This window comes from Odocoileus virginianus, chromosome 3 (genome assembly GCF_023699985.2).
Source record: "Odocoileus virginianus isolate 20LAN1187 ecotype Illinois chromosome 3, Ovbor_1.2, whole genome shotgun sequence".
NCBI lineage: Eukaryota > Metazoa > Chordata > Mammalia > Artiodactyla > Cervidae > Odocoileus > Odocoileus virginianus.
In genome coordinates this window covers 49,993,827-51,147,259 of record NC_069676.1, presented here as the reverse complement: position 1 = coordinate 51,147,259, position 1,153,433 = coordinate 49,993,827, and the positions used below count along the sequence as shown (strand labels likewise).

General features: G+C 41.4%; 3 protein-coding genes, 6 long non-coding RNA genes, 2 other non-coding genes and 1 pseudogene across 41 annotated transcripts; 7 read left to right on the top strand and 5 right to left on the bottom strand.

Moving 5' to 3' along the window:
- Positions 1 to 145,893: 145,893 nt before the first annotated feature.
- Positions 145,894 to 188,320, bottom strand: LOC110149160 (uncharacterized). The gene is made up of 3 exons (XR_002317381.2): positions 187,721 to 188,320; positions 181,642 to 181,731; positions 145,894 to 146,641 (listed from the first exon to the last, which is right to left on the bottom strand). It is a non-coding gene; the product is annotated as an uncharacterized lncRNA (long non-coding RNA).
- A 487-nt stretch (positions 188,321 to 188,807) lies between these two features.
- Positions 188,808 to 309,652, top strand: NR3C1 (nuclear receptor subfamily 3 group C member 1). Of its 7 annotated transcripts, XM_020911516.2 has the most exons (10): positions 190,080 to 190,556; positions 192,942 to 194,153; positions 274,637 to 274,803; positions 284,623 to 284,739; positions 289,796 to 290,074; positions 290,557 to 290,701; positions 294,117 to 294,247; positions 304,778 to 304,935; positions 305,515 to 305,684; positions 307,358 to 309,652. In XM_020911516.2, the coding sequence occupies exons 2-9, from the start codon at positions 192,955 to 192,957 to the stop codon at positions 305,665 to 305,667; spliced, it is 2,349 nt and encodes a 782-aa protein (XP_020767175.1). In that variant the 5' UTR covers positions 190,080 to 190,556; positions 192,942 to 192,954; the 3' UTR covers positions 305,668 to 305,684; positions 307,358 to 309,652. The 7 variants fall into 7 exon arrangements, with proteins under 7 accessions (XP_070321673.1, XP_020767174.1, XP_020767172.1 ...); XM_070465572.1 differs by lacking the exon at positions 190,080 to 190,556 and adding an exon at positions 188,808 to 188,973 and having other exon boundaries at positions 305,515 to 309,652; XM_020911515.2 differs by lacking the exon at positions 190,080 to 190,556 and adding an exon at positions 189,291 to 189,388 and having other exon boundaries at positions 305,515 to 309,652.
- On the bottom strand, positions 284,591 to 340,305 carry LOC110149158 (uncharacterized). The gene is made up of 3 exons (XR_002317378.2): positions 340,153 to 340,305; positions 290,409 to 290,630; positions 284,591 to 284,732 (listed from the first exon to the last, which is right to left on the bottom strand). It is a non-coding gene; the product is annotated as an uncharacterized lncRNA (long non-coding RNA).
- A 107-nt stretch (positions 340,306 to 340,412) lies between these two features.
- Positions 340,413 to 349,768, top strand: LOC110149155 (uncharacterized). The gene is made up of 2 exons (XR_011484950.1): positions 340,413 to 340,642; positions 349,611 to 349,768. It is a non-coding gene; the product is annotated as an uncharacterized lncRNA (long non-coding RNA).
- A 16,373-nt stretch (positions 349,769 to 366,141) lies between these two features.
- On the bottom strand, positions 366,142 to 914,755 carry ARHGAP26 (Rho GTPase activating protein 26). Of its 14 annotated transcripts, none has more exons than XM_070465556.1 (26): positions 914,687 to 914,755; positions 896,451 to 896,509; positions 840,645 to 840,846; positions 745,909 to 745,972; positions 706,325 to 706,420; positions 704,644 to 704,705; positions 699,725 to 699,796; positions 692,768 to 692,869; positions 685,856 to 685,966; positions 678,514 to 678,618; positions 676,944 to 677,073; positions 674,871 to 674,971; positions 667,726 to 667,820; positions 650,209 to 650,287; positions 582,431 to 582,467; positions 556,726 to 556,791; positions 552,427 to 552,501; positions 538,806 to 538,893; positions 537,111 to 537,169; positions 535,235 to 535,340; positions 481,983 to 482,142; positions 465,855 to 465,993; positions 451,066 to 451,219; positions 386,778 to 387,053; positions 380,736 to 380,827; positions 372,177 to 372,365 (listed from the first exon to the last, which is right to left on the bottom strand). In XM_070465556.1, exons 4-26 carry the CDS (start codon positions 745,934 to 745,936, stop codon positions 372,277 to 372,279), a joined length of 2,322 nt encoding a protein of 773 aa, XP_070321657.1. In that variant the 5' UTR covers positions 745,937 to 745,972; positions 840,645 to 840,846; positions 896,451 to 896,509; positions 914,687 to 914,755; the 3' UTR covers positions 372,177 to 372,276. The 14 variants fall into 14 exon arrangements, 13 of the variants coding, with proteins under 13 accessions (XP_070321658.1, XP_070321657.1, XP_070321654.1 ...); XM_070465553.1 differs by having other exon boundaries at positions 914,624 to 914,746; XM_020911522.2 differs by lacking the exons at positions 896,451 to 896,509; positions 914,687 to 914,755 and adding exons at positions 844,244 to 844,477; positions 854,075 to 854,185.
- LOC139034413 (uncharacterized) lies at positions 377,098 to 380,875 on the top strand. Its single transcript, XR_011486889.1, has 2 exons — positions 377,098 to 377,601; positions 380,067 to 380,875. It is a non-coding gene; the product is annotated as an uncharacterized lncRNA (long non-coding RNA).
- On the top strand, positions 465,238 to 489,615 carry LOC139034412 (uncharacterized). Its single transcript, XR_011486888.1, has 4 exons — positions 465,238 to 465,788; positions 477,040 to 477,260; positions 487,037 to 487,101; positions 487,863 to 489,615. It is a non-coding gene; the product is annotated as an uncharacterized lncRNA (long non-coding RNA).
- Positions 734,163 to 734,509, bottom strand: LOC139032584 (pancreatic progenitor cell differentiation and proliferation factor pseudogene; annotated as a pseudogene).
- Positions 807,828 to 807,899, top strand: TRNAW-CCA (transfer RNA tryptophan (anticodon CCA)). The gene has a single exon. It is a non-coding gene; the product is annotated as a tRNA-Trp (tRNA).
- Positions 897,229 to 1,020,291, top strand: FGF1 (fibroblast growth factor 1). Of its 11 annotated transcripts, XM_070465563.1 has the most exons (6): positions 897,240 to 897,632; positions 907,394 to 907,637; positions 978,400 to 978,491; positions 981,967 to 982,169; positions 995,143 to 995,246; positions 1,002,641 to 1,005,923. In XM_070465563.1, the coding sequence occupies exons 4-6, from the start codon at positions 982,001 to 982,003 to the stop codon at positions 1,002,833 to 1,002,835; spliced, it is 468 nt and encodes a 155-aa protein (XP_070321664.1). In that variant the 5' UTR covers positions 897,240 to 897,632; positions 907,394 to 907,637; positions 978,400 to 978,491; positions 981,967 to 982,000; the 3' UTR covers positions 1,002,836 to 1,005,923. The 11 variants fall into 11 exon arrangements, with proteins under 11 accessions (XP_070321668.1, XP_070321670.1, XP_070321671.1 ...); XM_070465566.1 differs by lacking the exons at positions 978,400 to 978,491; positions 1,002,641 to 1,005,923 and adding an exon at positions 1,019,380 to 1,020,291 and having other exon boundaries at positions 897,236 to 897,632; XM_070465565.1 differs by lacking the exon at positions 978,400 to 978,491 and having other exon boundaries at positions 897,237 to 897,632; positions 1,002,644 to 1,005,923.
- Positions 917,148 to 926,878, bottom strand: LOC110143247 (uncharacterized). Of its 2 annotated transcripts, none has more exons than XR_002315546.2 (2): positions 926,780 to 926,878; positions 917,148 to 917,467 (listed from the first exon to the last, which is right to left on the bottom strand). It is a non-coding gene; the product is annotated as an uncharacterized lncRNA (long non-coding RNA). The 2 variants fall into 2 exon arrangements; XR_011486890.1 differs by lacking the exon at positions 926,780 to 926,878 and adding an exon at positions 920,873 to 921,162.
- Positions 963,992 to 964,114, top strand: LOC139034554 (small nucleolar RNA SNORA36 family). The gene has a single exon (XR_011487091.1). It is a non-coding gene; the product is annotated as a small nucleolar RNA SNORA36 family (small nucleolar RNA).
- Positions 1,020,292 to 1,153,433: the final 133,142 nt, after the last annotated feature.

Genomic DNA, 1,153,433 nt, shown 5'->3' with positions numbered 1-1,153,433 from the left:
ATGAAAATCAGAGCTAAGACAGCAATCTGTTGTCTCTACAAATTCCAGAATGAGTAGATCAAGCACTTTGCAATGGCATAGTGGTTAAGAGCATGGTCTCTGGAGTCAGACTCCTTGACTTCTTATCATGGAGCCAAGATTTGCTGGGCCTGTATTTTGTCATCTGTAATACTGCCTTACTATTTTAATCATTGCTGTTGTTGATGGTCCCGTAATAGTTGAACCAGTGGTATGGTGGACAGCATAATGGCTCCCCAGAGATGTCCACATTCTAACCCCCAAACCTGTGCATATGTTACTTTACACGGCAAAAAGGGGCTTGGCAGATGTAATTAAGGTTACAGACCTTGAAGTGGAAAAATTATCCTTGATTATCTGTGGGTCCAATGTAATCACATGGGCCATTAAAAGTAGAGGAGGGAGAGTCAGTAAGAAGAGGCAAGAGAGACACAAAGCATGAAAGCGACTCATCCCACTGTTGCTGGCTTTGAAAATGAAGGGGCAGTGAGCCGAGGAATGTGGGCAGCCTCTAGGAGCTGAGAACAACCCTGGCCAGAAAACTAGCAAGGAAACGGGACTTGGTCCTAGAACCATGTGGAGCTGAACCCTACCAGCTAAGCTCAGCCTGCATGAGCCTGGATATGCCTTCTCCCCTAGACCCCAGGAAGACAAACACCTTGATTCGGACCTCGTGTGACCCATGGCCAAGCCCATTGGACTTCTGACCTATAGAACTGTGAGATAGTAAATTGAAGTGCCAAATGACTAGGAACATAAAGGACAACCAAGTCACTATTTATTACTCAAATATCCCATATAATGCTGCAGAAAAGCTTTCAAATGAGATGGAAATTAACATGCTTGCCTTGTGTCACACACCATGCTAAGACCTTTATGTGTGTCATCTCATTTCAAACACAAAGACTGGGGCATATACATTGCAAGACTTCTACAATGAGGGTAGAAGGTCAAGTGTTGGATCATGAAAGGGAAAGAAATCCCTTTGTACTTTATGCCTTTCCTGTCTCTTCCAGAAATCATGGCTGGGGTTACTCAATTTCCTAATTGTAGTAGTTTTCAGTGAAGTATATTATTTTTGTTATAAAAAATTAGAACAGAGAATAATATGACAATTATCAATCGACCTGTCATCTGGATTTCACTAGTGTAAATGCTTTTGCCATATTTGACTCAAATCTATTCTCTTTATTATAAAAACAAAGATGTCCCAGGTTTGCTCTAGTCCTCCTGTGCCTGGCCAGCTCTCATCCCCTCTTGGGCCTAAGAGGTAACCACTTCTATTTAGGAACAGAAAGTAGAATGCACATCCTTTCTGTCCAGGTTTCTATACTGGTACTACGTATGCATCTACCCATGTGACATAGTGTATTGTATTGTATGTAATGTATTATTGTAACGTATTGTTAGTGTGTTAGCCTTATACAGATGGAAGTACACTGTACCTTTTATCCTGCAGTGTGCCTTTTCCATTCTATATTGTGCTTTCACTGTTTTATGTTGATATATATAGATCTAAGTTGTTTAACTGCTGAATAACATTCTAATGAAAGAAGCAACTAGTTTATTTACATATTGATAGACACTGAGTGAGTTTCCAAATTTTAGCTACTACAGAAACCGCTCTAATGAGCTCTCCTGTGCATTATTGTTGCATGCATGTGGAGACTTTGCATAATATGTAAGTAACTTACATCTAGGAGAGGACTTTGTGTAAGATGTAAATACCTTTTGTCGAGGAGAGGACTCACGACACGTAGGCGGTGCACATCCCTGCAGCTGCACCTTCTCTTGACATTGCCAAGGGGCTCACCTGACTTCTACGCCCACCAGCAGCACATCAGAATGTCCCCAACAATAATGATTGTCAAACTTTTAAAACATTTCCCTGTGTAATACATGTGAAACTGTCTTTTTTTCCCCCTAGGTTTTCTATTATTTCCACTTATTGTTGGAATCATTATGTCTTTTTTTTCCACTTAAAAAGTTTCTATTGGGGTACAGTTGATTTACAATGTAGTTTTAGTTCCAGGTGTATAGGAAAGTGAATCGGTTATGCATATACATACACCCACTTTTTAAAGATTCTTTTCCCATACAGACCACTACAGAATATTGAGTAGAGTTCCCTGTGCTATACAGTAGGTTCTTGTTAGTTATCTATTTTATATATAGTAGTGTGTATATGTCAATCCCAGTCTTCCAATTTACCCCTACCCTCCTTACCCACTAGTAAGCATTTGTTTTCTATATCCATGCCTCTAGTTCTGTTTTGTATATAAGGTCATTTGTACTCCCTTTTATTTTTTTAGATTCCACATATAAGTGATACCATATTTGTCTTTCTTTGTCTGACTTGTTTCACTCAATATGACAATCTTATGTTGCTACAGATAGCATCATTTCGTTCTTTTTATGGTTGAGTAGTATTCCATTGTGTATATGTACCACACCTTTTTTATCCATTCCTCTGTTGATGAACATTTAGATTGTTTTCATGTCCTGGCTATTGTAAATAGTGCTGCAATGAGCATTGGGGTGCATGTATCTTTTCAAACTATAGTTTTCTCTGGTATATGCCCAGGAGTGAGATTGCTGGCTCATATGGTAGTCCTATTTTTAAGTATCCTCCGTACTGTTCTCCATAGTGGCCTTTTAATTATAATGTCCTAATTAATTGTAAGGTTGATCATCTTCCCATAGCCAGTCAGTTTCTTTCTTCTAGAAATTACTTATTTATAACTTTGTCTGTTTTTTAAAATTGGTAGGTTCATCATCTTCTGGCTCATTCATAATTCATTATATAATCCAGAAACACATTTGCTTATTATAAGAATTGCAAATATCTTCTCCCTGTTGGTTGCTAGGTACTATAATTTTATTTGGGGCAGCTTTTCCAAAAAAATGCATAAACTCATTTAACACAGTCAAATGTATGGATTTTTTCTTTCATGTTGTGTACTTTCTGGATTGTGTTTGAGAAACCCTCTTTACCCTGAGAGGATACTTAGAGGATACTGAGAGGCCACCAAGGGGTGAGGGAGATGAGAAGGGGTCATATTTGTGGGCTTTTCTGTCTCTGCTCTCCTCATGATAGTACCTCATATGTCTATTTTATGTTTGGACTCCTACATAGCTTTGCATTGAAATAGTTGTCTTGCTATTTTAAAAAATATTTATTTTGAATATTATTATATTTGCTCTGAGATCCATGTCTATTGAGACAAAAAAAGATGAGTGACATTACTCAGAAGAGAAAATAAAGAATAAATATAATCTGTCAGTTTTTGTTTGCTAGGGAAAGGAGGACTACCAATTTGCCTGGAAAGGGAAACTCTTAGCACTGAGTCCTAGCTGTGATATATCACATGAACCCTCATGTCAAGGAAGGACCCAGTGAGCAATAGTATAAATAGTAGGTTCAGAATGTTCAGAAAGATTCTCATGTGGCCTTGCTTATAGAACTAGATGGAGACAAGAGATTCGTCTTGGAATACAGGGTACTTTCGGGACTCTATTGAAATGGGAAACTCTGTGTGTTCTGGCTGTCCCAAGTCACATATCAGCTTTGAGCTCCACCTAAGAGCTCTGATTGGTGCTGTAGTATCTGGTGAATCACAGGGTCTGGAGGAGGGAGCTATTCCCCCTCATCAGGTGTTCATTCTAGTTTTCAGCCTCTCCTCTTTGTCCTTGCTCTAGCAGGCATTAAAGGGTTTATTATTCAGTGAACTCGGATCCTTTCTGTTTTGAAGGCTCTTCATATTCAGCAGCCTGCAAAGGTGAAATAAACATGCACAGACTACTGCTAACTTCCAGTTTATAAAACCTTCTTACCCACAGCTCTGTATTTGTGAATTTAATGCTTTTCACCAGATGGGGAAATCTAACTCATTCTTTATTGCGGTGTTGGCTGGATAGCTCAGATTAGCTGGAATATCTTGTTTTGAATTGTGCGTGTTTTCAGAGATACTCCTATCTCTAGCAAAAGTACAAAGGCAAAAGAAAAGATCATTTTACTTTATTACTTTTTTCTTTTTTATTGAAATATAATTGCTTTACAATGTTATGATAGCTTTTGCGGTACAGCTATAGGTATACATATACCCCTTCCCTCTGGAGCCTCCCTCTGACTCCCTCCCCCAGCCCTCTAGGCCTCACAGAGCATGGAACTGAGGCCCCTGCGCTATACAGCACCTTCCCACTAGCTATCTGTTTTACTCATGTTGCTGTGTACATGTCAGTGTCACTCTCCCAACATGTCCCGCCTTCTCCTTCGACAGTGTCCACCTGTCTGTTCTCTACATCTGCATCTCTATTTACATGATTATTAACTTGAATTTTTAAATCTTTTACTCCTCCCCACAAATGTATTCCCCCCGCCTTTTTCCCTTTTTCTTATTTTAGTTTGTATTATAGTCTCATTTTAAATTCTGTCAGTTAGGGCTCCTTGGTTATGCTTCACTTTGTTTTTTTAAGTAATCTGCTTAAGTTTAAAACGATCTGTTTTCTTAAACAGGGTTAGCACACATGATAATATGTTTCCTGGCATTCTGCCACTGTCCTGTCACCCAGCTCTCTGGATTTATGCTTGTTTCTTCAGGAATGTGCAGAACTGTTCTGAATAAAGATAAAGAAAGGAATTCAAAACTCTTGTCCCAAGAAAGGCATGCAGAGTGATTTTTTTCATACTTATACAGTAAAGAGGATGACTGAAGCTTTTCCTTTGAATAGTAAGAATATAAAATTAATACTCAGCTGAATTTTTCTACCCCCACCCTGAAGTATGTATTAGTGGAACTTCCACAGTGTGCCAATCCATAGACATTTCTTCAAATAGTCTCCATTTCACAGGTCTGGGGGTTGAATCAAGTAAAAAGAATGCATGGATTGCTCCTCAGATTGTGAAAGATCTCTAGGTCCGGTTCTAAACCACTACATGGCCTACATACACACACACACACTGTCTCAAGTGTTTACTCAGAAAGCATCACGTATTTCGACCATGCCTTTCAAAGTACAAAGAACAAGATCCACTCATTGCTGTCAAAGTATTGGCAGACGGAATGCAGAATTCTACTCATAGGCTTTCATTGACAAGACTTTAATAAATGAATCACTTATAGGGTAAATGAAGCCAAAAAGGATGTTGAAAGTTCAGGGACCAGCAAGAGGAAGAAGGCATTTTCATCCCTGAAGCTTAAAAGAAAGGATGTCCTGGGACCCCAGTGGAGCTGGAGCTGGGGAGGGCTGCCTGGCAGTTGCTGGGGCCACAGAGGAGTGTGGTCAGAAGACAGTGAAGAGAAAATAAGGAGCAGGGACAAAATATGCCAGGTCTTCTTGCTTCCTGCCCTTCATCTCTGGCTTCCATGGACCAAACCCAACCAGCCAAGCCAGAAGGCAAGGGAGCCCTGATGGAGTGGTCCATGGGCTAGCCTCTTTAGGTACAAAGTAGGGAGGAGGAGCAGATGTCAGAGAAGAGATGGTTGCACAGGGGTTAACAGTGAGCAGGTTTGAAATTTGCTCAAGACTGTCTTCTTAAGGGTAATCTGATTCAGTTCATGAAACTTGGGTGGGAGGTGTGGTGATGTTGGTAAATGGCTTAATTTGTTATGAAGAAGAACTCTGGTCTTCTGGGTGACATGACTTTGCTAAAATATATGAGCTAAGAGCCATTGATTGGACTTTTTCTGACCTGATAGAGTGGTGAAATGTTTGACCTGGAGGGGTCTTTTAGAGAGTATCTAACCCAATCACTGCTCTTTGGAGACAGGAAAAATGAAGCTTCTAATGGTCCTTCCTTCCTTCATAGTAAGGCATAGAGTATACCTATTGTGTACATAGTCTTCAGCAGTGAACTAAACAAAATCCTATGCTCATGGGGCTTACATTCTACTAGGAAAGAGAAGCAATAAATAGCAACAACAGAGTATATGATAGGTCTGAAGGGGACATGTGCTATGAAGAAAAATAAGATAAGATAAATAGTGAGAGTAAAGAAGGACAAGGGATGTGGTTTCTCCTTTATGGGGTAGATGTGGAAGGCCTCTCTGATTAGCACCATTTGAGCAGGAAGCAGAAGAGGGTAAGGGATGAGCCTTATGGATATCTAGGGCAAGAGTATTCCAGGCAGGAAGAACAGGCAGTATGGAACCCTGAGTGGGAGCATGCTTCAAGTAGAGTTCATTGAGAAGCATTAGGGTGATGGGAGATGAAGCTGTGAGCAAGGGCCAAGGAACTTTGTGGGCTGCGTGGAACTTTGATTCATTCTCAGGGTAATGGGAAGCCATTAGGAAGTACTGAGCAGGGCAGTGACATGACCTGACTTAGGTTTTAATAATATCCCTTCAGTAGCTGTGTGAGAGTAGATTGCAGGAGGCCAAGGGCCAATGCAAGGAGAGCAGGGAGGACACTGTTACATTAACCAGGGGAGGTAGGATGATGGCTGGGACCAGAGTGGATGTGGTGGCAATGATGATGTACTCAGATTCTGGGTCTGAACATCAAGTCCATGGGATTTACTGACATAGGAGACAAGGGAGCCAGAGAAATCAAGGGTGACTCCCAGCTTTTTGGCTTGAGTATCAAGAAAGGTGGGGCTGATATTACTGAGCTGGGAGAGGTTTGGTGGAGTAGGGGTATAAACAAAAATTAGGTGAGGGACTTAGAGAGTATTAAAGGCCTATTAATGTCTATGAAATAAAAAATGTATATATATACACACATGTATACACATACATAAACACAGACATGTATACATATACACATATGCATTCACTGGTGTGTGTGTGGGATGAATATGAAGCTCAGGAGAGGGATGAAACCTGAGGTATAAATTTGGAGATAGCATTTAAAGTCAAGAGAGGATGAGGTCATCCTCAGAGTGAATGGAGCTATAGTGGTAGTGGTTTAGTTGCTAAGTCATGTCTGACTCTTTGTGACCCCATGGACTGTAGCCCACCAGGCTCCTGTCCGTGGGATTTCCCAGGCAAGTATACTAGAGTGGGTTGCCATTTTCTTCTCCAGGGAGTGGATCTGTAAAGGAGAACAAAACTTAGCACAGAGCCCTGGAACATACTAATGAGTATATTTACACATTTTAATTTTTATTATTCTTACTAAATCCTCCTTCAGCTCTAGCTGTATGCAAGGTACAATGTTAAGCATTTCACTTGCATTATCCTGTTTAATTCTCCTAACAACTCTGTGCGAAATTGACTAGTATCCTTCTTGTACAGAAAACAAGACGAAGGCTCAGAGGAATTACCAGCCTGCCAAAGTCACACAGCTAGTCTGCGGCAAAGCTGGGAATCAAGCCCAGACAGTCTGACTCCAGCTGAAGCAGCCAGTCCAAGCTGACATAGCGAGTTTGTGGCAGAAGATGTCTGATAAGCTGCTCTCTTGGCTATGCTGTATCTGCTGATTAAGTTTTTTCTTCCATGCAGCTCCTCAAAGTGCAAAATCAGACTTGCACAAAGAGCACCCTGATAAGGTGCATACTCCCAGGCCAGCCCCAGCTTACACATCCAACCTCATCTCTTCTCTCAACAGTGGCAAAGGTTCTGAATTCTGTATCTTCAGTGTCGTGTTCAGTGTAGGACCCGGGCCACAGATGCTGCCCTGCTGCTGTGGACCGATCAACTGCAAGTCCACTGTGGCCTCACTAGCTTATCTTGATGATGAGGCAGAGAGTGAGATGGGAGGTCACATGTTCATGGCAGAGTTTGTCAATTCAGGCTGACAAGAAACCCACCTTTTGGAGATCATGCAAGACAGAAGACTTCCTGTTAGATCTATGATACAGTGCCTTGTCCAGGGGACTGAATCACAATGGAGGACCTGAACTGGAAGGTGGTCAGCATCTATTCAAAAGGCTATGTTTGGTATTGACCTTCCCTGGAATGTGGTTATACTGCCCCGATAGGGGCTCCTCTCAAAGAATGGTGTTTTGCTGTGTGCTATACCTAGGCAGACACAGATAACATTGTGCTGGATCTCTGCCACCAGACTTCAGAGATGTGGCAGAACCGTAACTGGAACCTTTCAGAGAACTATTTGATAAACATACTGTCAGTCCTTGGTTTTGAATAAACTGCCATCAACCATCTGAAAAAGACAAAATGATAGCAACGTATTAATACCAAAATTCCAAGGGACACGCACCTCAGAACACTAAGATAGTCAACACCAAGCATGATCTGTAGCTTCCATCACTTCCATTTCCCAAATGGTTCAGGAGCCTGACATAAAAGACAGCTCAGGCTTAGGAGTCAGATGGGCCTGGGTCTGAATCTAGTCCAGAGGTTCTATAGTGGTAACCTTGAGCTAGGTGTTTAATGCCTTAGCACCCAGTCATCCTCATTCCCAAAATAGGAATAAGACAGTTCCTAGTTAGTAGGGTTGCTGTGAGGCTATAAACCCAATAGATGTGAAAAGTACCAATATTAGTATAGGAGCTGGGACATAATATATGTGGTGAGTAATAGCTCTAGAGATGATGGTGATAATGGTAGCAGTTGTGGTGGTGATGATAAAGATGACAGTTATGATGGTGGAGGTGATGATATTGTTCATGATAATAATAGTGATGATGACAGTGATGGCAATAGTTATGATGGTGGAAGTGATGATGTTGATAGTGATAATGGTGATGGTAATAAGTATCATCATCCTGCATTTGAGGACCTGGGCTAGGCCCATGACTCTGAAGGGTATACACTAGAAAATGAGAAAGAATTGATGCTTCAAAGAAGAATGTTTGGTAGATTAAATTAAAATGCTTGGAAAAACTTAACTACTCAAAAGCTTGTTAATAATTATTAATAGTGAGAATATTTAACATTTATTCAGTGTTCACTGACGTGTCAGGCATGGCACCAAGTGGTTTATATATTTCATTGAATCCTAATGATATCCCTTTGAAAAATAAAGTGTAATTGGCTCCATATCAGATTAGAAATCCAAGGCTCAGAAAGATTAAGTGTCTGATCTGCAGTCACACAGTAGGAAAGTGATAAAGTAGGAATTCAATCCCGGGGCTCCAGAGTTCAAGCTTATAACCCCTGCACCATAATGCCTCTGTGCCAGCTAGACATACAGTAGCTTTTCTAAGAGGGAAAAGGTCAGCATGCTCTGAAATAGTAGCAGGTTCATAGAGCTTATGCTGATGGTTCTTATGAGAAATTCACACAAATAAATAAAAGTGTGTTTGTGATACAGTTGAGACTCCAAACAAGCAAATCACGGATACATCTTCTTGGCCCCACACAATAATTCTAACTTAAAATCAGGAGATCTCAACTTGGAAATCCAGGTTTCTTGCCTTTTTTTTTTTTTTTAAAACAAGTTGGCTGGTTTAGAAAACTGGATCATATGCCAGAGTGGCTTCGCTTAACTGGAATGGCTGCTACTTTTAGCTCAGGTATTTGTTGCTGAGCTTGTCCAGTGCCCCAAACTCCCTATTTCTTTTGCTTGCAAACTTCCCTTGTTTGCACACCTGGCCTGGTCCTATTGATCTACAAAGAGGGCCCTGCTGTTGAGGCTCACATGCAGGACCAGGATACAGTTAAGGTCACATTTAGCTAAGCAGAGGTCCTTCCCCATTAAATGCCAAAGCCAAAGAGAGGAAGACCTGCCCTATGATGGACCAGCTATCTCCTCCCAGGGAGGATGGTCTGTTTTTGTAGCAACTGGAATTCACTCTGATCAGCTCCACCATCAACCGATGGCTCCTGATCACCCAGGGTAGGAAAGGAGGGTCTTTCCTACCCTCCTTGCTGGCTGCTGGTCATTAGTTCCTCTTTCTCCCTTTCACAACAATATTCTTACCTCTCTTGTGACCCATTATTTTTACTGTGGTCTTTCCCCGGAAAGGGTTTCAGAAGGTTATTTTTCTCTTGTTTTCATCTTTACATAAATAGTTCCCCAAGAGAACAGGAGCCTAGCAAGCTAACAATGTAAGACTTCCTTGTAAGTCTTAGTTGAAAAGAGGCACACATCTCATTTGTATTGCACACACATCTACTATCTTGTCTGATCTTCAAAGCAGCCCAGGCAGGTGGGCAGAGTCGGAGATACATGTTCACTTCTTGGAGACTACAGCTCAGAAGTGAAGTCATCTCAGAGGTTCAGTGATCAGTAGGACAGAGAATGTGGACTGGTGCCCAGGTCTGGCCTGGGGTGAGTCAGCACAGACATGGCTCAGCTCCTGCCTCACAGTTAGTGTACCATTATGGACCTTTGTTCTGGGAGAACTGAAACCAAAATGCTAAGGCCAAGAATCTGCGTGTTATAATGCCCTTCTTTCCATGAATGTGCCAGGCCCTGTGCTGATCCCAGGCCACACAGTAAAGTCCATGTGAATAACGGCAAAAGAGGAAGAGAGGATGGCTCAAATGCTACAAGAATACCACCTCGTACCTGTATGGCTTTTTATGATTTTTAAACGCTCTTTAAAAATTATTATTTTCTGTTTTTGGCTGCGCTGGTCTTTGTTGCTGCATGCGGGCTTCCTCTAGGTGCTGCAAGCAGGGGCTACTTTTCATTGCAGTGCATAGGCTTCTCATTGTGGTGGCTTCTCTTACTGCAGAGCAGAGACTCTCGGTGCACAGGCATCAGTGGTTGCAGTATGCAGGCTCATATGCTGAGGATATTCCCATTTTACAGATGAAATTGAGGCTATGAAAAGCTCAGTGACATAACAACTAGTAATCTGTAGAGCTGGGACGCAAACCCAGGTCTTAACACTTTGGGATCAATGTTCTTTTCACTACTGATACTTCTAGCACCTAACAGTATGTTAGCACATAGTAAGTGCTCAAGGAATGCTTATCCAACCTAAATTAACACCTTGAACCTAAATTAACCTAAATTAACCTCTTGAAATGACTCAAACTACCTAACATCAACATTTCTGTTTTATGGCCAAGAAAACAAGGCACCTCAGGAATCTTGCAAACCTATGGCTCACAGTCAATAGTGCCTGAAATTAATCACTATTATTTTCGCCTAAAGCGATATATGAAGCTAGAGAGATAAAAAAACAAAAAAAAAAAAAAAAAAAAAAAAAAACACCTCTTCAGAGGCAGATAACAGCAGATAAAGCTTTTTCTTAGGTTTTGCCCAAGGACAATCTGTTAAGAAGAAAATATTTTTCTTCAAACCACATTCCAGACTCAAAGTTCAATATTAAGTAGTAAGTAGAATTGCTTAATCTTCTCCTATTCTTCCCTGCCCCCAGGTGAGTTTCCAGGTCTTCCAGTGGGTAGGGAGAACCTCTTCCTTGGTTATTGTTCTTCTTTGCAATTCAATGGGAAACACACAGAGAGCAGTTTGATAGGAAAACTTTGGCTTAGTTTGGCTCATGCATCAGTACAGAAACAAGGGTGAGTGATTCAAGAGCCAGTTCTGTGGCTTGAGCCTCCTCTGTTGGAGGCCTGGCTGGTCCAGGAGGATCTGCTGCCTGATAGCATTATCTGACCTGATCCAGCCATCCTCGCAGAAGGCCACGCCCAAGTCACTTCTCCCTCTGGAAAGGGCAGCTTAGACCCTGGCAAATACTAGAGCTCCTGGTACTAACTCACGAAGTTCACAGCCTCCTCTGCTTTCTCTGCTAGTTGGCCCTCCCTCCTTGCCTCCTGTTCAGTCATCTCACCACCACTCTCAGAATTGATAGGCACATGAATGGGTGATAGAACTGAATAGAAAACAAGAGTGTAAAATCCAATAAAACAAAGGAGAGGGTATTGCAAAGGAATAAAACTTTTTATATTTAACTTTTATTTTATATTGGAATATAGCTGATTTTACAAGTTTCAGGTGAAGAGCAAAGTGATTCAGTTACACATATACATGTATCCACTTTTTCAGATTCTTTTCCCATATAGGTTATTACAGATTAGAGTTCCCTATGCTATATAGTAGGTCCTTGTTTATGATCTATTTTATATATGTGTACAAGTCAATTCATATATAATAGTGTGTAAATGTAATCCCAAACTCCGAATTTATCCTTCCCCCTTTCCCCTTTGGTAGCTACAAGTTTGTTTTTGAAGTGAGTCTGTTTTTGTTTTGTAAGTCAGTTCATTTGTATCATTTCTTTAGATTCCATATATAAGTGATATCATATAATATTTGCCTTTTCTCTATCTGACTTACTTCACTTAGTATGAATATCTCTAGGTCCATCTATGTTGCTGCAAATGGCATCGTTTCATTCTTTTTACAGGAGTAGGATTTTTGAGTAGGATTCCTTTGTACTATGTACCACATCTTCTTTATCCATTCCTCTGTGGATTACTTCCACGTCTCGGCTATTATAGACAGTGCTGCACTGAACATCGGAGCATAAATATCTTTTTGAATTACGCTTTTTTCTGCAGATATATGCCCAGGAGTAGGGTTGCTGGATCATACGGTAGTTCTAGTTTCAGTTTTTTAAGATACCTCTGTATTGTTCTCCATAAATGGTTGTTTCAGTTTACATTTTTTGATGAAGGCCATTCCAATTGGTCTGAGGTGATATACCTCATTGTAATTTTGATTTGATTTCTCTAATAATTAGCATTGTTGAGCATCTTTTCATGTGTTATGTCTTTTTTTTTTTTTTTTTTTGAGAAATGTCTGTTTAGAGCTTCTGCTTATTTTTTTATTGTGTGTGGGTTTTTTTTTTTGAGCTGCATGATGTGTTTGTATATTTTGGAGATTAACCTCTCGTCAGTTGCTTCCTTTGAAAATATTTTCTCTTAGTACTAGGTTATGTTTTTGTTGTGCTTATTGTTTCCTTTGCTGTGCAAAAAGCTTCTAAGTTTAATTAGGTCCCATTTATTTATTTTTGTTTTTATTTTCATTATTCTAAGAGGTGAATCCAAAAAAGATATTGCTATGATTTATGTCAAAGAGTGTTCTTCCTATGTTTTCCTCGAAGAATTATATAGCATCCAGTCTTAATTTTAGGTCTTTTGTCCATGTTGAGTTTATTTTTTTGTATGGTATTAGTGAATGTTCTAATTTCCTTCTTTTACATATAACTGTCCAATTTTCCCAGCACCACTTATTGAAGAGACTGTCTTTTCTCCATTGGATAGTCTTGCTTCCTTTGTTATAGATTAATTAACCATGGATATATGGATTATTTTGGGGTTTTCTATCCTGTCCCATTGACCAATATTTCTGTTTTTGTACTAGTACCATACTATTTTTTTAACTTTTTATTTGGTATTGGGGTATAGCTGATTAACAAACAATGTTGTGATGATTTCAGTTGAACTGAAGGGATTAGCAATTCTTCCCCAAACTTCCCTCCCTTCCAGGCTGCCATATAACACTCAGCAGAGTTCAACACACTATGTAGTCAGTCCTTGTTGGTTATCCATTTTAAATATAGCAGTGTGTACATGTCCATCCCAAACTCTCTAACTATTCCTTTCCCCAGCAACCATAAGTTAATTCTCTAAGTCTGTGAGTCTCTCTTTGTTTTGCAAGTAAGTTCATTTGTATCATTTTTTTAAGATGCCACCTATAAGGGATGTTGTATGATATTTCTTTTTCTCTTTCTGACTTACTTCACTCAGTATGAGACTCTCTAGGTCCATCCATGTTGCTGCAAATGACATTATTATTCCTTTTAATGGATGAGTAGTATTCCATTTTATATATATACTATGTCTTCTTTATCCATCCTCGGTAAATGGACATTTGGGTTGCTTCCATGTCTTGGCTATTGTAAACAATGCTGCAGTGAACATTGGGATGTATGTATCCTTTTGGATCATGTTTTTCTCCAGATATATACCCAGAAGTGGGATTGCAGGGTCATATGGTAGCTCTATTTGTAGTTTTTTAAGGAAGCTCCATGCTTTCTCCATAGTGGCTATACCAGTTTACCTTCCCACCAGCAGTGTGGGAGGGTTCCCTTCCCTCCACACCCTCTCCACCATTTATTGTTTGTGGATTTTTTGATGATAGTCATTCTGGTTGATGTGAAGTGATATCTCATTATAGTTTTGATTTGCATTTCTCTAATAGTTAGCGATGTTGAACATCTTTTCATGTGTCTCTTGGCCATCTGTATGTCTTCTTTGGAGAAATGTCTATTTAGGTCTTCTGCTCACTTTTTGATTGGGTTGTTTGTTTTGATGCTGTTAAGCATCATGAGCTGTTTCTAAATTTTGGAGACTAATCCCTTGTTGATCACCTCATTTGCAAATATTTTCTCCCAATCTGTGGGCTTTCTTTTCATTTCATTTATTGCTTCCTTTGCTGTGCCAAAGTGTTTGCATTTAAGTAGGTCCCATGTATTTATTTTTCATTTTATTTCCATTGTTCCGGGAGGCAGATCAAAAAAGATATCACTGCAATTTATGTCAGAATGTGTTCTACATATGTTTTCCTCTAGGAGTTTTATAGTGTCCAGTCTCACATTTAGGTCTTTAATCCATTTTGAATTTATTTTTGTGTATGGTGTTAAAGAATTACCTAATTTCATTTTTTAACATGTAGCTATCCAGTTTTCCCAACATCACTTATTGAAGAGACTGTCTTTTCTCCATTGTATAGCCTTGCCTCCTTTGTTGTAGATTAATTGACCACAGGTGCATGGGTTTATTTCTAGGTTTTCTATTCTGTTTCATTGACCTATATTTCTATTTTTATGCCAGTACTGTACTGTTCTGATGACTGTAACTTTGTAGTAAAGTCTGAAGTCAGGGAGCCTGATTCCTCCAGCTCTGTTTTTCTTTCTCAAGCTTGCTTTGGCTATTTGGGGTCTTTTATGTCTCCATACAAATGTTGAGATTTTTTTTTTTCTAGTTCTGTGAAAAATGCCACTAGTAATTTGATAGGGATTGTGGTGAACGTATAGATTGCCTTGGGTAGTATAGTCATTTTTGGCAGTATTGATTCTTCCAACCCACATTGTATATCTTTCCATCTGTTTATGTCTTCTTAGATTTCTTTCATCAGCGTCTATTAATTTTTCACAACAGGTCTTTTGTCTCCTTAGGTAAGTTTATTCCTTGATATTTTATTCTTTTTGATGTGATGAGTGCCATACTATTTTGATTACTATAACTTTTTAGTATAGTCTGAAGTCAGGAAGGCTGATTCCTCCATCTCTGTTTTTCTTTCTCAGTACTACTTTTGCTACTTGGGATCTTTTGTATTTCCATACACATTAAAAAAATTTTTTTCTAGTTCTGTGAAAAATGCCATTGATAATTTGATAGGGACTGTGTTGAATCTGTAGATTTGCTTGGGTAGTAATTAGTCCTCTGGTCCAGTGTCTTTCCCACTCTTGTTCCTTTCTCTCTCGTTTAAATCCGCCAGTTCTTATTAAAGTGTAATGACTGTACCAGCATTATCAGTACTACCTGTGAATTTGTCAGAAATGCAGATCCTCAGGTCCCACTCGAGACTCACTCTCTCTCTCTGGTAGGGCCCAGCAATGTATGGTTTAGCCAGACCTCCAGGTGAATCTGATGCACACTCAAATATGAGAACCACTAGTTTAAATAATTTCCTTCCTCCTACTGAGGATCATTCTCCTGAATCTGCTCACAGCTCTCTGTCTTCTAATCTTGATATACATGGAGAAGGATTTTGTGATCATGTTAACTGCCACAGAGCCAAACTATCATTTTTAAGATGAGGTCAGAAGAAATGTCAACCTCTAAAAAATCAGCTAAAATTAGTTGGGTGTGATGGAGAGAGCATGGATTCTCATACTAAATGGCTCCAGGTTCAAGTCCACCAAACATTCAAATCCACCACCTGTTAGCTGGTGGGGTCTCAGGCTAGTTATTTACATCTCTGTAGCACTGTCCATAAAATATGGGTAAAAGACCACAGTTACAAGGCCATTTTAAAGACTAACTGAGGTAGCATATGTGAAGTGATAATACACATCAATCATTCTGGAAACGTTTCCTTCTTCCTCTTCACCCATCTCCAGTAACATCACAGTCAAAATAGACATGTCTGCACCTGGGTGCTCCTCCTGACCTCTCCAAAGGCTTTACCACAGAAGTCAAGATATCTTCTTGGACTAATCAAAGTATCTCTCAGTCTGTCATCTAATCAAGATGCCCAGCTTCTATTCTCAGGGGTAGAATGTGCCCAATATAAAAGTTATGATGTAGTCCTTTTATTTGAGCTAGTTTTATAGTTACTGCCATCAGAAGAGGATAGAAGTAGGCAGGAAATCTAGAGAAGGAAGATTCAGTGTTTAAGAATTGTTAATATTCATATAGAACTATCCAACAAAGAGAAAGTGACAGATACTTCATCAGAGAAAGCAAATGATTTTGGAGAGGAAACAGTTCAAAGCTTTTCCATAGTCTGGGCAAAGCATCTCTTAAAAATGTTCTATTCCTTTTGTGCTGAGTCTGTACTAATAATTTATCATTTATTGACTTCTGCTATGTTCCTGATCCTCAACTATTAAATGATATATATGCATTGAATCCTCAGAAGTAATTGCTATTATCACCCTCACCTCTACCCTCAATATACAGATGAGACAACTGAGATTTAGAAGCTAAAGACAACTTGCCTGAGATCACCAAGACCTACATTCAAATGTAGAATTCCACTCCAGAGCCTTAGTCCTTAATCACTAACCCTCAAATTCCTAATTCAGTTTCCTAGGTAGCTCAATGTGAAGGAGTGAAACCTGTATTCTACCCATGGAAAAGTTTTATGTTTCTACTACCTATCACTCAGTTGCACACTGGTTTATAAATCTGTCTCTAGTTAAGTTTTCTTATGAGTCAGTGCCTGGGAACGATAAACCCAGGGACAGCTGATAGAATAAAGTATCTAAAACTACAAAGTTGAGGGTTAGGTCTTGTCCTGAGATTAAATTACCAAGAAATTTCCTACCTGAGCTGGCCTACTAGAGGTATCTAGCCAACCAGTCAGTTCCCTTCTTTTCAGTTCAGTCACTAAGTCATGTCCAACTCTTTGTAACCCCATGGACTGCAGCACACCAGGCTTCCCTGTCCATCACCAACTCCCAGAGCTTATTCAAACTCATGTCCATCAAATCGGTGATGCCATCCAACCATCTCATCCTCTGTCGTCCCCTTCTCCTCCCACCTTCAATCTTTCCCAGCATCAGGGTCTTTTCCAAGGAGTCAACCAACTCTTTGCATGAGGTGGCCAAAGTATTGGAGTTTCAGCTTCAGCATCAGTCCTTCCAATGAATATTCAGGATTGATTTCCCTTAGGATTGACTGGTTTGTTCTCAGGACTCTCAAGAGTCTTCTCCAACACCATAGTTCAAAAGCATCCATTCTTTGGCACTCAGCTTTATTTATAGTCTAAATCTCACATCCATACATGACTACTGGAAACACCATAGCTTTGACTAGACGGACCTTTGTTGGCAAAGTAATGTCTCTAATTGTTAATATGCTGTTTAGGTTGGTCATAGCTTTTCTTCCAAGGAGTAAGCGTCTTTTAATTTCATGGATGCAGTCACCATCTGCAGTGATTTTCGAGCCCCCCAAAATAAAGTCTCTCACTGTTTCCACTGGTTCCCCATCTATTTGCCATGAAGTGATGGGACCAGATGCCATGATCTTAGTTTTCTGAATGTTGAGTTTTAAGCCAGCATTTTCACTCTTCTCTTTTACTTTCATCAAGAGGTTCTTTAGTTCTTCTTCACTTTCTACCATAAGGGTGGTGTCATCTGCGTATCTGAGGTTATTGGTATTCCTCCCAGCAATCTTGATTCCAGCTTGTGCTTCATCCATCCTAGCATTTCACATGATGTATTCCGCATATAAGTTAAATAAGTAGGGTGGCAATATACAGCTTTGACGTACTCCTTTCCCTATTTGGAACCAGTCTGTTGTTCCATGTCCAGTTCTAACTGTTGCTTCTTGACCAGCATACAGATTTCTCAGGAGGCAGGTAATGTAGTCTGATATTCCCATCTCTCTAAGAATTTTCCACAGTTTATTGTGATCCACACAGTCAAAGGCTTTGGTGTAATCAATAAAGCAGAAGTAGATGTTTTTCTGGTATTCTCTTCCTTTTTAATGATCCAACAGATGTTGGCAATTTGATCTCTGGTTCCTCTGCCTTTTCAAAATCCAGCTTGAACATCTGGAAGTTCTTGGTTCATGTACTGTTGAAGCCTGGCTTGGAGAATTTTAAGCATTACTTTTCTAGCATGTGAGATGAGTGCAATTGTGCAGTAGTTTGAACATTCTTTGGCATTGCCTTTCTTTGGGATTGGAATAAAAACTGATCTTTTCCAGTCCTGTGGCCACTGCTGAGTTTTCCAAAATTTTTGCCTTCTTTTATGCCACCTTAAATGCAATACAATTCAATCACAGCTGAACTCAGAGAAAAATTTAGAATGATTATGTTGAAAAGAATAAGTTCCTAGGAGTTTTAAGGATTAATGAAGTTAAGGGCTATCAGAAATTCTTTGTTAAAGGTGGCAAATGGGTTTCATTTCAAGACTAAAACTGGACCACTTTCTTAAAATATATACAAAAACAAACTCAGTAGATTGGTGGTGGTGGTAGTTGAATCACTAAATCATGTCCTACTCTTTTGCAACCCCATGGACCGTAACCTGCCAAGCTTCTCTGTCCATGGGATTTCTCAGGCAGGAATACAAAAGTGGGTTGTCATTTCCTTCTCCAGGAGATCTTCCCAACCCAAGGATCAAGCCCGTGTCTCCTGCATTATAAGCGGATTCTTTACTGCTGAGCCACCAGGGAAGCCCCCAAAATGTATTAATAGCTTAAATATAAGTCCCCAAACCATCAAATTCCTAGAAGAAATCATAGGCTGTAAGTTCTTTGGCATTGGTCTTAACAATATCTTTCTGGATCTTTCTCCATAGGCAAGGATAATAAAAGCAAAAATAAACAAATGGAACTATATGAAACAAAAAACTTTTTCACAGTGAAGAAAATTATCAACAAAATAAGAAGGCAAAACTGCTGAATGAGAAAAGATATTTGTAAGTGTTATCTGATAGGGGGTTAAAATCCAAAATATATAAAGAACTCACATATCTCAATATTTTTAATAATCTGATTTTTAAATGGGCAGCAGACAAAAACAGACTTTCCCTAAGGAAGACACTCAGATATCCAACAGACAAATGGAAGATGCTCAACATAACTAATCATCAGGTAAATGCAAATCAAAATACAATGAAATAATACCTCACATTTGTCAGAATGGCTGTTATCAAAAACCTGACAACTAAGTGTTGGGGCAAGGATGTGGACAAAAGGAATTCTTGCATTATTATTGCAATGTATTATTATTATTGGGAGTATAAATTAGTATAGCCAATATGGAAGACGATATGGAGATTCCTGAAAAATTTGAAAAGACAACTGTTATGCAATCCAGAAATTCCAATTCTGGTATTTCTCTAAAGAAAGCAAAAATGAGTTAGAAAAGATATCTGCATCCCTATGTTCAGAGGCATTATTTTTTATAACCAAGATATGGAAATAACCTAAGTGTCCATTGATTAATGGATAAAGAAGATGTGGTACATATATATAAATGGAATACTACTCAGTTGCATTATTCATAATAGCAAAAGAAAAAACTGGAAATAGTACAAATATTCATCAACCATAAAATGGACAAATATTGTAGAATATTTATTCAGTGCAATACTATACAGCAATGAGAAGAAATGAATGTCTGCTCCATGCAAGAGCATGGATAAATCTCTCAAGTAAACATATGGTTGAGTAAAAGAAGCCAGACACCAAAGAGCACATACTGCACAATCTGTATAATTCTATTTATATAAATTCAGAAACATTTATTGTAATAGAAGTCAAAAGAGCAACTCTTTTTGAGTGGAATGGGGATCCATCTGGATGGCTGAAAATGTTCTATATTTTTATTTGCATGGTGATTAAGACAATGATTTCACTTTTAAAAAGTCAATCTATAGCAATAGAAGTCCAAATAGTAAAAATAATGAATTTGAAGTGTCCCAGGAAGCTTCTTGGAGCTGGCAATGTTACATATCCTGATCTAGATGGTGACTATATGGGGGCCATTCGCCTTTTAAACATTCATCATACTGCTCACTTAAGGTTTCTGGCCCTTTGAGTGTGGATTTTTTTACCTCAGTAAAACTTTACTCAAAAAAAAAAATTCTGTGTATGAGAAAGAGAAGGCAGTTAAATCCCTGAATAATATGATCTGACCATCTTCATTGGTGATAACAGTAAAAGAAAACATTTATAGTATGTGTAATATGTGACAGGCACTATGCCACATACTTTATATGGATGTTCTCATTTAATTCTCGCATGTTTTATGAGGATTGGTCCTATTATTAGCCCCAGTTTACAGATGCAGAAACTGAGGCTTGGCAAGACCAAGGGACTTGCCCAGAGCTCCCCATTAGAAATAGCAGACCTAGGCTGTCAGTCCTGGCAGACTGTCAGGAAAAATGGGATTCAAATAATGTTTCTTTAAAAAGAAGGAAAAAGACAGGAGTGTGTGTCCCCAATTACCTGGTCATCTATGCACTCTGAAAGCTGCTCACTGTCCACCTGCCCACCCAGCAGATTCACTCTCAGCCTCTCAGGCCCAACAGAAGGATACTGTGAATTGGCTTTTTCTCTGAACGTTGTCAGCCTCCAGGACTGAGGAGGAGTGGCTTGTTTGCCTTGGATCACAGGGAACTGCTGTGGCTGGCACTCACTGGATTTCCTGTAACTGGAAAAGAGTGATGTCATGGTGTTGGACCAGGGTGGAAAACAGGCCTCACTGTGAGAAATGTGTGAAACTTCCCCTCTATCCTGCCATTCCCAGACAGGCCCTCGTGGCTCCACCGTGAGTCTCAACCACACACACCTTGTCACACCCCCTCTCCAAGCCCCCCAAGACTGTGCCCTTCTGCAAGCCCCATGACTGAAAGGATGAAGGCTGGGGCCATTCTCAGGCAGAACTTCCCCCGAGAACTCAGAGCAGCTCCTCCACGGCAGTCCGCTTCCCTGGTCTGATTTGGAAGGACAGAGGGGGCGTTCTGCTTGAGGAGATTCTGCAGAGGTCTTCTGGAGGCCTCCTGGCGAGTGACTAGATGCATTACTTTAAATACACCCCAGGAGCATTCTGGCATTTGCTAGAATGTTCTAGCTTTTGCAGATCATGCTATCTGAGCATATGAAGAGGCAGGAGCCACACTCAGGAACAGAAACCTTCAGCTCCCCTCAGGAACATGGACATGACTTAAAAGCAGCAGGAGGAAACATGGTAACAAATGAGGAGACCCCTACCAGCCTTCAGTCAGGTATCTTCCTTTCACAGCTTTCCAGAGAGATTCTGTGCCATCCTGCTCTTCTCAAAAATGCCTCAAGTGCTTAATGTACATTTACTGATATTTTTAGAAAAATCACCAGCACACAAAAATTCCTTCAGCCAGTATTTTTCCTCTGGGTTCCCTGCATTTATACTCCATTGACTCATTCTTATGATTGATCCACTCATACATTTTATTAATCCATTCATTGGCTTACTGTCTCACTCACCATATAAATATACCTACTATGCACTCTGGGAACTCAGCTGTGAGAAAGAGACATTCTTCTCTTTCCTGAGACACAAAATTAAGTGTTCCCAACTCAGTTTTATATATCATCTTATACCTAGATAACATTTATTGAGTACCTACTGTATGCTAGGTACTATCCTAGTCATTTTACATATATTATCTAATTTATCCTTGCAATATTTCAGAAGAATTGCCATTTTGTAGATGAGGAAACTGAGACAGAAGAATGAAAAGCAATTCTTTAGGCCTTCTCCCTAATAAGTTATACAGCTGGGATCTAAGCCAAGAGGTCTTATTCTACCAACTTTCTCTTCCATTCAGTTCAGCTCAGTCATGTCTGACTCTCTGCGACCCCATGGACTGCAGCACACCAGGCTTCCCTGTCCTTCACTATCTCCGAAGTTTGCTCAAACTCATGTCCATTGAGTCTGATGCCATCCAACTATCTTGTCCTCTGTTGCCCTCTCTCCTGCCCTCGGTCTCTCCCAGCATCAGGGTCTTTTCCAGTGAGTCAGCTCTTCACATCAGGTGGCCAAAGTATTGAAACTTTAGCATCAGTCATTCCAGTGAACATTCAGGATTGATTTCCTTTTGGATTGACTGGTTTAATCTCCTTGCTGTCCAAGGGACTCTCAAGAGTCGTCACTACCACCATAATTTGAATGCATCAATTCTTTGGCACTCAGCTTTTTTTATGGTCCAGCTCTCACATCTGTGGGCTTCCCTTGTACCTCAGCTGATAAAGAATCTATCTGCAATGCAGGAGACCTGGATTCAATCCCTAGGTTAGGAAGATCCCCTGGAGAAGAGAAAGGCTACTCACTCCAGTACTCTGGCTTGGAGAATCCCATGGACTGTATAGTCCATGGGGTCGCAAAGAGTTGCACATGACTGAGTGACTTTCACTTTCACTTTCCTCACATCTGCACATGACTACTAGAAAACCCACAGCTTTGACTATATGGACCTTTGTCGGCAAAGTAATGTCTCTGCTTTTTAATACTCTGTCTAGGTTTGTCACAGCTTTTCTTCCAAGGAGCAGTGTCTTTTAATTTTGTGATACAGCCACAGTCTGTCGTGATTTTGGAGCCCAATAAAATTAAATCTATCTTTGTTGCCAAATTTTCTCCATCTATTTGCTATGAAGTGATGGATAACATGATCTTAGTTTTTTGACTGTTGAGGTTTTTTTTTTCCATTTATTCTTATTAGTTGGAGGCTAATTACTTTACAATATTGTAGTGGTTTGAGTTTTGAGGCAGTTTTCTCACTCTCCTCTTTCACCTTCATCAAGAGGCTCTTTAGTTCTTCACTTTCTGCCATTAGAATGGCATCATCTGCATATCTGAGTTTATTGGTATTTCTTCCGTCTTGATTCCAGTTTGTGTGTCATGCAGCCTGGCATTTTGCATGATGTACTCTACATATAAGTTAAATAAGCCGGGTGATTATATACAACCTTGTCATACTCCTTTCCCAATTTTGAACCAGTCTGTTGTTCCATGTCTGTTTCTAACTGTTGCTTCTTGACCTACATATAGGTTTCTCAGGAGACAAGTAAAGTGGTCTGGCATTCCCATCTCTTTAAGAATTTTCCGCACTTTGTTGTGATCCACACAATCAAAGACTTTAGCATAGTCAATGAAGCAGAAGTAGGTGTTTTTCTTGAATTCCTTTGCTTTCTCTGTGATCCAATGGATGTTGGCAATTCGACCTCTGGCTCCTCTGCCTTTTCTAAATCCAGCTTGAACACCTGGAAGTTCTTGGTTTATGTACTGTTGGAGCCTAGCTTGAAGGATTTTGAGCATTACCTTGCTAGCATGTGAGGTGAGTGCAATTGTGTGGTAGTTTGAACATTCTTTGGCATTGCCGTTCTTTGGAATTGGAATGAGAACTGACCTTTTCCAGTCCTGTGGCCACTGCTGAGTTTTCCAAATTTGCTGGCATAAAATGTTACAGAAAAACATCTTTCTGTAAGATGTTACAGAAAAAGCTGAATGAAAGTTTTGGCCAACCCAAGTGTAGATGACTAGAGAAAAATCTGAAAGTCTAACCAAATGTCAATCAAAGTTATATTGTTGTTTGGCAACCTAAATTTCCATCAGTAGATGAATGAATAAAGAAGGTGTAGTACATATAAACAATTGAGTACTACTCAGCCATAGAAAGAATGAAATAATGCTATTTGCAGCAACATGGGTGGACTGGAATTATCATACTAAGTGAAGTAAGTCAGACAGAGAAAGACAAATACCATATGATACCATTTCCATGTGGAATCTAAAATATGACACAAATGAACTTATCTATGAAACAGATACAGACTCACAAACCTAGAAAACAATCTTGTGGTTGTCAAGGGGGAAAGGGAGGAAAGAATTGGGAGCTTGGGATTAGCAGATGCAAGCCATCATATATAAGATGGATAAACAATAAGGTCTTACTGTGTAACACAGGGGACTATATTCAATATCCTGTGATAAACCATACTGGAAGAGAATGTGAAAAAGAATATATGGATAACTGAATCACTTTGCTATACAGTAGAAATTAACACAACATTGTAAATCAACTATACTTCAATGCAATAAATTTTTTAAGTTATATTGTTGTTTGGAAGTAGAGAGAAAGTAGAATGACTAGTGACCTGTATTTTATTCTTGCCATATATTTTATATTCTCATTCATTGTCTCTCTCTCCCACAACCCCCACCACTCCCTCCCTCTCCCCACCTATATGTCTAATTCTATCTTACTTGTATAATGAGAAAAAATTGATAAGGTTATAAATCACTGAAGGAATAGATTGAAGGAGTTAAGCAGTGGAGGTGGTGACTTGGTGGGGCAGGAGCTTGCATTTGTGTCAAGGTCTGACAGATGAAGACATCTTTCCCTCAGTACTACACAAGAGGTAGATTCATCTTGACTTTAGGATTCTTTCAGCTTCTCTGTCCAGCTGTAAACCTTTTTGGTGACACTGCCTGGTATTTGCAAATAGGAAGATTCTAAGTAGGTAGAATTTTTAGTGGCCATGCTAGCTGTGTGAGAACAGTATGTGCTCTGGGAACAAACATGTTGCATAATCACCAGCCCAGAGAAGGTTAACTGCACAAAAATACCTGCTTCGGAGTAAGGTTTGGTGTCAGCTCAGTCACTGGGACAGCTTACCAGTGGCCTGGGCTACAGATGCCTCCTTCCCCCGGCTTTCACCGTGTTGTGCAGTCAACAGTTACTAAACAGCTATTCAATTACGTCCTCTTATTCCAGTGTCAGTAAGCTTATTTACAACAGTAAAGGATGTGTGCTGTTTCATTTGCTCACAGGAAAGGATCCATAATTCAACATTCCTATTGTTGCAAGTATTTTGCTCTTTAGATCATTTAATTTTCAAAGCAACGCATAAAATAAAACATGACCATCCCATCTTACAGATGAAGAAACTGAACCTCAGAAAACTTCATAAATAACTCATTATATAGCAGTTTCCCAGGAGATGATCTGATAATAAAAAAAAAAAAAACCAACCTTTTAAAAAATAGATGAACTTAAGAAAAGTGTTGATACAAAATATTGTGGATATTGAAAATGAGGTGTGAGAAAGAACACCCTTCCTTTTTAGAATTCACTTTGTTTTCCTGAAGTAGACCTGAAACCCTATATGGTCCCCTAATGATATATTTAGACCAAAGTACTCTCTTCCATGGCTTTACACAGGTTATGTTGGGGTGTTTTATTCTAAGTACAACAAGAAGCCATTAAAGGTTTGGGGAGAGGTTTGGCCTGAGCTGGTTTGTGTTACAGCTCATTTTGTGTTGAGTGCTGAGTGCTGAGGGAATCATGGATTGAATATCTGTCTTCCCCACTGGATACTGGCACCATTGTTTTTTGCTGTTTATTCACTTATACCTGTCTATGCCCATCAAGTGTCAACTCCCTGGGAGGAAGGACCTTGTCTCTCTCTCTCTCTCTTTTTTTTAACCACACCACTTTGCTTGTGGGATCTTAGTTCCCGGATCAGGGATCAAACCCAGAACCACAGCAGAGAAAATGCTGAGTCTTAATCACTGGACCACCGGGGAATTCCCAAGACCTTAGTGAAACATGAAAAAATGGGTGAATGAATGAATGCAGGAACAAGTGAATGAGTGAAGTGTCACACAAATAAACAAAAAGGGCAGTGGGTGCTATGAAAGAAAAGCATGGAGGGCCATGAAAGCATTGAATAGAAAATGATTAAGGGTAGGGAGGATGATAATGGTTGTAGCTAGGAGGCAGAAGAAGTGGGTTCAAGGCATGCTGATGACATAAGATGAGTGGGACTTGCTGATGTACTTGATATGGAGGCTGGGAGAGGGCACAGATGGGAAGGTGAGCTTCATTTTCTCAGCCCTCCAAGCTAGACATCCTATTCAGTTCAGTTCAATTCAAGATGAGAGAGTGTTTTCCAAGATGTTTATTAGCTATTTGTGGGGAAACGCTGCAGAACAGCAAGCATGATATTCTAAATAGTTAGATTTCTCTCACTGACAATAGGGAGATAAGAGTGTTTATTTTTGTAATATCTACAGGAATAAATTGGTAGCAGTCTCTGTGATGCTTTTTTCAACACTCTCTCCCTTAATCTCCTGATATTTCTATAAGGTTTCCATGGCTAGGTTTCCATGACACCATAACAGTCTGTTTCATCCATTCTGTCAAAAGAAAAAAAAAAACCTTTCCTGTACCTGAATGAATGAGCCTACTCTCTATCTCTAAGAGACACACACAGTGGTGCTAGCAGAGAACTAGGTACACAGATATTTACAACAACTATCGATTGATTTGTTTAGTTGGGTTAAAATAGCTTTCATACCTTATGGACTTTTGTAGACCATCAGATTAATATTTATAATGAGCAATATCCAAGTTAAGTGTTCTTCCACTATGGACTCTGAAAGTGATTCTCTTAAGATTAGTTGCTGAAGGCAGACACTATTGTTTATAAATTACAAATAGAATTCCTCTCTTCTTACTGTCCTCCAAGACTTGCTGTTATTTTATTATTTTTATTTCAAAGCTAGTAGCAGAGGAGATGATTTTCATATATATGTATGAAGCATAGATTTTCTTCTTCCCCTAACTTCCTTGTTCAGAACTTGTTGACTAGACAGCCCTTCTGAGCTTGCCCAGTGATGGGTTTTAGTTGATATTTCTATTTCTTTGACATGAATGCTGTGGATGAGCTCACAGAAGGTTTATTCACAAGTTTCAGGAGATTTTCATTCTCCAGATTCAAGATGCATCCTTCTGTGACACAGGGGGCTGTCAGAGCACTGCCATGGTGACTGAGGGATGCATATCTCTGTCGATATTTCCAAGTCATAAAGGTAGGATGACTAAATAAACAGAATGTGGACTCCACCACCTCAGGCTTCCTCCTTTGACTGTAGCAATGACTTTTCTTGGGTGGGTGCACCTATAGATGGTGGGCAGTTCTTTGTTTTTCATTTTTTTAAAAACTTGTTTTAGTGGGCGATTCTTATGAAAGCAATTGAAAGACTGTGGTTATCTTCTCTGGAGAAATGCTTTGGCAAGGTGTCAGCCAATAAAACACATCTTAATCATCAATACTCTTTGGAAGCAAAATAACAGAATGAGCATACAGTGGGCTGTCTGACACCAAAGATATTGTTCTGGGGTTTCTTAATGCCCATACTCGTAGCTGTTGTCCTAACTCCATTTGTAGCACATCCAATTTCTATTGATTTTCCCATTTGTCTCCATGAAGGTGAGATTCTACCAGTTCTAAAAGCACAGCAAAAGCCCAAAGTAGGCATTTAACTAGCCTTATGGGTCCAGCTGGAAATTTTGTACCTTCTTGATGTCTACAGGGTGGTCATATATATTTATGTGTCTCAGTTTTATAAAGGAGCTCTGTGATGGACAGACCACAAAAATAAATGAAAGTTTCATTTATAAAAAATATTCCTTGGGACTTGTTCTGCTCTGGTTGTACACAGAACCCTGAATGAGAATATGAGCCAATTTTAATGGGCAGGTGTCTAAAATATAGCACAGTGCCCAGTGACTTTTGGATATAGATTTTCTGTTTATCTTATGTGTAATGTGTATTAGGAATGGGGGAAGAGAAGCGCTCTTTATTACCCTTAGACCTCTTAAGATTTTTCCTATTTCATCTGTTTCTTGCTACAATTTAAAATGCCATGCATGATCTCCCTGCTTTTTTCTCGTTTCATGCTCAGTCACCTGATCCAATTTCTTTGTAGTCCAGTCACCTGTCATTTTTTTCAATTCCTTGACACCATCATCTTCCCTCCTATCCCAGACCTTTGTACATATAGTTCCCAGTGCTGGGCAGCTCACACATATGCGTGTAGACACACACACTCACCAACCTCACACATTCATTAGTCACTAATCCTCTTCTCCCTAATTGACTGTCACCCTTCACACCAGTACCACTTCTGCAGGAAAGCCTACCGTGTTAGATTAGGTTCTTAAAACACTCTTACAAAACCTATTTTTTTCCTTCAAAGTGCTTGACTCAGTTGGCAATTATATAACAATTTGGGTAATTCTTTGTCATTGGCAGTCTCCACCCCAGTATTTGTAAGCCCTGTGGGAACAGAGACTGAATCTATTTTTGCTCAGCCTCGGGTCGTCAACCTTATACAGAGAGCCTGGTACATTCTTGGCTTGCAGTTAGTGCTGGATGGATAAATACATATGACTGTGTGTGAGTGTATGTGTGTGTGAGAAAGAGTGTGTGTGTGTGTGTGTGTGTGTGTGTGTGTGTGTGAGTAAATTGAAATATTGTTAATATAACTTGCTGAGTATATTTTTTTGGTTTTCTTTAAGCCTATTCTGATCAACGAAAAGTAGAAATGCTAGTATTCTTCATATGAATCAACTTCTTTGCTAATTCTACTTATGGAATCAGCATTCATTCAGCCACATAAACATCATGAATGATTCATGTGCCTCTAGTTAACATTCAAGGAAGAAAACTCTATTTATGCAATTCACAAATATCATGTAAATATCACATCTTCTTTTAACGATGTGTCTGTGTTCATTTCCACTTAATCATGGAAATAGCAATTGCTCCTCTCTAACACCATTAACAACCTTCTAACGCGCCACAGATAAATTACTCAATAAACAAACATTTAAATAGTAGTGTCCGATGGAGTGTTACATTGCACATCCAGCAGCAGTCACTTCTCTTCATTTCCCCTTTTCCTCTCCACCTCCCCACAGTGGAGCAGCCTGTGGAATTTGGGACAGCTCCAAGTAGATAGAATGAAGAGCCCAAATATGATGCTGAAGCTTAAAGAGAAATGATCTGGGAAAGCCCTGTCATTCTCTACTGACTGGTACAATACAGCTGGGAATGCATTTTTGATTGTGTACCAGATAACTCAAATAGATGTAGAATTGAGAAAGGTTGAGAAAAAGCATGTGGGGAACCAGAGAGCTTAAAATAGTCAAGACTGCATACCAAGGCCAGGTTTGTATTCTAGCTACTAATGGTTCATGCCCATTCAAAATCTGGCTTAGGGAGAAATCATCATAGTATTATAATTCTGCTGGCAAAATTACATTTAAATATAGAAACCAAGACATTTTAGAATTCCCTTATGCTTTGGCTTCCAAGTTTGTAAATAGTCATGCCTGAAGGGTCCAACATCCATGGAATCATGGTAAATGGGTTTTGTGTTTCATGAAATATGTCTTTTCCAGGACATATTCTATGAGGAATGTTGTGGTGAGTTCTGGGGCAAGAGGCATCAATCAAATGCCCATAATACAGTTCTTAATTGTAGCTTCCTTTTTTTTTTTTAATTTGACAAACTTAGAGTCACTGATTTTTTTAAAGCTTGATTTAATTTGCATGGATTTGCATCAGAGAAATTATTCTCCTAAATATATTATTTAGGGTGTTTTTTCAAACATCAAAGCAATATATGCTCATTGAAACATATATCTATATATAGATATATGGGCATCTATATAGATATATAATGCATCTACACTAAATAGTACATACATTTATCAATTAAAAACTGAAATTCATTTTCTCCTGCTGCTGCCGCCTATCATATCTCATACCCAGAGAGTGCTAACAATCCAGTGCTAACAATTTGATTTCTTTTTTTTTTTTTTACATAAATAGAATTCTACCATATATGCCATTCTTTAACCTGTTTTGTATTTAAAGCGTATTTAAATATACCATTAGGGGAAACTGGATGAAGGGTACATACGACTTATTGCACTATTTTTGACTTCTCTTGAGTCCATAAATATTTCAGAATAAGATGTTTTTTAAAAACCAGTAAACTTTTCACTTTTAAAAAATGTATCTATCCTAGCTAGAGTGTCACTTCAGTACATTACAACTACCTCATTCTGTTGAATGCTTTACTAGTATTTTGTTGTTAGAATATACAGTACTTGTTCTAATTGGTCTCCTATTGATAGACATTTAGGTTATTTTCCAGTTTTTCAGTATTACAATGATGCCATGGAAGGCCTTGTCCATTTACCTCTACCTGTGATTCAGTTGTTTTTCTATATGAGTCATATATTTAAACTTTACAATCACTGGTAACTATGTTCAGGAAAGTTTTTCTATTAGTAGATTTGCATTTTTGCTTCCCTCATAGCTCAGTTGGTAAAGAATCTGCCTGCAATGCAGGAGACCCAGGTTCAATTCCTGGATCAGAGAGATCCCCTGGAGAAGGAGATGGCAACCCACTCCAGTATTCTTGCCTGGAGAATCCCATGGACTCAGGAGCCTGGCAGGCTACAGTCCATGGCGTCACAGGAGTTGGACACGACTTAGTGACTAAACCACCAACCACCACAAGAAACGTATAGTCAGAGCAAACATAAGCAACTTACTGAAAGGTTTGCATCTCCTCCCCTGAAGCTGACTCTGCTTGTAAGCTGTGGTTTCTCCTGGAGGGAGCACATGCTTATCAGATCCTTCCCCTGTGTTGGGAGGAGAGTCTTAGGAGGGCTGCATGACTGAGCATCCTTCAGCTTTGATACAAACAAACTAAAGCATCTGAAAGTTCAACAGAGAGGGCACTGTGACACAGACATGGGAATACAAAGATAAATGATACTACTTGTTGTTGTCTTAATTGCTAAGTCATGTACGACTCTTTTGCAGCCTCATGGATGGTAGCCCTCCAGGCTCCTCTGTCCATGAGATTCCCCAGGCCAGAATACTGGGGTGGGTTGCCATTTCCTTCACCAAGGGATCTTCCCTACCCAGGGATCGAACCTATGTCTCCTGTATTGGCAGGCAGATTCTTTACCACTGAGCCACCATGGAAGCCGCCCTACCCCCTCCAAATGACTTGTCTAGATCAGCAGTTCTTAACCTCTTTTGCAGCCATGGACCCCTTTGAGAATCTGATGAAAACAGTTTTGTGTTTATTTCCATTTCTTGGGTGCCCATCAAGGTGCCTGGCATAGTGAGTACTCATTGTCTATTCAATGAAAAAAAGAGGAAATACATGTTTATGTTTGGCTGATTCACTTTGCTGCACAGCAGAAGCTAACACAACACTAAAACAATTATACTACAATAAAAATTAATTTTAAAAAGAAAGTTTATTGCAAAAGGGAGAGATCAAAGAGCTTCTCTTCTACCCAGTGTGTTCTTCAGTTCATATTCTGCCTTCAAAGATTATCTCTAAGGACATGGAAAGTAGCATCAGTTCTTTGATATAGTTCTCTTTGTTTCTCCTTCATTTTTTGTTTTCCCTCCTCTCCTCCCACCCTTCCTCCTTTTCGTAACTATCTGTGATATTGGATAAGTGGAACCAAGCTGGTATGAGTCTAGTTTAAACACTCAACCTAAGTGGTCTTTAACTTTATATAATCAAAGATTTTCCATGCTATATGCCAAAATAGAAAAAAACTTTAAGCAATAATTTAATTATTTAAATTAGTTGCAGGATTTGGATACTTTTTAGCTGAAAGCTTATGAAAAAAATATAAGGAAAATCCAAACTGTAACTTACCACCAACCCAAGCCAAATAACAACTTTGGAAGCAAAATGGTTGCTGTAACAATAAATCAGTGGTTCAGCCCCTCTTGAGTCTTGGAAACTTATACCTACCGTTGCCAAGGAGTGAAGGAGTAAGTCTATCAGTGAATTCCTTGAGGGCAGAATCTATTCCTGATCCATCTTTGTATCCTAGAAAATTGTCTTGCACACAGTGCATATTTACTGGACTAAATTGGATTCCTGCATAAACATATATGTATTTTAATATATGCTTATATACATGTACATATTATATAAATTTCCTATAAGGGTGGATATCCTAAAAGGACAGGCCATGCCCTGTATCTTCCCACATACAAACTATAAAAAGCCCATAGTACTCATTTGTGTGTGACCACAGCTAAAGTCAGTTGTGTAATAGAATTCCAGCTACGATATGCATTTTCTGGTTAAAGCCACTGTGTATAGTACCAATTCTTTGTAATCCCCTGGAAACTTTTCCCAAATGAAGAGGTAAAATGATCCATTACAGTGTATACTTAATGTACACTTTTAAACTCAAGTCAGAACTGGAGATAGTACTCCCCCACTTTAGCAGTTAAATTCCACTGCACCACACAGCCTACCCTCTCAGCCAAATGGAGCCCCACTGCACCATCTTGAGCTGAGTGTGGCCCGACAGGGTGGGTTGTTACCACACATGAATGGCCTCTTCCTGCAGTTCATTTAAGCCCTGGTAGACAGTTCTGACTCACAATGGCTCACAAAGGCTGGCAGATAATGGAGCTGGACTCACAGGAAAGAAATTAAGGAAGGTAGAACATGATGCTAAAATGCAAGTTTTATGAAGGCTCAATGTGTTTTTGAGGAAATGGTTGACAAAACAGAGGGCTACGTTCAAAAGGTAATTGGGGATTTATGGACGTTGTGCAACAATATCTAGAATATAGAAAATGTCACTGTCACCTGGGAGGATGACCTGCAGCTGGAAGCAACTGGAATCCACAGTAAGTCAGGACTTGGAGATTTTAAGGAACTAGGAAAACACATGTGAAAGCGCAGTCCCAGGACCATACTTTAACAGCTCCTTTTTGAGCAGAATCAGGTGTAATTCCCATTTTCAGGAATGTGTGGCAAGCTTATACCGTGAAGTTATTAAGTTTCCTACCACTTAGAAGCACCTAGTCATTCTAAGAACAGAAGGTGGCCCAGAAGAAGGTCCCAACCTACTTTCTTGTCTAAATAACTTTTGCAACAAGGAAAACTGAACTGGGGCAAAACACTTGGGGCTACTGTAATGCTCAGCCTACAATAATTGCATTCTCTAAAACCATCTCTCAGGATTCAGGGGCTTGAATCCTGAAGGCTCTGAGGAAGGGAGCCAGGCCAACTCCACAGCTCTCTTCCCTGTGTTCTCCAGGCCCACACTAGCTGGATTGAAATGTGATCACTCTCCAACATTACCTAATTTAGCACCCTGGCACTTAATAAATATTTAACCCTATCAAATTACTTGCAGGAAACCACTTGGAAATGAATTGCCTCATTTTTAAGCAGCTGCTTGGAAATGGTACATTTTGCAAGGACCAAATTGACCCATTAAAAAAATTATTCCATGTGTTACATGATAGTCTTTTAGTGTTAGTTTCTAAGCCACATGCCCCAGAATATAACTCCCTTCTAAAAGAAAATGACTCAATTTTTTATTAAAATGATAGTGATATTCATCTGTTGATTCAGCAAATATCTGAATACTTATTTGTGTTCAGGACTGTTCTAGGCATTGGGAAGGCAGTGGCAAACAACACAGACACACTTTCATAGTCATTACATTTGAGAAAGCAAATGCACAAATAAGTAGATATATAAGGCCATCTACTGTGAAGAAAAACAAAGTCGAGAAAGGGAATAAAGAAAGATGAGAGATGATAGAGGTACAAAAGTAGAAGGCATCTCAGAAAAGGTACAATTAGGTAAGAAACCAAAATGAAATGAGAGTACAAGGCATATGAATATCTAGAGAGAGTTCCAGGTGGATGGGAGAACAGGGGCAAAGGCCCTATGGCAGGAATATCCTTGGCCATACTCAAGGACCAGGAAGGAAGCCAGTATGCTTGCATGAATGTCAAGGAAGTGAGAGAAGATGAGGTTGGAGGAGCAGTAGGAAGTCGGATTTTGTCAGCTTTGCAGGCCACAGTGAGGACTTTGGATATTGTTCTAAGTATGACAGAAAGTCACTAGAGGCCTTTGAATAAGACATGATCAGGTGGAACTTTGGATTAAACACCCCCCTAAGTATTAAAAACCTTAATTTTTTCATTTTTAGAGTATATAGAATTATCTACATAGACTTCACAAAAACATTTACCAGCAAATTCTTGAAATTAATGAGAGAGTTTAGCAGTGTTACTGGATATAAGATCAGTATACCAAAGTCAATTGCAAATCCAATGACAAGCTATAAGCAGGTAGAAAATCTATGTTTTTAAAAAAGTCACCACTGTAATTACTTCTGAAATGTAAGGTATCAAAGAGCAAGTCCTACAATGGATATGTAAAGTTTTATGTAGAAAATTACACATATGCATATAATTGATTTACTTTACTGTACAGCAGAAGCTAATACAAGATTGTAAACCAACTACACTGCAATAAAAGTTAATTACAAATAAAAAAAGGAAAATGAGAAACATATTTAAGGATATTTTATTAAGTGCCTACAGTGTGCTAGGATGCTGCTGCATAGTAGAAATAAAAAAGCTAATAAGACGTGATGTTCCCAGTGTCCTCTGCCAACTGGCTGGTAGAAGAAACTAGTGCCCAAGTAAGTGGATGTGATACTACAGGAACATGAAAGTTGCTCAGTCATGTCCAACTCTTTGCGACCCCACGGACTATACAGTCTATGGAATTCTCCAGGCCAGAATACTGGAGTGCGTGGCCTTTCCCTTCTCCAGGGGATCTTCCCAACCCAGGAATCAAGCCCAGGTCTCCAGCATTGCAGGCATATTCTTTACCAGCTGAGCCACAAGGGAAGTCCAAGAATACTGAAGTATGTAGCCTATCCCTTCTCCAGCGAATCTTTCCAATCCAGGAATCGAACCAGAGTCTCTGGCATTGTAGGCACATTCTTTACCAGATGAACTATCAGGGAATCCCAATACTACAGAAGGTATTTTTAAATACAATGAGAGGGATGAGCAATGTTTGGGACGGTCAGAAAAGGGTCATTCAAAAATTGGAGATGCCCATGCTTGAGGATAAACAGGGATTTTCTAGGAGAGCAGGAGGAAGAAGGAAAAGAATGGGTATAGGACAAACTATGGGACATTTAGCAGACCACAGCTGTACCAGCTAGACAGGGATTTGCTGATAATACCTTCAAATACCCCATCTCTGACCTCTTAGGTGGTCATACAATCCCATCCTGCCTATTCACTCCATCTGTTCCTTTTAAACTATTTCCTAGACCTGAGAGTCCAACTCAGATTACTTTCCCTACTCTCCCACTTCCCCACATTGTGATCCATCTCTCTCCTCTGTTTTGTTAGCACCTGGTACCTCTAATTGTAATGGAATATACCGGCTGTATTCTTCTGCTTACCAAATAGCAATTGAAGTATTTCTGCTACCTTTGCAAAATACCACATTGATAATTGAGCAGGAACTCAACACGTGTGTCTTAAATGGACTGTTACTTCTCAGCATAAAGTCTTCTATAAAGCTGCCCTTTGCAGTAGATCTGAAGGAAACCTGTATTGTTGTTGGGTTTGTTTGGCATGACATCACAGTGAATGATCTTTGTCTAACCCACAAGGGAACCAAAAGACAAAAGCTGTAACACTTGGCCTCTCAGATAAACTCCACCCTGTGTGCTTCAAAACAATATAAAATTCCCACCATCTCTCATCTCACTCTCCAACCAAAATTCCCTGAGGGAATGCAGAAAAGTTATTAACTACTGGACTTCATTCTGCTGGTTAAAATGCTTGTTTGCACATCAGTTTGCTATACCTATGCACTACACAACAGGCTCATGTAAACAAGCACAGAAATCAGTTCTGATATTTCCTGCCACTGTACATCCTCTACATCATTTTTTTTTTTTTCTATCATGGGCATTATACCTCTAGGGTCTGCTTTTTTTTTTTTCCATTTATTTTTATTAGTTGGAGGCTAATTACTTTACAACATTGCAAGTTTGTACAATTCAGCATAAGTAATGCTGTTCCTTTCAGGCTCAGGGGAAGTATGCAAGTATTGGAGTAGTAAGAAGAACACTAGACTTGAAGTTCCTAGGAAGATACTGCTGTGAACTTGGGGACATCTCTTAAATCTTTGGAGCCTCAATTTCCTCATCTTCAAGAAGGTGATAATGTCACATCCTTGGCCTATTCTCATTTGGCTGTTGTGAGGATCAGATGGACAAGTGGCTATGCTAGTTTGAGAAGTGTAAAGATGTGTTTGAATGTAATAATGTGGTGTCATTATTACAAAGAATAACCAGCACAATCTATTAAAATACTTCTCTTCTCGTGAGCTTATATCCTTGAGAAGAATAAGCTCTTGTGAGCCATGCCCAGAAAATTCATTGAGGACATTATTGTTTTTAGACTGCTAAAATTAACCCACATGACTGAAATTTGTCATCTTCCTTCAGCATCTTTCAGCATCACCCAAGTCTTTTTTTTTTCAATTGACATGTAACTGACATAGAACAGTGTGTAAGTTTAAGGTATACAACATGTTGATTTGATTATTGTGTATTACAGTATGATCAGCATCATAGTGTTAAGTAACACCTCCATCTTGTCACATAATTATCATTTCTTTCTTGAGGTGAGAGCATCTTAGATCTAGTCTCATAGCAACTTTGAAATATGTAATAGAGTATTGTTATCAATAGCTGTAATCACAGTACAGCTTTGTACTGTTTATTCATCTTTGTACCATATGACCAACATCTTCCCAATTCCCTTACCCCAACCCCTGGTAACCACCATTCTGCTCTCTGTTTCTCCAAATCTGGCTTTTTCAGATTCCACATGTAAGTGATATCATACAGTATTTGTCTGTCTTTTGTCTGACTTCTCTCATTTAGCACAATACCCTCAAATTCCATCCAGGATGTCACAAATGACAGAATTTTCTTCTTTCTCGTGACTAAATAATATCCCATTGTTTGTGTGTATGCATTTATGCCTTCTTTATCCATTCATCCACTGATGGACACTCAGGTTGTTTCCATATCTTAACTACTGTGACAAATGCTGCAATAAACATGGAATGTAGATACCCTGTTTTCATTTCCTTTGCTTATATACACAGAAGTAGAAGCACTAGATCATATGGTACTTACTTGTATTTTTAATTTTTTGAGGAACCTCCATACTATTTTCCATAGTGACTGCACCAATTTATATACATTCCCACCTAGGGTTCCCTTTTCTCCACATCCTCACCAAACTTTGTATTTTGTCTTTTTTATAATAGCCATTCTAATAAGTGTAAGGTGATATCTCATTTGGTTTTTATTGCATTTCCCTAATGATTAGTAATATCAAGTACCTTTCCATGTATCTGTTGCCCATTTGTATGTCTCCTTTGGAAAAATGTCCACTCAGTTCCTCTGCTCGTTTTTTAACCTGTTTCTTTTTCTGTTAATGAGTTGTATGAATTTTTTCTGTGTTTTGGATGTTAATTCCTTTTCAGATATATGTCTTGCAGGTATTTTCTTCCCTTCTGTAGGTTGCCTCTTCATTTTGTTGATTGTTTTATTTGCTGTAGAGAAGGTTTTTAGTTTGATGTAGTCCCACTTGTTGACTCTGCTTTTGTTGTCTGAGCTGTTGGTGTCATATTCAAGAAATCATTGCCAGAATCAATATCAAGGAGCTTTTACTCCATGTTTTCTTCTAGGAGTTTTACGTCTTTCAGTTCAGTTCATTTCAGTCACTCAGTTGTGCCAAACTCTTTATGACCCCATGAACTGCAGCACACCAGGGTTCCCTGTCCTTCACCAGCTCCTGGAGCTTGCTCAAACTCATGTCCATCAAGTTGGTGATGCCATCAAACATCTTATCCTCTGTTGTCACCTTCTCCTCCTGCCTTCAATCTTTTCCAGCATCAGACTCTTTTCCAATGAGTCAGCTCTTCACACCAGGTGGTCAAAGTATTGGAGTTTCACCTTCAGCATCAGTCCTTCCAATGAATGTTCAGGACCGATTTCCTTTAGGAGTCACTGGTTTGATCTTGCTGTCCGAGGCACTCTCACGAGTCTTCTCCAATACCACAGTTCAAAAGCATCAATTTTTTGGCACTCAACTTTCTTTATGGTCCAACTCTCACATCTATACATGGCTACTGGAAAAACCATAGCTTTGACTAGACGGACCTTCCTTGGCAAAGTAATGGTAGAAGGGGTGAAATTGCAATTAGGATCAAACCCCATACCCGCCAGAGACACTCAGAAGGCTCAAACAAAACCTTGTGCACACCAGGAGACCCCACAGAGACTAAGCCAGACCTGTCTTGGTGTGTTTGAGTAGCTCCTTTGGAGATACAGGTCAGCAGTGGCCTGCCACAGGGGCAGGGGCTCTGAGTGCAGCAGGCCTGGGTGGCATAAGCCCTCTTGCAGGGCTGTAACACCACCTTAGAGGCACCAGAACTTACACAGGACTGGGGAAATAGACTCTTGGAGGGCGCAAACAAAGCCTTGTGTGCACCAGGATGCAGGAGAAAGGAGCAGTGACACCACAAGAGACTAATCCAGACTTGCCTGTGAGTGTCCAAGAGTCTCCATCAGAGTCATGGGCCAGCGGGGGCCGGCTGCAGGGTCAGGGGCACTGAGTGCAGCAGTGCATGCCGGGGACCTTTCAAAGGAGGTCACCATTTTCTTCATTACTTCTGCCATAGTTTGGGCTCAGGTCAAACAACAGGGAGGGAGCAAAGCCCTGCCCATCAACAGAAGATTGGATTAAAGATTTACTGAGCATAGCCCCACCCATCAGAATAAGACTCAGTTTCCCTCACAGTCAGTCTCTCCCAACAGGAAGCTTCCATAAGCTTCTTACGTCTTTAAGTCCTACATTTAAGTTTATAATCCATTTTCACTTAACTTTGGTAAGTGTGTAAAAAGGTGTTTAATTTGATTTTTCTGCATGGGGTTATCCAGTCTTCCCAACGTCATTTATTGAAGAGACTACCTTTTCCCACTGAGTATTCTTGGCTATCTAGTCAAATTGGTTATCCATATACAGGGAGGCATTATTCTATTCTATTCTATTTTACTTTTCTATACACCTAATTCTATGCCAGTACCATAGTGTTTTGATTTCTAAGGCTTTGTATTATAGTTTGAAATCTGAAAGTATGATGCCTCAAACTTTATTTTTCTCCACAAATTGGGTATAGAAAGTACATACCTCAGTATAATAAAGACCATGTATGAGAGATCCATAGCTAATATTAGACTCATTGGTGGAAGGTTGAAAGCTTTTTAAGATCAGGAACAGACAGATGTGCCCACTGTCACCATTTTTAATCAACATAGTACTGGAAGTCCTGTTAGAGCAGTCAAGAGAAAGAAAATATAAGGCATTCAAATTGGAAAGGAAGTAAAATTGTCTTCAGTTGCAGATGATGCAATCTTAAATACAGGAAATCCTAAAGACTCAACCAAAGAACCATCAAAACTCAGCAATGAATTTAGTAAAGTTTGGGATATAAAATCAACATACACTAATAAAGTTGCATTTTTACATAAAAATGCATTTTACATGCATTTTACAGTGAAATATAAAGTAAAGCAAATAAAATTACCCCATTCACAATAGCATCAAAATCAATAAAATACTTAGAAATAAATTTAACCAAAAAAGTGAAAAATCTGTACAGTGAAAACCATTAATACTAGACTTTGATGAAAGAAATTGAAGAAGATGCAAACAAATTAAAAGATATTCCAAAAGAACTGATATTGTTAAAATGTCCGTACTACTCAAAGCCATCTATAGATTCAATGCAATCTCTTTAAAATTTCTTAGATTACTAACGATTTGAGGTACATATATAGCAGTATTAAAATTAACTTTTCTGTAAATTGCCTTTTTGTATCCTTTGCCTACTTTTCTATTGGTGTTACTGCCTTTCTTTAGTTAATTTTCAGGAGTTACTTGTATTACTCATGTAGTAGGGTTTAGAAATTTTGAATATTCTCGTACTGTCTCTGTGTGATAAATGTGTCCATGATGGCTTTGAGGAGGAAACCTTTATGTAAATGGACTCAAGTCATCAGTACTTTGCCTTATGATTTGTGCTTTTGAAATTTTGTTTGAGAAGCTTTTCCTTGCCCTTAGATCACCAAGATATCATCTTACATTATGCTCCATTAACTTTATAGTTTTACCCTTTTCTCAGGTCTTGAATCCATGTAAAGTTTGTATGACATATGAGACAAAGATCCAATTTTATTTTGTCTTTACAGTGAACCAGTTTTCCCATTGTGAACTGCTAGGTACTAAATTATTATATTCTTTTCATCATATTTAGGTTTCCACATATACAGATCAGTATCTGAACTCTGTCATATTTTATAGGCCTACTTATCTGTTGTTGTTGTTTTACCAAGGCACCACTGTTTCTGTTATTATGGCTTTCTTTTGTGTTTCTTGGAGAAGGAGATGGCAACCCACTCCAGTATTCTTGCCTGGAGAATTCCATGGACAGAGGAGCCTGGTGGGCTACAGTCCATGGTGTCACAAAGCATCAAACATGACTGAGTGGCTAACACTTTGTGTTTCTACATCCAGTAGGGCAAGCTTCCTTTCTATTCATGTTTTTTTTAATTAGCCATTCATAAACTCTTATTCCTCCAAATAAATTTTAAAGTAAGTTGTTATCATGTTCCTCAAAAAAGTCGAAGTAGAATTTTTGTTGGAGTTGTATTAAATTTATCAATTAAATGGGAGAATTAATACCATTATAGTATAATATTATCTCATCCAAAAGCAAAGGATTCTTTTCATTTATTCAGATCATCTTTTATGTCCTTCATTAACATTTTAAAGTTTTCTGCTTTCTCTATATATACATTGTTCATTAATATAATTAAATCCTAGATGTTTAGCAGATTTCTTGATAGAGTATATTATTACTTGTTATATTTTCTGATGGCTGTTTCAAATGTTGAAAATGTTGATGTTGTAGTCAGTGATCTTACTTAGTTCTAGACTGGTTCTAGTAGTCTGTCTTTTGAATCTGTTTGTTTTTCTAGATAAATGATCATACCATATGCAAATGAAGATAATTTTATCCCTTACATTCTCTATTGGGGTTTCCCTGGTAGTTCAGTTGGTAAAGAAGCTGCCTGCAGTGCAGAAGACCCAGGTTCAATCCCTGGGTCAGGAAGATCCCCTGGAAAAGGAGATGGCAACCTACTCCAGTATTCTTGCCTGGAAAATCCTATGAACAGAGGGGCCTGGCGGGCTACAGTCCATGGTGTCACAAGAGTCGGACACAACTTAGCAACTAAACCTTGACCTTGATTCTCTATTAGTCAGCTCTCACTAAGTTATACTATGATAACAAATGTTCCCCAAATCCCAATGACTTATAACAGCAAAAATTTATTTCTCACTCATATGATGTGTTGAAATACATGTTGGCTGCAGCTCTGCCTAATCAGGAATATGCAGAGGAAATGCACAAGGCAGCCAGCTAATCCACACAATGGCTATTAAAGCTTCTGCACAGAGCTGGCACAGCATCAAGTCCATTCATATTCATTGGCAAAAGCAAATCTCATGGTCAAGGCTGATGACAACAGGGTTTAAAGTTTCCTCCACCCAGAGAAAGGCTCTACAAATTACATGACAGAGAAACGGATAGTAAATAATTGTGAACAAGACTATAATCTACCACCCTTTCTAACCTTCATTCTTATTATTTGTTTGTCTTTAGGTTTTTTTTTCTTTAGCCAAGACTTCTAATGATAGTAGTAAGCATCCTTGTCATACTTTTATCTTAAAGAGAATGAATCTTGAGCTTCTACAGGTAGTATAATGCTTACTATAGGTAAGTATAATACTTACTATATGTAAGCTATACTAATAGGTTCTTAGTATAAATAATCTTTATCAAGTTAAGGATATTCTCTGCTATTTCTCATGCTAAGAATTTGAGACATAAATTTGAATAGAATCTTTCCAAATGTATTTTTATCTTGATTGGTATCATAATACAATTTTTTCTTCATTAGTATGTTAATATAATAACATATATAAATACATTTTCTCTGTTGAACTATCCTATATGTCTGAGATAAACTCTACTTGATCTTAATGTTTTATTATTAAATTTACAGTTAGATTAGCTAATATTTTATTTAGGGTTTTTGAATCTATGTTAAAATAAGTAAAGTTGGCCTATTATTTTCTTTTATGTATTGTCCTTATCTAATTTTGGAATAAGACTATGCTAGCCTTGTAAGGTGATGTACATAGATATTTCCCTTTTTCTATTTTCTAAAGCTTTGTATGAGGTAGAAATTAATATTGCTTAAAAATTAGGTAGAACTTTCCATTCAAACTTTCCATCTGAGCCTAGAGTTTTTTGAGGAAGACAAGTCTTTGTTCATCATTTCAAATTATTCAGTACACACTGATGTATCAAATTCTATAGTTCTTCTCTATACTGATTCTGGCAGTTCACAGTTTATGTAGGAATTTATCCAGGACTTCATCCATTTAACTAGGTCATCAAAATTATTGGATTATAACTGATCATAAAACTTACTATGATGATAGATAGAAATATAGCAAAATGTTAGAAATGATCTCCAAGGGTAAAATTAAAGATAGTTTCTATGTTTTAATTTGTTCCATGTTCTTTTCATTATACTTTACATGCATAGGGTATTGGTTTTATATAATCAGAAACAACCTAGGCATTTTCATTTTTCATTGAAATTAATTCACAAAACTACCTAGTTTCGGAAGATATTTTCAAACACTCATGCCCCATTGGGAGGTGGATCTTGATGAAACCTCAGGCACTAAATTTATCTGTAAACAAATAGAACACCACCAAGGGGAGACTATAACCTCTACATGGCCCTTAATCTCCCAGCGCACTTCCAATGTTTTATAAATAATAATAATTAACAAGTGCTATTTGGCCTTCTTGAGTTTAAACCAGTTTACTTTATATAAAAAGACATATTAACATAGTTCAGTTCAGTTCAGTCGCTCAGTCGTGTCCGACTCTTTGCGACCCCATGAATCGCAGCACTCCAGGCCTCCCTGTCCATTACCAACTCCTGGAGTTTACTCAGACTCATGCCCATTGAGTTGGTGATGCCATCCAGCCATCTCATCCTCTGTTGTCCCCTTCTCCTCCTGCCCCCAATCCCTCCCAGCATCAGGGTCTTTTCCAGTGAGTCAACTCTTGGCATGAGGTGGCCAAAGTACTGGAGTTTCAGCTTCAGCATCAGTCCTTCCAATGAACACCCAGGACTGCTCTCCTTTAGGATGGACTGGTTGGATCTCCTTGCAGTCCAAGGGACTCTCAAGGGTCTTCTCCAACACCACAGTTCAAAAGCATCAATTTTTCGGCACTCAGCTTTCTTCACAGTCCAACTCTCACATCCATACATGACCACTGGGAAAACCATAGCCTTGACCAGACAGACCTTTGGGTAATTTTTTTTTTTTAATTTGCAGTTGAACTCTTGGAACAACAACTGTTGGTCCTGTTTGTCTTTTTACTGCCTTTAGTCTCTACACAGGGAGCTTCGCAGGTGGCTCAGTGGTAAAGAATATGCCTGCAATGCAGGAAATGCCAGAGACATGGGGTTCAGTCCCTTCATTGCGAAGATCCCTTGGAGAAGGAAATGGCACCTACCCCAGTATTCTTGCGTAGAGAATCCCATGGACAGAGGAGCCTGGCGGGCTACAGTCCATGAGTTCACAGTCAGATGTGACTGAGCATGCACGCATTTTCCACTCAAGTATGGGTTTTATTAAGCAGTATATATTTCATCTAAGGCCTCAAAAATTACTTTTTGAAGAAAAACCTTTGATGGCATTTTGGAGTGAATGGTACTTTACTCATACTTGGTTTTTCATGTGTGTTGTGTGTAGGTCCTGAGGAGTCAATGAGTCTACTTCTTTTGTTTTTTGGAAAAGCTGTTGGACAACACATCTTAAATCTAGACACAGACAAACAAATTCAGCTAGTTAACATACATTTTAAAACAAATGAGAGAGAGAGGTAGAGAGAGTATGTGTAAGGGGGGCATTTTTACCATCCTCCTTTTTCAAATAAATGTCTTTAGTTCTCTAGACATGCATATTATATATGTGTATGTGCATGTATATATAGGTATTATACATACCTATGTACATATGTAGTTACATATTTTACATATATATGTGTGTGTGTATACATATAGATACATATATTTGTGTGTATGAGAGATACCCTCTTTACCTGCATCTTTGTCTTTCAGTCATCCTGAAATAAGTCTAGGTGCTCCAGTACTTTTTCTTGACGATGACAAAGGAAGCCAAATGCTCCTTTGTGACTTAATTTGGATGGGTCTGAAAACCACACATTCACAGAACTCTCTGCCCTCATCTTCAAAAAGAGAACATGGTTTGGGAACGTGGCACATGACAGATGTGTCCAACTCACCATTAGATGGATATACAAAATGTTGAAGGAGGAAGAGTCTGAAGGCACAGGCTCAGTCAACTTTTAGTTCAGTGACCTTGAGCAAAATACTCAGTCTCTCTAGCTTAGGTCTTCTTATCTACAAAATGAGATAATAACAGCACCTAACTCATGTGGCTGTCATAGGGATTGACTGAGATAACCTGTTTTCTTAAATTTTTTTAATTGGAGGGTAATTGCTTTACAATGTCATGCTGGTTTCTACGATACAACAATGTGAATCAGTCATAACTATGTATGTATATGTGTATGTATATGTATACCCCCTCCCTCTGAGCCTCCCTTCTAGCTGTTTTACAGATGGTAATGTATATATGTTAATGCTACTTTCTCAACTAGTCCTACCCTCTCCTTCCCCTGCTATGTCCACAAGTCCTGTTCTCTATGTCTGCGTGCCCATTCCTTTCCTGCAAATAAGTCAGTCCCATTTTTCTAGATTCTACATAGATGTGTTAATATACAATATTTGTTTTTCTCTTTCTGACTTACTTCACTCTGTATAACAGACTCTAGGTTCATCCATTTCAATTCAGCTGATTCACATTTGTTCGTTTTTATGGCTGACTAGAGAAAACCTATTAAGGCACCACATTTTATATGGTTATAGTGCATAGTTATGTATATAACTTTCATTTGTTTCCCCCACTAAACTGAGCTTCATCAGGGCAAGGAACTTTGTTAGTTTTGTTTACTATTATATCATCAGTGACTGAAATAGTGCCAAGGATATAGTAGGCTTTCAACAAAAGTATCATGTGTTGAATGAATGCTGAATAAAAATAAAGAACATTTACTAACTGAAATGTACCTGGTAAGTACCTAATAAATAGTACAGGATGACAGTGATTACAGGCAGTAGAAATGGTGTTGATGTGTATGGTGGGGATGATGGTAGAAGGCTGATAGTGAAGTGCAGTGGTTCAAAGTAAAGGCTTTAGGAACCTGCTGCACGTGTTGACTCTTAAAGCACTAGCTCTGAACTCTAACCACTTTCCTCATTGTAAGATGGGTATAGTAATAGTATCTACTTTATATGGCTGTTGTGAAGATTAAATTAGTTAATATTTTAAACATACTTAGAATAATTCTAGCTGATATTGTCATTATTACTACCACATCTGTTACTTACAAAACTGATCAGTAAATACTATTATGGACTATAATTTTAAAGGAATGCATTCAAAGAAATTACCTTATCAGTATGGTTCTATGTGAAGGAAGGGCTGACCCAATAGAAAAATCAGTAAGAGAATGGAATATACAATTATAAATGGCCAGAAAATATATCAATTTGTCTACCTAAAACGTTATTAAAGAATGGTAGTTAAAATAATGAAAAAACCTATTTGGCCTTTTAGAATGCCAAAGATGCAAGCAGTGATAACACACAGTATTACCAAGGGGCTGGTGATCTGTTTCACCCTAGATAATATACATGTTTCAGTGCTTGGAGCAACAGGCACTTTTGTATTAGATTGGCCAAAAGTTCTTTCAGATTTTTCTATAACATTTTACCCAAACGAACTTTTGGCCAACTCAATATATACCTGGTAGGAGTCTATTTTAGGATGTTTCTGAAGGCCAATTTAGCAATATATATCAATATCCTTAAAAATCCCTTTGCCTGGAAATACCAGTTTTAATAATGTAGCCTAAAGAAATAATCAGGTTAATGTTTTGTAATACGTGTATATAAGTTATAATCATATGTTGTATATAAGTAGCGTTAGAATTTGCATAAGTATGGGAACTAGTTAAAATACCTTATCCATACATTGGAATAATTTTGTAATCATTAAATAAGTTTTTGTTGACATGGAAAGATACTTGTGTTGTTATACTAGAAGACAATTGATATCACATTTTTATTTTATAAGATAATGTGCACATTGATAAAAAAAAAAAAATAGCCCAGAAATCTGTATCTTAAATGTTGAGCTAATGTTAATGTGTTTACCTCTGGGTTATAAAACTACAGGTGACTTTCATGTTCTTTATTGTTACTTGTATTTTCTGAAATTTTAAAAATAAGCATCTATTATTTTCATAATAGAAGAGTCAAAAGATCATTTCTATTATTTTCATAATAGAAGAGTCAAAAGATCATTTCCAATTTGAGAAAGGGAGATTAATCAAGTGTCTGATCACTGAGGTCAACCAAATTAAAAAATTTGAACCTCAGAGTCAATTCTATGACCTGAAACAGCAGCAGCTAATAAGAAGTCACCATTTCTGTGACCATTAAACTGAAACTGTTAGTCACTCAGTTGTGTATCTTTGCGACCACATGGACTATAGCCTGCCAGGCTACACTGTCCATGGGAATTTCCAGGCAAGAATACCAGAGTGGGTAGCCATTTCCTTCTCCAGGGGATCTTCCCGACCCAGGGATCAAACACACGTCTCCTACGTTGCAGGCAGATTCTTGACCATCTCAGCCACCAGGGAAGCCCGTTAGTTAGTGACTACTAGTCTTGCTCTGCCCCAGATGAGGAGGATGTGGTAGAATCTTCCAATGCATTTTGTACTATGACTCATCTAAAATAATGGCAGAACTACATGAGAATATGCATGGCCAAAGGCTGGACTTGGCCAAAATGACTTGAGTACTTTCAGAGATGAGCAAAGAATGAAACACATTCTGCCAAGGGAAAAAGCTAACAAAGAGGTGCCCTCTGTCTTTTCTGTAAGTGCCACCTTTTATTAATACCTCTTCTCCCTTGGAATGGTATGTTGGTTCATTTGTTTGTTTAACCCAGTGATTTGCAAACTTCTGTACATCAGAATCATGTAGGAGACTTGTGAAACCACAGATTACTGGGCCCATCCCCTAAAGTTTCTGGTTGCTTAGGCCTGGAGAATTTTAGTTTCTCACAAGCTTCCAGTTGATGCTAATGCTGCTGGTCCAGAGACCATACTTTGAGAACAGAAATGAGCAGCTTGCATATCACAAATGTAACCATATGGATTGTTCCCTTTAAAAATTACTACATGGCCAAAACAAAACTAAAATAATCAGTTAAATCCAAAGTTGAAATTGCCATAGCCTAATTTCCTGTCAAATCCAAGTTTTCATTTATTTCCATTCCCTTCTGAACTTTCTCCTATGGACAGTAGGTTTTTTTTTTCTTCATATTTGCAGTAATCATAGATAACAGTAGGAAAAAATCATAAAGTTTTAGCATATTGTTGGAGAACACATTCTCCTTATCTCCTCCAGCTAACCACGGGTGGCCTGGTTTCTGATATAAATCCTTCTACAGCTTCCTCTGTGCACATACAAACATATGTGCGAAACAGTACAGGAAGAGGTCAAGAGCTCTGGCTGCCATCCAGATTCAAATTCTGGTTCATCTCTTAGCAACTCTGTGTCCATAGGCATCCCTAGGCCTTAGAATCTTTCTCCTGTTCGTATCAGAATAACAATAACACCTGCAGTCAGATGGCTGTGAGATTCAAATTAGTTAATACATGAGAAGTACTTTGCATGCTCCCTGGCATACAATAGATACTAAAGGTAAACCACTATTATTTGTGCACATATAGAGGTTATTCTTAAATGCATTTCTCTAAGCATTGTTTTCCTTGTAGCACTGACCTTCCTCTGGGTAGAAGGATAGAGCTGTCACTAACTCTGCGAACTGGGTAATATTCTCCAATAGCAGGGATGCATCCCTTCTTAGTGAGCCATTCCCAAGTTGATGAGCGTTCTGCTTGGGTCCAGATTTTTACCACCACAAATGCTTCAGCAGCATCCTTGTCCCCCTCAGCCCTTCAAGGCAGCCTGTTCTGCCCTTCCCCTTTTACATGTTAATTGCCCCTCGCCCCAGACCCCTCCTCAGTCAAGGGTTTCCTCCACAGGTCACCTCCACCTTGATGCCCGCTTCCTCAATCCCTCCCCTGTCAGACTGGCCAAACCAGAGCAATAGCCCTCTGAGTCCTGAGGAGAACCAGCTGGCCGCTGAGTTGCTGAGGGCAGAGCCCCTGAGACACCATCATCCTGAAGTTATGCTGCTGTTATGATGCCAGGGGTGGGAATAAAGGTGGAACCAGCAGAAATGTGCCAGGAAGGCATTTTGACTATGAGGAGGAAACAAAAAATACCCAGGCAATCAGTTTGTGGATGTAGCAATCAGTTTGTGGATGTAGCAATCAGTTTGTATATGTAGCCCAGATGTTTTAATCCATGACCTGGAGAACAATTCTGGCAGGGACCCCAGCCACAGATTCAACCTGTTTCAGAAATGAGCTGTTTCAGGAATAAGGATGCTTCTTATGGGCAGAGGACTCATGCATTGTCAGAAGAATATCTTGCTCTGTTGTGTCATTATGGGTATTTAGGCTGGGTTAAGGGACCCCCATGGCTTGGATCAACTGAACTGTGATTTAGCAGTGGTGTTAAGCTTTGCTGAAATACTAGATCCAGCCACCTGTGAGCCAGGTGTTCATGTTGTAAGGCAGTTCAAAATGCTCCCTTAAAACTCCCATGATCTCATCCAGGTCCCCCTGGAAATGGAAACTAAGAGTGATGGAACATGGGTGTGCTTGAATTTGCCATTCAAATGTTATCTGACACATAATTCTCCTTGAAGCCCAGAAACCATTATCCCCATTTTGCAGATAAGACCACTGAGGCTCAGGGCAGTGAAGCAAACTGCCCAGGGTCACTTACCTGCTCAGGAGTAGAGTTAGAATTCAGGCCCAAGTTCATGAGAATAAAAAACTGTGTCTTCCCCTCCATACACCCACCTAAACCACCAAACCATAACTTAAAAAAAAAAGAAAACCATTTCTGGAACATAATAAGGAAAAAGCCACTGTCCCATAGTTGACTAGGCTTAGATCAGTTTGGAACATCTATTCAACAGTTCTGTCAAACTAGTTTGTACTCCTATCCAGGTAGCTACTTGTGAATATGGTTACACGATGATAATGATGATGATGATGTTGGTGATGGCAGCAGTAACGACTCCTTTTTTTCCCTGTACCAGTCACTTGGATGAGCACTCACTCTGTACCAGTCACTTGGATGTTCACACTGACCCTTGTCATTCTTTCAACAAGCCATGGGTTTTGTGTTGTAAGGCAAACACACATAGACATGCAAATCCTGCCCAAGTATCCAAGCATGCACAGCCAGAACATGGCAGGCCTCAGGTCCTCAGGAGTGGCCTCAGGTCTCTGATTCCAGAGCCTGCTTAGAACCACATCTCTGCACATCATCTAACACAGAGTACTGGTAAAAGAAAACAGACATTGGAAATCTGCCACAAGCTCCCACTGCCCTGATGGCCATTCTGAGATTTACATATGGTATTCTGCAAGGTTCAGATGTATTTAGACACTTTGTGTTAATCACAACCTGTCACACTTTATCTGAGCTGTTCATTGTCAGCCAGCAGATGTAGACTTCAGGACCCAGGCATTCTCTGCTTTATATCATCGTTTTTTATTACACAACCGTCACAGTAATAGATGAGCTCTATAGCGAGCAAAGGGCCATTTTTATGGAACTGAAGATAATATAGGTGCTCAGGCTAAATTAAACGGGCATTTGCCTCAGTCTTTTTGGTTATCTGTCATCACGGGCTCCCGTACAGCTCAGTCGTCAGTCACGGCTAAAATGACAGTGTCCAACAGGAAATGAAGAAAGAGCAGAGCTGCATTCTGCTCACGGCCCACAGATTCTCAAACTCCCAAACCTGAGCTCTAGATCTGCCCATGACTTGCTTCCCTGAGTGGAACAGAGCTGCCCACTCGGCTACCCGATTCCTCACCTCATGCTCAGAGGCCAGGAGTACAGTTGATGAGTGCCCACCACGTGCCAACCATGTTGGCAGCAGCTGCGCATACCAAGAGCATTGTATTTCTGCTGTCCTTGACAGCAGGCTTTTAGACAAGAAGAATTGTAAGTTCTTACTAGCAAAGTTTCACACAGTCTCAACTCTTATCGCACTAGAATCGAAGTGGGAGCCAGTTACCAAGACCAGGAAATTTAACTTTTAGTTGGCATTTTGGGAACTTTACTTTCAGTGAGATGAGATCATCCTTCCTGATTCTGCCTTTTACCAACCTGTGTTCCAGAGGTGCTCTCTGCTATAGGATGAGGCAAGGAGCCAGGAGAGAAAAGGTCAAAAGCAGGTGGAAACTCACTGCACTTGCTCCTCCCCTCAGAGATTCTTGGTGGAAGCTGACATATCAAAACCTCTGAGGAGACCTGCAGTGTGGCCACCCAGTACATTTGTTTTCTCTGGTGTTGCCCAGCCTTATTTGGGTACCCAAATCTTTTGCAGAATGGAAGTTCATGTGGCTCTAAAGCCACATTCTCCCAAGTGTCCATGGCCCCTGCATTCTGGGATCATGAAAATGAAGAAGACAGCACTCAGACAGAGGCCAGCGGAATTGGGGAATTGCGAGGAATTCCATTGACTTCATGGCACCCCACCTCCTTCTTGAGAGTCCCGGAACATACTGACCCAGAACGGTTTTCACAGTGATCCAGAATAAAAACAAATGCCCACAGTCTCCTCTAGCAGTTAGTTCCAACCTGCTTCTAACTGACACTGTCATGATGACATGAAGTTGGGGAGGAGGAGGCAAAGCTTACCAAGAGAGACTGAATCCCTCTCCTGTTAGGTCTCATCTCTTCTTTTAATATTGCATGTAGGCCATGGCAAGGTTCCTCAGAACGTTTGCTAGATTTCAGAATACTGAGTTTATAGGTAGGTGGTGACATGCATTCTTTACCTTCCTCACCCATATTTACAGAGGCCTGAGTCCCAACCTCTAAAGAGGAGTTTGTTTAACAGAAATATTCTAAGGCAATTAAAAGAAAGAGAAGCTGCTGGACCCATCAGAATCATCCTGGCAGGGATTAAAGATGGGAGGAAAGTTTAAGAATTTTCTGCTTCCTCTGAGTTTACTGCTAATTCTATTTCAACTTCTGATTTCTACTGGATTAATAACATTGAATCTCAACAAATACCTGCTGACCCCTGACAGAGCACAAATGTTTCATAGAACCCAGTTTGGGGAATGTTATCTTACCTTATCCAGGACGTGTTTAAAGGTGGAATGTTAAGGATTCTTTAAATATTTGAAATTATTTTTATTCCCCAAGTAATACACAGGACTTAATTCTCCTTTTAAAAAGTGAAAGTGTTGCCAATAAAGCTAAGATCCCCTTTGGCCAGTCTCCTTTCTCCCAGTCCCATCTCCCTTGTCTCAGAGAAAACAAGAGTGTTTTGTCCCCTATTTGTACATATACAGCACACCTATACACTTGTATTCACACAGTTATTTATAATTTTTATAAAATATATAATATAGAGTTGGATTTTTTAATAGTAATGGTATCATATGTTTCCACCTTGGTTTTTTTTAGTGCAAAATGTGTTTGGGAGATCTATTATAATGATACATATCCAGTCATTCCTTTCAAGTGTTCTGTGGCATCTCCTTTTATGATTTCATCACACTTTATCTATTTCCATTCTGTTGGACCTAGAGGTTATTTCCACACTGGGACTGTTCTAGGATATTCAGTGCTGAGCATCCTTGTCTGTGGTCCCCTGGGCATAATCAAGGGCTCACTGGGGTAGATTCCTAGAGATGTTACTGCTGGGTCATGGGTCACATATTTATTTTTAAATGGTGTTACCAAGTTGTGAGCAAAGCATTCTTATTTGCAAGAGGGTCAAGGGAAGGGCTCTCCTCAGGGACTCAAGATAGTCAAAAAGGAGATGAAGGATGTGGATGTATTAGCTGATTTTGAAAATTCTCTGAGATTTTTTTTCATGCCAATAGCCCCCCAAACCAATTCACTGTCCAGATGAAAGCTATGGTGACTTTTTCTCAATCCAAAGGCTGCCTTCTGCCTTTCTGGGCTTTCCTCTTTCCTTCCAGGCTCTCCTTGGTATTCTTCTTAAGTTGGTATCTTGATCTAACCTGCTATAGACTAAGTGTGTGTACACACATGTGGGTGAGGAAGACAGACATGTATTATCATTGAATGTTTACTGTTAAATTAAAACATGACATTAAATTATGTTTGAGGGAAACTAAAGAATTCTTATTTAGTAAGAAAGAAGTGGATAAGTGACAGCCAATCCACATACTGTTAAATTGAGTAAAAAGAAAAAAATGAATATGTATGTCACAATGATGAATTTTCACAGAAGATAGGTTTGCACTGAAGAGCAGTAGGATGTTTACAAGGAAGAAATTAGTAACCTATTTGTAATCAATTAGGTTTTCTAAACTCAAGAACATTTAAACCTCAGACTTTAAATTTTTAAACCTAAATTAAGATTTTTAAATCTATAGATAATTGTAAGCCCACCACTCATGATATTTGTCTCTTGCAAAATGTAGGCACAGAGGTCTTATGATGATGTGTCATATTATGAAACTTTAAAAAATGGGTAAGCAAAAGATAGACATCCACAGGTGCTAAAGGTTCACGGAGACCAAGGACTAATGCCTCCTCTTTAATAATACAGTTCTTTCTGTCCACCCGCCTCCCATACCACCCCTTCCACTCCCAACTCCCCCCACAACTCTGATCCCAAACTAAAATGAAGGAGTAGAATTGTGACATAAGCGTGTATCACTGAAATTAGAGCAGGGGACTTTTTGCAATTATACCTTGGAGTATAATTTCCTAGAGGATGGAAACTTTTAAGATTTGGTAATAGAAGTCAAAGAGGTAGGAACAATGGTTTATGACTTTTTTACTTTCAGCTGAGAGTATTGTTTGTGGTCTACGCTTTGGCACACCCAGCCAGCAAGGATGGCAAATGGTATAATTTAAGGGGCACCAAAGGGCCTAAAGTATGACAGCATATCAGTGTCTGAAATTCCCGCCATTAACCTCACCACCTAAGGGCCTCGTAGAGACATGCTCATGTTGTTTTAGTATTAGTCTTTAATTTTTGATTAATACATACACAAGATTATAAAGAAAAATATTTAACCTTACAGAAGGTATATGACTAAAGCTAAAATTCTTTCTTCACTTCCTTCAGCCTGGAGTTCCATACTTTAAAAGCTACCACTGACCTTTCATAAACCATATATCCTTTCAGAAATCAGATAATGTATAAAGATAGATATATAGACAGACGTATAAATATTAGTGATAGCTTAAAATAGTGCATAAAAGCCCTTCAAGCAAATAATATCATCTTACCTATACTTTCTATACCTTACTTTTTCACTTAATACATTTTGGACATCTTTCTAAGTCAATACTTTTTTATCTCCCACATTCTTTTAAGCAGCTGCATGGTATGTCAGAGGTCCATAGACCGTAACTTAGAAATCTGGTCCCCTACTTAGAGGCATCAGAATACTTTTAATTACTTTGCTATTATTAATAATATGGAAATCAACATCCTCAAGTATATGTAATTGTATCTAGAGCTGAGTATGTTTATAAAATTATTCTCAAACAGTGGCATTCCTAGAGCAAAGAAAATATGCATTTTAAACTCATAAACATTACCAAGTTTTTTTAAACGTTTATACCAGTGGTGTTGGAGAAGACAATGGCACCCCACTCCAGTACTCTTGCCTGGAAAATCCCATGGATGGAGGAGCCTGGTAGGCTGCAGTCCATGGGGTTGCTAAGATTGGACACAACTGGGCAACTTCACTTTCACTTTTCACTTTCATGCACTAGAGAAGGAAATGGCAACCCACTCCAGTATTCTTGCCTGGAGAATCCCAGGGACGGGGGAGCCTGGTGGGCTGCCATCTATGGGGTTGCATAGGGTCAGAAACTACTGAAGCGACTTAGCAGCAGCAGCAGCATACCAATGGTGTACAAAAGTACCAATATACCCCTGCATCTTCGCTGATACTGAGTTTCATCAAGCATTGTATTTATTGTCAAGTTAGTAAAAATGATTTTGTTTGATACTTTTTTATCAATCTCGTGAGGTATGTTGCTTTGCTTTGTGTTTCATTATGATGAGGTTGAACATCTTTTCATGATTATTAGTTACTTTTTCCCATGAGCCTCTTGTTTGTAATTTTTGCTCATTTTGAAATTTTTCTGTTTTGTACAGTGTAAGCTATCTCTATACAAAGATAACCTTAGTCCTGTGTGCAGCAAATTTGTATTCCTAGTTTTTGTTTTTTTTTTTTTACTTTATGGTATTTTTATACTACAGAAGTATTTGATTTATGTGGTTTTCCTTTATAAATGCTGGGATATATTCATTTTAGTCAGATATTTGATGATATCTTCTTCTTGTGACTTCTGATACTGGAATCAGAATGTTGTGATTATTAAATCAGAATCAAGAATTCAGAGTTCTAAAATCATGTGATTCTTAGCCCAAATTTGATACTTCTACTGACTCATATTTTAGTTAACATCTATGTATGTGTGTCTGTGTGCATATTAATCTCTCCAACTATATGAAAAACAACTTGGATGGCTGAAGAAATGAATTGCTTTTTTACATTCCCCATTCCACAGTGTCCAGTATCTAGAATGGGAAAAAATTTAAACCTGGGGGAATTTCAAATGAGAATACTGCCAAGAAGAGTAGTACAGGAATCTAAAAAGTTATAGGTCCAAATTTACACACTGGCCCAAAGAAGTAAGATTTCCCCAAAGTAGGTAGGAATGATTCCAAGACAAACCCAGCCTTCCTTCCTCCTTCTGCCTAGAATAGAGGTCGTCTTAGTTTTTCAAGATCTTGCTCCACCTACCTTCCTGACTTCTCTTGTACTATTCTTTCCCTTATTCATTTTATCCTACTACTCTTGGCTTTTTAGCTGTGATTCAAATATTCACCTGTCACTTAGGGCCTTTGCCTGGCACGTTCTTCTCCTTGACTTTCATGTTCCTAACTCCTTCTTGTCATTCAGACCTGTGGCAGATTAGATTTTCCAAAGACAGCCACACCACTATATATCCTACAATGTATGGATGACGTGCCTCCTTCAAGAGATGGGGGTCTCTGTTGCTCCCTGTTGGTCTTTTTAGTCATCTAACCAATAGAGCACGGCAGAAGAGATTTCCAAAGCTGGGCCACGAGAAATGATAGTGCTCCCACCCGGCTTGCTCACTCACTGTCCTGGGACACTCACCCTTGGGATGCAGCCACCGTATTGTAAGGAGACCAGAACATGTAGAGAGACCCTGTGCAGGTGTGCTGGCCAGTAGACCCAGTTAAGCACTCAGCAACCACCAGATATGTGATTGAGCAAACCCTGAAGTGGTTCCAAACCCAGACTTTGGGTCCTCCAGCTTGGCCCCAGACATTATGAGGCAGAAACAAGCTGTCTCCACTGTGCCTTCTGAAAATCCCTGACCCAGAGAATCCATGTGTGCAATAAGCTGTTGTTTTAAAGCTACTGAGTTCATGGTACTTCAGTATGCAGCCACAGTAGCTGAAATAAGACCTCAGCTTAAATGACCTCAGAGCAGTATTCTCTGGCCACCCAGTCTAAAGCAGTAACCCAGTTATCTCATCACCTTCTTTAATAAAATTAAATGATGCATGGCACACTCTTATTTGGTTGGCTTGCTTGCTGTCTGTCTCCCTCAAAAAGTAAACCCCATGTGTACAAGGACCTTATCTTTCTCATCCACCTCAAAGTCCTCAACACCCTCAACAGTGTCTGGTTGTAGGTAGGTGATCAACAAATATTTGCCAAGTTAATAAATGAATGAATGAAACGTTCCTAGGTAAATAGATTCCTCCACTAGACCTTATTTTTCCTACTTGATATAACAAACTTTTACTGAGAACTTCCTCTGTTCTTAGGGGATATGTTATGATTTCCTATTCTGTGGCTTTAAGTGTGCTTCAAAGAGTGATTTAATGCTAATAGAAGTAAAAATAGTCATAAACATAGCAATTCACATAATTAAATTTTTTAAATTGGGTTTAGAAATGACAGAAGTAGGGAAGAATAAAATAAAGGGAAATAAGGCAAGATCTTTGAACATTAAGAAAGGAAAATAAACAGAGCTTGCCAAAGAAAGTGATAGTTTTCAGTCACTGCAAAACAGAACACTACCATTTTTATATGATTTGCAATTCCCTAAAAACAACTCAGTGCTTTTTTATTTATTCAAAGAACACAATCATGTTGGTCAGAGAATTCACTGGACAATATGGGGAAAGTAAACTCCTTGAAATCTGATTCTTTCTGGCCAGGTATGATGGTAACCAAAAGCTTCCTTTCTCTCTCACTTAACATTCTTTGCCCAAAAGAGGTTGGAACCAGTGACCAAACCAATAGAAGAGTGAGAAAATCTATAGTGTATGCATAGATCTCAGGCTTTTAAAAAAGTTTAACTCTAGAATGCTCTTAGAAATTGTTCATGAAGTAAGTCTGATTTAGCCAGATACTTGGAAGTTTCTTCCTAAGACAGTTTTCTTCCATTGGACAAGTATATTTACATTTTTTTTTCAAAATCAAAACCACCTTTGCTGTTTTATAAAATGTTGGAGCCAATTTAACAGTTCCATTGGCCTTAGAGAAAATATTAAAATATCATAAGGGAGCATAGAACAGAATATTATGAAGAGTTGCTAGGGTAAATATGTATTTTTTATGACATCCTTGGGAAAATGAACACCTAGCAGCCGTAAACCTGCAACTTGTTTCTATCTGTTACAACTTACAACTTATAGTGATGACTTCTTGTCACTAAAAATGTTGAAAGTTCCTTGGCTAGACAAAGTGTAGGAGATGAGGCATGGCCTGTTTGAAGTTAACTATCCTTCTAGAATAATCATATAGTGCATAACAGATAATACTTTCCAGAGGATTCTAGGGTTGAAATGTGAGATGCTATAATCCTCTTCATCCTTTACCATCCAACAATTAACTATTATTCCATGGCCTTTCATTATGTACTCACAGAAATACCCGTGTTGATATTACAGTTGACCTTTGAACAACACTGGGCTTAGGGGTTCTGATTCTCTTAACAGTAGAAAATCTGTTTATAGTTTATAGTAGGCCATCAGTATTCAAGGTCCCTCCATATCCTCAGGTCAGCATCCACAAATTCAGTCATCTGCAAATTTTTGGAGAAGACTCTTGAGAGTCCCTTGGACTGCAAGGAGATCAAACCAGTCAATCCTAAAGGTAATCAGTCTTGAATATTCATTGGAAGGACTGATGCTGAAGCTCCAATACTTTGGCCACCTGATGCTAAGAACTGACTCATTGGAAAAGACCCTGATGCTGGGAAAGATTGAAGGCAGAAGAAGGGAACGACAGAGGATGAGATGGTTGGATGGCATCACTGACTCGATGGACATGATTTTGAACAAGCTCCAGGAGTTGGTGATGGACAGGGAAGCCTGGTGTGCTGCAGTCGATGGGGTCGCAAAGAGTCAGACATGACTGAGCAACTGAACTGAACTGATAGTATTTACTGCTGAAAAATTCTGTGTGTAAGTGAACTCACAGTTTAAATCCATGTTGCTCAAGAGTCAGGTATACTTACAACCACCTATGCCTTTTCTTCTGATTTGGTACCTATTCTGTAACTTTTTTCATAAATTTCAATTTAGGTAAAATTCTTCATAACCCTCTTTTCAAATACCAGTTGAGAAAAGTGAATTCAAAGATTATAAAGTAAAATTGCTTACCCCTTCCTCCCTATCATCTTCTGTTAAGTCAGAAGGCAGCTGGGGCTCTGACCTGAAAACAAAGCTATAACCAATCTTTAGACCAAGTCTTAATGAGACTAAAACTGTGGATTCAGCTATGCACATGGGTTAATTGTACTTACTTTGCAAGATGCCAGAATTCCTCTAGTCTTTTTATATGTCCTTGAAAAAGCAATCAAATGAGGAGAATGTAAAAATTCATCAAAAAACAGCAAATGTCCTCTAAACAGGCTTTGGAAATTTGTGCTCCAACCTGAATTTACTGTCTTAGCTTAAGCCAGGTCCCTATTCCCTCTTATGAGTTGAATGTCAAACAGATGGCTGCTGCATAGAAGTAAACCCAGTTGCTGCCTTCCCAACCTTGGAGCTTACCTTCCAGCAAGGAGACTAACTGAAAGCTTGTAAGATACTTTTTACTCAGGAAGTCAACTCACAGACTAGATTTTCTGCCTTTAAACTTAATGTTCCTTATGTGAGCTATTGCTTTTAGCCCAACCATCCCTGACTGTTTCTTAATTTTCCCTTCCAGTTCTTATGCCTGTTCTATTTTTACAGCATAATTATTAGGAAAAACTTTTTCCAGGAACAATCAGAAAATAATCCAAATCCAATCAGTTGAATAACCACAATCATCATCATCATCATCATCCTTATAAGATGGTGGCAAAGGTCAACTTGGTTTTAATAAACAGATTCCAGCAATTCTTGAACCTTCTTTCTGAGTTAAATTCAAACTGAAAATTTTACATTCTTTTTATTCCTTTTACCAAACTCCATATCCTAACTGAATAAAATAAGCTTTCAGGAGTGATTTTTTTTAATGATTTAAATGGCAAGTTTAAAAATCAAATGGTTCTGATACAACACTTAACTGATGCATTAACTGTCAGTGAATATACCACATGGATGAAAATCTTCCTGAAATGCATGTGGGTGTGTCTGAGGGTAGAGCACTTGGGGCAAAAGACTTTCCAGGCTTTTCTAAAATCCATATATTTGCAAAACTCACTTGTTGCATTTTAAAAACTGATTCCAAATCTAGCCTATTTCAAGGTCAAAGAACTTCTGATCTTTTCTAGGCACCTTCCTTCTTTGTTTCTATACAAGTACTTTCTTTCTTTCTTTTTTTTTTTTTCTTCTTTTTCATGTTCCTCAGTGAGAGAAAATGTCCAGCTTCAGAAATAAGAAGCTTATCCATACTCTCAAATCTACAAGCAAAGCAGCAGGCTGAGGAAAAAAGAAATTGAAATTCATTTCCAGTGGAGTAGCTGATATTGGGCTACCCTGTTCAACTCTAGCAGCCCACCATTGCTCTGGAAATTTTTTGTAATCATCCTATCGATTCATATGGAGTTTAGGGTTGAGTCTTTTCTCCTGAACTGCTATCAAGCCAAATTTCCCCAATCCTACAGTGGAAACCATCACTGAATTTTGAATTTAAATACAGGTCTATATTGTTATCCTCATTAGCCTTCATCTTGTTGGTTTTGATTCATTGCTTTAGTGTATTAAGATTATTCTGAATCCTAACTTAGTCAGACATTAGGAGGAGATTACATTTTACAAGGAGATTTGAGTCTAATATCCATGCATTTAGTGTTTAGTCTGTTGTCAGTGATATTCTAGATAAGACTCAGAATCCTACTCAGTGTTCCAGTGCCTGCTACTAATCATTCTGAGTTGGCATTTGAGAGCATATCTATTCACTGTGCCTGATCTGGGTATTCATCTTTCTCTTCATTGGAATTATTCATAAATAGGCAGTCAAGATTACAGTCTTTAGTAACCTACGTCTCTTGATCTAGATCTCTTGGACTTTCTGCCATAACAAGCCTGCTTCAGGTCATTTGAAATCTATCTCCAAAACCTGGGACACACAGCTGAGTCCTTCGAATCACCTAGTTTTAACGGCAGGTTCACCTTCTCCCAGGTTCTCATCCTTTCAACATCACCAATCAGTGGTCATTTGCTCACTGGAAAAACAGTGGGAACTTCTTGTGGGGTTTTTCCCCATATTTTTTGACTGATAAAGCCCAAGCAAATCAAATACTTGTCAAGAAAAAATAAAAAGCAGTAGACATTCATTACCATTTCTATTGACAGAAGGCTAGGTGAAAAACATGAAAAATACTTTCCTACCCAGAGACTATATAGACCAAAGGCAAGAGAGGACTCTGTTTTCTATTCCATCCAAGAGTCTTATCCATTGCATTATCAACATCTGTGAGATAGCTCTTGCTTTCTTATGTTCCACTGTCAACTTGATCTTGTTCATCACCTCTAAGTATTTGTATATAGACGGTAAATTTAGTGAAGGTGGGAGTTTTGACTTAGCTCCACAATCCAAGACTGAGTGTGGTACCTAGTATATACTAGACTGCCAGTTGTGGTTTGAATGAATGAAGGAACATGAGCGTTACACAATTATTTATTTTTTTCTGAGTAGTATTAACTTTTTCCTATGTTACAGTTTTATATAAAAGCAATTTGAATAAAAATGAACAAGTTTCTATGTTTCAGTTCAGTTGCTCAGTTGTGTCTTACTCTTTGCGACCCAGTGGACTGTAGCACGCCAGGTTTCCTTGTCCATCAGCAACTCCCGGAGCTTGCTCACACTCATGGCCATTGAGTCGGTGATGCCATCCAACCATCTCATCCTCTGTCATCCCCTTCTCCTCCCACCTTCAATCTTTCCCAGCATCAGGGTCTTTTCCAATGAGTCAGTTCTTTGCATCAGGTGGCCAAAGTATTGGAGCTTCAGCATGAGTCCTTCCAATAAATAGTCAGGACTGATTTCCCTTAGGATTGACTGGTTTGATCTCCTTTTTGTCCAAGGGACTCTCAAGAGTCTTCCCCAAAACCACAGTTCAAAAGCATCAATTCTTCAGCGCTCAGCCTTCTTTATGGTCCAACTGTCACATCCACACATGATTACCGGAAAAACCATAGCTTTGACTAGAGGGACCTTTGTCGGCAAACTGCTGTCTCTGCTTTTTAATACACTGTTGCTTTGTCATAGCTTTTCTTCCAAGGAGCAAGCATCTTTTAATTTCATGGCTGCAGTCACCATCTGCAGTGATTTTTGGAGCCCAAGAGAATAAAGTTTGTCACTGTTTCCATTGTTTCCCCATCTATTTGCCATGAAGTGATGGGACTGGATGCCGTGATCTTGGTTTTCTGAATGTTGAGCTTTAAGCCAGCTTTTTCACTCTCCTCTTTCACTTTCATCAAGAGGCTCTTTAGTTCCTCTTCACTTTCTGCCATAATGGTGGTGTCATTTGCATATCTTAAGTTTTCATGTTTCTCCCGGCAATCCTGATTCCAGCTTGTGCTTCATCCAGCCCAGTATTTGGCATGATGTACTCTGCAAAGAAGTTAAATAAGCAGAGTGACAATATATAGCCTTGACGTACTCCTTTCCCAATTTGGAACCAGTCTGTTGTTACATGTCCAGTTCTAACTCTTGTCTCTTGACCTGTATACAGATGTCTCAGGAGGCAGGTAAGGTGGTTTACTGTTTATCAAATTTAATTTTCTGGATTTGCTGAATCAGAAAGATTTACTTTGAAATCAAAGATTGGAGTTACTTATTTTCAGTTTCTCTCATCTCCTTTCATCTCTCTTCACCTTGAAACACACACACATGCACACACACACACATACACACACACAAAATGGAAGCAGTTTAGTGAGTATGTCAGAGTACTTTGTTCAGTAACAGAAATGGAACTATCCAGACTGTCCCTTGGATCCCTCTCATGTACAAGAATATTTTTGGGCTAAATGGATGGTATGTGTTAGGCCAGAGCTCTGGATCAAAGAAGAGCAAAATGCTTCCCATAAAAATAAAATCATCAGATTAATCTTGCTTAGCCAGGTACCAGTCCAGCTAACCATCCATTGACAATCTTATAACTGTCTGCATTCATCCACAACAAAAGCAGTGCCTGATTCCAAAGGAAGACAAGGGGAAAATGAAGTATTTCTGTCTCATTTACTTTTCAAACAAAAGACAAAACGTAAGCTAAGATGCAATATGAAAAGCACAGGTTTAGTAAGATCACAGAAGCTAAGTCACTTTGGGTACAAAGTGTATATTTTTGAGTGTACCTGGTGCTTTCAAATCAGGACATTATAATAACTGAAAATTATAGGTCAGTGATGGAACCTCATGGTTAAGAGTACGGCCTTTGAGGTTTAGCAGAACTGAGTTTGAGTTCCTGTTTTGTCACTTTCTTTCTGTGTGCCTTGAACTAATTATTTAATTTCTCTGTGCCTCAATTTCCTCAGCTGTAAAGGGGACACTAGTAGTTTCTATAATATTTTAAAGGATGGGTATAAGAATTAAATGAGATAACCCAGATAGAGTCCTCCCAGACTGCCTGGCACAGAGAAACAATGAATGTTTGTTATTATAGCTATGTGTCTTACATTAATCCAAGAGGAATTAATTTGGTAGGAAGGTTGATAGATTGACTAGAAATAACACAGAAGTGTCTTATCACTGAGAACATAGCCTTTCTGAGAAATCAGCTGCCCAGCAAGGCCAGTAGCTTAATTACAATTCATTTTACATGAAAGGGAGACAAATACACCATTGTAAGGACTGGGATGGAGAATTGCTAATGAGGATTGAGACAGTGGTTTGAGGAAGAAAAAAAAGCCAGTCAATCTATTTGCTGTGGACAGAACCTCTGACCAGTGGCCCAGAACAAGAACATGTATCTGAAAATCTTCATGACCCCCTCTAAAAGCTGAATCGGAGTCCTTAGAAGCTAGGTCTTTGGCGCCAACCAGGGGCTCCCTGGGAACTGATGAACACCCCTTCTACAACATGCTGTGAGGGAGGGTCATGAGGCACATTGCACCAGGGGGTCTCTGGGGTGCCTGAGATAGGGGTCCAAAGTAGCAGTCTTGCTGGTGGAAGCTGACCCCACTTTCATGAATTCCTTTCATTTGAGATCCTCCAGAGACCTCCATCTGGCCTCATGGAGCTCACAGCTTAGTGAGAGGGTGGTTGGGTTAGAGCAACTGTACAGAGTGACGGGTACCCTGGCAGGGATACACGCGGGGTATTTGTGGAGCTCAGCAAGAACCATATAGCCAGTTTTCTTGGAGAAAATATCTCAGATGGGACATGAAGAATAAATACAGTTAGAAAGACAGTAGGGCTCACAGTTGGGGAAGAGGAGAGAGCCAGATGAGGAGCAAGAGTGTGGCATATTTGAAGGATTAAAAAATGGTCTGTGCAGCTGCAGCGGGGAGCACATTCATTTTGGTGATGGATATCCAACATTAATTTGCACTTACTCTGTGCCAGGCCCTGTGACAAGCAGACCCATTATGAGTATTGGCTCATTAAATCTGCACAGCAACCCTCTGAGCTAGAGACTGTGGTTCACCTCGTGTTACTGAAGGGGAAACTGAATCCGGAAGGTTAGGATTCATGATATTAAACCTGAACCAAAGATCCCACCTTTTGTAAGTAAGCTGAGATTTCTACCTAGGCTTTCTGGCATGCACACTCACACTCTTAGCCACTGTGCCTCCCTGAAGGCATGGGTTCCTGCCACCACAGGCTCCCCACCCCAAGGGTGTCCAGAAACAGAGGACTGGAGAGTGCTTTTGTGTAGAAGTTTATGCCTGTGACTGGCCTGAAGTTAAATTGAAATAGTCCACCCTCCCACCCCCAAATCTCTCCAAATATGTTTCTGAATGATAGAAAGTATGACCACAAGTTTTTAATTCTACACAAGTTTTACTTCTGCAGACTGGAGTTCCTGCAAAGTCTTGATTGAGACTATTTTTAAACGCTTTGGGTTAAAAAAAAAAATGCCTCATCTGAGAGGGTTATTCTATCTGGGACTCAGGCAGAGTTTCTGAGTGTGCCCAAGGCTGGAGTTCTATCCATATCCCAAAGGAAGGAGCTTCCAGGTAGCCCTGTGAGAAAGAAGAAAAGTCACTATTTAAATAAAGTCACTATTTAACTTTTCTACACTATACAGTAGCCAACTAGAATACTGGCCACTGTTGGAGTCCAACAGCACCTAGCACATACCTTACTATGCAGGAGATGACCAAAGAAATGTTGGGAATGAGTAGATAAGAACTTGAATAAATAAGTGAGAGAAGTTTTTGTTATTTGTTTCTCAGCTTTCTCCTTTCTGTTGATGTATAATAGTGTAAAGGAGAAACATCTCTGACTAAGGTCAGAAGTTATAAGAACAGATACAACTTCTTTGACCACAAAAGTAATACCATCGTGAAAAGATTTTGCACACCCATGTTCATAGCACAATTATTCACAATAGGCAAAAGTGGAAGAAGCAATCCAAGTGTCCATTCATGGATGAATGGATAAACAAAAATATACATATGCAATGGAATATTGTTTAGCCTTAAAAAAGAAGGAAATGCTGACATATTGCATATATACTGCAACAGGGCTGAACCCTGAGGACATCATGCTAAGTGAAATAAGGCAGTAACAAAAGATAAATACTGTATGATTCCACTTATTTGAAGTACCTAGAGTAGACAAATTCATAGAGACAGAAAGCATGGTGGTGATTGCCAGGTACGGTGAGGGTTGGGAATAATATGGATTTATTGTCTAACAGGTACAGAGTTTCAGTTCTGCGAGATGAAAAAAGTCCTGGAGTTGGATGGTGGTGAGGATTGAAGAGCATTGTAAATGTACTCAATACCACTGAACTGGACATTTAAAATGGTTAAGATGATAAATTTTATGTTATGTGTATTTTACCACAGTTGAGATTTTTTTGAATGAAGACAAGATATTTTCAGGCAAAATAATGCAAACTATTACAGTTAAATCTATGATACTATTATAACACACACTTTGTATAACATATGCATTAATTATCATCATAGCTAACATCTACTTCATACTCTATATTATAATGTAATGATAATCTAACAATAATAATAATTGCTATTATTCTGTTTGTTATGCAGTTGCTAAGTCATGTCTGACTTTCTTGTGACCCCTTGAACTGCAGCACTCCAGGCTTCCCTCTCCTTCACTATCTCCCATATTTGCTCAAACTCATGTCCATTGAGTTGGTGAGGCTATTCAACTATCGCAACATCTGTTGCTCCATTCTCCTCTTGCCCTCATTCTTTTCAAGAATCAGGGTCTTTTCTAATGAGTTGGCTCTTCGCTTCAGGTGACCAAAGTATTGGAGCTTCAGCTTCAGTCCTGCCAGTGAATATTCAGTGTTGATTTCCTTCAGGATTGCCTGGTTTGATCTCCTTGTTGTCCAAGGGACTCTTCAAGAGTCTCCTCCAGTACCAGAGTTTGAAAGCATCAGTTCTTCGATGCTCAGCCTTCTTTATAGTCCAACTGTCACATCCATACATGACTACTGGAAAAACCATAGCTTTGACTAGAGGGACCATTGTTGGCAAAGTGATGTCTCTGCTTTTTGATACGCTATCTAGGTTTGTCATAGCTTTTCTTCCAAGGAGCAAGCATCTTTTAATTTCATGGCTGTAGTCACCATCTGCAGTGATTTTGGAGCCCAAGAAAATAAAATCTGTCACTCTTTCTACTTTTTCCCCATCTATTTGCCATGAAGTGATGGGCCCAGATGCCATGATCTTCATTTTTTGAATGTTGAGTTTTAAGCCAGCTTTTTCACTCTTCTCTTCCACCTTCATCAAGAGGCACTTTAATTCCTCTTTGCTTTCTGCCATTAAACTGGCATATCAAAGGTAGTTGATATTTCTCTGGGAAATCTTGACTCCAGCTTGTAAGTCATCCATCATGGCATTTTGCCTGATGTACCCTGCATATAAGTTAAATAAGCAGGGTTACAATATACAGCCTTGACATACTCCTTTCTCACTTTTGAACCAGTCCATTGTTCCATGTCTGGTTCTAACTGTTGCTTCTTGTCCTGCATACAGGTTTCTCAGGAGGCAGGTAAGGTGGTCTAGTATTTCTATCTTTTTAAGAATTTTCCAGTTTGTTGTGATCCACACAGTCAAAGGCTTTAGCATAATCAGTGAAGCAGAAGTAGATGTGTTTTTTTGGAACTCCCTTCCTTTTTCTATAATCCAGCAGATGTTGGCAATTTGAAATCTGATTCTTCTGCCTTTTCTAAATCCAGCTTGTACATCTGGAAGTTCTCGGTTCATGTACTGATGAAGCCTAGCTTGAAGGATTTTGAGCATAATCTTGCTAGCATGTGAAATGAGTGTAATTGTACGGTAATTTGAACATTCTTCGGCATTGTGTTTCTTTGGGATTGAAATGAAAACTGACCTTTTCCAGTCCTGTGGCCACTGCTGAGTTTTCTAAACTTGCTGGCATATTGGTATTATAGGTAACATCTACTGAGCACTTCAGTTAAATCCAGTTCAGTTCAGATCAGTCGCTCAGTCGTGTCCGACTCTTTGCGACCCCATGAATCGCAGGACGTCAGGCCTCCCTGTCCATCACCAACTCCCAGAGTTTACTCAAACTCATGCCCATCGAGTCGGTGATGCCATCCAGCCATCTCATCCTCTGTCATCCCCTTCTCCTCCTGCCCCCAATCCCTCCCAGCATCAGGGTCTTTTCCAATGAATCAACTCTTCACATGAGGTGGCCAAAGTACTGGAGTTTCAACTTCAGCATCAGTCCTTCCAATGCACACCCAGGACTGATCTCCTTTAGGATGGACTGGTTGGATCTCCTTGCAGTCCAAGGGACTTTCAAGAGTCTTCTCCAACACCACAGTTCAAAAGCATCATTTTTCGGTGCTCAGCTTTCTTCCCAGTCCAACTCTCACATCCATACATGACCACTGGAAAAACCATAGCCTTGACCAGATGGACCTTTGTTGGCAAAGTAATGTCTCTGCTTTTTAATATGCTATCTAGGTTGGTCATAACTTTCCTTCCAAGGAGTAAGCGTCTTTTCATTTCACGGCTGCAATCACCATCTGCAGTGATTTTGGAGCCCCCAAAAATAAAGTCTGCACTGTTTCCACTGTCTCCCCATCTATTTCCCATGAGTGATGGGACCAGATGCCATGATCTTAGTTTTCTGAATGTTGAGCTTTAAGCCAACTTTTTCACTCTCCTCTTTCACTTTCATGAAGAGGCTTTTTAGTTCCTCTTCACTTTCTGCCATAAGGGTGGTGTCATCTGCATATCTGAGGTTATTGATATTTCTCCCAGGCAATCTTGATTCCAGCTTGTGCTTCTCCCAGCCCAGTGTTTCTCATGATGTACTCTGCATATAAGTTAAATAAGCAAGGTGACAGTATACAGCCTTGACGTACTCCTTTTCCTATTTGGAACCAGTCTGTTGTTTCATGTCCAGTTCTAACTGTTGCTTCCTGACCTGCATATAGGTTTCTCAAGAGGCAGGTCAGGTGGTCTGGTATTCCCATATCTTTCAGAATTTTCCACAGTTTGTTGTGATCCACACAGTCAAAGGCTTTGGCATAGTCAATAAAGCAGAAATAGATGTTTTTCTGGAACTCTCTTGCTTTTTCGATGATCCAGCGGATGTTGGCAATTTGATCTCTGGTTCCTCTGCCTTTTCTAAAACCAGCTTGAACATCTGGAAGTTCACGGTTCATGTGTTGCTGAAGCCTGGCTTGGAGAATTTTGAGCATTAATTTACTAGCGTGTGAGATGAGTGCAATTGTGCTGTAGTTTGAGCATTCTTTGGCATTGCCTTTCTTAGGGATTGGAATGAAAACGGACCTTTTCCATTCCTGTGGCCACTGCTGAGTTTTCCAAATTTGCTGGCACTTACCATGTGCCAAATTCTCTTCTAATTATTCTCTGCTTATATGCATATAATAATGCTGTGAGTCAGCTGCTATTATTTTTCCTATCTACAGATCAAGAAAGTGAGGTACACAGATGTTAAATAACTCTCAAAGGAGAACACATAATAAATACAACTGTGATTAATCTAAAGGAATAGCTGAAGGGTGGTAGCTGCGTTGACATCTTAAGACTAGGCAAGGATGTAGATCAGACAAGCCAGAGGTCCTAGTAGGTTACAACCTCACCCCAAATTTCTTCAACTACAGCTGATTAGTAATAATAATAACAGTAAAAGGGGCTCCTGGATCCCTGTTACCACAATAAGGAGTTTGGATGCATCATCTTATCTGATCTTCCCAACAACCATAGGAAGGAGCTGCCACTATTTTCCCCATTTTACAGATAAGGAAACGGTGGCATGGAGAGGTGAAGAAGCTTGCCCAAGGACACACAATTAATAAGTGGTGGAGTCAGGATGTAAATCCATGCGATCTGAAGCTGAACTTTGTGTGTTGACCACAATGCCATTTCTTAAATTGTGACTGAGCTTTAACTTCCTGGTACTTTTCATGACAGTGATAATAACAGTTGATATTAACTGAATACTCACCATATATGGGGCTAAATGCTTCCACTGTGTTACTTCCTGAGTGCCCCAAAAGGACCCTGTGAGAAAGTTGCTGTTACTGGCTCTACTTTATAGGAGAAGAGAACGTCCCAGGGCTTCCCCACTAGCAAGAGGTAGAAGCAGGATCCAAATCCAGGGGGTCTGACCCCGGTTTATAATCTGAAAGATGCCTCCCTACCTACTCAGAGTGGTGACCTTGCATCATTGCCAAGGAGAGTTGAAATGCATGCTCTTGGACCCTACTCCAGACTGAACCAATGAGAATCTGCCTTTTCATAAGCTGGCAGGTGATTTGTGTGCCGGTTGAAGTTTGGAAGATGCTGGATTGCATTTCACTCTTTTCCTGAAAGGCAGCCCACAAGAATATAGTAATATACAGCCTAGACAAAGTCCTGCCTTCCAATAGCCACCGCACTGGTTGAGGGAGGTGAAACAGACCACGGATAAGGAAAGGATTTCAAAAGTGGCAAACCTGGGTTGCTTCTCAAGGTGCAGTTTCTGGTCTTGCCCCAAGACTTACTGAGTGTGAGTCTTGTGGGTGGAACCTTGGGAATCTGCCTTTAACATGGTGATTCAGATGCTCTCTGAAGTTAGGGACCACTATTCCCCCTGGTAAAGTGCAGAGGAAGAATCAGGAGAACACCGGCATCTTTCCTACTTTTCTTATGGCCCCAGTCCTGAGGACCAGAAAGAAACATCTCCAATAGGCTAAACAACTGACAGTCAGACAACGAAGAATTGAATTTGGCCCCTCTCTGTGCATTAATTTAAAATATTGAACTTCAGAGATCCATTGATGCTGCTTAATATGGTGCACAAGGCTGCAGGCACTCACAATTGACCCTGGGTGGTATTGACCTGTTCCTATGGAAACAGGTCTTGGTTCTGAGGCTGCCTTTGCCTGTCTGCTGTATAGCCCCAGCACCCTTGGGACAGCTCGAACATGACAGTGGCAGCCAGGACCTAAGCAGACACTAACCATGCTGTGAGTATATCCAGCCAGGAACCAATTCTCATGTGAGATGCTGGCCCAATGCAAGGCTCCTAAGGTGTTCAGTTCAGTTCAGCCTTTCAGTCGTATGTGACTCTTTGCAACCCCATGGACTATAGCCCGCCAGGCTTCCCTGTCCATCACCAGCTCCCAGAGCTTGCTCAAACTCATGTCCATCAAGTTGGTGATGCCATCCAACCATCTCATCCTCTGTCTCCTAAGGTGTCTCATACAGAAATATTTTATTAGCAGCTCTGCTGCTCTCCTGTTACTGAGAGCCACTAGCAGGCCTCGATGGAAAGAACTAGGGAAAGAAATACAGGCAAATTGTTCCCAAGACTTGGAGTTTGAAAAGACAAAACAGAAGAACCAAGAGGAAAGGAATAATATAGGCAACCTGCTTTTTTTCAAACAGTGATAATCTTGACCAATATGTAGAAGGGCTTACTGTATGCTAGGCCCTGCACTGAGAACCAACATGCCTCATTTCATTCTCCCAATAATCCTGTGAAGTCATTATTATTTTAATTATCGCCATTTGACACAGAGATGCCAAGCTGTCACTTTGGAGGAAGAGAGAAAGAAGAAAAGAAAGGTAGGGGGGACAGAGGAAAAAAGGAAGGAGGAAGAAAGAAAAGAACAGAGGGAGGGGGAAGGAAAGGAGGGAGGAAAAGAGGGACAAAGCTCTCAGTTTTCTTCAAAGATAGAAGGAAAAATGACCATGGAAAACCTAAAGCAAAAGAAATTTCCCTGGAGATTAGGAATAATGTGAATGCAAACTGACTTTTTACCTTAATTTGGAACAATGGAAACACTTAAGCGATTGGCTTGTTTCATGTTCTATAAACTGAGACCAAAAAGTTGGCTGAATTTTAACCACCACCAAATAACACACACACACACACACACACACACACACACACACACAGTGTTTGTTTTCCTAATTATGACTTCTCGGGAATGAATGGAAAATTTGGCAATCCGATTAACTGCGGCTTACAATAAACTAGCACTAAATGGGTGTTTTATATGCCCTTTGTTTCCCATTCTCCTTGGAAGATTGTCAAGGGTTTAATGAAACTAATACTTGGGGATTTAAATCTCTCATAACAAGAAACCAGAGCCTGTCCAACACTAACAACTGGAAGGAGCTCAAGCTCTCTGAGCCTGTGGGATGTGGCAGGCACTGAGCTAAGTGCATTGTGTACTCTGTCGCACCAAACCTGCTCACCAAACTCACAATGAACATGATGCATAATTTTGTTTTACAGAGGTGGTAACTGAGGCTCAATAAGGCTGTGCAATTTGCCTAGATGTTGAGTCAAGGAGCTAGAAAGGGTACCTAGGCTTGGCTAATTGCTTTCAATGGCTTTACAGATAGTGCCTCAGAAAGTCATCATCCCCCACTTAACAGAGAGATTTGACCTACACCCAGGGTGCCGGGGGAATGCCTGTGATTCCAGAATGTTATTAAGGAGTCATTGAGCCACTCAGTCATTCAGCCTTCTCCGCCCAGCTGCCATGGGAAATGCACATTCCTACACAAGTCCACTGGGCATAGCAGGTGCCCCATAGGGCTGATGCATTCATTCATTCAGTAGATTTTAACCAACTAACTGCCATGTGCCAAGCACCAACCTGGGCATTTTACATGCTACTACTATTCTTTAATTCTCAAAAGAGCCCTAAGAAGCAAGTACCATTATTATCTCTATTTCATAGATGGAAAAAAAGAAAGTCAAAGCTGTTAACTGTAGCTGGAATTCTCACCAGGTCTGTCTGTTGATTCTGGAATTTTCTCTCCCAAGTGCTATGGAATAGTGTGCATGAAAAGACAGACACGATACCCACCCCATAGGATCTATCACAACAGCAGAAGAGATGTACAGTAAGCCACTGATTACCCAAATAATTATTTCCTACCATTATAGAGCATACTGGGGGCTTCCCTCATAGCTCAGTTGGTAAAGAATCTGCCTACAATGCAAGAGACCCAGGTTCAACCCCTGGGTCAGGAAGATCCCCTGGAAAAGGAAATGGCAACCAACTCAAGTCTTCTTGCCTGGAGAATCTCATGGACAGAGGAGCCTGAGAGGCTATAGTCCATGGGGTCGCAAAAGTCGGGCAGGATGTAGCAACTAAACCCCCATAGAGCGTACTACGCAGCTGAAGTAGAGGACCCCCATACACGTGTTGACAGGAGGAGTTGACCTGAGGGAATCAGGGTATTTTCCCTGACAAAGTGATGGTTCAGTTGAGAGCTAAAGTGAGAAGGAGTTATTAACCAGGAGAGGAGAAAGGGGAAAACTATTTCAGAAAAGGGGGAATAGCAATATATTTGAAGACCCCGACTTATTAAGAAATAGTAGTATATTGGAGGGGAAGAGAACAGAAGATTCAAGAATCTATTGAAACAAGCACATAATGTCCTCATCCCTTCTCCTTGTCTGGAGACCAAGAAAGGAACTAGCCTCAGGCTGAATCCACCCACTGTCACATTCTTCACTCTGTACCCACTGCTGCCTAATACACATTCAGCACATCGCTAATGAATGAAAAAAGTAGGCAAATGTGTGAAAACTGTTTGATCCAATGTCAAACAAATGTACTAGAGAGGGAAATAAAATCCATGAAATCAGTTTTTCATATCAATATTCAATCTGTGGTTGGTTGAATCTGCTGTGAAGTTTATAAGGATTTTCGACTGCACCCCTAGTCCCCACCCCCCCCCACCATTGTTCAAGGATCAACTGTATATGAACTAATGAGGAAAGAATTTTGTTTAGTTGCTAAGTCACATCCAACTCTTGCGACTTCATGGATTGTAGCCTGCAAGGCTCCTCTGTTCATGGGATTTCCTAGCCAAGAATACTGGAGTGGGTTTCCATTTCCTAGTCTTTTCAACAAATGATGATAGAAAAACTGGAGTGTTACATACAAAAGAATGAAGTCACACCTCTCCTTTACATTATACACAAAATTAATTCAAAATAGATCACAGACTTCAATGTAAGTGCTGAAACTATAAAACTCTCAGAAGAAAACATAAGTGCAAATCCTTGTGACATTAGAATAAGGAACAGTTTTTTACATATGGCATCTAGAGCACAAGCAATCATAAAAATAGAACTTTCTCAGAATCTAAAATGGTGATGCCTCAAAAGACCCTATTAAGAAACCATAAAACCAGCCCTCAGAATAGAAGAAATTATTTGCAAATCATATCCATCTAACAAGGAACTTGTATCCAGGTTATGAAGAACTGTTACAACTCAACGATTAAAAAACAAATAGCCCAGTTTTAAAGTGGATAAAAGTGGAAAATGTAGAAAGTGTAGAAAAGTGGAAAGTGTTAGTCACTCACTTGTGTCCAACTCTTTGTTACCACATGGACTATAGCCTGCCAGGCTCCTCTGTCCATGGGATTTTCCCGGCAAGAATACGAAAGTGGGTTGCCATTTCCTTCTCCAGGGAGTTTTCCAGATGCAGGGTTCAAATTCACATCTCCTGCATTAGCAGGCAGATTCTTTACCACTGAGGAACCAGGGAAGATCATGCAAGTGGACAAAGGATTTTAATAGATATTTCTCCAAAGAAGATATACAGATGGCCAAAAGCATGAAGTAATGCTTAACATCAATAGTCATTAGGAACTAGAAAATCAAAACCTCAATGAGATGCTACTTCATACTCATAAGGATGGCCATAAAAAAGTAAATAAATAAATAACATATGTTGGACAAAGATGTGGAGATTGAAATGTACATTGCGGGTGGGGATATAAAATGGTGAGCCACTTTGGAATACAGTTTGGCACTTCCTTAAATTGGTAAATGTGGAGCTATCATATGACTAATCAATTCAACTCTAATGGAGAGAAATGAAATTATATGTCACATAAAAACTTATGCACATGGACTTTCCCAGTCGCCCAGTGGTTAAGACTCTGCACATCCACTGCAGGAGTCATGAGTTTCATCCCTGGTCAGGGCATTAAGATCCCACATGCCATGTGGCATGGCCAAAAAAGTAAAATAAAATAAACCTTGTATACAGATGTTCATAGAAGCATTATTTTTAATCTAGTTTTAATTGGAGGATAACTGCTTTACAATATTGTGCTGGTTTCTGCCGTACCTCAGCATGAATCAGGCTTAGGTATCCATATCTGCCCTCCCTCTTGAACTTCCCTCCTAACCTGCCCCCCATCCCACACCTCTAAGTTGTCGCAGAGCACAGGGTTGAGCCGCTGTGTTACACAGCAACTTCCCACTGGCTATCTATTCTACATGTGGTAATGTATAAGTTTCCATGCTACTCTCTCTATTTGTCCCACCCTCTCCTTCCCCCACTGTGTCCGCAAGTCTGTTCCCTATGTCTGTGTCTCCACTGCTGCCCTGCACATAAGTTCATCAGTACCATCTTTCTAGATTCAATATATATGCATTAATATCTGATGTTTGTTTTCCTCCTTCTGACTTACATCACTCTGTATAATAGGCTCTAGGTTTATCTACCTCATTAGAACTGACTCAAACATGTTCCCTTTTAGGGCTGAGTAATATTCCATTGTATATATGTGCCATAACTTCTTTGTCCATTCTTCTTTCAGTGGACATCTAGGTTGCTTCCATGTCCTAGCTGTTGTAAATAGTGCTATAATGAACACTGGGATACATGTGTCTTTTTCAATTTTGGTTCCTTCAGGCTATATGCCCAGTAGTGAGTTTGTTGGATCATATGGTAGTTTGAATAAGAATAGGTAGTATTCCTAGTTTTTTAAGAAATATCCATACTGTTCTCCACAGTGGCTGTATCAATTTACATTCCCACCAACAATGCAAGAGGGTTCCCTTTTCTCCATACCCTTTGCAGCTTTTATTGTTTGTAGATTTTTTGATGATGGCCCTTCTGACCGGTAAGAGGTGGTATCATTGTAGTTTTGATTTGCATTGCTCTAATAATGAGTGATGTTGAACATCTTTTCAGGTGTTTATTAGCTTTGTGTATGTCTTCTTTGGAGAAATATCTGTTTAGGTCTGCCCACTTTTTGACTGGATTGTTTGTTTTTCTGGTATTGAGCTGCATGAGCTGCTTATATATTTTGTAATTCAATCCTTTGTCATTTGTTTCGTTTACTATTACTTTCTCCTATTCTGAGGGTTGTCTTTTCACTCTATTTATAGTTTCCTTTGCTGTACAAAAGCTTTTAAGTTTAATTAGGTCACATTTGTTTATTTTTGTCTTTTATTTCCATTACTCTAGGAGGTGGGCTATAGAGGATCTTGCTGTGGTTCATGTCAGGGATTGTTCTGCCTGTGTTTTCCTCTAAGAGCTTTACAATTTCTGGCCTTATACGTAAGTCTTTAAACCATTTTGAGTTTATTTTTGTGTTCGGTATAAGGATATGTTCTAGTTTCATTCTTCTACACATAGCTGCTCAGTTTTCTCAGCACCACTTATTGAAGAAGCTGTCTTTTCTCCACTGTATATTCTTGCCTCCTCTATCAAAGATAATATGCCCATAGATGTATGTGCTTATCTCTGAGCTTTCTATTTGTTTCATTGATCTATATTTCTGTTTTTGTGCCAGAATAATACTGTCTGGATGACTATAACTTTGTAGTATAGTCTGAAGTCAGGAACGTTGATTCCTTTAGCTCCATTTTTCTTTCTCAAGATGGCATAGAAACAGTATTCTTAACAGCCAAAGAGTGGAAATAATCTAAATGTTCATCAGCTGATAAATGGATAAATAAAATATATTCTATCCATGTATACTTGTCCCTCTGCATCCATGGGAGATTGGTTCCAAGAACCCCAGCAGATACCAAAATTCTGGGATGCACAACTCCCTTATATGAAATCATATAGTATTTTCATATAACCTACACACATTCTCCTGTATACTTTAAATCACCTGTAGATAACTTATAATACCTAATACAGTATATTGTTCAGTCACTAAGTCATGTCCAACTCTTTTGTGACCCCGTGTACAGTAGCCTGCCAGGCTTCTCTGTCCATGGGATTTCCCAGGCAAGAATACCACAGTAAGTTGCTATTTCCTTCTCCAGGGGATTTTCCCAACCCAGGGATCGAACCTACATCTCCTATATTGGGAGGTGGATTCTTTAGCACTGACTGAGCCACCAGGGAAGCCCAAAATATAGTATAAGTGCTATGTAAATAGTTGTGAATAAAATACACATGCTGTGTAAACAGTTGTGAATAAAACACACATGCTGTGTAAACAGTTGTGAATAAAACACACATGCTGTGTAAATAGTTGTGAATAAAGCATACATGCTGTGTAAATAGTTGTGAATAAAGCATACATGCTGTGTAAACAGTTGTGAATAAAACACACATGCTGTGTAAACAGTTGTGAATAAAACACACATGCTGTGTAAACAGTTGTGAATAAAACACACATACATGCTATGTAAATAGTTGCCAGCATGTCACAAACTCCAGTTTTGCTTTTTGGAAGTCTCTGAATTTTTTTTTTAAATATTTTGTATCTACAGTTGATTAAATCTGTGGATATAGAACCCAAAGATATGGAGGGCAGACTATAAAGTCATATCATACATCAGTTAAAAAAATGAAGTACTGACACATCCTATAACATCAGTGAAACTTGAAAACATTATGCTAAGTGAAAAAGGCAGATCACTGAAGACCACATGTTGTATGATTCTATTTGTGTGAACCCTCCAGAAAAGGCAAATACATGGACATAGAAAGTAGATTAGTGGTTCCCTGAGGTTGACACACGGATGGGGAGTGGCTGCTAATATTAATAGATTTCTTTCCAGAGTAATGGTTGCACAATTCTGTGAATATATTACAAATCACTAAGTTGTACATTTTAAATAGATGAGTTTCATAGTATGTAAATTATATTTCACTAAAGTTGTTTTTTAAAACTTAGAACTAGAACTACTGTCATAATCCTCAAATTTATAACTGCCTTTTTGAAGTATAATTGACTTACAATGTTGTGTTAATTTCTGCTGTAGAGTAAAGCGACTCCGTTTTTTACGTATATATATATGCTAATCACTTGGGTTGTGTCCAACTCTTTGCAATCCCATGGACCATAGCCTGCCAGGCTCCTCTGTCAATGGGATTCTTCAGGCAAGAAAACTAGGGTGGGTTTCCATTTCCTACTCCAATATATATTTTGTGTAGATACACACACACACACACACACACACATATATGTACACACACACACACATTGATGTATTCGTTTTCTATATTCTTTTCCATTATGGTTTATCACAAGATACTGAATATGGTTCTCTGTGCTATACAGTAGGACCTTGTCGTTATCCATTCCATATTTCGTACCTTATATCTGCTGACCCCAGCCTCCCGCTCCATCCCTTCCTCAACCCCCTCCACCTTGGCAACCACCAGTCTATTCTCTCTGTGAGCCTGTTTCTGTTTTGTAGATAGGTTCATTTGTGTCATATTTCAGATTACACATATAGGTGATATCATATGATAGTTGTATTTCTGACTGACTTTATTTAGTGTGATAATTTCTAGGTCCATCCATGTTGCTGCAAATGGCATTTCATTCTTTTTATGGCTGAGCAGGTACCACGTATTTTTTATACATTCATCTGCCAGTGCACATTTTGGTTGTTTCCATGTCTTGACTATTGTGAATAGTGCTACTATGACCAGTGAGGTGCATGTGTCTTTTTAAATTAGTTTTGTCTGGGTATATGCCCAGAAGTGAGATTGCTGGATCATATGGTAACTCTATTTTTAGTTTTCTGAGGATCCTCCATGCTGTTTTCCACAGTGACTATACCAATTTACATTCCCAACAACAGTGTAGGAGGATAGAATTGCTTTTTTTTTTTCCCACCCTGAGATAATAAGCAAAGACTGTGATATTGAATGTCTTTCTACCCCTCCATCTCCCATAAAAGCACTACTTCCAAGGCTGGAGGGGGCAGGTCTTCTAAACTTTCTACATTTCTGTCCTGCCCAGTCATAATCACCTTCCTCCTGATGAGCCCTGAGGCCCTGGAGAGTCCTGAATTATTCAAAGAGGATTAAAATTGTACAAAAGTACAGAAGATTCTCTCTACTATATCTCTAAGCCTTCCCCCTGACTCTCAAAAAGTCTGTGAACAGAAAGCTTGAAATAAATTTTCTTTTTAGTCCAAACTAAGCAGAGCAACTAAAACAACAATAAAACCAACCCATTCCCCAGGAATTCTAGCTATGTGGGTTTTCTCTATAGTTGCAGCAGCATCTTTTAGGCAGATGTTGGCTACAGGGTAAGGAGTTTAGGTTACACAAAAGTCATTTTCTTAGGAGTATTGCTGAACAATGGGTTATTGAACAAACATGTAAACTTTCCATCTATGGACATCTTACTTGTTTTTTAGTTTCTTTAAAGATTTTTATCTGTGAACTCCAAACTGCAGTAGGTTTAGCATTCCCATAAAGTAAGAAGGCAAACACAATTTCTTATAGTCCACCTCCATTTCTACTACCTAGATATTTAATGGTTTCTCTTCAACTCCATCAGGCCTTGCAGTCCCTTTTCTGTTTTACTGTTGTTCATTTTTAGCTTAATAGCCACCTTATTCTATGCATCATCTCTCTGAAAATTTCAGAGAATAGCCATGTTAGAGAATTGAGCTCTGAATTTAGAACAGTACATTATGTGCATACTTTCATATTACGTTCCATTTGTGCTACTCCAGTGGCATTGGCCAAGCTCAACGGCAAACTGAAATGACTATGATGTTTTCCATTTTGAAAGGATGGCTTATTTAGAAGATACATAATAACATTTATTTTCTTTACCATTAAACATAGTTTGGTGTCTGCCTCCTAAATCAGTTCTAGGCATCAGCCTCCCAAGTTTGAACTATTTGTCATGACTGAGAAGATTATAACCTCAATGTTTTTGTTTTACTTTAAGCCTCTTAACCCCAAAGACTGATAACCTATCAGAAAGTCTCTGTCTTTAAGATTCACAGAACTCCTATTTTTAATACCAATTACAGACCCTAGGTGAGAGTAATAATAATAGCTAATATTTATTGAACTCTTACAATGGCCTTGGAGAAGGAAATGGCAGCCAACTCCAGTATTGTTGCCTGGAGAATTCCATGGACAGAGGAGCCTGGTGGGCTCCAGTCCATGGCATTGCAAAGAGTCGGACACAACTGAGCAACTATCACTACAATGGCCTAGCCATGCTTAAAAGACATAAAGATAGAGAGATATCAATAATTAATTTACTTAACCCCAACAACTCTATGAGACAGGCACTATTATTATCCCTATTTTCCAGGTGAGGACATTGAGATACAGAGAGATTAGATAACTTGCCCAAGGTCACACAAGTTGTAGTGGCAGAACTGGGATTTAAACACAGGAGTCTAGCTCCCAAGCTACTCGGGTGTGTTGCCGGGTAGCGGGACCTTAATAAACTTCTTTGAGTAAACAAGAGTATGTAGTGCAACAAAGAAATCTATGACAGTAAAATTCCACCTGTTCATCTCTACCCATATTTTCCAGGCATATGCCCTCCAGGAATCCTCCCCATATTACTAGAACAGAAGGGACATTGTTCTGTTGTCCCTCTTCCTAGCTCTTTCACTTCCTTCCTAGTCATGGAGAGACCTTTATAGGAGATATGTTTATAGGAAAAAACGTGTACTTTGCAAAGCAAACTAATTCCCAGGAACCCAGTTATCAGTGTGCAAAAGCACAGAATAAATCTATTCTTTGACTCATTATCACTGTAAGATAAAACAGAATTCTAGTACAGGAGAATATGGAGAGCAAAAATTCTGTAGAAGCCTAGAGCTGTGACACTGTGTTTTAACCTTATCTATTTCCAGCATTTACATGAGACCAAGATGGCATGGCTGGAATTGGATTTTATTTGAAAACCTCTCTCTGATTTCTTGCTAATGAATCAGACAAATTAACCAGGCTGCTCTTTCTCAGTTTCCAAATCAGAAGTCAAGAGTTCAGGTCAGAAGCACTTGGAGCCTATAAAATTTTGTAGTGGTGGCAACACTCTTTCTGCACTGAACATGTCATAGCTGCCTCGGTTCAGAAGTGACAGTTAGACATATGATAGCTGAAGGTCCTGACAGAATGGCTAGACCAACACTTTTAAAAAAGTGAAGAGAAGGACTTCCCTGGCAGTCCAGTGGTTAAGACTCTGTGCTTCCACTTTAGAGGGCATGGGTTTGATCCCTGTGCAAGGGGCACAGGTTCCATTTCTGGTCAAGGAATTAAGACCCTATATACCATGCAGCATGGCCAAAAAATAAACAAATAAGCATAAAAAATAAGAGAGATGAGATCTCCCTCTCCAAACCTGGGGATTAGAGTGAGAAAGTATTCACGCACAAGCCAGGAAGAGGTCCCTCACCAGGAACCAACTCAGTCAGCATCTTGATCATGGACTTCCCAGCTTCCAGAACTGTGAGACATAAATTTGTAATGTAAATAAATAAAATTAAATTTAAAAGTGAAGAGGAGTTAAATTGAGACAACTGAGATCACAATTTAAGAACAAAAGCCCAACAACCTTGCCTCACCTGTTGGGAAATTTCAACTAAGGCTAATTTTCAGCCACATCCTGAAGGGGGTGCTGCTTTATATACATGAGCTCATTTAATCCTCACAACAGTTGTCCTACATGATTATCTTTTTACATTCAGTACAAAGAGGGAAGTAGAGGAAGATTTGAACCCATCTTTCAAGCTCTAGACCCCTTCCTATAACCATTTTAAGTTTCATAACTTAATATACATCTAAGCATGAAGACAGAACCTTTGGAATAAATTCCTTTGTTGTTCAGTCCCCAGGTCATGTCCAACTCTTTTGGACCCCATGGACTGTAGCCTGCCAGGCTTCCCTGTCCTTCACTATCTCCCAGAGTTTGCTCAAACTCATGTCCATCGAGTCAGTGATTTTGTCTAACCATCTCATCCTCTGCCACCCTCTTCTCCTTTTGCCTTCAGTCTTTCCCAGCATCAGGGTCTTTTCCAATGAGTTGGCTCTTTGCACCAGGTGGCCAGAGTATTGGAGCTTCAGCATCAGCATTAGTCCTTCCAATGAATATTCAGGGTTGATTTCCTTTAGGATTGACTGGTTTGATCTCCTTGTGGTCCAGGGGTTTCTCAAGAGTCTTCTCCAGCACACAGTTCAAAAGCATCAATTCTTTAGTGCTCAGCCTTCTTTATGGTCCAACTCTCACATCCATACATGACTACTGGAAAAACCATAGCTTTGAATACACATATCTTTGTCAGCAAAGTGCTATCTCTGCTTTTTCAATACACTGTCTAGGTTTGTCATAGACTTCCTTCCAAGAGCAAGCATCTTTTAATTTCATGGCCTCAGTCACCATCCACATTGATTTTGGAGCCCCAAAAGATAAAATCTGTCACTACTTCCAATTTTTGCCCATTTATTTCCCATGAAATGATGGGGTCAGATACCATGATCTTAGTTTTTTGAATGCTGAGTTTTAAGCCAGCTTTTTCACTCTCCTCTTTCATCTTCATCAAGAGGCTCTTTAGTTCCCCTTCACTTTCTGCCATAAGGGTGTTATCACCTGCATATCTGAAGTTATTGATATTTCTCCTAGGAATCTTGATTCCAGCTTGTGAGTCATTCAACCTGGCACTTAGCATATACTCTGCATATAAGTTAAATAAACAAGGTGACAATATACAGCCTTGTCATATTCCTTTTCCAGTTTTGAACCAGTCCATTGTTCCATGTCTGGCTCTAACTGTTGCTTCTTGACCTGCATACAGGTTTTTCATGAGGCAGGTAAGGTGGTCTGATATTCCCATCTTTTTAAGAACTTTCCACCATTTGTTGTGATCCACACAGTTAAAGGCTTTCAGATAGTCAGTGAAGCAGAAGTATGAATAAATTCATTACTGGAACCAATTTGACTCATTTCAATAATCTTCTTGGTAGGATTATATAGACAGTAGAAACCCATGGACCTAAACATATTTCTTTCAAGAGCAATATGGTTTTCTCTGTTCTGCCCTTTAGGAGTAAGGTATTATCTCTAAAATACCCCAATGAAATATGGATAGGAGATAATAAGATACAGGTGATGACAAATTTAAATATAGATGTTGGTAAATTATTTTATATTCTTGTGGTCTTGTTATTTTATGACAACTCTTCTGTGATATTACACTTGGGTAATAAAATTTGGTTGTTGGTGTTCTGATGGTGCATAATCCATCAGATTTCAAAATCTCTTCAGCAACATTATTTCATTTGATCATTTTAACACCCTTGTGAGGTAGGCAGCTGGGAGACCATTATTCCACTTTTACAGAAGGGAAACTGAGGCTTTGTATTTGGATGTGGCATAGTGGCTAAGCAGCTGAGTGGGTGCTGCAATCCACCGCATTCAACTCCCAAATCAGTGCTCTATCAGTCATCACTATTCCATACTGCTTCTCATAAAATCCACTGATACACGCTTTCACTCAAACATAAATTGGGTTGTTCAATTATCTGTCTCATATAGCTTTCCATGTCAGTTTTGACAGGTAAATACTGAAAGATTCAGTGTATTAAATACCACAGTGCTACCTTAAAGAAGTAATTACATTGCAAGTAAGGATATTCATGGCATTGTGGTATAGATAAAACTTAGAAAATAACCCACCAACAAGAAAGCCGATGAATATTGGGGTAGTCATACAATAGAATACTACACAGCAGTGGAATAAATAATCTCTAGCTAAATTCAACAGTGTGAATGAATCACAAGAACTTGAAAAATGCCAGTTGCAGAAGAATACATATAACACTTACGTAGACTACAAAAACACACAAAATAATATTATAGGTTTGCATATGTGTGTAATGAAAGTACTAAGAAATACATGGAAATAGCAACCAAATTCAGACTGCTAGTTGCCTTTGAAGAGCAGAATGTGATCAAGAGGTGATAAGCAGGGATTTAAACTTGCAGCTGTAGTGGATACCTGAGGGTGGTGATATTTTTCTTTACACATTTCTGTGTGTCTTAAATATTTTGTAATACCTTTTTCAAAAAGGAAAGTGAAGAAGGCAATTGTTCACTCTGCAAACACTGACTGAGGGCAATAACTATGTCAGGCATTGTGCTGGGTGTTGGAGTCCATGGTGACAAGGTAGATGCTGCACCTATTGTCACAGACCCTCTGATCTGGTAGAGAATGTAGAAGAAGCAGGTTTTGTATTAGGAAGCACAGGGAACTATGGAAGTCTGTGACATAGAGACCAAATGTAGTTTAGATGACCTAGGAAATCTTCCAAGAGAGAATGAAACTTAAGCTGAGACTAAAGAATGAAAAGATTCAGTTATTAAGAAAAGGAAGAACAGCCTAGATTCGTTGTATTCTAAATGTCCATGTCTAAAACTATACATTGGAGCAAGCATGGCAGAAAGAAGCATGAAATAAAGCTGGACAATTAGGAAGAAACCAGATCATGCAGGGCCTCATATTCATTCCTTATTGCCATTTCAACTTCTTTTCTTTGTCTTTTTCTATTGAAGTTGAGTTGATTTACAATGTTGTATTAGTTTCAAGTGTACAGCAAAGTGGTTCTCACACACACACACACATATTTCTTTCTCAGGTTCTTTTCTCTTATAGCTTATTTTAAGTTCCCTGTGCTATACAGTATATCCTTGATTATCTATTTTATATGTAGTAGTGTGTATATGTTAATCCCAAACACCTAATTTATCTCTACCCCCTCTTGTCCCTTTGGTAACCGTAAGTTTTTCTGTGTCTGTGAGTCTATTACTGTTGTATAAATAAGTTCATTTGTACTTTTTTAGATTCCACATAAGTGATAGAATATGATATTTGTTTAGTTCACTTAGCATAATCATCTCTAGGTCCATCCATTTGCCACAAATTGCATTATTTCATTCTTTTTCATGGCTGAGTAACATTCCATTGTGTATATATATCACGTCTTCTTTATCTACTCATCTGTCAATAGACAATCATGTTGCTTCCATGTCTTGGCTATTGTTAATAGTGCTGCAATGAACATTGCCATTCATATATTTTTTCTGAATTATGGTTTACTCTATAAATGCCCAGGAGTGGGACTGCAGGATCATATGGTAGTTCTATGTTTATTTTCTTAAGGGATCTCCATGGTGTTCTCCATAGTGCTGCCATTTCAGCTTGATGGAGCCTGGTATGGGGCTACATGCTAACAAGTATAGAGTGAGGGTGGGGAAGGGTGGGGAGGGAAGCAGAGAATCCTAAATGTTTCAGTGACTTCACTTCCTTGCTAGACCCAGAACAGTTCCCATATCCTCTGCTAATACAGAAGCAGTTTCAGCGGTTGTGGGCAGGGAGCAAAAGACAGGGAGATAGAAAGTATATGTGAGCTGGATAAGGCTTTCCCTCCCCTTCCTACGAAAGAAGGCTCTGGCAGATTTCCACATTTGTAGGTGTTTTACCATTTGTCATAGGCAAGTTACACAATTCAGTGATTAAATTATCAACAGAGCTGCTATTTGAGGAGGGAAGGTTCAGGGTTGTTTCTTGCTCCTGTGCTTTGGTTTAAAGGGAATTAAATTAACTCTTTTTTAATCCCCTTGGTTAGAAGGAACATAAAAAAATCATGTCTGGTCTCTAGTTGATGGTGTAAGAAGCAGCATTCAAGCTCATTCATCAGCTGCTAGGGTCCCTGTGTCTAACCTTGGTCCCATGTTTAGATTTATAAAGTGTGAGATCATTGTCAGTTTCATTTATCTCTGTTATTAAATTTACTGGGCCTTCTTCAAATGACATTATATCTTCTTATCTAATTCAAATAAATGTCTCACTCATAGCTAGAATGTAGATGGTGAAATCTCATGGTTAACTCAATAATTGAGATAATCTCATTGTTTTGTTTTCCTAGGAGAATCTTAAATGCATTGCTCATGTCTGGGACACCACACAGTTGTACAAAACTTTTCTTAAAACTGCTGCTCTTGTGCATTCTCTCTCTCAGAGTTTCTATACAAATGGAATGTCTTTGCCCTATTCTTTAACATTTCTCTTGGTCTGTTTATCTTATACAAAATAATCACTCAATTTGGCATCTGTGTTCATTTCCATGTATTGAAATAAAACATACTGATAGTATATTAGGTAAAGGTACAAGCTTTAGGATAAGTCCTACATGTGACCAGTTCTGTGACACCATGGTGACTTAACCTCAGTTTCCTCATCTGTAAAATGGGAATAAAAATAGCTACTTTATAAGAGTGTGGTAGAAATTAAGTAAGAGTATTTTCAGTGCATTGCCTGGGCTAAAACCATTCAGATTTTAGACAAATAGATTAAGATACTGTACTCTGTATTGACTAGAAATACAATTTGTTATTTAAAGATTTGAACCAGCCTTTTGAATTGTGACTTTTGAAAGGGAGTTTTCTCTTTGCTTTATGCCATCCTGTACTTAGGGCATTTGCATCTAAATCATTAGTGTTCCCTGGGTCATGTATGCAAACCAGCATCTAAGGCCATTTTGTTTGATTTGGTTTCATTTTCCTGGTGATTTTCCTAGCTGCCAAAGGCAGGCCTCTTGGTTTGAGGGCCGTAGTTGATGGTCCTTCAACACCTTCTTCAGGTGACTGTCCTAAAACAGCATTCCAAATTCCCAGTCGCATCCAGTGCTGCCTGGTTCCAAGGACAACAGCCTGCAGCCTGAAAATAATGTATTGGGATTACCACCCACAATCAGCCTGAAACAACTATGGCTGCCACCCTACACCCCATGCACTTTCGTCCATTTGGAGCTTTATACCTACTTTAATCTCTGCCCAGAACAACCTTTCCTACACTCCTCCTTTGTCAGATTAATTTCTATTTATTTATCAAGTCTCAACTTGTGTGTCACCTTCTCCAAGTAACCTTCTATGCCTCTACAAGTTTGGGATTTCTATTACGTACCCACCATGACATTCTCTAGTTACTCCTATTATATGTCCTCATTTTACATAGTTCAGGTGCACGAACTTCAGTACCATGATTTGGTTATATAACATCAGTCCTCCAACAATACAGTTGCCATGGTATATGAACTGTGAATAATTATGCACAGTATAAACTTTCCATCTGGGTTTTCAGTCCACAGATCACTTCATGAATAACAGAGTCACATCAGTAACAAATTGTGTTACTGTTATTATGATCAGTAACAAATTATGTCACTTCTTCAAGTGACATGGTGAGTGGTCACTGCACTTTTGTTGTTCAATTTACACACAAACAGCAAAAGCAGCACTTGTGTTGCCCCTTGTCTCCTGGTGATAAACCCATATGGCGTTTTATGAATATAGATAATTGAAAGAGGGAATTAGCCAGAAAAAAATAAACTGCAGCAAAGAAATGAAGAGTGATTATCTTGGAAGTCAAACTTAAATCAAATGTAAATATAGTTATAGAAGAAATAGCTGGCCGTGGACTGTATGACGTCTTTCCCATTGGACATGGTCTAGATTTGCAGCCAGAGGAACTTGGTGAAGGCAAATTTACTGACATAAATTAAAAAAGTGTTCATGACAGAAGGGAAGATGATGTCCCAGGAGAAGTGATTCTGCAAACCATTTCACGTGGAAGGAACTCTCAGAGATACTTCACAATGATATAAAGAGAGCAAAGGGTAAACTGTTAGAAGCTGGTCCAAATTTTAAAGGAAATATGATCATTTGCCAAGACATAGAAAGTATGTTTGTTCTGTGTTGTTATATGATGAAAAGAGAAGGCAAGCACTGTTCGAATGACTCTTGAGAAGTTTTTTTATACTAACTCTCAAAAAGTTTCTAATGTTTTAAATTAGAGTACTAATGAAATAATAGTCTTACGATATTTTTTTTCATTTCCTTGTACATTTATAACTAACAGTAAGAGAATTTTGAAGGTCATGGAACTTTCCTCACGGATTCCAATGGTCACTTTGCAGATTGCAGCTTACAGGGTAATTTTTATGGTCCTGCACTACTGCACAGAGTGAGCACTGCTATAGTATAGTTAGTTTCTATACACACGCTCACAGATATAATCTTGAATCTGGATGAGTGAGGGAATGAGTGAATTCTATATAAATACTAGAGATGAAAGAGAATATTCCCTTCCTCCCTTGCCAATTCCTCTCCATCTAGATGCATGGCCCATATTCCAAGGAGTAGGTCCACTCTTGTGCTCAAATTAATTCTGCAGGCCTAATCATGGCCCTGAAGCTAAGGGTCAACACTTCAACCAGCAGGACAGTGCAACCACATGTGAGGCTCCACCAGGCCCAGCCCCAGTCAATCACAGCCACAGCCACTGCTGGCTCATTCTGGAGCTGGGTTTATAATGCAATACTCCTAAATCTTAGAACATGGTCATGGAGCCTAGGAATATCCAAATAAATGAAACTTACTGCTCTAATATAAACTTCAGTCTGGCCAATAGCTTTTATACCCGTCTCCTCCCACGTCTTGACTAGAATTGTTAATAACTATCCAGATTTCATGTTCATTTTTTCACTCGGAAAAGTGGTAAAGTGGCCAAGATGACAGCATTGCCACGACGGCCCTTCAGATCCATTATTGTAATCCCAGGATAATGGAAAACCTAACTCTTCTGGTATTTCTAGAACTTGTATCATGATAAACGTGTTGGAAATAAGACTGAGAAGAGACAGACTCTGAAAGGGGCAGCATTCCCGTAGCTTTTGGATGCCAGCTAAGCGATCTCATGAAGACACTTTCAGGAAATACCACAAACCAACTTATGTGGCTTTTCCTCCTGGGACTCATCTCTGAGGATACCTTAAAAATTGAATTAAGCTCTTTATGAAGGCCCTTAATAATCCCTTACTCCGTGGCTGCACTGAAATTTTCTTCCAAATGTGTTGGGGGCAATTGGGAGCAATTTACTTGGCAAACATTTATTGAACACATACTCTGTCTCCAGCTTCGCACTCAGCACTGGAATCAACAGTGAGCAGTCAGACATGCCCTTCTGGGACTTACAGACTGCTGGCAGAAACAGACAATAAACAGACCAACAAAAAGATGTGGAGTTTGACTCACACCACGTGCCATGAAGGGAGCCCACAGTAAACGGAGGAGAGCAGGGAAGACCTTACAGGGAAGAGCTGTGAGGAGGGGAGACCTGGAATAGGAGGAGTTGCGGAAAGAAATTTCCTCTCAGAGGAGATGCAAGCCAATAGCCACTGAGACAGCAAGCGTATGATGCGCTCAAGGAAATGTAAGGGAGGAAAGTGAAAATCATGCGCAGAATTGTGCATAATGGGAAGCCATTTAAGGCCAGAGTAACTGTTGTGGCCCTCTGAGCTGAACTTTAGCCGTGGTGAGTCTGTCACCTCCGCTGCAGCCCTGTCCTCTTAGGGTGAAGGCAGCCCACCAAGATGACAGGGGGCCTGGGCTTCACCCCCATCTGTTTGTTATTTGCAGCAGGCCTGTCCTAATCGGAGTCTCTATCCAAGCTGGCTTCTCTGAAACTTGCTGACCTCAACTTAGGAATCACCATAAAGGTTCTTAGTTCCAGGCTAATCTTCTCCCAGTGCTTTTTCTTTTAACAACTTAAAGGGCGTTTGTTTTCTTCATCTTCCCTCACTGCCCACAAGCAGGAGGCTCAACAGTCCTGCCGGCACAAACACGAGGGTAGGGGGACTTATCGTAAAGGGGTCTTCCTGAGTTTGTGGGAGGGGAGAATGGCCCTGGGCCAGCTTCACACAGGAGGAAACCTTGCTGAGTTAGGGGCACAGAGACTCAACAAATACATTTCTCTGTCTTTTTTGCTTCGGGATTTCAAAAGAAGCATAGCATACATGGTTGAAGCTCATTATTGCACATAATTGAGAATGTCTGTGATTTGAACTAAGCCAGGAAACTATTTATATGTCATCATGTCATATAATAAAAACTATATGTAGAATAATTTTAAATAATCCATTATAGGACTCTTTGGGCTGTTTTGTTCCAGTTATAGGGACTTCAAAGTAGGTATATCTGTTATGATAAGGTTTGGGGGAAACAAGATAACAGAGAATGGGTATATCCAGCAAGTCACTTCTCTCAGAGCCCCTCAGCTTCTTTATTATTTAAGAAGGAAAAGCTATAACTCTTGCCTTTGCAGGACTTTTGGGAGGACTGAATAAACTGATGAGTATCAGGCACATGGCCCAGGCTGAGTCATAAACTCATAAACAGTGACTGTTATCATATCATGATGAAATACTATTTCTCTTTTTAAAAAAAAACTTCTGTAACTCACACTTTTTACCCCTAGAACAAATTCTTCCATCAGTAAGAGCCAAACAAAGGTTTATTCTATATGCTGGGTGATTATTTTTCAAATTTTCTTTAGGTTTCTCAGTTTTGTTATGAAATTAAAAATTGTAGTTGAATCCTTAGTCTGTGAGTGGCACAGTTGAGTCCCACAGAGGGCAAATTCTGAAACCACATGGAGTCTGGCAAGTTGCTGGTAAAAATAGTCAATCCATAACTGCCATCTTGGCATCATTAGAACTAGTGACATATGATCTATGCTGTATCTATTCTACTTCCTGAGCAAGAGACACTTCGATACTCATTACAATATAAAATAGTTACAGTCTATATATAAAGGGCCTAATCTTAATCACTGTGATTTTTGATACCAGTTTAAAAAAAAAAAGCGAAGAAAAAATCTGTATATTCTGGTTCCGAATGTATTTCTCAAGTGTACGAGTACCGTGTACCAGTACCAGCCACTAACCATGTGCCAGTCACTATGCTCAGTGTTCTATATGAATTCCCTTATCTATCACTCCACCTGTATGCTGGATACCAGATCTATGCCCATTTTATAGATGAGAACACAGAGGCTTGGAGCTGTGAGGTATGTTGCCCAAGGTTACCCACCTGGACAAACCCCCGTCTCTGTTGTCTTGACTGTGCTCTCCTTACGACAAACATGCACCTCTTCTTCAGGCTAACTGTGATCCATAAGAGCATAGACTCCAGGCTAAGTCACATCACCTCTTTGTGCTTCAATTTCTTCATTGATCAAACCAGGACAATAATACCATTTGCCTCAGTTAGCTGCTATGAGAATTAAATGAAATGATGCATGTAAAGCCCTTAACCTGGAGGAAGCAGCCTCACCCTTTAGGAACCCCGCCCACCCCTTCTGGAATATCACGCTTCACTTGATAGGAAAGAATTTCCCCAGATGGTCTGGCCCAACAGTTCATTGTTCCCAGCCAAGGTCATGTTCCATAACTAGTTCCACCCCCCAGTTTTGGTTTCCTCGGACAGCAGGTTAATTTTTTTACAGTCATTACAACCTCCTTAATCTTCCCAGTCTAAAAAATATGCATATTCCAATGATTCTGTTGCTTCCTGAACTAAAAGATTTAACAGATTTCTGGAGTAACATGCTTCTCCATTCCCAAGCTTCCTCTTCCTAGAAGTGAAATCTTAAGGAAATCCATGAAGTCAGCTCATCTATTTTTTCTTTTTTGAAGTGTAGGTGATTTCCAATATCTTGTTAGCTTCAGGTATATAGCACAGCAATTCATTTATATATATATATATATATATATATATATATATATATATAATTCTTCTTCAGATTCTTTTCCCTTATAGGTTATTATAATACATTGACTATGTTACCTGTGCTATGCAGTAGGTCTTTGTTGGCTATCTATTTTAAATATAGCAGTGTGTACACATCAATCCCAAACTCCTGATCTATTCCTTTTTCCCACCCGTCCCCCCAGTAACCATAAGTTTTTTCTCTAAGTATGTGAGCCTGTTTCTGTTTTGTAGATAAGTTAATTTGTCTTTATTTTTACATTCCACATATAAGCAATATCATATATTTGTCTTTGTCTGGCTTGTTTCACTTAGTATGATAATCTCTAGGTCCAATCCATGTTGCTGCAGATGGCATTATTTCATTCTTTTTATGGCTGAGTAATATTCCATTTTATATATGTACCACATTTTTATCCACTCATCTGTCAATGAACATTTGGGTTCCTTCCATGTCTTAGCTATTAAAACAGCCTGTAATAACTATTGGTTATTATTATTTTCAAACTATGGTTTTCTCTAAATATGTGCCCAAGAATGAGATTGCTGGATTGTATAATTCTATTTTTAGTTTTTTTTTCTATTTTTAGTTTTTAAGGAACTTCTGTACTTTTCTCTATAGCAGCTGTACCAATTTACATTCCCACCAACAGTGCAGAAGGGTTCCCTTTTCTCCACACCCTCTCTAGTATTTATTATTTGTAGACTTTTTGATTATGGCCATTCTGACTGGAGTGAGGTGATACCTCATTGTGCTTTTGATTTGCATTTCCCTAAATTAGCAATGTTGAGTACCTTTGCATGTACTTTTGGCCATCTGTGTGTCTTCTTTGGTGCTGGTGGTTTAGTCACTAAGTTGTGTCTGACTCTTGCAACCCCATGGACTGTATGTAGCCTGACAGGGTCCTCTATTCATTGGATTTTCCAGGCAAAAATACTGGAGTGGGTTGTCATTTCCTTCTCCAGGGAATCTTCCCAACCCAGGAATTGAACCCAGGTCTCCTGCATTGCAGGCAGGTTCTTTACCAACTGAGCTACAAGGAAAGCCCACATCTTCTTTGGAGAAATGTCTATTTAGATTTTCTTCCATTTTTTAATTGAGTTGTTTGTTTTATACTGCTGCTTATCCATTCTTTTTTTTTTTTTTTTTCATTTATTAGTTGGAGGCTAATTACTTTACAATCTTGTAGTGGTTTTTATCATACATTGACATGAATCAGCCATGGATTTACATGTATTCCCCATCCCGATCCCCCCTCCCACCTCCCTCTCCACCCGATTCCTCTGGGTCTTTCCAGTGCACAGGCCCGAGCACTTGTCTCATGCATCCAGCCTGGGCTGGTCATTTTTTTAAAAAACATTTATTTTTAATTGAAAGATACTTGTTTTACAATGTTGGTTTAATTTCTGCCATACATCAACATGAATTGCCCATAGGTATACATATGTCCCCTTCTTCTTGAACCTCCCTCCCACCCTGTAGATTGTTACAAGGGGAGCCCCAGCGTGAGTTGCCTGAATCCTACAGCAAATTTCCTTGGCTATCCATTTTACATATGGTAGACGGGAAGGAAGGAGAGGGTGAGATGAATGGAGAGAGTAGCTGACAGTCCATTCTTAAAGGATGTGCATTGCAGGAGGAAGGATTGGTGTCACATCTCTGCTCTAGCCAGTCCACATGAGTTCATTGAGGGCTGCACATCATGCTAAATCCATTCTCTCTCTCTCTCCCTGTCTCTCCATCTATTACCTACCCACCTTGTGTACGTAGGTGGGTACGTACGTACCCTACGTATTTTCCTACGTATTTTCCCATATTCTTCTCACTGTCAGTTCTCATTATCATATGCAAATCCCCTATAAGAAAGTATTTAAAAGACAGGCTCTGGAGCCAGACTTTCTGGTGATAAGCCTAGCCTCACTATTTACTAGCTGTATGACCTTGGACAAAGTGTGCAGCCTTTCTGTGCCTAGTTCCTCATCTGCAAAAGCAGATACTAATAGAATCTTCATCGTGAAGTTGTTTGAGAAGTAATGAGTGGAGCATTTAAAACAGTACCTGGCACATGACTCCCTCAATGTGTTATTATTGTTAGTTCACTTAATAGATGGTGAACCCTGGTTTTGAAAGGTTGAATAACTTACCTGAGGCCACACAGGCCATGAGTTGCAGAGCTGGCACTGGCTGGTCACAGAGCCGATGCTCCAACTGCATTGCTGTACTGCCTCTTGTTAAGCACAGGCCATGTGTCCATTACTCGGCAAGTGCTGCTGGGCATTGTGGAGTATTCACAAGACAGAAATGGACTTTGATCATCAGTTTCACTTCTAAGAATGGTACTGAATCTGGAACAAGTACATAAAGGCACAGGGATAATGCTCATTGCAACATTATTTGTGATGGCATCAGACCAGGATACATTTTCAGCAAAAAGACTGGAATATAAAAAGACTGTTAAAGAGACTGTTAAATTTAGGACAAACTAAATAAATAAGTGTTTCTCCCCATGTGATCTTTTAAGCACAAATTTTCTTAGAAAATTGACTCTTTAAATATTGTTGGGGAACAGGCTGTGGGAAATATTCAGAGACTTGAGGAGAGAGAATTGGGACTTATATGTATCTCTCCCTCTCATTCTCTTTCTCTCTCTTCTTTTTTTGTAATTTTTTTAAATTTTATTGAAATATAATTTCTTCATAGTGCCGTATTAGTTTCAGGTATACAGCACAGTGATTCAATTGTATGTGTGTGTATGAAAACATATATGTAATCTTTTTCAGGTTGCTTTTCCTTGAAAGTGAAAGAAACTGTTAGTCGCTCAGTCGTGTCCAACTCTGTGCCCTATGGGCTGTGGCCTACCAGGCTCTTCTGTCCATGGATCCTCTAGGCAAGAATACTGGAGTGGCTCCTCATTTCCCTTCTCCAGGGGAATCTTTCCAACCCAGAGACTGAACCTGGGTCTCCTTCATTGCAGGCAGATTCTTTACCGTCTGAGCTACCAGGGAAGCCCTGTTTTCCCTTATATATAGGTTATTACAAAATACTGAATAGCGTTCCCTGTGCTACACAGGGTACTTGTAGGATATCTGTCTCATATATAGTAGTGTCCATGTGCTAATTCCAGCCTCCTAATTTATCCTCCCCCCTTCCCTTTGGTATCTTCCTCTCACTTGATGGCTATCCAACTCTAAGTACCAAAGTGCCAATCATGTCAGGATACACCAGGTCTAAGAACTCAACTCTGTCTCCAAAAGGAAAGAGAGTTCCTCCCTCCTGGATCAGATTAAGAAGTACCAGGGTTCGTGTCTTGCCCACCTGGGCCAGGTAGGGTGAAATCTCTGCGGCTGGGTCCCATTCATATAACTGCAGAAGACACTGCTGCAAATCCAGACTCACCCTAGTGAGGATGGAAAATAAAGACCTGGATAGTCAGGCAAAGATTTAGGCTTTTTGTGTGTGTTTGATTTTTTTAAATTGTTGTGCTGTTAACACAGCGCACTATGCACTTCCCTTTGCATGTGTAGACACAACCCTTTTAAAATTTGTATTAAAAAATAGACTTGGCAGTGGCTTTTGCTCCCACTTGAGCTTGCCAAAAAGGTTGGAAGTGAGCATGCTTCTTCCTGCCTGTCTTGGCTGTGTTCCCTCTTAGAAGTTGGTGGAGACAGAAGTCTTCTCTTCCATAACTTTCCCTTAAGCATTAAGGGACTGGGGTGGGGTGGGGTCCAGGAGCAGGGCCCCCGCCTTTCATAATCAAGGAGGTGGTGATGTAGAAATATCAGGTGCTGGCAATGAAATTTTGGAAATTCTGATCAAGTTCCCATGCTGTTGTTTAATCCTTAATCATCCTTCCTGGCACACTTCCCACTGCTACTGCTTGTTTAAAATTGGAAGGGACTAATTGCCTCAATCTGTATTTTCTATATTTTCTATAAAGCTATGCTCAATGCAAAACCCACTGAGGCTCTCTGCATGATCATCTTGACCTAATAGGCTGTTTTATTTGCTTCCAATAAGTCTCTTCTGTCTTCTCCTTATAGTCTAAAATTTTCTTAGTCCCAAGTGACAGTGAGAAGTATGGGAGATATTTAAACATTTCCTGCAGAAAAACAAGATGTTAGCTGAATTCCATATTCATCTCTCTGAATGGGTCTAACTATCAGTGAGGTTTGCTGCCATGCACAGGGGTCTTTATGGAAATTGCTTTAACTATTTTGTTTTTCCTAAAGACTATTCCAGAGACAAAGAATAATCATTATTCTTCAAAGCTTCTATGCCAAAAAATGTCAGATTACTTCATCTAATTGAAATTTGAGGATTGTTGTGATCTAAAACATGCCATCCAAATGTAGGCTTTCTGAGGAGAAAAAGTTCATTGCACTCCTCAAGAATTAAAGTCCAAGATCCACCCAAGTTATTACATAAACTTTTGGCTTATACTCATGGCTAATCATATGCACACGCAGGGGAGGCCAACCCATAGGTGCTGTCCCTTTGTTGCCAGAGAGGCCCTAAAATCTACTTTCCTCTAATGCTTAAATTCTACCTTCTGTGAAAGCTGCCTTAAAATTCCTAATAACCACAGTAGGAAAAATATAATTAATCCCTAATTACTCACAATTTGTTTGTTAAATCTTTCCCTACATTGACATTAAGAGTGTTTTCTTCCCATTGCTTTCTTTTTGTAGATGTGACTATAGATAGATATATAGAGGCAAAATAAGTATACATTATTTAAGAAAAAATGTGAATTTCTTACTCCATGATAAAAGATGTGATAGCACACAGTTGCTTCAATAAAGGAAGAAAGAAAAATGTTAGGTTGGATGTGGAGAGGCAAATAAAGAGGAGATAGAAAGAGACATGGGGTACCTAAACCACAGTGATGTTGGGCAGGATGGACATGCTCACCAGGGCTGGGTCAGGTGAGATGTGAGGACAGAATAAGAGAGGCACACCGATTTCTTCAGAAGACATTTTTCATTTCCATCTCTGATTAACTGTGCATACCAGCTCTATAAGATTAACATGTCCTTAAAATAATATTTGGACTTGTGAGTCTCACTTCATATTCATTGCAGTGAATTCTAAAAAACCAAAGCCAGTTTTCAATCCTGAAGGCATTCTAAACAGATAATGTAAGTAGTCCAACTTCAGTCAGGTATCCATTCCTGAGCCAAATAACTAGGACCAAGGATGCAAGCATGGGTACCTGGAGCCCACCCAGGTGACTGAAAAGATACTCTCAGAGGAAAGAAGGGTTAAAGGAATTCTATCACTTGTGTGACCTCAGGGAAAGTAATTTCACCTCTGTGAGCCACGGCTTATCAGTGGACTAGATTGAACTTCCTGTTGTAAGGATCACTGCTCTGTAAACTTTAAATGACTAGTCAAGGATTTGGGGACCTAAGTTGACTATAAGTTTAAGATGAATCACGAGTCTTATGAGGCTGCCAAAAATAGCGAGCATCATCTTGGCTCATAATAAGTATATACACTAAAATGAGAGTAATGACAACCTTCTTCTATTGGATAAAAATCTGATTCCCCTGGAATAGAGTCTTCTGTTTGAGATACCTCACTAAAATAGATATTGGCAAATTGAAATAAGATATGCTTATTTCATAAGCATATGAAATATGGATTGGGGCTTTCTGGGTGGCTCAGTCGGGAAAGACTCCACCTGCAGTGCAAGAAATCCAGGTTCAATCCCCAGATCGGGAAGATCTATGGAGAAGAAAATGGCAACCCACTCCAGTATTCTTGCCTGGGAAATCACATAGACAGAGGAGCCTGGTGGGCTATAGTCCATGGGGTCACAGAAGTCAGACACAACTTAGCAAATAAACCGCCACCACCACCATGGTGAAATTTCATAATGCTACTTTACAGCATACCTTCATATGAATTAGAAAAGCTTTAAAAAAAAAAACCTCTAATCTACAGGGTCTTAAACAGTTAGAAATGTATTCATTTATTTAGTTTACATAGCAAAGAGTCTAAGAAGGTTGTTTCTGGCATTGGGTCATTGCTCCATTGATGTTAAGGCTGGCATCTCTGTGATTCAGCTAACCTTTCCTTTTGGTTGCAAAATGTCTATCAGCACTCCAGACATGTCATCATGTTCACAGCAGGAAAAAGTGGAGAAGGCAGACTATTGACTTGATCTGTTCACAATATCAGAAAAGCAAAAGCTTTCTCTGAGAAAATTCCAAGATGTTCTCTTATATCTCATTCATTAGAACTGTGTCTCATGGTCATCTTTAATGCAAGAAAAGCTGGGGATATGTTGGGTGGAAGGCAGCTAGGAAGAATGAGATCTATAAGAGCTGTATTTCAGCCAAACACTGTTATTTGTGACAATTGCCATTATTTCCTCTCCCTTTTTGGGGAAAAAAAAAAAGGAAAGAAATATTTCAAGTATACACAAAAGAATCATACTGGTCTAGCTTAGTCAAGTATCCTCCCTGATTCATCAGCTATGGCTAAGATACAGACACAACTGCAAGTTTGTTACTACAAACATGCTTGTTTGTCACCCAAACAAGCATACCCAGCTTAAAAAAAAAATGAAACATCACAAATCCAGTTGAAGCCTCCTGTATATTTCTCAGTTGCACTTCCTTACTCTGACCCCATAACCAACCACTATCCTGAATTTGAAATCTATTATTCCCACACATATTTTCAGTGTATATAGATACTCTCATAATCTTGCTTGGGCTGTTTTAAAATTTGTGCAAATACTGTAACTTAGCCTGCCCTCTTCAACTTCCTTTCTTAGCTAATTAGATTCATGTTTATACATATGATCTAGTTCATTCAGTTTCACAGCTGTATGATAAGTATTTGGTGAATATAGCACAATTTATTTATCCATTCCTTCGTTGATAGACATTTGAATTATTTATAATTCTTTGCTACTCTGAAAATGCTTCAGTGAATTTCTAGTACATGCCTCTTTCTGCATATATGAAATTATTTCTCTGAGGCATATACCCAGAGGTGGAATTGCTGGGTCAAAGGTTCTCTCAACTTTTAATTTTACAAAACAGTGCCAAATGGCTCTCCAAACTGGTCTCTCAGTTAGCCATCCAACACAGGGTGTTATTGTTCTAATTGCCTCACATTCTCATCAACTCTTGGCATTGTCAGACTTCTCAGATTATGCCAATCTCATGAGTGTGGGTGTACTATCTTTAATTTCCCTGATTGCTAGTGAGACTGAGCATTATGCCAGATGTTTATTGGCCATTTGGCTTTCCTCTTCCTTTAATTTCCTGTTGATGTCATTCGCTCATTTTCCTGTGAATGTGTTATCTTTTCCCTATCTTTCACATCTTCCTATATCTCACTGCCCCAACCAGACTAGTGAGCATCTCTAGTTGAGTCAGGGCTTCCACCATTCATTCAGTTAATATCCACTATGTATATACCAGACATGGTGGAAGCATTGGAGATTCAGATCCTTGCCCTGAAGTTATTATTATGTCTTTACGTTCTTCAGGTATGTCTGGCACATAAAGAGAGTTGTTGAATGAATAACCAATAAACACAATTCTAAGGAATCTGAGAGCTGTCTCTGTGGTCTTTGTGTGGACAGGTCCTCAAACTTACTCTGTATCAGTCTAAAGGGAAGAGTAATTTTAGATAGATAAAAGCTACATGGAAAGATATGGGCTCAAACTTAACAGAAACTTTCTCATAATAAGATATGTTCAAAGATAGAGTAGTGAATACCCCCACCACTGGGGTATTCAAGTACAGACTGATTAACTACTGAGCAAACCCATTGTATAAGGAATAGAATATCAGATAAGGAGTTGCACCGGGTAAGGTCTTTCTCTATTCCCTGAAATTTTATAAAATGCAGTGCATCATTTTAGTTAACTCAAGATTCCACTTTTTAAAACTATCCCTCATAATTAAATATAAAATTCATATCTGTCCGTCTGATAATTTTCATATTCAAATACCTGAAATTATTCACGAAATGCCATAAATCTGACCTTTTCTTATGCCTGTGTTAAGTTTCATAAATCGTTTTCTTTATAGCCTTTTCAAGTGACTTAACTCTTCACATTATAACAGAATGGACTCAACCTTTTATTTCATGCAGTTGACCTACTATGTTACACTGTAATGCTTAAGAAAAGGTGAAGAAAGACTGGCTTCCTACCCCAGCACTCCTTTATAAGGAACAAAATTACTGCTCTGAATCCAGACTTTCTATTACCATACATGCATCTGAAAACATAGAAGCATAAAGCTTGGAATTAGGCTCCCCATCGGTTTAAAAACACAGTTTCTCCTAGAATCACAGATTTTAAAGCAGGAAGAGACCATAAAATGCTTTATGTTTACTCGAGTCAGGCCTCTGGCTTGGGTGGCACTAAAGAATCAAAGAGCACTCCTCCTGTACCCTCTGAATATCTGCCTTGTCTGCACATCGTAGATTGCTCTATGGCCGCCTAAGTGATCAGTAAACACTTACTGGAGTGCCTGCTGGGAATTTGACAGTGTGCTGGAGTTAGGGCCTGGCAGGATCGTAAGAGAGTCGCTGCTCTCCAGGAACTTTCAATCTTAGTGGAGAGTGAGAGGACACATATATAGAAAACAAAGGCACTATCAAAGATATGAATGGAAGCCAGAGTCTGGTCCATAGTCAGCATCAGTAAGTGTATCTGTAACAAGAGAACCCAGAAAGGACTCCAGAGTTCTGGCTTCTGTGTCTGGATGGATGGTAAAGCCATTCACGGAGAGAAGGGACTCTGGCAAGGTCAGGATGGACAGCAGAGGCAGTGAGCAACGGAGGAACAACCCTAAACCTGTCTTGGCTGTACTGGGGGTAAGATATGATTGAGAGTCCGAGAGTTGGATATGAGTTTATTGCTTAGAGGGAATATCTGGGATAGGATACTAATTCGTGAGTTGTTTGTACATATGTGGCAAATGAGAAGAGAGAGCCTAGGGCTGTACTTGGGGAAAATGCTGGATAGAAAATGGTGTATCCACAGAGGAGGCAGAGGAGGATAGGTGGGTATCACTAAGAGGTGGGGGGATAGGAGAGGTCAGCAGAGTTGAATGCTGCCAAGATGCCAAGTAAATGAGGGTGTAGAAGAGGTTACTAGCTTTAGTTTGAGATGGTGAAGTCAAGGCTTTTGCTGATTCCGAAGTGCTGGGTGGGGATGGTACCCAGACATGGAAAGGAAGAGCACAGGCATTCTGGGAAGGGGAACAGCACCACCTAAAACCCAAACAGCAGAGTAGCCATTGGGGTTTGACATGTGTCACAGTGGAACTTTCCCATTTAGTCACCTTCCAGAAGGGGACACTGGAGAGGAAGCCTGGGCTAGGAGGGCCTTGGGTGTCTGGCAAGGAACTTGGATTTTCCTTTCTAACCAAAAAGACCCACCGTTGGTTTCTGAGCCTAGAAGTGACTCTGTAAAGCCATGACACACGCTTGGTAGTTATGGGAGATGCGGCGCTTCTCACAAACTGGGTGGAGGCACACTTCCGAAACACAACATCAAGCTAAGATTCAGTAACAAAGGACAAAAACACTCTTGAGTGGGCAGATTTGTTGTACCGTCCTATGAGCTCATGAATGGGAAACTCTCCACCCTCCGAGGGAGGCCCTATTTAGAGATGTTGTTATAGTAATAGCCACTGCCTCTCCCTCCAAGGGAAAGAGTAGAAAACCAGAGCTCCAGGCAGAAAGTAGGAAAACAGTAACGACTCTCCTCTTATAATCTCTGACTGAGTGAGTTACGTGAGGAGGGGCTCTACTGGGTCCACAGCAGGGCTTTCATCTCCTCTGCCTCCATGACCTTGGCTCATTTGACTACAGCGAGGCCTCTGCTTGCTCTGGTGCGCTCAAGGCCCTTAGGGCAATCGTGAGCAGGGATTCACATATGTGTGTTTGAGAAACAAAATACTGTGGTCCTGACCCCTCTGCCTCTTGCCTCCCATTTCTAGCAGGAAATAGAGGCAGAAAGCAAGATAAAGGAGTTTGGAGTCCTTTCTAGGGGATTGTGGGGCAGAGGAGCTGACCCAGCAGTCAAGAGAGGCAAGAAGAGAGGGACAGCCATGAGGCAGCGTTCTCTCTGTGCGCCACCTTCCTCTCCCAACATTCTTCCTTCCTTCATTGACTTTTGAGAACTTACTATGTGCTCAGCTCTGACCTGGGCACTAAAGATCACCCAGTGACTAGCTCAGATGGTCTCCCTACCCTCACAGGATTTGCAGTATAGAGGAAGAGACAGAGATTCAGGCAATTACATTGGCTGATGTGCATTTGCAAATATAATGAGTGCAGACTATTGCTAAGAGCGAGGAGGAAAGGCCAGACCACAGGGTCAGGCTGGGGAGGTCTTCAGGCCAAAGTACCCAGGGTGCCACCCCCCACCCCACAACTGATCAGGATACAGGTAGCTATCCTAAAAGCACTGAGCAGCCAAGGAGCATTTTAAGCAGGAGGTGGATTGCAAGGTCAGATTTATATTTGAATCCTCAACAATAACAATAATCATGTGAAGGTTACTGCAACTCGCATGTCATACATATTTGAGTTACCAGGATGCTTCCTCCTCTTCCTTTGCCTAGGTTTGTCCCTGACCCTGGTCTTGGCCCTGTACTTTTTCTGGGCTATGATAAAAAATCCACCTGCAATGCAGGAGACAGGGGTTCCATTCCAGTGGGAAAGATCCCCTGGAGAAAGAAATGGAAACCCACTCCAATATTCTATACTGGGAAATCCCGTTGACAGAGGAGCCTGATGGGCTACAGTCTATGGGGTTGCAAAAAAGTTGGACATGACTTGGCGACAACACCACCACCACCATGTGGATCACTTGGCTGCTGCAGAAGGAGAAAGAGGCAGCAGGCAGATGTTCCCCTGGAATGGTGGCCAAGAGAAACTGCTTTCAGGCAGCTGGCACACACTTAGAAACATGGGAGTCAGATAAGGGCATCTTGGAACTGTTTGGCGGTTAAATGAGCCCGCTTAAGAATGCCATGCATATGAGGGAAATGCCCAAGCTATACTGTGCAGTGGAAAAAGCCAGGGGCAAAGAAACAGAGGCCGCATCCAATGCCCTGGGTGTCTCTGTGTGCTCCAGTACTTAGAGGTATGCCTCAATATGTTTGCATAGAAAAGAAGCATAGAAGTCAATACACACAACTCTTAACAGTAGGTAGCTTTGCGTGGTGGGACTGTGGCAATACTTTTATTCTTCTTTATGCCTTACTGGGTTTCCCAGACTGCTCTGCTCCTTAGAATCTCAAACTGCACCTTAGAGGGACCAAGGAAAGAGATCAGTCAGTGATGCCTTCAATCCAGCAGTCATCACTGAGTGGCTCCCTCAGTGACAGGAGCTGTGACTCATGCCATGGAACTTGAACTCACCATGAGGGTCTGAAAGTTAGGGATGTAGAAAGTGTTCAGAAATGTTTCTTGATGTATTTGTTAGGAACCTTTGAATAGCTAATGAAGCTGAAGTCAACAAAGGGATTTGCATAACTAAACAGTCTTGAGTATCACTGAGTCTCTTTTGGTCTGGCCTAGTCACATGTCCATCACTGACCCAGTCACTTTTCTAAGAGGACAGAATATATTGAGTAGGTTGCTCTGGGTCAGGTACCAGTCTACAGAGCCTGGACCTCCCGTGGAACCTCAGATTGAGTTTGGGATGGAAATAGTTTCCCCAAAAGGAAATTGAAATACTGTTGCCATAAGAATAAAGGAATGGATGCCCATCAGGCAAAAATAACAGGTGCCCAGAAAACCAAGAGAATCACTTAAAGGCTTTCTGGAGATATCTGCTTCCAGCTGAGTCCTTGGAGGCGGCGTGGTGTAGTAGGGCTCAGAAGGAAGAGACCAGAGTTCTAGACTCACTAATCCTCCTGCCTCTTGTCTATCCCCAGATTCATTTCCATGGTGTTACCATAATGATCCAGCTAAAACACAAATCTAACCATGTCTCAGCTTGAAATTCTTCATTGCTGCCCACCCCACCCCTATCTCCCAACCCCAACCCCACGGCCTGCCAGATCAAGTACAAAGGCTCTCAATAGCATGCAAAACCCTCTACCTGCTTTTCAACATTACCTCCCTTGGCCTCAGACTGTCATCCCAGTACCCTGAGTTCCCTGTAGCACACATACACACACACACACACACACACACACACACACACACACACACATACACACACACACATACACAAATACACACATACACACATACACACACATACACACACACATACACACACACACACATACACACATACACACACATACACACACATACACACATACACACACATGCACACACACATACACATACACACATACACACACACATACACACATACACACACACATACACACACACACACACACACATACACACACACACACCAAGCTGAGTCTGTTCATGAATTAATCGTGCCTTTCCCTGTAGTACCCACCACCTGTCCTCACAGAACTTTTGCCTTACCCATTCCATCTCATCCTTGATAACTTGGCCTAGATATCATCTCCAAGAAGCCCTCCCCTCTGTCCTTCCATGAACACCATCTTACCCTAAACATACCTCTTTCTTTGCACTTATTCTAATTACCTTTTTGTGATTCTATTCCAACCAAAGAACTGTGGTATCCTGCCTTTCTTATATGGACCACCCAGGTGCTGGCATGCTCACTGGCCCCAAAGAGATGCTTATTAAATGTTTATTGAACTGAACATTTCAGGATTCCTTTCCCCCTTACCTAAAATGAGAACTTTGGACTGTGTGAGCCATGAGATTCCTTCTAGCTGTCAATGGTCACAGCTCAGTCTAGCTCTTGTCACTAGACAGAACGATCAGGAGAGGACGAGACACAGAGAAGGTAAGTTTTGATTTAGGAGCAGAGATTCAGAATAAGTAATCAAGAGACAATATCATGGCCCAAATTGGGCAGCACGTGAATTCTGTATACTTAAGAGAGAATAAGATTAGTGTGCATCCAAAACACAGTGATGAAAAATAAAGCTGTTTTATCTCTAGATGTAAGATCACCACATAGAGCGTGTGGCCACTAGAGACACAGCATCTAGTGTGCACTGGTCACAGAGTAAGCACTCAACAATTTTGCTGAATGGAATGCCAAAACCCACCTTTTTCTGCTTCTCCACCTGGAAAATGGATTGGCATTTGCCTGGTAAGGGGAGAGTCAAGGGAACATGTATTTGTGTCATACAAACAACCACAAATAATGCTGACAGATTCCCACCGGACCTATAGTTTAGCCTGTGAAAAAGTTTCTGCTAGCCAAAAGGGAAAGGCAAAAACTTAAAGAGTGAAAACTTAAGTCCCGCAAAATGCTGAAAGCTTAAGAGCAATAACGTAGTCCCACCAGACTGTAAACCACTTGAATATTTCCAAGGAAGTCTCATCTACTGTTATCACCCACTTCTTCAGATTTCTTTGCTGTTCTTTGGACATCTGATAGAGATCCAATGAGAGACAGATAGAATTTATGGTTAGTGGAAAACCTACTCTGAAAGAAGGACAAAAAGAGTCAGTATATCATCCTTGTTAGGCAGAATGACAGGCGGAAGAACTTCCCAATTTTTCAAAAACTGCATGTCAGTTTCTTGAGGAGGGGGGAGTATAAGTTAAAATTCTAAGATCACATATTCTAGGATTAAATGTAATCAAAGCATTAAGGATGCATTTGCATCAAAATAAAATTAATTCTATTTGATTGATCCATCACTGATTTTCTAACACTGAAGCGAGAGTTTATTTTCAGGAGCATTACCTCATCATCTGTGTTGCTGGTTTGTGTTTTTAATCCATGTTTGTGCCAGGAGATGTGTTTTGTCTTATGACCAAGAGTTTTGGTAGTATAAATGCACTCTGCTTTGTTTAATTTATTCATTTAATTTCTTCTTGGGTGATAGTTGTCTGTCTTTTCCCCCCTTCTAAATCAGACTTCCTGACAATTTTATGTAGAAAATTAAAGTCATATTCTTTCTGAACCTGAATTGATTTTGCCCAGGTCTTATTTCAGAAATAATAGCAAAGAGAAATAATAGACTCCAGGACCTTGAATTTCACAGATTCCTTCTTTGCAGTCTGGCTTGAAGCCATCATATGAAGTCAGAGCTTTTTTTTTTTTTTCCCTCTCTCTCTTTCTCCTCCTCATCGCCCACATTTAAAGAGTAATCACTTGATTTGTGTCACTGGGTGGTATGACTTTGTTGTTACTGCTGAAAATAAATCAGTTCAAGGACTGGTAATTAAATCATCTGCTTATATATTTTTTTCTCTTTAAAAATCACTCAGAAACCAGAACCTTTCCCTCCTAATTCTGGGAGGCAATGTCAAACAGATCTTAGACTCTTAGGCTCTTAATGTTGATGGGAACTCTCGAGGTTTTGAAGTCCAACAAAATGAGATGGGAAGGAGTGGCAGTCACCTGGCTTTTTGTATTAAAAAGTCACAATCTTTTTTAATACAATTTTTAAAGATTATGCTCCATTTACACTTACAAAATATTGGCCATATTCCCTGTGTTGAACAATACATCCTTTGAGTGTATCTTACATCCCTTAATTCGTGTCTCCACCTCCCCTATCCAAATATTGCCCCTCTTCCCATTGGTAACCATTAGCTTGTTCTCTGTATCCATGAGTCTACGCCTTTCTTTACTATATTCTCTAGTCTGTGGTATTTTTTATATTCCACATCTAAGTGATGTCATATGATGTCTGTCTTTCTCTGTCTGGCTTACTTGGTATGATAATCTTAAGTCCATCCATGTTGCTGCCAATGACATTTCATTCTTTCTGTTGCTGAGTAGCAGTCTGTTTGTGTGTGTATGTGTGTGTTTGTGTGCACACCACATCTTCTTTATCCATTCTTCTGTTGATGGACACTTAGATTGCTTCCATACCTTGGCAATTGTAAATAATTCTGCTATGAGCTGCATATTCCTCCAATAATGTTTCATTCCTAACATCAAGTGACCTCATGATACAGGGCCAACGTGCCTTTATTAAGGTAAGGATTTGAAGAAACTAAGTCTTACACCCAGCATTGTCTCTCCCCTGTTGTTGGCTAATAAAGCCTCTTAAATTCTGTGGCTCTCAGTATCCAAACATGTAAATTCGACCTCAAAGTTTCTTCCAGTTCTAACATTGTGGAGTCTTTGATCTCTTCTGAATATCTTCTCTAAACACCAGTATTCTGTTTGTAGTACTCTTACGATCTCCAACTTTAAATTATTCTTAAAAGAAGCAAAAGCTCCATGAAACATATGTTTTTCACTTTAATCACACCCTTTCCTATCATCCATAGAAAAATATGTGATTTTGATTGGCTCTGTCAATTGCCAGTTTAAAGACATTCCCCCTTTTTTTTTTTTTTTTTTGGAGAGGGCAGTTCCTGCTGCTCTAGGACATGCTCTGTAGGGGCTGGTGTGAAAGTGGGTTTTCTCTCGTCTCACCCCACTGGGACCCCTCCCCATCACAGAAAGGGCTCAGCCACCAAAGTAAGAAAAGTGTTTCCAAACCCATTCTCTCAGCTTCCCTGTTGTGACCTGAGGTCACATTGAGACCCGAGCTATCAAATAGATGTGCTACTATCCCCATGTGGCTCTTGAACACTTGAAATGTGTGAATTAAGATGTGTTACTAATATAAAAATGCACACTAGATTTTGAAAACTTAGTAGGAATATATGGGTATAAAATATCTCATGAATAGTTTTTCACATAGATTCTATCTTGAAATGGTAGTATTTTGGATACATCTGGTCAAATAAAATCTATGATTAAAATTAATTTCCCCTGCCTCGTTTTTAGGGATGTGTCCTAATGTAGATATTAGAAAAGTGTATTTTTATTTATGGCAATTTTGGGTCTTCGTTGCTGCACAGACTGTTTTCTCTAGTTGCAGTGAGCAGGGGCTACTCTCTAGCTGTGGTGTGCAGGCTTTTCATTGCAGGGGCTTCTCTTGTTGAAGAGCACAGTCTCTAGGTATACCAGCTTCAGTAGTTGCGGCTCCTGAGGGCTCTAGAGCACAGGCTCAGTAGTGGTGGCTCTCAGGCTTAGCTGCTCCACAGCACATGGTCTCTTCCAGGACCAGGGATTGAACTCTTGTCTTCTGCATGGGCAAGAAGATTCTTTACCACTGAGCCACCAGGAAAGCCCCAGAAAAGTTTATATAACTCACATTCAGACAAAAGAGGTGCATATCTGAGATCCATATCCATTGGGCATATCTGACTCACCAAGAAAGGGGCTTTGATCAATCAGAAAAATCTACCATGGTTGAAGGGCCAGGAGGAAGGCATAAGGCCCATTCTGGGAGCAACTCAGATGAGCACATTTCTTCACACCAGGCAAAGAGGAGAGGCCCAATACCCCCAAAAGGAGAAAACGGTTCTCAAAGTCAGCTTACATAATTTCTGATTTTTTAAATTTCTTTGTAAGAAATTTGACAAATTTACACTGATTTCAGCACCAGGAAACCTGCCAGTTTGGCAGTCCCATGATTAATTTTCTCTCTGATCTGAGGTACAAAGTTCCTGAACTGTGTGAGTTTCCCTTCCTGCTATAGTACTTCTGACCTGCTTGGAGAGGTTACAGTCAAAAACATAAAACTACAGCAATGAGACTGTGTTATGATGTAGGACAAAGTTTGTTCAAGTGGAAACAAAACAGAATTCAAACAGCCTGTGACACTAATTCAAAGAGGGAGGGAAAAAAGATCGACTTTTACAAACTTGGTTCTAAGAAGTTTTTAAAGAACTTGTAAAACTCTGCAATCAGATGTATGCTGTAGGCCCCACTTTACTTCCTACATCTTACATCTGATGGATTCCTCTCTGGTTGCCCTCCTTACTAGTCTCCCCTGACTCAATCTATGCTGAGCCTTGCTCCAAGTTGCTTGCAAAACTTGCTAAACTGCTTCTCACACTTTCCTCAATCCCCTTCCTCCACCTGGGAAAAAAATTTACTTATTTTTCAAAACTCAGTTACAGCTTGGTTTTCTTTCTGAGCCCTCCCTAAACATCAGACTAGGCCTCTATACAAGCTTCAAGTCCCACACATTTAACACGTGCATTGCCTGCTGTGTTTTCCTCCTCCAGTTTGCAAGGTGCTTTAAGCTACAAGCCAAATACTATTTGTGTTTCTTTCAGCAGTGCCTGCACAGTTTCTGGCCCATTATGTGCTGAGTTGCTCATTTGTCTTTGACTCTTTGGATGCAACCCCATGGAAGCCAGCCCTCCAGGCTCCTCTGTCCATGGGGATTCTCCAGGTAAGAATATTGGAGTGAGTTGCCATGACCTCATCCAGGGGATCTTAAAGCCAGGGGTCGAACCTCTGTCTCCCACGTTGCAGGTGGATTCTTCACTGACTGAGCCACCAGGGAAACCCTGGAAGCCCACACCCAACTGGAGTGCGTAGCCTATCCCTTCTCCAGGGGAGCTTACCAGCCCAGAAATCAAACCAGGGTCTCCTGCATTGCATTCTGGCCCATTACAGGCAGGTTAAAAAGTGCTTGTGGAAAGAATAAGTCAGTGAATGAAAGAACAAATGAATAGTGAGTTCTAATGTTTCAGTATAAAATATGGGAATTATTTTAATAACAAAATGGAAATGTTATGTTCTCTGGTGCTAAATATACTGTCTTCACTTTTGAACTTTGAAACCTCTGCATGAGACTTAAGTTTAACTCCAAGAGACATAGAGAGATGATCTATTTCTCCATTACTTAGTTTATGTTGAATTCTGTTTATTAGCAAGTGTTCAGGAGGCATGATGAAGAGGCAATCAGATGGCATTTGATGATAGATAAGCCATCTGGATGCATTATCAATCAGTCCATAGGAGGCACACTTTGATTTCTTGGTCTAGGAATCAGGATAAGGGCAGAGTCATCCATCTATGTTCTATTATTCAGGCCCTCTGTGATCAATAGAATGAATTTTGCAAAAGGTTTGCTAGGTGAGAGATTTATTTCTGTAACCACAGAAAAACTGACTGAAATCAGCTAGCCCAAACTGAAATGGAGGCCATTCCATCCTTACAAAGGTTCAAAGCAAAAATGTTTATTCATTCTCTTATTGATTTAGGGCAAAACATAGTATTTGTCAGTAAAGAAAATTGAAAAAAATATTCTTCTGTTTTTACACCTTCTGTGATATACTGTTATCTTCATGAAGGCAAGGATCTTGTCTGCTTTGTTCACTAAGCAGTGACAACTTCCACAGAAGTACTCCTTAAATATTGCTGACCAATTAGATAAAAGAAGGAACTTACATGCGAGGTAGAAAAAGGCATGCCACCAAATTGCTCTCATAACCACTTGGTGTTAAGAATGGCTTATTTTTGGTAAATACATTCTCTATTCTAAAAGCACTGTGATGTGGTGATTTTGTTAGACTGTAGCTTTCTCCCCACACCATTCTTGAATGTAAAATTAAGAGAAGCATATTTTAGGTTGAGAGGAAGCTAAATAAATGATGGAAACAATTTTTCATTCTAGAAACACCAATAACCAAACATTTCCAAACAGGAAAACATTTTTCTGCAAAGTTACCACATTGGCAGATTCTTCATTATATAGGAAAGAGGGTACTGGTACCATGAGGGAGATAGCAATCCATGGGGACTTAATACATGACTAATTCCATCTCTCTTCCCATTGTGTCAGCACAGGTTGGGAAAAAGTCGCACTAAGTTTCTGGGTTTCTGAGTGATTTGAACCTTTCAGAGAATGTTGAAAACAGAACTTGGGAAGAAAATGTTTCACAGGATGGAAAGTTACAGCCTTAAGGGGACTTGGTGCCAGAGTTATGACTGGTTAAAAATAATTGGTTTGCAAAGAGCAGTTGTTGTTCAGTCACAAAGTCGTATCCAACTCTTTGCAACCCCATGAATCGCAGCAGACCAGGCTTCTCTGTCCTTCGTGATCTCCTGGAGTTTGCTCCGACTCATGTCCATTGAGTCAGTGACGCCATCCAACCACCTCATCTTCTGTCACCCCCTTCTCCTCCTGCTCTCAATCCTTCCAAGCATCATGGTCTTCTCCAATGAGTCAGCTCTTTGCATCAGGTGGCCGAAGTATGGGAGCTTTAGCATCAATCCTTCCAATGAATATTCAGGACTGATTTCTTTTAGGATTGGCTGGTTTGATCTCCTTGCCGTCCAAGGGACTCTCAAGAGTCTTCTCCAGCACCACAGTTCAAAAGCATCAATTCTTCCGCACTCAGCCTTCTTTATAGTCCAACTCTCACATCCATACATGACTACTGGAAAAACCATAGCTTTGATTATAGACTTATGTCTGAAAAATAATGTCTCTGCTTTTTAATGTGCCGTCTAGGTTTGTCATAGCTTTTCTTCCAAGGAGCAAACATCTTTTAATTTCATGGCTGCAGTCACCATCTGCACTGATTTTGGAGCCCAAGAAAAATTTTTGTCAAGATTAACTACACCTTTACTGATATTACTCTAAAGGTAGCCTAGTATGGAAGGAAAATTACAGAAGAGACACATCTTACTCAAGTATGAGTCCCCAGACTAAAGTTTTGTCCAGTTCACTAAAGTAGCTTATTCTCCCCAGGATGCCTCCCAGACATGCTCAAGTTTGTGAGCCTTTTCCCAATACCACAGTGTTGAGCCTATTTTCTGGGTTTGCTTACGAGCCATCTGCAAAAGTTCACACTCACCCAGAGGTGGGCCAGCTATGCTTGCATAGGAGGCACCAGAGAATTGGGGGTGTCTGAGGGCCATTTGGAGACTCCTTGAGAAGGCTAGCCTCCTGATGGAGTCTGTAAAGCAGTTAATAGAATCCATAGCCCTCTGTTGATTTCTGAACCCTGGTTACTATGAATCCCTACTTCTCTTCTCCACTCCCAGTCTCTCCCAACCACTGAGCCATGCTAATCCTCTCAGTGTTTAGGGTGAAGGGAGAAAGAAGTGTACCTCTCGGGTTACAGTCCACTCAGCTGGGGGAGCTGGCCTCTACATCCCCTCTCACTCCTGTGGGGAAAAACTGGGGCTGAAGATGTCTTTCTTAGCATTAGACTAAGCCACCTTGGTGTGAGGAGGTGATGTTGTAAAGGGAAACTATTCTTATGCTCGTCAATGTGTGTATTCTTGGATTCCTTTTTTCCTCCAGTGTTGTGATGGAACTTCTCTGCTGTATTATCAGACTCACACAAAGGTACTCTCGACATGGAGGTTGTCAAAATTGATGTTTGGTCAGGGGGAGGGAGGGGTGTGAGGTGACAGCTGAAAATTCTGCTTCCACCATCTTGTTGATATCACTGTTCAATGAAAGTTTGAGAAAACTTTAAAAGTATTATATATAAATTATTTTCTGTCATCATTGTTGTTAACATTGCATCAACGTGTATAGCCCTAGCACCTAAAGAGTCGCTAGAGATGCTGTAGTCATTTGGAGATGTAACGGTCCAAAGTGGGGTCTATTGTACTACAGAGTCAAGCTAAGTCTTCCATTTATTAGCAGTTGGACTTTAGGTGGGTTATTTAACCTCTTTGAGAATGGGAGTAATATCTACCTACTTCACAGAGCTGATGTGAGGGTTGGATAAAATAATGCATGTAACATGACTGACACAAGGCAAACACTCAAAATTATTGACTTTTATTATTATCATCATAATCATTATCATCACAAAAATTAGTAAGTATGGTCATTTGGGGCCAAACTGAAATGTTTATCTTTTACAGACTATGAAAAATAATTATCCTATTAATAAAAATCATAAAATAAACAAGGCTGTAAAGGAGGCGTATACTTTTATAATAAAAACAATTTAAGACATTTGATTTTTATAAAACACAATTTACCAGAAATGGTGCATTCAAACTAATTATAAGTTTGCTCTTCTATAATGAAGTTTGCTTTTCTATACTTTGAAGAATCTCATTGTTTCAGCATCTCTGACAATATGTTTCCAGCTTTATTTGTGTCATTAAATATAGCTGAAAGCTGTAAATTATAATTCTTTTAAAAAATATTCTAAAATTCAGATTTTTATCTATTCTTTCAGTGTACAGAATTCGAACAGATGAGTTTTGTAAGTGTAGAAGGAGAGAAGGGAAAGGAGGAAAGAAAAGTCTTTAATAAATTTACTTGTAAAGAAGATGTTTGCTAGAAAACAGGTTTACTGTAAAACCACCTTTGCCTGTGGAAGATGAGCAAGGCCACATCCCTAAGTGACTTTGGACTTAGGGATAGCTCTAAGGACTGACAGATTATACCCTGTTACCTCAGTTCTTTGTTCCCAGCAGTGTATTTCTCAAAACCACAGCACGGGATGAGGGAGCTTCAAATAGATCATGACCATTGAGACTAGATGGACTGCACAGTTATCAGACTCTGAACTGTTGCTTTAAAATTTGGTTTGGCCCAATTTAACCTTGTAAAGAAAATGTAAAAGTTACAATACTGAAAAGTTCCCAGCAGGCTCCTCTGAGGCAGTTTGATCTCTCTTCACTTTCATTTATGTATTTTAGTTTGCCTATATGTGTACCATGGAAGGAGATACAGGTTCTGGCAGAATGTTTAACCATTCAAATATTACAGATTGACTAGAGATTCTGTATTTCATAGATGTTCCAAAATTATTAGATTGCAGACTGTCTGCTTTGGCTTTACTGGCTTACTTTCTTCAGGGAGAGGATATCAAATGTAAGATCTATGGTTCCCATTCCAGACATTCTGAAATCACATTTCTAGAGTGGAGGTTGGGGGAAGGACTCTATGTACTAACAGGTGACACTCGTGTGCATAGTGTTTAGGAATGGCTGCTGTAGAACTCAGACCCTGAAAACCTCCCCTGGATGACCTGCAAGGACCCTGCGGCCCTGTTTTCCCTGTATGATGCTGTAAATTGTAACCAAAAGAAAGAATTCTAAGTAGGAAGTGGGAAGGACAGAGGTCAGAGGACTTCACACGTCCTATAAGACATCCTCTTCATATCTCTGCCTATTCTTTATGTTCAGATATTATCTGTGTTTTTAAACAGAGTTCATTCTATGTTTATTGAGCACCTACTAGGTGTGCTTGATGAGCAACAACAGGGTAGCCGATCAAGCGAATGTTAACTGACTCCAACATATGCTGGTGCTATTAACTAGTGCCATGGGAGCGTGGAGGAAGAAACTAACTGATGAAGGAGAGGAGAGGACATTACAAAGGAGAAAACTCACAGGGTGCACCAGGAGCTACTTCACTGAACAGAAAAGTGGGGGAGAGGTGTTTAAAGCAGTGAGACTACAGGATGTTTCTGGTATTTTCAAAAAATGATGAAAGTCTCCTGAATCCTTACTGTTCTCCAACAGAACGTAGGAATAATAGCTACCTTAGCTGAGGGGGCCTAGGAGCAGTGACCTGCCAATGCCTAGATCTCAGTTTCTAATATCATCCTCCAGTAAAGGGAACCAGGGCTGCTTGGAGAAATGACTAGTCCCAGAACAAGAGCAGGAAATTTATGAGGCAAGCCAGTGGAAGGAGCAAAGGAGCCATTGAAAAACCTCCCAGTGACCCAGGTTGGAGCAGTTTGAGGGAGAAATAAAGTAGTATTTGAATTAGAACCCAGGGCATAAAATAAATACTTGTAAGTCCACACTGATATAAATGATGGACTGAATAAATAAATGGGGGCAAAGAATCAAATTTCCCATCCAAGTTCAGTTCAGTTCAGTCACTCAGTCATGTCCAACTCGGCAGCCCTGTGGACTCTAGCACGCCAGGTTTCCCTGTCCATCACCAACTCTCAGAGCTTGCTCAAACTCATGTCCATCAAGTCAGTGATGCCATCCAAGCATCTCATCCTCTGTCATCCCCTTCTCCTCCAGCCTTCAATCTTTCCCAGCATCAGTCTCCCATACAAAAGAATTCCAAATAACTTAAGTATATGTTTTCCAGAAGGAGGGCATCACTCCCTACTACTGGGTGTGCTATGCATAGTGACTTCCTTCCAAACAGTACAGTGTGAAAAAAGAGGGGAAAAAGCTCAATTTACTGGAGAGAAACCTGACAAACACTGTCTCAGCCAGGTGACCAAAATCGCATCAATAGTGATAAGCCATCTTTTTTTTTTTTTGAAGTATAGTTGATTTACAGTTGTGTGTTAATTTCGGGATAGGGGGTACAGCAAAGTAATTCAGTTTTATATTTTTTCTGATTATTTTCCATTATAGGTTATTACAAGATACTGAATATAGTTACCTGTGCTACACAGTAAATCCATGTTGCCTGTATATTTTATATATAGTAGTATGTGTCTGTTAAACCCATACTCTTTTTTTTTTCCATTTATTTTTATTAGTTGGAGGCTAATTACTTTACAACATTGCAGTGGTTTTTGTCATACATTGAAATGAATTAGCCATGGATTTACATGTATTCCCCATCCCAGCCCTAAACCCATACTCTTAATTTCTCCCTAATTCTTCTCTTTCCCCTTTGGGGAAACAAACCACGAGTTTGTGTTTTGTTTTGTTTTATGTCTGTGAGTCTGATTCTGCTTCACAAATAGATTCATCTGTATTACTTTTTTAGATTATATATATTCAGTGATACCATGTAGTATTTGTCTTTCTCTATCTGACTTACTTCACTTGGTATATTAATCTCTAGGTCCATCCATGTTGCTACAAATGGCAAAATTTTATTCCTTTTTAAATCTGAGCAATATTTCATTGTATATATGTTCCACACTTGATCCTGTGAACCCTTAGAATATTGAGATAAGAAAGGCACTTCTCTGGAATCTTCCTCCTAAAAATGCATCACCTCAGTATAATCAAGAGGGAAAAAAACTTAGAAAAATCCCAATTGAGGGCCTTTCTACAGAATACATGATTAGTACTCCTCAGAAGCTCTCAAACTTTAAAGGTCATAAAAAACAAGGAAAGTTGGAAAAATGGTCACAGCCAAGAGAAGCCTAAGAAGACATGAGAACTAAATAGTCTGTTATTTCCTTGATGAGATCCTAGAACAGAAGAAGGACAGTAGGGAAAAAGTAAGGAAATCTGGATGAAGTATGGACTTCAGCTAATACCAGTGGATCAATACTGGCTCACAAATGTGTCAAATGCACCATGTTAATGCAAAATATAATAGAAACTGAGTGCAGGATGTCAGGCTCTCTCTGCATTGTCTTTAAACATTTCCATAAATCTAAATCTATTATAAACTAAAAGCATATTTTAATAAACAGAGATGCTCATCAGCTTGCCTGCCCATATGGTTATTATGAATATCAAATGGCTTAATGTGAGTGTACTTGCTAAATTCTGATGTATACCATGAATGTAAAATGGATTTAAATGTGTTATTATTTCAATAAAATTATTATTTAAATTTTTAAATCATTATTTAAATTATTATTTTAAAATTATTTAATTGCTTTTATTTAAATTATTAAATTTATTTAAATTATTATTTTAAAATTATTTTAATTATTGAATTATTAAATTATTTATTAAATTTTATTTAAATTATTTAATTTATTATTTTTAAATATTTAAAATTATTCATAGTGTGAGGATGGATAGAATTGATTAGGCAGGCTGTGAGCACACTATGAAGAATCCCAGAAGATGTGTGAAGGAGTTTGAATTTGATTCTAAAGACAATGGATCATTAAGTTCAGTCACTCAGTCATGTCCAACTCTTTGCGACCCCATAGACTGCAGCTTGCCAGGCTTCCCTGTCCATCACCAATTCATCTCCATTGAGACAGTGATGCTACCCAACCATCTCATTCTCTGTTGTCCCCTTCTCCTCATGCCTTCAATCTTTCCCAGCATCATGGTCTTTTCCAGTGAGTCGGTTCTTCGCATTAGGTGGCCAAAGTTTTGGAGTTTCAGCATCAGTCCTTCCAATGAATATTCAGGACTGATTTCCTTTAGGGTGGACTGGTTGGATATCCTTGCTGTCCAAGGGACTCTCAAGAGTCTTCTCCAACAGCACAGTTCAAAAGCATCAATTCTTTGGCACTCAGCTTTCTTTATAGTCCAACTCTCACATCCATGCATGACTACTGGAAAAGTTATAGCTTTTAATAAATGGACTTTTGTCAACAAAGTAATGCCTCTGCTTTTTAATATGCTGTCTAGGTTTGTCATAGCTTTTCTTCCAAGGAGCAAGCATCTTTTAATTTCTTGGCTGCAGTCACCATCTGCAGTGATTTTGGAGCCCCAAAAATAAAGTCTCTCACTGTTTCCATTGTTTCCCCATCTATTTGCCATGAAGTGATGGGACTGGATGCAATGATCGTAGTTTTCTGAATGTTGAGTTTTAAGCCAACTTTTCCACTCTCCTCTTTCACTTTCATCAAGAGGTTCTTTGGTTCTTCTTTGTTTTCTGCCATAAGGGTGGTATCATCTGCATATCTGAGGTTATTGGTATTTCTCCTGGCAATCTTGATTCCAGCTTGTGCTTCGTCCAGTCCAGCGTTTCGCTTGATGTATTCTGCATATAAGTTAAATTAGCGGATGACAATATACAGCCTTGACGTACTCCTTTCCCTATTTGGAACCAGTCTGTTATTCCATGTCTGGTTCTAACTGTTGCTTCTTGACCTGCATACAGATTTCTCAGGAGGCAGGTAAGGTGGTCTGGTATTCCCATCTCTTTAAGAATTTTCCATAGTTTGTTGTGATCCACACAGTCAAAGGCTTTGGCCTAGTCGATAAAGCAGAAATAGATGTTTTTCTGGAACTCTCTTGTTTTTTTGATGATCCAGTAGATGTTGGCAGTTTGATCTCTGGTTCCTCTTCCTTTTCTAGATCCAACTTGAACATCTGGAAGTTCACAGTTCACGTACTGTTGAAGCCTGGCTTGGAGAATTTTGAGCATTACTTTGCCAACGTATGAGATGAGTGCAATTGTGTGGTAGTTTGAACATTCTTTGGCATTGCCTTTCTTTGCAATTGGAATGAAAACTGACCTTTTCCAGTCCTGTGGCCACTGCTGAGTTTTCCAAATTTGTTGGCATGTTGAGTGCAGCACTTTCACAGCATCATCTTTCAGGATTTGAAATAGCTCAACTGGAATTCCATCACCTCCACTAGCTTTGTTCGTAGTGATGCTTCCTAAGGCCCACTTGACTTCACACTCCAGGATGTCTGGCTCTGTGTGAGTGATCACACCATCGTGATTATCTGGGTCATGAAGATCTTTTTTGTACAGTTCTTCTGTGTATTCTTGCCACCTCTTTTTAATATCTTCTGCTTCTGTTAGGTCCATACCATTTCTGTCCTTTATTGAGCCCATCTTTGCATGAAATGTTCCCTTGGTATCTCTAGTTTTCTTGAAGAGATCTCTAGTCTTTCCCATTCTATTGTTTTCCTCTATTTCTTTGCATTGACTACTGAAGAAGACTTTCTTATCTCTCCTTGCTATTCTTTGGAACTCTTTCCTTTTCTTCTTTGGCTTTAGCTTCTCTTCTGTTCTTGGTTATTTGTAAGGCCTCCTCAAACAACCGTTTTGCCTTTTTTATTTCTTTTTCTTGGGGATGGTCTTGATCCCTGTCTCCTGTACAGTGTCACAAACCTCCATCCATAGTTTTTCATGCACTCTGTCAGATCTAATCCCTTGAAACTATTTGTTACTTCCACTGTATAATCATACAGGATTGGATTTAGGTCATACCTGGCTTTCTCTACTTCCTTCAATTTAAGTCTGAGTTTTGCAATAAGGAGTTCATGATCTGAGCCACAGTCAGCTTCTGGTCTTGTTTTTGCTGATTGTATAGAGCTTCTCCATCTTTGGCTGCAAAGAATATTATCAATCTGATTTTGGGATTGACCATCTGGTGATGTCCATGTGTAGTATCTTGTCTTCTCTTTAATGGATCATTTAAGTTTCTAAGCAGAAGAGTACGATTAGACCTGAATTTTAGCAGTGACAATGGAAGAAAACTGAAATACTGGAAACCACAGAAATCTGGGCACAGGTACTCAGAACAGGGCTGAGGTGGTACAGGGAGAAGTCAAGTGGCAGTGGCAGCCCTCAGATAGGCGTGACTTCCCTTCTGTACCCCACACCAGTCACCCCCCAGTTGAGACTTTCCAAAGACAGTTAATTTTATATCATTTTAATATTTTCAATAAAAATGATTCATTATTGAATAAGTATATGCCAATGTTTATACCTTGGTTATAACTCATAGATAGATACATAAATCATGGTCAATCACAATACCACATTCCTTGATGTACAGTGATAGGGTCAGAGAAGATTATGTGACTTAAGCAGAGCAAATCAAAATCTGTAACTCTGCCAAGCTGAAAAAATACAGCTCTGGGGATTCCAGAAATTATTTTTCTGCCAGATAGGGAGGGTCTACCTCCAGTTGACTGAGGGAAACCAACAGACAAAGAGAAACAGAGACAAACAGAGAGGAGAGAAAGACATAGGGAGGCTTAACAGCATTGTTTAAGCCTCCAGAGGCAGCATTCCTAAACTTTTCGTTCATGAAAACTGATATATACCTGTCCTTTCTCCTTTGTTTTTAGCTTGAGCAGTTTTACTTGGGTTTCTTTAACTTGCAAAAAAAGAGAGTCCTGACTCTGTTTCCTCTTTTTTCTGCTCTGTCAACACTGTACCCCTTGATACTCTGTAAGCAGTTACTTAAAAATTATGCTCTCAGTGAGGTCATAAGAATGTCATTTCATGTGTCTGATTGGAGTTTGAGAATATTTTACCCTTATTGTGGCAGCCTAGCACATGTTACTGGTTCATTCCTTTGCCTCTGCTTCCTTCTCTGTAGCATGGGCATCATAGGTTGTTATGAGGGATAAATAACCAATGTAAAAGCATGTGGCTCATTGCCTGGGATGTAGCAAGCCCATGGCAAATGGTAGCTATTATTAATGGTGGTAATAGAAGAAATAATAGGCCCTCTTTGACATTGTTCAGGAGAATGAATAAATATAGTGAAATAAATAAATTCCTGTTGCTACTCACCCTGAAGCCCTGTATGTATTTGCCCTAGTGAGAACACTTAGGACATTGCTAATAAGTGTCGACAGTTGGGAACATCCACTGTCAGTGACTTTCTTCTTGAGGTTCACATAAAACCATTGTTTCCATTCTTTATCCACTTCATCTTAACAGATTGTAAGCACTCAACAAACATTAGTTCTTCTCAGTAGCATTATTACTATCAATAGCACCATACTTCTTCCCGCCACAAACTTGTTCTATCCAGTTTCATGTGCCCTGGAGGGCAATTGCCCATCTATTTGAAATGTCCTCCTTGGCCTTCAAAGTTAATTTTTGTCTACTCCATAGAACCTATGTTTTATGTCAGACTATCCCACACATACCCCCGGATATCATAAAAGTCTATCCAACTGTTTCCTGGGATGTGATGACAGGCAGACTGACAGAAACTTAACTTTATGAGCATAAGTTGTGAAGGTTCTCTATGCCCTGCTATTATCTGCGGCTGAGCTTTCATCAGCAGCTTGAGGGCAAGGTCCTTTTCCACCCATCCACATAGAGTGCTTGGCCTCCCATGAGTCTTCACCAAAGCTGGTGACAGTCTCTTTTGGGGAAAACTTCCGGGAAGTACTGCCTCTCTTCCTAAAAGCCCCTGGCAGACAGGCAGGGCACCACCAAAGCAAACTTCCTGCCACACACAGTTTCACCTGGGGTTAATTCTCCTGTGAAACTCCTGTGAAACTCCAGTGCCTGAGCCACCTCCAGCAGGCCCATTTACTTTTAAAAGAAACAAGCCTATTTTCTTCTCTACTCTGCCATTCCAGGAATCTATCTGTGGATTATTTTTAAGGCAAGAACTATCTAATAATGAGTAATTTCATTGGTCTATATTTGGTGTCAAGGAAGATTTTTTTTTTTTTTTTTTAGGTCATTGAAGGGAATTTCTCAGAAACTTCAAGTTGGAAAAGAGCTAACAGAAGGTAGATGTCATAGATTTTTTTTTTCCGTCTAGAGCAGAGGAACTCACCGTCAGGAACTAGGCCTCAGAAAGTCGACAGTAGGAACTCAGTTTCCCCATCAACAAAATAGGTGGTATAGAACTTCCCCAATAGGGCTTTGGCGAGAGATAAAGAAGGAGCAAACAGAATACTTAACTCAGTTCTCAGACACTCTTGGGCCATCTCCATCTGTCAGCCATCTCCTCTGTTCCCTCCTCTTTGTTGGACACTCTCCCGGCTGTTTCCGTACTTTAGGCTCCTCTGTCTGTCCTCCCAGTTTTCCCTTGTCCTTCCTAAAGCCCAGCTCTGAGGCATCTCTCTCCACCTTGCGTTCATTGAAGACCTCCTTCGGCCTTGTGCTGGTATTCTCGGCCTCCATCACTACACGGTGTCCTGTAGCTCTAGACTTGCCTCCCACTACCAGCCTGCACAGTCATGCTGTGTACGGTCTAATAGATAACTAATATATTGATTAAATTAGATGACTTATGTAAAGTCATTACCTGAATGCCTGGAACACAGTCAATAATATTGTACTGATAGCTGTTGGCATTGTCATTTTGAAGTGTTTTGAGCATACAGAAAAACTGAGCATAGGAAGTAACAAATATTCATCCAGGCACTCAACTTTGTCAGATCATAATATTATGCCATATTTTTTCATATCTTTTTTTAAGAACTGAAACATTCCAGGTGTTACTAAGTTGAAGTCCTCTCTGTACTCCTCCCTCCTCCCATTCCCGTCCCTCCCGTCACAGCAGTAAATACAGTCCCAAATTTTTTATGAATCATACTTTTTTTTGTACTTTTATCTTATATTCTGGAAATTTTATTTAAGTCATATAGTACTGTCTATAGCCTTCTTCAAATTGCATTTTTGGTCAACATTATGTTTTTGAGATTTACCCATGTTAGAATATGTGATTTTAACTCATTCACTTTCACTGTCGTTTAGTTGCTAAGTCGTGTCTGACTCTTTGTGACCCCATGGATTATAATGGCCAGGCTCCTCTATCCTTGGGATTTCCCAGGCGAGAATACTGGAGTGGGTTGCCATTTCCTTCTCTAAGGGATCTTCCTGACCCAAGGATTGAACCTGTGTCTCTTGTGTCTCCAATATTGGCAGGTGGATTCTTTACCACTGAGCCACCAGGGAAGCTGTTTTCATTACTGTGTTGTATTTCATTATATGAGTGTTTTTTAAATTTATTCATTCCATTTCATAGACATTTACATTGCTTCCAAAGTAGAGATAGAATAAATCTCAAAGATCATTATATGAATGAGAAAAGGTAGCTAAGCAAAGGAAGTGATTTGGCTGAAGTCATAGAGAAACTAGTAGAGAAGGACTTTAAAAGATTATATTAATAGTACTCTGCTTCTCTGATGGCTCAGTGGTAAAGAATCTGCCTGCAATACAGGTGACACAGGAGACAAGGGTTCAATCCTTGGGTCAGATAGATCCCCTGTAGGAGGAAATGGCAACCTTTTACCAGCATTCTTGCCTGAATAAAACCCCAAGGACACAGTAGCCTGGTGAGCTATAGTCCAAAGGGTTTCAGAGAGTCAGTTGGACATGACTGTAAACTGAGCATAGCACAGCACACATAAAAGCCTTCAGTGGCCAGTTTTTGGGTTTTTTTTTTTTTTTTTTTTTTTTGCCCAACAGATGTTCCCATTTGCCTTCTTCAGATCCCTTAGAGGAACTCATCCCTCATTCCATGAGACCCTGTTGGGAATATCAGTTATTCCGTGACCAGTGAGCATGAGAGCCCATGACTCAGAGAAGTCAATCACAACACCACATTCCTTGGTGTACAGTGATGGGGTCACAGAAGATCATGTGACTTAAGTGGAGCCAGTCAGAATCTGTAACTGCCAAGCCGAAAAAATACAGCCCTGGGGATTCCAGAAAATATTTTTCTGCCAGGTAGAGAGGGTCTACCTCCAGCTGACTGAGTGATGCCAACGCACAAAGGGAAGCAGAGAGAAACAAGGGAGAGAGGAGAGAGAGAAAGACATAGAGAGGTTTAACAGCATTGTTTAAGCCTCCAGAGGCAGCATTCCTAAACGTTTTACTTATGAAAACTGATAAATACCTGTCCTTCTCCTTTGTTCTTAGCTTGACCGGTTTTACTTGGGTTTCTCTAACTTGCAAAAAGGAGCCCTGACTGTTTCCTCTTCTTTCAGCCCTGTCACCTCTGCACCCTCTGACGCTCAGTAAGCAGTTACTTGAAAATGATGTTCTCAGTGAAGTTGTCAGAATATCACTAACACTGGACTTAGCAAACACAGCAAGACTAACTGTGGTCAAAGTTATAATGAAACGTTCTCTTCTCTTAGATATTTTGCTCTGATATGCCATCCATTCATTCAGAACATATTCATCATGTTCCTACTGTGTGCCAGATGAAAGAAGCAAAACAGGAATAGCACAAAGAACATAGAGAAAATAAAATAATTTTCTAAGTATTTTGTAGGAAGTAGTACAATATTAAGTCTAAGTAGACTGCCGTTAGGAGATAATACCTATTTAAATCCCTAGAGAAAAAAAACTAAAATGCCAAGAAAGGAATTAAATGGAATATTTTAAAATGTCTGATTAGTCCAATAGGAAATAGGAAAGAACAAATAAAGGAACACAGAGGAATGGACAAATGAAAGACAAATAATTAGATAGTAATATTAAATCCAACCTTATCAATCAGTACATTAAAAATAAATAGCCTAAGCCTCCAATTAAGAGGAAGAGACTTTTAAACTGAAAACAAAAGACTTTTAAACTGAAAACAAAGGCAAACTATTTGTTGTCTATAAGAGACTTGTTTTAAATATCAAGTTATATTAAAAGCAAAAGGCTGGAAAAATTTTACCATGCAAACTGTAAGCACATAAAAGCCAACATGGCTATATAATATCAAAGATGACTTAATCAGGAGTAACACCAGAGATAAAGACAAACATTTCATAATGACAGAAGGGTCATTTCATCAGGAAGACATAGCAGTTACAAATGTGTATTAACCTAGAAATAGCAAAAGCTGATGGAACTAAAGAGGGAATTAATATAAAAATCACAATTATAGTTGGAGATCTTAACTTCCATCTTTCATTAATTAATAAAATAAGTAGACAAGTAGACAATAACTGTTAGAGCAAATGCTGTATATAGGGTATCCTAATTCTGTTCATCGTTTTGACCTAAATGATATTTATGGACTATATGAAATCGCTGCAGAACAGACATTACTTCCAGGTGCATGTGGAACATTCACCAGAATATACCATATCATCAAATATGAAATAAGTCTATATCAATAAGTCTTATGAAATAAGTCTCAATCTTAAAAGATTGAGATAAAACCATAGTCTCTGACCACAATGAAATTAAGTTAAACCTTAATACCAATACAATATCTTAAAACTCCCCAAATATTTTAGAACTATACAATGCATTTTTAAATGATACATGAACCAAAGAAGAATTAAGAAATATTTCAAAATGAATGCTAAAGACAATACAGCATATCAAGATGTGTGAGATGTTGGTAACTGCATTTAGAAGGAAAATTGTGAATGTAGATGCTTATATTAGAAAAGAAGTAAAAGGGCAAAGATCAGTGATCTATGTTTATACCTTAAGATACTAGAAAGAGAAGAACAAATCAATACCAAAGTAACAGAAATAATAATAAGAGCAAAATTCAATGAGATGAAATAAAAAGCAAACAATAGAAAAAATTTAACAAAACAAAAAGGCTATTCTTTGAAAATATTAATACAGTTGATAAACCCATAGCAAGCCTGATTAACAAAAAAAGAATGAGAACACAGATTACAAATAGAAGTAAAGGAAGGCATGTCATTACAGATCCTACAGACATTAAAGGGTAATGAGAAAATATTATGAACAGCTTCATACCAATAAAACTTGACAACTTAGATTAATTGGACAAATTCCTTGAAAGATATCCAAAGCAATTCCAGTAAACGTCAAATTGGCTTTTTGAGGAAAGTGATAAGATAATTATAAAATATATGTGGAAGTGCAAAGAACCTGAAACAGCCAAAACAGTTTTGATCTAGAAAAACAAATTTAGAGGACCTCACATTACATGATTTCAAGACTTTCTATGAAGCTATAGGAGTCATGACAGTGTGGCATTGGTATAAGTGTAAACAAATCAATTAATCTGAATACAGAGTCCAGAAAAAGCCTACACATATTTTTCAATTGATTTTCAACAAAGAATCTATGGCAATTTACTTGGGAAAATACTCTTTTGAGTGATTTGTCCTGGAAAAGCTGGATAAGTATATAGGAAAAACAGAAAGAAACAACTTTGAGACTTATCTCGTACCATATACAGAAATTATTTTTAAATGAATCCTAGAGCTGAACATAAAAGCTTGAACTTTAGACCTAAACATGAAAACTTCTAGGAAAAAAAGAAAAAACCTTAGAATACTATCTTCATGAGTTTGGGATAAATGAAGATTTCTTAGATGACACAAAAAACACTAATCATAAGTGATAAATTAAACTTCATGAAACTTCTGCTCATTGAAAGATAGGGATAAACTTTTTGTAATGTGTAGATCATATACAAAGAGTTTGTATCCAGAAATATAAAGAGCTATTGCAAATCAACAGCAGCCAAAAAACAGTAAAGATGAACAAAGAGACTTGGATATCTCACAAAGATGTGTGAGGGGCCAATAACACATAAAAGAGCTCAATACTTTTAATTAAAACCATGAAATACAATTTCATATTCACTAGAGCAGCTAAACTGATAAAGGCAATACCAAATTTTGGTAAGCATCGTAGAGCAATTGGCATTCTTATACGTTTTTGATGAGATTGCAAAATGGGATAGCCACTTTGTAAATCTGTTTGGCAATTCCTTATAAGTTTAAAGATACACTTATTCTATAACCCAGAAATTCTACTCCTAGGTATTTATCCAAGAGAAATAAAATCATACATAAGAATATTCATATTCTATAAGAGAATATTCATACCAGCTTTATTCTTAATAGCCAGAACCTGCCAACAAATGTCCATCAGCAGGAGAATGGATAAACAAATTGTGGTATGTTCATATAATGGAATACTATTCAGCAATAAAAATGAACACAGTACTGATATGTCCAACAATATAGACAAGCTAGGCTATTGTGATAGAAATCAGAGCAGTGGTTTTCTTCAGTGGATTGGGATTGTTTGGAAGGAGGCACAAGAGAGCTTTCTAAGGTAATGAACTAATAATGAAGTAATGAAAGCATTCTGTATCTTGATTAGAGTATTGGTTACAAAGTGTATACATTTCTCAAAGCTCACTAAATTGGACAGGTATTTAGGATCTCTCATATGTAAAATTTACCTCAGTGAAAACAATGATCTCTTTTCCATTAAAGGGGGAACAGGGTACTGCTGAAGGAAGATGTACCTATGAATCCTGGCTTTACCACTTACTAGCTAGCTGACCTTCAGCAAATTACTTACCCTTCCATAACTCACATTCCTCATCTAAAAATGGAAATGATGATAAATACCTGTCCTTCTCATTATGGTTGTTGAGAAGATTAAAGAATGTAGCCCCTGAAAAGGGTTTTGCACTGTGCGTGGTCTGATCTCCTGCCTTCCCAAATAGGCTCAGTCTTGAAGAACTAGTTCCTTGTTTCTTTTCTATTAATTCACCCTCTTGAACTCTAGTTTTCATCACTTTGTTCTTGATCCTTCTCTTGCTCAGCACTTTGTTTCTTCACCTCACATTTTGATAAAGTCATTATCTTTCTAGCACTTTCCTCTTTTTCCTTGTGTCTAAATGTGACCCCCACAGTAGACTTCAGGCTTCTTTTTTTTTTTTTTTTCATTTATTTTTATTAGTTGGAGGCTAATTACTTTACAATATTGTAGTGGTTTTTGCCATACATTGACATGAATCAGCCATGGATTTACATGTGTTCCCCATCCTGAACCCCCCTCCCACCTCCCTCCCCATCCCATCCCTCTCGGTCAGTGCACCAGCCCTGAGCACTTGTCTCATGCATCCAACCTGGACTGGCGATCTGTTTCACTTCAGGCTTCTTGAGACCAGAGCTCTCTCTGCCATATCCATGCCCTAGGAGAACAGGAGGTACCCAGGTGGTATTCCATATGTGGTTCTCCATGTTATTATTTACTTTGTGAATAGGTAAAACAAAATTTTATGAAGGAATTTCAGCAATGACTCTTATGTTATTCAAGAATTTAAAATAATAAAAATTATTCAATGAAGAATCTACTCCCAATCTCTTTGCATGACCCCAACACCACCAAAAAAGAAAAGAAGAAAAGGAAAAAACAACTATCATTCCATGTATTTCTTTATGAAATTATGATATATATCCTTATTTCTCCCTCTTTGTTATGTAAAAAGTAACTACCATCACTTGTGCATTTGTGGGGTTTTCTTTCCCAACTAACAATACATTTTAAACCTCTTTGCACATCACTACTTAGAGATCAATTATGAAATGTTCCATTGATTAATGTGCTATAGGTTATTTCCATTCTTTTTAAATAATAAAAAAATGAGTGATCAAACACTTGGGTTTCTGCCAAAATCATAAGTAGAAAATGGTGTCTCAATGTAGTTTCTCTTATAGGAAACTGAGACCCTTGTTATACATTTATATACCATTTGTTTTGCCTTCTTTGTGAATTGTCTGTACCTATCCCTTTTGCATGGTCACTGGTCATTTTTTTCTATTTTAGTTTCCAGTCATCACTTATATATCAGAAAGAAAAATACTTTGCAGTATGCATTGCAGTTTCTTGGTATGTCCTTTGAATTTTTTCTCTGCTCTTGTGATTTCTACCACACAAAGTGGTTTTAATTTTTACATACTTTATTAACTTTTTGTTTTATAGCTTCTACATTTTGATTCATAGTAAGACTTTTTTTTTTTGAATTGGTTGTTTCTTTGTTCAACAGCTCACATTCCAAAAAGACGGAAGATTTCAAGATAAAAATGGAAAATGTGGGAATATTAAAAGAAAAGACAGATGCTTCTTGAATTGAGTCCAATTTAACTGACACATTTTCCATGTTTGGGGACACACTTAACTCGACATTAGACCCAGAGAAAGAATTTTGCTAATCCTGCCTGAGGACATTATACTTTGATTGTCCTGTTGGCTAAAACATAACTTTAGCTCTTACTGGGAACTCCTGTTTCTCACTCTGGATGTGGTCCAGACACTTTTTCTAAGTTGCTGCTTTTGTTTCTTTAGTTGCATTGCTCTGTTTTCTCATGAATAGGAAAAACAAGCAAGTGTCAGCCACAGTTATTCAGAGATCCTTATCACTGCCTTTTCCTACCCATCACTGTGGTCCAAAATAAAAGAATTAAATCATTTACTCACTCAGTCATCCAACAAATGAATGTATTAAGCATCTATTAAAGGTAGGGCAGCATGCTCTGTTAAGCAAACATGATGAAAAACAGCCCGCAAAGTCACTACATGCCTGAAGTTTATATTCTAATATGAAAGGTTGATCTTAAAGATAACAGCTAAGTTATGTTAAAGATAACAGCTAAGTGCCAGGAAAAGTTATAAAGTGTCGTGAGAGTTTGTAACAGGAACCCCTGCCCTAGTCTGACAGATCAGGGATGAATTCCCTGAGGAAGTCTCTTTGGAACTGAATTCTGAGGGGGTAGGAACTAATCAGGCAAAAAGCAGACAGCGGGGAAAACCAAACAGCAATGGCTCCAAGGCCAGAAGGAGCGTGGTGCCATACAGAAAGTGAAGGAAGAGTGAGGTGACTGACTTGGAGGAGGAAATGGCATACACGTTATACACGGGCTATTGTCAGCTGGGTTCTCTGACTCTTGGGATCACTAATTAGGAGAAGAGGAGGGAGTCAGACGAAGTGGATGGAGAAGTGGAGCTGTGGTGCAATGACAGGAAGACCTCGGCCAGCCCTGCAGGGAGCTCTGAACTGAGACGGCCCTTCAGTGATGGGCCAAGGGGACAGCCGTCACGTCTCCATGTTGAACAGTCAGTAGACGTGGGCTGCTCTCTGCCAGCCGGTGCTGTTAGGTCAGGGCTGTCAGGTAGCAGCACTGCCAGCAGGTGTGAGGATCAGCTCCTCGTCCCGGAAGGGAACATGGGCGCAAAACCCAGTAGGAGTAAACCCCTCTGGGCCTGTTAGGTTATGGCAAAGAGTTTTGATTTTATTCCCAGTGCAGGAGGATGCCAAAGGAGAGTTTTAAGCAAGTCATAAATAATCTGACTGACCATCTTGAAGAGTGGTCTGGCTGCTTTGTCTGGGTTTTTTAAGTGTGGGAGAGTGTGGAGGAAGAGAAGACACTTAAGAGGCAATTGCCGGGGTGGCATGGACTTAAGTGGTCTCAGGGGAGACAAGTGGGAGGTGGAAAGGGTTTGGCCATAGTGACAATATGATTTACTGATGGAGTGAATGTGGGTTCAGTTCACTTCAGTCGCTCAGTCATGTCCAACTCTGCGACCCCATGGACTGCAGCATGCCAGGCCACACTGTCCATCACCAACTCCCGGAGTTTACTCAAACTCATGTCCATTGAGTCGGTCATGCCATCCAACCAACTCATCCTCTGTTGTCCCCTTCTCCTCCTGCCTTCCATGTCTCCCAGCCTCAGTGTCGTTTCCAAAGAGTCAATTCTTCACGTCAGGTGGCCAAAGTATTGGAGTTTCAGCTGCAGCATCAATCCTTCCAATGAATATTCAGGACTAATTTCCCTTAGGATGGACTGGTTGGATCTCCTTCAATACAAGGGACTCTCAAGAGTCTTCTCCAACACCACAGTTCAAAAGCATCAATTCTTCTGCCCTCAGCTTTCTTTATAGTCCAACTCTCACATCCGTATATGACTACTAGGAAAACCACAGCTTTTGCTAGACAGACCTTTGTTGGCAAAGTAATGTCTCTGCTTTTTAATATGCTGTCTAGGTTGGTTATAACTTTTCTTCCAAGGAGTAAACATCTTTTAATCTCATGGCTGCAGTCACCATCTGCAGTGATTTTGGAGCCCAAAAAATGAAGTCTATCACTGTTTGCATTGTTTCTCCATCTATTTGCCATGAAGTGATGGCACCAGATGCCATAATCTTAGTTTTCTGAATGTTGAGTTTCAAGCCAACTTTTCACTCTTGTCTTTCACTATCATCAAGAAGCTCTTTTTAAAAAATTAATTTATTTATTTTAATTGGAGGCTAATTACTTTACAATATTGTAGTGATTTTTGCCATACATTGAGATGAATCAGCCATGGGTGTACATGTGTTCCCCATCCTGAACCCCACTCCCACCTCCCTCCCCATCCCATCCCTCAGGGTTGTCCCAGTGCACAGGGCCCTGAGCACCTTGTCTCATGCATTGAACCTGGACTGGTGATCTGTTTCACATATGGTAATATACATGTTTCAGTGCTATTCTCTCAAATCATTCCACCCTCGCCTTCTCCCACAGAGTCCAGAAGTCTGTTCTTTACATCTATGTCTCTTTTGCTGTTTTGCATATAGGGCCATCATTACCATCTTTCTAAATTCCATATATGTGCATTAATATACTATGTTGCTGCTTTTCTTTCTTGACTCACTTCACTCTGTATAATAGGCTCCAGTTTAATCCACCTCATTAGAACTGATTCAAATGCACTCCTTTTAATAGCTGAGTAATATTCCATTGTATATATGTACCAAAACTTTCCTATCCATTCTTCTGCTGATGGATATCTAGGTGCTTCCATGTCCTAGCTATTGTAAACAGTGCTGCAGTCAACATTTGGGGTACACATGTCTCTTTCAATTCTGGTTTCCTCAGTGTGTATGCCCAGCAATGGGATTGCTGGTCATATGCCACTTCTATTTCCAGGTTTTTAAGGAATGTCCACACTGTTCTCCATGGTGGCTGTACTAGTTTGCATTCCCACCAACAGTGTAAGAGGGTTCCCTTTCCTCCACACTCTCTCCAGCATTTATTGTTTGTAGACTTTTTGATAGCAGCCATTCTGATTGGGGTGAGATGGTACTTCATTGTGGTTTTGATTTGCATTTCTCTGATAATGAGTGTTGAGCATTTTTTCACGTGTTAGTTAGCCACCTGTATGTCTTCTTTGGAGAAATGTCTGTTTAGTTCTTTGGCCCATTTTCTGATTGGGTCATTTATTTTTCTGGTATTGAGAAGCATGAGCTGCTTGTATATTTTTGAGATTAATTCTTTGTCAGCTGCTTTGCTTGCAAATATTTTATCCCATTCTGAAGGCTGTCTTTTCACCTTGCTTATAGTTTCTTTCGTGTGCAAAACTTTTTAAGTTTAATTAGGTCCCATTTATTTATTTTTTCTTTTATTTCCATTACTTTGGGAGGTGGGTCATAGAGGATCCTGCTGTGATTTATGTTAGAGAGTGTTTTGCCTATGTTTTCCTCTAGGAGTTTTATAGTTTCTGGTCTTACATTTAGATCTTCAACCCATTTTGAGTTTATTTTTGTGTATGATGTTAGAAAGTGTTCTAGTTTCATTGTTTTAAGTGGTTCACCAGTTTTCCCAGCAGCACTTGTTAAAGAGATTGTCTTTTCTCCATTGTATATCTTGCATCTTTTGTCAAAGATAAGGTGTCCATAGGTGCATTTATCTCTGGGCTCTCTATTCTGTTCCATTGATCTATATTTCTGTCTTTGTGCCAGTACTTTAATCAAGAGGCTCTTTAGTTCTTCTTCACTTTCCACCACAAGGGTGGTGTCATCTGCATATCTGAGGTAATTGATATTCCTCCCAGCAATCTTGATTCCAGCTTGTGCTTCATCCAGCCCAGTGTTTCTCATGATGTATTCTGCACAGAAGTTAAATAAGCAGGGTGACACTATACAGCCTTGACGTACTCCTTTCCCTATTTGGAACCAGTCTGTTGTTTCATGTACAGTTCTAACTGTTGCTTCCTGACCTGCACACGGATTTCTCAAGAAGCAGGTCAGGTGGTCTGGTATTCCCATCTCTTTAAGGATTTTCCGCAGTTTGTTGTGATCCACACAGTCAAAGGCTTTGGCATAGTAACAAAAGCAGAAATAGATGTTTTTCTGGAACTCTCTTGCTTTTTCGATGATCCAGTGGATGTTGGCAATTTGATCTCTGGTTCCTCTGCCTTTTCTGGATCCAACTTGAACATCTGGAAGTACACGGTTCATGTACTCTTGAAGCCTGGCTTGGAGAATTTTGAGCATTACTTTGCTAGCATGTGAGATGAGTGCAATTGTGTGGTAGTTTGAGCATTCTTTGGCACTGCCTTTCTTTGGGATTGTAATAAAAACTGACCTTTTCCAGTCTTGTGGCCACTATTGCAATTTCCAAGTTTGCTGGCATACTGAGTGCAGCACTCTCACAGCATCATCTTTTTAGGATTTGAAATAGCTCAGCTGGAATTCCATCACCTCCACTAGCTTTGTTCGTAGTGATGCTTCCTAAGGCCCACTTGACTTTGCATTCCAGGATGTCTGACTCTAGGTGAGTGATCACACCATCATGATTATCTGGGTCGTGAAGATCTTTTTTGTATAGTTCTTCAGTGTATTCTTGCCACCTCTTCTTAATATCTTCTGCTTCTGTTAGGTCCATACCATTTCTCTCCTTTATTGAACCCATCTTTGCATGGCTCTGCCCACCAGAACAAGACCCAGTTTTCCCCTCAGTCAGTCTCTCCCATCAGGAAGGTTCCATAAGCCTCTTATCCTTCTCCAACAGAAGGGCAGACAGACAGAAAACCACATTCATGGAAAACTAACCAATCAGATCACATGGACCACAGCCTTGTCTAACTCAATGAAACTCTGAGCCATGCTGTGTAGGGCCACCCAAGATGGATGGGTCATGGTGGAGAGTTCTGAGAAAATGTGGTTCACTGAAGAAGGGAATGGCAAACCAGTTCAGTATTCTTGCCTTGAGAACCCCATGAACAGTATGAAAAGGCAAAAAGATAGGACACTGAAAGATGAACTCTTCAGGTTGGTTGGTGCCCAATATGCTTCTGGAGATCAGTGGAGAAATGACTCCAGGAAGAATGAAAAGATGGAGCCAAAGCGAAAACAACACCCAGCTGTGAAATGTGACTGGTGATAGAAGCAAAGTCCGATGCTGTAAAGAGCAATATTGCATAGGAACCTGGAATGTTAGGTCCATGAATCAAGGCAAATTGGAAGTGGTCAAACAGGAGATGGCAAGGGTCAACGTCAACATTTTAGGCATCAGCGAACTAAAATGGACTTGAATGGATAAATTTAACTCATATGACCATTATATCTACTACTGTGGGCAAGAATCTCTTAGAGAAAATGGAGTAGCCATTATAGTCAACAAAAGAGTCCAAAATGCAGTATTTGGATACAATCTTAAAAACAACAGAATGATCTCTGTACATTTCCAAAGAAAACCATTCAATATCACAGTATTCCAAGCCTATGCTCCAACCAGTAATGCTGAAGAAGCTGAAGTTGAATGGTTCTATGACGACCTACAAGCCCTTCTATATCTAACACCCCAAAAAGATGTCCTTTTCATTATAGGGGACTGGAATGCAAAGTAGGAAGTCAAGAAACACGTGGAGTAACAGGCAAATTTGGCCTTGGAGTAAAGAATGAAGCAGGGCAAAGGCTAACAGAGTTTTGCCAAGAGAATGCACTGGTCATAACAAACACCCTCTTCCAACAAACCAAAAGAAGACTCTATACGTGGACATCACCAGATTGTTAATACCAAAATCAGACTGATTATTTTCTTTGCAGCCAAAAATGGACAAACTATACAGTCAGCAAAAACAAGACCGGGAGTTGACTGTGGCTCAGACCATGAACTCCTTATTGCCAAATTCAGACTTAAATTGAAGAAAGTAGGGAAAACCACTAGACTATTCAGGTATGACCTAAATCAAATCCCTTACAATTATACAGTGGATGTGACAAATAGATTCAGGGGGTTAGATCTGATAGACAGAGTGCCTGAAGAACTATGGACAGAGGTTCATGACATTGTAGAGGAGACAGTGATCAAGACCATCCCCAAGAAAAAGAAATGCAAAAAAGCAAAATGGCTGTCTGAGGAGGCCTTACAAATAGCTGTGAAAAGAAGAGAAGTGAAAAGCAAAGGAGAAAAGGAAAGATATACCCACTTGACTGCAGAGTTCCAAAGAATAGCAAGGAGAGATAAGAAAGCCTTTCTCAGTGATCAGTGCAAAGAAATAGAGGAAAACAACAGAATGGGAAAGATTAGAGACTCTTCAAGAAAATTAGAGATACCAAGGGAACATTTCATGCAAAGATGGGCTCAAAAAAGGACAGAAATGGTATGGACCTAACAGAAGCAGAAGATATTAAGAAGAGGTGGCAAGAATACACTGAAGAACTATACAAAAAAGATCTTCACGACCCAGATAATCATGATGGTGTGATCACTCACCTAGAGTCAGACATCCTGGAATGCAAAGTCAAGTGGGCCTTAGGAAGCATCACTACGAACAAAGCTAGTGGAGGTGATGGAATTCCAGCTGAGCTATTTCAAATCCTAAAAAGATGATGCTGTGAGAGTGCTGCACTCAGTATGCCAGCAAACTTGGAAATTGCAGCAGTGGCCACAAGACTGGAAAAGGTCAGTTTTTATTACAATCCCAAAGAGAGGCAGTGCCAAAGAATGCTCAAACTACCACACAATTGCACTCATCTCACATGCTAGCTAAAGTAATGCTCAAAATTCTCCAAGCCAGGCTTCAAGAGTACATGAACCGTGTATTTCCAGATGTTCAAGTTGGATCCAGAAAAGGCAGAGGAACCAGAGATCAAATTGCCAACATCCACTGGATCATCGAAAAAGCAAGAGAGTTCCAGAAAAACATCTATTTCTGCTTTTGTTACCATGCCAAAGCCTTTGACTGTGTGGATCACAACAAACTGCGGAAAATTCTTAAAGAGATGGGAATACCAGACCACCTGACCTGCTTCTTGAGAAATCCGTGTGCAGGTCAGGAAGCAACAGTTAGAACTGTACATGAAACAACAGACTGGTTCCAAATAGGGAAAGGAGTACGTCAAGGCTGTATATTGTCACCCTGCTTATTTAACTTCTGTGCAGAATACATCATGAGAAACGCTGGGCTGGATGAAGCACAAGCTGGAATCAAGATTGCTGGGAGGAATATCAATTACCTCAGATATGCAGATGACACCACCCTTGTGGTGGAAAGTGAAGAAGAACTAAAGAGCCTCTTGATGAAAGTGAAAGAGGAGAGTGAAAAAGTTGTCTCAAGCTCAACATTCAGAAAACTAAGATTATGGCATCTGGTTCCATCACTTCATGGCAAATAGTAGGGGGAACAGTGGAAACAGTGAGGAACTTTATTTTGGGGGGCTCCAAAATCACTGCAGATGGTGACTGCAGCTATGAGATTAAAAGATGCTTACTCCTTGGAGGAAAGATTATGACCAACCTAGACAGCATGTAAAAAAGCAGAGACATTACTTTGCCAACAAAGGGCCATCTAGTCAAAGCTATCATTTTTCTGGTAGTCATGTATGGATGTGAGAGTTGGACTGTAAAGAAAGCTGAGTGCGGAAGAATTGATGCTTTTGAACTGTGGTGTTGGAGAAGACTCTTGAGAGTCCCTTGTATTGAAGGAGATCCAATCAATCTATCCTAAGGGAAATCAGTCCTGAATAGTCATTGGAAGGACTGATGCTGCAGCTGAAACTCCAGTACTTTGGCCACCTGATACCAAGAACTGACTCATTTGAAAAGACCCTGATGCTAGGAAAGATTGAAGGCGGGAGGAGAAGTGGACAGCAGAGCATGAGTTGGTTGGATGGCATGACAGACTTAATGGACATGAGTTTGAGTAAACTCTGGGAGTTGGTGATGGACTGGTAGCCTGGCATGCTGGAGTCCGTGGCGTTGCAAAGATTCAACCAGGACTGAGAGACTGAACTGAACTGATGCTCAGTAAAACTTAATCCTATTTTCTGTTGATGGGTGGAGCTGTGTTCCCTCCCTGTTATTTACCTGGGGCCAAACTATAGTGGAGGTAATGAAGATAATGGCGACCTCCTTCAAAAGGTCCCATGCATGTACTGCTACACTCACTGCCCCCAGCCCTGCAGCAGGCTACCACCAACCCACGCCTCCACTGGAGACTCCTGGACACTCCTGGGCAAGTCTGGGTCAGTCTCTTGTGGGTTCAATGCGCCTTTCTCCTGGGTCCTGGTGCACACAAGTTTCTGTCTGTGCCCTCCAAGAGTCTATTTCTCAGTCCTGTGTAAGTTCTGGCAGCTCTATGGTGGGGTTAGTGGCCACCTCCTCCAAGAGGGCTTATACCTACCCAAGTCTGCTGCACCCAGAGCCCCTCCCCCTGCAGCCATCCACTGCTGACCCGTACCTCCACAGGAGATGCTAAAACACAGTTCTGTCTCAGTCTCTGTGGGGTCTCTGGGTCCTGGTGCGCACAGGTTTGTTTGAGCCCTCTGAGTGTCTCTGGCAGAAATGGGGTTGGATTCTAAATGTGAATTTGCCCCTCCTACCATCTTGCTGGGGCTTCTCCGACCTTGGATGTGGGGTATCTCCTCAAAGAATGTGGGTAGGTGGGAAAAAAATAGAGGAATCATAGACACTGGCTTTGGATTGATGTTTTGGATTAAGCGGTTCCTAGTTGGCTGTTGTTGTTCAGTCACTAAGTCATCTCCGACTCTTTGTGACCTCATGAACTGCAGCACACCAGGCTCCCCTGTCCTTCTCTATCTCCTAGAATTTGTTCAAATTCATGTCCATTGAGTCTGTGATGCTATCTAACCATCTCATCCTCTCTCGTCCCCTTCTCCTCTTGTCTTCAACCTTTCCCAGCATCAGGATCTTTTCCGACGAGTTGGCTCTTCACATCTAAAGTATTGGAACTTCAGAATCATTCCTTCCAATGAATGTTCAGGACTGATTTCCTTTAGGATTGGCTGATTTGATCTCCCTTCTGTTCAAGGGACTCTCAAGAGTCTTCTCCAGCACTACAGTTCTTTTATTATTATTATTATTATTATTATTATTTATTTATTTATTTATTTATTTATTTTACTTTATAACATTGTATTGGTTTTGCCAATACATTGACTTGAATCCACCATGGGTGTACATGTGTTCCCCATCCCGAACCCCCCTCCCACGTCCCTCCCGATCCCATCCCTCTGGGTAATCCCAGTGCACCAGTCCTGAGCACCCTGTATCATGCATTGAAACTGGACTGGCGATTCATTTCACATATGATAATTTACATGTTTCAATGCCATTCTCCCATATCATCCTGCCCTTGCCCTCTCCAACAGAGTCCAAAAGACTGTTCAATACATCTGTGTCTCTCTTGCTGTCTCTCATACAGGGTCGCACCACAGTACTAAAGCATCAGTTATTCAGTGCTCAGCCTTCTTTATGGTCTAACTCTCACATCCATACATGACTATTGGAAAAACCAGTAGCTTTGACTATACAGACCTAGGTCGGCAAAGTGATGTCTCTGCTCTTTAATACACTGTCTAAGTTTGTCATCATTTTCCTTCCAAGGAGCAAGCCTCTTTTAATTTCATGGCTACAGTCACTGTCCACAGTGATTTTGGAGCCCAAGAAAGTAAAATCTGTCACTGCTTCCACTTTTTCCCCATCTATTTGCCGTGAAGTGATGGCACTGGCTGCCATGATCTTAATTTTTTTAAGGTTTAGTTTTAAGCCAACTTTTCACTCTGCCTTTTCACCCTCATCAAGAGGCTCTTTTGTTCCTCTTCACTTTTTGCCATTAGGGTGGTATCATCTGCATATCTGAGGTTGTTGATTCCAGCTTGTGATTCATCCAGCCCAGCATTTTTCTTAATGTACTGTGCATATAAGTTAAATAAGCTTAGTGACAATATACAGCCTTGTCATAGTCCTGGATGCTGGTGTCATTTAATAAGATGAGGAAGACGAGAAAGAACAGTGTTGTAGGCCATTTCATCACATATTCCAGGAAGTCAACTTTATAATACAGTTGTCAGCTATTTTCTGATTTTGTGCTATTTCTAAACACACATGTGCGAACACTTTACCATCCTTTGGGCCATAGTTTTCTCTTGAAACACACATCAAAGACCTTCTCATCCTTCAATGTCCAGGTCCAGTGCTACTTCCTCTTTTAAACCTTGCTTCATCATAAAACTGTTGATATACATATAAATCCTGATATTTTATAACTGGGGAAACTAGAAATAAGGAAAATGAACTGATTTGCCCAAGACTGTACTGGATACCAACAGAACTGTGACTGGACATTAAGTCTCCTGATTCAGTGGCTGAAAACTGCATTAAATCAAGGGAGAATGGAAAGTCAAGACGGACGGGCAGAGTGAATGCCAGATCAGTTAGGAAATTATTATGGAAGTCCAGGCAAGAGGTGGTAGTAGCCAGCCTATGGTGAGAGTAGGGATAAGAAATGAACATATCTAAGAGGCTTCTAGGAAGTAGAATGGCCATGACTTGGTGTTGGTTTTGGACAGACAGAGTGAAGGAAAGGCAGATGTCAAGAGTAACTCCTTGGATAACCTGTCATTCCCCAAGCTTGGAAGCACTAGAAGATTCAGTATGGGGAGAAAGATCATAAGTTTGGTTTCATTTCCATTCAGACCTGAACTCATACTCTTGGGTTAGGGGCTTGGCACTAGGGCTTCTTGGTGGGATCACGAGATGGCTAGTACTTGGATCTCCAAAGGGACACTACAGGGTGGGTACTCAGAACTCTGACAAAAACTGCACACTGCCTCCTCTCCCTGCCTCCTGGCTAAAAATTTCCACCACTGCCTCTCACTGGCAGGACCTAACTTGGAAACTCAAGTGTCTGGGAAATGCAGTGTCACAGAGCAGATCATGGAGAAGTGGGCTTGGGGCTGAAAGCCATTATTAGATAATAACTGGTACAATGGGTTTATGAAATGAGCCCTGGCTTAGGAATCAAAACACTGGGTTTTGTTTCCAGCTCTGCCATCAGTCGGATGTGACCTTGGACATGTCACTTCCTATCTCTGATTCTCTTTTCACTTCCTTCAAATGTATAAACCTCTCTTTGATGTTGCACGTAGTTGGGTTTCTGTCCTTTAAGAAGCCTTCTCTGACACCCAACACTTAGGAGGATTTGGTGCCCCTCCTGTTGCTCATATAAACACCTCTTTTTTTTTATTGTCTTTTTAATTGAGAAATAACTAATATACAATTAAAAGCACAGATATAAAATATACAATTTGATGGGTTTTGACAATTGTATTCACCCATGTAATCACCACCTCAGTAAAATTTGCCATTTTAACCATCACTAAATGTACAATTTTGTGGCATTAATCACATTCACCATTACCACTACCTACCTCTTAGTATCACACTGCATTTTACTTGCCTATTGATAAGTCTGAGTACACTTTGTTATTGCTACTTAGTCGCTAAGTTGTATCTGACTCTGCAACCCATGGACTGCCGCACACCAGGCTTCTCCTGTCCTTCACTGTCTCTCAGAGTTTGCTCAAACTCATATCCATTGAGTTGGTGATGCCATCTAACCATCTCATCCTCTGCCTTCCCCTTCTCCTTTGCCTTCAACCTTTCCCAGCATCAGGGTCGTCCCTGGTGGCTCAGACAGTAAAGAATGTGCCTGCAATGCAGGAGACCCAGCTTTGATTCCTGGGTTGGGAAGATCCCCCAGAGAAGGAAATGGCTACCCACTGAAGTATTCTTGCCTGGAGAATTCCAAGAACAGAGAAGCCTGGCAGGCTACAGTCTGTGTGGTCACAAAGAGCCGGACATGACTGAATCCCCTAATATAGATTAAACCCTTATGGGCTAGAATCATGTCTTGTCCCAGTGATTGGCATTTAGTCAATACTGGTATTTGTTGGTTGATTGAACAAATGAATGAATGTCTAAAGTCTCACTGAATATGTCTTTTTATCTAGTTAATATAATAGTCATCTAAGTACTCCTTTATTTCTCTTCCCTTTCTCAAATGTTTATTGTATCAATAGGGTATCTGTGCTAAGCTCTAGAAATTAAAAGACAACCTGAACAAAACTCCTGCCTACAAGTCCACAGCCACGTTAGCAAGTCCAGAGAAGTAAATAACGTATAATTAAATAAGGAGTCTTTAGTAGAAAGATGAGCAGGGTGGGAGTTATGGTTGCAGAAATGAGATTATACCTTATACTGTCTTGAAGCATCAAGGACACTTCATAGACATTTTGAAAAACAGGCTTTAGTGGTTTTGAGTGACAGAGTTGGGGTGCAGAGAGTCTAGGGGAACCACAGGGAATTCTTTAGGGCTAGAGTCAGAGTCCTTTTACCTCCTGGAGTCCTACTTTCAGCCTCAATGTCTGAGACTATTTTTGGAAGAGAGGTAAGAGAGCTATACTAATTTTTTTAAGCATGATAGGTTTTGCTTACCCTCTTCCTGCCCCACTTCCTCTTCATTAAGGTTCTTCCTTATTTCTCAATGGCCTCCCTATTTCTCAATGTTTCCTTTGAGTTAGAGTCTCCTCTTTGTGCATGCTTTCTTTAAATGAGTGGCTTTTATTATTTGTGGCTTCTCATAAAAGGTCTTTGTTCAAGACCTTGGGGTTTTCCCAAGGAAAGCCATATAAATCTCCTAAATAGTTTCACATATTCATTGGTCTCATTCAAAAGTAGCTGATAAAGAAACCTGTACCTGCTTGCTACTAAGTATACTCATTTTCACACACACACACACACACACACACACACAGTTCTCTGATGTCCCCCACTCTACTGCACTCTCCCATTATATGTAGCTTAAGAATGTAAACCACTAGGAAGTAGTTGCCTGTGGTCAAAATGGTGCTACCAGACTTTAAATAGCTTCAGAACCAAGACATTCTTACTTAAAATGCTCAGTGTTTGGATGAAGGACAGACAGATGAATGAGCAAGACAACCAAGCTTCGGTACACATGTTAAGGTCACCCTTAATAACAACTCTTACTAGGCAACTCAGAGTGAGTTTTGGCAATGATGATGACGATTATAACAATATTGATGATGCTGTAATATAAACGCTACAATGGAAGAATGACAAAAAATAAATGTCCTGGGAAAGGATGTCTATGAAATCCCAAAGAGCTGGACAGGGCTAAGACTTCATGCTCTCCTGCTTCTGTTCATTGAACTGAATATTTACAGTGCAGTCTTCTCAGGCATCACCATTTGTTCAACCCCTACTGTGTGCATTGTCGTGAATACCAAAGAAGTATCAGATGGCATCCCTGCCTGTTTTAGCGTAATTCATGGCCTAACATAAGAGATCCCCTTCTTTTTGTCAACCCTAAATTAAGTAATTTGGTGAAAGGTTGTGAACTCTAAAGGGTTGGAGTCATCCAAAAGCATTTTCAATGACGTCATTTTATTTTCTACTCAAGATAATATTAAATAATAATATTATCTACACTGTTTCTCTGGTTCTAACTATAAGGCTTTTTACTTGAATTATTTGAGAAATCTGAACAAGATATACTCTGTTTTCAGCAGCACAGATAAAAAAGTGCATCTATAGCTGAGCTCAGTGGAGATGTAGAGCAAGGACATGCCTCTCTCTTTTGTGCCCAAAATGGTCAATTTAGAGAAAGACATAAAGATGGAGAAGAGTGTTTCATGCTTTCCTTTCCACCTCTCATTGTCACAAGGGAAATTACACATGATATTGGAATAGCCCAAGTGCTGCATTGCCATGCAGTCCCAAACTCCCTCTTTGCCCATGTGAAAGAGGGATCGTCATATGGCAAGGGCCAGGAAGATTTCCAGAGTACACAAAGTAAGTTTATATGAAGACCCTGGCTTCTGCCCACGAAGAAATCTGACTCTAGTTGCAGAAATAGGAATAACTTGAAAGTCCTACATGCGAAGGGAAAAGGTGAACTGACCTAGTCAGCTTCCCTTATGAAGTGAAGGCAGAACTATGCGACAGTAAGGCTATACTTGGAAGTATTAATAACAGGAGCCAAAAAGACATGAAGACCTGTATGCGAGGTAAATTTACATTTGAGCCAAAAGTATAAGCAAGTAGAAGCTGTGAGGTGGCTTGTGGTGCTTGGAACACATTTTCCCCAGACTTCTCATTAATCCTACAGATTTCAGTTTAAACATCACCTCCAAACAAACCTCCCTATCCTCGTTCCCTACTTCTAACCCCAGATATGGAGACTTGGTCAGGGTCCCCTGGTGTGTGCCTTCATCAAATCCTCTGGTATCTACCCCATCACACTTAGCACATTTGTAGTTAAAGGGTCATTTATGAGATTTTTCAGTTGCCTCTGTCTTTCCCTGGCTGGGCTGTAATCTCCATGTTGACAGGGGTCACATCAATCATTTTCTTATTGTACATACTCTCAGTGTTCACACAGTGTCTGGTTTGCATCAAAAAATGTTTCTTAAAGTATTTAATGAGAAGAAGTCTTTACTCTGCAGAGGTCACAGCCTTGAGAAGCCTAAAATGAGGAGGCTGGCTTCAGAAGACAGGTGGCTGTACCAATTTACATTCCCACTAACAATGTACCAGAGTTCCCTTTTCTGCATGCCCTACCCAACACTTGCTATTTGTGGCCTTTCTGATGATAGCCTTTCTGACAGGTGTGAGGTGATATTTGATTGTGGTTTTGATTTGCATTTCCCTGACAATTAGCCATGTTGACAAACTAGTGGTTACCAGTTGAGAGGGGGAGTGGGGAGGGTCAAGATAGGCAAATGGGATGAAAAGGATGCAAGTTACTATGTATAAAATAGATGAGCCACAAGAATATACTGTTAAGCACAGGGAAAGTAGCTACTATTTTGTAATAACTTTAAAGGGAGTATAGTCTATAAAAGTATTGAATCACTATGTTGTACATCTGAAGGTAATATAATAATGTAAATTAGCCATGCTTCAATTTTAAAAGAAGAAGAAAACAGGTTGCTATTGCTGTCCCTGGAGAGATCGCAGCCAGTCTCTGAGTTTCAAGCCTTCAGCCCAGTTACACTGAAGGCCCTGAGCAACTTCAGCTCTGGGGTCCCAGTTCCTATCACAGGATACTTAAAGGTGAATTCTTGGTAACCCACTTATATCCGCAAAACAAATAGCAGAGGGAAAAAAACAGACTGTGTGCCACGTAAGTGGAATTATTGCTAAATGGAATGCTTCTCAAAGTCCCAGAAAGCAGTCAGTGAATTAAAGGTTTATATTAACCTCATTTCACATTTCCCTTCATTTACAGGAAATTATTTTAATTTTCCATGACCATCTGTTTGATGTTTACTTCACTGACTGTATTAAAAAGTAGCTTCATCATTCTGTTTTGTTCTAGGTTATTTAGATAGAAACGGATCCCAATTAATATTTTATTAGCTGCTGTATAATAATTTGTTTTCAGAATACAGGAGTTTAAAAAAATTCAGGATACTATTACGTGTCTGTCATACTGGAGAGTGAGAGAAATATTTTTAAAGAACATCATGTTCAAAAATAAGTAAAACATCTGCCTTCTCTTTAGTGGGCCTCAGTCAGCTTCAGTTCAGTCACTCGGTCGTGTCTGACTATTTGCGACCCCACGGACTGCAGCACGCCAGGCTTCCCTGTCCATCACCAACTCCCGGAGTTTTCTCCAACTCATGTCCATCGAGTCAGTGATGCCATCCAACCATCTCATCCTCTGTCATCCCCTTCTCCTCCCACCTTCAATCTTTCCCAGCATCAGGGTCTTTTTCAATGAGTCAACCAACTCTTCGCATGAGGTGGCCAAAGTATTGGAGTTTCAGCTTCAGCATCAGTCCTTCCAATGAATATTCAGGACTGATATCCTTTAGGATGGACTGCTTAGATCTCCTTGCTGTCCAAGGGACTCTCAAGAGTCTTCTCCAACATCACAGTTCAAAAGCATCAATTCTTCAGTGTTAAGTTTTCTTTATAGTCCAACTCTCACATCCATACATGACTATTGGGAAAACCATAACTTTGATTATACGGACTTTTGTTGGCAAAGTGATGTCTCAGCTTTTTAATATGCTGTCTAGGTTGGTCATAGCTTTTCTTCCAAAGAGCAAGAGTCTTTTAATTTCATGGCTGCAGTCACCATTTGCAGTGATTCTGGAGCCCAAAAAAATAAAGTCTCTCATTGTTTCCACTGGTTCCCCATCTATTTGCCATGAAGTGATGAGACTGGATGCCATGATCCTAGTTTTTTGAAAGTTGAGTTTGAAGCCAACTTTTTCACTCTCCTCCTTCACTTTCATCAAGAGACTCTTTAGTGCTTATTTGCTTTCTGCCATAAGGGTGGTGTCATCTGCATATCTGAGGTTATTGATATTTCTCCCAGCAATCTTGATTCCATCTTGTGCTTCATCCAGCCCGGCATTTTGCATGATGTATTCTGCATATGATTAAATAAGCAGGGTGACAAAATACAGCCTTGACATACTCCTTTCCCTATTTGGAACCAGTCTGTTCCATATCCAGTTCTAACCATTGCTTCTTGACCTGCATACAGATTTCTCAGGAGGCAGGTAAGGTGGTCTGGGCCTACACGGCATATTTTATAGGATTAATTTAGATATCCTGGCTGTTAAACTGTGTGGATTTTCTGTGCATTGTAGGATGTTTAGCCTCTGCCCATGAAATTCCAGTGGCACACACAGGCTACAGTAACAACAATCAGAAATGTCCCGCCACATTGCCACATGTCCTAGGGGGCAAAATCATCACCATTGAGAACTGTTGGTTTAGAGGGCGGGAGAGGCTGGCAGGCAGACTGTTTCTACATCCATTAAGAAAGGCAGACCTAGATGAGACAAGACCATCTTTGGCCTTTTTGGTCATGTATTTTTCTTTTCTCTTTATTTTTGGCTGTGCTGTGTCTTCATTGCTGCCTGAGGACTTTGTGTAGTTGCAGTGAGCAGGGGCTACTCTTTGTCATGATGCTCTGGCTTCTCATTGCAGTAGCTTCTCTTATTACGAGGCACGGGCTCTTGGCACGTGGGCTTTAGTAGTCGCAGCATCCCAGCTCGGTCGTTATGGCCTGTGGGCTCTTGAGCTTGAGCTCAGTAGCTGTGGTTCATGGGCTTAGCTGTTTTCTGGCATGTGGGATCTTGACAGACCAAGGATTGAACCCATGTCCCCTGCACTTCCAGATGGATTCTTAACCACTGGATCATCAGAGAGGTCCAAAGACTTTTTGTCCTTCTAACTGGGGTATAGTTGTGTAACCAAGTTGGGGTAGTTTCTGCTGTACAGTGTCAAGTCAATCAGCTGTAAGTACACATATATTCCCCTCCCTCTTGGACCTCCCTTGCACCCCTCATCTCCATCCCACCAATCTATGTCACAACAGAGCAATGAGCTGAGCTCCCTGTGCTATACAGTAGGTGCTCATTAGTTATCTATTTTATATATAGGGGTGTATATACGTCAGTCCCAATCTCCCAGTTCATCCCACTCACCTCCACCTCTCCAGGTCCACACATCCATTCCCTACATCTACATCTCTATTCCTATCTTGCAAATGGATTCATCTGTACCTTTTTTCTAGATTCCACATAGACACATTAATATGCACTATTTGTTTTTCTCTTTCTGACTTCACTCTTTTTGATAGAGTCTAAGCATACACCCTAAGAAAACCGTAATTCAAAAAGACACATGCACTCCAGCATTCATTGCAGCACTATTTACAATAGCTAGGACATGGCAACCTAAAGTCTATCAACAGTTGAATAGATAAAGAAAATGTGGTAAAGAAAATAGATAAATAAAACATACGATGAAATATTACTCAACCATAAAAGGAAATGAAATCACACCATTTGTAGAGACGTGGATGGGCATATATTTTTCCAGTCACCAATTTGGTCTCCTTAAACTACTCTGGACCAGATGCAAAAATGCTCCATGGAGTCCCATCCCTGATGAAAACATGGAACAGAAAATCTCTTCCTAAAATGCCCAGAGGCTTCCCTCCTCATACAGTAGAAAGAATACTGTAAAGTGATCTAGTCAGACCCGCAGTCTGCTGCTTGTTCCCCGTGTGACCCTGGAGAGTCCCAGGTCCCCCACAAAGTACAGGTACAATACTTGGTCCCCATACAATAAATATTTAGAAGAATCAAATAAAAAAGTACCCAGTTTTGTTTTCCACAAGGGACAGAGTCATACCAAGTAATTCCTGTCAATGTATTTCCCTTTTTTGAAAATATTACTTTATTCTTAAGGAAGGAGTGGGAGGCAGAACAGAGCATGGTTACAGGTCTGGTCTTTGAAATCTGACCAGGCAGGGCTGAAAGCAACTGTCTCCACTTACCAGCTGTGTAGTTGGTATACTGACTGGGACACATAACCTCTCTTAGCCTGACTTTCCTTATCAATAAGATTATCATAACACCTACTGTTAACATATAGGGTGGATTGTGAGAATTATAGAATATATGCAAGGCACTTTGTACAAGTGTCAAGCACAGTGAAAGCATCCATAAGTTATGTTTGCCATGACTGAAATCATTTTGAGGGGGCTGTCTATTTTATAATTACATTTATTTACTTGGTTTTGGCTATGCTGGGTGTTCATGGCTGCACAAGCTTTTTTCTAGTTCTGTTGAGCAGGAGCTACTCTCTCATTGCAGTGTGTGGGCTTCTCATTGCGATGGCTTCTCTTGTGGAATATAGGGCACACGGGCTTCACTAGTTACAGTTCCCTGACTGTAGCTGCTGCTGCTGCTAAGTTGCTTCAGTCGTGTCCGACTCTGCGACCCCATAGACGGCAGCCCACCAGGCTCCGCCATCCCTGGGATTCTCCAGGCAAGAACACTGGAGTGGGTTGCCATTGCCTTCTCCAGTGCATGAAAGTGAAAAGTGAAAGTGAAGTCGCTCAGTCGTGTCCGACTCAGCGACCCCATGGACTGCAGCCTACCAGGCCCCTCCGTCCATGGGATTCTCCAGGCAAGAGCACTGGAGTGGGTTGCCAGTGCCTGCTCCGCCCTGACTGTAGAACATAGCCTTAATCATTGTGGCGCGCAGGCTCATTTGCTCTGCGTTATATGGGTTTTTCCTGGACCAGAGATTGAACCCATGTCTCCTGCACTGAGCTGCCAGGGAAGCCCTGTTTTTGTTTTTAACATTTATTCAGCTGTGCCAGGTCTTACATGTGGCATGTAGGATCTTTAGTTAAGGCATGTGAACTCTTAGGCATGCGGGATCTAGTTCCCTAACCAAGGATCAAACACAGGGCTCATGCTGGGAACTCGATGTCTTAGGCACTGGATCACCAGGGAAGTCCCTGTCATTATTGTTAATAAATGCAGAACATATCATGAGTTGCCTGGCTCATGGGAGAGACATTTGGGAGCACAATTTCCTTTAGAATCCCTAAACCAGAGGTTTAAAAGGAATTTCCACTTAAATTGTTTTGCTCAAGTGCTGAAAGACATGTTGGAAAGATTAGCCCTGTGTCAGGTTTTGATGGCAAGAACTGTGTCTTATACATATTTATATTCAAAGCACCTAGGACAGTGCACAGCCAGAGTAGATTCACTCAATCCTCTACTGGATAGGTTAAGTTCCTGAGCATCTACTGGATACCCAAATCAGTGCAAGGGTCTGAAAGAAGGAACAAAGATAAGCAAAAACAGGTGCAGTCATAGCCCTCATGGAGATGGTAGTCCCATTACAAGACTGCAAACCAAAAATTCCCAGGGAATAGGAAGATGTCAGAAAAGTCACATCATCTTTTTGGCCTCTTTAATTTTCCCACTTATGATAGACACGTAGTCATGGAGAAATCATTCTCAGTTTTAAGAAAACCAACATTATAAGACTTGCTAGTTAATGGAGTAAATGGCAGATGCTACAGTCTCAGTCTCGGAGAAGTGCCTGGTAAGAAGTGTGGCTCACTGCGGGGGAGAGTGTCCCTACTGAACAGTAAATGTGACACAATCTCCAAATAGATTTGAGATTTCTGGCTCAGATCAGTTCTGATTCCAACAGTGAGGTGCTTATAAAGGACAGCGAACGGCAGGCAGTTGTGAGGGCCGTGAGTAAGGGATATGATCCCCACAAGACTGGGTTGTAGGAGCCAGGTCCCCTAGTCTTTGAGCCCATTTGTCTCAGCCAGGTACCTGACAGTGTAGGTCATATTGCACAACTAGGAGGAAGGTAACAACTGGCCTACCCCTTTATAAACATCTCTTTTAATATTCACCCAAATTATAGAGATGGGAAAGAAGGAAAACACATTTCATTCATCTTGAGAAGACTGTCAGAAATTTCCTCTCCAGGTGATTTTAAGTACCTTGTTCCTGCAGGAAGAAGCCTATAATAGGATCAAACACTCCTCTGCTAGATTAAATCCTAATGCTTTTAAGAATGGTTAATATCAGAAGAACTTGTTGAATGCCTAGGGTTGGGCTTAGCCTCTTGAATGCCTATGATTAGAATCTTCATAGAGTCACATGGGATGCCTCAATCTTGAGATTAGGACCAGGCTACACTCAACTTCCCTCTTCTTTTTTTGTGATTTTGGTCTTTAAGCTGAAGCATCACAGAACTCTGGAAAAGGAACAGAATGAAGGTAGAATTATAAAGAGAGGCAAAAGGAACTAAAGGACATTGAGAGAGGAGATCTCAAAAAGAGTTTGAGGTCATCGTAGTTTTAAAATAGATGTGAAGAAAAATTCCAGACTGCATTATTTACTTCTAAACAGGACAATAGCTGGCTCATTTTTAATTAAAAGGTCCGCAACATTTTACATATAAGAAAATGTGCAGTTTTGTGGTCTGTATCATATAGGTTTCAGACTTGTCTGGTTTTCTCCTGGCACAGTTATAAAGGCAAGTATAAACTGAAAGCTATTTTAATAATCTTTATGGTGCAGTATATTAGATCCAATTCATTGTTTCTTACCCCATATTTATTTCCCACAGCATACCACTGCTTTTACATTAGGTATCTACCCTGTAGGGAGAAAAATGGGCCTAAAATATAAAGCTAGCCCTTTCTTTTTACAGACATCCTGTAATTAGCTTAAGTTTTCATCTCTTCACAGCAAGATCCTGCTGCACAAAAGTTCTGTTTTCTCAACATGTTTTTGCCAGATGTTTCCACACAAAAAGTGTAAAGGCAAAGTTTTTTGTGCATTAGTGCATATGACTTCATCTTTAATGACTGCCTCAAAATGCTCCCCCTCCTTAATTAAGAGAATTAGTTCCCCCTCCCCCCACCCCTCCCCACCCACCAGTTCCTGTGTCAAGAATATCTACTGTCTCTTGTCTTCACAACCTCTCAGCATTTCAGCCATGTGTGAGTGTCCTGTGTGTCCTCAGAGGGAATCAAACTTAGCTCCACTCATACTCATCCTGTATGTTTAAACTCCAAAATAAACACTTAAGCTCTTTGACTGACAAAAACTCATTCATGGCAAGTTAGCATATGAAATTGCTATTCTCTCTCCAGTTAACTGTACAGTTTTGTCTGATTAAGGGATGAGTCTACACTCTGTGTTGAAATACTGTGAGAAGTTTGCATCCATATTAGCAGTCAGGCTCTATTTTATTTCAGATAATAAGGTTTTCAGCTTTACTAGAGAATATTTCTGTGTATTCTAAAATATTTTCCATACTTATGATCTTACCTATCTCTGCCATCCATGCTGAATTTTGTAAGGTCAGTAGTGGAGATAACCTTAGGAAATCTGATTCAACCCTTTATTTGGTAGCTAGCAAAACAGAGGGAGTTGCCCCAATCATACACCTGATTAGTAAAGACATCTTGACGCTCATTCTCTATTCCACATCTGTTAATAACAGATGGCACTGAATTTTCATGTGGAAACCCAAAACTAAACAACAAAATTCCTTCATCTTTTATTAATATCAATGACAGAGGCACTGAAGATGATGCCTACATACGCTTCCAACCAGTGGCAAGTCAATGTTTTGCTCCAACTATCTCATGAGTTGGGCTGATGTAGCCACACTTTCATTTAATACACTTGGAATACAACACAACTGTAAGCTCCCAAGAGCAAGAGAAAAGTCTTTACAGTTAGATATGAGTCCAGATCGTGACTGTTACCCTTTATAGAAATGAACTTGGGCAAGTTATTCCATTTCTGAAAACCTCAGTTTTCTTATTTAAAAACCGAATTAGAAATGGGAACTTTTGCAGAGAGCTGTTGTGAGGAATGAATAGATGCGCTGATGAGCATAAGCCTAGATAGTGTAATACCTGACACAGCAAGCATCTGACATACAGCTTTTGCTATATTTGGTTAAAATCCCAAGGTTGGCAACTTCCTGAATTAAAGAGCGGAGGAGAGAAGTGGAGCAGCAGGCAGCGTCACATGTGAAACTGAGGTTTCAAGCCCAGGTTACTAGATATTTCTAGTCTTCACCAGTATCCACTTTACCTCTCCCTCCCAGATATGAGAGACACTGCATTTCCTAGCCTCCTATCTGTTAGGTGGGGCCACCACCCGGAAAAGGGTGAGACCAGTAAGTTTCCTAAGATGAAAAATATAAGGAGCTGCTGGCTTTCAGGGTCACACCAGTGCCAATCCTGTGCTTGCATGACCCAAAGAGCCTGTGCCTCCTTGGATGTCACACTAAGGGCTTCACTCCTCTCAGCCTCATCCTAACCCTGAGTAAGACCATGTGATGAGGGCTGGCCAGTAAGCTGCACGTGGAAGTGACCCTTAAGAGCCAACACCAGATGATCTCCATGCCCTTCTCCTCTGCTTCTGCAGCCGAGGAGGCCACTGGTTCCAGAAGGTGGAGCTTGGTGGCTCCGTGTTGTAGGGTCCTATGCTGGCCTACAGAGACATGGAGCATGATCGGGAAATGAACTTGTGCTCAGCCACTAAGGTTTGAGGCTTTTTTTTTTTTTTTATGTTGCTGCTGAAACAAACCTAGCCTATTTTTATCCTCATTATTACCACTAACCCAATCAAAATAAATCATTTTATTTTTGTCACTCTCCTCCTGAGAATTGAACCTAGGCAGAATGAAGTTGAAATGTTAGCCTTGGCTCTTTCTAATTGTATTTTCTCTGAACTTCAGTTTCCTTGGTCAATAAAATAGCACTAATAAGCCAAGGCTTGCAGGGGCTCTGGGTGGTGTCGGGGACAGGGGTTGGGGGTGTTGGTGCTTTTTAGTTGCCTGTAAATGGGAATGTCATTCTTAAGCTTCTCGTGAGCAGGGAATATCTCTGTATCCCTTGCACAGCGTCTTGGCATATTATGAATGTTTAACAGATGTTTATTGATGAAGTTTAAAAAAAGACTGATTTACTAGTTGTAGCAGTTTTCTACAGAGTAAAAGCTACGAGCCATCAGTCAACCAAGAAAATGGCCCAGATTTTCTCCTATGTCTCCCTGCAAATCTCTTATTCTTTCAGCCTGCATCTACTGGGTTGTCAAGATTACCTCTTTTCATCTTTGGGACATTATTAGATATTGACCCATATTGTGCCAAATTATACTTGGACCTGGATGTACATTTGCCTCCCTTACTGTTCTGACTACTGTCACTCTCCTTTCTCATCTGTTTCCCTCATTCTACTGTATTCAAAAATGGTGAAAGATTTTAAAGCTTGGCTCTTTACCAGAATGAGATATCATTCTGTACTATACTGACTCAGTGGGATTTCAGTGGGATTATATTCAAACCTTGAATAAATTGCAAAGCTCTTTTCTTAGCATTTAGGTGAAAGTTAATCTTTTCCTTCTAAATGAAGCAGATACAACGTGGAGTTTCTTGCATAGTTCTGATGAACTTTCTCACTTTAAGTTGTCGTCATCATCACCATCATTGTTCCAGCAACGTATTTATCTGGTCCTTTTACTGTGTCTGCTCTAAGTCTCCACACGCCTTGTGTCATTTATGCCCCACCACAACCTTGTGAAAGACACGCCTGTGTTAGTCCTGCTCTCCAGATGAGAAAATTGAGGCTCAGAGAGTAAGTAACTTGGACATAGAGTAACTAAATACCAGAGCTAAGTTTAAACTCAGGTTCAATTTGACTCCAGATCTTCTGATCTTACCTTGCCATTGTACTAAGCAAAAGAGAAACATGAAGGGATCTCAAAGGTAGCCCAGTTCCTTCCTGTTTCATGAAGTTTTAAAGCATATATTTGAAAAATGGCAGTGATATCTAATATTCTGAGAATTTCAATAAGGATGGGAAGTTAGGAAGAAAAATTGGTGACCCAGTCTGAAGAATTATACTTAAATAAAGCATTACTTGGAAAAATAACCCACATTTCTTTATAACCTACATTTTTAAGAGAACAGGAAGGGGAGGAGATTTGGTGAAATCATTTATTAAGAGAAAGTATTTTTTAAAAGCTATGTTTAAAGATGTACAAGAGCATTTTATATATTATGAAAATTAGATCTTTTGACTCATATTGTACTCTATTTCCCAAGTCTGTCATTTGTATTTTCTTTCTTTGTGGCATTTTCTGTATAAATTTATTTTTCATTTTTATGCTTAAAAAGGTAACTTTGGTGCTTCCTGTAACAGGGAAAGAATTTGGATGTTAAGCCTAGTTTCACAAGTCTATTTTGTGCCAATAAAGAAGGCAGGGAGCCACTGTGTAATTTGTGAGGCAATTTGCAGAAGGCTTCCTGTTAGTCTCCGGGCATCATTAAATAATAGCCATGTGCTGATCTGGCTACTTTCCATGCAAGGCCTGGAAGCCACACTATCAGCACTGACATCAGTTTGCAATGCCTGGTTGGTTAGAATAGGTGTTAACACCAGCCCATAAAACCACCGCTACTTTATGAATTTGTTGAAATGTTGAGTGATTTGCTGCTGAGAGAATTTAAGAAAGAGAAGCATGATGAAGGCTGAAAAGAGGGCAGAGGGAAAAATAAAGAAAAAAGAATAAAAGAAAAGAAATAGGAAAAAGATAAAGTTATTGAAATAAAATGGAAAAATAAAAAGGGGGAAGAAAGAATAAAAGGAAAAAAAGAAGGGAATCAAAATATAATGGATGGGTGGATAGATGGAGAGATGAGAGGAAAGAGAAGAACTAAGTGGGGAGAAATGATGGCGGGAGAGAGGGTGGAAGGAAAGAAATCAAAATATAAATCTTCAGACTAAATTTATTTCAACCACGCAAAGAGTCAGAAATCCTAGGGATGAAAGAGAATACAAAGTTCCTCTAAAGCTCTTCTTTTGCAGGAGTTAAACCTGAAGCCCAGAAATATTGAGCAAATTACCTCAAGCTCACACAGCATGTCCATAACAGAATGAGAATCAGGTTCCAGCCCAGTCTCCTGACTTCCAGTCTAATATACCTTCCTGCACACCTTTGCTTCACTGGAAACTTGCTATTGGTTTGAGTGACTTCAAACAACTTCCAACATAAATGATATTATAGCCAAAAGTGGGCCCTTTGATAGACCAGAAAATCCGACCTCATGTGATTTTTTTAGGTTGTAACATATTGTCATAACAGAATTTGACCTATGATGTATAAACATCAAAAGGCAAATGAGCTAACAGTTCCTCCCTACTTTAAAAAAATTAGAAGGGAAAGTTGTTTGCAAACTCTAATAGAAAAATGTATTTCAAAGAAAATGACTTAAGACAACTTAGGAAAAGGCCAGAGTCTTCAGTACTGTTTGGTAGAATTTTGATTTTGTGCCACAGATACTTGAGGAACATTGTGCTTTTTTCTATTGCTGTTTAGGGCCAGATAATCAAAGAGAAAGGGAAGCAGGAGGCGGATGTAATTGCAGTTGGCTTTTCATTTCAGTGAGCGTGATTTCAGTTCAAGATATGACTTTTCTAAGAAGGGGAGGGAATGGTGAGTGGTTGAACATCAAAAGGAAAAATTGTGAACAACGGGAAAACCAAAGTATTTCTCCAAATGCCCTTAAATACAGAAAAGATCCCCTTTCATGTGATGTAAATGTGCCCCTCATTCTTGCTGTCAGGAGCAGGACTGAATGAGAGATGCCTATGACTCTATGTGATCCTCTAACAGAAAAAAATAAAAGCCCCTTTGCCCTACTTAACTGGTTATTGCTTTAACTTTCTATTTTACTTTGACAGTGGGGAGCTTGCTCCATCCAATTAATTTATTTTGAATGGCACTCTGCTATATTATCTTAGCTGTTTAAGATTTGTGCCAACAAGGTCAGAGTGTTTCATTTCATCCATTCATTCAACAAATAGGTATTGAGCTAAGTGCCCACTGGGCACTGTTTTAGGTATTGAGCATACAGCACAAACACCAGATTAAAAACTTTGCCCTCACAGAGTTGGCACTCAAGTGGGTTGTTGGTAGGCAGAGATAAACCGTAAGTAAATTGGTATGAACACATAGGGTGCATTAGGAAGTAGTAAGGGCTGTAGTGCAAAATGAAACAAAGGGCTAGAGAGGGCAGGGTTAGTGGAGGAGCCTTAATTTTAGGTAGAATGAGAAAGGGTCAAGGCAGGTGGTCTCTCTGATGAGAAAAGGCTTGAGCAAAGGCCTGAAAGAGATAAGGAGACACGGGTATACAGCCCCTTGGTTCTAGTATCCATGGTGCACACCAAAATCCACAGATGCTCTAGTCCCTTATGTGAAATGATCGAATTGCAATCAGATATGGAATCCGCGGATGCTGAGGGCTGACTCTGAGGCATTGTTCAGGAGAAGGGAACGACCCTGAGGACAGGCATCCAGGTTGCGTGGCAGAAGCACTGTGAGTGAGTGAGCGGGGAAGCTCAGAGAGGTGGTACCCAGAGCTGGTAGGGCTGAGTAGCCTCTGGGAGGACTTCAGCTCTGTGAGTTAGATGAAAAGACAAGACACTGGGGATGCTTGAGCAGAGGGCATGATCCACATTTTCACACTGTCGCACTGGCTACTGGGAGGAGAAGAGCAAGAAAGGCAAGGGGGGCCACCAGAAGGGACCAAGCTAGACCAGGCAGGAGGTGGTGATTCGTGTCATGGCAGTACCGGAAGCCTGTGGCAGATCCTGACATACTGATACCAGAACTTATATAATCTGTTAACAACTTACATGTGAGGTGTGAAAGAGAGGGAGGAGTTGGGATGATTCCAAAATGGATCCGGCTGTCTTCATTCCATTACATGGTCACATAAATCTTCAATGTCCACCACAACCCTCTTCTTCTCTACCTCCACCCACCCCAGGCCCAGATGTTAGCACAAGTTGTCTGCCATTTGGGCTTATATAATCTATTCTGATTTTCCCTGAGTCCAAACTGAGTTTGAGACTGTAGTCATAACTAGATTTTTGTTGTATGTGTTTATTCTTCTTTTTCTATGGTTTCTGGAATTTTATTTATGTTTTCATGGCTTGATTGTATATGAGCTTTTGTTGTTATTTTTAAGCTAGGTTTTTTGTTGTTGTTTTCAGTGAATTTGCTCTGTAATTCAGTGTGCTTCAGTTTTGTCAGAAAATGTACATGTTGATCTCTTGGTAAAGTTTTTTTCTTGCTTACCCTGAAAAAAAAAAAAAAAGAAAAGAAAAGACCTGGGTTCAATCCCTGGGTTGGGAAGTTCCCCTGGAGAAGGGATAGGCTATCCACGCCAGTATTCTTGCCTGGAGAATGTCATGGACTGTATAGTCTATGGGGTCACAAAGAGTCAGACATGACTGAGCAACTTTCATGTTCACTTTAAACTAGAAAAGCATATGCAGGAGGAAGGAAGAGAAGGAAGGGAGGGAAGGAATGGATGGATGGATGGGGAAAGAGATAAAGGGATAGTACAGACACCATGGAGAACGATATGGAGGTTCAATTAAGAATCCACCTACAATGCAGGAGACCTGGGTTCAATCCCTTGGTTGGGAAGATCCCCTGAAGAGGGGAAAGGCTACCAACTCCAGTATTCTGGCCTGGAGAATTCCATGGAGTCCATGGGGTCGCAAAGAGTCAGACATGACTGAGCGACTTTCACTTTCACTAAAAAACTAAATATGAGGCTTCCCTGGTGGCTCAGTGATAAAGAATCCGTCTGCCAATATAGGAGACATGGGTTCAATCCCTGGTCCAGAAATATCCTACAAGCCGCAGGGCAATGAAGCCCGTGCTCTAGAGCCCGGAAGCTGCAACTACTGGAGCCCACATGCTCGAGAGTCCATGCTCCACAGTAGGAGAAGCCACTGCGCTGAGAAGTCCATCACCGCAACTGGAGAGCAGCCCCCACTTGCCGCAGCTGGAGAAGGTCCGTGCAGCAATGAAGACCTAGCACAGCCAAAAATAAGTTCAATAAATAAATAAAGGTATTTTTAAAAAACTAAGTATACAGTTACCATGCAACCCAGAAATCCCATTCCTGGGCATATATCCAGAGAAAACCATAATTCAAAGAGATATATGCACCCTGATATTCACTGAAGCACTGTTTACAATAACCAAGACATGGAAACGACCTTAATTTCCATCAGCAGACAAATGGATCAAGAAGGTGATGTGTGTGTATATATATATATATATATATATATATATATGTAGTGGAATATTAGTCAGCTGCAAAAACAAATTAAATAATGCCATTTACAACAGCATGGATGGACCTTAGAGATTATCATACTAAGTGAAGTAAGCCAGACAGAGAATGACAAATGTCATATGATATCACTTATATGTGAAATCTAAAAAATGATACAAATGAACTTATTTACAAAACAGAAATAGACCCACAGACACAGAAAACAAACTTATAGTTATAAAGGGGAAAGTGGGGGGAGACTAAGTTAGGAGGTTGGGATTAACATATGCACACTATTATGTATAAAATAGATACCCAACAAAGACTTACTGTATAGCACAGGGAACTACAGTCAGTACTTTGTAATAACCTATAAGGGAAAAGAATCTGAAAAAGAATATATTTATATATGGGTGTGTGTGTGTGTATTTGTGGTACACCTGAAACAAACACAACATTATAAATCAACTATACTTGGATTAAAAAAAATAATAAAGAGATAAAGGGAAAGAGCTGAAGTGGGTAGGAGAGAGAAAGAGAGGAAGAGAGAGAATATGAAATGGCCAAATAATAAATAGGTAATTTGAGTTGGAAAGCAAAGAAGTAAATGCAAGGAGACATCCATTGGGCAGACAGAGAAGAAGAATGTGATGGCTCAGGATAGATTCATCATTCCTCTTCGAGCTATCAAAAATATTAAGATACTCACTGCCAGTGCAGCAGTATTGTGTCCCTAAGTTGATGATTAATAGAACTTAAGGTGATGGTTCACATGAACATATCCTGAGGCAAAGCATAAAAAAAAGAAAGAACAAAATTTAAAAGACTAAGAGGAATACCTGAGGTTCAATATATGCTAATTCAGGAAAATGTTTTTACAATTTCAAGAAGGAGAACAGCAGTTTAAATGTTCTAAAAAGATAGCAAGATAGGATAAATAGTAGCACCAGGATGATGATTTTGGATGTCTTAAGTTTATCACATTGAGACCAGATTTACTAATATTTATATATTCATGCTCCATATCCTTGTATGATAGCTTTTAAGAATGTATATAGTAGAAAAGCAGAAAAGTAACAAGTGAAGGAATCACAGCAAAGAGAAAATATTGAGAAGAAAATAAAACCAAGGATAAAATTAATGAACAATCACTAATTTCCCTAACAAAAAGAAAAAAGAAATGCAAAGATGAAGTTCACAGAGTCATTAGAGATAATCAGTAGGTTTGATTTTGAGCTCCCTACCAACCAAAGAGGAAAATATGTATAAAAACCTACAGTTTCTATAATATTAAAACAAACCAGCACTACTGCAGAACCTAAGAGTAAAATCTGAAGAAACTATGTTCTGAGGAGCCACATAATATGGATCAAGACTTTGACAACATTCTTTCAACAAATACAATAACACGTTTTATAGAACCAGTTTCTTCTTAGACTCTTAATAAGTTGTTCATCTTTTCTACTTCTTAAGGAAAACATCTTAATTCTGATAACTTTCATTTCATATCAGTTTTTTTTAGAACAATTACAAATACACCATAAAATAATCCTTGACACTATGGTAACCATTGGAACTGGCTGTTTTGTATCCACCAGTTAATGGGATAAAAGGGCAACAGTTTCTGGGCATAATTTCTGCAGATATTTTATGTGAAACAACAATGTTTCTGCAACTTCTGCTATTTGACCTGTGTCAGGCAAGTTTGGAAACAAATCCATTTGACAGATCTGCTATGATTAGGACTGAATGAACACCTCCTGATTGGGACTAAAGCCAGGACTGTTGGTTCCACTGTGGGTGTTCTTGGGCTGGGACAGTTTTGGAGGTCACCCTCATTAGTATCAATATGGCCACCTAATTTGTCCCTCACTTATTCAACCGTTACAAATGTGCTTGAAACTGAGCTCATTTACAACCTAAATGCATGTGTGGGACAGCAGGCAGAGCACAGTGCTAATTTGGGTATTGTGTTTTAGGGGCAACAAATGGTATGTTAATATTTTATTCATCTTCAAATCAACTGTAAATTGTGCATCCTCGTATAGCTCCTCCTCAGGCAAATGAGGAAGTCTCAGTCGTTAAAATGAATGTACAAAAATCAAAATGACAATTATCTTCCTGCAAGATATCATCTCTTTCCACTGGATGGTCAGTATGGGGGGGGGGTGCTCGCAGCCCCTCCAAAAGTCGCCTGTCCTCTGCTCTTGCTCCCTCTCCCCCCTTTCTTGTGCCTGTGCAGACATCTGAGCTGCCCGAGAAAACACTTTCACTTCTGCTGGGGAAATTACAGCGTGCTTCTTTAGAGGGTAGAGAAAAAGGAGAAAACTTAGATCTTCTGACACCAAATCACTGGACATTGAAAAGTCAGTAATCTGTCAAGACCAACAAAACCATAAAATGCCCACGTATCTCAGAGAAGCACCGAGGCATAAATAGGGGAGGGATCAAAAGAGTTCCAGAAGGGGAAGAGAAGGAAAGACTAAGAGATGATGACAAGCCACTCTACTGGCTTGTCCTTGTTGAAGTCCTTGTTGAACATCAGGAAGTGCATGGCACCAGATTTCATATATATATTAGTTTCCACTAGGGCCTGACTCTGGGAATATCTGCTGAATCAGTAGCTCTGAACTGAACCAGAAAACTCACCCAAATTAAGAGAGTAATGGTATCAGTCAGGGTCACTCCAGAAACTTATAGCCGAGAAGAAGAATCCTCTGATGTGAATTTTTCTCGTCTTGTGAAATTCCCTGCTTCATGTTCAAAGCAAAGACCACGTGGACAGTCATGATTTGTCCATCAAGGGCTGTACAGTTGTCTTCCTCTAGAGAAAGAGTCTGCATCACCTCTAAACTAGACTTCATTCTTCTGCTGTTTCAGAGTGTTAGCCCAGAAAGGGGCCAGCTTCCATGAGCAGGGCTGCAGAAGAAGGTGTAATTGATGTCCCACAGATCCTAACTTGGATAAGCACTTAGTGAATGCCTACTTTGTGCAAGAATGGAGAGAAAGCACAGCCCCTACCCTCCTGGGACTTTCATTGCAGCTTCACGAGAATTTTCTCAGGGCTCCTTCTGTCTCAAAACAGAGAAGGCTTCTCAGAGCCTGCTCCAGTCAAGTGTCAGAGAAGGAAGGTAAGTAGTCTTTTCATTCCCATTCCACAGCTGGCTAAAGTGAGTTCTAACAAAGTCAGGTTACTTGCTAAGGGTCACCCAGAGGTCAGAGCTTCAGAAAAAAATTATCACAAGATTGATGTCATGTGCTGGGTAGTTTAAACTAAAAAGGAAGAAAACATTCGTATCTAAAAAAGAAATGGGTTGTTCTGAGTTTCTCAGTTTCATTTATTCAGCAAGTAGGTGCCAGGTGCTATTCTGGCAATGGGGGATATAGCAAAACTCACATGGTGCTAGATAAGAGAGCCAGACAAAGCATTTAAAAAATATTTAATGTGTCAGATGAAAAATACTATGAAGAAAGCAAAAACACTGGGGATAAAGCATGCTGGGAGGAGGCTGTGTATAGAGAGTAGGGGGTGGTGCTTCTCTGAGGAGGTGACATTTGAACAGAGATCTCAAGAAAGGGAAGGGGTTCATTATGTGGTATCTGGGGAACTCGGAGCAGGGGAAGAGCAAGTAGAAAGGAAGGTGTCTGTCAAGGTTGAGGAGCAGCATGGCAGGAGCTCAAAGGACTTGGGGCGGTGGGGAGAGGCAGCCAACGTGGCAGCCAGGGTCTGGCTTTGATGCTGAGTGAGATGGGGAGCCGTTGAGAGTAGTAAGCCAAGGAGGACTTGCCACAACCTGGGTTAGTTTAACAGGATCCCTCTGGTGTGTGCACAGATTGTAGTGAGGCAAGTGTGAAGCAGGGAGGTAGCCAGGAAGCCAATGCTGAAACTGATCCTGTAAATGAAAGATGGTGAAGCCCTGGGTGAGGGTGGAACAGAAGGGCTGGTGAAGGTGGTCATTTCACTGTGGATTCCCAACATGAAATCTGTAGAACTGGCTGGAGGGTGGAATATGGGGTGTGAGAGAAAAAGAGGCTTACAGATCAGAAAACTTAGATGAGCTGTTAATCCCTTACAGCTTCATATTCCATGATACCCATCAGGGCCAAGGAAAACACCCTTCTCTTGGATGCTGGTCCCTTTGGCCTAACAAGATGACTGTTTAGTCCTGGTTCCACCCATTACTAGGTGAGAGACCAGGGCACATGAAGGATACTCTCCGCTCCTCAGGATCTTGGCTGAGAATTAAGGATGGTCGTTTCTGCTCTCCCTACTTCAAAAGGAGTCATTGAACAAAACTAGAGTTTGGGCAACTCAGGTTTAGGGATTATTAGTTACATCATTAGCACCTTCAGAGTTAATTTTATGAGTCAGCTGAATTACCTTTGGGGTATCATTAATAGATCCCAGGAAGCTCCCCTGCCCAGAAGACTCCTTCTAACTGCCTCTCGGGATGAAAGAATTTCACAACTAGCCTGATTCTTCCCTGTTCAGGCATCATGGACCCCAGACATCCTCCTTTAAAACAGAAACTCTTGAGCTACCATCAGTCACTTGCCATTTTAGGTGAATTTACATCACGTCTCTGCCATGATAGCTGGCTTAAGTTTGAATGGGAGGAAGGAAAGAATAAATATGGGGCAGAAATGTGACAGTTGGGGGGTTGCTGAGTATACTGTGGGCAGATTGAGAAGATTCCTTGTGGGGAGAACCTCTGAAAATAAACTCTGTCAATGGTGAAATATAATCCAGACTTGCCTCACATCATAGTGTTTGTCTCATCTAATAAAAAATGAAGTCCTACAAGGGTACCATCTTGGAACAGTTATAACCAGTAGCCACACCAGCCAAATTGCTTTAGAAAAATGTTGAATTTGTGGAGAATAACATGCCATTTGTTAAAGAATATGCCTGCAATGCAGGAGACCCTGTTTTTATTCCTGGGTTGGGAAGATCCACTGGAAAAAGGATAGGCTACCCACTCCAGTACTCTTGGGCTCCCCTTGGGGCTCAGCTGGTCAAGAGTCTGCTTGCAATGCGGGAGACCTGGGTTTGATCCCTAGGTTGGGAAGATTCCCTGGAGAAGGGAAAGGCTACCCACTCCAGTATTCTGGCCAAGAGAATTCCATGGACTGTATAGTCCATGGGGTCGCAAAGTGTCAGACACGGACTGAGCCACTTTCCCCCTTTCACTTTCACTTTCAACATGCCTCAGTGGCCCCTTTGGCTTGCCTTGTTTAAATAAACTTGCCCCAAGCACCTCACACTTCTCTGATTATGAATGTCCCTGCTTTACCTCAGCCTTTTAAAGAGCCCTTCCCCTCTAAATATTTCTGGAATTGCCAAGGGTACTGAAATGTGACCAGAACTAATTTGGTTGAGTGTCCCCATCGTGGCGGGAACCCATAGATCCAGGCTTCAGTTCTTCCACACAGACTCCCCCTCAGGACTAGACATCTGTCCCCAGCCCCATGGCCGTCACAGAGGCCACCGCCTGCAATCCCGGTAAGTTTGAAATGCCTGCCAGTTCCCTAAACTGGAAGCGACTGTCACCTGCCCACTCAGCAAGGTGAGAGGAGGACACACGGGCGACATCCAGCTAGAAGTTCCACCGCAGATTTGCTGAGCTCAGCTGTCATAGTAGCCCAGGGCAGGGCTTCCCCACTGGAGGTGCGGAGAGCCACGCAGGGCACCTCTCAGCCCACACCCTGGCGGCTCTCCCTGGGCGCCGTGTCTCCAAGCTTGAAGCTCTGCTCTTGCCTTTGCGGCCACTGTCATCTCCTCAGGGAGAATCACCTCTGTGCCCAAGCCAAGATAAGTGAGACTCAAAGGCAGAGGACGTCATGCTGTAGTGCACTCATCCAGGGCCCCCCTGCAAAGTTGCTTGAGGGCCAACGTGTGCCTATCATTATAGGGTATCATTCCTCCAAATGATAGAGAAACACTATGGCATGAGACAAATCTGGATAATATTTTACCCACAGTCCCTTTCACCAAGGCTGCAGGTAGGCCCCGGCAGCCCAGGTCAGGACAAGTTCTGGGCTCAGTTGAGAGACTAACTGTAATCCCCGCTCTCCACACCTATCAACCTTTACTCCTGGAATTGCAGCGCCGGTTTCATTCTTCTCTGGAGGCACCTGTTCCTCCACATCTGTCCTCTACCAGGGAGCACCTCATTTTGCAGAAGTCAGTTTGCAATTGCATTGGTAGGCAGGATTCCAGTCTTTTCTCTGGACATTCCTAAGCCCTCCTGTTGAAAATCAGCAGAAACAGATGAAGGTGTTGGGGAAGAGAGTGGACTAACTCCCTCTGAGAAGCTCCAGGGCCACAGTTTATGTCTGGTCCTGGATTATTGTTGTTCAGTCGCTAAGTCATATCCAACTCTTTACAACCCCATGGATTGCAGCACACCAGGCTTCCCTTCCTTCACTATCTCCTGGAGTTTGCTCAAACTCGTATCCATTGAGTTGGTGATGCTATCTAACCATTTCATTCTCTGTCGCCCCCCTTCTCCTTTTGCCTTCAACCTTTCCCAGCATCAGGGTTTTTTCCAGTGAGTCAGCTCTTTGCATCAGATGGCCATGTCTGGTCTTGGATACTGTGGTCCTAAACTATGTCTGAATCTTTTCTCTCTTCTCCTCTGAAAAGACACCAAACATTACATCCCATGAAGACACAAAGACTAAAACCTCCTCTCTTTTCCCCACATCTCTGCTCAAGGAACATTGTACATGATTGAATTCAAGACACACTTAGCTGTTACTAATGAATGGTCAACTGGAAGTTCCTAACTGGAAGTCAGAATTATTCACAAGTTCAAAATGGGGATGTATTTTTAGTGGTTGCATGTAGATGTTCAACAGCGCTAAACAGGATGGGACCTGGTGGTCCAGTGGTTAAGACTGCACTCCCACTGCAGGAGGTGTGGGTTTGATAACTGGTCAGGGAACTAAGATCCTATGCACAGAACAGTCAAAAAAAAAAAAAAAGAATTTATAAAATAAAATATTTGTAGTAGAATAAAAATGAAAAGGTAATTTACCAGAATTTGTTGCATGCAGCTAAAGCTGCTCCATGCAACTGAGTAGAGTGTAGAAAAGAAGGCGAAGTCGCTCAGTTGTGTCTGAGTCTTTGCGACCCCACGGACTGTAGCCTACCAGGCCCCTCCATCCATTGGATTTTCCAGGCAAGAGTACTGGAGTGGGTTGCCATTTCGTTCTCCAGGGGACCTTCCTGACCCAGGGATCGAACCTGGGTCTCGCTCATTGTAGGCAGACGCTGTTACCATCGAGCCACCAGGGAAGTCCTAATAGAGTGTGGAGTCTTAAATAAGATATGAAAACAAATAATGGACACTAGCATAAGATTTTGTAAAATTTGAACAAAATCTGTACTTTAGTTAATAATACTGTATCACTTGTTAATTTCCTGTGTGTTTTTAACAATGTAGTGGTCATGATTTTTGATGGCATCATTCAATCTTATGGATGCAACATAATTTATTTAACCATTCTCCCATTGGTTGAGATTAGGGTGCTTTCTAGTTTTTACTAGCACACAATGCCCCTCTTATTCTTAGAGAGGTGGGATGTATTGTTAGGAATGGAACTTCCAAGGGTATATATTTGGCATTTGGGAGTATAATGCCGTGCAGACAGCTAGTTGTGATGTGGTACCAGGTTCTAGGTGGGTGACTAGCCTAGAGAATGAGCAGCTACACATGGTTCAGCTTCAGCTTTTGTTTCTAATGGGAGGAATCCATTATCCAGTTCTTAATGTTCTTCTACCTTAAGTCAGGTACATAACCTTGTCAAATCACAACTACCTGCCTTGGTTCCCTTTTTCAGAAAACAAGGTTAATCTCGTCAGTTTTGTAAACTATAAACTATTGCACAAGGATAAGGTATTAGTTTAATTATGTAAGGTGCTTATAGGGCTAAGGGAATTCATTAGTGCTCTGCATCAGATGGTTGGTTTTGACTTCTGGATCCATCATTCATTACTTATTATTATGTAACTTAGGAAAGTTACTTAACTTCTCTTTTCCTCCATTTCCTCATCGATCATATGAATGCAAAGCACCTCATAGGTGAGCATTAGATAAGATAATGCCCTTAAAGTATGTAGCAAGTTACTATTATCATTGTTGCTTATTATTAAGCAATGAATTTAGACTCAGTGTGTTTGAAGCTCTTTGGAAGTCCCTGGCTTTCTGTTGAATGTTCTTAAAGCACTGACGGTGTGAGTACATCCGTATCATGTAATTACAAACGTTATCAGAATACCAAGGTTACTTTATTCAAAAGGCCTAAGCAAATTAGTAAAACCAGTGTTTTTCAAAATGTGTGCCTGAAAGATATCAGTTCTGCAGGGACCTGACAGGAAACAGCGTAGTAATCAGAATGGACAGGGCAATTGGGAATTTCAAGATTGCCACCACCAACACCCACCCCCCCCTCCCACCCACCTCTAGCCAAGAACATAGCTTTGCTTTCATGGTGAAAAATTGTTTGCCATCATCAGTTAAAAAATTGTTAGCTGATGAGCAAAACCATTTCTCCACGGACCCAAAAGTGGACCTCATTCCCAGGTCCATGCAGTTAGGTGTTACCATGTGACCCTGTAGGCATTGTAGTCTCTGTCTCAAGCACCCACCTCTGCCCCTCCTGCATGAAAGCAGCCCTCAGCAGGATGCAAACAAATGTGTGTGCTTGTGTCCCCTACAGCCTTCCAAAAACAAATGTGTGTGTTTGTGTCCCCATACAACCTTCCAGAACCTCACTGTAGCTTGTCATCCCCTGGACTGGAGCACATCAAGCGAGGAAGAGTTGTACCACAGGGTGGGAAGGGCAGAAATTGCCAACAGGAAGGATCTTGTGTACCCTAGCATTAAGTTTGCTTTTTACCCAAAGAGTAGAAGGCAAGCCTTCATGGAGTTTTGGAAAGAATATGACCTGGTATATATAAGCCCTGCCCTCAGCTGACCAGTATTTCAGCTTTCAATCACCATGTGAATCACTGGTCCTACCTGGTTAGTTTCTCTGTAGAGTCTCCTATGGAAATTCACTCCTGATTGAGACGGTATCTTCAGGGTATGATCAGCAGCTAACCCCAAGGCACCTCATGAGGCAGCACTGATAACCTTGGTGAATTTGCTGTGGCTTTTAATGCTAATCCAAGCCAGGATCAGAACCTTGAATCTGTCAGCCCACATATCTTTCTCCCTGTCAAACTTACATTGAGTTCAAGTGATCAACATATGAAGTCAGAAGCTCATCATAGTAACTGTCAATGAAAAACATAATTGCCACATGTGAGCTGTCTCCACTGATATACTTACTTTGGAATAACATAACAATAATTATGATGGTTGTCATTTATTCACAATGTGCTGAGCATAGCGTGAAGCACTCAGCGTGATAACCTTGTTTAGTCCTCACCACAAGCCTGTCAGATCGGAACTGTGGTTAAGCCCCTTTTACAGAGAAAGTCAGAGGTTATGTAACTTATAATATGACAAATCTAGTAGGCAGTAGAGCCAGGAACTGAACCACGTGGTATAAACCAGAGTTGGGGCTCCTAACTGCTACACCATAATGTCCCATAGAAGGCATATATGCTCAGAAGGCTGCTAGTAGACAAATCCATAGAGAAAGGATAGCAGAAAATCCAGTTTTCAGGTGTATCCATTTCATAGAAGAGTGATATCACCAGCAGATCTTCAGCTCACAAAGTCCTTTGGTTACAACCCTCCATCCAACTCCACAGTGACTGTGGCCTTGCCACTCAAACGAGGATTCCCAAAACCTGTTACCCCCTAGATGGGGTCTGAGAAAGCACTACTGAGTTTTGTTTTACCAACACTTTTCCCTATGCATCTGGTCTTATCTGCCATTCTTTCCCATTAGATGACTGCATCTATTTCATGTAAATTTCATAGTCAAACTATGAGGGGTAATTCCTTCCACCCCACCCCAGCATCAGGGCAGTCCCCAAATATGATTAATCATCCCTATCTAGTAAGATGCAAAGTGTTTCAGAATCTCTATTTGTATCCTCACTTAAAAAAATTTTTTTTTAAGGAAAGAAAAGAAATAAGCCATATCTGGAGTAGAATGGCCAATAAGAACACAATTTGTCCCATTAAATAGTGAAAATCCTTAACTCAGTGTAGACTAGGGCTTTCCTCAAGGGTTAGGCATGTTCACTGGGGAGAGTGTCTCAACTTTTGAACTCCTTCAAAGAAAGCAGAAATGAAGGAATACACCTGCTTTGGTAAACAAGACTGGGTCCTTATGATTTATGAATTACATGCCCTAGAACAAGTCAGATCCTACATCCACTAACATACATGCTCCTCTATCCAAAGAGCAAGCAAGGTACTATTGGTGGAGTCTTCATGGTGAACCAAGCTGAGGGGAGGCAGTAATCACAGGAACCCCACAGGTTAGCCCCAGATACACAGCCATTCAGTACCCTCCAAGAGCTTGTACATCTCTAAGAATAACTCACTTGGCCCTTTAAGACAGTATTTGACCCACGAATTAGTGTACCATAAAGTTCTAATAAAATTTGTTTTTTCAAAGTGCTGTTTTAATGAACAGTTGAATTATCACATAGAAGTTTAAAAATTAGTCAGAAGAGTCTTACAATCAAGTCCTTTAAACTCTGCCCTCCCTTGCTCACTTGACTACTCTTGGTAACAATCTAAATGAACTTCTCACCTAGTATGGAACACATGTATTCTTACAAAACAAACATTAATGGGCTAACTCTTCTGCTTTATTATTTTAGCTCATTTGTATCAATGTATCAACATTCCAAAGAAAATAGAAAGCATATGTTGTTGGTTTCTAATAACTTTTTTCTTTTTCATTATTATTGTTGACATAATTCACATAATGTAAACTTCACCACTTTTTAAAGTACAAGTCAATGAGTTCCAGTATATTCATAGTTTTGTACAATCAGCCCCACTATCTATTACCAGAGCATTTCCATCAGCCCAACAATAAAACCTCTCCTTTTAACAGTAACTCACAATTCCCTTCTTCCTAATCCACCTGGCAACCACTAATCAACCTTCTTTCTCAATGGACCTGCCTATTCTGGACATTTAATATAAGTGGAATCATATAATATGTGGCCTTTTATGTCTGTCTTCTTTCAATTAACATAGGGTATTAAAGATTCATCCATCTTATAGTATTTATCAAGCAGTAGTATATTCTCTTTTATCACTGAATAAACTTCTGTTGAATGGATATACTACATTTTGTTTATCCATTCATTGGTTGATGGGCATTTGGGTTATTTCCACTTTTTGGCTATTATGAATAATTCTGTTCTGAACAGCCATGTGTAAGCTTTTGTGTGAACATATGTCTTTATTTCTACCAAGAAGTAGAATTGCTGGGTTATATGGCAGCTCTATGTTTAACCTTTTAAGGAACTTCCACGCTGGGTGAACCATTTTATAATCCCATCAACAAAGCTTGAGAATTCCAATTTCTCCACACCCTTACCAGCACTTATTATTTTCCTTTATTTCTTCTTAATTCTAGCTATCCTAGTGGGTTTGAAGTGATATGTCTTGTGTTTTTTATTTGCATTTACCTAGTGACTAACGATACTGAGCATTTTTATGTGTTTATTGACAGTTCATCTTTAGAGAACTGTCTATTTAATTCATTTGGCTATTTTTAACATAAAATTGTCTTTTTATTGTGCTATGCTGTGCTGCTGTGCTGTTGTGTCTGACTCTTTGTGACCCCATGGACTGTAGCCTGCCAGTCTCCTCTGTCCATGGAATTTTTCAGGCAAGAATACTGTAGTGGGTTGCCATTTCCTACTCCAGGAGATCTTCCCAACCCAAGGAGTAAGCCCGCATCTCCTGCATTGGCAGGAGGATTCTTTACCACTTTATCACCTTTACTACTGAATTGAAAACACATGATTTTCAAATATTTCTTCCATTTTTGTGAGTTGTCCTTTCATTTTCTTCATTATGTTCTTCAAAGCAGAAAAAAAATTTTTTTATTTTGATGGGGTCCATGTTATCAATTTTTTTCCCCATTTGTTTACGCTATTAGTGTCATATCAAGAAACTATTGCCTCATCCAAGGATATGGAGATTTACACTTGTGTTTTCTTCTAAGTGTTTTATAGTTTTAGCTCATATAGCTAATTTTTGTTCCATTTTGGGTTAATTTTTGTCTATGATATGAAGTAGTAGGGATCTAACTTTATTCTTCTATACTATATATGGCTATCCAGTTGTCCCAGCACCACTTGTTGAAAAGATTATTCTTTCTTTATTGAACAGTCTTGACATTCTTGGCAAAAATCAGTTGTTCACAGATATATAGCTTCCTGGATTCTCAGTTGATCCAACTATCTCTCCTTATGCCAGTCCACACTATCTTGATTACTGTGACCTCGTAGGAAGTTCTGAGTTCAGGAATCATGATTCCTCTAACTTCACTCTCCTTTTAAGAGTATTTTGCTACTCCTGGTTAATAACTTTTTAAAATATTAAAAATGAAGCTGCAACTCACTAAAGAAAGAAAATGTCAAGCAGGCACTGTGACCTGTGCTTGTTATGTACAACTTTCAGAAATGTTTATTCCACATGCTGGATTGATTTAATGTGAAAGTCACTTCTTCTTTGGAGCCTTTCCTCAAACTCTTTTTCTAAGAAAACCAGTAACTTCTTCATTCATACACTGTATATATATCTACCAGCATCTGGAACTGGAACACAATATTTGTTTCTATGTCTATTCCACGCACCCCCCATTAAACTATAGCCCCATGGAGGACTAAAACCACACTTGTCTAATTTGCCTCTGGATCCCCAAAGTCATGTCCTAAGTAGATGGCCAGTATGTATTTGTTGTAAAGAGAGAAGACAATAATGACAGAAGGGTGGATACTTAAGAAGGTTAAAGGGAAGCAAGAATGGATGAGAAAGAAAAAAGAAATAGGTGCTAAGTCGTTTCAGGCATGTCCAACTCTTTGTGACCCTTTCAACTGTAGCCTGCCACACTCCTCTGTCCATGGGGATTCTCAGGCAAGAATACTGGAGTGGGTTGCCATGCCCTCCTCCAGGGGGTCTTCCTGACCCAGGGATCGAACCCTCGTCTCCTGCAGCTCCTGCTGCTCCTGCCTTGCAGGCGAATTCTTTACCGCTGAGCTATCAGGAAAGCCCAAAGAAATAGGTAACACTTACAAAATGTTTATAATGTTCCAGGCATTGTTTTAAGAGGCATTATTTCATGTATTCATTCACACAGCAACCCTAGGAAATAAGTTGCTCTTATAATCCCCATTTCACAGATGAAAACATGAGTCACAGAGTTCAACAATTTGCCCAAAGTCACACAGCTATCAGGTAGCCTAGGGTAGTCTAGCTCCTTGGCCATGTTCTAAAATACTGTGCCAGGCTGCCTCTCAAATAAAGACTGATAAAACAGAGATCCTTGAACTCTGCTTTTAGATTTTGATTCAGTAGGTTTTTGGTGGTACCCAGATATCTGTACTTTTAAACAGATTCTCAAATAATTTGGTGGAAAGCTCAGTTGGAAACCAATGCATTAAGGAGTGGCCAAATCAAACACTGTGGAGGGTCAAAGCAAGGAGGATTCTGTTGAGATGTCACACTTGGGAGGAAACACTAGGAAAAGTAAGAGAAAACTGGGTATGAGTAAAGATGAGGGAGGAAGAAAATACAAGCTACTGGTAGTCTAACCAAGAAGTAGAACTAACCAAGCATCAGCCACCCCTCCCTTGGACCCCAGCTGGCCCTTGACTATGACTGTGTGGCATATCCTGCAATGACATGTACCTTCTACCAAGTCCTCATCATACCTAGAATCATAGGATTTCAGAGTGTCCTATGAGCAAATGAATAAACCATAAGGGCAAATAGGAACAAATAGTAAGAGAAAGAACTAACATTTATTTACTGCTTATTATGTGCCAGGCTGTGTTCCAGATGCTTTATATATAAGAGTTCAATTTGCATAACAATCCTAGGAGGCAGGTCCTATTGTCTTCCCTCATTTTACAGGTAAAGAACCTGAGTTACACACAGGTTAAGGAGCCTGTAAAAGTCACATGGTAAGAAATGGCAGAGCCAGATTCAAACCTAGGCAGTTTTGCACCAGAGCTCATACTCTTAGACTGCTTCTAGAAGGGAGAGGAAAAGAAGGAATGAAAGATGAAACCATTAATGGGATCAAATTTTCAGGAGAAATGTATACCAAGCCCTCTGAGGCCCACTGATGCTGGCCCCACCCTGGCAGGAATGTTCAAAAGACCGAGGGAGCCCAAAGGGCACTCAGCCCCCTCCCCTAAGAGACTATGGGAGCCACCACAGATGGCTGGTCATTTGGACCTCCACGGCAATGGAGACAAGCCAAGACTGTTCCAAGTTTCTAAAACTCCCAAATAAGGGCTAACTGAGTCTCTTTTTGGTAAATTTCATTAAAGAAACAGCTATCACAAAAAGGGGGTATTTGTCCTGAGTTATCTCAGTAAGGGAAAATGACTTTTTAAATTTACCATTACTTTTGTAGCGAGGAAAGTCTGAATGATGCTATCAGGGGCTCTGAAGGACTTTTATTTCTGCAGATGTTGAAACATGTATGATGTCTGGAGGATGAACTTTCACATCTGAAATTTGGGTCTTTAGAAACACTGCTTTGCTGTGTTTCCTGATGGTGACTGAGAGCCAGCTGCAAGTGGGTTACATCAAGGGCAGGGATTGTTGAGCTCTGCACTGTAGACATTTTAGGCTGGATAGTTCTTTGTTGTGGGGACTGTCTTGTGCACTGTGGGATGTTTGGCAGCATCCCTGGTATCTAGCCACCAGATACCAATGAGATTCCCCCTTCCAGCTATGATAACCAGTCATTGCCAACTGGGCAAAAGTTAGCCGCAAATGACAACTACTGATCTAGGAGAAACCATTATAATTAATGGCTCCTCCATGATCTCTTCAAGCTTTGCATGAAATGTTCACTTTTTAATCACAGTACTTCAAATACTTGGGTGTTATCCCTAAAACAAATTTATAAACAAAATATATTTAGTAGTGGGATATGAATATGTTTGTGTCCTTGGAAGAGCGAGAGGAGGCAATATGTTCTTGGTGATAGTAAATTGGTAGTACTATTACTATTATTATTATTAGCTATTACTAACTGTAATTAGTGTCAAGTACTGTGCTAAAATTAGCATAAGTAATCTCATTGAATCCTCACAACAGCCCTAAGAAGGAATCTAGTCATTATGCCTATTTAATAGACTGGGAAACTGGGTAACTGGGTCAAGATCACCCAGCTAGAAGCATCAGAGCCAGTGTTCTTTGTAGTTCTTCCCTAATCCAAGCCAGTTTCTTTCTCTTAGCATCATCTTTGTCATCTCACAGGAAGCTCAGACTATATCTATCTGCCCCACCTGACACCAACTCTTGCTTATCCTTTAAATCTCAACCTCCTTCCTCCAGGACCTTCCCTGTTCCCTGACTTCACCCTCTGACTTCCTATGCTCCTGTCATACCCTGTACACATCTTTACTATTGTATTTACTGCATTATGTCATCTCTTTGTGTTTCTGACCCCTCTTCACTGGGAGAGCTTTGAGGGTCAGAAGCTTCCCTTATTTATTTCTATCTCCAGTGATTTACATATAGTACAATAGGAGCCAAATGGCAGAAAGTGAAAAGGAAACTAAAGAGCCTGTTGATGAAGGTGAAAAGAGAGGGTGAAAAAACCGGCTTAAAACTCAACATTAAAGAAACTAAAATCATGGCATCTAGTTCCATCATTTTAATGGCAAATAAAAAAGGAAAAAGTGGAAGCAGTGACAGATTTTATTTTCTTGGGTTCCAAAATCACTGCAGGCTGACTGTAGCCCTGAAATTAAAAGACACTTACTCCTTGGAAGAAAAGCTATGACCAACCTAGATAGCATATTAAAAAGCAGAGACAGCACTTTATCAACAAAGGTCTGAATAGTCAAAGCCATGGTTTTTCCAGTAGTCATGTATGGATGTGAGAGTTGGACCATAAAGAAGGCTGAGCACTGAAGAACTGATTCTTTCAAATTGCTGAAGAAGACTCTTGAGAGTCCCCTGGACAGCAAGGAGATCAAACCAGTCCATCCTGAAGGAAATCAGTCCGGAATACTCATTAGAAGGACTGATGCCAAAGCTGAAGCTCCAATACTGTGCCCACCTGATTCGAAGAGCCAACTCATTGGCAAAGACCTTGAGGCTGGGAAAGATTGAAGGCAAAAGGAGCAGAGGGCAGCAGAGGGTGAGATGGTTAAATAGCATCACTGACTCAGTGAATGTGAGTTTGAGCAAACTCTGGGAAATAGTGAAGCACAGGGAAGGCTGGTGTTCTGCAGTCCACGGAGTTGCAAAGTGTCGGATATGACTTAGCGACTGAACAATAAAAGGAGCCAAATAAATATGGGCTGTCTAGTAAAAACTTCACAGTCGGAACAGGATTACTTCTGTTTGGGTTGAAAGACATAGGAAGTAAAAGTCCAGGGACCTAATCAAAGAAAGACAGTTGAAAAGATGAAAAGAAACCTACCCAAGATCATGTAGTTGGGGGTTGGGTGAGGCAAGAAGGGGTCCCCAAAACCAAAACCCAATCCCCTCCCCACCGCTCAGTGCCTTGTCCACTTGCTATACAAACACTGACGGTGAAGTGAAAGGAGTTTTCATGGCACTGATATAAGTAAATAAATGAATTTGTGGGTTGACACATGGCCAGCAATAAACTCATAAAAGGTAAATATTGACATATGAAGATTATATATCACTGTATTTACTTAGTAGAGAACTCAACCAGGAGTTAGGATAGCTTGTGTGTTCGTTTTGGTTCCTTGGCAAATTAGTGAGATTCCAGTCAAATTATTCCAGTTCTTTGTGCTTTTATTTCTTTTGGCTGTAGGATTTTGCTGATTAAAGAACATGAGATCCATTTCTATGCTTTTAAATGTCTTTCTCTATTTAAGCATGCTCAGCTGGAAGTAGAAATATGTGGGCTTCATGGGATAAAATCCCACCATGATCTGTAACTTGTGTGGTTTACAGAATTATTGAACCCCAAAACTTTGAGGAGCCTGATAAGTCATACAGTGAAAATTTCCAGCTAGTGGCTGAATTTCTTTTGCAGAATCCCCAGAAGGTGCTTAGTGAGTCTCACCTCACAATCTGTGATGTGAGGAGGAAAGTGATTTAGACTGAAGGACGCTGGGGTAGTGTGAGTGTATGTGTGTGTCTTTCTCATTGGTATATGCCTACATGTCCATCTCACTTTCTGCAGGGGTTATGATTTGTTGGTTTCTTTACATTACTAATCTTTAGCACAGGGCTTAGTAACAATAATCATCATGTAACATAACAAGCACTTATGTCAGAGACTGTGCTAAATGTTTGACATAGATTAGCTTATTTAATCTGTATAAGAACCTTATAAAACAAATACAATTATTACTTTTATTTTTCCAATAAGGAAATTAAGATTTAGAGAGGTTAACTAACTTGGCTAAAGACACATGTCTACTAAGAGCTAGAGTCTCAAGTTTATTTCCAACAAAGCTGGAGTTATTAGTAACTAAATAAATATTTACTGAGTCTAACTAATGAAATCCCCATCTACCACCATGCCTTATTTCCCTGCTCCAGATGAGAGAAGAGTACAAAGCTTACATACACCAAACAGTAGCAATATTTGTATAAATATTGTAGGTTTAATTCAGCTGGGGGATTGGTTTTTCATATTATTGGAGGTTTTCCTTTAGCTATCAAGTTTGAGTTTCAAAAACACAAGTTAGAAAGTATATAAAAATACTTATTTTTATATATATTTAAATATATAAAAATATATAAAAGATATAAAAATATATAAAATATTTTCATATATACTTCACTAGGCCATATTTACAAATACTGTATTTAAGTTAATATATTATCAAGTCTACTATAAACAAAGCAGTAGAATATAAGGCTGGATCAATAAAGAAAGCAGAGTAGTAACTTAGGCTTCCCTGAAGAGAAACTGGGGCATCCCTGGTGCCTCAGCAGTAAAGCATACAATGCAGGAGATGTGGGTTCAGTCCCTGGGTTGGGAAGATCCCCTGGAGAAGGAAATGACAACCCACTGTAGTATTCTTGCCTGCGAAATCTCATGGACCAAAGAGCCTGGTGGGCTACAGTCCATGAGGTCACAGAGAGTCAGACACGACTTAGTGAGTAAACAACAACAAAAGACAAACTAGATAAAACATTTCTTTGGGAATATTACCAGCCTTAATTTTTTCTGTTAAAACACAACCTAAAGTAGAGAAGTAATTTCTATATTAATTTTAAACAATGGAAATCTAAGGCAGATATAGCCAAAATAAGTAAATTAACTGAAGGTTGATGTTCTCATTTATGGATATACAAATAAAGAAGTTTGGCCATCTCACATAGTTAATTATTAGTGGGGAAATTCGAGCCAAACTCATGAAGCAGGTAAAGTTTATTTTTAGACATTCAGCTGGCTTCTCTCTCTGGCTTCTCTTTTGGGGTCACCCTAGATGCCTAGTAACCTTAACCTGCTTCTGTCTTCCAGAAGAAGCAGTGCCCTGTGTTTTAGACCTTTACTTCTTCTGTCAGGATCCTTTCAGATGCCAGTGTTACAGAGCTAACACCAACTGGCTGAAGAGAGGAAAAATAATTTATCAGAGTGTGTGATTGTCAAGTCTAGGGGTAGCCCTAGCCTGAGGACCTAGGTATTCGAATTACATAACTGAGAAGCTGTCTATCTCCAGATCCCTTTCCTTTTTCTTTCTTTCTTTTAACCTCTTTCTGATGGAGGTTCTAAGTGGTAGAATACAGCTGCTCCACATAGGCATCTTACCAGCTTAGCTACTTCTGTTAAAAAAGGGTGTTTCTGAATAGTCCCTGCAGGCCTCAACAGGCTCATTTGTGCCTGTCGCGTGCCCATCTCTGACCTAAGGCCAGGCCTGTCATCTCTATAGAGTTTGGGATGGAGTTAATCCCATCACAAACACATGGACTTAAGTTGGAAAGAGGATAGTCTTCCAAAGAAAAGTTGAGGTCCTAGTACCACATGTGGTGAATGAGTGTGTGGCAGTCACAAACAATATCTACACCTGTCTGGTTATCTTAGAGAACATAACAGGTACCCTCATAGGATGGAGACTGATCATCAAAAGCATTGTGGTATCCCTAAAGGACCACATGCAGGTGACTCCTCACAGTTCATATGTAAGCCAATCCTCTTGAATTTATAATATAGTTAACATAAGGATGAATACAGCAAAACTGGATCCATAGCAATACATAAGGAATCTTTAGGTAGTAACCCATTCTGCATAGCCACCCGTGACTCCTGCTCTAATTGAATCTTACTATAATATCTCAAGGAAGATGAAAGTAGAAAATGAGCTGGTAATGGACAAGCAGTTTTCCAATAAGCCCACTAGTGTGCCACACTTAGGTGCTTAATAATTGTTGTGAATCACATTTGTCTGAGTAATTGCAATTATATACTACAGAAATACTTTACCAATGGTGTATAAAGATATGCAAAGATATTCATATCAGCATAGCTGACAATTGTGAAAAACTGGGAATGACTTAAATATTTATCAATAAGGTAAAGGTTAAATAAATTATAGCCAAACAATAGAAAGCTCTGCTGGTGTTACCTGAAAATGTTGACATGGAGTGATGTCCCCAAATATCTTATTTGATGAATAAAGTTGAAAAAACTATATAGTAAAATCCTAGCTTTGTTTTCTTAAGAAACTATATGTGTGTGTATGCATAGACAAGAAGGGGGTCTGAAAGAATGTACACCAACTTGTTAAAACTGTTACCTCTGCAAAATGGGATCATATGGAAGAGAATTTTTACTTTTTCATTTATGCATTTCTCTCTTCTATATGTTTGAATTTTTAAAAACAAGTATGTGTTTTAGCATGTATATTTTAAAGTTTTTTAAAAGACAGAAGTAATATCTAAAATTGTGTCATTCTTCTAATGCCATGCACACAAAGACATTTGTTTTTCTTGAGAGCCCCCAATCTTCTCTCTGTAAAATCTTTCTCTAGTTGTCATTTTCATAACTCATACTGTCACTCTTCACTGCTCTCCATTTGGTCTATAGAGGGGTCCCCAACCTCTGGGATCTAATGCTTGAAGATCTGAGGTGGAGCTGATATAATAATAAGAATAGAAATAAAGTGCACAGTAAATGTAATGCACTTGAGTCATCCTGAAATCATTCCTAGTCCATGGAAAAAATGTCTTCCACGAAACCAGTCCATGATGCCAAAAAATGTTGGTGAGTTGGGGACTGCTGCTCTACTGAAAGATCCAGTCAGGACTTATAGGCTTATTAGGCATTATTTCTAATAAAAAAAAAAGATTGACTTGTAAGGTGTATGTGGAATGTACTAACAGAGTAGCCATTCGGTATCCTTTTCTTTCTTTCCACCCTCACAATGTATCCCCTCACTAATCCAAAGAACTTAAACTCTTTATAATAAAACTAATTTAGATAGTTGGATGGAGGGATGGATAGATGGATGGATACATAGATATTTCATATGTAGAATAAAATTGAGCAAGTTGAAACAGATCAACAAGGCTCTGTTGGTAAAATCACAGGGAGGTGAAATAGGGATTGAAAATCAGGACCAAGGAAAGAGGAATAAAAATATGCTGGACATCATTCAATAACTATTTGCTGATGGTAATTATAGGGATGGAAAACCCATCAGGCCTATGGAGCTAAAATTAATCAGCAAGTATTCACGGAGTGCCTCCTGCTTCTTTTACTGGTTCTGGCTTCCTGCCTGCCCAGCACCCAGGCTGGAGACAATTGCATGACAGTCAGCTTGTCAGGACAGAAGGAGCAAAATAAGCAGGCAGAGGCTCACAGCGGCCTTCTATAACCTGTCATGTTCACTGGAATCACAGGCAAACAAGATAAAGTCCTTCTGTGAAAGACTACAAACCTAGCCTACAAATTGTGAATATCACTGCATCAACTGAAAAGGGCCAATTAGTAGAGGTACTATTTCTGCAAAGTAATAGTTAATTCATTTGTGCACTATTTGAAATGTTTAAAACAAAAATCCTTATGCTTTTCCTATTAAAGTTGGGAAGGGGAATCAGTAGGATTTATAACAACTATACTTAATTTTCAGCGTTCATTGCTGGCAAAAATTTTAGGTCATGATTGCAAAAATTTTAGGTCGTGATTAATTCCCCTAAAATGTAAAATATGGTATTTGTGTCACTGTTAATATTTTGATAAATAGCTGTCGAAGTAGACATCTGTTGTTTTCTGCATGGTCTTTTCTCCTACTTTAAAAGCCTAATTATTGGAAAGAGCATCTCTCTTCTCTCTTTTTTTCCTTCTCTTTCTCTCTCATTTGTACCCCACTATGAAGTATCAATGGTGGGCATTTCACCTAGGCTTTGCCAGTCAGAGTATAATCCCAACTAGACCCAGCGAGATGCATGGAGCTACTCCTAGGGACATCCACTAAAATTTTTGGAAAAGAACTTTCTTTCCACTGAGGTTACTAAATCCAAGTGCTATGGGCTACCAGGTGGGGGTAACCTTCCCAGGAATAAAGCCAAAACAGAGGAAAGTAAAGCTAAGAGATAGGGGTCAAGTCCTTTTTTGAAATAAGTTTTAAAAATTTATTTATTTATGGTTTTGCTGGGTCTTCGTTGCTGCAAGTGGGCTTTCTCTAGTTGCAGTGAGCAGAGACTACTCTCTGTTGTGGTATGCGGGCTTTAGGTGTGTAGGCTTCAGTAATAGTGGTGCTTGGGGTAAGTTGCCCTGTGGCATGTGAGATCTTCCTAAACCAGGGATGGAACCCATGTCCCCTGCACTGGGAGGCAGATTCTTAATCACTGGGCCAACAGGGAAGTCCTCAAGTCATTTTGATATCATGTGAGCCCTTGAATCCAACCATGCCTAAAACTAAATTTCCTCTTGACTTTTAAGCAAATCAGTAAACTTTCTTTTTGCTTTAACAGTTGGGTTTCCTTTAAATCCATCAAAAAAAAAAGTCTTGATAAAATATTAATGGCAAGTTTTCTTTGTGTTGTTTCCATGAGAAATAACCTGGAGGAGAACTTTCATAATTTCAACAAGACCCGTTCACCTCCTGGAAATTCTCCCTGACCACCACCTCCAGACCCACAACGACCTCCCTGTCCTTAAACATCCAGGTGACTTGATGGGTATGTAGTGCTTCATGCAGCTGTCACCGCATTTCTACACATCTTCCTTGTTTGATGATGACTTGTTACTCTGTCTCCATTTCTTCCAGAGTCCAGGCTGTATCTTAATCATTTTTATGTCCTTGCAACCTTACACTGGGATCTAACATGTAATAGTTGCTATTTTGTTGAAGAAATTATATTTTCCTGAAGAAATGAATGAATGGGAGAGGAAAATAGTTGGGAAAAATCCCTTCTATTAATGAAGATTCTATGATTGAAATTGTCAATAAAATAACTAGTATCAGAAGCCCAGAGTAAACCAAATTAATATATCCAAACTGAATCCTCAAACTGTCAGTCACTGGGGGGTGTCTGGTTGAGAAATTCGGAGAAGGCGATGGCACCCCACTCCAGTACTCTTGCCTGGAAAACCCCATGGACTGAGGAGCCTGGTAGGCTGCAGTTCATGGGGTCGCTAAGAGTCAGACACGACTGAACGACTTCACTTTCACTTTTCACTTTCACTCATTGGAGAAGGAAATGGCAGCCCACTCCGGGTTTTGTTCTTGCCTGGAGAATCCCAGGGACGGGGGAGCCTGGTGGGCTGCCGTCTATGGGGTCGCACAGAGTCGGACACGACTGAAGCAACTTAGCAGCAGCAGCAGCAGTTGAGAAATTGTCCTTTCTTTGATCACTAGGATTCAGAAGCTAGGTGAATGTGGAGGAGATGGTCTTTTTTTTTTTTCTGCAAAACGTTGACAGTTTAAAATTCCATAAAATTTCATAACCTCTTGCAATATGTTTTAAAACTGAAATGTACAACCTGCAATGTGGAGTACAGGTTTTATGCTGTAAGGGAGGAAGCAGGGAGAGCAATGGTGACCAGAATCTTGCTGCTGACTAGTAGGCAATACAATAGGTGGCTTATGGTAGGGGTCTTCTGTGACAAAGCAAAGAATAATAAAGTCCTGAGGAGAATAAAAAGAGGCAGCACCATCTCTGTAGCACAAGGTGGTTGAGTGAGTTTTACAGTTAATATGGGCAAATGATGGGGGGAAAAATTCTACTGTATATTGGGATAGGATCAAGGCATTGGAGTAACAATCCCTTTATGTGGGCAAAATCTCTTTTTAATTAATTTTTACTGGAGTATAGTTGGTTTACAATGTTAGTTTCTGCTGTACAGCAAAGTGAAAAAATATACACATATCCTCTCTTTATTTTTTAATTAATTTATTTATTTATTTTACTTTACAACATTGTATTGGTTCTGCCATACATTGACTTGAATCAGACATGGGTGAACATGTGTTCCCCATCCTAAAGCCCCCTCCCACCTCCCTCCCCATCCCATCCCTCTGGGTCATCCCAGTGCACCAGCCCCAAGCATCCTGTGTCATGCATCAAACCTGGACTGGTGATCCGTTTCACATATGATAATATACATATTTCAATGCCATTCTCCCAAATCATCCCACCCTTGCCTTCTCCCACAGAGTCCAAAAGACTGTTCAATACATCTGTGTCTCTTTTTCTGTCTTGCATATAGGGTTATCATTACCATCTCTCTAATTCCATATATATGCGTTAGTATACTGTACTGGTGTTTTTCTTTCTGGCTTACTTCACTCTGTATAATAGGCTCCAGTTTCATCCACCTCATTAGAACTGATTCAAATGTATTCTTTTTAATAGCTGAGTAATATTCCATTGTGTATATATACCACAGCTTTCTTATCCATTCATCTGCTGATGGGCATCTAGGTTGCTTCCATGTCCTAGCTATTATAAACAGTGCTGCGATGAACATTGGGGTACACGTGTCTCTTTCAATTCTGGTTTCCTCAGGGTGTATGCCCAGCAGCGGGACTGCTGGGTCATGTGGCAGTACTATTTCCAGTTTTTTAAGGAATCTCCACACTGTTCTCCATAGTGGCTATACTAGTTTGCATTCCCACCAACAGTGTAAGAGGGTTCCCTTTTCTCCACACCCTCTCCAGCATTTATTGCTTGTAGACTTTTGGACAGCAGCCATCCTGACTGGCGTGTAATGGTACTTCATTGTGGTTTTGATTTGCATTTCTCTGATAATGCATGATGTTGAGCATCTTTTCATGTGTTAGTTAGCCATCTGTATGTCTTCTTTGGAGAACTGTCTGTTTAGTTCTTTGGCCCACTTTTTGATTGGGTCATGTATTTTTCTGGAATTGAGCTGCAGGAGTTGCTTGTATATTTTTGAGATTAATTCTTTGTCCGTTGCTTCATTTGCTATTATTTTCTCCCATTCTGAAGGCTGTCTTTTCACCTTGCTTATAGTTCCTTTGTGGTGCAGAAACTTTTAATTTTAATTAGATCCCATTTGTTTATTTTTGCTTTTATTTCCAATATTCTGGGAGGTGGATCATAGAGGATCCTGCTGTGGTTTATGTTGGAGAGTGTTTTGTCTATGTTTTCCTCTAGGAATTTTATAGTTTCTGGTCTTACATTTAGATCTTTAATCCATTTTGAGTTTATTTTTGTGTATAGTGTTAGAAAGTGTTCTAGTTTCATTCTTTTCCAAGTGGTTGACCAGTTTTTCCAGCACCACTTGTTAAAGAGATTGTCTTTTCTCCATTGTATATTCTTGTCTCCTTTGTCAAAGATAAGGTGTCCACAGGTTCATGGATTTATCTCTGGGTTTTCTACTTTGTTCCCACTCTTTCTTTAGATCCTATTTCCACATAGCTCATTGCAGAGTACTGAGTAGAGTTCCCTGTGATATACAGAAGGTCCTTGTTAGTTATCTATTTTATATACAATGATGTGTATCTATAAACCCCAATCTCCCAATATTCCTCCCCCACCCTTTCCCCCTTGGCAACCATAAGTTTGTTCTACATCTGTAACTCTATTTCTGTTTTGTAGATTAGTTCATTTGTAGCCCTTTTTTAGATTCCAACTATGAGTGATATCATATGATATTTGTCTGGCTTACATAGTATGATAATCTTTAGGTCCATCCATGTGGCTGCAAGTGACATTACTTCATTCTTTTTTATGGCTGAGTAATACTTCATTGTGGGCTTCCCTGGGTGGCTCAGTGGTAAAGAATCTGCCTGTCAATGCAGGAGATGAAAGTTAGATCCGTAGGTTAGGAAGATCCCCTGGAGAAGGAAATGGCAACCCACTCCAGTATTCCTGCCTGGAAAATCCCATGAACAGAGGAGTCTGGTGGGCTACAGACCATGGGGTCACAAAGAGTCAGACACTGCTTAGTGACTGAACACACACACAATATTCTTATGTATATACATACCACATTTTCTTATTCATTCTTAAATTAGCAGACTTCTAGATTGCTTCCATGTCTTGACCATTGTAAATAGTGCTGCAGTGAATAATGGGGTGCATGCCTATTTCCAATTAAGGTTTTCTCCAGATATATGGGCAAAAATCTTAATAAAATTACTAGATGAGTAAGAAACTTTCGAGTATTTGAGTTCTGGTTAGGACATGTTACTGGTATTTAGGGTTTTCCCTCCTTTCTCCCACTGCAAGGCAGTCAAGCCTAACTTTCTGCATGTGCTTCAAAGAAATGAATTTGAGCTGACAATTTACTTCTCTCCTTCCACATGCTGCTTCCTCCATGCTGCTGTCAGGGGCAACTCGTAGAAGCACTCACTTCCTCCAACCACTGAGCCTTCTCAGTCTTTGCCAGACAGTTTTCCTTTAGCATGGGTAGTTCTGCAAGTCTGTCTCTTCCATGGAGCTGCCAAATGACTGGTTTGCCATCCTTTGCCTCCAAAATGCTTCCCCTGTCCAGCCATAGCTTCCCACCTCCACTGGCATCACCCCAGGGCAAATCTGTATGTTTCCTTGAATCCTGTGTGCCCGCCTCCTCACTGTTCCCCCTGCTTCCTGCCTTAGCTCCTACAACCCAGGCTCCACATGACAGGTGGAATGAGCTTTCAAATAGTAAATTAGATTACACCCATAATCAGTGTGCTGATAAATGTCTGCTGGGAGGGAGTATCTTTGTATCTGTTATACAGTTTTACTGATACAAAGAATGCATAGCATACAGTTTATCAAAAAATAATAAAATACACTTTTTACAATAAATTCTATATAGCCCATTGATTTTCAAATTGGTTTCAATGGTTTTTGCCAAACTCTTGTACCCATAGTCAGCCTACAGCTGCAATTATGTTTGGCAAAAGCAGATCATATTTGGTTAATATTCAACTCAGCAAAGAAGTCACTCATGCCACTGAGTTCAAATGGAATGTTGATGATTTTTTTTTTTTACATTAATGAGCAAGATGAAAGTGAAACAACAAAGATGTATGTTTGGACTACACTTTGGCAATAATGTGAGTGCTTCTCTATTGATCAGATAGTAGTTTTCAAGTACTGGAAAAATATTTCATCAATTTTTTGTGTTATTCATGAATGAACACACATTGAAGTTCAATCTTTTTTGCTAAATTTTCTTCTATCACTTTCTTAAGTTTAGACAATCAACACAATAAATCAAGCTCTGGTTTGCAGTGTTTTCCAATTTCTATAGCGTACATACTCCATCACAATTGATTTCAAACTACTGAAATAACATTTCTGAATGTAAAGTTGGGAAGAGATGTTGTATCACACCATTATATGGGATATGCATTATAAAGAATGGACTGAAACAACTTTAAAGCATAGATAATGATAAAGCAATTAAGAAGTGAAGTTTTGAGCATTTATTACCTTGTTTTTTTAAGTATTTTGTTTAATTGTAAGTTTCTAAATGGTCTAGTTTTGAATCTTGGCCATGATGAACAACTGACTTACAGAATTCCTGAAAACTTAGCAATCAGCTCCCCAAGCAGGTGCACCTGGCTCCAGCACTCATGAGTTGCCACTCCTCTGAGATTGCACTATCTGGGAAAGGAGTGAAGAGAGGCAATGATGACAGTCAATAAAATTAATAATTACTTTTGTTGTGATGAACTAACAATGAAAAATTATACACACCCCTCCTTGTTTTCCCAAGCTTAATGTTTAAAAACTCCTTTTGTACACACCATCCTGTTTGACTTACAGACTCCTGTGAGGTAGGGGGTAGATATCACCCTTCTTTTATGAATAGAAAAACAAGGCTGAGAAGAAGTGAATGACTGGCTGCTGATGATTCAGTTAAGTAAAGGACAGAACCATATTTCAAAGTCAGGTCTCATATTGACAAACAAGAGGCTAGAGAAAATTAATTATATTGACATCAGATTTAAAAGTTGTAACAAATGTCCTTTTTAACACTTAAGAGTCTGTTATAAAGTACATTCATGTCTTGTTAAGGGACCCCTATACCAAAGATGTTTTGATCTTTTAACTCCACTATTTCTAACAAAGCCCCACGTGACCTAATAAATAAACAAGGTGTAAGCACCAAAATGGAAGTATAAGTTTTTGAAAATGAGCTGACAGGTCCCACCTAGAAATGGAACCGATTGAGACAATCTCTACTAAAGGCACGTGGAATAGAAAACGAGATTAAATCAGAAAGAGGAAGAAAGCTAATGACATAATGGCCAGCCACAAATGCCACAGATGAAAAACAAGGTACATAGTACTTGTTACAGGTATTCAGTGTGCTTGCTCTAATGTCTGCAAACACTAAAAACATTAGGCTCCTGCTCACTGCAACATTTATCTCATTTATCTGCTGATATTTACCTCCTCTTTGAATCAGGTATTGCTTAAACTAAGTTCTGCAGCATAAAGAATACAGACTTAATAGGACACCCATAAGCATATCATGCATATGAGTATAAATTGTGATATTTTAGGTAGCTTATGATGAAACCATTGAAAGCATCATGAGAATCAGCAAAACACCAGGGATGCCAGTAAGAAGTTAGCATTTCCCAGTTCATGTGGGAATGTTAATTCCAATTACAAAAAGAAATACCAAAATGGAATTCATTATGATTAAGAACTTGCTGTCCTAAATGTGCATTGTTTATAAAAAGCATGTCTGGTGTAAAATGCAAATATTGAAGCAAAGAAAGATGGGGCTTTTGGAACTCAGCTGGGTTCTGTTGAAATTCTGACCTTACAAAGTTAAACAAGAACAAAATTGTTTCCTAAAGACAGGATACTGTTTTAAAGAGGCATCTAATACCTATGGTAGCTGTAGAAGTAATCTTTTTAAATAAGTTCCAACAACCCATGAAATCTGCTTTTGCTGGCTTAATGTAAAATTAACATATTCAGTGAACTGCCATACTCCAAATTAATACATATGAAAATGATAAAAATTTATTGATTCTAATTTACATTTAATGTCATAGATTTAAAGTGAGGTGGGGGGATAAAAGGATAGAATAACCAGAAAGTACAGCCATGACAAGGAATCATGGGCTGTAGGAAAATAAGTTACAAAGAGGTCTCTTTATGTAAAAGGAAATACATGTGGTAAACAATGGTAAAGGTAGAAATGAATGTGGTATGTACATTGTGCTCTTTTTTCATCAGGCTCTCTCTTAACTAAAACTACTAAAGGCATTCATATCAACTAATCCAGGTTCTCCATTTTCCCTGGAAACATACTGATTAATGCAGGACAGGCTGAACACTGGGGCCATGGTTACTTCCTATGCTCCACATATTGCTGTTTCTACCAGTTATGCTCTCCAGCAGTTCCTGTCAGTTTTTCCCCCAAAATTATGTTTATTCCATTTGCATTGTTCTAGTAATTACTTGATTTAATTAAATTTTAAGTAAAATGATGAAACATAAGTAATGAAACTTTTTGGTTTATAAAATCTAAATGGAAAAACACCCTATAAATAATTGCTGTCAAACTGGGTGAATGTAAGACTGCTTTAAAAGACTGGGGTGACATCAGCAGACGAATGGATGAGGAAGCTGTGGTACATATACACCATGGAATATTACTCAGCCATTAAAAAGAATTCATTTGAATCAGTTCTAATGAGATGGATGAAACTGGAGCCCATTATACAGAGTGAAGTAAGCCAGAAAGATAAAGACCATTACAGTATACTAACACATATATATGGACTTTAGAAAGATGATAACGATAACCCTATATGCAAAACAGAAAAAGAGACTCAGATGTATAGAACAGACTTGTGGACTCTGGGAGAAGGCGAGGGTGGGATGTTTCAAAAGAACAGCATTGAAACATGTATATTATCTAGGGTGAAACAGATAACCAGCCCAGGTTGGGTACATGAGACAAGTGCTCGGGCCTGGTGCACTGGGAAGACCCAGAGGGATCGGGTGGAGAGGGAGGTGGGAGGGGGGACTGGGATGGGGAATACATGTAAATCCATGGCTAATTCATTTCAATGTATAACAAAAACTACTGTAATGATGTAAAGTAATTAGCCTCCAACTAATAAAAATAAAAATAAATAAAAATTAAAAAAAAAAAAAGATAAGGCAAAGTGGCAAAAAAAAAAGACTGGGGTGAGGACAGAGAGAATGACTCATAAAATTTAGAAATCTATACTCATATTATTTTTAAGTATTTTTAATTTCTTGCTCTACTTTAAAGAAAACTGGAAAAATAGTAATACCACATATTAATAATAACTGCTAATGATGACTGAACATTTAATATACCCCAAGAATTAGTCGAAGCACTTCAAATATATCACATTTGTTTAATCTTTATCATCATTTGAATTAGTACTATTATCATAATATCTTACGGAAAAACCCAAGTGAATTTTTTGGCCAACCCAATATCATCCCCATTTACAGATAATAGAAACTGAGGCACAGAGAGTTAGGTTGCCCAAGGTTACATTATCCATAGAGGTGGAGGCCAGCCAGCCAGTCTGGCTTTTAACAGCTATGCTGATGCAACGCAGGTGTAGTTTATACATGAATGAAAACACAAAATGCCAGTCACTGGACTCTCAAAAGCTTTAGACCCTCATCAAAGGATTAACAACTAAATATTGCCATAAATTCTAGGTTTTAAAGCTTCAAATTTACAACTATAATTTTTATTATTCCCTTGCTTTAACTGACTTTATTTTAATACGAGTGCGATCACATTGGTGACAGTTTTGCCTTCTACAAGGGTGAAAGTCATAGTCTTAAATACTAACCAGAATGAGAGTTGAGGTCTATATACACTGGAATAGGGATTTATTGTAGATACTTAAGCAGGAGTGTGACAGGATTTAATTGATGATTTGGAGGAGCAATCTGCCAGTGAGGCCTGGATTTTTTTCTTTTTTTTTTAATTGGTATATAATTGCTTTACAGTGTTAATTTCTGCTGTACAATGAAGTGAATAGGCTAAATGTGTACATATATCCCTCCCTCTTAGATCTCCTTCCCACCTCCATCCCCCATCCCACTGGGCATCCAGGTCATCACAGAGCACCAAGTTGAGCTTCCTATGCTTTATATACAGCAGGTTCCAATTAGCTATCTAAAATGATACAACAGATGAACAGAATTGAAGAATTCACTCTGATAATATATCAATTGCTGTATAAATGTAAAAAAGTGGTTTAGTTACTATTCAGGTTTAAGGTTTTATTGATCTTAGGATATAGTCTCAGACCCATTCCATTTCTTCCTTTCTTCCCTCATTTACTTATTTATTTAACAGACAGCCACTGGGTACCTACTATGTACTAGTGATACAGATGGAGAAGGCAATGGCACCCCACTCCAGTACTCTTGCCTGGAAAATCCCATGGATGGAGGAGCCTAGCAGGCTACAGTCCATGGGGTCACAAAGATTTGGATATGACTGAGCAACTTCGCTTTCACTTTTCCTTTTCATGCATTGGAGGAGGAAATAGCAACCTACTCCAGTATTCTTGCCTGGAGAACGCTAGGGACAGGGAAGCTTGGTGGACTGCCATCTATGGGGTTGCACAGAGTCGGACATGACTGAAGCGACTTAGCAGCAGCAGCAGCAGTGATACAGTGATAAAAAAGACAGACACAGGCTCTGCCATCACAGAGCTTTTTAAAAATTTTTTAATATTTATTTGGCTGTGCTGGATCTTAGTTGCAGCATGTGGGATCTGCTTTCTTGACCAGGGATTGAACCCAGGCCCCTTTGCACTGGGAGCCTAGAGTCCTAGCCACTGGACTACCAGGGAAGTCCCAGAGTGGTTTATATTCTAGAGGGGGAGACAGAAATTTAACAAATGAATCCAGAAGTAGCAAACTATCACTGTAATGTGCTACCAAGGTAAAGTACAGGACACTATAGGAACAAACAGTAATGGGTCTTTGTTGTTTTTTAAATTTTTTTAGGAAGGAGTACTCAGGTGTTTAAACATAAGTCAATTAAAATGAAGATCTTGAGTGATATTTGGACACATTTCATTAACTCATTTGGCCTCCACAACAATGTAGCAATGCAGTAAAACTGATATTATGTCTAGTTACCCAATGTTTGATTGTGACTATGTACTGGACTATATTCTAGGAGTGTAACATACAGCAATGAACAAGACAGAAAAGGTCCTTGCCTTGTTGCAGTTTGGATGTATCACCTCATTGCCACCTTTACTTCTGAGACAATCAAATATATTCCCCCTTAGATAGGGATTCATCCTATTTCTTCTTTTTTGGTAATTATAACTTCCCAGGGTTACAGATTAATAATTTTTTATCTACTAGTAATTTTTCATATTTAAAGATAAGATCATATATATATGAAACACTTTCAGTGGTGCCTGGTTAGATAGAAGTTCAGTAACTGTTAATTACTGTTTAGAATTGCTGTTATTATTACAATGCTTAATCTCATGTCCTTTCTGGTACACAGGATTTCATTTCTTGAATTAAATTCCATACACGTTTATTGTAGGCATATCACAGGATTTGCAAACTCTTTTGTGGAAATTACAAGATAAGTGAAGAAAAATCTCTTTAATATTGTCTATTTCTACCTTCCATGCTTAGCTATGTGATCTTGGATAAACCTCAAGCTCTGTAAGCCTTGGGTTCCTCATGTTAAATATATAGATAGATATATACCTATCTATTCAGCTGTTGTCAGCAGAAGTGGACAGCAGACTGTGTGTGTGTGTCGGGGGGGGGGGGGGTGTTGGGGGAATCAATAAATGTTAGCCACAAAGCATAACAATTCTAATACTCTAAAAAGCAGACACTGGGATAATCTAAAGTTTATGCATGCTTTCCGATAAACATGAAAGACTAAATAATGAGAGGTTTCCCATCAAATTAAAAAATTAACAGGCATAATTAGACCACTGAAAAGAAACAAATCAGGAAAATTTAACACTTTTGCTCCACTGAAAGTGTTTTCAATGGTGATTGTTAATTTGAAACAAGGAGTCCTCTCCCTCTTTAAAGTGATTCACTAGACCTGCAAGAAAAAAAAAAAAAAATGAGATGGGAGAGTTAATTGGGAACGCTTGTAAAAGCAGATGTTATACAAATGCAGGGTGCCAACCACCTGCAATATGAACAGGTAAGAGGGATGAGGTGTTTGTTTTTTAAGAGCAGAGGTTCAACTATGAAACAGGGTTATGGTATGGGAAAAGAAACTTGATTAGATAAGTTAGGGTCCCCTTACATATGTGTTTTGTTGTTTAGTTGCTAAGTCGTTTGGGATTCTTTTTGCAACCCCGGGACTGTAGCCCACTAGGCTCACCTGTCCATGGGGTTTCCAAGGCAAGAATACAGGGGTGGGTAGCCATTCCCTTCTCCTGGGTGTTTTCCCCACCCAGGAAGTGAACCTGCATCTCCCACATTGGTAGGCAGACTCTACCACTGAGCCACCAGTAAAGTCTGCCCCCCCCCCTATATATGTATATGCTTGAATACTTAAATAATTCCTAATATGACTTCTAAGCAGATGTACAAGGATATTCATTTCAGTGCAAGTTATTTAACTCACTTTTGAAACATAGTAAGGTAACACTGTAGGTTTGGGTCTTGACTTTCTTTCCATGAAGCTGTTGGTTGTTTAGGGACCCATTGGGTAAAGACATGTGATTCTAGTATTTGAACTTGGAAGGTAAGAAACCTGGGAAGTAGGCAAAGCAGCATTCTTGGAGTCAATTCTCACTTAGAGGCCACCGTGAGCACCCAAGACAAGGGCTTCCCTCCCGTTGACTACTGCCAAGGAAAAGAAAAGTCATTTCTTCTGGATCAGAAGAAATGTTGCTAACAGAAGGGGTTTTGTTAGCAACTGGCTTGCTCAGTGCCCTTCATAAAAATTCTCCTAGGTGAAGGTTCTACGCTGGCAAAGGTCTTGGTTCCCTTCTTTCCTCCGGCGGTGAGCGTCTTTTCCTTTGCCAAGATGGTGGCCCTGGCATCATCTGGAGGCGGCCAGTACAGATCGCCTCCGGACAGGTGGCTTGCTAATAGCCTAGTTCTCCCCTGTCATCCTCGGACAACACACGCGGCAGCGTCCACCACCTCAGAACCAAGGATGAGCGACTTGGGCTGCCGGGTAACGAGAACCTTGGCCAAGATGGTGGACGCGCAGCCAGGCGGCGTCAGCTGCCTTTACCAAGATGGCGGCGGGCGGCTTCCGGCACGCGCTTACCCAATCCTCTGCAAATGTCAGGGCAGAGGAGCCGCTGCCAGTCTGGGTGCAGCCGGGGGAAAAGTAGCTGCAGCCGAGCGCCCGGGCAGGGCTAGGTGGAGCTGCCGCAGCCTCCGCCCCCGGCAGCAGCAGGCAAGCGATGTCACCTGTAGGGGCGCAAAAGTTACCTCCCCAAACCCTAAAGCAACATAAACACAACCTTTCCCCGAGTCACACAAATGGTAGTATGTGCCGCCCAAGGTAGGAGGCTCGACCCAGGCGTCGCCGTAGCCATCCCTAAGCGGCGAGCTTGGGGAGGGGGCGGGGGCTGGGGCGTGGGCCTCCCGCGCCGACTCCCCTCGCCCCACGCCCCTCTCTTTGGGGACAAGCCACGTGTTTCCCTCGGATGGAGGGGGAGGTGCGTAACGGGAACAGCTGGAAGGAGTTTAACGCTGACATTTTAAAGCTGCGTGTGTTCAATTTTATTTGGAGGGATTGGGGTCCCATGAACACGAAATAGTGAGCAACGCACTGAGGCGAGTGCAGCAAATGTCAAGATTCCGGGGAAGGGCCTCCGCGGGAAACTTGGACGTGGGCCCCCGAGGCGGGTGGAAGGAGAGGTCAGGAGTTGGGGGTGGCGGGGGAGGAGGGCGTACTTTGCAAGCAACTTACTATTTCGCTTGCAACTTGCTTTTAGGCTTGCCACCTCCTGCTTTCCTTAAAAATAATAAAAAGTGCAAAGAAATCTAGTTCGCCGGAGGTTTTGCATTTGGCGTGCAACTTCCTTCAAGTGTGAGCGCGCTAGGACGGAGGGAGGGATGGGGGTTGAACTTGGCAGGCGGCGCCTCCTTCTGCCGCCGCCGCCGCCTCACAGACTCGGAGAAGAGGGTGGGGGACGGTCGCGGCGCGGGGGAGGGTGGGTTCTGCTTTGCAACTTCACTCTGGGTGCAAGCGTGCTCGGCGGGTGCAGACTGGGCCGCGCAGACGATGCGGGGGTGGGGGACCGGCCGGCACGCGACTCCCCGTGGGCCAAGAGTACGTATGAGCCGACCCCCTTCCCTGCCCGCCCCTCCCTGAAGCCTCCCCAGAGGGCGTGTCTGGCTGTCGGGTCCCGCGAGCGGCCGAGACGCTGCGGCACCGTTTCCGTGCAACCCCGTAGCCCCGTTCGAAGTGACACACTTCGCTCAACTCGACCCGGGGGCGGAGGCGCGGACCGGCCCCGCGGCTCTGCTGCGGCCGCGCCCCGGCTCCCCCAGCCAGCCCGCTGTCATCCGCAGGGGCGCTGACGGCGTTTACCGCCGGAGGACCGAGCGAGCTCCGGAGTGGATCCGGAGTCGCGGAGTTGGGCGGGGGCGGGAAGGAGCAGCAAGAAGAGAAACTAGAGAGAAAACTCGGCTTCCCTCCGAAGCCTGCCCCAGAAAGGCCAGGTCGGCCCCGCCGGCGCCTCCTCTCCTTTTGCCTGGAGGTTGGAGAGGTGGGGGGCGAGGAGGAGGCCTGGGCGGGAGCCGCGCCGGGGGGCCGCGGGCGGGCAGGCGCCGTCGCGGCCGGGGTGGCGGGGCCCGCGCGGAGGGCGTGGGGGCGGGGGCCGCGGCCGCTCCTGCAGTTGCCGAGCGTCGCCAACAGGTTGCACCGTTCCCCGCGCCACCGCGCGGCCCCTCAGGCGGGGAGCGGCCGGGGGTGGAGTGGGAGCGTGCGCGCGCGCGTGTGTGTGTGAGTGTATGTGTGCGCGCCGTGGCGCCGCCTCCGCCCGCCCCCCTCTCGGTCCCGTTCGTTCGCCGCGGCCGGGCGGCCCTTTCGCGTGTCCGCGCTGCCTCCCCTCCTCCTCCTCCTCCATTTTGCGAGCTCGAGTCTGTGACGGGAGCCCGAGTCACCGCCCGCCCGTCGGGGACGGATTCTAGTGGGTGGAAAGAGACGCCGCAGCCGGAGCGGCGGAGCGCCGGCCCGGAGGACGCGCGCCCGAGAGCCCCGGCCCGCGAAGACGTGCGCGGGGCGGGGGTCTGGCTTGTCAGCCGGGAAATGGGAGACTTTCTCAAATAGGGGCTCTCCCCTCCCCCTCATGGAGAAGGGGGCAGCTGTTTACTTCCTTTTTTTTAGAGAAAAAAATCTCTCCCTCCTGCTGCTCCTGCTTTCACACGCTAAGTTGTTTATCTCGGCTGCGGTGGGAGCCGCGGACGGTGGCGGGTGAGCGGCGCAGCCGGCAGAGGTAAGGGGAGGGCCGGGGGCCGGGGCCCGGGCGGGCGTTTGCTCCCCGAGGTGCGGGCCGGGGCCTGGAGGCTGGCTCGGGGGCGCCGCGGTAGCTCGCAAACTTTTATTAGCCTCGGGGAGTGGGGGTGGGGGCTGACGGGGGCCGGGTGGCGGTGACGAAAGGGCAGCGCGCGGGTGACAGCGCTGGCCTCTTCCTCTCGCTGGGCCGCCGTCCCTCGGACGGGCCGAGGGGGAGGAACCCGAGCTCTCTGCGAGTGGAGGCTCGTCGAGCCGCCCCAGGTTTCCAGGCTCTCGCTCTCGTCCCCTGCAAGGAATCCTGGTTGGGTTTTTTTTCCCCTCTTTCCTAGTCCCTTTTCTTTTCCCTCCCAGGGGGCCTCCATGACACTCATTTTTCTGGTGAACGTTGAGCGGCGTCTGAATTCTCGCCTGAATCTTTCCCCTCCACCCTGGTGCGCCCGAGCGCGAGCAGGGTTTGTGTCGGGGCTCCAGTGCGTCTCCTTTCTGGCGGGCGCGCAGTGTGTGTGTGTGTGTGCGCGCGCGCGCGCGTACACACGCAGGGGGCTGACAGTCTGCGACTTGGAGACTTCGGCCAGGGCTGGCGTTATCTGGTGGAAGTGGGCGTGTCGGAGAAAGAACTCAACAGGTCTGGACACATTTCTCTCTTAACCTCGCACTTTTTTCCCTCTCCCCTCCCTCGGCCCCGGGTTTGTTCTTTAGCGCTGGGCATCACTTCGCGCCTGAAGGTTTGAAGTAGCCCCTTTTAGAAAAAAGACCCTCGCTAACCATAATAGTTTTGAGGTGCAGTTTTTGACAAGCGCTAGTTTGACGTTTTGAGATTGCAGACTCGACAATTGCAGCCTTGTAATGCCGCTTAAGACCCCTTGGCATGGTTCGTTAAGGCCGATTACTGTGACGGGGTTATTCGCAACTTGAACGGGGGGATAAAGTCGTTTGAGGTATCTTTTCGTTTTATGAAGTTTTGTTTTGGTTTCGAGTTTGAAGGCAGCTGTCAAAGCGGCGTGGAAATTCATTAGGCTCCATTTGATACCTTGTGTTTAGAGATCGTTATCAGATAAATACAGCAGAGGGGCGGGGAGAAAAGCAGTTTACTCTTGAGATTTATAGAGGCGGGTATCCACCTCTGCCTGCCTTCATCACATTCCACTTTTAGAGAGGACCAGTGAAGTTTGAGCATCTTAAAGTCTCCGTACAGGAAAGTTTTCTTTCTTTGAACGGGATTTGACTATAATGTCGCAAATAATGCTTATGGAAGAATACCTCTTTTAATGCCTCTTAAAAGATCTGGATTGTCAATAACCTATCAACCTAACCCTCTTGAAAGAAGGCTCAGAATTAGGATAGGTTAAGCTTTAGAATGCGGAGCAAATTTTTTGAGCATTTTACTTGGATTTATATGAATGTGATTTTACAGGTCTGGGGTGGTTTTTGGTTTTGTTTGTTTTTTCTGTATTTAGATATTCAGAACAGAAAAAATTTAATTTAGAGATTATAGTAATATTTCATACTGAGGTCTTAAGCGGTTTAAAAACATGTAGTTTCAACAATAGATTCTATTGTGTTGTAAGGGTTTGAGAGAGCTATAGTTCTTGTACAGTATTTAAATAAGCTAAAATTGTAGTGTGAAGCTACTACACATTCTGCTTTTTTAAATCTAAATTTTGATTAGTCTGTGTACAGTGTCTGTCATTTCATATGTCCAAAATTTGAAGGCAGGCACTATTAGGCACATTCAGTAGGAAATATGGGTTAAAATAAGAGCCTTTTCCTACTCTATTGGAAGATGAGCAGACCATCATTGTTTATTTTTCAAATAAAATACATGGTTCACCAGTAGGTTGTACTAAAAGGTTTAGATGTGTGACCAGCTAGTAGGAGGGGAATTGAGGAGTAATTAGAAACAGAGAATTCTAGCATAGTGTTTATCAAATTGTACGTTTATTGGTTCTCAGAAAAGCTGATAACCTTGATTAGTTGAAAAGAAATGATGATACTTCCTTTTTTAAAATTAAATACTTTGACATCAGCTGGAACCTTTAGAATAATCAGATGTCATGAATTGTAATGTCTCTGATTAACACAGTTACCGATTTGTGAGTGGCAGGATGACTCGCCAGGCTTCGTTTGATACAATATTGTTCAGAGCTGGACAAATGCACCGCATTTGCATTGTACTTTTAAATGCGGTAGACTGAATGGGAGAGGAGCCTCTGCTTTTGTATTCTGGAAGCAGAACCTATCTACTATTTTGATAACAGGAATTAGATTGGGTGTTAACTAAAAGGTTCATTTAACAGGCTCTTACTAATCGGATCACAGAGACAATGTGATTTTGTAGCTTGTTATGTCCCCTTCTTTTTTGTAGCTGACACTCACTGATGGACCCCAAGGAGCCGTTAAGCGCCCCCAGTAGAGAAGAAATCCCCAGCAGTGCGCTTGGTCGAGAGAGGGGAAATGTGATGGACTTCTATAAAACCCTGAGGGGAGGAGCTCCTCTGAAGGTTTCTGCGTCTTCGCCCTCACTGGCTGCTGCTTCTCAGTCAGACTCCAAGCAGCAAAGGCTTCTGGTTGATTTTCCAAAAGGCTCAGGAAGCAATGCGCCGCAGCCCGATCTATCCAAGGCAGTTTCACTGTCAATGGGACTGTACATGGGAGAGACAGAGACAAAAGTGATGGGAAATGACCTGGGATTCCCACAACAGGGCCAAATCAGCCTTTCCTCTGGGGAAACAGACTTTCGGCTTCTGGAAGAAAGCATCGCAAACCTCAATAGGTCAACCAGTGTTCCAGAGAACCCCAAGAATTCGGCATCTGCTGCTGTCTCTGCTGCCCCCACAGAGAAGGAGTTTCCAAAAACTCACTCTGATGTGTCTTCAGAACAGCAGAATTTGAAAGGCCAGAAGGGCAGTAACGGGGGTAATATGAAGTTATATACCACAGACCAAAGCACCTTTGACATTTGGAGGAAAAAGCTCCAGGATTTGGAGTTTTCTTCTGGGTCCCCAAGTAAAGAGACAAGTGAAAGTCCTTGGAGCTCAGACCTCTTGATAGATGAAAACTGTTTGCTTTCTCCTTTGGCAGGAGAGGATGATCCATTCCTTCTGGAAGGAAGCTCGAATGAGGACTGTAAGCCTCTTGTTTTACCGGACACTAAGCCTAAAATTAAGGATAATGGAGATTTGATCTTACCAAGTCCTAGCAGTGTGCCACTGCCCCAAGTGAAAACAGAAAAAGAAGATTTTATCGAACTCTGCACCCCTGGGGTAATTAAGCAGGAGAAACTGGGCCCAGTTTATTGTCAGGCCAGCTTTTCTGGGGCCAATATAATTGGTAATAAAATGTCTGCCATTTCTGTTCATGGTGTGAGTACCTCTGGGGGACAGATGTACCACTACGACATGAATACAGCATCCCTTTCTCAACAACAGGATCAGAAACCTATTTTTAATGTCATTCCACCAATTCCTGTTGGTTCGGAAAATTGGAATAGATGCCAAGGGTCTGGAGATGATAACTTGACTTCCTTGGGGACTTTGAACTTCTCTGGTCGATCTGTTTTTTCTAACGGCTATTCAAGGTAAGATTAATACTTTCTATTTCTTGAAAATGGTAAGTTTAAGATCCATTGATAGATATAAATATTTATTTGAATGTATTCGACTGCAATTCAAGTGCTTTTTCATGTGAATAAGTTTAAGTGGTCTTTTGAAAGTAGGCTTGGTAGACAGACTACACGATTTATCCATATGGACAAAACCCTTTCAAGTTTTGTGTTTGTTTTTTCTGAAATAGTGGTATTTAGTATCCCATTGGACAGTGATTGAAAATTTTATGTAAAAATTTAAAATAATATTGCTCATTAGCAGCTAACTTTAGTAAAAGTGATGTAAATTCAGAGGGGGATAATGTGTGGAAACATATTTATTGTGCATATTTTTAAGTTGTCCTAAAATATGCTCTTCCGTAACAATGAAAAACACCTTTAATACTTACATAATCAAACCTTGTGCTATATTTGTACATCTGTGAAGTGTTAGCCTGGGGAAAATTAGAAGTACTAACAATAAACCCTTTTCTTCAAACTGTGAACCTTCCTGTTGAAGATGCTGAGTTCTGAGATTACTAAAGCAATGCAGTGAACAGTTTACCTGACCTGAGTATTAGATGTGGGACAAAGTTCCTGACCCAGGGTAGATAAGTTATGTCTGCTGATTGGTTTCTTTAAGAAAGAAATTGGTGCTGAGTTTACTTTCAAATGTTCCTACAAGTTCTCAGATATATTTAAGCTTCTGTCTCAGCTATGTTTAATTTGTTTCTGTCTTCTTTATTCTCCATCATTTATAAGTATACTGACATTTCTGTTTGACTCAAAAAGGTCTGTAAAAATGTAATTATCTTGGTAGGGGTTAAATGCTCTGTCCTGCACACCCATCGCCAATTCAGATAAATATGTATCACATTTTAGGTGTGAAGGAAAATATAAAAATTAATGGTAGAGATACAAGACTGATTAATCAGTGTGACTTCTTGAGTTGGGAGGAGGGCATAGTAGACACCATGATTTTTTTTGTATGTAAGTACTTCAAGTTCTAAGATGTTAATAATGGTAGTCACTTCACACTAACAAGTCGTTGAAAATTTTATTTACAATTTTAAAAAATACTTTATTAATGATATACCGGAATACTGAGGTGACTCTCTTCGTTCCTCTTTAATTAGGAAGCTTTGCTCATTGGGGAAAAATTTTAGACTTAGATTGAGGCCATGTTCTATTCCTTTTAAAAGGTTTAGATGTTTCTTATAAAAAAAAAAAAAATCCTTGGTTCTTGTGTGTTTTAATGTAAACTACCTACTAATCTGTTACTTAAATAATAATTATCTTTTACTTAGAACGTTTCAACTTTTTATTGCTGTCATTCTGAACTGAAGGTTTAAAATGTTTTCAGTAAGAAGATTTGAGATGTTACTACATTAGCTTGTTGTGCTTCAGTCTTAAAAGACATGCTGTGTTTTAAATTTTTCAATTCAGTTTTTGGTAGTGGAATTCATGATTGTGCTTATTTGTCTTAAAAGAATAAGTGCATTTGATTTGATTAAGGTATTTGTAGGAAACTGCTACATTGATTTATAAAACATTTAATTGTACAAAGAAAAATAATATATCTTAGGAAACACTTGGTGATTATTAATGCTTTTTGTTCTGATACTCAGCATGGTATTGTTTTCATTTTCCTTACTGTAAAAAAGGCGTGGAACAAGAACTTCTCATTTTCTAATCACTTAACTTTCATTAAGTGCTATAAAATCTAGGATCTGGAGAATAAGTCTTAAAGGAATATAGTTATTCTTAAATCATTAAAGATAGTTTTAATACTTTTTCAGGTCGTTGATAACATTTAAGGTATGTCAGCCTCAACAACCATATGATCGTAGGCAAAACGATCATGTGGCTCTTTCAAGATTCTTTAATATTTAGTGAAATGATTATTCTATGCTGATGTGTGGTTTGGAATTATAATCAGTAGTTTTTGTCCTAATGAAAAGATGTAATATCTTTACAGGATAGTTTGAGAAGGTTTGAAAATTTTGTACTTGGTGGCATTATGTTAACATTGGGAACTATGATTACCCTGAACAAAGCTTCTTCCAAGTAAATTGAAACAGTGTTTCTTTTTACCATCATTGAATTAGCCTATTGTTTCCAAACAATAACCCTGATATAACTAAAATTGGTTGCTTTCTCTTCTGTATATGTTACATGATTCTAGCCAAACTTTATGACTAGTGACCTTGAGTAATCGGCAGATAATCCAACATGATAAGACCACAACTATGTTAAATAATGACTTTCTGACTTTAGATACAGAAATATTAAATCCACTAATAACTTCACTTGCATTCTGTTTAAATTCTTTTAAAGCGTAAATTGTAATTTGACTTTTTAAGATGTCACCTAAAATTGCTTTTTCTTAAAATGCTTAAAAACAGTTTTCACTCTCGTTTATGAGGGAAGGCAATTCTTCTGATGTATCAGCATAGTACAACATCCAGTTATTACATGTTGTAAAATTATGAGTATCACAATGGGCCATAGTAGACTATTTGAAGATTTAAGTTAATTGATAGTAAAATGAGAGGAACCTTATTGATACTCAGATACATTCTTTAAGTAAAATGCAGTAGCCATTCTACCTTAATATACTTTTTAAATACTGAAATTCAAAAAATTTACCATAAACTTGTAACATTGATGAAGGCACATTTCTGCATAATTTATTTTCAACGCTGTTTCACTTGAGCATTAATGATGCAACTGCTGAAAGGAGGCATAGAAGTAAATGGTTTCCAGTGGAATTAAGAGGTTTTATTGGAACTGTTGAAAGTTTAGTATGAAAAAGTTGATCATTTTCTGAAGTGTATGGTTATTGGAGAGAAAGAATGATACAAGATGAATTTGTTAACTAAGTCATAGGTGGAGTTTAAGGCTCTGTTGATTGGCATTTAATGAAGCTATGAAAATTTATGTAGATTTTAACATCTCATCATTATTTGCATCTGTGCCTCACTTATTAATATAATGGGAATGAAGACCTGTACAAACACGGGATGAATGAAGCAAACTGTCCCCTTTACATTTTTCTCATTAACATTGTGTTGATTGTTTTCTCAGAGAGAGAGGAGGCGTGAGGAAGAGATTTTTACTGATTTCTCTCCTTTTTTAATGGATACTTTATTTGTACCTTTTTTCTCTCCTTCCAAAGGTTCTGGCAGTGAGTATTTCAATCAGTGTCTTTTTAAGCTTAATATTTCTGATACTCATAAAATGATTTCTGAATGTTAAAGGAGGCTAGCTTTTGACCCTTTGTCTTCATTTTTTAAAACTCTGTACTTCATTATGGCTTTATTATTAGTAAAAGAAAAAAAAGATAAACACAATGTGTATTCAGGTGTGTTAGTTTAGTTTGGAATCACTACAATACAGAGATGTGTGATTAGCGTGTGGTCTGATTTTATTGAAATTACTTCTTATGATGTTTCTTTGACTGTTCCATTATATTTTTATAGTTGATAAAAATAATTTGTATTACAATGATGTTTTGGCTTTATCGATGTTATAGATATTTTAGTTAATCTGGCCATTTTCACTATTATATAGACTGTTTATAAATTTTATGAACTATAAAAGACCTATTCTGAAACATACCTTGCATAAATATAGGTTAAATGCATGTTGTAACAGCAGTAAAATTCATATGTGTGTAGAGATCATATTAGTGGCTTTTTGAGATTTCAGCAAAGGAGAGATTGGATCAAAAGTGTTTAGTATGAGTGATTAATATAAAAGAATATCTGTATTAATTGGTTGGTTATATAAGTCTTAATCCACTCTGGGCTGCAGGTGATTTGAAATAGCCTAGTTGTTAGAAATTCTTAATTTACTTTGGGTTTAAAATTAGCCTGGGGCATATTTCTTAAAACATATTTTTTCTTACTTTTAACATCATACCTAATTGTAGTGAGCAAAAAGTTTTCATTATGTACCACTGTTTATGTGAGCAAATTAAATACACAAAATAGGTTTGTGCCTGATAGCATATCAGGACATCCTGATAATTGTGTAATGCAATATTTACAGGTGTTTGCCAAATTAATGGGCACTTGCTTCCAAATTTCCAAGTCATGAAAAATGTATATTGATAAATTGTGTTGCAAAAGAATATTCAAGAAATATTTTGTTAAATTTAGCTATAACTGAAAAAAATCAGTTACTTATTGACCTTTATAGAAGGGTTTAAAAGGCAATGTATTCCTTATTTCTGTAATTTCAGAGAGACTTCCATTTAGGAAAAAAAAACCAAAAGATCTGTTAAGTGTTCCTGTCTCTTTGAATTGTGCATGATCATTTTTATGCTAAACTGGGTTAGAGTGTGAGTTTTAACGGTAAATTTTTGTACTGATTTTTACCTACGAAGGTATATTTTAGAAAATATAGTAGTTCAAAATTAGTTGGAAAGAGTGGTTTCTACCCTCAAACACCAGATTTTGATAGATTGCCTTTTTATTCCTGACTACCACTGTCGCATATATACCTTGAATACAGGCTTCCAGTGGAGTTTGCGGATTAACAGGTGTTGGGGGAAGGGATGTGAGAGGGCGAAGCAGTAAAGATGTGGAAAGGTGGAAGATAAGTTTAGAAACATCAAGAACATTCCGAAAACCAACAGTTTGGATCAGCTATCGTGAATTCAGAGGACTGAAAAAAGAGAACTTTGGAGCTGTGTTTGCACATCAACTCTTTGCACATAAAGCAGTGCATTAACTAGGATTACAATTTAGTTTCTTTTATTTGACGTAAAAATCTAAAGCTAATTGTGGCAATACAGCTCTGATGTTTATAGGGATCCTTGTTGTCTTTTGCTATTCTTTATTACCAAAAAAAAAAAAAAAAAAGCATGGAATGGAAATTTTAGTTCCTTTTAGGTTATTTCAGCTAAAACCAAGTTTGTATTTTTCCCATTTTTATTTAGACTGCTATTTACTCAAAAAAGTCTAATTACTGGCATGTAGTTGAAACAGTGATGATATATGATGTGGATATAAGCCCTTTATATTTCTCAGTGCATTTTGACATACACTGTCATCTGACCATGTCATACACTTCAGGAGTAGAATCCTCTTCTTGAGTAGTAATGTATTTCCATGGGTTGTGTATTTTTCTACTGAAAAGTAAGGAAATGGATTCTTGTTTAATCTTACCAATTTATAATAAATTATGTGTGTGTGCATGCTCAGCCATGTCTGGCTCTTTGCAACCTTATGGACTGTATCCTGCCAGGCTACTCTGTTCATGGGATTCTTCGGGCAAAGTATATTGGAATTGGTTGCGCTATTTCCTTCTCCAGAGGATCTTCCCTACCCAGGGATTGAACCTGAGTCTCCTAAGTCTCCTGCATTGCAGGGATAGTTTTTACCGCTTGAACCATTGAGGAAGCCCATAATAAACTATGGAATTCTCCAGTTGCTAGATGGTCATTTAAGCTATTTATATTGCAATATATTCCTTAAAACCAATTATTTTGAATGGAAGTGTGTCATCACCTAATTTTATCTCTGGCCCAGCTTAAATATTAATGACTTATCTTAGTAGAGCCGCATGCTTAAATATACTTTTTCAGAGTAACATATTAACTTTGAGTGCTTTAAAATTTTTTTCTTTTGAGCAAGTTTCAACAAGATTAATAATGTCTCTACTACAACAAATTTAGTGAAAATGTCTCTTATTTTAGAATTTTTTTCATTTTGCACTGTAGAGCTCCAAATATATATATTTCAGGGGAGAAAAGTTATTAATAATATGATTAGCTATAAATATTTAGCACATTATCTTACATTGAATTTTTATTTTTTAAACTTCAACTTAAGTATGTAGTATTTAGGACATACAGTTTGTGGCAATAAATGTTAATTTTTCTTTCTATAATAAAATTAACCTTTATTCTGGTTGATTTCATAATTGTCCTTAATATTTAGCTGTGGCTATTATGAAAGTATATTTGATAGCCAATTTTTTAAAGCTGTTGTGAAATGACATCTAATTTAGTACATGATTTATTATTTCATGCTGGTTGGGGCAGTGTGTGACTTATGACCTTATGACTGTCACATGTTGAACATTAAAGCTGTACTGGTTTGCTGTGGACACTTTTTTACTTTGCTGTTGTTTTAATGTTTTGTGCTTTTGTCTTGTAATTATTGGGGATAAGGGTTTCCTTAATTTTAAGATGACATAAATGGCAAATTTGGTGGATTTAAAAAAAATAAAGTTTCAATCCCTTTCAAACAGTTTCGTTACTTAATAGTAGAAGTAGTAGAAAGAAATAGACTAAAAATTAGGAGACTTGAGTTCTAATGCTGAGCTGAACTGATCTGTGACCTTGAATAATCAGGTGTTTTAGAGTAAAAATATTTTCTTTACAATTATACATGAATTATTTTCAAAACGTGTGTGTACTTCTGTCTCTAAAAGCCTACAGTCCTCTTATTATTTTAGTGAATGAGGCACCTGGTGTAGGGATTGAAAAACTGAAATTGATTCTTTGTACACTGTCAAGTATAAGACAAGAATGAAACTAGGTTCAGTATTTTTACAAAATAGTAATTTAAAATAATGTAGTTGGTGGTACATAGAAAATAATATGTAAACACTGTTGTTGATGGGGCCTGAGAGTTGGGGCTCGAGTTCTCAAAGCTTGCTTTCCGTGTTAGGTACAGTGATTTTAGATTAGAAGTTAAAGGGACTTGAGAGCTCATTTACAGCCCACTTATTTTTTCAGAAGAGGAAATGAGACCTATAGAAGTGTTTAGAGAAACAGCACAGGATTAGTTAGTGGTATTATCAGAAACGATTCAGCGACTAAACAGCAGCAACAATTGTACTTAGAATAACTAATTCTCAGTAGTCTAAGCTCCCCAGCAGGCCTCTCTCAACATCTGGTCTCTAGAGATCTGAAACAAAATACAGATTAGTCAGGTATTTTGTAAAAGTTATGATGATGTTAACTACTTCAGATTTTTGAAGAATGTATATTATCCATATTCTTTCCTATATATTTTAAACTTTTTTTTTCCTAATAATTTTTTCTATAATTTTCTGTCACCAGTATGCTCAAGACTTTGTATGCATTCATCTCGTTTAAACCCCTAAACAACCCTATGAAGGCTTTTAATTCTGATTTCTGTGTTGTTACTGACTCTGTCAATAACTTTGTAGTATAAAAGACAGCTGTTATTTACCTTAATTTTACAGGTGGGGAAATTTGAGACATTTATAGAGAAAGAGAAAATAATAGGAATACTTAATTGTGATCTGAAGGGGAAATATTTAATATTGTCTTAGAAATCCCTCTTGAAGTGAGGTGAAAGTCTCTGTGTCATGTACAACTCTTTGCGACCCCATGGACTATACAGTCCATGGAATTCTCTGGGCCGGAATACTGGAGTGGGTAGCCTTTCCCTTCTCCAGGGGATCTTCCCAACCCAGGTACTGAACCCAGGTCTCCTGCATTGCAGTTGGATTCTTTACCAACTGATACTTTCTATTTATCGTAAGTGAATTTTTAAACAGTATATGAAGGAGAAATGGGATCAAGCCACTTGTCTCTCTTGTGTATATTTGTGTAGTCACTTTCTGCTCTCTGTCACAGTTTCAGCTTCTGTAAAATAGAACACCCAGCACTCTTGCTTGAGGGATTTGTGCATGGTTGTTTACTTTGAAAATTAAAAAGTACTATAAAAATTCAGCGTGGCATTCTTAAAGCTCTGCCAAGTCTCCTGAGCTCAAACCAACATGACCCTCACTGGCTTAAGTACATTGGGACATCTGTGCCTGTGTAGGTGTTTCCTATTTATGAAGCATTAAGACATTTTCAGTGCCATTATGTATAACCCCTGAAGGGTCATGGATCCAGGTTTTATAAGGACTAAGTATATTTAAAGCTTTCAAGGGCCAAATCAGTGTTTTATTGCATTTTTTTCTTTTCAGTTTGGGTTTTTTGTTAGCTTTTCAGTGTGATGTAAATTTAATAGCCATGTTAATAACTTCAACCACATTGTTATCCTTTTAAATAAATGCTAGAGTATCCCTCCTTCTGTTTTATTGTCTGGTATTCTTCTAAAATCAAGTATGCAAAGATTGTCATTAAGAAACTTTAATCTGGAAAGCTGTGTGTGAAAGAACTTCTGACTATAATGAATACCAAAATGTATCCTCAGGGCATAAATCTGGGAGAATTATGTAGTTCACTTAACTTTATTTACTGACATTTTTCTTTTTAATAAAGTGGTTGAAAAAATTTTCAGCAAAACAAATTTAGTGGATGAAACCAATCTCTTTGGATAACAAAGCGTCAAATTCAGAAACAAGTGACAGTTTAAATGGGTAAGCTGTTAAAATTGATAATATAAAAACTGATAATTTAAAATGGTAATATGCTAATTTAAATTGGTAATATAAAAGAATAACTCAGTTTGTAGGCAGCTTTCTTATAGGGAAACTAAAACTTTTAATTAGAACTAAATGTGAAATTTGTCATCTGGAATCCAGCTGAGTTTACTAAGGACAAAGTGTGACTATAAAATACCTAGATTGATTTTTTAAAAACAGGAAACACAAAATGAATGTTGTCTTTTTAAGCCTCTACCTTGGGAGGCTATGTATATTCCTCTTTTGAAATTGCCTTCAAAACCACCTTATAAGACTTATTACACTATAGTAGCACCTAAATGTTCTCGCTTAATCAGAAAATGTGTTTATTCCTGAGCTTGATCATTTACCTTACTTATGTGATTCCAGATGATATGAGTATTTCCAATAATGTAGAAATTTAATCCTCTCCCAAGTTATAACGTTTGTTTTCATTGAGATTATTTAAAAGAACTCATGTAGGTATTTCTGTAGAAGACTTAAATTTAAAAGTTTGTGGAAAACCCCTGCAATAAGTGCCTAGCCTCCCAAGATAGGGCTTCCCTGGTAGCTCAATGGTAGAGAATCCTCCTGCCAATGCAGGAGACAAAGGTTCGATCCCCAGGTCAGGAAGATCCCCTGGAGAAGGAAATGGCAATGCACTCTGGTATTCTTCCCTGGAGAATCCCATGGACTGAGGAGCCTGGTAGGCTACAGTCCATGGGATCACAAAAGAGTCTGACACCACTGAGCTCCTCCCAACCTTAACTAATTGGAAATGAATGTGGCTCGATTGCTAAATTCAGATTGTTTAAGCTATCAAGGAGCTTTATGCTAGCAATTTATATACTCCCTTTTCTTGACATAGTGTAGAAAAAAATAGATTTACTCACCTCTTAGCCTGATTTTTTTATAGATATTAATATATATTTTATGTTCAAGTAAAGTGGGCCTGTCTTTGCCTTGAACTTGAAGGGAATCTGATGTTAGCAGATGTACAGCAAATGTAAATTCCTACAGCAGTGCATTTCCTTTTCCAAAATCCAAGTCCAATCTCATTTCCCAATCCCAAAAAATTCACTTCCCATTCCAGTCAGTGTATCAGAGAATTAACCATTTGAGGGTAGTTATAGGAAGAACAGGGGCTTCCCAGGTGGTGCTAGTGGTAAAGAACCCTCCTGCCAATGCAGGAGACATGAGAGATGTGGGTTTGATCCCTGGGTAAGGAAGATCCCCTGGAGCCAGTCATGGGAACCCACTCTAGTATTCTTTCCTAGATAATCCCTGGCGGGCTACAGTCCACAGTCCGTGGGGTTGCAGAGTCAGACATGACTGAAACGACTTAGCATGTATGGGAAGATTAACCCAAGTACACTAAACTTATTTATATCCATAAAATAGTTTAACAGATAATTACAGTTACATGTGTTTTCTACTTTTATTCCTTATGACCTGAAAAGAAATGTTCTACTTCTACTGAAAGTACTTTTAAAAATTAAGTAAATTTTGGTTGTCACTACTCTTTTTTTAATTTAGCCATGTTTATTTTTCATAAAATGCTAGAATTGGAATGATCCCAGCCTTTGAAATCATAAAGATACATGCAGTGGCATTAAAAATACGATATACCTTTTGTAACCATTCTGTTAGTGCTGAAATTCTTTGTGAGAATTTCCTTTTTGAGATGATTCTACTTAATAAGTTTAGTACATTTCCCATGTCTGTATTGAAGACAACTTGTTTTCTCAAATAGTTATTCTTTCTCCCTCTCAAAATGATCTGTAAGTTCTTGATGGCTAAGGAAAGGAAATAAAGAGCCATTACAGTGTGGCCAATGTGCTCTTCTAATAAATTCACTTTTATGTCTTTACTCTTTTATTAGACTGGCATAGTCTAGCTTGTTCTTTTAGCTGGGAGCCTGAGTGATGTTTCTATTCAGTAGGAAATGCTTCTTATCACTAAACATATACAATGGGCTGGTGTAGGTGCAGTCTGTGGGCAGTAGGTTTTTAATATAAGAAATAATTTTAGAAGAAAGGTAAGAAAAATAGGTGAGATAATCTCTAACTCAGTATGTTAGGGATGAGCAACCCTTTAATTGAGAAGAATCGTTTAACAAGGCTGTACAGTACTCTGGGGGGTACCACAGACATATTTAAAAGAGAAAGTAAATAAGTGAAGCCCGAAGGAAAATTTAGAACAGAAACCAATGGAAGAAGAAAATGAAAATTCTAAATGCCAGTTCCAGGGTCTGGTTAAATCTGATTTTTCTATGCCTAAGTGTTTCTGTACAAACACCGGGAAATACATAAGCTTCCAGTTACATTGTGGTAATAGGTGGAGGAGCCACAAAGGCTTGTCTTAGGAAGGGAGTTCTTGAGACCGGTGGAGTGGGAGGTTAACTGCATCTCAGAGTGCCTTGCAGCAGCTCTGGCCACAGCACACCCTTAACGAGCGAGGCACTGGGCATCTGGAGGTGAAGATGAATATCTCCAACCACGAACCTCGCAGATCTCGAGACCTTCATGCCTCTCCCACTCTGCCTGACTCCAGCTTCCCCCATCACTTTCCACACCCAGTTTCCTTTTTGAAATGTCCACCTTCCCCAGAAGGTGTAACTGAAACTTCATGGAGTAGAGTGTGTGGATGAATGGGAAGTAGCAGTTGATTCAGCTATTTGAAATAAAAAGATGGCAACAAGGAGTCTGAGAGAGGCGGAAAGAATGAACTAGTCAGATGAGCAGTGAGTAGCTGGGAATGAACCAGCGGGAGACTTCAGTCATGAGCACAGTCGCTCAGTCATGTCCAACTCTTTGTGACCCCATGGGCTGCATCCCTTCAGGCGCTCTGTCCATGGGATTTCCCAGAGGAGACTACTAGAGCAGGTTGTCATTTCCTTCTGGGGATTTTCCTGACCCAGGAATCGAACCCATGTCTCCTGCATTGACATGTGGATTCTTTACCATGGAACCACCAGGGAAGCTCAATATATACAGTACTGTCACCCTGTACATTGTGTGATATAAGAAGGAGGAAACATGACTTGCACCCTTGATGTTAAAACTTTTTTCTTTTCTTCCAGTCCCTTGAGAATATCTCCTTACTCTACAAGAAGCATAGCCCTCTTTTTAGGTCCCCTGATGCATTTTATGCTTGGAAACATTCTCCTCGTGCCCCCCCACACACACACACACACATATCTATACGGCTCTGTCTCTCACTTTATTTAGGTCTCCACCTAAATGTCAACTCCTAAGAGAAAACTTCTCTGACTGCTTTATCTGAAACAGTAGCATCTCTTCTCAACATTATGTATCTAATTGTTTATGTCTTATCTGTTCATCTGCTGAAATCTAAGCTGCTTAAGGGCAGTGATGCTGTTGGCCTTGCTTATTCTTGTATCCTAGCAAGTCACAGAGTGTATAACACATAGTAAGACCTCAAAATGCACATTGAATATATGAATAAACAAACCTGACATGCAAACTTAGGATGTGTAGGGATGGACTGCACCTCTGTCTTTCCAGAGAAAAGAAATGTCAGCAGATAGTATCACTGAGAGGTGACGACCCAAGTTATGTTCTGCAGATAGGAAGTAGGTTTTAAGATGGATTAGTGCTTATGCAGACAATGTGTACATAAAGAAAATGTGTTTTTATTTGCTGTCAGCCTTTAAACTTGCCCTAAGACTTTGAAATGGATTGCTTTTTCACAGTGTCTTAGAACAGTGCTGGTACATTTGTTATTGTTGTTCACTCAGTCGTGTCTTGACTCTTTGTGACCCCGTGGACTGCAGCATACCAGGCTTCCCTGGCCTTCAGTATCTCCCAGAGTTTGTTCAAATTCATGTCCTTTGAGTCTGGTACATTTACCATTGGGCAAATTGAGGTAGCCAAAGCTTTGAAAATAAGAGTTTGGGATCTGGCTTTTTGAAATTTATCTTGCTTTAGATAGTACCTTTCATAGCTTTCATCTTATTTCTCACTTGTTTTAGAACTGAGATTGCACTTGCAGACATGTAATATACACATTTGTGTTGATTTATCTAGAACAAGTCAGGCAAGAAACCAATTTGCCCATTTTTCAGATAAGTATGTGTATAATGATTGAATACTCCCAAGAGAGAAGGTGTCTTATTTTTGTCTGAATTTCCAATTATCTTTCTTAAGCTTATTTAGAACTTAACTTGGGTTGCCATCTCTCAGTCATACTATCTGCTGACATTTCTTTTCTCTAGATTTGACTTAACTCTGTTTTTAGTTTTGACTTGCTCTATCTATAGTACATAGCAATTCAAAGCTAGTAAGATATCCCTTCTACCAAAAATGGTAATAGAGTTCAACTTAATATGGTGAAGGCAGTCATAGAAAAGAGAAAATGTAAGGTAAGTAGGCATAAACTAAAGCAGGAAAGTCAGATGAGGTCATTTAAGAACGAACTGCTTTAGCATTCAGGAAGAAAGAATGGAGGACCAAGGACAGGGCTCTGGAACTCATCCAGAGAAAGCAGCCACAAAAGATAATGAATAGCTGTAGAATTAGGAGACCAACAATTTTAAACTGGGGTGGGAGAGAGTAGCATATACTGTCAAGTCAACTAGGGAAAAAGAGAAAGAATAGATTATCATAAATATGAGAGACTGCTGTTGAAGCCAATCTGTAAAATATATAAACATTCTCAAAAAGTTAAAGCCAGAGAAATCAGTGAAATCCTAAGTGTAATAGCAATATAACTAGATTTAATTTGAGTATCCCTAAGTTTGAGAGCCTGATCAGTCTTTCAAGTTTAGGTGAAAATACTAAGGTAGATAATGATAGACACACTTGTGACACCACTGGGACCCTGGCAGTGAGTTAAGAATAAGAGACAAAAGGCTGGAAACCAGGAGGGAATTAGGCTTCTGTTTCCAGAGGAGCCAGCACAGCAGAAAGAAAAAAACAAAAACTGACCATGCCCCAGTGCAACACTGCTCTTAGTATTATTCCTCTAATCAAAACATGTCTCTGGTTCTGTTGCTCGTAGCACTGTGGTTTGCCATCCTCTTTCCACCACAGCCTGTATCCACACAGCAGCCATGTGGATGCTCCGGAACCCTTGGAGAATGTGGATTATGCACAGCTCATGCAACTCTGTTCTGATCTGTCATATGCACGAAAGCATATCTGAGTGTAGGGTGAGATGGTAGGGTAGTTTGTGAATTGACTTTTTTAAAATTGTTTTTTTATTGTTATTTTTGCTAAAGCCTTCTGAAAATTTACAAAAATAATGTGTTCATTCCCTTCAGCAAAATTATACCAAGAACATTTAATAAACTTCTTCCTCACTGCCTCTCATTTCCTCTTTCTTCCTTTCCTTTCCTGTCTCTCCCTATCTTCTACATTTCTGCATAATCATATAAACATACATACAATATAAGGCATCCTGGATTGTTTTAGATAAGAATAGGATCATCATATACCAGTTTCTCTGCAGCTTGCTTTTCTTTTTTTTTTTTTCCATTTATTTTTATTAGTTGGAGGCTAATTACTTTACATCATTGCAGTGGTTTTTGTCATACATTGAAATGAATTAGCCATGGATTTACATGTATTCCCCATCCCTATCCCCACTCCCACCTCCCTCTCCACCTGATCCCTCTGGGTCTTCCCAGTGCACCAGGCCCGAGCACTTGTCTCATGCACCCAACCTGGGCTGATGATCTGTTTCACCCTTGATAATATACATGTTTCGATGCTGTTCTCTTGAAACATCCCACCCTCACCTTCTCCCAGAGTCCACAAGTCTGTCCTATACATCTGAGTCTCTTTTTCTGTTTTGCATACAGGGTTATCGTTACCATCTTCCTAAATTCCATATATATGTGTTAGTATACTGTAATGGTCTTTATCTTTCTGGCTTACTTCGCTCTGTATAATGGGCTCCAGTTTCATCCATCTCATTAGAACTGATTCAAATGAATTCTTTTTAATGGCTGAGTAATATTCCATGGTGTATATGTACCACAGCTTCCTCATCCATTCATCTGCTGATGGGCATCTACGTTGCTTCCATGTCCTGGCTATTATAAACAGTGCTGCAGCTTGCTTTTCTAACAGTACACTCTGAACATCCTTCCAGATCAACAGGTGTAGATCCCATTTTTTTTTCCATTTATTTTTATTAGTTGGAGGCTAATAACTTTACAATATTGTAGTGGTTTTTGTCATACATTGACATGAATCAGCCATGTATTTACATATATTCCCCATCCCGATCCCCCCTCCCACCTCCCTCTCCACCTGATCACTCTGGGTCTTCCCAGTGCACCAGCCCCAAGCACTTGTCTCATGCATCCAGCCTGGGCTGGTGATCTGTTTCACCCTTGATAATATACATGTTTCGATGCCGTTCTCTTGAAACATCCCACCCTCGCCTTTTCCCACAGAGTCCAAAAGTCTGTTCTGTACATCTGTGTCTCTCTTTCTGTTTTGCATATAGGGTTATCGTTACCATCTTTCTAAATTCCATATATATGCGTTAGTATACTGTGTTGGTCTTTATCTTTCTGGCTTACTTCACTCTGTATAATGGGCTCCAGTTTCATCCATCTCATTAGAACTGATTCAAATGAATTCTTTTTCATGGCTGAGTAATATTCCATGGTGTATATGTACCACAGCTTCCTTATCCATTCGTCTGCTGATGGGCATCTAGGTTGCTTCCATGTCCTGGCTATGATAAACAGTGCTGCGATGAACATTGGGGTGCACGTGTCTTTTTCAGATCTGGTTTCCTCGGTGTGTATGCTCAGAAGTGGGATTGCTGGGTCAAATGGCAGTTCTATTTCCAGTTTTTTAAGGAATGTCCACACTGTTCTCCATAGTGGCTGTACTAGTTTGCATTCCCACCAACAATGTAAGAGAGTTCCCTTTTCTCCACACCCTCTCCAGCATTTATTGCTTGTAGACTTTTGGATAGCAGCCATCCTGACTGTCATGTAATGGTACCTCATTGTGGCTTTGATTTGCATTTCTCTGTTAATGAGTGACGTTGAGCATCTTTTCATGTGTTTGTTAGCCATCTGTATGTCTTCTTTGGAGAAATGTCTGTTTAGTTCTTTGGCCCATTTTTTGATTGGGTCATTTATTTTTCTGGAATTGAGCTGCAAGTGTTGCTTGTATATTTTTGAGATTAATTCTTTGTCCATTGCTTCATTTGCTATTATTTTCCCCCATTCTGAAGGCTGTCTTTTCACCTTGCTTATAGTTTCCTTTGTTGTGCAAAAGCTTTTATGTTTCATTAGGTCCCATTTGTTTATTTTTGCTTTTATTTCCAATATTCTGGGAGGTGGGTCATAGAGGATCCTGCTGTGATTTATGTCAGAGAGTGTTTTGCCTATGTTCTCCTCTAGGAGTTTTAGTTTCTGGTCTTACATTTAGATCTTTAATCCATTTTGAGTTTATTTTTGTGTATGGTGTTAGAAAGTGTTTTAGTTTCATTCTTTTACAGGTGGTTGACCAGTTTTTCCAGCACCACTTGTTAAAGAGATTGTCTTTTCTCCATTGTATATTCTTGTCTCCTTTGTCAAAGATAAGGTGTCCATAGGTTCATGGATTTATCTCTGGGCTTTCTATTCTGTTCCATTGATCTATATTTCTGTCTTTGTGCCAGTACCATACTGTCTTGATGACTGTGGCTTTGTAGTATAGTCTGAAGACAGGCAGGTTGATTCCTCCAGTTCCATTCTTCTTTCTCAAGATTACTTTGGCTATTCAAGGTTTTTTGTATTTCCATACAAATTGTGAATTATTTGTTCTAGTTCTGTGAAAAATACCGTTAGGAGCTTTATAGGGATTGCATTGAATCTATAGATTGCTTTGGGTAGTATAGCCATTTTGACAATATTGATTCTTCCAATCCATGAATACAGTATGTGTCTTCATCTGTTTGTGTCCTCTTTGATTTCTTTCATCAGTGTTTTATAGTTTTCTATGTATAGGTCTTTTATTTCTTTAGGTAGATATACTCCTAAGTATTTTATTCTTTTTGTTGCAATGGGGAATGGTATTATTTCCTTAATTTCTCTTTCTGTTTTCTCATTGTTAGTGTATAGGAATGCAAGGGATTTCTGTGTGTTAATTTTATATCCTGCACCTTTACTATATTCATTGATTAGCTCTAGTAATTTTCTGGTAGAGTATTTAGGGTTTTCTGTGTAGAGGATCATGTCATCTGCAAACAGTGAGAGTTTCATTTCTTCTTTCCCTATCTGGATTCCTTTTACTTCTTTCTCTGCTCTGATTGCTGTGGCCAAAACCTCCAAAACTATGTTGAATAGTAGTGGTGAAAGTGGGCACCCTTGTCTTGTTCCTGATTTTAGGGGAAATGCTTTCAATTTTTCACCATTGAGGGTAATGCTTGCTGTGGGTTGGTCATATATAGCTTTTATTATGTTGAGGTATGTTCCTTCTATTTCTGCTTTCTGGAGAGTTTTTATCATAAATGGATGTTGAATTTTGTCAAAGGCTTTTTCTGCATCTATTGAGATAATCATATGGTTTTTATCTTTCAGTTTGTTAATGTGGTGTATTACATTGATTGATTTGCGGATATTAAAGAATCCTTGCATTCCTGGGATAAAGCCCACTTGGTCATGATGTATGATCTTTTTAATATGTTGTTGGATTCTGTTTACTAGAATTTTGTTAAGGATTTTTGCATCTATGTTCATCAGTGATATTGCCTGTAGTTTTCTTTTTTTGTGGCATCTCTGTCTGGTTTTGGAATTAGGGTGATGGTGGCCTCATAGAATGAGTTTGGAAGTTTACCTTCTGTAATTTTCTGGAAGAGCTTGAGTAAGATAGGTGTTAGCTCTTCTCTAAATTTTTGGTAGAATTCAGCTGTGAAGCCATCTGGTCCTGGGCTTTTGTTTCCTGGAAGATTTCTGATTACAGTTTCAATTTCCTTGCTTGTGATGGGTCTGTTAAGATCTTCTATTTCTCTGGTTCAGTTTTGGAAAGTTATACTTTTCTAAGAATTTGTCCATTTCTTCCAAGTTGTCCATCTTATTGGCATAGAGCTGCTGGTAGTAGTCTCTTATGACCCTTTGTTTTTCAGTGTTTTAAAATCACTTGTACAGTATTTCATTAAGGTTGTTTCATGATTTTTACTACTACAAACAAGGCTCTAATAGACATCCTTTTTTGTGTATTCTTACACATAGCAACTTTGTTTCTAAACATAGATTCCTCCAAGTAGGGTATATACCCTGAGTCAAGGGTATATACATTTACATTTTTCAACAGGTATTTCCAGATTACTTTCCACAAGGATTATAGCAGGTCAGTATAACCTGGCAGTGTTTATACTTTATAATGAAAATACATAAATCATTATTAATCACAAATTCCTTGCCACAGATTCTATAATTGATCACAACATAGCAGTGTGCTGTATGATTTAATAAATGATTTAATAAACTTAAATTTTATTTAAGTTAAATAAAACTTAAAGTTTAAAATAAAATTAAGTTTAAAATAAAACTTAGTTTTAAAATAAAATAAATTAAAAAATTAACTTAATAATAAAATAAATAAACTTAATAAATGAATAATAAATAAATTTAATAAGATAAACTTAATAAAATAAACTAAATCAACTTAATAAGTAAATAAACAATAAATAAAATAAACAAAAGTTTAAAATAAAACTTAAAGTTTATTTAAGTAGCTGAGGATTACTGTTGTCTGGGATTCAGGCTCATCCTTTCTGCTTTTAGCACTGTGTCACCTACTAGGTCAGTTTGATGGCCACTCACTTTGTGTACTTCCCTTTATGAGCCCAGCCCATAGCAACCACGTTCCTCATCTGATGGTATGCAGTGGCAACTGCTAATCATACAGGTTTTTTATATGTAGCTCAGTAATAGAGGACATAGTAGATGCCCCATAAATATTTATTGGACTAATGCTGTTTTCTTTATATATTTCTTACCTCTTCAACTAGATCCATTCTTCTTGAACACAAGGAATGTTTTCACTATAGCACTTAGCACTTAAGATACTCAATTTAGGTTGACTATTTAAACAAGGAACCACAGAGAAAAAGAGCAAATGACATGACTCTACCTTTAATCATATATTTTACCCAGGGCAAATTGGAACTTTAAGACTCCAGTGCCAGCAGTAACAATAAGAACACTTGTGTTCAGCAGTTACAGTATGTGAGGCATAAGTCAGATTGCAAAGGATGCAGCAGTGAGCAAGGCTGATGTTGTTTCTGTCCTTTCGAAACTTATGGTCTTACAGAAATTATATTTAAAAGATTTATTGGAAACATTGAAACAGTGGTGTCTAGTTTCAGGCTCTTTCCAGCAGAGGCTGTGGAATATTTATTCATTCAACATTTACTTAGAGTCGGCTCTACCAGGTGGCTCTGTGGCAAAGAATAAACCTGCCAATACAGGAGACGTGGGTTCGATCCCTGGGCCGGGAAGATCCCCTGGAACAGGAAGTGGCCACCCACTCCAGTTTTCTTGCCTGAAAAATCCCACGGACAGAGGAGCCTGGAGGGTTACAGACCACAGGGTCGCAAAGAGATGGATGTGACTGAGCACACAGGCGCACAACTCTGCCAGGCACTGAAGAGAAAGCCCAGGGGCAGCCAGACCTTTGCTGGAAGGCAGCAAACCAGCCCGGGTGACTGGTGCTGGTGACAGACCTGTTCCCAAACTAGCTCTGCCGCTTCCACACCTGTGTATGAGGAGCAAAGGAGCAGACCAAGTAATGAATGTTGGTGTGTGCTCCAGGGCATTCCTTGTTCAGGAAAGGTGCCAGTCCCCGTCGCTAGTCAAAAGTACAGACCTTTAGGGGGTTGCTCCTGACATCACTCCAGTGGAAGCCAGTCTTGCTGTGCAGTCCTTGCTTTTCACGTGAGGAGACCAAGGCTGAGTGCAGTACTGTGCGTAAGAATTAGGACTCTGCAGTCAGAGTCTCTGGGTACGGATCTGTTGAAGAGCTGTGTGACCCTGAGCAAGTCTGTGACTCTACAGACTCACTTCCCTTGCCTTTAAAATGGGCACAGTGGGATGATGGGTGTAAACTTCTTAATACAGTGTCTGGCAGTTGTAAAGTATTCATGAACTGTGAGGTGTTGTTTTTAGTGATGTGGCTGAGATTAGTCAGCTCCTTAAATGCCAAAGGTTCCTGCTTGAGAACTGTGTCCGTTGTGCCATACCATGCTATTCATAAGCCGTTTTCAATTAAGATAATTCTTCAACTAGCTTCATTATGATCTTAACTTTCAAACGAAGTAATTATGGTTGCATAGTGGAGACTTTAACCCCTGGTACCGTTATCAGATTTTTTGCCTATAAGTTTGAAGAGGAACTGAAAAATGTATATACAATGGGTGTTGGGTTCAAATGAGTGCTGAGTGCTCCCTTTCAGGTGCTCTCTCCAATCTGTCCTCCCTCCCCCCACGCTTCCCTATTCTGAGTCACTCTTCTACTATTTGAACCTCTTAGGAACTCAGTTAAGCTAAATCAAGGTAACTGAGGAAGAGCAACCCTCTCATGTCTTGAAAAATTCTTGTGCTTTTATAAATAAGTTCATTGCTTCAGTGATCTGATCTCTATATATCTTTAGCTCCTTATTAAAGAGAATATTAACTCTCTAAAAATCATATTGCAAAAATAAATAAAATAAATAAAAATCATATTGCAATATATAAAGTTTCTATCTCTTCAAAGACAGATTTTAAGAAAATAGTTTTTTAATGATTCAAAGTGAATTGGCCATCACAATTAAAAGGATTTTATTTTCCAAATGTAGATTTTACCTAATTGTTTATTTTGATGTCTAAATTTATTATAGATCAACAACATTTTCCATGTTGGAACCATCTTTTGGAAGCAGGATCTTTTTTTGTTTCACTTCTGCTTGCTCAAAGTTAATTTGTTTGATAGTTGTATCAGGTAGTACTTGCTCTATAACAAACTGTCCCCAAATTCAGTACCTTTAAAATCATAACCATTTTTTTGTTTCTCCTGAGTCTTCAGGTCACCTGGACAGTTTTGCGGATCTGGCCAGGCTTAACTGATCTCAGCTGGGCTCACTCAGTGTGTCTGTGGCGGCCAGCTGGTTGACTGTGGCCTTGAAGACTGACAGTCGTGTCTCATCCAGCAGGCTCTTCAGAGCTTGTTGAGTGTACCAGCAGAAGCATGCAAAGCTTCTTAAGGCCTAGACTGACTTCTCCCTGTTGTCAAAGGTTCTGTTGATCAAAGCAAGTTAGAATGCCTGGCCAAGATGCAGGCAGGAGGTGGAGGAGCTGGGAAGTGATACTGCAGAGGGCATGACTATATTGGGTGCGGGAAGTGGGGGGGTTCTTTTACATTATATCCCAGTAGTTATGGGAAATGGGTGCATTTGAAATTGTGATCCTTCTGTTCGTGATATTCTAATTGCTTATGAAGCTTGCCCCTGGTGGAAAGGCAGAGTCACTGCAATCAAAAGGATGAAAGCCTGGAATTAGAGACCAACTGAGGTTCAAACTCCAGCTATCACTTATTTCTACAGTCCTGCACAATTACTTAACCTTCCTAATAGGCACTCTGTAATGGTTGATTCACTTGATTCTTTATGTGTAATTTATTATAAAGAAAGGGTTAGATTGGATATCTACTAAGTACTTAGATAATTGTTTTTATTCATGGAAGCTAAAATTGCCTTTACTCCGGGCGCCCGTAGTCCAATCAAGGTGCCAGATTCAGTTATTTCTTTGGAATAAAAGGGAAGGGAAAGTGTGTTAGGGAAGGAAAGAAGAATATGTGACTAGCTGTGACCTCAGAATGACTAACTGGGGGATTTCCCTATAAGAAAAGAATGTCTGAGACCCACAGTTAGGAGAGGAAAGTCTATAGGTCTCTTTGGGTAGAATTCACTGATCCATGGGGTGAGAGTTGTAACATTAGACACAGTCCAAATCTACATTTTTAGAAAGAATTTTGGCCTCTCTTAGGCACACTGGGTGCCTTAACATTAGATTTGGAAACTGTCATACCTGAATCAGGTATTACATGTGATATGAAAAGAATAGTACCATCCCACATTACCAGTTTTAAGTTGGCTGCTTTTAAAAAATTAAAGGTGCCACACAGAAATAAAACAACATGAATTTATTTTCCTTGTGCTGAAAACAGTTGTCAAATTAATTAACTAGACACAAATCTCTGTCCTACTAGTGGGAAATAGAAAAGGTCTGGCTCTCTCACACACGCACATATACATGCACCTACATACATATATGGTAAAAGTAAAATTAAATTAGCTCAGCTCAAACAAAGAGCGAGGTATTTCAGAATCCAAATAATCAGAAATGTTAACTTCTTCTAGAAAAAGGACCAGGTGCATGTCCTCAAAGATCTGAAAACTGAGGCTGAACCACCTCTAGTTTTAGCTGAGGGTGTGAACACAAGCAAGTCAGGTGATTTGTCTGTACCTTAGCCACCTTTCATGGAAGTCCCTGGTAGCTCAGCTGGTAAAGAATCTGCCTGCAAGGCAGGAGACCCCAGTTTGATTCCTGCATAGGGAAGATCCCCTGGAGAAGGGATAGGCTACCCACTCCAATATTCTGACCAGGAGAATTCCATGGACTGTATAGTCCATGGGATTGCAAAGAGTTGGACGCGACTGAGCAACATTCACTTTAGCTACATTTCGTGCTTAATAATTACACGTTATTCTAGGAAAAGAACCTTTGAGTATACAGTTGACCCTTTAAAAATACAGGTTTGAACATTGGGGGTCCACTTATGTTCTTGAAAAAAAATCTGAGTGTGTACTACCATATTACACAGTTCACCAAGTGCAGAACCAAGGGTACAGGGGGTATGCAGGGCCAACTGTAAAGTTATAGTCAGCTTTTCACTGCATGGGGGTTGGCACCCTGTTGTTCAAGGGTCAGCTCTACTCATTTGATTAACGATAATAAAATATTTTACCATGGACAGTGAAAGTGTTTAGAAGCCATTGTTTTTTAAGGCTAAGCTATTGGATTATGGATTTCAATCTTTGCTTTTCTTTTTTTTTTAAATTATTTCCCAATTTTATCCTTTACTGAGACCATTTTAAATCATAAACCAGGGGACACTAGCTTCCCCAAATATATTTAGGATCCAGGGATATTTTCCAAAACATTAATGATAATTTCATGTCAGTACATGTTTGCCAAACAAACAAAAATAGACTGTGCTAAGGAAAGAACCTTAGTTTGGAAGAACAGTGACTTGGAAAGAAGAAATTTTGTCAGGCAAGTAAAGTTCAGTGCTCAGAAGTGGATGGCCATAAAGAGACAGCAGCAGAAGAGTTTTTCCTCCCTCTGCTGCCTGCTGATCATGTGGGTCAATATATGTATTACTGAGGACCTTCCCACCTGTTCACTCTTTTTTTTTAATTTTTATTTTTTATTAGTTGGAGGCCAGTCACTCCACAATATTGCAGTGGTTCTCGTCATACATTGACATGAATCAGCCATGGATATACATGTATTCCCCATCCCGATCCCCCCTCCCACCTCCCTCTCCACCTGATCCCTCTGGGTCTTCCCAGTGCACCAGGCCCGAGCACTTGTCTCATGCATCCAGCCTGGGCTAGTGATCTGTTTCACCCTAGATAATATACATGTTTCGATGCTGTTCTCTTGAAACATCCCACCCTTGCCTTCTCCCACAGAGTCCAAAAGTCTGTTCTATACATCTGTGTCTCTTTTTCTGTTTTGCATATAGGGTTATCGTTACTATCTTTCTAAATTCCGTATATATGTGTTAGTATACTGTAATGGTCTTTATCTTTCTGGCTTACTTCACTCTGTATAATGGGCTCCAGTTTCATCCATCTCATTAGAACTGATTCAAATGAATTCTTTTTCATGGCTGAGTAATATTCCATGGTGTATATGTACCACAGCTTCCTTATCCATTCGTCTGCTGATGGGCATCTAGGTTGCTTCCATGTCCTGGCTATGATAAACAGTGCTGCGATGAACATTGGGGTGCACGTGTCTCTTTCAGATCTGGTTTCCTTGGTGTGTATGCCCAGAAGTGGGATTGCTGGGTCATATGGCAGTTCTAATTCCAGCTTTTTAAGAAATCTCCACACTGTTCTCCATAGTGGCTGTACTAGTTTGCATTCCCACCAACAGTGTAAGAGGGTTCCCTTTTCTCTACACCCTCTCCAGCATTTATTGCTTGTAGACTTTTCCACCTGTTCACTCTTGCACACTGTGCTCCAAAGAAGTGGTGAAATCATATTCTTGCTGATCTCAAAGGCGCCTCCATCTAGAGGGGGAGACGTGATGTATATCCATGAAATAATTAAGGAACAGTGAACTGTAACAGGTGCTGATGTGTGCTCCAGGGCCAGATGGGGAAGGTGCAATGGAACGAGTCCTGTAGAGAAGGCTCCCTCGTGTCTTAGGTCTGTAGGGCCTCCAAGTCCTTATCTGAGAACTTACCTAAGGTTCCTTCCCCTTCTCAGCAGTCAAATGGTTACTGCATTTGGGGGACCGAGAGAGACGGCTTTTTTAACCTGCTTACGTTTTTCAGTTTGTTTCTCTCACTGCTCTTGTGTGTGAAGTATGAGAACTTTTTCAGCTTCCTGTCATCATCTAAGTTTATTCTTCTTTCTGTACACCTTTCAGCTTTCTAATGGGTAACAATTTTTGCTATTTTGCCTTAGAAAAATTCTAAGTGGCACAGACCTAATTTCAGGAAGACTCACTTGAAAGCAAAATAAATAACATTGAGGGTTTCTGAAAGTGTAATAGAGCACTGTGTCTCCTTTAAAAGGGGAAAAACAGCGAAAAGTCGCAAGATACCAAACCCTGCCGCGTGTTTTGCATCTCTCAAATATTCATCAAGAGACTATTAAGAAATTAACATGACTTTTTTAGGATTTTTTTCTTAGCTTTTTAAAAAAGCACTTTACATTTTAACTCGTTTCTCTTTCATTAATCAATGGGGCAAATGATAAAAACTGAAACAGTCAGTTCTCAGAGAAGTAGATTGACAGAAATTGTTAAGTGACAGTGTGCTGTTATGTTAGACGCTGATCTTTTGATTACTTTTGGTATTTTTTGTGCTTTCCAGAAGTTGATGATTTACTTGTAAATAAAAGTACATGATCTTCAATTCTTTAAGATATTTTAAAATTTGAATAACATTCTAATTTATAAAATATGTGTGTGTATGTATATATAAATTGTCTCTTGAAAATGTATAACATCTTTGTCAAACAAATCTACTTTTTAAAAATTACTTTTGTTATAGTTGATTCACAATGTTAGTTTCAAGTCTACAGCAGAGTGAATCTGTTATGCATATATGTCTACTTACTCTTTCTTACAGTCTTTTCCCATATAGACTGCTACAGAGTATCGAGCAGAGTTTCCTGTGCCTTAGAGCAGGACCTTGTTTATCTGTTAATTATTTTGTGCATAGTAGTGTGTGTGTCAATCCCAGTTTTCCAGTTTATCTCCTGCTTACCCCTTGGTACCGTGTGTGTTTTCTACATCTGTGACCCTATTGCTATTTGGTAGGTAAGTTCATTTGTAGCCCCTTTTTTTAAATTTCACATATAAATAATACCACGTGATATCTGTCTGTCTCTGTCTGACTTCAGTCAGTATGATAATCTCTAGATCCATCCATGTTGCTGCAAATGGCATTACTTCATTTTTATGGCTGAGCAATATTCCACTTATATATGTACCACATCTTTATCCATTCCTGTTGATGAACATTTACGCTGCTCCCATGTCTTGGCTATTGTAAATAGTGCTGCAGTGAACACGGGTTCCTGTATGTTTCCAAATTATTATTTTCTCTGATATGTGCCCAGGAGTGAGATTGCTGGATCATATGGTAGGTCTGCTTTCTTTCTTTCTAACAGCTAAATGGATATACTGTACGTACTAGACCTCCATTGAAGAGAATTTATATTAACTTGTTGCTATTCCAGTGTTGCAATGTACATCTCTGTGTTTATGTGTATGTATGCATGCATTTTCACTCTCATTCTTTCAAGTGTTTCTGTAGGTTTGAGTCTTAACAAAGGAAAAGTTCTGAAACTGCCTTAAGTAACATCAGAAACATTAAATAGCTTCTTGTATTTTTCTTTCAAAATTGTATCCTCTATGTAATTAGTTTTCACTAATATGTTCTGCATGAAATTCCTGACATCTTCAGTTTAAGAGCAGGTGAGATGACTAGACTTTCTTAGCTCCAAGAGTAAGGGCCTGAGAAGGGTTTGGGAAAAGTTCAAATATAGGGGCTGACCTGATGTCAGCCTGGAGCCTGACAAGGTGCTTTGTTGAATCCAGCATCTGCGCGCATGCCAGCATCGCATTACTGAGATGTGTGGGTTTCATCACTCCAAGATAGCCATCACAAGTTAAAAGATGGGGCCTTTGAAAACAGGTAGGATGTAAAGGCCCAAGGAACTTGGAGAAAAGCAGCATAATCTAGCTACTAAGTAAGAACGTGACTTGAGAATTCAAGTCCCTCCTCTCTTTCTTTTTGATTCACTGTTTTAAGTTTTTAATCCTACTGCTCTGTAAAACATTCTCCAGGCAGGTATGAGGCCGAGGCAAGTTATTAATGATTTAGAATATGGGAAAGTTAAGCAATATAAATCTTGAATAGTGAACAAACGTCAGGAAAAGACAATAAAGGCAGTGGCATATTTTATATATTAATAGAGTGGCTTAAATAAAAAAGTTATAGAAGCTGAAAGACAGGAAAGAAAAAAAAATGAATTTATGTGATATCTCAAAAACATTTTTCTGTTTTACCATAGGTACCTTTTTAAGTGAATTATTTCATACATACTGGAAAAAATATATGTTATATGTATGATTTACAGAAAAATAAAGCAAGTACCTCTTTACACTCACTCCAGCATAAGAGAGTATTACTGTTCTCTCTCAAGCTCACTGCATGTCCCTTCCCAGTCATTTCACCCTCCTGCCCACCCTCTGGTAACTGTAATACTGAATTTTGTGTTTTTGCCTTCTTTTGCTTTGTTTTATGATTTTATTACCTAATTATATATCCCCAAATGATACATTATTTAGTTTTAGATATTTTTAACTTTATGTAATAGACTCATATTTAATGTAATCTTTACAACATTTTTTAAATTCAACATGGTAAAGATCATCCATGTAATCTGAACTATATTAATACAGATATATGTTACATGTTTGAATGAATATAGTACATTTATCTGTTCTACTGTTAACGGATATTTGGTTTTGTCTCCAGTTTTCTGCTTTTTGAACAATATTGCTGTGAAAATGTCTCTTGGTGTATATAGTGTAAGAGTGTTCTCCTAGGGAATTCTATCTAGAAGTAGAATAACTTGCTCAGAAGATATACACACTTACAACCTCTGGAGAATGCCAGATTATTTCTGAGCAGTGTTATAAGTGACCTTTTTGCCCCACATGCTCACCAACATGTGTTAGCGCTGGTCTTTTGTGCCAGTTTGGTGTATGCAAAGTATTTACATTTTAATTTTTCATTTTACCATGTAAGTAGTTTTTATTTTAAATACAAAGAAATCAAGGAAGGATTTTTGTTTGTTTTGTTTTCTTTTAATGCAGAAGTTGAGATTACAAAAAAGGAAATCTTTTTGGTATTCTGGAGCTCCTCTGCCTCACTGAATAAAACTGGTATGTTAAATTATGCATGTATGGTTTAAAAGTCAGAACAATAATTTTGCTTATTGAACAGAATGATAGTAAGCTCTTCTGGGTGACTGTACTAAGGTCTCTTGCTGTGGGTCTGTTTCGGCCTCCCCAACTTTTATTGGCTAAACGTTCCCACAAGCTCTAAAGACTTGTCTTAGATGAGAATGGTGGTGATCTGCTGTGTGAAAATACAGGAGACTACTTCAGGAAATTTTGAAATTTACTATAAAGTGTTAGATGAAGGCTGAGAAAGAGGTACGAAGAAGGTTGGAGAGGATCAGATAGGCAGTTGCGGGGTAGACAAAACAACTATTTGAGAAAGGAAAAAAAAGTGATTAGTATTTTACCCTAGCAATAGTGGCAGAGAAAATGGTGAGTGATAGTAACAAAGAACTCCTATAGTATATAGAACATTCCTGTTTTTATCTCATTTAGTGATAATGCTAGAAGAAAGTACCCTTTACCACTGTTTTACTGATAAAGAGACAAAAGGTCAGAGAGTTGAAAAAACTGACACCCATCTGTCAAGTGACAGAGATGTGGTGTCCTCAGGGCTCTTCTTCACAAGCTCACTCTTCTTTTGCTTCATCCTTTTGTGACACCTGAGCATCACAGCCGCAGCTTCTGAGCAAGCTCATGTCCTGCAAAGGACCAAAAAGAAAAAGCCAAATTCCTACTCAGGAACTTAGAATTGTGGAATGATGAAAAAGAGTGATATGAAACAAGAGATCAAAGTAGTATCTGATCAAGTGCTAGATTGTGGAGTAAAATTCTGCTTTAGTCATAAATCAAAATCAAGGGCACTTTCTAGAGTGGAATAAAAAAGTAAGAATTGAAAGTTAAAGTTATTTTCAAAATTCAAATTGACTTTTAAGAAAATACTTTTCATTGTTATTTAAGGTAATACTTATTTGTCTGGTAACTTCAGGTAGCCACCCAATGTAACAGGGGTGTACACATAATGAAAAAAAAATTTTTTTAAGACCACTACCCAAATCTAAAATAACAGTTTTCCCCTTTTCTGGCCTTTGTTCAGTTGACATATTTAGTTATGAATAAGACTCATAGAAAATATTTTCTTGTATTTCTATACTTTTGTTAATAGCCCTCCATACTTTGCATTTGACTTTTCATTTAGCTGTGGTCTAAAAATTCATGGACATTTAAAGAACAAATTTTAACAGGTTTTCTAAAGATGAATTGATACATCTTTAGTGTCAGACTTGGATTAATGATCTCAGATACTAAGCTTCCAACTAATTATAGTTGATACAACTATCAACTTATAGTTGATAATGTGCTTTTATATGTATACCTAATTTCATTTTTTTAAACTTGAGCTTTATTTTCTTCAATTGCTATTTTATGAAATTCTTGGAGTCAGTAAAAACTTCTCAGTGATAACTTTGGGGCTTCTGCACCTGTCAGGTTGCAGATAAAGCTGCTCGAGCAGGCAGGTTTTTGAGTAGGGGGTACAACCAGTAATAGTCTGAAGTCAGTATAAGCATTGCTAAAGCCTGGGAAGACCAGTGTGTTGTAATGTACAGATCTGTGGCCAGAGTCCTTAATGTACTGGCTTCATGTCTCAAGACTCCCTTTCATAAATATGCAACTTACTATCATTTTGCCCCAGAAGAATTTCAAAATTAACTTATTCCCTCATTTTAAGTCAAGTCAGCTAAATAATAAAGGTATATTGCGATTTTTTATAAGGATGACAGTAATGCATATTATACCTCAGAGTTACCATTTTGCAGGTCTTTTAAAAACAAAAAGTCAGTAGGTTTCCTCTGCCTGGAGACTGTGCAGGTGTACCATTTTGCCATTGGCTCCTGGCTGCCAGCCCAAGATGACATGAAGTCGGCTAAAGAGAGTGAACTTAATCAGTTGATAGCATCTGTAATGTGTTTTTGAGCTATTATTTTTGAGTAAATTTCAGCACCATCTTTTCTGAGAGTTGGGGGAAGAGGGTTTGGGGGAACTACTGTTACAAAGATCCCATTGAGCTGCTTTAGTATTGTAATAGTATCTTAAACCAAAGAGCCATATTCCATCTTAGTCTCTTTTTCCATAAATTTTTAACTTTGCTCATTTAAAAAAAAAAAAAACCTCTCCATTGAAATACATTCTCTATTAGGCAAGTGATTATAACACCTTTTACAAATTATATTATTGCTTGATCCTCATAATCTGATGAAGTACTTAGAGTAAATATAAAATTATCCCTATTTTTTGAACAAGAAAATAGGTTCAGAGAGATTGTGACTTGGATGTTAATTCAGCAGTGCCAGGATTTGAAACTGGGTCATTACTTCTGAATCTGTGCCTTTTCACACTATAGTTCAGTGCTTTCTGCTTCACAGAATTATAAGCATGATAATTTACTTCTCATATTTTTCATTCAGAAGTGCATTGATTTGGTAAACTGAGCTGTTTCTGCCCATGTTCCTGGTTTTCAGACACTCATCAATAAAGAGCTCCCTTTGAAAGTTTTCATGAACATCTTTTATCTCATCTTTCAAAGAAGGAAAACTGACTAGTGATTGGTCAGATTCCAAAGACACACGGGTATTAGTGTGCTCAGGCTTTCTCGCAGGTCACACATAATTGTGTAGCACCTCTACAGCAGTATGCACACCTGACCTGATCACCAAGCCACTTGTGACGTCCTGGATCCCAGCCTCAAAACCAATCATCTCTTCTTTAATGAGTGGAGGGTAAATGTCCAATAGGAAGATTTCTACAAATGAAACATCCTTAAAACAAGTTCTAAAAATACTGTGATGACTTTCAAATTTCCCAAAATTCTTATATACAATATGGTTGAACTCTTCTCAGAAAAAGAAATTTGAATTGCAAAATCTTAAAGATGTCTTAAAATAGGTGACCTTTAAGGTACACTCTAAACTTGAAACTGATACTTGAACACTCCTTCACCATCTAATTTGATATTGTCAAAATGAATGAGGAATTACAGCTCTAAGTTCAGACTTCAGTTCAGTCGCTCAGTCATATCCAACTCTTTGCGACCCCATGAATCGCAGCACGCCAGGCCTCCCTGTCCATCACCAACTCCCGGAGCTTCCTCAAACTCATGTCCATTGAGTCAGTGATGCCATCCAACCATCTCATCCTCTGTCATCCCCTTCTCCTCCTGCTTTCAATCTTTCCCAGCATCAGGGTCTTTTCCAATGAGTGAGTTTTTCGCATCAGGTAGCCAAAGTATTGGAGTTTCAGCTGCAGCATCAGTCCTTCCAATGAACACCCAGGAGTGATTTCCTTTAGGATTGACTGGTTGGATCTCGTTGCAGTTCAGGGGACTCTCAAGAGTCTCCTCCAACACCACAGTTCAAAAGCATCAGTTCTTTGGCGCTCAGCTTTCTTTATAATCCAACTTGCACATCCATACATGACTACTGGAAAAACTATAACCTTGACTAAATGGCCCTTTTTTGGCAAAGTAATGTCTCAGCTAGCTTTTTAATATGCTGTCTAGGTTGGTCATAACTTTTCTTCCAAGGAGCAAGCATCTTTTAATTTCATTGGAAATTATTTAATTAGAGAAGGGAATGGCAAACCACTTCAGTATTCTTGCCTTGAGAACCCCATGAACAGTATGAAAAGTTCAGAGTAGTTGTCTCAAATAGTATTTAATGTAATTTTACTTGGGGGCTTCCCTTCCCTTGTGGCTCAGCTGGTAAAGAATCCACCTGCAGTATGGGAGACCTGGGTTCAATACTGGGTTGGGAAGATCCCCTATAGAAAGGAAAGGCTACCCACTCCAGTATTCTAGCCTGGAGAATTCCATGGACTGTATAGTTAATGGGGTTGCAAAGAGTTAGACACGACTGAGCGACTTTCACTTTTCACTTTTCCCTGGTGGCTCAGTGGTAAAGAATCGCCTGCCAATGCAGGAGATGTGGGTTTGATTCCTGGGTTGGGAAGATCCATTGGAGAAGGAAATGGCAGCCCACTCTGATATTCTTGCCTGGGAAGTCCCAGGGACAGAGGGGTCTGGCGGACTCGTCCATAGGCCCACAAGTGTCCAACATGACTTAGTGACTAAACAACAACACAGTTTTACATGATTGATTATTTCTTCGTATTTAATAGATTAAGCTTCACCTTTAGAACAGAATTTTTCCACCTTAGCACTACTGACATTTGGACTGGGTAATTCTTTGTTGTTGAGGATGTCTGCTCATTGTAGGATATTTAATGTTAACCTTACTTTTTTTGTCTCTGTGGATTTACCTGTTTAGGAAATTTCATATAAATGATATGCAGTAAGTGGCCTTTTGTATCTGCCTTCTTGCAGTTAGAATGTTTTCAAGGTTCATTTGTGTTGTGTTCATTTAACAGTATTACATTCCTTTTTATGACTAAATAATATTCCATTATATAACACATTTTTATGGTTTTTATTTCTCTTTCATAGATACCTAGTGAGGGGTATTAATAGATACCCATGTTTAACCTTTTGAGGAACTGCCAAACTTTTCCACAGTGACTGTACCATTTTCCATTTCCACAAACAACATATAAGAATCCTGACCTCTCTGTGTCCTTGCCCATACTTGTTACTGTCTGTCTTTTTCATAGTGGCTGTCCGAGTGGGTGTGTCTAGCTCATTGTGGCTTTGATTTGCATTTCCCAAATGACTAATGAAGTTGAGCATTTTTTCAAGTGCTTCTTGGCCATTTGTATACCTTTTGAGAAATGTCTGTTCAAATCCTTTGCCTGCTTAATTGGGTTGTCTTTTTATTGTTGTTTGTGAGAGTTGTTTATATATTCTGAATACTAGACCTTTACCAGATACATGATATGCAGACATTTTCTCCTGTTCTGAGGGTTCTTTTCATTTTCCTCATAGTATTATTTGAATCACAGACATTTTTAATTTTAATGAAGTCCAATTTACCTTTTTTTTTTCTTAGCTTGTGTTTTTCACCTGTTTCCTTCTAGGAATTTTTATAGTTTCAGCTCTTAAATTTAACTCTTTGATCCATTTTAAGTTAATTTTTGTATGAGGCAGGGACCAGACTTTATTCTTTTACATGCTGGTACCCAGTTGTCCCACCACTATTTGTTAAAAAGACTAATTTATCCTCTGAATGATTTCAGTACCCTGTTTGAAATCAATTGATCATAAATGTATGGTTTTATTTCTGGACAATCAATTCCATTCCATCAGTCTGCATGCCTTATTATATGTCAGTACTACACTGCTTGATTGCTCTTTTTTCATACTAAGCTTTGAAATTGGGAAATATGAGCCCTCGAACTTTTTTTTTTTTTCAAAATTATTTGGCTACTCTGTGTTTCTTGCAAGTCTACATGAATTTTAGGATCAGCTTGTCCATTTCTGAAAAATGGAAGTTGGAATTTTGATAACAAAATTGCATTGAACTTGTAGATCACTTTGGGGTATGTCGCCGTCTTAACAACATTAAAGTCTTCCAGTTCGTGAACACAGGATGTCTTTTCCATTTCTGTAGATCTTTAATTTCTTTACAGTGTTTTGTAGGTTTCAGTATACAACTCTTTTTCCCTTCTTTGGTTAAATTTGTTCCTAAGTATTTTATACTTTTTGAAGCTATTGTAAATGTTTTCTTAGTTTCATTTTCAGATTATTCATAGCTGCAGTATAATAAAGCAACTGATATTTTGTGTTATTTTGTATCCTGCAACTGCTGAATTTATTGACTCTAGTTTTAAGATTTGCTATAAGTAAGATCCTGTCATTTGCAAGGAAAAATATTTTTCTTTCTTTCCAATCTGGATTATTTTTACCTCTGTTTCTGCCTCATTGCCCTAGCTAGAACCTCCAGTGTAATGCTAAGTAGCAGTGGTGAAAGTGGGCATGCTTATGTTGGTCCTGAATTCAGGGGGAAAACTTTTAGTTTTAAGTATGTTGTTAGTTGTGGGTTTTTCATAGATATACTATATCAGATTGAAAATATATTCCATCTTTTTCTAGTTTGTTAAATGTTTTTTTCACTATGAAAGGGTGTTGGATTTTGTCAAATGCTTTTTTTGCATCTATTGGGATGATTATGTGGTTTTTCTTTCAGTCTCTTATATAGTTTATTACACTAATTGATTTCCCACATTGAATCAACCTTGTGTTCTTGGGATTACTCTTAACTTGATTACGGTTTATAATAGTTTTTGTACGCATCTAGCTTCAGTTTACCAGTATGTTGCTGAGGATGTTGCACCTGTCTTTAAAAGGGATAGTGTTCTGTAGTCTCATTGTAATATATTTTTCTGGCTTTGATACCATGACACTGGCCTCAGACCAAGTTAGGAAGTGTTCCCTCCTCTCTTGTTTTTAATTCTTCTTTAAATATTTGATTAAATTCACCAGCTGAACCATCTGGGTTTTGTTGGAATTTTTTTGATTACTGAATTAATCTCTTTGTTATAGGTCTATTCACATTTTCTGTTACTTTTTGAGACAGTTTTGGTAGTTTGTTTCTAGAAATGTGTACATTTCATGTGGATTATCTAGTTGGTTGGTATACAGTTGTTCAGTTGTTCCTTTATAATCCTTTTATTTTCTCTAAGGTCAGCAGTAACTATTCACGCTTTAATTTCTGATTTTGGTCATTTAAGTCATCTCTCCCCTCCCCCCAACCCCCACGATCGGTCAGTGTAGCTAAAGTTTTTTTTTTTTTCCATTTATTTTTATTAGTTGGAGGCTAATTACTTTACATCATTACAGTAGTTTTTGTCATACATTGAAATGAATTAGCCATGGATTTACATGTATTCCCCCTCCCAGTCCCCCCTCCCACCTCCCTCTCCACCCGATCCCTCTGGGTCTTCCCAGTGCACCAGGCCCGAGCACTTGTCTCATGTACCCAACCTGGGCTGGTGATCTGTTTCACCCTAGATAATATACATGTTTCAATGCTGTTCTCTTGAAACATCCCACCCTCGCCTTCTCCCAGAGTCCACAAGTCTGTTCTATACATCTGAGTCTCTTTTTCTGTTTTGCATATAGGGTTATCGTTACCATCTTTCTAAAGTCCATATATATGTGTTAGTTAAAGTTTTTATTGATTTTTCATTGCAGCAACTTTGGGTTTTGTTGATCTTTTCTATTGTTTTTCTTTTCTCTATTTCCTTTTTTCCACTCTATATTATTCCTCTATGCTTTCTTCTTCTGGTTTCTTAATGTGAGAGATAAAGCTATTGATTTCAGTACTCTCTTCTTTATAAGATAAACACAGCTATAAATTTCCCTCTTAGCATTGCTTTTGCTGCATCCCCTGAAATTTATTTTTGTTTTCATTTATCTTAAGGTATTTTCTCATTTCCCATGTGATTTTTTTTACGTGACTTTTTTTCTTTCTTCCACTGATTATTTGAAATGTTTGTTTGATTTATATGTGTGTGTGTGTCTGTGTGTGTGAATTTTCCAAGCTTACTTCTGTTCATTTCTGACTTTATTCTCTTGTGATCAGAGAATGTAATTTGTATGATTTCGGCCTTCTAAGTTTTGTTTTATGGGCTAATGTATCATCTATCCTAGAGAATGTTCCATGTGTACTTGACAAGAATTAATATTCTTACTTTGTAATTTGGAGTGTTTGATAGTTGTCTTTTAGATTTAATTGTTATAGGATGGCATTCAAGTCTTCATTCCTTGCCAATTTTCTGTCTAGTTCTGTTACAGAATGTGAGAGTATTAAAATTTTCAACTACTTTTGCTTCATATGTTTTGGGACTCTGTTGTTAGGTGTGTATATATATTTGTTATTCACTTTTATCATTATACAGTCATCTTTGTCTCTGGGGACAATTTTTGTGTTGTCTTATTTTGTCTGATATGAGTTGCCGCTCTAGCTCTCTTGTATGGAATATCTTTTTTCATCCTTTTATTTTCAGTTTATCTGTGTGTTTAAGGTGAGTCTCTATAGACAGCATATAGTTGGATCATTTTTTAAAATCCCTTCTGCCAACCTCAGCCTTTTGAGGATTTAATCTATTGCTATTTAATGGAATTACTGATAAGGTGGACTCCTGTTCTTCAGTTCCTCATTATGACCACCTTTTGTATTAAAGTTTTCTGGTGTGATCATTCTACCTCCCTTGTCATTTCTCTTACTATGCTTTTGGGGTTATTTTCTGACTGGTTGCCCTGGAGATTACGTATTGTCTCTGTATATCTCTGTATCAGATTGTCTGTTATTGTTATAAATTTCCTCTTTATATATTGTGTGCCTGTCCACTTATAATTATTGTTGATGCTGTTGTCTTTTCAATAAGAAAGGGAAAAGGATTTACAAACAAAAGATATATTTACACTCTTCTGTGCATTTACGTGGCATTCCCTCCTAGCTCAGTTGGTAAAGAATCTGCAATGCAGGTGACCCAGGTTTGATTCCTGGGTTGGGAAGATCACCCCCTAGAGAAGGAAATGGCAGCCCACTCAAGTACTCTTGCCTGGGAAACCCTGTGGACAGAGGTTATGTAGTTACCTTTCCTGGTGTACTTTATTTCTTCATGTGTATTTGATTTACTGTCTACTGTTTTTTCAATTCAGCCTGAAGAACTCCCATTAGCAGTTGTCGGAGGGCAGGTTTGCTAATGATGAACCGCTTCAGTTTTTGTTACTTGAAAATGTAGTTTCTGCTTCATTTTTGAAGAACTGTGTTGCTAGATATAGAATTCTTGATTAACTCTGAATTCTTAGAGCACTTTGAATATGTCGTCCTACTGTTTTCTGGCCTGACCCTGCATAGTTTCTGTTGAGAAATCACTTTGGTAGTCTCATTAAGAATCACTTGAACATAATGAGTTGCTTCTCTCTTGCTGTTTTCTGTATTTAACTTTTGATAGTTTATGATGTGTCTGTGTGTGGATATTTTTAAGTCTATTCTTATGTAGTCTGTTGGGTTTCTTGGATATTTTTCTTTTTTTCCATTTCAAGTCTGATTCTTCTGCCTGCTCACATCTGCTATTGAGCCCCAATAATGAATTTTTCATTTCAGTTATTATACTTTTCTGTGCCCAAATTTTGATTCAGTTTTATAATATCTCTTTATTAATCTACTCAGTTTAATGACACGTTCTTGTTTTTACTTTCCTTTGGTTCTTAGACATAGTTTACCTTACGTCGTGGAACACAGTGAAAATGGCCTTCTCTCGAAAGATAAACATCTGGGCTTCCTCAGGCAGCTTCCTGTCCTGACTCTTTGAACTAATTCTGTAAAGGCTGCATTCTTTGTCCATTGTGGACCCTGAAGTCTCCGTTCCCTTAGCTTGGTGTCAGCTAATGGTTGAACAGTGATTTTATTAAATATCTGCAAACAAAACCATCGTCCAGTCTTTGCCCAGGACCTCAGTGTGTTTGTTAGGATGAGCCTTTTAACTCTCACTCCTAGAGCTTACAGCTCTGCCTTAGCCTTTATCTCCAGCTTCCATAGAGCTTCAAGGTCAATAAGAGGTGAAATTCTAAGGGCCTTCCTAAAGCCATGCTTGTGGTCTTCTAGATTTCCAGAATCATGTCAGACCTTTTCAGAGCTTTAGCTTTGAAGCTTCTAAGCTTTCTGGTTCGTTCTTTGTTTGCCCCCAGTTGTTATCCATCACCTCAAACAACAGCAGCCTAAGACATCAGCATGAACATTGCCAACAAATTATTTCCTTGCCCCCAACGCCTGGAGCATAGTAGGACTTTAGCACTAAGCTAGGTCCGAGTAAGGCAAAATAAAGACAATCTTTTTGAGTCAGTCTTCCAGGGAGCCACCAGAATGGTCAGAACAAATAATTAGAATTCTTTGCAAATGAAGTTTATTTTGCTATCGCTGGTGCTAGGAATGAGGCCTGTTATTTTCATGACTACTAGTAAACTGGAGAGTAGGGGGCGGGGCTGGGTAAGTTAAAAACCCTGCAAAGTTTGCTGTTCTTACCAAGAATCAGTGTGTGGGTGGGGGTGAGAGGGGGAAGGGTGTCGGAATAAGCATCATCTGGGTTGCTGCAAGCCTTTGAGGGTTCCAAAAAAAGTGGATTCTGACAGTTTATGCCTTCTTTCTTTGCTCTTATGTGGGGGTGGAATCTGCAGTTCCTTACTCCACCATTTTTCCAATTTCATTCTTTAAAAAAATTTTTTTTTATTGGAATATAGTTGATTTACAGTGTTGTTAGTCTGTGCTATGCAGCAAAGTGAATCAGTTGTACATGTTTCCACTCCTTTTTAGGTTCTTTTCCCATATAGGTAGTTACAGAGTACTAATTCCACTTTTATATTAAAAGCACTTTTTGTGAAACCCAAATGTTTGTTTGTTTTTCTGAAGTCTCTCCCAGTTCTGAATAATGGAAAATACTATTATGATTGGGAAAATGAATTCACATTCGCCAAAAGCCAGCATCAGAGCTCTTGCAAACTGTTTTACTGTTGGTCTTAACTTTACAGTCTATTGTCTTGGCTGTTACTGTATAAGTGGCCCTGAACCATCATAAGTTCAACTTTGGAACAAATGAGTTTTTGTAAAGAAGTTGCAGTTGTTTGAAAGGTACATATTTATGCCTTCTCCACCAAACTGTCGTATAGCAACTGACAGACATTTCTAGGCAGTCTGTGGTGGTACTTCCCGCCATCCAGCAGTTGGAGCAGCAGTGCCATCTCTGTGTGGTGGTATCTGAGAAGTTGACTGTTTTAGTAATATTTTCCAAACTACTGTGAAGAACTGTCAGGAACTATAGTGATAACTCCAGAAGCTGGGATTTAGCACAGAGAAACCTACCCAGCTTTTATTACATACTTCATTTTCAGTGACACTTTTCTTGAAGAAAGAATTCTAGGGTTTTAAATTTTATTTCAAATGCTATTTGGCATATTATGTTTTTATGTGAATTTAGTGAAGTTAACTGAAAATAGAAAAATTACAGTGCTGATATAAGGATAAAAATGTTGGGTTTCTATATTTAATAAAATCAGGACAGTTTTAGAAATTGTGAGTATGCACCAAATAGTCGATCCCTGGCTTCATCTGCTTGCTCCTTAATCAGATGTACATTTTGTTCAGTAATATAGGGAGAAAAATCAGAGAGCATATGTAAAGTATGGGAATATATCACTGAATACAGTATCTTTAGAATGAAATACAAATAAGAATTTTGTGTAGTATACTTTATTTAGCTTTCTTGCAACAGAACATTACCCACCTCATCCCCACAGTCCCTTGTAAAATATAAGTCTTTTCACTTGTCACAAACGCTTTTAAAAGGCATATGTACAGAAACAAGGAATGTTATCACTGAATCAAGACTCTCCATTGTGACCGATAGAAAACTTTTTGACAGCTAACTTACCTTTCATTTTCTTTTCTAATTCTTCTAAAATTTAGCATTTTGATTATTCCATAATCCAGATGAAGGTTTTAATTCAGTGACATCAGTTCCTGTATTGCTACCTATTTTTTCTGTCTTCAGCAGTGCTTTTCAGCAGTGCTGCCTGTTTATTTCAATGAAACTACCTTAATCTAACAATCAAAGAATAAAGCTATCAACTTAGTTTGGAAAAACAGCTCTAAACTGTTTTCACACTAAGTATTCAGGACCCTCCAGGTTCTGAAAGGAAAATGCTCCATCCAGAGTTGTCCTGCAGTGTGATTACTTTTCTTCATCCCGGCTTTTCCTTCTGTGGGAAGGTTACCTTATTTTAAAGTCTCATCAGAATATCATGATTTCAGTGTGCTTTGTTTTCATTTCTCACTGGAGAGACTCAAGACAGAACTTTTTAGGTCCTGTGCAGCAGTAGCCGTCAGTTGATAGTGGAGGCAGTTTACAGTATAGCTAGACTGTGTGCTTAGATGCATTTAACTTGGAAGCCACTCTGCTTGCCATTTAGCAGCTGCTTTTCCCTTAAGCAGATAACAGAAACCATAGAAACCTCAGTAGGTGGAACAATGTCATTAATGTTTCATTAAGTGTTACAGGTAAGACAAAACCTGGTACCAGTTTTGGCAATTATGTGACTGAATATATTTATTTATCCTTATATTGACATTGTTCATTTTATGTGGCAGTAGTACATTTTAGGTTAGTCTTAATCAGCAAAGAAAAAGTCTGAGAGTATCCTGAATATCTTGTTTCTAAATAATTTAAGTGATCTAGTAAGCTACTCCTGTAGAAATGTAATTGGTAAGTTTGAAAACTTCATCTTCTTTAAAATTACCACCTTGAATTTTACCTGTCTTTTAAAGCTGACTCAAGTCTGAAGCTGAAACAAGGCTGGCATCTTTTATCAATTTTTTTAAAAAGTAGCTTGATAGTACACAAAGATGTGGAGAAAAAACCTAAACATCTTTCAAAACTGAATCATATATAATCCACTAGAAGTAGTTTTACTAAGTTTGCAAATAGTAAACTCATGCATTTAGTATATTTAAAATTTTTGATCCAATATTGTGTTTTAAAAATACCTTGATAATTATTCTTTGATCATGTGTGTAAAAACAGTGACTTTTCCTTTGCAACCTAGTAGTTTTCCACAGTGTCACACTTTAAAAATTTTATTTAACTGAATAAGCTGAAACCACACATACCACTTAAACTATGAGTTCATGTATGCTTTTTCTATATATATAGGAATCAAGTCTTCAATTTTGAAATTCAGAAGGCGTTTTAATAGAAATAATAGTTTGATTCTTTAAAAATCCAAACTGAAGAAACAATTGTGTACTTGGTACATTTCTTGGTATGTTTCTCTATTAGTCTTGACTATATATCAGGTGGCCCATTAAATTAATAAAGGCAATCCAGAATTCATGAGTGGCAGAAATCACTGAGTACTTTGGGAAATAAGAGGAGAAAGCTTTTGTTGAGGATCGTTGAGGAAGATTCTAAGGCAAAAGGGGCAGAATACACGAAAATCTAGCTCATTGTAGGCACTCAGAACATTACATTAAGTAAATGAATGAAGCTGGTCTATTGAGGGGTGCTGAGAAAACATACTGACTGGAAGACAGTCCCTGCAAAAATTTGGTGAGAACACCAGTCAGAATGGCTATCAAAAAAGTCTGTAAACAATAAATGCTGGAGAGGGTGTGGAGAAAAGGGAATCCTCTTACACTGTTGGTGGGAATGAGAACTAGTACAGCTACTATGGAGAACAGTGTGGAGATTCCTTTAAAAAATGGAAATAGAACTGCCATGTGACCCAGCAATCCCACTGCTGAGCATACACAGTGAGGAAACCAGAATTGAAAGAGACACGTGTATCCCAGTGTTCATCACAGCACTGTTTACAATAGCTTGGACATGGAAGTGACCTAGATGCCCATCAGCAGATGAATGGATAAGAGAGCTGTGGTACATATACACCATGGAATAGTACTCAGCTATTCAAAAGAATGCATTTGAGTCAGTTCTAATGAGGTGGATGAAACTGGAGCCTATTATACAGAGTAAAGTAAGTCAGAAAAAAGCACCAATACAGTATGTTAACGCATATGTATGGAATTTAGAAAGATGGTAATGATGACCCTATATGTGAGACAGCGAAAGAGACAAAGAGATAAAGAACAGACTTTTGGATTCTGTGGGAGAAGGTGAGGGTGGGATGATTTGAGAGAATAGCATTGAAACATGTATATTACCATATGTGAACTAGATTGCCAGTCCAGGTTCGATGCAGGAGACAGGGTGCTCAGGACCGGTGCACTGGGATGACCTGAGGGATGGGATGGGGAGGGAGGTGGGAGGGAGGGTCAGGATGGGGGACATGTACACCTGTGGCTGATGCATGTCACTGTATGGCAAAAACCACCACAATATTGTAAAGTAAATAGCTCCAATTAAAATAGAAATAAAAGAAGTTGGTGAGAGTTGTTACAGTACAGATTTTGGTTGGCCTTGTTATTGCTGGGGCTTTATTTTTATAACAAAAAGGCAGTTTGATAGAGATATGGAAATGTGGCTTGGGGCTGATAATGGAAACAATGTGAGGTTTTAGGGCAGTGGTTTCCAAACTCTGTTTAAATACAAAGTTTGATGGTAAGCCTGGCATTCCAGTTTCAGTTTTACTGGTTTTAGCAAAACAGCTTCACTGATTCGACTGCTTCCTATATAGATTAATATTATGACTCCAAATGTATAAAATATGCTTTGTCAGCATAATATCACTTTTACCTGTTTTATGTATTGGGTGTTCTGCCGAAAGTTTAATTTTTTAAAACAGGATTTTGCTGCTAAGGGCTTGAAAATTCCTTTTTTAGGAAAATGAAGTAGATCAGGTTAAAACTACAAACAAAGAGAATAGTTTTGAGGCTCTTGTGTTCAGGTTTCTTTGGTAATATTACACAGTAGAATTCTTTTCATAAATATTTAATGATATCAGATATTAGATGGCTGTAATGACTGAAGTGTTCAAAGGATGCTACAATATTCATGACTCATGATTGAAATGACATTAAGGCTATCTCTCTTCAAAATTATACCATTTATTTGTTTGGAATACTTGTTGTTAATGCAGGTGTCCCAGAGTCTTTCTTCCTTTCTTGTCCTCTTGTGACCTGTCCACTGCAGGACTTCTGGTGGGGGTTCCCAATACACTGTGTGTGTGTTGCTCAGTCATGTCTGACTCTTCGCGACCCCATGGACTGTACCCCACCAGACTCCTTTGTCCATGGGATTGTCCAGGCAAGAATACTGGAGTGGGTAGCCATTCCCTTCTCCAGAGGATCTTCCCAATCCAGGGATCGAACCAGGGTCTCTGCATTGCAGGCAGATTCCTTTTCCATCTGAGCCATACTGAATGATACATAATAATGTCTTTTGGAAAATAGATGAATAAAGAAGTAAAAAGAACAAAACTTAACAATTCTATAAATGTTTTGTTTATTGGAGTGGGATGTGGGAAGAGTTGCTGGTAAAAGAGGATGTGAAGAGGAGAGATATTTGCATTCATTTCCTTGTAGCCCAACCCCATTCAGCCAGATCCTAACATACTTCACTGAAAACAAATTTCCTATTCACATAGTAACACATAATAACCTAAAGATCAAGGCATTGTAACTGGACTGTTTTTAGATGAAAGATCTGTTCGTTTGGCTTGAAAAAATACTTGTTCCAGAAAGTATCTGCTTAAGTTTTTTCTTATTTACCTCATGTTTTTGGTTAGCTATTAACCAAAATTTCAGAACTCATTTTAGTTCTTATGTCTAACCAATGTAAGGAAAAGTGAGGCTTGAGGGAAGATGAGAAGATACTTAGGAACAGATATACCACCTTAATACAAGACAATTAAACTACAATTATGAAGGTATGTGCTTTTCAGTGAGGATGACTAGTATAATATCACAGAATTTTCTTTCATAGTGTTAAAAATGCTAACTTAAAGGCACTAGTCTGAAAAACATATGTAAAAATAGTGGGGGAGGTGAAGAAAAGGAGGGAAAAAAGCCCATGGACCCTATTTGTAGTGCCCAAGTCACCCTTTCCCAGTTCAACTGTAAAGTGAAGATTACAGAATTCATTTAAAATGTTTTAATTGTGGAACTATTTTTCACTCTGTAGGTAAATTGTGCATCTTTTGATCTTCTTCAGTTTCAGCTTTCTCATGGCTTGATGCTCAGTTCTGTACAGAATAGAGTTGTTAACAAAAGAGTAATTTTAAAAAAGTTTTCCCCATTGGTTAAAATTGAAAGGGAAATTGAGGTTAGAAATTTATCTGAGAAATGAAATTATAGAAAACTTATATTTAATTATCAACCTATTAAATTTGAATTTTGTCAATACTATGCATATTCTTCTTTTCAAGATATTTATCATTGACAAACCAGCTTGCTGTCATATAGCAAATGTACCAGGAAATATAGTGCCCATATAAAATAAAACTTTCAACCTATTTAATGAATAGTTGATGATCATTAGTCCTTTGGGTTTAGAAGTAACTGAGGAAGTACCACTCTTGCCTCAGCATTATTTTGAAATCTTGTTTATAAACCATATAATTTCCAAGACCATGAGTCTGGCACCTTTCCAGGTATTAACTATTGTAACAAAGATAGAATTTGGTTTTATTTACCTACTGATTAAAGTCTAATTTAAACCTCACCCCCTAGTGAGATATTAGAAATAACATGTACTCTGAGCCATACCTAGTCCCAGTACTCTGTGTATATCCTTTCTTACGTGAGCTCCTAAATGAGAAGTTTAGCAACTATGATGGTCATTAGCACTCAGTGCCCCCTCAAAGTTTTTTTTAGAAAGTAGTACAGGATAATTTATTAAGTTATTTTACAGAATTTACACATGATTTTTTTTTTAAGAAATGAAAATTATGAGAAATACAAAAAAGTTAAAGACAGGGCAGAAGGATTATTACCATAGAACCAAAGGTTGCAGGAACTAACACTCCACGTTTGTTGGGCGTCATGGACTCAGAACAGGGAGAAACAAAAACAGCCCATTCTAGCTCCGAGGGCCTCGATAATCCTACATTTAATAAAATTATTCACGCTACCCTTTGGGCTTGGGAATTAGGTAAAATTACCAAGATAACTAGAAAATGGTTGTCATGAAATTATTTCCTTAGGGTACTCTGATAGTAAAAGATAGGCTTTTAGAACCGATGGAAAAGTTGGCCCAAGAAGCATATAAGGAAGAATCCAGAGAAGCAAACGCCTACAAAATTGTGCTGTCTATTTTATAGTAGCTAGCTTTGGATGTTTCTGAAGTCTTATCAGCTTACTTCTCCTTCCACAGAGGCTGTTGACAGTATCTGTCATTTCTGTGGTTGGTCATCTTTTTGCTCCAGATACATGATTTTAAAAGTACCTTTGGTTCCTAGGGTCCTTTGAGCTAGGGTTTATTCCAAATGCTTGGTGACTTGATTCTAGGATTATGTGATGAGACATTCCCTTTTTATGTCTTATTACTCATTTTAACATTCATTGAACACACTGAGTGGAAGACACGTTCTGAACTTTCAGTGGCCATTGATACCAGTGGTGGCAGATAACCTTGGGGAGACATTTAGACAAAATCGATAGTAGACAAGTTTGATCTAAAAGAAAAGGTTTATTACTTACTTACTGGTTTTCTCTAAACTAGCCAGTGTGGATGGGAGAGGCTCTCCAAGTGCCAGATAGCAAACATGATTCCTCAGGGCAGACCAGGAATCACTGTTGAAACCATTGTGTCATTCTAACCCACTTCTCACTTGATAATAAGAGTTCACTTTTTCTATTTTTTACTCCTCCTCTGGACATTCTGTTTCTCTTACGATTCTCGGTTTTCATGTTAAGCACTGCATATTTAAAGGTTTCAGTCTTGTTAAGTTCAAAGCCACTTTGTAAAAGTTATATTTAAAAGGTGGTTTAGTCACTAAATCGTGTCCGACTCTCGCGACCCCATGGACTGTAGCTAGCCAGGCTCCTCTGCCCATGGGTTTCTCCAGGCAAGCATACTGGAGTGGGTTGCCTTTTCCTCCTCCGATATTATAAAGGTACTTAAGCTGATTAGGTCTCCCCTAGTAAAGAGTCTGCCTGCAGTGCAGGAGACCCGGGTTCGATCCATCGGTCGGAAAGATCCCCTGGAGAAGGAAATGGCAACCCACTCCAGTATTCTTGCCTGGAAAATTCCATGGATGGAGGAGCCTGGCAGGCTATAGTCCAAGGGGTCGCCAAGAGTCGGACATGACTGAGCAACTTCACTCACTTCACCTAACTTATCAGAGGGCACCACTCATTCCACTGATGAACTGTTTAAGATTGTGTGTTTTTGTGTGTATATTAGTCACTCAGTTGTGTCCAACTCTTTTCGACCCCATGGACTGTAGTCCGCCAGGCTGCTCTGTCCATGGAATTCTCCAGGCAGCAATACTGGAGTGGGAAGCCATTCCCTTCTCCAGGGATCTTGCAGACCCAGGGATTGAACCCAGGTCTCCTGCATTGCAGGCAGACTCTTTGCCACCTGAGCCGCCGGGGAAGCCCAGAAGTGTTAGTTGCTCAGTCAATTACTTGACTTTAAAATGCTGAGGTTATGGAAACTGAATTGGAATATTTCAAGCAGTATTAAAAGTAATACCTCTAAGAATTTAATAAAGCTTATAAACCTCTCTTTCTCTGTTGCTCTGTCTGGAAAGGACAGTCTGACTCTGTCTGTAGGCATTCATTCTGTGTGATGTGATTGGTGGACAAGGAGTAAACAACTTACTGTAAACGGGCACCATGCCAGCTGGCTTCATGCAGCATCAAGCTTGTGATTTGCAGTCAGGGTTAGGAAAATGCCTTTTAAATTATTCATTTCCGCTTCTTTTAAACAGGGGAAAAAGGAACAACTGTACTGATTCATTAAGTACCTCATAAGATCTTTTAAGGCTTACAAGATCTTTTAGGAATTCCTCGGAAGTTATTAGTACTGTTTCACAGGATCTGAATATGTCCCACATAAATAACAATAATACATTTTAAAAGGCAGTTTTAATCATTAAAAGGAATTTTTCGAATTGGTTTGTCCTCACCTTGTGTATTTGGGATTATATTTGGGAATTTCTCTGACCTAGTTTGAAAAAATTCAATTTACTGGCCAACACTATTTTGGGAAAAAAGTATGATATAAAAAACTGAGTTTTTTTTTTTTTTCCATTTTATTTTACTTAGATAAGATAAACCCAAAGATACCTTTCCTCTAAAGGTGTATTATGCCCAAAGCAATTGTTTGGAGCTGGTGAATCATTCAGCCACATGAGCCAACTGAATGTCATCCCTGCGTGAAAAGTGGAGGCTCCTGAATTCTGTACAATTTTTTACTGATAAACTAGTCAAGGCCTAATGGTATTCTTGAATATTCTATTATATTGTATCCACAATGCAAAAGATGGTTGTGGTTAGTTTTTTGTTTTGTTTTGTTTTGTTTTTTTAATTAAGATTAGAGCTGTTTTGTGAAATCAAATTACTAATTTGGAGGTTTTTAACAGATTTTTGTTTACTTGTAAATTTGATGAAAGCAGTTTTGTCTAAATTGAAATTTATTTTAAAAATTAAAGCATTAAGATCTAAAAAAGTAATGTCTTGGACAATAAAAATTAACTGCATTATAAAAGTTTTCTTTGGGTGAAAAGACATTTATTGAGTTGGTGTATGTTTCCCTTTCTAAGAAATTTCATAGAAATACCTGTCTGTCCTTTCAGTGCCTTTAAAACTAACATAACTGCAAGCTGGAAACAGAAAGACATTTGATTTTCAATAGCCTGCCTTTCTTTCACTGTTAAAATAGGGGAAAAAAAAATTTTTTAGTGTACAGTGTACTTTAGTGAATGTTTCAGTTCTCCCTGAATTGGTATTTTTAAGTTTTATTGGGCCATAACCCCCTTTGAGAATCTAATGAAAGTAACCGACCTTCTCCCAAAGAAAAATGAAACACACATACATACAATATTTTATCATTTTATCAATGAGGAAATTCTTGGAACTAACTCAAACTCATTCATAAAACTCAAGTCAATAAGTAAGCCCTATGGGTCTGTCAGCATTGCAGACAGTACAATCTAGAAGGCTAGGTTTGAACACCTTTATTGTTAACAATGTTTAAAGAACTCAAATAATGTGAAACTTTTTTCCTCTTGAAAACTAAAAAAGCAAGTCAAAACTAGGATTGGCATTTGTCATTTCATTCAATAATGCTTTACTTATTTTGAACTTAAGCATTAGGCTAAAAATTAAGATAGTTGATGCTGTAAATAATACTAAGAAATTGACCATTAGCTCTAAAAGTATTCATGGCAGTTTACCAAAAAAATTAAGTCAAGACGTTTATCTTAATATGAGTTTGCTAAACAATTAGCAGTAACAGAGGCACCAAACAGATTGTGTGCCCCAAGTATGTAAAATATAAATTACATGTTCTGTCACCTCTAACTGGTGCAAAGACTGTGATGAGTAAAAAATAGCTAATCATCAAATTAGAATCCCCTGGGAAATTCTCAGGCTACATACCAGATTTAATAAATTAGAATTTGGGGGCTCCGGATTGGTTATTTATGTATTGCAAAAGCCCTCCAAAATGCTTCAGGTATTTCTTCTGAGAACTACTGGCAACATAATAGTGGTGGCCATTATAGGAGTATAATATCATCTTAGATATTATTAATAATAATATTTCCTGGCTGAAAGATAAAACTAGCATGTAAAAAAGACATGTTGTAGAATATGTTGAGATGTTCAGCAATATGAATGAAAATTTTTTTCTCTGATTCAGAACATGGAGAACATACTGCATGGCATACTTTATACTTCCTCTATAAAAAGAAGATGTGTCCAGGATGGTCAGTTCATGGCAATAAGTGAAATGTTAAGTTCACAATAATAAATTCTTACTGTACCAATCTCAGAAAAAAATTTTCATAAATATTATTTGGGAATATAAGATAAAGTACACATAATCTTCTGATTGATCTGAGGATCATTTCATTTGTATATCTTTATATATGTGTATATGTGAACATACACATGCATTTATATTTGTTTATCATTTATTTCATTAACCATGTAATCTAATACCAATGCAAGCAGCATAAATTATAAAAGGGCAGCACTTTGCTAAGCATTTTATCATCACTGCACTGCATTAAGTGTGTTTACCCATGTATGTGATTGTGCAGAATCTTAGAAAGCTACAAAGAAAAACAAAAGAGAATGGGAATGTTGTGGGGGATTCAGCTATGCCTGGAATTACATAACAAAACCCAGGAATTACATAACAAAACCCACTTGGTCTTTTAGGTCATCTTTAATATTTCCCTTGGATGTGTCACAGGCCTCGCTGATCTGTTTGGATTAAAATTGGATTAAAATTAAAATTTGACCCATATAATTAGTTCCTAATAAGCCTGTGGTATAACTGGAAAGTATGACACTTGCTGGTCTAGGGCAGTGTGTACAAACTACTATCTTCCAGTTAGAAACCACTGGACAGGTTCTCCAAGACTGGTGAGGGGAAAACTTTTGAAAAGAAAGCCATTATTTCTTTTTCTTGTCATTTTACTTAGCTGAGAAGGTAGTAGAATGAATGAGCTGATAATAGGGTGGAAATGTTTTCTAAAAAACAGAAAATGCATTATTAATTACTAGAACACCACCACTCCCCCTTCTTTAAGCTTTATGTTTCAAGCATAGCGCAGCAGGGGACATTTGAGTTAGAAGACTTTGATTGTTGTGTCAGGTACTGTTTGTTCACTGGGTGGGATAAACAGAGCCCTGGACCCATCTGCCCCCAATCCCTTTTTTTTTTTCCCCATAAAAGAAAAATTATTCTCACAACATGCTTATAGTTAAAAATGTGACTTTTTAAAGTGTTTTATAATTTTTAAGGTAATTTTTTAAGTCAGGTGTGTGGAGTGTAGGCAAAATGACTGGACACAGATTGGTACAAGATACTAGAAGTCTCTGAACATCATGCTGAGTAAGCACTTTGGATTTTATCCTGAAGGTAGTGGAGAATCATTGTGTTTTGACCCAGGATTGATTTGCTCTAAGCTGCACCTAAAAAAGAAATTACTCTAGCAGTTGTATGTAAGATAAATTATATATTGCTTTGTTCTGAGGAAGGGAGAGTTGTAAAGAGACTAAATAGAAACATGGTTACACAACCCATTGGTAACGATCAGGGAAGTGGTAGTAAAAGCAGGAACTGGAGTGGTGGCAGTGGAGAAGGAGACACGTGGACAGAAGTGAAAGTCACTTGGGCGTAGGACTGACCTTGGTTTCTGTCTACGCTACGGACATCTTTTCAGAGCAAAGAATGTTAAATCCAGGCGACACATTCCAGCAACCTACAGTGTACCAGCCCTATGCTAGATACCAGGGTCCCGCTTGTAAAGGAAGGCTTCTGTCCATGCGTTTTCATAACAATACTCTTTCTAGTTTTCGCTCCTTCTGCCTCTGGCCTCCTCTTTTCCAAGTTCCTCTTCCTTGTAGTTTCTCAGAGCCTCGTCCTAGGCCTTCTCACTTCCTCCTTCCCTCTCAGTAATCTTATCCTCTTCTGTTGCTTCAGCTACCACCTGTCCATATTCAGTGGACACCTGTATTTTCTGTATCTCCTGCTCAGACACGTTCTCTCAACCTCCTGACCCTTATTTCCAGCTACCTGCTGAGTATCTTTTCTTTGATGAGTTATAGTCCTCTCAGACTCAACATGTCCAAAATGACAAATCAACTTATTCCAGGCCACGCTTCCTTTTGCTTCCTTCTTTGATCCATACTGTATCCTGTGGCTGCAGTATTTATACATGCAGGTAATGATCAGATCATCCCCCTGTTTATAATTCCTTAGGGTCCCTGCTGCTTCAGGACAGTCTCACAGTTTACAATGGCTTCAGGAACTCTTATGATCTAGCAATAACCTTTTTATTGTGTAACTTTCCAAACTAATATCATTTCCCTCTTTCTTGCCTCTGGGCCTTTGCATTATGCTATTTCATATACTTCACTCCACCTCTAACCACATATCCTTTCCACCTGGCTAGTCACCTCTTTCTCCTCGGTTGCCAAACCTAGCTAATTCACATCCTCAAGCACACCAATTCCTGATCCCCTGCGATGAGTTAGATGTCCCTCTTCAGTACCAGGCATTTTCTCTATCCTAGTGTTTATCTCACTGTATTACAATTACCTGTTTACTTGTCTCTATCTGCCATTAGTCTAAAAGTTCTGTGAGAGGAAAGGACTATATCTATCTACTTCACTGTGATATACCTAGTGCATGGTACATGACGGGTGCTCAATAAATATTAATAAAATTAATATTAAATAAATATTAAAATATTTATGCAAAAAGTAAATACAAATAAATGAAAAATTGAGCAGTAAGAGAGGAAGTAAGAAGAAAACAAGTCTATGAAAGAAGTAGGAAAGGAGCAAGATAAGAGGTGGAAGAATAGTTGGATTTGTTTTAGGAAATACTGTTTAGACCACTACAAATGAAGCAGAAACTGAGGCCTGGGTGTGGGCTGAAACATCAAACAATGGATAGTAGTAGGTGACAGGATGGGGAGAAAGAGCCAAGCTCCCAAGTAGACCTTCAGTTTCAGTTCAGTCACTCAGTCGTGTTCAATTCTTTGTGACCCCGTGGACTATACAGCACACCAGGCCTCCCTGTCCGTTACCAACTCCCAGAGTTTATTCAAACTCATGTCCATTGAGTCGGTGACGCCATCCAACCATCTCATCCTCTGTCATCCCCTTCTCCTCCCCACCTTCAATCTTTGCCAGCATCAGGGTCTTTTCCTATGAGTCAGTTCTTCACATCAGGTGGCCAAAGTATTGGAGTTTCAGCTTCAGCATCAGTCTTTCCAATGAATATTCAGGACTGATCTCCTTGGGATGGACTGGTTGGATCTCCTTGCTGTCCAAGGGACTCTCAGGAGTCTTATCCAACACCACAGTTCAAAAGCATTCACTCTTCAGCACTTAACTTTCTTTATAGTCCAACTCTCGCATCCATATATGACTACTGGAAAAACGACAGCCTTGACTAGATGGCCCTTTGTTGGCAAAGTAATGTCTCTGCTTTTTAATATGCTGTCTAGGTTGGTCATAACTTTCTTTCCAAGGAGCAAGCATCTTTTAATTTCATGGCTGCAGTCACCATCTGCAGTGATTTTCGAGCCCCCAAAAATAAAGTGTCTCACTTGTTACCACTGTTTCCCCATCTATTTCCCATGAAGTGATGGGACCAGATGCCATGATCTTAGTTTCCTGAATGTTGAGTTTTAAGCCAACTTTTTCACTCTCCTTTTTGACCTTCATCAGGAAGCTTTTTAGTTCTTCTTTGCTTTCTGCCATAAGGGTGTCATCTGCATATCTGAGGTTATTGATATTTCTCCCTGCAATCTTGATTCCAACCTGTGCTTCATCCAGCCAGGCATTTCACATGATGTACTCAGCATATAAGTTAAATAAGCAAGGTGACAATATATAGCCTTGACATACTCCTTTGCCAATCTGGAGCCAGTCTGTTGGTCAATGTCCAGTTCTAACTATTGCTTCTTGACATGCATACCTCAGGAGGCAGGTCAAGTGGCCTGGTATTCCCATCTCTTTCAGAATTTTCCACAGTTTTGTGATCCACACAGTCAAAGGCTTTGGCATAGTCAATAAACAGAAGTAGATGTTTTTCTGGAACTCTCTTGCTTTGTTGATGATCCAACAGATATTGACCATTTGATCTTTGGTTCTTCTGCCTTTTCTAAATCCAGCTTGAGTATCGATAAGTTCATGGTTCACGTACTGTTGAAGCCTGGCTTGGAGAATTTTGAGGCTTACTTTGCTAGCGTGTGAGATGAGTGCAATTGTGCGGTAGTTTGAGCATTCTTTGGCATTGCCTTTCTTTGGGATTGGAATGAATGAAAGTATACCTAGAGAAGGAGTAAAATGATAAACCTACCAAGAAAAGGATTAGGGGAGGGAAAGATAAGCCTACTCCATGTGCATACAGATCTCACACATAAGGGCTGATTGAGTCATGGTAGTGAGTAATAGCAATGATGGAGTGAAAGAAGAGGTTTCTAACTCTTCATCTTGGCCTTTAATCTGAAGTGGAAACAGAGAAGTAGCAGCCATCGTCAGACAGTATTGTAAGGAAAATGGTGTTAATGGGAAAGCACGGGTTTTTGTAAAGCAATGTAGCTAAGAAGACTGTGTTACCGTTTTAACTACCACCTTTACGAAAAGACAATATGATCACCTTTGACTCTCTCCATTCTTTTTCAGAGACTTAGGAGGACTAAGAAGAGAAAAATCCTTTGGAGTCTAAAAGTCTTCTACCCACCCCCATCCCTTACTTCAGTTTTTACCATATATTACTCAGCAGTAATTAGGAATTTGTATAAAATTTCACTCAGATGGCATGCATGGAGAGAAAAATAATTATTTAAATGTTTTCCTCTGCCAATAATCCATTTCTGGAAAAATATTTACAAATATAGTAAACATACCAAAAACCATTCTCTGTTTATATTCATATAGAAACTTTCAATTGCGCCCTTAGATTATTTTTAAAAAGGAAAAGCAATTAGTATATTGAGAAAAGTATACTCATATAATAATCTGTTGAATGAAGGAGTCATCCAATGTATATAAATGGATAGATGGAGAGATATACATAATGGATGAATAGATGGATGTGGATACTACATCCAGATTACATAAGAGGTTGGCAAGCCTACAGCCCACAACCCAAATCTGGCCCTTCTAAAGCCATGAGCCAAGAATGGTTTTTACAGATTTGAAGGACTGTAAAAACAAACAAAAAGTGTATGTGACACATGGTCCACAGAGCCTAAAATATTTACTGTCTAGCCCTTTACAGAAACAAATAGCTGACCCCTCATCTGATCATCCTTTTCAGTGGGTGTGTAATACTCATCCTGTGGATATCTGTCCTCATTATTCCCTCTACTTGGGTTCCACAGTAGCATCAATGTGAATTAGCAAATATTGAGAGGCATTTGCTACTAGGAGAAATACAGGATTAGGTTTCTATGAGCTTTTATTCACAATATTGTAACCAACGTATCAGTGTATAACCCTGTTTCGTGTTTGTTACCTTGAACTCGGGGCCAGTAGCACTGTAAATCGGGCCTGATCAAAGCTTTCCTGATACACATCGTTCCTCCCTAGTGTACAACCACTTTATGCTTAGGAATACTAACCACTTCATTTTAAACAGCAAAGTCACCAACGAAAAGCACAAAAATGCAAAAACATGGCATTAAATATACCACAAAAAGGACACTTGTTTGCAGTATGAGAGCTGAAACAAAAAGAGTGTTTCATAGTGTCAGTTTGACATCAGCTGGGAACTTATTCATTAGGCAACTCAAAATTTTCACTATTCTCTGCTTATCCACAGAAGGCCAGGAAAGCACTGTGAGCATTGACTTTGGAGTTAAAAATAAATTTTAGCAAGTAGGTGAACTTGCAAATATGGAAACTGCAAATAATGAGAATCACCCCTACCAGTTTATTTGATAATTAAATTAGTTTTTTAAAGTAGTATTACAGTACCTTATAACTTGCCCTGGTTCTTAGTCACTTAATGTTGTAGTTAATAGTTTCAGTGGGCATTTTCAGTAGTTTTATCAGAAGTCCCATTTCAAATCTTACAATTGAAGTCCCAGAGTATGCTGTAAGAAAGGTGAGTTGATGATGTGAGACAAAAGCAACAGATAATCTCTCATCATAACTGTGGGCTGGAATAATTTTAAATCTGCATGGAGACTCTGAGATTTTAGATGAATACTGAAGAATTGTGTGCAGAGTAACTCTGTCAGACTACTTGTATTTTGAGGGTCTAGGCCTCAAACCAAAAAGACACTAGTGGACAGGAATTCAGATAACCTGGCTGGAGGCCAGCGTTTGGAAGCTCACGCTGGGCTGTGTACTTACAGGAGTAGGAGCTCAGCCTGGACAGGCAGACTGAGCACAGTCTGTGGAAAGCTGTATTTGCTAACTGAATAAATTTGGACTTTGTCTTCTACAAAACAAAGCTGTTGGTTTTTAAGGGGTTGCATAAAAGCTGCATTTTAGTAGCATATATTTGATAACAGCTTTTACCTGCCTGAAAGTATCAGTGTCATTTCACCAGATATTCCTCCATGTACAGTTTGGTTTAAATTTCTACAGTGGGAATGTGATCGCACATTCTTGCCTTGGGAGAGGAAGTGGCCTTTTTAGGCTGAAATCCTTGGGTACCAAAAGATCCTGCCTAATTAAGCTTTTGGCAGTCTCTACTTCTATGCATAGTAAAATAATTTTCCCAAAAAGTCTTTGTGTATACCCTCTGATGTCTATAACAGACAGAAATGTCATGTAATTTAAGTGGGACTTACAAGTGAAGAAGAAGACCTTTAATTCTTTAACAATTTGATAACCCTGTAAAAATAACTACCATAATAAGATTTGGGGCCTACAAGTAGTGACACTGGCTTAAGTAGTAAGGTTTCATGTGCAAGTTTTTTTTTTTTCTCTTTGTTTTTTAAGTAAATGCCAGTACTAGTTCCAGTTTCATTTTTTACAAATGGTTAATGACTGCAGTTTATAAAAATGTTCTCTTTTGTACCAGATGAGAGTATCTTGAATTTTAGTCTCTACTTTCTTAGCATTTTATAATAAAAGACAATTAGAATATATTGAAATTAAAGAGTTTGCAAGAGATTTTTATATTTATGGGTATGTGGATATTTGGTATTTTCTTTATCATGTATACATTTTATATACTGTTACATATAGGGATCAGGAAGAGAGTCCAGTGCGGGTAGGAGACTTCCCATTAAGAGCTCTGAAAAGGGATGTCCTTTATGCTGCTGCTTGCTGAATGAAGCCTGTCCTGTAAATCATGGAACACTGAGCACTTATAAGGTCACCCTCTTATTGCTGCTCCAGTAACCTTAGAAACCAGTTTTCAGTAACTCTTTAACATTTACTGTGTTTCTGCTTAAGCAGTCTTTAATTACAGAAGAATCTTATTTGATTTTCTGATTCAAATTTTTTCTCCCTAGATTTAAAAACTACTTGCTACACTTTTAATTCCAAAAAAGTATTATAAAGCTTCTCATCATTTCAGTTTTGCTGCTAGACTTTATTAATATCTTTTAAGAATGTTTCACTTTAACTGCTCCTGGGATCTGAAAATTATTTTGGTGGCAATCTTTATAATCTAGAGGGTATCCAAATTGAGGAAATTTTAATTTTCTAGATGTTTAATTTTATTATAAAAATACAAAAATCCAGTTTCCTATATATTGTTCAAGGCCGCAGGCCTTTTGTCAAATTATTTTAAGGTATTGATGACATAGTAGATAAGGAAATCAAACTGATGTTGACTTTTTAAGTAGTTGAATAGAGACCTATTTTCCTTGTCTCACCTTTTCTTTGAGAGACCCACTCTGTAAGGATTGAGGGTTTGAGGTCTCTAGGACCTCGCTCTTGTTATATCGCTAAGTTGTGTCTGAATCTTTGTGAGCCCACCAGGCTCCTCTGTCCATGGGATTTCCCAGGCAGGAATACCGGAGTGGGTTGCCATTTCCTTCTCCAGGGGATCTTCCTGACCCACAGATCAAACCTGCATCTCCTGCTGGCAGGCAGATTCTTTACCACCTGGGAGGCCCCTGTGGGACCTAGGTGGGAACAAATTAGGAGACTTCCATACTTCAAATGGCAAATGCCCTGGAAATCAGTTTGTTGTGCGGAAGGGGGAAGAAAGGAAAACAGTGGGATAGTGACCCTAACATAGCCCTCGGCTGACCACAGCTGCTGTTTCATTTAACCAAGTGGCTATCAGCTTAATCTTTTGTCAATTATCTCTAGCTTTCCAGTAGCTTACTTTGATAACCTAGATTTAGAATTCTGATACCATGCAATGTATGCTTCCTAAATACCAGCTGTTTATTAAAGGTATAATATTGTATCTGTATGTTTAGCATAGTGGTTAACAGCGGCATCTGGAGTGGTTACCTTATTTGGGATCCAGATACAACTATTTTCTGGTTTTATCTCTATCTCTGCAAAAATTACCTGACCTGAGTCAAATTTCTTCATCCATAAAATGGAGCTAATGATGATAATGTGTGAAATAAGGAATTTGGCTACACTAATTGCTGGTTACAATACCTTGAGCAGGTAGAGTTCTCTGAGTGCATTTTCCTTGCCTGCTTTGGGGTAATAATAATAATAATATCCACCTCATATGATTGTAGTGAGGACTGAATAAGGTCAGGGTTTTGTAAAGATTAGAAAGAGCTGATATTTATGAAATACTTAGACCAGTGTTTAGTACATAGTAATTACTCAGTGTTCACTGTTGTGCTATTATTTTGATGTGGTTCTATTTGGTTGACTTGTGTGCTAACAACATACACTGAAATAAAATTTAAGAACTGACTTCATGTTAGAGAAAAGTAGACTGTTGTACAATGATGATAAGTTATGGAAGACTGTAAAGAGTATGTTTTTCTCTTTCATGGCTAATTTATTTCAGTCCTTTTAAAGTCTGGATTCCCCAAACTAGACATAGTAATATATAATATTTAAATGCTAAGCACTGTATCACAGTAAAGTAACTTAAAGATTGCTCCATGTTATACCTTACAGGAACATAATTAATAGAAGTGTAATTCAGAAAAATAATGCTCACCTAAAATTACTGATTTATAAAAGTAAAATCTTTTTTATTAATCATCCTTTTATAAATTAATTAACCACAATTGAGAACATATGCAATTTATCTTTCTGTGATGTTGGCTTTTTAAATTTATATAATTTGCTGTATTTGAAAAAGCACAGAGATAGAGGTTATAAAACCTGAATTTTAGTCCTAGTGCCATCACTAAACCCCTCAGCATCTTGCAGAGCTTCAGTTACCTCATCTCTAAATAGGGATAATACTCTTTAGCATTGCTAGTGTGAATAGACTTCGCAAAGGTTAAGTGTAATCAGTGTACACAGAGTGACGGTAGTGAGCCTGCTGCTCTAGCGGTGCGTGAAGAGAGAGAGGCAGCACCCAGCACGTGCTGCTGGCTGAGGGCATGGCCTCTGTGGCCCGGGTGCCTGGAAGGGAGATCTGGCTCCACGAGTAGGTAGTTGTAGGATCTTGGACAGGTAACGTCTGAGTTTGCATTTTCCTTGTCTGTGTGGGGATAGTATAGTACCTACCTTAATAGTACCTACTTCATATGGTCTGATTTAAGGTAAGGAATACTGAGTTCACTCACACTGCTTGGTCCTTAACACACACCTACTATTACTGGTTGTCATTAAGATGGTGGTGGTGGTGTTCATCTCTGGTTGTCTGCCATTATGTGTCTTAGAGAATCATGGATGTTAGAACTGAAAGAATCCTGAAGAAAGTATCAGGTTCAGCTCCTGCCACCTGCAAGACAAGTGGCTTTATCTGTCACAGAAGAGAGAGCTTCAAATTCCAGGGAAGCTAAATAGCTTACTGGTGTCACCCAGTGAGTTGGTGACAGGACATCTGGAATCTCTCTGGTCACCCATTTCTGGGAGGGGGTCGGGGATCTGTTTTGCACTAACGTGCTGTGCCATCCTCAGCATGAAGATGCACTGCAACCACTGTGTACTAAAATTTCTGTCTTACCACCTTTCCCTAGATGCTGTGTAACACTCGCACTTTATGACTTCCAGATCTCTCTGGACCTTGGGTTGGACAGTGTTTTCCAATGCTCTGTAGTATTTTTCCTAGTCCTGTTCTGCTGTCTTTCCATTTCCCAAAAGAGCCATACTCATATCAAAAGACTTCTGCACATGCTATCTTTTCTCCCTCGATCCCCTTTCTCTCTCCTCCTTACCTTTCCAGCTCTTAGCATTGATGTCATCTCCTCCAGGAACACTTCCAGATACCTGTCTCTACCTAAAGGTCCTTCTGTATTCTCCCATGGCAGCATGACTTACAGAGTATTATAACTGCCCATCTCCTTGCATGTCTCCTATAATGGGCGTTCATGAAGCGTCATGAAAACAGAACTTGTGTCTAACTTTTCATTGTAATCCTGAGTACAAGAGCACATTTCCTAGCTCTGAGCTCCTGGATAAGAATTCAATCATCCTTCCTTCCCTTGCTGAAGACTTTGATTCCATCTCAAAACATATTGGGGTACCTCCTTTTCTTGGTTTTGGTAACATTTTTCTCTTACTGCCTTCTGATGACTTTTTCAACTTCTCCTAAAAATTGATTCTTCAGATGTGCAGTAAATATTACTGATACGTCATCAAAGTAGAGAGAAGCAACAGAACTCAATAAAGAGACTCCTCAGCCAGAGGTCTGAGAATCAGTTCTAGTTCTCAGAGAGCTACCACCTGGGTGATATGATCCTTGACAGTTGACCCTCTGGGCCTGTTTGCTTATTTTCAAAGTGAGGATATTAGTAGAACCCATTATGAAAGATGTCACCAAGATAAAAATAATCACAGTAATTCCTATACTGCATTTGGCACAATGTTTAACACATATTAAGTGAAAATTAAGAATTAATTGTAGATTAAAATTAGTAAATTAACAGATTAAGTGAGATAGTACCAAAAGGAAAGAAATTCTGTTAAAATGTGTTTCAGAGCTTTTCTGTGAAACACCTGCAAGGTACCTCTTTGTTATTCATACTGTTCTGACTGTGGCTGTCCTGGATTCCTGCTGAAGGTCTGAGAGACCAACTAGTCATTTTTGAACGTGGTGTCAGTAGCAGAGCTTATGATTCATCAATCGTGTCATCCCTGACAAGCATCAGATGGGTTTGGACCAGAGTTTGATGTGATGAAAGACATTCATTTCTCCTTTCTTCCTTCTCTGTGCTTTCTTTGCCACAAAACTCTAGTCATGTCAAGCCCAAATTTTCCATAGTAACAACAGTTCAGCTCAATTCTTCATAAAAATTGAGGGCATCTGTGTGTATTATCTGTTGTAAATTAAATAATTCTATATTCAGTCATAATTTTTTTCAAATAGATCTTTTCTTTCCCAAGGATTATGAAAGAATCCTCTTAAGAATATTTAAGGACAGGTTTATATTAAGTATTTAATGTCCTTTCACTTTGTTGTGAAACAAAATAACTATATTAATACTAAAGGATATGAAGCATGTTATGTTAAAAGAGTTGAGGCAGTCAGAAGACTTGTCTTCTGGTATTGGAAAGGCATGTTCCTGAGAGCAGCTGTGAACAGTGTATACAGATGTTCCTGAAAAGACCAATCGTGGATATAGTTCTTCGTCCTTCTGTGATTGTTGATTGGTAGTCTGGTTTTTGAGTGATTCACTTCTGTTTTTAACTATTGTGTTCAAACTCACTATTGTTCTAATGACTTTGCTTAAGTAGAGAACCTCCTTTTACTATAAGCCATCGGAGAACTTACCTTTAATTTTTTAAAGTACTCAATTAAATCATGTTCAACTCTTGCGACCCCATGGACTGTAACTTGCCAGGCTCCTCTGTCCGTGGGATTTCCCAGGGAAGAATACTGGAGTGGTTTGCCATTTCCTTCTCCAGGAGATCTTCCCAACCTAGGAATCGAACCCCAGTCTCCTGCACTGCATGCAGATTCTTTACCAACTGAGCTACAAGGGAAGCCCATGTACTCAAATGAGAACCTCATAAATTAAAGAACAATAATTCCAAGTTAACACATCCATCCAAGCTTTTGGCAAAAGGAACTTTTCTCTTAAGGAAAGTTGACTTGCCTTCCTTTAACATTCCTACTGTCATTTTTTTTGCTGATTTTTCTCCTTTGGAGCAGTGACTTAATGTATTTAAGGCTTTCAACTAAACCAAGTAATACAGGTTAATATTTTGAAACTACATAAGAGCATATAAAATATCTGAAAGAAAAGTTTTGTGTACATTCACACACTGAAAAATCATTTCACTAGAAAATCTGATAAATGAATATCACGATCTTTTTATTAGTAACCCTTTCTCAGAAGGCAGAACCAAGGTTTGAATCTTCTGAATTGCACATTTCCATATAAATTTGAGAATCAGCACACACACACAAAAAAACCCAGCAGAGATTATGACTGCATTCAATTTATAAATCAATATGGCAAAAACAGATGCAAATGACATTTTATATCCTTCCATCTAGTTATATCTTCTTTAATTTCCTTCAGCAATGTTTTCTAGCTTTCCCTTAAGAGTTCTTACCTTTTCTCCCACTTATTTTTGTTGTGTGTTTATATGTATTTGTTTTGCTCTAATTATAAGTGACGGGCCTTCCCAGGTAGCCCAGTAGTAAAGAATCCGCCTGCCAAGGCAAGAGACAAAGGAGGCGTGGGTTTGATCCCTGGGTCGGTAAGATTCCTTGGAGAAGGAAATGACAACCACAGTCTGCAGTCTATGGTGTTGCAAAGCGTCAGACACAACTGAGTGACTGAGTATGCATGCACACAATTATAAATGACATTAATTTTAAATTTCATTTAAATTTAAATGTTTTTGTTTTGAAAAATATATTTTATTTTTTATTATTTTTTATTTACTTTTTTTTCCATTGATTTTTATTAGTTGGAGGCTAATTACTTTACAGTATTGTAGTGGTTTTTGCCATACATTGACATGAATCAGCCATTGATTTACATATATTCCCCATCCCGATCCCCCCTCCCACCTCCCCCTCCACCCGATCCCTCTGGGTCTTCCCAGTGCACCAGCTCCGAGCACTTGTCTCATGCACCCAACCTGGGCTGGTGATCTGTTTCACCCTTGATAATATACATGTTTCAATGCTGTTCTCTCAAAACATCCCACCCTCGCCTTCTCCCACAGAGTCCAAAAGTCTGTTCTATACATCTGTGTCTCTTTTTCTGTTTTGCATATAGGGTTATAGTTACCATCTTTCTAAATTCCATATATGTTCGTTAGTATACTGTATTGGTCTTTATCTTTCTGGCTTGCTTCACTCTGTATAATGGGCTCCAGTTTCATCCATCTCATTAGAACTGATTCAAATGTATTCTTTCTAATGGCTGAGTAATATTCCATGGTGTATATGTACCACAGCTTCCTTATCCATTCGTCTGCTGATGGGCATCTGGGTTGCTTCCATGTCCTGGCTATTATAAACAGTGCTGCAATGAACACTGGGGTGCACGTGTCTATTTCAGATCTGGTTTCCTTGGTGTGTATGCCCAGAAGTGGGATTGCTGGGTCACATGGCAGTTCTATTTCCAGTTTTTTAAGGAATGTCCACACTGTTCTCCATAGTGGCTGTACTAGTTTGCATTCCCACCAACAGTGAAGGAGGGTTCCCTTTTCTCCACACCCTCTCCAGCATTTATTGCTTGTAGACTTTTGGATAGCAGCCATCCTGACTGGCGTGTAATGGTACCTCATTGTGGTTTTGATTTGCATTTCTCTGATAATGAGTGACACTGAGCATCTGTTCATGTGTTTGTTAGCCATCTGTATGTCTTCTTTGGAGAAATGTCTGTTTAGTTCTATGGCCCATTTTTTGATTGGGTCATTTATTTTTCTGGAATTGAGCTGGAGGAGTTGCTTGTATATTTTTGAGATTAATCCTTTGTCTGTTGCTTCGTTTGCTATTATTTTCTCCCAATCTGAGGGCTGTCTTTTCACAATTTGTATGGAAATACAAAAAACCTCGAATAGCCAAAGTAATCTTGAGAAAGAAGAACAGAACTGGAGGAATCAACCTGTCTGACTAAAAAGCCACAGTCATCAAGACAGTATGGTACTGGCACAAAGACAGAAATATAGATCAATGGAACAGAATAGAAAGACCAGAGATAAATCCACGAACCTATGGATACCTTATCTTCAACAAAGGAGGCAAGAATATACAATGGAAAAAAGACAACCTCTTTAACAAGTGGTGCTGGGAAAACTGGTCAACCACTTGGAAAAGAATGAAACTAGAACACTTTCTAACACCATACACAAAAATAAACTCAAAATGGATTAAAGATCTAAATGTAAGACCAGAAACTATAAAACTCCTAGAGGAGAACATAGGCAAAACACTCTTCTGACATAAATAACAGCAAGATCCTCTATGACCCACCTCCCAGAATATTGGAAATAAAAGCAAAAATAAACAAATGGGACCTAACTAAACTTAAAAGCTTTTGCACAATAAAGGAAACTATAAGCAAGGTAAATTTCATTTTTGAATTGTTTGTTGCTGTATATAAAACAAGGGTTGATGGTTAATCACCATACTAAATTTATTCCCATTTATTTTAGCCAGTTATTTCTTTGAATATCTGCTTCAGTCTCATTGTCTTCTCCTTCCAAGACTTCATTTACATGTATGTTAGGTCATGCGATATCATCTCTCAGGTCCCTTAAGTACTCTTAATTTTCATCAAGTCTTTTTCACATCTCTGTTCTTTAGAATATATGAAAGTTCCATGGATATTGGGTATGTAACAGCTCACTTAATCCTCCTGTTTTTTGTAAGGTACCTCTGCCCTCAGCTCTGTGTGCAGTCCTTCATTCCAGAGACCTTTTTATTTTGCTCTTAATAGCGAAAGGCCTTCTGTCTGGAAGGAGGGGATGGATAGAGTGAAAGAAAGGATGGTAACTTCTAGTTTCAAAAACAGAGATCAAAACATTGGAAAATCTACCTTGGAGGAAATAGAAAACATGTAGATAGAAGGAACTTAGCAAAAATCTATCATTTATATTCTCAGAGATAAGGAAAATACTGCATTTATCAAATAGGAGTAAGGGGTTTTTGAAAAACAGTTAGGGGGAGAAGAGTCAGAGAATAAAACCTAACTCTTGGAAATTAAAAAGGTGACAGCATAGATGCAAATCTCAGTAGAAGGGTTGGGAGATTAAGCCAGAAATGAGACAAACAGATGAAAAATAAATAAAATGCAAAGACCAAGGAGTTCCAGAAACAGAAAATGTAGACAATAAAAGAAAAGAAATTATCAATGATTGAAATAGGAGATGTAATATAGGAGTTAACTTGTGTATTTCCTTATTTGCTCATTTTATCTAGAATTTTTAAGAAAGTTGCTCCAAAGCAAAGTATACATAAGAATAAACAAAACATATATGAATGCAATTTAATGAATAATTATAAAACTAGCACTTGTATAAATGCCAGCCAGGGAAAGAAATAGAACACTGCCAACACCTTGGGAACCTGCAGCATAAATGACCTTCCAAGATTACAGTCCCATGTTGCTCCCTGCCCCCAGAGGTAACTACTGTCCAGACACTTAACGATAATTACATTCTTGCTTCCCTTACTCAGTTCAGTTCAGTCCCTCAGTTGTGTCTGACTCTTTGCGACCCCATGAACCACAGCACTCCAGGCCTCCCTGTCCATCACCAACTCCCGGAGTTTACTCAAACTCATGTCCATCGAGTTGGTGATGCCATCCAGCCATCTCATCCTCTGTCGTCCCTTCTCCTCCTGCCCCCAATCCCTCCCAGCATCAGGGTCTTTTCCAATGAGTCATCTCTTCTCATGAGGTGGCCAAAGTATTGGAGTTTCAGCTTCAGCATCAGTCCTTCCAATGAACACCCAGGACTGATCTCCTTTAGGATGGACTGGTTGGATCTCCTTGCAGTCCAAGGGACTCTCAAGAGTCTTCCCCAACACCACAGTTCAGAAGCATCAATTTTTCGGCACTCAGCTTTCTTCACAGTCCAACTCTCACATCCATACATGACCACTAGAAAAACCATAGCCTTGACCAGATGGGCCTTTGTTGGCAAAGTAATGTCTCTGCTTTTTAATATGCTGTCTAGGTTGGTCATAACTTTCTTTCCAGGGAGTAAGCATCTTTTAATTCCATGGCTGCAATCACCATCTGCAGTGGTTTTGGAACCCCCCAAAAAAAGTCTGACACTGTTTCCCCTTCTATTTCCCATGAAGTGATGGGACCAGATGCCATGATCTTAGTTTTCTGAATGTTGAGCTATAAGCCAACTTTTTCACTCTCCTCTTTCACTTTCATCAAGAGGCTTTTTAGTTCTTCACTTTCTGCCATAATAGTGGTGTCATCTGCACATCTGAAGTTATTGATATTTCTCCTGGCAATCGTGATTCCAGCCTGTGCTGCTTTCAGCCCAGCATTTCTCATGATGTACTCTGCATATAAGTTAAACAAGCAGGATGATAATATACAGCCTTGACGTACTGCTTTTCCTATTTGGAACCAGTCTGTTGTTCCATGTCCAGTTCTAACTGTTGCTTCCTGACCTGCATACAGGTTTCTCAAGAGGCAGGTCAGGTGGTCTGGTATTCCCATCTCTTTCAGAATTTTCCACAGTTTATTGTGATCCACACAGTCAAAGGCTTTGCTGTAGTCAATAAAGCAGAAATATATGTTTTTCTGGAACTCTCTTGCTTTTTCAATGATCCAATGGATGTTGGCAATTTGATGTCTGGTTCCTCTGCCTTTTCTAAAACCAGCTTGAACATCTGGAAGTTCACAGTTCACGTATTGCCGAAGCCTGGCTTGGAGAATTTTGAGCATTACTTTACTAGCGTGTGAGATGAGTGCAATTTGTATAAATTATGTGTGTGTGTGTGTGTTAGTTGCTTAGTCATGTCTGACTCTCTGCCATTCTATAGACCGCAGCCCACCAGGCCCCTCCGTCCATGGGATTCTCCAGGCAAGAACACTGGAGTGGGTTGCCATCTCCTTCTCCAAAAGTAACTATAGAAAGAAAGAAAGTGAAGTCGCTCAGTTGTGTCCGACTCTTTGCGACCCCATGGACTTTAGCCTACCAGCCTCCCCCACCCATGGAATTTTCCAGGCAAGAGTACTGGAGTGGGTTGCCATTTCCTTCATATATATATATATATATATATATATATATATATAAATTATATATATTATATAAAACATACATATGACACACACACTGTTAACAATATAACTTAGTCTGCATGTTTTTTAACATTAATGAATAGAATAACATGACATGTATTATTTTGTGTTGTTTCTTTCACTCTACATTGTATAATTCATCCATGTTGTTACATTTAGCTTGTAGTCCATTGGTGTTTAGAATTGTACCACTGTTAATACATCTCTTCCATTTTCTTATGAACATTTTAGTTTCTAGTCTTGCTTTACTACCAAAAAATGCTATTGTCAGCACTGTTATACATTTTACTGTATATACACAGTAATTTCTTGGCATATTGCAAGAAGTACAGTTGCTGGGTCTTAGGATATTCTTGTCTTCATCCTTACTGAGTAATGCCAAACCATCTTTAAAAGGGATATACCAGTTAAACACAGTTCCTTCTTCTCATTTAACATTTGCCAATCTGGTAGTTATGTAATGGTATTTCATAATGATTCTACTTTCCATCTCCCTGATTACTAACAATGGCTGATAAAACGTTGGAGTTCCTATTTTATAAAGTATCTGTACAAGTTTTCACCCATTTTTTTCTAGCGGGTTTTCTTTTATTTGAAACCCAAATTTGCCTAGATTTCTGTAAATTAATCTCAGAGTACAAGTGGATCTGGTGTTTTTCCTTAGATTTTAGCCTAAGTCCTGTATTATTTTGTCAGCTCACTCTTGCTGTTAAGATGATTTTTCAAAAATGTTTTTTATCCAGCAGTTTGTTTTTGTCAGGCAAGTTGGCCCCATAACCTGGCCTGCCATTTCTATAAAAAGAAACCTGCATGTGTTCTTCACCTGACTTTGCACCATCTCCTGATTTTGACCCTACCTTTATCCAGAGTTTCTGAGCCTTCTGGAATTGCTGTCGTATTAATGAGGTAGCTTCTTAGCTTTGCCCACTGGTGACTTAACAGACCCCAGACACCCAAATACAGTATAAAATGTTGCTGGTATTAGTGTTTCTGTGATAGTAGGTTATTATAGAAGTAATGGTGGTTTAGCATTGTTGAACTCTGCCAGTTGATGTTGGAATACATTCTTAAGTAAATGTGGTTATGTTATTTATACATTATTTTAATTCACATTTCTCACTTTATGTATTTTTGCTAATGACTTACTACTTGCTGTTTAGTTTATATTTTTTTTAGACTAGGGAAATGTTAGACAAAAAGCAAATTTGAGCAATTTTTTTATTCAAGTTCAAAATGTGCTGTAAAGCAGCAGACAACTTGCAACATCAGCAACGTATTTGGCCCAGGAACTGCTAACTAACATACAATGCATTTGGTGGTTCAAGCAGTTTTGCAAAGGAGACGAGAGCCTTGAAGATGAGCACAGTGGCCAGCCATCAGAAGTTGACACTGACTAATCGAGAAGAGCATCGAAGCTGATCCCCTTAACAACTATGCAAGAAGTTGCTGAAGAACTCAATGTCAACCATTCTATGGTCACTTGGCATTTGAAGCAAATTGGAAAGGTGAAAAAACTCAGTAAGCTGGTGTCTCATGAACTGATCGCAAATCAAAAAAACTTAATCGTTTTGAAGTGTCTTCTCATCCTATGCAACATCAACGAACCATTTATTGATCAGATTAGTGATGTGCAACGAAAAGTGGATTTTATACAACTGGTGATGACCACCTCAGTGGCTGCACCAAGAAAAAGCTCCAAAGCACTTATCACAACCAAAATTACACCAAAAATGGGTCATGGTCACTCACTGTTAGGTGGTCTGCTACCTATCTGATCCACTGCAGCTTTTTGAATCCCAGCGAAACCATTACATCTGAGAAGTATGCTCAGCAAATCGATAAGATACACTGAAAACTACAACGCCTGCAGGCGGCGTTGGTCAACAAAATGGGCTCATTTCTTTTTTCCACAGCAACACCCAACTACACATTGCACAACCAGCGCTTCAAAAACTGAATGAATTGGGCTATCGAAGTTTTGCCTCATGTGCCATTTTCCTGACCTCTTGCCAACCTCACTAGCACTTCTTCAAGCATCTCAACAACTCAACAGCCTTTTGCAGGGAGAACACTTCTACAACCAGCAGGAGGCAGAAAATGCTTTCCAAAGAGTTCGTTGAATCCTGAAGCATGGATTTTTATGCTACAGGAATAAAAAAAATTTATTTCTCTTAGGCAAAAATGTATTGATTGTAAATGGCTTCTGTGTTTGAATCTAGTTTTAATGATTTAAAATTCAGGGTCCAAAACTGCAATTGCTTTTTCACCAACCTAAATATAACAAAATATTATTTCTTTTGTCTTTATTCTTAGAGGTTTATGCCTTTTAAAAAAATGTCATTATTTTCATTTTACTGGGCTCCAGAGGGAGCTGAAATGAAAGCTTGTGTTAAAAATACTGTCTTTAAATCAGAACTGTATCTGGCTGATCATCTTATTTTCAAGCTCACAGACACTTTAAATAATGATATGGCTAAAAGAAGTATCAAGTGAGCAAGAGTATGGGATCTGATCATCATAGACTCTACTATCAGACTTGAACAATTTTAAAATTAGGGCTTTATAGATATATCCTCATTGGACTAAGTGTTAAATACTTAATGTCTGAAACACTTTTATAAATCAAGAGAAGACAAACACCCTAGTGGAGGAGTCGGCAGTGATGGTCACTTGACAGTGAACCAGATTTGTTTTCTATTAGGAGTGGATGTGGGGACATGCCTGTGCCTGCTTTCCTGGAACAAGGGAGAGTAGGCAGTTTAACACTTGTGAAAAGCCCTACAATTATCCATTGTCTTTGCTTGCCCTTTGAGGTATTTAAATTAAGTATATCATCAAAGATGTTTGCAAAGGTTTATGCAGTGGTGTTTATTGGTCATTCTTTCTTCACTATTACAGTGAGGGAATGGCTAAGTTAAACTTTGCAACTGTCAAAGAATCGTGTGATGAAATATGTCTATTGACATATAGGATGTTTCCTCAAAAATGTTAATTAGCAAACAATGAACCATGCCTCACATATTAAAAAGCTGAGCCATTTATAGTGTTATCCCCAAAATAAATAAGGATTTGTATGGAAGTGTTTGCTGGGTTTTCTCTAACAAAAATTAAGATGGCTTTTTTCTAATTTAAACTTTCTAGTGTTCTCCAAATTTGTTAACTGAATATCATTTTTAGAATTTTTAAAAGTATCTTCCAATTTAGCTTTATTTGGCAAGTTAATGTTTATTATACATTTCTAAATGAATGTAAAGCAATAACTTTGGGGTAGATTATAGATTGGATATAAAGAAAGGAACTAGGAAAAAACAGTTTGGGCTTTTTATGAATGGACACTGTAACAAGTTTTTCTGGTGTGGGATCATACTTACATTGAGTTTATTCAGTTTTCCTTTCCCACATGAATGAAAAACAGGGCAAGTCCACACCTAGAACTGCCTTAGCATGTAACACTCTACTGCACATGATGTTTATTTGTTGATGCTAGCAGGTGGAGAACCAATTTTTTTTTTTCCTATGCCAAATGAGAGCTTCGAGTCCACAAGTAGACTTGAAGTCAGCCAGTCACTTTAGCTACTCACTGCAGTGGCAACAAAGTGTGAGCCTTTCATGTTCTTTATCCTCTAACTATCGTTTTTTTCAGGCTTATACTACATTTCAGAAATAAAATTCTTTCCTTCATATTACTCTTTTTGGACACTGAGAAAAATTAAAATTTCAAACAAAGTTGTCAGATCTGCACTGGTATTCTGTTTCCTGCATACAGAACTAGCTGCTTACATAAGAACTCAATTTTAAAACACTCTCTGATGGCTGACTATTCATATTCTCTTAAGGAAGGGTTAGTTAAAAGAACAGTTTTTGTAATACTTCTGTGAAGATGAAAGTTTTGTTAAAATGTTTAAGATAATTCTGTGAGAATATAGTGTTGGTTTTGTTTTTAAATCTTCTGCAAATGATTTTACAAAAAGAATTAATTATTGAATCATAATTACATCTCAAATTCAGAGCTTGCAGACTGCAAGATTCCTACCACAGTAGCTACCATTTATTTTTTCTCAAAAAAGTGCTGCTCATGCCCTTGAAATTTTTATACTCCTAGCATTATCCCCAAAATGTAAGGCAAAAATCATGTCACCACTTGTTTTCAAATCCATTCCCATATGGCCTCTGAAATGTTAGCAGACACCATTTTAGAAGAAACAGAAGTTACTTTTATAATATTCTAAATTGAACTGCAATAATCTACAGAAAACAAATCAAAGCTTCCTTGTTCTTTATTGCTAAATTCAGCAAAGTGAAACTACATGATAGCTAATGTTGCTTATCACTGTTATTTATAAAATTCTACTGAGAAAATCTGTATATAGACAAACACTGAAGTCATAGTACATATGCATTATATACAGTGCCACAGTACATTATATTTTCAGTATGTTTTGATTATGTTTAATTTTATAATTTACCAAAGTGAAATGAAAGTGGAAGTCGCTCAGTAGTGCCCAACTCTGTGACTCCATGGCCTATACAGTCCATGGAATTCTCCAGGCCAGAATACTGGAGTGGGTAGCCTTTCCTTTCTGCAATAATTTACCAAAGGATCTTACTAAAGTTAAGGAAAGTACTGAATTTTAAAACAACTCACATATGTTTTCAAAATGTAGTCAGCCTTTTTTATCTATGTCTGGAGAATGCATGGCAAATAGATAATAAGTATGGGTGAAAATTAATAATTCTAGATTGATGGTAACTATTACTTTGGGCATCACTTGACCTTAGTTTCATAACATCCTATTATTACTATAATGTACTAATTTAATCTGCCATGTAGTTAGATAGCCAAGTTTATACTGTATGTGCTAAAAATTTAAAAAGCAGTAGACTTTTAAAATAAATTGAAAATACATTTAAACATTTTTTATATTAGAATTTAGATTCCAGTTTTTACTTAGCCTCTCAGAAATGATACTTTTTATTTTATATTGAAGTATAGTTGATTAACAACGTTGGGCTTCATGTGTACAGCAGAATGATTCAGTTATTCTGTATGTATCTAGTTCAAATTCTTTTCACATGAAGGTTATTATATAGTATTGAGCAGAGTTCCCCTGTGCTCTACAGTAGGCCCTTGTTGGTTATATATTTTAAATATAACAGTATGGACATGTCAATCCCAAACTCCCAATCTATCCCTTCTCCCCGCCCTTCCCCCCTCCACTCCTTGTAACCATAAGCTTCTTCTTTAAGTACATGAGTCTGTTGCTGTTTTGTAAATAAGCACATTTGTGTCTAAAAAAGATTCCAACTATAAGCAATACCATAGGCTGTTTGTCTTTCTGTATCTGACTTGACTTAGTATGATAATCTCTGGGTCTATCCAAGTTGCTGAACGTGACATTATTCATCCTTTTTAATGACTGAGTAGTATTCCATTTTATGTGTGTACCACATTGTCTTTATCCATTCATCTGTCAGTGGACATTTAGGTGGCTTTCATGCCTTAGCTATTGCAAGTAGCTCTGTAGTGAACATTAGGGTGCATGTATCCTTTTGAACCATTTTCTTCTCCAGATGTATACCTAGGAGTGGGATTGCTGCATCTTATGGTAGCTCTATTGTTAGTTTCCTAAAGAAATTCCACACTATTCTTCATAGTGGCTGTACCAATTTGCATTTCCACCAGCAGTGTGGGAGGGTTCCGTTTTCTCCATACCCTCTCCAGTGCTTACTGTTAGTAGACTTTTTGATGACCATTCTGACAGTGTGAAGTTTTGATTTGCATTTCCCATTCAGTAATGATGTTGAGTATCTTTTCATGTGCCTCTTAGCCATGTGTATGTCATCTTCTGGGAAATACCTATTTAGGTCTTCTACCCGTTTTTTTTTTTTTTTTTAAAGCCCCATGAGCTGTTAAATTTTGGAGATTAATCCCTTGTCAGTCACGAGCTGTTAAATTTTGGAGATTAATCCCTTGTCAGTCACACTGTTTGCAAATATTATCTTTCATTCTCTGGGTTGTCTTTTCATTTTGTTTATGGCTGTACAAAAGCTTTTCAGTTTAATTAGGTCTGATTTATTTTTGTTTTTATTTCCATTACTCTAGGAGATGGATCAAAAAAGATATTTCTGTGATTTATGTTGAAGACTGTTCTGCCTGTGTCTTCCCTTAAGAGTCTTTATAGTACCCAATCTTACATTTAGGTCTGTAACCCATTTTGAGTTTATTTTTCTGTATGTTGTTAAAGAATATTCTAGTTTCTTTTTTTTTTTTTTAATCTAGCTGTCCAGTTGCCCAAACACCACTTATTGAAGAGGCTGTCTTTTTTTTTTTTTCCATTTAATTTTATTAGTTGGAGGCTAATTACTTTACATCATTACAGTAGTTTTTGTCATACATTGAAATGAATTAGCCATGGATTTACATGTATTCCCCATCCCGGTCCCCCCTCCCACCTCCCTCTCCACCCGATCCCTCTGGGTCTTCCCAGTGCACCAGCTCCGAGCACTTGTCTCATGCACCCAACCTGGGCTGGTGATCTGTTTCACCCTAGATAATATACATGTTTCAATGCTGTTCTCTTGAAACATCCCACCCTTGCCTTCTCCCAGAGTCCACAAGTCTGTTCTATACATCTGAGTCTCTTTTTCTGTTTTGCATGAAAGAGACACGTGCACCCCAATATTCATCGCAGCACTGTTTATAATAGCCAGGACATGGAAGCAACCCAGGTGCCCATCAGCAGATGAATGGATGAGGAAGCTGTGGTACATATACACCATGGAATATTACTCAGCCATTAAAAAGAATTCATTTGAATCAGTTCTAATGAGATGGATGAAACTGGAGCCCATTATACAGAGTGAAGTAAGCCAGAAATATAAAGACCATTACAGTATACTAACACATATATATGGACTTTAGAAAGATGGTAATGAAGAGGCTGTCTTTCTTCATTGTATAGTCTTGCCTCTCTTGTCATAATAGATTAACTGACCACAGATGTGTGGGCTTTCTATCCTGTACCATGATCTGTATTTGTTTTTGTGCCAATACCGTACTGTTTTGGTGATTGTACCTTTGTATAATCTATTCCTCCAGCTCTGTTTTTCTTTCTCAAGATTGCTTTGGCTACTCAGGGTCTTTTGTGTCTCCATACAAATTTTAAGATTTTTTTGGTTCTAGTTCTATGAAAAATGCCACTGGTAATTTGATAATTGCCTTGGGTGGTACAGTTGTTTTGACAGTATTGAGTCTTCCAGTCTTAAGACCATGATATATCTTTCCATTTGTGTCATCTAATTCCCTTTATCAGCATCTTAGGATTTTCAGTGTATAGGTCTTTTGCTTCCTGAAGTCGTTTTATTCCTAGGAATTTTATTCTTTTTTTTTCTTTAATTTGTTGTTCTGATCTTTTATTGTTAGTGTATAGAAATGCAGATTCCTGTGTATTTTGTATAAAAGGGTCCTGTAGTTCTCTAACTAGCTCTGTTTCAGTTTCTGAGTTTTTAGCTTTCTGTTTCTACACAGTGGGATTGGTGACATCAACTTTCAGATATTGATAAGAATTATAGAGTATTTCAAGTGTGACATAATCCAGTTGAATATATAATTCTGCTACCTCAGCACTTTTAAAGTAAATAACTGCAGTTTTTTGGCTCTAACAGTTGACCTGTCTAGTCAACGGACATAAATCTTTGATCTGTAAAATTGTTAGTGTGACTGGACAGCTCCTTTCTAACTAAGGCTAAAGTGTTATGCATTTTTCAGAAGCATACAGAAATTAATCACATCACTATACAGTCCCAACTGAAAACTTTGGTGGAGCAGTATATTTTAGAAAAATTAAATGCATTTCAAAAAAATTCTACGGTCTAATATGGTAGTCGCATAATAACTACAAAGCTCCCCTAAGGGCAAAAATGATATTTTGAGTATACAAAATACTAATTTCTATTTTTGTATTTTTGATACAAGGTCTCCATGCTATTAATTCAGTATTTAATGGCTAGTGTGACACTGTCTTAATAGTATAGAAGTGAGTATGCTAATTTAAGATTTAAGTCAGTATAGTAAGGATCTAAAGGAAAAGTGGAAGTAACCAGAATAGTTTCATATCTTTTAATTGTAGATAATTTCTACTTCACTGTGATACCAAGCATAATCAGAAGAGGGAAAAACAAATTATATTTACCTTTATCAAGACTATGATATCTAATGACTCCCACACTTTTTTAAGAATTCTATCGAGCTAAACAAATGTTACCCTGCAGGTCCCTGCCAGATAAACAGCGATGAGGGTAAGGAGCATGGATTTTGGAATCAGACGGTGCTGAATTCAAATTCAATTCCAGATTGTGCTAATTTAACTTTGGGCAAGCACATGGCTTAATTCCTAATTCTGGTTTGTAAAATGGACTAGTAGTAAGGATTATTTGATATAATCCATTTTTTAAAGTACCTAGCCATCGATCTTGGCTTGTAGAACTAAGAAATCAGTGGCTGTCCCATTTTAATATGAAGGAAGTGTTTTGTTCCACCTATCAGAAAACCTTCCCAGTCTTAAATTTTTCATCTAACTGCATGCATTGCAAACATCCTTAGAAGAGAAAGGAAGAAAGAAGTAATTTTTACATCATTGCAGATGTAATATACTTTCTTGTCCCTAACAATTTAAAGGAATAATTAAAGTATGTAATATATGCTAAGAACATCAGTAAACTTGTCCCTAGAAGAGGAAGAAAGGGATGTTTAGCGATGTCCTTACCATATATTACATACTTTAATTATTCCTTTAAATTGTTTCAATGTGTATCTGAGAACTAGGGTGTGAAGTGAGGGCATCATTATCAAAACCTGAGGAAAATACATAGAAGTAAGGAAGTTCTCATACTAATTTAAGAATCTAACGATTGAAGAATCAAGTCTTGGCTTTTTGACTAAGGAAAGTGAAAGTCCCTCAGGCATGTCCAACTCTTTGCGACCCCATGGACTGAATTCTTCAGGCCAGAATACTGGAGTGGGTAGCCATTCCCACTCCAGGATACCTTCCCAACCCAGGGATGGAACCCAGGCCTCCTGCATTGCAGGTGGATTCTGTACCAGCTGAGCCACCAGGGGCTGAGGAAAGAGAGGGAGTATGTGGCTTTAGACCAAGTTGAGGTTGGTGTTGGAGAAGGCAATGGCACCCCACTCCAGTACTCTTGCCTGGGAAATCCCATGGACGGAGGAACCTGGTAGGCTGCAGTCCATCGGGTCGCAAAGAGTCGAACACGACTGAGACTTCACTTTCACTTTTCACTTTCATGCACTGGAGAAGGAAATGGCAACCCACTCCAGTGTTCTTCCCTGGAGAATCCCAGCGACAGAGGAGCCTGGTGGGCTGCCGTCTGTGGGGTCGCACAGAGTCGGACATGACTGAAGCGACTTAGCAGCAGCAGCAGCAGGTTGATGTTAAAGGTTTTTTCCCTTCCTTTATAGACACAGCTGTTCTGCCTTTTGTTTGCATTTACACATATCTTAGGAGTTACTGTGCTAAAACTGTGGAGTATGAGGTAAACATTAGTTTGATTAAATTTTCAAATGACCCATAGACTGTCACACAGTTCTAAGGCAGTGGTTTTACCTGTTGACCTGCTCTGGCAGGGCTTATTGCAGATCATGTGTGGAAGAAGGCACAGAACATTTGCTTCCTTTTGCTATACATCACTGAGACATCACACCTCAGCCCTTAAAAGCAGAAGGCAGTTTATTCCTCAATTTGAAAACCTAGCTCTACTTTTCAGATTCTCAGGTAGTCATGGTTAAGAACGCTGATTTTGGTATCAGAAAGATAGGCCTTTGAATCCTGTCTATGCTAGTTACTGTGTCACTATAGGCAAGTCAGTTTCTCTAAATCTGTTTCCTCATCTGTAAAACATGAAAACAGTACCCACTTTGTAGGTTTGTGGAGAAGATTAAAGGGGTTAAAGAAAGGGCTTGCACAGCAGCTCCTAGTAGTAGTGAGGTGATACCTGTACTCTGGGTGCAATCTCATAAACATGTAACATGTGAGTTGCCTCAATTTCTTCTGCAGAACATATAAAGATATAATATATAAGTAAGCTAAATACAATAACATATACTGGACTCAGTACAAGATGCTGGTGATATAAAAGACCTAGACATGGACCCTACCTAAAAGGAATTATTGATGTTAAAATATTAATACATTAGAATGTATCATGTGTAAAGTGCTACATGGCAGCATAGAGGAATGGGAAGACATATAATTGGGAAAGAAAGAGGAACCAGATTGAAGACCACGTTGGGCTTGTATGCTTACATGGAAGAGCCTCGGAGATGTAATCACGATGCGAAGAATGAGTTTTAGCATCATGGGAAAGAGGAAAGAAAAGCAGCCAGAGCCGGGAGGAACTACTTAGTGTAAATCATCGCAGTGGTTAAGGCATGGGGTGAGGGAAGACATGTATGAACATGGAGGCAGAGTGGATAGAAAGGGAAATGTACAAGGTACAGTGTAACAGAAAATAGACAGGATGCGTTAAAGGGACTGGAATTGGGAACAAAGTACTGTTACTAAGTATAGTGAGAGGAACACAACTCTGAGAAGGTAATAAGGTGTTTAGAAATATGTGGTGGTTGTAGTTGAGGTGGAAATGAACACGTTTTTGTCAAGTATTTCACAGCTTTATATTACAAATTTCAGTAAATAATCAAAATTTCAGAAACCAAAAATTAAATTACTTCAAACTAATGTAAAATGAAATAAAATACAGTCAATGCTATTCTAAATCAAAGTACAAACCTAAAACAGATCACAGTTGATGAAATCTACAAAGTAAACATAGATGACTAAAACCAAAGAGGACTCCCAAAGTCAAATAAGTGAAGGTACAAAATACAAGATGTAGGTACAAGCCCAAATTCAAGCTTCTAGTGGAATTACAAATAATTACAGTAACAACAGCATCCAGCAGTAAGACTTGACTCTAAAGTTAACCTGCTGAGTAGCACTGTAGGAAGATAAATAAAAAATAAAACCAAGTAAAACTATAAATATATTGGTTTATGAGGGAAAAAACAAGTCTTGAAAGGACATTTTTAAAAATTAATCAAAGATTCAAGCTCAGAAACACTCCACAGCCACTGGTTTCAACCCTAGATACATACACACACACACATATGAAGAAAGCAGTGGGTGTAATATTGCCTCAAACCTGTTACTGCCTTATTTGAAGATGTCACATTTATAATTCTGCATGTACCAAATCATAGTTATTATCCTTGTGTGCTCTTAGAAGCAAGAAAGCATCAAAACAAAATCAGGTCTTCATTCTAGAAATAACCATGTAATGAAGAAAGTTTCTCCTCGCTTAAGAAAGTTTTTCCTCGCAGTTCTTGCTACTTACTCTTGGTCTTAATGTTCTGTTACTAGAACACCATTACTCCTCTTTGGAACGCATGGCCCTCAGTGCAAGCCTAAGCAAACAGAACTGAAAACATGAAACAGTATTTCTTCTGTTAGGGACTAAGTTGTGCAGCACAATCACTCAACCACTGAATGATCCTCCTAAAGAAAAAGAAAAACACAAGAAAACATGTTATGAGTTTAAGAAAGAAGCATAGATAAGGTGACCATATTCTCTCTTCCTTTAAATAAATAAATGTACAGGTCCAAAGAAGCCTTTCACAGACCCAAGAGTATTCTTCCCTACTTCTTACCTCTACCTTGGGATTTATGGACAACTTCTTCGGAGTTTTTTTGATTCAGCACCTTCATTTTTACAGACAAGGAAACTGAGTGCAGAGATTGTAAATGACACGCCACTGGTGTCTCAGATCTGAAAAAAGACATCTCCTCCATCACACATCCTTTACTGAAAACGCTCCTGAACATTACAGTACAGGCTTACAGTACAGACTTTGTTCTCTAATCTCCTCCATAAGATGAGTAAGTATAAATGATGCAAAGTTGGAGGAAACTGTCTTAATATGCACCTGAAGTTAAAACCAATAGAAACTTCTGTCAGCAAGTGCAAAAGCAGATTAATCAGTCTTTCTTTGGTTTGCTAAATAAGATAAAATGCACTCTGCTAAAACCATTTAACAGAAATACTATAAAAGCCTTTCCCCAGAGTATTTTTCTATTTGATTTGAAAACTATCCCATGGCTTATTATCAAACAACGCAGTAATCCTTTAGCTAATGCAGGGATAAATGGGCAGTCAGAAAATATAATCACCTGGTGTGTGCAGCTGAGTATTTACATTTTACCTAATGAACAAAGATAAGAAAAGTGCAGGTGACATTAATGTGTAAAAACTACCTCTTAGGGCTAGAGCTAAAGGGAAAAATAAAATTACTCACTCTAGCTAATCACTAGACCTGTATAGTCCCCTGGCTTCAGGTCTGTTTTGAATCTCATTTTGGACTTGTCTTGAATCAAAGAATATTTGCAGCTGCCTCAGTTAGGGCAGTTGCTCTCCTTTAAAAGGTAGTTTAGAAGGTTTTACGGTAAATTTCTGGTCCTTGTTGAATTTTCTTTTTCTCCACTTTATGTTGCTTAAAGATTTATAGCAAAGATTTCTTAGTCCTCAGCACTACTAACATTGAAGCTGGATAATTATTTGTCGTGGAGACTGCTGTGCGGTGTTAGAGGTTTAGCAGCACCCTAGCCTCTTCTCGCAATGCCAGTAGCATGTCCCAAGTTACGACAACCAAAAATGTCCCCAGACTAACCAGTTGTCTCTTGGGGAGTAAAACTCCCAATTGAGAAGTTTCTGGAGGATTTAACCCTCCCCTGGCTCACAGGCAACATTCTTCAAAGCATTTCTCATTCTTTGAGATCCTCCAGAAGGGAAAGAGGAGTCAAGGGAAAAAAAGTTAATGCCTGAGTGTTAAGGAAAAATATACTGTTTGATTATCAAGTGTGTACCAGTACTTTATATAATTCAAATATATAATCTACCTAAAAAATCCTGAAAAGGTACCAATAAGGAAACAGAGTCAGGGGTTGGGTCAGCTAGCCACTGTCACAGTCATCACAGTGCTGTTTGTCTACATTCCCTAGCTCCATCTCTTGCAGAAGTACTACCTCGACACCAAAGCAGCCAAAAATAATTCTGTTCCTCCTACCTAGATCGAAGTTGCTAAGTCCATTATCATTTCAGTAACACATTTTCATGTATGAGACAACTTCCATACCATATATAAGACTTCTGTATCCTCACAGTGCCAGGAATTCCTCATCCAGATATCAGGAATCATCTGCTGAGTGAAAGGGTGTAATCTGCCTGCACATTTCAACTGTTCTTCAAGGTGTGTGAGGAACTTTCATAATCCACCCATGATTCTGCATCCATGGTCCTCCTTTCATTGGCTGCTTTTTTTCTCCAAGACAATTAAATAGAAAATCCTGCTTTATACTTCCTTTGTTTTCTCTCTCATATGTAAACTCGGTGACCTCAAGAACAGCAATGTCCAGTATACTTTCCATTCTGAATGGGAGACAGCATTCAAATATTCATCTGAAACAGCATGTTATGTTATTTTGGGTCCTCACTTAAAAGAAAGCACTCTGGATACAGTCAGTTCATAACAGAATCTCTTAGCATCTTCAGAATGTTTGACACAGCTGTAAACACATTAAGCAAGGACTAAGACATCTTGGCTTTCCTATTCAGAATGAGTGTGATATACACTCTTATTAAGTTGTGCTTTTTATTTCTTTCTGTCATGTATCCTTGTTAAAATATGGTGATTTCATATGTTTTCCTTTTGAGTTCTAACCATTTTCTTGAACCCTAGCCTTTTAAAGCAGTATCATAGGGTCATGTTTGCAATTGAAGACCACTTTGCGTTCATCCATTTCTCCCAGTGGTGTTCACTATAGGCCATCTTGGTGCTCCTATTTGTGTGACAAAAACTGGTTTTTCTCTAATGATGTTTGTGGTATGCTTGGTAGCTTTCCATGAACTCACTTCTTACCTGATGTAGCCTGAAGGGATGCCAAAAGCCTGACTAAAGTTCCAGATTCTTAGTTGCAGTTCGATCAATCCACTTGTCCATTTAGTTTTAACTTTCCTTTTTGTCATCTCTAGCTCACAGTTGACTGGCCTGAATGTATTTTGCATATGCTCTAATTATAACTGAGAATTTGGGAATACTGTCCTAGATTTTAGACTTAATACTACTTACATAATACTTATACCAGGCTTTCTCATAAAATCTCCAGTTTTCCTGAAAAAGAATGAACATTTATCGAGTGCCTGCTAGATGGAGGAATTATACACTAGACTTTGTGTTCTTATAACACACAGACACAGATAATATCCTTTCACTGTAGTCATGAGAAAACAGAGGCTCATGGTAGTAAATACCTATCCAAGGTCACACAAGCTATGAAATGGTAGAACTGAGACCTGAAACACATCAGTTTGACCACAAGCAGGCTCCCTCATCAACCTCTGACAGCTGAGTAACCTCATCTAGAGGTGATGACATCCTTTTCACAGGGTCGTTGAGAGGACGGATGAGACTGTATTCATGAAAGTGTTTCAAAACTATTAAATACTATACCTAAGTACTGTGAAAACATTTTTAGTATATACTAGTGTGTGCAAATATGTACATATATATATTTTATTATATATATAAAAAACTGGCTGAGGAAACAGTACAGAATTAATGTTTGAAATCATTGAATATTGCACTTATTTTCCAAAAATGAAATATACAAACAACTGGTTGGTCCCTAAAAATATATGTCAGATGACAGAGATTGGCTGAACCGGAGTAGAAGCATCTTCAGAACAAAAACAGACAAGTTTTTGCTTCCCTAGCACGTTGCTCTGCTCACTCACTCCAAGACCTTCCTGCTTCTCTGTAAAACTCCGGCCCATAGAAGCTCCGCTGCATTAGTCACAAGTTTCCATTAATTAGACATGACTTGTGCCAGACCTACAGCAGAGTCATTTCAGGTTATTCTCTTCCATTGCAGGCTTTCAATATGCACTCAGTCCATTCTCCCAGATCTAACTGGGATCAATACCTTGTGATACAGAAGCATGCAGAAGTTCTCCTTAACAATGTTGAGAGAAAAATATGAAACCCTGGGGCCTATTCCCAGAGCTGGGCTGGTAGGAATGCTGTCCTATTCACTAAGCCTCTAGATAAACATAGGTTTGGCTAAGTCCAGTATGCTTCATTTAAGGACAGAATTTAGGGGGAGCTTTGGAGTTTATCAGCTTAATTACTTAAAGTAACAAATTATTATTTTACGATTAACTTTTAAGTTTTATTCCTAAAACAGAACAAAAAGATGTTACTTAATACAATTTCTAACCATGTTGACAACTCAAATTCTTTAGTTTGTTCTGTGAATTAAGCATATTTATAATTAAGATTTAATCATATTATTAGTTGCATTAATAAAGACACACCTAACACCCAAAGTTTATTCCTAAATATTATCTCTTTTAGAGAATAGGCAGATTAAGAATATTGCAGAGAGAAATTTCTTACATAGGTGGCATCTTTGGGGGGAAGATGGATAATACTGTATCTCTTGATCATGGTGGTAATTACACAATTATTCCTTTAAAGATGATTGTAAACAGATGCCAAGCAACTAAAAATTGTATCTAAGCAAAGCACAATTTCACCATTCTTCTTAAAGATTTTTTGTGTGTTGGTTTTTTTTTTGCCATGCTGCGTGACTTGTGGGATTTCAGTTTCGACCAGGGATTGAACCTGGGACTGTGGAAATCAAAGTGCCAAATCCTAACCACTAGACCTCCAGGGAACTTCTAAGGGATACTTAAAAATAAATGACCTCACTCTTAATTTTGTATAGAAGAATAATAAAACATTTGACTACGTCTCGGTAGGATTTTTTTTTTCATTCTTGCCAGTATTTGAAATACACACGTTCAGTGTGAACATGTTTACTGTGGAGTGAAAGAGGTAAGAGAACTGTGTTTTGATACTTGTTTGACAGTCCTGACAGTTAGACCCTAACACTGCTTTCTTCCTTCCTAGCCCGGGAATGAGGCCGGATGTGAGCTCCCCCCCGTCCAGCTCCTCGGCGGCTGCGGGGCCGCCCCCCAAACTCTGCTTGGTGTGCTCAGATGAGGCTTCGGGGTGCCACTATGGGGTCCTGACTTGTGGAAGCTGTAAAGTATTCTTCAAGAGAGCAGTGGAAGGTAGTGTGTGTTTTGAAGAGTTTTATTTTTCCTCTATTTGGTTTCTGTTTCTCAGACTGGATTCTGTATGCAAAGCCCTTTAACACTGGAAGTCATTAAAATCAGGGATAGGAGGGTGGCTCCTAACTCTTCTAGTGGGGAAAAGATACTTTTAAAAGCAAACTAAGATAAAACAGACAAGTAAAAATTGAAGGGAGGGAGTATGGTCAGAGAACAGAAAATAACCGTAAGAAAGTGCTATGCATGTGAAATGATGGTTTTAGGTTTCGGCAGCAACTAGTGCTCATTGTATTAGTATTACCAACTTTAATTCCCATCAGTTGGCTAGTTTTAGAGCCACCCACTATTCTAGTCTGGCAAAAATGAGTGATAGTGAGGGGGAAACATGTTTTGTTTTCTAATAAGCCAGGGCTGTGCTATGTGATATAAATGTGATGTAAGGATCTCCCACTGTCCTCTGGGAGGTCACAGTCTACTTGGAAGTGAAAGATGAGTTCATTGTTACAAGGTACAGAGATTATAATACAGAGGAGCAAGTGATAAACTGCCTGGGGAGGTCAGGAAAGGTGTTTAAAAGAAAGTGATTTCACTTGACAAATATTATATTCACATAATGTTTACCCTTGTTACAGACTCAGTCTGCCCGTCACCTCCTTAAAGGTAAAATTCATTCCATAAGCAAATTACTGGAAGTCACACTAAAATTTTCTAATATTACCAGTGAATCCTCTTGGGAAAAACTGTTGTGTAATTTAGTTATTTGTAAAGCAGTTAGAAGGCAGTGTGGCCTGAACGGATACCTAAAGCTCTGATTAGATAATTATATTTTTTAAAACTTTTTATTCACAGCACATGAAGTATTATTATTTGGCTTCAGTTGTGTTTGCATATGCTTAAGGGTTAGATGAGTCATTTTCTTTTGTTTGGATTGCTTTTAATACATTAGCAAACTATAAAATTACTTAAGTTATTCCACAGAGAGCACAGGAATTGAGGCTTTAACCAGTTTGGTTATCACCCAATAACTGAGTAGAGTCATTAAGTAAAGCTCATCCCTAATTAATGCAATGCTGCTAACAAAGTAGATGTTATCTGCCCCAGATGGAAGCTGCTTCTTGTCCTCACTTTATTCAGCATTTTCTTCACTGATTAGTTCTGTCCATGGTGTAAATGTGTTAACAGTGTTACAGTATTCCTGTATATAATAAGTAATATTGACAGATTTAATTCTGAAAGTGAAATTCAGAATGAGACAATGGAGCCTTAAAAGAAATAGAGGAATTTAAAAAAAATTTTTTTTTTCCATTTCCCTCATTTTAACTAAAATTATTTCTTAAAATGGGGCTAAAAATTCCAGTTCCAGTGCCTACAGGTATTGAGTATGTGTCGTTCTGGCCAAATACAATACCGGATGAGTGAAGAAGGGCAGTCACTGATAGAGGGTGCAAGCATGCCTTACCTAAAAGCATCCAAATGCAATTTAAAAAGAAAAGAAAAGCTAAATATATTACAAATAAGACATCACTGCAGGCCATATGCCCCCTATGCTTTAGGATTAAATTCTCTGCTTTAGAATTAAATTCTTATGCATGTTTTTAGCTATGAATATGTGAATATTAGCTGTGCTCTTTCAAAATATATGTATGTATTTCAGTTAAATATGAGATAGCTAAGATTACATGATAAATAAGAAAAGGTTAAAATGTAAACTGTGTTGAGTAAATCCTTTACTTGGATTTAAATTTTCTCCATGGTCCCTTCCAGCTCTAAAATTCTGAAATCATTTGCTATCCTAACTTGAAGCAGATCTTCCCAATCCAGGGGTTGAGTGTGGGTCTCCTAAATTGCAGGTAGATTTTTTTTTCCCCCCATCGGAGTCACCAGGGAAGCCCTAAGTAAATCCTTTATTTGGATTTAAATTTTCTCCAGAGTCCCTTCCAGCTCTAAAATTCTGTAATCACTTGCTAACCTAACTCACAGCAGATCTACTTATCTCTTTCTAGACATGATGAGAATATGTTTTAAGCCCATATACAGATTTTAGAGCACTTTCTTGAACAGTTACAAAGATGAAGCTTGTGTGATTTTCATTACACTACATTCATTCCATTTTTAATACTTGCCAGAAATTATAGATTATCCACCAAACAGACATAGTATCATAAAGCCCCAAAAGCTAAATATTTTTAGGAAATTTGTACAAGTTTTTCTTGTCCATACAAGCCAGATCAAGGACTGAGCTTTTGAATTTTATTCATTATTCTGAGAGTTACTTTCTGTGTACAGAAAAGAATTTGGGTAGCTTCATTTCTTTAGATGTATACTAGTTCAGTGGTCTTTTTTTCACTGAGTCCCTTCTTCTTATGCTCCCTTTGCACAAACTGCATATATTCTTTGTTGGTGGGTCATATTGGAGACAAACACATGGCTACTTTTCTTAATAATTTACCAAGTACTATGTTTTATGTATGTCATACTACCCTGGGTCAGGAAGATCCCCTGGAGGAGGGAATGGCAACCCACTCAGTGTTCTTGTCTGGGAAATCCCATAGAGAGGAGCCTGGCGGGCAACAGTCCATGGGGTAGCTAAGAGACACAGCTGAGTGACTAGCACACCCAAGTACTACGTTTTATATGTGTCATGCTACTTACTTAGCAGCTCTATGAGCTCTTATTTGATACACTAGGGAACTGACGCTCAACAGCTTAAGCAGCAGACTTAGGATTCAAGCATAGCTGTCTGCAAACAGGCTCTTAACCTCAATGCTTCACTGACTTCTGAAAGGATAAAAATCTCATCTCCTGGCAGTTTATAATCTAGTTACATACTGAGATGAAAGCAATAACAAGGGAAATATTCATAGTGTTTATTGAGTGCCTACAATATGTTAGGCACTATTTTAAGAATGTTCTTCACAACTGCCTTTAACCCTTGCAGAAGCACAGCAAGGTAGATGCTAATTTTCCAGCTTTACAGATGGAGAAACTGGGAGCTCAGAAAAGTTAATAAACATTACTGAGATCACACAGCTAGGCAGCAGAGCTGCAATTCAGACCAAGGGCTTCCTAGCAACCTTGCCAAGTGCACTTTGCACTATACGACACTGGTTTTGACAGCAGTAAAGAAGCTGAAGCTTTCTTGAGTGTGAAGCTGTCGCACTTAAGCTCACAGTCACAGTTCACATTTGAAACTTGGGTACTTCCAGCAGAGTATGTACAAACTACAAAAAACCCTAGATGATGCAGTTTGCTGTGTGGCCTGTTTCCTGTACTATGTTAATTAATTAACTTGATCATGTCCATGCATCATTCTTCTGTTTACTACCTAGTATTTTTCTTGGATCACTATTTTTTATAACTTAAATTTATTTAAAACAACACTTTTACTATCCCTACTGTATTAGTTATCTGTTGATGTGTAACAAATTACCCCCCAAATTAGTGGCTAAAAACAACAGATGTCAATTATGTCACACAGTTTCTTAAGAGCCAAGAATTTGGGAACAGCTTATTAGCTGGATAGTGCTGGGTCTCTCATGAAGTTACATTCAGACTGTTGGTGGAAGCTGCAGACTCCACTTGCAGCTCATTAACACTGCTTTGGCAGGAAGCTTCGGTTCATCATCATGTAGGCCTCTTCTAACGCTGCTCTCAACATAGCAACTGGCATCCCCTAGAACAAACGATGAGAACGTATTTTCTTTATTACTCAATCTCAGATGTGACATAGTCGCTTTGGCCCTATTTTATTGGTCACATGCCAGTCCTGGTATATAGTGTGACTACCAGGAGACAGAGACCACTGGGGGTCAACTTGGAGACAGGCTACAACTCCTACCAGAAATAATCAGTTTTTGGCATTTGATCCTGGGTTTTTAAAAATTTATTTATTTCAGTTGGAGGCTAATTACAATATTGTGGTGGTTTTTGTCATACATTGACATGAATCAGCCACAGGTGTTCATGTGTCCCCATCACCCCCCCTCCTACCTCCCTCCCCATCCCATCCCTCTGGGTTGTCCCAGTGTACTGGCTTTGAGTGCCCTGTTTCATGCATCAAACTTGGACTGGTCATCTATTTCACATATGGTAATATACATGTTTCAATGATGTTCTCTCAAATCATCCCACCCTCACCTTCTCCCACAGAGTCCAAAAGTCTCTTTATATCTGTCTCTCTTTTGTTGTCTCATGTACAGGGTCATCATTACCATCTTTCTCAATTCCATATATATGCGTTAATATACTGTATTGGTGTTTTTCTTTCTTGACTTACTTCACTCTGTATAATAGGCTCCAGTTTCATCCACCTCATTAGAACAGATTCAAATGCATTCCTTTTAATAGCTGAGTAATATTCCATTTTGTATATGTATCAAAACTTTCCTATCCATTCGTCTGCTGATGGATATCTAGGTTGCTTCGGTGTCCTAGCTATTATAAACAGTGCTGCAATCAACACTGGGGTATACGTGTCTCTTTCAATTGTGGTTTCCTCGGTGTGTATGCCCAGCACTGGGATTGCTGGGTCGAATGCCAGTTCTATTTCGTTTTTTAAGGAATCTCCACACTGTTCTCCATAGTGGTTGTCACTAGTTTGCATTCCCACCAACAGTGTACAAGGGTTCCCTTTTCTCCAGACCCTCTCCAGCATTTGTTTGTAGACTTTTTGATAGCAGCCATTCTGACCAGCGTGAGATGGTACCTCATTGTGGTTTTGACTTGCATTTCTCTGATGATGAATGATGTTGAGCATCTTTTCATGTGTTTGTTAGCCATCTGTATGTCTTCTTTGGAGAACTGTCTCTTTAGTCCTTTGGCCCACTTTCTGATTGGGTCATTTATTTTTCTGGTACTGAGCTGCATGAGCTGCTTGTATATTTTTGAGATTAATTCTTTGTCAGTTGCTTCGTTATGCCATTTTTCTCCCATTCTGAAGGCTGTCTTTTCACCTTGCTTATAGCTTCCTTTGTTGTACAAAAGCTTTTAGTTTATTTTTGCTTTTATTTCCATTACTCTGGGAGGTGGGTCATAGAGGATCTTGCTGTGATTTATGTCAGAGTGTTTTGCCTATGTTTTCCTTTAGGAGTTTTTATAGTTCCTGGTCTTATATTTAAATCTTTAATCCATTTTGAGTTTTTTTGTGTATGGTGTTAGAAAGTGTTCTAGTTTCATTCTGCTAATGGTAGTTGACCAGCTTTCCCAGCACCAGTTGTTAAAGAGATTGTCTTTTCTCCATTGTATATTTTTGCCTCCTTTGTCAAAGCTAAGATGTCCATAGGTGCGTGGATTTATTTCTGGGCTTTCTATTTTGTTCCACTGATCTATATTTGTATCTTTGTGCCAGTGCCATACTGTCTTGATGACTGTGGCTTTGTAGTGTAGTCTGAAGTCAGACAGGTTGATTCCTCCAGTTCCATTCTTCTTTCTCAAGATTGCTTTGGCTATTCAAGTTTTCTTTCTATTTCTATACAAATTGTGAAATTATTTGTTCTAGTTCTGGGAAAAATACCATTGGTGGCTTGATAGGGATTGCATTGAATCTGTAGATTGCTTTGGGTAGTATATTCATTTTCACTATATTGATTCTTCTGATCCATGAACATGGTATATTTCTCCATCTATTTGTGTCATCTTTGATTTCTTTCATCAGCGTTTTATAGTTTTCTATATAGAGTATTTTAGTCTTGGTGAATGGGATTGTTTCCTTAATTTCACTTTCTGTTTTCTCATTGTTAGTGTATGGAATGCAAGGGATTTCTGTGTATTAATTTTATATCCTGCAACTTTATTCTTTGATTAGCTCTAATAATGTTCTGGTGGTGCCTTTAGGGTTTTCTATGTGCAGGATCATGTCATCTGCAGTGAGAGCTTTACTTCTTCTTTTCCAATATGATTCCTTTTATTTCTTTTTCTTCTCTGGTTGCTATGGCTAAAACTTCCAAAACTATGTTGAATAGTAGTGGTGAGAGTGGGCACCCTTGTCTTGTTCCTGACTTGAGGGGAAATTCTTTCAATTTTTCACCATTGAGGATAATGTTTGCTGTGGATTTATCATATATGGCTTTTATTATGTTGAAGTATGCTCCTTCTATGCCTGCTTTCTGGAGAGTTTTTATCATAAATGAGTGCAAAAACTGATTTTTATTGTAAAAATAAGGACAATACAAACAAAACGATATTGAGGAATCCCAGCTGGCCTGAAGGCTTTTCTCCTGACATCTGCCCTCTTTCTAGTAAGAAAACAAATTTACCAAGTGGTAGAAGACAGAAACTCCAAACTAAAATGTCTTATTCTCTTATCAAATATATTGACAGGGAGTACATGTCCATGCCTTGTAAACAGTGACCACTAGTTGAAACTCCTCTTTTTATAGATACGATACCCACATACTTATCCAACTTCATACTAATAACCAGATAGAGCATTTGAACTTATGAAGGTACAATGCCCCCTGATTCTGTAGCTCAGATTCTTAATTGTGCTGAAGATATACCTGGGATAAAGAAAACATTATTAGGGCTTCCTTGGTCGCTCAGTGGTAAAGAATCCATCTGTTAATGCAGGAGACACAGACCCAATCCCTGATCTGGAAAGATCCCATATGCTACAGAGCAACTTAGCCCGTGTACCACAACTGTTGAAGCCCAAGCACTACAACTAGAGAGTAGCCCCTGCTTGCCACAACTAGAGAAAAAGCCCATACAATAAGGAAGAACCAGCACAGCCAAAAATAAATATTAGCTTAACATGCACATTCTGAGCTTTTGGTTAGATATAAAGTATTGAAACTTTCTCTGTGTTTACTATAATTTTTTTTAATTGTCCTTCTAGGTAACTGAAGAACAATGATTCAGGGGTAGTCTTATGGGTTAAAACGTTTTCATTATTATAACTGCTTCAACTATGATATTATTTGTTGTTCCTTCTTTAATTCTGTATAACAGAATTATTGGGTTAGAGCTTCCATATCCTGTCCAAGAAAAGAAGCTAGGAAACTTACACAATACAGAAAGGAATAGGAACGACTGGTACAGACACTTGGCACTGGATAACAACTCTGGAACAAAGCTGAATTGAGACCAGTAGTCAAATTCTGTGGCCTTAAAGAACTGAAACTGATGTAGTTAACCATCTACCCCAAATTAATGCTTAACAAGCCCTGTGATTTAACATGTTAGGAAGAAGTGAATTTAGTTTGTTTTATCCAAATCAAGTAGATTATTCTATACATAAAGGATCTTTTCCTAGTAGCAGAACTAGGTATATTCAACCTAACGAATTGATGATTATTATTTTTTCTCTTTCCTTTGAATATGATTTATTTTTGAGAAGACAAATGTCCTGCAATCTTCTGAATACCACCCTCTCTAGTGTAAGGACGTGGAGTCTTAACTATCCAGTGTTCTGTTTAGATATGCTGGTCTTGTGTAGAAGGAGCCTTTCAGTTTTTGCCAGGCTAGCAAATCCTCAGATAGTTTTCTTCAACAAAGGAGGGTACACTGAGGGTAGAGGGAGGTTTTGACAGGTAAAAACTGCATTTCTGCCTCTAAACACATTTAATACTGGGTCCCAGAAGATTTTAGACAGTAACAATCATCAATATCTGGTGTCTAAAAACATGTGAAATAATGAATATATCTCCCTAAGTTACATATACAGTAGTTTAGTTTGCCAAGTCTGTGATTCACCTGACTAATTGCTGGTGACCTTAACATAATTAAGATTAAGCCTTTACCAATAACCATTTAAAATTTGGAAGGGAAGCATACTTTATTTGCATGTGGTGGTGCCATGCTGAATTAAAGTAACTTTCCCTTTGGTACTCTCACCATATTTTTAAACCAGTTTCCTCTTTCTTTAATCCTCCTAAGCATTAGATTCAGTAAAGTTCAGTTCAGTCGCTCAGTCATGTCCGACTCTTTGTGACCCCATGAATCACAGCACGCCAGGCCCCCCCGTCCATCACCAACTCCTGGAGTTTACTCAAACCCATGTCCATCGAGTCGGTGATGCCATCCAGCCATCTCATCCTCTGTCATCCCCTTCTCCTCCTGCTTCCAATCCCTCCCAGCATCAGGGTCTTTTCCAACGAGTCAACTTTTCACATGAGGTGGCCAAAGTATTGGAGTTTCAGCTTCAGCATCAGTCATTCCAATGAATACCCAGGACTGATCTCCTTTAGGATGGACTGGTTGGATCTCCTTGCAGTCCAAGGGACTCTCAAGAGGCTTCTCCAACACCATAGTTCAAAAGCATCGATTTTTCGGCACTCAGCTTTCTTTATAGTCCAACTCTCACATCCATACATGACCACTGGAAAAACCATAGCTTTGACCAGATGGGCCTTTGTTGGCAAAGTAATGTCTCTGCTTTTTAATATGCTGTCTAGGTTGGTCATAACTTTCTTTCCAGGGAGTAAGCATCTTTTAATTCCATGGCTGCAATCACCATCTGCAGTGGTTTTGGAGCCCCAAAAAATAAAGTCTGACATTGTTTCCACTGTCTCCCCATCTATTTCCCATGAGGTGATGGGACCAGATGCCATGATCTTAGTTTTCTGAATGTTGAGCTTTAAGCCAACTTTTTCACTTTCCTCTTTCGCTTTCTGCCATAAGGGTGGTGTCATCTGCATATCTGAGGTTATTGATATTTCTCCTGGCAATCTTGATTCCAGCTTGTGCTTCTTCCAGCCCAGTGTTTCTCATGATATACTCTGCATATAAGTTAAATAAGCAGGGTGACAATATACAGCCTTGACGTACCCCTTTTCCTATTTGGTAACAGTCTTTTGTTCCAGGTCCAGTTCTAGCTGTTGTTTCCTTACCTGCATACAGGTTTCTCAAGAGGCAGGTCAGGTGGTCTGGTATTCCCATCTCTTTTGGAATTTTCCACAGCTTATTGTGATCCACACAGTCGAAGGCTTTGGTGTAGTCAATAAAGCAGAAATAGATGTTTTTCTGGAACTCTCTTGCTTTTTCGATGATCCAGTGGATGTTGGCAATTTGATTTCTGGTTCCTCTGCCTTTTCTAAAACCAGCTTGAACATCTGGAAGTTCACGGTTCACGTATTGCTGAAGCCTGACTTGGAGAATTTTGAGCATTACTTTACTAGTGTGTGAGTTGAGTGCGATTGTGCAGTAGTTTGAGCATTTTTTTTTGACATTGCCTTTCTTTGGGATTGGAATGAAAACTGACCTTTTCCAGTCCTGTGGCCACTGTTGAGTTTTCCAAATTTGCTGACATGTTGAGTGCAGCACTTTCACAGCATCATCTTTCAGGATTTGAAATAGCTCAACTAGAATTCCATCACCTCCACTAGCTTTGTTCATAGTGATGCTTTCTAAGGCCCACTTGACTTCACATTCCAGGATGTCTGGCTCTAGGTGAGCGATCACACCATTGTGTGTGATCTGGGTTAGAAGTCATAATAAAATAGTAATTACAGAGGTCTTCTGTAATGGTTAAGAAACTGTTTAAAGCACAATTTAAAGAAAAGTTTATCAAGGAAGAGGCAGTGACTGGACAGGGGCAAAAAGAGAGTTTGAGGGGTACTTTCTGCTTCTTAATAAGTTTCAGTTTATTAGGTGACAAATTTATGACTTGTGTACTTTTCTGTATGTATAGTGCAGTAACTTTTTTTTTAATGAACAATACGAAAGACTTTTTAAGTTGACTGTATTGGATGTACATTATGCCTGCCTTAATCAGTGCCTTTGGTCCTTGGCTATGTTCCACCCAAAACAACAAAAAAGAGCCTCCCCATAAAAGTATCCTTTAAGGACTGAAAAATTTTAACAGTGCCTTTATTTTCCATACAGGACAGCACAATTATCTTTGTGCTGGAAGAAATGATTGTATCATTGATAAAATTCGAAGAAAAAACTGCCCAGCATGCCGCTATAGAAAATGTCTTCAAGCTGGAATGAACCTGGAAGGTAATGTAAATATTGAAAATGAATTGTCTTCGCATCATATAAAAATTTATCACTTTTTAAAAAAATACATAAGCAGATTTAATAATTAAAAGTAGGATTTTTAAAATGAGTATTTCATATTCTGCTTATTACATAGACTGACTTCATTATAGCCAAACTATAAACGAAGAAAGAAATCATGTAATAATGAAGCTTGTAAGACTTGACGAAACATTACTTTGGTCTTTATTTCTTTTTTCAAACTCAGTTGCTAGGGTTAGAAATGTAAATATATCTGTTATAGAAACATGTCAGAATTATTCTGTTATTTACCTTTTACTTTGCATATACATGTATATATCAATCTTTTATTTCAAATCTACAGTGGGGAAAAAGTGAAAAAAGCCTTTGATGGGTTTTTTTCAAGCAAACACAAAATCTGAAACTAGTTATGAATGAGTTTCATATTCCTGTTTATATAACAAGTATAATTAACATTGATCTCATTATTTGAAATCTTTTCTCTGGGGGAAAAAGTTTCAAATTTTGCTTTAGTTGAAGGTGGCAGTGGTGTACTTCAATTCATCAAGTTTTCACCAAAGCAGGCATTAGACATAAAATGAATAAAACAGTGTTTGTATTCAAAATCAGTAAAATAGTGCCTGTACTCAAGCACTTTTATTGTGTAGTTCGGTTGCAGAGTCAATCACAAAATCATACAACACACTATGAGACAAGTAGGAGCAAGAGGATGGTCACCTGATTATGTCCTAAAAGGCAAAAAAAAAAGCCAACACTGAGTTTTAAATCTAGAGAAGTTGAGTAGGAGTTAGATGGAAAATTGGGGCATAGACAGGATCAGACTTGAATTTTGCAAAGACTAATCTACGAACAAAGCTAGTGGAGGTGATGGAATTCCAGTTGAGCTATTTCAAATCCTAAAAGATGGTGCTGTGAAACTGCTGCACTCAATATGCCAGCAAATTTGGAAAACTCAGCAGTGGCCACAGGACTGGGAAAGGTCAGTTTTCATTCCAATCCCAAAGAAAAGGCAATGCCAAAGAAGGCTCAGACTACCACACAATGGCACTCAACTCACACACTAGCAAAGTAATGCTCAAAATTCTCCAAGCCAGGCTTCAACAGTACGTGAACTATGAACTTCCAGATGTTCAAGCTGGATTTAGAAAAGGCAGAGGAACCAGAAATCAAATTGCCAATATCCGCTGGATCATCAAAAAAGCAAGAGAGTTCCAGAAAAACATCGACTTCTGCTTTCCACAACAAACTGGAAAATTGTTCAAGAGATGGGAATACTAGACCACCTAACCTGCCTCCTGAGAAATCTGTATGCAGGTCAAGAAGCAACAGTTAGAGCCAGACATGGAACAACAGACTGGTCCCAAATTGGGAAAGGAGTACTTCAAGGCTGTATATTGTCAGCCTGCTTATTTAACTTATATGTAGAGTATATCATGGGAAATGCCGGGCTGGATGAAGCACAGGCTGGAATCAAGATTGCTGGGAGAAATATCAATAACCTCAGATGACACTACTCTCACAGCAGAAAGTGAAGAACTAAAGAATCTCTTGATGAAAGTGAAAGAGGATAGTGAAAAAGTTGGCTTAAAGGTCAATATTCTAAAAACTAAGATCATGGCATCCAGTCCCATCACTTCATGGCAAATACATGGGGAAACAATGGCAACAGTGAGAGACTTTATTTGGCTGGAGGGGGGGGCAAAATCACTGCAGATAGTGACTGCAGCCATGAAATTAAAAGACGCTTACTCCTTGGAAGGAAAGTTATGACCAACCTAGACAGCATATTAAAAAGCAGAGACATTACTTTGCCAACAAAGGTCCATCTAGTCAAAGGTATGTTTTTTCCAATAGACATATATGGATGTTGAGAGTTGGACCATAAAGCTGAGCACTGAAGAATGGATGCTTTTGAACTGTTGGAGAAGACTCTTGAGAGTCTCTTGGACTGCAAGGAGATCCAACCAGTCCATCCTAAAGGAGATCAGTCCTGAATATTCATTGGAAGGACTGATGCTGAAGCTCCAATACTTTGGCCACCTGATGCAAAGAACTGACTCATAGGAAAAGACCCTGATGCTGGGAAAGATTGAAGGCAGGAGGATGAGATGGTTGGGTGGCATCACCGACTTGATGGACATGAGTTTGAGCAAGTTCCAGGAGTTGGTGATGGACGGGGAACCCTGGTGTGCTGCAGTCCATGGGGTCGCAAAGAGTCAGACAAAACTGAGTGACTGAACTGAACTGAATCTTGTATATTGTGCTACTAGAGGAAGGATGAAATCCATGTGCTTCTTCTGACAGAAAAAGAAAAGACACTAACTGATGGTGCTGTCCAGTACACACTGTGTACATGTTTTAAAACATAAAGTAGATTTATGGGTGTAACTACAGTCTAATTCCCCAATCCACACTCACAAGAACATTCTCAGTTCTTCATTACTACTTTGATAGCAAAAAAGATGAGTCCTTTCTTCACCATATTTACAAACATTCATGACACATCAATCACTTAGCCCAGTTTTTTCCAAGTATGCCTACGTTCTTAAACTTGACTACAGAGTGCCAATGTGTTAAACATTGATTTAAAGAAAATGATAAATGCCCATTTTCTTGTAGTTGTTACAAAAGCTACAGAGACTGACTACAAATTCATGTAGATGTTCAGTGCCTGGATAATTTATTACCAAAACCAGATAGTTATTCCTCATTTTTCTTTACATCTCTGTGCATATTTTAGTTTCATTTTCCTTCTCTCTGACCATTTAAATAAAATGGGATTGGTTTATATATATTGTCCTCCAGCCCCAGCTTTACTGCTTTCCTTTAATTCCCCAAGTATTCATCTCAGATATTTTATATTAGAAATAAGTTCATTCAAAGAATAAACTCAACATTTGGTCCTATCACTAAAATACAGTGTGGCTAGTTACCAGTAACATTTTTAGATGCTCTCCCAAATACACACCAAGTTTAACTTTCATCTTTGGAGCTCTAAGCAGTGTTAATCATCTTTTCACATGCTTATTGGCCATCTGTATACTTCTTCGGAGAAACGTCTCTTTAGGTCTTCTGCCCTTTTTTGGGGGGTGGTTTGGGTTTTTTTTGGCAAGTTGTGTGAGCTGTTTCTATGTTTGAAAATTAAGCCCTTGTTGAATCATTTGCAAATATTTTCTTCCTATCTGTAGATTGTCTTTTTATTTCTATTGCCTTGTGAGACTGACCTAAGAAAACATGGGTATGATTGTCAGAAAATCTTTTGCCTGTGTTCTCTTATAGGAGTTTTATGATAAGGTGAGAAAGACTTTAAAATCCTCCAGTTTGTCATTATCCTTTCTTCTGCTCTATTGTAGAGTGTAAGAAAACATATTCTAGACAAATTTAAAGTTATGGAAAAATACATTTCATGATTTTGAGGTCTGGGTGTAAGATACGATACCTTTGGTTGTTTGAAGAGCTTCCTTAATGTATAGGAGCTCTTCCATTTTTGTCATTTCTGTATAGACTTGGACTATGTGAATTCAGAATATTTTCCTACTGTATTTTACTACCAGTTGAGACAGTGATCATTCTTACATAGCACTTAAGGTGTGCCAAGAACTGTTTCATGCATTTTATATATTCTAACTGATTTAATTATCAACAGACCCTATGAGGGTAGGTACTGACATTATCCTCATTTTATAGAAAAGGAAACAAAGGCCCAGGGAATACCTTGCACAGATACCCAGCTACTCAGTGGCAGAGCCAGGATTATATTCCAGCATGTTGGTTTCATATTTATGCTCTCTACTGCACCACACTGTGTCTTCAATAGAGCATGGTAAAATAAATTAGAACATGTCTGTCATGATCGTGTTTCTCCGTTTTGAAATGTTAACTAAAAATTCTTAAATGTTTGAGCACAGAGCACAATAAGAAATGGGACCATTCTACTCAACATAAACGACAGGGTTTGTTTTTTTTCCCCCCCCTTCTAACACTGCACATGGATATACATAGTTCTTGCCCCCACATCTGTCCTCTGCAAACTATGTACTTGGTCATTTTAGGGACAGAAGATAGAATAATTACTTTTCCCTAGCACAGTGGTCTACATACCTGATAACTGAGACAGGCACACTACTGCTTTCATACAACTTACATTCCTGTCCCTCCCTGGAGTTCTGAGTAATTTCTCTTTAAGAATACTGTAATTTGCTTGCTTTGGCCCCACATATAACCAGAAAAGAGTATTTCATTTGTCACTGGAACAAGTAAATTCAAGAATATGAATATGTCTGCTAAAAAAACCTACAGAATCCATCTTTTAATTCAATTATACTGTTCCAAACTAAGTAAAAAATAAAAGTTAAAATGGAAAATATATTTCAAAAATGAAAATAGATATTTTAGGTTTATAAAATCATCAGTTAAAATCTCTTATAAAAGAAATTATACCGAGTGGTAATTTATATAAAGAAATGGTTTTCTCTGAATGTCCACAAAGATTTTAAATCCCATATAGTATACATCATATTAAGGTGAAATGTGGACCTTTCTGCATGCATGATCTCTTGTGCAAGACGATAAACAGCATCACTCTCTTCATTATACCCATAATTTAGACTAACCCTAATATAGTTACTGGTATTACAAACTTAAATTCTTCCTTTCAGTCGATAGTAATTTGCCTTATAAAACTAATACAAGTTTTTACTTTGGAGTGAAATTGAGACAAATTACTTTAATGGAAGAATATGTAAGTGATATGTTTATATTGTTTTAACATAGTAAGATTTAATTTTAACTATAATGAAGTAACTGTCTTATTTGTAGAGGAAATTAAATGAATGGGTTCCCCTTGATTCTTTGCTTTCAGGGAAAAAAATGTGTTTTTCCCTTCTTTCATGTCACTTTATCATAACTGCTACATAAAAGATTTCTCCTCTTTCAAATTAGTTTCAGCAACTGAAATACCTCTTGAATAAACTATGCTGCCCAGACTTTCCCATTACAGCTGATTTCTGTGTATTTTTTTTTAATATACCCACAGCTCGAAAAACAAAGAAAAAGATAAAAGGAATTCAGCAGGCCACTACAGGAGTCTCGCAAGAAACTTCTGAAAATCCTGCTAACAAAACAATAGTTCCTGCAACATTACCACAACTCACGCCTACGTTGGTGTCATTGCTGGAAGTCATTGAACCTGAGGTGTTATATGCAGGATATGACAGCTCTATTCCAGATTCAACTTGGCGGATCATGACCGCACTCAACATGTTAGGTGGGCGGCAGGTGATTGCAGCAGTGAAATGGGCAAAGGCAATACCAGGTAAGATGCAAAAGATACCACCACTAAGGTGTAAACCTTAGAATGTTTTACATAAAACACTCTGGCTCTGTATCACCCTGGTCCCATGGCTTCCTGTCATCCCTACTTAATCTAGGGGTAAAGAGGTATAAATATCAGGAGTGGATTTTTTTAACTTAAATCCACTGAATGAGTAATGTCTGCCAGGACTCTTGGCTTTCTGTTTTGCTTTTTAATATAGCATTTTACTATTTAGTCATATTTACTCAAATAAGCAAAAGGTGACAAAAACTGGCTACTCTTTTTTCTAACATTGAATACTATTAAAAAAAATTACTCAGAGCTTTGGTCTTACCTGTCAAATGGCAAAGGAAAACTGTGTCCACTTAACACTTCATTTCTTCTATTAGTCTTCCAAAACTGTCTTTGGCAGTTCCCAGAGAGAGGATCTTCTCTTTGGCAACGAGAGTGTTTCCTCATACCTTTTATTCCTCTTAATTCAGGATTCAGGAACTTACATCTGGATGACCAAATGACCCTACTGCAATATTCATGGATGTTCCTCATGGCATTCGCCCTGGGGTGGAGATCATACAGACAATCAAGTGCAAATATGCTATGTTTTGCTCCTGATCTGATTATTAATGAGTAAGTCACTTGTGAGTCTTTTTCCCTGTATTCATATTCCTTCAGGACTGAATCAATCCTACCAGGTTATCTTGGAACTGGGCAACCTACCAAGCATCTTGAAGCAGAGTTTATCAATGCTTAAGGCAGGCCAGAATGTACTACAGAGCAAATTACATGTGGTGCTATTACGTACCAGGACATACTGAAGGATATTTTGTAAATAGCATCTCTTGGGGTCAGTAAAGTCTATAGCAAGGGAAAAGGAAACTTACTGTGGCATTGTTTTAATTATATGATCATATTTCAGAAAGGAAACAGCATAATACAATTCATGTTGATCTTACTTTCAGCAGGGACAATGAACAGATGAGGACAACTAGGATGAAGGGCTGACAGATATGGACCCAAAGACAAGAAGCATCTCTTTGCATGGCAAGGCTCACTCAATGTCTATGAGTTGTAAAGAAAATGGGAGAAAACCAACCACACTAAGATCTGATAAATGAGCTATCCTCTAGTTCTCTAGGTCTATGCTGTGAAATATTTCAAATACCTATTCGCCCTTACCCATTGCACTTGTTTCCTAACCAGCTTTCTGCTGCCCGTGTATCCTCCATCATGCTAAGTTTTTCTTCTTAACACACAGGTGTCTTCACTGAGCACTCAGTGCATACTCAGCATGGTTTCTGGCTTTCCAGAATCTGGCCTCACTTTATCTCTTGTTATTATCCTTCACATATTCTTTTTCCCCTCAGATGATCAGTTCTTCAAACATACCCCTAGCTCATGATGGTCATACCACCAGGTAAAAACCTCTCTGTTGTATATCCCTAGCCTTTATCACATTCTACCTTTTATTACTACTTTTGCACTCACAGCTTATCTCCTTTATTAGATAGCAAACAGGGAAGTCACACACACTCACATATGCATACCCACTGATCTGGGCAGAAGGAGATCTGTATTCATGTGAAAAAAAGATTTAATTGTGAGCTCTGGGTGCTGTCGACTATGGGGTCCAAAAAAAAAAAAATTAATGAAAATCTTCAACTATGTTACTGGAATAACAGTCTCACTATACTCAATGTGAGTTGATCCATCATTAGTAGTTCCTGTTCAGAACTGGATCCCATATTAAAAAAAACTATGTCCAGAGTGGCAATAAGTTTAGAAATTAACATCTATTGATGAACAGAGGATGTGTAAAGGAGAAAAGGAATGATGAGGACTGCCTAAAAAGATATCCTATGAAAATCAAGCAGACATATTGTTTTCACTGTTGGGTGTACCAGGCACAAAAATAATGTGTAGAAGTTATTAAAAAAAAAAAAGCATCTATTTGAGCTGAGTGTTAAACAGCAGGGCTTGCCTCATGACACAGTAAAGGTCAAATTTTATCTGTTTAGTAGAGTCTAGATGATACTAGCTCTAGATATTTTAAGAGGCTTAACTGCTGAGTTAAACTTGGCGGTGTATCTCTATTGGTGATACTTATTTTCCAGCACAGTATTCATTTAATCATATTTGAGTACTTAACAAGTGTCAGACACTGTTTTTAAGAGCTTGAGCTATACTACATAAGGCTCTGCTAACATACCAAATAAATGACCAAATTTATTTCAGAGAGCCATAACATAATAGTATGGGGTGCCATAGAAGACCTCTCTAAATATCTGAGAACTGAATAGTACAAAAGAACAAGCTTATAGGAAAGGTAGGGCATTTCAGGCAGAAGAGATGACTACAAAGGCTGAAAAACAACCTTGGCATATGTGAGGAACTGAGAGAAAGCCAATAAGGACTTTCTGTGAGTTTAGAGAAGTGGACAGGGACCAAGTCAAGCAGCATCTTGAAAGCCATGAGACAGAGTTTGTTTTAGGAGCATGAAGAAGCCAGCACTGGGAGGAGAGAGGGGCAGTTTCAAACAGGAAAACCGATTACAGGGGAACATCAAATACTTACCACACTCCTAGTATGTGCCTGCTACAGTATTAGCAGAGAACAAGACAAACAAGGTTCCCTGCCTTTATTGCTTACACTCTAGTTGCGGAGACACAGATAACCATCAAATAAAATAAAATTTGAGTTTTTACTAGACAGAGGTCATTTTCAGAGTAACTGAATGAGGCGTGAAGGAGAAAAGCCCAGGCTTCATGGGTAGAAGCAACATGACAAGAGGCCTGTGAAGGGTGTGCTTTAACCAAACTCTGCCTTCTATTAATTCTATCCTTTTTCGTTAGTAGGCACTGGCATGTGCTTAATCAGGCCAGATCTCCACACATACTTTCAAGTGTCTACTTCAAACACAAATGTCACCCTGACTGACTATTGCCAAAAAAGGACTGCTCAATCCACTGTGCTGTGGCTGAACAAGATTTAAGTTTTTTGATTAAATTTAACTAGTTAAAAATATGTAGCTTATATGTAAGCTTAAACACCTTTGAAATCTCTTAAGTACTTGCTGCTCATTTCAGAATCTGACCATGCTCACTTTAGAAGTTAAAAACATGTTGACAATGTCTATAGTCACTGTCTAAAAAGAAAGTTGAAGTCATTAATTGGGAATAAAAGTGTGGAGTTACGATATGAAACACCAACATATCTTTTATAAAATTAATCTGACTCAGAGTATTTATTTGGGAGGGTACTCAAATTTAGATTTAAACCATCATAGCATAACCTGACATATTTCTTAAAGTAGGAATTACAGAAATTTTTTCTCAGTGTTTGACTTTATTTGAGGATGGATGGCTTACAGAAACAATAGTTTTTAAGTGGGCATTCTATTTCCCATTCTTGTCTCCTTATTTTTTCCTTAAGTCCAAGGTCACTTTTTGTCAAAAAATTTTAAAACAGATCTTATTTTAAACCATGAAGAGACACAGTTTCAGGCTCTTTGTGTCATTTAAAAGGTTAAGAAACTTGAGAGATCTACTTGAAAATCATAGATGTGATCGTAACTGTTGAGAACCCTAACTGAGAATTCATTTTGTAGTCCTTTATTTGGAAGAATATTCAGTCACATAACATTGGTCAGAGGCAGATTTTGGGTATCAGAAAGCCTAGAGTCAAGTTTTATTTCTGACCCTCTCCATAACTATAAACATTATCACACACAGTTGTCTTTAGAATGCAGTGCTATGAAAAAAATAACTTGATTTTCAACTGGGTAAGATTTAAAACTGTGTTGTCTAACTGCTCATATTTAAATACTACAATAAAAGCTTGATTTAAATGAAAGACTGATAAAAGATTCTATAGGAATAAATTCTAAATACTTAAGGAAAGCTTTCCAAAATTCACATCAGAGGGAATTCACATTAATTGCAATAGTTAGATGAGTTAATAAACGTTTTGCAAAATAGAAAAGTACTTTTTGCGGAACAAGAATTACTTCTCTTTAATTCAAACACTTGATATTTGTCTTTCACAGGCAGAGAATGGCTTTACCCTGCATGTATGACCAATGTAAACATATGCTATATGTTTCCTCTGAGTTAAACAGGCTTCAGGTATCTTATGAAGAGTATCTCTGTATGAAAACCTTACTGCTCCTCTCTTCAGGTTGGTAGAACATCTATTCTCTTCTAAAATGAACTTCTAAAATATGTCAAAAACATAAAACGTAGAAGTCTAGAAATAAAGGTTTGTTTGTATACAAAGCACTAAATAATTGATACCAAGTCTACTATTTCCTGGTACTTTAGATTTTCATAAATGTAAAATTTTAGAAAGGCTAAGATTAATAAGATTAGATAGGTATCATGGAGAAATGGAGAGGTATACGAACCACATGGCATGGAGGAGGAAGTCACTGCTGATCTGGAATATCTATAGCCTTCTTCCTTCCTACAACTTTTTACACTTCCACTACAGAAGACAGGCCAACTTGAATGATTTTTCTCTACACTACTGTTCAGTTCACTCACTCAGTTGTGTCTGACTCTTTGTGACCCCATGGACTGCAGCACACCATGCTTCCCTGTCCATCACCAACTCCTGGAGCTTGCTCAAACTCAGTTACTTAGTCAAAAATTTTAGTTATACAATGACTAATAGTACATTAGTAATAGTAATACAATGACATATTTCATACTATATAGAAGAAATTATGGATGGGACCTTAATTTAAAAGCTTTTGCACAGCAAAGAAAACCATCAACAAAGCAAAAAAAAACAACCCATAGAATGAGAGAAAAAATTTGCAAACGAAGTGAACAAGGGATTAATCTCCAAAGTACACAAACAATTCATGCAGCTCAGTATCAAAAATGAAACTACTAAGTCAAAAAATAGGCAGCTCTAAACAGACATTTCTCCAAAGAAGACATACAATGGCTAAACAGCACATGAAAAGATGCTCAACATCACTGATTATTAAAGAAATGCAAATCAACAGTACAATGAGGTATCATATCAGTCAGAATGGCCATCAAAAAATTTAGAAATAATAAATGCTGGAGAGGGTGTGGAGAAAAGGAAACCCTTTTACACTGTTGGTAGAAGCATCAATTGGTACAACCATTATGGAGAACAGTATGTGTTGTGCCTGCTGAGTTGCTTCAGTCTTGTCCAACTCTGCAACCCTATAGACTGCAGCCCTCCAGACTCCTCTGTCCATGGGATTCTCCAGGTGAGAATACTGGATTAGGTTGCTATGCCTTCTTCCAAGGGATCTTCCCAAGGCAGGAACTGAACCTGCATCTCTTACATCTCCTGCATTGGCAGATGGGTTCTTTACCACTAGCGCCACCTGGGAAGCCTCATTATACAGGTTCTTTCAAAACTAAAAATAGAACTACCATATGATCTAGTAATTCCACTCCTGGGCATATAACTAAAGAAAATCATAATTCCAAATACATGCAGCACTCCAGTGTCCACTGCAGCACTATTTATAATAGCCAGCAACTTAAATGTCCATCCACAGAGAAACACATAAATAAGATGTGGTACATATATACAATGAAATATTACTACTCAGCCATAAAAAAGAACAAAATAATGAATATAAAATATTTTGTTCATATAATAATGAACAAAAGAATAAAATAATGCCATCTAGAGCAACATGGATGGACCTAGAGTCTGTCATACAGAGTAAGTCAGAGAAAAGATAACTATCACATGATATTGCTTATATCACTGTGGATGGTGACTGTAGCCATGAAATTATAAAACAACTGCTTCTTGGCAGGAAAGCTAGAAAAACCTAGACAGTGTGTTAAAAAGCAAAGACATCACTTTGCTAACAAAGGTCCGTATAGTCAAGGCTATGGTCTGTCCAGTAGTCATGGTACGACTGTAAGAGTTGGACCTTAAAGAAGGCAGAATGCCAAAGAATTGATACTTTAAAACTGTGGTGCTAAAGAACACTCTTGAGAGCCCCTTGGACAGCAAGGAGATCAAACCAATCAATCTTAAAGTAAGTCAACCCTAAATACTCACTGGAAGGACTGATGCTGAAACACCAATACTGTGGCCACCTGATGTGAAGAGCCAATTCACTGGAAAAGACCCGGATGGGAAAGACTGAAGGCAAAAGGAGAAGAGGGCAACAGAAGATGAGATGGCTGGATGGTACATTACATGTACCAATGTAATGTACATGAACTTGGGCAAACTCCAGGAGATGGTGAGGGACAGGAAGGCCTGGCGTGCTGCAATCCATGGTGTCAAAAAGAGTGAGAAATGATTGGGCAACTGAACAACAGTAACACTGCTTACATACAAATGAAGTTATTTACAAAACAGAAATAGTCATAGTTGTAGGGGGAAAAACTAAGGTTACCAAGGGGGAAGGGTGGGAGGGATAAATTGGGAAACTGGGACTGATATATATATATATATATATATATATACACACACACTACCATATATAAAATATAATAAGAACAGGGAACTCTACTCAATACTCTGTAATGACCTATATGGGAAGAGAATCTGAAAAAAGAGTGGCTGCCTGTATAACTGATTCACTGTGCTGTACAGCGGAACCTAAGAACATTGTGAGTCAACTATACTCCCAATGAAAACTACTTTAAAAGAAAGCAATTATGAAAGAAAAGGACGACCTAAAAAAAGTGAGCTTGAGTACTATTAAAGAATTAGTTAATGCAGCTTTGGAGCTGGACTGTTGGACAGAGGTATCTTATCCAGAAAGGAGCAATGCTATCTTGAAAGTTTACAAAAGTAAACTGGTAATATGAACTTCAGTGAGACTACTTTCAGCAAGCAAAGGCAAACTAGAAAACTTCTGAAAAATACAAAGTATCTTGTCTATATTAGTAAAAATGTAGCATTTTCAACAACTAACGATAGAAGGTCTGTGAACCAGTAGGCATTATAAGCTTTCTAAAATGCGGAGTTGATAGCTATGTACCTCTTCCACATAAGTAGCATTCCAATTTTTTAAAGCCTTCATTCCATTAGTAACTGTGGTTTCAAAGTGGCTAAAAAAATCTATGGATGGTGTACATGACTGTGCTTTATTGCTCAGTCGTGTCCAACTCTTTGCTTGGACCCCTTGGACTGTAGCCCACCAGGCTCCTCTGTCCATGGGGATTCTCCAGGCAAGAATACTGGAGTCAGTTGCCATGCCTTCCTCCAGAGGAATCTTCCCAAACCCAGGGATCAAACCCAGGTCTCCTGCATTGCAGGCAGATTCTTTGCTCTCTGAGCCACCAGGGAAGATCCTTACATGACTATATCTACTTCAGCTTTTCCAAAGCACACATCAACCTTAATGCTATTTTTGTCATTTAATGTCACAGGACTTAAGGAGTATTAGTAATACTCCAAAATAAGAAAATTTTCCACAACCCATTTTTGAAAAGTTCATTTTTTAAGGTTACCTGTAGCAGTACCCTTGTTAAAGCAGTGAGCTTGATACTGTTGAAGTAAACAGTTAAAGTTCTGATAATGAATTATTTGGGTTGATAATATCCAGGTACAAGTCAATGCCAAGATACTAACCTTTTGGTAAAAAAAAAAAAGGATGAAAATATGTATCTTAAGATATAATTAGAGTGCTACCCTGACAGAACACTAGAAGTGTCCTAACCTTCCATTAAGAAATGCTGGACTTAAAAAATTTAACACTACATGCAGGCAGGTACCTAAAGAGATGAGCTGCACTTGAAGCTAGCTTTCTCTTAGAGGGTAGTTGCCAGGACTGGTAAATTAGTATATTCAGTAAATTTAAAGACAAGTGTAATTGGGGAGAAAAAAAAAAAAAGATGGATCTAAAGGCAGATTAGACATATTTGTAGAGACATTTAAACTGAAATATACATCTAAAGAATTTAGCCAGAATCCATTTTTAATGTGCATTTGTGTATATGTAAATGAACAAAGATAAGAGGCATGATTGAGAGAGAAGGTCTACAACAGTACTTCACAACTCTTTTCACGTCATAACAACATTAAAAAAATAGCATTCATTCATAGCACAATGAGGCAAATGAATAAGCTTCCTGCAACCAGTGGTGACCAGCATAGCAGATCATTAACAACACATTAGTAACCCATTCATATGGTGGTCTTATAATCAGAGATCCAAAATGAAAGGTGAAAAGGTACTATACAAAGAGATAATGGCTGGAAACTTTCCAGAACAGCAGCAACTGAAGAAAGTGAAATAATTTTTTTCAAAAAGCTAAGGGGGGAAAATTAAACAACTAGGCAGTTATTACTCCCATCCTCACAAATAAGAAAAAGCCAGGCAAACAATAACTTTTTTAAAGATCCATCTGAGAAGTAAGGTCACAGGACAAACCACTAACATCAAAATCTGGAGAAAGAGGCAAATACAGAGGACCACAGCCAAGATCAGTTTCCTGGAAACAGAAGCTACTGGACCCAGTAACACAGAAACACTTATGGTATCTTTGATGAATTTCTGAAGACCAAGTAAGGAATAGCTGGAGTGTTAAGAACCCTGATATCAGGGATTCTCTGATAGTTCAGTTGGTAAAGAATCCACCTGCAATGCAGAAGACCCTGGTTCGATTCCTGGGTCAGGAAGATCTGCGAGAGAAGGGATAGGCTACCCACTCCAGTTTTCTTGGGTTCCCTTGTGGCTCAACTGGTAAAAGATCCACCCACAATGCAGGAGACCTGGATTCAGTCCCTGTGTTGGGAAGATCCCCTGGAAAAGGGAACAGCTACCCACTCCAGTATTCTGGCCTGGAGAATTCCATGGACTGTATAGTCCATGGGGTCACAAAGAGTCGGACATGACTGAGCAACTTTCACTTCACTATATAAGAACTCTGGAGACCCAGTCTTCAGGGGGAAACCCACAGTTCTCTGGGGTTTACCTTGAGAAACCCCACCAAATTCTAATGATGAAGATCAGAGAAGATCCCCTTTCTACCCTAGGGGAAAGGGAAAATAGATAATTCCAGTCCCCTTTCCTTCCTGTCTCACGTTGAGAGGGATAGTAAAAGGAAGAGAAGACATATCTGAAGCAATAAAGGCTGATAAATTTCCAAAATTAATGACAGACACCAAAATACATCCAGGAAGCTCAGAAAATATCCAGAAACACAGATAAATACCAAAAAAAGATGCACCTAGGCATATTGTACTCAAACTACGGAAAACTAAAGACAATAAGGAAATCTTGGAAAAGGCCAGAGAGGAAAACAGTTTACCTATTCCTTATAAAGGAAGGATATTCTCATTAGAAATCATGCAAGCAGGAAGGTAGTGAGCTATTTACCGTTAAAAGAAAAAGATCACCCATGTTAGATTCAACACCACTGATGATGTTTTAAGGTATCTACAGTACCTATAAAAATAGTACAATGTTATTTGAAAGAAGATGTAGATTAGTTGTAAATGTGTATTTCAAATTCTAGGGCAGCTACTAAAAACAACTTTTAAATGAAGTCATAAGTGATACACCAAGAAGAAACAGAATCACATGAATACCCAGTAAAGACTAGAAAAGGCAGAAAAAGGAAGTAAGAAAAATGAATAGATAAGTTACAAACATGGTAGAGGTTAATGTAGATATCTCAAACAATCACTTTAAATTTGAAAGGCCTAATATACAGTCTTTTTTTTTTTTTTAATGAAGGTCAAAAGAGAATTTGCCACCACAGATTCTCAGTAAAGTAATATAAAGAATATACTCAGGCTAAGGGAAAGCAGTATCTTGAAGATGGAAAACAGAATAAAGAAAGTGGTAAATATTTAGATACATTTAAACTAACTCTGTAAAATAACAGTAATAATGTCTTTGGGAAGTTATAAAATAGAACTAAAGTACACAATAATTACATATAAGCAAAGAAGAAAAAAGGAGCCTTTGAAAAGTTAAAGATGAGTGTTTAAATTTCTTAAAGAGTATACAAAGTACATTATCAAACCATGAGGGCTTTGGGGGAGAACATGGTAAGAAAAAACAATCCAGAAGAATAAAAGGAATGAGCGGAAGCTGAGGGCAGAGGGGAAGCATAAACAAAGGCATGACAGGAGGAAGTAACAAACACACTGATTGTACAAGTAAGTTCAAGTATATCAACAATTTCACTAAATGTAGATGGACTGAATGCTCCAAGATAAACTAGTCTTGCACTTTCTGTATATTTTTAAGAAAACAATCCAACTCTGCTATTTGTAAGATATATATCTAAATAAAGATGTTGAGCTGTAGCTGAAGTAAAAGGATATACTACACATAGTGTAGTATATGGCATCTACATGCCACATAGTATATGGCATTTGTGGCACACTTTCTGTAAAAGGCCAGATGGTAAATGATTTCAGTTTTGCATACACTCTCTGTCAGAGGTACTCAATTCTGCCCCTTGTGACATCAACATGGTCATTAACAATGCTTAAAGAGAACAGGCATAGCTGTGTTCCAATGATATTTTATTTACAAAAAGAGGCTACAGGTAGAAGGGGCCATTGCTGACCACTGTTTTACCCAAAAGCAATCTGAAGCAGCTATATTACTATAAAAGTAAACACTAGGGCCCCCCAAAACAGTTCTATATTTAAAGATATTCACTACATAAAGCATTCTATGCACCAGAAAAATAATTCTGAATATATGGCCCTAAACGACATAAAGCAAAAATCCCAAGGAATATTTGTGGTATTGGGATGGATGAAAGTCTTCTAAATATAAATACTGAGTAGGTTTCTCACGTAATTATTTTTACAATGAGGAAAACCAGCACGGGGAAAAAAGTTATAAATAAGAAATCATTATTTTAAAAATTAGCAATAACTAGATCACCTGTAATATAATCATGTGTAAAAATTAACCCACCACTCCTGATAAATGGCCTTCATTTGCACACTAATACTGGTATCCTAGAAGTGTCAAGTTTGCTTTATGGATTCAAAATATTTTGATATGTAGTTTTTTGTCTAATCCTAATCAAAATCCAATGAGAGTGATATACTACATTAACCAAATGAAGGATAAGAATCTTAAGTGCAGAAAAAGCATTTGACAAAATTCAGCATACATTTATGATAGAAAATATCAATAAACCAGGTATAGACAGGGTACCTGACCATAATAAAGGCCACATATGACAAGCCCACAGCTAACATCATTACTCAATGGTGAAAAGCTGAAAGCTATTCCTCTGAAATAAGGAATGAGGCAAAGATGCCCACTCAAGCCACTGTCAACCTAGTTCTGGAAATTCTAGCCAGACCAATTAAGTAAGAAAAAGAAAGAAAAGGCATCTAAATCATAAATGAAGAAGTAAAAATTTCAACTGGGATTGGCACATCCTGAGTGTTCTGATTATTACTGCCTGTTTAACTGGAAGTAAAACCATTAGGAAAAAAAATATTTTCAAGAAGTAAAACTCTATTTACAAATGATCTGATTTTATATAGAGAAACCCTAAAGATGACATCAAAAAATACTGTTCAAATTAGTAAATTCAATAAAGTTGCAGGATACAAATTCAGTTTACAAAAATCTGTTGTGTTTCAATACATTCATAACAAACTAGCAGTAAGGGAAATTAAGGAAACAATTGTTTACAACTGCATCAAAAAGAATAAAAAACCTAAAAATAAATTTAACCACAGAGGCAAAAGACTTGCACAATGAAAACTATAAGACATTGATGAACAAAACTGAAGAAAACAAAAAATAAACGGACCGCCCATGCTTATGGATTAGAAGAATTAATAGTGTCAAAATGTCCTTACTATTCAAAGTAATCAACAGATAAAATGCAATCTCTATAAAATTCCTATGGCATGTGTCACAGAAATAAATAATCCTAAAATTTGTATGGAAGCATAGGAAATCCAGAATAGCCAAGGCAAACTTGAGAAAGAACAAAGCTGAACTTACACCTTGGTTTCAAACTATATTACAAAGCTGTAGTCATCCAAACAGTATTGTACTGGCACAAGACCATTCACATAGATTAATGGAACATAACTGAGAGCCAAGAAGTAAACCCACAATATATGTATTGTCAATGAACTAATGACAAAGTAGCTAACAATATACAATGGGAAAAGGGCAGTCTTTTCAATAAAGATGTTGGGAAAACCAGATCCAAGAGAATGAAACTAGATTACCATCTCACACCATACACAAAAGTTAACTTAAAATGGATCATATGGACTTGAACATATGTTCTGAAATCATAAAAGTTCCAGAAGAAAATATAGGCAGTAAGCTCCTTGATGTCAGTCTTGAGGTGGATTTTCTGGCTCAGACATCAAAAGCAAAGGCAACAAAAGTAAACAAATGAGACTATATCAAACACAGCAAAGGGAGCCATCAACAAAATGAAGAGGTAGTCTGCCAAATGAGAGGAAGTATTTGCAAATCATGTATCTGATAAGGGGTTACTATCTACAAATAAAAGAATTCATACAACTCAACAGCAAAAGAACTAATATCCGGATTTTTTGAATGGGCTTAGACCCTGAACAGGTATCTCACAAAGACATACAAATAATCAATATGTATATAAGAAGGTGCTTTACATCATTAGTCATCTGGGAAATGCATGCAAATCAAAACTACAATGAAATACCACCTTAACATCAATCAGGATGACTATTATCAAAACATCCAAAGACAAAAAGTACTGGCAAAGGTGTGGAGAAAAAGGAGACCTTTGTGCACTCAGGAATTTAAACTGGTGCAGCCACTACAGAAAACAGTTTAGGGGTTCTTTAGCAAATTAAAAATAGAATTACTATATGACCCAGCAATTTCACTTCAGGGTATTTAACCGTAGAAAACAAAGAAATTAACTGGAAAAGATATGTGCACCCTCACGTTCACTGCAGAATAATTTATAATAGCCAAGATATGAAAACAACCTAAATGTCCACTGGTGAATGAGTCAATGAGATATTATTCAACCATAAGAAAAAACGAAACTTCACCATTTGCAACAACATGGATGGACCTTGAGGGCATTGTGCTAAGTGAAAAAAGTCAAAGAAGACAAATACCACATACATCTTACTTGTATGTGTAATCTAAAAACAAAAGCCCATGGATACAGAGTACAAATTAACAAATATCAGAGGTGTGTGTGTTTGGGGGTGGGGGGTGTTGGGGGATGAGAGAAATGAGTGAAGGGTTTAGAAAGTATAAACTTCAGTCATAGAGATGTAATGTATAGCATGGAGATGTAATGGTGTCTATAGTTAATATGATATTGTATATTTGAAAACTGCTAACAGTAAATTTGAAAATTTTCATCACAAAAAATTAAGTTTTGTAACAATTTATGGTGATGGATGTTACCTAGACTTGCTGTGGTGATCATTCTGCAGTATATACAAGTACTGAATCATCATGTTGTACACTTGAAACTAACAGAATGTTACATACTAATTATATCTAAATTTTAAAAAATAATTTTTTTTAATTCACTGAGAAATAAGTCCACCTGGCAAGTAAGAATTAAAAAGACTTATCCTAAACACACTGCTTTTCCTCTGTTCTAGCATTTTCTAAGATGGCAGTAGAAATGAAGTTTAAGTTTGGAAAAGGATTTGTTCCCCCTCCCTGGAGAGTGGGCTTCCCTGGTGGCTCAGACAGTAAAGAATCTGCCTGCCATGTGGGAGACCCAGGTTCAATCCCTGGGTGGGGAAGATCCCCTGAAGAAGGGAATGGCAACCCACTCCAGTACTCTTGCCTGGAGAATTCCATGGACAGAGGAACCCGACAGGCCCCAGTCCATGGGATCCCTGGAGAGTGCATAATTATAGCTCTAAGAAGTCCTGAAATCCAAAAATCTGCCTAACTTGGTATTGAAACATCTACTTTTACTAAATTCTGATCATCAAATCATTTTTCCCCTAATCATTATTAACACAGAACCAGAGTTCCTTGGAGCACACTTTAAGATATGTAGTATCCACAAGTTATAATCTCTGCAAGACCAAGTGAAACCATGATTAATCTTAATCCTCTGTTCACAGTCCTTCTTCCTAGTATTGTTTCCTGAGGAGTACTGTGAAAAATTGATTTTTTTTTTTACTAATTTTATGATCCATGAGGTATTTTCTGTATTTCTATACATAAGGAAAGGCAGATATTTGCTCCCCAGTAAAGCATACATATAAACCACATAAAAAAAATCAAGTTTGTTTTTAGATTGGAATCATATCAACTCAGTAGGTTAACACATTAATAAAATGTACTGCATGCTGATTTTAAGGTCCTAATTGGTTATATCACAGATATTCCAAGATGTCATTGGTGGAATAAACACTATTGTTGAAGTCATCTATGTCTGTACTAGAATTAAACTTAAGGGCAGAATGACAATCAGTGTATTATTTGTTTGGTCTTCAAATTAGCTTTGTGAACTAAGGAGGAAGGTGTTTACTAGATCCTTTCACAGATGAGAAACAACATGATAAACCCAAAGTTACATCCTCCAATTTTCTATTATCCCATATTCTCATGTGGCTATAGTTTCATAATCCTTCAAAATGCTTATATTTTAAGAATGCATTAAATACAGACAGTGTAAAACATGAAATGATCTATTACTGATAATGTCCTACTTGTATATAAGAAAAGTTATCACAAGAAAATTCTTTAATTGATTACAATTAACCTTTTAGTTCCTAAGGAAGGCTTGAAGAGTCAAGAACTATTTGATGAAATTAGAATGACCTACATCAAAGAGCTAGGAAAAGCCATTGTCAAGAGGGAAGGAAACTCCAGTCAGAACTGGCAGCGGTTTTATCAACTGACAAAACTCTTGGACTCCATGCATGATGTAAGTGTCAAACAAAAAATCCAAGTATCAAAAGAATTTCCTGAGACATGAAGTATGTCCTGATTAATGTATATAATTATATACCAATAGTTTTGGGGTCCCTCCCATTCGTCTATTTTGATGATGGTTTGATTTCAGGCTGTGAAGTTCAGTTTGGCACACAATTCTCCTAAGGTCAATTGTGAAATACCATTTCATCTAGTCATACGCATCTAACATCAAGATACTAATACAGAATGTAATGGTACTGTTTTTTAAAAGGTAGAATTCCCTCTTTCTGTATGAATTTATCCAGTAAGTTTGAATGTGTCCTTCATATACTACAGTACCACAATTCATCATGAAACACTTAATTCCATATAATTCTATATACTATTTAAGAAGTTCAAAATGTCTGTGGTAACTGAGTGCTCATTTTATTTAAGTAAACTTCTTTCTTACCCAGAGAATTCCAGCAGATTGGTATATTCCAAGTCAGAAATTTTAAAAAAAGGGGGGGGGGGGGAGGGCAAAAACAAGCATGAGATGTCTCTACTGCTAAGTTTTTAAGACTGATCATCACTGTATCTTCTCTTGCAGGTGGTTGAAAATCTTCTTAACTATTGCTTCCAAACATTTTTGGATAAGACTATGAGTATTGAATTCCCAGAGATGTTAGCTGAAATCATCACCAATCAGATACCAAAATATTCAAGTGGAAATATCAAAAAACTTCTGTTTCATCAAAAGTGACTGCCTTAATAAGAAAGGTTGCCTTAAAGAAAGTTGAATTTATAGCTTTTATTGTACAAACTATCAATCTGTCCTGTAGCAGTTTTTTTTTTGTTTGCTTTTGTCTGGATTTTGTTTTTGTTTTGAATACGCACTACATGTGGTTTAAAGAGGGCCAAGACTTGGCAACAGAAGCAGTTGAGCTATCACTTTTCAGTGATGGGAAAAGTAGAAAGTGAGAGTTGGTGGATCCCAGAAATTAGAGCCAATAATGTGGGTGTATAAGCTCCACTTTCAGAGAAGGATGGCACCTAAACCACCAGTGCCCGAAGTCTGTGTGATAAACTTTCTGCTCATACTTTTCACAGTTGGCTGGACAAAATTTTTTAGACTTTTTGTTGGTATATTTTCCCCTGTATAGTTAAGATAGCATTTTTTTGATTTATGCATGGAAACCTGAAACAAAGTTTACAAGTGTATATCAGAAAAGGGAAGTTGTGCCTTTTATAGCTATTACTGTCTGGTTTTAACAATTTCCTTTATATTCGGTGAACTACGCTTGCTCATTTTTTCTTACATAATTTTTGTATTCATGTTATTGTACAGCTGTTTAAGATGGGCAGCTAGTTCATAGCTTTCCTAATCGAACTCTAAACATTAATCTTCTGTGTGAAAATGGGTTGGTGCTTCTAACCTGATGGCAGTTAGCTATCAGAAGACCACAAAAATTGACTCAAATCTCCAGTTTTCTTGTCAAAAAAGCTCATATTTTGTATATATTTGCTTCAGTGGAGAATTATATAGATTGTGCAAATTAACCGTCCTAACTGGTGTAGAGCACCTAGTCCAGTGACCTGCTGGGTAAACTGTGGATTGCAAAAGACTAATTAAAAAAAAAAAAAAAAAACTACCAAGAGGCCCTGTTTGTACCTAATGCCCTACCTATCTCTGCAATGGTTAGATGGGAAGAAAGTCAGTAAACTGTCTTTCAGGACCTTTTGCTGTAGTTTATAAAACGTCCTAAAAGTTATAATGCCAGATAACCAGCTGAAACACAGTTGAGAGTTTTTAACCAGTCCAAGTAATTCCTCCCACTAAACTTTACCCCCTCCCAAAAATCTCTAATATGGCAAAAGTGGCTAGACACCCATTTTCACATTCCCACTTGTCACCAATTGGTCTTTCTTTCCTGGGGATACAGGAAAGCTCAGCTACTGATTTTTCCGATTTAGAACTGTATGTCAGACTTCCATGTTCATAAAACTATACACCCCTCACAGCCTTATGTGTGCCATAGAGTTTAATGAAAGTCATGTGAATTTCTCCTTCTCACTGTTGAGAATTATCATTTTAAACAAGATAGAAGCTGTAGTAGCCCTTTCTGTGTGCACCTTACCAACTTTCTGTAAACTCAAAACTTACATTTACTAAGCCACAAGAAATTTGATTTCTATTCAAGGTGGCCAAATTATTTGTGTAATAGAAAATGGAAAATCTAATATTAAAAATATGAAACTTCTAATATATTTTTATATTTAGTTATAGTTTCAGATATATATCATATTGGTATTCACTAATCTGGGAAGGGAAGGGCTACTGCAGCTTTACATGCAATTTATTAAAATGATTGTAAAATAGCTTGTATAGTGTAAAATAAGAATGATTTTTAGATGAGATTGTTTTATCATGACATGTTATATATTTTTTGTAGGGGTCAAAGAAATGTTGACGGATAACCTATAAGATTTATAATGTGTGCAAGCATTCATACAGGCAGCAATGGTCTCAGAAACCAAACGAGTCTGCTCTACAGGAAGAGGGAAATGAAAACTGGCCCTGTGCACCACGAAGGTTATTGAGGCTCTGTCCCGTTCAGATCAGAGAGGAAGCAATCCTCTGCCTCCCAGAATGACCACCCTTCTCATTCCAACAGTGCGTCTGTCTGCACAGGTTTAGTTTACTAAATCTCCCCTTGCGCTAAAGTGTGTTAACAGGACAGAAAGGTGGTGCTTACACATTTACAGGCACCATCACATACAGCCTCCCCAACAGTTTAACAGTTTGGCAATAATACGCATAGAGGTACCAGCAATATGTAAATAGTGCAGAATCTCATAGGCTGCCAATAATACACTAATTCCTTTCTATCCTATAAGAGTTCATTTCCTAATAAAATGAGGACATGTTTATGTTTTCTTTGAATGCTTTTTGAATGTTGTTATTTTTCAGTATTTTGGAGAAATTATTTAATAAAAATGTAATCATTTGCTTTTTGAATGCTGTCTAAAAAGGGAATACTCCTTTTGTAATTCTTTAAATTGATATCAAAGTATTTTTAAATGATTTGTAACCCAGCTGGATGTGAAATCTTTGGTGCCTAAGAAATATCACTTGAATATTATCAGTGATAGTGTTAAGTTTCAAAAAGAGCTTCTGAAAGATAAATTATTAATCATTTATAGAGTATTATCTGGTTAAAACCAGAAGGCGTACCACACATTAATTTTAGCCCCAACAACCTTGGCTCCCAAAAAATCGAGCTCAATGAATAAAGACAAGTGCACTTTGTTGTTAAACGGAAATGGACTGACATTCATGACACCATAGGAAGCTGTACATTAAATGGAAAAAGAAGCTGTGACCTTTTAGAAAATGTGGGAAAGAAGAAATTTACCTTAATTATGTGTGAGTATAATTATTAAGTGAAGAAAGCTATGGTGCTATCTGAAAGGAGCTTCATTTTCTATATATTTGGTATGTTGCCATCCCAAACTATTAAAGTGTGTAGTAATTTTAGTGACAGGTGACATGCGTAGATGAGTCACAACAAATCCTGAAAAGTATTTTTAATTACCAGTGGAAAAAGGGACACTCTGTGTTTTTAGGCCTTGCTATAGGATACAAGATAAGTGTTTTGTTTAGACACCCAATTGTCTAAAACTATGTTAGGGGAACCTAAAAGTGCACGTGCCTTTTCCTGGGGGAAAAAAAAAAACACAGCAAAAGGAAAACACATATGATTAGTGTCTATGAAGAAATCAGTATTTAGCATAGGATGAGCTGTGGATACACTTATAAAGGAAAGCCAGGCTCACTTCAGAATTGAGGAATGGAAGAATGAGCAACTCCAATTTTACATATCTACCAATAAAACCAATTATCATTAAGTCTTATCATTTTAGATCTCTGTTAAATATACTAAAACTACATCACCATGGAATGGACATTATTATTACACTTTGATCTGTCAAAAGTTAAGAACTGTGACAGCCCTCCATAAGATTTTGATCTTGGTAGATCACTGAAAGGACTGCAGCTGTATATGAATGTGTTTTTCTGTGCCTGGTTTGAGAATAAGAAGAGAAACTAAGAGCGTAAGGAGGCCATGTTAACCACTTGGAGTGGAAGTTTATAGTTTTCCAGACGATGGTCAGTCAGCCTGGTCCACCAAGGGTTAGTGACCAGGTTCTTGGGAAAGGATTAGCTTCTCTCTAGCAAATGCCTGAAAGAAGGATTTTATTTTCTGATGAAAGGCTGTATGAAAATACCCTCCTCAAATAACTTGCTTAACTACATATAGATTCAAGTGTGTCAATATTCTATTTTGTATATTAAACAAATGCTATATAATGGGGACAAATCTATATTATACTGTGTATGGCATTATTAAGAAGCTTTTTCATTATTTTTTATCACAGTAATTTTAAAATGTGTAAAAATTAAAACCAGTGACTCCTGTTTAAAAAATAAAAGTTGTAGTTTTTTATTCATGCTGAATAATAATCTGTAGTTTAAAAAAAAAGTGTCTTTTTACCTACGCAGTGAAATGTCAGACTGTAAAATCTTGTGTGGAAATGTTTAACTTTTATTTTTCATTTAAATTTGCTGTTCTGGTATTACCAAACCACACATTTGTACTGAATTGGCAGTAAATGTTAGTTAGCCATTTACAGCAATGCCAAATATGGAGAAACATCATAATAAAAAAAACAAATCTGCTTTTTCATTATATGACTCCAACATGCTTTTGTAGAACTCATGCAGTTTCCATTTTCCTGCTGCTTTTCTTCCCTCTTCTATTGAAGGTAGAGTTATCACTTCAGGGAGCTTAAGCTGCTAAAGAGGACATTTAAATGGCAATGTGGCAAGTTTACATGCTAATATGGCATAAATTCAAAATGAGCTTAACCCTGGCACCAAAGACTGTCCCATCTGTGCCTCAAATGGTCATGTGCCAACTACTGCAAAGGGTACCAAGGGAAGGAAGAACTCATTCAAGCCTTTTCTAAACCTAACAGTCTTTACCATGAAAAAGCTATTTTATGTAAACAAACTGATTAGCTCTTCAAGATTCTTACCTTACTTAAAGTCATCAATTCTTTCTCCAAAAAAGGACATAAACATTCAGTAAACACAGCAATATTGCATATTATAGACAATAAAGGCAAAAGGGATAAAATGGTAAACCAGTTATTCTATACAATTTACACAGTACTTCCAAAAGCATAATGTGTTCAATCATATCCATAAACTGGATGATCTAACAAACTTCCTGATAAATACTCTTCTCTCCACATGTGGCCTCCATCCCTAAGGAAAAGGCATTACGATTTTAAAACCAAGTCTATCTTACCTGTCATACGTGTACCAAGTAGTTGCTATGTACCCACTATATGATAAATATTGAAGTTCAAATATGAACAAGAAAATTACTATTGTTACCTTCGGTCATTTGCAAAAGTATACAAGAAGCCTCCCTTCCAAGTGTCTTACTAGTATGTATACATATTATTGCTTTACTATTCATTTCAAGTATTAGCCTTACATTTGTAGAACACTTTGACATATAGCAGTTAATCCTCACCTACCCAATAAACAAATGAAATAAAAACAAATGCTAAGGAACATAACTCCATTTCATAAAAAGGGAACAAGTTCAGAGTTTAAACACCTGATTCATAGCTGCTAACCCATTTTATTGAAATCTGAATGGAAAATCTTTGTAATGAGGCTGTTTACAATGTCAGAGAATATGGCTCTAGTCTACAAATTCCCAGGGAACTGGGGTTGCTTTTCTGTTTTTAAATTTGTGTTTTCCATTTACTGAGCACTTACTTCATGCCAGGCATCATGTTTCAACATATTATCTCATTTAAACTTAGAAACTCTATAAAGTGCTACTATAAACCTCATATAAGCTCACTGTATTTATATGAGACAACTGTGGCTTAAACAACTAACTTACCTAGGTTACAAAGCTTGGAAATGGTTAAGTAGGACTTCTTTGCTGTTTTTTGTTTGTTTTTAAATACTGGGTATCTGGTTCCAGAGTCCATGCTCTTGTTACTGAGAACTTATTAATACGAAGCTCCTAACTAGATTAAATGAGCCAATGTTGACCATTCTATGTCAAGCCTTTGACCTAATCTCATTTAACCTAATCGTTTTAAGTTAACCATATCAATTTTGACTTACACATTTAACAATGATAATTCCTTCTCTTAAAAAATGTGTTCTAGCATGTGTCCAATATCCTTTGTTTTGTCAAATATACTGTACAAGGAATCTGTCTCACTTAACATGCACAGGAAAATTAACACATTCCTTCAAGCTATATAGAGAATATAGGCTACACTCGAACAGAGGAAGAGAGTCATTTATAAATGAAAACTGATGTAAGTCAAAATTTGATTAGTTTGGCAAGTAAAATAAGAGCCTGAAATTTTGAGTGTATTTTTTCTTGGACCTTCAGCTAATTTCTATTAACTGGAAGTATATGGCTCTTAACAGTATTAGTACCTTTATAGCATTTGCTTTAGTGCAAAGAATCCAGTCTTCTTTTCTTATGTCAGGCTTCCATTGCCCAGTTAAAATGAAACCATACTTTGGTAGGGAAACATTTTTTACTTTATTTGGTCACAGACAGGCCAACATCAGAACAAAACAGTTCATACAAAACACATCAGACACCCAAAAAACTTTCCTCACTCTATCCAACCCACTTGAATAAAAGAAAGTTTATATTATTCATCTTTTATACCCTCTCCATAAATCAACAGAATAATATGTATACACAGTGTAAATAAGCCATAGCTTTTGTTACTATTAATGTGGCATTGTCTTAGAAAGTACTGTCTTTGAGTATACATGGAGTTATGCTGGAAATAAAAATCTAGATCATCCAAAACCATTAAGATTGTTTGCTAGCTTTGCAAAGAATAGAGATAAAAACAACTCTTTCCAAGTGGGTGTAACAGGAGATATAGTGTGCATAAAAACCAAACAAGGGTTCACAGAACATGAAATTATGTCATAAATACCTCTTGATCAGTTGCCTGACCCACTGTGTGGCAGGCGTGCTAGAGGAGCCAAAAAGACCAACCACTAAGCCAATACTAAAAACTTCAAGGTGATGTTCCTGCCTTCAAGGAATCAAAGATGAGAGACATGGTTCAACAATTCCACTGCTATGTATCTATTCAAAAGGAATAAAAACATGGGCATACAATGACTTGCATGCAGATACTCACAGCACCATTTTTCATAATAGACAAAAAGCAAAAAGAACTCAAATGTCCACCAACATAAATACATAACAAATAAAACACTAACAAATGAATCAACACATAAACAAAATGTGGCATAGCTATATTTCAGTTCTTATGTATAGCCATACAGTAGAAAAGAATAATTATAAGCAAAGCAGAGTAGAATACTACACAACAATAAAAGAGATAGTGGTGCATGCCATAATATGGATGAACCTCAAGCAAAAGAATTCAAAGAGACCACAAATTACTTGATTTCATGTATATGAGATGTCCAGAAAAGGCAAAGCTATAGCCAGAAGGCAGGTCAATGGTTTCCTATGACTGGGGGTGGCATCAGGGCTCAAGTGAAAATAGTATGAGGGAACTTTATGGGAAGATGGAAATGTTTTAAAATTGGATTATAATGATGGCCTCACAACTCAGCAATTTTAATAAAAATCATTAACATTTAAAGTGAGTAAGTTTTATGGTATGTCAGTTATATATATATATGTGTATATATGTATATGTATGTATGTATGTATATATATACATACATACACACACACACACACACACACACACACATTACATCTAAGTGGATGTAAGCAAATGTGTTAAGTGAACTTTCATTCACTGTATCAGCACCTGGTACAAAGTACTTTGAATACAAAAGGCAGGTGCAGCTGATTTTCAGGAAAGCCTATAAGAAGGTGTCTTCCTTGCATGATACTATACACAGACAACCCTAAAGATAACTATTAGAAAATTACTAGAGCTAATCAGTGAATTTAGCAAAGTCGCACAATACAAAATCAATACACAGAAATCATTTGTATTCCTATAAACTAACAATGAAAAATCAAAAGTTAAGGAATCAATCCCATTCACCATTGCAATAAAAAAGAATAAAATATCTATGAATAAATCTACCTAAGAAGACAAAAGAGCTATATACAGAAAACTGTAAGATACTGATGAAAGAATTCAAAGATGACAAACAGATGGAGAGATATTGCATGTTCCTGGGTTGGAAGAATCAATATTATGAAAATGACTATATGACCAAATGCAATCTACAGATTCAGTGTGATCCCTAGCAAATTACCAATAGCATTTTTCAACAAAACTAGAACAAAAAGTTTCATAACTCACATGGAGTAACGAAAGACCCTGAATACCCAAAGCAATCTTGAGAAAGAACGGAGCTGGAGGAATCAACTTTCCTGACGTGAGGCTATACTACAAAGCTACAGTCATCAAGACAGCATGGTACTAGCATAGCAACAGAAATACAGACCAGTGGAACCAGACAGAAAGCCCAGAGATAAATCCACATACCTATGGTAACTTATTTTTGACAAAGGAGACAAGAATACACATTGGGGCAAAGATAGCCTCTCCAATAAGTAGTGCTGGTAAAACTGGACAGTTACTTGTAAAAGAACGGAATTAGAACCTTTCCTAACACCAGACACAAAGATAAACTCAAAATGAATTAAAACCTAAATGTAAGACCAGAAGCTATAAAATTCTTAGATGAAAACATAAGCAGAACACACTCTGACATAAATAACAGCAAGATCCTCTATGACCCACTTCCTAGAGTAATGGAAGTAAAAACAAACAAATGGGACCTAATTAAATGTAAAAACTTCTGCACAGCAAAGGAAACTACAAACAAAGTGAAAAGACAATTCTCAGAACGGGAGAAAATTATAGCAAATGAAACAATGACAAAGGATTAATTTCCAAAATATTACCAGCAACTCATCCAAATCAATACCAGAAAAACAAGCCAATCAAAAAGTGAGAAAAAGACCTAAATGGACATTTTTCCAAAGACGACATACGGATGGCTGATAAACACATGAAAAGATGTTCAACATCACTCATATTAGAAAAATGCAAATCAAAACTATAAGATATCACCTCACACAGTTAGCCAGACTCCTCAAGAAAAAAAGAGAGACAACTCAAATCAATAAAATTAGAAGTGAAAATGCAGAAATTACAAAAGGCAACACAGAAATTCAAATGGGCATAAGAGACTACTATGAGCAACTATATGTCAATATAATGGAAAACCTGGAAGAAATGGACAAATTCTTAGAGAACTATAAGTTTTCAAAACTGAACCAAGAAGAAAGAGAAAATTTGAACAGGTCAATTGACAAGCATAGAAATCTAAGCTATAATCAAAAATCTTACAATAAACAAAAGCCCAGGATCAGATGACAAATTCTACCAAAATTTTAAAGAACAGCTAACACCTATCCTACTCAAACTCCTCCAGAAAATTTCAAAGGAACAAAAACTCCCAAACTCATTCTACAAAAGCCACTATCACCCAGATACCAAAACCAGACAAAGATTCCACAAAAAAAAGAAAATTACAGGCCAATATCACTGACCAACATAGATGCAAAAATCCTCAACAAAATTCAAGGAAACAGAATCCAACAATATATTAAAAATATCATACATCATGATCAAGTGGGCTATATTCCAGCAATGAAAGGATTCTTCAATATTCATAAATCAATGTGATACACCATATTAACAAAGTGAGAGATAAAAACCATATGATTATTTCAACAGATGCAGAGAAAGCCTTTAACAAAACTCAATACCCATTTATGATAAAAACTCTCCAGAAAGTAGGCACAGAAGGAACATACCTAAACATAATAAAAGTCATATACAACAAACCCTCATCAAACATTATTCTCAGTGGCAAAAAATTGAAAGCATTTCCCCTGAAATCAGGAATAAGATAAGGGTGCCCACCTTCACCACTACTACTCAGAAGTTTTGGAAGTCCTAGCCACAGCAATCAGAGAAGAAAAAGAAATAAAAGGAATACAGATTGGAAAAGAAGTAGCAAAACTCTGTCTGCAGATGACATGATCCTCTATATATACAGAAAACCCTAAAGATGCCACCAGAAAATTACTAGATCTAATCAATGAATATTGGAACTAATCAGTAAAGTCACAGGATATAAAATTAATGCACATATATACACTGCATGACTATACACTAACAATGAAAAATCAGAGAAATTAAGGAAACAATGCCATTCACCATTGCAACAAAAAGAATAAAGTTCTTAGGAATAAATTTACCTAAAGAAACAAAAGATCTGTATACAGAAAACTATAACACACTGATGAAAGAAATTAAAGGTGACACAAATAGATGGAGAAATATACCATGTTCTTGGATTGGAAGAATCAATAGAGTAAAAATGAGTATACTGCCCCAAAGCAATCTACAGATTCAATGTAATCCCTAGCTACCAAAGGTATTTTTCACAGACCTTGAACTCATAATTTCACAACTTGTATGGAAACACAAAAGACCCTGAAAAGCCAAAGAAATCCTGAGAAAGAAGAATGAAACTGGAAGAATAAGCCTTCTTGACTTCAGACTACACTACAAAGCCACAGTCATCAAGACAGTATGGTACTGGCACAAAGACAGAAATATAGATCAATGGAACGAAATAGAAAGTCCAGAGATAAATCCATGCACCTATGGACACTATGTTTGACAAAGAAGGCAAAAATATACAATGGAGAAAAGACAGTCTTTTCAATTAGTGGTGCTGGGAAAACTTGTAAACCAAGTGTAAAAGAATGAAAACTAGAACACTTTCTAACACCATAAACAAAAATAAACTCAAAGTAGATTAAAGACCTAAATGTGAGGTCAGAAGCTATAAAACTCTTAGAGGAAAACATAGGTAAAACACTCTGACATAAATCACAGCAAGATCCTTGATGACCCACCTCCCACAGTAAAGGAAATAAAAACAAAAATAAACAAATGGGACCTAATTAAACATAAAGGCTTTTGAGCAATGAAGGAAACTATAAACAAGGTGAAAAGACAGCCCTCAGAATGGGAGAAAATAGTAGCAAATCAAACAACTAACAAAGAATTAATCTCCAAAATATACAAGCAGTTCATGCACCAGAAAAACAAACCAAATCAAAAAATGGGAAAAAGATCTAAACAGACATTTCTCCAAAGACGACATACAGATGGCTAATAAACACCATAAAAAGATGCTCAATGTCACTCATTATTAGAGAAACGCAAATAAAGATCACAATGAGGTATCATTCCACACTGGTCAGAATGGCCATCATAAAAAAGTCTAGAAACAATAAATGCTGGAGAAGGTGTGCAGAAATAGAAATCCTTTTACACTGTTGGTGAAAATGCAAACTGGTACAGCTGCTATGGAGAACAGTGTGGAGAATCCTTAAAATATTGGGAATAGAACTACCATATGACCCAGCAATCTCACTGCTGGGTATATACCCCAAGGAAAACAGAACTGAAAGAGACACATGAACCACTATGTTCACTGCAGCACTATTTACAATAGCTAGGACATGGAAGCAACCTAGATGTCCATCAGCAGATGGACAGAAAAGCAAGGTGTGGTACATATACACAAGAGAATATTACTCAGCTATAAAAAGGAACACATCTGAGTCAGTTCAAATGAGGTAGATAAAACTGGAGCCTAACATACAGAGTGAAGTAAGTCAGAAAGAGAAAGACAAATGTTGTATATTAATGCATATATATGGAATTTATAAAGATGGTATTGATGATTCTAATGCAGGGCAGCAAAGGAGACACATATGTAAACAACAGACTTCTGAGCTCAGTGGGAGAAGGTGAGGGATTTGAGAGAACAGCACTGAAACATGTACATTACTGTATGTAAAAGAGATGATCAGTGTGAGCTTGAGGCATGAAGCAGGGCACCCAAAGGAAAACCTAGAGGGATAGAGTGGGTCAGGAGGTGGGAGGGGTTCAGGATGGCAGGGGACAGGGGTGCGGTGGGGAAACACATGTATACCTGTGGCCAACGAATGTTGATGTATGGCAAAACCATCACAATATTGTAAAGTAATTATCCTCCAAGTAAAACAAACTAATTTAAAAAACAAAACAAAGATAGCCAATAGGAATTTGCTATATGACTCAGGGAACCCAAACCAGGGCTCTGTAAAAACCTAGAGAGGTGGAATGGGAAGAGAGGTTCAAGAGGGAGGGGACATATGTACACCTATGGCTGATTCATGTTGATGTTTGGCAGAAACCAACACAATACTGTAAAGCAATTATCCTTCAATTAAAAAGAAATAATTTTTTTTCAAAAAGGAGTTTTGCCTTGTGTTGGGTGCTAAAGGAAGAGCTGAAGCGCAACACATAGGTTGACTCATTTAATATTAACAGATTTCTCCCCCAATATTTAATTAGTTCCATGTTGTACTCACCCTGAGGTAGCAACCATGCACAAACTGACTACCAAACTAACAGGTGGGGAAAAGGTGCTCATTTTAAATATATATATAAAAGAATGCATGGCACAAATATTGAAGTGTTCGTAAGTGTTGAGATCTTAGTAGTTACAACTTCATAATGAGGCAAATCTGGGTTTAAGTTTTACTTTTGTCCTTCACTAACTTTGTGAAGTCTTGGGAAAAGTTCTATAGCTACTTTAAACCTGTTTCTATATCTGAAAAATGGAAAGAACACCAGCATCTTAAGGGATTAAGAGAATTAAATGAAATACAACATATTTAAGCTGCTTTAGCTCAGTTCCGACCATACACCAAGTACTCAAGAAATGTTAGGTATCAAAGAAATCTAAGAGGAAAATCTGAGAAGTCTGAGGAAAATCTAAGAAAATCCAAGAGAAAAGGGGAATTTTACTTTTAATGCTATCCCCCAAAAACATACAGAAAAAAATCAAGGTGAATCAAATTAAGAGTGATGTGATGAACACAAGAACTGCATATAAATTTCCAACCTCACATATTCTAATTAATAAAAGTCAAGCTCTTCTATCACTGGCCTACATTTTCATTTTCCTATACATTCCCAACTATCAGACCCCAGCAAGGGTCACTCAGAGGCACTCAACATTCTTACAGAAAGAGCCTTCAATTTCCAATCAGTATCTCAAAGCATGAGAAGAACAGTGCCAAGGCAGTAAGATCAAAAGAGAAGTGGGAAGTTATAGGTCTTATCTAAGTTTACTGTGCAGACTTTTTTCCTGGTCAATAAGAAGTCTGACAAAGAGGACCAGCCTGTTTACCTCACCTGGACAATTTCTCAGGGCTAGCACTGTAATGATGAATATAAATATGAATTAAATTCATTAAATGTCATTAATGAGCAGGAGGACAATTTGAGCCAAAAATCAAAATTGTAAACTTTTATATAGTCAACAGAGATGAAAACAGGTCCACACAAAAACTTATACACAAATATTCAAAGGACTATTGTTTATAATGCCCCCCAAAGTGGAAACAATCTAAATGTCCATCAACTGATGAATGAATAAATAACATGCAATATATTTGTACAATGAAATATTATTTTTGCAATGAAAAGAAATGAAATACTGATACATATGTTTTTTGGATGAAGTTCACAAATACCATGCTACGTAAAAGAAGTTAGTCATAAAAGATCACATTTTATAAATTCACTTACATTAAATGTCCAGAATAAACAAATCTATAGAGATAAAAAGTAGATTTGAGATTTCCAGGGGCTGAGGGAGGAGGAGGGGATATTGAAAAGTGACTGCTTATTGGGTGCTGCATGTGTGATAAGTCACTTCAGTTGGATCTGACTGTTTACGACCCTATGGACTATAGCCCACCAGGCTCCTCTGGCCTTGGGATTCTCCACACAAGAATACTGGAGTGGGCTTCTGGGTCAAGATGGCAGAGTAAAGGACATGTGCACATCTCCTCGCAAGAGTACCAAAATCACAACTAGCTACTGAACAACCATCAACAGGAGGGTGCTGGAACCTACTAAAATAAGATACTCCACATTCAAAGTCAAAGAAGAAGCCTCAGCAAGACAACAGGAGGGGCACAATCATGATGAAATCAAATCCCATACCTTCCAGGTGAGTGATCCACAAACCAGAGAACAATAATACCAAAGAAGTTCTCCCACTGTTGTGAAGGTTATGAACCCCATGTCAGGCTTCCCAGCTTGGGGATATGACAAAGGGACTGGGAATCCCTGGGGAATCTGACCTTGAAGGCCAGTGGGATTTGATTACAAGACCTCCACAGGCCTGGGGGAAACAGACTCCAGTCTTGGAGGGCACAAACAAAACCTTGCACACACCAAGACTCAGAGGAAAGCAGAGAACCCACAGGAGACTGAACCAAATCTACCTGCTAGTGTTGGAAGGTCTCCTGTGGAGGCATGGGTTGGCAGGGGCTCACCACAGGGACAGAGGCACTGGTAGCAGCAGCCTGGGAAGGTCCCCCTTGCCATAAACCCTCTTGGAGGACTGCCTTGGGGCAAAACACTACCGAAGATGGAACGTGAAGAACTGAAGTGAAGTGAAAGTTGCTCAGTAATGTCCGACCCTTTGCGACCCCATGGACTATACAATCCATGGAATTCTCTAGGCTAGAATACTGAAGTGGGTAGCCTTTCTCTTCTCCAGGGGATCTTTCCAACCCAGGGATTGAATACAGGTCTCCCACACTGCAGGTGGATTCTTAACCAGCTGAACTACAAGAGAAGTCCAAAAATACTGGAGTGGGTAGCCTATCCCTTCTCCAGTGGATTTTCCCGACCCAGGAATTGAAACAGGATCTCCTGCATTGCAGGCAGATTCTTTACCAACTGAGCTATCAGGGAAGCCCATAATATATAAGGAGAGTGAAGCCCATCAGCAGAAAATTGGATTAAAGCTTTCCTGAGCAAGACCCTGCCCACCAGAGCAAGACCTAGTTTTTCCCACTACCAGTCTCTCCCATCAGGAAACTTACACAAGCCTTTTAGCCTCCTCCATCAGAAGGCAGACAGAAGAAGCAAGACGAACCACAGTCCCACAGCAACTAAAACAAAAACCGCATTACAGAAAGTTAACCAGCATGAAAAAGCACAAAGCTGTGCCCCAGATGAAGGGACAAGAAAAAAACCCAGAAAAACAACTAAATAAAGTGTAGATAGGCAGTCTTCCAGAAAAAGAATTCAGAATAATAATAATGAAGATGATTCAGGACCTGAAAAAATAATGGAGGCAAAGATTGAAAAGATGCAAGAAATGTTTGCCAAAGACCTAGAAGAACTAAAGAACAGAGAAAAATAATACACTAGAAGGAATCAATAGTGGAATAACTGAGGCAGAAGCATGGATAAATGACCTGGATGACAGAATGATGGAAATCACTGCTGCAGAACAGAATATAGAAAAAAGAATGAAAAGAAATGAAGACAGCCTAAGAGACCTCCTGGGACAACATTAAACACACCAGCATTCGCATTATAGGAGTCCCAGAAGAAGACAGAAAGGACCTGAGAAAATATTTGAAGACACAATAGCTATAACTTCCCTAACATAGGAAAGGAAATAGTCAACCACGTCCACGAAGCACAGAGTCTCAGGACAGACCCAAGGAGGAACACACCAAAACACATAGTCATCCAACTGACAAAAATTACATATAGAGATAAAATATTAAAAAAGAACAAGAGAAAAACAACAATAACATACAAGGGAACTCCCATCCGGCTATCAGCTGATTTCTCAACAGAAACTCTATAAGCCAGAAGGGAATGGCATGATATATTTAGAATGATGAAAAGGGAAAACCTACAACCAACAATACTCTACCAAGCCAGACTCTCTCCTTCAGATTTAATGGAGGAATCAAAAGCTTTCCAGACAAGCAAAAGTTAAGAGAATTCAGCACCACCAAACCAGCTTTACAACAAATGCTAAAGGAAATTCTCTAAGCAGGAAACAGAGAAGGAAAAGACCTACCTGCAGAAAATGAACCCTAAACAATTAAGAAAACAGTAATAGGATCATACATATCAATAATCACCTTAAATGCAACTGGATTAAATGCACCAACCAAAAGACATACACTACCTGAGCAGATGAAAACATGTGCATACACGCACTTCCACTTACCACATCACTCTGCTTGACCCCACAATTTGCATGTAATTATTCTATATTATGAGGTTCATCATGGTCCCATTACAGCTTGCAACTGTAATTATCTTTTATTTTTTATCTGGCTATTGATTGTGAAAACTGATAAACATCTTTCACTATTGTGATTATGTAACTAGTACTCACTTAATACCAGTACATCATGTTTGGTCAACAGAAAAATAACATAATTCTATTATCACCAAAACTACCATTTAATAGAAAAACTTGTAATCACTTTTTAAAATCCAGATACATATCAGACTTATCTTGTAATTTTTTGAAAACTACAAATGCCCATGTATTGCTTTTTCTCACCAGAGCTCCAGATATGTTTCTAATGAGTAGCCATGTTTAAAACCATGGTTCAGTTTAAAGCCAACTGAACTATATGAGGATCTTTCATATTTTTCTACTTTGTTTCACTTTTTCTGTTTCATATTCAGTGCTCCCATTTCATGTAGTTTATATTTTCCAATTTCTCCATCTCTTTTTTTTATGTTCTTTCTCAAGCCTTTATCCAACAGAATACAAAAGCTCTTGTATACTAATATAAATACTCTGTATAATATATTTTTATAAAACCTATGAATTTTTGCCTAAAAAATTTATGATATTTTGATTCCACTTATTTGACTTAGTATGAATAGAATGCTAGATTTCTAATCTAAAAAAACAGATATGAAACAAGCAACAAAGGTTTACTGTATAGCACAGGGAAATATAGTCAATACCTTGTAATAACATATAATGGAAAATAATTTCAAAAATAATATATGTGTACATGTATAACAGAATCAGGCTTCCCTGGTAGCTCAGCTGATAAAGAATCCATCTGCAATGCAGGAGACCATGATTCAATTCCTGGGCTGGGAAGATCTCCTGGAGAAGGGAAAGGCTACCTACTCAGTATTCTTGGGCTTCCCTGGTGGTGCAGACGATAAAAATCACACACAAAAAAAGAATTCTACTTTTTGAAATTTAGTAATGTTTATCTTATTTCCAGTTTTTCTAAATGTCATATGGACATCTAATAACAATGTGTGAGATACAAAATTTGAAATATATTTATGTAGAATATGAGATTAATATAAATATAAAATAGAAATCTACTATAGTTAATTTACCAACATCACTCAAGAAGCTCCTATTCTTATTTTTTCTGCATTTTATAAAATATTCTCAGAGAAATGTTAACATGCCTCACTATTATATATTTTTTTCTTTTCCCTTAGATTTCTTCTGCTTTTTGCTTCATATATCTTTGTTTCTTTGTTGTTAGAGGTGTCTAACCATTTATGATGTCTATCTTCTTTGTGAAGTATACCTTTTATCATTAAAAATATTCATCTTTGATTCATTTAAAAATAATAAGTAAAAAGAATACTGGAGTGGGTTGCCATTCCTTCTCCAGGGGATCATCCCAATCCAGAGATTGAACCCATATCTCTTATGTCTCCTGCACTGACACATGGGTTTCTTTACCACTAGCATCATCTTAGAAACCCTTAGTGGGTACCAAGATTCTTTTAAAGGTAACAAAAATGTTCTAAAATAAAACTGTCTTCATGATTGTACAACTGTGAGTATACAAAAGGTATCTGAGTTGTACATTTTAAATGGGTACATTTTTTGCTATCCAAATTACAGCTCAAAAAAGATGCTTTAAAAAACAGGAAAGAAACATAACCTTATTAGTCCTATCGTTGTTGTTGTTCAGTTGCTAAGTTGTGTTAAACTCTTTTGCAACTTCATGGACAGTAGTCCACCAGGCTCTTCTGTCCATGGGATTTCCAAGGCAAGAATACTGGAGTGTGTTGCCACTTCCTTCTCCAAGGGCTCATTCTGACCCAGAGATCAAACCCATGTCTCCTGCACTGCAGGTTGATTCTTACCACTGAGCCACATGGGAAGCCCCAAATTAGCCCTCTATCTATTAGTTAAGTTGAATTTGTAGTTAAAAACCTTTCCATAAAGAAAACTTCAGGCCCCAGATGGTTTCACTGGTGATTTCACCCAAACACTTCAGAGAGAAATAATACCAATTCTACAGAAACTCTTCCAAACAAAAAACTGCACAGGAGGGAATATTACTCAATCCATTCTAAGAGACCAGCATTATGCTGGTCTAGATATCAAAATTAGACAAAAACTACAAGAAAGGAAAACTACAGACTAATATCCCTAATGAACATAATGGGAAAACTCTACACATAACTTTGGCAAACAGTATTTAACAACTTATTACAAGGATGACACATCATGACCAAAGGGTTACCTCGAGAACAAGGGTTGGATCCACATTTCAAAATCAATCAATGCAATTCACAACAGTGAAAAAATGAAAACTCCATATGATTACCCAAACAGATACAAAGCATTTGACAAAACCCAACATACAATTCTAATTTAAAATAAACAACCTCTTAGCAAACTAGGAATAGAAGGGAATTTCCTCAGTTTTATAAAAGGTATTTACCAAACACCACCTCCTTCAAGCATCATACTTAAGGGGAAACTACTAAATACTTTCCTCCTAATTTCAGTAAGAAAACAACCAAACAGGAATGTACCCTCTTACCACTTCCATTAATACTATACTGCAGGCCCTAGCCAATGCAATCAGGCATGAAGGAAATAAAATGTAATTAGATTAGATGGAATGAGTAAAACTGTTTTAACACATAGACAACATCTATGCAGAAATTCTATGGAATCTATAGAAAACCTACTAGACTTCAAAAAGTTAAACACAGAATTACCACATGATCCTGCAATTCCACTTCTAAGCATATAACCAAAAGAACTGAAAAGGGGTACTCAAGTAAATACATTTACACATGTTCATAATAGCACAATCCACCACAGCCAAAAAAATGGAAATACTCCACCTGTTCATCAATGAGTGTGCAGATGAATCACTTGTAGTATATATAAACAACAAAATACTATTTGGCCATAAAAAGAAATGAAGTATGAATTCATGCTATAATGTGGATGAACCTCCAAAACATTATGCTAAGTGAAAAAAGCCAGGCACAAAATGTGGTATTTTACATAATTTCATTCACATGAAATATCTAGGACAGAAAAATCTACAGATACAGAAGGAAGATGGTTGGTTGAGAGGGTCTGGGGGAAGGGGAAAATGGGGAGAAATCATTAATGAGTAAGGGTTTTGCTGTGGTTTTACAGAAATATTTTTAAACTAGACCTGGATGGTGGTTCCACAACACTGAGAATATAATAAATGCCACTGAATTATTTAAGTGGTAAACTTTATGTTTTATTAATTTCATGTCAATGAATTACTATTTTGGAAAAATCTACTGGAAATAATACAGTTTAGGAATGTTGCAGGATACAACAGGGGTCAGCAAAATATGATTCATAGCCAAACTCAACCCATTTCCTATTTTTGCTAAAAAAAAAAAAAAGTTTCTGACACACAGACATGCATTTATGTGCTATCTATGCTGCTTTCATACTGTAAAGGCAGAGTTGAGTAGTTGTAAAAGAAATATATGGCCTACAATGTGTACAATATTGGCCCTTACAACATCCAGCCCTTAACAACAACAAAAAAACTTGCCGACACCCAGGATACCAGATCAATATTTAACAATTAACTGTATTTCTGTGCACCAGTAACAAACAATTAAAAGTTGATTTTTTTCACAGAACTAGAACAAATAATTTCACAATTTGTATGGAAATACAAAAAACCTCGAATAGCCAAAGTAATCTTGAGAAAGAAGAATGGAACTGGAGGAATCAACCTGCCTGTCTTCAGACTATACTACAAAGCCACAGTCATCAAGACAGTATGGTACTGGCACAAAAACAAAAATACAGATCAATGGAACAGAATAGAAAGAGCAGAGATAAATCCACGAACCTATGGTCACCTTATCTTCGACAAAGGAGGCAAGGACATACAATGGAAAAAAGACAACCTCTTTAACAAGTGGTGCTGGGAAAACTGGTCAACCACTTGGAAAAGAATGAAACTAGAACACTTTCTAACACCATACACAAAAATAAACTCAAAATGGATTAAAGATCTAAATGTAAGACCAGAAACTATAAAACTACTAGAGGAGAACATGGGCAAAACACTCTCCAACATGAATCACAGCAGGATCCTCTATGACTCCACCTCCCAGACTATTGGAAATAAAAGCAAAAATAAACAAATGGGACCTAATGAAACTTAAAAGCTTTTGCACAACAAAGGAAACTATAAGCAAGGTGAAAAGACAGTCCTCAGATTGGGAGAAAATAATAGCAAATGAAGCAACAGACAAAGGATTAATCTCAAAAATATACAAGTAGCTCCTGAAGCTCAATTTCAGAAAAATAAATGACCCAATCAAAAAATGGGCCAAAGAACTAGACATTTCTCCAAGGAAGACATACAGATGGCTGACAAACACATGAACAGATGCTCAACATCACTCATTATCAGAGAAATGCAAATCAAAACCACAATGAGGTACCATTACACGCCAGTCAGGATGGCTGCTATCCAAAAGTCTACAAGCAATAAATGCTGGAGAGATTGTGGAGAAAAGGGAACCCTCATACACTGTTGGTGGGAATGCAAACTAGTACAGCCACTATGGAGAACAGTGTGGAGATTTCTTAAAAAACTGGAAATAGAACTGCCATGTGACCCAGCAATACCACTTCTGGGCATACACACTGAGGAAACCAGATCTGAGACACGTGCACCCCAATGTTCATCGCAACACTGTTTATAATAGCCAGGACATGGAAGCAACCTAGATGCCCATCAGCAGATGAATGGATAAGGAAGCTGTGGTACATATACACCATGGAATATTACTCGGCCATTAAAAAGAATTCATTTGAATCAGTTCTAATGAGATGGATGAAACTGGAGCCCATTATACAGAGTGAAGTAAGCCAGAAAGATAAAGAACATTACAGCACACTAACACATATATATGGAATTTAGAAAGATGGTAATGATAACCCTATATGCAAAACAGAAAAAGAGACACAGATGTATAGAACAGACTTTTGGACTCTGTGGGAGAAGGCGAGGGTGGGATGTTTCGAGAGAACAGCATGAATATTATCTATAGTGAAACAGATCACCAGCCCAGGTGGGATGCATGAGACAAGTGCTCGGGCCTAGTGCACTGGGAAGACCCAGAGGAATCAGGTGGAGAAGGATGTGGGAGGGGGGATTGGGATGGGGAATACATGTAACTCCATGACTGATTCATGTCAATGTATGACAAAACCCACTGCAATGTTGTGAAGTAATTAGCCTCCAACTAATAAAAATAAATGGAAAAATAAAAAAATTTTTTAATTAAAAAAATAAAAAATAAAATAAAAATACCATTTGTAATTCCTTCAAACAATATGAAATAGAAATAATCCTGACAAAAATATGTGACAAACCTATAAACTGAAAGCTACAAAATGCAAGTTTGGCCTTGGAGTACAAAATGAAGCAGGGTAAAGGCTAACACAGTTTTGCCAAGAGAATGCACTGGCCATAGCAAACACCCTCTTTCAACAGCACAAAGGAAGACTATACACATGGACATCGCCAAATGGTTAATACCAAAATCAGATTGATTATATTCTTTGTAGACAAAGATGGAGAAGCTCTAAACAGTCAGCAAAAACAAGACTGGGAGCTGACTGTGGCTCAGATCATGAACTCATTATCGTCAAATTCAGACTTAAATTGAAGAAAGTTGGGAAAACCACTAGACCATTCAGGTATGACCTAAATCAAATCCCTTATGACTATACAGTGGAAGTGAGAAATAGATTTAAGGGACTAGATCTGATAGACAGAGTGCCTGATGAACTACAGACAGAGGTTCGTGACATTGTACAGGAAACAGGAATCGAGACCATCCCCAAGAAAAAGAAATGCAAAAAAGCAAAATGGCTGTCTGAGGAGGCCTTACAAATAACTGTGAAAAGAGAAGAGAAAAGCAAAGGAGAAAAGGAAAGATATACCCATTTGAATGCAGAGTTCCAAAGAATAGCAAGGAGAGATAAGAAAGCCTTCCTCAGTGATCAGTGCAAAGAAATAGAGGAAAACAAAAGAATGGGAAAGACTAGAGATCTCTTCAAGAAAATTAGAGATACCAAGGGAACATTTCATGCAAAGATGGGCTCAAAAAAGGACAGAAATGGTATGGAGTTAACAGAAGCAGAAGATATTAAGAGGTGGCAAGAATACACAGAACTGTACAAAAAAGATCTTCAGGACCCAGATAATCATGATGGTGTGATCACTCACACTTACCTAGAGCCAGACATCCTGGAATGTGAAGTCAAGTGGCCCTTAGGAAGCATCACTACGAACAAAGCTAGTGGATGTGATGGAATTCCAGTTGAGCTATTTCAAATCCTAAAAGATGATACTGTGAAAGTGCTGCACTCGATATGCCAGCAAACTTGGAAAACTCAGCAGTGACCACAGGACTGGAAAAGGTCAGTTTTCATTCCAATCCCAAAGAAGGGCAATGCCAAAAAATGCTCAAACTACTGCACAATTGCACTCAACTCACATGCTAGTAATGTTCAAAATTCTCCATGCCAGGCTTCAGCAATACGTGAACCATGAACTTCTAGATGTTCAAGCTGGTTTTAGAAAAGGCAGACGAACCAGAGAACAAATTGCCAACATCTGCTGGATCATCAAAAAAGCAAGAGACTTTCAGAAAAAATGTCTATTTCTGTTTTATTGACTATGCCAAAGCCTTTTACTGTGTGGATCACAATAAACTGTGGAAATTCTTCAGGAGATGGGAATACCAGACCACCTGACCTGCCTCTTGAGAAACCTGTAGGCAGGTCAGGAAGCAACAGTTAGAACTGGACATGGAACAGACTGGTTCCAAATAGGAAAAGGAGTATGTCAAGGCTGTATACTGTCACCCTGCTTATTTAATTTATATGCAGAGTACATTATGAGAAATGCTGGGCTGTAGGAAGCACAAGGTGGAATCAAGATTGCCAGGAGAAATATCAATAACCTCAGATATGCAGATGACACCACCCTTATAGCAGGAAGTGAAGAAGAACTAAAGAGCCTCCTGATGAAAATGAAAGAGGAGAGTGAAAAAGTTTGCTTAAAGCTCAACATTCAGAAAACTAAGATCATGGCATCTGGTCCCATCACTTTATGGCAAATAGATGGGGAAACAAGGGAAACAGTGAGAGACTTTCTTTTTCTGGGCTCCAAAATCATTGCAGATGGTGATTGCAGCCATGAAATTAAAAGACGCTTACTCCTTGGAAGGAAAGTTATGACCAACCTAGACAGCATATTAAAAAGCAGAGACATTACTTTGTCAACAAAGGCCCATCTGGTCAAGGCTATGGTTTTTCCAGTGGTCATGTATGGATGTGAGAGTTGGACTATAAAGAAAACTGAGCCGAAGGATTGATGCTTTTGAACTGTGATGTTGGAGAAGACTCTTGAGAGTCCCTTGGACTGCAAGGAGATCCAATCAGTCCATCCTAAAGGAGATCAGTCCTGGGTGTTCATTGGAAGGACTGATGTTGAAGTTGAAACTCCAATACTTTGGCCACCTGATGCAAAGAGCCAACTCATTGGAAAAGACCCTGATTTCCTGGAAAGATTGAGGGCAGGAGGAGAAGGGGACGACAGAGGATGAGATGGTTGGATGGCATCATCGACTCAATGGACATGGGTTTGGGTAGACACCGGCAGTTGGTGATGGATAGGGAGGCCTGGTGTGTTGCGATTCATTGGGTCGCAGAGTCGGACATGACTGAGTGACTGAACTGAACTAAAGGACATTCGAGCAATCTAAGAGTCATGGATAAAGAACATGGGGTATATTTATTTAACGGAACATTGATTAGTCAGAAAAAGGAACGAAATAGTGTCATTTTGATTCCTTTTATTTCTCTTTCTTCTCTGATTGCCTTGTCTAGGAGTTCCAAAACTATGTTGAATAATAGTGGCAAGAGTAGCTATCCTTGAGACCCATGCAGCTAAAGGAGGCTTTATCAGGAGTGACAGGTGGACCACTGGGACTCTTGGGGCTAGAAGAGGTGGCCTTGGTGGGGTGGGGCTCAGGTCCAGGATCTACACAGTCCTTGAAGGCTTTTTGTGGGAACAGGGCTCAGTCCTGGGACCTGTACAGCCAGAGGGGACTCTGGCAGGAGTGGGTCTCAAGCCCTGGGACCCCAACAGGCTTGCTAGGGCCTGAGCAGATGGGTGACCCTACCTGGAGGGGCATGTAAGCCTGTATAGGTGTGTGCCCCTACTGTTGCACAAGGAGGCCAGGGTGGCAGACAGGAAGGAGTGCCACAATGGTGGCCCCACGCTTTGTATACCACTGTACAATGGTGCCTCACCTCCGTGGTGTCCTGGAGCTCCTCCACCAACCTCCCTGGTGGAGAAGCCCATCCCCTACCACCACCATCAGTTGTCCTCTCTCTGGGTCCACTCCCCAAACCCCCCTTCTCCCCACAAGGAGATGCACAACTGAGGCTGAAGTGCCCAAGGCTGTGACATGTACTAATTATTAGAGAAATGCAAATCAAAACTACAATGAGTAGTTCACACCAGTCAGAATGGCAACCACCAAAGAAATCTACAATTAGGGCTTCCCTGGTGGTTCAGTGGTAAAGAATCTGCCTGCCAATGCAGGGGACATGGGTTCAATCCCTGGTCCAGGAAGATCCCACATGCCATGGAGCAACTAAGCCCTTGCACCACAACTACTGAGCCAATGCTCTAAAGTCCATGAGTCACAACTAAGCCTGCAATGCCGAGAGTCCATGTTCTGTAACAAGAGAAAACACTGCAACAAGTCCGCCTACCACAACCAGAGAGCAGCCTCAGCTCACCGCAACTGGAGAAAGATCACACACAGCAATGAAGACCCAGTATAGCCATAAATAAATAAATCTTTTAAAAAATATACAAACAAATGCCAGAGAGGGTATAGAGAAAAGAGAGCTCTCTTACAGTTGTTGGCAGGAATGTGGATTGGTGCAACCACCATGAACAGTGTGGAGGTTCCTTAAAAGACTAAAAATAGAGCTACCATGACCCAACAATCCCACTCCTGGGCATATGTGAAAAAACCTTAATTCCAAAAGATATATGCCCCTCCATGTTCATTGCATCATTATTTGTAATAGCCAGGACATGGAAGCAACCTGAATGTCCATCAACAGAGGAGTGTATAAAGAAGATGTGGCACATATATACAATGGAATATTACTCAGCCATAAAAAGGAACCAAAGTGTGCCATTTACAGAGATGTGGATGGACCTAGAGGCTATCATATAGAGTAAAGTCAGAAAAATAAATATCATATATTAACACATATCTGTGGAATCTTTAAAAATGTTACAGATGAATCTATTTGCAAAGCAGAAATAAGGATACAGGCAGAGACAACAAATGCATGGACACCAAGGGGGAAAAAAGGGGAAGTGGGATGAACTGGGAGATTGTGATTGACATATATACACTACTATGTATAAAATAGATAACTAATGAGAACCTACTGTATACACAGGGAACTCTACTTAATGCTCTATGGTGACCTAAATGGGAAGGAAGTCCAAAAAAGAGGGGATATTATGTATATGTATGGCTGATTCACTTTGCCACACATCAGGAAATAACACATTGTTTTTGCAACTATATCCAAAAAAAATTTTTTAAAAGAAAACGGAATATTCAAAACAAAAGAACTGTACAAACTGTAAAATTTAGGGGGAAAAAAGAAGAAAATCAGTCATAATCTCTTCATTAATTACCACTATTTACCACCACTGTGATATATTTTTAATGCATTTTTCCTGAGCATTTATATGTCTGTATATCTTTCAAATACATTTTACAATGAGAAGAGGAAGCTTAGGGGAATAAAAGCTGCAATATAAAAAAAAAAGGAAGGGCAAAATATCTGAATAGATGCTCCAAGGAATAAATACAGATGGAAAATAGATACATTTTTTTAAAATGACCATCATTAGTTATTAGGGAAATACGAAATAAAACCATAATAAGGTAACACTACAGATCTGTGAGTATGCTAAATAAAAACGAACAGATACAGGCATTAACATGGATGATTCTCAGAAGCACTGTGCTAAATGAAAGAAGACACACAAAAAGCTTCATTCTGTTCGGTTCTATTTACTGCATAGGGCATTTTGTAAACGCAAATCCATAGGAAAAGAAATGAGATCAGTGGTTGCCAGGGGCTGGGGATAAGAGAAGGTGTGGAGGGGTGCGTGTGTGTGTTATATGTGTGTTAGTAACTCAGTCATGTCCTACTCTTTGTGACCCCATGGACTATAATAGCCTAGCAGGTTCCTGTGTCCATGGAATTCTCCAGGCAAGAATTCTGGAGTGGGTTGCTATTTCCTTCTCCAGGAGATCTTCTCAACCCAGAGATCAAACCTGGCTATCTCACAATACAAGCAGATTCTTTACCATCTGAACTGGTAAAGAATCACAGGACTGGAAAAGGGCAGTTTTCATTCCAATCCCTAAGAAAGGCAATGCCAAAGAATGGTCAAACTACCACACAATGGCACTCATCTCACACGCTAGTAAAGTAATGCTCAAAATTCTCCAAGTGAGGCTTCAATACTACATGAACCGTGAACTTCCAGATGTTCAAGCTGGTTTTAGAAAAGGCAGAGGAACCAGAGATCAAATTGCCAACATCTGTTGTATCATCAAAAAAACAAGAGTTCCAGAAAAACATCTACTTCTGCTTTATTGACTATGCCAAAGACTGTGACTGTGTGGATCACAACAAACTGTGGAAAATTCTTAAGAGATGGAATACCAGAACACTTGACCTGCTTCCTGAGAAATCTGTATGCAGGTCAAGAAGCAACAGTTTGAACTGGACATGGAATAACAGACTGGTTCCAAATTGGAAAAGGAGTAGTCAAGACTGTATGTTGTCCCCTGCTTATTTAACTTATATGCAGAGTACATCATATGAAATGCTGGGCTGGATGAAGCACAAGCTGGAATCAAGATTGCTGGGAGAAATATCAATAACCTCAGATACGCAAATGATACTACACTTATAGCAGAAAGAGAAGAGGAACTGAAGAGCCTCTTGATGAATGTGAAGGAGGAGAGTGAAAAAGCTGGCTTAAAACTCAGTATCCAAAAAACTAAGATCATGGCATCTGGTCTCATCACTTCATGACAAATAAATGAGGAAACAATGACAGACTTTATTTTGGGGGGCTCCAAAATCACTTCAGATGGTGACTGCAGCCAAGAAATTAAAAGTCACTTGTTCCTTGAAAGAAAAGCTATGACCAATCTAGACAGCATATTAAAAAGCAGACATTACTTTGCCGACAAAGGCCTGTCCAGTCAAAGCTATAATTTTTCTAGTAGTCATGTATGGATGTGAGAGTTGGATTATAAAGAAAGCTGAGTGCCGATGAATGGATGCTTTTGAATTGTGGTATTGAAGACTCTTGTGAGTCCCTTGGACTGCAAGGAGATCAATCCGGTCCATCCTAAAGAAAATCAGTCTTGAATATTCACTGGAAGGACTAATGCTGAAGTTGAAGCTCCAATACTTTGGCCACCTGATGGGAAGAGTTGCATCATTGGAAAAGATCCTGATGTTGGGAAAGAAGGAAAGCAGGGAGGAGAAGGGGACGACAGAGGATGAGATGGTTGGATGGCATCACCGACTCAATGAACGTGAGTTTGAACAAGCTCTGGGAATTGGTGATGGACAGGGAAGTGTGGCATGCTGCAGTCCATGGGGTCGCAAAGCATCAGACACGACTGAGCAACTGAACTGAACCCTGAATGTGGTGATAGTCACATGTTTACATGACTGTGTATTAGTCTGTCAAATCTCTGAACTGCACACTTATTTTTACTGTAAGTATATTATACTTTAATAAACTTGAAGTTGAAAATAAAAAAACTTCAACTTACAGAAGCAAATATAATTGCTAGAAACAATAAGACAGAGACTTAATTGTCCTTATTTCTTTTTTTTTTCATTTATTTTTATTAGTTGGAGGCTAATTACTTTACAATATTGTAGTGGTTTTTGTCATACATTGACATGAATCAGCCATGGATTTACAAGTATTCCCCATCCCGATCCCCTCTCCCTCTCCACCCGATTCCTCTGGGTCTTCCCAGTGCACCAGGCCTGAGCACTTGTCTCACGCATCCAACCTGGCTGGTGATCTGTTTCACCCTAGATAATATACATGTTTCGAGGGTGGGATGTTTTGAGAGAACAGCATCGAGAAATGTCCTTATTTCTTAAAGAACATTAGGCACTTGAAAGAAGTTCAAATAAAGGCTCTCAGAAACTGTGACTATCACTAACATGAAAATTCAATTTTTCAACTAAAAAACCTGGTTTAAAGTCCTTTTTTAAAGTCCCACTGGCCCTGCTATGCAGGCCCTCACTATGGCCCACCTGAATTGCAGTAAAAATTTTCTAATTGATCTCCCTGAACACATCCTCCATACTGTTTTCCATACATTCTTTCTAAACCAAATCTGACCACACAGATCTCCCATTCAAAAGTCTCTGATGCTTTCCCGTACAATAAATTTTAAAAACCCAAAGGTCAGAAGACCCTTCCCAACCTAGTCTTAACGTAACCTCTTCAGGCTAACTTTCAGTTCTGCCCTCCTGAACACAAATTTTTAACTCAATATATCCAAGTACACATTAAGATCACATTACCTAGTCTACTTGAAGTTTCCACTTGATACCCCTCTGGGCCTCTGTACCATCTAGCTTATAGTATTCCCTCTACCTTAACTGCCCTTCTCTTCAGGTTCTCCTACACATATGTCATCTTGGAGGAGGCTTTTCGAGGTCTTCTCCCTCTCCTATGTTCCACAGTACACACTTTTATAGTGTTCAGCACACAGTTACAATATGTTTACTTGTTTGAACTCCCTAAAGTAAGATCTCCTCAAGGACAGGTATCATGTCTTAACTTAGCTCTGATTCTCCAGGGCCTAGCTATATTCTAACTGAATTAGTGCTTTGGTAGGCCAGACACTTGTAAAGGCAGTTGTTAATGAGTATTTCTTATTCAAGAAAAAGGATATATTTTTTCATATCACTAAAGCAGTGTGGAAAAAGCAACTGCTGAGAACCTACAAATACCATTTTCTAGTTGTTAAAACAGCATTCTAGGCTGATTTATGTTGAGGTTTGACAGAAAACAACAAAATTTTGTAAAGCAATTACCCTTCAATTAAAAAATAAATAATTTCTTAAAAACAGCATTCTATATTTAGATGAGAATGCTGTGAGAGGAAAAAAAAAAAAGTCAAGAAATGAAATCAGAAAGCTCACATGAGCTACTTACCAGCTGTGTGGTTTGGGGAAATTGTTAATCTTTCTGTATATACTTTCTTGATACATAAAATGTGAATATTAACAATGGGGTAATGTAAACCACCACAATGAAGTAACACACTGTGTAAGGGCTTTTGTGAATTTAGAACATAAACTGTAGCAATAATAAGGAAAAAAAAATATTATCTTCCAGAAGTCACCAAGATGGCAGAATAAAAAACCCTGTTCTCATCCCACAAACACACTAATTCAACAATTCACAAAATTGCTCATGAGAAATCTAGACACTAGCTTTTTTGAAAAGATAAACAAAATTGATAAACCTCTAGCTAGACTAAGAAAAAAGATAGAACACTCACAGTAAAATCAAAAATAAAAGAGGAGACATTACAGTTGATGCTACAGAAATTAAAAAGACCCTACTTATTAAAATTTTTATTTTTTTGGCCATGCTGCAAGACATGTGAGATCTCAGTTCCCTCACCAAGGATCAAACCCACATTTCCTGCACTGGAAGCACTTAACCACTGGAGTGCCAGGGAAGTCCCAAGACTCTATTTTTAATTTAATAAAAAAAATAATAGTCTACTATGAACAATCATACACCAACAAATTAGATAACTTAGGAGAAATGGATAAACTCCTAGAAATACACAGTCTACCAAAACCAAAGCATAGAGAAATCTACCTCAACATAATAAAGGCCATAAATGTGAAGGGCACAGCTAACATCATATTCAATGATGAAAAGCTGAAAGCTTTTCCTCTAAGATCAGAAACAAAGCAAGGCTGCTCATTCCAGCAACTTCTAGTCAACATGGTACAAGAAGTCCTAGCCAGAGTATTTAGGCAAGAAAAAGAAACAAAAGGCATCCAAATTAAAAAGGAAAAGTCTATTTGAAGATGACATGATCTTGTAGAAAACTCCACAAAAAAAAAAAAGTTAGGATAAACAATCTCATAAATTGCTGTACACAAAATCAACATGCAAAAATCAGTTCTATTTCTACACACTAACAACAAACTATCTGAAAACGAAATTAGGCTAACAATCCCATTTACAATAGTGGCAAAAAGAATAAAATATTTAGGAATAAACTTAACTAAGAAAATGAAAGAAAGAAAGGAAAAAAAGAAAATGAAAGATCTGCACACTGAAAAGTATAGCATATTGATGAAAAAATTTAAATACATAAACAAATGGAAAGACAGCCCCTGTCCATGGATCAGAAGACTCAATATTCTTTAAATGCCTATACTTAAATGCCTATAATTAACAGAGTGAGAAGGTAACCTAAAAAATGGGAGAAAATATTTGCAAACTATACACCCAATAAGAGGATAATTTCCATAATATATAAGTGGTTCCTACCGCTCAACAGCAAAAACACTAATAACCTGGACAAAAATGAGCTAAAGAGTTAAATAGGCACTTCTCCAAAGATACACAAATGGTTAACAAGAATATGAACAGATGGCTCAGCTTCAGTAAGTATCAGGGAAAGACAAATTAAAACCACAAACCTTGTACATGTTAGGATGGCTATTATCAAAAAGTCCAAAGACAACATGTTGGTGAGGATATGGGTAAACTGGAACTCTTGTATAATGTTCACAGGAATGCAAAATTGTACTGTTGCTACGGAAAACAGCATAGAGATTCCTCAAAAGATTAAAAATTGCAGTACCGTATGATCCAGCATCTCACTTCCGGGTGTATATCTGAAAGAATGGAAATCAGGATCTTGAAGAGGTATCTGTTATTATACCCCCAAGATCACAGCAGTCACTATTCACAGCAGCTACAATGTGAAAACAACCTAAAAGTCCACCAGGGGATGAGCAGATAAAGAAAATGAGGTATACATACACAATGAAATGTTATTTGGGCTTTAAAGAGAAGAAAATTCAGAAATATACAACAATATAAATGAACCTAGAATACATTATGCTGAGGGAATAAGCCAATCATAGAATGACAAATACTGCAAGATAGCACTTAAATGAGGTATCTAAAATAAGCAAACTTGTAGAATCACAGAAGTGAATGGTGGCTGCCAGGGGTTGGTGGGGAGGGGGTTAGGGATAAGAAGTTGCTAACCAATAGGCATAAAATTTCAGTTATGCAAGACTAATTAGACCTGACAATCTACTGAACACTGTGTATAGTTATACTTTATTATACACTTAAAATTTTGTTAAGAAGGTGGAAAAAAAATTACTTTTTATTTATTTTTTTTGGTTCACAGAACCCTCCTTTAAGATAAGAGGTTATAATGTTAATAAATAGTTTGGAAATACCTTCAAAGTCAAAACCAGGGTGACTGATAAAGCAAAGAAGTTTTGCCACTCGATGAATTTGTAGCACTGAAAACAGTCTGGGAGTGTTACAAAAAAAAAAGACTGGGGCATTAAAACAGACTAGGGCAGGGGAATGTACTCAAAAGACTAAAAATAATTTTTAGTTTTTATCTAAATTATGGATTTTTCAATTATAGCTAGAACTTTCAATAAAACCCAAATGAGAGCCAGGAAATCTCAAGCCATAATGAAGAATTTTCAAAGATTAACCTATACATGAGAGTAAATAACACAACAGTAGAATTATTTAAACTGAAGCATTCAGGAGGTCAAAAATAAAAGATTTAGATAAAAATTCTGATTTTGCAGTGAAAAGACCTCTAATCCTAAAAATGTGAAAATATACCTCCTACCATCAACAACAGTGTGTCAGCATTCTCTAGGATTGTTATAATTAAAAAGACAGACAATAAAGAGTGTTGGCAAGGATGTGGAGAAACTGGTACTCCTATACATTGCTTTGAGAATGTATTAATAAAATGGTGCACCCACTCTGTAAAACAATTATCATATGTCCCAGATATTCTACTCCTAGGCATATATTCAAGAGAACAGAAAAAACATTCTTACACAAAAACTTGTACAGGAATGCTCAGAGCAGCATTATTCACAATAACCAAAAGATGTAAAAAACCCAACCCAAACATCCATTAACTGATGAAAGATAAATAAAATGCTATATACATATACACATATGTATATATATACACACACATCTATACACACACAATGTAGTATCATTCAGCCACAAAAAGGAATGAAGTACTGTTACATACAACATGGATGAACCTTGAAAACATCTCAACTGAAAGAAACCAATTACGTGAGAACATATACTGTATGATTCCATTTATAAGAGATGTCCAGAGTAGGCAAATCCAGAGAAAGAAAGTAGATTAGTGGTTGTCAAGGGCAAAGGATGGAGGGAGAGAGGGAATAATTGCTAATGGGCAGAAAGTTTCTTTTTCAGTTGATGAAAATGTTCTGGAATTAAGACAGTCCTAATGATGCAAAACTTTATGAATATACTAAAAATCACTGAATTGTACACTTTGAAAGAGCGAATCTATCTCAGTTTTTAAAAATACAGTGCATCAGAATAGGGTGATCCATCTGATTAAACAAGGCATAAACTTTGTGACCTGGGGACCATGAACAGTTAGCTGTTTCCTACTTAGATATATCACAAATTACACACCTTCTTGTAGCCAAGATTCAAAAGACAGATGCGGTCAAATCACAAACAAGAATCAGAAAGCTGGTATGATACCACCTTTCATATACAAAGCAGCCAGCCAGTCAGCTGAAAGACTGATCTGCTGAAACTTCTTTTTTCATTGTTGTGCCCCCAAGAATTCATAAAAAAATACAGTTAAGTACAGAGCTGAAAAAATGTTTTTCCCAAGAGCTCCTTGCTCTAGCCACATCCATTTTTGGTCTTCAGTACCACAGGAAGAACATCTCAGCATTAATTTTACCTTGAATACGACTGTTTCCAGAATATACTAAATTACTGAGTAAAGTGTCTTGGAAGAAATGGTGTTCTCTGTGTCTATAACATGGGAATAAGGCACTGTAATAAACATCCTAAAAGGACTCACTTTCCCTACCAGTTATGGGAATATGGGAAGAAATTTGTCCCAAGCATAATAATTAGTATCACCAATGGTATTCAATAATCTAGAAAAGAGCTGTTGACTTCAGAGAGTCAACAAAGGGTCAATTAACCAGAATATTAAAATTCACTGACAAGAGCTTTTAGCACTCCATTTTTAAAGAAAAAGTATTATGCCTTTAGCATTCACACTCAAAATCCAAAATTGTAAGAAGTTAGCAGGGGCTCTTACAGTCAACACAGACACTCAAATCAAGCTTGTAGTACCGTATATTACATGTGCTTCAGAGCAGAGGCCTATGTTTGTGTTGATCACCTATCTCCAGGGCTTAGCACATGTGGCTGGGTCACTTCAGTAGTGTCAGGCTCCTCAGTTAAAGGGATTTTCCAGGCAGGAATACTGGAGTTGCTATGCCCTCCTCCAGGGGATCTTCCAGACTCAGGGATCAAACCTGCTTCTCTGGCACTGGAGGCAGATTCATTACTGCTGAGCCACTGGGGAAGCCCAGGCTTAGCACAGTGATTAGCATTTTATTAGCAATATTTCTTAAACTAATGTTTGATGAAATTCAATCTAAAATAATGACTTTAAGCCTCTGTAAATCAAGAATTTAAAAAATATTACCTGTCCACCTTATATATCTACTTACAAACACACGAGGAGAACTTCCAGAGTGGTTTTTCAAGCTCCCTTTTAAAGCATGACTACACTCACTCTTTCAAGAACAAATTAAGAAAGTACAAAGAAATAAAAAATAATTGACTATCATGTTTGCATCTGCAGCAAAGGATGGGCTGGGATAAATTAAACACTTTATTTGCCAGGCTACCCACTGGAAGAGACTGATTATTCTCCTCTGATCCCATAAGGTTAAGATGAAGTCATTTGTTCTCAGGTTCTACTGACAAGCTGGTCACAGGTGTTTACAATGAAACTCCCGTATAAACACCAAAAGGATAAATCCTAATTGTTTCATTAACAGATTACACCTGTGGTGAAAAGGGATTCCTCTGGCTTGGGGCCAAACACCCACTTTCCAATAATGAAGGCTCTATTATTAGTCAGCACTACAGTACCATGTTCTAACCGTGTAGCGTCAACAGGCAACGGTTACAAGTTGTGTAAAAACTCGTCTAGGCTTTGGGCTCTTAGGTAAAAGATGGAATCATCATTGCGGTTGGCTTCTGGGATGAGTGCAAGGACGAAATTAACTTACGTATATGTAAAACACCTGGCACAAGAAAGCAGCTACTCAAAAACGTAAATCGCCTCCCTGAAGTGGTCACTACTATCAGAGGCACACACACAGATACTCCATAAAGGTTTTCCACAAAAGGTTATCAGCACATGCATCCAGGATGCAAAAAAAAAAAAAAAAAAAAAAAAAAAGGTGTCCCAGTACTCAGGGAACCTACAGCCAAGATCAGGAGCTGGGCAGCCTGAGTGGCTGGACAGAGTTATAACTGGGCAGGCCCAGCCGCCAACTCCTGCCTCACCTGTGCCAGACAGACACCACACACACGGAGGCAAGTACTTTAAAAACTCGACTGCAAGCGCTAGAAACGCGACTCAAACCAGCTTAAGCAATACTAAAAAAAAACTGTACCTCACAGAGGAAGATGGTGAGGCTCGAAACCAGCTTCTTCCCTCACTCTCCTTTGCACACGCATGCCTTCCGCCAGGACGGGTTCTCCCTCGGGCTGCAACATGGCGCCTATCAGTTTGCCTGCTGTGGAGAGGTGGGGCTTCCTCCCGAAGACTTTACTTTAGTACAAAGACTGACGTTTGTACTCACTTATCATTGGCCCAAACTGGCTTGGGCCTGCCCACCCGTCAACCAATCAGTAACAAGAGAGCGCCAACTAATCATGATTGACTGAAAACCTACTCTATGAATGGAAGAGACGCTTGAGCGTCAATTCCAAGTGTCTATTACAAGCCACTCAGTAAATGACTATTTGGTGAAAAAATAAAGTAATGAATGGCTGAATCTACAAATACAATGGAATTTGTGCTCCTTTTGAAGGATTTCCGCCCCTCTGGGGAAGGATGTGAGAGTGCTGCTTTCAGTTTGAGTTCCACATAATTAGACTCATGTGAGTATACCCAGAATGATTTCCTTGGGAAGCTGTCAGCAATTAAGCATAGACCACTATTAATATTACTAAGCAAGTAATACAAGTCAGGCACTACATGGAGTGTAACTTGGGTTTGAGAGCATAGGATTGGAGTGAGACAGGCCTGGGTTCAAATCCTTTCTCTACCATTTATTAGGTATGTAATCTTGGACAACTTGCTTAACCACTGGACCTCTGTTTCCTCATATGCTGAATGGAGAAATCATATTTCCTACCTCACAATGTTTTTGTGAGAATTCAATAAAACATAGGTGAAATGGTCAGTATACTGAATGTTTAATAGATGCTAGCCATAATTACCATTCATAATAAATTCATCCCAAATCACCTTTAATTTCAATATAAACTACTCAGAACTAGGAGAGGAAAGGCACCTGTTCTCTGTCTCATAAAGCATTAAAATAGTCATTTTATTAACTGGAAGGACTCAGAGTAGGCAGGCTGTTCTCATGTAAGATATACCTGGTCCTATTCTGTGATAATGCCATTCTGGATGCCCTTCCCCGAAGATGGCATGTCACTACTACGTTTCTCTGTTTAAAATCTATATATTTACCCAAGAGAAATTAAAAATCTATGCCCTGGCACTTCCTTGGTGGTCCAGTGGTTAAGAATCTGCCTGCCAATGCAGGAGACATGGGTTTAATCCCTGGTCTGGGAAGATTCCATGTGCCATGGGGCAACTAAGCCCTTGGGCCACAACTACTGCATCCGCAGAACTCTAGAGCCAGCACGCCACAACTAGTGACCCTGGTGTGCTGAAACTACTGAAGCCCATATGCCTACAGCCCATGTTCCTCAACAAGACAAGCCACCACAATGAGAAGCCTGTACACCGAACAAAGAGTAGTCCCTGCTCGCCAAAAGCCCCTGTGCAGCAGCAAAGACCCAGCACACCCAAATATAAAGAAAAATTTGTTTAAAAAAGAAAGAATATATATGCCCTCACAAAGGCTTGTACATGAATGTTCATAGAAGTAAAAAAATTAAAACAAACAAAAAAAGTAAAGAACAAGTACTCATTAACAGTGAATGGATAAGCAAATTGTGGTATGTTATTAAAATGAAATGCTACAGGTAGTAAAAAGGAGTAAACACTGAAACATGCAACAACATGGATGAATCTCAAAACCATGTTGAGTGAAAGAAGCCAGACACAAAATAGCACTTACTGTATGATTTCATTTATGTAAAATTCTATAAAAGGCAAACTAATTTATACTAACAGAAAGCAGATCATTGGTTTCCTGGGGCCAGGTGTAAAGAACAGGTGGAGACTGAGATGAGGCAGAAGGGAATTTTGAGGGGGTTATGGAAATGGTCAGTATCTTGACTGTGGTGCTGGTGGTAGTTATAATAATGTATATATTTTTCAAACCTCAAACTGTTCACTTAAAATGGGTGCATTTTATCACATGTAAATCAGCTCTCAGCTGACCACATCACTGTTTGAATTCTCTGTAGACAAGGCACCTCTGTATTGCTGGCCCTAGTGCACACTGTCCCCTCCCACCCCATACCCCATTCCCCATCTCTATCTTGGTCTGATACAGTCAATGAAAAGGAAACATAGATTCTGAACTGCATATGACTGCAGAAAAACTAACAACAAAAAACTAAAATCATGGTATCCAGTTCCATCACTTCATGGCAAATAGATAGGGAAACAATAGAGACAGTGACCGGCTTTTTCTTGGGCTCCCAAATCACTGTAGATACTGACTGCAGCCATGAAATTAAAAGACGCTTACTCCTTGGAAGAAAAACAATGGCAAACCTAGACAGCATATTAGAAAGCAGAGACATTACTTTGTCAACAAAGGTCTGTCTTGTCAAAGCTACGGCTTTTCCAATAGTCATGTATGGACGTGAGAGTTGGACCATAATGAAGGCTGAACACTAAAGAATTGATGCTTTTGAACTGTGATGTTGGAGAAGACTCTTGAGAGTCCCTTGGACTGCAAGGAGATCAAAGCAGTCCATCCTAAAGGAAATCAGTTCTGAATATTCATTGGAAGGACGGATGCTGAAGCTGAAGCTCCAGTACTTTGGCCACCTGATGGGAAAAGCTGAATCATTGAAAAAGATCCTGATGCTGGGAAGAATGAAAGCAGGAAGGAGAAGGAGATGACAGAGGATGAGATGGCTGGATGGTATCACCAACTCAATGGACATGAGTTTGAGCAAGCTCCAGGAGATGGTGAAGGACAGAGAAGCCTGGTGTGTTATCTGCTGTAGGGGTTGCAAAGAGTCAGACATGACTGAGCAACTGAACAACAACGACTGCAGAGAGACTCTAATTCAATCATTCCATTTATCAGTGAGGAACTAAAACTTGGAGAGCAAATAAAGTTGGACAAGGTCTGACTTACATTGGTTCACAGAAACAATAAAAAGGAGCAGCAGAGAGCCTGAGTAACCCTTAAAAGATGACCTACAAAAAATAAAAATCCTTCATGGGCCTGGGGCATTTCTGAGCCAGTGTTCTCTGCTATCCACTGAGTGTGTGTATGGGTGGGGAGATTTTTCTAGCCCACTGCTTTCATGCTCAATGATTCAGCCACATCCATTGGCTCAAAGGACTAGTCTATTTTTATCCAGGCAGAGATACTGGCACTTGGACCAGGTTCTTGTTTCAAACACAGTTGAATAGCTGGGTTGGAGAAGCAGAGACCTCACTAAATGCCTTGTACCTGCTCACACTGGCTTATGTCGTCTTAAGATCAGGAGTTCTCAGAAGGGCTTCTGTGGTTGAAAAGCTAAGAAACTCCCTAAAATAGTTTACAGATAGCTCTGAATTACGGGTCCACCAGCAGTTTTAGTTTTGCATATGTTGATAAGGGACAAGATTTAGATGCTAGACCTGACCCTCCCTGATCAAAGTTAGATGACTGTTTTGGAGCAATAAATTCCCACTGCATTACCCATCCCTCTCCCCATCCCCTTAGTCACTCTTATCCTGGGTTAGTTACAAACAAACAGAAAAGCTGCTCTCTCCATTTCTGCACACACCCTTCATTTGGTCTTGCTGGGCAGTGAATTGCTGAAACAAGAACCTTGGATGAGAAGGAAGGGGTAGAGAAGGACAAAATTGCTGTGCTATTAGATTTACTTTCTGTTGGGGGGCATTTGTCCCTAGATGAGTGTTTATAAGTGAGATCTGGTGTCTGAAGGTGTCTGGGTTCGAAAGCCAGCTCCATCAGTTCCAGGCTTTGCGAGCTTGGACGAATCATTCTGTGCCTCAGTCTGGTCATCTGTAAAATGGAGCCCATCGTACCAGTTTCACAGGGTGCTAAAGTGAAAGGCAGACCAGTTCTCTCTTTAGTGTTTATGGAACGACAGTTATCAGATCACATTACTGCCTGCCAAGTTCCTTTCCCACATCTCCACACTCACACAACCCAGCAACACGGCTCAAGGGCACTCACTGGGTCACTGACTTGATCAGTGGTACCACTTGGGCTGAATTCCAGACATCCTGGGTCCCAGACCTGTACTAATGTCTTTAATGGCTCCGAGCTACACTCACATTTACCAGAAATACATAAATTAGATAATTATGGCTGGCACAAAACAGGGCCCGAGGAAGGTCAGGCTGAAGCACACAGAAAAACTCCTCTCCAGTGCTGCTCCCGCTCTGGCTGGGGCAGAGGCCAGCAGGCCCTCAGCAGCTGGGCGTTAAGCAGGGAGAAGCATAAAGCTAGGCCTTCGGAGTTAGCAGCTGTTCTGCCTGGCTGTGGCCCCCCAGCTTCACGCAAACTTAATTGCTTTCTTTTCTAACAATGAAGTAGAGGCCAGGTTTTCTAAGTCTTTTCCCAGCTGGAAGGGCTCCATCCTGCAGCAAACAGTCCTTCATTCATCCTGGAAGAATCTTCCAAACTCTTCCTGGGCCAGTAAATTGCCTATAGAAGGCTTCTGCAGCCAGAGCAGTCAACTGTCTTCCAAGGGAATTTTTCTCCTTTATGGCTGAAGTCTGGAGTGGCTGGGGAGGGAATGGTTTATATCCTACTTTGCTGATCCCAACAGGACGACCATGGGATGAGGCCCTTTCAGCCACCCTGTTCTTCACAGATGGAGCTTTCTTTGAGTCATAGCTTAAAAGGTGACTCCTCCTTAGAGCCCTCCCTGACCCCACACACCCTTCCGGCACCAAGAATGTCTTCTTCACAACTCTCACAGCTTTCATTTTTATTCATTTCTTTATTGGTGCACATTTGCCTAACGTAATTCATTTGTTCACAGCTGTCTTCTCTACGGGACTGTGAGGAGAGAAGAGGTCGGATCTGTCTTAATTACAACTGGAATTCCAGGATTTAGCATCATGCTAAATCAACACCTGTAGGTGGGTATTGAGTGAGTCTCACATACATCACTTCTTTGGGCTTCAGCAATTCTCTGGCAACAAAGGACAAGCTTCTGGCTTTCCTTACAATACTAAACCCTGTGAGCCTATGAGGAGAGGGCTACAAAGAGCCAGACAAGTTAACCTACATGAGTCAGGCTCCTACATATAAGCAAAAACTGAGGGAGGGCTTCCAAGTTTCCAGCTGGCAGTTATGTTCAAAGGCTGTGCCATGCTGTTGTCGGATGACTGACTGCAGATGCCCTCACACCCTCAGCAAGGTTAGAGCCCTCACAGGAATGGAAATTCCTGGCCAAAATGCAACTGGAGGTTTAGCATTCCACAGCAGTTGAACAGAAATGGTACCAGGGAGAAAGAACAATAGTGATTGGACACACTGAGCCCGCTCTTCAGCTGAAGCATCTTCTTCTGTGTTTGGGGCTCTACCTCTGCCCTCCAGTCCCCCAGGCCCCTTGCCCCTGCCCCCAGACCCTGGACTGAAAGCTCAGGCAGGCAGGAGTCCCTGGACCCAGCCCCAGTCTCTGGGCTCAGAAGGAGGAGATAGTCTTACTGCAGACTCAGAGAAGTGTCTGTTCATGGCACAGACTAAGGATGTCATTTCCAACCGGTGGTTCATAAGTGCCAATAGAAAGGTCCTCCTCCTTCCTGTGGGCTCTTTCTAGTCCTGTATTTTAACCCAAAAGAGATCCTCTGTGGGATTTAGCTAATCGAATAAACCCCTCTCTTCTGCCCTTTGTCGTGCAGTTCAAAGCAGTTTACACCCATACTGAAATCAAAATGCACTGACCCTTTGAATTGTGTAAGAATCCCTATTACAGCTACACTTGTGTTTAAAGTATGAAAGGACAACTTCAAGAACATTTAGTGAAAACTTGTAATAACAAAAGATTGAAAGGAGCTTAATGTCCATCACCAAGAGATGTTAAATAAGTAAATAACTACTTCCACATGTTGATGCAGCCCTATGTACCCGTTAAAAAGAAAGGTTTCTGGAGGAATCAACCATCCTGACTTCAGACTATACTACAAAGCTATAGTCATCAAAAGAGTATGATACTGGCACAAAAACAGAAATAAAGATCAATAAAACAAGATATAAAGTCTAACAAGCACCTATAGGTACCTTATTTTTGACAAAGGAGGCAAGAGTATACAATTGAGAAAAGACAGCCTCTTCAATAAGCAGTACAGGGGAAACTGGACAACTGCATGTGAAAGAATGAAATTAGAATACTCCCTAACACCATACACGAAAATAAACTCAAAATGGATTAAAGACCTAAATGTAAGGCCAGAAACCATATAACTCTTAGAGGAAAACATTGGCAAAACACTCTTGGACATAAATTGCACTTTGACCCACCACCCACCTCCCAGAATAATGGAAATAAAAACAAAAATAAATAGGACCTAAATAAGCTTAGAGGTTTTTGCACAGCAAAGTAAACTATGAACAAGATGAAAATACAACCCTCAGAATGGGAGAAAATAATTATAAATGAAGCAACTGACAAAGGATTAATCCCCCAAATACACAAGCAGCCCATGAAGCTCAGTATCAGAAAAACAATCAATCCAATCAAAAAATGGAGAAGACCTAAACAGATGTTTCTCCAAAGAAGACATACAGATGGCCAATAAACACATGAAAAGGTGTTCAACATCATTCATTATTAGAGAAATACAAATCATAACTACAATGAGGTATCACCACACGATGGTCAGAATGGCCATCATCAAAAAATCTACAAACAATAAATGTTAGAGAGGATGTGGACAAAAGGGAACCCTCTTGCACTGTTGGTGGAAATGCAAATTGATACAGCTGCTATGGAGAACAGTATGGAGATTCCTTTAAAAAAACTAGGAATAAAACTACCATATGACTCAGCAATCTCATGACTGGGCATATACCCTAAGAAAACCATAATTGAAAAAGATACATATACCTCAATGTTCACGGCAGCACTATTTACAACAGGCAGGACATGGAAGCAACCTAGATGTCCATCAACAGATGAATGGATAAAGAAGCTCTCGTACATATATACAATGGAATATCACCCAGCCATAAAAAGAGATGAGTGTGAGTCAGTTGAACTGAGGTGGATGAACCTAGAGCCTGTTATACAGTGAAGTGAGTCAGAAAGAGAAAAACAAATATACTAATACATATATGCAATCTAGAAAAATGATACTGATGAAACTTTGGGGCAGGAATACAGGAAATAGTTCAAGGGAGAGACAGATCATAAATCCTGAATGCCAGCATGTGACATGAAGAGGGAGAATCCAGTCAGGAACAAACACGCAGATGTAGAGAATGAACTTGTGGACACAGGAGGGAAGGAGAAGGTAGGATGAACTGAGAGAGCACTGAAACATACCCGTTACCATGGGTAAGACAGATAGCTGGTGGCAAGTTACTGTATAACGCAGGGAGCTCAGTCAGTGCTCTGTGATGAACTAGAGGGATAGAATGGAGGTTCAAGAGGAAGAGGATATATGTATACTTATGGCTGATTCATGTTATTGTATGGCAGAAATGAACAAAACATTGCAAAGCAATTATCCTCCAATTAAAAATAAATTTAAAAAACCCATCTTGGTTACTTCCAATTTAGCCAATTAAGGTTAAAGCTGCTATATACATTTAAAGAAAAACAAAGGTCACTGTATTGATATAGAAAAATTCCCAAGAATATTAAAGAAAGCAGGATACAAAAGAGTGTTTAGAGCAAGGTTCCCCAGTAGTTCAGTGGTAAAGAATCCACCTTCAGGAGATGTGGGTTCGATCCCTGGGTCAGGAAGACCCCTTGGAGGAGGAAATGGCAACCCACTCCAGTCTTCATGCCTGGAGAATCCCATGGACAGAGGAGCCTTGTGGGGTACAGTACATAGGGTTGCAAAGAGTCAGACACAACTTAGCAATTAAGCATGAGATCATTTACCTTAAAATTAAAATATGTTAAGTGCCTGCTACATGTGTTGAATTATATCATCCCCAAATTCTTACATTGAAGTCCTAACCCCCAGTACCTGTAAATGTGACCTTACTGAGAAGACAAGGTAATGAATTAAAATAAGATCATGAGGTTGGACCCTAATTAAATATGGCTGGTATCCCTATAAAAAGGGGAAATGTAGACACAGACACGCACAGAATAAGAACACCATGTAAACACAAAGGCAGAGATTGGGGTGTTACATCTATAAGCCAAGGAACGTCAAAGATTGCTAGCAAGACATCAGAAGTTAGGAACAAGGCATGGAACATACCCTCCCTCATAGCCTTCTGAAGCAATCTACCCTGCCGACACCTTGATTTCAGTCTTCTAACCTGCACCAGCCTTGGTAAACTTATACAGTCTGTGTGTGTGTGTGTGTGTGTGTGTGTGTGTGTGTGTGTGTGTGTGTGTGTGTACAAATATACACACAGAAAGTCCAATGATATGGGTTGCCTCTAGGGAGGGAAACAGGTGGAACAGAAAATTTTCACCTTCAAAGTTCCTCCAAACTCCCCCTGCCCACCAATAAGTCATTATACATACAAGCGAATAAAAGTAGCCTTCAGGAGACTACATTCATCACTGAGAAAATCACCAAGTCTTGCCAATCTAACCTTCAGGTATCAATATGCTTTAACCTCTGGTGCCAAGTCTGACCCCCATGAGGGGTCGTTTCTAGGAGTGCTGTCTTGACAATGATGTCCAGGCCCCCACTGGGCTCAGAGGATGGGGGTTTCACAGTATGTTAGCATTTCTGCCAGGTGCAGAGGGGATTGCCAGCCCCGACCTGTCCCATTATCGGTTCAGGCTGGAAATTTCAGCTGGTTTGGGAGTGTAGCATGTAAGTCATATTCATCTTCATGTAATGGGAAGCCTTATTATTTTGGAGATCTACTACAGTGTATGGGTCAGGACAGGTGGCTCTGGAACATGTGACAGGATGACTCAGCTCATGCCTGAATCTGGGCCAACTGTGTGTGAAGAAATCCTTCTTCCTTTTTGGAGTAAATGGGCAGATGGAGAGTCACTGTGTGAGTCACGAAGCCCGAGGCCCCGAATGGTTGTGCAGATGGAGAAAAATGAGATCCCATGCAGGAGGCGCCCACTTCCTCAGACGGTGGGGTCTGCCCCCTGCATGTACTGCATCTGCCAGAATGCACACCCTCCAAGAAGTAGACCAAGCCCTGGGAGCAGAGGGGCATAGAGACTTGGCATGACCATAGGCACTCCCTGGACCTTGGCCACCTCCCAAAGCAGAAATGCCCAGAGACTTGGAACAAAACTCAACGTGGAAGAAATTAGAACGAAGGCTGTTAAGTGAATGTCAGGGTCAGTTTAACCCTGCTCTAAATATCACAGGAAAACATAACTACGTGTCCAAGTTGACACCTCAGGTGTAAGCATTTTGTACCATTTACATATTATTCTGTCTCTGAGGGATAATAGCTAAAGCCTTTCTAACAAGTTCAGCTCTTTCTCTGATCCCATAGGAAGTAAATTTCCCCAGCCAGCAAATCCAGAATACATGTTTTTTCATTTTTGTTTTTCTTTTTAGGCCAGAGACATTCCTTTCAGAGATATGCTGAGAAGGAAGGAGATCAGGAAGACAGGTACAAGTTCACTTGAAAGAAAGTTGAGATCCTTGGACTGTACCTTTCATAGAACCAACATTCTAGCACGTAGGCAACAATATAAACTACATCAAAACGGTGACACAGTGGTGCTCTGACTATAGATATGTTATACACGTCCTTTCCCCAAGCCAGGCAAGTCCAGCTCTGAGAGTATGGAAGCCAACAATGCAGAACCCTTGATCATGAAGAGCGTGCAGTATAAATGCAGAAACAACCAACCGCAAGGCAGACTTGAGGGTTAGACTGACAAAGGCACAGAAAACTTGCTCTGGGAGCAGAGAAGAGGAAGAATTCCTTTCCAGAAAAGGTGACTTTTGGACTGAGTATGAAGAGTAAGTAAAGATTTTCGGGGTTAAAAAAGGAGGAGAAAGTAGAGTACAGACAGAAGGAAGACCTCATTCAAAGGTTCATTCACTAGTGAATAAGGAGCAGTCTGGGAACAAGTAACCAGTCTGGTGTGCCAGAGGGCGGACTTCAGGGCAAGAAGAAGCTGGCTAGATAGGCTGAGCTTTGCATGCCCACTCGGAGTCCACACTTCCTCCTTGAGTTGCTGGGGGAGCTAGCACAGGCTTCACCACTGTGGGAGTTATCACATTCCTGCTTTATAAGGTAACTTTGCCCTTAATGTGAAGACTGGATCACACTGGGGTGAGCTTATAGAAGGGAAACTAGGTAGGAGGCTACTGACATAGTCCAAAGGAGGGAAGGAGAAATCATAAAGGCTGAATGTCAACCTGTGATGTGAAGATGGAGAATCAGGTCTGGGCCATTTAGGATTTGGGATAGACCAGATAGCTCAGTTGGTAAAGAATCTGCCTGCAATGCAGGAGACCTGGGTTCAATTTCTGGGTCGGGAAGATCCCCTAAAGAAGGAAATGGCAATCCACTCCAGTATTCTTGCCTGGAAAAATCCCATGGACAGAGGAGCCTGGCGGGCTACAGTCCATGGAGTCGCAAGAGTTGGACATGACTTAGCAACTAAACCACCACCACCAGCCCTCCTAAAGGGAGAGTTCGGGGGAGGATGATTTTGAGATTTCTGACTTGTTTGTGACATCACCCAAAAGAGAGGGCATAGGAGGAAGTGGGGCGAGGTGTCACTTTGGATGTGCCACATCTGAGGTGCCTGTGGGTCATCTGGTGATGTCCAGCAAGCAGGCAGAAATATGGGTGTGGAGCTCTGGAGAGAGGACTCTTGTGGAATATCTTTCTTATGACACATTCCTATTAAGCTTCCATTCCTGGGGTTTAGCTAAGGCCACTGTGGACAGATTTGTAGGGGGAGTGCTGTTCTGCGATCCTGGGTGTAGGCTCCCAGCCCTAACAGTGACACAGCTTTCTTCCTCTACCTCTGTGTGGGGACCAAAATTTTCGTAGGATCATCGTGCACCTGGCAGAGAGTAGAAGTGAAAACATATTCCACCGTTCTGGGGGCCTAGCACTGAAGTTCCATCTTTGGTCACACGTTTTCTGGTTGACATTGTCATGCAGGATAAATTCCTGCAGAATCATAGAAGTCTCCAGAACCCCAGGGCTCAATGAGCAAATTGGAACTTTGAGATGGGAGAAGCAGAGGGAGGAGGCATGTCCCATCCCTGGGTGCCCAGTAAGCATCAGGAGAAAATCAACATGAAAAGCAGTTGGTGACTGGCATTATCAGAAGATGGGCTGGCCAGGGCAGGCAACAAAGAAGGAAAGAAGTCGCAGCATATTTTAATGGATTGGCTCTGATTCTAGATAATTTCAGGATAATATCATAATAACATTATTTTATACCTAAAGATGTGCTAGGATGTATGGGCATAAAAGCTCTGTCATTTGCATTATCTCACTTACTAAAACTATTCCTGTGAGTTGAGCTCTGTATTAAAGTTATTATCCCCATTTTGTGGATGAGGAAAATTGGGGGCATGGAGGTTTAATGACCTTCCCCAAATTGTCTGTCTGATAAGTGGTGTATCTGAGGTCTGGAAGCGGTCTGTCTGACTCCAGAGGCTGCCCTCTTAACCACAAAGCCACAGTCTCCCTAGTATGTGTGTGTGATTGATGTATTTTATGGCACTCTGTGCTGTTAAAAGCACTGCCACATATTTAAGCCTCCAAATTGACAGCAACAGGGCCAAGACTAAACCTTTAACCTGCAATGGCTTTCTACAGAGTTCTCTGGGGGATGGACGGTAGACCCAGCATCTGGTACACTGCTGTCCCTTCCATCCGAAAGAGCCTGAGTCACAGTATCCGTCAACCCTAGTGGCCTCTACCTTAGGCAGGAGGCACTTCATAGAACCTGCATCTTCTGTAAGACCATACAGGGACCCCAATCCTTCGACCAAGCTGCCAAGAGGAACTGGAACAACGGGAGTCACAGAAGGCAGGTGGGGAGTCACGTTTTGTACTGCCAATCCAAAAACTAACCTTCAGGAAATCCTCATGCTGGCTGGGTACTCATTTTCCTCCTGGCTTCTAAACTCTTTAGACCACACTGAGAGTTTCATTATTGTTGTTAATTGATTAACAAGACAAACAGCTGTCAGTTACTTCATATACACAGGATACTTAAAAAGAAAACCTGAAATTTCAGACTTACAAAATGTTGCTAAAATAGTGAAGAATTCCTGAACACCCTTTCCCTCACACCTCAGATGTTAGCATTTACTATATTTGCTTTATCTATCATTTTTTCTTTTATCATTTAAGATGCTATAGATCTGATGCCTTTTAACCCTTAAGACTTATTTCCTAAAAGTCTGCCTACAAATCCTGCCTCTCAAAACCACAATGCAATTATCTACATTATATCAACATTAATGCACTACATTAGTTACCTAATCAATAAATCTTACTCAGATTTCACCAAATGTCCCTGTGATGTTCTTTTTAGCCCAACTCACTGTTAGGCATTGCATTCGCTTGTCATGTGTCTTGATATCTGGAACAATTCCTGAGTCCTTCTATTTCATGACATTGACATTTTTGAAACTTTTGGTTTGTCTTTCTCATGATGAAACTCAGCTCATGCACTTATTTTTTTAGGAATTCCACAGAAGATATGAGTTCCTATCAGTGCCTCAGAGAAAAGACGTGTTATGAATTAGTCCCAGTAAAAGGCAGTGTCCACTGCCTTTACACTCATGTAAAGTCACTATTTTATCCTTTGTGATGAATGGGTCTGTTGTGAGGAGATACTTGAGATTATGCAAATATCCTATGATGAGACATACATAGGTGATTCTCAATTGACTCAAATATTATGGTTGCCAAATGGTGGCATTCTAAATCAATTCTCTCTTCCACCATTATAAGTTGGCTTTCAACAGTAAGCAGGAGTTTTTCTTACACGCCATATTTATTTCTAATGGATGGGTTCATGAATTCTTACTTATTCAGTTTGTTATAATCCTTTACTAACATCTTTTGACACTCAAACTGTCCCAGGTGTTTGTCAGGTACTTCATGTAAAATATTTCATATAGTTCTCAAAACAAATTTATGTGGTGCAGATTATGATTATCCTTATTTTGCAGACAAAACTGAAACTCAGAGATCAACTTTCATCACATTTAATTGGAGTTTCCAATCTTCTGATGCTAAATGCTTGATATAAATGTACATACATACACATGTATGTAAATTTCCCTCCCAATTCTCCCTATGTGTCTGCCATATAGGAATTATCCCCTCTCTCACTTTTTAAGATGGGAAAATAGGCTCAGAGAGGTTAAATGACCAGTCACAGAAGCTGTGATGAGAATTTGGAAGACTATTTGAAACCCCATGTTGTTCTTCAGCAGACCATGTTGCTCCTTTAAGCTGTTTCCCTTTTGTAGATGAGTTCCTTAAGCATCTAGTCTTATCTAATCCTATTCAGGACAGAGGCATTGAAACTGTGGGTATTCCCCCCCCCCCCCCAAATCGATAGCCTGTTTTTGTAACTGTTTTTGCTTTGGTTAAAAGCTACCCTGATCTTAATCAGCACCTAAGTCAGGGGAAGTTGTGGTGATTTAGATCTTGTCGTAATCCTTGGTGTTCTTGGAAGATCATGGCAATTCAGTTACTAAAATATTTAATCTCTCAAGATGAATGGGTTCATTCCAGTTTTTCAGGAAGACTGGTGAGGTCTTTCACCACATAGTCACCCTCGAATTTACTGTCTATGGATTTTTTCATTATTATGTTTGTGTTAATCACAGCACAGTGAAGAAGCTTCTCAATCATGAACCTGTGGGCCAACAAGAGTTGCTAATAGCTAAATAAAGAGAACCCAAACATTTCTGATATTTAATTGAAAAGGAAGTGTATGTATTAAAGCATCAGTTATGTCTAGCTTTGATCCCAGGTGACCTTAAAATGAAGTTTGAGGACCACCAGACTTACAGTCACCCCAGATGCCCATTACAAACACAGAGTCTGTTACTCTAGGAGGCGGACTGAAAAAGACATTACTGTGAGTTATGTCAAAGAGTGTTCTGACCATGTTCTCCTCTAAGAGTTTTGTAGTGGTCAGCCTTACATTTAGGTCTTTGATCCTTTTGAGTTTATTTCTGTGTATGGTATTAGACGATGCACTAATTCTTTTACACATAGCTGTCTAGTTTTCCCAGCACCACTTACTGAAGAGACTGTCTCTTCTTCACTGTATATTCTTGCCTTCTTTGTCACAGATTAATTGACCATAGTCATGTGGTTTTACTTCTCGGCATTCTATCCTGTTCCATTGGTCTGTATTTTTATTTTTGTGCTAGTACCATATTGTTTTGACTACTAGCTTTTTTGGTATAGTCTGAAATCAGGGAGCCTGATTCTTCCAGCTCCATTTGCAAATGGGACTTAAACTTAAAAGCTTTTACATTGCAAAAGAAACCATAAACAAAATGAAAAGACAACCTACAGAATGGGAGGAAGCATACACAAACAAAGCAACCAAAAGGGATTAATCTCCAAAATATATAAATAGCTCATGCAGCTCTATGTCAAAAAAACCAAAAAACCCAATTTAAAAAATGGACAGAAAATCTAAATAGACATTTCTCCAAAGAAGACATACAAATGGCCAAAAAGCACATTTAACAATGTTCAACAGCACTATCAGAGAAATGCAAATAAAAATTACACTGAAGTATCACCTCACACCAGACAGAATGGCCATCATCAAAAAGTCTATAAATAATAAATGCTAGAGAGGGTGTGGAGAAAAGGCAACCTTCATACACTATTAATGGGAATGTAAATTTGTACAATCACTATGGAGAACACTAACGGAAGTTCCTTAAAATACTAAAAATGGAACTACCATATGATCCAGCAATCTACTCCCAGGCATATATTTAGAGAAAACGATAATTTGAGAAGATACATGCATCCTAGCACTATTTACAACAGTCAAGACATGGAAGCAACCTCAATATCCATTGACAGAGGAATGGATAAAGAAGATGTAAATCCATGGCTGATTTATGTCAATGTATGGCAAAAACCACTACAATATTGTAAAGTAATTAGCCTCCAACTAATAAAAATAAATGAAAAATAAATAAATAAATAAAATAAGATGTGGTATCAATACAAATATACAATGGAATATTACTTGGCCACAATAAAGAATTTGATAATGCCATTTGCAGCAACATGGATAGACCTATAGATTATCATACAAGGTGAAGTAAGTCAGACAGAGAAAGACAAATATTGTATGATATTACTCATATGTAGTACAGGGAACTATACCCAATATTCTGTAGTAACCTATATGGAAAAAGAATCTGAAAAAGAATGAGTATATGTTCATGTATAACTGAATCATTTTGCATACACCTGGAACTAACACAACATTGTAAATCAACTGTATGCCAGGAAACTTATAAAAACAACAGCAACAAAAGAAACACAGAGTCTGGGGCTTTGTCCCGATCTACTGAATCAGAATTCTTCAATTTTAACAAACTTCCCAGAGCCCCCTCACTAAAGTGGAAATGGATGCTCGGACCTCTGACCCAGCACGATTCCTTTGGGCCCCCAGTGATGCTGGCTTTCTACCAGCAGAGTCAGCCTTCGCTCCTTGACCTCCTGCCTAGAGCAGCCGTCAAGGGGAAGGTAATTCATCAGTTTCACTGCCCTTGGGGAATGAGCCTAGGGTGGGTTCCCATCCCCTCCCTCCTGCAGGTAGTGGGCACCAGAAGGAATGCATCATCCTCCAAGTATTCTGATGTACAGAATCTGTACACTGTTCTTGGCAGCCCCAAGCAAAATTCTGAAAAGTATTTTTGAATGTGGTGAGGAGCCAAACACCTTTTCTAGGCTCTGGTTAAAACCAGTGCAAATAAATAAAAACCAGTTCTTGATCCACAAAGCAGAGTCCTGCCTGCACTTAGGAAAGGTTACTTTATCCCCAAACCAAAATCACTGGAAAGTAACTGACAACTCCAAGTAGGGTACTTGTAGCTTCTCTCAGCTCTACCTAACCCCACCCCTACACCCGTCCCCCTCTCTCAGGCTGAAACCAGTCCAGGCTGTAAATGGAGCCAAGTGCAGACGTCACCTGTCATGTCAAACACACAGTGGTGTGCTGGTCAAGGCTTAACAACCAGCTCTTTGTGGGAGGGGCTGGTTGGTAGCATTTGGTTACTTCATTGCTGTAAATACTCCCATCACAGCCAATTTTATGCTATCAGCAATTTAACAACCAGCTCACAAGATTTCTGTATATTTAACACTTGGCTCTTGTGAGCTGGATCCAGGACACGATAATCCTAAGACCAAGAGATTCATAGGCTTAAACTGGGGCTTGTGCAGGTAGGGGTGATGGAGCAGCACACTGTTCTCTGTAGTAAAGGGGATGAACTGGGCAGTGATGGTCAGCAGTGGTCGCAGAGGAGAGGAAATCCGTCTGCTCTCGAGATTTCTACCTTTCTTCCTAGCATCTGAGAGCAGCAATGTGGCCGAGGGCCTGGGATTTTTCACAGACTTCAGGGCACTCAGCTTTGCCTTTAATGGAAAACCAACCTGAGTTGTACCAATGGAAGGAGATAATACCAATACTTCTGCCTATCTCCAATGGGCAGAGGAAGTAGAAAGTAGCTGTTTCTGTTTGGATCTCCCTGCAACAATACTGCTGAGTGTGTATGTTTTAAGACCAATGCTTAAAGTTAACAGTAAAAAGAGATCAAGTGGAATGAATGAGCCCAACTCATGCCAGTTTCTAAACCCATCCTTCCTAACTGGCTGGAAAGGGATGTGGGTACAAGATGCACATACCACCCTCTCTCCTGTTATAAAGAAACCTCAGAATGAGTTCTCTAGTCCAAGAGTTCTAGACTGAGTAAAAAGCCCAGAGGCTGTTTACTCTGTATCTCTATATGACCTGGGGCCACTCTTTCAGCTGCCAGAACCTCTGGTTTCCCCATTGCCAGCTGGGACCCATCATGGTTTTAAGGAGGGCTCTTCTGGTTGCAAGGAACAGAAGCTACTCAAACTGGACCAAGTATAACAATGTGTTGTAAGAATGTAGGCTCATTTAGGATTCTAGAGCAAGGCATCAAGCACATGCAGGAGCTCAAGAAAAATACACTGCTGCCAGGATTGAGGCAGTTTTTTTCTTTATCTGCTTCCAAAGAGACTGCTCTTTGCTCCAGTCTCCTCCTCTGAAGACAGACTTCCTTGTGTCTTTAAACTTGTACCCAGCACAACATGGTCACCAGTCATAGCTCAACATCAGGAGTTCTCATCTCATGTTCTCAACTCTAAGGGCGACTTCCCTTGGAAATCAAATTTATAGGACTGAAAAACTAACTGACCTACATCATGTGTTTAAGCCAACGCATGTGTCACAGGACACTGCATTCTGACAATCTTTAGCTTTGGTGTCTGCCCAGGTATGTTCCTTTTGGGTATGACTAGAGAAGCAAGCGGGGAGAAACACATGATATGCAGGATTGTCCTTTACAGGGGCAATGGGCAGAGCCCTAGGGCCTCCCAAGACTGGTAGACTGGACACACTAATGAATATGAAACAATGTAACAGATACCTAGAAACTGCCAGCTTTTTGCAAGGTGTTGAAGAAATCCATAGTGTAATACTATATTGTTGATTTCTGAGGATGGCAAGTTTTATAAAGCACATGAATAAGTATCATGTAATTTCACTGAAACAGCATTAAAAGCATTCTTATATCCATCTTACAGAAGAAAACATGGATATGCAGAAAAAATAAGTAGTTACCTCAAGTTCCAGCTGTTAGGCAATGGCAGAACCAGACTTCGTGTCAGATGTTCTGACTACAAATCCTATGCTCTTTCCTCCTGGGAAAGGATCAGACAATAAAGCGGGGGTTGGGGGAGTGAGGAGAAACGACTGTACAGAAACACTACGGAAGTTTATCTAGAGCTCAGGACTTAAGTTGTAAGTGAAAGAATAAAAAAAAAACTGTTAGAAATAAAATGAGTTTATTGGCTTATGTAACAGATTTCAGGTGCATCTGGACTCATGACATGGACCACTAGTAATATTTTAAATTTTTATTCATTGAAGTAGAGTTGATTTACAATTTTTTGTGTTAATTTCTGCTATACAACAAGGTGATCCAGTTATACATATATACACACATTTTCTTTTTTTAATATTTACTCCCACTATGGTTTGTATTAATGGAACATAATGGAAAATAACAATACCACAGGATATTGAATATATTTCCCTGTGCCTTACGGTAGGGCCTTGTTGTTTGCCCATTCTGTACATAATAGCTTACATCTGCTAATCCCAAATGCCCAGTCCCTCCCCCCATCCTCATCCCCGTGGCAATCACAAGTCTGTTCTCTATGTTATGAGTCTGTTTCTGTTTCATTAGATAGGTTTGATTGGTCATATTTTAGATTCCACATGTAAGTGATACCATTCCTCCTTACTTAGTATGATAATCTCCAGTTGAATCCATATTGCTACAAATCACATCATTTCATTCCTTTTTATGGGTAAGCAGTATTCCATTTTATACATCTACCACATCTTTTTTATCTCTTCTTCTGTCTATGGATATTTAGGCTGTTTCCATTTCTTTTGACTATTGTGAACAGGGAACATTGGTATCATCTGTCTTGGTATCACTTCGAGGCTTCCCATTTCTTTGGCAAACTTCCTTGACAAAGAGACAAGAGGGCCACTAGCAGTCCTCATGGTTTCAAATCCAGAAAGAAAAAAATCTCTCATCACAACAGTCCAATACAGAAATTGATTCTCAGACTTCACAATATCCTGGATCATCAACCCATCACTTTGGCTTGGTAGCTTCGATGATCTCAGAGGTCTGTCTAGGTTCATCACTGGATGCAGGGTTGGTGTCTGTCTACCCCAAATCTTGGGACCTGAGATTAGGGGAGGGCTGGGTCTCTAGAGAAAAACTGGGGTGCTATTACCAGAATAAGGATAATGGCCGCCAAATAGCTATCTCCCCTGCGGTAGAAAAGACGAAGAGCATTTGAGCCTGAGTGAACCTCAGGGGCAGGGGGCACAAATGGGAGACAGCACCCCACACTTGAATGTGGACAGAGAAGGTGCCCAATAAATGCTGACAAAGAAATGAATGAATGTTGGTTCAGACTGTCATAGAATAATGAAGACTGGGACTCTCTGGAGCATAGGATACATAAAGGAATATCGAAGAAAAGATGCTAGACCCATACTGGGAAGTACCCTTTGAAGCACCATGCTGTTTTTTTTAGGCCATGAGAGTTTTTGAAGGTTTTTTGATCAGGGGTGTGCCATGACCAAAATTTGGAGGAAAAAAAAAGTGCTATACTAAGTGAGAGCATTAATTTTTTGTGGGCCAGGAGTGCTCTCCTTGCCTGTGAAGGTTTTTGCTTGATCTGAAAGTCCTTGAGAAAAGAAAACCATGCACATGTCACTCGTAAGAGTAGCAGCAGGCTATCCTATTGGAGCCTGATTAGATATACCCTCTCCCTTTCAGGGCCTCGAAGTATGTAGCCCCACCCATATGAAGGTGAAGGTCTGAACTCCAAGACACTGGAGTTTCTCAGACTCACATCTGTGGGATGGTTGAACAGGTCTGGGTGCGGCCCCTCGAGTGTGTGAACATCTTTCTTAACCAAGGAGCACTTGATGGCATGCAATTTTGTATCATGATTAGGCATGATTTATGGGCATTCTTTATTACATCTGACTGGGGGGTCCTCAATGAGAATTGCAGGGTGAAATGTCTCAACACTGATGCATCCCCAGGATGAGTCAAATCATCAACTGATGACTTGAATCAACTGGGGATGGAAGAGTATGGGCAGAGGGCTCTGAATGACACAATTTCATCCTATTCTTATGTGGAGCTGTGGCTTCTTCTGGTCCAAAATGGAGAACAAATGTCAGAATTGAAAAAAAAAGAAAAGATATACTTGCTGAGCTCAGGCATCAGGGTTTCTCTTTTGGTGAACTTATTCCAGGAGTGATCACAATAGAGTAGTCTTGTTCATTTTATATTGCTGTGAATATTTAAAATCTTCTGCTTGTCTTCTGAAGCAACTTTTCTAAGAGGTGCACTACTAAAATCTTTATAAATACTCAACAAAAGTATGAGGGCTTTCAAATAAAGAGAAGTGGCAGACAGAGCTCATGGAAGGAGTCGTTTGAGGATGGGGCAGGGGAGGGGACAACATCTACTGAGCTTCCCTGATACAATGACTTCCCCTGCTATGACCTGGAGGCCTTGTCCCAGGACAAAGTCCTGGGATTGTGGATCTCACTAGGTCCTGGACTTGTTCCTGAACCAACCAGTCACTTGACTGGGTGGATGTGATGATCTCACAGGCCCAACAAGGGCCACAGGTTCACCACTGGATCAAGGATGGATGCCAGCCCACCCAAACCCATGGAACCTGAGTGGGGGACTCCCCAAAGAAAAACTAAGCTGCTGTTAGCATTAGAAGGGGTACTGGCTGCCAAGGAGGCAAAAACAACAAGAAAGCCCTCAGGGTGAGAAGAACTTAAGTACATTTGAGGGCTGAAGCTCCTAAAACCTTCCCCAGAGTTGGGGTAGTATAGGTGTCTGCCTTTTGAGGTTGAAACTCTGTTCTGTTACTTATTAACTCAGTGACTTTGAACAGATTACCCAATCTAATATTTGGCTGCCTTTTCTGCAGGAGAGGGTACCAACAGTACCTATTTGATAGGATTGATTTGAGGATTAAATGAAATGATGCATGTACAACAATTAGTGTAATGGAAGTGCTCCCTAAATGAAACTGACTAGGTCACTGTCATCTTGACATGTAACAGGTCAGCCCCACTCCCTAGAGGAGACATGGGTGAGAGTCAATAAGCAGATCTTAGTGGAACTCAGATATTTTCTGTCTCCTAAAAGCACTCACCCATTGTCTGCTTTTAGTTCTCATGCTCTTTCCTCTCTCTGAATTTTTAAAATCTCATGAAGCTTAAGAGGGGGTGAAAATGCCCAAAACTCTCTATTTTGGTGCATTAATAGAGCAGGCTGGAAACACTGGTTCTCCCACAAGAAGACACATGCTCCTGGGATTTCCCTGGCAGTCTCAGAAGAGCCTGAAGGTCTGTCATCAGCAGCTGGATCAGGGTGGGAAAAGGGACTGTTTTCAAATTGTTAATTAAAAAAAAAATGTGCACATTAGTTATTCTTAGCCAGAAAAATATGGCTGAGCCCTCTAGCAGGGACTGCTTCCTTGCTGTGTCCTCAAGGATGCTGGAACTAGCCAAAGACTGCAGCTGGAGTCCCCGGGGCTGCCCAGAGAACTGGGGAGTGTCTGCACAGGGCTCCACAAGTCGAGAGGGGAGCAGTTCACCTAAGATGAGTGAGCAAAGGGCTCCTTGGAGGAAAGGTTTTAACACCAAAATATCCTGTTTTTACTCCAGCCACTGAAAAACCAACCTGTACTTTCTGAAGGGCTCACTATTGCAAAGGATGTAAAGAGGTGGTTGACATAGTTCTAAGGAGGGAGGGGGCTGATACAGAGAATTGAAGAACCAAGTCAAAAGTGGAAGGAAAATCTTCCACCCCTTTAAAAAAGTATATGTATTTATGTAAAATCACATGTATCTATAAATAAATTTAAAAAAAATTAAGAGCATATGGGCTCTAAAAGCAGACCCATGTTGGAATTTGTTTCACCACTTCCTAGCTTGTGTGATCTCCCTGATGCTCAAGTTTCCTCATCTATAAAATTACAGTATTTCAGTTCAGTGCAGTTCAGTCGCTCAGTCGTGTCTGACTCTTTGCGACCCTGTGGACTGCAGCACATCAGGCCTCCCTGTCCATCACCAATTCCCGGAGTCCACTCAAACTCATGTCCATTGAGTCGGTGACGCCATCCAACCATCTCATCCTCTGTCATCCCCTTCTCCCCCCACCTTCAATCTTTCCCAGCATCAGGGTCTTTTCCAGTGAGTCAGCTCTTCGCATCAGGTGGCCAAAGTGTTGGAGTTTCAGCTTCAACATCAGTCCTTCCAATGAATATTCAGGACTGATTTTCTTTAGGATGGACTGGTTGGATCTCCTTGCAGTCCAAGGGACTCTTAAGAGTCTTCTCCAACACAACAGTTCAAAAGCATCAATTCTTTGGCCCTCAGCTTTCTTTAGAGTCCAACTGTCACATCCATACATGACTACTGGAAAAACCATAGCCTTGAATAGGCGGACCTTTGTTGAAAAGGTAATGTCTCTGCTTTTTAATATGCTGTCTAGGTTGGTCATAACTTTTCTTCCAAGGAGTCTTTTAATTTCATGGCTGTAGTCACCATCTTCAGTGATTTTGGAGCTCCCCCAAAATAAAATCTCTCACTGTTTCCCCATCTATTTGCATGAAGTGATGGGACTAGATGCCATGATCTTAGTTTTCTGAATGTTGAGCTTGAAGCCAACTTTTCATTCTCCTCTTCCACTTTCATCAAGAGGCTTTTTAGTTCTTGCTTTAGTTCTTGCATAAGGGTGGTGCCATCCGCATATCTGAGGTTATTGATATTTCTCCCAGCAATCTTGATTCCAGCTTGTGCTTCTTCCAGCCCAGCGTTTCTCATGATGTACTCTGCATATAAGTTAAATAAGCAGGGTGACAATATACAGCCTTGACGTACTCCTAGTATGTATAGTATTTCATTCACATATTTTAAGGATTCAGTGAGTCACTACATGTAGTAGTAGTATCTGGTACCTGGTAAGACAGTGGTAAATATCAGCCGATATTGTCACTTATTGAGAGAAGACAGAAGCCTAAAGGTTAAATGAGTAGGAGTACAATTCTCAGAAAGCCCTTATCTCCTCATGTTACAATCATAGTGATCTCACCTCTCTGTTGCTTTGTCCTTCTCTCCCTCCCTTTCATGCCTTAGTCCTTACTGTCCTTGTGCTTGGGACACTTTTCCATTTGCCTAAGTAGCAAACCTCTCTCCATCTTTCAAGATCATCTCCAATGTCACTTGAAGATTTCTCTGGTACCTCTTTCTCAAAGAGAAAGAATCTATCTTCCGGGGCCCAAGTCTGCCTGCCACACACAGCAAGTGTAGCAACAGCACATGGCAAACTCTTGTTTCTTGTACACTAGTCATCAACAAGGCCAACTGTGAGTTCCCTGGGGGCAGAGATCATGACTTATACCTCCTGGTCTAAATAGCTACTGGCACGTAAGAGGTCATTGTCAAGTGTGTGTTGAATGGGAGCATGAAAATGGAGGGTGACTGCTCTAAAAAGATGATGGCCCCTCTCTAAGGAAATACAGAAAGGAAATGGACCAAAGCTGCATCCTGGGAAACTTCAGTTGGACACAGAATTCCCTTGGTGAGAGTGTTAGATACCAGGCCAAGTTCCCATGGGACTGTATGGAATTTCCTCTAAGGGTCTTGAAAAAGGAAGACTTCTTATTTTAGGGGTGATTCTGATGTGGGTTTGTTTGAAGACAGGTCTCCAGTCTGATCTGAAATTCATAAAACCACCCATAAGTAGTTCAGATGACCGAGAAGGGTCTTGGCTCTTGGTCAGCTGGTCATCCAGATGGTTTCCTGTGTTAAGCACTAGCAAGGAGGCTGGGAAAGAATGTGGCTGCATGTGTCTGAAAGGAGCCTGGGAAGTCTCTCTCACAAGCCTGAATGCTGGAACACAAATGAGTGGAGTTAGCCTGCCAAGGGCCACAACATTACCGTGTATTCAAGCACCCGTGTCTAATGATCCAACTTCTTTCTTTCAACCAGAAGTGCAGAGAAGACATGAAGGAGGGATCAGAGTCCACAGCAGTGCTCTCCTGCCTCCTGTTACTAGGTCAGCCCCAAGGGCCATCCAGCATCTGCCACGTGCCAGGTGCCAGGTCCTGTCCTCGTGGAGGTATTAACAGGGTGACATACAATGCCAAACATCTGATGACAAATAATGAGTTCACTTTAGGTTAAAAGTACTTTGAAAGGGCAGAATGGTGTGATTAGGAGAAACGGTAGAAAAGAAGGCTGGTTCCCCTTCACTGTCATCCCTTCATCTAACACTGGCAAGGTAGGCATTACTTACCCACATTTCTTAACAGATAAAGGTTCAGAAAACACAGAATAAAGCTAATAATAAAGTATTTTCAATAATCTACTCCCCCAAATGCGAAAGAACATACAGCTATAGTGTTTAAAAAAAAAAAAAAACAACTTTTAGTTTTAGGATGCATAGAAGAACAAGAGGTCATCAAATGTGATTTGGTGCTTAGAGAAAGGACCTATGAATTCAAGTCTTGACTGATTTGCTGGCTGGCCTCGGGAAGGCCTATTGGTTATCTGGGTTTTAGAGAACAGAGGCTGGGGCAGGCCTCCTGGAGTCAATGACACAAGACACTTTACAATACCCAGTGTGACAAGAGTTGCCAAGTGCTGTGGGATACATAAGTCGAGTTTGATCATTTCAACCAAAAACCATCCTGCTTTGGTCCCCACTGGCTGACAATGGCCAGGTAACACTGGGTGACTTTCTGAAAGATGCAGCCTGGCTGGACATGGCTGTGCACTCTCCCAGGCAATGAGCCTGACCCACCCTGAGCAGGAACTGTGTTGGTTAGAGGCTCCCTTGGCTGCTGTGCAGGCTGAACTCAGGCAATCCTGACTTGCCCGGCACAGTTAATGAATTGCAGCTTAGCATAGTGCTATTAAAAGCAGGGTGAGCCAAAGACACTGACACATTTGGGTAAGAGAGACACACGGTATGAGTGGAGGCTGAGACAGAATCGAGAAAAGAAGGAATGGAAACACCGATTTAACTCCCCAAAGTGCAAATGTGTTTGAGATCTAAGAAAATCTTTCATTTACATGTTTTCAAGTGTCAATCAAGTCCATGTCTAATCAAGGTGCTCTTAGGATTAATCATATGGCTGGAAATAATAAGCGAAAACACCAACCACAAGACATGACACAATTTGAGCTCTGTTCTGAGTGGGCAGTTAAAAGCAACAAGAAAATGAAAATCTTTCCCATTAAAGAGATGTGAAAGTGGAAGTGAAGAGAATCTGGTGGACAAACCAAGCACATAGATATAAGATACAAATCTGTACATTCATTTCATTCTCCACATGTTGGCAACAGTTGTCTACATGTTGCCACTCAGAAGGTCTCACCCAGGTACCCTGTGACCCCACCCATGTATGATACTTCAGATGCTGGGCCAGTTTTCCAGGGCAGGGTATGAGCTCAGTGAAGGAAGAAGGTGCGGTGAATCTGTGTTGTTCCTGTGGTAAACCAGCCCTTACTAAGTGGCAAACAAGGACAGGATAAACAGTTCACATGTGACTCACATATTCAAATAGGTATCCCTCAGAACCAGGCACCTACTCACTCACCTTCTGCTTGCCCAGGGCAAGCTTCTGGAATCAGAAGCCTTGCCCTCCATCCCCAAAGTCCTGGCTCCCTTGCCCTCTCCTTCTGGCTCCTCTGCTCTCATAGCAGAAGCTGGGAGCGCACTGCAAACCTGGCCCTCAGGCTGCAACTCAGGATGTACCTGGAGGGGATGTGATGAATGAAACAACTCAATAAAATGAGCTGGCCTGGGACAACAAGTCACAAGTAACTGATTTATTAATACAACCCTGGGAGACACACCCAGCTTTGTGACAGGACTGTCTATACTCTGGCTCTTTGCTTATTCCAGACTGTTAATGGAAGTTCCAGAAAGTGGTTGACTTGACAATCGAATTTAGGAAGAATAAAATATGTTTCCCAAGAGATAAATTCAGAAACAGTCATTGGAATGTGACTCTGCAGTTTAATTGTAGTTCACAAGCAGTGGACCTCTCCCTAAAGGAAACCAGAGCTACCCAGAGCACATCAGAAATCAGCACAGCGGTTGTCGCCAGGGACCACAGGAGACCACACTTGTAACTTCTGATCATGGTCTTTGCTTATTTGAAACATATTAAAATATGCATCATGTCAAAACAAAACTTTGTCAGAAATTCAAGAGACAAACATACCACCAAATGGAAAAGTCATTTAATGCAAAAATCATACTTCCACTCATTTCACAGAGATTGTCACATAAACCAACCAAATGTAAGAAAGCCAAGTTTCAGAGGTCACTCAACAGAAACTATATTTTCTTTATAGATATGCTTAGTGACACGAAAGCACAGTTTTTTTCTCGTTTGTTTGTTCTAAAGCCCGAACATGGCAAAATTGTTTTATGAATAACAGGGGAAAAGTTCTATTCTAGTCACAAGTTACTTTTTAATTAAGAAATAGGATTCTACACACCAGTCAATATTCAATACTGAATTGAAGTTTAAAACAGTGCATTTATGGTTTTTTAAAAAAAAACATTAAAGTGCCATTTTTAAGTAGTTTATTGATATTATATCACACAGCACTTTATAATATACTCAAAGGTAGCCTAAATTATGAACTAAACATGCAAATATTTTCTTCAAAGTAATGGACAAAATGTCTTTTAGAGTGCTTGTGAACACTAGTCTAGTATGAATGACTTACTGTTTATGAGTTTGATCTTTTTTTTCAACATGACTCTTAATAAGTTAATAAGGAATATAGCTGTAGATAGTAACCATCTGATAAATATGAACAAAATTTCAAAATGGCACTTAATTTACATCTTGGATCATTCTGATCGTCTATCAACAGCCTCTCTTGTTTCTGTAATTCTCAACCTTTAAATCTTAAAGGCTGTCAAGGCTCAGCAACTGCCAGCTTATGTGGGTTTCTAGAAGAGAGTCTGTGTCGTTATATATGTAAATGTGAGCTGTACATACACACACACACACACACAAACACATACTAATACAGATACACTTAAGAATCACCAGATGAACCTCTTCTCACAGGTACAAGGTTGACCCTGGCATCTGGATACCCAAAGAAGCTGCATGCAGGGTCTGTTTGGACAATTCTATAGAAATGGTTGATGTGGAAAGGTGCTGAATGTCTTGGCCCCTCCAGAACTGCCCAGGTAATTCTGACACTTTATCACTACTCTTGGTTCTAACTGACTACACTTTAGTAGAATTCTGATGTAATAGTAATTACTATACTTACATGGGTCCAGGACTGTGCTAAGGTCCTTAGCCTTGCTTGCTAAGGCATTCTGCCTTGAAAGATGTTTTCATCTTGTATTATCCTGTAAAACTTCTGTAAAATATTAGTTGTGACCTTTTCATGTGATAGATTTCCCCCCCTATTAAGAACTATATTTATCTTTCTTTTAAAAAAATCCACAGTTCTTCAGCATGGTTTATCCCTTTCTGCTACTAGCATTACTTTACACCCAATCTTTTTTCTTCTAAGAATACAAATCCTTCCATTAGGAGGCCACATTTTAGCCAGGGCTGGCTCTGGATGATGTGTGGATTCTCTACATGGCCTCTCCCTCTGCTCTCGGAAGTTCCTTAGTTAGATAGGTACTGTAGGCAGTAAAAGGAAAAAGCTAATTATGACTTGGTGGAGTCTGGTCTCAGGTATGCTCAGGTTTGTGCAAGGTCCATTATTCCATGGCTGTTGTCACTGGGAGGCTACACTTACAGAAAAGTGATTCTGCACCCAGCACACCAGCCTGATTGTCAAACACATTTGAAGCACAAGAAGATACATTTTTTAAATGCCGACACAGGGTGTGTGAGAGGACACACAGCTGACTTAAAAGAGTGGGGCAGGGTTGTCTAGGTAAATAATCACTGTCAAGTTTGCCAGATATGACAGATAACTCCCTAGAAGAACACCCAGGCCATTCCTTTCAAAGTCAGGTAGTCAAGAGGCTGCTGATTTTCCTCAACGCTGGCTACCTACTTGGGTAACATGATTGCTCATAAAACATTCAATGCTAGGGGGAACTGTGAGTGCCATGACAGCCACTGTTGTACCTAGGAGTTCTGTGTCTATAAAGCTGAGTGCTCCAGATTTTTCTTTTGGAAACAGGAGCCAGAAGATGAAATGTGCCAATAGACAGTCATGAGTAGTTGATCATGTTACTTCAGTAGATTATTTCGGTCTCACTACTCCTCAATCATGGATGTTTTTAGGATCTATACAGTCAAAATAGTTTTTGGTGTCACTGGGGTTGCTGCTTTCAAGAGATACAAGCTCTCATGGCAGAAGGACCTCCATCTGAGCTATAGGCATGGCATACATAACTGCAGAGTCTTGGCAAACCTGAAATGACACTGTCACTAGCATGACTTTGTGTTGCTAATACCAGTTGGCCAATACCTGATTGTTCCATTTTCTCTCTTTCTCTCTGCCTCTCTATCCAAAAAGGACTCAGCAAGAGGACATGAACTGGAATTATGCTGGGAAAAAAAACAAAACCCAGTTTGGTCTGACATAAAGAAATAGTTATTGTCTGTAGAAATACTAAAAAACCAAGCTAAAAACTGGCTTCAATCCTGGGACACCATGGCTGGCAGTGCTATACAGGATACACGCCTCTATGTTCAGATTTGAAAAGAGAAGAGAATATTATCAGTCTTGAGCAAGTCAGGACTTCACTTGCCTGGGGAGTTGGGGGAAGACTGTGAAACTAATTGTCTTCTCAAGACATGGTATTCTGTAGCTATGGAATTCTGGGAGTACCTGGAGGAGGAGTGAGAGACTGATCTTGATGCCCACAGAAGACTCAGGCTATGTCTGCCCACCTGATCCCAGGGCCTTCCAAAAGCAACATGAGACTCCTGGGAAAGCTTAGAGATTTTGGTCTACAGTATTCCACTCTGTTACCCAGTTCACTCCCCTAACCTGCCCTAACATCCCTTCTTACAAAAGACAAGAGTCAGAAGTGAGGAGCAAAGGTAGTGGAGGGCAAAACCCATTTTCAGTCTTTAAGTTCCTTCTTTTTAATTGGCTCATATTCTGAACAGTGTCTCCAGTTCTGTAGCTGATGGGGAGGAGGGGAGCCTGGCCAGGGAAAGGGAAGCAGAGCAGCCATCTGTCAGGGCCCAGCATTGCCCAGAGAAGCCAGGAAGGGCTCTACCTAAAATTCCCATTGGCGCCAGTCCAATTTCCCTCAGCTTCAAATCAGGGCTAACTGAGGAGGCAGGGACATGTTTCCAACGTGGTCAAGGTGGGGCCAAATGTCTACAGGTACGCTTCGGTAAGGAGCTCAGAAAGCCAGGGTCTGGACCTTCTGGCCACCACCACAGTAGCTCCAGTTAAGGTTCTGATGGGGCAGGTGTTCTAAAATGTCAAATGTATTAAAAGCATTATGTTGCACTCTAGTTAGAAAGCACAGTGGTACAGTGTGTGCTGGTCCCCAAGCTGTTCAAAGTCTGCAAGGAATACATGTATGCTGCCCCTATGTGCCTTTTCTTCTTGGGTTTTCAATAGTAGCAACTATTGAAAGCAACTAGCTTCCCTGAGTCCTCTCTCAGTCTTCTCCAATCTTAATTCTTATTCCCTCATCCACTGGTAGTGTCTCACTTGCTCTGAGTTGGGTAATAGCTGTGTCATCCCTGAGCTGATGGAATGAATCACAACAAACTCCTATTACCTTTAAAGTCATCTAGAAAGCTATAATAGCACAATCTTCATCCCTCTTTGGAGTTTTTTTCTTATTTTGGAGCCAGAGGAAATCTGAGATGAATAAACATGTTTAGGAAAAAAGGAAGAAGCAGCATATCAAGAACTAAATATCCTAAGCCAGTTTTTCTTAGAACCTAGACACACAACATTTGCAAATTTTAACTTGGACTTGGTTATAAAGCCTTATAAGATGTGCCAGAAGAATAAGATACAAGGAGCACACAATTATCCCATCTTCTGTCCTGGTACTTTGGGGTACCAAGAAATACACCTGAGAAGAAAAATGGAAAAAAAAAAAAAAAAAAAGATCTAACCCTTGGCCTCACCTGTTTAAATCCTGAGCTTCATCTTACTACTGGGTAGGAGTTCTTGGAAAAGCTAATTGCCTGAAGATGCTCTTTCCATCTCCAAAGCCAAAGCCCAAGAAATGCTTAAAAAACCACATCTAGATAAAGAAGACTGAACACCATTCAGGTGCCATGGCCACCACCAAGAACCAGCAAGAATATGTGGAAATATCTTCTTCCTCAAGGCAAGAGAGGGGCTGACCTTGGCTCTCTCTGACCATGTGTCCCCCTCTCTGCCTCATATACACACTTGTTCAGCAATCAAAGCTTAAATGTGTGAAGCAACTAGCTTAAAGAATATCAAATATAAAACTTTGCCATATAGTATTTCAAATCACTCTATTTACAAATTTATCTTTTCAAAAAAATGTAAAAGATACAGTAATTCAACACAATTCAAGTTTTTCTTTTCTTCTTTAAAGTTCCCTCAAGAGGAATTCCGGAAGCAGGACACACTCTGGAACATGGCTGCCATTCCTGTAGGGCTCCCAGGGAGCTTGACAGTCCCTCACTTTGGAGTTGGTCTGCCCAGAATCACTCTTGTAGGGACATTCAAGTGTGGAAATACTGGGACTCTCTTCTTTGGAAGCCAAGTGGAGTTGAAATGTCCAGGCCAAACTTCCCCATCCAAGGTGGTCTTCCACAAGACCCAGCCCCTTCTGGTCCAGGAAATCCTCTTTCTCAGAAGGTACCCATCCCACCTTCCATGCCCCAGCCTTGTGGCGTCCTCCTAAATCACAATGGCTTCTCATATTAGTCTCACACCCCAAAAGCCTGAGAAACAATTCCCTTTTTCTGAGTGGCAGTGAACATGTATGTCCTTTTAAACTGGAGGCCATGGGGTTATTAGCTCAGGAGTCATGCCTGAAAACCTCCAGGGGACCAGTGCTAAGCAACCCAGGGTATGGCCACGGGAGCTGGTCAGTGGTAGGCTAGAGGCAGGCAGGGGCAGGAGGAGGGACAGGTGAACAGGAGGGAATGAGAGAGACAGATAGATGGTGTCCCTCTTTAGGAGGCAGCATGTTGCCCTCTAGAAAACAGACATGAGTTGCATGTAAGAACAGAAATATTAAGCCTGTATGTAATTTAATCTCAAGAGGTTACTAGAGTTTGCTCCAAATATATACTGGTGCTGCTGAAATTCATCAGAAAGGGAACGGTTCTCAGCTGATATTCCATCTGCCCCCAAGTAGACCTGGTTAATTAAAAGTCACTCAGTTGTGTCTGACTCTTTGCAACCCCATGGACTATACAGTCCATGGAATTCTCCAGGCCAGAATACTGGAGTGGGTAGCCTTTCCCTTCTACAGGGGATCTTCTCAACCCAGGGATCAAACCCAGGTCTCCTGCATTGCAAGCGGATTCTTTACCAGCTGAGCCATCAGGGAAGTCCAGAACTTGACCAGGTTGTTGGAAAACCATTCAAAAAATGACTGAAAGGGCGAGGGGGCAAAAAAATATGTCATGCAAATATTTTGTGTTACTTTTTGGTTTGGTTTAGAGTAGGCTGGGTCGCCATGATTATAAGGTGATGGCAGCCCTCGGTGGCAGAGAAGTTCCCAGCTTGGGAGGGGGGCCCTGGAATGTGTGTGTTCTCTTGCATGAGAGGACTGGACAGAATTCTGCTGATGCTGGGCCAATGGCTGCTTGAGAGATGGTGAGATTGGATCTTGTGTAACCAGTGCCGTGACCCCTCTCCATCCTTCATGCAAACTAACAGACCCAGCAGCCTGGAGCACTGCGGGGCTCAAGTATTCAGAGGTGGGATAGAGTGAGTGTCTACTGTAAACAAAAGCAGTGGACCCAGCCTGGATCTCAGGCCACTGCCCAGCCCTGTCAGAGCTGGCTACAATGCATGCTCTTGGGGACTACTTGTATCTCACTTACTTCCTTTTTCAGAAGGTTGGGGTTTGGATGACTGTGAAAACAAAATGAGCACACCCCATGTAGGGTGCTAAATAAGAGACATGGCTCTGTAAGCCTTTCTCGTGGTGATCAAAATCAAATGGCCTCCTCTGCTGATTTCCTTCTCTTTCTTGCAGTATCACGCATGTCAGCTGAGATGATCACGGGGATGTGTGACACCAGAGTTTACGAAAACGTTCGTGCTGACAGGTAGCAGCAGAGTCAGTCACCCTGTATTTCTCAGCGGCAAAGAGCAATGGCCCACAACACTGGAATCAGCAGTTGTCGTGGATACCGTGGAAAGCTCAGCAGTTCTGCCAGGGCTCCCATTTACAGGAACTCCACGTAGTTCTCGGGTATGAGGCCTGTCTTTCCATTCAGAGTCCCCTCCAACCAGCCAGGCTCCTGGGACGGATGCACTGTACGGGAAGTAAGCAGAGAGAGAAGATGACGTTACATATAGGGCAAGGGGCGGGATACGGACTGCGCCGGTGTGGAGGAAGCGTACAGATCGAGTGCCGTTGCTCGTTAAGGAACATAATTCTTGAATTTGTTTAAACCAGAGGTTCTTCACCCATTGGGGGGACCTGGTGAAGGTCATTCTGAACTTTCTCCATAATTAAAAGGAGAAAAGACACAGACACTCAAATTCTACTCACAATTTTAGGAGTTTCATGGACTTTGTGAAGTTCCTGGTTTTAACTATAAAGTAACATTTCAGTTTTTTAGGCTAGAGGTCACAGTCATGATATTCCCTCTCTATATTTACCTAGGTATCCATCAATGCATGTACTCATCTACCCACCCAGTGCTGACTATGTACCAGACCAAGTACCCATGGAGGACTGATATCTAGCTCCTAATCATTTTACTTCCCTTCAAATCCTGATCCTCTGCTTCCAATTTTCTTGCAAATTCCCTCTGCATTTTTAAAAAGTATCTTATAGTCTTTGAATGGCCCTCTCTTGTTTCCAACCATACCCTTCCTTAGTTTTCTTTCCTGTTCTCTACAGTTTTCCTCTTTCCTATATACAAGTCTGAAAGCTGTCCTCTCCCTCTCTATTGCAGTTTAGAAAATTCCTACCCCTTTGATTTTTCCATATCCAAAGACTACATACCCAATGTTCTGTTATATGACAATCCATCTCCATGGAAACCACTGTGACATTGTAAAAATTACACACACAATCCAGCTGAGTCCGCAAAGCAGTCAACAGCAGGAAGGGAGAAAGAAGGGATCATGGACTTGGGAGAGGGGGCTGTTCATGTTTGTGAACTGGGAATATACAAATCACTCTTGGGTGAGGCAGGATATTTGCTCCTAACATTTTAGGAAAACACCAATTTTTCCAAGATTATTTGGAGAGAATGAATTCCCCCCATTCCCTTCCTAGGCTAATTAAATGACTTCCTGAGTTCATCTTAGAAAAGCATTTCCACCCCCAACACTATAATACAACTCTAGTTTCGGTCTGTAGGGAAAGAAGGAAGAACAGAGACCAAACAGACTAAATGTAGAAGCAGCAGAAGGATCACCACTGAGGCTTACAGAAGGTCAGTGTCAACCTTGGCTAGATTTTGAAGGCTTCTGTAGGTAAAGACAAGGTCAAACACCTATGAGCTGGCCTTCAACATGTTTGCATGCTTTTGTTTCTCTAGGAATAGATCCAAGTAGCAAGGGTACTTTGGATTCATGACACCACACAGGGAGGAGTCTGGGAGAGAAGTTCCATGGAAGAAAGAACACAACACAGCTTAAAAGCAATGCAGTGTCTCCAGTGACCAAGCTCTCTCAGCCCACCACTGAAATGCTAGCACCCAAACACCCCAGCCTCCTGCCCATCTATCCAGCTGATACTGTCAAGATTACTTCAGTTTCTTCAACCTATCAAGTGGTGATTAAAAAAAAAAAAACCACTCTCTTCCCCTCAGTGGACTCTTTTGGAGGTTCAGGAGCCAACACGGAGAAAGCACAGTAAATGCTCAGCATGGGTGAGTCAGTAGGGGAGCCTGCATCATTTGACCAGTAATTTGGACTGGTCAGCAGGACTTTTCTGGTCAAACTTGAGTCTCAACAACCTGGTTTCAACAACTACCTAAGCTGAGGGAAATCTCAAATGTTCAGAACCCAAACCAAACAAATCAAACTCACTCCCATAAACAAAAGACCTAGAAAGAATAAATCAACACACAAATTAAAAACCCAAAAAAGTCACTTCCTATTTAACAGCAAAGCTCCTCGCTGAGTTGCTGTTCTACTGGATGCACTGAGTCCATCTCTTTCAGACTCTCTCCGTTCCTGTGTTCAAACACAGTTCGGGTGCAGAGATGGTAATGTGTGCAAACATTAGAAATGGAATTTGCAGAATAAGGGAAGAATCAGAGGGGACAAAGGAGGCCCTCCAAACTAACGAACGAGAGAAATGCCATGGGGGGTGGCAGAGGATGATGTAGCCTTTGGGTCAGACTGCTGACTCAGTGCAGTCAGCAAGTTGGGCCTCACTAAGGCGTGGTACCAGACCAGGTGCAACAGAACCACCTGCACAGTTATTAAAACTGCAGATTCCTAGGCCTCATGGCTTATCGGTTACAGCAAAATCTCGAGGAGGCGGCCCAGGGATCTGCATTTTAACTCATTCAGAGAAAGTTATGGCTTCTCTGTGCCAAAATGCCCCTGCAATGAAGTGATAGTAAGCACTGACGAAGAAAAGAGGCCGCCCCACAACCCCCAGGTTTCTGTCATCTTTTGTTTCCCTTCCTCGCACTTCAAGGCTCAGTTGAAGCCCCACCTCGTCCATAAATATCATCATGGAATGCCATCTACCTGCTCCCTCCCTTCCCCAGGTTCCTGGAATGCTCATCATATATACCGCATATTATTCATAGGTCTTACTAATGCTGTTGAAATGTGTTAAGCTTGTTTTCCCTAACTAGTTTTTCAGTGCATTTTAGTTTGTATTCTATCATTCAACATACTTCACTGACTCTCTTCTGGTGAACTACAATGAAAGAAGCTAACACCTACAAATGGTGACTGGGAAACAGCCATGGTCTCAGAGACGGACTCATTTAATCTTAAGGATCCTACCTTGTACTACTATTATCGCTATTTTACAGCTGAGAAAAAATTAAGGCTCAGAGAGGTAAACTGATTCATGTAGGGGCACCACGTTAGAACCAGGATTTGAACCCAATTTGTTTGATCCCAGAAACCAAGCCCTCTTCCACTTTATCACACCCCTAACCAACCAGAGGAGGTGATCCTTGAGAATAAGAATGATGGTGCCCATGGAGACTAACTGGTGGGCCCTTTGCTAAGTGCTTCCCCTGCGGGACCTCTTCCCATCTTCACTATGTCTACAGAGTTGCTCCTGCTGTTATCCTCATGTTACTAATGAGAAACAAAGACTCAGAGAAGTTAAACTTCTAGTCCCAATTACAGAGCTGGCAGATGGTGGAGCTGGATCTGAACTCAGGACATCTGACCCCAGGCTCTGAGGCGTTAAGCACTACCACTTTGGCCTAGCCTAATGCTCCCAGGGCATTGAAGATGCTTGTAAGTACTTGTTGGGTTGAATCACATCAACATCCAACCTTCTGAATTGTACCAGTGTCCCCTATGCTATATAAACACACAAGGTGCTGCAGTGAGCTGCCTGGGCAGCTCTCCAGCCCAGCAGGCATTATAACAAATAAAAGCTGCTGCTGACATGGCTGTGCTTACTGCCAACTACTCTCTCTCTGCTCAGTCCATATTCACATCACACACCCCTGCTCGGGCAACTCACGCTCTCCCAGCTCCTTCACTCACGATGGACAAGGAGCAACTGTGAGCCCAAGATCCTGACAGCAGGCTGCCCCAAGGCAAAGCAGCACTAGCTGGAGGAGTGCAGACCCCTGTGTGGTTGAATGAGTGGACTCATTTAACAAATGTTACTTCAGCACCTGCTATGTGCCACATTCTGCAAGCAGTACAGAACAAGAAGAGACTCTGCTCTAGGGGAGAGGCCATCTATAGTAAGTAAGCACGTAATTTTAGGTAAACTGATGAGGAGAGAATGAGACTAAGATAGGGATATGGGTGGAGGGCCAAGAGTTTGAAGAGTTAAAACCTAAATAATCCAAAGTGGATGGCCATGCAGTGGGTGATGCAAGTGAGAGGCCCCAAGATGGGGAGAAGCTTGTTGTGATTTCAGAACAGTGCTGTGTAAGTTTTTCTTAAAAAGCCAGATCATCAGTGTGAAACTACTCAAATCTGTCAAATCTGTGCCACAGATAATATGTAAACACAAGGTGTGGGTGGCTGTGTCCCAGGGAAGACTTATTTACAAAAACAGTCAGTGGCAGGTCATAGTTTGCCGACCCTATTTAAGAACATAAAGAAGGACTCAGAGGCTGCTGTGTATCAAGGGAGGGGAAGAGGGGGCCAGAGGGCAGGGGCGGGACCTGGAGGACTTCGTCAATAATTCTAAGAACAACATGAGGCTACTGGAAGCGGGAGAACAACATGATGTGACTTCCATTTTTAAACGATCATCTGGCTGCTGTGTAGTGCCTGGGTAGCGGGCAGGGTAGATGCAGTAAGACCAGTTAGGCAGCTGGTAGAAACGCCTGGAGAGGCTGGGGAGGCTAAAAGACTCCACTGAGAAATTCTCTGGGAACCCCATTGCCTGAGATGTCCTTTATCAGCAGAGGAAATCTGGGGCGGCCCTGCCTGCACTCACCCCTGCACTCTGTACCCCAGGAGGGAAGGATCCGACCCATCTCACATCTGGATAAAAGCATCCCAAGAACCCAATTTTAGTGAATGCCATGTGAATTTCCAGGTATCACTAGTTGTACTGCTTCTAGATGACTAATGTCCCTGGGAACACCAGTTATTTCTCTTTCCAGTTACTGTCTGAGGTGCTCTTGGTGAAACGCAGTTTCCTAGTAGACTGGCAAGGGCTGCCACTGGAGTTACTTCCGAGTATTGCGCAGCCGTTACCCACTGCACAAAGTCCAAGAGCTGACTGGGCAGCCGCTCCAGATTCACAGGGGGCCCCTGGGATCCAGAGACCTGGAGATTAATCATTACGAACAACTGACTTTCCCCTCAAGGAGCCCCTCCCTCTTCATCCTCTTTTCTGCTTCTTGATCCTGAGAAAGACAAGACACACACACACAAACACACACACTCACTCATTTATTCTAATGCTGTCATTAGAAAACTTCCTTCTCATTGATCTGATGATTTAATCTGACAGCTACAGAGCATGCCACTCACATTGCTAAGGCCTTACCTAGGCTCTTCAGCAACAAATTGCTGAGTGAGAGAACAAGGAAAAAACCTCTCTGACATGTGAATAGTTCTTTTCTTTAATGTCCACTTTTTTTCCTAAAAAGGCAAAGGGATGGAGCAAGTAGGGTCTAAATAGCATTTTCTAAAAATTGGAAGTCATAAAACATTACCAACCAACTAGATTAAAAACTAGATCGATATTTTGTCAGATCCTTCTTTGACTGCAGCTCAGTGAACACTGAGAGGTGTTGTCTTCAGGGATTACTGTGGCCTTCTGCCTTTCAGGGAATTGGAAAGGTCACTGGCATTGCTGGTTAAAAATAAACTAGTGTCAGTAATGCTGTTGGGATCCCCGGAGACCACAGGAAGGCCAGGTAAGTACTCTGCCTCTCTCCTGCTATCATTGGCCCTTCTGGGGTGAAGAAAATTACTGAGTTGAGGGGCGGGAGCAGTCACAGAACCTGCTGGGAAGGGAAGGACTTGGCAGTTAAAAATCAAGTATCATTTCTTTTTTCAGTTGGCTAGTTAAACTACTTCAAAAAGGAGACTTAAAAACTAAAGAAGCGGGGAATGCCAAATGTATAACTCTGCTGGAGATCAGTTGGGCAGTTCCTTCAACAATTAAACATAGAGTTACCATGTGACCCAGCAGGCCCACGCTGTGGTATATCACCAAAGAGAGTGGAAAATCTATGTCCCCACAAAAGCTTGTGTGAAGATGTTTATAGCAGCATTACTAATAAAAAGAGCCAAAAAGTAGAAATAATAAAAATGTCAATCAACGGATAAATGGATAAACAAAATGTGGTATATCCATTAAAAGGAATGGAGTTCTGAAGCATACTACAACATGGATGATGTTGAAACTATAATGCAAAGTGAAAGAAGTCAGTTACAAAGACCCTGTATTGTGTAACTCCGTTTACATGAAACATCCAGAGCAGGCAAATTTATAGTGCCAAAAAGTAGATGAGCAGATATATAGGTGGGATGGAGCAGGCTTGGGATAAATGGGGAATGACTGCTAAAGGGAGCAGGGTTTCTTTGGGGGTGAAGATATTGTGGAATGAGATAATGGTGATGGTTGCACAGCTCTAAATATACTAAAACCCACTGAAATGTACATTTTTAAATGGGTAAATTACATGGTATATGGCTACCTCAATAAAGTTGTCTAAAAAAAAAAAGGGAAGAAGGCTGAACTCAGGAAGAGGACTCCCCAACAAGACACACATGCTTACACAGACCTTTTGTGAGCTTAAACCCACTCTGCCCTGGGATCAGGGGTCCTCTGTGTTGTCAGAATGAATAGCTGATAGGAAACACACCAGGCCCTTGTCCATCGGGGTAATGGAGTGAACTGTGGTTTAGAAGACAGACTTTTAAGCTCTGGATTTACCGCTAGATGTGGAGCTCTAAATTCTTGCTCATGTATGTACAGAAGCCCCTTCCCTGCTGACAGCACAGCACCAGAGCCCATGCATGCAGCCCACCGATTTGTCTGCCATGAAAACTGTGTCATGTTATGCCTGGGCTGTGACTCCCCCACACATGGGCCTATTCACAAGGGACACTCGCCGAGGACATGGCTTTAGACAACCTTCAGTGGACTCACTTCATCTACAGGTGTGCCAGAACCTAAAAGCTCCAGCTGCTGACAGGAGAGGTGGCTTGGCTTGCTGTCTGTACACCTTGATTTTTAAAGAACCCAAATGAAGGTTAATAGAGCAAAGGTTTAAGGCCAGTGCTCTGGGGACTTTGAGAACCATACATGAGGAGCTGTGGGCTCACTCCCAGCCCTGCCGGGTCAGACCAAGGGCCACCAAGTGTGACCTAGGAATTCCCCAGGTGCTCTCTGACTGTTTCCCATTTTATCTACTCAAGCCTGATTATTATCTCTGCCGTGCTGAAGGCAGGGGCTGGCCACACAGTGGGGAAGCCCCCTTGCATATGGATGCACTCAAGGCTGGTCCCCAGGAGCCCATCTCTGCTCCCGCTGGGACCTCAAGGCCCTTACAGAGAGCCAGGATCTGGGGTGTTGAGGTGCAATACCTACTGCCCAGCTGAGCAAGCCAGAGCTGGGTTGTATTAGCAGCTAAGAAGAAAAACCGCCACTGTGAATGGTAAGAGCATCAGGGCCTTTTTCTAAAACAGACCTAGTGAAATGATGATCATCATAACAAAAGCAAGACACTGAGGCTCACTGTGTGTTGAGTACTACCGTAAACATGTCATGCACACTATCTCAATCTTCTCTCGCATCCATCTGTTCTCTGTCTATGACAGAGAGGACTGAGGCACAGAGAGGTTAAATCACTGCTTGAGGCCACACAGAATCAAGTGGTCAAGCCAGGGATTGTGCTACAGTGGCCTGAATCTCAAGTTCAGGCTGTCCAGTGCTACACGGGAGCCCTGGCATTCCCACGTTTCCAGGTCTCAGGCAGGTGGTAGGAGGTGTGGTCCAGCTCTAGGCAGGACTGAGCGGCCAGGACAGGGAGGGAGCAGTGCGCAGTGTTAACTCACCCCTGCCGGGGAACTCTGCCCCTGCCCCACCTGAGGTCAAGGAGGGAGGCCCAGAGCATGTCCAGTTCCGGAAACCAGGCAGCTGGTTTTTGCTTCCTCCTTTGAGCAAAACAAACAGACCCTTTCATCCAGGCATCGAGAGGGATTAACCCCCAAGGAGAACTACATCTGGGGAAATCTCAGCCGCAACAGAAACTTGGGCCTTTCCCCAGAATCCTGATTTTCCTCTCAAGGCCAATAATAAGTTATGACACATTGGGACATCAACTCCACCAATTTTCATTTTTTAAAATATTCCCTTTTTTTTTTTTTTGAGGGAGGAATACAAACAAATGGAACAAGGAAATGTTACATCAAGCAAGCCCGAGGTCCTTGGGGCAGGTGCCCGAATCCATTTTCCTGCAGGAATGCCTGTGCAGGACAGCTGGCACTTGGCAGGGGTGGTTTGACTCTGGGGTCAACTTCCCACTCCGGGCAACGGGGGAAGGATGAGCAGGGATGCAGAACAGCTCATCTGCCCCAAGCTCACCCGACGCCCTGAGCTCACCGGACCATCTCAGAAACCGGCCTCACCTGCCATGGACAGTGAATCCCCTGGAACCCCAGAAGACAGGCATAGACTCTGCGGCCGCAGACCACACCCAAAGCTTCTGCCCACTTGCAGGGTTCCTGTTCTCCACTGCTTTGTCTCCCCGCTCTGTCCAGTCCCCCGATGCTCAAAGCCTGTGCATGGACCATTGCATTCAATGCTCATGACATCTCCATGACACTGTCCTGTCACAGTGAGGAGGTGACTCCATTCGTCCTCTCTTGACAGTGATTCCTTGAGTTCTGCCACTGCTTTCTCATTGTGGGAAAAGACCACTCCCGCGCCCACCCCCTCCGCACATATACACAGTCCTTTTCAGTCTTACCTGTTCTATGGAAATTTCCCTTAGGTGGAAAGCAACTCTCACAACTCCAGTTATGTATTTGAAAAACTCACCATTATCGAAGACCGTCCCTGCTGTGAATGAGAGCTCGGAGTCGTGTTCTGCTTTGCAGGCATACAAGGCTTTTGCCTTCCGGAATGGTGTGCTGGGGGAAAACAGTTTAATGAGCATTTTTAAAAAAGCTTCTGCAAGATATTTCATCTCTCGTCCTCTCCTTCCCTGCAAGCGGCCTAGCCCTCTCTTGTGGGAAGAGCCTGACAAGCCAGCCAGATGGCAAAACATGAGGTAGGAAAGTCACAAAGGTCACCAGAGTAAAAATGAAAAATAGGCAGAGAATAGCCATAAGCCCGGGAAAACCACTCTTCTTGTGGGGCTTGTTGTGCCAAGTCAAAACTTGACCTGGGAGTCATAAGAGCTGAACAGTTGCGGGGGGGGCGGGGGGGGGGGCAGGCTGGGTCCTGTATGGGGAGCAGGACTAGCTGGGGAGTAGGGAAGTGAAGGCAGGAAAGAACTTCCCAGTTGTTCTTGAGAACACTCCCAGCAGGCCATGCTAGAAGCCGGCAATGCTCAAGGAGTTGAAAGGGAGAAATTCAAGCAAAGATGGGTCTGGGCTCCAAGCCCAGAGCTGACGTTAGCTTTTGCAGATGTTATTTCTTTCTCATTGGGCTGGTGGAGCAGGATTCCAGAGTTGGAACTCCCGGACCCCCAGGGCAGGGCAGGGCAGGGCAGGGCGGGGAACAGTCAAGGTGTGGGCATGATCGTGTGTGTGTGTGTGTGTGTGTGTGTGTGTGTATGAGCATATGTGTGTACACGTGTGTGGGGATGAAGAAGGGAGAAGGGACACTGTGGCAGTTTTTTTGTGCCTTTCTCATTCAAGGAGTGCTGACACTCATTGTGAATCAGAATCACTTCAAAAAATGCAGATGTCTGGGTTCCACCCTGACTTGCAGACACCAGCATCAGAATTTTTATAAAGCTCGCCAAGTGACTCTCACGAGCAACGAGGGCTAAGAACCATTCTTCTAGAGTAGAGGTTGGCAAACTCCTTCTGTAAATGGCTAACAGTAACCATTTTAGGCTTCGTGGGCCATATGGTCTCTGCTGCTTTTACTCAACTCTGCATTGTAGCATGAAAACAGCCACAGACAAGAGGTACATGAAAGAGTGTGGCTATGTTCCAGCAAAACTTTATACTTATCAAACATAGGAGGCAGGCTGGATTTGACCCAGTGGCTACAGATTATGTTCTAAAGTACAAGTTGCAAGCACTGCTAAATCAATTTTTGTCTTGATATCCAACCAGTTCCAACTGCTAAATCAATTTTTGTCTCGATATCCAACCAGTTCCAACAGATCTATGACTTCTCAAAGGTTATAAGAAAATGGATGTTTAGCAGTCAAAGGCTGGCTCTTCATTTGCTGAAAGCAACCTCTCTCTTCTCCTAAGCTATCTGAGGAAGCATATTTAGGGGCTCCAGGGTAGAGTAGCTGAAGAGCAAGTAGTCCTCTGGGTTAGACAATTATTCAAGAGATACGTATTATTTGCTTTACCTTTATTTGGCTAATGGAGGGCCTCAAGGACCTAGGGAGGCTAAACCTCCATTTCAAGTGGCCGAGTGAGATTTAGTAGAGGAATGGTCTTAGGTAAATCCAGACATGATCAGAAGGATCAGGGTACTTTCGATCACTACAGAACTGTTACTCTTGGAGTCACCAAGTCCAGCTTCCCTCTGGGAAAGAGGTGTCATGGATGTTTGGAAACCTGTACCCTGGCCAGGCATTTAAAACTTTTAGTCTTGGTTCCATGAAAATTGAAGGAAAGGTGACGTAACAGGTCTGTTGTGCGGATAAACGGTTATCCAGAATTTGTTGCTGAGGTGCAGTTTACTGGTGTCTTCCCTGGTCTTCTAGTAACCAGGAGATAATAACTGGGTGGGAGAAAACTGGGCAAGTGGGAGAACACGAAGTGGGTTTGCTGGGAGTGAAAGGAGGAAGAGCCTTTAGAATGTATCAGCTCCAGCTGGAAACCAGCTCCTCCTACATAATTATCATTAGTATTAGGATTAAGTTCAGGACAAGGGGCGCAGTCTGTGATCTAACGAAACCAAGTCTATGTGTTGACCACCAAGGGCCAAACAGCCAATGTGACATTAAAGTTTTATTGTTTTATTTTGTTGTTTGTTTGTCTGCTTTTGACGGAATGGGGAGCAGAGAGCATCTGCTTGTGAAAAGTGTTAAAACAACCAAAATTCTCTATGGACAGGCAAGTGAAGCCCGCAATAACATGAACGTGGAAGGAGAATGCAGTGGCCAAGAGCCAGGGTCATTGTCCCTGGAGGACGGGGTAGAGTAGCTGCGGGGAGAGGACAGGGACCAGGGACAGGAGATAAAAAGTGAGGCAAAAATCACCTGAGGCAAGGGTTCTCTGGTTGGGTTTTAATAGAGGTTACTTATTAACCTCCTCAAATACAAGGAATGGGACAAAACAGGGACAAGCCAGGGAAATCAACTCGGTGTCTGGCAGGAAGGAAGCAGGGGGAATACCTCAGATGCCCAAGACTGTCTTTCAAGAGGAGTAAATTTTCCACTAGTATCTGGTTTAGGAGACTTAACAATGATAACATTCAATAAAGCAGCATATTAAATATAAGAACAAAGGTCAGGAGAGAATCTTGCTTTTGTTTCAAATTAAGAGGTGACTGACAGTCTATAAGAGGGCTTCCTCCTACCTCCATGGCACGTGAGCCAAGAATGGGAGAAATGATATAAGGGCTGCTTCTAAAAGGAACTACTCCTGCTCCCCAGGACAAGGGCTGGCAAATAAGACACAAGGCAGCTAGTAAAATCTGAAGCTCAGATCAACGAGGAATACTATTTTAGTGTATGTCAGAAATATTGCACAGGATATACTTAAACAAACATTTGTGGTTTACAATTCAAATATAACTGGATATTCTGAATCTTCATTTTATTTGCTACATCTGGCAGCCCTACCCAGGGGAAAGCTTTCTCTTTGTAAGAATTTGCTAGCCTGAGTCCCACCGAGTCCCACAGAGCCCCATGTCACTCTCTCCTTATCAAAAGCCCTGAGCGGTTTGCATTAGGTAGGGTTTCTACCAAAACAGATTCTGTTGGCACACAGGTTTTATTTGTAGGTTTTGGCTCTGATTAAAGAAACAAAAGATCTCCACTTTGGTTCTTCTGCTCCCTATTCTCCACAGAGCACCTCTACCCTGGACACAGAGAGCCTGGGGTGCCTGTGACTCTTCTGTGATGGTGCCCTTCAGACCTCAGTGGGGCTTTCAAGGGCACAAACAAGCTTGGAACCTTCTGCTGGTTCATTTTTAATTTCTGCCTCTGAGCATGGCATGGGGCCAGGAAAGCACTCAAGAGGAGTTTCCCTCAACTGCCCTTGCAAGCTCTGCAAAATGACAACCCACTGTCTGCAGTGTCCAGGGAGGTGGGCTCAGCTAGACTGGAGAGATGCAACAGTCTGATCATTTTGGCATAATTTCCAGTAGCCCTTGTGGGATTCCAAGTTAGGAATTTGGGGTAGGGTACCCCTTTTCTAGGGGTACAAGTGAAAGGAAAGGGAACACTCCTCCAGTCCCCTCTCTCTGCTGTGCTGTGAAAGGCACCTCCATTCCTGAGCTTGAACTAACAAGCAAAGCAATGCTTTGAAGAGGGGGGCTCAAACCTCTTCCAGAGAAGACGTTTATATAGAAGTTCATGGGCCCATTAATTATGTCTAATTAAGTTTTTATTTTTAAAAGCTCTGTCTAGGGAAGGAAATCTGAAACTTCATGTTCTGGAAGTGGATTTGGGGGAATGGTTCATTGGACCTGAATAATGGGTATATGCCCCCACCTCTTGGCTGCATATTGCAACAGCAATTATGGGATTTTTGCCTTTTGTTGGCTGGCTCCCCAGCTGTGTCCCCATCCATGCTCGCTTTGGCACACATGGTCAGCTCAGTGATAGCCAATTGTAAGTCCTACTCTGTCTTGCCTATTTCAAAATGGCAGCATCCTACAGGGTTGTGCAACAGCATCATCCAAATGGCGCCATTACAACGAGGGCCGGAGTGAATGGTCCTGAGTGATCATGAACCCAGACACGTGGGGTGTGCAGATTCTGCTGCTACTGTCCTCTGCAAATCTGGAAATACTTTGGAAAAGGAATAGCTAAAAGAGTTAAACCTGGAAATTTCTGGGTGACAGAAGTGGAGAGGTGGAGATACTGGACAGGCAATAGGGCCCCAAAGCTTAGAGATATAGAAAAATGAAAACCATCAAAGCAGAGCACATTTCAGTTTTGTTTAGCTGAATGATTCTACTGGCTTGAGTCCCCCAACCCATTCTATTCAAGGGCTAATGTTTTGAAGATTTTACTTTCTTTGGATCAAAATGAAGGAGCCATATTTTGGCTCTGGTTCAGGTCTTCATGGGGCAATCAATGATCTAACCAGAACAATTCAAGCCATATATCTGGTGTCCTTGAAAGTTAACATCTCCCAGAATGTACCTAAAATAATTAGGAGATAATCCGAGTGTCAAGAAAAGTATAATCTGTATTTTTACCTTATTCCCAGGGTGAGGATAAAAGGATATAGTGAAAAGCTCTCTCTTTCCCATTTTCAAGGAAAAAGCTAGACATAAAACCTAGAAAAGCAGGCCAGGCTATTGGGCTGGGAAGCATGAAAACTCAAATTTGGGGCTACCCATGTATTTGGCGGAAAGAGTGCTGGTTGAGGGCAAGAAGTCCTGAATTCTGGATTGGATCTTATGAGTCATGTGACTGTATACAAGTCACTTCTCTGTGCCTTAGTTTTCTTTCTCTGTAACAGGGTTCAGGCCATTTCTTCTCTCATTCTCACATGCAGATACAACAAAATAATAGATATGGAAGTGCCTGGAGGAGAATAAAGTAATCTGTGTGTGTGTGCACACGCGCTCAGTTGTGTCCAACTCTTTGTGACCCCATGGACTGTAAACTGCCAGGCTCCTCTGTCCATGGAATTTTCCAGGCAAGTATACTGGAGTGGGTTGCCATTTCCTACTGCAGGGGATCCTCCTGACCCAGGGATTGAACCCGCATCTCTCACACTGGCAGGCGGACTTTTACCATTGTGCCACCTGGGGAGCACCCATGTATGTATGTACATGTGTATAAATAGCATGGTGTTTCTTTTTTTTTAAAGTGAGACACAGCTTTATTGATTATTTAAGCCTCTCTGCTAGGGAGGCTTTCTCCCTTGGAGAAAACCAACTATGAGTACAAGATGGATGAGAAAACACTGCCATGGCCTGAAGTACTGATGAAGCTTATAACTAGGCTCCGTGTTTTGGCTGTCTGAAAGCAGAGACTATCAGTGCAAGACACACACATGCTGGGGACCTACACAGCAGAGGGACTCTGCAGCATCCTTATGAATTCTTTTGTAGGATTTAAACAGCTTCTTTTTTCCAAAGAACTCAAATGCAAAGAATTAAGTCTGTGTGCCATCAAAGCAGGGAAAAACTACAGCCTGGGCCTTGGATGGAAGAATTAGGTCAACCCTCAGAAAGAGGTGTCACCTGTTCCCATAAGAGCTAAGGGTTAATGACACCTGGAGACAGACTCAGGCTGGGAGCACAAGGGTTCCTGGGACTGCATGGAAGGTAAGGAACAATTTATTCTGTATTATATTTGTCTCTCTCCCAAATGGTCTGGGTCTCATCATCTAGGTGTCAATATTCATGGACAAAAACCCAACTCCACAAATAAATGTTGCCTGATGCTACCTGATAAAAATGAGGGGAGAAAAGGCCGGCACGTGTCTCAGCACTGTTCCCTTTGAAATTATCTTGTTCTAGAGTGCAGAGAGCTTCCTGATTCAGAGAGCAATCTAAACAGGAGCCCTTTCAAGAAGCACTCTCTCCCCAAACTCTAGGCACCACAGATAAATTCAGAAACTGGCGGAAGGGTTCAGAGGGGCATGAAAAATGCCATGCTGGTCCATGCAAATGGTCCCTCCCAGCTTTGGCCTCTGAGGCTGGAATCCCTGACCAGCTTTGGATAAGCAGGAACAGAGTGATCATCATCCATGATTTTACCTGGAGTCTTCGCGAACTGCTTCTTCTGGCCTGTCAAAAAGCAAGTGCAGGTTTGGATGGCAGGGAACAAAGTTGACGAGGAGGCTGAACACTGCATGAAGAGAGGACCAAGCCAATGAGAGAACAACGGCAGCAACAAAAAAGCAAACAAACCCTGCAACAGACCTGATGGGGGATGAGTCGCTGGACGTGGATGAAGTGGGCATAGGGCTGGATGGCGCCGAGAACATGGGCCAAGATGGCGAGAGGGGTGAAGTTGGGCTTGGATTCGGGGGGCTGCAAGACATAACCACCAAAAAACTCGTCAGCACACAGGGAAACCACAGCGGGAGCACAGGAGGTTCAGGCGAGGCTGAATGACAGGGAGCTGGAGAGACTGGAGGGGCACTGAACCCAGGCTGTGTCTTCAGTGCCAAGTCACACTTCTCCAGACCAAACCTCCGTGTCTTCCAAGTAATGCCTGTTCTGGAATTCCTTGGAGTAGTAACATGTCTCTTTGCCCCGCAGAGCAACTGCTTTCTAGGTGACAGGAGCTTGTGCAGTTGTCTGCTGTGCCTTTGGCCATCAGCGAAAAATGTCCTGAACCCACATCCATGGGTTCCCACACCCACACCCTATCACTGACCTCCATCTGGGTCAGGGCTAGCTTACAACCAGCCTCCAGCTTCCACCGCTATGTGTTTAGAAAGTTGTGTCTCAGCAAAAATGACCTTTTTTTTTTGGCGGGGGGTGGGGGGGAGGTGGTTGTCACACAGGCCAGTCCACCAGAAAACGATTTCCTGTTTACATTTTTAACTAAATGGACTGTGTGCCACTGGAGACCCAGAGAAGGACTACATTAGGAAAGTGATCGCAGGTGGAGGATGGGCCTGGACACACACCTCCCAGGAGAGGGCACACAACTGTGTGCAGCACCCAGTTGTCCCTCTGAGGTTTGCTTCCCAGGCTTATTCTTTCTCTTTTCAAGGATTTTGGGCATCTTGATACTCAAAGAAAAAGTCCAAGATGGAAGGCAATGAAAAAATGAACTTAAAGCTTAAATCTGTCAATTTGTTCTTTGATGGGTGGCTGATCAAAAAGCTGGACAGGAAAGGTTGAAATCACTCACTAAAACATACATGGTTGGTGGCGTTTAAGTAGTCATGCTAGCCCTTTGACTTATTTCACAAATTATACAAACAAACATCTTAGCAACTCTGTGAAATTGCATTAAGGCATAGATAGCGCAAACACCAAAACAATGCAGAAACCACCCAGCCACACCACCTGCAGCTCTGGACAGCGGCTGGCCTTTCTGACCCAAGCACTGTATGAATCCAATTCCAGGGAACACACTGTCTAAACATTCCAGGATTTAGCAAGAACACATAAATGTTCTACTTAATGATATATCTTCAACTCAGATGAGAGACTCAATAATGGCCTTAATTATCTACAGTTGTAATATAAATTCCTACAGAAATGTACAGTAAAATCCCATTGCGTGAGTTTGTCGAATATTCTCAGACTAACTGAATGAAACATTTAGTAAATGCCACTATGGTATTGTATTTCTAGAATATAAATTCTATGAGCAGGGATTTTTGTTTGTTTTGTTTACTGCTGTACCTCTAACTTCTAAAATAGTGCCTAAGAGGTTTTCAGGAAATAATTATTCACTAAATTAATGAATCTCATTTAACCCAAATATCTAACCAAGAGGTGTTATTATAATTACCATTTCATAGATATGGGAACTTGGGCCAATTTGAGGCTTACCTGAAGATACTCAGGCTCTAAGCATCAGGGCCAAGTTTTCGACCCCAATCTGCTGGCTCCAAGCACAGGGCTCTTGCTGCCATAGTGCATTGCCTCTGGGTAGCAGGACTTGCTTTGGTCCTCTAGGCTATGCCAAGTTTCTTTATAGATCCACTAGAAACCTTCTTAACCACTGATTTATGAGTTTCCTTCAGATGCCTACCACATTTGCAAGGGAAAATGGGAATGCAGCAACAGACAGACCCAAACAGACTCAACACATTGTAAATCCCAACAAAATACTCAATCCTGCCTCCAGTCTTCTGTCTGGTAGATTCATACAGCAGATGGAATTCATATAATAGAAGAGATTACATTTGAAGAGTATGGCTCTTCTCGTCTCAATTATTCCAGCAATGACTAACTTATTGGACACACAGTGTAATCAAGACAACAAATGAAATACAATTCAGCATTTACCAAGGGGTCTGACTTGCAGAGCATACAGTGTATTTCACGAGATGAGACAAACCAAAAAACAACTATAATATAAGACAGTAAGTAAGCTTCATTAGTTAAGGGATCAGTTACTCTATGATTAGTTTAATACCTGTTCCCACACTTGATTCTGTCTTGGGTCCTGGGAGGAAGTGCTACCTTATTTCCATTGGGTAGTCAGTCCTTAATTAATCCATAGAGCAGCTGGTAAGAAAGGCCTTGCTTTCCCTAGTCCTCCCACAAGGTAATGACCCAGTCAGTGAGCAAGGCCTGGCTATTCCAACTGCAGCCCAGCCTGGGAACTCAGGTTCCAATCAGGGACAGTCTGGAGGTTTATGAGAGCAACCCAGGCCCAGAGGCCTGAACTAATCTGTTCCTTCCAGCAGAGGATAATTAAAAAGTTCTTAAGACTTTTTTTTTTGAGTGGCTTCTATAAGTAGGAAGGGCTTCCCTGGTGGCTCCGTGGTAAAGAATCTGCCTGCCAATGCATGAAATGCAGGTTCAATCCCTGGATCAGAAAGATCCCCTGGAGAAGGAAACGACAACACACTCCTGTATGCTTGCCTGGGAAATCCCATGGATGAAGGAGCCTGGCAGGCTACACCCCATGGGGTTGCAAAGGAGTTGGATATGATTCAGTGACTAAACAACAATAAACAGGAAATCCCTCCAGTTTCCTACCTCAACTGTACCAAGAATCATGCCTTTGGCTAAAGGCATAGCTGGGAACATAGTCTAGTCTATGAACACAATGTGGGCTGTGAATGTTTTTTTACAACCCTGGATATCTAAGTGGCTCTTGGCAACCTAGTACATGGCTGGAATTATCTGGGGTTATGGTTGATCTTAAGGGAGATCAACTCTGAATAGTCACTGGAAGGACTGACACTGAAGCTCCAGTATTTTGGTCATCTGATGTGAAGAGATGACTCTCTGGAAAAGTCCCTGATACTGGGAAAGATTGAGGGCAGAAGGAGAAGAGGGCATCAGAGAATGAGATGGCTGGATGGCATCACTGATGCAATGAACATGAACTTGGGCAAACTATAGGACATGGTGATGGACAGGGAGGCTTGGAGTGCTGTAGCCCATGGGGTTGCAAAGAGTTGGACACGACTGGGTGACTGAACAATAACAATGGCTGCAACGCAGGACACTCGCAATGATCATAAGAAGTTACTCTTCCATCTCCATGTCTACGGCCATAGTATTATTAACTGTGCTTTTTAACAACTAACAGATTTTCATTTGTTGGCTTGCATTTTAGTTACAGGAATAACATTTATTTGCTATAAAATAACTCTAATTTAGAACTTATTACCACTACATTTTAGTGCAACAATGAAATGCACACTCCACAGTACTTCTATGATTTCTAAACTGATTGAAATTATACTTTGCTTGTGCTCCAGAGTCACATTAACAAAACTAAATGTCAGCAATACTACTGAACACTCTTATATACCACAATGATTGATGCTTGTAGCAAAAGAATGACGTAAACACATAAACGTTCCCCCAAGAAATATAGAGCACATTATATATCAGTTTTGATGCAACCCAGAGAACACACAGGTAGAAAATAAGATGCACAGGGATGACGATAATGGCTAAAGACTATTTATATAATCTTAACCTCTGACCACAGAAGTGTCTGGCTATAAGTTATTTAAAGTGACAACAGCAATGGTAAAAAATCCAAGATAAAACAAACTAAAAAAGGCCAGCTTTGGTATTACTGGCTCTGAAATCTCCGATATTGAATTCTCAAACTCTATTCCCATTAATGAGGCCAAAGATAACAAATAATTGATGTTAGGATAGAAGAAAATAATTTTATAACTACACTCTTAGCAGTTGACCCAGAAAGGCCTCTCCACAACCTCAGAGTCCAGCTGAATGCCCTAGCACATTTTTCACCCTAAATATTCCTGGGGTCCTGCCAGGCCCCCACATCAAGGCCCAAGTACAGCAACAACAGCTTAAACTTTAAGGAAAATTTGCTGGTCTGGTTTTGAGTCAACTGGGAGACTTGCATCAGCTTTAGTTTGCTGGTCCACGGTATCCTCAAAAGGAGTCACACAGCCCAACCAGTCCCTGTGACATTCACTGGACAGGAAAGAAATAATGGTTTAGGAAGATAAGGCTCAAAGGCCTGGCATCATGCTGGGATGTGGCTGAGAGTTCAAGTACAGCTGTGTGGCAATATCATCAGCTTGACACCCTTCTGTAGTGACTCACTTGACTGATGGGGCATCTGATGTACCAGCCAGGGCATGCCTACTGGGCTGTGGACAGGGCTGCCCCAGCAGGCTCCCAGTTTGATCACAGATGTGGCAGACCCTCTCATGGCTCCACAGCACAGGAGTGGGAAATCCTGAGCTGGTACAAGATAAGCAGCCAGCTGACCACTAATAAGAAAGCTGATCTTCTTTAATTCTGATATGCAAAATTATAGATGATGAAGAAATGAAAAAATATCAAAAGAAAAGCAGTAAAATCATACATAATTTATGCCACTGATAATCACTGATAATATCCTGACAAATTTCTTCACTTTTCTGGGGGGAGAGGAGGGTTGTGGATAATACTATATACATAGTAGCATGCTTTTTTCATGTAAGCATTTACTGATGTCATTAAGTAACCTTTGACATATTCCAAAAATCATAAAACTCTTTCCTCATTAATGAGGCTAAAACGCAACTGATGTTAGGATAGAAAAATAATTTTAAAAGCACAATCTTAGCAGATGACCCCCAGAAGGCCTTTCTACAACCCCCCAGAGTATTCTCAGACCTAAAGGGGAGTCTACTGTATGGTATAGCCTGATTTATGTAACTCTTTTCTTATTGTGTACATTCGAACTATTATCCCCCCTCAGCGTTAAGAAATAGTGCTGTAACTCACATTCTTGTAGCAGAGCACTGCTTGTCTCCAGTTGTTTCCTTAGTATAAATTCCTGGAAGTTAAATTAATGGGTCAAAGGCTAGGAGCCTTTCCTAAGGGTCCTGATACATCCTAGCAAACAGCTTTGCAGAAAGTTTAGACTAAATTGCATTCCCTGCAACAGCGAATGGGGGTTGCCCCTTCCCTCTCACCATGGCCCCACCAGCACTATCACCAATTTGAAAAATCAGATGGATTTCCCCACCACCCCTACCCAGTCCACAAAGTTACCTTGGACTCTTCTCTTTCCTAGCATTTCCAGAAAATTGAATATAATTCCTCTCCTGTGTTGTTTCTATCTGGAAGCAAAGTTTAATTTTCTAAAGGGCATTCTGCCAAGAAGGACAAGTGGGAAAGGAGACAGGCAGATGGATAGAGTCAGACTACTGCAGCCTGGGGGGTGCTGGACCCCTGGCTCACCCAAGAGAAACGGGGAGTGGTGTGTGGTTGGTTTAGTGTAGGATCCTCAAAGACAAGACTAACTTGCAGAGATGAGGTACACAGGGGAGCCAAAGAGTGTCTCGCTGGCAGCGTACTAGGGAGAGGTCACAAAACTGACATTGACATCTCTCTGCCAGGCAGTGGTCTGTGACCTATCGGCCAGGTTCTGGGTCATGGATCTCAGGCCTGGACTGACTGCTCCCTCAGTCCCCCTTCCCCATTAGGCTTGGAGCAGATGGTGCTATTAAACTCAAGGCAGGAGGCCTGAATTTCTTTCTCTTTCCCCCTATAAGAGACAAGAGAAAATCCCATGAAAACTTGTAAAGTCTGATCTAATCTAATCCCAAATTAGGGAATTTTTCTTCCTTAGAAAATACCTCTTTATGTCCTCAGTTAAAGTGCCATAAAAACAGAAGGAAAATCAAATTTCAGTTGGAAAACAGAGTCAAAAGGAATACCAGTAAACTGGATAGTAGTGAATCAAAGTAAATGATACAGAGTGCTCAGATGCTCAGTCGTGCCCGACTCTTTCTAACCCTATGGAGTGCAGACCACCAGGTTCCTGTGTCCATGGGATTCTCCAGGCAAGAATACTGGAGTGGGTTGCCATTTCCTCTTCCAGGGGGTCTTTCCAACTCAGACATCAAACCCATGTTTCCTGTGTCTCCTGCACGGCATCACCTCCTCTTGTAGGCAGATTCTCTACCACTGACCCACCACCTGGGAAGCCCCAGATGACACAAAAACCAATTTCTATTTGTTGGAAATTTGAACATATTCTTCACATGTATCTTATCTATGTCCTGAATGTCCAGTATGTGCTAAACGACTTTACAAGAGGAAAACCACAAGCCCCCAAGATGCATTGTTCTGTATTCTTTTCTGACTCTTACAAGTATGCACAGATTCTTTCCCTTCGTCTAATATAATTTTTTTTCATCTAATATAATTTAATACATATTTTTATTCAGACAATAACAGAGTCCTGATTCTTTTTTTAATGAGACTGGCTGGTGAAATCCCCTTAAGGCCTTAGCAATTATATACAATTGCTTTTAAAATGGTTTTTAAATAAGTTGCTTTTAAAATAGCTTGACTAGTCTACAGGGCCAACAGCGCTGTTTTCTAGCTTAAAATTTTTTTTTTCTGAAGTTCCAAACAAGTGTCAAATCCAGATGGAGTATTTTGGGAAAGACATATAATTCTGCGATTAAATAAAATCTAAAATCTTAGAATAGGGAATCTGTTATCCTTAAGGCTCTCTGAAGCCAATCATCTGAACCTTCTTCTCACATAGAATAATAAAGAAATACGAGGTAGAGGGCAAAACTCTGGATTGCAAGTTAAAATGTAAGTAAAAAGACAATGATCTCAGTTGAATTACTCCATGTAGGGGAAAACCCTTAAGAGAAAAAGGACCAGCAGGGGAAACAGAACAGTGTGCTCTACGCTGCACAGTACTTACCAAGAGGATTATTCTTTCCTGTTAAAGCCCCTCAATCTTTTTCAAAATCACATTTTAGCTACATCAGAACTGGTTCTTAAAATGTATTTACTTCCTTTCAACTAAATAACCTCACAATTTATGAAGCGATTTTTAAGGAAACTCAGAAACATTTTGGGAGCACTTCAAAGGATCTATAAGGTAACATTTGCTATTTCATAAGACTGAAGTGGCTGCAGAGTATCTCCTTACTATCTTAAACTGAGTGCAATACAACTGTCATTCTCTATATAATGAAGATATTGCAAAAACAAATGCATTCACTGTAACAAACAGAATGATAGTGACACTAGATTCAATCTTCTCCTGTCCTGAGGCATAACTTAAGTTTGCTTTAAAGTCACCATTCTAATGCTAGGGTTCTTTAAACTATTCTTAAAATCTACAGGCAAGAAACTGTAACTGCCTCAGGGGATTAAGAATGGGGACTGAGTCCACAGGCATGGACTGGACATTCACTTTTTAAAATTTTACATTTATTTATACTGTTTTGAGTTTTTAAATCATGAGCCCATATTATTTTATAATACTAATGGAAAGCACGCTTCCACTAGGCGCTAGGATAATCAAATATCTATACGGAAAAAATGACATGACCAATTCCACATATCATACCTAACAGATGGTTTCCGAGCAGATTATAGGTCTAAATGCCAAAGGCAAACAATAAAACAGGGAATAATTCCGGTAATTTTGGATTGAAACTTATCCAATAGGGCATAAAAGGCACTAACCATAAAGCAAAATATCGATATATGTGACTATATTAAAATAAGAACTTTTATGTATCAAAAGACAAAGTTAAAAGACAGCAAAAGATGGTCTACAACATATAAATACACTGAAAAAGAACACACACCAGACTATACAGAGAACTCCTACTGATCATGATCAGTAAGAAAAAGCAGACAACCAAGTCAAAAATGGGCAAGACATTTGGGCAGGGATTTCAGAAGAGAAACTGCAAAAGAAAGGTGCTCACACTTTCTGCAATGCAAGAAGCATATATTAAAACCACAGAGGGATGATCCTGCTCACCTACCAGAACAACTAAAATAGCTAACATCAAAATGCTGAAAATGCCAAGTGTTTACAAGAAGTGGAATAACTGAAATTCTTATATGTTGTTGGGGGATGGCTGTAAACTGCTCTACTCACTTTGGACAACAGGTTGGTATTACTTAGCAAAAATGAATAATTTATCATGCTCTGTGACTCAGCAGTTCATTTCCAGATGTGTACCCTAGAGCACAGTGTGTATGTGTACCAAAAGACATGTATGAGAATATGTTGAGCAGTTTATCTGTAAAAAACAAAACCTGGAAACAAGCTAGTGGGTGCATGCTCAGCTGCTTCAGTCGTGTGCAACTCTGTAACTCCATGGTCTGTGGTCCCTGCTCCCTACCCCACACCCCCGAGGCTCCTCTGTCCAAGAGATTTGCTCAGCAAGAATACTGGAGTGGGTTGCAAGAATACTGGAGTGGGTTGCCATCTCCTCCAGGGGATCTTTCCAACCCAGGAATCAAACTCACATCTCCAGCATTGCAGGCAGATTCTTTACTGCTGAGCCACTCACTGGGGAAGCCCCAAAACAAGCTAAAAGTTGAGCAAAAGTAGAATGCAGAAATAGTTTTAGTATATTAATACAATTGTTCATTCTACTATAATGAAAATAAATGAATAAACTACAGCTATTATACAGGAATGACTTTTAACACTATTGAGCAAAAGAAGCCAGACTCAAAATAATAAAACAAAATGTTGCATTTTAGGGATGCGGATGGATCTGTAGTTGTGAATTCGCCTATTTGCTAAAATTTATTTGTAAGTCCAGAATCAATACTCAAGGTGCTTTCAGAGTCATTTGTGGACACATATGGAGTGATGAAAAACTTGAGTCACCCGACATACACATTCCCAGCTGAGGCTGAATAAAGGGATGTTCTGCCTTCTGTTCCAGCTCTGCAGGGTCCCTATGTGCAAGAAGGCTGGGATATGCCTCACAAAGAAAACATATGCTTAATAAGCTTTACTCAGGCATAACTTATAGCCCTGCTGGTCCCGAGCTGAATGTTAATGAATCAACAGTAACATTAAACAAAGTGTCTTTAAATAGAAATCCACATAAAACAAGGTTATTGATTAATAAATTGACAAAAACATTGTAAACAGAGGCTGTAGGAACCTAATCCTGTATTTCCTGTAGGAGCAATAGTTAGATACTTGCTAATCCAGTGTTTGCAGTGACTTCATGGGACCTTACTATTGCAAATAACAATTGCCATTCCCTTCTCCAGGGACTCTTCCTGACTCAGGGATCAAACCTGGGTCTCCTGCATTATAAGTGGGTTCTTCACTGTCTGAGCCACCAGGGAAGCCCCCTAGAATTTGTATTGAAGAGCTAAAATATAAATAAAAACAAGGAATTGATTACTATAAACATCAGACTAGTAGTTACCCACAGAGACGGAAAGGATTGTTAGAGGGAAGGAGAAAACGAGAGCTGTGGGTTCTCCTGAGGTTCCAGCAACATTGTCCTTCTTACCTGGGGGGCTTAGTTTCATGCCGTGTGGGGCCACCCACACAGACAGGTCCTGGTGGAGAGGTCTGACAGAATGTGTGGTCCACTGGAGAAGGGAATGGCGAACCACTTCAGTATTCTTGCCTTGAGAACCCGATGAACAGTATGAGAAGGCAAAATGATAGGATACTGAAAGAGGAACTCCCCAGGTCGGTAGGTGCCCAATATGCTACTGGAGATCAATGGAGAAATAACTCCAGAAAGAATGAAGGGATGGAGCCAAAGCAAAAACAATACCTAGTTGTGGATGGGACTGGTGATAGAAGCAAGGTCCGATGCTGTAGCAATACTGCACAGGAACCTGGAATGTTAGGTTCCATGAATCAAGGCATAGTGGAAGTGGTCAAACAGCAGATGACAAGAGAGAATGTTGACATTCTAGGAATCAGCGAACTAAAATGGACTGGAATGGGTGAATTTAACTCAGATGACCATTATATCTGCTACTGTGGGCAGGAATCCCTTAGAAGAAATGGAGCAGCCATCATAGTCAACAAAAGAGTCCAAAATGCAGTACTTGGATGCAATCTCAAAAACGACAGAATGATCTCTGTTCATTTCCAAGGCAAACCATTCAATATCACGGTAATCCAAGCTATGCCCCAACCAGTAACGCTGAAGAAGCTGAAGTTGAATGGTTCTATGAAGACCTACAAAACCTTTTAGAACTAACACCCAAAAAAGATGTCCTTTTCATTACAGGGGACTGGAATGCAAAGTAGGAAGTCAACAAACACCTGGAGTAACAGGCAAATTTGGCCATGGACTAAGGAATGAAGCAGGGCAAAGGCTAACACAGTTTTGCCAAGAGAACGCACTGGTCATAGCAAATACCCTCTTCCAACAACACAAGAGAAGACTCTACATATGGACATCACCAGACGGTCAAAACCGAAATCAGACTGATTATATTCCTTGCAGCCAAAGATGGAGAAGCTCTATATAGCCAGCAAAAACAAGACCAGGAGCTAACTGTGGCTCAGATCATGAACTCCTTATTGCCAAATTCAGACTTAAACTGAGGAAAGTAGGGAAAACCACTAGACCATTCAGGTATGACCTAAATCAAATCCCTTATGACTATACAGTGGAAGTGAGAAATAGATTTAAGGGACTAGATCTGATAGACAGAGAGCCTGATGAACAATGGACGGAGGTTTGTGACATTGTACAGGAGACAGGGATCAAGACCATCCCCATGAAAAAGAAATGCAAAAGGGCAAAATGGTTGTCTGAGGAGGCCTTACAAATAGCTATGAAAAGAAGAGAAGTGAAAAGCAAAGAAGGAAAGGAAAGATATTCCCATTTGAATGCAGAGTTCCAAAGAATAGCCAGGAGAGATAAGAAAGCCCTCCTCAGCGATCAATGCAAAGAAATAGAGGAAAACAATAGAATAGGAAAGACTGGAGATTTCTTCAAGAAAATTAGAGATATCCAGGGAACATTTCACGCAAAGATGGGTTCGATAAAGGATAGAAATGGTCTGGACTTAACAGAAGCAGAAGATATTAAGAAGAGGTGGCAAGAATACACAGAAGAACTGTACAAAAAAGATCTTCATGACCCAGATAATCACAATGGTGTGATCACTCACCTAGAGCCAGACATCATGGAATGTGAAGTCAAGTGGGCCTTAGAAAGCATCACTATGAACAAAGCTAGTGGAGGTGATGGAATTCCAGTTGAGCTATTTCAAATCCTGAAAGATGATGCTGTGAAAGTGCTGCACTCAATATGTCAGCAAATTTGGAAAACTCAGCAGTGGCCACAGGACTGGAAAAGGTCCGTTTTCATTCCAATCCCTAAGAAAGGCAATCCCAAAGAATGCTCAAACTACCGCACAATTGCACTCATCTCACACGCTAGTAAAGTAATGCTCAAAATTCTCCAAGCCAGGCTTCAGCAATGTGTGAACCATGAACTTCCAGATGTTCAAGCTGGTTTTAGAAAAGGCAGAGGAACCAGAGATCAAATTGCCAACATCTGCCGGATCATTGAAAAAGCAATAGAGTTCCAGAAAAACATCTAATTCTGCTTTATTGACTATGCCAAAGCCTTTGACTGTGTGGATCACAATAAGCTGTGGAAAATTCTGAAAGAGATGGGAATACCAGACCACCTGACCTGCCTCTTGAGAAAACTATATGCAGGTCAGGAAGCAACAGTTAGAACTGGACATGGAACAACAGACTGGTTCCAAATAGGAAAAGGAGTACGTCAAGGCTGCATATTGTTACCCTGCTTATTTAACTTATGTGCAGAGTACATCATGAGTACATCCATGTACATCCCAGAGTACATCCACTGGGCTGGAAGAAGCACAAGCTGGAATCAAGACTGCAGGGAGAAATATCGATAACCTCAGATATGCAGATGACACCACCCTTATGGCAGAGAGTGAAGAGGAACTAAAAAGCCTCTTGATGAAAGTGAAAGAGGAGAGTGAAAAAGTTGGCTTAAAGCTTTACATTCAGAAAACTAAGATCATGGCATCTGGTCCCATCACCTCATGGGAAAGAGTGGGAAGACAGTGGAAACAGTGTCAGACTTTATTTTTTAGGGCTCCAAAATCACTGCAGATGGTGACTGCAGCCGTGAAATTAAAAGACACTTATTCCTTGGAAGGAAAGTGATAACCAACCTAGATAGCATATTAAAAAGCAGAGACATTACCTTGCCAATAAAGGTCTGTCTGGGTCAAGGATATGGTTTTTCCAGTGGTCATGTATGGATGAGAGTTGGACTGTGAAGAAAGCTGAGCACTGAAGAATTGATGCTTTTGAACTATGGTGTTGGAGAAGACCCTTGAGAGTCCCTTGGACTGCAAGGAGATCCAACCAGTCCATCCTAAAGGAGATCAGTCCTGGGTGTTCACTGGAAGGACTGATGATGAAGCTGAAACTCCAGTATTTTGGCCACCTCATGCGAACAGTTGACTCATTGGAAAAGACCCTGATGCTGGGAGGGATTGGGGGCAGGAGGAGAAGGGGACGACAGAGGATGAAATGGCTGGATGGCATCACTGACTCAACGGGCATGAGTTTGAGTAAACTCTGGGAGCTGGTGATGGACAGGGAGGCCTGGCATGCTGCGATTCATGGGGTCACAAAAAGTCAGACATGACTGAGCCACTGAACTGAACTGAACTGACCTGGGGGGCAGCTGCTGGAGATAAATTTGTGAAGTTGTATATTTCTCATGCACTCTTCTATATAATAAAAAAATATGTAGACATCTATCTTAAGACATACCTAAAGACAGTAAGCATATTAATAGTATTCTCTGGGTGATTTTTATTCTTTGTGCTTTTAAAATGTTTTCCATATTTTCTACAATTAATATGTTACATTTAAAACCAAAAAATTAAATCATGTTAATAGAAGAAATGCTCTCCCTAGTCATACAAATGGCTACTTTTATTCTCTAGAGGAGGGATGCTTAAAAGGGGTAAGATGACCATTTTGTCTCTGTTACACCAATCCGTGGTTTAGGTTGCATAATACAGTTGGCAGGTCCCCACTGTTTTTACTGTTTCTCTTCTTTTTCAGTCAAATACAAGCAACAAATATTTACTGAGTGCCCTTCCATAAGCAAGGACTAAATTTTCCATCCTCTGTCCTCACTGAGAAATTGTGTTGACTGCTCTAGAGACCTTTTTTTAAGGTAAAGTTATTACAGTAAATCAACAGTGTCTTCCTTCCCCCTAGGAGGGGGACATCTCCAGTGTCGCATTCTGAGTTGGCTGGACAACAAGTTAACAACACTGCCTCAAGTCATTGGCCATCTGGCATCTCTTTCTATACAGTCTGCTTTCAGGGAATATTTCCTGTTTGGACTAGGGAGAGGAAAAGGAGGTAAAAGGACTTAATAAGAATCTAAATGTCCACTGATGAAAACAAAGGAATATCTAAAATTAGCAGAGGTGGCCCAAGATACTTCAGCTTAACAGTAACCCTGGGGAAAGAGGATTCCTTGGAAAAGGAGCCTAAAATATTTTGCTATGTTCACAATTCTCAGCAATAGAAAAAGCACTTCTGCTGAAGATAATATCCAGGAGAATTAAATTAAACTACACAGTACAATGCTTGGTCCGGATACCATGAAAGGCACATGAAACAGAGAGATAAGGAGACATAGACTTTAATGTGAAGGCCACTGGCGGGGCCACTGCCCTACCCCCCAAAGCAAATAGCTGGCTTCCCTCAAATTCTAGTGTTTATTCTTTAGTCTAAACACGTGGCAAATTGCCTCTGATCTGATTTTAACCTCCCCAAATGTCTTCCTACTCCATTTATATTTTCCACCCCTGGCCTTGCTTCACAGATGTGAGCATGCACAAAACCCACTTTCTCCCTTCGACCATGCTCACTTCCCACAATGGCTGGTTCGGGCTGCAATGAAGAAATGCAATCTCACTGGGCTTCATGGTGATTTTCACCCCTTGTTCATTTGCTTCTGGGGAGCTTATTGACTTGACTGGAAAAAACTTTAAATGATTTTCCAGCAAGGTCACCCTTTCCAGTGGTGAAAAAGAGATTTAACATCTGTGAACAAAAACAAAGTGAAGGAAAATGATTTTTATATTCTCTAGTTCTTAGACTCCAAAACCAAACACCCACTGAGAAGTCAATGAAAACAGACACAGCAAAATACCATTAATTCTAATCTCACAAAATTGAAATTTCTATTTTTTCAGATCTGAGGTAGATCCAAATTTACCCTGAACAGTTTATGAGTGACTAAGCCAACTAACAATGTCAACAAGATTTTCAATATAGATGTTTAACCCAAAAGAACCATTTCTAGTGATCATTTCAAAATGCAAGTCTGATCATATGATTTCTTTACATAAAACACAGAATGATTCCCCACTGCTTCTAGGGTGAAGACCACAGCCTTCCCACCTTGACTGTTATAAAATCCCTAGCCTGGTTTCTTTATCTTTTACCATTTCAATCCACCCTATCTAATCTATCCTAACCACACAAACCTCCTAAACACATAGCTTAATAACAACTTGCTGAATGTTGTTCAATGAACACTGTTTCCCACTCATTAACTCCCCAATACCTACTGTATGTAGAATAAATTGCTTGCCCTACTAGAGTGGAACATGTAATTACAATTTACTTGTGTCCACCAGTTTTCCATCTCCTTTTCTTCTGGTTCATTTGGAGAAGTTCTTCTAGACCCCAAGCAACACAGGAAGGTCCAGTGTCCTACCGATGTTACTGCAGGGGCCGGCATGTGATCCAGGCTAGTCAATCAGAGGACCCCCTTCCTTCTGGCCACAGTGAGTGAAGAATGGGCAGGTAACTGATCACAGTTCATCCATGGGGTCTAATACATGAATGCTCTTCTTCATGGATGCAAAACCTAAATGTATTGGCTAAGGATGACCAGAGAGTGCTTTTTACTATTACATGGCAAACATCTTTCTGCAAATGAAGTTTTTTGTTTTGTTTTTTACAAGAGGAAAAAGGAGCCAACTAAAATAATAATTTGGGCTCCTGGATTCAATTGTGCTCAAAGTTAGATTCACTCTGAGATTTTCCAAAATTGTAAGCTTATGATTTCCACTTTTTCCCTAAGTTACTTGGGTTCCTGTCATTTGATTGTCTTTCACAAGACATCCTCAGTGCTCTTCTTTGGAGTCATTACTTGCTCCAAGTCAGCAAACTTTCTTAAGGGTCATATAGTAAATATTTTTTAGATTTTGTGGAACAAGAGGCAAAATTACGGGTATTACATAGTTACATAAACGTTCTAAATGTAGCAGTTTGACAATGTAAAAACCATTCTTACTTCATGAGCCATAAAGTAAAAATAAGAACAAACAAAGAAAAACAAGGTAACTGGTTGGACTTGGACCATGGGCCATCATTCTCCAACCCCTGTTCCAGTCAAACTGGTTTATTTGTGCCATGGGCATGCTGTAAGCTTTCTATTGCCATGTTCTTTCTTGCTGATGATGTTTTTCTCCCCTGGAAGGTCTCTCCTCTTGCCACTAACTACTGCCCAGAGAAGCCCATATAAATCTGAACTCCCACCTGAGGCTTCTCTGTTATCACAACAAAGGGAGGTCTTTCTCTTTTGAATCCTCAAGGACTATTTCTCTTTGGTCTTGACCCCATTTTGCACTGTAGTTTTGCTACTATTCTGGTAGCTCTTGTATACTGTGAGTGCTTAGTCAGTTTCTTTGGAATTGATGATATCTAAAGGCTGAAAGTTTGGAGAAGACTCTTGAGAGTCCCTTGGACTGCAAGGAGACCAAACCAGTCCATCCTAAAGGAGATCAGTCCTGGGTGTTCACTGGAAGGACTGATGCTGAAACTCCAATACTTTGGCCACCTCATGTGAAGAGTTGACTCATTGGAAAAGACCCTGATGCTGGGAGGGATTGGGGGCAGGAGGAGAAGGGGACGACAGAGGATGAGATGGCTGAATGGCATCACCAACTCGATGGGCATGAGTTTGAGTGGACTCCCGGAGTTGATGATGGACAAGGAGGCCTGGCGTGCTGCAGTTCATAGGGTCGCAAAGAGTCGGACACGACTGAGCGACTGAACTGAACTGAACTGAAAGGCTGAAAACAGCAACAAAAAACCCCCCAAAACCCCACAGGATCAAAGCAATTAGTAAAGGTTTGTGGATCCACCAGAGGTGCAGGGTAAGACTTCTGGTAGCCAAGGAAGCCAGACATCAGAATATCACCAAAAAAGAACAGCTCTCACTTCAGTGTTGTCATGACAGCTCTATGTACAGCTGCTTGTTTGCTTGTCTAGGGTGGTTATGCCCAACAAGTACCACATAAGGGGTATTTCGGACAGTTTGTTCCTGGAGGGGAGGGAGACAGGCATGTTGGTCTAGACTTGAAGGATTCCTGTGTCTCAGTCTGTAATTCTGGTTGCTCACTTGTGGTGTTTTTCCTTCTGACTACTGTGTAGTGCTGCCTAAACTCAGTCATCTGTGACCCAGCCTCCTATCTTTTCACCATAGTATATGTTTTAATATATAATGTAGCATATATAATATTATGTATTATATATGGGAAAGATTGAGAGCATGAGAAGGGGATGACAGAGGATGAGACGACTGGATGGCACTGTCGATTCAATGGACATGAGTTTGAGCAAACTCCAGGAGATAGTTTGCCAGGACACAGACTTCCCTGGCATGCTGCAGTCCATGGGGTTGCAAAGAGTCAGATACAACGGAGAGACTGAATAAAATATAATATAAATATAAAATATTTTAATATTTTTCTCTACATTGTTCTTTTTAATAAAACATGAACAACTGTGTTAATCCACTCTAAATAATAAAGCCTCATTATGGTTAAAATGAAGAAGAAGTTGTCCAGGCACTGTTTAAAACTTTCAAGCACCTCAGTGCAACAAGGCTCACATTTTGAACATTTCTGTTCTCAGTTACCAATCTTTTCATTTCCTTTTGCAGAAATACAGCATATATTTTCCCAAGACCTACTCAATTACCCCAAAGAGCAAAATCAGCTAATACAAAATGGGTACTTCCATTTCAGGCAAGGTGGTGATTGTCATTTAATATTTTTCCTCTCTTAATTTTGATTATCACTTGTCTATACTATCGTCATCATCAAGTCAACATTTACTTACTGTGCTTTGCATTCCTGGGAGAGCAGGATTTTTAAAGGTAGTTTTATTGAGGGATTATTCACATACTATGAAATTCGTCCATTGTAAATGTACAACACAGAGAGAGTTGTGCAATAATCACTCGTAATCCAGTTAATGTTTCTATCAGCGCCCAATGGTCCCTCCTGGCATTTGCAGCCAAGCCCTGCTTCTGTAACCAGCCACAGGCAACCTGATCTACTTTCGATCTCTAGACATTTGCCTTTTCCAACATTATATAAAAAACTGGGTCCCACAAGGTGTGATCTTCTATGTCTGGATTATTTCACCTACAGATGTTTATAGTGAGCCAAAAGGAAGGTGAAAAGAAGATGGTAACAAATACTAACTTTAATTGAATACTTAGTATATACCAGTAATTCTGCCAAGCTTTGGGAGGTGTGACCTTATTTAATTTTTCCAAACAACCACAAGGACAGGTACTATTATACTCATTTTTCAGATGACGAAACAAAAGTTCATAAAACTGAAGGATCTTTGCCTAAAGTCAATTAACTAATTACTGGATAAGCTGGGATTTGAAACTAGCCCTAAATCTTGGCCACTATGCCATCTGCCTGGTGTTTAAAAAAAAAAAAATCTTGAGATGAACCAACCGAGATTTTCCTTTAAAAAAAAAAAAAGATATTTCAACTCACAGGAGAAGGCAATAATACAGTTCATGGTACTAGAGGAAAAAAAAAAACAACCAAACATTTAAGGGTGCCTGGATGGGGAGGCTCACCACAGTGGGCACTCTGGCACCTTCTCAGCACAGTGAGCCTCCATGGGGCACAGAGTCCCTGTCGTGATCCCAGGCTCGCTGCTCCTGCCACTCGGGCAAACCAAAAGAGACCTGCTCCTCACAGCATCCTTCATAATATGTGCTCTTGTCCTCAATTTTCTGCAGCCTTTTCACTTTATTTAGAAAACATGTGTTGGAAAACATTAAAAGATATATATATATTTAAGGCTGTTTATGAGCAAGTTTCCTCAAAAAGACTCAAGCTGGTCCATTTGTGCCATCTGTTATAAGGGAAACTCAAAACCACCTGTCTGCCTGCCTGAGCTCTGCTCTTATCAAGGAAGCTGTAATTACCTCTTTGGTGAAGGATTTGAATCATTACAGTAAATCCCTTATTCAGCACATATTGTATCAGGAAGGCATTCTGACTCTAACACCCAGGGTTTTTACCACCTTGCCCTGCACAGATGCAGTAAAATCACAGCTATTCAAAGCCTGGCAGAGTAAATTGTGACTTAATCTTGTTTGTTATCCAATGATAAATATTTACTAAACAAATACTTTCTGCACACTTACTACATGGCAGGTGCTTTTGCAGGCACTGGGAACACAGCAGAAAACAGGAGAAAGGTTTCTGCTCTCAGGCACCTTATGTTCACTCACAGCGAAGGTCAAGGCAGGGTATGAGAGCACAGGCTGGGTGGAGGAAAATATCAAAATTTCCACTTGCATTCTTCATCTGATCCTTATGAGATTTTTATTTTATATATGCTTTCTGATGTGTGTAAAACAATTAGTAAGATAGGTAAATACTTTATACAAGCAACTCCTGCAGCTCAATTTCAGAAAAATAAATGACCCAATCAAAAAATGGGCCATAGAACTAAACAGACATTTCTCCAAAGAAGACATATAGATGGCTAACAAACACATGAAAAGATGCTCAACGTCACTCATTATCAGAGAAATGCAAATCAAAACCACAATGAGGTACCATTACACGCCAGTCAGAATGGCTGCTATCCAAAAGTCTACAAGCAATAAATGCTGGAGAGATTGTGGAGAAAAGGGAACCCTCTTACACTGTTGGTGGGAATGCAAACTAGTACAGCCACTATGGAGAACAGTGTGGAGATTTCTTAAAAAACTGGGACTAGAACTGCCATATGACCCAGCAATCCCACTTCTGGGCATACACACCGAGGAAACCAGATCTGAAAGAGACACGTGCACCCCAATGTTCATCACAGCACTGTTTATAATAGCCAGGACATGGAAGCAACCTAGATGCCCATCAGCAGACGAATGGATGAGGAAGCTGTGGTACATATACACCATGGAACATTACTCAGCCATTAAAAAGAATTCATTTGAATCAGTTCTAATGAGATGGATGAAACTAGAGCCCATTATACAGAGTGAAGTAAGCCAGAAAGATAAAGACCAATACAGTATACTAACACATATATATGGAATTTAGAAAGATGGTAATGATAACCCCATATGCAAAACGGAAAAAGAGACACAGATGCACAGAACAGACTTTTGGACTCTGTGGGAGAAGGCGAGGGTGGGATGTTTCTAGAGAACAGCATCGAAACATGTATATTATCTATGGTGAAACAGATCACCAGCCCAGGCTGGATGCATGAGACAAGTGCTTGGGGCTGGTGCACTGGGAAGACCCAGAGGGAGCGGGTAGAGAGGGATGTGAGAGGGGGGGATCGGGATGGGGAATACATGTAAATCCATGGCTGATTCATGTCAATGTATGACAAAAACCACTACAATATTGTAAAGTAATTAGCCTCCAACTAATAAAATATATATATATATATATATATATATATATATATATATATATATAAGTGAGTAAAAACAACAAATACATATTGGAGGTACTTACCCCAAATACTTTTTTTAATGACAATATTTTGATCACTTATGTGATTAAAATTATTTAGGAAACACTATCTCATGTGTGTGTTTTAACAAACAAGTAAACAGCACATACTTTCTTCAAGAGCTATGAAGAAAATAACAACCAGTGTGAAGACGGGTGCCAAGTGGGAAAGAGTGGGTGGGGTGATTCGGATTCCAAGGATGGGGCTGCTTCTTTCAGGAGTAACATCTCACCTGATTCGTTCACACAAGAGAATGTTCAGGGCTCCTTCTCTTAAAGATCAGGGCATCTTTTTCTTTTAACCATTTAGGATTAAAAAAACCCAAATTCCATTTCTTCCTAAGCACCCTCACAGTCTCTTTGCTTAATCAGAGAGCCTTTCCCGGAAACTCCGTGTGAACTTAATGGAAAAGGTCCCATTCTGAAGGGAAGAACTACTGAAAGAAGATTAGTAGTAAATCTAATGGCCTGGCTGTAGCAGCAATCCCAGTGAAAGTGAAAGTGTAAATCGCTCAGTCGTGTCCGACTCTCTGCAACTCCATGGGCTATACATACAGTCCATGGAATTCTCCAGGCCAGAATACTGGAGTGGGTAGCCTTTCCCTTCTCCAGGGGATCTTCCCAAACCAGGGATCAAACCCAGGTCCCCCGCATTGCAGGCGTATTCTTTACCAGCTGAGCCACAAGGGAAACCCAGTGGTGGCTAGTAACGGAATTCCCAGTAGTGTCCAGTAACAGCAAGACACAGTTTTTCTGCAAGAAATTGTTTCCTGGTAAAGCTAAAAAGTCATTCTGTTGGGGAAAATAAATGTGTGCCTTTTCAATGAAGTCTCTATGTACCCTAAAGAAAGTATGTTGCTTGTTCCTTTTCAGAAGACATAAATCCCAAACCAACCAACAGTCAGCCTGGAGATGTGTCTTCCCTGGTGGGAACTGCCATATCTCCCAGGCCTCCACAGGACCAAGTGCAAAGTTAGATACCTTAGTTATTATAGCTCATTTTCTGGATCTCTCTTCACTACCTGAGGTATAACACCTCTGAAGTTCTACTCACTTTTTGTCACTATATTCATGTTAATTCACCTGCAAAGGTATTCGTGGTGAGCTCTCTATAACATCATCCTCCGAGGCCCACACTATACCTCTGCCAGCTCTCCTCCTTATCGTCACTGAGGCTTATAGGGACAAAATGGTATTCTGCATAGACTTATCCTTTTTCACATCCTCCCAGGAATTATTTTGTTCCTATAAAATTTTCGATTTATTCTCATGGAATTTATTATTATTATTTTTGACATGGCAAATATGTCATGTAGTTATGTATAAACTTATTAAAGAGGGTATTAACAAAATTTCAGTGCTAATCTGTGATTTGGTCAAAAGAACTGAAAGGGTTCTGGAAAGAGAGGGATCAGTTTAAGCTGGACGAGTTTGGAAAAGTTTCCCTTGAGTTGGAGTGTTTCCATTTTTCATTTTGGGGTTTCAAATTAGGCAGGCTATGTGGTCAGCCTTGCAGCTAGAAAAGGAGAAATCAGTGTCAAGGGCAAAAAAAGCCCCTTTGTCACTCTCTGCTGAAACAAGACGCAGCAACAGCATACACAGCCTTGCTTTAAAAGTAACAACTCCCACTGGTGTAGACTGCTTACAACCCGCCAGACTCCAGGCTGAACACTTTTGGTCCCTGACTGTCCCAATAACCCAAGAGACTGGGTTGCTGCCCTGACTTTGCAGAGAGGTATGGGGAAGGTTGGAGAGGTTGAGTCATTTTCTAAGAGCCAGAGAATGGTGGTGCTGGGACTGAAGTGAGACAGCCCGGTTCTAGAACAGCCTCTTCTGAACACCTGTGCCTACTGCTCCCCCCGCTACTGCCCCCCTCCAACCTTCCCCAGCTCCTCACAGAGTCCCCAGCACACTTCCTACATGGGCCTAGTACACAGAAGGGCTGGGAGATGGCTGATGCAAACACAGCGAGCTGAATTACAGGGAATTTGCCTGGAGCGCCCTAGAACCTGTTGAAGCAGGTAAATCCCAGTTCTAAGATCTTACAAATAACATTACACAGATTATGAAAGAAAAATGGTTTGGAAGCTTCTCAATATTCCCATAGTTTATCCATTTGATAAATGGACTTCTAAATAAAAACACTATTCTTAAGAATGGTGAATTAACTATTAAGTGTAAGAGTCTGGAGTCAGAGCTCCAATACTGTTTGAATCCTGGTTCTGCCACTTAATTCACAGTGTGACCATGGGCAATTGAACCTCTGCGCTCCTCATTTTCCTCTCCTGTTTAAAATGTGGATAGTTAATAATAACTCTATCTGAGAGCATTGGTGAGAATTAAAGGGGATCATACATATAACACATTTAGCATACTGAAGCTTGGTACGCAGTAAACATACACTAAATTATAGCTATAGACCAAACCAGTCAATCCTAAAGGAAATCAACTCTGAATATTCATTGGAAGGACTGATGCTGAAGCTCCAATACTTTGGCCACCTGATGCGAAGAGCCAGCTCACTGGAAAAGACCCTGGTGCTGGGAAATACTGAGGACCAGAGAAGAAGGGGGTGACAGAGGATGAGATGGTTGGATAGCATCACTAACTCAATGGACATGAGTTTGAGTAAACTCCGGGAGATAGTGAAGTACAGGGAAGCCTTGTGGGTTACAGTTCATGGGGTTGCAAAGAGTCGGACATGACTTAGTGACTGAGCAACAACAAATACGATGATTAGGATATGCTTGACTTCTCCTGAAAAAGTGGTTCCTCTATTTCAAAGTGAAAAGTAGACTTAAGGACTCAGCACTTGTACCATTTACAAATGTGAAGGCATTGATTCAAACAGAAGGGAAAATGAAGATCAAATGGTACCAGTTCCTAACCAAAAGGAGAGAAGTAATCTGCCTTCAGTCCTCGGGCTTTCATCCCAGGATCACTTGTCCTCTTAGCACAGCCCTGTCACTTGTGTCTGCACAGCAAAGCCCCCAGTGGAAAACACACAGAGACAAGTTCACAGGCACTCGGGTCGTGTTACCAGGGACAGATCGGTCCACAGGGATCAAATAACCAACGCTTAAAGCCCAGAAGTGCATGTTCAAGAAGAGGTGTCAATGCCGAGCTCTGGCACATCCATGAACCTTAATTAAGCCCCAGACTCTTTTTTAGGGGAGGGCGGCAGGAGGTGTCTGTTTTTCCATTGATTCTCATAGAAGAGCTGGTAGTGCTGAGGAGAGTGGGCCTGGGGAAGAGAGGACAAGCACTGTCCACCTATCTACACTCATTCTCAGGGTGTCCAGGGAGAGAATCTGAATTCCTGGGTGCACTGCTGACAGTGTCCCGAGAAGCCCACACGGAGAGGGCAGGCAGAGGGGCAGAATTGTGGGCAGCACTTCTTTCCTGGGGTAGGCCTTCCCCCAAGGATGACTACAAGCTCTAAAGAGCAGCACCACGCAAAACTCCCGGAGATGGTGCTGCTCATTCTTATCATCTTTCTGCAAGCTGGGCAGCCAGGGTTGCCATCATTAAGTGGCCAAGGTAGGCTGAGCCAGACCCTTGGACGTGAGGACTCAATGAAAAGCTTAGTTTCTTGGGGGTGGCACGGGGGCCACTGCAGCAGCATTCTTTTCATCTTTTCCTTCTAAACCATGGGCTTCTCAACATCTAACTTCCCCTCTCCCTGTCCTCACCTCTGCCAACAGACTAAATGCTGGGTCTTTAAATAGGGACGGTCTTTTAAGAACGGTCTAGGAAAGAATCATTGAGAAACTTCCCACAGGAAATGCAAGGCTGAGAGGGAAGAGCAAGGGCTAATGCACATATATATGGAGTTTAGAAAGATGGTAACGATAACCCTATATGCAAGACAGAAAAAGGACACACAGAACAGAATTTTGGACTCTGTGGGAGAAGGTGAGGGTGGGATGTTTCGAGAGAACAGCACTGAAACATGTATATTATCTAGGGTGAAACAGATCACCAGTCCAGGTTGGATGCATGAGATAAGTGCTCGGGCCTGGTGCACTGGGAAGACCCAGAGGAATCGGGTGGAGAGGGAGGTGGGAGGGGGGATGGAGATGGGGAATACATGTAAATCCATGGCTGATTCATGTCAATGTATGACAAAAACCACTACAATATTGTAAAGTAATTAGCCTCCAACTAATAAAAATAAATGAAAAAAAAAAGAGTAAGGGGTGTGGGGGCAGCTGGTGTGAGGGTGGGAATCCCTACAACTCCACCTCACTCTCATTTGAAAATCATTCGAAAATCACTCTCATTTGAATATCAGACCCTTTTGTTATCCCAAAGGGTCTTGGTAAGGACCGTATTACTCTATGTCTATAAAGGGCCAGGCGCCATCTCTGGCACCTGGAAAGTGCCCTTGACACAACAGCAAGTATTAATACTTTCTGAGCTTGACAAAACAGCAGAATTAAGGAAAGGAGTAGATGACCTAAGGTTCTGGGCAGTTATATCTGCCTTTCCCAAACTAAAACTAACCAGGACCAGGAAGAAGGATACCAGGGCTTTGCTTAATTCAAATACCCAAAGCCAGCTCACTTTCTCTCCTTCTCCCCACCCCCTTGTTTTGGTTTAAAAAAAAGGGGAGGGGCATGTCCCCCAAATATGTATTTTTAACACATAAATATTTATTTTTTAAATACAAAAAGAAAATCATCATTTCTGTTTCTAGCAATTTGTACTCAATATAGAAATGAAAGAAAAAATAATAGGCAAAACTCCAAACTAAATAAACCCCCACCAAATTAAAAATAAAACTACCAAATGATCCAGGAATTCCACTTTGAAGAAAATGAAAACACTAACTTGAAAAGATAGCTGGACCCCTGTGTTTACTGCACCATTATTTGTAATAGCCAAGATACAGAAACAACTTAACTGTCCATCAACAAATGAACAAATAAAGAAGTTGTGGTACACAAACACACACACACACATTATTTGGCCACGAAAAAGAAAGAAATGGTGCCATTTGTGACAACATGGATGGATCTTGAGGACATCACGTTAAGTAAAATAAGTCAGAGAAAGACAAATACCATATAATCTCATTTATATGTAAGAATCTAAAATGAAAACAACAACAACAAAAAATTCACTGAGCTCACAGATACAGAGAACAGACTGGTGGTTGTCAGAGGCAAAGGGGTGAGGGAAATGGTCGTGAAAGCAGTCAAAACGTACAAATCTCTAGGTATAAAATAAATAAGTCATGGGATGTAATATACAGCATGGCAACTATACTTAATAATAATTTATTTTATATTTGAAAATCACTAAGAGAATAGAGCCTAAAAGTTCTCATCACAAGAAAAAAATTTGTAACTATATATGTTAACTAGACATTATGGTGGTCATTTTGCAATATATATTAATATAAAATCATTTTATTTTACACTTGAAATCAATACAATGTTACAAGTCAATTATACTACAAGAAAACAAAAAACTTGGCAAATGAAACAACTGACAAAGGATTAATTTCCAAAATATACAAGCAGTTCATACAAGTAAATACCAGACAAACAAACAACCCAATCAAAATGAGGGGAAAAACCGAAAAAGACATTTCTCCAAAGACATACAGATGACTCATAAACACAAGCAAGTATGCTCAACATTTTTTGTTCATTATTAGAGAAATGCAGATCAAAACTACAATGAGGTATCATCTCACATCAGTCAGAATGACCATCATCAAAAAGTCTATAAACAATAAATGTTGGAGAAGGTGTGCAGAAAAGGGAACCCTCTTGCACTGTTGATGGAAATGTAAATTGATACAGCCACTATGGAAGACAGTATGGAGATTCCTTTAAAAAATTAGGAATAAAACCACCATATGACCCAGGAATCCCACCCCTAGGCATATACCCTGAGGAAACCAAAATTGAAAAAGACACAGGTACCCCAATGTTCACTGCAGCACTATTTACAATAGCTAGGACATGGAAGCAACCTCGATGTCTATTCACAGATGAATGGATAAAGAAGTTGTGGTACATATATACAATAGAATACTACTCAGCCTAGAAAGGAAGACATCTGAGTCAGTTATAACGAGGTGGATGAACCCAGAGCCTATTATACAAAGTGAAGTAAGTCAGAAAGAGAAAAACAAATATTGCATAATAACGTACATATATGGAATCTAGAAAGATGAAATTATTTGTAGGACAGCAATTGAGACAGACATAGAGAACAGACTTATGGGCTGGGAGGGAGAGGAGAAAGGAGAGGGTGGGATGTATGGAGAGAGTAACATGGAAACTTACATTACCGTGTGTAGAATAGATAGCCAACAGGAATCTGCTGTATGGCTCAGGGAACTCAAACTGAGGCTCTGTAACAACCTAGGGGGGAGGGATGGGAGGGAGGTAGGAAGGAGGTTCAAGAGGGAGGGCACATATGTATATCTATGGCTGATTCATGTCGATGTTTGGCAGAAACCAACATAATACTCTAAGGCAATTATTCTTCAATGAAAAAACAACTAAAAAAATGAAACAAAACCAACCTGCCGAAAGGTGCCATGTATCATTGACTGGTTCAGAACCTTTGCAGGTACATAAACACATTCATATGTATTTGCTTTGCCCATTAAAATGGCACTATAACCTACATACTTTTTTATTCTGCTTTTTTTTTTAACAAAGTGGTTTATTATAAAAATATTCTCATGCCAATAAAGTTTATCAGCAGCAAGATTTTTAATAGCTACACTATAGGCCATGGCTGTGTGATAGTTACCAAATCATCACCACTGTTGGACATTTAAATTATTTTGTTATGATAAGTAATACTGCAATGAAAGTTCCTCCACCTTTGCAAATACCTGTGATTATTTCCTTATGATAAATACTAGGAGTGCAATGACTGAGTCAAAGGGCTAGTCCATCTGGAGACTTCTGACACCTATTTCCATACTATTCCCAGAAAAGGTCCTGCTGCTTCAGAATCCCACCCACAGAGGGCCATTCTGACCTCATACACAGAACTCCCCTTTTCATCTCTTGGGTATATGAATTTTGTTGCTTCTGTCAAACGAGCCCATCAAACCACTGAGACAAAAACAGGGCTGATCTCATCTAGGTTCAAATCATTATTCCAAAGTAAAGGAGAGCTCTAAGAGGAGACTGCCCTGAACCACTGCACTGTTTCAGAGTAAGGGGGTGGTGAGAGAAGGGAGGGGAGGTTTGTTCTGCCTTAGCCTCTTCTCCTGAATTGAGAATTACTGGCTTCCTCCAGTCCATCAATCAGCAAGCTGAGTCTGAACACTGAATTACAGCAAAGGAATGAATGAGCTTATACATAGTAGGGACACACATGCTGAGAGCAAACAAGCCCACAGTCACCCCCATCACACCTCAGCTGCAACTGACACAGGAGATACTTCGGCAGGTACGGTGTCCTTAAGAGGGAATGTTCCTCATGTCCTTTTTCAAAAGGGGAGATAAAAGGATATGTGATTAAAAAAAAATATTCTGGGTTGGAGGCTCAAATATTCATAATGAGTATTTCAGCTAGTGAAAAAGAAGCATTCTCCTACTCCCAACGGGCAAGAAGGGACAGCTGGCATTTTGGAGTTGGCAAATTGCTCTTGAAAGATCAATGTTGTCTCTGTATTTGATAGACTGATCTGGTCTAAAGTTTATTTGTTGAAATAGATAATGTAATATTCAGGCCATCAGTGTGTGCACACATATGCTGTTTTCCCTTAACCCCTTTCCCTCCGTGAAACTTTCAGAATCTGACTGCCTTACCCCTTTACCAGACCAGGGGCAAAGGTAACTTCAAATGACGTGGCTCCCTTGGGGAAAAGAGACAGAACAAACAGTCTTCAAGAACTACAAGTTATCCAAAATTCTACTGAAACTAAGAAAATGGAGTCCTTTCCCAATTGCCTTCTACCATCTCCCCAATCAGAATCTCTGCCTGCTTACAGGGACCACAAAGAAAGGCTTGTTTTGATGTCTGCGAGGGGCAGGGTTACCGCTGTGGAGCCTCAGGGCTGCCACTGGTATCTGGGTGCCTGTGCTGGACACCTGGGAGTGGGAGAGGGAAGCCATTCCCCTGGTGTGCTCTGCCCAGTACTAGAGGCAGTGAGTGCCCTGGGGGAATTTCCACTGGGGTACAGCTGTTGCTTTCTGGGTAAAATGTGGTACGTGTGGGCAGAGAAGAGCTCAAGAAATGAGTTGCCTAGAGCCAACTCATTCTGCAAGCTGCTCCTCAGAAGATGACAGACTGTCGGTGTGTTTTGCAATTGCTCAGGGTGGGGGGCAAACTCCTGGTGGTTTCACCCCAGAGCCTAGGGTCATATGTCCTTCCAGAATAGCAGCTGAGATGAGTGAAAAGTAATATTTACTTAGGGCTCATTACAAGGCAGGTCACAGAGAGCTCTGCACTCATTAGCTCAATTCCCCACCAGAAACCACTGGCAGATAAGGAGCACAGATACATGAATCTGGTGTTCTGGAAAATCAAAGAAAATCTTCCAGGACATTTCTCACTCTGGGCCTCCCCCAACTCACCTCCTGCCCTCATCTCCAGAAGTACAGGGCCAAGTGCTGCGTTTGAGAGGTTATGTTGCCACAAGGAATAGCCCAAATTCCCTGATAGGCCATATCCAGGAAAAGAAACAGGCTCATGCGCCACTTTTAAACTGCACAGGGCGTAAGGAGAATAACTCTATACTAGCCATCCTGTTGCCGATATGTTGTGTTCAGCCGGAGTCAAAACTAGAGGAACATGCTTTCAAGTGGTAGCATCAACTTTCCAAAGGACCTGTGTTCTAAAGGATCGGGTGCCCTATGATTAACTGAGGGCCATACCTTGCAAAAATAGTTTCTTTGACATGATTTATGGAAACAACTACTTACAAAGGATCTGAATTTGAGAATGGAGTGGCTAAAGATAGAGTGACTATTTACTTAAGAACTGCCACAGCAAGGCCACCATCCAGAGAGCAAAGAATTTGTCTCTATTTCTAGGAAACTTCAGGACATTCTGGCCTGATACAACCGGTGATGAGTCTACAAAAACTCAGTTGCTATGTGGATAATTCGGTCAAGTACTTCAGGCAGGTGAGAAATTACATTGTACATCTTCTGTGTTAATGACTACCTCTGGATAAAGGAATTCTTAACTCATGAACAAACATGAGTTTTTGCTTTTTTCCCCCCCAAAACTAAAACGGTTTCACTCAACAAATATTTATGAAGCATGTACTGTGAGCCAGGACTGCTGGGGATCCTATGTGATATATAATATAGCATGATGCTTACTCTCATGGGGTTTAGAGTGCCTTGAGGAGAGGTGGACAACAAGCGAGTCAGTTAGGAGGCAAGATGAGATTTCAGAGGAAAAGTGCTATAAAGAAAATAAAACAAGGAGACAGTGATGGTAGACAGTGATGGGTGGGGTTTGGAAGGGTCAGGGCAGGTCAGGGTGTGTGAGGATCAGGGAAGATTCTTCTAAGGCAGCAGGAACAGGTATTGCTAAGGTCCTGAGGCAAGAATGAAGTGTGTTTTGTATGAGGAACAGAGTAAGCACAGGAGAATGGCAAGCAAGGGAGACAGTCATATGAAGAGAGGCAGGAGAGGTCAGGCAAGGTAACTAGTCAGGCCAGGATGGACAGTTGAGATTTTATTCTATGTTCAACTAGAAGGCACTGGAGAGTTCTAAACAATTTTCTGAATCTGAAGCATTGCTAAACATTTGATGTGTTTATAGAATTAAAAAAAAAAAAACCCACTGAAAAATCTCAAAGATGAGTGCCATTTCCCAAGTAGGGGGAAGGGGGGGGGGTGGGGCACAAGTTCTGTTTTCTGCAAAACTGATTGTTCAGAAATCTTTTTCAATGTATTTTATGTGCTTACTCATTCCTATAAAAAGCAAACTTGTATTACTAAGTTCTAGGCACTGTGCTGAGGAAATATGATGGAGAAGACATCATTGGCCTGCAGAGTATGAGACAAATAACCAAGCAACGACAATGCACTGTGATTACCCCCTATGCGGGGTGGGTAAGTGCTTCCCTAATACGCAGGGATTCTCTACACAGTATAGGAGAGAGAATAGGGGCAAGCAGGGAGAATCATGGAAGGTTTTCTGAAGGAAGTGACCTCTGAAAGAGAATAACACAACATTCTCCAGAGGTAAAAAGGCACAGGGGAGGAAGTGAAACAAGTTCAGTTGGCCCAAGTGCAGGGTTTAAACAGGGTCAAGCAGGGGTGTATGACCCAGGGCCTCTCAGTTAACAAGGATTCTGGAGTTTGTGGTATCAACAGTGGGGGAGTGGTATTAAGACTGTAAAGAAGCAGGGGAGTTCAGGTCTGCACATTCCAATGGCTGCAGTATGCAGCATGAGCTGGAGGGACCAGTCAAGGGTAAAGAACACCAGAAGGTCTAGGGCTAGGGTGGAGGTGGGAGGGACAGAGACAAATGGGCTGGTAGGAGAGAGCCAGAAATGACAGGTCTAGATAACTGATGCCTCCCTGATGGCTCAGGTGGTAAAGAATCCTTTCCTGCAACGTGAGACCTGGGTTTGATCCCTGGGTTGGGAAGAACTCCTGGAGGAGGGCATGGCAGCCCACTCCAGTATTCTTGCCTAGAGCATCCCCATGGACAGAGGAGCCTGGTGGGCTACAAAGAGTCAGACACAACTGAGCGACTAAGCACAGCACAGATGATTGATGAGAAGTCAGTAAGAGAAGTAAAGGAAGCTGGCCAGGTTTCCAGGCACCCGATGGAGGGTGGTAAAATACATGGAAACAGGAAACGCAGGGTTATGAGAGGAAGCATTCGTGCATGAAGTCAGCTGGTGCTGGGGCCTGGCAGACAGTTGGACACATGGGTCTAAGGCAGACACATGGAAACAGGCAGAAGATCGGGATACAGAATCTTCAGCATGCTGCTGACAACTCGAACCACAGAAAATGATGTGATCCACTGAAAAGTTAAGAAGAAGAAAAAATAATTTTTAGGAGAAAAGGAACCCTCAGAAGAGACAGGCAGAGAGCGAGCAAGAAAATCAAGAGACTGTGGTGCCACCCAAGATAAGCCAAGAGAGGACTTTAAACAGAGGGGTCCGTTGACCATGTCCCACACTGCCAGCAATGAAGCAAGGTGGGGGCTGAGAAGGATCCTTGAGGTTTGACAGGGCAGACGTTGGTGACCTGGTGAGAAGCAGTGTCAGCAGGGTAGCTGGGGACAAAGCCCAGGCTGAGAGGGGGGGGGGGGGGGGGGAGGAAGTGGAAACAGGAGGGATACCTATGTTTAGTCTCAAGAATAGGGATGAAAAAAATTCAGCACAGAACTTTCCCCACATTAACAAATCAAATGTGAATTTTTCAAACACTGGAAGTAACTCCAGATTTTTAAAAATGGGAAATAAAGGGCTATTTGGGGGCAAACTGCCCAAGGCAAAAAAGCTGAAGAAACCTCAAGATGTCTCCCTCTGAATCCTTTTGGAGGGGCCACCTTACAGCCTGGAGGTAAGAACCCGGCCTCCCTCCCGTGAGTTTTGCCCCAGGAAGAGGGGAGGTGATGCCAGGAAACCTGACTCCAACCACGGCTCACTGTCTGTTCAGAGTCGCAAGGGCAGCATGCAGGGGAGGGAGCATTGCCAGAACATGCGAAAGCCACGGTCACGAAAAGCATCACATGTGGTCACGGTCTGGCCTGAGAAGCTGACACGACTGATGTTCACACTTGGGGTCACACAGTACTCTCCTTGCTGCCTCTCCTGCTTATCTACCCAACAATTATTTACTAAACTATTTACTTCCCCGTGATGCTGGGGAAGATTGGATGCTGAAAAGCAGTAAGGTCCAGCCCAGTGAGGAAACTAGTGAGTGGTATCTAAACAGAAGATTATTCTGAAGTTAGATAAGGGGGTGTGGTGGGCTCAGCAACCTGGAGTCATGGGATGCATTTCTTGGTCTGCCCTGTGTACACCGTGTGACCTAGTGCAGGGGAGACAATCTTTCTGAGCCTCAGTTCCCCCATATGAAAACTGAGGTCATAGCAGGCTGCCTCCTGGCTTGTTGCTGTTTAGTCATTGGGTCCAACTCTTTTGCAACCCCATGGACTGTAGCCTGCCAGGCTCCTCAGAGTCCATGGGACTTCCCAGGCAAGAATACTGGAGTGGGCTGCCATTTCCTTCACCAGGGGATCTTCACAACCCAGAGATCAAATCCATGTCTCCTGCACTGCAGGCAGATTCTCTACTGCTGAGCCACTAGGGACACACAGGGGGCTGACAGTGAGAAAATGTGAACACCTCACTCAGCTCACTGGCACCACGGGAGCCCTGGAAGGATGGTGGCAGCTGTACTTGTGTTAATGACAGAAACTGGCCCTGGCTACTTTGACAGCTTGGGAAATCTGTGTAGTCAAGGGCAAAGGGGTCAGGGAAGGCTCTCCAGGGAGCTCACAATGGATCCTGTGAGGGCCAGCAGATGTCAGCAAGTGCAGGTGCAGTGCACCAGGCAGGGGGAACTGCAATCTCCTGTCTTTCTACATTACTCACAAAGGTGTTAACCCCACACAATAAGCATGATGCTATTCCCACCCCCCACCCTGGTGCTGATTCCACAGGAAGGGCATAAAACTTGGAATCAGAAGGTCTAGGCTTGGAGGGTAGCCTTCCAGCTGAAGACCTATGTGAACAGGCCACCCAGCCCTCTCAGCTTCAGTTCCTCTCATTCACAAAATGCAGGCGCTAGCTGCCCTCATTCCTCAGCCAGTCAGTCCTTATTTATCAAATACCTAGTAACGGCACTGACAAGTGCTAGGGACACAACCACGAACCAGAAACGGGCATGGGTGTGAGGTATGGTACAGTTTAGTGCAGGAGTCAGAGGAGTAAATGGGCAACTAGAATATAGTGTGCAAAGTGCTGTGATTGGAGTTAATACAAACATCAAATGAAACAGGCTCTGAAAAGTGGGAAACCCTATCAGTGTATTTTGCAGTACTACTCTAATAGCGCCAGCCAGATTCTAAACCTCCCAGGAAGTTTTCTAAACTTGTAGTCTGCTGATGGCACCTTGTTTTCAAGCTATGGGTCCACGTGAACATAAAATACATGCATATGTCGACTCCCTACACGCTGCCACGGGCAGGCTCTCAGTCTCGTCATCAACTGTGACAGAGCATCTTGGCATTTGATAAGGCCTGCCCACACTGGGTAACATTATGGTTGGTGATTTCACATACATTTCATGGACCCAAATCCTACATGCTTGTGATGCCGTCTGATACGCCGATTCTTTCATTCAACACCCACTTCGTGGCAAAATGTCAGCCAAGCAGTGCTCTGATAGGCTGAAGGTACAAAGACAAGTTAAGAGGGTTTTGGTCCAAAGGCAATCAGTTTAGTGAGAAAGACACTGGGCGATAATGTGAAGAGGTGTTATGATTAATGCTATGCTGTATCCAACTAAAGTGATAGTATCATCTGTCACTTAAACCAGGACTGTGAAAGAGGGGTGAAACTACTAAATTTATACCTGGGCTATGAACATGAATTGAGCTATACGGTCCCTAGACAGAATACAGAGGTCCAATTTGTGCTCAAAGTAATGGCAGATAAATGTCAGAACCAAAGCAAGTTGATACTGTAGCCTGATTCAACATAACTAATATTTTTGCTCTCCAGGAAACTAGTTACCTCCTTTTCATGCTTCCTTGCAATATACTATATCTTCTGCATACTGGGCCCTAAAGGCGTTTGTGGATTTCACGATTATGGGCTGGAAATTGCACAAAGATGATAATCAAATACTTATGCCTTTTTTTTTTTAACAGCAGAAATCTACATTATGGCATTTTAAGTTTCCATGTTATTTCTATGCTTCTGCCTAATGGCCTGCCACTTAGGCTTATGTTAAATGCTCATCTAAAGGATTTCCCTCCTCAGGCTCCAAAATGAACAATCTTTCTAAGTGCTTTTTAATATTAGCATTTAAAATCATTCTCCAAGTTACCCTAGGGCTAATTCAACTCACTTTCTCGGTTTTAGACTCATTCTCTATATATCCAGCGGTCAAAGGGCTTCTACTTTAATATATGTGAGCACAGAGGGGACATTCCCAGAAAGATGAACTGGGGGAAGGACCAAACATAAGCTGGAGACGTCCATAGGCTACAGGGTTTGGAAGTCACTCTCCTGCCTAAAGAGCTCCCTTGCCAGCAGAAGTAATTTCCCAGGTGAAATTCACTTTAAAGGAAAAGTCCCATAGAATGAAAGCCTACCATTTAAGAAGCTTATGTTTATAAATACACAAGTAGACTTGACGGCCTGATATGTTGATAATCAGATTATCTGTAATTGACTAAGCAGCAGACATCTCACTACACAGATGACATGACTTTTCATCTTTCTTAAGGGACAAATGGAGAGCCAATCTTTGGCTTAGAGATGACACATATCTCATAAAGATGATTCTGTCTTCTTTTATAGTTCATATTTCAGATGAGAAACTTAAAAAGAGAGGGAAAAAAAGTCAAACTTGGTTAAAAAAAATTCCTTATGCCAGTTCTCTCCCAAACATAAGAATCAGAAAAAAACCTAAGCCTGTTTTGCAAAGAAAAAATGCTCACTCCTTCCTCCATCAAGTATACTAGAAAGTATATAGAATTTCAGGACCAGGTATGTACTAGGAATCCTCTACATTTTGGTATCCATAATCCTTCATAAGAGGAAGTGTATAATTTTTTCAGCCTCTTCTAATAAACACTAAAAAAATAGTAAAAGAAAAAAAAAAAAGCTGTTCTCCTAAAACAATTCTGAAAACACATATTTACAAAAGAAAACTATCATACAAAGCTGCAGTATGGCAGACATCCTTTCTTCATGACAAGATGACAGCAAACAGGTTTTTCCTTATTGTCACCAGAGCACCACAGTCCCTAAGCATTTTGCTTAATGTGTCCCATGGGTTGCCTCTCATGGTGTTTATCAATCCCTCCGTTTACAAATTCTGCCAGCTGTAAGCACGACCCTAGAGGCCTGAACTTTTTAAAATAATACAACCACTGAGGTCACTTGTGAAGCACTAGAAAGTAAGAGTTAGCTCTTATGTCACCTAAACAGCCATAAACAGGAGACAGACTCTGGGGCTCCTTTTACATAGAAAAGGAAAATCTTTTTAAAGAGTTGGAGCAACAGATGTATTCTGAGCACATGAGTTCTCTGGCATTCTTCCTGTAGCTCTGTATCAAATTTGAAATGTAGTTAAATCACAGGTTTACACTTAAGCTTGCTTATCTCTGATAATGGACTTGGACACATATCAAAGAACCTGCCCAGGGGTACTTATCAGTCCCTGACAGGTATGAGGCTTAAGAGTTCAATATAGTACTTCATTGCTCATTTGTGTAGAAACTCAGATGTAGTGTATCAGCCAGTATTTAGATAAGGGCTCCAATTACCTGTGATCCTAGGTAATCCTATATTGCTCCAAGGTTGCCTGGTTATAAACTACAGATTTAAAATACTCTCATGATGGATAATTCATAGCCATGGGCTAGAGGTCTATCTCTATATCTATAAATAAAACATGGATATCCTAAAACTTGTTTGGAGAATGGGGAGGTTTCTCCCTTTAATTTTTATATTAATTTATTGCTTTGAATGGATATTACCTCAGTTGATAAAATTTCTGAACATTATAAAAGGGTATCAATATTAAAACACAGATAGGGAATAGTAAGTCTGTCTTCCCACTGACCCCCTCTTCAGAAGTAACCATCATTATGAGTTTCTTGCATTTCCTTCGGAGATACGAACATGAACACACAAGCTTATGTGTGTGGATGTGCCCACCTGTGTGTGACTCCCTCTTCTTTTAAAAAACAAATAGTAGTAAGTTTTTACGTTATTCTGAATACTGCTTGTTTTCTTTAATATATCCTGCAGACTGCTAGCTCCAACAGTCCCTAAAGACTTGCCCCTTTCTTCTTTTTAGTGGCCCTATAATATTTCACAGACCTGCAGACGCAGGTCTTATCCAACTACACCTTTACCCCAGAACACACAGGTTGTTTCCTATCTTTTGCCTTCTAATGGGACAGCATCTCCAAGCTGTAATAGGACAGGAAAGGCACTGTTTAAATACTGATGCTTTGTCCTACTTACTGCCATTTTTTTCTTTTAAAACACAATGATGCCTAAACAACATGGAGAGAATGTTCAGAAGAAATGGATGACAGCCTCCCTGGTGCCACACACAGGAAGATGAGCCCTCTCCTCTCTTCTAGAGCTAACAGCTGGTTTCCAAAGCTGAGGAAGTTTTGGTGTTGCCCTGGAGCAAGAGCTGAATCCTGGGAGGAGGAAGTATTTAGCTCTGCCAGAACCCAATTCATCCTGTTGGACAGAACAGACTCGGCATACAAGCCGCCTCCACCAAACAAAAATTCTCTGTAAGGTAAAACTTCCTAGTTTAGGGAGCCTAGTGTAGAATCTAGGTCAACGTCCTCCCTCCCTTCTACACAGTGTCTTGCAGGAATCTCATTCTATGGGGGCTCTAATTTTGGATTTACACAAGCCTTGGACCAAAAAAAAAAAAAATCCCAAACTCCCAAACAAGAAGTTGGTGAGAAGTTTCTGGAGCTGAACTGCCTGGACTCTGGGCAAGTTATTTAACTTTTCCACAGCTCAGCTTTCTCTCTATAAAATGGGAAAACAATACCTACCTCAAAGGTTGATTGTGAGGATTAAGTAAAATAACACATAGGTAAATCGCTAAGCAAAGTACCTAAAGTTAATAAGAGATCAAGAAAATGGTAATTACTATTAGCAAAACAATCCAAAGCCACTTCCTTTTTTTTTGAGAAACATCTTGACCCCATCTTAAAAATACATCTGTTGTGAGTTTTGGCCCTGGGCTGATGCTCCAGTCTTCTGACTCCTCTTTCTCCCAGGCCCCATGTTTCTTGCACAAACTGCAGAATGGCTTGCCATCTCTTGAACATTCAGTATCTTTGCCTCCTTTTGTGTGTTTGAGCATTTTTGATGGCTTACAAGGTCTCCTGAATTCACATGGGTAACTTCACTTCCAAAGATGCAGACCACAGGAATCCAGGATTCCTCTGGATCCCATGGCGTCCTGAACCTCCCTCCCTCACAGCACTGCCAGGCCACCTGGAAGGGACATGGGAGCAGGTCTTCTTAGGAACGGAATCCTAAATTCCAGGCACCCAGCACAGTATGAGCACACCATAGCTACTTGGTAACTGCTTGGTGAATTCAGACAAACCCCATGGTGACAAGGATTTCTATCAGTCTGCTTCATTTCCTCAATAAAACATAATCTGTACCTCTGGTATGTTCCTTTAAAAAACACAGCTATCTGCACTACAGGTGTTTATAAAACTCTTAAAAACTTTAGAGTCACCTGTCAAAGCAGGGCTGAGGCGACACAGGACAGCCTTCTTCTAAGAGAGCTCCTGCCCTCCCATCATTTCTGCAACCAAAAAACCACATGCTTTGTCAAGGTTGCTCTCCACTTGATGCCAAAATACAAAGGACCTTTCAGTACTTCAGCTTAGCTTTTACTCTGCAGTCAGTCAGAACCAGTGAGAGAAACAGCTGCACGACTTATACATTGGATAAAACTGCTAGCGAAGATAACAGTGAATAACCCCCTTCTTCTCTCAGCCTTTGTTAAACCGCTGTTCTCCAGTCTAAGTTTACTCTATTGTGTACGTATTTTGAGGAGGAGTAATGAGCCTCATGTTTTGTTTATCACCAATGCTTGGAGGGTACGTGTCGCCAAATACCTGACACATGGAACACATTTGCCTGCACTGTCACCCAACTGTGCTCTGAATGCACAAATATCACACAGAACTTGTTGGCACACAAAGACCTGAAATAAAAAACAAATGCCTGCACTTAGTAAAGGCTTGTGCATCATGAAAAGCTGGTGTTAGCTGGCAACAGAAGCCAACTTATGTAACGGTTACTGCAAAGAGTTCTGAAATGGATATGATGCCCAAGTCATAAAGCCCTCCTTTGATAAGTGTACCGAAATCTCTCCATTCTTTAGGGGCATATTTATACCTTCCAAGCAAGAAATGGAAGGGAAGGGAAAAAACTGGAGAGGAAGTTCAATCCCTGAATCACAAACTTAAGAGCACACTGGAACTGCGATCAGTAGGTTCCGGGATGGTGTCGACACCAGAGATGGACTGAACTTGCAAACACCCTGCTGCCTCCTCTTCAATTGGAGTAAAGTGTAAGTGAAAACAGATGGTCAGCTTCTGAAGGAAAGCTTTTATTGTTGTCTTTAAAGGGGAGAAACGAGCAAATGTAAGGAAATCTCATGACTATGAAAAATCACTGCTCACCTGAGATTAGAGGTTTATGGAATGCTTAAGGAGAGACGAGCACTTCTGCCAGCATACTTGTGGTCTAAAGAGTTTGCCCTAGAAAGTTAGAAACTTTGGAAGAAAGGAGGAATGTTCTGAAACTGTATTCCCTTCCTCTCCCTTCCTTGCAAATGGGAGAAAACAGACAGTTCCTTCCAGCCAAGGATGGGCTGTATCAGTCTTATCTCCCAGTATCTGTCAGAGCTCCAGATCTGAAGTGGGGCTCACATCCAGGCTACAAACCACCGCCAGGAATGATTAGTCTCTCTCCTGTGCCCTTGACTGATCCCCAAGACGATGGAAGACCTGCTGGCCTGCGGCTCACACAGGCCTCTTTTTAACATCCTGGTTTTGCTTCCTGCCAGCTCTGTGACCTGTGGATGTCACTTCATCCACCTGAAACTCAGTTTCCCCATCTGTAAAAAGTGGTTGTTTACTTCGCTAGGTTGTAAGGAAGGTTAGATAATGTAAAATCTCAAGACTAGTGCCTGGCAGTAGCAGATGACCCCATTCTCCGAACTCTCTGGAATCCCCCATTTTCATCTTTTATATTCTCTGTCCTTTGTTACAGCTTATCCCATCTCCTTCCTGTTCTCCTCTCTCTCCCTCCTTCTCTTAAACTTTGGCCTGAGCTCTTTTTTCAGGCACTCATCCACTGCTACTTATTCTTCTACGTCCTTCTTAACTTCGCAAACTTGCCCAGCCCTTGAACTTCAGTCATACAGGGAACAGAGGTGAGAGAGGGAGAATGTGGTGAGGCTCTTTTGAGTGCCCAACCTTGGAAGCCTGTCCTCACCCAATCACCTCCGAAAGAGCATTTTAAGCATAGAAATTGAGGGTGGGGGATACTAGAATCTGACTGTCTGGGTTCAAATTCCACCTCTACCCTCAGGTAAGTTAGGCAATCTCTCTGTGCTCTTTCCTCACATGTAAAATTGGGGTGATAATCCCTCATGTATTAAAATGTTGTAATATAAGTAAATACATGTCAAGAGCCTGGTACAGCCATGTTTACTGAGTGTTAGCTAGCAACACCACCACCACCATCATCCTAAATTTTATGGAGACTTCACTTCCCATCATTATATTTTCAGTCTTTGAGAGCAAAATTTGTTCTCAGGAATATGAATCAGGCCCTGGACGATCAAACTAAGGTGGAATTTTCCAGCAGCTCAATATGATCCTGGCAGAAGATTCAGTTCTTATCCACACTCGTAGGCTTTGGACAACGTCACCACAAGTTGGAGACTGGTGCATAGCTCAGTGAGTTGGCTGATAGCTCCCCAGCCATTTCTGGCAGGCCACCAGAAGATGCCACCACCCAGGGGCCTGGCCTGAGGAGCTCCCAGAGCCGCTGAGCCAGAGGATACACTGTTCCCGTGTGTTCACGGCTCTCACAGAAGAGAAGAGGCCAGTGCTTTGAGGTACCTGTCACTCCAATTACTCACATACTCAGATGCACTCCTCCCAACACTGTTATCAAAACTAATGGATACTGGGCCCAGGCACACTGGTGTTTGCCGCGTGTCCTCTAATGATCTGTAATGGGCTCTGATAATGAAACCTTTTCCCAGAAATTTGTTTTTTAAGTGAATCAATTTTGTCCAGAGCTAAGTAAGAAGATGATATTTTCTTCATTTTTTAAAACTATAAACTATGTTCTTCTGGAAGGAGCCAGTCAGTTAACTAGGACTAAAATAAGACATTCTACAACAAGCATTTAGACTCAAAAAGTGACATTTTCAGAGGACATGTGAGGAACTATTGGGGACAACAACAAAAAGCAGTATAGATTTGCCTCCTGGCGTCTAAAGACACCAAATCCTTCACCAAATCCACGTCAGAAAGGCCTGCAGAGTAGACATTTGTGGTCTGGGTCACCTCTCCTCTGGGGACAGTACCCCACCCCACCCCCAATACTCACAGTCCTTGTGCTTGGAGTGTTGATCCTCCTCCTTCCAGCCAGGCAAGAAGGAGCAGGAGACACAGGCCCAGCCCAGCAGAGCATCCCACACTTCAGTCACAGGTACTGGACAAGGGACTGGACAGGTGATGCGGTGTGGACCAAGAGAAATCAGGCACCATTCAATGCCTGATTTAAATGCCTCATTCAAACTTTTAAGGAAGAGAGGTTCTCTCTTTTTTCCTGAAGTTGGGCTTTTAAGGAAGTCAGTCCAGCTGGTGGCAACCATCTTACAATCAAAAGGAAAGTGCTTATCTAAGAGAAGATCAACACAGAGGGAAATTGAGCTGAGAGATGGCAGGAGCTGAGTCCCAACAGCAACATCTGAGTACCTGGATCCACGCTTGTGTAAAGTAGAGGTTCCTTGCTTATCAACTATGTAGATGAACCAGTAAGTTCCATGTCAGCCTATGGGAGGTGGGCTGAGTTTTCTGTTACTTGTATCAAAAATCCTGATTGATGGATTTGCCTAAGTTGACAGATAGGGTCTTCAATATAATGAATGACTGCTCACTGAAAAGATGTCAAATTAGGGAAGTTTATCTTAGTGCTCAAGTACCAGAAACATGTGAGGACAGGAATGGTCACCTCTTACGAGAGCTCAGAAAGACCCTGGATTGATAGAAAAGCAAAGATTCCAAAAGCAAAGGCTGCACAGTAACTTCTACAGAGCATGGTGCCTTGTGACAATGTGTCAGCTAGAGGTGAACAGCTGGGATGCAGTTTCCATCATTCACTTACGATTTGAGAAAGAGAATGGATGTTACTGATCCGAATGAAAATAAATACCAGGCTTACTTTAGTGAGTTTAGCACAGTAACTGAAGGCTAAACATAGCATCTCTGTCTAAGGAGTAAAAATAAGCAGGAATTTTCTGTAAGGCTATGCGATCCCTATTTATACTCTCTCCTTATTAAGCCCACTAAGAGTTTAGCCTGTCCCGATTGTCTCCAGGCTGCTTTCCCCATTCTGAGCTCAGAACTTGTCTCTTTCAACTATAGCCTAACTCCAAGGTAAGCAGTCCAAAGCTAAAGGTGTCAGAATGTGTCTGATGTGTTTGGTGCTGGATTGTAGCACAGACAAGAAGAATATAACTTATTTTCAGACCGTTTTGCTTACTTTTTACAACAGAAAACTCAAAGCAAAGAAGGAGCAGCAGAACGTTGTAGGGCTTTATGTGACACTTAGAAATGAAAATAGGCCCTTTGTGAAAGAGAATTTGGCCTAAAAAAAAAAAAAAAAGAAGACTTCCAGATGGTGAGGTCTATTTGACTGTGAAGCAAAACTGTGATGAAAGTAGGGAATGTCTCAGGCAAGTCAATTACACAAGATAAATCGGTAGAAGATGTTCCACTGGGATCCAGCTAGCATAGAGTTCTGGAATGGGAAGACAACATTACTAGGCTTTCCCAGCTTTAGCACCTAAAGAAGTAAAAAATCATATTGACATAAGAAGCAAAACAACTATAATACTGTAGATGAAAAGCATATGTTCAGACAGAGTCAATTATGAGCTGCTCCCCACATGTGCCTGGCACATTTCTGCCTCTGAGCCTTCACCTACTGTCCCTCTTGCCCAGAACACCCCAGTCCTCTCTGCCCAAACCATCTCTCAAGACCCAGGTTCAAGTGTCAATTTGATCACAAACCCTTCCTTTATTATCCTGTTGGGGAATTCAGGAGCACTTCATCCTGTAGCATCCAGGCTTTTTGGTCTTGGTTTACAGTTACCACATATTTTATATATTAATAATATGTATGATTATATAGAAGGACTATATTTTCTTATTTTTTCTTTTAACTTTTTTGAAGTCACCATACTGTACTTTATATCCCTGGGACTTAATAAGTTTGTGCCGGTTGACCACCTTCACCCATTTTTAAACATGTATGTATATATATTTATGGGCTTCCCTGGTGGCTCAGAGGTTAAAGCACCTGCCTGCAATGCAGGAGACTGGGTTCGATCCCTGGGTCGGGGAGATCCCCTGGAGAAGGAAATGGCAACCCAATCCAGTATTCTTGCCTGGAGAATTCCATGGATGGAAGAGCCTGGTGGGCTACAGTCCACAGGGTCGCAAAGAGTCGGACATGACTGAGCGATTTCACTCATATATATTTATATATAGAGAGAGATTATATATTTATATATATTAATGTATTTTATATTTCTGCAGACTCTTGTTTTAAGGGCACTATCTCCAACTAACTCATCTTTAAGGTAATGTGCTTACATATTGAGGACATTCAGTAAACACCGCTGAATGACTAAAGAATATTTTGGCTGCAGAAGACTGAACACATTAAACTAGGGGAATGAAAAGGGTACAAGAAGCCACCTCCATGGTGCTGCTCCCACTATCTTCTGTTTCTCTCTGCACACTGGAATGACAGCAACTGGACTTTCTCCTTGTGCAGGAAACATGGCTGCTCACCATTCTGGGAGCGCAAATCAGACTCTAACTGAAAATTTTTTAAGTTTTAAGTGAAAATTAAAAAAAAAAAAAAGAAAATATTACAGTGGGTCTGGTTTGGTCATGTGTCAAGATTTCCCACCAAGTAACTCTATAAACCCTTATGGTAGAAAGTGAAGAGGAACTAACAAGCCTCTTGATAAAAGTGAAAGAGGAGAGTGAAAAAGTTGGCTTAAAGCTTAACATTCAGAAAACTAAGATCATGGCATCTGGTCCCATCACCTCATGGGAAATAGATGGGGAGACAGTGGAAACAGAGTCAGACTTTATTTTGGGGGACTACAAAATCACTGCAGATGGTGACTGCAGCCACGAAATTAAAAGACGCTTACTCCTTGGAAGGAAAGTGATGACCAACCGAGATAGCGTATTAAAAACCAGAGACATTACTTTGCCAACAAAGGTCCATCTGGTCAAGGCTATGGTTTTTCCAGTGGTCATGTGTGGATGTGAGAGTTGGGAATGTGAAGAAAGCTGAGTGCTTAAAAATTGATGCTTTTGAACTATGGTGTTGGAGAAGACTCTTGAGAGTCCCTTGGACTGCAAGGAGATCCAACCAGTCCATCCTAAAGGGGATAAGTCCTGGGTGTTCACTGGAAGGACTGATGCTGAAGCTGAAACTCCAGTACTTTGGCCACTTCATGTGAAGAGTTGAATCGTTGGAAAAGACCCTGATGCTGGGAGGGATCGGGGGCAGGTGGAGAAGGGGACAACAGAGGATGAGATGGCTGGATAGCATCACCGACTTGATGGGCATGAGTTTGAGTAAACTCCGGGAGTTGGTGATGGACAGGAAGGCCTGGCGTGCTGCGATTCACGGGATCACAGAGAGTCAGACACGACTGAGCGACTGAACTGAACTCTATAAAAAAATCAAATTTAATTATCTAAGCACCCATGTTTTTATTATAACCAGTGGACACCTTTCTAAGATCCAGCACATGTATTTTTCTACTTCTGAAACCAGAATATATCAAGCAGAGTTTACTTTATTAAGAAATCAGGATTATAAATGTCAATTAGCGTCTTGTGCGGTCACACAGGTGTGATCCAAGGGACTGCTGGGTATGATGAAGGGTGTCTTGCTCTTTATGCAGACCTCTGTACTCTTACCATCTTTGTGTATTTTTTTCTCCTAAGTACTCTGTGCCTTGCCTTACCGGTAATTGTTCTGTGAATGAACAAAGTGGACTGTTACATTCCAAAATACTAGATGATGAGAAATCTTCAAGCCCAGTTTGTTAGAACTGTGTGCAAAATAAGGTATATATGTTGGACAGGGCAACTTTAGAAACTGCTCTCCCCTCTGTTTCTGCCAAAAAGTTTTGTAACCTAGTTCCTCTGGCCTCAGATGACTAAGTGGTAGAGGCACCTGCCTCAGGGTCTCCACTCCATAGTGATCACCAGCCAAGGAGAGGGTCCAGCAGAAAGCTGGACTTAGTCAGTTTTATTCTTAGGAAGTCAGGATGGGAAGCAGAGAATTAGACAGAAGTAGAAGATGAAATTCTGTAGAGAGAAGCTATGAGGGAGCACCGAAGTCGTGAAAATCCAAAGCTATGAGTGTAGAAGCCATCAAGGGGAAAAAGATGCACACACAAAATGACAAGAAGAGTAAGCCAGGTGTGAACATCAAGCAGAAACAGTTGGACACAATGAGGGCCAAGACACCTGGCAGCCGAAGGTGGTGATGTGGAGTAGAAACTCCTACTCAGCTTCCTTTTGGTCTTGGCCATCCTCTAAGTGGCTTCACCTCTCTGCCGCCCCAGCTTTTTCCAGCCTTGCCTTAGTTCCTGGTTTGTGTTTCTCCCCATCATACTCCTTCACTCCCCTCAAGTGACCTGAGGGTGTCCAACCAGGTTAGAAACCAGGTGAAGGTATGGACTCTCCCGATCACTCAGAGCACTTGGGGCTCACGGCCATGTGTGCACTGGGATTGGTCTAGGAGGAGGGGCTGTGCTACTTTCTAACTCAGATATGCGGGATCCCTCTTCACCCCATGCCTACCAGGAAGCAGGACTCAGGACCTCAGTACAACCAACCGAGACATTTCGTGTCCTCAGTGATTTTTAAAGTAACAACTATGACACTCAGCAGGGCAGCTAACTTCTATTGAGCACTTATTACATGATAAGAGTCATACTAAGTCCTTTACATGAACTAATTCATTTAATCCTCACAACCTTAGGAGGTAAAGAGTATTATTATTTCTATTAAACAGACAAGTTTTATAGATGTCTAGTAACTTCATGGCAACACAGCTGATAAGCAGTAAAGTTGGGACACGAACTCAAACAAGTCTGTTCGAGAGCCTACACTCTTAACACTGTGACAGCCTGAATAATGAAAACCGGTGGACTTTGTGAAACAACATGAAGAGGACTCATATCACACACCACTTAAGAGAGACTCCTAACATTTCCCTTGAGATAGTTCTGCTCCCCCAAAGCACCACACCCAACTGACAACACCCGCATCTCTCCTCTCTTGTCTCTCCCCAGCCTCTAAAACTCTGCATCCAGATGCCCCATTCAACAAAACCAAAGCCTGGCCCTCATGAGTCTGGACTCCACCTCCAGCTATGCACAAATGCACACTCTAGTCTCTAAGCTTCCACCTGGAGCACAGGCCCACAGTGATGCATGGGAAGGAGTTCTGAAAGAATCACATTCTCTTCATAGAAAAGGGAACATCTTGAGAGGTGGTGAAATACAGGTCAGCTCACCTGAGTAGAGACAACATGTTCTTTCTCTTCTTTACTACAGATTTTTGTATTTCTCAATGAACCTGGAGTAAAGCTAAGCATGAGGCTGCAGTAACACACATCTAAGGTTCTGGTGGAAATCACACCACTCTTCTATTTTGGGGAGCCCCGCATACCACATACTGATTTCCTGGGTTCCAAAATCACCGCAGATGGTGACTGCAGCCATGAAATTAAAAGACGCTTACTCCTTGGAAGAAAAGCTATGACCAATCTAGACAGCATATTAAAAAGCAGAGACATTACTTTGCCAACAAGGTTTGTCTAGTCAAAGCTATGGTTTTTCCAGTAGTCATGTATGGATATGAGAGTTGGACCATAAAGAAAACTGAGTGCCAAAGAATTGATGCTTTTGAACTGTGGTATTGGAGAAGACTCTTGAGAGTCCCTTGGACTGCAAGGAGATTCAACCAGTCCATCCTAAAGGAAATCAGTCCTGAATATTCATTGGAAGGACTAATGCTAAAGCTGAAACTCCAATATTTTGGCCACCTGGTGTGAAGAACTGACTCATCTGAAAAGACCCTGATGCTGGGGAAGATTGAAGGTGGGGGGAGAAGGGGATGACAGAGGATGAGATGGTGGATGGCATCACCGACTCAGTGGACATGAGTTTAAGTAGGCTCCACGAGTTGGTGATAGACAGGAAAGGCTGGTGTGCTGCAGTCCATGGGGTTACAAAGAGTTGAACACAACTGAGTGACTGAACTGAACTGAACATACTGATTACATATTCATATTCTAGAGGAGCATCTTAGGTTTCCGCTTAATATTTTTAATACAGAAGTCCAATGCTTCCTGAGCTATGCCAAGTTCAGTGGGTTACTTGGTGAACTGCTTGTATGAGGCACACCAAGAGTGAAGTGTAAGGCAGGAAGCTGGCTTGGACTGTGTTTCAGCCAGGAGCATTCAGGTCATGGTTAACAGAGCTCTCTATGGCCTGATTCTGAGCAAGCCCTATTCAAAATATCAACTCAGCTCAAGTTCTATTAAGCCTCCCTTTGTACTGCCCCTGGAATTGGTTACTAAATTGTACCTTGAAAAAGATAACTCCAGGAGCTGACATTTCTTTAAGCAGAAGAAGAGCCTGGAAAAATCATCCAAGTTTGCAAAGAAAAATACTCTAAGAAGAGTTTCTTTCTTTGCAATGATGAAGCTGGGTACTTACTTTTGGTCATATTACCTAATAGATTCATACTGAAATTAAAGGCATAATTAGTAATTGGCTTGTGAAGCAGAGGAAATTTAACTTAGAATTTCCTAATAGACAAAGACACAGAAAAAATAGCCCTCACCCCTACAGAGATATGGATGTTGCATGAAATTTTACTAGCAAAACTTCTCTTGACCCACAGCAAGGCATAGTCTTTTCTTACTTATTTTTCCTGGCTACTCTAATTCAGAGATTAAAGTACTACTAATTCTCAAGAACTTTCCTTTTCCATGTAAGGTCACAAAATAAACCTTCAAAGTATGAATTAATTTTCAATTTAATAGGACATTTGGTGTAGGACTTTACACAAAAAATTGCTACAGATTTTTGCAACAAGTATTACTGAACTGCTAACTTTTTGGCAAGAAAAAAAGTATAACAGTCCTAATGAGAAAGTCTCGTTCAGTTCAGTACAGTTCAGTCGCTCAGTCGTGTCCGACTCTTTGCAACCCCATGAATCGCAGCACACCAGGCCTTCCTGTCCATCACCAACTCCCAGAGTTTACACAAACTCATGCCCATCGAGTTGGTGATGCCATCTAGCCATCTCATCCTCTGTCGTCCCCTTCTCCACCTGACCCCAATCCCTCCCAGCATCAGGGTCTTTTCCAACGATTCAACTCTTCACACGAGGAGGCCAAAGTACTGGAGTTTCAGCTTCAGCATCAGTCCTTCCAATGAACACCCAGGACTGGTCTCCTTTAGGATGGACTGGTTGGATCTCCTTGCAGTCCAAGGGACTCTCAAGAGTCTTCTCCAACACCATAGTTCAAAAGCATCAATTTTTCGGCACTCAGCTTTCTTGACAGTCCCAACTCTCACATCCACACATGACCACTGGAAAAACCATAGCCTTGACCAGATGGACCTTTGTTGGCAAAGTAATGTCTCTGGTTTTTAATACGCTATCTAGGTTGGTCATCACCTTCCTTCCAAGGAGTAAGCGTCTTTTAATTTCATGGCTGCAGTCACCATCTGCAGTGATTTTGGAACCCTAAAAAATAAAGTCTGACACTGTTTCCACTGTCTCCCCTATTTCCCATCCTATCTATTTCCCATGTGATGATGGGACCAGATGCCATGATCTTAGTTTTCTGAATGTTAAGCTTTAAGCCAACTTTTTCACTCTCCTCTTTCACTTTCATCAAGAGGCTTTTTAGTTCCTTTTCACTCTCTGCCATAAGGGTGGTGTCATCTGCATATCTGAGGTTATTCATATTTCTCCTGGCAGTCTTGATTCCAGCTTGTGCTTCTTCCAGCCCAGTGTTTCTCATGATGTACTCTGCACATAAGTTAAATAAGCAGGGTGACAATATACAGCCTTTATGTACTCCTTTTCCTATTTGGAACCAGTCTGTTGTTCCATGTCCAGTTCTAACTGCTGCTTCCTGACCTGCATACAGGTTTCTCAAGAGGCAGGTCAGGTGGTCTGGTATTCCCATCTCTTTCAGAATTTTCCACAGCTTATTGTGATCCACACAGTCGAAGGCTTTGGCATAGTCAATAAAGCAGAAATATATGTTTTTCTGGAACTCTCTTGCTTTTTCGATGATCCAGCAGATATTGGCAATTTGATGTCTGGTTCCTATGCCTTTTCTAAAACCAGCTTAAACATCTGGAAGTTCATAGTTCACGTATTGCTGAAGCCTGGCTTGGAGAATTTTGAGCATTACTTTACTAGCGTGTGAGATAAGTGCAATTGTGTGGTAGTTTGAGCATTCTCTGGGATTGCCTTTCTTAGAGAAGACTCTACACATGGACATCACAAGATAGTCAACACTGAAATCAGATTGATTATATTCTTTGCAGCCAAAGATGGAGAAACTATACAGTCAGCAAAAACAAGACCGGGAGCTGACTGTGGCTCAGATCATGAACCCCTTATTGCCAAATTCAGACTTAAACTGAAGAAAGTAAGGAAAACCACTAAACCATTCAGGTATGACCTAAATCAAATCCCTTATGACCATACAGTGGAAGTGAGAAATAGAGTTAAGGGACTAGATCTGATAGATAGAGAGCCTGATGAACTATGGACGGAGGTTCGTGACATTGTACAGAAGACAGGGATCAAGACCATCCCCATGAAAAAGAAATGCAAAAAGGCAAAATGATTGTCTGAGGAGGCCTTACAAATAGCTGTGAAAAGAGGAGAAGCGAAAAGCAAAGGAGGAAAGGAAAGATATTCCCATTTGAATGCAGAGTTCCAAAGAATAGCCAGGAGAGATAAGAAAGCCTTCCTCAGCGATCAATGCAAAGAAATAAAGGAAAACAACAGAATGGGAAAGACTAGAGATCGCTTCTAGAAAATTAGAGATATCAAGGGAACATTTCATGCAAAGATGGGCTCGATAAAGGACAGAAATGGTGTGGACCTAACAGAAGCAGAAGATATTAAGAAGAGGTGGCAAGAATATACAGAAAACTATAAAAACGATCTTCACGACCCAGATAATCACAATGGTGTGATCACCCACCTAGAGCCACACATCCTGAAATATGAAGTCAAGCGGGCCTTAGAAAGCATCACTACGAACAAAGTTAGTGGATGTGATGGAATTCCAGTTGAGCTATTTCAAATCCTGAAAGATGATGCTGTGAAAGTGCCGCACTCAATATGCCAGCAAATTTGGAAAACTCAGCAGTGGCCACAGGACTGGAAAAGGTCAGTTTTCATCCCAATCCCTAAGAAAGTCTCTTGTTAGGGATGGGAAAAAAAATTTTTAACTGCAACATATTCAAATGATCAAATTCCAACTTTTCATTTCTTTCAATATTTTTCCTCTATATATCACTCTAATGGTGCAAATTTTAAATTTTAGGTCATCTAAGATATTAGATCCATAGAGCTTTGTAAAAAAAAAAAACAACATCTGGGAACTATACTATCTTTTCTTTTATAAACCCAATGCTTGAAAATTGGCAGATTCTGAGAGGCAGAAAGTCTCCTGGCTAACAGGATAAAAATGTTGGATCATTAAACCAGAACTCCTCCCCACTCCACTCTCAGTAAACTGGACCAAGGCAGAGAAGGAAATTACAAATCTAAAGCAGATCTAGAAGATGAAGGAGGGAGATTATTGGAAACCCTGTCCGTACAATGTAAACTGCAAAGGCACTTCATTCAACCACAAATATTTCTGAATGAATGACCAGATCACTCACTCATTTACTGCTTAGAATCTGTCTCTCATTGGCAGTAATGTTCCCCTTATGTCCAAAGCTCTGATTTTCCCCCATGTGGACTCAGAGAGATTTTAGCAGAAAGTATTGTTAAGTCTCTTTCCTATTGCCTGAATAGAAGGTATTTATTATGTGTCTGTGGGCTGATGGGGAAGAGACTGTCCCTCAGATCTGGTAGTTCTGGCGGCTGACACTGTGCCGGTAGGCTACCTCAGCAAACATTCAACTGGTGGTGCCATATAACCATATGGACACATAAATTGGAGCAAAGTCTCTGTTACACTGAGATTTAAGAAAGGGTAGAAGCTCAAATAAGAGCAGTCAGTGGTGTTCCTCTGCTAATAATTATTTAAATTGCAGTCTTCACTTGGGATAGTGGCTGGGTCTAATGGCTATCTGAAATGATCACCTTGTCTGTGTCGGTCACTAACACGTGGACCTTGTCTCTACTGGTTCAGTGTGTTTCAAATACCCATGACTCTACCTCTTGATCTTCTGCCAGTTTATTTTCACTGTGACAACCGCACATCACAAGTACCGCCATGGATGGCTCAGGGAATAAGTCCCCTAATTCCACTTTTACACAAAGGGTCAAGAGAATGGTAAAGAGGATATGTGTATGTGAGAGGCTTCTGCTTCTCCCCCAGAGGGAGCAGAGACCTACGTGGCACTCCTATCATGAGGTCTATGCTATAAGGCACAGTGTATGGAAGCTAGGGGAGGGGAGAGTATAGATTTCCTCCAAGACAGGGATGAAGCCAACACACTTACTTGAAGATCAGAAATCTCTCTCATGCTTCAGCTTTGGATTTCCCAACCTTCAAGCAGTACTCTTCAAGTCTAAATGCTGAAGTTCGTGGGCTATAATCATTTCTGTCAGTGATATCTGACGTAACATGACAACAGCCTTGCCAATTTCCTTCTCCCATTCTATCTTTTGGGTGCTGCTGCCCTCAAATTCTAACCTGCATGTTTCACCTGCTTAAATTGTCAAAGGTTTAGAGTACAGTGGTAAGCAAAATAAATTGAACAGGGCTTTCAAATTTTCTCAAAACCCAAGATGATTTCTCTCTATGTCACTGCTAGAGTCACCAGAAACTACATAAAACACTTACTTTCAGTGTGTGTAATCACAAACGGTGTCACTCCTGTCTTTTACAAGAGGAGCTGTGAAGAATGGTAAAAGTACTAAATTGTTCCTTTTCATTAGCAGGAAGCACATGATCTTACTATCCAGAAGGCAGGGATGGGTAGTGAGGAACACAGGTGACTTATGCTGTGTGTCTGAGTTTCCAGAGCAACTGCTAATTAAGATGGAGTAACTCTAGCGTATGTCCATAAAGGTCAGAAGTTAAGGTTTTTCCATTATATATATATATTTTTAAATGGGGCTTTTAAAGGAAATTGGGTAGCTGGAGAAAGACAAATGAACATCAGGTGAAAGAACTATATATAGCTCAAGAAAATGGAACTCCTGAAATTTCACAATGTTGGTTGATAGGATGGGAGAGGAATTCATGAATAGCCAGCTGACTTTCTGGTTTCCTAAGTTAGGGCTTCCTAATTTATTAAGAAATCTGAAATCAGTACAGACATAGAGGTCTAACTGGATCCACTCTACTTAGCTGCCTGAGACAAATTTCCTCTGTTGTCCTAAAAGGGTTATCATTTACTAAACTGACCTGAAGTCATGGACAGACCAACCTTGGGAGAAGTCATTTGGTCACTGCATGAATGATTTAAATACCACTAATTTCATTTAAAACAAACCAAAAGCAACATCTTCCTGTACAGCCCTTATTCTTTAATCAAATGGCAGGTGTCTCACTCAGATTACTAGTTACTGAGGATATAAATGATGTTAAAAAGACAATTCTTTCTTGCAAAGATGTATAGCATAACTTAAAGGAGCAAATAAATAAAAGAATGGCAATTGCAAAATTGAGTATATATTTTAAATTGAGTTTTCAAAACAGAAAAATACAAGCATGTGCTTGTAAAAAAATTCTAAAATGATAAAAAGGGCAGTATTGAAAAATCAATGTCCCTTCCAGCACAAGCCACTGTCCGGTCTGCCTTCATTATAGAAAACCACCCTGATTCATTCTCCTGTATCTTTCCAGAAATACTACAAACACATACACATATCTGTCTGAGTATATACTCCTAGATTCATATATATAAGTATGTACAGTAATGGTTTTCAAAAGTAGCTGCATATCAAATCACAGAGGAAGTTTAAGAAACATACCAAAATTCAGATCCCACCCAGATCAATGAACTCTGAGGTTCCAGGGAAGGGGCTTATGTGCTGGAATTTTTCATTTTCGGCTCCCCAGGTGCTAAAGTGCGGGTGGGCTGAGAGGTGCACACCACCCTACACCTTGCTCTTAGCATGCTCCATATGTGCACATACAGAATGATCTCATTTCTCTGCTTACATTATGATTTATTTTGGCAGCCCTTTACTGACAGTTATCCCTTCTGGTCCCACGGTTTGGCTTTTATAAGTGGCACCACACTATACCTCTGTGCTGGAGAGCATCCACTACTCTCTGGGAGGAGCATCTGCCCTCCTCTCTGGATGCTAACCAGCATGGATTTCTTGTTGGGTTTATCAGTGGGGAGCTCTGGCAGGAGATCAGCAGGAGGAAGGAGAAAGCCAAGGTATTTATTCCCTAGTCTCCCCTTCTGAGAGGTCACCTCCACCTGGCCGAATCCCTTGACCAAAGGTCCTTTCAAAGTACTGACTTGGTAGAAGTCTCTCTCCTTCTGAGTTCTGGTAACCACTTTCTACTCATATCCCTTTGGCCTAAGGATGGTAATTAGTTGGTTGCTACTAGCCCTGGTTTACTGTACTAATAACTCTTGTGATTCTCCTGTTCCCACCCCTTTATAAATAAATTCTCCTTGAATAATGCTATTTTCATTGTAGACTGATGTTTCTTCTTAGGATTCCAACAGGTCAACCCTGGAGGGCATCTATGCCTTTATTTCTTGGTGGACAATGCTGTTCTGGTTACTTCTGAGAACACTGGCTTCTTCACAAAGGGCAACAAGAGGTAACAAGGTTACTTTAACGCAGCCATTTTATCCCTTTTTCTGAACATTTTTGACAATAGCCAAGAAACAGCCCCATTACCTCTACAATGTGCAAGAAGTACTGGAAGTATTCTGAAGCAATGGCTTAGGGAGAACCTCACTGCTTTCTTGGGAAGGAAGCTGACAGACACTGAAGAGAAACAGAACAAACGCAGTGGATGACTAAGATGCAGAATTTCAGGATGCTTTCTTTTCAGAAACAATTTTTCTTTTTGCCATATGACAATCAAATTGACAAAAAGTTACAGGCTGTAAAGGAATCCCTGAGGCTAAATTATCACTCAGTGAAAACTGAGAATTGCAACTGTGTTGCAGTCTAATTAGTGTTGTTCCAACTGGCTCCACCCCATGGAGAAACAATAGGGTAGATGCCTGAAAAGGCTCTCAAGAGCAAACAGGTAAGCCTCATGACTTTGAGCAAACATGCTTGTAGCTTGACTTGTAAAGGGAGTGCTTCTACTGATTTCTATGTATTTTATTATTTGTAGTTCATTTAGTTTTAGTTCTTTTATTTTAAAATTATTATCTCAGTATTTTTAATTGGGTTGCTCTGTGTTACACAAGGATCAAACAAATAAAAATGAACATTGCTGCTAAAACTGAAAGGAATCAACACTAGGGGTTTGTTCATTGGTGGTGAGGAGACAGTCTAAGAGCCAATAAAGATAAGGTAATTTTAAAAATTACATAAGTAACCAATTTATATTGACCACTTATTACGAACCTGGCCATTTAATAAATGTTATACTTATGACCAACCTAGACAGCATATTAAAAAGCAGAGCATTACTTTGCCAACAAAGGTCCGTCTAGTCAAGGCTATGGTTTTTCCAGTGGTCATGTATGGATGTGAGAGTTGGACTGTGAAAAAAGTTGAGCACCGAAAAATTGATGCTTTTGAACTGCAGTGTTGGAGAAGACTCTTGAGAGTCCCTTGGACTGCAAGGAGATCCAACCAGTCCATCCTAAAGGAGATCAGTCCTGGGTGTTCATCGGAAGGACTGATGATGAAGCTGAAACTCCAATACTTTGGCCACCTCATGCAAAGAGCTGACTCATTGGAAAAGATCCTGATGCTGGGAGGGATTGGGGGCAGGAGGAGAAGGGGACGACAGAGGATGAGATGGCTGGATGGCATCACCAACTCGATGGACATGAGTTTGAGTAAACTCCGGGAGCTGGTGATGGACAGGGAGGCCTGGCATGCTGCAACTCATGGGGTCGCAAACAGTTGGACACGACTGAGCGACTAAACTGAACTGATACACTGATATCTCATCTGACTCTCACAACAAGTCTTGAACGCAGGTCTTGGGGCTTCCCTGATAGTTCAGTTGGTAAAGAATCCACCTGCAATGCGGGAGACCTCCGTTTGATCCCTGGGTTGGAAAAATTCGCTGGAGAAGGGATAGGCTACCCACTCCAGTATTCTTGGGCTTCGCTTGTGGCTCAGCTAAAGAATCTGCCTTCAGTGTGGGAGACCTGGGTTTGATTCCTAGGTTGGGAAGATTCCCTGGAGAAGGGAAAGGCTACCCATTCTAGTATCTGGCCTGGAAAATTCCATGGACTACAGTCCATGGGGTCACAAACAGCAACTTTCACTTTCAGTATTATTCCTTACCATTTCAAAGAAGAGGTCTAACTCAGACAGGGCAAATAACTTGCCCACGTTTACACAGCTAGGATATAGCAGAGCTAAGGTTTCACTGCCCAGGCCACATTGGCTTTTCCTTAACACCGGATCCCAAGGCTCACTGATGCTTTGTGCATGACAGAGCCACTTATGTTATGATAGAGCCCATTTCAGTCTTCAGATACCTATGTGCAGCCATACATCTCTATATAAATGGAATCGCTATTTGTTTGCAGGATCTCTGCCATAATAATACCATCCATTATGAGAAACATACTTCCCCACTCAAAAATAGTGTTTCAGAACAGCATTTCCTTAAACTATGGAATCCTGTTTTAAGAGGCTGAAGAGAAGTACTGTAAAACCATCTTCTGTGGTCACATACGTTTAGGAAATGCAGCCTAAGACATGTCCCTTGGGAGATTCACAATGGACATATTAAAGGCACAGAAGTCCTCTTGTTAAGAATCTGTTGAACTAACCCTAACTCCACTCTTTGCACCTGTCTGCCATTCCTGCATCAGTCTGGTGAATGGTGATCTACAAGTCTCACATCTTTCATACATGCTGATGCTGACCCAACACTTTCAGTATCACATACCCTGAGATCTCTTTTTCTGTCAAGACCCAGTGCAAGGATCTTGATTTTCTTGGGTTACATACACAGTAGATGCACAGTAAGAATATCTATTGGCTTGATTAATTGATGAACCCATCCTGTATTGATTTATGACCAAAAGGCAAGCATTTGCAAGGCAGCTGGCTGGCTCCCTTGAGGAGCTTTAAAGGAAAGCACTGGTGAGCTAATTGGATTCCCCTGAGGGCCAAGGGCAGGCGCTCTTAAGCTCCACTACTGTCATCACTGCAGGGACAATCCAAGTGCCAGTGATGACACAGGCATGGCCCTGAGAGCTTTATATTGGTGTATATCCAGATTTTATTCTTGTGGAAGTCAATCAGCCTAAGGCACTGTGACTATGGTTCTCAGACTTGAGGACCACGTGTGAAAATGACCTGCCAGGCTCATTAAACCACAACTGCTGGCCCCCTCCTCCAGAGCTGTCCATCCAGTAAGTCTGGGTGGGGCCTGAAAACATGTATTTCTAACAAGCTTCCAGGTGATACCAATGATGGTGGTCCCAGGACCACATTCTGGGAACCACTGTACTGAGCTAAGACCCTGCCCAGAAAAAGCAGCATGCAGAGACCAAAGCAGCCTACAGTACAAGGTTTTCTAGATTCTTAACTCAAAAAGAGACGTTAAAAATAAGACCTCAAGGCTGTTTCCAACTAGAAATGTGTTTCTAGCTAAGTAAGCATCTGCTTTCCAGACTGACTAAAAAGATTTAAAAGTAGTTCCTGAACTCCAATATGCTTTTAATTTACTTAATTTAGGATCTGGATCTCCCAGTAAGATTCCTCCAAATTATATACATAGGGAGGGAGACAGACAATCCCAGTTCCAATCCAAATCAAGAAAAACAGCCATTTAGTGTTCCTTCCAAATCCACTTACAGGCATAATAGTGCTGAAAGCCATGCAAAATCTTAAGGCTACTTCCTTCCCTAAAGGCACTACCAAAAAGTGGAGATTTAAAATGCTTAACACCTACTTACATATACAAAATACAGCTAACTCCAGAATAAAACTTGTTTATTCATACATTTAATTAAACTCCAAGGTTTCAGAATCTACCATGTCATGGTAAATGGGAGAAATTACTTAAGACTATTTAGCAAGATTAATTAGTTTATAGAAGAAAATGCAGACCCTTTCCATGATTTTAGCTTGTAAAGGGGGGAAGACAATCCGTGTGAAGGAAAACATTTTTCCCTTTTTGATTTCCACTCTGTCAGGGACACCGGCTAAGCACTGAACAGTGTTTGGTCCCCATCTCCTCCCATACCCCCTCTGCCGACCGGCTGGAGATATCCAAGCCCGCAGATAGCCCTGGTGCTTGGGAAAGAAATCCTGTGGGTCATGAAGAGTGAGGCCTGCCTTGAGCAATTTTGTCTGTGGAAAAAAAAGAAGAACCGCTAATAACCAAATGCATTTATCCAATAAAAACTGGATGGGTCACCAGGCAGGATCGCCACCCTCAACCAAGTGAGATCTTGGCTGGGCAGTGGGAAAAGCTGACAGGAAGCCTCTCAGAAAACAAGAATGTGGGTGACATCAGTGACAACCTCTGAAAATGCCAAGGGAACCTAGCCTGGTACCAAATCGAACCTGGCTAGGTATCCAACCTAGCCTTGGAAAAGCTGTGGCCATGGTGGACGCAAGAGCCTGAGATGTAAGAGGGATGGTTCAGGGCTTGTCCAAGAGATGACCACAATCGAGCAGGTGGGAACTACCGTGGGGGTGGTGAGGAGTAACAAGAAAAGGAAAAGGATTCCTTGTGAAAATCATTGTGCTTTCAAGCTATTTTGCAAGGTGGGGAACACTGCCAAATTCTCAGGCAAAACAGTCTGAAGAGATCTTTTATGCTTGGAGGCAGGTGAGAAAAAATATCCTCAACCTAACAGGAAAGATCCTCTTCCCACAGAAAGCTGATTCAACCACAGAGGAAAACTTCCTCTTTCAAATCCCTGCATTCCAAAGAATGACAAATAAAGATCACTGGAGCAAACTCATAGCTGCCTGTTTGGGTGTAACTCTTTTGGCATAAAATAACATTTAGATGGTAAAATTACTTTAAAAAATATGCCATTAGCTATCACTTGTCCAATGCCTCTTATTCATTTAGTGATTTATCTGGACCCAATAAATAACAGTGAGGCATGCAGCTTATCAGGTACCCCGTGGGGTGTGGAGGTTTCCTGTGTTTTAGGAACAGGCCTGTCTACCCCGGTGGGTCTAGGTTTAAGGTGGGGCAGTACCTACCTCTACAATAGAAGTTCCTTCTTTCACTAGTAACTCAAAGACTGACCTGACAGCTCCAGGCCATCAAGACAGGAGGCCAGTGTGGAGAATGGTCAGAACAGCCTGGGACATCTCTCTGCGCCTGAATGACACACACCAGAGGTGAGGGAATAAAGGGACAGGAAGGACAGTGTAGAAGAGGACCCCTGATGAATTACTGATAATTTGCCATTCATAGTGCCGAACACGTAAATGACACAACAAAAGATGATCTCGTTTAAACTTCACAAAACCTTTTCATGGAGGGTATGATTACCCTATTTTACAGATGAAGAAACTGAGGCAGAAAGTCCTAAAGTAACTTGCCTCCTTCCCCTCCAAATCCATACCTGCTTTTCTCTATGTTAATTTTCTCCACAGAACTTTTCAACATTTGCTACCTGAGATTCTGATATTACCTTTCTAGAATATAAAATTCATGACAGCAAAAACAATGCAATTTCTTATCACCCTATCTTTAGGATTCAGAACAACACCTGGCCCACAGTCAGTGTTCAAACAATATTTGAGTGAATGTTGACTGAATAAGTAAAACAGAAGTAGAGATATCTCTCTTGGTGAGCTTTTCCCAGGTTTCATGTGAGAGCAGCTGAAGCAAATTCAGTAGGAGCCAACAGTGCTTCAGAGAAACAACTCGGCCTGGAAGCAGGCCGTGTTTATCCTCTGAATTCCAAGCACTGTTCTCTTGCCTCTCACTGGCCACTAAAACTGGAGAGGTTGACTCTGGCAGAAACTGAAGGCATTTGGCATACACACATCTTTTAGGTCACCAGAAATAACTTGGACATGCATGTGTGTGTGTGTGTTAAGTGGAAAGGACAAGAAAAATCAGCTTTATTTATGGGGCTACTGGGCAGTGAGTTAGTTTTTAGGGGTGGGGACCACTTAGGCAGGGAGAACTCTCAGGTTAGGTTGTTCCATTACTGGAATCATCCCCTGTCCTTCTCTCTATCCCTACCCCAGTGGTATGGAAAAAAGCATTTCCTTGATCAGTTTTAATTTGAGGGAATTACTGCAGTATCTTCAGTCCCTAGGGGGACGTCCCCTGACTTCTTTCTCAGCATTTGTTTACTTCCTCCTTAAAAATCACTATCCTACAAAAAAGCAGAGGCATGAGGCCAGTTCTGTCGGACACTAGGAAAGAGAGAGATGAATTTCTGCTGTCCTTTGTAAGCACCCAGCGAATGACCTCTGTTCTTAGGACAGTTCACCCCACTCTGTCCACCATCAGGAGTAGGGGGATGGGTGCATTCAGGGACACATTCAGGGCCAAGGACAGGCACTGGCCAGCTGATGTTGGTGCCAGGATTAAAACCTAGGTCTTCCTGCTTTCCATGTCAGTGATAGAACTATCTTTCTTTTTGCCTCTGCCATCAGCTATGGGTTTGGTTTGGTTTCTTAACTTCTTAGAATCTCATTTATGAGTCATTTTCTTTCAAATAAGATTCTGGAAATGGGAAGCTCATTTTCATATGCCACTGTGGCAGGGCGAGAACCTTCCATCCCCTCCTACTGACCCAGGCAGCCCAGCTCCATCCCAAGGCCATTGCTCATGACTCTTGACTTCTGTCAGTTAACCTTTGCTGAAAAAAACTGGCCCATATTCAGTAGCTTAAAACAACCACAATGTATTACTCCTCATGAATCTGTGAGTTAACTGGGCAGCATTTCTGTTGCTCTTTCCTGGACTCACTCATGTGGCTACACTGGCTGACTTGGTGGCCCAGGTTCTGGGCTTAGCTGGGATAGTAGGCCTTCTCTCTCCAATAGTCCTTCATCCTCAAGGAGGCTGGACTGGGCTTTTTTACATGGTGACTGGGTTCTAAGAGGATGAGACAGGAAACTGCAGGGCCTTGTGGCCTGGTGTGGAAGTCATATGATGGTCAAATCAAGTCAGAGGGTAAAGGCCAGCCTAAGTTCAACAGCTCCACCTCTTAGGGGGAGTAGCTGCAAAGACTCTCGGGCCATATTTATCATAGGCCTCTGAGACAGAAAGGAATGAACTGGGACCATAAGAAGCAAGGGATTAAAGAGTTTCACCTGTCACCAGAAAACATACGGATTTAAAGTGGCCAAATCTTTTAACTTCTCAGAAACTGGAAATCTAGATTTTAAAAAATCTATTAATAGCCTATTTTTTAGAGCAGTTTTAAGCTTATAAAAAATTGCTCAAAATAACTTAGAATTTTCATATAACTCTCCTCTTTCCCTAAGTTTCCTCTGTTATTAACACCTTTCATTACTGTGGTACATTTATAGCTACTGATGAACCAATTTTGATACATTATTATTACCATTATTAACTACCAACTAAAGTCCACAGCTTACATTAGGATCCACTCTTTCTGTTCTATGGGTTTTATGAGTTCTGAAAAGGTATAATGTCATATCTACTTTTGGAGTATCATATAGTAAAGTATCACTGTCCTAAAAAAAACCCTGTGTCCTTCCTGCCCTCTAATCTTTTTACTGATTTTGTAGTTTTCTGTTTTTCCAAAATGTCATGTGGTTGGTATCATACCATACTATAGTCTTTTCAGAGTGGCTCTATGCATTTATGGTTCATCCATGTCTTTTCATGACTTGATAGCTCATTTCCTCTCAACATCAAATAATATTCCATTGTTTGGATGTATCATAGTTTGGTTATTCATTCACCTGCTGAAGAATGACTTGGTTGCTTCCAACTTGGCAATTATGAATAAAGCTGCTATTTATATTTGTGGGCAGGATTTTGTTGTGAATGTAAGTTTTCAACTTATTTGAATAAACATCGAGGAGTGTGGTCGCTTGATCGTGTTGTGTGATAAGTCTACATTTAGTTTTATAAGAAGCAATCAGCTTGCCTTTTATAGTGGCTTTCTCAGTTTGCATTCCCACCAGCAATGCATGAGACTTCTGTTGCTCCTTATCCTCATCAGCATTTGATGTCAGTGATTTGGAGGCTAGCCATTCTAATAGGTGTGGAATGATATATCCTTGCTTTAATATTGAGCATACTGGTCCTTTATCAGATATGCATTTTGCAAATGTTTTCTTCTAGTCTGTGGCTTGGCTTTTCATTTTCTTAATAATGTCTTTTGCAGAGCAGAAGCTTTTAGCCTAAATGAAGTCCAACTTACCAATTTTTTCTTTCATGGATTATGCTTTTGGTGCAATATTGAAACAGTCACTGCCAAACCCAAAGACACCTAGTTTTTCTCCTATGTTGTATTCTAGAATTTTATAGTTTTGCATTTTACACTTAGGTATATGATCCATTTTGAGTTAATTTTTGTGAAACTTGTAAGGTCTATGTCTAAATTCATTTGTGTGTGTGTGTGTATGTCTAGTGGTTCCAGCCAGTATGAAATCTGGATTTTTTTGTGAAGTGACCTGATCTTAAAGGTTGGTTCAATTTTTTTTTCCCCCGGTGGTCATGCTGAGATGACAACTAAGTTACCCTTCCTCCAATACACATTTCCGTAGAATACTTTTCTGCATCCTGGATCACCTCTGCCTCCCTCATCCCCTTACCTGAAATGCTCTTCCATCCATTCATATCATCTTACCTAGTGGCCACCTCACATTTCGTCTACTCCACCTTTCCCAACACTAGACTGGCTTGTGTACCTAACAAATACCCAATTAAGAGTTGTTGAACTCTATATGCACTTCTGAGCTCTAAGTTGCATTTAGCACTGTCGTTTACCGCTGTCTCTCTTCCTCAACCAGAGTATAAACTTCTAGGGAGGCCCAGAATTCTCTCCTTCTCCTTTACCACAGGAAGCTCAGCAGAGGTCTGAGCACAAATTTGGTCAGTGATCTCCACCGACCATTTCAGATAAGCTAAAGTGCTCTTTGATCTTTAGGAGAGATGGCTGAGGACCTTCCAAAGACAGGATCCCCAAAGTCTTGTCCAAGCAAGGCTGAAATGGTAGCATCTCTGATTCCGATGCCAGCTTTAGCATTATGTCCACACAAACAAGGGGACACTCATCCCCTTGGAGAATTAGGAAAGATTTACCAATGAGACAGCAAAATATGGCCTCCGAAGTACCAAAGATGCCGAGTCACAAATATGTTTCTTTCATTATGATTGTTATGTGGTCAGAAGGATCATCCCAGTCATTATGAAAACAATGAAAAACAAATGAGTGAAATAAAAAAAAAACGGACAGTTTTCTGGTGACTGGTTCCCCACCTTATGCCTAATTTATATTCAACGTAGTGGGAATCCCCCACCCCTTGATTTGGTCTTGTGTCCTCATCTGCATCATTAAGTGTTCCCCATTCAAGGAGTTTGGTGCACCTCAAAGTGAGCAAGGATGGAAAGAATGAAAGGGTCCAGTGCTGAGACCCAAGTAGCCTGGACTGGTTGTGACAGAGCCCAAGCACCACAGCAGAAGGTGCTTCAGACCTCTCAGAATTCACAGCCTCAGGGAAAAGCTGCGGCTTGCATTTGCCAGGGTAATCTCGAGTCTGTCTGTGTATGGTCCATCCAGGCCAATCCCAGGCAGAGAAAACCAGGCAGGCACAAACTGGGTGACAACCTCTCCTGGCTCTGGGTTTCAGAAATGGGTGGTGAACCAGCTGCAGTATGGAGCCATTGACATGGCCCTCATCAGGGCTGAGGCAAACCCCAGTGTCAGCACTGCTTCTACCTCAAGAGCAGCAGCCTTCCCGGAGCTCAGGATTCCCAGGTATCACTTAGCTATTCCCTTGAATGGAAGACAACAGCCCAGCAAGAAACATACCCACATTCCAGCCTCCCATCCTCCACCAAACAAGGAGACTGTTCTTGGCCTCATACTCCCTTCCCTGGGAAAGCCCCCAAACCTATAGCAGGTAGGCATGTGTCCTGTGGATGGCATGAAGCAGGTAAAGTGATAGCTAGTGTTTTACATAAAACAAATCTAGCTTACTTAAAGTATGACTTTTGTACATTTCATAGCACATGACAAATGACTGGGTTCTCGAAAAAATCACAACTAGACATCAAAAAATAAAAAGTCACAAGCCCCCTCATCCATGACCTGTTTAAAGGACACAACCCCCATTTCCATGTAACTGCTGAAGCAGCCTCTTTGGACACACTATACTCAACAAAGCCTCAGGGGTTCCCAGACACCAGCTGCTGAAAACAGAGCTTCAAGACCAGTAGTTGGTGCTGCTGGTGAAAATCAGGGAGTGTTGAGCAACTATGCTCATGATGAGCAACAAATAACCTCAGCAACTGCAAGGTAGAGAGGCGTAAACAAAATGGAAGAAAAGGAACCAGAATCTCCTTAAAGTCTAGGAAAGCAGTGTTAGGAGACCCTGAGGGAGCCATCCATCAATGGAGGGAGGCTCCATTGGCTGTGGAGAACCAGAAGGGACTCACTGCCCACAAGCTGAACAAGTTACATTATTTTGAACATTTGAGGATACTTCTTGGTAAACAAACACATCATCTACCTCATAACAGGTAAGTAATTAAACTTCTTGAATATCAAGGTAGGATTTAAAGCTGTCAACAATTAAAAAGAGACCTGATTTTCTCAATGTACAGTTTCATCTTACACTGTGGCTGCATTTTCTAAGCACCTCTTACCCATTTTAGAGTCATTTCTCATTCCAACCCTTAGTATCCCTTAGTCTCTTCTAAGGAAAAAACATGTTAGACCCATTTTGCGGGTCTGTAAATATGTGAGATAGAATGGCGGGGTGCAATCATGCAACCACAGCAAGGAGAAGGGTAGGAAAGGTTCTAACATGCTGGTGTCTCACCAAGAGAAACGACTGACCTGAAGGCAATTTGTGGCTGAACCTCAAACTATTTTCACCAGAGAAAGGCAAAGTCAACTCTGCTCTTCCTGAGTTTCATACAACTGTGGCCGGAGGGTCCAGTTGTTCTGGTCATGGCCTCACATTCTTTCTGCAAAGGCTTTAGTGGATGAGATTTATGGGGTGGTCTGAAGAAGCAAGCTAAGTAATGTGGGATGCAACCACAAGAGAGAACTTTCTGGCCCAAGCAGAGTAGATCTAGTTTCCGTGGAGGATTGGACAACCAGCCTCAAAATTGCCTGTCTCAGCTGTGGGTGCTCAACGCCCAAGAATGAAGCAACAGAGGTTCTTCTCTTTTAGAGCATCTGCTCTGTGATCATGGTCATGCTAAGATTTGAGGAGCCAAAGACTCAAAGGGCTCCTGGAGCTATTCTCTCTAGCAGTGGAGACAGATAGCATTGAACATACTCAACAAAGTTGGGGAGAAGGGGGGAAACTGCGACAACACAAATGAGTGAAACAAATGTAGCTACTGATCTACTGAGCTACTACAGTGCCCGGATGTTTGTAAAACTAAAAGAAATAGTTTTTCATGCCCCAGCAGCCAGCACAGGCAAGGAGCCATCACCAAAGCCATCTCAGCAGGATGGTAGGTCAAACGTCACCAAGGCCAAGAAGCAGTATGTTCCCCTTCGAGATGATGATGCTTAAAAAATGTGAAATAAACTTATTAGCCAAGCTTCCAAGTTGAGGGAGAAGGTTTACATTGGGCTCATGGGACAATACTCAAAGTCAGGGGGAGCCAGAGAGCACATTCTGGGTAGAATGGCTGACAAGACCCCACCTGTGGCCGGCAGCCGGACATCATACTTACAGCGAGTTGGGCCGGGTGGGTTTGAGCACATCCAGGTCTGGGTCACTGGAGTTCATGTTGGGCTGTAAGCTGCTGCTGGAATTGAGGATGCTGTTCGCATTTGAAGAGACGACAGATTCCAAACTGGAGTTGATGAGGCTGTTTCTTTGTTCCTCTGTGGGGGACAAAAACCCACAAACCCCATATTAATATTATTCCATTTGATTCCATTGGGATAGTCTGTTCCTACCTATCCAAAAGTTTATAAATAATGAGGTTACACGGTGCTCTCTGGTGCTGATGAAACTAGGAAAAGGACATAGGGAAGAATTACAGGACAAATAAGAATCACAAGTGGGAGGACTTCCCCGTGGACCCTGTGGTTGGGAAATTGCCTGCCAATGTAGGGGACATGGGTTTGATCCCTAGTCTAGGCCAATTCTACATGCCAAGGGGCAGCTGGGCCTGTGTGCCACAACTACTGAGCCCACACGCTGCAGCCACTGAAGTCAGTGTACCTAGAGCCCGTGTTTTGCAACAAGAGAAGCCACCACAATGAGAAGTCTGCACACCACAACTAGAGACCAGCCCTGGATCGCTGCAACTAGAGAAAGCCCACAGACAGCAACAAAGACCCAGACAAAGACCCAGCACAGCCAGAAATAAATAAATGATTTTTTTTTTTTTAAGTGGGAATTACAAGGAAGAACCTGAGAGTAACAGGTGATGTGAAACTTTAGAGCAAAACTCATTCCTCCGCTTGACAGGACATATCTTCTCTTTCACATGACCAGCCTTTTCCTGAGTGGCTCAACCACCACACCATAAGTTGTATCTTCTTTGGACTGGCAGATGGTCAGAACAGAGAGAACCTTCAAAGCCCCCTTGCAGTCAATCATATCCTTTTGGCTTCTGTGACATTCACCCTTTATTCTAAAACTCCTGCCCCTAAAACTGTCTTACTTGCCTAAGCCATGTCCTACCTCTGACCCTATGGTACCACACCATAAAATATTTACTCTTTGACCATCCACTTCCTTATGGCTATGCAATCTAACCCCCTGATCATTCCCCAACCAGACCCCTCTGGGTTGCCTCTAACTCCAAGTATTTGATGCTGAGCTTCCATTGAAAGTTTTTTGACCAATAGACCTGTAAGGACTAAAGAGTAGTCTACATATACAAATCTGAGTCTATGTTCCAAGCAGTCATATTAGTGCTTGGAGAATATTACCAAGTCAGAGGGGAGAAACCCTGAGTTCCCTCCAAGACCACACCCCTGACTGGGTATGTAGAGTCAGGCAATATTACTTGGCTCTCTGTTTCTTGGTTAATGCAGCTATACAATGGGGAGCCTGAGAAATGCCTTGCACAGCTTGGGGAGCTGTCATGAGGATCAAGTGGGATCACATGCAAGAATGCATTTTGTAAACTTCAGAACACTGCTCAAAGAAAAGAACTTTCTGTTTCTTCCCATCTTTAAAAACTTGGAACCATGTGCTGAAGAAAACATTTTGGATGATTTAGATAAATGGCATGGGCACTACTATAGGAGCAGAACATCAGAGACATAGAATATCTTTCTTGTTCCACATTCCTTACAGATACATCATATTGGAATCAACTGATGTTTTGGGCAATCAATTCATGTATCAAGAAATATCATATCTGGGTTAATCCTCACTGGATCTTTCTGAAATGAGCCAGAGGATATGGTATACCTATACCTATACCATATAGGTATACCTATACCTATATATGGTATACTAGGCTCACTTCCATGGTATTTCAGAGTCAACATTTGAACTCAGGTCTCTTTAGGCAAAATGTGTGTGGGGGGGGGTGTTATGATAAAAAATGCTCTTCTTTTGCATTTCCTTGCCCTTCCTATGTATACTTCCTTTATATACTTTATATACTTCATATTCCTATATATATACTTTATATATATCTATATAATGCTCTTCCTTTATATACTCATGTATATAAAAAATAAGCTTATGAAATGATGCTAGAGTAATATTCACATTAGGTACACAAATACAAAAACATACAAACACACACATACACATCAATAACACCTAGCATCTTGGCACATTCTCAAGGCCATATTGAAGCCTCTCAGAATTCTGAGTCAAAAAAACTCATGAAGCTTATGGGATATCCTCGAACTCTAATCATATTTTGAAAAAAGTAGATTATTAAGTTGATTCCTGAGGTTTAGAACAGTTCATATTTCAAAAGCTTGAGTTCCAAAGAGAAACAACAAAGAAAGAGAAATCAAGAGTTACATCAAGCCAAGATGTGGGAGGACTAATAGGGCCTGCAAATGGGAGCTTGCTACCAGGAAGAAAAACAACTCCAAAATTACATAATTAGGGGATCATTGAGAGAATGGACATGCCATTTATCAGTATGAATCAGTTCATAAGTAAGTAAAATTTTCCTTTGCACAAAATCCTCGAATCAAGACTCCTGAAACAGTATGAGGAGACCAAGACTACCTCCACTCCATGGGGAGTAAGGATGACACTTCTCTGGGGCTCAAAGGATGTGTGTTCTGCTTCATGAGAGGAGAGATGAAGAGTTTTATTAACTCTAGTTTGAGGCTAAGTATGTAGGACATTATCTGAATTCACAGGAAAGAGAAGAGATAACTATAGCTCATGTTTCTCTGTGATTATATTTACTTGTCCATGAGAGGGGTATAATTCTATGAATTAAAATAATGCCTTGCTAAAAGAATACTAGCTTTTCTAAAATATTATCAGGACCTTTTATTCCTATCTTACTATTCATTAGAAAACAGAGTATCTGAAATGAAACATTTTTTAATTTTCACTTATTCAATAAATATTTATTGAGCTCCTCCTGAGTACCAAACCTAGGCCCCAGACAGCAGACTGACACTAATTCATTTGTATTTTAATCAGATGAATATTAGAGTACTGACTGGTTCATATGTCTACCTTTCTCAGTAGACTATAAGCAACCTAAGATTGGGCACAGGACAGACAACATTTTGAAATCACAACTGAAAAAAGTCACAGAAAGATGCTTTGCTTTATAAAATATTTTATCAGAATCCTAATGCTCATAAAAAAGATTTGTTTGTAAAAAATGGATTTAGGTAAAAGTTTTAAGAAGCTAGCTGCCACTACAGTATTATAGACTGGGTCTCTCTCATGAGCTAATGAGGAAGGCTGCAGCATGTGGAACAATGATAATTTTGGAGAGGGAGGTGGGAGGGGGGACCAGGATGGGGAATACATGTAAATCCATGGCTAATTCATTTCAATGTATGACAAAAACCATTGCAATGATATAAAGTAATTAGCCTTCAACTAATAAAAATAAATGGAAAAAATAAATAAATAAATAAATAAAAAATATTCTCCTAAAAAAAAATTTTTTTTTATTTTTTAAAAATTTTATTTTGGGGTACAGCTGATTTACAACATTGTTAGTTTCAGGTGTATGACAAAGTGATTCAGTTACACATATATCTATTCTTTTTTTCATCCCATACAGGTTATTACAGAGTACTGAGTAGAGTTCCCTGTACTATATAGTAGGTCTTTACGTATAGTACTGTGTGTTAATTCCAAACTCCCATAAACCCATAAGAGAACGAGGGTATGGATAGATAACGAGGACTCAACCTTCCTTGGACTAGCAGTTAATAGAATAAAACAGGTGGCTACACCCTAACTGAGCTTGAGGAGGGTTTCATTTACTGGAGGACATAGGATTCTTTCTTAAAACAATAAATTCTTTTTGAGATTATATTTTGACTTATATTCAGGTATCTAGGACCTGTCACATGTGGTGGACCTGTAACAAAACAACAACAAAAGCAAAAACTCAAGGAGAGGAATTCGTTGTCCAAGAAGAAAATGCCAAAAACTTAATCATAATATTTCACAGTTTTGCAGCCAAGATAGACAAATATGCATCCCAAGAGGGAGACTCTTTCCCGACATCCTCCATGGGTCACGTGATATGGAGACCTGAAAAACCTGGCACTCTCTGACTACAGGAACACTACAGTTTTCTTTGACAGGAGACCTCACATAATAAGACTGAGAGCTTCTAAGAGGACAGATGTCTAAGCTGAAATGATGACAATTCTTTCTGAGGATGAGTAGGAAGGTGATTATTGCAGAGACTGAGTGGGGAGTAAAATCAACAGCAAATCAAACGTTTAGTGGTTAAGGAAACTATACTACAACAAATTCTAATTTGCAGCTTCAATGAATTAAGAAAAAAAAGAGCAAATGATTCAGTAATGTCACTCAAAACAGGAGGACGTCTGTCAAGTGGGCAAATGGACATTTGCTTCTGACAGAAAAACATGAGAACAAGCAGTCTAAAAGATTAAAAAAAAAAAAAAATTAACCAGATCATTCAAATACCAGAGCTGGACTTTTTTGAGTCACTGATGAGTCAAACGAGCTCTGGCATCCACATCAGAAGGTAGAAGGACTGATGGCAATTATATTGCTGAAAAAAAAAATCACAGGCTAGTGGGCTGAAAAAAGGAAAACAGCAACCAGCTATGAGTCAAATCAACAAGATCAAGTGACCAAAACAGAAAGAATCCCCACAATGCAGGAATTTTCCTGAACTGGTTGAAGGCAGTGAGAACGCTTGCTTATTTGTCAACAAGAATCTCTCTTCTTATTACTCACAGGAAAAAAGAGCCCAGGGACAAAGAAATGGTAAAATAAAAGCTCAAACAATTGCAAATGTGCACGGGTAACGTGTTGGATGCTTTCATTAACACGTGTTCCCTGAGGAGTAACAAACTGGATGTGGATCTGTGCCTTAAAAATGCACGCTAATCAAGGGCAGGGCCATGTCTGTCCACACAGACTACATCAAGCAGCCATGACAATGGCCAGTGAGGTGAAGGTTAGTTCATACACTCCTGGTGCCCAGGCCATGCACAGTAGAGATTAAGGCTCTACAGTGGTCATGACATAAATAATAAACATCAATAAGGCAACCCTAACTACCAGGTTGTGTTTTGCTAGCACACAAGGAGGCAGTTTTGTGTGACTTAATTTTTCAGGTGCTTCATGCAGGGACCACTAATGTCCTTGAAACCAAAGTACTGGTTACAGTGGGCAGTCGCTGTTTTCTGTACAAATCAGGAGCGGAAAAACATGAGCATGCAACCAAATCACTGCAACTAAAAAAAGCAAGCCACAGAATAATTTTGGTGATATTGTATTTCTTTTGGGGGTTGCCATGGAAATTTTGGAGCTAAGCTCCTTCACTTTCCATGTTTATCAAGTGACTCCCACTCGCTCTGATGACAAGCGCACCACATACAAAAGGCAGGGTCTCTGCTGATCACAGAACCCAGAGGCGAGACAAGGAACGCACATGCAGAGCCCAGCCAAATTCTCCTGGCTTGGCAGGCCTGAACACGTCTGGCCCATTGAATACTCAGAGCTGAAGGGCAAACAGGAAACACAGACCTCTGATAACACTTTAGGGGAGCTTTCCCACCATGCACAACAGTATGTCATCATACAGGCTGGTATTTTAGCTTTCCACAAGGTCTTGGACTAGTTGTCAAAAAGAAGAGGGAAGATGACTGATCTGTAACAGCAGCTCACAACGCCTCACAGAGCCCAAAGGAGGGAACCGTCTCTGTACATGATCAAACAGGGAGAAAAGGGAGTCACCAGATGAAGGTTCTGCAAAGACCCAGGGCGTTACACGAAAAATACTAAGGCAGAAGCAAACGCCCAGAGGCTTTCCTGGGCTATGTTGGAGTGAGAGGTGTACTTTCTCCCACTTGTTAAAGTTTTGCAATGAAGCCTGTAATGTATCATCTTGACAAGATAGGATGATAATAGCAAGGCAGCTTAATGAATTTTGCAATAAAAAATGATGAGTGCGCAGCAATTTTGGAGTTTGCCATCTCTGGGAAACACCCAAGTATACAGGAAGCTTGGAATCAAGACTTTCTGAAGCAATTTTTCTCCCCTGTAGCTTTTGCTCCTGATAAGGGTGGCATGCCAAGCCCCACTAAAATCTGAGCTGGTCTGATTACAAGCTTGCTGACCCAGTCTCAGTCCCTATGATAAAAATATCTTAGGAAACAGTTTGGGCAACACGTTTGAGCACATGAAAACAGTTTGGACAATGTTTTAAAAAATAATCTTAAAACATAGTTTGGGCAATCTTGTATTAAACAGGGAGGTGACAAGTGAAAAATGTCAATGGTGCTTGGACCACAGACACAGGACATGCGATCACAACTTCTGGCAAGGTGTCTTCAGCAAAACTACCACCGATCTCGGTCCCCTATGGACTGGCTGACACGTGGTGCCCACAATAACCCTCTGCTTTGCAAAGGGAAAGAATGCCAGTGAAAATGGGTTTCATGAGAGAACGGGGAAGTCATTCTAGCTGGTCCCAGATCGAAGAGATTCACAGGAATGAGATGCCGAGGTACAACAGGGAAGCCTGCTCCTGAAACAACATTTCAAAAACCACATTTTAGAAATGCACCTCTAATTAATGGCTGAACAGGGACTTGAATGTTCAGAGTTAGAGAGACCCTTTCTGCTCACAACATAGCCTTCTTTCCTCCCTGAGAACTTACTTTTGAGGAGGGACACTCCCTCTAATCTATGGTTCCCCGATAACTGAGAAAGCCCACACACAGACTGCTGATGTATTGCTGACAATGCAGTTTCTTCTTTCCCACTACTTATGGGAAAAGAAGAAACTGATACAGTTACTTATTTTTATACCATAACTCATTGCAAAATGGGTTGAGATAGTAAATGAAATGTAAGATAAGAGTATTTTTAATAACTTAAAAATTAGTTAATACATAATAAATATGCATTTCTCTCTAGTTTAAAAGTATACAATGGCATACAAATACTCCAGATATATTCTGGTGCATAAAAGTCCAGCTGGTTTTCTATACGTAGAAATAGGTGCTTATATAAAAAATTTTTTTTTCTTTTAACAAAGCAGGATAACATAATGCCTAATGCTGTGATACCTGTTTTGCTCATATAGTGATAATGCCAGAGATGGCAGCCTGGAATATGTTCTTTTTAATTTAATCTTTTTCCTGCCATTAGCTTTCTAAGGCCTCACTTTCTAAGGGCCACATCAACTATGCAGGTCTCAGTCACATGTGGTAACCACACATAATTAAGACCAGAGCCACATTACACCTTACAGTGTGTGTGACAATAGGAATTCCTGTCGATACACATGCTGTCTGCCAAAACAAACAGGTGTGTCCAGAGTACCCAGGATCTGCAGAGGCTACCTGAGAAAAGACACATGCCGCAGGTTCGACAGCTCCGAGAGAGGCATTACGTACACCTCTGAGTGGTCGCAGTTATTTTTCAGCAAGGGAGACACACGTGCGAAGTACATGAGCTGAATTCTCAACTTCTCCCTGGGCCTGTCTGGGAGAGGGTCCAGGATGAATTAACTGAACTAAGAGAATTAACCAGAGCTATAATCTCAGCAGATATTTAATAAGATCCGTGTAAAACAAAACCCAAGAGTCCATCCCCAGACCCACCAAGGCTGCGCAGCCCACCCCTGGCTGCCGGTGCATGGCACTCGAGCACTGAATGGGCTCTCTCTGGGCCAGGGCGACTCTGCATTACTCTCACGTGTGGGCCTCTCCTTTGGAATCTGCAGGCTCCAGAGAGGGGGTATTTTCTTAGTCAAACATAAAGTAGGACTCCTGACGGTAATCATCATAATCGGAGCTAACATTTATTAGGTGCTTACTATGTTCTAGGCCTGCTGTCAAGTATGTTACATGCACTGGCTCACTTATTCATGGCAATTACCCTCCAAGGAAGCTATTATTAGTGATCGATTTTACAGATGAGCAAATGGAGGTTCATAAATGAAAAGTAATGAACTCTAGGTTGCAGAGCTGGTAGCAGATAGAGATGGCACTTTTTAAAATGGCGGAGGCCTGAGCTCCAGCCATTACCTGATTCAAAATGTACTGGGGAGACCAGGCGTCTGTATTTTCAACAAGCTCCTCACATGATCTTATTGTATACCCAAGTTGAAGAACCATACTTCCAAGAAACGTATTTGAGGACCTGGAACAGCTGTACTTTGGAGACACTGTGGCTATGGTTCCAGACCACTGCAATAAAGTCAATATCGCAACAAAGCAAGTCACATGAATATTTTGGTTTCCCAGTGCATATAAAAGTTATGTTCATACTACACTATTGCCTATTAAGTATATAATAACACTATGTCTAAAACAATGTACATACCTTAATTAAAAAAAACTTTATTGCTAAAAAATGCTAATCATTATCTGACACCATGGGGTGTCACACAGTATCTCTGAAGCACAATAAAGTGAAGTGCAATAAAAAGAGGTATGTCTTTGTAGGCACTAAAAAGCTGGGACAAAATGATAAATGTTACCTTGCAACCTCTTGGAAGAAATCTTAAAAAGTACAAGGCCTGTGTGCCTGGTTCCCTCCAATCCTCTGGCTCTACCTTCTACAGTTGTCTGAAAAAAGTACAGCTTGTGTGTCAGTACCATTCACCTAGACACACCAGTCTAGTCTCCGCTGTATGATGTATCTGCATGGAAACTTGGAGATTAAACAGTAATCTCCTTTGCTACCATTCATCTGGCAGCACAGATGAAAAACCTCCTTTCATCTGCTCTGAGGTGATCACAAACAAGAGTGATTGCCTCGGCCCAGCATATTAAGCGACAGCTGAATGCACACAGCTCACTGCAGAGTTGCTGTGAGATGGGGGGTGGGGGGAGGGGGTGGCCATGGTGTGGCTGCTGCCTGCCACCACACATAGTGAGGAACCCATTCAAAATGGTCCAAGCTGCCTCTGTGGCAGCGCTGGGCACTGGACAGATAGCTTTTCTTCCTTCTTTAACTCAGCCTAGAAAGGTTTTCACTTCTGTGGCTCAAGAAGTGACAGAGGCACCCTTCTGGAGACAACATGGGATGGGGAAGGGACATGGCCTGGGTTCAAATTCCTCCTCTGCCATTTACCAGTTGGGTGACTGCTGATCCCCTAGAGCCCCAGTTTACTTGTTTATAAAATGTGGATGATGAGAACTTACCTCATGGGGTGATGACCAATTATAAGGATGAGATGAAGTAACACTGGGAAAAGGAAAAAACCACCTGGAGAAGACTCCGGTAACTACTCTCAGATTAAAGCAGAGGAGTCTTACAGAGGTGCCCAGACACACAACCGGTCTACCCTCACAGAAGGAAAAACTCCTTCTGGAAAATAAGACATGCATCTGTGAACATCAACAGGTTAGATACTTCCATGACAATCTGAGACCAGAGTGTTGGCACAGATTCACATCTAAGAGAAAAAAACGGGCTCCAACTTCTGCACAGGCTGGGGACACTGCAGTGAGGTGAGGGGAAAACATGTGTCAATGGAAAGCACCTACTCTGGATTTTGGGCTCATCAAGCATTTCAACTGGGGGCTGAAGAGAAGGCTGACCCACAACCACAGGAAATATTAAACTGAAAGTGTGCCAATGAGATTGAGAAAAAACATAACTCAAACAAGAGCAGGCATATAGACGTAAGAGAAATGAAGTTCTGGCAATATCATATGAAGTTTGAAGGTACAAGGGAGGGACATGGAGATATGGTGTAGGGGTAGATTTATGTGTCCTCACAGATGTCATCCCTGTAACAAGAATCTGAAGAAAGGTAAGGTCACATCAAACCCGGAGAGGTGTCACCATGAACCCAAAGTTTTCAACATGAAATAGATAGATGACTGGTGAGTGTCCACAATGATATAAAAACCAACTGGCAACATCTGAACCTGATTCCAGTTGACTGGACAGAAGAATCTTGAGTTAGTGTATGTTAAGAGGAAGGATCTGAGTCAAAAATTTAGAGCAAGATCTGTGGACTCCAAACTGTGGTACATGTTCCACAGTTGGGACATATGACAATTCTAGGGTGTGATGTGGATGAACATTCTTTAGCTTAACAGTTACTTATGTTTTAATATTTAATATTTAAAAATCCATGTATTTAACAGGCTGGTTCCAAATAGGGAAAGGAGTACATCAAGGCTGTATATTGTCAACCTGTTTATTTAACTTATCTGCAGAATACATCATGAGAGATGCTGGACTGGAGGAAGCACAAGCTGGAATCAAGATTGCGGGGAGAATTATCAACAACTTCAGATACGCAGATGACACCACCTTTATGGCAGAAAGTGAAGAAGAACTAAAGAGCCTCTTGATGAAAGTGAAAGAGGAGAGTGAAAAAGGTTATCTTATACCTCAACAATCAGAAAACTAAGATCATGGCATCCAGTCCCATCACTTCATGGCAAATAGATGGGGAAACAAAGGAAACAGTGAGAGACTTAATTTTTTGGGGCTCCAAAATCACTGCAGATGGTGACTACAGCCATGAAATTAAGATGCTTACTCCTTGGAAGGAAAGTTATGACCAACCTAGATAGCATATTAAAAAGCAGAGACATTACATATTAATTATTACATTATTATATATATTATATATAACATGTATTACATTACATATTAATATAAATATTACATATGTAATATTTAATATTACATATTAAAAAGCAAGATGCTTGCTCCTTGGAAGAAAAGTTATAACCAACCTAGCCAGCATATTAAAAAGCAGAGACATTACGTTGCCAACAAAGGTCCATCTAGTCAAAGCTATGGTTTTTCCAGTAGTCATGTATGGATGTGAGAGCTGGACCATAAAGAAAGCTAAGCACTGAAGAATGGATGCTTTTGAATTATGTGTTGGAGAAGACTCTTGAGAGTCCCTTGGACAGCAAGGAGATCCAACCAGTCCATCCTAAAGGAAATCAGTCCTGAATAGTCATTGGAAGGACTAATGCTGAAGCTGAAACTCCAATACTTTGGCCACCTGATATGAAGAATTGACTCACTGGAAAAGACCCCAATGCTGGGAAAGATTGAAAGTGGGAGGAGAAGGGGACAACAGAGGATGAGATGGTTGGATGGCATCACTGACTCAATGGACATGAGTTTGAGTAAGCTCTGGGAGTTGGTGACAGACAGGGAGGCCTGGCGTGCTGCAGTCCATAGGGTCGCAAAGAGTTGGATACAACTGAGTGACTGAACTGAACTGAATGTTTTCATGTATATTGGAGAGTAATACATTAAGATAACAAAACTGATATTTTAGAAATTTTATTGAATAGGATGAGGCAATGTAAAGAAGTAAGGTTCTTAAAAACTGATTTAAAGCAATGTATCAAACAAACAACAGTGGAAAAGTTATAAGGTTGTGGCCCAAAGAGTAGATGAAGGATTATGTAAATGATGCCAAGTTTGGGAAGTACTGAGCTAGGCATGGATAAAGGCCTTAAACTGAAAGACATCACTGTATGGAAATATAAGTTTTTTTTTCACAGATTACCTGCAGAGTCTTCACCAGTACTTTGATCCCAAAGTGTAAACTCAGTGACGTGCTTTGATAAAATCTTCCATCTTTACAGAGTGAAGTAAGCCAGAAAGATAAAGACCAATACAGTATACTAAGGCATATATATGGAATTTAGAAAAATGGTAATGATAACCCTATATGTGAAACAGAAAAAGAGACACAGATGTACAGAAGACTTTGGGACTCTGTGGAAGAAGGTGAGGGTGGGATGTTTAGAGAGAACAGCATCAAAACATGTATATTATCAAGGGTGAAACAAATCACCAGCCCAGGTTGGATGCATGAGACAAGTACTCAGGGCTGGTGCACTGGGAAGACCCAGAGGTATCAGGTGGAAAGGGAGGTGGGAGTAGGGATCGGGATGGGGAATACATGTAAATCCATGGCTGATTCATGTCAATGTATGGCAAAAACCACTACAATATTGTAAAGTAATTAGCCTCCAACTAATAAAAATAAATGGAAAAAAAAATCTTAGATCTTTGTTCATAGATCAGACAAAGGGGAGGGTTTGGTGTGTGGCAATAGTACCCTGTCACCTGCTCATGTGACAGTGGTGAGCAGCTGCATTGCAACCTAGGAGGAGTGAGTGCTGGCAGAACCTTTCAGCTCTTGGCCAGTCTTCCTCACCCACTTCTCCTGCAGTGCTTTCCAGGCCAGCCTGAGTATTATTCTAATTTCTCAGGAAACTGGGGGTCCCAAAACAAACTCTAAAAAGTATATTATACATGCACCCCTATATACTTTTCAATGACAATGTTTCTCCCAAGGAAAGGAGGAAAGCTGAGCATCCCACAAGTATCCTCACACACGAGCATGCAGCCCTGTTTCCAGGGAGGGTTTCCTTCTGCTCCCAGGGAAGATCTACTGCTTCACTGTCTTCCTGTCTCGCATCGTCCTGTCCACTGTGTTCAGACAGGGACAGCTTGATCTGCAGCTTAGGCACGTCTGCCTTCACACATCCTTAACTTTCACTCGCTGCCTCGTGTGACAGAATCAATCTTGAGAAGAGATCTAATTGATTTTCTCCTAATCGCCACCTTCTTTCTTACATGCTCTGAGAATATGCTTTAAGACCTGATCCATGTATGGCAAAAACTACTACAATATTGTAAAGTAATTAGCCTCCAACTAATAAAAACAATTGGAAAAAAAAAAAAAAAAAAGACCTGATCCATAGCTGATCCTCTGTTCCCATCTAAGCATCAACTTGGCACTTTTTCAAGCTTAGAGGAATTTACCAATATCATTTGATCTGTCCTGAGCCGCAAACGTACACTGCTTAGCACAAAACCTTAGGTGACCGTGGCTGTCCTGGAAATATGAGAAGCTTCTCACCCCACAGCCAGATACTGTGTTCGTGGCAGATGAGGGTGAGGCCAGGCCTGTTGCAAGTATTCTCTGGTACAGACCACAGTGAGAATGTCCCTAGCCAGATACTTAAGGGGAACACAGGCTACTGTTTGAAGGAAAGCCAGTTGCAGTATGAGGTCAAAGCCCTGAAACTGTGCCTATCTGCTGACCCAGGGACTCTTCCAGGAATTCATCTTAAGGAAATAATCATGAATATGAACAGATTCAGCTACAAGGATGATATAGTGGTTTTATTCATAAAAGCAAGGTATCTGAAACAACCCAAGTGGATACACCAAGGTGTGGCCACATTATGGGATACAGCAATCTCTTTAAAAGCAGTGATCCTCCAAGGTAGGGCAGATTTGTTCTCAGGAATAATGATAGAAAGGCTGTTACTTCTGGAAGACAAAGGGATAGAAAACATTTTCTGTAACAAAGAGAAAGATGCCAATCCAAATATAGAATGTCTTCCCTCCTCAAAACCAAGACGATCATTTTTTCTGATTTGTGATTTTACTGTAACTCATAGGGAATATTGTTATTATCACATAATACATAACAGACGTATCATATTTGTATAAATATATAAAACCATACAGACTACATATTAATATATTAAATAAAATATATAATAATTATATAATAATCATAGCACTGTCACACCCCCAGCATTTACAGGGCACCATCTGAAGTGCTTTAATCCTCACAACAAACCTGTGAGACAGAAAACCATTACCCCTGTCTTGCAGAAGAGGAGTCTGAGGCCCTGCAATAGTAGAGAATGGGCCCACGTGACACAGCCAGGGAGCTGTCGAGGAGGGCTCTCACCCAGGCAGCTGTGCCCATGAGCACTTGCAACCACCAGGTTCTCCTGCCTCCCCAGTACACACTTCTCTGTGAGAGCAGCTATCTGCCAACTTACTATTACCTGTTCACTTGCCTACTTCCTTTACTCAATCGTGAGTTCCTTACAGACAAGGTCATGTTTTTATCCTCCTCGGTTCCTACATGTGATTAAACAGTAACTAATGATAACAGCAGCAGCTGTCAGCCGATCACCCTTGCCAAGTCCTGTGTTAGTTGCTTAACTGCATGAGTTTGCTGAATCCCCATCACTTTCCTCTGAGTTAGGTCCTATTAACCCTACTGTACACACGAGTAAACTGAAGCTGAGAGAAAGTAGGAGGCCTGCCCAAATGCTGTCACTGGTACAGAAGCCCAGGTCTGCCTGCCCATGGGGAGTGTTGGGGCCTTCAAACCCCCTCCTCCACCACTGGACTCCCTCATTACAGGAACTGAAGAGAAACCACACTGGAGATCTGAGAGCCCAGTAACCCGATCACTGCAAAGTACTCAGAAATCCAGAAGTGAAAACAAGATTTGATACAGTCATGGTGAGAACCCTCTGCTATTTGGAGCAAGGAGGGTAGTGCTCTCTCATTAATCTATTAATTAATTCCACACACTTAGTAAGTATCTACTGTGCGCCAGGCCTGGAAGAAGTGGAGGGGAAGAAGAAGCAAGCCAAACAAGGTCCCCGAACAGAGAAAGCCCCATTCCAGTGGTACATGTGTCTCGTGCTAATAAGCACAGAATTACAACCTGAGAAAAGGAAGGGAAACTGGTTCCAGTGGAGCCAATAACAAAGGAGGGGCTGAAGAAGCAGTGCCTGAACTAAGCTTTGACTGTGTGACTGGAGGAAAAGAGGCTCAGCTATCTGCCCACAGGAGAGCTGGAAAGTGGATCCTGGACAGTGCGGCTCCTTGCCTTTCATCCTCAGCACCCCTGCTTCCTGTCCTGTCGAGGTTACTCAGCCACAGAACCTGGGAGGGCATGATGGTCAATACACTGTCCTCAAGGTCACAAAAGGCAGCAGCTTACACACAAAGGTAGAGGTAAGTTTCTCAGGGCAGTGGGGAGGCGGCCAAGGTGTTCTTAGGGCACCCTAGGCAGTGACTCACGTTTCTCTGTTGACTGCACAGTGTGGAAGAGTGTCAAGGGCCTCTCGCTGCAGGACGGGGGTTTGGAGTCACTGCTCTTCTTCCGAGACAGGTGCAGTTGGGCATTGGTGAGGGGCGTGTCTGGCACGGTGTTAAATATCTGCAAAATAGTTTCATAAAAAGGTTACACACAATGCGAACCCGGAAGAAAGCACAAGTCCGGACCTGTATGATTAAAAAGTCTAGTGGGGTCTAAGAACCAGCTAGAAAAAGATTGAGAAAGACCACCAGCATCTGCTGAGGACTCTATTGTAAGCATCTCTAGGAACTGGCAGGAAACAGTCTCCTTTGGAAGTACACCCCAAGGGTCAGGAACCATCTACTTCTACTTCCCACCCCTTCTGCTATCATTTTCATGGATTTTCTTTCTGTTGTTCTCTCCAGGGCCAATGGAAAGTAGCCACTGTCTGTAAAAAGTACTCAAATTTTTTTTGATTACCTTTATCCAGAACTGATTAATCAAAATCACTTTCCTGTTCTTCACTGTGCATGGGTCTATTTCCTAGTTCTTAACAACAATTTTCTGAGGATGTTAAACATGCATTTAAATGACATCCCCCAAAGAAACCCAGAACAGGGCATCATTTTCTCGCCCTCAGTCATCTCTAGCTGGACCATCTTTTCTACTTCAGCAGTTTTGTGTTATCTTTGAGCTGAAAAAAAAAAAAAAAAAAAAGGCTGTTTCTCCCAACTCTTGATGACAGAAGTAACATACATACTACAAACAGTTTGGAAAATGTAGAAAAGCTTCAAGAAGCAAAAAGAAAAACTCTCCCAATTCCACTGTTTAGAGATAACCACTGTTAGCAGTTGAATTTTATTTTCACATGAGCTTTTTTGTTTTAAGCTTTCATTGCAAAAAATAAAACAAAACAGGTCCATGGTAAAAAAAAAAAAAGGTGAGAAGAAAATGACAGATAAAATTCATGACAATGTTGTCTTTTTTCCTACAGATCCAAGTATGACAGAATTATTATAAGAGCCACCACTTACATGGTGCTCACCATGATTACAGTCACCACCCTGCAATATCAGTTCCCTAAGGACCAGTCACTGCATGTGTTTTCCATGTAGCACACTCAGTTCTGTGTGATCCAGAGCATCAGGTACTGTTCTCACCATTTATGATGAAGGACTGAGGCAGAGAGGTTAAACTGCCACAATTACAAATATAATGACAGATGATAACATAGAAAAACTATGTCCCTAGATTTTCTAGATTCCTTTTTAAGAGCATATGATAACAACAACACTAATTCATTCAGCCTGGAAAGATCTTTTGAGCATCTCCTTTCTACCAGCATTCTGGGTACAGCAGTACTTGAGGTCAACATGTTTCCTATGGTTTAGAGAGTCTGCATCTAGCAGCTGTGATTTACTGAGTATCAACCATGTCAGGAACCACCTCAAGTGCTTTGTATGAGTTATCTCACTTAATGTTAAAATACACTTGGAATCCTATTCTTTTTACAGTTTTGTATCCTATATGTTTCTTCTAACATTGTATTGTAACATTTCCCCCTTCATTAAAAAAACTTCAAACCTTATTCTTCTTGGCTGCATAATATACCCACTGTATGACGATATCAACATTTATTGACCCATTCATTGCTACCTCATACTCTGGAGTCTTCTGGATCATCTGTTTCCCAGTAATCACAAGTGATGAGAGGAAAGTGGTGGCACCCCCATGCCCCTCACCTATGGGTGGCCCTAGACACATGAGAATCTTTCCCACGGTTTTCTCCCCTTTGTGCGTGCTTTAAAAAGCAGAACTCAGAAGCTGAGATATAGGAAGCAAAGTCATAAGAATGATAAGAATTTCAGCCAAAACAGCTGCTCTCCATGAGTTGGCAGGTCTTTGGGTTCCAATGATGCCAGCCAGCTGGTTCAGTCAGTCTCCCTTCCAAACACAGCTGTCTGAAAACAGCATTATCATATTTTCCCCAAGGGACTGAATTTTCAGCAAAATAAACTGAATCACTACATAGCTGAGTTCATTTGGGGCGAGGATGTAAGGAGAGAAGGGAACTTAAAAACAACAAAAACCCCCTAGCTTCCAGAGGAGCTTGAACCCCCAAAATAAGTACCAGTGCTACACATGTCACCAGGATCCCTCTGAAGGATCTCCGAGGAAAGAAAAGAGAAACTATGCTTGTTGCTGAGCTCAAGGACCACAGTGCTAAGACCTAAGCACAGACCTAAGAGGCTCTCTCCCACTTCGTTCTGCGCCCCAACAATCCAGCCAGGGCTGCTCCTAGGTGGCACCCTGTGCACCAGTAACACTGGCACTTGCTCTTTTATATGAGTGTCTGCACCTGCCAGTCACTGGGCTAGGTCAACTCAGTGCAGCCAAGCAAGAGGACCATTCCACAAGGAGAGACTTCCTGAACCACATGGCCCAGCAGGAGAGGGGCTTGGATAGAACCCTAGACCTGCAGTTTCCAACAACTCCCCTCCCCATCTCCACAGTAGTTCTCAGCATTCAGCTCATCTTCTCCAGCCAACCTATACTACCAAAGCTGCTGCCCAAACCCACAAGTACAGATTTCAACAAATAATGATGTCTCTTAACACCCTTCTGCCTCTGGCCTTAAGTACAGCACGTTCTGCAATTCCAAGCAAAATATATCTGAAAATGAATTCAGACTAAGTGATAAGCCCCCACCTCCTATGTCTGGCTTCCAAATTTTGTCTTTCTTTTTCTAATGAGCTACTGAAAATGAGATCCTTGTACAACCACAATAAGAAAAATGATAATGCATATGCAGCATTTTCATTTCAACTGTCACCAGAAAAGTGAGCATTTCCTCTTTCCTAAAAACTGTACTAGATGCTAGAGAAACAAAGAAGAGTGAGTCGTGAGGAAGGGCTACCGATTTAAACAGAGGAGTGGAAAATTGCTTCCCAAACTGTGTTTATACACTGATAAATAGGAGGAGACATGGGAATTACATTCTGCTTATTGGCTGTTCTCTCTAAAAGGAAAGCTATTGGAGCATACTAGAATCATTCTCGTTCTAGAAGACGGAGATTTTCTCCATGGGCCAGAGCTATAGTCCTGAGGTCTAGCTCTCTGGGCCTCAGTGCAAGCCAGGCCCAGGCTTTTGAAGAACTTGGACAGGGCTATTTTCAGGATCAAATGGACACATGTGCAAGTGCGCCTGCTATGAAATGTGGAGTGCCAGACATAGGACTATCATCATTATTATTACACTTTTTTTTGAGGCACAAGGGCGTGCAAATCAGACCAATTCAGAACAGAAGGTACAAACTTTCACTAAGGAGTCTGGGCAATCATTCCCCAAACTACTGTTGTTCATTTAACTCTGAAACTTGAATACATACAAGTTGTTTAAAGGCTGCTCACTGTTGAGCCAACTTCTCAGCCAGGCCAAGAGATGCCTGCGTGCTAAAAGTGAGCTGGAATTCTAATGAGCATTCAAATGATTCACAATTTTGCTGTTACTCCAATCCTAATTTGTTTGGAAGGGATGACTTCAAGAGAACCCTGTGCAGTTTCCTTCATTCTAATGAGTAGAATCAGTGTACCAACATCTCTGCCGAACAATGGAAGTAGGAGCTCATGTAATCTCTGAGCAATAGATTTATAGAGCTCTACCAGGTAGCTGAACAATTTACTCATCCCACAGAGACTTTCCAAATTAACACAAAAGCAGGGGCGTGGGGCAGTTATTCTATACCCCAAGTGTCCCATTAATTCTGTTCAAATTTACAAACGAATTCTGACTTAGGAATGCCTTGGAAATAAAAGTTATTAGGAAGGCTCTAAGCCTTCTGGAAGCTAACAGGGAAAAGTGAAATCGCTCAGTCGTGTCCAACTCTTTGCGACCTCATGGACTGTAGGCTACCAGGCTCCTCTGTCCATGAGATTTTCCACGCAAGAATACTGGAGTGGGTTGCCATTTCCTTCTCCAGGAAATCTTCCCAACCCAGGGATTGAACCCAGGTCTCCCGCATTGTAAGCAGACACTTTACCGTCTGAGCCACCAGGGAGGAGAAGACCATAAAATAAAAATATGATTCTAAATAACTCTCCCAAGTGTCCCTAATTCCAAGATTCCTACAAGTGGAACGAGCAGGCCTGTAAGTACCAAGCTACTGTTCCCCTCCCGCTGAGCGGCGGAACGGTCGGGGATGGCGTGGCCTCTGCGGTCACACAGAGCCGGGCTAAGTCAGGACCAACATCACCAACACAGACAGTGGCATCACTGCCGTGTAACGGACGCAACTGATACGCGGAATCTAAAAGAGTGGTATTGTACAAATGAACTTATTTACAAAACAGAAACAGAGTCACGGATACCTAAAACAAACTGTGGTTACCAATGGGGGTGTGGGGTCGGGAAGAGTGGGGAGACTGAGACTGACATACTACTAGACAGTCTATCCTGAAGGAGATCAGCCCCGGGGTCCACTGGACGGACTAGTGCTAAAGCCGCAACTCCAGCACTTGGGCCACCTCATGCGAAGAGTCGACTCGTTGGAAAAGACCCTGATGCTAGGCGGGATTGGGGCAGGAGGAAAAGGGGACGACAGAGGATGAGATGACTAGATGGCATCACTGACTCGATGGGCATGAGTTTGAGGAAACTCTGGGAGTTGGTGATGGACATGGAGGCCTGGTGTGCTGCGATTCATGGGGTTGCAAAGAGTCGGACACGACTGAGCAACTGAACTGAACTGATACAGAAAATAGATAACTAACAAGAAGCTACTGTATAGCATAGGGAATGTTACTGAATACTCTATAATGACCTATATGGGAAAAGAATCTAAAAAAGGGTGGATATATGCATAACTGATTCATTTTGCTGTATAGCAGAAACTAACACAACAACGTAAATCAACTAGACTCCAATAAAAATTAATTTTAAAAAAACCTAAGCATCATCCAAAAAATAAATATATAGGAAAGGAATTTGCCATCATTTTATGGGGAGAAAGCAAATAGGCATTGGAGCCATACAGACTTGGGTTCAACTTGGGCAAAAGCCTTAACCCCTTTGAGCTGTCTCCCTTGTGTAAATGGGAATCTAACACCTATCCTGCAGAGATACTGAAAAGTTAATGCATATTAAATGCTGAGCACAGAACCTGATAAAGGGTGGGCAGGAGGCAGAGTTAGGGTAAAGGAAAATAAAAACATCCAAAGTTTGTTGAGTGCTTATCATGCTCTTATTCACATGGCTTCCCTGGTGGCTCAGACAGTAAAGAATCTGCCTGCAGTGCAGGAGACAAGGGTTCAATCCCTGGGTAGGGAAGATACCCCGTAGAAGAGCATGGCTACCCACTTCAGTATTCTTGGAATTCTTCAGAATTCCATGGACAGAGGAGCCTGGTGGGCTACAGTCTGTGGGGTGGCAGAGAGTTGGACACAAGTGAGCAACTAGCACTTTCACTTTCTCTCAGGATTTACCATTATTCTTGGGGTTTCCCAGGGGGCGCTCATGGTAAAGAACACAACTGCCAATGCAGGAGACACAGGAGACACGGGTTCGGTCCCTGGGTCGGGAAGATCCCCTGATGGAGGGCATGGCAACCTACTCCAGTATTCTTGCCTGGAAAATCCCATGGACAGAGGAGCCTGGCGGGCTACAGTCCATGGGGTCACAAAGAGTTGGACACAACAGAAGCAGATGTTAAGTTAAGCACTGTCATCTCATAGGTGAGACTCATTGAGACGAGCTGATTTGTTTAAGGTCACATGGATGAGTACAGTTGGACTAGGACTTAAGACAGCTTAGCTGGACTGTCTGGGTCTTAATCACCTGTGGCCTAATTTATATCTGTTATTAATTTGAGAGACAAAAAACAAAATGCAGAGATCATAGTTGTGGAGTCTGATGGATCTGATTTTAGTCACTCACTAGCTCTGTGACTTTGAACAAATTATATAACTCTGACCTTCAGCTGCTGCATCTACAAAAACTCCTGGGACTGAGGTGAGGACAGAAGCACTTAACACAGTTTGACACTCAGTGCCCAAAAGCCATGATTGTATCCAATAAAAAAATATAAGAAGAAAAATAACTGGAGACTCAACAATGAATTATCTGTAGAGGATTTAATTTATAAGTGCAAATTTAATTACTGTTCTTTGCAAAACATCGATCTTAAATGCTTACAGCAATGTTAGAATTTGCTGTTCTTTTCCCCTTGTTGTCTGCAAAATTCAAATTTCACTGCTGCCCCCTGCCCCTCCCTTAGGCCCATCTTGACACTGGAGACCATTGACACTTGTGGGATTTATTCTTAGCCATGTCACATATATATTTTTATACCTATTCTGACTCCACCTGTAATATGCTTCTACAATTTACAAGGATTAGAAGCCTCCCCATAATGTGCATGGTGTACTCTTTATTATGTGCTGTGATTTTTATGGGAGGAAAATTAGGTAATGATGAAGAGTTCCTGGTCTGTAACTGAAAAGTAGTTGAGACAATACATCAACGACAGAGGCCTGGGATTACAAGGCAAAAGAGAACGGCTTCTAGAGAGAGGAGACTAAGCACCTTCCTGAGACCCGGTGCATCAGGGTTTCAATAATAAAAAAATAACAAGTTATGGGCTTACTTAATCTGAAAAGTGTCTGCTTTGGAGCTGAAGGACTAGGCCTGCACATACTGGCTTCCACACGGCCCACTCTTTCTAACTACAGGCTGCAGAGCAGGATTGCTCAGGGTACGGCAAACCATAAACCCAGTGCCTTTCTGCTGGAAAGCCAGGCAAGTCTTAGCAGGGCTCATTTAATGTAACAGTTAAGAAGCCAAATTCAGAGGCTACAGGCACAGAGAGGTTTTTTAAGGACAGTTGGAAGTCCAATGTCCTGTTGATATCAGAATTTTGGCCCAGAGAACAATAATTTGGAAAGTAGTTCGTGGAGTTTTATTAAAAGTTCCTCAAAAGGAACCAATTCCATTTAGTAACTGGCCATATATATAGGCAGCTGTGATTTTCCTTATCTCCAGAATGATTCTATTTCCTATTATCTTTGCTGACAGAGAGGAATAGAGTATAACATAACAAAGCTCCATCATTACTTGAGAACCATTAAAGAAGCTTCACAATTCAAATATGCTTGGTTTTTCTGGGGCTTTACTGGCGGGGTGGTGGGGGGAATACACATGTTCAGATCCACAACGTATGAAACTAAGGAAGAACAGTTTACATGGCATTAGACACAACAAATAGAAAAAAGGTCTGTGACAGAACCATTCTGGCCCAGCATATAAGTAATTCCAGCTTATTTCTAGACCTAATTGGATAGAACCAAAAAGAAGGTGGCACAGTGGTAAAGAATTCACCTGCCAATGCAGAAGACACAGGAGATGCAGGTTCGATCCCTGGGTCAGGAAGATCCCCTGGAGTAGGAAATGGCACCCAGTTTAGTGCTCTTGCTTGGGAAATCCCACGGACAGAGGAACCTTGCAGGTGACAGGCCACTGGGTCGCAAAGAATCAGACATGACTGAGCACGCATGCAAAAGAACGTCCTTGGGGACCAATGTAAGGAAAGGTAGCAACAACAACAAAATCAATAAGCAAATGAAAAAAGCCATGGCCATGAGACATAAGATTAGCTTCCCAAGCAGGCCATAGTGACAGGCATTATCTCCATGGAATAAAGAGTCCAGGTATTCTTCTTCATCATCACCATTATCCATTCTGAATACCAAGAGCTGCTTGAAATACCAAGAAAATGAAATACAACTGCCCAACACTTGTCAGTTGACAGAAACTATTCAAATAAATTGCATTCTATTAATTGACCTACATTTTGTGTACAAACCCCAACAATGAATGCAACAGATTACAATGCCATCAATATTTTGTTAAAAGCAGATCAAGGCAATTTGGTGGCCCAAATCAACTCAAATCAAGACAATCTTGAAAGAAACACTATCATTTTAATGGAAATGCAAGGTTGTTTAGGACTTGCTGCTTTTACACTAGGTGTTAAGTGAGGCCATCCATATTTGCTCACTCTTTCCCTTGACTATAAGATTAAAAGTTAACAGGTATGAAAAAGGGACACTGATCTTTGGGCACTTCTGGGAATTAACAACTCAAAGCTCAACTCTCCTACCTCTTCCAAAGCCAACTGATGGACTGGAAAAAGGATCATGGTAACTTACTTTGTAAAATATCAATAGGCATTAAAAGGGGCAGTACTGATAGAATAGAAGCACAAGGTGCCTGGGCACCTGTGCACACCCACGTCCAGCTTCACGTGCAGGAACCCTTTTGAGTGTTACGGCCAAAAGAAACATCATGGACTGTTCAAGAACAAGCCAGTCCCATCCTACTAAATATGTGTCAGAAAGTAACAGGAACATGAAGACATACACATAACCTGAGATTTTACATTTAACCAAAACCCTGAAAAGGTGCAGTTTGTTTCTTGACAGGGTTGTTCTTTCGAGACACTTAAATTTTTCAGTCACTGGCAAGGTAACCTTTAAAAACAGAAATGGAAAAAACTTTGTAAGAAATTGCAGAATTTCTGGGCTTTCAGGTATCTTGGACAATGACAGCATTCAGTATTTTGAAATCTTAACTAGACACATATAAATACTGGTAACTTCCACTATAACCCCAAGTATGGGCCAATTGATGTCTTAAAGCTCAGGGTGACAAGGAATGAGCTGTTTAACTTAAAATAATTATTACCTTAAACAGGCATGGAAACAGCCAAAGTCTTTGCCCTGTGAACTTTCAACTCTGAAATCTAACCACAAAAAGAGCCAGACTCTCAAGTCTATTCTTTAGCTTTCACATAAACCAAGCTGAGTACAGAGTATGGAGTTGTTGATGGGAAATGATGCCATGAGCTAGTATTTCCCTTTAGGAAGTCTGGCAAGACAACTCAAATAAAAGCCACTAGGATCCTACCCTAGCCTATAGTAAGTAAAGGCTGTAGATTAAAGGTTACAGTCCCTGAGTAGGACTTTTAAACTACATAGCCCCAAGTTTACAACAGTGTGGTCAACACTATGGTTTTGTTATGTATCTAACGAGTGATTTTGATATCAGCAACCAAAGTACAATCTGCTGCTTTAGGGATGTCTTTCTCAAGTGCTGATACAATCATTTCATTCCCCTACTTGGAATCCCTGAGAGTTCTCATTTTTCTGGAGCAAATGTCAACCTTTTTCCCATAGCTTTCAAGACCCCTGACAGAGGGGCTGAATCCAACTGTCTGGCATCATCTCTGACCACTTGCTAACATACAACCCAAGATACTTTCACAACCATGTTGTAATATATACGAGTTGATTAATGTTGATTAATTGATTAATGTTCTTCTGGAAGGCTGTCCCCACTGTCTCCACTGTTGCTCTGCCTAGAAAACCTCTATTTATCTGTCAGAGGCCAATACAAGAAGAATGAAATTATTTCTCCTTGGTGGTACCATACAATTTAGTCATTTTATTGAATGTCACTTGGCAAACTGTATTTATGCCACCTTATGCGAAGAGCTGACTCGTTGGAAAAGACCCTGATGCTGGGAGGGATTGGGGGCAGGAGGAGAAGGGGATGACAAAGGACGAGATGGCTGGATGGCATCATCGACTCAATGGACATGAGTCTGAGTAAACTCTGGGAGTTGGTGATGGACAGGGAGGCCTGGCGTGCTGCGATTCATGGGGTCACAAAGAGTTGGACACAACTGAGCGACTGAACTGAACTGATATCCTGAGAAAACAAGAAAGCCAATGGAAAAAAGATCTTGTCTCATTTATCTTTGGTTAACAGTAGATTCTCAATAAATGCCATCATTAGAGATTAACAAGAATAGATTTTAGTAGCTTGAGTTGTGAAAGGAGTCCTAAGTTCAACCTTAGTTCCCCTCCTAACAAGCTGTTTCTTCAACTCTCTGGACTTCAGGTTCAAAATTTATAAAAGAGAGCTAACAATATTGGCCTTATAATGTTGCTATGGAAAGTAAATAATATGATAAATATAAGGCTGCTTACCACAATGTCTTGTGAACAATAAGCTGTAAGTAAAAGTTAGCTATTAATATCACTATTCTTATTACTGCTAGACGATGTACATTAAAAAGACCCATTACCTTTAACTGAGCAAATAAATCAGTATGTATTGCCAGCATGGAAAAAGAACAAGTACCATGAACACCCATGTATCTTCTGTATCTTCTGGCTTTTTTCTCTCTGCTTTCACTTACTATGGGATATCTATTTGGTACAAATTGTTCCAAACATTGCTCCCCTACCCAGGGCTGTGCAGTAGGTGAACAACAAAGTTTCTGGAGCATCACAACAAGGTATGTAGTTAGTGAACTTAATCTGACCAAACCATGTCTGTGAGAAACACATCATGAAGGCTCCCATGAACAAGAAACAGGTTAAGTTCTCGAGATGAGACGATGGTGCTAAGCAGGGGATGTTTCTAGACAAATAGGTGCTGTCCTGAGGCTGTGCAGATGTGCCAGAGATAACATAAAGGAATCCAGGAGTTCATTTTAATTTCTAACCCTTTGTCTGAATGTCTAGTGTTAATCCTCAGTAAACAACGAGAGAGTGGGAGGCAGCAGTGAGGGGGGTGGTGGTGGGGAGTAGAGAGGCAAGGCCCTATGCATGAAAAAATATGTTTTATAAGGAAAAAGAAACTGAGTTTTCTTGTCAGGAGAAAATTCTCCCTCTCTTCTAAAGGTCAATTTTAAAGACAAAGATGTTTTCCCCATTTTAGACATTAATGAGTTAGTACTCCATACCGAGGCTCACAAAGGGTATGTGAGGACTGAACCTGCCACTACCACCAAATGTTGGATGCTCCCTGGTCATGTAAAAATGACCACTACTGAGGAGAAACAGAAGAGCATTTCCCATAAGACATGCCGAGGAGTTGCAGCACTAATAAGAAAAGGAAGCATTTCCAATGGAGCTACCTGCAAACCTGCCAGTGATGGGGAGTGAGGCATTCTGGGAGATGGTCTGCAAAGACAGCAGCCCACAACTCCTCCCACATCTGTGCAGGCACACTGCTCTTCCCATGGTGGGAGGGGAGGTCTCTTTCCTGCCCCTTCAGTCTGGCTGGACTTGTTGCTTTGACTAACAGAATGCAGTCAAAGTGATACTTTGTCTATTCTATTCTAGGCCTAGAACTTCTGAGGCCTTGCTGCTTCTGTGTTTGTCCTTTTGAAAGTTTGGCCTAGACTACTAAAGGATGAGAGAGCACATGGAGAAAGAGGACAAGTGGAGGAGGACCAAGGTGTCCCAGCAACAGGTGGTACCAAGGTCCTAGACATGTGGAGTAGGTCATCTTGGATCTACCAGCTGCACCAAAACCACTCCAGCAGATATTATATAGAACACAGGTAAGCCCTCCCCAAAGTTCTGGTACACAGAATTGTGAGCAAAAAAATTACTGCTGTTTTATGTCACTAGGTCTGCAGATGATCTGTTATGAAGCGATAACGAAAAGACATACCTTATGGTTTCCCCCACCAAGTGGCTCCAAAAAGGCTACATGCCTGGGTTTCTATACCCTCTCTCTGTGCTATCTTCCAATACTTATTCCTGGGTCTCACTCAATTTTATTCCAAGGTACAAACTACACATCTTATATAAAATGCCCTTAACAACATGGGAGAGCACATTATGCCACTGACTGAGGGGACATACACTTAAGACTTGTGTGATGGCTTGTTTCAAGCAAGAGGACATATGCTATCAAATGCCTGTTGGGGGACAGATTGAAATGATGCTGTTAGACAGCACTTCTTCCTGTGGTGTTTCAGGATTTTGCACAGCTTCTGACAACAAAGTTAGAAAAGTGGTCACTCAAGAGATTTGTGTGTGTGTGTTTATGTTTCTAGAAAATTATAGCCAAGCCAAGCTTTCTCATAGCTCAGTTGGTAGAGAATCTGCCTGCAATGCAGAATGTCCAGGTTCAATCCCTGGGTCGGGAAGATCCCCTGGGGAAGGAAATGGCAACCCACTCCAGTGGTCTTGCCTAGAGAATCCCATAGACAAAAGAGCCTGGCAGGCTACAGTCAGTGGGGTCGCAAGAGATTGACATGACTTAGCAACTAAACCACCACCACCAAGGGAATTCTCACTAAATACTGTTAACTAACATCTTCATATTGTGAATTTTAAAGAAAGATGACAATATTTATCTGAGGACATAAACAAGGTCTGTTGATGAATAAATGAAATTCCCTTGGCAGTAAATTCATCCAAAGCATTGTCTCCAAAGCTGAGGGCTCTCAGAGCATGAGTTCCTGTGAGGTAAACATCACAGGCTTCCAAAGGAGACTAACACAGCATCTGCTGACTTTATACCAGACCAGGCCTGAAGCAACATTTGAAAAGGAGTCAAACTGCCTTATTCTAAGTTGTTTTTATCAGAAAGACAAGCCTGATGAATGTTAAAGACTTTCTCTCCAGAATCATGTACAAACACAGGTTGTGCACATAGCTTTGGCCCATCACAGACCCCAGGTTAAAAACCTCCATCAAAGTGGCACGGGAGATCCCTCAGGACTGGAGACACACACTCCACTGTAGCCTTCATCCCAAGAATGTTTCCACTGACACTCCTGCACTGGTTCCCACAGGAACATAAATCTCACTGTGATTCATCCCACTTTCTGGCAGAAACTAATGAAAAAGAACATATAATAAAGCACTGCAATGCTCTTTTAATATGTGCCTCACCAGATACACAGTAGAGAGGAACATAATTTATAATCCAACAAACCAGATGAGTATTTGCACCAGTCCCTGCCCATATACTTACAGGCCTGGCCCTCCATTTCATAGTTCATTTCTATTTCTGCTTTTTGCACTCAAGTCAAGCAGGATGGCACTTGTTGACAAAAGTTTCAATAATGTTATTAGCAGTATTCAATCTTTTTCCTATCATGTTACTTTTTAATGTTTCCTGGCTTTGAAGGCCCAAAGACACCAAAAACTGTTACAGTTCAAAACCTACTAGATGCTGCCTGCTATAAGCTCAGACATGAAACATAATCAAAGTACTTACTCCTTAGAGCTCTGTCTCAATATTTAATATTATTTATTTGAGAAAATATTATGTTTAAAAACTATTATTTTGAGCAAGCAGGCGCATGCGATACTCGTAGATGTATTTATGCTCTATCTTCAGAGAAATCTGTTCAGACTGCTGAAAAAAATAGTTTACAGTTAGTGATACTCCTTGTTAGATTCTTGGCTAAGACCTTTACATAAATCACCTTATCTCACCCCCACAACAAACCAACTAAAGGGATGTGGCCCACTGGCTGATTGTTCATCAAACTTCTTTCCCTTTGCTTTGCACGGTTAGGGGCTTTCCCAGTCTTCCTTGCAGTTAGAGGTGGCCACATCACTGAGTTCTGGCCAATGGAAAGTGGAAGAGAATAAGGAAAGCATCTTCTAGGTTTGACCCACAGAATCTTACCCAATCTTCCATGCCCTCTCATTTCCCTCACTAACTGGCTGATTGCAGAGATCTGCAGAGCAGAAGGCAAAACTACAAAAGAGAAGGAACCTGGATTGCTGAATCACTGTGTAGGATCCAACCAACAGAATACCCACAGTGAACTGGTATGTGAGGAAGACAGAGATTACTATTGTCCTGAGTTACTGATTTGGGGGGGGTTATTTGTCATAGCAGTCACACTGTACTGAAAGTATTTTCATGAGCATAGAGAGGTTGAGTAATCTATTCATGGTCACACAGCTGACAAGAGGTAACAGATTTACATCCAAGTGGTTTGCTTTTAGAAATCCTGTTATTAACTTGTTTAGAAACATGTTATTCAATTATATTTCCTTTTTGCAAGTTTGTTTTAATCATACAGAACATAATCATCTATACCTGACTTTATATATGAAGGAAGTGGCTGGACAAAGTCCAAAGGTTGAGACAGAGAGAAGATAATTTCTTCAAGTAAGTTATCTGACCTCAGATCTCTTTATTAACCATATAAGAAAAAACCTATGTTGTCTACACAATTTTCCAGGATACCTCAATTACTCCGTGAAAGTCTACATTCAGAGGTTCTTTAGTAGTTACTAACGCTGTGTAACAACTTAACCCCTCCCCCCAACTTAGTGACTTAAAATACTTAATAACTCTCCCACTTTCAATGGGTCAGGAATTCAGGAGAGGCTTAGCTCAGTGGCCTCTTATGAGGCTGTACTCAAGGTGTTGGTTGGGGCCACATCATCTGAAAGCATGACCAGGGCTGGAGGAGTCACTTCCAAAATAACAGGCTCACATGGCTGGCATGCTGGTCTGGTTGTTGGCAGGCAGCCTCACTTTCTCCCCAATGGGCTGTGTGACCATCCTCAAAACATGGTGGCTTTCTTCCCCCAGAGTGAGAAAATCCAGACCACAGCAAATGCTACCAGGTCTTAGGACTGGTCTCCAAAGTCAAGTCCATTACCATCACAGTTTTTTATTATCAATTCCTACTGATCACATTGGGATCCGTGTTGATCCCTTATTCACAGTTGGAAGAGAACACACAAGGGGGTGAATACCAGGAAACAAGGGTTACCGGGAGCCGGTCTGGAGGTCAGCTACCATCCATTCACCCAACACTCATGTACTAAGCACATACTTAAGAACTATGGGAACAAAATAGCCTATATTTGTCTGCTTTCGTGATACATATGTTCTAGAAGAGGTCAGAAAGGTAACAGATGTAATCAACAAGTAAATGATATACAGTATACTAGAAAGTGGTAAGTGCTGTGGAGAGAAAGAAAGCACCCTCAAGGGCAGGGGGAGTGCTGGAGTTGGGGCTGTCCACAGTTTCACAGAGAGATATGGGTGGGCCTCACTCAGGCTTGAAGGAGGAAGAGTGTTCCAGGCACCACAAACAGCAGTTGCAGAGGCCTTGAGGTGTAAGTGTGCGCCGTGGGCAAGGAACAGTGAGGCGGGCAAGGTGGCTGTAGGCAGGAGCTGGAGGAGAGGGCTGTAGGAGATGACATGATGCAAGTAGCAGAGGGGAGAGCAGAGACCATGGAGGACATTCCAGGCTCCTGTAAGAGCTCTGAGTTTCACTCTGAAATGTGAAGCCACTGGACAGTCCTTAGCAGACAACGGATATGCTATAATCTAACACTAAAAACATCTCATTCTGGTGGCTGACATCAGAACAGACAGGCCAATGGTAGATGCAAGGAAACAAATTAGGAGGTTCCTATAAATCCAGACAAGAGCTGATGATGACATATGGTATTGTGCTGTCAGTGCAGGTGGTTACTGGTCAGGTGCTAGATTCATCTGGCAGGTAATCTAGCACAATTAATTCACCATTCTAAGTAAAGGTTTTATTTAGGATTTCATTATATCTCAGCACCTTGGACTGTCAAATGGTGCCCTAGGGGGTCTTGTGGATGCCAAGAAGATTCACAGGGATTTGCTACCAGAAACTGAGGTGGGACCAAGGGGTGCATGCAGCTTTCTGTCCCCTTAGCCCAGCTTTTAAGGGCAGCTCTGTTGACATACATCATTATGCAGGGGTGAGGGCAACCCTCTTAATACAGACTAGAAACTTCAGTGCCCTAAAGGAAAAAAACTGAGCATGCACCCAGCCACATACACAGTGTAAAACAATACAGCATTTGTAAAATTATAAGGAAACTATGTTAGGAAAAATATTTGCAATGAAAATTGTTTACTATCCCTAATAATTAAAAACTTCAAAATTCATAGCAAAAAAAAGTAAAAAAATGGCTAAAAGGCATTTTCAAAATGAGGCTCCAAGTAGTACCTCCTTCACCAGAAGGTTGTGAGGTTAAAAGGACAACATATATAAAGTGCTTAGCACAGTTCCTATTACAAAAGAAATGCTCATTATGTTGCCCACTGCTACCACCACCACAACCACCACCGTTGTCACTGCTGCCATCCCAAGATGACTATCACCACCACATCACCACCACCATCAGCAACTTCGTCACTGTCACCACAGTGTAAGAGCCACCGGCAAGGCAAACCTGAGTCAGCCCCGCAGACCAGTTCTAACGCAGCTCTCCCCAGGTAAATTCTCCACTTGCAATGACGAACAATACATTACCTTTTCATGATTTTCTATTAGGATCTCGATGACTATGTTCTGAAACTTGATATCCATTATGGCTGCTACAGTTTCTTCCTGAGGACGCAGCAGGGTGGGTCCAAATACCACGCCGAGGTTTGCCACTGTCATCAAATTCTGCTTGTGGTTGTTAGCAACACTGAGAGGAAGCAAAAGAAATGGCACAAATCAGAGAAATAGTAAATGACAGACAACTGACTTCCTATACCCCTCTCATCTTCAGACACCTGATCTGGTAGGAGCCAGACCTACAGGCATGTTCAGATGCTGCTGGAGTCCAAAGAGACACTTTTTTACTCAGTTTCATCTACCAAAGTTTCAGAAATCTCCAGGGTTAGGCTATTTTGCTATTTCATGATATGACACTCTTTACAATTCCCATTTTGCCTTAAAAAAAAATCAATAACCAACCAAAATGGCTTGCCTTCCAAAATGTGAACCTTTGCACATTTGAATCCTTGTTCTGCAAACCCAGGTTAACTGGTAATCCCTCTTAGTTACAACTTTTATCCTTGGCTGCTGCTTAAACCACTGTGGTTATTAGCTTTTTCTCTAGTGCAAATATAAAAACTCCTGACGGCTTTAATACATTTGCAAACACAGGCTCAAAATAGATCTAATTTTTTAAATGAGTAGATCTCAGTCAGGAAATTCAGCACTTTAGGCTCAAAGTATTTAAGTCCCATCACATCACACACGTGGCTTGTATTAAGCCAAACACGTGGCATGAACAGAAATAAAAACACACTACTTACATCCACGTATATAGCTGTTTATATTATCACTTATACTCAAAATCCAAGAAGCACACAGGGCCAGGAGTAACAGGTCTGAGTAAGCTTCTAAACACATATGCATATTTTTGTATAATCAATTAACCAAACATGTATCTGAAATCCACACCCAGGCCACCATGACCTAGTCATAAAACTTCATTGTTCATTTGCTAGCCCCACGTATAAAAATATACAAAGTTATCTATTGACAACAAGTTAAGTTAAAAGTTAAGACCATTCAATATTGTTAAGAAAATATTAGGGGCTTCCCTAAATCACCTGTTGGAAGAAGGAAACTATTCATTACTAGAAACTAGAGAGAAATTGGGCAGAGGTGGCAGTTTGCACAGAAATACCTCCCTAGCATTTAGTGCTATTTATACAGAGGTTTTTAAAATTTTTTCCCCCATACAATTCTATAAATGTTTGCACTGTTTCTCTTGGATACTTCTATTTTGTAGGCGGAAAAAGAGATTTGACTGCTTTAAGTGCTGGTTTTGAAACTGAGCCTTTACTGAATACTATATTAACTGATTTTATCACCAGAAACGTATTTTTCTTTCATTTTCTAGGGCTAAAGTCTAATTTCATAAAAAAAAAAAAACTCTTCTGAAAGAGATGGTTACATCTGTGAAACCTGAACTGTGGTGTGGAACAGCCCAATCAAGAAGGGAATTTGCTTTTTTATTGCTAAGTAACACCTGTAGCAAGATTCTGCCACTGATGCCTTGTCCTGTTTATAAGACTATTTTCATTTCTTGAGATCTAGCTGAATTTCCTGATATTACTTACAGTTTTCCATTCTACCTAGAACTGTATCAGGTTTCTAGTCTAAAAGTGTTAAAGCAGATGGTCAAGGTTTTACCTAGCAAAGGGGAAAAGATTTGGTTCTGGGTCTCAGAATCACCATGTCTGCATATTTACAAGTTGCTTGTAACACCACTACTTTCAACATCAGCTCCTTTGTGCGGGAAGTGAATTCCATGCTCTTAAATTTCCCCTGCCAAATGAACCAAGTCAGTAGACTTACCCTCTTGTCACAAAAGTCCCTTGTGTATATGAATCAACAAGCTATTTATTTATGAAAGCACTTTTAAATTGTAGACCAATATAAAAATATAGGGTTTGGATAATGATCACTTTCACCATCACGCTTTTTAACACGGCATCTGACTAAAGCAACTGAGTTTTAACAGGGCTCCCAGACTAGACTCTCTGGGTTCAGCTGCGTCCTGCCCGCCCCCACCAGCTTCTGTCTGCCAATTCAGCATCGCTCAAGTCAGTCCTCTGTTGAAAACTACAATGGCTTCACACCTCATTTGGTCGCTGGGAGAGAACACAGTGACACAGTGTATGTGTATAACACAGTGTATGTTCAGGAATGCTTCCACGGTTGGAATGTTCTGATAATGGTGACTGTAAACCGTTGACAGGCTCCATTGTTTCTAATGTCAAACTCCTATGATCTAGCACAGATTTTTCCAACTCACTTCTAAGCCTTCTGCCTCCTCCCAGATCTGGTCCCTGGAAAAGGGACTTAAATGTTTAAGCTTTGGGTTCCTCATCTTTTAAAAATAGGGTGAGTTTCATTTCTAATCTACTTCATGAGGTTGCTATGAAGATTAAATGGATATAATGTGGGAAGTGCAGTGATGATGATTCTGTTAATCATTCACTACCCATCTTCTGTCTACTTTTATACCTATCTGCCTTTGTCAATCCTCACCCTAGAATGTCCTCTTACCCTTTCTTCCTTTGCTTGGCAAACTGCTGATCTGCAAGGCACAGTTCCAATGGTGCCCTTTCTTTCCGAAGTCTCTGACTAGTCTCTTCCCAACCCTCCACGGCTTGATGAGGCAGGCGTGTTGGCCCTGGATTTATTACAAGTTATTAGTGTCTCAACTGTTGCCTTACGATAGAGACTGTTTTTATTTTAGTTGGTAACACCAGTGCTGAGAGCAGTGCCTGGCTCAGGAGAAACACAACAAATGTTCACTGTGGTGTTAAAAGATGATGGGAGCTTCTGAATAGACATTAAACAATTATTCACAACTCAGCTACTTACTTGGAAAACCTCAAATTATTACCGATGATTTCAGGGAAATGTATCTCAACTTTTCAAAGTGTGGAACTATGTTCCACTCTTTAGATTTAATTAATGAGCAATAATTACTCTGATTTGCAGAGCCCAGTGACCCAAAGGCATTTGGGAAAAAGGTATGGCAACTGAATAAGCATTTGTTAATATAAATAAGCTTGAGGCTACCTAACATCATTCATTTCCTTTTTAATGATCCATTTTATTTTAGAGCTTACAACACACTGATCTAAATTATAAACTTTTGGGGGAAAAGGCTGCACCTTTTACAACCAACTACAATTATCTTCTGGTACACTGAAGCAACAAATTGATTTATCACTTGGTTATTACTGCTCACAACTGGGTATAGCTATGTTCATTACTCAAGAATGAATTATTAATGGCTGGAGATCACTCTGCATCCCAGAAAGAAAAGCACAGACCTCAGCTTCTGCTGGCACCAGCCATCCATTACAGCTTGATGCATTTACCTGTGTGTGGGAGGTGGGCTGGCAGAGTGCTGGGGAGCCTGGTCCAGTTGAGGCCACGGGACTCATTCATTAGTGAGGTCTATAAAACATGGAGAACTTGCTTTCTGGGCTGGTAACTGAGGTGCTTAAGCTCTTCCTCACAGCCCAGAATGTCATGTTGAGTCTTGACTTAAAATTCACACACAAAAGTCTCTTTTGCATGACTGCACATCCCACCAAGGAAGTCTTTGATAGGTCTTGCCTAGGTCCACAGGGACTCCTTTGTGAGCCTTCTTACATTACTGCCAGTTCTACAGACTTCCTTTGCAGGCAGCAGAGAAACAGTTCCACATGTGATTTTAACCTAGGAAAGGCCTGCTTCCTTTTGTGACCCATAAGAGTTTGCCACAACAGCTGAAAACAGGGCATCTCCTGAGGGACATGATTTCAGGGCAGTTGGTGGGGGTCGACACCCCATGTTCCCTGTAGTTCCCTCAGGAATTATGGTTAATGAGGGAAGAGCATGTTCCAAGAAACATGACCATGGCAAAGGGGCCTCTTGCTACCTTTGCTTCCAGGGAAAATGGATGAGGGCTCTGGATTGGTCTGACATCCTTTGAGAGGCAGAAGATTACTTCCAGATGAAGATGGTGATGGGGGAGTATTAGGAAGAGAGAAAAAGGAGCCAACTCTTTTGGGGCCAGAAATGCAGAGACGCCCGTGCTGTCTTAAGGATCACATCTGTTTTTCTAGCGTTTAAATGAGAGCCGGAGCTCTGGAAGTGCTGAGTGGTACTTTATAACTACAGACTGGTTTTGATGTACCAACAATACCTAAGCCTGCTGCTAGGTTTGCAAACAGGTTTCATCTTGAGGCTTGCAGCGCTGTGTCATGAAGTATCAAAGCTGCAACCTGGCTCCACAGGACACAATATGTTGACAGAGTAGCACTATCTGCGATGGACCAGATGGGTGGAGGTTACAGCACAGCAACACTATCTGCCATGCTTTATTTGTTTGCTTCAGCTTCCAGTGTTAAGAAATGATAACTTAGACTTGTAAGGTGCTTTAGAGTTTACAAGGAGCTCTGCAACACATTTTTAAGTTTTCTTGAACTTCATATAATATGTCTAGAACAGTAGCTCTCCAACCTTCTGACAAGGACCCATGGTAGGAAATAGATTTTTCCATGTAACATTTCACTAGCACATACATACGGATATGTACACAGAGAGAGGTACACACACATACATACGTGCCTATCAGAAACACAGGTTTCAGAAATAGTGTGATAAATCCTACTAATTTTGATTCTATTCATTTTTATATCTACTAGATTAATTTCACAATTCACTAATGTGTCATGACTTACAGTTTGAAAAGCTTCCTTCTATAGGTAAAGAGTACAAATATTATGTACAATTTATAAATACAGAGAAATAAAGGCCAAGGGAGACAGTACAGTACAGGGGTTGGAGTCAGACAGAGATTCCCAGCAGGATGAGAGTAGGCAGGTCACTGGGCTTCTCTAAATCCCTTTCTTCACCTGTAAAACATGAGCAACAGTATCTACTTCATAAAATTTGTTGTTGTTCAGTCACTAAGTCATGTCCAACTCTTTGTTTAAGGCCAATAAAGTAAAACTAGGTGAGTTGATCTCTTGGGTTGAAATAACAGCTTAATAAATGACAGCTGGTATTGTCCACAGGGGCCGTCAAGACAGTGGAGGTGACAATGTGGAAGCAGCAGCAAGTGCCAATTTAAAGTCACACGGTAAGTTGGTGGTGTCACCTGGTGTCACATTCAGGAATCCCTAGTGGCCTGCTTCTACCTGGGGCAAGGAACCTGTCTCTTCCACCTGTATTTCAAGGGCTAATTTTTTCTTCTGGTTATTCTTTTTTCTTTTCATTTCTACTTTAAAAAAAATTATGATAAACTTCAAATCTACAGATAAATTCAAAATAGACTGTTACTTAATTTCTATTATTTCCCTACAAGCAACTCTGGGTATGACAGGTTGAGAGCCTCACTGGAAACTATAGCAAAACTCACCACACTCATTTGCTTCCAAGGGTTAGGCCTGCCTGGCAAGTCCTCCCCTAACCATCCAAAGCTCACCTGTCTGCAAGGCCAGCTCTAGACACCCCTCTGACAGAAGGCCACACAGAACTCCCTCCTCTAAGTGATCATGTTCACAATCAGTCCATGGAACATTTCTACACTGACTGCTTCCCTTCTCATGAGTGTCTCAGGACTATGAGATGGATCTGGATCTTGGAGTGAGTCCCCTGCAGCACACAAGCAGGGACTGAGAAGGCCTCAGGTTACCAATTAGGAAAGTCATTGTGTGAGTGGGCACCCAAGCTGCAGTGAATATCACTTATTTCTCTACCATCCTCTCAGGGTTAGACAAGCTCCAAGCCCTGGTGCCAAGAAGGATTAGCTAGAAATGAAGTTGTTAGAACTATACATTTTTTGTGGTTACCCAAGGCAAGTTAAGTTTCAAGGGTTGTCAATGTGGTTCCTTCCACCAGCTTCAAATTCATCTTTAGTACGGAGTGGGGAAATGGTGAGGGGAATCCCCACCACCACTGGCCACGAGTTTTCTACTGAGTCGGACTGTGTGTGCTGTCTGGATACCACCTGAACTCAGTGAGGCGGGACCAGTCTGGATGGTGCTCAGGAGGCCTCTACCAAGGAAACCCATCAGAGCCATAAATACATCTTTGCTGGACTGTACCGATGGCTGGCACCAGAATGAGAGTTTAAAATAAATTTTTCCGTGTACTGACTGGGATCATGTTCACCAACCATATTTAATATCTTTCTGGGAATGGCTATCCAGTGAGAAGTCAGATTTGAAACTTTGAAACACCAAGTGTTTATGATGGATACTTTTTACAGTGTAGTCTTCGAGAGAAAGCCCTGAGACAAGCAGGTAAGGCTATCACTGTCATTTTACAGACGAGGAAACTGAAGCACTGAAAAGTTAAGTAATTTGCTTGAGGTCACACTCTAACAAAGGACAGAGGCAGGAAAGGAGCTCAAGGTGGCTGCGGAGCCCATAATCTTCACTTCAGCACTCTGCTCCCCCACGCAGGTGAGGGTCAGTTCAGCTGGGCTAAAAGACACTCTTCTTTAACCACTCAGAAAATCCAACCACAAGTGAATATCTCGAGGCTAGAGCATGTGGGAGAAAAAGCACTGGTTACAATAGAGAAAAAACAAAATAGAAGCTTCTCCCTCAATTCACCACCCAAATTACTAAACTGGAAGAAGGGGAAAAAAAGCAAGAGAGAGGAAGAAAAAGAAGAGCCTATGACAGTGCTATTGGACTAAACGCCATTTCTACTCCCTTCTTGCAGTGAAAATGACTTCATGCTTGACAAAAACATGAAAGTGGCAAAATGCCCCTCATATGTGATAGCATTCCATTTGTAGTTGGTTGGCAGAGTCAGATCAAAAGAGTGAACACTCTGAGAGAGAAGAATGAATTAAAAGGAAAAAAGAAGGAATGGCTAAATGGATGGTTTCCAGAGCAGCCCCTCCCCATCCCCAAGACAATTATGGCCGTATGTGCATCCCTGCAGGCTGCTCTGCTTTCATCCAAGGGCCTCAAAGTTCTGTGAATAACAACGTCTCCTCTACTTTCAGTGAAATGTATAAACTATATTTCAGATGGGTAAGCATCACTGCTAAGATGCTAAGTATTGACCAAAATATGATACACATCAGGGCTTCCCTGATAGCTCAGTTGGTAAAGAATCCGCCTGCAATGCAGGAGACCCTGGTTCGATTCCTGGGTCGGGAAGATCTGCTGGAGAAGGGAAAGGCTAGCCACTCCAGTATTCTGGCCTAGAGAATTCCACGGACTGTATAGTCTATGAGGTCGCAAAGAATTGGACACAACTGAGTGAATTTCACTGTCACTTTTCATACACGTCAACTTTAATGCCCAATTACAGAGGCCCATTTGGTGCTGAAAATTCTTTAGAGAAAAGAAAAAGGGATTCGGGTGAATTTTAAAAAGTCACGGCACCTTTGGCATACAGCTTGCAGTCTAAAGTGGAGACTGTTCCAAAATTTGAATGTGCAACCAACTCTATTTCTACTCTGGACTCCTCCAATCCAATTCCACTACCTATTTAAAATCCACCAAAAATTACTGTTTTAAATTTCAAGTTGAAAACCCTTGGCCTCCAAGTTCCTGCCTGATCTAGACCTTCCTCCATCGTCTCTCCCTTAGCTCATGCATCTCTGGGCTAAAACTCTAGTTAGGTCTGGGTGCCTTCCTTTCTAATGCCTATCCCCTGACCAGGGAAGCTCTGCAGTCCCTCTTGATCTGGCTCTCTCCTAACTCATCACTCTCTTTTCCTAAAGAGGTCTCTCCTGGACACCCCAAGCCAGGTCAGATACCTCATTACAACTCTTAATTCTGCAATTCTCCTTCCTAGCACTTAGCGAATTATGTCATTACTTAGGGAATTATCACTGTCCGTCTCCTCCACTTACTAGAAGTTCCAAGAAAACTGGGATGGCATTATTCTCCCTTATTGCCCCATCACCAGGGCTTGGCACAGAGTTTGCTTGTATTAGGTGTTGGGAGGAAAAAGAACACATGCATGCTTTAGGAGGTCACCTTCCTTTGAGGTTATCAAGGCTCAGTTGCACTAATTCAATTCAATTCAGTCGCTCAGTCACGTCCAACTCTTTGCAACCCCATGAACCGCAGCACGCCAGGCCTCCCTGTCCATCACCAACTCCCTAAATGTCTGGTTTAAACTGTCATGTAATCTACTAATGTATTGCCACCTTTGTCAAGGGGGGACAGCAGTCAGGGGAGTGGCCAGAGCATCTTACTGCAACATTGACAGCATGTAACAAACCAGGCAGCTCTCCTTGGCCACAGTGCTAATCCAGAAGGTATGAAGGCCATAAAATACTCGTAGGGTATAATTACCATTATTACATGACTGCTCTAATATGCACTATAAAATACAGCGTAAGTTCACAATGTTATATCAGGCTCTTTTCAATACACTTAAACCTTCTAGGACAGTGTCTCCTGTGGGGGGGAGGGGAAATCTCACTTTGCCTTTTCTTATCCCTTTCTGCAATTTCATTATTTCCTACCTGCCTTAGATTATTAAGATCATCATCAACAATAACAGCTACTGACACTGACCAAGCACTTACTGTGAGACAAGTATTAAGCATTCCATTGATTAACTCATTTTATCTTTACAATAATCCTATGAGGTAAGGTCCATTACTGCCCCCCACATGAAGAAGCTAAGGCTCAGAAAATCCAGAAATTTGTCCAGGGTTACATACTGGGGGCTACCACACACTGGTGGCTCAGTGGTAAAGAACCCACCTTCCAGTGCGGGAGACATAAGTTTGATACCCAGGTCAGGAAGATCCCCTGGAGAAGGAAATGGCAACCCACTCCAGTATTCTTGCCTGGGAAACCCCATGGACAGAGAAGCCTGGTGGGTTACAGTCCATTGAGTCACAAAGAGTAGGACCCGTCTCAGCGACTAAACACCACCACCACATATTGAATAAGTCGTAAGGCGGGAATTTGATGCCAGGCAGTCTGCAGTCCAGAGCTACTGCTACTAAATGCTCTCTGGTACAATGCAATGCGGGTGTGTATGTGTGTGTGAGATATAACATATACAGTATATGATCTGTCATTTTTATCTCACTTGCCTCTCTTCTACGTAGCCTAGCCTTAAAAAGAACATGGGTAAAAGGAGAACCAGATTATTTTAAAAAGGATGTTTTGAAAGCAAACAAGAATATTAGGTTCATCTCTGCCTACCAACAGTATAAAATCCCTAGGCTTTTCTTCTGGGAGAAAACTAATCTGGGTCATGGGAATTACTGGCCCCCTCCAGAATAGGCCAAGTTTCATTAACAACAAGAATTATACTTTTGCTGCTAAGCTGTCTAGTTTTCCTAATTAGTCACTGTCATTCAGAGACTAACAACAGGCTAACCTGCATTCTACTTGCCTTGCATGGTCTCAGCTACTTGGTACCTGAATAGTTTTGTGCAGATGGAAGGCACATCCCTTCAGTCTAGGGGTTAATGGATGAACTTCCCCTCTCTGGCCGTGGCTAGATCAGGCTCTGGCCTGCAGCTGTATTCTTGGACCCAGTCCACAGGCCCAGATGAGGAAGCATAGCACTGACATACAGAAAGACCTGCAGAGAAGCTGGCCCAGGGAACCCTGCTTCCTGGAAAATTACTTAACTATTTCAAATTATATAATAATCCATTCTCAAGTTCACTGTTATTATCATTTTCAAAGCATTCTACAGTTTTTAAAGTCCTTTCACATTATCACTGATTGACTTATTTTGAGGCTTATGTTCTCCAGTCTGGAGAGAGATGCTGGAGCACAGAGGAGGCAAATTAGATGCTCCTGTGTGTGCCAACCTAATGCCACCAAGCACTGTGAACAGATCAGTTTCTGCTGGTGGTGATGTTTCCTACAGTGGTTCACCTGCCACCTTTAGGTGAGCACTGTCCAAAAAAGGCAGGCCCTGGAGAAACTGCCTTAGGACCTTCTACTGCCTATCATGCACAAGGGACTGCTTTAAGTGCTAGGGATAAGGCCATGAACAAGACAGATGATCCTACCCACAAATTCCCTGCTTTAAAAGTTTATATTCTTTTGTGGTCAAACAGACAATAACCAAATAAAATCTACAGTGGAAAGAGAGCACCAGGGGGCTGTCTGAAGTTTGAGGCATGGTGGGGAGGGAAGGAGCCACTGGGAAGGAGGCATGTGCCAGCAGCCTGAAGGAAGAAGGAAGCAAGCCACGTGGGTCTTTGGGAAGAGTCCTCCGAGGAAACAGCAGATGCAGGCAGCTGGCAGCACCAGTGAAGGCCAGTGTCCCTGATGCACAGCCAGCAAAGAAGAAGGTATCAGCAGAAGTCAGGTCACGGACTTGGGGGCAGGAAATCCTGGAGGACTTTGCAGGCCACTATAGCTTCCCCTCACCATCCCCCCTCCACCCCACTCAATGAGATGATACTCCAGGAGAAAATTCTGATCAGAGGAATAAAATAATCAGTTATGCTTCTCTGTAGACTCAGAAAGATCTCAACTACTAAGACTTAAATGCCTCTATTCCATGAGATATAAGAGCTTCGCAAACTAGCATAAGAAAGCCCTGTGACAGGATGAGTTCAAGACAGGCGAACACCAGAATATACTACTTTTCATATTTATTTGAGTAACTGAAATGTGTCAGCACTGCACTTTGTATCTATGTCTGTTAACATGGTAGGTCTCTGAAGCTATTCCGCATTTTTCCCTTAGTCATTATGCTAAATCTTTTACCAACTTCTCTACAGGCAAGTCCATGAAAAATCAGAATGTTTAGCCAATAAGCTGAAAACCTAAAGTACATAACAGCCTCTAGGTGCTAGTTACCTGCTACCTAGCTAATAGTCACCCACAAAGAGCACCAATATTAAACATGGCATGTAAACATTTATAGAGCCCATTGAACTGAACCATCTTAACAACCTTTAATTAATTAAAATAACAGATCTGTATTACTAGATCTATTTTACAGATGAAAAGTCAGGGATAAAAGAAACTACATCAAAGGTTAAGGGATTGGCCCTTTTCCATGTGGCTTAGCTCCAATAAGAACAATGGCTCCAAGACTGAACAGTCAGGGGTTCTCAATTTCTGTGAAATGCTAAGTTGGTTGCTGCATCTATAAACTGACCATAATCCTTTCATGAGGTACACTCAAGATTTCAAATCCACTGATGGGAGTATGGGTGGTGTTACTGAGAGAGAAACTGACAGACAGAGCAGGCAAGAGAGAAACAGGTATGCATACACGTGAATATGGACACACACTTACACACTGGGTAATCTATTTCTTTTCATGAAGATTTTTTTTAAGTGAAGGAAATAGCCCATCTGAATGGCATAGCTTTGAAAAGGAGTGTACTTTCACCTCAAAAAGGATACAGACAGAAAGTTACATTCCTTGCCATGAACCTGAAACAAATTGAGAGACTTAGGCTGAAAAAACTGGATTACTGGTACACTGGGCCAACGTACCAAAATGACTGAAATTTATAAATCTACACATGCTATCAACGAACTTATGAACTACATGTGGACAGGCAATTAACAGAAAAAATAATTATTTCAAGGTGTCCTGAAAAATTTATGCGTCTTCATATACAAGAGCTTACACCCCCCCTGGAAAAGTTCTGGAGATCAGTTATTATGATCAATGGAAAATGAAACCCCAGATCTCTAACCTCCATGAAGAATCACATGAGTAGAAATCAACATTTTTATATATGTTTACATTTCTAATGCTAAAGAATACAATTCTTAAAAAAAAATGCAACAACATATGTTTCACAACTCATAAAAATTAAAAAAAAAATCTGAGTGAGTTACATCTTAATATATCTCCTCGTTCCTGAAGTTCTATACCAACATCTAGCTCCTTGCTACACCTAAACTGTTATCTCCTAAAACGTCAATGTAGTCCAAGCTGAAGTGAAATAGCAGCTCATCTTATTTATCTATACATATAAAATGTGTTTATATATAGTGGTACAAGTTAGAATATGAGAGAATACACAAATCCTTCTGTTACATTTATTGCCTTAATCACAAAAATAGATTCATCAGGGAATTATGCCAGAAGAATTTTTACTTCAACACATGCCAGGCAAAACCTGGTTTATCCTCATAGGCAGCACCAAACTGAACTCTGCTACTCTGGAAGCAAATTCTAAAACAAAGTACAGTGTTGACAAACAGGAATTACAGATTCAAAGTGTGAAAACCAACAGTATCATTAGGCAGAGAATAGCAAATAAGGCCTGGGAAATGAGACACAAATGACTCAAACAGTGTAGTTGAGATCTGGGCCCCAATCCCCCACCCTTCAGGTTCTTGGTGAGTATCACCATTAAAGCCCAAATCCAGTACTTTTCGATGAGGAAGTCAAGGTGGTTAATGACAAGCTTCTGGAATGCTTCCAACTGTGCAAGCAACAAAGCCTGACACCTTAGCTCTTGTCATCCTGTTCTGCCCAGCTTGTTGGAAAAGGCAGGTGAAGAATGAACGCCAAGCTGCTGACAGTGGAGATGAGAAAGTGGCACAGGCTAAAGAAACACTCTGAGGACCCAGGGGCGCACAAGCCCCAGGAGAAATGCCATCAAGAAGTGACTTCAGCAGACAATCTGGATATGTGTAGACCCACAGAGATGAATCAACGTAATGAACATCAGGTGCTCAGGTAACTCCAAACCCCTCACTGTGGCCCATGTGACTTAACCCTGCCAATCTGTCTAACCTCAGGTCATATGGTTCTGCTCTCACTCTCAGCTCCAACTCCCCTGGACTCCTGCAGGCTCTTAAACCTACCACGTGTGATTCAACAACCAGGAGAGCCCACAACTCCTTCCAAGCACTGAAGCAGGGAACCAGAATGGCAAGATCCCTGTTTTTGGCATACTGGCATTCTATTCCAATTGGAAAGACAGTACATAGTACATTAGCCAGAATATCTGACTGTGAAAGTGACAAGAAGATATGAAACAGGAGCATGTGAGAAGAAACAGTGAGGAGCACCAATCTAAGCAGACCAGGGAAGGCCTCCCTAAGGGGAAGATGTGTGAGCTGGGCCTGTTCTCAGAGTGTAGTCTCTAAGTCTACAGATGAGGAGACTACAAAGCGCATGTGTAAACACACAGCCAAGTAAGGACTATCTTCAACCACAAATATCAGAGCCTGCCTGAGACCTCTTTAAAAGTTATATGCTAAAGGAGTCTGGTTCCTTTTCCGCAGGAATTCCGAAGTCTTTGTCAACAGCTGTTTAACCCAAGTGGAAGCCCTGGGATCTTTGCTACTCCTGTGGTTTCCCACACAATGATGGGAACGCCCTGAGGCTTTGGCAGCTCACCCCACCCCACCCACCTCTGTGGCCCCAACCCAGTTCGGAAATGGCTCTTCCTGAAAACGTGTCACTAGCAGATCTACTGCTCAGTCTTGCAAACAGAAGACCACCTTCCAGAAATTTATATGGAAGGAGAAAATCACATAGAAGGAGAAAGTCACATAGAAGGAGAAAATCCTGGTGACAGGTCCCAGCATGTGGTTGGGCTACATAAAAAGCTAAGTAATCATTAAACAGGGGCAGGAAATAAACAAAGGAGTAACCCATTAGAAAGATCAAGTGTGTGTGGAAAACTTGAGGGGGGAAAGTAGCAAGGTTCAGGGTGTCCTGCTACTCTGTGGAAGGTAGGATTCCACAGAAGGTAGGAGAGAGTTCACTAAATAAAAGTAAAAAAATATATTAAAAAATCACTTGAACTCACCAAAACAAGTCTTCTCTATGAATTGATATTGGTGCTTAAAAAAAAAACAAATAGCAAGGGGCTTTAAGAAGTCAGAGCTTCAGTCCTAGATGTGACTGTCTCCTGAAGCCTCAGTGCAACTGTAAGTTCTTTAGATGCCCGACCCACTGAAGGCAGGATGCCTGTAGGGGCACCTTTGGCATCAAATGAGTGAGCTCGTGGCCAATGAGTCAGGGGTGTGAACCACAGTGGTCAGCTCACCACAGGCAGTATCTTTGGATACGCAGATCTAAGAGCCTCCTGCAAGGATGGTGGTCCTGTGAGGTTATGACATCTGGTTACATACACACACACACACACACACACACACACGTGTGCACATAAACACGTGCATGCATACACACCCCTACCTGGATGTATACTCTCTTAAAAATGCACATTCCCACAGATGACTCCCCCACCCTCAGCACAGACACAGGGTGTGAAATTTACAAAATAAAATGTTTTTATCTCCCCTAACACAAATCAGTAAATGTCATCAGATGTCTTTAACGTGTAGTGACCATTTAAAAATGGCTATCCTTTATTCTTTCTCTTGGTGTTATCATCAGGGGGAAAAAAACTAAGACTTAACTCCCCCCTCCGCCTGCTTTTTGTTTTTTGTGTTTTTTTTTTTTTTTATTATAAGTGAAAAGCATCCATTGTGGTATAATGATAAAACACAAAGAAAATAAAAATCACTCGTAATTCCACTGATTAGAAATAACTAAGTTTTACCCAGTTTTTAAAGATTTACATGTTATGTCCTATGCTTTTCCCAGGCACACACACATACATGGATACACACATGTATCTTAATACAAGCCAGAATCATACTGTATGTACACAATTTTATAACCTGTTGCTATTGCTCTACTATGAATTTTTCACATATCATTCACTGTCCTAGTCTACATATTTAAGGTTTATAGTATTCTACTGTATGGATATTCCATAATTTATTTAAGAAATCCTCTTTTATTGGATAATCCAATTGTTTTCAATAGTGGCACATCTTTCTTTCTCTAGAATAAATTCACAGAAGTGGCATTTCTGGATTAAAGTGTATAAATACTCTTACTATACACTAGCAAACTGTCATCTAGGAGACTTCTATCCATTTACACTCCTACCTAGAATGTTTCAGCTCTCTGAATCCTAAGGCAATACTATTTTGAAATTTTTAATAAGTAGTAAACAATATTGTACCTATCCCATTTTAAGTTGCATTTCTTTGATTAGTTACAGTATTGAATTTTTTCAAATTGTTTATTGACTCAACAACTTTGCTAAGGGTCCAGATAAAACAATTAGTCTTCTATAGAGCAGACCAAAAGTCTCAGGTAAAATAATAACATAGACCAGGCAAGGATGGCACCTTACTATATTTTTAAAAATAAACACAGTTCTATATCTATTAAAGCATTCCTGTAATTATAATTCATCTGTTGTTCATGAAATTTAATGGGCAAGGAAAAAAATTAAATTCCTCTCTATGAGGCCAGGCAAGGGAGAATTTCCCTGGGCCAGCATTTGGTGCAGGAGAACAATTGAGTCTATAGGAGGAAAGTGTTCATCAGTGTATGCCCAGTTCATCAATGTATGCCTTATTCATCAATGTATGCCCAGTACCTAGCAGGACAAGCACTTAATATTTGAGGGCTATTCTCAGGCTGGTGGTCAAAGGACTTGAAGGAACTCAAGCTTCAGAATATCAGCCCTGCTGATTTCAATACATTGCACCCATGCCAATGGGTACCAGGGCACTTGGGAGGCAGCATATAAATGATGTGGCTGCCAAAGAGGCCAAAAAAGGACCATCGTCACCCTCTAATCTACTTCACAGGGAGGTTGTAAGGACAGAGCAACAAAGAGAGGCGAAAAGGGTTCTGAAGACTATCTGGTGCTGTGCAAAGTGGGATGAGGAGAAGGAGGACGCAGAGAACAAATTTAAACAGAAGCCTGGAGGAGGCAGGATTGATGGATACATGGAGAGACTGCGTTATAATGAAGCAAGTCCTGGTATGAAACCAGCCTTTCTGCTCTGGTATTCTGTGAGCTAGGTATGGGGACAGCCTGTCTCCATGGACCCTGGGTGGGTGATACAAACGACATGGAGTGTAACCAGGGCACAAAGTCCTGAAAATAAAACTTTAACTGTGGGCTATGGCTGTTGGGCTCTTATTTATCATACAAAGGTTCTTCTTTATAGATTTTTCTTTCCATCTAGAGAGTTCTAAAGCTTCTCTAGGACGTGCATTTGTGTGAAGTTAGTTTTATTTCTCCTTTTGGAATTTGCTGTGACAACTGAATCTGATGTTTCAGATCTTTCAGTTTAAGGTCCAGCAGGAAGTCAGCAATTAGCAGAACTAAGCATGGTTATGCACATTTTATGAGGGTCAGCATTTTGAGTCGGGAGAGAAAAAAAAAATCCTATGATAAGAACTTATTCTAGGGAAGATTAAAAAAAAAACCCACACAGTTTTTGCATGTTTGAGGTTCAACATAGAGGTCTTTGGTGAAGGTAAACCTCTTGAAACAGCTGGGTGGCATTTCTAGAAAGTCCTGACAGAAAGATCCACACTCTGGTAATTCCTGATCAAGAAGATTGGACTTCACCAGGCAGGAGCCCTGGGCCTGAGATGCAGGAAGGTGGTGGGGGGAGAGAGTGGATGACAGTCTGGAAGGGATCTGGCACACAGCAGTGCCCCAACCCAGGTGCCTGCTAGAGGGGGACAGAGAGGAGCTTAAAGGTCCGTGCCCATGTCTTCTAGTTCCACTGTCTTCCAGCTTCATGAACAACCTGGCCATGTATATATAACAGACACACTCAATTATGAAACATGGCAGTAATCACTAGAAGTGAGCCTGCAACTTTAAGCTCCTGTTGGAAAGGCTACTGCTGCTCCTGATTTCTGTTCCCCACCCTTCAGACTCCTGTACTACCAGTGCCACTGAAGCCCTCCCAGAGACTAGAACCTGTTGCCATGGTACCTGCTTTCCCCACTCTCAGGGAGGGCATGCTCCAAGCCATTATGAAAATAAAAAGCTTTTATGTTTCACCTCACCTCCTGTTTCTCTCTGTCTTGTCCAGTTAAATTCTGAGTAGTGCTCACAGCAGAAATTGAAATGTGGGCATTTCAATTACAGCAATAACAAAAAATTAATAATCCAGTTTCCACAAAGAGGGAAGGTACAAAATAACTGTTCAAAGGAACAGTGTATATATGTTTGGGTTAGGTAGAGGAAAAAAAGAAAGAATGAAAAGTAATTAAAGAAAGACATTCTCTGAAGATCATTAGATCTTCAGACACCAAAGCACTGTCTGGACGTTTGCTAAGGAAAAGAGAGGAAGAAAAATCAGTAATGGTAATGGCTGATGAGAAAGAGTCCCCTAGGGTGCTGAGAAAACAATCCCCCTTTGTTAACAGAAACCAAAAGAAGAAGTGAGAGCTGTCTGGAAGCCCAACCAAAGACACATGTAAGGACTAGACCCTTGGAGAGAAATCCAAGGTGATATATCAGTCATAACCCTGCATTACGGGACTTACTGGTCCCCACCATGGAATGCAGGATGAAGACATAACGAGAAAGCAGGAAGGACAGCTACACCATGAGTAGAGCAACCTCCTATACTGTCCTTATCTCTAAAAAGGCAGCCCGCCTACCAGCACTCATTCCCATTCTCTCCGAGCTCTGCTGACCTGGCATGTGACTCCCTCCCAAGGATGCTTCCCAAGTGAGGGAAAGCTTCAGACCTCTATTTAAGTCCAGAAAACGGAGACAGATGTATTGATCCACATGCAGAAATCAGCAGCAAAGGAGAAGCTTAGTTAAGTCCAGACTGCACCAAAGATGTTGAGGTTTCTTCTCCTGCTCACAAAGCCAGAGAAGTCCCTAAGGCAACTGCCAAGCAGTTTGGTGCCTGGAATAGCTAAAGACAGGAGAAAGAATGCTAGCCCCCCACACTCAGACCACTGGAGGTGATTAAGCCTAAAATTAGAGGTGATAATAGGTAGAACAAATAATATTCAGCTATAAAATGCCATGCCTAATGGATATCAGTCTAAAAGCACTTTCACAACAGAGAAGTTCAAGGAGAAGAAAGTCAGCATCACTGAACTTGCTCGTGCTGTACCAGGACTTATGTTGCCAAGCACAAGGCTAGAGACAGAAAGTTCATTCACTACTTTCTAACGCCATGTGGGCCATGGATGTGTGGGCTTTTCATTTTAAGATCTCTTTATATTGAAGATATAGAGAGACATGGGATCTCTTTATATTGAAGAGATCATTACAAATTCTCTATTTCTAGAGTGTTCTGCAGCTTCACTAAGGTATCTATTTGTGTAGACTTAGTTTTATTTCATCTGCTGGATGTGTGAACCTGATACTTCATATCTCTCAATTTAAGAAAATTCTCAGCCCTAAACTCTTCAAATATTACATTACCTCTTCCTATTCTCTTTAGTCTCACCTTCTAGCACATCTTAAAGACATATTCTCATTCTGCCTTCCATGTCTCTTCAATTATTTTGTTTCATTATCTCTCTGAACTGCAGTCCAACAATCTTCTAAAATCTATATTCCAGTTCATTAACTCTCTCCTCAGCTTTGTTTAATTTGGTGTTTATTTGGAGTTTTTACTTTTAATGATCTTTTAAATTTCTATAAGTTCTATTGATTCTTCCAATGCTGCCTATCCTTTTGGGCTTAGTCCTTTCTTTATGCTTTTGGTTGTTGTTCAGTTGTTAAGTTGTGTCCAACTCTTTGCGACCCCATGGACTACAGCACACCCGGCTTCTCCGTCTTCACTATCTCCCAGAGTTTGCTCAAACTCACGTCCATTGAGTCGGTGATGCCATCTAACCATCTCATCCTGTCACCCCCCTCTCTTCCTTCCCTCAATCTTTCCCAGCATCAGGGTCTTTTCCAAAGAGTTGGCTTTTCACATCAGGGGGGACCAAAGTATTGGGAGTTTCAGCTTCAGCATCAATCCTTTCAATGCATATTCAGAGTTGATTTCCTTAAGGAGTGACTGGTTTGATCTTCTTGCTGTCCAAAAGACTCTCAAGAGTCTTCTCCAACACCACAGTTCAAAAGCATCAATTCTATGGCATTCAGTTTTCTTTATGGTTCAACTCTCACATCTGTGCATGACTACCGAAGAAACCATAGCTTTGACTATACGAACCTTTGTTGGCAAAGTGATGTCTTTGCTTTTTAATATACCATCTAGGTTTGTCATAGCTTTCCTTCTAAGGAGTAAGCATCTTTTAATTTCCTGGCTGCAGTCACCATCTGCAGTGATTTTGGAGCCCAAGAAAATAAAATTTGGTACTGTTTCCACTTTTTCCCCTCTTATTTGCCATGAAGTGATGGGACTGGATGTCATGGTCTTTGTTTTTTGAATGCTGAATTTTAAGCCAGGTTTTTTACTCTCCTCTTTCACTCTCATCAAGACGCTTCAGTTCCTCTTTGCTTTCTGTCATGAGAGTGTGTCATCTGCCTATCTAAGGTTGCTGATATTTCTCCCAGCAATCTTGATTCCAGTTTGTGATTCATCCAACCTGGCATTTTGCATAGAAGTTAAATAAGCAGACTGACAACATATAGGCTTGGTGCACTCCTTTCCCAATTTGGAACCAGTCTGTTGTTCCATGTCCAGTTCTTACTGTTGCCTCTTGACCTGCATACGTTTCTCAGGAGACAGGTAAGGTGGTCTGGCATTTCCATCTCTTCAAAAAGTTTTCACAGTTTGTCGTGATCCACACAGTCAAAGGTTTTAGCGTGGTCAATGAAACAGAAGTAGATGATTTTCTGGAATTCCCTTACTTTTTCTATGATCCAACAGATGTTGGCATTTTGATCTCTGGTTCCTCTGCCTTTTCTAAATCCAGCCTGTACATCTGGAAGTTCTTGGTTCAGATATTACTGAAGCCTAGTTTGAAGAATTTTGAGCATTATCTTGCAAGCATGAAAAACAAGTATGGTAGTCTGAACACTCTTTGGCATGGTCCTTCTTTGGCATTGGAATAAAAACAGACCTTCTCCAGTCCAGTGGGCATTGCTGAGTTTTCCAAATTTGCTAGCATATTGAGTGCAGCACTTTCACAGCATCATCTTTTAGGATTTGAAATAGTTTAGCTGAAATTCAAATACCTCCACTAGCTTTGTTTGCAGTAATGCTTCCTAAGGCCCACTTCACTTCACACGCCAGGATAGATGGCTCTAGGTGAGTGACCACACCATCATTAAGACCTTTTTTTGTCTAGTTCTTCTCTGAATCCTTGTCACCTCTTCTTAATCCCTTGCTGTTTCTGCTATTGTACATAATTCTGCTATTATGTCCATCTTTGCATGAAATGTTCCCTTCTTATCTCCAGTTTTCTTTTAGAGATCTCTAGTTTTTCACATTTTGTTTCACATAGTGTTTTCCTCTATTTCTTTGCATTGTTCACTTAAGAAGACTTTCTTATCTCCCCTTGCTATTCTTTGGAACTGTACATTTAATTGGGTATATCTTTCTTTCCCTTTCTCCTTTGCCTTACACTTATCTTCTTTTCTCAGATGTTTGTAAGGCTTCCTCAGACAACCACTTTGCTTTCTTTATGTTTTTAATTAAACATATTTATTTTATAGTCTCTGTGAGAATTTTCTGTCACTGTTTTATTATTTGCATTTTTTAAATTCTGATACTCCTGTACACTATTCCCACTGACTCTAGTTGATAACAGATTATTTTCCTGTGTGTTTATGATTCTGAACTTATCTGTAGAGGAGCTTTATTTATGGAAATCCTAGGTACTTCAGATCAAGTACATACTCAAGAAGTGTCACTGAGTGATGTTGGTAAAATAAACTTGAATGAGGTCATAAATTTCCTTACAGATCCCAGGCTGAGACAGTAAAGTAAATTCCCTACTGTACTCCTGTGCTATAAAGTAGATTAAAAATAAAATCCAGGCCACATTTTCGATGACAGTGAAGCTGTCCAGGACCCCTGATTAAGGCAGGAGTCTCAGTTTTAACTCCTTCTATCCTCAAGCAGCCCCCAGGTCTCATCTTCATCCACACAAGATTTTAAAATCCAAGGTAACTGGCACTGATTACCTGACATTCCTCTAACTTCCCAATGCCTAGCTCCACCTTCCTAGGACAGTTACAGAGTAAGCAGGCTCTTATTAAATAATTTTCTAGGGAAAAGTAGCTTTTGTTTGACTTTGTACTTACTACTGATGAGGACTCAGTCTCTGGAAAGATAGATTTCAACTTGAGTTAAAATGGGTAAGTTTGCATATATTTTTGTCTGATAGAGAGGCATATAATTTCTGTCCAGGAGACAAAATAATCTCAAAAGTTAAGATTTTTATTGTCCTACTGAAAATTAACCAGTTACCAGTTATGAATCTAACTCACAGATCTTATTTTCAGTGTTTTTTTCTTTCATCAACTATATAAATAAGTTTCTCCTATTCTCTTTTGAGATGCTTTATATTTCTACCGGGAGCCTCACAAATCTTTGACATGTGCTCTTTTTATACTTTTTTAAAAATATTTTTAAAATTTTTTGAAAACTGTACACTAACTCTATTGGGAATCTATCACATGTAAGGCAAAGCATTAACTTCTTTATACATGTTGTATGATTAAATTCAATTCCCATGAGGGAGGGATGATTATTCCACTTTGAGGAAACTGTGGCCCAGAGAACGTGATTAATCTATTCAAGGTGACCAGGCCAAGAAGGAACTGAGCTATGATTCAAATCCTATGCTCTCTTTTTTTTTTTAATTTGTTTTTTAATAGGAGGAAAATTGCTTTATAAGTTCATGTTCTTTTGTCTTCATAATGTAATGAAGTGATATTATTTTCCTATAATACCTACCCACTGGTGTGAATACCACAAGGAGTTATCCCTTCCTTTTCAAGACAAAATATTCTAGCTAATGTAAATTAAAATCACACTAACTTTTAATAACAAGAAAATAATTTGAAGGTAGATAATTCAATCTGTGTTTCACATTTACCTTACACACAACTTAATCTCCTACTGATTATTCCCATGAACTGATTTGATGTTAAAGTTGAACTCGCCACTAAAGGTAACATAATTATTTAAAAAATAACAGGTCTGCTACCCAATGCAAAGACCAAGGAAGTCTATATGGTTTGTACTGTAACACTTTAACTCATGGTGAAATATACCAAGCACATTTGCAGGACAAGAAGAGTCTAAAAGGGAATTTAAAATGAGAATTCTAAACTTTGAATTCCAAATTATTTAATTATACAGGCTCTCAAAGACAGAAAACAAGAAAGAGCTGCAACCAGCTCTTCTCAATAAGTAAAAAGGTATAGTATAGAATTCTGAGAAGTTAGGAACCTGAGTTTGAGCTACTTTTTAAAAGTTGAAATTCTACAAAAATCAGTTTTCAAAAATCTCCAGATTTTTGTAATCTAAAAAAAAAAGCCCCACTGAAACTGCCATCAAACAAGATATACTGAAGATATCTGAATCGAAAAATACTAGATATTAATAGGCAACACAGGGGAATTTTCAGATAAGTTCTGCAATCATAGTAAAAGCAAAAGTGTTAGTCACTCAGTCATGTCCCACTCTTTGTGACCCTATGGACTGTAGCCCGCCAGGCTCCTCTGTCCACGGAATTCTCCAGGCAAGAATACTGGAGATGGTTGCCATTTCCTTTTCCAGGGGATCTGCCCTGACCCAGGGATCGAACCTGGGTATCTTGCATTGCCAGATGGATTCTTTACAATCCATTCTTTAGAATCATAGGATCCATTCTTTAGAATCATAGAATTCCTCAAATTCTCGGGATATTATTTCTATAGAAGTAAGTAAATTTGCTTTAACATACAAGGAAACTTCTTCAAATTCTTTCCTTGTTCTTCTTAAAGGAAGAAGCTGGAATACTCATATTCAATAGAAGGTGATTTTGGTTTTAGCCGGGACAGGGGTTTTCGAAGTGTGGTCCATGCACTCCTGAAGGATCGCCAGGACCTCTTCAAGGCTTCCATGAGATGCAATAACAAGTGTATGTAAAACTGCTCATGCCTTTGCACTAATCTAGCAGTGGCACCAAGCTGCACCAGTAATCACTGTACTCTTCACCACCACAGACTCGCATGTTAAATAAAAAAACAAACAAAAAATACCCTAGAGAAAGTAGTAACAATTATTAATTTGATTAAATCTTGACTGTTTACTTAGCACACATTTTTAAAAATTTATATATATATATATTTAACTTTCTATCTTGTATTGGGGTACAGTTGATTAACAATGTTGTGATGGTTTCAGGTGAACAGTGAAGGGACTCAGCCATACACATACATACATCCATTCTCCCCCAAACAAATATTTTTTATATTGTAATGAATAGGAAACAGGCACAAAGTACTTCTATTACATACCAGAACTGACTTGAGGGAGAGCAGTTGTGCAATTATTTGAGCTGCAACTAAACTAACCTCTTTTCTCGTGGAACACCATTTTAGCTTGAAAGAACAACTGAGAAACTGCGGTTATTCAGACTTTGGTATTTGGCAGACATTTTCTCAGAAATGAACCAAGTGAGTCTGTCACTGCAAGAAAAACAACTGATAGTATTTGGTATAACGATAAAATTCATTCTTTCAAGCAGTAAGTATAATTTTAGAAAATTTGGATTTGCCACCATGAGTCTGACAGGTTCCCAATACTTAAGGAATACCTGAAAAATGTGATCAGTGGTGATACTAATAAATACTATTTTTAAAAAAGTATTGTATGATGAAATATGTCCACACTGGAAGATTTTAATCAGTATTTTTCAAATGACCAACGTGCATTTAAAAAATCATGCATCCTGGGTTTTATAATCTTATGCATCTCAGACTAATAAATTTAACCATTCTGTCAAAAGCCAGGAGGACACAATGCACCCTATATGCCATACTGTGATAGGTCCTGGGAACAAAGGGGTGAGCAAAACCAACAGGTGGTCTCTGAACTCTGCACTCCTGCAGGGTTCATACTTTAGTAGATGATAAACATTCATCAGACAATGGCTCACATTAAAGAAACGGTACAGTAGTTAAGAGTCCTCTATGAAGGAAAGACTACAACCTCAGAAGCATGAAAAACAGAAGGCTTGACTAAACTGAAGATGGAAAGAAGTGTTCCAGAGGACCAGCTGCACGAACTTCACCTGGGAATTTGTCCGAAATGCCAGATCACAGGCTCCTCCAAGAACTGCTGAAGGAGAACCTGCATTTTAATAAGCTTCCTAAGTCATTTCCGCTTTAAAAGCACTCACTCACTGTTCTAAAGAATGTACAGGCGTTCATTCTATGAAGGAAGAATACTCTTGAAGAGGTAACAGTCCCAGGCCCTATGGTCAGAGGAGGGTGTGTTTGAAGAACTCAAAGAAAGCTATAGTGGCTGGAACAGAAAGAGCCTGGGAAGGATGGTACGGGAGCTCTCAGGGGCTGGCAGACACTGAACCTGGGCATGAGTAAACAGGAGTTAGAATGCTATCCCCTGAACTCCACCAGACAGGCCTTCCGGCACTAAATTGATTTTAAAACAAACCCAACAGTTAGATTCTCATCCTTTTATAGTTGCTGAAGGGCAAATTCCTTTAATTCCAATGAAAGAAACAAGCTCTTATAGCACAAGTGGCAACAGCTCTGGTTCCCCACAGTGAAACAACAGGGCAGCTTTGCAAAGCCTAAATTTGAATGTGTGTATAGAGATCATATTAACTTCTTGATGCGTCAGAGGCCCCTCATTACTAGCAAGGTCTGAACTCTTAAGAATGAGTGACTGTGCTCTCAATTCTGTGTAAATCTTTATTCTCCATGTATTTGAGCCCTCTGATATCAAACGTGGGTCACAATGCCACTGATCCTGGTGAACACTGTATCTAGTCCTTGGGAAACTGAATGGAACAAGACCCAGCAGGACAAACTCTGAAGGCTGTACTGCAGGAGCTGTACCAAAGAGATGCAATCAACACATATTTAAGAGATGGAGAGACAGAGACAGAGAAAAAGAGAGAGAGAGAACATGACCCACAGCTTTGTAGCTCCAGGTATTCATGGATGTCTTAGCATGGAAGGAACCAATTATGCCCAGCAGTCCCCTCTGTACTGACTAAAACAAGTCGTATGAAGACCCCTAGGAAAGAGGAAGACTCCTAGTGTGGATGTAGGCTACAGAAGATAATTTACACTGGAAGCATCTCAGCAGAAGCCTAAAGTGCTAGGAAGGGCAGGAAATACCTTGATTAAAACAAGGAAGGTTGGCTCAATCTCCATCTAATAAACCCTAAAATAATGTCCAAGGTGAAGACAACCCAAGAGCAGAATTTACATCTCTTTGAGGTAATCTCTTACTTTCTCATTGTGGAGCTCTACACTAAGGTCACAGGTGTGGATTTAGGTATACTGTCAAAAGTTGCAGTATGATAAACAAAAAATAAAAATGGAGGCCTAGGTTCATTTCCTCCATAGTCAAAATTCTAAATAATGATAGATAAGGGGTTTGTGTCATTTTAGCAATACCAGAGGGGACTGGAAGTCTTCTAGTTCTTTGAATGGCTGCACCCAGATGTACAATTCTTTTTTCCAGATACACTGGAAAGAAAAAAATTCTTCCAACAAAGATCAACAACCTCATATACAGTCAGTGGAAGCTGCGTTGCCACTGTCTGGAACCCCAGAGAGTCAGCTCTGACAATCAAAGACTGGAATGAAGACTCTTGCTTCTTTGTGAAAATCCTTGATGAACAATATATCAGCTCTAAGAGGTTGGAAGTTTCCTTGTGTAAAAGGGATCAGTGCAGCCAAAACTATTTAAACATTAAAAATGTTATAATATGATTTTAAAAAAATAAGAGAGAATCTCAACAACCAAGATAGGTTTCCATTGAACCTGAATTTTAGGGCATTCTTTTGGCTAAGAGGTCTGCTTCCTACCTTGTCCTTACCAGCTACATCAGGGCTGGGGCTCCTTGGCTAACTTTTGGCACTCTCTCAACTCCAACTGGAATGGATGAACACTTGGTCTAGCTGAACAAATGCTTTGGAGCACTCTGCATCTGTCACCCCCAAACTCAAAGTCTAGGACCTCCTAAACAGGATCTGGCTTTCAGTGCTGCCTATTAATTATGAAGCTCAGACTAAAGACTTCACTTAAAAATTATTCATTACACACAATTATTTTATCACCCCTGCCTGCACTTCCTAAGCTAATCTCTATCTTGGCCTCTTCCTCTTGGTACCCCAACTACACTGCTCACATGCTATTATCTGGGAGCCTCTTCCTTCATGTCCTTTGTCTTTATCCAACTCTTTGGCTCTTGGCTCAACCCTAACGTCACCTGATTCCTCATCAATAAGGGACTGAACTCTGCTGCAGCTTGTTATCATGTGTTTATGGGACTAGCTGGTGAAGGCCTCCCTCACTTTCTCCCACCAGAGGCTGCTCTGTGAAGCACCTACAGCAGGCTGGGCAGAGTGGGACCAATGATGAGGCAGACACTGGGCCTGTCATCAAGCAGCTTGTCCTATAACAGAGAGGAAGAAAAATTAGTGAATTAAGTGTTTCAGAGGCTGTGACCACGGCATGCACAATGCATAGGGTTGGGCTGGGGACAGCAAGCTTTACCTGTGCAGAAAGCATCTGGTGGAGATGAGGGCATAAGCAAAGGCAGAGAGCTGCACACGTCTGCGGGCACCACAAGGGGCTGATGGCTCCCAGAGCATCAGGTCTTTGCAATGGAGTGGTCAGGGTGAGGCTAGAGGGGAAGCAGTTTCCAGAGGAAGCTTGCCTTCTTATGCCATGCTGGGGAGTGCAGACTGCGGCTTTAAGTAGGGCAGTGAAAAGGGTAGGGTTCCCTTTTGGTTACAAACATGTCTCCCTCCAAATCTGTGGAAACTCGGGTCATATTCCTTCCCCTGCTCTCCTGCCAGATTTCCCATCAGCACTCCATGCATTCCACTCAAGGGAGCAAAAAGGAGTGAGCAGTTTCTCCGTGCATTCCAAATTCACTTGCATGAGCCATCACAAATCAATCATTGCAGCGAGCTGAGAATCCAGAGCCCACGGCAGGACTCAGACAGCCAAATTTGCTTCATTTTCATTTTCTTTTCTTTCTCTATTTTAGTAGCATACGATAAAGAAATCTTAAAAATTTTTTAACATGGGATTAAGCAACTGGGAATATACTGTGACTGTGGTTGTGATCCCAAATCTCCTTGGAAATTAATCAGTCACCTATAGTCAGGTTATTAAAAGTAAAATCTTTCTCAGACTATTAACTTCCCCCTCAATTATAGCATGGACGCATTTGGATGGACTGGGCTGGTAGTATTACATAAAGGTCAACAACATGGATGGATGGATCCTGCCAAGGTATCTTCAATAAAGTAAACGTAGGCAGTGCTAAAGTGTCTTGGAGACTATTATCTGCTCTAAAATCATGCTATAATTTTTATGTGTAATGATTTAAAATTGGCCCTCTGCAAATGAAATACATCAAATACTTCGTATGAGAGAGACGAGCTCCAAGATACAAGACAGGATAAAGACATACTGGATTTGAGTTAAGACACAAAGAAGTTAAGAGGACATAAAAAGTGAGATTCCTCTCAATTCAAAAAATTTTTACTGAGCACCTACAATGTGGCCAACAGACTAGATGCTGGGGATATTCAGGCAAATAAGACTTGATCTCCCACTCCACCAAAAACATTTGAGTGGAAAGAAGGGGAGAAATGAGAGACAAAGGTAAATTTGGTTACAGTAGAATTGGATCAGCTATTAGAGTATACACTTGGGGTGAAAATGAAGTTAGAACTTCAGATATATTTCTAAACAGTAGACCAGCTTCCTCAGGAAGGTGGCTACTGCCCATAGTTTAGATGACTAATAATTTAAACGAGACCACATCTAGGAAACAATGCAACCTGGGTCTAGGGAACAAAAAAACAAAAAAACTCAAGGTGCACTAAGGACTGCTCTCAACTGATGAATATACTCTACTGAGATTCTTCATAAGTATAACCTACTGGTATGGAAAATTTACACTCAACAGTAAGGAACAGTAATGACCTTTTTATCTTGAGGAATGCAAAAAACTAGTTATGAATATCACCCCCTCAAAGCAACATCAACCTTTCCTTCCATTTTTTAAATTCATCAAAACTCAAGAAGTTCTATAGAAAAAGATCATTTAAATAGCCACATGGGAAAAACTAAATCACTTAAGACTTTTATGATCTTAAAAGGAATAATACTGTGTTACAAAATTGAAAAGGAAATAAAATAAATCAGAAGGAAAGATCTACTTAAAGTGAGTTGTAAACCATATTCCTTTCATTTTGGTTTCAGATCCGTAATTAACGCTTATGTGGAGGTAGAATGTAGTGAGGAAATTAAACAGGCTCGGGATTCAGGTAGGATCACGGGTACAAATCCTGACTTTGAAACTTGGTAGCAATGTAGCTTCGGGCAAAATATGTGACTCTGAATTTCAATGTTCTCTTCTGTAAACTAAAAATTCCAGTAACTGCTTTTTGATATCTTTGCAATGATAGCAGATACTGAATAAAGATCTTCAACAAATGCAAAGCAATTTTAATGTTCTTACATTCTTGAGCATGAATTCTGATCCATCTTAACTCTGAGCAGGTACAAACAGTGATAAGAGCTTTTCTCCATGGATGGGAAGGGTCAACACAGCTCCATATTGCTGTGACAATCCAGAGAGATCACAGCTCAGTCACCCTGAAGGAATTTCTCCAAACCCTTCCAGGGTGACATCATTATTGTCTTAAGTGTCAGGGCAAGTGTCAGTGCTGAAGCAACTGAGGCATTATCACAAGCTGAGAGCCAGCAACAGATACCAAAAAGCCATTATAGCAACTGAAGACCCAAAAATGCAAAGTAGAAAAGACAGTATCCCACAAAGCATTACACATTCGCAGCAAAAGACCTTAACAGAGGTTAATGAGGTAAATGCTGTCGTTTTTGAGTGCTGACTCCGTGCCAGACATGCACGCTGCAAGCACCAACTTTGACGATGCGCTTTCCATGCATCGGCTCACTTAATCTTCACAACAGGACTCTGAGGTAGGTCCTACTGTTCCCCCCACCGCCTTTCATAAATCAGGACATAGAGACCCTGCTAACTGTAGATAACTGTAGGAGGCTCCCCAGCTTAAGTGGTATAACTGGAATTTGAACTCAGGTCTGTCTGATTCCAGGGCTTCACTCTTAAACAATGTGTGCCATTTCCATTTCCAAATACATCAATGGTAAACCAGTTACACAGTCATCACCTTAAACAAGCCAAGTAATCTATTTCTCAAAAGGTAGGCTTAGTCTTCCTGAGTTCCATTTTAGGTTCATTGTGTAAGATGTGAGTCCTAACTAGGACACATCCGGGAGCTTCTGATCTGATTGCCAGCTTCTCCTTCCAGTTTCTGTTGCTAGATCTTTCTTTCCCCACTTCTAACTGCTGCCATGCCTGGGACTCTGTTGTGGAACCGCTCTTCTCCCTCTATTGATCTCCTGAGTCATCTCATCAGTCCCATGCTGATACATACGAAAGAGAAAGCATCTGTATGCTGAGAGCGCTAAACAGAACTCTGGATATGTTCATTCCTGATCCCTGCCCACCCCACTACATCCATGTAACAAAACCAGACCCCCATCTTCCCTGCAGAAGGTCAAAATCCGGGAGTTGTCCTTGATTCTTCTCACAAGCCACATCTAGCTCATAAATGAATCCTGTTGGCCCTATCTTTAAAGTATTGATAGATCCTAAATTTGACCACTTCCACCACCACCATCATAGTTCAGGATTACTGTGCTAGCCTTCCAATTGATTTCCCTGACTCTACCCTTACCCCAATTCAGCTCATTTTCTAGAGACCAACAGGGCAACACTGGAGAAAACAACAACAACAAAAACAGATCATGTCACTCTTCGGAATCATCCTATTACAATTAGAATGAAATTCAAGCTTCTTCCCATGGCTCCCCCCAAGCCATACCTAGTCTGTTCCTTGCTTAGTTGTCCAAATTCAGCTTGTGACCCACTGACATGACTCTCTGAATAAACCACATATGCTTCCATGTCAAACAAGTGTCCTTCAAAGGGCATTTGTACTTACTATTCCCTCTGCCTGGAAGAATCTCCCTCCAATTCTTCACATGGCTTTGCTCTCCCACATCATTCATGTAGGGACTTACATGTCACCTCCTCTGACCATCTGGATCTAATAGTTCCTTGCTCATTCCCACCATTCTAATAGCATTCCCTTCCCTGAGAGCACTAACACTTTCTAAAATTATATTTAGTCTATATTTTTATACCATACTTTAAAAAAACTCACTGCTCTGTTCACAGGACATAATAGTGAGTAGGTGTACCTAACAGGCAGGACCTTCTCATATGGCTCAGTGGTAAAGAATCTGCCTGTCAATGCAGGAGACGCAAAAGATGCAGGTTTGATTCCTGGGTCAGGAAGATCCCCTGGAGAAGGAAATGGCAATCTACTCCAGTATTCTTGCCTGGGAAATCTCATAGACAGAGGAGCCTGGCGGGCTACAGTCCATGGGAGTCTCAAACAGCCGGACACAGTTGAGCAGCTGAGCACGAGCACCTGACTGGAACTCCCTTAGTGGAATGGCCATCTGAACTCATGACAGAGTAGTTCAAAGTGCTCCATTATCCAGAGTTATGTTGTGATCCTGGGGCTTCACATTAGAACTTCCCCATCCAGATGTCCTGAAACTGGGTGACAGCTGGCTTGGTCATTCAAAAGGGGATAAGACAGTGTGAGGCAACATGAGCCCAAGTTTTGACCATCAAGGGAATTCTGTATCTCACCCCTATCTTGAGACCTCACCCAGGCCTTGCAGAGCCTGCATCCAACAAGCTTATTTTCCCCAGAGAGGCTGCATCATTGGGTCAGTTCCCACAAACACTACCTTGCTAAGACTATAAGGCAGTGGTGAAGTTGCTTCAGTTGTGTCCAACTCTTGCAACCCCATGGACTGTAGCCTGCAAGGCTCCTCTGTCCATGGGATTCTCCAGGCAGGAATACTGGAGTGGGTTGCCATTTCCTTCTCCAGGGCATCTGCCCAACCTGGGAATCAAATCCGGGTCTCCTCCAAATCAAATCCATGCCCTCCTCCTCAGGGCATGAATCCAAAGGTAAGACAAGTTCTCAGGGCATCTGAGCTCTACCCCAAGGAGCCACCAAAGTGATGTAAGTACTTGCTCCACGGCCCGACATAGGCAGGTACACTTACAAACACGATCATTTAATTCAGTCTGACAGTGAGAAGGGTATGTATGGGGCCCACACTTAGAGGCTGGCTATGCTCTGACAGTCCCTACAAATGTTTCCAGTTAAATGTGATAATCAAGCTAGCTGCACAGCACAGTTAGCTCTGAAGCAGCAAGCCAAGTTACCCAGGTGATCTCCCATCTGTTTTACTACCAGGCTAAGTGCAAAGAGCAACGGCTGAAGTGGGCACAAAGCAAAGGTGCTTTTGGGCATGTAAGGTGAAAGGAGAAAGGAAAAGAGAGGGTGAGAGGTGGGCTTCTGCTACAGCAATCCCAAAAGGAGAAGGTGCTTATTTCACAGTGAGGCAGGATAAAATAAAATTTTTTTTAATTTCACAGGTTCACCCTTGTGCTACAGTTGGATAACTTGTCTTGTATAGATCCTCCTGTCTATAAATACAGATTTACTCCTATATTTCTGCTATGTATTACTCCTATATATTTCCTATATAGTAAATATAGATTTACCCCTGTCAGGTTGACTTGGCACTTAGATGGGGCTAAGCTTCTCAGTACTCCCCACAGAGCATAAGCTGAAGGAGGGAAAGGTCTTCTGCAGGACTGGTTATGAGAAACCAAAGAAAAAGTTAAAACTGTGACAAGATAATTTGATAATCCCAGGACCTTCTCCAATGGCCAATGTTATTCTTGCCCACTTCAGCTGGAAACTGTCTTTGGGGTCCAAGTTTGCAGGGCATGGTGAGGAGATGATGTGTGTGACTGGAGGATTGGTTCCTTGAAAAAGGAACCAATATAAAGGAACCAAGTATAAATTCTGCTTATCCTATTACCACTAATTTGCTTAAATGGCTCTACCACCACCACCTGTTTCACCAGCGAGCCAGGGACAAAGTACTCAAGAAGTCCAAAGAACTTTGATGCTGCAGAAGTCTCTAATGCGGCTTTTCCAGTTCCTAAGCAAATCAAACCCACCTGTTCCTATTTTGCCACACAACTTTCAATTACTGATGTTAATAGAAGGCGGCGGGGGGGTGTGGGTGGGGGGGGCACAACTTTCAATTATCCATGCTAAGCCACAACACATTCACTCCTGAAAAGGTCTCTCTAAACTGAAATTCTGTGTCTGAAACCCTCTATTCCCTTTCACTGCTATATAATTCCAAACGCAGCCTGAGATGGCAAACTAAGGACACACTGAACCAATATCTATTCTCTATCATGGCCGATAGCTGAGGGAAGAACTATGGTCTGGAGGCTAACAAAAAGCCAAAAAGGGAAATTTAAATCCAGCCAGAGCCAGGACTAGGGTAAGACGAGAGAGGCAGGTGGGATGCACGATTTCAGGAGGGGAGGTCCTGAAACCAACCTGAGGAGGAACATCTCACAGTACTTCCAAATTTACTTTAAAACGCTAGGATTAAAACTCTTAGGATTTCCCTGCTAGCACAGTGGATAAAGAATGTCCACCTGCCAATGTAGGGGACACGGGTTCGATCCCTGGCCCAGGAAGATTCCACATGCTGTGGAGCCAGTAAGCCTGTGCACCACAACTACTGAAGTCCACACATCTAGAGTCTGTGCTCCACAAGAGAAGGCACTGCAATGAGAAGCCCATGCACTGCAAAGAGCAGACAACAATAAAACTGCAAATAAAACCTCTCTTCTCACTAAAAAATAAAAAAACAAAACAACTTTATTTGAAAATATTTTAGTTTTTCCTTTTAACATTTGTTATTTGAAAAATAATAAAGGAGAAAGTGCAAGTAATGATTATTCATAATTTTGTCACATTTTTGAGAAATAAAATCTCCCCCATTATAACTACTGTGAAAATCTAGTCATTGCTACTAACCATTTGGTGCATGCTTCAGGCCCTTTTCCTTTCATACACACACACACACACACTCACTCACTCATTCATATATATTTTTACTTAAAAAATTGAATCATCTTTAGCACTTACTTAAAGAAGCACTCCCTTCAGCAATGTTAAGGGTCATCATCTCCTTAAATGGTACACCTCAGGTGTCTCTCTTCCCTCATCCTGCTCCCAAACCTGTTATATACATCATCTTGGTGTCCTTGCTTACTTTACCTGCTGATTAACATTTTTTTATTGAGTCACCATAATATTATTGTCTGGATGATACAGGAACCAAGTTTCTGTTAAGACTTGTCTTTCCCTCATCAACTTCCTTTCTTCCTTCACTTCCTGTTCATTCGCAAGAAGGAGGAAAGAGTAGCTATGTGTTGGCTCACTTTAATGGTGGTAGACTAAAGAAGGCATACAGACACTAATTGGCCTTTAGAAGCTGGCAGCAAAGGTGAGCCCGCTCTCAGTACTCAAGGGTCTAAGGATATTGCTGGCAATCAGCACTGGGGAAGGAGAGGTGCTCTTGAACTGTACCCCAGAAGACAAGAGCCAAGGGCCAATAGCCAGAGCTCCTCTCCCATCACTGGAGAAGTCAAAGAACTGTGAGGGGTCCTGGCCTTACACCCTTCTGGGTGGTCCAAATGGATTACCAGACCCAAAGTCTGAACAGTTTGCTGTTACAAATTCCTCACCCCAGTTAGAAATTTTGAACTCATCCTCGAAAAAGACTTCCACAAACAAGTTGGCAGGGCCTTATTGCTACTGCAAGCAGAAAAGATGGCTCCCATATTTTAAGCCAGGAGCCCCTGGAGCCCACTCACCTGCAGTGAGGCTGTTATGACTTGTAGCTGCTTGGGCCCCTGGGGTGCTAGGGTTATTTTATGGAGGTGGTGGCACAGGTTAAAAGCCTTTATATTTGTGGCTCAGATACTAAAGAATCTGCCTGCAATGCAGGAGACTGGGGTTCAACCCCTGGGTCAGGAAGATCCCCTGGAAAAGGGAATGGCAACCCACTCCAGTCTTCTTGCCTGGAGAATTCCATGGACAGAGGAGCCTGGCAGTCTACAGTCTATAAGGTCGCAAGGAGTCGGACACGACTGAGCATCTAACACTTTCACTCTTAAGACTACACTTTTAGGGATCATTTCTAGAGTTTGCTTATAGAATAAGCAGGACCTGCAAAGGTCCCAGTGAGGACAATGCTAAGGGCAAGTGCTGGGGTGGTGCTACATCAGATCTCTGGGTGATTCAACATCAGTTGGTCCATAAGCCTATGAAGAGATTTGCCCCTTTGGTTCATTGGTTTTTTTTCTTCCCTGATACTCTAGGCCTCCACTCCAACTCTGTAGCCTAGTTAACGTCTGCTTAAATCTTTTACAGTTCAGGTTAATGGTAATATATCAGCTCCCATATTTTTTCCAGTGATCATGTATGGATGTGAGAGTTGGACTGTGAAGAAAGCTGAGTGCCAAAAAATTGATGCTTTTGAACTGTGGTGTTGGAGAAGACTCTTGAGAATCCCTTGGACTGCAAGGAGATCCAACCAGTCCATCCTAAAGGAGATCAGTCCTGGGTGTTCACTGGAAGGACTGATGCTGAAGCTGAAACTCCAATACTTTGGCCACCTCATGCGAAGAGTTGACTCACTGGAAAAGACCCTGATGCTGGGAGGGATTGGGGGCAGGAGGAGAAGGGGATGACAAGAGGATGAGATGGCTGGATGGCATCACCGACTCGATGGACATGAGTTTGAGTAAACTCTGGGAGTTGGTGATGGAGAGGGAGGCCTGGCGTGCTGCGATTCACGGGGTCGCAAAGAGTCAGACACAACTGAGTGACTGAACTGAACTGAATACACTGAATGCATTCAAAGAAGTCAGAGCACTGCCTGGGACCCAAGATGTGCCACCTGCAGCATTCTGCATCTATATGGACCCACTGTTCCAAATGAAAACTGTGAGGTAGGTAAACAAATTCAATCACTGTGGAAAATGATTTGGTGATATCTAAAAACAGTGAATCTGCATATATGCCTGGAATTCTAGTGCTAGGTATATATCATGCCAAAATTCACATGTATACAGAAAGGTGTTTGCAAAGATGTTCACTGTAGCACTGCTTACAATGGTAAAAAAACGAGACACAATTCTAAGTGTCTATTAGTAGGGAAAAGAGATAATATAGTATGTGCCATTTTTACATAGCATTTAGAGAATGAATCAGCATTTATCTCAAAGAGATAAAACTGAGTAGAAAAAAATGTTGAAAAATGTGAGTGCATGCTGCCTGAGAGCCTTTATGGACACACACACCAGATGGCCATATGTGGTAATAAATAGAATTGGGGAGAACCCCAAAGAGGATTTCAGTGTTAACATGAAGAAGACAGAGGCCAAATAAAAATGTTAACTGTCACATAAATATGTATACATGTATATATATACACATGAAAAATTACAGCAAAACATACAAAATGTGTGTTCCAAATATACACATTTTTGCCCTAATTCTTTTTTCAAAAAGAAAAAAAAAAACAGGAAGAAAAGAAGGAGAGAGAAAAAAAAAAGAAGGAGAGAGGGCACGTTTTAGGAAATCAGAAGAATTCCTTCGCATTGTCTTAAGGATCCTGAAAAAGCTCTGTTTATGTCAAAGGCTGATAGCAGGTGATAAGAAAGAGAAAAGAGTTTTTAAAAATGAAGTTAAGAAAAACTTTTAAAATGCATCTTTAATCAATACTATCCTTAATAATATTCTCAGACTTCAGTGTAGATGAAAAACTTGGGAGCTTATTAAAAATATAACTCCATATCCTGTTTACCCCAGCCCACAACATTCTGAATCAGGAAATCTAAAATGGAGCCTAGCAATCTCCTTTTCATTTTCATTTATATATAAATATATTAATAAATTTATATGTCATTTATATATATAAATGAATTTACTATCATTTATATGTAAAAATGAATTTATATCTCATTTATATATATATCCTGAGTGCAGCAGAGTTAAGCCTTTTACATTGGTGTAAAAGCCTTCTACATTGGTGACTTTTAAAAAAAACTGTTATTTTATATTAGAGCAGAGTGGTAGCTCAGATGGGTAAAGAATCTATCTGCCTGCAATTCGGGAGACCTAGGTTGGATCCCTGATTAGGAAAATCACCTGGAGAAGGGAATGGCTCCCCAATTCACTTTAAAATGTATTGAGAAGCATTTAAAAAGAAACATAAAGTAAATGAAACTTGCAATTGAATGTAAAAGTCTATTTCCCTTTGCACAAAAGTGAATAGCTAACAGTGGCTCTATAAAAGAAAATTTTATATCTTGATGATGATAGTCACTTTGTTCAATGTTTATTTACAAAGCTCTATAAAATGTTGATTCTGTAATAGAACAAGTACACATACAATGTACAGCTGAAATGTTAAAGGCACACTTGCTGAACTTATAAAACTCTTATTCTAGGTAACAATTAACTTCAGTGGAACAATTCCAGTGTTTTAATTGAAGAATTTGAAAAAGAATAGATATATGTATAACTGAATCACTGTGCTGTATACCTGACTAAACACAACGTTGTTAATCAATTGAAAATGAAAGTGAAAAAAAAAAAAAGAAAGAAAATGAAAGTGAAAATTGCTCAGTCGAGTTCAACTCTGCCACCCCATGGACTCTAGCCTGCCAGGCGCCTCTGTCCATGGAGTTCTCCAGGCCAGAATACTGGACTGGGGAGCCATACCCTTCTCCAGGTGATCTCCCTAACCAGGGATCAAACCCAGGTCTCCCGCATTGCAGGTAGATTCTATGCTCCAATATAAAATAAAAATTTTTTAAGAAGTCACCAATGTAGAACAACATAATTTTAAGCTATCAAGACTTTGTAATCCATTATCTAATGATGATATCCTCTCTGTTTTCCCAAGCAGAGTCGGGGTACCCCTTCAGGATTCCCATAGCCATTAACTGATACTTGAGATTAGCACACAGATCTATGCTGAAGATTACCTAGAGTCACAACCATGCCCCCCACCCAGGACATCAATTCCTCCCAACAGGGAAGGGATCATGCTCTCTTTGATACCTGTATCAAGCACAGTACCTGGCAAGCTGCAGGCACTCGATAAATAATCCTTTGAATGAGTTAGCATAACCAAACAAGTCTTAAACTTGAAGACATCCAAAGAAGAGAGAGTTTCCAGCACAGAGTTGGCAGACTTGTCTCTAAAGGACCAGATAGTAAATATTTCAGGCTTTGAGGGCCATACAGTTTTTCTTGCAACTTCTCAACCAGCCAGTGTAACTTGGAGGGCTGCCATAGATAATACATGAATAAAGAAAAGTGCCTCTGTCCCAATAAAACTTCGTGAACACTGAAATCTGAATTTCATTTAATTTTCACGTGCCATGAACCATTGTTCTTCTTTTGGTTATTTGCAACTATTGACAATTGTACACAAGCATTCTGAGCTTGAGGGCTGTATAAAAATTAGCAGCAGGGTTTTTCCACTCCAGCTCTAGCAGATCTGGGCAGATAGGCAGGAGGAAGAAGCTCAAGATACCAGACAAGCTAAAGTAGACTGAACCTAAGAAGAGAAGAAATGGGTCTATGTTGAATAAAAACCCAGTGGACCTTCAGAATACCTAAAATAGGACAAAAGGACACAATTCAAAAATAAAACAGTGCAGTTTTTTGTTGCTGTTCTTTTTAAAAAAATTTTAAACAAGTTCTATCATAACAATAAAGCTCATATACAATGAACTAATGCCTAAGGAAGTCAGGAAAAAAACTGATATAGTTAAAACTTGTTAGTAATACAAGTTAGGGGAAAAGACCAAAGCTTCTTGGGTTAGAGTTTTACCCCTAACTCAAGCATTGCTACGGTATAGTCTAATGTATATTCTCCTTTCTCTCTGATCCCCATTCTCAGGTAGAAATCCAAATGAGCAAGAGAAGTGGTCAAAAGATGGGAAGCAAAAGCTGAGAAAAGGGATTCTGCCTCAAAATACCCAAAGATTGATTGTCCTGTCCTGTTTTACCAAGTCTTGTGCATAAAATCATAGATGTCTTCAAAATTAAAAGAGGCTCAGAATCAGAGTCTGCTCCATTCATTAAAAGTAATTATAACTGTAAATAGCACACAAGGTCATTTTATAAAAATAAAGAAGGCAAGAGAAGAAAACACAAGCACCTAGAGACAACAACAGTTAAGATACTGCTGGCTATCCTGTTTTCCTTAATTACATTGTGTGTATGTATATATGTGCTTTTTTTATTGCAAAAATAATCCTCTTTATTTTGTAGGTGGAGGCCTTGTATACCTGAGGTCTGGCACACTTGCTCAAGATCATGAATAAAATGACTTTTACCTATTGTGCCAACACTCTCTCCTACCACCTCCTAATAGAAATAAATCATCAGCATCTTGGATAAGTTAGTGCCTTGTTACCACAGGTGCTCAATCAATTAATAAATGCTGGCATAAATGAGGCCAACTGGGCTGTCCTGTTTATCTCAGCCAGGCTCTGTCCAAGTCAGCTTCATCATAAAAGCTGCTAATTGTCAAGCAATAGAAAAGATCAATAAAGGAGATGGGATTTGAAAAGATTTTTTAAAAATAATAAACTGTTAGCCAGACTCATTGGGGAGGACCAAATAAATAAAATCAGAAATCAAAGAGAAATTAAAAACTGATACCAAAGAATAATAAGATTACTACAAACAACTATGTGCCAACAAATCAGACAACCTAGAAGAAATGGTAAAATTCCTAGAAACATTCTATCTCCCAAGACTGAATTGGGAAGAAATAGAAAAAATGAAAAGACCAATCACTAGTAATCAGTAATCAAAAAACACTCACAAAACCAAAGTCCAGGGCCAAATAGCTTTATAGGTAAACTCTCCCAAACATTTAGAAGAGTTAGTATCTATTATTCTCAAACTATTCCAAACAACTGAGAGGAAAGAATGCTTCTGAACTCATTCTACAAGGCCAGCGTTCCCTGATACTAAAACCAGACTAAGACACTACTAAAAAAGAATTACAAGGCAATGCCCCTGACACACATAGATGCAAAAAATCTCAAGTAAAAACTAGCAAACTGAATTCAACAATACATTAAAAAAGGATCATACACCATGATCAAGCTGGATTTATCCCAAGCATGCAAGGATGATTTAACATCCAGAAATCAATCAACATGATATATGACATGAACAAAAAATGAAGGATTAAAATCATATGATCATCTCAGTAGATGGAGAGAAAGTATTTGACAAAATCCAACATGCATTTATGATAAAAAAAAAAAAACTCTCAACAAAGTATAGAGGGAATGTATTCAACATAATAAAGGCCACATATGACAAACCCACAGCTAAGATCACACTTAACAGTGAAAAGCTGAAAGCTTCCCCCTAAGATCAGGAATAAGACAAGGATGCCCACTCTTCCCACTTTTATTCAATGTAATATTGCAGATGACATGATACTATACAAAAACCCTAAAGACTCCACCAAGAAAACTTTAGAATTAATAAGTGAAATCAGTATAGTTGCGTGATACAATAGAAGCATATAGAAGTCTATAGTGTTGCTACATGCTAATAATGATTTATCAGAAATTAAGAAAAAACTCCACTTACAACTACATCAAAAGAGTAAAATAAGAGGAATAAACTTAACCAAGAAGGTGAAAGATCTGTACTCTGAAAAGTATGACATTGATGAGAGAAATTAAAGATGACACAAATAAGTGGAAAGATAGTCCATGCTCAGAGATTAGAAGAATTAAAATTGTTGAAGTATTCATACTAGCCAAAAATCTTACCTATTTATGGCAATCTCTACCAAAATATTCATGGCATTTTCCACAAAACTAGAACATATAATCTTAAAAATCTGTATGGATTCACAAAAGATCCCAGTTGGCCAAAGCAATCTTGAAAAAGAAAGCTGGAGCTATCACACTCCCTTGTTTCAAACTAAATTACAAAGCTACAGTAATCAAAACAGTATGTTACTGGAGTAAAAGCAGATGCGTAGCTCAATGGAACAGAATAGAGAGCCCAGAAATAAACCCACATTTATATGGTCAATTAGTCTACAACAAAAGTGGTAAGAACATACAATGGGGGAAAGACAGAGTCTTCAATGAATGATGCTAGGAAAACTGGACAGCTATATGCAAAAGAATAAAACTAGACCACTTTCATACACCATATACAAAAACAAAACAACAAACAAAAATACACCTCAAAATGGATTAAAGACTTATAAGACCTGAAACCACAAAACTCCTAGAAGAAAACATAGGCAGTACAGCTCTTTGGCCATCAGTCTTAGCAATATTTTTTTGGATCCATCTCTTTAGGCAAGGATAACAAAAACAAACAAATGGGACTACATCAAACTAAAAAGCTTTTTAATAGCAAAGAAAACTATTAACAAATTGAACAGGCAACCTATTAAACAGCAAAAGATATTTGCAAATGGTATGTCTGATAAGAGATTAATATCAAAATACATAGAGAATTCATACAACTCATTATCAAAAACCAAAAAATCTGATTAAAATATGAGCAAAAAACCTGAATAGACATTTTGCCAAAGAAGATATATAGATATCCGACAGGCACATGGAAAGATAGTCAACATCACTAATCATCATAGAAATGCAAATCAAAACCACAATGATATATATCACCTCACATATATGAGAATGACTATTATCAAAAAGATGAAACATAAGTGTTGGTGATGATGGATAGAAAAGGGAACCTTTGTGTACTGTTGGAGGGAATGTAAATCGGGACAACCACTATAGAAAACAGCATGACAGTTTCTCAAAAAGGACAGAACTACCATGTGATCCAGCAATTCTATTTCTGGGTATTTATCTGATGACAACAAAAACAGTAATTTGAAAAGATATATGCACATCAATGTTCATTGCAGCATTATTTACAACAGACAAGATATGGAAGTAACCTAAGTGTCCAATGATGCATGAATGGATAAAGAAGGTGTGATACACAAACACTGAAATTTTACTCAACCATAAAAAATAATGAACTTTTTCCATTTGTGACAACATGGATTGACCTAGAAAGTATTATGCTAAGTGAAGCAAGTCAGACAGAGAAAGACAAATACTTTTGATCTCACTTACATTCAGAATCTAAACAACAAAACAAACGAGCAAACAACAAAATAGAGACATGCATAAAAACAGAACAAACCAGTGGGCACCAGACAGGAGGAATGGGGGTGTGGGTGGGGGAAACAGGTGAAGGGGATTAAAGAGTACATTATTCTAGTAATAAAATAAAGTAAGTCACGAGAACATACTGAACAGTATAGGTAATACAGTCAAGAACATTACAGTAACTTTTGGTGACAGATGGTAAGTTGACTTAATGTGGTGATCATTTAGTAATATTTAAAAATAGTAAACCACTATGTTATACATATGGAGCCAATATGGTATTTTTAAGTCAATTATACTTCAGTAAAATTTTTTCAGGGTCACGACACATTAATGACATGATATGGAAAGGAAAACCTACGGTTTTGCCCGTGTTCTTTTCCTCTTTAACCATCTGGTCTGGCCAGGTAGATGGACTGTGTGAGACATGCAACAATGCTGGGAGAAAAACTTGTCCATGTGGCATGCAAAGCAGTTTAGGTGGTAATTCAAGTGAGAAGGAAAGTGTGGCTCTTAAAGCAGCAACATGGTAAGGTTATCTTTCAATAGTGAGAAAAAAAAAAGCCCCGACTAGCCTGCTAGACTAAGAGGCAGGTTTGAAATGGGAAACCCCCATTTGCTTGGTGACCTAAGGAAATGTGTTCAAGTGTGTCTAGTTCTGGGACTTGGTTAACCAAGCTCACACCTTCACTCCTTCAACCACCCCTGAAGGTGATTATGGGCCCCGGGTATGTATGAAGACATGCTCTGAAGAGACCACAGTCTCCTGTCAAGAGCTAGCTCATGAAAAACAGAATCAAGCATTCTGGGGAACTGAACCGTGCAACCAGGTATTAGAGAAATATCTGAAAGCAATGTTTGTTTTTTTTCTATTTATCATTATGATGGTCCCACCAACTACAAAACAGTGCATAATAGAGTTATCCAGGCATTTATAAGAATTGTGTTTCAGCAAACACAACTCTTGTGACTACCTAATATTTTCACTTGCCTGGCAACCTTTGAATGATAACCTCCAATTTTTGCTTAGACTGCCCTCTCCCGTGACATGCGGTTCTAATAAGAATGTTAGCTGAGTACTTGGCTACCGCCTCACCACAAAAGTTGAGTGCATTACACAAGGGAGGTCACTGTACTCTCTTTATTAGAAACATTAACCTGTAGTGGAACCATAAGAAGAAAAAGGTGATCAGAGGTGAGACATTCAAAAAGCAGTGCTCCAGGGCCAGCATGAGTTCCCTGGACATTTTCTACCTTTTAGTTCATTCATTAGTTGACAAATATGCAAAGCTTTGTTGCAGGCAGTGTGGTGACAAACAAATTTTCAACCTCAAACTGTTTACACTTCAGTGAGAAGAAAACAACCATAAAGTCAAATATCTAGTATATTAGACGGTGATACACGCTACAGAAAAAAAATCAGCAGTGTTCATGGGTAGGGAGCACTGAAGCTGGAGGCTGCAACTCTAGAGCAAGACCTCACTGTAGAGAGAGAGGAGGGAGAGTGGGCAGAGCAGTTCTAAGGATTAAAGGACAGAATGAATCCTGTGGGACAGAAAACGAGACTGAAAAGGACCAGCCAAGGAGACAGAGGGAAAAACTACTGGAGCCAAACCCCTCTGGACGCAATTGTGGATCAGCTCTTCTGCCCCAGTGATGGAACTACCTTTAGGGAGGAGCACCAAGTGTTCCTCTAGCACACACTGGAGGGAAAGAGGACACATGGGCACAGGTGTCATGGACTGTAGACATTCTCCCGTCGTACCTATTCTGTCAATGAAACAGGAAGCATGATCTGGGAGAATCACCTAAAGGAGAAGAGTAACATGGCACAGGGACATGGAGTAGGGTGCAAGGCACGTAACTGCCCTGGAGGTTGCGTTCCAACATCTGATAGCTCAACTCCGTTTTCAGTTACTCCCAGAAGACTGCCAGTAAATTCCCTTCTTTTTAAAAACTAGCCACAGTTGACATCTGTTGTTTACAACCAAAGATCTAATACACCAGTCCTTCCTTGAGGCCTTGAGCTTACCCCATTTTCTCACTGAAAGTCCAGCTTTAACAAAACTGACTCTATCCTACCAGACTCTGAGTACATAAGAGTCGCTTGCAATGGACCAACCAGCCAAATATGATGGGTTCCTCTACCACTTACTGAAAGAACCAAGACATATTGATTCATACTTACAATACCTAACTGGTAACACTAAATCAGCATGCTAAACTGCTTAAAAAACAGCATTTCAATACATGGGAGAAAGCAGGAAGCATTGATACCGAAATTCAAATCGCCTTACTATTTCCTCAAACCTTCTTTTGAATTAAACTGTCAAAGTGTCTACGAAGACAGAATGAAGACAAACACATATACAACTGTCCTTAGAGCTCAGATTAATAGTTCATTACAGGTCTCAGTGACTCAGGGAGGGAAACCCACGTGAAGACTGCATAGAGGGGGAAACTGAAGGCAGAGAGAACCATTATGAGACTTTAATCTGGGAATGGCATCTGAGAGGCAGTCACACTAAGAAAGATGATAAGTCAGACTCTCCCACAAAGAGAAACATTTCAAAGATCACAAAGAAGACGGTCTGGGAATTTCCAGACCGTGCAGACTAAGATGAGTCCTCATGATAGAACGTGTTGTTCCCCCTCCAGGAAATTAAGAGTTATTAAACTGCAGCAAAGACAGCTGCTTCTAAGATGAAATCAGCCTTGCAACACCAAGAGGCAAGAGACTGAGGGTGAGGAGTCTATAACCTCCTGTGGAAATCAGCACCACACAGCTTTCAAACAGGTGCGCTGCTCCACAGGACGTCTGAATCATGGAAAGCTCCAAACACTCACAGGACACTGTAAGGCTTGGTGTAAAGTGTGACCTGAAAGCAGATATCAACAGCTTTCTCCTGGCTGACCCCTCGCCGGCTCAGCCTTTGCTAGGAAGAGTGAGAGAGATGCTTAGTCCTTTGGGCCAAACATAGCCAAACTGCCAAGGAAACAAAAGACAAGTAACAGTAAACACATACACATGCAAATCTCCCAAGTGGGTCAGAGCCATGCGTGCTACTTTTCAGCATTCAGCCCTAAGGATTTTGCTTGCCAAGAACAGAACTGTGGAGAAAGCCCCATCCCATCAATAAGAATGCCTTGCTTGGGTTTAATCATTAGAATAATTTCACCATCTTCCCTCACCTTAAGGTACAGCTCGAGGACCCTTCTTCCTCCATCCCCTGATCTCTCACACAGACTTTTACAGTCTGTGGATATACTACTTGCCAGATGCTCTTTGGACGAGTTAACTAAATTCTCAGAAAGACTCTAAGAGCATACATGCTATTATTGTCTTTAGTTTTCCCAGAAAAGAGAGACTGAGGTGAAGGCGTAGATGATTCTACGCTACTAGAGGGCTTCTCAGGAGGAACAAGGCAGAGAAGTTAACCCCTTCTTGGTTCAAGCACCAATAGCTGCTCATCTCTTGGGATCATCTCCCAAGAAGCTACCTAATGACTGCAATTCAGGACACCCAGCTCTAACCTTCTATTGGTCAAAGGCTTCCCCTTGGAGGTTGTCTCTTTTTTTTTTTTAATACTCCTTTGCTTCCAGGCCATATGCGTGTGGATGGCAGCTTGTGTCATGTCTTCCTGCACTGGCAGGTAAGAGGCAGGGGCATACAGTATGGGCATGAGGCTATAAGCTATCAAGCTGCACCTGCATGAAATGAGCTGGCGCTACACAACCAGTCCCCACAGTGCTGGCTGAAATATGCACAGGAGAAGGCAGAAGAATCAGATATGCTGATTTAAATGTTTCTGATACAATTATTATGTATCCTTATTCAGATGAGAAAACTTGGGCATAAATCAGTGAAGTAATTCACACAAGGTTTCAGAAGAGATGGGTAAAACTAGGTAGTCTGGCTCCAGAATGTTCTCTCTTTACCACTGTGCTCAAGAACCTACAGACGAACTACAATTACCCCAAAGTCTGCCAGTTGCCTCACTGCAGCTGCCCTGTTTGAGCCACAACAGTCATGAGTTTGTTGAAAACCCAGTCAGTGTAAGAAAATAAGTATCACAGATAATGTTCACTGTGCAATGCAAAGAGGATGCGGTGAGAGAGCGCTTCAGTACACAAAACAGTGCCAGTGAATCAGCCACTGATGCTGAGCCAAAGAGAGACCTTTAATGAAACCACCCCTGGGGCCAACACATAAGAAATCTGGCTCATAAGAGTGGAGACAAATGAAAGAGAGACTAAAACGACAAAGAAAAAAGATCGATGAAACCAGGAGCTGGCTTTAAAAAGGTAAATAGAAAAGACAAACCTTTAGCTAGACTCATCAAGAGAAAGAGAGAGAGGACTCAAAATTAGAAAAGAAAGGAAGGGAGAAAGGAAGAAGAAGGAAGGATGGCAAGAAATCTGGCTGTGATAAGGGCTGACAAAAAAGAAACAAAGTTGTGTTCACGCTTGATGATACTCTCACTTCTGTAAGATCCTGAAATAACAGGGGCAGCCACCCGGAGGAAGACAGCATCCTTTCCTTTGCTCCTCCCTGAATTTGAAAGGGAACTCCATAGGTGACTCCAGGGGTTCAGAAGAGGAAGCATCAGAGATGTATCAAAAACCAGGAAAGTCTCTGAACAAATTAACCCAAACCGAAATGGAACAAACCAAAACAAACAAGAGACCTAAATCAAAGAAGCTCTAAGACTACTGAGCATTAACAGCTTGAAGCCAAGCATTTCCCCTTTCAGAATGGTATTTCTTACAATGTGAAAGATTCAGTTCCTTGAATTCAGAAATTTTGATTTTTTTTTTTAAGCAAAAAATTTGAACTTGTGTCTTTCCTTCTCTAACCCTGAAGGCTGGAAGGTCACAAAAGAGAAATTCCTGGGTTGAAAGTAAGTGAAGGTCTGGCAAGTAGGCTGAGTAAGGCTTGAGTTCTGATGTCACCTGCATTTCCATTAATTTAAAGTGCTAAAGTGCTAACGTCTGTTTGCTTCAAAATATGTGCTTGTCCTCTTTGTAGTGGCCCTTTAAATAGATTTTCCTTTGGCTCCACCAAAAATAGCTAGAGAAGGTCCTTTGAGAATTCCATTCTTAGTCTTAAAAAAATGCATTCTCTTCCCTGCCCCATACACATAAACAGGCCTGGAAGCAGTATCTCCTACTTCTTCCAGGAATCTCCAATCTATCAAAAACAATAAATCTTTCAGGATAAAAACAGAGCTGGTCAGGGAAATAATTTTTCCAGCCCATTTCTGCTTGTTCATTATGGGATTACCAAATATCAAGGCCCTCTTTTGGGATAAGCAGACAGTCAGGCCAAGGGCTAAACATCCAAATGTCTACCCAGAGTCAGGCAGGTAGGGGGCAGGAAAGAAATAGGCCAGGCACAATAGGGACTATTGTTGTTGTTTGGTTGCTAAGTTCTGTCCAACTCTTTGATTGCAAAGTTGCAACTCTTTGCAATCAAAGAGCTGGACACAGCCGGAACTGTAGCACGCCAGGCTCTCTGTCCTCCACTATCTCACAGAGTTTATTCAAATTCATGTCCATTGGGTCGGGGATGCTATTTAACCATCTCATCCTCTGCCACCAGCTTCTCCTTTTGCCTTCAACCTTTGAACTAGGCAAACTGAAGAAGGCATGCCCAGGGGGATAGGGTGTAGATCTCACTCAGTTCCAGCAAATTGCTCGCAAGAAGATCTGAAGTTTTCCTGGTAAAATGACCCATTAAAAACACTGGAAACCTGTTCAAATTTTAAAAACAGCAATGTGTGGGACAACAATACCAAATAGAGCACATGTGTGGGCTGCTCTGGCTGGAGGCCCTTGTTTGCAACTTCTAGGCAAGACACAAAGATAAAGGAAGACAGACTTCCTGTCCCGACAGCTTATGACCCAGTAGGAGTGAGAAGCTGCACACCCTGTAAACCACCCCCCAGGGTGAATGTGATACATATTAAAAGAGGAATAAGCAGAGGCTATGGGAGTTTGGGACAGCAAGAGGGCACCTGAAGCAGAAATGATTCTTATAGGCAGCAGCATAGGAGATGAGGGTAAAGAAAAAGGAGGGAGACTGGCTGGCAGAAGCTGGGGAGGGCCCTTTCCTAACACAGGGCAGAGAAGGGGAAGGTTGAGATGGGTAAAAGGCGCTTCATGCTTCTACCCAACAAACACTCATGCATGTTCGCTGTGCACCAGGCAGTAGAGTTGCAATGTGATCACAAGCAATGAAGATGAGGCTGTGAAGTCTGAAAGGTCCCAGTCCAGACAAGGCCTTGGGAAGCCATAACCAGAGCTCTGTCTTAAGAGCAGGGGGGAAGCTGCCTTTGAAGTCTTTTTTAAGCAGAGGAATCACATGTTGGGATCTGCAGTGTTCCAAGTTTCCCCAGCCACAGAGCATGCATTCTGTGGTCTGGCAGGGCGCCAGAGCTCCACCAGCCAGAGCAAGCTGGGAAGCAGTCTAGGGAAGAGATGATGACCACTTGACCTAGGCTGGCAGTAATGGAGGAAGCTGGATGAATTCACAAGATAGTGAGGGGTTAAAATCACCAGAACGATTCGCTCAGGATAGGAGTCAGTGAGGCAGAAGCCAAATAGGCCTGGAGAATGTGGCCAACGTGGCTCTGTGGAGTTCTCAGGCCACACCACCTGTGGCCCAGCAGCCAAGCAATTCTGTGCCGGCAGCAGTGGGTGTCTAGCGGTTACTAGAGAGAAGAAGGTTCTGAAGCCAGGGTCTATGGCCGAGGAAAGGCTGCCAGAGAAGCTCACAGGAGATTTCCATCTTAGAAAGCCATCATCTCAAAAGTACTGTTTTCTTTTAAATGTGCTTTATAAAATTCCACGCCTATTTTGTTTGGACTAACTTTGATGGCAAGGAAATGGAAAGTACTACTCATGTGTTCAACAGCTCTTCAAGAAGCTAAATCTTCTAGCTTTGGGGTGAAAGAAGGAATAACAGATTAATATCTGTAAGATATATGCTAATGTCAAGTATCCACTTCTTTACATTTTAACCTTGAGACTTCAGAAATTCTAATTAACTACCAGGGTCGGGCTCAGACGGTAAAGCGTCTGCCTACAATGTGGGAGACCTGGGTTCAATCCCCGGGTCGGGAAGATCTCCTAGAGGAGGAAATGGCAACCCACTCCAGTATTCTTGCCTAGAAAATCCCATGGATGGAGGAACCTGGTAGGCTACAGTCCATGGGGTCGCCAAGAGTCGGACACGACTGAGCGACTTCACGTCATTCACCAGGGTCCAACCCCCTTGGTGCTAAGGCCTAACAATGATTTTCTTTATAACCACAGGCATCTTTACAGGAACCCAACTCACTCTGCATGTATATTAAGGAAATGTAAATAAATCCTTCATAACTTGCAGGGATGCCTGGAAGTAATCACACTAGATGGTCAACCCTTGATAACTTGTGGCAATGGAGTCTATATATTTTGACAAAGTCTCACTTGTATGCCAAGCATCTGCCCCACAATATTGCATGGATTCAACCATATTGCATTATGTGTATAAATGGTGCATATTTAATGGAAAAAATCCATATATAAATGAACCCACACAGTTCAAACCCATGTTGTTCAGGGGTCAACTGCAATGCCTTTCTACCTCTGGACAACCACTCATACTCATAAGCAGAAAGGCAACGTAACATCTTATGATCTTGAGAGGGGCTAGCCAACACAATGAAGTTGGCTGTGAGCAGGGCCATGGAAATAACGCAAGCACTTCATGAGCCAAGAAATTAACCAACCCTCTGGACTTACTTTGTGTAATGAGACAATATATTCCCTTGTAATGTATAAGCCACTGTAAACTGGATTTTCTGTTTCTCGCAGCCCAAAGCATCTCAAATGATATAGTACTTCTTTGGAGAAGCAAGAAAAGGGCTCCCTGACAACACCCTAGGAATGAAGGAATAGTTGCTCGAAAAAAGAAAAGAGACCAAGATTTATCTCTCAATAAATGTTTTGGGAAAACCAGCTGTGAAAAGGTATTGTTAATAGCCACTCCGGATGTAAGGAGAGCACTTTGGAATCCTCCCATGCAGCATAAACACTGTAATAAAGTTCCAGTGAGCCACTGTGAATGGTATGTGTGGGGATATACAATATACTTGGAGTCATAATAATATGTAAACATCAGGGAATGACCATGAAATTAGTCTTTATTACTCATCTACTCTTATTCCCTTCTACATTTATAAGACTGGGTTGTTTTTTTGTTTTTTTTTTTTCTTTTTCCTTTTTTTGCCCCCTTCCTACCTGATGAAAACAGAGACTCACATGATTGGAAGGGGAAGTCAGGAAACCAGGCTTAAAGAGGTTAAAAGATTTCCACAAGGTCCCAAAGCCAGTCGGGGGCAATTTTCTTTATTATTAAAAGTTCTTTGTGTGCAATTTTAGAAAAAAATTATTTGCTGAACACTCAATTTAGTGAAAGGAGAATTGGAGAGACACAGGAAATCAAAACTGAATTTTTTTTAATTAATTACATTATGCAAGTAAAATATACTTTTTGAACTTGTTGCTTTGAGTTTCTTCTTCCTTATTTCTAATATCCTCCTAAATTCCAATCCATTCCTCCCAAAATCATTTATCCCTCCTAGAAAACCCCTTCATATGGCCATTCTTGAGCCCAGTGATTCTCAAAAGATTGCATCTGGTTTACCCAGGAAGTAAATCATAAATGCAGATTCCCAGGCAGAGTCCAATTTAAAAGACTAAGGGTGGGGCCCAGCACTGTCCATGTAAACAAGCTCCCCAGGTGAGTGTAAATGTGCTTTGAAGTTTTATTCCAGGTTCCAAATAGAAAACATCTAATTTTTACATTAGATTTAAGCTGGAACAACAAAAATATGTGCAGAGCTGCCTATAATTTTTAGGTTCCCTCTGAGGTCTGAAACTGACCCAAGAGGTCTGTGATTTGGATGAACCCTGGTAATCATTTGCATGGAGGTTTGGAGTTTCTTCTTTTCCTTCCAAGACTTCCCCCCCCCCCCCCCGAATGCATTTCTAGTTGGGATTAAATATAAAATGTCTTAACTCTTCCTCCACAGCTAAAGGAAATCAATTTTAAAAAGTGTTTCAAGAGTGCTTTAAAAAGTACACAAAATATCTTCCCTTTGAACCAGACGCCTGGGACACACAGGGCAAACAGAGTAGGTAATAAGAGAAGTAAACACCAGGTTTTCCAGCAGAGAACCAACCCCGAAACTAAAACTTAGAAAGGAAGCTGACTGTTAAATAAGTGGACCAGAGGAACAATAGCTCAGGCATATCCTCGGATAAGTTTGAACCTGAGAAAACAGGAATGAAACAGACAAACCTCTTGTTCCAAGTTAACTTTCCCTTCTTGTTAGATTTTAAGAGAGGACAGCGTTGTAAATGAGAATAGAGAGTTTATGTAGAATCTTAGACCTCCTCTGGGTGCCTAAAGATTTTTTCAAACCTAAATGAATACTCCTTACTGGATTCAGCATGCATGCAGGCTAAGTCGCTTCAGTTGTATCCAACATTTTGCGACCTATGGACTATAGCCCACTACGCTCCTCGGTCCATGGGAATCTCCAGGTAAGAACACTGGAGTGGGCTGCCATGCCCAGCCCAGGGATCGAACCCACGCCTCTTATGTCTCCTACATTGGCAGGCGGGTTCTTTACCACTAGCACCATCTACTCATTTCCACAAGAGATTTTAAATCTAGAGCCGCCAGAGACCAAGAACACAGCACACTGAGAACAGGAGTCTGTGTGTCCTACCACCAGCTCTAACCAACTCCCACTTACAACTATGAGGGCAGGACTATATGTAGATTTCTTAATGATTATATGAGCAAAGAACTGCCACAGAACCTCACAGGACCAGAAAAAATCATTGTTAAGTATCAAAGATAATACACAATGCTCCAGAAATGCCACAAAATAAATAACTCCAGCAACAAAACTGGTTTAAATTTGTTAGAAGGCAGAAAGTCAAGGTCACAGCTTTAACATACATATTCCAGCTGTACTTCTCCTTGGTTTAGGGATAAAGACCAAACTTCGTGGGGTGGGAAGAGAAGAGGGTGGAACCAGAGGGACAAAGTGAAGCATCCACCAGAGATGAATAACCTCAATGATTCAATATCCATCTTGAGGGTTTTGGATTTTTTAAATTTCTATTTATTTTTATTTGAGGATCTCTAGCAATCCTCAGGGCATTTTAAAAATGGGAAGATTCAGTTCTGGTTCCACTGGATCACCACTGACTCTTGGTCTCTCTCAGTCCAATTAAACTCTCATCACAACTGCACAGCTTGAAATGCCTAACTTCTTTCAGCTGCTTCCTATCCTTTCTCCAGCTGCTCCCAGCAGCTATGGAGGCCTTCTAACACCCAGTGGCCATAAAGCACTCACAAACGAGCATCACCACACATATCTGGCCAGAGGGTGTACCTAGAACTTTCTCTGTTCTGGTGCAGGCCATTCAAGTGTATAACTAACGTCTAAACTAGCTTTTCCATTTCGCAAATGCCTGACTGGGTTATATGGAACAGGCACCACACCATCATCTCAGAGAATCTGGAACTACTTTTTAAAGCCCAGTTCTCATTATTTTCAACACATTTCATCAGGATTCTTTGACATTGGAGCCGGGGGTGGGGGTGGGGATTCCCCTGTTCTCAGTTATGCTTAAATGTTTTTGAACATACAAGTTTGATGTGGTAGGGCAAGAAAAAAAATGTGACTCAAAATAGAATACAGCAACCCTTGACTCTGCCTGATTGCTTCTCAGCAGCATACAAACCACTCTTGTTTATTCATCATTAACATATGAATAAATTTCATGGTAACATCTATACTCTCTCCAAAATATCAAGTGCTCAGTAGAAATATAGGGCTTCCTGGTAGCTCAGCTGGTAAAGAATCCGCCTGCAATGCAGGAGACCCCAGGTCGATTCCTGGGTCAGGAAGATCAGCTGGAGAAGGGATAGGCTACCCACTCTAATATCTGGCCTGGAGAATTCCATGGACTATACAGTCCATGGGGTTGCAAAGAGTCGGACACGACTGGGTGATTTTCATTTTCAATTTTCACTAGTAGAAATATCAAAACAAGCCATCATAATCTCCCTCAGCAAAGTATTTACCCAAAACACATGACCAAATGGCAGAACAATGCCTGCATAAGGGCTGGATTTACAATGTATCAGTTCCACAGAATGTAGCTTTATCAATACAGGTTAATTGTTATAGACTGTCTTTTTTTAGACTGTAGTCTCCAATCAAGAACGTCCATCAAAGTTAAAAGAAGGTTGGAACATACACATATGCAGTGGCTGATACAATAAGGGGTATCAGCAAGGCCAATCCAAAACAGGTCAAGCAACAGTAAACACACAAGGATTTCAAAAGGTTCCAAGACTATAAGTATCCCTAGCAGGAAAATCAAGTCCCCACTGATTTCCTCAGAAGGCAAATGGGCATTTGCCAATTCCTCTATTTTTAATACTACTTCAAGGGTTTTAATACACGTAACTTTTAAATTCAATGACATTAAAGAGAAGGGGGAGACTACCACCCATATTTGACAGACGAAGAAACTAAGGAACTGAGAGGTCAGTGGCTTGTCCAGGGCTAGTTAAGAACAGAATCAACTTTAGAATTCAGGCCTCTTTATTCCAAATCCAAGGTCTCTAAACTTGTAACATATTCCTGTTTGCCCTCAATCATCACTCCTGTTTGCCCTCAATCATCACAAGAACATGTAACTCCTGAAAAATCTGCTTTGTGATCTGGTAACATGGAGGACACACTTCTTGACTTTGATCATCACAAGAGCACAAAGCGTCCTGCAAACTCTACCCAGTGGCCTGGCCATATGGGCGCCTCCTCAGCCCACCCTGCAAAGCCCACCCAGTGTGTGCTGCTGTTACTCACTGGAGTTAACACTTCACACATTTCTCTCCTATGTCTTCAGCACACCTGATGCCAACAGTGAGAAAGGGAAACATAAGCAGAACCAAAATCAGTTTTTGTGCTAAGATAAGAACTTTCCAGGGCTGAAGAAAGGCCAGCAATCAGTTTTAAACCTACTTTGCCAAGTGGTTCATGAGCAGCTGTAACATCTGCCTATTTTTCTCTGGGAGCCGATGAACAAGGCTGTGGATTTCAGAGACCCGTGACTCCTGGTTCTCCAGCTCTGCAAAGGAAGGAGGGAGGTTACACTGGATCAGAGTTACAGCTAAATTAGTTTGCAAGACAAAAATCGGAGGAAAATTAAGGTGAAGCACAACACAGAGAAGATTTCTCACAGATAAGACCCTGTCCTGTGTACTCATGACTAGACTGACTGGATCTAAAAGTGCTTTTAATAATGCTTTCCATGACAAAGTTCATGAAAAAATAAGACTGTCCAAAAAGTCAAGCCAAAATGATGACGTAAGGAAATGGAAACAGTCACCTCCTCACTCAGGAGTGGGAATAAATTTGAGAGTGGTTGGCTCCTTAGAGTGGCAGCTTTGTTTCAAGGAAGGAAGGAAGGAACTTTATGCACTCATTAAGTGATGAACAAATTATACATGAACAACACTGCGAGGGTCTCAAACATCAAAATAACATCTCAAGACTGCATCAAAGACATCAACGGAAATGTCCAGTTATTTCCAAGTCACATGAAACAACCAGCCAGGGAGAAGAAAGGAATGGCAAATAAAATAAGGAAATGTTTCTGCCAACCTGTAACCTAAATCATGATCAGTCACATTGCACTTGGGTACATGGCTTCATGTCTCTGGGAAACAGATTGATGGCACTCACCATACCTATTTATAGTTCTGAGGTGAGTTTTAATTAAAGAATGGTTGCTATGGGTTTGGAATTCCTCTGAGAAAGAAATCACATAAATACCATCTTTACTTTCAGCTTTCTCCCAGGTCTTTCTCCTGTTTTATGGGGACCACTCTGCATGGATAAGGCCACCAGAACATGAAGTATTCCTTAATGAGGCCAGTAGCAGCTACCAGGGTAAACTAACTCAGATGGTTTAAAGGAAGCAGGAAAAAGCACATACTATGGACATAACAGCATGGTGGGGATTTGTGCCAGATTTAAATTTGATAGAGAATCTTACTTCCCCTTACAGGAGGCCTGCCCCACGTAGAAAGATTCCAGTATGCTTAGGGTAGCTTGCCCCTAATCTCTATGTATTTTAATACCAGTAATATGACGCCCAGGCTTGCATGATATAGCTGAAGACTGACCAGAAGCTGTAAATGCCAGCCATGATGGAAAAGAGGACTGAGAAGTTATATAAACTACGATGGAAAAGAGGACTGAGAAGTTATATAAACGGTGTCAGGTTCAGGGAAACATCCCGTGCTCAATTTAGGTAATGAGCAGAGTCTGAGTCATTTCAAAAAATGTTACCTCCAGGGCCGGCAAAGGCCCAAGGAGTTAGAACTCCAATAATCAAAACTAGAAAGTCAAATTTGCTTTTTTCATCTCTCCCCTTCCCTGTACCACTACCCCCCAACTCACTTCTGAAGCTTCTCCCCTCTACTGTAAATTCAGTATGCTAACAGGGTCCTGAGCTAAACCCGACTTGGTTGTGCTTTCATTCTGTGACAGTCATATGAGTGTGAAGGTGGGTAGTTTACACACAGAGTACAAGGGGTTAGCTAATACTTATTTGGGGATACTTTTCATGGCTCAGACGGTAAAAGCGTCTGCCTGCAATGAGGGAGACCCGGGTTCGATCCCTGGGTCGGGAATATCCCCTGGAGAAGGAAATGGCAACCCACTCCAGTACTCTTGCCTGCAAAATCCCATGGACGGACAAAGGAGCCTGGCGTACTGCAGTCCATGGGGTTGCCAAGAGTCGGACACGACTGAGCGATTTCACTTTCACTTTTCTTTGAAATAGAGAAATCTATTCCTTTTCCCTTAAAACTGTAGCAAATAGAAAACTTACTTGCTGCTTTAATGAAACTTCTTTGAAACTGGTACATCATGAGTGGTCCTGGAAGCATTCTGGAATAAAAGGATATACACTAGTCAGTTTAACAAAAGCAATCCTGTTCTCACTACCCAGCAGCCTCCAGATGGTGGACTGTGATACATTTCTCAAAGACAAAGAATATGGGTAAACAAGAGCAACTCAGTTTAGTCCAACTTAGTTTCCCCTTTGAAAGGGTCCTGAGATTTCACCTGAAATGTTCATTCTTTCTCCTTTTTTAAGGGAACAGACAAAACTCACAAACCAGAAAAGTGCTAATGTAGAAGTCTAGCACAAACTCAGAGATTTCCTTTTCAGTCAATGACGCACCCACAACAAGAGCATTTTAAGATGTGCCTGAAAAACAGGCAACTAACCCAACATTTGCAATCATCAGCTCTTAAACTCTTGTCTTCCTGGCAGCTTGTTATTAATCACTTCATCTGGAAACACTATGAGAGACTTTTGTAGGTGTTTTTATAGCAAATTCACTATGAAGTATTGCTCCAGTATGCCAAAGGGTTAGAACCTTATTATTAGGCATGACACAATCAAATTTTACCTGCTATCATAAAAAATGTATATATTTTATACATACTTTCTATTAGCTAATCAATATCAAGCTGCACTAAATACAAATCTCTAGCATCTAGGCTTTATGTAATCTATTATGTTAATTATTTGGTGTATGAATATGTTTAACTATAAACTTGAGTATTTTTTACTGACAGTCCAAATAATAAGCTTCTCAACAGATTATCTATGGTCCTTGGTTCAGATTTCATTTTATTCTCATTGGATCCCCTGATTCAACTCTTAGTCATCACTTACATGACATCTTACTCTTGATACCAAGAGCCTTCCAGCAATTCCCCAACAGCCAATAAAACCGGCATCACCAATTCCTTTTCTGTGGCTTTCAAGCCAAGTAAATCTTAAACTCGTACAAATGCTTATGTAATTCACGATTATAGTTCTCCTCTTTGTTTATGACTAGACCCCCACTTTCCACAGTGGAGAACTATAGCATCCCTATGCTTCACATCTAGCATGCCTTTCAGTCCACTTGGAAACTGGGATGTGAGCAGCTAATCAATCACCCACTCCCTTAATAACCAAGGGAAGGGTAGGAGGCAGCAGGAGTAACACATGTACTATTACAAGAGAAGCAGTCTTCTCTCCAATGAAGTCATATTTTACAATCTAAGCAGAAGGAGTTAAAAAGGAGTGCCATTAAACTTCTCATTTTTAAGGAGCAACATTAGCAACACACTATCTGTGCAAGGTGCAGACTCTCAGAATACATAGGGTATGTAATCACGCATTCTCAACACAATGGGGTACGTGATTCCTTGTTTTCTTAGCTGATTACCCAAGCATTACAGGAAATACCATATTTGTGGTTCTGTTAAAGGCTGATCATCAGAGTAGCTTCTCGAAAAGAGCAAAGCTTCCTAAATCACTCATGGCACCATTACACAATGGCAATCTATCAACTCTGTATGATTTATAATTGGTTTGACCAGCTGAGCTAATTGCACCCACACATAAGCTGTTTCCACATCTCAAACTCCCACCCAACAGTCCTCTGGAAGCTGAAAATAAAACTGCTTTCTTCTTGATTGCATGATAACAAGCTGGCACCATGCCCTGCAAATGGAAAGTCCCTACCTTAGGTAGGTCTTCAAAGCACTAGTGATGGTCTTTATCTCCCACTCAGCGCAGATATCCATTTCGGTTTCAGAAGCTGTTTTGGGGTCTAAAGAGAAGAAAAGACAATGGGTAAAACAGAGGAGAAAATATAGCTAAAAAACAACCATACATAAAAGCATTCAACCTCCCTACTAAACAAAGAAATCCAAAGTAAAAAAAAAAAAAAAAAAAGATAGCTAGTTTTTCCTGATTGAATTAGAAAAATGTTTAAAAATCCAAATATCTACTGCTGGCAAAAATGCAGTGAAACTGATCCTCTCAGAAACTGCTGGACGCAGAAGAATTAATGCAAGAGATGTGAGAAGAAATTTGGCAATATATATCAAGTCCTAAAAATGTTTATACACTTTGAAACAGTAATCCCACTTCTCACAACCCATCCTCAGAAAATAAGATAAGGCATAAGAAAGTTACATACACTTGAAATGTCCAACCTACACTACTCTTGATAACACCATAATACATTTTTTTTTAGTGTTTTTTTTTTCTTCCATTTATTTTTATTTGTTGGAGGCTAACTACTTTACAACATTGCAGTGGTTTTTGTCATACATTGAAATGAATTAGCCATGGATTTACAACAACCAATTATAGAATGATTAATCATGGTATATTCCTGATGGAATAGCATGCTGCATTTACATGAAAATGATAACTATATAGCAAAATGGAAAATGCCTGAATGATCATGTAGTGTCAAGCAAAAAAAAAAAAAAAGATTTAAGGTTTTGTGAGAAATTCAAATGAATGAAAGCTGAAAGGAAATATTTTAAAAAGAAAAGAGTGGTTGGTTGGAGAGTAGAATTGTGTTTTTTATTTTTTTTAAACTATGACTTGATTCCATTACTTATATATTTTAAATTGCCCTAAACCAAGATGTGCCAAAAAAAAAAAAAAAACAAAAAAAAACCACCATAATTATATCAACTCCTGATCATTTCTTCGTTCCCTCTGTGTATACTTCCAAACAAATGTGTGTATTTCAGATAAATGTATACTGTAAAAGAAGAGATAATTCTTGTAGTCTTTCTGAGCAGCACACAGGCAGGCAAGAGGAGAAGCAGAGGTTGGGAAACATGAACTGTTTCATAAACCAGCAGAAACCTGGATTCTCGCTGGCAAGAAGTCAGAAGCAGAGTCTCTCAGTGCATTGAATGGACAATCCAACTTCTAGCAATTTGCCTCCCAGCTCCCATTCCCATTTCTTTCTGCACAGCGGTTCAGTTCATTTTCAGCTGGGCTGCTACCCTTTTCTTACACCTACTCCCCGTACTCAGGTGAGGCCCCACTCTTCCAGGTTGGGGTGGGGAGGATGAGATGTCTCTGAACCCCGGGACTGGTTCGGCCCAAGACCTAAGCCAGGCCAGTCAGCATGAAGTCCAGGACTTCCCTAGGAAAGAAGGCACTTGCTGAGCACCTGAGGGGTGATACTGCCACTCTGGAAGCCACCACGAGGAGCCTGAGAGTACAGTCTGACAGACAAAGCCACAGGGAGAGGTTGAGAGTCCAGATGACATGGTTTGAGGCCCTGTAGATCACCATGCCTTTTAAATCAAATAAGTCAAAAAAGTCCCTTTTTGCTTAAGCCAGTTAAGGTCAAGTTCTCTGTTCTTCATAATCCAAAGAGGTCTAAATGTTGTAGCAGGTAAATGGAGACAGCAACCAGACTCTCTCTTTCTGGACAGTCTCAGAAGAAAGAGGAGCCTCCTGCAGGGCCCACAGCTTTGCAGCTGAAAATGAGTCCACAGGTGGGCATGACACATTTTCCATTTACTTTCATCCTAGTAAGAAGAGGTCAGAAATCATGAGTGGCTTAAGGATTTAGGCCCTAATCCCCAAGTAAGGGCACAAATCCAGTTGGTATCTACTGCTCTCAGTGTGTTCTCCTGACAGGGCCCCGGTTCAGTAAGTGTTTGGCTCCGAATGGCATAACATTAATTCTTTTCTGGCTTTGCCATCTCACATGGTTTAATGGTTTGTTTCTTCCTGTGGGAGTGTAGGTACCAAACAACTTCACTTACCATGACCTTCCTCCCTCCCCATCCCCAAGACATGTGGAAAGTTGCCAGTGCATGGCTCCTGGATGCAAGACAAATGTTACTGTACATTTTTCTGAGGAACAAACCGACTTCTACCCAAGAAGAGTGAACATGACACTAAATAAGCAGCAGTTGGCAGGTCTGGGAGTTGTGAACTGTTCCATGAACCACATTTAGCAAACTAATGATTAGCTTCCACTTATTCGGCCTCTGTAACCATAGGAATATTGTGTAACATTACAGAGAGGAGAGTCAAATTACAGCCAGGCTAAAGGGCTTTTTATAGCACTGATGAGGCAAAGTTCATAACTTGAGTATGTTCATTTTAATTTATTTAATCTCCAGACTAAATTGAATACAGCCTCCCAAACGACCCTATTTTCAGAAAGTACTGCCAACTGACACCCCTCCCTACCAAAGTTCCCCTCACTTACAGAAGCTTTCTGGCAGCACCTGCATATGATACAGAGACATAATTGACAATTTCCTTCATAACTCAGTACAATTCCTCCCACCAGGTCACTTGATGATTGTGGCCTTAGTAACACTGCCCTAAGCTAGAGGAGCAGTCCAATGTACAGAAGGCATCATAGGTAGAGTGAAGCAAGTGCATTCCCTCCTCAACCTACTCCCTGCATGAATTCAGAAAAACAGGAGATATGGGCTGGAAGTGATGGTTACAAGGGGGACATGGTCTTAGAAATGTCACACTGGATCACAGAAGATCCAGTGATCCACTGTTGTGCTGTTGACAAAGTCACTAGGGATCTTCTGGGTGAAGGGATTAGAAAGTCACCAGGACACCCCTAATCTCCTAATGCTACATTATAATGTATGCATATTAAAATATTTTCTCTTTAACTGTGAAGGAAGTACATGCACGGGGTAAAAAAAAAAAAAATCCCACAAAACAAATACGTATGTATCGAAAGTAAAATTTTCCTTGCTAGAGGTGACTCAATAACAGTTTTGTCACCAATACAGTATATTAACACATATATATGGGATTTAGATAGGGTAATGACAATCCTACATGCAAGACAGCAAAAGAGACACAGATGTAAAGAACAGACTTTTGGACTCTGTGAGAGAAGGCGAAGGTGGGATGATTTGAGAGAATAGCACTGAAACATGTATATGACCATATGTAAAATAGATGACCAGTGAAAGTTCAATGCATGAAGCAGGGCACTCGAAGTCCAAAGTCGGTGCTCTGGGACAACCAAGAGGGATGGGATGGGGAGGGAGATGGGAGGGGGGTTCAGGTTGGGGGGATACATGTGCACCCATGGGTGATTCATGTCGATGTACGGCAAAAAAAAAAGCAAAATATTATAAAGAAATTATCTTCCAATTAAAATTAATTAATTAATTAAAAACAAGATACCAGTTTTGTGCATGTGTATGCGACCTCTAACAGTGTGTACACGAACAGGCAGTTAAGTGACTTTCTACAGTTTTCTAAAACCACAAATGGAAGCACACTCTAGATGCCATTCTGTGCACTGCTATTTTCATTTCATAATATCTTAAGAAATAGTTTCCTATTAGTAGACAAATGTATCTAACTCACAGTACTTCACTGTACCATACTTAACGCCCCCATTCAAAGAGATTCAGGTTGTTCCCTAGTTTTTGCTATGGTAAACAATGATATAAACCATTGTTCCTTTGTAGATTATCTTACCTACAGAAAAAATTCCTCTAAGTGGAATTTCTGAGTCAAAAAGAAAGTGCATTTTTAATTTTGAAAGATACTGTTCAACGACCTCTCAGAGGTTTTACCATTACATTTAAGAATGAGTGTGACTCCCTCCTCAAATCCTTGACAACAATGAAGAATCAAACAATTTGATCTTAGTCACTCTGTAAAGAAAAACAGGTCATCTACTTTAATTTGTATTTTTGTCTGAGGAGGAAAATTGAGAATCCTCTCCTGCATGTGTGTTTTAAAGTCAAATTTACTGAAGTATAACTCACCTTTTTAAAGTATACAGTTCCATGATTTTTGACAAATATATATATATATAGTCATGTAAACACTGCCACAATCAAGATAAAAGTCATTTTCCTCACACCTTCTACAAACTGTCTTGTGCCTCTTTCTCCACAGTCACTCCCCTCCCTCCATCTCCAGCCCTGGCAACCCTTTTCTATGGCGTAATACTCGTGAAATTCACCATGCTGCTGCATATACAGGTAGTTCAGTCCTTTTATTACTGAGTAGTATTCAATTTTATGGGCATATCTACTGACTAGTTGAGGGAATTGGGGCTGGTTTTGATTTTTGACTGTTATGAATAAAGCTGCTACAAATACTTGCAATGGGTTTTATGAACTGCTTTTTTGACTCCTGAGTAGATTCTCAGGGGTAGAACTGGGTAAAAATATGTAGGAATAGGTCATATGGTGAATATGCTCAGCTTTATCAAACCTATCAAATGGTTTCCAAAACAGTTGGGCTATTTTGCATTCGCAGTAGCCAACAGGAGAACTCTAGCTGCTTCATAAATTTGTCAACGCATGATACAACCATGTGTTTAATTTTGAAATTTTAGCTCTATTAGGTATGTAGAAATAACTGATTTTTAAAAGTTGATTTTCCTTAATGACTAATGATGTTGGTCATCTTTTCATGTGCTTTTTGGTCATCTATATATTTTCTCTGGTGAACTATTTGTTCAAATCTTCTGTCCATTTTAAAAACTGAATTGCAAGTTATTTTTAATACATTCAGGCTATAAGTCATTATTCAGATATATATTTTACAAATATTTTCCCTTGATCTGTAGCTCATCTTTTCTTCTTCCTAATATATTTTAAAGAGCAGATAAAAAAAAATTGGATAAGGTTCAGTTAATCAGATTTTTCTTTCATGGTTCCTGCTTTTGTGTTCTAGCCAAGAAATCTTTTCTAAAACAAGATAGCAAAGATAGATTCTCTCTTATGTTTTCATCTTGAAGTTTAACAGTTTTATCTCTTAGGTTAGGACTACTAGTCTATTTTGAGTCAATTTCTGTACAGAGTTTAAGATAAGGGTTGAATTTATTTTTCCTCATATAGATGTCCAATTACACTAGTACCATTTGTTGAAAGGACTGTTGTTTCCCCCACTAAACTACTTTGACACCTTTATACAAATTAATTGACCCTATTTCTGGATTCTCTTGCCTATGGATTCTCTTGCCTATTTCACTGATCTATATGTCATATCTTACCATACAATCTGAATTTCCTGCATATAAACATTAGTTGTATTTTGTTTTTTGTCTTTTTCTGAAATCTTGAGTCTTTCACAATATTCATTCTCCATTACATCTTTGAGAAAGACATTTATATAAATATACTATCTTCTCTAAGAATACTATCCTTTAAGTCTAAAGAATTAAGACTTTTTTCTGTTTATCCTATAGGCAATTCTTTCAAGACTAGATTCGATACTCAGCAACTTGATAAGTAAATCTGTTTATCAAATTATTTTCTGATTATAAAAGTTGTACCTCTTAAAAACTTCAATCGTTTTCCATATCTAGTGCTTAAGAATCCAGAGTATCAATAGCCACTTCTAAGATCCAAATGCTATTGCTGTCTCATGTCTCTGTCACAGGAGAACCTGCCTGAAGCATCCCTGTAAGCAAAGGTGATGGTGGGAGGAGCAGAGAAGAAGCGGAGTGTCCATCTGTGGTCTCCATTCTCTATTAACTTGGGACTGTGGTGAATAGTGCCCTTACCAGCTCTCAGATGGGTCAATCCTCCATCCAAACATTTGTCTGCTCTCCTTTACTGGTAAGAAAAACTGGAAGTGCACAATGTACAGGGCTTCTCTGCTCGTCTTCAAAGATTTGGGGCCATTTCTGCAAACCTTTAGGTCTTAGAAGTTGTTGTAAGAATATCTGTTATTTTAGTGTTTCTTGAGAAAGAAGCTTTTGCTTGCTTTTATTTATGTTATTTTGTAAAGGGTGTGAAAAATAAAAGGCACAGAAAAAAGGTCCCAGAAGGATGGCTTATGGTTGGATCAGAGATCAGTGAGTGAGGAATGCTACCGTAACCTGGTGCTTTAAAGCACAGCAATTTAAACCTTCCATGTGTTCTCTGCAGCACTAACCTTAAATACTAGTTTAAAAAAAAAAAACCCAAAGACAAAACAGGATAAAGTTACAGGATAAGAAGAAAAAAAGAGCAACACTAAACTTGCATTCCTTCAACACCACTGTGAGAAACCATAAAGACACACACACACACAAAGGACAGAAAGTTTCAATAGCACAGAAAATAAGGCTCACAGTCAACATTCTACTTGTCCCTACAGGATCATCCACCAGGCAGAGTTCAGGAGAAGCCCAGAGGAAGACCCACATGGGGGAACTATGTGATAGGTGACTGCTTCCCGCCCACTCTGAGGTAGAGCCCACGCTACCCCAGGGAGGGGGCCACGCTGCACGGCGCCCATCCCACCACAGCACAGCTCAGGGTCTTGAGACTGCAATCCAGACAGTGAGACGAGACTGTGACAGAAGTGGAGGTGTGTCTACTTATACAAAGGGAGGTGAATTCAGGAGGGGAAAGTTCTAGAACAAATATGAGAATGACAAATGAATAACCACAGCATACTTCAGATTAACCAGGAAGTAACTCCACTTCACCCACAACCATGACCAAATAGCAGGACCAGGAGAAGTCTTTTCATGAGTACAGGTAGGTCCACATTAAATAAAAAAACTTCAGAGTACCAGAAACTTGGATGGAATCATGTATAATAGTGCTCTAATTTCATGTGACAGGATGATTCTAATAGGAATCATGAAAACAGCAGCAGAATAAGGAGAGTCTACTCACAATGAATTCAACTGCAAAGGTTTATAAACCACTCTGTGTTCAGGTGGATTTAAGAAGAAGATTAAAAAGCTGATAAAATACTTGTTCACATAAAACACAGAAACCAAAGCACTCAAAAACATTTCAGAAAGCATCTGTTCTATATGATAAATAAAATTCAGAAAAACACAGATGCTGTGAAATAAGACATCAAAGCAAAAAAAAGAAACACTGAAATAATAAAGGTGAAATGTAGAAGGCAGAAAGGTAGAAATGAAAAGAGCTAAAGTAAGTCAGTAAAAACACTGATAAATCAATAACCAAATTAAAATGTGCATTATAAATAGCAAAAAAAAAAAAAAAAATCAGCCCCAAAGAAATTAAAACAAATGGCATGGGTATGGGATGCAAATTTTAGAATATTTGCTTGTGATGCAAAGAATCAAGAGAGAAAGCAACATTAGAAAGATGAAAAATGAAGATAATTTATGTTTTTAAAATATTAAGAATTGAAGAATAACAAACAGAAAGAGACTTTGCTTTTCTTTAGAAAACCATGTGTGAAAACTCCTTCACTGGACCCCAGTAGGTATAAGAATGACTAAATGGTGATAAAGCAGTGGAGGGACTTCCTTGGCGGTCCAGTGGTTAAGACGTAAGTGATTAAGGGTGTGTGGGTCTGATCCCTGGTCAGGGACCTAAGATCCCACATGCCTCTCAGCCTAAAAAACCAAAACACATGTCAAACAGAAGCAATATTATAACAAATGTAATAAAGACATCAAACAAGGTTCACATCAAAAAAAGCGTCTTTAAAAAATAAAATAAAATAATGGAAAGAGAAAAATCTCCTCCTCATATGGTTATTTGTCAACTGGGTAAGTATTTGAGGAAAAGGAGGGTTAGTTTTCATTTTTCATGGATATATTCCAGATGGATTTTACAAAGTTTTTGCAGTCCTAGAATGGGGAAGGTCTTTTAGGCACGATCCATCTATGAAAAAGACTAGGGTTTCATAAAAACATTATAAATATTCATAAGACAAAACAAAAACAAAAGTACCCATATAAAGTTCAAAATAAATTATAATCTGAAAGAAAATATTGGTAACATAGCTTCCATATGTCTTAAAATCGAAAGATGAATACGTCAATAGAAAACTGGCTGACAACACAAATAGGCAATTCACAAAAAAATAAATATCAGCAAAAAACCTAGAAAAAAATGGCCAATCTCACCCAGAGTATTTTTAAAATACTTATAATTTATATGCAAAAAAGTAACAGAGAAAGTAACAGACAACACAAATAGGCAATTCACGAAAGAATAAATATCAGCAAGAAACCTAGAAAAAAAATGGCCAATCTCACCCAGAATATTTTTAAAAATACTTATAATTTATATGCAAAAAAGTAACAGAGAATGGTGAAAAGATACTCTGAGAGCAAGTTTGGGAATATCAATTAAAGGCCTTAAAAACATGTACATACCTTGACCCAGAAATTCAACGTCTTAAAATAAACTCTAAGGAAATAATTAAATATGCATATAAAATTTAAAATAACAACAGCTAACATTTATTGGGGGCAGGAGGAGAAGGGGACTATAGAGGATGAGATGGCTGGATGGCATCACCGACTTGATGGACATAAGTCTGAGTAAACTCCGGGAGTTGGTGATTGACAGGGAGGCCTGGCGTGCAGCGATTCATGGGGTCGCAGTCAGACACAACTGAGCGACTGAACTGAACTGAACTGAACATTTATTGACTAACATGTAGAGGCTTTGGGCTCAGCAACCCACATGCATCGTTTCTTTAATCCTCTCTTTATTACAGAGGCAGAGGCTATTATTACAGATAATGAGACAGAAGACTAGATGAGCTTAAATAATTTGTGTAAAGTCAAATGGACAAGCAATTTAATTATAACTTGCTCAAATCCAAAAGGCATGCTCATAACCTATGCTATCCTGCTTCTGTCAGGATGTTCACCTGAGCACTTTCTAGAATCATGAAGAACTGAAAGTAATCTACAGATCTGAGAAGAGGAGGCTAATTAAAATGTTATAGTACATCTATACAATATATGATCAAAAAAAAAAACCACTACACTTTAGAAGAATGTAACAGAAAATAGACACTATACTGTTATGTGAAAGAAGATTGCTAAAAAGCAGCATATATGCACCATGTGATTTCTAAGCATTTTTTGTTATATGATAGAATACTACATTTAAAAGATTGACAGTAATATGATAAAATAGTCAATAAAGATTATCTATAGTCTGAAAGACTTATTTTCTTCTTTGCTACTATAACTTTTAATCAGAAAAAAAGGTATTTAAAATCTGTACATGAAGAGACAGACATATACTGAACATGCATAGACAGAGCTACCTATATTTTTTAAATGCTGAATCTAACTTTAGAAAGATTTACCATCACTTAACATTCATGGGGAGAAAAAACCAAACAGTACACACATGGAAGCCACTCTACTTCTAGGAAGCTGTAAATCTTCTTCCTCTTCACACTCTTCAAAGACATGGATCAAGGGCAGCTCTTGGGATGACACTAGCAGAAGGCCACATAGCATATGCTATGAGAAATTCTGGCAAGCATTCTTAAGAAATTCGATTCTGCAAAATCAAAGTCTGGCTCTTCTATTCCTCCTCCCACCTAACGCCCCCCAACTTGAAGCTATCAAAGGAAGCTTCTGGTTTTGCTTAATTCTAACTCTCATTTTCAATAATAAAAATGCACTCTTCCACTTTGAGAGACTCTGACCAATAATCCAAATCTTAGTACCTGGTACATAATACAGCATCCAGTGAATACAGAATGAAGGAATAGTGACTGAATGGTTCATACTCAGCCCAGCCGTGTCAGGGAGAGGTTTTGGAGTATGAGTCATATTTTTTTTACACTCTTGGCTAACCCAGTCTGGTACAAGTATGAAGAACTGATGAAGATGAAGGGAGACATGACTCTGCCTTCAGGTCTGGAATTTCTCTGGCCTTAATGGGTGATCCCTCAGTTCCAAAACCCAAACAGTTCAACTTAACTGACGGTGAGAATCTCAGATATCCTTCTCAACACTTTTGATTAGATCTTGCACTGTGGTCACCTCTCAACTCTGGTTGAACCTCAGTTTGGAACCCAGTCTATCTCTAATGTCCTCCTGGCAGAGACAGATGGCCTTGTGACTTTCAGCTGTTGGTTATTAGTTTCTCATGACATTTCTCAGATGTTCATGATTATTTTGTCTGTCCCTAGGAAAACTGACAAAGCAAGCAGGACAAATATCTTGTTCAAAGGTCACTAAGAGAAGTGATAAAAACAAGATCTTTTCATACCACTCTTTGCTTAGCACATGTGAGCTAAGATGGTTGGTTCTCTTTTAAATTAGCAACCCCGTCTAAAATGTGGTATTTCTTTTCAGTAGTGTCATCTTACACAATCATCTGCTGCCTTTGAAATATCTCTGCCCCTTTGACTCTCCTGTATTTAGTTGGTTACATGGTCCTGTTGATTCTCTTTCTCCAGTCATTTTGAGGTTGTCCTTTCTTCCTGATCTCAGAGCAGCTCTCTGGTTCAGCAGGCCATCATGTATGCTCTGCCTAATCTATCCCAACTGTCTTATTCCTCCATGTGTTTCCAAGATCACATGCATGCTCCATAATGCTGCCAGCATTATTCACCTAAAAGTAGCATCTGACCAAGGTATACCTATGTTGACCATATACTTAAAAAAAAAAAATCACCCAGAAGCATTATTCCGGAAGGCACTCCCCCATCATTCTATTAATAATCCTGCTCAGTCCCCAGGATTCTGTGGACCAAACCCTTTCCCACCCCACCCCTGCACACCCACCAACCTCCCAGAGGTGGTGTGGGATCAGAGACAAGCAAAGGATCCAGGCCACTGGGATCTATCTGCTGTAGGCCATGCAACTGGCCTGAAGACTGTGAAATGAATCACACTCATGGCCCCATATCAATCAGTCAAAGTCCACCCTTGGGACCTTCTGTCAAAATGATCAAGAAAGACACTCTCTACTCAGTGATGCAAGTTCCAAGGACCACTGAGGCTGGTTTATCTATGAATCTTCCTGCAGAGAATATGGCAGAGAATATAGGAAGACAAGGGCTCACAGGCAATGAGACACCAGAAAAAAGGAATGGGAAAGGCTGCAACGAATGTGGAGCCCCCAGACCACGCCATGCTCCTGCCATCTTGGACTCACCAGTAATGTGAGCAAATAAACACCTGTTCTGAATTGTCTTCTTGACACTTTTGTGTAAAAAGAGTACTCACACAAACAACTCCACTACTTGAAAATTTAATAGCATCTTACTTCCTACAGAGGAAAAAAAAAACCCTGAACTCCTCAGAACAATATTCAAGTTCCTCAATCAAAGGGACCATCTCAGATTTCCAGCTTTAATTCTCCTGTTCCAGTCTCAAGTATTTTCAGATACTAAAATAATAATAATGAAATCAATACTCTCGGTTCATAACATTTCCTGAATCTGAATTATTCTTCTGTTCTCCCTCTACTACTCAGACCTTCAGACCCAGCTCCTAGTGGGCACCAGCATCATATCTTACATAACAATTTTCATATGCAAGCATAACTGCCCCCTAACTGGATACTCTGCGAACAAGGAATGACTCTATAAAGTTTCACCTCTAGCACCTGACCATCTCTTTCAGAGAGCAGACACTCCACAAATGTATGCAGCTCTGATGGGAAATGAAAGACTAAGGATAGATACCTGTTAAGACTCTTCATTCTTTCTTACACTAAAACTTTTCAAAAATTAACCGTATTACTGTACAATCCAGCAACTGCACTCTTGGGGACTTATCCTACAGAAACAAATTAATCTTCATTACTTTGTAATTTTATACACTGTACAAAAACCTGTACAGTGTTTACAGTTGTTTTATTCACCCCCAGACTAGAAACAATCCAGTCATCCTTCATTGGATGAATGGCTAAACAAACTCAGGTGCATCTACACCATGGAATATTACTCAGCAAAAGAAAAGAACTCTTGATACACAAGACAACTTGAACAAATCTCAAAGGAATTTCGCTGACTGAAAAAAAGCCAATCAAAAAAAATCAAAAAAGGTCAAACAGTATATGATTCCATTTAAATAAAAACTTTGAAATGACACATTCATTCCTAGTTTTTTGGGCTTCCCTGATAGCCCAGCCAGTAAAGAATCTTCTGGCAATGCGGGAGGCCTGGGTCTGGAAGATCCCCTGGAGAAGGGAATGGCTACTCACTCCAGTATTCTTGCCTAGAGAATCCCAGACAAGAGAAGCCCGGCAGGCTACGGTCCATGGGAATGCAAAGAGTTGGACACGACTGAGTGACTTACACCTTCTTTGAAATGACAACAAAGAAACAAACAGAAAACAGATTAGTGGTTGCCAGGAGTTAAGAATGGGGGTGAGGGGGGAGGTGAGGCAGAAAAGGGCAGCCATAAAAGGGATCCTTGCAGTGACTGACCTGTATCTTGATCACATCAATATCTTGGTTGTGATACTGTATTATAATCTACTATTAAAGTGGGTTAAAGTACTCAGGATTGCTCTATGTCTTGTAACTGCACGTGAATCTACAATTTTCTCAAAATAAAAAGTTAGTTAAAAAAAAAAAAAAAAACACAAAACACTAGCTACATCTCAAATCTGAACCAAAAATTAGATTCTCAGTGCAAGAGTACCTCACAATCAATCATAGTTTCCAACAAAAGATCTCACGGCAACTATCATACATTAGAGTTTTGCTTAAAAGAGGTGAGAAGAAAAGAGAATTTTCCTGATCAATATGAAAGAAGAGTCTTCTTTACACATAAAAATTATTTTCAGAAACTGGGATGGCAAAAAGAAATGACAAGTACTAACAAAGAGAAGTGTCCCTGCCCAAAACACTGAGCGTGGACCCTGAGCAAGTCTATCTCTAACAGTGCATGGCTGGACTTCCATGGGGATGAGTAAGAGGCACCAATCTGTGAAATCTGATCCGTTTGCCATTTAGAGCCATGTGACTCACCAAGGCTGCCTGCATTCATATCTAAAAATACAGGAAATCTGCAGCCTAGGCAAATTTGGCTCATTGGCTCAGGGCTTTTTGATTCAAATGCTACACATTTAGAGATAGTGATTTTATATTTATACCAACCAGCTGCAAAGGAGGTTCTGCTGCTCAAATGACAGAGACTAGGTGGAAGTCTAGAAGGAAAGAGGATCAGAAGACTTATCTGCTTCTATACATTTATCTGGAAGTCATAGGATGACACTTTCTCAGTCACTGGGAACATGAGATCTGAAGTTCTCTGCAGGCCAGAAGAATGAGCTTTCTTAGGCAAATGGGTGTGCCCCATGAAATGCTGGTCTTCAAAGAGGACAAAGGGAGTGTCATGAGCTATTACAGACAGAGTAGGGTGTGCCAGTCGCACGCAGTGGAGCATCACTTGGACTGGTGGCAACCAACTCTACAGACAGAGAGGGTGTGCTGCCTTGGACCTGCCATTTTTTGTTTTATCTAGTTCCACTCAGTATCTCCTCCAGTAATGCCTCAGGCCATGACCACTGGCGAGCAGGACAGTTGATATTTGTGAATTACCTCTTGGACACACAAATTCCTTCTCAGGAGGCTCCCCCTTCGACCCTTGGGAACTGCCTGGCAGAGCCCCTGCACTCACCCATCAAGACGCTCAGCAGCTTCTGCACTCTGGAATTGACCCCCACAATTCGGTAGAGCCCTTGCTCATTGATCCCTGAGAAGAGAAACAGTGAAGATTTAATTAGAGGCACGTCAGAACACTAGTCAGGCCAACCCAGCCAAATTCACTTTTTTTATTTTCTCAGGACTTCTAAAAGCTTCTCTAATTAAAATTCCCTGTCACTCAGCTCTGCTCTTAGCGAAGGAGAGGGATTTGGTACAGCTGTCTAGGATTTCATGGATGTGCTGCACACTTCAGTCCTCATGTTAGTTCAGTCGTCACAGAGCACGAAACTGCCCTCTTCTCTTGCCAAGGTAGCATCTGAAGAGTTTTGAAAGATGTGAAATATACACTTCTACATATGTCATATTTAACCAGCTTTTTCATTTAAAAAACCAAAAACGCAACGATAAAATAAGTTCACACTACAGACAAGGATAAACACTTTATAATCTATTTTTGCATACAGAATGCAAATACTGAGCTGTTGGGGCATTTTATATTTTGGACAATGTTATCAGCTAAGGCTGAGAAATTAGTCAATTCATTCATCTGTGGTGCAAATTTCTTTATAAAGAAAAATGTCGACCACCTTTATTGTACCCAAGGAAACACGCAAATAGACTAGAAGGGGTTCACCTTCAACACCCAAACAAAGAACCAAAGCTAACCAGCCTCAGTGCTTGCTCATTTAACTGCAAGGATTAGATCACCACTGCATCCTTTACATCCAGACCAAGTGGAATGACGCAGTGAAATGACATTTTTCCTGCTGGTCCCAAGCCCAGTATATCTGACACTTCTCAACTAACTGGTCTCCTGCTGCCTCTTATTCCCCTGATGGCTATCCTCTACATAGTACTCAAAAGGAGCTTCTCAAAGTGTCAGTCAGTTCAAATCATCTCTTTTCTTAAAATCTTCCAATGATTTCCCACTGCATTTGGATCACAATCAAAATTTACCATGGCCTGTAAGGCCCTACACAGTTGAGCATAGGCCCACCTCTGACTGCTTTATCACACATGCCTCCAGCCATGTGTGCCTTCCTGTTACTCCAGCATGCAAAGCTCATGCTCCCAAACCACAGCCTCTGCACAGGATTCCCTCTACCTGGAGCATTCTTCTCCCAGATCTTTTCACCACTGAGGTGTCAGCTTACATGCCACCTCTTCAATCAAAAACATCCCATGACCAGCACTATTCTCCACTGCCTTAACCAGTTTTCTTTTTTTTATAGTAGTCAACAGTATCTGAAATCATCTTTATTATTCAATTTCTTGTTTGCTTTCCCCCCACAATTACCACATAAACTTTAAGTACAGTGAGTCTATCTTCTTCACCATTATATCCCCAGTACCTAGGTAAGTCTACAATTTAGGACAGAATGAATAGAACATTCATCAGGGCCACTACTTTGGGACCAAAACAAAATTTCCTGGAAGAAATCTGGGAAAAGGCTGACTGCAGTGTCTTCAACAAGGCCTTCAGAGAAATGGAACTAATAAACAAAAGGAAGTAGTCCAGAATGGTAAGATATTACAGCTCAAATGGACTACATAAGCATGGACATTATCCTGCATGGTTCATGGGCTAGGAGACCCTGGGTCTCCTGAGGGATGGGCTTCAAGTGACTGAGTAGCAGAACCATTATTCAGTCATGTGGTGGCTTGAAGGGCTTATCGTTTCTGCAACATCTCCACCCCTTCTGTCCCTGTGCTTTCCTAGAGCTTCACAGTCTTCTAGCTTCTAGTGGATGACTGCCGAACCTCAGCATGCATGAGAGGTCTGTTCACTCACCTCTGGTCACCACCAATGGTGGTGGTGTGCACATACATGCACCGCAGTAAGGAGATAACCCACTTCCTCCCAAGCATTTATGAGAAAATGGCATTTAACTCACACTGTCCTTGTTTCCTCTTTGTGTTAAAACTTCTTTAGATGTTAAAATATATCACATTCATTCTCATTTTAGAGGGGGTGGGGGCGAGGAGATGGAGGCTAAAAGATCAAACCAGTTGGTGACCCTCTTCTTCCTCTACAACTCAATGCACATATTTTCTGGTTTTACATCAGGAAAAAGTCACCCACTTGAGCTGTGGGTTTGCATTCATCACATAGACTATGAAGGAGTTTAAATGATTAGGAGATGTTGCTCTCAGTTTTGGCGGCTGAAAACTGAGAGACAAAGAGGCTGGCCCACCTCTGCAGGAATTTGAACTTCATCATGGAGAGGAGGGGAGCTCACTTTTGGCTCCATTTTTATACTTTTACCCTTGTTAATCCTGCCATGCTGCAGCCCATGGGGTCACAAAGAGTTAGACACGACTGAGCGACTGAACTGAACTGAACCCTGTACCTCTTCTTTCTCATTCCTTTAAAATGACAAGCAAATCAAAACGCCTATTGGAAAATTACCTTAGTAACACACTTTAAAAAGTGTCAAAAGTGCAGTTATGGAAAACAGACAAATCCAAGGAAGACAGTGAAGGACAGCAGAATCTGCCACTCAACACAAGTTGCCCATGCAAGCATGATCTTTCCTCTCCTTGCCGTCCCCAGGATGGGTTCAGAGTGGACAGGATGGTTCAGAACTTGCATTTTTCACTTAATATACATTAATGAAAACAATAGATTTCAATAAATATATTTCTACTGCATTTTTCACTAAAAATTCAGAGTGTTTTACTGTATGGATGTAGCACATTCTTGGTTTAACAAATTTTTGAGACATTTGGCCAATTTCTGTTTTTTGTTTTGTTTCTTACCTTAACACTACTGTATAAACATCTTTATGGCTCAACCTGGCCCATGACCTTATTTCCTCAAGATCAATTCCCAGAAATCTCACTTTCTTCTATTTTATATTCTCTGGCTATGTTTTACAAATCTTTGCAACTCTTTATTAAAGGAAGGTATAGCAGAAATAAGCAAACTTAAAATAGCACACATTAAAATGATTACTTTGGAAAGAATAAATTTGGACTAGATGCACAGGAGTAGAGGTTTATATGGTTAGTCAGTTTTTTTTTCCTTCTTCCCCTCTACTCAATGCTTCATAGCCTTTAATAAAATGCTTATATTTCTAAACTTTTAAGAGTTAAGGATCCTGTTTTAGAAAACAGAACTTCCTCAGACAAAGGGCTGGAGGGTTGAGATGTTGGAAAATCAATAAGATTCCCATCTTTGACAATGGTTCAAATCAAATCCAGTGGAAAGACAATGATCAGCTTTCCTCAGGAATGTAACAGACAATGTACTCAAAAGCTTGAAACTGCCAGAATTGAGGAATCTCCTCTGAGACAGAGACCACTGACAAACCAGCCTCTCTGACCTCAAAGTGCTGCTCCTATGGACCCGGAAAGGTCACCGTGTGAAACAGTACCACTGCAGAAACCAGGGGCCTGACCCTTTCTCCTTACCTAGACAGTGCCCTGGGCTGAATTCCTAATCTGGGGCCCACAACCCCAAGAAGCCCACTAGAGAATTCAGGGTGTCTATCAACTTAGGAAAACTATCACAACTTAATTTCCACCTATAACTGAAATTAAACATTTCCTTCCATTACAACATAAGCAACAAATCACAGCTTTAGCAGTATATGCAACTTGCTTGGAAACCAAAGATATTTTCCTAACATGTTACAACTGTCACTGACATCCTGAACTACCACTGTTTCTGAATTATGCTAGCTATCAGACCCACTGCCGGAACCTGATGTGTAAACAAAGAATCACATATATTATTATATCACAACCATGGTTTTTAGTATTTTAACCGAATTTCAGTAACTTCAGTAGCTTCCCTGGTGGCTCAGAAGGTAAAGAATCTGCCTGCAATGCAGGAGACCTGGGTTTGACCCCTGGGTTGGGAATAACCCCTGGAGAAGGGAATGGCTAGCCACTTCAGTATTCTTGCCTGAAGAATTCATTGGACAGAGGAGCCTGGTGGGCTACAGTCTACAGGTCCACAAAGAGTCAGACATGACTGAGTGACTGACTAACACACATCAATAACTAGATTCCTTATAATTCTATGTATTTGATATGCATGCATTTAAAACAGTCTTTTGATTAGCTGAAAAGGTTGATGACACCAAATGAACCAAATCAGCTGAGAGCCCCTGTGCTTCAGAACAACACAAGCTGTGGAACACATTGCCAATGGCGTTTGGGGAGTTAATGAGTCACTAGAGGTTGGGAAACAGCAGGTAGCAGGTCTGCCACCTCACCAGATGTGTGACCTTTGCTGAGAACAATGCCATCTGCTGAACTATTTTACCTCTGGTTTCCACAGCATGGATGCATTTCCTGATGATGCTGAAACCAATGCTGTCCAACTGTGCAGCTGAAAGAGGAAGAAGAAGGCAGTCAAGTTGCTGGCCACACATATACCAACCCCGGAACAGCGCTTGACCAACCCAGCATGACTCAGTCCCATGGCGTTGCCAAGGATTCTTTTCTTTTTTTCCACTGAAAGTACAAGAATGATTCAAAATTTAAAACTGCTAGCATTCACAGAGAGCTTACCATATGCCAGGTACAGTTCAAAGTGCTTTGCACATATTACCTCATTTAATTCTCATGGTAACTCTCTGCAAGGTTATTGTCTATTAACAGCAGAAGAAACACAGCACAGAGTGATGAGTACTTTACTGAAGGAGTAACCAGGCAAACTTTAACTTGTTTTGCTGTTGTCAGGAGCTGTAGGACTAACTGTGTGCTGGTCTCCTTCAAAAGGCATAAATAAAAGACTATACTACCCAAAGCAATCTATAGATTCAATGCAATCCCTATCAAGCTACCAACGGTATTTTTCACAGAACTAGAACAAAAAATTTCACAATTTGTATGGAAATACAAAAACCTCAAATAGCCAAAGTAATCTTGAGAAAAAAGAATGGAACTGGAGGAATCAACCTGCCTGACTTCAGACTATACTACAAAGCCACAGTCATCAAGACAGTATGGTACTGGCACAAAGACAGAAATACAGATCAATGGAACAGAATAGAAAGCCCAGAGATAAATCCATGAACCTATGGACACCTTATCTTCAACAAAGGAGGCAAGGATATACAACGGAAAAAAGACAACCTTTTAAACAAGTGGTGCTGGGAAAACTGGTTACCCACTTGTAAAAGAATGAAACTAGAACACTTTCTAACACCATACACAAAAATAAACTCAACATGGATTAAAGATCTAAATGTAAGACCAGAAACTATAAAACTCCTAGAGGAGAACACGGGCAAAACACTCTTCGACATAAATCACAGCAGGATCCTCTATGACCCACCTGCCAGAATATTGGAAATAAAAGCAAAAATAAACAAATGGGACCTAATGAAACTTAAAAGCTTTTGCACAACAAAGGAAACTATAAGCAAGGTGAAAAGACAGCCCTCAGATTGGGAGAAAGTAATAGCAAATGAAGCAACAGACAAAGGATTAATCTCAAAAATATACAAGCAACTCCTGCAGCTCAATTCCAGAAAAATAAATGACCAAATCAAAAAGTGGGCCAAAGAACTAAACAGACATTTCTCCAAAGAAGACATACAGATGGCTAACAAACACATGAAAAGATGCTCAACGTCACTCATTATCAGAGAAATGCAAATCAAAACCACAATGAGGTACCATTACACGCCAGTCAGGATGGCTGCTATCCCAAAGTCTACAAGCAATAAATGCTGGAGAGGGTGTGGAGAAAAGGGAACCCTCTTATACTGTTGGTGGGAATGCAAACTAGTACAGCCACTATGGAGAACAGTGTGGAGATTTCTTAAAAAACTGGAAATAGAACTGCCATATGATTCAGCAATCCCACTTCTGGACATACACACCGAGGAAGCCAGATCTGAAAGAGACACATGCACCCCAATGTTCATCACAGCACTGTTTATAATAGCCAGGACATGGAAGCAACCTAGATGCCCATCAGCAGACAAATGGATAAGGAAGCTGTGGTACATATACATCATGGAATATTACTCAGCCATTAAAAAGAATTCATTTGAATCAGTTCTAATGAGATGGATGAAACTGGAACCCATTATACAGAGTGAAGTAAGCCAGAAAGATAAAGACCATTACAGTATACTAACACATATATATGGAATTTAGAAAGATGGTAATGATAACCCTATATGCAAAACAGAAAAAGAGACACAGATGTACAGAACAGACTTTTGGACTCTGTGGGAGAAGGCGAGGGTGGGATGTTTTGAGAGAACAGTATAGTATCTAGGGTGAAACAGATCACCAGCCCAGGTTGGATGCATGAGACAAGTGCACTGGGAAAACCCAGAGGGATCGGGTAGAGAGGGAGGTGGAAGGGGGGATCAGGGATGGGGAATACATGTGAATCCATGGCTGATTCATGTCAATGTATGACAAAAACCACTACAATATTGTAAAGTAATTAGCTTCCAACTAATAAAAATAAATGGAAAAAAAAGGCATAAATTAAATGCTCAATAAATGTCAGATAAGTGCTTCACAGAGCTCACCTTGTTTAATCCCAGCAAGTCCTCTAGGTTGGTACTATCATGAGCCCCAAATTATACAAGAAGAAACAGATTTGGCAAAGCTAACTATCTTGACCAAAGCTGCAGAGCTAATACGTGGGAGACTCTCTCCAGAGCCAGTACAACCTTAACTGCCTTAAAAGTGACTCTGAAAAATAAAAAAATAAGTGACTCTGAGTTAAAGGGGAGAATAAAATTCTGCTCAGATGACTAGAAAAAGGGAAAAAAAGGAAAAGTGACCGGGGGCGGGGGGGGTGGGATTAAAACAGCCAAAGACAAAGAAGATATCTAAGGGAAAAGCACTAGTGTGGAAGACCTATCCTCTGTGTGGTGACAGGGTTCTCCATCTGCTCCAAAACACCCTCTTGTCACTCAGAAAATAAATGACAAGCAGCACCAACTTTTCCACAGCACAGAATCAACTGCCAACCTGGCAACAGGGCTGAAAACCCAACAAAATTCATCCCCATGCTCTGATTACCCAATGATAAGATGTGCGTGGTAATCTTTAAGAATCTTTGACCTCCTTAGGATATCAGGACAAGATGTTCTACAAACCAGTGTTCTGAGTGGAGAAGGGAATGGTAGGAAGAAGGAAAGTGAGTATTTATAAATGATTTGTTGTCATCCCAGGGCAAGAACGAGAACTGAGCAGAACTTGAACTCATTCTGGATCTCATCCAAATGGAATCTCTCCATTCTTAATGTATATAGTTGACTATAGGTCCAGTGAAGGAAAAAATCCTTTAAAAAATCACTGAAAATTCCCCAAATCAAACCAAAAAGGAATGGCATCTTCCCCAAACTTCTCTTCCCAAAGAGAATCAGCTTTAGCTCTTGCATGTGTACATATCACTTATGGTACTTATTATTAAACATACTTACTATCTCTAGGATAGTAAATAAAGTACTGGAAAGGGGGAGGAAATGATGTTTTTCTTCCTGCAGAGCACTTGCTATACAAACCACTGTTCTTGTTCTCTTAAAGCTACAGAGAGTCTACTAATTCAATCCCTTGCTTCTTCTAATATGAACCGAGTGTTTACTCTGCAAATTGTGTTGTATATAGCTTTCTGACTCGGAAAAGGATCATTCTTCCAAATAAAGCTCAACTCATACCATTGAGTTTTCTCAAATTTTGACAAACTATAATACATAGTCTAAATATCTACTGGAATCAAAGCAAGATTTTTTAAAAATGATAACTCACTAAGATATAATTCACATAGTGTAGTGTTCACTCATTTAAAACTTACAATTCATTAATTTCTAGTATATTTCAAAGTCATGAATCAATCACCATTCTCTACATAATATTTTCAATACTCCCATGAAAAACCTTATACACATTAACAGTAACTCTCTATTTCCCTCCTCCCTCAGCTCCTAGAAACCAGAAATCTAACTTCTGTTTCTATAGATTTGCCTATTCTGGACATTTCATGTACAAGCAATCATATAATACGTGGTCTTTTGTATCTAGTTTCTTTCACTTAGTATAATGCTTTCCAGATTTCTCTACAATGCAGCATCAATGCACTTTACTCCATTTTATGACTAAATAACATTTCATTGCCTGGATATACCACATTTCATTTATCCATTCATCAGTTACCATTTCTGCTTTTTGGCTATTATGAATAATGCTACTAGGAACACACTGGTGTACAAATCTTTGTGTGAACATATATTTTCATTTCTGTTCATTATGTGCCCAAGGTTAGAAGTGCTAGGTTATATGGTAACTCTATGCTTAACTTTTTGAAGAAATGCCAAACTGCTTTCTAAAAGTGCTAGACCACTTTACATTCCCACCAGTGACATATGAAAATTCCAATTTCTCCAGGTCCTTACCAATGTTTGTGATTGTCTTTTTAATTACTGCCATTCTGGATGTGAAATGGTATCTCACTGTGGTTGTTACTTGCATTTCCCTAATGACTACTGGTGCTGGGCATCTTTTCATGTTTAGGGGAGAAAGTTCATTCCTTTATACAGTAGTCAAAATAGAGCCTACTGGCAAGTATTTGTCAGAGGGGAAATTGTTTTCTATACTTAAGGATGTTTCCTAAATGTCTATAACATGATTCAACCAAAGCCTTTTGGTTCTTCTTTTGAGAGGTGATTAGGAGGATTCTTGCACAGGGATGATAGTCAAGGAAGTTTGGGAGAGAAAGGACTGAAGTTGTGGACAGTGCTCTGGGGAGTTGCTGAGATGGATTCCAAATTTGGAAATTTTAAGGGTAGGTTTGTGAACATGGTCGTGTTCTAGGCATTGACGAACTTCTGTTCTGGACAAAGACTGTTTTGCTTCCTTACCCCGTGAACATGGTTAAAATTAGAAATAACTTGGCAGCTGACAGGGATGACCCCAGTGGCCAGAAGATACATGCTCATAAAGCCACTAGCCCAACTACTGGAAGAAATATGGACAGAGCTAGATATAACCCTGCAGAGACAAATCAGTCCTTGACCTTTTCTCATGGAACTGTGGGAAGTTGGCTCCTTCTCTAAGTAGGTAATAGCTAATGGAAAAGAATACAATGCTATCCCCCAAGCATATTCATAAAAAAACTAAATTCCACTAACCCACACTAATTACACTACGTCTTTTGGAAAATGGCAAAGAAAAATGCCCCCCACCCAAAATCTCTGAGTAAATGTTCCTTCTTTGGTTTTCCCAAAATTAGAAGTTCTCCCATTTGCTTTATACCAGCAAAACCCTTTTCATGAACTAAATCTTACACAGATGTTACACATAAAGTCATTACACATGTAACAATGTTAGTATTATTAGTTGTCTAAATTCAAATGCATATAACAAATTCATATATTGCCAAGTCAAATGCTAAGAGCTCAAGGTAACACTATAAGCCTCTAACATGTTCAGGCTGCATACTGATGATAATTACTATAGTTTCATAAACAAAACTGTGTTAAGAGATGGAATTAATATCAAACAACAGTCCTAATAAGGAACTCATGAAAAACAGTTTAACTATCACTGTTGTAAATCTCTAAACTGTAACTGGTATAAATTATTACACTGCCCCCTACCCTGGCACTTCTCTGTATTTCTCTATCTCTGGTGTGCACACGCGTGTGTACACACACACACACACACACACATACATAGGTTTGAATTCTATTCTCACCAGTCTGAGTTTCCTGCTGACATCGTGATTAGGTTACTGATGATGAACAATTTCTTTCCTATTTAACATGTACTGAGTACCACTGATGTGACAGGGACTACAGTGAATCCATAATCAGATCATTAGTCCTGATCACTGTCCAGCAGATACATAATCTAAGTTAATTGAGATCTCCTATTCGGAAAATCCAGTTCCCACTATCAGGTTCAGAACACCATCACCACTGAGCAGAGTTTGCTAATGAAAGAAAAAGTCTGAGCAGCCCGCCAGATGGAAGCGGCTGTCCTTAATCCCTTCAAGCAGGTGATTCAGCTCTTTTACTGAGCCTAGGCTCAGAAAAGGTCAGGGATTTATTTGCAATTGCTGTATCCTTATAATCTCCAGAAATAATCTCTCATTAAATATCTACTAGGCTTGCATTATTCCCTTAATTTGACTGGCAATGAGTTGTTGCAGGGCCAGTACCTCCTGGGCCAGACACTCACGGTCTGGCAGCTAAGGCTTGGACTGGCTTACCTTCCTCTCTCAGCCATGAGTTTAGCTCTGCCCAGGTTTACACAAAGGACAGGCTAAACAGTTGTCAGACAATGAATATTCACAGACCTCACACAAACACCCAGGCTGACCTGCCAAGTTAGAAAAGGGTCATCCTCTTAACTGTCATGTCAACTTTGAAGCATTATTTGTCTGTTTTTAGAGGAAGTTAAGGGCCAGTGTCACACAAAGCTATTTTCTCGAAGTTTTATGGAGAACAGAAGGACATGGGACAGGCAGTTTGACTCTCAGTCAACCTGGATATTCTTAGGGCCAAAGAGGGAGGAGGATGCCTAGCAGACTATTTGGTCTTTGCTTACCAAGCCCAGGGTATGAACTCTGAGAGGAGGGAAGCAGGTGAGATCCAGGAATTGACTGCTTTACTACAATGGGCTTAAAACAGCAATATATTTTAAAGATCCGTCAAATTGTTTAAAAGAAGGAGACTGGTGGGTCAGGTACACACATGGATTTTAGCATAACCTTCAATGCCTTGTTCTGCAGCTTCTGGTACCTCATGTTACCTCATATGAAGCTTTCCTTGGTCTTTAAAAAAAAAAAGCAGCAGCAGCAGCATGTAGGTGATGGTAAAGAGTGAGAACTACAACAAAATCATGAACTTAACCCTTAGCACTTCCCTTCTTTCTTATCTCCCACATCCAAATTATTCACCTCAGTTTTACCACCTAATGCATCTCAATTTTACCTAGTTCTCGCTGCCTTCACCACACCATCCTGGTCCCCTCATCTGTTACTAGGACAGCTGCAAGGCCCTCCTAACTGGTCTCCTTAGCGCACACCTCCTCTGACTTCCTCCAATCTGCCCTCAACCCTGCAACCCCCATGACCTTGACAAAACCAGACCACATCACCTCTCTGCCTAAAATCATTTAATGGCACCTCACTGCTCTTAGAAGCATAACCCTGGCCCCTAACAAGGCCCACACAGCCCTGCATGGTCTGGCTCCAGCTTCATCTCATGGACCTCCCCCAGGTCTCAGCATCCCAACCACACTGGCTTCCTCTCAGAGTGTCCAATTGACCACACTTTCTCCTCAGCCTTTGTACAAGCTGTGTTTCACCCCTGGGAGCCCTTTGGCCCATGTGACTCCAAATTCTCAGGTCTTCCCCTTCAAGTATCATCTCCTGTAAAGAAGCCTCTCTGACCCCTCCACCTAGGCTGATGCCTTCCTCAACCTCTTCATCAGAGTATGCAACATGAGTACAAACCTACATTTATTTGTAGAATCCTGCAAAAGATGTCTGTCTACCAAGCTGGATATGCATTCATAAAGACAATGGTCCATATATAACTTTACTCATTTATTGTCATTATTACTAAATCTCTGTCATCCACCGTCCACCATAATGCTGGAAATGAAGTAGAAGCATGTAACTCTTCATTTGGTGTAACTTTTCATTTTGGATACATGGATCTGTAAAGTGGTGACTGAATGGTAGGAAGAGCTGCAGAGGGGCAGTGTGGTAGAGTCAAACTGACCTTTCAAACTTCAACTGATGTAAACCCTATGAAAGCAGATAGGTTATCTAAGCTTCTGCTCCTCAGCTTTTTCATCTTTTGTGAGGATAAAAGGTTAAAGAAAGAAATGAACGGCTTAATCTAACCACTTCCTTCCTTCCTGTATCAATACAAACAGGTATTCCAACAGTACAGCCCTAAGAATCAGGGAAAAACAAAAACTATGCAAGCCAAGACATAGAACAGAGGAAACAAAACCAAGTTTAGGTTTCCTGGACACTTTTATTAATAGAAATCCTTTGCTTGCACATACTAACTAGGCCATCTAAACAGTCAGACAGGACTTCCCTGGTGGCACAGTGGATAGGAATCCACCTGCCAATGCAGGAGACATGGGTTCAAGTTCCGGTCCGGGAAGATCCCACATGCTGTGGAGCAACTAAGCCCGTGTACCACAAGTACTGAGCCCTCACTCTAGAGCCTGTGCTCTACAACAGAAGCCACCACAATGAGGAGCCTGCAAACCACAGTGAAGCAGTCCCCACTCACTGCAACTGGAGAAAGACCGAGAAAAGCAATGGAGACCCAGTGCAGCCAAAAATAGAAATAAATAAAATCATTAAAAAAAAAAAAAAAACAGTCACAGGCCTGAGGGTAGAGAAAGCTCTAGAAAATAACAGCATTCACCTCCAGAACTCTGTGCCACTCACTCTTGAGGTCCCAAAGTCCCTCTTATAAAAATCACTGACTAGCTGGGCCTGTCTCCAAATCCTTAGTATTCAAAGCATCCAGAAACTAGGTAAGAAGTGGCCAAATCACCAGTTCTGAATAGAAGGGACCTTTTCACAGCATAGGCTGACTGATGGACATATAATCTGAAAAAAAAAAAAAAAATGACACTTTGAAATATTTCCTAAAGTCACCCCAGACATGCCTCCCAGGAATTCTAACAGACCTCAGACCTCTCCTCGAAAGGAGAGGAACCGACTTACCTGAATTAGGCTCAACGTGAATTAGATGGAATTAAGTTTCCTAAAGCTGGTGTTCGACAGATTTTTTCTTTATTCAACTTTTCTCTGATTAAAAAAAATATATCTTTCAAGTTTTTTTTCCTTTTTTATGGGAGAAATGGAATTTTCTAGAAATAAAAACAAGAGAACTGAGGTAAAGGAAGTCCTTGCTGTGTTTCCAATGCTGATGGATACAGGAAGTCGTCTGGAGTTGCTGAGACCAGCTCACCACTTTATGGACAGTTCCTGGTGCACGTTCTCACCACAGAAATTTACTCACTTTCCCTATGTGATTTGCTCTTTAAAGCCTGGCCTGCCTCGCTCCTTCTGAATTTAATCAATTTCAGCACCATTAAAAGCCATGAAGAAAAACACCCACACTGAATTGAATACAAAATCCCATCTGGAGAAGAGATTTCCAGTTGGCTCACACACTCAAGAGGGGCTCACATCCTTTTCCTAAGCATGTGAAGCCCCAGAGTTGCCAGGGCTTCCTGGCTGTGAAGCTTCCAGTGGGGTCCAGGAAAAGTGTGAGTTCTCTACTTGGGCAATTACCCAGAGCCAGTTTTAATCCCAGATCAGCTCCCCACACCTGTGACCCATTTCACTTCACTGCCAACTGCCCTTTATTCTGTTCCCTGGCTGGTAGGTACTCAGGGAATGTGAATGAACTTTAACATTAACTGAAGTAACACTGACAGAAGTTGTATGTACTGGAAAGAGAATAATGAATTTTAAGGCCAGACAGACCTGGCTTAGACTCCTGTCTCTGCCACCTCTGGCCATTATGCTCTTAGGCAAGAAGCTTCACCTTCCTCACCTGTGTGGTATGGTAACTCACCTTAATGCTACGAAGGTCAAATGAAATGCACAGCAACTGAGACTTAGCTAGTATTCAGTAAATGGTCATTACCAGTACTATGATTATTAGGATATAGTAACTACACTGCAATACTTGAATCAAACTTTCTAGTTGATGAAATACTCTTCACATCCAAGTGCATGTTAACCTTACTGTAATCTCATGGGGGTACATATTGCTACTATTCTTACTAAAAACATCTTGCTGTGTCTCCACACTAGTAAGCATAATGAAGGATAATACAATACTATTTATAGAATAAATTAATAGCTCATAGTTTATTTGACTTTTCCAATATATCTGTTAAGTTTTTACGATGAGAAATGCCAGGCTCACAATGTTAAGTGGTACCAACAATGATGATAGCAGTAGTAACACTTCACACATGGTATTGCTCTGGAGTAGGCACTTAATTGCACCATATCATCACCATTATCATTATCACCAGCCCTGCTCTGCAGGCAAGAAACCTTGGATCAAACAAGATTAAGGAACTTCTGTAGGATTATGGTGTTCATGAGTGGTGGAACCAGGATTCTAACTTGGTCTGGCTCCAGAGATCATTCTCTTCTATTCCCTGTTCCTCTGCTGAAGTTCACACAGTTAGTCAGAGAAGGACCAGGGCTGGAGTCCTATTTTCTGGATTCTGCCCTTTCTACTCCAGAAGTAGCTCCCAAACCTAGGGGACAGACTCAGGGGCATGCTTGCTCAATGCAGATTCTGGGTGCCTCTCAAAGGATATGCTTCAGCAGGTATGAGAATCACATGTGGGATAGATAACACTGTACTGTACATCAAGTGACTAAAATTATTATCACTAAAGACCACTACAAATGATTACTGACTATTAGTTAATGGGTGATATCTATTGCACATTCCTCATCCAATAGAAAAGATTTACCAGTGCTGTGTACCCCAAAGTGTAATGTTGGCTTGTGCTATCAGGGTATATGAAATGATTCCAAGTAGTTCACAAATAAATATTTGCAATCGTTACACACTTACTTTAATAAGTACTAGAAATTTATTGTTTTATCTCACAAAGTATGATGCATTTTTAAAATAAATGTAGTTTGAGAAGAGGGAATTGATTTTAAAAAATTGTACATAAATAATATTACAGGGGGCATATATACATGTTAAAAAATAATGAAGGTGACAAACAACACATTTGGGAGCTACTGTCCTAATCTGTAGCAGTCCAGGCACCACCTTCAACCTGGCTGAAAGGAAAAGATGGGAGGGTACCACATTCTATCAGCAAGCTGTCCTATTTCAACAGTCATCCTTGATTCCTTGCCATCTCTCACACCCCACATCCAATCTGTTAGCCAGTCCCATCAGCAATAACTTAAACCTAGAATCCAGCTACTTCTCATCATCTCTGTTACTAATACTTTGGTCCAAGCTACCATCATCTTTTGCCTGGACTGTTCCCATAGCCTCTCAACTGTTTCTCCTTTTGCCCCCTACAGTGTATTCTCTGCCGGCGGTCAGAGTCATCTTTTAAAAATATACATTGGCTCATGTCACTTGCCTGATCACAACGTGCCAGGGACTTCTTATGACACTTAGAACGCAATCCTACCTCCTGACCACAGCCTCACATGGTTCAGTCTACCTAAACACTCTCGCTCTGGTCTCTGCCAATCCAGTCACAAGGGTCCTTCCTGATACTCCTTGAACATGGCTAGTTCAGCTTCTCCGCTGCAGGGGCCTCTGTACAGGTGCTTGTTTCTCTGCCAGTTCCTGACATGCCACCCTCCCTAGGTTTGTTCAGGTTTCTCCTTAAATATCATTTCTTCAAGGAGGCCTCCTTTGTTCCTGGTATCTAAAACAGCCACCCATCAAGAGAGGGATGGACTGGGATTTTAGGGTGAGTGGATGCAAACAGTTACATACAGAATGGATACACAACAAGGTCCTGCAGTACAGCACAGGGAACTATATTCAGTATCCTGTGATAAACCAAACTGGAAAAGAATATGAAAAAGAATGTGTATCAGTGCATAACTGAGCCATTCTACTGTACAACAGCAACTAACACAACATTGTAAAATCAACTATACTTCAGTAAAAAATAAATTAAATATAAAATAGCCCCCCTTCCCTTGTCTGACTTCCTCATAGCCCTTCTCTCCACCTGGAAGCCTCCCTTTGCTTGCTGGCTTTCTGTTTGGTGTCCCTGCTCTCATTCAGGGACTTTATCTGCCTTGTTCACTACCGGAGCTTCAATACACATCTCCTGAAGGAAGCAACAACTACAACCCACATTTCACCAGCAGAGACACCAAGAAATCAATAGGTAAAGCAGTTCTGACACTCCAGGAACCTCAGCGGGGAGCAGCTGACTGAACCCTGGTACCTTCCAGAGTGCAGGGGTCTCCTGGGGAAGCACAGGACAGCACGGATAGGGATCATTCACCCCCTGGCCTCTGTGCATGAATACCACCAATCAGAATTTTCTTCCTTGGCCAACCACATACCCAGGAACCTATCTTCTTTTCTCATGGTTTCTGGAGACACACATTAAGAAAAATAGCTGAGAAGGATGGAGAGTAAAGCAAGTAAAACAGGTAGCAGAAGAACAGATGACAACCCTGCCTGGCTTGGAATAAACCTGCCAGTCTCAGATGTCCCAGTTCTCAGCCAGACAGAGGCAGCCAAAGTGGCAACAGTCGGGTTCCTGCACAGTACAGGCTGGGAACTGCAGGCCAGCTTGGGGTGGGAGGACGGAGGAAGGACTGTTTCCTTGTGGGTTTTTACATCTGCAGTCTCCTAGTCTACCTTAAAATTCCTAATCAGTACAGCTGCAAAGAAGCAAGGCTTCACACACGCCTTGGTAATGTGAACCATCTTAATCAGAACTATTTATCTCCTACCTGGGACTCTGGGCATCCCAAGAATGACTTACAGTCCAGTGGCCTCAATTCCTTTCTACCTCGAGGCCTGGGTGGCTGTGCACTGATTTCTCAACCAAGAGAGATCAGTGCCAGCTTTCCAAAGGTGGACGTGTTTCAAGTGGAAAACCAATCTCCTCTGTCCAGCTAGATCCCTTCCCTGCCTCTAACTACACATCCTCTACTTTATCTGCCCTAGAAATGGTTTAGCTATTTTTCAGACACAACAAACACCAGGGCAGTAGCAGGCAGGGAAGGAGATGCCATTCGAATCTGAGGCCTAAGATTTGCACCTGGAGTCACCATGATACTGTATGATGTGGGAATACCTGACCTCTCGGACCCTTTTTCTCATCTTGAAGACCAAGCATAGTAGAAATCAAAAAAAAAGCAATGCATGTAAAGGCACTCTGAGGAACTCCGAAAGAAACTATGCAGTGTCAGGCTTTATACAAATAGCCTCTGGTTTCAGCTAATGATGATGCTATTGATAATAACAGCAGAGAGCAACATTTAATGACTGCTTAGAATACCAAGCACCACTGATTAAAGAATTTCCAGTTTATTCTCATTTGATACTCTCAAAAAAACCAATGATGTAGACAGTAAGACTATCCTCATTTTACAGATAAAGAAACTGGGGTCTGGAGAAATTAATTTCCCATGGTTACACATTCAATAAGCCATGAGGTTGGGATTCCAAACACATGTGTAATAATACTCCAGAGCCAACGTTCCCAACCACTCCTCAACACTCCCCCCCCCCAACCCCGGTGGGCAACAGGACTTGACAGCTGTCACTAAATCTCACATGCTGAATTACAGGTGCATACTCTGAACACTGACTAGGGTGGGAAGGAATGATCTTGAGTAACCACAAATTTGCACTCAGGATGAAGCCTCAGTTTTCTCATCCGTAAATGGGATCAATACTACCATCTGCCTCTCAGGGTTCTTACAAAGATCAAATAATATAATGTAGGTCAGACACTAAGCACATTGCCTGGGACACAGTATGTGCTAATGATAATGTTTATCACTAATGATATCATTGATCAAGAGCCTGCATTCTTACTTAGCCAGTGAGGTAAATCAGTCTCTGTCTCCACAGCCCCTTGCACTGGGCTTTAAGAGTTAAGGATGTTGCCACGGACCTGCTTGCTGTTCCTTGGTTGAAGCCCAAACTGGGATGCCAAGGGGTGGTGGGCACCTGCCAGGCGGCAGCCTGCTATCTGTCCAGAGCCCATATGGTGAGGGGAAGGGGATATCAGGCCACAGCAAAGTCACGCACTGGCTGCATTTGTCAGTCTAAAGCTGGCTGAGGAGAGGACGGATTTGAGGACAAGCCGAAAGCCTTCTGACTACACAGGCAAGTCTGAGGAGTACCAGGGTCAGCCATGTCCATGGGGGATGGGGTGTCACCAAACTAAAGGGCTGGGAACCCAGAGAATAGCATCTCAGAGGAAACAACCCATTCCTTCTCCTTCCTCTCCTGCTGGCCCCCACGGCTCATGCTGGGCTGTTGCCACTCTACACAGGCCACAGCAACCAGCTGTGCTCACAACTCATAAGGAAAAGCGGGCTGCAGGGGGTCAGCACTTCAATGAGATAGCATGAGACCATCTCATCCCACCATGGCTCAGGAGAAGAAAGTAGTGGTGACAAAAATCTGCCATGGAGGAAACAGGGAAAGAAGAAGGGCCAAGAGGGGCTGGGGGCAGCAGGAAGGGAATGCACGCCTGTCTTCTATCAACTCTGGCTGGCAGGTGTAGAGAGAAAGCTGGAGGGGAAGATGCACTCAGCTGACTCCCTTGTGGGCCAGCACATAGGAGGCCAGGCCACCATCCCCACTAATGCGTCCATCCTTCTCAGGTTTAAGAGGGGAAATGTTCTATTTATAAGCCACCAACCAGTGGAGATCTGGCAGCCACCGGATGGCTCTGATCCTACAGGGATCCTGGCTACTTGCGGCTGTCTTCTCCAGCCTCTCAACTGTGGGTGTTCTCAAAGCAAAAGGCCAAAGATGATTGGAAGCAAAAGAAAAAAGAAAAGCTGCTTTCCTGTCCTTTGCTGCTTTCGTGAGACTGCTAGCTTTTTAGTGGCGGCTAAAGACTTCAGAACATTTTAAAAACAGTGACCCATGTGGTCCCATCAGACCTTCTTTCCCTGTGAGCCTCAAGACTCAATCTCTCTTTTCTGTTTTACAATCAATGGAAGCTGAGGCAGAGAGATGAAGGGAATGCAGAAACCAGAGGCAGGGCAATGGGCAAACAGAGAAAGGTAATGATGCCCCTCCCATCTATCTCCTTGTCCTCAATCTTATCCTCATGAAACAAGAAGTGCCTTGATCCAGCACCATTATGGAGTCTAATCTGAATAATAGCCGAGAGAATGAGTGTACATAACAGAAACAACATGCAAAGCAGCTGTGGTTGTGTTGACAAAGTCTGTGGGAGAGTAATGGGCCATGTTACAGCTCTGCACCTGGGAAGCTTGAGTCACTGCAATGTGTGACTCTGGTTCTCCCAGCATCCTATGTGACGTGTGAGGAGCCGCAGATGGCTCTGAAGGAGGCTCACCAAGAAGGAACAAGGGGTGGCCCCTCAATGGCAAACTGCTCGGTGGGTTAGGTATTGGAAGTTGATGATGAAACTCTTTCCAATCCCACTGGGTTGCCCACATAATGACAGACGGCAGGGCAGAGCAAAGATCTCATGCACATCAAGAATGGTAGGGGAAACGATCTTAGCAATCGGGCAGACTCAGCTCTGGTACCTTGCCATCTTTAAGCCTGTTTGCTCACTTGTAACTCGCTTGCTGTGAAAAGTATTTCTGCAAAGGTACCCATCCACACACCACATTCATGCTCCCTGCCATAACCCCATGCTGTTTTGAAGAGATGAATATTTAAAAACCTATCTTTGTATCATGCTGAGTTAACAAACTTGTAGTTAATGGGCCAAACTCACCATTGCCTGTTTTGTAAATAATGCCACCCCCTTCGTTTCCATATTGTCTATGGCTGCTTTCAGACCACCAGAGCAGAGTTAAATAGCACCACAAATACAAAAATCTGTTCCTTTCCTGAAAAAATGACCCCTGTGCTAAGCAGTAACATTTAGAAAACTGGGTGGGGCAGGGAGAAGTTATGTTTACTTGTGGGCGGGTCCCCAGTCAATACACATTAAACATATAAATTTAAAAGTCAATTGAAAACATTTGTCTGGTCCTATACAAAATGATCTGGGCTGTCGCCAGCAGTGTACATTCCCCAGTTTGAGAAATGCAGTCAAGAGGATCCACAGGGTTCACTGAATTAACACAGGGTGGCCTCCAGCCCCCAGCAGCAGGCGTGTTGGCTTCTGCCCTTTGTTCTCTTCCCCTGCTCCGCTCAGAAGCGGTTCCCCTAATCCAGTGACTTCTTTCTTCCTCATATGGGAGAGTAATTGGTATGACCAGATAACAACAAGGATAATAACCACAGTAATTAGGCACTTATTCACTAATAGGCCAGATATTGTGCTGGGCTTTTATGCTCACAGCAAGGTTATGAGGTAGGGTTGTGATTTATCCTCATTTTACAGACAGGGAAACAGAAGCTCAGAGAGGCCCAGCACTGACCCACGGTTTCATGGCCAGTGGGCCTGCAGGATAATCTGCATTATTCATACAGTACCCTTCCAGTTCACCAGGAATTGTATTCACCAGGAAACAGCTCTCCCAGTTCACCCATTAGGACTTTCCCATGTGAAGTTACATGAAATGTGCATAAAGACGGATGTACAAGGATGCTCACCCTGATGTCATTCACAAAAGCAGAACTCTGGAAAGGCCATTCAAGACCAATGACAGGAAGTAATTCATCAAATTAGGATGCACTCTTATGACAGAGCATGCAACAACCATTACAAATAATATTTATAAACAACTTTCATCATCTGAGAAAAAGCTTGTGAATTTTTAAAAGCAGAATATCAACAAGTATGTTCAGTATAATGTCAATTAAGTAGAAATACATACTGACATTGGCAAAATAAATATAAGACATCATGAAAAAAAAAAGCAAGGAAGAAGTATCTCGAGAGGTGAAATTATAGATGATTCTTATTGAAATTTTTAAAATCCTTGTTATTTTTCCTTAATGTTCCACAATGAGTTCATATTATTTTCATAATAAGCAAAAATACAAATCTATCAAACCTTTGGAATGAGGTTCAGAGATTCAATGTCCACACCCTACAGATCCTAATTCCAACTTTGCAAACTTTCTCCAATCACTGCTCTTCCCTTCACCTATAGTGTGAATGACAAGTTGGCAACCTGAAGGGGGTTCTTAAGCATTATTCAGATAAAAAGGATTCTTGTTAAGGTATTAGGTTAAAAACAAACTGGAAGGAATGAAGGGATTAAAACAAGGAAATAAAAGTGGAAGAACGATATTTCCTTCTTCTGGGGAGAAGGGAGGGTACTTTTTAAAGTCTTTCTAGCCTAGCTGGAAGTCCATTTCAACTGGCTGTGGGCACTTGCCTGCACATTAGTATATCTGTAAAAGTAAAGATATTAAGTCTAGTGAAAGGTTCAGGTTAGAGCACAGGAACATATTCAACAAGAGGAGGAAGCAAGAAAATGGCCGCAATGTCCCTCTGAAAAGCCAGTTGGGGTCAGAAATGCACAAGAAGGCACACCTAGGGCAACTCAGGCATATTCCTTTGAAACCACCCGATTGGCCCATGGGATCTGAGTTAATACACTAAGGAACACGTCACTAGAGGCCAAGCTTAGGAGACAGCCCTCTCTATCTCAGTCTGTCGGCTTCCAAACAGCTGGCAAAGCAGCAGGAGAGCACGTTTCCACAAACAAGCTAATCTTTCCACAGCTAAGTAGGCAGTGACATTTATTATTTAAAACTTCAAAGCTGGTAAAGACGAACTCACACTAGAACAGCCTGCCTTTCCCTGGATCTCTCGCACTGGAATGTGTACTCTCTGTGACAAGTTCTCAGCTTTACAACTGTCCCTCCAGTGGGACGACAGGACAACAGGAAGGGGGCGAGAACAGGTTCCTTCCTGGCGCCTCCTCCTGCTTCTGACCTGGGCTCACTTCAAAGGAGAATGAACCAGTTCTCACAGAGACTTTGGGGAGTAAATCTCACAACTATACCAAACGTAAGATGTGACGGGACATGCAGACTTAGGAGATATGCATTAAGGTGGCAACATTCCTGCCCAGGGAAGACTCTTGTTCTTTGTAATAACAAAGGGGAAAATCAGTGACAGTCATTTGCTGTCCAGATGACTGACCCTGGTGCGATCACCTCCTCAGTAAAGAAGCGTAGGGAGCAACAAACAGGACTTCCTTTTTGTCTGCTATTCTTACTCCTGTTTTTTCCATCCCTTCACTACTGGTTACAAATTTGACTAAAGAGAGAAAATTCAGTGTCACTGCTGCGTATTCTTCACATTCCAGGAACAAACCCAGGTAAGGTTCCTGATGGCAGCAGGATCCATGGTTGAGCAGCCCATACAACTGGCAAAAAAAGCAATTTGGGATTTGAATTTAGTATGTAGGGCTTAACTTAACCAAGAATACAGAAGACTTCTAGGCAGAAAACTAAAATGCTAACAGAGGTGTGAATAAAGGGAAAGACATTCAAAGCTCTTGAAGGAGGTGATTTAGCACTATAAAAGTGTCAATTTTTTCAGCTGCATGTAAATCAATGCAGCTAGAACTCTCCCTCACACCATACACAGAAATAAAATTACTTAAAGACTTAAATATAAAGACATGACACCATAAAACTCCTAGAAGAGAACATAGGTAAAATTATTCTTTGACATAAAGTGTAGCAACATTCTCTTAGGTCAGTCTCCCAAGAAAAAAGAAATGAAAGCAAAAACAAATGAATCGGACCTAATCAAACACACAAGCTTCTGTACAGCAAGGAAATGATAAACAAAACAAAAAGACAACCTATGGACTAGAAGAAAATATTTGCCAATGATGTGACCTACAAGGGCTAAATTTCCAAAATACACAAGCAGCTCATATAACCCAAAAGCAAAAAAAAAAAAAAAAAAAAATATAGGCGAGGGGAGGAGGAGAGACACAAGACCTAAATAGACATTTCTCCAAAGAAGACATAATTTCTCCAAAGAAGAATTACAGATGGCTAAGATGTATATGAAAATATGCTCTACATCACTAGTTATTAGAGAAATACAAATCAAAACTACAATGAGGTATCACCTCACACCAGTCAGAATGGCCATCATCAAGACTCTACAAATAATAAATGCTGGAGAGGATGTGGAGAAAAGGGAGCCTTCCTACAGTGTTGGTGGGAAGGTACAATGGTGCAGCCACTACAGAGAATACTGTGGAGGCTCCTTACAAAACTAAAAACAGAATTATCAAATGATCCAGAAATTCCACTCCTGAGGATATATCCAGGAAAGACAAAAACTCTAATTCAGAAAGATACAAGTACCGCAATGCCCACAGCAGCACTGTCTACAACAGCCAAGACATGGAAGCAGCCTGAATGTCCACTGACAGAGGAACGGATGAAGACGATGTGGCACATGTTTACAGTGGAGTATTCCTCGGCCATTTAAAAAATCCTGCCACTTGCAGCAACATGAATAGACCTAGAGAACATCATACTAAGTGAAATAAACCCGAGAAAGAAAATATTACATGATATCACTTACATATGGAATCTAAAAAATAATACAAGTGAACTTATTTACGAAACAGAAACAGACTCACAGACATATAAAACAAAATTATGGTTACCAAAGGGAAAAGTTGGAGAAGGGATAAATTAGAGGAGTATGGGATTAACAGATACTACTATATACAGGCTAGATAAACAACAAGAATTTACTGTATAGCACAGGGAACTATATTCAGTATTAATTATAACCTAAAGAATCTGAAAAAGACTGTGTGTGTATATATATACATATCACTTATATATATATATATATCACTTTTATACATATATATAAAACTGAATCACTTTGCTATACACCTGAAATTAACATAGTAATGTAAATCAACTATTCTTCAATAAAAAAATTTTCAATTTAAAAAAGTATTTGTTACTTGTAAAGCATACTGTGAGAAACGACACTGAGGAGTAAACCATTATTAATACTATTTTTAGGTGTCAATTTCCTGCCAATCAACCTGTACACTTCAATGCAATTCCAAATGAAAATTTCAAATTTTTGAGGAAATTATCAAATTTATGCTATAATTTATATAGAAGGATAAAGGTCCACAATCAGCTAAGTAAATCATTGAAAAGCAAAGAGAGGAGACTTAAACTACCAGATATTAAGACTTGCCTCAAAGTCATCATATTAAAACCAGGGAGGTATTAGCACAAGAACAGACAGAGCAGACCAAGGAAATAAAGAGCTCAGAGACAGAGCTCAGATATGCAAACATAATACACAAGAAAGCTGGTATCACAAGTAAAAGAGGGAGAGAATAGATAGCTTCACACATGTTGTTGGGAAAACTGGTTTTTTAAAACAAAATTGAATCCTTATGAAACACCATATACAACAATAGATATCAACTGGGTTAGAAACCTAAGTATGAAAGACAAAATCACAAAGCCAATAAAAGAAAATGTAGGTGTAGGTGCAAATCTTTGCAACATTGTCAGGAAGGCCTTTTTCAAAACACAACGTGAAAATCACAAACCAGAGGCAAAAAAAAAAAAAAGAATTTATAAAAAGTAAAGCTTTATACTCAAGGGAAGATATCACACATAATATCAAATGTCAGATGGCAAAATATGAAGATATATTTAAAATCTACAGAAAGGAATTAATATCTGGAATATAGAAGGCATTTTATAAATCATCAATAAAAAATGGTAACTGCGACAGAAAAATGGGCAAAGGACACAAACAGGCAAAAAGCAGAAGAGGATACCCAGTAAACTCATCAATTATCAGAGAAGTCCAAATTAAGACAACAATGAGCTACCATTTAATATCTACTAGATTGGCAAAAAAATTACAAAGCTGAATATAATGGCAATAGCTGACAGGAATGAGGAAATTGTGTTAGGCTGGGGGAACTGTGAACAGGCTACTCTAGGTCACAAAGGTGAGAGCCTTCCTTCAAACCAAGTACACACACAACCTTTGACTGACCAGCAACTCTCCCGGAGGGTAAACCCCAAAGAGATTCTCACACAAGGGGACCTGTACGAAGACGTTCTCTGTGGTACTGGTAATGGTGATGAGTGGGAGGACGCGCAGGTGGAGGGCATCTCTGCACAGTCACACACTGCGGAGCATGCAGCAGACAGAAGCCACTGTAAGCATACAGAGGAATGTGAACGGCTCCCAACACAGCACTGAAGGAGCACAGTAGGAAACAGAACACAGGAAACTTTGGTAAAACTTAAAACACAGGTAGGTAAGAGACTAACTGCCCACGGGTACACTTTAAAGACATACATTAGAACAGTGTGAGGGAGGACAGGAATAGGAGGTGGGAAAAGAATTCCAAGGGAATGAGTGAATGAACGAACACACGAAGGAAGGCAGGGAGGGAGGGTGGGAGGGGTCTGGGATGATCACGTATGACAAATCGGGGAGAATGATTAAATCATTCTCTCTGTACCTGAGATCCAAATAGAGAAGAAAGAGGAGGGGGGAAAGGCTCTGCAAAGAAAGGTGCATATATTTGTCTGCTGGCAACCTCTCCCTGGCACTGGGCCACTTGGAAAATACCAGCAGCTGCCAGACATTATGTATGGCCCTGTCTTATACCCCACAGACACAGTAAGCCCTGAGAGAAACTTCAAGAGAAAAAGCAACAAATTCAGCACTGTCCCCAAAGGAATTCCCTTTTGCAATCTGTCTTTTCAAACATTCTGGTTCTGTGATAAAAATGTTGGCACTCAAACTCCCACCAAAATATTTTCTAGAAAGGAAAATGCTAGACATTTGGAAGTTGGCTATTAGAGGTGAAAAGCACGATGTCCAGCTCTTAAACTCCTGTCAGACTGACTTCTTTCCTTTAAAAAAGTTTTGATGGTCCTATAAACAGTTGCAGAACAACTAGACCCTGGGCAATAGTGCTTCCTGTGGCGATGAGTGCTATGGTGGGTGTGCAGTGAAGCTGCAAATTACTGCCAGGAGGAATAAGAAAGGGACAGCGCTCTGGAAGGGAGGCGAGGCGAAGCAAAGCCAAGGCCTGTGTGATGGAAGAGGGGATCCTAATGTCAGAGGACGGGAGGAAGCACCAGTCCAGAGCACTCCTCTGGTTTCGCCAGCTTGGAAATTAAAGAACAGAACATCTCTTAGGATAGCAATACCCTAGAAAAACAGTTTCTGTGAAAGGTGCTCCTGGAAAAGTGGTCAATATGTTTAACATCTTTTTCTCTCCCACTTCCTAAATGAAAGGGTAAGCAACTGAAGAATCACCAGAGACTCGAGGCAGCCAACTCTCTGTGCCCTGTGGGTAACAGGATGCCAAAAGTGAAATGTTCAAGTGTGTGTGTTCCCCAAAATGGAACTTTCTGCACTGCCCTTTTCCTAGGGAGGTAGAAAATCTTTTGTCGTCAACAGCAAAGACATTAGAGTCAGACAGCACTCAGATTAAATAACATCTCCTGAGTTGACCAACCTCAACTTCCTAATCTACAAAGTAGGTCAAGAGCACCTACTTCACTCAGCACTGTGAGCATCAAATAAGCTAATGTGCATAAAACATGGTGAAACACTGTAAGCAGTTGATAAATGCTACCTATTAATAGCTATTATTATAAAACACATACCCTCTGTCGACAATTCAAAGTCTAAAGAATATTTAAAGTAGGTCAGTGTCTTGTGGTAATCTATCCTCTATCCTGTGGAGAAGGCAATGGCAACCCACTCCAGTACTCTTGCCTGGAAAATCTCATGGACAGAGAAGCCTGGTGGGCTGCAGTCCTTGGGGTCACGAAGAGTCAGACACGACTGAGTGACTTCACTTTCACTTTTCACTCTCATGCACTGAAGAAGGAAATGGCAACCAACTCCAGTGCTCTTGCCTGGAGAATCCCAGGGACAGCGGAGCCTGGTGGGCTGCCATCTACGGGGTCGCACAGAGTAGAACATGACTGAAGCGACTTAGCAGCAGCTATCCTGAGTAACAGCTTGCTGATAAATGTATTTCCAGACTTTTTCTATCAATATATCTGCTGCTACTGCTAAGCTGCCGCTAAGGCACTTCAGTCATGTCCAACTCTGTGCGACCCCATAGACGGCAGCCCACCAGGCTCCCCTGTCCCTGGGATTCTCCAGGCAAGAACACTGGAGTGGGTTGCCATTTCCTTCTCCAATGCAGGAAAGTGAAAAATGAAAGTCAAGTGACTCAGTCGTGTCCGACTCTTAGCAACCCCACGGACTGCAGCCTACCAGGCTCCTCCGTCCATGGGATTTTCCAGGCAAGAGTACTGGAGTGGGGTGACATTGCCTTCTCCAATCAATATATCTAGACAAGTCAAATAATTTATTTTAATAAATGCACCATTCCACAATCTGAATTTTAAAAAGCTCAATGAACAGTATATGGGGGACACTGCTTCTGCAAATATATCAAGATCTCTCTCATTCTTTTTCTTTTTTTTGTTTTAAGTGCTTTTTAAAATTTATTTTTTTATTGAATGATAATTGCTTTATAAAACTTTGTTGTTTTCTGTCAAACCTCAACATGAATCAGTCATAGGTATACATATATCCCCTCCCTTTTGAACCTCCCTCCCATCTCCCTCCCCATTCTACCCTTCTAGGTTGATACAGAGCCCTGTTTGAGTTTCCTGAGCCATACAGCAAATTCCCGTTGGCTATCTATTTTACATATGGTCTCTCATTCTTTTTAAAGGCTACAGAGCATTCTATGATACTTTTAATAAACTTCCTACTGAACATTTGGATTGTCTCCAGTTCTTCACCTATTATTATCAATGCTCTGGTGAACTTTTTTTTTTTTTTTACAGAAACATCTTTGTACTCCAGTCTATTCTTTAGGACAAATCACTAGGTCGAATGATATTTACTTTTTTTTTTTTAATTATTAATACTTCGGGAGTTTTTCTTTTTAACTTATTTTATATTGGAGTATAGGGCTTCTCTGGTGGCTCAAATGGTAAAGAATCCACCTGCAATGTGGGAGACCTGGGTTAGGAAGATCCCCTGGGGGAGGGCATGGCAACCCACTCCAGCATTCTTGCCTGGAGAATTTCCATGGACAGAGGAGCCTGGCAGGCTACAGTTCATGGGGTAACAAAGAGTCAGACATGACTGAGTGACTAAGCATAGCACAGCACACAGTTGATTAACAATGCTGTATTAGTTTACACAGTCAACTGTGTACCTGGGGAGTACAGTGCATAGTATAGTACTGAGGTTTACAGTAAAGTGATTAAGTTATACATATACATGTGTCCATTCTTTTTCAGCATATATTCTTCGGGCTTCCTAGGTGGTGCTACTGGTAAAGAACCCGCCTGCCAGTGCAGGAGATGTTTAAATTCTTTTTCAAATTCTTTTACCATTTAGGTTGTTACATAATATTGAGCAGAGTTCCCTGTGCTATACAGTAGGTTCTTGTTGGTTGCCCATTTTAAATACAACAGCGTGTACACATCAATCAAAGGATGTTTACTTTTTAAACATTTCTGGTACCTATGCCTTAAAGGCCTTACAGAATGGTACAACCAGCTGGTATGCGCACCAGCAGAATAATAGTCATCTTTCATATCTATTGGTACTTATCTCAAGGAGAGACACGCAGATTCGTAAGGTCAAAAGTTACAGGCAAGCTTCTGGTCTGGGGGTGAGGGCGGGGGTGGTTCTCCATTCATATGTGTCTCAACCCCCACAGTTCTGGGTCCTTTATAACAGACATGCACTGTAGACTGGGGCGTGGGGTGGGCATCTGCTATTTCAGCCTGCAGGGCATCTACCCTCTCATATCCATATCCGGGGAGTTTGCTGATCTCCCTGCAGGTAAACCACCATGCTCTCATTTTATGAGCACTTTTGAAACCGTCGGTCAAGGTGCGTTGTTATCCTCTGGGTTGGTCAAAGTTTGATGCTATCTTTCCTGGCAATCTGGACCTTCAGAAGAGTGAGGCAAGGACTGAAATATTGTAAGGGCTTTATGATCCTGCAAGTATCATCCAGAGGATCCTTTCTCGTTAGTTCTCAGGTCTCCAGAACTGTCCAGCTTTCAAGCCTTGGTTCTTTAGCTCTTCCTACCTTACTTTGAATTACCCTGAAGATTTCTATATTCCTTCATTATTTTTAATATTGTTTTTGCTAGTGCTATTTTAGGACAAGTTAGCCAGAGTTGATTGCAGATATTCTAAAGCAATCCCACCTGATACAGAGGGAGGAAAAATGACTTGTTTCTTTGAATATTTACTTGAAAAAAATTTTCCCTTGTTCAATTCCTGAGGGGAAAAAAGAAACAACAAAAAATAGTTTTCCTCCCCTAAGGCCTCTGAACTTACCAACAGCAACCATTCCAAATTACTTAATATTTTATTTAAAACTTCTGATAAAATCTGTATTTTGGAAAGAGTGAAAGAAGGAAAATCTCTGCTCCATAATGGATTTCACACACACAAAAATGGCTCATCCTTTTGTCCAAAAGAAGAGGCACTGTTTTACTGACTTTTCTGACAATAGGAGAATTCATGGGAGGGCTACCTTGGAACCTTTTCCCAAATGGATTTTACAAAAGTGATTCTGAGGCAAGGGGACAGAATTTCCTTTGTACTCTGGTAGCAACGTGGAAGGAATTTGTTTTTTCCCCTATGTACCAAGGAGATAATCAGCCCAAACACTTAGCAAAAGCAGTTCCATTTTAATCCCATCATCTTTACAAGGTTACAGGTGCCCTTGGAAACCACAATTAACCAGAGTACTCAGAGCCAGTGGCAGGGAAAACGTGCTGTATAATGCTACAGAGGCCGCCCAGGGTCACTCCCATCAAAATGGAATATTATTACAGACTTCACCGTCTCGACTCATAACTCTCCAGAGCAGCAACAAGGAACACAGAGTTAGTTACTAAGTGATCACTAAGATGGTTCTTGCCTCTTCAAGCCTCTGAGTGAGACTGTGTGGGAGGCAAAGTCAATTCTGGCTTCCCACAGGACAGGGCGCTGGGGGAGCTGGGTATTATTGGATTAAGTGACTTTTAAGTGGTGACTGGAGCTACATTCTTAAGACAACACAGGATTAACTGAGATAATGTACATAAAAATTCTTTGCACAGTGTGAAGGGTCATACAGTGCAAGATGTCATCACAGCCATGCCCATCAGGCTCATTGACCGTCCTGACATTGTATATTAGGGCAGAAGCACTGGGGGAATGGGGCCAACCCAATGTGCCCACAGCACCTCCTGGTGGTTATTCCTCAGAATGGCAATTTCACCAGGCCCAGGCCCACACCCAGCTGTAGGAAAAGTATCCAAGCAACATACTTACTCCCTTCGCTCTGGCTGTCTTTGTTTGAGTTGTAGACCTGGAAAACAGAAATAACATTTACTTCTGTGCATTTTATACCACCCAACAGGTTCACTATAGAAAACCATTACCTTCTCCTTTTGCCTAGTGTGTGCTAGAAAATGGAAGGCAATTTCTGGCCCCCAAATGGAAATTCCTTCTATTATTACTTACTTCCTAATATTTACTTCAGCTGTTCTTAAGTATGTGCACATCAGAGAATCACCTCTGGAGCTTTACTGTTTAAAAAAAAAAAAGTCACATACTTCCTTTAAAAAAAAAAAAACTAATATATGTATATAAACTAAAAGGGAGAAAAAAATTAATTAGTTACAAATCATTAAGCATTAATTGCACAGCAGGCAATGGCGCTAAGCAATTCACATGAATTATCTCAAGTTATCTATGCAACAATTCTGTTGGGTAGGAACTGTTAATATCACTGATACACAGATGGAGGATCTGAGGCTAAAGAGGTTAACTAAGGTCTCCCAGCTAGTACATGGCCAAGTCTGGACAAAGATACATTACAAACTGTTAAGTGTTAACACTGGGGAATGGGACCAATAACTTTTTACTGTGAATTTAAATGTTACAAGGAGAACATACTACTTTTTCAACAAAAAAAATCTGAAATGATTTATACAAATCATGAAAGGGAATGTGTCCCAACATAAGACACACAGTGACACACCAGAAGAGTTGGCAAGCTTTTTCTTGTAAAGCACTAGATGGTAAGTATTTCAGGCTTTGCAACCTAAGAAGCAAAAACCAAACCAGTGATTACACAGGGACTTGAAAAACAAGAGAGACCACAGATTTTCATAATTTTTTCCTGACAAAATTCAAATAGAGTAAGTTTTGAAAATACAGGTATAAAATTTCTAGCAGGTGAAAATCAATCTTCTTGTTTCATGGCTGGCTTTTTGGGGATGCTTGGCTTGGTTCTCCCAGGGGTTATACAGCTGGTTCTCAACTATAAGAGTGGCCATCACAACCACTTGGAGTATCTTTTCTCAGTAGTATAACATTCTGAAGTACAGATAGGACTAATGAGAAAAACAGAATTTTTATAGAGGGAGGATAGCATTTAGCTTAAATAGATTTCAAAGTGTTTCCTATCACTGAATCAATGGCAAATATTCACTTGTAAATACCATGTTGAGCTCGTGGGCTACAAAAAACAGGTAGCCAGTTGGATTTGGCCTGCAGGTCAGGGTTTGCCAATCCCTGATATGCTGACATTATTAATATGATAAAGCTTCTGATTTAGAAAAAAAAAATCATAGCTACAAAATCTTTCTTTGGTGCTTATGATCCTATAGATATGAAAAGGCATAGGATGAAGTTGGTGATAACTTAAAAAAAAAGATATTCCCAGTGATTATAATGGCCACTGTTGGTTGAGAAACACTTATTTAACCCTTAGAGAAACAGAGCCAAGCAACTCTGAAAAGAGAGTCATGATATCCTAAGGGGCCTTCTTATCTGCTAGTAAGTATGCTTGTCAAGAGCTAAGCAATAATTCCAACATGGCCCCTGGGTCATGGGTAAGTCTCTCACCCACTCTGCATCTCAGCTGCCCCATCTATAACCTGAAGGAGTCAGCCAAGAAGGTCTTTGAATGATGAAACAGATAATTTGACAAATCTCCCATTTTACAGTTATTATTCATTTCTCAAAAATTGTACAAAAATAGGCACATGCTGAAGGTCAGAAAGATGAGGATAAAAGGGGTTTCTATATTTCAAGCACCACTGTCTGATTAGTGAAAAGGCATCAGACCAGAGGAGAGAAGAATGGGACAAAGAGAGAAGCAGAAACACAATCCTGCAGAGCCAAATGGGTAAAGGTCAGACCAGCGACCCACAGTCAAAGGCATGCACTACAACGGCACAGGTAGCTACGGCAAGCACAGGGGGAGATCATACTTGGGCAAGTACTTTTTCCGGCCATCCCTGCTCACTTCATTCCTCCCAATAAATTCACACATTCTAGTCCAGAGAATCCTGCTCCTGTTTCTAACTGGCAAAATCCAGAAGGAATAATAAAATAAAAAAAGAGCTTTCAGCCCTCCTTAATTAGGAGGTGAATTTGCACCAAATTACTTTCCTTCAAATGTCTCCTAGGGCTCAGGAGGGCCCTGCCTAGAACACTGAGGTATTCCCCAAACTGCAGAGGCGCAATCAATGAGCCAAAGGTGCCAGGAACATGTGCCGCCCGGTGCTCTGAGGCCAGGCCATTAATCTCTGTCTGGGTTGGGTAAATGAGCCAAAGAGAATGAGTTTGAAATGAAGATAACAAACCATGCCTGCCAGAACGGCATGACTACATGGCCTGACAAGGCAGGCCCAGGTAGGGAAGCAGCCTCATCATCACACAGGCTGGATGGTGGTATGGGAACAGTGCTAAGTGGAAATGGCTTTGTTCACTGGCACTTACCAAGTTCCATGCATGACATCATCAAATGTTTTTAACCACCTTGTGGGTTAGGCACTAGTGTTGTTTGCATCTTATGGATGTGGAACTGGAGGCCAGAGAGGTTACATAGTTTATCCAAGAACAGAGAGCTAGAAGGTGGTATACTGGTCTATCTTGCTGCTGCAGGGAGGTTCTAATTGTCCTTTACTTTTCTAGGCAGTGGCAAATGCACACAACTACCAAGCTGTAATAGTAGTCTATGGTTTATAAATACCTTCCATTCTGGCAGAAGCAAAGGGCATGCAATTCACCCCTTCAGAAATGCTCAGTCTGTTCTGGGAAAACCGTGAGATCTCACAGTTGCCCACTAATGCCAGACTGAGGTTCAGAGACAAGGGCAATTTCCCCAACTAAAAGGTCCCTTTGGCAGTGGCTTCTGCCTTAGGATTGATTAGTAGAGTTATCTCCAGTTTGTGTGCCTTCAAGTAAGTCTCTAAGAGGCTGTGTCTTAAAAGGATAGAACTCAACTCTCCAGGACCAATTCAAGGTGACATGAGTCACTCAACAATTCCTGAGTTATGACTCCAAGGAAGAATGAATCACTCAACACACGAACACAACAACCCAACTTAAGCTAAAGTCCATCCATCCTGCTTAGCCAGAGTGCTCTAAAACCTGGCCCCCGTAATCAAGTCTCTTTTGGCCCTCTGGCTTTCTATAGTACTTTCATTCAGGGATGCACTAGTTTCAGCTGAACTCTGTACATGAGGATTTGTTAAATATCCGTATCACTGAATATTTGTTTTCAAGAGTACACTTCTAGAGAATACAAACTACAGATTTACTTTATGTTATGAGGGTCCATCTGAGACTCATTATAAAATAATTACAATAGCAATAATGGATTAAACCAAAGGATGATGACAAAAGACTTATCACGTGTCAGACACCACTCTGAGCACTCTAAAATGCATTATCTTGTTTAGTCCTCACACCAACCTAATTATTCCTGACATATAGAGGAGAAAACTGAGGCATTAGAGAGGTTAGGTCACTTGCTCAAGGTTAGGCAGCTAGAATTGGGCAGAATCCAGACAGAACTCCTACAGTCTGTCTCCAAAGCCCAAACTCTTAATAACTAACCATGTGATACATAAGACATAATGATGATGATGATGATAGACACGATGAGATGTCATGGGCAGCTAGGGAAGGTGAGTCACTGGCATAAAGAATTTGCCATGAGTCAGAAAATGAAACTGGGAATTGCCTTTTGATTCCAGACTGAAGCATTCACCACTAACCCATGTGACCAGCTGGCATCTAACCCAGAAGTAACACTTCATATTCTTTGAACCACAGGGCTCAATTCTGAAGATAAACACCAGGGCAGGAAAGTAGGTCTTTGATACAAATCACAGGATACTGCAATTCTGTGAGACCTCACCCAGAAGCTACAATGGGAGTACAATTTAATTAAATCAAAGGAGGGTGAGGAAAGCCTTCATATGCTCCTATTGCACTAAGATGTGATTTTGCAATCAGTTCTGTTCACTGATGAGCCAATTCAATTTACGTGTCCCTAGAGAATTAAGAGAGCAGAGTTATTTGGGTTCCCAGAATTTATTCACGGCTGTCCTTTATCACCATTATCCAGGCCTTACCAAGAAAGCACAGAAATCTTTTAACTTATAAATTAAAGGCATAAGTAAAGCAAGAATTAGCCAAAGCAATCTCACTTTTCCCTCTGACACACAGCTGCATTAACACTTGGCCACATCACATTTTGGATCAAAATCTGCACAAAAGGAAAGTACTGCAGAAATAGGTTCATGGGAAAATTCACTTAAAACTGCTGTTCCTATCTCAGCTGCATGTGAACTCACATTTAAGCTTTGTCATTCTCAGGTCTCTTCCAAGTAGCTTGGAACATCTAAACCCCTCCCACCTAGCTGTTCCTCTTACACGTCCATGTGGAGAAATACAAAACAGAACTACCTGCCCATACTCCAAAATATTGCCCAAGCTGGCTCTACACCATCAGAGACAATTTTTGTTCCTCCTCTCTGTGCGACACAATGGATCCACCATCACTAGGGATTGCTCTTTTAAACTGTCAGGGGTGACAGATTTATGCTCATATGCTGCATAGGTTCAAAGTCCAGCTCTACAAGTTACCAGCTATAGAGTTCAATCACTCCACATCTCTAAACTTCAGTCTTACCTAGTCTAAAAGAGGGACATTAATATTCCCCGTCTCTTAGGGTCATTGTGAAAATTAAATAAGACAATAGATAGACAACACTTAACATAGAGGGTAGAAATACAAATTCTATGGCCCATAGAGCACTCTGTAAAGATGGCCTTTCACCACTATCACCACCCCTCCCCTTTCCTTCTCTTCAGACTTATCCTCTATGAGATAAATGGCTAAGCACAGGCCTGTGGTTTAAGGGATACAGTGACAGTGACCTCATTAGCCATGCAATTTAAACAAATGAAACTAATTAACAGACTAAAGGAAACGAGACCATCTAAAGTCAACTTGCAGAGCAATAGCTGTCAATGTTTTTTAAAACATCAGTTAAACATTAAAGTAACTACTCACCACACTTATTCACCACCAATTATGTGCCAGGCACCACACTCAGCATTTACATGAATCATTTTATTTCATCTTCAAGCTTATGGGGTGCTACTACTTCTTACACTTTATACCATCATGTAGATTAAATAAGTTTCCAAAAGTTACAAAGGCGAACAAGTGGGAGAGCTTTCTAGTCTAGATTTGTATTCAATCACAACTTCATACAACTCCTCCACCCAGTCCAATGGAAAAACAAGTTTGGCAATCAACAAAGAACTAAAAGAAGCTAAGCAGTAATTAAAATGGCAACAAGACAACCATTATGTAAGAACAGAATTTCCACCCAATTTAAACATAACAGTAATTCTATAAACTTCCAATTAATACAAGTACGGCAGTAACTGAAAACCACAACCAGCTGGAGACACTTTGTGATGCTCAAAAAACATCCTTCACAAAAGCTAACAGCACAGAGAGCCGGCAGCAGGGCCCAGGATGGTGTGGTGGACAGATCTGTGAGCAGAGCACCACATCTGAATTCAAACAGGCTTAACATAGGGACTGTCAGTAACACCCACGAGAAGTTACTAGTAAGACACCCCTCATGTGTGCACCACCAACCAATAATGGACATGAATTGTTGCATCAAGTAGACCTTCTTTTCTCATAAAAATGTTTTCATAGGTCAGCCTTTCAAGGCAAAAGAAATAAAAGCAAAAATACATAAATAAATGGGACCTAATCAAACTTATTTTTCAGTCACTAAGTCATGTCTGATTCTTTGCAACCCTATGGACTGCAGCACGCCAGGCTTCCCTGTCCTTCACCATCTCCTGGCATTTGCTCAAACTCATACCCATTGAGTCAGTTTGCCAAACTTACAAGCTTGCACAACAAAGGAAACCATTAACAAAACAGAGAGACAACCTATGGGAGAAGATATTCACAACTGACAAGGGCTTAATTTACAAAATATACAGACAGTTCATACAATTCCGTAACAACTACAACAAAAAACCAACCCAACTGAAAAATGGGCAGAAGACATTTAGAAAAGAAGAGAAATAGACATTTCTTCAAAGAAGACATACTTTAGCCACCTGACGCCAAGAGCAGACTCAATAGAAAAGACCCTGATGCTGGAAAAGATTGACGGCAGAAGAAGGGGACGACAGAGGATGAGAAGGTTGAATGGCATCACCGACTCAAAGTACATGAGTTTGAGCAAGCTCCTGGAGATGGTGAAGGACAAGGGAGGCCTGGCATGCTGCAGTTCATGGGATCGCAGAGTCGGAAATGACTGAGGGACTGAACAACAAGAAGGCACATGAAAAGACGCTCATTACTGCTAGTTACTAGAGAAATGCAAATCAAAACCACAATGAGTTACCACCTCACACCAGTCAGAATGGCCATCATTTAAAAACATCTACAAATAACAAATGCTGGGAAGGGTGTGGAGAAAAGGGAACCCTTCTACATGTTGGTAAGAATGTAAATTGGTGCAGCCACTATGGAAAATAGTATGGAGGTTTCTTCAGCAACTAAAAATAGAGCTGCCATGTGAGCTAGCAATCCCATTCCTTGGCATATATCTAGAGAAAACTCTAATTTGAAACGATATACACACCCCAAGTTCACAACAGCACTATTCACAATAGCCAAGACATGGAAGCAATCTAAAGTCCACTGACCGGTGAATGGATAAGATGTGGTACATATATACAATGGAATATTATTCAGCCATAAAAAAGAATGAAATAATGGCATTTGCAGCAACATCTAGATCCACTTAGAGATTATCATACTAAGTGAAGTAAGTCATAAAGAGAAAGACAAATAGCATGTGATATCACATATGCCTGGAACCTAAAATATGACACAAATTAACTTCTTTACAGAAGAGACAGATTCAAGATACAGAGAACAAACATACAGTTACCAAAGGGGAAAGGAGATGAAGGGGATAAGTTGAGAGCTTGGGATTAGCAGATACAAACTGCTATATATAAAAGAAAAACAACAAGGTCCAACACTGTATAGCACAGGGAGCTATATTCAATATCCTGCAATAAAGTATAATGGAAAAAAATGAATTGTTTGAATTTTAAGTCTGTGGGGATAAAATCAGTTTAAAGAGCTTGGAGTAAATGAGGATATGTCTCAACTTGAGGTGCCAGAGCTGGGGAGCTACTATTGGTTCCTCCTTCTCCCATTAGAAACATGCCTCTTGTCACCACAGTCGAGTGGCAGAAGGTGACCAGAGAAGGAAGTAAAATGGCTGCGGCTTTCCTAATTCTCACCTGGCAGCACTTCCTCTGGCTTGCCCTTTCCACTGCTACCAGTATTGCATCTGCTGTTTTAGGGAGGCTCTTTCAAAAGTGAAACCAATAAACACATGTCTGATGGCTCTTCCCCGTGACCTGTTCCTAAACAAACATGAAGACCCTGCTCTTGCCCTCTTACATGCAAAGAGGTTTAGTAACTGGAATATAGTAGGCCACTCAATATTGAATGGATGAATGTTTGTGAGTAGAGGAATAAAAGAGATGTAAATTTTTAAACAATCTCCAAGTTGAAGCAACGAGGACAATGCATTGATGGATCAACCAGACAGAAAGTAAGCCAGATCTATCACTGCCAGGTGAGTATGCCTCATTCTTCTCAACACCTGGCAAATTCACTTTACCTTAGAGAGAAAGAGAAATACACAATTCAGGTCTTATTACGAGACAATATAAGGCAGATTTATCTTACCTGGCTTAACTTCAGACTGTCAAAACCCTTCACAAAGTCATTAATTTTCTATAGCACACTGATGAATGCTAGCTCTACACCCAACAATTGACCACAAATGCTGCTAATGCTAGTCTGTGGCATCACCAGGAAGGGGTTATTGTAGTTCAAGGTACCGAGGCTCCCTCCCCCATGCAACAGAGGCACCTTAGGAGGAAGGCACTCTCTTGGAAAATGGCCAGGCACAAGTGACTAAATGGCCGTGCTCCCAAAGTCAGCTGAATAGTCTTTGACTCCTGTAGACTTGCTCAGCAGCACACCAGCTCACTGGTGACCAAAAGTGACCACCTGCTCTTCAACACAACTATGACAATGATGATGAACAGAAAAACATACCTTCTGTTCCATTAATTCAAGCACTGTCTGCTGCTTGAACTAAAGGCTCTAAAAGGGCTTATCTCTTGTACAGTTCCTCAGGAACACCACAGGGGAAGCAAAGTACTCAGAACATCTGCTCAGTACCCATGCTTTCTATGTCCAGGGATTCTGCCCTCATTTTCCTTGGAAAACACCCCACCACCAAGTCCTTGCTGTTTGGGGCAGGAGGCGGGGGTGGGGGGCTGAGCCTAATTCCATCTTTGGGTGTGGCCAGAGGATCCAGACCTGGCATCCCAGTGTGCATGTGATTCTCCCCAGGCCAAATGCAGTCGACAGGATTTGTGTTTAAACTTTTTTACACCAGAGGGAATGAGGCCTTGTTGGGACAGGACACTTGCTTGGAGCTTCTGTAGCTGACTCTGCCACCACAGGCACAAAGACTGAGTACAGGCCGAAGGAAACTGGAGTGAGGACATGGAGGGAGACCAGACTCTAAGGGAACTACCTAAGCTACTGAGAATGCAGCTCACTATCATCCCTGCTCTTTCCATGAGTGAACCAGCAAGATTCTTCTTCTTCTTTTTTTTTAATTGTGTTTCTATTGCTTGCAGCCAAGAGTTCTGGCAAAAAAAAAAAGCTAATGAGAGAAAAGCCTAATTAAGCTTTATAGGGAACTCTTAAATGAAGACCAAAGAAAAACACGCAACACAGTAGAGTGGGAAAGTAAACTCATTCATCCTTGATTTTCCCCCTTCCTTCTCTTTCCTTCTACTTCACATATCCAGACAGTGCCAGAATTTATCACTGTCCTGCATCCTGACTCTATCCCTCATCCCACTTCTCTTTCACTGCTCAAGGTCAGGCTGTGTCTTCTCATTTGGATCTCAACACTGGCCTTCTCCCTGGTCTTGCTGCCTCCTCTCTCTGCTCTAATCTATCTGACACACTGCTCCTGGAAAATGCGTTGCCCTAAACCACAGCTCTGGCTGGAGAACAAACTTCAAAACATCACAATACTGGTCCTTCAAATATTCGAAGGGCTATCATGTCCAAGAAGGGGAAGACTTACTGCTCTGAATAGAGATGAAAGTCAGGGTGGAGTTCCAGGAAAGTAGATTTCAACTGGATAAAAATAACTGGCAGTTAGAAGCTCTCCTTGGTCCACTGAAGTAGGGAGGCTGGCTGAATGTCATTCCCATACATCAGACTAAGCCCCGTTTCATCCAGAAGGCAACCCTGGGCATTTCTGGGCTGATACAGTCAGCCTCATTCATTATTGTTAGCCCATCCTTTCACCTGTACAAGAACTGGATGAAATCCAGAACAAGGGGAAATGGAGGTGGTTGAGGCAAAGTGGAGTGGTGGACAGAATGGGCTGTGCGCCCTGGAGACTTGGCATAAAGGCCTGGTTCCATGGGCCTTTCTGGCTGTGGGCCTTCAGATGGTTATTTAACATTTGAGACTGTTTTTTTCTTAAAGCACAGCTAAGTAATAACATCTACAGGAGTAACAGGAGAATTAGAAGTAGTTTCACAGTGCCTGAAAGTGCTCAAAAATGTTATTTCCCTTTCTTCTACCTTCATGAAGAGTTCCTACCTTACTTAACGGCTACAGACCTCCCTCCTATATCCTCTCTCTGATCTCTCACTGCTCGAACAGCCTACTCTATAGAATTTAATTCTTCAGGATACAACTTAGCATTTTCATTATTTCTCATCTCCAAATAACCCCCCAATGGCTAGTTTTGCCTTATACTTCCATGGGGGATCACCCGGCTTCTAACACAGGGCTGGTCATATATACAGTCCAAGAAATCACCCCTGACTGAGGGACAGGAGCTTAAAACATGGGACCCACATTCTCTTGTCTGAGTCTTCCTCAGTGGGTCAGGAGCCGGTCATAATGACCTTGATGAGCAGATTATTCTTAAAGCAGCACTTCCCACTTTGAGTGTTGCTGGCATTTACTACCCTTCCCTGTCAGAAATCACAAATGAAGCCAAAAGAATTTCAGGAAAAGGTGAAACAGCTCCTCCTGGAGTATACAGGTGGCAGGGTCCAGCCAGCTAGCCAGTGGAGGGATAAGCTAACTACTTTAACCAGCTTCATGAGCAAAATGTTTCTGGGACTATTAACACTGAGTGTTGTCAGTGGGTGCTTCCCCTCCGCCACAGAACTTTGATTTGCATGTTATATAAACACTGTTGTCATAGTTATAATTCAGGAAGCTTTGTTGCTTGACCTCAAGAAAAAAATTCAACCTCAAATCAGGGTAACACTGACTCTCAAGACCACAATAGACCATCAGTGGGTAAGACCTGCCAAATTCCTTTAAGCTTCTAAAAGGAACTACTATATTTGGGGTAATAAGCAAGCAACAAGAAGAGGAAACTCTGCAACATTATGCAATTTCCTTGCATTTCATATTCAGAAATCCTGAAAACCCCTATAAGCAACTTCCCTAGCTTTCAACCCAAGATTGGAGTCACAGCCAACGTAAACAAAAACTGAACACAAAAGAGGAAAAAAGAAATCTAAGTAATGTACAAGTCAGAAAAATGTTTCAGGAAATTTTTAAAGGCAACAGAAAGCATACAAGATCACTTGATATCAAATGCACGACAGTTAAACAGATGGCGTGTGAGATGACAGGTATGTAGGATGTGGCTGGCTCATAATGTGAGAAGTCTTCTGGCTTTAAAATTTCCTGGCTCCATGCTCATATAACACTTAAAAGGGTGTGAACCCATTAGTCCATCAGCCTGGCGTCTCTGTGGGGAGAGGGAGGATCATCTCCCCATTCTCCAAAGACAGTGGTCTTTAAACAGAGGAGGTCTTTCTGTGTTCCTCTCTCCCAGCTCCTCTCTTTCTGTCTTTGCAAATAGTGACACAACACCATCAGCATTAGAGGGAACCTTGTTCTTTTGTACTTTGGAAAACTGCAGATGAGAAACTCCTTGGTCCCGTATACATGATCCCAAAGTGGGAGCATGTGAGGTCCTACTGCCAGAGCAGGGCCCTGCCCAAGAGGAAGGAAAGCCAGAGGGTGAGACACTGGACAGAACCCACTCCTTTCACCTTCCAGTCCCTCTGTTCTTCAGGGGACTTATGCAAGTGGCTTTTATACTGAGCTCATTAATCTGCACAATGCATCTTTGTGAGGCAAGAGGTGAATTTATCTGACATAGACACAGGTGACTTCTTTCTTTGCCTCAGACAACTGCGGGGTCGGAGTACCGCATTTCCAGACAGATGACTGACTCAAAACAAGCTCCCTTAGATGCAGGACCTCTCCTAAATTTATAGGAATAATCCTGATGCCAACCCATGTGTATGCAGCAAGGAGTTCTGGGAATAGCCACTCTGACTTCCTTACTCTGAAGCTGGTAGACAGAGGATCCCTAACTCTAAACATGAGGAATCTCTGTATTTTCCGACAATCTCCAATGAATGGAATGAGGTTTGCGAAGAAAAGTAGATTCTATTGGGTTGACCAAAATGTTCATTCAGAGTTTTCTGTAAGAGCTTATGGAAAAACCAAAATGAACATTTTGGCCAACCCAATAGAATTCTTTCTGGTTATACAGAGGCTAAAAGTTACTAAGTTGAGCCTTTCCTCAACTCCACACCCTGTGAAAGGGAGGAGGTTTATCAGGATTCCACAGCGCTTCCCCCATAGCAATGGTGGGAAAGGGTAAGGGTGGGACCTTGGGAAATGACCTCCATTCCTCAGGTGTTAACATATTGTTACATCTGCCTTATCACATACCTAGCCAACTCTCTCATCCACCAACACAGCTTACTTCTTTAATAAATTTTAAAGTAAGTTGCAGATATCAGGTCTTCCCTTTTAAACACTTTGGTAAGCTTATCACTCACTATGGTTCAATATTACCAGTATTTTAAGGCAAAAGTTACCTACAGTGAAATGCACAATTCTTAAGGGAGTTGTGACAAAGTCACGCATGAAGGTGTCCTGAACCCATATCAAGATAAGAGAATTTTCCATCACTTCAGACAGTTCTCTCAGGTCTCTCCATTTTACCGTCAAAACACAGACACAAAACACACATACCCATGCACACCCACTGTACTATGTTTTCATTTGCTCTCACCATTAGCTGTGCCTGTTCAAGAACATCATACAAATGGCACCATACTGACCATACTCTCTATGGCTGCCCATTTCACTCAACATACAATTTGTGAGATTCATTCACATTGTGGCCTGAATTAATACTCTGACTTTTTCACTGTTGAATAATATTTTATTATTTGACTATATTGCTGTTGATTGACTCTCCTGTTTATAGACATCTAGGCTGTTCTCCCTCTTTGGCTATTATAAATAAAGTTGCTCTGAATGTCTTTGTGTAAATCTCTTTGAAGACCTACCTCTTCATTTCCTCTTGTGTATATATCTCAGGGTGGAACTGCTGGATTATGAGGCAGGCTTTTTTGTTTGTTGTTAAATAAGAAACTGCCGAGATCGTTTACCAAATGTTCATCTACAATCCCACCAATAATATATGAAAGTTCTAAGTGCTCCACATACTCATCAACATGTGGTATTGTCAGTCTTCTAATTTTAGCCAGTTTGGTAGTTGTGTAGTAGTATCTCACCATGGTTTTAAGATGCATTTCCGTGGTGACTAGTGGTGTTGAGTATTTTTTTCTTATGCTTACTAGACATTCTTAACCCTCCTTCATGAGGTGTTTCTTCAAGTCTTTCCGCCATCTTTTAAATGAACTCTTCTTTTGATTATTGAGTTTTATGGGCTGTCTCTACATTCTGGACACAAGTCCTCTGTCAGATGCATGTTTTGCAAATATTTTCTCCCCCACTGTGGCTTGCCAATTGACTTTCTCAATGGTGCTTTTTGATAAGCACATGTTTTTAATTTTAAGTAAGTCAAAATTTTCATTTTTGGGTAGGGCTATTGCTTTTTGTATCTCATTAAGAAACCAATGCTAAACTCAGATTGCAAAGATTTTGTCCTGTGCTTTCTTTTGGAAGGTTTATAGTTTTAGTTTTTATGTTTATGAATCATCTTGAATTAATTTCCCTAGTTTGTAAACATAATTTACAGCTGCTTCTGAGTCACAGCCTAGATTTGGAACTCGCTGGTTTAAAATACAAATTTAGGACAAGGAGCCCTAACACACCTCACTCTCCTTTTCCCCACCCCCAGAAAGCTATCACGTAAAATTGATCCACATCACTTTTGGGAGTCTGTACATTGTTAGAAAACTAATACATGCTCTGTACCCCCAGCTCAGGACAGGGCATAAGAATGCTGAAGTTTGTAAACACCTATATACATGCTCAAGACTAACATTCAGGGTATACAACTAACCACACAGCTGTGATCTGGAATAGTCAGGGAGCCTGAAGCTGACAAGTAGAGTGGTCTTGACCAGCCACTGACTTCCTGTGTGACCCTGGTCCAGCCTCTCCCTCTCTCTGGACTTAATTTCCTAGTCCATCAAAGAGGGGCTATAAACAGAGCTGCTTAAAAAAATGCAACTCCCTTACTATTACTACGTCACATTTTTTTTTAGATTTTATTTTTTTAATTTTTTTTTTCATTTATTTTTATTAGTTGGAGGCTAATTACTTTACAATATTGTAGTGGGTTTTGTCATACATTGACATGAATCAGCCATGGATTTACATCGGGATTTACCGCCATCCCGATCCCCCCTCTTACCTCCCTCTCTACCTGATCCCTCTGCATTTTTAACACACCACCATCAAAAGTAAACTTCTTTGGCCTGAAGGGCTCATGTCAACACTCCACTCTCTTTAAGGATTTCCCATTACAACGGAAGGGTAGCCACCTTATATCTTATCAGCAACCTGCTAAATTGGGATTTGCTGACAATTAAGAATGAGGTCCTGGAAGTTTAGAGGAACAGGGACTAAGGACTGAAAAGGAAAAGGAGGCAGGGTTGGAAGGTTGCTGATCAAAGGACAGCTTAGCTTACTGAACAATATGGTTTAAAACTGACCAGGAAGAAAGAGGTTATTAGTGTTCCCATCAAAAGCACAAAGTGCCCAACCCAAGATTCTCTTGCTTCTTCTTGCAGAGAAAGCCAAAGCACGCTGTGCGCAGAGCCATGGAGCTGGCTATGAGCACAGCGGCTGCCAGAGTCAGCTGGGAGGGCTAAGCGCACTTGGCCCCGCCCCAGAGTGGCGGACGGAAGAGATTAGGACGTGCTTTACCTCTGATCCGAATTTAAGAGCATGGCAGGCAAACACACAAACCAAAGGCTGCTTCTGGGCCCTTTTCTACAGCACTTGATATGGGTAGGAGGCACTTGATAGCCTGTGTCCTTTAAATATTCATCTCTTCTGAACCCTTCCAGTCCTTCTCCACAGGCAACACTGCAGGTTCTTCTACCCTGTGCTAATCTTCTTTAACTTGGCGGGGGGGAGCGAAGTATTTACACATAAATATTATAAATGAGTATAAAATCATCACAAATACAAAGTAATCATAAATATAAAACATACTAATACATATATATTTACACACAGTCGATTCTCATTATTCACAGTAATTATGTTTTTTAAAGTCACCACAAACACCGAACCAGTGATCATAGAGAAAATACAGGGTTAAATTTCTACAAGCCTCTGGTGACAATATTTTCATCAACTGATCAGTATATAACCCTGTTTTATGTGTTTCTGTTTCAAGATACCTTATCAATATATACAACTAATTCATTACCATTGAACTCATGGTACAGTACTGTAACTGATGCCTGAACGAAGCTCACCTAACACTTGTTTGCTCAATAAGGCACACCACAGCCTTCCCGTACTTAGGAACAGTAGTCAGCGCCTTCAGCACTGTGTAGAGGGCCATTTCACTGTTCAGCGAAATCAACAGCAAAGAGCACAAAAACACAAAATATGCTACAATATTAAACGTACTAAACAGCAAAAAGAATACTTATTTATGGTATGATGACTGAAAGAAGCCAGAGGGTCACCTTGTCCACCCTCAGCTGGGAACATGTGTATTAAGCAACTGAAGTTTTTCTCTGCTCTGCACACATGTACAAATGACTGTGATTTCGAGGTACAAGGAAATTTCAGCAAGTAGGTTAATTCACAAATACAGAATCTGTGAATAACAGGGATCAATTGTATGTACATACACATACATACACATGAAATATTTTGAGCATAAAAGTACAAAAAAATGATTTAAGTCATGATGCAGATTTTATAGATATTAGCAGTTTTCTAAATTTGTTTCTGAGATCTCAAAGAAACTGAATATCACAGTCCCTTAACCTTGTCTCTACCCCTTTCTCCTTGTACCCCAAAGATGGTGTGTATCATTCCATGTTTTAATACTTCTACTACATATGCACATGTTTACAGACAACACTTTTAAGTTTTTAAAATGTACATAGATAGCTTATACCATATATACATATATCTGATCTCGCAAATTGCTTCTTCACCTACCATTACATTCGTAAGATTTATCCACATTAATACATACAGATCAAGTTCATTCATTTTATCCACAATAAATTATGCTATTACTAGTCCACTGTATATATGTCCATACCAATATAGGTTATTCTCATTTTTTCACTATTACAAACCACACTGGGATGAACAACCTTTTACATGTCTCCTTTTGTACTCATGTGTGTTTCTTGGCAACAGAATCAGTAAACCACAGCTGGTGGGTCACATCCAGTTGGTCCCGTGTAAGTAAAGACTTTTTGAAAACAGCTCTGTTCAATCACAGATGGCCCGTGATTGCTTTTGCACTACGATAGCAGGGCCGAGTCATTTCAACACAGATCACTGGAGGGTATGTGCACGTTCAGCCTTACTAGGTTTTGGATGGATTTTCCAACTTACACTCCGCCAGCAGTATACTTTGAGAATTCCTTGGCTTACTCTAAAAATTCCCAAAGCTCCTTCCTTAGCTCTCATTATCACACTCTCCTTCCACACACGACACCTGGAAATTTCATCCATTTCTGCAGCTTCAACAAATGACTCTATGCAGATGGCTCCCCACCTCTAAACAGGCAATCTCAACCTCGCCCCTGCTTTGTGAGGAGCAGATCTCCATTTTTTACTACGTGTCAGTCATCTCCACTTGGGAATTTCCCTGAACCTCAAACCCAGCATCCATTTCTCCTCTCACCACCAAGAAAGGTTTCTTGAGACAATGAGAGGAGTAACACCTTAAAACTTGTGAATAGGCAGCTAAATGAGAACTTGTTTTTAGTTGGCTGACACAAGGTCATTTAATAGGAAAAAGAGTACACAGACCTATTTTCACACAGCAACTCTGCTCCTTTCTAGTTGTGACACCTCTCTATGGCTCAAATCTCCCATCTGCAATACAGAGATTATTCCACACAAATTAAGGGGTGAGACATCAGCAGGGAAGCAGCTGGCACAGTGCCCAGCACACACAGTAGTTAATAACCACTGTCTTGGTTAATGGCATCACTTTAACCTCAGTAACTTGGATCTAAAACCTAAAAATGCTGTCTTTACTCCCACATCTCAACAGGTGACAATAACTATATTTTATTTTCAAAGTGATGATCATATCTATTCCTTCCTTTTCAGTCCCAAGACTACTTTTGAGGAGTTAGTACCTCCTACTTGTAATGACTTCAAACTGGTTCAAACTGGTTTGACTTTTGCCCTTCCCCTTGCCAATACATCCTTCATGTGGCCAAAGCTCTGAAATCACTTCTGCTTCAAAATCTTTGTGGTCAAATCACTCCCTGACTGTACAATGTCCAAATTTCTGTCCCAGGCCTCTGGCAAGCTGGCCCCAGCATTTCTTACTTCCTACTTTCTCCTCCCTAACCTCATGTCCAAGCTACACTCACTGACTGGCTATTTCCTACGCCTGACACAGGCTATTCTGTCTAAGAAACCTTGTTCCTGTATTTCTGGCAAAGAAAGGCTTTCTATCCATCTCTGCCTATGTATAGCCCTCAAAGCCCTACTTATATGCGCCTGCTCTCCTAAGCTGTCCTCAACTCCCTTGTCTAAAATCATCTCTTCTATTTCAAAGACCTGTGTTTACACCTCACATGCATCACTTTCACTCTGAAATAAAGGAAAAGCAATAGATTTATCTTTGTAGATCCCAGAGGGCCTTATACATAGCTGGCATTAAAAAACATTTGATGAATGACCTTATGAATCAAAGCCATGGAAAATGCTGTTAATGCATATCCTAGACTCAGTTTACATTAACTTAGAAAGTGCCAATCAAATCACTGAAAGAAGTTAGGAAATTACAAAAGATTTTAGTATTTAGAGAACGTTTTAAACCTGGGAAGAGCAAACTGCCATCTGTCCATCAGCAGTTTAAGTATCAAACTGCTCATTTACAGTTTTGCTCACACCAAGGTTAAGCAGTGAGCAGCAGGCCCAGGCACAGAATAGAACCTTCTCATTCCTGGAAGCCCATCAGCCATGGGAAAAAACAGGGTGACTTAAAGCACGGCAACCTATCTGATTTCTTCTATGGCAACTAAACTTTACATATTCCGTGTACTTAAAAATCACTGCTGCCTTTCTTAAACTGTCTTGGAGCATTTCACATCAGTTCAGAAATAAAGGCTTGTGAGATAATAATAATAATTTGAAGGAAAAAAAATGAAGGTAGATCCCCATTTTACTCCATTTTGATGCCAAACCAAGTCTCCAGAAGATATTTACCTTAGAATGGGATGCATTCAAGCAATGATAAAATGCATAAAATAGCTTGAGGCCTTAATATATAAAAAGCTCTTATAATCAATAAGAGAAAGGTAAATAGAAAATGGGACAAAGGATAAACTCTTCACAAAAGGAGAAGTATTCAATAAAGATGGAAAATATTTACACTTAACAGAAAAACTGAAATTATAACAATGATATTATTGCTTATCTTTTGAAAAAGTTAAAAAAAAATTTAAGATGGTATCAATATAGATGTGGGCTCAGGGAAATAGATACTTCAACATGTGAATTATAGAAGTATAAATTGACAGTCTTCATTGAAGAACAAGTTTCAAAAATGGATCCATGTGTTTATCAAGTATGGTACTCTATGAATCTATGGTAAGGAAAGAATCATAGACAGTAGCCCAAAAAGGGATTTTAGTGAATATATAAAACTCTTTGATACTATACGTGAAATGTTATTTATTTATACATTTTTCTGAGGCGAATGCACATGATATTCTTAATATTATCAAAGGAGTTTGTAAGTCACCCAAGAACTTCTGGCTGAGAAATAATACCTAGAAATAAGGTGTGACAGGCACTGCTAGTTGTCTATAGAATGTCCATCTTCCTTTGTCTTCCTTAAGAACTGACCCCTCTGATTATGTAGAAGCAAAACCTCATTCAGCTGAAAACAACACCATTCTTTTAGGCAGGAATGTGAGTCAGGTCCAGCCAACGAGACACAAGTAGATGCAAACTGCGGATTTCTGGGAACCTTCTGTTCCTCTCACACATGTTAACTCTTCTTTCCTTCTTCCATCCTTCTCCCTGCCTGATCCTCAGACACAAGGCAAGGAGATGCAGCAATCATCTTGCAATCATGAGGTGACAAGGAAGACAAAAGCTTACACCCTAAGGATAAAGGAGCATAAATATGGAAAAAAATCTGGGTCCCTGAAGGCTTCTCAGAGCCACCTCTCTGTCCCATACTGTCCACCCTATGTCTTAATGCCTAAACATCTCCCATTTCTTTTAAGCCACTGTTTGGTGGATTTTCAGTTGTTAACACTAAAATTCATGACTAAACTAGTACATATGATAAAAATATAATAAATTAAATGAAAATCCTATCAATAATACAGTATGTGTAAAGCGATCCATTTTGTTTATAATAGAAAAAAAGGTTGAAAGCACAAATGAAAAATTAGCCCTTATTCTCTGTGAGAGAGATGAGTGATATTCATTTTCCTCCTTATGATTTTGATTATTTTCCATATTTGACCATTTTCAGAACAACAGAAACAAAGGATTAGTATCTCTGAGCCTGATTTACCATTGAGTAGCAAGGAGGATCAGCCTCAGACATCAAGGACAAACACAACTTTTTCTGTTTCAGATGAACTTGGGTAGCAGACAGTCAGGTGACCCATCCTAGCTCTATCCCACCTGCCAAAAGGGTGCAGTCTAGGGTGGGAGCAGAGAAAGAGCTGGGCAAGTTCTGTAGGGTTGCTCTGGGAGGCATGGCAGTCCCAGGCAGTACTCAGGCCACCTGGACAAAATAATTCTGATACAAGGCCTGTATGAGGTGCTATAGGTGAGCAGCCACCTTGAACAACTGCTTCCAGGTCACATCAAGGCAATGCAGATGAGGAGGACCAGAGATGGCCTCCCTGCGAGCCCAAACCTAGCCACCAGGAAGGATGATCCCACAGTCTCTTGGAAGCCTCTGGTGTACCTTCTTCCTTAAAACATCAGGCTCAACAAACAGAGCTTGAGATTTCAAGCCAGGTTAGCCAACTGCAGACATGCTGTACCTCAAAGCTAAGGAATGATGTCTTTTCAAAACCTTTCAAGAAAAATGGCATGCGGGTGTACCTCATTATGTTTTGCTTTATCGCACTTCCCAGCTAGTGCATTTTTTAACAAATCGAAGGTTTGTAGCAACACTGCATCAAGCAAGTCTATCAGCACCATGTTTCCAATAGCATTTGTTCACTCTATGTCACATTTTGGTGATTCTCACATTCAAACTGTTTCATTATTATTATGCTTGTTATGGTGATCTGTGATTTCTGATGATACTACTGTCAACAAATATTTTTAAAGTATGTACATTATTGTTTTTTTCACATAATGCTACTACATACAATAGCCTGCAGTATAGGGTATGCATAACTTTTGTCTGCACTGGGAAACCAGAAAATTCAGGTGACTTGCTTTATTGTGATACTTGCTCTATAGAGGTGATCTGGAACTGAACCTGTAATATCCCTGAGGTGTTCCTATACAACAAAGGGTAAGCTCAGACACAAGCACACAAAACAGCAAGGCTGGAACCGACAGGACCCTGCAGTGAAACTGTTCCTTCCTTCCTTTTCAGATCCCTTCCTTCTGCTCCCCAAAGGATTCCACAGGGCTGCCAGGCTGTACACCCAATACTCCTGCCCTGCTGTGCCCCTCTGTTCACTGTTTAAATAGCAGAGTTTCCCTGTAAAGTCTAAATAGTAGAGACGGACCCCTTCCCCTGGGAGACAAACTCTCTCCTGCCCCAGAGGGAAGGCAATAGCCAAATTTAGGGGATCCCTGTTCTGACTCTGCTCCATTCTTCCAACTCACACAGCTGAACGAAATAATTTTCTCATTAAAAACGAACCCACCTCTTACTGCCAGTGCAGGCATTCCCAAACTTCTGGCTGAGTCTCCTGGGCCAGCAGCCAGCCATCTGCACTGCTCCAACAGCTTATGTAACGTGCTGGGTTTCCACCTTTGGCTTGGGGGAAGGGAACAAGTGTGTAAGGCAGGAAACGGACTGAGATGGAGCTGTCACACCATCATGTCTGAAAGGCCTGCTAAATACTTGGTCACAAGAGTTCCTTGAGCCTTTGAAAGCAACATAAGGTAAACTGGATTGAGCTAGCTTACATGCAACAACAACAAAAAAGGAGCCTCAGGTCAAATGGACTGGAGAAAAGGCTTCTGAGTGGGTTAATACAACAGGAGCCACCAAGGGGCCCCTTTATGTATTAACAGGCTACAGAGCAAAATACAGGCAGATGTAAAACTGTAACAGAAGACAGGGAAATGGTAAACTTTCCCTTAGCCAGTAACTTCTGAAGTTTAAAAAGGAGGCGGTGTATGAGCTGTTTATACTCTTTGGAGATTAATCCTGGAGCTCTGGGATGACCTAGAAGGGTGATGTCGGGGAGGGAAGGGAGGCAATGTATGTATAATTATGGCTCTTTATGTTGTTGTATGGCAGAAACCAACACAACACTGTAAAGTAATATTCCTCCAATTAAAAAATAAATTTAAAAAGTAAAAAATAAATAAAAAGAAGGAGGGGGAAGTGCTGAACTAGCTCTGAGCCAGTAGTGGTGTGCTGACACCGTGTGACTCAAGTAAATTTTCCCCACCATGGACAAAGGCAACTCCGGTTTAACTCTGGCCCATAGTGCTGGAGAAGTGAAGGGGGAGCTGAGGAGGAGGAAGCAAGCAGTTCTTTTAAGTAAAAAGTATAAAGAAAGACCAAGGCTTCGTGGATGGCTCAGATGGTAAAGAATCTGCCTGCAATGCAGGAGATTCAGGTTCAATCCCTGGGTCAAGAAGATCCCCTGGAGAAAGGAATGGCTACCCACTCCAGTATTCTTACCTAGAGAACTCCCTGGACAAAGGAACCTGGCAGGCTACAGTCCCTGGGGTCGCAAAGGGTTGAACGTGACTGAGCAGCTAAGCACACACGCACACAGAAAGACCACTCAACTGAACATAATTCTGCCCTGGAAAAGAGCAGCCAACCCACTACTACTAATAATAATGGTTATCTAGTTCCTAGACACAGTGTCTAGGAATTAGGTGCTTAATAAATGCATTATCCACCTTACTTGAAGAGGAAGAAAAATAAAAAAGCTTGGGTCAGAGCTGGAAAGAGAAGTTCAAGGGCTGAACTGTCCACAGAATCAGGGTGACAGCTCAAGGCCCTGCCAGTAAATGGCTGAGACAGGCCCTAGCAGGAATGGACAGTGGGACAATCAGATCCTGACCAAACAGATGGAGTGGGAAAAAGGGGTTGCTTGACTACTGGTGCTAAAAATGACTGAATGTTCACACACTTATAATACCCTGAGCTCCCAAAGGAGCCCCCCTGCCTCCCCCTCATCACCACCAACATGGCTATTCATTTATAATATTTACTAATCACTTACTACATGTCAGGCATCACTCCATAAGTGACACATATCTAATCTTCCTAACCCACTGCTGAGATAGGTAAAAGCTATAATTCTGTTCCTGCTATTCTCTTCTGTGGGGCATGACAGGGCAGCCTATCACTGGCATTCCTGGTCCTAGAGGTGGTTACATGGCACATACAAGTGAAGACACTGAGTCAAAAGGAAGATCCCAGTCCTTCCAGAGGCACCATGGTTCCTACAGGAAAGAATCTGCTTTCTGAGCAGACTCACTCTGGCTGGAGACACAGAGTGAAGCAGGACGGAGCCAAACCCAGACAGCAGCTGGGACCTCAGAACTCAGTTGAGTCAGAGGTGGGGAGAGAAGAAAGAAAGCGCATCTAGAAGAAATTGCTAAAGTGGCATGTCATTTATTAAGGGGAGAAAAAAAATAGGAAACACTAAGAAAAACTTCTCATAATGCCCCTCAACTTTTACTTTTTTCCATAAATAACAACCATCTATTATGATATCAACAAAATTAATGATAATTCTTTAATATAATCTGATAATCCACACTGAAATTTCCAGAACTGCCTCAAAAACTGTTATAACTGTTTTGTTCAAACCAGAGTCCAACCTTGGCCCACATATTACATTTGCTTAGATGATAAAAGTCATTTTTGCCTTTTTCAGTCTCCCCTCCCTTTTCCTTTAACATAGCATTGCTTTACTGAAGAACTTTGGTCTGCAATGCTTTAACTCTTTTAAAAAAACTAAAGAAACTTGGTAAACATTTTGATTTGAGAAAGGTGACTGGTCAGGCAGGCTAGCCATTATACCACTCAATATGCCTCTTTGTATTTTCTCCCAAATTTCAACCCTTACAAAAAGGGAAAACTCCCTTCTTAACATAGAGCTCCAACAATAAGATCATAATCCTTATAGGGGGTGCACTCATGGCAAGTACTGTGCCAGGGAATTCTGAAGCATTAGCTTATCTAACTGTACAAAGAACTCTATGAGGGTAGTGTTAAAATTATCCTCACTTTAACAGATTGGAATCTGGGACACAAGATAATTCAAATAATATATGATGAGGCCTGAATTCAACCGCAGGTTGTCTAAAATCAGACCACACACTTCATCATCACTCTCTACTAGTGTTTCAACTTTGAGTTTGAATAGCCTAGATCAAGGCTGGGAGTGGCCACTGGCTAACCCTGGCCAGCAGACAGAGACACAAGTAAGTGGAGAGAGCGCCTTCCTCTGAAGGGAACCAAGGATTTCTCAGACATTATCTCATACCTCCTCATAGTTGAAGAGAAAGAGAAGGAAAGAAATGGGAAAACAAATTTGAGGCAGCACTCCTATTGAGAGCAAAGGCATCCACTGATGTACAAATACTGATGACCTTGAACCTCGGGTGTGCCACATAGCCCCTCTGAATACAGTTAACACCTAACAAGACAAAACCTGACCTCGCTGCAATTAACGCAAAATGGAAAAATTTAAGACTAAATGTGCGTATTCATGGGAAGGTCTGCAAGAGCCCAGGAATGAAATGGAAAATGTTGTCAAGATTTCAGTCACTGAAAATAAAGTCAGAGTGGTCAAGAGGATCACCTTCCTGTGCCTCTGTGGGTGATCCATCAATCACCTGGCTGTGGGCCTGAGGAAACCTTTCAAGGTACCACTCATGTTTTTTTGTGCTGGTGAATTTACCCTGGAAGGGAAGCAGTAATGGTAAAAACAGAAAAACACAGGATACCAGAGGTTTGCTGAACTATGCTAAAGATGTCCAGCCTGATACATCTCTGACTCACCAACTTCCTCAGTGAATTTCTGTGGTCAGGGGAGGATAGCAGATCTGTCTCGGCAGGGGGGGGGCGCGCAAGTGTGAGCTGTTTCTGCTTCCTTTCCCTACTACCTTCCATTTTCTTTCTCAACCAGGAGATGGGTAGGGACTTTTGGACACAACTACATCAGACTGTGCCAAGTGGAGAAAGTCAAGCTCACAAACATCAACTCCTTGCCCAAGACACTGCAGGATTCAGCACAAAGACCTGAGGTTAATATTCACAGATCAGCATCATACAGTGGGGAAAAAAGAACACATGGACTGACCTTTGGCAGCCCCATGACCTCTAGTCAAGTCAATCCGACAGAAAATTTGCCTACCTTCTATGTGCTTCTGAAACAAAGAAATCAAAAGAGGATTCTTTCTTTGCAACATCAGGTTAATTGATGACTGTGTTAACTGATGAACAATGAAGGGTTATTCATCTGTCTGAAAACCCCTTAACTGGCTGAGCAGTACCACAAGATAAAAGGTATACATCATGAACCAAGCAAAACCAGAGGATCAAGAATGAACCCAGGGCTCAGGTGTTACTTTTATAGAGCTTTCTTTACCTATCACCTCCAAGAGGCCCCTCTGAAGCATATCTATACAATCCCTTTTAATTGCTCATATCACAAGATGGAATCAAGAATGCCAGGAGAAACATACCCTCAGACATACAGATGATACCACTCTAATGGCAGAAAGTGAAGAGGAACTAATGAGGCTTTTGATGAGGGTGAAAGAGGGAAGTGAAAAAGTTGACTTGAAACTCAGCTTTCAAAAAACTAAGGTCATGGGTGGCATCTGGTCCCATCACTTCATGGCAAATAAAAGGGGAAAAAGTGGAAGTAGTGACAGACTTTATTTTCCTGGGTTCCAAAATCATTCAGACAATGACTACAGCCACGAAATTAAAAGACACTTGCTCCTTGAAAGGAAAGCTATGAAAAACCTAGATAGCATACTAAAAAGCAGAGACATGGACCAACAAAGGTCCATGTGGTCAAAGCTATGGATTTTTCAGTAGTTATGTAAAGATGTGAGAGTTGGACCATTAAGAAGGCTGAGTACCAAAGAACTGATGCCTTCAAACTGTGGTGCTGGAGAAAATTCTTCTCTTTTTTTTGGAGAAGACTCTTGAGAGTCCCTTGGACAGCAAGGAGATCAAACCAGTTAATCCTAAAGGAAATCAACCCTGAATATTCATTGGAAGGACTGATGCTGAAGCTGAAGTTCCAATAATTTGGCCACCTGATGTAAGGAGCTGAATCACTGGAAAAGATGCTGAGAAAGACTGAAGGCAAAAGGAGAAGGGGATGGAAGAGAGTGAGATGGTTGGATAGCACCACCAACTCAATGGACATAAGTTTGAACAAACTTTGGGAGACAGTGAAGAACAGAGGAGCCTGGCGTGCTGCAGTCCATGCGGTTGCAGGAGTTGGACACGACATAGTGACTGAACAACAACAGCAATGCGGACCATCAATCTGTTGCTTGGTCTTCCCAGAATCTAGTCCCCTTTCTGTCAAAACTCCTCAGTTTTCCTTTGAGGAACTACCCCTTCCCTCATCTCTATGCGGTCAGGAGGAGCCAACCCCAGGGCTGTATTAGGACTCAGATCTGGCCCATCCATCGCAGTGACCACTTCAGGGAATGGAAGCAGTTCAAACTAATGAAACAGTCATCCCTGGGGCTTCTGCTTGAATTCTGACTCTTCCGTGCTGAGGTTGCTGAGTTGGTAGAGGATAACGAGGAGCTGCTGGTGTACAGAGGCCTCTCTGTGACACAGTCAGAAGCACCTACCTGAGAAGATGCTAAGTCGCTCAGTCATGTCCAACTCTTTGTACCCCAAAGACTGTATCCCTCCAGGCTCCTCTGTCCATAGGAGTATCCAGGCAAGAATAATGAAGTGGACTGCCGTTTCCTCCTCCAGGGGATGCTGCCGACCCAAGGATGGATCTCTCATCTCATGTCACCTGCATTGGCAGGCAGGTTCGTGACCACTAGCGCCACCTGGGAAGCCCCAAGCAATGCTAAGCAAAGAAAAGCCGGGGCCGACAGGTTCAAACTCTAAATCTCTGTAGTTCACACACTACCTAAGTTGACATGCCTTGTTTCAAGAGCTGAAATTCCACCTACAACGAACCAGATGTCTCTATGAAACTGTCTATCCAATCTAGTTTAGTAAGGTCTCAATTTATATCTCCGGCATATCAAAAATATCTTCTCCTGGCAGGATATCTTATGAACCTTGCATTTTTTCAGTCTTACCGGGTGTGCTTTTATTCCTTGGCTGAATGTATGTTAAATGGATATATTAAAGATTTCATGGTGATGATATGAAAATATAGTGATAATGACTGGGTCAAACAGGATCAGCAAAAGCACAGACCAAAAGGATCTGTCCTTTCCTCAGTCAAAAGCCCCTGCTCCTCAGAAGCAGAAGCCACTCTGCATGGACCACTAGTATGACATCAGTGCACTTATTTTCTTTATAAATGTACAACTTCCTTAAAGGAGGTGCTTTTTAAATATTTTCATATTCCTATTTCAGGCAGATTTTTCAAAAATGTTTTTAAAGAGTAAAGCAGTATTGTGAAATTACCACCATACAATAAAAATCTATAAACTCCTTCATGAGTAAGAACTGCCAGTGAAATGAAACAGAATATGGTGACATCATGTTTTATCCTGTTATAAGATCCTAAAGCTAATGGTTAAGGCAAAACCCAGAACGAGTGGGAATCTCTCCTGCAAAGCCCTTAAGCTGTGCACACAGCATACTGCACTCTGCTTCGTTTAAACTGTACTGGGCTGCAAGTCAGTCAGTTCCACTGAGAGGCTTGTTACCACTTGGTGGCTCCTTCAGCTGAGCACCTGCCAAAGCAGGTGCCTGTGTTCAGAGGCCACAATGAAGTGGTGCGGCACACAGGATATTTACAGTTTAAGCATTTATCTGAGATAAATGTTCATACCTCAACTAATGTTATTATGCTTTCCTTCACTACTATCCAAGTCACCCACAACACAAAGACTGATGCTGCTTTCAGCCTATACAGTCCATTACTCCGCATCTCAGGTATCTGGGATAATGAAGTTTTACACTGGAAGCAGGGGTGTGGGGTGTGGGTTGTGCACATGGAAAAATCTAAAGCAAAGCCAAGTCAAATGAAAAGTATTTCGTGAGTAGGAATTAATTGTGGTAAGAGACAGGAATCATATTAGGATCATGTAATCTGGTGGTTTTCAACCTATTAGTACAGAATTCTTTGTATCAAAAAACCATGAATCCAACAATGGAAAAGTCAAATGTGAAACTTCTACACACTAAAAAGATAAAAGCAAGGAAGCTCTAGGAGAAGCTAAAAGAAAATCTTCTTTTCCACCCCAAAACCCACAGAATCTCAGATGTTCCTGAGACATAATATGAAAAACTATCCATCTAGAGACTACACTGCCCCCTTTCATTAGAGCTGCATAATCCCAGGCTGAGAGGGTAAGAAACTTTTCCAAGGTCATGCAGTTAATGCATCAGTGGGCGAGACACTGCATTTCCTGACACAGTATGCCACCACTTTCATTACAAATCTGGTCCCTCCACCACCAACCAGTCCATCAGTTGTGAACTTTCACAACTACTATGTGCAAAAGGCTAATGGGAGATTTGGAGAGAATGAGGCTGGCTGTAGCAGGTCAGGCAAGATTTCTGGGAGGAGGAAAGTTTGGTGCTGTATCTTATAGGAAAAACAAGTCACAACTGAACTAGTGGAAAAAGTCATGGGGGTGAAATGTAGAGTGTGAGAGTTCAGATAGTGTCGGGGAGAAGGCTGGCAAGTGAAACGGAACAGTTCTCGGAAAGGGACAGAAACTAAAGCAAGGAGAGAGGGGAGAATGGAACAAAAGGGGAGTATGTTAGTAATTCTAAATAGCTGAGGGAAACCTATTTCCAAAAAGATATACCAGCTTCCCTGAAGATATGCCTGGTGAATATGTTCAGTAGTCCTCACAGGTAAGACGGTGTGGAGCTGGAGAGGAAAGTACAGGCCTGGGGCCTGCATCACAAGGCCTAGATTCTAGAGGTGGCCCTGCCTCCTCATCCACAGTGGATGAGGGTGAGTATAACTACCAATAAGTTAAATGAGCTAATGTTTAAAAAAAAATACTTCACAAACATTAAACCAGTATATATAGTAAGTATTTAAAAACAAAATACTAAGTAATCGTTCCATGTGAAATAATCCATTTCTAAGAAAAGCCAAGGTAAAAGGGCTCTTCTTCCAATTCTCCAACACTAACAAGGCACTTGAAGGCATTAATCTGCCAAGATTTCGAAGTCAGGCGAACAGACGACTGACACAGAGAACAGAATCAGAGGTCCACCCGCCCCGGGGTTCTTGGTTATACCATTTCAGATACCGCAAGGAAGGAATCCAAGAAAAGCTCCACTGGTTATTTGGGTCAGAGACACTGAACTACCCTGATATTCAAAAGCAACCACTGATGTACAGACTGAAAGGAGGGGGATAGTAGGGGAGTCTCAAAACCAGACCCCTGCCCTAAACTATGCCAGAAGCAATCAGGGTAAGAATAAAATACTGCATACAAAATTTGACGTAACTGATCAAATAGAAAATAAAACAAAAATACAGACAGTAAAAGTTACAAGTGCATTGCCTTGTCTAAATAATCGCTTCAAACTGTATGTGGAAAAGGAGAGGGAAGGGATTAGAAGCCAGCAACAAATGCAAAAAGCCAAAGAGGGTCAAGAAAGCAAACTTCACATCCTCTGCCAGCTCTCTCCCCACCACCACACAAAAACTGAAGGAGAAGCTTTTTCAGTTTTGTCGTTGACCTACTTTTGAACATCCAAGGTATAAATAAGCAGTTCCATAAAGCCTGGGAGGAAGGAGAGAAACGAAGAGAAATGTCCTGGGTCTCAGTGTCAGTGACAGACCTTGCTCCTTCACAACACACTGATGGTTTTCATTAACGAGTTCAAAGGGGAAGTTCACTTTTACTCATTCATAACCAGTGGGTGTTTTCTCTCTTTTTTTTTAAACACAAAAGTAATACTGGTGCATGGGATAAAACTAAACTATACAGAAAAATTAAAAATTAAAAGTTATATCCTCTAAACACTCTCCCAAAAGATGTAACCTTTACATTTTTGAGTATCATCCCTGGAAAAGAAATTATTTATATACTAGGAAAGACATGTGCACATATTTTTATTTATTCAAATGAGATCATTTTACTCAAAAAGTTTTGGACATCACCACTGTCACACTGCTTTTCCCATTAGTACAAGCAGGCCTGTATCAGGTCAAAAGCACTGCACAGTAATCTGCTGTATAGATCCATTGTAATGGAATAAACCAGTCCCATGCTAGTAAGATGTGTGAGCAATTCCTTTTTGTCTTCCTGTCTGTCTATCTATCCATCCACCCATCCATCTATCTGTCCATCCAGTATATTCATTGGTTCTTTCAAACAAGCTTCAGTAAACATCCTGATCTGCATCCCTAGCACTCGCTCTAAGCCACTCTGAGCTGTGAGGGTCTGTTCTCAACTTGCATTAACTCCCAGTTAACCAGCTGCACCAAAAGGTTCGAAATACTACTCAATAACAACCCAAAATCAATTCTTAGTGAAAACTTACTAAATTATGGTATAAAATGGGATAAGTGAAAACTTACTTGAAAAACCTGATATCCAATATACAGAAATATTTATCATTTTTAAAACATTACAGAAAAAAATTAAAACTGTACCATACAAAGATTTGGGATCAAGTCTTTCTCTTTAAAAAAAAAAAAAGGCCCAAATTGGTAACAATCTTTTAAAGCAGTCCTTTGCTGTCGCTAAGGCCCCTATGGAGATGAGTTTTCTCTTCCTCCAGTGTTAGAAGGGAGCCTATGGACCACAGTTCATCTCTCAGCAAACCACCCTCTTAGAAGGATCCAGCAGCAGAGGCCTCTCAATGACTTAAGGGTCAGCCAGCCAGTGGCTCTCACTGCTTCTTACTTGTTCTTCTCCTCTGTCAAGTGACCTCACCACCATGTATCACTGCTTAGTATCTTAAACCTCAGGTATCGCATAATCAGGGAATTAAGTTAACCTGCTTAATGCCAGTCCCCTCAAATGTTTCTCCCAGACATGAGACGCACATCTATTTGTCTCAAATGTCAGTCATCAGAGAGGCCCCCCAGCTTCCCCCAGATCAGCCTGGTGCTGAACTTAAGAGACTGCAAGATACGGCCTCTCTAAGCTGCAATTTCCTCAAATGCGACATGGGAACAGTACCTGTACTGACTCGGCACAGTCAAGGACCATGAGGTAACACATGTGACACTCTTGGAGGGAAGAATGATACAAAATAAGGGCTCAAAAGGTGTCAGTAATTTTGCGACATCACATTCTCAGTTTTGAAAAATGAGCTGGCACAGTAAAGAGTACTCTGGCTCTATCTACCAGAAGAAATTGATTTTTGCTCAGAGATATGATTAAACCTGTTCAAGCTACCCAAGGTACAGCCATTATTTTTACCCTGGGAATGCCTCAGACTAGGAGACAGTAGCTAATCCAGGGCTGCAATGAGGCAAGGATACATCTAACCAGAAAGACTGTGAAGGGTGTCTCCATGATGTAAAAAATGGCGTGTGACACTTACTGACTGTGGCCAAGTTCCAGACAAATCAGAACTTTTATAGATGTTTTCCTTTCTCTGTCATTTCATTTTCTTCATAAAAATTCTGTTTTCATCTTATTTAACCACAGTAATTCTACCCTACCAAGTAATCAAGAGTTTACACTATAGTTCCTAACACAGTCCCTTGAAAAGAAATGCCAAAGAGAAACAGTTTTAACTCAGGCTCTCTTCCTTCCATTCAGAATATGTATCAAACACCCAGACCACCACACCAAGTATTAATCTAATGTGTATCTCTGACAAAAATAGTTTGGTTCTCAAATTCATTCAAACTTTCAGTGTCACCTGAAAAATACACAGAATCTTGAATTTCACCAAAGTGGGGCTGAAATCTGAATTTAAACTAACAGAATCACACAGTTTCACATAAGAGAATTCTTATCCTGAGAACTAGCAAATTTAGTCTTTAATTCCTTCTTTCATTCCCTATTTGCACATTCATTCATTCATTCCAGACTTGGTTAGACACCACCACCCTCCCCAGAAAGCCTTTCCTCACTTGTCCACCCATAACTTACAGCAACTTTTGTGGAGACTACTGTGGAGGTCCTTTTTCTGACTTGCCCCACATCACTCCCACTGCTGGTAACAGCACCTCAGTGTCCTCAAATGTCAGTCAGATGGTTCCCTACCTTTCCACCAACATGATCCAGCCAATCAATATATTCTATCCTTCCTTTCTGTGATTGGCTGAGAGTTTAACATGTGACCCAACTCCAAGACCTTTATCACAACCTGAGAGAGTGAATATCAGGTCTTCTCTTTAGGGTTGCTGGTGATATGGATGATGCAAGACTGGGCCCACCAGGAGCAGATGGCTGTTAGGTTGTATCTCTGCATGTATGACCTAAGAAAAAAAGTCAACAGAGAGGAAAATGGAAACAGACCAAGTATACTCCTGAAATTTTCAGAAATACATATGCCTAAAACTTCTCTTTTCTGCCATGGGCCAGTTTCTGGTATTTGGAAACAGACATGCTAACAAATACAGCTTGGCTCTACGCATTCCTACTCATGCCCAACTTCCTCCACAAGACTGTTAGTCCATGAAGGGCAGAAACTATGTTTTACTGTCTTCCTCTGCCCACAATTAGCAGAAGGCCTGAGTAGACAGTATAGTAGCCCTGGGCTCAGGGGGAATTTTCCTACAACCACTATCCTATTTCAAGAAAAGGTGCATATGCACCAGGCTCATTAGCCTAATGTGAGTAACAAATTGCACAAAAGGAATCTGATTAGGAGTTGTTCAAACACACTGAGGGAAAACAAAATGCTGCATTCTTCCTTTTTGCTATACAAGAGCAAAAGGGAAGAATTCTTTCAAAAAGAAAGAGTATTCTTCCTTTCGCTACAAAAGAGTCATTTATTATCTCTCTATATGTACCCCCAATCTCAAACTATCATCATCAACAACAAAAGTCACAAAGTTTCCAAAGCAGTGTCACTGAGACACCATCACATGAAAAGAGCTAAGCGACCACAGCAGGAAAGCAAGGAAAGTAGGGTAGGAACAGCTACCTTGGGACCCCTGCTTATCAACCTGTAAGCCTCACCCTTGGGGCAGTCCTGCTCTGAACACCCATCTGCAATCTTCTTCAGAGATGATATACAACTGGGATCTGGGATGCCACAGAGGTGGAGAACCACTGCTCTTAAGGGTACAAGTGGCTTTTGGGGAGTTTTGTTTCTCTTCCTTTGCTAATTCAGTTAGGAGAAAATGCCCTTAACTCACAGAAAAAGACAGGAAATAATTGAACTGGAGCTCTTTTACCCATAAAAGATAGAATCTCCAAGGAAGAGGCCAACAAAAAGTCAAGGTTTATTTATGTGTTTGTTTAAATATGGCCTCTGGTAGAAGAGGAAATGATTTCTCAAGATTCACTGTCTCTAATGGGAATGATCAGTGGCAGCTTGCAAATGCCCAGCTGAAGGGAGTTGGAAAAGAGGTAGATCCTCACCCTGCCCAAGAGCCTGCTAACCTTACAAAGGTTTCTTTTACAAAAACCACTGGCCTACCTGAAATGAGGGAACAGTGTCATTTACTATAGTGAAAAACAAAGGAAACAAAGTATATGTTCGTTAGAAAGAAGACCAGTTAAACATTCTGCATTAAGACAATGCAATCAACATGATTCATTAAACAAAGATTTACTGAACATCTATTATCTGCCAGAGCTTCACTGGGAAGTGGAGAGACAACTGAAAACCTAAGAGCTCTACATCTAGATTCATTAACAAGGTAAGATCTCTGATAGCCATTCAGAAAGCACACAAACCAAAAGAGCACACAAAACACAGCCCCGCCAGTTAATATATACTCACAGAGATAATCTCACGCATGCAAAGATACAGGTACAAAACACTGGATGAAGCGCAATTCCATTTTTCATTAAAGAAAATTTATATCTATGAGTGCAAGCATCTTAATAATCACTAAAATGTTACTTGCAGTCATCTCTAAAAGGTGGTTATTTGGGTAATTATTATCATCTACATACTACTTTCATTATATCATTGGGATTTTTAAGAGTGTTAAAAATTAAAAAAAAAAGAGTGTTAAAAATTGTGCGTTAAAATTTTATGGTCCCATCTAACAATATGTAAGAGAACTAGCTGTCATACCAGATGATCTGGGCTCAAATTTTACTTTTGTCACTTATGCGCTATGTGACTTAGGTAAGTTAATCTCTCTGTGCCTCAGATCACGAAATTGTAAACTAAGGCTTATAAGACTGACCTCACAGAGTTGTTATGAGGCTTGTGGTTGTTCAGTTGCTAAGTTGCATCCAACTCCTTGTGACCCCACAGACTGCAGGACACCAGACTCCTCTGTCCTCCACTATCTCTTGGGATTTGCTCAAATTCAAGTCCACTGAGTCGGTGACAGCTTCCAATCGTCTCATCCTCTGCCATCCCCTTCTCCTCCTGCCTTCAGTCTTTCCCAGCATCAGGGTCTTTCTGAATGAGTCGGCTTTTCACAGCTGGTGGCCAAAGTACTGGAGCTTTCAGCTTCAGCATCAGTCCTTCCAATGAATATTCAGGGTAGATTTCTTTCAGGATTGACTGGTTTGATCTCCTTGCAGTCCAAGGGACTCTCAAGAGTCTTCTGAATGTTCAGTTCCATGCCAGCTTTTTCACTCTCCTCTTCACTCTCACTAAGAGACTCTTTTGCTCCTCTTAACCTTCTGCCATTAGAGTGGTATCATCTGCATATCAGATGATATGCAAGATTGTTGCTATTTCTCCCAGCAATCTTAATTTCAGCTTGTCAATCATCCAGCCCGGCATTTCACATGATATACTCTGGAAGGAAGTTAAATAAACAGGTGAAAATATACAATAATTCTGAACCAGTCAGTTGTGTCATGTCCAATTCTAACTGCTGCTTCTTGACCCACATACAGGTTTCTCAGGAGACATGTCCTCTCATCTCTTTAAGAATTTTCCACTGTTTGCGGTAATCTGCACAAAGGCTTTAGCATACTCAATGAAACAGAAGTAGATGTTTTTGTACAATCTTCTTGGTTTCTCCATGATCCAACAAATGTTAGTAATTTGATCTCTGGTTCCTCTGCCTTTTCTTAATCCAGTTTGTACATCTGGAAGTTCACGGTTCACGTACTGTTGAAGCCTGGCTTGGAGAATTTTGAGCATTACTTTGCTAGCATGTGAGGTGAGTGCAATTGTGCAGTGGTTTGAGCATTCTTTGGCATTGCCTTTCATTGGGATTGGAATGAAAACTGAACTTTTCCAATCCTGTGGCCACTGCTGAGTCCCAATTTGTTGGCACATTGAGTGCAGCACTTTCACAGCATCATCTTTTAGGATTTGAAATAGCTCAGCTGGAATTCTATCACCTCCACTGGCTTTGTTCATAATGATACTTCCTAAGGCCCACTTTACTTCACATTCCAGGATGTCTGGCTCTAGGTGAGTGACCACACCACTGTGGTTATCTGGGTCACGAAGATCATTTTTGTATAGTTCTTCTGTGTATTCTTTCCACCTCTTCTTAATCTCTTCTGCTTCTGTTATGAGGATTACATGAATTAATAACAAAGGGGGAGGAGGCAATGATGATGTTGGAGAATAAAGAGATCAAGCTGCTTTCAGACATACTATCCATGAACATGCCACCCTGCTTGAAACATCTCTGAGCACAAGCCTGACTGAAGCCCTTCTAGCCTTTCTGTGATCTATTCCTCTAATAACAGCAAGGACCACCTTTCCAAGGGTATCAGGAGCTTTTAACAAACTCCTGCCCATCATTAACCCCATCAGTTGACTTCCCTCTCAGCCAGTATGATCCATATCCATGCACTACCCTCTCCTGTCTCCATGGCTACAAGTATGTTACTTCTCCAGCCTTGAAGTTTCTCTGTTCTCCAATAAACTAGATTCTTTCCATCTCTCTGTGGTGCTCATTAAGGCTTATCCAAGTAGATCCTCTTGGTTCTGTTATTGTTTCATTTCCTTTCCCTTTCCATCCCTTCCCACTCTACATATTTAAGTGCCTAAATTGATTGGTCTTTAAATACATTGATGTTTGAGGCATGTTCTTCTTCTTCCCTACCACTTCAACCTTAAACTCTAATTTCAATTAGTGTTCTTAGAAAACTATCCTCCCACTCCCTCAGCCATCCATCCATTCACCTACCCATCCTTTAGTGATTAACAACAAGCCAATCATTGTGCTGGGTGCTAAGCCAGGGTGGGCATCTGAGACTGGGAATAGCATCACACAATAAAAAGTTAAATTGATGCTATACATATCTTCTAACAACCGTGCAGTTTAATGGCTCTATTAAGCACAGGGAACTCTACTCAGTACTCTGTAATGACCTATATGAGAAGAGAACCTAAAAAGAGTAGATACATGTATATGTATAATTGATCCACTTTGCTGTACAGCAGAAACACATAAAACGCTGTCAATCAACCATATGCCAATAAAAACTAATTTAAAAAAGATTCCATTATTTGACTACCCTATACAACTGGAGTTGACTGTGTTTCAGTGTCACTTGTTTTAAGTTGTGGTCAAGTTGTATCTTTCTTTTTTTCTTCTCCTGAATTTTATTACACACAAACTATTGTAGCACTAAAGTAACATTAAGAAGAATAATTTTTTAAAAAAAATTCACCACCCTAACAGCAGCTATTTTATTTTCTCGTGTCTTCTCTCTGCTTTTGTACATGTGTGTCAGTTTATGCATTTGTAATCATAACACACATAAACTCTCATATTACTTTTCTACTCATTGAGAAAGCATTTTTCTGCATTCAGTATTTATGGTTTTAAGAGCAGTATAAAGATTCAAAGGGTTGTCACACCATACTTTACTACTTATTTACTCTCCTACTGATGAAAACATAAATTATTTCCATTTTAAAAGTTAACTCATTGACAGGTGATCTTCCTGTATATGCTCCTTTTCTTCTTTTTAATTATGGACTTGGAACAAATTTTTCCAGCCCTGGGATTACTAGACCCAAAGCTATGAAAAAAGAATGTAAGGCTTTTGACAGCCATAGGCTATTAAACTGAAGAGTTTTAACAATTATGCCTACAGTCAACACTATTATCCACACTAATAGAAGAAAGCAGAGTTGAGGATAACTCAAGTTATTTCTGTTTGCAATTGAGAGACCAAATATTTACACATACTTTTATAGATTATTTATCTTCTTAATTACACTTCATACGCCAACAGAGAACATGTAGAAAAAAGAGTTCAGGTATGTGAAAGTACTATGCAATATTAATAGACCAATACAAATTTGAATGCTGCTGAGAAGCCAGGGCACACCAGTCCAAGAACTGCAAGAAGGCCAGAAGTCATCTACACACAGATATCTGAGAGCTGCCTGTCTCCATACAGATGCCCTCTCCCAAAGTACCCTGTGAATGCCATTGGAACAGCCTTCCTATTTGTGACTCCACTTGGTTCTGAGTCCCCAAAGAGAAAAAGGAAAGTGTGTGTCAATATCTGACTCCCTTCTGTACTCTTTTCTCCATCATCCCAGCCATAGAGTCATTGCCATTCTGTATGCTGGAAAGCAAATCCCTAAAAACAGAAACCAAACTGTCTAAAATATAAGGGGGAAGGACTGGGAGAGAAAATAAAAGTCCTATATTAAAACTGTCTACTAAAGATTAAACTAAACTACCCATTTTTACAAGCCCTTTAAATTACCATGCTCCTCCTATTTACCTTGGATGGTTTTCAGAACCTTGCCTCCACTCCCAAGCACACATAAAACTGAAAAAATCCACCCTGTCTGGATCTCAGCATCATCCTGCACTCAGCCTGCATCCCCACATGTGGCACCTATGCTCCTGTGTGAGTGTGATTTCATCTGGCCCAGGGCTGCATCCTTGATAAACACTATGTCACAGCATATGAAAGATATTCCCTTCCTATTCCCTTTTAAGGTTTGTGATAGATCTAAAAGAAGTGTCTATCTGGTATTGGCAAGTCTTCAACACTTAACAGTTGCTAACATACTCTCTCTTTTTTTAACAGAGAGAAAAGCTGGGCATAAAGGAAGAGGTTTTAGCAAGTAAACATATCTAGTTAGAACTTACCAATATAAGTGTGTTTCCATTTTCTTTATCTTTAGGATATCCTCATACAGTAAGTGATCCTAGCTTACATGGTTTCGCTAAGTAAAGAAAGTGAAAAGAATCAAAAAGACAAACAGAACAAGTGTTATGGGAATATGACCAAAATCAAGACGGATATCGAGAAAGGTTGAGGTTTGGAAAACTGCATTAGGCCTTGGTACATTTTATACTTGTCACCTTTTGTACCTCTTCATCCCCTCAACCCTCAACATAACTGTTATATCCTTAAGGGGAGAGGCTTCTATTTTAATATCATGTTTCATTTCAATTGCCAGGAATCCGACATAGAAACAAATTATCGAACACTTCTAATTTCTGTCAGTTAAAACAAACAATTAAAACTAGACACTGTGAGTCCAATGAAAGCACTGTAACTTCAGATTTTTTTTGATTTCTCATTGATCTTTTTGTCCAATTAAAAAATCATTATAATTTAACTCTGTTTATCTTGACTTCTGATTGCTTTTTGTCATTAATGACATAGAACCCTTCAGATTTCAGGTTTTCCCCTTGTTAATTATTTGATAATCTATAAAGAATATGGCAGACATTCTAGTAAAATATCAGGTGATCTCTTTATGTGTGACTATGTGGAATCCTTTTGACCCTTAACTTACTTTGCTCCCAGTTTATGTTTCCAAGATATTCAGACATTAAAAGTTAAACATCTCTATGGTTATGTAAAAGGTTGTGTCTATTCTCTGTTCTACCCCAAGTTCATCTGGCTTGCTTGGTTTGGGGGTTCCTGTTGTTTCTCTTACCACTCAAGTAGAAGCAATGTTTTGTACATACACAGCTTTATCAACCAGAGATTTTTTTTTTTTTTAAAGAAAAGGAAGAGAAAGAAAAACTGTCACCATTCAGTCTTGTTAGTCAAACAAGGAAAACTCTTGTGGATCTCCTGGCTGGCAGCCCATAAGCTGGGAATAGATTAAGGCTATAAAGATACCAAATATAAGTCATCATATCACTGCCCAACAATGCAGATGATCTGGAAACTTGGCAAAAAGGGTCCTGGCTTTTCCTATTCTTTACCAGCCACCCCACCCCCCCAACCATTCTCCTACACAGGCAAGAGCCAAAAGCAACCCCACCCAAACAGTACATTCCTGTTTACTCAAGAAACTCCAGAGGGGAGAGAGTTGAGGGGCATTAAAGGATGCAATAAAAGCAAAACAAGCAAAAACCCAAAAGCATGGTTTCATATTTGCCAGGGTAAAATTCATGTGTAGATGCCTAAATGAAAGAAGCCTCAGAAGAGAAAGAAGTATCTGGCATCATCTGCAGAAGACAAGCACAGAGAAAGTTTTATTTGGGAAATAATGTCTATGTACTTTTCTGCCACCAGCATCTCCCCTGCTTCGCACCAACATTTGAAGTTTCTCATTAATTTACTCTCAATACCAACTGCACAAGTATCTTAAAGGGTAAAAGATATTTTTAACAAAGCCAGGAGTGCTAAGGGTTAGGAACACTGGCCAGAGTTCAAAAGATGTGTAATTTCCACAGGGAGATGAATCTGCCATCATTTTTGTTTAACAGACACTGAAAATGAAAACAACATTATCTGGAAAAGAATCTACAAGCAGAAAAAATATGAAAAGAGTAAGGAGGGTGAAATGAAACAATTCAAACTGGACAACAGAAGACTATCAGTAAAAGACTTTTGTTTGAGAAAGAGAAGACCGCTAAAAGTTGAGTATTTTCAACACAGACCAGTTCCATATGGGAGGATGGAAAACATCAAGCGTTGAGGAAGTCAATCTTAGTTAGCTGTTTCTCTGATTAACTATATGACCTCAGGCTAGTCATGAAGACTTTCTTATCTTGACTGCCAAAATGATCACCAGGAATACCAACAGGTCCAGGGACATGCTGACAGAGCTACTTGTGTTACACCATGACTTCCCTTTGTGACAAAGGAACATTTAGTATCTTGGGACCTGTTTAACATTCAACAAATACTGACTGAGTGTCAACTCCATGCTGGGCCCCAATCTAGACACTGGGGAGACAAAGGTGAGTTAGAGAAGGTCTATTTCAAGGAGTGCAATTCTAAAGGTGGCAAATAAATCATAAACAAGCAAAAGGAGTCAACTGCACAGAAGACAGTGATGAGACAGAAGGTACCAGAGGTTAGGAAGAGGCAAGACGGTAATGCTATAAATAGGGCAATCAGGAAATTAAGAATTTACAATTTAGGCTGAGAAATGATGAAAGAGTGAGCTATGTAAAAAAAATAATAAATAAAAGCATGTGAAAAGCTGACAGGCAGGAAGGCTTGTGCAAAGGTCGTGAGGAGGGAAAGAGATTAGTGAACTTGGGAACAGAAAGATGGCCAATGAAGCTGGCCTTTCTGGCCACACCAGGAGTTTTAGGTTTTATTTCAAGTGAGTAGGAAGCCACTAGGGTGCCACTAAAGCAGAGTAGTTTTCTCATTAAGTTAAAACTTAGCCTTTTTAGGTATCAAAATGTTAAACCATTTTTTGATAGGAATTCCTTTCACATTAGATCATAGATTTTCTCTTCTTAAACTGAGGATATGGAGCTTAACTTCTTCTTGCTGACTTAGGCTCAATCAGCTGCTCTTTAGTACTGTCATCCATGAGGCGAGCAGAGGTGTCTGAACCAGGGTAACGGGGCTTTTATAACCCGGTTTCCTCCTTCCTCCTCTGCTACCAGAAGTCACTCTTGCTCCATAAGGCTGTCCCAGCTGCCCGACTGGCAACAGTTTCAGCTATGACCACCAGGCTGTGCAAGACACTGCCTCTTCTATGCAATCAAGGGCATGGATTTCCTGACAGTTATTGCTGCCCAAAGACTATCACCATCATGAGTACCCTGGAATACATAGACAGATCAGCCCCAAATAGTTGTCTTTATTTCAAGGTTCATAGAAGTGCCACAGATGTTAGGGTTTGTCTAAAGTGGGGCCACCAGATAAAGCGGATATGGTAGGTAGAATTCTAAAGACAGTTTTCCTAAAACTTCAGTCCTGTGGTTATTCAAATATTAGTCCAGGTACAACTCTGAAGAAGCTTTCTCAATTAAAGTCCCAAAGTCAGCTGACCTTAAGACATAGAGATGATCGGAATGGCTTAATCTAATCACACAAGTCCCTTAAAAGTAGAGAGTATTCTCAGGCTGGTAGCAAAAGAAAGAGAGAGAGTCAAAGCACAGGAAGGCTTCCACACGCTGCTGATGGCCTGAAAACGGAGGCGATCACGTGGTGAGGAATGGGGCTGCCTCTCAATGCTCGAGTGGGCCTCGGCTGATGGCAAGCTGGGGATTGTGGACTCAAGTCCTACAAACACAAGAAACTGAATTCTGCTCATCACAGGAATGAATTTGGAAGAGGACCCTGAATCCAGAGGAAAACACAGCCAGCCAGCCGCCACTCTCATTTCAGCTGAAGAAGAGAACCCAGACACACCCAGCTGGATTTCTGAGATGACAAATGCCAGTTAAGCTCAGTTTGTGGTGATTTGTTACAAAGCAATAGAAAATTAATACACTGGATGAAGCAGGTATCCAATTTGCCAAATAATGATAAAATGAATAAATAGATGAGCCCTCACTATACCATTCCTGCAAATGTCCATCTAAGAGCACAGAATACTCTAAGTGCATAAAATTAGGAGCCAGCAGCACTGAGGTCTAGTCCTGGCTATGCCACTAAGTACTTGGGCATTCAGCGAGGTAGTCCTTCTCCTCCTCAGCCTGTCTTTTCTACAAATGAGGGAGATGCTCAAACTGATGGTTAGGGTCTCCTCTGGCTCTGACATTCTGCGAGATGAGTCATTCCTTATTACGTAAGAAAAGTGAACTAAAAACAAACATGCATATTTTTCTCTGTATATTATTTTCAAATGATACTCATCATTTCCTGTGTACTAGTGTACCTGTGTCTCAGGCTGTAATGTTTAAGGAAGGGTGCAGAACAAAAATCTGCTGATACTTCTTATTTTAAATATAATCAATACATTATTGTTGCATTTATTTTTATCACAGGATGTAACAACATCTCAGGGGCTTTTCAGTCTCACAGTTAACTAAATATTTAGGCAGTCTACACAGCTTATCTGCACGTAAAAGCTGAGTCAACATAATCCTAAACCTATGTAAAACACAATCTGGGTGTCAAATTAGGGGTGGAGGGGGGAGGATAGTTATCTAAACACATGCCTTAAAGCCTAAAAAATGTTCTCTGAATAAAAAATGACCATACATGTTTGGGGGCCTCTGTTCAAATTCCCATTTCTACCATTCAGATTTTTCACTACTAATTTGTATTTTAAATCAGAGAGAAGGGCCCTTACATACATTCCCCTCTGTTATTTCAAATGTGCCATTGCCATGTGAAAGTTGCAAGTCATTCTGAACTGAAACATTATGAAATAAAGATCTCTCTGCAAAAACTATGTGGAGCTTTTGTCACAGTTCAAGTACTTTTCCAGATTGGAAACCTGAGCATGTGTGAATGAAAAGATAATGTGTGAAAGTGGGAGGAATTACTGTGGGGAAAGGATGCGGACAGAGCAAGAGGGTGGAGTGGGTGGGAAAGGGGAGGGAGGGAGACAGAAAGAGAGAAGTTTGCCATGTTTAGACAGGCACAAGTTTCCTAAGCAGCTCAACCGCTAAATTCTCTGTACTTCAAGTTGAACTCTGAATTGTCACACGAGAGTGCTGGAGGGCTTCCTATAAAAAGTATCATATGCTACAATAAAAGAAGATACTTTTCAATACAGGGCAGCAGGGAATAAGAACAGGACTGCACAGAAATCTAGATCAAATCAGAAAAGACACCATTCTTAGTAAGGAGGACCTGCCTGCCTCTGTGTACTGTGTGCATGTATTGGAAAGAAGGACTTGTTATCACAGGATGATTGGTACAAAATCAAAGACACAAGGTGAATATCCCTAACAAGAAGACCAACGTTCAATGATCAAATGGTGGTATTAGGTGAGGGTGAAGGGGCTGAATAGGACTTTATCTAGAAAATGAAATAATCAAAATAAGGTTCCTTTATATAAGACTGAACTTCATATTTCACCAGTGCACAAAATATTAACAGACTAACAGCTGATGAGAAACAAAATTTTTCCTACAAGATGTTATGATAAATGCCATAAGTTTGATTTTAACTGCACAATTAAAAAATGGTCATTATTGCATTTCAGAGCCTCATCAATTTTCCCAAGGTCCATTCTTAATCCTTTGATTCAACTCATTCTCATTTCAAGTGTCAGTCAAGTTGCCATCCTCGCGTATTTTCTCCTCATCAGCTGCTAACTGTTTTAACACCCAAGGTTCTCCTTTGTCCATGACCAGGCACACAACTCAAGAAGTTCTCCAATACCACTTCCAAGGATTTACAATTTCCCTGTGCTCTGCTTTTGAACGTTTATCTGCCATTCAGGGTGAAACCAGGACACAGACAAGATGTCTCACAATAACTGAAAACATGAAGAGAGGAGGACAATGGGTTAAGCTGTGACTAATTTTACTAGTGTCTGTCATCAGCTGATATTTCCAAAGAATTGTAACCTCTGCTTCCATAGGTAGGCTCCTAACTTCAGAGACTGAGATAATGAAAACACAGAAAAACAAATACTCCCACCCCTAAAGTTAGGCCTAAAATCATGCCTGGCTTCATTACATAGTGTGGGTTTAAGCATTCCCAACTAATTCTCAGCTGTCTTCTAAAGTCCTGAGTACATGAACCCTTCCAGAGACTGCTCTAAAGAAATAGTTGGGCTAGCTGGATTCCACTTCTCACAACAGCCAGGATTCTGGCATTTCGAGCGAATCAAGCCAAGGAAGCAGCAGTGTAGAAGGATTCACTCTGAGTCTGCTGCATGCTGCACGGGGACAGCCTGAGATGTGTCCTGGCCAGAGTGACAGGTTCCAAACGATGGAAATGGCCATCGTTTACTCTCACTCTTCCCAGTAGAGGCCTGTGGAGCTTTCAGTGTTAGTAACCGAAGTAAGGTTCCTGATACAAAACACTGCAGGGTGTCTTCTTCAGTCATTCCTTGGAAAGTTTCCCCAACAGGGTCAAACCAGGACATGCTAGTCCACAATGTGTGACGCTAGAGATTTGAACCTGGGCAGACACTGAGGGTCTATAAACATAAATGCCCATAAATATTATGCCAAACTTACTTATTTGGATACATTTATTGTTCACATAGGCCATAGTATCCACTGGATTTTAAAAACAGTCTCTCATGCCCCTCCTCCTTCCAAAACCTCCTGTGTACATAATTTCCCTCCAGCTCAATCCCAGTACATCACCAGGAGTTTACATATACACCTCCTCTTCCAAAAGCTAAGTTGTGTCTGAGGGACTGCAGGACTGTGGCCCACCAGGCTCCTCTGTCCATGGGATTCTCCAGGCAAGAATACTGGAGAGGGTTGCCATTTCCTTCTCCAGACCATCTTCCCAGGGATTGAACCCATGTCTCCTGCAGGGCAGGCAGATTCTTTACAACTGAGCCACCAGGAAAAGCATATATAACATCATATTTCCTCAATTCTAAACACTTTCCCCCGAAACTGGAATGCACCTCATAATCCTTGCTTATATTTAATGTTTCCTTCATGATCAACAAAAGTGATTCTTAAACTGACAGTGTACCTTTGAATCGATGTCACCAAAGCCTATAAAGGAATTAGCCCTGTATAATATACTTCAGTAAATAGGCAAATTGCATGTCCCTAAACAAATAATAAAACAAAAAGCCTAATATGGATACTTCAGTGACCCTATGAGAACACAGGATGGGCATCAAAACACCTGAAACACAACTGAACTGATGTTCTATCACCAATGGACTCTGGTCAAGTTTCAAGCTCTTTCCCAACATATCCTGAGTGGACCCTGTGCCAGATACTGTGCTACTGGGACAAGTTACTCATCTAGGCAAGAGAATCAGACAAGTTCCTAAGAGGGAGGATACAGAGATCCCAATGGGAAGCAGGTAGGCTGGCCTAACAAGGAAGCTGAGCATCATTAGGACAGAAAGAAAACAGAGCGCTGGAGAAAAACAGGGCCAAATGAATGACCCCAAAAGGGCTGGGGTTGAGTAGAGGATAAGTCATCAACTTATTATAGAAAACATATTATATCACAGAGGAGAGGAAACCTTGGGAATTTTCAATTATATAACAAAGGGATTCTACCAGAAGCCAAGAAAGTGGATGTAGGGACTCTGATCACAGGAGTGGAGAAAAAAAACACAGCCTGATCTAAGCTCTAAATTGGGTGAATATTATAATAAGTGCTCAGAAAAAAGTCCCATTTATGGAGTGTAACATTCTTCCACCTCCTAGGAAGAGTGCAATTAGCAGATTTTCTTGACTACAGTCTAGTGCATGTATGCGTGCTCAGTTGATCAGTCAGTCATGTATGACTCTTTGCAACCCCATGGACTGTAGCCTGCCCAGCTCCTCTGTCCATGGGATTTCCCAGGCAAGGAATACTGGAGTGGGTTGCCATATCCTTCTCTAGGGGATCTTCCTGACCCAGGGATTGAACCCTCTTCTCTCAAGTCTCCTGCATTGCAGGTGAATTCTTTACCAGTGCACTAAGCTACCTAGGAAGCCCCACTGTCTAATGGTCTGCAATAATCACCCCGAAGTCTATATGCCCTTTCCCAGAGATGGGATGCAGAATTAAAACATGCAGTGTTTGCAAATCCCTTGGAAAAACCCCTTTGTTTAGACACTTGCTGGCCTTGCATCATCTATAAAATGATAGGCAGAATCATGCTCCTCAGTGGTCCTAAGGTTCTGCAGGAATCTCTGTACCAAACTGAGACAACTCTGCAGCCTCACGGACAGTTCAAGCTCACCTGTCAGGCAGAGGGAATACCTAGTCAGCACATCTTTTAGGAAAACTCTTGGCTGATCTCTTGTCAACTGGTACTCCATAAGTCCCACCTCACCAAAAAAAAAAATCTTGTCCACATAAGACAAGCTGCCTTAATTTTGGCAAGTCCTGAAACACTGAACTAGCAGGACACAGACCAGTGTCCTCTACGGTCAGGACTTGAAAGGTCAGCCAATTAACAGGACAGAGCTGGTGAAATCAGCAGGTGTTTCAAATAGGCTGGTGAAAGCTCCCAACTTATGGGAAATGAGGCTCTGAAGCTACAAAACACCACATCCATAAACATGTGGTGCACAGAGACTCTCTTGCATGGAGGTTTCAAAAACAAAAAAGTTGTTAAGTTTAAAACAACTAACTACTGTAGTGTGTTCAGGACTGGAAAAAGGTACAACCAGAGACGGGAAAAGAGAACTATTTACGGCACAAGGGCAGGTGTCTTAACCTGTTGGCTTGTTAACTCTCTCAAGGCCTACATCGTGGCTGGTACGTACTTTATACCCAATACATGTTCACTGAGGTAAACTCCAGAGGCTCAAACTGTTGAAGATCAGCGTATGCCCTCTCATGTGTCAGTGAAGGAGGGTGACAGTGGAGAAGGGACATCCTGGGTGGTGCGGGGTGCTCGATTTGTCATGCCACACCATACCACGGCTTCAGTGCACTGGCTGGGCCAAGGGGATAAAAGCTATAGCCTCCATTTGGCTGCTGCCATCTTAATAAAAACAAACAAGCAAGCACAGTAACAGCCAAGGGCCAGAGCTCCCACACAGCAAACATCATCTGTACCTGCCTTTGAATCACCAGAATGGCTCATGGATGGAGACAGGATCTAGTTTCGTTTTAATAACTTTTCTCCTTTCTATCCACAGTTCCCCCCTCCACCTCCACCCCCTTCCCCCACTAAGGAACCAAGGCTTTTATCCGCTTCCAGTCAAGCCACAATGTCTAGAGAGACCACAGGAGAGTGAGAAGCCCACCGCCAACAAACACCAAGACAGGGCAGAGTGCCTCTGACTCAGACAACAGAAAAGACACAAGACAGAAACACACCCATGAAAGAAAGCACCCCAGGCAAAGGCCTCCCTCACAGCTGAACACTGGCAGCGAAGATGATGTATGTCACCTCTAAACACAGAAACCAAGAAAGGAAGTTAATCTGCTCTAATGAGTTGGATGGTGTCCTAACCCTCTGAACCCGTGAATGTGATGTTATTTGGAAAAAGGATCTTAGCAGATGTAATTATGAAAAGATAATCCTGGGCTATCTGATGGGCCCCAGGTTCAATGACAAGTGTCCTTATAAGAGACAGAAGAGTTCTCAACACAGAGAAGAGGAGAATGCCATGTGGAGACAGAGGCAGAAACCGGAGTGATGCAGCCACAAGCCAAGGAGTGCATGGAGCTAACAGAGCGGTGAGAGGCAAGGAAGCATTCTCCCTGGGGCATTGAAAGGGAGTACAGACCTACTGATATCTTGATTTAAGACTTCTAACCCCCCAGAACTTCAACAGAACACATTTCTATAATTATAAGCTACCTGGTTTGTGCTAATTTGTTTCAGCAGCCCCAGGAAACTAATATACCTACCCTACCCTCAGGATTCCTCTTACGGTGTGTTCATCTCCAGTCCAGCAGACACAGAAACACTTTCCACGTGAGCAGCCAGAACAACATGGGGACCCTCTGGGGCAGGACCCTCAGCTACTCTAAGTGGTCAGATGTTGACTGCTTCTTTAGTCAGAGATTTAGATTCATATCTCAGAGATGGAAGGACCCCCTTAAGACTGATAAGATCCTGAAGACTGACATGCCTATCATCCTTACAAGTCCCTTTATTCTTCAGGTGAGGTAATCAAGCCCTGAAAGTTAGCTAACTTGCCCGAAGTTCACAGCTATGGAATCAGACTAGACTCCAGCCCAAATCTCAATGTGATCCTCCCCCCTAGGAATCCAAATGATACCAGAGGGGCTAGGACCCCAAACAGCTAGTCCCCAAAGGTGTGGGGACACAGTTGGTGCCTCCCCTCTCTCCTCACTTTACATCTCCAGCCTTCCTCAAAGGTCTTCCAAAGGCAATGAAAGCTGAGTTTACACTTCCAGAGCACCTACCACCTCGGAACTACTTCACCAAAAGGCACCATGGGAGCAACATGGTCTCCGCGCAGGATGTGCTCTCCTCACCCTGTCCTTACACAGGACCCAGCCCACATTCCCAAACCAGGGTTTCTTCTCTTCATGAAACTCAAGTTGCCACCTCTGTGCTCTACGCCACTTAAGAGAGGGTCTTCTCTTACCTAACTAGATCTCTACCATAACTTGGCCTAGGATGAGCTGAACTGAAACAAGAGCAGATTCAGACATCTTATAATCATGAACTTGACTTTCTTGGGCAATGACTCAGATTGGCTGTCATTGCCAGAAACATAGCACTCTCCTAACAATAACACAACCAAACAAGGAATGACAAGCAAAAAAGAAAGGTTCACTTTAAGGATTTCTTGTTTGAACCAAGAATAGAAACTGAAAGGAATAGAGTTGTTCAGGAAAAAGGAAATGAGATGGTGATTCTATTTTTCATGTAAGAAAAACTTTCTAAAATTATTTTAAAAAAAAATTCACATACTACCTTGAGTTTAGTTCTGAATGTGGTAGCTAAAAAAGGAAAATACAAGCACTAACAAAAATGAGGTAAATATCAGTGGTATCAGCATGACGCAGAAAGCCAACGGTGAGACTGAAAACTCCCCCCAAATGCATGTGTGCACCTTTCTCCCTCTGCCTCCAGCTCTCGGCCTGTCCTTCCCTGCCCTGCCTCCCTCTCTCTCTCACACACACACACACTCACTTACCCTTTAAAGTTTGTCCTTTGTATAACTCATCTATAAAAGAAATGTGGTTATATGTTATCTCGGAGCAAACTCAAAATGCAAGCAGACAGCAGACAAATGCACTTAGCAATAAAGCCTTCTCAAGTCTCCTTCGTGGACCCAGACCAAACAATATGCCACTTCCTTCACTGGGTACTAAGAGGAGAAAGCTAGGACTTCCCTGGTAGTCCAGTGGTTAACACTTTGCGCTTCCACTGCTATAGGCCCAGGTTTGATCCCTAGTGGGGAACTAAGATTCCATAAGCCACACGGCACAGCCAAAAAACACACAACTACAAAAAGGAAAAAAGAGAGAGTGAGCCGTCCCTCAAATATTCTCATGAAACAACCAGGTCCACACGAAATGACCAGGCCGCAGTGGACCACAGCGCTCTCTGACAGACTAAGAAATACTGAGTGTTTTTCCTTAGCAGCCCCATACACAGACATCTTCCATGCCACTTCAGAGGGTTCACAGACATCATCATTACACCCCCTCCTCCAGTCCATCCTCAGCTTCCAGAGTGAGCAGCCCTTGTTCACCACATCAGTAGAAGTGATTCAAGTGCCAGCTACCTCCTTACCCTTCAAACTTACCTTCTGTGTCTAATTCCTCCGCTTATACCAGTTTTCTATGGATTGTGATGAGCATACAGACCAAGTCAAGTACATTGTGGATAGAGTTTAGAACAACCTATTAAGAGTCCTGAATCCAGTAAGAATTCTGATGGATACACCTACCCAAAGAAATAGCTCATGTTCTGTTCAAGGTGAGAGTGATAAGGGCTCTGGTCCCAAGCCTGTTCACAGAGAGGAAGGTATTAACCACCAGGCCTCTGAGCCCTTTGCAACAAAGACTGGACAGTAGTACATCCTAAGTAGGCCCATCATTCTGTCAAGATACTTCAACAGCATCTGGGAATTAAACCTCAGTAGGTCATTTTTGTGCTTGCATAATGTACTGTTGCCATGTGGACATAAATTTAACAAAACTGGCCCGACAATTTGAGAATCACATTTCCCTCCAATTTTTAACCCCAAAGTTTGTTTTTTAGGATTACTACTTTTGCTTTCTTGCTTTATATAATATTCCAAACTCTGCTCCAAAACATACTCATAAAAAATACATCATGCTTTGTGTGCATGCATTCATGCTAAGTCGCCTCAGTTGTGTCCAACTATGACCCTATGAACTGTAGTCTGCCAGGCTCCTCTGTCCATGGGCTTCTCCAGGCAAGAATAGTGGAGTGGGTTGCCATGCCTTCCTCCAGGGGATCCAGGGATTGAACCCACATCTCTCAATGTCTCCTGCATTGGCAGGTGGGTTCTTGACCACTAGTGCCACCTGGGATTTTATAAATCATTATAGTTCCACTTACCTGCCTCCTGAGAAATGTATGCAGGTCAAGAAGCAACAGTTAGAACTGAACATGGAACAACAAAGTAGTTCCAAATCGGGAAAGGAGTATGTCAAGGCTGTATATTGTCACACTGCTTATTTAACTTATATGCAGAGTACATCATGCGAAATGCCATAGTGGATGAAGCACAAGCTGGAATCAAGATTTCCAGAAGAAATATCAATAAAAGGTATACAGATGATACCACCCTTACGGCAGAAAGCAAACAAGAACTAAAGAGCCTTTTGATGAAAGTGAAAGAGGAGAGTGAAAAGGTTGGCTTAAAGCTCAACATTTAGAAAACTAAGATCATGACATCTGGTCCCATCACTTCATGGCAAATAGATGGGGAAAAACATGGGGAAACAGTGGAAACAGTGACAGACTTTATTTTCTTGGGCTCCAAAATCACTGCAGATGGGGACTGCAGCCATGAAATCAACAGACACTTGCTCCTTGGAAGAAAAGTTATGACCAACTTAGACAGTATATTGAAAAGCAGAGACATTACTTTGCCAACAAAGGTCTGTCTAGTCAAGGCTACGATTTTTCCAGTAGTCGTGTATGGATATGACAGTTGGAGTATGAAGAAAGCTGAGTGCCAAAGAATTGATGCTTTTGAACTGTGGTGTGGAGAAGACTCTAGAGAGTCCCTTGGACTGTAAGGAGATCCAACCAGTCCATCCTAAAAGAAATCAGTCCTGAATATTCATTGGAAGGACTGATGTTGAAGCTGAAACTCCAATACTTTGGCCACCTGATGCGAAGAACTGACTCATCTGAGAAGGCCCTGATGCTGGGAAAGATTGAAGGTGGGGGGAGAAGGGGAGGACAAAGGATGTGATGGTTGGATGCCATCACCAACTCAATGGACATGAGTTTGGGCAAACTCCGGGAGTTGGTGATGGACAGGGAAACCTGGCATGCTGCAGTCCATGGGGTCACAAAGAGTTGCACACAACTGAGAGACTGAACTGATAGTTCCACTGACTATAACTAACCCAAAAGGCAGTCAGTATAGAGTCTGGATAGATCCTGCATCTAGACAATGGCATAATCTATACACAGGCACATATAAAATCTAAAGGTCTCTGGAATTCACATTTAAGAGGACAGCTAATCTTTATAGAACTGATGTGAAACAATGTGTTATCTCGAGTCTCATAAGTACTATTATTCTCCCCAGTTTACAGCTCAGTAAACTGAGATTTGGAGATATTAGATAAGCTGCTCAAGGGTCCACAGTAGAAGCAGAATTCAAACTCAGGTTGGCTGACTTCAAAGCCTGTGTATTTAACCCTTTTCCTACCACAAATGAAGTGAACTAGGACAACAGGAATCCACTTGAATACAGAGTGAAACCCATTTGTGAAATTATAATAAATGACTACTGCCAACTTCTATACTGTACCTAATTGTTGCAGGTATGCGTGTATATGCACATGTGCATGTGTGTATACAACACACACACACATACTTTCTTAGGGTTTATATTTTTTACACTCTTAAATAAAGGGTCAAAGTAAAGGAATCATCTTGGGAAATGGAAGGCTGAGGTCAGCCCTCAACTATCACTCTTACTTCTTCAGCATAGCCACAAGGATACTTATGGTCACAGAGTCTCCTACAACATGGCAACCTGACCACTAAAAACACACCTGTGACCATAATTCTGCATTTTTGCATACATTCATGGAAAACCAGTAGCAAGAAGATACATACACAAGCACAAGTATATACTAACATTATATATTGCTGCTGTCCTTCAGTCACTAAGTCGTATCTGACTCTTTGCGACCCTGCAGTCTGTAGCCCACAGGCTCCTCTGTCTGTGGGGTTTTCCAGGCAAGAATACTGGAGTCTGTTGCCATTTCCCTCCCCAGGTGATCTTCCTGGACCAGGGATCAAACCAGTGTCTCCTGCATTGGCAGGGAGATTCTATACCACTGAGCCACCAGGCAAGTTCCCTAATATTGTATATACATATATGAATTCTAACTTTGTTGTCAGTGCTGCAAACAGGATATAACAGTCAGAAGATTACAAACTTTTCAACCAATTCCAGATTTTTGGTCTCTAATAAGCCTTCTAATCTGAGACTTTCTCTGGTTCAGGACACTGATTTCGGCCACATACCAACAATGACTAAAATATGGAGAAGAAACCCTGAGCCACATGGAAGTAAATGTAGTTAAATCCAAAGCCTGTGACTAAGAACAGAAACACAGTCCTGGGTATCCTTTATTCATTCAAAAAATATTTATTTAACATGGATTCTCAGTCAATATGCTACAGTGATCTTGGCCTGGAGCTGTTCTAGGGCTAGAGATGTATGGAAGAACAAGAACAGCAAGGTTCTTGCCTTCACGGATTTCTATTCAGAGTGGCCCAATAGTGACCAGAGGGATTCCCTGGTGTCTCGGCTGGTAAAGAATCCGCCTGCAATGCAGGAGATCCCGGTTTGACTCCTGGGATGGGAAGATCCCCTGGGGAAGGGATAGGCTACCCACTTCAGTATTCATGGGCTTCCCTGGTGGCTCAGATGGTAAATAATCCACCTGCAATGCGGGAGACCTAGATTCAATCCCTGGGTTGGGAAGATCCCCTGGAGAAGGGCATGGCAACCCACTCCAGTATTCTGGCCTGGAGAATCCCCATGGACAAAGGAGCCTGGCGGGCTACAGTCCATGGTGTCCCAAAGAGCCAGACACAACTGAGCAAATAAGCGAACACACAAGAGTGACCAGAATCCAAGAATTCAACAAATGAATTGAACTGTAGAGTACATAACAGAAGCCAACTCAACTCACTGTCCCCAAGTTAATTTAGTAAGTCGCGAGTGCTTATTATGCACTCCAAACCCAAACACTATAGGTAAATAATATTAAGGACAGAAAGAATATGGTCAATCCCAGCCATGAGTATGCCAACATCTTTCCGAGACGACAACATACAGAGGTGTGAGCTAAGTGGAGCAATTGCCAAAGCCAGGTATTATAATCCATCCAGATGTCTGGCATAGCCAACAACAACTAGGAGAAATATGGCATTCATTTCCACAAAGCAGTTCAAGAGGGAAAGTTAAAAAATTGCTCCAATATATTTGAACACTAGGCACCCCTCCCCCAAATAAAAAGACAAAATCAAAAAACTCATGTTCATTTACCCCAAGAATGTTGATGATTTCCTTAGTCTGGCAGAAGTAAAGCTCTCTTAAGATTTATAGAAAAAAACAAAACTAATTATCAATGATTAATTATAAGAGAGCATGTTTCTAATCTGAGGAATCTTAGCCCAGCTTCTGGTTCCCCTCACCTCCTTCTCTTCTTTGCCTTTAAAAATAGAGGTAAAGATAGGGGGAACTCATTTTTCTGGGCACTGGGTCAGGACCACATAGCATGCGGGAGCCAGGGGAACTGGCTGGCGGAAGGTCAGGGCCTACTCCCTTCTGCTCAGCCTTTGGCTGTAACCACTAGACCACACGTCTGCACTGTTTTCCTGATGACCAAAAGGAAAGATTTTTAAAACCATATTAGAAAATGGCTTTGCTTTTTAGATTTTTTTATTTGTTCTTATGATTTCTTCCAGGATTGTGGGCCAGGATTTTGGGGAATACACCTAAAAAGAATGTGGTCACAATAGTATCACGAGACTTCCTAACTTGACCACACTGCACTCCAATTCAGCAAACCCAAAGATAATCTCGCAAAAATGCTTATCCTGTTCCACATCTCACCACAACCTAATTCATAGTCCTCCTAATAATCAAATTGCTGTCTTCTGTCCATATATTTTTAACATTACCACCTTTGACTTTTATCACTAAAGCGATATGACTGATTCATGTCAATGTATGACAAAAACCACTGCAATATTGTAAAGTTATTAGCCTCCAACTAATAAAAAATAAAAAAATTTTTAAAAAAGAGATATGACCACTTTCTGGCTTTTAGGGTATAAAAGAAGGCTGCAGAAAAGGACCTAAGAGCCATTCAATCATTCTTCCAATGAACAAAGTCATTTGAAAAGGATCTCTCTTTTATCGACTGCCTTTCCTACAGAAGAATAAAAAAATCTGAAACTACTTCAATCATAATCTCCACTCCCATGAATCACTGCCATGATATCTGAGAGAAGACCAACAGTAATTGATGCTGCTGCAAGAGGCAGAGCTTACGCTATGGAATGTCTATTATGACCACGCTACAGCCTCAGTGCCTTTAAACCAGCAACTACAATACAGATAATAAACACAGTCAATTGCAGAAGGAAGAATATATGATGTGAGCAGATACGCTGGAAGACAAAACGACCAAAAGAAATAAATGTATTATAAGAAAATCTACGAACATAAGATGAACTATATATCAGAGAATCTTCAGAAGACAAAAGAAATATAAGTAAAAGTTATAAATTATCTCAAGGGAGAGAGAATATTGACAACAGCCCTCAAATCCACCCGAAGATGGGAACAGAGACAGGATTTCAACTGATTTCAACTATCTGGATGTCTACTGATGGTAATATTCCTTTAAAAAGCCCAGCCTCTAAAGTTTCAAATTAAATGAAACTAAGGAGATGTGATAAGGTAGAATACTGGATTAGAAAAAAAAAAAACAACAAACTTTTTTTAGTGGGATAACTGGCAAAATCTGAGTTCTTTAAAATAGTTAATACTATTGCATCAATGTGAATTTCCTGGTTTGGTAATTATACAGTGGTTACACAAGATGTAATATTCAGGATACCTGGGTAAAAGGTACTCTGGAATTCTTTGCACTATTTCTATGACATTTTTATAATTCTGAAACAATTTCAAAATTAAAAGTTAAGAAAAAAAGCTAATACAAACACACACATACACATACAAAAGTATCAGTTCAGTTCAGTCGCTCAGTCATGTCTGACTTTTCGACCCCATGAACCACAGCATTGCCAGGCCTCCCTGTCCATCACCAACTGCCAGAGTCTACCCAAACCCATGTCCACTGAGTCGGTGATGCCATCCAACCATCTCATCCTCTGTTGTCCCCTTCTCCCTCCTGCCCTCAATCTTTCCCAGCATCAGGGCCTTTTCAAATGAAGTCTCTGATAAATTCTTGACTTGGAAAAACATCATCTTGTAGGGGGAGGAAACAAAATAGGGAACTCTTAATTGGCCTCAATACTGACTCAAATGAACAACTAACTGGTGACAGAAACCTTCAGATTTACAGCCTCACCTCTGCAGAGGTCAAGCAGAAGTTAACCTAGGACAGAAAATGGAGGATTTTCCAGAAAATATGAAATTATGCATGTTGTTGTTGCTAGTGTTCAGTCGCTAAGTTGTATCTAACTCTTTGTGACCCCATGACTGCAGCACGCCAGGCTTCCCCATCCTTCAGTATCTCCCTGAGTTTGCTCAAACTCATGCCCATTGAGTTTGGTGATGCTATCCAACCATCTCATCTTCTGTCACCCCATTTTCCTTTTGCCAATCTTTCTCAGCATTGTGGTCTTTTTCAATGAGTTGGCTCTTTGCATCAGGTGGCGAAAGTATTGGAGCTTCAACTTCAGCATCAGTCCTTCCAATGAATATTCACAATTGATTTCTTTCAGGACTGACTAATTTGATCTCCTTGCTATCCAAGGGACTTTCAAGAGTCTTCTCCAGCACCACAGTTTGAAAGCATCGATTCTTCGGTGCTCAGCCTTTTTTATGGTTCAGCTCTCACATCCATACATGACTACTGGAAAAACCACAGTTTTGACTATCTGGACCTTTGTCAGCAAAGTGATGTCTTTTCTTTTTAATATGCTGTCTAGGTTTGTCATAGCTTTCCTTCTAAGGAGCAAGTGTCTTTTAATTTCATGGCTGCAGTTACCAACTGAAGTGATTCTGGAGTCCAAGAAAATAAAATCTGTCACTGCTTCTACTTTTCCCCCTCCTATCTGCCATGAAGTGATAGGACCAGATGCCATGATCTTCATTTTTTTTAATGTTGAGTTTATAGCATGACTCATGAGCTAGCCACTGCTCTATGTACTTTACATACATTATTATATAAAAATAGGAGAAATATGTATGGCTGGGAAACATGAGAAGAGACTTTCAATTTCATTAGTAATTTGAGAAATGCAAATGGAACAATTTTCTACCATCAGAAACACACATGCATATACACACCTCTGTGTGTACTCATACTATGCAGTACTTGCAAAGGTGTGGAAAACTGGGTATCCTCACAAGTCACTAGATGAAGTAAAATCTAATACTTTTCTGTGGAGAGACTAATGTGCCAAAATTCATTACAATATTAACTGTGTATATACCATTCAACTGGGGATTCCATTTGGTATGCATCCTAGAAAAAATGCTCAACTAGACAGACAGTAGAATACAGATGAGGATTTCATGACATAATTGTTTATAATGAAAAGTTGAAAACAACCCAAATGTCAAAGACTGTCTACTAATCCACAGTAAATCTATACTAACTCAAAAATTCTACAAAATAGAAGAGTTTATTTCTAGATGTACAAGTACAGGAATAAATACCCAGAAAAAATTCCAGAGACACACACGCCATACGTTTAATTCTAGAGAAGGGTTTCTCCCTTCCAATATGTCTAGGGATAGAAGGTCCCACAACCCAAATAACTAATGCCAATGACAAAGGAAGAGTGAGAAATGACTGAAAGAATAAATGTGACTCACAGGGGCAGTCTCTATTATTACTTTTATTTAATAACAAAATTAGCACATGCTGACTCTGAAAAATTCAAACCATTAAGAAGTCCTTCTCACAACTAGTTCAATACCCTTGTCCAAGGTTAAGCTAAAATAATAAAGACAAAAATAATGACAGGAGCGTAAAGGGGGACATGTTAGAACAGGGGCTCAAGTCTAGAAAGGCAGTGATGTGAAGATGAAGTTGACAGTGATCTGAGACTTGCAGAAAATGCTAAAGACAATCTAATGGGCCTTTATGTTCTATGTAGACCCCAAAAGTGAACAAAGAAGTGAGAATATTAAACAGTGTGTCTGTGCAGATCTATAAAGGTAGGTGGGAAATCACCAAGAAACATAATAATTTAGGACAAGTCACACCAAACCAATACTGTCTTTTTTCCTAGGTTCATTCATTTGATTATTTGACAACTGGATACTGAACTCTTACTCTGTGTCAGACACTATGTATAAAAGATTTAAAAAAAAAAAAAAACCTTTGGCAAAAGTGAAAATGGTCATGTCCTCTGGAAGATGGCAATCTGAGTGAGAGGATTGATATTAATCAAACAATCACATTAACTGATGTACAACTAAAAGCTGAGACAAGGGCTTGGAAGTCAGAAAGAAAGTCTCTCAAAACATCTTTGCAAAGAAATGGAGTAATGGGATGCACAGAGAGCATACAAGGGTCCGTGAACTTCACCAGCAAGGGGGAAAAAAAATAAACCTTTATTTACCTTAGCCTCTAACTGAAATTTAGCATTTTTTTGAAATATAACTGTGGGCAAGCACCACATTAGTAGTATCTGTGACTTTGTCACCAATAGAAATCACAGATATTTCCATATAACATTACTGTCATTGCAGGTAACTTGAAATATTATTTATAGGAGTTGTCAGACCTGCCTTTGTATCTTATTATTTACTGTGGTAATAAAGAAGCATATATTTTATCACAAATGGTTTTAATATTTGCATAACTATTTTTCTATATTTTTCCTTTTTAAGTCATATATTTTATACGTTTAAAAACATTAATCTAAGAAAGATGTGGTAATATATACAATGGAATATTACTCAGCGATAAAAAGGAATGAAATTGAGTTATTTGTAGAGATGTGAATGGACCTACAGTCTGTCATACAGAGTGAAGCAAACTAGGAAGAGAAAAATCATATATTAATACATATACGTGGGACTTAGAAAAATGGACAAACCTATTTGCAGGAAAGGAATAGAGACACAGATGTAGAGAATGAATGTGTGGGCATGGAGGTGGGATGAATCAGGAGATTGGGACTGACGTGTGCGCACTACCATGTATAAAACAGCTAGCTAGTGGGAATCTGTTGTATAGTACAGGGAGCTCAGCTCGGTGCTCTGCGGTGGTCTAGATGGGTAGGACTGGGGGAAGATGGGTAGAAGGAGGCCCAAAAGGGAGGTGGTGGTGGTTTAGTTGCTAAGTCGTGTCCAACACTTGCGACCCCATGCACTGTAGCCTGTCAGACTCCTCTGTCAATGCGATTCTCCAGGCAAGAATACTGGAGTGGGTTGCCATTTCCTCTGTGTGTGTGTGTGTGTGTGTGTGTGTGTGTGTGTGTGTGTATGTGTAAGCAAAGTCGAATGCTGTAAAGAGCAATACTGCATAGGAACCTGGAATGTTAGGTCCATTGGCAATCAAGGCAAATCAGAAGTGGTCAAACAGGAGATGGCAAGAGTGAACGTCAACATTTTAGGAATCAGTGAACTAAAATGGACTGGAATGGGTGAATGGGTGAACTGATGAACTATGGACAGAGGTTTGTGACATTGTACAGGAGACAGAAATCAAGACCATCCCCAAGAAAAGGAAATGCAAAAAAGCAAAACGGCTATCTGAGGAGGCCTTACAAATAGCTGTGAAAAGAAGAGAAGTGAAAAGCAAAGGAGAAAAGGAAAGATATACCCATTTGAATGCAGAGTTCCAAAGAATAGCAAGGAGAGATAAGAAAGCCTTTTTCAGTGATCAGTGCAAAGAAATAGAGGAAAACAATAGAATGGGAAGACTAGAGATCTCTTCAAGAAAACTGGAGATACAAAGGGAACATTTCATGCAAAGATGGGCTCAATAAAGGATAGAAATGGTATGAACCTAACAGAAGCAGAAGATATTAAGAAAAGGTGGCAAGAATACACAGAAGAACTATACAAAAAAAATCTTCACGACCCAGAGAATCACGATGGTATGATCACTCACCCGGAGCGAGACATCCTGGAATGTGAAGTCAAGTGAGCCTTAGGAAGCCTCATTACGAACAAAGCTAGTGGAGGTGATGGAATTCCAGTTGAGCTATTTCAAATCCTAAACGATCATGCTGTGAAAGTGCTGCACTCAGTGTGTCAACAAATTTGGAAAACTCAGCAGTGGCCACAGGACTGGAAAAGGTCAGTTTTCATTCCAATCCCAAAGAAAGGCAATGCCAAAGACTGTTCAAACCACCACACAACTGCACTCATCTCACACGCTAGTAAAGTAATGCTCAAAATTCTCCAAGCCAGGCTTCACGGTATGGGAACCGTGAACTTCCAGATGTTCAAGCTGGTTTTAGAAAAGGCAGAGGAACCAGAGATCAAATTGCCAACATCTGCTGAATTATTGAAAAAGCGAGAGAGTTCCAGAAAAACATCTATTTCTGCTTTATCAACTATGCCAAAGCCTTTGACAGTGTGGATCACCACAAACTGTGGAAAATTCTTAGAGATGGGAATGCCAGACTACCTGACCTGCTTCTTGAGAAATCTGTATGCAGGCCTGGAAGCAACAGTTGGAACTGGACATGGAACAACAAAGTGGTTCCAAATCAGGAAAGGAGTACATCAAGGCTGTATATTGTCACCCTGCTTATTTAACTAATATGCAGAGTACATCATGAGAAATGCTGGGCTGGATGAAACACAAGCTGGAATCAAGATAGCTGGGAGAAATATCAATAACCTCAGGTATACAGATGACACCACCCTTATGGCTGAAAGCGAAGAACTAAAGAATCTCTTGATGAAAGTGAAAGATGAGAGTGAAAAAGTTGGTTTAAAACTCAACATTCAAAAAACTAAGATCATGGCATCTGGTCCCATCACTTCATGGCAAATAGATGGGGAAACAGTGGAAACAGTGACAGACTATTTTCTTGGGCTCCAAAATCACTGCAGATGGGGACTACAGCCATGAAATTAAAAGACGCTTACTCCTTGGAAGAAAAGTTATGACCAACTTAGATAGCATATTAAAAAGCAGAGACATTACTTTGCCAACAAAGGTCCATTTAGTCAAAGCTATGGTTTTTCCAGTAGTCATGTATGGATGTGAGAGACTATAAAGAAACTGAGTGCCAAAGAATTGATGCTTTTGAACTGTGGTGTGGAGAAGACTTTTGAGAGTCCCTTGGACTGGAAGGAGATCCAACCAGTCCATCCTAAAGGAAATCAGTACTGAATATTCATTGGAAGGACTGATGTTGAAGCTGAAACTCCAATACTTTGGCCACATGATGAAAAGAACGGACTCATTTGAGAAGACCCTGATGCTGGGAAAGATTGAAGGCGGGAGGAGAAGGGAATGACAGAGGATGAGATGGCTGGATGGCATCACCGACTCAATGGACATAAGTTTGAGTAAACTCTGGGAGTTGGTGATGGACAGGGAGGCCTGGCGTGCTGCAGTCCACAGGGTCACAAAGTGTTGGACACGACTGAGCAAGTAACGTGAACAACACATAGCTATAGCTGATACACTTTGTTGTATAACATTATAAAACAACTATACCCCAATTTAAAAAAAATAAAAATATTACTCTGAGAAATGATTTAAAGGCTTTACCTGATTGCCAAATGTCTTCCTGGCACAAAAAAGATTAACTGGTCCCTCAGCTAAATTCTGTTGCAAGTAAGTAGATATGTATCTAAATGAAGTATACAGTCAAGGAATTAAAAATCTACCCACAAAGTCTCAAGTAACGGAAGCAATAGTTTGTGAAGAAAACAAGGTTTATCCTCAACTCCTCCCCTTAGTTTTGACTCGTTTTTCAACAAGTATTTACGGAGTACTTATGGCGGGTCAGCTGCTGTGCTAGGCAATGAGGAAATTGCAGCAAACAAATGAAATTTCTATTAATATGGGCCTTCCTCATATTGGTATCCTCCTTACTCATCAAGATAATTGGTGGACAATGTACACATGTTTGCTAAATGCTGAAAGAAGAATGTTTAAGACCTGAGTAAGCACCACCAGTGTGTTATTAAATCGTAAGGTTCAAACCAAAAGTCTTCTGGCTGTCAAAATTTCCATTTCTTAGAACAGTTTCATCAGCTCTCCATCATAAAACAATTTCACTTGATCTCCTCTATTCTCCCAACTCACAGCTCAGGCGCCTCAATTAAATATTCTATGATTTTCACAAGAAACTGTTCTTCTAAAGGACATCTAGCCAAAGAGAACAAGGAAAAACATGAGTACTACAATTCTTTTAAGACTTGAGCACGCTGGTGATAGAAAATGCACTAAGTTATACCTATATAAAAACACTGATATGATTCAAAATGAAGCTTACAACCAGTTTCTTAACTCAGTAAGAGAAAAAGAAACAGAAACAAGTAACGTGAAGGTTTAATCCAGTTTCCCAGCAGCTTGGGGCCAAGTGGGGGGCTGAGGTGGGGAAATGGGAAGTAAATTAGGAACCTCACTTTCAGACGATTTATCAGTTCACACTATGTGATGCTACAAAGAGAGCCTTCACAAAATGGACAGAATTCCAAACCACCCTTCCACTCATAAAGAAGTGAGACCTGCATCATTACACAGGAGCTCAGCAATTCCACTCCTCACCTTCTTAACCATCCATATTCCTTTGACCACTTATTTTATTAAGAAAGGAAAATGTAAGTTTCAGCAGTAGTGAGCTGAGCTGAGCATACAGCTGGGATTACAAACTGCCAGGCCTGGGCCGCATCATAGCAAATAAGGCTAAACATTACTGCATGCTCCTCCAACTCATAGCCTTAGAGTTCAGACTGACTGCAAAATGAAATCACATTTTCCATACTAGTGAAAACAGTTCCTGCCTGCACTTTGGTGAGCCTGGCCAGGGTGACTAAATAAACTCTGTGTTCAAATGAGCTGAGTAATTTAGAAAAGGAGCTAGAAAGAGAATCCAGGTGTCTGGCTATCTGTCCCTCTTCTCCAAAAAGATAATGGTATGAATTAACATTTAACGAGCACTTCACCACACAGAGGCCTTATCTAAGCACTCCACATAAACGTTGATCCTTATAAAATAATCTTATAGGACGATACTATTAATATCTCCACCTTATAGGTAAAGAAACCTGCTCAGAGAGACCAGGTCATTTCCTAGTGTTAGAGAGCTATTTGTGGTGAATAGGGATTTAAAGCCTGGCTGCCCAAGCCCACATTTTTAACCACCATGACATTCTGTCTCTGATTATGAGATCTCATCTGAATGGTCATCAATCTCACTTTTGCCTTAAAGCACAGCTCAGTCTTTTGGTACAGAACATAAGATCCAATGCAATTGCTGCTTCCTATGAGTTCTTGAAGAACTCAGGGGCTGGAACTTGGGCTTAGCAGAAATAGGCAAGAGAAGGGCAGACTGTTCAGTCTCAAAATCCACAAGGACTAAAATAGAACATTTCTTTAAACTGGAGGTCACCAGGAGGAAGCCACGCTGTCTTGTCCACTTACTAGACAAGTGGTTTTTCCGTAGTCCCTGATGCTTTTTCCTTCCTTTGCAGCAGCAGCCCCAACAGAGGAGCTCCATTTAAAAGGGAGGGTAAAAAAAAATGATAATGAAAATAAAAGGGAGGGTAGACGCTATTTAGCTACGTGCTTGTGCTTAATGGCTTAGTCACTCAGTCACGTCCAACTCTTTATGACCCTTCAGACTGTAGTCCACCAGGCTCCTCCGTCCATTAAATTTTGTCTGGCAAGAATACTGGAGTGGGTTGACATTTCCTCCTCCAGGGTACCTTCCCAACCCAGGGATTGAACCTGAGTCTCCTGTGTCTCCTGCACTGCAAGTGGATTCTTTATCCGCTGAGCCATCAGGGAAGCCCCCTTTCAATTTTGGCTTCCTAATAATTCATCAGTTTACAAGTTGTAGTACTTAATAAAACATCACAGAGCTGAAAGCTAGGAGACCTGGATTATCCACCCAAGATCAACCATTGACTGGCCCTTTTGAGCAGTGTTCCCACTTAAATAAATAAGCATGTGATACTGGCCTGGGTGTGGGCTTCTTTATGTTCCACAAGTAGGAGCCTGAGCCATATGAAATCACCAATATCTGGCTATTTTGACTTTCAAAAGTGGCAATTTCATGGTTTCAAACTAATACGTGTATTTACACACATCTTTGATGCTATGCCACCTGTTTCTTCTCCTCCTGATCTAATTCCACATAATTCTGGCATCTCCCAACAATTGAACTTCCTGGCTATCAAAAGAGATTCAAGTACTGACTCAAAGTGGAGAAACATTTAATTTTACTAAAGAATCCTTGGCTGTGAAGGAAGACTAATACCTCTAAAATAAGGAGGTAAGAGAAGCGCTTCCAGAGATACCACTAATCACAACTACGGGGAATATGTAGGAACACAGTTCAGAGAGGTCTAAGTTCTAAGACTCTGGGTTACCCTATTAGTTCCACGTATGTGCTGAGTCATCTTTCCATTGGGCAGAAGGTTGGATGCATGTGTTGGTAATGACTGTTCTGAGTCTAATCTGCTTGTTTAAATGTACTGAACATACTTACGAGCAATATACAAAGAGAACAGGAGAGAGAACTTTAGTTATAAGGAACCGAGAAAAAAGGAAATTTGCTGTCTCTAAAATTTCTCCTGGTTGCAATATTTATGCAACTGCACTAAAGTTCTGTGTCCCATTTAACATAGAAAGTCTACTCTCAAGCTGAGACAGTGGCCATAGAATATTAAAATCAAAGCTTATGTGGCTGGAATGTTGACTCTATAGCTTGTCAACCCACATTTAACAGAAAGTGAAGAAAATCTGGCAAAATCATTTCAAAATTTTATCTGACTAGCCAGTTGCTGAGTTCTTAAAAAATATCTATGGGTCTTTTCTTTTCTTACCCTACTGCACTGGCTAGGACTTCCAGTACCATGCTGAGTAAGACTGGTAATGAGAGTGGACATCTTTGCCTTGATCCCACTCTTAGGGAGGAAGCATCCAGTCTTTCACTTGAAGTATGATGTTCATGGTAAATTTATGGTTTTCATTCCCGGCCAAGTATCAAAGAACAAGCTCTCTGAATAGAAAATTTAATGGAATATAGATATCAGAGTTGGATAAACTGTGTCATTTTTGCCTATTTCATGTATGTCTACCATAACAGTGCTTTGATTTACCCCAGGGGAAGCCGACCTTCCCTCACCATTTATACAGTTCTCATGCAGTGGGAAGGTGAGCCACACTGTCAATTCACCTGTTCCATGCTCTGGTCCAAGTATTTAGCCCACTAAAATTCAAACATGAGACTTCCTGGGAATTATTAAGCAAAGCTCTCCTTCTACCAGACTTATAGAGCAGGGATTTCAGTCCATGACTTGAAATTTGGCCTTCTACTTGTTTTTATAAATAAACTTTTATTGAAATGCAGCCACATGCATTTATTTACATATTGTGTATGGTTGCTTTTGAGCTCCAACAGCAAAACTGAGTAGCTGCAATAGTGACCCATACAGCCTCCAAAGCCTAAAATATTTATTAATACTATCTGGCCCATTACAGAAAAAGTTTCCTCTCTCCTGTTCTTGATAATAACATGTAAGCCTGGAACATCCAGAAAGCATATCAGCAGCACTACATAAAAAGAACCTCTTGGAAATGAAGCCAGTACAAAAGAAGAAACTGACTCCAAATATTATGGAAGCCCCTGGATTCAGACGGGCCAGAACTATTATAACCTAAAGATTTTTCAGTTACGTAAGCCAATAAATTCAGATTTTTATCTGAAAAGTTTAAATTGGCTTTCCTTCATTTGAATTAGAATTCATTACATAAATTAAAAACCATAATGCTCATTATTGAAACACAACTCTAATTTCTTTCTCCATTATATATCCATCACTAACATAAAGACATTGAACTCTTCGTTAGACCAGCATGTTACTGGTTGGTAAAAACTGTAATTTATTTAACAATTAGCTAAAACATTGTTTAAAAAAAAATAAAATTGACTCGGAGTTAAAAAAGATGTTACTGAACGATGAAACAAAAAGATGGAAACCACGATTATCAACCCCTTCAATAAAAAAAAAAACAAAAACCAACTCTGAGTAATCAATTACAGAACTGAGCTCTAAGTATAAAAACTAAAGATAGGTGCTGTTATTAACATCTCCCTGAAGTAAAGGAAATATTTGAAGATCAGCTAGAGAAAAAGTGTTTCTGCCCCCTTACCAAAGCCAAAATTCCCAAGGGGACAGACCTAACTAATTAGGGAGATGGTGATTAAAGCAGAGCCGCTAATTGTCTACGGGGTATACAGCTCCTGTAATGCTCCCCAGAGGCTCTCAGCAATGGGAGACAAAATTAGGCTTAATATTCTTGCCAATTAAACTGTTATCACATGCCTGCATTTATGTGTCTCTTCAGGAAACTTAAAAGCACACAGAGGTGTGGTTTTCAATGCAAGCTATATGTTAGTGAGAGGAAATAAATTTATATTATATTTGGAAAACAATTATTTTGTGCTTAAGCTTGTTTTACTATGCACATTCTGGAGCAAGGAGATGTGTCTCTCAGACGCACACAACCAGCAGAGGCCAGATGTTCATCTACGGGGAAACTAAGGTGGTTTATAAGAAAACCAAGTATATGCAGACAGAGAACAAACACCAAAGGGTGGGAGAGGGAGGTGGGGAGACTTAAAATGCAGTGCGTGAAGCAATTTAAGAACTCCAGCTTATTGGAGGGAACACACACACACACACACACACACACACACATACACACACACACATATCTACCCACCCCAAAGTGGGTTTTTTGTTCATACAAAGAATAGTATGCCCCGACAGGATTTTTCTTCCTGGGTATTTCCTGCCCTATGAGTTAAGAATCATTCAAGAGAGTCACAGAAAGTAATGTAAAAATTAACTGTGTAAGGATTCTTAGAAGGCAATTTGACATTTTATCTCTATTAAAAATGAAAACCAAAGACATTTAGGGCTAGATACAGGTTCTAATGCTAGCTTTGCACTGTGGTGGAAACTGTTAACCACCCCACAGTTTCTGTTCTTCCTCCTTGAAGTGGTAAGATCTCCTGGGCACTGGCTGGAGCCATGGCTGCCTATGTTTTCTCATGCTCCTTTCTTTGTAGATCAATGTGGCCAAATAATTATTTGGGGGGCAGTGGAAGTGGGGTATGCATCTTCTAGATCCTAGATGCTCTCATCTCCATTATCTGGCTGAATAATGGAAATGAATAGAACATGGAAAGCCATGGACTGAGGATGGCACTGGTACCAACCAGGATTCATAGCCTTTCCCAATCAATAGAAATTGATTAGAGGCCAGACAAGAAACTCAGGTAAGGTTTTATGGGCCCCAGTGCAGCTAGCAGGAGAACAAGAACAAGTAACAGCTTCCCTTACTTGCTCCCTGAGGAGGTGGGAGATTGCTCCTTATATGCAGTGAAGGTAAAGGTAAAGGTGCGTTGAGGGATTGGGCTGGAGGAGTGGTTTAGGTGGTTCTCTCACCCCTTAGGTGGTAGTGTGTGCAGGGGGCATGTGCAGTACCCTGCTTTTGCTAGTTGCTCTTCAAAAGTTGCAGTTAGGTCTTCTGGTCTGTTTGTATCTTTTGTCCAGAATCTGCCCCAACTGAGGGAGTACTCGGTTATTTTTAGTCCCTTATAGTTTCTTTGTATTCTGTTGTTGGAGGACAGGTTTGTCCAGGTGCAAGCATTGCAGCAAAAGGTCCCAGGTCCTAGTTTGTCTCAGCAAAATGACCCTGTCAGGCATAGACTGCTCACTTCTGAGCTCCGTGAGAGAAATAAAACTTCTATTTTATTTAAGCTTTTGCACTCTGAAGTCTCTTTGCTATAGCAACCTAGCCTGTGCCCTACAAATATAGCCACTTACTATCTGTACAACTTGGGGTAAGTTATTTAATCTCTTCTAAGCCTCAGTTTCCCCATCTGTGAAATCAAATTATAATATTTAGTTTGCTAAGTACTAAGAATAAATGGGTTAAGAGATGCTATGTGCCAAATCTGTGCCTTACAGATATACACACACAGAAGCTCAGTTAATGGTAGGTGATAACAGCAGAGATGAAGACTACTTAGGAAACTGCTCTGAAAAGCCTGTGATATCAAGCACCTATTGTGCTCACAAAGCCCTGAAGGTAGAAATGTGTATCTGCTTTTGAGAGAGCCATCAAAAGTTATCAGTAACAAAGTATTCAGGGAAAATTAGCGGTATCCTGTATCTTAGTCCAGGAGAAGAACTAAGATGTTTATTTAATTAACTAGGTTTAGCAAACTGCACCTAAATCTTTAAACAGTGCTTCAAATCTTGCTCTGTATTATTAAATGTGCTACAAATACTAGTTATTTGTCTATGCTTAGTTGACTATAATGAGTTCCAAGTTTGGACACAAAATACCTCAGTAGAAAATGACATTAATCAATACAGATCACCTAATCAGAGCAGGCTGAGAAAGAGACACACAAATGAACTGGAATCATCTATATTGCACACCCAGTGTGATGCACAGTTCTATAGTCAATGGAGGCTATGCCTGCCTCATGTCCCTTGCACATATTTCCCTTTTTTGACAGTGCCTTTGTATGTGATAATTATTGGCCCCATTATTGGCCTTCTGACAGTGTGGATTCTTTTTATCTTTTACTGGTAGGACATGGTTAGACCGTACTCTTACAACTTCTGTAACCTTGAGATTTGCTGAGTATTGGAGCTGAGATCCTTGGCCCCAAGTTAAGATGACTACTCTGACTCTCGGGACTTCCCCAAGGTTCTTCCGTGGGTTTTACATGTCACAAGATGCAGGAAAACCACAAGATTACATCACCCATCAGAGGAGACAAGCACCTCTGAAAGGATGGATCACATTTTAGGCTTAAATCCTTTCGTGGACCCTTGTAATCTCATCAATTATAGTGGGATGTGAGCCAAGTATAGCAAGCTGGGAAGCTGAACCAGAGGGTGATGACAAGATTCTGCATCATCTGTACACACTTCTATCATCATTTAATCTATTAAAATGGATCTGAAGTAATGCTCTGCACTGCACTTTGTGGAGGTTATCAATGAGTATTCTGTAAGTCAGACTGATGGTGCCTCCCTCTAAAAGCCCTCTGGGCATTACAACTGCCTTGGTGAAGGGTGGGGGTGGTCTCTGGTCTGATGTGGCGTCATGTAGGACCCATACCTTAGACTGACAGGCCAAAGCTCCAGAATTGCATTCACACAAAAGCAATATCAATATTCAGGAACATTAGTCCAGGAATAAAAAACAATAAAAATAAAAAGCCCCTCTGGTACACTGGTCTCGAGAGCCCAAGGTTTTATTTAAAGCAAAAGCAAAAATTGCTGCACTAAGGAAGCAAAACAACTCGAGACCTTTATTCTTGCTCTACTTCCCTGAATTGTTACTTACAGGTTCCCTGCCATCCATGGCTTCCATCCAGAGCCTTCGGTCTTCTTCAGACAATGCCTGCATGGTGATAACTCCGGGCCTACGGAGAAACAAGGTCATGTAAACCCAGTGCCACAGATGAAGGTGAGTCTTAAAGAAACACCCACGAAACTGAGTGAAAAGCTACAGGGTTAATGGCATGCAGACAGAGAAGCACCCCTCAGCTCTTTAGAGCCACCTTCGAGTGTCAGAAAGCAAAGCCATCACCCCAAATCCCTCTCAACCCACTTCCCTCAGGAAGGTGGCAGGAAACACAGAAGACAAGACTCTACATACAGCTAAGTACACAGAGGAGTCAAGTGATTCCCTTTGGCCTTGTTTGTTCTTTGAGATCATATCTGTTCCTCTCCCCCAAAATGCTACCAGAGTGCTTGACTCCAAGTAGGGGTACAATAAACATGTGCCAAAGTGAAGACAGGGCTTCCTTGGTGGCTTAGTGGTAATAAGTCTACCTGCCAATGCAGGAGACTTGGGTTTGATCCCTGGGTCAGGAAGATTCCCTGGAGAACAGAATGACAACCCACTCCACTATTCTTGCCTGGGAAAGTCCATGAACAGAAGAGCCTGGCGGGCTACAGTCCATGGGGTCACAAAAGAGTTGGACACAATTTAGCGACTAACCAACAACAAAAACTGAAGAGAATTATTGGACTCAATAAAAAGGATGGAACATACAAGTGGAGGGATTCTGGTCTAATATCTAGTCCAATGCTTCTAAACTGCTTTTGACATGAAAAGGTTTTATGGGGTAATGGGCATTATACTTATGACTATATTAAATGTACACACTAGTTTTAAATGAATCTTTAGCACAGCAGGAACTAAGTTCTTTATATGCATTAGCTCTTTTCACTCTCTGCCTGAAATATTCTTGCTCTTTCAAACTGAGCAAAGACCCTCCAGAAAGCATGCACACGATATCAAATAACGTTTGTTGTGTACCGCTAACAGATGTCACACAAGAGGGGTGCACCACAAAAAGGAACTTGGGAGAAGGGACTACAAGCCCTCTATGCTCATTAAGACAGGAATTCTTGACTTAGGGTCCAAGGAAGTGCCCAAAGAGTCTATGAGCCACCCTCCCTCCTCCAAATGTTTGTGCCTTTTTTTGGACAAATAATTCAAACTGCCTATCAGATTATGAAAGGAGACTGCAACACACAAAAAGTTAAGAATTAATGACTCAAATCATCTTTAAAGTTTGAGAAAGTCTAAAAGGAAGGCTGAGATCCACTGAGCAAGAATTAAGTCTGCAGCACTGCTCAGGATCACAGAAGGTACAGTGGACACACACACGAACTCCATGATGCCTTGCACAGCAGAAGTCTGGGCCCATAAACACCTAAGCCTATTTATTCAATCCACTTATAATCACTGTTCTAGCTGCTCCTGGCTTATTTCCACAGTTTCAATGAACATGCTAGGTCTACTTATATTGAAGATATTTTAAATATCACATTTGTTTTCATTCATCCTTCCTCAACTTCTCCAAAGGAAAAAAGTGTTCAAAGATGGAAGCATGGAGGCTTCCCTGGTGGCTCAGAGGTAAAGAACCTGCCTACAAATGCAGGAGACATGGGTTGTATCTCTGATCCAGGAAGATCCCACATGCCATGCAGCAACTGAGTCCACGCACCACAACTATGAGCCTGTACTCTAGAAGCAGAGAGCTGCCACTACCGGGCCCACATGCAACAATTACTGAAGCCTGCGTGCCTAGAGAAGCCACCACATTGAGAAGCCCATGCACTGCAACTAGAGAGTAGCCCCACTCTCTGCAACCAGAGCAAAGCCCACACGGCAATGAAGACCTAATGTACGCACACGCGCACACACAATGTATCTAGGGGAGGCTGGGAATGAGGGGCACTGAGGAGGGAGTGTGAGTGTGGGAGGTGGTGAACGAGAGGGTGGGGGCAGGGAGAGGAAAAAAGACCAGGAGGGAGTAGCAGCAGCGGGAGAAGGGGGTGTGTGTAGGTGGCTGGGGGTAAGCAGGTGGATGACAGACAGGCGATGGGACAGAGGGCGGTCACTCTCGTGAAGCTTACTCTGGGCGCTAGTACCTAGACCCAATGACTCAGAAGGGACAGTGATTCCGTGCACAGGCCAGGGAACTCCTCCTCCTTCTCCCACCATTGTCAGCCCATCTAGTGTGCCTCACCTGCTGGCTATCTGCAGCCTGCTGGCTATCTGCAGCCTGCTGGCAGCTGCGGCCCTGTGGCTGGGGGCTTGGTGGACTGATTCTACTCTTCCAGTTTAAAGCCACATACAAACCTTTAATAGCTTTGAGATGAAAAGTCTACGAAAGTCTCTCCAGTCCCCGAGCCTGAAACTCTTTTTTGAGTGTTGCTCTCAGTGTTGTTGTGCCTGGACATCAGGCATCCCCTTAGCATAGAAGTACCCAGCCCGGCCCTGCCTCACTCAACCTGAACTTCTGCGCTGTGCCTGAGAACTTGAATTTTAACCATCTTCTCAGGTGATCCTGAGGCATGGTTAGCTCTGAAGTCCCTCTGCCCACCCAGACACCCCATTTTTCCTTCATGTTCTCCCCACACTGGAGAGAAAAGACAGCCTACTCTCCACACTAGGGTAAAGCTACTCTCTACACACCAAAGTGTCTCAGTTCATTTCCTGCTAGGTGTTCATCAGCAAACAGTGAAACCACAATAGCTTCCTAGCAGACCAAGATGTCAGGGACCTCGCAGATGTCACATCAACTTCATGGCAAACAGTGTGAAATTTCCACCCAGTCACAAAGAGGAAGTTCAAACAAACTCAGAGGCTATTAAGGGTGGGCCACTGGCGTTAGTAACCAGGAAAATCAACAGGGTTTGTTTTTATTTCACGAAGAAATATCAAAAGATAAATTCTTTTCCACGTGTGATCTTATTCTCCTTTTTTTTTTTTTTTTTTGGAGGTATGCGGTGATAGAGAACTGAATAGATTTAACACACTTGATACTAATCCTATCACCCCAAGTTCAGAAAACTTTCTCTCAGCCTCATGTATGTTAACATCTGGATCATAGTATTATACTATCGTTTCTAGACATCTAGAAAACACTCACTTGGCTTCAAGTTTTCTTTTCCCTTATTACAATTTAAACCACTATTACATAAATCTCTTATGTCTGTAATTCTTAGAAGCAAGGTAAATGGGTCAACTTTATTTTGGAATCAAGTAGTCACTTCCTTTCCATATTCTATGCCCCTGCTAGCCACCATCCCTCAAAACCAAAGAAACTGAGCAAAACTCTCAATAACCTTACACATTCCATGTCAGTCCCTACAAGACAGTACACTTTCATTCAGGTATCAATTTAGTTCATGTGTGAAATGCATCTGGCTTTTCATAACAAAAGTGGAAAGACAAAGAGGGAAAGAGACAGAGGACTCATGAGGTAGGAGTGTGGAATGAGGGAAAAAAATATGACACAATAAAAGGAAAACCCAATAAATGATCAGAGCTCTTTTCAGCTCTGCAAATAACTGTGGTCCTCAGAAACAGAGAACAAACTAGTAAGTACCAGAGGGGAGAAGAGTGAGAGGAGGGACAAAACAAGTGAAGGGAATTAAGACGTACAAGTGACCAAATAAGTCGTAAAGATGTTATATACAGCACCAGGAATATAGTCAATATTTCATAATAACTTCGTATGGTGTGTAGCCTATAAAAAAATCACTGTGTTGTACACCTGAAACTAATATTTTAAGTCAATTATACAACAATTAAAAAAAGAATTGTGACCCTCATCAAACAATAATGATAAAACTACAATAATAATAACCCAACTCTGTGTGCCAGATAGTGTGTTAAGCACTATACAGTAATTAATTCATTTCACCTTCACAACTACATCATGAGGGAGGGATATTCTCATTATCCCATTTAGCAGCTGAGAAAACCAAGGCACAAATAGGTTAAGCATTTTGTCCCCAGTTACAGAGCCAGGAACCAAACCACACAGTCTAATGCTTTGCCCTCAAGCACAAAGCTGTGGGAAACATGTAGATCCTGCAGCTGCCGGAGAGCTTCTGTTGGCCATCAGAAGGGACTAAACCTTCCTGCAAGGCCTTTAGTGAGTGAGCCCCTGCCTAGGATCAAATGAGGTCGAATGATTAACAGCTCTGTGAAACCTGAAGTGCTTTATATATATGAGGGCTCAGGACACCACTCTAGGCAAACAGTCAGTTCAAAAACAGGAATCCAATAATGACCAGTGTGACTGTGGTTTACATTCTATAGCAGTGGGTCTCTATGTTTTTTTCTGCCTAAAAATATCCAAGAGATGGAAAGGCAGTAAGTTTCATGTTTTGCAGAAGAACACAAAAAGCACTAATCGTAAAAAAAAAAAGGATAAATTTGAACTTCACCAAAATAAAAGAACGTCCAGTTATCAAAAAATACTAAGAGAGTCAAAAGATACTACTAGGACAGTAAGAGGTGTTTGTAATTTTTCTCTCTAATGAGACAAACATCGAGAATATGCAAAGAATGTCAACAAATAAGAAAAAAAAAAGAACTAACAACACAATTAATAAAATGGATGAAAGACCTTCATAAAACAGGACACACAAATGGCCACAGACATAAGAAACAGAAGGGAACGTGATGACATATCAGGGAAATGCAATTAAGACCACAATGAAATAAACACCCTTCTGAATGGAAAGCATTCAAAAGACCACCAATAACAAGCACTGGCAAGAATGCAGAGTTCCTGGAACTCTGCACTGGAACATACACTGCTGGTGGGAGAGTAAAGTGATAAAACCACTTTGGAAATATCTATTAAAATTAAACCTATGCCTTATGATCTAGCAATTCTTCCTCTAGACATATACCCAAGAGAAATGAGCACATGTCTACCAAAAAATACATTTGAGAATACTCAGGTTTATTCATAATGGCCAGGTTTTGCAAAGAAGACAAATATCCATTCACAAGACAATAAGCTGTTGTATATTTAAAACAACGGAACACCACAAACAATAAAAAATACCAACTACTGTTACATGCAAAAACATGAATAAATCTCATAGAAATAATAATGAGGGAAAGAAGCCAGATGCAAAAGACTACCAACAGTGGGATTTCATTTATAGAATGTTCAAATTCTTGCAAAAGTCATCTGTGCTCATAGAAACCAGAACAGTGATTTTGTCTTGGAAAAGAAATATGGGCAGTGATTGGGAAGGTGCCCAAGAAAATCTGCCAGAGTGACAGAAATGTTCTATAACTTGACCTAGGTCGTCACACAGGTATGTGGGAGGATGTGTCTGTGTGTGCACAGTCATTAAGATATAGACTTAAGATTTATGCATTTTATTAATCAATAAAAAAATGTTTTTAAATACCCAAGATATACCACCTGTCATCTAAGCTTACTTGTCATTCTGACTTTAGTGCTTCCTAGCAGACAAGTAATTGAATGACTCTATGTTATTCTTTAAAAAGCAGACAATAAGAGTACCTACCCCATGGGGTAGTTGTGAAGGCTAAGTGAACTATGTATAAGGCATTTCAAAATGTCAGACACAAAATAAGTGCTCCAAAAATTAGTTGTTATCACAGGAGCAAATGAGCAGCAGGTCAGTGAAGGGAATAGATGACAAGTGTTGGGTAGTGTCCAAATTACGGAAGGAGAAGGGCAGATTAAAAAGGGAAAGAGTCACAGGTGCTTCTGACACACAAGATCCCCACCCCCCAAACACTGTCACACGCCACTGAAAAATCACACCTCTACCACAGAGCAAGCCAGGCCAAGGGCTGACATACAGTCTCTGAGATCATGGCCATTTTCTTTTTCCTCCTGAGTAAAATATCAAAGTGGCCTACTTCCCCCTTTTGGAATTAATGTCTGATCATTGATAAGGGGTCTTCAGCAAATCCTAGAAAACCTGCCAGAGTGTTCCCACTACCCACCAAAGGAGAGAAGGAACAAATGATTTACAATCCTTTCTAGAGCTCAATCCTAAAATTCTACTTCAAATATAGTACCTCCTGTTCACTCTGAACAAGTCCTATCTGGATCCTCTTGAGATGCATGAATAAGGATCTGCAATTTTCTAAGCACCTTGCCTCTCACACTACTGGGGTGATGCAGAAAACAGTTATTCACCTATCAAAAGGCAAACTGCTACCCACCACCTTATCTCCTTCCAACTCTGGTCTCCAGAAAGGGTTCACATAAAGTAATATATGATTTATTAGCATTATCCAGGAACCTGGGACCACTCATGTCAGCTCACAGCCTTCTCACCAGTCAGGAGCAAGCAGAATCACAACCAGCCCTGATTCCAGGGTTGCTTGACAGCACTCCTACTCTAATCTTATTCCTGAATCTGAGTCAACAATGGTGATCTCAATGGCTTGGCAATTCACCCACTTCCTACTGGACCAGGAAATGCTATTACTAACTCACTCCACCCAACTGAAACACACTCAGAATCTAACAGTACTTTTCTTCTATACTGACCTCCAAAGATCTAGGGCTTACTCATTCATAACACTATAAATCTTCTGCTGGCAAGAGTTCATTCCCCAGGTTCTATTCATAGTACTGTACATATAAGGGTTAAATTAGAGTAAAAGAAGGACTGTGGCATCCACAGAAACACGTTCTCACAGCCTGTGCACAAAATCTGCCTCACTGTTCTTAGATAGGAAGACAGAGGAAAACGATGAAGGTCTAGAGAATAGGTTGCCAACCACAGGTAAAGAGAGACACATGAGTGCCAAAGGAAGTGGTCCTTTGCTTTTAAAGTGCTACTGGCAAAACTGATCCTTAACTGTTCCTTGGCAAAGCATGCAAGGTTTCAGCAGATCTTCATGTTACCAAACAAATGGCAGATCTTCAGTACACAAACCTATGGACAAAGCAGAATAATCCTGGAGAATGACATCTCTTCTGTGTGTATGTGAGATTACAGAGTCAAATATCTACAGAGACCAGGCAAGTAAGCAAAATGAGGAAAACTGGATAAGATTCTTCCCTGCCCCAAGGAAAATAGGTGTGGTCTCATTTACCTTAAAATGTGCAGCTCATTCTTTTTTCTTTTGCACTTTTGCTTTCTGATAAAGTCACAGAAACAAAAGGGGTTTTCCTCTATGGGAAAAACAATAGTACAAATGGAAGGCGAAATGGCAGCTGTCCCCTGTCATCACAGTGGGGGACATCAGGGCATGGTTGAGATCGTCGCAAAGTAGAAAGCACATGCCCCACCTAAATGAGGCATCTACCATTCAGCTCTATAGACAGCTGGCATGTGGGAAGTCAGGGTCAGTGTTTACAGATCTTTCCCATTTTAAAACGTTGCCTCAAAGACTATTCAAGCCAAACTGAACATCTATGGACTGCCAGCCTATGATTCCGGGGTCTGTGTTGGTCCTTCTCTGCCTCTCCCTACCTGAGTTCCATCCCAAGGTATCACCACATGTTACATTGTCATCTGGTGCACTGGGACTAACAATGATGCTAGTCTGCATTCTTGATGTGCCTCACAGTCCAACTGAGCAGTCTTTCCAGTTCATTAACGAAAGGGGAACTTGGGATACTTGTCCATTTTTTTCCAATATTGAGGACTCAGAGTCATTACAGAAAGGCAACATTCATCTCCTATATTCATCTACCATTCAGAAACTTATGAATCTGTACAATTTGCATGTTCTGAGATAAATAACCATTGGCGGTCCTTGTGCATTACATATGCTTGCACATGAGAAAAATACACATGCCACAGTAACCTGCAGTGGGCTACAGGTGAGAAAAAGACAGACCTGAGAGAGAAAACAGACACTGCAAACAGTGGCCCACCAACTGCAGCTAAGGTTTATTGAGTGTTTATTATGGGCCAAGCACTGGGCTAAGGATGTGGCTAGCATTATCATTTGTTCCTCACAATGAAGTAGGTGCTTTCATTATACTTCTTTTAAAAAACTGAGGCTCAGAAATGACTTGCACAATCTTCAACTGGTAGGCAACAGCAGAACCTCAACTGGAACCCAGTCTGCCTGACTCTAAAGCAAGGCCCACACGCTAAGTACAACACTGTACTGCCCACACCCCAAGCAGGGAGCATCTGTGCCCTGGGATCCAAGGTGACCACTTCCTTACGAGGATGGAGGGAAGGGGGAGAAGGCACTTCTTTCTTTCTCTCTCTCTTTGGAGAAAGGAAACGGGAGAAGGAGGAAAGGACTTCCTCTACAGCCCCCCAACCCCTCACACACAAATACACATACAGTCCTTGAGAAATTTTCGGAAGCAGGCTTCTAATCAATTATTTAGAAAGGATATAATCCGAATGAGTGAATGAATCATAACCTCCTATAGCCTATAGCACTGAGCTCCTGGGAGAAGAGGTCCTAAAATAATCAGGACTATAGCAAAGATAACAGTCTAAAGAGGAATACTGCCAATTGCTTCAGATAATTTCCTTACATTTTTACTTTAAAGGAGAATGAAGTCATGAAACATCAGGAAGCCCAGACAGAGACATCTTTGGCACAGTTAGTTACATGGTCTTTAACAAAACATACTGACTGAGTGTCACTTATGCACCACAGGCACCAAGGACCGAACAGTAAGCAGATTTCAACACACACCACCAGAAGAAAGCATTATGCATTGCCAGGACGAGTAACCCTCGGGGGGAATGCAAAGACTTGTTATTTTGATAACAACCTATGAAAAAATATTCTAATTCTAAAAATCTTCTAGGTCATTTATCAATCCTTCTTAGTATTCTATCTCATGATGAACAGACATGCAGGTAAGTGGAGTTTACACATTGAATTGTCTCCTTTCTTCAGACTCATACAATAGCAAAATTTTGGTTTTGATTTTTAAAAACTAATTTTATACCTAGAAGTTAGCAAATAAACTGGTATATTCAATCAGTAAAACTCCAAATTTCACAATGTACACTAAAGAACAGAAACAGGATTAAGTAATAGAAATAAAATAAATATGGTTGCCTTATTTCACACCACAGTCCATTAACCAGCACATCCCACTCTTACTTAAACCAGAATCAAACAGCAAATACTCTCTCATTTAACCACTTAACTTTTTAAAAAGGAAAAGAAAAAAAAATCCAGCAATTTAAAAAATACACAAAGACTACAGATTCTAAGAACTTCTCAACTAGCTTATTTTATGGAACCATCAAGGAGCAATTCAGAAAGTACAATATTTCTCCCCACTCTACTCCCACCCAAATCATGGAAGTCAGAGCAAGAGAACACCCTCTGAGGAAGGAAAAAGCCATTTCCTCCCCGAAATGTCAACGGCATTGAGACCAGCACTCTAACCAACCAGCAGGAAGGCAAAATCAAATATTATTGAAACAAGGGGTGAGAAGGGGAGGGGAGGGGAAGTTTGAAACCAGGAAAAATGGATTCATCTGCTGCAGAAGATAAAGGCAGACTGCACCAAGAGGGAAAAGCAGAAATGCCTGGTTCTCAGCACACACTGGACAGTCCCAATCACTCATCTGTTTTTATCACCAGCCTCGAATAAGCTGTCCCTGAAGCAAAGAGCCTGACACTTGAGTTCAGAAAGTAAGGTAAAATGCAATGTTTAAACAGAGGCTGCACTAACTGAGCATGCTTGCTTCTGCAGGAAAAGTGGTATGAAATGATCCATCATAGAAGGGTGGGAAGGAAGGAATTTCTAGGGAAAGAATGAGTCACTTAGAATGCCTTTCCTTTAAGAGGTAATATTCACATGATGGTTTCTTCTACAGAAACACACGTCACACACACCACTGACTACTAAATGTCAGTGTAGTAAGGACAGCTAATTTTCCACTAGACCAGCTAACGGTTATAATACATATACAACACTGCCATCTAGAGGCTGAGCACTGAAACAAAGTTTGTTACATAAGATGATCCTTTCTGGAAAACAGTCTTAAACTCACAAAACATCACAAAGACACACAAACAAATGCATGCACACACACCACATACCAAACTAGAAGAGTGTTATTTTAACTTAAAAGTAGCATGGTATGGTTTCCTTTTGAGAGCATAAATTGGAAGGAGGGGCTTAAACCTTTTATCTTGTATAGTAAATATATATAAGTAATAGATTATCACATATAGTTTGAAAAAGATTCTTCCTCCTGTACACATATACCCTTAAAGCACCTGAATTCACTCTCAACTTATAGATGACTTGAGAAGTCACAACACTAGGGAAAAGGTGTGCCATCAAAATGAAACAGGCTCAAAGAAATTCCTTCCAACACTAAGGTACACAGTAAGAACAATGAAGTCCCAGGTTTTAGGATAGAGAGCAAACTTCAAAGAAAGGACCTCTTCCAACCAAGAACTACATCAGGGAAGAACATTACAGTATTCCACTTTCAAAATAATCTTGCAAGGTAGGTATGATTAGCCCCTTCTTACAGAAGTGGTTAATCCACTGGTCCAGACTCACAAAGCCAGTAAGAGGCAGATCCCAAATTCAAACTGAGGGCTGCTTCGACCTTTCACCTGCATCATGCAGCCTTCTATAAAAATATACTAAGGGTGGTGACTCATTGTCGGGTTGGGGTAGATTATTCAGATCTTCCATTAATCTTTCTAGCTGTCACTATTCTTTCTTTAACCAATTTCCCATTCTTCTGGCTTTTTGTCCTACCTATGCAGAAATGGAGATCATGTTTAAACTTGCCCAAGCTTCAGTTTAAATATCAACTAACATGATTCAGTTCCCATAATCTCTTACAAAGTAATTCACCAACGTCCCAAAGGAAAGAACAAAATAATCTAACTCAGAAAGTGCATTACTATAAAAAACAAAATTGAACTACAAGCACACAGAACTGTACTAAAAGCTGAATGAAGTAATGTTGTTCTGCCTCTGGGAGCAAATTATCTGAGACAGATATTTAGAATTGAACAGAGATATATAAAACATAACTAATTGAACAACTAACCAATACAAAGGAAAGCCCGTACGATGTGCAAACACCTAGTACATGGTGGGTTGTGAGGACAGAGTTCACAGTGGGTGTGACATACCAGGCTAGGACTGGTTCACAGGAAAGCTGTCTCTCTCTACCTATTCATGGAAAGCTCACAGAAGGAGGACTTTGAATGTGGTTTGCAAGAAAAATCAGATGATGACTCTTAAGAAGGAAAGTCCAATAGATTCATACTGTTTCATTAAACTTTGCATCTCCATGGTCAGTACAGTCTCCGGCCATTAGTTATGGCTAATAAATTAGGAAGGGGAGGAGGAGAATAGAGGAGATGAAAATTCAAAGCATTCTAATTATGCCATCACTCTCTGTAAGACTGGAAGGGTGAAGTCCCCCTGTGAGTTACACCTTCCTCATGGCATTTTGATCCTCCAAGTCTGCTGAATACTCAATATACTGGTGTTTATACCTCCAGTTGCATGAATGTGTTTGCCATTCTACAATCAATGCTAAGTAAGACCCATGAAGGCAAGGACTATGCTTGTCTTGGTCCCCATGACACCCCTAGCACCAAGTAACCTTGTGATCCTAATAAGTCCTTCTGTTCTGCCCACCTCTGGAGAGTACCAAAGGTGGGAATGGGGCATGCAACACTCCACACAATATCTTCAAATGTATGGACTTCTGTTCGGGTCAGCTAGTCCTGGAAAACATAAAGCATTCTAATTGTTTCCTTTCCTCCAAGTATAAACACCACTCCTCAAGAGACTACACTGATTCAGTGCATCAAAAAGAAGTCTTTTATTTCGATTATCTTCCATATGGTTTATGGCTCCTCCTGGAAAACATTTGGGAGAAAATACCCATGTGTCACATACATTTGTGAGACATCTCTTTAAAACAAACAAATGCAGAGATGCCGAAAGATGACTACAACCATGATTCTTCAGCTTAAACAAAGATGACTACCACCATGATTCTTCAGCTTAAATAAGTATTTTCCCTACATCTGCTTATTAATTTCCATAAGATGCTGCATGGTAGAGTTAATTATTCAAAGTGACTAAAGACAGACAATGGCAAGTATCACATGCCACTATCCCTAACAGCTGCTTTTAGATGAACTCTCATTTTTCACTCAGGAATTTTACATTAAACTCACTCAAAAAGAGTTAACACAATTCAAAGAAAAAAAAAAATCTATTTTTTATTATATTAACCAATGTAACATAAATTTTCAAATGTTCAGTTCTACAGCAAGGTGATACAAAGGCACCAAAGAATGCTTTTTTACCAAGGTATAAGAAATAATGATTTTTCAAATACTAAGGAAGATAATGTATGTAAAAGGGTGGCTTTGTGAAGTGGGGCTCCTTATCAATGGGATTATTCAAGGAATGTGTACTGGGCCACCCATCTAAAAGGCTGCGGGGCTTTCACAGCTGCTTCCTTGAGGGAATCCCTCTTATCCAATATTGTATTGGTTAAAACAAAGACCCCCAAAGTGAGTGACGTGAATAACAGGAATGTATTATCTCACGGAGGCTAGAGGCTAGAAGCTTGAGACCAAAGTGTCAGCAAGTGGGTTCCTCTTGCGGTATGTAAAGGAGAAGCTTTCCCATGCCTTTCTCCTAGCTGCTGGTGGTCTGCTAGGAATCTCTTGCATTCCCTGGCTCGAAGAGACATCACCCTGATCTTTGCCTTCATGTTCACAAGGCATTCTCCCTGTGTACATGTCTGGTTCTGTGTCCCTTTTCTATCAGGACACTAGTCAGACTGAATTAGAGCCCACCCTAAGCTAATCATCTCATTCTAACTTGACTACCTCTACAAATACTCTATCTCCACACAATTTTTGTTGTCAGGCACTGGAGATCAGAATTTTAGCGTTATGAAGTTGTGGGGGTATACAACCTAACCCATAACAAGTACCTTCTGGGAAAAGAAAATATTCTCTTCAGAGCAAGTTGTGGTAACACCCACAACTACTACAAGCCACACAGATTCTTAGATGTAAGAATTAAAAGTAGCTTTCTGAAATGTATTCACAGTATTAAGGAGGATCTTTGACACAAAAAGTTCAAGAGGTATAAATCTAAATCCCTAAACTCTGAATTAATCCTCAATTTCATTTCCAACTCATTCATGGGTCAGAGTTACAACAGTTCTTCCTAGAGGACAGAAATGTCAGGGATTAATCCCTTTTCGGCAGAAGCTGAGGATTAACAAATTGGCAGCAATGCACTGGGATACAATGAAAACAAACTACTGACAAATGGCACTAGTGCTTTCATTTTTTACTCATGCCAGTCTCAGACGAACAGAAATGTAAATCGTCAGGAATAAAAGGTAAAAGAAGAGTGTACAAAACACACATAGCATTCATGGAACACCTACTATGCGCCTCTTTAAACTGTTAGCCTTGTGAGGACTTTCTGAAGAGCACAGGTAGGAAATACGGGAACAGAAGTGTGTGTGCTGCTTTTGTTCAACCACCATTAGTTTACACACCAAATGCCAATGATGAGAGTGAGAAAGCACTCCTCAGATTTCACAGGCAGCAAGGTGACTGCTCCGCAGCAGCCCCAAGACCCAAGGACAGACAGCATTGGGCTCATCACTCGAAAACGTGTCTAAAACCCACTGAGTTTTGAGGCAGCAAGAGTGCCCTCAGCTCAACTAACTCCCACCTGAACCCTGGGTAAGACTCCCCCTCTAAACTGCAGATTCCTCCTCAGTAACATGAGACACTTGGAGCACAAGTCTCCCTGGGCTGGGTGAGGATTACATGAAATTACATGAAGTGTTTGGCTTCCAGAAAGTCCTCTCTAACTGCTGGTCTCCTTCATAGTTAACTAAAACACTGGGGTTTTTTTTTTACTGTTGCTTTATTCCTACTACTCTCTATCAGAGACTCGTGATCATCTTTTCAACTAGCTGTATTCTCCTCCATCAAGCTAAGAATTAAGCTCCTTAGTAAAGGAGCCTGAGCTGTTTTGTTTTACTGCTTGTTTTTAACAAGGAAAACACTTTGGTGCAATCTGAGAACACTATACTAGGATATGCCTGCTGTTTAATGCACCAACTGTGAGCAGGAAGAGAGGACAACAGACCTTATTCAAAGAGTGGACTTCAGGGTCCCTCTTGCATAAAGGCGGACTATGTAGGTCTGGGGCAGGAACAAGAAGCTGCAGTTCTCACAAGCACCCCTGTGGATGTTGAGAGTGGGTGGTTTTCACCACACAGTAAGAGACACTGGTATCTTCAATTCACAACACTGACCTCCTAGAACATCACTTCCTAAAGGTTACAGTTTCAGCTACACAATGACATGAAATATCAGCACTGAGCCTAAGGGATAAAAGTATTCAATCTTCAAACCCTACAACTTCACATATTCTGAGTCAAATAAGTCACACTTTAGCATGTATTAATATCTTCATAGAATAAAACGTTAATAGCTACTACATAAATGTTAATTGGTGCTACATACTCTGGGAACATTCTAAAACCTCATGCTGTTAAATATAACCATTCCTCTTTGACTTTCACATTTCCTAGGTGCTAAACTTGCATTTCACCCCTTTGCTTCTCCAACTCAGCAGGCAGAAGCTAAGAAGTCTGTGGAAGGTTGCAAAGACAGCAGGACAGCTAGCATCATCAGTGCCTTGCTAAAGCACACTGGTGGAAAAAGAGGGGTGCAGGCGTCTTCCAGAGAACAGGACTCTACGCAGAGTACCCAGGGATGTCTCCCCTGAGCACGTGCAAATGCCTTTCCTCTCACCTCAGTTTCTTCCTGGACGTGGGAGGAAAATGTAGAAAGATGCTAAAGAAAATAGTGCCAGTGGTAACCTCATCTTTGAGACCAAAGATGATAACCTGTATAGAAAATGGAGAGAAGGTGGTTCATGGATGTTCTGTGTTCTTTCAGGTGATGGCCAGTCAAGTGCGACCACAAGAGGAGACACAGAAGGGACTCAAGTAAACCAATTTTCTTATATTCAAGGGTGCTGGAAACAGGATGCCTGGAACACCACACAGACCACGTGGGAAAACACCAGCATCATCTAGGAGGCAGAAGTGGCTGGAGAGGAGAGTCCAGACCCTGACCTTTGTTAGAGTTTCTGCAGCAAAGGCAAGGCAGGGCCAGCCAGGTCAACTGTTTAGGACTGGCTAGTTTGAATAACTTCACAAGTGCTAAGCTGTGACAGCGGTCCCTAGGGGCCTGGTTCCTGGCCCTAGATGGTTCAGGCAGAGGAATATTGCCTCCTGGGGTGCTGGGGCCAGTGGAGGCAGTGTGGCTGTGGACCAGGAGTCCACATGTCAGTGGTACTCCCCAGGTTTAGCCCTCAAATGACTCCAAAAACTGGCCAGCCCTGAACAGGACAGGCTCTCCCCAGGCAGAACGGCATCACAATACACAGAACATTAAAAACACAAATAATACAACAGAACCCTCTACTCTCTTTCAGCTTATTAAGAGGAGATTCAGAAGCCTTATTCTGAACCACAACTGAAACCTCTCCATGTCACGCCAAGGAAACCAGAGTCGATGACTTAAAAGAAATGGACTTCCCAAATACACTCAGTATGTTGAATGAAACACATTTGCTCTTGGCTTATAATTGGGACGTGCAAAGCTTTTCTGGCCTAACACAGGGGGAAGGTGGTAGGAAGTGTTGGCAAGGGTGGAAATGAGATAGAGGAACCATGGTGAGTTTTAATTGCCTAAAAAGCAACTCTTTACAACTTCTGGGAAACTTCTGAAGAAGAAAATGACTCAGCTTCAGAAAGTGTCACTGACCTCATTTCCAAAATAACAAGAGCTGCAATGCAGGGCATGCCCTCGTTCAAGGAACCCTGCATATAGATGAACATCTCTGGGGACTATTCAGCTGACCAGCATCAAACAACAGGGCTCCATTTCCACACAAACACATCCACCAATCCATTTTTCATGGATATCAACAAATATGAATTCTTATAAATTCCAAACTTTAAGAGAAGAGAGATGCCCACAAGGGCTCAAAGCATCCAGACTTAGGATTTGTTTAAACTCAAGAATAATCTTAATTTGCGGTGCACTTTTCGCAATCCCCCTTTGCTACCCCAATTCAACCTACTCCTCCATACAGCCCTTCTCTATTCCCTTCCCCTCTCACAACCCACACACAGCAAATGACTAGGGTACTTGCTTTTCTTTACAAATTGTATTTATTCCTCTGCACTTAGATGCTAGCTTTTGAAATATCAAGTCAGATAACCATGAGGGACAGGCTAATTAATAACTAATAACAACTCACTGATGAACATTTATTATTTGCTAGTCTGCCAAGCATTTTATATGCCTTCTCTTCTTGAATCCTAACCATTCCAGGCACTAGGTACTATCACCATCTTCATTTTCCAGAGAAGGAAATCAAGGCCCCTCAAGATTAAGTGACTTGCCCAAAGTCATATGGCTACTAAGCAAAATTTTACTAAGTCAAAATTTAGATCTGGGTTTCCTGACTTGAGAGCCAAAAGTATAATAACTAGACTGCTAATAAGACATGGTTAGTTTCCACAAATGTCCAATTTAGACTACATGGGCATGTTCTCTCCACGGGCACGCTATCAGGCTCAGGGGCCACACTGCAGGGACACGTCACACCACAAGAAGGCATTTCACCCCTGGCAGCACATGGAGCAGCACATGCCAGGTGGTACCCTCGCTCCGGACTCTTTAGAGCTGTCACAAAGTGGCCACAGGTAAACGTCTCAGGGAAGGTAGAAATACTGGCCTGACAAAATGTGTAGCTTTTTCTTCTTTTTTTTAATAAAGGGGAGAAATTAAACAGCATGACAAGAGAATCATGCTGAGATCTAAGCATCTTTGTGCTAGCACTGCTGATCTTGAATAGACAGCTTAAATAAGCTTAACTCATGGCATTCATTCAAAGAATTAACCTGTTGCCAAGTAAAGTGTCTCAAAGAACTGGAATGCTGTCAAACCAGCTTAACACCATGAAATGGTACAACTTAATGAGATTCTATAAATCTCGAGGAACACAACACAGAGCTCCCTCTCCAAAGACTGATTTCACAAGTGATGTGTTTTCTTTCTTGGGTGCATACACACACTGGTAGGCGAAATGCTATAAATAAAAGCCCCTTTTTGAAATGAGTAGAACTTCTACTTTTCCCTTTACCTAATTCCTTTTTAATCATTTCATAAAAATTTTTAAGCAAAAAATCTCAAATAGCTGATACAATTGTGCTAAATAGATTTCTTTAAACATAAATTCACCCTCCTGAGACCTAACACACATTCCCAAGAAGGAAGACCTGACATTAAAAGAAAACCAACCAGGGCCTCAGTGCCAAATGCAAAGCACCGGGGTTGCTACACAGATTCCTGCAAACGAGCAAGTGGCCTCTATTCTAAACGAAGGAATGGAGAAGGGAAAGGGGGGTAAAAACCCAAAATGTTATGACTGGATGGGACAGGTAAGAAATTCAAATTCAGCAATATTTGTTTCTAAGAAAAAGTGTGACAGCTGCTCACCTGTCTACTGCTTCCACGTCAAAGCAAAACCTCTTCTCAATGGAGTCTGTTTTCCGCCGTGTGCAGGATTTGAGGGTGACTGATTCATCTTCTCCCTGTTGCAACGACACAGACAGTCAAAATGAGGCCAGAACTCGGGCCAAGCTCCTCTTCTGGACAAAAATGTCACATAAACAGGAGTGATCATTTCATCTTCTAAGACCTAAGTATTCACGACCACAGGAGGTTGGTCACCAACTTCCTCAGGCCGAAGCCTCATGCAGATAAAATCTGTGAGCCATGTTCTACTTGGAGCCCAGCATCCTAGTATTGACAGATCATGAAAGTATAGCAGCAACACATGCTAGATTAAACTCTTGTTGGTATTGTTTTAAATAAGTTTAAACTGCAGGTTTGATAAGAGTTGAAACAAGACGACCTTGAGGTCCTCCTTCCAATTCTGAGCTTCTATGATCTTGGTTCAATGGCCACTTCTCAGGAAAACATTCCTGCACCAGGTCAAATACACCAGACATGCTCACATAACACATGTACCCCCCTCCTTCCCTCATAGCGCTGATCACAGCTGAGACCTGCTGCTGCCCTAAGGGATGATTCAAATGATGTCTCTCTCCTCACCAGGCTGCAAGCTCCCTGGGGGCACGTACCTAAGTCTGTTTTTCGCTTGCCCATGGGTCCCCAGAGACCAAACGGTCCCTGGAACAGAGTAGGTGTGCAATGAACATGTTTTAACAGCTTTTTGAGTATATATATATTTAAAGTATGTACTTTCTTATTGAAGAATAGTTGATTCACAATGTTGCGTTAATTTCTGCTGTCCAGCAAAGTCACTCAGTTATCTGCATACATATTCTTTTTCAGTTCTTTTCCATTATGGCTTATCACAGGATACTGACTATAGATCCCTGTGCTATACAATAGGACCTTGTTGTTTATCCATCCTATCACTCAGTCGCGTCTGACTCATTGTGACCCTATGGACAGTAGCCCTGCAGGCTCCTCTGTCCATGGAATTCTCTAGGCAAGATACTGGCATGGGTAGCCATTTCCTTCTCCAGGGGATCTTGAGTATAATTTTTAATGTATAATATATTGCATATGTTTAAGCAAACAACTTATGAGTTTTGACATCTGTATACATCCATGAAATCATCAACACAATCAAGGTAATGAACATTTCCATCAGCCCCACAAGTCTCCTCCTGAGTCCCTCTGTAATCCATCAGCCCTCCACCCAGTCCATTCCCAGGCAAACACTGAATCTGTTCTGTCACTACAAATTAGTTTGAATGCTCTGTAACTTTAGACAAATGGAATGCCCTTTTATTGCAGACTTCTTTCACTCAACATAATTCATTTACTGTTCACTCACACTGTGCGAATCAAGGGTTTATTTCTTTTTACAAATGATATGATCAACAAGGGGTAATACCCAAAATATATAAACAACTCATACAACTCAACAACAACAAAAAGCTAACACCTCAACTTAAAAATGGGGAGAAGAGTTAAACAGATATTTTTCCAAAGAGGAAAGGCAGATGGCCAACAGACACATGAAAAGCTGCTAAACATCACTAAACATCAGAGAAACACAAGTCAAAATCACAATGAGATATCATCCTACTCCTAGCAAAAATGACTATTATCAAAAAGCCCACATATAACAAATGTCAGTGAGGATGTAGAGAAAAGGGAACCTGTGTACACTGTTGGTGGGAATGTAAATTGGTGTAGCCACTGTGGAATGCAGTATGGAGGTTTTTCAACCAAAAGAAAACAAAAACACTAATTTGAAAATATACACATACTCCAATGTTCACAGAGGCATTATTTACAATTGTCAAGATATGAAAGCAACCTAAGTGTCCATCAACAGATGAATGAATAAAGAAGTGGTATAGGGCTTCCCTGGCAGTTCAGTGGTTAAGAATCCGCCTCGCAATGTAGGGGACACTGGTTTGGTCCCTGGTCAGGGTGGACCCCTCCTGCTGTGGAGCAACTAAGCCCACGCACCACAACTACTAAGCCAGGGTTCTAGAGCCCACGAGCCACAACTACTGAGCCCACAACTACTGAAGCCTGCACTCCTAGAGCCCACGCACCAAAACAAGCGACGCCACCACTACCGCAACTAGAGAGTAGTCCCCACTCCTTACAACTAGAGAAAGCCTGCGTACAGCAACAAAGACCCACTGTAGCCAAAAGAAACCATATATATATCCATTTTTAAAAAACAGAAGTGGTGTGTGTGTGCATGACACACACACAGACACACACACATACAACAGAGTACTACTCAGCCATTAAAAGAGGATTAAACTCTGCCATTTGCAACAATATGGATGAACTTGGAGGGTATTACGCTTAATAACGTAAATCAGAGAAAGACAAATATAGTATAATATCACTTATCTGTGAAATCTAAAAAGTGAAACACATGTGAATAGAACAAAAAAGAAATAGACTCACAGATATATAGAAAAAACCAGCGGTTATCAGTGGGAAGAGGGAAGGAGGGAGTAGCAAGATAGAGGTAAGGGATTAAGAGATACAAATTACTATGTGTAAAATAAATAAGTTACAAGGATATATTGTACAGCACAGGGAATATAGTCAACATTTTATAATAACTATAAATGGAGTATAATTTTAAAAAATTGTGAATCACTGTTGGTAGTATTATTGGAAATCAACTATATCTCAATAAAAAATAAACATTAATATTAAAACAATGCAAGCAATTTTTTAAATCCATGATACAAAACAAAGGAGCTTTTTTCTTTCTACTATTGGGTAATATTCCATCATACAAATGGAATGCAACAGTTTTGTCACACAGCACAGCACTAATTTACTGCTTAGAAACATAGAGCTTTCTCCTGATTTCTTCTCTTCCTGTCACATAGGAATTTTTTAGGGTTCCTTTTTCTCCTTATCTGCCAATGTTTCTTCCTAAACTAGGGGGAAATTAACAAACTCGCCTAGTCTGTTGAATAATAGGAAATGTGCATATGGTAAAACTTAATCACCCACTAATATCAAAATTACACATAAAACACAGAAGACCTAGGAAGAGACCATCTATATTCACAAGTCTTACACTATTGTCTTCTACTGAATGGCAAAGATTAACTTCTCAGATTGAGAAATGCTTCTTCTGCAATGCGTAAATGTAGGACCATAAACACACAAGCATATGTACTGCTGACCATGTTATACTATCTAACTCTATTTCTGATTTAATGGTGTTGGACTGCCTCCCATTTTGAAAGTTTAGGGGGAGGGTGGTTTAGTCGCTAAGTTGTATCCGACTCTAGCGACCCCATGGACAGTAGCCTGCCAGGCTCCTCTGTCCATGGGATTCTCCAGGCAAGAATACTGGAGTGGGTTACCATTTCCTTCTCCAGGTTAGGGGGAGGTGTCCCTGAGAAGTAGGAGAAAACAGAGGATCTATACAAAACTGGCAAATAGGAGCAGAAATAAGAGGAATAAAAGAATCTGTTCCAAAAATGACCATAACACACCAGGAAAAATCTATAAAGACAATCTGTTCAAGTACTCATGGTTTTTAAAAATGGGGGCTAGAGATAACGATCATTTATATAAACAAAGGAAGAGTTATAACCATGACAAACTACAAAAAAAAGAAGCATGTTGTGCTACAAAAGCCTAAATTAAGGGGGTGTAACCTAGGCAAAAAGGTCAGCAAAGGCTTTCTTGAACTGAGACCAAAGGATTCATAGGAGATAAAACCAAGAACACAGATCAGAGTGGAGAACAACAGGTGAAGAGGGCCCCACAGTCAGGGTCCATGGAGCCCTGCAGGAACTGAAAGGAAGTCGGTGTGTCTGGAATCCAACAGCAAGAGGGAAAGAGGACTGAGAAAGGGTCTGAGGAAGACAGGGATCTGATCATGCAGATTATGGTCTGTATCCTGCGAGCAGTGGGAACATAATGAAGGGTTTCAAGCCAGGGAAGGGACAGGGTCAGCCCTGGGCTATTTCAGGGCTCCCACAGAGAGGGGCCTCATCTCACAAGGTAGAACTCAGGGTACTGTCTTTCACCACGCACAAGCCCTGTCTCCAAGAGGATGCAGAAAATCTGCTCACATCTACTGGACTGAGATGAAGAGAAAAGCGGGTACTTTCAAAGGAAAATAACCCAAATGCAAAGGGATAAGGAAGGAGAGAAAGGGTGGATAAAGAGCATGTTAGGGAAAGAAAACACCCTATTACCTATTTATCTGCACCTCCTAAGAGAGCTTTGCATAAACACGTAACACAACAACATCACATGTTTCTCCTGTATAAATTAAGAAGATATCACCTCTGGACAGCCAGTTCATGTCTCCTCCACCCTGAGGCTAAGGAAACATAGAGGTGTCATGGAAAGCTCTTATTTTATATTTATACATTTGCCTCAGAATCAGGAGATGCCAGCCCCAGAATCAGGGTTTGAGTACTGGTTTAGTAACTCACTGATCATACGGCCTTAGAAATCACTTTCTCTCTCTGACCCTCAATTTCCTCTTTTGTAAAGGAGGAAAAAATGGATCAAACAGGATGAGAAAGGACATTTTAGAAAATGTAAAATATAATATAAGTAATTATTACTAAGTAATTATTACTAGAAAAATGATTTCACATAATACCAAGCTCCCAATACGGCAGCATTTATTACGTATCAGCCTCTATTTTCTGTCCCAAGAAGTTTATATACACTAATACATATAAACCTCTTAACAACTCAGTGAGGTGTTTCCTTTTATCTCACTAAAGTGTAAGGAGTTCCAAACACTCACCATAATTGGTTTCTGCTTTTCACTTTCAATGTGGTAAGAACAGAGTAGAGAAAATACAAGAGAGTTCCTTCATTCCAGGTTTAGGAAAGCACCACATAAACAGTCCCAAAATAAATGTGAGAGAGTAACTCAGTGAAGTTGATTTCAGAGATTCCCTTGTAGCTCAATTGGTAAAGAATCTGCCTGCAGTGCAGGAGACCCGGGTTCGATCCCTGGGTTGGGAAGATCCCCTGGAGAAGGAAACGGCAACCCACTCCAGTATCCTTGCCTGGAAAATCTCATGGACAGAGGAGTCTGGTGGGCTGCAGTCCATGGCGTCGCAAAGAGTCAGGCACGACTGAGCGACTAACACTTACTTACTTAACTCAGTGAAGTTGATTTCTAGAAGGACTAGAAATTAGAAAAGAACTGACTTGACCTAAGAAAGGCAGACCTAACTCTATTTCCATTTCATGATAATAAGGAACTCCTACTAACAGAGATTGTTAATACTCCTTCTAACTCTATAATTTCTCTATGTTTGATCATTTCACATGTCTATTTTCCTGGAATTATTTATAAGTCAACTCTACCCCTAACAAGAAACATTAAAAGTGCCTTGATTTTTTTTTATGCTTTGATACAGGGAAGGACAGAGATGCTGACCAACTCCAGTGTTGTGGCCCAAGAAAAAGAATGTCAGGAAGAGAAACTGGAAGTGGCAGAGAACAAGGAGGCAGCTTGGGGGAGCAGCTAACAGTAATGACAACAGTGTCATGCATCACTGACCTGGGCAGTCTAACCTCAAAGTCAGGGCTCTTCGCCTCTACACTGCAGTGCCTGCACACATGCAAGCAAACCCGACAGGATGCACAAAAATGCACCACAAAGAAGGCCGTGGTTGGAATACTTACAGAGGACTGCCTCATCACCGATCAGAACAGCAAAAATTTCTTTAAACTAAAGATAGAACCAGAGAAATTATCCAGAACACAGTCCAGAGATTCAAAGAAATGAAAAATATAAATATTTTTTATTAAAAGTATTTAAATATCTCCAGTAGGAGATAATAGAAAGAATGGGGAGGTGGGAAAATTCAAAATGATAAATGATAAGAATTTTCCAAAATTACTAAAAGACACTAATTCTCAAATCCAGAAAGGCCAAAATGCCTAAGCACAACAAATTCTTTTAAAAAATTCACAGAGGACCATCATAAATAGAATATTGAAAGGAAAAAGAAGATGATGATGTAATGTGCAGCCAGAGAGAAGCCAGATCAGACCTAAAAAGGCAATGGAGACAGAGCGCTCCCAGAAGAAAGGTGAACACTGGGGCACGGCAAGGCACTCCTAGCAGCAGTCTCCCCACAAATGCAGCCTGGCTCTTCTGATGATGGCCACAAGAATGTCTTTCACTCCACACGCTCTGCAGTGTAATGTGACTGTGCTGTTCCTCCCAGCAAGACAGGGTCTGCATCCTCTCCCGCTGCAACTGGGTGAGCTTAGGTGGGCTTTTATAACTGCTTCAACCAACACACAGGGCCAACATAAGTCTAGATCATTAAAAGGCAATGCAGTGTCTGCTTTTGTTGCTGGAAGATTCACTCCTGAAAACTTTAGCTGTCCTGAGGCTGCCATGCTATGAGGAAGCCCAAAGCAGCCCACGTAGAGAGGCCAGAGAACAGGCCTTGGAACTATAGAGAGCAAAAGACAAAGAGGGAGGAGAAGAGAAGAGGAGGTCAGGAGAAAGGAAGAGAGCTATATCTGATCAGCCCAAAGTTGCTTCAAACCCTTATGATCCAGTTCCAGTCACTATCTGATTGGAACCATTTGAGAAACTCTGAGCCCAAACCACTGATCCACATGCCCCCCAGTCCTTGCCCACAGAAACTGTAAGAAATAACTAAAATGACTGGTGCTGTTTTAAAAGTCACTACATTTTTTAGTGTTTTGTTACAATAAATAATTGGAATAGATATCTGGAAAACCAAAATGATAGATAGATAACTGGAACATCTAAACTGCCAACTGGCAGTCCTCTAGGTATCAGATGAAAGTGATGAAAATCAGTTTCACAGGATGCGGTCATCCAAGAATTTCCAGTATCTAAACACATTAACACACTTAATATTGCATATATTGAAATATAAGAATCTGTCTTAATTACAGCTTCTAACACAGCTTAGAACTAAAAATAATCATATTATTTATTTACTTTATTCAGATGACATACCCCCTGAAACTAATATATAAAAATGAAGAAAATTACAGTGAACATTGGAGATGTTACTGCAAACATGCATTACACTCATCCTGTGTTAACCAAATAAATCAAACATGAAATTTAAAAATGAACTCACCCCCTTTCCTCCTGACTTTTGGTCAAATGGTACCATGGTGATTTGTTTGGAATCCCGTTGATATGTACAGTAATGCTTCACCCAGGAAGTTCCAAAATGACCTGCAAAGTAATAGCCCCCATTAAACATCTCGACATGTCCACTGCATACTGGACAACACAGAACATGTAACTCACAGTGCTCACCTATCCTTAAACTGTTTCTAGGGGCAATATATTCTCCACATCAGCTGGACAACCACAGGCAGAAATCTAATCTCACACACTGGAAGTGGAACTAACCCAGGACTTTTCCCAAGGACCAAGGAAGACTTTTTCCCACTAAATGCTGCATCTGATGGGTCTTAAAATACAATGGAAGTAGAGGTTCTCTGGGGAAATTAATTCATTTTCCCATCATCAATTTCCATCTGAAGCTTCCTTTCTCTCCCCTGACAGGAGTAAGATGACTGAAAAAGCACACAGAAAGGCTCCTCAAAATGCCTGTCACCGTCCCCATCTGGTGCGATGACTTCATGCTTCCCACACAGCTGCTCTGTGATCACGTGCACAGATATACAGGGGTGCTGACCTACCTTCAAACTCCTAATTTTTATTTCAGCAGAACTCAAGAAGATTTGAAAAGCAGACAAGGAAAGCCCAGAGAAACTAGACATGTGGAACGGAAGTAACTATAAATGCTCAAATGTAATCTAAGTGTCCCTCAAAATTATCCCTCGGCAAAGAGGCAGGTGCCCTGCAGACAAATTCTTACAGTTTCTTATTCTACTGGTGCCTGGCCAATTACTTTATTTCAAACAAAGTACTATTAGGGGAAGAAGGCCTAATTGGCATTGTTAACCTGCAAAGACCTCAATCAATATGAGTTCTGGATGCTTATAGAGATTGCATAGCAGATATGATTAAAAAAATAATAATGATAACATGAAAAAAGATTCAGCAGACACTTAATAGGTATTTTTCAGGGTACGAATACCTATTGCAAGCATTAGATGTCACTTAATACACTAAAAAAGCAATGGAGTGTTTATATTGCAGCATCAAGGACAAATGAAAACAGCAACTATTCTCATGTGTTTTTGTGGTTTAAGAGAATATAGTCCAATGATGGCACAAAGATTTCAAAAGTGCTGTATATGTAGCTTCTGCTTCTTACAAGCCTTAACAAGCTCATACCTGTAAGAATAAGGGACATAAAACTCTCATCACAACTGATACTCCAACTTCTAATCCCATTACTACACCATTGTCACCAGGGAACAATTTTATGCCCAAGCAAATTTCTGAGTAATTGCTACACAGAATAATCACTGTAAATATTTTGTTTCATAAGAAACTTCTAGGAGTGAAGACATTTGACAATCCTAATCAACAGTGCCCAGATAGGAGACTATAAGGAAAACTATCAATTAAAGAAAAACAATGTCCTTTCTTTAATCTCTAGTACTACAGGCATGAATTAAGTCTGGGGGTGCTACAGCCCACTGCATAAATCTGAGTCATCACTGAAAACCCTAGGTTAGCAGCACCTAGCATTTCTTTCCTTGACGTCCTATGTGCAAGTCAATGGCCCTTCTCCCTGGCTTGTGAAGTAAGCTTTTCTTTTTACTTTTCATAAAATTTAACTGTTGGAATGACAGGAGTTGAAGTGAAGAAGAAAAGGGCCAAAGTCATGGTAGTTTAGGCCTTGCTGAAACAAGTCTCAAAAACAACTATTATTAGGTCTACCAAAGGATATGACTATAAAGTCCAGCCAGTTAGACCTCTCCAGGGCCTCTACACCAAGGCTGTGGTATGTAAAGCTATACTGAGGGTATACAGGCACCTGAAGGGGAAAGGTGGCACCACAGAGCCTATGAATTCCAGGTTGCAACGGGATTCCCAGTTACACAGAAAACACAATATATCACGGAGATAGGTAAGACCTTGTGGACAGCATCTTTCCCCTAGAAAGCTGAACTATAAAGTCATTCTCCTTTGACCAAATAAATGCTCCATGTCAGGCACTACTGGATACACCCCCTGGGGAAAAAGGCATGAGTACACCCACGCTGCTGGTTGGCCTGGCACTCACGTTTCTCCTGGACATAGAGGTACCCTTCCATAGTGTAAGGACTGATGGTCTTGTGCTCAAGGGGATTCTCCTTCATCTTCTTCATCAGGGATTCCACTTCCGACCTGGTGCCTTCAAAGCGATTTCTTGTCTAGGATGAAAGGAATTTTATCCAAATCAAAGAAATGAAACCCTCTTTGTTTCTCCAGCACTTCAGAGTATCAACCTACAGAATCCTAGGTCTAAAACCAAGTGAGGAATGTTCAGCTATCAAGAAATAAGGCAAACATTCACTTTATTGAAGTATACTTCGGCCTGACAGCCCTATTCAAGAATGACTCTCAAGCTCTAGGGACCATCAAAATCACGTGGGGAACTGGCAGGAAATGCAACTCACCAGTCCTCACCCCCAAAGATAAACTTATCACCTCTCAAACCAGAAACTTGAGTTTCTAGCAAGCGTCCCGGCAACTCCGAGGCAGAGAGCCCACAGCAGGGCAAGCCCTCCACCGCCCTCTAGGACAGAGGTGCTCTCACCCTGGCTGTTGGCTGACAGTTTCCTCCTCAAATCCAGCTGCTTCACGTGAGGTTCTCCCTCCCCCAGGACAGCCTCAGTACCCAGGGGAGCCCAGGGACACTGCAGCTCCAGGGGGCCTGTGGCATCAGCTGAGGCCTCACAGCTCAACGTCTCCCTCTGCAGGGCCTGCTGCCCGCAACTCTCTCACAGGTGTTTTTGCCGACACTGCCTCCTGGGAACCTGGTCTATGTAAATCTCCGCTTCAGAGCCTGCCTTCTGAGAAACCCAGCCCAACGGGAGGCCATACTTTGTGAAAGCTCGTCCAAGACCCTGCAACTTCCTGTTCTCAGAGGCACCACAGGGAACAATGAGAGCTCGGGCTTCCAAAAGCATACAGCCCAACCCACTAGGACACACTTGGGTTTATTTGGACACAGGACCACCCAGAGACAAAGACAGCATGCAGACTAATGTGATCACATTAGGGAAGAAAGGGGTTTAGTCCCAGTGAGACTGATCAGAGGCCTAAGCAGGATTCTGTGCACCCAAAGGTCCTGCTGCTTACAGTTTGGGAAAGGAGATTGGGAGTAAGGCGCACTGACTTGGATTTCGTCACTTCGAGTTGAACAAGAGCACATCCTTTGAGCTGGAGGCCAGCATGTGTGCCCCACCCCCTACTCCTAAACACACACAGTCTACTGTTTCAAGTGGCCAGGCAGCTGGACGCACAGAAGGGAGGCCGGGTGGGGCTGGGTGGGGCTGGGACTTCCACTGCCAAAGGAAATCCTGATGCCGGCGCTACAGATTTAAAACAGCAGCAGCAGCAGCACTTCCGCAAACAGAAATAACGGAGCTTTGAAATAATCTGCTTTGAAATAACGGAGGTGAGGATGAACTCTGGGACCACCAAGCACCCTGGAAATGACTGCCCTCTGCTGCCCTTTGAACCCAAGCAAGACCCATCCTCCCCATCTGCATTCCCATCCATTTACGCGATCTCTATGCAACCAGACCCATATTTTGTTTCTTCCTCCCCTTAACAAGGGAAGGAAGCCCATCCCCTCGCCCACTCACGTTCTGTATGCTGATAGTCAACTGCGTCTTGAAGTCGTTGAAGTCCTTGGCCAGTTCATAACCATGGTGATAAAAAGTGAAGAGTCCTTGTAAAAATGCCAGTAACTGTAATGAAGGCAGAGGGGAAGACCTCACATAAGCCGGTTCAAGAGGTATTATGGAGCTGTATCTGAGTACCCAGCCCCGGTTTGAATGTAATAATAATGACAAAGTAATGATAATGACTATCATTTACTGAGCTCTTCTTACATGCCAGGCACTTGGGACTTCATATGCTCCATCTCACTGAATATTCCTAACAGTAATATTCATTTCATAGGTTGTTATCTCCATTTTAACTATAAGGAAGCAGATTCAGAGAGGTTAAGTAACTTGCCCCCAAACACACAGTATATAACAGCTAGGATTTGAAACCAGGTATCCTTGGCACCAACACCCAAGCTCGTATCCTGTGAGCCTCATCACCTCCTAAGAAAATCACTTCTTCAGAAACTAAAGACGAGGGGTCCCACTCAGTCTCCTTCTATTAAGTTCATAACATCAGGTTATCATGCAAAAGGATGTAGTTATACTGATAAAGAACAAAGAAGATAGAAAAGGAAGCTGGTGTGTCCTGAGTCTGCAGCCTAACAGGCAAAGTCAAATCAAAGAAAATCATCCAGATTAGACATTAGTTCAAGTGTGTTTCTGCACTTGCCATAAATTATCCAAAAGTCAACACCCTGGATCTCTTTATTAAAATAATCCCATGTTCCCACATGTTCAGTTAAGATGGTTTCTCTAAATTCTCATTTAAAGTGCCTTGGGCTAAAAGGTAAGGGCATTCCTTATTTAGACTTGTCTTTAGTGAAGACTGAAAACATCTGTTCACCATAATTCTCACAACAGGCCTTCATATACTTAAAACCACTAATGTCCCAACCCTGAGCCTTCACTTCTCCAGGCTAAATAAACGAATGTCCTGCCATCTTTCCTCTCATCACACACATGGAACCTCATTGCTGTTATGCTTCCTGGCCCTTTCCCAAACTCTACATATCCTGCCTCGGTCCCATATCACAAGCTGAAAGAATTATAAGTAAAGCCTGAACACGGTTTAGAATAACCAGGACCCCAACTCTATCACAAGCTCAATTCTACTACATTTGGCGATCAGTCCCATTCTAACATGAACGTCTCGATTATGACTCACATCGTTTGAGTTGTTCCCTCAGACCTGCCTCAGACACGTTGTATCAAGACACAGCTGCATCACTTTATACTGTTGTGTTTAATCTTCTAGTCCTTAAATGAGCATACCTTTACTTATTACACACAATCTCATTTGGTTTCACCTAACTCTCCCCTTCTGAGAAGCAGCCCTAACAGTGAGAATAAAGGAGAATCTTACACTTTGCCTGTGGCAGGAATGGTAAACACCAGGGTATATACTGATCTGCCTTTAGGCAAAGCCACATGTCCAGCCCACTTTATCAAAGAGCTTTAGACTGGAAAGTCAGGCAAGGTGCCGCTTTTAACAACACGGTCCCTTGACTTCCTGTTGCCACTGTCCCTGGAGCATCCGTTCCCTTACATCTTCACAGGAGGTAAGGAACAGGCATTGCTGGGTCCTCTGGCTAGAAACATATCTAGGGGCCCATTTCTACATCTCTAACCTACATTAAGGAATGGGGGGTAAGCCACAGAGAGTCACTAAGGCCTAAAAATGAACTCTCTTCCTCAAGATGACCACATCCTCTATTTCTGTGAAGAAGGCCCATACTTTTTCTTCTAAACAGCTCCAGTAATGGAGAAGAAGGGGCTCTCGTGCCAAATCTAGTGCCAGTGTTCAAAGGACAACTGTCCTTCCTTAACTCTTCCCTCCCTGTTGTCCTTGAATGCTGGTGCTCCATCAATGTTTCCAAGGCACTGAGTCACCCTCTACTGGAGAATGATGCAGAATATAAGCAACTGATGCTCAGGGGATTCCTCCTATCAACTCTGAGTTATCCTTCACTTAAAATCAACAGGGCCTCTCTTACGCAGGGTAATTATCTCAAACAGCTCGCTAAGATGTCACCTGCATATACACACAAGCACTCCAAAGGCACAGAGCTGCTAATATTTATTTTGGTTTTCATTTCCTTTGGTATCATGCCTGGTTGTCCATTTTTCTACAGAAAATGATGCCTTAAATATTGTTATCTTTGGACCACTTCCCTTCCTTCTCCCCTCACAGCATCTTTCCTCCCCTCCCTGACCTCCCACACACTGTATGCATCTCTGAACATATGACCCATGGGAAACGAAAGTCCACTGCTCAGGGGGTGAGCAAGGCCCACAGAAAGACTCCAGAGAAGAAAGGACAGGTCCACTTCAAAGAAATGCTTCTCCTCACGCAGAGAGAAGTTTGGCTGTGGCCTTAGCTGGTTATTAGGTAAGAGAAGCCTCCTGTGCAACCAGGCTCCTCCCTGGACACCAGACACACAACCACAGCAGGACAAAGGAAACGCCAAGGAGAGACCTTACCACTCTCCCCCTCCCTTCCTCCCCATCCTTGCTTCCTTCTGAGAATTACTGTAAGAAAAATCTCTTTCTATTTCCTAGCTGATCACATAGATTTAAAACAAAAAATTAACAAAAGAATAACTGCTTTATTAGTGATGGCTGCATCATTCTGGACTCTGATAAATTTAAGTGGTTTCCATTCACAGAACAGAGCTACTGTTTTGGGTTGAATTTTGCCCCTCTATATCCAAAAGGTATGAAGTCTGAACCCTAGTATTTCAGAATGTGATTTTCTGTAGAAACAGGGTCTGTACAGTGGTAATAAAGTAAAAATGAATCCATTAGGCCCTAATCAAAAATGACTGGTGTCCTTGAAAACCGGGGGTTGGGGGGCAGAGTTTGGACATAGTAACAAACACAGAGAGAAGACAGACCTGTGAGGATGAGGAACTGAAGTGACTGATCTATAAAAGCAAGGAATGCCAAACACTGCCAGGAAAGCACCAGAAGCCAGGAAGAGGAAAGGAGGGATTAGTTCTCTAAAGGTTTCAAGGGGAGCAGGGCCCTGCTGACCTGGATCTCAGACTTCTATAGCCTCCAGAACTATGAGTCAGTACACTTCTGCTGTTCTGAGGCACCCCGTTTGTGGTACTTTGTTACAGAAACCATAGCAGAAAAATACAGCTACTAAGAACCATTCATGCACACAGTGAAGAGAGGGGCTGCCGGCAGAGAGATGAAAAGCTGGGCTGGGGAAGCCACGTAACTCCCTGTAACTCATCCTTAACCCATTAGCACACTGGGCCACGGCAAAGACTGAGATCATCTATGTAGCCGACTTAGCACAGGAGTGCTGGCGGCGCCACTCAGCGAGAGAGACAGACGCAGACCAAGGTATCAGAAGGGACACTGAGCTGATGGGGTCGGGACAGGACGCCACTGACCACAGAGAAAGAAGGACAACCTGCAATGGAGCAGGAGCCGTGAGAAAGGACAGAAAGGCAGAGCACCGAGAAACACTCAGGAGGCGAAACTCAGAGGCTGCGGAGCCTGACAAATGTGGAGAGTGAGCTCTCCTCAGCACGAGGAAACTGCCAATTACGAAAACTCAGGAACAGACGGAACAAGGCTTTACCTTCGGGAAGCCATTAAGTCATTATCTATGATCCCAATCTCCAGAACATTCAGTACCTCAACAAGAAAATTAAGGTTTCCAGGGCACAAAAATAATAGAGGGTTTAGATCCCAGAAGTCTGACTTTTCTACCTTGGCATGCTAAAATTTTGTTTTTCCAAAGGTAGGTAACATCTTGGTACTTGAAGTTACTTTCTAAGAAACAAATGAACATAGTGGATGTGCATGGAGGTTCCCTGAACGGCTGCAAGATTCCTTTGACTGAACCAACTCAACACATGAACACTTATACCAGGCACCCCAACAATTTAGTTCAACTGATTTTTTGTTGGTTTCCTTTCCACCTGCAAATAGTCAAATGTTGTTTCAAATAGAAATTAAGAGTCAGACCATTACAGCTCTGCCATTTACTAGGTGTGACCTTGCAGAGGTAAATAAACATGCTTCAATTTCTTTATCTGAAAACAAAAACAGGACCTACCCTTATATAATGATTGAATGACATGATGTGGCAAAGCACTTATTACTTATACAGAACATAACAGAATTTCAGCTGGTATCATCAAGTGTTATATTCTTCTTCTGTACAACCTAGGCCAGTAGCTTAAACTTTAATGTGCAGCAGGATCACCTGGCAGGCTTACAAAAATATAGTTGACTAGATCCCACTCCCAAATTTCAGGTATGGGTTACAGCTTGAGAATTTGTATTTCTAGGACTTTGAGAACCACTAATCCAGTCAGTAGCTTTTTTGCTATATGACTCTCTTCTCCCTACTCACAGCTCCAGCCACTCACCTGCTTGTCTACTAGTATGCTCAGAAACAAGAACTTCTGTGGAAAAGTGAAGGTTACATATCTATATCCAACCTCTCAGACAACTCATTTTTTAAACAAATATTTATTTATTTGGCTGTGCTGGGTATTAGTTGTGACATGCGGAATCTTAGTTGAAGTCTGTAGGATCTTTAGTTGAGGTATGTGGGATGTAGTTCTCTGACCAGGGATCAAACCCAGGCCCCCTGCATTGGGAGTGCAGAGTCTTGGCCACTGGCCACTCAGCCAATTCTAACACAAGGCCAGACATTTTTTCATTAGCTTTCTAGGTGCCTCACTTTATGAACTCAAAAACATCTGCAATCCACAATGGTTTTCTACTTTTTAAACCCCTCTTTCCATCCCATCCAACCTGGCACTCACCTGAATGCAACTTTGGCTAGCTCGTTACTATACGATGTTGCTTCCCCAAGGAGGCTGTGAGCTCCTCAGACAGAGCAGCTGGGTTGTCAGTATTTTCTATGTATTCAGAAAAAAATGCTTTCAGATTTATCAAGACTGTACTAAACCAAGCAGACCCTGTTAACACTGCCACTTGACTCATTCACTCATTTGAAGAAGACCCTAGGTGGCCAAAATTGATATAGTCCTCTGTCTCAGAATTAAAAAAAAAAAAAACAAACAAACTGTTAACTGGGTCCTAATAAGCAACTATATAATAACTGAGTGTTAATTAGGTTAGCACTTCCCTGGTGGCTCATAAAGAGTCCACCTGCAATGCAGGATATGCAGGTTCAATTCCTGGGTTGGGAAGACCCACTGGAAAAGGACATAGCAACCCATTCCAGTATTCTTGCCTGGAGAATCCCATGGACTGAGGAGCCTGGTGGGTTATGGTCCACAGGGTCGCAAAAAGTCAGACACAACTGAAGTGACTGAGCACACACGCACACAATTAGGTTAGCTCTATTCTAAGCATCTTACCTGGATAAACTCAGGTAATCTTCCTAACATCTTTATAAATGGGATTGTTATACGTATTCTGCAGATGAGAAGACTGAGGCTCACAAAATAACTTCCCAAGAACATGCACCTGGAATATGACTGAGCTGAGATTTAAAAGCAAGCAATCTGGTTCTAGAGCCCTTGACAATGATGCTACACTGCCTCTCAAAAAGCTCAAGACACTGATATATTACACTAGAATGCCAGGAAACAGAAAGGTAAATCCTTACAGATTTCTTTTAAAAAAGAGGAGAAAGAAAGGGAGGAGGAAAGCTCACATAGATGAACAGAGTCATCCAGCTGAGACCAGCCTAGACTGGATGAACCCCACAGATGTGTGAGAAACATCTACTGTTGTAAAAGGTTTTATGGTTATTTGTTACCCAACAAAAGCTAACAGATACAGTATCTGATTTACTATATGGAGAAATCATAATGAACAAGGAAAAACACCTCCAAAAAATAGGATGGGTCAATTAAAATGCAACTCATCAAAATCAGGCATTTATAGAATAATAGCAATTAATCTCTACATAAAGGTTATTAGAATCATACTTCTGTTTTTCTATAGAAATTCTAGCAAAAGCAAGTAAAAATGCCAAAGGCTAATTCTTCATGACAGCATTTGAATTCCTGCCCCAACCATGACAGATGAGACTATAACTGAATGGCTGGTTTTAACACCTCTGGGCCCCAAGCACGGAAATCAACAAGCTTGCTTTCTCTGACAGATGGCTTCCCCATCTCAAAGATCCTGCAGAAAGACAGGGATTTTGAGATCTTGGTAGAGATCACTGCTAGAAAGGAAGATGTCTCTAAAATTTCCAATATTCAAGTAAGACTGAGGTAATTAACTACTTTGAAGAATTTGCCAGATGACATGGCTGGGAGGAGATCCCAAGAACATAACAGTTTCAGCAAAGTAAAAGACAGAAGCATCAGATTTCAAGACCAAACAGAGTCTTAAAATCACCTGCCAGTCTACACACCTAAAAAGCACTCCCAAAATTTATAAATTAGAAAGGGGGCACAAAACACTCTTAAACAAAAAGGGAGGTCATTTTCTTTCAGTTTCTTATAGTTTTATTATTTACTAAAGAAAATCACTCTTTCTTAAGTTTAGGTAATCTTATTCGTAAAGAGATTCAAGGCTTGGGTCTAAATCAGAGGTTGTATTTGGCTGAAAAGTTCAAGATCTACAAGTCTTAAATTGAGGCCCATAAGCTCATTTGGTGTCTCCACGGATTCTGAACACTAGTGCCACAGCAGGGTTAAAGCAGTACCACATCTCCATGAAAGCACAGCCACACTGGGGTGGCCTAGGCTACAGCCAGACTTGTTCCACACTGTAGCCCTACATGCCCAATGGGATGTTCCACCCAAGTCCAAATCCCATCACAGTCCCTCAGGGCAATCTCCATGCCTCTTGGTTATAACAAACCTAGAGTGAGAAGCTGCTTCCTATCCCATCTTTTTAATACATGTCTGGGATAAGAAGGGGCTTTGAACTTAGGGGACAAAAAGAGAAAGGTTTCGTTGGGTTACTGCTACCTTTGGGTTATTTGAGGGAGAGAGGAAGCGGGGGCGGGGGTGGGGGCTCGGGGGCAGGCAGAAGAAGGAGAAATGGTTAAGAGGTCATCACTACTGTTTGGCAAGATGAAAACTCCTCCCCTCCCTTACCCTGACTTGGAAATGAACCAGCCCAACACAGAGTGGCTAGAGGCGGGAACCCCTGCAGAACATTCTCCGTCCATGTCTATGGTTGCACTGGGAAGAATCCAGGGTACTCGGGTGACAGCACTGTTACTAGCAGAAGGCACAGCATCAGGGCTGGTCAGTCTCTTCACTAACAACTTAGGGCATTTTGTCATCTAGGTAACTGGAATGAGGGGTGGGGATGAAAGTCTGGGTACAGAGCAAAACCCTGAGCATCTACTTACAGGCTCCACGAACTCAAACATCTTCCTCTCTTGGACTTCCTGCACCTTGAAGACATACTCCAGGGATACTTCATAGAAATGCTGCCGAACCAGGTCCACTTGGCTGTCTGCCTACAAGCAAAATGGGATTTCAGAGAAAAAGCAGGTCACTATCTGAGGAGAGAATTCAGTAAGCAGCTCCCCACCCCCACCCCCAGCCAAGAAAAGATCTCCAGAGATGGTTTTTAAAAACAAATCCAGTAGCATGAAGCAGAAATCAGAATAATGTTCATGGTTAACTGAGCGCTAAGTTTGGGCCAGGCACCGTACCCATAGCTGTACATCATTATCATATTCAATCCTCACAAATTTTAGTTATTTAATCCTCATTATAATCCTAAAAAGAAGATAACATCCTTACCCCTAACTTACAGGAAGTAAATGAAATCGGCTAACATTAAGAAACCTGACAGAGTTGGTACAAGACAGAGCTGGGACTTCTGTCCTGGCTGCTCTTTCTCCAAGACCGCTGTACATCCTTAAACCTCTAGATTCCTCCACCTTCCCACAGTGGGGCAGACCTATGTTCCATGAAAGACAGAATTTTAAAGAGAAAAAGAAAATGTGCAGGACCATCCTCATTCATCCATCCTAATGAACAAACAAGCTGATAGGAGACAGGAGACCTCAGAACAGAACATTTTCACTCACCCCAAACACCTTCTTTGGACAAGGATGAACTACTAGTTTATAGCATAATTGGGCTTCCCTGGTGGCTCAGTAGTAAAGAATCCACGTGCCTATGCAGGAGACCTGGGTTCCATCCCTGGGACAGGAAAATCCCCTGGAGAAGAAAATGGCAACCTACTCTAGTATTCTTGCCTAGGAGATCCCACGGACAGAGGAGCCTGGTGAGCTACAGGCCACGGGGTCGCAAAACAGTCAGACATACTTACACTAGCAGTTGGATGTGTTAAGTCCCTCCTGTCCTTGATTTCTCGTGGTGCAAATCCAACACACTTATACCAGGGACCCACCTACTTCTCCCCACACCCTGGACGAACAACAAAGCAGAGTAATTATATTGCTCCCTCAAAGCCTCACCTCCAACTCTTGCAGGTCATGAGACCTGGAAAGACCCACAACTGGGTACAAGTAGGTCAGTGATCTGGGATCCAGAACCCAGGGGAGAAAATGACTGTGTGGAGCAGCAAGAAGCTGTGCTGAGAAGTGCCTCAACTATCACTACAATGCTCTTAAACTTTCAACAGTGTGATGGAAGTCAGTTCATTCTCTCAAAACAGGTAATTACACTGAAAGCACATTTCAGTGACAAAAGAATAATATGATTTTAAAAAAACAAAAATGGATATCCTGCTAATAGGAAACAAAATCACTCTTTTCTTTAGAAATAAAGGTGTCAGGTGTCATTCGATGTCAGCTTTACAAAGACAAAGCTCCCAAAGGAGTATTTCTTTCAGCGTTCCTTTGTCAAGATTCCTGCAGAGCCAACCTGGGACAGACCTTTCAATTTATTAGGTATTACTAACAAACATATGGTATTGCTAACCTTGTATCTTAAGGACTTGGCAAATTGTTCACTCATTCATTGGGGTGCACAGTGTAATGAGGAAAAGAGATAAATAATTGTGTAAATAAAAAAAAAAATTTACAAACTCTGGAAAAGGACGAGGTGCTATGAAACAATCCAAAAGATCCATTCAAGTCTCCTGCTAGTTACTTCCTCCCAGGGCAACTTCCATATTAATACAGAGAAGGTCCCAGGTCCCTAAGTTTAACTACTGCACAAATCAACATGAAGGGCTAAGCCTGTGGGCAGGCGTTTCCTAAGCCTCCAAGCGGGAGAGTTGATGTCTGAGCACTGACGGAGCTTTATTTGGAGGACAGAGTTCAAAAAGTGCCGTACTAAGCCCCTCTCCAGGGTGGCCAGCAAGGGTCTACACACTTCCACCTGGGCTCCTGCCAGCTAAGGTCTGTAAGTCCCTGCAGTTCTTGATTTCTTGCAGTGCAAATCCAACACATTTACACCTGGGGACACATCTACTTCCCCTGACTTCCCCCACAACCTGAATACATCCTCCCTGCTTGGACTCGCCAAGTGAGGCTGCAACAGAAAAAAGGGCCTTTCTGAAAAGCTGCAAGTTAGGCCAGGCTGGAGGCGCCAGGAGGAAAGTCCTCCGAGAAGAGTAGAGCCCAGCATCAGCGAGAGTGCCAGGAGAGCAACCACTTGGATGGAAATCGCAGCTCTATCATTTTCTAGCCGGTGGGGCCTGCTACAGCCACTTATCCTCTCTGGGTCTCTTCCCCACACCTGGAGACTGGGGATGGTATGACTTGCCCTTGCTCTGAGCAGAGCTGTTTCGAAGAGAAAATGAGTTAAAGGATGTAAACAATTTGAAAACCAGGATGTGTTCCGTGTACACTGAGTGTTACCACCAGGGAAGTGGAAGCAGATGGGCTTCAAGCCCTGCTCCTACCCTAAACCAGCCACATTTTCTCTGGACAGTGGCAATCCTCTCCTCACTGGCCTCTCTGCTTTCTTTCTCTGCCCCCATAATCCAGTATCTATCCAGCAGCCAGAACACTTTCCCTAAAATCTCCATCAGATACTTTCACAGCTCCTTCGATGCCTTCCCCTGGGCCCTACTATGGTCTGAAGACCCTGAGGGGCCAGCCCACCCCTCTCTCTCCCCCTCAATCCCTCCCTCTCCTGTTCCAACTGGGGCTTCTAGCCAACCTCCAATACTCTAAACTCTTTCTTTCCATGCAACTTCTGCACTTGTTGTTCCATCTGCCTGAAAACCCCTCTCCATAGATAGATGTTCGATTTTTTGAACTTTAATGCATTCTGAGAAATATCTTTTGCACACGACTCAATAAACATACATATATAAGTAAATGCAACACACTTTCATCTTTTTCATTCTATTTCATCCTACTCTACTCTATTTCATGATCCAGTAACTCAGATCTTATGACACATGCACAATTTAAAGGACACTGTCCTAGCTTTTAACCCATGTTGCTCCTTTCTCTTCCCCTGGTCTCATTTCAAATGTCCCCTCTTTAGAGAAGCCTGAGTTGACATTATTTTAGGAAGGTTACCCCGAGGAGTTTATATCCTATCTCCCAATTTATTTCCTTATCACTACATGAAATTCTTATTTATTCTTCTTTCATGTACTTCCTAGTAGAATATAAAGTCAATGAGAGTAAAGACCTTGTTCCACTTTTCCATTTCAGACCCCAGAAAGGGGCCTGGCCCATAGCAAACATTCAACTTGATGCTTGAGGAACAAAAGAATTGATCTCTATGTGAACACCAGTGACCCAGCACTAAGAAGTAAAGTGTAACAGAATGCATTTCCAATGGAAAAGGGAAAAAAAAAATCCCAAGTGGAATGGCATGTTTCTCCTGCAATGACCCTCTCATCTGGGCCACTGAATTCACCCACATCCTTAGCAGTTGCTACAATGGAATCAAAACCCAGATTCCAACCCCTGAGTAGGCAGTTCTGTTACTCGAGAAGCTGTCAACCTACCAGCTTGTCTAAGACCCACCAACCACTCTGTGCTTCCTGGAAAAGAGACATTCTCCTAGATTCTAAGTTCCTACCATACATTTCACTCCCCACAACACACTCAACTCCTGAACAGACTTTTCACAGAAGCATCCAGTGAATAATTTGTCCAACGAATGATTCTATCTTAAAAGCCAGCTTCTGAGCCACTGAAGACACTGACATTTTAAAGTCATCCACTAGATGGCAGCATTGCTTCATGTCACTACCCTGTTATTTCAGCCACCAGAGACAGGGGATGGGCTAGAATTTACAACTATTCAGGTCAGGCCTACAAGCAAGGAACAATTCTGGATCATCAAAGGAAATAGATTTCATTAAATGTGTAGCAGGAGATTAATAAGATTGTTAAAAGTTGATTTTTTAATAAATGGGAGGAAAATCATCACTAAATAGCTGGAAGACATTGAACAAATCACTTGACCTCTGCAAGGACCTCAGTTCCTGCAAATGGAATTCTAAGAGGTTTAACCAGAGGATCACCACGGTCCCTCCTGCTCTCCGTTTCCACTATCTTGACACTCACATTAAATAACAATGGCTGGCAGGCAGCCCAGCAACATCCTTCCTTTCCAAGATGGAGAGACAAGAGCTTCCTGGGTTAAGGGAAAGGTCTCCAGAGTCAGGAGCAAGGGTTCAAATCCTTGCTGACTAGCAATGGGCAAGCTATTTAACATCTTTGAGCATCAGCCGCCCCCTATGTAAAAGAGAGAGAATCCATCTGTACCTCATAGGGTGGTTGTGAGAAGCTGAGCAGATTCCATGTGAAGTGCTAGTATATAAATATGTATTCAATAAACAACCGCCACTATTATTGTTGCTGTTGCTAGTAAAAACATTATCATCATTATTATTATGAGATTTTTATTCAATTTAATTCAGCTAAGGTATAAAAAGCAGTGCTTGAGAAGAGACCAGGACTTGCAACAAAGACCTGCAGCCTAATCCTTGCCTTCAAAGTACTTAGGAAGTGTAAATGGGTAAAAGACAGGACTGTAACAACAACAACAACAACAAAACCATAATGCAAAAATATCCACTAAGATAAGCAGATAAATACTGGCAAAGTCAGAGCTGCAGACAGAATGTTTGCCCTCCTCACCACTACATTAGTAACTAATCCCCAGTGTGATAGCATTTGGGGTGGAGCCTGTGGGAAGTAATTATGAGCTTAGAGTCTTGAGCATAGAATCCTTTTTTTAAAGTCTTTATTAAATTTGTTACAATGTTGCTTCTGTTTTAACTTTTGTTTTTTAGGCCAGGAGGCATGTGGGATCTTAGCTCCCCAACCAGGGATCAAACCCACACCTCCTGCACTGAAAGGTGAAGTCTTAACTACTGGACCTCGAGGGAAGTCCCTCTGTAGAGTTTCTACACAAGTTGCCAAGGAGACTAGCTCACCCTACCCATTTTGCCTTGTAAGGACACAGCCAGAAGATAGCCATCTATGAACCAGAAAGCAGGCCTCACCAGACACCAAATCTGCCACCACCCAGATCCTGGACTTTCCAATATCCAGAACTGTGAGAAACAGATTTCTGTTGTTTATAAGCCACCCAGTCTATGGTATTCCATCACAGCAGCCAGAACATAAGGCATCAGGAAAAATGCCATCCAATGTGGGAACAGGGTAGGGGGAGGATCAGGCCAGTTATAGGGATAATACTTTACATTTGTGTGGCAGCTGTAATTTACCTTCTCATACATGAAGTAGTCAGGACAGGTGATTTATGAGCACTTTACAAAAGAACTAGAGCTCAGAGAGACCAAGTACTTTCCCAGGTCACACAGTCAACTATGTGGTAGAGCAAGCCTTGAAACGAAGGTATCTCTGTCAGTCTAGTGTTCTGGTCCCCATACTGCTATCTCAGTTCAGTTCAGTCGCGCAGTCATGTCCGACTCTCTGCGACCCCATGGACTGCAGCACTACAGGCTTCCCTGTCATTCACCAACTCTCAGAGCTTACTCAAACTCACGTCCATCAAGTCAGTGATGCCATCCAACCATCTCATCCTCTGTCATCCCCTTCTCCTCCCACCTTCAATCTTTCCCAGCATCAGGGTCTTTTCCAATGAGTCAGTTCTTCACCATCAGATGGCTGAAGTATTGGAGCTTCAGCTATCTCAGTGAGAGATGCTATTGGCATGGCCCTGAAAGAAAATGTGGGACTTGTCCCAGACCAACTCATCAGGGTCCAAGCATGGGCAGAACAGCCTGGGAGGAGAAGCAGTCTCACTGCGGGGACGTCATGCATGTGCATACGTGTGCATCTTCCAATGTCAGTAGGTGCCAGAGCAACTATTCACTCACTCATTCACTCATTTCAAAGCAAAGAGTTCTGAGCACACCACTTCCTAACTGGGATATGTAACAAATCCTAGTGGGGAGGGGAGTGGCCTCTACCATCTGCTGACTATTCCTGATCTTTCAGCCTTTAACCCCATCACCTTCATGTGAACAGAAGTACTGGCATGGAATTTGCTCTTAAAGAAAAGAAACTGAAGAATGCAAGCTAGCTCAAAAGCCTCAGGTTCTCTTTTAGCACACACCTGAGACAGTTCAAGCAAATTTTTAAGAGTTAAGTAGGAGGATATTCATGTAGCCAAGCATGGAGTTACACTAGCAAACTGCCCTGTCTCTCCAAAATGTATACCCCCTCCCCATGCAAATCTCCATGAACTAAATAAAAATGGCCACAGCTCCAAGGTCACAAAGCCAACTTTTCTTTCCAAGTTAACCACTCTTTAAAAAGACCTTATGCAAAAAAAAAAGGGGGGGGGGGGGCCACATCAAAGAATTTACTTTTTTGAAACAAGGTAACGTCCACACAAAATATATGAGAGACAACAAAATACTGCTTTAAAAAAAAAAGACTAGTGTCAAGTGGTGGTTGGATTTTTTTTTTTTTTTCCATTTCACATTAAGGAAGGATGACCAAAGGGTTTCAGATACTAACATTTCAAATCAGTGATGCAAGGAGAAAGTCAAAAGGCAAGGTAAGGGAGTACAGAATCAAAGTCAAGGGTGAGAGAAACAGGAAAACAGATCTCAATTTGAAAAGAAGAAGCAAAGTCTAGTGATTAGAGTGATCTTGACCAGCTGCATGTTCCTTGCTGTGGGCACGATGAACAGCACACAGTGTGAGCTGCAGTTTGAGAAGGGACAAAGGCCATGTGGGCAGCAAGCATGGAAGGAAGGATCAGAATGAAGCTCCTGGCTTCTGAGATCCCTTGCAACCCTAGGGTGTTCCAGCAAAGAGTAACCAGCACATATCCACAGTACCATGGAAACATTAAAACACTTTATTCAGGACACTAGTAAAGTCACTTACCTCCTGAAGCTGAGACTCTTTCTTCTTGGAAGACAAATTCAAGTGCTTTTCTAAGATGCCACAATACTTCTCTGTCTCCTTGTCATACTTCTTTTTGGCCTCCTGGCAAAAAAAAAGAGGAAAGGAAAAAGAAAAAAGAAAAATAAGATGTTCCAGGAATGGAAGCAACCCGGGTCAGACTTTTACTGTTCATCTTCATGGGTTCATCATTCCCTTAGACCCAGAAATGTGGCAGACCACCCAGCTCCTACTCTTCCAATAATGCCCATGAAACCAAACAACCACACATCAATATCCTGAAAGTTTTAAGGGTCTACCATAGAGGACTCACTACAATACCAGAAATGAGGTAAATGCCAGTATTTCAAAGTGGCAGAGTCAGGACTCCACCTTCTAAAAACTTCAGTTGTAAGATAGAAATTTTTAGTTAATAACTCACAAGGATGTTCAAAGCCAAAGGAAGAAGGAAAGTTATCTGTAAAGCTAATCCCCAAACAGTAAGGTGTAAGTACACCTTAAAGGGGACAAGTCCAAACTAATGGTAGATCAAGCTTTAACCATGTTCAAAAAGCAATGTTTAATTTGGAGATCTAAACATCCTTGATGCAATAATATCACATGTGGGTCTTCAAGGTAAGGAATAATTCAAAACCAAGAAGATGTTATCTTCCCAGATGTGTTCACGGCAGCAGCATTTATAATAACAAAAAAAAAAGCAACAGTAACAGTGCTGCCTAAGAATAGAATCTGGGATAATTAAAATATGAGGCAATCATTAAACATAACTTAGAAGGCTAGCTAGTGATATGGAAGGATGCTCACAATGTAATAAAAAGTAATGACAGCATGATACAAACGTGTTGCATCCTACAATGTGTCTACCTACAGACAAACATTAGGTGGGAAGATATTTCAGTGAAAATACTTGAGATAGGAAATGGGATAATGAGTGATGTTTTCCTCCATTAGGGAGATGTCTATTATCCTATATGATTGCTTTCAAAATAAAAAATATACATGTACAAAAAAGATCTTCACGACCCAGATAATCACAATGGTGTGATCACTCACCTAGAGCCAGACATCATGGAATGTGAAGTCAAGTGGGCCTTAGGAAGCATCACTATGAACAAAGCTAGTGGATGTGATGGAATTCCAGTTGAGCTATTTGAAATCCTGAAAGATGATGCTGTGAAAGTGCTGCACTCAATATGCCAGCAAATTTGGAAAACTCAGCAGTGGCCACAGGACTGGAAAAGGTCAGTTTTCATTCCAGTCCCTAAGAAAGGCAATCCCAAAGAATGCTCAAACTACCGTACAATTGCACTCATCTCACATGCTAGTAAAGTAATGCTCAAAATTCTCCAAGCCAGGCTTCAGCAATACATGAACCGAGAACTTCCAGATGTTCAAGCTGGTTTTAGAAAAGGCAGAGTAACCAGAGATCAAGTTGCCAATATTCACTGGATCATTGAAAAAGCGAGAGAGTTCCAGAAAAACATCTATTTCTGCTTTATTGACTACACCAAAGCCTTCGACTGTGTGGATCACAATAAACTGTGGGAAATGCTGAAAGAGATGGGAATAGCAGACCACCTGACCTGCCTCTTGAGAAACCTGTATGCAGGTCAGGAAGCAACAGTTAGAACTGGGCATGGAACAATAGACTGGTTCCAAATAGGAAAAGGAGTACATCAAAGCTGTATTTTGTCACCCAGCTTATTTAACTTATATGCAGAGTACATCATGAGAAACGCTGGGCTGGAAGAAGCACAAGCTGGAATCAAGATTGCTGGGAGAAATATCAACAACCTCAGATATGCAGATGACACCACCCTTATGGCAGAGAGTGAAGAGGAACTAAAATGCCTCTTGATGAAAGTGAAAGAGGAGAGTGAAAAAGTTGGCTTAAAGCTTAACATTCAGAAAACTAAGATCATGGTATCTGGTCCCATCACCTCATGGGAAATAGATGGGTAGACAGTGGAAACAGTGTCAGACTTTATTTTTTGGGGTTCCAAAAATCATTGCAGATGGTGACTGCAGCCATGAAATTAAAAGACGCTTACTCTTAGAAGGACAGAGATGACCAACCTAGACGGCGTATTAAAAAGCAGAGACATTACTTTACCAACAAAGGTCCGTCTGGTCAAGGCTATGGTTTTTCCAGTGGTCATGTATGGATGTGAGAGTTGGACTGTGAAGAAAGCTGAGCGCCGAAAAATTGATGCTTTTGAACTGTAGTGTTGGAGAAGACTCTTGAGAGTCCCTTGGACTGCAAGGAGATCCAACCAGTCCATCCTAAAGGAGATCAGTCCTGGGTGTTCATTGGAGGACTGATGCTGAAGCTGAAACTCCAGTATTTTGGCCACCTCATGCGAAGAGTTGACTCATTGGAAAAGACCCTGATGCTGGGAGGGATTGGGGGCAGGAGGAGAAGGGGACGACAGAGGATGAGATGGCTAGATGGCATCACCAACTCGATGGGCATGAGTTTGAGTAAACTCCGGGAGCTGGTGATGGACAGGGAGGCCTGGCGGGCTGCGATTCATGGGGTCGCAAAGAGTCAGGCATGACTGAGCGACTGAACTGAACTGAAACACTGTATTAGCTCTCCCAAAGTCACTGAGTTTCTATTCCCTATTTTACAGATAAGAAAACTCAGATGCAGGAGGTTAACTTCTGTAAAAAGTTCCAGAGAGTGACAGAGCTGGAGTCTGAGCCCAAGACAAGCTGCTTTTAAGCCCACACCTGGACATACTGTCGTAGGTGGTTTCTCTTCCCTCCACATTTCAGTGGAGATGGCAGGCAAGGGGGCTGGAGGAAGGTCCACCGTGGCCTAATAAAAAGGATCAAATGCACTAACTGGGTGCATCATTCCTGCTTTTGACTTTCGGGGATTCCACGGGAGATATTTTTCTGCAACTTCAAGGCTTATAGGAGGAGAAAAAAATTTGTTGCCAGATAAGGAAGCTGAGACCCCTCTTCATTTAATGATGATGTAATGAGCAAGCACTCTGTGTAAGGATCCTTCAGGCACTGGAAATACAAGGCAGAAAAGGCCCCACCCTCATGGTAGAGGTGTTCAAGCAGAAGGAGAAACACAATTCACCAGTAAACAAACAGCATGATTTCAGACTGCCACAGGTCCCTGAAGGAGACAGGGTGTAGTCCCAAAGATTCTTGCAGACAAATGTTCTGGAGAGGCCTCCCTAGGGAGGGGAAGTATGATCAAAGATCTGCTCACCTAGTGAGGGGGAGGGGACTGATGAATGCAGATGGGCAGAACACCCAGAGCCTAAGCGTGAAGGACACACCAAGAAACCATCACCTGAAGCGCTGACAAGCACCCTTGGCATCAGAACACCATTTATCTGGTCAACACCAAGACTCTAAGCCTCACAAAATGGGCAGAATCATCATTTACCCATTTGAGCTGGCAAGTGTCCATGTCTACAAATCTGAATTTTGTTTGAAAACCTTACATACATGAAAAAAACATGCAGAAGCAAGTAGAGACAAAGCCAGAGGACACATCACTCCTTCAAACAAGGAAAGGTACAGACAAAACACTTGAGTCAATGCTTTTCCTTCATAGAAATCTAGTGACTTGGAGCTGCAATTCCAACTCTAATTAATACTCCTTCAGCCCTTTCATCAGCCTTGTCAGCAACCCCCCAAAGAGAACCCTGTGCCAGCACAGTCCAGCTGACCAGAGGTGAGAAGAGGCCTGGGAACATGAGTCACTGACATTCTGTGACTTTCTGGCAACTTGAGCCTCCACATTCCATGCTCAAGAGGACAGCCAGAACTCAAGGGAACAGGAAGCAGTTCCTGTCCTGAGAAAACAGCAACAAGATCTCTGGGGGCATAACTCCACTAAGATTGAGATAATGTTCTTTAGACAGGAAGGTAGTAAGACTCCCTCACTCAGGTACCAAGATGCTATTCACTGACTTCCAGAGGGTACACAATATTTGGCAAAATGGATCCAAGACAGAGTTAGGATCCTGGTAATGATTCCCAACTCTGTACAAACCACTGTCCCTCCAGGACTCAGTTCCCTGATCTATAAATTAAGGATGACTAGCCCAGATAATGCCTCCAGTTTTCCCTTTCAGCTCAGAGACTAACAAAAAAGCATTAAGAACACCCACCCCATTGTAGGACTGTCAGGAATAAATGAGATAAGTCATATCCAGTGCTTGGCAGAGCACGTGGCACATGGAAAGTGCTTGATAGAATTCCGTGCTGATGATGGTGGTGGCAGTCAGGGTAGTGGCAGTGATGATGAGGTCCAGCATCTAAACCTACCTCCTTCTTATCAAAGCAGCACTCGCTTTCCATGTCCCACATCCCAGGAAGGAAACCCTTCACCAGCACCCACCGCAATGTGCAAGATCATATGCTTATTTACACCATTCTGTACAGGGCCTTTCTCCCGGCATGCCACAAGCAAGGCAACTACATCTGCATTTTATTTTCCACCAAACAGCAAAGTGGAGCACAGTGCCAGGCATGCAGCAGGCTCTCATCGTATCTTATGAATGAACTGTGCATTGGAACAGAAGAGCTAATACCAAATGACCTTATGACAGCATTCTGAGCACTTTATAGGGGTTCACTGATTTCTTCTTCATAATAACTCTGTAAGGCGAGCACTATCATGATCCCCATTTCTCAGTTTAGGAAAAAGAAGGTCAGTAATCGACCCATGTTTACATGTGAACAGCACAAACGGGATTTGGGCTCGAGCAGTCCCACTTTGAACCACCTTCTCTGACGTCTATTGTAGTTTCACTGGAGAACCCAGCTTTGGCTCTAAGAAAAATCAACTCCCCCAAACTCAGGTATCTAAAAGTAAGGCCATGGCTAAGCCAAGCGCATACGATCTGCCCTACCCCAAAGCAGCCATATTAGCACAAGAATGCTCCTCCTCATAACCTTCACTCCCTGCCACCACCCCCAGCACTCTAACTTCTGCTTCTTCAAGTAGCAACAGGTTGTTATAGCAACCAAACTGGCACCAGAGTTGGGAGGAGGATGGGTAATTTAAGCATCACACGGGCAGAGCTGGGAAACTTCCACTTGGCCGCTACAGAGAACTTCCTGGCTCTGAGGTATCCCTGAATTTGCTCCCTCACGGCCTAGTAGAGGGACTGTTGTTTCTTTGTGTTCTTGTAAGTGTACATAATTCTGTGACATACATGTACAGTGTGGAGGTGGGGATGAGGAACAGATATATAGAAAAAAATAAATAACAAAGGGGGAGGTATGGGAAATCATCCCCAATTTCACCACATGGTTCTTTGACAAGAATGAGAGAGGAGAGTGTGTGTGAGGAGAAACATGTTTTGGTGAGTGACTGTTTTCTACAAATTTTTTTATTCTTGTGTTTCTCACCGTCTATAGCTCTCTGAAAAGGACCTGCTCCTGTCATGACCATCACTGACATCAGCCCAAAAGAAGCGTGCTCAGACTCCCCCTCCTCCTCCATGGTAACCATGGCAATCCCCAAAGCTGCACCGAGGGAAGAGGCCAGAGTGAGAGGCATCTGTGCTTGGCAATTGGAGAAGTGACTACTGGAAAGATGACTCAATACATGGGTCTGCTCTGCCTCTGCCGCAAAGCTCTTTAGGACCCTCCAGAGCCACTTCCGTGTTGGTAGGACAGGGAGGCAGAGGCCCCAGGGCCACAAAAGAGAAGGTGCTCATGGGGTCTGCATCAGTGAGAGCTCAGGGAGGGGCACTCAGCATTTTCCCATCTGTCCCTGGGCCTGTTCAAAGGCTTGGACAAAAGCTTAGCAGGATAAGACTTCCTTTAAATTATACATTCCTGAACGTATATGATACAATACCAATGAGCTCCAATTTCTTCATAAATGAAAACTGTTAAATTGGATGGGAAGTGCTGGAAAACTGGAAGAAAAATCTTGGCCACGGTCCTTCCTTCAAATTAGGGTCGTCCATCCCTCTGAATAACGGTGACTGACCAGAACGTCTCTTTCACGCCCTAATCATATTCATTTTCAGAAAGCAGATGCACTTAGTTGGGGGTTGAAGAGACCACCCCTAGTTATACTTCAGCTCTGTTTTTCCTACCTACAAGTAGGCACCTCTCAAGGCCATTTCACAACTGAGTAAAATCCACACGGTCTCAACAAGAGGGTGACATTGTCCAAGATCCCCTGCAGGTGGCGCAAGGGGCTGCAAGCCAAATGACTTCAGTTCCGTTAAAAAAAAAAAAAAAAAAAGGGAAGAAAACCTTGAAAATCCTTTTGCTTTCATTGATTCCAACGAAAACATCTTGCCCATAGGTGGCCTCTAACACTCTACTGAAGGTCAACCTGGCTAGGGCTGTCTAGTGATTTATCAGAGGGCAGGAAACCCAGGAGAATCCACTTTTAAAAAAATGAGTAAGGTTAGAATCAGCCAAGTTTCAGCGACCATCTTTCCAGATCAGTGGTAACAAATGCTGACCTCTGGGTTGAAGCAGTCCCACTTTCTGACTTGCACAGCATGCAATATATATTTTTTAATTATGTGCCCCAATTTTTTAAAGCCAGGAAATTTCACATAAAACATTGACTTTTCAGTTTCTCTTGAAAAAATGCAAAGATCTAACAACAAAGGGCTCAATTTCACACACAGTAAAAATGGGCTAAGAAGAGGGTCCTCACATACATAGGTGCCTATTTGCAACCCCTGTCCTAGGCCTCAGTCCTGGACCTCTGCAAACAATACAATTCCATAGTGTCCAAACACACAGGTAACTACTCATGCAAAGGAGGCACGGTTTCCACCTCTGGATGATTTATGAACTAGCACAACACAATTAGATATCAAAACACTACAATGACTGATCTGAGGTTGACCTCTCTGTCTTATTTCAGACACTAGGTGTTGTATTTTCCAGACCTCCTGTCCTGAAATCCAAGAAGGCTTGCAAAATTCTCACCTTGGCAGCCCCAATCTGCTCCTTTCGAAACTTCTCCAAGGGAGTGATGAGCACTTCACTGGCATTCTCAATCTGGAGAGGAAAAGCAGAGGGGTGAGGCAGGGGGGCACAGAAGCAGTATCTCAGTAAAGAAGCAAAGCAGTTCCAGCACAAAAAACTACCCCATGCCTCAGTATAAAATCTGAGTTAGCACAATGGTGCCTGCATCACCTCTTCATAACACTTGAACCAACAGCATGCGAAATCAAAATTTAGTCATCGGTTCAAAATACAGTATTCATCCTATGCATGAGTAAGATAGATTCTTTAAAAATAAAAATGAGAACCTTTAAAAATGTAAGCAACCACACTTAAGGCAGAGCAGAACTGGTGACAGAGTAGGGTCTAAATTTCAAGCATCAGTGGACATCTTCTTGTAAATGCTCATTCAGCCAAGTTATATTTAAGTAGATATATTCAACCCTAAGGCTATGTTAAAACTCCCTGCAAAAAAATCCCACCTTTCGTGACATAAAAACCACCCAAGACTGATTCTATGTAGCCCTCCCTACCAGTTCTGGACTGGGATCAGGACACTTGTGCTTCCTGGCTGCCTATCAACTTCATCTCACTGTACTCACCCCCTCAGGTCCTGCCCTCCAACCACAGTGTCACCTGAAAGTGAAAGTCGCTCAGTCATGTCCGACTCTTTGCGACACCATAGACTGTAATAGTCCATGGAATTCTTCAGGCCAGAATACTAGAGTGGGTAGCCTTTCCCTTCTCCAGGGGATTGTCCCAACCCAGGGACTGAAACCAGGTCTCCCGCATTGCAGGTAGATTCTTTACCAGCTGAGCCACAAGGGAAGCCCAAGAATACTGGAGTGGGTAGACTATCCCTTCTTCAGTGGATCTTCCCGACCCAGGAATCAAACTGGAGTCTCCTGCAGTACAGGTAAATTGTTTACCAACTGAGCTATCAGGGAAGCCTTATTGTCACCTGAAGGCACCTCAAATGGACCAAACCTTCCCCACTTCCAAAACTCTGCATTTGGTTGTTCTTTTAGATGTTCTGTTTCCAAATTCTTGTGTGGACAACTCATTACTTCTTGCAATTCAGTTTTCAGCTTAAATATTACCTCTTCAGGGAGGCTTTCTCTACTGCCAAAGTAATCCAAAGAAACTTCCCACCACTTGACCAAGCATTTTCTTCAGAAGATGTAGACTAGCTAAAATTCTCTATTTCACCATTACAATATACGCACATACACGGCACTCATAAATGCTCACTTGTCCACCACCATCTCCAAAACACAGAAGAGTGCTGAAACAAAGGAATACTCAAACGTTTTCAACAATAAATAAATGAATGAATTGATTCTTGGTTGGCTGCCAACTGTGTGACCATGGGCAAAACATTTAACCTCTCTAGGCTCTAATTTCCTCATCTGCAAAATAAGTGGGGTGAACTGTTTCAGCTCTAAGATTCTATATTCTTTTCTAAGGCAGCACGATATTTTACAATCTTTCCTTTTAAGTCATTCACTGCTCACTCGTCACTCAACTAATTATTTCAGGAATCTCATCACAACAAAGCATTATTTTTCTAAATCACATGCCTATCCACTGCAATGAAACTAACAGAGTAAATGCCAGAAGCCATAGATGGAGACAGCAAAGAACTAACTAGACAATGTGAAGGGGAGAAGGTGGCAGGTCTCCAAATTGATTGCCGTTTGCCTTTTTCTCACTTTTGAGAGCATTTCTGTTAGAATATTTTAACTCTAGAGTACTGCAATACTGTCTAACTTGCTTGATTTATACTGTCATTTGGCTCACTTATTCATCTTTTCCATAAATCAAGTATAAATCTCAAACACAATGGTGCTCAGAGCCCCTAAGTCAGTGGTTCTAAATGTTAACTGAAAGCAAGGCTCACCTGAGGAATTTTTAAAATTCCCAGTCTCCAGGCCAGGCTCCAGACCAATAAATCAGACTCTGTACCTCATTCCACGCATCAGTATCTTTTAAACTCCCCAAGTTGTTCCAATGGGCCTCCGTGGGGAGAATCCAGCCCTCACTAGATGCTAAATACACAAAAGCCCTAACTTCCCACATGGGAATCAGGACGCCCAAGTCCTTGTCCCAGTACCTGCTACTGCAAGCTATCAGTCTTCAGGACACCTCACTTTTCTTATCTGTCAAATAAGGGGCTGTACACAGTAAGGAAAAAGGTCCATATGGGTCTAAGATTCTATGACTATATAATTTCCACTCAGTTCCAAACACTAAGCTAATATGGGAACACAGTAACCCCTTCTTCACCCTTTAAAAACTCATACTTCCAATGGGACACAGATATATGCAGTGACTATCAAGACACTCCACAAGCAGAGTAAGAGGCAGGAACTGGACGTTCAGAAAATACAAAGGATGGCCAGGAAGGCTTCCCAAGGAAGGTACAGCTTTACCAGGCTAAGTTGAACTGAAAACAAAATTATCACAAGGGAAGGAGGTTAGGGAAGGGGCTTGCGATGGCCAGATACTCATATGCAGACAGCAGAAACTAGATTCACTGACATTAATAATAAAATTGCAGAGGCAAGCTGAAAAGTATAATCCAGTCATTATTCCCTTACCCCAGACCATAGCAATCTGCAGAGTATTCATCATGATTTGCTTGCCACACACCCCCCCCCACCCCCAAATAACAACTCCGCCAAGAACCAGACTCAAAGAATCACTTCCCTTTCTGAGGCACTAGCACGTGCACACACACACAAGCTTTGCTCTGCTTCCACCCACCACCCTCCTGATTCTGGCTCAAGAACCCAGCAGGGAGCAATCAAGGCAAACAGTGCCTCTCTCTACAGAGCTGAGAGTGACAGACTTCTGCTCTGGTTGAAGTTTTAAAGAAACACCTGCTTCTTTGATATCACTCACACTTGGGTTTGAATCCAGACTGTGCCACTTATTAACTGGGTGATTTTGGTCATATTACTTTACAGATGTAAATCTCAGTATCTTCATCTGGACAATGGAGATGATAAAGGTCCCACTTCATAGAGTCATCATGAGAGTTAAAATAGAAAATGCATGCCTACATAATGTCTTGGTAGAGCTTGTGAACTGAACTGCATCCCCTCCAAAATTCACATATTGAAGCCCTACTGCTGCTAAGTCGCTTCAGTCGTGTCCAACCCTGTGTGACCCCATAGACGGCAGCCCACCAGGCTCCCCCGTCCCTGGGATTCTCCAGGCAAGGACACTGGAGTGGGCTGCCATTTCCTTCTCCAATTTGTGAAAGTGAAAGTGAAGTCACTCAGTCGTGTCCGACTCTTAGCGACCCCATGGACTGCAGCCCACCAGGCTCCTCCGTCCATGGGATTTTCCAGGCAAGAGTACTGGAGTGGGGTGCCATTGCCTTCTCCTATTGAAGCCCTAACCCCTATTAAATTAAACAAGGAGGCCATTAGACTGAGGTGGCTTTAATGCCTTAGCAGCCATTACATAAGCAAACTAAAACCCAAGGCTTTAAGTCCCTCAAGGTGAAGAAACTAAAATCTAAGAAAATGAAACCAATCACAAACAACTAGACTTTTCCAATCAAGGAAACCACTTAAGCTATAGCCAATCAAATAATTTCCTTCCTGTGCTTCCACATCTGCTATATAAAAGTCTCTGCCCTGTCTCCTTTCGATGGGGTGCTCCTAACCATTTATGAGGTGGTTCCACCCAATTTGAACCAATTTTTGTTCAAATAAACTAAAAAATTTAACAAGCCTCAGTTTATCAATGCTCACAATGTAATAGTACTGATTAAAAATTTTAGAGATGGAGTCTTGGAGATAATTAGGTCATGAGAATAGACTCCTCATTATGGGATTAATGACCTTGTTAGAAGAGGCAGGAGAGCTTCCCCGACCTTTCTCTGCACTGTGAGGAAACAGCAAGGAGGAAGGAGGTGGCTGTCTACAAGCCAGGAAGAGGGCCCTCACCAGGAACCAAATCAGCCAGCAACTTAATCTTGGACTACCAGTCTCCACAACTGTGAAAAATAAATGTTTGTTGTTTAAGCTACTCAGTCTGTGGAAATTTGTTATGGCAACCTGAGCAGACTAAGGCAGTACTTAGTCCTGAAACGACTGACTGTCAGTATGGGAAGAGAAACCAATGCGCATTTGATGACTCTCCTCTGAGGCACTGCTGCCTAGAGACAAGCCCACCTGGGGACAAAGCAGCACGCAGCTTCACTCCTAATATCTTAGGAATAAGACAGGGAGGCCCACAAGAGCTTCTTGTGAACGCAAAATCCCTCATCTGTGAATGCTGAACAACATCAGAACAAACCCTCATACAAAAGATATCTCTTAGAAACCTGGAGATCGGTGTTTGATTCTTGAATTTGCATACTGCCTCTCTTTGAAAAGCTTCTTATAGTTCCTATCATTTACTAAGTACCCATTGACTGGGTGCCTACCAACATGGCAGGCACTGTGTTAGGTGCCTGAGAATTAACAAAAGAGAGCTCTTAGATGAGTTTAGTAAGGTGAGGAGAAAGGGAGCAGGGCAGGGCACCTTCATTCCCATTCTGCCAATAAGGGATCTGAGTTAAATTCAAAAGATTTATTCCATCTAAAAGCTAAGTAATTCAAATGATCCACCCTAAATCATATACTTTATATACATACATATATATACACACACCTTATAGTGAATCTTTAGGAGGGTAAGTATGTGGTTCTAAGTTACGCATGGTAAACCTTTAATATTTACAAAAGGCTTCAAAACCTAGCAAGGATGAGAAGATGAGATCTGCTCATGAGCCCAGAGTACTCAAGTGGCAGAGCCTAGACTCAACCCCATTCTTCTGATAAGAAACCCTGTGCTCCCTCAATGATCACACTGTCCATGACCAAGGGCAACCCAGCCATACTCACCATTCGTATCCGTTCATCTTCAAGATTCCTGAGGACAGTGGCAAACTCCTGTAAAGACCTTGCTGGAAAATAGAAAGGGGTCGTGAGGTGGAAGTAGAGTGAAAGGCCCTTGGAGACCCTTCCAGATACAGCTATTATGTTACGGACTAAAATCCCTTGGCGTGTGCAGAAGCCTAAAGACAACTCTTCCCAAGGCTCCCCTTGTCTTTTCATCACTAACCATTAAGGATGACCCCAAAATGCAGGATAATCCCCTGGGAACTCAAGCTGGGGAAGGGTTTCCTTCAAGGAAAAGGCCTGCATGTTCCTGAGAGTCCCCAGGACTGATGGGATGCTGGCCAGCTCCAGGCTGGATGGGGTAGAGTTCTTCTCAGGAGTTCAAGGATTTCCTGCCCAGGATTCAACCCCTGCAACCTTTGTTGTGGGGCTGCGTCAGAACCCAACCTTTTCTTTGCACCAGAGTTAAACAAACAATGCCGCTGGCATTGGAAGCCACCTCTCTGCCTTGGGTTCCTCCTCTCTGAATCCTCAAGCCCTTTATTATTGCAACACAGTTGGCAGCGTAGCAGTAAGACGTAGACAGTCTCTTTCATTGAAATTATTCCAAACGCAACAAGCATTGCATACAATAGCCCTAAGGATATTGGAGACATTCATGTATTGTTGGGAAAAGCATTCACATTTTCAGGCATTACAACAATGATATGTTTTCACTGCTCTCAGCTGTCTCCCAATTCCCCCTGCTCATCCCCAGATTCTGATGCTCTGTAAGCCAACAGGGACTCCATAAGCATTTAGTGACTTAATTAATTCAGTGTAACTCGCTCAACTCCTGCTCACTGAATGGAGTCAACCAATACACCCAATGGAAGAATACGGTGCAAAGACTAGGATCTGGCAAAGACAGGTGTCTTGACATTGCAAATCCTCTGTGCTGAGTGTTGCCCACAAAAGATGGACAGGAGACGGTAAAGGGAGACACAACACAGTGAGGTAATAAATGAGAACCTCCACCTGTTGCTAAGGAAAATGCAAGGGGTAGGTGGGGGTGGGGGAGCGGTGGGCAGTGAATAATGCAGACCCCCAGCTTCTCTCCACATCCAAAGGCAATGACAGCTACACAGCCCCAGCCAACTGCTGCCAGGGCAGAACGAGAGGTCGGCTGCTCAGGCTCCCCAATTTTTAAAGAAGCTGAAAAACTGGAACTTGACACAAATTCAATTTATACGGTAATTCAGTTTTTAAAAAATGAGTGTCCAAGAAAATATGTCTGCATTAGGACCTCTGATCTAGCTCTTCTCCCGTCTCCCCATGTTCTACTTTTGCTCTAATCCTAAGGTACCACGTTTGGAATTGGGGGAAGAACGTCATGAAGCCAGCCAGAAGCAGCATGCCTAGTGGAAGGTGGAGACAGGAGACCCACTGCAAACCTTCCCGTGCTCTCCTACAGGCCGGGGGGGGGGGGGGGGGGGGGGGGGGGGCCAATCCCAGAACTCCGAGGAAAAGCCCAGGAGAGCCCCAGGACCCCTGATCCTCACTTCACTCTGCTGAGTCTACTCTTAATATCGACTTAATTTATGACACTTACATACTCGCTGTTCCAGGGGAAAGACCCAGTGAGGATGATGAAAGTGTGGTGAACAGTGCACTTTTTACATTCTTACATGTGGTTGTGACTTACCTATACACATTTCATCATCTGTTTCTGCGTCTCCTATGCACTGAAATTTAAATTCATTTAAGGAGTCTGCAAATTTCCGCTTCGCTGAAGACAAATCTAGCAACAACAAAAAAAAAGAGTAAAAAATGTGAATTACTGAAATAAATCTGCTTTCCTATTTACTGCACTTTTTAGTCCTTGTACTACAAAAAGCAGCTAGATCTGTTCCTGAGTCCATCTCAGAGCACAAAATAATGTAAATTCAAAACAGTAAGTAACTGTTTATAACAGGAAATAGCTGCTTCACAAGTCAGTACTTTTGCTACATTTGCTTTAAGGAGTCTGGCCCCCTCTCCCTTAATTCCTCAAGCTACACAGAGAGTCCTGCCATCCCCACTTGATACACATGGGAATCCACTTGCCTAAGAATGTCGGGGTCAGAGCCCACATTAGGATCTGTTCAGCCCTGCTCTGTCACTGACCCTCCACATGGTCAGTGAAGCTGCCCCCATGTCAGACTCAACAATACACACCCCAGTCTAACACACACGACAAACAGGCATTAGGTGGGAGCTGGCAGAAAGGGCTTGGAACTACACAGGAGCACCCGAACCTCCTCTTCTGACTCAAGGACACACAAGGTCTGAGTTCTCAGAACCCTCTGGGCTCCCCTCAGAGGAGAGCAGCCGTCAGCCTGACAAAGCTCTGCCTGAACCAGTTAGTTCCCTGGGTGACCTCGTTCCACCACTGCCAGGAGAACAAAGCCCTGGCAATGTTCTGAGCTGGGGTAAAAAACGCACCCCACACATGGTATCTATAAAGAAAGCTCTCAGAGGCCCTTGTCAAATTTTAAAAACAAGCTTTCATTTAAGACAGTAATAAAAACCAATGACCCTTCCGGAACCCTCAGCTTCTGTTAAGGGTATAAACCACCGAGGTACCTTTAAGTGGCCTGACAGACGAGGCTGCTCGGCACAAATGTGCTTAACTTAATTCCATGTGCAGCCTTCCTGCAGATTAGGCTAATCATTCAAATTACCCTCGGACATGTTTCCCTCATTGAAGGGGAAATGGCATTATGTTCAAATTCCCAGAGGAGGGAAATATGAGGCATAACTGGCAGCAAGGTCTGGCTTTCATAAGGTACTAGGGGGAGTCAGGGGTGAGGGAGGATTCTGACTTCACAGATCAACAGAACCTTTTGGAATAAAAGCATCCATGATACTCAGCACTTCTTTTTTAGTTCCTAAATTTGTCCCTTGAGGTTAGGGGTCATGTTTTTTCCATCTACTGGCTTGGTTTGTTTCCTCTCCATGTACTTGGCACTGTACCCTGCTCAGTACGTGCTAAATAATATGTGTGTGGCAGGGATGGGGAGAGCTATATACAAATCCAACCCCCAGTAGTGAGCGCGCCAAACCGAGTGTTCACCCCAAGCGATGGAGCCAGATGGGGCTGTGCTGCTCTTCTTGGGTCTGAGGCTCAGACCACTGCACGGTTTCCAGGGGCTCCTGCTCCGGGACTGGCCTCCCAACCTCAGCTCATACAACGCGGGTCCCAAGCTCGCTATGCCTGGTGCAAGGCCCTCTACTCATCACCAGCAGAGGAAGGCACTTGGAGCGGAGGCGAACACAGGAGCCGACGGCCAGCAGTCTCTGGTTCAGTCACTTTAATGGAATGGTTCTTGGCCAAAAGTAGAGATTCTGGCAGAGAAATCTCTCAGGGCATCTCTTAAGATTGGCCAAACCCAGGCTGAGAATATCCCCAAGAACACACATCATTCCCTGGCAAGTCAAGAAAGAAACAGATGCATCTGAAAGAACACTGTGGGGAGGACAGGGGTGGCAACAGTCAGGCAGGAAGAAAATGAGGAAGAATAATGTTTCTAAGTAGAAGACAAAGTTCTTCATACAGTGCATGGAATGTGGACAGGTGGTACTCAAGTCGAGGCTTTGCCAGAATGTTTCTCTGATCGGGATTCACAGATAGAGGCCTAAGCAAAGAGTAAGAACAGGAGTGCTTCTCTATCCACTCACAACCCTCCTGTGCCTCTCCAATAGGGCAAGTAAGACTCAAGCTGGACCCTCTTCTCAACAAGGTAGAAGAAAGGAGAAGAGTCAGCCAGGCTTGGGAAAGCTCCCAAACAGGCACCTGAAAAGCCGTGCTGCCAATGAAGATTGAACGGTGGCTAATGATGCACAATGGGGCCTTTCTCAGGAGGCCCATGGAACCAGAAACAAACCAGTAAGCTTACAACCAGAGTGTGACCCGACTTCCCTGTGTGGTGACACTCAGCATACCCCGTGAAGCGCTGTGGGCCCCACAAAGCTGATAAAGAGGCTGGTCCCCTGGATGGGAGATTAGGTGATGAGTCCTGGTATGGAGTCAACACTGGGCTGTGGGCCAGGAAGGACAGCTGGGTAGAGTGAGAAGCCCAGCCACTGGAATCTGAAAAGAAACTCACCATGGGCTTGAATGACACGTGCCTGAGAGAGAACTCTCCATGTAAAGGTACAGTGAACACCGCTGTTTCCTTGTTCAGCATCTACTCCCGGCCTTTGGAACAGCATTTCCAGCTCAACTATGAGAACCTCCCTTCTCCACTGGTATTACATGGGGTCCTGGTTCTACACATTGGTCAATCCCTTCCCCAGGCCCTGGCCCTCACCTCAACCTCCACCGCTCCTGGATTCACGTTTTAGCTCCATCATTGATCAGCTATGTAACTAACCCTGGGTTAGTCATAAAGCCTCTAACATCCCACCTAATGTAAGTCATCCTCCTAGTGAGAAGGCCTACCTAAGCTGTGGGGCTGCCAGAAGACCCACTGAGACACACGGGGTAAGCGCTCTGTAGGCTGTCAGCTTCTGTTCTAGGCAGGGCTGGGCTACCCTTCCTTAATATATTAGTCTTTCATAACAGGGCCGAGGAAGCAAGGCACAATTACCCATACTGAAAGTGGGAGAAGTGAAAGGGCTGACATAAGCACACACAACCTCTAAGATGTGGATCTGCAACTCTACCAAGCCCTCTGAACTGAGGTCCCTGGAGCACACTGCACTGGTTCACCCCATTAAGATCAACTCCTCTCCGTTACTTGGGACAGTGCAGAGAACATCAAAAAGAGAACACCCAAAAGCCACTGCTGCTTGGCTACTGCCACCCAGAAAGAGTGCTGGCCTCTTATGTAGGTGATCACGCTGGATATGCAGCTGCACAGACACTTCTTTCCGGTGCCTTCATTTTGATGCATACAGGAATCTCACACACACATTTCAGTAGAGGAGAGAAGGCAGGGAGGCTGGTGTTGGTGCTGGGTGCATGCCAAGCTTCGTGGCACCCTGCTCATATAACCCCAATGTTTCATGTTCAGGCAGTGCGAGACACAGCAAGGAGCCAAGCAGAGGCAATAATATTTACTTTTCAGAAACATCTGTTGCTAGAAAGGCAGAACGCTGGCCAGAGCAGAGGGAAGGCATGACTGGCAGCCTCCGGGGAGGACAAGGATCTGCTTTAGAGTAAGTAGGCTCTGCCGCTGAGTGAGGAGACCAGGCAGTGAAGGGACGAGGAAGCAGCTGGGAGTCTGGGCCCTGACAGGCTGCTCCAAAAGCTGCTGCTCACTCGAGAACCAAAGAACACTGCCCTTCTCTTCCAGGAGATGCCACAGCAGATACTAACTCCCCAGAGAGTAAGCCAAGTATAATCCTTTCTTTCACTGAAATAGGTTTACCCTAATTTCTTAAGTTGGTTTATACAAGTTTTACCAGTAATAGCACAAGTCTAGCCATTTCCTTTTGCTCTTTGGGTAAAACAACACACATATGCAAATGAACACATGGGCTTACAAACATGTACATAATGAAGAACTCAAGGTAACCTCACAGTTATGTTTATTATTGGTGCATCTGATGTCCAAAGTTAGCAAGACTGGATATAACTATGCTTAAAATTCTTTGCTACTCTGTCACTGTCCCTGGACCTAGAAACTGGCCACAGTTAATAAAGACCAACGGCCGAGGGAAGCACTTGCAACAGGATTAGCCTCTCGGCTGCTTACCAAGTCCCCAGGCCTTGTTAATCTCTCCCTGCTCCGAAAGCCAATTATACTTACTCTCTGCACCACATCATACTGCATTTAGAATGATTCATGAGTGATTCTGAATTACAATGCACAATGAGGGTGTAGGACAGGGCTGGACAAGATGGCCCTCAAAACCTGTTGCATTGATCTGCTTGGCCAAAGAAACACAAGTTGGTTTGTGTGGAATGTCAGATTCTTTAGATAAGAGGACCAACATCGAGAACTGAGAGGAGGACACGAGCCCCAGAGAAGCTGAAGCTTTTCCTCAGAAGCCCCACTCTCAGGTAAAGCTCAACACTCTCAAAATGAAATACTCTCTTTCTCCTACCAGCTCCCCAAACAGCCAACCACAGGCCCCGTCCTGTGTCCCTATTTAGGCAAAGGGCACCACCATTCAACATGCCACAGAAGTCAGAGACAGACACCCATGCGTTATCTTTGACAGCAAACGCTCTCCTTCTCAAGTCTGTCCATTTTGCTTCCTATGCATTTCAGTTCTGCACACTCCTGCATCAATACCAGCAACCTGTAAACCAAAACCCCTCATTGCCTGGATAACTGAAACTGCCCCTTCCTGGTCTCCCAACTTTGTCCCTCCAATGGCTCTCCACCCAACCATGCCAGCTCTAGCAGTGAACCCTGCAATGGCTTCCCAGAGCTCTTAAAGGACACAGACCAAAGTCCCCCCCAACCGCCCCGAGGCCTAAAAGGTTCTGCAGGGCCTGGGCCGCCACCTCCCGGTGGGCTCTGCAAGCCCTGGCCTCTGCCAGTTTCTGGCATGGACCCTATTCCTGCCAGCAGCCCTCTGTGCAATAGTTCCTTCCTCCAAGAAGTCTTCCCTGACTCATCTAATCAGGCCAAACCCTGCCCCAATTTCACTCCCAGAATCCTATGTACCTCTTCTTCACAGCAACTTTACATCATTCAGATAATTATCTGATTAGGGTCTCCCAGAATGGTAAGTTTCATAAGAGTGATGACTGTGTTCCTTCATGTTCACCACTGTATCCTGAGAACCTAGCACAGTGACTGGTTGAGAGAAGGTGTCACTGAAAGAACAAAGGGAGAGAGGAAATTGGCCACTCCATAGTTCATCACACTCATCAAAGGTGATATTCCCGATTTTCATGCTTGATGAGTGAAGAAGGAAAAAAAAAAAAAAGATTAGGTACGTTAGGTGAAACTTTCCAACTATGCAAGTCTGGTCAGAGCTTACCACGTAAGAAGGTGGTTACTATTAACATACAGCCACTTGCCCTGACACTGTCCATTAAGGAAGATTCCCACAGAACTGAAGAAAGAGATGCCAGCAAGCTCTATACCAAGTGACCAGAAAAATGAGCTACAAACATAGTCACTGTGGGTCACAGCCAGGTGTCCCTCTTCAGTCCCAGCACATCCCCAGGCCTGGAACTAAAACAGATGAAAGCAGAATTCCCAGTGACTCTTCCCTTTCCCCATATGTGGACAAGCTGAGAGCACATTCTACCAAAAACTGTGCTTGGAGAGAGGTATTTCCCCAAGTCACATGTGGCATTTTAAACTGAGTTCTATTGCTTAATTTGTAAGAAAAGCAAGTGATGTCTCCTTATTCAATGCCATTCTACAGCCTGAACTCTATATTATTACATAGGCAAAAGGAAACAGACCATGTTCAAATACATTTGACTAATTTCTGTGATGTGCAGTCTTGCCTATAGCTTCTAGATGACAACTGACCATGTCAGGGAAGGTGTGCCAAGACTCACAGAGAAACAACAGGGCCAGTCTTCATCCTGTCCCACTGATGAAGATACCCGCGAGAAGAGGGAAATGTCCAGTGGATGCTCAGTCAGCAATAGAGAGAGGGGCCCTAGCCTCCATGGGGGAAGAACTGTCCTAATACATTCCAAGAACCTCTGTTGGTCTAATCCATTCAAGCCTGAGACATGGAGGGGAAGGGTGGAGGGATGAAGTCTTCTGCATTCTTTCAAACATGGCTGGAGAAGACTCGGAAAACCTCTCAGCTCTCCAGACGATGCTATGCCCACCAACCACATCAGTCACAACACAGCTCACAATGTGCATTCTGAGTACACATCTGCATGTTTTTCCTAAGGCCATTTTCCCTAAAACTGTATTTCTTAAATGAGGCTATAGCCAGCACTGACTCTGGAGAATTTGTTTTTCCAACCAGAGCACTAAAGCTAATGAAATTTTCGGGGTTGATTTTTAAAATGAAATCAAACAGAACAAAGAAAGGTGTGTCAGCCTTTTCCAGATGAGGTTTCTAATTCCATTTACATGAAAATATCCTTCAAAGAAAACGTGGAAGATCCAAACTCACCTTTATGTAAATCAAAATAACTTTTAATATATTATGTATTGGATACTTTACTGTGTAACATGTACCTACTAAGCAATTTAAATCATTTCATCCCTACAACCACTGTACTGAGGACGTGTTATTACTCCCATTTTCAAATGGGTAAATGGATTTAAAGAGGTTAAATAACCTGTCACAACCACATAGTTAATAACTGGTAGTCTAAGAACCTGGTTCCTCTGATGCCCAAATTCTTAACTATTATACCATAATGCCTAACTTACTCAAATATTTGAGAATCTGATAGCAATGTACTCAAAGAAATAAAAAGATGACACGTATATATTCTATATCCTTGAGGAGAATACAATTTAGAAGTGTCTACTCAGTGCTAGGGTACAGAATCCACCTGCCATCACAAGAGACACAAGAGACATGGGTTCGATCCCTGTGTCAGGAAGATCACGTGGAGAAGGAAATGGCAACAAGCTCCAGTATTCTTGCCTGGAAAATTCCACAGACACAGGAATCTGACAGGCTACAGTCCATGGGGATACAAACAGTCAGACACGACTGAGACACTGAGCATGCATACATGTACTTTATGTATACAAACTTATCAATTAAAGCAGTGCATGCTAAGGTGAAAAATAGCCACAGAAGTGTAAAAGGGATATTATTTCAGCTGGAGCCATGGGAGGAGGCTCCCCAGGAAAAAAAAAGAAAAAGAAGTGGCATTTGAAGTATACTTTAAAAGTTTAGCACTATCTGAATCTCTAGAGATGGGAAGAGGTGCAGGGCAGGGGAGAGAGGCATGCAAAGGTATTCTAGAAGTAGGAAGGGGAAGCAAAGAGATGCAAAAGCAGAGGACCTACCCAGAAATAGCAGGAAGCTCAGCTTGAAGGATATAAGACTAGGAAGAGAGGTTTGAATCAAACTCTGGAAGAAACTGAATGCCAAGCTAAGGAATTTGAACTTCATCCCCAAGAAAATGGAAACCAGATTTTTATGCAGAAGAGAGACTAGATCAACTTAAACAATGATTAACCCTTTCACTGAGAGGCTAGCCTAGAACTTAGTTTGGGAACTTCTACTCTGACGTTCCATCCCACTTCACTCAAGAACAAGCAACCACAGTCAAGAGGCTTTCTCCCTGTGGTGTGACACCTCTCAAACTGGACTCTGGTGCACAGGCCACCCAGTCTGAAGATAACGAGACCATGAGGAGTTCAAAGAAACTCTGCTCCTTACTAAAACCTCCAAGTTCAGGTCCAACTATGAGGGATCAGTAACATCATCACTCCATATACATAATAACAGCTGACCCTTGAACAAGATGTGGCTTCTTTGATAACTCAGTTGGTAAAGAATCCGCCCGCAATGCAGGAGACCGGGTTCAATTCCTGGGCCAGGAAGATCGGCTAGAGAAGGGATAGGCTACCCAGTCCAGTATTCTTGGGCTTCCCCTTGTGGCTCAGCTGGTAAAGAATCTGCCTGCAATGTGGGAGACCTGGGTTCGATCCCTAAGTTGGGAAGATCCCCTGGAGAAGGGAAAGGCTACCCACTCTAGTATTCTGGCCTGGAGAATTCCATGGACTGTATAGTTCATGGGGTCACAAAGAGTCTGACACGACTGAGCGACTTTCACTTTCGCTTGAACAATATGGGGGTTAATCACATATAACTTACAGTTATCCCTTCATATTCACAGTTCTCCCTTCATATTCACATTTCTTCCACATCTGCAGATTTCAAGCAACCACAGATCATGTAGTACTGTAGTATTTGCAATTGAAAAATATCCACATACAACTGGATCCACACGGTTTAAGGGCCAACTGTATATACAAATGATTCATACAAAGATATCTGTATTTCCCAAGTGCTAATTAGCTTTACCTCATAAAAATATTGAGAGTTTAAGTGATGGCAAATTAAGGACTAACTGAATAACAGTGCATATCACATAGTAGGTGCTCAATGAACATTTGCTAATCAATTACCATTATGTTAAGTGATTCAGCATGAGATCTACAATGTGCAAAAATTAATAAACATAAGTAAACTATAATTAAAATAAAGTCAGAAGGCCAGAAGGACAAACTCTCGTGCCCTACAAAGTTAGCAAAGCTCAAGAAGAAAAAGACTTCCCATTCTTGCTTGGTGAAAGCTTAGCCAACAAGAGACTGTCACAACTCAGCCAATGAAAACCCAATATACTTTAAACTCTCAATTCCTCCAATGGATTCTCTGTTTACTACAGCCCTCCCAGCTTTCTTTTCCCCTCTTTAAAAAAGTTCTCTTCTCCTTGCTGTATTGGGACTCGCATGTAGCTCACCATGGTTGTAAACTCCAAATTGCAAATCTTTGTTGATTCCAAATAAACCCATTTTTGCTGGAGAAGTAATTGTCAGCCTATTTATGTCAAGATTTTGGTAGCTTGTATGGGGATTCAGAGAAGACCCCAATGACTCCAAGTCTGGTGAGCAAACAGATGTGGTACCCACTTAAAGTCCATTGTTGCTCACTGATTTTCTTACCAACCCTGGAATTTAAGGCTGTTTTTCCTCCTCTGTCCATCCAAATCCAAGCTTCTGCTCTCTTTGTGTTTTGAAGTTCTCCAGGTTTCATTTGAAATCTATTTTAAGGCCTCATCCTTTCTTATTAGGTCTTGTTTCTGATAGGCCTTATTCTATCAATATACTCAAGTACTAACCTGACACTTCAGCCTGATTTCTAGGTTGTTACAATTCAAACTGTGTTGGTCTTCCATTCATTTCTTTTGGAACAAGAGCTGCTTCACTGGAGCTGTGCCACTTGAGCCGTTGGCCTGATTCCTTTTGAAGCAGGAGCTATTCTACTGGAACTGTGCTGTTAAGCCTTTGATGTAACTCCTTGGGGACTAAACTGCTCTAGTGGAACTATGTGTTATATCTTTGGCTTGACTCCTTCAGAATTAGGTTGTGTCATTAAAGCTGTGCTATGCAGCCTTTGGCCTGGCTCTTCCAGGACCAGACTGTTCCCCTAGGATTGGCTGGTATTAGGCCTGCAGGCTAATATGTGAGCTGTTTAGGAAAGATTCGGGGCAAGAGGAGAAGGTGGAGACACAGGATGAGATGGTTGGATGACATCACTGACTCAATGAACATGAGTTTGAGCAAACTCAGGGAGATGGTGAAGGATGGGGAAGCCTGACGTGCTACAGTTCATGATGTCACAAGCAGTCAGTCATGACTTAGTGACTGAACAACAGACTGTCTGAAAATTACTGATTGCTCAAGAGAAAAACTTCTGAGAGATGGGAACCCAGTTATGTGTCTATTTTGAGGGCATTCCCCACACCAGGATTCCAGCCAGTTTTGTTTAAATACACAATCCTTTCTCACACATTTCGAACTAAATGAGCCTACCTAACAAAAGGCAATTTAAAACATCAAAGCCATTATGAGGAACTTTTAAAATCCCAAACTTTTCTTAAAACCAAACTAAAAACCATAGCTCAAAACTTTCAAAAACTTAATGAAATGCCTATTTTGACTGGTATTTTGAGGCTTCCAAACATCATTAGGAGACAAAATTGCCTTTCTGAAAAATAAGATTTAAAAATAACTAAGACAAACCAATGATTAAAGAAATATAAAGTGGCTTCTGAAGCTTCCAGCTCCTCTTCCTGGGCTGTCTCACAGGCTCTGTCTCCAGGGTCACCTTCTTCCTTTTCTTCTATGCTGTCTATACCTCTATACCCTTAAGTCTCCCGTACTATTTCTCTGGCCCAACTTCTCCTAAAACTCTTCACTCCCTTTTCCTCTAAACTTATCAGAACTTGAGCCTCTAAAATTAACCTTTCTGAGGATCCTGAGGCCAAACTCTTAATTTCTTATGTTCCTGGGACTAAAGCTGAATTGCAAACCACAAAGATTATTTTCCCAAAGTAACCAAAAATCCTCATATATTTGCTGAGAAATTTAATAAAGCATTCAAATTTATCAACCTTACTGCTCTGACTTGTATCAGCTAGTTCATATGCTTGTGAATGAAGGCCAGAACCAGCACTGGATGAAAATAGATAATGGGAGAAATCCTGAAGGTCTCTAGGATTACAACCGGGAGACCAGCCCACTGATTTCTGTTATTAACAGGCTCAGACAATCACTAGGCAACTTCATCAGGCAATTCCTAGGGCTTTTCCAAAGTCTGTTGACAGAAACAAAATTCAGGCATTCAAACAAAAATCTGATGAGCCTATTCATAAGTATTATAATTGATAATGTTATTTTTAAAAGAAATTCTGGTCTTCCTTCAGATATTGATTCTATTTGCATAGCTTTTAGCTATGTGTTTACTCATGGGCTGAACTGAGACCTTTCCCTTCTAGTAAAAAGGACCAGGATAGAATGGGAAACTGTGTCCATTCCAGATTTAGTTCAACTGGCAAACTAGCTCTCTCACACTGTGGGTGAGTCACCTAAAAGACTGCTATAATTCTTAATCTTCAACTACAGCAAATTAAGGTCTCAAAATGAAGCCCAAACCCTCCTAGTTTCTATTCTCACAAAAAGCCAGGACATTGGAAAAGAGATGATAAGTTTTAATGTTTCAGGTACCTTCTGCTGTCTAACCAGCCTTTCCAATGTCCTCCCAATTCTCAATCGCAGAACTCCAAGGAACTATAGAGGCTCTTTCCAATCCTCCCTCTTAACCGGCTTGGAGAAACATTTCTCCAAATTATGGATACATCTCTTCCAGTCCTGACACTGGGGCTATACTCTCGGGATTCAACTTTGACTATAACAAAACAACCCCTGCCTCAGGACACTAAATCAATTTAAATAATGGGGATCTCCCATGAACCTCAGAGATTCCTGTTTTGAGCCTATCCTCTTTTGTGTAGACTCTTTGAGAGATAAATACCTTTTTCTCTGCTGTTCCTCTGCCCCATCCATTTAATAGGCTTAGACTTCTTAGAAAAGTATCATGCCAAAATTTCTTTCTCCTAAAAGGGGAAAATAACTCTAGAACTTAACAGCAGTCATCAAAGCAACCAACCAGGTGAATTAAATGACCCATTGAGGTCTTCTATTTGCTCCATTTCTGACAACACTAGAGTAGGGTCTGGAAACACAGATCATCTGTTCCTATTGAATCAGCTACCAACCTTATGTGCAAAATCTCCAAAATGATACTGGCGAAATTCATAATGCGCCTCCTATCAATATTCAAACGGATCCCTCAAAATCTTTCCCCAGAATTAATCAATACTTTATAAGAAGCCCTTCAAGGTACAAAGTCCGTAACAGAGGATTGAAAGTCCTTGCCCTCGACACTACTTCTTGTAATACTCTTATTTTGCTAGTAAGAAAATCTAAGGGCCGCATATGGAAGTTTGTCCAGGATCTCTGAGTAAGAAACATTATCTCTTGACACCTTGTTGTTCTTAACCCTCATACATTACTAACATTCATTTCCATGGAAGCAAATTCTGTGTTGTAATCAATCAACATAGAGCATTCTTTAGCATTCCAGTTGAAGTTAGTCAACACCACTTTGCCTTCACTTGAAAATAAAAAAGAATTCACCTTAAGAGTAATGCCTCAGAAATTCATTTCTCACAAAACTTGAAGGCTGATTTAGATGATAAAAAGTTCTTGGGAGGTTCTACTTTGCTGCTATATGTTGATGATTTACTTCTCTATTCTTCTCAAGTCTCCTCACAGGAAGGTAATATCAACTTGCTAAATCATTTAGCCTTAAAGGGACATAGATCAACAAGGAAAAACTGCAGTTTACCAAAACCCAGGTTCAATATTTAAGGTAACTGATTCAGAACAAAGGTTCCACCTAGATCCAGATAGGATTCAAGGTGTCTTAAGTTTCCCAAAACCCAAAACTAAGCACCAACTGCAAGGGTTTCTCAGGCTAGTTAGTTACTGCTGATTCCAAATTTCTCTCTTATGACCAAACTTGTATGTGATTTACTAAAGAACTACCACCTTGGCTTAATTTTATAAGAACTCATCCACACAGCCTTTAAAGCACTGAAGAAGAATTTAGTTAACCCATTTGCCCTTGGGCAGTCCAATTAACTTTTTCCTTTTTGTATAGGAAAATGAATGGAAGGGAATGTCCTTGGAGTACTCACCCAAAAACATGGGGACCACCACGAACCACATGGTATTAGAGCCAGCAACTGGGCACCATCCATGACACAGGGAAAAATCTTCTTGCCTTAGAGTCAAAACTGTCACTGCCCTTTTGGTTAAGGCCAACAAGAGTATCACTGTGGGATCTCCTTTAACAATTTCTATACTTCGTGTACTAGAAACCCTGCTGAATTTTCATCACACTCAACTTTTCTCAGTCACCTTACCTCCTATGAAGTCCTTTTGTTAACTGCTCCTCACTTAACTATAATGTTACATTATAATACACTTAACCTAGTTACTCTTCTCCCCTCTGTCACCGAAAAAAAAAGTCCTTCACAACTGCTCAATGCTGGCAGATCACCTCCTGACTCTGTGACATCACCTCCCGACTGATATTCTGCAGTAAATTCCTTTGGGTAAGGCTGACTTCTCATGGTTCACTGATGCTTCTTATTTAAAAGATGACAACGGTGAATACTGGACTGGATATGATATCGCAACTCCTTTTAATACGTTGAGGCAGCATCTTAACCTATGGTCACTTCAGCTCAACAGGCTGAATTACACGCTCCTACACAAGCTGATACTTTAGCTGAGGGCAAAACTGCCAATACTTATACTGACAGTAGATATGCTTTCAGCAGCTCATGATTTTGCAATGTTGCGGAAGCAACACGGTTTCCTTACTTTCAGCAGAAATAAAATTAAAAATGGCCCATATATACAGAAACTGTTGAATGTGATACTTTAACCCACCACTTTATAGCTGTTAAGATCCCAGAGCATCTAAGCTTGACTCTCTGGAAAAGTGAAAGTGAAAGTTGCTCAGTCGTGTCTGACTCTTTGCGACCCCATGGACTGTAGACCACCAGGCTCCTCTATCCATGAAATTCTCCAGGTAAGAATACTGGAGTGAGTTGTCACGCCCTCCTCCAGGGTATCTTCCCGACCCAGCGATCAAACCCAGGTCTCCCTCGTTGTAAGCACATTCTTTACCGTCTGAGCCATCAAGGGAAGCCCAATTCTTCGGAAGCTAAGGGAAATCACTTCACTGACTTTTCTAGGAGAAATGCTGCTCTAAAAGAAATCAAGAACAGCCAAACCTCTGTCATGGTTCAAATAAATTTTTCCCAAATAGGAATTTAGAAAAGCTGGCTACAGAAGCATAATAACTGGACTCAAAAAAGGAAAGACAAGATTAAAAATTCAACAATTGTTTGTTTGATTAAAAAGATAAGGTGCTAGTTCATACAAATAGCAACCCAGTCATACTGGAGAGTCTAAAATTCCCACTCCTCACCACTGCACATCCATTCAGCCATTGGTCTACTAATAAAATGGCAGCATTTGTGAATCAATATTGGCAGGAAATATTAACAAGACTGCTTAAAGTGCCTACCCCACTTGTCCCACTTATCCAAAGTACAACCTAGAGAAAGCTGGATACCGCTCTCTGATGTTTTAAACTGCCTAACAGGTCATTCAAGATATGGCAAATAGATTTCATACAACTTCCTCCCTCTTGTTGATATAAACATATTTTGGTCATTGTATGTTTTCACATTGGACTGAATGAAGCCTCCCCTTGCAGACAGCCTCTTCTGTGGCTAGAGTCCTTTTGGAAAAGATTGTCCCTACTTGGAGAACTACTCTCAGTCTTCATAATGATCATGGAACCTACTTTATTGGTCAAGTACTTCAACAAATCTGTGCTATCTGGCCAAAGTTTACCTTTACCTACCACCCTCAGTTCTCTGTTTTAGTTGAATGCATTAATGGCACTAAGGTTCAACTGGCAAGACTCGTTCAAGATGGTGGAGCAGAAGAACGTGTGCTCATCTCCTCTTGAGAAAGCACCATAATTGCAACTAACTGTGGAACAACCATTGACAGGAGGATGTTGGAACCCACCAAAAAAAAAGAGACCCCATGTTGAAAGACGCAGGAGAAGCTGCAATCATGATAAAACCAAATCCCACACCCACAGGGTAGATGACCCACAAATTAGAGAATAATAATACCAAAGAAGTTCTCCCACTGTTATGAAGGTTCTGAGCCCCACATCAGGCTTCACAGCCTCAAGATCCATCAAAGGGACTAAAATCCACAGGGAATATAACCTTGAAGGTCAGCTGGATTTGATTACAGGACTGGCGAAAGCAGAGACTCCATTCTTGGAGGGCACAAACATACCCTGGTCTAGTGCATACCAGGACCCAGGGAAAAGGAGCAGTGATCCTAGAGGAGACTGAACCATACCTACCTGCCAGTGTTGGGAGGGTCTCCTGTGGAGGCATGAGTCAGCAGTGGCTTGCCACAAGGACAGGGGCACTGGCATCAGCAGTCCTGGGAGGTACCCCTTGGCAGGAGCCCTCTTGGAGGACACCATTAACCCTACATAAAGCACACAGACTCTGGGGCTGGACTGCCTCAAGTCAAACAACTAACAGGAAGGGAGCATAGCCTCACCCATCAGCAAACAATCAGATTAAAGTTTTTACTGAGCCCTGCCCACCAGAGCAAGATCCAGTTTCTCCCACTGTCAGCCCCTCCCATCAGGAAGCTTGCATAAGCTTTTCCCTCTTTGCCTCATCCACCAGAGGGCAGATAAACGAAGCAAGAACTACAATCCCATAGCTACCAGAACAAAAACCACATCACAGAAAGTTCAATTGTCAGTTCAATATGAAAATGCAGAGAATTATGTCCCAGATAAAGGGACAAGATAAAACCCCAGAAAAAAAAGAAAGAAAAAAACTAAATGAAGTAGACATAGGCAATCTTCCAGAAAAAGAATTCAGAACATTGATAGTGAAGATGATCCAGGATCTTGGAAAGGAATGGAGAAGATGCAAGAAATGTTTGCCAAAGACCCAGAAGAACTAAAGAACAAACAGACAGAGATGAACAATACACTGGAAGGAATCAATAGCAGAATGACTGAGGCAGAAGAACAGATATGTGACCTGGAAGACAGATGGTTGAAATAACTGCCACAAAACAGAATATAGAAAAAAGAATTAAAAAAAAAAAGAAGATATCCTAAGAGACCTCTGGGACAACATTAAACGCACCAACATATGCATTATACAGGTCCCAGAAGGAGGAGGAGAAAGAAAGAACCCATGAAAATATTTGAAGAGATAATAGCTGAAAATGTCCCTAACAGGGAAAAGGAAATAGTCAACCAAGTCCAGGAAGCACAGAGTGTCCCAGGCAGGATAAACCCAAGGAGGAACACACCAACACATAATAATCAAACTGAGAAAAATTAAAGACAAAGATAAAATAATAAAAAGCAACAAGGGAAAAACAACAAAAAACATACAAGGGAACTCCCATCAGGTTATCAGCTGATTTCTCAACAGAAAATCTACAAGCCAGAAAGGAATGAGATGATATATATAAAGTGATGAAAAGGAAGAACCTCCAACCAAAAATACCCTATTCAGCAAGACCCTCATTCAGATTTGATGGGGAAATGAAAAGCTTTCCAGACAAGCAAAATTTAAGAGAATTCAGACCACCAAACCAGCAAATGCTAAAGGAACTTCTCTAAGTAAGAAACGTGAGAAGGAAAAGACCTACAAAAATAAATCCAAAACAATTAAGAAAATGTTAATAGTATCATACATATCAATAATTACATTTAAATGTAAATGGATTAAATGTACCAGTCAAAAGATAGAGACTGGCTAGGTGGATGAAAACATTTGCATGTATGTACTTCCACTTATTACCTCACTCTACTTAACCCCCCATATTGTATGCAATTATTTTATATTTTAAATTGTTAGGTTAATCATATTTCCATTATGGCTTATTACTGTAATTATCTTTTATTTTTTTCTGGCTATTGATTATGAAAACTGATAAATATCTTTTGTTATTGTGATTATGTAACTCTTCTTCATTTTAATACCTCTGTATCATGATTGGTCAACAGAAAATAATAGAATTCTTTATTACTAAAACTAACTTGTAACAGAAAAATCTGCAACCACTTTTTAAAATCCAGATGCACAGTAGAATTATCTTGGAATTTTTTTTCTAATACAAATACCCAGGTATTGTTTTTTCCTCCAAAAATCCAGATGCGATTCTAATGAGCATTCATGTTTAAAAACAACTGGACTATATGATGATCTTTTACTTCTGTCTAGTTGTTTTACTCTTTCTATTTTATAGTTAAGGCTCCCATTTCATTTATTTTATGTTTTCCAATTTCTCCAACTCTTTTTGTTGTTATTATTTCTCATGCCTTTATCAAATATAGTAAAAAAAAAGTTTAGGTATACATATATATAATATTTATAATCTATATTTTAGAAAACATGATTTTTTGCTTAACTGAAAGATTTATGATATTTTGTTTCCATTTGTTTGACTAAGTATGAATAGAATGCTAGATTTCTAATTCATATTCACTCAAACTTTGGTATTAGTTCCATTTATTCTGGCATCTGGCATTACTACTAAAAGTCTAAACAGCTTATTATTTTAGTGATTTTTAAAAAAATAATCTGAATGAGGCTTGAAACTTCTAATTCTGAGAATATAAAGAAATACTATGTTGTAAAACAAACAGGAAATTAACATGTGATACAATATTATTAACTATAGATTTTATTCAAATTACACAGAATTTTATGCTAGCATCCATTATTTTTCATACCTTATTTAAGATTCCACAATTTATTTAATTGTACTGAGTAGCTTCAACTGCATGCAACAAATTCTGATAAATTCTCTTTTTATTTTTATTTTGTTACAAATATTTTCTAATTTCCCTTATTATGGCTTCTTAGATACACTCATAATTTAAAAGTGGACATCTAATTTCTGAATACATAGGTTTTCTTTCAAATATCTTTGATATTAATTTCTCATTTAAATGCTTTCTTCTCTGCAATTACCCTCTGTGTTTTTCAGTCTTTTAACTTTACTGAGGCTTTCAATGTCTAAGTCAAAGATCTCTTTTGGTAAATGTCACATTCCACTTGAAAATATGTGAGTTATTTTCAAATATCTCTTGATAATGATTTCTAACATAATTCCACAGTGATAAGAGAACAGACCCTGTATGATTTCAATACCTTTTGTTGCTATATTTCAGTCACTAAGTCGTGTATGACTCTTTGAAACCCCATGGACTGCAGCATGCCAGGCTTCCCTGTTCTTCACTATCTCCCAGAGTTCACTCAAATTCATGTCTATTGAGTCAGTGATGCTATCTAATCATCTTAATACCTTTAGACCATGAAATTTTTGTCAGTTTTATGTCTCTGGGTATGTTCCAGTGTCTCCTGGTTTAGAGTCTATGAGAACTTGAATAGAATTTGTACTCTGCTGTTATGTGAAAACTGAATAAATCTTAATTATGTTGAATTGGTTCATAGTGCTTTTTGGGTCTACTATGTCCTTCTACTTTTCTATTTGTTCTATTAATTTTTGAGAATTTGAAATTAAAACTCCAACTAAAAATCTTAATTTATCTATTAAAAAAAATTGCAACAACTAGTGCAACTATTTGCAACTTCTATATTTTCCAAGTCTCCTATAGATGAGTTATCATACTTTCATAATTCAAAAAATAAAGAAGAAGAAGAAGACTCAACTGGCAAAACTGGAGGAAAGAGGCCCTCCAAATACCTTTGCAAAAAGCACTGCTATCAATCCTTCTAAATCTCAGATTCACCCCTTCTGGAACTCAAACTTTCACTCTTTAAAATAGTCACAAGATGTTCAATGCATTTGACTCATCATTCTTTTAACTCACAAATGATAAAAGGAGAAGTAGTCCAATACTGAAAACATCTTACTGCTTCTATCAAAAATAACCATTTTGATAGAGCAATCTTTTCACAGAGCACTCTTGGGAGACGAATACCCTAAGCATCACACCTTGCAATCTGGAGATTTCATTACTGGAAAAGACACCTCCAGAAAGACTCTCTTCAACTTCACTGGAAAGGACCCTATCAGGTACTACTAACCAACCTTTATGCAGCCGAAATTCAGGGAATAGACTCTTCTATTTACATAACACAGCTAAACAAAGCAACAAATCAAACCAGATCTGCACATCATTTGGTAACTTGAATGGAAAGATTCCTTGGAACTGAAGGAGACAACATCCGATGAGACAGCCTTTCTAAGATACCTGGATCAAGCTTACAGAAGTGTGTCTGTCAAACCTTTGATGATGACCTAATATTTCAGATGATTTCCAATGACTAGGATATTAATAACATATGGACTTTAGATAAAAGAACCTGAGAGTTACTCTTAGATGTGATCTCAGTAGGCTTCTGTGTATTTTCCCTCCAAAGTGGGACACTACACTCAGCAAAGGTCCTTCCTGGCACCAAGGGACAAAAGCTGCTAAAACAAGAACACCTAACTCTTGACCAATGATGCTTTCTCTGACCAATGATTGGTCAGATCTTGACCAATGATTCAGAGAAGGATCCTAATCAAAAAGAGGAAATGTAAAAATTAATAAACAAAAACCTCAATTAAAATAAGAGTTGGAAGGCTGGAGGGAGAGCTCTCACACCCTACAGTGATAGCAAAGTCCAAGAGGAAGTAGCAGGACTTCCTCTTCTAGTTGGCAAGAGCTCATCCAATGAGACTCTGTTACCACTCAGCTGATGAAAAGCCACTGTACTTTAAACACCCGGTTCCTCCAATGGACTCTTTGTTTACTATAGTCCTCCCAACTTCCTTTTTCCCTCCTTAAAAGAGTTTGACTCTCCTTCCTGGGCAAGGGACTCACACGTGGCTCACCATGGTTGCAGAACTCATACTGCAGTTCTTTGTTGATCCTGACAATCCCATTTTTGCTAGAAAAATAACTGGCAGCCTATTTGTTTTAGGTCAACAGACGAAAACTCAACCTCTAAAGATTCTAGCCCTAAATTTGAATTGCTTAGCCCTGACACAGAACCAAAACACAGAGGTACAGGATTCAGAACAATTACATTTAAAATATCCCAAGATCTTATAAGACAGCAGGTCAGCACAGGAAAATCTCACTCAAGGAAAGAGTGATGGTTTGCTTAGTTAAAACAAAGAAATCTATTTTGAGAGGGACTAATCAAGTGAAAGGGAAAAAAGGGTATTTCCAGGCCATCCAAGTACTAATGTACACATACACACAGAGCAAAGTCAAGGGCAATTCAGAAGACTGTGAAGTACATGGACTCCACAAACAGGGGTTCAAACCCTGGATCTGCCAATTACTAGCTGTCTGACTTTGAACAAATTACTCAAACTTTCCAAATGTTCATGTAATTATGAGGATAATATGTACCTCACAGGGTTGTCATGGGAAAGATGGGAGGGAGAAAGAAAGAAAGAAAGTGGGGAGGGAAATAGGGAGGAAGGAAGGAAGGAAGAAAACACGTTGCTCCTACTACTACTAAGTCGCTTCAGTCATGTCTGACTCTATGCAACCCCATAGACGGCAGCCCACCAGGCTCCTCCGTCCCTGGGATTCTCCAGGCAAGAATACTGGAGTGGGTTGCCATTTCCTTCTCCAATGCAAGCATGCATGCTAAATTGCTTCAGTCGTGTCCGACTCTCTGTAACCCCATGGACAGCAGCCCACCAGGCTCCTCTGTCCATGGAATTCTCTAGGCAAGAATACTGGAGTGGGTTGCCATTTCCTTCCCCAAGAAAACATGTTATGAAACAGCAGAGCACAGGGCAAACCTTAGATATTAGATGCTGCCAACTTAGATGCTCACAAGCACTGGCTGAGTGGAAGTTTACTTGCAGGTTAAAGATAAGAGAATTAACAAAAGGAGAATCTTAATTAGAGTAAGAATTAAGAAATTTTTGCCTCACTGATTCACCAAGCTAATCAAAGAACCTCATTCTAGTGAACTATGAAAAACACATTCGAGATCGTAAGATGCTTAGAAAACCCCAATACATCTACAAATTAAAAGTTTCCTTTCAGAGCTGAAAGCAAAGGTAAAAATCCTGGACTAAGTAAGTTTTTTTTTTTAAATGAACTATAACTCAAAGCAATATGGGTTTCTTCGTGAGTTTACTAACCTCAAGTGGTACCTTTTAAATGTACTGGGCAAAGAGTGGTATCATCAAACCCTTTTTGTCAATTGCCTGGGGAAGGAGGCCAGTCCCAGATGAAACAGATAAAAGAGTGAGCATGCTAACATGACAGCCAAGATAAATGGGATTTGGGGGTTCACAGGCCTGTAGTGCCTAGCTTTCTGAGAAGCTGACATTTGTGCTTTGCCCCTAAAACAGGCATGTTTTAGAAAAGAGTGGGAAGGGGATGTGAAGAAGAGACCACACAAGTCAAAACAAAGGATCTGCGGGAAGAGTGAGTCAGAGCAGTACTCAGAAGACCAGGAGGGGCCAGAGTGAGACAGAGCTAGAGTACAGGCTGAGTGGGTGTCCCCTAGGTCAACACCACTGCATGAGGCTCAAGAAGCAGCAGAGGAACAAACTGGCGGAGGGACAAACGAGCCCAGCTTGGGCCTCAAGATTTGGCTTTTGTTTCTAAAACATTCTCCCTACTTAGAGCAGAGCTTCTCAAACTTTAATACACACCTGAAGATCTTATCAAAATGCTGATTCTGGTTCAGTATGCCTGGGAATCTGAGACTGCATTTCTAAGAAGTTTTCAGGTGATCCCAGTGCTGCTAGTCCAAGCACTACACTCTCCAAGGCAAGGGTTGTGATTCCCACCCAAGACTCTGAGATCAAAAATCACAGTGTCTTTATCCTTCCAGGACAGTGCTTAAGGTATATAGGACCTCAAAATCTATATATTGGAAGAATGGATTACTTAGGAGGACTTAAACTGTAACAGAAGCAGAACAAAATCTAAAACAACAACCAGAAATGGGCTGAATCCTTGCTCATCCACCAATCATGTATGTGAACCTAGGGAGAGTTACTTAACATGCTTGGCCTTAGGAAACTCATTTCAAAACCTGGAGAATGAACCACTTGATCTCTAAGGGCTTCCAGCTCTAAAACTCCACCCAAAGTATTTTTTTCTGTGTCTTTAAAAAAAAAATCATTTTAATGGTGAGGATATTTGCTCGATATTCCTCCAACGATGCACACCTCTGTCATTCTCAGACAGTCGTTTCCAAAAATCCAATTGAGAGAACACAGATTCTGTTGGTCTCAGCAAATAACCATAGCAACTAATACCCCCCCAAATGAAATGATGTCTTCACAATGATGTGCTGGCTCAATTAGATTAAGAGGGTGACGTGTACCATCTCAAAATTTATGGTCGTAAATTTACAGTGAAAGCCAGACCTTCTTGGAAGAGCTTTATAAGTAAAAGAGAGGCCTTGCCAATAAAACGAAGACAGCACAGAGAGCCAGAAAAACTGAGCTGATGAGAAACTGGAGCAGGGCCACTCTGCCTGTCCCAGGTCCACACAGACACAGCCATCACCCAGACGTGAATTCAGAAGGTGGTTAAACAGCTGCAGATCTGAGTGCCACCGCTTCTACCAGGGAATCAGCAAGCAGCTGTCTTCTCTCCATGCCTCCTTCACATGTATAATCAAAGGAAACAAATACGGCTCCCTCAGAAAAGGTTTCTAAGAGATTCAGCAGAAGACTTGTAAGGCTCTTAAGTAAAAAAGAGGACAACTACAGAATAGTAAATTACGGGTGGTATTGGATTTCCAGCTCATCATGGGATGCAGACCTTCCGGCTCCAAGGTCTTTAGATTGGAGTTAGAAAAGGGAAGGGAAAATACAGCATCTGTAAATTTTATAATTTACCATCTCCCCACACCCTCAGGCCTGCCTCTTCCAGGGTTTGGGCAATCATGTCTGTTCTGAACAAATGCAGGCAAGCAAGAATATCACCTGAAAGGTAGGAAAAGGGAAGCCAAGGTCCATTACCTCCCTATAACCTTCAAATCTTTTCCAGCAAAGGACAAAAAGAAAAAACAACAATAAACCAAAAACCCAGCCTAAAGAATTAGGGTTCAATGTCAATTTAACTGTTATTAACTCAGAAAGTCATGGGCAGCAAAACCTGGAACTGAAACAAAATCTGCTACATCACCGGTGGTTCTCCTCAAGAACTATAATAGTTTAAGAGTAGTTAAAGCAAGACAAAGCACAGTGAGTAAAACAAGGCCTTCCATCAGCCTTATAAGCCAAGAACAGTGGGTAAGGAAACAAACTTGCAGGGTTCAAAAGCCCACTGCAGCCCCCTCCATGGTCTCTGTACTGAGTTCCACCTGTATGAAACTGAGAAGAAAGAAAGCTGCCTCTCGGGATTTCTGTGAGGAAACAAATGATGCTCAGAAGCACTTAGCACCAAGCCTGGCTAAGCAACAGGCAATAAATGATAGGTGTTTGTAGTGTAGAGTTTTATGCAGTAACATAATAAAACGCCAGGCTGATTTATTTTGGGGTAAAGATGAAAGGACAGCCAAGCCACTGGGTCTCCTTCCACCCACCTTTACACCCACTACCCGGCTGACTTCCCACATTACTATCCTCTAAACAGAATCCACCTAATCCCTGGGCACAACTCAGACTCTCCTCCTCACTAACACCACAGGAAGCAGGACGGCCATTCCTCAGCACCAGAAAAGTTCAATTAAAAAGGGAAAATCTGCCTGTTGCTCCTGGATTAAATTAACGTTTCCTGAAGGAAAAAAAAAATAAAAGTATCTAACAATTCTGAACATAGCCACACCTAATAATGTTCTCAGAAGTTAGTTTCACTTTCTTTTATCCCGTTTAATGAACCACTTCCTTGCTGCCCTCAGGGGTAGCTGTGCCCCAGGGCCAAGCAGGGAGGTCCAGGTGGGCACCATTCTGCCTCACAGGTTCCCCACTGAACCTGATTCCCTGCCTCCTTCCCCAACTGTCCCCTCCCCAGCTCCATCCCCCAATCCACATACGAAATTAGGCTTCATCTAGTTCTCAGAGTACCCCCTTCTCCCCACACCATCACAGAATTTGAGGAACCAAAAAGACTACTGTTTGTCAAAAATATGATGGGACATCACCTGTGGTGGACTCTCCCAGGGGAGCCCACACCAGCCACCTGAGTTCAACCTTGGGGCTAGGGTCCAGGAACCTGGGCTTCCCCAGAAGTTTTTATACATGCACAAGTTTGAAAACTCCTACCAACTGAGCCTTCAGAACATCTCATTCCAGTACCAAGAATGCAAACCTCTCCAGATCACAAAGGTGGGGCTCCAAGGAGCAAGCTGGAAATTCTGACTCCAGACAGAAGATTTACAAATGTCTCCAAAGCAGGAAATCAAAGCTCACAGTGGAAGAAATCTAAGTGACAGTAGAGATGAGAGAAGGGAACACCACAATTCAATTTAAAAGTCACAAATTCCAAACACTGAGCCTTTTCCCAAAAATGTTCTCAATCACATCTTCTGCTGTGAAGCCCACACAATCCACTAGGAAAGCTGCTCTATTTAGGACCTGATTTGCACAGACCCGGCTCATGGCACCTGGAACTGACGAATGCCAGTTGATTGCCTAGAAACCCACCCAAAACCTGGCATCCCAAAGAAGTGGTAGCTGCCCACAGTGCCTGGGGAGCCAAATACTCTTGGACTAGGCAAGGATGCGGCTGCCAATACAGGCTCTGCCCGGTTAATCTTCTCTGAGCCTGCAAATAATAAATCTGACACAGACTCCACTGAATCTGGGATACAGGCCCACAGGTACCCTAGGAGAGAGAGTACCTAAGGTGCTTCTGGGGTGTGCAACCTTCTTCAAGGACCCACACCCAGAAGGGCCTACCTGGTTTAATGCTCTCCTGTCACCATTTTGAGATTCTTAAATTTTCCTCTTTGAACTTGAGTTTTACAAGTGAAGTCTGCTGTGATGGTGGAGCATACATATGAGCTGCGGCAAGACCTATAACATGAATGTCATGTAGGTCCACCAGGGTTCCTTTTGGCCCCATGTGCACAAGCTGTGATACCCCTTAAATAAAGGATTCTGGTGGACCCACAATATGTGGGAGTTGAGCCAGACTAAGAGTGAGTACAAGGTAAGTCTGTGATGTCTGAATAAGCAGGGATACTGACAGCCCTGAGAGGCTACACTTTCCTTTCAGACCAGAACTTCTGAAATGCAAAAGGAAGAAAGAGCATTCTAGAAATATGAATGACTAATGAACCCTGCAACAGCCATTCTTATTCGTGTTATTTCCCAGGATAAGTGAACTACTTCTGCTGACCATGACAACACTGGGCAGTAAAGGATGGAGCAACCCATAGTCACATTTCCTTTCAATCCTTCTTCATTCATCAGCAAGTCAGAGAGAAAGGCTGTTAGTAGGACGTGCAAGTATCAAAAAGTGAAATAACAGAAACAGCTCTGTTAGGGCACTTTTTATAGAAATAGAACAACCCTAAAATTTGTATGGAACAAAAAGATCCCAAATAACCAAAGCAATCTTCAGAAAGAACAAAGATGGAGGCATCATGCTGTCAGATTTCAAACTATATTACAAAGCTATAGCATTCAAAGCAATGTGGTGTTGACATAAAAGAGATCACTGAAACAGAACAAACAGCCTAGGATAAACCCAGAACATACGGTCAATTAAATTACAAAATATGAGCTGGGGAAAGGACAGCTTCTTCAGTAAATGGTGCTTGGAAAACTGGACAGCTACAAGCAAAAGAATGAAACTAGCCCACTCTCTTACACCATACACAAAAATTAACTCAAAATTACTTGAAGACTTGAATATAAAACCCAAAACCATAAAACTCCTAGAATAAACATAGATGGTAATCTCCATAACATTAGTCTTTGAGGTGATTTTTTGAATTTGATACCAAAAGCAAAGGCAACGAAAGTAAAAATAAACAAGCAGGACTGCATCAAACTAAAAAGCTTCTACACAGCAATGGAAACAATCAACAAAATGAAAAGGCAACCTACCAAATTGGAGAAAATATTTGCAAATCATATATTTGATGAGGGGCTAATATCCAAAATATATAATGAATGCATATAAGTCAACAGTAAAAACCCAAACAACCCAATTTAAAAATGGGCAAAGGATCTGAATAGACAATTTTCCAAAGAAGACAAACAGCCAACAGGTACATAAAAAAGAAGCTCAACATCACTCATCAGCAGGAAAATGCATATCAAAACTACAAAAAGATTATCTCACATCTGTTAAAATAGCTGTTATCAAAAAGACAAGAAACAACAAGTGCTGGCAAGGATACAGAGAAAAGGAAACACGTGTGCACTATTGGTGGAAATGTAAATTGGTGCAACCACTATGCAAACAGTGTGAAGGGTCCTCAAATGATCCAGCAATTCCCCATTTGGATACGTATCTTAAGAAAACACATCCATGGTTGATTCATGTCAATGTATGGCAAAAACCACCACAATATTGTAAAGAAATTATCCTCCAATTAAAATAAATAAATTCTTTTAAAAAGAAAAGAAAAACACCACAGACAGTCTCCGACTTACAAAAGTGCAAATGAGTAACCCTCTCGGGGGGACTGGACTTCAAGTTTTGAATTTTGATCTTTTTTCAGGCTAGCAGTATGCACTATGATACTCTCACACGATGATGGGCAGTGGTAGGGAACCACAGCCCCAGTCAGCCACTCAATCACAAGAGTAAACAACCGATACACTGACAACCATGCTGTCTCTCACGTTCAATACAATATTCAATAAATTACATGAGCTATTCAACACTTACAAAATAGGGTTTGCATATTTTGCTCAACTGTAGGCTAGTGTAAGTATTCTGAGTATGTTTAGGCAGGCTAGACTAAACTACCATATTCAGTAGGTTAGATATATTAATGTATTTTTAATTATTTATTTATTTGGCTGTGCCAGGTCTTAGTTGCAGCAGGTAGGATCTTTGAACTTCATTGCAGCAAGTGGGATCTTTCAGCTGCAGCATTCAAACTCTTGGTTGCAGCATGTAAGATCTAGTTCCCTGACCAGGGATTGAACCTGGGCCCCCTGCATTGAAGGCATGGAGTCTTAGCCATGCCTGGACTACCACACGTTCATTAATGGATAAAGATGTGATGTATGTGTTTTGTGTGTGTGTGTGTGTGTGTGTGTGTTGAGAGATGGAGTATTATTCAGTTATAAAAAAGAATGAAATCTTGCTATTTGTGGCAACTTAGATTGACCTTGAGAACATCATGCTAAGTGAAATAAGTCAGAGAAAGACAAATAATGTGTGATTTCACTTATATGTGGAAACTTTAAAAACAAAAACAAAAAAACCGCCTCACAGTACAAAGAACAGATTGGTGGCTGCCAGAGGCAGCGGGCAGCAGACAGACAAAACGGGTGAAGGTGGCTAAAAGGTACAAATTTCCCATTATAAACTAAAGTCATGGGTGTGTAATGTAGAACATGGTTACTATACTTAAAAATACTGTATTGCATATTTGAAAGTATTTAAGAAAGTACATCTTAAAAAAAGTTCTCAACACAAGGGAAAAGAAAATGTGTAACTATGCACCTGCTCTGGCCACAAAGCCTGGCACGTTCCCTCAGCCCACAGTCCTCGCCCAATCCTCTCCATCTTGCTGCTGTCACTCTTCAAATTCCGCTTGGAGGGTCACTTCCTCAGGGAAGTGGCCTCCTCTCATCCCCCACCCACTCCCAATGGTCGCTCTCCTGCCTCCCGACAACTTCCTTTCCCGTCCCTTTACATGACAGGTAATTTCCTTTGATTTTCATGGCTGTTTAATGTGTACCACCAAGGATATTAGGACAGTTGTCACAATTCTAGTATGTAGTAAGTAAGCCTCCAATAATACTTTTAAATGTATAAATGAATTCACGTGACTCTTTTTAAGAGTTGAGCCAGGAGTGACAAACCCTACAATCCTCTTTTTACAGAAAGGGAAGACGTCAGATCACCAAAATGAAGATCAGCCATCCCTTTAATTACTCCATTATACTCACGAAATCAAATGGGGACCTCATTTCCTAGGCTTAGCTTAGCCTTGAAGCCATAAGACACACTTTTCCTACTCTCTCTTTTTCTTTTTTCTCACTCCTGGAGTTTATTGTCCACTTGATGAAAGGCACAGCGTTACGGGGTGTGAGAAAGGTGCGCTCGTGTGGCTCAGATAGCAGAGTGGGATTCTCTCAACTTCCTTTTTGGTGTTTTGCTGTTTTGATATTAAAAACCAAACTGTTTCCCTTGACTGTAGCCTGCTTGGTCTTGGGGCGAGGAGGGGGAGGGAGGGTACAGGGCGGGGGGAGGAAGAGGGCTCTGATGAGCCTAGTGCCTTGGAAGGAAGCCTGGAAGCTGGTGGCGGTCACTCAGGATGGGGGCCTGCAGTTGGTTTTGCCAGGCTGGCCGCCGCTGCTGCTTCCCCATAGCTTTCTGAGCCAGGTCACAGGTGGTCGTGCTGGTGGAGGCCTGGGCAGACTCCGAGCGCTCTGAGGACTCCAGCACCGTGGCCATGAACGGGAGAGTGGACTTCCCTTAGAAGAAGCTAGCCCACCAGTGTCCTGGGGTCTGCTTTGGGGAGAACCGGGTGGTGGGGGATGGCTTCCCCAGGGTACTCAGCACTTGCGCAGGAACTGTTACTGGAAGTGGAACCCAGGCGGCACCGTTAGTAGTCGTGGGTGGCCATGAGTGAGCCTCTGGAGGGGATGGCTGCCATGCTGTTGCTTGCGGGCTGGTGGAAACCTTGGCAGCAACCCCTCGCGGGCCTCGGCGTGCGATCACTGATGGTGGGCACGGGGGCACTAGGCCACGAAGCCTATCTGCATAAAAAAAGGCGGGCGGCCGCTCCACGGACCAGACATGCAGGCCCTACTCTCTTTCTTGTCCAATAGTCCTACAATGTTTTCAAGGTACCACTAACTCAATCTTAAAATCACTTTACCTACAAGCAAACGACAGGCAAAGAATTGGTATCTGTATACCTAGACAGCATAACTAGGTCATAAGTTTAAAAATATAATCTGGTGTCAAACTGTGTCATGCAAACACAGAAGCCATCCCTTTTAACACACCAGGTACTACTTGAGGGAAAACAGAGAAACCTAACTTCAGGAGCAGTGTTTCTTGATCTGTCTTTGAAAGGTCACCTGAACCAGATCACCCCAGACTTTTTAAATCTGAAATTCTGGGAATCTAATCTGAAAATTAGATCTGGAAATCAAATTTCCAGATTGGCAATCAAATCTGGAAATCACAGCAAGTTTAAGAACTGCTGTTATAGGAAGACATTGTTGAGTCATTTGTTTAAACGCCAAGGGACGGCAGGACACTACTGACATTGAACCTGAGAACGCAGGGACACAAGAAAGAAAAGGAAAGCCATGTCCTGTCCGGGACCCAGAAAGTCCCTGGCAACATGCCTCCAAGAAAGAAGCAGGAAACTGTTCCCAGAGAAGAGGAGGCGCCTGGAAAAACCCTGGGTCATTGTCAGCTAGGGCTGCTAATTATCCTGGCCGTTTTATTCTTGGGGACACTTCCTCCTTTCTCAAGGTGCTCTGGGGACAGCCAGTAAGGGACCCTCACGTCTGTCCCCTCACTGCAAGAAGGACACAGAGAACGTGAGTCAGGGACTGCATAAGCAGGGCCACCTCTTATAGTCTCAGAGCTTCCTTTAGGCTGAAAAGGATCCAGTAGCCAGGAGCCCTCCCTAGAGACTGGAATTCCAGCCACTCCTGGCCCACCCTCCTCACCACCTATCTCCTGCCTGTCAACCCAAAAGCCCTGAGAAATGAGAAGATCCATAAGAAGCCTCTCAGCACACCTACACCAACTTCAATATCCCCTCCTACAGTGGGCTAAATGATGTCTCCCAAGTTCATGTCCACCCAGAACCTCACAGCATAACCTTATTTGGAAACCAGAGTCTTTGCAGATGTTATTAGATGAGATAAGGTCACAGTGGATTAGAATTGGGACCAAAACCCAAGGACTAGTATCCCTAAAAGCAGAGGAGAAGACATGCACACACATGGAAGGAGGGGCCAAGAGTGTAGTGATGGCGCTATAAGTCAGCCACCACCCAGGATTGCTAAAAGCCACTGACGTCAGGAAGATCCAAGGGAAAATCCTTCAACTGAGCCTTCAGAAGGAACATAGCCCTGATTTCAGATTTCTAGCCTCCAGAACCACGAGAGAATAAATTTCTGTTGTTTTAGGCCACCCAGACCATGGAAATTTGTTACCACAGGAAGCTAATACACCTCCTTTCTTAGGAAGCCAAAGCCTTTAAGTCACATTGCAACCAAAATCTAGAGGTTCTGCAACAACACTAAAAGGAATGCTTCCAATACTGTAGCCGGCCCTGTCCTGGCCTCACTGAGGGCAGTCCTGGCTTTCCTCCTGATCAGTGCCCTCACAGGCCTGCTTTCACCCTGTCCAACAATACTGCAACCTGTTACCCCTGCCAGCTACACACACTCTGCCTGCCATCCTGCACTGGCCCAGGCTGCCCCCCAACGTGCCCAGGGCACCTGGATTTCTCTCTCTGAGCACTTTCCACATTCAGCGTGGCAGCTCTGAGAGGCCAGAGACCTTGCCAATCCTGTACTCAATCACAGCCTGCTGCCTTCCCACACAGCTCACTACAGGGGAGCAGCTCAGCGGGTGCACGAGCCAGTGCACAAACAGCAAGCTCAGCAGCGCGCTCGGCCAGCCCTCGTTCTTCACTACTCAGCCCAGAAACGGGGTCAGCGTGAGTAATTCTGCCTTCTGTGTGACTTCTCACAGCGTGTCCCACACTATATAGATCACTCATTAATTCTACTATTCATTCAAAAACCTATGCATTGAGCATCTATGTGCCTGATATAGTAGTCTGAGAAACAGAGGAAGGAAAAAGCAGACCCAGCCTGTGTCTTCATAGCATGACATGGTGGTGATGGGGTGTAAGTCAGTAATTAATAACCTCACATTAAAGCTGAAAAACAACAGAACAATCTTGTTCATGGGCCTGTTTCCTCTGGGTTCCTAGAGCCTAAAACAGCACCTGGTACATAACAGGATTGCCAAAATTCTGTATGGCTGGAGGATGAATAGGTTGAGAATGGGTAGATGGATGAAAGGAGGGCAGGGAGGGTGCCTGGTATATAACAGGCAGTCAATAATAGGAAAGGTGGATACACAAATGGAGGAAGACAGATGAGTGTATGGATATAGCCTCATACATAACAGGCAGTCAATGAGATGATGAACAAAGGGAAGGACAGAGATGGATATTTAGGGAGCAAAGCACCTGGGATGAAATCTGTACAGAACACAACTTAACAGTATAAAAGGTTTCAGAGCCTTAAGTGGTACCTCTGGAATCACCTCATTTCTTCCTAAATCACCCCAGCTGCCTCCTAGCATCTGAAAGAAATGATAATTCTAAATGAATCTGGTATCCAGATCTTCTGTAAACATTTAGTGGAACATCAGCTTCACCAGCACAAACATGCTCCCTCTCGCTCCCCACCCCTTTCTCTCTGTAATGGGTTAAAGCCTGTCTTGCTCATTCTTCTCTACCACAGTCAGTACTGACTGCTTTACAATGTTGACTCTTGCCAAAATGCACACCACAGACCACTTACCTGGTTGTGTCATCCTTAATTATTATTTTTATGATTCTTCAAGTACCTAAGAGAGACTTTTCTTTGAGGGAATCAGAGCTGACTCTGAAAATTTACTGCCATTTACAACTGAGGGGTGGGGTGGGGTGGGGCAGAAATACCACAACTGGAGAAGAAAAGGATGGGGGGGTGGGGGTTCTGAGAGCATATCCAGTCAAAGCCCCCTTCTATGGCAACCTGTAGTAGAGAAACAGTTTGCAATTTAAAAAAAAAAAAAACCTAACAGAGACCCAACATAAATGTTTACTCTTACATAAAACAGCTAGACTCAGAACAACAGAAGAGGTCCCCATGTGCCTCACCTTTGGGTCTGGCTTGTATCAGGTTAAATTCCCTGCATTTCCAGGCTCTCCTTGGTCTCACTCAGTAACGAAGTTAAAGTCATTCAGACCCTAGGAGGCCTTTTTTCCCTTTGATTTCCCTCTGCTAAAGATAAGAATAACTTTCTGAGTCTCAGAACAATTGTTTCCTATGCTCTCAAATCAGGCCCCAAAGCACCATGATTCATTGATTCATACTTTACCTTTCCACTGAACACCTCCCATGTGTGGGGGACTGTGGGAGGTGATGAGAATTAAACACTGAACAAAACTGATATAGTCCTCGTGCTCCCAACCTGCAACCTGGTGGAATAGACACTCAACAAAGACAAAAACACACACAATAATCATCTAAAAGCTCACTGGCAAGGATATAAAAATGCAGACAGTGGCTCGGAAGGAATGATGTCAAGGGGAGGAAAGCAGACCCTCCCTCTATGTGAGGCAGAGAGCCACATCAAGGCAAAGGGGGAAGTGGCTGATCAGCTACCCAGAAACAAAAGACTTTTGAGACAGGCATTAAGAATTCCCCTAGCATTGTGGCGATGGCTTCACAGGTGTATACAGATAACAGAATTTATCAAGCTGTACAATTTAACAAGTGTAGTTTTTTGTATGCCAATTGAGTTGTTTAAAAAAGAAGACTTTCCCCCTAAATTTGCTGCTTACCTCTCAGGATCTCCAGGACAAGGCAGGTTCCTATAACTACAAACTAATAAAAACGACTCGGCTACACCAAACATCCCACCCAGCCATATTCCTGTTCTTGACTGGCTCACAGCTTCATTCATTCATTCCACAAGGATTTATTAAACACCTACTACAGGTCAGATACTGTCTTCTGTGTTTTCCATTATACTACAAATAAAAACATACATAACCCAGTTCTCCTAGAGCGTGTAGCTTCCTACAAATGTATGCCCAAGTAGAATGTTGTCTACATACTAAGAAGGACTTGCAACATTCTCAGAACTTGAATTTAAGGCTATTCAGAAGAACTTTCAACGTCATGACAGACAACAACTTATTGAAAGCTTACTATGAACCCAGCCCCTAAATGCTTTAAAGGTATTATGTCATGCAATTCTCCCCCAATCCCTTTAAGGTAAGTACTATTGTTTAAATCCAGCTTACAAAGAGGAAAATGTCCAGTTAAGTGGTGGAACCAAGATATAAACCCAAGAGCCCGACTCTAGATCCCACAATTTAAAAATCTATGCTATAGCACTGTAAGGACAAGCTGCCCATCAACTGCCTCAGAAAGCCACTTCACAGTCTAAGCAATTTTTCCAGTACAAATTTTGCTGAGCACATTCTCTGACCCTCCCCCATCAGTACTTCCACCACCTCTGGAGCTTGACAAAGGCAAGTATGAGAAGTAAGGGAGTTCACATGTTTCAGAGCAGCAAGACTCTGCACGAGAGAGACTAACATCTCTCTGGTTCCAAAAGAAGCGCTCAACAGGACACGGAAAGACAACAGTTCAATTCCCCGGCTGCAGGCAGAGTGACACCCAAGGTTCTGGCTGGCAAACTCTTCTGTTCTGCTGGTCTTTTAAGATACAAGTAAGATACAAACTTTCAGGGAGAGATCATGGTTATAACAACGACAGAGTGCAGAGGAACACAGAAATCCTCTGAATCAAAGAACCTTTCCACCAGCTCCCATCCAGGACACTCAACCAGATCGTGTAAAAATCAATATGACTGCTGGCAGTTTATATGCAGCAAGGAGCCAAAATACATCAGCATGTGAGAATTTATGTGCAAAATGATAAAAACCTCTGTGACAAGCCATGGACATCTGTATTAATAGCACAACTCCTATCATTAGAGTCACTCGGGGAAAACTAAAATAAACCTGCCCGAAGACAGCCTCTACGAAGAAACCAACTCTGAATGTCACAAGAGATACAAGAATGATTTTAAGAATGCAGATCCTGTCATACTTTCTTTCCCTAGAAGGCTTTTCACCTTGGACAGCAGACACATTGGTCAAGAGGAGTCTGGCGATGCCTGCGCTGGTCCCAGGCCTCCAAAGGACAATGGGATCCTCATTACAACACCCACTAACACCCACAGTGCCTTACAGGCTAAATGACTCCCATCTAAGACCTGCCCCTTCCAAACCCCATCCAGCTGCTCAGAGCCCCTACCTGGTAAATAGTTCCCTAACACTTAGCCCTACTGCTTACCTCACGCACAAGACTTTTTCTTTTTTCATTAACATTTCTCAACACAGCATTCCCTAACTCTTCACAGAAAACTTGTAGAACCCTTTAGCACAAGTGCTTATCATAACTTTATCAAGCTCTGAAGGGAGGACAACTAGCAAATCCAAACTACTGCTAGAGTTCAGTTTCATTTCTAACTTTCTGGTCAAAGTGAACTACCTTTCCAACGTTGGGGAGGGGCAGTGTGCCTATGAAGCAAGGACTCTAGAAATATACAGACCTTATGAACAACCTGCCATGACTCAGGCAGACCTCCTGACCTCTCTGGCCCTCAGGATGATGAAGAACAGGAGAGGGGCAGGGACTGTTGGACAGAAGTCTGGGAATCACGTCCAAGTGGTGATGGTTGAAGCCAGGGACAGGAGAGATTAATGATGACAGAAAGAGACAAACCCTCTGGTCTGGGAGGCAAAGGTGGCCTGGAACCTTGGGAAGAGCCATAGGACAAAAACGATGAGCTAGGAAGGGATGCTCAGAAGGGGTGAAGAATGCTTGGAGAGTACACCATCGATGAAGGCAAAGGAAAAGAGTCTCGAGAAAGAAGAAGGCCAAGAACAATCACTGGTTTAAGTAAGTGGGCAGCCCCAGGACCTCTGAGACAGACAACAGGTCCAAAGAGAACTATGGGCAGAAACTGGACCTCAGGGCTTTCAGTGGTAAAGGCAGTAAACACAAAATACACTCTCAAACACTCTAGCTATGAAAACAGCAACAGCACAGGATAGTACATAAGTGGGAGAGGTACAAAGGGAAGTTTTGCTGGGATTGGTCTTTTGTTCCCTCTTGATTAAAAGACAATGAAGACTTCAGTTTGCAGATGAAAAGGGAAATGTGCCTCTAGTAAAGGAGGAGAGTCTAATGATGCCTTGTGAGGGGAAGGAGAATGCTCTGGGCCCTAAAGCAATGGATCATGTGTCCAGAGAGGGAGGAGGATTGCAACAGGGAGAGAGAGCTTTAAGAACATCAGTAGGTTTTCCCTGGAGAGAAGGCTGACCAGTCTCTCTACTGATTAACTGTGTCTCCAACCATAGTGCCTATGATACTCAGACACCACAAGGCGAGTCATATTTGAAAATGAACCCACATTCCTTCCCAAGCACCATTCATCTTCCTGAAAGCAAAGCCAGCACCAACGTGAGTGTTTGGGGAGGGAAGAGAAAAGATAAGGCTGCAGTTGCTTCACTTGCTCTGAAGTCTTGTGACTTGGGGGCTGTTGTGTTTGGTTGTTGCTCCTTCTGTTTTATATGAGAACCTGTCTCACTCAAGGGTGAGGAAACTACAGAGTGGACAGAGTCCACACCTACTCATCGTGAAAACCTATTTGAACTGCTTCTTCAGCTAAGATGAAAGTTCTCCTGTTTTAATGGTTTCAGTCTTTCATACCATTATTCAAAACTGCAGACCTTCATTCACATCCTTTGCCTCCTTTTAAAGTGCTGTTTGTGGCTCAGAGAGGATGGTGATAAAACCATTTTTTTAGATCAAGATGCAGTTGGGAATGAAATTAGCATGAAAGAGATAAATAGCATGGCAGAGACAATCAGTAAAAAGATGATCTGGATCACTACCTCCAGTTTAAAATCAATTTAGTGCAAAGACAACTAATTGCTCCTGGGATCTATACAGTACACCAATTATTTATCCTCTGACAGCCATTTTTTAGTAAGGCCAAGAAACCAAACAGGAGGGAAGGAAGGACTACTTGGCCCAGAGATCAGAAACCTACTGGTTAATTCCCACAAGCCAAGGCTGGACCACATATTGAGAGAGCAGATCCCTGTTTCAAAGAGCTTCCAATCTTGCTCCAGGAAAATCCAATGACGAAAATGCTAAATAAATCGTGTCAGAGCACAGGTGTTCAAAACTAAAGCAATCTTTTACCTTGCAAAGCAAGCACTGCAGGCAAGATTCACTTTCACAAAGTGCTCACCTTGAGAGCATCCACCCTGCACACACAACAGGGATTCATTTGCACACGACATTCTCTAACCCCATGTTACAGGAAGTGAGAAGCATTTGCCTCGGCTGATGAGCTAAGACTTGAGAACTACCTATGGTGAGAACTTGACCATGGGAAATAAGGAAAAACTGCGAGAGAGTAAAAGAGGGAAACATGATTGGGGAAACCACAGGGCCACCCACGATATTTACTTCAAACAAGTTTTTACTTGGCTCAAGTTCCAACAGTCTCAAATTTAAATGACCCCAGGGACAGAACTGGCCATCCAGTCTTATAGTCTCCTATTTCTATCAGAATGCTGACCAAAAGCTCAGGGAGTATCTGTTCACAGTCCAGGTAAAACCAAAACTAGTGTCTAGAGTGACTTACAGTTTAAGGAAGGCAGCTGAGAGGGATGGTGTTCTACAGATGAAATAAACAATCCCAGGAGGCACTGTGGGCAGAAATCAACTTCGCCAACTGAAGTTCAAAATTCCTTTCCATCAAGTCAACTCCCCTTCACCAACTAAAGCTTTACCCCTCTAGACACTGCCTTTCAGCTGGACTAAACTCTGTATAGAGCCATAGCCCAGGCTCCACACTCCTGAGGCTTACACAGCCCTGCTTCTCCTCTGAACCTAAGGGTTCCCAGCACAAGCACACATGCCACCCTATCCTCCTGACTGGGCCTTTATCCCTGCTGTTCCCTCCATCACAATGTTTACCTTCCTGGTCTCCCCTCATCCAGATAGACCAATCCTTCCAATGTCATCTCCTCCATGAAGTCCTCCCAATGCCATGTCACCCAGCCTGCAGCATCTCCTGCCACTCACACAAACCAAGAGCCACTCTCCTCCCTGGAATCTCTTCATGGCACTCTGTGCATTCAACGGCAGTTATTATGTTATCGTCCTTTGCAGTATTCACTGTAACCTGGGCTGAGACAGCCTCTCCAAGGCTTGGTTTCTGGATCTTTAAAACAGATCCTAAAACATTGTTTGCAGAAATGCCTACAAACAATAAAAGGAAAAATAGACACCTTTTAAGAACTTCTTACTACATACCAAAGAAATGGTGTGAAATTTACAAACACTGTCTCTTTCGATCCTCGAAATTCTATGAAGGCAGGCACCATCATCCTCATTTCATAGATGAGAAAGCAGATGATCAAAAAGGCTGAGTGATTTGCCCATGTCCACAGCCGGCAAGCACCAGAGCAGAGGTTCTCTCTCTGGCAATCTACCCCCCAGGACCTCCTTCAATCACCAGGCCCCGCTGCCCTTCTTTTCTTCAGTCCCCTGCCTACCTCACAGGGCTCCTCTGAGATAATACAGAAAAAGTCCTTAGCACACGGACTGGTACTGGGTCTCTCTGTTCCCAGAAAGGTCACCATTCTTTAAGGGAGAATTACTGGCATATGCGCATGCTTTAATCATACTAGTCAACAGAGAATGGATAAATGCATAAATGAATGAATGAAATGAAAAGAATGAAGAGTATCAGCTAAACTAAATTAAGAGAAGGACGTATTTTTAAAGCAGGTACTGAACATTCTATATACAGATTCTCACAGGGCAGCACAAAACGTGTCCTCTTTCTCCACAGTGTCTTTCAGATGCAGTGCTCGCTCCGAGTATAAAGGGGAAGGGTGTGGGAGGTCACAGCAGTGGGGTGGGCAGGAATGACACAGTGCCTCCCCAGAGCACCAGGTCCAGTTCTACAACTCTCACTAAGACAAAATCCTCACTGGAGGGAAATCCCATCCAAATCCTCTTTGTCAGCGCCAAGAAGGTCAAGGAGACTAATCCTCCAGAGGACCTGCAATTCTGGCTCACCTGTGCCACACCAAAGGACAGCCTCCCGGGAGCAAGGACGCGGGCCTCAGGGTGGCCCACCCCACGGTTCTCCCTCTGAGCTGGTTCAGCCTCGCCTCACACACGCACCTCAGCTCCCAGCTCTGAGTGTAGGCACCACCCCGGCATGGCAGGTCACGGGCCCGCCCAAACCTCAGTCTTCCCATCTGGAAAATCCAGATAATCCCACAACTACCATCAGAATGCTGATGGGAGCAGTGGCCAGATAATCCATGGAGCCACTGCCTGGTACATAAGGAGCGCTCTGTGTGTGTCAGCTCCAAATGTGGGCAGACGATGGGGACACAGAGGGACCCCGACATCACCGTGCACTGTCCTGGCTTCCAGGGGTAGCAGCTTGGCCCCATGAACTCTAAGAAACCAGTTCTATATAGGAATTAGGTGATCACTCTCAGCATGGTACATAAACACCTCTTTGACAATAACAAGAACTTAAAATGCAGTTGGTCTTACATGGGGGAAAGGCCACTGGGTGGGGAGATAAAAAGGAGAAAACACTAATAGGAAAATGGAAGAGAAGGATGTCGCCTAACCAGTCGCCAACACTCCGAGAGCCAAGGAAGGGGCAAGTCCAGACTCGGCAGGGGAGAGTAGACACGGGTCCCTGTGGGGACACAGCACTTCGCCTATTAAGAAAAGAGACCTGCCCCTTCAGGGTCAGTCCTGCCCCTCAGGCCATCACAGCAAATATCAGCCAGCCAGGAGATCGGCCAGCGGCATCTGGCCATCAACCACGGCAGACATTTGGCTGCTTTAGCTGGCCTTAGTCTTCAGAAACTGATACATCTCTGTACACAAACAGTAGACAGAGAAGTCTCTTCCTTTTCTAAAAATACACATCTGCACTTCAGCACTGCAAAGGCCATCTAGAGCCCATAACAAAGCTGCCATCTGCGGATGTCTGGGCCCCAGGAGGAAAAGCATTTCCTTTATCAACAGCAAAGGGTGTGAAGCTGCTGTTCACCTCGCAGGATGCCTCTGTCTCAGGAAACAGCACGGCACAGAGACGTTCTGTGACCGAGACAGGCTGGTCCTGACTCCCGCCGCGGCCTCTCATCCTGCTCAGTTAACTTCTCTCAGCCTCAGGGTCCTCATCTGTAAGAGACAGTGAGGGCCGCATCCACCCAACAGGTTTGTTGTGGGTGTGATCTTGTAAGGATCAGAGATGACTGCAAATCACCTAGGACAGTTCCTGGCACAGAGCAGGCCATCAACACACAGGAGCTTGGTCATTCCTGAGATCCCAGGGTCTCCCTCCTCCTTTATCCCTCTCTCATTCCTAAAATAACCCAGCCAGGAAGACAAAGACTGATCTTCCCTACTCCCAGGGCAACTCACCCCTGAAGAGCATTCCTGCTGTGTGTTCTGGGCAGCAACACCAGGGCCAAGCAAGTAGGAGGCTGCATGTTAGTGAATGGAGCAGAGGAAGAAAATAAAACCCATCCCACAGTCCTCAGGAGGGCTCCTCCACGCACCCTGGCCTCAGCTAAGGGACAGCAGGGTGCCGAGGGAAGATAAGGCAGGGCCTCTGTAGAAAGGAGGTCACAATCATCTGGGAGGGTTTCCTTCTGGAGTTCACAGACAAGGAGCTTTAGAAGGTCCTGAGTCCTCTGAAACCGAATACGATTTGGGGTGAACATTCCCTTTTTGGGAAAGAGTCCAGAACATCCATCAGACTCTCAACAAAGTCTGTGACATTTCCCCAAGAAAACCACCAATTCATTAAGGGAAAACAGTGTCTGGGCGAAAGAGAACAACATAAAATGATCTCTAGTTTCAGCTCACAAAGTGCTCTACCATGCGCCATCTCACTTAGTCCCCATGACAGCAGAAGGGGACAGTCACCATCCCAAAATGAGGAAACTGAGGCTCACAGGAGGTCACCACTTCCCAAGGCCCCTGTACGAGCAAACGGCCAAGTCAGGATGCAACCCCAACAGAGTCTGAAGCCAGGGCTCAGGATCCTCATCATCACGTCAAGAGTGTTACCTCCTCCAGGCCAAGCCCCCAATCTTACAAAACCAGAAGGAAGGGTGGGAGGAAGGGGGGAAGGGAAAAGGGGAGGGGTCAGAATGTGACTTACAGTTCAACACTCTTTCCACTACACCCATCCTGTCTGTCTTCACACACTGACACTGAGAAATTTTCTAGACATCAGGAAAGAAACAAGACGTCATAAGGAAGTATACAGAAAGCTGGGTATGTTACATCAGTACCAAAAGCCCCAACTTCCTTGCTGGGAAAATGAGGGTTATAAATGACTACTCCATGCACATTTGGCATGTAGCAAGCATTCATGAATGGTAGGCATCATTGTAATTAGTAAAATCTAATGAAATCACATGTCCTAGTGATTAAAAGTGAAAGTCGCTCAGTCGTGTCCAACTCTTTGCGACCCCATGGACTGTACAGTCCATGGAATCCTCCATGCTAGAATACTGGAGTGGGTAGCCTTTCCCTTCTCCAGGGGATCTTCCCAATCCAGGGATCAAACCAGGGTCTCCCACACTGCAGGCAGATTCTGTATCAACTGAGATATCAGGGAAGCCCAGTGATCAAAGGTGCCATCTTTATGTCAATGAACCCCAGATTGCTTCGGTGAGCCCATCTCCCTGCATCCCTGAACTCTGCTCAGATGCTGGTGAGAGAGGCCTCACTGTGGCTCCCAGAAGTGATCACACTCTCCCCCGCAGCTGCCTGCTTGGGAAGCCAGTAGTGGCAGCCAGCAAGACTTGGGAGCAAGCCTAGGTCCCAGAGCCAACTATTCGACATCATCCGAGGTGCAGAGAGGTCTTGGAAACCTCCAGGGTAATTACAGGAGGTGGGGAATATTCATGGCAGGCTTCTCTAGATACAGAAAATAAAAACAGAAAATAAGTATAAGAAGTTCTCAAAGGTGAGGCAGGGCCACCTGAGACAGATATGCAAACAGATGAAAAGGCCAGGATTTTGGTGGATAAGGTTTTGGGAGGATAAAAGTTTGAGAGACCTCTGACTCACAGGCCCTTCATCCCTACCAAAAAGCACGTCTAACTGATGTGATTCTCTAAGAATGATAATTTTTATGAGTTGGACCCACTCTTCACAGTCAGAATATACCATCTCTAACACCATCGATGAAGTCCCCACACAGAAAATAACTATTTACAGTAACAGCTGCCATTTATTTATTAAATATTTACACTCTATGCTGTCTCTTACATATATTATCTCATCTAAGTCTCAAAATGGAATTTTGAGAAAATTCCCATCCCCATTATACAGATGGGAAATTGGCACCGAAAAGGTTAAACAGCCTGTCTAAGGTCATAGGGCTAGTAAGTGACAAAGAGAGCTGTCTAATTTCCATGCTCATCCTACTATGTGTTTTCACATAAAATATTGGGTTCCACCCATAAGGCCTCTAGACAGGTTTTTTCCTAGTCCTTCCAGAAAGTGAGGGACTTACTTATTCACTCTACCCTAATCCAAAATACTTTTTATGCTAGGTACTGAACCCAAAATAAACCCCACTAAGCCAAGCAACAGCTATGCTCATAAGCACACAAGACAGGGGTTTAAATAACACAAAATACATGTGAGGTGAGGAATTAACAGGTAAGGGAAAAGAGGATGTGACCACGAACCTTTTATCCCATAGACCAACATACCCAGAGCATTCCACACTCCTATCTTCTCAAGAACAATCTCAAGAAAAGATGCCTTCTTCAAAGAGAACAAGATTCCAGAAATGTTAGTAAAGTGTCTCTAGAATAAGGAGAGGTGACCAAAGAAACATGCATATGTGCTAATCCATTTCAGTAGCATCCGATTCTGCAACCCCATGAACTATATATAGACTGCCAGGCTCCTGTCCATGGGATTCTCCAGGAAAGAATACTAGAGCACGTTGCCATGCCCTCCTCCAGGGGGTCTTCATGACTCAGGGATCGAACCCATGTCTCTTAAGTCTCCTGCACCAGCAGGCAGGTTCTTTACCACTATCACCACCTGGAAAGCCTGACCAAAGAAGAATGCAGAGGACATATCGCTTAAAAACAAAATAAAAAAAGCAAACACGTAACACCCCACAAGTGTTCTCCATTAGATTTCCCAAAGCAAGTCATGACTTTGGAACCAACCCATTAACACAAATCAAAATAATCTGAAACAAATGTTCCCATTTAAAGGTCTGCTCCCCCCTTGAAGAGTTCTACAATGTTCTACCAGGGTAAATGTACTTTCACACACCAGGCCACCTCACTCCGGTAATTACCACCAGACTTGAGGTTTGCATGGCTCTAACCAAGCCAGCAAAAGTCTATGAATCCCAAAACCAATAGCAGAGGTCATAAGAGAGACGGCAAGAGGTAGACACAACGGACGTGGGAAATTCTGCAACAGTACCTCCCTCTGAAAATGAAACACTCTCTCTCTGGATTTTTGTTCCTAGAAGTCATCCTTCACAGGACTCACACCCTTTGGCCATCTCCTTTGCTCCAGCCAGAGGAACCTGTCACTTAGCAACTACTCTCCAACAAAATACTAAGGAAAACTGGGAAACCAAAACCAGGAGGCCAAGATGAAGTCAAGCTTTTGAAAACTCTTGCTCCCTAGCATTCACGGGATAAGCTTCAAGCAAAGCAACAATTTCCATCAGACCTGGGCTCAGAGCAAGAGAAGCTCTGCAGAGGTGCCCTCACTCGATGTCACTGAAGAGTCACCCTGAACCACTCAGACCAGGGCAAAGGTTCTTATTAAACTTCAAGGACTCAATACACTGCAGAAACCACAGGATCCCCCAGCTCTCACCCAATCTGTCCTCAACTACAGTGTAAGCATGGTGCCAACGAGGTCCTGAATTTGGCCCAACGTGTCTTCCAGCCCAGGCAACTGGCTTAGCACCACAATAACTGACAGCACTGATTACAGCCTCAGGGCCCTTCCTTAAAGCCTCACCTAAAGTCAGTCCCTGATTTGCTTCTTTCCTGGCTTACAGTTACTTTGCCTCATCGTTTTTTGTTGTTGTTGTTGTTTGCCTCCATGAACACAGGGACCCTGATTACTGCTGTTATCCTTCAACCCCAGAGATGGGCACAAAGAAGGCACACAACTAATACTTACCATGTGATGGGGATAAGATGGTGAGAGGAAAACCACACAGAGGCCCTCGTATATCGTCATGTGGTAAGAGAGATATCCTAACACTACTAACTTGCCTAAATAATCTATTACGGATCCAGTTTTCACAAATTTATTCTTATGACTTTTCACTTTCAGTCTCAAGGAAAATAAATGAATTACATGTGTTTGCTATCTACTGTGTGAAAGTAACATTTCTTTTTATCTTCCTAAATTACCTCTATTGAACCTTTTCTTAGAGGGGGAACAGAAGGGAAGAAACTTGCAGAACAGATATTAAAGGGGTGGCTAAATCCAACTGTTATTCTAGAATGTGAATAAGCAAGCCCACACTTCCCCTAACCATTCCTTGATGATTTTCTCTCAGTTATGAAGGGAGTACACACATGGGGAGCCTGAGAAGAAGGCTACATGAAACTCCACAGATAACTTTTCTGATGACTCCACTGCCCAACTAACTAGGCTCAAAAACATCATGGCAACTACTACTGACCCCAGGCTCTCTCATCTGTTTACCTACGAATCTTACAACTATCTGAAATTTCTATCCATCTACTTGTTTAAATGGATCTGTCTTCTCCACATGAATCTGAGTTTCGTAAGAGCAGAGCCTTGTCTGTCTTGTTCCCAAGAGTGCAGAACATTTTAGGCCCCATAAAACAATCGTCAAAGAAACTTAACAGTAACTACATGCTTTGTGAGATTGCCTAGGCTTCTGAACAAAGACAAAGAGCCTGTTCCTTCTTGAAAGAAAAAAAATAATCTATGGATTATTCCTCCATGATGAGGTAAGGCTTTGCCAGCCCCTCCCCATCATATATTCACATGGCTCTGAGTAAACTCAGTTCAGGTTCCACCCAAAAACTGTGTAAACTTAGCTTTTTTAACATCTGCAAATTCATAAATCACACTAATCATGATGATACAGGGACTCAACAAACTACCCAGGCCCTGAATGAACCTATTCAGCAAGAGTAGAATCAACAAACGTGGCACATTATATTTTCCAAAAACAGCCCCACCAACACAGCCCATCCCACATGCTACTCTTACAATAAGTGAGACACAGACACTCCTCCATCAAGCAGTGGGGCCTATGTTCCCCTTCCCTTGAACCAAATGGGCCATTGCAATGTCCTCACACGAAAGAACACAGCACGAGTAATATTGCAGGACTTTAGAGGCAAGATCAAGAGCCAAGATGGCATTTGCCCAGTGTGCACTCCCTGCTGCTCTTGACACATGACTCTAGAGCCCACAGTGACCTTGTAGAGCTGGAGAGACCGTACAGAGAGACCACATAAAGAGTTACCCACTTGCTCCCACCTACTCCCACCATCAGCTCTTCTGGTCCTCCCAGCCCAGGTGCCACGCGAGTGGACCAGAGAGATGATTCCAGCCCCAGCCCTCAGTGACAATAGGCAGAGCCGAAACAAGCTGCCCCTGATGAGCCTTGTCCACAATGCAGATCCATGAGTAAAGTAAATCCTGTTGCTTTGAAACCATTGAGTTTGGATGTATTGTGTTTTTCAGCCACCAAAGCTGCAACACATACAAAATCAGTAGTAACAGTCTCTCATCTGTAGTTTTCACCACCATGTCTGGGTGGTGGGGGGTGGTTCAGTCCACACGCAGTGTATATATACACACACACACAAATATACAACCCCAAGATTTCTGGGTCAATGAAAGTCACATAACAAGAAGCAGGGGAAAAAAATTCCAAACCGCACAGCACACAAAGTTTTTCCAAGTTCTCCAGTCTCTGAGCTCTTTAGACTTGAAGAAGCTGCTCTTTGGCCAGCAGCCGCTTTCCCCCTTCACTGTACATTTCATTCCCCCAAACAGAGACTGGAAAGTAAGAACATTCCCTTTTGAACAAGCTCTTTTTACCAGCTTGTTCACTCACTCTCAGGAAAGCCTCACTCTGGAACTCCTTTTGTTTTGAATAAGCTAGAATAGGGATTATCTACCTATGTAAGAGCGCTCTTAGATCTCTTTTGGCAGACATTAATCAACCAAACTTGGAGGGATATTCTTCTAATCTGGAGAATCCTTCAAGTCTCATATTTGTTGAAAGAATATTTCACATGCACATGATTATGATCCTACATGGATGTCAGCATCAGACACTCATGAGTCCAAATACAAGCTCAACCACTCAGCAGTTGTGGGACCTCTGGCAAGTTATTTGACTTCTCTGTGTATCAGTTTATTGTACCTGTGATGGAGACAAAAATAATCCTCAACGGGGTGTTGTGAGAATTAAATGAGGTTACTACAACTAACATTTATAAAGTGGTTACCATACGTCAGACACTGTTCTAAGTGCCCGAAGGCACTCAAACCATCCCTGGCCCACAGTGGGTGTCCATAGGCAGTGGCTGTCATGAGCATCATTATTACTAATGTAACATCATTAGATGACGATATATTCCTCTGACTGAAGCCATAACCCTTGGGGTAGCTCTGTAAACATCAACTCTTATTACAGCCTAAGGGCCATGAGCCTCAAATTTATAATCAACTCACAAAGCTGTAAACACATAAGATGTATAAGAATCAACTGAGGTGCCTGTTAAAAAGAAGATCCCTGGCTACATCTCCAGAGATTTTGATTTAATAGTCTGGGATGGAGTCTAGGAAGTTGCTTTCTTAACACCCCCACCCACCCACAGGTGACTCCAACAAACCCTGCCCTAAAGATGCTGGTGCAAATATCTGGACTGAATCAATCCTGATGCCATAGAAAGAGCATATGCTCACAGTGAGAAGTCCTGACTCTTATCTTAGCTGCACCCCTAACTATTTCTATAGCTGGGACACCAACCCTTAACTTCTCTGGGTCTTAGTAAAAGGCAGGCTTCAGATTAGATAAGCCCAAAGGTGCCTTCTTTTCAAACCTGACCCCAGAACCTGACTACTAGACCCAAGTCCCTCAGACCCCCCGATTTTGTGCATTTGTAGCAAATGAACTAAGAATACCCACTTTTATTAAGCCCCCACATTTATTAAGTCCCCACTATGTGCAAGACCACTGTCCAAAATGCTTCATTCATTTAAAAATTTCTAACGTTCACAACCAGCTGCTAGAGGTTTAATGACTGTCTCAAATAACGCGGCCAGTAGTAGCACAGCCTTGCCTCTGTGCCCGGTTAACCGGACCCGACACCTGTGTTCTTACACAATTATGCCTCTGGTCGTCTCACTGCAAAGTTTGTTTTCTTTGCATTTCTTGTTTTGTTTTGTGCCTTTGAGATACAAGGTAAATGCCTAAGCTCCTCAGCTCTGCAAAGAACCAAAGGACAGAACAGGGCAAAGAGGGAGAGAAGTGGGGCAGCTGGGACCCAAAGCCCAAAAAGGAAGCTCAAATGAAGTTGGAAAAGCAAGCTACCGTGTCAGAACGATGCCTTTACTACAAAGTACTGAGGTCAGTCAGCAGGAGAGAGGTGGAAGGAGATAGCAGAGAAGTGAAGACAGAGTACTGAGGTCGGTCAGCAGGAGGGTGAACAAACAAAATTCCCGAAGATCTTCCCTCCCTTTCTTAATTCCTCCCCTGGGAAGAACAGGCCTTTTCAAGAGAGTATCTTCCACGTGCTTTGCAATACAATGGTTAAGTTTCTCAAGATGTCCACTCCTTTGTTTTCTCTTGCCAAATAACTTAAAGGGAAGCTAATCCCAGGCCTCTTGCCTCCAAACCTCATTGCTTCATCCTGCGACTCAGAGGGAAAAAGGAAAGCCAGCACAAAAGAGGAGAAAGAGCACTCACTATGGCAAGTTCCACAGAATGGGTTTTAAATAAAAATTGTTTGGTTTTCCAACATTGCTCTGTGAGAGATTTAAAGGGGTCTTGAAGGACAGGCGTCCTTGGTAGCTCAGACAGTAAAGAATTCACCTGCAATGCAAGAGATCCTTCAATCCCTGGGTCAGGAAGATCCCCTGGAGAAGGGAATGGCTACCCACTCCAGTCAGTATTCTTGCCTGGAGAATTCCAAAGACAGAGGAGCCTGGTGGGCTACAGTCCGTGGAGTCTCAAAGAGTCGGATATGAATGAGTAACACTTTTACTTTCACTATTTTTTTTGAAGGACAGGCAGCCCAGGGTAAGTTGCCAGGAAAAGCACAGGATTTGAAATCAGAAAACTCAACCCCAGCACTGCAAGAGATACTTCCTATCTGACCTGGGGCAAATTACACCATCTTCCTCCAGGTTCCACATCTGTAAAATGGGCTCAATAACACCGACATCACTGACCTGTTTTAAAGAAGAAATGGATTAATGTATGTGAGATGCCTATCATGGTATCCAACCCAAAGTTTTTCTAAATTGGGAAAGAGGTAAGCAAAAAATGACTCATAACATCTTATTTATATTTGTTTAGTTTCAGATATCTTCAAACTACTCTGTGGCACCCTGCAGTTCTCTTCCAATCTTCACTCTTCCAAGAAACCGAGGGACAACTTCTCCTGCAAAAACAAATGCTTTCGAGATGTGTCAAAACACCCACCGGTGACAATGAAAACCATGGTGATTACTTCAGGCTGGTACATAGGAAGCTCAGTATCATCCAAAGCCCAAAACAGAGCAAAGAGAAAAGGTGGCCTAATAACACACGCAAGTCAGGGCATTTAGCTCTTGCTTTACAGGTTATACTGAATTTTAGTACTGGAAGAAGGGACATTTTCTTTAAAGTTGTAAATGATTTACAAGACTGTTTCACTACAGAGGAAAATGCTGTCAGGTGTTAAGGAAGCCAGCATCTTTCTCCAGAGGGGAAGCATGAATGCTAGATTCAGGAGGAAGTCAAAACCCTACAGAGATCATTAACTGAGTGAGACAGAGACTTGGCACAGCCAGTTCAGAGCCGCTGTGACGGCACCACCACCGAGGGTTCCTGGCCTGGAACTCCAACAGAGGAGGGTGGGGCCTGTGAAAAGGGGCAGCAATCCTGCCTTTGCTCTCTAACAATCCAGACATCACATCAACATATACCCAAGAGCTCCATTCCTGGGTGAAGCAGGCATGGCAACCAAGGCACTGGACTCAGGACAACATGGGTTTAAATCCTAGCTCTGCCATTAACTAGCTCTGTGATCTAATGCTCTGTGCCTGGATTTCCTCATCTGCAAAATGGTTATAATAACAGAAGCAATCTTTTGTGAGTTTTGCGAGTACTGTATGAGTGAACACAAATATAGAACACAAATATAGATCACAGCAAGTGCTCAATTATATGAAAGCTATTACTGCCTACCTCACTGTGTTATTAGCCAGCCATTACTGGGCTTTTCTTCTGTACCATGTGCTAACCATAGGTTGCCAATTAGGCCCCCAAAGCCCCGTGAGTCAATGAATGTAAAGCACTGAGCTCAGTGCCCTCAGAAACATAGAAAATGCTCGATAAGGGGAACCCACCCTTGCAACTATCATTATCAAATCAAACCCAAAACACCCCTTCACTCAGTTCTGCAAAGATATCTGGGTAATACAATTTGAAGAAAATCACATATTAGGCATCTATTTTGTAACACATAAACCAGATCTTTTTGATGGGTCAAAGCCTCTAGTTGCAAACAGCCTTGATTATTACCTTGAGAATTTCACTTTAATACAGATTTCAGCACCCAGAAATTAAATTAGTAAGGCCTACTGGATGCTCTCTTACACGAGGATTCTATGGCCTAGAGGGAAGAGAAGGGGCTTCTATACCAAAAATTTCTCCTCTGATGGTTCAAATGGTTCCATGCACTTTGAGAATACCCATTTAAATTCCAGATAAGTGTACGTGCTGGTAAAGCATGTGCTTTATATCAGTTCATGTGCTTTATATCACTTCATGAGCTAGGCAGAGCCACCCAACCATGAAAGAAATATCAGGAAAAGAAAAAGATACAGTACAAACTTAGTTCAAAAAAAAAAAAAAAAAGTCAATCCCTATAAATACTTCTTCCTATTTCTGATCCAATTCTTTTCTATCAGAGGTAGATAAAATTGATCCTCCACCTGCCCCAGGCTACTTTGCTTTGACAAATGACAGTGTTCACATTGGACCAGGTAGAGTATAGCCTCAGTATTGTTAAGTAAAGTTATATTATTAACATTAATCTTGGTCCACATAGTAAGAATAGCACTTTTCAGGTGATATGGCACATTGGGTAATGGTCACAGATCTTTAATGTAAGTTTCTCTGCAATGTGACTTTGCCATTCATCACTTCTCCACTCTCTTGAATCTTGGCTGGCCTTGAGACTTGCTTTGGTCAGCAGAATGTGGTAGAAATGATGCTATGTGAATTCCAAAGCCTGGGCCTCAAAAAGACCTGAAGCTTCCACCTCTACCATCTCAGAACACTGTCCTGAGACTGTCATTCCATGGAGAAGCCAAGGAAGAGAGACCACATGGGGAGAGAGAGGGGTCCTATGTCCCAGTGAAATGCATCTGCATGAGCAAGCCCAGGAGAGGCAAAAGTAGCATCCAGACAATCCACTGAGTCACCAGAAGAGACTCTAATAACTATTGCCACCTTCAGTCTCAAAGGTTTGGGGTAACTGGTTATATAGCAAGAGATAAGTGATACAGGTAGACTAATTGGAGTTTAATTTTTGAAATGAGTTTTCAAAACAATCCTAAACTTACCTAACTCAATAACAGGCAAAATCTAGGTTACTGGAACTCAGGAATAGCAGCTACCTTAGGATAGGAGGAATGGGATGGGAAGGGAACTTTATGGGATGCTGATAATTTTATTTCTTGGCCTGAGTAGTGATTACATGGATACATCCACTTTGTGATATATTTATCAAACCCTGCAATTCTGAGCTGTGGACTTTTCCAGATATATACTAAACTTACATTTTTAACAGTTTAAAATAAGCCTCTCTTGGAAAAATCTCTTTGAGAAACATAGGTATGTGGCTAAAGGAAATAAATAATCATGCTCATAATTTTTTTTTGATGAAAATTTCCTCATAAAAGCATATAACACACACAAGTCCAGTTTTAAAAACTCAGTCTCACTTGTTAACTCTGAGCATGTTTCTTCCTTGCCAAAAACATAACCCATTTATGAGTATAAAGATATCCCCCGAAATCCCAGGAAACTCTGTAATGCCTAGATCAAGATATTTAAGTCCTGGTTTGAAATTTTCATGTCATTTCAGAAACACTGTATAAATCACTTACAAAGTAAAAGGTCCTCAGAGCTTCTGTATACACAGGTCTGTCTCCCTTGGTAGGTCACATGATTAGGACACATTTGATCCTGTACAAGACATCTACTGAGACACTTGGGCCACCCCAAAAGTTCCTCGAAATCTGGTCCTATCAAAAATATCCGCAAGTGAACTTCCTTGATGGTACAGTGGATAAGAATCCACCTGCCAACATGAGTGACAGGGGTTCAACCCCCTATTCAGGAGAATTCCACATGCCACAGAACAACTGAGCCTGTGTGCCGTAACTATTGAGCCCACATGCTGAAACTGCTGAAACCCATAGACCTAGAGCTTGTGCTTCGCAACAAGAGAAGCCACCGCAATGAGAAGCCCGTGCACAGTCCCCACCCTCTGCAACTAGAAAAGGCCCGCACGCAGCTACAAAGACCCAAAGCAACCAAAAATAAACAAATTAATTTTTTAAAGGCAGGATATATAAAAACAAAAATATATCCATGAGTATACTTGGTCCATGCCAAATGGTCCTTGATATTCAGGGTCCTGCCAAAAACATGCACATATGGAAAATGTCTGAGTTCAAATTGCCCATAACACTTACTTACACTTTCAGTTTACGGAATTAATATATTAAAAAATATTACCATCTTATTGGTCCAATAATTGTATTGAGGCTATACACCAATAATAACCATTCTTGCCTCAGTTGTCTAGCTGGGGTTAGGTAGATGGGTTAGGGTTCGAATCCCACAGAAGAGCAGAATTTATATTAACTATGTATGCCCAGGAAGAGTCCTACAGTTAGAGAAATGTACAGAGGATGACTGACAAGTTGAGGACGGAATCTCACAATGCATGCATGATGCATTAATACGTCACTGGGCATTTGGATGAATGTGGCTGGGTCCTTCAATAAGGGCAGAGTTTGAAAGGAGGAGCCTGGTCAAGTTGCTGTGTAAAACAAGCAGTGAGTGTAATGTAAACACTCAACAAAGTTATTTTGCTTGTATGGGAGGAGAGAGAATGGGTGTGGCTCTCCTACCACGTAAGAGGTCTGGTTAAGAGTCACCATGAAGAGAATATCAGGCATCTAATTAAGCCCCATACAACTATACCAGTGCCTAGGATTAAGGGGCAATATTACCCTTGCATCAATGCTCTACACGGTAATACTGCAGTATCCACAAAAATGTCTGCCACCATTTGGAAACGTTTTAGTGGGTATGACTCCCATACTTAACTGTCAATCAGCAGCGACCACCACACCCTCAGCTAGTGCCTACCTGCTGGCTGATTCAGCCCAGACAAATCAGGATTCAATACATAAGACATTTAATTAGGTTTCCCCTACCAGTGACCACTGGACATATAGCTATAGAAGAAGTAAACAACTCTTTTCTGTTGCTTGGCAATGTGTTATCTTTGAAAATTCCACCAGAGTATGGTGGAAATAGTAACTCACAATAGAAAAGCCAGTGCTGCATTATAATGGCTTTTATTACTATTTTCATTGCTTTAAAAGAGAAAGAACTAAAAGGCACTGACACTATGAAGAAAGGAGAACCTATAATGCCCGACATACACAAGTCAGGATTCGGATAACATCATCATCAGTCAAGATGGGACAAGAAAACAGAGACACAGCACTGATGGCAAAGGAAAGGAAGGAAAACCCCAAATAAGCTAAAACAACACACAGAAGAACCAAATGCAGCACCATCACAGGCACTTCTAAGAACTCATCATGATACTCATGATGATGAGGTCCTGTTAAAACTACCAGAAAGAAACTCATTAAAGAGGCAAGTAAAGAGAACTGAAAGTAGACCTCAAGCTTCAAACCCAGCTTCACCACATGGAAGTCAAATTCTAGAAGAGTATAAAGTGACCACTTTTCATGCATGATGCCTATGCTCAAGATGATGACAGATTTCCTATTTACACAACTCATGACAATATTCAAGAACCAGTTCCACATTATTCCATAATGGCATCTTAAAGGTGGCACCAATGCAGTGCAATTATTTACTGTGCGTGGTGTCTCACTGGTTTAGACCATGACACTGGTTCACATGCTAACAAGTTCAGCTATTTATTGTGCATGGTGTTTCACTGGTTTAGACTATGCCATTGGCTCATACACTAGCAGTGAAAGGTGAAAAGACACTTACACATATACATATAAGAAAGTATTGCATTTGCAAGGGAAAGAAATCTAATCAATAACTCTTCACTGTACATGATGGATTTCAAAACTGCAAATATAAAGGTGATTAGACTACTCCTAACAAGTGCACAAGTGAGAGGATGCTTGTTTCATTTTCCACAATAACTGTGACAAAAAAATACCTTTTGAGTATAATGTGTGAGCATATGACAAAGGAACGTAACACCCGTAAGTGTCAACCATCTTGTTTGGACTGCCATTTCTGCCTTTTGAAGATGTAAATGAAACTTTTAAGCATTATGAGGAATGCAAAAGAAAACCCAGATGACCTAATAGATTATGTGGAGAAAACGCACGCCCATGGAAGACATGGCACAAGTTCCAAGATCTCCCCCAGAAACTTGCAATGTTTATACATCAGGGCTGAACACAGATCACAGAATGAACAATACAGTGGACGGCTGGCAAAGCAAATTTCAAGAGTTGATGGCAGTGCATCATTCTTCAATCTGAAAATTTACTGACATATTAAAAGATGAACAACAAAGCAATCAATAAGTTAGCACCCAAGTTCTTGGTGGTAGAAAAATATAGCCATCAATTATTCAATAATATGAACAAAAGCAAAACCATATTACTGAAATTGTTTACAAATATAATGAACATAAATCCAGTAATCAGGTTAACATATACCTAAAAGACTACTCACTGACTTAATAGTAACCTTGACAAACTTTATCATGAGGACGAACAAGAATAAATGTGAAAACCAAACTTCATCATGAATTACAATAAAAATAATGTAAATAAAAATTTAACTAAGTTAAATGTTTGCAACATTGAATGAATCATGGATCAAACATCTCAATGGATATTGGAAAAGGACCAAATTTCAGTGATCTCTTGGCAAAATTAAATGTTTGTATTATTTAATGAATCACAGACTAAATGTCTCAATGAAAGTCTCAGACAGGACCAAATTTCAAGGACTTTTTGGCATGGACAAAACAGCCTGTAAAAGATCACACAAACTCTATAAGAACACATTTCTCTCATCTCACTGTCCCCCAGCCCCAGCATCTTCATCCTAAAGACAAAGAGAGTCACTTGTTCACAAAGAAAGGACTCAACACATGTCTGTGGTTGTTAGGACACCCCAAAGCCCTTAACAATGTTTATATCCCTTGACTAAGTAACTCCTCTTCAAGGAGTCTGTTCAAAGGAAATAATTTTATTAAATGGAGACAAAGATTTACATTTGATATTATCAAGTTCTTTAACACAGAAAAAATTAAGAATGGAAATCCTTTAAATGTTTAAAGTTAGGAGATTAGATGAGGAAATGCTATACGTTCATAAAGCAGAAACACAAAGACATTTAAAATGACATTAAGAAAGAGAAAAGGAGGAATTCCCTGATGGTCCAGTAGTTAGGACTCAGTGCTTTTACTGCCAAGGGCTCAATCCCTGGTTCTAGGAACTAAAGTCTTGCAAGCCACATGGTGTGGCCAAAAAAACAAAGGAGAGAGAGAGAAAAGAGGTTCTCTCTTTGAGTGTCCTTCTTCCTACTTCTATACAGCTTTCAGTACTTCTCAGATTTTCTACAAAGTGCAAGTGTTCTTCACTTCTTACTTTTACAATCAAAACAAAAGAAAGAAAAAAACCGGAAAAATGCATTGAACTGAAGGTATTTAACATTATAATCTTTCTCTTTGAGTAACCATTTGTGATTTTATCCATTATTTACATTCCTTGCCTGGAATCATAACTTCAGCTGTTTACATACCTTGAACATTCTACCAGTCAACTCCCAATGAATCACAATAATCTATCTTTCTTTCTTCTCCTCTAGGCTTTGAGTTCTTCATTTTCTTTGTAAACCCAACGCTCAACATAGTGTCTTTGCCTTAATGGGCACTCAATATATTTTGACTGAAAGCTGCTGGATGTCAGATTAACAAGAGGATTTATCTACTGCGTGGCAGCAAGGGCCATGTTTCCCTACATATCCCATGCCTGGCGCACACAAGATCTAAAATAAGTATATGCTATTTGTCTTAGTCTGTGGTGCCATAAGAAAATTTGAGACTAGGTGGCTTAAACAATAGACATTTATTTCTCAAAATTCTGAAAATTGGACGTCTTGAGATCAGGCTGCCCGAATGGTTGGGTTCTGGTGAGGACTCTAGTCCTGCTCCACACAGTCACCTCCTTGCTGTGGGCTCACATGACATCTTCTCTGTGCATGTACACAGGGTTGAGGGGCAGGGAGAGCAAGCAAGCACGAGTGCACACACATGTCTCTTCTTTAAAAGACACTAATCCTATGTAACCCCACCCTTAAGATCTCATTTAACTCAATTACCTCCTTATAAGCCCTATCAAATAGTCACATTGGGTATAAAAGCATCAACATATAAGTTGTGGGGGTGGACAATTCAGTCTATATCATTAGTAAATGAAAATCGATAACATTTCACCTCACCAGTGGATCACTAAAGTGATACCAAAAATAGATTATTGCCTATGACCAGAACAACATCTGATAGGGTGCACCAAAGAGAAGTATAAGATTTTGGTATGTCTTCCTAATTTCATGCAGAACAGCAAGTCAAGAAAGAATATGGGCAAACACAAAACTCCCCAAACAGCCTAAACAATATAAAAAAGAACAGAGATGGAGGAATTATGTTCCTTGCCTTCAGACTATACTACAAAGCGATAGTTATCAAAACAGTATGATACTAGCACAAAAATAGACACACAGATGAAACAGGATAGAGAACCAAGAATAAACCCACACATTCATGGTCAATTAATCTACAACAAAGCAGGCAAGAATATACAACGGAGAAAAGACAGACTCTCTTCAACAAGTGGTAATGGAAAAACTTGACAGCCACATGTCAAAGAAAGAAATTAGAACATTCTCTAACATCATATACAGAAATAAACTCAAAATGAATTAAAGACCTAAATATAAGACTGGATACTATAAAACTCCTAGAGGAAACATAGGTGGTACACTCTTTGATATAAATTGCAGCAATATCTTTTTGGATCTATCTCGTAAAGGAAAGCAAATAAAATAAAAAATAAAACACATGGGACCTAGTTAAATTTAAAAGCTTTTGCACAGCAAAGGAAACCATCAACAAAATGAAAACATAACCTACTAAATGGGAGAAAAGATATGCAAATGATACAACCAATAAAGGACTAATAGCCAACAGATATAAACAGCTCAACATTAAAAATAAACAACTTGATTAAAAGAAGAACCAAATAGGCATTTTTCCAAAGAGAACATGTTGATGGCTAGGAAGTACATGAAAAGATGTTCAACATTGCCAATCATCAGGGAAATGCAAATCAAGACCACAGTGAGCTATGATCTCACACCTGTCAGAATGGCTGTCATCAAAAAGAACACAAATAACAAATGTTGGCTGAGATGTGCTGGAAAGGGTACCCTCATACACTGTTAGTAGGAATGTAAATTGGTGCAGCCACTGAGGAAAACAGTGTGGAGGTTTCTCAAAAAACTAAAAAGAGAACAACCATATGACAGAGCAATGCCACTCCTGGGTATATACCCAAAAGAAAGCAAAAATAACTAATTCATGAAGATACACACAACCTGATGTTCACAGCAGCACTATTTAAAACTGCCAAGACACGAAAGCAACCTAAGTGTCAACCAACAGACAAATGGATAAAGAAGATGTGTTACATATATACAACGGAATACTACTCAGCCATTAAAAAAAAGAACCTAATTTTGTGATCTGCAGCAACATGGATGGATTTGGAGGACATTAAGCTAAAGTGAAATAAGTCAGACAAGAAGACAAATACTGTATGCTAACTTACATGTGGAATCTAAAAAAACATTAAAAAACTAGTGAATATAACAAGAAAGCAGCAGACTCACATATACAGAGAACAAACTAGTGGCTACCAGTGTGGGAACTGGAGGCAATAGAAGGGGGTGGACTGGGAGATATAAACTATTGGGTGTAAGATAGGCTCAAGGATGTACTTAAAACACAAGGAATGTAGCCAGTATTTTGCAGTAACCGTAAATGGAAAGTAACTTTTAAACACTGTATAATTATTTTTTTTAATTTTTTAAAGAAAGAAAGAATTTGGATATGGGTGTGCTATGTCCAAACCTGTTGTGCTTTAGAATGATTAATGAGAAGACAATTGAGTCTGGATATAGATGTGAAACATAGGAGGTGAGAATTTATTGGTAGATGCCATTTCAGGAGTCAGTTGAGTGCTGCGGTGCTCGTAGTAAGGAGAGAGGGGGAAGATCAGATGCAAGGGGTATCACCCAGGTCAGATCCACACGAAATAGTTACCAAGTGGATGAGAGACACAGAGAAAGAAAAAGTGGCAAAGGGGAAGAGAGGAGATAGGGAGAGGAGAACTGATCATCCAAAGACCTAGGGATGGGAAGAGGAGGATACACTTTGAAGAAGGAAGGTGGTTTGCATATGAGATATATTGAATCTGGGCTGCCAGGAGATATCCAGGCAGAGATGCTAGTAAATCTATCAGAAATGGATGCAGGGAACCCCAGGAGAGAAATCAGACCAGAGGTGGGTAGCTGAACATCATCCACAGAAGTAAGAGAGCTAAGAAAATTTAAGTGAACTGAGCACAGAAACTCAGAGACTATCTTCTTTGGACAGCAGAGAAAGAGGTCAAAAAACCAAGGAAAGGAAATGAGGAGAGGTCAGAGAGGCAGGAGGAGAATTAGGATAACACAGTGCCATGAACCAGAAAAGCAATGTCTCCCAGTTGGACAGAGTGCTCAGTATCAGCAGGGGCCAGAAATATCGAATGGCAGAGACAGAGCATTTGGATCTGGCTCCTATGTGATCAGTAGGACAAGGTGTTTCAAAAAGGTGGGGAGAGCAGAACAGGGAGCCGCAAAAAGCAAGAAAGAGGCAGCCATTAACAGGCTGAGTACATACGTGTGTGCCAGGCATCATGATAGGAATTTTGTATGGATTTATCATCTTTAATCCTCACAAACACCCCTTAAAAGTAAGTGCTATGAATAATTTGTATCCAGAGCATTTTGTGTATAACTTAAGGAAAGAAGCATATCTGTCTGAGGAAAAAAAAAAAAAAAACCTCTCAAACATATTTTGATGTGGCCATGGAGATTTGAGAGCAAGCATGTAGCTGGAAACTGGTATCAGGGAAAATGATACAAACTGAGAGGAGCTGAATACGGAACAGTCTGGCTGGGTGACTAAAGCACATGATCAAAATGTTTGTAATGGCAAATGGATTTGTGTGTGTGTGTTTCTCTGGCTCCCACAAGAACTGCTTGGGAGAAGAACATGCTGGTGTGGTCAATAAGTCCCAGTGCAAACTTATACTATTAGCAACAATTTTTGAAGGCCGATTTTCTTGCATGCACCTGCACAGCTGTACTAATTAAACTCTGAGTTCAGCAGGCCATTGATTGAAAAAAAATCAATGCAATGACTTACAGGTCATCACAGCTATGAAAAATGTGTTTGAAAATTATACAGAAAAATGGAGTATAATATACTCTTGGAAATATTTCCAACTTGTAGAAATTTAACACAAATGGGAAAATTAGGAGGTTTGGAAATCTTTCACTACTTCTTTCTACCCTCTACCACAACTCATTATCTACCACAAAATAATTTTGCATCATCACCACAGCTGTCTTCAATGGTGTGAATTAAAAGATCCAAAAATCAGCTTGCTTTTCTCAGCCAGATACTTAAATCATACTTGATAGTAATGAGTGGTTTTGTTAGAATTGATTTTTTTTTAAATGTTAGCAATTCAGAGCTTGTAAGAAGCCCCAATAATAGCAGCCTCTTTGGATTTAGAAACCCATAAATCTGTGGAAGCTGTTTGACATTTACTGAACATGAATAACATCCCCACGTGCTGTGTTTCTGAGGTTTGGCCAGCATTCTAGGGATATGACTTGACTCACATAGATAGGCTCAAAGAGGTTCACCCTGGACCAATATCCTAATTGTCCCTTTCTACTATTCTCCTCAGGCCAAAAGCAACTACCAATTGTACCTCTCCAAGGTAACAAAGATATAAAGCCCTGAGCGTGAAAGTTGCTTCTGCCACTCCCAAGTGAGAAATGGCTCATGATTGGAATCAGTTTCATCCCCTGCTTGCCTGATGGGAATATCAGAGCCATGAACTGAAAACGCTAGGTCCCCAGGGCACACAGCAAGAGGCAGCAGAAAGAGTCAGACACCCTGGCACCCCTCTGGATTCTCCCTTACCTACTGGGTCTGATGACACTGGGTAAGCTCATCATTCATTTCCTTTAGGTTTCATACTCTCCCCAGTGAGCATACCGGGTTTCGACAATTAGCGTTGAAGTTTTGCTTTTTCAATCCGGAGACCCCAATCCCATCATGTCATCCCTCACTCTCTCCCACTGTAAGGATCTAAAGTGCCCACCACTCCGCAGATCTGTAGCTTTTTGAAGCTAGTCAGGATGGAACTTGTAACAACCACTTCCAGAAACATTCTTTTTTGCTGACGTGGATGGAGAAGGAGGTGGCCTCACTCTTATTATCATCTACTGGAGAAAAACCCCTCAGGAAGCTGATGTTCATTCCTATTGACAAAGGTTTTCAGAGGAACCCGATGTGATCCATTCACAGGGTGACCATATCCAAAGCAAGGCAGTTTTGAGAAAAAGGGGACTATTAGAAATCATTCTGAGACAGGAGCTGCGACCCAGGACATACAGTCCATCCTGGCCGCGTCCTCAGCCGGGAGGAAGAGGGTATACAACCTTTCTTCTCCCTTCTACCAGGTTTCAATCAAGGAAATCCAGAGGTCAGAAAGTTATGGTAACCTCAAAGCCTCCTCCCCTCCCTTTCAGGACCAGCCATTTCCCTGACTCAACAAAAGCACATGCCTAACCAGCACTTACAACCTACACAGTCAAACCATGCCTTTCCCTTGAACACAGTGACCAACTTCCAGCAACAGCAACAGTGAAGGCCTGAGCACAGAAGCATTTAGGTAGGTCAAGCAGAAACACAGTCAGACAAGCTGGTTTGGACTGAGGACAAGGTCAGGCTGATGGAGGTGAGAGGCGCCTGCTGTTTGCTACAATCACCTAGCACAACAGTCTAAGTCTTGGTAGGGGAGACAAAGACCAGATTTGGGCAATACCACATAAGAGTGCTGAGGGTGCTGCCAAACCCCAGAAATACAGAGATTCCCCCACATGACAAGTCCTGGTGAAATCAGACCATCCCCAGGCTCACAGCAGCTATCAATAACCAATCCCCTGCATAGGAGGGCAAAGCCTTTCTTCTTAACCTAACCCAAAGACAACAGTATTTCAGTTACAACTAATCATCAGGAAAAGGAAAGCAAATTCACATCAAAACGAAAGCCTTTGGGAAAAAGATAATGTATATGTTTAATTTTCATTTCCCCAACCACTGATAGAACTGTCCAGGAAGGACCCTGCTTTATGTGTCAGTCTTAGAAGAAACAAAAGGGAAATAAAATAATCTTAATTCATAATGATGTGTTTTATGATGCATATTCTATAAGCCCAAGAAAAGTCTGTGACAAGAAAAATTAGATCAGTAAAAGTGGAATAGTACAGGGTGTAGGAATAATCCTTCCATTAAAGTGCACTCCAATTTTTTCCTTACAAAAGGGCAGAGATGTCAAAGAAGACAACATTTTCCATTTTTAACAGACACTTGTCTTCAGAGTATCTCCAGCATTTCATACAACCTGGTAGAGATTCCCAGGGACTTCCAGGCTGAGAACCCAATACAGAGATAACGCCTACCCATGAAAGAACTTCCCAAAGCAAACCATCTATTCCCTCAGGAGAGGGTGTGTAACTGTTCCCAGAACAACCCATCCACCAGGCCTACTTCAATCCGTGGTAGACCAAGAAAAGCCAAGGGAACAAAGACCAGGAAGAGTGATGTTGAAATTAACTACAGTGCTGGGAAAGAGAACATAAACTACAACATTTAAGGAATAAAAACTGTATCAACACTTCCTGGAAGCCAGGGTAGCCACAGCTGGTAACAACTGATACTGAGCTCTTACATGTGCAAGACACCATGTGAAGCACTGTACATATGAACTAAGCTCATCCCCCAATGATCCTGAGAGGCAGGTTCCATTACCATCCTCATTCTGGAGGTGAGAAACCAGAGGCAGCTTCTAGATTTCGGTCAGCAGAGCTAGAAATGGGCCCCCACATTAACTCAAGTACCCACCCTGGTGACCTCTACACTATATTCAATATGTAACTTTCTATTATTGGTCACTCAGCTGGTGAAGGGGGGAGGTAAGGACTGGACCCCAGGTCTTCCTGGCCCTAAAGCCCCATGCTCTTAACCCACACTCTACAGTTACCTGAACGCTATTACTAGACATCCTGCCCCGAACTCCATGAGTATGACAAATTCTACTATCACTATTAATAACAGAGTACATCATTTATGGAGGGCTTGTTGGGCCAGGATAAGAAAACTTTCGCTTAGAGACGTTAAGTTGACTCAGATTCCACACATGCAGAGGAGACAGGATTTGGGCCGGGGCCCTTGGACTTCAAAGACTGAGTTCTCAATCCCTCTATCAGAGGCCAGGGCTATAGCAAGACCATGACCACAGGCCGGGGACAGTAATGCAAACAACAATGGAGGCCAACTCCAGAGGCAGCTGTCACAACGTCCCTGGCTCTTATTCTTCAAGTCTCACCCAGCAACTTCCTGTTTTTTAATTCCACTCACACACACACACACACACACACACACACACACACAGAATAAAAAGCCCAGATGCTCAGTGTCCTCATTCATGCAGGTTAGAAACAATCCAAAGGGAGTCAGAGGCAGTTAGTGACAATCTCAGTAACTGCAGGTGAGGTGACAAATGACACAGAGAGGGGAAGAAAATGAAAAATTGAAAACACAGATGCAAAATTATATGGTACAGGAATGAAACACATAATGAGAGTCATGAGTCATCATGAAAAAAAACTGGCCTCTGCTTAAGCGTCTTTAGCCTCTGTCTTTAGAAGGAGGGAAATCCAAAACATTTAAGCCAGGTTTTGATCAGGTATTTCAAATTTTTCAGGAGTTGGCATTTGACATAGTAAGAGGTACAGGGGCTTGGTAGAAACAGGCACAGAGGACAGTGCCCTGCCCTGGGCTCCACTGCTGAGAGTTGCCGAAAGCCCAGCACTGTGGCTGGGGACCCAGGGAAACCCCCATGCCCTGGGGGCTTGCCTCAGCAACAGGGTGGGCCTCCCCGTCCCTCCCATCACTAGAACTCTGTTAAAAAGAACACAGTGTACGGACAAGCCATGTGCCTTGCAGCCAGGCAATCCTCGGGTGAGTCCTAACTACCCCATTAGCAACTCCTGACTAGTTTGCTTATGATAATCTTGTTACCTGGCACACATTAGAAATCCAATAAATGATTATTCAGTGACTGAATGAAACCATGCAACCTTGAAAAGATTACTTCACTGTCTCTGAACTGCATGTTCCTGCACTGCCAAGTAGATCTGACAATTCCTATATTACGGAATTGTAAGGATTAAACGGGTTAATTCTGGAAAAGTGCCTCATCCGGGGTGTGGAGAGGAGCTTACTGTACTGTGACATCTGTACAGCTGATCTTCAGTTATCTGGAAATTGGACCTATGAAGCAACCCCCATCCCCGTACAATAATGGACACAGGAAGCACAATCCTCAGCGTGTCAAATATGTGAACTGCAATTGGAGAAAATATCTACACCCTTCCTCAAAAACTAATCCCCAAATTCAGTACTGTCTCACTAGTCATTAATATCCTTGTGAACTAGAAAGATATTCTAATTTTACAAATGAAGACACAGGACACAGTGTAGGCTTCCTTGTGCTAAGTGCCTGCTAAGTGCTTCAGTCGTGTCCCACTCTTTGCAATCCTATGGACTGTAGCCCACCAGGCTCCTCTGTCCAAGGGATTCTCCAGGCAAGAATACTCGAGTGTGCTAACTAGCAAGTCCATAACAAAACCTCTGCTTCCTCCTCTTCATTTCTGCTCAGCCACTGGAAACTAAATACCCACAGGCATCCTGTGCAAATTCCACAAATCCCAGGCCAGATGAAATGCAGGAGGAAAAGCAACACTGTCATAAGCAGATTTTAAAACTGTGTTTTGAGCACTGATTCCATCAAGGACACCTATAAATGATACTTTATGGCTCAAGAAAAGTCTCCTCCTTTCTGATCTCGAATCTCTGCTACAGAGAAAGGCCTTCTTAGAATACTGGCTCTTAAGTACTTTTCACCTTATCCTTCAGTCAGTGTTGCCAATTTTGCTTTTCAAAAAAAAGAATAAATGTCCTGAATGTCCCAGAAGGAATTCACTGTTCCTCTAAAGGATTACAATAGAAAAATAAGAACTCTTTGAACTTTCTGTGGCCTGGGGACAGAAAAGACGTTAAATCAAAGAAGCCAACACGCTCCAGGCTGTCTCCAGGAAGAGGCTGTTAACCTGGGCCTGTTCGAACCCTGTCTGGGCAATGGGAAGGGACCAGGCTTCGGTTCCTCCCGCTCAGATTCTGTATTCACATTCTCACATCCACCTCCAGCAGGAGGGACAAAAAGTGAAACCTCCAGAACTTTTGGCCGTGGGGCGGAAGCGACTGACAACCCTCTTCGTCTGGAATTACTCCTTCACAATGATGATGATAATAGTACTACTACTACTAACAGAATTATTATTATTATCACAGAATCTGCACTGTGTGTTAGCATTGTGTGTAACACACTGTTGCAAGCATTTTAAATACACCTTTGTTCTTCAGTCACTCAGTCATACCTCTTTGTGACCCCATGGACTGTAGCACACCAGGTTTTTCTGCCCTTCATTATCCCCTGGGGTTTGCTCAAACTCATTTCCATTGAGTTGGTGCTGCCATCCAACCACCTCATCCTCTGTCACCCGTTTCTCCTCCTGCCCTCAATCTTTCCCATCATCAACGTCTTTTCCAATGTTGTCAGCTCTTCCCATCAGGTGGCCAAAGTATTGCAGCTTCAGCAACAGTCCTTCCTATGAACAATTCAGGGTTGATTTCCTTTAGGATTGACTGGTTTGATCTCCCTGCTGTCCTAAGGACTCTCAAGAGTCTTCTGTGACACCACAGTTCAAAAGCATCAATTCTTTGGCGCTCAGCCTTCTTTATAGTCCAACTCTCACATCTGTACACAACTACTGGAAAAACCAAAACTTTGACTATCTGGAACTTTGTCAGCAAAGTGATGTCTCTGCTTTTTAATATGCTGTCTAGGTTTGTCACAGCTTTCCTTCCAAGAAGTGTCTTTTAATTTCATGGCTGAAGTCACCATCTGCAGTGATTTAGGAGCCCAAGAAAATAAAGCCTGTCACTGTTTCCATTTTTTTCCCCATCTACTTGCCATGAAGTGATGGGACTGAATGCCATGATCTTAGTAGTTTTAATGCTGAGTTTTAAGTCAGCTTTTTCACTCTCCTCTTTCACCTTCATCAAGAGACTCTTTAGTTCCTTTTGCTTTCTGCTATTAGGCTGGTATCATCTGCCTATCTAAGGCTGTTGACATTTCTCCTGACAATCTTGATTCCAGCTTTTGATGCTTTCAGCCCATTTCACACGACACGGATTTGAATTCTCACAACTATCCTATGAAGGAGGCCATGTTAGTATACCTAAGATCACACAACTAGGGAACCACTCTTCATTCAAGCCCACTTCCCAGGCTTGAAGGAGAGAGAAAAGAAGCCTCTTGTTCTTGTTAGAAGGAAGGTAGAACACAGACCTCATACACAGGAGGCAAGGAATACACATAAATGAATAAAAAGAGCAGTTGGCCTGTATTCCCACTAGTTATCCCAGGAAAAGGTACCAGCCCACTTTCTCCCTTCTCAGCCTGAAGCAGTGGAGAGCAGAAGACCCTCAATAAATATTTGTTTAACATAAGCCAGATACTCCCCTAACTCCTGGGGAGTGGGTGGCTCAGATTGTAAAGAATCCTTCTGTAATGCAGAAGACCGGGGTTCCATCCCTGGGTTGGGAAGATCCCCTGGAGGAGGGCATGGCAACCTATTCCAGTATTCTTGCCTGGAGAATCCCCATGGACTGAAGAGCCTGGAGGGCTATATTCCACGGGGTTGCAAGAGTTGGACATGACTGAGTGACTAAGCAGAGTCCCTAACTCCTAAAACACTGTTCCTATATATAAAGCCTAGCCCTTACTATGGCACTCCTGATGCCCTGTCCCATTAGCAAGGCCTCCTGGGAAATCCTTTTTTAGTCAAAACTTTGTGCTTGGATCTCTCATTTATCATATGCGCTGAAATCCCACAGAGACAGAGCTGCTGGGACCATTTTCTGTGGGTGTCTCAACGGTTAAGCATGGTGACAGCCAGCAGTCTCACCTCCCACCTTTGCTGGCTGCGTAATCAGCCTGCTTTTAATCCTGCCAAGCTCCGTGCTGCCTGGCACCAGAGGCTAGAAGCTGCACATGGGTACTAATTTAACAAATCACCTGTCTGGCTCTCTTGCCAGGACACCCACCCTGGAGATTATACAGCTGCTGATGCTAGGGCTGCAACCCTGCAGGACAACAGGTAAATGGCAGACCAGGAGCTCAGAGCCCACACACTTTCCAGCTGTCCTGCCAAAGAAAGCCCAGATGAGGTGTTTGGTACTAGGTGACCCTCAAAGACTAGGCCTCCAACTCCATTCCTAACTCCCTGGGGATTTTTAAATTTCTATTTAGCCAAATGCAGGACTAACAGACAGACAGAGTTCAGCTTTAGACGCACTAACACATATTCCCAGAAACCTGGAAGACAGGAACATCCCAGGACACACCCATAAGATACAGTAAGAGGAAACTGCAACAACACACACACACACACACACACACACACACAAACTATACAGAGTTCTGCAACCAACCAAAAACTGTGATGTGAAACTAACTGTAGAGCTTGTTCCAAAATGTATGAGTCATACTCAGCCCAGGACCACAGGAAAATAAGTGAAATGGTCCACAAACTATTTACAATACTCACTCGTTGTGTTGGCTGTTTATCTATAACCACTGAAAAGAAAAGATCTTTTTAGGGTGACAAATAAGATGCCACTTTTAAAAAGTGACAAATGTGCCATGACAGACCTTACAAAAGGACAAATCACTTTGCTCCCTGCAGTGGAGGGGGAAGTTAATCTAAGGAGAGACTGACTTTAAATAACCATCAGCAAGCTATAAGCTGTCATAAGCAATTACCACCATCAAATACTTGTCAACATGCACATTATGACATTTACATTAAAAGACAGCAGAGCATAGATTTTTAGCTTAATCCTTAAGAAATGTTTCAAACTAGATTCTCAATCCTATGTCTTAAGAAGGCTTAAAAAAAAAATCACAATACTTGCTTCCAACCAGTGCTTTAAGATTGGTTTACCGCTAAAACTACATTAATGTCAGGGTGACACGATGGATTCCAAAAACAAAGACAGCAGTGTCTAAGGTCACAGAGGCCCTCCAACCGGGTTTCAGGCTGGACAGTGAGAGAACAGGGGCCGCACTGACCAGTCTGCAGGTTTACTTCTGCAGAGAAGAAGGTAAGTAGCATGCTGAGTGCGGACTTCCACCAAGCACCTGCACAGCCAACATTTTCTGTCTGTAACTGTTCACCATTTTAAAGGAACCAAGCAGAAGCCACAGCCCCACATACCCCATCATTCTCTGCAAGTCAGTGTCCTTACCTAAAAAGTTAAATGCTCATGTACAAAGTTAGGCTTTAACAGCACATGAACAGAAAACTTCCAGATGTACAAGCTGGGTTTCAAAGAGGCAGAGGAACCAAAGATCAAATTGCCAACATCTGTTGGATCATGGAGAAGGCAAGGGAATCACAGAAAAACATTTATTTCTTTTTCACTGACTGGCTACTAAAGCCTTTGGCTGTGTGGAAGAAAATAAACTGTGCAAAATCCTTAGAGATGGGAGTACCAGACCACTTTACCTATCTCCTGAGAAACCCATATTTGGGTCAAGAAGCAACATTTAGAACCAGACATGGAACAACTGACTGGTTCAAAATTGGGAAACGAGTACAAGAGGGCTGTATATGGTCATCCTGTCTATTTAACTTACATGCAGAGTACATCATGCAATATGCCAGGCTAGATGAGTCACAAGCCGGAATCAGGATTGCTGGGACAAATATCAACAACTTCAGATATGCGCATGATACCACTCTAATAGTAGAAAATGGACAGGAACTAAAGAGCCTCTTGATGAAAGTGAAAGAGGAGAGTGAAAAATTTGACTTAAAACTCTACATTTAAAAAAACTAAGATTATGGCATCCAGTTCTACCACTTCATGGCAAATAGAAGGGGAAAAGAGGAAGCAGGGACAGATTTTGTTTTCTTGGGCTCCAAAATCGCTGCCAACAGTGACTACAGCCATGAACTTCAGAGACGCTTGCTCCTTGGATGGAAAGCTATGACAAACCTAGACAGCACTTTGCCAACAAAGGTCCAGATGGGTCAAAACTATGGTTTTTCCAGTAGCTGTGTACAGATGTGAGAGCTGAACCATAAAGAAGGCTGAGCACCAAAGAATTGATGCTTTCAAATTGTGATGCTGGAGAAGACTCTTGTGAGTCCCTTGGACTGCAAGGAGATCAAACCAGTCCATCCTAAAGGAAATCAACCCTGAATGTTCATAGGAAGAACTATTGCTGAAGCTGCAATACTTTGACCACCTGATGGGAAGAGCCAACACACTGGAAAAGACCTTGATGCTGGGAAAGACTGAAGGCAGGAGGAGAAGGGTGCAACAGAGGATGAGATGGTTGGATGGCATCACCAACTCAATGGACATGAGTTTGAGCAAACTCCCAGAGATAGTGAAGGACAGGGAAGCCTGGTGTGCTACAGTCCATGGGGTCACAAAGAGTTGGATACGACTTAGTAAGCGAACAACAACTTAGCACAAGCTTCAAAGTCAAATGGCCCAAGGTCCCATCCCTGTTCTAACCTCACCAACCATGTGATGCTGGCCAAGTTACTTTATAAGTTCCCTCAGCTGTAAAATGGACATACTGATACCACCTGCCTTGTAAGGTTGTGGAGAGAATTATATGACAGAAGGTACTATAATTGCTTAGCACAGGGCCTGTCTCAGCAAGAATACTCAATAAATGACAGCTGCTCTTGTCAACATCATCAGTATTTCCATAAATGGGGGCTCACCCATGAACTAGAGCAATAAAAGTAGTTAATCCACTTGCTCATTTAGCAAATATTTACTGACTGCTCCCCCAAGGGCCAGGCACAGTGCCAGAGGTTAGAGATACAGCAGTGAGTAGCATGGGGCTCAAACTTCAACAACTCTAGTCTGAGGGGGAGATGCGCACATAACTGATATGGTGGCCAAGTTTCCAGAGTAAAACAAAGCATAAACACAATAAAACAGTTCAAATCCCTCTTCATAATTTAGAAATTTATTTGTGACACTGGTCAAAAATACACATATCAGATACCATATGATATCTGTTCCTTACACAGGAACTACGCTAAGATTCAACCAAGCACTGCTTTTGCCAACACATCCACAGAGAGTAAATGTTCAACAGTGGGTTAAAGTTCAGCAGGAACTGGAGGAGCTGCCAGATCGATACACACCGAAATGAAGATCGCCTCCCCCTTCAGAGATGAACAGACTCCAGGGTGTATGTCACCAGAAAACGTACAATCACAAGACTAAAGATGCGTGGACATCCAGCTGGCTGCACTTATTAACAGTGAGTATGAGTCATCAGGCAACTCTCTAGGCAAATGTAAGACTAAACGGGCTTATTGTTGACAATTCGTCAAAAAGTACAATGGAAAGATGAAGAATGAGCCAACTCTAGAAGAAAATGAGCAAGCATAACCATGACCAGCTGAAAAGTCAATTCAATTATTTCTTTAAAGCCCAAAATGATACTCTTTGAAGAATTCCTAATGGGGAATGGAGTTTGTTCAGCATATCAATAGTTTATCACCTCCGATTTATTGGCCTCAAAGGGCTGGGTCAGATGCCACATTATGGCCAACATAAAAGTTCACATGAATTAACCAACACAGGTCAAAAATCCCCTTATCTAGAGCTAACTCAATTTACAATCAGCTGAGCACCAATAAGCAAAGGACAAAGATGAGAAATATTATGCATAAAGGAACACTATTTCCTAAAAAAGATTTTAAGGAAATATGGCTTTTTAACAAACATTCCTCTCAGCACACAGCCGGCATTGGAAATTAACTCACCAGATGGAGAAGGTTACCTGGGTCAGTGCTTCTCAAGTTTTCATGTTCCTATAAATTACCTGGGATTCTTGTTAAACTGCCAATTCCAATTCTGGGTACCCAATATTCTGCATATGTAAACAAATTCCTAGATGCCATGGAGGTTACTGGTCCACAAACTATACCTGGAGAGGCAGAGAGCTAGACCAGCTAGCCATGGTTCATCAGTAAACATTCCCCTTGCAGTGAGGCATCTGTTCAGGGTCACAGACAGCTCAGGGAGTACAGAGGAAGCCAAGGACTCCACTATCTAGAAAAATGCACGTGCGTACCTGCGGGCAGGGGCTCACTATTGTTGTTGTTCTTCAGTCACTAAGTCGTGTCCGACTCTTTGCGACCCCCACGGGCGGCAGCACACCAGCCTTGCAGGTGGATTCTTTACCATCTGAGCCACCACGGTAACCAGGGGCACATACACAACAAATTTCAGAGTTCTCCTATAGGCAACTGAAGAGCCTCCCCACCTCTGTAAGATGGTCCATGGAACCCAAGACAAGAACCTCTGCCTTAGGAGCATGCCTGTTACTGTTGCCAATACCAGACAAGCCGGGCGTAGGGTAGAGGGGCATCCCAGTGAGCCCTTTGGCCCATGTGTGAGCAGCTTGCGCTCTCTTCCCTCGGTCAAAGGTAACACAATCAAGATGCCATAAAGATGATGGATAATAAGTAAGAAATGAAGATAGGATATCAGAAAACTCCATAAACTGCCTCCAAGATACAGGTGACTCACCCTCAGCCTGAGTTTGCCTCAAGGAGCCCTCCTTTCTGGCAATCTGTCTGTCCCAAGCAGAGCAGACACTACCTGAATCCCACCATCATATGGCACTGCCTTCCCAGATGATTTGACTTCTGGTCTAGACCCAGGAGCAGAAGACTCTCCTCCCTACTTATTCTTAAAGTCTCAGTTTCCTCACCTGTAAAATGCAATTAGGAAGAGATGCCACTTCATAGCATGCTGGGGGAAAATAAAACAATGCATACAAATGTGTTTGGAACACTGAAAGAGCTTTAAAAATGTTTCCTTATTATTATGCTTTGATTATTATGGCCTTTATGAACATGCATAGATTAAGAACCACTCCCAAAGAGTCTTTTCTAAACAGAAGAGCTTAAATGCTATGCTGCATCTCCAGGGCAAAGGCCAGCTCCCACCATCCTTCCACTGCACACATACATACAACTATCATAGAACCATGCTGTGGCTATTGCTGCCACTCACAAACTCTGTGACTGTCTTTTCTGCTTCTGTTTTTATTGCAGTAAAATACACTGTGATGGTCATTTAACAACCACTGTGGCCAGGCACATGTTTCTCTACTACTAGGTTCAAGATCATATCCAAAGCCTCCAGCTCCAGGCTGGCATGGCTCAATATGAGCCTTAGTTTTTATTAGCATCTTGAACTAACAAGGCCAAACCCAAATATGAAATGGCTGATCAGAGAGAAAAGAGCCACAATGCTAAGAAACCCTTAATAATTTGTGATGTGAATGTATCCAGCACCCTTTGTCCACAGACCTCAAAAATTCTTAACAAGAAAGTTATACCAGTTTGCACAACAATCCTAAGAACATGGGGTGAACAAAAACTGGATACTCAAGTTTTGAGCCTCCTGGAGCTCTTTTAAGTTCCAGTGTTCCTCAATGCAAGATTAGTCACCTAAATGCTTATGAAAATACACATTTCTGGGTTCCATTAAAACCCACTACATCAAAATTTCTGAGGAAGGAAACTGCAAGTTTTAATAAATCACCTCCAGAAAGTTCCAGCACACACTAAATTTTAAACAGAGCTAAGACTTAACCTCCCAGGGAAAAAGGAAAACAAGTAAATGCATTCAAAATTTTGCCTACAGCTTCAAGGGATTCACAGACCTCCTGATGTCTTCCCTTGGATTCAAGGGTAAAAACTCTGTACACCAATAGTCACTGCTTCCCAACCTCAATCATTCATATACGACCTCCATACTTTCTTTTTCCAAATCCATACTATTTAAACTTTCTAAACAAACTCATTTTTATCTACATATTACGTGTAATAGCTTTGAATATATTGGTTTGATCTTTAGCTATAAGTTTTCCTAATAAAACATATGATTAACAATACAAAAAATATGTTACTGCATATCCTAAAGCCATCTCCTCTGTCACCTAAGAGATGTAAGTATTACCCCTCTTCATGAAATACTTAGTGTTGTTCAAAAATCCGAACCCACTGGGGATTTTATGAGGCACTCATGCTCTTTTACGTGAGGGGCTGTCTATTCTGGCAAATCCCAGATAACCTCAAAACCTTAGTCTGCAAATGCCTGGCAGAGCCAGCCAAGGAAGAGACAGGGCTTTCTTTCGAAGAGAAGGACTGAAGCTATGACACATTTGGAGGTGACTGGCTTGTCCATATGCCCTTTCTGTGACCTGCCTGCCCCCATCAATGAGGTGACACATGCCCACCCTAGCCCCAGCCCTGCCTCCTCAGTACAGGGACAAAGGTGGGCATCTGAGCTAGCTGGGCCAATTTGTTTCTCTTCTGGGCATTTGTAATTGGGGCAGAGAGGAGCCTGCTCTTGATGCTGAACATTCAAACTGAGGAGTGTTTCAGACCTGGGCAGGGGCAGCCTCCTTCTCCCTTGTGTGCACACAGAACAGAGAAAGCTGGTCTGTGGAGGCAAGCAAGAGGACACATCAGCAGCCCCAGAGGGAAAGTACACACAACTTGGATCCAGACTTCCCCATTCCTGGTTCCCAGCCAGCTGCACTTCCTGCCCTCAGGGTCCATGGGACATCCCGGCATCCCAGCAATAAATTTCTCCCCTTGGCTTCAGTTGGATTGAACAGGCAGCTGCTCCTCGCAACCCAATCAGCACTAAATTAAGACTCTGTGCTGCACGGCCCTGGCTCAGATGACCAGGTGGAGGGGAAGAAAAGGCCAGGCGCCAGGAGCCAGAGCCAGGGTGGGCGCCCTTCCAGACACACCCAGAGAAAGGGTAAAGCTGGAACCCTATCATAGGGACACAGAAGGGGGGTTCTCATGGGGGTCCCCTCCACATCACTCCAGGTGAAAGGTTCACAAGAAGCAGCTGACACAAGGGTACATGGAGCTCCTCCCCCCACTGATGGTGGACAGAGAATAAGAAAGATGACAAATACAGCTGACATTTACTGAGTGTTGGCATATGAGCTAGACTCTTTACAATTATGATCTCATTTATTTCTTCCTGAGAACCCAAAGAAGGTGGTGATGTTGTGTTCCCAATTTTATACATGAGGAAACTGAGAGTCAGAAAAGTTAAGTGTTTGCCAAGGTGGGCTTCCCTGGTGACTCAGTTGGTAAAGAATCCGCCTGCAATGTGGGAGACCTGGGTTCGATCCCTAGGTTGGGAAGATCCCCTGGAGAAGGGAAAGGGTACCCACTCCAGTATTCTGGCCTGGAGAATCCCATGGACTGTGTAGTCCAAGGGGTCACAAAGAGTCAGACACGACTAAGTGACTTTCACGAAGGTGATAAAGCTAAGGGAGGATCCAAACTCCAGAGTCTGAGCTCTTACCCATCACGCTATGTTGATTTATGAAACAATACTAAAGGACAACACAGGGACCCCAGGCAGAGCTGGCACCTGAGTGACAGCAGAAGGTGCTGCCGCCAGAGGGTCTTCCCTCCAGCAGCTCTCTTGTGCCAGCCCCTGACCCCAGCCGGCAATAGCACACCTGTGGGCACAGCACCGAGAAAATAAAGGGGTGCAAAAGAAGCCGAGGGAGGGGTGCCACCTGGCTGAGGCGGGGTTTGGCTGACCCAAGTGAGACCCACTGGAGTCGGGCTTGGACCCAGATCACAGACACAGGGTTAAAGTAGAATGGTGCCTGGCATCTCCTCTGTGGTCCCACACGAAGTGAAAAGGAAGACACACCCCCAGGTCAGACGGGTCTAAGCAAACCTGCCCAAGGGCCACGCTGTCAGAACTACTAATAAACACCAGGACAGACATCACACGTCCAGGTTTGGGACTGGATGACATGGTCAAAGAGAGAAAACAGAACCTTAATCATGCCCCCAGAGCCTGCTCTGATAGATACCCTTGTTACTCATCTCTCATTTATAAAACCTGAAGCCCAGAGCAGACAACTAACCTGTCACAGTTCACAAATCAATTACAACTAAATCACTGGTTCACCAAACTCCAAGAAGATCCCAAATCTGGTCGGGAATCTTAAATAAGGCACCTGAACTTTTCAATGTTTGTGCAGCGAGTTTTCCTATGAAAATAGCACTGACACATTCACTTCTCACCATCTCTGCCAGAGGAGTGAACAGTGCGATTCGACAAGACTGGGTGAAACGCCAGTTCTGGGCAAGGCACTGAGCCAAGGGCTGAAGTCACGCCAAGCTGTCCTCACCACCTCGTGAGAAGTAGGCACTTACTAGATGGTTGCCAGGATTTGGGGTTGCAACCTATGGTCAGGGAACCAGAATGACAAAGATGCTGGCTGAAATGGCGTCCGACCCAAGATCCAATGCCACCCACAGACCACCTAAAATCCTCTTAGCCTTCGTCATGTCAACAGCAGGAAAACCCATCTTATAAACCAAGGCTTTCAAAGCACCATCCCCTCAGGTTTTCACCTGTTGTTATCTCTGAGTCTTCCTGGCTCCCTTCTCTTATCCTCAGAGGGAGATGGTCCCCAAAGTGCTGCCCAAACCCTTGTTATAGACTGAATGTTTGTGTCCTTGCCAAAATTCATACATGGAAACCCTACTCCCCAACATGATGGTTTTAGGAAGTGAGGCCTTCATAAGGTAATTAGGTAATAAGGAGGTTATGAGGATGTAACCCTCATGATGGGATTAGTGCCCTTAAACACAAGAGAGCTTGTTCCCTACCTCTGCTCCCTGCCAGGGAAGGACACAATGGGAAGCCAATAGTCTACAACCCAGAAGAGGGCCCTTCCAAGAAACGGACCATGCCAGCACTCTCATCTTGGACTTCCTGCCTCCAGAACTGTGAGAAATCAATCTCAGTTGTTTATAATCCGCCTGGCCTATGGTCACAACAGCCGGAACTCACTAAGATACCCCTTCTCCCTTGGTTGACTGCAGCAATAACTCTGCAACAGTGGCATACGCTTCTCTCCCTGGCCAGCTCCACTCCTGCTTTTCCAGCCACCTGCCCAGATTCATCACCTGAGTTTTGGGCTGGCACCTCCATCTGGCTCCCTCCTCTCCCACCTGTTTCTCTGCCTGAGCTCCTTATATCTGGCACAGGGAAGAGAATTAGCATTTACTGAAATTCCAGCACTTGCTAGGCACCACGCTGGGTGCTCTCCACATTCCTGCATTTAAAAGAATCATTACAACCTCCCAGAGTCACCTAGGTCTCTGGCCACTAATCAGTGATACACCCAGTAAATGTTATCTCTCACCTCACTGTCCAAAACCCCCTTAAGCCTTCTTCTTCCCACTCTGTGAGCGTCTCCTACTCATCCTCCCTAGCACAGGCTTGCCTCCTGGCACAAGATAATAGACACTATCCTCCTGAGACACAGTGCCCACATCATCAGTAGCTTCTAGGACATCTCCTCTTTTCTTCCATGCCAACCCAAGTGCCTTGCCTGGCCCTGGAGCCTGCCACAACCTGGCTCTCACATACCTTCCAACATACTGCCCACTGCTTCCCCGCCAACCTTCGAGGCTCCAGCCAAACCACGTGACTCCAGTCTCTGAATCCAGGCTGTGCCTTCCAAGCCTGGGCACACAGGTCCCTCCATCCAATGTGCCTTTTTCTCCTGTTTCTTCATGCTCAACTCCTCTTTCTCCGAGGCCTAGGGCAGGCTTATTCTCCTAGAAGATGCGTATGCTTCTTCTCCAGTGGAGAATCAAGCATCACTGGTGTACTCCTCTGACGGCACCACTGAGTTCTCTGTGAGACTCAAAGAGTTTAAGAGTAGGGACTGAATAGGATTATCTCTGCAGCTCTCCACTGTATCTAACACAGCTCTTCTCACCAAAACAATATCCATTCAGTCATTCAATACCTATTTACCCAGTGTCTACTATGTCCCAAAGTGCTACAGGGCACTCAGTATACAGTGTAAGCCAAAAAAGACACGGTTCCTCCCCTCACAGGATTCCTAGTTAGTGACAAGACGAACTTTAACCAGTCCTTACCTAATTGAGCGTGCAATCACAAACGGCTCAGTGCTACAGAAGGCAAGAGCCAGGGTCACAGAGAAGCACAGAGGAGTCAGGAAGGCCAGCTAGAGAACTGAGGCTGGGATGAGTCTGAAGGATGAGTGGTGAGAAGGGGAAGTGGGAAAAGTGCTCCATGGTTAGGCAAGGGCATATGCAAAGGCCCTGTGGTGGGCAAGAGCACCTCGATCAGAGAATATGAAGGAAGCAGGGGAAGGATGTACTATGAATGGGGAATCTCAGCAAATCTGTGGAATGAATACGAATATATGACCTTCACCTAATTAGCATACAATTTTTAAGTCAGTAAGACCAATACACCTTAGCTCTACAGCAGAACACCGAAGTTAATTTAAAAATATCTATATCTATATATATACATATATTTTCCCATTTGAAAGAAATTTCCTCCTTAAGCATGAATGCTATTCTCAGAAAAAGATTAAAGTAAGTTCTCTTAGCTAGAAACGGAAATGCAAGCAAGGCTGGAACCTGATAAAAATCACATAAGACTCTAAGTTATATAATGCTGTTTTTTTCATCATTAACAGCTAGCCACTGGACTGAGGAAATAAAGAGCCTGTCAATCACTAAGCTAACCACTGGCTAACATGCAGTCTCTCATTTGATCTTCACAACATCCCATGAAGCAGGTACTAGTATCACTCCCATCTTACAGAGAAGGAAACTGAGGCTCAGATTAGTAACTGGTTCATGATCACTCAGGTGACGAACAGCAGAGCCAGGATCGAAGGGACACCAGAGCTTTACCCTTAACCACCACGCTACATTGCCTCACAAGCCAGCTATAATGTCAGAACTTCTGGAATTGTGTTTATTTTTAAACCCCCCTCCCTACACACACACACACACACACACACACACACACACACATTTAAGCTGCTAAACACAGACAATGGAAACAAGATGAAATAATTTCTGAAGGAATGCAATGAAACTTCTAGTGTCAGCTCCCTTCCTGTTGTAGGTCTCCCTCAAAACACCCCAACTCTCCCTCCAATTTTAATAAAGAAAAGTTTTCCAGTTCATTGCAATACTTAATATCCTGAGAGAACAGGAATTGGAAACCGATGAATCTTCTCAGGCCACATCGCAGCCAAAGTCAACAGCCTCCAAACCCTCTTGTAGGCAGTCGCTGTTTACAGGACATCTAACAGGAAGGAGAGGGGGGTTTCAGATTACTGGAAAGCTCCTGCCATAGTTTTCCCAACTCTTGACAAAGTTCTGAGTCTTGTCTATGAAGGACGATATCATGCTTCCTTTGTCAACAAATCCTTCCCCAAACTATTTCTACTCTCCTCTCACAAAGTTTACCTACCTGTTATGGATAAAAGTAGCCACCTACATGAGGCCTGGCCAACCTCTGAGGAGGGTGCTGGCCTAAGTCACCAGAAGGATCTCATTAAATCAGTATCGGCGGCACCACAAAGCTCACGCCCAATTCCAAAGCTGGCTGGCCTGCCGAGCCTCCCTAACACCCTCACTCACTCATCTGAACAACTCAAGGCACAGGAAATAGAGGGGTTTTGGGAACTGCACTCCTGAACCACAGTGTTATGGGCTAAACCATGTCCCCTCTCGAAATTCCTGTGTTTAAGTCCTAAGTCCTAGGACCTCAAAATGAGACTATATCTGGAGATAGGGCCTATAAAGAGGGTACTAATGTAAAAATGAGGTCATATGGGTGGCCCTCATCCACTATGACTGGGTCCTTATAGGAAGATATTAGAGGGCCTCCCTGGTGGTCCAGTGGTTAAGACTCTGGGCTTCCAAGGCAGGGGGCACAGGTTCGATCCCCGGCAGGGGAACTAAACTCCCACATGCTGCACAGTGCAGCCAAAAAAAGAGAAGATGATACCAGGATCCAGACAATAACCAAGGGGAGACCATGTCAGGACACAGAAGGAAGGCGGCCATCTACAAGTCAAGAAAAGAGGCCTCAGAAGAAACTGACCCTGCAGACCTGGATCTCAGACAGCTGTGAGAAAATTAATTTCTGTAGTTTAAACCACTCAGTCTGTGACACCGGATAATGGCAGCCCCTGATAACTAATGCGCACACTATTCATGTTGCTCCAAACTCCAAGTCACTGTCCATCACCCACTCTTGACAGGGCACAGGCAGACTGGTTTCTCCTCTGAAGCAGTCCCTCTGGGCACACAAATCACAGCCAGACAGACCACTGAGTGCTTGAGTCAGTGGAAACTTTTGCCATTGGGGCTGGGGACCCAGGACAAAACTATACTTACGTGCTTAATTACAAAGGTGATAATCAGTATTCTGGAAATGAATGGAATTCAAACGTAGTCAAATTCCTTCACAGACAGGTGCCAAGGCCTACCGCTGATACCTCTGTTTGAGTCCAACCATGCTACGGAAGGTTTTTCCCATGTGCGGTAACAAAGAATTGCATTAAACGGTTGCTTACAGCACACTGCAGGGGGAGGATTTCTGCCTAAATAACCCTCCTACTACAGGAAGAGAGGAGGCGGCTCTGCGGGAAAAAGCATCAGAGAAGGATCCTTTCTCGGTTAACAAAAGGGCAAAAGAGCCCGTCCCAAAAACGTCATCCAGGACGGCAGTGAGGTGATGACTAAGCTTATTTCAGGGGGTGACCAGGATACATAAAGTCCTATGATTAGGTGAGGAGGCTCCAAACCAGGCAATTTTCCCAGAGGCTCTGGGCTTCGAGAATTAAAGGCCAAGAAATAAGGAGAGAGTGTTTCAGTTGGGTGCTACTGAAGCTGAGGCAGGCAGGAGTGGGCTCAACAGGCTCAAAGCCTGGTACGATGCTGCTGCTGCTGCTAAATCGCTTCAGTCGTGTCCGACTCTGTGCAACCCCATAGACAGCAGCCCACCAGGCTCCTCTGTCCCTGGGATTCTCCAGGCAAGAATACTGCTGGGCACCTAATTATCATAATGAAACAACTTCTATTTACAAGGCAGCCACTGAGCCAGGCACTGTGCAAGCACACTTCTCACACTGGCTCACTAAAACCTCAAACAACCACAGCAGGGAGAAGTATTATTAACTTCAATTCAATACATGAAAATAAGGCCAGAATATAAGCTCTGTGAAAGCCTTAGTGTTTTTCCTGTTTTGTTCACTAGGTTATCCCTAGAGCCTAGAAACAGTGGTTGGGATACAGTAGGCACATCGTGTTTACTAGCTGAATAAACAAAAACAGAGGTTACGTGTCAATGTTACAGAAGGAGCGGCCCTGGGATTTGAGCCTGTGCTGCTGGCACCAGATGCCACACTCTCGGCTTCTGCTCTGCCACACAGGATGGAGAATTCTTGTTAAAGAGCTGGGGGAAATGCCTGGTGTGGAAACAGCTTGGTCCACTGCACTTTTCAATGTCTGCACCTCCTGCTCCTCAGCAAGATGTTATCTGCATCCAGAGCACAGAGCAAAGTGAAACAAGGGGCCGGGGCCCACAGACGACAGGAAAAGGGGCAGTCAGGAATATGGCCTTCCCTCACACCTGTGACACTCCCTGAGGCCTCACACAGCAACGTGGGCTGTATCCAGGAACTCACCTGAGAGTGGACAGGTACTTGGAGAGAAAGCAACTGGAAGCAGAGAGACTGATCCATCCGACTCGCCAGGAATAAGTTGAACAGAGCCAGTACAATCTCTGACAGAACTTCGCAAAGCGTGATGAGCACACAACTTTGCAGGGTACAAAATCATCTTAATGGCACACAAATACTCACTAGAGCTGATGGATTGATTGCTATGGTTACTTTCTATTTTGACCAAAGTATACTAGTGCTTTATTTATGGCCAAGTTATAAAATACCCTTTTAAAACAAAGGGTAACCTTTCAAAAAGAACAGTACTCCTCCCATTTACATAAACGCATTAGGTAAACAATAGAATAGGTTGCATTGATGTGACAGAAAATCCTAATGGAAGTACATGAGTGACTAAAGTTTGGGAACTGCAGTTTCCTGGAACATTCTCCGTTCTCTGTGTCAAATGTTCCCATCCCTGCACCTCATGCATTCACCCAGACATGCCACAGCTCAAAAAGAAGAGAACCTACAGAGATGAAATTTTTCCATTTCCATCCAAATCCCTTAATAAATGACTCCACATGAGAGAGAGACTGAGCGAGACAAAGACCAAAAAGAGCGAGAGAGAAAGCACAGACACAAACACAACAGGCGCGTTCACTAAGATATTACCAAGTTCACAGCAGGGCTTGACCTGGAGCTGAAGCCCTGCCCTCTGCCTGGGGAGAGCAGCAACACAGAGCTCCCTTTGATACTACCCTGAATTCCACACCGGTTCTTTCGGCTATTATTTTATGGCATGGTAGCTGAGCTCAGCCCTGTCCAAAGAATTGCACTGAGGTCTCTGGGACCTGTTCCAACAACAACACACAATGAGGCCTTCTCTCTCTGATAAAGCCAGGAACCCCTCCCTCTGTGATCTGCTCCCCTGCTCCTCCCAGACAAAAGTAAAGTCCCATTTTGAGCAGAACCCTGCCAGCCACACGCGGCCTTCTCCTCCTCACCTTCCCTGTTGGGGATGGTCAAGTTTCAGGCCGGCTGTAGGTGGGAGGACAAGTTGAGCTTCAGGTCAGACCTAGGAGTCCAATCAGTTCTTGGGGAGAGAAGAACGCCTTCAAGGCCATGGAAGTAAAAGCTGAAACAGAAGCAATGGTACCACAACCTGCTCCAACAAGTTCGTGAGCTCCATGAGTGCAGGGGCTTGTCTGACTCTACAGCCGAGCGCAATCAGTGGCTGGTGCTCAGGAGGTACACGGTAAACAGGTATTAAATAAATAGATGAGTCAATCAATCAATCTATGTATCAATCAATGTCTGAATGGATGGATGGCCACGGCAGTGAAGGGAGGAGGAAGTGAAGAAGTGTAACTGTAAGATTATCTCTCCCCTTTCTTTGTGAGAATTAGCAACTGTATAAATAGGAGACCCCAAAAAGGATACTTCTTCCTTTTCACAGCCACCCAGAGCAGGTGGTAAATTAACAGCAGAACCTTTGATGCCTGAACTATCTGGCATTATAGCAGAATGCAGCAAACCGAAAGCAACCCTGACTTTCTCCAGGGCATGCTCAGACACTCCAACTCCAGGTCTTGCTCCCTGGACCAAGGAAGAGAAGAACGATTCTGAGAATGATGACTTGCACCAATGGACTCAACTCCTCCTTTCAAAAAGTTCAAAGTCCTTCACATCCTGGTTTCTCTCAAGGGACTTCTATTTAGAGTGTATATATGTTTCTCCTTTCCTTTTGCTCTTTCTCTCTTTGCTTATCTGAATTTTCTAATCATTTTACGATGAACATGGATTACTTGAGTTATAAAAATGTCTAACACAGGCTGATGAAACACACAAATAAGACCATTCAAAAAGGACACTTTTTGAATATTTTGAAGTCCTGCATATTTTACAGGACCTCCTTTTAATGTTTCTATTGATACACTGCAAAACTTAACACTGCTATGTCATGTAATTGCACTCAACTAAGTTCTCTGAAAAGCAAACTGTAAATTTCTGATTAAAGTCAAAGTTCTTGACTTAAAAGCGGAACACCCGGTCATACAGGCACTTATCTTATAATAGGGCAACTAACTGATGGGCAAAGTGCCAGAGAACGAGACAAGTACAAGGACACAGCTTAATAAGCAATGTGCCATATATGGATAAAACATATGTTCTAACTCATTCATGCTAAGAAAAGCTGCTTGGCAACTCTTTTCTGGGGCAGAAACCTCCAGAAGTTAATAGTGGCCAGGGTACCCTCTGCAGGGATAGAAGAGCTTTCCTTTCTGCATGGAGCTGGCTGATCTATCTGGGAGCTCACCCCTGGTCCCAAACTGATGGACCATACTCTAAACAGCTTGTAACCACCAGCTAAGTGCCTCTGTTTCTGTTAGGTCCTTGGAACTCACTGTCAATGGCTCGTCTGTCCCACAAAGTGGTGACAGGAAAGCAGCTGGTCTGGCAATCAAAGACCTAATTCTGAGGTCCAATTCTCACCAGACCCTATACAACTCAACCACTGCATGCCTTGGTCAGTCCATTTTGCCAAAACTTAGTAAGATCAGTCATATCTTACAGGCTATTGAGCATAAAAACTAAAGCAAACGTTAAGCGGCAAGGGGGCAGAAAGGGAAGGAAGAAATAATTTAAGAACCACTAAGCAAAATCTGATACCACTTAGATGGATGGGATTTCACCACCTCAAACTATAGGGCTAAAGTAGAACAAGCAGAAAAGAGATTCAACTGTTGTTCAGTCTAGTGTTCTCCTAAATTACAACATTCTTAAAAATAGAAGAGAAATGGATAGAACTTTGCGATTTCTCATTTTCTAGCCACCTTCCTCCTCACTAGGAAATGGCAAAGTATTTAAACTATGGCCTGAAAGAGCTGCATGAAGACAGTTGATAAGAAGTCCCTAGTTCCCAAGGTCAGGCAAGGGGGAAGCCACTTGCATGTGACCCAGCAGATGCCTATGAGCACCAAGGCAGGTGCTCACATCCTGTCCTCAGCCCCAGGAGCCAGGGCTGCAACTTGGGTGTGAACTTGAATGTTCTGGGGATGTATCAACAAAAGGGGTGAGGAGGGCAGCCAGGGCAAAGACTTCCCAAGGCTGAATCAATAGAGCTGTCTATAGACAAAGGGGCAGCAAACAGAGTGTTATCAGACACACCAGAGCTGTGTGGGCTGCCCCAGGGAGAACTTGCTAAGCACCGCCCACAGCAGCCATCTTCAGCAACCTTTTCACACACAAGACCCCCACAGTGAAGGGGGATCAAAGTGAGACTGGTCTCTGGAAATGAGATTTCGAGTAGAAACTGCTGAACTGAGGAGCTCGGGTTTTTAAGAGAACAGGCGAGGTTTGACTCCTGACTCTGCGTCTCATTCAGTGGCAAGTTAAACGAAAAAATTACTAATCGTCCCTGACCTGAAGTTGTTTCACACAAAAATGGAATAACTGTGCCTCTTTAACACAATTGTTGCTAGTGTCAAATTACACCATGCCTGAGAGCACTGAGCACAGTGCACGGATCAGCGCATTTCATTCTTACAATTTCATGCAAAGCACCAACAGTATTGTTGTGGTTAGTTGGAAAAAATGGCTACGTGTACTTCAGGATCATGTTACAGAAAAATTCCACTCCCAAACCCCAGTCAAGAGAACAGGCACTGGAGAGCAAGACTAGGGGCTTCCCTCACACCCTCAGGACCCAGGGCTGCTGTTCTGTGCCAGAGTCCTCACCACAGTACTGTTTCTGCAGAGCCTCCAGCCTCAGCAGAAGATCCAAAGAAAACAACTCCTGCCCTGAAGAGAATCAACTGTTGGGTAGCCTCAAACATGCCTAAGAAATCCAACCTGAGCTTAGCCTGGCTTCCTTACCCTACCAAAGCGATTGCATATATTTACAGAGTCAGATGGCTAAGGAAGGAAGCGGGTGACGTGCTTGGGAGAGTCCTTTCTTGGTTTCACTAATCTTTTATTTTGGTCTTACCCAGGCATCACTCCAGATGCCCACAATCCACAATTATGTAAGAAAATCAGGAAGGAGGCAAAACACAAGGGGCTACTATGGATGCCAACAGCCTCCTTCCCAAAACCTTCTCTGGAAAAGTTGTTCCCAGATTTGGGGATTTCAACAACCAACTTAAACTAAACAAGAATTGCAAGGAGGCAGGCACACACACATTTGGGTGCCAGTAACATTACTTGAAGCACAACCATTATAAAAAATTTTATCACCATCACTGAATATAAAAAGAACAGTCTTAACTATTCCAAAATAATACAGATACACTCTCAGAATAAGATAATTTAGCTTTGTGAAAAACCCCAATATATAGTCTGCATTTTCCTCAGCAAAAATTGTGGGACTGGGATTTTGAGGAGGAGACACTACTTTCCTATAAAGGACTATCACTGCAATAAGATTATAAAATGAATTCCAATACCTATGTCCAAAAACAGCAAGGGCAAGAGAAGGCTTTTGCCCACTCTGCCAAGTGTGCAAAGAGAAGCGGTATTAGCCTCCACGGACACCAGGATCTTTCTAGCCAACTCCAGCTGCCCTTCCTAACTCTCTTACTTTAAAATATGTCCAGCTAACCTTTCTGGGTTCTGACATTTTACTCCAGGTCATCATTGCCTTGCTGTCTAATCCAAACCTCATTTCCACTTTTGAGCCTTCATGTAAACCCATTTTTCACTCTCCTTCCTCAGAAATCTGCTCCTTAAGGAGAAATTACCATATGACCCAGCCTATCTGAGAGAAATGAAAACAATGCCACACAAAGTAGAGAATGTTCATAGTAGCAATATACATTAACAGTCAAACAACAGGAATGATCCAAGTATCTATGAACTGGTGAATGGAAAAACAAAATGGTGTCCATCTGTACAAGGGAATGGACTAGTGATACATACTACAACACAGGATGAACCTGAAAACTGGATGCTGAATGAAAGAAACCAGTCACAAATACCACATAATGTATGAGCATGACTCCATTCTTATGAAATGTCCAAACAGCCAGCATACAGAAACAGATGAGTGGTTGCCTAGGGGTGCGTGCAGGATTGACTACAAATGTGCAAGAGGAAAATTTTTCATTATATTTTTAAAAACTTGCTCAATTCTATGCTTAATATGATGCTTGGCAGAATTTTTTAGTGAGATTCTCAGTGAGCCACAGAGTGAGGGGGTGAGTGAATGAGTGAATGAATGAAAACTAATTTCCCAGAAGCCTCCTGGTAACCTGAACCAGGTCTACACATTTCATTTGCGCCTGTCAGCCTCAACAAGTTATGTATATTAGTTATATAACAATGAATTGTGTTACATATGTGTGTGTGTGTGTGTGTGTGTACGTTTATCATCAACTCTTTGGATTTGGTTGAACTATATGAAACTGTCATTTCTGTAGGTCAAAAATGGTTGGTATAAAAGTGGTAATTTCACGTGATTCAACCTATATACACGCAATTTTTGATGCAGGAGACAGAAGAGAACAGACATTTCTTTTTTCATGTGAAACTTCCCCAACCAGCAGTTGAACCCATGCCCCCTGCACTGGAAGCACAGAGTCTTAACCACTGGACCACCAACTAAGTCCCAAGGCCAGAGGCTTTTAAGTCAGACCAACCTAAGTGTGGCTCCAGGCTCCATCCCGTATGGGAAGCTTCAATTTCCTCAGGTGGAAAACGGAGATGATCGTAGGATCCAGCTCCTAGAGCTGCTGTGAGGATTACTAGGACAATGCATGGAACGCCCCGACCAGCGTTGAGGCAAAGTCACCAAGGAAGGGCTCAGCGAATTACAGCAACTACTGGTACTTGCTGCTCCTATCTGTCTATGAAACTGCTCATTCCTCAGCTATCAAGGACTGGGATTTTTCTTTTGTATTCGTGTGCTCCCTAGACCTGCAGACAAAGGATGCTCATTGCTGGAGTCCTGCACAGGGAATGCTTCCAAACAGCTCCTGAAGCCTGACAGCACAGTTTCCTGGATGCCACTGCAGTGTCTGCCTGCAGACCCCCAGGTTCCTCCAAGGTAAATAACGAACATCACTGCAGGACTGTTACGATGTCATTCCCAATGTCTCCTCACCACAAGCTCAGCAATACCATGCAGCAGAGGAAGTGCCATCAGAGACAGTTCCTTCTGGCTTATTTCTCAACAAAGATGTTTGGCTGCTACGCAACCAGTGTTTTAGTGGATGTTGTGTCTATTAGGGAAAGGCCAGGTTTCTACTGGCAACTACAAAGGATGCGGGCAGCAGGGGAGAAGCAAACAAAATCCTATCCTTACATTCTACTCAAAGTTCCTCATTTGTAGTACTCATAAAGTTAGCCCATGATTCCAAACGGGAAACTGGGATTAAATTAGGGTGGTCAGATTTCACAAATAAAAATATAAGACAACCAGTTAAAGTTAAGGTAAACAAACATTTAGGAACTGATTGACACTACAAAATTTTCATTGTTTATCTGAAATACCATTTTAACTGGGCATCCAATGCTTTATCTTGTAACCCAAGATTAAATTGGTACCAAAGTCAGTTCAGTTGCTCAGTCGTGTCTGACTCTTGGCAACCCCATGTACTGCAGCACACCAGGCTTCCCTGTCCATCATCAACTACTGGAGCTTGCTCAAACTCATGTCCATCAAGTCAATGATCCCATCCAACCATCTCATCCTCTGTCGTCCCCTTCTTCTCCTGCCATCAATCTTTCCCAGCATCAGGGTCTTTTCTAATGAGTCCTCTCTTCACACCAGGTGGTCAAAGTATTGGAGCTTCAGCATCAGTCCTTCCAATGAACATTCAGGACTAATTTCCTTTAGGATTGACTGGTTTGATCTCCTTGCTGTCCAAAGGACTCTCAAGAGTCTTCTCCAACACCACAGTTGAAAAGCACCAATTGTTCAATGCTCAGTTTTTTTTATGGTCCAATTGTCATATCCATCCATGACTACTGGAGGAACCATAGTTTGACTAGACACACCTTTGTCAGCAGAGTAATGTCTGTGCTTTTTAATATACAGACTAGGTTTGTTATAGCTTTTCTTCCAAGGAGCAAGCATCTTTTAATTTCATAGCTGCAGTTACCATCAGCAGTGATTTTGGAACCCAATAAAATCTGTCACTGTTTCTACTTTTTTCTCATCTATTTGCTATGAAGTTAGTTTTCTGATGCCATAATCTTAATTTTCTGAATGTTGAGTTTTAAGCCAGCTTTTTCACTCTCCTCTTTCACCCTCAACAAGAGGCTCTTCAGTTCCTCTTCACTTTCTGCCATTAGAGTGGTATCATCTGTGTATCTGAGATTGTTGATATGTTTCCTGGCAATCTTGATTCCAGCTTGTGATTCATCCAGCCTGGCATTTTGCATGATGTACTCTGAGCATAAGTTAAATAAGCACGGTGACAATATACAGCCTTGACGTACTCCTTCCCAATTTGGAACCAGTCCCGTTGTTCTATGTTCAATTCTAACTGTTGCTTCTTGACCTGCAACACAGATTTCTCAGGAGGCAGGTAAGGTGGTCCGGCATGTCCATCTCTTGAAGAATTTTCCAGTTTGTTATGATCCACACAGTCAAAGGCTTTAGTGTAGTCAATGAAGCAGATGCTTCTCTGGAATTCTCTTGCTTTTTCTATGATCCCCAATGAATACTGGCAATTTGATCTCTGGTTCCTCTGCCTTTTCTAAATCCAGCTTGAACATCTGGAAATTCTCAGTTCATGTACTGTTGAAGCCTCACTTAGAGAATTTTGAGCATTAGTTTCCTAGCATGTGAGATGAGTGCAATTGTGTGGTAGTTTGAGCATTCTTTGGCATTGCCTTTCTCTGGGATTGGAATAAAAACGGACCTTTTCCAGTCCTGTGGCCACTGCTGAGCTTTCCAAGTTTGCTGACATATTGAGTGCAGCACTTTCACAGCATCATCTTTCGAAACAGCTCAGCTGGAATTCAATCACCTCCACTAGCTTTGCTCCTAGCAATGCTTCCTAAGGCCCAGTTGACTTCACACTCGAAAATGTCTGGCTCTAGGTGAGTGATCACACCATCGTGGTTATCTGGGTCATTAAGATCTTTTTTGTATAGTTGTTCTGTATATTCTTGCCACATCTTAATATCATCTGCTTCTATTAGGTACAGTTTCTGTCCTTAATTTTTCCCATCTTTGCATGAAATATTCCCTTGGTATCTCTGATTTTCTTGAAGAGATCTCTAGTCTTTCCCATTCTATTGTTTTTCTCTATTTCTTTGCAATGATCACTTAGAAAGGCTTTCTTATCTCTTATTGCCAGTCTTTGGAACTCTGCATTCAGATGGATATGTCCTTCCTTTTCTCCTTTGCCTTACGCTTCTCTTCTTTCTCAGCTCTTTGTAAAGCCTCTTCAGACAACCATTTTGCCTTTTTGCATTTCTTCTTCTTCATGGGGATGGTTTTGATCATTGCCTCCTATACAGTGTTATGAACCTCCGTCCATAGCTCTTCAGGCACTCTATCAGATCTTATTTCCCCGACACAAGAAAATGCATCTTTGATTAACTGTTCTTTAACCACAGTAAAACTATGCAGGCCAGAAAGATAAAGTTCCCAAGGTTAGTGAGAGTCTGTGTATGAAGCTAGATTAAGGGGAGTGTATACCAGCCACTATTTATTGTGGTTGTAACCAGCACAGTATTAAGCACCTTTTAAGCAATATTAGCTCACTGAATCCTCAAACTAGCCCTACACGGTAGGCACATGTACTATTATCTCTGTATTACGAGTGAGGAAACTGAGGCTTAGGAGAGGTAGAATCAAACTCAAATTTGGGCCTCCCAATTTGAACCTAAAATTTATTTCATCTTGGGGCCTCTCACCAGAGTCCCAGACTCAGCCTACAATCTATTCAGGTGTCCCTGAGCTAACTCGACATTTCCAATGCTCTGGTAAGTGAATTACATCTCAATAAGGCTGTTAAAAAAAAAAATGCTTTCCAATATCTACTTCTCCATCAATAAAACTGAGAAACTTCAAACCATAAAACACTCTAGAACCACTTCAACTGGTAAATATAATTGCTTTTCCTCTCTTCCATTCTATACCAGACCTCAGCAATTTCAATTCTCATGAGCCTTTCCACTAAAATTAAGGACAGAAAAAACAAACGGTAACCAAACCTTAAACAAGTTAAATCATTTTGATGGGGTATAGCTCTGTTAAAGGATACACTGAAAATAAGGCTAGAATCAAAATGAAATCTGAAAAGTGACAACTCATCATATCCATTTATCTCCTATATCGCCAGTGATCATGGGACTGGGCCACAATGAGAAAATGGTAGCCATTACTGTAAAAAAGAAAATTCCCTGGACAGCTGTCATAAACAAATGCTTTATTCTAATAGAAGATACCACAGAAGAGTGTTTCTCATCTCAATGCTTACAGCCTCTAGAGCTGCCAGGGGTTTAAGAGGGAACAGATACTCTTTGATGTTCTTCTTTTCAGTCTAGTTTTTATCCACTTTCTCCAAGGTTACTGAATCTGACCCACGCCCACTCTAGTCTCACCAGATTGAAGGCAACTGCTTATACGGATACTCTAACCAAAGGCTGGCATTACAAATAAGCATGAATGGCATGGATTTCATTCATTTTTAAAGAACACAGTGTTTCCCTGAGACGTGTGGGTTACTCTAACCACAAGAGTTCAGGACAAGGCCTTTCATCCTTATTCTCCATAAGGAAAATAGTTGGGTATGGTGACAATCTTCAAACACAGGAGTAGCCAAAAGCAGGGGGAATTCGTCATCATATTTGCCTTTCAGAGGCAATATATCTCCTTGGTAACAATTCTAAAAAAGAAAAAAGGAAAAAAAAAATCCTCTACTAAATCTTACACCTTAGCAGGCAGTCTAGAAAATATGCCTGTGAATCAGGCAAGACATACAGTCCTTTCTCTAAAAGGGATGCTTAGTTTGTTTTGTCTGTTTTTATCAAAAGGGGGCATCTAATATCTTTCCAAGGGGATCTCACAGCTTTCCTCACTTATGAAACAAAGACAGTGGCAAGGGTGATAATATCACTACCTTCTAGGGTTGTTTTGAGGGTTTACTGAGAGTGTGTGTAGGATGTACAGAAAGGTCTGCTGCACAGGGCGTCATCGATGCATGTTAGTTATGACTGTCACTATTCCCCAGCACAGTACCTGGAGCACAAAGGTTAACTTGGAAAGACAGGAGATAGAACTGGATGGTGTGCAAGACATGAGGCAAAGGTTCTTGTGGAAATTCTCCAACTCAAGACCAAAGAAAAGAACCAAAGTCAGAAAACAATTTTAAAAAGAAAGAAAAAGCTATCAGCCTGTGCCCCAACCAACTAAGCCACACAATTAAAGGTGCCTCCAGCATAGGAAACAGCACCTACTGTGAGCTGACGACCGAACTGTACATACACACACACACACACACACGCTCCGCCTGGAGCCCGTCTGTGCCCTTATATTCCTCATAGGAAGGGGAGGTTTGGAAACTACTTCTTCTTTTTTTTTTTTTTTTTTGGGCTGTGCTGTGTGGTTTCCCAATCAGGGACTGAACCCAGGTCTTTGCAGTAAAAGCACCGAATTCTAACCACTGGACCACCAGGGAATTCCCTAGACAGTTGCTTAGACTGAAACAAGACATGAGCCTGACATCATTTCAATCTACTCTGCCACTGCTCCTGCTTTCCTCCCACCTTGATGCCAAGACCCTCCCGCTTACAGACAGATGCCATGTGACTAGGAGGCTCACAGCACACATGAACACTGGAAACACGCTGCTGGGTTCCCAAGAAGGACTGCAGAAAGCTGGGAAATCACTGAACAACCACCACCAGGTCTATCAATGAAGCACAAATAATGGGATTAGACAAGAAAAAAGAAAACAGCTTGGCCTTCTAAAGGTAGTTTAATGGAACAGAAGCCCAAGAAAAGGCAGGGAAAGGGGATTCCAATGAGTCACAAGGAATGTATGTATCTTTCTGGTCCTCCCCAGCTCTGCACCCCAACATTTAAGTCAGGACAAATATATTCATCATTCATCCACTTAGTCTGTGTTTTTTATAGTTATTTATTCTACAGCCAATGCTTTCTGGATAGCCACGACAGACAACAGCAACGTAAGCATGGCTCCTTTCAGAGCTTGCATTCAAGGACAGCAGGAGAACAAGCTACTCCCTGTACCTCTGTTCCGATGGAGCGCTCATTTAACACTGTGCACCACACTGCATCAGGCCAACGGGTCAAGCAGGTCAGTGAGCAGCCGTGAGGCCAATTACAACCACGCAGCTCATGTCCTTCCCCACAACCGGCAGAACAAGGCCTCTGCAGGAATTCACAGGGATAAACATTCCCAGCCTCAAATCATCACTGGCAGGGCTGCTGAAGGATCAGATTGGTGTGGGAAGGATGAGGCTGGGGTGTCTCACCATATTGCAAATTACTAAGTTCCTCCTTAGGACCATTTGTGGAGCAGCTATTATATGCCAGTCACTGTGTGAACAACAAAGGATACAGCCCCAGAGCCTGTCCTCCTGAAGCTTAGAATCTAAGTGTACTTTTCAGTCTAAATCATAATAAGTTATGAGAAGATCCCAAAATGCAGAGGACAAACCTCCAAAGGGAGAGAAGGAGAAAATTAAAATATGCCTGTAAGAAACCCATAGTTGCTGTCCATCAACAATGAATGGATAAAGAAGATGTGGCACATTATGTACAATGGAGTACTACTGAGCTGTAACAAAGAATGAAATTCTACCATGTTGCTGCAGCAACATGAATGGATTTGTAGGGCAGTATCCTAAGCAAAATAGGTCAGTCAGAGAAAGCTACTGAATGATACTGCCTATATGTGGAATCTAAAAATTACAACCAACTAGTGAACATAACAAAATAGCAGCCAACTCACAGATATAGAGAACAAAGCACTGGCTACCGGGGCGGGGGTGACATAGGGGTGGGGGAGTGGGAGACACAAATTCTTAGACATAAGATAGGCTCAAGGATGTTATTGTACAACACGGGGAATATAACCAATATTTTGCAGTAACTGTAAATGGAAAGTAAACTTTAAAAAAGTATATCCAAATAAAAAAAAATTTAATGGGATAATAGATGACAGCTCTTACCTCAAAACACACACACACACACACACACACACACACACACACACACACACCACACACAGTATCACAGTTGTTACTCATGGTAACAGTCACTGGTGTAAGAGCTGTGACACAGCAGAAAAGGTGACCATGTTACCAAAGTTTGTTAGGTTTGCCACAGAATGCTTTTGGGCATCCCTTCAAGACGTTCCAGATTGGGAAGGAAGAGCCTCACCTCAACAGGGCTGTGTGCAGGCCCAGAAAGCTGTCAAAGGCCTGCTGGGCTTTAAAGGGAACCCCCACATGCACAGCAGTCCAGCTCGGCAGATGACGAAGCCCAGCAGCAATCCCACCTGGATTCTTCTCTCAGCTCAGCCACATGTCCTATATGCCTGAGCTAGGCAACTTCTTTCTGTAATACAGTTTCTGTAATTTTAAGAACAATAGAAAAAAGGAGAAGCAGTGGGGAAGAAAGAGAGACACACAGGACCATTTCACCAAGTGCATGGACACCAATAAAAGCGCTGAAAACAGACTTTAGATGACATGATTTGGTTTCAAGTGGAAGCTGTGCCCTTCCTCTTCCTCCTTCACACTACGAAGAACACTTTCACCATCACCACCCTTCCAGGCAGACAGCTTTTGAAAGCTCTTGAGCAATCTACAACTTCCTAAAATGATGCATGACCCTTGAACTGAGTGGATTATTGGAACACAATATCCAGCAAGCTCCCAGCTAAATCTCCCAATTCCTTGCTTCTGGACCCCAGCTAGAGACCAGAGGGGACAAGCAGTGGCAGAAGAGGGCAGGGCAGAAGGTCACGGAACAGGGAAGCCTGGAGCAGTTTTCAGAGCAAGTAGTACTTGAGCTGAGATCTGAAGTAGTAGTTAGGGGAAGGGAGGCAGAGGAGTGCAGCATCAGAGGGAACCATGTGTGCCAAAGCCCTGTGATGGGAGCCGCGTGAGCATCAAAGAGAGCAGAAGAGAGGCCTCGAAGCTGGAAAATACAAAGATGGTGCAAGATGAAACCAGACTGGCAAATGGGCCAGACTAGGATACGAAGGTATACACTGGGGTCCACTAAAGGGACTTCAACAGTATGTTAACATGCTCAGATTTTCACTTTGCAAAGATCATTCTGGCTACAAGCTAAACAATGAGTCTTGGTGGCAAATACAAGCAGCCACTGAAGAAGACAAGTATCTGAGACACCAAGAAGTAGAAAGACTAGGGCACAGGGGAAAGGAAGAAAGTTCAGGTGAAAGGAGATCCAGGCCTTTTCCTTGCAACTCGACAGCACCAATAATCAACTGGGAACTTGTGAGAAAGACACAGCTCCAAGCCCCCTATCAGAACCTGATTTCAACAAGGCCCCAGGCAACTTGGATGCCCATTAAAGGTTGAAAAGCACTGCTCCAATACAGAGGGGGAACTAGTCTTTGAAGATCATCAATTTATACCACTGAAGTCTTTTAAACACAGCTTTAAACATAGTCTGTAATGAAGCTGAAAAGCCCAATAACTCCCTTAAATCTTAAGTAAAATGGAATCACAGACAACACCTGCTGTGAAAAAAACTCTTCCTAAACCAGCCAGGAGAGGAAACTGGCATTTCTGCTCCTTGACTTTGCTAAATCTGCACATATAACAACCACACAGGGTGACAATAGCTATGATACAAAGAAGCATCCTTTACCCACCCTCAAAGGATCTGGTTAACACACCTAAACAGAATCCAAGCTTCTGCCAAAGCTTCCAGAAGCATCTATGAGTCAGTCATCTTTGAGAGATAATCTTAAAACTCACACAACTACTCACTCTGTTATCCACTTTGAAAAATGAACGAAGTCACTTACAACACTCATCAATCTTGCAGATCACAATGCTATCTAATTATAAAGACACTTGATGGCTCAATCACTGCTTTTCTGTGACGCCTAAAATAAGTCCTTTAATCATTACGTGTCCCAGCTTTTTTCCCAATTGCAAAACAGGAACCCTAGCATTTAACCCTCCAAGTATGCTTTTAGGGATTAGGGAAATTATGTTTTCAATGCTCTTAGAGGTTCATCTGTGCTATTCAGTTCATAAAGCTTTGATTATGTCACAGTGCTACTCACAAAACTTGCACTGGTTTCCCAGTACCCACTAAATGAAGACAGTCTCTTCACTGTGGCACCAAACCCCTCCAGTCTAATCCCCCAAACCCTGGCATACTTGTTGCATAGATGCTCCAGCTAACCCAGGCTAGTGATGGTTCCTGAGCAAACTCAAGCCTTTTTTGGTCTCCACTTTAGCTAGTGAGGTTCCTGGTAGAACTGAAACCTCACTGCCAATCCCTCCTAAATCCATACCCACTGTGTGTTGAGACTCAAAGTATGTTTAGGCACCGGCCAAACAGAGATGAGGAAGGCACCAGGGAAACCAGGTAGAAGAAGAGAAACACTCAGTGGGCTGAACCCATCTTCCATTGGAGGAACCAAAATAAATTCAGGAGGACCAAAACACAGAGTATAGACAGGAAGATAATGTGTAGCTGGAGCCGCAGGCAGGGGCCGGAGTACGGAGGCTCAGAAAGCACTATCAAGACATGTGCGCTTTCTCCTAAAAGGGCTAGCGGAAGGGCTCTTGAATGCAACCAGACTATAATACTTGAGAACTGTTTTAGGGAAGGCAGAAGGTACCTCTAAAAATGTTTTCTGAGTCTCTTTAAATCCACTTTGCCCACCAATGAAATCCAAGCTGTTTTTAGGAAATATCTGTGGCAATTTTAATAGTAGTACATCGTCTCTTTTAACCAGAGATTATAATCACAGAACTACAGACCTAGTAGGAACTTTAGTAATCATTTACTCTAACCCCTTATTTTAAAGATAAGAAAACTATAGTCCTGAGGGATTAAACGATTTGCTCAAAGACACAGGCAATTTGTGGTAGGGTCAATATTCAAACCCGTCTCATGGATTTCTAGGCAAGAGAGAACAGGATGTAAACATTCTGATATAGGAATCAAGGCATTCATTCATTCAACAAATATTTATGTACCAGATGCCATTTAAAACATAGGAAGTACAGAAGTGAACCAAGACAAACATACTTGGCGTTGCAGAGTTTTCATTCTAGTAGGGACAGACAAAAAAGAAACCATAATAAATAAATTATATAGGATGTTAGAATGAGAAACGCACTACAGAAAAAAGTAGAACAAGAAGGAGGATGGGAGGGGGTGGCCAGCTTAGATCTCACTGAGGAACGTCAACGGAGCAAAGACTTGAAGGTGCGTGCTTGCAGGATACTAAGGATTTGGAAAGTCATGTGATTTCTATCCATTCCATCACAATTTGCCTGTACAAGTAAGTGCAGGTAATAGGCTGACATCTATCCACCAAGTTCAACAAACAAAAATCCACAATTCTAACATTCTCTCTGATAAAACAGAAAAAGACAATTCTCTTCCCAGCTTTAATAAGAGGTCATGATGGCTGATGAAATGGAATGTAGTGAAAAAGTAGATAAGGAGGGAGTTTCAGGCTGGAAGGAAAACAAGTACACATTCTGCATTTTGACAATGAACCAAGCCAATTTATTTCGGTTACTGCCAAATATGGATTAAAATGTGGGTCACTTCCTGAACAGACCAGAAATGAAACTGAGATTGGCACCAAGTTCCCAAAAGCTGGTAGACTTGTCCAGAGCAGAGAAAAAGTGAGCATAAAAAAAGAGGAAGAAGAATGGAAATTACAAAAACTCTTAGACCTCAACCCCATCTTCCCCTCAGAGTACATATACTATGCAGTGGTCTAAGGGGTCAACATCACGATTCCAAGGAGCCAATACTTTCTGAGCCATCCCCACAATAACCCAATGAGGTGGGTACTTTTACCAGACTCATTTTTACATATGAGAAAACTGGGACAACTGAGTCTCTGAGATGTTAAATTGCCCACAGAGACAGAACATGAACCCAGGACCACCTGATTCCACAACCCATACTGGCACTCAGCAAACTGTGGTCCTTGGGCTATGATGGGTTTTTACACTACTAAATGGCTTCTTTAAAAAAAAAAAAAAAAAGCCTAAGAAAGAATATGTGACAGAGACTCTACATGGCCCATGAAGCCTAAAACATTTATTATCTGGCTCTTTACAGAAAAAGTTTGCTGACCCTGGTAGTCTAACCTGCTACACTGGCCACCAGCAGGTTCAAACACTCCAGGATGTATTATGTTTCCCAAATTTTAAGTGTCATTAGGGGAAACAGGCTCTGAAAGATGGAGAACTCGTTCTCATATTGGTTGGGCTGCAAGCTAATCAGTGGCTTGGGGTTATGGATCTGCTGCATTAACAATTCTCATACAGCATTTTGTATTTTTTAAAATTTATCCCAACAGGGACAGTCCCCTCTCACCCTCCTACCCACCAGACACCCCACCCCCAGCTTACTAGGCTCCTAAACACTATTCTCAGGTTGCCCACCATCAGCCCAATCCTAGTGGTCCTCAAGGCTTCTAAACTGTCTCATTCCCCCAAATCCGAATCTGCAGGTTACCTCACTTAAAAATAAGTCTCGTATCCCAAATCAACTCACCCAAATGTGTCCAAGAACTATGAGGTATCTGAGAGGCATAACCCTTTCTCTTCCCTGGATGACCCTGTTCAATCTAACCAGGCCAGTGGAGGAATCTGGTTGCCTTGGCTGCCAGGCAGCTATCCCCCCTTCTTCTGTATTTATAGCACCTTAACATTCCTCTGGGAGACCATTCCTCCCTTACACTCAGAACATGCATTTCATATGCTGTTGACTCCACTCTGGGCTCTGGTCAGGCAAGCTTCAAGGATTATCTCAAGGATGTGCACATGATTCAATAAAAAGCCAAACAGAATCACACTCAGGGCTTTGGTTCAAACTCCTGGCCACAGATTGTCTTGCCAACATAAGGGAAGAGGCTGTCTGAAAATGGCACCAACCTACAGAAAAGCAGCATGGAGAGATGCAAAAACTGGGGCCTGCAGACACTGTGTTAGCCACAGGACCGGTATAGTGAGAACTCAGAACATCTCTGGCCTTTCCAGTTCCACACCACAATCAATTCTCTGTTCTAAGTGGCTTGGACTGTGTCTTCACTCCTTCGCAACAGAAAGTGGCCTGTCTGGCACAGTCAGAATGGAATCGTCATGTCCACCATGTACTTTCTGAAAACCGACCGAGAGGCTAGTGATAACAAAAGCTGCCTTCACAGTCAGCAAAGGTCCAGACCAACAGACCACGTCCATGCAGACACTAGAGGAAGCTCACCTCTCTTCTCCCAACTGCTCCGGGAATGTGGGGATCCCTGAGAATGATCGTTCTCATTTAAGGCTCAGTTATCTGACTAGAGCTGAGACCAGTGGGGTTAAAACAGTAAGACTCTCACAATCAGTCTTTCAAATTAGTGTACTTGATCTCCTCCCACCCAAAACCAGTATCCCTCAAGCCTCCAAGGGAAAACAGAGAAAAAAGGCAAAGGGAATTTAACAGTCAGTGGGCGAGTTCTCTTGCTTCTATTCTCTTGCTTCTATTATGTCCAGGGTTGCTTGGCAACAAGCCTCAGCCTGGTCATTCCCGTGGACAAGCAGAGGAACGAATGTCAGACCTCCAGGTCACGCAGCATGTCCTGTTTATGCCCCGTGACTCCTGGGCAGGGGTGGGTTCGTGCTGTTCTACAAAACTGGCCAAATCCAGCCCACAGAGCACCTGCTGTCTTTAGGGGTTCTCCCACACTGCCCTCGAACCTTCGCCTTCAATGAATGTAAGCTGTGGATGTCTCCTCAAAATAGATTAAAAACACTTTCAAAAACAGCTTGTCAGAAGAACAGAGAACAGCTTCTGACATGGAAAGAACTCTAATACTATTTATGAAGATAGTAGAAACCAGCAGGGAGCAGAGGGCATGGTGCACACTCAGGAAAAAATGGGCCAGTTTGTGTTTCAGGTTCAGGATTTTATGGAATCTTCCTTGACCCTGTATACTCTGAGGACACCTCCAAGGATCTGGGTGCTGAAAGCTCGGCCACTGTGCTATGCGACTCTAGGTCATGAGTTCCTCTCCAACAACTAAGAAATCAGTGGGGACGGAGATTTCTGCATTTGGCAACACATTTTAGAAGTAACTGTGGCAGCCGATCCCTGCACGGTCAGTACACTGCAGGGGGGTAGGGAAAGTGTGGGTCAGTGAGTCTCCAGTGCTTAGATGTCTCCAATCAGGGCATCTGTGTGCACAAAGACGTGACGCTGCTCCTTCTCTCTCTTCCCGCTCCTAAATTAAATATCTAACTAAGGACAACGGCTTTCCACACAACACAGAGACAGAGCCCAAGAGAGACAGGGACAAGAAACTCACACTTGTGCTCAAATTCTATTTAGCAAGACAGTAGTCCTAAAAAGCAAGGGGCTGTATGGGAAGCACTGTCTTTAGTTGGCTGATCATTGTTAACACCCATCTGTCCACATGAAAATACCCAAATAACTGATATTAAATCTTGTTTAAAAAAAAATTACTACTAGGTTTCAGGAAAAAATTTTGTACAGACATTATGCCTTGGGGGAGTGGTGTGTATCCTTTGGAAGGACACTGGTTCCAGCTGGAAACAATGTCAGCAACATACAGCCTGCAATATGAATAAAAGAAATATTTTTTAAATCTTTTTAGAGGAAAATGAAAAATAAGCCTTTTATGATTATGAGGCTTATCAAGGATGCCTTTTCCATTTGTGTTACTTTAAAATGATCATTAAAACTTAACAGTTTTATTTAAGATTTATTTATTTACTGATGTCTACTCTGGCTCTTGGTTGCAGCATGCAGTCTTTGTCTCATTACAGCAAGCAGGGGCTCCTTTTCGTTGTGGGGCACAGTCTTCTCATGGTGGTGGTTTCTCCTGCTGCAAAGCACAGGCTCTAAGCACATGGGCTCAGTAGCTGTGGCTCCAAGGCTCTAGCGTACTGGCCCAGTAGTTGTGGCACACAGACTTTAGTCGCTCGGCAGCTTACGGGATCTTCCTGGACCAGGGCTCAAACTGGTGTCTCCTGCACTGGAAGGAGATTCTTTACCACTGAGCCACCAGGGAAATCCAAAATTTAACACCTTTAAATGAGAGGTATGGAGGAGAACACCCTAATATTCAAATCTCTCTTTTTAAAGAAAAAAAAAATTAAGCAAACAGCCTTATTGATTTAAGAGTCAGTTGTAAGTCACTTTCTTCTAGGTGTGAAGATTATGAAAGGAGTCAAGTCATTAACTAGCCCAGCCAACTACTTACACAGATTTTAGAACGTCAGACTTCTCTTCCCTTTCCTCTGCGTGATAAACATAAAATAAAGATAAAATATGACAAGCATAAAAATAAAGAGGTGAGAAAGATCTAAGAGAGAAAGGGCAAACACAGCAAAGGGATGGGCAGCAAGGAGGTAGCTGGTGAAGGCTCTTTGATCTGACTCTTGCCTTTTCTAAACCATCATCATTTCCTGTGCTACCACAAAAGTAGACTGGACTGCCACCCCATCAGAGCAGTAACATTGAATCTGCCCAAGAAAGAATCTTTAAATAAAATAAAATCTAAAGAGAACCAAGGGATACCTGAGGCCATAAGCACTTAAGAGTGACTTTTAGAACACAAAGTCAAGTGGATGAGTTGGGCTCTCTGAAGGGACACTTGACATAATTCATTCAACATGCACTGGGGAGCTAATGCCTATCCTTCTAAAACTCTTTCCAAAAATTGCAAAGGAAGGAACACTTCCAAGTTCACTCTATGAGGCCACCATCACCCTACACCAAAACCAGACAAAGACAATACAAAAAAGAAAACTACAGGCCAATATCACTGATCACCATAGATGCAAAAATCCTCAACAAAATTTTGGCAAACAGAATTCAGCAACACATCAAAAAGCTCATACACCATGATCAACTTGGGTTTATTCCAGGGATATAAGTCAATCAATGTGATATACCTCATTAACAAATTCAAAGATAAAAACTATATGATAATAGATGCAGAAAAAGCCTTTGACAAAATTCAGCACCCATTTATGATTAAAACTCTTCAAAAAATGGGCACAGAAAGAATCTACCTCAACACAGTAAAGCCCACATATGATAAGCCTAGAGAAAACATTATTCTCAATGGTGAAAAACTGAAAACATTCCCCCTAAGATCAGGAACAAGACAAGGGTGTCCATTTTCACCACTATTATTCAACATAGATTTGGAAGTCCTAGCTACAGCAATCGGAGAATAAAAAGAAATAAAAGGAATCCAGATCAGAAAAGAAGTAAAGCTCTCACTATTTGCAGATGACATGATACTATACAGAGAAAACCCTAAAGACAGTATCAGAAAATTACTAGAGGTAATCAGTGAAAGCTGAGCACAGAAGAATTGATGCTTTTGAACTGTGGTGTTGGAGAAGACTCTTGAGAGTCCCTTGGACTGCAAGGAGATCCAACCAGTCCATCCTAAAGGAAATCAGTCCTGAATATTCACCGGAAGGACGGATGCTGAATCTGAAACTCCAATACTTTGGCCACCTGATGGGAAGAACTGACTCACTGGAAAAGACCCTGATGGTGGGAAAGATTGAAGGCAGGAGAAGGAGACGACAGAGGATGAGACGGCTGCATGGCATCACTGACTCGATGGACATGAGTTTGACTATGCTCTGGGAATTGGTGATGGACAGGGAAGCCTGGCATGCTGCAGTCCATGGGGTCGCAAAGAATCAGACACGACTGAGCAACTGAACCGAACTGAATCAGTAAATTCAGGAAACTTGCAGGATACAAAATCAATACACAGAAATCACTTGCATTTCTATATACTAACAATGAAAAATCAGAAACAGAAATTAAGGAATCAATCCCACTCACCACTGCAACAAAAAGAATTAAATACGTAGGAATAAACTTGCCTAAGAGACAAAAGAACAGCACACAGAAAATAATAAAACATTGATGAAAGAAATCAAAGATGACATAAATAGATGGAGAGATATTCCATGTTCCTAGGTAGGAAGAATCAATATTGTGAAAATAACTATACTACCAAATGCAATCTACAGATTCAGTGCGACCTCTATCAAATTACCAATGGCATTTTTCACAGAACAGGGGCTCTGTATCAACCTAGAGGGGTGGAATGGGGAGGGAGATGGAAGGGAGGTTCAAAAGGGAGGTGATATATATATACCTATGGCTGATTCATGTTGAAGTTTGACAGAAAAAAACAAAATTCTGCAAAGCAATTATCCTTCAATTAAAAAATAAATTAACTAAAAAAAAATGCACTGGGGAGTTTAAAGGGTGGAACAGGCACGTTACCTATAAACCAGGGTAATGACATAAAGGAGAGGGTCAGATGGTCAGGGGAGGACTCTTTGAGGGAAACTTCGGCTGAGTCCCGAAGATGAGATGAAGCCAACCCTATGAAGAGCTGTAGCAAAGGTGTTCTAAGCAATGGAAAGGTCCTATGGCTAGAAAGTGCCTTGTTCTGGATCCCTAGATAAGTCAGCCTAGACATGCTCTCAGAATGCCGTGTGAGAACCGGCACCGTTTTCCTTAGAAGTGCCCAAGTGTTCATGGCTGCTGAGAGGCAGGAGTGATTGAGGGGAGGGGAGGGAGAGACAGGAGGGTATGCACAACGAAACAACTGGAGTTGGAAATGGGGATAATTCATGACCAGAGGACAGAGATCACTGACCTCCACTTAACACCAACACTTACCTAAAACACCACTTTTGTCCAGTCCTGAAACAGATACTTGAGGTTAGACTCAAGGAAGAATTCCCTGTTAGAATTCAGCTGCCTGCACAAGAAAGTGAAGGTGTTCACCTCTGGGTAGTGAGGCTGGGGGTGGGATGGGACCAATGCTCATGGGATGTGTTACTTTTAGAATGGTTTTGGACAAGTCAGCATCAGAATCTTGTGAGCAGATGTATATAAAACCAAGCCATCAAAACATTAGTGACTAGAGTATGAGACCCAGTTTAACTCTTCAGAGATAATCCCCAACACATTTCTCCAGTGAGAAAGTTAGAGATTCAAATGTAGACACTGCACAAAGACTATTTTTATAGTATCTATATTATTCCTACCTTACAAAAGGTGAAATAGTCATTAGAGTAGCAACAGCTGCAGTGATCTGGGGCCAGATGCTGTTCACAACTAGCTCATTTAATCCTTACAATGTTTTCAAGCAAATACTGTCATTCTTACTTTATAAAGGAAGAAAGGGCTTTCCTCAGGGCTCAGCTGGTAAAGACCTGCCTGCAACATGGGAGACCTGGGTTCGATCCCTGCGTTGGGAAGATCCTCTGGAGAAGGGGAAGGTTACCCATTCCAGTATTCTGGCCTGGAGAATTCCATGGACTGTATAGTCCATGGGGTCACAAAGAGTCGGACATGACTGAGCGACTTTCACTTAACTTCACTTCAAAGGAAGAAACAGAAGATTTAAGTGACTAGGCTAAGATTATAGCCAACTGTCCACCATTGGTTAAGAGCAAAACAGCCCACATTGGCTCAAAGTTCTAACCCTGAGTCTAGTACTTTTTCTTTGGATGAGTTATTTTTGCTTTCTGTGTTTCCGTTTTCTAGTCTATAAATTGGTATATTACTACATACCTCATAATACTACTGTGAAGGTGCAATGAAACAGTTTGTAAAACACATAATAAAAGGTTCTGACATATTAATGAACAGTTAAATGGTGGTAAACATGTTACTAGTTATTATGTTCAAATGAATGCAATCATATGCATTCAATATATGAGACTCTTCATTCTGTGGCACTCAAAAAAGACACCCACTTTCTGTCCCCAAGGTTCTGCTCAACCTGTAGGAAAAGAAGGGAATAAGCAGAGAGATGAGAACCGAATCTTAAAGACAGGCAAAGAAATGGGGCAACCTATGTAAATACTCCTAAGGAGCTAATGATGACATAGCTGTAAGAACATTCATTATAGATTGGTTAATGAACATGAAAAAGAGAAAAACCACCTAACTGTCCAAAAGTAGGCCATTAGTAAGCCTTGACAGAGCATACCTGGAATATTACATAACCATTAAAAACAATCTCAGAGAGTATATAATCATAAGGAAAGATGATCATAACCTGAGTAGAAAACATGATAAAACCAAAATGAGTATCTCTGATCAGTACTATCGGTGTGGTTTGCATTTTCCTCTTTTATTCATCTGTAATTTCTAAGTTATATCTAATTGGCATGCATTAAGTGGCTTCCCTGGTGGCTCAGAGGTTAAAGCATCTGCCTCCAATGCAGGAGACCCGGGTTCGATCCCTGGGTTGGGAAGATCCCCTGGGGAAGAAAATGGTAACCCACTCCAGTATTCTTGCCTGGAGAGTCCCATGGACGGAGAAGCCTGGTAGGCTACAGTCCACGGGGTCTCAAAGAGTCGGACACAACTGAGTGACTTCACTTTCACTTTCACTGGTATAATCGGAAAAAATACAAGCTTGTTTTTGGATTGTTTCATTTTTTTTTTTTTAAGAATTAGCTTATGTGATGAAAAAGGCAAGAGATATACACCTCGGAAGAAGGCTGAAGGGGCGTCTTGCTATTTTCATAGTATCACGCCATTTAATAACTTTGTGGGTTGTTCAGCTGGAGGGAGGGAGATATAACCCACCTGATCTAGGTCTAATTTAATTATGTCCAAAATATATTATTTCCAGAGATTATACTAGTAAAGACTGAGATGTCATACCCAGTTTCCTGACCTATCCAAAATAGGTTTCTAGGTCTCTAATCAGCATTATAAATATACATAATTATATCTGGATCTGTTCAACTAACCCAAATAACATGCTCTCCTTCAGTGTCCCCAAATTTATCTTCATGAAATATAAATCACTGACCTATTTTTGTTGAAGATAATCTTAACAGCACCCCCATCTCAATGACAAAAAAAAAAATGAGGCTTGCATCAAGTCCCATTAGGAGAAGAAAAAAATATGCTCCTCATCAGAACAGCTAACCAGGGGCCAGACATTTTATACCCTCTCTGGTTCTGAGCAGTTTTCACCTCTGGAACCTAACACAGGAAGTTTAACAGGAAATGGGACCCTACACAGTGCTGTCTACAACACAGTACCAACTCATAGCCCACATTTCTTCCTGGTACTACAGACTCATAATCACCTCAAATCTAGACGTCTTTTTAAATATAACCCTAGAAACTCTGGAAATTGATTTCAGGTCATTCCCATTTATAAAAAGTTTTGCTTTTCAAAATCAAGAGGTCAGAGATCAGTCACTTTTTTTGCCCTTTGGCAAGGCAAGATGTGGGAAGGGCACAGGGAAAGAATGAGAGAGGGGAAAGAAGCAAATGAGAGAAAGAGAAAACAAACAGACATAGAAAATGTGTTATCTACATCTCGGCTGGCATTTCCTAGAACAATGCAAGGTCTTTTGTAGGGAAGAAGGACTTTCATGTTAAGACCTTAGACACCATCATTTTAGCACAGGAAACTTACTTCTTTACCAACATTCCTAAAATAAAGCTAAAACCTTCCAAACGTGACTATCCAAATCAGTTGTATCACTGAAATTTTTCCCACTCTAGAAATAAATGTTCTCTTCTGCTCAAAACAAGGCATCTACCTACTGGATATTGGGTATGCCTCCCAATTTACACCAGATTACCCTCTCCAAAGCAAGATCAAAACAGAGGACAGGATAAAAGAAGTCCTAACGAGAGACATACATGCACTCAGGGATGAGTGTGAATTAGTCCCTGCCACACTAGCACATTTGTCAGGGGGTGAACAGAATACAGAAAAACTGAGTTCCAGATCCAAACACCTTGGTGCTGAAACTGCAGCATTCTGGAGAAGTGCAAATTATCTGGACGCACCAAAGGAAACAGCTGCTGCTGCTGCTGCTAAGTCGCTTCAGTTATGTCCGACTCTGTGTGATCCCTCAGACGGCAGCCCACCAGGCTCCTCTGTCCACAGGATTCTCTAGGCAAGAATACTGAAGTGGGTTGCCATTTCCTTAAAGGAAACAGATCTATAGTTTAAAACAATCTAAGGACAAAGCAGACAGGTGAGCACCACACTTTGGGCCCTGGGTTAAAATCTTAAGTGGCTGACTAGAGCTGGGGAGATGGGGATGCTGCCGAAGGAGTGCAGGATTTCTCTTGAGGATGAACACCTTCTAAAATTACTTGTGGAGATGGGTGAAATAGTCTGTGAACATACTTAAAGTCATGAACTATACATTATAAATGAGTGAACTGTGTGGTATGTGAACTACATCTCAATAAGTTACTTTAAAAAATCCTAAGGCAGGACCTCCAAGGTCTCTGCCCAGCATTGCTTAACTCCATGCCAACACATTTGAGGAGCTCAGTGATCTGACTGCTTGAGGTGTCACAGTAAGAAACATGAGTCATCCTTCTCCTCCGTAACATTTCACAAGTCTCTCATTTAAGATAACCACCAAAAAACACTTCAACCTTCTTTTTAAGGGGCTCAGTTCTCCAGATTAGAGGGGAGGGGGAGAAGATGAGACCCCAATATTCAAAACTACGACTTGTGAAAACAAGCCAAATATAGGTTCTTGTCGGCTGATAACCATCTTCATGCTTGAACTCTGCACCTCAAGTGCAAAATCCCAAGCCCTGCCGGCATTCTCTTTTCATCACAGCATGATGTGATGCCAGCCAGAATAGACAGGGGACAGGAAAGCAAGCCAAAGACAGAACCCAAAAGATACAGGGGCCAAAAGCTCAGTTCCACTCTAATTTTCTAAGCGAGCAGAGCTTCCCATTGGGGAACTGATTCCAAACATGCTGGCTATATAGAGAGAAACAGAATTTCTTTCCAGAGAGAGAACCATCTTGTTGCTCTACACAGAGCTGACAATACAGTGGTTTGCTAACCTTGCACAGTGAGCTCAGGGTGGCTTCGGTCAGAGGGTTGGGAAAAGGCAGCAAGCAAAGTCATCTGTGGCTTCCAAAGCCTGGCCAGCAGGCCAGACACCTCCAGGTGTGGCTGGGGCTGGACGAGGCTGCAGATGCCAAGGTGCCCATCCCCAGGGCCTGCCTGGTCTCCGTGCTGCCCACAGTCAGAGTCATGAGGCTGATGCTCTGCTGGGTACCAGCCCAGGGCAGGATTTGTGTCAACATCTCAAGGTACCAGTCAGATACAAATGCAAACCCCCTTCCCTGTCTTTGGAAGAGCAGTCTACAGAATTTCTTAAGAAGCAAATCACAAGGGGAAAGCTGCAAGGGTCAATACCCCAGGGTCCCAGCAGCAGTAGCTGTTGTCTGCTCTGTCACCCAGTCCTGCCTAGGAGGCTGAGAACCCACTGAGATCAGAAGAGAGATAAGGAGGAGCTGTTGCCAGAACTGAGTTATCCAAAGGCACCTCTGAGGCACCCCAGTTCCCTCTGGGTTTGGTGCACAACCTCGTCCTCCAGAGCCATCAGCCAGTCCCTCTGTGTCTCTCCCAGAGACAGAGTTCCCCCCACCAGCAGTGCAACAACAGCTCAGTCAGCTCGTTATGCTTCTTCTAGGTTTTTAAACAAAAAACATGCAATATAATCACAGGCTCTGATCCCAAATGACTTAACGCTGACAGGACCCACTGTGGGTAAACGTGTGCCCTATGACTGGGTATGAGCAGGGGGCTTCCCTTCAGGGGCTCCCCGGCCTCCCCAGGCTCATGGGACACTTTGATCCCAGGCGTGGAGCCACATGCTGAGATGTTCTGAAGCGGGAGAACCTGTACCCTTTGGAGCCCATTCCCCATCATTCCTTGACCTGCTCTAACGGCTCCTTCCAGAGACAAAACTAGAAATGACAGTAGTGACATTCCAATTACAGAGGACTTACCACGGGCCTGCTCACCCCGCTAGTCACGATACCCATGATAATCTCATTTAATCCTCACAATAATATTGGATGGTGGATATGTATCACCCTCATACTTAAACTGCTTTCTCTGGTTTCAAAGGGCAAAATTCAAAGGCTTAGGCAAGCCCTCACCCACACTGCCCAGGAAGACACACCTCATACTTAATCAGAACAAATCTCTCCATCCCTATTCCACCCACCTCTTCTGCTGAATGCTGATTCTGCCCACAATTTCGGCCTCCGCTCGCCTCTCACTCCATGCCAGTGGTTCTCCAACTGTGCTGCACATTAGCAGTACCTGGGGCACTTTTAAAATTCCCCAGGCACAAGTCGCAACCCAGACAAATTACATTAGAATCTCTGGGGTGAGTCTCAGACTCCCAGTGATTTCAATGGACTGCTTGGGCCTCTAACAGCACCTGGTGAGACCCAAACCCACAGCAGTACCCCGCCCTCTCTCTGGGGCCCCTGACCTGTTTTTCCCTCCACCTGGTAGGTGTCTCCACCTGTAGGTCCCATGGAAATAATTTAGCAAGGACACTTAGCCCCATGTCCCCCACCACACACTACAGCTCGTCTCCGGCCGTGCACAGTTCAGCCAGGGACACCCCTGCGCCCCCTTCCTCTGCTCTCCTCTTCAGTCACACCAGCAGGTCTTCCGTGAAAAGTGCCATGGTATCTTGATTTCTCTTCCATAATTTATGGGTGTTTGTTTGAATATTCAAATAATGATTCCACGGAGTAAAACAGATTTTCAAAAAGTGCACTCCCTGCCACTTCTCTGCATCCCCCCGGCACACTGCCACCCACCCCGACAGCAGCCCCTGAGTCTGAGCAGCACAGCTCTGCCCCTCCCTCCCCTCCCAGCACAGGGCCGCGCGGTGTCTGTTCTCTGACACACGGCTGCTTCGGGACAGTGCAAAGCAGAGGGAAGCTCAAATCACTGATAAAATATAGTTCTATTTTAGATCATACAACAGCAAATACTTTTCAAAGTACTGATTATGAATTAATGACCACTTGAAGATACTCTAGGAAAAAATATTACTAACCACACATCAAACCCATGATTTCAGGATGCTACAGTTCCCTTCTGAAATAAATGTAATTTTTAACGAGTAGACTTTTTCAAAGTAAATAAACTGTGGTAAGGTGGGGCAGAAATGACCTAGGTGATTTTAGAAGACTGACAGTTGGGAACACTGCCTCCCTGGACTTGCCTCTCCCCAAGCCCTCTGCTAGCTCCCCAGCGATTCTCTTAACCTGCCAGGAGTCACCGTACTGTGGACGGTCTGTGCTTCCCTGGCCTCCTGAAGACGCCGAGCACCCAGAGCAGGGACTGTGCCCGCCCTGTCCCAGAACCCCACTACCAGGAGCCTTCCACCCAACGTGAGTGGTCCTGGGCACTGAAACAGACACCACAGACAACACGTGCCCTCCTCAGGGCACGTGCCAAGCTCTGCTGAAGAGGCAGTCAGAAGAGAGAGGTCAGACAAAAATGCCCAGCTCCCTTGCCACTTCCCAGAGAAGCTTCAAAGACAGACAAGCTGTGCCTACTGGCTCAGAATAAAAGTCAACAGAGGTGGGAGCCTGCCCTCCTTCACACCTGACAAATTTCCAAAGTAAAGCACACACTGCACCAAGATACAACTCAACAGCACCTTCACCAGAAGCACAGACAAGCTCTCCGGGGGCCCTACATGCAAGTGATCACCAGTCCAGCTCTGGCTCATTTTAGGTAACAATTTTGTTGTCACTTCTGATCCCAGAATGAACTACACACAAACTAAGGAGTAGGAAATGGACAAAACTCTAAGGATTGCTTTATTGCAGGCGCCACTCTATGATAGACCAAATGATGAATTTCCCTTCCACTCCAAAAATGTGATTTATAAAATTCAGTTCACTCAGAACTTTTCAGAAGCACTCCTATGAGATATCCATTGAAATGAAAAGTGTACGTACCCTCTGGCCCAGCAGTTCCATTTCCAGAATTCACCCTACAGATCTACTCACTCATCTGCCCAGGACAGGTGGTACCAGGAGGTTCACAGCAGCATTGCTTATAATGGCAAAAGGTTGGAAATTATCTAAATATCTATTATTTGGTGGTGGTTTAGTCGCTAAGTCATGTTTGACTCCTGCAACCCCATGGACTATAGCCCACCAGGCTCCACTGTCCATGGGATTTCCCAGGCAAGAATACTGGAGTAGGTTGCCATTTCCTTCTCCAGGGGAACTTCCTGACCCAGGAATCGAACCCAAATCTCCTGCACTGCAGGCAGAGTCTTTACCGGTTGAGCCACCTGGGAAGCCTGATTAAATACATTATGTCCACACAGTGCCATACAATGCAATGCTAAAAATGAGTTTGCTCTATATGTACCAAAGTTGAATAATATTCAAAATCCATTAAAATAGTACAAAATGCAAATATATGCAAAACAGTGCATATGGCTTGCTACCGGAGAAATATATAAATATGTATTTGCTAGCACATGCATAAATTATATCTGAAAAATACTCAAGAATGGGTGAAATGCTGCCTCCAGCAGAAGAACCAGGAATCTGGAGACAGGAGGCATTTAAGGATGCTTGCATTTTCTTCCTGTCCCTTCTAAATTGTGTACTATTTACAGGTATTACTTACTGACATGAACTTTTTAAAAAGAAACATAGGTATGAATTAAAGTAAAAATGCCTTTTTCATTTCATCTCACTTGCCCAACTGATAATCATCTTCTACACTTGACCCACCAGTGTAATAACAAGATACAGTCAGGAATCTGTTATGCCTTGGGCTCAATCTGCTTGACAGTCTCTGTGGCACAGAAACAGCCTCAAGTTCAACTCGATCTACCTGGAAACCTACCTAAGGTCTCACGGGAGAAGCCACTTCATCTTTTCAAAGTGTTCAAGTCAGCCTGGAATAAACTTAAAAGCACATTTGACAGCAAGATCAGATGAGCTCTGAAACCAACCTGTGGTGTCTTTACAAACCATGTAAAATGGGGTTTATTTTGGCTTTTCCTGTGTGGCAGCAGCAGGAATCAAACCGTAGCTACTGGCTTGGCCAAAGGAAGCCAGCCAGTTAGCAAGGTTTGATCCAGAATTCCCAAGCCCCTCAATCCTTTATCCATCTGGCAAAGAAAACACACACACACACACACACACACACACACACACACACAGACACCCCCCTCCAACCCCAGGAATCTCCTCTTTCTAAATATAGTAAGCACTGCCCAAGTCTCCAAGCTCACCCTCTGCAGCATTCTATGCCTTCCAACCAAGGTGAAATGAGCCAGATATAAACATGCCGTGACAGCTTCTGGCCCACACTACCAAGCTGTTTTCCTTACTATTTCCTCTCTTTCTCCATTCTGGGTTTCTACAAAACGTGTAAACTCCAGTGACTCTAATTTGTAAATATTCCTCTGGCCACTAAGACTATTTTCCTCACCCTAACAAATGTGATTTCTCTGAAATTTGAGGTTGGAACAGCCTATTAGATATGGGCAAAGCCACATCCCATGTCCCATTTTATCTGTATGAACTTAAGAGCTCAGAAAGGATATCAGATAGGTCCAACATTAATTAGGACATAGCCAATTAACTGTAATCTCTCTCTCTCTCTTCTAGCCCCTGGTTCCTTCAGAATACATGCCAGTGCCTAAAAGAACTTGTCCGGTTAAGGACACTTCCAATTAAAGCAAAACATTAAGCTTCAGAAACAATCTGACAACACACTTAAAACAGTGCCAGATAAATACCAACTAGACAGAGATGCCAAGGACCTAAAGAGTCAATGTCAAGGAGTTTGTTAAAAAAAAAAAAAAGATGGGAGCTGGCAATAATTCCGCTTTAAGGAATCCACCCCCCTGGAACTACTAGGACCCACACAGAAAGGAAAGTGTGCAAACCATCACTGTAGCACTTTCTCTGATAGTGAAAACTGAGGCAATCCAAATATCCCTCAACAGGAGAAGGCGTAAATCAGCCGCGGTGTCACCACATAGCAGCGCTCTCTACAGGTGTTAAAAAGAATACACTGTATATGTATACTGACATGGAAGACCTCTAAAACATACTATCAACCAGAAAAGAAAAACACAGATTAATTCATATCCTATAATTCCACTTATGAAAACAACAAATATGCACAGAAAAAGGACGAGAAAAAAGCACATCAGTGGTTAACTCAGGCAAAGGGGTGCTTTACTCTATATAGTTCCACACTCTGTCATTCTTTCATGAGTGTATTCACGAAGTGTGTAATTTTTTGTATTTGCACTATAAGATTAGGTCACCCATTTACACTGGTCATCTTCCCCAAAACCTAATCCTTCCCAAGGCATCCTTATTTCAGAAAATAGCACCATCATTCACATAACTGCTCTAGCTAAAAACATTTGAATCATTCTTGATTTTTAGTCTCAAAGCCTATTGCTGCTGCTGCTGCTAAGTCGCTTCAGTCGTGTCCGACTCTGTGCGACCCCACAGACGGCAGTCCACCAGGCTCCCCCTCTCCCTGGAATTCTCCAGGCAAGAACACTGGAGTGGGTTGCCATTTCCTTCTCCAACGCATGAAAGTAAAAAGTGAAAGTGAAGTCGTTCAGTAGTCTCAAAGCCTAAATCCAATCAAATAGTAGATCTTGTGGGTGCTACTTCCAAAAACACCCAGGATCTGACCTATATCTCCAACGCTGCCCCCTAGCCCAAGGTGCCACTGCCTCTTACTTCACCTATTATTCAGCCTCCTAACTGCTCTCTTTGCCTCCATTCTTGCCCCACTAAATTATTCTCTACACAGTGCTCCCCATAATCTCTTAAAGCACAAGAAGGATGATGTCACAACCTTCTCCTGACTTTCCATCACACTCAGAATGAAACTCAAAGTCCCTCTGGGAGTCAAGACCTCAAGGACTTGGCTCCTAGCCTCTCTCCTTGTTCATCTGCCATCACTCTGCTCCAGCTACACAGGCCTCCCCGTGAGCCCCTGGACACCCCATAATTTCTCTCACCTCACAACTTCTGCATCTGTTACCACAACCTTAAAAGCCCTTACTCGAGGCCAGGCCTTGGATGACATGGTAAGAGCAAAGCAAGACTCCGTATTTGTTGAATGAAAGTCTTCCTCTGATGGCCTAAGATATATAATTTAAAACATACTGGGTTATAATTTTAAAAATTAAAATTTGAGTCAGTCAGAAATGTATGACATTTAGCTTCATACTGGCATCTCTCCTTCGGCTAACTTTTAAAAATGCAATCGCCTAGACAGGGTAACAAAGTCACCTTCATGAACTGTTTTCCCCAATAGCTCCATGGTGACAACAGCTTTTCCCTGACCCATTCTCATTTTGTCAATGCACGGGGTTTGCGATCATTAGCTTACACTGGCCAGCATTAGGAAGTTCAGCCTGGGGCCTCTGCCCAGAGGGACACTTACTGGCCTAACTAGAGCAGAACTCTGAACCACAGCCTTGTCAGAATCACCTTTCAAGCCCTGGGATGGATGTGAAACTGATCAGTCAAGTGCATCTGAGGTTGAAGCAAGTAGAAGCAAAAAGTCCCCAAATGAGGACAAATAAAGTATACACCATGGTGTTCACTTACTCATCAAAAGTTTTACAGAAAAAGTAAAAGAATTAAGGGCTTCCCAGGTGGCTCAGTGGTAAAGAATGCAATGCAGGAGATGCAGGTTTGATCCCAGGGTCAGGAAGATCCCCTGGAGAAGGAAATGGCAACTCACTCCAGTATTTTCGCCTGGGAAATCCCATGGATGGAGGAGCCTGGCAGGCTATGGTCCACAGGGTCACAGTCAGATACAACTTAGAAACTGAGCATGTACACACAAAAGGATTAAAAAACAATCCGAAATGTAAACAGTGCCCATCTAAAAGATCTGAACAGACACTTCAGCAAAGAAAATGCACCAGTGGCCAATGAGCTTTAGAAAACATGCTCGGCATTTTAAGTATCACAGAAATGCGAAGTAAAACCAAGAGGTACCACTTCCCATCCACTGGGATGGCTACAATCAAAGAGACAGACAACAGCAAGTATTGGTGATAATGTGGAGAGACTGGAACCCCTGGATGATGCTGAAGGGAATTTAAAAGGATGCTTCTGCTGCAGAATAGAGTTTGGCAGGCTTTTACAAAATTAAACTTAAGTTTATCTATACAACCTAGTAATTCTACTCCAAGGTGGGAAATTAAATAAGAAATGAAAACATATGTCCATACAAAGACATGTATTTCACAGGCTGAAACTATTCTGCATGATACTGTTAAGGTCAATACATTTGTCAAAACCCACAGAATATACAACACAAAGAATGAACCCTTATGTAAACTATGGACTTGAGTTATAACACTATGTCATTATTGGAACAAATGTACTATCTGAGAGAAATGGGTGTGAGAGGCTATAAAGGAACTTTCTATACTTTCCACTCAATATTTCTGTAAACCTGAAACTGCTCTAAAAAATAAAGTCTATTAATCATATTTTTTTAAAAGAAGGGAAGGGGGAACTTAAGCCTCAAATCAGTGGGCTGAGTGCTAGAGATTATGGTTGTTGTTTAGTCGTTAAGTGGTGTCCAACTCTTTTGCGACCCCAATGACTATAGCCTTCTGTCCATGAGATTTCCCAGACAAGAATACTGGAGTGAGTTGCCATTTCCTTCTCCAGAGGATCTTCCTGACCCAGGGATCAAACCTATGTCTCCTGCACTGAAGGCGGATTCTTTACATTGAGCCACGTGGGAAATCTTGTACAGATTATAGATGCAATTTATTCAGTCCAATCCAGAACTGAATAACTGGATTAAAGTGGAAGGACTTTTTTTTAAAAGCCAGTGTTATATAAAAACTACAAAATCTTGTTTGGATATAATTTGCAGGTGTTTATATTTGCATGAGTAATATTCCAAATGTCAGTATTGCAAATTACCACCATTTACAAATAATTAGGAAATGCTTTTTCTTCTTCTATTCGAAAGGTGCTAAAGCAAAGCAACAGAGCTGAGAAAAAAACTTTTTGTTACCTAACTCCATATGCATTTGATCCTTTAGGATATGTTAAGTAATATAATTAGTCCTAAACAAAGCAGGTTGGCACTGAAGAGCCTTTGGGAGTTTATACTATTAACGAAGGACTCATCTCACTACTGCAAAAACCTACATCAAACCCTAAAGAAGTACAAAAGAATGACGTGTTTTAAGCACACAACTCTTGATGATTTTTTTTCCACTCTTGTTTTAATGAGCAAAAAGGATGAACTATTTATCTTAACAAATCAGATCCAGGAACAAGTTTTTAGTCTCCATGTTCAACGCTTTACTACCCAGTTAAAACAGAATAACTTTCATTTACAAAATAAATAAGTCATGGAATGTGATGCATAGCATGGTGACTATAGTTAATAGTACTATCATTTGAAAGGTGCTAAGAGAAAGGATCTTAAAAGTTCTCATCACAAGAAAAAAAATTTGTAATAGATGTATGGTGATGGATGTTAACTAGACATACTGTGGCAACCATTTCATAATATATACAAAATAGCAAATCATGACATTGTACATCTAACACTAAAAAAATGTTCTGTGTCAATTATATCTCAATTTTTTAATATTTCAACTGAAAAATGTTTTAAAAAGTATGCATTTTCTAAACAACATTAAAAAGAAGAGAGAAACTCACTGATAATCAGTGCCACCCCCAAAGAGCAACTCTACTGCTTCAAAAAGCCAAGTAGTCAGACACTCTTACTTATGCCTCACTAGCCTACAATGGTTCTTTAATCCTACAATGATGAGAACACAAAACTTCAGAGCACAATACAAATCTTAGCTATTCTTTGCAACCAGGACTCAGAGACTGAAAAACAATGGGCACAATATTCTCACTTAATCTAACACCTGCTGCACATTTCTCCTTTCTAGCGTCTAGCTCTCTGAGGAATTTGTATCTTCACTGCCAAAGTGTTTACTGAAGCACTGATGGGTCATGTTTAAGAGAAGCCCTGCAGTCCGTTACCAAGTTCAAAACTTGCCTGCACAACTTCCTAGCTCTGTGACCTGAGACAAGTTACCCTAGCTGCAAAATGCAGGTGAATAAGAGTATTCACCTCGCAGGACAGGGTAAAGGACTCATGAGACAATGTGTGCACTTAGCATAGGGCCAGGCCCTTGGTGAGTGTTTGGAAAACAAGAGCTGCTGGCAAGGTTCCTGGTTTTCTGTTTGCTTGTTTGCTGAGAAAACTGACAGTGATCCCAAAGTCTTAACAGCGTGTATGTGCTAGAGCTTGACTGAACATCAAGTCTGCCTGATAACAGAGGCCTGGCTCTCTGAATTGCACTATGCGCCCCAGGTCTGGGTCTCCTCAGCCTGCACATTACCAGTTCCAAGTTAATTCTGCAGAGTTCACTTCTTAAATGAACTTAATGCTGAGATATGTTCCCCATCTACATAAAGGGGCCAGAGCCACATCCAATGTATTCTTGGAAGGCATCCTGTGGAAGGACTTCTATAAAGAGAATGCCACTAGTATTCAGTTCAGCTCAGTCGCTCAGTTGTGTACGACTCTTTGTGACCCCATGAATCGCAGCACGCCATGCCTCCCTGTCTATCACAAACTCCCAGAGTTTACTCAAACTCATGCCCATCGAGTCGGTGATGCCATCTAGCCATCTCATCCTCTGTCGTCCCCTTCTCCTCCTGCCCCCAATCCCTCCCAGCATCAGGGTCTTTTCCAATGAGTCAACTCTTCGCATGAGGTAGCCAAAGTATTGGAGTTTCAGCTTCAGCATCAGTCCTTCCAATGAATATTCAGGACTAATCTACTTTAGGATGGACTGGTTGGATTTCCTTGCAGTCCAAGGGACTCTCAAGAGTCTTCTCCAACACCACAGTTCAAAAGCATCAATTTTTTGGTTAGTATTACTAATGTTCTGAATCCAGATCATTGTGAAATGCAGAAGAGCAGTTACAAACCGAGGATTAGAAACAATTTTCAATACATTGAAGACATATATGCTTCTTCTGGGCATCCCTTGTGGCTCAGCTGGTAAAGAATCCACCTGCAACGTGGGAGACCTGGGTTCCATCCCTGGGTTGGGAAGATCCACTGGAGAAGGGAATGGCTACCCACTCCAGTATTCTGGCCTGGAGTACGCATAGAGTTGGACACGACTGAGCAACTCTCACTTTCACTTTCTTTTCATGCTCCTTCTAGAACACATCTATCAGACTGGATATTTAGACTATGGCAATTAATGACAGCTTGCATTATTTAAGAATGTAGATATGAGATAAATTTTACTTCCCCCGCCCCCGCCATAATATGAGGTCAGGGCCCCACTGAGCCTCATGAATGCCTCTAGCAAATATTACCAAAACTATTTAAATCTCATTTTTTCCCCCTTAAGTAACGCACTATCTAAATGTTCTTTCTTCATGTCTTAGCAAAAAACCTTTTAAGTATGACCTCACTTAAGTAAATCAGACTTTTTATCCATCTCTCCACTCAGTTCAAGTTCCAAAATACAGCATTTTGCTTTGTTCATATACAGTTATGGTGACAGATTTCTACAACTCTTATTTCTGTTAAAAGATAAATGTCCCTGGAATTTAAGATTTGATATTGACAGACAAATACATAGCAGCTAAAATTTACTGTTGTGTTTTTTACTGGAATTCTTATTAATTTATTTCTGTTAAAATTCACTGTGACTGCCTTGGAAATGTGATGCAGGTCAGAATTACTAACCTCTGAGAATGCATTGATAAAGGTATATCATACCCAAAAAGTCTCACAAAAACTACAGGCTGAACTAGAGAAACAGATACACTCATTTCACTTTACTAAAAAAAAAAAAAAAAAGTGTCACCCAACAAGATATCAATCCCAGAGGAAGGCTTTATTCAGTATCACACTCTCTGCCCCAACTTGACTGAAAGGTGACTGACAGAAGGGGTTGGATCCTTGTTCCAGTTTTGGTAGTCTCTTCCCTGGTGGCTCAGATGATAAAAACAAATCCACCTGCAACACAGGAGACTCGGGTTCAATCCCTGGACTGGGACAATCCCCTGGAGAAGGAAATGGCAACCAGCTCCAGTATTCTTGCCTGGACAATTCCATGGACAGAGGAGCCTAGCAGGCTAGTCCATGGGGTCACAGAGTCAGACACAACTGAGCTACTAGCACTTTCACTTTCTGTATCCTTGAAAGTGCCAGGAACTAAAATGAATCCATCTTTCCATCTCATGAGACAACTGGGTTTTCCCCTAGGACACAGTTCAGTCTCTGGGACCTCACCCCTACTTAAACCCCAATGTAGGAGAGCAGCTTATGGTTCAAAGTTTCCCACCTGAAATTCCAATCAAGAACTCAGTGCCTCAAGTTGCCCACCACCATCTAAGAGAAAACTATTAAAATTACACTTCTGATATCCAGAATAGGAAAATCAATAGAGACAGAAAATACATCAGTGCTTGACTAGGTTTGGAGGGCAGGCGAATGGGGAGGGAGGACTTGGGAGAAAATGGTGGGGGATGACTGTTTATGGGAATGGAATTTCTTTTGGAGGTGATGAAAAATGTTCTAAGATTGACTGTGGCGACAGCTGCACAACTCTGTGGATGTACTAAGAACCACTGAACTGGATGCTTTAAGAGGGTGAACAGATTATATCAATAAAGTTGATATTCTAAAATGTGAATTCCTGCCCCACCCCTCCCACCTATGACTATTAAAGTAACAGAATTCACTCTATCTTAGAAAGAAGTCAAATTGAAAGGGGCATATCCCCAGGAACAAGTCCATACACCAGCTCTGAAGGTGGAAAGAAAACAGTTCCTGAAAACCACCTCTCAAAACCAACAGCCTAATTCACTTTCAGTTCTATGAAATCACAGTTGGTTTGCCATCAAGTCCATGAGACAGACAGAAATGAAGTTCAGTGCACTTGTGCTAACAATTCTGCTCTTAGTGACTCTTGCTCTGAGTCTTGACGTTCTGGAAGATAATAATAGCTACCATTAACTAAGCAGCACTACACACGAGGCTCCAAGCTAAGTGCTTTCTTTACATGCACTGTTTCATTTCGTGCTCACAACAGCCCTAGGAGGTCAGCGTGGCTTTTCCCATTTTTACACAGGAGGAGCTCAGGCTTAGTGACTTGCCCAGTAAGTGATGAGGTCAAGAACCGAACACAGAAAATCCTAAAACTCTTAATTCTACAAATCTGAACGTCGTTGCCAGCCTCTATTATCTCTCCAGAAAGAAAAAAGGACCAAAGCATACAGAATCCTCTAGACTGAGACAGATTAATCAGGTCAAGGAAAGAGTGCTCACAGAAAATGCCTAGACAAATTAGCACAGAAAAAATTGACTGGGAGTCACCACATCAAACAAGAACTTTCTCCAAAGGCAGGAGTTTTTGAAATGCAGCAAAATTATTATATTGTTTATCTGCCATGTGTCCAGTCCAGAGGTTTGAGCTCTAGGGAAAGACTTCAAGGAGTTCGTTTGTTTACCAGTTTCTCAAGGGTATTCAATAGACAACAGACCTACACAACATTTCTACTTCACAGTTAAGTGCACAGGCTCTGGAATCAGATAACTTTTGTTTAAGTACACTTAATTGCTGTGATGCCTTGGGCAGGTTACTGATCTCTGATCTTCAGCTTCCTCATTCATAAAGAGCAATGATCTAGCTGAACTTCAGCAATCCCTGGAGGCCAGTATTATTGCCTCAAATTAACACACAAAGGAAATCTAAACCCAAAGATCTGTGCATATTAATTATAAAATAAAGCCATAAAATTTTAGAGATGGAAGAGCCTATAAACATCTAAACCAATGTTACTTACATAATTATGTATTTTTACCTATATATATTTTTTAAATGCTGGCTTTACATTTTGCAGAAGTGTTTAAGATGATCCAAAGAAAATGAATACACACAAACTAGCATAGTAATACATAATGCAAAAAGGACCTAATGATAACACAATGCCTGAAGTTCAGGAAATAATAATCACCTCCACCCTCTTTAAGAGGGCATGTGGCACCTGTTCAAGCACTAGTAAGAGCAGAAGAGTATAGTTAGTAAAAGAGATGGATATTAAGAGATTAGAACTCCCCCAAGTTATACAGCTGGTCCATTCATTAGACAATTTAAAAAACTCTTTAATTTTATCACCTGTACTGTTTCCTCCTACCCAACGAATTCTTAACCCCCCCACTTCCCCCGCCTTAAAAATAGTGGCAAGCAGATAAATAGCCAGTCACATAAAGGCATCCTCCTCAAACTCAAGGCTAAGATACAAAATGCAAATCCAAATTCCAACACTCTTGGTCCAGGGGCTCCAATCTGGGCAAGAGGAATGAGGCAGAATTAAGAGCTCAACATCAGCAGGAACTTCATCTCTGGCCCAGACCCTGCGGGGCTCAAAAACAGCCCTGCTCTTAGAGCGGTGCAACTCTCAGCTAGCGATGCTTTCACGCCTGCTTTCTCATTTGTAAGATGAGTTATAATGTGTGAAATAATTAATGGGTGAAGCAGTGCCTAGTATGGAGTAAGTCTCCACAGCCACAGGGACAAGAGAACAGTCACTACTACATCCTCAGTGCCCAGGGTAATATCGAGCACACAGCAGGCACTCCAAATGTTTGCTGAATAAAGCAGAGGCCCAATTAAAGCCAGTCTGAGAGTCAAACAAAATTTGTGGGTCCAACCTGTAAGTGAGCCCCTAACTTACTCCAAACTAGGGATCACATATTCCAAGGATGGCCCTGGTCATCAACAAAAAAAGAGTCTATTCATTTGCTCCAGGTCACAGCCTCCAACAGAGACCCTGCCTCTGAAGAGCCTCAGCACACCAAAGTTCTACTTTTATTTCACCTCAAAAGACTACTACTTGCTGCCCTGGGGCTCCACTGTCTTCTTCATCTTTAGAAGCAACAGGCTCACAAAATGACATCTCAGGCACTTGACTTTAAGTCTCCTTTAAAGAGACTTGGTGACAATTCTCAGACCCATGGCTGCACTCTGCAGCTTTCCTATTTGAAAAGCTGCAGGCAAGCTTTGAAAGATATCACCTACTAAGAAATGCAGCAAAGAGAAAGGGAAAGGCAAGTCAAAGACAATTCCACTATCTGCCTTTATGTTATTCCTGATTCTTAAAAATAAAAGATGAACCAAATCATTCTTAAATGGGTAGACAGAAAAGGCACCCAAAAAAAGGAGCTCAGCAATCCAAGGCATCCATCCCTAGAGCACTCGTTTGGCCAGAAGGAGACACTCTCTGGCTCTGCAAATGACAAGGGAAATCATACACAGAATGTAAATTTCATTTCTCCCCTGCCAAAGGGAAATTTGCAAAAATTGTTTTACAAAAGGTTCGAAAATCTCTAAGGATAAGTTTAAACTTCTTTCTGAGCGAAGATCGAGGACATTCCTTCCCAGACCTTTGAGTTTCAAGGATATTGGGAGAGGTAAAAAAGGAGAATGAGGGAACGGGAGAGGGAGAGGATGTGTTCGTTCTATTTTTAAACCCTCGCCCACAGTTTAGAGTAAAGGAACATTCTGATTCTGTACTCCCACCCCTATCACCTTCTGCTAAACACAAGAATCAGAACCTGCACACGTACGTGGTCCTGATTCTAGATCTGATGGGTTACAAGCTGCCACTGCTCCAAAGAATCGCGAGCTGACCAACCACCCTATCCAGCCCTTCTCTGGGAAGGGAAGGAGACCTCTCGGAGATCCCGGCGGCCCTGAGCAGGCTTGAGCAAAGGGAGCGAAGCAGGCACAACCCGCCTTTTCCTGAGGGGAGGCAGCGCCCCCTTGGCGGGGCACGCTCCATTCCCATGGCTGGGCACTCAGGGGTGAGCAACTCTCCCCCAAGGAAGCCGGAGTCGTGGACGCGAAGGGGTTTCCCAATATGCTACGGCGCTCCAGGCACGCCAGTCCCACTCCTGGGACACCTGTGTGTGCGCGCACACCCACCCGCGGCGCCCCAGAGCGCTACTCGCGCTCGGTCACCTCCCAGTCACCCCGGAACGCAAACGGCCGGGTGACGGGTCTCTTCCTTCACTGTCTTGTTGCTAGCTCGCCCCTTTTACGTATCCTTTCCGCCTCGCGACAAGGGTCTACGCCCGTCCCTCAGCGCCCGGGGGCAGAAATCCAGCCGGGCGCGGGACCCCTAGGTCTCAGCGCCGCCCGACGGCCCCTCCCGCCCGGGGCACCGTCCCCACCAGGCTCCGGGGCACTCACTCTTGAGCGCGCTGATGAGTGACTTCCCGTCCTTGATGAGCTCCTTGATGAATTTGTTGGTCTTGTCTAGCTCCGCTTCGTGCGACTTCAGCGTCTCTCGGAAGTGAGGGCTGTCGAGGCAGCAGTCACTGAATTCGAGCGCGGGCAGCCCCATGGTGTCCGCGGCGCCCAGTCGGGGGGCGTGCCTCCCCCGGGGCTCCGGCGGCCCGCAGCCGGGAGCACGCACGCGGTGAGACCCCGGCCGGCACCCCCGACGGCCGCCGGCTCCACAGGTGTGGCGCCGGCTCGCTCTCAGCGCGGTGTCCGCGGGCGCGCACGACTCCTGAACAGAGCCTGGACGCGAACGAAGAGCGGCTGCTCCAAAGGCGTGTAACCGAGAGGCCGCGGAGCAGGAAGAGCAGCGGCGGACCCGCGGCGGCGACGGGAAGGGAACGAGCAGTCGAGCGAGTGCAGCAGCCGCCTCCCCGCCTCCTTCTCCAGTTCGCTCTCCTGCAGCTTCGAGCGCCCTCTCACAGCAGCCTCGGCCGCCCAGCCGGCGTCCGGGCTGGCCGAACCTGCTAGCAATGACCTAATCCCAGCCGAGCCAATCAGAACCCCGCCTCAGCCCTACCCACGGGCCTTCCGAGGATGCCCGGCCCTTCCGCGACCATAACCCAATCAATGGAGTCCAGAGGCGGGGTCTAGGTCGGGGGCGTGGCCCACGCCACCGCCTAGGTCCGCAGCACAAGCTCCGCCCCCTCCCGTCTGCTGTGGGTTGCGGAGTCCGAGCCGGGAAGGAACGGTGATCGCTGCCTCAAGGGCCCGCACAGCTGCCGGGATCCGAGCCGGAGACGGTGCGTCTGCATATCTGGGGAGTGGAGGAGCCTAGATGTGCCGAACATGAAAAACCTAGGAATTTAGGGCTGCAGTTCCCCTAAGACTGAGGCAATCGTGCTTACACTCAAAATGCATTCCCCAGTCGGACACGACCGAAGCGACTTAGCACTCGCGCACGCCCCAGGAGAACCCCGAGCGTACCAAGCGACCACGTCGCCCCTAGACACAAGCTCCTTCTTCCACTCAAGCAAAACATACTTGCATCTTAAAATTACCAGCTCTTCTGGCCTGCAGTCTTCCCGCCCCCTACAGTCCGGCCCCCTCACGGCCACTCCTGCTCAAAAGCCGCCCACGTCTGCCCCCAACCGAAGGATCTAACATCCTTTCAAGAATTTCAGCCGCCTGTTTTCCTGATGGGCACCTCACACAATTTTACATAATTACGTCCACTGCTGTAGTCCTTTGCTACACTGTGAGCTTCAAGAGTACGAAATAAGCCACCGCCGCTTTCTTGTGCGCTGCGGCAACCCTAACGCCTAGAACAGTGGGTGGCATCTAGTAACAGATATTGAGCACTTACCTTGTGCTATATGTGCTACAGCGATTGATAAGTATTTGTGGAATAAATGAATGGATCCGTTCCCGTGTCCTTCTCCACTTTTGTGCAATGTGTTGCCCTATTGCCCTTGGGTTCCACCACAGTAATCAATCCAGGCAGCTCACTAACTGCACCTGTCAGGCTGGATCCCACAGTGTCCAGTGCTGAACTGTGAAGTGCTAGAGGATAGGGACTGTCTTTGAATAAATTATTCGTATGTCTAGGAAGGAGGAGCCCTCCAGTTAGGTGGTTTTGTGTGTGTGTGTGTGTGTGTGTGTGTGTGTGTGTGTGTGTGGCTTTTTTGTTTTTTGTTTGGTTGGTTGTCTTTGTTTTTGTTTTTACATAGGTTTGCTATGTGCAGGCACTAGACTAGATACTAGAGATGCAAAGATAAATAACACAGAATGAACCTGTCTGCTACTGGTTAGTGGGATAGAAAATCGACAAGCAATAGCAATCCTGCATAGTAAGTTGGGAACATTGAGAAGGGAATGCTAACTCAGGAGCTAGAGAAGTCATCTACGTGGAGGTACTGATTTATTAAATGCATAAATGAATGAATGAGTATGATCTGTTTGCCAGTTGTAGCTACAGATTTAGACTTGATAGCAGGCCCAAACAGTTATCAGATGGATAATTAAAACTCTGAAAATAGTTGTTCCTCAGTTGCCAAGAATGAGAAAGATGTGGAATGGAATTCCATGAAACTAAATCTGCTTAATGCTATATCTTGAGCACTTAAAAGTAAGTGTTCTGGCTCTTAAGTAATACATAACAAATGACGCCAAAACTTAATAGATTAAAGCAACTACAATCATTGTATTTTCTCTCCTAATCTCTGTGGATCAAGAATTTGGGGGACAGCTTGACTGGGTTAATCAAGATTGCCAGGAGAAATATCAATAACCTCATATATGCAGATGACACCACCCTTATGGCGGAAAGCAAAGAAGAACTAAAGAACCTCTTGATGAAAGTGAAAGAGAAGAGTGAAAAAGTTGGCTTAAAGCTCAACATTCAGAAAACAAAGATCATGGCATCCAGTCCCATCACTTCATGGCAAATAGATGGGGAAACAGTGGAAACAGTGAGAGGCTTTATTTTGGGGGGCTCCAAAATCACTGTAGATGGTGACTGCAGCAATGAAATTAAAAGGCACTTACTCCTTGGAAGGAAACTTATGATCAACCTAGACAGCATATTAAAAAGCAGAGACATTACTTTGCAACATAGGTCCGTCTAGTCAAGGCTATGGTTTGTCCAGTAGTCATGTATGGGTATGAGAGTTGGACTATAAAGAAAGCTGAGTGCTGAAGAATTGATACTTTTGAACTGTGGTGTTGGAGAAGACTCTTGAGAGTCCCTTGGACTGCAAGGAGATCCAACCAGTCCATCCTAAAGGAGATCAGTCCTGAGTGTTCATTGGAAGGGTGATGTTGAAGCTGAAACTCTAATACGTTGGCCACCTGATGTGAAGAGCTGACTCATTTGAAAAGATCCTGATGCTGGGAAAGATTGAAAGCAGGAGGAGAACGGGACGACAGATGATGAGATGGTTGGATGGCATCACCAACTCAATGGACATGAGTTTGGGTAAACCACAGGTGGTGGTGATGGACAGGGGGTCCTGGCATGCTGCATGCAGTCCATGGGGTCGCAAAGAGTTGGACATGACTGAGCGACTGAAGTGAACTGAACTGAACTGAACTTGACTGGGTAATCCTGACTTGGGGTCTTGCATGTGTTTGCAGTGAGATGGTAACGGGAGCATCTTCTTATCTTCACATGGGCTCAGGCTTCACTGTGTGGTCACTGGATGTGATCTAGTTGAGTCTTCTCACAGGGTCCTCAGGACCCCAGTATCAATGTTCCAGCTCACAAAAGGAAAGCTGAATCACCTTTTATGACCTAGCCTTGGAAGTCAAACACTTCTTCCACCTTTATTGACTACAAGCAAGTCAAAAGCTCAGATTTAAGGAGAGGCTAATCAGACTTCATTGGTGCCTCTGCAATAAAGAATCCTTCTGCAGTGCAGGAGATATAAGTTCAGTTCCTGGGTGGGAAAGATCCCCTGAAGAAGGAAATGGCAACCCACTCTAGTATTCTTGCCTGGGAAGTCCCATGGAGATAGGAGCCTGGAGGGCTACAGACCATGGGTCACAAAAGAGTCAGACACAAGTTAGGGACTAAACAACAACAATTAGACTGTACCTCCAGATGGGAAAGCAACAAGAAAGGGAGATACTAGTGCAGCCATCTCTGAAAAAAAAAAAAAAAATCTGACATTGTGGGCCTTGCACATAGTAAAGTATTCAATAAATGTTAAATGAATGAAACAAAATGCAGTATACAATTATTTATTCTTTTGAGGAATATTGGGCAAATGTGTATAAGTAATATATGTGTATTAGTAATAACAATAATAAATATTATCTATCATTTGTTAAGCTCTTAATTTGTGCCTGACACTATGCTAAATTATTTACATGCATTTAGTCCCCACAAGGTAAGATTACTACTAGGATAATCCCCATTTTTCAGGTGAGAAATTGAGGCCTGGAGTTGTTAAGTTGAACCAGGTTACCTAGCTATGAAATGTGTCTGGCATGTACACAAATGTATATTGAGGTATACATTTGTGTATGTGTAAGTATAGGGATAGCATGTAAATTTCTTATGAATTTTATCCAGAATTTCCACAAAGACCTCTCACACTTTTGATATTATCAGAAGAAGAGAACCAGAATGCAGTAGTACTGAGTACAGTAACTAGCCCCTGGAAGATGCCGCTGTCTCTGTCTAGGATGTATCTTCATGAAGTACAGTTTCTGTGTCATTCCCTGTACAGCCCCTGCACCTAGAACAGCAATGGGCACTTCAAAGATGCACAGTGCCAGTGGGAGGGGCACTTATTTAATAAGGAAGAAACAGTGACTCCTGTAACAACATAGGCTGTGGCCATGAATGCAAATAGAATAGAACAGTTAAAGCCCAGAAATCAGTTTCAGATGAGATACAGAAATTATTTAGGCAAAATGATCTGGCCTAAATATTTTGGATGAATATCTGAATTCCTTCAAATTAGCCAGTTAGTCCAAACAGTTCTACTTTTGATATCAATATATTTTAAATCCATATAATTTCTGACTTCAATTGTCCAATTAACTTTAAATCTGCAATACAATTACCTCCCCTTTGTAGAAAACAGGAAAGCACTCTCACAAATGTTATCTCCAAGCCCACACAATCAGAGGTGGGCAAGGGCCACTCACCCATGATTCCTAAACACAAGCTATAGAACACAGCTGGTCTATGATAAAAGCTCACTGGTCCTCATGTAACAGGACCAGGGTAGTACAGCTTCAGGACAGCTTCTAGCAGTTTAGCTGATGATATCGGCATAAGATCTCTCTCTCCATCACTTCATGAGACCTTCCTCTGTGATGCCGTCATTTTCAGAGGTTCTCTCTACTTCTCCAAACTTGCATCAAGCAGTGTTAGCAGTAAGAAAGTTTTGTTTGTTTTTCTTCCCCAAAAATCTAGCAGAAATACAAGACTAAAGCCAGAGATGAAACAGTCTCATTCCCAAGACATAAAGCCTTGGGAGGAGTTGCTCCCCCAAAGGACAAGCAAAGTGCTGTTAACAGGAGAAGAGAGCATTGCTGCTAAATAGGCAGACACTATAACATACAGTACACCTGACCAGTCCCCCACCCACCCCTCAAAACCAGTGCTCCTACTGCTACATTGCCCGGGTTTCGTAATTCTAGTTAGCATTCATTCAAGCTTTTTTTTATAGTTGATACCATATATTTCCTTACACATGACTTCACCTTTGTGTTCTTACTGGATAAGACATCAGTTATCCTATTTTAAAACAATGATTTGGGGATAACAGAAAATCTATTTCTTGACTGTGGCACAAAGGCATCAATATTTGTGAAAATCCATGAGTGCATTTTTGTCTATATAAATTACACCTCAAAGCTGGTTTTAAAAAATGATGATGGTGGTGGTAACATTAACAATGACATTTATTGTTTTTGCTGAGTAGTAGGATTCATGTTAACCATTTTTTTTGGGGGGGGGGTACTTCCTCACTTAACCTTTAGTAGAATTCTGGGAAATAGGTGCTGTAACCCTCCCTACTTTATAGATAAGGCAGCTAAAGCTTGAAGATGTAAGGTGCCTAAGGTCACATAGTTAGTGGTCGAACAATGCTTATAATTCAAATCTGTCTGCCTTCAATATCTCCATGAAAAGTGAAACTGAAAGTGTTAGTTACACAATTTTGTCTGACTCTTTTCAACTCCATGGACTGTAATCTGCCAGGCTCCTCTGTCCTTGGAATTCTCTAGTCAAGAATACTGGAGCTGGTTGCCATTTCCTTCTCCAGGGGATTTTTCCAAACCAGGGATCAAACCCGGGTTTTCTGCAGTGCAGATGGATTCTTTACCATCTGAGCCACCAGAGAAGCCCAACTACCTCCATACAAGATGTCTATCAGAAAGGCACTTTATATATGTAAATAATGATAGCCAAATACCTAAAAATGGAATAAAGATCACACATGAATGAAAAAGGAGGTATCTCATTCTGAAGTGTATGTGTTTTCCCTTTGCTAGTATGTCCCCGATACATCAATCACTATACAAAAGCCTCTAATTTGTTTTGGCTTTAAGTCTCAGGCCCTGTAATTTGTGTAGAAGCAACTGACTGAAACAGACGTAAAATTCTCATTTTCCTCCAAAAGAAAAAATGAGTAATATATCCTGATAAAACCACTGGCTTGCAGTTCTTTAAAGGAAGTGTGTGTGCGCGTGCCTGCGCGCGTGTGTGTGTGTGCGCGCGTGCACGCACACGCGCGCTTAGCTATGTCTGACTCTTTGTGACCCCACAGACTGCAGCCTGCCAGGCTCCTCTGTCCATGGAATTTTCCAGGCAAGAATACTGGAGCGGGTTGCCACTTCCTCCTCCTGGGGATCTTCCCAACCCAGAGATCGAACTCGTGTCTTTTTTTTTTTTTTTTTGAACTCGTGTCTTTTGCATCTGCTGCATTGGCAAACGGATTTGTTACCATTATGCCACCTGAGAAGCCCTGTTAAGGTAGGTAACAGCACTTAATTAACATTCTTTCATGCAAGAAATCAATAAAACTCATTCCTTGTACTACATAATTCTGCTGTATATGTTAGCAATATTTTTATTTCCATTTTTTATAATTTATTTATTCCATGCCTGCTACTTTTCTACCCAAAGTCCATTCCCCCATCTTCCTTACTCATTTAATGAGAAAGTACTTATATAACATTTACTATTTATCAAATACTCTTCTAAACTCTTTACACAACTTAATCTCATAACAACAAGATTATTATCTTATCTCCATTTTATACAAGAGGAAACTGAAAAGGAATCATCTACTGTGAGATAACCACTAGGCTACGAGCTGAGATTCTAACTGGTAGTATAGCTCCAATCTTAGGCTATGTTACTAGCAGAACCTCAAGGGCCCAGCTAAAGATTTCAATTCCTCTGACTTTCACACAGCTACTCATGACCATGGCCACTATACTGGCCACTGAGATATAACTAGAAATCTACTATGTAGGGTTTGGAAAAGGGTTTTTTTTTTTTTTTTTTTTTAAATAAGGAGACAACTGACACACATCTTTTGCCCACGTTCCTTCCTCTTCTTTTTGCCTAGAATGTGGGTACAAAGCATGAAGGAGGAGCAGCTATCTTGCAACTATGAAGAGGAATACCACATGCTAGGGACTGATGGATGGGAAGATAGTGAAAGCCAGATGCCATGGAGCCATAACTCTTATCCCCAAAGTGCCTTCCTCTCAACTACTCATCACTTGAAGGGGAAAAAAACATAACCTGTTTAAGTCCCATTAATGGGGTTTGTTGCTACTCAAAGCCAAACACAACTCTAATTGATAAAATGCACTAGTCACAAAACCTACTGTTTCACTTCTGCCTGAATTTTGGTCATCTGCATTAATACAGAGTTCTTACATAGCTTCCAAAAAGGAAAATTATTAGTTTTAAGAATTTTTCTTTTCCATATGCTTTATTACAGAATATTGAATATTAGTTCCCTTTGCTATACATCAGGACCTTCTTGTTTTAACTATTTTACATGAGTAGTTTAGATGTGCTAATCCCAAACTCCCAATATATTCCCCCTTAAACCATTTCTCCTTTGGTTTACATTTCTCCTTAAGTTTACTTCTATGTCTGTGAGTATGTTTCTGTTTTTTGACTGTGCTGGGTCTTCCCTGTGGTATGCATGGGCTCTTCACTGTGGCATGCAGGCTTAGTTGCCCAATGGCATGAGGGATCTTAGTTTCCTGATCTGGGATAGAACCCAAGTCCCCTGCATTGGAATGTAGATTCTCAACCACTAGACCACCAAGGAAGTCCCCATTTGTGTCATATTTTAAATTGCACATATAAGTGATATCATATGGTATTGTCTTTTTCTTTATGACTTACTTCACTTAGTATGATAAATTCTGCATCCATCCATGTTGCTGCAAATGGCATTATTCTGTTCTTTTTATGGCTAAGTAGTATTCCATTGTGTATATATACATCTTTATCCATTCATCTGTTGATAAACATACAGGTTCCTTCCATGTCTTAGCTACTGTTCATAGTGCTGCTAGAAACACTGAAGTCCAAATATCTTCTCAAATTAGAGTTTTTCTGGATATATGCTCAGGAATAGGATTGCTAGATCATTTAGCAACTCTAGTTTTAGTTTTTTGAGGAATCTTCATACTGTTTTCCATAGTTGCTGCACCAGGTGCACCAATTTACATTCCTACCAACAATGCAGGAGGGCTTCTTTTTGCCACACCATCTCCAGCATTTGTTATTTGTAGACTTCTGAATGATGGACATTCTGAATGATGTGAGGTGGTAACTCACTGCAGTTTTGATTTGCATTTCTCTAATAATCAGTGATGTTGAGCATCTTTTCATGTACCCGTTGGCCATCTATATGTCTTCTTTGGGGACATGTCTATTTAAGTCTTCTATCCACCCACTTTTTTGATTGGGTTGTTTTGTTGCTGTTGTTATAACTATTGAGTTGTATGAGCTGTTTGTATATTTTAGAAATTAAGCCCTTTCAGTTGCATCATTTGTAAATGCTTTCTCCTAGTTCATAGGTTGTATTTTCATCTTGTTTATAGTTTCCTTTGCTGTGCAAAAGCTTATATATTTAATTAGATTTTAATTTTTGCTTTTATTTCTATTGCCTTAAAAAAACTGACCTTGTATAATTTATATAAGAGAATGTTTTGCCTATGTTCTCTTCCAGGAGTTTTATTGTGTCTTATATTTAAGTCTTTAAGTCATTTTGAGTTTATTTTTGTGCATAGTATGAAGATGTGTTCTAACTTCATTGATTCACATGCAGCTATCCAGCTTTACAACATCATCTGCTGAAGAGACTTTTTCCCATTGTAAATTCTTGCCTACTTTCTTGCAGATTAACTAACGCCAGGTGTACGGGTTGGGCTTATTTCTGGCTCTCTGTTCTATTCCATTGATTCATGTCTTTGTTTTAGTGTCAATACTGCGTGGTTTCGATTACTATAGCTTGTAGTATTGTCTGAAGTCTGAGAGTGTTATGCCTCCAGCTTGGTATTTTTCCTTCAGAATTGCTTAGGCAATTCTGGGTCTTTTACAGTTCCATATGAATTTTAGGATTCTTTGTTTTATGTAAAATGTCATGGGTAAATGTACAGGGATTGCATTAGGTCTGTAGATTGCTTTGGGTAGTATGACCATTTTAACAATGTTAATTCCTCTAATCTAAGACTATGGGATATCTTCCTTTTCTTTGAATCATCTTCTGTATCCTTTATCAGTGTTTTATAGTTCTCAGAATATAAATCTTTTACCTCTTTGGTCAAGTTTATAAGAATGTTTTCTGAAGCATTTGTGGTAAAGATAGTATCTGATTTACAGGGCAGGATTGAATATTAAATAAGAAAGAATTAAAAAAACAATATTTAAGAAAAACAATAATCCATTAATAAAAATAAACTTATTCAAAAGCTGAGATGATACCAGAAAGGTGTCAAAATACAATTTCACTACACACTCAGGGTTATTTGGGTCAATAAAAGTAATTGGGCTATTTCTTACCATTGTTGCTACTAAAATGACAAAATGAATCAGCTTACTTATGAAAAATAACTTAAATTGAAGTAGCCCTCATACATTTGCTATCTTTCTTGCCTCTGGATCTTCCCATACATGTGTACAGTTTAAATGTTCAGTTCAGTTCAGTCACTCAGTCGTGTCCAACTCTTTGCGACCCCATGAATCGCAGCACGCCAGGGCTCCCTGTCCATCACCAACTCCCAGAGTTTACTCAAACTCATGTCCATTGAGTCGGTGATGCCATCAAGCCATCTCATCCTCTGTCGTCCCCTTCTCCTCCTGTCCCCAATCCCTCCCAGCATCAGGGTCTTTTCCAACGAGTTAACTCTTCGCATGAGGTGGCTAAAGTACTGGAGTTTCAGCTTCAGAATCAGTCCTTCCAATGAACACCCAGGACTGATCTACTTTAGGATGGACTGGTTGGATCTCCTTGCAGTCCAAGGGATGCTCAAGAGTCTTCTCCAACACCACAGTTCAAAAACATCAATTCTTCGGTGCTCAGCGTTCTTTATAGTCCAACTCTCACATCCATACATGACCACTGAAAAAACCATAGCCTTGACTAGACGGACCTTTGTTGGCAAAGTAATGTCTCTGCTTTTTAATATGCTATCTAGGTTGGTCATAACTTTCCTTCCAAGGAGTAAGTGTCTTTTAATTTCATGGCCACAATCACCATCTGCAGTGATTTTCGAGCCCAGAAAAATAGTTTGTCGCTGTTTCCACTGTTTCCCCATCTATTTGCCATGAAGTGATGGGACCAGATGTCATGATCTTAGTTTTCTGAACGTTGAGCTTTAAGCCAACTTTTTCACTCTCCTCTTTCACTTTCATCAAGAGGCTTTTTTGTTCCTCTTCACTTTCTGCCATAAGGGTGGTGCCATCTGCATATCTGAGGTTATTGATATTTCTCCCAGCAATCTTGATTCCAGTTTGTGCTTCTTCTAGCCCAGCATTTCTCATGATGCACTCTGCATATAAGTTAAATAAGCAGAGTGACAATATACAGCCTTGACGTACTCCTATTTCTATTTGGAACCAGTCTGTTGTTCCATGTCCAGTTCTAACTGTTGCTCCCTGACCTGCATATAGGTTTCTCAAGAGGCAGGTCAGGTGGTCTGGTATCCCCATCTCTTTCAGAATTTTCCACAGTTTATTGTGATCCACACAGTCGAAGGCTTTGGCGTAGTCAATAAAGCAGAAGTAGATGTTTCTCTGGAACTCTCTTGCTTTTTCGATGATCCAGCAGATGTTGGCAATTTGACTTCTGGTTCCTCTGCCTTTTCTAAATTCAGCTTGAACATCTGGAAGTTCTCGGTTCACATACTGTTGAAGCCTAGCTTGGAGAATTTTGATCATTACTTTATTAGCAAGTGAGATGAATGCAATTGTGTGGTAGTTTGAGCATTCTTTGGCATTGCCTTTCTTTGGGATTGGAATGAAAACTGACCTTTTCCATGTCCTGTGGCCACTGCTGAGTTTTCCAAATTTGCTGACATATTGAGTGCAGCACTTTCACAGCATCATCTTTTAGGATTTGAAATAGCTCAGCTGGAATTCCATTGCCTCCACTAGCTTTGTTCGTAATGATGCTTTCTAAGGCCCACTTGACTTCACATTCCAGGATGTCTGGCTCTAGGTAAGTGATCACATCATCATGATTATCTGGGTCATGAAGATCTTTTTTGTATAGTTCTTTTGTGTATTCTTGCCACCTTTTCTTAATATCATCTGCTTCTGTTAGGTCTATACCATTTCTGTCCTTTATCAAACCCATCTTTACATGAAATGTTCCCTTGGTATCTCTAATTTTCTTGAAGAGATCTCTAGTCTTTCCCATTCTGTTGTTTTCTCTATTTCTTTGCACTGATTGCTGAGGAAGGCTTTTCTTATCTCTCCTGGCTATTCTTTGGAACTCTGCATTCAAATGGGAATATCTTTTCTTTTCTCCTTTGCTTTTCACATCTCTTCCTTTCACAGCTATTTGTAAGGCCTCCTCAGACAACCATTTTGACTTTTTGCATTTCTTTTCTTTGGGGATGGTCTTGATCCCTGTCTCCTGTACAATGTCACAAACCTCCACCCATAGATCATTAGGCACTCTGTCTATCAGATCTAGTCCCTTAAATCTATTTCTCACTTCTACTGTCTAGTCATAAGGGATTTCATTTAGGTCATACCTGAATGGTCTAGTGGTTTTCCCTACTTCCTTCAATTTAAGTCTGAATTTGGCAATAAGGAGTTCATGATCTGAGCCACAGTCAGCTCCCGGTCTTCTTTTTGCTGACTGTATAGAGCTTCTCCATCTTTGACTGCAAAGAATATAATCAGTCTGATTTCGGGGTTGACCATCTGGTGATGTCCATGTGTAGAGTCTTCTCTTGTGTTGTTGGAAGAGGGTGTTTGCTATGACCAGTGTGTTCTCCTGGCAAAACTCTATTAGCCTTTGCCCTGCTTCATTCTGTACTCCAAGGCCAAATTTGCCTGTCACTCCAGGTATTTCTTGACTTCCTACTTTTGCATTCCAGTCCTCTATAATGAAAAGGACATTTTTTTGGGTTCTAGTTCTAAAAGGTCTTGTAGGTCTTCATAGAACCATTCAGCTTCATCTTCTTCAGCATTACTGGTTGGGGCATAGGCTTGGATTACCATGATATTGAATGGTTTGCCTTGGAAACGAACAGAGATCATTCTGTCGTTTTTGAGATTGTATCCAAGTACTGCATTTCGGACTCTTTTGTTGACTATGATGGCTACCCCCATTTCTTCTAAGGGATTCCTGCCCACAGTAGTAGATATAATGGTCATCTGAGTTAAATTCACCCATTCCAGTCCATTTTAATTCGCTGATTCCTAGAATGGCGACATTCACTCTTGCCATCTCCTGTTTGACCACTTCCAATTTGCCTTGATTCATGGACCTAACATTCCAGGTTCCTGTGCAGTATTGCTCTTTACAGCATCGGACCTTGCTTCTATCGCCAGTCACATCCACAACTGGGTATTGTTTTTGCTTTGGCTCCATCCCTTCATTCTTTCTGGAGTTATTTCTCCACTGATCTCCAGTAGCATATTGGGCACCTACCAACCTGGGGAGTTCCTCTTTCAGTATCCTATCATTTTGCCTTTTTGTATTGTTCATGGAGTTCTCAAGGCAAGAGTACTGAAGTGGTTTGCCATTCCCTTCTCCAGTGGACCACATTCTGTCAGACTTCTCCACCATGACCCGTCCGTCTTGGGTGGCCCCACACGGCATGGCTTAGTTTCATTGAGTTAGACAAGACTGTGGTCCTGTGATCAGATTGGCTAGTTTTCTGTGATTATGGTTTCAGTGTGTCTGCCCTCTGATGCCCTCTCACAACACCTACTGTCTTACTTGGGTTTCTCTTACCTTGAACACCTCAACATATTAGAGGTCCTGAGACCTAAACAGAGTAAAACTAGAAATTTTAGCGACGTAGGTCCCAATCCTTCCTTGTCCTAAGTGACCACGACCTCAGAAAACCCAAACTAAAGCACTACAATAACCTGTTTCCCTAGCTATAAGTTGGTGAAAGCAATTGGAATATATTTTTTAGGGCTATTGTTACTGATAAAGTATTATAAGTGACAAGGAAGAAACATTTTGCAACAAAGAAGGGTCAAATAGTATATCCATGTGTATAAAAGAGAAAATAGTAGACAGATCTACTAAATTGATTTAAAAGATATAATTTCCTACTGTTTTCAATTTTTTTAATTGAAAAAATAAAATCAGAAGTCCCAATGAACACCATTGAATTATCTTTGAACTGAGCTATTTATGGAGTCACAGAACCATGGAGCTTTAGAACGAAAAGAGATTATGGAAAATATCCAGTGTAATCACACTGTTTTAAAGGCAAGGAAACTTAATACTAGAGAATAAAGATACTTCCCAAAGGTCACTTTGGGAATGAAAACAGTCTAATAAGGAAAGATACCTTCTGAAACCTGAATAAGAAATAAGATCTTATAAGAAAAAAATATGGGGTTTCCATCCCTAGATTTTAATGCTGGCTTTGATACATAGTTTTGAATCTGTTACTTAACTGAGACCCAATGTCTTCATCTTTAAATAGCATTGATAATTAATATCTCATAAAAGTATAGTTAAGAACAAATGAAATAATACACACAGTACACTGAAGGGGCACACAATGAATGCTCAATAAATTATAACTATAATTTCTATTATGTGAACTTTAAAGACCTCACAATTTACCATACCTGCTAAAAAATATTTAATTTGTGGGTTTTAAATGAGCTAAGTAAGAAATAAGACCTAAATATCTGATGTCTTACCAAAAATATTATCTTTATTAGTTCAAACAGTTCCCTTCGATTTCTATTCATAGCATTCCTGAAAGACAATGTAGGGCTTTTTCAAACTTGAAATCACCAACTGACATACTTTCACTTTAGGATGGGATCTGCTTGACACTGCTTAAAACAAGTTTGTCCCTGAAATATCCCAAAGATTATTCAACTATGGAGAAATCCTAGCACCTCAAAGCTTGTAATTTTCTTTCTTATCTAACAAAATTTTATGAAGATAAAGATTGTAGTACTTAAAATCTAGTTAAGAATGTCTTCAAATCATCTTTTTCAAAGTTATGCCGCAAGCAAAATCTTGAACACTGGACAGACATGGGTTTTAACTGAAGTCCTGCCACTTGCTGACTGCGTGACCTTAGACAGTGAAGTAGTTCATCCAAGCCTCAAGAGTTTTAAGTGTAAAATGGGGATAATAATAGTATCAACCTCAAGGAATTTTATGAAGATTAAATGTTAGGATGCATATTAAAAGCTTACTTAGACCAGTGTCTGCACTGTATTAAGTGTTCCCCAGAAAATTTTAGCTAAATTAAATGGTAACTAGGAAAATTCCATGGATGGAGGAGCCTGGTAGGCTGCAGTCCATGGGGTTGCTAAGAGTCGGACACAACTGAGTGACTTCACTTTCACTTTTCACTTTCATGCATTAGAGAAGGAAATGGCAACCAATTCCAGTGTTCTTGCCTGGAGAATCCCAGGGATGGGAAGCCTGGTGAGCTGCTGTCTATGGGGTTGCACAGAGTTGGACACGACTGAAGGGACTTAGCAGCAGCAGCAGCAGCAGGGACTTCCCTGGTGGTTCAGTGGCTAAGACTTCGCACTCCCAAGGCCAGGGTTCAATCTCTGGTCAGGACACTAGATCCCACATGCCGCAACTAAGACCTGGTATAGCCAAATAAATAAGTATTAAAAATTTAATGGTTACTAACCTCTTTGTTGGAAGATGAACTTTGATAAGTCTCATTTTTATAATCTTCTGTTTCTTCTGGCGGATGTTACATAAAATTGGAAAAGAACTGATTTTTCAGCCTACTCCTATAAACTGTCGAGGGCAGATGCTCACGTGAAGATGGAACTGGAGGTAGGCTTCCTCCCTTGTTCTAACAAGAGCCTCAAGTTCAATTCAGGACTCTAAAAAGAAATATATTTGCTGGTTACTTTGGAACCATCAGGATATTAGAGTTTAGAGAAGCTTCCCTGCTGTCCTAGTGGAAAATAGTCCCCAAACTTAGTCTGCACTGTTATTCTATGTCTCAGACTCCTGATTATTTCCTTCAGTGTAGACATAACAATTTGAAGCTATTTTGTTTATTTGTTGACCCCACACACATTATCCCCCTCTCTTCCACTCCTATCCCCTCTGCTAGAATGTAAGCTCTTTGTTGTCATAGACAGTGCTGGTACCCAGTGGTTCACAGCTATAAATCCAGGGCCTAGAACAGTGCCTGTGTATTGTCAATTCCCAGTAACTATTTGGTGAATGAATGAATGATTTTATGAATGGGAAGCCCCAGCAGGTGCTCAGGGCTTTAGATTTTCCCTAGAAGTGTAGAAACGAAGGTGAACTGATCTTGCAGTTACCCTAAGAGGAAAAGAGAACTAGTAAAATTCATGACCACATAGACTCAGTAATGAAGTCCACAACTACATGGGACTCAGAATCCCTGCAGGGGGTTGCAGGGGAGATAGGGGTGGGGAACAAAGGAAATAACTGGTAGCTGCGTGACCTCAAGCCAAAAAATTATACACACACACACACACACACATGTACATATACAAAAAGACACTATCCACTGAGACTTAGGGTAAATTAGAACTTGGTAGGTTGTTTTTTATTTCAGGCACAATAATCTTTCTTCACTTAACCTCTGGGTCACCACCCCAGAGGACCCACCAAGAGGTGGGTCACAACCTCTTGGATCTCTTTTCTCATTGGTCCCTCCACCTTGGCCTCCTTTGCTGATTCCTCCTCATTTTCCCAAGTTCTGAACACCAGACCGTTCCAAGTTGGTCCTCAAACCTCTATTCCTTATACACTTCCTAGATGACCCCTACCTGCCTTATGTCTGCAAATACCATCTGTAGGCTAAAACTTCCAAGTATCTATCCTCCCTTTGATCTCCCTTCTGAACTCCAGATAGGTACCCACAACTCAGCTGTTCAGTATTCCCCCCTTGTACACCTAACAGACATAAACTGAAAAGGGGGCCAAAACTGAACTCCTGATTTTTACCCCTAAACCTGCTCCCCCCCCCAATAGCAAATCCATGCTTGCAGTTGTTCAACCCCAAATCCTTGGAATTATCCATTTTTTCCCTCTCTACAATCCATATCCAATTACCGGCAAATTCTTTTGGCTGAGTCTTTGATATACACCTATAATCTGACTATTTTTCTGCCTCTTGGCTACCACCCTGGTCCAAGTCACCATCATCTTTTGCCTAGAATCACAACAGTTCTAAAACTAGTCTCTTGGCTTCTGCCCATGATGCCTATATATAGTTAAAGCCTCTTCCAAGCAGCCAGAGTGATCCTATCAGAGTATAAAATTTCATCAATAATCTCCTCTAATCAAAACTCTTCAACAGTTTTCCATCTTACCAAAGTAAAAGCAAAAGCATGATCTGAGCCAGAATATCTCTTCTCATCTTATTTCTATCTTTTCCCCACAATTCACTCTGCTACAACTGGTGGACAATCTGAATGGATTTCAGATTAATTTAGAAAGTATTAGTCTGAAAATTCAGGAAAAGGTTTAAAATGTCTGACTATAAGTAAATAAACTATTTAAGTTAGAGAAATATCTGATTTTTTTAAATCTGCCATTCCCTGATCCCATGGTATGAAATCAGCATAAATATTAATATTTTAGGGTCTTTAGTATTTGCCTAGAGTTAATCTTTTGGGCCAGAAAATGCAAATTATATTACCTCCAAGTTTCTACTGATAACTCTTGATCTCGGTCTTGGATAGCATATCCTCTAGCTTTTAGTATTTTATGGAGTGCTTTTTTCACACTATAAAAGTACCAAGGCTAAAAAACCTGCTCTACTTAAAATGTAGTCCCCTTCAGCAGACATGAAATCCTACTGTGTTTCAGGTAGTGGGTAGGCATTGAGGAATCAAGGATGAACAGACATGCCCATATCTTCAGGAACTCACACAGGAGTCCAGGTTGCAGCAAGAGGATTTGATGTTAATAGTGTAATGATGGAGGGATGGCCACCATGCTATGAAAGCCAGCTAGAGGGCACCCAGATCAGTCTAAAGAAGGTTAACAATGTTTTCTAGAGGATATGATATCTCATTGGAAGCATAAATGATGTGCAGAAATGGGAATACCGGGTAGGTCATATTCCAGACAGGAAGTAGAGCATGAGCAAAGCCATGAATCTGGGTGCTGGTGTGCAAGAAATAACAAACATTCGAGCCAAGCCATCTTTAAGATGAGACTGGAAAGAGAGGCAGAGAGCAGGACACAGGGAACTTTATTTGGCATTTTAAGGAGTATGAGCATTGTTCATAGGAAACAGAGAGTCACTGAAGAGGAGAGTGTGATGCTATATGGATACATTTAGAGGCAGACAGATGAGTAGGGAGGCTGTGGCAGCGTCCAAGTAGAGGGTGCTACAAGTCTGAATTAGGACAGGAGGAGTGGAGATGTAGGAGAAGGAGACAAATAGAAGAAATATTGAGTTAAAATTAGTAGAACTTAGTGTGAAGGAATCAAAAATCCAAAATCAAGGAATCCAAAATCACTGCCGATGGCGACTGCAGCCATGAAATTAAAAGACGCTTACTCCTTGGAAGAAAAGTCATGACCAACCGAGACAGCATATTAAAAAGCAGAGACATTACTTTACCAACAAAGGTCCATCTAGTCAAGGCTATGGTTTTTCCAGTGGTCATGTATGGATGTGAGAGTTGGCCTATAAAGAAAGCTGAGCACCGAAGAATTGATGGTTTTGAACTGTGGTGTTGGAGAAGGCTCTTGACAGTCCCTTGAACTGCAAGGAGATCCAACCAGTCCATCCTAAGGGAGATCAGTCCTGGGTGTTACTGGAAGGACTGATGTTGAAGCTGAAACTCCAGTACTTTGGCCACCTGAAGTGAAGAGCTGACTCATTTGAAAAGACCCTGATTCTGGGAAAGATTGGGGGCAGGAGGAGAAGGGGATGACAGAGGATGGGATGGCTGGATGGCATCACCAACTTGATGGACATGGGTCTGGGTGGACTCCAGGAGTTGGTAATGGACAGGGAGGCCTAGCGTGCTGTGGTTCATGGGGTCACAAAGAGTCGGACATGACTGAGTGACTGAACCAAACTGAACTGAGTGTGAAGGAGCCAAGAAGGAGGTGGCAAGCATAAACCTGAGGTTTCTATCCCTGAGGGTATTACCAAATACAAGTAGTAACAGGATCAGGCATGAAGAAGATTTCATTGTGATGTATGTTGAACTTGCAGCATTAAGGGAAAAGCATTGATTCATTTATTCATTGATCGAGAATTCTTTATAAAGTACCTACCATGTGAATGTCCAAATTTGAATCTGAAAGGAGAGGTCTGGACTTCAGAGAGTTGGGTGTCATTAACTTGTGGGATGATCCTTCAAGGATGGTTGGTACTGTACCTGGCACAAAGGATGCTGTCCTTGGGCATCTGTTGAAAAGCATGGATGAAGAGCTACTCTGTGAGACTTTGTAAGAAGAGAAGAGCTGGGAATCAATGATGAAGCTCTAGAAAATACCAGTGGTTCAGGCCTGGATAAAGGATACGGAGATGGAAAAGTCAGAGATGTGGAGGACTAGAAGGGTATGGTATCATGGACATAAAGTGAGGTAGACATAGGACCCAAGTACACACACATTATTGAATATTAGAAGGACTTCATGAATTATTTCTAAGTTGAAGGTGAAACATGTCTTGAGACAAATATAAATAAGAATGAGCATTTCTTGTTTTCTAGAGTTTTGTCACCTTGTAATCCAAGGGCTACTGGGCAGTAGTTGCATTTCCAATCACCAAATTTAATTACTAAGTTTATGCTATTCTGTGCTTTTGCTTTAAATCACTTTGGATAATGTTTTTCCCCATTTATGATGATTATTTTCTGTCCATGGTGTTAACTCCCTCAGTTGCTCAGTTGTGTCTGACTCTTTGCAACCCCATGGACTACAGCACGCCAGGCCGTCCCTGTCCATCACCAACTCCCAGAGTTTACTCAAACTCATGTCCATTGAGCTGATGATGCCATCCAACCATCTCATCCTCTGTCATCCCCTACCCTTCTTGCCTCCAATCGAAACCAGCATCAAGGTATTTTCAAATGAGTCAGTTCTTCACATCAGCTGGCCAAAGGATCGGAGTTTCAACTTCAACATCAGTCCTTCCAATAAATATTCAGGACTGATTTCCTTTAGGATGGACTGGTTGGATCTCTGCTGTCCAAGGGACTGTCAAGAGCCTTCTCCAACACCACAGTTCAAAACCATCAATTCTTTGGTGTTCAGCTTTCTTTATAGGCCAACTCTCACATCCATACATGACTACTAGAAAAACCATAGCTTTGACTAGATGGACCTTTGTTGGCAAAGTAATGTCTCTGCTTTTTAATATGCTGTCTAGGTTGGTCATAACTTTTCTTCCAAGGAGCAAGTGTCTTTTAATTTCATGGATGCAATCACCATCTGCAGTGATTTGGGAGCCCCCCAGAAAAAATAAAGTCTGCACTGTTTCCCCATCTATTTCCCATGAAGTGATGGGACCAGATGCCATGATCTTAGTTTTCTGAATGTTGAGTTTTAAGCCAACTTTTTCACTCTCTTCATTCACTTTCATCAAGAGGCTTTTTAGTTCTTCTTCGCTTTATGCCATAAGGGTGGTGTCATCTGCATATCTGAGGTTATTGATATTTCTCCCAGCAATCTTGATTCCAACTTGTGCTTCATCCAGCCTGGTATTTTGCATGATGTATGCTGCATGTAAGTTAAATCAACACTGTGACAATATACAGCCTTGATGTACTCCTTTCCCAATTTGGAACCAGTCTGTGGTTCCATGTCCAGTTCTAACTGTTGCTTCTTGACCTGCATACAGATTTCTCAAGAAGAAGGTCAGGTGGTCTGGTATTCCCATCTCTTTCAGAATTTTCCACAGTTTGTTGTGATCCACACAGTCAAAGGTTTTGGCATAGCCAATAAAGCAGAAATAGATGTTTTTCTGGAACTCTCTTGCATTTTCGATGATCCAGCGGATGCTGGCAATTTGATTTCTGGTTCCTCCGCCTTTTCTAAACCCAGTTTGAACATCTGGAAGTTCACGGTCCATGTATTGCTGAAGCTTGGCTTGAAGAATTTTGGGCATTACTTTACTAGCGTGTAAGATGAGTGCAATTGTGTGGTAGTTTGAGCATTCTTTGACATTACCTTTCTTTGGGATTGGAATGAAAACTGACCTTTTACAGTCCTGTGGCCACTGCTGAGTTTTCCAAATTTGCTGGCATGTTGAGGGCAGCACTTTCACAGCATCATCTTTTAGGATTTGAAATACCTCAACTGGAATTTCATCACCTTCACTAGCTTTGTTCGTAGTAATGCTTCCTAAGGATCACTCGACTTTGCTCTCCAGGATGTCTGGCTCTAGGTGAGTGATCATACCATCGTGATTATCTGGGTTGTGAAGATCTTTTTTTGTCTATCTCCCTAAGGCTGATTTATTTTTTTTTGTTTTTATTTATTTATTTTTTTCTTTTTTATTTTATTTATTTATTTATTTTGTAGTGGTTTTTGCCATACATTGACATGAATCAGCCATGGATTTACATGTGTTCCCCATCCTGATCCCCCCCACCCCCGCCGCCCCTCACTGCCTCCCTCTCCATCCCATCCCTCTGGGTCTTCCCAGTGCACCAGCCCTGAGCACTTGTCTCATGCATCCAACCTGAGCTGGTAATCTGTTTCACCCTTGATAGTATACTTGTTTCAATGCTGTTCTCTCTGAACATCGCACCCTTGCCTTCTCCCACAGAGTCTAAAAGTCTGTTCTGTACATCTGTGTCTCTTTTTCTGTTTTGCATGTAGGGTTATCGTTACCATCTTTTTAAATTCCATATATATGCATTAGTATACTGTATTGGTCTTTATCTTTCTGGCTTACTTCACTCTGTATAATGGGCTCCAGTTTCATCCATCTCATTAGAACTGATTCAAATGAATTCTTTTTAATGGCTGAGTAATATTCCATTGTGTATATATACCATAGCTTCCTTATCCATTCGTCTGCTGATGGACATCTAGGTTGCTTCCATGTCCTGGCTATTATAAACAGTGCTGCGATGAACATTGGGGTACATGTGTCTCTTTCAGATCTGGTTTCCTTGGTGTGTATGCCCAGAAGTGGGATTGCTGGGTCATATGGCAGTTCTATTTTCAGTTTTTTAAGGATTGTCCACACTGTTCTCCATAGTGGCTGTACTAGTTTGCATTCCCACCAACAGTGTAAGAGGGTTCCCTTTTCTCCACACCCTCTCCAGCATTTATTGCTTGTAGACTTTTGGATAGCAGCCATTCTGACTGGCATGTAATGGTACCTCATTGTGGTTTTGATTTGCATTTCTCTGACAATGAGTGATATTGAGCATCTTTTCATGTGTTTGTTAGCCATCTGTATGTCTTCTTTGGAGAAATGTCTGTTTAGATCTTTGGCCCATTTTTTGATTGGGTCATTTATTTTTCTAGAATTGAGCTGCAGGAGTTGCTTGTATATTTTTGAGATTAATCCTTTGTCTGTTTTTTCATTTACTATTATTTTCTCCCATTCTGAAGGTTATCTTTTCACCTTGCTTATAGTTTCCTTTGTTGTGCAAAAGATTTTAAGTTTCATTAGGTCCCATTTGTTTATTTTTGCTTTTATTTCCAATATTCTGGCAGGTGGGTCATAGAGGATCTTGCTATGACTTATGTCGGAGAGTGGTTTGCCTATGTTCTCCTCTAGGAGTTTTATAGTTTCTGGTCTTACATTTAGATCTTTAATCCATTTTCAATGCAATCCCTATCAAGCTACCAACAGTATTCTTCACAGAACTAGAACAAATAATTTCACAATTTGTATGGAAATAAAAAAAACCTCGAATAGCTTCAAAGCAATCTTCAGAAAGAAGAATGGAACTGGAGGAATCAAACTGCCTGACCTCAGGCTATACTACAAAGCCACAGTCATCAAGACAGTATGGTACTGGCACAAAGACAGAAATATAGATCATTGGAACAAAATAGAAAGCCCAGAGATAAATCCACATACCTACGGACACCTTATCTTTGACAAAGGAGGCAAGAATATACAATGGAAAAAAGACAACCTCTTTAACAAGTGGTGCTGGGAAAACTGTTCAACCTCTTGTAAAAGAATGAAACTAGAACACTTTCTAACACCATACACAAAAATAAACTCAAAATGGATTAAAGATCTAAATGTAAGACCTAATGCTGATTTAAACCAGAGGATAAAATTCTGTCAGTATGAGAACAACTGAATATCTAAGACCTGATGATAGCATTTAGTTAATAATATATTCATGTGCTGATGATAGATGGTAGCTTCCAGTTCAATTTTATGTGAGTGTGTAGATTATTGGTTGTAGATGTCTGTCATCTTGTTTTTATTTTCATTTTATTTTGTTTTGCCTACCCAGCATCCATACTGAGTCTCATGATGATGGTATCTGAGTTTTTCTTAGGGAACCACTTCTTCCCCATATCTAGTCCAAGTAATCTGGTTGGAGCTGTTGCACCAGACTTCAAGGATAGGGAATGTGACTCAGTTGATCAGTAAAACATTGTAATCCCTGGGTTCGAAGGATGGTCACATGACCAATCAAAAGCAATGAGATAGGATCCTTGCACTTGCTAGAGAAAACAGGCCAAATAAACTCTTTACTGAACTTAAAGCTGGATGGGTATATGCTAGAAGCTGATCATATGGAAGACCAATATAGAGGAAAGAGGAATTGAGAGATGAAGAAAGACTAAAGGTTACTAAAGACATTATTGGTGGTGGTCCAATGGTTAAGAATTTACCTGCCAATGCAGGGAACATGGGTTTGATTTCTGCTCCAGGAAGATTCCACATGCCATAGGGCAACTAGGCCCATGCACTGCAATTACTTAAGCCTGCACGCCTAGAACCCATGCTCTGCAACAAGAGAAGCCACCACCATGAAAAGCCCGCACACCACATCAAAGAGTAGCCCCCGCTCACTCCAAGTATGGAAAGCCCATGTGCAGCCACAGAGACCCAGTACAGCCAAAAATAAATAAATCTTAAAAAAGAATTAAAGATGCTTGAAATCCTAGATCTGGGCATATCTAAGGCCATACTTCTCAATTATGTGAAGTAATAAATTCCCTTTTTAAACTCTGGCAACATTTTGTTAGCTTTCCCACCATTTGAAACCAAGAAGTCTACATGAGAGACAAAATTCCATCTTTCTTCTTTCTGCTTCATCCCCTGAAAATGGAGTCAACTGTCTAAAGTTACTTCCTTTGGCAAGTCATCCTATGCTCAGCATTCTCAGATCAGCCTCTTGTCACCTTCTGTATCAGCCTCACTCTCTATTTCTACTTTGTGTCCTAAAGCTCTATTCATCACCTGAACTCAGTGAACTCAGAAAGTCTTAAGTTCTAATATCCACTAGATTGTAGCCCTCACTGCTTCCCATGGATACTTCCTGTTTACTGTATTCACCTGCAGCAGGCTCTTTCTACTCTGTCAATTGTTTGTTTTAATAAGTAAAGGCAGGACTGGATGGAAGCCACTTCTGTCCCCAGGATTGCAAAGCCCACTGCCAAATGGCTGGGCTCTGGCCACCACCCAACACCACCCGGTACACTTTGTTCAAGCTCAAATCTTCTTATCCCAAATGTTGTACCTACTGCTTTTTCCTTCTCTCTCCAGATGACAAGTTTACCCTGATGTTATTCCCAATTCTGTCATCTCGATTGTTGCCATGACGTCAAAGACCTTTGCCATTTTCCCTCAGGGATCTTAGGAATTTCTGGGAAATCATACCTTAGTAGTCTGGAAGAATCTAGCTTCCAAACACTATTTCACAACTACCAAGATGACACTCTCTGTCCTCAAATAAGGTGGTTTCCCTTTTTCCTGCCTCTAAACAGGCAAGGTATCTATTTGGAAACACCTGCCAAGAGAGGAAAACAATTTATTTTAGAATTATACAAGAGGATAAGAGTTTTTCCTTTGGCGTTTTCCTGAAACACAGGGAATAACAGAGAGATCAGTGCTTCTCCGAGTGCAGATGATGAGGTGGTTTCCTTCCGCTTAATCATCTTTCCCTACAGTACATCAGTATATAGGAATTCAGTAGGCTTCTATGTTCTTGTCAAGCCCCAGAGAACTGCACTGTAATCATTCAATACAAATTCAATGAATATTAAATTGAGCATCCATTACGTGCCAGGCACTGTACTAGGTAAGGGGTATACAAAAGAGAACAAGACAGGCTTCATTTAACTCCTACTCTACTGAAGGTCAAAAAGAGGTAGCAAATAAACATATGACATAAATGAACAAAACATCAGACAGTGCTATCTGATGCCTATCATCAGACAATGAGAAGTGCTATCAAGAAAATATAAGGGGCTAATATAAACAGTTAGGGAACGATTTCAGATAAGAGTGATCAGAGAAGGCTGTTCTGAGGAGGTAATATCTGAGTTAAAACCCAAATGAAGTGAAGGTACAAATCACATGAAGACCTTGGAGAGGAGTATTCCAGACAGAAATTCAGCACGTGCAAAGGCCCTGAGCTTGGATCAAGCTTGCTATATTACAGCTGGGGTAGGTAAAATGTGGTCTGGGGATCAAATCTGGCCTGTCTTCTTTATTTGTACACTCTAAAAGCTAAGAATGGCTTTTACATTTTTAAATAGTTGGGAAAAAATGTTTCATGATGCATGAAAATTATATGAAATCCAAATTTTGGCGATCATAAATAAAAATTTTTTGGAACACATAGCTTTCATTTAAATATGTCCCATGGCTGGTTTCATGTGTCATTGGCAAAGCCAAATCGTTGCAGAAGAGATTGTGTGACCTGTAAAACTTAAAATATTTACTATCTGGCCCTTAACAAAAATGTTTGCTGACGTCTATATTGTAGGAACAGGAAGAAATATCTTCCCAGGCTTGAGAGAACCTTGAATTTCTTTAATTATTTCTGACCCCTTTGACTGTAAATAACAGAAAACCTGTTTCCAGTTGATTTATGTGACGTTCAGGACTTTTCCCCTCAAGTGATGGAATCTGTCATCTCTCTGAATCTGGGTGGGTTTTGTGCCTGCTTTGATCCACAGTACATGAGAAAAATGGTTCTGTGCCAGTCCAGTCTTGGGCCTAAAGAGACTGGCATCTTCTGCTTTCTGCCTCTTACAGCACTTTGAGAGCCCTGTGCTCCTTGTGAAAAGTTTGACTACCTTGGATGGCCATGCTAGAGAGTCCACATGGACATGTTCTGGCTGAAGGTGTCAGTTGAACTTAAATTTCAAGCCATGGGACATGGCTGGTGATCCAGAGGTTAAGAACTGGCCTGCCAATGCAGGGGATACAGTTTTGATCCCTGGTCCAGAAAGATCCCACGTGCCAAGGAGCAACTACCCTGTGTGCCGCGACTACTAAGCCCATATGCCTAGAGCTGGTGCTTCACAACAAGAGAAGCCACCACATGCAACTAGAAAGTAAGCCCCCACTCACTGCAACTTGAGAAAGTGCACATGTAGCAGCAAAGACCCAGTACAGCCAAAAATTAATTAATTAAAAAGCAAACAAAAAACCTTCAAGCCATCACCACCAAGATACCAAGTACGAGGAAGCCATCCTGGACTTTTCAGTCCAGGCCATCAGTCAGCTGAATAGCACTGACTGACTTCCTTGTTGAGTTCTGCTTGGCTTCCTGGCCCACAAAATTGTGAAATATAATAAAATGGATGCTGTTGCAAGCCATTCCATTTTGGGATAACTGTTTCATAACAATAGACAATCAAAATGAATAGCACGGAAATCTTATTATCTCACATAATAAGAAGTTCAGGGGTAGATTACAAGCTATCTACAACATATCCTGATACTGCTTTCCTGAAATCTCTTGACATCTGCTCTCTGCTTTGAGTTTTTGTTGTTGTTGTTGTTGTTAGACTGGCAGATGGCTACAGCAGGTTTCCTTCAAACCTGACAATGTCTAGAGAAAAAGGAAAGATTGTTCCTAGAAGAAAGAATACATAGACTGATCAGGATTTACCCTGGAATTAGGGATGGGGTCTCCTTCTCCGAATCACTGGGGAAGAGATGGACACAATCAAAACTGGTGGAAGAAAGGTAGGAAGGAAGAAAGTGGATACTAGGTGAGAAACTCACTGTGTTCAAGGTATCTTTCTTCTTTCCATCATTCATTTATGCAATCACTCAGAATATTTTAGGTTTAATCACATGAATGTTTTTTAATAAGTCAAACATAGTCAAATAACAATAATTTCAAATGATTAAACCTAATATTTATCAAATCTATACTATAGTGGTAGGCACAGAATTAGATGCTAGAGCTACTGAAATTAAATGATGCTAAGTTTAGGGAAGGGAACGAACAGGACCAGCTATATGATCATCAGAACTTAGTCAAAATGATAATGGAGAGCCCTTTGTTCAAAAATTATGAAGAATTGCAAGATGACAACAGCAGAGCATCCAACCAGCCAAGCTTAGTCCTCCTGAGTACAGGGCCCTGTGATTTGCTCAAGCTGCATGCCCAAGCAACTGGCCCTGGGAAAGAACAGGTGTCCACAAGAGAGAACAGCAAGCAGGAGGCCTCATTAGATTCGAGGGGCCAGGAAGGAGGATGATATTTAAGCAAGGGACTGAAGGATGGATGGGAGTAGCCAGGTGAGAAGTGGAGGCATGCAGCTTCCCAGCAGAAGAACAGCATTCCCCCTTCTCCTCCATGCTCCAAGCTGGTTAAGAGATTTGGTGTGGCCTGTCATCCGTTGTGATGAAACAGAAAGATAAAGGTAACAGATCCTTTTCCTGTCTGTGTCAGCTCAGGCCTTTTTTCCCAACCCTTTCTACACTCCAGATCTTAGCCCTTGGGTCATCTATTCATATAATCTGATCCTCCCCCTTCAGCACTAGAGATGGTCAGGACAGCCCCAGAAGGGCCCCAGCCCCCTCTCCACAGAGCTCAATTGCAAGTGCTTCCTGGGACAATGGCCCAACCTCCTAATCCACTTGGCCCAGGTTCGTCATAAACAAGGAAGAATTCTACCTGTCCTCACCTTCTCTAAACCCCAAACCACATAGACAGTTAACACTAACTGGACCTCAAAAACTTTTATTACCCAACCTGAATCTTTTCCCTAAAATCACATCATTCTATTTTTAGTTCTATAATGCTCTTTTTCTATATTGGAGCCTGTGAAGATTTGGTGTAATGGGCCTCCAAGTTAGTTGTAAACAGCATCAGATGAGAAGCTTATTAAAAATACAGAGGTACCAGCCCCATGCCAAACCCAGCTCCTCTATTTTTAACAAGCTCCACAGGTAAATAATCCTGATGCACTGCCAAGTCTCTGAACCACTGCTTTAGCAAGCTGGACAGAATAAGGGAGAACTCCCCGTTTGGCTCTTAGGAGTCAGAACATTTCATTTCTGCTGTTCAGCGTGACCCCTCAGGAAAACTATGTTCATTCAGTGACTCAGTTTCCCCCACAAAGTCCTGTGGTGGTGATTCCTCCATCACTTCTCTTCCCCAGCAGCTCTCTCGATTGTGAAATTCTTATTGCCTTTCTATTAGCTTTCTATTACCACCCCCTGGAGGCGGCAGGACTCCTCTCCCACTTTCCCACTGCAGGTAGGCTTGATAGGAATATCAGTCAAGGAGCTCTGATGTCCCCCCTGCTGACTTGTAGGCACAAGACCCAAGTTTGGCCAGCCAGACTTTCTCTCCCAGGAAATAAAATCATGGGACAAATGAAGCAGAGACAGAAAAAAAACAAAGTTGATTCATCTGGTACAGGTGACCAGGGACCTTGCTCCCTGAGCTATCTTGGTTCCCATGCTTTCAGAAACCTGGTTTGGGGACTTCTCTGGTGGTCCAGTAGTTAAGATGCCACGCTCCCAATGCAGGGGACCCAGGGTTCAATTTCTGGTCGGGAAACTAGATCCCACATGCCACAACCAAAAAACAGGAAAAAAAAAATCTCCCACGCCACATGAAGATCCCACATGCTGCAACTAAGACCTGAAATAACTAAATAAATTAATGGAGAAAAGAGAAAAGAAATCTGGTTTACCACCTTTTCCTTGGGATCTATGAGCAGAAGTCTTCTTTTTTGGGGGGGTGGAGGGGGTGAAGTATGGGAGGGGTTAAATGAGCCAGAATTGGTTCTGTTGTTTGCCACCAAGGAATCCTGTTTCTTAGAATCAAGATCTTTGATAGTGTTCCACATGATGATGATGATGTCATAGCTTCCATTCTTATAAAAACCATTACAAATAATGCTCTTTTAATTAAGGTGACAATTCTTTGGGAAGCCAAGAGTTTATTTTAATAAAGACATCTTTGTTCCAATAATAACAGACAGTGAAAATTCCTCAATAGAATAAAAGATTAACTCCTCTGCTGAAATATCCTAAATGGAAACAGGCTTTGGTTAAATACTCTTTTATCTAAAGGAGGTTCATTGTTCTGGACCTCAGGGAAGGAAAAGACAAGAGAAAAAGGAAGATCTTGATTTCAGTTTAAACTATCTCCCCTTCAGCTGTATCTCAACCTTTACACACAAATTTAAGAAAAGGCCTACATTTTTTTTTCCATTTATTTTTATTAGTTGGAGGCTAATTACTTTACATCATTAGTTTTTGTCATACATTGAAATGAATTAGCCATGGATTTACATGTATTCCCCATCCCAGTCCCCCCTCCCACCTCCCTCTCCACCTGATCCCTCTGGGACTTCCCAGTGCACCAGGCCCGAGCACTTGTCTCAGGCACCCAACCTGGGCTGGTGATCTGTTTCACCCTAGATAATATACTTGTTTCAATGCTGTTCTCTTGAAACATCCCACCCTCGCCTTCTCCCAGAGTCCACAAGTCTGTTCTATTCATCTGAGTCTCTTTTTCTGTTTTGCATATAGGGTTATCGTTACCATCTTTCTAAAGTCCATATATATGTGTTAGTATACTGTAATGGTCTTTATCTTTCTGACTTACTTCGCTCTGTATAATGGGCTCCAGTTTCATCCATCTCATTAGAACTGATTCAAATGAATTCTTTTTAATAGCTGAGTAATATTCCATGGTGTATATGTACCACAGCTTCCTCATCCATTCGTCTGCTGATGGGCATCTGGGTTGCTTCCATGTCCTGGCTATTATAAACAGTGCTGCGATGAACATTGGGGTGCACGTGTCTCTTTCAGATCTGGTTTCCTCGGTGTGTATGCCCAGAAGTGGGATTGCTGGGTCATATGGCAGTTCTATTTCCAGCTTTTTAAGAAATCTCCACACTGTTTTCCATAGTGGCTGTACTAATTTGCATTCCCACCAACAGTGTAAGACAGTTCCCTTTTCTCCACACCCTCTCCAGCATTTATTGCTTGTAGACTTTTGGATAGCAACCATTCTGATTGGCGTATAATGGTACCTCATTGTGGTTTTGATTTGCATTTCTCTGATGATGAGTGATGTTGAGCATCTTTTCATGTGTTTGTTAGCCATCTGTATGTCTTCCTTGGAGAAATGTCTGTTGAGTTCTTTGGCCCATTTTTTGATTGGGTCATTTATAAGAAAAGGCCTACATTTAACTACTTAAAAGAATGCTGGAAATTGCATTCTAATATAAATTTTAAGGTGTGACTACTGCACAGGAAAGAGGTTTAGTGGTTGAACTCTTTCCTCTCTCTAGCCTCTATTTTCTTTCCACCCCATCTCACTGTTACAGTTACTACCGTCTTGTCTTTTGCTAACATCTTCATTATTATGATTCTGGCTAACAGTTATTGAGTACTTTGTGTAAACCAGGCATAATGTTGGATGCTTTACATGCATTACCTCATTTAATCCTTATAATGGTCCTTCAAAGTCATATTATTACCCCCATTTTACAGAGGGGAAAACAGAATTTAGTGAGGTTAAGTAATGGGACTAATGGGCAATAGAATCACTTAATCGTTTACTATAACTATGTCCCCATCTGTCTCCAACCCTTCTTTCCACGCCCTGTGCGCTATTGCCTTAAATGGAAGGTGCCTGCTTAGTCCAAAGTATCACTGGAAAGAACATTAAATGTGTTACAGCATTTCAGATATAGTGGCAGTTGAACTCACTGTCCATGTCATGTTCTGTTTCCTGGTTATAAATTACTGGAGGACAGGAATTATGTTTTTTTCCACCACAGTATCACCATACATGTCTAGCATGAAGGAAAGGCTCAAAAAATGCTTGGGAAACTAAAAACTATTTTGTAGGATCCTCAGACCTAGGGACCAGCAGAGGGTTTCCTCTCTCAGAAAACAGAAATTTCAGGTACTCCTAGAAAATTCTCTGGTGGCTTCCCTGGTGGCTCAGACGGTAAAGCATCTGTCTGCAGTGCCGGAGACCTGGGTTTGATCCCCGGGTTGGGAAGATCCCCTGGAGAAGGCAATGGCACCCCACTCCAGTACTCTTGCCTAGAAAATCCCATGGGTGGAGGAGCCTAGTAGGCTACAGCCCGTGGGGTCGTAAACAGTTGGATACGACTGAGTGACTTCACTTCCACTTTCACTTGCTAGAAAATTGAGCTGATGTGGAAGTGTGATTAAGCCTTTAAACAGCATCAGATGACTCTGAGCTTGGGACATTTGGAAGCTCTTTTTCTTCCATCTTTTATGCACAGCCATGCTTTGGCTTGAGCTTATAAGGAATGGAAGCTTCTAAAAATCTGATTGTTGTTGTTTAGTCACTAAGTTGTATCTGACTCTTCTGTGACCTCATGGACTATAGCCTGCCAGGCTCCTATATCCATGGGATTTTCCAGGCAAGAATACTAGAGTGGGTTGTCATTTCCTTCTCCAGAGGATCTTCCCGACCCATGGATAGAACCCATATCTCCTGCATTGGTAGGCAGATTCTTTACCACTGAGCCACCAGGCAAGTTGGCAAAAATCTGCTAGGGGAAGTATAAACTAAAACCTGAAGTATCATACTTTTTCCAGTGCTGCTTAGCTCACAAAACCATCAAATCCAGCTATTATGCTCTCTGTTGAGGACTGGAAGCATAACCTTATTTTATTATTAATACTTTGAGAACTAAAGCTAATCTTTGGTTGATATAAGACCCATTGTATATCCATTTTTTTTCCCCATTTATTTTTATCACTATATATCCTTTTATGCCTCAGTTCCTCAAATGTGGAAAACGGCCAAATAGGGACATAAATAACCAACCAAATTTCACACCAAGTCTACAGGGTTCCCTCGGTAGAATCTCATTCAGTCTCTGCTATTAATTCAGTTTGGCCTCTGGATCCAGGCCTTCAGCTGGGCCCTGTACCAGCTGAGTGACCTTGGGCAGAACAGTGTAAACTCCCAAAGCTTCATGGCAAAACGTGACCATGTGTATAGAATGATTAGTCCAGTGCCAGGCACGTGACAGGCAGGCAATAAACTGATGACTTAGGAACAGGGACAGCTCTGCTGCTCCACTTACACATTTTATTCAGAAGAGTCCAAAAGTCCAGTGTGTTCTCAGTGTTCTGAGTGGCAAGTGTGATCTGAAGTCGTCCTTAAAGCACGTAGATTACTTTCTCTAATTCCAAATTATAAGCAGAATTAATTGGAAATAAGGGAATGAAGCTACATGGACTTATTTATCATAGCACTTCTTACTAAATTCTCCCTTGGAAAAGGTTCAATAAACTAAATCTATTACTCTTACAAAGATGGTTTTGATCATTTCTCAAGGAAAATAACTATTGATATTACACAAAACTTGACTGTTTTATGGTCCATACGTCCTGTCTCTATTTCAAGGTTCAGATGAGAGGCATGAAACAGGTTTAATTTTGAACACAGTATGCAGATGAAACATTACTACTTTCTCAGAAGAGACTCTTAACAGGCATTTCAAAATCCCTATCCTGTCTCATTTTCATTAGATCTTTAGTCAGTCCTTGACAGTTTCAAGCCAGTTTCCTTGATTTCAAAGGATCAAGAAACCCACCAGATCACATTGGCTACAGGTAGGCTCATTTGAATGGGGAAAATCCTAATACAAGGATGAGAGAATTTTTTGCTGAGGGTAGGTGTGGCTACAAGGACTGTGGCTTTTTGAGCTATGGAAAAGTAGGCAGTAGTCTTTAAGAATCAGAACATGATTTTATATGTCCCCCTTCTCCCTGCCAGGGTCAGTTGAGGTTGCTCTGGATGTACAGTGTGTATAAAATAACATTTTTATTGTTTTAAGCCACAAAGATTTTAGGACCACTAAATTTTAGAGCATAATCTAGCTTATCCCAATTGATATAGCAAAAATCTAAATTCAGGTGACATAGAAAATAGGCACACTCATGGTGCCATGCTTAAATTCTCTCATTTTGGTCAATAATTAATTTCCAGAAGCTACTGGTTTGGTGGGATGGAGAAATGAAGCTCTGAATCACAGTCAATGTTAGAACAGTTTTAACAGACTAGTGGAAAGATTCAAAGAGACCTTTCCAAAAGTGATCAAAGAGATTTCTATGCCATCATGAGAGTAAGAAACACAATTCCTAAATCTGTATTCCCAGCTGGAATTCCATCTATATACAGACTAGGCCACTGATACCCTGGAGAGAACCCAGAGCAGGTTGTTTCTCTCATCCACAGGCACTGCTCAGGGAAGTTGGGTAGCTGACTGACCCCAAACTGGGAACACATTCAGATACATCATCCATGCCAAGCAGCCCTCACCCTAAGGAGTTTATAATAAAGAAAGGGCTAAGGGTTGATGCCAATCTTACACATGTCATCTATTCCCAAGCCAGTCTCTCCATGAAAGAATCAGTAATCTTCCATATATTTTCTTCTCATTGCTGGAATCAGTAGTAATATTTTTATTTAAAAACACACATGATCTAAATCTCACTAGTAATAATGATAATCATCTGGTGAATACTTCCAATGTGGCACTCAACAAGCACTTTACATTTGTTGGCCTATTTAATCCTCACAACAACTTGATTAGATAGGAACTATTATCTCCTTTTCTATTGTACAAATGCAAAATAACAAACTTTAGAGCAGTCAAATAACTGGTTGGAAGTCAGCCAGCCTAGAAGTGGGAGAACTTACACAAACCCAGGAGCTATTCTCTTAGATGACGCACCCTTTACTCCCCCCTCCTAGCCATAACTGTTAGATCTCAATTCCCACACTCAAGATAGAAAACCCTGCAGTTTTCCTTGTCTTCATTTGTTGCCAGTGACTGATTACATCATTTTTGGTTTGAAATCAACGTTGCTCCAGTATATTCCCCAGGAGAAGCAGGCCCTCAACACCTGCTTCGTTTCTTCCTGGCTTTGCAGAGAGGAATCTGGGAAATTAACCTAACGAAAAAACAAAACAAAAAGATCCAAGGGGCAGGGGTGGGAGGGGGTGGGGGGGTGGGGAGAGAAAACAAACTTCACAAAGGGACAGAAGTTGTTTTCTACTTTGATAATTTTGTGTGACTAACTAGTAACCCTGGAAGAGAAAGAGCTCTGTGAGCTTGTTTGAGAGCCTGAGGAGGAAATAGACACTGTGAGACTAAGAAGTGGGCAGAACCAGAGGCTGCAGCCAGGAAACAAAGGACAGGAAACAGGATTTCTTTCTTTCCTACTTCCAAAACAAAGCTGACAAGAAGTTTGGCAGGAAGAAGGATCACCACTTCATACTTTTGGTGGAAAAAGTACTAAGTGCTCAAAATTGAAGATATTTGGGAAGGCATGAGTCGTGGACGAGTGATGATGTATAATACTCTCTTTCGAACAGCAGTCATTGAATATTTCTGCTCAGCATACTTTTATATTCTGACTACACTCCTCATGGCTTTCACTGGGAATTCGGAAGAGGGCTGAAATCCTCTCACCTTGTTCATGATGAGATGCTCAATCTTGAAAGCTTGCTCTTTCCCCCTCCCCTTCTTTCTCTCTCCTGTATTACTGGTCTCTCTTTCTGAAATGCCTCTCCCACTACTAGCATGTTACTTAGCATGTTAGCTTCCTCAGCAGTCAGCAAAAACAAGACCAGGAGCTGACTGTGGCACAGACCATGAACTTCTTATTGCCAAATTGATTTAAATTGAAGAAAGTAGGGAAAACCACTAGACCATTCAGGTATGACCTAAGTCAAATCCCTTACAATTACACAGTGGAAGTAACAAATAGATTCAAGGGATTAGATCTGATAGACAGAGTGCCTGATGAACTATGGACGGAGGTTCCTGACATTGTACAGGAGGTAGGGATCAAGACCATCCCCAAAGAAAAGAAATGCAAAAAGGCAAAATGGTTGTCTGAAGAGGCCTTACACATAGCTGTGTAAAGAAGAGAAGTGAAAGCCAAAGGAGAAAAGGAAACATATACCCATTTGAATGCAGCGTTCCAAAGAATAGCAAGGAGAAATAAGAAAGCCTTCCTCAGCGATTAATGCAAAGAAATAGAGGAAAACAATAGAATGGGAAAGTCTAGAGATCTCTTCAAGAAAATGAGAGATACCAAGGGAACATTTCATGCAAAGGTGGGCACAATAAAGGACAGAAATGGTGTGGACCTAACAGAAACAGAAGATATTAAGAAGAGGTGGCAAGAATACACAGAAGAACTATACAAAAAAGATCTTCATGACCCAGATAATCACGACGGTGTGATCACTCACCTTGGAGCCAGACATTTTCGAGTGTGAAGTCAAGTGGGCCTTAGGAAGCATCACTACGAACAAAGCTAGTGGAGGTGATGGAATTCCAGTTGAGCTATTTCAAATCCTAAAAGATGATGCTGTGAAAGTGCTGCACTCAACATGCCAGCAAATTTGGAAAACTCAGCAATGGCCACTGGACTGGAAAAGGTCCGTTTTCATTCCAATCCCAAAGAAAGGCAATGCCAAAGAATGCTCAAACTATCACACAATTGCACTCATCTCACGCACTATAAAGTAATGCTCAAAATTCTCCAAGCCAGGCTTCAGCAGTACATGAACTGTGAACTTCCAGATGTTCAAGCTGGATTTAGAAAAGGCAGAGGAACCAGAGGTCAAATTGCCAACATCCATTGGGTCATCAAAAAAACAAGGGAGTTCCAGAAAAACATCTACTTCTGCTTTATTGACTACACCAAAGCCTTCGACTGTGTGGACCACAACAAACTGTGGAAAATTCTTCAAGAGATGGGAATACCAGACCACCTGACCTGCCTCTTGAGAAATCTGTATGCAGGACAGGAAGCAACAGTTAGAACTGGACATGGAACAACAGACTGGCTCCATATAGGGAAAGGAGTACATCAAGGCTGTATATTATCATAGTGCTTATTTAACTTACATGCAGCATACACCATGAGAAACACTGGACTGGATGACGCACAAGCTGGAATCAAGATTGCTGGGAGAAATATCAATAACCTCAGATATGCAGATGACACCACCCTATGGCAGAAAGCGAAGAACTAAAGAGCCTCTTGATGAAAGTGAAAGTGGAGAGTGAAAAAGTTGGCTTAAAACTCAACATTCAGAAAACTAAGATCATGGCATCTGGTCCCATCACTTCATGGAAAATAGATGGGGAAACAGTGGAAACAGTGAGAGACTTTATTTTTGGGGACTCCAAAGTCACTACAGATGGTAATTGCAGCCATAAAATTAAAAGACGCTTGCTCCTTGGAAGAAAAATTCTGACCAAAGTAGACAGCATATTAAAAAACAGAGACATTACTTTGCCAACAAAGGTCTGTCTAGTCAAAGCTATGATTTTTCCAGTAGTCATGTATGGATGTGAGGTTTGGACTATAAAGAAAGCTGAGTGCCAACGAATTGACTGTTTTGAACTGTGGTGTTGGAGAAGACTCAAGAGTCCTTTGGACTGAAAGGAGATCCAACCAGTCCATTCTAAAGGAAAACAGTACTGAATATTCATTGGAAGGACTGATGCTGAAGCTGAAACTCCAATACTTTGGCCACCTGATGTGAAGAACTGAATCATTTGAAAAGACCCTGATGCTGGGAAAGATTGAAGGCAGGAGGAGAAGGGGATGACAGAGGATGAGATGGTTGGATGGCATCACCGACTCAATGGACATGAGTTTGAGTAAACTCTGGGAGTTGGCAATGGACAGGAAGGCGTGGCATACTGCAGTCCATGAGGTCCTAAAGAGTCAGACACAACTGAGCAAGTGAACTGAACTGAAGTGTACTCCTCAGCAGAGCTTACTCCAACCTTTATTCTGTAGCAGAGATTGCTAGCTGCCTATTCAGGATCCATTCTTCCTTCTTCCTTGTTAACTGCATCCTTTTGATTTTGTTGGTGGTAAAGTTCCCAGTAAAACACTACATTTCCCAGCCTCCTTTGCAACTAAGGGTGAACACATGACAAGGTTCAAGCCAATGAGGTATGAATAGAAGCTGTTAAAGACTGTACTTTTCAGAAGATTTCCCTAAAAGGGAAGCCAATTCAACCAGCAAGCAAGCTAACCCTGTTTATATTTGACACTTCCTCCTTGCCTGTAACTGGACCTCTGTCATCATGAATGGCACTGCAGCAGCCTTCTACTAGGGATGAGGTCAAGGACCATACTCTGATGATGGCAGAAAGTTAGAAGGAACCTAACATCTGAGGGAGACCTGGATTCGATTCCTGGATTGGGAAGATCCCCTGGAGAAGGGAAAAGCTATCTACTCCAGTATCTGGCCTGGAGAATTCCATGGACTGTATAGTTCATGGGGTTGCAAAGAGTCAGACACAACTGACCGACTTTCACTAACACCCTGATGACATTGAAAAGCTGCCATACCAACCCTGGTCTACTTATATCCAGACTTCTCATCCCCCAGTGGGAAGGAACCAATCCTAAATTGCTTAAACCAACCCTAAATTGCTTAAGCTACTGTTCATTGGACTTCTATTACTTCAAGGTAACTACAACCTCCATTGATAATCCTCACAGGAGTAAATAAGTATTTCCTTAATTTCTCTCTAAAAATCTATTGTCCTCTTCCAAATAATTATTTGTTTGATTAATAGTCTATAAGCTCCAGGAAGAGTGGGACTCATTCTGCATTGCTCACTGCTATATTCTTAGCACCTAGAAATCTGGACAACTAGATTTTGGGGTGACCATTGTACTCCATTGCTAATCAGCCCCACCAATAGCTGAATGTCAAGAAAGCACATAGGAGTCCTTCAAAAGGGTTGTAGTAATGTTGGCATCTCTGAAGACCAAAGTGGAATATCAGCTGAACATCTAGATCAACAAAGCAGAATAACCTTGTATTCCAAGCTGTCTTGTTATTCCATCACTTGGAGCAAGTTTTTGCAGGAGACATTGGTAGAGTTTTACATAAAGGGTTCCTTTAAAAGAGAGCACAAGTGATAAAATTATGAGAATTCTGAAATTATTAACCATAGTCACTATTGTGATGATTCTACTATTTGATGAACATCTCACTCAACTATTCTGTTTAAGTAATTATTTGCAGTTATAACCAATTTCTCTGCTGAATAACACCCAGGCGTTTAGACATTGACTTTCCTCATGGAAGGACATTATCCAAATAAAACTTTTGTCACATGTTTACTTGTGTTCTTGTAAAGAGCCATTGCTATTAGAAACTGTGTAGATGTAGTTCATTTTTTTTCTTGGGAAATATTTTCAAATTGTTACTTTGGTTAGAAACATGTTACCTGGATAAATATTTGTCGAAATGTGGTCACGCTTCTTCACTTTCATGATTTAATAAATTTGCATAGAGAGTGCATAGTCATGCAGAGCATAAATGCAAATGTCAACTGGGGAGTGCAAACTTGATCATCAACTCCTGATTTGCAAGCAGCCCTTGACATAGTGTGGGTTCACCTAGAAAAAGACCTGGATTTGAGAGAAACTAGCTCCTGTGGGAGGTGCAGAGATGCAGGTAAAGGTGGTGGAGGGAAGGAAGGCAGCCAACAAGAGGTGTTGGGCAGCAACTACAAGTGACTGGAACTTAACCCTCCAGAGAGACTCTGGGAAATAGTATAAAAGACATGCCTCAGAAGTATCCCACCAGCGGGGTAAGGGAGCTAGGGTACCTGTACACTAATTCCCTTCAGTGACTGGTAGATGCTACTCTCAGGGATGTAATTTCCTGACAGCCTACAGAACAGGGCAGCGGCAGAGGGGCTCTCAAGCACAGAGGTGCATATCTTGGCAGTTAGAAGGGTCTAGAGAGCAAGAAAGCAGTAAGGCTTTCTCTAGTTGCCACGAGTGAGTGCTACTCCTCATTGCAGTGCATGGCTTTCCCATTGCAGTGGCTTCTCCTGTTATGGAGTACAGGCTCTAGGCTCACAGGCTTCAGTATTTCAGTACACAGGCTCAGGAGCTGTGGTACACAGGCTTAGCTTCTCCATGGTATGTGGAATCCTCCCAGACCAGGGATGGAATCCATATCCCCTGTACTGGCAGGCAGATTCTTATCTACTCACTACCAGGGAAGTTCAAATGTCTTCTGTAATAGTAATAAATTAAGTTTAAAGTTCCCTTTTACTTAATGCATAAGATGCTGACTTTCCATTTGTGAAGATAGTAAATAAATTGTAAAAATAAATTAGGTAAAACAAAAGTGACCCATGGACTTAAAGAAGAATAGTGGGGAAAAAAATACAGATGGTACAAAAATATGCGAAGGTAATGAGTAAATGACTGAACTTTGGGAAACACTGATGAGTATTTGATAGGCAGTGCACAGAAACATGCAGCTAGGTCACTATTTAATAAATACCTATTCTGTGTCCAGCATTATTCTAGAATATAAGAGACTTAGAAAGCATGGACACTGAATCGGGGATGTTACCAGTGGTAGTAGCAGTGGTTAACCTTTAGTGAGAATTTATGCTTACGCTCTCCTCCCTTGTCTTCCTTGGGGAAGCTGTGCCAGCCTTCATAAAATACGTGAAACAATTAAAGGGCTCTCTATGCAGAGAATGAGGGCCAGATTTAGCTGGAGGATGGTTTCATTAAGATTTCAAAGAAGAGAAAAGAAGCTTCCATGGTAGCCTGAGCAAAGAGACAGAGATGAATCCTGGCCCATCTGTGGTCACAGTCAGAGAACAAGGAGGGCACAGCCTTGGATTCTGTGTACACTGACGTATCTCCTACCCTACAAGCTATAGAGCTGGACTCAGCAGCTGGGAGCAGGAAGGATGGAGAGGAAGTAAGCTGCAATGATGCTGCCAAGCAGACCCCAAAATGTGCCATCTTGAGAGGCAGCCTTATTGTGTAAGAAGACTTAAAATCTAAATCCAGATGGCAATTTCTGGACTTTTTTAACTTCCTATACAGAAGTCACATTTTCCAGTACATCCTAATTCTATTTAGTTTGTGTTTGTGTGTGTATCATGGCCAAATGTCATTAACAATGGCCAGGCACGAAAATGAACAGTCATTAGGTTAGGACGGGCTCAGCATCTGCCAGCTCCGTGCTCTTGTGGGGGAGGTAGAGTGGGCAGGAGCCGTTGCTGGGCTGCATCTAAGTGCTGTGCAGCCTCTAGGGACCTGCACACATGTGGAAGCACAAATCTGGACTGACAGCAACATCACATTCAATCAAGTCCTAGTCTGACCCAGAGAGCCACTGACTTGCTACAGAAAATGCTTGAATAGTTGACTTGAAAAACAAATAGATGCTAATTTTCATTAGAATTTGAATTTGCATGTTGTTTATTTCACTTAGGTGCAGAGAAGGGAACTGTAGTGTATGTTCACATAGCTCCACATTCTTCTAATTTCAAACTAGGTGCATTAGCCAAGCATAAAACAACGAACCTCAGGGCAGGAAGGAGTGAGGGGGTTAATCAAGAGGGCACTTCGGCATCAGACAGCCTGAGTCTGAATGCTGGCCCTGCCACTTACTCTGGCATGAGACCTGGGGAAACTGTGCTTAGTTTTCCAGAGCTTTTCTTTCCCTGTAAAATGGGGATAATACAACCACTTCACAAGTTGCCACGAGAAACTAAATGAAATAACTTTTTAGCTTGGTGCCTGACACACATGTGTGCTACCCTATGGACTGCAGCCTGCCGGGGCTTCTTTGGTGGCTCAGAATCTGGTGGTAAAGAATCTGCCTACAGTGCAGGAGACTCAGGTTTGATCCCTGGGTCAGGAAGATGCCTTGGAGAAGGGCATGGCAACCCACTCCAGTATTCCTGCCTGGAGAATCCCATGGACAGAGGAGCCTGACAGGCTACAGTTCATAGGGTCACAAAGAGTAGGACATGACTGAAATTGACTTAGCATGCATGCAGCCTGACATACAGTAAGTGCTTAAGTAATGTATGATTACAACTAAGTAGGACTGATTCTTATTGTAACAATCTTTATTACTACCTTTGAAGTCCTGCCCCCCTACAGAACATCAAAGCATACTGTTAAATTAATTAAACAAGGAGGTCATTAAAATGAGATGGTTCTAATGCCATGATGTGGCAGCATATGAATGCAAACCAAAATCTAAGCCTGGAAGTGCCTCAAGCTTACAAAATCAAAACCTAAGGACAATCAATCACAAACAGTCAACTACACTTTAAGCTACAGCCAATCAAAGAACTTCTTTTCCTTGCTTCCACATTTTCTCTATGTAAGTCTTTCCCCACTCCCTGTCAAAGGAGCACTCCTAACCAGTTCTGGATGGGTTCTGACTACTCTGAATCGATTTTTGCTCAAATAAACTTAAAAATTTTAATATAACTCCATTTATATTTTACAGTACAAAGAGGATTGACACAAAAAATGGGGCAAGACTTGACCAAATCCACACCTTATAACAAAATAAGAGAGAAGAGGGGAATGAATGAGTAAGTCTCTGAAATACCAAGTAAGAATGGAAGATGGAGGAGAGAGAGAGCCCAGTGTAAGAATACATGTCTACCCACCAGTACAAGTTTATCTGTCTGTGACAGACAATAACATTTAAAATAACTTAGACTTCCCTGGTGGCCCACTGGTCAAGAATCTGCCTGCCAATAAAGGGGACACGGGTTTGATCCCTGGTCCAGCAAGATCCCACATGCTAAGACCATAAGCTGCAACAAGAGAGTAGCACCCACTCACCACAACTAGAGAAAGCCCACATGCAGCAACAAAGATTTAGAGCAGCCAAAAATAAATAAATTAAAATTTAAAAATTAAAATAACTTGGCAGGAGGGATAACTTTTTCGGCTGTCCAATGGTTAAGACTGCCTTCCAATGCAAGGGACATGGGTTTGATCCCCAGTTGAGGAAATAGGATCTTGCATGCTATACAGTTTGGCCAAAAATTAAAACAAAACAAAAAACTTGGTAGGAAACTGTTTGTGTTTGTTCCTAAATAAAAAGGGAAATAAGAAGAAGTAGAATTAAAATGTCTACTGGAAGGGGGAAAGAAGGCCAGGCTGCTTCAGCTGTAATATCAAAGCACTGAGGCAGCCCCAGTGGCCAGAGAGCACTGCTTCCACTGCTTTATTGTAGGAGTCTTCATCTCCCCAGCACCACAGAGGCAATCTCTTTATGATTTCTGTTCCCACTTATGCTCCCATATAAACTATTCTCTGCCCAGCAGCCAAAGTTATCTTTTAAAATCATAAACCAGATTATGTTACTGCTCTGCTTCAAATCTGCTCTAAGGGCTTCCCAATGGACTTCAAATCAAATCCACTCTCCTGCCATGGCCTGGAAGGTCACCATCTGGCCTCCCACTGCTTCTGCACCATCATCTTGCTCATGATTCCTGAGCAGGCCAAGCACGTTCCCACTGCAGGGCTGTTCCCTCTGCCTGGATCACCCCTACCACATCTTTGCAAGTGAGGCTCAGTTCAGAAATCACCTTCCCAGAGAGGCCTTCCTCAACGACCCAACCAAATGTTCATTCTCTTGCTCAATTCTCTATTCTATTGCTTTCTAGCAGATTACCACCACCAGGCAAAATCACAGCCTATGTTTGTTTATATTTACTTATCATCCGACTCCTCCTCTGCACACTAGAATGTGAGCCTCTGGAGAGAGGGAACTTGTTCATAAATCAGTCTCAGGGACTAGAGTGGTACCTGACACAGACAGGATTTCTTGAATAAATAAGTAAATAAATGTGCATTTCACCCTTTTAAACCCTCCCCTGTCCCCACCTCCCTGCCGTGGGGGAATATGTGATGTGGAGTTATAAGCAGAAGCTGCCTGAAGTCATCCTGTCCTCCTCTTTATGAAGATCTTACCAAATTGAAGAGCAAATAGTAGGGGAGAGGTGAGGGGCTTGGCTTTGATGGGGAGAGGAGGAGCAGGACTGCAGGTTGGTGAGTGATGAAGCCTTGGAGACATTCCCTGGGGTCACATGGAGACCTGAGAGTTATAGGATAGTGTAGGGGTGGGAGAGCTTCATGGTGGGCTCAGGAAGACAGGCATGAAGCCTGGTTTGGAAATGCTATGCCCTGGAGGCCTACAAGTGCAGGCAGCAGACTTCAGGTACATCAGTCCCCTTAGTCCCCTATAGGCATCTCCCCCATATCTGGGCATGCTGTGAAACCCAGAATAATAACTGAGACCAAGTTTCCTGAAAATCTGATGGCTTAGGGTTGGATTTCATTTGATTTTTTAAAAAATAAGAAAGTGTTGGGACATTTCAGATGCATCTGAGTTCTGGAAAACACTCCATGAGCTGCTCCAGTATTGACTAACAAAATACCCACATTTATAGCAACCTTCATTTATTAAGATTTTAGAATGCCAGGCCTGGCCTGGGTACTTTTTGCCCGTTACTCCCCTTAAACCTCAAAACGAGGCTATGAGAGAGGTGCTATTGTTATCCATTATTTATCTATTTGTCTACCATCTACTATCTAGTTATCATTATCTATCATCAGTATTATCTATAATTTTCTATTATCTATTTAATCTATCATGTATCAGTCAGTTACCTATCTATCTATCTATCTATCTATCTATCTATCTATCTATCTATCTATTCAACAGATTTAGAAGCCAAGAGATGCTTGGCAGCCAGCTTCAGGGCCCTCTTCAGTACATGGCAGAGAATAGGGCTCCCTACTTCTCACTTTGCAGAGGCGGCTCCACTTTGAGGTCAGTCCCCTTGAGACATGTACTCCCTTACCACCTTCACCTGTCAGGTTTGTGAAGAAGTCCTGACAAAAAGCCAATGCCTGGGCTAGGCCTTTTTACATCAGCTCTTTGTCTTACTTACAGAAACAACCAAGGGCTGCCTGCCCTTCTGTGGATGAGAACAATCCCCGCATCTGCTCTCCAGGCTAGAACGAGGTGTTCAGTCCCACATGGCTGTGGGGTAAGGGAAGGGGGTGGGGATCGCTTTCCTCTAGAGCTTTGAGCTGGAATAATTTTCACCCTGAAGAGGCTACAACACGAAAACTCTGAGGTGGAATGAGGCAGCTCTGAGTCCTCTTCTCCTTCACCACCTGCTGGAGGCACCCAAAGAAACAGAAACACTGCCTGATCTTAGCTTTTTCTCACCCGCCCACTGCATGATATTAAAGGCTGTTTTCTTGCCTCAAAAACACACTAGAATACTTGGAGATAGGTGAAGTAGGCAAATATCACATAGAAAAAAATATGATCACTTGACCTTCCTAGCAAGGATCAGCAATCTATTATGCAGCATATCATTAAAATAAAAAAGGGGGCTTCCCATCTGCTGCCCTAACCACATCCCTCACTGCACCTTCAGTGCAGCCCTACTGCCAGGGTTTTTCCTGGACTGAGGAAAGGCCCAGGAAAATGAGTTCATATGGAGCATTTGAGATTTAATCACTTCTTGGGAAGTGAGAGAAGGATGGGGATGAGGATACAGAATATCATTTAAAAAGAGGAGCCTGAAGAAGATCATGTTTTAGACAAAGGAATGACTCCAATGGTGGAAGCTCAGCCACAAAGGCAGGCAGCAAACAGCTGGGACCCATCACAACACAACGCGAGTCTCTGGCCACAGCCTGAGGAGCCCACTTGGCTGTCGAGATGGCTTCCCTATCCCAGCCTTTCTGTGCCTGACCAGTAAATCCTAGAGAAGACTCTCTAAGAATGCCAAATGTGCCCCACTGTCTCTGCCTGACTCTCCACAATTCCACACACAAGCAGTTTTTTACCCCTGAGACCAGATATGCACCCAGGGCCAGTGAGGGGAGGTGGGGGCAGTCCAGGAGGCCCTGAGCTTCTAGAACAGAAGTGGCCTCAAATTCAGATACTTAGAGGTTTAGGGTCATTACATCTTCTCACCGGATTCAGTTAACAAGCTGTGTAAACTGGAGTTCTGAATAGTCAGTACACTTGCGGACTAGAGGCTATCAAAAGTCTGTTCAGTATCCTACCACACAGCACAGCACAAGGAACTCTACTCACGACTCAGTAATGGCCTATATGAGAAAAGAATCTTAAAAAGTGGACATACATACATATACATATAATTAATTCACTTTGCTGTTATCAGTTCAGTTCAGTTGCTCAGTCATGTCCGACTCTTTGTGACCTCATGAACCACAGCATGCCAGGCCTCCCTATCCGTCACCAACTCCCGGAGTCCACCCAAACCCATGTCCATATACCTGAAACTAAAAAACACTGTAAATTAGCTATATTTCTATAAAAATTAAAACAAGCAAAACAAGGCTGCTCAGTCCTCCTGCAGCTTCCAGAAGCTGGGGAAGGAGTGGAGTGTGTAGCTGATCGACAGCCTCTCTGAATCCTTCGGGGTTGGCGCCCAAGTACTTTCCAGAGCTGCTCCCAGCAATGACTGAGAATGATGAGGTCTGAGTGCATGACTCCTCTAACTCCAGTTGAAGCACTCTCCGTTGTCTGGCTGAAGCTTTCTTAACCACGCTGTGGCCTGAGTCTCTTTTTCAATCATTCTTCCCAAGGTTTCCTTAAAAAGCTATCAGAACAGCAGCACAGTCTGAAGACTCTCCTTGTCCAATCCTGCTCCCTCCCTTTTCCGCAAATAATCTCTCACACTTTGTCACATCATGGCATCTGCTTCTCAGAGAAACCAAACTAGCACAGGAACAGTTGGAGAAGGCAGGCAGAAAGGTGAGGCCTGGGACCTGCCTTGTTTATCATCAGGAAGACTGAGGACGTCATCCTGAGTGGAATGGGGGCATAGAGAATCCTTGGCACAAGCTGGTGGCCTAATGGCTGATGTTTCATTGGTGGTGGCCTGGGTAGGCATCCAGTGGCCTGTCAGATTGAGGAATTTGAATGATACTGGGGGTGAGGAACAGGTTTGGGATGATGTCTACAAAGAGCTCAGAGTTAGCTGGTTATTGCTAAGCTGTCCTGAAGCCCAGCCAGGAAGGAGGAACTGAAGGTCATTAACAAATAGTTAAACAAACAGTTAAAGGCTAAGTGTGAGAGCCACACGGTTTATTTGGTAGTTTACAAAGAGGTCCTTATTTCCTACAGTAAAAAAGCTAACAGAGCTGAGGAACTGAAGAGGACTTGATTATTTAAATTTCAGAGTTCCAGAGGCATTCAAAAACTCAGCCTACAGCTATTGTGCTAAGGTCAAACCCTGGCTGGAAAATTCTGGTCCCTGAAACGTGGGATGGGGACATCTGGACAGATGCTCTAGGCTTCTTTATACCCATGGCAACACCCCACTTACCCGGGAGGCCTCCACAGAGGTAGCCCACTTCTTTCTAGTAAGAGCACTTGCCCGTGCGGGATGGTCCTGCACAGATTTCTCCCCTGACAAGTCCTCTTGAGAACTGCTCTCACCTTCCACTGCTGCTGCCGCTGCTGCTAAGTCACTTCAGTCGTGTCCGACTCCTAGCGACCCCATGGACTGCAGCCTACCAGGCTCCTCCATCCATGGGATTTTCCAGGCAAGAGTACTGGAGTGGGGTGCCATTGCCTTCTTCACTCACCTTCTACTAGTAAGGATTAAATTCCAGCATGTGCTAGGCCTGACAAGGGAGGAAAGAGGCCATACAATGGGAGCTATAAGAATTAGCTAAACGTGTCAGCAGGAGCTGAAGACCTCAGGGATTTGCTTTGAGGGTTCTTGATCAAAGGGTAAGAATACACTACTCAAAATACTTCGACTTGGAGGGGTTTTCCTGATACATGGAAGTTAATACCCTGCCCAGGATCCCAGGGTCCAAGGCCAGTTTGCTGCTACAGGAGCTATGCAGGCAGTCTCCAAGATGGTACGCGTGCCCATTTGTAATCCCTTCCCATTGACTGTAGGCTGGACTTATGAAAGCAGAAGTGATGAGATGGCTCTTCCAAGATTAGGCTGGCTTAAGTTTGGGACTCTCTCTCCTTCAGATTCTTTCTTTCTGTTTCTGGGGTTCTTTTCTTTTTTTGAATGCACACTTTCTTTTTCTCCCACAGTTCAGCCATCATGTAAAGAAATCCAGACTAGAGAAGCCACATGGAGAAGAGAAATCCTGCAGGACGCAAGGTCACGTGGAAGAGAACCAAGGCATCCCAGCCAGGACCAACTGCCAGCCAGGTGAGTAAGCCTTCTTGGAAGCTACCCCTCCAGTCCAACCACGGCTTCAGATGATGTGGACCTGGCTGATGCCTTGGCTGCAATCTAAGCCAGAACCATTCAGCTAAACTACTTCCGACCTGACCCACAATAGCTGTGAAATAATGTATGTTTGTTGTTTGAAACCATCAAGTTTTAGGGGATTTGTTCTGTAGTAATAGACAAGAAATCCAATAGCTCTTAGAAGCCTAGACGGTGATGAGCCATGCAGGACAAAAGGGAAATGCCTGATTTTCTCTCAAAGACGGGCAAGGGAGGAATGAAGAAGCTGAATGCTGGAGTGGATCCACTATGTGCAGCCAGGGGATCACAGGGCCCTGTTTCATGAGAGGGTCCAGGGGACACATTATTAACTAAGACCATCAGGACCTTATTAACTTGTGTGTCAGCAAGAAGTTTAGTGGCGGCTTTCCTCTGCAGGCCAGAGGGCTAGTCACAGAGCGAGGCTTGCTAGTATCCATAGGGATACTCCTCATTCTCAAGTAACACAAGCCAAATGTCAATCATCAGAAGCCAGCTCTGCTTGGGACCCACAGAGAGACACCAGGAATACACAACAGAGGAAAACTACATGAGGATGCATGGAGAAGGCGGTCTGCACCCCAAGGAGGGAGGTCTCTGAAGAAATTACACCTGCCAACATCTTGATCTTGGACTTCCAGCCTCCAGAACTGGAGAAATACATTTTTGTTGTGGATCTAATGTCTGATGATCCATCAGGTGAGGGCTGATGTAATAGTAATAGAAATAAAGTACACAATAAATGTGACGTGCTTGAATCATTCCGAGACCAACCACTCCCCTCCCTCCCTGCTCCCCCTCCCCATCCTTGTCAATAGAACAATTGGATTCCATGAGACTGGTCCCTGGTGCCAAAAAGGCTGGGGGACCACTGGCTTAAGCCACCTAGTCTGTGGTAGTTTATTATGGCAGTCCTAGCCAGCTAGCCAAACATCCCTCTACCACCCATTTTTTTTTCCATTTATTTTTATTAGTTGGAGGCTAATTACTTTACATCATTGCAGTGGTTTTTGTCATACATTGAAATGAATTAGCCATGGATTTACATGTATTCCCCATCCCGGTCCCCCCTCCCACTTCCCTCTCCACCCGATCCCTCTGGGTCTTCCCAGTGCACCAGGCCCAAGCACTTGTCTCATGCACCCAACCTGGGCTGGTGATCTGTTTCACCCTAGATAATATACATGTTTCTATGCTGTTCTCTTGAAACATCCCACCCTCGCCTTCTCCCAGAGTCCACAAGTCTGTTCTATACATCTGAGTCTCTTTTTCTGTTTTGCATATAGGGTTATCGTTACCATCTTTCTAAAGTCCATATATATGTGTTAGTATACTGTAATGGTCTTTATCTTTCTGGCTTACTTCGCTCTGTATAATGGGCTCCAGTTTCATCCATCTCATTAGAACTGATTCAAATGAATTCTTTTTAATGGCTGAGTAATATTCCATGGTGTATATGTGCCACAGCTTCCTCATCCATTCGTCTGCTGATGGGCATCTAGGTTGCTTCCATGTCCTGGCTATTATAAACAGTGCTGCGATGAACATTGGGGTGCACGTGTCTCTTTCAGATCTGGTTTCCTCGGTTACCACCCATTTTTTGCATAGCAGCCCAAGAGATCTTTGAGAATCATATCAGTTCTCTGTTCAACACTCTCATTTGCTGCCCATTTCACTCAGAGTAAGAGTCTCAGTCCTCACATGGCCTGGAATGTCCCATTCTCCTTCTGCCTTCATCACCTCCCAGGGCTGCCAGGCCACACCACTCCCCAGGGCATCCTGCAAGTCTTACTCCTCCCCTTCACTGTGCTCCAGCCCCACTGATGGCTCAGAAGTTCCTCAGACACACCACTGTCCTTGTGCCTCATGGCCTTTGCATATGCTGCCCTCTCTGCCCCAGACCTTCTCCTCCCACATCTGCGTGACTCTCTTCCTCACTCTTCAGGTTGCCACTCAAACACCACTCCTTAAGAGGACCTTCCTAACTGTTCTCTCTAACTAGACCTCTGTACATAGTTTCATTTTTCTTTTAGCACTTAGTAGCACCTGATATATTATCATATGTTTCATTGTTTCCTTGGATGTTGTTTAGTTCTCTCAACTGGCAAGTAAGCTCCTGGAAGACTGAGGCTTAATTTTGTTCATATGGCTCTATCTTCTGTGCCATGACAGTGCCTGGCATAGAGAAGTTCAGTAAAGGGTGTGCTGTGTGCTGTGCTTAGTCGCTCAGTCGTGTCCAACTCTTTGCAACCCCATGGACTATAGCCTGCCAGGCTCCTCGGTCCATAGGGATTCTCCAGGCAAGAATACTAGAGTGGGTTGCCATGCCCTCCTCCAGGGGATCTTTTAAGGGTGAAGGAATTAAGGATATTTGAGTCACCTTTAAGACTGATCACTTTTCTTGTTAGAAAACTCAGAACCCATCTGTGTGCTGTCTTTACTAAGTGTACTCAAGCATCTATACAAGAACCTGGTTTTGTCTGTTTCCCATCCTGTTTTCTCTTTGCTTTTATTTCTTTTACTGAGATATTGTGTGCATTGGCAAGCTGCCTTACTTTCATAAATGGCATTGAGTATAACGCAATGACCTTGAGAACACATTTAAAATATTTCTTCAGTTTCTGGCCTTCTGGGATGGCTGTTTGATCTCTGGCTGTCTTGGGAGTGGGAGTGGTCCCAGTCCAAATCACTGGACATGGGGTCCCCTGGTCACAGGAATTTCTGGGGGAATTCTTCTGAAGTTCAGTTAATTCTCCCAGGGACCATCAGCTTCAGCAGAAGAAAAGAGACTTTTGAAGGCCTGATGGTCAAAGAGAGCAGAAAAACTGCACTTTGGGGTAGAAGAGTGCATCTTCTCAGCTTATGAGATGTCAGGCTAAAGCTGAAAGGAGAGCCCTTAAATCTGCCCACCCCCAAAAGGTGCAAGGGCAATTTCTGAGTTAATTATCTAGGTGCCAGGAAACATGGGGACAGAGTGAACACTGTCTGGCTGACTGGGTTCCTAGAGAACACCCCGCACTGGCTGTCATACTCATGGGGCTCACACTGACCACAGGGACAGGGAACACAGGGGTAAAAGTTCCCCAACCACTGCACGGACACTTGGCCTGTGCCCCTCTGTTCCCTGGAGGTTGGACCTTGCAGGCTAAGGCCAGGGATAGTGCTCTGACCTCTGGTATCCAAGTTCCCAATCGCTCTGTTCACACAGTCCTGCCCCCAGCCTGTGGCAGAGGTAAAAGCCACTCAGGTCTGAAAGCAGCAGCAGCTTCTTCTCCCGGAGGAGGTTGCAAACTACCACGAGCCCTATCATCAAAGAACTGGGTGGTCTTCACCAGTTAGAATGTCCATCACCTAGTGGCCATCAAAAAGTTCATAAATGATAAGTGCTGGAGAGGGTGTGGAGGAAAGGGAACCCTCCTACACTGTTGGTGGGAATGCAAATTGGTAAAACCACTGTGGAGAATGGTACGGAAGTTCCTTAAAAAACTAAAAATAGGGCTACCATATGATCTAGCAATCCCACTCCTGGGCATATAACCAGAGAAAGCCATAATCTGTAAAGATACAAGCACTGCAATGTTCATAGTAGCACTGTTTACAATAGCCAAGACATGGAAGCAATCTAAATGTCCACAAGTCTGTTCTATACATCTGAGACTCTTTTTCTGTTTTGCATATAGGGTTATCGTTACCATCTTTCTAAATTCCATATATATGTGTTAGTATACTGTAATGGTCTTTATCTTTCTGGCTTACTTTGCTCTGTATAATGGGCTCCAGTTTCATCCATCTCATTAGAACTGATTCAAATGAATTCTTTTTAATGGCCGAGTAATATTCCATGGTGTATATGTACCACAGCTTCCTCATCCATTCGTCTGCTGATGGACATCTAGGTTGCTTCCATGTCCTGGCTATTATAAACAGTGCTGCGATGAACATTGGGGTGCACATGTCTCTTTCATATCTGGTTTCCTCGGTGTGTATGCCCAGAAGTGGTATTGCCGGGTCATATGGCAGTTCTATTTCCAGTTTTTTAAGAAATCTCCACACTGTTCTCCATAGTGGCTGTACTAATTTGCATTCCCACCAACAGTGTAAGAGGGTTCCCTTTTCTCCACACCCTCTCCAGCATTTATTGCTTGTAGACTTTTGGATAGCAGCCATCCTGACTGGCGTGTAATGGTACCTCATTGTGGTTTTGATTTGTATTTCTCTGATAATGAATGATGTTGAGCATCTTTTCATGTGTTTTTGTGCCATCTGTATGTCTTCCTTAGAAAAATGTCTGTTTAGTTCTTTGGCCCATTTTTTGATTGGGTCATTTATTTTTCTGGAGTTGAGCTGGAGGAGTTGCTTGTATATTTTTGAGATTAATCCTTTGTCTGTTGCTTCGTTTGCTATTATTTTCTCCCAATCTGAGGGCTGTCTTTTCACCTTGCTTATAGTTTCCTTTGTTGTGCAAAAGCTTTTAAGTGAGTATAACCATTTTACAGAGCTTTTCTCTCTTTTCCTGGGTCTCGTGGGAATCCCTGGGGTGAAAGTGGCCACTGAGGGTCACCCACCTGACTGGGAGACCGGCTGCTCCCCTGTATTCAGGAGCAAGGGAGGTAGCGGCGATAGCTATATCCGCCCATCATCCAGAGTCAGTGAGGCTGGCACACATCTTGAACAGTTGCATATGAGCACTAGTTGGGCTCTTCCATGCCAGGTGCCAGGTTGCTGCAACTGCCCAGGAGAACATGCTCTGTTGGAGGGGCTAGCCACACCTGGAGGGAACGATGTATCCTTCAGGAATGCTAGATACGCCTGCAGGCAGACAAGTGCACTGGGGAAAATCAGTACCCTCAGAACCCAATTATGGCTAATTCAACTGCAGAACTTGTGGTCAGACTTGCCTGTCCAAGTGGGATGCTTCTCAAGGGGACCAGATGGCTTCATTTATAGTTTATGATAAAGCTGAAGTCTCATTCAAATGAATGTAACTCCCATATTCTAGTCAAAGACAATGGAATCATGGGGCTAGTCTTAAGCTTAGCTGCTCTCCTGATCTCCCAACTCTAGTGGGTATCACTGAGGCTGTTTAAGTCATTGTTCTCTCTCATTCATTCAACAAACATTTACCAAGCACCTACTATGATAATCACAACTCACACTGTCTAAGTGATTGCCCTGGGCCAGGCACTGGTCTAGGGTTGGCACGTCGATCTCATAAAATTCTCATCAAACCATATGAGTGAGAGATCCCATTTTACAGATGAGGAAATTGAGGATCAAAGAGGGGAAGCTGCCTGCCTAAGATGCCACAAACAATAAGAGATAGAACAGGGACTTCCTGGAAGGTCCAGTGGCTTAGACTCTGAACTCCCACTGCAGGGGGCCTGGGCCTGGTCAGGGAACTAAACCCCACATGTCGCAACTAAAGATTCCACATGCCGAAACAAAGATCGAAGATTCCAAGTGCCGCAGCTGAAACCCAGCACAGTCAACTAAATATATAAGTAAATACAGAACAGACTCCCAGGCAGTCAGCCCTTCCTGTGTGCCCAGCTGAGCTGAGGCAATGTCCTCTTTGGGCCTTTCCATGAATTCGCTGATCTATTCATACTACAAATCTTTATTCTTATGCGGTGTCCCCTCAGCCTACCCACCTTACACACTCTGACACTGGCCCTCCTTTCTATCTATTAGCCCTCCCAGGTAGCTTCTCCTCACTCCTCCTAATGCCTTGTCACCACTCTCCTGATCTTCCCTCCACCCTGCGGCTCTCCCACTGGTTAGATTCTTGAACCCTAGTATTGTTCAGAGTTCTCTGACATTCAGCCCCACAACCTTCACCTCAGGAAGACACTCCTGACCCACCCTTCCCCATATTCACAACTCCACAGTGTGATCTTGCTGCATACTGGAGATGCCTTTATCCCAACACAATATCCCATGACAAGTGGCACTTCTATTTTTCAGTATCCCCTATTAAAATGACTTCATGAAGTTGGACTGGTGTCTACCTCCCTACATGGCACATGATTGGTTTCCAATAAATGTCTGTCAAACTGACCAGAACTGACTCACATGCTTTATATACCAAGAGTATGAGCAATAAAAAAAAGCAGAAATGGTATTTTAATACAAGATGGTAAATATAACCTCATGAATATCACTCATGCTTAGAAGAGAGAAAAACAGGACAAAAATATGCTAACAGAACTATACAGGAAGGGTCATAACACATAGGATAAATGCATGACTCAGGAATCTGACCACTTGAATTTGAATCCTGGCTCCCAACTTGGTAACTATGTGATGCAGAGCCAGCGACTGTACCTCTCTGATGCTGAGTCCCATCCATAACTGGAACTAACTCATCTTACAGGATTGTGGGAGGATCAATGATATAGTCCCACTTATAGATGAATGCTGTATTTATTTTTTGTTCATAATGTATGGATTTGATAATAAAAGACTGAAGGAAGAATAAACAGTATAGTATTTTGAGACTACGGTACAAACCCCCAGGTCAGACAAAAACTGCATGTGAGAACTGACCAACCAGAGGTCCAGATTTTTAAATTTTTAATTAGCCATATTTAATAATGAAGAAACTTCATATTAAGGAAAAAAATCCAGAGTTCTGACTTCTCTTGAGAAGCTAGAAGAGTTGGCTGCTATGGGCTTCTATCTCTCCATGGCAGTAATTGTCTGGATTTGTATACTAACTGATCATTTTGGCAGACATCAGCTCTCTAGCTTCCCCAGAACCTCCCATGCCCACTGCTTCTTACTTGGCCTGCTTCACATTATAAGTATTTGAGTTTGCAACCCCTGTCATATATGATGCCTTCTCAATACCAATATAGTTTATTATTATGCACAGTTCTCCTCTGTTCAAAAATCTAGTATAGCCCTCTAGTACCTCCATCATCAAAGTCAAGCTTTGTCATCTTCTCAATCTGGAGACCCACCCAGTCTCACTTCTCGTGACTCCCGTCACACCTTAGCTTCTCCCTGCTATGGGGCTGGCACGGCCCCTTGGGGCTGGCACGGCCTCTCCCTCCCTCCTGCTCACCTGCCAAAGCTAAGCTCAGGTACAGCCACTTCTCCACACTCTGCAGCCTGGGGTGCTCGCCACCCCCCAGACTTGCATGGCGTGACGGGCAGGAGCAGCCACGATTCCAGTGCAGTCAGGGGTTCTCGGGCTTTACCCCACAAGGAAATCTGCCTTTGTCCACTCTGTTCTCTCCTTTCCCCCTGCTCCCCTGGAGTCCCCATCCCTGCTGGACATAGCCCTGAACTTTTGTGATTTTAAACAAAACCATAACGGGGTGGGAGAAATAAGACAAGAGCTGTGGGAGGTTAGGGGAAAAGGAAGAGAAAATCAGGGCTAACCCAGGGGGGTCAGTTGCACCAGAAGGAGAAAGGGAGGGGCTGCAGCAGCACTGGGAAAGAATGGAAGTCCAAGGTCAGGAAGGGAATTTGGCATAAGGGGAACTTCCATGCTGTTTCTCCCTGTAGCCAGAACCACACCCTTCGGGACTCCCTCGGTCTTTAGTTTTCTATGGCAATCCTATCTTCTACAGGAAGAGTGGAAGCTCCATGAGGACAGATGTCCAACTTAGCACTCCTATCTCCCAGAGCCAGAGATTCCGCAGGTTAAGGCAGAGTGACAGACCTCAGTATCCTCAGGTGTTCTCAGGTAAGTGACCTGAAGATGATGTTGGGCATCAAGAAGGTGGGCTCTTAGATTTCACTTCCTGGCAGAAGTGTGATGAGATCAGATAGCAAGATGGTTTTGCCTCCCAGCCAATAACCAGGGAGATGCTTTGGACTGGAGAACAGTGGTGCTCAAGCTAGAGCCTGCAGAGCAATCATCGTGGGGGAGAGTGGGAGCTGTTTATTAAAAGAAATGGCTGCCTTGCCTCCAGGGCATCGGATACAGCTATCTGAGATGGAGCCAGGAATTTGCTTTTCCAACTACTTCCCAGGTAAGTTGGACAAGGGATCACACTTTTGAGAAACCTAGCTCTAGAGTCCAAGGTCGTGTGGTGTTAGTCACTAAGTCTCATCTGACTCTTGGCGACCCCATGAACTGTAGCCTGCTCGGCTCCGCTGTTCATGGAATTCTCCAGGCAAGAGTACTGGAGTGGGTAGCCATTCCCTTCTCCAGGGCATTTTCCCAACCCAGGGATCAAACTCAGGTCTCCAGCATTGCAGGCAGATTCTTTACTCTCTGAGTCACCAGGGAAGCCCAGAGTCCAGGACTGAGGTCTAACTCTGAAGCCACACCATTCAGCTACTTGATGGAAGCTCCATTCTTCCCTGCCTAGGTCACTCAACCTTCCTGCCTTCATCCAGACCACGAATGTGTACAACAGTGTGGAAGGTGTCCCCTTGTGGCACAAATGGAAAATTACCTGAACTGAAATCTCACTTTTACCCCTGGAAACTTGAGATGCTCATCATTCACTAGATCTGGTCCATGAGGAAGGGCCAAGGGTCCATTCAGATGGGTGATGAGTTGAATACTTGGCACAAAGTTGCCTGAGGACAGCAGAAATTATGTATTCTCTTGGCTTTGGGATTTTACAGGGTGAGAAGTATTTTAGGAGAATAGTCCAAACCGGATTACTCGCTAAATTCTCTGTTGAAGAAGATGCCTTTGTAACAGATGTTAGAACTGGACAATTTCAAAGTCCTGGAAGCACTATGTGACCAAGAAGGGACCTTAGGATGACTATGGACCATTTCCCCTCTGACTTCCCTAAAATTAGAAAGCTGGCATTATTAACTGTGATCTAGTGTGAAAACACTCTGGTATCCAACTCTGTTACCAACTGATTTGGCAAAAGCACAAGCTTCTTGCAGGAATTACAACATCCTTATAGGCTTTGCTGCCACCTGCTGCTCGGGCCTGGGATGTGCAGGAAATGGTAACCAGGAAAATGTCAGCTGAGCAGGCTTCTCAGCCTTTATAGTGTATTAGCATCTGCTGGAGGGCTTGTTAAAGCATAGATATTTGGGTTCCACCTCCAGGGATTCTGATTCAGCTGGACTGAAATGAAGCCTGAGAATCTGCATTTCTAATAACTTCCTGGATGACGATGCTGCTGCTGGCTGGGAGGCATGCAACTGGATGGCATTAGTAGTTTCTCTTCACATCATACATACGCTAGAACCTGACCATCAATCAGTGTAAGTTCAAGCAACCAAAAGTCTCTAATTTAGGGTTTCTCACCTTGGGCCCTACTGATGTTCTGACCTGATAATTTGCTGTGCATGTGTTTTGGGGTGGGGGCTATTCTGTATGTTGTAGGATGTTTAGCAGCACCCCTGTCCTCTACCCTCTAGATGCCAGTAGCACCCCTGTCAGGCATTAGTGCCTGAGAGCCACTGCTCTAAATGGTGGGTACATTTTCCTCTCCCACTTGGTAGACTGTGACAGTGTCCCATAGTACTGCCTATGGTGCTACTGACAAGGTGCTACTGACCTACAGTAAATTTTCAGTTCTATGGGTTTAACTAACAACAAACAAAAAAGCAGCTTACATTCGTTGACTACCTACTCTAGGCAAGGCACTCTACCAATGCTTTTTAATTACCCTCTCTTAACTCCTACAACCACTTTCTCACTAATGAGGAAAATGGAGCTTCCATGGATTAAATAATTTGTCCAAGGTCATGGTTAATACCAGTTAGATCTGGCTGGGACAGGGGAGTGTGGGGCTGAACCAACCAGCACAGTCCCATAGAAGTATAAAGCAAGACACAAATGCAAGCCATATACATAATTTTACATTTTCTAGAAGTCACATTAAAACAGAAAAAACAGTCAAAATAATTTTCATCCTCTATGTGTGAATCAGACCATAAAAAAGGCTGAGTGCCACAGAACTGATGCTTTCAAATTGTGGTGCTAGAGAAGACTCTTGAGAGTCCCTGGACAGCAAGGGATCAAACCAGTCAATCTTAAATGAAATTAACCCTGAAAATTCATTGGAAGGACTGATGCTGAAGCTGAAGCTCCAACACTTTGGCCAGTTCAGTTCAGTCACTCAGTTGTGTCTGACTCTTTGCAACCCCATGGACTGCAGCACACCAGGCCTACCTGTCCATCACTAACTCCCAGAGCTTGCTCACAATCATGTCCATTGAGTCGGTGATACCATCCAACCATCTCATCCTCTGTCGTCCCCTTCTCCTCCTGACTTCAATCTTTCCCAGCATCAGGGTCTTTTCTAATGAGCCAGTTCTTTGCATCAGGTGGCCAAAGTATTGGAGCTTCAGCTTCAGCATCAGTCCTTCCAATGAATATTCAGGACTTATTTCCTTTAGGATTGACTAGTTTGATTTCCTTGCAGTCTAAGGGACTCTCAAGAGTCTTCTCCAATACCACAGTTCAAAAGCATCAATTCTTTGGCACTCAGCTTTCTTTATGGTCCAACTCTCATATCCATATCTGACTACTGGAAAAAACATAGCTTTAACTAGACAGACCTTTGTCGGCAAAGTAATACCTCTGTTTTTTAATATGGTGTCTAGGTTGGTCATAGCTTTTTTTCCAAGGAGCAAGTGTCTTTTAATTTCATGGCTGCAGTCACCATCTGCAGTGATTTTGAAGCCGAAGAAAATAAAATCTGTCATGGTTTCCACTGTTTCCCCATCTATATGCCATGAAGTGATGGGACCGGATGCCATGATCTTAGTTTTTTCAATGTTAAGTTTTAAATATCTACTTATGCTTTATTGACTATGCCAAAGCTTTTGACTGTGTGGATCACAACAAACTGTGGAAAATTCTTAAAGAGATGGGAATACCAGACAATCTTACCTGCCTCCTGAGAAATCTGTATGCAGGTCAAAAAGCAACAGTTAGAATTGGACATGAAACAATGGACTGGTTCCAAATTGGGAAAGGAGTACGTCAAGGCTGTATATGGTCATCCTGCTTATTTAACTTATACGCAGAGTACATCAAGCGAAATGCCAGGCTGGATGAAGCACAAGCTGGAATCAACATTTCCGGGAGAAATACCAATAACCTCAGATGTGCAGATGACACCACTCTTATGGCAGAAAGCGAAGATGAACTGAAGAGCCTCTTGATGAAAGTGAAAGAGAAGAGTGAAAAAGCTGGCTTAAAACTCCAACATTCAAAAACTTTGGCCACCTGATGCAAATAGCTGATTCACTGGAAAAGACCCTGATGCAGGGAAAGACTGAAGGAAGAAGAAGAGGGCAACAGAGGATGAAATGGTTGGATGGAATCACTGATTTAATAGACATGAACGTGGGCAAACTCTGGGAGACGGTGAGGGACAGGGAAACCTGGCCTGCTGCAGTCCATAGGGCTGTTAAGAGTCAGACATGACTTGGCGACTGAACACAATCTTCTATTTTGCCCAACATTTATGTCTAAACTGTTACCATTTTAACATGCAACTAATATCTTTTTTTACATTGCTGATATATTTTACATTTTTTATTCCACCTTTGAGAGCTGTGCATGTTTTATGCTCATAGCACCTCAGTGCCCACCAGCCACAGGTCAGGTGCTCTAGGGCTGCGCAGAATCACCCTGGACTAGACTTGCACCTCAGCCCAGCCACCCTCCAGCCTCCACGTGTAGAACATATGTGTCAGTTTCACCTCAATGTCTTTTAATTTCAGTCTATACTTCAGCCATTTTATCAGACCCCTATACCTATTCATGGACCCTGCAATCTCTTCTTGGAATATCTCTGCTTACTTTAAAACGAGGGTTACAGTTTTGTGAAATTCATCAAACAGTAGATTCCTCATCTGGTGGCCATCCTGTTACTATCATCTAATTTTAGTTCCTACAGCTTTTCCACTGGCTGTTTTCCCACAGTCCGTGTTTGTATTTGCATCACAGAGAACATCTTATCTGTCACTAATTACTGAGGCACACATTTCATCATGCTCTCCTGTCTTTTGGTTTATCTCCTAACATCCAGCAATGTTCACCCTCACTCAGTGACCGTGCCTTTCAGTAGCTCCCAGACAATGTTTCTCCCTGTAGTTCTCATGCCATCTTCAGTAAATGCTTCTGATCTGATCTCTTCGGAAAAAATTATTCGCTAGATAATTCTGCAGTAAATCCCTTAGTCTATCAGATTTGTGCGTTCAAATTTTACAGGTATGAAAATCAAGACAGATATAAATACTAACATCAACTTACACCAATAAAAAGCTGTAATAAGAGCTCATCCTTATGAAATATTTTCCTACAAGCCATATGCTGCACTCAGCACTCGACACACATTTTCTTATTTTTCCTAATAGTTCTACAAGGTAGGTGCAATTACAATTGCCATCCAGAAATGAGAAGAGACACAGAGAGTATAAGAAGCTTGGCCCAAGGTCTCCCAGCTAGCAACTGACAGAGTCGGGAATTGTATCAAATTTGTTTGATGACAAAGGTGATCTCCTCATCACCATGCTCCATTGTCTGAAAGGTGATTTGCAAGTATCGACTTCATTTCTGAATTTGTAAGGGTGCAGGTCTAGATTATATCCCTTACCTCTTCTCTTTCTTCTTTTCAACTTTTAAATTTTTTTAAATTGGAGGATAATTGCTTTAGAATGTTGTGTTGGTTTCTGCTGTATAACAACATGAATCAGCCATAAGTATACATATGTCCACTCCTTCTCAAACCTTCCTCCCACTCCCCACCCCCATCTCACCCCTCTAGTTTGTCACAGAACACCAGGTTGAGCTTCCTGTGTTACACGGAAACTTTCCACTAGCTGTCTATTTTACATGTGTCTTACCTCTTCTCTTGATGGGGAGGAGAAATAAATAAATATTAGCAGTATTATTTCACTTGCCAAGATATGGAAGCAATGTAAGTATCCATCAACAGATGAATGGGGGATTTCCCAGGTGGTTCAGTGGCTAAGATTCTGAGCTCCCAGTGCAGAGGACCTGGGTTCCATCCCTGGTCAGAGAACTAGATCCCACATGCCTCAAGTAAGATCCAGTGCAGCCAAGTAAATAAACAAATCCATTTAATAAAAAAAGAAAAAACAGATGAATGGATAAAGAAGATGTGATTCATATATACAATGGCATACTATTATATAGTATTAAATATATACTTTATATAGTTATAAAAAAGAATGAAATTTTGCCATCTGCAGCAACATGGATGAACTTGGAGGGCATTATGCTAAGTGAAATAAGTCAGACAGAGAAAGACAAACACTGTATAATATCACTATACAACAAACTAGTGAATAGAACAAGAAGCAGACTCACAGGTACAGAGAACAGGTACTGGTACCTGGTTACCAGTAGGGGGAGCGGAGGGGCAATTTAAGGGTGGAGGAGTAGGTGATACACACTATAGGGTGTAAGATAGGCTCAGGGATGTATTGTACAACATGGGATATATAGCCAGTATTTTGCAATAACTGTGAATGGGAAGTAACCTTTAAAAATTGTATAAAAAATTTAAAACAATTTTTTAAAAGAAAGGATTTGGACATAGATGTGATCTGTCCAAACAGCCAATATTTTGTAATAGCTGTGAACAGAGTGTAACCTTTAAAAACTGTATAAAAGATTTTAAATTTAAAAACATAGTAAAATATAAAATTCTTGGTGTTCTAAGGACTGCCTCTGAAGCAAGATGCCAGGACTATTCAAGATGCAGTGCTGTTGCCTTGAACAGGGGGCTGAGACTCAGGTCTATCAGGAGTTCAAACCAGGAGGCCCAGCACGCCATATATCATAACCCAGAGCTAGAAGAGTGTGGGCACCAAAGTGTGATGGGTTTAGGAGTGATTGGAGGTGGGGATGTGGAAGTGAGAGTAAAGACAGGTCTCTTGGAGAGGACAGGGAGAGAGGGTGAGAGAAGAAATGTGATAGGGCTTAGGGTGGGGGCAAGGTGAGGGAGGTTATGATTTGCTTTGCAGTTTTATTAAACATGAGCATGTTGCAAGGCTGATGGAAAATTAAGACCTTGGGGAGGGGGTAGATGTAAATCAGCAAGGACCCTAAAGAGTCAGAACAAGGGAGGTGTTTGAAGCCCATGTCAGGGATACACGTTTGCTGGTCTGATGTCAAAGCCTTCTTGCACCTGTATTACCCTATCACCTCCCACCATCACTGTCTGCCAATCAACCACTGTCAAGAGTCCCATGGCCAAATGGCTTGAGAAGTTATGCGTCTATAGTCAGAAACATGTTCCCCTCACTGGATATAATTTCTTAACCCTATCAGTGAGAAAAGCACACAACACATGAAACCAGAATACACATCCCCAGGCAGCCTTATATGCACGTGACATAGTTGGTTTTGTTTTTTGTTTTTTTTTGCAAGAAACATCAAGTCTGTCTAAAACAGCTCTCAAGGGTTGGCCTCAGATTCCCGAAATAATGCATCATTTGGATAACTTTCCTAAAAAGTCTTGTTAAAAAACAAATGGGTCAAAATAGTCAGGAAAAGAGCCCCCACATTCACTGCTGTGTTACTCACAATGGTCAAAAGGTGGAAGCAACCCAAGTGTCCATTGATGGATGAACAGATAAACAAAAGGTAGTATGTTCATGCAATGGAATACTATTCAGCCCTTTTGAAAAAGGAATGTCATTCTGATACATGTTACAACATGGATGAACCTTGAGGACACTATGCTAAGTGAAATAAGCCAGTCACAAAAGGATAAATACTGTATGATTCCACCAGTATGTGGTATCTGGAGTAGTTAAATTCATAAAGACAGAAAATAGAATGGCAGTTGCCAGGGGCTGGGGAGGTGGCGCATGTGACGATGTTGTCTGCTGGGTACCGAGTTTCAGTTTGGGAAGAGAAAAAGAGTTCTGAAGGTGGATGACAGTATGGTTGCACAGCAATGTAAACGGAACTGTACACTTAAAAATAAGATGGTAGTTTTATGTCATGTATATCTTACCAATAATTTTAAAAAGCAAATTAAAAGGGGCCACTTGATCCCTTGTTCTTATTTGTTATTAGATTGGCTCAGCTTTGCTTCTCAGTAAAGGAAGCTCAGCCAAGAGCGGGATGTTGAGGAACTGGGATCTGGAAGAGCTGGTGAGAGGCGACAGTCCTAGAGGTAGTAATTCTCTGGGCTGTGGGATGTGCTTTGAGAAAGGGCAAGTCTTGAGTTCCAACCTGACTGAGAGGGATAGCCTTGTGGGGTCCTCAGGAGCAAGAGGAGATTTTGAGTCCCAGACACCTTCAGAAGCTGATTGCTACTACTGCTGCTAGTCACTTCAGTCGTGTCTGACTCTGTGCCACCCCATAGATGGCAGCCCACCAGGCTCCTCTGTCCCTGAGATTCTCCAGGCAAGAACACTGGAATGGTTGCCATTTCCTTCTCCAGAAGCTGATTGAGGGGAAAGGAAAACAGCAGCCTTTATGGACTTGCCTTTACCGAGGCCCGCCTGGGCAGTGCCTCTCTAGGGGAGTGAGACTACTACTCTTCAGGCTCCTAGCTTGTTTAGAAAACTTTCACGCTGGGGGAAGGTAGACCTGACACTGCATGTCAAAGTCAAGGGTGGGTGTGAGGGTGGTGGAGCCACACCCATGGCCCATGACCCTCTCAGCCTTGTACTTTCCTTAATTGAGCCAGCACCTCCTCCACCATCAGACCCTGGGAAAGGAAGCTGCTTGGCCACAGAAAACAGCATTTGAACCCTCATTAACGAGAGAGACAGAATTGTTATACTAGCATGGGAACATTCAAGGAAGGAATAAATTTCATTTCCATGCATCTCTAGCTTGAGTCGCAAGCTCAACATATGCTATTTTTATCAAATACTTTGTATTCTGTGACATGCTTTGCCAACTTTCTATTATTAGACACATCAGAAAAAGTCCATGTTGACTTCTCTTCCTTCTAACTTTTCCCTCCCCATTTATGGGAGGGGTGGTGGCTTGGGTGGGGGCCCTGTCCTTTCAATAGAGGGTAAGTGACAAGGAGATGGCAGCCATCTGAAAAGCCACCTTGCTGCCAAAGCATCCAGGATATGGGCTCTGCCTCCTCTGCAGATCTTGTCCTTGATTCACCCCGGCCCAGATGGCACAGCTGATGGGATAGGAAAACACGTATTTTAGAGTATTTACAGCACCGTTTCTTGCCACCCCGATTTCCTATGAAGGAGGATTTAGTCTTGGCCAGCTAAGTTTTGGAGACTTTCTTGTACAGATTGTAGGAAAATAGGGGAGGGGTTCTGAACTGTGTGATGCTGTGGGCTGGATGAGTTGATGGGTTCACTGAAGAAAAGACAGGAGAACCTATTGGACAACGCAGAACAGATCAGAAGGTGAGAAGGGGGATGAGGGATAGGAGCCAGGGATTGCCTGAATTGGGAGGAATTAAGAGATAAATTAAGGGGAAATGGAGTGGCTGCTAGGTTGCTATGAGGAGAATTTGGGAGAGAGATGGGAGATTGTTCAGAAATGTTGTTGGTATTATGATTGGAATCCATTCTCCCCTTGGCATTTTTAAGAGATTTCAGTAGAGACATAAAGTGGTTTTAAAGTTATTTTTTATATGAGGGCCTCAAGTTTATCTGGGCTTCCCTCATGGCTCAACTGGTAAAGAATCCGCCTGCAATGTGGGAGACTTGGGTTCGATCCCTGGGTTAGGAAGAACCCTTGGAGAAGGGCGAGGCTACCCACTCCAGTATTCTGGTCTGGAGAATTCCATGGACTGTATAGTCCATGGAGTCACAAAGAGTCGGACACAACTGAGTGACTTTCACTTTCATTAACTTATGGGCTTCCCTGATAGCTCAGTTGGCAAAGAATCTGCCTGCGATGCAGAAGACCCCGGTTCAATTCCTGGGTCAGAGAAATCCACTGGAGAAGGGATAGGCTACCCACTCCAAATATTCTTGGGCTTCCCTTGTGGCTCAGCTGGCAAAGAATCCACCTGCAATGTGGGAGACCTGGGCTCAATCCCTGGATTGATCCCCTGGAGAAGGAAAAGGCTACTCACTTCAGTATTGTGGCTAGTCCACGGGGTCACAAAGAGTTGGACACAACTGAGCGACTTTCAGAAGTTTATCCAAGGCAGCCTGGACCACTGGAAGCTAGTGTCTAATGGTACAAGAGAGCCACCCTTCACCCCACTTCTCCCATCAACACAGACTATAGTCTAGCTATTTCAAACTGGTGTCCTATGGGCTGGGTTTGGACCACAGATGGGTCTTGTTTGGCTCATTGAGAGTTAATTTTTTAACCACCATTGAAAACTGGAATTTCACATTTAAAAAGTCTGCATTTCCTACTTCTCTTGAAAAGCAAAAAACTAGAAAATCTGGCAACACGAGACTTTCATTCTCCTAAAATAAAAATAGGTCCATGCTCTCTGGTTGACCTCAGTGCTCACCACTCACATAATGTGTGCACATGTACATACACATGGACAACTTCCTGAATTTATATTTCCTGCCATCTGATCAGAGCAGACTAGATCATTGGGCTCTCCTTTCTTCCTGAGGACAATTAGAAAGTCTGGAAAAAACAAGAATAAAATCAGCCTGAAAGCATCAAAGACAACAAGATAATGAAGAATCACCAAATCAAGTTTTGGGAAAAGATGGCTGTTCAAGGAGACAAGCCCAACTAGGGGCTCTTTCCCCCATGGGACACTTACTGCTTCAGGAAGAGATAGATAAGAAGCTGAAAAGTTAAGCAGCACCTAGGCAATTCTGCATGTTGAATGGGACAAAAGGTGGAATCCAGTGCCCACCAAAGAAGAGGGCACTGTAACTCCCCATTTTAGACAAAGACCCTGAAGGGACAACACCTTAAGTCTAGGCAAATCAGAAATAACCACAGATTTTGTAGAGCCTCAACCCAGCTTTCAATGAGTTTAATTCTTTAAGTTGGATTAAGGCTATCCCAAATTGCTAATATCCCCAGGTGTCTAGCAGAAGCAAATGTTAAGTACTCTCTGGAGGAAGATAACACCATAATGTCACATGTTACTTCTACTAGCAATTTTTCACATACAATTTCAGCCCAAAAATACCCAGACACCTAAGGAAATAAGACAACATGAATGAGATCGAACAGAAACAACTACAATAGAAACAATCCCAGAGAATTCCACTCTTGGAGTTACTGGACACAGACTTTGGAGATGTAAAAATATAGTAGAGAACTGTAAACTTAAAGGTGGGGGGGCTGGTGGTGCAATCTTGATTTGAAAAATAACCAAGTAGAAATTTAGAGTTGAAAAATACAATAACAAAAGTGAAGAGCTCGATGGATGGCTTTAAAGCAGATTAGGCACAGTCACAGGGAGAACTGATGAACTGGGAAGTCAGTTGGAAGAAAATATTCAGTATGAAACATAGACACAATGATGGAAAATACTGTGGAGAGAATAACAGATAAGGAAGATAAAGTGAAGACTGAAGTTCTAGAAAGAGATGAGAGAGAATAGGGCAATAGCAATAATTTGAAGAGAAAATATTTGAGAAACTGCCAAAATTGACTAAAAGCAAGCCACAGTTTCCTGAATCCCTGGGAGCCCCAAGCAGGACAAATAAAAAGAAAACTACACCTAGGTAGCCTGCCAACGCAGGAGATGGGGGTTCAATCCCTGGTACAGGAAGATTCCCTGGAAAAGGAAATGGCAACCCACTCCAGTATTCTTGCCTGGAAAATCCCATGGACAGAGGAGGCTGGTGGGCTACAGTCCATGGGGTCACAAAAAAGTCATTCAAGACTTAGTGATTAAATAACAACACCTAGGTACGTCACAGTAAAATATATGAAAACCAAAGACAAAAAAAAACGTTAAAAGGAGCTATCACTACTTGAGAAAATGGAATAGACTGTTAGCTTACTTCTTGACAGAAACAACGGAAGCTAGAAGTTAACAGAATTTAAGTATTTTTCAAGTGGTGAAAGAAAATAAATGCCAACCTAGAATTCCATGCCCAGTGAAAGTAGCCTCTAATAAGAAAGGTTAAGACATTTCCAGGATTCTTTAATAGTTGCAGATACTAAAGCATCTTTAAGCAGAAGGAAAATGACTTAATATGATAGATATAGGTGCAGGAAGAAATGAAGAACAACGCAAAGGTTAATTTGAGGAAACCCAAATGAAGTAGACTCTACAAAACAACATGGCAATGTACATTGGGGATTTAAAAAGTTAAAATATATAATACACATAGTAAGGAGGGAGGGACGAATGGGACTAAAATGTTCCAAAGTCCTTGTATTACTATGCAAGAAGACTGAAATGTTAATTAACATTGTTATTGTTGATGGTTAGTCACTAAGCCACATCCAACTCTTTTACAACCCCATGGACTACAGCACGCCAAGCTCCCCTGTCCATGGGATTTCCCAGGGAAGTATCCTTGAGTGGGTTGCCATTCATTGCCTTCTCAGGAGGTCATCCCGACCCCAGGAATGAACCCTTGTCTCCTGCATTGGGAGGAGAATTCTTTACCACTGAGCCTGGGAAGCCCCATTAATTAACATTGCTGCTGCTGCTAAGTCATTTCAGTCGTGTCTGACTCTGTGCAACCCCATAGACGGCAGCCCACCAGGCTCCGCTGCCCCTGGGATTCTCCAGGCAAGAACACTGGAGTGGGTTGCCATTTCCTTCTCCAATGCATGAAAGTGAAAAGTGAAAGTGAAGTCTCTCAGTCATGTCTGACTCTTTGCGACCCCATGGACTGCAGCCCACCAGGTTCCTCTGTCCATGGGATTTTCCAGGCGAGAGTACTGGAGTGGGTTGCCATAGACTTTAATAAATCCAAGATAATATTGTGACTGCCATGATAACTTTTAAAAAGAACAGTAAAAAAGAATATAACTTGCAAGGTAACAGAGTGAAAAAATAGAATATTTAACCACTCCAAAGGCAAAAAAGGAAGAAGTATAAAAAGAATATAAAGCATGTGGGACAAATGAAAGCATTTAACAAGATGTAGATATGGACCCAAATATATCAATAATTACATTAAATATAAATGAACAAAATACTTCAATTATAAGCCAAAGAGTACTGAATTGGATTTTAAAAATCTATATACTGTTTATAAGAAACACATCTAAAATATTAGTTTTTAAAATGTTGAAAAAAATTTTTTTTAAAAATGTTGAAAGTAAAGGGTGGACAAAATACAAATATTAAACAAAATTATATTAATATTGATAGTACATATTAATGTAAGACAAAACATATTTTCAGGCCAAAAGCATTACTACAGCTAAAGAAGAATATATCAAATAATAAAAAGTTCAATTCATAAAGAAAATAGTGATTATAAATCTTGATTATAAAACTTGCACATCATACAGTTTATGATGTAGCTTCAAAAAATATGTAGTTAAGATTGACAAAAACCACAAGTGACCAGATAAAGAAGGTCAGTATTAAGGATATAGATTATTTGAACATGATTAGTAAACTTTATTTAGTGCAATATTATGTATTATACAGCAATTATAGAATTCTCCAAGTATTTATTTTGAGGAATACAGGTTCCCCAAGTATTTATGATCCATGACCTTCCAAGCAAATTATAGGGCTAAACTTCTCGGTCTCATTTTATGTTAGGTGTGACTCATTTTGGCCAATGAAATGTGAGTAGGAGTAACTTCCAGGTGCTAGTTGTAATAGTAAAAACCTCTCCCCTTTCCCTCCTATAAGTGGAGGGTTAGAGTTCCTTCAGTCTGGACCTTCATGAGGATGACATGGAGCAGAGCTGCCTAGCCAACCTATAAATGGACATGCTGATGTTGATGTGTGAGAACCAGACCTTTGCTACTTCATGTGTGTGCTTAGTCACTCAGTTGTGTCCAACTCTTTGCGACCCCATGGACTGTATGCAGCCCACCAGACTCCTCTGCCCATGGGGTTTTCCAGGCAAGAATACTGGAGTGGGTTGCCATTTCCTTCTACAGGGAATCTTCCTGACTCAGGGATCAAACCAGCATCTCTTATGTCTCCTGTATCGCAAGCAGATTCTTTACCCGCTGAGCCATCATGGAAGCCCTTGTTACTTTAAGTCACTGAAATTTGGAAATTATTTATAAATGTCATGTAACCTGGTCTATCTGGACTGATACAAGTAGAAAGAGCAAAGGACTGTTTTACAGGCACAGAGGTGAGCCTGTCTTGTACGAGTGTGGTCTGATAAATCCTGGTGAGGTCACCTGACTTAAGCTCTGGGGAGGTGGGGTGGGAACAGGGCTGGGGCAGGAAGAGCAGCTCCCAAGAAGGGTCCATGAAGACTGTCTGGCAGCAAGCTCTGAAGGACCTTGGATTAACAGTACGGAATAGATACTGTGCTGGAAGTTGAAAGTAACTGAGAGGATGAAGTAGGGAGAATCTACCTGGTGTTAAAGGTGGGAATCTGGTGTTAAAGGAGGGAATCAGGTAGGGAACTTTTCCCGATGAACATGTTAAACATTTTCCCCCACTTCCTCGAAAAGGACATTTAAAAAATTTGGTGAGAATTTTCCCAGCAGTTGCATGCACAAGCAAACACTCATATAAATCAATTTTTTAAAAAAATCAAATCAACTACATTCAATCTGCTGTTTAGAAGAAATTTTCCAGTTAATATCTTCATGGTTATTTTCTGAGTCATCTCAAAGAAATTTACCTCTTTTCTTTTTTTTTGGCTGCCCAGTATTCCACTGTATGCATGTACCAAATTATGAAGCTATTTCCCTGTTGACAGACATATAGTTTGTTTTCACCACTAGCTGATTGCAGTGACCAGATTGTGAATAATATCCATAGATTTTTGTCTTTTTTTCTACAGGCAGCCAGACCAGTTTTGCCCATTTTAATAGTGAAAAGTTTAGGCTGGGTAAGAGGAACACAATCAGACAGGCCATTAGAGGTGACAGTTTTGGTTAGGGAGTGCCTGGTATGCCTTGATTATGCCCAGAAGAGTGTCTCAAACATAGTGGGTACCCAGTGAGCACCTGTTGAATGAGTGAATGGATGAAACCACATCCACGGTACACACTTATTGGGCCTTCCCTGCCCTCTCAACATCACCATCACTGACTTTAGGGCCAGCCTGGACACTTTGTTGTCGGGTGCTATCCTGAACATTGTAGCATGTTTAGCAGCATCCTTGCCTCTACCCACTAGATGCCAGGAGCACAACCCAGTTGTAGCAAGCAAAAATGTCTCCAAAAATTGCCAAATAGTCCCTGGGGAAAATTTGCTTCCACTGATTTTCAATATGGACTGTTTTGTATAAGAGTAAATGCCCTTTCTAAAAACAACTGACTCAGCAAAGGTTGATCCTACTTCTTGCCAATCCTGCCTCATTAAAATGCCCTTTCTTCCTGGATTTTCATATAGATTGCTGAATACCTTTTTCTGAGTTCAGATCTTATTCCTGACATCTTCACCATGAGTTAGGTCAATCTTCATTATATAGTGTCATTATACATTGACATTATATACATTATGTACATATATATGTTAAATACATTAATACATTAATGTATACATTAATATATATATTAGTGTTTATATATGTATATACATTATATACATATAATCCTCATTATACATTGTCTCATCACTGAATACCCTTCCTTGGAAGTACTTATCAAAGGTGAATCCTTACATTTATTTGAGAAATTACTAAATTAATCTGCTTCCCTTCACTCAACTCCCTAGAGGGACTCATAAGTAAGAAGTTGGCATATCACATGTCAGTTCATATTCACCATTTTTATATCTAGTGCTTAAAACAATGCCTGACACATAGTAGATGCTCAATGGGTACTGGATGGATGGGTGGTAAGATAGATGGATGGATGGATGGGTGGGTGGATAAGAGCAAATTATCACTCAACAAGGGTCACCCTAGGCTACAACAGTCTTCACCCATTTTTGCCCCTGTGCCTTCTAAAGCAATTATGAAAAATTATGTTACCTATACTCACATTTAAAAATTGATGTTAAATGGTCACCACCAAGTTCATAGGGAATTAAGATAATAACTTCCAGCATATTATAAATATTGAATTTAAAAAATTAAACTGTGATATAATTCTTTAAATGTACCTATTAACCTATTGTTATTATTTCTAATATCCTCTACAACTTTCACAGTACTCTCCTTCAAATTCAAGGGGTGGAAAAGAAAAATCTGTGAAATTTATAATTGCCTTAATTAGTTACTGAAGGAAGTTGAGTTAAATTATTAAAGGAACATTTCTGTCTGGGAACTTGGACCTGGAAATTTTCACATTTGGGGCTATGGCTCCTGAGTTAAGATTTGTGAAAAGTGAGGGGTATGCTTTCCAGTAAGGATAGGATTATTATGAACACAGACATTGTCCTCAGGCTAACCAGTCTTAGGAAAAGATACCTTATAAAATCTGAGAACCTGGAAACTGCTTCTCTAGAAATATTCCTGGGTGTGCCCATTGGAAAGTCTTGAAGACCACCATCCCGGGGGTAATTCATACCAGTGGCCAGCAGAGGGCAGTATTGTACAACCTGCTTGGCTCTATCTCCCTGGCTCTCAAGATAACGGAAAGAAAGGGCAATTCACCTTGGATGCAGTGGGGACCACAGCTTGGGCAGTCAAGCCCAGTCCTTTCTGGTGTCTTGTGTTTGCACAGTGAATTATTCATAGGAAACTGGCTCCACAGAGAATGGAGGCCCGAGACTCCATCCTACACCTCGAATCAGGGCCTGGGACTGTAAACTTTATTCTTTCTCCACTTCAAGAACTGAGTTTGAGAAAAGAAATTGAGGAGTGAAGTCATGGATCTGAATCAAATGTGGGTTTTTGTTATTCTTATGAGATGAAAACAACAGTGAAATTTCAATGTTTATAGATTCAGGAGGCAGGGAGCAAAGTGACTGAAAACTCCTGCTCTGGAGTCGGCCGATGGGGCTGGGATCTCTCTTCTTGGCAAGCTCACCTTCCTGGCCTCTGCTTCTCTGGCTGTCAGATGGGAACAGGATTACCTTCTCCACAGAGCTGTTGTGAGAATAAATGAGACAATGTGAAAAAAGCTCAGCATGGGAACGGCATTTTGCAAGGGCTCAAAAAATAACTGTGGTGATGACGAAGACAATGATATGGAATTGGCATTTTGTCAGGCATAAGCGTTTCAGAGCTTCCCATTCAGGTCTGAAGAGGAAGAATCAGAAGTGAAAAAAGCAAGCTATTTACATATTGTAAGTTTTACAAATCCAGGAGTTAGAAGCAGAAGCAGCCAAAGGAAACAGGCAGAATCAGAGATTCAGAGTTACAGTCTTGCTCCTCCACATCACTCACAAGTGCCTTCCAGGGCTGAGGTCCCACCCAGTGCTGCTAACAGGGTCTCTGTCTACAGTACTGTGTAGATGATGGCTATACGTGTAGCCTCAGACATAGAAACAGTGACTTTGTTCATTGGATAGATCCTCTGTGCAACTTTAAAGGGTGGGGATGAACTGGTTGAAATAAAGTTAGCAATTTAGACTAATTGCTCAGATATATTAAAAGTAAGGTTCAGAGCAAGCCCCAACTTCCCCTTCTGCCTTACATGGGGAAAGGTAACAGGGACAGTTCAGAGAGAGGCATCGAGACAAGTTGGATGAGATAACTGTCCTTTCACCTGGCAGCTGTCCAGCCCCCAAATAGCTTTTGTGTTTGGTCCAAAAATAAGATCACATGAGAAGGGGAGAAATAAATACACAAGTATTCGTCCTTGGGCTTTCTGTGGGTCCACTAGCTGCTCTAGTAGGGGCCCCGAGAGAGTGGCTTCACGACACACTCCGCTGCCTCCCTCCCCAGGCTCCCCAAGGCTGGGGAAACAAACTGGAGCAGGGCGAGTGTGGTGTGTGGTCTGCACGTAGCCCTCCTCTGGGGGCTCCCCTGAGCTCCATACACATCAGAGAGGGAGCAGGGGACGACAAGCAGATCCGATCGTCTGGACCCTAGGGGAATAAGGGCATCGCCTCCTTTGGTGAAGGCCACTCCCTTCTGATGGAGGATGGGAACTCCCTTCCTCCCACTGAGGCCTGCCTGCCGCAGTCCTGCTAGGACAGTGTGGATGCCGTAGGCTGCCGCAGCTGCTAGCACCCCAGAAAGAAAGCGCCCCAGAGCCAAAGCAGAGGTGAGTACATTTGTTTCTCCAAGGGGCTCAGGTTACTGTGGACTTTCTGCTTGACTTTAGGCTTTTGCTCTGCTTGAATGCTCTCCACCACCCTCTTCTCCCTGACCTCAGTTGGTGGCAGGCTTGAGTCTATGTGATGGATGCTTGACTGAAACATTCCTTGTACTCCCCTCTCTCATTCAGACACTAGCTAGATTCCGGAAAGAACTGGGTGAGTTGAATTCTTAGCAGGGAAGCAGGAAAGGGCTGTTACCAAGTGAATTATCTTTGCTGAGATTCAAGAAGATATTTCCCAGAAAATCATTAACAAATGCCATTACGGTAATGTTAATGCTTAGTTGTTTGCTTGTTGTTGTTGTTGTTTTTAAAAAAAGCTCTGCATCAAATAGGTAATAAAAAAAAAAAGATGCCAGCTGATTCCTTGTAATTGGGCAAAAGGGAAGAATGCAAATGAGATCGAACAGCATCTGCAGAGTTTCCCTTCCCCTCACCTCCTCCTATTTCCTGACATCTTGGAACCCTGCAAAAATTCTTTTCTTTGGAAAAAAGGCAGGGGTTTGGGGGAGAACTGCTCTGTAAGCAGAGTCAAGGGAAGAAGAAGAAAGACATTTTTTTCAGAGTCTTGTGTTCTCTTCCTAATGTCTCTGCCTCCCAAGCACGTGACATGTACCTGGGCCTGTTTGGAGGTACAGAGATGTCTCCATCTCTTGCATGCATATACTGTTCTTCCTTGACACAGTTCTTGACTATGAATATCTATGGTAAGGGTAAGCCAACAAAATGCTGGTGGGAACAAGATAAACCCTTGAATAAATCAAGATTCTTTGAGTGACAATGGGCTGAAATCCAATTTAAAGAGACTTACACAAAAAAAGAAAGAGAGGGGGTGGAAATGTTTTCCTCATGTAACTGAAACAGCCAGGGTTTTGCTTTGGTGGGATCCAGGTGTTCAGACAATGGGACCTGAATCTGTCTCTCTCCATTTCGTGCTTTGCATCCTTGGATCATTCCATTTCCAGCAAGACCCATCCATCATGGTAGAGGATGGCTGCCAGCAGCCACTGGTACAGCTGCCCTACAAGAATGGGTGCTGTCCTTTCCCAAGAGTTCTAGCTGGGATCTCATTTCACTGAACCAATGTGGGAACTGTGTCTAGCCATGCCACAGGAGTATAGTCATCGCCACCCCAAACCAAATGACCTGAAAGCAACAAAGGCTGGTCCCCAAAGACAAGAAGGGGTCTGGATGCAGGATGGCTAGGGTCAACAGTTACCACTTTGTACTGCTTTTATGGTGACCATCCAGAGTAAGAGTCAAAACTCCTCCAACATAGCCCCTCCTCTTTCCTCCCTCTTAAGAGTCCACAAAAACATGTAAGTGACAGAAAGCCTCATAGAAAGGATAATTAGTAGAACAGGTGACTAAAAGATCCCATGGTATACCATCCCTACAAACTCCTGAGAGTGGGAAAGACATCAGAAGTCTTGTCTCTGGCTCAGTCCCCAGACCACCCACCATGCCCAGACCGACGGGACCCCCAACCTGGCTGTGCTCACATGGGTCTCCCCTTCCCCCCACCTACCCTTGTCCACTTCTGCCTCCCTCTGCTCTGCTGACGGGAACTCATCTTGCCTTTCAAAGGCTGGCCTCTGCACTGCCTTCCCTCTGACACCTTGTCTGGCCCATCCAATCTTCTCTGCTCCTCTCCTCTCTGAGCCAGGGCAGTGCTGACTCTCAGCATTCTGTCACTGTTTACTTGCTCTTTAAGAGCTGCATGTATCTTAGTTTCTCTCCCAACTTGAATTCTATATTCCTGGGGAAAATTAAGTTTCATCCCCAGCCCTACCTGCTGTGTCTAACACATATTAGGTGCTTCCAATTAGTAAAAATAAATAAAAAACAAAAACAGCTTCCCTAAATATCTTGCAGGGGCTTCCCTGGTGGCTCAGTTGGTAAAGAATCCACCTGCAGAGTGGGAGACCTAGGTTCGATCCCTGGGTTGGGAAGATCCCCTGGAGAAGAGAAAGGCTACCCACTCCAGTATTCTGGCCTGGAGAATTCCATGGACTGTATAGTCCATTGGGTTGCAGAGTTGGACAAGACTGAGTGACTTTCACTTTGTCACTTTGCCCATTAGATAGCTTAGAGAGGATGGCTATATTACTTGAGATCCTTAATTCTTATTTTGCAAGTAATATAATAACTATGACAAACATTGACAGAGCTCTGAATATAGACTAAAGGCCCTATGGGCATCATCTCAGCAACTCCCCACAGTGACCCTGTGAAGTAAATACCACTACTATCCCAACATTTACCTTAGTCTCAGAGAACTTCATCACTTGTCCTAGATCAGACAGCTAGTAAGTTGTGGCCTGGGAGTTAGAACCCAAGCAAACCTGCCATCTTCTTTCCTATTAAACTCATCAATTCCCTGTTTATCAATAAAACTTTCTGCTGCCTGATTTTAAAGAGTGAAGGATATAGGCGATTGGCCAGAGACCATGAGTAAGCTCAAATATTTTAGCCTCTTCTCTTGCCACCTGGGCTCCCAGTGCCTCTACCGAGGGGAGGGGCTGCAGGGGTCTTTATCAGATTGTATCCAGGGGTGGGGGTCATACCCCAACCCTAGAGCCAACAAGAAGGTCAAGTGTACAGGAATTTTACAAAAGGAGGTACTTCTGGGACTCCACAGAAAGCAATGTGCTTTTTGATTAAATGAGGTCTTTGATTAGAGTGGTCTTTGGGAAAACATTAGCTGGAGGGTGGGCTTTAGAATTTCTTTGCTCACCTGGATGCCCATCACTGAGCATGGCCCTGACCTTTCTTCTGCCCTCTGAACAGGGTGACCAGGCCAGGGCCTCCTGCAGAGGGTGGTCTGAAGGATTTAGAATGCAACCAAATTCAGATTGCACAGGAAACCCAAATCTCAAGTAAACAGTATTTTTTATACCATCTATGCCTCTGCATTCACCCACTGGCCTCTTGGCTGAGGCCGTCACCTATGGTGCTGGGAGCCCCTGCCTGGTCTGAGGGTATCTTGTTTCCCTGATACACAGGAACCTACTCCTGTGGGATAGTATCTTCTCAAGAGCAGATCCTACTGGGTTTATGTCATTAATCCTCACAGTATCCCTGAGAGGATCAGAGAGCTGGCTTTCTCACAAGTGAGGCTCAGTGAGATGAAGTCACATCCCCAATTACACAGAAGCAAGGAGGGCCCAAACTCAGGGCAGAGAAGTTCTGAAGTCCTTAGGATACAAGCCTTCTTGCTTCCCCAAGTGATCATGATAGAATAAAACTAAAACCAAAAGAATTATGTAAGTTAAGTAAAATGTTTTGGGTAAATCTTTAATAAGAGAAAAACCATTGCTAGACTCAAGAGAAATAAAAACATGTTCACATGAAAATCTGGACCCCACACATTCACAGAACCATTACTCATGATATCTAAACAGAGGAAACAAGCCAAATACCCTTTAATTGATGAACGAATAAAATGGGATATATCCATACACATGAAATACTCAGCAATAAAAAGGAAGAACATTCAGATAAATATGAATCAAGCTACAATAAGGATAAGCCTTGAAGACGTTATTCTTTTTAAGGAAAAGAAACCCATACTATATGATCCCACTTATATGAAATGGCCAGAACAGGAAAATCTATAGAGACAGAAAGTAGACTAGTAGTGTGTAGGCCCGGTGGGAGGCGGGGAGAGGATGACGAATGACTGCTAATGGGTATGAGGGTTTCTTTGGGGGATGACAAAAGTGTTCTAAATTAGACAGTGGAGATGGTTGCACCACTTTGGGAATATGCTAAAACCACTTAACTGCACACTTTAAATGGATGAACTGCATGATACGTGAATATCTCATAAAATCTCTCAAAAAAAAAAAAAAAAAACACCCACCCCAACCATGGCTAATGAAATAATTAACAAAGTGACAAAATGGCTTTGTTGAAGGATGTCGTCTTACCCCATCTGCTCTGATAAGCTTATGTCTCCTCCCACTGAGCTTGGCTATAGGTCCTCCAGACAATTCAAGTGGAAAAAATACAGATGGAAAACATAGGATGCACAGATTTCTCCCCGGAATTTAGACTAGAAGGATCTTATTCTCCTCTTTCTTGTAAAGATCATTTTAAGTTTTATGGAATCAATCTAACTACTCTATTTTTGTTTCTGGGTTTCAAAATATGCTTCAAAAAGCATTCTCCAACCTAAGATGGGAAATCTTATTACCTACTGATTTCTTCTAGTGCTTTTCTCTAATGTTGTCCTCTAAGGTTTGTCTGATTACATTTAATAAACTTTTATTCATCAGGAATTTAACAAATTGAGGATCCAAGTTGTCTTTGTTTTGCCAAGTACATAGCCAATGATTAGATAAGGAGTTTTTAAATTTTAGATTAAAACAGACTGAGGCAACTTGTAACTTCCTGAAATTCAATATAAAAATGTGTGTGCGTGTGCATGTGTGTGTGTGTTGTATATATTCCAATGCACCAAGGCCTAAGCCAAGTCAACAGGATAGTTGTTAAACAAATACAGGGGAGGCCTGAGTACTTACCCACAGGGAAAGTACTCTGTCACATGTCAAGCGAGAATCCCGCCACCTTTGGCTTTGAGGTGTTACTAAGGCAAAGAACGATGAATGCTCTCACTGGTTCCCCTGGGCCTGTAACACTTTAGGTTTCTAATCATCTGCTGACAAATGAATGGAGCTAATACATCATTTTAGCTGACAGAACTTGGAGCCCTCCTGTCACAGAGAATTGGAGGTTTATAGCCCAATAAATATAAATAAATGATAAACTCAAAATAAAACTGCCATTCCAAAGAAAGTAGCAGATTCTTTTGTGCAGACTTGTGTATTCATATAATAAATGTATAAACAACACCCACCGTGTACCAGGCACTGTGCAGACTGGTGGTTCTCAAAGTCTGGCCCATGGACCAGCAGCCTCAGAATCACCTGGAACTTGTTAGATATGCAAATTTCCAGGCCCACTCCAGACCTTCTGAATGAGAAATTCTGGAGTTGAGGTCCAGTTATCTGTGATTGTAATGCACATTCAAATGTGAGAACCCTTGGTCTAGGTACTGGAAATATAAGGGTGAAAAGACAAAATCCCTGGCTCTTCTCATGGACATTACATTTTAGTGTGTGTGTCAGGAGGACACACATATAAGTCAACAAATAACTGCACATGATAATTCTCAGATAGTAATAAGAGCTATGAAGAAAAAGAAAAATCGATGAGAGGCTAATTTAGAACAGGTGGTCAGGGAGGAGGGTCTGAAATAAGACCAGAATGATAAGGAAGAGCCAGTCATGTAAAGAATCGAGGGGCAGAAAAGAAATCCACGCATTTCAGGTGGAGGGAACAGGAAGTGCAAAGGCCCTGAGGTAGGACCACACTTGGCTTGTATGCAGAGCGGGGAGGCTAGAGCACAGTGAGAAATGCATTAGGGATGGACCTGAAGACACAAATGGCGACAGCAAGCTTAGCATTTGTTGTGCCAGAGAAAGGCACTGGGCAGTTCTGTTCAAATAGAAACACAATTCCATTTACCTTTTAGCAGGATGCCTCTGGAATGAACTGTAGGGGGTCAGGGCAGAAGCAGGGAAGTCAGCAAGGAGGTGCTGCAATAAGCCAGGCAAGGAATACTGGCGCCTGGATAGACCAGACCTATATGCAAAGATCTAGTATTAAGTGAAAAACAAAGAATGAAGGACACTCTGCCTAGTAAATTGCTTTTAAACAAACACATTTAGGTGTAAAGACCTAAAGACATTTTTGCCCCTTCAAGGATCCAGAAAAAAAAGTGAATAGTGATTATCTTTGGGAAGAAGGGGGTTAGTGAGGGTCATTTTGTTCCTCTCTGTATACTGTACATTTTTTATATATGCACAAAGCATTCCTTTTATTTAAAGATAAAATGTTTTAAATAAAATTGAAAAGCTGAGATTGAGGAAAACATTGACTAGGCAATGGATACCAGTATCAGAAAAAGAAAGCCTACTTCTCATGGGTGTGACTCTCTCCAAGCATCCTCTCCTGTAGTCGCTGAGAGTCAGGCTGACAAACTGGAACAAGTTCCTGCTCTTGGGTTACAGTGAGATTTGAGCAAGGCATCTTCTCACTTGAGAACCTCTGGACCCCGTTTCTGTCCTGTAGCTCTGGTTATGTTTGTGTCTGTTGGGTTTCCTTGGGCAACTAATACAATTTCCTGTGAATGTCTGCTGTGTTTCCCTGTGCCCTGTTTGTCAAATTGCTTCCCTCCGTCATCTTGGCAGCTGGTTCACCAGGAGGCCAGCATGCCCTTCATTTAATTGCATGATTGAGCATAAACAGAAAGAAATACTTTGCTGGGGGGAGAGAGAGGCAGGCAGCATCTGATTTCTCCTGTCAGCTGATTAGGATTTGTTGAGTCCAAAGAAGGTCAAACGAGATTAGAAAGAAAATGTAGTGTCTGGTATGCATTTCATATAACTGCATTGTTTATGTAAACAGGATGAATGATGGGGAAACTTTAAAGCAAATATTGAATATCAGCCTCAAGACTCAAACATAAGAAGCCAGGGCTCATGTGTTAGGCCGGGAGAGAAAGAAAATTTATTTCCTGCAGACGTTTGGAGTCTTGTTGAATCTATCATGCTCTGATTCCTCTTTCATGTTGGTGCAGTTAAAAAGTGATAGTTTTATGTCTGATTTTCAGAGGCGCTGAACACAGAATAAGAAAAAATATATAGAAATGCCACATTTTACTCTTTACTTTTCCTGTCCTTCTAAAGCTCTTATAAGAGGTTTACTATTACTATTACTTTCTGTAATAGCAACTGATGAAGTGCTTGGTAGTAAGTCAGTCTCTCAGGTCGGGGGAGGAAAAATCTCACCTCCAGCACCAGCCACATTGTAGACATGGCTGACTCTGGCCAAGGCCATAGCTCTGTGGATAAACCGACCAGACTTCTACTAGGACTTTTGTTGGTCCTCCAAATCTGTCATTTTCTTCTTTTCTCAGACCTACTCTCTGTAGTGCTAGTAAGTGCACAGATGAAGTTTTAATTACTTCACAACCTTAAATGGTTTTAATGGTTTTGAAAGTGATCTAAGAGCTTTGAAGGAAGCTATGGTTTCTGTTATAACTCTCTATGGGATCTAGTGGCTTGTGAATGCTTAACAAGAGGCTTTGACAGCTATTATTTCCATGAGCTCAGAGCTAGGGGGCTATTCTGAGGCCAGACTTTTAAACTAGGAAACCTCCCATCCTTTACCATGCTAAATAACAGAAGGGCCAGGAAGCATTAACATTTCATATCTCATGATTCCAAGCATCTGAATATATACTATTTAAAAGATAAATCTAGGTTCGGTATATATACACAATGGACTACTACAAAGCCAGAAAAAAAGAATGAAATAATGCCGTTAGCAGCAACATGGATGGGACTAGAAATTATCATTCTAAGTAGAATAAATCAAAAGGAGAAAGACAAATACCATATACACTTATATGTGGAATCTAAAATATGGTACAAATGAGTGCTCGCTTCGGCAGCACATATACTAAAATATGGTACAAATGAAGCTGTCTATGAAACAGAAACAGACTCACAGACATAGAGAACAGGTTTGTGGTTGTTATGGGGAAGGGGAGGTGGAAGAGGGATGGAGTGGGAGGTTGGAGTTGTAGCAGCTACAAACTATTATATATAGAATGGATAAACAACAAGTCCTATTGTATGGTACAAGTAACTATATTCAATATCCTATGATAAACCATAATGAAAGGAATATGAAAAAGAATATATATATATATGTGTATGTGTGTATATGTATATAAAACTGAATCACTTTGCTCTACAGCAGAAATTAACACAATATTGTAAATAAACTATATTTTAATACATTTTAAAAAAAGATAAATCTATATACTTGATATGGAAATTAAACAAATATGAAACTTGAGAGATGTTAAATTAAAACATTAAAAACTCAGTATTGCAAAGAATTATGTTAAGTACTTTAAGGAACTGAGAAATCATGATTTCCCAGTATTTGGACAGGAGCACTGCCAAACAACACCTGATAGTAGTAAATTAATTGGTTTACATCAGTAGCTAGGGACTGCATTTGCCTATATTTGCCTAGGAGCTGTGTGGTTTTTGGTTTTTTCTCCTTAATAGCATTTGACGACTAGATGTAATGAAGAAACAACACTAAAATAATGACTTACACTTGCATTACTGGTGTTCGAGGTGTTGTCATACACTTGGGCACATTTGATTGTCACCATAATCACAGCAGCTTGCAGGGAAGACTTAGGGTGCTTCCTAGCCTTACCACCTATCATTCCATGTGGCTAAAAACAGCTCACATGCACCCTGGAAGCAGTAAAGCAATTCTCCAATATTAAGAAGATGACTATCTAAAATATCTTCATCTATGATCTGGAAGGTCCTTTGGAATCGTGCAGGTGCTTAAGAAGATTACTATTTTTTTTAAAAGCAAATTTTAAATTTTGTCAAAAGGACCTCTGACAGTTCATTGAGGTCCCTGTTAATAAAGTTTAGAAAAATCAATTATTCCTGTACCTCTCAAGTCCCTTTTAGCAGAGCTGTGCTTCAACCATTATCAGAGTTATGTTTGTGCTTCTAATTCTTTGTCACAGGAGGTGAGATTTTCTGAGCTCCTTCCTTCAGAGGCACATGAAGTCTCCCTGGCTGCTCCCTGATGACTTTGGAGAACAGTTTTCCATCTCCACCTCCCCAGAGGAGGGAGAAACCAGCAAATTATTTCTAGTTTCAACAGGTCAATCTGTACCTCCTATCTGAATCACCAGGTGGGCAGGCTTGTATGCGTGTGCGCACATACACACGCTCTCTCAGTGACACCTCCCAGGCTCAAATGCCTGCATCAGGAACAGGACTCTTTGTCAGTTACAGGAAACTATTAATCATGTTTCCATTTGGTCTCTTCAGAGATACCTCCTGATCCATAGCCTTTCAGTCCAGGTTCATTCCTCATGTTGTAGCCAAAAGTCATTCCTACAAGCAGCTTTCCCTCTTCCTTACCCCATCCGGGCCAGGGGCACAAAGATGATGCCCGTGGCCACTGAAGAAACCCCACCTGATGATTTGCTTAGTTCAGCAGGGACAGGTTTGACCACTGGTGAGAAAGGGCAGAAATATTCTCTCTGAAGCCCCTCCCCAGCTCTAAACTGCATGGCCATTGCCTCGAGTGGCTTTGTAAAACAGGAACAGACAGACAGACAGACAGACAGGCAGACATCTACACCCTGTGCAGAGATGCCAGAAGTCAGAACAGAAAAGGATTCCTTTTCATCCAGCAGTCTTCTGATTGCAGAGGAGTGTCTCTGAGCCATGACCTGCTGTTTCCCTGCCAACTGAGGCCTCAAAATAAACAGGAATCTGCTCAGACGGGCTAGTAGTCCATTCAGTGCAGCCATTTGCCCCAAGACAAACCACGTTAAAATAACACCCAGAAGAGCTGCCGCCACTGTCTGCTGTCTCTGCCTCCCTTCCCCGCTGGCCACGAGCTCTGTATCCCTGGGCCTGCTGTTGGCTGCCCAAGGCTAGGGGTACTCCGTGTGCATCCCTGTGGGCAAGGTCGGTGCAGGCAGCTGTCTAAAGGCAGGTCCCCTCTGCCAATCAAACGGGGCTGGAGAGAGACCTACAGGCTGCACACTCACCCCCCTGCCTGCCTCCCTGCTTCCCACACAGCCCTGCAGGACTGGGAGTCGGCTCTGGAGTGCGGTGTTTGGAGGCGGACCAGCAACCTGATGTACATGCCACGGCCCGTCCCCTCTCCCCACACAGAGCCGCAGTCACCGGGAGGTGCAGAGAGCCAGCTTGGGGCTGCTGGAGAAGCAGTCGCAGCGCAGTGACAGTGACAACGCAGGGCGGATGAGACTGAGAGGATCCCCTTTCACTTCGACTGGAGAGGAAAAGCCTGCAAGCTGTTCAGGTAGGAATCAGGGTTTCTACTCTTGGGAGCAGAGAGCAGGTTATACATCCAGTGCTGAGGTAGAGAGAGGGAGAGTGTCTGTGTGTCTGTGTGTCCGAGTGTGTGTGTGTCTGAGTGCAAGTATAAGGCTTCTTGGAAAAAAAAAGAAAGACTGGCTAACATCATAGACATGTAAAAAATAGCACCTGGAGTGCAGAGCCTGTGAGAATAATCATGCAGCATGCTTCCTCTTGTATCTTCATCCCCCACTGCCGGCCATGAGGACCAGAGGGGGCAGAAGGCTCTCATTCACTAAAACCTTTGTGGTTTGGCAGGACTCTGTGGCCCTACTGAGCATGGCTAGCATTATTTTGCTTGTCATACTCATACTTAAGTGATTAAGTAGCCTGGAAATTCAGCTGTTTTAGAAACCCTGTCTACTGGGTGGGCACCTTAGATTTAGTCAACATTCTGATATGTTATGCTGAAATATGCAATTATCTGAGTATGCTTGAGAGGCTGGGGTTCCAATGGCCCCGCTGGTCACCTGGATTACATCCTACCATCCTTCTAATCTTCTCTGAAAATCACACCGTCATCTCAGTGCCCCTCCAGATAGGCACCGGCAGAGAGGGAACGGGAATGGCTAGCCACTGGGTACATTCTCTGGCACTGATGCTATCCACGCCCACGTCACTATTACATGCTGAAAGTATGCGAGGCTTCTAGATAGAACATTCGAAAAATCCAGACCTAAAAAAATCAAGGACACATTTTTCGAGAGGGCACACACCTATCTCACCTATCAGGTGCAAGAGCTCGCTCTGTGTTCTCTCCAGTTGTTTAAATCCACCCCCACCTTCCTGCTGTGGTGACTAGTACTCTCCCTTTCATTTGCCCGAGGGACACAATTGTTCATGATTTAGCTCCACGAACACCAGTGGGCGGACACAAGCATCCGGGCTCTGACTGAGGGTGACCCAGCCCAGCGGTGGCAAAGGGTTAGAGAGAAAGCAGCTAGGCTAAGTGGTGTCTAGCAAAGAAGCCGTCTGGGTGAGTGAATGTGGATTTTGGTGGAGACTGTGATTCACAGTCACGAACTTCCTTTGTTTTCTTTGTGTTGGTCACTGAGGGCTCTCAAGGAAATTCCCCCTTTGAGATCATGTATCTGAAGGCAAATTTGCCAGATCTGCTGCTAAGGGCAATGGGTAGACTCCGGGAAACTGTTTTCTATTGATGCTGCCTTTTTAGCACAAACAGGACTTGCAAATGTAGTATTATATCAAAAGCAAAGTTAACACACAAAACATTAAGGGAGAAGTCACAGTTACTTATAAACTTCCTCCCAGACCTGGTGTGCACATATGCATATATGACTTGCCAGCTTCCAAAAAGGATTCAAGGAGGAAGTATCCAGTTAAGTGGCTTGATTTCACAAGCAGGGAGCACAAACTCTGATGAAGATATTTCCATGGTAACAGTGGACAGACACCTATACGCTCCATCTACACCCCGAGAAGGGATGTCTGATGCCAGAACAGAGATGTGGTTGCTCACTCTGCTGATGTGCATTCTGTGGATCCTGAATAAAGGGTTAAGGATCGTGGAGCTGCCAGCCCCACTATGCCAGCTTCCAGCAGTCAGGGACCATGCAGAGGGGAAGGCACACCCCTTCCACATCATCAAATAGGCACTGCTTGGCTAATGAAATACTTACTCCCTGATTTAAGCTACTGGAAAAATAATCTGCAGTCATTTGGGCTACAGACATACCCTGTTTTAGGTAACTCTAACAACTATACATGACATATAAAGTATAGGTCAATGACTATTTTTCCTTAAGAAAAGTATCACTCATCAAGTTCATCAAATACTATGGCAAGGTGTCCCATGGGACTGGATCCAGCCTATCCAACCATAGAGAAAGGGGGGGACTTAACTGGGTGGGCAGGTAAGAGCGAATGAACCTTGGCTGGCAGGATGTCCAACTCAGCTGGGAGGTAATGGAGTCTGAGGTAAAGGAACAAGGACAAGCATCTGGCCTACAGTAGGAGAAGAGGGAAGGATGGGAGGGTACTTACCTTAATTCCTAAATGTTACCACTTAAGAGAGGCCAGCAGAACAGTGGTTAAGAACATAGACTCTGCATGTAGGAAGAAGCTAGGGTTCAAATTCAGTCTGACATTTACTTGTCCTGTGACCTTGTGCCTTAGTCTTCTCATCTATAAAATGGGGCAATAAAGTACTAGCCTTATAATTGAAAGGCTCAAATGAGTAAATGCTCTTAGCTCAGTGGCTGGTTTATAGTGAGCAAAATTGAAGTATCTGTTGCTATTACTATTTTGAAAGGTGAGTTCTGAAAAGGCTGCTCACAAGTCCATTTGTTCCAAGGTCCAAAGTGACACTCTGTGTGACCACCAGTGCCACCTTCTGGGCAACACGGAGATGCTTTTGCTTGGTGTAGTGTTTTACTTACACTTCTGAGCTTTCAGAATAGAGGAGCTTCTGTGCTGGTGGCCAGCATTTCTTGAGCCTTTACATGAGCCAGGCACCATTCTCGACCCTGTTATGTAACCTCGCCAGATTCTGGTAACAACTCCGTGAAGTGGGGCTCTCATGGCTGCAGGAATTGAGCTTGGTGGGTTTGGTCATTTGCCTAAAAAGTTAAAAAGTGGCAGAGTCGAACTTACACCTAGGTTGTGATCCTAGCTGGTGTGTCATCTTCATTTTGGGGGATCATTGGAGGTGTTCTGAGAGGCAGGTAGAGTTTGGTGACAGATGGACTTCAGGAAAAGATGATTCTTGAAGGCCCTAGAAAGTAGACCAGGAAGTGGAAGCTCTGTCAAGAGATGGCAAGACCCTGGATTGGACTGGAGACAGAATCTCAGCCTTGAGGACTCATGACCTTTGGGATTGGGTGTTTAGGAACAAGACATGAACGCAGGCTCTGGGGGACTAGGTGGGCCACAGGCTTTCCTGCAAGAGGATGATACCTTCTTGGAGAAAACGAGAGAAAACGGTGCCTAACAACAGAAACAAGGACACAGCAAGGGTGCTGGGCCAGGGCTCTTGACAAACCTCCAGCCTAAGGTCAGAGGTCATCTTGAGCTAAGCCTAAGGTCAAGACTAGGTGACTCCAGCCATGGAGAGAGGAAGAATAAGCAATAAAGAACTTAGCATCTGGGCACAGTGAAGTTTATAGTGATGCAAAAGGCTTGATTTGCTAATGTAATCTCTCTAAACTGAATGTTTAAAATATGACACAGAGATTTGTTTTATGCACAGTTGCTCAATTCCACCTCTCTAACTTCACCTAAGGAATGCTGGCGATGGGAAGGTATGCCTGTCTTATTATACCAGAGCTGTGTAGATGTGGGGACTACTGATGGACAAGACTCACCCTTGCTGCTCCAGAACCCGTGGTCTGGCCCAGGCATTTTCAAACTTTAATGTGCATAAGAATCACATGGGAGCTTGTTTAAAACACCAGATTCATAGAGAACAGATTTTTGGTTGCTAAAGGGAAGCTGAGCGCCCAAGAATTGATGCCTTTTGAACAGAGGTGTTGGAGAAGACTCTTGAGAGTTCCTTGGACTGCAAGGAGATCCAACCAGTCCATCCTAAAGGAAATTAGTCCTGAATATTCATTGGAAGGACTAATGTTGAAGCTGAAACTCCAGTACTTTGGCCACCTGATGCAAAGAGCTGACTCACTGTAAAAGACCCTGATGCTGGGAAAGATTGAGGGCAGGAGGAGAAGGGGATGACAGAGGATGAGATGGTTGGATGGCATCACTGACTCGATGGGCATGAGTTTGAGTAAACTCTGGGAGTTGGTGATGGACAGGGAGGCCTGGTGTGCTGCAGTCCATGGGGTCACAAAGAGTCGGACACGACTGAGCAATTGAACTGCACTGAAAGGGAAGGGGGAGGAGGAATGGAATATGAGTTTGGGATTAGCGAATGCCAACTATTATATATTGAATGGATAAACAACAAGGTCCTACTATGTGTATATGTATATGTATATATATACATATATATATATATAAAACAGGGAACTATATATATATTATGTATACTATACATTATATATATAAACATATAGAATGGATAAACAACAAGGTCCTACTATGTGTGTGTGTGTGTGTGTGTGTGTGTGTGTATAAAACAGGGAACTATATTCAATGCCCTGTGATAAGCCATAATGGAAGAGAATATTTTAAAAATGTATATACATATATAACTGAATCACTCTGCTGTACAGAAGAAATTAACACATGATAAATCAACTATATTTCAAAAAATAAGTTAACAATAAAAAAAAAAAGCCTGTTGGACTTCTCTGGTGGGGCAGCAGATAAGAATTTGCCTGCCAACACAGGAAACATGGGTTCAATCCCTGCCCCAGGAAGATCCCACAGGCTGTGGAGCAGCTAAGCCCGTGAGCCACAACTACTGAGTCGTGCACCGCAACTACTGAAGCTCATGCACCTAGAGCCTGTGATCCGCAACAAGAGAAGACACCTCAGTGAGAAGCCTGTGCACCACAAGGAAGAGTAGCCCTCACTCCCGGAAACTAGAGAAAGCCCACGCAAAGCAACAAAGACCCAGAGCAGCCAAATATCAACTTTAAAATGTTAAAACGTCAGGTTCCTGGGAACTACCCACACAAGTACTAACATAGCTGGGTTCACAAGGGGCCCAGGATTCTGCATTTCCTGGGTAGGGCCCAGCTGGTTCTGATGCCTTCGGTTGACAGGTCACAGCTGAAGAAGCCCAGGGCTCACCGTTGCTCTGGTTCCATCTTCATTGCTTTTAATGAGAACAGAGTCATGTGGCCTAAATCAGTGGCAACTAGCCTCTTTTTTGACTTGGGCTTCTTTCTGAACCACCGTTTTACTTAGGCTAAACCTACACTGTGGGAACAACAGTAACAGCCCACCTACTGCTACTAATTATCAGGTGCTGGGCACAGTGCTAAGCCCTTCACAACCATCCCATAAGTTAGGTACTATTATCATCACATTTCACAAGTGAGGGGAAAGACCTCACTGCTGGTATGTGGCAGATCTCGGATAGGAACCCAGGCCCCACAGATCTCCACAGCATAGCCATGGAGTGCCTCGCAAATATGTGAGGGTAGTTTTAGCTATTTGTCAGTTCAACCCTCTTTTCTCACCCTTCAGTGTCTTTCTCCTCTTCATATTCCTATCTTGTCCTCCCCCATCCCGAGACTCCCACATAATATCTTCAGAAGATGATGTATCCTTGTTGTTCTCTATTTTTATCTCATTCAGTAAGCCAAAAAGGGTGGGGACAATGGGTAGTTGGAAGGTAGTAGTTATGGGTTGAACTGTGTCCCCCCTGCCATTCATAGATGGAAGTCCTAACCCCCAGTATTTCAGTATGTGACCTTATTTGGAGACAATGTCTTGACAGAGGTCATCAAGTTTAAATGAGTTCATTAGGGTGGATTCTAATCCAGTATGACTGGTCTCCTTTTAAAAAGGGGAAATTAAGCCACAGTGACACACACAGAGGGAAAAGGACATGACAAAACACAGGGAGAAGATAACCCTCTACATGTCAAGAAGAAAGGCCTGGACCACATCCTTTCCTCACAGTGCTCAGGAGAAACCAACCCTGCAAATACCTTGAAATTGGACTTCTGGCATTCAGAACTGTGAGACAAGAAATTTCTGTGTTTAAACCACCCAGTCTCTGTAACAGTCTTGTTACAGCAGCCTTAGAAAATGATCACAGTAGGAAACAGATCTCCTCTTGAGGCCCTGGGTCTGGGGTGATCTAGTTGACCAATACACCCTGCCAAGTTGTGGCAACTATTTCTTTAACTCTGAGTGCTTTTCTGTTGACTTAAATAGTGTTCTGGGGAGCCACAGGTAAGCCCGAGGCCAAGGAAGGAAGAAGGAATGGATAGAAAGGATGGATAGGAAGAAGGAAAGGAAAAGCAAAGAAAAAAGAAGACAGGAAGACCCAGAGAAAGAGGAGAGGGTGCAGACCAGGACAGGCAGCCTGGAGTCCACTCCTGAGCAGTCCAGGTCAGGAGGTTCACTCGTGGGGCCCTCCTGTGTGCCAGGAGCAGGCCACAGAGACTGGGACCAACAGTTCCTACCTGCATGAAAGCAAGAGGCTAGGTGGGGCCATTGACATCCACCCTGCCTGAATTCTCCTGAGTGTTCCCCCTGAAAGCATAGGGCAGCATGCTGGACCAAGTCAGGGTGTCTGGAAAAGCTTCAGTGACAAGGTGACGCTTGGGATAAGATCTGGAGGATGGGCAGGGGTCTGATGGGTAAGGGCTGAACGTTTCAGGTGGAGAGAATGTTACCAAAAACGCAAGTCCATGTGCCCAAACTACAGTGAGGCCAAACAATACCAAAACGTCAGTTTGGAACAGAGAAAGGTTTACTGCAAGGCCATGCAAGGATATGAGTAACTCATGCTTTAAAAAACCCAAATTCCCCAAAAGCTTTCAGCAAAGCCATTTTCTAGGAAAGGTGAAGGAGGGGCATGGTTAGCTGTTGCAAATTTCTTGGTGTCAGATCCTTTGTTCTGGAGTCAGGTCATTGTCAGGTAACCATGTTCCTGTAAATCTCTTAACAAATAAATATTATTCTCTATTCTGACAAGGGCCGGGTCCCAACTTTCCTCTTCCTCCTCCTCCAAGGTCCAGATATTGGCTAAAAGGAGGCAGAGCTGAGTTGCAGCTCCCTCAGGGCCAGGTGCCCAGACCTTGTCCAGCCATCATCACTGCGAGAGCCTGGTGCACAGGACCCAGTGACCCTCAGGCTCCTCAGGCCGCCCAAACCGAGGGGGTGGGAGGTGGGGGCGAGAGCGAACCCACAGACTGTCCCATGGAGACTGCCATAGCCATTCCTTAACAGAGGTGGGAGTGGAGGAGAGGTTCACGCTTGGCTGCCTCACAGCCAGTGGGTGGCCCTGGTGAGGACACAGTCCCTCGCCTATTCCCCGAGCCCCCAACTCACCTGCTGGACCAAGGCTGGGTGAGCCGAAGGGCCTCCCGGAGGAGGCCGAGATCCCCTTCTCACCTCACTCTACTCCTGACGACAACCACTCCACCAACCTCTGGCTGAATTGCTTCACTAACGGCCGCTCACCGACAGTTGATAGCTTGTGGGCGGGGCCCACCGGCACCAACCAATGACTGAACAGGACACTAAGGGTTGCTTGTTGCCAGTTGGTTGATTGGGGGAAGGGCCCACTGCTCTGCCAACCAATGGCTGGGCAAGACCAATGGGCCCATGGTAACCCTTGCCTGGTAACAGGGTGCAGGGTAATAGCACAGAGGGTTGGCTGTGTGCTAAGGGCTGCACTCAGTCCTCGCTCTATTACAGGCGGAGCATGAGGGAAGATCACATGGTGAGAGAAATGTGGCTTCACCAAGGAGTGGAGGGGAGGCTGTGCGGCTAGGAGGCAGGGAAGAAGAGGCATGGATGGAGGCTGAACCGTGGTGGCCATGTTGAGGATTTAGGTCCTTTGCTGAGAGCCACAGAAAGCCAGAGAAGGAGGCAATCCTCTGCAGGGTAAACTCTGATTTCAACAAAGGGCAGAGAAGTTGATGGCGTGATTCAACAGTAGGTCAGCCCCGAAGGAAGACAGCAGGCTTCCTGAGCTCATAAACTTAGTGTTGGGTACATCTCCATTAGGGAATAAAGTTCCAGACCCTTCCCCAATAGTGTTCTAGCCATGGTCCCCTCAACAGCATGTTTTAGGTGTTCATCATGGCCTCACTGTTTTGTTGTTTGGTTGCTAAGTTGTGTCTGACTCTTTTTGACCCTATGGACTGCAGCATGGCAGGTTTCTCTGTCCTTCACTATCTCCGAGTTTATTCAAATTCTTGTCCATTGAGTCGGTGATGCTATCTAACCATCTTATGCTCTGCTGCCCCCTTCTCCTCTTGCCCTCAATCTTTCCCAGCATCAGGGTCTTTTCCAATGAATCGGCTGTTTGCATCAAGTGGCCAAAGTGTTGGAGCTTCAGCATCAGTCCTTAAAATGAATACTCAGGGTTGATTTCCTTTAGCATTGACTAGTTTGATCTCCTTGCAGTCCAAGGGACTCTCAGGAGTCTTCTCTAGCACCACAATTCAAGAGCATCAATTCTTCGGCACTCAGCATCCTTTATGGTTCAACTCTCACATCTGTACATGACTACTGGAAAAACTATAGCTTTGACTATATGGACTCTGTCAGCAAAGTGATGTCTCTGCTTTTTAATATGCTGTCTAGGTTTATCATAACTTTCAAGGAGCAAGAATCTTTTAATTTCATGGCTGCAGCCACCATCCACAGTGATTCTGGAGCTCAAGAAAAAAAGCCTGTCACTGCTTCCACTTTCCCCCCTTCTAATTGCCATAAAGTGATGGAACCAGATGCCATGATCTTAGATTTTTGAATGTTAAGTTTTAAGCCAGCTTTTTCACTCTCCTCTTTTACCCTCATCAAGAAGCTTTAGTTCCTCTTGGCTTTCTGACATTACAAGTGGTATCATCTGCATATTTGAGGTTGTTATATTTCTCCCAGCAATCTTGATTCCACCTTGTGATTCATGCAGCCCAGCATTTCACATGATGTACTCTGCACAGAAGTTAAATAAGCAGGGTAACAATATACAGCCTTGTCATACTCCTTTTCCAATTTGGAACCAGTCTGTTGTTCCATGTCTGGTTCTAACTGTTGCTTTTGCTTCTTGACTTGCATACAGGCTTCTCAGGAGACAGGTAAGGTAGTCTGGTATTCCCATCTCTTAAGAATTTTCCAGCTTGTTGTGATCCACACAGTCAAAGGCTTTAGCATAGTCAATGAAGCAGAAGTAGATGTTTTTCTGGAACTTCCTTGCTTTTTCCATGATCCAATGCATGTTGGCAATTTGATCTCTGGTTCCTCTGCCTCTTCAAAATCCAGCCTGTACATCTGGAAGTTCTTGGTTCATGTACCGCTAAAGCCTAGTTTGAAGGATTTTGAGCATAACATTACTAGCATGTAAATGAGCACAACTGTACAGTAGTTTGAACATTCTTTGGTGTTGCCCCTCTTTGGGATTGGGATGAATACTGACCTTTTTCAGTCCTGTGGCCACTGCTGAGTTTTGCAAATTTGCTGACATACTGAGTGCAGCATTTTAAAGTCTAAATAGGGATTATTGTCTCCCATTGATGAGGTTAATTCAAGACCTTGGGAGCCAGGCCAGGCTCAGACTGGAGTTGACCAGGCAGCCAAGCCCAATCTTCTTTGGCATCACTTAAAGGATACACAGAGGTCTCATGAATGTAACCTCTCCTTTGCCTGCTGAACATTTCTTGAAGCTACAGGAACAGGTCAGCAGTCAGCAGGCTCATTCCGCAGGGCTGTGGAGAATGGTTGAGATTCAAGTTGTGAAGGGGCAAGAAGTGGGGGCAAAGAAACCCAGGCAGACCCCTTGAGGCAAAGGGTGGAAGTGGGCAGACACGGGTATGAAAATAGGCAGAGAATATAAAGGAGTACAAAGGACTTAAAACCAAAACGTGCTTTATTCAGGATTTCACATGAGAAGCAGAAAGATAGGTCTGTGGCAATGGGAATTCCAGCTTGGAGTTTGTAGCCCTCTCAAATGTCTTTCCTACCAGACACACACACACCATTCCCATCATTCAGAAACTTCTCATCGATGCCAGCCACTGTTGACATAAACCATGAGTCCTGATGTCAAACTAAACGCCATGCCTTTGCCATGTGTCCTGACAGACACAAAAGGATTCCCTTCCGTTTCCTTCCAGCAGAGGAGACAGACTTGGCTTAGCAAGGATGAGTCCCTGGGGCAAGTGGAGTCCACTGTGGAGAAGAGAGGAGACTTTCAGGAAGGTGAGAGCAGCTGGGGGGCCTCGTGGGGACAAGATCCTCCCACTCCTCTCATATCCCCCACAGGCTGTAGCCCCACTGGCCTCTCTCCCACGCCTCGGCCATTCCACGCCCTTTCCTGCCTCTGGGACTTTGCAATTGCTGTTCCATCTGCCTGGAGTACCTTCCCTGCTGTTCTTTACATAGCAGACCTTGTTGTCCTTCAGGTCTCATCTCTCTGGTCAGCTCCTTAAAGAGGCTTTCTCTCCTGTTACTCCCTATTCTATTTCCTTCATGGCACTGACCCCAGTCTGTATCATCTTGTCAATTTTTTTTTTAAAGTTTGCTTTGATCCATCCTCCCCACTAGAAGGTAAGCCTCAGGTGGGTAGGCCTTGTCTGTCTCTTCCCTGCTGTATCCCCAGTGTCTAGAACAGAGCTGAGCCACATAGTACGTTCTCAATAAATGAGCAACTGGTTCAATCTTGGGAGTGGAAAAGCCACAACCAAGGACAGCAGTGGGACCACCCAGCCTCTGTCACTCCTCATAGCTCTAGGAAGGAGCACATTACATCTGAAAGCAGTGCTACCAAGTGTGCTTCGGGGCCTCAGATCCTGACTTGGGTGAGCAGGCCCCTCACAGCCCCCAGAACCCCATGCTCTGCGTCAGCTGCTCTGGCCTAGGGTGCATAATCTCGTCTCTTCAGAGAACTCACTTTGGAAGCCTGGAAAAATCCAGCCTGTTTGTGTTATTCATGCTCAGAGATGAATAACTCCTTTTGGCTGATGGGCATCAAAGGCAAACAAGTGATGTCAGGCACCCAGAAGGGTGACATTGATCCAGCACATTCCTGCCCTCGCACCCAGGGAGGAGTGGACAAAGCCACTCACCCCCACCTTGGCCACCAGGCCCACAGGGGCAGAAGCAGTGTCTGCACCAATTAATCAGTGAGCACAAAGTACAGCTTCAGTACCACCGGGGACACAAAGAGCTGTTCGAAAACCAGGCTGTGCTTGTTCTTCCTCAGAATCCATGTCCGTATTTCAAAATGGCAATTGGAGGAAAGCTGGGAATGACCACTGCAGTCACTCCCTGGAGTCTACACGGCAAGATGCAGTCCCGGGAGAGCATGTCCCTGGTTCAGAGTTCAAGGTTGGCATGGCCCTGGCTCCTTTCTTTGACTTCAGGGCTAAGGTGGTGTTTAGGCTCAAGGAGCAAAATGTTCTTCCTTAAGCCTCCATTGGTTTTTCTTGTTTGAAATGCTAATGGGGATGTTTCTGGGACAGAGATGCAGGTCAGCCTCAGGATGGTTTCCTCCCAAGGGTAAACCCCTGCTTGGTTGGCCACACAGAATGAGCTGCTGTTTTCCAAGGCTGATCCTGGGATGTCTCTGCTGAAGACTCGGGAGGCAGTGTCCTAAGTTCATTGGAAAGGGAGCTGAGGTGGTAGACCAAGAGTTCTCCTGATGCCTCCATTTCTGGGCCATCTCTCTCATCATCCTTTTCTTATTTCAGAGTGACAGTGTGCAGGGCGTGAGGATAGGAGTGTAACAGTTGGGGCAGGCAGGACTGCTTGGGTTTGGATTCTGGTTCTGATACACAAGAGCTGCAAGGCTCTGATCCAATTCTGTAACCTTTCCACTTCTGAAATAGAGACATAATAACAGCACCCACACCCAAGGGTTGTTGACGGGACTCTGTGAATTTATACAGGTGAAGTCTGAGAAAGTGTGTTTTATTATCAGCATTAGCTGTTACTCCCTCACAGAGGTGATTTAAGATGTCAGTGAGACAAAAACGTTTCAGTACATAATGCAGAGCACACAGTGTTTGATCAATAAAATATTAATTATTATTGCTACCAACACTTTGCAGTCTGGCTAAGGTTTTCAGGAAACCTAAGAATGTAACTGAACTAAAAAAAAGATCTGGGAACATGAAGGTCATCTGCTGTTCCCCTGTCAGTCTTCTTTGTTCCAAGGGACAATTATCACCCTGTGCTCTTTCAGCACTTAAAATTCACACATCAGGAACCTAGAACTAGCCAAGAAAGCAACAGCCCCTTTAAAGAGTTCAAGCATGGAGCAGACAAGCCTCTCTCTTCAGCAGTTTTAAGCTGTAGGAATTTGCAACAAACAAGCTTCAACTTTAGCAAGGCTCCTTTAGCACCATTCCCCAAAATGCTGTGGGATCCCCACCCCTCCAGGGTACCTGCAGTTCCTTGGTGCTCGGGTACTTTCAAACTTTTCCTCTATGTCCCCTGACCCTGGGCTTTGAGTTGAACACATTTGAAGACTAAACGCAGAGTGAACAGAAGGGCCTGCTGCAGGCTGTGAAGCACACAGTTATCTTGCACCTAGGCTACCCAGTGCCCCATCTTGCCTCCTGAGTGACTGTGGGTGAGAACCGGTCCTCTCTGGGCCTTGGCTTCCTTCTTCACAAGAGGTCATCTCTAGAGGGCGGAGCAGAGGTTGTGAGGGGACATGGAAAGCTCCATCTGTCTCTATATTTGCTAATTTCCTTCATGGCCCTCCTGACCATCACAGAGCAGGGATTATGGAAAAACCCCCTCGTGATCAACGCTGTAAAGGTCTGCAAACACTCGCTTGCACTAGGTGACCGTGAGCACATCACTTGGCTTCTGGAGCAGCACAGAGATGGATTACGGGAAGGGGTCCAGGCCACAGTCTGGAGGAGGGGATGCTGGCAGCCCCCACACTCAGCCCGGCCCATTCTTGCACCACAGAGACCAGGCCCGGAGTATGGACTTTCAGCCCATGGCTCTCCTGGGTCGTCAGACCTCTCACTAAGACCCGAAGATCGATGGTCTCCCATCACAGAGGTGGACCCCTTCCTGACACACTCTGACCTTCCTCCACATGACTACCTCCCACTGCGGCCAGAAGATTTAATACACAGCTGGTTCAGGGTGGATCCAAACGCACACAGTGCAAGTGGGGGAAACGGGTTTCCAAGGCAACGTCCGAGTTGTTTCTAGCGACCCATTGACCTGGCCCTCCCCGCCTTGCACATCCCCAGAAGTGAGCCAAGACTGTGGAGGGTGGCTATACCTTGGGTTGCCTGGCCAGGGCCCGACTGTGGTGGGAGGTTCAGATCCCACGCTGGGAGGGGCCCTGGGGAAGGTCACGGGGAGAGTGAGCCAAAGCAGGCCTCATCGCCTCCCTGTAACCTCCTGCTATTCCTTCTTCTGACAGCATGGCAGTCAGAACTGGGGTGTGGAGGCCTCTGTTCTAGGAACTGTTAAGAGTAGCTCTTAGAAAAAAAAAAAAAGACTCTAAACACATCTCGCTCTGGGATGGAGCGCAGCCTGAAACGGTTAAAGTCTTTCATCCACTGTCGACTAAGAGGAAGACCTCTAGTACCTAACGCAGAGTCCTACCTTCATCAGACTCGCAGTATTTTCTTGGAGTCAGGGTCCCTTTCTCTTCCTGGCCAGTCCCACATCCTGCTGGGCCTGTGTTGACCAGCTTCTGTTTCTCATTATCTTTCCCCCATCCTCTTTAAAGGTTTCTCACTCCACCCAGGGATTTTATTTTTAAACTTGCACAGTAATGCTAGGGCTGAGCAGCACACGCTGCCCACGTTCACGGGAAACTGGGCTGCCTGGAGAAGCATCCCACTTTTCAGAGACTCCCTCCCTCTCCTCCTTCCCTATATATTGGGTGCCTCCTCCATGAAGGGCCCTGCCTCGGTCCCTACCCTTGAGAAGTTTACATTCTAATGAGGCAGAGGAATGGCAAACAGTGTACACACACACACACCCCCAAGTAAGTCAACAAAAAGAAATAAGTAAAAACCGTGTTAAGATCTACAAACGGAACGAACAAGGTCCCAGAACAAGAGAAGCTGCTACAAATTAGGTAGAAAGGGAAAGTCTCTCCAAGGTGACACAGAAGCAAAGATCAGAAGGATTAAGGGGCTCCAGGCATGCCAAGAGGAGGGATGAAGACTATTCTTCATGGAAGGAAGAACCTGAGATAAAGCCCCAAGGTGGACAAGAACTCATGTGTTCTAGACTCCAGCAGAGGCCAGGATACCTCACGAAGAACAAACAGTGGAGGAATGGGTCAATATGAGGTTGGAGAGGTGTGTAAGAACCAGATCATGTACAACCTGGAGTCAAGCAAAGAGCTCGGGCTTTATTCTAAATGCTCTGAAAATAACTGGGGGATTAGCATTAGAGGTGACATGCAACAATGGACAAGTTAAGACCCTCACTTGATCCTGAGTGGAGATTTGATTCTAAGATGGGTGGAGGGAAGGCAGGGGTCTGAGTTAGGAGGTCTGGGAGTCATGTAGAAAGGAGATGGGGAGGCTGAAACAGGGCCACAACCAGAAACAGGCTGGCTCCTCCAGGAAAGAGCCCACTACTAGACATCCTCTCTCCAAACAGCTCACACAATAACAGAGCTGAGAAGACAAAACAGAGCACCAAGGCCCAAAGTCACAGGGTTGGTGAGAATAAGCACGAGTTTAGCTATCGTAATGCCTGTACCGAGCCACATTCATGAGGTTTCCAAACACAATTAAGTAAGATCTTTGTCCAACATTGGCTCCCAAGATTTTCTGAAAGATATAAAAATACTCTGTTTTTTCTTTAAACCATGGCAGCTCCTCTGTCATTTATAGCTTTGCCTGAAAATGGCTCAGACTGAGTGATCTGACCACAGACAAAACTCAAAGGTGACTTTATAAGCCTTGAAAGAAAGTGAAAGTGAAGTCGCTCAGTCGTGTCCAACTCTTTATGACCCCATGGACTGTAGTCTACCAGACTCCTCTGTCCATGGGATTTTCCAGGCAAGAATACTGGAGTGGATTTCCATTTCCTTCTCCAGGAGATCTTCCCAACCCAGGGACTGAAGCCGGGTCTCCTGCATTGTAGGCAGACGCTTTAACCTCTGAGCCACCAGGGAAGTCCTAGGTCTTAATGACCTAAAAAGAAGGAGATGGGAGGGGGCTTCGGGTTGGAGGGGACACATGTATACCTGTGGCCAATTCATGTTGATGTATGGCAAAAACCATCACAATATCATAAACTAATTATCCTCCAATTAAAATAAATAAATAAATAAAATTTTCAAAAAAGACCTAGGAAGTGGTCCCTCTCTCCAAGAGCAATACAACTATGTTACACTCTTTGGAAGAAAGGAGATGGAAAACAGAAGAGCAATGCAGCCATTCTACACAGTAACAGTAATAAGAGCTATTAATTGTTGTCTACTTCAAAGCACTTACTTGTAACTCAGTTAATCCTCCAAAAGGTTGATGACGTAGGTACCACTCTCCATCCTTTTTACTGATGATGGAGCTGAGACTTAGAGGGAAGTGAAATGATGTCTGGTAGTAGAAGCAGCCAAGTCAGGGCCCAGAGGCTGTTCAATCTCTATTGGCAGGACTCCTAACTGTCCCAGGGCTTGGTAGCTCTCTGCTTTGGTCACCATTATGCTTTCAATGCAGCACAGAAAACAAGGTGAAGGAGATCATCCAAAGAGCCAGTGAACAAAGGTATGAGTAACTTTGCTTTCTTTCTGTTTTTCTTTTTTTAATGTTTTGAGTCTAGGACACAGTGGATTCTCAAAAACTGTTTATATAATGAAGTTGTTGAGTTAACGAGTATGCACTACTTAAAAAATTATTCTTAGATAATTAATATATTTCAGTATAGGAAATGGAAGTAATACCAGAAAATACAATTTAAGAAAATAAAAGTTTACCCATCATCAAGAGATAATCACAGTTAAAATATTGATAATTTCCCAGTTCTTTTCTTGTGTTATATATATGTCTGTGTTGGTGTGTCTCTCTTTCTGTGTTTGTGTGTCTCTATTTGTCTTTTTCTCTGTGTGTGTGAAACAAAATGGGATCATATTGTCTTTATAGACTTTTAACTTACCTTTTCATTTAGCAACATACCATGGGTGTCCTCCACTCAAGACTGTTCTGAAACAGATTTTTTAATGGTGGCAGTGTACTCCTCTATAATCTCATGAGTCCTTTATTATTGGATACTCAGTTCATTGTCACTATTATTAATAATGCCATATTGAATATCCTTCTACAAAAACATTTAAGCATAGCTCTATTACTGTTAAGGAGGAAAGAGCAATACATATTTAAATAGGAAAAAGAGAAAGACCCCTATTTTTAGGATTCTTCTTTTGTGCAGGGCAACCACATTTCTTACATCTGTCCTTTGGAATCATTTAAAGATGGGGAGATGTCATCTGGAATGTTCCCCATTTCCCCAAGTCTGGTCATTATTCACCTCTCAAGTATGTTTTGGTGCTATTCTGCCACAGTGGAGATGGGTTAAGGAAAATCCCAGTTGTGGCTAAATGTGGGCCCTAAAGTTAGACAATTAGATTTAAATTCCAATTCCATGCCTAACCAGTTTTGCGACCTGTTTCATCATTCTGAGCCTCATTTTGTGTGTGTGGATGGCACACACCTCAGAGGATATAATAAAACAGGTAATGCTCTTCGGGCACCTGCCTAGCACAGGACAAATGCTCAGGAGAAGGTGATTTTTATTATTACAAAGGCAGAGGAAGGCTTTCCTTACAAGGTTAGTTCTTTGGGAAACTCCTTCCCAGCCTACACTACAAGATCCATGGAAAAAGAATTTTAAAAGCACTCAACATACCCTCTGGCTTCACTGCCTTTTTACTCTTTGGATATGCATGTGCACACATGTGTGTGAGTGTGAAAGCCTAAAGTGGTAAAAAACAATTAACTCTTTTTCCTTCCCTTGCCAAGAACTAGGTCTGCTGGATTAGAGATATTTAAAATCTGTTGTTCACAGCTGCATAAAGAATGTAGCTTTTCTTTCCATTTTGCCAGCTGTGTTTTGTAACTGTCTATCCTAAAATAAAAACAAAGCTGACCAAAAAAAGCAGGACTGTCTATATCAGTCCTAAATTGCTCTCAGTTTTATATAACAAAACAGAGAATATCTAACCCCTAAAACACAGACTACAGAAAGAATTCATCCAACTCATACACTGTCTAAGAAAGACACACAACTGGCACATAGTAGGTGCTTGTTGAACTTTGTTGAATATATTTATTGAATACATGTTTTCCTTACAAATAACAAGCTGTCGCAAAATCATTATATTCATTTTATCTAAATACTGTCAGAGCCTATTCAGAGGGGCTGAAGATGACAGATGATGAAATGAACAGATGCTTTCTGAGTCTGTAAATTGAGTGTTGGGAAACTTTCTCCTCCTAATTCATGGCTCTTGAAATATGTTTATGATCCTCATGGAATTGTGTAGGGATTACTCTAAATCGCCATCAAGGGGAACATAAGTGATAAAGCACTTCTGATGACCAGGCCAAGTTTTTCCATCTTTGTCTAAATATGGGAAATGCTCAGGAAAATCTTAAGTGTATCTATAATAATGTATCTACAATATCAAAATGACTCTAGAGATCACAGATAGCACATCTGGTTGTAAGGCAACCTAATGCTGGGCCAAGATTTTAATTGCAGGGCCAAGCCCTGAAGTCAAACAACTCCTAGGCCCTGTAACAATTTTCAACTGGAACAGCCAGCATCTACTGTCCTCAGACATTCATTTCTCCATATGTTTTGCTGGCATTGGCTGAGTCCCTTCTGTGCATAAGAGATCAAGCCACAGAATGTTCAAAGACAAGATACATCTTCTGCTCTCATGATGTCATAATCCAGTGAAGGGGAGAGACAAGCCAACAACTGGATGGAATCTTAGAAGGAATGGAAGAATCGCTAGGCAAAGCACTGCACCATGGGTCCTCAAAGGAAGGACCCTTTCTACTGGAGATACTAGCGAAGGCTTTGCAGTGGAGGTGCAATGTGATGTAGGTCCTGAAGGGTAAGAAGAATTTTAGCTAGAAGAGACTGGAAGGGAAGGCCCTTTCAGGCTGAAGGAATAGCATGAACCAACTCAAGAAGGCCTGGACGTGCGACAGTGATGTGAGGCTTCCAGGCAAGATTAGGGGGTCACAGAAACCCTTTGCCAAGGGCCTTAATGTTTGGGAAGTGGGGAGCGATGGAAGGTTCTGGTAATGGGAGGGTTGGTGAGTACGTATTTTCCTTTAGAAGACTGGAAGAAGTGACTGGCACAGCAATGCCACAAGACCAATCTCGAGGTTCTGGCTTCTGTTTTCTATCTGTTTAACCTCTCAGCAGCTTTGAACGGTGTGGCCCAGAGCCAGCTTTCCCGCTGAACGTTGTGATCCTGTAGCCTCTGGCCTCCAGTCCCCTGCGACTTTTCCTCTGAGATCACTGGCCGCACTAGGGATCTCTTGAGAATGTGGGATGTCCCCCGGGGTAGCTGCCTCTGTCCACCTCTCTTTTCAGGCTCTGGGTCCTTCTCCCTTGAAGATCCCCATCTCTCCCCTCATCTCTGACCCTCCCGCATCTGCCTCCAACTTTGGCTTCTCCCCAGAGCCCCGTGTCCAAGGCCTGCCCAACACCCAGCTCTGAATAGATGGTGTTGCACCCCTGGGAAGCAGCCTACTTTGTCAGGCACTTGGTACCTGCCTCACTGACCAGGCTTCTCCTGATTCTGTCCATTCTTCCATCCATTCATCCATCTTCCCCACCATGTCCTATGCTATCTAATTATTCCTTTGCTGAGTTCCTGGCATTTGCCAAATCTTCTTCATGCTCCTCCTCAAGTGACTTTAGACCATCCCTTCCCTCTACTCTCAAGGCTCGAGTTCCAGATCATTTGTCTATTTCAATTCAACAGCTATCTATGAAGCACTGGGGACTTTGCTGGGGGGTAGAGCTGTGTGAAGGAAGCATATGGCTCTTGTCCTAGATGACCTTGTAGTCAAGTAAAGAAGATGAATATTAAGCAAGGACTAGAAGACTAGTGAATTTTCAGAGATGGAAACACAGAAAAAGTGTCCCTTGGCCTCAGTGCCCAGCCCTCCCCGCCTCCACCAAGATTTTCCCATAAAATGTTACCAGAAACATCTTTCTAATTCCCTTCTCAAAGATCTCCACTGACTGCCCATCACTTGCAGATAGAAGTCTACACTATTCAGGTGGCACCACTCGGGGTCCTCTCTGGTGTGACTCCAAACTAGCGTTCACTGACCTGCAAACTAGTGTGCACGCCCTGGCCCTGCAGCCCCACTCACTCATGCTGGGACCAGACCGCCTCCACCTGCCCACACTCGGGCCTCTGTTGAAGATGTTTGTCCTTGTGTCTGACCTGCCACAGCTTCCACTAAATCCTCCTGGACCTCTTCCCCTTCCAGTCTCTAGCACCTTCATCATAGCACTTACCAGTCTGCCTTACTTATGATGTTCCTTCTTACCCTCCCTCAAAGGACAGGGAACTTGTCTTATTTATCCTGAATAACGGTAACAAAATAACAGCTACAGAGATCAGATGTGCCAGGTGCTGTGCTAAGTGAAGTTACTCATGTTACCTTGTTGCACCCTCATAATGAACAATGTGGGGTGGGGGCTACCACAGGTCAAGTAACCTGATGCTCCGAGAGGTGAACTGACTCTCTGGACTTAAGTCCAGGAAGCCAGACCTCAGAGCTTATGCTTAGACCTTTATTCCCTTGCAGTGTCCGGTCAAGTCCATGTGCCTAATGGTAGTATGTGTGGGCCCTTAGTAGGTGTAGTGCAGTTAAGTGAACGGAGACAGTGAAGCCCAGAGCAGTCTTCTCAAGGTCATTACTGCAAGTCACAATCACTGGGCAAAAGCACAATGCTGAGTGGCAGCATCTTCTCTTACACGTATTAGCTAGGAAATGCAGGCCATTTTCAAAGCAAAGTAAACATTTTTGACTGACTCAGGAGCAAAGGATTAGAAGGCGGCTTGTTGAATGCAGGAGCATTTACTCTGACTTGGCTTGGGTGGTGACGTGCTGCACTCACAGCTGTCTTTTGCCCAGACATCCAAAGCAGAGAACTTCCCATTTACACACACCCGCTGCCTCTGCTGAGCCTGAGAGGAGGTATTCCACAAGGGGAACACCCTCTCCCCTGGACTAGACCTGTCCGTTTCCGTAAGGAAAGGGTGTGGTGTGGAGCACCAGCCCTACCCGTGGGCCTGCCCTGCTCAGCTCCAGACAGACCTGCCTTTGTGAGCGAGGCGGGAGGTAGGGAGTGGGGGGAGGAGGCGGGCACCGCTTGGCATCCCACATCCTGGGAGCTGGGCCAGAGGGGAGAGCCACGGCGGGAAGGCTGGGGAGGCGAAAGGGCCGCTTTCCCGGACGGCTGGACACGCAGCCGCCACCAGTCAGCTGGGAGCTTCCTCCATTCCTTTCTGGGATGAGCGAGGTAGGAGCTAACCCCACAGAACCTTCAGGAAGGTTTGGAGCCCTGGGCTCTGAAGTCTGACAGTATTAGACACTTTGACCTCTCAGAGCCCCCAGAAGGACACACTGCAGTGTGGGACGGTCGATAGTGGGAGGGCATCACTCCTGCCTTCTTATTGTCTGCCCCTCCCATGGCCTGGGAGGGACTCCGGGGAGGGTGCTCTTGAGGCTCCTCATCTCGCTATCCTACAGACACCTTTATACACCACCCTCAGCTTCATTCATATCCTGGCTTATATGCCACATGTCCTTCTCTAAACATATCAGAGGATGTACAGATAGGCAGGCAGTCGAACAGACTGATAAAGAAGTAAACGTGGGGATTTGTGTCTAATGTGTTGTGCTTTCTCCTAACTCGATGCCATGTGGCCGCTGCTGCATTTTGTGACATCTGCCCCATCCTTTTCAGCACACGGCACCCTGTCCAGAAAATTTTTAAGGCAGCAGAAACCAGTTTTGAGAAGCCAAGACATTTGGGACACACTCCTTAAGACCACGAGAGTCATTCTGTTACCAATGCAGTGAAGACTAGAGATTCCACAGCTTCCCAGAGGGGCAGGCCCACCATGCTCCTCCAGATCCAGCCCCCTGATAAAGATCTTGAGGGGGAGCCAGTGGCTGTTTCATTGACAAAGTCTGAGGTTTTTATCTATGCCATTCCGTACCTGAGAGGCTTGTGTTACCCTGGAATCCCCCAGCCAAGGTACAGGCACAGGTCTTGAGTTTCCTGCCCCTGGGTTTGGTGCAAAGAGGCAGGCCAGTTATAAAAGGTAGCATAAGGCAGATTGCAAGGTAGGGGCAGGGTTAGAGTGGGGTGTCTCACCTCAAAAGAGAAGGGCTTGCCAAAGAGCTAGGCTGGGGAAAAGCCATTAGTTCTATCTTCTGTGCAGAAAAATGATGAGGAAGATTAGGAGGGCTCAAGAAAGGAACTGGCCAAACCTATCTCTCCATGAGGCTCTGTAGCCTCCCCCACAAGGAAAGGCTTGCTTGTGGCACTTGAAGAGGAAGGCTGTGCGATGCCCTCAGGACCATGGAGAGCTGTGAATGGGAGAGACCAAGTGGGAATCTGAAGACCTGGGGAGGCTCTGGGTGCATGAGTTACAAATGTTATAAATGTAAAGCATGATTGATTCTGATACATAAGACTCATTAAGCAGAGGTAAGAAGTTTTGAGAAAAATATGGTATTTACATTTAGGGTAGGGGATGCCAGCAAGGACAGAGGCAGACAGCTTTGTGAAGTGAGTCAGGGCACTTAAGAGGAGACGGAAAGATGAAGCCATCCAGAAGAGTCTTCTTGGGGGAGGTCTCAGGTGATTAACTGCTTGACAAAATCCCAGCCAGGGTTTGGGGTGGTCTTTCCCAAGGAGGGAGAGAGCCAGCCCACTTCCCAAGAAAAACAGTTCCTGAAGTAATGACTCCAGAGTCCTGAGGGCAGTGCAGGGGAGTGCTGAGAAAGGAGCAGGGCAGGAAGTGGGAGCAGGGTTCCAGGTGAGGCAGTGGGAGGTGGCACCTCAGCCACCATCACAGGGCAGGATGGATTTGGGTTCTGAGATCCGTCCCATTGAGAGTCTGAGATGAATGTTTGTGTGGGGCTCCCAAGATACCTCAGGAATAGTAACACTTGTAACAAAGTATAACTTTGCTACCTAAGGTAACATTGTTTATTTGTATCATCATCTAACATTTATCCAATGTAGCACTGAGATAAGCAAGCAATTTATATAAACTTTGTCTCCTCTTATCCTCACCTGATAACCCTATGAATGTAGGTAGTATTTCTCCCTTGCAGAGCAGAGGAAACAGGCTCAGAGAGGGAACGTTGCTTAGCGTGGGTCGCACAGAGAGCAGTAGCCAAGACAAGCCTTGCCTTCAGCAGGCCTGACTGCAGGGCCCAGGTTCCTGTCCCCCGGGTGCCGTCCGTGTTAGTCGCTCAGTCGTGTCCAACTCTTGCAACCCCCTCGACTGTAACCTGCCAGGCTCCCTGTCCATGGGATTCTCCAGGCAAGAATACTGGAGTGGGCTGACATTTCCCTCTCCGGGGGATCTTTCCAACCCAGGAATCGAACCCATGTCTCCTGCATTGCAGGCAGATTCTTTACCGACTGAGCTACAAGGGAAGCCCAACTGCCCCCCAGGGAAAAGGCTCAATCAGTCCAGAGAGAAGAGGGGACCCCAAGATGTGGACAGAACCATGAGTCTGGCCAAGGGGGAATGACACAGAACACCCCCACTGCCGCTGACTGGCTGTCTGCTTCCAGATCAAATCTCAGGCACCATAAACTGCATTTTACGTACCACTAAAAAATCAATGCTGCACATCCTAGTATCAGAGATGTTAAAATACCAAAGGAAAACTGCATCTGAGGCTTGAGAAAGGGTTCTAAGTGCCATGATGCACCAAAAGCCTCGCCTAGGCTACTTTATCTCAAGCTAACAATAGCCCTTTATCACCCCCGCTGTGAGGGAGGGGGACACACCACTTGGAGCAGCAGAGCCTGTGCCATGGTCAGTGACACAGCACTATGAAGCCCCGAGCCCAGGAGGGTCCTCAGCAACCTCCCGGGCCCCCAGCCGCTGTGCCTAACCACCAGGCCACACTGCCTCTGAGGCAGATGGGCCATCTTTGTCATTTGTTCCTTCTGGTGGGCAGCCAGCTAAACAAACCAAAAACACAACAGAGGCACTTTTCAAGAGAAAAGAAAACTTTGCTTCATTGCTCTTCACAGGCTCATCTGTGCCTGGACCCACTCCGAGTCTCAAGCTCCCCCTGAACCCTGGGGATGCATCAGCCTCTGGTTGCCAGCTCAGGTGACCCATTCAGGAAGATCTTTCAGCTCTGTCCTTTCATCTCTGAGTTCATAAGCCTCCTTAGTCCCGGGTCTTTCTCTGACCCACATCTCCTTTTCCCCAAACTCCAGCTGGTGATCTGTACCAGATTTTGCAGCATCATCCTTGACCCTGAACTTTATTCTTCCCACATCTTCCTTGCCTCCTCCCATCTTCCCAAGTGTCTTAACTCTTTGGCCCAGCCCTGCCATGTTCAAGAGCCTTATTCACATATTAATCACTTCCTAGCCCTGTTTCATTCCTCCTTTTCGTTTAAGGCTTTCTAGAATCCCTGCATGTCAAAAATGAAAACACAAAGAAAAGAGACGTGGAACGAGATGGTTTTATGTGGAAAAAGCCAACTGGACAAGGTTCCTTAATTTTTATTGCCAAGACCTCCATCACCTACCGTGGGCTGTGTAGCTATAAGCTGGCCTCTTGGTTTCCCAGCCTGTGTCACTGTATGTCTGCTTGCCAGGTGTCCTGACCTCTTGGCTGTCCTTCCCACAATTTTCCAAAGTGAAGGAGGCAGTCGCATTTTAATGAAATCTCCGCCATCTCTTTGAAACACCCTGGTTCCCTCCTCTCCTGGCCACTGAGTCACTTTCCCTGCACATCTCTTCTCAGAACTTTCCCGACACAGGAGATGAAGGAGGGTACTTGGCACTTTCTACTTTCCAGATACTACTCCGCACTTCAGTGAGAAATTAAAATCACAATGTGTGGACACACCTCCTAACAGGCAGAATCACTGTACTGAAAAATGCCCATTTTCTTTTTTTCTGATTAAGCTTCTTCTCACTCTCCTCTATCCTTCAGAATCTCTCTTCTTTTCTGCACAGCTGTCTCAACTCAGTCTAACCTCCCACAAAGCCCCCTTTAACATAATTTCCACTTTCCGTCTATGTACACTTTTACTGAAGGTTTATCATTATTCATTTTCAGTGTTTGATCAAAGCATTAACCCTGCTCAGTACAGATTTCCTTTGCTCGGAGTTCCTCCAGAGCAAAGACCTGTCTGCTTTGTACCTTTACTCCATCCAAGGGTCATGAGGACACAGTGAATATGTGCCGAGGGAATGGATGACTCGAAGCCAATGCTGGGCTTCTGCCTCCGTTTAGGATACGAGCACCGTGAAGCATCTGTTCATTTGACACACCTCTGTGGTTCCCTACCATGTGCCAGACCCTGGGTCAAGCATGGTGGGTATGAATAAAACAAGAGTCTCTGATCTCTTTTTTTTTTTATTTTAATTGGAAGACAATTGCTTTACAACATTGTGTTGACTTCTGCCATACAACATGAATCAACTATAAGTATATATTCGTCCCCTCCCTCTTGACCCTCCTCCTCCCCCTTCCCACCCCTCCAGGTTGTCAGAGTACTGGGTTGAGCTCCCTGTGTTATATAGCAACTTCCCATTAGCTATCTGTTTTATATATGGTGGTAATGTATATGTTTCCATGCTACTCTCTCAATTTGTCCCACCCTCTCCTTCCCCTGCTGTGGTCCCTGCTCTCCTGAAGCTTCACTTTTTTTTCTTAATAAATGTTTATTACTCATCTGGCTGCACCGGGTCTTAACTGTTTCATACCAGATCTTCTATCTTCATTGCAGCATGCGGAATCTTTAGCTGTAGCATGTAGGATATTTAGATGTGGCATGAGGACTCTTGGTTGTGATATGTGGGATCCAGTTCTCCAACCATGGATTGAACCTGGGCCCCCTGAAAGGAAGCATGGAGTCTCAGCCACTGGGTCACCAGGGAAGTCCCTGAAGCTTCACTTCTAATGGAAAAGGACGGTTTGAAAATCATTAAATTGAAGTCTAGTCACCAAGTACTGGACTCTAATAAGTGTGCTGGAGAAGGTCTTGAATTTATGCTTGTCCTAGGAGGGCTAAGAAACTGGGAAAGGGAGAGTCAGCGAATGAGATGAAGGCATTTTTTTAACCGCTTTATTGAGATTTAATTTATATACCATACAATTCACCCATACAAAGCATACAATTCAATAGATTTTATTAAATTGACAGAGCAGCGCAACTATTGCCACTATCTAATCTCAGGGCATTTTCATCGTGCTAACACCTCCACACTCACTAGACTATCACTGCCCCATCCCTCCTCTCCCAGGCCCTGGCAACCACAAATCTACTTCCTGTTTCTATGAACTTGCCAATTCTGGACATTTTATATAAATTAATCAGATGCTATATAGCTGTTTGTGACCAGCTTCTTTCACTACCATATTGTTTTCAAGATTCATCCATGTTGTAGCATTTTATCAGTTCAGTTCAGTCGCTCAGTCGTGTCCGACTCTTTGTGACCCCAGGAACCGCAGCAAGCCAGGCCTCCCTGTCCATCACCAACTCCTAAAGTCCACCCAAACCCATGTCTAATGAGTTGTTGATGCCATCCAACCATCTCATCCTCTGTTGTCCCCTTCTCCTCCTGCCCTCAATCTTTCCCAACATCAAGGTCTTTGCAAAATGAGTCAGCTCTTTGCATCAGGTATCCAAAGTATTGGAGTTTCAGCTTCCCTCTTGCCATCTCCTGCTGGACCACTTCCAATGTGCCTTGATTCATGGACCTAACATTCCAGGTTCCTATGCAATATGGCTCTTTACAGCATCGAACCTTGCTTCTATCACCAGTCCCATTCACAACTGGGTGTTGTTTTTCCTTTGGCTCCATCCCTTCATTTTTTCAGTACTTCACTCCTTTCTATAGTCCAGTAATACTCCATTGTATGAGTATACCACATTTCATTTATCCATTCATTCACGATTTGTTGGACAGTTGAGTTATTTCCACTTTTTGGCTATTATAAACAATGCTGCTCTGGACATTATTATATGTTTTTATATGAACACATGTTTCCACTTATCTTAGGTATGTCCTTAGGAGTGGTTTTGTTGGGTCATATGGTAACCCTTGGACAAGCATTTGAAGAACTGTCCAACTGTTTTCCAATGTGGTTCACCAATTCTACATTTCCACCCAAAATGTATAGGGGCTCCAATTTCCCCACATCTTTGTCAACACCTGTTATTATCTGTCTTTTGCTTACAGCTATCCTAGTAGATGTAAATGGCATCTCATTGTGGTTTTGATCTGTACATCCCTGAAGGTTAATGATCCTGAGTATCTCTCCATATGGAGATGAGAATATCTAAATTATGTTTGTGAGACAGCAACTGACTTGAGTCCCAGAACAATGCATGCCTGTCACAGGTGCTCAATAATATCACTGAATGAACACAACTCAGAATGTAGCAAAGAAAACTGCCTTAAAGGACGCTGGCTCCATGAGCCACAGCAGGCCTAGAAGAGGAGTGGTTGGATAAAGGAGTATATTTTGCAAAAACGAAGTGATGTATTTTGATCCCTCTCACCCCATCCTGCTGCTGCCTCTAAACCTGTTCCATTTGCAGCCTCCCTTCTCAGAGGCTGGGTCAGGAGACCTGGCACCCAGAGCAGGGAGGGAAATTGGAACGCTGAAAAAGAGGGCAGGCAACCCAACTGCCAAGATTTGCAAAACTGCTTAAGCTCCCTTTTAACACAGGGAGGGCCAGGCCTGGCAGACAGACTATAGAGTTTCTGTCACTGTGGAGGGGGCTGCCCACCTGCCACTGGGGGTCAGACTTGAGAATGATCTGCCTGTGTGTGTGTGCAGGGGGTGGAGGTAGCTGTGGCTCTGATAATACCCCCAATGAGTTGAGAGGAACCCTGGGCCTGCAACACAGGGAGGCCTGGAAGGTTGAGAGGGTGGACAGGTCTGAGCCCCTGGAAGGTGGATGCAGACTGGACTCCAGACTTCCAGCTGTCCCTGGGTGATGTAGACACTGACATGAGGGCCAGAGGCCAATGTATGGTGACCTGTAGCAGGGCCAGGGACAGGTCTCCTAGGCTGGGAGGCAGACAACCAGAGGGGCCACGGCCAGCAAGAGCCACTCAGCCAGGGAGTCACCCTGGGCCCCAGCTAAAACGAGTGAAGCCAGGGCCTCAACTTGAGCCATGAAGGCCATATTGGGCAGTTCAAGAGCAGGTGGAGGGCTCCACACCGAGACCTCAGGCCCCAGAGGCCCTGAGTGAGGGTCTTGACACTTCCAATAAGAGGCTGAGTGGCATCTGCTCCCGTTACAGCTGGATGATGCTTTGGAGAGGGGCAGGTAGAGTGGCCAAAGATGGGGGGCTCTCTGGGTTGGGGCATCACCCAAGAGGGCTGTTTGGATTCCTATTCTGGATGAGACTGATGTTGCTGCTTTTCAGCCACCTAACCGTGAGGTCTTGGGAAGAAGCCCAGATTACAGACGAATGAAGAGACGCTCCAGTCACAATGTGTGATGAAACTGGTAACATGCCACCTGGGGCCTTGGAGGGCTAATTCACTCAGCAGTGACCCAGGCTGCACAGGCAGTGGGCACGGGACATGTTCGGAATCCAACCTCAGCCTGAGTGTGGCTGTGTGTGCAGTTGTTTCTGAGGGTCCACCGTAGGGTCTAGGAGTGTCTAGGCAACTCTCCTCTACAACCAGAAAACCAGCTCAAAGTGCACGGCCTTTGTCATGTTTGGCTCAGATCCTTTAGAAGATTTTGGAGGTGTGTGGATGGGCCAGGCTGAGAAAACATCACCCCTCGAACAGTGGCTCCTCTGAGTTTTTGAGCCCTTCCTTTATTATAGGTACTGCGCTAACACACGTCATCGAATCCTCCCAGCGACACTGTGAAAGTAAGGACTACTGGTGGTTGTGTTTTATAAAGAAATTGGGGGCTTAGTGAGGTCCCCTAGGATCTCATACACAAGTGTTGGCATCAGTATTTGAAGCACAGTGATCTAGCTGCAGAGGCTGAAGACTGACCACTGGATACATGGTCTCTCACTTTTCTATCTAAAAATTCCCCTTAAGATTTGAGGCAAGAGCTGTTTACTGAAGGAAAAATTTTAATGTTATTGTTTCATATTTGAAAAAAAAAAAATTGCCCCAAAAAGTGACCAAAGTGGACTAGTGAACAAACTGGTAGAGAACCCGAGTAAGCACTCTTTAACAGTGATTCTTTGCCCAGTATAAATCACCTCCAGCAAACCCAAGACCTCAGCTTTGTTGGTTATGTAACTGTACTCAAAAGACACTACACCCAGCTCAGCTCAAAGCATGTGTGCTCCCATCCATCTGCCCCTCCACCCATCCATCCGCCTACCCATCTCTCCATTCACCTACCCATCCATCGATCTATCTACTTTTTCCTCTCACCTCAGCATTTCATCTCACTTTTCCCTCTCAGCCTAGTATGTATAAAGCACCAGGGGCCCAAATGAACAACAAAGTTCCTCCTTTGAGAGGTTCACAGTTGGGGCAGAAGCACCCCCGCAGTACAATGTATACAGGTAGAGATGGTGGTTTAGCGTGCATGGAATAGAGAATAGGTTTTTTTAAAAGAGAGTGTAGATAGGCAGGCATGAGAAGGAGGGGTTTTGCTAGTGAGCTACCCCCCAATCTCTGCACCTTCTCCTCCTTCAGGTCTCAGCTTAAATGTCACCTCCTCAGGGAGTCTTGCCTGACTGTCCTAAAGTTGGATTTACTCTTTATCCTCTGCCTTTGTTTCCTGATACTGAATTTTTCTTTCTCTGTCGTTTAAGTCCTGGGTGTGTATGTGTGTGTGTGGTGGTCTCTGTAAAGTTCCAGGTAAAATGTGGTCCCATAAAGACAGGGAAAAGGACTTACTTTTTTCACCAAAGTACCTCCAAGGCCTGACATACCATCGGTCCTCAGTTTGTTGCCTGAACAAACAAAGGCTAGAACTAGATCATGAAGAGCCTTGAATGCCAAACTAAGAAGTTTGGGCTTTGGCCTGCGGGCAGTGAAGAATATGGAAGAGTATTTGAGCAAGGATGCTATGCAGGAGGCACAGGAGACCTGGGTTTGATCCTTGGATGGGGAAGATCCCCTGGAAGAGGGCATGACAACCCACTCCAGTAGTCTTGCCTAGAGAATCCCCATGGATAGAGGAGCCTGGTGGGTCACAGTCCATAGGGTCGCAAAGAGTTGGATATGACTGAAGCGACTTAGCATGCATGTATGCATACATGAGGCATGATCAGATTTGTGGTTTGGAAGGACAAGGCTGGAGGTGTTGTGGGTGAGGTAAGAGGAATAAGCTACAGAGAGAAAAATTAGAAGCAATCGCCTCAGATTGGGGTCAAGATTTCACCATCCTGGCCCAAGACACTGATGGTAGGAAAGGGGAGGAATGAAGATGTAAGGCATACTTAGGTAAAATCATTAGAAAATGCCTGTGGGAAACGAGGGAATGGGAATATGACCAAGGTCTATAGTTTGGGTTACTTTGTAACCACTGTACTGTCACTCATTAAGGCAGAGGCAATTTGGGATTTTGGAGACATGGGCGGAAGCTGACGCAGACAAGGGCATGTTGGGAGAGGAGGAGGGCAGGCACATAGTTGAGAGAAGACGTGTGGGGCAGACCTCTGAGGGGTGATGAGCATCCAAGGAAGGGCCAAAGGACAGAGCCATGAAAAGATGCTAAAAAAACGCAGTTAAAGAGGAAGACCTGAAAGCCAGAGCAATGGTTGAAACCAGACAGAACAGAATGGTTTAGAATGGGACTGGAAAGTTCTACCGCCTATGGGAGCAGGAGAACCCACGGGAGGGAGCAGTGGAGACCCTGGGTCAGGCTGCCCCTCAGTCTGACGGTGGGTGCAATGGGTCAGATCTGCAGACGGTTACAGAGAGGACAGCGCCAGGGCCAGGTGTAACCTCCCAGTTGGTACATGTCGAATCGACCGAGAGCAACTACAACCAACGCACAGCTCCAGCAAACTACATGGCCTCAGGTCGCCTCTGGCTCACGGGCCACCAGCTTGCAGTCCTGGTTTTGGAGAACATCACGGGCGAGCTTTTCCAGAGGCAGTTTTGTAGGAAGGAGGACTCCAGAGGGCTGAGGGTGACTGAGGGGCTGGAGGCAGTGACACTGGGCGGGGTGGGGGGGAGCTTGGCCACGGGGAAAGCTAAGAGTGAGGTGGGAGTAAGAGGGCCCCAGGGAGGGTGGGAAGAAATCTTTAGGTGGAAGACATTGAGCAGGTCTGGGGTTGAAGGGTCAGGCTGAGAGCACAGCATTCTTGCTCTCTTTCCAGAGGGCTGCACAAGTGTTATTGCTTTTCCTTTAAATTAGAAGAATATGCTTGATATACTTTCACCAACTCCATTCCACAACCCGAGGTAGTCATTTTTTCAGGTTTCTACCTACGTAGCTATACATACACATATAATATGAAAACCAGTTATGGGATAATTCCACACATACTGTTCCAGGGCTTTCTTTTCCCCATATGTCTAGCTCTCTTTTCATGGCTCCCTGGTATCTGCTTGACTATATACTTTGTTTTATCATTCTGTTATTGATGCAGCATGGTTTCCCAGGTCTTGTTATGGGAAACAGTGCCTCTGTGAACTTTATACATTGATCTCTGGGTCCTGGGGTGAATCCCTCCATAAGACAAATTCTTAACATTGGACTTACCAGTCAGAGTCTGCACACAGTGTGATGTTTCCTTGAAGGACTTGTCTGCTTTCTCCTTAGGGCCTGGGGATGAAAAAGGCAGGGAAGAGGTATATTTCCAAGGAAGCTTATACAACTGAAAACAAGGCTTTGATGTATTCCAGTCTGATGACTGTACAGATTTCTTTTTAATCAAGATGCTGCAGGTAGGGCAGTATTTATTTATAGGTAACTTTTATTCATTAACCTGATAAAGATGGAACAAACATAAATAACTTGTAGACAGAGAAAATGACAGTCTACTCTTCTTCGTTTGAATAACCATCTTCTAGGACTCTTGCCTGGAAAATCCTGTGGATGGAGGAGTCTAGTAGGCTGCAGTCTATGGGGTCGCTAAGATTCGGACATGACTAAGCGACTTCACTTTCACTTTCACTCATCGGAGAAGGAAATGGCAACCCACTCCAGTGTTCTTGCCTGGAGAATCCCAGAGACGGGGGAGCCTGGTGGGCTGACGTCTATGGGGTCTCACAGAGTCGGACACGACTGAAGTGACTTAGCAGCAGCAGCAGCAGGACTAGAGTCAATATTTGAAAAAATATACTGATTCCCAAGGGCCCACTGAAATAAGTTAGAAGAGCCATGATGTGGAAAATTTGTTCACAGATTTCAGGGAGACCAAAGGCTGAAGGCCATTAAAAATTTTTTTAAACATAATTTTACACCTAGGATTTGGTATTTAATCTGTGAAATCATCAGTTTAATTATATTTTCGGAATATCATTCTTTGGCAGAGAAGAGGGAAAACCCTCTCTCATTTCTACAGAGAACACAAAAACAGGCAGGACAAAGATGAAGCATGAAAAGCCTCTTTCAAGGGCCCCGAGTTCCCAGCTGCAGTCAGCACCCTTAGCTCTGAGCGCCCTCTTCTGGACTTGGGCTCCTCTGCACCAGCCTGTGCCCAGCCCACCAAAGACAGGAGAAGTCTGATTTTCAGTCTGGAAAGCTCCAATTCTAACTTCATCACATCTTTGAGTTTCCTCTGCCTTAGCCACTGAAGCCCCAGGATGTTCTTTTTCAATATTTGTGCTATATTCAGGTTACACAGGACTCTGTCTCCTCTTTAAGAACAATTCCTTGGTGACTTAAAAAAAAATACCCTCCTTAGATCTGAGTTAAGCCTTGGGATTCCTCGTAAGTTTGCTGTCAGGAATACATTCCTAATTTTGAATGAGTGGGAACTAGATCTAGAAACCCAAGGAGAACAGCAAGCAGTTGTATGTGCCATTACCCAATGCATTTGGGCAAAGTCTATTCAAGACCATGGGTTTCTGTCCCATTTCAGAAAGTTCTCAGAACTTTAGATCAGCCTCATATTTCTTCTATTCCTTTAACAAATACTGCTGAGCACCTGCTATGTGTCAGAGGTATTCACACGGGGATAAGAGGATAGTGTCATTTTAATCCCTCACAGATGATAACCAGGTGGTATTGTTATTGCAAAATAGCTGAAAAACTATGCACATCATAATGGGTTACTGGAGCCTCAATCATGTTCTTTCAAATTACCTGCTAATCTATGATGTGCCGCTACTATTAAATTTAACTAGGTTAATCCTCTCAACTCAGAAATGGCTTCTAACTTCTTAAAGGGTGCTATTCAATCCTCCAAAGAACACACTCATCTGTTTTGATAGGAAGGAGGAGGCATGATGAATGAAAACAGCTTTTCCGAAAAACTGCCTGTTTTCTTTGGAGCCAGGGTGGGCAGAGCTGAGGCCAGGTCCTGTCTGGATGCGAGAGCCCACAGTCACCTGGCACTTTCTTCATAAACCCTGCTAGGTCAGCACCAGCCTCTAACGGGCAGCTCGCCCCTGGCCCTGCTCATCCTCTGGGCAAAAGGGAAGCCCCCTTTCCCTCTCTGCCTCTCTTATTCTCATTCAAGGAATCCCCAGGGACCATCTGCCAGACTAAGGGGCATCGGGGTCATGGAAAGGACCAGCTCCAAAGATGGGAATGCTTTCTTGCAACCAGACCACAACATTTATGGAGTCAAAGACAGCAATAACCGCACTGGGAAGCAAGCCAGGCAAGGTCATCCAGGAGAGATAAGGAAATGACGCAAGGCCGAGGGCTTGAGGAGCCAAATCCCAGCACAACATCCATGAGATTCCACTTGTTATTTATGCTCTGACTTTTACTAAACTTCAGATGAACCTCAGACAGGCAGACACCCTTTCGTCCTCACTTCTCTTGGATTTATAACCGAAATATGATGCTTCTTTAGAAAAGTCATAGATCCTCCTAGTTTGCTATCCAAATTATAAGTGAACTTAGCTTTTTAAAAACACTAACCTTCTCTCAAACATCACTCCAGATTTCCACAGGGGGTGATTCTGAGCGAGTATTTGTGGGCTTGCTCCATCACAAGTTCTGAACTTTCAGGTGCCCTTTTCCAAGTTATACTGTTAATTAAATCCAAGTCATTCAATTCAATTCACCAAGTAGTTACTGAGCTGAGTTCTGTGTTAGAAAAAGACCTGGATACTGCCCTTAGGAAACTCACAGACCAAGGGATGAGACAGATGAATAAACAAATCATTTCAGTTCAGTATGGTAAGTGTAATGACAGAATTACATACTGGTAAATTGCACAAATAAAAGTAGAGTTTAAACTTTGACCAGGACCATGGAGGAGAGGCAGGCAGCACCACGAGAGCTGTAATGGGACATGTGGTCAGGGAAGGTTGAGTAGGACATCCTTGAGTAAGGCACAGTTGAGATGTGAACGATGGTTCAGGGTGAATTAGCTGTGGAGTAGAGGGAACGGGGGTCCTGGCAGAGGGAAAGCGTGTGCAAAGGACCTGTGGCAGGAGGTCACGCCGTGTATCTAAGGGATGAAACCAAAGCTGGTGTGGTTAGATCAAAGGGTCGGAGTGGGGTGGTAGGGTGGCTGGGCCAGGGAGGTCAGCAGGGCTGGATCCCACACACTCCCTGGTCAGCCAGGACTGTCACTTCTGGGTGATTATTTCCTCACCTCTGTAGAGGGGGTCCAAGCAGCACCTATCTCACAGGAATAAGGGAATCCCTTTCAGCACTTAGAGGAGTGTCTGTGAGGATTGGCTGCTATTATAATGTTGTAATTATCATCCGTATCATCTCACCAGGATGAGGTTGCAGATAAGGATCCTGCTGGCCCAGATCAGATATTTCTTAACACTTGGCTACATAGGCACAGTTCCATAGATGGCTCAAAGGCCACAGAAATCAGCATAAGCTCTTGTAAGCGTAAGTGCAGGCTTTCTGGAGACACTCTGAATGAATGACTGGCTGGACTGCTGACCACAGGGCTCCAAAACAACCACCAGGAGTTTGTCCCCAAACACCCAGAAAAAAACTGAGACAGAGGAAGGAGGACAGTGCCTCCTGCGAGAAGGCTGTCTATAAACGGAAAATTACACTGAAAGAAAACAAATCTTATTTGATGTGAACCCATTTTGGACTCTGTCTGGAAATCCAGGGCAGAAGGAAGTGGAGGGGACAGGGAGTGAGCAGGTGTGCCCAGGCTGAGGCGCCCTGCAGGGACCAGCATGTACTGTGGCTAGGGTGATGATGAGGGGCTGGGGCTGGCTGCCAAGGCACCCACACCTGAGGCCAGACCCCAGGCTCTCAGGCTGCTTCTGTGCTCTGATATGTGCTTGGGCTGCAGACATTGGTCCCTGGGCTCAGATGGGGAGAAGTGGTGTGAGATGGGCAACGTGGGAGGAGCTTCTGGGGAGTAGGGGGAGCAAGGCTAGGCTCCTGGGCACCTGTTTCCTAAAATGGTTGTCTTAGCATGGGATGGGATAACCTATCCGGTAAGTGCTCAGCTTACAGGTCAATTAGCACTCTCTTCAGAGCAGCCTGGAGCCTCCGGTACCCACAGCTTTTCATTTCAGTTCTGTAACCCCTTGGCAGCATGGCACTAGGGGATTTCCAAACATCTCAGTGCTCTGTATGTCTCATTAGAAAAGAATTGCAGTCTGACCATTTAAATGGCTCCGTTCCAAATTTTTACAATAATAAGAGGTAACATGAGCATGTTTTCACTACATGCCAAACACTGTTAAGAACTTTTCAGGGAGGTAACAGCACTACCAATACTAACATCTGAAGTCAGAATGTCTGGGTTCAAGTAACAGACCAATCTTTTCCTGGATCTGTGGCCTTGGGCAATGACTTAACCTCCCTGGGCTTCAGTTTCTTCATCTGAATGAAGAAGGAGGGTTTATAATACCTACATCCTAGGGTTCAGGAAGGACTAGATGAGGTGGTATGGAGAACCTGGACCTAAGTACTTAAACCTTCATGCTTAAACCTAATGTACTTAAACCTAAGTACTTAAACCTAATGCTTTATCACCATTATGAACACATTACCCCTTATTATACGATACTTTTGAACTGTGATGTTGGAGAAGACTCTTGAGAATCCCTTGGACTGCAAGGAGATCAAACCAGTCAATCCTAAAGGAAATCAATTCTGAATATTCATTGGAATGACTGATGCTGAAGCTGAAGCTCCAATACTTTGGCCACCTGATGCGAAGAACTGACTCATTTGAAAAGACCCTGATGCTGGGAAAGATTGAAGGTGGGAGGAAAAGGGGACGACAGAGGATGAGATGGTTGGATGGCATCACCGACTCAATGGACATGAGTTTGAGTAATCTCCGGGAGCTGGTGATAGACAGGGAGGCCTGGCGTGCTGCAGTCCACGGGGTCACAAAGAGTCGGACATGACTGAGTGACTGAACTGAACTGATAAAATATATATATTGATTATAAAGGGGGTTGAATAATCACAGTCGTAAGCATCCTTCTTGCCACCAATGTCATTGTTTAATAGCCATGTAAGAAGTCTCAAGTTCTGAGTAGGTTATTCACCCAAGTCATTCGATCTTTACCTCTGAGGTAGGTAGTATTACTACGACCATTTTACAGATGGAGAAACTGAGGCTCACAGACTGTTTTAACTTCCATACTCACCTTTCCTGACCTTTTGCACACATCATCTTGATAAATCCCTGTGGATTCCCTCTCCTTCCTACTTCAAATGTCAAACACAAGCCCAGCGCCTGGCACAGGGGAGCTGTCGATCAAGATCAATGTTATTCTCCATCTCTACCCAGGCACACCTTTTCTCCACCATCTATCTGCCCCTGCCCTTGAAGAAAAGAGGACAAAAATGTTAAGAAAAAGGGAAAGAGGAGGAACTTCAAATTTCTAATGTTTTCTTTTATATATAAAAAATCTAAGGTAAATTTGAGAAAATGTTAACATTTGTTAAATCTGGGCAGAGCACACACAGGTGGTTTTTTTTTTTTTTTTTTTTTTTACTATTATTTTGTTTTTCTTAAATAAAAAAGAAAGCCACCCTGCCTCTCTAGTCACCCAGTCTCCTTCCCTGAAGGTGGCCTGCTGTTTATTTCGTGCCCATCTAGGTCAGTCTATGTATTAACAAGCATAAGAGTCCAATGTGATTCCCTCCTACCTGCTTCAGGACCCAGTCTCATCAATTAAATTCTCTTCTGATCTCTAATCTACTCAGTCCCCTTCCCTGAAGGTTTCTCCTTGACAGCATCCCCAGGTCTTCCATTTGAGAAAAGTTTCTCTCTGTTCCTGCTCCTTCAAGGCACAATTCTCCTCTTGGTGAGACCACAGTCCATCCTGGGCAGGTGGTGTGGACTGGCTGCTTCCAACTGCTCACCACTGACTCCAGCCTCTGCTCCCCTCACTCGGTTTCTCTTATCACCCACCCCTGGGGACAGAACTCCATGGTCATTTCTCAGTTTCTATGTTCCTTGATGTTGCTGCAGAATCTGATGCTTGGATCACTCCATTCCTGACCCTGCCTCCTGCCCTCACCTGAGCCATCATTCTCCATCAGTCTCTTTCCCCACTTCATCATCTCAGTTCCCCTTCTCTTGTACCCTTACCGGGACTGCCCCTGTGGTCCACCAACTCTGTCCTCTTCTCTCCACTCATGACCTCACTACAGCCTGCACTCCGACCCTTAATGAGCATTTTGGTGAAGATGCTCATTTCCTTTTGGGTTCTCTTTCCATGACTTCAGAACCACATTTCCAGCTGTCTGGGAGACATGCCCATCTCACTGTCCCTGCAAACAAAGCAAACTCAACCTGCCAAATTCAAGGTTCTTACTCTTCATGCATACAAGTCAGCTGGGGCATCTTCTTACAGTGCAGATTCTGGTTCTCTAAGGTGGGGGTAAAGCCTGACAATCTGAATTTCTAACAAGTATCTGGTGGATACCAGTCCAAGGACCCCATTTTGAGTAAAAGATGCTACAGAAATTTCTATTCTCTATGTCAAGGATTCTTAACTATCTAAAAATCAGAACCACCTGGTAACTGTACTAGATATAACATGGATAAAAATATGCATATAGTAAAAAAAAAAAAAAAAAACAACAAACAACTCAAACAATTTAACCTCTCCTTAACTCCTAACCCAGACTAATCAGAATTTTTCTGGGCATGTGGTCTAGGCATCTGCATTCTGTGAGTGACTACTGAGTACCTAGTTGGGCTGGATTGTGCTAAGGACTAAAGAGGTGGTAGTAAATAAGACAAAGTCTTATGGAGCTTGCAAGTAATAGAAGTAATGGTGATAAAAGAGAAAAATAAATACTGAAGAGCATTTCAGATAAGTGCTGTAAGGGAAAAATGGGGTTCTGAGATAGAAAAAAAACTGAGAAGGGGCTACTTCAGTTAGGATACTGAGGGTGACCTGCAGAGGTAACATTCAGGCTGAGATATAAGCCATGAGGAGATGGACAAGCAGAGGTCTAAGGAAAGAGAAGCATTTCAGACAGAGGGACCAGTAAACATAAAGATGCTTGGATCAGTAAACATAAAGGGGCAAGTCCATGCTTGGAGAGGTCAAGGAAGAGAAGAGAAGCCTGTCGTGTGGATGCAGCAGGACAAGCAAGGGAGGAGAGGAGAGGACGAGCCTGGGAAGAGGCTGGGTCTAATCATGAGCCTGTAGGACACAGTCATCCCACGGATAGATACAGCAACAGGGAGCTGCTAGGAGGTTTCCAGCAAGCAAGGGCATATGATCTGACTTAAGCCACCTGCTGTATGAGGGCAAAGAATGAAACAAGGAAGTGGGTAAGAAATGATGGTGCCTTGCAACATAGGGACAGTATTGGAGAAGACAGAAGAGGTCAGACTGAGGATACATTTTGGATACGGAGCTTGCTGATGGGCTGAAGGGGGCTAGGGTGAAGAAGACAGAAATAATAACTGGGACATTTACGAAGATTTCAAATACTTGCGAAAGCTGGGGGGTTGGGTGAGGGGAACCAATTGTTCTGTTGAGGTCATCTTAAGAGTTTTTCTCTTTTTGGTCTTGTTTATTTATCTTTTCCCTGGTACTGAGCAGTCTGTGGAATCTTAGTTTCCCAACCAGGGACTGAGCCAAGGCCATGGCAGTGAAAGTGCTGAGTTCTAACCACTGGACTGCCAGGGGATTCCTGAGGTCATCTTTTTTAAGATAAATACTAGACATTCAAGTACAGATCTGGCTATAAATTATCTTTCCAGACTTACCCCTTCCCCATGAGGTCATTATATATGGGCCATCCTTAATTCAAAGTGTACTGTTTCTCAAGACTCATAGACACAGAAAATCTTACGGGTACTAAAGGGGAAAGGCTGGGGTGGATAAATTAGGAGCTTGAGATTAATGGATACATACTACTATACAGAAAATAGATAAAACAACAAGATCCTACTGTATAGCTCAGGGAACTACATATAATATCCCACGATGACCTGTAGTGGGAAAGAATCTGAAAAAGGTACATATATCTTCCCTAATATCTCCATCAGTTATGGGATTTGTGTCTCCTTACAACACTGCCATGGTATCCACAATGTTCCTAGAACATAAAAGGCCATTCATTGTGTTGAATAAATAATGATCAGGACACATCCTGGGATGACAGCCTGTGGTTAATCTAGTCATTGGAGATCAAAGGTGTAAGGTTTTCTTAACCATGGAAGAACTGATGTTTGTGGAGTCCTCAGACCATTGGTAAAGAACTACCTAGTACAGTGTTAAGAGTCTAAGCTCATGTATATCATTGCTTGTCTCTCAACAGTAATGCATGTAACCTGCTTAGGTCAAAAGTGTACCCCTTAAAAAAACCAGAATCTAATTTAGAACTTACTAAAGAAGGCTATTAATAGAAAAGCTGGTATATGATCTTTTAATACTGCCTTTGTGATCATCACCACTGCTGCGCCATGCCCAGCTTTGATAAGACTGGACTTTGGTCTACTGTACATTCTGTGGGGACACGTTCAGCATGCTGGGGTGCTGGAAATGGGCACTGAGCTCTGACCATTTTATGACCTTAGGCCCAATCTGTCCATGAGGTATCGCTAAAATCAGACTGGTTTATTTCAGTGTCTTTTGCTTCACCATGTGCCAGGTCATAGATTCTGAAGTGGAGAAGAGACCATGATGGGCCGGACATTGGGTCTGGGGATACAAGCTGACAGACACCAAGAAAGTGAGAGAAAGATGAGCTAGAAATGGAGAGGAGTGAGCATGTAGGGATGCTGGGTGGTGGCCTCAACTCAGAAGGGTTTGAGAGGTGAAGGAGGACTGCTGGAAGGAGCAGGGATATGAAGGCTGAGAGAGATTAAAAGGGGATAAAAATATAAAGGATGGAGAAGTATGGAGCTGCTGAAGGAAGATGGTAAAAGCACAACCTCAGTCATCATCTACTGAGTGTTGCTTGCAAGCCAGGCATTGTGGTAAGGACTTTATATAAATTCTCTGACTTAACTTTTCTCATGATCTTGTAGTCGGTACTATTATTCAACCCATATTACAGCTGAAGGACACAAAAAGCAGAGAGGTTAAGTAATTTACTTTGGGTCACAGACATAGCAACTAGAAGAGCTAGGATTCAGGCTTAGCTCTGTTGCATGTCAAAGCCTCAATTCATAATTGCTGCTTGCTATCGCCTTCTGATATTGATTCAGGGGCATTTCTTCTCCCCAGGCCTGATGCAGGCTGAGAAACACAACGTCTTCCAACATCCCAAAGAGTGAGGTGCTGGGTGATGAACTAATTTGGAAGTGTAGTTCAAAAGCCTTGCTATGACTGAGCTGTCTGCCAGGGCAGTGAGCCCTCAGAGCAGAGATGCTCTCATCCATCATCAGGGAATATTCACTCCATTGTGTTGGGCCCCACCTCAATGTTTTTTTATTGTCTGCTCTCCGCCATGAGTAATGCCACTTTCCATTTTAAGCTGGGAGCCTCAGGAGATGACCATGATGTAAGCCAGGGTTGCAAGCTAAGTGTTGCCTGGGGGATTACTCACCCACTGTAAGATGCGGCCAACATCTCACCCGCCCACTCAGGATGCTGCTGGAATAGCCTCTTCCTTGCCAAAGCCTAAAGGAAATCTGGTTTCTCCTGGAATCAGGCTAGGAATGGTGCCAGGTTATCAGAAAGTTGGCAAGTTAACAGGTTCTCCAAGTGGAACTACTGTGGTTGTGCTGATCCCCTCCCAAGTGGTTGCTTGTTTATTCATTTGACATTTGCAGAGGGCCTACTATGTGCCAGGCACGCTGCTCCATGATAGAGCATCGCTACAGTGATCTAGATGGCATTAGTTCTTGTCTTCAGGGAGCTAAGTCGAGGGGAGAATAAGAAGGTAATTCCAATAAAATGTCACAACCAGGAGAATGTAATAAATAGTATGCCACAGGAAGCTCAGAGAGTTTGGAGAACTAACAGCTGAAGGATTTATGTCAAAGTAGGACAAGCAGGAGCTGGCTAAGCTCCTTAATTGTAAGCAACCAATGACTTTGACAATTGGAGAATATGGAGAACCCGAAGTTGCACAGAACTAATGGGAAGGTGTGGTACCCCCAAATCACACTGCAAGAAGGGTCCAGCCAGACCAAGACCTGTGTGCTTATGTTGGGGCTTTAGATACTGCACAGTCAAAAAGAATGACAAATGTCCAGGACAACAGGTACAAGTGGGGAAGGTGGGGAGGAGAAGGCTGTCTCAGAACGACCTAAGACACTGAGTCAGAAAAGCCAAAAGGAACAGCTGGGAGGGAGCACTGCCTTAACCGAGGAGAGCAGGCGCTGGGGCCACAGCCAGGCTCTCAGGGTTTCCTGAGTGAGTTAAGTCTGCTGCTCAGAGACTTCGAGGCTCTGCAGGGAAATAAGCCTATTGCCAGCAGGTAAGTAGGAACTATACTGGATTTAAAAAAAAATGTTTTGTGTGTGTTCCTGGGGCCATTCTGTAAGGTCACAGTTCTGAGTACTTGCTTGACATAGATTATAGACACCAGCTAAATCAGAAAAATATTCTCTGTGAAATAGTTAGAAAAGATGACTGGGACAAGCCAATGGGATCATGACAATAACTGGTCTTTATTGCTTGTGCTATCACGCACTTACATGCATTGCTTCATCTAATCCTCATTAGGAGCCTATTTAGAAACCAACAGACAGAGGCACAAAGATTATAAATGGCTTGGCTGAGGTCCCATGGTTAGCAAATTGTGGAGTTGGGATGTAAATGTAGATTTACTTCACTATAACCAAGAGTGTGTGACAGAAAACACAAAGTGAGCGTCAATGAAGAAAAATTGTCATCAGAGAAGAAAACACTTTGTTTTCTATGCTAAGAGGCTGGAAGCTTCATTCCTTAGGTATTGCTTCTCTCATGGGTACCATTTTGATTTTTAAGGTCAGTTATTGCTCCCTACTGAGAAATTTTCAAATTTTATCCAAGGGGAAAAAGACTGATGTCCTAAAGGAACACTTTAGTGAGGTGCCTGTAGCAGTAACTCAGGATATTAACCTCTAGGTTGCAGCAAGAGGTATATATAGCAATTTGATTGGTTTTTTAGAATACAAAAATGTCTTTATGCAAATAATACATGTTACTTATAAAAAACTAGGGAACTATGGAAAAATATAAATAAGAAAACAAAAATCATCTATAACCTTGACACCCAATAATGGCTATGGTCATACTCTGGGGTCTGTGTGTGTATATAATCTATAGTCTCTCTTTAAACTGCATATATATATGTATATATAGGTATTATGTTTTTAAACCATAGTTCTTAATATCTTAAATAATTGTTATTGCCTTGATTTCACCTTTTTCCTCAAGGGAGAATTGTATCAGAGTATTCAAATTGATAAATCTACTAAATGAATATCAGTGAACAGAGCAGAACATGATCTGGAATTCAAGGTCTTTTGTTCAAAGGACAGAAGACATGGGGGCCTCCTGGGGTACATTGGATCTAGCATATGTGCCTGGTTCTTTTAGGAGGACTTGGATTTTCATTACTTATTAATATTTCTAGTTGGTAAGCATTACCTGAAAAATGTTTAATGTGATGATTAACCTAATCAGATAATGATTTATTAATTGGGAAAGATTTACTGCACAATCTACCTACTATACAAATGACGTTGATCATGCTATATAGACAAAAAGCAGAGGAGTAGCTTTTAGGACTGAACACCGAGTGGAATCCTGGTTCTGACCCCACTTCCCTTTTTCTGGCCTAGGGGACCCCATGTCTTCCCATGCCCCAGTCACAGGCAATTCAAACTCCCACAGTCCAGCATACACAATAATGCAGCCTTCTCAGGCAGGAATGCGGCTTGGCCTTTACAGCCCCCTCTGAGCATCATCTCTTGGAGCCCACGTGGCTCAAGCCAGCACAAAGCCAGGTCTATGTGGTCGCTGCTGTTGTCAACTCTGCACACCCACTGCCACCCATCTCCTGCCCTTTTCCCAGCTCATCAAGACACAGTTCTACCAGCTGAGGAGCCCTGTGTGCTCACTCTGTGCAGCCCGGACATCTGTTTTGTGTTGGGAGTCACTGGCCGGTCAAGGGCTTGCAGGCTGCAGCTGGATTTGCTGATGTAAACAAAGCTGCCTTCATGTGAGTTTTCTGACCCTGAAAAGACCCCACAAAACTATCCCCTCAGGCCTCCATCAGCACTTTGCTCCCAGTCCAAGGGGACAGGGAAAATGGACTTGGTTTTAGTTAATAGGTAACAGTCAAGAGGGAAGAAAGCACCTGGTCCCTCTGCTTTCTTCGCATCTCCATGTAACCCTTTGCTTACTGAGCCACCATTCCTCACCCTGAACTGAGGGGACGGCACTGCCAAGGACACCCACGTGGTGGCCCAGCAGGCCAAAGGTCAGCTGGCTCCTCTGACAACAGCAGACACTCTACCTCCCTCCTCCTGGGACAGAGGTTTTTTTCTGTTCTTGCTTTTTTTGCTTTATTTTCTTGTGCTTCATTAGATTTTACTTTTAGTTACAAAAGTAAACAGCTAAACAGTACTTAAGAATCCACTTTAAAAGTGAATCATCTTTAGGCCCACCTTCTACTTTTTAGCTTCATTATTCTATTTGTAAACAAAAAACTAAATGATAATTTATATTAAAACACCTCATAACTCTAGGAGCTACTTCACTGCTCAAAATCTGATTTTTCCTCTGAAAATGAGAATAACAATGTTCATGCCACCTCAGCTCCTACATGGAACCATGAGATGACATCTATGAAATATTGGGTTGGCCCAAAGGTTCATTCGGGTTTTTCTATAGCAGCTTATATAAAAACCCAAATGAACTTTTTGGCCAACTCAGTATTTAAAATGTGCTATGAGCTGTGCTAAGTCACTTCAGTCATGTCCGACTCTTTACAACCCGACGGAGTGTATCCCACCAGGCTCCTCTGACCATGGGATCTTCCAGGCAAGAATACTGAAGGGGGTTGCCATTGCCTTCCTCAGGGGATCTTATTTACCCAGGGACTGAACCTGAGTCCCCTGCATTGGCAGGTCTATTCTTTACCACTGAGTCACCTAGAAAGCCTCAGTAGTGATATTAAGTTTCTATTTGATCTGAATTCCAGATTGAACACCGGTTCAACTTCAAAAACACCAATTATAACAAAGCTGCACAAAGCTGCCTATATCTAGATTATTCAGGACAATACATTCTGTACATATAGAAAATAAACCCACTCAAAGAAGGAAATGATAAAGAGAACACAAGAAGACATGAAACCCCAGACTCCAAATTAACCAACAAGCCAATCAGCATAACCTCAGAGCAAACACGGACAAGTGTGGCATAGCAAGGTGATTTTCAATAGCTTTTTATCAGCATCAAGACCAGAACACCACAATAGCCAGTTAGTCCTCACTGCCCCAGCCCTTTTTGTGCTTTCGTCAGCTCTTTTTTTCTCATCCAGCCGCCCCCACTGCAAAGCCCTGAGGCACTGAATGGTCTCCACTAGAACCATCCAGGTGTGAGTCTCCTATCCAAATTATCATTCCCATCCCCCAAATCAAACTCTTTTTAAAAATTTATGGTTCCAAAGTATTAGTCAGACATTTCAGTTACTCAGTTTAATAAATGCCAATAAATACCACCAAGCATCTATTAGATGCAAGCCAAGAGTATGTATCTATGAAGGAAAGGAGTCTCTAAGATCCAATCCCTGCCTTGAGGAGGTGAAAACTCACTACGGAGGCCAACTGGAGGATGCAAATAACTCTAATTGCAGGGTAGAACGTAGTAACTGCCACAAACAGCTCCAGCCAGCTAGGTGCAGGATGCCGAGGGAGGAAACAATCAATTTCGGCTTGGTGCAGATTGGGAAGGTTCAGGAAGGAGGCAGCACTGGCCTTCTGAGACGCATCTATTCTTTAAAAGATGACATGAATTCCTATGGCCCCCAACGGCTGAATTATTTTGAGTCCCTTGCCTAGACTGGGCTAGCTACTCCAAGAAGGCTTAGCATCCTGACACTGCTTTCCTGAAACGAGCCAGTTCCTTACCCAGGAGGATCACACAGTCGCCTCCAGATGAGGACACGTGGCTGTGCACACACGCCTGGGCCCACGCACTGAACTCCTGCCCACCCCCAAGGTCTCAGCTCAGTCGCTTCCTCAGAGGCACCCCAACCACCCTCCATCTACCAGTGGCCTCGCCACCTCCAGCCATCTGCTGTGGGATTTCAACAGGGAGATACAGGAATTAGCACTGAAAGATGTTCTCATTCAGCTGTTCACTTTTTACAAACTTACTATCTCCCGCATATGAATAAGAACAAGACAATGAAAGCAGGGACGGTGCTGCATCCTCAGTGCCTGAGAAATCACAGTATATAGTTGGAATGAAGTAATGAATAGTAACAGACTGACTCAACCTCATCTCTTCCCACAGTCTCTTCATCTTCCTGGCTGACTGGGTTAGTTTTTGTGGGATGGGATCAATGGTTTCAGAAAACGTATAGGATGAATTTCTGATTGATTTAATCTATTAAAACTACTAATATCTCGGTTCAGTATGGCAACTGGCAAATTAGTACAGTTTTTCAGGCTTTGATTCACAAGGGGTCTTCTAAGTGTAGCATGTGACTTTTCAGGAAAACTGATACAATACACAAGTTCAGACCATCCTTCTCTCCCACCCCTCTTTCTTCCAACAAACACTATTACTCATGCATTATGTGCTGGTCTGTGCAGGATGCTAAACAGCTGGGCAGCAAAATCAAGGGCTCTGCCCTGATGGAGCAAAGTTGATGGGAGGGACAGTCAGTAAGCAGCTGGAGAGAACTACAGAGGGGCAAGGACATCCGCCGGGAGGCTGGGCCTGGATCTGGGGCGAGTGAGTGGTCAGGGAAGGCTCATCTGAGGAACACCTGAGGGCATGACTGAGAAAGAAGCAGGAACACCCCGGCTGGCAGTCGGCAGTGGACAATGTTGGCAAAGAGAGGCGCAGGCCACAAGGAAACAAGTTCAAAGGCCCAGAGGTGATCGCCAGCTTGGAACCAAAAGGTGGTTACCCCTGTTAGAGGTCACTGAGGAATTTGAGGCCAGGGAACTCTTGGGCTTTGCTATTCAATACCAAGACCAGGAGAGCCGAGGGGCACTGTGGACTACCAGTTACACCTCAGGAAATGACTGTAACATAAGCTTCCCGGGGGAAGACTCGGTCACTTTCTTCACCATCTGAGGATGAGGCCAGAAGACTTGAACCATTTCCTGAGTGAATGAATGAAGTGCCCTTAAGGTGACCCCAGCCATTTCCTCTGGTGTCACCAAGCCCCATAGAATCATAAGACCAAGAGTCATCTCGAGAGCCAGGTGGTCCACTCTGTTCCCTCCAGGCTGTCTGACCTGCCCTGAGCTGATACAATCTTGTAGATTTTATAGTTAGTAGCATGATTCAGAAACTCAAGTCTCTGAGCTCATACACGTACAGTCAAGGGATGGACGACTTGTCCAGACACCTGGTGAGTCAGGGAAGGATGGAGAAAAGCAAGGACAAGAGTCCTAGTCGGCAGGTCAGATAGCAAGGCCTTCTGGAGCCCTGGATTCTGTGTCATTTATTAAGACACCAAGGTGCCTCCCTTCCCAATCTGCTCCTAAAGATCAATGTGCCCACATTCCCCCAGCAGTACCATCTCCTGTGGAAATGACATTTCCTGGTATACCTGGTGGTGAGATTTTTCAGTCCAACTTTAGCTCATCTCATGATACCGTGTGCTGGCTGGATGCTGCTGTCCCTCTGAGAGAAGGCTAGTGGCTGGGTAGCTGTGAAGCGTGTACACATCTGGCCTGCTGAGTACATCACATCTGTGTACATCACGTCTACCTGCTGAGTCCCTATCACCTCTCACCAGTGCATCTAGTTTCCCTCAACTCCTCTCCAGTACTTTTCCACTCAGCAGCCAGGGTGACATTTTAAAAATGCAACTCTCATCATGTCAACCTGCAACCTGCATTGTTTGGTAGTCTTGAGACAAACGCCTGCAGGGCTCTGCATGACCTGACCCCACCAGCTTCCCCATCCACAGTCTTCTCTCCTCACCTTTAGTGGACTAGTTTCAGCTCCCTAAATGAAACATGCCCTTTGTGGGCTCAGGATCTTTGCACACACTCTTCCTGCTGCTTTCTTCCCCTTGTTCACTAGAAATATAAATGCTCCTTCTTCCAGGAAGTCTTCCCATCTCCCAGGCTCTGTAAGTTACCTATTACGTAGTTTAGAAGGTGCCCTGGACTTTGCTGCTCTAACATTCAGTTCACTGGGAATTCCTTTTATGGTGGGTCTTCCTCACTAGAATGCCAGGTTCAAGAGGATTTCATTGCATCTGCCTTCTCCATTACATTCCTCATGCCTGATGCATAGTAGGTGCTCATTAAATATGTGTCAAGTGAATGAATGAGTACTCAGATCTTTGAACAACTGAGAACAACGTTACCAAATAAATTAAGAAGCAGAGGGAAATGAGAATACAACAGAACTGCATTGCAATTCCAAGCCGCACAACCTCCCTCACTCTGGAGGCCTGATTTAATCTTACTCTGGCTTGTACATTGTGATGAGGTCCCAGTTGATTCTTCAGAACTGGTTTCTGACTGAGTTCAGAGAAATCTGGGCCTTTCCACCAGGCCCTACCATGATCAGCAAGCCAGAACCTTAGAACAAGCCAGACCTAGGGAGACACATTTCCTGCTGGTGGCCTGTGGCTCCCACAACAGAGAAAGGAAGGCCTCCCTCCCATCCCAGCCTCTCAGAGCAAAAGGGTTGAGAAGGATCTGGAGCCCTCACTCATTTCACCTTACCTTCTGTCTTATTCTGCCCCCACCCCCACCCCCAGCAGGCACAAACAATAATTCAGCAAAGGAAATATGAGTAATGGAAAGAAAGAGAAAAAATAAACATATCAAAATGGCAGTGTCCTCTGAGCCACTGCTTTTAAAGAAAACAACGTGAGTAGATTTAGAGTTATTTCAGTGACTTTGCTAAAATGAGGAAAATTAACCAAGCTGGCCCTTCTAGGCTGAATTCCTTTCCTCTCTCTTGTTGCATTTAAAAAAAAAAAAAAGGGCGGCTATCCCAAACTAGTGGTTCACACATCCTGGTGTGCACCAGAATCCCTAGGGGAGGTCTGCTGAACTTGCAGGTACCAGCCCTAAGCCAGGCCAAGTGAATCAGGACCTCTGGGGAGGGGACCCTCACTGCACTGAAGCACCACCACCTTGAGGAATAACATTCAGGATGTGAAAGTGATGTCATGCCCCGTGCTTGCTTAGTAACACAGGGTCCACGTAAGAGATTCACATCTGCTCCTGGATACTGACAACCTTGTTCATAGTACACCACCACAAACTATAGTTAAGTTTGGTAGGACAATGAAGATTGTTGATTTTGCCTTCTGGCAGAAGGCATATTCTATTCATTTCATTCATTTAGGTTGACATGGACTGAAGGGACCTCATAGGCAAGGACCTGTGCCAGGGGCAAGGGCAAAGTGATGACAGGGATGGAATTAAGCATGAAAATGATGGTAACTCACAGGTATTGGCATCATAAGAGTGTGCTAGGTGTTTTACATGCATGATCTCATTTAATGCTCAGCCAACCTATGGAGGTATTACTATTATTGTTTCCATTGACGGATGAGAAAACCAAGGCATGGGCAATGACATGACTTGCCCAAAGTCACCCAGCAAGTAAGTGCAGACCCAGACTGAAACCCAAGTCTTCCTCACTATGCAACCTATCTCCCATTTTAACTGTGACCACATAAGCGCTCTTGAGATAGCCAGCCCCTGGTTAATTACAATTAACAGGAAAGGCAGAAGACAATCAAAAGAATAGGTACAAACCATATAGTTTCATGAAACAGTGAGCCATCAACCTAGGGACACTGGATGAGTCTTATCCTGTTTTAGCTAACCACTTGTCTGAGGCTCTGTTCCCTGGATCTCAGGAGTCATGAAAGGCAAACCCGGAAAGCAAAGCAGCTGTTTTCCCTCCTCTGTGGAAGGATGAAGTGAGGGGATTTTAGAGAAAACCAAGTGGCCTTCCCAGCCTGTTTCTGCTGCACACAGAAGGGTATGGCAGTGGGAGACCACAGGCCAAACTCAGAGGGAGACTGTATCATTCAGTAAAGGCCCTAAATTCAGAGGATATTAATAATGTCATCCATGGTGAGCTGATCATGTGCTGCACACATGCTATTCACTTTACACCTTCTTACCAAGCTGGATCTTTGCAACAACCCCACAAGCAGGTACCATTCAGGAGAGGAAGCAGACTCAGAGAGGATAAGACACTGGCCTGGAATCACACACCAACTATGGAATTACACCTGCTGGTCTGAATTCCAGTGAGTTTCTACCCAGTGCCTTGGCTGTCTCTTACTTAAACACAAGGACAGATACTACTTGGAATACTCAAGGAGCAAGAATTCCCAGTTGTCTGCCATTCTGTATTTGGTTATGCCAAGCCTCGCCTCAGTCTGGGAGATGCTGAGTTCTTATTTCAGCAAGTGTTTACTGACTGCCTTCAATACATTGTGCTTCATGCTACACAAGAGCCCCATATTTAATAAGGTGTGTGTGGTGCCCCTCTGCAAGAATTCACTGTAAATTTATAAATTAATAGTGGATAAAATCACTTAGAGGTGATATCACAAGAGGTCTTGGAATTGCTGGATTGAACAGTCATCAATACTAGGTGATTCACAGAGGAGGTGAGCTTTGAAGAGAAGTCAGGAGTGGTTTGTCAGAACTGAGAGATGAGGTCAGTGTAGCAAAGGAGTGAAGTGGCCTGAAGTGTCAAAAGACAAGGAATGCCTCCAAGGTCGCCTGAGCCAGTGCTGGTCCAGGGCATCTGCTCCCCAGGAGCCCAGGGCTCACTGGACTCTGGCAAGCTCCACAGGCCCACAATGCTGGGAAAGCATTCTTTACGTTGGGTCAGAGGCTTGGGAACGTGTGCAGCAAGATCCCACGAGTGGTGCCAGGCACCCTCAGAGCAAGTGGAGGTAAAAGGAGCAAGGGCCCCAGTTTATGAGGGGACTTGGAAACCAGTCAGCAGGTCAGAAGCTTTCAAATTAATTTCTCTACCTTGAAGAGCAGATATAGGAATAAGAAGGGAAATACTGATAATAAGTCAAGGAGTATAAATGGAACCTAAGCACATAATGGGTTCAAACTTTCTGAAAATTTTGAGTAAAAAGCTTAAAATGTATATGCTTTACCCTAGCAATTCTATTTCCATAAATCCTCCTAAGGACATAAATCCTCCTAAAGGTCTGGTGGGTGAGGCTACCTAGAGCAATTCTGTTCATAACAGTGACAGTACACAACCTAAATGTCTAATGATAGAGGCTTAGTTGACACAGTTTTGCTTGTACTTATAACCAAATGCTATAATCCTATGTAGCCATTACAAATGGAGATGTACGTAGATTTACATTTATTAATGAAAAAAAAATCATACATGTGATTCCACTTTCTTTAGACCAAGTCTGAATCAATTTAACAGAACTGAAACCATAGAGAATAAATCCTATGGTCACTGGTAAATTAAATTAGATATCAATAACCATAACATGTCTAGGAAAAATATAAATATTTTCAATTAAACTACACATATAGAAAAAAATCAAAGAAGAAATTATAAAATAGCTTAAGCTAAATGACATACAAAACCCAGCATACAAAAATTTGGGGAGGTAACTCAAGACAATTATTAGAAATTTTACCTTTAAGTGCTCACATTAAAATATTTTAAAAGGTTTAAAATTGATTATCCAAGATTCTGCAGGAAAAGGTTTTGAAAAGTAAAAGGGGAAAGTAAACTAAAAGTAAGCAGTAATAGGAAAAAATAAAGATAAAAGTAGACAGTAACAAATTAGAAAGTAGGCAAACAATGCAGAAAATTAACAAAGCAGAAAGTTTTGTGTCGCAGGAAATCTGAGATATTTGTATATATGATTCACATATATGATTCCACTTTGTAAAATGCTTACATTTCCATGAATGGAAATGTTAGAAGGAGTTCTCTCTGGCTGACAGGATCATGAGCAATCTTTTAAAATTTTTTACTGTTGTTTATCTGTATTTTCTAATTTTTCTATCACCTCCTCATATTTCAGGATTTCTAAGGGGACTGACTGGCATTCTCTGCTTCTTTGTTGAACTGGTATAACAGTAAACCCTAAGTACTAACCTTTGTTTCATCAAGTATGGTGCCTGTGCCCCTGCTGCTACAGGAGCAGTTCTAAGTGGTGCTAGGACATCTCTCAGGACCACTGTAGGGAGACCACTGCCCCCTTCGGAGTCTCTTTCAACCATTTTCACTGTTCAGGGAGAAAGCTTCATCTTGGAACAATTTTGTTTTCAACTCCTCTAGAAGAATCGTTGTTCTCTCTTGATAACCTAAAGAGCTGAGCAGGCAGAGAACAGCACCTAAGCAGAAGCCAGTGACTATGTCCTTTGATTTTATTTGTCTTGACCACTGGCTTCTACTGATGGGATATTTTTGTGATTATACTAGAAAAATAAAGTCTCCTTTACATAAGGACATTGAACTGAAGTAAAACTGCACTTTGGTAATAAAATTTTAAAGTAAGCAGATAATGATCAGCGTGATGAAGGTGCACCCATGTACTGAAGCCCAGGCATAGTAGTGATGACCTCTGGCGAGAGTAATACCACTCCTCAGGGAGTACCAGTGTGCAGCAGAATATTCCAATAGGTCTCCCAGGCTTTGACTTCTGTCTGCTTATCTCACCATTTCAATATGAAAACAACAGCATGAAAATAATAAAGGAAGAATTTGCTCAGATGGTGACCCAGGCAGAGGGTCAGAACAGGATTCCACACATGTCCAGATAAGTCCTGCTGGAAGGATGATGGAAGAGGGAGGCTCCTAAGAGCAGATAGAATTTCTCTGTAACATTTGCCCTGAAGAAAGAGGCCTTTCCACAGGAAGAAGGTCAAGTTCAGTCTATTTTTATAAGAGCATTTCAAGTGGTTAGTGGACTTATTTCCTGTGGTTCCCAAGAATTCTGCAGCAGGCTCTCAGAAGGATGTTGGTGATAGGGAGCAGCGACTTGATGAGTGAGAATCAATAATTATCTCTATATTTGCTTCCCTTTTTTCTATAAAAATAATCCAAGGGAAAAACACTTGCTTTAGAAGAGCAAAGTTCATGACGACAGAGAGTAGAATAGGACATAAAAGTTCCTCAGTGTGTGGGACAGTCCTTAGATCAAGATTTTGCAAGCTGAAGACCGATTTCTCCACTCAGTCCCTTCCTTCCCTCATTTACTCAATAAAGGGCTGGGTGACTTCTCTGTGCCAGGCATGGTTTAGAGGCTGCGGAGAAGGTGGTGAATAAGCCCAGCTCTGTCCTCCAGGAGCTTACGGTTGAGTCAGGGAGAAAGATATCAAGCAAGTAAACACATGGGTGGACAAACAATGAAATTACAAATGATAGAAGTGTTGAAAAGGGAAAGAACAAGAGGCAACAGAAGAGAACAATAGGGGCAGAGAGCGGCAGAACTTAGACCAGAGGTCAGGGAAGACCTCTGAGGAGGTGGCACTTCAGCTGCCATCTGCAAGGTAGAAAGAGGTGGGCACGGGCACTGCTGAGAGAGGGACCGTGTGATGAAGGCAGCCACGTGGAGACCACCGTGGACTCAAGGATCCAAGGGAAGACCTTGGAGAGAAAGTGATGGGCAAAGGGAGAGAGGAATGGGAGGTCAGGCCAGGTCATAGGGTCTCAGACCATGGTTAAGGATTTGAGTTTTACTTTATGGAAATGGAAAGTTACAGGTTTTAAGCTAGGGACTGATCACCTGAAATAGGTTTTAAAAGATCTTCTGACTCTGTGTACAGTAATACTTGAGGAGACCAAGAACAAACGAGGGGCTACTTTAGATGTCAAGACAGGAGCCGGTGGTGAACTGGGCTGGGTACTGACAGTGGGTGACAAGAATGTGAATCTGATAGCCCTTAACTAGAGTCGAATGGCTTGATCCTGAGGGCTCAGACAGGTCAACCAGCTAAAAGGGCTGGTGCCAGGGTAGGATGAGTGAGGCACTTGCATTGGGCACAAAATATACTTAGAAATCAGGAGAAATAATATTTTAACGCAAGACTTTTAAAAAATCAAATTAAGTCCATGATGAACAAAATATCAAGCTTCTTTAAAGAGTAAAAGTACTGAGCTAAGCCATTTAAGGAAGCTGGGGCAAAAGGGGAAAATCAGTCACTGATCCTATCTTTACTGAAAAATTTGACATTCTGTTCCTCACTCTTGTCCTGCCGAGCTGACCATTCCCACCTGTAAAATAAGAGGCTATATGTAACTCTGCTCTAAAATAGACATGATGGAAGGGGAATTAATGACACATATCATCGAAAGCCCCTAGTGGTTTCAATGGTATCCTTCCTTCCTTACTGCGGAGACTCCGAGACAAATGGTGTAAATAGTTGCTTCATAAATACTTCTGATAGTAATGGTAATAACTAACACTTATCAGGCTCTTAATATGTTAGGTGCTTTGCCAGAAACAATTAAGTACAATTATCTCATTTAATCCTCACAGTAATATACACTAGGTAGATATTCTATTACCTATTTTACTATGTCTGGCATATATCCATACTTGACAGGCATTTAATAAATACAGGAAGAAAAGATGGATGAGTAGATAGAAGGGAAAATAAGAGAAAGAAAAAGGGGTGGGCCTTCCACTAATTCCTTCAAAGGCCTATAGGGATAACCAGTGGTTCTAACCCTGGCAAACACTATTCTTTAACATGCTATTTACCTTGCTTAAAAGAATTCAAAGGAAAAGGAAACTAACCTTAAATATCACCTTCTTCCATAGGAAGAATTTTTGATACATTGGTTTTCTTTACACTTCTTCCCAACAACTTTTCTGGGAACATATTTCTTGAATTCATTCACTCCCATATGTTTATTGAGTAATTACTACGCATCAGGCACAGAGCTAGGCACTGACAATATCATGTAAGCCAAAGGAACCTGACCTGGGCCCTCCTGGGGCTTCTGTTAGAGAGTGACTGAGTGAGTGAGTGAGTGAGTGTGTGTGTGTGTGTGTGTGTGTGTGGTGTTGGAGTGAGATAGTAACAAGTAAGCAAATACACAGATAAAATCATAAATTATCATGAATGTTTGGGTCTGAGATAGAGGATAGCGAAGTGATAGGATCTCCCCTAGCCAGGGTGGGCCCAACATAAGTAGACTCAGGGAGGCTCCTAATGGTCATGAAGTTGAAGACTGCGGTTAAGGAGAATTTTTGCAAATCTAATCACCCAAGCTCCTTACAGAATGTGAAACCTGACAACCTAATGATCTGATCTGGTGCAGGCCAGTTTTGAAAAGCAACATTCATTTATTTATCTATCTTCTCTATGAACAAATCCCCAGAAAAGGTATTCATACCATCAAGGGTTTAGGAATACAGTATCAAGAAAATGTTAAGAAATGTTCAGCCTTCTGACCACTCCACCCCATGGTCCCACCTAAACGTCTAGATTTATCAAATTCCAGAGGAGGCCCCTGAACCTGACCATGTTAAGGAGCCAAGGAATGCAGGCTCCTTGAAAGTTAAGAGGAATTATGTGCAAAAAGATGGCAGCCCAGAGAAGAAAGAAGGCTCTCTGACATTTCCCCTTACTTCTTGTTGCTTAATCTGCTTTCAAAGGTCAGTAACATAGAAGTGCCCCATTTTTCAAACCACTCCACCCAATGTAATGGCACTTTGATCTCTGAAACATCAGAGGGGAGCAATGGACACTAGAGGATATTAGTGACTTTGAAAAGTCAGTTAGAAAAAAAGAAATAAACAAGGACAGAAACCATGTGGAGTGGAAAGGATGAGAGCAAAGCATGCTTCCAGCTACCTGCCAGAACTAAAGACAACTCTCATGAGGCCATGTTTAACATACGAGTGTACTGCCCTGGTTATTGGTCCTGGGCTATCATTGTGATTTTCCTGATAAATGGTGTCTTGGTTGCAATGTGTATGTTCCTGGAGATGCTACCTATGAGGGGCAGAGTTATCTCTTAGTTGAGTTTCTTGGATACAAATTTCAACTTACTTCCAAGCTTTATCAAACACCAATCATTTCCCAGGGCCTTTGGTGGTGATTTTCTCTTGTTCCATGCCCTTCCCATAAAGTCCCCCTGGTTCCTGTCAATAGCTGAGCTATGTGTAGCCTTTGTGGGCAACACCAGAGATGGGGTCACAGGGCCAAAGAGCCATCAGACATGATGAAACAGGGCAAACAGTGAAAACTGGACACTGGTCCCTTTTGGACTTTTCATGTGGGATCAAAGAGAGTAGGCAAGTGAAAGGAACTTATAAAAATAGCTGAAGTCCTTAAAAAGAAATAACACAAAAGGAGACCAATTTCACACTGCCTTGAAGCAAGTTCTGCAGGGACCAGGCTCTGGAAGGCTGGTGCTGGGGTGGAGGATTCTTTTCTTCCTGCCCTTTGGCTGTGACACCCACTGGGTCCCTCTGTGAATCCTGGGCCCTGCTCCCCGCCCGCTTCCTGCTGGACGCCTCCACAGGAATGCAGCTCTTGGGGCAGAGCTGGGGCCTTCGTGGCCCACTTTCAAGATCCAGAATAGACTCTGACATGTGAAACGAGTTCCATGGGGTTTACATTCCTCTTTCGTATCCAAGCACCTTGCAACACAAAACCGCCTGCCAGGACTGCTAACTCTTCTTCCAGGGACATTTGGAAATCACTGTCTGGCAGAAATTTGAGTTTTGTCTTTTTTATTTTTAATGTTTCAAGTGAGCATGGGGCCCTTGGAAATGAGGTTGCCCCACAGAGTGGAGGCAGCAGGATAATAAACTGATGTCTCGAGACTGAGGGTTTTAGTCTCGGCTAAGTCATAAGTTTGCTTTGATAAGTCACTCAGCCTCTCTGCACCCCAGGTCTCTTGGCCAGCGAAAACGGAGAGGCCTTCATCCATTCAGCATAACAGTAGGAAGAACAAATATGAAATGATTATTAAGTACCTAATGTACAGTCTATGTAACTGGCACTCCATGATGATAGTTTACTCAAGTAAAATGCTTTGTGAAACCCTAAATGTTGTAAAAAAGTAAATAATCAACACATGGGATAAAATATATGCTCTTACTAACAACAGTCATAATACCTTCCATTTTTAAGGCACTCACTCACTACATGCAAGGCCCTTCCCAGGCCTCACTCTCTCCCATCCTCATGGTACAATAGGATCAGTCCTCTTAACAGCTTCCTTTTATCAATAAGGATCAGAAAAATTAAATGACTCGCCAGGTCATGCAAGCCACGTCTATGAGAACCTCCCTTTTTCACGGCCGCTCCAACACAGTGGGAAGGAAGATCTTTCCCTCAGTCTGCCAGTGACCTCAGACCTCACCCAGCCCTTTAAAAGTAAAGGCAAATGACTTTGCAGTGACAAAAGCCAAGAAAGATTTAGCCATGGCTGGGTTATTTGGGGAAAGCATCATAGTGACAATGAGGAAAGTGCTGGTGGGCGCCACTTATAACGCTGGGGAAGTCGAGAGTCACGTGTCAAAGAGCCCGTCAAAGACTTCATCCAAGGAAGACAAGTACCCCCAGCAGAACACAGTCCAGGGGCCTCTGCGAGCTATGGAAGCTGGCAGGGTGAAACAGGGAGAAAAGCTAAGGATCACTTAATCCAACAGGCATGTTATTCTCTTCGCATGTTGCTTTGGCAATTCAAATCATGGACTCTGGAGTCAGAACCTAAGTCTTTCTTCAGCTCTCAGTTTTCACATTTATGTAGCTGTGTGACCTTAAGACAAATTACTTAAGCTCTCTGAGTCTCAGGGTCTTCAGAAGCAAAACAGGGGACAAACAAGCAATGCCTTGAGTTCAGTTCAGGGCAGCGTCTCTGTTCTGTTAATTAAACTCAGAGACATCAAACTGACCAGGGTAGCTGACTGCTAGAAAATATTGCTCTATTCATTTACCTCCTAGCCATAAAAACAAAGAAAGAAAAGCAATGCCTGCCTAACAGAATTTCTTCAAGATTAATTAATATAATATATACAAAGCATTTTAGACAGTACCTGGTACATAGCAAGGAGAAAAGGTCACTATTTTATTATTTATGGGCATATTTATTATTTATGGGTATGTCCAGGGTAGGCTATTGGGAAACATATGGTAGGGCAAGGCCTCAGCATTTCCAAAGAGATAACAAACACATACTTCAAAAGACTGAGTTTGTAGAAGCCAAATTTTCTAGGTCAGGAGAAAAGAAAAAAAAAAACAACTCAGCAAACAGACTCTCTTTCTATGAGCTGGAAGGTCTGTCGATTTCAAGAAAGGAATGTCCTTGCTGGGCTGGTCCTGGAGACTGTTAACTTGCACAACAGATTCAAAAGATTTTTGGAGACACATCAGTAAGAGGAGGCTAGATGGGTGGAAAGGGTTGCTAGAGCCCCTGCAGAATCACTTTGCATTTGGCTCGAGGCCCTGGGGCTTTAATGTGTCAGTCTGCAGGAAGGATGTTTCCATTGAAGACGTGTGCAGGTCTTCAGAACGGCTAAGTGCCTGCTGGATGCTCTGGCCCGGGGTGTACCATTAAGCCCAGACAGACCTGGGGCCCACAGAGCACACAGCTGCGCCAGGGAGCACTCTGTTTTTCCTCTTGAACAGAGGCCGTTTTCTCTAAGCATTTAAAAGAATTCCTGATGTCTAAACAAATGATGCTCTAAGGGGGAAGTGTTTCGGGAATGGTTAAGCCAGACTGCAGAGAATTAAATTTGGGAATCAAGGGAAGGAATGAAGGATATTGGAGGAGATTCTTTGGAAAGTATGTGTCTGCTCATATTTTCTACTCTTCATTGAGGGGTATAAGACCTAAGGCTGGGACTGAGCGTTTGGGTAACACAGCCCAATTAGATGAACAGTCCCCACTTCCTGCTGGCTACACTTGATCTAAGCATCTATATCCCTCTTATCTGAAGCATAACTTTATAACTTCATTTCTGGTATGGCCAGATTGTGAATACCTTAAAGGCAGACATTATGATTTCTACTACAGTTCCAGAAATCCTGTTTCGAAAAGACTTAGATATGTTTCAAAATCCAGAATTTGGGAGATTTTAGAAAGGTAGTATGGTGTGTATATTGTATATGATGGAATAATTCCAAAGGTGTCTGGCATAGTAGCCTAAAATCAAGCATGTTAATAACTCTCCACCAGATTATATAAATATTAACCCAAATGGAATAAAAAAAAAAACTTTAAAAAGTCTCAGGACAGTTTCTGTCCGGTTTTGCCACATTTGAATTATAAAAGGACTTCTGGTTTTCAGAGTCTTTTGAATTTCAGAATTATGGATTAGGGATTTCAGGCTTTTTTAAAATTTCATTTTAGTTTTCCTTCTTTTCTTTTGCAAATTTTCAGAACATCTGCAGCATCCTGCCCTTGACAGGTACATAGTAGAAGTTATCTTCCAAAACATGACATTTTGATATCCCTCATGTAATATCTGATTCTGGAAGCCAGGGGATAGTTTATTCTCAATGACTTTGGGATTCTTAAGGATTAGAAGAATACTAAATTAAAGAGTATTGGAGATGAAGACAACTGAAACATAGATTTTCTATCATCCTGGAGAGTAACACACACAAACCCATAGTATATCATAGTCAACACCTAAGCAAATGAGAAGAGAGCATCAATGCATGTCAGTGACATGAAAAATTTCTACCCTATCACTTAAAAAATATTTGCAAATATTGCTAAAATATCAGTAAACATTAAAAATCAACTTTGTTCAATTTTAATAGCACAGATAACTGGCAAAATCAATAAGATACATGGAGGCTGGTAATCAAGCTAACATATACTGAATGCTTACAAGTTTTCAAGTGCTGGGCTCAGTGCTTTGCATGTATTATTATTTATGGCTTACAGAACTCCACGCAGTAGCTGCTACTATGGGGCCTCATTCTGGAGGTAAGGAGTTAAAAAAAAAAAAAAAAAGACACACACTAGTGAGTGTCCCGCCAGAACTCCAACCTGAGTTTGGCAGTCAGAGGGAAAAAAGGAAGGAAGGCAGGCAGGGAGGGAGAGAGGGAAAGGAAGAATAGAGAGAGAGGAAAAGTCTTTTCTTATAGCATTTGCCAATTTCTGTGGTGTAAATACTCTCCCTGGGGCCAACTTACAAGTTACTAATGGTTCAACAACCGGCTCACAAAATTCATGAATTAATAAGTTGGATTTCACAAACTTGTAGGAGATGACTCCTGCATGTCACTGTCAAGTCCATCCCATGGCCATGTCCATAGTTTACTGCTAACTTTGGAAGATGGGAGTTCAGCTCATGGAACAGATCTGGCTTAGGAGGAACACACAGAAGTGATAGCCCAAGCCAGTCAGTCATGGCCCCATTCCTTCCTCAGTGCTGGTGCAGACCTGGTACACACCAAAGGTAGAATAGAAAATAGGAGAACACTTGTCTCCCTCTCCTCACCAGAGGGTGTGAAGTGGGTCCTGCCAACCTTGACACTCCCTGGCAGAAATAACAACTCCTGGAACTTGTTTCCAGACCCTATCAACTTTCTCTAGGTGAGATAAGGAGGTCAGACTTGAGACCAAAGGGTCTGATCCCTTCCTTTAAGATCTTTAATTTCCTTAACATCTCCTTCGAAGTAGTAAGGAAGTATCTTCTATAAAATGATAACCAGATTTTGGCCTGCTTTTAACATAGGATAGGATATTCCAGACCTAATCTGAACCAAATTAAAATACATGTAGGCTCTTGGCTTAGCTACTCTGTTAACACCTTTAGGACACCACCTTCTAAGTAGGTGTCCTGATAATATATTTCCATGAGAGGCTCCCAAGAAGGGACTGGCCTGCTATTCAATCAACAGAAACGCACATAACACTGATTATGTCCAGCCATTTGCTAAGTTCTGGGTCTAGAAAGAAAAAGCACAGTTTCTGTTCCAGGGCCTTGGAGACTAATGAAGAAGACAGTCAAGCAAACATAGTCAAATAATATTCATTCACTCTTTCAACAAATATTTATCAAATGCCCATTCAGTAACAGGCATTTTGCCAGGTACTAGGCTACCATGGTGAGCAAGACAGATTGGTTTGTACTATCATGGAGCTGACAGCTCAGTCATGAAGACACATTAATTAAATAATCATAAGAATGAAGGTGTAATTAAAAACTGAAATAGGAGCTCTGAGGAAATGTTAAATGGTCCTGGAAGAACTAGAGGAACCTAATCCAGTTAATGGAAGTCAGGCAAGGCTTGAGGAAATGAGAATTGAACTAAGACTGGGAAAAAAAGTAGGAGTTAATCAGGTGAATAAGGCAGAGGGGAGGAGGAGGAGAACGGTGTGCTCCAGAGAGAGGGAATAGCATAAGGAAGCGGAAGCTTAGAGAGAGAATATGAAGGTGCGTGAGCAGGGGTAGAGGCCAGGGCTGGTCCTCACAGAGACCTGCTGTCCTTGTTCTGGCCTTACTCTTTATCCCAGAGCAACTGGAAAATAATGAAGGGTTAAGTAGGGAATATGTACAGCAGTTACACCCAGTGCTGTCACAGAGTAAACGGTATGCTGCCATGGGAGCATCAGGGAATCGACTAATCTAAACTGGTGTCTGTGGGATGGAGGAAGAGTAGGGAGGTTAGGGCTGGTGATATGTCCAAACAGGCTTTCTGGAGGAGGGAATATCTGAGATGAATTTTTGAAAGTTGAGCATGACTTAGCCAGGCCATGGTGGAAGGGTGGAAGAAGGAAGAGACAGAGAGAATGTGGCTGGGTGAGTGTGAGGGTGTGGGGGGACTCCAAAAAGAGCAGACCAATGAGAGGAAAGGCAACAAGGTTAGGTGGGGGACCAGATGAGGAAAGGCTATAGGTCATAGGTTTGGGTTTTATCCTGACAGCAGCAGAGAACACACTGACACGGTCAAAGATCTTTAATAGGAGAGAAATGCTCATTTTCATATGTTAGAAAGGTCACTGGCAGCAGGGTATAAAATGGGACTTGAAGAGAGCAGTGCTGGAGAAGAGAGGCCATCGCTGCCCGTCTCAGCAGCCCAGGTGAGAGAAGGTGCGACACTTGCTCCCAGCAGCACAGTAAAAATGCAAGAGGGAGGGTGATGCTAGCAGACATTGAAGAGGCACAGTTGAAAGGGCTTTGTCATGTGTGGGATGGGTGGGAGTGATTTCTACTCTAACCAAAGAATAGTCTCAACAAAATTCTACTTGTGTTGAGTCTAACTTTATGACCTTGAACATGATCAATTTTTGTAAACGCTCTATGTCCATGAGAAAAACGGTGTTCACTGTTTGGTGTAGGGTTCTCTTATATGGTTCATTCAATTAAGCATGTTAATTGTGTATTTTGATCTTCCACATCCATAGTACTTTTTGTCTATTTGCTCTATTATTTATGATAAAAATGTGCTATAATCTCCCACCATCGTTGTGGACTGGTCAACAACTTCTCTTCATATATTTGTCCTTTTTCATTTTTGAGGCTACGTCATTAAGTATACACAGGCTTAGAAGTTTTACATCTTTCTGTTGAATTGATCCAGTTACCATTATGCAGTGATCCTTTTTATCCCTGATTATTCTTTTTGCCATAGATCTATTTTATATTATTAATGTATTAATATTGCTATACTTAAATTTTGGTTAACTTTTGGTGTCTATTTTTCATCCTTTTTCTTTTATTTATTTGTTTATTTTTATTCTTTATTTTATTATTTTTTTATTTTTTCATTTAGTTTTATTAGTTGGAGGCTAATTACTTCACAACATTGCAGTGGGTTTTGTCATACATTGACATGAATCAGCCATGGAGTTACATGTATTCCCCATCCCGATCCCCCCTCCCACCTTCCTCTCCACCCGATTCCTCTGAGTCTTCCCAGTGCACCAGGCCTGAGCACTTGCCTCATGCATCCCACCTGGGCTGGTGATCTGTTTCACTATAGATAATATACATGCTATTCTCTCGAAACATCCCACCCTCGCCTTCTCCCACAGAGTCCAAAAGTCTGTTCTGTACATCTGTGTCTCTTTTTCTGTTTTGAATATAGGGTTATCATTACCATCTTTCTAAATTCCATATATATGTGTTAGTATGCTGTAATGTTCTTTATCTTTCTGGCTTACTTCACTCTGTATAATGGGCTCCAGTTTCATCCATCTCATTAGAACTGATTCAAATGAATTCTTTTTAATGGCTGAGTAATATTCCATGGTGTATATGTACCACAGCTTCCTTATCCATTCATTTGCTGATGGGCATCTAGGTTGCTTCCATGTCCTGGCTATTATAAACAGTGCTGCGATGAACACTGGGGTGCACGTGTCTCTTTCAGATCTGGTTTCTTCAGTGTGTATGCCCAGAAGTGGTATTGCTGGGTCATATGGCAGTTCTAGTTCCAGTTTTTTAAGAAATCTCCACACTGTTCTCCATAGTGGCTGTACTAGTTTGCATTCCCACCAACAGTGTAAGAGGGTTCCCTTTTCTCCACACCCTCTCCAGCATTTATTGCTTGTAGACTTTTGGATAGCAGTCATCCTGACTGGCGTGTAATGGTACCTCATTGTGGTTTTGATTTGCATTTCTCTGATAATGAGTGATGTTGAGCATCTCTTCATGTGTTTGTTAGCCATCTGTATGTCTTCTTTGGAGAAATGTCTGTTTAGTTCTTTGGCCCATTTTTTGATTGGATCATTTATTTTTCTGGAGTTGAGCTGGAGGAGCTACTTGTATATTTTTGAGATTAATCCTTTGTCTGTTGCTTCATTTGCTATTATTTTCTCCCAATCTGAGGGCTGTCTTTTCACCTTACTTATAGTTTCCTTTGTTGTGCAAAAGCTTTTAAGTTTCATTATGTCCCATTTATTTTTGCTTTTATTTCCAATATTCTGGGAGGTGGGTCATAGAGGATCCTGCTGTGATTTATGTCAGAGAGTGTTTTGCCTATGTTCTCCTCTAGGAGTTTTATAGCTTCTGGTCTTACATTTAGATCTTTAATCCATTTTGAGTTTATTTTTGTGTATGGTGTTAGAAAGTGTTCTAGTTTCATTCGTTTACAAGTGGTTGACCAGTTTTCCCAGCGCCACTTGTTAAAGAGGTTGTCTTTTTTCCATTGTATATCCTTGCCTCCTTTGTCGAAGATAAGGTGTCCATAGGTTCGTGGATTTATCTCTGGGCTTTCTATTCTGTTCCATTGATCTATATTTCTGTCTTTGTGCCAGTACCATACTGTTTTGATGACTGTGGCTTTGTAGTAAGAGTCTGAAGTCAGGCAGGTTGATTCCTCCAGTTCCATTCTTCTTTCTCAAGATTACTTTGGCTATTCGAGGTTTTTTGTATTTCCATACAAATTGTGAAATTATTTGTTCTAGTTCTGTGAAAAATACCGTTGGTAGCTTGATAGGGATTGCATTGAATCTATAGATTGCTTTGGGTAGAATAGCCATTTTGACAACATTGATTCTTCCAATCCATGAACACGGTATGTTTCTCCATCTGTTTGTGTCCTCTTTGATTTCTTTCATCAGTGTTTTATAGTTTTCTATGTATAGGTCTTTTGTTTCTTTAGGTAGATGTACTCCTCTAAGTGTTTTATTCTTTTTGTTGCAATGGTGAATGGTATTGTTTCTTTAATTTCTCTTTCTGTTTTTTCATTGTTAGTGTATAGGAATGCAAGGGATTTCTGTGTGTTAATTTTATATCCTACAACTTTACTATATTCATTGATTAGTTCTAGTAATTTTCTGGTAGAGTCTTTAGGGTTTTCTATGTAGAGGATCATGTCATCTGCAAACAGCGAGAGTTTCACTTCTTCTTTTCCTATCTGGATTCTTTTTACTTCTTTTTCTGCTCTGATTGCTGTGGCCAAAACTTCCAACACTATGCTGAATAGTAGTGGTGAGAGTGGGCACCCTTGTCTTGTTCCTGATTTCAGAGGAAATGCTTTCAGTTTTTCACCATTGAGGGTGATGCTTGCTGTGGGTTTGTCATATATAGCTTTTATTATGTTGCGGTATGTTCCTTCTATTCCTGCTTTCTGGAGAGTTTTAATCATAAATGAGTGTTGAATTTTGTCAAAGGCTTTCTCTGCATCTATTGAGATAATCACATGGTTTTTATCTTTCAATTTGTTAATGGGGTGTATTACATTGATTGATTTGCAGATATTAAAGAATCCTTCCATTCCTGGGATAAAGCCCACTTGGTCATGGTGTATGATTTTTTCAATACGTTGTTGGATTCTGTTTGCTAGAATTTGTTAAGGATTTTTGCATCTATGTTCATCAGTGATATTGGCCTGTAGTTTTCTTTTTTTTGTGGCATCTTTGTCTGGTTTTGGAATTAGGGTGATGGTGGCTTCATAGAATGAGTTTGGAAGTTTACCTTCTTCTGCAATTTTCTGGAAGAGTTTGAGTAAGATAGGCGCTAGCTCTTCTCTAAATTTTTGGTAGAATTCAGCTGTGAAGCTGTCTGGTCCTGGGCTTTTGTTTGCTGGAAGATTTCTGATTACAGTTTTGATTTCCTTGCTTGTGATGGCTCTGTTAAGATCTTCTATTTCTTTCTGGTTCAGTTTTGGAAAGTTATACTTTTCTTTTCTAAGAATTTGTCCATTTCTTCCAAGTTGTCCATTTTATTGGCATAGAGCTGCTGGTAGTAGTCTCTTATGATCCTTTGTATTTCAGTGTTATCTGTTGTGATCTCTCCATTTTCATTTCTAATTTTGTTAATTTGGTTCTTCTCTGTTTCTTAATGAGTCTTGCTAATGGTTTGTCAATTTTGTTTATTTTTTCAAAAAACCAGCTTTTAGCTTTGTTGATTTTTGCTATGGTCTCTTTAGTTTCTTTTGCATTTATTTCTGCCCTAATTTTTAAGATTTCTTTCCTTCTACTAACCCTGGGGTTCTTCATTTCTTCCTTCTCTAATTGCTTTAGGTGTAGAGTTGGGTTATTTATTTGACTTTTTTCTTGTTTCTCGATGTAAGCCTGTAATGCTATGAACCTTCCCCTTAGCACTGCTTTTACAGTGTCCCATAGGTTTTGGGTTGTTGTGTTTTCATTTTCATTCATTTCTATGCATATTTTTATTTCTTTTTATATTTCTTCCATGATTTGTTGATTATTCAGAAGTGTGTTATTTAGCCTCCATATGTTTGAATTTTTAATAATTTTTTTTTCCCTGTAATTGAGATCTAATCTTACTGCACTGTGGTCAGAAAAGATGACTGGAATGATTTCAATTTTTTTGAATTTTCCAAGACCAGATTTATGGCCCAGGATGTGATCTATTCTGGAGAAGGTTCCGTGTGCACTTGAGAAAAAGGTGAAGTTGATTGTTTTGGGGTGAAATGTCCTATAGATATCAATTAGGTCTAGTTGGTCCATTGTGTCATTTAAGGTTTGTGTTTCCTTGTTAATTTTCTGTTTAGTTGATCTATCCATAGTTGTGGGTGGGGTATTAAAGTCTCCCACTATTATTGTGTTACTATTAATTTCCTCTTTCATACTCATTAGCGTCTGCCGTACATATTGCAGTGCTCCTATGTTGGGTGCATATATAATTGTTACATACTCTTCTTGGATTGATCCTTTGATCATTATGTAGTGTCCTTCTTTGTCTCTTTTCACATCCTTTATTTGAAAGTCTATTTTATCTGATATGAGTATTGCGACTCCTGCTTTCTTTTGGTCTCCATTTGTGTGAAATATTTTTTTCCAGCCCTTCACTTTTAGTCTGTATGTGTCTCTTGTTTTGAGGTGGGTCTCTTGTAGACAGCATATATAGGGGTCTTATTTTTTTATCCATTCAGCCAATCTTTGTCTTTTGGTTGGGGCATTCAACCCATTTACATTTAAGGTAATTATTGATAGGTGTGGTCAGGTTGCCATTTACTTTGCTGTTTTGGGTTCGCGTTTATACAACCTTTCTGCATTTCCTGTCTAGAGAAGATCCTTTGGCATTTGTTGAAGAGCTTGTTTGCTGGTGGTGAATTCTCTCAGCTCTTGCTTGTCTGAAAAGCTTTTGAATTCTCCTTCATATCTGAATGAGATCCTTGCTGGGTACAGTAATCTGGGTTGTAGGTTATTCTCTTTCATCATCTTAAGTATGTCCTGCCATTCCCTTCTGGCCTGGAGGGTTTCTATTGATAGATCAGCTGTTATCCTTATGGGAATCCCTTTGTGTGTTATTTGTTGTTTCTCCCTTGCTACTTTAAATATTTGTTCTTTGTGTTTGATCTTTGTTAATTTGATTAATATGTGTCTTGGGGTGTTTTGCCTTGGGTTTATCCTGTTTGGGACTCTCTGGGTTTCTTAGACTTGGGTGGCTATTTCCTCCCCCATTTTAGACAAGTTTTCAGCTATTATCTCCTCGAGTATTTTCTCATGGCCTTTCTTTTTGTCTTCTTCTTCTGGGACTCCTATGATTCGAATGTTGGGGCATTTCACATTGTCCCAGAGGTCCCTGAGGTTGTCTTCATTTCTTTTGATTCTTTTTTTCTTTTCTCCTCCCTGCTTCATTTATTTCCACCATTTTATCTTCTACCTCACTTATCCTATCTTCTGTCTCTGTTATTCTACTCATGGTTCCCTCCAGAGTGTTTTTGATCTCATTTATTGCATTATTCATTTTTAATTGACTCTTTTTTATTTCTTCTAGGTCTTTATTAAACATTTCTTGCATCTTTTCAATCTTTGTCTCCAGGCTATTTATCTGTAACTCCATTTTGTTTTCAAGATTTTGGATCATATTATCATTATTCTAAATTCTTTTTCAGGTAGATTCCCTATCTCCTCCTCTTTTGTTTGACTTGGTGGGCATTTTTCATGTTCCTTTACCTGTTGGGTATTTCTCTGCCTTTTCATCTTGTTTAGATTGCTGCGTCTGGAGTGGGCTTTCTGTATTCTGGAGGTCTGAGGTTCCTTTTTATTGTGGAGGTTTTACCCAGTGGTTGGGGTTGGAGATTGGCTTGTCAAGGTTTCCTGACTAGGGAAGCTTGCGTCGGTGTTCTGGTGCATGGAACTGGATTTCTTCTCTCTGGAGTGCAATGGAGCGCCCAGTAATGAGTTTTGAGATGGGTCTATGTGTTAGGTGTGACCTTGGGCAGCCTGTATGTTGACGTTCAGGGCTATGTTCCTGCATTGTTGGAGAATTTGCGTGGTATGTCTTGCTCTAAAACTTATTGGCTCTTGGGTGGTGGTTGGTTTCAGTGTAGGTATGGAGGCTTTTGGATGATCTCTTATTACTTAAAGTTCCCTGTAGTCAGGAGTTTTCTGGTGTTCTCAGGTTTTGGGCTTAAGTCTCCTGCCTCTGGATTTCAGTTTTATTCTTCCAGTAGTCTCAAGACTTCTCCAATTATACAGCATTAATAATAAAACGTCTAGGTTAATGGTGATTCTCCCCCATGAGGGATACCCAGAGAGGTTCACAGAGTTACATGAAGAAGAGGAGAGGGAGGAGGGAGATAGAGATGAGCAGGAGGAGAAAAAGGGGGGCTCAAGAGGAGAGAGACAGATCTACACAGTTGTCTGTTCCCAGAGTGTTCTCCATAGCCCAGACACCCACAAAGATTAACAGAATTGGATTGGGAAGAAAAGGGGAAAGGAGGAAATAGAGGTGTTCTGAGGTAGAAAACAGAGAGTCAAGATTGGGAGAGAATAATCAACACACTCCTGAATTAAAATGGGAACTGAATATTGGATTCTTAAATGTCCACAATTTATATCATATACTGAAAAACAAAGATTAAAAATCTAGAGTAGAGGTTAGAATCTTTAAAATACTATATTAAAAACAAAAACCAAAACACAAAAAAATTTTAGAAATATATATGAAGTTCGGTTTAAAAATAGGGCTTCTCTTTTTTTTTTTGTAAGGTTATAGTGTAATGAAAATGAAAATTAAGGAGTAGTAGAGGAGTAATAGAGGACTTTAAAAGGAAATAAGAGAAAAAGAAAAATAGAAAATAGAAGAGAAAAAGGAAAAAAGAAAAAAACACAAGAAAAAAATTTTTCCTAATTAAAAAAATCATAAAAATCTATGAAAATGAAAGTTAAGGAGTAATGGGGGAGTAATAGGGAATTTTAAAAGAAAATAAAAGAGAAAAATAAAAAAGAAAAAAATTTTTTATTAAAAAAAAAGTAAAAATATATCTAGGAATTTCTCTGGAGCTGTTGCGGTCAATGTGGGTTCGGTTCACTTTCAGATAGCTCCTCGTTCTAGCTTACACTTCTCGCTATCTACAGGCCCCTTCCGATGTAGTCGGTGTTACCTACAGGGATTTTAATCTGTTGCACCGGTCCCTTCTTAAGCGGTTCCCTTTGTTTATTTGGCTTTTGTTTGCTGGTCTCTTCAGTGCCTAATTTCCTCCCTGACACAGGTGGGCGGAGGTGGACTCTTATTCAGGTTGCTAGTTCCCTCGCACTGCGGGGAGGGGCCAGCGCTGTTTTCCCCCTCTACGCTGCTCAGGCTCCCGGCTGCTCTATATGGAGCGTGCCCTGCGCTGCGCGCGGTTCCAGCCCTCGGGTGTTCCACAATAGCGCGGAACAAAAAGCTGTGCCTGCTTTTTGTGCCTTCCCCGTCCGAGTGGCTCAAGTAGCCTGGAGCTTGACGGGTGCACTCTCCCTGGGTGCGGTGCACCTTCTCCCCTCCGTGATCCCAGTCTCAGTTTCCCCGTGCGCCAGTCGGGTGCATGCGCCTTCTGCCCTCTGCGTCCCCAGCCCCAATCCCCGCCTGCGCCGGTCGGGTGCCTGCGCCCTGTGTCTCGCTGCGACCCTCCCGGTGGATGTCACCATCCAGATCTCAGGAGGTATTTGATTAGAAACTGGAGGCCTGTTTGCAGTGCGGTAGGGGATGCGGTCCTTGGGGCCGAGCCTGCCCCTTTCCCCTCCCCACTGCCTCCAGCCTCTGGCGGGGCTGGGCGGGTCCGCAGCCTGCGAGCTCTTCTCTGGACCTGCTCAGACCCTTTGTTCTACGAAAGGCCGGGGGTGTGTTCGGGCCGGTTAATTTTCTCTCTTTTGCTGTCCCACAGTTTAAGTTGGTAACTCACAAAAGCTCCCTCCGATTGTCCTCAGGGCACTCAGGCCCGGTCCTTACCCTAAGCAATGCCGCCCGCTCCTCTCCGTTCTGCCCCCACTTGCTGGTGGCGGATGCAGGCGTCTGGGGTACTTTTCTGCTGGGAGTTGCTTTTAGGCACGTAATCTGTGGGTTTTATTTATTGTTCCCCTCCCAGTCAGGTTGCCCTCCGAGATTCGAAAACTTCCCCCAGACCCGCCAGTGCGAGGGTTTCCTGGTGTTTGGAAACTTCCTCTATTAAGACTCCCTTCCCGGGACGGATCTCCGTCCTTACCTCTTTTGTCTCTCTTTTTATCTTTTGTATTTTGTCCTACCTCCTTTTGAAGACAATGGGTTGCTTTTCTGGGCGCCTGATGACCTCAGCTAGCGATCAGAAGTTGTTTTGTGAAGTCTGCTCTGCGTTCAGTTATTCTTTTGATGAATTTGTAGGAGAGAAAGTGGTCTCCCCGTCCTATTCCTCCACCATCTTGGCTCCTCCCCCCCATCCTTTTTCTTTTAATCTTTCTGTGTCCTCATGCTTTTAATGTGTCTCTTGTAATCAGTGTAGATGGATGTTTTAAAAAAATCCAATAACTAGCAAATTTAGCCCATTTACATTTATTGTGATTATAAATAAATAAATATGGAATTAATACATTCTATTTCTTTTAAGATGTATATTTGACTTATCAAAATCTAAGGTAAATGAGTATCTCTAAGGAAAAGTTCAGGCTTTTGAGTCACACCATTCAAACAGATGAGAGAAGGGACCTGGGGTATATTTGAGGCCAAAGGTGAGATCTGTTTTACATATACTGAATTTGAGAACACATACCCAATTATCACCTTAACAGATGCCTCTGCACTTTCCTTCAATGGCTTAATACGCTTTGCAAAACATCCTCCTTCACGGGTACTCTGCATTGCTTAAGCAGTGACAAATTAAAAACAAAATTAAAAAAATAAACATCAGTGTTTGTCTTCCTTTGATTCTTAGAACCATGTCTTCCCTTCTGACCTAGCCCAGGGCCACACTGAACACAAATGTGTCCTAGAAACAGCAAGCCTCACGAACATTCCTTCAATAACCATCAGTAAGCTGAGAACTGAATCTGAAACAGTGACCTGGATTCTCTCTCACATAACCATGGCTTACCTGTGCCTCCTCCGTCTTTTCCACTGTGTTTGTGGCTTGAATGATAAGGGAGGAAGGGCTTAGCTAATTTCTGCCAAATATTAGAGGGGAGAAAAACTCTATTTCCATACCAGCTGAAAAAATTATTTTAAATTAAGCATTCAGTTGCAGCTGACCTAGACCACATTAGGCTTCAACCAGTTCAACATAACAACTTACCCCTATCTCCTAGAGGTCAGGTCACACCTGTAAACTTTCTGAGTAGTGTTATGAATACTGTGCTCATTTAACCCTTCAGTCAGCTGAAGGGTTAACTCTGAGGTAGGCAGCAGGGTGGGGATTATTAGAGGAAACATCTTGGAAGAAGTTAATGACTCGCCCAGGCTCCCAGAGCCAATCTGTGCATAGCTAGAGCTGTCCAGTGTTCCTTACTCTCCCACACTGAAGAGTGACTGTTGTATTCCAAGCTAAAAGCATATACTTAACTATTCATGTGTCAGAGCCCAGGTTCTCTTGCAGAGGCTACAGCTAACAAAATACGTCAGGCTTAATATGAATGTTCCAACACACCTGGGGTTGTCCTCACTTTGGTTGTCACTGGTAAGTCGAGAAAATCTCCCCAGGGCCCCAAATCCCAGAGGGCTGGGCCAAGCACATGACAATGACATCCACTGGGCTTGGTCTTTTCCATCTCCCAACATACACAGAGATAACCCCCTTCCCTGACAGCCAACAAAAAGATTACAGTAACCAGGAGCAGGGCTTATAAATTTCCATTATGCTCTATGCCTGATTTCACATAATTAATGGATTCATTTATTAGAGCAATTTGTGAAAATCCCCAAGGGCCTGGTAAGGCTGCTGCCTAATGGTTTTATCATGTCATACACTTTCTTCATGCCTGTCCTTTAACACTTACTGGATTGGCAAGGAACTTTGGACCAACCACTACTAAAAATACAAGTAAACTGTAAACAAAGCAGAAAGGGGAAGGGCATTTTGTGTCTCTGGAGTCTCCTTCAACAACAAAAAATATTTCATTTTTGTATGTTTCACAGCTGATTCATCAATACCACTGTCACAGCCTACCAAATTCACATTGAACTCAAGGCTTATTTTCAGGCATCAGCCTATCACCTTCAGATTTCAGGTATGGATTTGAACCAAAGGGTGATGGGAGCAATCTTAAGTCAATGCATCCACACCGTCACTGCAGCTCTTACTGGGTGGAGCAGGCCCAGAGCAGAGGCGGGGGCTTGTATAACCCCAGGCTGCAATGCAAACCAGAGGGAAGGGGTGCCTGGCCTCTGGCAAAGGTCCTATCTGGGAAGAGTTGCAGTAATAAAGCCCAGGTTTCATGGCTTAACACACCCATGAATGTGAGAGCATCAGTAGAATTCTCGGCCAGAACTGATGCCTCCAACCATGGCCAGCCTTTCGGTGTATCTGTTCCCTTCATCCTAATGGAATGGAAGCAACAGTGTAAACAAGTAGAGCCAGATTCACATGCAACACTTAGAAACCAACTTAATGGGGACTCCTAATGGGTGCCAGATCTCGAACAGAGGCCATCCTCACCACAGCAACTGCTGCGTGACCGGGGCTCACGGGGACCTCCCTCTGAGAAAATCCAGGGACAGCAAGAAGCAAAATTCTGCGTAAGATGGAGAATACAAATGACTATTTGTATAGTGAAATGGCCACCACTAGTATATGGTTATCGTCTCCTGTACCTAATTAAGTACTAGGTGCTTGAAAAGAGGACTAATAGAACAAAAAACATGGATTATCTCTTAGCTGTAATTTAAGGAACAAGGATCTGGTCAGTGTTGTATGCTGACGACAGGTGATGGGTGAAAATGCCCATGTTTGGAAGACTGAATTGCTTTACATCAGAGGGGATTCCAGAATTGTGTGGAATGGGGAAGAGGAGGGAGAGGGACATTGAGAGGCTGGGAGGAAACAGGGCTGAGCACAGAGATAGAGGTGGGCACAGAGACTCAGAGCCATGTGGATAAAGAGGGTTTTGGAAAAGAGAGTGAGGTTTTGGGAAGGGAATGTAAAGAGCTGTGCAAGGTGAACTCTGCCATCTGTCCTATGAAACTGATGTATATGAAGTTACTTTTCCATTTGTTATTGTAGTATGTGAAAAGGACCGGACAGAGTTTTGCCTTATGTGAAGAAGCATTTGGAGGTGGTCTGACTTTAAAGGTAGTTTACATGGTATATGCAAAACTCTGAGGATGCTTGGAGGGACTTCAAACCATAGCCCATGTGGCTGCAGATTGGAAGAGATGTACCAGACACATTAAAATGCCTGAAGCAGAGGAACACGTGGAGGCTTCTAACATGAACTCTAATTCCAAAGTCACCAGGACAAATCACCCAAATTGCTGTCTTGACTTCTGTTGGAATTACCTTCTATGCAAGCAGCTCCCTGAAGCCACTCCGGGGATGGCTGGATGGCTGGAAGGGGAGAGTGAGGAATGTGGGAGACTGGCTGGCCTTCTGTTAAGTTCACAGGACTCCTAACACCTGGTGACATGGGTTCTCCAGGAAATGACAACATACATGGGGGCAAAAGTGGAGGCTGTTGGTGGTGACAGCCAATACCAGGGTTACAGGTGAGTAACAATGAATGATCAGGTCATAGGGGCAGATGTACGTGCCAGGCTTTGAGTAAAACTCCCACTTCTGCTAATAATACTGTGCTATCACTGAAGTCACTTAATACTGTCATGGTAATGAAGGGCAAGGCTATGGTTTTTCCAGTGGTCATGTATGGATGTGACAGTTGGACTATGAGGAAAGCTGAGCACCGAAAAATTGATGCTTTTGAACTGTGGTGTTGGAGAAGACTCTTGAGAGTCCCTTGGACTGCAAGGAGATCCAACCAGTCCATCCTAAAGGAGATCAGTCCTGGTTGTTCATTCGAAGGACTGATGCTGAAGCTGAAACTCCAGTACTTTGGCCACCTCATGCGAAGAGTTGACTCACTGGAAAAGACCCTGATGCTGAAAGGGATTGGGGGCAGGAGGAGAAGGGGACGACAGAGGATGAGATGACTGGATGGCATCACTGACTCAATGGACACCAGTTTGAGTAAACTCCGGGAGTTGGTGATGGACAGGGAGGCCTGGCGTGCTGCGATTCATGGGGTCGCAAAGAGTCGGACACGACTGAGCAACTGAACTGAACTAAACTGAATGAAGGGCAAGTTGGGGCTTTCTTTCAACAGACCCCTTTAGAGGCTCACTTACTAGCTGTTGAGACAGGCTATAAGCAGCTATAAACTTTGGTTTCACTTTATTTAAAAAATTGAGGATAATATGAGTGTCTGCCTCAATGACATAAGTTAACTCCTAGCCCATAATATGTTAATGACGATGCTGATGATCACTAGTATTATAAGGCCACCTGATAATCAATGTGTACAATTGGCATCTACTCACTCTTATAAGATGAAATTCCCATGGTGGTTTTCTGGTCTCTTCTTCACCTCTTTTTTGTGCAGTCCTTGTAGTGAGCACCAATTCAGTCTTCTAAATGGTGGAGCAAGTAGATATTTTAAAATACTAAAGTTTATCAGCTTTGCTTTTTAATTCACAGAGGGCCACTGATGTGTTTGTATACTGATAATACAAACTTGTGCAGAGTGGGTCCACTAATCCATCTGTACACTGATAATATAAATTTGTGTATAGTGGGTCCACTGATGCATTTCTACATATATGCATTTCTGATAATATAATTTGTGTACAGTGGATATGCATATCATTAGAGGGTCATAGAAGGTCATACAATGGTTTCTGTGTCATAAGACTTCTCATTAGGAAGTAATTAGGGTGAAGGTAGTCTTTGTACCAGGGATAGACTACTGTCTTCCCTGTGTGATCTGAGGATGTACAGGAAGTTGTGAATGCAGGTAACAGCCAGCATAACCTTCAAAATACTCCACCCCATAAAATGTACTTTGGCACAGTGATGGCCCTTTAAAAACCCCACCTAACACCTCCACGTGCCTACTTCTCTACTTCTGGTTCTGTTCCCACCAGCAAACCCGTAATTTTCCTTTACACATTAACTGTTGGCTAGCTCGGAAACACCCCACCCCTTCCCCCACGGGTCTTGCGTGCCCAGGCTCCCTGGGCTATCTCTGTACACGGGCCTCAGCACCTGGGCAAAACAGTGGGAGGGTGGAGGGCACAACCTCGGTGCCGGCCTCTCAGCTTCTGTGGGTTTCAGCCAGACCCTGAATGTTATTTTAGTGCAACTTCGGTGTTTAATTTGAGGATGTGCGTGGATCAGAAGGAGGGACCAAAACATTATTTTTTTTTCCATCCACCAAAATGATCAAATTTGATATTCCAAAAAACGCAGAGCCTGGTCCAGAGCTGAGTCCAATTGGGAAGTGGGAAATGACTGAAAATCCCTCCCCTGCCAGGGACCATCCTTCCTTAACCACTGGCCACAGCGCAGGCCCGTTTACTGTGGGCAGCACCTGGGCAGTCTGTGGTTTCCGCCCACCCAGGAGCCGGTGCCCTGAGGCTCTCCTTGCCTTCTTGAAAGTGCACACAGCACCTTCGCTGGAAGAATATCCTACAGGGTTGTTTAATTTCTTACAGCCTTGAAACAGCTACAACCAGCAGCTGCTGAGCCATGGCTGAAGGAGAAACCACGACCTTCACGGCCCTGACTGAGAAGTTTAACCTGCCTCTAGGCAATTACAAGAAGCCCAAACTCCTCTACTGCAGAAACGGGGGCCACTTCCTGAGAATCCTCCCAGACGGCACAGTGGACGGGACGAAGGACAGGAGCGACCAGCACAGTAAGCACCCATCTCACACTCCTGGTATCTTCCTGAGTCAGGGACGGGAGAAGGGAGAATAGCTAAGGCTGCACCCCCTTCTCCAAGGTTCTTTTCAGATATGACACACTCAGACGCAGGGGTAACAAGATACAGAGGGTCTGGGTGTGGAGAAGGGGGACTTGTGAGGGCAACAGCCTGCCTAAAGGAGTCTGATTTCAAGAGTTTAAGAGGACTCTCTGTTGACCTAACATACCTGCTGTGGGATCAGACTGGCTGCCAATGTTCAATTGTTCCAGATTCCTGTAAGCAGTGAGAGGCCTGGTCCCCAAGGCCAGTTAAGGCCCTTCTCGCTCCATGAAGGGAAGGGCCACATGAGGCAGGGGCAGTAAACTCCCAACAGGCAAGGGCTCAACTTCAAGTTAACCGGTTCTCCAAGTTATGTTTCCACTGGATTTGATTTGTGAAATCCTAGTTCACAATCGTAGTCTTACACCTCATTAATTATGCTGCTCTCGCTCTGCATATCATGCAGATGTGGCTGCGGTGACTGGAAGGGCTAAAGTCATTCTCCAGACCTTACAGAAACAGGAGAGTAGGAGCGATTTGAGCCAGACTGAGTATCTCTTCTGGGCTTTCCTGCCAGCCCTGCTCTCAGATGGTGTTGATAAATGGCGTTATGATTTTGGAGAAAAGACTTGACTATCTAAGAACAAAAATCTCTCCCTTCTGCTTTAGGATTTCTGGCAGTGGGGTGTATGTTTGATATTAGGTGTCTGGGTTCTACTGTGATGTCACTGGGGATTCTCTGAGCACCACCAAAGCATTAGATGTTGGAGCGGAGTCAAAAGTCAGATCTGGTCCCTGCTCAGAGGGTCTAAAGGGTCAAATGTGTCTGGATCCAAGGGAAGGAAAGTATGGATGAAATCAAAATACACAGAATAGCACAGGTAGAATTTAAGGTTGTGCAGGATGGCTTTAAAATGAGATACAGAGAACACTGGCTTTGATGTGATGGTAGTCTTTATTAATGATTAGATTTACACCAAAGGTTAGGGCTTCCCAGGTGGTACTTGTGGTAAAGAACTCACCTGCCAATGCAGGAGATGCAAGAGATACAGGTTTGATCCCTGGGTTGGAAAGATCCCCTGGAGGAGGGCATGGCAAGCCCTCTAGTATTCTTGCCTGGGAAATCCCATGGACAGAGGAGCCTGGCAGGCTATGGTCCATAGGGCCGCAAAGAGCTGGACACAACTGAAGTGACGTAGCACGCGTGCACACACACCAAAGGTTGCAAGCACTAAGGACAAATGGTCACCCCAGTGGTGCTCACCCTCCACCCACAGAAGCACACATGGTGGGACGGAAGCTACCATTCACCAACCAGGCGACACTGTCCCTTCCCTCTCATCCACCAAGCAGACCCTTGCCATGAGAAGCAGGAAGTCTGGGGCTGAGGTTTGGGGCTGACTGCTGCAGGGTCAACTTGGTTTTAATGGCTTGTCTTCAGATAGACTTCCCAATGCCTTATATTTGATGAAAAATAGGTACCAGAGTATAGCAAAAAAAAAGACTACTGAGTATGTCAAACATACACACAAGCAACATTCACTGCAAATAAATGGACTTAGACTTCAATCTGTTGTGTTGTATCAGGCAAGCTACACAATTTGTGTGATCTGCCTCATACAACACAAAGGGAACAAGCTGTAATCTCTAAAAGGTTTTAAACATTTCTAATAAGTCTTATCAGTTTTCTGAACCAACGAAAATGTTCTGGTCTTCCTCATCCCAGAGGAAAAGACAACCTTGGTGAAGTGTTCTATGGGGTTAAGCTGGTTCTTCTGGGAAACCTTAAATTCTGGGGTCACAGGAGGCTACAATTACAATTCCAAGTACTAGGATTTCTGTACCAAGGGTATGTGACTTCACTGTTAACATTATAGTCTGCACTCTGGGTACAGAAGTGTGGGACAACTTCTGCATAGTGCTGCAAATTGAGCTGTCTGACCTAAGATGTCAGAAGCCCTGGAGGGCAGCATACAGTAGCATAGGAGTGTATGTGAGGAGGTCGACACAAGAGTGATGGTGGATTAATTACTTCTCAAGTGAACTTAGGCTAGTTATGTAACTGTTCTGGCCTTACTTTTCTCAATTGTAAAATAAGAGCAATATTACTTGCCTCCCAAGTTTCTTGGGCGGATTACATGAGACAATGTAGTGACAATTCTTGGCACAGTCTCTTGACTGAGAGTAACTGCTCAGCATATGTTGGTTCATGTTGCTACTGTCATCACCACTGTCACCATCATTACCACCACCAAGATTTCCATGTACTCAACAGAGCACATGGAACACAGTATAACACTTAAGGACCCTACCTACTCCCTTCCCTTCAGTAACACTGACCTACAGGAAGGCCAAGGGTTTGGATTCAGGTTTTGATTCAAGGCCTCTCTGGCAACATTCAGAGTTGTTGTGTTGGCCTATTTACTTAGTCGAGAAGTAAAAACAAGGGCCAAGGAGGTCAGAAATGAAAGCAGGATGAGTAAGCAGAAATCCATCCCCGTACCTGTCAATGCCAGGAGAACCAGGTAATCCACATACCCCTGGTAGAGTCAGGAGGCCTAGATAGAGAGTCAGAAACCTTGAGGTCATATTCCTGTGCTGCCGCTTTCTAGCTGGATCAGCACCAGACAATTATCATTCTCTCCATTTGGCATAAAATGCTCTGCAAAAGCAGCTTTAAGTCTCCCAGCCCCCAGACCCTTCCCATCATCTTTTTCTCTACAAAAATGTGGAAGTCTCCAGTGTTCCCAGCTATCTCAACTAGCGGGGAAATACTGAGGCTCAGTTTCCTCACCAGTGCAATGGGAACAGCAACACAGCCTTTTGTGCCTGACAAAGCTGAAAACTCATGAGATCCTGCAGCCAGAAGGACTGACTCTCTGCCATGGATGCACCGACTAAACATGGCTCTGTCGCCCTCTTCTGCCCAGAGGTGGTACTGCCACAATCTTTCTGATTTCAAGGTTCTTAAACAATCTGGGCAGGCACGGAGTGGATGATCCCTGGGTGGTTAGCACAACGGTTTGTATTCCTTGATCATTAGTTTCAGCATGACTAGAGACCATGATGGCGAAGGCAATGGCACCCCACTCCAGTACTCTTGCCTGGAAAATCCCATGGACGGAGGAGCCTGGTAGGCTGCAGTCCATGGGGTCACTAAGAGTCAGACACAACTGAACGACTTCACTTTCACTTTTCACTTTCATGCATTGGAGAAGGAAATGGCAACCCACTCCAGTGTTCTTGCCTGGAGAATCCCAGGGACGGGGGAGCCTGGTGGGCTGCCTTCTATGGGATCACACAGAGTTGGACACGAGTGAAGTGACTTAGTAGCAGCAGCAGAGACCATGAAGATAAGTGGAGAGCCACACTCTAAAACTTCCTCCAGGGACAGTATTTCTAAAAGCCAACCAAATATTTAAATAAATCTACATAAACCATGCAAAATGGAACTATACACCTTCCAGCACTATAAGGCAAAAAAAAAAAAAAAAAAAACTCAACTCCTTTCACAGCTTCTCTTTGTCCCCAACCAGTTGATCTACCCTGGACATGACTGAGAAGTCTGCAAAATGTATTCCCTTCCTACCTCCAGGAGAATAAGTTTCCCAGAACCTAACCCAAGGTCTTTCTTGGAGTGGAATAAACCCACAGTGGATGGATGTGCATGGGCCACTGTCCTGTAGACCTGAGTCAGAGGTCTCCACAGGTGGGAATTTCTGGCCTGCAGAGATGTTTTTGGTCCATCCCTTTACAAAGGCTCAAATCATAGCTGTAGGCAGTTAGCAATGCAGACTATAGACATCTATTACTTTGCCACACTAGGGAGGCCAGGCAGGACCAGAGAGGAGAGTGGCAGACTGCAAAGAAGGAGTGCTGGGGGCAGGGTGTGAGATTTTCGTTGATTGCTAGGGTGTGGCTTGGGGGGCTGATAAGTGGCCATGTCACCAGGAGAGGTAGGCTCCTGGAGGAGGAACAGGGGCAGGGAAAGAGGACCAGCTCCACCTCAGACACGGGGTGTTTGAGGAGAGCCTTGTGTATCAGGGCAGCCCTCCTCGGGGTCATACTGCACATTTCCTTGTGCGATTATCTAATGGTCTTCTGCCCCACTGGGCTCCCTGAGGGCGGGGACTCCGTCTCTCACAGCTCAACACTGCAATCTGTGGGTCAAGCACATGGCTGGGCGGTCAGGTTCATGGCCAATAAATATTAATTTGATGAGTGAATGAACTGTGTTGCAAGCAAATAAATTCAAATTCAATAATGTATTCCATAAATATCTATCAAGCACCTAATATATGCCAGGCGTTGCACTAGACTATTTAATTTCCTCTTAGCCACGGTCCTGATGAGGTTATTAATTATCATTCATAATGAACTGCCCTGTGAACTAACTCTGTGAACACTGAGCCCTGGGAACAGCCAGTAACTGGGAAACTTGGCACCGACCCACAGCTGCATCTTCCAAAACTAAGGCTCTCTTATAGCACACTTCCACCCCTGACACCAACACCACAGTGGTGGTTTCACCCCACACACTGATTAAATGAACATATTGGATTCACACAGCCCATCTGTGGGCCCAGTAGATGCAGGACCCATCACTGTGGTTTACTGGCTCCCTGTCAGCTTCCCTGTCAGGAAGTTACTTTTCCTCCACGTGCCTCAGTTTCCTTGTTTTAAAAACAAGGATGGCAAAAAAAAAAAAAAAAAACCAAGGATGGCAACAGTACCCACCCTCATAGGAAAGTTGGAATTTTAAGTGTGACAGTTTGTGAATGTCTTTAACAGCCTGCCAGGCACATGATAAGCGCCTGGAACATGGTATTTATCAGCAGCAGCATCCTGAGGCTTGCTGGGCCTTCCTTATCTAACCATCTGATCTTTGGAGTATGCTGAGTTAAACCAATGCTATACCAGCTCCCTGCATCTTGGCATCTCTGGGACTGTCCAGGCTTGGAGCTCTTGAGACCTGGCATGTAGGTACCCTATGCCCAGGCACCAGCAGCTCCGCAAGTCCTGCCCTGTCTCGCCTCTCTGCACAGCAAGCTGTCTTGGGCAAAGCAAGGAGGAGCTCCGTGCCTGATTCCGCTCTTTCTGGGGGAGTTCACTCTCTGTCTAAGGGGGCCATAACCTATTTCTGGAGCAGTAACTGGAGGATAGGAAAAAGTTCACGAGTATCCCAAACCTGCAGCCCCTCCCGCGGCATGCACCCCTCACCTCCCCAAGCACGTACGAGGCTTCATGGGGAGCAGGATTACCGGCACCACTTACCACACAAATGGAAATGTTCCTGAGCAAAGTGTGTGCCAATCAAATATTTATAAATCAAACCACATCCTAAAGGCACTAGAGGAGTTCACTGGTCCCCAGAACCCTGCTTTGCAGCCCTTTAGAAAGGGCAGGCTCCTTCCCTTCAGTGAATCCCTCCTGCCCACAGTTCTGGGGGCAATCCAGATTCCCCATCCTGCTATGGCTCACCACCTGACGGCGAACCCACCGTGCTCCCCACTGCACTGGTGTGCTCTTCAGGTGAACAGTGGGCAGAGCCAGGCATCAGAGAGAGCAACTGGTCTTCAGATAGGCACACTCTCCCTGGTGGGACGCCCTGCCGAAGGCCTCCTTCCCTCTCCTCCCTACCAGCTCCTTATCTGCTTACACAGGAGGGATTTTTCCAGATAGACTATTTTTTTTAAAAAAATATCACACAGTCCATGGACTGTATCAAAATTTTCCAGGCACCTTTTTCAGACCCTAGAGGAGAAGCAAACACCTTTACACATTCTAAGAAAAGTCTTTTTCATAGGCGCGCACACACGCGCACACACACACGTATCCAAACCACTGTAACTTTTTTTTCCCCACAAACTCCATTTTATTTCTTCTCCATCTTTCTCTAATGTTTTATGGTGCCCGGCTTGTGGCTACATTTTAATTATAAATGCCACTGACATAAAACAACCTCACTAAGTTCTGAATGGGGCTGACCTCATTTTGGGTAAACACGGCAAAGGACGGGAAGTCTCCAACCCAGAATAAACCAGGTACGTAATCTCTCTGGGCCTCTCTCTGGAGAGCAGAGGTGGAAAGCAGGCTTAAAGGCCATGGAGGAACGTGCTGCAGAAAACAGGACCTCCCTCTGCAGCATTCATCCTGCCGAAGGCAGCAGCTGTAGTCTTACCTTTCAAAATTCCTAGGGAAGGACAGGAAGACACTAGCATGGTGCCCCAAAGCTCATGTCTCTTGGCACTGGCAAGTTCTAACTCCTGTTCCTTCTTTCTATCCTTGGAATGTAAGGGATCATGTATCTTACTGTGACTAAACTACTATGAAGAGCTAATGGAAGGCTCTGAGGAACAGAAGAGAAAACCAGAGATACCGGCTTATAATTCCTCAGGGAAAGAAGGAAGACCTCTAGACAGGGACCAGCATATCCACTCAGATCCCTGGTTTCCCCCTTACCTAGGTTCCCCTAAGTAAAGACCCCTGAAGAGTCCAAAGGATGAGGCAGGAACATGGGCTGCAAAGGTCATCTTGTATATTTCAGTTATTTGACATTTACTTTTGATAAATTGGCCATTCCCAAACCAGCACACCCTAATGCGCTCCTAGAAAAGGAGCAGGACTCTGGATTCCACTGGGGACACTATGGTTACTAGTCCATCAGGCAAATGCTTCCAGTCTTTCTGTAGCACATTTTTAAAGTGCTTTATAAGTTTGAATTTCTCTAAGAAACTTGTAACTATCACTAGAGTACCCATTTTAAAAATTGCTTTTCATTTCTTCTGCTGAATCAAAAGTTGCTGTCCATATTTCAGAGATGGGGAACAGTGACTCCCCTGAGGGCTGAGTGATTTGCCCTGTTTTTCAAAAAGCACTTGCCCCTTCATCCTTGGGATGCTACAGAGCCACTTACCACCCTGCTTGGAGAGAGCAAGTCCTAAATTCCCCATACGGGAGAGAGGAGGCACTCCCTCCACCCCTGTGTCCTGGGTGCTAACCTGGTGGAAGGTGCTGGAAGGAGACACTGAACAGAGCAGGTGTGGCCTGAGTGGCCCTTCACCAGCTTTCCGGATTCCCCGTCTGCCCTTAAGTTGTTGTCCAGTCACTAAGTTGTGACCCCATGGACTGCAGCACATCAGGCTTCCCTGTCCTTCACGTTCTCCTGGAATTTACTCAAACTCATGTCCATTGAGTTGGTGATGCCATCCAACCATCTCATCCTCTGTTGCCCCCTTCTCCTCCTGCCCTCAATCAGGGTTTTTTCCAGTGAGTCGGAAAGGTGTGTCTGCCCTCAAGATGACACACCTTTTGCAGATACCTGCATTCAGGTCTAGATGGTCCCCAAAGAAGTCTGTGTTGGGTCACAGAGAACGCAGGGGTCAGCAGCAGCAAGAAACTCAGTGTCTGCCCACCAACTACAAACCAGGCTTTACACATCAGCTACCCAGCCCCACCCAGAACACGGCAAAACCATTAGCAGCCCCACCACCCAAAGCTAACCACGTTACCAACTTGCTGGCTGTTCTTGCCGCAGTATTGTCTTTTGAAAGGAACAAAGAGTTAGGATGAAAGGCAATTTCCCTCCACTCCCCTCCCCAGTTTCAGTCATTTTCATCCTCCCTAGAGCAGCCACTGCTATGAATTTGGACTGAATCAAGTGCACATTTTTATATTTTACTCCCTATCTATTCATGAGCTATGTGCATTGGTTTATGTTTTTTTTTTTTTTTTTACAAAATTTTCATCAAGGATTTACCATAAATATTCTTTTGCAGTTTGCTTTTTTCCCATTGTACATTATTTTCTGCTTTTCTTTGAGAGAGAAAACAACTATAGAGAGGGAGAAAAAAAAGAGGGTTTTGGTTTTGTTTGCTTTTAGCTCAAAAACAAGTGGAGTTTTTGCTACTGTACTGCTTGATTACCCTGGGTCATCTGACCCTAAATAGGTGTAAGTCCCTGAAGGCAGGGACCTTTCCCACCCTGAGCAGAGCACCCAGCACATGATGCCCGGACCATGAACACGTGGTGACTTGGTGGCTTCCCCTGAGGCCCCTGCTCCCTCCAAGAGGGAAGGGCTGTTGCTTCCGCCAAGGCTGTCGGCCAGTCCCTCCCTCTCTTTGTAAGCCCCCCCTCCCGCTTACTCTCCTTCCCTCCCACCCCTCAGCAGCAGCTGCAGGAGGATGTAGGTTTGGAAAACTGGAATGAAGTCACACTAGGCAGTTGGACACCTAGTCAGCTACGCGAGCAACGCGCTGGGTGTTACTCCTTCCTGCCAGCTCTGCTTGTAGAAGGATATATGTTTAAGCAACTTAGCCAGAAAGAAATCCAGTGAAAATGAGCTATGAAACTTGGACATCCTGGAGAAATAATATTTACAGAGGAAACTCTTGAGACAAACTCTCACCACTGCAACAACTTGGTGCTGGGGCTCAGGGCCGAGGGCTGAGTCGTGCGCCAGGCAGCTCTGTCTCATGTTTACCTCCATGGGGCGTTTACACGGCCAAGACGGGGCTCCTCAGATGGCAAAGTCAACTCTACCTACCCCCACAGCGAGACAAATGGGCATTATTTAAGGCGCAGAACAGAAATGGACTAGAAAATAAAAAGTTAAAAAAAATAAGTCTTCCTAGGTGATCATGATGTGCTGGTGTAGGTTCGTCATCTGTAACAACTGTACCTCGCTGGTGGGGGGTGACGACAATGGGGAGACTGTGCCATGCAGGGGAGGGGGCACATGGTAAATTTCATACTTTCCCCGTATTTCTGCTGTGAACCTAAAACTGCCCTACCAAAGGAAGTCTATTAAAAAACATTTTTCTTGATTACCCAAAAGGACTTGCCCTTTGGGGTTTCTGTTGCAGCTATAATGTGACTGACTCATAATAATGTGACCTACTTATATAGGTGTGCGTTGTAAGTCACTTCAGTTGTGTTTGACTCTTGAGACCCCACGGACTGTAGCCTGCCAGGCTCCTCTGTCCATGTGACTCTCCAGGCAAGGATGCTGGAGTGGGTAGCCATTTCCTTCTCCAAGGGGTCTTTCCCAGCCAGAGATCGAACCCAGGTCTCCTGCACTGAAGGCAGATTCTTTACCATCTGAGCCAAAAGTCCCAGGTAGCTAACATCATCATGGCTTCTGGATGGTAATCTGACATCTTGTGCAAGTCAGATCTTGAACATAGGGGGGACCAGGGAGGCAAGTGAATATGGCTTGATTTGGACCAATCTTTCTGGTAACTATTCAAGGTATTGTATGAAAGAGAGGAAAAAGCAGGATATTTAAAATAGTCAAGCCCGGATTCTGGTCATGGTTTTGTCTATGATTCTAAGTACAATGTCTGGTAAAAGGTGCTCTTACCAAGCTTCAGTTTCCTCACCTGTAGGACAGAGTCAGTGCCACCTTGCTCCAGGGATGCTGTGAGAAGCGATGATGTCACCTAAACACAATAAAAATGATAACAATTTTACTGGACACTTCTAGGTGTCAGATCATTAAACCTCACAACTCCAGGGAGCAGACACTATCATTACAGATAAGGAAACAGAAGTAAATACCATGCCCAATCATTACACAGCTAATACACAGCCAAGCCAGAATTTAAATTCATGCAGTTTGCTTCTTGAGTTCAAACTCTTTAGTTTTACACTATTTATACCAAGATAGAAACTAGCAAGATGCCTGGCACATTGTAGATGATCACTAAACAATTATTCCCTTCCTTTGGTCTCTCTTAAATATACAGGATTATGCTGAAAAACTGATACAAAACACATGTGAAAGTTCTCTGCAAATCAGAGGTCAGTGAAAATACTGAGCATTGAACATTTTTTTAATTGAGATACATTCACATACCTTACAATTCACCCATTTAAAGTATGCCATTCAGTGGTTTTCTTAGAGGTTTGTGCAACCATCTCTACAATCAGCTTTCATCACCCTAAAAGAAACCCTATACCTCTTAACCATAGTTTCCCCTTCTCTCTCCAACCCCTTCCTCACCCCCTGGCTACCACTAATCTACTTCCTGTCTCTATGGATTTTGCCTATTCTGGACATTTATTTTATTTTATTTTTTTTGGACATTTATTTTAAATGGAATCATACAATATGTGGTCCTTTGTAAGTAAGCTGCTTCACTTAACATGCTTTCAAGGTTCAGTCATCTTGTAGCATGCACCAGTACTTTATTCCTTTTTATAGTTAAATAATATTATGTTGTATATAGCACCGTTTATTGAATTTATTCACATGCTTCCAAGACTACTAGTGCTGGAAAAAACCTCTAGAAATTGAATCTAAATCATTCCAATTTTACTAACAAGGAGACTATGGCCTGAAAGTTAAACAACCCAGCCAAGGTCCTGCTTATAAGTGGCAAAGCCCAGCCTTGAACCTTACAACTCACAACTCGGTCGCATCTTACTTCACTCCACAAAGCATTATTGGAAACACAATTCAAAATGTGCAGCTTACTAAGAATGGGCCAACAGAATCATCTCTGCAAAGATTAGTCTAATGTTGTCCACCCAACAAATACACGCTGGCTGTCTCCAGGGTCCAGAGCACTATGGGAGGCACTGGGGACTGGAGAGGAAGCAGAACAGATAAAATTCCTGCCCCTTCTTCCAAGTGTACACTCCCCTGGGAAGGCAGAAATAAATGAGTAAAGCCCTAAGCAACAGAATAAGTGCACGCTAAGTGCCATGAAGGAAACAACCAGGAAGGAGAAAGACAAAGATGCAGGGACTAGGGTACCAGGGCTCCTGGGGTGGGAGTGAAAGGACTTGCTGTGCAGTGTTGTGGGGTACTTGTGGGGGGCAGGCCTCTCTGAGGAAGGGTTTTTGGGCTGAGGCCAGGAGAAAAAGGACCATCTTTGTGACTATTAGGGGAGAGGAGATACCAGACAGAGGGCAGAGCCTGTGCAAAGATTCTGTGGCAGAAGAGAGACTGGTGTGGGAAAGGAGTGGCATGGCTGGAGTAGTGCCTCAGTGAGCGAGTGGTGGGACCCGAGGCTGGAGAGAGAAGGCCTCTGGCCTGTGCTCTCATGACTGCCTCTCAGAGCTAAGCAGTCAGGAGGCCTGGTGGCAAACGAGATTGTGGCTTCTGGTTTTCTTCTTGTGACTTAAATAAACTCTGCTCACCAGAGGAAGTGAGTAGAGGTCCTGAGTCTCTGCAGCAAAGACTTTCAAGGACAAGAGAACTGAGTCTTCAATAAGGGTGATGTAACTACGTATCACCCTTTGGATGAATCAGAAGATAAGGAAAACAGAGGGAAATGAGACGATACAGACATACTAATAAGGAAGTGGTAAAATGATTACTGCACATCCACATAAGGGGACACAATTCAATGGGCAAAGATGGAGGATAACTCCTTCACTGCTTCAGTGGAAAGATTTCCAGTCAGTTTTAACTGAAAAACACAGGTACAGGACTGTAGGGTATCTTACCATTTCTGTAGGAAAAAAACTAAAGCCAGGAGGGCTAAAATCTATTTCTCATACATAAAATCTCTCTAGAAGAACACACTCAAAATATACCTAGGAAGAGTTTACTTGTTTGTCTCTGTCTACCCAGGAGAATGTATCCCAGGGGAAGGGCAAGGATCCTTGTCTGTCTTGACCCCCATCGACAGGGAGCGAGAAGTTGGAAGGGGCAGGAGGAAGACTTTCACCACCTCCTCTTCTATGTTTCCTAGTTTGAAACATGGGAATACATTTCTGATTTTAAGAAATTAAATAAAAAATGAAAACAAGGAAAAGCAATGAGGGGCCTAGGGGTACAAACTGAAGCCCTGTGTTCCTTCTAGCATCCCCTGCACCTCAGCCTCTGACAAAGTTGACTCTTAGAGAGATCAGCTGACCCCCAAAGAACTATTGCATGCTCAGTGGCCCCTAGTCCAGATTTCAGTCCTAATCGTAACAATGATTGGGACCAATAAAATTGTCCCGAAGTAGGCAAGGTACCATGGGAGTATCAGTCAGTGTAATTGGAGAGGGGGTAACTCAGAGCATCTCAGTCTTTACCCTTAACCTCAGTGTTTCCCAACCTTGGTACTACTGACTTCTGGGGCTGAATAATCCCTTGCTGTGAAGGGGCTCCCTGGGCACTGTAGGATGTTGAGCAGTATGCCTGGCTTCTACTTGTTAGACACGAGTAGCACTATCCCACCCCAGCTGGGACAACCAAGAGAGTCTACAGACATGGCTACCTGTCCCCTGCAGAACAAAATCATCCCCATGTGAGAACCACCACTCCCATCCCAGGTACCTTCTTCATTCTCCCTACCAGAGGTCAGGATTTCCCCTCTACCAGTACCTGAGTGGGGTTGTCACAGAGGCAGGGTCTTGACTGAACTTCATCGTGGGTGAGCTCCTTGAGTTTCACACATACCAAGCGATCTAACTTCCTGGGAACCTCTTCCATCTGGGAAAATAACACTATTAGATTTTGAAAAATAATAATCTGTCCATGAAAAGCACCCATAAAAGGAAGGCCCAGGCCATAAAAAGCATTCCTGCCAAAGCAGGTTGAGAACTGAAGCTGAACAGCCTCAGGCTGGCCAGCTGCCGACTCTGTGGTACCCCAAGATCACTCGCTGGGATATGCTGGATGTCTTCCCCTGACCCTGCCCTGTAAAGTGCATGTGGGGTCACTTTGTAACAAATGAGGCAGAGACGGGTGGGCAAGCCTGGCACCACCTCTCCTTCCCTCGAGAACATGACTCCCAACAGACGGCTTTCTTTGGAGGGCAAAGAAAAAGGAACTGTATTTCTATGTTTTGATTAATATGAGGCTCATCCTTGAGGGCTCTGTGAGATGAATGAGCAGAATTTTCCGTGGCTAACTGTCCTGGCTGCCAGACTCTATCGGCAAAAGCTTAGTGTTTATTTACTTTTGCTCGTGTTATTTTTATTTCAGTTCAGCTGCAGCTCTCTGCGGAAAGCATAGGGGAGGTGTATATTAAGAGTACGGAGACTGGCCAGTTCTTGGCCATGGACACCGACGGGCTTTTGTACGGCTCAGTAAGTATGAGGCTGACATGCTTCCAGACTCAGCCAAGGTTTGAGGTTTCCAGAAATCTTGTTACATGGAGTGATGCAAACTATAAAGCATCAATTAGTCTCTGTTTGTTATTTTTTCCAGCAGGATTCCCACCCTCCACACAGCCTTATTTTAGGCACAAACATTAAAGAGTTTCTTGTGGTATTCTCTCAAAATACTCCAACATATTATCACATAGACAAAGAGAAAATATTGATTGAAATTTTAGTAACTCATCCAGTCACTTGCTCCAGAATACCCAATCCCACTTCATTCACTCATTCATTCCAAAAATACTTCCTAAGCATGTGCCATGGGTTATATAGGTATGTCTCTTATGCTTTTTATAAAAACTGAAGAGCCCAGACTCTTGCAGTTGATACGTCATACATAAAACTTTTAAAACAGTCCTTTTATTCTGGAAGGGTCACCTAAAAGGATAAAAAGTTTAATAAGTTAATTCAACAAACATGTAGCAATGCCTCCTGTGTCAAAGTGCAGTTGGGTACAGGGGCGAGAGGAGGTTTGGGAGTGGGAATGGGGAGGGTAATGAATAGACACATCCCTGCCCTGAAGAAGCACGGTCCAAGAGCTTATTCAGTGGCTAAAATCCTTCTCCATCTCCTGCTCCTTCTCTCTTTTTCTTAAGGCTTTATACATGTCTGACTCAGTACCTATTGATCTTTGTGAGAAAGGAAGGAAACGGGGCAATCTGAGTTTGTCCCTATTCGTATCTCTGGTAAACGATTTGAATTGAAAGAGAGCTAAAGCCAATGGCTGCACGTTTTAGAATTATTTCTGGATTTCAATAATCCCTTCTCTGTAGCCTAACAACTGAACATTAAGGCTTCACCAAACCCCCTTCTTCCCTTTTAAGAAGATATCTATCAAAAGGCAGACAGCAGGGGAATTTCAGTCCGGGGCTCCCTTTACCTTAAATCAAATTGCCAAGTGGCAATGAGAAACTTTTTCTTGAAGCGGGAATTTCAGCCAGGGCTTGGGATCTGAACACAGTTCATCTTTTTCATGCTGCCCACTAGGGCTCAGCAGATGAGACCATCGGAGGAACAGCTGACTCCTGTGGGCTGTTTGCTGAAATACAGATTGATTGGACAACTTGAAAGGGTTTGGAGTTAGGCAGTGACTGGAAGTGAGAGTAGATTTTTTTTTTTTAAGGCAGATCTTCCAATCTGTAATGAAATCAATAGACCAATCCATCAATCAGTGTCAGACTCGTAACTTAATCTCATTATCTCTGCCAGTTTGGCAAGTTACTCACCTACTCTGAGCCTTATCTGAAGCTAGGATAGTAATGAACAGTAATTACTGCATACTTACATAGGTCAGGAGAGTCAGAGAGACAACACCCAGAACCCACACACACATAGCAATGACAGCTATAAGGCAACTGGTTTACAAATTCCTTACATTCATTATCATGTTATATGTTACAGTTTTATGGCTTTTCTTCCTTTAAATCAATCCTGATGTTTATTATAACCTTCTCTCACTTGTATAAGACTCTGATGGAGAATGCCCCTAAATTCCATTTCCTCTAGGACTGAAACACCCGCTTCTCTAACCATAGTCTTGGATGTCACTGATTCACCTGAAATATGCACAGGGTGATCTTAATATATCACTATTTTCATATTCCTAAGAATATGAATTTTCATCTGCCTTCATTGATGAAGGAAAGTTCTAAAATATCTCAGAGCTTGCCCCATGCTCTTAGCCAACAGTAGGTATTCATTTATCCGATACAAATTTTTATACGTGGAAAGTATATATTTATTTTTTTTTTAAAGTTTGAAAGGCTCTAAAACATTAATATATTTATCTTTGGGAATGGTGAATGGATGACTTTACAATACATGAATGCTTTTTTGTATTTTCCAAATTTTCTACAGTGGGTATCTGTCGCCTACATAACTGGGGGAAAGCATGACATGGGGTCGCAGAGAGTCAGACTTGACTGAGTGACTAACACTTTCACTTCATTCTTTTTCATGCTAAATATAAAAAATTAACTAGAACAACAGGCATGAATCAGCTGTTAATCCTCAGGCCCGTGGCACTGCACGAAGTGCACAGTAAGTGCTGACAAATCCTGGATGAAGCACAGATACAGCATCTCCAATTTGGCCTCTGACTCAGTCTGTGACTCAGCATTTCTGTGTGTGTCAACTGCTCTTGTGTAATACACATATCAGGTGGGGGACGTGACCGTCCCCGGCTTCATCACAGCACCCAGGCCTGACACCCACGGAGGGCAGTCATAGGGTAAGTCCTTCCGGCAGGAGAGTAGATAACCCACCTGGGTCCAACACTGCCAACCTCCTCCCACCCTGATGATATGCATCAGACAGCAATGTCTGGGTAAGTTCCTCCAGAGGCAGCAGAGTCACCTAATCAAATATTATATCTATGTCCTATCTTGTTCCAAAGTGGTCTAAAGTTTCTCAGCCAGCTGTCACTGCACTAGACTACAGATGAACAAGCAGCAGAACACCTCCTGTTACACTCTTGATGTTGTTCAGTCACTCAGTCGTGTCCGACTCTTTGTAACTCCATGGACTGCAGCATGCCGGGCTTTCCTGTCCTTCACCATCTCCCGGAGTTTGCTTAAACTCATGTCCATTAAGTCAGTGATGCCATCCAACCATCTCGTCCTCTGTGGCCCTCTTCTCCTCTTGCTCTCAATCCTTCCAAGCATCAAGGTATTTTCCAATGAATAGGCTCTTTGTATCAGGTGGCCCAAGTATTGGAGCTTCAGCTTTAGCATCAGTCTTTCTAATGAATATTCAGGGTTGATTTCCTTTAGGATTGACTGGATTTCCTTATGGTTCAAGGGACTCTCAAGAATCTTCTCCAGCACTACAGTTCAAAAGCACCAATTCTTAGGCACTCAGCCTTCTCTTTATGGTCTAACTCTCACATCTGCATATGGCTACTGAAAAAACCATAACTTTGACTTGACGGACCTTTGTTGGCAAGGTAATGTCTTTGCTTTTTAATATGCTGTCTAGGTTTGTTATAGCTTTTCTTCCAAGGAGCAAGAGTCTTTTAATTTCATGGCTGCAGTCACCACCTGCAGTGATTTTGGAGCCCAAGAAAATAATGTCAGTCACTGTTTCCATTTTTTCTCCATCTATTTGCCATGAAGTGGTGGAACCAGATGCCATGATCTTAGTTTTTTGAATGTTGAGTTTTAAGCCAGCTTTTTCACCCTCTCCTTTCACTTTCATCAAGAGATTCTTTAGTTCTTCTTCACTTTCTTCCATAAGTGTGGTGTCATCTGCATATCTGAGGTTATTGATATTTTTCCCAGCAATCTTAATTCCAGCTTGTGCTTCATTCAGCACGAATTGCACATGAAGTACGTCCTTATAAGTAAAATAAGCAGGGTGAAAATATACAGCCTTGATGTACTCCTTTCCCAATTTGGAATCAGTCCGCTGTTCTATGTCCGGTTCTAACTGTTGCTTCTTGACCTGCATACAGATTTCTCAGGAGGCAGGTAAGGTGGTCTGCTCTTCCCATCTCTTTAAGAATTTTCCACAGTTTGTTGTGATCCATACAGTTAAACACTTTAGCACAGTCAATGAAGATGTTTTTCTGGAATTCTCTTGCTTTTTCTACAATCCAATAGATGTTGGCAATTTGATCTCTGGTTCTTTTGCCTTTTCTAAATCCAGCTTGTACATCTGGAATTTTTTGGTTCATGTACTGTTGAAGCCTTGCTTGGAGGATTTTGAGCATTAGTTTGCTAGCATGTGAAATGAGTCCAACTATGAGGTAGTTTGAACATTCTTTGGCATTGCCCTTCTTTGAGATTGGAATGAAAACTGACCTCTTCCAGTCCTATGGCCACTGCTGAGTTTATCAAATTTGCTGACATATTAAGTGCAGCACTTTCACAGCATCATCTTTTAGGATTTGAAACAGCTCAGCTGGAATTCCATCACCTCCACCTCACTTCGTAGTGATGCTTCCTAAGGCCCACTTGACTTCACACTTGCAAATGTCTGGCTCTAGGTGAGTGATAACACCATCATGGTTATCTGGGTCATGAAAATCTTTTTTGTATAGTTCTTCTATGTATTCTTGCCACCTCTTCTTAATATCTTTTGCTTCTGTTAGGTCCATACCATTTTTGTCCTTTATTGTACCCATCTTTGCATGAAATGTTCCCTTGGTATCTAATTTTCTTGAAGAGATCTCTAGTCTTTCCCATCCTATTGTTTTCCTCTGTTTCTTTGCATTGATCATTTAGATAGGCTTTCTTTTTTTTTTTCTTCTTTTTTTTCCATTTATTTTTATTAGTTGGAGGCTAATTACTTTACATCATTGCAGTGGTTTTCGTCATACATTGAAATGAATTAGCCATGGATTTACATGTATTCCCCATCCTGGTCCCCCCTCCCACCTCCCTCTCCACCCGATCCCTCTGGGTCTTCCCAGTGCACCAGGCCCGAGCACTTGTCTCATGCACCCAACCTGGGCTGGTGATCTGTTTCACCCTAGATAATATACATGTTTCGATGCTGTTCTCTTGAAACATCCCACCCTCGCCTTCTCCCACAGAGTCCACAAGTCTGTTCTATACATCTGAGTCTCTTTTTCTGTTTTGCATATAGGGTTATCATTACCATCTTTCTAAATTCCATATATATGTGTTAGTATACTGTAATGGTCTTTATCTTTCTGGCTTACTTCGCTCTGTATAATGGGCTCCAGGTTCTTAGATAGGCTTTCTTATCTCTCTTTGCTATTCTTTGGAACTCTGCATTCAGATGGGTATATCTTTCCTTTTCTCATTGCCTTTCACTTCTCTTCTTTCTCAGCTGTTTGTAAGGCCTCCTCAGACAACCATTTTGCCTTTTTGCATTTCTTTTTCTTGGGAATGGTTTTGATCACTGCCTCGTGTACAACGTCACGAACTTCCATCCATAGTTCTTCTGGCATTCTGTCTATCAGATCTAATCCCTTGAATCTATTTGTCACTTTCACTGTATAATCCTGTTACGTAGTTCCTTACTAATCAGAGATAACTTAACTGAATACTTCAAATGAACTCAAGAATGAAAGTACATTCATCACCTACTTGGTAAGCACCTCTTATGTGCAAATTTTCTGTGTTGGGGAGGAGACACAAGGCTGACAAGATTCCATCTCTTTCCTTAGTAGAACTGGACAGTTCATACAGACAAACATGCTCACCAATAGAGAATAAACAACAGGATTGGAAACCACCAGAAAGGGGCTTGCCAACCACTGTTGAGTGAAGAGATAATATAGACATCACATGACTTGGAATTGGAGCTAAGTCAATACAGAGCACATGTATTTTAAAACTTCTGTCTTATGTCCAAACATAATAAATGTATTCTAAAATCTCGACAAACAGAAAGTGCCAAGAACTGGAATTCCTCCCATTCTAACATGCATTTTAGTAAAAAAAAGAAAAAAGAAAAAGAAAGAAAGAAAAGTAACTGTTGGTAGATATTTTCAATGTAATTGCACAATTTAAAATGTTTTAACTATCTATCCAATTAATAAAGGACAGTTGCATTGGATCCTTTCATGTGGATATACTGCTTTCCACTTAACCAATCACCTTTCCATGGGTATTTACATTGTTTCCCATGTTATCATTACAGCCAATATTTCAAAGAACATCTTTTGAAAATATAGTTTTACACTGGCTCAACTATCTCAGAAGTGTCAATTCCTAGAAGGGAAATCACTGAGCCTAGGGTAATGCATACTTTAAATTTTGATGCGTATGCAAGTTCAATTCAGTCACTCAGTCGTGTCCAATTCTTTGCTACCCCATGGACTGCAGCACGCCAGGGCTCCCTGTCTATTACCAACTCCCAGAGCTTGCTCAAACTCATGTCCATCAAGTCGGTGATGCCATCCAATCATCTCATCCTCTGTCATCCCCTTCTCCTCCTGCCTTCAATCTTTCCCAGCATCAGGGTCTTTTTTAATGAGTCAGTTCTTTACATCAGGTGGTTAAAGTATTAGAGTTTCAGCTTCAGCATATGCAAAAGTCCCCTCAAAAAGTTTCCACCAATTTATCTCACCAAAAGTGTGTAAAGTGCCTATTTCCCACACTCTCCCCAATACTAAGTCTTGTAAATCTTTTTAAGATTATTATAATCAACATAAGTTAAATCATTTTTTAATTTGCATCTTCTTGCCAGTGAGATTAAATATGTTTTCATAGGTTTATCACCCATTTTTAAAACAGCAGAGATAACATGCCATTTTGATAATATCCTAAGTCTATATCCATATGGCCTATCCATGTCTCTGTATGCTCATACATAAAGATGTATGGAAGGAAGTTCATCAACTGTTAACAGATGCCTATATCTGAATGGGTATGCTTTGGGGTGATTTTTTTTTTTTTTCTGTTTTTAAAGTGAAGCTGTGATCTTTTACAAGTACCATTCTTTTGATAAGTAGCAAAAAATAAAGTTATTTTCATTAAAAAAAAAAAAAAGAAAGAAAGAAAGAAACCCTTTACGTTCCAGGACATGTTTTGTGCTTAGGACATATTTTGTGCACTCATGTTCATGATGGAGAATGAAATGGCAACCCACTCCAGTACTCTTGCCTGGAAAATCCCATGGACGGAGGAGCCTGGTGGGCTGCCGTCCATGGGGTCGCGAAGAGTCAGACATTGACTGAGCAACTTCAGTTTCACTTTTCCCTTTCATGCACTGGAGAAGGAAATGGCAACCCACTCCAGTGTTCTTGCCTGGAGAATCCCAGGGACGGGGAAGCCTGAAGGGCTGCCGTCTATGGGGTCGCACAGAGTCGGCCACGACTGAAGCGACTTAGCAGCAGCAGCAGCATGTTGATAGCAGCACTGAAGTAAAATCCTGAGGTTGTTAGTGAAAATCACTAGGGTATAAAGTAAAACTGGCAGGTTTTCATTTACTCTTCAGGATCAGACTTAAGAATGTCCCACAGCATCACAATCTGGTTTCACCTATTTTGGATGTTTTTCACAGTCAAACCTAGCTGCCAGGTCTCCACAGAGACAAAAGATTCAGCCTTGTCCTTGAATACTTAAAGTCTTTTAGGATTTCCTCCATTGGAGAGTGTAGGGTCCTGAGCACAACAGATTCGAGAAGAGCTTACATAACAGCAGATGTACACTGAAGGCTCACTGAAATCCTCATTTCTATCCTCAGACACAGGTTCCATTATTTTCCCAGTATTTGTTTCACTGAACAAAAAAGTGAAGCACAGAGAGCCTCACTAACTTGCCCGAGGTCACACAACTAGTAAACAGAGGAATCCCATCTTTAGCCACTCACTAATTATTCGACTCTCTCTGGTTGTATTGGTTTTTTAGCAGACACCCAATGAGGAATGTTTGTTCCTGGAAAGGATAGAGGAGAACCATTACAACACCTACACATCCAAGAAGCATGCAGAGAAGAACTGGTTCGTTGGTCTCAAGAAGAATGGAAGCTCCAAACTCGGTCCTCGGACTCACTTCGGCCAGAAAGCCATCTTGTTTCTCCCCCTGCCAGTCTCCTCTGATTAAAGCAATCTGCTCTGGGTGCTGACCACTCCAGAGGAATCTGAAGGGGTCCTCACCTGGCTGACCCCAGATTGTACCCTTTACCATTGGCCGTGCTAACCCCTGGCCCACACAGCCTAAACCTGTAACGTGCTTCTAAATGCCCAGTTCACTATTTTTTAGAGCCCTTCGCCCTGGCACAGTTTGGAACTGAGGAACCAAATGGCTTTTAGGGGCCAGCTGGCTGGCCAGTCTGGGTCTGGTTTGGAAGTCCAGTTGCCTCTGGGCACCTGCTGCTGGCTGAGCCTCTCAATGAATGGGTGGGGCCAAATGAAGTATGAGCAGGGGGCTGCCAAGTGGGTTGCGAGTAACTGCATGCAAGCCCCTCTACAGAGTAAACCCTGCCTGTGAGTCCCCCGCACATCTGGCACGACTCCCTTTCATCCTTTCAATCCATCACGAACGTCAGCAAAGTTGATGGCTAGGCTGGAGGAAGGCAGCTTTCCATGAGTGGAAACATGGATGAAGAAATCCCCTCTCAAGAACAGAAGGGATTCCAATGGCAAGGGGAGGCCGACTGGACCCGAGTGGGATTTCAGCGCACAATCCCACTGGGAGGACTGTGGGAGGCTCCGGCACCGGAGAGCAGAATGAAGGCACAGCCTTAGGAGCTGTTACAATGCCTTGACTTCCCCTGGTCATTCAGCAGCAGCAAGCCCTTGGGTGATGTCAGGTGGAGAGCAGAAGCGGGTTCTTGATAAAAATCAGGTTGTCGGGTGTTGGGAAATTCATTTGGGTCTGGGGAGTGGGTGTGAGAGTGATAAGACAGAGGAAGCACGGGCTGAGAGGATGTTATTCTCCAAAGAGGACACTCTATAAATGAGAAGGAAAGAGAAAGGGACACCATGACCTGTGTGTGGGCACCAGAAAGTGCAGGTTTGGAGGTCCGGGGCACTGCTTACAAACCATAGGGCACCTTGTTTTGACTGCAGATTATGGTTCAGTGGGTCTGCGGTGGAGTTTTCCCATTTCTTACAAGCTCCTGGGTGCTGCAGATGCTGCTGCCTATCCACTCCACCTCCACACATTAAATAGCAAGGTCCCTAAAAGTATTATTCAAATATAAGGGGGCTCAAACCCAGACCCCACCCACCACACGCTTAAAAATGCATGTTCCATGGATCTTCCTGCACTCAGGCAGTTATACTTGAGTTAAGGATTGTGGGTCTAAAGCGCTTTGGCTAAGTGCCTATAAAATGCCCATTTAGAAGATATACAAAAGCATACTTCAAAAATGTTAAACCCTCACAAACAGCTTTTCCCAAAAGTCCGTTTGTATGACGATTACTTATATAAATATGCTTCCTGCTTCAAGAAAACTTGACCCAAGTGGCTAGCAAATTAGAAACACCATTCATCTCTGACATGACACTGTTGCCATGTAAAGGCCTTTAATAAGCCATTTAAACTTACTGTGAGATTGTACCTTTTAGTCATATTTAAAAATATATAGCTCAAAGGCAGTTAAACTGATTAGTATTCAGCCATTGAGAATTATAATAACAGCATATGCTATATAAGCTCCTTAATTATCTACTACTTAGACTACTACAATTACTTAGAAACTGAGATTTCTCTCTGTTTTTCACTGTGGTGTTATAAATTTTCTTTTGAAAATGGGGACTCTTGAGCAATGATATAATTGTGTATAAAAACTGATGTCTTATAATGATTTTTAGTAATAACTCATTGAAAGGTAATTCCCTAGTAATTGAACTATTCTGAATAAGAAAAATGGCAATATGTGAAAGTTCAGCATGATACAATTGAGGAACTAAGTTAACACTACACTATTAATATAATTCTGCATTTGTACAGCAGAACATTTCATAACTTTTTCTGTTTTTGTAACTTGGATAAGACAATTTTATTTTATTTTAGTAAGTCTTTGCAGGCAAGTTGGGGACAGTGCAGTGTGGCTTGACATCTCTTGACTATGAAGATTCAGCCAGAAAAAGGTACCCAGAGAGGAAATCTAAGATATTTATAATGGTCCATAATTTTTAGTTTATGAATCAAATTCAAGTATAACATGGGCCAAGAAAAATTAAAACTGTGGCTAAAAGGTGAGACAGAAGTCTGTGGTTGCAAAGACCCAAAGCATTGAGAAGAAACATTACTGTGAACTTGACAAGCTCAGCCCAGTCGTTATTCGTGTATTCACTCAATGAGTAAGTGCCAAAGGTGTGCCAGGCATTTTACTGGGTCCTGGCGCCCCTGGGAACATTGACTGGTTTGCTGCTGTATTCTCTCCCAGGGCATTATATAATGTTTATAATGAAAAATGCTGAGGATTCGTTTCTTTCAGTCAAGTAAAGACCAGAGAATCTGTAGATTACTGCTGAATAAACAACTCCCAGAAACCAAGATTTTTGGAAGAATTAGCAACCCCCAGCTTGAGATAAACCTCTATCAAAGTGTCAGGATATGGCCAGGTAAACCTAACACTGCAACACTGCAACAGCAGAACCATGTCAGTTCAGGCAGATGGCCTTCAAATCAATAAAAAAGGCTTTCTGAACTTACATGAAGGAAGTGGGTGGCAGTTTCCTGCACTGTTTTGAACATGTTCTCGTTCCTCAAATATGGAGCATTCCTGTTGCTCTCTCTCTCCCGCGAGAAAGTTGCAGAGCCATCTGCTTGTCAGATGCCTGTCGTGTGGATTCATTCTCAAGCCAACTGTTACGAGCTGCCTGACATTCTGTACAAAGCATCAGGAGCATATACGCTTCTGATTGTTTTCAATGTGATGGTGGAGGTGGTGGAAATCTGTTTCCTTGGAAGGGGTGATAATTAAAGCCTCCTATGGCTAACCTTGTGGACTTAGAAAAAACTGACTAGAGCATCCCATGTTACTGAAGATAAGGGTCCGTGCTTTACTGAAGGAGATGGAGCCCAGGTCCTCAGCCCTGTAAAGCATACTGCTTAAACCAATCAAGTTCCTGGGCTGCAAAGCAGACCTCAGAAGAAGATGATGCCTGTCATTCACATCACTGTCTCTCTTTTTTTGCACCTTTAAAATATTAGTAAATGTTACACTTACAGGCGAAAACTTTTCTCTCGGTTTGTGAACGTCACCGCGTCTCATCTTCCTGTGCAAGGACTTAGCTGGCATTCCTGACCTCTGGCTGCTTTGTTTCCTACACTTAGCTTGTTACCAGATATGAGACTTTGAAGGTTGATAGGAAATACATTTTTTCATTTTGTTTGGAAACCTAAGTCAATAACGGTGCTTTTCCAGGGATCCATTAGGGAAATATATGCAGGAAATTTGCCCCCTGAAGGGCCAAGGACCATGACTAACTTGCTGTTGTTGTTGAGTTGCTAAGTTGTGTCTGACTCTTTGTGATCCCATAAACTGAAGCAGCTCAGGCTTTCCTGACCTTCACTATCTCCCAGAGTTTGCTCAAACTCATGTCCATCCATGATACCATCCAACTATCTCCAACCACCTCATCCCTCTGTCACCCCCTCTCATCCCTCTGCCAACCCCTTTTTCTCTTGCCCTCCATCTTTCCCAGCATCAGAGTATTTTCCAATGAGTAGGCTCTTTGTATCAGGTGTCCAAAGTATTGGAGCTTCAGCTTTAGCATCAGTCTTTTTAATGAATATTGAGGATTGATTTCCTTTAGGACTGACTGGTTCAATCTACTTACAGTTCAAGGGACTCTCAAGAATCTTCTCCAGCACTACAGTTCAAAAGCACCAATTCTTAGGCAGTCAGCCTTCTTTATGGTCCAACTCACACATCTGCACATGACTACTGGAAAAACCATACCTTTGATTATATGGATCTCTGTCAGCAAAGTGATGTCTCTGCTTTTTAATATGCAATCTAGGTTTGTCATAGCTTTTCTTCCAATGAGCAAGCATTTTTTAATTTCATGGCTGCAGTCATGAAAGTGACTTTCATGAAACTTTTATGAAACTGTTCAAGAAAATAAAATTAGTCACTGTTTCCACTTTTTTTCATCTATTTGCCATGAAGTTAGTTTTCTGATGTCATAATCTTAGTTTTTTGAATGTTGAGTTTTAAACTAGCTTTTTCACTCACCTCTTTCACCCTCAACAAGAGGTTCTTTAGTTCCTCTTCACTTTCTGCCATGAGAGTGGTATCATCTGCATATTTGAGATTGTTGATATTTTTCCTGGCAATCTTGATTCCAGTTTGTGATTCATCCAGCCTGGCACTTCACATGAGGTACTGTGCATGTAAGTAAAATAAGCAGGGTTACAAAATACAGCCTTGATGTACTCCTTATTCTATGTCCAGTTCTAACTGTTGCTTCTTGACCTGCATATAAGTTCCACAGGAGGCAGCTAAGATGGTCTGGTATTCCCAACTTTTTAAGAATTTTCCTCAGTTCATTGTGATCCACATAGTCAAAGGCTTTAGCATAGTCAATGAAGCAGAAGTAGATGTTTTTCTGGAATTCCCTTGCTTTTTCTATGATCCAGTGGATATTGGAAATTTGATCTCTGGTTTCCGTCCTTTCTAAAACTACTTTGATATATCTGGAAGTTTTCGGTTCATGTACCATTGAAGCCTAGCTTGAAGGATTTTAAGCATTACCTTGCTAGCATGTGAAATGAGCACATTACATGATGGTTTGAACCTTCTTTGGCATTGCTCTTCTTTGGGATTGGAATGAAAACTGACCTTTTCCAATCCTGTGGCCACTGCTGAGTTTTCCAAATTTGCAGACATATGGTGTGCAACGCTTTCACAGCATCATCTTTTAGGATTTGAAGTAGCTCAGCTGGAATTCCATCATCTCCACTAGCTTTGCTTGTAGTAATGCTTCCTAAGGCCCACTTGACTTCACACTTCAAAATGTCTGGCTCTAGGTGGGTGACCACACCATCATGGTTATCCGGGTCATTAAGACCTTTTTGTGTTCTTCTGTGTATTCTTGCCACCTCTTCTTACTATGTTCTGCTTCTGTTAGGTCCTTGCTGTTTCTCTCCTTTATTGTGCCCATTCTAGTATAAAATGGTCCCTTGGTATCTCCAATTTTCTTGAAGAGATCTCTAGCCTTTCCCATTCTATTATTTTCCTCTATTTCTTTGCATTGTTCACTTAAGAAGGCTTTCTTATCACTCCTTGCTATTCTTGGAACTCTGCATTAGGCTGGGTATATCTTTCCCTTTCTCCTTTGCCTTTCACTTCTCTTCTTTTCTCAGTTATTTTTAAGGTCTCCTCAGACAACCAATTTGTCATCCTGCATTTCTTTCTTTGGGATGGTTTTGGTCGCCATCTCCTGTACAATGTTACAAACCTCCAGCCACAGTTCTTCAGGCACTCTGTCTATCAGATCTAGTCCCTTGAATCTATTTACCACCTCTACTGTATAATTATAAGGGATTTGATTCAGGTCATACCTGAATGGCCTAGTGGTTTTCCCTACTTTCTTCAATTTAAGCCTGAATTTTGCAGTAAGGAGTTCATGATCTGAGCCACAGTCCACTCCAGGTCTTCTTTTTGCTGCCTGTATAGAGTTTCTCCATCTTCAGCTGCAAAGAATATAATTAATCTGATTTCTATATTGACCATTTGGTGATGTCCATGTGTAGAGTCATCTCTTGGGTGGTTGGAGGAGGGTGTTTGCTATGACCAGTGTGTTCTCCTGACAATACTGTTAGCCTTTGCCCTCCTTCATTTTGTACTCCAAGGCCAAACTTGCCTGTTACTCCAGGTATCTCTTGATTTCCTACTTTTGATTTCCAATACCCTATGATGAAAGGATCTCTTTTTTTGATGTTAGTTCTAGAAGGTCTTATAGGTCTTCACAGAACTGGTGAACTTCAGCTTCTTTGACATTAGAACCTGGTTGGGGCATAGACTTGAATTACTGTGATGTCGAATGATTTGCCTTGGAAATGAACTGAGATCATTCTGTCATTTTTGAGATTGTACCCAAGTATTGCATTATGGACTCTTTTGTTGACTATGAGGGCTACTCCATTCATTCTAAAGGATTCTTGCCCACAGTAGTAGATATAATGGTCATCTGAATTAAATTCACCCATTCTCATCCATTTTAGTTCATTGATTCCTAAAATGTCAATGTTCACTCTTGTCATCTCCTGTTTGACCACTTCCAAATTACCTTGATTCATGTACCTAACATACCAGGTTCCTATGCAATATTGTTCTTTACAGCACTGAACTTTACTTTTACCACCAGATACATCCACAACCGAACATCATTTCCTCTTTGGCCCAGCCTTTTCATTATTTTTGTCCTTATTTCACTCCTTCCCAGTAGCATATTGGACACCTACCAACCTGGGGGGCTCATCTTCTGATATCTTTTTGCCTTTTCATACTTTTAATTGGGTTCTCAAGGCAAGAATACTGGAGTGGTTTGCCATTTCCTACTTCAGTGGACCACTTTTTGTCAGAATTCTTCACCATGACCTGTCTGGGGTGGCCCTGCATAACTAACTTAGCTGACACTAATTCTTCATCGTAGCATGCAAAATTATGCTACTATTGGAAAGCTAACCAGCTTGCACTTGGCAAAGATATAGTAACTTGAAAAAAATTTTAAGGATATACTTACAATTTTCAGTCAATGGAAAGAAGAGCATCTCTTGCATCTTCCATAACCTTGATGTGGAGTTAGAGGTCTGCCCACCAGATTTTTCTGAAATTAACACATTAAAAAAATCTCCTTAAATAAACTCCTAAGTCCGTATAGTCAAAACTATGATTTTTCAGTAGTCATGTAGGGACGTGAGAGCTGGCCCACAAAGAAGGCTGAGTGTCAAAGAACTGATGCTTTTGAACTGTGGTGTTGGAGAAGACTCTTAAGAGTCCCTTGGACTGCAAGGAGATCAAACCAGTCAATCCTAAAGGGAAGTAACCCTGAATTTTCATTAAAAAGACTGATGCTAAATCTGAAGCTCCAATACTTTGGCCACCTGACGCAAAGAGCTGACTCATTAGAAAAGACCCTGATGCTGGGAAAGATTGAGGGCAGGAGGAGAAGGGGGTGACAGAGGGTGAGATGGGTTGTATGGTATCATCAACTCAATGGACATGAGTTTGAGCAAACTCCAGGAGATGATGAAGGACAGGGAAGTCAGGCTTGCTGCAGTCCATGGGGTCGTAAAGAATCAGACATGACTGAGAGACTGAACAACAAAATCTTATGACTTCTTATTTTTAGGAGGAGGGACACTGCTTCCTAGACATTGTGACAGAATCAGATCACACACACACACACCCTCACGCATATGTTTGCATGCTCACATGTGCACATGTAACTATAAAAAAAGGTTGGGTGCTGTTTGCTCATTCTTTGAGTTATATATCATGATCAATCCCTCCTTTTCCTTCTAAAGTTGCCTAAAGCAGTAGTTTTGTACTTTTTGGAGCTTAAGCAACCATAAGAACTACATTTTCTATCCCATTTTCTAACATAGTACATATATTGCTTTTAGCATTCACATACTTGAAACAAAAAAATGTAAAACATTACATATATGAAATGCACACTGAGACTTTTCTATTACACTCCCCTAAAATATGCTGGTCAAATGTCAATTAAATGGGGTCACAACATTCAGGGTCACAACCACAGATTAAAAAACACTGGCTTAATGCAACCAATCTCCTTCCCAAAGATGACTGGACCCTACTAGCCTCGTGTATTTTGACTTTAGTTTTTCAAAGACATGGTATGCTCTTCGCTCGATGACATAAATCAAAGCAAGATCCTCCATACCCACCTCCTAGAGTAATGGAAATAAAAACAAAAGTAAACAAGTGGGACCTGATTAAACTTAAAAGCTGTTGCACAGCAAAGGAAACTAAAAACAAGGTGAAAAGACAACCCTCAGAATGGGAGAAAATAATAGCAGATTAAACAACTGACAAAGGATTCATTTCCAAAATATACAAGCAGCTCATACAACTCAATATCAGAAAAACAAACAACCCAATCAAAAAGTGGGGAAAAGACCTAAACAGACATTTCTCCAAAGAAGACATACAGATGACTAACAAACACATGAAAAGATGCTCAACATCACTCATTATTAGAGAAATGCAAATCAAAATGACAATGAGAGATCACTGCATACCAGTCAGAATAGCCATCACCAAAAAGTCTATAAACAATAAATGCTGGAGAGGGTGTGGAGAAAAGGGAGTGCTCTTGCACTGTTGGTGGAAATACAAATTGATACAGCCACTATGGAAGATGATATGGAGATTTCTTTAAAAACTAGGAATAAAACCACCATATGACCCAGCAATCCCACTTCTAGGCATACATCCTGAAGAAACCAAAGCTGAAAAAGACATGCATCCCATTGTTCACAGCAGCACTATTTACAATAGCTAGACCATGGAAGCAACCCAGATGTCCATCAGCATTCATTTAGATGAATGGATAAAGAAGCTGTGGTACACATACACAATGGAATATTACGCAGCCATAAAAGGAACACATTTGAGTCAGTTCTAATGAGGTGGATGAACCTAGAACAGTGAAGTTAGTCAGAAAGATAAACATAGTATACTAACACATATATACAGAATCTAGAAAGATGGCACCTGCAGGGCAGCAATGGAGAAACAGACAAAGGAAACAGACTTATGGACATGGGGAGAGGGGAGGAGAGGGTGAGCTGTATGGAGAGAGTAACATGGAAACTCACATTACCATATGTAAAACAGATAGCCAAAGGGAATTTGCTGTTTGTCTCGGGATACTCAAACAGAGGCTCTGTATCAACCGAGATGGGTGGGATGGGGAGGGAGATGGAGGAAGGCTCAAGAGGGAGGAGATATATGTATACTTATGGCTGATTCATGCTGATGTTTCATAGAAAACGAAATTCTATAAAGCAATTGTCCTTCAATTAAAATATATACATATTTATAAAAAGACATGGTTTGCTCTTGAATAAACAATACAAAGGGACATCCTGGTACCCAGGAACCATCTGTTTTAAGGGCGTAATGAATTTTTTTAGCTGGTTTGCTACTAATCATGCAAAACAAATGCAGTGATACAGATCCCATGGGCACCCAGTGCTGCCTCCAATGCTGGTCTCAGCAGATTTCTGCTCTCAGAGCTACAGAGACTCTGACCCTCTCCCCTCCTGTGTAGGCTGGTGGGCGATAGTCCATGGGGTCACAAAGATTTGGACGAGACTTAGTGACTAAACAACAACAACCTCCTCCTATGGAAATCTCATGACTTTGGGGTTTGAGGTCATGCCCTCCCTAACTCCCACTGTCTTCACTTCATGCCTCACTCTTGACCCCACAATTCCTATTTCATAACCATTTCTGAATAAGACATGAAAAGTGGACTAAGTGAGGAAAAGGCTAGAAACCCAGGACCTCTAAGCATCCTCCCCAGTGCCCATCACTTTCTAGAAATGATGTTGTTATCTACTTAAAAAAAAAAAAGTATATACCATTCATGACTCAGTCATAAGATAAACATCACTACTACTGGACTACATCTTATTCAGAGATTCAAAAATTCCCATCCTTGCTGAACCAACCAGAAAGTGTAACCCTATGCTCTAAATATTTGAGGGGTTTAGGGTGGTTGATAATTGACCTCTTATGGATGCTTCTTATGGGTGAACTGGACTGCAAAGAGAAAAATATAAATGAGGTCACCTTCCATACTTCGGGCAGGACAGTGATGTCCTGTCTGCCCCGTGGTGAAGAGAGGAGGGAAATCCCAAACCTTAATTGCTTTTGGGTTGTCAGGATATTAACAAGCATGGTAAAAGTGACACCTAAACAAAGATGTGCCCCTAACTGGACTTTTGCAAATTAAAAAAAAAAAATCTTTTCAGGAGCATTCGTGCAAAGTAAGAAGCCCAGCCAAGCAGTGGGATTTGTATGTTTTCCTTTTCACAATTACTAAGGATTTGTTTGACAAGTATTAAAGTTGAAATGATGGCTCATAAAAAGTGGCACACTCCCCCCCTTCCAACTTGGCTCCCTAGACCTCCTCTTCACCCCGAGAAAGACTCCCTTTGCCACTGTACATAAAATTAATCTAAAATCTAGGCAGACAACTGAGTGCTTAAGAAGTTGGGATCTGCCATCGGGTACTCTGGACCCCAATGATGCATCTAATACCCTCTCAAGTTACAAAGGAATGATACTAAGTGACTATTGGGATCTTTCTGTAACATGGTACTCACTCTGTGGTTGACATATTGACCATGACATACTACATTGTTAGCTTTCCACTCTAGCTATAAAATTAAAGAGAGAAACCAGGTCACACACAGCCTGAAGCTAGAGAGTGGATTTGCTTTATAAAATGCATATAACTGTAGAACTTTGTTTTGGTGTTTTGGGGTCTTCCAAGGAGTCTGAGAATATTTGTGATGTGGGGAGGAGGTATTTCCCAAATTGCTTCCTTCCTTCTTAGCTTCTGACTGTCACACAGGCTAAATTTATACACTCAGCAGCTAAACACTGGTGTCTATTTTATTACATAAACAAGCAAAACCTCACTGCGTCCTTGACGTGCTTTTCTATCAGCCTTAATGAAGGGTTGGGCATCACCTCTTTGGAACGGTATTCAATTTCAGGATTTAGTTCACTGGGCTGCAGTGTTTGGGGATGTAGCTGTAGGCAGGCAATTTGTACAAATCATAAAAACACACTTCATTGTCATTTCCACATTTCATGTTTTCCTGCCTCAGGAAAAACATTTTTAGTCTAACCTAGAGATACATAAGAGCAAGGCATTAGAGTACTTTACTGAACTTTCTTCTCCACAATATGTAATAGGAATGTTATCATATGCTCACACATTTTGTGTAGACACAGGACTGTTCATAGCCTGGGAATATCAACTGTGTTCAGAATTTAGTCATTTCCTATAGAAATGAAACTTGTACGTGGGTCAAAGAATCAACAGTTAGAATCTTAAATGAAACAACTGGCTAGTTCAAAATTGGGAAAGGAGTACGATTAAGCTGTATACTGTCTCCCTATTTACTTAACTTATTTGCAGAGCATACCATGTGAAATATGGGCTAGACGAATCACAAACTGGAATCAAGATTGCAGGTAGAAATAGCAGCAGCTTCAGATAAACAGATGATACCATTCTAATGGCAGAAAGTGAAGATGAACTAAAGAGGTGAAAGAGGACAGTGAAAAAGCTGGTTTAAAACTCAGCATTCAAAAAACTATAAAATCATAACATCTGGTCCCATCACTTCACGGCAAACAGAAGGGGAAACAGTGGAAGCAGTGACAGATTTTATTTTCCTGGGCTCCAAAATCACTGCTGACAGTGACTGCAGACATGAAAATAAAAGACGCTTGACCCTTAGAAGGAAAGCTGTCACATACCTGTTGTGTTAGTTGCTCAGTCGTGCCCGACTCTTTGCGATCCCGTGGACTGTACGGTCCACCAGGCTCGTCTATCCATGGGATTCTCCAGGCAGAATACTGAAATGGGTTGCCATGCCCTTCTCCAGGAGATCTTCCTGACCCAGGGATCAAACCCCAGCCTCTTGGGTCTCCAGCACTGGCAGGCGGGCTCTTTACCACTAACGCCACCACCCATCTAGATAGCATATTAAAAAGCAAAGACATCACTTTGCCAACATAGGTCCACATAGTCAAAGTTATGCTTTTTTCCAGTAGTCATGTACGGATGTGAGAGTTAAACCATAAGGAAGGCTGAGCGCTGAAGAACTGATGGTTTTGAACTGTGGTGTTGGAGAAGACTCTTAAGAGTCCCTCAGACAGCAAGAAGATCAAGTAAGTCAATTCTAAAGGAAATCAAACCTGAATATTCATTAAAAAGACTGATGCTGAAGCTCCAGTATTTTTGCCACATTATTCTAAGAGCCAACTCATTGGAAAAGACCTTGATGCTGGGAAAGATTGAGGGCAAGAGGAGAAGAGGGCAACAGAGGATGAGATGGTTGGATGGCATCATCGACTCAATGGACATGAGTTTGAGCAAACTGAGAGACAGTGAAGGACAGTAAAGCCTGAAGTGCTGCAGTCCATGGGTTTGCAAAGAGTCAGACACGACTTAGCAACTGAACAACATAGAAGTGAATGGTAAAATCTATGACATTCTCAAAATAAGAATATCTACATTAGGATCCCCAAATCACCTGGGAAATTGTGCTTGTTTTCGAACTGACCAGATTATTTCTGATAATACAGGATAAAAACCCAATCCAGGGTGGCAGTGCAGAGAGGAAAAATGAGGGAGAAATTGGTTTATCTTTGGGGCTATCAGAACATGTCACATCATATTTAATTGGTATGAAGAAGAGAGATAGTTTTTATATAACACTTGAAAATGTATAACTCCCAAGCAACTGAAACATCTGGGAAGAATTCGATGGGGCAACAGGCTAGTCAATCCAGTCCAGTCCACAAGATAAACAGCAGCAATAAGCTGAAAATGAAGCATCTTTCCTCAATTTTCTCACTAGTTCACCCATTATCTACTGAGCGTTTGGGACTAGGTTAGTCAACATCTGATAAGAAGACAGAAACCACACCAATAATTTAAATAGGAAAATATCAATGGAAAGAATTTTTAGCTAGTAAAAAGGGACTGACTACAAAGAGGGGTAAAGTGACCTCTGAAGATAACTGAACAGCAGATGTAGGGAGCAGTTACAACCCCCAAGATTGAGGAAAGTATTCAAGGAAAGAACAAATAAGCAAGAAGCCCTTCTCTGGAGGATGACACTCAGACTTCATGGGCAAAGGTGTGGCTGGGGCACATGGGGACAGAGGCTCTCACCATGGTGCTTCACGGAGCTTCCCACAGGAGTATTGGCAAAACTCTGCAAGCAACTTACTGGGGTGCCAATGGCATTCACTGGAGCTTGTGCACCACTAGGTTTTCAGCAGGAAGCTGCCCACTGGCCACGGCCATAGGAGCAAGAAGAAAAGGACCCTAGAAAAAAGCCCCTTCCTCTCACAGCGGCCCTCCAGCGCCCTCTACTGACAAACCTTATGTGGCATCAGCTGGTGAAGGAGAAAAGATTACAGGGTCCAGCTCCAGCATGAAAAGAAAGCAGAGAAGAATGAAAATGGAGCAGATGCACTGGTAACTAACATAAACATGACTTAGATACTGTGCTAGACACAGTGTTAGAAGATGAACAAGTATGGTCCTCACCCTTAAAAAGCTTACAACAGCAATGAAGAAAGTCCTTATCTGAAAGCATCAAGTGTTTTGGCTTTGTCCCCTATAAAATGACATCTTTCTAAGCCCTCTAAGCTTCTCTGAAGCCCATCATGTATGTTCAAGGTCCTTTCTTTAGACATTGTTAAGTCAGTCACTAATTTAAGTCTACTCAAACCAATATAATATCCACATACAGAAGAAGGTAGCTCTGGCGTCAGACTGGCAGAGTTGGAATCCTGGCTTTTCCATCTACTGACTTGGTGACTTAGGGCAGGTTACTTAATCCTCTGCCCTCTGTTTCCTCCTCTGCAAAATGAGGATACAAAGAGTACCAACCTCACAGGTTTGTGGAGAGGATCCAATGAGATGGAGGCATGCAAGAATTTTTGACCCAGTATCTGGCATATGATAAGGATTAAATAAACATTTGCTATTATTTTTATAAAAATATAATTATACATACTATGTAATATGATAGAGCTTAAGGTGATCTTCTAGATTCTCCATTTAGGTTCCTAGTGATTGTTCTCATAAGCCCACATTTGGAGAGAGCTTACTTCATAGCAATTCATTTGAAAAAGACAGAAGAATCTCAATTGCCTCCAAGCTTCCTTCTATAAGGCACAGATGATGTTATGTAATTGTCCCACTGTAGTCTGGGCTGGTTAGGCCACATCTGGATTACTATATCTCATTTTAGATGCTACACATTAAATGAAGTTTTGCAAATGGAGGCTAAAAGATGAATAGCAAGGGGCCAGAAAAACATACACCAAAAAACAGCAGAAGAAACTAGGTGATTCAGTCAAGAGAAGATTTGACCTGAGATATCATAGACTTCCCTGGTGGCTAAAAGCATCTGCCTACAATGCAGGAGATGTGGGTTCAATCCCTGGGTTGGGAAGATCTCCTGGAGAAAGAAATGGCAACCCACTCCAGTATCCTTGCCTGGAAAATCCCATGGACAGAGAAACCTGGTAGGTTACAGTCCATTGGGTCACAAAGAGTCAGACATGACTGAGCGACTTCACTTTCACTTTTCATCATAGCTCTACTCAGATCATTCAAGGGTCATTTTCCTTTTCTTGCTCATAGTCAAAATGAGTACAGGTATTTGGAACTTGCTGAGAAAGTGGTTTCAGTATAAAGCAAAAACCATCTCTAACAACTATAGCAACTCCATGGTTGAGGCAAATCCACAGACAGTGGCTGCCATCTGCCACTCCTGGAGATTTTCACATGGATTCTAGATGGCCGTCTATGGTTGACTCTGTGAGGCATCCCTAAGGTCTCCCTTCAGAAATGATCCTCCCAGCTGCTGAGAGTGTCACCTGCAGGTGGCCCTGGGGAAGAGAGCTGCCTTGCTCAAGAGCATATCCCTCTGAGGCATTCTGTGAAGCTACCAGCTTTAGGCAGCTCTGAAGGATCGTTCCAGCTTCAGACCTTCTCATAAAGTCAGCTGAGGCCTCTATGCTGAGATGGCCTCAACCTCCCCTTCTGACCTGTCATGCTTCCTCTCCTCCCACAGGTGTTCATCCCAAGATCCTAATAAACTTTCTGCATGCTAATTTTCATCAGAGTCTGTTATCAGGGAAGCTTGTCTGTGACAGTACCTGCCCAGGATGCTAGAAAGCACCACTCTGAGCAGGATAACTGCAGGTCTCCTACATCCCCAAGACTCTACACAATCTTTTGGCATCCCAAGCTGAGTGTTCTAAGTATACAAAGTCCCAACTTGTGTCTACTGTGTGCATCCATATGGATGATCCTCAACACAAATCTTGGACTTCTTTCTAGTCATCTGACCTATGGCTCCCTGATGTGCCTGGGAGGGGCACACATTGAGTCATTAAATTGTTCATCTAGTCATGTACCGGGCTTTCTACAAATATTTATGAAGGCCAAAATACACACCAGGCCTAGTGGGTACAATGGTGCACAATGAGGCTCTCTTCTGCAGCCCACCTTCTAGTGACAGGAAACATATGAACATACTATTTCCCAAATTTCAGTTATTTGCATACTGCTTCCAAAATTTCTATCTCTATGCCCATTGCCTGATCATGGTACTTCTTTATTCATATGGCTTATGAAAGGTGGATTCACAGTCTTATCTATTTTAGGTCTACTGTAAGCAGAAATACTCACAAAGGGACAAGTTACTACTACATATATTTTTTTTCTAACATCTATTAAACACAAAACTTTAAAGGAAAAAAAAATGAACACTTGCATATCATCTTCCCCATATAACAATGCCATACCCTAGGAAACAATCTATACAAAGGACCATACAGGAGAACATAAAACTCCGACTGTGACAGGTACTTACAAGGGAGAAGTATTCAGTGTCCTCAAAATACATAACGGAGGATTTATCTCACTCATAAGTATCTCAGGGACTTCCCTGAGAAAGTGAGCTGTTACATGCAAGAAGAGTAAGACCTGACTAGCTAAAGAGGTGGAGTATGGGCTGTGAAGAACATTCCAGACGGGGGCATAGCATGTGCTAAGGCCCTGTGGCAGATGGGAGCACAATGCCAGTGAGGCCCAAGAGTGGAGAGCATGGGATGGGGAGCATGGTGCAAACCGAGGCCAGCCAGCAAGACAGAGGCCAGTGATGGAAGAGGGAATCAGGTGGATTCCACTGTCCAGCACATATAGATAACCAAGTGGACACTCTATCTACACGATAATTTTCTCTCCCCCTTCCCTTTCCCACACAATTGAATTAAATCACTTCTCTAGACCCTCTGCCAAAGAACACAAATAATCAGTATCAGCATGCATGTCCCTGGCCTGGGTTCAAATTTAGACTGTAAAATGTATTCCAGATTTAAAACTTTGGGGGTTGAGGTTATATTTGTTAAATATTTAGATCTTGCCCTGAGGCTTTTGTTCATTCCATCCAGCAGGTGAAGTACAGGAAAAGGATTTTTGTTCCCAACAAATCCTCTTACAGCTAAAAGGAAAAGCAAGGTTTGCCAGCACAGTCAAGGGTGAGAGATAAAACAAGGAAGCAGTGATTGTGTACTTGAGTCCATTCATATGGAAAACATGAACTAATTAGCGTCTTGGTGCTGTTGCTTCCAGAGATTCTGAATTTGACGTTTCTGTCCAAGTTTGGGTAGCTACGCTATTAATCAGTCCAAAAACAAATGAAGCAGCTTAAAAAGAATCACACAACCAAAAACCACATCCTTCACAAGACAGAAAAACAGAATGATAACTTGGAAACTTTTCAGGGATGGTGCCAGTCTCAGGGTTGGGGGGAGGTTGGCTGTCTGATGGAGATGTCTTAATTTGGGTATGAAGATAGATAACAAAAATGTGTTTTCACAGATCTAACAAGAAAAATCCGATGGACCACATTACCCTGCAGTAACTGGCTTCTTAAAGACCTATGATCAAATAGCAACCCTACAGAAAGAAAATAGAAATCAAAGAGACAGAGAGAAGAGACAGAATAGATTATTTTCGGTCTCCAGATTCTGTAAGAACGTGACTGATTATGATAAGCATTCAGAATTGATCTCCCTCCTTTCTCTAGAAAGCACGGAGACCTGCCTTGCTGACAACCAAGACAGTTCTCGCTGCTATGGAGAGGGAACTGTAGCAGATACCGGAGAAAGAAAAGAGAAGGGGGTCCAATGAGGAATCTACTGCCTGGCTGGGGAACGTGGTGTATAAACAAGTCACTGGAAGGTCACACGGGACAGCACTGAAAGAAATGTGTACAGGGGGCCACAGAAGCCCGGGCAGGAGGAGAGGCTCTTCCCAAAGGAGATGGAGAAAGCTTACCAGAGGAGGTGCTGTGGAAGAGATGAGCAGGTGTCTACCAGGCGGGAAAGTGGGAAAGGAAAGGAAGACCATGGAGTCTCACCTCGTTCTTGGATCAGGCTGTGGAGAGTCAGCCTGTAACAAGTCACACAAAGGCAAAGGCAGCCCTGAAAAGCCTGCAGGGAGAAGGATATACTATCTCTCGGAAGTCTTTGGCACGGGTTTAGGCAGCTATGTCATAGGAATGTTGTGAATAAGTAAGCACTCTAGTCACACTCACTGACAAAGCGCCCCCAGGACAATGTGGGTAACAGTAGAGTCATGCCTCACCCTTTCTCCCCTGGGAGCACACATGCATGGGGCAGACAGGCAAGCAGATCACCCACGCTATTTATCTTTCTCCTTCTCTCTCTCTCCCCACCCCCAAATCTCTCTCTCCTGAGTGAGTAAAGTTGATTTCCTCTAAGTAAACTATGCCTGTGTCATGTCACTTTCCTGCCAAACATAGGATATCAGCTTGGTATTACCAAACTCTGCTATTAATAATGTGACTTCCCTAAGCCTAGGTTTCTACATCCCTAATACAAGGAGAACATAAAAGCTTTCTTTATAAAGTTAAGGATTAAAGAACTCATCTGTGCATACTACATAGGGCTCTGCTTGGTACAGAGTAGGTAGCTAACAGCTGTGCACTGAAATTATTATTACTCCAATCAGAGAAGACAGCATGTGTTCAGACACAGAAGTGCAAAGGAGAATGGTATATTGAAAGGGTGGTGTACAGCAAGACTAACAAGAGGTAAGGCTATAAGGTAGGCTCTAGAGAATTTGTAAAAGTTCTTCATTGCAGGACTAAGTTCAGTCTCCACCTGCGGGCAAGAAGGAAGCATCAGAGTCTTTAAGCAGTTAAGCCATAACTCTACATTTAAACTGAGATAGCTCTGGCTATAACATGGAAGAGAAGATGGGAAAAGAAGCCAGGAAGCTACTATAAGAGCTTGGCTTTGAGATAATGAGAACCAGAATTGATGGTGATGGTGGTAGTGATGATGATCCACTGTCAGTGTGGGTTCCACCAAGGTTGGGAGCAGATCCCAAGAAGCACAAGTAAGGGAAGGAAAGTAAAAAGAGGAATGGGAGGAAGGTCAACAAAGGCACATCACTGATCACATCACTGCTGTGGAATAGAGGGTGGGGTGGGGGTGGGGGGCTCGGTTTCCCTGGGAGCCTCTCAAGGATTACGGAGAAGACACCTCAGAACTGCACCAATAAAGAAAGTGGGTACTTTCCTTCTCTGGTTGTGAGCTTCCACTAGAGGTATAATCCCAGCATTTCTGGGCTTCTCTGCCTCTCAGCTGAGCAAAGTCACATAACACCCAAGGAAATTCTCAGACAGAGAAAAAGAGGGAGGCAGGCCTTGAGGTGAGAAGCTGTCAGCTTGAAAGGGGACTGTCCACCAGGACTGCATGTGAGCTCAGAAGCGGCTGAAGGGATATGCAGTAGGGCATGATGATGACAGTAGTTACAGCAGATAAACCTATGAGTGCTTACTGTGGGCCAGGCATGGTACTAAGCATTTCATTTAAATGCATTATCACAGTCTTTCCTTACAACCCCTAGAATGTGATAATGCTATTAGTGTCCCCATTTTATAGATGGGGACACTGAAACACTAAGAGGTTATGACATGTTCAAAGTCAAACAGCTAGTAAGATATGAGCTAATGCAGCCCGACTTCAAAGCCTACACCTTCAATCTCCATGATATGCTGCCTAGAGATGACGGCAATGAGCTGGGAAGAGGTGAATTCAAGAATGATTTAGGACAGTGCGGTACTGTCCAGTATGTTAGCTGCTAGCCATATAAGGAGAAGGGGCCAACAGAGGATGAGATGGTTGGATGGCATCACCAACTTGATAGACATGAGTCTGAGCAAGCTCCAGGAGTTGGTGTTGGACAGGGAAGCCTAGCATGCTGCAGTCCATGGGTTACCAAGAGTCAGACATGACTGAGCAACTGAACTAACCTGACATGTGGCTACAGAGCATTGGGAAATGTGACCAGTGCAACTGAAGAATTGAAGCTTAAATTTAAATTTAAACAGCCATGCATGGCTAATGGCCACTCCACTGAACAATGCAAAGTTAAGAGTTGGAACACCTTGCCCTTGAAAGAAGTGAGTATGACTTAGACCTTTACCAACATGGCAATGTTACAATGCATCATGAAATTTGTCAGTTAGTTACAAAATTACACAATTCTGAAATTGGTGAATTTTGATTTAAACAATATTTTAAAAAATCAAACTAACACAGGTACATAGCTTTAAAAATCATATAACACTACAAGATGTTAACAAAAAACAGTTGTCCCTCTTCCCATTGTACTCCTGGTTCCTGCTTCCCAGAGGCAAGCACTTTCATTATAGCTCAGTTGGTAAAGAATCTCCCTGCAAAGCAGGAGACCCCAGTTTGATTCCTGGGTCGGGAAGATCTGTTGGAGAAGGGATAGGCTACCCACTCCATATTCTTGGGCTTCCCTTGTGGCTCAGCTGGCAAAGATTCCATCTGCAATGTGGGAGACCTGGGTTCAATCCCTGGGTTGGGAAGATCCCCTGGAAAAGGGAAAGGCTACCCCAGTATTTTGGCCTGGAGAATTCAATGGGGTCGCAAAGACTTGGATACGACTGAGTGACTTTCACTAAATATTTGTGATGCTTCATTTTTCTAAACAATATGCTGATGCTTCATTTCTTGATTTTTCTTCAATATTAAATAGTGTCTATTGCTTTCATTCTGTGGAAGGTAAGGATTTAGCTTTTTTCTCTACCCGGCAGCCAGCTACGTCATAGCCTCCACCCCATCCCAGTGACCTTTCATAGTCACACGGCATCACTGATTAGTGCAAGATTCAATGTTTATACTTGTAAACTGCGTAACTGTTACAGATGAGCCATGGATGACTGCTTGTCTTTTCTTATGTAGGTATCTGTTTTTCATTTCTTTCATTTTCAACTTTTTCATCACTAATTGAACCCCCAAATTTCTAACAAAACTCTAAAAAGACTCTCAGTACAATCAACCACATTGTTTATCAGTTCAATTTTCATTGAGATGTCATCTCTGGAGCCCATAGGGCAATCACCCTATGACTTCCTCCATATTTTCCTAGGATCTCTTATGCCTCTCTCCTGTTTTAGCTATGCAATTCCAGGATCTATACAATCCTCTTTTTTTAGTTAGCCCCACAATTATAAATACTTCCTCCAGCAGCTTTCTTACAACTTGTTACGCAAAAAGTTACTTTAAAAGTCCTTTGTGTCTGAAAATGTCTTCATTGTAAACTTACACTTGGTTGACAGTCTGGCTGAGTAAGAAAGCCTTAGAAATTATTCTCACTCAGAAACATGAAGAACTGTTCTTTTGTCCCGCAAGTGTATAGTGCTTATAGGAAGAATGTGATGCCATTCTGATTCCTGATCAATTGAATATCACCTCTTTTCATCTCTGGAAGTTTTCAACATCTTGTTTCAAACACCTTCAGTGTTTGAAAGGTTATAATAATGTGCCTTGGTGCGGGGTCTTTTTATTCACTGTGCTGAGTTTATGGTGGGCCATTTTAGTCTAGAGATACATGACTTTTTGTTCTAAGGAACTGTCTGGTAAAACCTCTTAATTTTCTTCTTCCCATTTACTCAGTTCTTTTTCTCTCTGCTCCCCCACCCTCCACCCCAGCCACAAACACACATTCTCTCTCTCCCTCTCTCACAGTTCTATCTCTTTGGAGACTCCTAATTAACACAGCTAGTTAGACATGAAAACAGCAATATGATTGTGTAGAGAAAAGCCTAATTTTTTGTAGATGCATACTAAAGTGTATGCGTCTGTGTGTGCTCAGTCACTCAGTCTGATTCTTTGCAACCCCATGGACTACAGCCTACCAGACCCTCTGTCCATGGGATTATCCAAACAAGAATACTGGAGTGGGTTGTGATGTCCTTGGATAAGGATCTTCCCGACCCAGGAATTGAACCCATGTCTACTGCATCTTTTGCACTGGCAGGTGGATTCTTTACCACTGAGCCACCTGGAAAGCGTTTAAGAGTAAAATGTTACGATGCAATATATAATTTACTTCACAATGGTTCAGCAAACACAGACAAAGCAAATATAGCAAAATGTTAACTAATAAATATATGTAATGAGTATACAGGTCTTTATTATACTCTTCTCTATACTTTTCTGTTCCAAAAGTCCCAGAATAGAAAGTCAAATCAAATAAGAAAATGAAATATCAGAGAAGTGAGTAGGAATTGGCAGTGCTAGGGATTCATCTGATCCCTCTGGTAATCAAGTAGATGAAGTTTTTAAAGCTTCTATAGAGAAGTGGGTACACAACAGACTCTTGAGTGGGAGGTAGGCAAGAAACTATTATCAAGACTACTGCTCACCAGAAGTTTTGAAGAGCTATATTGTCAGTGAAGAAATGGATCAAGAAAAGTCTATCCACTGGGCTATGGATATGGCTTTCCTTAGCTCTGTATCATGAGACAGAAGAGCTTCCCTGTAAGAATTTATTATCATGAGCCTGTGCTCATCATCAAGAATGATGCTGTTAAAGTGCTGCACTCAATATGCCAGCAAATTTGGAAAACTCAGCAGTGGCCACAGGACATGGAAAAGGTCAGTTTTCATTCCAATCCCTAAGAAAGGCAATCCCAAAGAATGCTCAAACTACCACACAATTGCACTCATCTCACACGCTAGTAAAGTAATGCTCAAATTCTCCAAGACAGGCTTCAGCAATACATGAACCGAGAACTTCCAGATGTTCAAGCTGGTTTTAGAAAAGGCAGAGGAACCAGAGATCAAATTGCCAACATCTGCTGGATCATTGAAAAAGCAAGAGAGTTCCAGAAAAACATCTATTTCTGCTTTATTGACTACGCCAAAGCCTTCAACTGTGTGGATCACAATAAACTGTGGAAAATTCTTAAAGAGATGGCAATACCAGACCACCTGACCTGCCTCTTGAGAAACCTGTATGCAGGTCAGGAAGCAACAGTTAGAACTGGACATGGAACAACAGACTGGTTCCAAATAGGAAAAGGAGTACGTCAAGGCTGTATATTGTCACCCTGCTTATTTAACTTATATTCAGAGTACATCATGAGAAAAGCTGGGCTGGATGAAGCACAAGCTGGAATCAAGATTGCTGGGAGAAATATCAATTACCTCAGATATGCAGATGACACCACCCTTATGGCAGAGAGTGAAGAGGAACTAAAAAGCCTCTTGATGAAAGTGAAAGAGGAAAGTGAAAAAGTTGGCTTAAAGCTTAACATTCAGAAAACTAAGAGCATGGCATCTGGTCCCATCACCTCATGGGAAATAGATGGAGAGACAGTGGAAACAGTGTCAGACTTCATTTTTGGGGGCTCCAAAATCACTGCGGATGGTGACTGCAGCCATGAAATTAAAAGACGCTTACTCCTTGGAAGGAAAGTTATGACCAACCTAGGTAGCATATTAAAAAGCAGAGACATTACTTTGCCAACAAAGGTCCGTCTGGTCAAGGCTATGGTTTTTCCAGTGGTCATGTATGGATGTGAGAGTTGGACTATAAAGAAAGCTGAGCACCGAAAAATTGACGGTTTTGAACTGCGGTGTTGGAGAAGACTCTTGAGAGTCCCTTGGACTGCAAGGAGATCCAACCAGTCCATCCTAAAGGAGATCAGTCCTGGGTGTTCATTGGAAGGACTGATGCTGAAGCTGAAACTCCAGTACTTTGGCCACCTCATGTGAAGAGCTGACTCAATGGAAAAGACCCTGATGCTGGGAGGGATTGAGGGCAGGAGGAAAAGGGGGCAACAGAGGATGAGATGGTTGGATGGCATCACCGACTCGATGGGCATGAGTTTGGGTGAACTCCGGCAGTTGGTGATGGACAAGAAGGACTGGTGTGCTGCGATTCATGGGCTCGCAAAGAGTCAGACACGACTGAGCAACTGAACTGAACTGAACTGTGCTCAAGTAGACTTAGACTCAAATTTTTACTACATGACTGACTTCTAAAAGCCCCTAGCCATAGAAATTAATAAAACAATGGTCCATAATATTCTCTGGACACCGGGAAAAAAGAAACAAAAACCTCTTTGCAGATTCAAACCCTCAAATCAGGATGTACTATTTTTCCATGTTTAATGCACTCCAGATCATTGGTTCATCATCCAAAATCTACTTAGAAAAAGTTGAATGAGAGAGAGACAGTAGACACAACTCGTCAGCAGCACTGCTCAACACTCAAGAACTTCAGATGCTGGAAATACTATTAGATATTAATTTCATATACACCATAAAATAAATATATTTATAATGAGAGAAATAAAAAGACTACTATACTTTAGACCCTTAGGCAGATTTAATTCAGAAAGGAACCAAATGGGTGGACTAGTTCCAGGAATGTAAGAGGACTGAAATGATCATGAAACCCTCTTACAGATAACAATGATAAAAACACAATTTTAAAGAAGTTTGTTGCTTTTGTTTTTTTAAAGAGCAACTTTCAAGACCCTGGAGAGAGTCTGAAAGAAGGAGAATTTACTCTCCAAAAACTGCCACAGGAAAGGGTAAGAATTGAGAGTTTATGTCTTCCTGGCTGGAGGTAATGCCCAAATCTTACAGCTTTAACTGTAAAAATTAAAAAAATTAAAAAAAATAGCAGTGGAAAATCACACCCTTACTAGACAAAGTGCCAGAGATCAAAGTTCAGTGCTGAAAAAGTAGCTAGAAGTCTAAAGGAAAAGCACTGGCAGCAAAAATAAAAAATTAAAAAATAAAACACCAATAAAAAAACCCACAGAAGGAGTATACAACTTTGAGAATAAACTCTGCCCAAATGCCAGGCCAAGCAGTCAAGTAAGCGTGTGCAGGAGGAGGCACTGAGGGGCCTGGTGGAAAGGGGTAGGAGCCAGAGACAAACCTGCTCCTTCAGGACAGAGCTGTGTGCAGCCCTGTCTGTGAGTCTGCTGCCTTTGTTTTAAGCTGAGTAAACTTTCCAGCTGTGCACAAGTGTCAGAGAGTTGGAACTTACAGGCTTGAAAGATCTGGAACAGAGCCCCCAAATCAGTCAAACAGCTTATTAGGACAACTGGAATCCCGAGAAGAAAATAAAAAAAGAATGACCAACAAATTATACAGAAACAAGGAAAAAAGTCTCAAGGGATCAGGAAAAAAAGTAGCAGTGGGAAGATGTAAGAATAGAGATTCTAGTTGCTTCATATCAGAAGGGTGACAAAGGGTGCAGTTGGAGTCCAGAAAAGTTAATTGCCTACTAGAGCTAAATACACACACACACACACACACACATTCAGAAAAATACAACAGAATCTACAGTTGCCATAATGTACTATCTGCAAGTTCCAATTTTCAACCAGAAATGAACATTCAAAGAAATATCAAAGTGTGCTCTATACTCAGGGGAAAGGGCATCCAATAGAAACAGACTCTGAACAGTTCCAGATATTGCATTTAGGAAACACAGAGAAGCAGTAATTATAAGTATGTTCAAATAACTAAAGGAAACTAGGCTATAACACTGAATGAACAGCTAGGAATTCTCAATAGAGAAATGGAAACTAAAACAAAACAAATGGAAATTCTAGAGAAGAAAAGTAAAAAACTGAAATTTTAAAGTTCACTATATGAGTTCAACCACATTTGGTGGACAACAGAACAAAGAACTGGTGAACTTGAAGACAGAGCAATAGAAATGCCCAAAGAGCACAAAGAATGAAGACTGGAGAAAATTGAGGAGAAGCCCAGACACCTAAGAGGACAATGTCCAAATGCTAAATACACATGAAATTGGATTTCCAAAGGACGAGGAGAAAGAAAAGGGGCCAGAAAAACATATATATAAAGAAATAATTGTTGAAAATGTCTCAAAGGGGAAAAAAGAAACTCTTAAGGGTGATGAAAATGTTTTGTTTTTTGATTGTAGTGGTAGTTCCCTGTGTGCATACATTTATCAACATGCATCTAACTATACAATTTAAATAATGTGCTTCACTGTACATATATTATATCTCAATAAAGTTCAAAAATGTAAATGATAAAATATATTTCTCCCTTCCACTAAAAAAAATCCTTACAAATGGGCTAAATATTATGGACATATCTGAAGAGAGAATCTGGGTAAAAAGAAAAATAAATCTGAAAAAATTAACCAGAATGCAACATGGTAAGATCAATAAGAGGTCAAGAGACAAGGAAAACAGAATGAAAGGAAGAGCTATAGTATGAGATGAGTGGAAACATGTACTGAAGGTATCTGGAGAGATTTTCACTGAGAATTTTCCAGTTTTGATGAAAGATGTGCATCCAAAGATTTAGGACACATATGAAGTCCTATGCAGTATAAAGAAAACTATATCCACATCCAGCTGTGAATATGGAGAATACCATAGAGAATATCTCAAAAACAGTGGAAGGAAAGAGCCATTGTCTATAAAGTGGTTTTTAGACTGGCAGCAGACTTTTTAGCAGAGAAGAGGAGAATAGGGTTTTCAAAGTGCTGAAAGAAAAAAACATCAACATACTCCCTACTGGTACCTCATAACCAGTGGCAGAGTCATTTCTACACAGCACCTTGTGTTATGAGCATTCATTCCCAGTCCATCAAAATATGTCCAGTCTCTTAAGCTATTAAGGGACTTTATTTAAAGTAAACAGTGTTAATGTGTTGAGGGTGTTAATGACTTAATACTGTGGACTGCCAGTGTTGACTTAAGCCATTTTTATTATAAAATTACTTAAATACACACAAATATATAAAACTAGGTATAAACTCTTATGCTTATAGTTCTTACATGACTATTAAACCAAATTTATAAATAAGTATATATGTTTAGCATGCGTGCATGCTCAGTTGTATCCCACTCTTGGCAATCCCCATAGCCTGTAGCCTGCCAGGTTCCTCTGTCCGTGGAATTTTCCAGGCAAAAACATTGGAGTTGAGTTGTCATTTCCTACTCCAGGGGATCTTCCTGACCCAGGGATCGAACCCACATCTCTTGAGTCTCCCACTGTGCCACCCTGGGAAATCATATGTGACTTACTTAAAAAGAAATTAAAAATAAGAATTGCAATGCCAATAAAACCCGAAATACAGACATAAATGTGACAGATGATATGATATGAGTTTCTGAGTTAGTGAACTGAAACTGAAAAGTGTTTAACAGCAGAAAGATACAGTTGTGTGTTTTCTCTTTCACAAAATGAGGCTTAGTGTGATGGATCTAGAGTCAGGCTGCCTAGGCTGAATGCCCTTGATGACATGGGCAAGTGATTTAATCCCTGTAAGCCCCACCACTCCCCTGTAAAATATGGTGAGTATCAACTCAATAGAGATGTTGTGAGGATTAAATAGAAGCGAAGTACTTAGTCTACAAAAATAGCTTTATCAACTACTGTTTTTGTTGTTGTCATTTGTTCTTTTAAATAATAAAACAATTCAATCTTCTGTTCCATTATTTTGAAAGGCTAATCAATTTAATGTGGTACTCTAAAATGCAATATCAAAAACATCCCATACAAGGAAAAGAAATCCTAATGACCTTGGGACTTACAAAGTTGGCTCTTTGCTGCATCTTTGGCTGCAGTAAAAATAAGGTGTCAACCACACCAAGCTTTAGAGATTGGAATGATTCTGTCAGTGGGAGCCACCTGAGGACTCAATTTGGATACCATGTTTTATCTTTAGTCTACTCTGCAACAGGATGTCAATGGCCTTCCCTTGGTCCCACTGTGAGCAGAAACACCCATGCAAACCTTGGAATCAAAACAAAATAGCCAAGCTGAGTCACAGGGTAATCACCCAGGTGATCCAAAATAGATTTACAGTCCTTTTTAAAGAACCTCCCAGAAATAGAAAGACATACACACCACCATCACCTCTACAGATTTAACAGTTTCCAGTAAATGAAGGGATTTAAGCCAAAGGAGTCCCTCCAGGGGTGACAATCCTAGACTTGGTGGCAGGCTGTAGCAGAAGGCTGGTTAGAGAGAGAGCCTGGCATCCTTTAGGGGTAAAAGAATGCTTCCACATTAAAAACAAAACACACACACACAAACTTATGATAAGAAAGGCTGGACTAAACAATCTCTACAATATTTATCAAGGGAAATTTAACAAGCAAATTAGTAACAGGAGGAGAAACTTTTCACTACTTAAAAACACACCCATTTAAAAAAAATGACTTTAGCTCCTATCATACACAAATGAAGCTACTTAAAAGTAAATTATAGTTATCTCTTAATTAAGGAAAGTCTATTAAACTCTTGGTCTCAAAGGTGCATCCTTGAAGGTAATCAAAATCTATCTATTCCCCATACTTACAGTTCAGGCTTGCCCTACTGCCAATTATTCTAAATGAGGAAGGAATTTGCTGAGTTATCCGAGTCTAGGTAGGTCCAGATATATTTTACAAATAAAAAAACAGATTATTCTTAAGGAGAAAGTTATTTCTCACTTGGCATTTTCTGCCCCTATCTTTAAGTGCTCGCCTAATGGCATGGCAAACACTGGTGAAATATAGCAAAGACCACGCAAAGTAGATCTCACGAAATATTTAACAAAGACCACTCTGATCCATTTTATTTTCAATGGAGAAATAACTCCAAAAAGAATGAAGAGACAGAGCCAAAGCAAAAATAACACCCAGCTGTGGGTGTGATTGGTGATGGAAGTAAAGTCCGATGCTGTAAAGAGCAAAATTGCATAGGAACCTGGAATGTTAGGTCCATGAACCAAGGCAAATTGGAAGTGGTCAGACAGAAGATGGCAAGAGTGAACATCGACATTTTAGGAATCAGTGAACTAAAATGGACTGGAGTGCGTGAATTTAACTCGGATGACCATTACATCTACTACTGAGGGCAAGAATCCCTTAAAAGAAAGGGAACATTTCATACAAAGATGGGCTCAATAAAGGACAGAAATGGTATGGACCTAACAGAGGCAGAAGATATTAAGAAGAGGTGGCCAGAATACACAGAAGAACTGAAAGAAAAAAAAAAAAAGATCTTCATAACCTGGATAATCACGATGGTGTGATCACTCACGTAGAGCCAGACATTTGCAAGTGTGAAGTCAAGTGGGCCTTAGGAAGCATCACTATGAAGAAAACTAGTGGAGGTGATGGAATTCCAGCTGAGCTATTTCAAATCCTAAAAGATGATGCTGTGAAAGTGCTGAACTTAATATGCCAGCAAATTTGGAAAACTCAGCAGTGGCCACAAGACTTGAAAAGGTCAGTTTTCATTCCAATCCCAATGAAAGGCAATGCCAAAGAAAGCTCAAAGTATGGCACAATTGCATTTATCTCACACGCCAGCAAAGTAATGCTCAAAATTCTCCAAGTCAGGCTTCAACAGTACATGAACCATGAACTTTCAGATGTTCAAGTTGGATTTAGAAAAGGCAGAGGAACCAGAGATCAAATTGCCAACATCCGCTGGATCACTGAAAAAGCAAGAGAGCTCCAGAAAAACATCTATTTCTACTTTATTGACTATGCCAAAGCCTTTGACTGTGTGGATCACAACAAACTGTGGAAAATTCTTAAAGAAATGGGAATACCAGACCACCTGACCTGCCTCCTGAGAAATCTGTAAGCAGGTCAAGAAGCAACAGTTAGAACTGTACATGGAACAACAGACTGGTTACAAATCAGGAAAGGAGTAAGCCAAGGCTGTAAATTGTCACCCTGCTTATTTAACTTATATGCAAGAGTACATCATGAGAATGCTGAACTGGATGAAGCACAAACTGGAATCAAGATTGCCAGGAGAAATATCAATAACTTCAGATATGCAGATGACACCACACTTATGGCAGAAAGCAAAGAAGAACTAAAGAGCCTCTTGATGAAAGTGAAAGAGGAGATGAGAACGTTGACTTAAAACACAACATTCAGAAAACTAAGATCATGGCATCTGGTCCCATCACTTCATGGCAAATAGATGGGGAAATAAAGGAAACAGAGACAGACTTTATTTTGGGGGGGGGGGCTCCAAAATCACTGCAGATGGTGACTGCAGCCATGAAATTAAAAGACGCTTGCTCCTTGGAAGAAAAGCTATGATCTACCTAGATAGCATATTAAAAACAGAGACATTACTTTGCCAACAAAGGTCCATCTAGTCAAGGCTATGGCTCTTCCAATAGTCGTGTATGGATGTGAGAGTTGGACTATAAAGAAACCTGAGCACTGAAGAATTGATGCTTTTGAACTGTGGTGTTGGAGAAGACTCTTGAGTCTCTTGGACTGCAAGGAGATCCAACCAGTCAATCCTAAAGGAAATCAGTCCTGGGTGTTCACTGGAAGAACTGATGCTGAACCTGAAACTCCAATAACTTTGGCCACCTGATGTGAAGAACTGACTCACTGGAAAAGACCCTGATGCTGGGAAAGATTGAAGGCAGGAGGAGACGGGGATGACAGAGGATGAGATGGTTGGATGTCATCACCAACTCAATGGACATGAGTTTGAGCAAGTTCTGGGAGTTGACGACGGACAGGGAAGCCTGGAGTGCTGCAGTCTGTGGGGTCGCAAAGAGTCAGACACGACTGAGCAACTGAACTGAACTGAACTCTGACCCAAGCAAGACATTACACCATGGCCTGAGAAAGCTGCACACAGAGGCTGGCTCCACTGACGGGCTCCAGCCTGTTACCTGCAGTCCACTTGCCCTGCACCCAAATTGTGCCTCCCCCTCCTCCCAGGATCCTGAGGAGACCAATGGATAAAAAACTGCTGGAATTCCTCAAATCCTTTAAGTACAAAAAACAATGACTAGATTCAGACCAAACACCTCCCACCCCACCAATTTAAACTAAAAAGTGGGAGTGACTAAAGAACTGAAAGCAAAGATTCAAACAGATACTTGTACACCCAAGTTCATAGCTGTACTATTCACAATAGCCAAAAGGCAGAAGCCAGCCAAGTGCCCATCAACAGATGAATGGATAAGCAAAATGTGGTATATACATACAAGGGAATACTATTCAGCCACAAAAAGGAATGAAGTGCTGATATAGGCCACAACAGAAATCAATCCTGAAAACGTTATACTAAATGAAATAAGCCAGACACAAAAGGACAGTTATTGTATGGTTCTACTTACTTGTGATAGCCAAAATAGGCAAATTTACAGAGACAGAAAGTAGGCAAGAGGTTAGTAGAGGCTGGAGGGAATGGAGAATTATTACTTAATGGTTAAAGAGTTTCTGTGTGAAGTGATGAAAATGTTATGGAACAAACAGTAGTGATGGCTGCAGAACACAGTGAGTATAATTAATACCATAAAACTGTACACTTAAATATAAGTGGCAAGTCTTGTGGTAAATGTATATTTTTTTATCACACTTTTAAAAAAGGAGAGACTCAAATCACTGAAAATAACCCAAATGTCCTTCACAGGTGTTGTATATCCCAAAGCTGTAATAAAATGGAACTACTTATACACACAACAACTGGGATGAACCCCAAGGGCTTCATGCTGAGTGAAAGAAGCCAGTTTCTGAAGATGACGCACTCTAAGTGTCCATTTAATGACATTCTCAAAAAGAAAAACTCGAGGGCTAGAGATCAGACCAGTGGTTGCCAGGAGCTGGGGATGAAAGGAAGTGTATGCTTATAAAGAGATAGCACAGAGGTTTTAGGGGCATACCCTGACTGTGGTGATAGTCATATACATCTAAGCACATATTAAAATCCAGAACTACTCTTCACAAATTTTTTTCAAGCTAAGCTTAAAAAAACTGTGGGGTACAAGGAGAAATGGCACTCCTTGCTATCCGGTTCTCGTAACCACTGATCACCGCTTCCTTGCTCGTGCCTCCCTGTATTTTCTGTGCATTTCTCTACCTCTTAAAATATCCAAAGATCACAGACTGGAAACATGCTTTGTAAAATTATAATGAAGGGTCCATGCTGCTATTCCTAGAAGGAATTCTTTTCCCTGCATCACATCCATCCACATATAATCACCCTGTCTGTCTTTCTAGCCTTGATATCTTTCCTGGATGAAATCTGATTCACTTGGGAAAAGAAATGTGGCTGTGTCCCACTGCTGCCGGCCACAGGGTCTTGGAAATGATCAGATTATACATCTGTCATGACATGACGGGAATGCTCAGAGCGCTTCCTCCGAGATACAAACTCGACAAATTCATGTTCTCACAGTGGAGCTTCCCAGGTTGTTTAACAGTGACAGCCTCCACCACCACTCCCCCTAAAAAACATTTCTGGTTCCATGACTATGAGTACCTGGAAGGAGCCAGTCCCACCAGAGCCCACATCTAAGGTCCCATCTAATAAACACACCAAAAAGCTGTGGGAAACTCTGGATCCAAACCAATGGTCTGCAGGAGAAAAACGGAAAGAGAAAGCTCCCAGCTAGCTCATGTTTCCGTGGCAATTCACGCTGCACTGGCAGCCTTGGCCTTTGGAAGCCTCTGAAAACCCCTGGAGCATTATTTATGACAGTTAAAGGCACTGAGTGGGAGTCAGGCAGATGGGAAAAAGCAAAGAGGAGCTGGCCTGCTTGATCTCATCATGCTCTTCCTCACCTCTCCTGGCTAGGCAGGGGTGTCACCCAGGGAAAAAATACTTTACAAGCAAGCCATTCATCAGGGTTCCTAATTTAAAAGTTGGAAAGTGTAACACTGGAGCTGGTTTTGCCATCTTCCAACACCTCATTAACCTCCTCACTGTTCTTCTATTGAGGGCAAGAGCCTCAGGAGTTACTACAGAGGTTCCATCCTGAACACTTGAGAAGAAAAAGAAACAGTAACACTTCGCCTGATAAAAAAAAAAAAAGAAAAGAAAACCCATATGACCACAAGAGTTGTGCCAGATCACGAATAAAACAGGAAGGATGTGACAAAGAGATAATCTACCTAGACTTTACCAAATTTAGGAATATTCATCTTTATCCAGAAAGAAATAGAGGAGGAATAATAAATAATAACCAATTTCTCATAGGCCTTTCTTGTAAAGGGATGCTGTCACCTCACTTCTCTTTGAAGCAAACAGCTGAGAATAAATAGGGATTTGAGCCATACTGTGTACCAAGAAGCTGGATATTCTGTGAATTTTTAACTGAACCCAAGAATTCCTTTCTTTTTTCTTTCAAAGGCAAAACTAATATTTTAAATATATCAATAAAGCCTTGGAATATAGTTCAAACTGAAACCATGTCCATTTATTTTCTGAACTGGTAAAATGAAATATAAAAACATTCACTCAACCAAACCAGTATTTCTCTGTGTTTGAGTCTGTCTCTGGTATCATAGACACAGGAGGAAACTACTAGACTCTTTCGGGGCAAAGCATCCAACTCCATCTCATCACTGGTGAGAATTTAGCAAGACAGAGGGAAAAGGTCCCAAGTGTTTACATGAAGCCCAAGGGCAGAATCCAAAACTCTAGGTCTCATCTGAATCTCAGGCACTCTTTCTTGCCCATAAGAACCAGAAGCCCTTCCTTTCTTGGCCCCCTATAAGAAAAAAGTTACACAGCCCATTTTCTTTCCCAGTGAAAATAAGAGATCAAGAAGCCAGGAGACAAATTCTAACACTCACTGATTTTCTTGGGCCTAGAGCAAATCACCAAGGCTGTGACACTGCTGTCCAGCCTCCTGGATCCCTTCCAAAAGGTTTAATGGATATCTTCATCAATCTGAATGGATCAGAAGGGATGGGAAAGGTGGCAGACACAGCAAGGCCAGATATTTTATCTTACCTACTTAGGAATTAATGGTGCATGAGGACAGACTGCTGACAAGCTGGAACACTAATATATCCTGGAAATGTTGACATCCTAGACACAAAGCATCGAAAACTGGTGATTTGTAGAACAGACATAGGACATGTGAATGAGCCATGGGCTGTCTCCTCTGAGAGCAAAGGACAGTGACATAGGTCTGGCCAACAGCCGTAACCATCTTTCGACATCTCTTTTGGTCCCCTCTTTTCCCTTTTTGTCAAAAGGGTCTGTTCTTGGCCTCTTCACTCTCCTTGGGTGACGACAGCTGTTCCTACAGCTCTTCCCCTGCTCTACACACCTGCCCACCCTGAGGCAGATGGGTAATGCGGAGGTATGTGTGTTTGCGGGGCTGGTCAGGGGTGGGAGTTAGGGAGCATGTCCCAGGAGACAGAAATGGTTTCTTTAAAGTTGAAGAGTCTGGTCAAATAATCCACTGCCAACTTCAAGACTTTTCTATGTTTATACTCAGTATGATCATTTACAGGGCCCATCTTATTGTTCACAAATAAGGAAAATTACAAGATTTCTGTGGGATTTGCTTAACTCTTTGGATATCAGAGCTTCCTTTATATAGCTTCCTTTAGCAAAGGCATCCTGCACTTTCATAACACAAAATTATTGAAAGAATAAGAGAAAAATCTTCTAAAAGGAATAAATCTTGAGCAGTCTCTGATTCTTGCCCCCTCTTCAAGAATTTTTCTGAAAAACACTGGGTTTTCTTCTGTGCCTGGCCACTGCCTCTAGTTGGAAGTGGAAACAAAATAAACTTTGTTTCCATTTATAAGTCTCAGACCAGTTGATGACTTTATCAATAGCATCACACAACAAACAAGCAAACATAAATAAAGAACATTTATGTCCTCATAGACAGTTTTATGGCTTGAAATCTAGACACAGTCTAATCACCAAACTCTTTAACTTTCTTTTTATAAATAAGGAAGCTAAGGCCCAAAGAGAGTAAGTGAAGGGCCCAGGGCCACAAAACTGTGGTAGTGGTGAACCTGATGAGTTTGAGCACTTACCTCTCCATCTTATGCCCTTGTCAATCTCTTAAGGTACAACTCTTTAAAACAAAGTCCTGATTCCCTCCTCCATTCTGAAGTTTTCTCCTCCTTGTCTCGACTACATGGCCTCTCTGTACCTTCTTGGTTCTGGGGCTCGTGGGAACCGCTTTACCCATATATGTTACTGTATTCAAGGTCAAACTTCAACCACTCCAGCAAACCAATCCTTTTTTCTTGTAAGCCTTCCATTCAGACCTGGTTTCCCATCTAAAAAATATGTCTAGTCCACAATGGAACTGCTGGTAATGGGGACGAACTACCTTGAATCTCTGTGAATGGCCGTGGTTCAGATAACTTGTTCCAGCCTATTTATTAGTCTATGGTGAGTCTCCCAAACAACACAGGCAAACAGACTCTCAAAATGTTAGGTACTGGACTTGCCTGGTGGCACAACATATCAAGCCAATGCAGGAGACATGGGTTTCATTCCTGGTCCTTGGAACAACTAAATCCATGTACCACAAGGTACACATACTTTAATTTTTAAAGATGCAATTTTCCAGGCATAATCAAAATGGTTTATTAAAAATTTATAAACTACCCTCCCTGGATTCTTCACTAAGCAGTGGCAACTTACTAATAAAGATCCTTTTTCCCCTTAAAATTTTTTGAATGTAATATTTTGCTTAGAAACCTGACATTACAGCAGCATAATACCCATGGAGAAGTAAGATAGACACATGCCTCCTTGGAAATCACTGGAGTCATACCAATTCAAAAGCTCCTTTTGAAACTATAATAACCTGCTCAAAGGTTTTCTTTTTAATTTTTTATTTTACATCCAACTTTGTGAAAAAACCGAAGTGGTACCAGGATGTCCCACTGATCACTCTGTTAGGGGTTCGCCTGGGGCAGGTTTGTATTTTTAGTCTTCACTACAAGAAAAATCATTTTCAAAAGCTGAGAGGCTAGAAGTTCCTATCATCCCTAATTCCAGATGATAGTTTCACTTTGCCTATTTCCTACATTTCTATCCACTTCTTCATATCTGGGATTATTTCCAAAGCCCTCAGACATTTCATTTTTTCTAAGGATTCTTACATTAGATTATTTATTATAAGCTAATTAGCTATAGAACTTTCAGGTCTTTAATTCTGCTTTCTCCCTCCTTCTAGCCACCTTAATTGCAACTGTCAACCATGGTTTGTTATAAAGACAAGCTGCCTCTTGCTTTTTTGTTTTGTTCTGTCTGCCACACTGCACGGCTTCCAGGATCTTATTTCCCCAACCAGGGATCAAACCCAGGGTGCAGGCAGTGAAAACGCCAAGTCCTAACCACTGGACTCGCATGGAATTCCCAACAAGCTGCCTCTTGGAACACTGCTCTTAGGACATCTTTAAAGGAAACAGTCTTAGCAATTGGAGGATGTAAAGCCTCCACAGGAGGACACAGGAGATGCCCAAGCCAGCAGCCCTCATCAACTACAAGACATATGAGTAAGGCCAACTTGGATCTTGCAGCCTAGATGCAAACAGTCAAGCGAGAACATGAGTGAACTAACATGAATCCAGCAGAGGAACTACCCAAGCAGTTCACAGAATGGTGAGAAAGAATAAATCATTATTATATTAAGCCACTCTGTGTGTGTGTGTGGGGGGGGGGGGGGGGGGGGAGGGGAGGTTTGTCCAGCAAAGGCTACCTAAAATATTAGTCAAATATTGAAATCTCTTTATACTTGCGAGCTGGAACAAGACCAAGAAACCTAATTTTGACATTTTATCAGAGGGCCTTCTCAAAGTAATAATAACAATAAGATGGCAAATACAAAAAAAAAGGCGGGGGTGGGCTAAGGATTAGAAAGAATAAAACTGTCCTTATTTGGAGATGACATGATTATACATTTGAATACTATGGAAGAATCTACTAGGTTTAAAAAACAAATCTGATAAGGTCACTGCTTTACGGTTGATACCAAAAACCTTTTTTTCTATATACAGTTCAGTTAAATTCAGTCGCTCAGTCATGTCCGACTCTTTGAGACCCCATGAACCACAACATGCCAGGCCTCCCTGTCCATCACCAACTCCCGGAGTCCACCCAAACCCATGTCCACTGAGTTGGTGATGCCATCCAACCATCTCCTCCTCTGTCGACCCCTTCTCCTCCTGCCCTCAATCATTCCCAGCATCAGGGTCTTTTCAAATGAGTCAGTTCTTCGCATCAGGTGGCCAAAGTATTGGAGTTTCAGCTTCAACATCAGTCCTTCCAATGAACACCCAGGACTGGTCTCCTTTAGGATGGACTGGTTGGATCTCCTTGCAGTCCAAGAGACTCTCAAGAGTCTTCTTCAACACCACAGTTCAAAACAGTCAATTCGTTGGCACTCAGCTTTCTTTATAGTCCAACTCTCACATCCATACATGACTACTGGAAAAACCATAGCCTTGACTAGATGGACCTTTGTTGGCAAAGTAATGTCTCTGCTTTTTAATATGCTATCTAGGTTGGTCATAACTTACCTTCCAAGGAGTAAGCATCTTTTAATTTCATGGCTGCAATCACCATCTGCAGTGATTTTGGAGCCCCCAGAAATAAAGTCAGCCACTGTTTCCCCATCTATTTGCCATGAAGTGATGGGACTGGATGCCGTGATCTTAGTTTTCTGAATGTTAAGCTTTAAGCCAACTTTCTCACTCTCCTCTTTCACTTTCATCAAGAGGCTCTTTAGTTCTTCACTTTCTGCCATAAGGGTGGCGTCATCTGCATATCTGAGGTAATTGATATTTCTCCCAGCAATTCCAGCTTGTGCTTCATCCAGCCCAGCGTTTCTCATGATGTACTCTGAATATAAGTTAAATAAGCAGGGTAACAAGATACAGCCTTGACGTACTCCTTTTCCTATTTGGAACCAGTCTGTTGTTCCATGTCCAATTCTAACTGTTGCTTCCTGACCTGCATACAGGTTTCTCAAGAGGCAGGTCAGGTGGTCTGGTATTGCTATCTCTTTAAGAATTTTCCACAGTTTATTGTGATCCACACAATCAAAGGCTTTGGCATAGTCAATAAAGCTGAAATAGATGTTTATCTGGAACTTACTTGCTTTTTCAATGATCCAGCGGATGTTGGCAACTTGATCTCTGGTTCCTCTGCCTTTTCTAAAACCAGCTTGAGCATCTGGAAGTTCACGGTTCACATATTGCTGAAGCCTGGCTTGGAGAATTTTGATCACTACTTTACTAGAGTGTGAGATAATAAACTGCTGAGTTTTCCAAATTTGCTAACAAAAAGCAGAGACGTTACTTTGCCAACAAAGGTCCGTCTAGTCAAGGTTATGATTTTTCCAGTAGTCATGTATGGATGTGAGAGTTGGACTATTAAGATACCTGAGCACTGAAGAACTGATGCTTTTGAACTGTGGTGTTTGAGAAGACTCTTGAGAGTCCCTTGGACTGCAAGGAGATCCAACCAGTCCATCCTAAAGGAGATCAGTCCTGGGTGTTCATTGGAAGGACTGATGTTGAAACTGAAAACTCCGATACTTTGGCCACCTGATGCAAAGAGCTGACTCATTGGAAAAGACCCTGATGCTGGGAAAGATTGAGGGCAGGAGGAGAAGGGGTCGACAGAGGCGGAGATGGTTGGATGGCATCACTGACTCGATGGACATGAGTTTGGGTAAACTCCGGGAGTTGGTGATGGACAGGGAGGCCTGGTGTGCTGCGGTTCATGGGGTTGCAGAGTCAGACACGACTGAGCGACTGAACTGAACTGAGTGCAGCACTTTCACAGCATCATCTTCCAGGATTTGAAATAGCTCAACTGGAATTCCATCACCTCCACTAGCTTTGTTCATAGTGATCTTCCTAAGGCCCACTTGACTTCACATTCTACAAGCAACAAATAAATAAGAAAACTAAAATGATGCCATTTATAATAGGATCAAAAAGCATGAAACACCTGGAAATAATTAAAGATCTGTATGACTGCTGCACTGAAAACTATAAAACTTTACTGAAAAAAATAAGACCTAAAAAAGGAAGAGATACAATATGTTCACAGATAGGAAAGCTCAATACTCAATTATGACAAGTCTCCCCACACTCTTCTATAGATACAATGCAAGTATCTCAGCATAGTTGTTTCTTCTTTTCCTGGAAACTGACCAGCTGATTCTTAAATTTGTATGGAAAAACAAGGAGGTAAAATAAAATAGCCAATCTTGAATTCAGAATAAAATTGAAGGACTTAAACTACCGAATATTGAGACTTACTATGAAGTCATATTAATGAAGGCATTCATTGGCTATACTAATCCATGCAAAAATAGACTGCCTAATGAAACAGACCCACACATGAGTTTGTACTACTCTGAGAAAAGATACTCTTTTCTTTTCTTTTTTTTTACTCTTTTCAATAAAAGGATCTGAGTTGACTGGATATCCATATAGAAAAAAATGAACACTGACACTCCAAACCACACATCAGTAAATTTCAGACAGACTGAAGACCTAAATGTGAAAAATAAAACAACGGAGACTTTACAAGAAAACTAAGGAGAAAATCTTGATTTGGGGGAAGGCAAAGACTTCTTATATAGGACACAACCATTCTACCATTGAGGGGGAAAACTGACCAATTGGGTTATACTGATCTACAAAATTAACAGTTCTGTTATTAATACAAAACTAATTATTCTGTTCATCAAAAGACACTATTAGTAATGTGAAAACAATTTTGACATTCTATTCATTGTGTCTTTAAGAAATTTTTATCATAGTAAAATATACATAAAATTTGTCTTTTTAAATGTTTTTAAATGTGCAATTCAGGGACATAAAGATCATTCACATTGTTGCACACAGACTAAAACTCTATACCCACATAATGGGTGGCATAAAAGGTTCCTGACTTTCCCTCTTGCCAGGAGTGCACTGAATATACAGGAACGGGTGGATCAATTCTCTCTGAGAGAAATCCAAAATCTGGTTGAGTAACTCCTACACATTGGTGAATAAGAAAATACCCACATTAAAATCGGTAGGAAAGGCTGAGACACTCTCCCCATAAACCCAACCCCTGGCATAGTACCTTACAATTGGGAGGGAACTCCTACCTCCAAGTTTCACCCAGGGAATGAAGAATCTGGATCAAAAATCTAGTGCCCCAACTCTTAAGGCTACCAGTTGAAGTATGGTCCCCAAATCACCTAGCTCTGAGAGCCAAAGGGGCTTGCATTCACAAACATCCTACAAAACTATAGTGAATAAACAAACAGTTGTTAAATGGGTACATAAGGACTCTCTGGCAATTACCACTCCCCCAACACCCAGCTCAGCTCAGAGGGATCAAATAGAAATGCCCCTTCCTCAGTTCTCGCTGGAAGCGATCTGACTGCAAACTTCTCCAGCTTCTTTCTGAGGGTCTGGCTTCTAATCAGTCTGAAGGTAGGAACTGACAAGGATCCTCTTGGAAACTCAAAAGAGCTGGCAGGCAAATCCTCCACTGCCTACCCATGGCTTACTCCAATAGTAAAATTAAGTTACCAGTTACTCCTTGGAAGGAACTTGTCCATACACCTAGCACCCCAACTATTATAACTGCTACCTAAGAGACTCACTCCCAAGTTACCTAGTTCTGGCAACTAATGGGGCTCAGCATTCATGAGTCCATGAGGACCACATGAAAAAAAAGAGATGGTTCTAGTCTGTGGGAGTGCTTGTGTGCCTAAAGTATTCTCTCTGGCTCAGCACAGAGTAAGTAAACAAAAACACCCAGATCTCAGTTTCTTCCTTACAGAAGCCAGACTGCATATATAAAGTCCTCATTTTCCCAGCTGCTGTCTGAATGTCAGGCTTCCAATTAGACTGCAGCGGGAAGTTGAAAGGGGAAGCAATTAGTAGTACTTTGGGAATGTCAACAAGCATATGGGCATTTCCCAAGTCTTTCATACACTGACAGATCTTGGCATATCCTCATCTACTAGGAACCACTAAGAACAAAGACAGTGACTTGACTATGGAAAACAGTTTGGAGACTCCTTAAAAAAATAAAGCTAGAGCTACCACATGATCGAGCAATCCCACTCCTGGGCATGCATCCAGAAAAGACGGAAACCCTAATTCAAAAAGATACACACACCCCTATGTTCACAGCAACACTATTTTCAACAGCCAAGACATGGAAGCAACCTAAGTTTCCATCAGCAGATGAATGAATAAAGAAAATGTGATATGTATATGTGTGTGTGTACATACACACACACACACACACACACACAGTGGAATATTACTCAGTCATAAAAAAAGAATGAAATGATGCCATTTGGAGCAACATGGATAAACCCAGAAATTATCATACTAAGGGAAGTCAGACAGAGGAAAACAATTATAAAATGATATCCCTTACATGTGCAATCTAAAAAAAGATACAAATAAGCTTATTTACAAAACAGAAACAGATTCACACTGAAAATAAATGCTTGGTTACCAAAGGGGAAAGGAGGAGGAGGAGGAAAAATTAGGACCTTGGGATTAACAGATACACACTACTAAATATAAAATATCAATAGATAACAACAAGACCTACTGTATAGCACAGGGAACTATAACCATACTTTATAATAACCTATAATTGAAGAGAATTTGAAACACATATATAGTTGTTTTGCTTAGACAATCACAAAGATTTGAGAGGCAACTAAGAGCTCAGGCTGGGCTCATCTTCTATACAAGTACAGTCTGTCAAGGCTGAGTGAGACAGCTGTTTTATCTGAGGTGTAAAACCAAAACAGAGAGTCAAGGAAAATAAAGAAACAAGGAATATGTTCCAAACAATAAAATTAATCTCCAGAAACAATCTTAATGAAATGGAGATAAGTGATTTATCTGATAGTTCTAAATAATGGTCATAAAATGGTCACAAAGGTCAGGGCTTCTCTAGTGGCTCAGTGATAAAGAATCCGCCTGCCAATGCAGGGGACATGGGTTCGATTCCTGGGTCAGGAAGACCCCTGGAGAAGGAAATGGCAACCTACTCCAGTATTCTTGCCTGGGAAATCCCATGGACAGAGGAGCACGGCTGGCCACAGTCCACATGTCTGCAAGAGTCAGGCACAACTTAGCAGCTAAACAACAACATAAAGGTCAGGAGACAAATGCACAAAGTGAGAATTTCAGAAAGAAAAGTGTGTATGTATATATATATATGTATAAAAATACCAAAGAGAAATCATAGAGCTGAACAATACAATAACAACTTAAAAGTTCAACAGAGAGGTTCAACAACAGACTAGCTAAAGCAGAAGAAAAGATAAGTAAAGTTGAAGATAGGATAGTGGAAATCGCTCTATCAAAAGAACAAAAAAATAAAAAGAATAAAAAAGAGTGAAGATAACTGAAAAGACTTATCATACTATTAAGTGGGTGCATATATGTAATGAAATGGAGATAAATTTATGCAGATAAATTATTTATCTCCGTTTCATTAAACATAAGTTCATTTTCCGTTTTCATTCCAATCCCAAAGAAAGGCAATGCTAAAGAATGTTCAAACTACCAAACAATTGCACTATCTCACACGCTAGCAAAATAATGCTCAAAATTCTCCAAGCCAGGCTTCAACAGCACATGAAACAAGAACTTCTAGATGCTCAAGGTCGATTTAGAAAAGGCAGAGGAACCAGACATCAAATTGCCAATTGTTGGATCATCAAAAAAACAAGAGAGTTCCAGAAAAACATCTACTTCTGCTTTATTGACTACGCCAAAGCCTTTGACTGTGTGGATCACAACAAATTGTGGAGAATTCTTTAAGAGATGGGAATACTAGACCAACTTACCTGTCTCCTGAGAAATCTGTATGCAGGTCAAGAAGCAACAATTAGAACTGAACATAGAACAATAGGCTGGTTCCAAATCAGAAAAGAAGTACGTCAAGGCTGTATCTTGTTACCCTGCTTATTTAACTTATAAGCAGAGTACATCATGTGAAATGTTGGGCTGATTGAAGCACAAGCTGAAATCAAGACTGCCAGAAGAAATATCAATAACCTCGAATACACAGATGACACCACCTTTATGGCAGAAAGTGAAGAAGTAAAGAGCCTCTTGATGAAAGTAAAAGAGGAGAATGAAAAAGTTGGCTTAAAATTCAACATTCAGAAAACTAAGATCATGGCATCTAGTCTCATCACTTCATGTCAAATAGATGGGGAAACAATGGAAACAGTGAGAGACTTTATTTTTTTGGGCTCCAAAAATCACTGCAGATGGTGATTACAGCCATGAAATTAAAGGACGCTTACTCCTTGGAAGAAAAGCTATGACCAACCTAGACAGCATATTCAAAAGCAGAGACATTACTTTGCCAACAAAAGTCCATCTAGTCAAAGCTATGGCTTTTCCAATAGTCATGTATGGATGTGAGAGTTGGACTATAAAGAACACTGAGTGCTGAAGAATTGATGCTTTTGAACTGTGGTGTTGGAGAAGACTCTTGAGAGTCCCTTGGACTGCAAGGAGATCCAACCAGCCAATCCTAAAGGAAATCAGTCCTGAATATTCATTGAAAGGACTGATGCTGAAGCTGAAACTCCAATACTTTGGCCACCTAATGCAAAGAACTGACTCATTTGAAAAGACCCTGATGCTGGGAATGACTGAAGGCAGGAGGAGAAGGGGACGACAGACGATGAGATGGTTGGATGGCATCACTGACTTGATGGACATGAGTTTGAGCAAGTTCTGGCAGTTGGTGATGGACAAGGAAGCCTGGCGTACTGCAGCCATGTGGTCGCAAAGAGTCAGACACGACTGAGCAACTGAACTGACTGATATACATAATGCAGATGTCTCAGAGAAGAGAGAGAGAGAGAGCAGTAAAAACTATCCAAAGAAATAATGACTAAAAATTTCCCTAAACTGGAGAAAGAAACAGATATGCAGATTCAGGAAGCTCAAATGATACTTTAAAAGAATTCAAAGAGACCCATAATAGCACATAAATCAAACTGTCAAATGTTAAAGACAGAGAATCTTAAAAGCCGCTCAGAAAAGGCTAGTTATTATGTACAAGGGAACCCTTGTTCAGGGTATTTTGCAGGGAAACATTTCAGGCCAGAAGAGAGTGGATGGTGTATTCAAACTGATGAAAGAAAAAAAAAAAACTGCCAATAAATAATAGCCTACCCAGCAAAGCTGTCCTTCGGAACTGAAGAAGAGAGTTCCCTAGACAAACAAAATTTGAAGTTCATCACCACTAGACTTGCTATACAAGAAAAGTTAAAAGTTTTTCAAGATAAAATAAAGGGACAGTAATTAGGTATGGTGCAATCCATGGGGTCGCAAAGAGTCGGACATGATTGAGCAACTGAATTGAATTAGTAACATGAAAGTATGTGTGTGTGTGTGTGTGTGTGTGTGTGTGTGCACGCATGCACGCATGCTCAGTCGTGTCCAACTCTTTGCAATTCTTATGGACTGTAGCCCGCCAGGCTCCTCTGCCCATAGAATTTTCCAGATAAGAATACTGAAGTGGGTTGCCATTTCCTAATCCAGGGGAGCAACCCGATCCAGGGATCAAACCCATGTCTCTTATGTCTCCTGCACTGGCAGGTGGATTCTTTACCACTTGAACACCTGGAAAGCCCCAGTTCAACATATGCAAATCAATAAATGTGACAGACCAAAATAATAAAATGGAGGATAAGAATCACAGGCAGACAAGAGAATCAGACTTACAGATGATTCCAATTTCAGAGCTACCTGATAAGTACTTTAAAATAATTATGCTTAAAATGCAAATTAAAACCACAATGAGATATTACCTCACATGGGTCAAAATGGCTATCATCAAAGAGAACACAAATAACAAATATTGGTGAGGATGTGGGGAAAGAGGAACCCTTGTATACTGTTGGTGGGAATGTATATTGATGTAGATGCTGAGGAAAACAGTATGGAAGTTTCTCAAAAAACTAAAAGCAGAACTACCATGTGACCCAGCAATTCCACTCCTGGGTATATATATCCAAAAAAAAGCAAAAATACTAATTTGAAAAGATACATTCACACCAACGTTCACAGAAACATTATTTACAATTGCCAAGATATGGAAGCAACTTAAGTGTTCATCAACAGAAGATGGATAAAAACGTAGAATATAGATACAATGGAATACTACTCAGCCATAAAAGAGAATGAAATTTTGACATTTGCCAACAACATGTATGGACTTGGAGGAGGTGAAGTACAGGATCAGAGAGCTTTGGGAACATACTCTCAGTATGAGTGGCAGCATTGAGACTTGAACTCAAACCTGTCTGAGACAGTCAGACTCTTTTCCACTTTACTACATGGCTTCTCTTGACTAGCTAGCTGAAGACGAGCAGTTTCATCTGAAATGTGCTTATACTAATAAGCAGGAAAATTTGGAACTTGAGGAAGTGCATTAGCTGCTTCAAGATTCCAGCTTTAAAGTCTTCAGAATCTACCAAGAGAACTCCATATTTTCAAACTGGAGAAAATGATGGCATTGGTCATTTGATGGGAGTTCTCTTCACTCCTTCAAATTTGACTGCCAAGGACTTAGCATTTAAGAGATGTAACAGCATTCATCAGAGGTTTGCTGATAGATTATGTTTTAAAATAACAATAGTTGCTATTTCTTTGTTGTTGTCATGATTGCATTCAGTTTGGATCTGCAAGCCAGTGGTTCCAAAGACTCAATGTACCTCCTTCAGTGTTTAGTTTCTTACCAGGTAGTGCCTTAGGCAGTGAGGAGAGAGCAGTATGCAGTCCTGTAAATTTGGAGCTGTGAATTATCACTACATGAAAATATTGCCAGGCCTTCCAGTGTGAGTTTGTTCTACTCTGCTACAACCTGAAAAGAAACAGCTCAGGCACCATGATTGAAAAAAGAGACTGCCCATCAAAACAGTGCAAAGTAGACAAGTTTTCATTTATTTTCTTTGGAGCACTCCTGTTGGCAGCTGCACTCTTTTGGTTAATGGAATATTCTTGACTCATTAAACAGGCTCATTGAGGGAAAGGAGCCATGGGGACTGGAGCAGGATGGAGAGACAACCCCTGCTCTCCTTTGGCACATTCTCCAGAAGTGAAGCCTTTTCAGACTCCCAAAGATAGTATGTTGACAGGATGGGTGTTAGAATCATGACGAAAGACTGCAGAGAGCAGCATGAAAATAAGACTGAGTCTCAAAGGGAAGGGAGTTAAAGGGTGGGGCCTCTTTTACATGCTAACCTGGCACCTTGGGGTGGGGGATGTGGGCAATGAGGGGTAACAGTCAGCACCAGGCCCACTTCCAGGCTGACCACTTTTCCACGAGGCCTGGCCTCACCTCCACATACCTCGCCTGCCCCAAGACTGTTTATCCCAAGAGCAATCTGGCTGATCCTCCAGTACCCCTGGGTCCTCAGTCCCATTCCTAGTGCTATTTATGAAGGGAAGCAGGCTGAGGAATAGGAAAGAAGCTCAGAACACAGATTCTCAGAGCCCGTGAAATGGTCTGTGGCCAGGAGTCATGCCTGTCTACCATGTGCTGTGTGACTTCGTGCCCAGCCTCTCAATCTGTGTCCCTCACCTCTGAAATGAGAACCAGACAATTTTTCATAGCATTCCAAAAATCAACTGAAAGTGGCAGTTAAAACCTGTGATAGATGTGTGAATTTTAACAAAGCTATATTAGCAGGAAATTTTGGTTCCAGGTAGACCAAATGCCATTGCAACAGTATAACTGCAACAAAAAATAATTCCAAATTCCTTTCAGGACCCATTTATTTCTAGCAATCTTTTATACCATGTAACTCCAGGACAATCCAAGAGTCTGATAATCCCTTGGAGTTTTTTCAGGTTGAATGTATTAACATTGAAGAGGAAGAAACTAGTCAAGTATTGATTAAATTCTTCCACAAACTATTCTCATCAATGACTAACAACTGTATAGCATTTTGAGATGTTTAATATCAAGACCTACTTCTCTCTTAAATACCACGACCATTTGTTATATACATATCATCTCTCTGTTCCTCTGATCTCCTGAAGTTTCCCTTCCCTGTGGCCTCTATGTTGCTAGCTGGTCCACCTCAAAGTGGCATCTCTTGGCTCAAAGACTCTTTTTAAAAATATCTCTGAGTAACAAATGTTAACTAGATATCTTGTGGTGGCCATTATATTTTATATCTCAATTAAATCTCAATTTTTAAAGTGAATTTAGGGTGTACATTATATCTCAATTAAGCTGTTAACTTTTTCTTTTTTAATTGAGAATCTCTGAAATTCACTTTGGGAAGGACTGCCTGCCTTCAGGGATATCCCCTTGCTCTGGGTCCAGGTCTGGTTAGCTTAGGTGCTATGACCTGTCAATCCCACAGGCGATGAGAGGCCAGGCACACATGTGCCCGACACACACATCTGTCCCACAGGCTCTGACAGACCCTAAGGAGGGGATAGGCACATACGTGCCCAACACACACGAGTCGACAGACCCTAAGGAGGCAACAGACACACAAGCCCGACACACACATCTACATAATGAACAGTTCCATCAAGGCCAGGTTCCCTCCCAAGACATCACACACACACACAAGCAATGAAATTAATTTCCCAAATTGAAAGAATAAAGTGAATAAATGGTAAGGAAGGAGTTAGGTTTCCCAAAACTAATCAGCTTCCAGAAATATAAATACAAACAACTGCGTACAAGAGAAAACAATCTTTCTTTTTTCTTCCTACAGTGTTATAAGCAAAAAAAAAAAAAAAACCCTTGCCATCCTTGAGGAGAGAGGATAAACCTACGGAGTTTGCCATTTCCCTGTTTTGTTTATTCTGCCCCAGAAAGAGGGGCATGAAGTCACATAAACTCCTGTACTCTAGGGCCTAAAACTTTTTTAAACTGCAGTTTACATTAAATAAACTTTCTAAAGCACTGTCATTTGTTGGAGAAGAATATAAATTTGGACTTAATGGAACTCAGATGTCCTTTAGGGATGTATGAACATGACCATGAATGGAAAAAGTACTAAGCCCCAGAAGGTATTAGTGTACATGGCTGTGGATCTGCTCAATCAGAGACTTTCTCTTCCCTTTAGAAATGAATTCTGTCCCTTGGACACCTAAGCTTGAAGGGGTGGCTATAGAGCTATTCAATGGGGCCAAGGGGATGAGTTCAGGATGAAGGCGGACAGAGAGCGCTTCTAATGTCACCCACTTCTCAACAGAAATGAGAAGATACACCAGTTACCAAGCTGACCACAAATACATCAAAACCTTCCCCTGGGACACTTTACTCTTCAATCTATACATAGAAGCCATTTGCAAGTAGAGTCTTCCTAAAAGGACTCCTCCAAAAGCATATGTACATATACCCTCAGAGGAGAAGGATGCAGTTCACTTCCTTTGATCAGTGTCCTCTGCTCCTGTCTGTAGACCCAGAGAACTCTGGAACAGAAAAGGTACAGGTTGAGGGAAGTAGCATCGGTTTTTTTACTTTTGCTCAAATGTCCAGGGTTCACGCCTTGAGACTTTTAAGGTCATGAAAAGCAAGGCAAGACTGAGCAACTGGCAGACCACAGAAGCCTAAGAACTGGATTCTGGAGTTAACAGTAATGTACCCATGTCTGTTAGTTTCTCAGTTTTGACAAATGCACCATGGCAATGTGAAATCTTAAAAATTGGGGAAACTGGGTGAGGGGTTTATGAAAATTCTCTGTACCTCTTTGCAACTTTTCTTTTAACCTAAAATTATAGCAAAAAGTTTTAAAAATGCAACTCTGAGAAAGTAAAATCCATGATGATGGCACAGCATGGAAACCTTAGAGCACAAGTGATAGATGATGCCTCACAAGTGTTTATGATACGCTGGGCACTCAGCCAAGCCTTTGACTGATAGTAGATATTGAGGCTTCTCAACAACTCTATGACACAAACCCTAATTTCATCCCCATTTCTTAGAGGAGGGAAATGGACCTTAAGAGAGGTTAGATAACAAACCCAAAGTCACAAAACTGGTAGGAGGCAGAGTCAGAATTCAGACCTAGACAGAATAATTCCAAAGACTGTTCCTTAATTGCCATGCCAAGCACCTCCTGTTCCACCAATTCTTTCCTTCACAAGATGGGGAAACTCTTCCTTGAACAGAAAACTCAAAGACATAAAACAGCATCTAATAAAAGAGTAGATTACCAGGGTGCTCATTTACAAAGAGGAAGATTAAGAGATAGGCTTTGTTTACTGCCCACTTCCAAGTTACCACAATTTGTATTCATGTTTTAAATAATAACTGAACACAGTAAAGCTATAAGCAAGGATCTAAAATCAAAACCTCCCTGAACAGTCAACCTCTTGCTCTAATCATCAGAGTAAGAAAGGGTATGTTTAAGGTCCATAAAAATCAGAGTTCATGCATAGACTGGATATAGAATTTTTCACCAAACCCTTGAATATGAGAATCCTGAAAACCTCAGAACTTTACAGGAGTAATTTTATAAATACACAAGAGCCACATTTAGCACAATGTGAATTCCTAAAACTCTCTCTTTGGGGAACTGGTATAAAAGGTAAAAGTCTGGACTTCCCTCATGGTCCAGTGGCCAAGACTACACACTCCCAATGCAGGGGACCCAGGTTTGATCCTGGTCAGGGAAGTAGATCCCATATGCTGCAACTAAGAGTTTGCATGCCACAACGAAGATTGTGTGTCACAACTAAGATCCAACACAGCCAAATAATAAATAAAAATCATTTTTTAAAAAATCCACCTACAGATCCAAAGGCACAAATCATTTCAAAGTGAAAAGTTGGGAAAAGACATTTTTTAAAAAGGGAAAAGTTCTCAGGAAGGTTTAAGGTGAATTCTTGGCTGATGAGCCTTTGCAGGCTGTTGAGAGATGTAGCATCTGCATGTCTCAAGATAATCGTGAGAAAGCTGAGCTATGCTTTCCCTTAAAGTTCACTGAAGAAATAATGAAGTTACCTATTAGTTAGGAATCCTTTCAGTTACAAATAACAGAAAATCTAATAATGGCATTACTATTGTCAGGACATTTATTCTTTATTTAATAAGAAGTCTGGAAATGGATGATCTCACGGTCCATTTAGCAACTCAAAAATCATGTGAAGGTTGCAGTTCTATCTATCCCTCTGCTTAATCATACCCAGCACAGAGGCTTTTTGTGTTTATGTTTTTCAAGTTGTGATGACAAGATAGCTGCCACTGCTCCAAGCATCACCATCCCAAGCGTTCTCTTCACAAGGGTCTATTGATCTGGAAAGAAAATCCACTCCAGGAGCATCCAGTATATTTCTCCTTAGGTCTTCATGGCCAGTTAGGTTTGGTCCCTTTTATGGGCTGAATGGAGACCCCTTTCCCACCCCCAACTCATAAGCTGAAGCCCAAACCCTAGTATCTCAAATAAGATTATATTCCAGACATGGCCTCTAAAAGGTGATTAAGTTAAAACAAGGCCATTGGCATAGGCCCTGATCCAATCTGACTGGCCCTCTTATAAGAAGAGAGCATTTGAATACATTGAGAATACCAAGGATGCCTGCACACAGAGGAAAGATGATGTGAGAACACAGCAAGAAGGCAGTCATATACAAGCCAAGGGAAGGGCCTCAGGAGAAAGTGGTCCAGCCAATACCTTGATCATGGACTTCTAGTCTCCAGGCTGTGAGAAATAAATGCCTGTTATTTAAGCCACCCAGTCTCTGGCAGCCCGAGTAAACTAACACAGCCCCTCAGCTGCAAAAGGGTCTGTAAAAGAGAGATTTAGGAAAGGAAATGAGATGGCATGACTGAAGCTGGCACTCTCACCCCATACAAAACCAGTGCTTCCAGCACAGGAAGGGTAGGGGTGGTAGCTACTGGATAGGCAACTAATAATATTTACCACAGTTCTTGAGAAGAAAGAGCTGGACTACCTCTGCCACTGAGCAGTGACCATGGGTAAAACACAGAAGTTGGGTTCAGTAAAATGGAGATAATACTCAATAGTTATTCTCCTTTTCACCCCTCAACACTAAAATTCTAAATCTGAGGGGGCTCTCCTCAGAAAGGACTTTGTTTCTACAACAAATGAAAACACAGGGTACCCATTCCTACAATACAGCTCCCTTACAAGATTTTTCAGATGTTCTGTTCCAACATCCATTTACTCAATAGCTTATTTCCTAAAAGAATCAATTAAACAAATTTGAATCTCCTCTTTTTACATTTTCAAGGAGCCAGAAACTGAAAGGCTCTCAGTGACCTATAAATACATGAATATAGGCACACTCCACAAAATGAAAGGCCCACCACTTTCCAATTAGATTATAAACTTCCTGAGGGCAAATAGTTGTGGTAATCCTTTCTGTGGTCCCATCAGTTCAGTTCAGTTCAGCTCAGTCACTCAGTAGTGCCCGACTCTTTGCAACCACATGGACTGCAGCACGCCAGGCTTCCGTGCCCATCACCAACTGCCGGAGCTTGATCAAACCCATGTCCATCAAGTCGGTGATGCCATCCAACCATCTCATCCTCGGTCATCCCCATCTCCTCCTGCCCTCAATCTTCCCCAGCATCAGGGTCTTTTCCAGTGAGTCAGTTATTCCCATCAGGTGGCCAAAGTATTGGAGTTTCAGCTTCAGCATCAGTCCTTTCAATGAATATTCAGGACTGATTTCCTTTAGGATGGACTGGTTGGATCTCCGTGCAGTCCAAGGGACTCTCAAGAGTCTCCTCCACCACCACAGTTCAAAAGCATCAATTCTTTGGCGCTCAGGTTTCTTTACAGTCCAACTCTCACATCCATACATGACTACTGGAAAAACCAAAGCTTTGACTAGATGGACCTTTGTTGGCAAAGTAATGTCTCTGCTTTTTAATATGCTGTCTAGGTTGGCCACAACTTTTCTTCAAAGGACCAAGTGTCTTTTAATTTCATGGTTGCAGTCACCATCTGCAGTGATTTTGGAGCCCAAAAAAATAAAGTCTCTCACTGTTTCCATTGTTGCCCCATCTGTGGTCCCATAGGCCACTGCAAAAAGTGTCAAAGAAGGCTTCTGGACTGAATGAATGAAAAACAGAGCCTCTGGAAATCCATCTTAGGATTTATTCGTTTCACAAAGACTCGTCCAACATTAACAATTAGTTTGTGCTTGTTTCTTGAAGACAGGTCTCTGCATCCTTACAAGTTAGAAAGATCAAATTACTTTCTTCTTTAAAGAGCTGCACATATTGGGAAAATCATCATTACAGAACGGTAAATGTTCTTATATTAATTAAGAAGTTCCACTTTTTAAAGTGTTTAGAAAACATGCATTCCATGTGGCTCAGATGGTAAAGAATCTGCCTGCAATACAGGAGGCCTGGGTTCAACCCCTGGGTTGGGAAGATCCCCTGGAGGAAGGCATGGCAACCCACTCCAGTATTCTTGCCTGGAGAATCCCCATGGACAGGGGAGCCTGGAGGGCTATAGTCCATGGGGTCGCAAAGAGTCAGACATGACTGAGCGACTAAGCACACAACACAAGAAAACATGCATTAGTTAATGAAGAGCATGAAACAACTCGCTATGTGAGAATCAACCTCTATCATATTATCTACTGTTCCTCCCTAAATTTTAGTAGGATTAAAATTTAAATATAAAAAACAGAAAACATGGGTGATCTAAGAAAAAAATCTTAGTTTATGTTAGTTTCTAAGCATGTCCAGACACAAAAAAAAAGAGAGAGAGCGAGAGAAAGATTTGATAAATTTGCCATTAAGATAATTTTCCAAATATTATCTGAAAAAATAACAAACAAAACCAAATGGCATTTGCAAAGTAAATCCATTACAATTTGCAATGGATTAACCTAGAGTCTCTTACAGAGAGTGAAGTCAGAAAGAGAAAAACAAGTATTGTATAATAACACATATATATGGAGTCTAGAAAAATGGCAGCAATGAACCTAGTAGAGAATTTGTACTTGTGGACACAGTGAGGGAAGGTGAGGGTGGGACGAACTGAGAAAGAAGCATTGATATATATACACTATCATGTGTCAGATAGGTAATTAGTGGGAAGTTGCTAACAACAACTTAATAACACAGGGAGCCCAGCCTGTGATGACTTAGACGGGTAGGATAGGGGAGGTGAGGGAGGCTCAGGAGGGAAGGGATATATAATTATGACTGACTTACATTGTTATACGGCAGAAATCAACACATTGTAAAGCAATTTTCCACCAATTAAAAAATAAAAAAATTAAATAGTAAATAGTAAATGATACAAAGGGGAACCACTGATAATACTTGTGACAGAAAAGGATTATTTTCATTTATATATATAACGAGATCCTCAAATCATTAAGCTGTAGATAAACAGTACAACAAGAAAATGGTCAAATTTACATAAGCAAGAAATTCACAGAAATAAATGGTCATTATTTGGAAGTAAGGTGGGAAGCCCACTCTAAAGGAAAATTTAATTTAAATAAAAATATACTTATTTTATGATTAGAAATGTTAAAAACTTTGATTTTACCATTATTTATGATGTTGCAGCCAATCAGGTATTCTCATACATTAATTCTAGAGTTTAAACTCATTTGGCCCTTCTGAAGGACAATTTGACAACATCTGTCAAAATGTTAACTTCCCAAACACTTTAATCCAAAAAATACACCTCTAAGTGGAAGCACTCTAAGTAGGATATGGATATAGATTTAGGATACTTAGAGCGTTATTTTTAAAAAAGCAAAACAACCTAAATATTCATTAACAGGAAATTGGCTAAATACATTAGACATTCACACAATGGAATATTATGTTGTGTTTTTTTATGGGTAAATCTACATTTATTGGAATGGAAAACATCCAAAATGTGCTAAGTGAAAAATAGCAAGTTGCAGAACAAGATGTCTAATTTGCTCCCATTTGTGTTAAATATATATATATATGTATATATATATATATACACACACATATGTATGCTTGTGTATGCTGAGAACATTTCTGGAAGGATATACAAAATGCTGTGAACTGTGCTTACGTCTGGAAACGATTCTGTTTGAAATCACTACCGTGATTGTATATTGCTTTAGCAGTAAAAAAAAAAAAAAAAAAATACACTGAAAACACGAAACGCTCCATGTTGCTTCCTCTGAAATTCCTCAAGTGGGAAAAATTAAGCTAAAAATGTTAGGACTTATCACTTCCTCTTAAGTGTGGGCTTTTGGAGAAAGAGGGGCATGCCCAGAAGAAGAATCTCCTAGATAAATCTTTCAGGGCTCTCAGTCTGAGTATTCTGAACGGCCCCCCACTCCACACCCCAGTCGGTATGCATGAGGCATGGGGCTGAAGGGCTGAGGAATGAAGCAGGGTTCTCACCCTCCAGCACCTATTATTCCCCCCACCCCCACCCCTGCCTGCTTGCATCTCCAGCGTGCACCGGTTAGGAAAAGCAACAGGATTTAGTTCCTTAATCTCTTCCTGACCTTAGAATTAAAGTCAGCTCAGGAGGGAAGGAGAAGGGGTAGGTGAAGGAAGGCCCCCTGGGAAAGACATCAAACAGAATGGAAGCATCTCTGACCTCTAGGTCACAAGCCACTTAGAACAAACGCGCTCTCTCCTGCAGCCCACCCTGGGCGCCAGCACTGGAAGCCAATTCCGAGTGATTTAGGAAATCGGCCCAGCCCCGGGGCGGGCAGGAAAGGAGCGATTAAGGGCGAGAGGGAGAAGTGAGGCTTCCTCGGGAATGAGCACATTTGGAAGCGAGGCAGGAAGGGGGCAGGAAGCTGCTCTCGTAAAACAATCTGACAATTATGTGTCAGTCTAGGAGAAGGGCTCTGGAAATTATGGGGCTGCTGCACCGCCCTCCCCAGCCCTCCCCTGGCGACTTCCTCATGGCTGCAATGAGCTGCAAGAGGAAATTATATTTGGGGCCAGGTGTTGTTGCTCCACATTAGGGTTCAACTTGGGACTGAGAAGTCAAGCACAGTGGCTGCACGGATTCCAGCTGGCCTGGCACACTGCGACTGAGATGACCGTATCTGGCATTTACCAAATTCTTACTGGAGCTAAGCGCATCACCTGTCTTAACTCACAACAACCTTCCCCTGGCTACTGAGAACTGGAGAGGTTCCATGACTCACTGCAGATAACTAGCTAGGGGTCGCAGAACAAGAATCTGAACCCAGGTAATCTGTCTCTAGAGCTCCACATTCAAAATCCAGTTGAAAACATATGCTGTGGGTATTTGTCATTAGAGCATCAGAGTCATTATTTTATATATGTCTCTGGTGGAAAGAGGTTCCTAAGCAGACTCCTACCCAAACACAGGCGCTGCCTTCTCCATGCCCATCCTTCATTCATTCATCAACCCATCCACCTATCCATTCATTCCTTTCTTCCTTCCTTATATCTATTAACTACTGATGGTGTGACCAGCAGAGTCAGATACTATGAAATTACAAGACCCATTCCTGCTTCTAAAGACAGTAAGAGGACACATTTTACAGACTTAAAAGTCCAAATATATTTACAGTCTTCTCCTGGGTCTTGATACATACTTTTTCTTTCTTTTTAAAATTATTTTTATTTTTTTGGCTTCGCTGGGTCTTCATTGCTGTGCATGTTCTTTCTCTAGTTGTGCAGAGATCTAGAGTGCAGGCTTCATTATTTGCAGTGCACAGGCTTAGTTACCCCAAGGTATGTGGGATCTTCCCACATCAGGGATCAAACCCGTGTCTCCTGCATTGACAGGTGGAGTCTTAACCACTGGACCACCAGGGAAGCCTCTTAATATGATACTTCTTGGCCCATTCTAGACCCTGATGGTGGGAAAAATTGAGGGCAGGAGGAGAAGGGGGTGACAGAGGATGAGATGGCTGGATAGCATCATCGACTCAATGGATATGAATTTGCTTGAGCAGACTCTGGGAGATAGCAAAGGACAGGGAAGCCTGGCATGCTCCAGTTCATGGGGTCACAAAGAGCCCAACAAGACTTAGCAACTAAACAACAACAGGTCCATTCTGAGTTTGCCTGGAGATGACACATTCCATTCCTCTTGCCCACCACTCCCATTTCAGAGGGGGTTCTCTGAGAGGCAGTAGGCCATTTATTTGTTCAGGAGCCAGGGGCAGGGGGTTACAATCTGATCTTTCCCCTATGGGCTGAGAAAGTGAGGCTGCTAGAAGCTCCCTCACGACACCTGAGAGAAGTTCGGGGGAGCAGTGGTCAAGTGTCCTGACTCCACCAATCACTAGTTGTGTGACCCTAGGCAAGTTACTTCACCTTTCTGAGCATGTCCAGTAAAGTGCAACTGTCACAAGAATTAAATGAAACAACATGCCAGGTTCGGAGCGAGTGCTTCCTGGAATAGAGTAAGCATTCAGCTTTTGACTATGACCCTGAGGGTCTGTGCTGGGTGTGTTGTTAGGAGTAAGCCAACTCTGCTCCCACCACCTCCTCAATTATAAAACACTACACAGACATCAGACATACTTTACTTCCTCTCCAGCTCAATTTCATGATACCCAAATCACATATCTATGAAATGAACTCTACCTGCTAACATGATTATTTCCTCAATCGCACATTTATTAATTACTTGCAAATGCTATGGTTGAAATATGCACTGTAGACAAAAATAAGGCCTCTAGAGCTAGTCCTCTATTAGATCCTATCCCTGCCACCTGGGCAAGTTACCCAACATTGCTGAACCTTAAATTCCTCATCTTAAAAAAAAAAAAACAGGGATAATAAAGATAGAACTTATCCCATTAAGTAATTGTGAGCATCAATCAAATCAAAGAATGTAATGTCATTTTGCTCCTGGCTTCAGGTAAAGACCCACTAAGAAACAACTATATTTGTTGTTGTTGCTGCACTGAAAACTGAACATGCAAAACAGACATAATCCTTGGTTTATGAGATAAAATTCATTGTTCACAATGTCCATGGTCTTCAGCATGCAGATGGAGTTAGATAAAACAGAACCTATATGCCAATTTGAATATAAGCCTGGGTGAAACAGAAACTAGAACACAGTAAAATTGAGAAGGCATCATCATAGTCTCTTAGTTTTTTGAAAATTTTATTCAGAGATTCGGGTCTAGTGAAGAAAAGAGAAGAATGTAGAAAATGGTGTTAGATGCTTAAGGGTTCTCAAAGGCTTAAAATTTGCAGTCATATTTTAACTGGTTCAGTAAAAGAAACCTCTAGTATATCTATTTCCAGACACTATTTCTCAGGGGTGAGGATTAATCCCCTTCCTTTGGGCAACGACTTTCCTAGCATCTGCCATTTCACGAAGAGACTGCTAGGTAACAAGCATCACCGCACCACTCCAAGATTTCTGTCATCAGTAGAGTCTCTTCCATGCTTTTGCTGTCTGATAATTGTTTAAAACAGTATTTTGTCTGCATTTAGCTACTCATTCTTCCTAGTCCATTTCTATACTAACTACAAGCTTTTATTTGTTTACATTCACACCTCTTCCCTGGTGTCCTGCCCATAATAAGTACGCAATAAGTTCTTACTTCCTGACAAATCTTACCTGGAATCTCTAATATCCAATGTGAAAGGTGAAAGTGAAAGTGATAGTCGCTCAGTCGTGTCTAACTCTTTGCGACCCCATGAACTGTGGCCTGCCAATGCTCCTCTCTCCATAGAATTCTTCGGGCAAGAATACTGGAGTGGGTTGCAGTCCCTTCTCCAGGGGGTTTTCCTGACACAGGGATTGAACCCAGGTCTCCCGCATTGCAGGCAGATTCCTTGCTGAGTCACCTGAGGCTGCAGAATATCCAATGTGAGCACCATTCAGATAAAAAATAGCAGGAGCCAGGAGGGGGCAGTGATGGGGCAGAGCTTGCCAGAGAAAGGGAGATGCCAGTTATTATCCTAGATGACTTCAGGGCCAACAGAAAACATTTGGATTTAGCCCAGGAGAGGGTGCTACCTACTTCCAAGACAACCTCACTCAGAAAGCTGGGCAGAGCCTGTCCCCTGAAGTGAGGCTGGGGTCTGGGCTGCAGAGTAGCCCGTTTACCAGTTCAGGGAAAATGCTCTGACTTCCTGTGTCCTCCTCTGATATGAGGACCTCGTCTTCTATATTAAACCACAGTTATGAATCTAAGGAGCATGAAAAGAAGCAGAACAGATGCAAAGTTTCCCCTTTTGTCCCAAGCATTATCCAAGCAGCTTGCTGGACAGTGGATAACTTAAAAAACACCACTCTATGACCAACACATACTTTGAGGTATACTTTAAAAGATCGTGAGAAAATAGAGGAAGTGTTCAATGTAGGGATGGGTGGCTAGAGATCATAAGATATTGAATAAGCCCTAAATTTGAACCTTCTCCTAGCCCTTATATAAAATATCCTTCTATTTCCAGTGATATTCAAAGTCCCTTTGTCTTTGTGGTAAAACAACATCTCTGGAGCCTGGGACCTAGAAGGCTGGCCTTTACATTCCTAGCTGCACTCCTGATTCTTTCTCCCTAAATCTCTTCAGCCATCCCCTTCACTTCATTAGCGCTCACTAGGCCCAGAACTTAAACAAGAATAATGGCTAGTATATTCTCAGCAATAAGGTGGGATTTTTGCTCACAATGCCCTTTAAACAGTACACAGTATTAAGCTGAAGCAGATCACTCACCTGCCTCTCAACTGTCTTTTGACTAGTCACATGTCATGCTTGTTCTGTACAGAAATTCAAATTTTAAAAGTAGTAAGTGAATAGGAAATAAACTGAATGCTAAATTGTGGCTCATGAGAGGAAACTGAGTTCAAAAAGCAGCCTTGCTTCTGTTGGCAGGAGTATAAATGCAGGGGGCACTGCTTATATCTTAAACATGCCATCTCTCCTAGCAACTCCATGAATTATCCTCAAGTTATATGGGTTCATACTCACAAAGACAGACATACGAGTCAATCTGTTCAGCAACATTTATCTTAGCAAAAGTCTGGAACAAATGGCCATTAACAAGAGACTGGTTAAATTAATTATGTGGCATCTACTGTACTGTGCATCAGGCAGAAGTCAATGTGTAGATGCTGTTTTGGAAAGATGTTTATAATTATTTAATTTAAAAATGAAGTATATTATAGTACATGTAATATGTTCTCATTTATACATACATACATACATATATATATATATATATATATATTTTTTTTTTTTTTTTTTTAAGAAAGGCTCTATATACATGGGGAAACTCTATAAGGATGTTCCTAAAGCTTTTGTGACTTTGAGGTGGTGGGACTGGGGACAAGGGGCACGTTTTTCCAGAGTTTTGACTTCTTACATGTGCTACTTCTGTGATCATAAAGACCAGCCTCTAAGGGTGGTTGGTGCCCCTCTCACCTGTGTTTAGAAATTCTGTTGGTTTTATTCATCTATATCTAGATTCCAAGTGACAGAAACACAAAAGTGGAGGACAGTGATGTGGGATGGACAAGTTCTTGTGGCTGAGGGGATGTGAGTTCAAATCACGTTAGGTGTAACACCATTATTTTCACTTTTTGGTTCTCAGGTAATAAATGATGTCACTACATGAGGCTTTTATAAAAATGATCTTAATGATACAATGCAGTATCTTGGAAAAGTTAAAGATTGGTGACTTGGCAGAACAGGTACATTGTTCTCTTCAGCTGAGAATGACACTCTGCCTTGAGCCCTCTTAATTCAAGGAAAGTTTAGTTGTTTGTATGAGCTGGGATCAGGCTCAGCTATGAGGACCACAAAATCTCAAATAGCACCTTAAATATGACTAAAGTTCATTTTTCCCCTCATATAACAGGCCTCTTCCCTGTTGGTCTAGTGGTTAGGATTTCGGGCTTTCACTGCTGTGGCCCAGGTTCAATCCCTAGTCAGGGAATTAAGATTCCCATAAGCCATGCAGTGTGGCCAAATAAATAAATAAAATTTTAAAATTAGAACAGGTCTCAAAGACAGGGCACAGTAGGCTGTGCCTTTTCTCTTACTACTTCATTGTGCATAGCTTCAACCTCATGGTCTGAAATGGCAGCTTCTACATTTCAGGGAGCAGGATGGAAGAAGACATGAAGAAGAAGAGCATAGTATATACTCATAAGGCCCCTTAAGTAGAGTTTCTAGAAGCTGCCACTAGACATTTTTATCTACTCATATTGTCCAGAACCATCTTATGGCCTACCTAGTTGCAAGGGAAGCTCGGAAATGATGTCTTAGTGTCAAGGGGGCTATATACAGCTTAAAATGGGAGTGTCTATGTTATTACCACAGAAGAACATAAGAGTGGATGGACACTGGGAAATGCTGAGTGGTTTCTCCAACACTGATCTAACCTACCTTCCCTAGCCCCCTAACCTATTTTTCAAATATAAACATCATTTCAGCGAATGGCTTGACTAAAGAAAAGCATCATATTTTGCCATATACGCACATTTATAAGCTTAGAAAAAATGTTTTCCTAGTATTTTAACAATGAAAAAATGGCAAAACGTCCTGGAGTTTCATTCGACTGTTTCTCCCATCTCTGAATCCAGCTCTATAATCTTAAACATGGATGGGATATACTAACTCTGGGGGACAGGATCCATGTCAATCTTACAATACTTCCACAATAAACGTCAACAGAAAACAGCAAAACTGGTCAGTGATGTAATTCAAAGACTATTTCCTGTAAATGAGATAATACACACTGGAATAGAATGCTATTTATACTATGGGAAAAGCCCATGGGGCTTCAGATTTAGAATCAAGGAAAAAGGAGTTCATCAGCTGATTAAACAGTATTCCTGGGGACTATGGATAATACTGTTAACAGTCATAAAGCAATTGGGATTTCAGAACTGCCCAAGGTTAAGAAGGACTAATTCCTCTTGCAGAGAAGACAAGCAGCAGCTCTCCAGGCATTCCTATTGAATACCCACCTTCAGAGACACCAAAGACTGGTAGTTCAGGGAGTCTCTTCAACAAAGGACCTGAAGTGTCCCTGCCCTGGTCACACCTGTCACTTACAGCAAGATCCCAGACACGGGACACCTTTTCACTAGGAGTTCAAGTACAGTGCTTTTGCGTACCCTAGCCTACAGACCACCAGTTAGCAGTAAAAAGCCAAATGTTTAAACCTGAAAGTGAACCTCCATGTGTAGTCTTCTGTCTTATTAAAAATAAATCATTTATGGTTCCTTGATTAATAAATAGCATAAGAATATTGAGTCAAAGGGACAGGACAGTGACAGGAAGGTTATAGACAGACCCCTGAGAATGACTCAGAGAGGTGGGAATTAGAGGCTCCCTTTTCTGATAACAATGGAGGAGCATCACTCCAGACTTGAGAATTTGGGACCACTTTATTTCAGCATCAGTATCAGCATCAGCATCTGACACTGGCCCCATGTTTGGCCCCATGCTCTAAGGCCCTTGACTAGTCAAGACTCACTGATCATCAGCCAGAGAATGTGTCAAGCCAGGATGGCACCTACTGCCTACTGAGCCTGTGCCCTACAGGTTCTATTCAGGTACTGAACCCTAAGACATGACTCTTGGTCCCAAACCTTCACCTCCCAGTTTTAGCTCACTAAACGAACAGGGTGTTCTGCCAAGTGCTCAGTCTGAAAGCCGCCTCTCTCACACCCCATTTCCAAACCATCAGCCAATTCTATTGGCCCTACCTTCAAAGCCCATCTGGAACCTGAACACTTCTCACCACTAACACTGGTCCAGGAGAACCTCTCACCAGAGTTACTACGAAGCCTCCTAACTTAGTGCTCCCTCTCACCAACCCACCCATTCTTTCCACCTTGGAAAACCTAAACCAAGTCAGGACAGCCCTTGGTTCTAGACCCTCCGGGGGCCACCCCATTTCAGGTGGAGTAAAAGTCCATATCCATACCAGACTCCAAGCCTTTCTCTCCAGCTATCACCTCACATGCCTTTCCCTGTCTGTGCTCCAGCCCCCTCCCCTCCTCACAAGCCAGGCAAGCTGACTCCTGCCCACATAGCTTTCCTGCACACATCTGCCAAGTCTGCTCCTACACTCCCTGCAAGGCACTCTCAAAAGCTCCCCAGTCAGAAACCTTCCCCAACTACCCGATTACCCTCTTTACTTTTCTTCATAGTATTTATCCCCACCTGACAGAATATATATTTATTGGTTACTGTCCATCTCTCCCTACTTAATTGTAAGTCCGGTGGATGCGGAATATTTTCTCCCTAGAACAGTGCTTGGTATGGAGCAGATAAATACTTGAAAAACAATGGTGCTGCACACTGCCCAGCTCACATAAGGCATAAGGCCGAATAGCCCCCAGGATAACAGAAAACCCAGTCATCTATATGAAAATATGTCATGCCTTTTTTTCACAGCTAACCTTTTTTGTTTTTTTCCATACTGAACCCATTAAAAGCACAGGAGAAGGGAAGTTTCTGCTTGTTGGCTGAATGGGAGGGAAACCATTTATTGAGCACCTACTATGTCTCAGGCACTAGTCTGATTCTGGAGTATAGAGTTAAGATAGGAAAGGCCCTGTTTTGTGGAGTTTGTATTACAGAGGAAACAGGCAGGTACAGGTTCAAGTTGAAGAAGCTGGAAATAACAGCATCAATCAGCAAGCAAGATTGTTTCAAATAATAATATATATGTTTTAAGAAAATTTTCTAAAAATTATCAGTAAAAATATATCTGGTTTTACACATAGGGGCTTACTTATGAGTCATGGGCTTACCCAACAGCTCAGCAGGTTAAGAATTTACCTGTAATACAGGAGACAGAGGAGACACAGGTTTGATCCCCGGGACGGGAAGATCCGCTGGAGGAGGAAATGGCAACCCACTCCACTATTCTTGTTTGGATAATTCCACAGACAAAGAAGACTGGTGGTCTACAGTCCATGGGATCGAAAAGAGTCAGACACGACTGAGTAAGTACACATTACTTAAGAGTTTCTTTCCATCCTTGGGCCCCACAAAAAACCCCGCCCTTAAAATAAATGTATATTTATATTTCATATATATTAATACAAGTTGTCCAACTCAGAGCAGCCACTTTATGACTTCTTTTAAATGATGAACTAACTAGACCATGTCAAAGACAGTATGTCCCATTTATGAATTTAGCAATTGATACTGTACTCTGCCATGCACCTAGGAGGTACCTGTTGAAAAGGAGTTGATTTCTCACAGATCCTCAGAAGTTAATTCTGCAATTCTTTCTGACCTATCATAGTGGCTATTTCAGTACACTGCCGAGAAATTGCATGGTTTTATTTTAGTAGAGCTGGTGAAAATTCCATATGGATTCCTCAGTTCACAAAACTGAATGAAAACACAGAGCCCCTTAAAATAAAAATAGACGCGTTTGGGAATCACAAGGGAAATGTTACTTATTCTCGGAGCTTTCAGGTTCTGCTATCCCCAGTGGTGGGAACCTACGCTGTCATTCCAATTTCCTATAAACTTGGCAGGACTCTGTGTCCATTTGGAATTGTAATAGCCCGGATTTCAGTTTGCGGAGGAAGGAAGGAGTCATTGCATTCTATCAAAGAGTCCTCCAGCTGAATCCCAAGAAGCCAAAGCTTCAATGTCAGTGTTCTCCCAAAGGAAAGAGATACCTCCATTTAATGACTTTACCTGGTTAGCGTTCCATAGCCAGATTCTGAGCTCTCTTTGCTGGTCTTTCTTTGTTAATGTTGCTTATTATAGAAAATTCTGATTCCTGTATTAGCTGTTCTTGGCGGGGTGGGGGGGTGGGGTGTTTGTTTGCAGTTACACACAGATTTTTCATACTAAATACTCTAGCCATTTCAGAGCAAGTTTCAGGATGTGTATATTCTTACTGTATCATTCTTCACTCCTATATGCTTCCTGATTTAGGACATGGGAATTGCAAGGAAGGCCAACCAACCTGCCCTCACCAGCCTCTCCAGCTCTAATCTCCTACTGTTACGGTCAGACAAGCCAATCCTATTAAGTGGGAGGAACTCTATGGGTAGGAGGCAAGAGGTGCCTCTAATGGGCTTTGAGTGCCCCAGGTGAAAGGGGTGATGTGGGGCACCTTGCTGAATGCTGACTGAGCCCTGAATTTGCGGCTCCCACTTTCCTCACCCCTACTTCTGTTTCCAAATAAGTGATTTGCGTGCCAAGAGTTACATTCCACAAACAAGCCATTTCCTCTTCCTTGGGGGACGGAGACTGAGAGGAGAAGGCGGAAGAAACACACACCTCTTTAGAAAAAGGGGATTGTGTTAAAGCTTTCCTTCACCCTTAGGCTCTTCCTTTGAGAGCTCCACTCTTCCCCACTCCATGTAAATGCATTACAAAACACTCACATACCCTGTTAAAAGATGTGTGTTTCTTCCCTGGTAAAATTACAGAAGGATTTAAAATTTTCACTTTAAAAATTATCTGAGTCCAGGGAACTGATATCTGCACAAATGCATGAGAAATGAAAAAATGTAATGTACAAATTGTTTCCCAATGAAATAAATTACCTAAAGGACACTAAATTTAAGAACTCATTGAGTTGCCATAATGTTAGCTATTGCAGGCATATAATTAGACATTTACTGGTTTATATTTTGAGATTCTTTTCATATGTTAAAAAATACACTGATATTATGCCATCTATCTCTCATGTACACATGATTAGAAAAATACCATCATATTTTTTCAGGGTTAGATATTGCCTTAGGCCCTTAAAGCCTCATGGGATCTAAGCGTTGGGCCTCTTAGAGCCTAACAGATATACTTGGGAGGTAAACAATCCTCGAAAAAACAAAGAAAAAATATTCATGTAAAAAGTTATGGCAAACCCAGGTTAGCAAATGGATACACATGACCAGAAGTTCAGTTCTGTTGGGGCTCCCTTCCAACCCAAAGGCTCTACTAAAACCCTGGACTTTTACGCCCACTCCCCTCCAGCCTTGCCATAGGAAGCAGTAATCCCACCACAGAGGTTTCTATTTCAGACCCACTTTCATCCCTTGGGACTCTCCTCCAGGCTGTCCTTCCTAAACCACTTGAATCTCATTTCTCCTGCAGCTGATTTTTTTCTTTTTCAAGATGTTAACAATTTCTGTGGAACCATCTGGATGTTATTAAGAAAGTGTCCCGGGTCCTCTGAGGCAGCTGGCTGCGGCCTCTTGCCTTGTTTCCTGTGTCCTGGATGTCTTAAGTTGACTTTCATAAGAAATTTGGAATATTAGCTTAAAAAAAGAAACAGTCAATATTTTTTAGGCGCTGAGCTCTTGCAGCTTAATTTCCCCGGCTGCGACTTTGCATTTTGAGTTCCCATCGTTGGCCCCAGCTCTGGGAAGGATGAAGCACGTCTGTTTTAAAAACAGAAGGCCCAAGAGCTCCGGGTGAACCAGAAAACCAGTCTTCCCCACCCTCCCCGGTTGGCCTCACAAAACCTACCTAATGGCTGCTGCTGCCTGGCCATTTCCACACCTCCCAACCCCTCCTCCAAATTGAGGCCTGCCCCCCACCTCCCATCTTGGTCCAAGAATAAACACCAGTTAGTTCAGCTCTAATAGATGCTCTCTTGGCATTCTTGAAGGAAAAAGAACAAAGGCCAAAAAAAGAGCCTACTGATGATAATGTTTCCTTGGTTGAAAGGGGTAATGTGAGTAGGTGGGATGATAGGGGGCTTTTCTAACCAGCACCCAGGAACAGCTGCGACCAGAACAGGGAAGCTCCTGAGAATCAGTTTTACTACTCAGACTCTGTAAATGGGGCTGGGGCACTGGCTCACCTCCCTTCCTGCTTGTTACTCAAACACAGCCAAGTATTGGTTGATGGCCTGGACCATTTGCCTTTCCTACTAAATGCACACATGCCCACCTCCTTCTTCCTTCCGGTCCTTAAGCCATCACTCCCAACCTACTTTTATCTCATCACCCTGTCGATTTCACTGATACAGTTAACACTTCATCTTTGGAAGATCTTAAGACCCCCTAGACAGTGCTAAGTCAGACAACACAGTTAAGATGCCACCACTCTACCACTCTACCAATTACAGAATGACTTTCTGGAACACACCTTGACCATCTGTCTCTGATGCCAGTGAGACCAAGAGAAGTTTTTTGTTTTTTTCTTTCTTCCTTCTGGCTACTCCACACAGCATGTGAAATTTCCCCTGACGAAGGATCCAACTGGTCCCCCTGCAGTAGAAGTGCAGCGTCTTAGCCAGTGGACCACCAGGAAGTCTGTCTGAGAGAAGTTTTGAAGGGAGACATACAATCCCCTCTCCTTCAAGGATTCTCTCAGGAGGTAGGGCTGTGGCTCTACGCGCCTGATTTCCTTGTCACAATCCGCAAGGGTCTTCAGCCTCGGTCGGGTGAGTAATAGATAAATTATAAGTGGGCCCCTCTTCCAATCTTTTTATTTTGAAAATTTTCAAGCTACCAAAAAAAAAAAAAAAAAAGTTAAAATAATACTTCAATAAACTCCTGTGTACCTTTTACCTGGATCACCAATTGTTCAAATATTACCACACTGGCTTTCTCCCAATACTCTTTTTTCCTGATTACTTTCAAATATCATGACATTTTATCCCTCAGTGAAAGTGAAAGTCACTCAGTCATGTCAGACTCTTCGTGATCCCATGGACTATACAGTCCGTGGAATTCTCCAGGGAGGAATTCTCCAGGCCAGAGCACTGGAGTGGGTAGCCTTTCCCTTTTCCAGGGGATCTTCCCAACCCAGGGGTCGAAACCAGGTCTCCTGAATTGCAGGCAGATTCTTTACCAGCTGAGCCAAAAGGGAAGCCCAAGAATACTGCAGTGGGTAGCCTATCCCTTCTCCAGCAGACCTTCCCAACCCAGGAATCGAACCAGGGTCTCCTGCATTACAGGCAGATTCTTTACCAACTGAGCTATCAGGTAAGCCTTTATCCCTCAGTACTTCATCCTTAAATACATCCCTAAGTATTTGCTATGAGGTAGAATATACTCCTATACAGCCACAAAACCATTATCACACCTAATAAATTTAAAATTTAAAAAATATCATCTGACACCTCATACTCAAATTTCTCCAACTGCCCCAATCAATGTCCTTATAGCTTTAACTAAGATATAATCCATGTCACAAAATTCACTTTTTTCAAGTGTTCAATTCAGTTTCAACATATTCTCAAGGTTGTACAGCCATCACCTGTATCGAAAACATCTTCAACATCCCAGGAAGAAACCCAGTAACTAATTATCAGTCATTCCCCATTCTTTCCTCCCCCAATTCCTTGACAACCACTAGTCTATTTTTTGTCTCAACAGATTTGCCTATCCTGGAAATTTCATAGAAACAGAATCATAAAGTACGTAGTCCTTTATATCTAGTTTCTTTCCTTTAGCATAACGTTTTTGAAGGTCACTCACGTTGTAGCGTGTATTATTTCATTCCTTTCCTGGTTGAAAAATATTACACTGTGGGGCTTCCCTAGTGGCTAAGTGGTTAAGAATCTGCCTGTCAATGCTGGAGACAAGGGTTTGATCCCTGATCCAGGAGGATCCCACATGCCATGGAGCAACTAAGACTGAGGGCCACAGTTACTGAAACCCTGTGCCTCAGAGCCCATGAACTGTTGAAAAGCCATCACAATGAGAAGCCTTCATGCCACAACTTGGAGAGGAGCCCCTGTGTTCAACAACTTGAGAAAAGTCTTCACAGAAATGAAGACCCATCACAGTCAAAAATAAGCAAATAAATAAAATTTTTAAAAAATATATCACATTGTACAAAAATGCCACATCTTTTTTATTCCTTTGTTAAGTGATGAATATTTGGGTTGTTTTACAGCTTTTTAAAAGCCAGAATTTGACCAAGAACTACACACTGCATTTAACTGCCATGTCTTTAGTTTCCTTTAATTTAAATCATTAATCATTCTACATCATTAATTCTAGAACATTAGATTCTAGAAATTCTTCCCCTGTTTTTCTTTTTATCTTTTACAACAGCAAATTTTTTGAAGAGTACAGATTGATTCTCTTGGAGAATAAACTTGTGGATTTTATCTGATGTTTCGTAAAATTTGATTTCAGTTCAGCTCAGTTCAGTCGCTCAGTCGTGTCCAACTCTTTGCGACCCCATGAACCGCAGCACGCCAGGCCCCCCTGTCCATCACCAACTCCCGGAGTTTATTCAAACTCATGCCCATCGAGTTGGTGATGCCATCCAGCCATCTCATCCTCTGTCGTCCCCTTCTCCTCCTGCCCCCAATCCCTCCCAGCATCAGGGTCTTTTCTAATGAGTCAACTCTTTGCATGAGGTGGCCAAAGTACTAGAGTTTCAGCTCCAGCATCAGTCGTTCCAATGAATTCCCAGGACTGATCTCCTTTAGGATGGACTGGTTGGATCTCCTTGCAGTCCAAGGGACTCTCAAAGAGTCTTCTCCAACTTTGGGTTAGACAATTTTGGCAATAATGCCACAGGTGGGTGAGGTTGTATATTTCCTATTGCCACCACATCAGAAAGCACATAATGTCAGTATATCTTAATTTATGAAGCTAAATTTGACCATTTGATTATTTGGTATTTACCAAGTCTCCCCATAGGAAAGATACATTTTTCTCTTTGTGTAGTATTTGTTGTTGTTTAGTTACTAAGCTGTGTCCGACTCTTCACTACCCCACTGGTGCACACCAGGCTCCTCTGTCCTCCACGATCTCCCAGGGTTTGCTCAAATTCATGTCCATTGAGTAAGTGATTCTATCCAACCATCTCATCCTCTCTTGCCCTCTTCTCTTCCTGCCCTCAATCTTCCCCAGCATTAGGTTCTTTTCCAATGAGGCAGCTTCTCGCATCATGTGGCCAAAGTATTGGACTTCAGCTTCAGCATCAGTCCTTCCAATGAATATTCAGGGTTGATTTTCTTTAGGATTGTCTGGTTTGATCTCCTTGCAGTCTAAGGGTCTCTCAACAGTCTTCTCTTGTACAATTAGAAAGTATCCATTATTCAGTGCGTAGCCTTCCTTAAATGGTTCAACTCTCACATCTGTACATGAATACAGGAAAAGCTATGGCTTTGACTATACAGAGCTTTGTCAGTCAAGTGATGTCTCTGCTTTTGAATATGCTGTCTAGGTTTGCCATAGCTTTCCTTCCAAGGAGCAAGCATCCTTTTGTTTCATGGCTGCCATCATTGTCCGTGGTGATTTTAGAGTTCAAGAAAATAAAATCTATCACTGCTTCCATATGCTTTCCAACAACCTTTAACAAAGATTTTAGCCTCCAATGATGATGCTTACCTGAATCCGATTATTAAAAGTGTCATAAAACAGTAATTTTGTGACTTTTCTAACTTTGTAATTCCTTCTACATACAGCTGCTGGAATTTCGTTTCTTTAAAAAGAAAAAAAAAAAAGCTTTTCTGGCTCTATTCCACATTTTAAATCACTGCAAACTCACGAACTTTTTCTCTCAAAGTTTTATAGTAAGAAAACATCACTGTCATTATTTTTCTGACGCTCAAACTGTTCCAAATTTGAGAAGTGGGAGCCAATTCAGGCCAGAGCATTGTCTTTTTGACATGTCCCCAACCTTTAAGCACTTCATCATTTTGTGGCACAAGAAAATGTTCCAGATCAGCTTGTATTTTTCCTTCTCCAGAACTTAAAAGTGGCACTTCTTCACAAATACCTAGTTTCTTTTGTGAATAATGGTATTTAGAAACCAAGATTTGGGTGCTGGATGTGCTTACTGATACTAAGCTGTCTCAGATGTTTTTGCCTGAATGACTCACAACCTTTATTTAAACCTTACATGTGTAACATCTCTTGTGATTTCTATCTGGGTTTCAGTTATCTGGTAACTACTACACATTCAGTGGGTCGTAAATATTATAGGCTATAGTTTTTCCAGTAGTCATGTATGGACATTGAGAGTGGGACTATAAAAAAAGCTGAGTGCCGAAGAATTGATGCTTTTGAATTGTGGTGTTGGAAAAGACACTCAAAAGTCCCCTGGACTGCAAAGAGATCCAACCAGTCCATCCTAAAGGAAATCAGTCCTGAATATTCATTGGAAGGACTGATGCTAAAGCTGAAACTCCAATACTTTGGCCACCTGATGTGAAGAACTGACTCATTTGAAAAGACCCTGATGCTGGGAAAGATTGAAGGCAGAAGGAGAAGGGGATGACAGAGGATGAGATGGTTGGATGGCATCACTGACTCAATGGACATGAGTTTGAGTAAACTCCGGGAGTAGGCGATGGACAGGGAGGCCTGGTGTGCTACAATCCATGGGGTCACAAAAAGTCAGACACGACTGAGCAACTGAACTGAACTGAAATATTATGGGCACGATAGCTGTCATCTTTTTGGTATTTACTAAGTACTCAAAAGCTTATACTTAGTGTTTCACAGCAGTTCTTCACCTAATCTTTGTAACAGTTAAATAGTGTAGGCATTGTTATTTATCCTTATTTAACAAATGATATAACTGAAGTAGAGAGTGGTTTGGTAACCTGTTCAAGGTCACACAGCCATGAACAAACTATTGACCAGAGACATATTAATACATTTTTTGTTGCCCAAACATCATTGACCATAGTGTTTCAATATTCACTTATATAACAAGTTGCTGGCCACAGGCCGTAATTTCTGCAAAAATCCCCAGGTCAATAATGTGTTAAGTGGACGAGCTGGACTAGACTCCAGGTATATCTGACTTCAGAACTGCTGAACTACTAGGTGATACTATGCCAGTAACAATCATGGTGCAGGAAATATGTCTTCAAGCCTGCAATCCACTCCTACACCACAATACTACACCACATTTGTAAAGTGGGTATCATTATAATCCACTGCCGAGACACAGTGTGGTATGAGAAGGGCACAAGGCTCACTGATGAGTCTGTAAACCTTTTACTTTTCCAGGTTTCAGGTATGTCACCTGTAACCGTGGGAATAATGATACTTAGACTTGAGTATCATGTAAGGTTGCAGTGGGGAATCAAAGAGTGTCATAAGCAGAACCCTTTGTAAGAATTATAAAGCTTCCTCAATAATAAGGAAGTGATTTTCAAATCAAACAGTGGGGGTAAGAATTACTGGGGGAAGGGGAGTGCACTAAATTTAAAGTTCAGATTGCTGGGCCCTGCTCCTAGAGATACTGATTTAGTGGCCTGGTGTGGGGCCCAGGAATCTGAATTTTTAACACACTTCCAAGTGATTCTGACACAGTAGCTCCAGATCTCACTTAGAAAAACTCTCATGTAGTTAAAGACAACGAGACAGGAAATGATGAACCCTTGCTTAGAAACCACTTTTACATCTTTTCACACCCATTCCTTGCAACTGATTGCTTTTTCTTCCTCAGGCTCAAATGTCACTTTTCCTGACCCTCTGACACAGTCAGCCTCTCCTGTTACCTCCTCTCATCACACCCTTTGATTCCTCACAGCACATGACGACCTGATAACTCTGTAATTTCAGTGAGTAATGTGATGCTTCATGTCTGCCTCTCCTGACAGGGTGTAAGCATCAGAGGACAGTAAAAACGACCTCCTCAGTATGCCCAGTGTCCCAACACAGTGGAAAGTCAATAAATGTCTGTTGGAGAAATGCACAAATGAAGGAACAAAAAGTAATAACTTTATTACTAAACAAAGATTGGACAGAATGCAGAATTCATAAATAATTAATACAGAATAAAGTTCATTACTCACATGAATAATTGGGTACCCCACTTCCTGTTCTCAGTATCTTTCCCGGGGTCCTTGGAAAGACAGTTTTCATAGAGGAAATTGCACTTTTAATGACAAATTTGGGGACAATCTGCTCAGAATAGGCAGGAATTCATAATGAAATTATGGCCCTCTGTTCTGGCCTCTCCTCCCACTTCCTTCCCCTCCTGGCTCTACTTGTCATCTCGCTCTCAAGCAGAAGCATCTCCTCTTCCTGACTCCTCCCAATTCTCTCTAACCTGTACCATTCAGGAGAGCTGTTTGCCCAGGGAGTGGGGGTATTTCCCTCTGGCAATCATTACTCATGTGTGTTCCCTAAGTTCTGTGTATTTTCATTTGTGCATTTATCTCCATCCTGAATGGGCCTGTAAAACTCCTTTATGGTTTTGCTTTAGGCCAAATAAGCATTGAATTTCACAACCAGAGTTTACGCTCATATATTTATGGCAAGGTGGAAGGTGAGGTTGTTTTGTTTTAAATATTTGTTTCTCCAAAGTGGCTGCTGACTCTTTCTGGGAAAGCTGCAAGAATATATGTGAAGGGGTGAGAACAGGAACCACTTCTATCAAGTGATGGGGTCAAAGACATACTACCCTAGCAGACAGCACTTTGGCATAGCGACTATTTTAAACTGAAGTAGTTTGAAAGAATAGCAGAGGCAGGAAGGTCTCTCTGGCCTCCCCCTTTCATTTTCTTCCCTGAAGCAGGTCATCAGACCCTCTTGTAGGAGATACATTCTCTACATCCAGAGGAATGAAGCATCTTTATCTCTAAGTCAGAGAAACATGGAGAAGAAATCAAGCAAACAGACCTTGAGAAGTTTTCCCCAGTTACTACAGTTACTGCCTCATACTCTTTGCTCTATCCCTATTTCTATAGGGCTGCCCACTCTCGCTCAAACCCAGCATAAACACACTTAGTTTCTTCAAGTCTTCATTACCTTTTGAAGGATCCTTGTGTCATGTAAAAGTTATATTAAATTTGTATACTTTTCTCCTGTTAATTTGCCTTTGTCAGGTTAATTTTCAGACCCAGCCAAGAATCCTAAGAGGGTCAAGAAAAATTATTTTCCTCCCCTAAACCAGGTTTCCAGACCTTTACAACATCTGTGAACCTGAGGCAGCAGCACAGTACTAAACAGGGACCTCGGGGATTTACGTGATAGTTTTCCATAGAGACCCAGTTCCCAGAACACTAGGGTGAAGGACAAAGATTCAAAGCATTTTCAAAGCTTCAACTTTTAACTAGACATAAGAGCATCCTGAAACTTGCTGGCCTCAGAAAACATTTAAAAGGAAGACATACAAAGATTCTTACAAAGCTGGTCAATCTCACTTCTCAGGAAATTCTCTGTGGTTTGAGCACGCCCCAAATTCAGACCTGAGGATGGCCAGAGTGAGACGTGACTTGGCACCAGGCGTGCTCGTCTCCTTGCCTGAGGTAAATGATGCGGTGGCTCATCTGGTTCAAGGCTACACTCCACCACTTACTAGAGGAGCAATGTAGGACGCAGTACTTCCTCTTTGGGCCTCAGAATCCTCAGCTGTCAGATGAGGGTGGTAGCCCATACTGAGGACAACAGCAGACTCCTCACGGGAGCGTTGTGAGCTCTAAGTGGAAAGTATACATACTTTACCAGAAAGCCTGATGCAGAGTGCGTGTCAGCAGCTATTATTTCAATGTCTGGATTTGAAGAGGTTCTCAGGAGGGGGGGCGTTGTCCTCTCTATGTGCCAGTGTGGAGTCTTAGTTCCCAGACCTGGGATTGAACCTGTGCCCCCTGCATTGGCAGCATGGTATCTTAACCATGGACTGCCAGGGAAATACCAGGAGGTTTCCAGTTTTAGCCATATACTTATACTATGAGGTCCAGCTGCCTTTCTACAGCAGTAAAATAAATCTACATAGTGTTCAACTGCCCCAATACATGTTGTCACCCAGTACCTTCGGGGCGATTTCCAGTTTAGGGAGTGGACCACATCCTAAGTTCTCTTTCCTGGAGGTAGAAGATGCCTACCCACATATCTGGCTTCCCTTAAAGGTGAAGTGCAGGTGTGTGACTAGTCTTCTCTAATTAGAGCCAGAGAGCCTTCTCTTCTCAAGAGTAACATGCAAAATCCATTTTGTGGGAGGCTGGGGGCCCAAGTATGTAAGCTTGAGGGGCAGCCCTGGCAGAATCTTAGGTATCCAGGGCCTAGTATCATGGTGTGAACTGCACTCTGTGCCTGGCTGTGGCAAATGCTGAACTTCCCTGGATAGTCTGTCCAGGTGGCTTGGGCCTCCTCCCTGGCCATAGTCTGACACTGCTTAGCCCTCTGGAGAACCTGTGAACCTCAAAATATACTTCAGCAAATTCATTTCTGCTTCAACTAGCTGGAGTATGTTATGGGGCTGATGACGAAGAACCTGCTCAATCTCCCTGTCTACTGGGTTAGCGAAATACAAAAGCAATGAATTTCAAGAAGCCAACAAAGCTCTTTGATTCAATGGAGACATCAATGTAATGATTCGTGTTTGCAGGGAAATGGAGCAATATTTGGGACTTGGAAATCTTTCTATTAAGGAGATTTTCATATACATGGAATTTGTTATAACTTTGTCTTCTAATTATAACTGAAGAAAAGTTATGACCAACCTAGACAGCATATTAAAAAGCAGAGACATTACTTTGGCAACAAAGGTCTGTCTAGTCAAAGCTATGGTTTTTCCAGAAGTCATGTATGGATGTGCGAGTGGGATTATAAAGAAAGCTGAGCACTGAAGAATTGATGCTTTTGAATTATGGTGTTGGAGAAGACTCTTGAGAGTCCCGTGGACTGCAAGGAGATCCAATCTGTCCATCCTAAAGGAAATCAGTCCTGAATATTCATTGGAAGGACTGATGCTGAAGCTGAAACTCCAATACTTTGGCCACCTGATGTGAAGGGCTGACTCATTTGAAAAGACCCTGAGGCTGGGAAAGATTGAAGGCAGGAGGACAAGGAGACGACAGAGGATGAGACAGTTGGATGGCATCACAGACTCAATGGACAGGAGTTTGAGTAAACTCTGGGAGTTGGCGATGGACAGGGAGGCCTGGCGTGCTGCATTCCATGGGGTCGCAAAGAGTCGGACACGACTGAGCGACTGCACTAAACTGAACTGAAAGCTGAAAGGGGCTTTACAGATAATCTAGATCAACCCATTTGTTTCAGTGAGGAACTGGAATACCAGAGAAGGAAAGTGACTTGCCCAAGGTCACACAGTAACTGTAGCCTAGTGTAAAGATCACACCAGCTCAGAAGTCAGATCCTGGCTCTGCTACTTACTAACTGTACAACCTCAATCTATCCATGTAGTCTTTAAGCCAGTTTTCTTAGTCTCCTCATTTGCTAAATGAAGAAAGTAATAGTCTATATCTTATAGGTTCTTGTGAAGAGTAAATGACATAGTATATCCATAGTGTTTAGCATATGCTCAAAAAACAGTAAATGTTAAATAAATGTTAGCTGATATTAACTTATCCTTAAACAAATATTTACCATAACCCACTATAAGCCAAGCACTGTGCTGTGTGTGTGTTAGTTGCTTAGTTGTGTCCAACTCTTTGCAACCCCACGGATTGTAGCCACCAGGCTCCTCTGTCCATGGGATTCTCTAGGCAAGAAAATTGGAGTGGGTTGCCATTTCCTACTCCAGGGGATCTTCCCAACCCAGGGATCAGAAAGATCCCAACATGGCTAAAGTATTCTTGAGAAAGCAGAACAAAGCTGGAGACATCATGCTCCTAGACTTCAAAATATATCACAAGGCTATAGTAATCAAAAGAGTACGGTACTGGCATAAAACAGGTTTTCACACAGATCAGTGAAACAAAATAGACAGCCCCAAAATGAACACATGCATATAGAGTCAATTAACTTATGACAAAAAGGCCAAGACTATACAATGGGGAAAGGACATTTCTTCAATAAATGGTGCTATGAAAACTGGACAGCTTCATGCCAAAGAATGAAACTGGATCGCTCTCTTACACTAGACACAAAAATTAACTCAAATGTAAGCCTGAAATCATTAAACTCCTAGAAGAAAACATAGGTGATAAGCTCCTTGACAACATTTTTCATGATGGTATTTTTTTGTATTTGTCACCAAAAGCAAAGGCAACAAAAGCAAAAATAAACTAGTTTACATGAAACTAAAAATCTTCTGTACAACAAAGGAAATCATTAGCAAAATAAAAAAGCAATCTACTGAATGGGAGAAAACATTTGCAAGTCCTATCTATAAGGGATGAATATCCAAAATAAAAAAAAGAATTCATACAACTCAATAGCAAATAACCAAAAAAAAAACCAAACACTTTTTTAAAGGGCAGAGGATCTAAACAGACATCTTCCCAAAGAAGACACATAGACAGCCAACATGCAAATGTACTCAACATCACCAACCATCAGGGAAACACAAATCAAAACCACAATCAGATATCACCTCACACATTTTAGGATGACACCTGTGTGCTTGATGGTACTCTTTCCTGTTGTAAACTAATAAATTTTAAAGTACTTGTAGGAGTGGCTTGGGTCAAGAAGATGGACACCACTTCCTCTGAAACCCACGACAAGAAGGTAAGGATGAATGAGTTTATCACTTTATAGTTTAAGACCCCTAGTCTCTTTTTCCTCTGGATAGTCGGGGATGAGGCGGAGGAAGGCTGGAACAGCTGTTAAAAGCTGTTTAAAATCAGGTGAAGGGATTACTTCCCAACCTTCAGATGCATGCTGTACCTTCTGTGCTGGCCCACTTGATCACTAAAATGCACTAAATCTGAATCCCAGTTCAGGTTCAACTAGGGCATACTACCATACTTAGAAAACCCACCTCATTAAAGCTTAAATATTCACCTATATGTTTTCTCTCACATCCTTGTGCATGATTTCATATTTTAATTTTAAATCTTGCTTTCAGAAGTTGTTTAGATTACATAAAGCAGTGATATAATCTTGCTTACAAACATTAGTCAGTTGTGTCAACACCATTTACTGACTCAGTTCAGTTCAGTTCAGTTGCTCAGTCGTGTCTGATTCTTTGCGACCCCATGAACCGCAACACGCCAGGCCTCCCTGTCCATCACCAACTCCTGGAGTCCACCCAAACCCATGTCCATTGTGTCAGTGATGCCATCCAACCACCTCATCCTCTGTCTTCTCCTTCTCCTCCTGCCCTCAATCTTTCCCAGCATCAGGGTCTTTTCAAATGAGTCAGCTCTCCACATCAGGTGGCCAAAGTATTGAAGTTTCAGCTTCAACATCAGTCCCTCCAATGAATACCCAGGACTAATCTCCTTTAGGATGGACTGGTTGGATCTCCTTGCAGTCCAAGGGACTCTCAAGAGTCTTCTCCAACACCACAGTTCCAAAGCATCAATTCTTCTGCACTCAGCCTTCTTTATAGTCCAACTCTCACATCCATACATGACTACTGGAAAAACCATAGCTTTGACCAGATGGACCTCTGTTGGCAAAATAATATCTCTGCTTTTTAAAATGCTGTCTAGGTTGGTCATAACTTTTCTTCCAAGGAGCGTCTTTTAATTTCATGGCTGCAATCACCATCCACAGTGATTTTGGAGCCCAGAAAAATAAAGTCAGCCACCGTTTCCACTGTTTCCCCATGAAGTGATGGGACCAGATGCCATGATCTTAGTTTTCTGAATGTTGAGCTTTAAGCCAACTTTCTCACTCTCTTCTTTCATCAAGAGGCTCTTTAGTTCTTCTTCACTTTCTGCCATAAGGGCGGTGTCATCTGTGTATCTGAGGTTATTGATATTTCTCCCAGCAATCTTGATTCCAGCTTGTGCTTCCTCCAGCCCAGCATTTCTCGTGATGTACTCTGCATAGAAGTTAAATAAGTAGGGTGACAATATACAGCCTTGACGTACTCCTTTTCCTATCTGGAATCAGTGTGTTGTTCCATGTCCAGTTCTAATTGTTGCCACCTGACCTGTATATAGGTTTCTCAAGAGGCAGGTCAGGTGGTCTGGTATGCCCAGCTCTTTCAGAACTTTCCAGTTTGTGGTGATCCACACAGTCAAAGGCTTTGGCATAGTCAATAAAGCAGAAATAGATGTTTATCTGGAACTCTCTAGCTTTTTCAATGATCCAGCGGATGTTGGCAATTTGATCTCTGGTTCCTCTGCCTTTTCTAAAACCAGCTTGAGCATCTGGAAGTTTACGGTTCACGTATTGCTGAAGCCTGGCTTGGAGAATTTTGATCATTACTTTACTAGCATGTGAGATGAGTGCAATTGTGTGGTAGTTTGAGCATTCTTTGCCATTGCTTTTCTTTGGGATTGGAAAGAAAACTGACCTTTTCCAGTCCTGTGGCCACTGCTGAGTTTTCCAAATTTGTTGACATATTGAGTGCAACACTTTCACAGCATCATCTTTTAGAATTTAAAATAGTTCAACTGGAATTCCATTGCCTCCACTAGCTTTGTTCGTAGTGATGCTTCCTAAGGCCCACCTGACTTCACATTCCAGGATGTCCAGCCCTAGGAGAGTGTGAGTGATCACACCTTCGTGATTATCTGGATCGTGAAGATCTTTTTTACTGACTAACTGACTAACCCTTTTACTGAGTAATCCATCCTTTCTCCACTGGTTTAAAATACTGTCATTATCAGGACTGGTCTACAGAAACATGACTGACTTTAATATGGAAAAGAGTCTTCCACATCTTTAGTTGACAGTTAACTGTGGCTCTCAAGCAGAGGACCAAAGCCTTGTTTCTAAGAATCGACAGAGTTTGTGCTGCTTCATATACCACATGCAAGCAGAACTACCAGCCTTTCTTTCTTCATCACAACCTACTGTTTGCTCAGAATGAGCACTCTGGAATCAGAAAACCCAGGTTTTCTATCTTCCTCTTCACTAGTTAAGTGACACTGATTATAATATTTTGTAGCCCAGTCTCTCTTTCTGTAAACTGGGGATACCAGAAGTACTACTGCACAGGCAGTTGAAAGGATTATGGCATTTAAAGTTCCTGAGCAATAATAATACCACTAGAATGTTATTTATTATTGTCATTGGTGATGTTATCAAGAGTCTCATAATCAGCACCTAGATGGGCTTATGATGGACTGTGGAGCACCCAAGTTTACTGTTCACACATTCAGCAATTCTTGTTAAGCATCTTCTGTGTTTTGTCACCATCCTAGCAGTGAACAGTAAACATCTTTATCTTCTTAGAACTTACACACTAGTGGAGGAAAACAGTTAAACCAATGGCCAAACAAGTAAATATCTGGTAATCTGAACAGTACTGTGGTGAAAGTGAAGCAAAATTATATAATAAAGTTCCCTGGGGAGCTTACCTTAAACAGGTAGTCAGAGAAGCCCTCATAAAGGGATGTAAATTTTAAAGTGAAGGTGAAGTCGCTCAGTCAGGTCCAACTCTGAGACCCCGTGGACTGAAGCCTAATAGGCTCCTCCGTCCATGGGATTCTCCAGGCAAAAATACTGGAGTGGGTTGCCATTTCCTTCTCCAGGGGATCTTCCCGACCCAGGGACTGAACCCAGGTCTCCTGCATTGCAGGTAGACGCTTTAACCTCTGAGCCACCAGGGAAGTTTTAAGGTGAGCCTCAAATAAGAAAAAGGAGCCTATCAGAATTGTGTTGTCTTTCAAATGTTTAGAGTTTTCCTAGACTTTCCACTGTTTTAAATTTCTAATTCAATTCTATTGTAGTCAGAAAATATTCTGCATATGATTTTAAGCCTTGTAAATTCATTGAGATGTGTTTTATAGCCCAGGATGTGTCTATCTTGATGAATGTACCATATGCACTTGAAAAAGAAAACATTATTCTGCAGTTGTTACACTGTGTTAGTAAATATCCATCAGATAAAAAAAAGTTGATAGTGCTATTCATTTCCTCTATAGTTTCATTTATCTTTCGTGTAGTTGTTCTATTAATTTCTGAGAGAAGAGTTATAAAATTATTATTTTCTAATAATGACTGTGGATATGTCTATTTCTCCCTTTAACACTATTTTTGTCAGGTATTTTGAAGCTCTTATTAGGAGCATGCATACTTATGATTGCTCAGTTATGAATTGGCCATTTTATCATTATGATATGTCTCCCTTGACCCCTTTATCTTAAAGTCTACTTTACCTGATATTAAGCCAATCTAGTCATTTTATGCTATTTGCATGTTATAACTAAATCTATCCCTTTAGTTTCAACCTGTTTGTGCCTTGATACTTAAAATGGGTTACTTATAGACAGAATATATATGGGAGCTTGTATTTTTATGCAGCTTGTTAATCTCTGCTTTAACTGAAGTCTTTATTCTATTTACATTTTATGATTATTTGGATTTAGGTCTAACACGTTACTATTTTGTTTTCTGCCTGTCCTCTCTGTTTTGGTTCCTCTTTGCCTACCTTCTTTTGAGTTAATCAAATGTTTTTAGAATTCCATTTTATCTATTAGTGTCTTGGGTACATCTCTTTCTGTTTTTTGGTTTACTTTACCTAAGTGGCTGCTGGAGAGATTACAATATATATCCTTAACATTTCACAATCCTCTTAATGTGATACCATTTCACATAAGAACCTTACAACTGTATATACCCATTTTCTCCTTTCCCATTCTTAACACTGTAGTTTTCTATAAATATGGGATATTAATAAATCTCCAAACATGTTATAATTTTTCTTTTAAACAGTCATATATAGTTTAAAAGAACTACAAGGAAAAATGCCTTTCCAATTTACTTACATATTTGCCATATCCAGTGCTCTTCATCCCCTCCTGATAGCCTAAATTTCCCTCTGGTATCTTTCCCTTCAACCTGGAGAACTTCCTGTAGCATTTCTTATAGTGTAGTCAACTCACAATGAAGTCTCTTAATTTTATTTATCTTAAAATGTCCTCTCTGTGCCCCCTCATTCTTAAAAAGCATTTTTGTGGAAAACAGCATTCTAGGTTGGTTTTTGTTTCTTCCAGCACTTTTAAATTACTGTCATCTTTAGAAGCCTGAAAACAGTGGAAGAAGCCCCTGGTCATTCATACTCTATTTCTCTGGCTGCTTTCAAGATTTACTCATCTTTTGTTTTCTTCAGATTTATGATGTTTTGCCTTGCATATAGTTTTCTCTTTATTTATTCAATTTGGGGCTTATTTGGTTTCATAAATTATTAAGTGTATGACTTTAACTAAAGATAGGACATCTTCAGCCATCGTTTCATCAAATATTTTTCTGTTCCATGCTCCTTCCTCTTCTTGGAAACTTCTGGAACTCCATTTAAATGTATGCTAGACTTTTTTATATTGTTCACAGGTCATGAGATTTTAAAATCTTTTTCCTCTCTATTCTTCAGCTTGGATGATTTCTATTGATCTACCTCTAAGTTTATGAAGTCTTTCTTTTACTATCTTTAATCTTCCATTAATCTCATCCAGTAAATTTTTCCAGATACTTCATTTTTCAGTTCTAGAACTCTTAGTTTTTTTGTAATTTCTCTTTTTCTGCTGAGATTTCCATTTTTTCATTCATTGCGAGAATATTTTCCTACAGGTACATGAATGTAGCTATAATAGCTGCTTTAAAACCTCTGTGTGCTAAATACTACAAACAGATCATCCAGTGATGGGTATCCAAAGATTGTCTTTGCTAAAGTGTGAGTCACATTTTTCTGTTTCTTTCATGGGCCTGGTAATTTTGTAGTATTTCCTGACCAGAAAGAATGTGCTGTAAAACCCCTGGACTCTGTTGTATTTTTCCAAGTAGTTTTATTATTACCTTGCTCACTTTTAGCAGGCCAATTGACTTGACTAACATGAAACCCTAAGCTCTGCTTCCCTTGCAGTGGGTGGCAGTTGATATCTATGTTGAGTTCTATAAGGCTTATTCTGGGCTCTCTGGGGTCTACCCCACACAAGCATAATTCAGACACCAGCCAGGTCTCTGGGAAACCCATCTTTGCTCTATCCCACTTTTCTATTTTTTTTTTTTTTTTCTATCCAACTTTTCAAACATAGACTCTTTCCCAATTGTATCTGCTTTCAATGACTCACTAGTCCCTCCAGGTAGCTGTTTATCTATTTTTTCCAGAGTTTATAGCTGTTATCTACATGAGGGTTTGTCTGATAGGGGTCTATTAGATATTACTAGAAGTAGTCCATTGTAAATTTTTAAATAGGGGACCACCAAAAATTTTTATTTACCTCTTAAATAAGTAATTTTGGCTGCCATATAGGAGGAATGAATTGTAGCAGAATCAATAGTGGAAGCAAGGAAAGCTGTTATGAAGCCACTTTAATGGTCTAGAAAAGAGTTGAGGGGGCTTATACCATGGAGAGCAGCAGAAAGATTCACATGTAAAGGTAAAGTCAACATGATTTGCTAAGAGATGAGATGTGATAATTAGAGAAAGAGAAAATGCCAGGATTACTGGTGGGTTTACAGCCTGTGCACTTGGGTAAAGAACGGTCTCTCTTCATGATAGAGAAGACTCAGGAAGAAGCAGGCTGGGTGGGCATAGTAAGACATACTAAGTTTGAGGTGCTTATGAAATTATTTAAGAAGCGCCAAGTATATATGATGCTTAAGAAGTAAATAAAATTTCTTGGTGGTCTCCCATTTAAAAATTTACAATGGACTACTTCCAAGCTGGATATATGACACAGGAGCTCAAGGCAGAGGTTACACCTGAAGGTATAGAGTTGAGGTCTTCAGTTTACATAAGGTATATAACATAATAGGACTAAGGAAAGTGGAGATGAAAAGAGGTGGCTGCAAGAACCAGCCCATGGACTTAACAAAATTGAGACGTTCAGCAGAGGAGAAGAGGCCAGCAAAAAAGAAATCAAAAAGGAGTCAAAGAATAAGATAGGAGAAAAACAGTAGACAGGGGAAAAGAAAAAACTTTTTAGTAAGAGATGTTGACACAGTTGTTAGAATGACTATTATCGTAAAGACAAGAAATAGCAAGTATCCAGTGAGGATGTGGAAAAAGGATCCTTGTGCACTATTGATGGAAATGTCAATTCGTGCAGCCACTATGGAAAAAATTATGGAGGTGTCTCAAAAATTTAAAAATAGAACTACCTCATGATCTAGTAATTCCACTTCTGGGTATTTATCCAAAGAAAATGAAAACACTAACTTGAAAAGATATATACACTCCCACATTCACTGCAGCATTATTTACAATAGCCAAGATATGGAAATAACCTATGTCTCCATCAGTGGATAAATGGGTAAAGAAGATGTGGTGCATATATTTATAAGGTAATACTATTCAGCCATAAAAAATAATGAAATCTTGCCATCTGCAACAACACAGGCACATCTTGAGGGCATTATGCTAAATAAAGTAAGTCAGAGAAAAACAAATGTAGTATGATCTCATTTATATGTGGAACCTAAAAAAACAAACAAAAACACCTAAGCTCCAAGCCCACTAATACAGATTCCCCTGGAGAAGGAAATGGCCACTGGCTCCAGTATTCTTGCCTGGGAAATCCCATGGACAGAGAAGCCTGGCAGGCTACAGTCCATGGGCTTGTAAAGAGTCGGACAAGACCAAGCAACTGAGCACACATGCAGCATGCATAATGTACAGCATTGTGACTATAGTTAATAAGCTGTATTGCATATCTGAACAATGCCAAGAGTAGATCTTCAAAGTCCTCATCACAAGGAAAAAAATTATGTAACTACGTATGGTGATAGATATTAACTAGACTTATTGTGTGATCATTTCATAATATACAAAGACATCAAATTATTATGTTGTACACTTAAAATTAATGTGTAATGTTGTCAATTATGACCCAAGTTCAAAAAAGAAGGAATCGAGTTGATTGCTGCTGTGAATTTGAGGAAAATGAAGACAGAAACAACCTTTAGACTTCGTGTTGGAGGGTATTCTGAAGCCCATGTGGGTCATCCTTGAGGAGAAAACTGAAGGAAAGGAACATGTTACATTGGTGGCTAGGGAGAACATTTGTAAAAGTTACACAGTGAACAGGAAAGAAATCAGCCAGTGTCTGAAGGGGGATGTGGGTCAAAGAAAGCTTTTTTCAGTTTCATATTGGAGATACAAGACTGTTTGTATACTAAAAAAAAAAAAGAGAGAGAGATAAAAGAATGTATGTATACTGATAGGGAATATCCACTTGCCTTTACTGTGTGGTCATGGCTGGATTCCAAGGTATACTGCCAGTTCTTGCTTCCCTTTTTCTATTCCACATGTTCCCAAAGATGGAGAAAGTGTACATTTCACTGTCTTTAATACCGATAAGGACTGGTCAACTATGTAGTTAATACCGATGGACACAGAATCCCACTGTCATGTAATTATTGATAGGGACCTTGTGGTCACTGATTCTAACAGTTCTACACTTAAGATCCTATTTAAATGTTAAATACATACATATATATATATGAAAATCCTTGTATAATATGAGAATTTTCTCTGGGTGATATGGGCAGTCAATTCTTTTAGTGATGTATTGCATTGGTTTTTCCTACAATCCCTAGAGGAGCAATGCAAGGTAGTGATGAGAATACAGACTTTGGTATGACTCAGACCCAAGTTTAAGTTCTGGTTCTGCCTCTTTCTAAAGCTCTATTTTTTAAAATAATAAACACAGATCACTAGTCAACTTTCTGTGTGTCTTCTAGACTTCATTTCTTTCTTTTTTATTTATTTTTTTTTTATTTTTTTGTTTTTTTTTTAATTAGTTGGAGGCTAATTACTTTACATCATTACAGTAGTTTTTGTTATACATTGAAATGAATTAGCCATGGATTTACATGTATTCCCCATCCCAGTCCCCCCTCCCACCTCCCTCTCCACCCGATCCCTCTGGGTCTTAACCTGACTTTTCATTCTTGGATTCAATGACTGCCCTGTCCATGTAACTTTAGGTAATATGTCCTGCAACCATTTTAAAATCTACCTCGGTACCAAAACTATAAGTGCAGGTGACCTGAGCCCTGCACTCAGTATTTGCACTGCGGATGTGAGCTAGTCCAAGAATTTCTGGCCACCAGGGATCACTAAATTGCATAAGCAGGTGTCTGTGCAAAGTCCAAGAGGTTAGTCATGAACAACTTATTTTATCTGTGGCTACAGAGGTAGAATCAGTGTTGTCAACACCAGGCAAACACAACAAAGCCTTTCCTAAGAGAGATCCAGAGAGATAAGTCAGACAGAAATGCACCTGTTACAAAGATTATGCTTTTCCTGGGATTTCCTACAGGTTTTCCAACAACTGGTCATATTTGTCTACATGGTCACTCTTTTCCCCTCTGCCTTTTCTGAAATAACAGTACTCAAAACAAGACAAAAATTATACTTCTCCATGAAACCTATTAAAAGACAGGGCACTCTCCACATCAATGGAAAGGATCAGATTTCCCATCTCAAGTCAAAGGAAAAGATCTGAGAGTGGTTATGTTTCATGTCTAGAAATTATATTGAGAGTCATTTATTCAAAGATTAGATTTCCCATTGTTCTCACTTGGAGGTCTGGAATTTGCCTGAAAATGAACCAACAAGAAAAATAGGTATTTCCTAATGATTTGCATATACTTGTTATGCTACCCGGAAAGTCAAAACCACTATAGTATCAAACTAATAGTACACTTCAGAGTGAAACAGAGAAAACAGTGACTCATTTATAATTAAAAATACAAATGTTCCACCAAAGGCTTCTGAGTGTTCACCTAACTTTACATACTGTCTCAGTAAATGGAGCTCCTGTACTCTTGCATTAAGGAATGTTTCTTCTCTGGCCTCTTTAACATTGGAAATGAGCAGACAAAGCTCTGTTGCCGCCAGTTACTCATCCACATTTCGTTCCACACACATACATGCCAGTCTGAGAAACACAATCTTCCTGCTCCTACAGTATGAAAGGCTGCCTTCGCCCCATGGTGCCAAGGAGTCTAGGTATCCTAAGAAAGAGCTTAGATTGTAGGCTACACAACCTCTCCCCTGGGAAAGCCCTGATGACAGCAGCCATAGAAACCACCACCCAAGATGGAAACTTGTGGGTGAATTATTACTATTTTAAATTATAAAACCTCCTTCTAGGTCCAACCAGAGTTAACAGAATAGATTCGGCAGGAAACAACAAGATTATGAAGAGAGGAATTAACAAAATGGAATATACATGGTGGTCAAACTGAGCAGCAAATCAGCCTGTGCTATGGGTCTCTAGGGCTCCCCTGATAGCCAGCTGGTAAAGAATCTGCCTGCACTGCAGGAGACTCCGGTTCAGTTCCTGGGTTGGGAGGATCCCCTGGAGAAGGGATAGGCTGCCCACTCCAATATTCTTGGGCTTCCATGGTGACTCAGCTGGTAAAGAATCTGCCTGCAATGCGGAAGACCTGGGTTTGATCCCTGGGTTGGGAAGATACCCTGGAGAAGGGAAAGGCTACCCACTCCAGTACTCTGGCTTGGAGAATTCCATGGACTGTATAGTCCATGGGGTCGCAAAGAGCTGGACACGACTGAGCGACTTTCACTTCACTTCATGGGTCTCTAACCTCTCTGGACCCCTAGACGTTCATTTTTACCAGCCTAACTTATCTGATTTCCTTAGGAGATTTACTGAGCCCACAGCAATCATAGGGGACTGAAGACTGGAATCCTTCTCATTTTCATCAAAGGGGTTGGTTGGGGCCCTTTATTAATGAGTGTAAGAGTATGTGTGTATAAAAGAAGAGAAAACATAACATTTTCAGCTGTGTCCCCTGGAAGATGTGCAGTATGGGTATAGATAACTGTAACTTCCTGGTATTAAACTAAAGGCAGGATTTCTCAGCGTGCTCTACAGGCCACTTGCGCCAAACTCAACTGGGGCATCTGTTTAACATATAGATCCCTAGGCTCCTACCTGCAGATATTCTCCTTTAGTGATCAGAGAGGGGTTCTAGGAATCTGCATTCCTGACATACTCCCCTAGTGATTCTCAGGTGCCCTAGTGTTTGAAACGCACTAGCACAGGGTATAGGAAGAATTATTACAGGATTGGGTCTTGTGTAATAAAACAAATAGATTTCCTTCACCCTTACTTTCAGACAGGCCAAAGTTGTTACATACATAATAAAGGTAAGATTGTTCAAAATATGAGATTAGGACAACTGGCATCTATGTGAAAAAATAAATGTGACTTCTGCCTCACACCATACACAATATTAATTCTAGGAGAATGAAAAAAAAAAGTAAATATGAAAAACCAGCAATTCTTTCCCTTTAGAAGGAACAAGAAGAAGAATTTTTCATTCTGTGATAGGGAAAGACTTTTTTGAACAAGCTACAATAAGATCAAAGGACTTCCCTGGTGGCTCAGATGGTAAAACGTCTGCCTACATAATGAGAGAGACCCAGGTTCAATCCCTGGGTGGGGAAGATTTCCTGGAGAAGGAAATGGCAACTCTCTCCAGTATTCTTGCCTAGAAAATCCCATGGATGGTGGAGCCTGGTAGGCTACAGTCCATGGGGTCACAAAGAGTTGGACACAACTGAGCAACTTCACTTTCACTTTTCACAATAAGATCAAAGTAAAAAAAGAATGATTTATCAATTTGCCTATGTGAAATTAAAAAAAATCTTTATATATAAGATTTGAAATATAAAAGATAAGCAACCAACTAAGAGAAGAATTTGAAAGACTCAAAGCTGATAAAAGTCTACTAGAACTCCTTACAAACCAGTGGGAAATAGAAAACCCAGTATAGAAATGGATAAAGGATACAGACAATTCACAATATAAACAAACAAATGAAATACCCAACAAGCAAATGAAAAAATGCTCAACACACTAACACTCCAGAAAATGCAAACATTTAAAAAAATTAAATATTATTTTCATACTATCAGAATGGAAAAAATATTTTAAACTGATGATATTAAGTGCTTGTGAGAATCTTAAGAAATGACAGCTCCTGTACATTGCTAACAGTACTATAAATTCATTGAATCAGTTTAGAGAGCACTTTCTTAATCTCTACTTAATTATAAAATATACATTACATTATGACCCATCAATTCTACTTACAAGTAAACAGTGAGGAAAATTTCCTGTATGTACACAAGGAAACGTGTATAAGAAAGTTCATTTTGGCCTTGCTGACAATTATACATTAAGAAAAAAGGAAATATGGAGAATGCTTTCCTTAAAAGCCAAAATATCCATCAATAGGGCAGTGAATAAACAAACTGTGCTATATCTACATGGCAGATCACTAGCAGCAACTGAATGAAGTAGAGCTACTGAAGTAACAGGGATACATCTAAAAAACACAATATCCAAAGTTAAGCATATTCCAAAAGTCTATGCATGGAATACCATTTACGTAAACCCTTGACATACAAAGGCGATATACTGTTAGGTGAACAACTAGATAGAGAGCATGCATGCAAACGATGCACATATCATTCAGTTAATCTTCTGGGGATGGACTTTAGCTAGTGCATTTCATGTTTGTAAAAACTGATCTGAAGCAAATATGACAAAATGTTAATGTGTTAATCTCAGTGGTGAGTAAACGGATGTCTGCTATATTATTTGTGTAGGCTGAAATGTTTCATAATGACAAGAAAAATAAAGAATTAAAATAAAAACAAACAAAAATCAACCACAAAGATATTATCAGGTTGTGTAAGACTGGCACAGTCCGTCATAGTTGTGTGATACAAGGAAGGAGGCCAGGTGGGTGGGAGTCTAGGCCACCGTTTTTTCAAAAAAAAATCTGGTGGGAAGAAGAAATGAAAAGATTTTTGCAAGTGCTAACTCCTACAGGATTTGGTTAAAGCAAAATCGGAGTAGTAGTATTTACTCATGGACAGAACAAAGGAGATGCTGACAAAAAGCACCTGTGAAATGCTGTCTTGAAACCAAGCGTTTTTAGCAAATACAAGATAATGTTGTTATGATTTTTCTCACTAAATAAATGTACCATAAAAACACCACCAAAGAACCCAAAGAGATGATGAGACCTGTAACAGTTAGTGTGAAACCCAGAAAACTAAGGTATCCTTTGTGATATCCTGAAAACATACATTTGGTCATAGACTGGCAGAGGTTGGTCTCCAAGCAAAACACAGCAAGATCCAGAGGGCTTACTCTTCCCTTGGGTGCACCCTAGACAAAAAGTTTCCCTTGAAGTCACAGCTGAAAGGCTAGCAGGTTAATGAGAGCATCTCATGACTGAGTGAAATACTGCTTGAGGAAAGAATCTAATGTATCATAGATGCCTGGTGAGCATTTGTTGAACTTGCAGAGCTGCCTTGACAAAGAGGACAACCAAGGCAACCAGACAAAGGGAAGTGATACTTCTCCTGATAAAATTCTATCCTCATGGACCAAATAAGCTTTCTACTTTATCTTTCCCCTTTTACTTCTGCTTTTACCCACTTTTGCTCCACTCTGTTTCCCTTTAAGCTTTTGTCAACTTGGCCCCCAGGTTTATTTAATCAGGTTTTTAAGGCTGCCTCAAAGCCTGTCACTTGCTCATGGAGCAAAGTATGCTTTGAAAAGGCCTTTCAGTTGGTAAAGAAACTTGCCGATGTCAACCAAGCAGCCTCTATCTGACACAGGGATCTATAAGTCGAGTGCACCATGGGAAGTTGGGCCCCTCCCTTATACTAAGGGATGAATTTTTATTAGTCAAAGCCAAAGACAGTAGATTCCTCTTGCCAGTGACTGTTTAAGGAATAAGTATCATTGCCAAGTCAAGAGACAGGAGGAAAAGTCTGCTCAATAACTCATTTTGTCCCTAAAAGGCCACAAGACAGGACCATTTCCTTTTCCTGCTTTTCAAGTTGACTGTGTGAGATGATACCCTTCATGACTGCATCTATCCTATGACATGAGGACAAACCTAAAGGGAAAAGTCACACATGGAGAATGGTGGAATGGATGATGAAAAGTGAAAGTGTTAGTCACAAAGTCATGTCCAACTTTTTGCAACCCCACAGATGCTATGTAGCCCTTGGAAGGTAGAGGGAAAGTAAGGCCCTGACATGATCACTATCACCCTGCAACAGCCCTACCCTAGGATTGCTTGTTAAGTGAGCTAGGAAATGCCCTAAAATTTTAAGTTGCTTTTAAGTGGATTTCCTGTTTCTTCTAACAGAAACTCCCCCAACAGTTACCTCCAGCCCCAAACTGATTTCCAGATTCCCTTAGGTGTGCTTTTGGCCAAAAGCATCTCTGTGAAGACTGTCCACATCTTTTAAAATATAGGTGTTGGGCCAAGAGACATCTGTCACTTGAGAATTTTCAATCTCTCTTCTGGGCAGCATTTCAAAAAGCCCACGATTTTGGTAATCACTCACATACTTAACAAAAGTCTAAGTACCACCTATCAGCCAGGCATTCTTTTAGAAGTTGGGGATAAACTGGTGACCAAGAACAACACACTCACTGATATTTGAGGGTGAGGGGCAAAAACAATAAATGAGTTAACAAAGAAGTAAACCAATGATGTCAGGGAGCAATAAGAACCATGCAGGAAAGGAAGCAGAGTGCCAGGATGGAAAGTGACTAGTGGGGCGTAGGACCATTTTGGATAAGGTGGCGGCACCGATCTCTCTCAGGAAGTGACATCTGTGCAGCAATGAGAGAAGGAGCCAGCATGTGGGGATCTGGGGACAATTTTCCAAGAAGACGTGAACACCATGTGCAAAGGCCTGGGGAGGAAATGAGCCTGAGGTGATTCAGGAGCAGAAAGAATGTATGAGTAGCTAGAATGGCATGAGAGAGGCTGAGGCTGAGATTGAAGCTGTCTGCAGGAACCAGGTCAGGTCGGGCCTTGAAGACCACGGCAAGGAGTCTGGGTGTATTCTAAGTACAGAGAGAAGGCACTGGCACATGTGCAGAAGGGCATGACAATCCATGATCCAATTACCAGGAGGTTTCATTGCAGCCTGCCCTCTGGTCTGACTGCTCCAAAAGGCCATTTTATCAATTTCACAGCAGGGCAGAACCCTAAACATGCATCACGGTGCCCTGGGATGCAGCCTGAGCTGAAGGGGCCAGAGGGAAGGGGCTCACTATGCCAAGGCTCTCATTTCAGCCAGATCCCCACACAGCCCACTAAGAGGGCTGGCTCATCTCCATGAGGGAGACATGGGACCTGACATATTAAACAGCCCCCCTGCAAAAAGCTTACTTTTCTTCAAGTTCACTGCCCTGTTGGAGGCCTCACAACAAGCAGCAAAACTTTCTTCAAAAAAAAAAGAACAAAAGAAAGGAAAAAAAGTAGGTCAGGGCTCTTCTGCCTGCTAGCACACTGAGCACTGGGCCAATTCCAAAAGCAACCACTCCACTCGGAGGTCTCTACTGAGCCCTCTGAGTGATGTCAGGACCAAGGGCCTCCAAAAGCCATTCAGTTTCTGAACCTGACCTCACCCGTGGTTTTCCTGGTAACTTTTTCAAACCATTACTTCCTGCCCTGTGCTTTATTTATCCCACATGTTTATTTTCTATACAGTCTATTCCGAAACAGAGCTCTGTGTGAGTTTCCAGGTCACCGCGTCTCATCAGGGCAAACTCAACAGATGTGGGATGAGCTGGGAGATAAAACAGGCCAGCACCGCTGATGCTCAGCCCAGGCCACCACCACAGAGTGGGGTCCTTGTTCCAGGGCCAGCCAGGGAGAGCCAGTGCCTGTGAACTGTGCCATCTACCTTCCTTCTCTGAAGGACATCCAGTGGGTAAGGCAGGGCCTTCCAACTGGCACCCCCGAGAGTGTCTCTTGCTGACAAGTTCAACATGAATATGGAGGTCAAAGAGACGTCCCAGGATTCCTGAGAAGCCTGCTTTAATTTCTCTTTTCTTTTGAGGACACCAGCAATTTCCTTTCATTTAATTCATTCTTTGGGGCTGCTGGCACAGCCCACTGTTGTCATAGCAACAGGGACCAGCAAGGCTGTTCTCTGAAGTTAATGCACCCTGTGGCCCACTGCCCACGGGCCTCAGCCTCCTCTCCAACAGCCTTGCCTACCCTGGGCCAGGATGCGACCCATGCCATGCCCCCAGCAGATTGCCACCACTGCCAGACCAAGAGCCAGCTGCAGTTTTCAGACAAGACTGATGCTCTTTGCACATCTACCAGATCAAAAAAAAAAAAAAAAAAAAGGGCTCCCTAGAAAACCAAACCCGAAACCTTTGAACTCGGTTTTGCTAAAACTAAAATTGATCTTTCATGCTTCTGGAACCACAAGCAGAAATTTGGTTTCAGCTGTGGGCTGTCTGTGTTGACCTCTTCTGCCTAGGAAACTCATTCTTCAGCATCTTGCAAGAGTGGTTCAGTATTACAAGACTCGAGTCTATCATGGTGGTAGTGACTGAAAGAATACTAACAGAAACTACCAGAACGTAAGCACAGTCAAGGAAAAAGCCTTTTTTGCATCCTTTATCCTTTATTATTACTACTCGATATTGGCCTTCAATATCAATTTACTAAGTTAATAACACTCACTGGCCTCTTTACTGAGTACCACACACTGTACACCTTTACACACACTTGTCTCGGGTATTTTGTTAGAGGATGACTGTGAGGTCAGAAAAAGCAGTTATTTCACCCTCACCATCTGTAAGGCACTACCCTAAGCACTTTACATATGGTAACTTAGTTGATCCTCATGACAGCCCTGGAGTGGGTTTAAGGTGGCCCTAACAAGTTATGTTGATGGTCTACCCAGAAACTATTAACGTAAGCTTGTCCTAGAAAAAGGGTCTTTGCAGATTTGATTAAGTTAAAAATCTCAAGATGAAATCCTCATGGATTATCCAGGCAGGTCCTAAACCCAATGCCAAGTGTCCTCAAAGAAGACATAAGAGAAGACATGTGAAGACAGAGGCAGAGACCACAGTGATGCAACCACAAGCCAAGAACACCTGGAGCCACCAGAGGCTAGAAAAGGCAAGGAAGGATGCTCGCCTAGGGCCTTCAGAGGGAGTGCAGCCCTCAGACACTTTGATTCTGGGGGCTGGACTTCTAGCCTCCAGAACTGTGAAAGAATGATTTCCTGTTGTCTGAAGCCACCAAGTCTGCGGTAGTTTGTTACGGCAGTCCTAGGACACTAATATAGTAAGCCAGGAAACTAATAATATAAAAAGTCAGTAAGTGGCAGAAGTAGAATTTGAACCCTAGGAGTCGGCATGAAGTCCTTGCTCTTAACCATTACATTCATGTCTCAAATTCATTTCTTGAACATCTACTATATGTTATATATATATATTAAATACTGGAGATACAGCTCTAAAAAGGGGGGGCGGGGCAAAGTTCTCCACGAAGCTTATGTCGAAACTGAAGTTCAGACAGGATGAGTTATTTGTCTAAGGTCACACATCTGGTGGAGCTGGAATGTGAACTCAAGTACCCTGACTTCTCAGCCTGCCCTCTAAAACAGAATGGGAGTCACTGACCTAGATGCCCTCTGTAAATTTAATTAAAGTAAAAAATGGGCAAGTGTGGTGAACTGCAGTTAGCTGTTCCTTTTACCTCTGAACAGAGTCCCTGTCCATAGGGTTCACTCAGGCTGCCTTGTGATGGTGGAGCGAACTGGTCTACCATAAGGCAGAGATGGTGATCTTTTTCTATCTCTGCCAGCAGGATGACCCAACCTCTGGGGAAAACATCCAGAAGAGGTGGTTAACATTGACATAGCCTGCTTGCAATCTAGAGGGACAAAGGAGTTTAACTCTTTCCAACACTAGAGTCAGGTCTGCTCCTAAGTTTGCAATGAAATAATCTGAATTCCACCTGGAGAACAAAATGACTTATTAACTGAAACCAGACATCATTCCCCAGGTCCAGGAGTAAAAGCTCAAAGTGGTGCATCTGTACTTTCAATGAAGCAGAGATGTTGTGCTCTGGGACTTCCGACACCTGAAGACAAACACACATTAGAGGGGATGAAGGTGCCAGAAAGGGCCGGAAACATGCTTTCAATTTTTTTTCTTCCTTGGAGGGGAAAAAAAAAAAGAAAGAAAAAGGTAGGTTGGCCTGAATAAATGTGGTGTAATTTCCTTTTCTGAATTGAATTTTAGTAGATCAACTGCAAAGGCAAAGAATGAGGAGAATCAAAAAAAAAAGAAAGAAAAATGGAAGGACAGAAAAAGTAAAAAGATGGGGACAAAATAGGGAAATTCACCCACAAAATGGAAAGAAAAATATGAGGGTGAAGTAGCAAGAGGGGACAGTGAAAGAAGAAGCTAAGGAGAAAATGAAAAAGAGACAAAACCAAGATAGGTAGCCAGAGGAAAGGCAGGGAAGAAACATGATGATTTTTCTGTGTCAGTTTCCAAACAACCCTCCACCTGGGGCTCTGGCCACCCCCTCCGTTCAGCTGCTGCTCAGGGGATTCTCTATCAGTCTATTGAAGAGGCAGGAGGCTATCAGTTTACAAGAAGAGAGGAAGCAGAGGAAGAGGAAAGAAAGCAGACAAATTACTAAATGAGGAAGCCAATTACCCAGCGCACCATACTTCAAGCTGTCAGTGGGCTGCAATTGCTCAGGCACCTTGGGGCAAAGTGGGACTTAGAACTCTAAAGTCCACTGCCATCTGGCCTTTCCAGAAAGATAATCAACACAGACTTCCTCTGGCCACATCCCATGGCCAGCATCCTGAATGAAATCTTTCCAAATCAGAGACTGCTATGACAGTGCCACTGGCTCACAGGATCACAAAAGCAGAAGAGACCTCCAAACACAGCTGCCCGGGAGTCACTTCAGTTTCCTATTTGTACCAATGATGGGGCTTATTTGGAGCCTTCTGCTGACTTCTCTACCAGCAACCAGCACAAAAGCCAAAAGCAACAGACATTTGCCTCAGTCCAGAGGCTGAGGATGGCGCGGGGTGAAAGATCTTTTGTGTCTGCCAAAGGCCAGTACATGGAAGGCAGTTCGGCACATAAGCAACTTAACTGATGGGGAAGTTTTTATTTTCACATAAAATCCTTCCACAAGTGGATGCAGCACCAAGTAATACCACCTTATCCAGCACATGGGCTGGCAGGGCACCGACGCACAACAGCGGCCCCGGCACAAGTTGACGTGGGGAGGTGAGGGCAGAGAAAGGTCAGACAAGGGATCAAAACGCCTGGAAAAGAATCCTGTTAGTCAGTGGCAGGTTCCACTTTGCAAGAAATACGAGTTCCAGAGAAGAGCTGGGGCACAGGGCAAACAGCACCAGCACTGTTATATAACATCTCCATCTCGAGGAGGCAGCCAAACCAACTCCAGCAAAGTTTAAGCTTACAATATACTACAAGTTCTTGTTCCCTGAAGAAAGTCATATGACATGGCTGGCCTGAATCTCAAGGGAAGAAAAGAGCCCCAGGAAAAGGAAATGGCCAGGTGCGCAGTGATAAATTTACCTGTGGGATTAAAGATGATGACCTTTCAGTGATTACTACATCCTTACATCCTCTAAAAGATGAAATGGTAAATCAGCTTGTCCCCTCAGCAGCATGCTGTGAAACTCTATACACTCTCCTTCTCCATCCAGAATAAGGACTGTAGCTCTGGGGAACATTTCTTGTGGCTGATCCACCCACTGTCACGCTCCACAAGGTAAAACTGATTAGTCACATTCACAGTTTCTATAACAACATTACTCAGTGTGAGGCCAGTGGCCTACCTGCGTCAAAACCACCAGGGAGACTTGTCAAGAACATAGATAGCTAAATTGGAAGTTCACGGGAGCCAGGCTCAGGAATCTATGTTGGTGCAGTAGCCCAGCTGGTGCTTCTTACGCACTCCCAAGTTTGAAAAACCACTCTTCTATCACATGCTACCGGTGGATCCCTTTCTGCTTGCCCTCCATCTGCCTCATCCACCTTTTCTTTCCTCCCTGCCTCCTGTCCTCCATCCATAACAACCTTCCCATGAGGCACCGTGTTTAACGCTAGAGGGACCTAGAACCCAGAACTCACACTGAAAACGGCTGCAGCAAGGAAACTCTCACTAACATACACGTGGTCTAATAACTTGACTGAAAGCTCCTATGGATCCAGGAGAAGATGAGTTTGGCTCCCTTTTGTGAAATGTAGGGCTTCTAAGACATTAATATGTTTGAGGAAACTAAAACACACACTAACAATTGCAAGCAAGACCTAGTCACTCTCCTGGGCAATTTATTGTGGGAAAAAATGTATAAACAAAAACACACTTATCAAATTTGCCAATAATTCTTTGCTCCCAACACTGACCTGACTTAGTCTTTTGATTAGGACACACAGAGCACAGAGCACTTCATGCAACATGAGGAAGAAATAAATCCGCTTAGATCAGGGCCAAGGGCGTAACCAGCCAAATGAGTAAGTTCACTGCTGGCAGGAGAGACCCTCTGCAGAGGCCAGGGATTTCTCTCACACAGGCAGGAGCTTCTCTGGGCCTGCATTCTTCACTCCAAGACAAGAAAAGAATGGCAGAGATAGCTGCAGGAAATGGACTTTGCAGACAATCATGAGACAGTTCTGTGTATCCTCTCTTCTAATTACATTAATACCAACATGGTCCATGAGAAAGGAAACACAGTTGCTGTGAATTATATTCTAGTGCAGTGATCCCAATACCTTGTTTCAAGGCAACATAGACAAGATATTCTGCTGTCCTGGGAACAGTCACTAATACGCTTTATCAGCACCCCAGTGAGCTGAGAAGCAATTTCCATCACTGAAGAGGAACTCATTCCTGAGATTCCCAGTGGGTCTCCATCTTTCTGTTGATACCTCCACAGACACACAGACGTGTCTCCCTCTAATTTTGTGTGAGTTCTGTCACTGTCCTCTGTAAGTTCACGGTCTCTGTTCCTCTTTTCTACAACAGTGCCCTTCACAGCCCGTCTTCCATGCATCTTGTCAACCACCAGAAACTTTGAAATGAGAATGAAATAAACTCTTTGTCCAAGTTTTGCATGAATTTTAGTTCTACAAATAAAGAGGGAGAAACTTCTCCAAGAATTCCATGTCAACCATAAAACAGGCTTGTGAGGAATACTGGTTTCCTCTCAGACAAAGAAAAGACCAGTACACAGTGCATACCATGGGAGGTTCCAGAGATGGCAGCAGTATGGTTTCAGCTCCACTGAGCCAACTTAAACAAGAGAAAAATGGACCAGGAGGAAACCCTGTCTGATAACTATTAAAAAATTCCAGAGCTTGGTAAGAAACAGCTTATTTCCTGTGAGGTGGGAAGCTGGACATGCCATCAGCTGAGTTGTAAAGCAAATGTGCCTTGGGAAAGAATCCACTGGTCATACAGTCAACTGCTATCATATTTCTGCCCACTTATATTTTGGATAAGGCTACCTACCACACTGGTTCTCAAACTCTTTCTACATTTGTACTCCCCAAGTATCTGTCCTGCCACTTCCAGGCGCTGACTACAGATCGGGGTGTCAGATCAAGAAAAATAACAAACAAAAAACTCAAAAAGCTCAAAAATCACTAGCCTAGCACAATCATTTCCATGGGTTTTCAGGTGCTTGGGCCAAGATGAAAATGGAAAAAAGGAGGAAATCACCTAACCTCAATACCACTATCGACCACATCAGGTTGGCCTGAAATCCAGCAACAGATTATGTTGACTCTGGCAGTCGCCAGATATTTGGACCAGCGTGGAGTGGGTTATAGAAATGCCTTTTTCAGGAAGACATTTTTTTCAGGAAGACATTTTTCACACTCTTTCCCTTTTCTTGAGTTATAATAAATGATTTCTCAGAAAACTCACAGAAGCTGATACACCTAATAAGGAAACCCCCCAATGACCGAGACTCTGCATTTTCAGTGTCTCAGGCTAAATTAGAGACTTCAAAGGTCTTGAGTTCTGTCATCACTTGTAACTGCCTGAGCTGGATGTCTCTGTGACCTGTTGTCACATCAACCTTCAGTGAACAGCCTGTGAGTGGACTCTTAAATCTGTTCTATCGAAGCAGATCCAGGAAGCTCCCTTAAAAACAGGACAGGCAATTTCTCAGCAAAAACAAGGGGAGGGTTAGGGGTTTGGTGTATATTCTCTCCAGCTAATAATGGAAATTCTAAGTTTTTAGAATATCTTGTTTATTCTAAGTTTTGGCCTTGAGACTTTCTAGAAAACCACCTAAAAGCATCAGAAAGACAAGTTTGTGGCTCATCAGTTGCGGGCATGAAAAGAGAGCATAGTTATGCAAAATTGGGGGAAAGAAGTGATTGTTTTCCACCCCTATTGCCCACAGCCTCCAGTCCCCTCTTTCAGCTCCTAGACTGGTGATTTCTCTGAAATATTCAACAAAGTCACCTTCAGCATCCTCATCGTGTATTTCTGAACTCTTACTGTGCGCCCGGCATTGTTTTACACACAGTGCTCATTAATTCTCACAATACACTAGCAACACAGACTATCATTATCAGCATTTTCAGGTGATAAATCCAGGGCTCAAATCTTTTAAATGACAATCCAGGTCACAGTTGGCAAATAATGGAGACAGAATTCAAAGTCCCTCCAAAGCCTGGACACTGAAACAACACAAAGAGAAAGAAGATGTTACCTGAATTTACCCAGTTAAGGTTGCACTAAGGTAGAACAAGGGGGGAAAACAAAAACTTTTGAAGGTTCCTGGGTCTGGCCAGGAATTTGAAAGTCAAATTAACTATGAGCAGCATGTTAAAGGATTCCCCTGGAAGTCCAAGTTCTGTTTCAGTACACTGAACTGCCTAAAAGAAGTCTGCCAAAGGTGACTAACAACAGCAAGACAACTGGTAAGAATGGGTACTTTGGTGTCATCTTTGAGGACTCATAAGAATCCACAGTATTGTTAGAAGTGATCACAGAGGAGTTTTCATTAATAGCAAAAGTTTTTTTCAAAAGGAAGAAAATTGAACCTACATTTATTTATCCTAGTCTTTGGAAAGAACCAGTGCAAGGAAAATAGTCCCATAGCCAATAACCTCCTTACCCTGCCTGTTCAGCACCAAGCTCCCGGATCATAAACAAACGTGGTTAAGAAATGATGCTATCCCTATTTGTTACCTACAGAGAAGACATGTTAGTGATGGGATTATTAAGTTGGTCCACAAATGATTTGCAAACCTAACACTGGGCAGCACAGGGCACCAAAGTGGTTAAAGCAATTCGGTAGACAGTACAGAGAATGCTTCAGGATGACAAAAGAAATCACCAAAGAGACATGACTCCTTCTATGTTTAAAACAGATACAGTCTTCATTGCTCAATAGAGTAGATGGGTTGCATCTCATTGACGGAGGCTCCAATCTCAGATCAGATCGAAGGGGGAGAAATATCAGATGCAAATGCCATCTGCAGGAATTTTCCCCACCTACAGCTAGAAAATGTACCACAACGTATGTAGCAACCAAAAACAGATTTGGGTTTGCACAGTGACAAATACATACTCACACACATACAAATATAGATACACTTAAATCCTCTACCGCTGAGCACACCTCAAAGAAACAAAGCAAACATATATTGCATGTGTCATCTAGAGAACAGTGGCTTTCCATGGTGGAGAAAAGGCTAGATTGGGGCTGGAAGGCAGCCTGCCTCAAGGTAGTAGGCACAGACAAATGTGCCTCTCAAGTCCACAGAGTTTCTTCTGCGGTTTGTTCACAATGAGACTATGTTCCAGACCCCTAAAGAGTTCCTGCAAGACACATGGTTCCCCCAGACTCTAGGAACTTTCTGTTAACACTGCATGGGGTATATTATTTGTCTCCAGAGACCCTAGTCTTGGGGTATCTATCTTTTTCTTATCAATTATCTTGTCCTGTCCCTCCCCTATAAAAATCCACTTATGGTAGAGCACAGTCAATTGTCAAAGCTCACAAATATTTTACTATGGATGCCAGACGAACTCCAGATGTGTATTTAATCAGATTAAATCCACATACTTGACGAGAAGGCATGTACGGGAATATTTATTCACAGCACTGTTGGTGACAGCATGAAGTTGGAAACAACCTAAATGTCCATCAACAGGGGAAATGGATCAATAAACTATGACAGAGTCAACCCAAGAACACAGTGCTGCGGGTAAGAAGAGTGAGGCAGATCCATACAAACAGAGCTGGAGCAGTTCTAGAGCACTTTACTGAGTGACAAAGGCAACCGGCACAATAATGCCCACCATGATTTACATACCATCATTCCTCACCTACAAGCAAATTCATATGTTTTATATAGTCCTATATACACACATATCAAGGTCTGCAAGTCTACAGACCAATCTGAAAAACCTAAGTTCCCATAAAGAATACAGGGGAAGGGTCCTGGGATTTGGGTTAGTGGTTAAAGGAAACTTCAGTCTTACCCTGAAATTTTCTGACTTTTTTTGTTTACTTATTTATTTTTGGCCGCACTGAGTCTTTGCTGCTGTGCACAGGCTTTCTCTAGTTGTGGCGAGCAGGGGCTACTCTCGAGTTGTGCACAGGCCTCTTACTGCGGTGGCTTCTCCTGTTGCAGAGAACGAGCTCTCGGTGCAAGGGCTTCAGTAGCTGTGGTGCACAGGCTTCGCTGCTCCATGGCATGGAGGACCTTCCCTGACCAGGGATCAAACTGGTGTCCTGTGCATTGCAAAGTGAACTCTTACCCTGGACCACTGGGGAAGCCGTTTTATTTTTGTTTTTTTACCCCTTATTAACCATATTTCATGACATTATCTCATGTCATATCCAGAGACATACTGGTATTTAATTATTGAATAGTGTTTCATTTTATGGATGTACTGTAATGTATTCAACCAGTTTTTCCTCCTTGGATACTCAGATTGTACCTAGGTTTTGATATCATAAATGTTGATGGAATAATTTTTTGTATAAATTCATGATTATGTTCTTAGAGTGAGTTTCTAGAAGCAGAATTTCTGGGTTAAAAAACAAACATTTAAAAAATTATAACAGCTGACATTTATTGAGCACTTGCTATATACCAATCACTTTCACTTGACATGTCACAGTCACAACACGCATATAAAGTAAACACACTTCATTATACCATCCTGCAGATGAGGCTGACTTTGTTTATAAAGACATATATTTGTGCATTGAAAGAAAGTGGAAACCGCTCAGTCGTGTCCAACTCTTGGCAACCCCGTGAACTATACAGTCCATGAAACTCTCTAGGCTAGAATACTGGAGTGCATAGCCATTCTCCTCTCCAGGGGATCTTCCCAAACCAGGGACTGAACCCAGGTCTCCCACGTTGCGGGCGGGAGAATTCTTTACCAGCTGAGCCACCAGGGAAGCTCTAATTAGAAATGATATTAAAATGTTTAAATAAATCAGACAGGTCTTTTCGAGCAATGGGGTCCTTCCCCGTAAACACACTTTAACAAAATAAAGAACCTCTCCTCCACTCCGAGAGACTGCCCAATTTCTCCCTCTCAACAAATGTTTCCTGAGGGCCTACCATGTACAGAGCCATGTTCTGTTCTCTGTCTTCAGCACAGAGCCACCCTCTCTGGAGTTTCTTCACTCCCTAATACTTCCCACAGCATACCTTCTAAGCCCAAGTCCTATACCACTGAGAACCCCCGGACTCCTAAGCTCTGGTTCTCCAACTCTGACCCTTGAGTTTCAGCCATCCTTTCAGGCACTCAGCTCTTTCTCTGCAAACATGAACATAACCATCAGCCTCTATATCATTTAACTGCGTTTACCCCACCCTTGATCTGATGGGGAGCATTCCCAAGTCTACAAAGGTTAGGCATGGGGAGGGGTGTTCCCCACCAATCTCTCCCCACCCACGTCTCATGGTAGGAAACAAACCATAGTGAAATGCAGATCCCACCTGAAAACTGCCACCTACCCCCCACTATAGTTATAGTTATAGTTATGGTTATTTTGAAGTTTAGGATCTGCTGACCTCCCTCCTAGACACCCACGTTTTGCTCTGGCTGAGCTGGACAGAAAGAAGACATCTGACACCAATGAGATTTGGTTCTCATCTCAGTTTTATATAATTTCTGCCAAGGAACACTCTCCAGGACAAGGTTCAGCTTCATTCTTCCTTGATTTTTCAAGAAGGTCCATGAAACTTGCCCTTGAAGGTCAATATCTATTAACGTGCCTTTCTCCAATCTACCTCCCAAACAAAAAAAAAATGCTAAAAAGCAAAATTCCAAATATCTGGGGGTGGTTTGGCAAGAGGCAGATTTCTCAGGGAGAGAGAATCTGCGGGTAAAGGGTTAAATATTAACACACTTCCCTGGAAGGTCTCTTCTCCCCTGTTAATGGAGCCCAAGTGCAAACCTTGGCAGGAATTGCACATTAGCTCATGACAGGTGTAGGCTTCATGCTGGTTGCCGCTGCATTTCCAGCAAAAAAAAAAAAAAATGGGGACATGGGGACTACTCCATGACACAGTAGGCTGGAACAGATTGCTTTGCAGAGATCTCTTCTGGCTGAAATAATTCCCTGTAACAACTTCCTTGACACGCTGTCAGGATGGCCTGTTTCCAAGGTAATGGCTGCTGCACGGGGACATAACAGACATCATCTGTGGTCTTCCAGAGAGAGAGCCGCCAGAACAGCCCCGCTGCACTCTTCCAACAGAGCCATTCATTTATTCAACAATGTTTATGGAATCAGATCCCTTGCTACACACTACTCAGCAGCCTCCCATTCTCTCTGCATCACAACATTGCTTACTTTTTACTCTAAATCAGGAGTTGTAAACCCAAATAGCTATGGGAGCCAGTCAGATAACATAAATGACCAAAGCAGGTTATTGACAACAAGACAGACCCTGCATGGACAAAGAGAGAAGCTCCTTTCCGCTCTAGTCAATGGCTATAACTTCAGAATGCTTTTCTGGAAGAATTTTTTGCAGATCTCTTCTGATAGAAACTAAGTTCATATAATATCCTGACACACAGTCAGGATAGTCCAGGTCCTGGGCTGAACAGTGTCCCCTAAATCATGCCTACCTGGAACCTCAGAATGTGACTTTATCAAGAAATAAGGGTTCTGCAGATGTGGTCAGTTAAGTAAAGCTGAGGGCATAGTGGATTGGTTGCTATAGTTCAGTCGCTCAGTCGTGTCTGACTCTGCAATCCCATGGACTGCAGCACACCAGGCTTCCCTGTCCTTCACCATAATGGATTTAGGTCCACCCTAAATCCACCAAATCCAATGACTGGTTTCCTTGTAGAGACATACAGAGACACAAACACACAAGAAGAATGCCATGTGAAGACAGAGGCAGAGAATGGAGAGATGCACCTACAAGTCAAGGAATGCTGACCACAGGAAGCAAGGAGATAAGCATGGGACCAGTCGGCTGGGAATAGGACCCTAAAGGAATTTGTGGGGCGGGCGGGGATGGGGCGGGGGCCGCAGCATTTAAAACAGCAAAATCTTTCAATTAAAGAGAACAAAAGTTAAATGTTTATGTGCCTCTGTGCCACGTGATCTATCTGAACTACTACAACTCCACATCTATCATAACTGCTTTCAATCAATGCTCTACACTGCACTGAAGACATCTTCTAAAAACTCACATCAGATGATGTCACCCATCTTCCTCAAATCCCTTAATGATGTTCACTGCTCTTCCAACAAAGAGTGAAATCCTTATCAGGGCCCACAAGGCCGTGCAGGTTCTGGCCCCTGCTCCCTCTCACTCTCTGCCTTCCAGCCTCTCTGGCTTCCTCCAGTGCCTAGTGCTCCCTGGGTTCTCTTTAACTCCAGGACCTTTGCATGGGCCGGTTCTCAGCCACAAACATCCTCATCTCCCACCCAACTATCTGCCTAAATATATATACACAAACACGTGTCCACATACATACATACTCATCTCAGTTGGCTAATCCCTGCTCATTCTTCACTTCTCACACTGGTCACCATTTCCTCAGGTAAACATTCCCTAGCCCCTATTCCAAAGTTAGTCCAGTGTTTTTCAGATACGCTCATGGTACCATATTCCTTTCAAATCTAGCATCTCCCACCTAAATGCATGTGATTATGAGATTCACACCTGCAAGACCCCCACTGGGCTCCAAGAACCATCCCTCACAACTAGAATGGTCCCTGCCATATAGCTCAGGCTCACAGGAGGCACTACAGTGTTGTACGCCTAGGGGATCTATATGCTTGATTGTCTCCCACTTGAGGTTTAACAGTCTCTCCAGCCTCCAGCTCCTCTCTAGGGACCCCACAGAGACTGAGACAGAACTGTGTTTGAACGGATCCTGTGGAGGTACGGGTCAGCAGTGTGGACTGCCACAGGGACAGGGGCTCTGGGTGTGGCAGACTTGGGTATGGCATAAACCCTCTTGGAGGAGGTCGCCATTAACCCCACCAAAGAGCTGCCAGAACTTACACAGGACTGGGAAATAGACCCTTGGAGGGCACAAACAGAACCTTCTGTGCACCAGGATCCAGGAGAAAGGAGCATTGAACCCGTAAGAGACTGACCCAGACTTGCCTGGAAGTGTCCAGGAGTCTCCAGCAGAGGCGTGGGTCAGTGGTGGCCTGCGGCAGGGCTGGGGGCAGTGAGTGTAGCAGTACATGCATGGGACCTTTTGAAGGAGGTCACCATTATCTTCATTATCTCCACCACAGTTTGGCCCCAGGTAAACAGCAGGAAGGGAACACAGCTCTACCCATCAACAAAACTGAATTAAAGATTTACTGAGCATGGCCCCGCCCATCAAAACAAGACCCAGTTTCCCCCTCAGTCAGTTTCTCCCATCAGGAAGCTTCCATAAGCCTCTTATCCTTCTGCATAGGAGGGCAGACAGACTGAAAACCACAACCTTGTCTAACTCAATGAAACTATAAGCCATGCCATGTAGGGCCACCCAAGACGGATGGATCATGGTGCAGAGTTCTGACAAAATGTGGTCCACTGGAGAAGGGAATGGCAAACCACTTCACTATTCTTGCCTTGAGAACCCAATGAACAGTTATGAAAAGGCAAAAAGGTAGGACACTGAAAGATGAACTCCCCAGGTCAGTAGTTGCCCAATATGCTACTGGAGATCAGGGGAGAAATAACTCCAGAAAGAATGAAGAGACGGAGCCAAAGCAAAAACAACACCCAGTTGTGGATGTGACTGGTCATAGAAGCGAAGTCCGATGCTGTAAAGAGCAATACTGCATAGGAACCTGGAATGTTAGGTCCATGAATCAAGGCAAATTGAAAGTGGTCAAACAGGAGATGGCAAGAGTGAACATCGACATTCTAGGAATCAGTGAACTAAAATGGACTGGAATGGGTGAATTTAACTCAGATGACCATTATATCTACTACTGTGGACAAGAATCCCTTAGAAGAAATGGAGTAGCCATCATGGTCAACCTGAAAGTCCGAAATGCAGTACATGGATGCAATCTCAAAAACGGCAGAATGATCTCTGTTCGTTTCTAAGGCAAACCATTCAATATCACAGTAATCCAAGTCTATGCCCCAACCAGTAATGCTGAAGAAGCTAAAGTTGAACGGTTCTATGAACACCTACAAGACCTTCTAGAATTAACACCCCAAAAAGATGTCCTTTTCATTATAGAGGACTGGAATGCAAAAGTAGGAAGTCAAGAAACATCTGGATAACAGGCAAATTTGGCCTTGGAGTACAGAATGAAGCAGAGCAAAGGCTAAGAGTTTTGCCAAGAGAACGCACTGGTCATAGCAAACACCCTCTTCCAACAACACAAGAGAAGACTCTACACATGGACATTACCAGATGGCCAACACCAAAATCAGATTAATTATATTCTTTGCAGCCAAAGATGGAGAAGCTCTATGCAGTCAGCAAAAAAAAAAAAAAAAAAAAAAAGACCGAGAGCTGACTGTGGCTCAGATCATGAACTCCTTATTGTTAAATTCAGATTTAAATTGAATTAAGTGGGGAAAACCATTAGACCATTCAGGTATGACCTATATATCAAATCCCTTACAATTATACAGTGGAGATGAGAAATGGATTCAAGGTATTAAATCTGATAGACAGAGTGTCTGCTGAACTATGGATGGAGGTTCATGACATTGTACCAGAGACAGGGATCAAGACCATCCCCAAGAAAAAGAAATGGAAAAAAGCAAAATCGCTGTCTGAGGAGAAAGAAATAGCTGTGAAAGAAGAGAAACATTTGTGAAAAGAAGAGAAGCCAAAAGCAAAGGAGAAAAGGAAAGATATACCCATTTGAATGCAGAGTTCCAAAGAATAACCAGGAGAGATAAGAAAGCCTTCCTCAGTGATCAGTGCAAAGAAATAGAGGAAAACAATAGAATGGGAAAGACTAGAGATCTCTTCAAGAAAATTAGAGATACCAAGGTAACATCTCATGCAAAGATGGGCTCAAAAAAGGACAGAAATGGTATGGACCTAACAGAAGCAGAAGATATTAAGAAGAGGTGGCAAGAATACACAGAACTATACAAAAAACCATCTTCATGAACCAGATAATCACGATGGTATGATCACTCACCTAGAGCCAGACATCCTGGAATGCAAAGTCAAGTGGGCTTTAGGAAGCATCACTACGAACAAAGGTAGTAGAGGTGATGGAATTCCAGCTGAGCTATTTCAAATCCCAAAAGGTGATGCTGTGAAAGTGCTGCACTCAATACGCCAGCAAATTTGGAAAACTCAGCAGTGACCACAGGACTGGAAAAGGTCAGTTTTCATTTCAATCCCAAAGAAAGGCAATACCAAAGAATGTTCAAACTACCACACAATTGTACTCATCTCACACACTAGTAAAATAATTCTCAAAATTCTCCAAACCAGTTTTCAACAGTACGTGAACCATGAACTTCCAGATGCTCAAGCTGATTTTAGAAAAGGCAGAAGAACCAGAGGAACCAAATTGCCAATATCTGATAGATCATCAAAAAGGCAAGAGAGTTCCAAAAAAACATCTATTTCTGCTTTAGTGACTATGCCAAAGCCTTTGACTGTGGATCACAATAAACTGTGGAAAGTTCTTAAAGAGATGAGAATATCAGACCACCTGACCTGCCTCCTGAGAAATCTATATGCAGGTCAGGAAGCAACAGTTAGAACTGGGCGTGGAACAAGGGACTGGTTCCAAATCAGGAAAGGAATACGTCAAAGCTGTATATTGTCACCCTGCTTATTTAACCTATATACAAGAGTACATCATGAGAAACACTGAGCTAGATGAAGCACAAGCTGGAATCAAGAATGCTGGGAGAAATATAAATAACCTCAGATATGCAGATGGCACCACCCTTAGGCAGAAAGCGAAGACAAACTAAAGAGCCTCTTGATGAACGTGAAAGAGGAGAGTAAAAAAGTTGGCTTAAAACTCAACATTCAGAAAACTAAGATCATGGCATCTGGTCCCATCACTTCATGGCAAATGGATGGGGAAGCAGTGGAAACAGTGACAATCTTTATTTTGGGGGGCTCCAAAGTCATTGCAGATGGTGACTGTAGCCATGAAATTAAAAGACACTTACTCCTTGGAAGAAAAGTTATGACCAACCTAGATAGCATATTAAAAAGCAGAGACATTACTTTGCCAACAAAGATCCGTCTAGTCAAGGCTATGGTTTTTCCAGTAGTCATGTATGAATATGAGAGTCGGACTATAAAGAAAGCTGAGGGCCGAAGAATTGATGCTTTTGAACTGTGGTGTTGGAGAAGATTCTTGAGAGTCCCTTAAGATAGCAAGGAGATCCAACCAGTCCATCCTGAAGGAGATCAGTCCTGGGTGTTCATTGGAAGGAATGATGTTGAAGCTGAAACTCCAATACTTTGGCCACTTGATGCAAAGGACTGACTCATTTCAAAAGACCCTGATGCTGGGAAAGACTGAAGGCAGGAGAAGAGGACGACAGAGGATGAAATGGTTGGATGGCATCACCGACTCAATGGACATGAGTTTGAGTAACCTCTGGGAGTTGGTGATGGACAGGGAGGCCTGGCGTGCTACAGTCCATGGGGTCGCAAAGAGCTGGACACGACTGAGCGATTGAACTGAACTGAATTAAACAGAACTTCAACAGCCCTTGGCTCGTACTTTTACTACAGTAACAGTTCACATTTTGTACCATTCTCTGAGGTTCATTTCTATTTGTGTCTTCTGACCACGGGCCATCCTGTGGGCAGGTATGATGCTGTGTTCATCAATGCATTACCCAATGTACAGGATGAAGACCTTGTCTTACTTAATGTTTGTTAGACTCTTAAAGGCATATTTAAAACCTTGCCTTGTTATGAAAGTAATGAGGCCTTGTAGAGACATGGGAGTAGTGTATGGCACAGCAGTTAAGGGGGTGTGCTCAGGAGTCTAGATCCAAATCCACTTTGTGCCAGTTCTGTGTGATTTTGAACCTGTTACTTCACTTCACTGTGCCTTATTCCTCACCTAGAAGATGAAGATAGGACGGTACCCACCACAGAATGACACTGTTAAGACGTAAAATGCATATGCGCTATCTACGGTTAGTGCTACCTTTTGTTGATGGAGTGAGTCAATGTTCTTCTTTACATTAAAAATTCTAATAAGGAGAGCATCTATTTTTTTTCTAAGATGGAGATTCTGAAACACACTTGAGGGTTGAGGGAAAGGCTTCACTGGAGAAGGAAGAATTCAAGATACAAAAAAACTTAGGAAGTATAATGAAGGGACCTTCCCCAAAAGCAGAAGAGAGAGGGGATAAGATAGATGCACAACTGAGGGAGGGGAGCTCTGGACAGGAGGGCTACTCCTTTGCAAGGCCAGCTCTACTTTGCAGAAAACCCTTATTAGCAATGTCAGATTCTACACTGCATGGATTCTCCTCTCTTGTAAATGTCCTGCTCAGATGGGGCTAAACTCAGTTCTACCATTTTTCTCAACTAGGGGCTTTCACCTATCCCTAGAGACATCCAAGAACATCTGGAGACATTTTCTGATAGTTACAACTTAGGTGGGGTGGAAAGTGGGGTGGAGGAGAGGTGACCACTGCCAGTTAGTAGGCGCAGGCCAGGGACGCAGCTACACATCCTATGCACAGAATAGCTCCCTGCCCCAACAAAGTAGCATCTGGTCCAAGGAATTAGGTGTGCTGACGCTAAAAAACCTTGCTCTAGACCCGTGGTCCCCAATCTTCTTGGCACCAGGGACCAGTTTCATGGAAAACAATCTTTCCATGGGCTGGGGGGCAGTTTCGGGATGATTCAAGTGCATTAATTTATTGGGCACTTTATTTCTATTATTATTACATCAGTTTTTACCTCAGATCATCAGGCATTAGATCCTGGAGGTTGGGGACCCCTATTCTACACCATTACACTTTAGCATCTAGGGGTCCTGGACCTATACTCACAGACACCATGTCACAGGCTTGGGTAATTTAGTTCCGGCAGCAATTCAACTAGCCCATTTGTCCAAAGAAGAGCCTTCCACAATAATCAGTGTGGAAACTTTGTAGACCATAAAATAGCTTGCTCTGATCCAAACTAAATCTTTCATCTCTTCCAAACAGGCCTCCAAGCTCCCTGTTGTGGCCATCGTTCTTCAGAACGGACCATGGGGCCCCAAGGAAGCCCAGGCTGCTCAGTGCGCGCAGGAAATGTGTGATTAATCACGTCGACCTGCTTGACTTTAACAGAGATTTTCCGAGCCCTGTTTATTGTTCCGCCACTTGGCTGCTCTGAAGTTATCTATGACTGAAGTCTTAACATTTATTTGTAGAATTGAAGAAGGTATATTTTTACTCTCACATCCCTTCCAAGTCCCTGAATTAGATTAGTGTGAACTTTCCAAAATAAATTCACCTTTGAGCTGAAACTAAGCATGGGAAGTTTCAGCCCAAAAGGATACCTTACTGGAAAGTGAGAAGCAAAGGAAAGCGAAGATTATAATGGATATTTTTGTGTAACTTCAGCACTCCAAGTTACAAAGGATAAAGTATTTGTTATGGAAAGAATTCTCTAAGAGTTGATGTATGCAATCCAGGGCTGATGTTCCGTCCCTTTTCTTCAGACTCTAAGAAAAAAATAACTGGAAATAAAGAGAATGGAAAAAATCAGCAGGCACATGTGGATCTAATTCTGTACCGTGTCACTGGTTAAATCCCAAGGAAAGAATGTTTTATCAGGACGAGAAAAGGCAAACCATCAATAGTAGGAAGGAAGACCTCTGATTCCTTCACTCCACAAACTTAATTTGCTGGACCATGACTGTGGTCGAGCAGTGTTCGTCAACAACTCAAAGTTAACATTTTATGGGGATGGCCATCATGATTTTCTCCTACAGGAAACATTCTCAGAGCTCTGGGTGATTTGTATTATAGATAGATGTTAGGGCATTTGGAACTTGTGTTTTCTCTTGATACTCAACACAGAAAAATATTTCTCAATCACCTCCAACCTCTGCAAGATTCAAAATCTGAACAATTCTAAAGCATTCACCTTTGCAAAACTCCATTCATAACCATAACTATGACTTCGTCCCATAAGACCCAAATAAAATACTGTTAATCGATGCAGCATTAAAACGAGCACAACAGTGCAACAATTTTTAAAACTGCAAAAAACGAAAAAGAAAGAGCTATCCTCTAGACAAAATTGCTAATTCCAAATAATTTTTAGAAGTAACAAAATGTTTCCTCTCCCACTGCCCCTCCCCCGCCTTCTCCCATAGAACAACACAGCATCTTGTGCAGAAGATGAATGTATAAAATGGATAAAAGGGAAACTGCTCTAGTAACCCTCTCCCCTGACTGCTCACCCAGAGATCTTTGTCCTCTCCTGACTGTCTGGATACATACATACATGAAAAACATAGTTTCTGAATGAGTTTCTTCATTTTTCAATGAACTGAGTTGGCACCATTTAGGGTCAGTTCTTATTTAGGCCACAGGAGCATAAACTGACATCTCCTAAATTAATTTTTAATAGCTCACATAAATTATTAGGGAGTGTAATTTGGGCATGTCAATTTTTGTTTTTACTTTGCTAGATTCTATGTCATTTCCATGGTTATTATTTACCTCCCCAAACCAGTTTTTACCTTTTAGAAAAAAAATTAATATCTTACCAAGTTCCCTTTTTGTTTTTTGGTTAATATTTCTTTTCAGCTGTCTGCCTATCGGCAAATGGGAAAAGATAAAAGGGGTAAAAATCCTTCTTCCTTATCCTTCACCTATAACATGATTCAACTACTAGACATGTCTATGGAATTAGCCAAATTGACATATACTGTACAATTATAAAAGGGTCCTACCATTATCTCCTACACATTTTCATTTACACAGTCTTTGTGAATGTAGGATGCTTGCATTATGATATGTGTCACACACTGATGGTCAGGGTTGATCTGTTTGTTTAAATGTCTAGATGGAGATCCCTGCCGGCCATCGTGGCCCTATGGACATACCTCCCACTACCTCTCATCAAAATAACCACATCTCAGGGGGGAGGGATAAACTGGGAGACTGGGATTGACATATACACGCTAATATATATAGCACACGTAACTAATAAAAACCTACTGAACAACATGGAGAACTCTAGTCAATACTCTATAATGACCTCTCTGGGAATAGAACCTAAAAAAGAGTGGATACATGTGTGTATAACTGACTCACTTTGCTGGTGAAAAGACAGCCTTCAGAATGGGAGAAAATAATAGCAAACAAAACAACTGACAAAGATTTAATCTCAAAACTATACAAGCAAATCCTGCAGCTCAATTCCAGAAAAATAAATGACCCAATCAAAAAATGGGCCAAAGAACTAAACAGACATTTCTCCAAAGAAGACATACAGATGAATAACAAACACATGAAAAGATGCTCAACATCACTCATTATCAGAGAAATGCAAATCAAAACCACAATGAGGTACCATTTCACGCCAGTCAGAATGGCTGCTATCCAAAAGTCTAAAAGCAATAAATGCTGGAGAGGGTGTGGAGAAAAAGGAACCCTCTTACACTGTTGGTGGGAATGCAAACTAGTACAGCCACTATGGAGAACAGTGTGGAGATTTCTTTAAAAACTGGAAATAGAACTGCCATATGACCCAGCAATCCCACTGCTGGGCATACACACCAAGGAAACGAGAATTGAAAGAGACACGTGTATCCCAATGTTCATCACAGCACTGTTTATAATAGCCAGGATGTGGAAGCAACCTAGATGTCCATCAGCAGACGAATGGATAAGAAAGCTGTGGTACATATACATAATGGAATATAACTCAGCCAAACAAAAAGAATACATTTGAATCAGTTCTAATGAGGTGGATAAAATTGGAGCCTATTATACAGAATGAAGTAAGCCAGAAAGAAAAACACCAATACAGTATACCAAAGCATATATATGGAATTTAGAAAGATGGTAATGATAACCTCATATGCGAGATAGCAAAAGAGACACAGATGTATAGAACAGTCTTTTGGACTCTGTGGGAGAGGTGAGGGTGGGATGATTTGGGAGAATGGCATTGAATCATGTATATTATCATATGTGAAACAGATCTCCAGTCCAGGTTTGATGCGGTGCACTGGGATGACCTAGAGGGATGGGATGGGAAGGGAGGTGGGAGAGGGGTTCAGGATGGGGAACACATGTACACCTGTGGTGGATTCATGTCAATTTATGGCAAAACCACTACAATATTGTAAAGTAATTAGCCTCCAATTAAAATAAATAAATTTATATTAACCAAAAAAAATTAATAAAAATACAGCAAATAGTGAATATACCAGAAAAGTAGCAGGCTCATAGAGCTGGCGCTAGTGGTAAAGAAACTGCCTGCCAATGCAGGAGAACTAAGAGATGTTGGTTTGATCCCTGGGTTGGGAAGATCGCCCAGAGGAGGAAATGGCAACCCACTCCAGTGTTCTTTCCTGGAGAAGCCCATGGACGGAGGAGACTGGTGGGCTACAAAAAAAAAAAACAAAAAAAAAACCTGACTCACTTTGCTATACAGCAGAAACTAATACAACACTGATATTCCAACTAAAAAAGTAATAATAATTAAAAGAGAAAAGAAAGACCCAGATTCCCGTAAGAAGAAATACAGGTCTCCAATCAAGGCATCTTCCAAGGGCATGTGTTTGGCACAGGCCACCAAAATCAAAACACTCAAACCTACAGGATATGTGTATACTGGGCAATTCTATGTTTTTTAATAAAAGCATTTATTAAAATTCACAGGACCTTTAATTTATACTTGGAATGGGAAGACATCCTAAATTTTTTTTTCATCAGAAAATGATCCCCCAAAACGCATGTATCACCAAAACAATAATCAGCATCTCCCATCTGTAATCCTGCCAAAGGAACCTGTACAAGAGGAGCAGCAGCAGATGATAGGCCTGTGGACGCTCACGTTCCCTCAGATATCTTCAGTGTTCCTCTCAAAGACACGTGGGGAAACTAAAGCAACTGGAATCATGGCTTTTTCCTGGCCAGTACTAGGAAATAATATCCCCAAGGCTATGCATCTTACCTGATGGTCCACATTTCCAGAGAGGCTGAATTCAGACAGTGCACTTGGAAAGGCACGTGCTTTGTACTATTTTACTTTAGAGAAAGAAAAAAAAAATTAAGCGATCCTGGAAGAACTCCATATTCTTCTTTAAAGAAAAAAATATTTTTAAGTTCCTCTTGAAAACTAGTTACTACTTTGAGCAGGAAGGAAGGGTTCAGAACAGCTGTCCCTGAGTGAGTTAGGACTTTAAGTCTCTTGGACTTAAAGATTAGCTCACATCCCAGACCCCTGCAAAAGGAAACCACATACACAGAGATTTTGAGACAATCATCAGGAATACTTCTGTAACAGTACTAGCAGGTCAGTCAGATCTAAGAGACACTCGAGTCCGGAAATGTATCCTAAGACAGCAAGAGCCCAAAGGGTCAGCAGTGGCTGACTGGACATTTGATAAAATCATTTGTTTTTTGACTAAAGCTCTGCAGGAAAAAGTCAAACTTAACAAAAACAGAATGAAAATAAAATAGCCACATAAGTGGGCATCCACCACTTGAGTCACTTTTCTCAGGCAAAATGAACCTGTACAGATCATGTGAGGTTAAAAATACACTAAATGCTATTTCCTCTGTTAAGTGAAGAAGGCAAGATGTAAGGGAAATACATAATCCATTTTAATAAAATTGACAGCAATCCTCTCAATCCAGGATAAAAGTTTTTTTCCATATGACTATCTGAGCACCGAACTAGGTGTGAAAAGAAGTACATGATGCCAATCTTCTTAAGAGAGAAAAGGTTTTAAAAAAAAGAGATTGGTTGTCACTGGATATGAAAAATATACTCAGCCTCACAGTATGGAAGATTAAAACTAAAATTCTGTGGTTTTATTATAAGTGTGCAAAAATTGAACATGCACAAAAACAAGAACTGGAAGGTGACAAAAATGGAAACTTGTTTGCTTTCTGGATGAAGCCACGAATAATTTTCATAAAGTCGTTGCATTTTTGCAACATGGAATATGAAAGAGTCTCTACCTGTACTTAACATGCTTCATAACACCCAGGCTAGAAAGATAACATCAGGACAAAAATGAGGTACATTTGAAAAGTGAGTGAGGACAGGGTGGTGCATGGGATCGAAATGAATCAAATACAGCCTAACGAATTCCAACGGTTTGCACAATGGGACAAGAAATGAAACTGGTCCCCTCTCGTGATTTCCTCAGGCACCTGGTGGTCTGGGGTCTGTGACCTCACAGGAAGCTGAGACCACTACACCAGAGTCACACAGCACAGATGGAAAAAGCCAAATCACAACTAAATTTATATGAAACACGTCCCCAAGTCGGTCAACATGGCAGCAAGATGCTCGCTTTAAATGGTGGATAAGAAACTGATCAGAAAAAAAATAATTTAAGGAAATAAAATATTAAAAAATGTAAATGTGACGGAAATTATAAACAGCCTAAAGGTCCTCTCCCTTCGGGAACAGCTGTGTCTGCTAATCCCTTGAGGAGTCCTCCCTGCGATCGCCCTTCCTTCCTTCCTCCATCTCTCTCTAATAGCTCCCTTGTTCCTGTTGGACAAAACTAGCCCTTTGTGGCTGCTCTCAGAACAACATTAAAAACAGGAATAGGGAAATTGTAAACAGGAGGCTTCTGGTCTACAGGCGAAGACACACACAGACCTCTGAGGCCTACTTCATGCTAAGCAAAGAAACAGATCTTTGTTGCTAAAGGGATTAGGGCTGCGGGATTTCGGAGCCACTGCTAAGGCATTCAGCTGGCCTGAAGTAGGGGCTTTGTAAAGAGATACCTCCATTAGAGGTCTGTGAGCGGAAATCATTCATACTCTTTATACAATCTGGGTAATGTGATAGTATTGGACTGTTAAACGCCTCTGGTGAGGCAGGGTCCTATCTCCTTGAATGGTAAATTCTTCGGCAGCTAAATAGATGGTGGTTTAATTACCTTCACTGACTTTTTTTTAATTTTGGAGGGTTGGAGGGGGGGGTCTCCCACCTTTAACCCTTAGTGGGAGCAATGTTAACAGATCACCCAGAGCAGGGAAGCAAAGTCTCCCCAAGTCGGCCCAAAGGTAGCCTTCAGACTTGGTGCTGGTATCTCACATCATCAAAAATGGCACAGCTCGGGACTTCCTGGTGCTTCAGGGGTTTAGAATCTGCCTCCCAATGCAGGGGATGTGGGTTTGATCCTTGGTCAGGGAACTAAGATCCCACATGTCCCAAGGCAACTAAGTCCACACCACAATGAAAGATTCCACATGCTGCAACTAAGACTCAACCTGGCCAAAAAAAATTAACCTTTCAAACGGCACTCTGAGGATCACCTGCACAGAGGCAATGCCTCCTTTGTCCCTGTGTTCACCATGATGATCAAAGTCTCCATCATTGCCTCATTCCCCGCACTAGGCCGAGAATGACCCCAGCCTGCCTATCTAATTCCTACCTACCCTATACCTGCTTCTGCCTTCTGGCCCGTCCTTGCCTCGCCCTCCCCAAGTTGGAATGGTGGCCTACACAGCTCCCATTACATTCCCCATAAACATGGAAACTCTGTGTATCTCTTTATCCCAGTAGATTATGAGCTCCAGAAGGCACTGGCTTATTTACCATTACACCTATGACACCTGGCCCTTTGGAGATGCCCAAAGCTGCTGTCCACAGGAAGAGGGAGGCAGCTGGGCTGCCTTGTCTTTAGATCAGTTCTTAAGGTAGATGGGAAGACTATCTTCCTAAGTTTTTGAGTGGCTTATGATGAATTTATTTTTTAACATCAGTGACCCCTACCCAGGGAATGCAGAAGATCTTATGAGACCAGTTAGGTGGACAGTTAGGAAAGAAATATAAGACCTCCAAGGAAGACAGTAAGTGGTCTCTTCCCCACAGTCAGAAGCTTTCTCAGTGACCTCACCAGTCCCAATCCTGCCTCCACATTCTTCTTGACTGAGGAAGTAGCAGCAGCAGAACAAAAATGTTCTTTGAGTTCATACTTAGAGTCTCTGAATCCAAATATTCATTATGGTATTAGCTTCTATAAATTTTGATAACTTCTCAGACCTGTCTCCAAAAATTAATGTCAAACTATTTAGCTATGATGGCAGGGAAGGAACGCTGTCATCAGAGCTAAGACACACTTCCCTCACCTGGTTGTGATCAGACCTATCCCAATGGCCGACAAATGCATTCTGGGCAAAGGACAGCTCTGGGTAGATGTGAGGTTTTGTGGTCATTTCATTTGGAAGGGATTCTGGTTTCTGTTTATAACATGGACCTGCAAATACAACAAGGGCTTTGCAACAACAGCTAGAAGGCTGGTGATTTTCTCCACTGATGCTCTCAGTTCCCTGGGACATGATCCTATAAGAGCACGGCCTTGGCCATCACTAATTGTTAGCTCTTTCCACTGTTCACAATTTTCTATCTGGATCATTTCTCTCCTCACCATCTGGCAGGTGGGTCTCTCTGCTCTTACATTATTAACATCACTGTCTGCAAAAAGCAGTTAAATATGGAAAGAAGGAAAACAGCCTTACCTTCAATTCTGTCACTTAATCACCCACTCTGCCAACAAATGCTGAGCATCTACTATGTGCTACATACTGTGTTAGGCACAGAGAACAGGAAGAATCAAATGACACAGGATGCAATGTGAAGAGAAAGGAGCCCAGAGAAACAGAGCGGTTAATGCCCTGGTGGCAAAATGCACAAGGCATCTGACAGCATGGAAGAATAGGAGTTCAAGGAAGGCTCCCACAAACTATGAGAATTTAGCCTAGAAGATTCTGAATGAAAAAAAGCCACAAACTTTTGGGACAACTGAGGAAATACAAATGTGGGCAACATATAAGATACTGTATTGATATAGTTCTTGGATGTCGTAACAGCATTGCAGTTACATAAAAGATCTCCTTATTCTTAGGAGATACAAGCTCAACTATTTATGGGTGAGGAGCCATCAAGTCTATAAATTATGTTCACATGGTTCAGTAAAGGACTTATCTGTACACATATAATGTATGTACACAGAGGGGCTGGGGAAGAGAGAACAAATATGGCAAAATGTTAATGAATCTAGGTATAAGAATATTCATTGTACTATTCTCTTAATTTACTGTATGTTTAACAATTTTGAAAAACCACTGGATAAACAATTTAAAGTATGCATATACAAATGTATGTGTGTGTATGTGTGTGTGTGTGTATAAAAGAGAGAGAGAGAGAGAGATTACAAGGGTTAAACACCACACTGGAAAAAGAAAAGCAGGAGTCAGATAAAGACAGAAGGGAGGCACTCCAGGGAGAGGAAGTGGCTGGAGCAGAAGACTGTGGATAGTAGTTGGTATGCACTGAACTGCTCCTGGCCCAGAAATGGCACTTGTACAAATCTGTCAAATGAATGAAAGAGTTAAACAGCATCATTACACAGGGAACTGCAAGCAGATCAGATTAAAGTAGGTACAGAGGGTACGTTAAAGAGAGTGACCTGATTGGGCTGTGGAGGCAGGGTGCCTGTCGCAGAGGCCTTTGTATATTCTGCCAAAGTCCTAAGACTTTATCCTGGGCAATGGGAAGCATAAACAGAAGGTGATGTGGTCAGATTAGCATCCAAAGGGACCACCCTGCAAGTAAGGTGTCACACGGAGTGATGGAGCACAGACCTGGAGGCAGAAAACAAGGGTACCAGTCAGGATGTCTCTGCTGTCTTTGCACAAAGCCCTGACTCTCATCAGCTGAACTAATCAAGAGACTCATTAACCAACAGAGCTGCACGCTTTGAGACGACAGACAGCAGAAGTGGTTGACTCAGTGGCTCACCAACATAACCATGGGCCCGGGTGCCCTCTCCCTCCATTCTACCACCTTCTGTGGTGGGCTCTACCTGCAGGCTGCCTTTTCTCATCTTCAGAGGGTGGTGACAGCAGTTCCCAGAGTGACATATAGGCACAGCAAGGACCACCGCCAGAAAGGAATCATCTCTTCTTTAGTCTCTTTCTTAGCAAGGAAAACTTTTCCAGAAGCTTCCCAGAAAACCCTTCTTTTCATCCCACTGTTCCAGACTGGGTCACAAATCCATTCCAAAACCAACCACTATCAAGGAAATAAGATGAAATATTTGGCTTAGAATAATAATTTATACAGGAAGAATCAATTACTCTGAGTCATCGCCTAAAACACTCGGGAGGCTATTGGTCCAAGTAAAAGATGCTAGAAGCCTAAACTATGATAGTGGTGGTAAAAGATGGGGGGATAATAATGGATAATAATGGACTTGAGGAAGTTACGTTGGTGGCATTTGATGGTGGATTCAATGGCGGGGGTGGGGGGTGGGGGAGAGGAAGGAAAGAAGGGTACCCTCCCTCCATATGTCCAGCTCCAGTGAGTGGGTAGAAGCAAGTGCCAGTAACTGAGCAAAAGTATGCAAGAGGAGGAGGGGAGGGTCTGGGGAAAAGTTGGTTTGGGGCACATTCAATGTGAAAGGACTGTGGACATCAGAATAATTGGGTTGGTCATGAACCAACAATTGGAGTATATGAGTCAAACCATTATCCCAGACAGGTGGTCTGTACTCAGACATGGTTCTCAGACGGGCTTTGGTCCATACAGACATTTTTGAACCAACATTCAATCACTGAGAGAGTCCAAACAGGATTATGTATTTCTGGCTTCTCGGGGAAAACTGGAAATCTGGCAACACGGGTCCTAAATTCCTACATATCAACAGTTGGCTACAGCCCAGTGGCAGCCATTCCCTTCAGCTAGAACAAGAGGTTCTCTGGCCTGCCACACTCACCAAATCCATTTCACTCACTGACTTTATCGACAGATCTCTGAAGGCATTTCCATCTGATGCCTTGCTCAGAACCCCAGGTTGCGGGGAAGGGGGAAGAGGTCAGAGCTGCAGTCAGACATCTGGTACTCACTAGCATTTAGATGGTGGTCAAAGCCCTGGCTGTGGATGCCATCCACATACTGGATGGAAGACATACTGGAAAGAGAAGTGGGTCAAGGAGGTCACCCTGGAGTCATCAATTTTTTATAAACAGAGGAAAAGAACTTCATGGAGGAGAGAGAAACTGGAATGGAGCAAGTGAGCATGAAGTCTCAGGAGTTAAGGTTAAGAGTTTGGAGTTGGAGGCAGTGTTCACCTGTGCTGAAGGCAAGAGGAGATCCAGGGAGAGAAGGGTCCAAAGGAAACAGCACATTGGGAAATGAGTCATGGGTGCCCTGGAGCTGCCTTGGTGGCACAATAAGGGGAGAAGCTGATGGAAATGGGCTGGATAGATGATGAGAGGAAAATAGACACAGTACATATAGATCGCTTAGTACACACAGATCACTCAGGTAAGAAAGGGAGGAGAAAGGATGAACAGAAGCTGGAGAGGTTAATGAGTCAAGGCATGGGCCTTTGGTAGGGTCAGAGAGTCTTGGATGTCTTAAAGGGACAAAAGAAGCCCGTGGTGAGAGGAGGCTATAGAAGTTAAGCTAAAGGGATAAAAAACAGAACCGAGTCCAAGAGGAAAGAGTGGGAGAACAGGGATGAATTGGTCATGCATCGGTCAGGCACAGGTGCCTGGATTCACTGCACAAAGGACTCAGGGGCTGGAGGATAGGAGGTGAAGATTAAACCTGTCGGCAGATGAGGATGTTCAGAAATGTGAGAGCTATGAATGGACCTTTCACAAGGCAGGGACTTAGTAACCTTTAAGAGGGATGCTGCAGGTGTTCATCCTTTCCTATTTAGGTACAAACACCGAGATGGGGAGCCTGGGAAGGCTTAGTGCCATGTGCCCTGACCTATAAGCAGCAACGCTGGAGGGCAGAGCTGGCTTTCAAGCCCTGGAGCAGAAGGAAGGACGTACACACTGGAAGACAGCACGGTGCTGGGTCCCCTCAGGTGCGGGTCCTGGTTTGGACGAATGTCCTGCCCTCTCCCCTGTGCTGAACTCTTCCCCAAAGGAGCTGCCATAACCAAGGCAGCAGTAAATATAACTCTACTCAGAGAGGCCAGGGGATGCCCAGCCCTCCCCCACAGGTACGTCAATCCATCTGCAGAAAAAGTTTCCATCTGCCTGATGCTGCACTTGATTCTGAAGCCCACCTCCCGTGATCATGGTGGAAGGTCTGAGGAGCAGGGAGAGTTTCCCACAACACCACATACATGGCCTACAGGCCCTGGGCATCCAATTTCAGATGTGATGGCCAAATTCCTGTTGACTGTCGCCTTAAAGTATGTTCACAGAGGACAGAGGTGAGAGGTGACTGAGTGCCATCAACAAGGCATCCTCATGCCCGCCAGTATACTACACCTCTGCTCTCCCTTTTCCCACATTTTAATGAAACTTCCTAAGCATAATTACCCAGGTTGTCTCTTCTGTGTCTCATTTTATGGTGGAGTTGCTATGAGAAAAAAAAAAAAACAGATAACTCCTTAAAAAAAAAAAATGCAAGGAGAGAAATGTGATGCCTGGAAAGGCCAGTATCTTGATATTCAGCATCTCTAGAATAACTAAGACTTAGTTGATGTTGAAAATCTCCATGTCTTAAAGACTATCTCTGATCTTCAAAATAATCTGTTTACAGCCCATGCATTGGACAAACCAATATTCTTTAATTCATTCTAAAAACAGAGGGCATTAAAACAGAATCAAGGCTCTAAGAGGGAAGCATGCTGGCATCATTTCACCCATTTCGAATTATGTGGTTAAACCCAGCACACATTTCCCTAGCGGGGAAGTGGAGTCTTCTTTCAAGAACATGCTAAATGCCCATCTGTCAGAAACAATTTGGGGGTACTGAGGTACAGAGATGGAGAAGAGAACAGACCATCTCTTGAGGTCCCCATCTGTGTAGAACAGTTCTGCCTCTTAGAGACGATGTACTCACTGTCCTTAGTCAACTGCCCCTGCATAATAGACACGGTGCCATCCATGTTGGGGACACAGCCGTCCGGGTCTATGAGAAGCTTCCCTTTTCCTGGTAGAGCTGGATGCCCAGACAGATAATTATAAGATAACAGCATATTACAAGAATCGAACGCTAATGGAACGCACTCCAAACACCACTATTAATTATCTATTCATGTGAAGAGGGCACCATTAAGAGCCAACCTCATGTACTACTGTAGGCTCTTAGGATTTGTTTCTCAATGAGCACAATGACCCTCTGAGGTAGGTGTTCTTATCTTGACACTCTGAGTGATGCCCAAAGTCACCAGAGTGGCTTGGTCCAATTCCAAAGCTCTTCCTCTTTTTATACCAAGCAACATCTCAAGTGTGTGCTTGTGTGCTCAGTCGCTCAGTCGTTTAACTCTTTACAACCTCATGGACTGTAGCCCATCAGGCTCCTCTGTCCATGGGATTTCCCAGGCAATAATACTGGAGTGGGTTCCCATTTCCTCCTCCAGTGGATCTCCCCAACCCAGGGATATAACCTGCATCTCCTGCACTGGCCACCTGGGAACCCCAACATCTCAAGTACCATTTTATAGATATAGCCTTTCCTGACTCCCTTAACTGAATGTTATTTATTTGTACTTCTGCTAAAGGCAACTACCTTTATCTGCAAGGATAGTCATTTGTCTACTTGTCAGTTTTACAGGACTATAAACTTCAAAGGGAGGAATGGCATCTCTTTATGTATTTTATGTATCATTTTTTTTAGGTAAGGGGTGCCTCTCTGATGAGATGATACTTAGGCAGATCCCTGAAAGAGATAACAGCAATCCTGGAGGATGGGGAATAGGAGAGGGACATCTCAGCAGAGGGCACAGCCAATGCAAAGGCCCTTTATCAAGGGGCAGGATTGAGGAACAAAACGTCCACCACCAAAACCCTGTCATTCTGTCCCTCTTCCCTGCTTTATTTTTCTTCAAGATATTTTTTTGCTCTTTGACATCATGTGTATGAGTTTATCTGCTTATTGCCAACATCTCAACTAGACGTGAGCTCTAGGAGGACATGGACCTTGTTTTCACCACTCCTCCTTAGAGCCTAGAGCCAATCTGACGTATGCAGGGAACTATACAAACTTGTTTCACTCTCCTCCTTCACTTTCATCATGAGGCTTTTTAGTTCCTCTTCACTTTCTGCCATAAGGGTGGTGTCATCTACATATCTGAGGTGATTGATAATTCTCCCAGCATTCTTGATTCCAGCTTGTGCTTCATCCAGCCCAGTGTTTCTCGTGATGTACTCTGCACATAAGTTAAATAAGCAGGGTGACAAGACAATACAGCCTTGACGTACTCCTTTTCCTATTTGGAGCCAGTCTGTTGTTCCATGTCCAGTTCTAACTGTTGCTTCCTGACCTGCATATAGGTTTCTCAAGAGGCAGGTCAGATGGTCTGGCATGCCCATCTCTTTCAGAATTTTCCACAGTTTATTGTGATCCACACAGTCAAAGGCTTTGGCATAGTCAATAAAGCAGAAATATAAGTTTTTCTGGAACTCTCTTGTTTTTTCAATGATCCAGCGGATGTTGGCAATTTGATCTCTGGTTCCTCTACCTTTTCTAAAACCAGCTTGAACATCTGGAAGTTCACAGTTCATGTATTGCTGAAGCCTGGCTTGGAGAATTTTGAGCATTATTTTACTAGCGTGTGAGATGAACGCAATTGTGTGGTAGTTTGAACATTCTTTGGCATTGCCTTTCTTTGGGACTGAAATGAAAACTGACCTTTTCCAGTCCTGTGGCCACTGCTGAGTTTTCCAAATTTGCTGGCATATTGAGTGCAGCACTTTCACAGCATCATCCTTTAGGATTTGAAATAGCTCAACTGGAATTCCATCACCTCCACTAGCTTTGTTCATAGTGATGCTTTCTAAGGCCCACTTGACTTCACATTCCAGGATGTCTGGATCTAGAAAACTAAGAAAACTAAGATCATGGCATCTGGTCCCATCACTTCATGGGAAATAGATGGGGAAACAGTGGAAACAGTGGCTGACTTTATTTTTGGGGGCTCCAAAATCACTGCAGATGGTGACTTCAGCCATGAAATTAAAAGATGCTTACCCCTTGGAAGGAAAGTTATGACCAACCTAGATAGCATATTAAAAAGCAGAGACATTACTTTGCCAACAAAGGTCTGTCTAGTCAAGGCTGTGGTTTTTCCAGTGGTCATGTTTGGATGTGAGAGTTGGATTGTGAAGAAAGCTGAGCCCCAAAGAATTGATGCTTTTGAACTGTGGTGTTGGAGAAGACTCTTGAGAGTCCCTTGGACTGCAAGGAGATCCAACCAGTCCACCCTAAAGCAGATCAGTCCTGGGTGTTCACTGGAAGGACTGATGCTGAAGCTAAAACTCCAATACTTTGGCCACCTCATGGCGAAGAGTTGACTCATTGGAAAAGACCCTGATGCTGGGAAGGACTGGGCGCAGGAGTAGAAGGGGATGACAGAGGATGAGATGGCTGGATGGCATCACCGACTTGATGGACATGTGTTTGAGTAAACTCCGGGAGTTTGTGATGGACAGGGAGGCCTGGCGTGCTGCAATTCATGGGGTCGCAAAGTCGGACATGACTGAGCAACTGAACTGAACTTGTTTAGAAACATATGAATTAGATGCATAGAATATTATACACATTTTAAAAATTGTTTATTTTTATTACGCACTTATCATGTACTACCACTGAACTAAGTACTCTACATACACTATTGCATTTAATCCTCATGAAACCCCTATTCAGGTGTGTACTCTTTAACTGCATTTTACAGGGGGTGAAACTGAGGTTAGATAAAGCTTGCTTATGGTGACTCAGCCAATAAGTGGTAGAACTGAGATATGAACCCAGATCTGATCCAAAAGCCTGTGGCTTTTAACTAAAGCATTATTCTCCCACATGAGAATCCCAAACAAATGCTCACTGGATGAAGTTAAATTATTCAGTGCAGAGGAAGGGGCAAGGTCAAAGACGATGGTATCTGAGAATTTGGGGAGCAGGTTAAAAGATGCCTCATTCCTGTATGGACACTAAAAAGACCCAACATAAAAGATAGGAGGTTAGCTGAATGTGTACATTTTCCTTCAGAAATTTATCCACTTAAGAAATGATATCTAGGTGCATGACTTCTGAAGTCTCTTAGGTTTCATGACTCAAGAGGAAGACACTGATTTCAATGTAGCAAATAGCAGAGAAGGTCAGATGTCATAAACTTTCATACACAGGTTCCCCAGGCAGTAGGTCCAAGTGAGGCTCAAACGCTGTCAGGCAGCAGTGGGTCCAGGTCTGCCTTCACTGTCTCTACTGGACAGGTCGTGAGCATTCCTCTGTCCCACAGCTCCTGACCCCTGGGTGAGATCATGGCCACAGAAACAAGTTCACTGATCCCAGAATCTTGGTTGTCACTAAATAACACATCAGTCATCACAGGGAAATGATGGCTTTCCCCTCCTTCTCTCATTTACATTGGTCTCAAGGTATTTTTTTTTCTTCTACCATAAATACGTAAGTTAGGTTTCCCAACATCAAGCCACCTTTCCCTCCTGACAAATGGTCACTACAGGCAGAAATTAGTGACAAATGGTCACTACAGAGTCAGTTTGTGAGCTGAACATCAGTGTATTCACGAGCAACATGTCAAACCCTTACCGTGGTACTCTGGACTAGATACTAAACTTTAGATCGCTCAGTTGTGAAACGAAAAGGTGAAGAAAAAATTTTATATGGCATAATACTGAGTGATTTAGAAATTAATAATGAACCATGTTTTTGACTAGCTACCATGTATAGAAACTGTGCTATGCTTCTGGGAATTGCACTGGCCCCAGCACACTCTCAGAGGTGGCAGAACCAGCTAGGCCTACCTCAGGCTGAGTGTCTCAGTCCCAAAGACAGAGTGAGTGACTTGGCTTTGTCGGTTCTTTCAGAGTTTATCAGCCTCAAGATGGGTCGGCCTCTGAGCCTTGCAAAGCACCCCCAACCCACCCACACTGTCTCTCAAATTGACCAGAGCAGGCCATGTAACTGTCCAGCTGGGTGCGTCAGTCATCCTTCCAGACCCTCTGTCTGTTGACTACTCGTAATTGCAAACACATTTTCTTACACCATGCTCCAACTCAGGCAAACCCAAGACAGAAACACATGACAGCCTCAACGTCAAGGGGCATCAAGGTGCTGGGAGCATGACCCTTTCTGTCCCAGGTGCTGAAAAATAAGTACCTTCACTCAGTTCTTCCCTTCCTCCAAACCGATAGCAGCTCTGCTGACCTAACTTGAGCTGCAACCACATGCCACACGGGCTTCTGCAGTTCCTGGCTTCTCTGAATCAACATCTACCTGGCCGGCACAAAGGCCTACCAATGTGGCAAAAACAGGCTGCCCTCCTCCTTCCTTTGAAGCATTTTAAGGTAAAACACATACGATCCACCTAGCAGACAGCCCCGCGGACTCTCCTTCTGAGCCATTCCAATATTCCATGGTTGCTTCCACTGTGACAGAAGAGAAGCCCCTAACTGAGAGGCCTCACACACTGGTCCCCGGGTGGTCACCCCAGACTGCTTCCTCAGCTCAGAAAACAGCATCATGTGTCTCTCAAGACAGAAATACCTGGGACTCATCCTTGTGTGCTGTGCTAAGTCACTTCAGTTATGTCCAACTCTTTGCAATCCCATGGACTATAGCCCACCAGGCTCCTCTGTCCATGGGATTTCCCAGGCAAGAATACTGGAGTGGGTTGCCACGCCCTCCTCCAAGGGATCTTCCTGACCCAGGGATCAAACCCGCATCTCTTATGTCTCCTGCATTGGCAGGCAGGTTCTTTACTACTGGCACCACCTGCAAAGCCCCAGGGAATCATCTTTGATCTCTGCTTTTCCCTCAACCCTACACGCTCCCCCTCATTCTACCTCCAAACCACATCACAAATCAATCCATCTCTCTCCATCTCTACTGTCTCTTCTTTAAGTTAAGCTATTGTCAACACTCACCTAAGGATCCTGAATAGCCTCCTGACAGGTCTATCCACTTCCCCTCTTAGACTCTGGCACACGGCTAGTCATTTCCAAATCCAGACTCCTCTTCTTGGGGAGTTGAGAACATGACTATCTGTTGGCCATGTGACTCTTGACTTGCCTGAGAGATGTGAGTAGAAATTACGTGTACTACTTTTGCATCATTTGTTTAAAAGGAAACTGCTTGCCAGGATTTCCTCTCTGATCCCCTTTTTGGGAGACAAGGAGCTGTAGCAGCCCTGACCACATAGATGAACACAGCCACCTAGGGAAGGTGAACAAGAGAGGTGGTGGCTCAGGTCCAGGATAACCTTGTGGGAAAAAAGCTGCCCCCGGGGCTGGATCACTCTGGTCAGTGTGCTGGGAAGACACCAGAGGATAGCTTGACTAGAAGCAGAGATATCAGTGTCAAGGCTATTGTAGAATCGAGGATGGAACAGATACAGCTTTGACTAAGGTGCTGGTAGACTACTGAAGACTGTAGATGTACCCGGATTCTGGATACAGATTGTAAACACAATCAGCTGAATTTCCTGGTGAATTCTACTGGGGGCACGAGATTAGAACTCAAGGATGACTCCCAGATTTTGGGCCTGGGGAACTGGGAGGGTGGGTGACCCATGAGGTAGGATGGAGGGAGAATGAAGGTCAAGAATACATGGAGAGGGTGCTCGGGAATTAAATTTTGAATCTGCTTAAGAGTAGAGGTTACCACAGGCTAAATCTGGAGTCAAGACTACTTGGATGTGAATCCTGACTCTGATGCCTAACCCCATGACAGCAGTCTAGTTACTTAAATCCTGAGAGCTTCGGCATTCCCATCCACAATACAAGGACTAAGAATGGCCCCTACCTCACAAAGCTAATATAGAGAGGAAATGCACACATTCCAGACTTTCTTTTGCGCTCTTTGTCTTCAAAGACTCAGAACTTCTGAGATCAGGAAGGAATCTTCCCTCATCTCTATGTCTGCTTATCCCATCTCAAATAACACTAAGCCCCCAAGATTCTGAAAGCAAAGATGTGGCTGTTTGCTATGGTCTGGGGACAGCTGTGAGGAAGCTTTCAAAGCAGCTGGTACAGGCATCTAACTAGAACATTCTCTTCACCTCAGATTCCTGGCAAAACAAGGCCTGCAGTTAGAAGGGAAAGGTTTTAATTACAAGGCCACCTGTCCAGCCATCTGAAGCCAACCCCAGCCTTTGGCTGGTTCCCTGCGGGCACTGGGGCATTTAGGGGAATGGTGTTCAGAGTCCCTGATGTCTTTCACATTTCACAGCCCTGTGTGATCAGGGAGAAAACCAACAGCTCTCAGAAACAGGCCCCTATTACTGCCCCCCTTCCCCATCTGTTACTAAGAATGGAGACAGACAGCGAGGGTTTGAGTCATGGACAGCCTGAATTCCATCCCCTCCTTTCCTGGGGTCAAGATGAGCTGGCCCTAAAATCAAATGATCTTATGCTATCAAAGCTAAGTACACTCCTCTAATTCCCTCTCCAAATAGAGATAAGTGGTTTCTAAATTTTTGTTAATTGTCCACCGACATATTTAGACTGACAAATATATGAAAGACAAGCTGGCTATATTCAAACCTGTAAATTCAGGATCAGAATTAATAGAACCAGGAGTTGGTGATGCACAGGGAAGCCTGGTGTGCTACAGTCCGTGGGGTCACAAAGAGTCAGACACAACTGAGTGACTGAACTGAACTGAACTCTCAACACAAGGAGAAGGTAAGGGAGAAGAGGGAGGGAGGGAGGAAAGAGAAAAGAAAATAAAAGTAATGAAACTTATTCAGAGGTGTCAGACTTTGGAAGATAGTGGAGGACAGAGGAGCCTGGTGGGCTATTTAGTCCATGGGGTCACAAAGAGTCAGACATGACTTAGTGACTGAACAACAACAACGTTTTAAACCATGTATCAACATACAAAAAGTCAAATATTTCCAACCTCAGCTTTTTCTTTCTTAAAGCAATAGACAAAGGCCACAGAATAATATGAACCCAAGAACAAAAGGTACCACCAGGATTAATTAAATCGCAGATGGTGGCAGAAACCAGTTTCATTATTCATTGAAACAGTTTTCATTTCCTCTAGGGCCCATAGCTGGACTACATTTCCCAATCTCCCTTGCAGTCAGTGTGACCACGTGACTGAGTTGTGGCCAGTAGAAAGGGCAGAAGTGATGGATGCCATTTTAAGCCTAGTCCATTAAAACCTCCCACGGGTAACTGACCGTGTTCTATCCCCTTCTGTGTGACCTTGGAAGCTACATGTTGAAGAGGGTGAAACCACGAGATGGAAGGAACGTGGGAACCTGAAGTACTGCTTAGAGGAGCTTCATCTGCTGACCAGAGACATCTGGTAAAAAATAAACTTGTGCATAATAAGCCACTGAAATGTTGGTGTGTATCTGTTCACAGAAGCTGGTGCTCCATGAACTAATAAGCTCAGACCTTACCCATCTCTTTCAGAGAGCCTCATTTTGGTATTTGCAAATGCTGAGTTTTCATAAGACCTTATCAAAGGTTGTGAGTAAAGATCAACAGACTAACTATAATCAGCACTCATATTGGCCCTTTTGGTCTCAACTTCATGACTTAGCTAACTGAAAAGTGATGTTCTCATCAGGAATACATTATTCCAGAACAGTATGCACTAAGAACATGCTGTCATTTCTTTTAAAAGGAAGAAATTACATTTAGCAAGATAAGAGTTCCTAAATAAATAACAGGCAGAAATTAAACAATCCATTAGCTTGCCATAATATTATAAAAAGTATTCCTTCTACTGATTAGCTTTGAGCTCCACAAGGGCAGGGACCATGTCCATCTTATTCACTACTGCACCTCAGTGTGCACCTGGAACATAGCAGGCATTTGACAAATACCTGCCTGATAGATGAGAAAATGAAAAGATGAACTGCCTCTGTTCAACTCCTTCCTCATGTTCACACACCCCTCATTCTCTATATACTAAGTACCCATACAAAGCTTCTCTCTGCCACAGGGCCATTGCACATGCTCTTCCATCTGCCTAAAATGCCCCACCCCACCTCCCCTCCCTCACTTTCACTTCTTTGCCTACTTACTCCAACCCCTTTTTCAGATCATGACACAAACACCCCTGCCAGGTCTCTCTGTGTACCTTCTCTTCTCTGTAATTGTACATTTATGTGCATGACTGTCTCCGCTGCACTTACCTCTGAAGTTATCCTGTTTATCTGAACACATGTTAAGTATTTCCTTACAATCTCACTAGGGACTGTAATGTCTCACCCACAAATATTTCCCAATGCCCCCAACACTGAATGGCCCATAGAAAGTCCTCACTCAACTGGCAGAATGAATAAATGACTGTCAGATACCATTATTCTCATTTACTTAGTTGACTCTTATCCAGGTGGCCCAGTCATTAGGCTCTTTTCCCTCTTCCTATTTTATCATCATATAAAGAGAGATGGTATCTGTTAGTATCAATGAGATAAAAAACCATGAATGCGACCCTAATAACAAAGAATCAAAAAAAAAAAAAAAAAGGCAAACTATCACTTATTCTCTTGCCTAACAACTGTGTATTTAGCATCTCCTCTGTGCAAGCACTATTTCAGTTACTGAAGGTACATATCAGGACGAGTTAACAGAGTTCCCAAGGCCCCAAGCAGTTTACAAATCACATAGCAGGATATTTGATAATATTAATGGTGAATTTTCCCCCAGGTTTCTTTGTATCCATGGCCCTTGCCCTAATCAGTCTGACAGGCTAGTCAGGGGATGAGAAAGCAGAGAGAAAAAATTTCTTTTGAGCTTCAGAATCTACACCCTGTTGGAGCAGATTCTGGTAATTAACATTCTGGAGGAAAATACATGGCAATATAAGGCTTCACTTGAATCCAACCTTTCAAACTGGATCAACTCTAAGGAAGAAGGAAACATCAAATATTCCAGATAGGTTTGAAAGCTCTGAGCACAGGGCTGATCCGTGCTTGGGGAAACACCCAGACCTCAGCTAGGTGGCAGAGCTACGTGAGCCACTAAAATGCCAGGCAGCTGTGTAGAGTTGCACTGTTCAAGCATGGTACAGGGCAGAAGAAGGGCCCTGGTGTCCAAGAGAAACATCGATGCAGTAAAAAGAGTACAGCTGCAGGACCTAAGGAAGCTTTGCAAAGGGAAACATGAGATAAGGCAGCAGCCACCTACATGTCCAATGACTGACGACTTAACAGAATGATGTACATTCCAGTAGATGCCAGCTGAATAGATGGCATCTGAGGACTCAATATACCACCAGATGTCTTGGCCCCAGTCTTCTAGCATTCAGAATGCTGCCTGGGGCCAAGGGTAGTATAATGGAGAGTGGAGATGGTCTATGTGCAAGCAGATGGGGAGCTCAGAATGGAAAGTGAGTTAAAGAGAGTTGCGTTAAACTGACGTGGGGGCACTGGGAGTTATAGCTGCCCTACAGGCTTGAAGAGTTAAGAAAAGTGCTAACGCAGCCATGCTAAAAGGCAGAGGACATCACAGTCAGTAGAAACTAAGGAGAGCTATGGAGCTGGGGAGCCATGGGAGGGAAGAAGGTGAAAGGTGAGCAGGGGTCTTGGACTGGAAAATTTTTGAGTGGTGGAGACATGAAATCACGAGCTGGAGAGAAGCGCGTTTCAGAAATGGGAACACGAAAGACTCGGAGGCAGGGAAAGCTTCGTATGAACTGATGACTTGTACGACTTGTCTACAGCTCAGAGTATAACACAGGTGAGAGGCTGATGTCAGTGACATATGGACAGCCTTAAAGACAGACCAAGGAGTCTGGCTGCTTCATGGGAGGTAACAGGGAAACATACATGGTGACCGAAGAGTGGGTGTGGTCATATGACCACACTTGTGCCTTAAGAACATGGAACTTGCAAGGATCCCCTGGAGGAAAGAGAGCCCAGGGAGGAGGCAACAGCCAGCACTCCGATGAGGGGCCTGCAGTACTAGGGGAGCTAAAGGAATCAAGAAGATCTTGATGGAGATAGAGTCGGGTCTATTTTGCAGAACTGAAGCAAGACAGAGTTAGGAAGGCATTAAAGATGGTTACAAGGTCTGTCTGGGGGAACGGAGTACTCAGGAGAGGCCATGTAGCACTTTAGAGAGGCCAAGGTCTAGGCCGAGAATAGAACACCTAGGTTGGAAATACGGACTTGGATCTCAGAAGGAGGGAGAAATATCAATATGTGGCATTAGTTGTCAGAGCTGGAAGGAACTTTATAGATCCCCTTGTTCATTTTTTTATTGTTTCATTTATTTTTATTAGTTGGAGGCTAATTACTTCACAGTATTGTAGTGGGTCTTGTCATACATTGACATGAATCAGCCATGGATTTACATGTATTCCCCATCCCAATGATCCCCTTGTTCAATGTCTAATTTGTGGCCTACTGCAACCCCACAGACTGCAGCACACGAGGCTTCCCTGCCCTTCACTATCTCCCAGTCTGCTCAAATTCATGTTCATTGAGTCAATGATGCCATCCAACCATCTCTTCGCCGCCCCCTTCTCCTCCTGGCCTCAATCTTTCCCAGCACCCCAGGGTGTTTTCCAGCGAGTTGGTTCTTTGCATCAAGAGGCCAAAGTACTGGAGCTTCAGATCCCCCAGACCACCGTTTCTTAAACATTAAAACAATCTATGTGAATTTCACCTCAGTTAAAAAAAGAATAAATGACCTCCAAAGTATATCAATAATTGAGGATCCTCTTAAAATGTAAATTCTGAGTCAGAAGGTCTGGGGTCAGGCCTGAGATTCTGCATTTCTAACAAGCTCTCAGGGAACAGTGATGCTGCTGGTCCAGGGACCACACTTTGAACAGCAAAGGATCAGAACAGTATTTACCCAAGTATGATACATACATGTCTGACAGTGCACACAGAAATTTAGGTGAGTCATAAACATTCTATTTTAAGATCTACACAGATTTTCACTTACCATCATGATGTGAAGCTTCTCTTAAATGAATTTCAGGATTAAAAAGTTGACTTGAAGAAAACAGTAATAAGTAACAAGAGAGGAGGCATGCATAAGTGGTAAAAAGTGGGCAGGGGACCTGCAGTTACTGAAGTCTTGAGAAATGCTTGTGGGAAGCATCTGAGGATGCTTGAACTTGTAGGAAGACTAGGAAATTCCAGTTCAGATTAAACAGTGGCAATGCAAGAGGGAGAAATGTTTCTTGATGGAGCAAGGTGACTAACAGTGAAGGTGACTGAATTTACGAGCATTTCCTGGGCCCATGAGCCTAGCACTGACCTGGAGCATGTCATATACTCCTCACAACAGCCCCGTGAGGTCGCTGTCAGTGTTATCCCTGGTGTCCAGATGAGGACACCATGGCTCAGAGAGGTTGCCCAATGTCAAACAGATAGTAAGTTTCAGAGCTAGGACTTGAATCCAGGGCTGGAGGACTCCTCTCTCTCCATCACACCACACCCCAATCCAGCAGGCTGGCTGCTTCTACAACATGCTCCTCCTTCCAATGCTGCTGCTGCTGCTCCTTTTCTTTTGTAGAAAAATTTCTGGCCATACTACATGGCATGTGGGATCTTAGTTTCTGGAGCAGGGATCAAACCTGCATTCCCTGCAGTGGAAGTGCTAGACATGCAAGAGTCTTAACCACTGGACCTCCAAGAAGTCCCACTGCTCATTGTCTACTGATGCAGCTCAATGTAACTTTGTTGCATTAACGCCAGCAAGAATGATGCGATTTCCAATTCACTGAATTCTTTTTAGAAATCAGGGATTATCATTCCCATTTTCAAGAAGACAGACTGAGGCTAACACGGGTCACACTGATAGGACTCAGAACTTAGGTCTTCCTGACTCTAGATTCAAAGCTCTTCCAACAAACCTATCCCAAAACTCCACTTCTCCTGGGTTTAACTTGTTAAAAAGAAGACTTCCTTCCCCTGACTAGAGTGGCTCCCTAGCATTTGTCAAACACATGTCCCCCACCTTAGTCTCTGTCCTGGTGGACACATGACACCGTTTAAACCAATTCAAACTTTAACCTATAATCTTGGTGTCAGTTGGTGGCTAATAGCTGCCTTGTAACTTTAATCGGTGCACCAGATCTCCGGCAGGTGCAGACAAGCCACAAAGAAACCCACTTTGGATCTTCGAATGCTGGAACCATCCCTAGATTATAAACCAAACCACATGCAGTGTCAGGCCCTTAGTTCTACTGGGAATGCTACAAAGATTTTTTTTTTTTAAACCAACCTTTGTTTTAGATGTTACAGAAAGGAAAGATACTATAAATAGCTCTTATAGAGTGGCTAGTAAATAATTATTCTAATCCAAGATCCACTCATACAGCATCACAACCCAAACCTGGAATACTGTTAGTTTTCAAGGAGAAGGCATTCTAAAAGCAAGGATATGAGTGTGAGACAAATAACATCTACTCTAGATTCTGGCCTTAATCCCCTCTAATTTATGTTAAATATGGTATTTTAAACAATCACTAGTTTTCTCTTCAAAGGACTTCCATCTAGAAGCCAGACTTTCTGACTTTGCTTTCTTGTCAATTCCTACAACTGCCCCTTCCCACCCCCCTTTCTTTTCCCTGTTGTCTGGTTCTATGCTACTTTATGCAAATGCTTTCATCTCTTGCATTCTGTTCAGGGCACCATGATGCAAGCACAAACTCTTCCCGTCTCCTTCAATCCAGACCCCATTCACCCAAACTGACCCATCTTAGTTGGCAACTGTCTGTCCAGCACCCACGGGCAAGTACAGGGTGTGTGCACATGGAGTCTGAAGGAGTGAGAGTAACACGGCATCATGATGGGATTGGCAGGGACACAGAAAAACCCAAGCCCTCCCACAAACCAGCCACTGTCCCCACAAGTCTCCTGGGGCAAAGGGGCACACAGAGAACAAAGCAAGGCCAATCAACACTTTATTATTGGCTGGGGTTGGCCTTAGGCTCTGAGCATAACTCCAGTAAGAACAGCTGGGCTATGCACTCCCAACTAGAGCAAGCTGAGCATGAGGGACCATCCTGAACATTCACTGCAGGTCCAGTTCTTGCCTCTGACAAGAGCCAGCCACCACCATGACACATGAGGCAGAAAGCAAGCAGGGAATCGGGGTGATGGACCCCATGCTCAGAGTGGAGTAAACCCAGGCCACCTCCCCAGATTCCCTCTGGCCAAGGGAGAGGGAGTGAATGCACTAGAGGGAAGGACCAAGAAAGAATGAAAGGGCAGAGAGATAAAAGAACAAGAAGATTGAAAAAGACAGCCAGGCCTTCTCCCAGTGAGCACAGGCCTCAAGCCAAATGACTGGGCACAAGTTCAGTTGACTTTCATCTCAAAGAGTCAACGGGGCAGGAGCAGAGCTGTCTCTGAGCCCCCAAGTAGCAGAGTGACAACACAGGAAACAAAGTCTCTTGCAGGGACAGTGCCTGGACCCTTAGGGTTCCAGCCACATGAAGGAACACAAAGGCCCTTCTGAGGTTAGGTGGGCCTTCCAGGGGCCGAAACACTCCAGACTCTTCCTTCTACCCCTTCCACACAGGTTCTCACTTGCTCCTATGGGTGTGGTACCAGTGGGTATCAACATTTCTCCTCACCTCCACACTGGAGAGCCTGGTGGGAAAACACAGGAGCTGAGACAGATCGTGTCCGACATTCCTTCTTCCAGGACATGTTCTTCAAGCAAATCCAGGCCCTTGGTGATGAAGGGTAGGAGGGAGCAAGCCTGATGGTTGACAGCCCAGAATCTGGAGTCATACCACTGGGGTTCAAATCCCAGCTCTGCTACTTACTACCTGGTGACCTCAAGTAAGTCATCAGAGTCTTAAGATTCCTCATCTAGGAAACAGGGACACTATGGGAGCAACATCATAGACAGTGTGAAGATTACAATCCAAAGAAGATGCTGAGCGCAGGGCCAAGCACATAGCAAGCATGGAGCACACACTGTCTACACTACTGCTACTACAATAATACTTGTTATCATCATTATTACTACATTATTGCTTCACTCTACTCTGCATGGTTTCCACAGGGCAAGGAGATCTCTGCCTCCCTCCTTCTTGTACCCTTGGCTTCGCCACAGTTGATGACTCCTGTCCACCATGGTGAATTCCAAGTCCTTCTCCCATGGAGACAGACTCACTCACGTGGTGCTCTGGGGTACACGGTGCCCTTCAAAGACCACACAGCTAATGGGCTGATCTCCCTGACGGGTTCTGTGTGAGTGGACATGACCATGAAGTTCCTGCTCAGCTACTCAAACTGAATGCCCAGCTCACCTCTTTGCCTCCCCATTCCCACTGAATTCTATGAATCTGTTTGAAGGGAGAAACACAGGTCTGCTAATAAGCCTTCTCCTAGTTCACATACTCACCATCCTACCTCCTATGAATACTCTGGTAGTCATTACAGGGTTTGGAGAAACATTGTAAGCAGAATTGTTAAAAATAGTAACAGAACAGAAATTTCTACCTTAAACAAATCATTCCAACAGATGGGACTTAAAGCATTTATTATCCTTCTCTGGTCTGGGACTTTTCAAATACCACATTTTCAGCCGGCCAGACTGGGAGAGATTTGATAGTACCTCTCTGACCAATTACATACTAATTAAAAGCCCTCAGTGTGGGCTGGGGGGAGCAGTTTTGCATATGGACTTTAATTACTGGGCCCTAGTTTTGCCAAGAAAACACAAAGGGCTTTTCTGGCTGGATGCTGAGGCTTAGAATGAACATATGGCCTGTGTGGGAGGGGAGGGTGAAGAGTGTAATCCTAAACAGGAAGTGGAGGATCCCCACCCCCAACACACACTGCCCCTTAATGCCCTGAAACTGTGTCCCAGGGTTACACAAAACCCCTGGTCAGTCCGTGGAACAAACAGCATGCTGAGAGGGTGGTGAGCTGCCACCCTTGACACGTCATTCCATCCGGGGGCTGCTTCTGCACTGGAAGTCCTTCTTGCCCCTCTGACCTCTTCCTATTTTTTTGGATCAGAACCTCAGGTCTCTCCCTAGGTTTTACTGAGCCTGGGGTAGAGAAGTATTAATTTTTGCTCACCAGAATCCACTCTGTCATCTCCTGGTTATGCTATCCCAAGCATCCCATACGACATAAGGAACACATGGCCCAGTCCTGACCAATCAGCACAATGTGATCCCTCCAGTCGCAGCGTTTGACTCAAGGATGGGCATCTGACCCAAACCAGTACAATCGGTATGACTTACAGGATGTGTGTAGGAGTTCCTGCTTGGGTTGACATACTCCATAGCCAAACTGGAGGTGGATATGCGATGAGTGTGAAGCTGTGGCAGTCACCTTGTAGCCACAGGGAAGAGCAGCTCTGAAAATGGAAACAAACCATAGGAAGCAGAACAAAGAGAAAGAAAGATAGAACTCAGAACACTATGATAGCACCTGAGGTTCTAGATACAGCCATTCCTAAATGAATCCACTCTCACAACTTTTTGGTACTGGGAGCCAATAAATTACTTTCATGGTTAAGCTGGCTTTGGTTAGGCTTCCTATCAACTTGCAAAAAAAAAAAAATAAATGACCTATCTGGTAGAAATAAGATTGGGAGGCAAGACATTAAAAGAACCACCACCACCACCACCACCACCATCCAATCCTACAGGGATCCAGCCCACAAAAAATATACTTGCTATAGCCTCAGTGGAACTGCACGGATCTTGGTGCCCTGATTTTAGAAGAGACCTTGTGGACAAAGCATCCTTTTAAGCCATCTTTTCTGTCTTTTTCTAAACAGGTATGTAGTACCTGATGGTACAGAGAGGAAAGACGTGACTCAGGAAGCAAGAGACAAACTCTCCTTCTCACTACTATCTCAGTGCTCTATTTGTACCGTCGCTCAGTAAAACACTGAATGAGCGTTATAGACCGTTTCCAATAACCACTCCTTAAAACATGCAGCTCATGAGTCTTCTTTCTGTATGGCCAATATCTCTTGCAACATATGTTTTAGTGGATTACTTTTAATTCCTACAATAATCTTTCTCCATCCTTTTCTCTTTCTTTACATGACATTAGCCTGGCATTTCTTTCTATTCCCCATTTTGCCCTTTTAGTAGCTCAAAACCTTTACTTCTTAATTGAAAGTGATGACCTTACCTATAGGCACGTAATAATCCACCCTTTATGCACTTGTCTATACTTTAACTTCTACCTCAAATCATGAGTTATCTACCAATCCTCACCCATCCTTTACCTCTACTAACAAGCACAGTGATTGCCTTATAGTTGCAAATGCTCTTCACAATAGCCAAGGCATGGAAATAACCTAAATGTCCACTGACACATGAGTGGATAAAAAATTGTACATATATACAATTGATTATCCAGTCATAAAAAAAGAACAAAACCATACCATTCGCAGCAACATGGATGGACCCAGAAATTATCATACTAAGTGAAGTCAGAGAAAGACAGACAAACACCATACGATATCAGTTGTATATGAAACTAAAATACGACACACATGAACCTATCTATAAAACAGACATAGAGAACAGACTTGTGGCTGTCAAGATGGGGGGGAGAATGGGATGGATTGAGAGTTTAGGATCAGCAGATGCAAACTACTGTATACAGAGAAAATGGATAAACGACAAGGTCCTACTGTATTGCACAGGGAATTATATTTAATATCCTGAAGAAACCATAATGGAAAAGAAAAAGAAATTATGTGTATGTGTGTGTGTGTGTATAACTGAATCGCCTTCCTGTACAGAAGAAATGAACACAACACTGTAAATCAACTACATTTCAACAAGATAAATAAATTTACAAAACAGTTGCAAATTACGAAACTGTTGCAAATTTCTATCCTCTGCCCCCAGAAAACACACACGTACAAACTAAAATCAACTTCTCACAACTGAGTTATCAACATGTCAAGAGGTATTTCTTCCTAGGATCTTATCTCAAAGCCATCTGAAATATTTTTATTCAGGATGATAAATAAGATAATATCAGAAGATAAATCTAAGCATCTATTCATTGTCAGCTCCTTATACAACATGATCAGTCACTTAAACTTCCTGGGACTAACTTCCCCCTGTTTCTATAACAGATTAATGCATCTGCCTGTGTGTAATGTTACCGAGTTCTGGTAACACACAGATGGAAAGCTTCACGTAAACATTAAGTGAGGTTACTACTCTCTGGAACCTGGTATGCTATTGGCAGCCCTTAAGAATTACAATTATTATTTTTATATTCCTTTCAGAGCATCTTAGGAACTTACAGATCTTCAGAGGGGAAAAAAAAAAGGCTGTGGAATTTCTAATGAGAGTCACAAATTCATTTGTTCTTTACTCCAAGTGGAACCTTTTACTAGAACTTTGGGCTAAGAAAGGAGGAAGTTAATTCAAGATATAAAATAAACAGGTGACACCTTGAATTTCTGTCGCCTCCCTTTTGCCAAAACCGGCCACTGCTCAAACATGTTATTTGATTACCAGTGTCCTCTTTTACTGGAAGCTTTTCTGGGGCAAGAAATAAAATTAAAGAAAAATTTAAAGACATTTGCTATGGATACAAATTCTTCCTTTCTTATTATCACTGATAATGTAATTCCATTTAGATCGTTTCCCTAGAAATCTTTTTTCTTACTATTCAGCTTCAAAACTTGAATTCATTACAGGAACTGACAATCCACCTTTTCCAACCTGACTTCCTTCCTCTATTAGGGGACAAAGCTGGGCCTCTTCTCGCTGCTGCTTTTTTCCTTTCTCTCTAGGCCAGCACCCCACCCACCCTGGATCCCAAGGGTATGGGATCTGGCTTCGTGAGGCCACCAAGGGGACAGAAGACACATCCTGAAAGGCAGGGGGTTGAGCTCCAGTGGGGTGACTCACCAGTGGGAAACAGAGGTCAGGCAGGGTGGGGAGAGAGCCAGTCTCCCCAGTACCCACTGCCCTGCAACTACGCTGAGGTGCCATTCCTCCCAAAAGCTGCCTGCAGCAGCCTCCATGCTCAATCACCTGCTTGATTCTCCATGGCTTACCCCAAAATAGTGAAAATTCCATGTGTCCTACTGCATCTCCGCCACTTCTCCTCCCACTCTTGGGAGTTGCTCTCTCTGATACAGCCTAAGCACCTCTGCCCCAACTCAAGACTGCTTTCAACAGGGCTAGGCTAAGATGTTTATCTTCTCTAATTCAGCATTTCTCAAGGCGTGATATGCAAACTGGGCTTCCCAGGTGGCTCAGTGGTAAAGAATCCACCTGCCAATACAGGAGACATGAGTTCAATCCCTGCATCGGGGATTCCCTGGAGGAAGAAACAGCAACTCAGTCTAGTATTCCTGTCTGGGAAATCCCATGGACAGAGAAGCCTGGTGGACTACAGTCCAGGGGCTCCTAGAGAGTCAGACACAACTGAGTATGCACGCAAGAGGTGCAGACCACCTACATCAGAATCCTCTGGGGTACTTGCTAAAAAGGCAGATTCCAGGCCCACTGCAAAAATCCAGACTCAGTAGGTCTGGGATGGGGCTAGAAACCTGTAGTATTAAGCCCTTCAAGTGACTCAAACACCCTAAAATATGAAGACCAGTGGTCCAAGTTTCTCCAGTGTCCCCAGCTCTGCTAAAAGGATGTTCTGGTCACCCAAGGCAGACCCCTGGACTTCTTCCCCTTTCTCCCACATTCTGAGTCCTGCTGATCACTGCCAACACTGGCTCCCGCATCTGGCCTCTCTTTTTCAGTCCCACTGGCCCCCTATTTGGGGTTCATCTCCTTGTGCCCAGAAATTCATCAAAGACTCCTGAATGTTCTCTCCGAGTACTTTCTTCCGAACTTGGACTGAAAAACGGAACTCAGGCTGCATGCTTCTAGAGTACCTGGAGAAATGCAGTATAGAAGCGGGCGCTCCAATTCTGTCCCAGATACACGGAGTCCCTGAGGGCGTGGGCCTTCACTCAGGTAGAAGCAGGCCTCTGCTAAACTAGTGCTCCTGCCCATGTGCAGGACTTCATTCTCCTATCGTCGCTACACTCACTCCACTGATCCTGACGAGGTGGGCCATGAGGACATGTGACAGGACCAGCCCATCTATCCCCAGGTAACCCCATATCTAACAGGGCACAATGTACAGAGCTCTATCCAGGCCGCTGACAGCCCAGGTAACAGGGATAAAATTCCCTCCTTTTTCTCCTTTCTCTTCCTTTCAATCCTCCCATTCCTGTGTTACCCAATTCCCTCTTCTTACTGATAAACACTCAACCACAGCTTGAGCCCTCTCCTCTGCTCCCTTTGGTTTGACTTTGGCTAAAATCCATTTGATTGCACCTGTGCTCTGTTTATTTCCTTCTCCACGTGCCTATTCTTTGTGAGTTAAGAAAGTGAGGTAAAAATGTCCTTCTTTATCACAAGGACACAAAGTGAAATTGTATTGCTTAACTGAGATATTATAGCGAACACTTGTTAAGCTTTTACCAGGTATTTCCTAGTTTAGTCATCTCGACAGTCCTAATAGGTAGGTACCATTTTTACCCATCTGTACCAGTGAGGAGACCGAGGCTTACAGAGAAGATGACTTGCCCATAGGAAGTGCTAGGGTTTGTTTGATCTTAACCATCCTGGTAAGATCTTTCTGTACTACCTGATGATGCATGATGGTTCTCCCCACTTCAGGTACCCAGAAGGGATGCCCCATGCTGAACAACCATCCCCAAGTCCAAGTTCAAGACTGATATAAGTTGACCCACCCAGATAGCAGGTTACCAGCTTCATAGTCCTATTACTTGATCAACGGTTTGGTTTTTGCTGATCTAACTTTCAAGTCTCATTTACCACATGTTTCAGCCACATCAAGCAGACATTTCTGAATAATATACAGTCTTTGTGTTTGGTTTGCCTTACAAGAATTCTTGCCACATCAAGTCAGCAGCTCATTTCCCCCCAATATTCTTCCACAAATGTTATGCACTCCATCCCCCTAAAACCCTACATTCACCCTCTTTCATCCTAGCATCTGAACCACTACAGAGATGTGTCTCAGAGCCATCCCCAGTGACTCACAGTCCCCATGACAGGATCTCTGTGAGGACTCGACAGTTTCTCCTTTGAAATTGCCTTCCGAAAACTAATTAGCCCTCAGTGTCCCAGTGAACTCATCTCTCTTCTTTGCAACTCTGTGTGGACTCTCTATTTCCTTCCCTTGCCTCTCTGTCTTTGTCCTTCTGAGCTTTTACAACTGACCGAGATCTGAGCCAAGGGACTAGGTTAATTACTTGGCTTGCACATGACACTTGCTTCATCAAGGCGTGGGGCAAGCCCCTATTTTCAAAAGGCCCAAGGCATCTCATGATGCTCCTACCTCCCCTTCTTGGATCCTAAGGAGATAGTAGTTGTGTACCAACCCAAGCTTAATTGAACTTTTAATTCAAGCTTGGCTTTCCAGCTGCCTCCCTCTCCCCAAGCCTGCACATCTGGAATCATTCACGAAGTGGTGGTTGAAATTTCCACTAATTCACATGGAATGTTAGGGAAGGAGGCCACTGGGAGGCCCTCAGCTTTCCCAAGGTCCCAGGCAAGTTGTTCTATCCTAAGAAATGCATGCTTCCACAAACATCCAAGAGCATGCCCACTGCAAGCAGAGCATGAACCAGGGCACTGCCCAGGAGCAGCCCAGCTCTGTATTTGGTGGCCCTGACACAGATGCAGACATGACAGACAGTACTCTGGACTGACGTATGGCACCCCTAAATCCTTATACTGAAACCCTAAAGCCCGATGTGACTGTATCTGAAGATAAGATCCTTAGAAGGTAATGAAGGTTAAATGAAACCACAGGTTGGGGCCCTAATCCAATAGTACTGCAGCCTTCTAAGAAGAGGAAGCGATTGCTCAATCTGTCTGTCTCCCCCAGCCATGTGAGGATATAACCAGAAGGCAGCCATCTATAAGCCAGGAAGAGTTCTCACTGGAAAAAAACCATGCTGGCACCTTGATCTTGGACTTCCTAGCATTCAGAGATGTGAGAAATAAAATTTTTGTTTTAAGTCACCCAGCCTGTGATATTTAAATATGGCAGCCTGAGCTAATTAACATATCCAGTCACTGTGGTTCACAAGAAAAATCAGGAATCCAGGGCCCTTACCCTCCTCATCTGACTGGAGAGGATAAAAAAAAGTCAGGGATTGCAGCAAGGAAACTGGGAGAAACACATGTGAAAACTAACCCATTCATTCACCAATAAGCATTTATGGAATGACTACTGTGTGCAATTATAAACACTTTCAAATACAATATATTCATATTTGTTTATAAACACATGAAAGATCTGGCAAGATAGGCATTAAATGGATAGGGTCATCTTCCTTGGGGTGGTGGCGGGGGCAGGGACATGGAGGATGAAGAGGGACTCTTAACAATGTAAAATTGTTTTAATTGTTCACCTTATAAAAAAGAATCACAAGAAGTTGCAAGTATCTGCTGAATGAGGAAGAAAGGCAGTATGCAAGGCCTAGTGTGTCCACTTTTCCTGTTGGATAGGCAGTCCTACTCCCCAGGCCTTTTCTCTGGGACCTGGGGGTGTAATGGCTTTGACAGTTCTTAGGGCTTGTCTGTTTTATTGATGGCTGCATCCCTAGAACCCAGCAAGCTGTTTCTGGCACATAAATAAAGGACTCCTCACTGGCTGCTTGGGTGCATCAGCAGCCAGAGTCCCACAGGAAAGTTTTGTGGAGGTTCTAACCCTAGCCAGGAGATTGAGTTCAAGTCTCAGAAAATATCTGGGATGATGACTGTGGAATAAGACCAGGGTGTGGAGCAAATGGAGATTCTGCAAAACAGAGGCTGAGATGGTTCAAGGGACTCTGGGTGGCACATGCTTCAAGAGAAAAGTCAGAGAAACCAGAGTTCTGGAAGTAGAGTTTAACAGCCCAGCCCTTTCATGGGACACTAATGTCCCTGACAAGCAAGCACTGCCCCCGTGCCATCAGACCACCAAGGCCCACAGGTTCCCACGTACTCCCGTAGAGACACTGCCCTCCCAAACATGTTGGAGTCTAGAACAGAAATGGCTTGTCACAATGCCACAGTGGGACTCAGGCCAGCATGAAGGAGCAGAGCACAGGCTCCGGCTCTGTGCTGCCTGGAGTCAGATCCTGGCTCCATCAACTAACTGAAGTTAGTTGAAGTTAGCTGACTAACTTCTGTGCTCAAGTGTCCCCACATGTAAAATGAGAATGTTGTCCAAGTACATACCGTTCTCTATGGAAAATACTTAGAATGGTGCCTGGTCTTGGGAGAGGGCCAGGGGGTGAATAAAACTCAGATTGGCCTGAAGGTAGCCAAGTGAAGTCGGGTAACTTCACTCGCACAAAACCCATCATCCCAACTCTGAAAAATCAGCTGCATCAAAATCTACATTTGATGCATCACTGTGACGGTCTTTAGGGGTGTTAACTTGGTTAGACTCGATGACAAGGACAGAAAAGGGCAAAGGCCCATTTGTGGTGCACACACACCCCCTCCCAATGATTCAGTCACTAAGGTAGGTAATTTTTGTGAAAGCATTTTACAGAGGTGATCAAAGGCTCTATTCAGTTGACATCAAGGAGGGATGATTATCCTCAAAGGGTCCAGCCTAATCAGGTGATCCTTTAAAAGGGACTCAGCTTTTTGTGGAGAAAAAGACTTCAACAGCAGCTGGATCTACCATTGCTTTGCTGGATTTTTCCTCTCCAGCTGCCTATGGGCCACAGCTTCCACCCTGCCCATGGGGGTCCAGCTGGCTTCTCATCTTGCCTTCTTGATGGCTTTCCCTACAAGATTTGGGACTTCTTGCCTTCTTGATGGTTTTCTCTACAGGATTTGGGACTCACACAGCCAACCTGCACAATTACATAAGCCTTGTAATATATCTATCAGAATAGACATCTCCTACTGGTTTATGCTTCTCTGGTTGAATCCAGGCTGATATAATCACTTCCCAGAGGGTAAACCTGGGGATGTAATGAGCCACTTCCCATTTTCCATATCAAGTACTGTTAAGAATCAAGAGGCTGAATGAATGTGAGTACCAGAATGCAGTTGGTTCTTTTTATTCATAGGAGTTCTGTTCCAGACAATGACCGTGAACATTGAATTAAGGAAAGTAAGCCATGGTTCCTAAGGGAAAGAGATGGATAGGTTACTGTGAGCCTCTCATCACATTTCATCAACTGATCAATATGTTCTTTGTTTTACGTGTGCTTCTGTTTAAAACTTTATTTAATATGTACAACTGATTAACACTGAGCTCATGGCCAACAGCACTGTAACTCATGCCTGAAGAAAGTTTATCTGACAAACCTATTTTCTCCATAAGGCATACTGCAGTCTTCTTGTGCTTAGCAACACTAGCTGGCACTTCCACAGTGTCCTGGGGGTCTATTTTACACAGCATATTCACCAAGAAAAAAACACCAAAGAGGTGAAAAACGTGGCACAAAACAGAATGTGAAAAGGACATGTTTACCGCACAAGAGCTGCAAAGAAGGCAAAGCATCATCTTGTTCCACCTCCACTGATAACGTTCACGTCAGGGGACTCTGTTCTCGACTCTGAGCATGTCCCAAATAACCACAAAAGCATCACCAGCATTGATTTGGGGTTGCAAATTTTAGTGAGGAGGTGAAACTGAAACTACCATATCTGTGAATAATAAGAATCAATTGTTTTACTTTCTCTCCTTTCAAACCCTTAAAAGTAAGTTTGTTTGTTTTCTCTTCCACTCCAGGCATGAATTTCTCAGGTTTGAATCCACCTTCATCCTCACACTGTCTTGTATTTTGTCCTTATTTTCTGCCCTTGCAAGCCATGCTGAATGTTCTCTTCTTCCTGCCCTGAGCAGAAAGACCAGATCTGAGGCTGTGCCATGATCAAGGCAAGAGGTAGCCGACAAGATCTGGGTAAAGACAGAGACAGTAAAAACAGAGAAAAAGTCAGAGGAGGTGGACCTTCCCTGGTAAATACTGAGGGGCCTGGGGCTTAGGAAGAAGGAGTTAAAGGTGACTATGGTTTCTAATTTCATAAATCCAGCATGTACTGAGGAGCTGTACTTGAGATTCAGAGTGAAATGCTGTAGGTCTCTGAGGGAAGGGAATGAGTTCTGTTTTGGACACCATTAAGTTTGGAGTGCCCACAACATCCGGACAGTGCATGTTATCAATCAGCACTCTCAGCTGCAGAGACAAGAAAGCAACTCTGCCTAATTCAAATAGATAAGAGAATTACTAAAGGATACCTAGCTACTCACAGAATTACCAGATGAGCAAGACAACAGAGACAGGCGCCTTCACAGCCAAGAGCAGGCATTAAATTCACTCCTGACCTACTCTCGGTCTGGTTAGACAGATGTGGGTTCACATTCTGGCTTGTACACCCAGGGAAAATTATTTAACTTCTTGGAACCTTGGTTTCCACACTTATAAATTGGTATAACAAAAGTATCTACCTCATAGAACTATTGTGAAAGACTGGAGATATGCAGTCTCCAGTGAAGGACTACTTATATGCAGAGTACATCATGTGAAATTCCAGGATGGAGGAAGCACAAGCTGAAATCAAGATTGCTGGGAGAAATATCAATAACCTCAGATATGTAGATGACACCACCCTTATGGAGAAAGTGAAGAACTAAAGAGTCTCTTGATGAAAATGAAAGAGGAGAGTGAAAATTCCGGCTTAAAACTCACATTCAGAAAACTAAGATCATGGCATCTGGTCCCATCACTTCAAATAGATGGGGAATAGACGGGGAAACAATGAAAACAGTGGCAGACTTTATTTTTGGGGGGCTCCAAAATCACTGCAGATGGTGACTGCAGCCATGAAATTAAAATGCTTACTCCTTGGAAGAAAAGCTATGACCAACCGAGACAGCATACAAAAAACCAGAGACACTACTTTGCCAACAAAGGTCCATCTAGTCAAAGCCATGGTTTTTTCAGTAGTCATGTATGGATGTGAGAGTTGGACCATAAAGAAAGCTGAGTGCCAAAGAATTGATGCTTTTGAACTGTGGTGTTGGAGAAGACTCTTGAGAGTCCCTTGGGCTGCAAGGAGATCCAACCACTCCATCCTAAAGGAAATCAGTCCTGAATATTCACTGGAAGGACTGATGTTGAAGCTGAAACTCCAATACTTGGCCACCTGATGCGAAAAACGGACTCACTGGAAAAGACCCTGATGCTGGAAAAGATTGAAGGCAGGAGGAGAAGGGGACGAAAGAGGATGAGATGGTTGGATGGCATCACCGACTTGATGGACATGAGTTTGAGTAAGCTCCGGGAGTTGGTAATATACAGGGAAGCCTGGCGTGCTGCAGTCCCCGGGGTCGCAAAGAGTTGGAAATGACTGAGTGACTGAACTGAAAGACTGGAGACGATATGAACAAAATACTTAGTGCATCACCAAGTATATTTTAAAGTCACCAAAAAAATAATAGACATTATTCTTAGTAACTCCTAGAGAACCTGACTTTGTCCACATCATAAGAACCAAGATTCCATTCCAGGACTAGACATCGTCAAGTTGTGTAATATTTTAAATTCCTAAGCATTTATTACATCCCCATACAGATGGCGTTTGAAGCTATTGGAGAATGAAGGAAGGCAGGCAGACCAGGTTTAGCACTATCAGCTATCCTAACATTTAATGCAGACAGAAGAGGCAAAGAGGAGGAAAAATAGATTACAGATGGGGAGATGCTTCTGTGAAAGTTGAGTAATTATAAAAGTCAGCAGTGGCAAATCTGGTCCAATACTGTAGAGAAATCAGTAGAAACACATTATTCTTCCAATCAGGCAAAAAAAGTTAAAAAAAGAAAGTTGAGGGATGTCAACTTTCAGCCACCATGGGGCAAGAGATTGACTTACTCTACTTTCAATCACCAGAAAAACACACAAAGTTATGAGACAGTTTTCAGGCACTAAACAACAAAAAGCACAAAATAATGATCCCCTGAGAAAAGGGAAACAAAGAGAGTTAATCCTAAGGGTGTCCCACTTACTGTCTGGAGAGCATTTCCAGCCTGCAATGAAGGAAGGGCTAATGAAGCAGGTGGAACAACCCCCAGAGGCCCAGACTGGGCCAGGAGAAGTTCATGTTAAGAATGACAAGAATGGAAAGAACTCCTAATACCAAGAGCATCAGGTATGTCCTCAGGAGGGTACTGCTTCAATACTGAGCCCCAATGAGCTTCAACAAGATGTTGGTAAACTTCTTAAAGGATCAGATACTAAATATTTTAAGCTATGGGCCATACATCCTCTCCCACAACCACCCAGTTCTGCTGCTGGAGCATAAAATATATGAAGATAAAACATGCTACAGATAATATGTCAACAAACGGACATAGAATTTTATTTCCCAAAAGAGGCAGCTGGCCTATGAGCCACAGTTTGCCAACCCCTGGCTGACACTAACAGTTGTTCTGGAATCACCCTAGCAAAACTGAAAAACACAGCTCAGAAATATCAAATTAATCCCAAGGACCTTAACAGTACCCCAGAACAACAAAGACCAACAACATTTATAGGAGTGCAAAAATTTCAGCACTGAAGATTATTCACAATATCTGGAATCCAATAAAAAGAGGACTAGTAATGCAAAAAAGTTAAAATAAAGCCCATAATGAGAATTAAAAAAAAAAAACACCAAACCCAGAAGTGTTATATATGATAGAAACAGCACACAAAAACATTAAGACTATACAAGCTCAAGAAAGTTAAAGGAAAGCAGAAGCAAGTTAAGGAGAGACATAAAGACAGCAAAAAAGTTTCAAGTAAAATTTCTGTTGATGAAAAATACAATGTAATATGTAAGATACACTGGATGGTATTAACACCAGATTACATATTGCAAGGGGGGAGAAAAGATTAATGAATTTAAAGAGATAGCAATAAAAGCCAGCCAAGATGAAATACTGACAGGGGGAAAAAAACCACACTGCAGAAAAAGAAAACAAAGAGAGTCATCACTGAGCTGTTGAGTACATGAAGCAGACTATTATACTTGTTAATGGAGTCCAAGAAAATAGAGGACAACACAAGTGGGAGGATAAAAATGTATTTGGAAAAAATAATGGCTCAAAGTTTTCCAAACTTACTGAAACCTATAAAATGCAGTAAGTGCAACACATCTCAAATATAAGAAACATAAAGATGACCACATCAAGGTATAGCATAATCACACTGCTTATAACTAGAGATGAAGAGGAAAAATTTTGAATGGCTAGAAAAGAGAAAAGACAAGACAAAGAAGTCTAAATTCTGACAGCACACTTCAGAAACAATGCAGTCCAGAAAACAGAAACATCTTTTAAAGACTAAAGAAAACCAAGTGTTAACCTAGAATTCTACACTCAGCAAAACTATTTCTCAAAAACAAAGGTCAAATAAAGACATTTTAAAACAAAGAAAGAATTCATCATGAACAGACCACCACTATGAGAAAAGTTAAGGCAAGTTTTTCAGACAGAGGATTAATGACAGGGAATGCAAAATCAGGTTTACACAAAGGAATGGCAAGCACCAGAAGTGAAAAACATGTAGGGAAATGTAAAATACTTCTTTCTTACTTTAAAAAGACTCCTTACAGGAGAAACAACTGTTTAAAGGAAACATATTTAGCAACGATGCTTTGATGGGTTCACAGGACTTGTAGAAACAAAATGAATGATAACAATAGCACAGTGGGAAGAGGAAAATAGTGGAAATGAACCGTTTAAGATCCTTATACTAAACCTGAAGTGGTACGATATTCCTTCAAAGACTATGGTCAAAGATATATACTGTAAATTCTATAGGAACTTCTAAAAATAAAAATAGGTATAGTCAACTAAACCAATAAAGGAGATAAAATGGAATCATATCAACTGCAAACTGGCACAGGCGATCTTTTTAGGGCGTTAGAAATATTCTAAAAATAGACTGGGATGATGGTTGCACAACTCTGTAAATTTACTAAAAATCACTCAGCTGTATATCTAAAATGGGTAAATTTATGGCATGTAAATCACCTCAAGAAAGTTGTTAAAAAATTAAGAACTTACTTCCAAAAAAAAAAAACAGAAAAGAAAAATCAAAACAAAAATCAGATGGCACCAATAAAAAACAAATAGCAATACAACAGATTTTAAAACATGTTAAAAGAGTAGAACCATCTAAACAGTTCTGACAATGAAAAAGTTGAAGGATTACACTATCTGATTTTCATCCCTGGTGTCTCAGAGTGTAAAGAACCCACCTGCAATGTGGGAGACCTAGGTTTGATCCCTGGGTTAGGAAGATCTTCTGGAGAAGGTAACAGCTATCCACTCCAGTATTCTGACCTGGACAATTCCATGGACAGAGGAGCCTGGCAGGCTAGTCCATGGGGTCACAAAGAGTCAAGACACAACTGAGCGACCTTCATGTAAAGCTACAGAAATTATGACAGTGTGTTATGGGCATAAAGACAGCCACACAAATAAATGAAACAGAATAGAATCCAGACATACATACATGTATTTATAGTCAACTGATTTTTAACTAAGTTGTCACACCAATGCAGTGAGGAAAAAACCAACCCTTCACCAAACAGTACTGAAGCCAGTGGATACTCTTATATAAGGAACAAATAAACAAGCAAACATTTAAAAAATCTTGCTTCACACAACAAAAAAAAGTTTAATTCAAGACCAATCAAACCCTTCAATGTAAAAGCTAAAATTATTAAACCTCTAAAATAAAAGCATAAGGTAAAATCTAAGTGAACTTGGGTTAAGGCAAAATTTTTTTAAATATGGTATGAACTATAAAAGAAAAAGATTATAATTTGTATTTCATCAAAATTAAACATTTTTACTCTTCAAATTACACTGTTAGCAAAAAGCTACATAGTGGTAAAAAATATTTGCAAAGCACATATCTGATAAAAGACATACAAAGAGTATATGATAAACTCTTACAACACAGAAAGGAGAAATAACCTGATAAAAATAAAATGGCAGAAGACATATTTCACCAAAGAGCAGATACCAATGGCCAATCAACACAGTAGCTACCAGTACATAACCATTTAAATAACTAAAATTTAAAAGACTGGCAATATCAAGTGTTGACAAGAATGTGGGAGCAATTGGATATCCCACACATTGCTGATGGGGATGCAAAATGGCATGGCCACTTTACAACACAGCTTGGTAGTTTCTTATAAAACTAAACATACACTCAGTATATGACCCAAAAATCCATCTCCTATGTATTTACCCAAGAGAAGCCAAAACATATATCTGCAAAAAAGACTTACATGTCAATTCTCGAAGCTACTTTAGGCATAACAGCCAAACACTAGAGGCCACTTAAGTGTCCATCAGTGGTAACTACTTTGCCATTAAAATGAATGAACCACCACAGCATAAATGAATCAAAGTATCATGGTAAGTGAAAGAAGCCAGACACACAGAAAGTATATACTATGTGATTTCATTTACGTGACAGTCTAGAAAAGACAAAATTATAGTGATAAAAAGCAAGTCAGTAGTTGCCAGGGGCTGGAGAAGAGGTCAGGGATTAACTGCAAACAGGAACGAGAGATCTTTCTGGAGTGATAGAAATGCTTTACGTCATGATTAGGGTAGTGGTTGTAAGCGCACGAGTGTGTGCTAAGTCGCTTCAGTCATGTCCGACCCTTTGTGACCCTATGGACTGTAGCCCACCAGGCTCCTCTGTCGATGGGATTCTCCAGGCAGGAATACTGCAGTGGGTTGCCATGCCCTGCTCTAGGGGATCTTCCCAACCCAGGGATTCAACCCACATCTCTTATGTCTCCTGCACTGGCAGGCGGGTTCCTTACCACTAGCATCACCTGGGAAATCCAGGGTAGTGGTTACAAGATTTTATGTACTTATCTAAACTCATTGACTTGTACACTTAAAATTGGTTTTACTGTATTAAATTATATCTCAAAGACGAGACAAAAAAAATAGACTGAAATCAGTATTTAGACTCAAGCATTGTAAAGACCATCCACTAGGGAAAATATTCAATCTTCTATATTAAAACCATCCTTTAAAATATTTATTTTGGTTTCTATTTTATAGTATAGAATGTGTACACTAGCATATGTATATGTAGTTGACCCTTGAACAAGGCAAAGGTTAGGGGTTCCAACTCCTATGAAGTAGAAAAACCTTGTATACTTTATAGTTGGCCCTCCACAACTGTGGAGCTTCCTAGGTGGCTCTAGTGGTAAAGAATCTGCCTGACAATGCTGGAGACCCAAGAGATGTGGGTTCAGTTCCTGGGCCAGGAAGATCCCCTGGAAGAGGACATAGTAACTCACTTCAGTGTTCTTACCCGGAGAATTCCATGAACAGAGAAACCTGGTGGACTGTAGTCCATAGGGTCACACAGAGTCAGACATGACTGACATGACTCAGCATGCACGTATCCATAGATTCAACCAGCCACAGACCAGGCAGTAAGTGGTTTATGTTTATTGAAAACTATCTGCAAATAAGCAGAACTGCACAGTTCAAATCCATGCTATTCAAGAGTCAACTGTAATTTACAAGTGAATATTTATATACTAAGGCACACACTCCATTTTTTTTTTTTCCACTGATTTAGGGACAAACCATTTAAAACATGTGGAGACCTCCCAATTGGTTGTTGATGCAAGCCTGGAAGGGCAGCTTCAATGGGGAGGGGAGA

Coding starts and splice junctions, on each gene's coding strand:
- NR3C1 (XM_070465572.1), top strand. CDS start 192,955: ATGGACCCCAAGGAGCCGTTAAGCGCCCCCAGTAGAGAAGAAATCCCC. Junction 284,740..289,795: donor AGCTGGAATGAACCTGGAAG/GTAATGTAAATA, acceptor ATATACCCACAG/CTCGAAAAACAAAGAAAAAG. Junction 294,248..304,777: donor CTTACTGCTCCTCTCTTCAG/GTTGGTAGAACA, acceptor TTAACCTTTTAG/TTCCTAAGGAAGGCTTGAAG.
- ARHGAP26 (XM_020911521.2), bottom strand. CDS start 825,912: ATGGGGCTGCCCGCGCTCGAATTCAGTGACTGCTGCCTCGACAGCCCT. Junction 674,972..676,943: donor CCTCTATGTCCAGGAGAAAC/GTGAGTGCCAGG, acceptor ATTACTTTGCAG/GTCATTTTGGAACTTCCTGG. Junction 538,894..552,426: donor GCTGCTGAGCGTCTTGATGG/GTGAGTGCAGGG, acceptor TCTTCTCTTTAG/ACCCCAAAACAGCTTCTGAA.
- FGF1 (XM_070465564.1), top strand. CDS start 982,001: ATGGCTGAAGGAGAAACCACGACCTTCACGGCCCTGACTGAGAAGTTT. Junction 982,170..995,142: donor GGACAGGAGCGACCAGCACA/GTAAGCACCCAT, acceptor TTTTTATTTCAG/TTCAGCTGCAGCTCTCTGCG. Junction 995,247..1,002,640: donor ACGGGCTTTTGTACGGCTCA/GTAAGTATGAGG, acceptor TTGGTTTTTTAG/CAGACACCCAATGAGGAATG.